Below are 885,206 nucleotides of genomic sequence, written 5' to 3'. Positions count from 1 at the left end.
GATGGCTCAGCAGCTCTTTCTGTCTTATCATCAGATCCTGCAGCTTACACTTCTAATAATTCTTATGAGAGTCCTTCTCTTTCCCTCCTCTCAGCCTTTCCCCTCCTCCCCTCATTCCTCTGAATGATTCATGTTGAAGTTAGAAGGATTAAACAATATGTTATCTCAAATGCTGGTAATAGCTTCAGGTTAAAACCATGCAGTCTGCAAGAGGCACCTTGTTGCTTAAGTTATGCAGAGACCAGAGGCTGCAGAGCAATAGAATTTTTTTGCAGACTTTTATCATGCCCACTCCTATAATGTATTATAAATCATTACCTTCCCACTCAGCATCCTGGAGCCACCAATACTCAACAGCATGCTTTTCTTTTCCTAAAAATAAATTAATATATATTTTAAAAAATAATAAAAAAAATCTGAGTGAATTTACTGCTCAGAGTAGTGATGTCTGAGAAATGGTGCAAATGGATGTTGTGTGGATTCACACAAACACACACACACAGAGCTCTGCAGTCACTTCACAGGCCTGCTGTCTGCTTCAGCCTAAATTCCTTGCTATTTCTTGTTATTGGAGTCTACGTCATCCACCCCAATACTGCTTTATTCTTTATTATTCCGCTCTTTTTCATCCTTTCCCTGCAGCCCTGTCAAAGCATTTGAACTCAAAGCCTAATTTGAAGCCCACTGAAGTTAATAGCAGGTTATCCATTGACTTCAGTGGACTTTTGATGAGGTCTTCAGTGCTGATTCCTGTAACTATTTTGCTGATTCCCCTAACTATTTTGACAGCACCCCCTATAACCTGTTTGCTTATACCTAAAGCTCTTTATCTCCGAGGAGCTACAGCAGATTTTGGAGTGGTAATGAAGTCTCTTTCCCATTGCTGTTTCCAGTTCTCACTTTTTTTAGTTCTTGAGGAAATGCAACTGATGGAATCTGGGCAACATTTATCTATGTTTTTATTATTAGCTTAAATGATTGTGCAAAAAGCAAAACCTCTTCAGATTTCTGTTTATAATCAACTAAAAAAGTTGGGTTTCTTTTGGGTTTGTTTTTTGTTTGGTTTTTTATTCAATCTCATAATAATCTGAAGATTACTGCCTGACATTCCAATATCAATTCCAAATTAGTTTTGAGATTTTTTTAGTGGTTCAAGCATGTTAGGCCAACTTGTCTTCTTCCCCCTGCCCCCTCTTCTATCAGAACTAAACCAATAAATAATGGTAAAGCTGTTCTAGTTTCACCCCAGCTAGTACCATCAGTAGTAAGCATCATGCAGCTGCTTCCTTGCTCCTTAGCCCCCACAGTGGATTTCCCACAACCAAAGTCATTTTTAGAGCTTAAATTCCTAGGTCAATTTTTAAACTCTTGGGAATCTCATGAGCTAATGCTGTAGTTAAACTGTCAAAATTCAGTCCAGGTAAAGACAGTCGAGCAAGTTTGGGTATAGACTGCTTAATAAACCGAACGTGTGAGACATTGTAAGCACACAGAGACACAAAGCCATCTGTATTTTGAAAATCTGTCTAACACTTTGTGGTACAGAGTCTTAGTTCATGACCAGTTTTTCTACCTGCTAAGGTCAGAGATGTAACGCATTAATAATGGACACACTGAAAGTGCTGCACTAAGTATTAATGAAAGAACAAGGAACTGGATGTTTTCTGTCTCAGATTCACTGGTGTGTGGGCTATCACAAAAGTCTGGTTAGAAGAGCCGCTAAGATAGTCCTGTTAATTGAGCATACGAGAATTGTTTAATGAGCCCCGCACAGTGGAAGACACAGCATTCCTTAATCCTTCTCAGCAAACATTGTTCCAAATATCTGAGACAGGTGTCTGTGTAAGGCAAAAACCTAGATCTACCTGAGTTAAAATTGTTCAGGATTCTTATACACAAGATGCCTGTCAAGCTACTTTGGTATATCCCAAGACCCAGTTACATTACTAGGTTTTATTGTTTCTCTGCTGCAACACAGAAGAGAAGAAAGGCCCTTTTAGACTTTAATGTTCTTTAGATGATTAGCTAATCTTTTTCACCCCGTACCTAACAAAGAGGGAGAGAAACATCTGGAATGTGGTCCATATCGGGGCTGGACTCTCAAATACCATCATTATCTCTAAAGCAAACCGAGAACAAGCTCACTCCCACATCCATGGATCTCACCCACTGCATTACAGTTCCTCCATTTCCCATTTGGGAAGGGGACTTGCCAGCTCCTGCTTGCATTGCTGAGTGTGCAGGCACCCTGAGAGCGGTAGAAGGATTTGGTGTTTCTGTAACACCATTTTGTGATCCCCCTGTGGTTCTGCCTTCCCCCAGTGTTTTCTATATTGTTTTCTTTTTTTAAAAGTACCGTTGCATGCAACACTGAGAATGGATTATTCCTTGTTATGAATTTATACAGCGCCCTGAGGGTCCCTTGATTTGTACTGTGGAGCATCTCATGAATAGATCTCAGCTGGGACCAGAGAGCTATGAAGTGAGGCTGAGCAGTTCACTCTCTTCTAGATGAACTGTGAACAGGGGACTCCAGTGATATACAGAGGGAAGGGCTCACTGCTGAGGGGAAGACTTGCAGGAGTCTCTTCTTAAGAGGCCAGCCAAGAAAGTGTTCAAAAAAAATAATGTGCATTTCTAGCCTTTTCCTTAGAGCAAAAAACACCCTCAAAAATACATAATTCTCTGCAAATTAGCCTGTAAAGTTAAAAAAACAGAGAGCCACTGCAGCAAGCTCAAGTGACAGTCAGCCATTCCCATTTCATGCATACATGCTCACCAGCACACAGCCAAAGAATACGGCTGAGTGGGTGCCCTCTGAGGTCAGAGAGAGCCCGTGGCTGGGAAGATGATACAATAGTTGATGTCAGGGACTTGTATCTGCTTCCTCTCTGTGTGGCAACGTAAAAAGGAATAAACTCACTCTGCTGGGCCTCAGTATAACACACACTGCACACTAGCAAGCCCTGAAAAGTAAAGCTTGTCTATTTGGACTCTTTCACATAAAGTTTAAGTTACACAGCTTTTGAATACAAACTAATGGGAAGTTTATTCTCTCAAGACGTGCCCTAAGTGGTATATACAAAAGAAGTGTTGCGCTGGGAGTCAGGCAAGTGAGTTCTTCATCCTTAGTCTGCTCTCTGTGTAACATTATGTCCTTATTTACTCTCTGTCTCTGCTGTCTAACGGGTCTCTAAACTCTTGAGGACATGGGCTGTCTCTGCCTCGTAGCTGAGCTCGGTTGTCTTCTTTGGATATTGATTTTCCTGTAGGCATTCCTTGCTAAGATGTCACAGAGAAATGGAGATGCAAAAGGCCAAAACTGGTACATAATTCCCTGAAAAATTACTGTTCAGTGAGACTAAAGTCCTGCTTTCTTCAGCAGCTGCTAGGTAGCATAGGAAAGGCAGTGGCACCTCTCTGCAAAGTGTACCTAGTTATGGATTTTGTTACTTTTGAAAACCTGGGACTTAGCTTGACATACTGTAATCACCACTCCCGAGTGCAAAAAGCTTTGCTAATAAAATTAAAAAGGAACCCAAGCCCTAAAAAAACAAAGCAGGTTAATCAGGACAGAAAATGAGACAAAGAGTTAGTGCAATTTAGGGTGAGTTTTTTATTATTTGTTTGTTTGTTCATTGACTGTTTACAGAATTTTAAAGCAGAGGTTTCTGCCAGCACTTGGAGGGAGCTCATAAGTCATCATACCAGTAGTCTGCATAGGTGATGTAGATAAAGTTCTCACCTTCTTCAGGAAGGAAGAAATTCATTGAGCAGGTTGGTGAAAGAGCAAGAAACTGAGTTCAAGACTGTTATTTCAGATGCTAACAACCTATGCAAATACCAATACAAGTACACAGAAATGTGAAGACAAAGTCTCTCACATTCTCCCCTCTAAAAGGTGGCAGAAAGGTAACCCAGGTTTTTTGCTTCTGAAAGGCATTTTGTTGAACAATGAGGAGCTTAAAAAGAGAAAAGAAAAAAAAAAGATCTTCTTGGTGGTACATTAGAATGAGAGTGTCAGGCCCATGTGTTCAATATATGCTGGCACAACTATTATCCTCACTAATGATGTTTCCATGAAAACATAAAGATCAAGGAAAGGAAAAGGAATAACAACAACATCTTTCATTGTGTTGCTGTGTGTCTGATAAAGTCATTAGGGAAAACAAGAAAATGGCTTTTTGATGCTGATGCTGCATAAACATGTTTTCTGAAGGAAAATGTTTTCACATTATCCTAAGAGGTGAAAAAGAGGAGAGATTAAACTCCCAGGCCTCCCACACTGAGGTGTGATTTCCTTTAGCTCCATTGACAGAGGGGTGAATGGCTTGTATAAATGATGATAGAGGTACGTAAAGGGGCAAAACAATCCTCTCTGTCTGGAGGATGTACAGAACAGGGAGAGGAATGACTCATGAAGGTCACAGAAAAAGCAAAGTTTGTGAGAAGACCTACAGACAATCTAGACAGCTGAGCATTTCACCTGAAGTGGCCACTTGAACAAGAAAGATTGTCATATCACCATGAGGCTGGTAAATCAGAGAAATTTATTCAGTTCCTGAGACTCACACAAATATAACTACAGTTCTCTGCTGCTTAATGCTGCGTACTAACCCAGACTTTTGGTTTTACATATGCAGGCATGAACTGAGGCCAAGGTCTACAGTTCACAGAAATATTTTGTTCTCTCAAACCAAGCTCTTGGCAGAACAGAAAAGCTGTAGTCAGGACCAAGTGCCCAATAACCCGCCCTTTCCATGCATAACCTGAGTTCAGATCTGTTTAGTGAATTTATATGCTCTGAGCTCAAGCTTTAGACACAAAGTAGTAGTGGGAAGACCAACATTTACAGTAGTCAGTGTACTAAAGGATGCTACTAAGATAGCAGTTCTGTGAGACCAATATTTAAGGTTATGTAGACCCCTTCTAGCTTTCTATGTCTGATCTTTTGTTGCTCTGTGACAGACTCGTATTGTGGCCTCCGGAATAAATCTGGTGAATAGTTACTTTGTGCAGCCTTTCTGAGCAGAGACTATTGCTTGATGCATGTACTACAAAAGGGATAATTTGGCATAGTTCCACACAATGCAGTCATCCCGTTGTTTTGACTCAATAGCTTGCATATTTAACACATTGTAATACTTGAGTCCTACTACAATAAAGCTGTGTCTTTTATAGAGAATCAGACTGGTTTGGAAGGGACATTAAAGATTGTCTAGTTTCCACATCCTCCCATGGGCAGGGACACCCCCCACCAAAGCAGGTTGCCCAAAGCCCCACCCAACCTGGCCTTGAACACTTCCAGGAAGGGGGCTTCCACAGCCTCTCTGCCTGGGCAACCTGTTCCAGTGCCTCACCACCCTCACAAGGAAGAATTTCTTCCTAATATCTGATCTGAATCTACCCTCTTTTATGCACACATAAATGAGATCATACTATATTGTAAAACAGATCTACAACCTCATTCTATGTATAATTTGCTTGGACCTGCTTTGGGGAACCTTTGGCCCTCACTAGGGATGGATGACATGACTTGACACTGAGAAAGCTGATAGATTTAGAAGGTTTGCTATTAATGAAAATTTACTCGCAAACCTTGTTTTGCAATAGTAATTAAAAATTGCACACACGCTCCAAAGCAAAACCAAAAAAAAAATAATGAACTGGACCTTCATGTTTCAACAAGCTGGCCTAATTCTGCTACGCTAAGTAACCCCAAGGGCAAGGAAAAAACCCCAGCTATCAAAGCATTGGTTGGCCAATTAAACTCAACCAGACACTTTTTGTTTGGCTGCAAGAATGAGATGTGGATGGTGTGAGGTTGAAGGAACTCTTTTTAGGGAATCCTAAAAGAGTTGATCTCATTAACTTTTCCATAGGGAACAGAAGTTTTCTGTGTTATGTTATCTGATGCCCACAGTCCATGCCAGAAGTAACCTCTTTGCCACCTGCAGCTCGCAGGCTCTTTAGATCTTTGAAGGCACAAATTAGCTCTGTCACATTATAGGGGGCTCTAGGAACAACTTTTCTTTAAAGGCATTTTACCTTTTCTTTCTTTTTTTCCCCCAAATCAAGCCTTACTTTCCTTTTTTTTCCCCTCTTTTTCTTCATCTTTAACCCCTTTACTTTGCTTCTTTTTTTTTTTTCTTTTTTTTTTTTCTTCAACCTCATTTCGAAGGTCTGGCAGCTCAGATCCGTAATGGGTTTTCCTGCTTGACAGCTTTATAATTGGGACTGCAGAGTTCTGAAAGCATGCCAGATGTGTCGTCATCAAACAGCAAAGCCCTCATTAGAGCTCAAGTTGTAAGTGTATGTGTATGTTTTCAGAGGAACTTTCCCATTAATGGCTAGTAGGTGTCCAGGAGCAAAGATCATTGTCTCTTTTGTTGCTGGCCTTTAAATAAAGGATTCTACCTAGTGAAGCGAAATATTTTCCTTTGTCCCACTGTGTTTTCCATTGTAACAGGGACTTGTGTATGTCGTTTGGCTTCTGAAGTGGTGCTTGATATGACACAGAACCACTCTCCAAATGCTAATTGTCCTTGAATTGCATTATTTATGCAGGGGAAGAAAAAGTGGGATTTTCCACTATTTTTTTTCCTCATATTTCTTTGATCCCTTCAAGATGATAGAGCAACCTCTCCCTTCATACAGTACATGGCTGAGCTGTAACATTTGTCCACACACAAAAGATGAATATTCTTTTATTTTTTTCTTTCTTAAAAAGAGAGGGAGAGGTGCCTAATGGTATCTAATGTGGCAATACCTCAATCTGGATTCTATGTCATAATCTTTACATTTTTGCACATCATTTAAAATCTCTACAGATTAACATGTGAACAGGAAAAATATAAATAATAAATTAAGATACCCTTTTTAGCTATTTTGAGAATAAAAGTTTGTATGTAAGTAAAAGATCCTTGAATGAAATGTATGATTTACATACAGAAAATTAAATCTTTGTGTGGAAAAGCTATAGTAGATAAGTGTCTAGAGGGAACCCAAGTGAACTGATTAGCTATTTTGTGGTCGAGTTGTTATGTTCTTTTAATAGAATACAGAGATATATAAATAAAGCTATCAGGATGTCCTCTTCCAAACTTTTCCCTTCCTTTCTTCCTTCTCTCTCTCTCTATTTCTCTCTCATCTTTTATTTCTGGAAATGATTGTCAAAACTGCACACCAGTGTGAAAATCTATGAACTGTAATTTCATTATGAAGAAATCTGAGAAGATTATTCTGTTGATCTGGTCATGGAACAGAATGTTCAGATGTTTCCATTTAAGTACAACCTTTTTCGTATAATTTTAAAGCTGTCTATAGTATATACAATCTAACATAAACTTCACAATGAAACACTTCACTTTCTTTGAAAAAGCAGGTTTCAAAGAAAAATTATTTTATTTTACTCTTCTTCCCAAATAAATTTCACGTTTGTTCTATTACTATTATCCGTTAAGGAGTGAAAACTATGGAAATAATGCAATTTCTTGTGAAACAGAAAATACATTTCCTTTACTTTTAAAAGTATATTGGTCAAAACATGAGTGGGCAATTTTGTAGCTACATGAAGTGGGGTTCGTGTCATCTGCTGTTAGATATGAATAGTTTTAAGAAAATATATAGACTATCTCTATGATCTAGGGAAGAAAATAGGTGCCACTAGAGGATTCTTCTCATGAGTCTTAAAACAGAATGAAGTTATGTTGGAAGGAAGCTCACCATCCAGCACAGAAATACAAAGAAATAACAAAAATTAGGAAAAAAAAATAATTAACATGTAGGACAAGAAGGGTTTTGTTTATTCTATTTTTGTTTTTTTCTTGTTATAACTCTTTTCAAAATGCAACAAACTTTACATTAATTGCCTTCCTTCCTGTGTGGCCAGTGCTGATGTTCTAGACCAGGCCTCATACTTAATTGGTGCAGTGTAACAGAAATCAGATTGCTGTACCCTGACATTGAAAGGGTACAATGCCAGAAGACAGCTACGTGAATTGCCCAGTAACAGTGACAATTTCAGAAAGCTAAGCTAGATTTAGTTTTACTATTTAGTACATATTAAATATAAATTAGAATATCACTCCTAAACTCAGCCAACAGAGCAGACCAAACAAGAAAAAGTCTCAGTGTATGAAAGGACATGTCATTCACTCTTCCCACATGATCCCGATCTTAACCCATTGTAATAATACAAAACTGTTCTGTAAGGATTTTAGAAGCACATAATAGTAAATGGGACCAGAAATTAGTCTATACTTGTTAATAAAAGCATATGTATGATTCACAACAGTGAAAGACACAGTCCATTGTCTTTTTTGACATTGTCCTTCCTTTTCTTTTTCCTGTCCTTCGTCCTTTCTCTCTCCTCTTTCTCTTCCTCAATTCTGTTGTGATTTACATCATTATAATTACATGTTGTCTCTTAGCTACTAATAATTCAAATAACCTGTCCAGCAATGCAACAACCATTATTAGCTGTAAAATGCTACTTAATACAAGGAGAAACATACTTTATTCTAAATTTGTTTGTTTGGGGTTGTGTTTGAGCTTTTTGCTTGCTTGTTTCCTTCTGTTGTTTTTTTTTTTTTTAAAGATGTTTCTTGAAGGCTTTTTTGGTAATGACACCTGTGCCTCATCCCCTGAATAAGTGAACAAAAAAAAAAAAAAAAAGGAAAAAAAGAAGACAAAAAAAACCCCAAATGCTTACACAAAGGAAGAATCCAAGTACAAAGAGGAAATCCAATACTGTGTATTAGCTCACAAAGAGAAACGGTGAGTAAAGTGCTGGGCTTATCATTGACTGGAATGAAAAAGATTACCAAACAAATCTATCCCTTCTGTTGATGCAGAGCTTTTCGTAGGCTTCCACCAGAAATTAATCTGGACCTACAAAATTACTTCTATGAAAGAACACTAACAGGAAAACCAACAAACCACTTCAAGATGGGATTATTTATTTATTTTATACCTACATAAATGTCAAGATTAATCTTCTTGCATAATATTTACTCTTGGTGTTTGTTGTAAGGAGTATCACTTTTCACCATTCCATTCTGTTGAGAAGTTTAGACTTTAATGATCATAAAGGTGTCCAAAAAGCATCCCATATTTAATTCTTTTTCAAAGAGAAGGTCCTTTTAGCAAATGCAAAGAATTCTGAAAATTTGATCCACAGCACATTAATGGATTGATCTACAGGTCTTTGGTTTGTAAAGTCAAAGCATGAGTGATTTCCTAAAATGAATTGGTGACAGACGAATCCCAACTCTATTGAAAAGAATGACAAATCTCCCAGTCATTTCAGATATTTTGCCCCAAATAGCTTAGAAGCTTGCATCAGGACTCTATGTGACAATATTTTGACATAGTCGAATCTACCAAACTGAGCATACTTTCTCTCACACCAACAACTGGTCAATGCCCAGATAAGGTAAACATTTAATGGCATTTTGTCTCAATACTCTTGCAGTCTCTTATGCTAACTGTGATTTGCAGTGCAGATTGCTAAGTCAAAGGGTAACATTTTTATGCTTTAGACTTGATTTTTTTTTACTTTCATGAAGGGCTTTTTATGATCCTATACAGATATTTAATCTTCCAATGTACCTGAAGAAAGGAGTTCAACAGCACATCAAGCTTTTAGTCGTTACAATCAGAAGAACACCCTTCATTTTTTAGTTTTGCATTTGTTTTTTACTGATTAAATTTGATAATCTCTATCTTTTTGTCTCGAAAAAATTGGTCATCAAAAATAATCTGTAGAGCATAAAGTCTGAGTATCTTCTTATTGACATCCCTGTCCCTTGGATCAGGCTCATCATTGTTTCTAAGACTGACTCTTAGAGAGAGGTAGACACTAAATAAGGAATAGCAAAGCTAAACAAGTGAAGGTTAAAGGCAAATAGACTTTAGTGACTATGAGATGGTGAAGTTCAGGAGCATGAGTGACAGAAACGAAGTAAACAGCAGGATCACAAGCCTGGACATCAGGATGACAGACTATGACCTCTTTGGGGACCTGTTTGGAGATACAACTCTGTTGTATCCTGCTTGGGATACAACACTGAAGAGAAGCTTTGTCCAGGATAGTTGATTAGATTTCAAAGACCACCTACTCCAAGCACTAGAACAGTCCATCACAAATAGCAGGAAACTAAAGCCAGAAGACCTGCATGGATGGACAATAACCTTCTGACAAAAGTCAGATACAAAAAACAAGTGTACAAGTGGCTTGTACAAGGGTCAGGTGAACGAGGAGGTATACAGAGACTTTGTGTAGTGATGGTGTTAGGAAAGCCCACCTGAGGCTGACTCTGGGAAAGCATGTGAAAGGCAAACAGAAGGCCTTTTTTCATCAACAAAAGGAAAACTTCTACCAAACTTTGGTCAGCTTCTGAATGAGGCAGGGTACTTGAAGCATGGTATAGGCTGAGTTACTAAGTGTTTTGTTTGCCTTTTCTTTACTGGTGAGATTTAACATCAGTAATTACGAGGCTCTTGAGGAATTACTAGGAGCTGTCAGATATTCTGGGCAAGGAAGCTTTGCTCTTGGTGAGAACATTTTAATAGACAGGGAACACACAAGAACATGGGACCTGATGGGATGTACCCACAATTTTTGAATTTCCTGGTCAATGTTATTGTGAGATCACTCCCAAATTATTTTTAAAAGGTCATAGAACTAGTGAAGGTATATTCCTCCAGAAGCAAACATCATTCTTGGCTTCAAGGACAGTCAGATGGATCTGGAGAACTGTAGGGTGGTTAATGTTGCATCTATCCTTGGCGAGATTGTGGAGCAAATAGCCATGGAAACTAAACACATAAAGGATAAGAAGATGTTTTGGAGTAGTCTGTGTGGATTTAGAAAGGGGAAATCATGCTTGAGAAATCTGATAGCATTCTGTGATGAAAAGACTATCTTGGTGGACAAGGGAAGAGCTATGAATGTTGTTTCTCTTGACTGTAGCAAGGTTTATGACATTGTCTCCCATTAACAAGCTGATGAAATATGGCCTGATTAAAAAGACAAGACAGTGAGGTGTTCAGAAAACCACTTAACTGCTGTTCTTAAAGAATTTGTGATGAGCAAAGTCCGTGGAGGCCAGTTACTTGTGGTGTACCCAGAGGGTCTATAATGAGGGTAAGTACTTTTTAAAACCTGTATTAATTAGTTGACTAAAAGGACAATGCACCCTACCAGTTTGCACAGGATAGGCAATGAGCACAAATGGAAACACATGAAATTTCATTTAAACATAAAAACCCACAGCACTTTAACTGTGAGGGTAATCAAACACTGAAATAAGTTGTGCAGAGATATTGTGTAGTCTCCATCCATGGACATAGTCAAAATCCCTCTGAACATGGTGCTAAGAAACTGTTACAAGTGACCATTATTTTACTTGGGGTTTGGACTGGGCAATCTCTAGAGATCACTTCCAACCTCAGCTATTTTGTGATTCGGTTAAGTTGCCAAGTGAGTAGGGGCTTGTGCTACCAATTTGTTTTCTACCTATCTCAGACATAGGTTAAGGGGCTGGGCAGGGGATAAACCGACCACATAATATGCTCTGGAGTGTTATTAAACCCCAGTTCATAAATGTTAATGAGTTTCCTGCTCATGGCTAATCCAGACAGAGAAAAGTGGTTTTGAGATTAGAAGATAAATCCTTACCTTCATGGCAAGCCCAAAGGACTCTGAAGCATTTGGGAAAACGGCATGCTAGCATCAACACCAATTCTGCATCAGGATGCACCAGCACAGATTTATGTTCCTCAGAGGCATCCCATTTATCACATGATCCGTGCTGCAAGATCCCATTTTGAATAGGTTTTTCCATAAAAGTTCGAGCCATGTTAAAGATGAGAATGTAAAGAGGAAAAAATATCAAGAGAGACTGTGTGGTAAAATGACAGGTATCTCCTACACCTATTGTGTCACCCTCAATTTCAAATTCTTTAACTTGTAATTTTGACAATGTGGACCATGTTCTCACAGCCCCTCAGGCAGCCTTTGTGGACCAGGACATTTTGGTTTAGGCAAGAGCCTGAGTGACCTAAGAAGCATAACTGATAAAAGTTAATTTAGGAAAACACACGTGTGTCCACTCATATGTGAATATACGTTTAAATAATAATAAAGTTAACTTTAACCAAGAAAAGTCAAAATTTCCCAATATTTAATGCAGAAAACAGGACAGAAGGAAAGATATATGAATACACATCAGTGATGCACATTCAATCAATTTTTATACATAATTATGTTTAAAATATATACAAATACATATAAATGTACACAGGGAAAGAATGTCCCATGCAAACAATTCAAGAAGTTTCAATGCCTATTCAGACTAACATTTATGCAGTTTTGTGCATGTTTGAGCACTGGGGAGAGGATCTTTCAGAACTTTCATATTTTATCTTCTCCTATCTCTGTCAAAAAGGGGAATGTTTTGTTGGGACAAAGAAAGAAGTATAAAAATTACCACAGCAAAACCACCTTAAATTCCTGGGCCCAAGAAATGGTAACATCGGCTTTGGTTTGCTGCATTGCACTTTAAGGGAAAGATAATGCAGTGATAATGATAATGATAATAATAATAATAATAGATAGGGTCAAATTCCTGTTCAAGTGACTGTATCTTCAATACATTTATCACTATAATATTCTTGAAAAGTTCAGTGTTGTTTCTGCTTTTGGGCTGCCAGCTAATGCCAATATTTCCTTTTTTTATTATTTATACATCAGCCTCAAAGGAAGCAGGGATGATGACGAGTCAGGATCTCCTGTGGATGTGGAGATGTTTCCTATTTGACCAAACTGATGGAGCATGTAAGACAGAAGCTGAGGCTAATTTCTGCAAAATGCCGTGACTGGGTGTTGTGGTTTTGTCCCAGCCAAGAGCCAGGCACCACACAGCTGCTAGCTATCTAAGAATCACAGAATCCCAGAATATTAGGGATTGGAAGGGACCTCAAGAGATTGTTGAGTCCAAGGGAGGTGGAGGATTGGGGTGGGGGTAGTGTGGAATTGGGGGATGGGGAAAGGGAGGTAAAAAAAAATGGAAAAAACAAAACCTCTTGGGTTGGAATAAGTATAATTTACAGGGGTAGCAGAGAGATAGATGTAATAATATCACTCAGTAGCAAAATATACAAATCTGGTGCTATGCAATCCAGTTTCTCACCAAACCGCACAACTTGGGCCATACATCTCAGAGCCTTCCCAAAACTGGACCATCCCCAAAAACCACATGTCCTGGAACTGAGTCCTCCGCCACCCACCAGCCCACCTTTATGCTGAGCATGATGTAATTGATATGGAATATCCTCTTTGTCCAGTTTGGGTCACCTGTCCTGGACATGTTTCCTCCCAGCACCCTGTGTACCCCTCCCCACCTCCTTGTTAGCAGGGCAGTATGAACAACTGAAAAGTCCTTGACTGCTTGTCAACGACTAAAGCATTAGTGTGTTATCAGCACTGCTCTCAGCCTAACTCCCAAACACAGCATTGCACTGGATGCTAGAAAGAAATTAACTGTATCCTAGCTGAAACCATGATAGGAGGTTGGTTACAGGTTTACCAATACCCTTAGAAATGGCTGTTTCAAGTTATGTTTATTCCCTAAATCTTTTGTCTTTTTTTTTAGAGTGGGAAAATTTTTCAGATATAAGGTGAAAAGATAGCAAAAACCAGAAATTGAAGAGGATTGCTAACTATAACATATCACTTTTTTTAAAATTTTAGAATACATTTTGCACTATAAAGTACCACAGTAAAAACCCCACTCTTTTGCATGTAATAATATTTATTCAAATTTATCTATTAGCAATTAAAAGTTTTGAAAGCAGCCTATCTGGAATGGCTCAATCCTGGAAACATTTCCAGTGCTTGTAGGAAGCTGAAGTTCATCTGAACCAGACACAGTCAACAATAGCAGTATGTTAACTGAATATCTCAGTTATGAGTATCCCAGTTTCTCTGGAATAGGAGCTAAAATGTAAAGAAAATGCATAAAGACCTAAAGAAAAATATGTTTCTTGCAGGGCTCAGAACAATAAAAAAGAGAATTTTTTAAGTGTAGTAGGGCTAAAAGAGACCATAAGTGTAGAATATTTCCATTACTAAACAGTAATAGACAAAATGATAATAAGGATGCACAAAGAGAGACATATTCTATGAAAAGTTAGCTTTCATATTTGAAAGAGGCAATGTGAAGCACTTGTATCAGATGAGGTCAATGAAGTACTTTTCAGTCCAGTAGTAACTAATAAAGATAGAGAAATATTATTTCTAAGCATAGACATTTACAAATCAGGGGAGATGAAATTCTCATCTCAAGAACCTGAGCACGGGTCTTAAGTGCCTATTTTCCTATTAATGTGAATTTGAAAGGTGGGGGTGGTGGTTGAAAAAAAATAACAAAATAACCAAGCCTGGCATTCTAGAAAGATTATTTTAAAAAGAAATAAAGCAAGATGTCAATTCTGGGTAAAGAATTGAAAATTTTACAAGACACAGCAAATAAAAAATTAAATTGGGAGAATATAATAAAAAACAATTTTATTTATTTATTTGGTTGGTTGTTTGGTTTTAATATTTATGGAAAATAGGTCCCACAAAGAAAACTGGCTTTTATGTTGGGAAGGGTTTACAAGTTGCTTGATTCTACTACCATAGTATATGTTATAATATTTCTTATTTCAACACACCATTTTGACTAAAAGTATATACTTCAGAGCATTAACAGAGCACACATGGCTCTCTCTAGTAACCTGAGAGCTGGTTAACTGACAACTGTGAAAAAAACCAAAAATGTTACCAAGAGAGAATTGCCAGTGAAATCTAGAAGTTTAGAGAAAAGCTTAATGCTCATCAACATTTTAAACAGGGAGCTGGAAAGAAATATAAAATCATTACTGATAAAATTTGCATATGACACAATATTTATTCTTCCATTAGCTGGTAGAGGGATAAATATTAACAGTAACCAAGCATCCATACAAAGGCATCTGGGTTGTTTGGTAAAGCAGTCACTGCCACAAAACTGTATTTGGTTTCTTTAAATGCAATTATATATGTGGGAACAACATATGCACCCCAGACACAGAGTGATGCACAAGATGCTAGAAACAGAACACTTTGAAAAAGAGAAGTGTAATGATGGTTTTAAGAGTGGCACTGATAGAAGAGAAGCTTGTGTGATCCTGGGTTGCATAAATAGGAAAGAAGGGGGAAGGAGTGAAGAAAATATTTTATTTCAGCATTCAGTGTTCATAGGACTGATAGTAGAATATAATTGTGAGCATCTGCATGAATAAAAATAAGGAGTTTATTAAAAAAAATGAGCTGGGTGCAGAAAAGAGCCATGGAAATGATTTCAGGTCCAGAGAAAATGCTTCACAGAGACTTAAAGAGCTCAATCTGTTGAGCCTATTAAAATGAAGACTGAGAGGTGACTGCAGTACAGCATATCAGTACCTTCACAGGGGAAGAACGCTGGGTATTAATGGGCTCTTTAATCTAGCGGGGAAAGGCACATCAAGAACTAATGGCTGGGAGCTGAAGCCAGACAAATTCAAATTAGAAATTAGGCACAACAGAGGAGATGATTAACCAGCGGCACAAACTACTGAGGGAAACTGTTTTCTCCATCACTTGATATCTTCAAAATCAGAAGACTTTTTTTCAGATGTGTTTTGGCTGACATTTTGTCTCTTAAGGAAAAGACATAGCTCAGCACATGTTTATGTGTGGCCAAAGTGGTACAGGTGGGTGGGAGATCTCTCTTGATGTGCAATGAGATGACCAAAAGCTCATACTTAGCACAGTGATGACTCCAAGCTAATGAATCTGGCCCTTTTATTATTGCTATTGTCTCAATAGGCTCGTTTTCATGCATTCCAGTTGGCACAACCAAATGCAGCTTGTCTTTTTTTGTCTGAAGCACCCTGCAGAAATACCCTTTCTTGTAAATGAGGAGATGCTTAGTACCCTTAAAGAGCTACAATAGTAACATAGCTTTGTCCTGGTGCAGCATCAGAAATCTCATTACAGATTTTACAGTTCACAGAAATCACCCTTCTAATTTTAAGAGGAAATATTCTAATTTTATATGTGTGTATATATATACGTAAGTGTCTGTGTTTGTGAAGTTAAGTTATTGAGTTCTAGATTTCTTTCCTGAGGTTTTTGGTTTCCTTGGTTTGCTTTTCTTTTTTTTTTTACTGAAATTCAGAGAAAAGTGGGAACAAAACATGAAGGAACTAGAAAGTCTTACAGGTGACTGTTTCTTAAAATTCATCAAAGACCATAACAGTCAGAGTTTCCCCTTTTAAGAAATCTTAACTAGATGAATAAAATGTTAACTGTATTGTTGAGAGTTTTGTATTTGTGAAATCCAAGATCCTGAATAAAAGGACTATGGCTATTTTCTCAACAAGCTATTCTATAGGAAACCTATATAGTCAAATGTGACATGAGTTTTAATATGCTATTTGACACTGGGTTACATTTCTCTTTACAAGCAGGCACTTCACAGAAGCTAAGACAGGTACTTTGACATACCAACCTGGAAGCTACCAGAAATAATGGCTGCCTACCCACTATGCTAGATGCATGGTTGACCAGGAGTTGAGAAGAACTTTGATTCAAAATAAATTATATAGAGAACTCACAAGCCGCAGCTGTTGACTGTCAATAAATGAACAGCAGCCTCAGCCCCGTCCTTTAAAATGGGTGGTCTCTACAGACATATCATACAGTAGCTGCTGCAGTAATGTCTCTTCCTTGTATTATTTCCAGGTAGTTGTTACGTTGGGGTTTTTTTTTCCCCTCAAAATAATGATGGTGATGCGGGTATTTACAGTATAAAATAAGAACCACAGTCCATGTATATCAAGCACCATATACGTATCATTTCGAAAAAGCCACTTACTCCAGAGATTCTGCAGCTGGTAGTGAAGAACAAAAGATTATTGCAACGAAGAAGTGAAATGCACAGTAGGAACCAATGTGATGGTTTTGATTAATGTGATCAAAATTGGGACAGCATTTTTTTGTCTGTTTCAAGATTTATTTATTTATTTGCTAGTAGTATATACTGCCTTTTTTTTTTTTAGCACAGCCCTCTTCTTAGTACCTAGGATACTTTCAGTTTATTTATATGCTGCATCTTCCAGCAGATGTGATTTTTTTTAAAAGAAGAGAGTAGAAAGAATTAGAAATAAACATGTACTTCAAGTTGGTATGTATTTGTACAAGTTTAAAGAGGAAATGCAATCCTATTCAAAAATTGCCTCAAAATTTGTTCAGGGTATTTGTGATTTAATCTAGCTGTTTAACTTTTGAGAAGAGTTCCCTGCTTGTGGTTACAATTTCAATGAATGGTATTACATTTCAGATTTGTGGATAAGCAAAGTGTAAATGAATCTGATCTTTTTTCTTTCCCCCCCCCCACCCCCCCTCCCCCGCATTAGAAGCTATTCTGTCAGCAGAATGGCCCTTTAAAGATAAATAATTTGTTTTCCCTATTTTTTCCCCAGTGCTCATGGTAAGTCATTTAAAACAATAGAGGTCAAAGTTATAAAGAAATGGTAAACATCATGAGGGGAATATGATTATGTCCAGAGTCCCAAGTTTGGTCTCAGTCTCCTCTGAGCAAACTCAGACCACACGCATAATGCAATGATGACACAAAAGAGTTTACAGCTGAACTAGAATTTACTGTTGTTAGACCTTATCCAAAGGCCAGCAATTTCTACAGGAACAAATCTTTGATATAAAGGGGTTTGGATCAGGGTTTCTATAAGAATTTACAATGACAAGCTTTTCTTTTGTAGAAAAGTCTTCATGCCATGTGGAGACTCAAGAATGTATTTTCAAAGGACTAAAGCTTATACTGAAGAGGTGAAAAGAATATAAAGGGTGGTACGTTATCAACATTTTTTTATTCAGTTTTGCTTAAATGTCAGGATTTTCAGTAGCACCAGAAAACATTCTCCTTGTTTCTAGCCTGTTTCACTTTATAAGCCCTCAGGGGTTAAATCTTTCAAGGACTAAGACACAGTCAATGCACTCATTTAAGTCTGAGAACTTCTGCCTGAGATTACCTTCACTGCTCCAATTTTATGTAAAACCCTTTGAATTGCCCCAAAGAGGAGATGGTGAAACTACATATACTTGAGTAAAAAATGTCTAGAATGCTCAATTCTACATGCTTTTTAATCAAATAGGATGAAGTTTTATAGTATTGTTTTTATTATGTTATTTATTTTATTTTTATTTTAACACGTCATTTACTCTACAGAATTCAAGGGCATCAAAGACTGGTATGTAAAGGGGATTGTGACACTACATCTGTTAACCTTGAATTTTTTTTAATATTATTAAATGCTAACATAATAAATTAAGTATAACTATTTGACAATATTTATTGTATAAAAATGAACTCTTTTTGGCACTAACAGATAGTATAACAATCAGAACAGCTGCAAGGTGCAGCTTGGGCAGTCCAGGCTAGTGAATGGGGAAATTTCTTCTGGAGATTGTGCATCCCTGGACCAAATCACACAGGAAACTGCAGCAGACTCCATCCTTGGATGCTTTCAAGACCAGGTAGGAAAACCTGTTCCTGTTCTGTTACAATACTAGTAACTTTCCTAGTTTGAATAGGCAGCCAGACTACACATCCCAAAAGATATATCTCAACAAATTCTACCGGTAGTTAAATAATTTCAACATATAATGGGTCACTTCTTGTTTCAAACTAAATCTGGTAATCAAGGGCCACTAAGTGATCTGAAATGTTACGTAAGAACAACTTACTTTGTATATTGAAGATGCTAAACCCATTCAATTCAGTGCTTTGTCTGTCTATCATATAGCTTCACAGGAAGAGTAAGGGTTTTTTCTGAACAATTACTAAATATTCTAGATTTACAAGGAACTTCTAAGACCAGAAGTTTTTGTGGGGTTTTTTCTGGGTTTGTTTTTTTGTTTTTTGCATAATCATAAAATTACTCAGATTGGAAAAGTCTTTTAAGATCATGAAGTCCAACCATTAACCTAACATTGCTAAGTCCACCACTAAACCATACCTCTAAACACCAGTTCTACAAATCTTTAAAATGCCTCCAGGAATGGAGACTGAAACATTGAGCAGCCTGTTCCAATGACTGACAACTCTTCTGGTGAAGAAATTTTTCCTAATATCCAATCCCAACCTCCCCTGACACAATTTGAGGCCATTTCCTCTCATCTTATCACTCGGTACTTTTACATGTGTTTGTTTTATTTTATTTTCATTTTACGGGGGAAAAAAAAAAAAAAGGAGTCTGAATAAAAATAAACTTTTAGTGTCAATTTTATTATGATACCATATTTTGACATATTTGAGAATGAAACATTATAGCTTTCCATTTCCAAAATATCATTTTCTGTAATTCCCTCCGAAGATTAATCCTCTCCTTCCTGCTGCGTCTTCAAATGAAAGGAAAAGTTTAACTTTTTTATTTGAATATTTTCTTCAGTCTTCAGTTTGCAGTTCTTTTCATTTTGTGTATGTATATGTGAATGAAAATAAATGAAAATAATGAAAACAGTTTCACACTGATATTTTTTTCTACTTTCCTGCTCTGTAGTTTTCTATTTCAACCTTTGAGTAAAAAACAAATAATAATGGATATTCTTTTTTACCAATCAGTTACTGATTGTATTAATCAAAAAATAATACTTATTGATCTAGATTTCATAATGACTAGTTTTTTTACCAGCCTTACTTGCAATGTTACCTTAAAGCTTCTGTATCCATCTTTAAAAATAAAAAGGTAGTACTTTCCCAACACAATCTTTCAAAATTTATACATATAGAATGCTTAATACTATATGGAGTTATTTCTAATTTACATCAGTAAGGCTTTCCTAAATACAGTGCTTTTACTGTGATTTACACCACTGTCGCTGAGCTCTGAATCACAACCATGTCTATATTTATGGTTTACACAGCCCTGGGGGTGTATGTAATTTTTACAGTTGAATAAAAATAGCAGATCCTACTTAAAGGACCTTATCATCATAGATCCTTAATTACAGCTATGTTAAAGTAACCTCCATGGTGGCCCATGAGCCAAAGTAACAATAAATAAAAGGGACTGTAAAGTGAGTAGCTTCTTCCAAAGGGAAATGTCAACCTGCACATGGAAATGTCACCAGTGCAATAACATTTCCTGCTGCAGCACAGGGCACTGAGCAGGAACCAAGCTGAAAGAAGGGGAGATGCCTCTGTGAAGGGTGTGCATAGTGAGAAGCTGTGAACAGGCAGAGCTGTCTGTCCTCTGGGCAAAGAGGAGAAACTTCCAGGTGGATGATCAGAGCCATCCATGGAGGAAGTGAACTTGCAGAGCAAGTGGAACTTCAGACCCTGAGCCTGACCACTAGAATAAGGCTATTGCACTGTTTTGAACATCGATGCTCCTTATAGGAGGTATTTATTTTAATTTAGACTCTGCACATTCTTCTCTGGAAGCAGGAGAGCTTTTCTTTTCCCAGATGAGTTCCTCCTTCTGCAGCATTTAACCTCAGTGCTGTCAATCAAAAGAGAGTGGACTTAGAAGAACTTCATCTCCCTCTGTCTTCTGGTTTAGGTGGTCTCAGAAGGTTTTTTCTGGTAGGATGAGAGCACAGAAGCCAGGTATCCTGCAGTGGAAGACTTGTTAAAGAACCAAACAACACACAAACAAAAAAAGGAAAGGAAACCTCATTTTCCTGTAGGCTTTGAGTGTGTCTGCAGTATTTTATTTCTTCTTAAAACTCTGGTTACACCTCCTATAAATTCTAAACCATGGTCCTGATTTTTGCTCTGGTCCAGTTTAATTTTGCTCAGCCTCCAGCCACATGTGCTGCACAGAAGACATTTTGGTCCTGGGTTTGCAGCAGCAGAACACCCTGGGCCAGCCAGCTTCCCCCTTTCCCTCTCATGTATCTATCTCTTGTGACTTTAGATGTCTAATCCCTTGTTATTTTCATTGCAGAATGAGGTCATCTGGTTTCATTTGTTGAAGCTGAAAGACCATGCCTAACACAGTGTCTGGCTTTAATGAACTTGGTGATTATCTCTGATCTGAGAGGAGCTGTGAGTGCTCTTGGTGTTGTAATACCAATGTACAGACCACTCTATCCTCAAAGAAAAAAGGAATCTACTGGTACTACGTATTCGTTAAACTTTGTGCCTGTAAAAAGCAGTAACGAGGCAGTTGATATTTAGGGAACCATCTATGACATGCACTGAAACACACTCAGCTGCAACTGTAGGGATTTCTGTTAGTTTAGCTAACACGGGGGAATGGGACTTAGACAGGGATTTCCAGGGTGAAGATATAAGGAAACTATAGTGAAAGTTAAATAGAATTGCATTAGCAGCTGCATGTAAATGACAACACACCCCAACCTCTGCTAAACTGCATAAGGCATATGCACAAGGCATATGATTCCCTCTGCAGATGGCTTTAGTAGCAAGAGTGAAAAAGTTTACCGGGCCTTTCTTTCCTTTCCCTCCACTAGCTGAACTGGCTCAAAAGTGCACTGAGAATCAGACCCTGTGCCTAAGGGGAAATCAAGCCAGAAACAAAGCCAAGAAATTCCTCTGGCCCGACTCCTCCAGTCTGTACCGCATCGTATTTCTGAAAGATCACACATTATATCTGAGACTAATCTTTCAATGTTCCTCACAGATTATATCTGCTACCGATGTCCTTTCCCAATTTTAACTGTCAGGGTCCAAATCCAGAAAAAAAGGGCTTCATTTCCCCAGGAGGCGTGATGTTTTTTTTTTTCTTCTTCTTCCTTCTCCCACCTCCAGCTCCTTTGCATCTTTTCAATTTATGAAATGCTTTGGGACCATTCCGGGAGAAAAGCCCTATGTATAACCACGTTAGCTTGTAAAGCAAACACAGAAAAAAATGTCCTGTTGGTCATAAACAAGCTGTCTGCAAATTTGTCATGTACAATCTATGCGCTGGATCTTATTCAGGACTGCAAGATGTGGTGGTTTGTTTTATACTGATGGGCACTGTTGCCAAGGATTCCATCCCAATATAGATGTTGGTAATATACATCGTGTGTCAATCTCTTCAGTCAGTTGTCAGTAATGGACTTTGAAAGGCATATAGTGACTGTATAAATGCATATGGTATATCTAAGTATTTTGTTAGAAGGCTGATGGGTCCCGGCTGCTTAGATTGCTACGTGGACTCCCATGCAACCTGCATTTTTACTAACTCTGTCTCCCAAACTGTAAACAGAGACTAGCCATTTTGAGCTCTCTATTGTCAGCAATTAATCTGACCTGGTTTTGACCTTTATTTTAGAATGGGTTGATCTTTGTATTTCTCTCCACTATGAAAACAATCCTCAGGTGATTAGCTTAACACTTAGAACTCAATTCAACTGCTTAAACAATTCTATTGCTCGTCTATTCTGGATGACCTCTAGCTTCTGAGTGCAGCACCCCTTTGATTCTCTGTGGAATCTTGCAGCCTTTCATGGCTCTTTCAGATAGTCTAGAACATCTCAAGTGGCACTAGATGCTTGTGCAAGGGCACCTGAAAGTCCAAAGCAAACATCTCCTTAAAGTCCTGTGCATGAAGCCCAGCTCTGTGTGGACGTCTCCAAACTGCAAGGGCACTTCAAGTGTTGTCAGACATCTATTTTCAGGCAACTGACTCAAGCCACTATATGTCTAAATTTAGGTGTTTACATATGAGCTAGCTATCTAAGCTTGGAGAGCTATTGGTTGACCAGATATAGATATTTGCTTCATCTCTTTCTAAACCACTAATTGTATTGACTAGACCTCTACTCTCTATAATGGGAACCCGGGCATTTATCTCACATACAGACATCTAAAATTAGATGTCTTAATCCTTGAGCCAAATCCACCATAACTTTTATTTTCCTAATTAGGATAAATTAATTGAAAACTACGGGACTTTTGTACCATTTTTAAGCCTTCTTATGCTTTTATCTGCCTTACTTGGAAGGGTAGATGACCACAGTGCTTTCTTCAGCACAGAATTTTGATGAATTGTAGGAATCATAAAAAAATCAGGCACTGTTCCTGAGCTTCCATGAAGAACCCAGCAGTTTGATGTACCTGGACATTTGCTTGGATGTTCTGAATGGTCATGAAATGCCAATCAGAACTTCAAAATGTGGATAGGTCTGTATCCTTGTCAACAGACAGTTGACTACATGGTGAAGTAATAGAACTATTAAGAGACAGCTACAGAATAAGTAGCAATGGCAGCTCATTTACTCCGCTTGTCTAAGAGTACTAGCCAGACCTTTGAGCTTTTGAGTAACCTGACTACCAGAGGTTCATGCCAACACTTAAAAATCCTGCTAAGTTTGAGCAATAGCATCTGAATCAGAATTGCTTTGACTGATCTGGCATAGAGGGTGAGCTCTTCACAGTTGCTTATGTGGACTTTTGCTGAAAATGATTGATAATTATTTTGGTTATGTTTGGTTTAGGGTTTTTTGGTGGGATTTTAAAAGATGTATCAAGAGATCATTTGTTTTCTTATTAAATAGAGGAGATACAAAGGACTGATTACCAGCTACAGATAAATCTAGTGAAGTTGAAAGACTGTAAGCACATGAATACTACGAATGTGCAGAAAGCAGAACATGCATGGGACAAGATAGGATGGAAATGGCACAAAGTTTTCAAAAAAAATGCTTGAGAACTGAAAACTCATTATTGCCAAATATGTGGTAAATTTTGTCTGTCCCCCAAAAAATGTCCTATGAAAACTGATGGTGTCAAAACCAAACAGTTCTTTAGTATGTATATTGCTTATGTTCTCAGAAACACGGGATTTGATTTCTTCAAAGTGTCACATGCTTTCCATTTCAAAAGCTGTGGAAGGTAGTGAAAGTACGTCTGTTTCCATTTCACATGAAAGAAACTGAGACAGAGAGGGCCAAACCAAAAAGGTATTTAATCTCTTACTTCCTTTTGAAATAATCATGTAGTAATATCTTTGGAGATGTAGCTATAAAGTTTAAAAGCAAAACTCAGAGTACTCACTTTCACATCATAATGGCCAAAAATCAATTTCATTGATTCTATTGTGGTTGTTGAGCAGGTAGAGCTCCTGATTCTCATGTCAGAGGCTCTGTGGGAACTGATCAAGAGTCACCTACTACCTGTAGACTTTTTGAATTTACGTCTGCATTGCAAAAATAGCTCACCCCTTGCAGTGGGACCTAGCTCCTCATTCATCACACTGAGTATATGATAATTTAGTCTGGAGGGAAATGAAAGGACTCTCACTGAGATATCAAAATGTTATTAAAAGGACAGTCCATTCACGGACCCAGTTCTTAAAGGCAGAATGGTGCTGAATTCTCTAGGTTTTATTCCAGCTGATAGACTTAAATGCTACAGCCAAATGTGGTGGAATGACTCCTATGACTGGAGTTTTGGAATGGAAGGATACAGGCTCTTTCAGAAGCACAGGCAGGAGAGACAAGGAGGTGATGTCACCTCATATATAAATGATCAGAAGGAGTTCATGGACCTCTGCCTGGGAATGAATGATGAACCAATGGAGAGCTCCTGGGTCAAATTTTCTGTGGGGATTTGTGACTCTGTGGGGGACCAGGCTGGAGCAGTCTGGGCCTGAGAGAATGAGAGACATTCTATGATTTATGACTGCACCTCATAGCAGTAACGCATGCCGGGGCAGCTTGTGAAGAGCTGAAGCCCCATGGGAAAGGACTCACGTTGGAAAAGTTTGTGGAGGACTGTCTCCTGTGGGTGGGACCCCATGCTGGAGCAGCAGAAGAGTGTAAGGAATGCCCCCTTCCACTAAGAAGGAAAACAACTCATGAAGAAATGAAAGAAACCATTCCCGTCATGTCATGTCATGTCATGTCATTTCATCTTGTCCTCTGCATGCTACATTGTTGGGGAAGAAGAGAGAGAAATCATTAGTAGAGTTAAATTTGCAAAGAAGGGAGGAGTGGGGGCGTGGTGGTGTTTTAAGATCTGGTTTTATTTGTCATTAACCTACTCTTGTTTTACTCTGTGTGTGTATGCATTTAGAGTAAATTTTTTTCTTTGTTTTAGTCTATGTTGAGTCTGCTTTGCCCATGACTCTAACTGAGTCTCTTCCCGTCCTTATCTTGACTCCAAAGCCTCTCAATATATATATTTTCTCCCCTGTCCAGCTGAAAATGGGAGTGAAAGAGCAATTTTGGTGGGCATCTGGCCTCCAGCCAAGGTCAAACCACTACGGGCCTCTTCAGACTTCTGTTTGGTAGAGTACCATGGAACAAAGCCCTGGAAGCAAGACAGCCTGAGATATCTGGCTAGTATTCAAAGATCACCTGTACCAAGCTCAGGAGCAATGCATTCCATCAAAAAGGGAGTCAGGCAAAAATGCTAGGAGGCCTAAATGGAGTTTGCTTCTGGGCAAACTCAAACACAAAAGGGAAGCCTACACAGACAGGAAGTGTGGACAGATAGCCTGGGAGAAATACAGAGAAATTGTCTGAGCAGACAGGGATCAAGTTAAGAAAGCCTTGGTAGAATTAAATCTGGCCAGGGATATCCAGGGCAGTAAGAAAAGCTTCTATAATTATGTCAGTGATAAAAAGATGACGAATGAAAATGTGGAATCTTATGGGATATCTAGTTGCACGTGATATTGAGAATGCTGAGGTACAGTCAGACAACTTTCTTGCCCCAATCTTCACCGACAAGTGCTCTAGCCATGTCTAAACCACAGAAGACAAAGGCAGGGACTGGGAGAATGAAGTACCCACTATAGTAGATGATCAGGCTCAAGAGCAACTAAGGAACTTGAAGGTACATAAGTTCATGGGACCTCATGAGATGTATCCATGCATCCTGACGCAATTGATGGATGAAGTTGCTAGGCCACTCTCCATCACATTTAAGAAGCCATGGCAGTCCAGTAAAGTTCCACTGACTGGAAAGGGGAAACATAACCCACATTTTTAAAAAAAGGAAAAAGAAAGACCTAGGGAACTACAGTCTCACTTCTGCCTGGAAAGATCATGAAGAATATCCTCCTGGAAACTATGCTAAGACACATGCTTGGTGACAGCCAACGCTGCTTCAATGACAAATATAACCCAACAGATTTTGTGAACTACTCTGACAGGATTACAGTGCTAATGGGTAAGGCAAGAGTGACTGACACCATCTACCCAGATTTCTGCAAAGCATTTGAGACTAAACTGGAGACAAATGGATCTGATGGATGGAACACTCAGTGGATAAGGAATTGGCTGGATGGTTGCACAAAGAATTGCAATCAACAGCTTGATTCAAAATGGAAACCAGTGGCAAGTGGGGTTTCTCAGGATTCAGTATTGGGACTGGCCCTGTTTAACATCTTTCTCAGTGACACGGACAGTGAGATCAAGTGCACCCTAAAGAAGTTTCCCAACACCATCAAGCTGTTTGGCATGGTCAACACAGTGGAGGGAAGGGATGCCATACAGAGAGATCTTGACTTGAAACTTGAGAGGTGGGTCCATGTGGACTGCATGAAGTTCAACAAAGCCATGTGCAAGGTCCTGAACATGGGTCAGTGCAATCCCAAAGACAACTACACACTGGCAGAGAACGTAATGAGTGCAGCCCCAAGGAGGAGGACTTGGGGTTATTGATGGACAAGAAACACGGCATAAGCCAGCAATGTATGCTTGCAGCCCAGAAAGCCACCTATATCCTAGGCTGTATCAAAAATAGTGTGCCCAGCATGTCACAGGAGGTGATTCTCCACATCTACTCTGCTCTGGTGAGACCCTACCTGCAGTACTGTGTTCAACTCAGGGGTCCCCAGTAAAAGAAAAATGGAGCTATTGGAGCAAGTGCAGAGGAGGACCATGATCACTATGAAGACAAGCTGAGAGACTTGTTCAGCCTAGAGAAGACTCCAGAGTGACCTTATTACAACCTTCCAGTACCTGAAAGGGCCTAGAGGAGAGATGGAAAGGGATTGTTTACAAGGGCAGGCAGTGATAGGACAAGGGGCAATGGCCTTAAACTAAAAGAGGTAGATTTAGATTAGATATTAGGAAAAAATTTCTTCACTGTGAGAGTGGTGAGGCTCTGGAAAGGGTTGCCCCCTCCCTGGTAGTGCTCAAGGCCAGGTTGGATGGGGCTTTGGGCTGCCTGGTCTAGTGGAGAGTGCCCCTGCCCATGGCAGGGGGCGTTGGAACTACATGATCTTTAAGGTCCTTTACAAACCAAACCATTCTGTGATCCTATGAAACCACTCCAGAAAATACAGACACAAACCAGTCTGTAACAATTAGCTGAGGGCCAGGTTTTGTTGTTGGTTGGTTGGTTCTGTTTTTTTTCCTTTGAAATGGACAATAGCTACATTTCAACTTTTACCTTGAATAACAGAGTGGTGAGAGACATTTCATGTTTTGAAAGTGTTTGATGAAGTCTCTGCACATGATGGGCCTAACTGCATTCTGACACCTCAGTCCAGGCAACTCATGACTATCTTGTACCTTCTGAATTCAGGCATCATGGAAATTTGTAGTGAGATTTGTATAGCTCTAAGCCTAGACAATCCCTTGAAAACAGCTTCCTGGAATTTAAGGTTTTAAGTTCATTCAAAGCCTCATTTGGACACTGAAATAAACACTCTGGACCACATCTCAAGTGCGTTGCTCAAGGTCATCTGAGAAGAGTTCAGTGGAGCTTGGATATGAGCCCAGATCTCTGCTTAACTCTGGCCATAGACCCATCCATTTTCATTCCATAGCAGCATAATAGGGATTTGGAAAACTATTCGAAAACCTTGAGAATTGAATAGATATCAAAATCCTTCTGTATGTATTTTGAACCATCCCATGGATTTCAGCCGAAAAATACATTCTTTCTTATAACAAACTGAATTGTTAAAAACCTATAGAAATCTCTCATTACTTGTTAAAGTATGTGCAGCTTTCTCATAAATATTGTAGAGATACATGCAGAGGGTTAAAAGCGACAGCTCAGTGGTCTGGAATTAAATCTGTTGCAGGTATATAATTTAGTGTGACATTAATTGACTAGTGGGGAAGCATAAATGAGGAACACAATGTGTATACATTAGAATTTTTTGTCAAAGAAGGAAGACTGTAAATGTTAACCTGAGCAACCCAAAATAAAAGAGGGTGAATAGGGGAAAAAAAACCCAAACACAAAAAAAAGCCCACAACAATGCACAAATCAGAGGACAACCAAACAATTGAGTCTCATTTTTTTCAGAAAGACGTTTGCATTAGTTACCAGGGATTGAGTTTCCAGCTGGACGAGATCAGTTTAGCTTTGAAGTTGTATGTTTACCTGTTTCTAAGTTGCTGCAGATCAGCTCATAACTGCCTAAATTCTCTCCGGATCCAGGGCAAGCAGAAGGCAACTGAACTTTATGTGCGTCAGTTATGGTCTTCTTGCCAGCCAGGGATGACAACTGTGGTAAAACGTGAACATTTCATACTTACATGAGGTGAATGACAGTATCTACAAAACCAGTATTTCAATAGATATTCCAGCCTACCATGAGACTTAAAAGAACAAAGAGTGACACAGCATGTCACAAGTCATCCAATGTGTGATTTCATCATCAGTGTGACTCTTATCAAAAGCCACATGGCATGCTGAAATATAGAAACATTGAATTATTCCAGTTGCAAAAGACTTTTAAGACCGTTAAGTCCAACCTTTAAACTAACATTGCCAAGTCCACCACTAAACCACATCCCTAATCAGCACTTCTGCAGTTCTTTAAAATACATCAGTCTAGGGATGGTGACTCAACCCCTTTCCCTGCCAGCCTGTTCCAACAATTGACAGTTCTGTTGGTGAAGAAATTTTTGTTAATATTGACTCTAAACTTCTGCCTGCTAATATTGACTCTAAACTTCAGCTGGTTGTCTTGTATGTGCCTCATGAAGGCACTCAGAATGATCTACTCCAAAACCTTCCCCACCATCAAGGTCAGACTGACAGGCCTGTAGTTCCCCAGATCCTCCTTCTGGCCCTTCCTGTGGATGGGCATCAAATTTCCTAACCTCCAGTCAGCTGGGACCTTCCTGGTTAATGAGCACTGCTTATAAATGATGGAGAGCAGCTTGGTGAGCACTTCTGCCAGCTCCCTCGGTACCGTGGAATAGATCTCATTTGGTCACTTAAGCTTGTGTCTGTCTAAGTGGGGTGGCAGGTCAATAATTTCCCTTGGATTGTGGGGATTTCATTCTGCTCCTTGACTGTGTTTTAACAGCTCAGGGGGCTGGGTACTTGGAGCATAACTGGTCTGACTATTATGGACTAAGCAGAGAAGGCATTAAGTACCTCAGCCTTTTCCTCATCTGTGCTTTTTAATGCATCGATACCATTGTGTCTTGGCTGCTGCACAGGTCTTCATCTCCTACCTCCACTAAGATGGCAGACTGAAGGACTTCTCCAGAGCACCTTTCCTCAAATATTAGCATACCACGCCCAGACTTATCCCAACAAGCCTGGTTTTATACCTTTACCCCTTCAAACCTAGTTTAGATCTCTTTCAGTGAGCCCTACTGACTCCTGTGCAAAGATATTTTTTCCTCCTTGAGAGAAGTATATGCTGTCTATCGCCAGAAGGCTTGGTATTATGTAGACCAAGACATGATCAAAAAATCCAAAATCATCCCAGTGACACCAGGCTCATGGCCATGTATTGATCTACTGGCTCTTCCTGTTTCTCCACTTGTCATTCACGGCAACTGGAGAGATACAGTAGAACACTGTCCTCCTGATCCTTTAACCAGTTGTCTCAAAGCCCTGAAGTCTTTTGGTTTCCCTCAGACTTCTTATTGCAACTTCATTGCTGCCTACCCAAAAAATCAACAATGGGTAGTAGCCTGAGGGCCATACCTGAGTAGGAATCTTTCTCTTCCCACCTTTAATGGGGGCCCCAGAGAGGCAGCAGATTTCCCTAAGTGTGCTTGGTCTGCATATTGGGCTTTCTGTTCCCTTCAGAAGGGAGTCTCCTATGACAATGACCCATACTGTTGGGGTTCTTTTTGTGGAAGCAGTTTTTAATGCAGACCAGAGACAGACAATCTCAGTCAAAAATGCAAGCTAGATGAGATATCATGCCCGTAAATGTTTGGTTCCTCTTGCAGACCCTCTTACAGAGCTGTGGGGGTAATCACAGAGGAGACTTTGTGACACCAGGCAGGAGCTTGTTGCCATGGACTCCTGTCCCTTAATCACTATGTTCAGTCTGGCAGACAGAAGAAAAGGAATCTGCCATACCATGCATCCTGCTTGCTTGTTGGGTGTGTCCCAGGGAAGGTGGGGTGCAATTTCAGTAGTCTATCTCTCCCTCATACTCCCTGGTACTTCTCCCAGAGCTCTGCTGTTAAGCATCTCTTACAAATAAGCAATGATGCAGATTGTAAACACTTGAAGTTTTCATGTCACCTCCGGGCAGACCAGGCCCTCCCGTCCTTTCCTGATGATATACTGTGTGCTATTCTTTGCAAATGTTAGGTCAGGGCCTTTTATTTTCCCATGCCTCTGCTCCTATCAGGCATCCTTTACAGGCTACAGATGTTAACCTGAGCTTCTTCATTTCACCCAGTCATAGGCTTTATCAGGGTCACCACAGATAGAAAACCTTACTTCATATTTTTTTCCTACTTGTTACAGTCTTCAAGTTTTCTCAATTTTCTTTTCATTACGAATGAATTAGTTAAAATGCAAGTAAACATTTTTTGTTACAAGATCAATTTCTTTTTGTTAGTTCGTTACCCATGAGCTCTCAGTTCTGGCTGTTTTGGGATTTAAAATGCCTCCCGTTGATTATGCAAATGTTGTGCTGTGAAAGACCTTTGGGAAACTTGACCTGCACAGTGGAGCTTAGGTTTCTGTACAGGATCGCATCACTGATTGATACCTGCTTTCATTTACCATTGAGTAAGCTCATGTGGCAACAATTAATTATTGAAGTTCAGTTTTCATGTACCTGGGTGTTAGCATTTTGACCACAAGACTGAATCCACTGGTGATCAACATCAACAGAGCTGTTTGTGCCAATTCACAGTCACTGAGAGTCCAGATACACCTTACACAACTTAATGTGGTGCTACTGGTGCACCAGGAACATCTCTCGTGATATTCAGCAATCAACACTCTTCAATTTTCCTATTTTCCGTTTCACATTCACTGGCTACCTAATATTGACTTGAAGTAAATATGTTAGCAGAGTAGGTGAGATCTTATGGGAATAGTAGTGTCAACAGGAAAATAGTAACTGGGGAATACAGGTCACATAGGGACACATATTTCAGTCCCCTTTTCTCTCTGGAAACCTTGTTCTAGCCACTTACATCACAAGACTTAACAAAACATCTACTTCAAACGGAAAAAAACAACCAAACAAAAATCTTCCTTCCAGTCACTGACTTCCAGGCACTAACTGGATCCCTGAACCACAAGAAACCAAAAGCTACAAACCAAAAGTGGAATTTGCCACTGGAGAAGAGCAGTGCTTCTAGCTTAGTCTAGGTCTTCCTGAGCTGTTTGTGTTTTTCTCTCATTCTCTGATTTTTAAGGTGCTAGAGTTAGAATGCCCTGGCTTGAGTATTCAAATGGGTATTCAACCACTGACCTGGATGATTTTATTATCTTACTTATTTGCCATGCCTCTGGGTTCTTTCTTGACTGTTGTGTTTGGGGTAGGGTCTGACTCATGTATAATAGCTACTGCTCTGGGACATTGGTCTCTGCTAGGGATATTAAATGCTTCTACAATACAGGCATTAAGTGTGCCTGCAGTTAAGCATGGGTAATCTTACACTGAAAAGTAGAGAAAAGAATAAATTCAATGCCCTACTGTATTAATTTGCACAGTCGCAGTTTTGGAGATTAGTCTTAAATTATTTTGAATTGCAAATCCAACTGTTTTTTTATTATGATTATGACCTCTACTTTGTGCCACACAGTTCAATCTATACAACCACATTCTATGGTAAATTACTATAATGGTGCTGTAGATGATGCACCATAACACAGAGCCTTGCCTTAATCTGTAGACAAAGACATGCATGCACATGCACACTTTGACTTGCAACAACCTCCTAATAACACAGATTTATTCTCCTTTGGTTTTGCTTTTTTGGCTTCCTTTCTCTCTCTAGATAGGGTGGCAAGGACTCAGTGACTTGCTGGAAGAAATCTGTAGAGTATGTTAATTTCTGTGGAATTTAGGCGGCCTCATAAGTCTTGGAGATTAATAAGAATCTGGGAAGTATCTATCTTCTGGTGATGCTTTCATTTGCGCAGTAATAAAGCTCGCCTTTCTTGTTTAATAAAAACAATGAGGAAACAAATGGGTGTGCAGGCATTGGAACTTTTGAGGAATTAATTCAAAAGCACGGAGGAAAGTTTTTTATCATGCTGTAAGCACCAGAAAGGTGAAAATTACTCTTCCCTAGAGCTCTTACCCTCTGTGTGCCTTATCTTTAAGTTACACCAAATTTAAGGCAAAACCCTGAGAAGGTGCTAAGTGTCTCTCAGAAAGTGCTGATCATTATCCTGAAAGGTGATGGGCAGGTTTCACTGAGACCATCAGGAGCTTGGGAGAGTTCTGCATGATTCATTTTCTTCCCTTGCCCATTGGAACTATTTCCTGGTTGAACGTTCTTTGCTTTATCCAAACACAAATTCTATGGAAATTTTCAACTTCAGCAACAATTTTGTGGTTTGAGTGTTGGGTTCCCCCCTCATCCTTTTTTTTTTTTTTTTCCCAGTTATTATTATTCTTTTGTTGTTGCTGTTGTTTTGGAGAGATAGCAGTAATTTTCCCTGGCTGTTCCTTTTAGCCTACCCCTCCCTAGAAGGTTCTTGTCAATTTAACTTTCAGTGCACAGACAGGCGATTGACAAAAGCAGGAGCCTTGCAGCAGGCAGGGGGCCAGGGGCTGAGCACCCAGCTCCCTCCAGCTTCCAGCCTCGCTACAGCTCCAGATGCCAGGGAGGCACAAGCCCAAGTTGCTTAGCATCCCCACATCTCCTGCAACTCTGGCTGCCAGAGAGTTGGAGCAGAGTGAGAATGTGTAAAAGCAATTTTCTTACCCCTCAAAAAAAAAAAAAAAACTTTGAAAGTTACAACAGTTTAATTTAATTTAGGCATTTGGATTTAGCAAAAAATGTTTCAATTTTTTTTCCCTAGATATACATTAATGAGTTTATTATACTAAAAATACCTGTGATTGGTCAATCTACAGAGAAGAGGAATGTGACACAGATCTTCATTCAATACTAGATTGTCTTTACATCTAGGCATCCAGAGGTTATGTTCTCCATTTTGTTGTCCTCCAACACATGTTTTCCTATGGCTTGTCATAGGAAGAGTGCACCACTGATGGCTGGGGACATGCACCAACAGACAGTCCTCTGTCTGTGATCAAGAACTGCCCAAGCCACCAAGCTAATTTTCGGGATGAACAGAGCTGCCTGCAGTGGCCGTGCACCGTACCAGCAATGAGGGGATGGTGCAGCCGTTACTTACTGAGGGTCCTGAGCTTCCCTTGCATTGCTGCAATGGCATTCAACGGTCTGAGGAAAGGCTGGGGTTTCTACAGGAGGAATTTCTCTCAGACAAATCTAGTCTGAACCCTACTTCAAGCAGTCCATTCACCACTTACAACCCACATAGATGGGATTGTAATATACATAAAGTTATTGCCTTATTTATGAACAATATTGCTGTCTTTCTGGTTCAAGGATGGACCAGGTCCTTGGATTCTGCATATCTCAGTGTCAGGTCATCTAAGCTCCCCATCTCTGAACTGAAATTTCCCTAAGTAGCAGTAGCAATTCATTTTAACACCTCAACAACACAGGAAATACATTTATTGGGATATTATTCTTTCCCACAGCAGCTTCATCAAGCCTTGCTCTATATACCTGCAAAAGATTATCTGATGGACAGGACTGTCCTTTATATTGCTGTGGTTTGTTCTGTATGCAGCTGGATTCCATACCTCAAACAGCATTTATCCTTCTGTTGTGGCACCTTTAAGGATGCTCCAGCTCAGTCTGTGTGGAGACCATGCAGAAGTCTTTACAATGGTAGGAGCACAGTTACAATCAAGAAGTATTGTCTTTGTTTCTGTTTTGGAGTTGATACTATGGCATAGGTCTGGGTCAGGGTATTATGCTTGTAATCATATTACAGTGGATCTGTTTTGGCCCTGACTTTAACCTTCACTTAATAAAAATGTTTTCTAGCCACAGGCTAGGAGTTCTCATGACTAGTAAAGGTAGGGACCTTTGCAATGCAATAAAAGAGAGAGGAAATATTGTAATAGATGGCACAGCTTCTGCTCTCCCCCCTTTGCATCTTCTTGCACCCTGAAGTGAAATCTTTATTTTAAGGAATAAACACTATGGGACTTAAATCAGTTTTTCTTTAATCAAGGCAACTTTTTAAATATTCTTAAATAAAATACTACTTAAAACGGGCAATTTTACATGAAGTGGGAGAAAGATAGTGCAAGAACCTACAGTATATCAGACTGAATTAGTTTTTCATGCTACGAGATGTAAACAAATCTATTTAATTAGAACACCTTGTTCTTATTGCATCCAGAGTCATTTTTTATAGTGGCAGAGAGGGAAAAAAGAAGTTTTGGCAGCAAATTTCTACAATATTACAAAAAAGATCTAAACTGTGTGTCTCACTCACTGAAGCAGATTTTTTTTCCCCTCATCTTTATTGTTGTTTTAATTAGGATCTGAAAGTCAAGCTCCTCACCATAAGGATGATCCCTGCGCCAGAAACACACATTCCTAGAGATCAGCTTTGATTTGAAACCCTTTCTTTCCACTTCATCAGTGGAGACAACAGGTTCATGGTCATGCAGTCAGATGTTGATCCCTGGGGTAACACACTTAGGTGATGCATACCAAGACCAAAACTCCAACCCTAGGTTCTTCTCTTGCTTATATCAAGGCCATGAGATTCCCATGCTTGTTCACCTTTGGTGCAACCTGTCAAAGTTTCATCATTATCCCACCTGTGTAACCCAGAGACATTAATGAATTTCACCTCTTTGCTGCTACTTTCTCTCCTTTATAAACTAAAATGAAACCTGAAGCAGCAACAGGAGGAAAAAAAAGTGAGACTGTGTGCTCAAGGGCTCTATTCAACCCCATAAACTCTTAGATCACCTTTTTTCTTTCCTCTCTAGTAGCCGTGCAAGGACCTCACTTGGCTATACAGGCTTATTAGTCACAACAGAAAGGCAGCACAAGGTCCCACAGTGACAGCTGCCACCTAAATCTAGGTAATGTGCCGTGCTAAAATGCTGTACACTGACTTGCAGCAAGATCTCAGTTCCTTGCTAAGGTGATGTTTCCATTTCTTTCTGAATTCTAGACCTGGATTTTCCAGCTGTGTTGTCCATCCCTTCCTGGATTTGCATTCTAAAATGTAGTTCACCTGGACACATGCATACAATGTCTCAAATGGGCTGTAGAGCACACAAACAATGTCTGGAAACACTCCATAATTCCAGATGTCTAGATACAGTCATCACATGGAAGGACTCAGGCCAATATTCAGGTAGATTGAGCTATTAAGGAACAATGTGGGTGTCTTTCCTCTCCTCTGTACATAGTAACTAGTTCTGTCTTCCTATACTGACGTTAAAAGCAAGATTCATAGAATCATAGAATCACAGAATATACTGTGTTGGAAGGGACCCAGATTCCTTAACCATGTTGTGATGGAAATGTCTTGTGATGAGATCTGGGCAAACAAAATGGAGAGATTCTCTTCCTGAAGAACAGGAGCTCCAAGACAATGTTCACCTGTGACTATCCCCAAGATTCAGGAATGGCAGCTGTACACATGAATTTAGGCTCTTCCAGAGAAAATTGCATGTTCTCTCTAACAATCCAGCTGCCCAGTAAAGACCTCAGATACTGCAAACTGCAGCTGTGATTGTGGTGGGCAATATTAACATTTTTTAGAAAGGGCAAAGTTCATTTTTAATTCAGACAAGAATTCATGAGGTAAAATCTCAGCAGCATAAAGCACAACCATACCAGATCAGTGAAATAACCATTTTGGCTGGAACTGTCCAGGGCTACAGAAACTGTCTTGTTGTTTTAATTGGATCCCTCAGGGCCTTCTTCTGCCCTGTATTTTCATACAGAGCATGCAATTTTTTCCCCAGTCCTTCCCTCTCACACGAACACCATCCAAACTTACCCACTACCAGAAGAACTTGAAGAAAATAAGTGATCTGACCAAACTTCTATATGTGGATGGGCAATGCAGTCAAGGAAGTCCATCTTCATCCCATAATGCAGTCCCCATTTTTTCCTAGCACTCTAGACAGTCATGCCATAGCCCAATGCCAGAAGTCTGTGGAAGTAGATTAAATAGCAGTTCAGTAATCAGGAGATTTTAATATTGCTCCTATCTGGGCCAGAGACCTGCTATGCCTCCTGGAAAAAATCTCTTCTCTGAATTTTTTTTCTCCTCCCACCTTTCCTTTGCCCTGCCTATTTATATGACCAGCTCTTCAAGGCAGTCTGCTCTGCTCCATACTGATCACCAATGGACCCCGGTCTCATCTGAGCTGTCTAGACACAATCGCTGCTGAAATAATAATAATCACGCTGAAAGCAAAATGCCAATATTTTTGTACCCATACGACTCCTGCTTTGTATTCCTCTGGCTCTGTCCCCGACATCAGCGGTGCTCAGAGGCAAAACAAAAAGCTGATCATCTTACCACCATTAAATGTTATTAACGACTTTTAAACAATTGTCAGTGAACTTAAGTGCTTGTGCAAGTGAGGAATTAATAGCGCCAACCTAACAAATATCTCAGAAATGCTGGCACACCACTTATGGGCAAACTGTCAGTGACGCCTGGCCTCAAAAGTCTCCATCTGGAGAAGCAGCCAAGCAGCACAGAATGACACTCCTGTCTGAGCCATCCTCCCTGCTCCCGCCCAGGACCCACAGCTCACTTTGTCACTCCTCCAGTCAACTCTCTGTAATACAGCCTTCCCTCCTTCCCAATTCCTATCCCAGCAATGTTTTCCTCCTGGTTGCCTCATATGCCTCCCAAAATATGCTGTCCGCATCCTGCCGAACACCTGCTCTTTTTTTCCCTGTCTCCTCCATCATCTCCATTTTCCAGGGAACACAAACACAGCATTGTTCTCATGCATCAAGGACAGAAGAGACATAGAGGATCAGTGTGATATGGTCAAACAACACATTATGCTGAACTCCAGTCCTTGTAGAAATAGAAAACAGCTCAAGCTTATGGTGAAATCTGGGACCTGAACAGAACACACAACACTATTAAAATGACCTAGCATAATAAGACAATTATGTCAATAGAAAAGTGATGCCTTTGTATGGGATTCTATTTCTTTTCCAAACTCTGGAGAGATATATGTGTTGTTGCATCCACTTCACAGGACTCAAACAGTGAAACTTTGGTGTACAGAAGTTGAGTTATTTTGTCCAGATTTATAAAAAAGATGCTTACAGCAGAATAAAGATGTTAATTCAGAGGTTTTTTGCATTTTGATCACCGGTGTTTATTTCCTCTCTCTCTCTGATTGCTAGTCTCTAAATTTTCATTTATTCCCAGGAGCAAAGATTTTTTTGTGATTTTACTGGTTGCATGAGGAACATCATTTAATCAGATGATTCTGAAAACAAATCCCAAGTGTCTTCCAGTGACTTATTACCTTCCCCACAGTCTTACTGTTCTTTTGAGAATTTGCCTCTGAAAACATAGACTTTCTCTTCTCTCAGGTGTCTCCGATCCTTGCCCCATGCTGCCCCTTCTGCTTGGTTTACATCCCTGAAACCTTTTTATTGTCCCTTAACTATCGACCCATTCAAACTGTGAACTCACTTCTGCATTACCCCCAAGGAAGAAAATTTCCTTTCTTATAAACACAGCAAGAAATAAAAACGAAATCTGAACAAAAACAATGGCCCTTTCCTACTGTGATGTGCAAAATACTTTCCTGAGGCTGGTATCAACTCCCTACATTTAAGTGAAGCTCATTTGCAGGCACTTGTCTATTCATAGTAGATGGCCAGTGAACAGAGCCAGGGCTGCTTGTCACCAAGATGAATAGACAGATGGCAGGGACAAAATTGGCCACATTTGGTCCGAGCCAGGGGTGCCATTTTTAAGGTCAGGCCTTCATCTTGTAGTGGCCAGGAGGAGGCCTGTGATGATGATGATGATGATGACAGTGCATTTGGAACGATACTGCTATTTGTTTATCATGGCTTTTGCACAGGAGGTACCAATTTTAGCAAACACAGGAGGAAAGCAATTGAGTTAGCCCTGCAGCAGCATCTGAGGATCTTCTTATCTGCATGGATGACTCTCTTTTTACCCACTGCATATCAGTTTAGATACTGAAACTAAAGCTGTTTTCTTTCCAGGGGAAACAGTACTTCTTAGACATCACTGAATTTCTTTCCATCTCCTGTTGCAAAGAAGTCCCTGTAACACCATCAGGCACTTACCTGCAAGTTTGGTCCATGCATTAATAAGAATGGCTCGATCCTTCCCTGGTGATTATCCCAGTGTAACGAATGTTTCATGGAAGCGGATTTATTTGAAGTTTGGCAAGTATCACTGCCCTCAGATGGCTGGACTTCCCTAGTTAAACCTCACTCGTCATAAACACAGCATCCTCCCTCTTCTTACCCATTTCCAGTCTTGTGCAAAGGGCTGCTAGGCCACTAACACATTCTTCAGGTGGTGAAAGTTGATGCAGGTTCTCAATATACAAACACAATATATCAGTTTACCTTGAATTGAGACTCTGAGTATAAACAAGTTCTAAACATCTCCAGCAAGTGCAAAGACCAAAACTTAATTAGATTTCACTTTATCAACAGCCCTAGAACAGGGCATTGGTGTTAAATGTGTTTTCCTCATTAACTGGAGACTAAAACTTGACTTGAACAAGAAAAAAAATATTTATTTACAAGTTGGAGATATGGTTTAAACAGGAAATTAAAGGCAGATAGCTGTACAATCTTATAAGAATAAATGAGGAGGAAGGCTGATAAAAAAAAAAAAAACAAACCCACAACCAAACAACAAACCAAACAGAAAACATTTTTCTTATAGCTGTTTTTGCATATGACCTCTTCAGGATATGATTAAGAAATAAATATAAAGACACACACCCCCAAAAAAACCCCCACCAAAGCAAAAAACCCCCAACAAAAATAATCCAGCAAAACACAGTCCTTTTGGTATATGTCATGCACTTTTCCTTATAAATAAAGAGTAATTTGGAATAGTGTTATCTTAGCCCATTACAAAATGCAGTTCTGTATGCATGTGTTTGGTTTTGAATATCAGAAGTCAAGTTTTGCTATGTGATGTCAGGAGAAGGATCCCTTTACAGAATGGAAAGTAAAATAAGTTGTGGTTCTGGCATGGCTTTGACTATATGGCAGCACAGATTTTGAGACTGGAAAGAAACAAAAAGGTTGTATGACCTCTCATACTTTATAACACAGGGCAAAGAAGGGAAAATAAAACATACTACTTCTACATGATTGTCTGCATATCCATCTCAATGACTTGTTTGACTGAACAGGAACAGTCAGTCCTTCTGTATGTCATGACCAAAAGAGGGTCCAGGAACACCAGTCTGCCTGAAGGCTACTTGAACTCTTTAGACATTCCTTACTGAGAGGGTGGTCAGGCACCAAACGGGCTCCCAAGGGGAATGGTCACAGCACAGAGCTTGGCTGAGTTCAAGAAGCATCTGGATGGTGCACTCAGTCATGTGCTCTGACTTGGCTGGCCCTGTGTGAAGCCAGGAGTTGGACTTGATGAGTTGGTCCCTTCCAACACAGAATATTCTATGGTTCTATGATTCTTACTATTCCAGTGCTCATTTCTAGAGTTCATGGGAAGTGGAATTGAAGGAAAAACACACTCGCTGTGTTTTACAGATGAACTGGGATTTGTTTATACACTCTTTACAGACACAAAGCATAAACAGGATAGTAGACCGAGTCCATCTCTGTGTCCTCCATGTGGAGTAGTGAAATCCTTTCTTCAGCACAAGTCTATTCCTTTTGGTTGTGAGCTCCTTCTCATGAGAATGCCTGATGCCATACTGTGTTTAGCCCAATGGGCAAATAATGATGGAAACCTAGAATGACAGGGAGCTTTGTTTAACTATTTATTTCCCAAATCATAAGGTGTTGTATTTTCTTCTCTTCATCCTTCCTCTCCAGTGAATGGTTTCTCTTAGTGAAATCCAGTACAGTTCTTCTAATGTTTTTGGGCTGTGTAGGGCATCATGACAGCTTCTACAAGGCAGAATGAGACCTTCTGGCTGTGTGTTGCCATGACAATTGTTGGAACAACTCAACAAGGCCAGTGCCTCAGCTCTGGTTGCTAAGGAAAAGAAGGTGTCACCAGCGAGGTCAGCCTCACCTGATGCCTGGTGGCATCCATCCCCATGTGCATCTTGGCTACCACCTCCTGGTGGGAAAAATGTTTTTATACAGAGCACAAAATGCTTCCTGGGGAGAGCATTATTGTCTCATTGGACAGAGTCCAGTACCGGAGGAGGCTGCAGTTTATCAGCTCTGTCCTCACCACTCCACTCAAAGTGTCTGTGCTGTCAGGGGGATTGATGGAGTTGGGAAAGCCCCCAAAACCATATAACTTGACATTAAAGAGAGGCTGTGAAGCTCTCACAACCAAGAGTACCTTTCAGGGAGACATGCAGAGAAAACTGCTCTGTCTCTTTGGTGGATGACTTTTATCGTGAAGCTGCACAAAGTCATTATTGAAGAAAGGCAGAAATTTGCTGGAGCTTGGACGGGGGAGGAAAGGGGAAAGAACCAACAACAATAAAAATAAAACACACATTGCTCTCTTTTCTCCTCAGAAGCTTTTGGAGAATCTCCTGAGGAATGGAGGCAGCTGCAGAGGAATTGTGAAGAGGGGATAGTGAAGAGGACCCACCTGCAAATTGACCCAGAGTGAGCACTGCAATGGACAGTCTTCCTGGGGGCAGGAGTATGCACATCCCAACTAGATATATCTTCCAAGAGTCTCTGTATTACAAAGCAGTTTATTCTGTGAAGCTTAGGGCAGACAGGAAGGAGTGAGGACAGCTGGATCTCACAGCAGCTCAGCTAGTGATCTGCAGCAGGCGCCTCTGCCCGGCCTCTGAAATGCTAAGCAGAGCAGTAACCACCTCTTGCTGCAGCAATGAGTGGAGTAGCGTGGACAGGACTGTACTGGAAGTCTAGGTTGTTGCTCAATGACCTTGCTACTGTTGTGGCTGGCTTGCTAACTGTGTAAGTGCTTGTAACCTGCCCAGGTGTATCTGCTTGGGACTGCTGCATCCACAGCAGGTTGCTCTTGTGGCTTTGTACAGCGCCCTGCACTGCGGGCAGCTTCGCATGGCAGCAGCGTTGTGGTGCAGTGGTGTAGGTGAGTAAGGGGGGCTGAAGGATTATTTTTTTATTTTTCTTTTGCCCGCTGCATAAATAGAATCAAGGAAAATGTAATGTAATATAAATAAAAACAAATGGCTCAGTCAACTCATCTTTAATGCTTTGCAGCGTGACATCTATTTTGTCTAATGGAATACGACTTTCATACACCAACTGGAAATTTAACCTTGGCCAAAAGTTATGATGTACATTACAATACACTTTTATTATGTTACACTGTATCATTGTTGTTTTTTTAATCTATTGCTAAGCTCCTAACAGTATGTCTGTGTCGATGAAACCCATCTGTCAAAAGCACAGTAGGGACATTATTATGTAAATGTATCTGGGTCTTCCTTTTGTGGAATTGGGGGCGGGAATTTAATATACTGTCCTAATATTCCAGCCAGAGGGAAAAAATGTTTATGAAAAATCCTTTTTTTTTTCTTAAGTGAGAAAAAAAATGTCTGGCTGAATTTGGCTTTAAAAAGTCAGATCTTTTTCCTTGCCCTTCCCAGTAAGATCTTTTAGAGCTAATGATGGCTTTTAAAAAGTCAGATCTTTTTCCTCGCCCTACCCAGTAAGATCTTTCAGAGCTAATGATACAGTTTCTAATAAAAAATAAAATAAAATACATGAGAGACTTTTTAAGTGCACCAGGAGACAGATAGGTCATTAATATCAGCACTGCTATCTTTTCTATATTACCTTCATATTTCAATAACCTACATTTTGGGGTTATACTTTCTTTTAACAGGTGCCATTTTGGATTATTTCTTTATAAGAACTTGTTATAAAATATGCACAAAGGTATGTAGATTTTTGGGGGAGAGGCGTGAGTGAGGAGGAGATTATTTATTACAGTTCTTAAACATCAGCCAAAGTCTATCCATCTAAATTGTCTTGCCTTCTTAGACACATTCTACCATTATTTGTAAAATTAAGACATTTGTCCCTATGCAGGGAAGGGGCTAAAATTGAAATAGTCACTGTGTGAAATGAAGTATCTACATAGCCCTCCCCTGGGCAAGCTCCCAACCTGAGGAACAGACACCAGGAGGTTTGTCCCAATGTGATGCATGAAATGAAGTATGTGTAGCTCTCTAAATCCAGATCACCAGCTGATTTTCTCCCCTAAATTCCAAGGCACCATCTGTTGAAATCACGAAGGCCCTCCACTATCAGGCTTTCTGAGATGGGAAAGTGTTGTCATCTCCATCTCTGCAGATGGGGTGCTGAGGAGCAGAACAGCTGAGGGTGTGTTTACACAAAAAAAAAGTAAGGTATATTCACAGCACAAGGAACGTCATGCACACACACTGGCTACACTTCCTTTGCACAGGTAACAGCAACAGGAAACACCACAGCATAAGGTTTTTCTTGAACAACAAGTATTTATAACCCCCTCAGAGTCCAGAACATCCTTTGGAGACTGAGCTTTTCCTCCTGTTCAGGTGAGGTTTGGTGAAAGCTCCTCCTGTTTGGGATTCCTTTCTAATGTCTTTGCTGGGGAAACCATGCAAAGAGACCTTACAAAAGCACAGAGATATCATTGTGGAACAGCACGTTTCTAAGGAAGTAGCAACCAGCACTAATAATATATCTGGGCAGGTTGCATAGGACATATAAGGAATTTAGGTGTCTGATTCCAAAACTGCATGCAAGAAAGCGTGACTCCACAGCATCTTTCTTGTACAAGCTGTTTTCTTTTGATGAGAAAGATTTTTATGTATGTGAGCAAAACGTTTGTTTGGTGCCCACGTGGACAGCGGGAAACACTGTTTTTTCTTCATTCAGATTGGACTAAAACCCTTAGAGAAAATCACCCCTATCCCCAGGAAAACTCAATGGAGGAATCATCCATCTCTGTTCCCAGATGTGCCCTGCACTAAAAGGAGCATAACAAACACATGTGAAGCTAACACCTATTGCCATTTTTGTGAGGAAGGGAGAACACGTATCTTTGGAAACTCTTCTCTGAGTCCTGGAGATTATGGAAGGATCCAGTTTGCTAATATAAATGGTCACTGGAAGCCTAATATGTGTTCTGAGACTTGTCCCAAAATGTCTAGGTCCTGGGGATGCTAAACAGCTGAGTGTCTGTTTCACATCTAAGTCACGTTCAATAGATATCCTCAAAGCATTTGACAAATTCTCATGCTAGAAAAAGATGTCTTTTATCCAGGAGTTCAGAAAAGAAAGTGTTCACACAGGAATATAGTGACTAACTTTTCAATCCTCAGTCTTTTTGAAGTGATCTGAAGTAATTTCTTTTCCTTCCCCGAAGCCTGCACTAGCACAGGGTAATTAGAGATAGATGGGATGCCTGGTGTCCATGGCAGAAATATTCTGTACCCCAGGGACTGAGAAAATCGATGAGAAAAATGGAAGCCTTACTTTGTAACCCCTGTCCCCAGTTAGTAAGTTATTATGTAAACAGGGATTTTATCTCAGTATCTGCGTATCATGATGCACAAAAATGGAATATTCTGGTTGGTTATGCCCAGGTCTCAGGTCTTCACTGTAAGGTCAGCCTTTCTCTCCGTTAGCATGTGTGACAGTGAAACAGCCTTCAGATGAGTGACAACTTACTTTCTCGTTTTCCCCACGTTGACAGTGCTTCCTAGCCTGACTGTTTCTGATAGTGAACATCAAAGCTCCGGTTTAGACTGATGAGATCACAGAATCATAGAATGGTTTGGTTTGGACAAGAGCTTTAAAGGTCATAGAATCCAGCAAGATACCAGCAAGGTGTTTGCTGCGAAATAGGTTTTCAAAGGATTATCAGCAAGCCTTCTCTGCTAGGTGCTTCTGCAACATGACATAGTCTCTACCAAGAACAGGTGAAGCATAGTGCTGAGTTAGGGTAAACAGAGACTGGGGTTAGCTGGGCAGCCTACTGAGGAGACAAATGTAGTGACTTCTTCATTCATAGCTAAGTCTTGCTGCACTCAGACAGTAACATAGTCAGCTTGGTCTACACAAAATCAGAGCTAATCATCATTAGCTGATTCAGAAGACTTATAGCGTCCTCCAGCTTCTGTTGCTCCCAGCTCCCTGCTGATGGAGTCGCACTGTGTACACATCCCACCTCAGAAGGCTCAGCTCAGAGGGATGTTGCCTCAAGAGAAGGGAAGATAACCAGTGTTGTTCCTTGTGCATGTCTTTCCTGCTTTCCACAGACACTTGCCTCTGCAGTTATTTCTTAATTTAAACTTTAATCAAAATTTCTTTTAACATCTAAGCCCTTATGTGACATTAATATCTCTAAAGACTAGAATCCAGATCTATAGATATCTCCAAGTCTAAAAATACTTATGCGTTGTTAGTTCAAAAAATTAAGTAACTATTAATTCTCCTGCAGTGTTAGGTACTCATTCAGCCAGGCTGTAGAGATGCACCGTGTGAAGGAGGATGTGAAACACTGTCACATGCCACAAATGGGCATGGCACAAGACAGAGAAGATAAAGGATACTATATAGTAGTAGAAGGACTCTGAAGACTGTCTTGTGAAGCTTTAAAACACTCTGCTAATCAGCTGGGACCAATTTGGCACATAAAAGTGAAAGAAATGGCAGAGGTGGCAGAACCCCTTTGATACAACTGAAGCTGGGAAGGAAAATATGCTGAGATTTTTGGTTTTATTTTCATAAGGTGGGGTTTTTTTCCCCTGCAAAAATTTTACAACTTCTTAAAAATAAAGATTTGAAATATTTTGATTTGGAATGTCCCTTTGGTCTTTCATGGGAGTCACAGGTTTCACAGGTTTTATGAGTTGCTGCATGTGTTCGTTTTCCTTCATTGGTTGTATGGTTGAACTAAATTTCCTATTGTACCTTAGAGGTTCCACAGGTTATGAGAGGAGATACTAAGTTAAAACACTCTTTGAACACATCTAACTACAATCTAAGAGAAAGAAAGAGAATTAAGATGTTTGTGTTTGTTGATTTAATAGTTGGGGGAGAGAGGGGAGTCATTCCAGAAAACTATTCTTGGTCAATGAAAAGTCAATATTTTCTTGGAAAGAAGACTGCTTTTATAAAATATTATATTATGCTATTCCATTAATAGGTATTGATTATTGTTGTTGTTGTTATTATTATTATTATTATTTATAAGTAGTAGTATTATTAGTAGTATATTAAGTTTTTAACCACTGTCTTACAGTAACTTTACTGCTATTCCTGCACTTCAGATGGGAAAATATAAATCCTTGCCTATAGAAGCATGGCACCCACACTGAACTTCTCAGTGAGTTGTTTCTCCAGCAAAGTGCCCTTTGCATACCCAGGTAAGTGCTTCCCATCCACAGAACAGAGTGCATGCTGTCCTGTGGTGCCCAGTGATGTTTCCCTGGTGGTGAAGAGCAGGGAGGGATGGCAGAGTGAGTACAACTACAGTGTGTGAAGTTATCTGGGCTTCAAAGAGTGCCTCAAGCACTTTAATGTTTACACGTGGGAGAGAAAGGATCGTGCTGTCTCAGTCTGGGAAGAGGGGACAGCTGCTCTGGGTTGGCAGCCAAGAGGTGGCAGATTGAGAGGCGGGTCTGTCCGTGGGGGAAGGAGTGCCTCTCCAGTGGTCCTGCCTTTCGGGCCTTTGAAGATTTTTCCATACCCAAGTGAGCTGCAGCAGTCAAACGCTGCTGCGTGGCCCAGCAGCCCCCTGTCACAGCAGATCCTGATGACAGCATACGCACATCTTTTTAAGTGCTTCTGAGGCACATAGGCCATAAAGAGGAGGTACAGAGACAGTGCTGGAAGCAGAGATCAGCTTTCATAAGGTCAGCTGTGCTCTGTGATTGGCAGGGCAGCAGTTTCTGATCAATAACTGCAAGGGGTTATTGATTCAGCCACCAATCTGAACTCTTAATTACTGATATTAAATGTCAGAAACTTTCAGAGTTTAAGCCATATAACTGTAATCTCTTATTCCAGAAGCTCTGAGGTGGGAAGCTCTCATCAAACTTCATATGACAAGGGTATCCTTTCAGCCCAGTTGATGTACACCAGGAGTGATGTAACTGGCTTTGGTCTATCTGCTTGGATTTGACCATGAACAGGGAGATTGAGATCTGCCTTGTTGCATCTTTCTTCTGTATGTCGCTCAAAACTACAGTAAAATAGAAAAGTTCCCTTCTCCAATTAACATAAGCTGGATTTCTCTATCCAGTGAAATCCTCACTTTCGGTAACTTAAGGGACTGCTGAAAAAAGGAACTGAATCTTTCCTTGATAGCTCCAGTATAAATACACTCACAAAAACACATCCAGCATGTGTGCATTTCAATATATAGATATTATTCTTGTGTATATATTATGAACACATGTGCAGAAAAGGAAAATAAGTTGCCATCATATTTCATATGGACACATACCCACACTGGAGCAGGCTTCTGACAGGACCTGCAGCACATGAAGAGAGAGGCCCACACTGGAACAGGTTTGCTGGCAGGACTGGTGACCCCATCAGGGTCACACTGAAGCAGTCCAGACCTAGCTGGAACACTTCATGAAGAACCGCCTCCTGTGGGAAGGATTCATGTTGGAGTAGTTGATAGGGAAGGGTGAGGTTGGTGTGACTAGATGACCATTAAAGGTCCTTTCCAACCCAATACATTCCATGATTTTATGACTCTCTCCTATGGGGGAGGACCCCACTCTGGAGAAGGGACAGTGTGTGAGGAGTCTTCCCCTTGAGGAGGAAAGAGTGACAGAGAAAACTTGTGATGAACTGACCATAACCCCCAATTCCCTTCTCCTGTGCTGCTTGGGGGGAAGGAGGGAAAGATTTCTGGAGTAAAGTTGAGCCCAGGAAGAAGGGAAGGGTTGGGGGGGAAGTGTTTTAAAATTGGGGTTTATTACTCATTACCCTCCTCTGATTTTTGTGGTGATAAATTAGATAAATTATTTTTTTAGTCTGTCTTGCCTGTCACAGTAATCGGTGAGTCATCTCTCCCAGTACTTATCTTGACCCATGAGCCTTTGATTATATCTTTTTTCCCCTGTCCAGCTGAGGATGGGAGTGATAGGGTGGGTTTGGTGGGCATCTGGCCTCCATCCAGGGTCAACTCACCTCATGGCATAATAGTGTTTTCTCTTTAATTAACATTTTCCCTCTGTTGTGTTCTGTTGGTACTTTCTTCTGTGCTTTCCAAGTTGCTTTCCTGATGACAGTTTAGCACAGTCCCTGTGTAGTTAGGGTCTTTCTCCCTTTTCGTTGCTTTGCATTTATCAGCATGGGATTTCACCTGCTATTTTGTTGCCCGATAATTCAGCATCAGGAAATCTGTGTTCCCAGTTGTCACTGACTACCTCAACATCATGAACAGATTTTGTCTCCACTGCAACAGAAAGGATCCCTGTAGGATAACCTTGGTCAGCTACCCCAAGTAAGAAAACTGACCATTTATTCCAACTCTTCACATCAGCTTCTTTAAGAAGTTATTAACCCAAGAAACGTGTTTCTTATTTCTCCTATAATACTCTAGTTTCTTCACCAGCCTTTAGTAAGGGACTTTTCAAAAATCCAAGTATGTTTTCATCTACATGCTTGCTGACTCTTTAAAAGCACTCTAATAAATTTTGTAAGGGATAACTACTTCCTATAAAAGTCGTGTTGCCTCTTTCACATTACATTATATCCATCTACTTGTCTGCCAGTCCTGTTCTTGATTACAGTTCCTTCCTGATACTGTGTCACACATGCTGGTTTGCAGTTTCCCCTTTCTCAAACTGTAAAGAAAGCTGTGATGAAAAGAGCTCCTGTTTAGCAAGAATTAATAATCAAATTAAAGATGACCATGAAGTACTCTTGATCACTAATAATACTATGAGTCTAGAAGGAGTTATTTCAAGTTACTAAGTGCTATTTCATTTTGTTTAAAAACTTGCAGGCTATTTACAATCTGAAGAAATTATAACAAGTAGAAGCTAAATCTTAATATCTGGCTCTCTGGATGGTGAATTAGGGTTGATTCCCTTCATTTAGTCCCTTGAACGCGGTTCTTTGTCATATCATAATTAAAGGCAAAAAAGAATAAAGGGATTATTCTTTGTTATGATAATTTTATTGTCAGAAAAAGGAACCTAAATGAAAAACAAAACAGTACACAAACAGCGATTACTTCAGTCTCCTGCATATTTCTTTATAAAGAGTTTTTGAAAGATATTACACCTTGGAGAGTCAGCTGACTCTTGAGGGAACCAAGTACTCTATTACCAAAATTAGTAGCAGACAAGTAATACTGTATCACAGGTAATTAAAATAATTTATAGTTGTGCAAAATTCATTAAAGGCTTTGTGAATCCTATTTGCTATATCATGGGCAACCTATGCAATTTATAAGTTGGCAAATGTGACTAATCTTAAATAAATCCTATGAAACCAAAGAAAGCCTTTAAGTCAGTTAATCAAAAGAAGCCAGTCAAGCAGTTGTCTTGAGACAGGCAAATCAATGAATATCAAGAACCTTAAATCTGTATTAAATCCCATTACTTATCTTTGTTTACCAAATTTTAGCCTCAGTGTCTTCTCCAGGAATATATATTCTAAAGAAGCTGGAGTTCAAGTGTAGAACCCCTCAGCCATTTACATGAGAATATCATTTCAATATGCTGCTAAAATTGTTCAAAGAGAATTTAAATTGAGTTCTGTAGCAAAGCTTACCAGCTGCACATCACCTCTTCTAATGTCATCTCAGTGATGTCATCACATGGTAGGAATAATGCTGAATTACTGAATACTGCTATTTTATGTTGAGTTGTATTGTGTTTTGTTCTCAGTTCTTCTTTTTAGGCCTCTGGTTGCTGCAAACTCCCAGGAGCGAACTGGAAGAGCTGTTGGCCATATTATAAAGCTGAGCAGAAGGGGAGCTGCCTCTTTATTTCAGAGGATTGTATAACCTTCTCTCTAACTTCAGGCAAGGCAAAAAAATGCATCTTTTTCAGGCTTGGCTGGATTCAAAACTAGCTCTTCTCATCCAAATCCTTAACACTTCCATGGCCTTAGAAACATAGCTAAGGACTCCAGTCAATTTAATGTATATGCAGTACACTTCTGACTGGCTTTTGTGTTTATGTGTATCTTGTAAGAATGACCCAGGCTTCTTTTCAAGTCAAGGTTTTACCTTTTTGCATTTACTCGGGCCATTTAGTTTCATAAGGATTAATATGAGGTGAAATTCTGCTTCAGGTAAATCACAGAGAACTTCACTTTGATGAGATAAGAAGGGAACTTCTCAGAAGAGGGGTTTTTTTTAAAAGTTGGTCTTTAAGAGGACTTTCCAAATTTAATGATTAAGTAAAAAGCATTTCTGTTTTCCTTAGTAACCTATATATCCAAACTTAAACTTCTTTTTTTCAATTGGTAAGAAAGCATATATCTATACCTAAATTATAACTTAAGTCTCAAGCAAGAAGGATGGTTTGACTTTTCTGCTAAGATAATCAGAACATGTAAGAATTTGGTTAAAAGCCACTAAACTTAATGAATAAGCATTACCTAGAAGGGTTGTTAAATTTTGTTCAGCAATACAACTTTGCAACACACTTCTGCTATGCCTCAACAACGGGCATAAAAAGCTCTCATCAGCCTGATCTTCAGTGTCAATATGCCTTAATCAGTACATGCAGTGATAAACAACAAATACTATCTTAGTGAAGTCTTCATTTGATAATGTAAACACCATGTATCAATATATGGTCTTATATTTCAGAGATTTCCTGTTAATAACCAGCCAAACTCCACAGTTACAGTGTGTTTTTGTCCATGAGGCCAGACACCATTTCTATAAATTCTGTAAGTGAGGATGATGTAATTAAACTCTATGTGTCCCTAAGTTTGTAGGCATCCTGCGGCAAAATGCTGAAGAAAGTCTCTCATTCCTCTGTATAAAGAGAAAGAAATAAGCCTTTGAAGGCTGTCAAAGACAAATAATGTCTGTGTAAATGTAGGTGTTTACGCAAGCTGGACACAGTCTCCCATTCAGAAAGAATCCTATAAAGATATCAGACTGGATATCAGGCTAGAAAGCTCATTGCACTTCAGCTATGGGAATTTTGGTTCTCATTTGAACCGGTCAGCTAAGAGGTCCCCTTTGTCAGATAGGTAGTTGTATAAGATTGTGCTTTGCTTGGCTTCATTTTATATGCCGCATATCTTAAATAACAAACATCACAAGGGAGGAAAGCATCAGTATTCCTGTACTTGCTACAGGAGGAGCCTATGAGGCTAGTTTAGATTAGACTCCTTTCTGCTAGGTAGTAAAATGTGGTAAAATGAATCACACTTTTATTTTATGACGACTGCCTCAGTTATTGCTACAGGTTAGGCTCATATCCTGTACAAACTAAAATCTAATATTTACAGATAGATATCTCAAAAGAGTTTTACTATTTCATGGTTATCAGGAGATCAAAACAAAAAGCATCTATAAGATTAAGAGAAAACACAAGTAGTACAGAAGTAATCATCTTCTCCTCTAGAGCCTTTTTGAGCCATAAATATATGTTTCTTCAAGTTCAAAAGCTTACAGCACTTTTAGAAGAAAACACGTTCAATAAGAAATCATCAGGAAGTTTTGATTTGATTTCAACAAGAAGTTTTTTAGAGTGTGGAATGAGAGCTGTTTATGATATATTCTGTGAACATACCCCTACATCCCTCTTTGCTCTTTACATTTTTGAAACTCAGGATTCTTTCTAAAGCATATTTTATAAAATCTGTTTTTGTGAGATTATGATAATGTCTATACCAGCTGGATGTCTAGTACAAGAAGTCTTGTTCTTTGAGGAGACATTCATGTTAGTTGCTTGATTCTTGACCAAATGGTTCCTAGCTTTACAACAGCATTGCATTTACAACTTTCCAATTACAGGCTTTTATAAAACACTCTATACAAAGCACAAAATGTAATACTTACATCATTGCTAGTTTAAGCTCTAGTTTAACTATACTAAAAAGATGTTAATGATTTTCTTATTGAAAGTGTTTTCTTCCATAAGTGCTATAAAATATTCAATGTTTATAAATATATCGCCAAGTATAGCTGAAGACAGTGAAAGCTAAAACAAGTTATAATTATAAAAGCTGATTTTTAAGCTTCATATAATACTAGTTGTTCTATAGCCTGTGGTATTATCTCTTTTAACATGTACAGCCGGTTCTTGGATGAAAGAAATAGGACCAGTGTGGACTAATTTTAATTAGCTTGAATATTTGAATAGCCTGAATATTTTAGTAAAATACACACCCGGATACTTTTAAACCTATTTTAAACATAGGAGATTTAAAACAATTACAACGCTATCTTAAAATTTTCCAGCAAACTACTAACCACCCAGAGTAAATTCAGCTAAGAATACATTACAGTGCTATCTATGGGTATTCAAGGATAAGCCATGATTGCACCCCCCTTCTAGCATTCTGCTGTAGGCTTGTATATCTCGATGCTTTTTAGTGCTGGTTTCAAATTCATTAGGCACAGCCAGGAAAACAAAAACACAAGGAAAGAAATTACTTGCCAAATGGAAAACAGAGACAAATCCAGAGACTTTCTTAAGACTATCCCCATGTCTTTATGACAAAGCCTGAACTGTTTACATAGGGTCATGAAAGAAGTCCATAGTGGTTATAGATGTCACACTTGCAGATGTGTACAAACACAGAAGTAGTGGTTCAACAATGCAACTGCTGGTTTCCCTGCTGCTGAGTAAGAAATTGGAAGAGCCCTTTCAGGTGGTGCAGCAGCAATAAAACAAAGTCTCCTATAAGGTTAGATTTAAACTTTTTAATTACTTAAAAAACTATTAAAAAGCAAGACAACGTTGCATTTTATGTTTCCCAATAGTTGAAAATCCTCACACATCCCTCCTTTTGGATGGAATTAAACATATACTGAAAGCAATAGCGTGCCTTGGAGATCTAAAAGTGATGATTTTGCTTCTGGAGAGAAAGAAGGAATCATGGTAGCTAGTGGGGCAGAAGAATACTAAAGTTGTGTTTCTTTGTTTGTTTGCCTAAAAAGATTGTTATTTCAAGAAATCAAATATATTTTTTGATGTTTTTAGTGTCTGCCTCAAAGAAAGAGCCACCAGTACATATGGAAACTTAAACAGATATGCCACCAATAATGATATTCCTAGAAATACCTTTTCGTCTTGTATATATGTACCTGATATTATCTGAAGCATCTGAAAATGTGTTTGTGTACAGCAGCACTATAATAGGATTTTGTGAATTGTTCTTATCTAAGCGTTATATATGCATCCAGAGGGAAAACTTTACTTTAACCAGGTACATTATCAGAAAATAACAATCTGGGGCATAAACATCCCAAGTGTGCACCTTTTTTATGATGTCAAACAGAGCAAACAATACACATATTTTCCCATTACTTTATGTTTGATTTTTTTCATTATTATTATTATGTTAAGCTGCCTGTGTTGGATTTGTAAATGGGCTACGACTGTTACGTTATGGAATCTGCTTATCCAAACAAGTGTCTCCTGATAATGGTGCCCAGCACTGCAGGCCAGGCAGTGGCAACGGGAGATGAAACAAAGGGTATATGTCTGCCAGTGGCCACAGGTTTCACCTCTACAGCACTTACATTATTGCAATAAGTAATTCAGCATAGAAGAGTTTTTAAAAAAATTGTTACCAACAGGAAAGCACAAATACAATCCCCCAAACTGTCCAAAATTTAGATTAGAGAGAATACTGAAGACTCAAAAGGCAATGGTCCCTTCTGTTAAATTTCATAGTCCCATGACAACAAAACACTGAAAAAGAGGAGAAACAGGAATCAGCAATGTGAACAAAGGTAACATTCTTCATGTCCTTGGTATGTTCAGGAAACCTTTTTTTAAATTTATTTTTTCTCTGATTTCAGCACTTCTCCACTGCATTGTTACATGTATGTTCCCCGCTGTAGAAGACAAGCAGTCGGGACCAGCTCTAAAGTTTTTATTGAAAGAAAGTTTGCAGCTGCAGCAGCAAAGGGTAATAAAATGGAACTAATTTCTAAGTGGAGAGACGCATTTTTTTAGAGAATTTATGGATAAGCGATTATCGTTATCCTGCTGACAATGCTTGTTTCCATCTGGTCTTGGATTAGAGGCAGAATGGTCAATAGTTTACCTAAGGAAGCTTTTGAACAGTAATTCCCGTGAGTTTCAGTAACCAGATGCTAGGATCTGCTTGGTTCAGATGGTGACAGAGAAGAGATCTAGAGAGGTGTGGATGGTCAAAACAGGAAAGAAGACCTTCAAGGTAATAACTGTTTCTTTTTTTTGACACTTTTGCTACAAAAATCTTATGCTTGGCTTGAACCACAGCTAGTAGAACTCTGTTGTGTCGTTTATATTCATTACTTGTAGGGGGAAGTTCCCCACTTTTCAAACTGAGAGTAACTTGAAACCTTCCACAATCCCAAGACGTAAATTTGGTATAAAGAAATAAAATAAAGATAAGACTCTCCATGTTTGCAAAAGCATCCTTTTTTCAGCTAGCTGAAGCAAGGAATACAGCAGAGTAAGTGGAGAGTCCATGCAACAGCTTCAAAAAGTACTTATTTCACTGCATGATAAGAGTGTTTATAGTCATTCACTCTTTACACTCATGAAAATTAACAAGTATCACTAGAAAATTCTGCAGTCCAGCCTTTCCTGAATTTGCAGAAAACCACAGAGCATAAAGGTTTGGACTCAGGTTGATATTTTTTTTCTCTGCCAAATACTACTGCCAAATAACTACCACCAGGTTAAGTACACGAGCATTTGCAGTGTAATGTTAACTAGGAAATTACCTAGGCAGCGCCATCAGCTATGACATAATAACTTTATAATTACCTGATGTTCAAAAGTGTTGAGCTACCTTCACTTTCATTGAAGCTGATTTTCATTATGGCAATCAGAATCATTAAAAAATCTGTCTTCAGCTGCAGTAAGAGCAGTGAAGATATAAGCAATAGTGTATTTGCAGGTATTAAGTATTTGTAAAGCCACCGTGATAATTTCAAGTCTGTCTGATGAAGTCACCAATTTTTTTCTCCTTTTAGTTTTTTGGGTGTTTTTTAAATTTTTTTCATGGTATTTCATTGTATCTTTGTATGGTTTTACTTCTGAAATATTGAAGAAATGAAGAACCAATTAATTAAGGTAACTTTTAATTTCTTGTCCAACTCACTGTATAGCTTCAGTTGCAGCTTATGTTCCTTCAGAGTCCACTTAGCACAGCAAGTTCCCGGTAAACTCATCACCTTATCACAGCAGTTCCCATGCTAGGAAGCATCACCTGGGAGAAGATGCTTAATATTCCTCCTCTCCTTTTGCAGTGAAACATTTGGAAAGCACCATGAAGCAGCTGCACATGGACTGTTGAGCAGTAATTTGCCACCTTCGCACAACAACACAGAACACTACGTAAATGCAAGGGTAGTTGGAGCCTGGTTCTTCAAGCTTCCATGAATGTTCAGTCCTGAGGCTGAGGAAAAACATGAAGGTAATTTAATACTTCTCACTGCTTGCTTTTTCCTGAAGAGGAACTTTTGCTCCCACATACTGGCTCTAGAAACCTACCATTTCTGACTGCCCAAAAGAGGAGTTAAAACTTATCATGAGGTGCTATTGAGAAATTAAATTCTTTGCATCTGATGAGATGGACTGCAGTTGAACAACACTGAAAGTGTGATGATAATACTTGGCATGAATCATTAGCTCTGAAGAGTAGAACCACCTTGAGAGCTTCCACTGCATGTTAATAAGCACTTTGGAGTCAGTAAAGTAGTTTGGCTACCACAGGTTTTGATTCCATGACCCACATCCATGGCCCAGTAGCATCAATACCTCTGTCCATTGACTTCAGTAACGCTACTTTCCCAAGTGATTGTTATCCAAGATGGATAAAATCTGCAGAATGCGGTCAGTGGTTTGTGAAGCTACTAAGTGCTTTGCAGTGGAGTTTTAATATAGCTAAGAAAAATGATGTATCAAATATACCTATTTATATTTAAAAGTGATACTGTAAATAGTTAGTATTCCATTCAATGCATTGCAAATTTAGGTAACATGAAAACCAACTAGAACACAGGGAGGCTTTCAAATCCATTAAATGTGTTTGAATATTGCATCCTAAATGTCCATCTCTATTACAGGATTTTATGTGAGACGGCAAATATATAGGACTTTAAAAAAATCGACTTACACTGAATAAAAAGACAGTAATAAAATGGAAGCTTACTGAGTTTCTTCTTTGACTACTCTTTCCTCTTCCTTTTAATCTTTATTTGACACTTTATTAAAAGTCCAGAGTTCAAAATTTCAACCCCTGGTTAATCACCATTTAATCACTTGGCATATGTTAAATACACATCTCTGCTGCATTGGTTTTCCCCCTATAATACTCTTCTGATTAAGCATCAGGCATTACTGTTCATTAACATTGGCTAAATCGGTTCTTTGAGAACTGTCCCAATAAGGCATCTCTCTTGACTTTAACATATTTCAGTTAAGTGAACAATAGTCCATAACAAAAACTGTTTTAAAAAGAAGACATTGTGAACTTGGTTTTGAGTCAGCCATTACTCCAAATTCAGATGTTGAAAAGGACACTTTTATTTCTGTCATGAATGAGGACATTTTTTGTTTCTAAGTTTCTAGATTCTTTGACGTAAATCAGCAACTTTTTTACTTGGCATCTCTTCTGATTCTGTCTTTTCCTAATCATGTCTCTAACTTAGATGTGCCTAAACCACCTTCTAAAATAATGACAAATACAGATGCTAAAAAATGACATGGAAACACAGCCCTCCTTTGAAGCAGAAGTCTCCCTAAATTGTTCTGTGAGGTTCTGTGAGGATCATGGATAACTCAGTGTCTAGTCTGGTCCATAGCAACACTACATGTACAAAAAGCTAAACGTCAAGAAGCTGCTTTGTACCATGATCCAAAGAGAGACAGACTGAAAGAAACTGTGAAGCTGTATGAAAATGCATGGTGTTTCAAATCCACGATCTTTCATCTTGGAGTAGTTGTTCAGAATTATGTATTTGTTCCTGACTGCAATGAATAGACGTACATAAAGAATCGTGTTTTCCCACAGCACTACTGGAAGTAGCGCTGGAACCAGTTTTCCTTACACGTAACTTCCATTGCCTTGTGTACACGGCACTCCTTCTCCTGTGAAATACATAACTAATCACAGCAGCAAAACGCAGGTAGGCACGTACATAGTCTTTGAGCCAAGTAGCATGCTTCACGTAATGAGTGGTACAGTGACACCATGGAACCTGTCAACTGTGATCATTGCCTGGGTGCTGAGAGCAGCCTAAGAGTTTGGGGTATTTTCTGTAAACGCACACATCTTTATTTTTCCGTGTGTTTTGCAAACCCGTATGGCTTTTCACACTTTTAGCCTGCAGACTTATTGAGTGTGGAAGCAGAGTTTATAAATAGGCCTTCTTCTCTTTTTTTTTTCTTTTAATGACATCTAAAACTCGTTGTAGCAGAGTTTATAAACAAACCACATTTGTTCATTTTATTGGCTCAAGAGGACAGCTGTCTATCATGTTCCTGTTTACATGATCTTCTATGGTAAGCCATGCTTAGAGACCTTCTGTGGGTTATCAGTAGCTGTTATATAAATAACAGTGTATTGGATGAAATCTGTGACATTATTTCATGTGCATTTTCTTCCTCTGAACTGAAGTTCTCTTGTAGGCAGTGGTCCAGAACAAGATCCATTCACCTCTAAAATGTCTCCCAAGTCCTCTTTGAATGCCCCGTGTTAAGTCCTGGCAGGTGGTGCCCTGGTTTTGCACAGATCATATCCTGGCGATCTGCAGAGGACTACATTTCAGCCATAATGAATTAAGTGATTTCTTTCTTCAAAAAGCAGGAGACATTTGACAGAAAAGCTAGGAAACACAGTGCCAAAGTGGGAGGTCTATGCTGTCAAGAGGTGTCAAACTGACAGAGCTGGAGACCTAAACCTTCTGTTCTCCAACAGGGAAAAACAGATTTTAAACCACGTCACACACTAGAAGCACTGGCAGTGGAAGCATTCATGTATGTTAGCCATGATATAGAGGCACCAGATGTAGAGATGTGAGGAGATTTTAGCTGCCATCCTAATTCCAGCCTCAACTTTAGAGGTCTGGAAATTATTTCCCCGGAACTTTGTCCAAGATCTCACCATTTATTTTTGTGGCACTCCACAACACTCATTCCAAGTGTACAATTAAAATAAAAGATTTCAGTTCCAAAGCAGTTGAAGATTCACCCTTCTTTTGCCCAAACATTCCCTAGTTACACAAATGAAGGAAAGGTTTCAGCACGTTTGTTACCATCTTTTAGAAGTAACAAATGCTCAAATTCTTATGGGCACAGTCCAAATTAAGCATATGTTTAACCGGTGTCCTGACTCAGTTGTTGCCCTGCGTGTGGGGGCTCTATGAAAATAAAAAAAGAAATCCTGATTGTAATCCTGACTTTGGGCCAGGATTTTATTGCACTATTTATAAATAAAGACGTGATGGCATTCAATTATTTAAGAAACAAACTGGTTGTGGAAATTTCAGAGAGATGTAAGGTCCTTGGCCCACTTTCCTGTGGCTAATATATAGTGCAGAAAAAAAGAAGGGTGAAGGAAAAGCCATTTTCTTTCCTATCAGGAACATGCAATATTAAGGAAACTGAAAACTACATTTCTAAAATTGTTTCCATTTCAGAGTCCTTCTGCCTATGGAGAATCAATATGCCAGAAGAGCATAGCCTTAAACGTTAATATTACAGAATAACGTATGTTTTTGATGGATTGATGGACACATTTTCTTAAGGCCAAGAAATAATGAATACAAACTTTTTTTCTTGATATTCTATCTTTCCCCTTTCCCTGCACAGAGGATATAGAGAATAATAGGATACCACTTGCCTGTATATAGTAACATCCATTATTAGGCACCAAGAGGTTTCACTAGGATGTGTGTCCTCACCCCCACATATCTATTTGTAACAGCAAGGGGAAAACAGGATACAGGAAAAAGCTGTTGTTTGCTCTGCTGCAGACTCACAAGCCCAGTCAATCAAGAAAAGGTTGGCTGATGTGATGTTGGTTAATAATTCCCAAGGATTTTACTCTGCCCTAACTACACAGTCCCTAAGCATGCTGAGCTTAAAAGCAAATCCATGTTCACCCTAATTTCAACATACAGTTTTACATCATGTCACACTTGGTTTTCTTTCTGAATCAGCAATAAGAAGCAAGTGCTTCCCCATTAATTCTGATCTTAGGTATGGACTGAGTTTGAAAAATAGTAATTTAGTTATTGCCCTGACATGCAGATTCTTTGCAGAGAAGCAGCATGGGCCCATTTTTGTAGGGCTTCTCTAAATTTATATGGCTCTAAGAGATGCTTCCAAGATTTCTGAGTAAGAATGTAGGAAAAATTTCAAATTGAGGAGGTATTTCAAACACCACTGTCAGATACCTTTCTATTCCCATACAGAGGGATAATTCTGATTTCACAAATTCCCCTTTTCTTTCCTGGTCTCTTTCACACTTATCAATGATGTATTCACTACCTGGAGTTAAATCCCAGTATCCTTTAGAGGGAGAAAAACCCACTGGGTCCATGTTAAGAATTTGCCCTGAGATTCTCCTCTTCAAAAACATTTGTGAAGAGGGCTTGGTTATGTGGAAAAAAATTACGCTCTAGTTTGGATATATAAAAGGCATGATGTTTACATGCTTGATCATACCTTGTTTTACTGTCATGACACAGTTTATACAGAATTTAGAGCAAAGATTGACCTGAATGAAGAGATGGGAAAAGTATTGCCAGTTCGGTTCAGCAGAAAAATATGAAGGCTCTGTCTCCACTCTTCCAGCATCCTTTGATACAGGAACTTTCATGGAGCCAAGACAAGTGGAAGAAAAAATTAGTATGAAAAATGTTTTCTAAAATCAAAGGTTGAAGTCAGTTGAAGAGTTCAGTTAGAAATCAGAATTGCATGAAGTCCACAGCAACTTTGCCATCCCCTGAGATTCTTGGCAGCTTACCTACCATCTCCCAGGACACATGCTCGCAAGTACAGAGCAGAATAGTGTAATCATTGATTGCATTTTGTTGTTATATTCTGAGTGCTGGCTAAGGGACTGCATTAGTGAGGCAGACAATGAAACCTGACTTATCCAAAACTTATAATTGTCTTGGATGGAGTTAAAGATATCAACACAAAACTGTCAGTGTTATGCTACTGCTGAAAAGCCCAAGGCCTTTGGCAAACTCCAGTGTGCTGGCTTGTGCATACAACAGAGAAGGAACTTACCCCTAAGTCCCAAAGAGCTTACAACCTAAAGCTTCCTTAAGGAGCCTACAAGCTAAAACTTAATGCTACAATATTACATGTTGATTTGCAATAATATCAGTGCTTGCACATTGTATTGTGACTTAGGGATATGTCATTGATTTTCTTTCCTAATCATCCAGTGACCAACGTTGCTACTAAGGCTCCTCCATCTTCCATATGTTCTATGGCAAGTCACTGTACCTCTACAGAACTGTTCCTTTCTTATTTCTTTTTTAGGTTATTGCAGCCCCCAAACTGTGCCAGGTGCTTCCCAAAGAACAAAGCTTAGGAAATAGCTTTGAGATCTACATAAAAGCTCATTATCATTATAAATTTTCATTTTCCTTTTTATTGAACAGTGTCTTTCAACTAGTGTAAATCAGCAGAGTTAGCAACTTACACCAAAGACAGGTTCTTTGTTAAACTTTTTCAAGCTTTCTTTTCTCTCTGTTTTGGGAGAGGGAATAGAGATTCATTGGTTGGTTGGTTAATGTAATTCTCTTCATACTTTTTTCTTTTCATTTTTGGTTTTTTGGGGTTTTTTTTCCTCAAGAAGAAACAGATGTCTTTGTTGCTAAAAATATAGTGTAACACACCTCTGGTCAAAGAAAATATTTGTTCTTATTTATTTTTCTGTACAACCATAAAGATCCCAAATACTTTACAGGAATCATAACTGACTTACACCTGGAAAAAGGGAATAAAATTTAACAGGATGTCTTTGTAGATCTTTCTATTTCTGTCTATTTTAACTTTCAAGTTTGGAAACTCAAAATTAAAATGTCTTTTACTGTCTATGAGCTCCTTCTTTGGGCCTTTTGTTCACAAATCTTTTTGCTAAATGACTATTTCTGTTCATGGAAGAATAATTTTCACTTTCAATCTGTCTTAGACCAAACAGTTTACATATTGTTAGCAATTGATCATTTTTTGAACATTTTCCATCCTGGAAATTGATAATTTTCCTACTTCCCCTCCCCCCACCAAGCATCACAAACTGAAATGCAGATAAACATCAATTTGGATTTTTTTTATGACCCTGAAAATTATTTGAACCGTAATTCAATAATTTTTCTTTCTTAGCCACAGACACATACCTCCAGAGTACATCTAAATCAGAAAGTTTTTTCAAACAAGTACGTTCCCACTGTTAGCCAGTCAGCTTGGATGGAGTTAAAGCAGTAAGTATTCTCTAACTTGAAAACCCCATGATCTCATATATCCATAAGAGCATTTATTTATTTATTTACTTACTTAGTACTATCTTTCTAAGATTCTGCATGCACATAAATATCTTACAATAGGAAACCTTAATCATATGTTTATAAAGGGCTAGAAATATCTTCTTCTAGCGTCTGCAACCAGGATTTATTGTATGACCTTTAATAAATCAGTTTTTGATTGCTCAGTTCCCCCACCTGTGAAATTTTGATTAATAATGACCCCTAATAATACTTGTAGTTCAGAGCAGAGAGGTGAAAGTGAGAGCCCAGTCCCAAATACCTTTACTTCAGTAGGTAGCACTTACTCCTGAGAGTAATTTTATTAACCTCAGTAGAATTATTCAGCTTAGAAGTTTACATGGTAAGAATGACTTGCTTACTGTCTGCAAAACTTTTCAATTCTTGAGATTTAAGAAAGCATTTAAGTGAAAATTGTTTTTTCTTTAGGAAGATCTCATTTTAGCAAGACTGCTTCTTGCCAATCCAAATATCCCACTGTCTACAAGGATCAAAGGGCTGTGGAAGTGTGATGTCATTTGGCTATGGGTTAGGTATTTTTTATCTACAGATGCGTTATTTTTGCCAGTCTTCTGGCAGATATTCAAGTTGACTGATGGCATTCTCAGCTAAGGTGGAGAGCAATAGCGTCTCCAAAGTCTAGCTCCTATGGAGTCAGATACACACAATATGACCCATTCTTTCTTGTAGTGGTGTGCAATAATGTTATAAGGGATACGGCATTGTCCCTAGGGAAGCACTCCAAATTAAATTTTTGGCAACTGCAAAACACCATTATGGGGAAAATTAAGAGGTCTCAGAAACATTCTTAGAATCTTCTGGTTGTTTTCAAGACTTTTCATACCAGCAACCCAAAACTTTTTTCTTTAGCACATGAAAAAGGAAGTCTCAGAAATTGTGACACACATTTCTGTTTTGAAAAATGCGTATTCAACTGCTTTATAAGAGTACATGGCAGAAAAATTTTGATGTAGGTTCCTCCCACAGCTTCAGGTCACCTCCTATGTATGGCTCTATAAGCAATTCAAAGTCTGGACTTACTGGTTGCATAAATCTGCTTTTTTTTCCCATAGAATCATAGAATTGTTAAAGGTGGAAGGGATCTTAAAGATCAGAAAGTTACAACTCCCCCGACATGAGCAGGGACACCTCTCACTAGATCTGGCTGCTCAAGACCCCATCCAAACTCACCTTGAACACTTCCAGGGAGCCGGCATCCACCACCTCTCTGGGCAACCCATTCCAGTGTCTCACCACGCTCCCAGTGAAGAATTTCTTCCTAATATCCAATCAAAATCTACCCCCATCCAATTTAAAAAACATTCTCCCTCATCCTGCCACACTACATCCCCTTCTAAAATGTCCCTCCTGAGCTTCCTTGTAGGCCCCCTCAGGTACTGGAAGGCTGCTATAAGGTCTTCCCTGAGATTTCTCTTCACCAGGCAGAACAGTCCCAAATCTTAGCCTGTCTTCATATGAGAGGAGCTACAGCCCTCCAATCATCTTCATGACCCTTCTCTGGGCCCATTCCAACTGTTCCATGTCCTTTTCATGTTGAGGACTCCAGAACTGGACACAATACTCCAGGTGGGGTCTCACAAGAGCAGAGTAAAGGGGCAGAATCACCTGCCTTGATCTGCTGGCCATGCTCCTTTTGATGCAGCCCAGGATAGGGTTGGTTTCTGGGGTGCAAGCACGCATTTTTGGCTCATGTCGAGCTTCTATAAGCAGCTAGATGTTGCATTCTATAAGCAGCTAGAAGTTGCCTTGAGATCCCAGGTGGTGTCGTTATGGGGGACTTCAATTACCCAGATATTTTCTGGGCAAGCAATACGGCCAGTTGTATGCAGTCCAGAAAATTTCTGTGGTGTGTTGAAGACAATTTCCTGCTACAGGTGGTGCAGGAACCTACAAGGGGAGGGCGGGTGCTGGACCTTGTTTTTACTAAAAAGGATGGGCTTGTTAAGGAAGTGAAGGTCGGGGGCAGCTTAGGACAAAGTGACCATGAAATGGTCGAGTTCAAGATCCTGAGTGGAAGAAGCAAGCCAAAAAGTAAGATAGCTGTCCTGAATTTTGGAAGAGCAAACTTTGATCTCCTCTGCAACTTAATAGGGGCTATCCCGTGGGCTACACTGTTTGAAGGAATGGGAGCTTGTGAGAGCTGGGTAGCATTCAAACAGCGCTTCTTCCAAGCACAGAAACGATGCATCCCTTTGAGTAAGAAATTAGGAAAGAGAGGCAAAAGACCTGCATGGATGAGCAGGGAGTTAATGAGTAAACTCAAAGGGAAGCAGAAGGTCTATGAGCTGAGCAAAAAGGGTCTGAGCACCTGGGAAGAATATAGGAATGTTGTCAGGATCTGTAGGGACGCAACTTGAAAGGCTAAAGCCCACTTGGAAATGAAGCTGGCAAGGGACATAAAGGATAACAAAAAGGGGGTTTTTAGATATGTGAATAGTAAGAGGATGACCTGGGATAATGTAGGTCCCCTGCTGAACGAGGTGGGTGTCCTGTTAATGGGGGATGCTGAGAAGGTGGAGATACTGAATGCCTTCTTCGCTTTGGTCTTCGCTTCAAAGGCCCCCCGGGACCCTCAGATCAAAGTAGGAGTGTTTGTGAAATGAAGAGCTTCTCTCTAGTTGAGGTAGGAGTCATCCAAGAGCGTCTCAAAGGGATTAATGCACACAAATCCATGGGCCCAGATGCATCCTGCATCCACTTGTCCTGAGGGAGCTGGCGGAAGTGATGGCTGAGCCGCTCTCTATCATCTTCGATAGGTCTTGGAGAACAGGAGAAGTTCCTGAGGACTGGAGGATAGCCAATGTCACTCCGGTCCTTAAAAAGGGCAAGAAGGAGGATCCCAGCAACTACAGGCCAATCAGCCTCACCTCTGTCCCTGGAAAGTTGATGGAACAGCTTGTTCTGGATGTCATCTCCAAGCAATTGGAAGAGAAGAAGGTCCTGAGGAGCAATCAGCATGGATTCACCAAGGGGAGATTGTGCTCGACCAATCTCATAGGCTTCTATGATCTCATCACTGGGTGGGTGGATGGAGGGAGAGCAGTGGATGTCATCTACCTTGACTTCAGCAAGGCTTTTGATACTGTCTCCCATGACATCCTGATAACAAAGCTGAGAGAGCACAGGATAGATGAGTGGACAGTGAGGTGGGTTGAGAACTGGCTGTCGGACAGAGCTCAGAGAGTCGTGATCTGTGGAGCAGAATCTGAATGAAGGCCTGTGACTAGCGGTGTTTCCCAGGGCTCAGTGTTAGGTCCAGCCCTGTTTAATATCTTCATTCATGCCCTGGATGAGGGAATAGCATCCACCCTCAGCAAGTACGTGGATGATACAAAGCTGGGAGGAGTGGCTGACACACAGGAACACTGCGCTGCCATCCAGAGTGACCTGGACAGGCTGGAGAGCTGGGCAGGGAGAAACCAGATGAGGTTCAACTAAAGCAAGTGTAGGGGTTTGCACCTGGGAAGGAGTAACTGCTTGTATCAGTACAGGCTGGGGGATGACCTGCTGGAGAGGAGCTCTGTGGAGAAGGACCTGGGGGTCCTGGTTGCTGACAGGTTGGCCATGATCCAGCAGTGTGCCCTGGTGGCTAAGAGAGCCAATGGGATCCTGGGGTGCATCAGGAGGAGTGTGGCCAGCAGGTCAAAGGAGGTGATCCTCCCCCTCTACTCTGCCCTGGTCAGGCCCCACCTGGAACATTGTGTCCAGTTCTGGGCTCCCTGGTATAAAAAAGAAAGGGATCTCCTGGAGAGAGTCCAGAGAAGGGCTAAGATGATTAAGGGCCTGGAGCATCCCCTCTATGAGGAAAGGCTGAGTGAGCTGGGACTCTTCAGTCTTGAGAAGACTAAGGGGGGGAACCTAATTAATGTCTATAGGTATCTTAAGCATGGGATGCAGGGGGAATTAGCCAGCCCCCTTTCAGTGGTCTGTGGAGACAGGACAATGGGCAATGGTTGGAAGTTGGAGCACAGGAAGTTCTGCACCAACATGTGGAAGAATTTGTACACAGTGAGGGTGACAGAGCACTGGAATATGCTGCCCAGGGAGGTGGTGGAGTCTCAATCTCTGGAGATATTCAAGACCTGTCTGGACGTCTATCTGTGCAATATGATCTACTTTGGCAGGGGGGTTAGACCTGATGATCTCTTGAGGTCCCTTCCAAGACCTATGATTCTATGATTCTATGATTCTATGATTCTCATCCAGCAGCACCCCTAAGACCTTTGTCTAGATTCTATAAGCTGCAATAGGTGCAATGCAGTGAGGATCTAAGCTATGCGTTTCTCCACTACTTTCCATTGATAAGCCCACAGTGCTTACTGTGCTCATAAAATTGTCTACAAGTTTCCTAATTATTATTTTCTATTACTTGATCATTATTTCAGTGCAGTTTTCTGCCAGGCCTAGGAAGTGATAACTACCATGATCATCCTTGTGCTTTTTTCCTTTTCAAAAATCAATATTATACTCATTTTCCCCCATTTCTGTTACTTCACCAGATTTTCAATTATTTTTCCAAAGTATTTTTCTTGGAAAAAAAAATTAAACCAATTATGGCTCATTTTGACAAGTAATGACACATGCCCTATGAACTGGTGGTTTCTTTTGTGCTGTGAAAGCAGTCCAACATGAAGCAATTGTGTTTATTTCTTCTTTTGATAATTCTTTCTCCCGGAAATAGTAAACTTAACTGCCATGCTTCACGATATACTAGAAACTGATTCTTCTGCTGAGCTTTCAGTGTGGCTTTCTGTTGGATTATACTACTAGATTTTTTTTTTTAATTCCACAAAATATGTTTTAAAAAAATTCTTTACACAGCAAAGATCTTAAGCACCTCATTAACTTAAATTGTATAAATACTACTACTAGTAATACTATCTCAAACACATTGTATTATACATGTATGTAGATATTTTCTGAAGCTGAACCTGGTATCTTTGCCAAGTTGCAGCCTGTTAACTCAATACATAACATTGTAAAATCACATGGCAGGTTTTTTTTTTATTATTTATTTATTTTTTTTTTCTTTTTTTTTACCATGATCTGTCTGGTCTGTTACAATTGTGTAGGCTGAACTCACAGGGATGGAGGAAGAATCAGTCTCACAGTGAGTAGCAAGTGTTAGACACAGCCCCAGAATGGCAGGGCAGGAACCTAGGACCAGGACAGGATGTCAGCCTGTGGGCTAAGATGCTGTGCTACAAGAACTGTTTGCACACTGAATCATAATGAACAAAAAGAATTTCATGCATCCAGGAAGATCAAAAGTCACATTATTTCCTTCCTGTATTTTCAAATAAAAATGATACTAATTTTTTTTAAAGCTCCTCCAGTAATTTCAGACAAGTTAAGAGATAGGAAAATAAAACAAACTGGTCTTTTGTTTCCCTCAAAGCTTTTAGGGTGTTGTGTTTTGGGGTTTTTTTTCCAGTCAGGAAAAGAAAAATCATTTTGGGTCTACCAGCCAAGTGAAAAATCAATTAGTTACACAGGTCTGTCTATTTGTTAGGATTAGCTGTCAAACAATGCATGCATTTTGGTAGCTATTTTTTCACCATAATAGAACACACCATGGATTACGATACCATTGGATATTTGTTTACACCTCTTCACTAAAGGTAGCATCTTTAGCACAAATATTTAAAGATACAGGAAAAAAATTAAAAAGAGAAGAAAAAAGAGAAGCAAGTTCATCTACATTTAAAGAATATATATATAGCTTTGAAGGGGGAAAAATGTTATTTGAAGATAATCCGACAAAATCTAGGACTCAGTCATCTTTTTACATGAAACCTCAAAGTGAAACTCCATTTGATCCCATCATTTAGTGGTATTCTGTTTGGTCACTATCGAATTCAACTGCTCACATCTCAGTTGGTCTGGATTTTTTTGAGGTTGCTTTTTTTTTTTTCTTTCTGTCAAGAAGCTAATTAGAGGGTAAAGAATAAAATATTGTCTCTAGACAGGGCTTCACTAAGCATTACGTAAGATTTTTCTCTGTCCCTCTTTTTTCTAACAGCTACAAATCCCTTCGCAACCCCCTTTTTTTTTTCTAGGACACTTCTAAGATGCAGCCTATTAAGCCTTTTGGGGTTAATACATTAAAGTAAGCATTAAACAAGTTATTGGTCCTAGTTACATACACGTGTTTGATAGCTGAAGAAGTAATAGTATGTGGCTGAAACATCAGTTGCTATGAGGTAGTCCAGCTCCACTGAATCTAGCCCAAGTTTCTGCTTGTAACAGAGAAGACCTTGATGTAAAATCTCTCTTGGGAGGTATTAAAGAAAAAAGAGAAAAAGAAAAAAAAGAAAAAAGAAAAAAAGAAAAAAAAAAAGAAACCAACACTGGATAAAAAATACATATTCAAGAGTGAATGAATAAATGCAAGATGCTTTGCCTACAGGTCAGTAATCACATTTCAAAATCCCATCATCTCACCACTGGCATGTGAGCTCTTCACTTTGGAAAAATAACAACTGATGCGATTAACAGGACAGTTGACAAAGACAGGGAAGCACAGCCTTTTATAACCACTGCCTTGAACTAGTTAATAATCATCAGCAAAGGTCAAAGGTTTAAATAGAAAACACATTTCAGGAATTTGTGTGGAACACCAAGAATTGTAATGGCCCAGAAATGTTGAATTTGGAATTCAAGGGTCAAGGTTTCTAACACCTTTCATGTGACTGGATATTCAGGTGTTAAGATTATTTTCTAATTGCTCTAAATTTTCCATTTTTTTAATCTGTGCACATAATCCTAAGAAGTTGCTTGTCTGAAAATCATAATTATTAATTACAAGAAAGCCAGTGTATTACTAATTTATTTAATGCTGATGGACTGAATTGTGTGATGGGCAAAGACAGTCAAGTAGCATGGATTGGCAGGAATAAACCAGCTTCACTGACTGGGGACAGGAAAGATTTTACTCAAGAATATGGCAGTGTAACTCATCCTAATAAATAACTGAGCTGAGTTGACTTAAGCACTTATAATGCCAGTGTCTGTGATAAGCAATGGAAACATTAATATAAAATGCTTCACCATAAACGAATTCAGTGGAGTTCAGAATGATCTATTGCAGCACAGCCATCCCTAGCATGGCATGCTTTTAAAGTGATGTTTATAATCATTATTATTTTGGTAACAATAGGGGGAAAATAAAAAAGAACAGAACAGCAAAAATTGTTATCTGCTAAAGAGGAACTGCAATAGCAAAGTTTCCTGATAAGAACCTATGAAAGGATTTAGCCCCAGTGAGAGAACAACTGTGCTCAGATACAAATGCAGTAACTAAGAACGTGGTTGTAGCTTGTTCATTTCTAATTCTAGCTGTATGTTACAGTCAGATGGTGAAAGCAGTCATTTCATGAAATAACTGAAATTTTCAGACATTTTGTGAAATGACCAGCATTATGGCTGTTCTATTACACTCTTTGACTGTTTCACTCCATCATTAAGTTAAATGACTGGTGTTATTGTGTGAGTCACATTGGTGTGATTTTTATCACTTACATTTAGGCATCTGAACTTAGATGTACAGGTCAGTTTAGTCTCACAGTCATTGAAGGAAATGTGTCATGTCCAGGTGGCAACCCATCTAATCTACCTTAGATGCCTGGGTTTGGATGAGATAAACCATCCTTCGGATACACTGGTCTCTCACTAAATTATAAAAGGAGTCTAAGATGATAGGTTCTGATTAAGATTCTTACGCATTGATTAATCCTTGTGACTCCTATTTACTGTTTTTCTTAGCACTATGGCTGTGCACAACTGATGTTATAAGTATTTCTATTAATCTACACTCTTGGAGATAGTCACCTTCTACTCTCTGGGCTCTTTGCCATAGGGCACCTAAATGCATGGGAGTCATTTTCTCCCTCCTTTTTTTCTTACATTTCCCTTTTCCAGTGTGCTATGTGGCCGACAGGGTAGAATTAGTATTATATTCATTTTTTTGTTTTGATCAGAACTAATAACTTGACACATTTTTCTTTACCCAGTCTGGGACATTTATTAAACCTTGCAACAGTCAGGGCTTTCCTAAAATCCCTAGACTTAAAAATTTGCCCCTGTTGTGACAGTCAAATTCTAGTGACAGATGAGCATGTTAAATGCCTTTACTGCCTTGAAGAAATTCTGTCTCATATTCCTAGTAAATGCAGCATTTGTTGGTCCTTCCCCTTCCAGGCCAGAAAAGACTAAGAGCCTGTCTTTATAACTGCCTCCCTGGGAAGTAAAAAGTTCTATCTTCAGACAGCCGTGATAAAGTGGTATCATTCACAGGGAAGACAATATTAGTTGAAGTATGGATGTGGTGAATGTCCATGAAGCTATATGACAGGTTCACTCTTTCCTAACGAGAATCTGAGAGGTGCCAAGGGATTCTGCACATCAGATTAGGAAAGTCCAATACGGTTCTGATAGAACTGAGAGGCTGGAAACTACATCCTGAAACAAGTTCCCTGGCTTTCAGTACATATGATATCAGGGGAGGTGCAGTTGTCATTTTTTCTGGGTTCTAGGAGGAAAGTAAAACAGGTATCTGCAAGACAAAGGAGACCCTCTATCTCCAAGTCACTTACCACATCCCCTGAAACTGTAAAAAAAGCTGCCCCAGTCCCAGGGAAATGCACAATTTAAACAGAATTTTAAATTTGAGTTCTGCATGGGTCAAAGACCACCTGCCAGTCTTAGTCTTTCAGTCTTTCTAGGCTGTGGTATGTGAATAGTGTGAATATTATTTCCTCCTTCACCTACATATAAAACCCAGAACTCACCTGAAGGCACTGATGTCCACATCTGTTCACACAACTAGGAGTTCTGAATTTCTTAGGAACAGGCTTTTCATTATGTGCTCTTTTCTGTTCTTTTGGCTCTGCGATATTACACAGAACAGTTGAGAAGATAAGCAGAACTCAGCTGTTGAGATCTGTTGCCTTTCCTAAGTAAAATCTTGCCACAAAGTCACACTCCAGAGGGTGTTGGGGAAGAACTTTAATGGCATAATGAGAGCCCAGGTGAGACTGTTAGGACATTTCACAACTTCTGAATGGAAACTGTACACTGAGACCTAGGAAATACTGGTCAATGGACAGTGTTTCTCATTCACCTTACTTCACACTGTTTTGTAATCTGCGGGTTTTTATCATGAAGATTTGCAGATATCTCCAAATATTTTAAAACTGCTGGAATAATATCCATGTCAGCAAATGTTTTAGAAGCAGTAGAGTTTATCAACTGAATAGTCTCACGGAACACAGTCACCACTGGAAGGTGCAGGAAACCATCAAAGTCATCTGAGAAGTCACATAATTCTGAGGGAAAACACAACCCTTTTGTGTTCTTTCCTGGTCCTGGTCCCATAAATCCCCAGAGCTTACCTATTTACATAGTCAAAGAACTGTAAAAATAAATTTCCACATATCCATTAGCGTCCAAGACATGGCAGGTACACGTGCCTCATGATACAGTAAATTGAGGATAACAATTTTCTTCACAAGAACAAAAAGCTTTAATATTGAGCTTCACTTACGATATGAGAGAGAGAGATTCAATGACCTGGCATTAAGAGAATGATTTACCTCAAAATAAAATGAAAGTGTGACAAAACAGTTGTATATTTCCAGATGATAATTAAATGGTAATAATATATTTGAACTGAACAGGTACATTTTATAGGAATAGCATTAAAACTGTGAGAATTTTTTCAAGGTAGTAAGAGTACTTTAAGACCTGGCATGCTTTGCCCAGGTACTCAATAGCAACACCATCAAAACCCTTAGTTATATTTGGAAGTCCTCAAGGGGTGAGAAAATAAACCTTCTTTAACAGGTAGTTAAATTATGTTGGACAATAATCTGAAAGCAGTATGTACCTATTATATGAATGTTGCTAACTTTCAAATAACCCAACGTTTCCATAATGGTCACTACAACTCAATTTCTGATCTTCAATACTGATCAAAAGCCAAAATAAATCACAAAAAATCTTTAAAATAGAAGATAAGGATCTCACATTCTTTTTATGAAATATTCTTTTTAATCTGAAATAAGTTTTTAAAATAGAGAACTAGATGGTCTGGGTCCCACCTAAAGTCAAGATAAAAAGTTGTGACCCTCTCCAGAGGGTGATCTAAGTTGTATCACACTAATCACTGAATGATGGTCTCAGTCTGTCCAGTGAGAGAACAAGCATAGATGACAGACCTCTGAGATGTTATTAATACACAGTAATGTCAGGTGATGTAAAATTTTAGCTTCTGTACCTGGTAGAAAATGGACATACTGAGCATGTCTTATAGCTGCATCTAGTCAGAAATATGTTGATAAATTGTATAAAATGATGTACAGGGTTCCATTGAAATGGAAAAGCTTTAGGAAATAAATTATATATTTAAGAAATAAATCTCTAGGTGATCCTGCTTTAGCAGAGGGGTTCAACTATATGATCTCCAGAGGTCGCTTCCAACCCCTACTATTCTGTGATGCTGTAATAAGACTGATTTAATTTACTGCTCAATTGAAAGTAATATGTAAAGGATTTTGATGGCTTTGTAAAGTTTCTTTTCAGTATTTTTGGAACACAGACTTGATATTTGCATTGTAATATGATTTTTAAGTTGATATAACAATTTTTGTCTTTGATTCTAATATATAAGCCAGTTTTTAATGGCTTTAATAAAGAAAAAACTTCATTATTTTGTTAAAGGAAAGGATTTTGAGATTAACATTCTTTTCCTCAATGATATTCAAATTTTTTTCTTATATTTTATCTAGTTCAGAAAGTAGCCAAACATTGTCCTCTCAGAAACTGCTGATGAAATAGAATTTGTTTGGTGTTCTTTGCACTTTTAGGTTAATATTGTCCATTTGTTACACTACTTTTCATTCAGCTTCTGATACTTATTTTCAGATGAAAATTTCATTGTTGTGATAGTTGATTAGTCATATCTACTGTTCTGGTTGTATCCCATTTGAAGAAATATGCACAGTAAACAAATGTATTATTACCTATTACAACATTTATTATTGTTATTTATATGTGTAAGAAATATATGCAAATCATTATTCATATGTGGTTAGATGGTTCTAGAATCTGAAATTTCCTCTCTTTGATATCAGGCTACAGCAGTTTCCCCATTTTTTGTTTTAGAAATGAAAGGAAAATAAAAAATTTAAAAACCCTAAAATCAGGAATGGAAAATTAATTGGAGCAGGGACACAAACTCTTCTGACTCTAAGAGTTTCTAGAACAACATGCTTCATTGGATTAATGGGACTAAACAGAACTAAGAGAAAAATAAGGAAAAAATCCCAATGATAGATATTTGGCTTACTCCTGCAGCCATGCCACAAAATAGATTGTTTTTCAGATCATCAAAATCAGTCCAGGTAATTCTTGTCTGAAATCCAGAGAGCCTAAATACAGCAATAAATACAGAACAAGCCAATTTTTAGGGAAGTCCACAGGAGCTTTCCAGACAATTATTTTGAGTTGGAAGGTAGGTGGTTTTGCTTTCTATTCAATTAAGTTAAAATTGTTGAATCTGAGAGCAATGAAATAGACTTGCCAATACTGAAGATCAGAGGTAAAGACTGTAAACTGTACCAATGGTTTTCAGAAAAACTTCCAGGATTTTCTTGATAGTCCACTATCCATATTACCATAATGGAAGCTCAGAGGATTGATGTCATGCCATTATATGTTAAACATTGCACTGAAGTAAGGAGTATAAACTCTCTCTGCACCTTGTGCCAAAAGAATTTACAACTCTCAGAAAGTAAGAAAGACCGGAGCTGCCAGTATGGTATCCAATCTGTAGCATTTAGGCTACATTTTGGTGCTTTGGAAGTGCTGATTCCTCTCTTGTTCTCTCACTCTCCTCAAAGACTGGGTTTAACTTATAATAGTTTGAGTTAGTAGAAATGGATCCTGCTCTACAGTCTAGTTGTGGACCCCAAGGTTATAAGTAGGTCACCAATGGTGAAAGAAAAGACTTGCAGCTGGGGAAAAATTGGTTTAGGGGTAAAAAAGACAGCAAAGGCCATATATCTAATGCAAGAATGCACTGTGTAAACTGGGATGTAACATGAAACTGCAAACAACGAAGAAAGAGCAAAGTACATAAAGATGTTAGAAAATACAAAAACAGCCCATGCCAACCTCCTTCTTCCACCCCCGCCCCTCCCCCCCCACCCCCCAAAAAAATAAAAGAAAAATAAAGGAGGAAAAAAGAGGAGTTCCCATTAACACAACATTTTTCCCATTGGAGAACTTAGAAAACTGATGACATTGCATGCATTTTCCTTTGCTTGAGGAAGGATGATCCTTTAGGATCCAGAGGGGCAGTAGAGGGGTGGCATAGCTTTCTTAAAAGCATTAGGTACTACTGTGTGTATAACAATTATAGGTAATTAATTATATTCAGAGTTTTTTTTTTTCTTTGTAGTATTCTTTATTTTCTTTTTCTGTAATAAATAAATCTGGACTAATAATATTTGTCTAGTTATGCTGTTATGTTATGTTTCAATTATATTAATAATAAATAATTTACTTCACCTATTTGCTACATTTCCATTCATCCTATAACAAGACTTCAAGCATAATAAAATGCTTAAAATTTTAACAGGAAAAAACATTCTCGTTTGACTAGCATTGACACAACAGCTTCAAGAAGCAGCTAGAACAAGCAGTAATGTTTGTTTTGTTACATTTTTATTTCTTAGTGGAATTTACTGCTAGGTGGCAAGAAGAATTTCTGACAGTCAGTTTCTCTGGAAAAAAATGGTTTATTACTTTAAAAAAAACCCACTTAAATGAAGGGAATTATAAAATCATTTTTACAGTAGTCTTTGGATAATAAATTGTCAAGTCTTAAATATCAGCAGATTCTTTTATCTGAGTTTATCTTGTTGAGATGGATCAGAATGCTGTAATCAATCACTCAGTTTAGCCATAAAATGGCTTCATCATACATGTGTATTCTCTTCAAAATCAAGTTGTAACATTTGCACATAATAACTTATTGGGTTGCAAGGTTAGTCCAAGCCTGTGTTCAATATTATCTGACATTTTATTGGCTACTACACAAACTTTTGCCTAATACAGTCATTTTACTTGGAAAAGTTAATTGAAAGGTTGACTGTAATACATTTTTTTTAATGTAGGTAAAATTACTTGTTACATGGGAGGAAGAGAGGAGACAGCAAAATGTGTGAGAAAATTGAGAAAGAAAAAACGGTCCTTTTAATGGGAAACAGAAGAGGAAGTTTCATCGGGTGTATTAATTTCCTACGTAAACTTAGTCTGCATTTCATGTCTGGATTGAGTACACCTTCCTAGGGAGAAAGTATGTCACTCAGTTATGTGATGGATGATGTTTGTTTAGAATGAGGCTTGTTAAAGAGGTGCATAGTAGGAAATAGGCATCTTCTTTCAGTGAATGTCTTGATGAAAGTATTTAGAAACTATAGAAGGGAAGACAAGAAGTCTTAGGGCTGGTCAGGGAAAACCTCATCAGAGTGAAAAAAGGGCCATCCTCACTTTGTGAGAGTCTGGGCTTTGCCAGAGGGATACAAATGTTACAAAGAGGTTTCACTGAGGGGAAGGAACTAGTTTACATGTGGAACTTATACTGACCTGCTTCATTTCAAAGGAATGAGGCTTTCCAAAAGGTGAAATAAAAATCTTTTTCTGCCTGAAGCTACTTAAAAATCTAATTGATGTCTTACCTGATGGACATGCAAGAGGGAACAATCTAAACAGAAAAATAATTTTTTTAGTTTTTTCCCCATGTCTTAGAGGTCTATCACTTTGTTGAAGAAACCTTTATAAACCCTTATTTTTCAAAAGCTTTTTCTGTCTATTCGCAGTTACCCATCTACCATAGAAGGGAGGCACACTCACTTCCCATTTCTGAAAAAAAAAACCCAACACAAAAATCTTTGCTTGAATCTACCTTGTATTTGACATTGAATGTATATGCTAACAAAATATGGGGGTGGGGAATGTGGAGATGGGAACTAACGAATGAAATAAGCATGAAAAGCATTGTGAGAGCTTGCTTTCTGTACCTTGGATGCCCCCTAAATTTATGTTTAGGCAGCTAATGTAGAATAACAATAAATTTAAAAAAAAAAAACAAAAACAAAAAAAAAAGCAGCCCAATCCCTACAAGTGCTGCATCATCATTATTGCTTATTGGCAACACCATGAGGAATGTTATTCCCTCAGGAAGTGATGATTCATACACATGTAAGTGTTTTATTATAGCTGTTGAATATTGACAGAGTTGTGTTGGAATCTGGGTTCTATTAAAAATTTTGTCTTCTGTTTGGTCAGTGCCTCTTCCCATTTTCTCTATTAGTTGGCTATATGGATTTCTAGGATGCGACTGTTATTCCTTACAGGGGAGGGGGGGATGAAAACTTGAAAGCTGTTGGAGCTTCAGTTCCTAAACACATTGGCCCCTCCTCATCTCGCTACTCACCAAAGTGGCTTCCCATTTTAGTGAGTAGGATAAAAGAAAAAGAAAACTTGTGCAAACTCTGTACAGTGACCCTCCCAAGAGCTTCCAGTATTCATACGTTCAGGATGGCTCTTCTGGTGGGTTTCCTGAGGACCATGACATTTTTTTCTTTTACACAAAGAATTTGAAATGTGAGGTTCTCCTTCAGTTCATAACAAAGTCAGCTATTCTGAAATATCAAAGCCCTTTGTGAATTGGAATGACCTTTCCCTGGTTAGCTTCTGCCCTTTAGCAATGGGTGTTGCTGGTTGCTCGAAATTCACATACATGGCCACTTTTTGCAAAAAAAGGCTATGAGAGGGCAAACTTTCTCCAAAAGGTCTTTAACTTAAAAAAGTCAACCCCAGGCGTGAAAAAAAGAGAACAAGTTCTGCAGGCTATTCACCTCTTGGCCTCTTTACTGAAATTGCCAACAAGAAGAGGAGCTGCAATGAAGACTATTCATTTATCTCTGAAAATAATGTTGAATATCTGTCACTGCTTTGGGAAATGATTGACCTGATAATGATAGGTTTTATATCAGCAGGTCCTCAAGTGCCATTCTCAGAGTCACTATATGGGGTTTGAAAATTGACTTCTTAATGGTGACAATCCTGTGGAACGGAAAGGAATTGCATTGCAGATGAATTTTCTAATGCAAGTGCATTGTCTTTCCTCTACTCGGACTGATGCCCGTGTGCTAACTATGTTGCCAAGAGCAAAACTTAAGGGAATTACAGTGCTACGACATTATATTGAGCCATATGCCTTTCATGTCTTGCAATAATTTACTCTTAAACTTTCTCTTATGATGGTGATCGTGGTTCCCACTGGAAAAAAAAAAAACAAAAAAACAAAAAAACAAAAACAACCCCAACATACTTACAAGAGAGTTACATTTAAACTTACAAGTGTATAGTTCGGCCTTAAGAAAAAAAAAAATCTTAATCTGCCTCTTGTTTTCAGGTTTCATTACAGTCAAAGTTTCCTTCCACAAAGGTCAATATAAATTATTGGAGATTATGGATGGAATTTTCAAAAGTGATTACTGCTGGCCTAAGTCTGATCTCAGTGGCTTCAATGAACTACCATTGACTTTAGTGTGAATAGAGCTAGTCAAATGTCAAGAGCTTTTTGGAAATCCAGTATGAGTGATGTGGTTATTCAGCTGACAGTGAGACAAGAATAGAGTACAGGGCCATCAGAGTGGGTTGTTTCTCTCTCCCATCCTCTCTTTTCTACGAAATGTAGATATTAATTTCTTGGAAACATAAATGCAAACATATCAAACAAATAAGCAAATATAGAAAGAAATAAAAAAACAAACTGAATTAAATTGGATGGCCAGGAAAAAAGGGGTTAACAGAGATAAATATAGATAAAAGTAAACAAATACAAATCCAATGAGATATTGCCTTGGAAAATTGCTACCTAATTTATTTCCTCATTAGCATTTTTGAAACTTAACTAGGCCCAATTTCATAGTAAACAAGAAAAATGAATTGCAGATCCCAACTCTGTTTATGTTCAATTTCTATGCCGTGTTTTGTTCCCCCTGAATTAAAGAAAAAATCTATCTTGTTTGTTCTTGAATTAATATTATAATCAATGCAACTTTCCATGGTGTTTGCAGTTTGTCACTATTATTTATTAGATACAGTGCAACACCACCTAAAGAACAACTAAGAGACGTATTCCATTGTGATAGGCAAGACTGAGACACTACCCATTGCCAGTTTTGCTTATTTAAATAGTTCATTTTTAATGAGCAAAGCAGGCAATAGGTATAGAAGGCAGGGGAGAAGAATATAAATAACACATGTTAAGAAGTCAATTACATTATTTGGAGACTTCAAACTATTATACTTTTGTGCCACTTTGAAGGATAACTGCAATTTTTCAGCAATTTTCTAAGAAAAACTAATACTTATGATCACTAAATATGTGTCAGAATTTCGAACTCTGTTTCAGTAGTTTTTGAATCCACTAGTCAGTTTCAACCAATTTCACCAGACAAATAGAGATTTTTAAAAAAAGGCTACGTTTCTATGCATTTAAAGAAATTGTTGGCCCAAATAAAAGGAGACACCACAAGAGAAAACTTAGTAACACTACCTCTCATTAAACACCAGGGAATCCATGGTGTAGAGCAGCAGCCTTTGTCAGAACTATTCCTCTAAACATCTTTAGTTGACTAAGGTATTTAATAAATGATGATAATATAAATCTCTCAGTCAATGACTTTATCACTTACCATATAGTGCATAGTAATTTTATAGAAATGAAGGTGCAAGTCCCCATGAACAGGTAGATACCTCCATCTCTGTAGGTCATAGGGCCTCACTCCACTGTCAGTACGCATGATGCTTCTAACATCTAAAATATGACAAAGGTGAAAAAAAAAAAGTATTATTTAGTTTTAGCAACCATGTGCAGTTGTCTTTGTACAGTGATCCAGGTAGAGGAATAGCTGCACCTTTATGCAGCAGGAACTCCCTGTAACAGAGAACCAGCTCATCATCCCTAACTGCAGAAGTCATATCCAAAATCTGCTTCACACATATACGTACATATACACATATAATCTGCCATATATACTTTTCATTTAGCTAGTTACTTCATTTGTGAACTACAGGATGCAAATTGAAGTTTCCATAGTACAGGTCATCCTACAGTGGTTGGACTTTATGTTCTAGTTAGGATAGCAAGCAAATATGATTCTGTTCTCACAGAGGTGCTTGAGAGTAATTACACTTACTTGTCATGGCTTTAGGTCACAATCCTGCACAGGTGAGTACACATGTGTACATGTAAATTAGTAAATTACACTATATTGTCCGATAAAATCAGCTGCATCAGCTCCGGATGCACAAATCCAAGCACTTATCTAGTCTTTTCAGTATCAGATTTCTGGGCTAAGAATCACCCCAGCTATGCTGCAAATAGTTCTCAAGAGGTGACTCCTTTTCTCTGATAGCTGTGGATGTTGTCTAGGATAACGGCACTGCTAGCATGGCCTTCGTGCCTAAGGCATGACAGCATGACAGTGTGCTAGAGAGAAGGCTGTGTGTTAAATCAGTATAGACTTCTGTGTATGTTTATTTTTCTTGTTTTAGTCTAACATGTATTCCCCCTCCCCCATAGCTAATCTGTTTCTCCTGTCATGGTATATCTTTTCTCCAATCAAATCCACTAGACCAAATTTAATATAAGCACTGCAAAAATAGGTTTCATTTAAAAAAAAAAAAAGTTCATAATCTTTTTGCTGAACTGTTGTACATTAAATGTAAAGCAATTCATTTCCATAACAATGACTCTTACTAAATATAAATGAAATTCTGTTCCAAAGATTTTGAAGCAAATTGGGGCGGGGAGGGGTGATGGGGGGGGGGGGGGGGAAATAAAACAAGCATTTATTCTCCCAAGCACAGCAAGTCTGCTTACAAGCACTCATCCCCTATATGATTCACTTACACTGGCATTAGCCTGTCTAGAGACTGTCATCCAAACATGTTAAAGCACTGAAAAATATTAGGTAATGACTTATAATTGCTACTGCTGACTGGCTATGGATTTTGTGTAATTATTTTTTTTCTCCTTACCAACCACCTCTCTATTAGAAGACTTTTGTTACATACTTTCAGGCTTCAAATTCTGTAGAATAGATATTGTACCATTTGATTTATTTTTACAGTATCTAACATAATGTGATTCTAAATATGTTTATATAATTATCAGAGTTATATTAGTGTTAATAATAAATAATTGAATCCTGTGAGATTATTATCCGTTACCCAGGTAAAGAAACATTGAAATAAGTAAGCAGGCAACTGCCCTATAATCCTCTACAAATCAAGACCAGAAACAACTTTCCAAGCCAAAGTAGACTGAAATTAATTTTCAAGGCAAGAAGGATGCGTTTCTTTAAAAGCACTTTAAAAAAGGTTGACATCATCCCACATAAGCAGCCAGGGGTGGGCTTCACAGCAGACCACTTCAACTGTCTCAAAAATTAGGCATGTAATCTTCCTTTAAGGCAAAGCATGAGGGATAGCTACCTCCCAAAGACAATTCCTCCCAGCTCTCTCTCCCTGCTGACTGCAGAAGGAACCAAGACAGCTCAGAAAATTCTGGACATTTAGGTGGTTATTATTATTATTATTATTATTATTATTATTATTATTATTATTATTATTGTTATTGTTATTATTATTATTATTATTATTATTATTATTATTATTATTATTATTATTATTATTATTATTATTAAAGTTCTCCTTGAAATAAGCATATCATTTGATCAGAGGAATCCTTCTGTGGAGTTCCACAATGATCACAGCTAGAACTCAGAAAAAAACTGATCTCTTACATAGAGACTCACCCTGCAGATGACTAAAATTAGGTGAAATGAATCCCAAATTCATAATTTGTAAATAGCTATACTTATATTAATTGCAAATGAGCAACTGAGCTAGAATCTACAGTAATCTCTGACCAAAGATTCCAGATTTGTGCTGGAAGGTGGCTGCTAAAGTTCAAGAGCAGGCTATAAGAGGGGATTTGGGACCTCACATGGGATTTAAAATGGTACAGGCACACACTTCCAATAGACGTGCTTCAAATCTGTGTGAAGGAAGGAATAAAAACTTTATGCTAGCACTAGGATTATGCAAAAAGGACTGGTTGATATTTTGCATATTGTCGACTTTTTTGAGAACTGTGTATCAGATTTCAACCCTTGAAAATGCTTTTACTAATTGTAGAAAGGAACTCTTTGTACCTAAAAATCAGATATGTTCCTTGCTCTGAAGAGCATAAGGCAGAGATCTGGATCAAGAAATACTTAAAGAGATTATTTTTAAAGAAGACTGAGAAAGACTGTCAGGCTGACAGGCCCTTGCATGTGTTCCATCCGTATGGAATAAAGTATTGAGCGGAAAAAAAATATAATATGCATACATGAGTAAAAAAACATATACATAATAAAAAGACATAATGAAGAACATTAGAAAGAGCCATGGTGCCACTCAGGACGTTAGTCTTATGCAATCAAATGAAGAGGAGAGGAAAACAGCATTTGGATGTGCCTCAAGGAAGAAAGATTTTGCTTTAAGCCAGTTGCCTGTCAGCATTTTTTTTTCCACTTAAATCTGGATGAAAAATGAGTAAATACTGTTCACAAGCAATTTAAGATGTTGGGACTATTTTTGTTTTCTATTTTTTCCACTTAAGCATAATTAATGTAAAAATTTTGAAAATACATTTGCAGGTAATTGGTTTCAACAAATTGAGAAACAAACACATAAACAAAACCAACAGAAAAACCCTGCATAGACATTTCTGAAAAACATGTGGAGGTCATTTTGACCCCAAAACATTTGTGGCTTTCTGTTTTGCTTTCCAAATAGAACTTGTCTTAAACTGCTAAACACAAGGTTTGGTGACTACCTGTAAAAGACCCAGATTTGTGATTTCAACACAGATAACGAGAACTCCTGACTTCCTCCTGTATCATTAACTCTGACCGTGAATACCTTGAAAAAGAACAATCGCTTTCAAGAAAGCCATAAAAGCTACAAGTACGGTTTTCTTACTTATGTAAATCACTGTGACACTTACTGACTTTAGTGGAATTATGACGATCAACATCAACTGAAAGTTTGGCTAAACTGAATCTTCAGTAATCTGTTTGGTAATCCAAAAATGTGTGTGCCTTTCTGTGCATGTAAAGTTAAATAGCTTTGTGCTAAAAAAAGATTGCTAGAGGGTCTGAAACCTAGTCCAGACCTGGATAACTAAATATTTGCCTAGTCTTCTGGAGATGTCTGCTGTTGCTGTTTGATGGCAGTGATGTAGTTGTCTGTAACCACAAAGCTAGCTAATGTCACTTGTTGGTGTTACAGACTAAACACATACCTATAGGTGAGCTTCTACAGATATTTCCAAGATGCAGATGGTAGGAAACTGCACTACACCAAATAACTACTACATTTGGCCCCATGTACTGCTGTGACTGCTGCTATACATATTAAAAAGGCAAATGAGAAATGAGATGAAGTCATAAGAACAGATGTAGCCAAAAAAAAGAGACATTTCACAAGTCTTAATTACAGTTAAAAATATTTCTATCATCCCCAAGTGAAGAATTTCTGCATCACTAAGATATAATTTTAGTCATCTTATACCTATATTAACAGAACAGCAGTTCCTGACTATCTAAAGGTAGCAGAAGTCATGTTTTCCTAATCCTGGGGTTGTTTTTCCCCCCAACAAATACAGTTGAAATAATAACAAAGCAGCCTCATTCCACCCCTACAACCCAGCAGCAAATATAAATCCATCAGGGTGACAATAGGATTAAGCTGTGGGCACTGTTTGCTTGTTAGTCTTCTCCCTTAAATAACTTCCATGTGAGATGGGAAATTAATGTTGCAATAAGTTGGTTCCTGTTTTGGGCCCAACAATAGAGTTGGCAATCCTCTTACTGTGGAGCATTACTTCTGCCTGTATGTCGGCTGGCTAAACTGTTCAGTCACCTTTTGTCTCCATAGGAGTACAATGTGCTTGTTGATTTGCCAAGTCTCAAATCCTATATTTAATACAATGCATTGATGTCAAGTGAAAAATAAAAAGTATGACTCGCCCTGAATACCATTAAGAAAATTCAAGGGGAGAGGGGAGAAGCAGGGGTAAAAGTGATATAGAAGTTTCCACATCCAAAAATCCAGACAAAGCCCCAAGCTGTGTCTTTAGAAGGAAGGAGGTATGAATAAAGGTAATATATTAATTACACCATCCAAATTATCATAATTCACCTTCTTCCACTGTTTTTTTTGTGCTTTAATGTAAGAAGTTATTTGTTTATTCATGATTCTATGACACTCCAGCTCTGAAGACCACTGGAGAAAGAGGACAGAGCCCAGACTATATATTTTTCTAACTAAACAGATTACTATTTCTAAACCCAGTTGTATTGAGTTTTACTTGTTCCTAGCTATTTCATAGAATCACAGAATGGTTTGGTTAGAACACCAGCTAATTCCAAACCCCTGTTATGGGCACAGACACCCGCCACTACACCAGGGTGTTCAAAGGCCCATCTAACCTGGCCTTGAACACTGCCAGGGAGCATCCACAGCTTCTCTAAGACACTTTGTCACAGTGCTTCATGACCCTCTATTTAATCTAAGCCTGCATACTTGCCACATATTTAAATCCATGACTAAGGACTCTCTGTCCTAAGTCTTTATGAAGCAAAGGTCTGTACTGACAAAGTAGTTTAGAGTCTTCACTGTGACATGTGCATCCATACCTTTGAATTTCTTCACCTGGCTGACCAAATCAGAGTGGAAGTTGTGGAGTTTACATGGGTGCCACATGGCTACCAGATCTGATGGATTCATGGGTGGTAACTGAGGCTTGTACTACTGTAACTTCACTTCTACCAGTGTGACCAGAGAAGACTGAAGAGTCAGATCTGAAGGTCCTCGGCTGCTTTTCAGAACTGTTTCTTTGTCTTCCTCTCTCCACTGACAACAGAACTCCACAATAACTGCACTCCTAGTTTAGATGCCATAAATTGGGCTGAGTGTTTCAGAGCCAGAGTCACTGCCATTTAGAGCTGTTCATAGCGATGCTGTCAGAATGCCTGCCTGTAAATGAAAATTACATCTTTCAAAATGTCCCAAAAATGTATTGTTTTCAAGCAAATTTCATGTGATGAGGAAAACAAATGAAACACAATGATGATGACAAAGTATTCTGCAGCAGTACTTTCCACATGGGATACCTTCAAATTTTGAAATGGCTTAAAAAAGAATTGCTGTTGTGCATTAAAAAAATCATGTATAGTTTTACTCTCAATGAAACCCTCAGAATTTATCACAGCAAAATATTTGGACTGACCTTCACCTCCTTCAATTTTTTTTTCCTCACAGGAATTTCATTTTGCAACAAGAGGTTTATTTGTTTGTTCTCAAGGTTTGTTTGTATTTTACAAATGGAAAAAGAAAAATCTCAGTTTTAGACTTCCCTATCACACAGGAAAATCAGTGTGTCCTCCCCAGGTCTATCACCCTCTCGGTTTTTCTGCAGGAAATTAATCCGTTGCCCTGAGTTTGGCTCCATGGGGAAAAAGTAATGCTCTGAACTGTCCCAGCATGCAAGAAGGAGGAAAGATGACATTTTCAGTTGTATAATTGTGAGGTTTGCTTGTGTTCCAATAAACTCCTTGAAATCCCTGTACCCAGAATGGAGATCCATGACTGTGGAGCTGCTCACACAGCTTACAAAAATTCCCCAGAATTTACAGTCTACATGTCAACAGAGAAAAGGGCAGGTCAGGTGGGCAAGATAGGAGCAAGGGTACAAGAGAAAAAGGTCATGCTTCAGTTGGAAACAGTGAGTTTTTATTGATGATTGCATGACCAGTAGAGTTACAGATACTGTGTCCTCGGCAGAGGCCATCCCTTCAAGTTAGTGCTCATGGGACAGGAGGGAATCTTTGTCTGTCACTGCCCCATGCTAGAGATAAATACATGAGTTCAATTACCAGGGCTGTCAATCACCGGCATCTCATCAACACTAAATTTACTTTAAAGATAGAGAGAAAAAATTGCATGTAATTTATTATACAGAGGGGTTGAAGAAAGCAAGCAGCATGAATCTCAGCCCGAAGTGCAGGAGATAATTTCCAATGTGAATAAACAGAAGGTTTCTGGAGCGGAGGTGCATTCTCAAAGTGACTTTATAAAAGCTTTCTCCTAACTCCAGCCTTCTCCCCCGCTCAGCAGCCTCCTTGAGATCTCATGTATCATTGTTTTGTGCACACCGCTTTCCATGAGATGAGTTTAATAGCATTATAAAAGTCACATTGTGCACAAATTGGGAACTTCAGCGGCTCGGTAACTGCTCTGATGCATACACACTTGCAAAGTTTTCAAAGCAGAAATGTTGAAGGCACTTCAAGGCACAAAAACATCCTTGGGTAAATTACTTCCTATTAGTATGTCACATATATCTTATATATGACTCTGGTTTCATGAAGTGACAGCCGCGCTTGACAATAAAACTTTGCACTCTTTTTTATTTATATTTTTCCTGATTTTTTTTATTTCTTCCAAGTATATAACGTCTGATGCTAAACCACTCATCTTCCTGCTACCAGTGAGACCACTGTTGCCTACTTTGCTTACCAATAAGGTTGAGTATTTCCACCCCACAACTCTGACTGAAATATTAAGCAATTCTGATCACTGCTGGTGCTCTCAAGCAGCAGAAAGAAGCAGGGATAGTTTTAAAAGGTGGGAAGGTTGTAAGTCCTGTGACCCATTTAACATTAAAGGGGAAGAACATGAAAGTAAAGCTGAGTATCTAAAAAAGAGATGTTTCCTTGTCTGGATAAATTTCACCTTAGATCACAGAATCTCACCCCCTTTTCCAATATCATGAAGCTTTATAGCAAGAACGAAAAATACCAAGCCTTCTCTCTCACCTATAAAAAGGAAAAGATAAGCATAGATTCTCCCTATATGAATCCCCCAAGCTGTCTGCAACCTTCCCCATTTCTAGATAGTGACTCCAGGGTGAGTAATTTGGTTCTCAATTTTTTAATGAAGAATCTGATCTCCTTTTTTGTTGTGTTTTATGCTTCTGCATAATGGGACACTGAAATTGGAAAATCAGTTTCAGTTCAGGTTTACAATCTATTTCACTTTCTCATTTCCAATTACAATTTTGGAATATTTTGTTGTTTGCATTTAAGGCATCATATGGAGATATTTAACACTGCAGATCTAGTAGGTTAAATTACACTTTTAATGCACTGTTAGGAAAGTTTAGAAATGCATAAAAACTAAGGGGGGGGGAAATCTGCTTTTTCCAATTTTCTGCCCCACACCCCATTTATACATCACTTTGAAACAGAGAAATCACATCTCCTTAACAAGTTCTGATCATTTTGATAGCCCCTGTTTAATATCCACTAGTTTATTTCTCAAATTTTATGGCTTAGTGAAAGATGGATTAGATGTAGCTAAATTACAGAAAATAGCAAGTGTATCAAACCTCTGTATTAATCCTGAATTAAATTTATAGTGTCTATATAAGTGACCAAAAAACTGTTTATACAGCTATGGGAAAGGTTTTCTGAATGGATCTGTTTCCAGCTAAACATCTCAAAATGGTCATATCTAAGCAGAGAAGATCATGGGAGGGGAAGACCAATACTTAGTAATTGTTTTGAAAACGTAGCTGCAAAGGCTTGTTTTTCAGAACTTCAAAAAAACCTCCTATCCAATTTGAACCTAGAACTAAACTTCACAATTATGTTTCACTTCCAAATGTGAATTTCCATTAAAAAAATTTAACTTGGACCCCACTCAAAAACTTGTATGAATTTACATTAATTCTAAGATGAATATTTCACCACCTTCAATACCATCAGAAATGGTAATTGCAAGTAGACTTATTTTAAGCACACCGTGATCCATGTTTATACTGCCTAAAGAATAAGTAAGGTATATTATTTATATACACCTTATATTTTGAATGGACAGTTTTAATATTTTAAAATACTAACGAAATTAAAGACTGTTAGTACTTGTTCAAATAAAGAGTTCCATTTGGAATAATGAGTTACAATGGTCTGGACTATAAATTTATTTTATTTTTAAAAAAATCTTTTTTTTTAGGAAGTAGACAGCTATTTAATCCCAGATCATGACCTGTTGGATTATATGGCATCATAAATCATATATACAACAAATCTCTGAGGCATATATCTCCTGTTAGACAGTGTATAGACAGTACAATATAACTTTTTTCATCTATGTTTCAAAGATTTAATTGTCACCCTTCTAGAAAAATTTGAAAGAAGGAGAGAAAGAGAAGAAGAAAGAAAGAGAGAGATAAGGGAATGAAGAGAAGAGAAGAGAAGAGAAGAGAAGAGAAGAGAAGAGAAGAGAAGAGAAGAGAAGAGAAGAGAAGAGAAGAGAAGAGAAGAGAAGAGAAGAGAAGAGAAGAGAAGAGAAGAGAAGAGAAGAGAAGAGAAGAGAAGAGAAGAGAAGAGAAGAAGAGAAGAGAAGAGAAGAGAAGAGAAGAGAAGAGAAGAGAAGAGAAGAGAAGAGAAGAGAAGAGAAGAGAAGAGAAGAGAAGAGAAGAGAAGAGAAGAGAAGAGAAGAGAAGAGAGAAGAGAAAAAAGAAAAGAAAAGAAAAGAAAAGAAAAGAAAAGAAAAGAAAAGAAAAGAAAAGAAAAGAAAAGAAAAGAAAAGAAAAGAAAAGAAAAGAAAAGAAAAGAAAAGAAAAGAAAAGAAAAGAAAAGAAAAGAAAAGAAAAGAAAAGAAAAGAAAAGAAAAGAAAAGAAAAGAAAAGAAAAGAAAAGAAAAGAAAAGAAAAGAAAAGAAAAGAAAAGAAAAGAAAAGAAAAGAAAAGAAAAGAAAAGAAAAGAAAAGAAAAGAAAAGAAAAGAAAAGAAAAGAAAAGAAAAGAAAAGAAAAGAAAAGAAAAGAAAAGAAAAGAAAAGAAAAGAAAAGAAAAGAAAAGAAAAGAAAAGAAAAGAAAAGAAAAGAAAAGAAAAGAAAAGAAAAGAAAAGAAAAGAAAAGAAAAGAAAAGAAAAGAAAAGAAAAGAAAAGAAAAGAAAAGAAAAGAAAGAAAAGAAAAAAGAAAAAAGAAAAGAAAGAAAAGAAAAGAAAAAAGAAATCTGGACTGTAAAGCTAAACCTCATCAGAGAAAGCTTTATTCCCAATGGGCCAGGCATTGAAAGGGAATAATTGACTTCAGAATAGAAAGAACCGATTCATATTCTTTGAAGTTAAATCAAATTCCTCATCCTCAAAACTTCCTTTCATAGACTAAGGGCCAAGTTTTTTCTGCATATTACCTCTGTGTGAATGAGAGGAAAACCTGTCTACAGGCATTTGATTCTTAAATCAAGGAAGTGGAATGTCTGTATAAGCATTGATTATTCTGCTCACCATTTCACTGTAGCAAATTTCTGTGTAGCAATTTCTTATTTCTATTTTCCAGCATATTTATACTCTGAACTTGACCTGATGTGTTTAAGAAAGTAAAAAAAAAAAAAAAAAAAAAGGATGGAACAGATTTCCTTCCAGTAGCAAAAGGATAGGTGGTATGGTGGTGGTACTCCTTCTCTATGAGTGCAGGCAGCAACTATCAAAAAGGAGTTTGTTATACATTCTTGAAACAGGGCAGAGTCTTACCCACTTTAACCTGGCACAATTTCTAGCACCAACTTCAAATAGGCATCCTGTGGCATACGACATTGCTCTGTGCAAGCATGTCAAAATCTGGGCCAACACATCACAAGGAAAGAACGGGGAGACAGCTGTCATGAGTAAAGCCAGAACAACATTACCAAGCTCAGGTCTTCGGGAAATTCAGTCCTTTTCCTACTGTTTGTGTGGCCTTTGATGATACAGGTTCACCTTTGCAAAAGACATTTTGAGGCAGACACTTCAGATAGCTGTCCTTTAAATCCAGACATTACAACCAGCTGGAAGTCTGCAGTGACCTCTTCCATGGCAGAGCAGAATAAATCAGTGACAAAGTGCTAGAATCATTGCAAGAACAAAAAAGATCCCTCCCTCCTGGAGCTTGTGAGTATTTTAAACTCTTTAGATGGGATTCTTGTTTCCTTATGTGGTCCTCTAAAAGTTAGACATCTAAGTCTAAGATAGCCATTTAGGATTCCTTCAGAGTCAACAGAAAGAAACACATTCCAACAAAGGGCAGTTCACCTCATCCTGAAACAGCCTTTGGGAATGAGTCAGCAGTACTGCCCTCTGCATTACCCACACATGTCCTTTGACTGTAACATATGGTTAGGGCACCTCATCCCTGTGAATTTTAGATGATGAATTTGTATATGAGGACTACCGCTTTCTTTATGCTATTCCAGGTTTCATTCCTGCAGAATTATGCATCAAAGCAAGGGAACATTGAAGGCCACGTATTCGAGCCTTACCTCTTAAAAGTATTTGGCTAAGTAACAAAATCACAATATGAGTTGAGGACTGATTTGAATGGGAAAAAGACTTATGTTGGTCACCTTAGTTATTATGGAAAAAATGTACCATAAACATAAAGCAATAATATCAATCTCACTTTTATGTTCACACACACACACATACAAAGAAAAGGAAACAAGGTAAATTTGGTCTCAATTTACGTAGATGGATAATAAGACTTTCAATTATTGTTGCATTATTTGTTAGTATGTGGATGAAAGATTAGGTGACAATATGCAAAATATATTTTCTGCATATTATAATATTTAGTAATGTCATTTGATTTTTTATATGTTTCATTAAATTGTTTTGTGGCTTTATTATCTACCCAGATGCACAGCTCAGAAATACAATTATTCAGATTTAGAAGCAATAAAATTTGGCATGCATTTACTTGTATTCAGAATTCCTGCATGTTAAAGAGAAATTACTGCATTCTCCCCACATAGCTCTGTTCCCATGCCTTCACCGAACCATTCATTAGACGGAGCACATTATAGAAAATACACCATTTATGTTAAGGAACCTTCTGATAACAGATGTATTTGTACAAAGAAAATATTTCAATATATCATGGCCTTTTGATCATGACTATAATAGAAGCAAACCTATACACATTTTCTGTAATGCATATCTCTGTTATATGGTTATTGAGAGGGGGGAAAATGAGTACTATAGAATATATGTTGTAAGAAAAGGCACCTGCAGATAGAGGTTGACAATCCTTTGGAAACATTATTGAATACAATACAAATTGTTCCGTTTTAAAATAAATGTTTTGAGGTTGGGTTTAAAGGCATGTCTCCTAGCTGAAGCACAGGGAGTTTTCCTATGGACAAGTTGTTCCAGCTTTGGTTTGCCTTTGCTACGTTTCATAAATCAAGCACTCAAATATACGACACAATGTCCCGAAGTCGTCCCCTGTCCCCTGTAGTTGTGAATGAGTCTGCTGCTGATGGATAGCAGGGCAGAGAGTAAGTCAGCGGTCGTGTCCTAACAGGAAAGGTTGAAATGGTGTCTGCTGTGCTCTGTGAGGCCACCCATGGGAACCTGGGTCCCTGCTAGGACGTCGAGTCCCTGTTAGGACCTCAAACAATGACCCTAGGCAAAAGCACCCCACATTGTGTGGTATAGACCTACTAGATTTTACTGAGCCTTAACTACTTATGAACATGCAAGTACACACACTAGGGAGTAGGTGTTACTGTGCCACGTACAACCCTTTCCTTTCACTTCACCTTCCAGCAAGAACAGCACTCTCACCTTTGGGTAAGCACTTTCCTTCACCCAACATATTGCTCCTTGCAACATCCCCACAGCTTGACAGAAGAGGGTTAATGGTGTTCCATTCGTTGCCCAGGAAACTCAGGATGCATCCCCATTGCCATCAGCTACATACTGGATCAGGTCCCACTGCCCGCTCTCTGCTCAGTCTCGGTGGTCAGCTCTGCTCTGAAGGGAGGAAACAAGATTTTGCATTTTAGGTAGTCCACCAAGGCATTCTCATGGGGTAAACTAAGGAGCCCTAGGACTTTTGTCTTTCTCTTACACAATCAGGACTGTGACATGAGTGATTTTACTGCAGATAGATGCCTTGAAGTTACATCTCTCCCGGACTCCCATCTCCATCTGCTCACTGCATGCACAGGTAAACTGCATCTTGTAAGTGTATATAGGAGTGGAGACAAGGACAACCTGTGTAAGTGTAATTTAGGCTTCAGGTAACCAAGGTACAACATGGTCACTCCCAAAAGACTATTGCTAGTGATAGAAGACATCTAGAGAGCATTACTGCTAAGGATACAGGAAGTGTTCACATTTTCTACTACTTCCTCCTAAAAAAGAGGGTCTCCAAACAAACAAAAGTGGTCTGGATACTTCTACTTTGCAAAAGCTACAGACCTGGTCCTTCCTAATTTTTTTTTTTTTCCCTGATGGAATTAATAAAAGTAGAACAGCAATTTTTTTCTAAACTCATAACTTCTACTTCAAGGTTTCTGATTAGGGCATAAGAACTTTATTACATGAATGAAATCAGGAAAATCATATTACCTTAATTTACTGACATAATACAGATCACTTCCTATTTCTGCAGAGGTATAGAATTTTTATTCCTTTATCCTAATGGATAGAATTTCAGGCAATTATATTATTTATATTTCATAGCCCAAACTCTATTTATTTTTTTATGTTAATTCTGAATAACTCTATTGACTTCAACACAGCTACACTGGATTTACATTACTATAAATGGTAGTACATGTTGGTCTTTAAATGACTATGGGGATTTTGGATTACCCAATGGATTTGGAAAACCACACTCAATAATTCTGCTAAAAATGTCTTTATTCCTGAGGCCATCTAATATTTATGCATTTGTTTCAAGCTTGCTTCTACAGACTACAATGATTTATTATGAACCAGCACTTATACAATAAACTACAATAGAGAAGTGATTTAGGTTTGCTTATGTTCACCACAGAATCAGTTCAAGGCATCTAAGAATCTTCCTTGGTTAAAACCAAGTATGCCCAATACAATGGAGAAATCTGACTTGAAATAACCCACCAGCTTGTCAGACTGACAATAAGATGCCCTGGGATGACAGATGACAGTGAATCTTCTTTGCCCATCTTATTTTCCCTCCTTAGAACTTCCTGTTTATCTTATGAAACTGGGAATAAGTCTTACCAACAGTGAAGAGGAAGCAATCTCTGTCTGTCTTTCTTGGCACACAGCTGAGTTATTTTACTCAAGGCAGAATGTTCTGGGTGTTTCTAAATTGTAAGAGAAACAGATGCCTGTCATTTTCATAAGCTTTTCAGTTTCTACAGTGAAGTCTTTTCATTATTAGTTGAAAAAATATTCTGAATAGCTCTCAACTTCTTCAAGCCATGAATCACCTCTTTCGATGTCTTTGCAGCTTTCCTTGGACAAGTACATTGTCTCAAGGAGAAGAAGCCTTGCTCTTCACACATGCATTGACCCTTCCACTTACGTCATTTAGCATTGTTCTATTTACACTGGATGACTGAGTGAAGGTTGAATGATACCCTTAACACAAGGACCAGAAAGTTTTAGAAAACTTTTTTTCTTTTTTCGTTTTTTTAAATAAGATTCTGAACCTAAATTCTATACATTCAAGAAAATATCATATTGATGCTTGACATTTAAACTGAAGGCACTAAAATACAAGAGCTCCCAGATTCCCAATGTGTTTCCCTACTGATGAATGCTGTCTTTCAGTAACCACAGATGCCTTTGATTTAATTTTTCACTATGTTTTATCCGCCCTATTTTGTTCTCCATCAAGAAAGAAATGTTAGTCATCACTCTATCAACAACAGAAAAAACTGGCTAAAATAAATAGAGGCCTTGATACATATCAGCTGGTGTTATTCTTGTTGCAAGTCTAAAGAATACCATTTCCACAAGTTTGCTCAGACACATAGCATCTCATGCTCAGAGACACAGCTGGGGTTTTCAAAGCCACATCATGGCATAAGCCCTGTCACTGCCATGAGAGGAGGAACATAGCACGAATCATCAACACCTGCATTATATATACTCACTTCCCTCCCTCTGATGATACTAACAAGATCAAAACTGGCTTAGCTTTCAGAAGGAAATGTGTTTCAGCCACAGGTGCTTGAACCAGGTAGAGTGACCACGAGGAGAAATTCTCCAGCTTCAGGCTATGCAATAAGGTCATGTGGCCACAGCTAAGTTTGCAGCATTTTGAACTTCTACACTGCTAAGAGGGAACAATTAGCAGGAGCTTATATATGTGCTTAAACAACAGGATTTGTGATGTTCCTGTTTACTTTCATTGGTACATACCTCTGTAGATTGCAGGTTTTTTGTTTTTCACCATATAAGCATTTAGAACAATCAAGCAGGGAAAATCAAAAACTTTTCTTCAGAGTTTTCTGCTTCTCGTGAAGACAAACAAGAAGATTTCTCATTTAGCAGAAATCCCTGATATATGTCAATTGTCATATCTCCAAGGGGGGGAAAGAAAAAAAGAAAGAAAAGAAAGACCACTGATTACTTGGCTTAAAATTAAAGACTTAAAGTTGTCAAGGAAGTATATGTAGCAGAGAAGTAGTGCACTAAAACAACTTTGAAAATGCAAACAGAGAAGTTCTCAGGTCACAGATGAACTTCATGGCCACTACAGCCCTCAGGAAACAGTTTTTTGTTGAAGAAGAGGAAAAAAAATTCAGAGGCAGTCTTATTGTCATGAGATTGATTGAGGAAGTAAAGGGCCAAATGATGATACAGCAGAGAATGGAATGTCTCCTGTAGGTGTTTCCAAGCTGAGATGCAAATAGAAAATGTCTCCTGCTATCCTTAAATTGAAAAATAACAGCTTGCCTCTGCAAGAAATGACAAACATCTCTGCTCATTCAGGATATATTTTTGGAGGCACCATGGCCACACTGACGTTTAGCTTGGATGCAACACCTGACCCAGCTCTCTACAAACATGCCACACTGTGGACAACACAGAGCTCTGCATAGCTGATAGTGGTTGCTGTGAGATGGTACACTGGAACAGCATTACTTAAGGCTTTGGACAGCCTCAAAAGATTATGAACACAAACCCAAATAGATAATTTGATCCTGCATGACGTCTAAGTCAATCAGATAAATCTTTTCCAGTCATCCTACAAAAGAAAGGGAAAAAGCAGAGGTGACCAGTGTAGAAAAGTAGGCACCATCCTAACTTTCCAAACCAGTGACAGGCAGAGCTGCTCCCTGGATTCAAATGTGATGCAAATTTCAGTAACAAAATGCAGACACAAAGCATTCATTTAAAAGGCCCCAGCCATAAGGTGCTATTATCGTAAGCGTAAAATGCAGTTGCTCTGGGAGGGCACCACTAATGATCTTTTACAGCAGCATGGTGAAAACTAAAGGTGAGCGACACAGGGTTCTTTGCACTGATGCACTTAAATAGAGAATAAGGCTTTAGACTTCACATATAGGTGTAATAAGTAACATGTACTTATTTATAAGAGGCAGTTACTCTCAATCTTGACCATAAACCACATGTGACCACCTCACGGCCTCCTGAAAATACATGTGTTTTTTTTGTTTTCATATGGGTTGCAAGCTGAAACCAAACTTTGTAGACAGCTAACACTTCAGTCCCTCTCTGGAACATCTGCTGGAAGTGCAAAGGAGCACACTGCAGAGGTTTTCTCTGAGCTTATTCTTTGAATTAGCACAAACAAATGCCTGACAAAATTCATACTCTCCTTGCTAAAACAACACAGAGAACCTGTGCACACAGGGAAGAACAACATAACATCCCAGTCCTGAGGAGACACCACAAGGGTGACTAAAGTGGCTGAGCTGGCTAGTGACAAGCATGTAGGATAAGAGAAACCAGCCCAGACCTCTTCTTTCTATTTGCCCCACTTTATGGCTGCACCCAGCCTCTGCAACTAATTGAGAGGATTTACTAGGGTTAGTTAAGAATTTAGAAATCTAAGAAAAATCCTGAAGAGGTATATAAAAAAAACAAAGCTAGACAAATATAAATTGACATTTAAGAAATTTTCAAGGCATGCTATACATGCCAAAAATATAAGCCCAGTCCAAGTCAAAAAGATCCAATGTAAGTGACTCAGGTTAAAAAAAAAAGGAGAAAAAGAGAACAAGACAGAGAAAGAAAATGAAATAGAAGAAGGAAAAAAGAAAAACAATGAAAAAGAAAAAGAAAAATAGGAAAAAGAAAAAGAAAAAGAAAAAGAAAAAGAAAAAGAAAAAGAAAAAGAAAAAGAAAAAGAAAAAGAAAAAGAAAAAGAAAAGAAAAAGAAAAAGAAAAAGAAAAAGAAAAAGAAAAAGAAAAAGAAAAAGAAAAAGAAAAAGAAAAAGAAAATGAAAAAGAAAAAGAAAAAGAAAAAGAAAAAGAAAAAGAAAAAGAAAAGAAAATGAAAATGAAAAAGAAAAAGAAAAAGAAAAAGAAAAAGAAAAAGAAAAAGAAAAAGAAAAAGAAAAAGAAAAAGAAAAGAAAAAGAAAAAGAAAAAGAAAAGAAAAAGAAAAAGAAAAAGAAAAAGGAAAAGAAGAAAAAGCTCTCTGGAGCAAAGCTGACATAGGTCTGATTATCCTGACAGGAAAAAAAAAAGTACTTGTTCTAGAATATTATTCTCACTTCCCTGAGAGCTTACTAGGAGACACTATGGCTAAACAGGTAATCAGGCATGCCAAATCTATTTTTGCTAAATATAGTACTCCTGCCATCATAAAGTCTGACAGTGGGCTACAGTTTAGTAATTTACTGATGGGAATTAGTTGTCTCAAACAGCAAAGATGCCCCAAGCGTCCATCCTATGGTTTAATGAAGCTGCCACCTTGAGAAGACTGAGCAAGAGATATTTGCAGATGAAGGGGACAGGGGCTGGAGGGGAAACAAAAGGGACATTTTGCCAAAGAAGGCACCAAGTAGCAAAGCAAGGTGAACCCAAAAAGGCAGCTAGCTCTTCCAGGGCTGAATTAGGTATCTCACAGCAGCAATAGACATTAAGGAAGTCAGTTGTGAACATGACAGAAGACTGGCAAAAATAGTACTAGTGAACAAACACACTTTCTAACTCCCGGTGAAAGTCCCACTAGCGCTGATATCTCAGGAGAAACTGGTTACTTTAGGTAATTAGAGAGGAATCAATTCATTTTAAACTGTTAATAAACTGAATATGATGGTTCCAGATATTTATGTCTGCATGTCATGTGCATACATTTTATAAAGTTATTCTTATTTTTTGGCTCACTCAGGAAAGCAGAATGACTGTTGGGTACTGTGCCTTTCAGTGACATTCACGGAGATTGATTTATACCACCTTAGTCACTTAAAATTAGGGCCAAACTTTAAGCGAGTCAAACAAGACCCTTTTCTGGTTGGTAGAGAGAAACAGCCACCTACACAGGCTTCATTGTGTCACCTAGGGCCAGGAACCTAAGCCTAGGCAAAGTTTTTGAGGTCTCTATTTCCCCAGGGGCTACGCCGGGAACATAAATGGGCTGTGCAAGGAACATAGGAGGGAAGTCAGGCTTAGGTGCCTAACTGTTTGACATTTAAAATCAGGGGCATTGAATCCTGTCCTCAGCTTCAAGGGTGATGCTCAACTAACAGTATCCATAGTATAGGGCTGTTTTCAGTGACCTTAGGCCAGGCCTTCAGTAAGAAAGCTTTTTATCACTTTACCAAGGACTCCTACATGCTACAGGAGTCTGCTCTATCACCCTTCTGTGACATTGGATCGATTTCCCTGAGAGTCTCTACTACAGTTAGTTTCAAGGTCCCAAGTTAATTTTCTCGCTGCTTTTATTTCCGCACCCCTTAGAATCCTTCTTTGCAGCAAACCAAAACCTAGAGAACAAAACCAGGGACAGGACATCTGCATTTCCCTTGGGTTTCATCTGTTCCCTCATGCATGTGGCTATTGGCTACAACTCTGTGCATATAAGATCAGCTTGCTTTACATAGTGTCTACCTCAGCATTAACACTCCAATCTGCAGCGTTCGTGTCCTCCGAAATGCTGGCATCAGGGCACTTTCGAAAGGCGACTGGGTGGCTGCAGGGACTGGCGATTACGGCCTTGATTTCTGCATCCCAGTTTGAAACTAGTCCATGGTAGATAGCAAACAAGCATTGCTACCATCTGATGGTTGCTTGGGGAAGTGAGTTTAGATGCTGCAAATGTTCATCTCAGAAAAAAAACACCACTCCCGTTGCATCAAGTAGCACTGTGCTGGCAGCATTCTGGCTTGTAACAGAAAAGCTTCACAGACAGGTTTTATTTCTAGCTCCTTTCACATGACTCTAAGGAAAACAGGCAGCATATACGAGTAGAACTGAAAACTGGAGTCTTTTACATAATTGAATACTTGTATGAAGGACAGAGATGTATTTTTAACTTTTTTTTTCCCAGGGATTAAAAAAAAATCCATACTAAAAACGACTGTAATAGCAAAGTTAAAAGGTCATTATTTTCATGAAACATCTTAACTGGAAAAAAAATCAAACAAAACCATGCTTTTCTTTCCTTTGAAAAGTTTGTTGGTTTTGTATTTAATTTTCCTACCTTTTTAGTGAATGGGTACATTAGGATTTACTTTACAACTTCAGTGTTTTGATTGTATGTTCTACGCAGTGAGAAACTGAGGCAGTGAGTTTAAAATTGCAGGTACTGGATGACGATGGTTAAAATTAAAGTTTAAAATTGCAGGTACTATATGACGATGGTTAGTACCTGACCTTTCACTGGGGATCACTTTATACTGCATTTTGTGTGTTCAAAATTAATCTGTCACTGAAAACACAGAACTTTTTTCCATTAAAATATTGCCTTCTTTGCATACATTCTCTGCCAGCAATGCTTTCTGCCCCCAGCGTAACATCCATCCTCAGACCCTTCATCTCACACTCCTTTTATCATTTCTTTAGATTTGTCTTCCTATTTCCTTTAAATATCCAGTCCATCTTTAGTTTCCTCCTTTTCTCTCTCATCAGTACCTAATTGCCACTTATTTTTTTCTTTCCTTCTTCTCCTTTATTAATCTTTCCTTAAATATTCTTCTTGTGAGCTGCTTACACCTTGCTCAAGCCAAATCTTCACTTACCCACATTTGCATCATGTATTTTCCTCATCTTCTCCAGCAAGATGCACCTTAGGAGAGAAGAAAGGAGAAATACCAGGTAAAGCATAGGAGAGACATTCCATTCCACTTAGGTTCTGAAATGGTCAAAACGTTGCAGTTGGAGTTGATACTGAATTTACTACGTAGAAATTTAACGTATCTATAAAACCAGCAAGCATATGAATTTGAGTGGCCTGCACATCAATCAAGCACTGGTCACTGCAAGGGCCACATGTCCAAAATAAAGGCCATTCCCGAAGATCTTGAATTTTTACTGCAGTTTAGTGGAGTTTTAGAACTTAATTGACAAAACACTAACATGAAATTGTAGATAGCTAAGCAATGCATTTTTCTTTAGTCTTACTCTCCAGAAAAGTTAGTGGTCTAAGTTTTATGGAGGTTGTGTCAGTTTGTTGGGGTATTTTCCTACAAAGACAAGCAAGTACCCAAGGTGTCAAAGCTGTAAGAAACTGGATTCAATACCTTACAATGGGAAGGGTTATGAACCTTAGGAAGAAAGACAGCAACCCCAGCTGCTTATCCGGAACGAAATTATCTATTTTTTAGAGGTGACAAGATCCCACAACATTTAATGAATCAGTTATCTGGGACTGTTATCTGCCTTACAAAATACCAAACATTTAACGTCGCAAACTACCATCACTTGCATAGTTTACAAATCACACAGTTTAAAAATTCTACCGATTGAAAGTGCAGAGACTTCATCATTGATCAAAAAGTAGACAAATGTATGAGGAGTTATCAAGAAATGGACATTCAAAGTGGTGTTATAATAAGAACCCAGGGGGGGGTAAAAATTGATTTCTTATCTTGATTTTGATACCTAGATATACTCTTTACAAAATAAGAATTGTGCACAGTATAAATTTATTGTAAAATTAATATGTATGTGAAATCTCCTTTAAGGTATAACGGCATGTACTTTTTATACATATTCTGATTTCTTCCTGGAGCAAATGCATTTGTTTATGAGTTAAACAGTAAAAGTGATAGTGATTGCAATGCATTCCTTTGCTTTTTTTTGTATCTGGATCTTTGCGTATAAGCTGAAAGGTGTCACCGCTTCACAGTTTGTTACAGAGTGGTTGTTCTTACCTTAATGATACTTATGCATCTTATAATTTTTTTAGTACCGTTACGCAGTTTTAAATTTTCTCCTTATGAGCTGAAGAAACCTTTTTCCCCATGTTCCAGAGAGAAGAAATTTAGACAAGAGAAAATGTAATGATTTACCCACAGTCATATAGGTTGCACAAAACAAAATGAACAGTGCTTTCCATGTAATCTGCCAGTGTGGACAATAATTATTCTGTGCCCCGTAAGTCCTGGAGATAAAGCGTTACCCCACTGGCAGGACTCAACACCTACTGGGTGCAGTATCCTGGGGTCTTGAGCAGCATTCCCATTGTGGAAAAGCTACAATCATTGTGCTGAAACCTACAGTTACCACACAGAGACTAAAGCACAGGTCCTAAAGTCTTTTACATCTGCTAGCCTTGGAGTTGGAGAAAGACCCTCCACTGCAGATGTCATAAGCTGTCTTGTCTTCTCTAAACTACAGTTGGAGGCAGAGGGTGTCATACAGAGTAATAGGCAATCAAGGCCAAAGATAAAATCATCCTTATTTACATTGATATATGAAACAGGAGTTAACAAAAATATGATCCTAATGAGAAAAATAACAATGTTGAGTGTAGACCTTGAATGAAAGATCAAAATCAGGGCGATGGGCATAAATACTTTGTTACATGGTTAAGCTATACCTGTCCTGTATGTTTCCAAAAGAAAGATTGAAGGAACTGATGCAGTTTGTCTAGAAAAGAGAAGACTAGTGGGAGGCGAGGTAATGGTTCTTCAATTCAAGAGCTGACAAGAAAAGTGTGATGAATTATTCTTCAGAGTCACCATGGACAGGAAAAAAAGGCATGGGCTTAAATTACAGCAAAGAAGATTTAAATGGGACACCGGGAATATATTCTCCTGATGGAGAATAGCTAAGCAGCTGAGTAAATTGTTTGGAAAGTATGCAACATCTTCATTGCTGGAGGTTCTTTAAAACACAGTGAACAACTATCAGACCTGTACAGGCAGAAAATCTGCCTTAGAAGGACAAAGGAATAGATTATTTCATGATTCCACATTCATCACAGTCTAACTCTGAGTTTGCTCCGATGTGTTACTAACTGAAGTCAACTATTTGATTTTTGATTCTTCATTAACAGAAACTCTCCATAACATACAAAAGCAGGAGAGAAGTGTATTCTGGAAACCAGAAAAGGTGATGGCTCTTTATCAAACAGTAGCTAGTGGCTTGATTGTTCTGGTTCTAAACTATTCTCCAAAGTAAGGACAGAAAAAACCCAATAAAACAGCCAGTTACTAGTAATAAAATGATCTAGTAAACTGAAGACCTAATTTGGAAAATATTCATAAGACTTCAAGGCGAGGATATTTGATGCAAAAATAGAACCATTCTCTTCAATGATGTATAAGATCGCTTTAGAGAGACAGGGTAGAACATACACAGTGATGTAGTGAGTGAAAACGTAAGTAATTGTTGACATGTTGCATTTTAAAGAGTAGCAGTACCATTTGCCCTCCTGAATTTTGTATCAGTACTTTCATGAGCACTTCTGATCAGCACAGATGTGACTTTGGTGGTCATGGGAAAGGCATGACCTCAGTTCTTCCCTTGACCTAGAAATGTCAGGGTTAATCTGATCTTCCACTTAATATCTAGGTTGCCTGCCCTCCTTCCTGGGAGAACAGCTTTGAAGACAAACACTAAGCAACCATGATCTAACCACTAAGCTTTCAATTCAAAACTCTCAGCTGCTGTCTTGCCCTCTATTTGCCAAACTCATGAGTTTTTTATGAATGCAAGTCTTACTTTGATTTTTGCCTACCTCATCAAGCACCTCAAATTAAGGGCCACTATTTCATGAGATTAAAATAGTCCCATACAAAATAGGTCTCCAGTAGCATAGGACAATCAAAATGGCAACCTCCTTCTTCATGCTCAGTAGAAGAAATAGAGTTGCCTGTGTACTTTACTGTAAGATGATAATGAACTTCCAGGCAATAAAATCAGATGATGCCTCAAGCTACCTGAAGTAGTTTAAAAAGTTTTAAGATTTTTATTTTAAACTGTGTTAACTTTCACCTAAGATGCTCCTTTGTTACTTGAACAACAGCTTGGTATTTACCCAAGTGAGAACACAAGCGTTACTGGAAGTCAATAGCGTTGTGTTTCAAAAGGTATTGGAATCATCTGAATATTCGAACAACCAATAATTAAATTTCCTCATTGCAGATGCATACAGGAGACCTCTGGGATTTCTGAAACTCTTTGCTAAAGGGCCTTCATCTTTTTGGAAGAACTTTAGGCCAGCTGTAAGTGTATGGGTACATTTCTTCCATTGCTCCCAGTAACATTAAAAGAAGCAATACAAGCAGTGTATCAAGTTTGGGGTTGAAACAGGTCTTTTGCCAAATGTTGTTTCCACTGGTTTGAAAAGCAAGCCTGGAAGAAAAGAGACTGCAAGGTGTCTGCTGGTTCTGCCCCATGACGTTTTGTATGTTTCTTTTTGAGCCTATTTTCCTTAGAAAAATCTAGGACATTCTAAGACTCAGAACAGCCTTGTTTCTAAATGGATGTTTGCAAGAATTCTTGGTGGTGACTAGAAGGGAGAGGAACACTGGGGCATGTTTGATTACTTTCATATAAAAGTTAAATCTCAATGCCAGCTGGGGCCCTGCTTCACTCAAATGTGTCTTCCCATTTTTCTTCAGTGGTCAATTAGCTGTGTTGTCCTTCTACCCCTCCATATCTTGCCCTGAATTTTCTCACTTGCTCTACATGAGCCTCACTGAGGTATCCAGCACCCCAAATGGGTCAATATCTTTCGAAACCCTGCCTCATGATCCCCCACAGCTCTCAGACATTTTTGTCAGCAGCTCTCCACCATAGATTTCCATCTCTTCTCATCTACAGCTTTGTAATTCAACAAATATTATTTAACTGTTGTGGTAGACTTCAGCCAAGAGAAGAACTTCACTGGGCTGTATGAACAGTGTAGGAGAGTTTCTGTTGCTGAAAAAGTTTACAGTTGACAAGAGACAAATAGTGGGGGAACTCAGTAACTTTGTCATATTTTACTGAGGTTGAGTGGGAACATCAAACTATTGCCTTCTGTTCACACAAGAAATCTTTGATGTATTTAAAATACTCTGAGTCCCTGCCTAGACTCTAAAATCACCTTCCATTTCATCAAGGTTTTGTATTATGCAAATTACATATATTTAGAAGCCACTCATATTTTAGAAGTTCCCTTTCATTCCAAACCTTTAACTTTAAACAGATTTATTTTTTGGGTGTTCTTTTTCCACTTTCCAAAATGATCTGCTTTGATTTCATGTTGTTAAAAAAAAATCCATGATCACCTTCATATAAAAATTGCTATGTACTCTTAAATTGGCTGCATTCTTTGTGCTTTGGCCACTAGAGGGTAGCACAAACAGCCTCCTGGAGAGAAGGTCCAAGTACCCCCAGGAAGCCTGTGGGGGACAGGTAAGGCACAGCAAGGTGGTGAAACAGCAGTGTGGGGCTGTGAACAAAAGACACGAATTCACTCCTTGCCTCTGCTCAGCCCATCAGTGAAACCACCTCTGAACCGACTGGATCTGGTCATGGATGATCATGCCTTTTAATCAAGTCTAAGTGTGGTTTGGGGAGGCTAAAGGTTACATAAACATTCATATTAATGATTCACAGTAGAGTTTAAGTTTGTTTAAATGATCAACTGTATATGTTCAAGTCTTTGAGCAACATACATGGGTACCCATGTGAACGTGCACAGACCACTGATTGTAACATTTATAGGAGTAGTCGCTGGATAAATTCAAAGATGGTGGAATTAATCAGTGATATATTAAAAAAAAGCCCCACCCAAACCATTAAAAGAAGCAGGTGTAACAACAGTGTGCCTCTGTAAAATCACATGTATAATAGCCTGGATCCCCCAAATTGTATAGAAACCTTATTTCCACCGATAACCCCTTGGCTTATAAATCACCTAATTGCCACTTGACCTTGCTGTGAGAAATACATTACATTACGGACCAAGAGTTTCACTGGATGAAAAGTTTACTAGCTTACCTAAACCAGGCCTCCCTGAAGCATAACCCAAGACCAAGAAGAAAGACAGGAGGTAAATGCTCTGTAGATAGAGTAAATTCCATGTGCAGATGCTAAGAATAGGTCATACCTGATATAATAATTCCCTACCTGCTAATGAAAATGAAAGGCAATACACCATAATATACAAGGTAGGATTCTAGCTACACAGGCTGTCCAAAACAGAAAAGAGAGTGGAAAAGCCAAGTCAAAGAGGGGGAAAATGAAGCAGAGCTATTGTGTTCACTTCAGGTAAAATGTAAACCGTAACTGCTGTACGGAAGTACAGAAGGCAGCAGCAAAATAGTTAAGGAGTGATCCAGTACAGAACAGGATGCAACAGCTGAGGAAGGCCTATTATAAAGCAATTTTCTTAAAGTCTCTACAGTAGGCCAAGGAACTGGAAAAAAAAAGATAAGAACGACAGACGGGAAAATTATATAACAGGTTGTAGATCATCAGCAATTTTTTTTTTTTTCTTCTCAGCAGTAATGAATCTGGTAGTAAAATCAGCAGAAAAGCAGTGTACAGGTCCACTGATGGTAGGAATAAAGCAGACCCAGGGGAAAACCTAAATGGACAATAATTGCAGGTTATTATATACTGTGCTACAGTACAGTGGAAAGCTGGTCAGCTATTAGCAAGGTTGGAAGGAATAATCAAGAGGACAGAGAAGAAAGTTTATAATCTTTCAGATACAGCAAGGCAGAAGCAAGGCTCTGGAGCCGGTAGATTGAGAAAAAAGCCAATGATATGGAGATGGAATGACATTATATACCAGAGTTTAATTTCACTGGTGAGTAAGGACTTTGCTGGAGTTTCTAAATATACCTTTTTTTTAGCCACTGTCGTGTGCACAGCTGTAACTGAGCTGTAACCAACCTGTACCTAGGTTGGGTGCAGAGGTGTTTTAAGCTGATGGAGACAGTACCTCAGCAAAGGAATTCAGTCCACCTTAGATCTGGATCACTGACTGGGGCTCTCTGTCATTCTCCACTCACTATTAATGTAAATTTATTAAGATCTTTAACTAATCTGATATGGGGGGATGTTCAGTGACTAAAAAAATGAGGGCCATAGATACACTCACAGGGACAAAAAGATGATCAATGACATGTTCAGGAAACACCAGTAAGGACCATCTCCATGGCATTTCCAGAGACGATCTACACTTTTTTACCAGGTATCTTCGCTAACTCTTAACAGATCTGCAAGATCATCCATACTTTCACCAGCACAGTAAAACATGCTCAGGGAAAAAAACTACGGCTGTATACACACAGAGCAATCACCAGTCTGAGAACAGAGGTTTATAAAAACACTTCCTTCGAGGTTAGTTGTCACTGCTTTCACTCCATTAAAAAATCACATGTAGTGAAACATATTGTTACCCATTTCATCTCTAACCTGTCCTTATTCCTAACTAAACATCAAGCTAACAAACAGTTGAGCTGAAACTGCAAATTGAAAGAAGACAGGAAAACGAACAGGAAAGGTCTCTTCAAGGCTCTACACACTTCCCAAGATAGCCACAGTATTCTCTCAACAGAAGCCTTCAACTGGGTTTCTACATCTAATGGACTTTCCCTTTTTAACTTCCCCTGGTGCTATCCCAGAGGCCAAATTTATTTGACTACTTTGAGCAAAAATCTGTTGTTTCAACATAGACACCCCTTGTCATGGAAAGAGCCGTGGCACTTCCCACCCTGTCCTGTAAGTCCTGTGTCATATCTATCTGCCCCAAGAACATGACTTAGCTCCAGCAGAGCACTTAAAAGCTCACTGGATTTCTGTGTTCAGAAAACTGCATCCCATGACCAGACACATAGTTGTTATGGGTTCAATGGAAAATGATAAACAGTTCCTGAAGGTGAACTTTCACATTTCCAGCAAGCTGAATTACCTTCTGCAGATGTCCATCCTTCTGCATCAACTTTATATATCCTTGAATAACTAAATTTTTTCTTGGTTTTCTCAGACAGGTGTCAGAGTTAAGTAGGATGAGTCTGGACCTGAGTGCCTCTCAGTATGTATTTATCCTACCAACGTTCCTGTGAAGGAAAGAGATGCTATAATTCTTTCCTGACATATGGGCAACAGAAACAGTCACACAGAAAGTTTGTGCTTGAGAAGGAAATTTACTTTCCATCTTATGTCCCTTCTTATGTTGTTAGAATTGGTTGCCTCCACAGTGGTGAAAGGTTTAAAACCAGTATTACTCTCAATTTGATTCTTCTGCATTCATTTATTTTAACATTATAACTTATTTGTAACATTTTTAATGTGTCTTTGTCAAATCCCTTGGTTTTCCTTGGCATATCTTGATTCAGTTATGACATTAGGAGAAAAAAAATAAAAAGAGAGAGAGAGACAGAGCCCAACTTTTCTGCTGATTATTTCAACTCTCACTACACAGCAGATGACTGAGAAATTGTAAAGATGAGTCAGAGGGTGAAATAGGAAGTGTGGAGAAATTGTCTTAAATTAATGGAGACACTGAAAAATACCTGAAAAAAAATACATTCACATTTTTATATAAGCTTTCTTTAAATGTTTTATCAGTAAAAGCATCAGTATACTTCACTGTGGAAAAGAAAAATATGTTTGAAAATTTATTTATATTTGAGCCAAAAATTGGAGAAAGAATTCAATCTCTAAAATGTAATGCAGGATAAATTCAGATTATAAAGTAGCACAATTCAGTTTTAATTATGGCATTACCAGTAATGTAACCTTAGAACAGTGCTTAGTTGAAGACCTGCAAGGGAAACCCAAGTGACTCAGGAAATGGGAATGAGTCAGTAAATGACCCTTTTCCACTTTATGCCAGTTACCAAGCAAGGCTCTGCTGAGGTCATGAAGGATATTCTGATCTTGCAGATGCCTTCCATCAAACAAATACCAAATCCAGCCCTGTGTACTGATCGTTACTGAAGATCCTACAGTCTGTCCTAACAGAAGTCCAAACAGAATAATCACATTGGTACTCCCTGTATTGATGCCGCATTATCAGTGAAGGATAATTTTTTTCATTCATTTTCTGGATCTAAAACCTTGCCTGGTTGCTAGCTGTTGTTAAACAGGCACTGTTCTCAAAAATCTCTGGCCTCGTTGGACTGCAATTTTACATCTCGTCTGAGAAAGGCATGTCTAACATTGTACTGCCATCTAACATGCTGCTGGGCTATTGACTCAACACAGAGAACTGCTAAGGAAATTTTTCAAAGAGGCTGGCATGTGAAAGGGGGTGTTTTGCATAAAAACCTCAAACATTTCAAGATGTTCCTTTTAGATAATCGGAAGCAATGGCTTAATGTAAAAATTTAGTCCAGGCTCAGAGTCACATAACAGTGGATGAGGGTGGTTGAAAAATGTTATATTATTCATGATAAATAGCAGTACTGCATAATTTGCCAAAATGCTCTCTATCAAGGGAGTATTTTTCACCAGTAAGTATCTGGAAGGGTCTGGGAGAGGTAAGGAAGTAGGGAAGTATAAAAACACACTGCTGCCACTTGTGGGAGAAGTGGAGGATTTTGCTGTGTGATGTTACAGAGCAAAGTCTTGGAGATCTTACTCCCAGATGATTGCTTGTTGCATGGCTTGGGTGGAATCACTTAGCCTACCTGGCCTCAGAAGAGAATCACTTTTCTGAGCTATTTTGCATAGAAGTTTTCAAAGTCTTCTTTCAGAACTTCACTGTCACACGATTTCAGTTTTTGAATTATCAGCTCCAAGAGGACCGGAGCACCTTTGCCTGATACTGGATTCAAAGGAGTTTCTCTTGTGTGGGGGCTGGTAAAATAAGCTGATAAAAAGACTAGATAACTAGATTAGGGCAAATAGGATATAGTCGATAATGACAGAGAGTGAGAAGGCTGGCAACTGGGCAGGGATAACAGGATTTATTGTAGAAGTCAAATATGAGTTGAAATTATTTTTGGCTACCAAATGAGCTAAAACAAAACAAGGGACAAGAAACTAGGCCTTCAGACAACCAAACTCCTGGGCCCAAGTTTATAGAATGGAGGAGAAAGAGAATAAGGGATGAGTGTAAACAGACTTAGCAAAAAAGAAAAAAGAAAGAAAAAAATCAAACTAATTACAACCCACTAGCAAGGGAGCAGGAAAATCAGATAAAATTATTAATGCTCAGGAGGAAGGGAAGAAGTGGAGCAAATCCTTTTGCTTGAGTTTGAGGCCTGACTGTGAGAAACAGGTAAACAACATACTGCTTAAACTTGAACTGGCCATGCTTCATTATCTGCATTTTTTCTTGATCACAGTTATGATGAAAGGAAAGGACAGGTATGAGAACACTATTCATGTATTCACTTAATGGGAAACCCAAAGAATAAAATCTAGCTTTCTTCTTTGGCTCTGTATAAGTGATTTGTCCTTGCAGGTTCTGGACCCCTCTGAGCATCTTCATGGCTGTCCTTGGACTTGCTCCAAGAGCTCTATGTCTTTCTTGTATTAGGAACCCCAGAGCTGGACACAGTATTGTAGGTGGGATCTCACAAAAGCAGAGTAGAAAGGGAGAATCACCTCTCTCAACCTGCTGGTCCTGCTGGTTTTGATGCTGCCCAGTATGCAGTTGGCTTTCTGGGCTTCAAGTACACAGCAATGTGTACTTGAAGCTCATATTGAGCTTCTTATGCACTGACACCCAGAAGTCCTTCTCCTCAGGGCTGCTCTCAATCCATTTTCTGCCCAGCCTGTCCATGTGCTTGGGACTGCCCAACCCACATGCAGGTGCACTTGGCACTGTTGAACTTCATGCAGTTCACATGGGCCCACCTCTCAAGGCTCAAGTGGCATTCCTTCCTTCCAGTATGTCAACCACACCATACAGCTTGGCATCACTGGCAAACTTGAGGGTGCACTCAGTCATGCTGTACATGTCCCCAGTAGGTATTAAACAGCACTGGTCACAATACCAACCCCTGATGAAAGCTTCTCATCATTGATGTCCACTTGGACATCGAGCTGTTCACCACAGCTCTTTGAGTGCAACTATCCATCAATCAGGTCCATGTCTCTACAATTTAGAGACAGGGATGTAATTCAGGACAGTGTCAGACGCTTTGTAAAAAATCTAGGGTTGGGTTTTGGTAGTTGATTTGTGGGTTTGTTTTATTTTTTTGTCCCAGCTGCATCTGATGGTCTAATATATCTTCTTCTGGTTCTGATTTTACAGGGAAGACCACAAAACTGGAACCCAAAATGAGACACGGCATTCAGGATTATTTTCATGTTCAGGATGGGGGATAGGGGTGAGGGAGGCATAGGATCTCAGTGTGGAGCTAATCAATGATATTCCATGGGCAAGTATTTAGCCTTGAGAAAGACAAGAGACAATAGTTTTCTATTAAGTTTCCTTGAAAGACTGTGTGTGGAAACGATGTAAGGGAGAAATAATTCTATTCCCGTTTTAGAGCTCATGAAACACAAAGCAAAGTGGCCCACAGCCATGCCAGCAATCAGAACCAAGGAGTCAGCCCAAATCATCAGACTCTAGGTGTGAAACAACAGGCTGCATTGCCTTGTCCTTTTACTGAGACTGTTTCTCTGGCATCTCTCACCAATGCTAAATGTATAAGGAGAAGGATAATAAAGAGCCTAAGTGCAGAAAAATAATGAAGAGTTGTGAGGTTTTGTTCAGTTGTAACAATCTCACATGTTTATTAATAGAAGGTTGCTATGTATAAATATATAATTTTAGCTGGATATGGGCAGCATCTCTTTAATTATCTGAAGAAAGAGGGTACTCATTATGTAGATAGTACAGGAACATCATTCAGCAGAAAAGCAATAGAAAATTTCAAGCAAAGAAAGGCACGAACTGATATTTTTTCCCCCCTGTCTCTTGCTTTTCATTATGAGTCATTTCTACAGAGTCTCTCTGTGTGAGTACGTGTAAGTGTGTATATATTTTTACACATAAAAACATAATATCTGCATGACATATAAAATCATGTGTGTGCTTCCTCAGTAACTCTGAAGGCAAGCAGGAGCTGTAAATTCTGGAGGAAAAAAAAAAAAAAAGAAAAAAAAAAGTGAAATTAATGCAGAGCTGACCCAGCTCAGTGTGCAGTGACTGAGGGTAGAATAGAATTTGGTTTCACAAATTGAACTTCCTTTCATAGCCAATGTGTCCCAAAGTGCTTTACATACAGTACAATGAGAGTGATGCCAGGAGTGGAGGCAAACACAGCAGTCATTGTAGGCACAAAAATAGCTCACATGTAGCCTTCTATATTAGAATCTGTTTCAGGAGGAGAATGCTGGCCTTGGGAACGTTATTAACTCTATATTCATCTGTTTCCTTGTTGCCAAGGGATGCTGAATTTTCCCCCTGGACAGCCTCTGAGAGGATGGTTTCAAGAGCATCACGCCTTCCATCCTCTTTAAAAAACCCCTCTGCTATTACGCCCAAGCCCTCATATTGCACACTACATTTCTGGCTGCATCGGTCTTTTCTTTCTTTTCCTCCATCTTGGACCTTGGCTGATTGATTGTGTACTGGATTCCTGACTGTTCTTCAATCAGAAGAATGGATAAGGGCCAACAACAACATAACCTTCAGCCCTTTGTATTCATCGTATCTACAAGAACTGAGTCCTACTGCAGAAGTATGCTTCATTGTTGCTAAGATTCTGAGGCACCTCAGCACACCATCATGCAAATTATATCCCAGGATATTGTTGTGTCCAGAGAAACTGGACACAAAACACTACAACACACCACAGTGACCTTTTCCCTCTGTGCACTTATGGGACACTTATGAACTTAGGACTGAAGCCTTCCCACATAGTTTTAGGAGACCACTTGAGTTAGTGACTAGCTGTAAGTCCCACCATGTTATGCTCTTTGTTGAACAGACAAAAGCATCTCCATCAGCTAACTTTGACTAGTGAGGAATGAAAATGTGCTGGAGGTTCACCTCCTATTTTCTGGGGTTTGTATGAAATAAAATCTATATTCATCAACAGCAAGAACACAGAATGACTTTACATTGCTGAGTCCACTACTAAGTACAAATGGGAAACTGGAGGTCACCGTAGATGTCCCTACGGAGAGCAACGTCAGACATGGGAATGAAACTCAGTTCTTAATCATTCACACCCATCACTTCCAGCACAAGGCAAGTGGAAAACCTTGGAAAGTCTACTGCCTGCTTTACGATTTTGGATTAGGCCAACATATATAAAGACTGAGTCCAAACTGACCAGAAATACTTTTTTGTTTGTTCATTTGTTTGGTTTGTTAAAACAGCATTGCTCTAATCCCCTGATTGCCCATACCAGAGGGCTCTGAAACAAAGCACACAATAGCTCCCATCCAGGCTGCATGTTTCACTTTTCCTTCCATGGAAACCATGGCACAAGAGCTGTGATATGATACTGAATCTCATCCTGATATGAGCTCAGGGACACAGAAAAACTGTTGGGTATACAAGTCGTTCTGTACTCAGTCAAGTTTGGGAACCAGTATTGTTCAGCCTGGCCCCAACTCACATGTAAATCCATTGATAACACAAGTGTACACAAGAATAAGTACAAGAACAATATGTTCTAACAAGTATTAGAATAGAAATTAAACCCACTGAAAGTTGTCCATGGCAGAAACATCCCAGAACATTAAGGTCCATGATAGGGTGCATGTTGAAATTGTTCAGCTGATGAATTCACAGTGCCCTCCCCAAGCTCACCCGACATTATCGCATGTGGATTTTCAAACTCTCAACACTCTCTGTAGCAAGTATGGCAAAATCAATGAGATATGATAACTGAGGATGATTTGGTATATAATCTGCTGCTTTACAAGTTGAGTGCTTTGAAAGAAGGGAAAGGGGACATGACAGCTGACAGAGTTCTTTAAAAATATATACATGTGTATTTGAAGCATTTATTTGAGAGGTAATGCCAAATAATTCTTTGCAACTTTCAGTGCTTAGAAACATTTGAGATTAATCTTAGTGTTAAAACTGATCTGCATGCTAAGGGGGGGAGGGGGGGGATGGCTTTGTGTCTCATGTTCTTAGGCTGGGGTTTCCATCTCGCACAGTTCTTATTTTAAGAAAAAATAGAATAAAGGGATTGAACAACAGAAAGATTTCTTACTAAATTTTTTGGCATGAAAGAGAAGAACCTTATCCAGTATAGACAAAGATATTTTATACCAATCATTGCAAAAAAAAAAAACCCACATTTGCTTGAAAGTGCTCTTGATTTCAGATTAAAAATAAAGAAATATATTTTCTGGGTTAGGCTGTGAAGCCTGATATAGGTTTTATAAAGACCAGGAGAAGCAAAGAGAGAGGGAACTGATGGCATTTGGATAGCAGCATTTGCTCCCTTAGAAAGCAAATTCCCTGCAGAATAGTCACCAACAACTGTACCTACATCCTCAGTTTAAGCACAAACTCTCATGTATTCTGAATCCCAGACCATTCCTCTTTCTATAAATAAAATTTACAAGCCATCAGCAAGGCTCTTGCCTTAATTTGACCTCATAAGATGACTGTGGAAGACAAGCAAACTTTCAGGTTCTTTCAAATTGCTTGGAACACATGTTAGTAAGGACAACTTCCTGAAGTATAAGGCTCACAGGACATTTGGAGTTACACAAGTTCAACTGATTCAGCTGTGTGGCTGGAAATAAAGATCACCTGGAGGTAAACATGTCTTTGCTAAAAATGTTCCATTTCATAACAAATGAACCCCAAAGTTACCAAATAAGTCAATATGTGCAGGGTGTAATCTCATTGCATAATGGTTTTCAGCCATGTAGAATTTTTAAGATATTTGATTTCCCCATGGCCTGATCCTGCTTCTTCCACAGAGCAGGATTGTCTCTCAAGTGCACTGCTAAGGAAACCCCTTTCCTCAATGATTTCAAAGGCAACAGTAATAACACTCAGGGCTGCCATTTGCTATGCAGTTGTCTCTCCGATGAAAGAATGATGTAGCCTCACCTTCAAGACTCTGTGGGGTCTTGGTTCTGTTCAAGTTGTGTTGCAAGCAAACAGACACCACACACCCCTTTGATTAGTCACTTAGACATTTCCTGCAGTTAAAACCAAGAAGAAAGATAATATTTCCTTTCCTTCACACAGACTGGGAAGAAGCCCAGGTCTTCTCTTTTCAAAATCAATCGCCCCTGGAAAGCAAGGTCTGTTTCTGTCACTCTGAGGCGTAGCCCATCTTTCCTAAGTCTCTTCTTAGTGCCTCTCTGGCTGTGCACCAGCAGAAGCACAGTATGAGCCAACACACTGAAGCAGAACTACAGGACAAGAGCTCTCCCATTTTGACTCTTCTTTTTTGTGTCTTCAACTGATCCTACCTTGGACACTAGTATTTCACTTTACTTCTTCCATGTACTTGGACTGACTTTGATAATACTGATGGGATATCTTCCAGTCAGTACAAGTGGGAGGAAGTTTAAACCCATATTTAAACTTGCCCCATGATTTCACACAAACAAGCTACCTTCCAACTAATGCTGGCATATCCTAAGTTTCAACGTTAAAATATGTATGCAAATGCATGTACAAATGTCTCTGATCATCTCAGATACTTTTATTTTTGGTGTAGATAAATTGACAAAGGTCATGACATGTTTACACTCACTACACTATTTTCCATCAAACCATGACAGCTGGTAGTGATTAAAAGTTTCCATGAGGAGCCACTGTGGATGAAGCTGGATTCCTTGTCAGACTCCTGGATGAATTTGAAGACTGTGCAAGCATAGCAAGATTAAGAGAACTTTTATGCCATTACAGACTCTGGAAAAGACTAGACCTGTTTTGCTGTTTCACCCTACACTTAACCCCACTAAGCTGTGCCTATCCAGAATTTCCCCAGAAAGGCCTACCAGCTCCTGTCTGATAACCTATAGATAACTTACCCAGCTCCTGCCTGATAACTTATAGATTCCTTATCCCAACCCACTTCCTCACCAAGATTCCTTGTTCTTCCAGGAAACTGTAGCTTTTTTGCCTTCTCCTGCCTTCCCTGTAAGTTACAGTTTTCTCTGCATTCCCTCTCAATTTCTTTTCCAGTCTCTCTTTGGACCTTTTCTAAGAATTTAGCCATTCTGCTACCTCCTAGAGATCTGGAACTTCTGCTTTCTGAATTAAAATCTACCATTTCCTCTTTAACTAAAGGTCTGGAGGGACGAACAGCCCTCAATAACACCTATCTTTCAGCATCAACTACAGAGGTAACTGGGGCTCCTAAATTAAATGGATACATGCAGAAATCACAAAGGCTGAAAAATTGTCTGTTCTAATTTCAGGCCCAGCACAACCCACCAGCTGGAAATACAGGAAAAGACCTCTTCACCCCCCTATTGCAGTCAACAGAACAAATGGAGTCTGAATCTTTGTATTACACTGTCACTTGTACTATAACTATTACTTTAAGATCACCGGGAGGTACATGCAATGTGCAATTTTCCTGAGGTGCTGGAAGGGTGTCTGAAACGAAAACAGCTCCCAAGTGGAAATGTCATTTTGAAGTGACCAAGGCCCTACGCTTTCCTAGAACATACACACTTGTGTGCACACACAGCAGTCAGATAATCTCCTGTGTTCTTTCTATAAACTAATGAATGCTGGGTTGGATAAACAGTTAGATAGAACCACCACTAGTCTCTCCCTTTGGTGTTGAAGACCTGGACAGTTGCATATCCTTGCTTATTTCCTATACAGCCTCCATCTGTAAGTCTGTCCTTTAGAAGGAAACTAACAGACCAACAGTACAGGTGATTTACTATCCTGGGGAGAAACAGAAAAATAACATGAAATAGAAGTTTAAAATATATAAACCTGTATCTAAAGTTTATTCATAAACTCTAGGATGGATTTGGAAAATTGACCACTAAGGAAACTGAACATATTTGCAACACCAGTAATAAATAATGCAGGTAGAGATATCATCTATTAGACAGCAAAGAACTGATAGATTTGTAGATATATAGATACACAGAGAGAGAGATAGTGAAATAAGCAGAGACAGACAGATAGAGAGAAGTAATATAAAATAAGAAAAAAAAATTGGGTTAGGATACTATGAAATTCTAACAGAAAGCTGATGAGACTCCTTTTCGCACATTTGACTATAGAGTACCCTCCTCTGTCTAGAGTATTTCCATATATATGTATGTCTGGATGTACATATACACATGTGCACACACATCCCTCCCACACACGCTGTCAACACTTGGTCATCTGCCATGCATCTGCATTAGAATGAGGTATGTGAAATCAGCAGCATTGATGCTGGACCCTGACTAACATTCCCTCCGGCTACTTGGAGAATAAATAGGAGCAAGAATGGGTTTTGTAAAACAAGTATTCATTCATGCAAACAAATCCAATACTGAGACTGTGCCTACAACATATATCGTTCAAAGTGAGACTGGGCATAGCTTCAGAAGTAAGACGTGCCACAGGATATCAAGGTGCTCGGAGTCTGAGCACTGACTCTGTCATTGCTTCCTCTGAGGCTGTAAACCTCCGCTTGAAAAGTGACCGCTGACTTGGGATCCTAACATCACAGGCCTAATCTCCAAGCTTGCTTCTCTCTAAAGTTCAGCAAGCAGCTGGGTGCCCACATATTAATTAGTTGCTTAAAGTCCTTTTCAGAGCTCGGCCTGATTTTCAAGAATTTCAAGCACTGACTGTGACTACAGTTGTGGGAAAGCAAGTCCCAACCCCCCAAAAAAGGCTTAAAATCCATCTTTAACCTAAATTAAGCTAAATTCCCTTAATCCTAAACTGGAGAAATGGAAAAAAAAGAGTATTTTCCCCTATATTTCTTTGCCTCTTGTTCATCATAATAATAAATAAACATAAATGTGAATGCACATATGCAAGTGTGCACACACACACACATACACACAAAAACATGCACACAGGCCCTAATTAAAGTGAAAATTATTCTGGTTGCAAAGACAAGCACTTAAATATTAAGAGCCCCCAGAATTGAGGTTACGTGCACAACCTGGATTTTCCTTTGTTGTACAGATGCATTCTAATTCAGCTTTTAATTACATGATCACTCACAGAGTAGATGGCATGTGCAGTGCCGTTTGCTGACTGCAGAGGACTGGAGTATTCTGCCTCTCATTTCAAACACACAGGAGAAGGGGCTTTGCCTGGCAAATATTGTTACCCAGGCATGACCTCTCGTTCTTTTAACTCATTCCTATCTCAGATACAACATTTGTCGCTCTGTATTCCCCCTCCCAGTTGCAGTTCCATATCCAGTTACACTTCTAGCTCTCTCTCAGTCCGTCTCTTTTTCCCACCTTAGCTTTCCAGTGTCCTGTCCCTGAGTTTGCCAATCCCATGGGCTCTTAGATCCACTACTCTCTCTATGGTTTATTTTCCAATATTTTCTTCCATTCCTTATATTAATCCCTCCCTTTTTCCCTTTATTCTGCCACAAGCAGTTTCTTACTAGATTTATCTGCCCTCCCATTTCTCAGCATTTTCCCAGCTTCTTTCTACTAAAAAGTAGACTGTTGTGTCTCAGCACAACCTCTCCTCCCAAGCTGTCCATGGCTAACCGGGTCAATGCAAGCAAATAACTGCAGAATTTCTTTAATCCAGGGTCCAAACAGCAAGGCACCACATTATCTATATGGCTAAAATCTCTTTTCCCAAAACCCCCCACACTATCCTTGTCTGCAGTGCCTCTTGGAAACACCCTGGTGGCCTATGATGACTCCCAGCTGCACACAGAAGGTGCCTGGGAGGGTGATATGGGCCAAACCCATGCCAAACACTGTGCTAAGATTAAGGCAGTCAAAAACCTTCTTAAACCTATGTTCTGGACCCGTTTCATTTGGTAGTACAGACACTACCTTTAAGTCCGAAGCACAGTATTCTCCCCATTTGTGTCTCTTCTCAACCTATCCCAGCATACTCCAACCTCCTCTGTCTCTCCAGCTCTTCTGAATTCCTCACACCTCCCCCCCACACACCCCCCCCCCCCTCCCCCGCTCTTTGTTAGCTTCTGTCTAGCCTTACTGTTGGACCTCCATGTCAGCGCCCAAAATCTCCAGGAAAACAGACTTCCTGCTTTTGCCACAGGTATCTGGACTCTAGTGTTTCCTGGTCCATCCCAGCACTGCAATGGCAGGAATAACTCCCCTCTCTGCCCGAGCAGGCCTGGTGAGAAACAAGTCACTGGGGAATCCAGTTTTGGAAATCTGCATCTCTAGCGAGTGTGTGAGAACTGCCATTTTCCCAAGGCTTCTAATTGGCCACTTTGGGGCAGATTTTTCCCGAGATAGCAAAAAGACTTGAGAAAGAGCTTCACCTCCTGTCAGCTCTTAGTATCACACTGTAAAGCATGGGGACAGAACAGCTTTACAAAGCATCTCATTTGACTCAGCCCAGTTCTCCTCTGGGTCTTTCTCAGGGACAGACAAATAGCTCAGGCTGAAATTTTCCAGAAATAATTAAAGAATCTGAACTGAATGCAGGCACCAAACTTAGAGAAATTCAGCCAAAATATGCACAGTTTATCAAAGCTGAAGAGGATTTGTAATTGGCGGTGCTACCAGATCCTATTAAATTGAAATCTCCCTTCCTCACAGGGGCGCTGTGAGCATTAATTTGTTAATGATTGCACAATGATTTGATGATGAAAAGGACCATATTAACATGAAGCATTATTGTCCCTACAATGCAAGCTTGCCTGCTTTCATTACTCATTATGTACAGGGACATACATATTATGGAAAAGGGATGGTGAGATAATAAACTTGATATTCTTTTCAAAGGACTAATACAACATGTTTACAGAGTTCACAGCATGGGTAATAGGAATATTCTGGAGAGCTCTGTTTAAATAGCAGAATCCATTGGGTGGAGTGTAATGATGTGTATGTATGTGTCTGCACAAATCCTGTGTCTAAACATACATGCGAACAGACGCACACACTCTCGCCTCTATTTTTTTGTCCTCTATTAACCCCCAGTTTCTATGCTGCCTTCACTTTGCCACCTGAAACTCACCAGCGCTACTTTAATAACAAAAGGCCTCCATAAACAAAGCTCCCTTTTATTACTGTGATACCTTTTGTTGCCTACATTGACTACAATCCAGCACTAAGCTCCTTTGGATGCAAATAGTTTTTCATTTCTCTCCTCAATCAACCTTCTCGATTCTAAATGGGGGGGGGGGGGGGGGGGAAGGAAAAAAAGAAAAAAAAAGAAAGAAAGAAAAAAAACCCACTTCAAAAAAACCCCAAAACAACCCACACTGATTCATGCATTAATTCAGGGACCAATCTTGCAAATGTTCACATGAGTAATCCTTACTCAGATGAATAATCCCTCTGACCACAGCAGACTGATTAACAATAATGCAGATTAAGGTTTTCAGGATCGGGTCCGTCCCCTGATGCCTGGGTTCTCACCCGAAGTTTAGGGGATGATGGTCCGTCTCCTTTTGTTAGATGTATTAGAGGCTCACATGCAGCTCTCAATTATTTTATTTGATTACCTAGCTAATAGGCCCTGATCCTGTCAGCGCTCCTGAGAAAGCCTAACAAGCTGAAGTAAACAATCCCAGCTGAGTTAGAAGATTTGGCCCTTCAGCTGCAGCTGAGAGTGGTATCTTCAAACTGTGATCAGAACATGTCTTTTTGCTATTAAGAGCCTCATGTTTTATTTGGGAAATCTCAATAAAATAAAGTAGCAGAGAATCTGGGAGTTTATGGGCTGATTTAGCTACCTAGGTCTAAAGAAGGATAAATTGCTATTTAAAAACAGAATTCACACATATGGTTTATTTATTGGGAATAAAACTTGCCTGCAATTTATTTTATCTATTTAAAAAGAAAATTCACACATATTGTTTATTTACTTGGAACAAAACTTGCCTGCAATTTGTTTTATATCACTCAGTGAATGATGGCTCTGTGTGCTGTGGGTCCAGGTTTTTGAAGTTCAGCAGAAGAATCTCCCTCCAGCAACCTTTCGGCCTATTCCTGCCTTTCTTCTTTACTTGCTCGTTTCCTGGAGAAAGAAGATACTCAGGACTGCTGCACCGCTACGCACCCCTTCCCTGCACCAAACGGTGTTCATTAAAAACTTGCTGCTAGCAAGGGCCTGATCCAGCCCTCCTGGAAGTCATTGGAAAGCTGTCTATTGACGTCATGGGGACGAGGAGCATACTAATGCATGCAACTACCTTTACTAATGCGGGCAGTCCTGTTAACAACACCGAAGTTGTTCACAGGATTAACAGCAATCAATCAAGGCCTTTGAAAGGCACATTAAAAGCCAAAGCTTGGTGCTGCAAGCCCTTTCTCACATGAGGTCTGTGTATACCTGTGGCTGGTCCCACTGCATCCCTCTGCTCCTGCCCTGGCAGTGCCAGAGCGTTTTTTTTCCAGATATGCTGATTTGAGGTAGATTTTCTTTGGAGGAGGTAAGAATTGCTGGTGATCCACCCCGAAATTAACAGTGTTTGTCATCCCCAGAAAGACACTAACCAGAGTGAGGAGCAAGGAGCAAATGGGGCTGTAAACAGGCTTGGAATGGGGATGTGTGTGTGTGTGTGTGATTTTTTTCCTGCAAGTAGACACACAGAAAAAAAATAAAAAGAAAAAAAAAAAGGTGGAAAAATGTAAAGTGTTTTATTTTGATTCCAAGGAGATAACTATCTGTTACTCTCTGAGAGAAGCTGGAGCCTTTTACAAAAGACCTTATTCTTATAAAATTCCCGTGGTCTCCCCTGATTATGGATTGCCGAACTGGACCCACTGTGATTACACTGGGAACATTTCTCACTTGGGAACTGTTCGGCAAAGGCTGGTTTATAGATAACAATTTCACTCCTCCTTTGCCTGTATCTGTTTAAAATCCAGTACGGCCCCTTGTACATGTGTAAAGGTGCTTGTGGGGTATATAGCTTATTTCCATCCGCAGCAGCAGCTGTGTTCATCTCCGAGCCCTGGTAGCAATATTTGTGTCCGTATTATTTCATCCTGCCACCCCTCACAGCTGTGCCTGTGCACCAGGGGGCTGTACTTGAACAGCGTCCATTTCTAAATGACTATACTTACAGCTCTGTGAAAATGGGGCGTGGACCAGCCCAAAGTTTTTAAAATATATATATATATATAGTTATAAAAGGGACACCCTTGCCAAGCAACAAAACGACTCTTTTCACTGCCCTGTTCTTTTAATTGTCTTTCATTTGGGATAAGCTGTGATCGCAGGCAGAGTGGCCTGCTTGTGGACAAGGTGTTATCAGAGCTGTATCCCTGGGATGGATCAGTGCCGGATGCTGTTTCACTTTTCACTATAGTGGATGTTCCTTCTTCACTTAAAAAAAAAAAAAAAAAAAAGGAAAGAAAGAAAAATAATAAAGAAAGGGTTTAACAACTCATCTTTCAGTGAAGTCTTCCTGGGTGCGGTTTTAAGGTTCAGGAAGAGTGGATCGTAAGGTTTTTAACGTCCTGTTTCAGGGTGTGTGTGTGTGGGGGGGGTGCCAGCAGATTTTGTTTCATGCGGGTTTTGTTGTTGTTGTCATTCTTTTATCACGGTCCGAGGCACAAGGCAGGATTTGAAAGCAGGTGAGTCACGGGGCTGGGAATTTGGAAGAGGGGGCTGTCTGAGGGTTTCACCCTTCCCACAGCTCCTCGGCTGTCACGTCTCTGTGTCTGTAGCCTTTGAACGTTGTAAGTGCGTGCCCGGGAAAGGAAGACAGACAGATTTCCCCCTTAGACCCCAACAAATAGCATGCCTGGTCAGACAGCAGACAATGCGCGGTGCCTGCCACCAGCCCGGCATTAGGCGTCTGACAGCAGCTGCCTCCCCATTAGCGGCGAAAGATATTTTAAAGAGCCGTAAAAGGCAGCGAGGGCTGCCGGGGGCTCTGCTCGGGTGTCGCCCCCGCCCCCCCATCCCCCCCCCCCCAGGTGCGGGTCCCGGGTGGATTCGGCGGCGGGGCGGCTCCGCTGAGCCGGGCCCGTCCCCGCCCCACCGCCCGCTGCTCTCCCCACCGCGGGGACCGTCGGTCGCCCAGGGGAGGGGCGCATCCTGCCGCACTCCCTTCCAGTCCCGGACACCCCCCGCCCCCCCCCCGCTTCCCCCCCCCGGATCGGGCCCCACCGCGCTAGTCTCCTGGCAGGGGCGCTCGCTTGAGGCGCGGGAGGACTCGCAGTCGCAGGAGGAGTTGTAGCAGCGGAGCCACCTGCGCCGGGCTGATGTGTGTTCTCTTATTATTTTTGGTTTTTTAAGGGGCGGGAGAGGGGTGGGGGGAGGGAGAGCAGGACGCTGCCGTGGTGCTCGGTTATTAAAGCGAAGCCCAAATAAAGTGAAAACTGTTACAAAGGTGTTCCGGGTTTGTTCCTTTTTTGTTTGGTTTGGGGTATTTTTGTTGGTTTGTTTTTTTGTTTTTGGGGTTTTTTTTTTAATAACACAGAAATACAAATAAATCCCGGTCAATAAAAACAGGCAAGGGTGGTTGCAAATTTAAATAACCTCCCCTTCTCCACGGCTGCCCCTTCCGTTTACAGTCACACGTGTGACCGGCGCCCTGCCCGGCACTCCCGGGGGCGACCGGCGGCCGGGGGTGTTGGTTGGGGAGGGTGGAGGGGTCCCGCTCCCAGCCCGCCCCCCCGGGGCCACCGCCTCCGCCGCGGGGAGCAGCCGGCGGCGTCGGGAACAATGGCTGGGAGCCCCCGCGGTGCCTGGGGACAGCCCGGACCGGGCGTGGGGGCCAGCGGGAGCGCTGAGAGCACCCCCCGGGTAGGGGAGATAGCCGGGAGCCGTGTGTCTGCAGCCTGGCCGGAGGGTGTGTGGGGGGTTCAGGCCAGGTAACTCGCCGGCTGCTCCGAGCTCGCCCGCTGGTGTTTCGCCGAGCTTCATCCCCGCACAGCTTAGCTTGCACGGGAAGCGGGGGAAAGGAGGCGGCGGGAGGGGGGGGGGGCGGGGAGGGGGGGGGGGGGAGGAAAGAAAAAGAAAAATAGCTCTGAGCACAGGCAGAGCCTTGTTTTGTTACTGTCCGGATTACTGTTTTTATTATTTGGGGGACAAGGGGGAGTTGTGTCCTTAATCCGAGCCTCCCTGCCCTCCCCACCCCCAGATGCTGTGAAAGGAGAGCTGATTTCATTTCCACCATACAGTACACTTTGTCTACAGAGCATTGTTCGGACAAGCAACTCCCGATCCCTGATGACTACAAAATACGATTTATGTTTCCATCAGAGAGAGACAGAATATCCTGATGGGTTGAAAGTCGGGCAAGAAAATCTTATCTAATCAATCCCTTTCCGATACACACACAAACACGCACACACCACACGCAGCTAGTACAGGAGATAACGCCCGCACTGATCGTACGTAAAATAAATATCGGCAGCAGGAAAATTAACAATAGTCATCCCAGTATTTTTTGTCTCCCTCTAAAGAGCTACAATAATACAGTTTGAGCCTTTTCTAGTTTGATGTCATCACCACCAGCATATTTTTTTAAAGAGCTTAAAGAGCATGCATTTTTTTTAGATGCAACAAGAACAGATATAGTAGAGAGCTTGTAACATCACAACCACAACAACAACAGCAAAAGCAACCTCTGAGCCCGAGGATTCGTCCGTATCTGAACTGCTTTTATTATCAATTGCAAAATCGTAATAAGAGTAAATAATAAATAAGAGACATCATAATAGGAAGAAGTCAGAACACCTTGGGTTTGGGTTTTTTTCCCCCTCTCAAATAAAAAGGCAGATTTCCCGATGATCACTGAAATTATAACGACAACGATTGATCGGAGGGCTTGCAAACGAAAAGGAAAAAAAAAATCATCATCATTGGTCCTAAAAACGCAACCGTTCCCCTTTGCTCACTTGGCACAATAGAAATTGACTGTCTCTCAAAGAGCCATGCGCCTAGTGCTATTTATAGCCAGGGGCTGTGTTGGAAGATACCATTAAGCTTCTCCCGGGCAGACAGACGGGGGGGTGGTTGGATGGGAGGAGGGGGTTTAGCCAGAGTAGAGGCAAAAGCAATCCCCCACCCCCAGCCTCCTTTCCCCGCACACACACACATCCACACACTCACACCCCACCCCCTAGTCTGGCTGGGAATTTGAACCGATCCAGCCTGTTTAAACGGAAAGGACACAGATCTTCAATGTAAAAAAAAAATCAGATCAGACCCAGAGAGAGAGAGAGAGACGGAGAGGGAGGAGTGTGTGTGTGTGAGTGTGTGTGTGTGTGTGTGAAAGAGGGAGAGGGAGCGAGAGAGCGAGAGAGAGGGAGAGAGAGAGAGAGAGAGAGAGGGAGAGAGGGAGGGAGAGAGGAAAGAAGAGGGGGAAAAAAAGGAAAGAAGATTTTCTCTATGTATATAAAGATGGCCACGTTAGCAAACGGACAACCAGACAATACCAGCCTGAGTAGCAATCACAGCAACCCCAGCACCAACGGGCATATGAACGGATTAAACCATAGTCCCGGAAACCCATCCAAGGACCACGATGCCATTAAGCTCTTTATTGGGCAGATCCCCCGTAACCTGGACGAGAAAGACCTCAAACCGCTCTTCGAGGAGTTCGGGAAGATCTATGAACTGACGGTGCTGAAGGACAGGTTCACTGGCATGCACAAAGGTGAGTTACCTCCTGAACTTTCCCGGGAGAGATCGGGAGAGGAAGGCAGGCTCCCGCTCCCTCTCTGGGTCTCTCTTTCTCTTTCCTTTCGATTTCATTTCATTTTATTTCATTTTTGGTTGGCCCGGGGGCGGAGGAGGCAGGCTGGGGGGGCAGGGAAAGAAATAATAGACCCTCCTGGAAAGAGAAGAGAGTAGAGGCAGGGAAGAGAGTCAGCTCCTTTTGGTTTATTTATAAGTATTTTTATTTCTTTCCCCGCTTTTTTTTTTTTTGGGGGGGGGTGGGGGGGTGAGGTGCAGCCACTTGGGAAAGCCGGGGTGTGCAGGCGAGCGCCGGAGCGGGCGGCGGGGCTGGCAGGCAGCTGTCCGCACGCTGTGGTGCTGAACAGAGGGAGAGCGGCTCTTTATTTATCTTTGGGAGCCGCACATTTTCCACCCAGGGATGTGTGCCTGTCCGTGTGTCTGTCCGTGTGCTTGCGCGGAGCTGGGAAGCTCCTATTTTACAACTGCTCTGTCTCTGGCAACGGCACCTTTTCTTTCTTTCTTTCTTTCTTTCTTTCTTTCTTTCTTTCTTTCTTTCTTTCTTTCTTTCTTTCTTTCTTTCTTTCTTTCTTTCTTTCTTTCTTTCTTTCTTTCTTTCTTTCTTTCTTTCTTTCTTTCTTTCTTTCTTTCTTTCTTTCTTTCTTTCTTTCTTTCTTTCTTTCTTTCTTTCTTTCTTTCTTTCTTTCTTTCTTTCTTTCTTTCTTTCTTTCTTTCTTTCTTTCTTTCTTTCTTTCTTTCTTTCTCTTTCTTTCTCTCTTTCTCTTTCCTCTCTCTCTTTTTTTTTTTTCCATTTTACTTTTTCTACTGTTACAATTCTTATTTGTAGTCCGTTCATAAGTCAGAGTCTCTCAGGGGGCTTATTTAATTTTGTTTTTATTCAGCACGGGGAGAGGGATATAAAAACAATTTAAAAATCTCAAGCGGGGTGGGTGGGGGTGTACAAAATCATTACATGTGTGTGTGTGTTGGATAGGGTGAGCCAGGAGAGATGGGTTGCAGTTTAGTTCCAGAGGGGAGATGTCTACGAGTGGGTATATTCCAAGTACTACTTTAATGTGCCCAAAGTCCATCCCGGGAACTTTTCAGATTTTCTTTAAAGGCAGTGGAGATGTACTCCCCAAGCGATGCCTCACTCGCTCCATCTCTGCCTGCTCCTTTCCCTCAGCTTAGGCTCTCCGGAGGTGCATTTCAGATTAGATGATGCTACGTTTTGGTAGTGGGGGAGGGTGTGTGTAGAGGGGGAGAGATGCTCGGATCCTCGGGTAGGAAAGTAGGACTCACAGGGAGGAAGTTGAAGGTAATTTACATGGTAGCTCTGCTTAGGAGCAGGAGAGACCCGGGAGCGAAGCAAGCCACTTTATTAACTCAGGTTCGGTATATATATGTGTGTGTGTGTGTGTGTGTGTTTATTTCAGTAGATATGTAGTTATAAAAAAAATCAGAAGTGAGTGGGGTGTGACTCTACATTTAGTGCAGAAGACGAAAGGGTTTTGCAGGGGTTCGCGGGAGGAGTGGAAGTTGCATCTGTTACAGGAGAGGTTCGGTAGCAGTCTCTGCTCCAGCCTGGTGGACTCCTGGCAGGGAGAGTCACCGGTAATGGCATTACTGGCTTCCCAGCTTTCCAGATGCCTTAGCGAGTTGTAAATCTTAAACTTAACAGCATGTTCAGCAGGCATCTCTTCCCCCTTCCCACTCACTCCCCTCCTCTCTTCCACCCTCAGGAAATGCGAATGAAAATATACCCCGACAGTGCAAAGTACCAGTTTTGCATGGGCTAGAGAACATATTCAGGGCTCGGGGACCAGGGACTGAGTTCAAGTTATAGGGTATTTCTTGCTTCCTTTCTTGCCGGTCGCTCTGAACACCCTTCTCATATTTACAGTGAACAGTGTAGCCCTTTTGAACCTTGCTTTCTTTTCAAACTAGCTTCTTAGAAGCTACATAAAGATGTGACGGAGATCATTTAAGTATGACATCCATACTGTAATAATTATTAATAATAACAATAAAAATAATAGTAAGAAGCACAGGGAAAGAAAGGTCCTGGGAGGTTTCGTCTAATAGATGAGGCATAGTGAGAGTAGCCACTGAGCTCGCGTGTGCACGCATGTGTTCGCAAAAATTATCTAAGGTTTCCGTAAAATAAAAAGAACAACAGTAAAAGCTACACTGAAGAGAATCTCTCAACACAGTACAGAGGAAATCTATGAGCTAAGACCTCAATAAATGTCTTTTTGTGGTGGAGGGAGGTTATTTTGATTTGTTGATGAGATCTTTTTCTTTGTTATGTTCTATCTTAAACCTGTTATTAATCAATCTGTATGTTAACTTTAATTTCTGTTTCATAGATGTGAATTATTCCTCTTCCAGTTCAGTTCTGCTTTTACTGTATGCCTGTATTCACAGAGACGAACTCAGGAAGGGGGGGAGGGATGGAGAGAGAGAGGGATCATTTATCTTGCTTGGATGTGTTTAACACATATTCCTGAATTAAGCAAGATACTAACTTCATTTCCCTTCATTTCATTTCTGTCCTAAAGCTGCAACCTAGGAAAAAAGCCAGGTGGGAAATCTTGTCACCTCATCAAACCAAATTGCATGAGTTGATCTTGAAAGAAACAATCATTTTTAAGCTCCTAGAAGTTTTGGACTTTGGAAGGAAAAATGATGATGATGATGATTGTTATTTCACAGGCTAGGGTTTGAGTGAAGCTTCAATAGACACCGAGTTGCCAGCGTTTCAGAGATCGGTTTTATTTAGTACATCCGAGAAGAGTTTGAACTCCTTTCTAGCGATGCCGCTGATTTATTAGCTAATCCTGATAAAAATGTGCCTCTGGCTACCTGGAAAAAAATTACTTTCTTGCCAGTAGTGATTAATTACTATTAAGTCAAAAAGCATGATGGGGCTTTGAAGGATGAGGATTGTGTTTGGCTTGTTATTATGATTTTATTTCATTTTATTTAATTTTTTATCTCTTTTTTTTGCTGTTCTCTTCTCTAAATGCAGTCATGTGAAACATAGTATTCACTCAGATCTCCTCCTGCTTTGCTTTGCAGGCATAGGTGACGAATTGAATAAAGATAGTCCAAGTTGGCTCTCACGGCTAGGATGGCAATATGAAACCCCAAGATGCTTTCCATAAGTGATGCATAATGCTTATACATTAATTGATCCATCACTCTCAGTTGATTTCATTCCTAATCCAGGGGATGAGGCTGTGCCAGTGGTATACCCTGAAGGGTTAATAGTGGGTTGTAGTTTATTTAAGTGTACGGAGAACAAACCTTGGGTGTGGAGGGGGAGAAGATGGGTTTGTGTTGGGAGGAGGAAAGAGAGAGGAATTAACTTAAAGTAAAAATGTAGCAAGCAGAGTAATTTCAGGTGTAAATCCATTTAAATGAGAGCGCAGGTTGTGCATTCTTGAAAATATTGTGGAGAGATCCTATTGTGGTGTTCCTGTATAGCAGGAGGAAATTGACAATTAAGAACCTGAAGATAAAGTATATGGCTATGCCCCCTTCCCAGAAAACTATCACAAAAGGAGAGTGAAGTCCCAGGTTCTCCCACCAGCAGCCCTGGCTGATACCAGGTCAGATACCAGGGAAAAGGCAGGGGACCACGATTCTCTTGCAGACACGCAAAGAGAGAAAAGAGTACGGGGGAAGCAGCATGTGAGGGAAGGTGGGAAAGGCTTGCCAGATCTCCGAAAAGACAAGCTTTTGTGGCACAAAGGTAGCTGCTGCATCTTTCCCCCATCCTTGCTTCTTTCCACACGGGGCAGGAACAGACTCCTGCTGTGGTACTTTGCTCTAGGGTTGGGAAGAGGCTGTGTGCTGAGATCTGCGGGTAGAAATCTACCGGGGCTGAGCTGACCCACCCATGCACTCACACACATACACACACTCACTCACACACGCACACATGCACGCACACAGAGTTAACTAATCACACTTGAACAATTTAGCAAGCCATTCATTCATAACTTCCCCCCTTCTTATCTAGCAGTGGAGTATGCTTAAAGGCTGAGTTACTGGGAGACATAAAGGTTAGTGCTCTCAGGACAGCCATATTATAATGCATTATCTTTGAAGTCATTTAAGGCCAATTTAAGTGGTATTTAGTATAATATTTATGAATTAATGTAATCTAAATATAGGACTGTCCCCATAGGTTTAAACAGCCTTTTCTATCAAAGCTTGCTTGTACCCAAGGCCTGGAATGTGTTTTAATTTAAAACACACAGGTCTCCATAATATTCTATTTAGGAAGTCAGAAGAAATCAGCATTGCACACTTAACTGAGATTTACGGAAACATGCGCGGGTGAGTGCGCTTAAAGAGTGGAGATAGTGTTCAGTGGGAAAGCGAGAGTCTTCCATAGACCTGAGAACTACAACATGCTTTCAATCCTTATTTAGGGGTGAAAAAAAAGCACAAAGCCCCCCAAACATCCTTGAAATTCACTATTGCAGTCCTGTGCTTAGGATAGTGTACCTACCTGACCCGGACCTCACTCGATAAGCATTCAGTGCAGCTAGAAAAATGCAGTATGAAAACCACAGTTCAGTTCTTTTGCTGCTTTATCTTCTCAAAAGTATAAATAATTTTGAAATTTAAGACACCTCAGGGGTAGGTAAGCACAGCTTCCATCCATTGTATTCTGTTCTGTTTGATTACAAAGGTAGATGATGGAAAAATTAAAACCTTGTTAAGTCTAAGCATGTTTATAAAGGTTTTGGATATCTCAGGAATTCAAAGGTGCAATGAAAATGAGCATTCAATTAAGATGATATATTTGTATATATGTATAAATGTATATATTTGTGTGCGTGTATGCATACAGGAAAAAAAGAGATGTATACACATTCATGCATATAGCCTTTGGGAAATGGAAATTTAGTTGAAAAGAAGCACAACGCAATACAGGTGCTGAATAAACTCCTCCATAATTGAAACATAAGGCTTGCCTGGCTGAAAGCAACACATACAGCATTTAGTATGGTAGTAAACCAAACAAGTTTTAGGGAGGTAAATGCACAAATAAACTGGAATAAAACAGAGGAGGCTTTATGCCTTAGGTCTAAAGAACAAGCCCCTAAAACAATCAAAATGCAATTGGATAGCTTGATAGTAGAGAGAGGAAAAATGCAACCTCCTGTACATTATAATCTCCCATACATATGAGCACGCATGTGTATTTGATAATGTCAAACAGATAGCCCAGATTCCTTCATAAATTAGAGGACTATATGTTAACTCTTTTTTTTCAGGGGTCTGGACATGGATTCTGGTTTCTAAAAGCAGCTGCAGCCAGTTATGATGCTGTTGTTACGGTTGTGTCAGCATTTCCAATACAAACTCCAATTTTCTGGGATCTCTCGCTTGGCTGTTAAGTTTTGCACTGAAAGCTGTTCTTCAGCTAGCCCCACTACCATATCAACTAATCATCCTTAGAGGAATGGATTTGTTTTAAAGTTACATAATGTGGAGGAAAGAAAGAAATTAAAGTTCATTTTTCCAGAGCTTTTGTTTTTTCACTTACCTTTCTCCAGTTTAGAAGTATATTTCCTACACATTTATAGATTAGAATTGGGTTTGTCCCTCAATACCTACATATACTGGTGCCTTTGAGTATTTTAGGGAAGGAAAAAAAGGTACTTCTTTTTTTCTTTTAAAAAATATTAAAAAAAACACAACAACAACCAAATTTCATAGTATTTACTTGGCCAAAACAAGGTTTTAATCAAAAGGTGAATCAGGAACTTCACTAATTTCCAAACTGTAAAGGGACAGTTTGGTTTTGTTTTATTCTGTTGTTTTTTCCTGTATTCAGCCAGAAGAGATCGGGAATGTCAGCACTGAACTAGGGGGAAAAATTGAGGATCCTTGTCACCTTGGATGAAAACCGTGTTTCATCTGGTCCTGTATCCTGCCTCGGCCAGTGGCCACGGCCACAGACAGGGCTTTCTTTAGCAGAGGATTCAAATTGCATAGTATAATAAAAGCCAGGCAGCTGATGGAATAGTCTTTTGAAAGAAGTTGTCAGAGAGTATCTGGAAATTTTGCCTGGGTAAAGAGTGAGGGAGATTGCAGAAAGTGTCTTCTGCTCAACCGAAAAGTGGATTGTACCTGTCAAGGAAGGCGGGCAGAGGACTCTCTATGCACGATAGTCAAGAGCAAGGGGCAGAAGGGGCTGGATGACTGAGGAGGGCCTCCCCTAGCCTTAAGAGCTGGAAATACGCAGCCACATTTTTCAGCAAGACGTCAGGGTGTTTTTTATCATGCATACCCTGTGTGCATGCATACCAGCCGCACTGACCCGACAGACCATAACGACACTAAAGGAGCTGTTACCATCCCTCCCGTCAATCAAGTGTGAACTGAGGCGGGTTTATGCGACAGGCAGTAATGGTTCCAAAGGAGAAAAAGTAGGGGAGATGATCTAGGCTGTTGGGCTGGTTACCTGCATTTAAAACAGACAGAAAGAATCAGATGCCCAAAAAACTTGCGTAGGTGTTGGCTATAGCCTTACGATAATATCCCGTAACAGCAGGAGTCTGCACAGCTCAAAATGAACTGTCCGCCAAGCGCTGTCTGGTTTCTGCCCTGTAAGTTAGCACTGAGCAGGCAAGGTGTTGTGTGAGCTAAGTTGAATCCCCGCCTTTAAAAATAAGCTGTGTTTCATTAATCTCAGCACCATCTTTACTTTGGGATGGAAGGCGTGTTGCCTGCTTGCTAGGAAGAAGCCACTAAGATTTTTTCCATCACTTTGGTGGGTTCACGTTAGGAAATCCTGTGGCAGGCTTGCACTTATTTGGTGTTTCAAATTCCCTTTAAAATTCAACACTTAACAGCTAATGCTACTGGCTTCTAGGCTTACTGGCTTGTCCCTTAACTTAGCTTTCCTTCTGTAAGTGAAACTAAAACTAAGAGAAAGCTGACGAAGTAAGAAAAGTCAGACCCCCGCCGCATTTCTCATTCACTTAACTGCTCCACCGATGCCCGTATGACTATTGCCGGGGTTTGTCATGGCGGAGTGACCCTTATGTATTAAAATCTACAGTGGAAAAAGGGGAAAATAATAACCATGGCGAGTTAAAGTTATGGCTTTTTTCCACCGTTGCTCCATTGAGTGAGCTGGTGTATATATTATAGAGGGGCCTCTCTATCTCTCTTTCTCTCTCGCTCCCCCCATAACTCCTCGAGATGCATCATCACATTTTGGGGATAGCAGGATCTATTGTAACACTTTGTGCTGCATTGCTTGGTGTGGGCTGGAGTCAGGTTGTCACCACAGATATTGCATTTGTTTGCTTTTGTCACCATGAGCCACAGCCTGAATGCACACACAGGTGAATGCAGCTTTTAATGTGCATTCATTATATCCAACTGACATCCCCTTGAAGGAAGAGAAGGCTTATTATTGTCGCTCCTTAAAATAAAGATGGATGAGAGCTCTAAACCTCTCAAATAAAGTGCCTGACCATACGTAATAACTAAAAATAAATCATATACGGCCATCTATTTCATGCAAATGAATGGCAAGACATATAGATATAGACATTGTGTTAAGTTTGTCAAGAAGAAGCAGCCAAAAATATTGATCAAGGCAAGGGGGGAAAATTGATAATGAACTGGACTCCAAGAAGACTTTAATTGACAGTGACTTCTGTGAACCAGCTTTGGACAGTATATATAAACTGACCACGATGTAACTTTATTGCAATGCACTCTCCTTTAATTAATTGTCACCTTTGTTAAGACTGGCTACAGATCAAAGGTTTAAAGATACTTAACAGGTTCTTAGTAACAAACCCTTCAGATGCATTAGAAATATCCGACAGCTCAGCCAATGAGGCATGCAGATTTCGATCTACCTCACCCTTATCTGTTTATTTCTCCCTCCTTTGTTGAACATGGACAATCATTGTTTAACATTAACTATTTCATAGATGGCTTTGTTGGCAATGTTCATGCCCCAGGGATATACAGCTGCTGGTGAGAGCGGCTTTCGCTGTTACATCTCTCACAGTATTTTGCCTCCAGAAAGTTGCTTATGGCTTGAGAGACCAGGGTGTGGAGTAGACACAGTTTGTAATGCAGGCTATTCTTTCTCCTCTACATGTCTGAGGTCTGTAATTTCCTTATTTAAATCCGGAAAACAGAAAAAGACATAGTTTGCACCAAAGGTGCAGCCGACAACGAACTTTTATACAGAAGGTGCATGAACAGAGAGATAGACGTGTGCCTGCCATGTTTATATATCACACACATATGCAACCATTTATAATATGTGCATATTAATGAAAACATGCTTTCAGTACAGCCAAGCTGATATAGGTCTCTCAATAATTTCTTTCTAAAAGACAGTACAGAGATCATACTGTGTCATGAAAGTGTCAGGTGACTTAACAGGCTATTCCTGGATTATATGCAGCGTTTAGTAAGATACATAGCTGTTTGTTCATTATACTAATTTAATGATACAGTCACACTTAATTAATCCATCTCTGGTTTATTTGTTCATCATGCCTGAGTCTCCAAAATATTTTAGAGGCGACCCATCTGACTTCCCAGTGTGATGGGGCAGATAACTCTGGACACAAGGCTTCTTCAAACAGAATAAAAATGGGGCTTTGCAGGCAGAGTTGGTCTGATGAAGTCTGACTGCATATTTGGCCTGTTTCTAACTCAAATGCCTGTATATATAACACACAGAGACTATGCATGCACGCATGTATTGAAAGGGCAGACTTGCATTCACACATAGTTCCTCTCCTTTTCAGTCCCCAAGGATAGATTCACATCACATAGTATGCATCACTCACTGCAAACGCACACAAATATCTTTGTCGGACTCGGTAGCTTTTTGCAGGTAGATGTATAAAGCAGCATCAGCCTAATAATATCCCTATAAAACAGTGCTTCCTTCCTGGGATCCAGAGGGATGAAGGTTGTCAGAAGATCAAAAGATATATCACAGTGTGCTTGTAGAAATCCCCTGATTATGTTTCCTCTCTATAATGCTCTAATTCACTATTTGATCAATTGTAAAAGGGCCAATGCTTTAGGAGGGGGAAAAAAAAAGTATTAGGTTACTAGAAGCTTTAGGGTGAGTGAAAATCACACCTAAAATTATCTGTAGCAATACAGTAATGAGCTTATCAATACTTCTTTAAGGAATCTGACAGCCCTATAGGAGAGATTCTGTTGTGTGAGCAAAGGTCACAATATAGATATTGCTTATTAAGACTATCGATAGCCTGGTTGACCAATCTAACCAGAGACTGTATAATGTACCTGCTGTTAACAGGCAGGGAGGAGAACTATGAAGAATTTACAGAATTGCCCACATGTAATATTAATAATATTGATTGCTTCTAATAATATAATAAGGTAAAGATGCACTTCTTTGAAATGGTGCATAGGAGGGTGTGGGGGAGATGGAGCTACCTTTGCGGTGTAGATTGAACTGGCTTGCACCTCTTTCAACGCTAACACAGAGAAACTCCGTTTTCTTGTCTCTTACAGGCAGGGCTTTGTTTCTTGCCCATTATTTCACCTGACCTGGACAGAAATAGGATACTTCTTTCTCTAGCATCGTGTCTTTGCCGGGCAGCGGCAGACAAGCCAGGGTCCTGAGAACCTCAGAGCAGTCATGACCATTTCGGTCAACGAGTTCAGCCCCCGTCAGAACGAGATTAATCCCAGAGAGTTCTTTTTCAACACAGCAATACAATGAAAGTGCTTGATTTGTTTTGTTTTTTCACACCTTTTTCAACATTTAAGAAGTAGGGTGAAAAGACGATGGAACAAACGTATATGCTATGATATGCATATATCATTGACAGGAAAGGACTTTGCAGAGCAGCTGCACACCTGCCCCAGAGCCTGCTGAAGTCGTCAGGAAAACTCTACCTTGCCTGCAGCAGTATTTGGTTTGGGCCCTAAGTTACATATAGGCAGTTCTGCAAGATACCGCTTGTTGAGGCAGGACCGGCCGATAACACGCAGTGTGGCTGCCTTAAGGTTGTTACTCATCTAAATCCAGATACGCAGACCTGTTTGGTTCTGAATTTCCTAACTATTCGCTCTTCAGCAAAAGGTTGCCTTATCTAGGTATGCTAGTTCACTCCTTTTGCTACATTGTGCAGCTTGAAGTGTCTCGTTCCAGTCTCCGTACGGTGGTTTCAGGATGGTTTGAATTTCATTATGCGTGTTTTTTTTTAGTTTACAGGGCAAGTGTTTTTCTTTTGTGAGCATTTAATTGCTTTTAAAAGCGATTTATTTGATCGTATTCCATCTTCAATAATACATGGATGAGGATGCAATTTTTCACCCTCTTTTATAAAGATATATTGTTATTCAGTTATGCTATACTGTGCATTTTGTTCCGTTTTGTGCATTTGGGGAGAGTCTGGTCATTTTTTTTTCTTTGTTTTCCTTTCTTCTATCTTCTTTTTTTTTTTTTGGGGGGGGAGCTTTTTTTTTTTTGGCTTTCTTTTAAGAAAAAGAAATCTCATTGAAGATACTGGCAATAAATGAGAAAAGTAGGAGTGGAAATGAGGAATGGGCAAGACAACCAACAAAAATCCTTTGGCAAAGTCTTTAAAAGCATACCATTGCTGCGTGTTTACTTGCAAGAGTCTGGGTACGGCCAATTTTGATACCAAATGAAAGAGGAGCTTCCAAATTATTTAACTCCAAATTTAGTCACTGACAGAGAAGTAAAAATAATAATAACAATATAAAGCAAGCAAACCCACAGAAACACTGAAATGCACATAAAGATCTTGTAGGTGATAAGGGTGATAAGAGCGCTAATAGGTTTTGCATTCGACTATGGGGTTAGTAAAAGTTAACACCAAATTAAACAAACAAATAAACAAGAAAAACAAGCATTGCCATTCCTTCTGGATTATTTGCCAGCGGCTAACACAGCTCAGAGCTGCCCCCGCTCAATTGCCGTCTGTGCCTGCAGCTTCATTCAAAGGAAGGGCATTATCTGGTGAAGGAGGGCGGGTGGTGCGGACGCCCGGGTTCTAATCACAGCGTGGATAATTACTCACCAACACTCTCTGATGGAGTCACTTAAGCTCGGTGCCTTCGGGCCTGATCTGAAACCTGTTGAATCAATGGGAAGATTCCCATTGGCTCCACTGAGGTATTGATCTTTCATTTTCCCATCTGCAATATTAGGCCGGCAGGACTTTTTTTTTTATTATTATTATTTTTTATTTTTCTTACTTTTTATAGAATTAAGAAGTTAATGGTATAATTTTGACTTTTTTTTTAAACTTTTTGTGTGTGTGTATCGGTGCAGCTTTTGGTGCATCTCTAATGACAATTGTGTTACATCAGAGCCCCTTCCACTGAAGATCAGGGAAAAAAAATGCTTTCAAAAAACACATAGTAGGAAATCAGATTTGCTCATTTCACTTGTAAATACCTATTTGTACCGCTTTGCCAAGAAAGGGTCAACGGCAATTTTGCCAGTTTTCTTTGTGTAAGTAGGATTCAGCTTTTATAATTTCTCCAACTACAGGGGTATCATTCACTGATTCAGGATCTTGATTTTTTCTTTTTTTCCTCCTTTTGGTGAATCACGTATATACTCTTCATTGTTATGGCAACTGAGGGAGCTGCAGAGCTCAAGGATTTGACGGAGGGCTGCATCCCACCTTTCTTCTCTAAGGGCCTGATCCAAACCTATTGTTTGCAATATGATTTGGACCAAACTGAAGGTATCTGCCTTCACCTGGTCAGTAAAAAGAGCAAGTTCCCTCAGGACAAGTGTACTCCTGCCCTCAGTATGGGCAGGTGGAATTGGCAGTCGTCATCCATTTGCTGAGGACTGACCCAACACTCTCTGAAGTCAATAGTTAGACTCTGACCCAGCCTCACAAACAACAGACAGACACCGTGTGAATCCTTAAGCAGCGATGTGAATGTCCCTGACTTTGGTAGAACAAGGTAGTCAAGAAGGGAGTTTTCACAGCTGCTACTCAAGAAGTAGCGTATTGTGGGGAACAAACAATATTCCTATGACCTCAAGTATTCAGTTACAACAAAATTAATCTAGAAACATTTTCACTTAGAAAGAGGTCTTCAGGTGATCTCCTACAGTGAAGATCTGACAAGCAAATGAATGAGGCTCCCTGTTTTATTTATTTCATCATTTCAATTGCAGTTTTAGTTAGTTCATCAATAGCAATGTGTGTGGGGTTTTTTTTTTCCATTTTCCATCCCATCAGTGTTTTATGTCTTTCATAAAATAAATGGAGAAGCTGAGAATGTGCACGCATGTACGTGTATGTGCAGAGTCGATTATCTAACCCCTAGTCAATTTGAAATCATCACAGTACACTCAAGTCAATGATATTCTGTCAAAGGTGGAGAGGAAGCGTGTGTGCAGTGTGAGTGTGCAAACGTGATGCTGTTTGATTGCCTGAAATCCAACTAAGTCTCAGTTTCAAAAGCCCGGGGGCAGCAGGGAAAGTATTTGTTTGTTTAATTATTTATATATTTACTCAGCTTTACTGACAGTGTTTGCAGATGGGGAAAAAAAAAATTGAAGAAGGAATGTTGGGTTCTTGTTTGGAGGGGAACGTGTGTTGTATTAGCCTCAATCTGTTCTCCCACATAATGTCTGCTTTGTGCTGTTAAATGATCATTTGTTACTGACCGGCTCACTAAAAAAAGGCCAGAGAGGTGCTGGTAGAATTAGATTTTACGAGTTTATTCATTAAAGGAGTTGCACAATAGGTGTGTCATTCCTCTGCAGTCTCCTCCGCGCTGATCCGGAGACAGGACTTCTGGCAGCAGTTTCTTAATCCAAAAAGAAATAGCAGACCCACTGGCAAGCCCAGCGACCTTGCTTCATGCTCCCCGACCAAAAGACATCAGTCCGATGGTCAGGCAAGCAGATCACTCCTTGGTTCTCCATCCCTGGCCCGTACGTCTGCTTTCCAAGCGCTGCGCCTAGGTTCTTGCTGGCTGGGCTTGCATCCACGACCAGCTCCTCATCCTCCCTTCCTAAGTGTCCTTCTCTGGTTGCAGGAGTGTGTGAGCGTGTGCGTGAACAACAACCTCAGCCTCGTCCCCAGCGTCAGGTCCCATCCGCAGAAGCCGCTGCAGGCTCACAACCCATTCCCCACAATGTGCTTCTCACCCTACCTGCAATCAAGAGCTGTTTCTTTTCCAGAGCCAACCCCTGATGCTACAGACCTGCTTCCCTGTCTCTCGCCATCGCTGTTCACACTCTTCTTCCCCCGGTTCAGTTCTGCACCGACATTTTGCCCTTGTGCTGTCGCTGGCTGTCACCCCTGTAGAGAGCACTTCACCGGTTCATGTTGCGAGTCGCCAGTCTGATTCTCTCAGACCACGTTAACTATCTCTCCTCTCCTTCCTCATCTTTCTGTGAGCAGGGGTTGGGAGAAAGAAGCTGCACTGACAAAGTACTTTCAAAAAGAAAAAAGCCATGGGTAGCAGCAGGAAGACCCACACCCACAAAGTGTACACACAGCGATACACAAACTTATATATTTCAGTACGTAAACTATTGTGAGAGCAGACAGAAAAAGTGTTCTTGGTTTGTTTTTTGGTGGGTTTGTGAGTTTGTTTTTTTTTTTTTTTTTTGTCTTTTGAGGTTCAAAGCTCGATGTCCTCTTTCAAAAGTTAAAAAAACCTCAACAACATTGCAGTAAGTCTATAATTTTACCCAGGCAATCACACCTTTTTTTAAAAACTTTTCTTGTTTCATTAAATCAGCAGCAGATTTCTCACACCTGAACAAAAATCATGCATACATTTTGCTCTGAATTCTTAAAATCGTGATCTTATTCTTAACTATTCCTGGCAGCCCCTTCTGGGACTGTGGTTCAGCTTCTTGCAAAAATATTTTTCACTGCTGTTTTGGAACATAGCTACCCCTCAACTCCAGGACCCTTCTCTAGAAACTCCAAATTAAAGTGAAAAGGCAAAAATAAGCTTCTGATGTAGTGCTGCATCAGAGTCTTCTTCATTCAGAGGCAGGTAGGAAGGGATTAGGAGCCTATTTCTAGCCCAGCCCTCTTACTAACCTTCTGTGTCCTGACAGATCCCATTCCTAGACCTTGCTCTTCCTCAGTTTGCTATGTGTAAAGAGGAATTTATGATATCCAGCTTTGCGAAGAGCTTCATGTGTATTTAAGGTATAAGTCGTGCTGTAGCTTTAGCGATGATGGTCTAAGGTTATAAATGAGACAACGTTTGTAAGGAGAGGTAATATCTTTTATTAGTCCAACTGATATAGCTGGGAAAAAAAACCCCAACCCGATAGACTTCCTTGTGTGCCTGAAAGCTTGTCTATTTTTTTCCAACTATATCACTTGGTTCTAATAAAAGATATTACCTCTCCCGGCAAGCATTGTCTCATTTGAGGTGGAAAGCATGTAGGCTGATTATTTAGGCTGTTTTTTGTCCATGTTGAGGGACCAGACATTTCCCCACCTAGGCGGGCAAAGGAGAAGCAGCCTGGGTTGGTGTCCCCTTCTCTCACCTTCTGTGATCAGCGGCAGTGGCCATCTCACAGGCATTAAGAGGTGCAGAAAAAACTCTGACAGCCCCTGTTTTCTGATCCTGGAGATGTCCTTTTTTTTTTTTTTTTTTTTTGTTGTTCTGCTCCCGTATGATGTTCTGCTCCCACATGCCCTCTCCTCACCCCTGTGACTGTGATTTATTTATAAAATTGCTGCGTGTCTCTGTGTGTGTGTGCGCGTGTGTGTGGGCAACCACACAAACATCCCCAAGCTGCCGAGCAGGCTGATGAGCATTTTCTAATGTATTTAGCAAGTAATAATGTAAACCACAGGCGAAAAATGCAGTGAGGAGAACAGGTGAAATAAAATCCTTAAGTCAGGGAAGACTTTGTCAGGAAGGGATATTTTCCCTGCAGTCCCCACCATGTCTGTGAGAGGGAGTTTGTTGTTTGGCTTGGGTTTGCTGGGATTTGTTTTTTGTTTTTTTTATTTGGTTTTTGTTTGATTTCATAAAACACATCTGAAAATACTGAACAGCTGAAAAGAAACCAAAAGCAGGTAGCAGGTTTTCAGACATGGCAAAATCCTACTCGTATGCATAAGGCAGCAGTAGTCAGAGGACAGCTATTACTTATGCTTGGCTTTACTACCAGGGAAGGCATCGGATCATCTATTCAGATCAGGATAGTCAGCTATGCCAAAGGTCTAATCAAATATTAAACATGGTCAGTAAACTTAAACCAACGTTGGATGTGCAGGAGTTCTGCTCCTTTTCAAGCAAGTACTCTGAGAGGAGAAAGTTTTCTCCCATCTCTCTCTGATTTTGGCTGGAAGGATCCTTTTTTTTTTCTTTTGCACACAGGTATCTATGCTGGTGTGTGTCTAGGTAAACACATGTGCATGTGGGGGTTTCCGTATCTGTCTCTTACCCTGTCACATAGAGATTGAGTTGTTTTTTTTTCACATCTTTCTTGCTCAGATCGTTTCCTGTACGTTTCTAACCATTCACCCTATCCACTTTTCTGTGTCCATCTGTCCTTCTCCAAATGCAGTGCTTTATCTCTCACACTCCCTCTCATCATCAGTTCAGCACTTGGAAAGGCGCATGCATGTAGATATGTGTGGCTGTGTATTGGCAAACCCATGCGGGTAGGTGCACGTATCTGACTACTTATTGATAAATAATACACGTGCGAAGCCACATCTGCCTCCTACCTGCGTACATTCGGGCTGTATTTGCACCCTCCAGCCCTGATTTATTCTGACTGGGGGCGCTCCGAGGTAGAACATTTTGCAGAGAGTTAGGTTTACGATGTTACCTCTCCCTTCTATTATTCATTCTCTCTGATTTTTATCTAATCTCTCTTTGATTGTCCTGGTGCAGCTTAAGAGACAAAGTGAATTTTTATTACATCATCAATATAATCTCCAGCTAATCAGCATCTGTGTACATTACCATGCCCCCTTTGGCTTTTCATCTGTGTCCATAAATAATAAGAATAATAATCAGGGCCGTTCTTGTGTGCGTGCGTGTGTTTGTGTGTGTGTGTGTTGGTATCAGACGGAGAGTCACAGCTGCACTTTTTCATTTCAGCCAGCTTGTTTTAGCAACATTGGACCCAGTTTTCTGCAGATTGTCTTGACTGTTGCCCATATTAATTTCTTGGAGCCTAACGCTTAAATGATGGAAACAATTAAGGCGGACGAATCCATACACATCTTCTCACAGTGACTGAACTTTGCTGTTAACTTGTACACACATTTCCACAGAGTTACAGGCAACATGCCCAGTGCTAGCAGAGTGTGGAGTAGTCAACGTACACCCATATACAGGTGTTTAAATTTTTGCCTCATACTTGCTACTTTTCCTTGGGTACTAGGATAGTACATCGTATGCCTATGAATGGAAAGAGGAGAGACCAGATTTTTGGCTTTTGATTGCTGATATTTTTCCACAGCTTGCTGTGTAGCACTTAGCCTGCCACTCAGGTCCACAAATTTTGCAGAGTTGAGCTCCTATACATTTTTTTCTCCTCCTTTTCCAGCTCTGGAAGAACAATGACAATAATACCTCCCCATAAAGCAAGACTTGTGCTGTACTTTGAAATTCTCACCCTCTGTACTGATGTCTTGTGCATTTTAAACAGAATCGGTCTGCTTTCTCTTTGAAATACCCTGATTTGGCAAAGCAAGACAGTGGCCGTGCCTCTCCGTTAAGCAGGCAGATTTCGGATTGGCGTCTCGGTGGCTTAGGGTGAGACTCACATCCGATACACACACTACAATGCCCGTGTCCTGTCCAGCAGTGCCAGGACTAGTTCCTTCCAAGTTGCCCAAGACCGATCCCAAACACAGTGCCAGAGTTCAATCAGATGTGACAAAGTCTTAAGGAAAAAAGGCACATATGATCTCGGACAAATTTTAGACCGATGTACTAAACAGCAGCAAAACCCTTGGGGAAAGGCCCGTATCTCTTCCAGATGAAATGTAGTTATGGTATAGAGCCGTCCATCCAGCAAAGTGTGCGCTTAATTCATATTGTGGAAAGCCTCCCAGAAAGCAATAGGTTCTTAAAGTTGAGCAGGTGCTTAAACGCTTTGCTGGATCCGTGGAAATCTGCAGTTCAGATGAAATAATTAAGCGTAGGGGTGTTACAGAAGCCAAGTGAAAAGCATAATTCTGTGACTCAGAAATAACACTCCTTCATAGCTGTGGCAGAACACTGAAATCGTGAAAGAAACACCATGTACCTTGAACACCTTGCAGCGTTGATCAGGCTGAGACCCTTCCTATATTTTGAAATATTTCCTTCTGGATCTTTTTTATGGACAGATTCTGATTAGATTTGGCCTGGGAATGGGATTTGCTCTGAGCAAAGAGAAACACAGAATATTTTCTGTTCTCATCTTCAATTTTCTTTTTTTATACCAAACCCTTTTCCCTGGCCCCTCCAGCTCCACTCCCTGTTTTGACAAACTAGATCATTTATCAGATGGGAAAAGAGGAAGGGGGGAATGAGAATATTTTTGGTTTCTTCTGTTTTGCATGATATAATCCCCCTCTCTGCTTATCACCTCCGTAAATAGGAGCTCCGATCTGAAAATGGTCACAGTTTATCTCACTCAGGACTAGACCAGATTGTGTCCTGAGTCTCTGTCAACCACGTAATAAAGAGACCAGAGTTTTACACTTTACATGGACAAAGTTGACGCTTTCTCTAACATCTCTTGATTTTCCTGGATCCATTATTGTTCAGCAATTTAATTTTTGAGTTTTATTCACATATGTATCGCTAGACCTCTCTATCATTTCACTATTTACTTACGCGCTCTTGCCCATCCTTACACCCCTTCTTGCCTGGCTTGACCAAATCCAGCATCTGAATCCCCCAGGCATGTATGAAACCCACATCATTCCTGTGTAAAAACGTACCTTGAAGGATGAAAAGCATCCCCCGTTTGTAACTGGAAGGCATGAAAAAGAACACATCACTTATCTGAATTTGCTGTTCATCCAAGCACTGTTTATGGAGATTTACAGTACCTTGCCAGTGCAAAGAGCTCTATTGCATGGTGACTGCTGGAGGATTTTAGGTGGCGGTATTAGCTGCGGTATTAAAAATGCATCGGAAGGCACGGGGTGGGAGATTAGTTGGATAGAAAGACCCATGAATGAAGGGTTAATTACATTCAAAGAGGCCATCGTATGGAGCAGAAGAGGCAATAGGTTTCTTTTCTTCAAAATTTACTAAATAGCTGGAAACACGGTTTAATGAATTTTAATGGGATCTTTCTGAATCCTATGCATATTGCATCTGCTGACTGTAGGAAGTCAAAGTATTGTTGAAAGGGAGGGTATTGCCCTACTTTAGGTTTCACAGTTCAGTATTTAAAAAAATATTCTGCAACAAGCGCTTTATTCAATATATATTTTTCTCCTTATTTAATTCCCCCCCCCTTGCAAGCGGAAAAGACTTTCAGGATCTGTGAGCCCTCAATACCATAGATTATTCTACTGTTATATAACACATGCTTTACATTTATTGAGCCATCTTGTGCCGTCAAGATAAAGGAGGCCTTAGTATTTTTCCCTGCTTAGGAGCCATCTATGAAGACACGGTGATGAATTCTGCTCTTAGTTATACCCATGTAAATCTAGAGGAACTGACTCCCCTGAATTTCTTTCAGGATTACCGCAATATAAATGAGACCAGGATTTGGCCCACCCTGGTGGAAGGAAGAAAAGAGAGCAAGGATCGGAGTTCTCTTTTTTCCTTTGCAGTGTGCACGGGCTGGGATGGGATCGTATGCTGCACGACTCATTTCCATGCGGGCTCCAGTGGGGGGAGCAGAAAAGCCAATCCATTTGACTCCACTGCAAAGCAAACAAGGTATTAGCTCTTTAGGGAGAGTGGGTCTTTTTGCAGCATATTTAGCAGATGTATTGATTGTAACACCTTTGTCATGCTGACTTATGCTGAGGCAGCATCATCTTCCGCCTTGCAATCAAAGGGAAACTGAGGCAGGGCATGCAGTAAGCCTGTCTCAGAGTAGCTGTGCCTGGCTTCTGCGAGACTACATCGAGGTTGCCAATTGCCTTGGTAACTTAAATTTTCTCTGTCACTCTTCCTCAAAATGCCAGGCACCCTCTCAGACAGCTGATAGTACAAGGCTGCCCTACTTTTCATAAACCTGGGGCTCCGTTCCCCTTCGGGGCGCAAAGAGAGTTGCTGAGACCTTCTCAAAAGAGGCTTTGAGGTTCCCTCGAAGCCAGCAGGAACTGACAGGGCTTAACACAGCAGGACTGTGTTTAGGTCTGTTGAAAGAGAAAAACAGCACTGGTTTAGCTGCAGTAGCATGATTAGGATGACCAAACTTCTCTATTAGAGGCATTACAATATCTGTATAGAAATGGTTACCCTGACAGATAAATACACATCACACACGCTAATAGCAGAAGGAAAGTAAAAGCATGCTGGCATCAGGCATTTTTACATCAGTACGGCTGCGCCTGCCCTCCACTCTCTACTCAGATGATGTTTTCCATAACAAGGTGGTGGTGTTACACTGGTTCAGGGCTGCAGAGGGTATCCCAGCATCAGAGCCAGAGCTTCCTAAAAGCAGAGGCAACCTCAGATCTGGATCTGGATCAAGACTTTCCAGAAAGAATAGCGGAAGGACTTTGCACCCAGACTTTTGTAAAGAAGAAAGCCAGGTATTCAAACGCACCTCTGCAGGACTCTCCCCGGTATGGAGTTGTTGTTGCTTTTCCCTCTTGTCTCCCCATCCCTCCCTCATGTGTTTCAGATCTTTTTCTCCTTGCAAGCAATGCGATGCCTGCTTGAATGGCACAGATAAGTTAGCCATGCAGCTCGGAGCACCAGCCCTAAACCACCTAGCCTCCCTTTGATCTGAAATCAAAACAAAAAGACGTCGGCATCAAAACGATCCTTTGCCAGGTAACAGTTACTTTGTGCACATTGCCTTAATTCAGCTGCAAGGAGCTCTCATCTCTTTGTATCATGCCCAGATCTGCGCTCGTCTTAATACTTTATCAATGTGCCAGCAGGCTGCTTCTGTCGTGGATACAGCTGTGCAGAAGCTGTTAAACCACACTTCAGGTGACAGCAAATTGTTATTCTCTTACCTCCCCCTCCAATTCTTCCCTCTTCCCCTCCCTCAGCAAGCCCAGACGCTGAAGCCCTTATTTTTATGTCAAATTATACAACTCAAATGCATTTTCCCTTTTTCTTTTTTTCTTTTTTTTCCTTCCTTTCCTGATGGGAGCCGTTTTCTCTCTAAGGGGTGGAGAAAGAGAATCTCAGAAATCCTTCTGAGGAGCTGCAGACCACATGAACCTCATGAGCAAGCAGCCTGTCTTGGTGGCTCGTCCCCTCTCAGTTTCATGTGAGCTGCTGGGACTTGCCCAGAAAAGCCACCCACCTTGCCCAGGTCCTGCTGCAAGGACAGTCTTTGTTTTGCAGCTCTATCTAGACTTGCACCGCACCATTACAGTGTTGTTGAGAGCTGAGAGTTAGGAGAGATGGCTTTTTTTTTTTTTTTTCCTAGCTCAGCTGTTGGTTTACTCTGTAGACGCTGAGCAAGTAATTTCTAGAGAAAAATTAAAACTGGCTGTCACTTTTTTTAGTGCCTACTTGTTTTGTATGCTCGTTGTGTACGTGCTTTGGGAAGGGGGTCCCTACTGTGATAGGCATTTCAAACTGGACTCTGTAAATAGGGATTAATTAAAAAAAACTCCAAGATTTTTAACTCGTTGGCATTATGTTTCTAATCCATGCTTTACAAAACTGGATAAATAAAACTTCCCCATGAAGAACTTTGAGATCTTCCAGAAAGTTAACAAATTGGCATTCACTTGAAGTATCAGGGATCAGACCTTGTTGGACTCGAACATACTGTGATAACAGATACTTCCTAACAGGAGGAGCTTTGCCAGATTCTTGCTCAAGGGAATCCAGCCTGTTTTGGTGAATAATAATCAAGCCACCCAATTTTTTTTCTCCTTGCTTCCTCTTCTCCAGAGAGGTACAGCTACCGAGGCACCGGTGCCTGAGAACAAACTTTTCTTCTCATACTTCTCCTTCAATACTGACCCTCCCTTAATAAATCAGCTCGGGTTTGATACAGGCAGGACCAAGGTCAGCCTAGCTTGACTCTCACTGTCTCCTCAACACACCAGATACAATGCTGCCACGTTGTGGCTCGTTCCTATCTGTTCTCCCACACACAATCGCCCAGCTCTCGGATCTTGCAGGAGAGCATCCCGGCTTTCTCTCCAGGCAGGTCTTGCGGCAGGCTGGCTCACAGGCTGCGCCGCCGGGGATGCCACCCAGCCTCGCTTGCCTCCACAAGAGGAGGACATGGAAAAAGACACACACCCCCCTGCCAGTGGTCATAACTTAACAAGTCCCTTGCGCCCTCCCATAGTTTGTCTCGCGTGGCTGCTGGTGCTTCTTATAGGAGTTGGAAGGGAGGATGTAGGAATATGGAGCTTCATTTCTCTGATACTCACCACCTGCTTTGTGTTTTGCTCCCCTCTCCAGATTCATACAGTGGTGTCTGATCCTTCTTGTACAAGGAATATGAGGGCAGGATCAGGCCACTCTTTTCCTAAACATCCCTTCTCTTTATTGGATGTCAAGTTCTTGATTATCATCTCTTTTTTTTTTTCCCCCTCATTTTCTTTTTTTTTTTCTTTTCTTTATTTCCTTCCATCCTTTGGGGAAAAGAAAAAACACACACACACACATACAAACACAGCGGGGCAGGAAATTAAACCTTTTCACAAAGATGCTTTGGTAAGATGCCGGCTTTTCATTCATTTATTTTGCACTGATTATTTTTTACAGGGGAAAAAGGAAGAAGTGAGAACACAGAATGTGAAAGAGAGGGCATCTGAGTAGAGGAAAGAAAGTCCTTTAATTTATTTGAAGAGCTTTGTCACTGCTTGTTGGTTTTTTTCCCCACACACATGAGAAAACCAGAAGAGCTTTAAACCCATCAGCAACACTCACATGAATTTAACGCCAGGTGGAACTGCTCCCATTTTCCTGGACACGACAAGGATAATGGCTTCCTCCTGGCATGATTCTACCTGTTTTTTTTCCTGGTTAGGCAAGGCTTAGGTCTACTGCAATACCAGGCATTCAAAGGCTCTTTTTAATTCAGCACATTTATTAATTCCTTTATACTGAAAGGTTGTTTCAAAGTAGGACCAAAACATCCCCTCAGAACTCTCTTGCTCTTTTAGGATGATGTGAACCATTACAGTCAGGAAGCACTGGATGTCTCTGGTTCCCTGTTCATCTCCTGTTCTCCCCAAATAGCATGGTTTGCCTTTGTGCAGTGACTCTTCAGAGAGGATCTGGCCCTTGTGGATACTGAAACCCAAGGAGCAGGAGGGCAGTGCCACAAGTTTAGGAACTTATGCTTTAAAACAATGCAGGAATATCAAGGTTAGTCATTACTTCTGGGGAAAATGCACCCCAGACCAGCAAAATTCAGTGCTCATCCATGGAAGAACCTTACTTTTCCTGGAAGCAGGCTTAGATTTTGGGGTTGGCTTTTCATGTTTGAGTGTGACAACATGCAGCTACGTCTAAGCCCTTGAAAACCCCAACTGTCAAATGCAGGCAGGGAGTTTCCCCAGATGTGCAGTGTGGGGTAGCACAAGGGAATAGGAATGGAGAAAACACTGTCATTTCTCCATCTCTCCCTGGTGTCTATTAGCAAAGGACACACCTGCAGTCCTCGTGCTGTGCAAACACTGCCAGACACCTGATGGTGTGCCTGGTACAGGGCTTAAACAGTTTCTTTTTCAGAAAGACTCCACACCCCTGAAAACCTTTTATGTTCCTATTGGCATAAAATCACATGAGGGGACCGTGTGTCACTGAAGGAGAGGGACAATCTTAGAGTGAAGAATGCTGTTAACAGAAGTGCAAACCTAGTGAGGAGCAGGAGGAGGTGGCAGAAAAGAATAGTTTAGTACCCAGAGAAGTGGAAATGGGACGCCTGTCCCCAGAGACGTGGTTAAAGTCTGGGTACTTCTAGCTCTGAATGAAACAAGGGGACTGTGGGTGTTTTCCAGGGTAGCATTTACTGGGATGTTTTGCTGTGTCAAGGTCTAAGTGTTTATCCATATACCTTTTGTTTGGGGGCAAAGTCCTGAGACTCCGTTTCCTGAACTGTAAAGCAAACAGATTAATAACCCCATGTCTGGAGTGGCAGGATGCAAAACCTAATTCACCTTTGTAAAATGCTTGCAATGATTTGAGTAAGGGTTGCTAGAAGGGCTGGTTAATTTAAAAGGACACAGGACATCAATGTGCAGCAAAAGACACAAGGTTTGCTAATAATTTTTAACACACAAGAGAACATTAAAAAAGAGACAGTAATATTAAGGTACTTAGATGATTTTCTGGAAGTTTAGCTTGCAGTACCTTCCTTCCCTCCCCCGCCCTGGTAACTGCGATCACATTGGTATTTTATTTTCCCAGAAACAGCTGAGATCAGGACCCCACTGTTCTAGGTGCTGCATGGGCAGCTACAGACCTACCATATTCCACCTGGATGCAAACCACACACCCAGTAGGAGAAAAGAAGTAGCAGATTGTGATATGATAGGTTTAGTCCCTAACCCTGAGCTGCACTGAGATTAAGACTCACATCTTTAAAGGCACTTAGAGCCCGACTCTCATTGAAATCAATGGGTGTTAGATACCTAAATAGCTTTATGGATCTGAGCATAAGTGACTTATCCAAGGGCAGAGCAGCAATCTACAGTTGGGTTGGGAACTAAACACAGATTATACAAGTCCCAGTCTGATATCTTAATCACAAAATCATCTTTCCCCTCCATATTTTGTGCAATAAATCCCTGGCATTCACATCACAACATGGATACATAATGCCCATCCCATAAAATCACTGGAAGCCTGCAGTGACAAAAATGGTTTTCCTCAAACCAAGTCCAGCTACAGACACACCGGTACACTTTGTCTGCACTTACGGTTGGCTTCTGCTCTCCCTTACACCATGGAAACTGCTGTGGCCTTCAGAGTTCCCTCCCTAGGTTTACACCCAGATGACAGAGAGCAGAATCCAACCCCATCACTACAAGTTCAAACATTTTTCACCTGGCTCTAGGGAGGGGATGGATTAGACAAACTGAACTTTCTGAAAAGATCAATATGGAACATCTCTTTCAATTACTCTCCAAGGTACTAAGCCTGTGAAGTCGGTTATGGTGCATTTATAAATCTTTCCAGGAGGGGCTGTCTGACATCCTCTTCCACCTTTACTCCTTGCAAGCAATCCCTTATTGCCTGGGACAGGCTGGCAGGGCAGAGTTACTTGCAGAGACTGGCAGGGAAGGATCAGGCCTGAGTCTCTCAGCATCAGGACAGATGGGGAGCTTTTTGATCTCCCTTACCCAGACACTAACATTCACATAGTTGGAGACGCAGCTACAGAACAACAGGAGGGGCCGGAGCCAAACCTTGTGAAAGCCACCGCAAAGTCACCAGGGACAGAAGACATTTCAGAAGATGAACATGTTTATCATACACCCCAAACAAACCCACAGCCCTCATGGATTATGATGCAGTTGTATAGGGGAACGTGGTGGGTAAGCCCTTATGCTGATACAGCTTCTTTGATTTGTGTAGCAGACTTAAAGCGTACCCAAAAAAATTATGCCGAAGGTGTTGGTTTAAGTTCAGTCACCTCTTACAAGCCTGCTGGATCCTCTCTGATACTGCAGGGTTGAAGTGAGGATTTGGAGCATGCAGGGAGAGTTTTCTAGAGGAGCATGAGTCACTATACTGTAGCTATGGTTTCCTGAGCATTCACCTGCCAGGACGAAAGGAAACATTGCAGTTAAAAGAGTATTAGGGCCACCTGAATTGTAATCTGTGCCCCTAACTCTTGCCTTCCAAACACCCCTTCTTAAGATAAGGCTGTCTAAAGTTCTATTTTGTTTTCTATCCCAGTGTCTGGTTAGGACCTTCTCTAGAGGCATTAGCTGAAAGGCAGTAACAGGCTCGGGCAGCAAAGGCTGTGGGTGTTAACACATATAAGCTATTCAGATGTTGCTTCAACAAGGCAGCAGGATTAATGCATGTTAATTCCTTTCTTCCAAATCCTCCTGCGGACCAGGTGTAAAGACACCACAGCCGGGGGAACTGGCTCCATTTCTGCAAGGACATTTCTTTCCCATATGGTTCAGTGAGACAGCTTTTGGCGTGCACCCCAGTACCCAGGATGCACCCATAGGTCCTCTTATGGTAAAAGGAGATCCACACGATGGTGTAAGGAAAGTAAATAGAGGCAGGGCAGTTCAGCCTCCTCTCTGCATTAAATACCCTCTCCTGCTTCACGTGGCATGGTCCCATCCTGTAACTGCCTCAGCGTTAGGCTATAGCTGTCCTCCCAGATCACCTTGGATGGGGCTGGGAGCCCCTCTGTGCTAGATGCTGGACAGATGGGGGACAAAAAGACACCTCTTGCCTCAAGGCTCTGGGATGCTGACAAGGGGACGAGAGACAGCAGATGGATACCAGCAGACGGGGGAAGTGTGAGAAGATGCTGAGACATTATTTGGCAAAGTGGCTGGCAGCCATCTCAGTGGCCCAAATGCTTTAGGTGCCCAAGCAAGAGCCAGTGGTGAGGCGGGGCTCCATGACAACCAGAGGATGGCTTTTGGTCTTGGCTAATTAACCCAGTAAAGATAACAGCCACCCGAGGACATCTCCCAGCAGTTCCTTTCTTTCCCTTCCAGCTCTTCTTCACTCAAACCTGAGAAAGGGCAGAAGGGGGGATGCCCTCCAGGGTCAGAGTGGTCCTGGGCACTGTGACAAAAGCACTGGGGAGATACGTGGGCCAGGAGGGTCTGCTTTACTTGCATATCTTCACATGGTAGACACGTCTGTGACCCTTGCTTATAAAGAATCAAGAGTTGCAGATGCTGACCAACAGGATGGGGCTGGGAAGAAGTGGGAGCTGGCAGTGAGAAAGGCTACAAATACAGCTGAAGAAAGCATTTTTGTCCATTTCTTTGTCTTGAGAAGACCAAAACCTCAGCAGGTAGAAAGGTGAAGCTCTCAATTTTTCACCCACTGAGGATTTGGCCCTGTAAGGATAGCTAGAAGGGGCATTTGGGCATGAGTGTGACATCCATTCTCCACCGAGCCTGGAAGCTGTGGCAGCTCAGAAGACCTCCACGCTGCTGCCGGGTGGAAATAATGCTGCAGGGCAGCAGAAGGGAAGGCACTTCAGGAGCGGCTGCTGATTACTGCCCATAACCTGATCCTAACTGCAGAATCAGGCTGCAGTGAGGTTGAAAAGGACCTGGCATCCCTGGTGACAGCATTTGGTATAAGTGCCAGCCTTATTTTAACCCAACTGGTACTGTTAATGAGGGAATGTATAGGCACCGAGGAATATTTGCATGCAGTGACTGTGTAAGGATTGAATCTTTCAGAGTGAAATTCCAAGTGTGAGACAGCCTTGGTATATGTTATGAAGAATTAATATTTATAGACAGTCTTAGCTGGGAATTTTCTATACAGAGGTACATTTGCATTTTTGGAAAAGAACTTTTTAAGAACTTTGGTTTTTGGTTTTTTTTTTCCTTCTTTCTAAGTAGAAATAACTTGTTGATATATAGCATATACTATGAAAGGACGATTGCCATCACATTTACTGATATTTGAGCAAAGTGCACATAATAGATGTATTTTTACATTGCAGTGGTTACATTATCCAGAAAAAACAGACACGTACATGACTACATTAAAGATTTAGGGCTCTATCCTGCACCATTTAAGTCAATGGGAGTTTGTCACTGATTTTAAAGGAAGCCAGATAGGGGCTTATATGCCAATGTAATGCATCTGCTAAGGAATAAATATCGACACAAATGGGTCAATATATTGGTGTCTTTTAAGTGCTAAAACTGTACTTTGTGATACTTACTGCAATTTTTTGCATGTTCATTGCAACTGCAGTGCAGCCATCCTGCTTCTAAAGAACAGGACGTGGAGGGTATCAGTATTCATTGTGTAGTAGTGACACCTTCAGGTCGCTACCAAAACCGGTCCCCTCTGTGCAAGGTGCTGTACATACATGTGTGGGGAAAAAGTCTTTAGAAAGAGATTTGATGACTTGACCAAGGACGCAGTGCACATCAGTGATGGAGATGGCAGTGAAAGACAGAGTCAGCGTCTCCAGGGAGAAATCAGAACTACAAACAGTTAATGAAGGCAGGCTTGGGAGGTTTGGGATAATTTTTACCGGAGGGGGAGTGAAAACAAGAGTTTAAAAAAAAAAAGTTTAGGTTAAGGTAAAAAATGAATTTGTTTCATTTTCTCAGTAAAAGAAATAAATCTCAAGGTATTTTGCTTTTTAGGACTATATGTTGGGCATCTTGCATTTATCCTTTTCTTAAGAAATAATTAACAGAATCAGGTCTTGTCTATTTAAGAAAAGAAATTATTCCCAGATAGAAACTTTTTTTTTAAGATAATCAAAGAAAATGTTTTGACTTTATCCTTTTTATGTCCTGTTCGAAACAACTTGCCACATTTCCTCCAAATCTGCTAACAGCTTTCCTTCCTGCTAAGCTATTTTTCCTCTACAAATATCAGCTGACAAAAAAATTGTGCAAGTCTAGTCATCAAGCTAATGGTCTGCTCTCAGTCTCTCCAAACTAAGAAAAAAAGTAGACAAAATAGAAAAGAAATTAGGAAAGAGCCAAAGAGGCCAGAACAAAAGCAAAAAGGATTTCTTCTTCTCTTAAAGCGGCAGTCTGGAGTATGGGGATATTACTCCAAAATGCACAAGAACCACTAGAAACAGCCACCTCCATATGAACAGAGAGAGTGCTGTACTCTGCCTCCATCTAATACGTGAGATTTATAAGTGCTTCAGCTCCCCAGAGGCACTCAGGCATATTGCTATATATAGGACTGTTCCCAGATTACAGAATGCCTTCCCTTGACTGTAGCGTTATCAGACCACAGGGATTTTTTTCTTCTTCTTCTTCTTTTCTTTTCTTTTTTTTTTTTTTTTTTTTTTTAAGACCAGCTCACTCCAAGCTATTTCCTTTTGTTTGCTCCACCACCAGTGTTAATCATTGCATGGAAATGGGTTCAATGTCCAGTTCAAAAGCAATCCTAGGCAAATATAGATAAATAGCTCCTCCCGGGAAGCGACAATATTTGTGCAACACATAATGCGTACAATAGATTTGTTTTCTGAACGAGTTAGCTGGAGAATCAGTTAGGGCCCTGCCTTGCATTGAGCTGTGTGTCCAGTGGGGCCAGTGCAAGCCAGTAGCAGGGGCTGTGGATGCTGAGCTCGGAGCTGGTGGAGGTACCTGTGGGTGGAGAGCATCACACCTGGCTTGGGGTATGCTGCAGATATGCCATCCACACCAGATCTATGGAGGATGTGAGTCCGTCACATCTCCCAGATCTGGCTCAGGCTGTTTAGCTCAGGAAGTCATTGTTTTAATCTGAAGCATTCACAGGGATGGCAACCATTGCCCTTGCAGGAACCGTGAGTAGGAAAATTTGGCATGGCTTGCTATCACTCCCAATTAGGATGTGATCTTATACCTTTGAGGAAGGCAAGGATGGATCCTGCAAGGGTGCTGAGTCCCCTCTTTGCAGAGCTGGTCTCCCTTTCCCATTGACCTATAGGAAAATTAGGCTCTTTGCCCTCCGGCATCCTTAGACCGGTGAGCGATTTCACATGCCTCTGCTTCTACCATCTCTTACATTTTTTTCGTGCTTTCCTTCCCTGTCATTATTTTTGTCCAACAGCTATTTGTTCAGTAATCTCCCCCAAGAGATTAGCACACTAATAGGCAGTCAACAAAACAAGAAAGAAAGAAAGACACAGTACTTAAAGGATGAATACTTGGGAGAGAGCATCAGTCTTTTGATGTCCTGATTCCAGTCGGGTTTATTTGCTATATATATGTCTATAATAACTATACATCTTCGTACAGCTGTCTTACCGTTCAAACAGAGATTTCCGACTGCTTTGCAAACCTCGTACCTTTCCTTTGCTTTCGGGGAGGAGGAAAGTGGCAGCATTCCTAGTGCCCAAAGGGGTACCCTGGGGCACAGAGCGACCTAGGTATTTTGGGCAGTAGGATGGCTTAGCTGCAGAGTCAGTCCACCCATTACACATGCTTTCCTGCCCTCTACGACAGCCACCACAGCCGTCCTGAAAGCATCTCCACACCTTCCACTTTAACCCCATGGTTGTTCTCGTTTCGAGGCAACAGGAGTCCGTGTCTCCTGATGGTTGGATAAATAACACGGTGCCGAACTGGGGCCCCATCTCCAAACACAGATGCTGTATTTCGCTCAGTCATGGCTGGCTAAAAGAATATCATCCGATCTTTAGTGACCCTACTGCGCTGAGTGGATAACAGCCAGGCATTTAATACACGCGCAGGAAAAAGGCAGGGGCATTCAAGGGGGAAGAGATGGCTGTAACTGCGTCACATTTTGCAGTGTGGTCTGGCAACGGCTGCAACTACGTTTTTCAAAGAAAGTTTGGTTTTGCAGGCATGCTCCTTCCTTGGTGGTTGCTTTTGCTTTGTTTTTCCTCAGACAAATTATTCTTTTAAACTGGCAGTGAAGACTTACTTAGGACTGCATTAGGGGCTCTTGAAAACACACTTTTTTTCTTCCCTGGAAATTGATACCACACACTTGGGCGATTTTATTTTTTTTAACAGATTGGTAGGCATTCTTTTCATTTCCCCCTTGTGATTTTATACAGAACACTTTTTCAGGCAGATCTTTTCGCACCCCTCCAAAGCAGTCAATGAAACCATTCGCGTGCATACAATTAAGCACAAAGGGGGAAAAAAAAAAGAAAAAGCCACAACAGCCTAATAATTTCATCTGAAAAATCCTCCAGATTGTTAATATTCTGAAGTAACAAAACGTTTTGAAAAGAATTTTGAAAAAATCATGCATGCCTCTAACAGTCATTTTAAATACCCACAAATTTGGGAACATACGGAAGCTAATAATTTCGAAGTGATAATAACATCATACATTCTGCCCCCAGTTCAGCCCTGATCCTGCACAGTTGAAGCTGGTAGGAGCTTTATTATTGACTTTGTGGAGCATATGATGAAGTACTTAATGGGCTGCAGCCTCACTCAAGTCAAATGGATTGTATGGGCATACCAGAATTTGCCCCCACATTTCTGACATTCTGTAGCACAAGAAATATTTAGTGGAGTACGATATGCAGAATTCACAGAGGGACAACAGAAGGACCTGTACTTGTGGAGTGAATGCAAGAGGATGGATCAGCAGAAGTACACCTCAAATCTTTACAGTAATATCAGTATCTTAGGTATCCAATATCCTAGGATGCCCCCTAAAAGATGAGGGTAGCATAGTTATACCTGGTGATTCCCAGTGTACACAGAAGAGGGAGTTGCTATTTGAGGCTGAAAGGCCATGAAGTTGATACTTTCGATTTCAAGGTAAACCAGAAAATGGAGTTTAAAGGTTAATAGAGAGCTTTATTCCCAGCTTTGATGCTTTCATAAAGAGGGAAGGGACCCTCCAAATTATAATGTTGGATTATAAGCCTTGAGACAAAATTAATTTGGTCATTTTATCTCAAAACAGTACATTATGAGATTTCAAATTGTTGTCTTGCAATACTTCAATCTTTGAGATCTGTATTTTCTCAGTTAGCACACAGGCTGGAAAGTGTACATAAAAAAAAAAGGAAAGTTGAAATTCTCATACATTCTCACACATTCTGGAGCTGGTTGTGAGGAAGCACAGCAAAGCACACCAGGCTTGTAGAAACTGGAAGAGATAGCAATACCAAAAAAAGAATGGCAAATTGGTTCTTTGATGCACATTGGTTCTTAAATGCACATAGTACATTTAATTATTTTGAGGTTTGGGTCTCAAAATTATTCTTTAAATTTTGCTTTACTTGCTGTTCATTCCCATTCAGCTTCTTGTGGAGTACAGTGAACACAAGTGCTGGCTTTAAAAACAAAGCTTAGATCTTTGAGGGTTGCTTAGAAAAGCTTTTAAACATTAAAGATTGCAAGAGAAGAAAGAAAGAAAAAGGAAAGAAAAATAGTTCTTAAGAATGTAAGTATAGCCATACTGATTCAGAGGCCTAGAGTACTGAAGGCCACTCTGCACCCAGCAGTGGCCATGAGCCACATCTGTCCAGAGAATGGTAAGAAAAGGGCAAATACATACAATATCTCCCTCAACCATTCTTCCAGCACCTCACCATTTTCAGCCCAAGGGATTTCCAAAGCCTAATGTGGTTCATTATATTTTATTACATGAAGAAATGAGCAATTTAATCATTGCAGTGATCTGATCCACAATTCTTGAAAACTCAGCACACTGCATCTTCCTTCTAAGTCCTTATGTCTCGTCAGCAGAGGAGAAAATAATTCAAAGGGCACAATAAAGCCTTGAGCAGAGTCTTTTGAAAGCACCCAAAAGGAAATACCAGTTCCGAGACCTAGCTGGAGCATGCAAGGTTTGAATATGTCTTTTAGGACTGGCTGTAAGGATATATATCCCTAGTATAAGAAAAAGAACTATCGCATAATTCTTTGGAGAAAAGGTACATCTGGAACCAGATCAAATGCCTGCTATAAAAGCTGAATCCATGTAAAATTCACCCCCGTTTAACATTTCACTCTAAGCTTCAGGCTCAGCTAGATTAGATTTAAAGCCCATCCAACCTTTCAGATGAGTCTGGAGTTTGAGAGAAACAGGGAAGACTTTTGCTTTTGCAACATTATCCTATGGAGGAAACACTGGTGAGGCTTTCACTTGGAAACAGCTATCAGTGCTCAAAACAAAACGTGATTGCGACTGGAGAGAAAGGAAAAAGGTTTCTTTTGTTCATACTTTTTATCATGCCTACATAATGCTACAACATTTCCACCTGAAAGGTTGGGGTACTGAAAGTAGCAACCAAATTTACCAGCACTTCTGTAACAAGAACTTTACACCATCCAGCATCCTACAAGGAAAGATTCATTTCTATCATTACATTCCACAAATTGCATGTTTAAAAGTTTAATTCCCACTTTATGCCTGTGAATGATGCAATAATGTCCTCTTGCTATTTGTGTTTTCTGGCCCAGGCCAACATCAAAGGCAGCAGTATGAAATTAAGGAGTGCTTTGGATTTCTATTCAAACCACTCTGTATTCCAAACTCAAGCCCCTGCCTCCCCCCTCGTCCCAGGTAGACATTTGCATCCTTTAAATGATCTTGTTTATTCTATGTGTCGGAATATAGTTATCTGAATATTAATTATGGTTTTAGTGAAGTTCATCGGTTGAGTGCAGGAATTGAGAATTCTTCCTTCAGTCGCAGCCACCTGCTTAGATTTCTGTGTTTATCTGCTTCACTGAGTTTAAATCAGTTTCTGTAAGTGAAAGTCTGTTGCTTTGAGCAGATGTTAATGCTCAGAAATAGTGTACAGTCTGCCATTAGCATATGTAGCATAATGCTAATAAATAGAGGCATGTACCACCCTTGAAGGTGATTCTGATTTAGATGGAAAATCTCCCCCCCCCATCTTGCCAGCCCCTTTCCTTAGGGAAGCCTCTGGCGTATACAGCTGTTATAAGTGAGGGACCTTCCTCCCACCCCCAGCAAGACCTTAGCAAATGGTCCATTCTGTTTATGCTACATTTGGATGATTAATGATATTGTATATTGTAACTAAATTGTACTGCTATTATCATCAGGTCACTGCTGACAACTAGATATATCATCTCTGGGGTTCATATACAGATAACAATTTTAACTATGTGGATAAGCAAAGGCTTGATGGTGTGCTAATGCTAATGTAAATATTACCGCATATTGGAAGTTGGTAATGCACCGTATGCAGGGATTGCATTACACAACAGCAGCCATCGGGCAGCTGAAGCTGATTATTGCAACAGTGGTTTTCTACTTTATTCTCCTTGTTAATTTTTTTCCCTCCCCTAAGGATTTGGAGTAATCCATCTGTAAAACATGACAACCATTTAGGCTCAAAGGGATCCAGCAGCTTTCAAGCAAAACTGTAATCAAACTGATTTGGGATGGCTCGGGTGTTGAGAGAGGGAAATTCAGGTTGCCTCCATGCCCTCCTGGCTCCCTGCTCAATGCACAGCTCTGAGCTCCAGCACTAAAGCAGGGTCACAGGAAGAAAACTTATTGGTAGAGTATGGCCAGATTAGCCAAGAGCAGGAGAGCTGGAAATCTGAGAAAGCCAGGTTCTGAAAGTGTCTTCATGTTTTGTCTAGAGAGCAGATCAATGCTCCTAATCCTGACAGCTGCAGGTAACCATTTGAGAGAGAGATCATACTGAGTCAAGATGAAAAAATCTGAGAAAGGACTTACTGCAGAAATGCAACATTACAGCTCCTGGCTAAAGTTGACAGTATATTGAAAAGGTTTGGAGGAGCAAGAATCCAAATTGAGTGAAGGCTCTGCCCCTTTTTCTATTAATCCATCAAGAACTGGCACATGCCATATTAGGGCTCAGACTAGAAATTAATTATTCTTGCTAATATTGAGGAAACTTATTGCACCAACTCTTATCTTCATAAATCCCGATATATACCAGGAGCAACGAATGCAGAAGTCATTGCAATAATACCAGCAGAAAACTGGAGCATGATAAGAATCAGCTTTACAGACCTTGCATTTCCATGAGTCTAATTCCCATTTCACAGGGAGGAAAACATAGCAATCTGCACTCAAAAAGAGAAGAGAATAGCTGGATCAGAGCCCCCAGCTGATTTATACTCACAATTTCCTTCTGAGATAGCAGTAGAGGATGTCAAAAGCAAAGTCTACCAATAATTCTGTTCTCCTACCAGTGTGCAAAGCAGAAGATTTTCCTAAAACCAAGAAATTATCGAGTCAGATTTCATTGGACAGTGGTTATTTTTAGGTGGTTTGAGCTCCCCAATTCCATTATGTCAGGTGGGTGATGTTTCCTATTTTTCACACAGGAAGGCATTAAAAAAAGGAGAAAGTTTTTGCTCAAAAATAAAGGCACAAACCTGAGTTTGTTCCCAGCTCAATAGTTTTAAGACACCTTGTCTGTCAGTTAAAATTGTATTTTTGAAAAAAAAAAAACAGACAAGAAGCAATTAAAAATGTGAGGTAATGTATGTTCATCTTCTTAGAGAGCCAAGTTCAAGCTGCAGGAGACAATCTCATGGTAGATTTTTTACAGATATCCAGAACCTGAAAAAAAACAAAATCCAACCAAACGAAATAAGCCCTCCAACCCACAACCCAAAGCAGATCCTGAACTACCCAGAACTCTGTTATACGAACAGAGAGGTGGTGGCAAATCCCTTTTGATATTAGCTCCCTCCTAATCATCACAGACCAGTGCATCATTTGACTCAACAGCCTGCATTTCCTGGGCATAGGATCCATCTTTGAGACAACGTTTGGGTGGCTGAACAGAAGCACCCAATATCTGTGGACTTTAGAGAGAAAAAATCCAAAAAGAAAATCACACCTCTGCTGTAAAATCAGCCCATTCAACAATTTAAGAGACATAAAAGAGGGGCTGAGCTGTATCAATTCATTTTTATTCCACTGATGTTCCCTAGTCTCCTGTTTGCAATTATTGATCCACAACTAGGGGAGAAGGCCAGAAACAGGAAAGAATAAAGGTAAGCCCGAAAAGTGCTGCTGTTCTAGAGCAACATAAAACACAACTTGAAGCTGGAGGGCAGAGGAGGGACAAGGAGGCAGAGCAGCAGGAGGAAAGGAGAATGGAGAAAGGAAGAGAGAATTAGAGACAGAGCAAACAAGATTAAGTTTCATCTGACTTATTGGATGTACACTCAGAAAGCAAAAAGCAGGGAGAGGAAGGGCAGAGGGAAAGAACATGAACTGCAGCAAGTTCTGTCCTGAGGCTCCATGCAACGGTTTTGTCAGAGACTCTCTGAGGCTGGTGCCACTTCGTATGATGTGCAGCTTTAATGAAAGAAGGAGGGGGGCAGGAGCAAAAAGAAAAAAGAAAAAGTGGCTGAGACTCTCTGTCTCTTCCTTGGTCTCCGCTTGCAGAGACCTATTGGCCATAACTCTTGCAGGGCAAATAACAAGCGTTCCCCATCCAAATGTAAGCACATTGGCACTTAATCCTATTTTATAAAGGTTATAGTTTTACATAAATCACTCGGTCTAAATGCACTTTAGTCATCCTCCTCGTGTTAAGTTTCCCTTTAAGCCTAACTAGGCAAGGAGGATTTCTCCCACTGGCCCTCTGGACATGACGCCACCAAGATTGAACTATGCTCTCCATCTTTAATATCCCTGGAGGGATTCATCTATAATGATGTCAGGGGCTAAGCATATTCCCTTGCCAGGGTGGGGGAATTAAGTCTGTACTTCCCCTGTCTCACTCAGGTCCAGCAGAGCTAAAAACAAGTTGTTCAGAGAGCAGAGAAAACTGGTGATGCTTCACTTTTGATGCCTCACTTTCCATGCAGATTCCCTAATGTCTACTAAAGGGTGAGCTTAGTAGCCTTTTCTTCAGTGATTTCACTATCAGTCATCCTGTTAATGAAGTTTATAATAGTCTCCGAGACCTCTACTCTCCATCATATTGTGCTGAATTTTTCCAGTGAGTTTCAGGGTTACACAGGAAGGACAGACTGCAAGACAGAGCAACGCCTAGGCAGGCAGACAGTAGAAGTGCTTGAAAAAACCTCACATTTTCTTAAGAAGTCATCTTAAGAGGTACCCATTGGCATAATTGATGCAAGACATCTTTTGCCCATTTACATGCAGATGCATGCCTGATGAAGAAGCTATATTCCAGCTCCTGTACACGTTCTTAATGTGTTCAGCATTTGTTCTCTAGCAGGGTATGCAAAGTGTGGAATTATCAAGCAACCAAGGAACTTAGTGAGATTGGACCAAGTTAGAGGCAATGATTTTAGGAACTTCAGAGCATAGGCACACCGCTCCAGCCATCGTCTTTGTGTTTTTAGAGTCCATCAGGACAAACTGCCCTGCCACAGACTCTTGAGCTTCAAGGAGTCATGTGGAGTCAGAGGAAGAATTTAAAATAATAGCCACAAGTGAAGGAAATAAAAGCAGGGCCTCAGGAGAAGAATGCAGGCCATAGGGTGTTTTTTGGTTTCTGTAAGTGAAAACCACACTGGTCTCTCATACCTCACATACACCCTGATCTGTCTATCTGCCCAGCCATTCCCAGAAATGCCCAAGCTAAGGATGAGACCATGACTCTTCCTGTGCTGGGAGGCACTAGAAATTAAATGATTTGAAGACCAGTTAAAGCACACAGCAGACCATAATTTAGACAATCCCTACCCATGCCTGGTCTGACCTACAAAGCAGATTAAGCAAACCCTTAAGGATGCAGTATGGGAAACCAGAGATCCTGGCAGAAAGCAGTGCTGGCTGCACTGACTTATCACTGGAGTCACCCAAGAGCATCAAACTGGCTCCTTACTTATTCCTCATTGCTCTTGGTATGAAATGCCTCACTGAGAGCATTCCTTCAATAGGTGTCATCTGAGACAGCTAAATGATTTGGGAAACATGGAAAACCTGAAAGATTTTGACCAACAGAACTCGACTTCTTTTAGTTAATATGATTGAGCCATCCCTGTAGTCATTCTCACAGGCATCTGTAGTTGAAATATCTCCTCTACCAAAACATGTTATGCATATTTTTTTCTGGTTTAGTTCACTCAGATTTTTGACCTAGTCACATTATCTGAGGTTGGAAAATAGGTTCAGGAATCATTGGAGTGGAGAAGTGAACAGTCAGAGACATTACTATCACATAGTACTTGTTGTCTGAAAACTAAGGTAAAAATACACTCCCTTTCCAAGGAGGGAAGGTAAGCGAATAACACCAGCTGTCAGGCAGTTTACCCCACTCAAGATGTCTTGATCTGTCCCCATAGAACAGTTTATGGTAGTCCACAAGGATACACAGAACCCTGAATTTCCTGTGAGCAATCCAGAAGTCTTTTAAAGTTTATCCCTAGCCTGTGCTAGTTAATCTAGTCTTTGGGTTTAAGAAATGATTAGTGAGGTCTGGGTCTAAACATGTGCTTAGAGAAGCTGATATGCAAATAAGCAGGTCTTTTGGTCTTTCTGGCCCTACAGCAGGCAGGAAACAGTGTGTGACATTCAGCCAACTAATGCAAAACCAAGAGTCATAACTAAATTCCCAGTGTGATTCAGGACACAACTGATTTCAGTGGAGCATCATCTATTCACAACATTGTTTAACTCTGCATGCCAACTCTGATTCTAGCTCCAAACCCCAGATGATACGAAGAGACTTGCAACATCTCCAACACATATACCATCTTAAAGGAAGGTTAAGAGCAAATAGGAGATGAAAAGCTTGAACCCCTCTGTAAAGAGCAATTGCACACCTATGCAATCCTTAAGCCCTCTACGTCAACTTCAGCTTAAATAACTATATAAGCCTGAACAGAGAGGAATGAATTTCACCCACAAACAAGCATGAAGGAAAATTCTACTTGCCAGTCAGTGACGATTCATGCATTAGCAAATTCACGGGAAGTTCAAAGCTCCCTAGTTCTGTCACCAGCTTTGCACAGCTGGGAGAAACTCCATTTCCTTGCAATAGTAATGACATTCTACTACAAGAGTAAGAATAAATTTGTTTTCTATCAGACAACCAATAGAAATAATTCATAAGTTTGCCTTATGCAATGTGGTTGTGTTTGGAAAGCTCAGCTGAAATCAGTGCCCCACAGTGCAAGGTGCTGTTCATGCTTTAACAAAAATGCAAGCCAAAAGAAACAGAAGAGAGGAAGTCATACACTCAAGGCCATGCAGCAACTCAGCAGCCAAGGGGAAAAAAAAAAAAACTTTAAGTTTTTTGACCACCAGCCCAGTCTTCCTTATGCTGCACCATGCACTAAGCCATCAATGAGGTCAGCAAAAGTTTCATAGACTTAAACACTTTCCATCATTATCATCATGCAAGAGCACCTTACAATCTATATTCTTATCTTGGCCCCTAGAAAGTAAAAAGTGCTTCTGTTCACAATTACATAAGAGGCGTTGAGATAAAGGAAAAAGCTGGACCTACAGCCACAAATATATAAATAAATTTGTCTAGACCATAATTCGTGGTGTTTATGTCCCCAACCTCAAATGCCCTGCTCAGTTTCTACCCAACCCCCAAAGCACCTAGTCCATCAGCATAAATACGCCTTCTCTAACAAATCCATATTTTGGAACTGGGCCCAGATCTGAGGTCTCCTCTGAGTCACATAAATGCCCTTATCAGAGCATCACTCTCTCAGGCCCAGAATTAAGACACAAGAGGCAGCAAAATATCTTTATCCTCTGCTAATGCAGAATCCAAAGCACCATCTTGATTCTTTCTGGTGCACAGTGTTTGCTTTGGGAACAGTAGTAGCTGTCACATCAAATCACTGCCACATACTTGGTGGGTTACTCAGTCACCTGTATCAGTCCAGAGAGCCATCTCTTGGCACCAGCATCCCCCTAGCTATGCTTAGCACAACCAAGTCAGCTGCTTGCTTTCCTCTACGCCTCAGATCCCCAGCTGAAACCACTCTCTCTCCACATACATACACGAGACAAATTTTCACCTGAAACATTTAGGGCATTGAGTTTTCTGAGGATTTTCTGTTAAAATCTCCTTGGCACTAAAACTAGGCTAGGTCACGGAAACACAAAGCTTGTAGTTTCTCTAACAGTTGACAGAAAAAACATTGCTTCTTTGCAAAGAAAAACAGGCTGAGGTCAAGGACAGAGAATCAAGGTGCTGTTTTCTAAAACATTGATTTGAACCTGCCTTACACTTAAAGCAAACAAGAAAGACAATAAATCCTCAGAAGGAATCAGCAAAAAACACACCCATCATCTTAAAACTTACAGAGTTTTACGGTAAATCTAAACTGCTTACATTAAGATCCTCCTGCTGAACCAGCCTAGGAGAATATTTTCCTCAAGGGGATGCCAGATTCACCAAGGTTAGTTTATCCACCTCCTGCAAACATCCCTTGAAAGTATCACAGCTGGAAGACTGACTTAACTTTGGGATAGACATATATGCTGGACTGCTCACACAGGAGACCCCACACACGTACAGTGACATGTCCCACCTGCTCCATCTTTGCACATCCAAGCCCCAGACTGCATCTGAGCCACATGAAGCAGCTTCCATGTTCTTCTAACTTGCTTGGCTGTAGAGCTGCAAGGCAGAGCAGAATACACGCTGCTTGGGAAACAAAGCAACAAAACCACAAGGTCATCAGTGAAAAGCAGGACACTCTTCAACACTACGGAAAGGTGAGTCACAAGAAAGCCTCCTCTCTTCCCTCAGTGCCACAACAGCACAGGTGCTCTCCACCACTACCTCAACATTCCTCATGCCAGGGAATATCAGTTTTATGCAGTCAGAGAATAAACATTAGTTTGGAAGACATTGTCCACATGCTATCAACAGGTGTTTCATGCCATTAACACTGAACACCTGCACAGGCCTCTCCCATCAGATATCTTTGCCAAACCAGGCACAGCCAACATTTAGAGTCAGCTCTTTTTTTTTTTTTTCTTTATTTTTTTCCCCCTTTTTAAAATCTCCTAGTAACTTCATCTTTCTTCTGTGAAGGTGACAGCCAAGCAATCATTGTCTTTATAACCCAAGCACTTCCTATCATTTTCCCTAAAAACCACCACTGAGTTACTTCCTGAAAACTGCTCTTCTCCCAATCATGATTACCTAAAGAAGAGGCAGCAGTACAAAGTTAGGAAAAGGGGGATTCTTGCACATAGTTAGGAGAGGTGATAAACCTGCTTTGCTCAGAAATGAAGGTAGACCTTACCAGGCTTCTTTGCAAAGCACTGATCTTGCCCCTGATGACTCTCCAGATTGAGAGGGTTCCACCTGTGGGCAGAAGCTGTTGCAGAACCAGACCTGGTTCCCGTTCACTGTTTTTGCCATGCATGTTCCCAGCTAGTAAATGTTAGTATAACTTCAACAAAGTCAATAAGGCTACAGATATGCCCAAAGCTGAGAGAGTTGGTATTACCCTCTCTCTCCCCACCTTTTTTTGTGTCTTGGGCTTTTCTACATGAATAGATGATCTATGCACAATAAGAATGATGTAGAGTTGTATCTATAAAGTTATGTAGATAGTAAATGTACTCATGGGGATATATATGTACCTGACTGTAGTTTGAGATTTAGCTCTTAGTTGCTAAGAAGTGTACTTTATATCTCTTTGTCTATGAATGTAAGTTTTTATTCTAAATGCTCTGCCTAGGATGTGGTATTCCAACTTCTTCCTTTCAGGAAGAATAGGTGCTTCCCTTGGAAAATTAGAGCTATTGTAGTAATTCTTCTAACTGCTAAAGAAAGCATATGCTTTGAAACTCTCTTTCAACAGAAACAAACAAGAAAAGTTAGCAAGAAGGAAACATTTGCTATTTTACTGGCAGTAGTGTTTAAAATGATTGGTTCCTAGAGTAGCTCCCACCTGCTTACAGCCCTTTAACTAGTTCTGTGCAAGTTGCTAGCAAGAGTTTTAGAAAATCATCCCAAATAAGCTATTGCAGTAAGCCCTAATTATAAGCTTAACAGTCTTGCTTGTTCTTTGAGTCACACAGAGTCCTTTTTAGTTTTGTCATTACTGAGATATCTATTTGTATTTTATTGAAAAAGGTAAATTTTTTAGCAAAGCCCCATTAGGAGAGGAAAAAACCCCTTCAAACCTCCCCCCCTTCATTTATTAGAAATAATAGCAATCATAGTAACTGCCTACTGAGAACACTTTAAAATCATCTTTTCAATACTTAATAATTGTTTATATTTAATTTCCCCTAAAGACACTTGGAAAAGCAATTTGCTCAAAAAGCAGGAGCGCAGAAGTTCAGGACAACCACAGAAGCATCACATAATAGCATCCAAACAAGCCCCCAGTGTCTTCTTTTTTATCATTTCCTTCCCCCCAAGCTGTATCTTGTTAAAGTTTCCCTTCAATGAGAGCACTTTCTAGTCTGCTTTTTTGGGGGATGACTCTTTAAAATGAGGGGCAGGGACATTACAAAAGCCCTAAAGAGTCCATCTTGCAGTAGGTAGTACACTACTAAATCTCTTTGTTCCAGATGGCAAGTATCCTTAATTCTTGTTTGTGAGCTTTGAGTCAGATTGTGTGTTCTCAAACAAAGCTAGTTATGTCTTTTTCTCCCCTCCCTTCTTTAGAGCTTAGAAGTTCTGCTTTTCTTTCCATACTGATTTTTTTTTCTCTCCTGAAAATTGTTCCAACCCACCTCCCTAACAAATCATCTCTGAGCAGACTTCAAACATGGAGGCTTTTTGTTTTCAGAAAGCTATAGATAGACCTGTTCTTGCACAGTCGTTTGAAAGTAATTCTCATTAATACAATATGTTAAATCCTGATCTTGAGAAGACTTTGATGTATGGGCTTAAGGAGCTCTTCAGGATGGGATCTACCCGTTCAGAAGGGCTTGCTTGGGACAATGAGTTTGTGTATTAGGGCCCAGAGCTGTTAGTTTAAACACAAGTAATAAGATGAGGTTATTCCCGAATGTAAGTCTATTTATAGGACCACATTTCTAGGCTTATGCTTTTACCTATGCAACTGTTTTACTCCTAAATCCCTGTGCCCCATTCCTGCACAGTGCTGGGGCACTGTTTTATCCCTCTAGGATGTTAATAAGCCTCACTGGCAAGGAACAGAGCATTAGTCTTTGATGGGTAGGTAGATTAAATATGCACGCATAATAGTAAATATTTATTTAGGTACCTGAGCTATTCTGATTAATGGCTGCATTTTTCTTTTAAACGATTTGAGTACTTTTTAATGGCAATTAATTAGTATTTATGGCATGATTATTTAATTTATTTCACTCTTCTGCTGCTAGTACTGACAGAGAAGCTGGAAACTCCAGGTTTTTACAGTTTTTTCAGGTTGGTAAATATTAGAGTTTGCTTCTGTCTTCCATGTGCCTGGGGATGCACAAACCAGCATGTCTCTGCTCTATTTCCTGGCACTTATTTACCAGCAGCAGAACTACCATCCAGGGAAATAGGACTCTGATCCTGCAAGCACTTCATGAAGGTTTTTTAACTTTAAGTACACAAATAAACTTGTTGTGGTCAGCAGTGGCATAAGGTTTACATGCATAAGTTTCCAGAATTGGGACCTTCAGGTCTCTCTAGTGACCTGCTTAGCTTGCAGTAATAACAGGGCAGCTCTCGATGGACTATACATAGAGATACCTAATGCTGTAACCTGGCTTTGTAGGCCCTATGTAAATAGTGGCAATACAATTTGGTTTTGACCCCGGTCATTGAAGTGCATGGAAAATACACAGAACTTTCATGAAAAAGCAAACAAAAAAACCCCCCCAATGTGGTAGGTGTGTCCACTGCAGAAATTTGAGCAAAAAGGATATAGCAATATATATGCCCTTTCTTTGGCCTGAAAGTTCATCTGTGATGACTGCAGGCATCCATACTTTGGTCCTGCCAACTTTTTGAAGGGACCTTGTCTTGTCTGTCGTCCTCACAAAAAACCTATGAAGTTCAAAAAACCGTTGCCATTTCTACTGTGGGTGAGGATCTAGAAGTCAGATGGAATTTGCTGTTGGTCACATAAGCAGTCCGAGTTCTCCCTTGGCTTGAGGCATGCTTTGGCAGTTTGCTTTTGAATTTTTTAATTTTTTTTTCCTGATGCTTATGGGTTTAAATGAGATCAATGCAGTAGGAAGATAAAATTTTGGAGAACATAGTCCTATTCCAGATTTGGCTGAGACAGCTTGAGAGATGACTCTTGAGATGATCTGATTACAGATGCCTCTAGAAGCCACAGGAAAACTTTTACTCCCTATAAACAGTAAGGAGGTGCTCAGCACCTTCCCTGGATTAGGCAGAGTTGGAAGCTATCTGTTGGGAATGAGTTGATGGGAGACGTCGTAATGAAGGAGCGGTTGAAACAATTAGTGCCAAGGGATAAATCTTACACATACAGATCTCTTGTTCTCTCCTCCTTTGCACCCCTCCCCCATCGACAGCCCCAAGTCAAAGCAAAGCAAACAGATGGGGAAAAATACGATTAGTTGCAGAGCCACCAGAAATCCAAACAATATTCCATCATGGGTTCTAGGCCAGCACACTAATTTATCAAGTGCGCAGTGCTATTGGAAGTGGCCCGGTGTGCTAACTCGGCAATAGATCATGATAAAAAATGTAAGTGATCCGTTATCGCCAGGTTAATGCGCTTTACTATGCAATTCTGCCAGCTCAACAGAAACATCATTACATAATGATAATGATGCTCCGCAAACAGAAGCTGGAGGAGGGAACAAGACCTCAGGCTCTGGGATATTGCAGAAATTCCTGGGAAAAAAGGGCTGGGTTTTCAATTAATTTAAAAATAAAAATAGGAAACTGAAGTGAGTCAAGTCTCGAAAAGCAAAGATGTTAAGGAATCATTAGTTCAAAGTAATGAATGCTTTTTTTTCCAGTTCATCTGCCTGATTAGGAGTGTTGATAACCATGAAATTCACCAGATACTTGCTATTGTTTCATTTCTCAAGAGCTGACAGGGCTGTTCAGATCTGGATGCACTTTGCTGATAATGTGGATGAATCAAAAAACGTCTTCCTGCCTGGCACAGGAGCTCTTGCAAGCTTGGAAGAGAGGCTGATGTCGGTAGGCAGGAGGAAGGGAGAGGAAGCGCAAATTGCATGCAGCGCCAGGGACATGGATGCAGGGATACACATCAGTGTGTGCAAATGCAAGAGGCAGAGTTCGGCCGGGCACTGGTCACCAAGATGATGACAGAAATGGGGAGAGAGGGAAAAATGGAGTATGGGAGCGTGGTATGGATGCAGCATGTGCAAGCTCAGGGTGAGGGAGTATGCACATGCAGTGAGTGCCCTGGGTGAGATGAAACGCCTCTGAACAGAGTCTTTGTGAGTGAGGAGGAATACATGTGTGATGGGAAGCTAGCACACTGTCTGCTCTGAGGGACTACACAGGCGTGGTGTAGCAAGTGACATGGGTGATGATCACGCGAGAGGTGCCACAGCCATGGAGCCCAGGAAAGGGAGCATGGAAAATTGTTACATGAGCAGAAGCCATGAGCAAAGTTCTCTTGCCTCTGCCTTCTCCTTCACTAGGCCATGGGTGCAGGATGGAGACCCGGGCCTCTTGTAAGTTGCAGTGCTGTACCCCTGTCTTGCTTTGCATCTTCTGGGTGTGACATGTTTGTCTCTGGCACTGTAGAAAGCTCTTGCAGTTGGTATGCTCGCCTGGGTATTTTTAGCAGGTGCTTTGCATTATAAATCCTGCCGGCTTTAACATTGCTGGGTAGACTTGGTATAATTTACCTTTGGTTTAACAAGAAATAGGAGCTGACTCAGGGATTAAGGCGTGTCAAGTCAACACAAATAAAAAATAAAGCAGAGAAGGATTAGTCTGAGATGAATGCAACACAAGAGCTGAGTGTTAATTGTGAGCAGGGTGCAGGGGAAGAGGAAATAAAGCCTCCTTTACTTGCCCCCTCCTTGTCCATAGACACAGTCTGTCTTGGGGTCAGCATTGGCAACATGTCCTGTTGATCCGTGTCTCTGTAATTTGCAGAGATTGCAGCCCTTCCCACACAGCTCCCTTTATTTATAGTACAGGTTTTGGAGTTGCATCTCTTAAGTTAGCTGTTTTGGTTCCTAGGTGGCAGGCAAGGTGGCAGCCCTCAACCACATCTTGTGGTGTGCAGCTGTTGTGTGGTGCAACTGCAAGCAGAGGTTGGCTGCTGACAGGATGAATTGGGAGATGCCTTATTTGACAGATATTTCCTTCTCTGGCGGCAGGATTTCCCTTACAGGCTCCAAAAAACTTAGCCATACTGAGAAGCGGAGTTTCTGAAGGATTAAAATGCTCCATGCAAGCCTGTCATGGGAGGGAGGATGCTTTTTAAAAAGCGGTTTCCTAAAATATAGGTTCCTGCAACTTGGTGGAAGGTAAGTAGTGGTATCTGTAAGTCAACAGCAACATGATGGCAGTGAAAAATCTATGGAAAAAGGGGCTATCTTCTCAGCCAGTAACCACTCCTTTTTGGGGGGGGGAGGGGGGGGGGGAGGGGAAGAGGGAAGAGGGAAAGGGGGGAATAAAATCTTTGTAGGTTTCAAAACCTGAGCAAATTATAAATCTTCTGTCTTCTCTGAGGATGGAAGGAGGGTATTCGCCTCAAACTGCTGGGGTTTGTGCTTTTGCTATACAGTAAAGGCAGAGTCTTTAATCCTTCACTGGGTGTAGGGTAAACTACCTTGCAGTATTATCTCCCATTCAGCACAACCATCCAGATACACATATGGACTCTGTGGCGAAGCCCCCATCACACACTTGAGGCATTCATGTTGCCCTGTTTATAGCCTGCATTTTATGGCCAGTATCGGGCTTTGGCCAGAAGATAACAGAAGTTAAGAAGGCTCAGTGTTTTTCTGATCTTTTTGTTTCTGTTTTACCTGTGCCCTGCCCTTGTCTGGAGTAAACATTTATAACAGACCTTGAAACAATAAATTTCATAGCCTCGAGTTGGTTTCTTATGAATTATTGTCCTCATTGAAAATCTCTTTATATTTCCTTTCAATTCTTTTTCTACTGACAAGAAGATGTGAGGACTAATTTAGAAGGAGATAATGAGAACAGTTGTATGTGCACATGGACATGTAGGCATTCTCTCTCAAGGTAGTGTAAAAATTGTGATTAGTTGTTTAGATTAGTTATGCTTCAAATTCCCAATCAAAATTAGATGTTTGTTGTGCTAGTCACAGCAATTTCACATAACAAAACACTGTTCCTGCCACTGTTGTCTGGCAGCAGCCTCTGATAAGGAGAATGGAGGTAGGAAAAGGCTGAGGGAAGCAAAATGAATTAAAGTCAGTGCAGGACAGTTGGATTTGATCTCTTCACTGCAACTGTTGTGTTACAGCCCAGGAGTGGCATTGCCTCACACTCTATACGCAGCGTCCTAGCAAGCCACAGGGTGGAAATGAAGGAAGATCTTGCTTAAAGACTTCTGAACTTCTGTGGAGTGTGTGATGCTGTGCACCAGGTTACATGATGGAGTGGGTGTCTGTGGAGGCTGTGTGACTATCGGGCAGAAACAGGCAGGGAACTGCTCTGAAATGCCCCTATCAGGGCTGGGCTTGTAACTGTCCTATACTGTGTATGTAGAGTGGGGTGGGACTGCACAGGTCTGAGGTGCCCTCGCAGGGTTAAGGACAGCTGGCATCCTATCCATTAACTCATTTAATTCCTCTCCTGGGCTACATCCAACCCTAATGTGTTGAATGATCTCCTCTGGTAGTGTATGTGAGCCTAAGGGAAAGAGTTGCTAAGATGCCTTCAGAGAGTATGCTTGGTTTAAAATTCATTTACTACAAGAGCAACGAAAGACTGGAAACACTTGATTTTTACAATTTTTTTTTCCACACCATGGTGTCATGAAGAGGAGACAGGAGGGGCAATGCTAGTGCCAATGGAATATGAAGCCCCTATTGTTGTGCTTGAAGACTAAACCAATGAAAATCTCAGTCATACAAAATGCTTTATATCTGATCTTTCACTGTAAATGTCATATAAAGAAAGGATCTCTCTGATATTTCAAGGAGCAGCAAAGTCTATGATGACATGCTGGTATCAAGATTTGCATATTTATTATAGATAAGCTGTCAAAATGTATGTTGTCAATTTCACCTTATACTCGGAATTTAATGATGCACATAAAGGACAGAAAATCTTTAATATTAATATTAATATGATTTTAGATTATAAGACTTCATTGTGGATATCAATCACCTAACCCTTAAGGACATGTCACTCAAGTTGATATAGTTTATAGAAAATTAATGTAATCCATTCTGTATGATCTATTGCAGGATCGGGGGGCTCAGGAGGTGGTACGTGTGGTATGCAGAGGGGTGGCTACTATTAGTTTGTAACACTTTCTTAGGTATGTTAAATTCCTGGAGTAGATTAGCTCTCACTGACCTGGGTCTTGTTTGCTGTCTTTCATGTAAGCATTAAGGCACTGTGCAACCTCTAACCTGAACAAGAGTTATCGGCTATGCTGATGACCCTGTGTTGTGCCAGTGTTTGCATAAGCAGATTGTACTCTATCAACAAGACGTACTCTTGGAGAAATATTTTCTTCCACTTAATAGCCACTTAATTGCTACTTAATAGCTTTAAAGGGGATGGACATTACAGCTTCCAAGGGTCTAAAGGGGAAGAGAATGCAGGAAAGTAGTTTTGAAGTGTAACTCGCTCTTGTGATTGATACGGTTGGAGGTAGGAGTAGGAATGGGAGCTGGAAAACAGGGGCCTGAGGCCATCAAGTTTCATAAACTAGATGTTTACTCTAATATGTAAGAATCACATGGATTTTTTGGAGGAAAGCTTTAAAAAGCAGTTATAGGAGAGATTTTCATATTTTCTTCCTCATGTTCAAAAAGGCTAGTTCATTCAAAGCAATCCCAAATCAAACTTCTTACACCTCTTTTGCATGGGCAGAAGTTGCTAGATAACATTCAGAGAGGATGATTAAGGTTTGGATCTCTTACTAGTGTGGGGGTTATTTGCTACAGTCAGTTACCCACTGCAGTTGACACCAGCAGCTCCAGTGGAGTTCAGTTTCGGGAACTTCAGTTTCAGTTTTAGGAAAAAGAAAAAAAAAATAATTGGACGAGGCTGTGACAACTAAATATATTTTCCTTTCAACTGGGAAAATGCACAAGATCATTGCAAGTTCTCCTTTGCAGCTCTTTCATTACCAGAATAAATTATTTGTGAGCGAACAGATCTAGGACCAGTTTCAAGCTCTGTCACAGATGGGGTAGAAGTTAAATACCCTAACAATGCTGTTCCTCCTTGTGTGCATCTCTGCCATCCTGCCCTTTGTTTGCAAGCCTTATGTTCAAACTGTAACTGTGCCGGGACTCGGCTAGCTTTCATTGCAAGTATACACAACACCTAGGTGTAGCCACTTGATTTTATTTTAACTTGCTGGTGATTGCAAAGCATGTCTGATCATCTCCCTGACCCTCATCTTCCTTGATATCAGTTCAGAGGGAGGAGAAATGCTGACAAAACCATGTCTTCAGCTTGTTTTAGTGGTGCTGGGTCTATAGTTCTATCGGCCAAGAAGCAGCTGTCCAACATTAGAAATGAGGTTTTGCTTGGGTTCCTGCTGTGCATTAAGTAACTGATGCTAACTGTACTTGGGACATTAGGAGGCAAAACACTCACCACCCACATTTTGCATCATCTGGTAAGCTGTGAGTTTTCTGAAGGATGCCTAAATTGGTAGAGGGCATCTGGGCTCAGATACCACAGTGGGATGGGGGAGAGGAACTGGAAACTATCATTCTAATATTCCCACAAATGGAGAAGCATAATGTGAAAGTTCAAGCATGAAATGAAGATGACACAAATATCTTTCCTTTTTTCCTCTTCATAATACCTGCAGCAGACAGGTAGGGGAGCTCTTATATTTAGCACGTGAAAGTACCAGAAACCCCTGGCAATGAGGACTAGATTGATGTAGCTAGTTACTGCTGGAATTTATGCACATACATACTCCTCTTACCTCTGAAGCAGACAGTATGCACAGGCTCAATAAAACAAAAAGGGTAGGTGGGAATGAAGAGGAAGACAAGGATGCCCTGAAAGAACTGGAGTGGCAGTGCTTTAAAAACACCTTTCCTTTCATCTCGGATTTTAAGAGACCTGAGTTTTCATAGGTCTTGTGTTAGCAGCATGGTTTTGTGTCAGATATTGGGGTGGGGATGGAGGGATCGGGTTGCATTTTGTTTGTATAAATTAGTTGATGGATGGACACCCTGAGCATGTTTCCTTCTTTTAAATAGTACCAGAGCTTCACCAGTGCAACTTTCTCTGCATGTTGGAAAAATGCTGAATAGGGAGATCTTTCTCAACATGTTCATGCCTCTAGAGCAACTGTGAAAGCAATAAATTCCAAATTCTGTCCTATTTTGACTGCTGTTTACCTCTTCCCTCCCCCCAGCCCTCACCCCTCCCTGCCTCTTTTCTTCTGCTTGCATATTTAGGACACTTAACTCATATGTGTAACTGTCTCATCTATTTCCTGTAGGCCCCCTGAATAGTAGTATAAGCAATGAAATAACCTAATCAGCCAAACACGTGTGCACTTTCTTGCGTCCTGCATTTTCTCCTGGTTGTATCTGTTTATCTCCTTGTCTCCAATATCTGCTTTTATCTATTAGTATGTCTTCTTTCCCATGTTTTATCCGTTAATACCTCTTGTTCAGCTGAGGATAAACTCAGTAATAATTGCACTATAAAATGAAGAGTACACTACATGTCTCTTATTGCTCAGGGGTCTGTTAATTGGAATTTATAAAGTTCAATAAACAGTAATCCAATAAGACCTAAACTCTTATTCATTTATCTTAGAGGTAATATCCAGGCTGCCAGCAGCAAGCTGGAAGTGGCTGAGCCACAAGCCTCGGTCACACATGCAGAATGGATTTGTCTGTTTACCTCTCGGTAGTAGGTATCTGCAACTGAGAGTCTCTCAGCAACCATGTCACCTTGGTGGAGCCTGTGGTGGGAGATGTTTTTCCCTCTGTTTGGGAAGCTTTGAAGAAACATGGCAATAAGCAATTCATGTGAAGCAGAAGATAATAGTGTTTTCCCTCGTGTCTGGGGCTGGCTAGCAGATCTGTGCAGGGGTAGTCAGTTCTGTGAGTCCAGGCATTTTCCTTTCATTCAGTTGGACACTGCTCAATCAGAGATAATTTAAAACACTCCCCCCCATCCCCTGAATTCCACCATTTAAGTGTTAGCCTAGTGGTATCTGCTCTCTTCCTTCACTCTGCCCTAAAGCACTGTTTATGAATCACACTGGCCATCACTGGCTGATTTTCAACTCAGCCAATGTTTTAGGAGAGGGTGAGGACATCGAGCAGCTCTGTGATATTTTTTCAATACTGCACTGTGAACTCTGCACGTACAAATACTAAGTTTTCTGCAGTCCACTGCAGTTGCAGCCAGTACTGGAGTCCAGAAGACACTGATCATGTACTGGCCCTCAAGCTGACTGGGAAAGCAATGCAGATATAGGGCGAGATAGGGTCATGTTTCAAGACCTCTTGTTGACTAGCAGATTGAATAGCCCTACTTTTTGGTAGCAAACAATTAAGTGTTCTGTAATACTGTCCCCACGGATGTTGTACCAAATATATCTTGGTGATAATGCAACTTAAATAGCAACGTATTGACTGAACAGGCTAAACAGATAACATGATACCTGTTTATTGGATCAGTGTATCAGTTTGGGAACAAAAGGCAGTAGGGCCTGAAAGTGTTCTACACAGGATGCTGGGAATTGTAGGCAGTACACCAGAGCTACCCACCAGACTTACTGAAAGTCTTTTGAAGAGTGGTACAACTGTGTGTTTGCTGCTAGATGAAAGACAGACTAGATAAAACAACTTGTCAAAGAACTTTGCATGAAAGTCTTCTGTATGGGTGGGCTTTTAAACCCAATAATAATTTCAGGCTTTTAAACTGACTTAGATATTATTAAAATATTTAATAGTAAAATTATATTTAGCTAAATATAATGCTGAGAAAAGCCCTTTGAAAATAGCATTTCAATATCTCACAGTGTTTTTCTGGAATCCCCGCAGAAACCTTTCCAGCATGTGGCAGTGTCTTTGCTCCTCAAAAATAGTTGGTATAGATCTGACAGAATATGCCTGCACTGGGGATTGCACAGCTGAGATGAGGATCAGGAGTCTCATTGTTTCCTAACACTTCTGCAACTTAAAGCAAGACACTCACTCAGCCATTTACTAGCAAAACAAGACTAATGCTGATGGTTTGGGTTGGAAGGGACCTTAAAGATCATCTAATTCCATCCCCCCTGCCATAGGCAGGGACACCCTCCACTAGACAAGTTTGCGCAAAGCCCCATCTCACTGCCAGGGAGGGGTCGGACGCAGCTTCTCTGGACAACGTGTGCCTGTTTCTCACCACACTAGTGTCATTAAAAAATTCTTAATAGCTAATCTAAATCTACGCTACTTTAGTGTAAAGCCTTGTCCTATCACTACTCTTCTTCATAAAGAGTCCATCTCCATCTATCTTGTAGGCCCCTTTCAGGTACTATAAGGTCTTCATGAGTGTTCCCTTCTCTAGACTGATCAGGCCCAACTCTTTCATCCTGTCTTCACAGGAGAGATGCTCCAGCTCTGATCATCTTCATAGTCCTTCTCTGGACTCACTCAAACAGCTCCATGTCTTTCTTGTACTTGGGAGCCCAGAGCTGAACACAGTACTCTAGAGAGGTTCTTGTGAGACCAGAGTATAGGGGTCTGGTCCTGCTGGTTTTGGTGCTGTTCAGGATACAATTGTCATTCTGGGCAAGTGAGCACTGCTGGCTCATGTTGAGCTTCTCATCAACCAACACCCCCAAGCCCTGCTAAGGCAGGGCTGCTCACAAACATTCACCACCCAGCCTGTAGTTGTGCTTGGGATTGCCCAACACCATATTCAGGACATAGCACATGGTTCATGTTCATATGGTTCACATGGGCTCAATTCTCAAGCCTCAAGTCAAAGTCCCTCTGGGTGGCATCCCTCCCCTCCAGCATGTCAACCACACTACACAGTTTGGTGTAGTCAACAAACCGGCTGAGGGTGCACTTGATTGCACTGTCCATGATTCTGACAAAGGTGTTAAACAGTTCTGGTCCCAGTTCCGATCCCTGAGGAATGCCATTTGTCACTGGTCTCCATTTGGAAAATGAGCTCTTGTTTTCCCTCCAACAGGTATGAGAGTGATTGAAGTCCCTCGTGAGGACCAGGGTTCTGAATGTGAGGCTGCTCCTCTCTGTCTGTAAAGGACATCATCCACTCAATCTTTCTGATCAGGTGACCTGTAGCAGATCCCCACTATAGTGTCCTTTTCCTGCCCTCCCTTTAATCCCAACACACAAACTCTCCACTGGCCTCTTATCCATCACCAGACAGATGCTCCACGAACTCCTGCTGGCCATTTACATAGAGGGCAACACCCCTTCCTTGTCTCTCCTACCTGTGCTTCCTAAAGAGCCTGTGTCCCTCCTTAAAAATGCCTATAGCTCTTCTGCATTATTGGGTTACTTGGATGCTCAAAAAGTATCACAGTATCATAGAATGTCTAAGATTGGAAGGGACCTTTAGAGGTCATCTAGTCCAACCCCTCTGCAGTAAGCTGCTACCTCCCCACTAGATATGGTAACTCAGAGCCACATCAAACCTGATCTTGAATATCTCCAGGGATGGGGCCTCCACATCATCTCTGGGCAGCCTGTTCCAGTCATCTACCACACTCATATTGAAGAATATTTTTCCTAATATTCAACCTAAATCCCCCCTTTCCTAGTTTAAAACTCTTACCCCTCATCCTATTGCTACATGCCCTCATGAACAGTTCTTCCCCAGCTTTCTTATAGCCACCTTTCAGGTATTGGAAGACCACTATAAGGTCCCCCAGAGCCTTCTCTTCTCCAAGCTGAACAAGGCCAAGTCTCTCAGGCCGTCTTCACAGGAGAGGTGCTCCAGCCCTTTGATCATTTTTGTGGTCCTCCTCTGGAGGTCTTGGTTTCATGGCATATCTGCTTTTGCTTTCAAAGGATGGAGTTTTCCTGGATGTTTTTACTGATTCCTACTTGTATCTTTCAATGGAGTAAGAGCATCTTCCTGCAATGTTGAAGCAGTGATATTGCAGTTTCAGTAACTACATCATTGCCTATGCACCGATGAGCTCTTTACAGCATGATGGGGTAGTCAGAAGTTCCCAAACTCAAAGTGACCAGACAAATGTGTAGATAACTCCACCTAAGTTTGGATTTTTTTAGTCTAAACTTGCTACTTTGGGGTCAGCAGGTCTTTCAGATGGAGACAGCAGAGGTTAAGAGAGTACACTAGGGAGATAGCATACATACTTATCCTGTTCCTCTGTTTCTTCACTTAATAGTCGTTACTGACCACTGCCAAAGACAGGATACGGGGATATATCGACATTGGGCCAGACCCAGCAGGCTGTGGTTATAAACAGCACTCCTGAGACCCCTCTCCATGCATGCATAAATAACTTTGGGCCATCACACTCTTCTGAGAGCTTCAGCCACTCATCTAGAGTGAAGCGTGAGGAATCTCTGTCTCTGGGTCTGTTCTAGTCAAGTGAAAACTACAACCATAATGGCAAATGGCAAATGCTCTCCAAAACCCAGAAATGATGTTGGGTAGAGCAGAATCTTTGGCAGGTCTTTTTTTTTACTCCCCCCCAACCCCTCACCCCGGCAACAAAAAAGCATTTTCAGTATGAAACTGGATTTATATAAAGACTTACTTCATTGTGTGGCAACTGAAGGAATATATTCAATCCTTTCATATTTCAGTGTTGTAACAGCTTAATATTAGGTGTTAGAGCAACATATGTCCCTGATTTAAGAGTATTCACTTTTTTTAGTGTTGTGGAAGAAACTCAAGCTCTGTGTTCAGGAGAGAAAAGGGACCTCAATTTCAACTGCTTTAGTACAGAAATGGACAAAAATCCTACCCTTGATTCAAAGCTTCAAAGGTGTAAAGTGAAGGCTTGTTATGACCTGTTCTGTCAAATGAAGCACGGTAGTTGTTCAGAGGTAATACCCTCATATATTATCATGCTTAAAAACAGGCAATGTCATAAACTTTTAGAAGCACCTAACATACTACAGAAGCTCTGCAGGCTGGTAAAGTCACTAGTTAACATCTCTAAATCATGTAAAGCTGCCAGTGCTATATTCTTTTCTGATGTTTTCAAGGTGACCTGCCATTCTCACCATAAACTATATTTTTAATTTTTTTATTTTATTCTGTTTTTAAAGGGAAATGCATCTGTGCTGGGGTGTTACATAACAGCTTTTTAACTGTGTTGGGGCACTGTTCCTGAGCTAGTAGCTAAGGACATGTGGTCTAACCAGAGGAAAGTACTGAAGAATTTGTTGTTGACCACCATGACAATATTGACATCTCTTTTAGTAATCCAGGCAGGGGTCCTTGTTTCCACATTCTTTCATAACTATGAAGCAAGGGTTCAACCTGAACACAGGTAGGTCCATGGTATCTGCATGCAGAGTTTTTAAAGGCATAGCAACAGGTTGAGCTCTACTCTTGTGGGGAGGGCAGTAGGTTCTGAAATGCCAGGGGCGATACTTGGCCCCTCTTGGGCTTCACTTCTTTACTCAAAGTACTTCCAGGAACAGAGGTTGAGACTTTTTGTAACTTGTTTTTTAAATAGGTGCATAAAGTAAGACTTTTAAGACTATATATAGGCACCTAAGTATGTGGCCCAGCTTTCAGAGATACCAAATACACAGCAGATTGCTCTGAAATCAATGGAGGCATCTCTGTGCTCAGCAGTTCTGAAAAATCATGCCACTGTTTTAGTGGGAGCATTGATTTCTGGTTCCCATAATGTGTCATGGTAAGATATACCTAGGCCAGGGCAGTGTGGGGCTCAGTGTTTTTAACAGGAGATTCTCTCCTTCTTTTACCCTGAGCATGCTCTGCCTCGCACCAATCCATCTCCCACTTCCCCCCACCCTCCCTGAATCGCAGTAACTGCTTCGCTGACCATGTCAAAGGTTCACTTTGTTCCTGTAGAAGTCTTTTACAGGCTGTTTAATGTCACTTAGCGTTTGGCCACAGTGTTTGTTTTGGATCAGATTAATTAGTTTTTCCATGACTGGTGTTTTAAGAGCTTCTTGATACATGTGTTCTGAATATTGTCTCTGGATGTGTTTTGTGGACAGTCTTTAGAAATGTTTGTGCTGTGGTGGTGTTTGTTGCTAATTGCTGTGATTTGTTGAGGCGTAGGACAGCTGACTGATTTCACTGTGAGCTAGGGCAGGAAGGAAAATAGTAAATTTCATTCTGAGGGCAGGGGGGGAAGTAGGATACAAATGCATTGCACATTCTAATGAGTTTTTCTTTGTTAAGTAACAAATAATTATTTTGAAAGGCAACTAAACAAAATGAACTTTTTGAAAACAAAACAAAAATCATGTTGTGTTTTAGGAATTATGACTTACCAGAGAAATATAACAGTTCTGCAGCTACATTAAGGGTGAAGGGTGGCTTTGCAGGGAACTTGCAATGTTTAAATGGGGGTGTCCAATATTTGACAACACTATTATCTTCCAAACCCCTTTAAAAAATAATCTTGCTGACAATTCATTTTTACCAAGTACAACATAATTTTTAAACAACCTAGTGACTCCCAGTGACTTCTAAAACTGTAGATAAACATGTAGATCATGGCAGCACTGTTGCCCTCTACTAAACTTAAATGAATCTGTAAGAAGTTAGGTTCCCTATTCCTTCTCCTACTGAGAATGCCTTAATGCCTTCCCTTAAAGATCCTGCATGTATTTAGTGACTACTTTTCCTTGTACTGATCAGACTGTCAAAACTGTGCCTGAAGCTGAGATTTATCTCAAAAAATGTGTTTATTTCCATCAGTGAGAGGGATCTCATTCTCTGACATGTTTTCTCTCCATGGATCAGTATTCTCCTTAATATCTGAAAGCTGATGGTTTCTGACTGAAGGTTTGGGATATAATCTGGATTACAGTGCAGAGAAATTGGCGGGAAAAGTGCTGTTTATGGAGCTATGAGATAAAGAGTGAGGCTTTCGTCCAAATACCGAGGAAAGCAAACCTTGTATGTTCCAGCTGCTGATAGTCATAGAGATTATGTTCATAATATAACAGATACAGACATGGAGTTGGGTATCCAAAGAGTCCAGAATTTCAATTTGGCAGATTGCTATGTATTAGTAGCTTTATAATTTTGGTCATATTGTTGTCTGCTTGATGTATGTAAATTTGATAGTGTACATCTTTTTTTTTTTCCAGTCTCTGCTAGCTCAGGGCTGCTGCCAGTGTGGTCAGGGTGATATACGGCTGTGGTGTTCTGGGATAGATGCTATTGTGGAGTTGGTGCTTTTTTTAGCCTGTCAGAAATTCTTGGGGTTCCTGGTCTTGGCATCTTGCCTAGGCTCCATCTTTTTGATTGCTGAAATACCTACTTTGTTCAGAGATGTGGTCATACACCAGGCATTGTCTGGAGACTGTTTTATCTGAGTTGTGTTGCATGAGTGCTGCTCCATTTTGAGCAAGCCTGAACTTTTTATGGGTATCTCCTCTTACCCATAGGTGAGGAGACTTCTTTCTTCTCTCTGGTAGCAAGAACAAAGGATGCTTAATGGTTAGGGAATTTCACACCAGCTAATACAATAGAAGGAATGGAAAACAGGAATCCTGTCCTTTTTATGAATAGTTTTTTACCACACTACTCTCCTACATATTTACTGCTTTCAAAAAAAAATGTAACTGCTCTTCCTCCTCCTCCTCCTCCTCCTCTTCTACATGCTCCCTCTAGTGTTATCAGGTACGTATGGCATATACCATCCACTGGTCAGGTAAGGGTGGTTATACTGGAACAAGCATTGAATGTGCTTTATCCGGTTTTGTCTCTGGAAGAAATTCCAATGGTAGGAATTGCAAATGTGCTGGGAATATGGTGCCAGCACCCTTCCCCTTGCCTTTGCTGCACACCTGCAAGAAACTCACCCTACCCATACTCGATAATCTGCAACTCAAATCTCTTTTGTGTATCTGGAACAAATTGTGCTGGCCGTTTGCCATGCAGTGAAATCACACAGTTTTTCATTACACTCTCAGAAGCCTTAATTAGTGAATAAGGCAGCTGTATGCTCTCAAAAATACATCTATCAGTACAAACTGCTGCCTGATGGTCCAAAATAAAACATGCCAAAATTTCTTTCATGCTTTCCATTCTCTTAGAGCTCATGGGCAGGTAATTGGTGGGGTGGGGGAGCACCAAGGATTTTGTTACCTTTGTGATTTATGTGCATTACCAATAAAGAAGAAAAGACAAAATGCATCTTTAAATTGTCTGTCTGATTAGAATGATCTGTCTCTATGAAATTACACTCCTTTCGGTCTCTTCTAGTTATTCACCTGGTACCTTGCAATTCCTGGTTTCAGGGGCACTGCCTGTTTAGAGGAAAAGTTTTCTGATCCTACCTCAGTAGATCCACAGCGCTGTTTTGTCAGCAGCATGCAAAAAGAAAGCTTGTCCCGAGGTACCTCTAAAGAAACTGGGGTTCTAGGGTGGTCCTTAACTGTATTAGGGAATGGACCAGAATGTACTGTTCTAAAAAGGGATTAAAAAAGTGCTGGTATGTGTCTCTTCACATGGCTCTTGGGCTTTTTTTGTTTAATAAATTGGCTTAGGGCAGAAATGGACAATAGAAACAGTTTCTTTGCCTGGAACTTCTGTTGGAATTTTTTTCTTCTCTTTTGCAGCAGCTTTAGAAATGACCACATGGAGATTTTTGTTACTGGAGGGGTCATAGCCCCACTCCCCGAGTTCGAAAGGATTCATAGCAGAAAATTTCCACCAACTTTGAATCTGAGCTGCTGAAGCATCACTAGGGGCTCATCCTTGCAAATTCTCTGTGGGATAATGAAGTGAAATGTTTGTTTTAGAGGCAGAGGGGAAATAAAACTCACCTGTTACCTAGGAAGCTTGTAGTGAAGGTGGGAATTGAACCCACATCTTCCACATCAGCAGGCAGCATGGTGTTGATCTGATACAGTGTTTAACTGGCACAACTTCAAGGAGAAAGTTGGTTTAGGATGGCATCAAGGGGATGTAAATTTACATCAACTCTTTTCATCTCCCTTTGCCAGGAAACTACCAAATGATACAACTCAGAAAAAGTGACAGAAAATTTCCTATCAAGACAGGCTGAAAGAGCTGGTCTTACTCAGGCCGAAGAAGAGAAAGCTCAATGGGAGACCTTACAGCAGCCTTCCAGTGCCTGAAGAGGCTACAGGAAAGCTGGAGATGGACTATGTAGTGATAGGACAAGGAGAAATGATTCTAAACTCTAAGAGGGTAGATTTAGAATAGATATTAGGAAAAAAATCTTCACTGTGAGGGTTGTGAGGCCCTGGCACATGTTGTCCAGAGAAGCTGTGGCCACCCCCTCCTTGGAAGTGCTCAAGGCCAGGTTGGATGGGGCTTAGGGCAACCAGGTCTAGTGGAGGGTGTCCCTGCCCATGTCAGGGGGGTTGGAACTAGGTCTTGTTGTACCTTCCAACCCAAACTGTTTTATGATTCTGTGAAAGCATGAGTGAGATGTCTATTGGTAGATATATTTTATATGAAGAATTGTAAGGGTGGGGAGACATCAGTCATATTATGAACCTGTTGTCTTGTTTGTACTGTTTTGTACAGCAGAGGCTGAATTAACCTGCTGGAGAGGCAGGAGGAGAATGATATTTCTTCAGGAGGCAGGGGGTGAGGTATGGTGGAGTCTGACCTTGCTGCCCACCTGCATCTAACATGTACTTGCTCACTGTCTTTCTTTCTTCCCCCTGCATCCTCAGAAGATCCATGTACTTCTGCTCTCTTGTTTATCCAGATAATTTCTGATCCATCTTTGATAAATTTCTAGTACAATTCTTGACCTCCTCAATATAAAAGGGTGAGGCAGAGATCATCTGGGCATTGTCTGGGTCATCTGCAGAAGACTCAAAGTTCAGCCTATGAGTCGTGCTAGCCTGAGCCTGTGGTATACCTCTTAATTCATCTATGCCTCAGATTTCCTATTCTTTTTGGACACATGTAGTTGGAAAAATGTTCATTGAGAGAGTGTAAATAACAAAAGAAAGTTCAGCTTTCCCTCTTTTCCCTCCCTCCCTCCCTCCCTCCCTCCCTCCCTCCCTCCCTCCCTCCCTCCCTCCCTCCCTCCCTCCCTCCCTCCCTCCCTCTTTCTAGCAATTTATAACTCTCAGTTGCAAATTTTGGGAAATCTAATGTTTTTTTATAGTAATGTGTAGGTAGAAAGGCAGCAAATAACTTCAGGTAGACAAAACATCCCAAACAAGACAAGACCTTGACTTTCCCTACCCCACTTCCACCCCATTTCTCATCTTTCCCCTTTCTGGACAGTACTGTGAGGTTTTAGCTGTGTTTTTATGATAGGAACAAAGAGCTTTGGTAGTCAACAGGGCTGATAAATAGAGGACACTGCTAATTGTAATGTTCTTAACGTTGAATTAAATAGTAAATTAAATTCAGCTCATCTGAATTTCTCAATGTGAAATAAAAGCAGCCTTCTGCTCTTGTTTTCTGTCCCTTGGCAGACCAGTAGCATCTTTCAGGTGTTATGTTCTTGCTCAGGGGTCTTCAGTGGTGCTGGGAGGAGATATGCAAGTAGGATTTTCAGACTTCTATTTTATCTGCAAATTTGATCCTCCTCATGCCTGAAAAAGAGGCATTGTATAAAACCAGGGTTATACATGATGGCAGTAATATTATTGATTGTTGCCTTAATAGCCTACAAGAAATGAGTAGGAGTATGTATCTTACTATTTATGGTGAGCAGAGGGACACCATGAAGACGCTTTTGACAACCCCAGTGGTATCTGTGGTTTTCATTGTACACGGGGTGTTCATCTGACCTCACTTTGGCTGGTGTAAGAACTGAAGGAAATGTGTTGCCTTCTAAAATGGAGACGATGGGTGGATGAGCTGGACAGAAGGCTGACCCTGCAGGAGGTGGATTGCATACAGAGCTTTTTGTCTCTTGGTCGGCTTGGGGCAAGTCACTTAGCATTCCTCAAGGCTTCATCTTCTCTCTAGCAAATGGAGTGAAGATACTGACCTCCTTAGGTGCATTGAGATTTACCCACAAAAAATGCTTTAAGAGCATGGAAGGATGAACGTGGTAGGTAGAGAGCTATGGCTTCCCATACCCCTTTTCTGGGTAAATTCTCTCAGGTTGTCAATCCAATAGCTGTCACTTGTCAGAAGCACTAAATTCAGAGGCAAAATGTGTAATTGTAGAAAAAGTTAAATGTACCAGGGTCAAAAGAAGGGGGTGGTGGGAAAATGCAAGAAGTTGTTTATGTGGAGAGGGAAGGTGTGCATGGGGGGTGGGGGGGGGGGTGTTTGGTGAACTTCATAGACCACTTCTTCCCTGTTTCTGAGGGATGGAATTGCTTTGCGTGAAGATTTAAACTGCTAGCTCCTAGCAAAAAGCATTAGCTGCAGGAGAAGCAAAAACATATATTATGGAGCAGCACTTTCTGCAATTTTTTTGGAGGCACACATTTGTAAACACATCTAAAATTAGAGTTCAGCATCAGAACAATGAGTACTAGCTCTTCATATTCTCTGCTCTCTGAGATTTTGATGTTTTTTCCCTTCTCCAGATCATAATATAAGTCTGTGTGTATATAATTTATTTATATTTTTAAAAGGAACCTTCTATATTTCCATCTGTTCCAATTAAACTGAATGGAACAGCTTTTGTAAGTAAATGGAGGGAGGGGAGGAAGAGAAGTGAGTAAAGAGGAGAAAATGGCTTAAAACACAAACCTTGAATGGAAGAGGAGGAAACTTCTGTTGCTTAGCACCAAGATGAAAAATATTATCTTCTCTGTACTAAAATCAGGAAGCAAAATTCTTGTTCCTCCCCATCTGCCATCCTTTCTCTCTCAAAGCACTTCCAGCCATTAGCAAGGATTTGGGGTTCAGAGATTCAGGTGCTCAGTGTCACACAGGACCTGAACATAACATTGCTTCTGTGGCAGAATGTCTTTGGAGTTAAGAGCAGACCCACATCACCTCTCCGTGTTTTGAGCAATCTGATACAGACCAAAGAGAGGAAGAGAGGTCCTTCCAACTTAAGGTATTTTGTGATTCTGTGGAGATGGTCGTCAGTGTGTACACTTCGGTTTTGAGAGGGTTTAGTTTTGCTTCCTGTCTTGGTGCCTTGCTTAATCCTCTCTGTGGAAATTCCTGGTCAGAAACTGTAATTTTATGGTGAACCATTTAAAAATCAGTTAGGCCACTTGACTTGTTAAGTGATCACGAGAGCAGGCCAACAGTACTCTGAAAGGAAGTCTGTTTTTTCTAGCTTTTTCTTCTGTGGGTTTGGTTTGTTGTTTTATGGTTTGGGTGTTTTTCTCCCTGACTAAATGGAATGCTTTTGAGTAGTTCTGAATAAAAACTTGTGCTTCTCTTTCTTCAGGAATTTGGCGGCTTTGTAGTCAACACTTGCAGGTGACCTGAGGTTTCCAGACCCGGTAGCAGTTCTGCTGCATCTCTGCTTCTTGACCCTTTCTTTGAGGGCCTCAGCTCAGAAAGCTGAGCAATGAGTGGGGGTAGAGGCTGCTCTCATCCTGTTTTTCTCCTAAGGTCCTGCCTTGCAGTGTGGTACTCTGAAGGTGTACCCACACTAGATCCACCATTCAGCCAAGGGAGAAGCCCATCTGGGCTGTCTAAGACCTTGTCACTCCAAGAGAGTGACCCGCGGCCTCTTTAATGGCTGGACTATGTAAGTGGGAACCCCTGTGCTTTTTAGGTCTGTAACCCTCTCCTTCCTTTTCCCCTCCTCTTCCCATGTCAGTGTTTTGTTGCCATGGAGACAGTAATTACTCCAGGAGGTTTCTAGACTCTGCTGAAGCTCCCATCAGTCTCGCCTCCCACCTGGGGAGCTTCTGACATTGAGTTAAAGGTCAAGTCCTCATGTAAATGTTTTCCTTTCTGAAATGAAATATTTTACCTATTTTGGGTGACTGTGGCGGCAGCACAGAAAACAATTTGTCAAATCACTTACAAAGCCAGAGCTGGGACACTTAAATTCTATTCCCTTCAGGTATGTGGGAGTAGGGGTGGAAATGAACAGCCTCGTAAGTCATATTTTAGTCCAAGTTGAACGCTTGCATTCCCCGCACTGAACATTGCACGTGTGCTTTGTCGTTCTCTTCCACCCCCCTCTCCAGCTTTTCTAAGCTTCTTGTTCTCATTAATTTGTTGTTTGTTCTCCTGCCTACATGTAAAAGCTGGGATGAAATAATTTTTATTGACGTTAGTCATAGGCTGACACAGCCCTCGAAAAGACCCCCTGTGTCACTGAGTCTGCCCCCCTGCTATTGCAGGCAACAATGTCATTTAATTCCTTTCATAAACTACCTGTTAAGAGTCAGAAAAATCTCTTTTTAAGTGATTGTGAAGAAGGAGGGGGAGAAAAAAAAATCCCTCTCAACCCCTGATGTTTCTTATACAGAGTGTAAAGACATGGAAATGTGTTGTTAGATCACTTAGAATAAGAAGCTGGAGGATGTGGCTGTCTTGGTTTCCTTTCCTCAATTAAGCCATGCAGTCACCTGCTTGGAGGTGTTATCCATGTGTGTCAGACTAGGCAGGATCAAACAAAGAACATCTGATGCTGAAATATCTGGCTTTCTCAAAAGAAGGCCAGTGCACAGTCTAAAATGGTGAACTGTGATTCATGTGACCAAGTGCTGCTTCTGGCTTTGTCCTTCCTGGACTCTTCCCAAGTAACCCCAGACAAATCATTTTCTTGTCAAGGTCTGTACTGTCAGACCATCCATGCTGCAGATTTACCCGCAGCTTTTCAGGGAGGGAAAGGCAGAAAGAAGTGAGGTTGTGATAACTCCTTCAGAAGGAAAAGCTCTGCTGAACAGTCCTCTATCCAAGCTTCTCTGCTGCCTGCTCTCCGCACCGCTGGCAGGAGTGACACTGAGGTCGACTGTGCTCTCATCAGAGGCAGACTGGAAAGCAGCAAGTGTAATTTATGAAGGCTTGGCATGCAGTTAAGTGTAAAGTGATGGAAAGTGTGGTGGATCACTGCACTGGTGCACTTGACTTGTGCATCAGGCACATATCTATGCAAGTTCACATCCAGTTCAAAGCCAGTCCTGAAAGCATAAAAAATGGCAGCACCCCCGGCTACAGCATTGTCAATGTCAGATGATGCCATGGGGTTTTGCTCCTGATACCTTTCAGAGCTTCTCAGCAAAGCACACAACTGTAATTAGTTGACAAGCTGGCTGTGAGGAGACTCTGGGCTTTTATAATACCCTTGCGTTTCACTGGCACCTTTGATCCTGAAGTGTTTTACAAAACTCTGCACACACACAGAGGAAACCTTTAGCCTTGCCATTGACATTCAGCCACTGCTGGGGTGACGTGCAGTAGGTGGGTAAACAAACAGCATTGCTGCCCAGCAGCGGCGGTGGGTGCTGGAGAAAGAAGCAGCAATGCACTGAAGTGGTAGAGAAGGTTTTGGGTAGGCAGTTCAGGTTGTGTAGTGTGCCTGAGTGAATGCCTCTCCCTCAGAAAAAAAACTAGAAGGGGCTTTAAAAGTATGTTAGTGTGTTGTTTATAAACCAGCGCATTGAACTAGAAGCTTGAGATCAGGAAAGGTAATTCTGGAGGGTCAGGCATACTTGGCTAATTTCATTGAGACAAGTGACTTAGAGAACAGAGTGTTTTTGGGTTTTTTAACATCTAAAGATCAGGGTATGGTATAAACTCAGCCAGTGACGTTGAGCTGCTGGAGAAAACAACAGCCTGAAAGCAGATCTAGGCTGGGCTGTATAGAGAGTCAGCAACTTTAGCTTTGGCTAAGTGTAAAATGCATAGTGTGGGACCCCTGAAAGGACAGCTGTTACATTGGTGAGACTAATGCCCCATTTCCTCTCTAAGCATAAGGCCAAAGCTGTGTTTTGTAGGGTTGTGCGGTTTTGTGTGTTGTGGATTTTTTTAAAAAAATTGTTTGGTTGCAGCTCACCCAACTAAACAGAGCTTCTTCATGTGAGAGTTTTTACCCTGGAAAATAGCAGCTTCCAAAATTATTGTGACCAGTTCAGATCCCTGTCCATGTCTGGAAATCCACAGCTTGCATCTATTTGTTCTGGGCACAAATAGACATGGTACAAAACGGTTTTAAAGAGAGTGAAAATGTCTGTCTTGAAATCAAAATGTGGTCTGATCTACAAATGACCTGCTGTCAGGAAGAGCTTATGTTGCCAGACATCAGGGTTTGCTGTCCCAGTCAAGCAAAGTTCGTGCTCAGTAGTTGTGGACAAACTATCTGACCTCATACTTCTCACTCTTTCCCAGATTTTGAAGATCTTTGAGCTGTCAAGGTAGGCCATGGATGCAGTAGCTATGGATTCAGTTCCCCGCCACATCAGCCTCTTGTGAGAGCTTCAGTGATCCAATTAACACCTAACTTTTGTTTCTCCATTTAGCAAACTAAGGTACCCTCTTGTCTTGCCAGCATACACTGAGGAAAGAAAAGAAGACCGTAGGTATCACAGAATCACTAGGTTGGAAAAGACCTTTGAGATCATCGAGCCCAACCATACCTGTCCTCTACTAAACCCTGTTCCTGAACACCTCATCTACCTGTCTTTTAAATACATCCGGGGTTGGTGACTCAACTGCCTTCCTGGGCAGCCTGTTCTAATGCCCAATAACCCTTTCAGTGAAGACTTTTTTCCTAATGTCTAATCTGAACCTGTATGAAAACATGTTTCCATTGGCTTGTGTTGCTGATGGAGAGCATCCTTTAGCTCAGTTGAGAAGACACGCATTTTGAAGCAGAAAGATGAGTTTAATCCCTGGAAGTTGAGCCACAGCCTTAGTTAAAGGCATGAGCGCTGCTGCTGTGGCGTAATGCCACATGTTGGTTGCGGGATCTAATACTTTGGGGAGGTGGGCACTGAGGTAGATTGGGACTTGCCTGGATCCAGAGGATGTAATCAGCAGCATTGCTGGCTTGGAGATTTTTGGGTTCCCAGAGCTGCACTCTGAAACTTTGGTCTCTCCCCAAACACAGTGTAAAGTCATTGGACTGGACACAATATTAAACTCTCCTGCTTCACAAACCGTGATCTTCTCTGTGGTGTGGAGCCACAATGCACCACAGCAGCAGGCTGCTGTGTAGTAAATTCATTGTGTATTGTGCAAGGGACCATTAGTTAGCTTATTATTAATACATGTGTGGGCTTTAATATACCGGTACTGTATCTGTCAGCATCTCTACCAGGTTTGCTTTTGTCCTTTGTGTTTTCCCCAAACAAGCTTATACAATTAGTTTCTTCTTGTTTCCTAAATTATTTTTGCTGCTCCTAATTATTTCACACTCCATATAAAAGAATTATTGGGGTGGGTAATGGGAGGCAAGGGATCACCTCACCATTGCACTGCAGGCAGTGTGACGTTAAGGCAATTTGGATTTGTTTTTGTACTTGTTTATATTTGGTTGGCTGCTTAAGAAATACAGGGTATTAGGGATCTGATTTTGGAGGTCAGGATGTGGGCTTTTCAACAGAGAACTATAGTTCTGTCAGGTTCCTGTTGGTCTTTATGTTCAAGGAGGACATTTGTTGTAACAGACTTAGTCTAAATCATTGACAATTCATTCAAAGATTAATGTTCTTCCTTGATAATATGGAGTTATTGCTTATTTCCCTAATTTCTATTCCTGTAGACACCATCTTGCTCCCTTGCCATCTTTAGATATGTGTAACTAGCATCTCCAAATTTCCATTGCTATTTTCATCATGGACAGAAGACAGGCTTCTGTTGAAAATTGTCTTCTCAGCCTCAGGCAGATAGTGGAGAATAAATGTGTGAGGAGGGTGTGGGTAGGATGAAGTTTACAGCTGGGCAGTTAAAACACATCTACATTCCTAGTTGCTGAGAAGACAGTCAGCCCTTTGCGTACTGGTTGGCAGATCTTGTACAAGCCAAATATTTCTTATTTCTCAGATGCTGATGCACACATCAGCTCTCCTGGTTAGGACTTGGTGTGCAGACCAGCAATGGTGAGTGTCTGGAGAATTTGTGTACAGAGTGCAACTGCTTAATTTAAGACACTGCCTCTTGTCCATCCCTGCCCCTCACCAAACATACCTGTGCTTGGAAATTTCTATCAGAACTGGCATAGCAGCTGCACTGTCCAAAGCTCTAGGGTAAACAAGGCCTCTAGTATATTCATTGCCAAGTCATGCTTGGATTGTGGTGGTTAAATGCTCAAACACCATCTGCTTATATACTCTTACTGCCTTCCACAGAGCAGCACCCTTGCTAACGTTTGCTATCTGGTAGAGACAAAGCAATGAAGTGCAGCATGTTTGCCTGTTCTTCCCAAGCTGAACTAGATCAAATATGTCCATTTCTTTTCCAATAGTTGTTGGCGTCACAAAGATCCTTGCTTAAAACTTGAGGGGTAGTACTTCTCTCAAAGGACCCTTCCCTTCCAGCGACCACATCCTGTCTTTCTAACTTTTTGGAGTCAAACCTTTGGAAAAATCTAATTACTGGAAGTTGGGTCATGAATTGGTGTTCATAAAGAACTGGGGATGAAACTAAATAGGGTAAAATCTGTGATGAGCTTTATAGAGATGGGGAGAATATACTAATTAAAATATAAATATATTAAAAAATAAAACATGGCAAGATTATTTTGTGGCGGGTGTGGAGGTCTTGAAAGGGGGAAGCAGCAGTTTACCTAACTACTCATACCACAATTGAGAGCTGTGGAGAACAGTTCCCCACCAGCGGGGGGGGGGGGGGGGAGGGGGTGGATTGTGCTGGATGGTATGGCCCTTTCCTCAGCAAATAAACTCTTGCATCCCCAATGTGAATGAGCCCTTGCTATGAGGGAAGGGAATACCATAGGAAAAACAAGGGTATAAGCAGCCAAAATCTCTCTAAATAGAATATTTGTCAGTTTTCCACGAGGCACTGGTGGGTTTTTAAGCTCTTGCAGGGTTTGAACAAATTAAGACTGAGTGTAAGGTGTAGATATATTTATATTAGTTCCATCTCTTTTGGGTAAGTTGAGGGGCTGGAGGAAGACTCATCAATTCAATGCATGTTCCATTAGAAACTTCTTGGGATTAGATCAGGTTAATGAAAGGAATAAATAGGGCGTTGACATGTTGTTTGGTTTAACAGGACTGTATTGTTTTATGATGTTTTATGAGAAGCACTTATACTACTCTTCAGGCGAGAGATTATTGCGTCTTTTATAAAAACTAAAAGAAAAGTCACTTCTCTTTCTTTCTCTTTCTGTTGCTAAGTAGATGCTATGTTTGTTTTCAGTCATCATTTCCCAGTAGAAATGCAATGTTCTGGAGCACTGCCTAGAAAGAAATGGCTTCAGAGCACAGATTTCAGAAACAAAAGTGGTCGTGGGGTGGGAGATACCCAAGTCACGAACATCCAACAAACTCTTGGGGTAAATAAGTGGTCTTGGAGAGCTGATGAATGAGTAGAGTCCCAGAGGAATACACCCAAAAAATCCCCCCCAGGCACCATTCTGATGCATCGCTCTGATAATACTTTCTGCCTTTTTAGAACTCTAGTATTTCAACAAACAATTGAGAACATTATTCTAGCACCAAATCTATGGCCATGAGGAGAACATCTGTAGTGATGTCAGTGTTCAATTTGAATATGGTAAGCTTAAGCACTCAAAGGTTGTAATACCACTGGTCCTTTAGTCCTTCAGTGTCCTGGTTAAAATGGGACAGTCGATCTTTTGATTTGTTTTCAGGGTTTGGAGATCGTCATCCCAAATCAACAGGGAGTACTTGTTAAGCTGCTTTGCCTCTGACATCATACTGTTCTGTGAGGATTTTAATCTTTTCTGTTAGGATTTTAAATGAAAACACAGTAAAAGTGTAAAACTGCATCCTAAGCTCCATCCTCTTTTGCTACTTTACTCTTCAGCTCAGCTGCTACATCCCAGTTTTCATACACAGTGACACCAATATTTTAGATAGTGTCATTTTCACTTGTAATATCCTCTCCCTTCCCCCGTAATGACAATCCCCAAGCATTTGGTTTAACTTGCTAATCCTTCCAGCACTATGGAGATGCACAGGAGTTACTACTCCCTTGCAGATGGGAGGCAGAGCCATAGAAACAAAGCAACGTGCTCAGTGCCACACACAGCTCGGGGGATGCAGAGAATTGAACAGGGTCCTCTCATAACCTCGGCTTTATCTGAAGCTCGAGGTTGTACTTGCAGGCTGTCACTGGGGTTGGTTTTTTTTTCGGTTTTTTTTTTGATCTGGACAAATGTCTGTTAGGCTTGTGTGACCCACTTATGCTTGTAACCTAATGAAGCTTTGAGTACAGACCTTTCCTCAGAGGCAAAAGGCCAATGCACTCGCCCATGAAGTCTCTTCTCATTCTCCCATTCACCTTTAATATTTTGTTGTTAATGGATCATGCTAAAAAGGATTAGCCATTTCAATTTACATTCTGCTGCTTTCTGCATTTAACATTCTCACTGTAAGTGATGAATTATTGACTATTTAAATGTGACTACAAACAGCCTGAAAGAGAAGGTCTGCTTTACCATTTGCAATGCTGAACTCATACAGCACAGGTCAAGGTTTTCCTTTCTCTTTTTAGTTACCCATCGATGGGCTGCCTTCCCAGCTTTCACCTCCTATCCCAGTACTCCAGGCTGGTGTACTGTCTGGTGTTTAACGGCCCAAAAAGAGGCCCCAGGGTTAAATATTGTTAAGCATGTGAAATTTAACCTATATTATTGATATTGGGTTCAGACCAAAGTGTCTGCAAAGTGGCTTAAAAGGAAGAGTTCATTATAGAATAAAGCACTTTGGCAGAAGACCAGATCCACGTGCCCTTACAATTGCTCTTGATTCCCCCTTCATATTTAAATGTACATAATCACAGAAACTGCCACTGTCCAGAAAGTAAGATTTGTCCTTTGAAAAGACATCAGAAGAGATCTAGGTGCAAGACAGGGTGTGATTATTTAGACCTTGACACATTACCTCCTGGTCAGCCATTGCAGTGCAGTGGGGCTCAGAGACAGACGTTTCTCTGGCACTGGAGAAGTCTTGTAGGGACATAGATAGTACCCATCAAAGCAATGGTGAGTGCACCATGGTGCAGGCAATGGTTTCTATAAACTGTAAAGAGTTTGCAGCTTTCCCCTGGAGATATGAAGGAGTCATCCTTACCTTGCTGTCTGAAAATTTCCCATATGAGACAAAGCAAGTAAAGTCTCTGTGGCCACCTCAGAGGTTAGAAGTAAATCATGCAGTTCCAAGGTGGAAACCAAGACACTTCTTTCTTCTTGTGTGTTGGATTTTTTGGGGTGGGGAGGGAATCAGGAGATCTGGATTTGGCTTCCAGGTTGTCATTTCTGGGAAACAGTAAAACTCCATGGTAACTGTCCATTTCTTACCTGTAGATAATAATGTTGGAGGAGCTGGGCAACCTCTTCTTGCTGTGGATACATAGTGTCTCTAACAGGTGATAGTGAGGTCTTATAACTTTGCTATGGGTAACTTCTGTAGCATATTTATTCAGCGGGAGATGGGGACAGATGAGGAACAGTCTTTCAAGCAATCCAAGTAAGAAAGCTCTAAAGCCTCTTCTTTCAAGGCACTGAAATTAAATTTTTGCTTTCTGCAGTTCTGCTGCCATAATTTTCCCGCAGGCTCTGCACTATGGGGGACCACCTATATCTGGAAAACAGCCACCAAGTTGAAGTCCCAACTCAGGCAGGCAAAAAATTTGAAATATATTTATAAAATAAGCTGCAAAAGCCCCAAGATAACAGTAAGAGGCAGGCGTGTGTTGGTGGCGTAGGCAAGCTTTTACCCGCCAGTGTATTCAGCCATTTAAAAATAAAACAACTTTCCCAGAGCAAATCCCCATGTCACATTATAGCATTTGTGCATCTGCTGCTTTTGGAAGATCTGTGTAAGGGGTTGGGGAAGCACTGAGAGAAGGCACACATCAGTATGTCAACTGCACTTCTATTTTCCTGGTCTTGAAAAAGGAGCTGTGCATAAATGCAGGCTTCAGGTTTTAGACTTATTTTAGAAACCCCCTTCTGAGTTAATTGGTCAGGTTTGGGATGTGAGAATAAAGGGAGGAAAGGAAGAAGATATTCATATTGGTCAGAAGAGCATGATGTGGTTAGGTATTGAGTGAACTCTTCAAGCACTCACCCCTGTCTGTTACAATTCTCACACATGTACTTGAGAAACAAAAACTCTAGGTTAGAGAAGAATCTGGCTGATGGACTTGTGTGGACACAGCCATGCCCATCAGCTGGTTGAGGATGACCCAGTAGTTAGCACTGAGTATGAGATGTTTGGCTTCTCTCTCTACCTGTGATATTTATGCTATGATGCTTCCTTTAAGTTTGGAGAGTTTTTGAAGTTTTTTACTAAAAGGCACTACCTAATTGCTAAGCATTAGTTGATTTGCACCATGTTGCCTATCTGTTTCTGCACACATTCATATGCCTGGAATGTCATGCATAAAAATTCACAGGTGTATTAAAAATACACAGTACTGTTAATAATAATAATCATGTGGATTTATGGATTCATACAGGGTCCTTGTCTTAGGACACCAAAACACTTAAAACATTGCTGTCACGCCTGTAGAAACCTGACATAGGAAGTTTGAAAAGTATTGGCAGAATTTGAAATAACTGGATTCCATCTCTGTCATATTTTCTTTTAAATTAGAGAAATAATCCCCAGTGAAACCTAATAATGTTTCTTGAAACCAAATGCAGTCAGGTGTTCTGCATTCAATTAAGTATAGGGAAGAACTTGAGAAAGTGTGTTTTTGTGTTTGGATCTTTAAAATGTTTTTTAGCTTATCACTTGATGGACTAGTTCACCACCTGAAAACAGCAGCCCCATATTACTAGCAACTAAACAAAATCAATTCCAAAATAGCTGTGTAAATGGAAGAGACAAAGAAAGAGTGGTCAGACATCGCTCAAAATATACAGTGATCTGTGAGTATTAAATGTCATAGGACAGTGGCAGAAACTCCTCTTGTTGATGAAAAATTTATATTTAGTCCCAGCTGTTACAAGCAGTAGTTAAAAATGAAGGTGAGAAATATCTACACATATATTCCTCTTTTTTTTTTCCTTCCTTTTTTTTTTTTTCTGGAAGAGGAAGTGGATCTGCTGGAGGAGGAGGGAGATCATTACTTTCAAGAAACATGCTGGCAGAAATGACTCAGTTCTGCATATTTCCCTTTATTGCTTGCTTTTGAAAAATCTAAGTTCTTTTGGTAATAGGGAACTTATTTTAAGAATTTTTACAGTTGTGAGAAAGGAAAAATGACAGACCTTCAAATCGTTTTGGGCCTTTCAGACTATGAAGCGTGATTTTTCAGCATATGGCTACAGGAAGAGGGTCTGGATGTGCTCTGGAAAATAATTTTCCACAAGCGATTGCCAACTCTGCAGAAGGACTTCCTGAACAGAGACTTAAAAGATGCTTCTGATTCTACTCAGTGTGTTCTCTTTAATGGAAATGTCTAACTTGCTGCAGTAAACCTTGAAGTCCCCATGAAAAATTCATGGAGGAGAGAAAGAAAGCCTAAGGACTTGTGTAGTGCTGGAGGAAGAGACTGGCACTGAGGCAAGGTGACATGAGAAGTCCTGCGGTTCTGCCAGGTGGTGCCCTGGAAATAGCGAGGAGTCCAACTCCCGTCATGCTCTTGAGTACTGCTGAGTTGGGAGAGAAGTATTGCAGATGAGCCCAACCAGGCCTTGTCATTTAACTGCTTTCCCTTTCTTTCAGCCTTCCTTTCTGTCCCAAAAAGTCCAACGATGAGTAGAGCTCTGACAGTTGATGTGTATAGTTTCTTCTCCCTTTGGAAGGAAGACATACAAAAAGCAGATTCTAAGCACAGACAATCCCCGTGTCCTGAAAGAAAAGTTTCTTCCCTCTTTTCCAGGCAAAATCTCAGTTCTGGGCAGGCATTTACTCCTGATGGAGCTGAAAGGGAAAGAGACTTTTCTATTGGAGAACAAGACAGGCAGTAGTTGAATTTAACTGTCCTTTTCCTTATGCAGAATGACTATAGCTCACTCTTGTTCTTAGAGATGGAGCCTTGAAAGCAAAGTAATGATGCTGCAAGCCCCACTGCGTAATGGTATGCAAACGGCAATAAGGCAATAAAATTGCTGGAGTAGCAGTTTGAGCAGCATGACCCTTACGTTAAGGAATTTGTCTTTAAAACTTACCCTAAAGAAAATAAATCTAAATGTCAGAGGAGGAGTGCAATGAGATTTGAAAATACTTTTAAAATAAGAAAAGTATTTGCCTTCTGTCTTTATATGTGGGCAGATGTGGATGCTTCCTTAGCAACGCAGTTGGTGTGGACACTGACATCTGGAAACAGAAGGATGCAAGTTTTGTTTGTGGTGTTCTGGCACATGAGAAGTTAAGAATATCCCTGAGGTCCAGTGATTGACATCATCAAATGCACTTGCTGTTCCTCAGCTCTTGTCTGTCTCAGGCCTGTTTGACAGCAGAGCCAAAGGTCAGAGAGAAATTAATCTGCTGTAAATGAAACTAAATGGATTGCAGGGTGCTGTTTGTGACAGGAGTAAGTGGTGGAAGACTTCAGCATGCAAAGGGCTGCAATTTAGACCTTGCCAGTGGACTGGGTCATTCATCTTTCCCATGTAAAATGGGATGAACCTGATCCTTCCAACAAAATAAGAATAACAAGCAACTAGGGTGTTTTTACCAATTTAACCCTGGGGCAGCTACTATCTAAATAACTATTAATTGTGCCTCTCCTGCTCCCTACAAAGAGGAAGAAGAATACTAATGCCCATGAAAAAAAAAAAAAAGTTAATTGTTGTCATTCTAGATATCTCAGTTCTAATGGAACCACTGGTAATCTGTTCTTTGTTCTCCAAAAAGACTAATCCTTGAGTGGCAATAATAGCTGAGTGGTACCCTGTATCACTGCTGGGTGACAGATAATTCAGGTGCTGTTCCCTGATGGGTGTCTTTAGGGGAGGCATCATCTCGCAATATTGCAGGAGATGGTGCAGGGATCCCTCAGCTCTTTGGCCATGGTCTGAGGTCATATGCTTGCTGACTCAATCCCTTTGGAGTTCTGAGTGATTCGTACCCTCTTCAACATTTTATTTCATCCTCTGGATACTGGAAGAAGCTTTGTGTTCAGCCTAACTGAATGCCGTCCCAGGTATCCATACACCTCTGAACATGAAGAAAATACTGATTCTCTTTGGGATTTCTAGGTATTAGAAAGTATAAATAAACTCCTCTTTCAGTGAAGTGAAATAAATGGGTGTACTTGTAGGGGAGCTAGATTTCTATTGAGAAATGTATAATGATACCAGCTTCTGTGGCAGCTGAGCCAAAATGTGTGTATATATAAATGAATGTATATCTCAGTGCTTAGATACTCATGTGATGGATGCTCCAGGAGGAGGTAAACTAGCCAGAAAGGTATGAATAAATGTCTTGCCGGTGCCTATCAATAGGCAGCGACTGCTGCTGACATGCTGTGTCTCAGTGGGCAAACTGTAAGGGCTTTAAGTAAAAACAATTATTGAATGTATGATGTCTAAGTCTATTAGTTGTATACTATTATTGACTGACGTTAGATTAAAAAGCATGTCCTTATTACTCTCTCCTGTCATTAACTTGCCAGGAAAGGTCAGTCAAGAAGTGTATTATTACTAAATTGTAGACTCACACATTTGTAGCTGCAGCAGGAATAAAGCCATGGAGGAGTAGAGCCAAACTTTGGGCAGGCCCAGAGCCTAGTTTTGTTCTCACTCCCTACACTTTGTAACAAGGCCAACTGCTCCCCATCCAGATCTGCTGTCGCTTTGTCTATATTCTGTGCTGGAAGCAAGAGGATTTATCTTACTGTAGCTTTTCCTCAAGTGCCTCAGGGTACCTCTGCACTGGGTAAGGAAGCTGGATCTAAGCCTGCACTTGAGTCCCAACCTGCTGGCCATCAATACAAGGCATATGCAAGCCCATGGTGTGTTTGATCTAAGGGACAGAGAGAAAAGAGAGAGAATAAAGGCTTTGTGCTCGAAGTGCATATTTACCTGTGTCATGGAGGGTACCAGTCTGCTGTGTCTGGCCCATTTCTTTCTGTTATTTAATGCTTCCTACAGCCATGCTGGTTGATCAACACCAAACATTGGAGAAGATGCTGCCAAATCCTTCCTGACAGAGCCTGACATCTGCTGCTGCAAAGCAGATGGGATCTGTAAGCAACCTGTCCTAAAGCAAATCTCTGTCTGTGGACATCAGGAGTCAAAGCCCCAAGCAAGAACATGGAAGGGTAGAGAATGAGCAGAGGGGGAATTGGCCACCAACTCTCTTGCTGAACCAGACATCATAAAGCCAGAACCGTGGTTTTAGAGAGAGGAGATCCTTCACTGGTTTCAGTGAAATGCCTAAACTGAAGTGCATGAACTTCTTTCACAGAAACAGTACTGAACTACATAGAATGCCACTGTGCAGTGACATACGTATTTTGGAAGTCTTTATTTGATGTTTCATGTCATTGGCATAAAATCGTAAGATTGAGGGTGGGTTGGACTCCACTTACTCCTTTGCCAGAGTTTTCTTGGAATGGTCTTTCAGCTGCTCTAAAATTAACATCAATATTTCAGAGATGAAAATGGGAATTATTGTGGATGCAGCAGTAGGTTACTGACACAGAAACTAATAATTCACACTAAAATGCAGGTTTGTTTAAAGTTTTTTGGTCCTTCTGCCTCCTGCCTTGGACAAAAAGGTTTATCAGTCTTTTGATTCAGAACAAAGTTCCAAATAAACTTAAAATTTGTGACTTTTCTTTCAGGAATAATGTCATTGTTTTGACCTTGCACCTTCTTCCCCATCTTTCTCCATTCCCAGATGACCTTCCTTGACCCTTGCATGTCTAAGGGAATTGAGTCACAAATGGCTTGTGTTCACAAAATCAGTGGAATAAAGCCCAAGCTTTAAAGATGCAACTTGGCAGCTTTTAAAAGGGCATAAGTAAAGGAATAAAACATTTGGTGAAGTTTCCAGAGCGATTTGAGAAAGTGATTCCTAAGTGAGTTAGGAGAATTTAAAGAAGATTCTGACATTCATTGTTCATCTCTTAAAGATACAGAATGATGAGCCATTTCACATACATTTAAACATCTTTGTAAGTGTATTTCAGAATATATGTTATTGTGTTCCTGCAAGAATTGTGTGTGTGATTCCAGAACAGGCTCATCTTTGAAGGAAATCTCAGAGGCAATGTATGGCAGAAGTAAGAGGAAAAGACATTGGCATTGTAATGGGAGGGAAGGAAGAATCTGTTTGCCCTTCATGAAGGAGTTTAGATGTTCAAGGTATTTAGGTATTTGGAAGTGTCATTTCTGTTCCACAGGAAAAGAACAGAAAGATTTGGATGATCTGCTGAATGAGGGCTGGGCATGCATCGTGAAAGTGAGCTGGAGGACAGTTTTTACAAAGGAACTCATTACTCTTTCTTAATGTGTAAAACCAAACAGGGGAGACAAAGTGGGAAGGTATTAATGCCAGGCCCTAGATCATTTTAGCTACATTACATCCTTCCTGTGCTTCTCTCCAAGACTTCTGTATTTCTTTGGGTCTCAAGCCTTTGGATAAGTTAAGTTTTTTTAATTACTTTTAAGGATTTTTATCTCTTTTGAATATCCTATCTAGTCTGCTGTGTTTCAGAAGTGTCGCACCAAATCCTGAAGTGAAGAGTGAGAACACCAAGCTCTGCATAATGCAGGTGCCCAGGAGAGCAGTAGGCAGGCTGGTTGCTATAACAGCTTGTAGCTGTAGAACATCTTCCATTCCAGAAAAGATCCCAAATCTCTTTATGGACTAAGTGTAGAGAAGGTAAAATGCACTATGGACAAGTTGGGAAAAGCTGAAAGAGGCAAAATACTGGTTTTAACTTGGTATCTGGGATAAACAGCCCTGACCTACTAAGTACTCTATATGCATAGATGGGAAAGATAGACTGAGGTTTTTCTGGGTTTTTTAAAGTGTTATTTCAACATCTGTGAAATGAGGATGGGAATCTCTCCCTTTTCTGTAGCAGTGCTTCACAATTGGAATGAGGATTGCAAAACACTTGCAACACGGCTAGAAAACCCTGTGGTTTAGGAAGTTTAACACTATGTACTCATCAGCTATAGCGGTTCTGTATGGAGGACTGTAATGTTATGTGAAGGCTGAGGTGAGAACTGACACCCTGCACTACGTCTACACACCCTAGTTTCCTTCTGGTAATGCTAGAAATGGGGAGGCCCATCCCTGTAGCTTTAATAGCCACAATTTCAGTGATCTAATTCAGGAAACATTTAAGTGTGAAGTGGTCTGGCAAAAGCCCCCTGTGAATTGTTTGGTGAATCTAAGACACCCTTAGGATCTCTCAAGAGTCCAGAGGTACTTGCTCTATATTCTTATCAGAAAATAATTTCCCTTGTAGTGCGAGACTGCTTTGCATATCAAGACTGATCTTTCCTGGGAACTTTATCAGTTATCTTAAGGAAAAAAATAATGGCTAGTATCAAGACTGCTGGTGGGGTAATCCTAGGACAGATTTAACTTTGCAGAAAAACAGCGTAAGGTTTTTTTAATTGAAAAAGGAGGAATGGTTATATTCTAAATCTCCTTCACCTGCCACCTTAATGCTCAACAAGATTCAGACTGAGGCAATGCATATTGCATTATGAATCCAAAATACAGATTTATTATTATTATTATTATTTATTTATGAAGGGTTCTAGGAATTGATTGGACAAAAGATGTTAAACTATTTACATATGCCATGTGCTTTGGTAGCTGGTTGGATGAGCTGACCTCCCAAGCTCCATTTCATAGTAAATGGTGTAAATTGACAGTTCTGTTTTTCACCTACTACTGCTATGCAGCCAAGAGTGCTGCTCTCAATTTGTAGAGTTGAACAGAAAATATGTCTTGCATGACTAATATGCTTATCTAGATATGTTGCCTCTTGCAACAAAAATTATAAATATATGGACTGCTTTTTATTAAATATCAAGTTGGTTTTCTGCTTATATGATTATTTTTTTTCAAAATACTGGAGGACTTTGCCCGAATTTCCAATTGAAATACTTTCCTTTCTTCCCCCACCTTAATTTTAATGTCCGATTTCTAAGTTTCTCATTTCATAACTTCTATACAACTTTCAAGGGTCTTTCCCCCTTTCTCTCTTTTTCTTCATGCATTTTCAGCCTGGAGCACAAGACTGGGGAGAAATCGCGCATCATCAGGATCTGCTCCCTACTATTGCCGACAAGCATGTCGCATAATCCCCTTCATAAGTTTATCAAGCCTCATCTTTAAACTAATTAGGTCGTTTGCTCTCACTATCCTTGTTGGAAAGCAGTTCCAGAGCATCACTCCTCTGATGGTTAGAAACCTTTTTCTAATTCCCAAATCAAATTTATTCATGGTCAATTTATACTTATTTGTCCTTGTGCAACATTGTCCTTTATTTTAAATGCTTTTTCTTTTCTCCTTGATACTTACTGTGGGGATGCAGCTTGCAATGTTATCTGTGCTGAGCTTTTTCCCATTTTGCTAGACAGACAGACAAAGCTCTTACAGCCTTTCATAAAACACAAATTTGGCAATATCTGTCTGGACTGAGATTTTGTATTCCACCTCTTGGATCACAGATTTGGAGAATGGTATCCCCTGTTCATGCCAAGGCCTCGCAACAGCCTTGTTAATGGCAGTGGTACTGAGATGAAGCCACTGTCCTTTGTTTTTTTTTGAACTTGAAGGGAGGAGCTTTATAAAATCTTGAATGACTAGTTTGGAATAGCAGCACCCCTGCATGTTCATTTCAATGGCATGTTGTCGTGTAATGCTCACTGAACGACCACTGACTTGCTACTTTTCCAGTCAGTCACTGACCTTGCAAAGACAAGACCTACATGGATCTTGCTTACCAAAACCAGAAGAAAGAATATCTTCAAGTTGCTTTTACTTGCCCTCTCATTCACAAAATAACATATAGTGCAAAACCATGTGTGAGGGAAAAGACATGGCATGTAGTCCTGACTGGTGTGGGATGTCAGCTGCGAGTAAAGCCTTTACAAGAGTTTCATGAGTTCTGTGGGAACTGTAGCCAAAGGGGCAGTGGTATGGCTGCAGGGCATTCGCTCAAGGACTGTGAAAGTCTTAGACATGGTAATATAGTGCAGATGAGAGACTTTGTGGATACCTGGCTGTATTCCATGGAGGACAAAGACAAGAAGTAGAATAACACAGTCATTATCTACAAAGATCAGCCCCCAGTACAGTGCATCAGTGGGTTGTCACTGAAAAATGCTTTTCAGTTGGTTAAACTTGAGCATGGATTGTCAATTGTCATGTTATCACACTGACATGTTAAATCATAATGTATGGATATCAAAGCAGTATCTTGATATTACACGAGGCATGGATGCTAAATTTTGTCCATCTAGCTGTTAAATTTGGAAAGACGCTTAAAACTGAAGCAAGGATCTGCAAAACATGACCTTATCATCTCTGGATATGAAGTTCTTACAGGATGCATCCTTGTTAATGCATCTCTGAAATCTCTTTGAAGAGAGAGGATAGGGAAAAAAAAAAGTACTGTATAAGTAGAGTCTGAGTGGTGTGAGGGAAGCGTTGTGTGTATGTCAGGAGCTGAGGGGGAGAGATGGACCTTTCAGAGATATCCAGTATTGAGTTTTTTTAGTAATAGCTAGAGGAAGAGATTTCTGCTTTTCAGTCCTTTGCCCCTTCCCAATGTAAGGAATCCTGTCTTCTGAGCTATGCTGTAACATTAGTGAGGTGAGAATTGGTCTCTTCTTCCAAGTAACAAGTGATAGGGCAACAGCAAATGACTGCAAGTTGTGCCAGGGGGCATTTAGATTGGATATAAGAAAAAAATATTCTTCACCATAAGGGTTGTCATGCATTGGAACAAAGTGCCCAGGGAAGTGGTTGGGTCACCATCCCTGGAGGTATTTAAAAGACTTGTAGATGTGATGCTTAGGCACATGGTTTAGTGGTGGACTTTGAAGTTCTGGCTTAATGCTTGGACCTGATGATCTTAAAGGTCTTTTCCAGGTAAAATTATTCTATGATTCTACGTATACTGATAAACCTAATTTTATTCAATTAAATCATACAGTAATCATATCACATGTTTAAATTCAGGTGGTGAATTACTTCAGTTATACTGGAGAAAGTGGCTGCGTGCATTAATTTCGATGAGGATGATGATCTGCTAGGATCTGTACAAGTACGGAACAAAGACAGTCCAGTGACAGAAGCTAGAGTATAGAGAGTGGAAAAATAATGTGCAATCGTATCACTGACACCACCTATAAAGTATACATATCATACTGTAGTTTTGCTATAGGGGCAATTTAAATTCTAATGTTTCCTGACTTCAGATTTACATTTAAAAAAAACCAAAACCAACCATCTCAGAATATCTTGCATTTTCATTCTTAAAAAATTCCAATGATCATGCAGAGATTTTATCGCCTTTGATGGGGGAAAAAAAACTATATATATATATATACTGTTTTTTTCCTTGGAGTTGGGGGAATATTATTTAGCATTCCTGTGGGTATTCTCTTATTAACATGCAGAAGGTATCATCATGAGAAATTTGGTTTATCAGCAGAGGTAGACCAAGAGAAGAAATCCTGTGATAAATTAGTTCCATATTGAGCAGTGTTGATTTACTGGAACCAAAATATTTAACAAACACTTCAACTCAAAGTTTCTCCCAGCTGATCTGCTTAGGTCTTGAAAGGTTTCCCAGCTGTCTGTAAATGAGTTGGTAAGATGCTGGGAGCTCTGAGGGTCACACCTCTAAAGCTGTCACCTCTTAATTCATTTTTTGGACTGCTCATGAGATCAGATTATATGTAGTTCCTGAATCAGTCTCTTATGGTGCATGTTTTTAAGACTGCAGCTTGCTAGGCAGGGAGTGGTCTACTATCTTTCCTGAAAAATGCATTCACTGTAACTCATAAAAAACCCCAAACAACTCAAAAAACAAACAAGCCCCCTTAAATCTATTTACAGGAGAAATAACAACTGAAATTAGAGATTCCGTTTCATCAAGTGATTACTGTATACACAGAGATCGCTTTTGGTCCAGAAGTCCCTGAGCCACAAGGCTGGAGACTGAGAAAAATACCCAGAGGAAGCATTATGCACATCCTCTCTTTATACTCTTGTCAGGGCATCTGCTCCTGGCCACTGTTGGAGACAGGATATTGTACGAGATGGACTTTGTCTGACCTGGTACCATCATCCTTATATAATGTTCTTATCCGCTCCTTGTGAAGACAACACTATTTGTTGTTTGGGTTTTTTGAAACTCATTAAACTACACTCTCCTACTTTTCTGACATCAGCAGGGATTCTCTAGTGAGTTTCAGCCTCCCAGAGATGCTCAGCAGCTGGCTCACTATTTTTAGCTTTCCTGGTGGAAAAAATAATAAAGTGAAACCACATCATTAATGTGTGTTTCCAGGCATCCACTAGCCAGTGATTCATAGACTGGTAACAGGAAAAGTTCTGGTAGGCCATGGTATTCAGGAGGAATCCTAGAAAGTTTCTTTCATCCATCTTTTAATGTCTTGGGCAAAATGGCTTCCACTAGTCTGTTTGAGGAGGCTGCTCTGCAGTATGAATACTGTCCCAGTGGGAACTGTTTTCAGGTACTGTGTTGGTACAGACATTGTGTTCATTATCAGTTTAGAGCTTCTCACAACTATATTAAATCAGTGAAGAAATAAATATCAAGCAAGATGTCATATTAAACCTTTAAAAAAGAGCCACTAGTAGAATTATAATTGCTTTTTTGTAATTCACTCTCATTTTTTTCCCTGAAATTGATCTCTGTAAAATAAAATAAAAAAAAATAATACACCGCTCAGAAAGACTTGGTGGGTGGCTGGCTGCTCAGCTCTTTCCAGCCCCTTAAAAACTGTAGGGAATTGCCAGTCTCACCATGGATGGATTGCATTTCAATACAACTTTCCATCCGAATCTGCTGGCATTCTAATTTGTTTTCACCAAGAAAGGTCATTGAAGCTGATTTCTTAGAATAATGGTCTTTCTTTTGGTTTAAACAATGTGTTAAACTGTTGGATAGAATGGTAAAAGTTAGAAATTGGAAGAAGAGGGAAATGGAGTCTCTATGAATGCATTTGCTCTTGGATCAATATCAACTTTTGTTTATTGTTTCAAGTGACCTGAGTAATAAAAGTCCCATGAAGGACTGATTTGTTCTAATGGCTAGGAGAGACAGTTAGCAGTATTTACTTTTACCTTCTGTAGGGTCATAGAGTTCTGTCTTATAACTTGCAATTGTACTAAATCACATAAGAATCTGTGGTCATGATTTTGTTCTAGGGTTGCAAGCATTTATCTCTCCTTATGCCTCACAGTAGACTACAGAGACAAAAAGCTTACAGAGCTGTCATATGGAACAGTGACATGAAAGATGTTGGAAAACTGCTGAGCTAAAAGTTTGCACAGAGGCAGCCCCCATGTTGATTTAATTCTTCTTCCTGTCTTTTCTCTCCCTGCCTTTTCCATACCCCCACCTCCAACACACACACTATATAGACAAACCTCAGACATGTTTAAAGGTTGTTCCATTGTTGTCCCTGAACTTGAAGGCTCTGTAAAACCTTTGTTTATGTGGTCATGCTGTAGGTTCATGTATGTAAATAAAATACAAAATTAAATGCATTCTTATTTAACAGATCCATTAGATGCAAAAGCTACATTGAAGGCTGTACAGCGGTGGGGAAGGGGGTGCGGAGGGGCAAACACTGATATCCCAACCCTTAGGAAGCATTTCTGATGCTCAGCCTAAATGTACTGCTGTTGAATTTTGTGTTGTTATACCTATCTAATATTTTCTAATATCACCCTGAACAACCTTTCTCCATACTTTGTGTTTACACCTTCAAGGCTTGTAGCTGGTTATCATCCATCCCCCTGAGTCATCATTTACCCAAGGTATACATATTTAGTTCTCTTAATCTTCCCTCATAAGCTAGTCCTCCAAACCCATTAAGAATTTATATTACTTATCTCTGAATTCCATCTTTTCTGTCCTTTTCCTCCTGTGTGTTTCTGGACATTTCCAGGTGATCGGCTGACAGGATCATTTTAGGTCTGTTTTTTCTATTGATATAAAAGGGAGTCTTTGATCTGGAAGTGACATATACACTACTGTATGTGATGTCATCCACTACATTTGTGTGTTTTGACACTATTACCTTCCAGCTTCACATGTCCTGTTGACAATTCAGACATTTGCCTCTGGCTATTCTCTACCTGTATTTTAAGAGCTGAATCATGCAAGGTGATGGGCATGGCTAGTTCTTCAGGTGGCTGGGCAGATTATTTAAGGGACTTAGTTCGCCCTACGATCTTTTGTGATTTATTCTCCATTTCTCTTCACATGTGAAAACTTTGTTGCTGTGCTGCTTAAGACCAGATTTCCTTCTTTGCTAGATAGCTCTTCCATCTTGAAGCAACTGACATTTATCATGCACATTCCTTCTGCAACTCCTCAGTGCTTTGGAGGATACACCGTGCATCCATCTACTGTGAATTCAATTGTCAAAGCAAAAATTTCTGCTAGAAACTCTATCAAATGTTTAACTGAAGCAATCTACTATGTACTTATTGTTCACTAATTTTTAAGTTGATCAACAACAACAAAAAAAAAGATGAAAATATCTCTCTGGTAGTGATTACCACACACTTTACCTTGTGTTCTCTATTCATCAGGAAATTGTACTTCCTTCACTTCACACTGACAAGAGCCTTTTTAAACCCAGTGCACTGAAGCTTTGTAAATTACACAGATCTTGTTATAATTAATTTCCAGTTTCTTTTTCACTTCAAAGATTACATCCTTATACCTTTTGTAAAAACTGGAATTTTAGACTTAAATTCATGTGCTATTTATTTTTAACTTCTAACCCAGGAAATCAGTCCCACACTAGTGGATGTGAAAGTTCACCTGGATGCAAGTGACAATAGTTTTTGTGGTTTAGTTGTTTAAGAGAATCTGCTTGGATCATAATGTATTTGTGAGTCTATGCAGGAATTTGTCCATGTTTAAGAAAAGCAGACTGATAGGTGTTTGCAGCCCTGGGTAGAGTCTTGGGAGGTTTGGTTCAAGGCTGACCTTTACTACAAACTATTGTGTGGCTTTAGACAGGCAGTTAAATCTTCTTCCAGCCTTAGCATGGTTTGCCTTGTTCCTAAATAATTTATAGTTAAGCCAGGCTCTTAAAGCAAGCTTGTACAATGCAACAATTGCTCAACTTACAGCTTTTTGCCAGAGAAGCAGTGGAGGCTCTAGTTCTTGGCATCTACCTTTCTGCTTTTGTGCTCTAACAGATAGGACCTTGGAGAAGCCATCTTTCTTCTGCCATATTCCCAGAACACCTCAATTCACCTTGCTTTCTCTTCATTCACAGAGTATATGTCTTGTGGTTCTCAACCCTAAGTAGATAGAGTTCTGTTAATTAAGATGATTACTTCAATTCTCACTGCTTGCAGAAGAACTTGATCCTACTTCATGCTATTCCACTGCCTATAGTTAATGAACAAGTCAAATTGAGAAAGAAGGGTAAGGAGAAAGAAATAGGAGATAAGAGACAATGCTTGTTTGCTCCTAACATCATTTAGAGGATAGAAGAAACTATTCAAAGTCAAAACATATGGAAAACAGCATCTGGTTATGGGAGCCTGGATGTTAATTGTTCTGACAGCTGAAATTTGTCTCCAGAAATCTCATGAAGCCAGCTGGTATTGTAGAGTTTTCTCTGCCTCATATTGTGACTCTTAAAAGTTTCTGGAGACTTCCAGTCTCAGGATGATCATCTTGCAGGAGCAGCTGCTGCTTAAAAATTTTCATTTCTATATCAGCTGGAATCAGGAAATGCATTCTTTGATGATTTGGATTTGATTTGTAATATAAAAGTCCTAAGGTGGCTTCAGATGAACTTAGCTGAATTTAAACTTAACAAAACCCTGTGGAACTTAGCAAAGAATCTAACATCATCTCATTTACAACTCTTGCATGCAAGATGAGTAGAAAAACTTGATAATAAATAATATAAATATATTGACATTGATTTTGAGAGCTGTCTTAAAGGTTTCACTCTGAACTTCTTGAATTGGAAAACTGTGGGCTGATAAACTTGGTAAGGATAATAATTCTAGAGACATAATTACAATAGTCTGCTTCTGAATGGGCTAAAAGTTGTCTAATAATAACTCTTTCCTACAGTTTGAGTGCCTTTTGTTTTCAACCTTGAGCTGGAGAAGTCAGAAGTCTATATTGACACATGTGACCTGTCTCAGAGAAGAAAGAATATGAGGCTGTTTGGAGTGCATACAAGTTTGTATTTGGAACAAGCTAATTGCATGTTCCTGAGACAAAGCATAAATAACTAATCATTTGATGATGCTGTCAACAAGATATTCACTGCATGGCCCTGGATTTTTTAAAGGGTGAAAACATAATTTTTTCTTAGTTTTTAAAGTACAAACACATTTCCTGCACATAGAGTTGATGTTATTTTTCCAGGAAATGTCTGTTTCTCAACCCATTGAAAAATAACAAGCAGTAAAAAAAACCCCAAAAAAACCAACCTTGTGTGGATGCAGAATGGCAAGGTTTGGAAAAAGCTGTATGTGGCAGAGCACTCTAATTTTTTTAGAGATGGTGTTGCTTTAGGTTTATTTTGCTATGATTCAAGGCCTTCAAAGTGAATGTTGTTAAACAGTAGTGCAACCTCTGAAGACTAATGGAGAATTCTTGAAGAAGTCTCCCCAAAAGAATTGGATCCAAAAATCAAAATAAAATGAAAAGAAGAAAAAATTTCTGAAACAGCTAAGTATTTTAGATAGTCCACTGAATTACTCATATGCTGCCAACAACAGAAAGAACTCCAAAGACAGGACCCAGAACAGCAGGTACAGAGTCTAATTAATACACATACTCTAAGGAGGTTTAACCCATAACTGTCTGAATGAAAACAGTAGTTCAACTGCAGGATTGTTTCTAGTTATGTTCCAGACTTTCACCAGTAAATAAGGCAAGAAAACCACTGTAGATATTTCCTGTGGTTATGGTTATCACTACAAGGGAAACAAGAGATCTTGAAGATTATTTTTCCTATTTATTCTTATTCTTATTTTTAAATTATTGTTACTATTTTTGTTATTATTATTTTATTATTATTTTATTCTTCTTCCTCCTCTTCGATATAAAATGGATAACACAGTTATGTTGGACTTTTCTTTAAAGCAATAAATAGGATGAAGTGAGCCAAGCTGAGAGATGATCAGGGTTTTAACTTAAACTTGATGTTTCCTTACCAAGTAGGGGCTGGAACCTGCTTATTCCATCTTCGCTTGAGTGATCCCTAGAGTTTGGCCATAATTTTGTCATCAGTGACTGAGTTCTGTAATACCGGGAATAGAGTTTCATGGTCCAGAAAACCATGTGATCAAGCATATCAGTTTAAAGTCAGCATTTTTATACTTTAAAATCAAAACTGTGCCCTAATTATTTGATGCATAGGGCCTGAGGACATTAATCTCTCCTTACAACATGGAGTCCACAGTTATTAGGCTTTAAATAAGAAGCCAAAATGAGGCTGGTCTATTTAAAAATATGTTTTCTACTGTAATACAAAGCATGAAATATCTGCAGGCTCTATTAGGCACATCAGCAATCTCTGGTAGACAACTACCTTAATCAGTAACCTATGTTCTTATTTCTTTAATGGGGAATCTGTTCATTGATGGTTTGCTGGGTGTATGGAAATTAGACACCTGGTCTGGGAAATAAGGTGTTCTGGATCGACTTGCAGAAACTTGAGCAGTGAATCTTGAATTGACTTGGGCTCAGATGATCAAAAGTATCTCGGAAGTTTCGGGATGAAATTTAAAGCTAAAAATTTGGCAGTTATGGGAAAACAGAACTCTGGTATATGCTATGTCTTATCAATGATTCATTCTAGTCCTTATCTTGAGTGTACCAGTCAGCAAAGGATGGTTCAAAGCAACTTGAAGGAACTTTCAATACCACAGGAGAAACTTTGTGTGAATTGAAGCCAGAAACTGTTCTTGAGGAAAAAAGTTTCAGAGATCAAAAGCTTTCCATTTCTGCAGTGGGATAGAGAAAAGGTAGCTGTGGAGTTACTGAAGAAGTAGAGATGCTTTCTTAGGGGTCTGCTAGTGACAGTACACTCTGCTCTCATGTGTAGAAGCCCTAGGCTTGAACCTCTTCTTGACTCATGCACATTATAGTCTGGACTACTGGCTGTCCTGGAATAAGTTTATCTTGCTGTAGGCTTTGATCAGAAATTGTACCATGGGGCTGAGAACCACTTCTTGGTGAAAGATTTCATTGAACCTTATGATGAGAAATGTGGGCTTTTAAAAAAGGGTATTTTGATTAAAAACTTAGTTGTTGTCACAAATCAAGATGAAACCATTGTCTGTGTTTCCCTGAAATGCTTACATACACTAACAGTTACTCTAGTCTCTCTGCTGTCTGCCTGGACAGTGCTTAATGTAATTAAGCACTATTTAGTATGAGGAAGGACTCTGATTTGGATTGTGCATATCCATGTCTCATTTTGAAATATCATAAGTGCATTTTTTGTGAGGTAATGCTCTGTAAATATGGTTAACTTCTGTTTCCAGATTTAGACTCTTAATCTGTTTTTTAATATTGCTTCATGGGTGTATATGAGTATGCCTTATGCATGCTTTTACATACAGACCCCTATCAAGTTATCTATAGTAGGAAAATGACAGCATTATAATAGTTAATGGAAAATAACATAAGAGGAAAAAGAAAATTAGCATTCCACACAGCAGGGCATTTCGGATGTTAATCTGCCTTGCAATATAATTGACAGGGAAGCTGATATCTGGGAAGATTTTTATTCCTATCTTTTTCTCTAAACAGTTAGTGTTCAGTAGTTGTGCAGCAGGGGAGATGGAGAAAAAGAAAGTTCTAGCCAAGTGAATGTTCTTTACCAGCAAAGATGTTAACTTTTGTCAGAAGGTAGTTAATCACTGAGAGAGAAACAGATGAAGAAATTGGATAAAACATTTCCAGTTCCAAAAGTCTTTATTGATTGTGTCCCCCTCAAGAAAATTCAGCTCAATCTCTGAAACCCTCAAGTGATTAAACCTTGGGCAGTCCACTGTAGACAGAGCAAATGAGAATTGTTTCAAAACCAGACATGTAGAGCTTGGATAGTTAAAGCGAAAAAAAAGGTTTCTTTTTCACTTTGAAATCCTGGCTGGGAGACATAATCTTAGATGTTGATTTTAAGGCAAGAGTTTTCTTAAGTGTTACAATCTTTCTCTGTGTAACAGATCCCTGAATCTTGAAGCAAGGAACTGTTTATTTTCAGAGGAAAAGCTCTCTTGAACACAAACCTAGAGCTTGGAAAATGGGGGACAGATCTCTAGTGGATTGCAGATAACTTGTAGACCTTGGTCTAAATATTTCAAAGGTAATTAGGGCACAGAGACTGAATGACACACACAGACCTGTGACCAGTTAAGAGTTTCTATTTCCTAGAGATGCCTCTTTTTGTTCTCAAAGCAGCTCTTCTACAAGACTGCAGCTGTTCTTAGGTAGCTGTTCTTAATTTGGAGCATGACCACTACTAGCGTGTAGTCTAAGGCATTCAGTATTATGATTCTTCCTCCATTTTCTGTGTACAGCATGAAGGTCTTGGATGGTTCACAGAATCAAAGAATCACAGAGCAGAAGAGGTTGTGAGGGACCTCTGGAGATAATCTGTTCCAGCCCCCCCTGCTAAAGCAGGATCACCTAAAGAAGGTTACATTGGATTGTGTCCAGGAAGGTTTTGAATATCTCCAGAGAAGGAGACTCCAAAACCTCTCTGGGCAGCCTGTCCCAGAGCTCGATCACCCTCAAAGTGAAGAAGTTTTTCCTCATATTGAGACAGAACTGCCTGTGTTTGAGTTTGTGCCCATTGTCCCTTGTTCTCACACTGGGGGCCACTGAATTTCAGTTTGCTTTGTCAAACTCCATTGTGTGCTGATGAAGTGAAGCCCTTGGCTTCTCTGCCTTGGGGTTTTGGGAAGTTAGGTGCATTAAAGGTGGTAAGGGAAAACGTTCTACAGTAGTAGTCACTGTGAATTGATTTCTGCATTCTTTCTTGCATAACTGTTAACCAACGGGTATGTTGTTCAGCAGCTGATGTGCTATACAGGAATCTAACATAAAACAAAAGAGGAAGGCCAATTTATGAAAACTCATAAGTCAAAGCCGGTGAATACTACTGCAACTAAAAGCATGAAGCTAATTGACTGAAAGAAGAAAAACAACACAAATACTGACAGCTTTGTGGTAGTTTTATATTTTCTTGGGTAATGATTCTGATTGTAGTTACACTTACAGGTATTAGAAAGGCTGTAATTTCAAAAGTTATAATCTATCATCTGAAATATTATATGTGATTTGGTGCATACTCTACAATCACAAATGCCTGCAAATCAAAAACTGGCTTAGCCTACTTGAGCCAACCCTCCCAAAATTTAAGGTTATTGTAACTGTTGTGGATTTCCACCAATTTTGTTGAGGTCATTGTCTAAACTAAGGATTCTTCTGAGTGAGGCAATAGATTATGGGTCAAATCATGAAATTAATTTTATGTTGGTGTAATTGCATAGTTCTGCTGAGTTACATGCAAGCTCTTCCCTTGACTGGATTTACATTGCTGAGCTCAGAATATGCTTTAGATCTTGGCTTTCATCCAAGAGTGTTAAAGCACCAAACAAACTTTTTAATTTTCCCTCATAATTCCAAAGAGTAAACATAGACCCAGAAAGATTAGCAACCCCTTCCACAAAGCCTGTTGAAGTGTATAAGGATTTTTTCATTAGATTTAGACTGGAACATTAGGGCCTTGTTTGGAATGACAGCAAATACCTGGAAAAAGATGATGGTTATGTGATACCTCTGGATCTAGATGTATGGAAAAGCTAAAGGCATAGTTTGTGTGAGGTTACGTAGTTCTAACAAAACCGTAAGATGTCATCAAAACACATCACACAAAGAAAAGGTCATGAGTTACGAAGTACTTGTTCTTTGCTCTAAGCAATGCGTAAAGAGAAAAAAACTGCCAGGATATATACCTCTGGCTGTCTGCCAGAATAAAACAAGAAGGGAGAAAACCCTTAATTACAGTTCCTTATAGATCTACAGTATGCATCATCTTAATTTCCCAGCATACAGAACAAGGATTAATTAAAATGCCGATAATGCATATACTTGTGGTAACTGGGAGGTTAGAGGTGGCAGGTGGCGTCTGATGCTGTGAACCTCCCAGCTTGAAGCTAAAAGCTTGCCCCGGATATGTTTGTGCTAGTTCTTACACCTGATGTAAGGTGTAAGGATAGGGCTTTACAGAAGTTGATTTCTCTCCTGTATGCTAGGTTAAACAAATGACTTGTCATTGATCATAGACCCTAAGACAACTAATTTTACATAGCTCTATTTGAGTTAGATGACCAGAGCTTTGAAGCCAGTCAGAACTACTGACCTGGTTAAAAGTGTCTGAGAGTCAACTGGTTCACTTAAGTCAAGATGTCATGTGAAAACACTCTGGTTTTTTTTGTCCCAGGACAAAATGAGTACCGATGGGTTGAAATAATTCTTGTTTTTCAGAATCATGCTGTTGAGCTCAGAATGTGTGCCCTGATTGTTTTGCCTCCCAGGCTTGTGCAAAATATTCAGGAGACTTACTGTGGGGTTGAAGTTTCCATAAGTGCATCATTATCCATCTGCATTCCATGCAATTATTATTTACGTTATTGAATTCCCTGGAGGTAAAATTAAAATAGAGCTTTTATATATTTTTTTTCCATCTCAAGCTCTTGTTTTTGTTTCCCCCTTCTTTTTAACAACCTTGTTTCCCAGGAGACCACTTGATACATCCTCATGTTTCCAAGAGACTGCAGTTCAATAGGTTGAGAGTTAATTGCCAGCTGGGAGTTTCCAGATGTTTATGTACTAGCCCAAAGAGCTGTCCACTGGTAGCAAATGAACAGCTGGAAAGACATAATCCAAACAAAGCATCTTTTAGCTGATTGACACATGTCTGGAAAACTTGGCATGTTTCAGAAAATTGAAATTGAAATTAGGAACAGCTATGAGGAAGTCCTTCATTATCAATAATTAGTCAATTAGATTTTTTTGTTGAAATTCAGATATAATTCTCAAGCACTGTACTCACTCAGTCATTATCAACCATACAAGTAGATGACAGAAATGATGTATAGCCTTCACTCTATCTTTCCTTAAGAAATATGTTCAGAAATACTCATTAAGCTGTAGAACATAGGCTGTTCCAAGGGGCTGGGTGGTACAAATGGTTTTTAATGGAATATGAAGTCAGATTCACATCCAGCTGATGGCAAGTGAGTTGTTCAGTTGAGGTACTTAAAAGTTTACTCTCAAAACAGTGGGTTTTTTTTGATGAAATAACTGGTTCTGTACACAATCAAAAGTTTCAGTGGGGAAAATGGGTTGTTCTGAAATTGTTTTCCATCTAGGAAATCAAAATGACAAAAAAATAAGTAACGTTCTTCACCAATTTAACTTTTTTCTGACTTACTACAACTGATTTATATAACATAATTTCAAGAGTCAATTTTTTTAGGATGCTCTATCCTATATTGTTAACCTGAGTATTCAGTTCTCTGTTTTTTAAGCAGTGTCCTCCAGGAACAAACAATATTTTGGAGGAGTTAAATGGATGCACATTGAAATAGGTAGACTAGCAAAAGCAACACTTGAAAGAGGTGCTACAGTTGTAATTAAATTAAGCATCATAATATAAAGCACAGATCAAGTATTTTGTTATAGTGGTGGTGGAGGAGGGCAACACAACATGAAATCTTGTTGACACTTGTCCTAATGCACAAGGAGCTGAAATATGGAAATTCTTGCAGGATGGAATAATAGATATCTATTATTTTATCACAAGCCTCATGTTAGTGTTTCTGAAAAGTACTATTCTAGCTGATGCTGGGTTCGTGCTTTGCAGGGTGATCTTACGATAAGTAAGAGGAAGACAAATAACCCCATGAACTGGCATTTTCCAGTTTGGGTTCAAGGCCTATTATGAACATTCACCTCTATTCCAGCTGGCCATTGCTGGGATGGAACTTCTTATTGTCTCTAAACAGTCAGGATTCACTTAAAGTAAATAAGATATTCTTTTTCCTAAATAAGTTACAAGAGTAGGATAGAGTGTAATTCATGTGCATGACATTTTTAATGATCAAGGGAAAAATAAATACCTCCACAAAATATTTCTTTTGTCTCTGAAAAACATTTTTTTTTTGTCTGACCATATGAGAAACTATATTTCTTCTTTTTAATTTTGAAGTCTTTCTTGTTTAGGAAATCAGTGATGTTTGGATGCTTTCTACTAAACAGTGTTTCTGGGAGTTTGGTACTTCTACAGCTTTCACAAATATGTTTGCATAAGACTTAGTGGACATTTATTCCTAATGAGAATTTGCCCACACACACACTTTATGTGGATCTTGGAAAGAAACTTTGCTCCTTTGGAGAGCAGTCATCTTCTGTCTACTCAGTCTGAATTATAGTCATGATATGGTAGGAGTTGCAGGACATTGTTACCCTGAACTGTCATCATGGCCATCACAATGAGGAGAAAAATATAGCTATCATTATGGGAGCTTTACACTGCATAGTTTATCTCTATAACAGTGCACTATGATGTGCCTAATTAGACTGTATCAGCTGCTCCACGTCTGCTACTAAAGGGAGACTGTCTTATTGTGTCTAGTCAACAGAGAGCTCTCATCCTGTGATTTAGCACTGAAATTAAATTTAAGCGTAGTTTCCCATTTGATTATCAAGCTATGGGTGACTTTTAAGGATCCTTTTCAATCCATTACTTCTACTAGCTGTAAACTCTCCACCACAGTTTCTCCCTTTTCTCTGGTATATGCAGACTAACTGAAAATGTATCCATATAAAGCTAGAGGGGAAAAAAGTCCAAATAATGCCAATTAGACTATGAAAACTTTTTCTGTTGTTCAGTCTCCTTCCTTGATTGTCAGCTTCTGCTTCTGAGTCTCAGTTATTGAGACATAATAAAAGTGATTGGCATGAATAAACTGAAAGAAACAAGACCTTCAGAAAACGGTATAGGTTAAGAAATAGGGAAAAAAAATAGAGTGTTTTGCAATGCAAAATTGGAACATTCATCCAGCTTGTAGCTTCACTGTGAGAGGAGTAGTATGACCTCCACAAGGCAGTCTTCAAGAAGAAAAAAAAAAAGAAAACAAAAAACCCAAACAACTTTAGAGAAAAAAAAAAAGTCCAAGCCTCTTGTGGATGCTAATGTATTAAAAACTAATATACCAATTTATTGTAAAGAAGAACAAGTGCACATTTCTTCAGTAATATTTTCAAAGGAACCAACTTTAATAAAACCGTGAACATTGTGTGGACGAAAAAACTCATGGTGGCAATCAGAACTGAAAAAAGGGTCATAGTCTACTGCTTACTCACCTGTTGCTCACTGTTTTTATATGCATGGGGAGAAGGTAGGTGTGTCAAGATGAGGTTATGGGACATGTCTGTTTCTTTGTCAGTCTTTCTGTGCTTATGCTGGCCTTGAAAGATGCCCATAGTTTGATGGACATGCTGCCTGAGCCTTGAAATATATGATACCTCCATTTCCAGAAGCTGGTGATGTTGCAGACATTCTGTAGTAACTTCAGAGAAAATGCCCTCTGCATAACAAGCACTTCTTTTGCTGCAGGAACTGGCAGGTTTTCAGTATACTGCAGTAAGAAGGAATAATTTGATCCCATCAGACACACACGCAACTGGTGTAAGACATTGCAACATTAACCAGAAGGCGAACATGGAGGTGGAGAGAGAAGGCAAAGCAGTGTTTTTGCTCTGCCCTATCATGACAGGGATATAGCCTTTGTAGTTGGTAAGACAACTTTTTGGAAGAATCAAAAACATGGGCCATTGGAGCATCTCTGAAGTTCTAATGATCTGTAAAACAACATGGATGTTTTGGATTGATTGTTTGGACTTTGCTGTGATTGCCTTTGTATGCATGGCTGGCAGCCAATGAGGCCTTGCAGCAGCAAGTGCAGGGTGGTGGCGTTCTGGTGTGATGCAAACACGGAGACTACTTGTGGATGCAAGTCAGGCTAAACAATAGGCGTAGTCCTCTGCAGTAGGAAGTCCCGAGTCCTTGTATGCTCTTTACTTGAAGTGCTTGGTACAAAAGAAGGGCATGAGACCTTCAGCATGATATGGCAGGAAGGAGCTTCTCCTCAGTGCTGCTGCTGGAGCGGGGATGGGATCTCATGCCCCACTTTGCCACCATGTGGGTTCTTTGAGATCCCTAATCCCATACAGTCCTCTGTATCTGACACTTAAACATGTATTAGAACAGAAATAAGTGCTCATACCCATGCTGTTGCTTACTTTTCATCAGGGTTTAGAGAAAGTGACAACAGCTTCATTTCTTGACTCTACTACTGATCTACTAAGGAGCGATTTTTGTGATTGATTTACTGGAAATGGGGTGATGATGGGAAAGTGATTTGCTTTGCGTCTCAGTTTTAAACAGTTCCCCTCTGCATCACTGCTCTTACTAAGGTTTTGCGTTTTGTTTACAGGCTGTGCCTTCCTAACATACTGCGAAAGGGAGTCTGCTCTTAAGGCCCAGAGTGCACTGCATGAACAGAAGACACTGCCAGGGGTGAGTCCTTTTCTCTTTTTTTTTCTTTCTTTCTTTTTTTTTTTTTTTTAAATGAAAAATGGATTACATATGGAGCTCCCATCTTGGATTTGGAAGCATAATGTCTCTGTTTGCTTGGATGATTCACTATTTGCATTGTGCTAATAAAACCAAGATACCCCCAACCCACCTGAATGGTTTCCATGCACAAAACGAAAAGGTTTTTGCTCTTATTAGGAGTCAGGAAAACAGTAATTAACTTGTTATGGGCTGGATTGTACCAGCGTTACTGAGGTGAGGAAAGGCTAGGATTCGGACTACTACAATGAAATATTAGAAGTGCTCACAAAGAGCTGCTTCTTACTATTTTTCTTCTGTGGAGCAAGGTGTGGCAGCAAGAAATCAAGAAACCGATCACATTATTGAGTTATCACAGAGTGAAAACATATTCCTGATGACAAAGTGGTTTGACTCAGTTACTTTAGTATTCAAGCAGCTGTAGCAGATTGGAAAGGCGGTGAGACAAGGAGAAAAGAGAGAGAGGAGAGACGAACACAAGATAATGAGGAAAATTATTCACATGAGCAAGATCTAAGGTTCAGACAACACAAGCATTACTAAAAATAGAATCAGCATTATGTGGGGAAGACCTGCCCTGCTGGGATGGGTTTCCAGTTTAGCAGTAACCGGGAGGAAGAGAAGTAGGGGAAGAGAGAGAGATTGAGAGAGTTTAGATTCAGCGTGGGGTACATGGGTAGGAAACTGAGTGCAATACTCCAGTATTGCTAGAATAGGGCTCATTTCATAATGATACAAAAGTCAGTGATCATGCAATTAAAAATAGCATCCTGAGGGGTCCAGGTCACATCTAAATTGAGTGGAAATTCACTCAAAAGTCTTATTAGTAGTTTTTGAATGAGTGAGTCCTGTGTACCCATAACCTACCTTTCCACAAAACCTAAGACACATCCATTGCTCTATGATGCTGCAGAAAGTGTTGATTTTGCTCTGCTTGTTTCCATCATTCTGGGTCTATTTACCTATCCCTATGCTACCTTGCCAGTATGGAGATGCCCACGCACTTGCTCATCTAAGTCTATCTTTGCTTTAAAGGCCATACCTTATATAAATATATACATACTTCATTCCCTAAAAATACATTTCTCTCAGCTGACAACTCCCTCTGACTTTATTTTTTTCTTCTAGAAACCTGTTAGCTACAGATTGAAAGTAGCTTGAGTCTTTTGGGGTTTAGGTTTTTCATTTTTTTCTTTCTTATTTTTAAAATTTTTATTCCCCTAAGAGGTGATGTTTTCTTTTCACTTTTCCCTTCTCTGAACTGCATGCACAAAAAATGAAAATATTTTGAATAGGATTGTTTTGTGTAACATTTCACCTGATTTTTTCTGAAATATGCTTGAAATCAAATATGTAATTATGAAAATGAGAGATATACTTGTGATGAATAGGGTGTTACATATTTAAAAGATACTAACTTGAATTCCAATTGTTTTCACTAAGACTATTTACCCTTCTCATTAGGAGCCAGACCATCCACTTGAATATGGAGCTCACATCTTCTCTATAAAGTGTAATTCTCATACTGAAGTTGTATGATGGGAATACGTTCAAGACAGTGGGTCAGTGAGATTCACAGGTTAGAGTTGAGGAAGGAGTGCAAGTGATGACGTAGGATTTCTGTTTTAAATTACTTCTTTATATGCCCACAGTTCTGAATCTCAGTTTGCCTATTTGAGAATTCAAATGAAAAACACTTGAAGTCAAAACTGTTGCCTTGGACAGTGGCAAAATTCAACCAACTTTTTCATTAGGAGAAAGACTTGCTTCATAGGTTATGCTGACTGATTCTAGGCTGCAGGCAAAACACTTCTTCTTTGGTTTACATCATTTCTGTCACATATATCCCATACTGACCATACTGACTTCAGAAAACTTTTTTGTTTTGTTTTACACTTTGAGGTGACACATCAGGATCTGATTGAATTTGGAATTGTGAATTCTGTCTAAAATTACAAACATTTTTTTGAGAATTCTGAGCACTGCCTTATCCAATCCCTTTCATTTCTAGTTCTGTTTGTCTCAGGATAGAGGTTTACCTTCCACTAGCAAACCCTATGCATACAGCTTTCTGCCAAGTTTCTGAACTCATCTTCTGAATGATGTCACTGTAGTTTATTTAAGGAAACCAGGCTTGTCTCTTGATAAACTATCATGCTTGGATACTGTTTTATGGTTCCTATGTGAGTAGCAGAGAATTATTTATGGCTTACCTGGCTCTTCCTGATAACATGCACCAACAATATCAAGCATATTTCATCACGATAAAAACCAAACCAAACCAAAAAACCTGACACCACCAACAAAAAAAACCACAAAAAAAAGCGCACTTCTAAGGTCAGGGGTCTAAGTCCTTATCCACATGAGTTCACAAATGACACATATATAACACCTTGTCTTGACCCTCTACTGCCTGTGATACTAACAGCACTAGTGAGGAGGTATCAAAAATAATTAACAAGGCAGGTATAGGAAAAAAAAGAAAATAGTACCAAAGTGAGCTGTTGAATCAGGACACTTCTTTCTCATCCCCAGTAAACTGTGTATTTGCCATATTGGTATTTCTGTTCTTCATATTGTGAAAAACAAAATTGAGACACTTTTAATAATATGCACATGAATGCTAATGTATGGAAATGGCAAGGCATGAGGAGTTTGTGTCCAGCTTCAGATGCCTTGCCTCTTAGCTATGTATCACTTTGTTTTTAGTGGAGTGGCTACATGCACATATTTTACAGTAATTACTTTCTGGATGTGCTTTGTAAGATGACAGAAATATGTTTCACATATTTCTATGTTATATGTGGGACATAAAGTCATCTTGTGGTATAATCAAAAGACTTCCAAGCAGGTATGCGTTGATTAATAAAGTCTTTATGGCACTTTGGTTTTGGGCGGGAAGGAATCATGATAGATATTTTGAAGCAACTAGAATGGAATGTAAAACATAAAATTATCAGTTGAATCCTCTTCATCTAAATGAATTAGGCTCTTTTAGACAGTTTGAAATTGTCTTGCCTAAAACAGAAGGTTGACATAGCAGGGTGTGCATGTGTGTGTAAAGAGCACTTTGAGTGTCAGACAATTCAAATTCTAGCATTTACTTGTGATTGTTTATTTTACATATAATAGAGTAGCTGGATGATGAAGTATATTAGTTCTTTAATAATTTATAGAAATGCTTTGATGTTGCAGTAATTACATTAAAGGTCACATATCAAAGGTAATTTGGTTGAGCAGCTGTGATGGTTTCTCAGAAGCAATCAATATTGCTGTCCGTGGTGCTGATTTTACCAAGGGGACTGCCAGATTAAAGGAGGCTTATTACCAGCCAGACAGACACGGGGGAAATCAAGAACAGATTGGAGAGATGCGCTATTCTCTTTCCCCACCTATAATTAACACCGTTCACCATAATCTGTGCTAATCCTTCAGAGTGGGAAACCACTTTTTTTTTTTTTCTCCCCCCTCCAACATTATAAAAAAGCAAATTAGGCAAGACAGCATAATTTCGGGGAGCAAGAGAGAGAGAGAGAGAGAGAACGTAAAAGTTGATTCACCCTTGGGATTTCTGATGCTGATGTATCTCTCAATGATAATGAAATATCAAAAACACATCCCATGGTCTTGGGGAAAGTGATCTAGACAATGACAGTGCAGGGGATGTGAGAATTATCTGCCTGCAGATTTGGTATAATATTATCTATTTGCCCCACAAAGCTCCACAGGAAATGAAATCAGGGAAATATAATTTTGTTTTAAGTGTTGTCATTTTGATTACAAATTATAGTGAAGCCAACTTTTTCTCCCCTTTCTTTTTCCTTTCTGAAGTGAATGGTAGAGGATAATGCTGAGAAATGTAATTACGCTATCAAGATCTACTTTTATTTATAGCACAAATAAACTCAGCTCATGTATGATAAGCACAGCGGCATTTTTTTCCTCTATTTCTTTGTGGCTCTCTCAGGCAATAGTAGTGAATAGTCCATGTATACTTGGTTGGAGGCACTGCCTCTTTGCATAATGTTAAAACCTCCCTGTAAGACTTGCAAAGAATAACTATGAAATTAAGTAGCTAAGAAATTGTTAACCTCAGCAATCTGCAGGGCTTATTCAGGCTGAGAAATAGACTGGGTTTTCTTATTGTATCTATTCCTCTTGAAAGGGAGAGTGGTATTACTGGTATGCTAAACTTCTCAGTCCATAACATAATTAGTTTTCTTCCTAACTGTTCTGATATCCTTTGTCTTTTTCGCCATCTATATAAACCACATCTTGCTTTACTCATCATATGCAAAAATACTCACATTTAACATTAAAACACAGGTGAGCTTCTAAAACTCATATTAAACACAGTTTTTAACAAACAAAACCCAAGAATCTCTAATGAAATTAAATTTGTGCTTGCTTAAGAAAAAAAAAAAAGGTAAAAAATAGAATGTTTTTTTTGGTTTACCCAGCCCAAATTCTGATGTATGTGTTAGGAAAGACACCTAAGTGGGAGGTGGGCAGGGGGAGGAAAGGGAGGGTGTCTTGCAAAATCTAGTTCCTCTTGAATCTTTGTAGAAAGGCTTAAATGAGACATAAGTGTCATGTGGACTTCAGAAGTCCTGCACATATTGCATGGCTTTCACTGTTCGAGCAGATCTCACTGTAATCTTACAGTCTTATGTCCTTTCTTAGTGTTTCAATGCTTTTTCCAAAACTTTATTAGAAAAATATTAAATTGCATATCAACCTGCACGGTGTGTTGTGCCAAAAATGGTATTATATTCCCACACCTTCCCATTTCAAAAGTTTTCTCTACCAATGTAAATTGCAATTTGGTCAGCAGTGGCAGGCTGGATGGGTTCCATTGATTAAAGTAGCCTGCTGAACACACAGCCTGCTCACCATGCCCTTTAGATTTTGAAAGAAAACACATTTAATTGTTCCCTTGGGAGAAACATGTCTGTTTTCTGAAGTTAAAAATGAAGACGAAAAGGAATAAAAACAGATTTGAGGTAACAGACTTGCAAAAAAACAGTCCTGTAGAAATTCTCCAGTGCTTTAAAATATTTGGGTGTCAAAGTCATAGTTAAAAAATTTGGGTTTGTTTTGGGTTTTTTTTTACCTCTTTTTTCCTCCTTCTGACTGACCAGCCAATAAAAAGACTTTTGGATCTTGCTTTGCAGAAAGGAGGCGACAAGAGAGGGAGAGGAAACCATATGCACTTTCCATTTGCTAAAAACCCCTGTAGTTTGACAGTGCTGTTCTGTTCACCAGATGAGATGAAACACCTGGGTCCTATCTGCTTGGTAAACATTAAAGTTCCATTTCACTAGTTAAAGATTGGCTTCTGTATCCCTATACAGCAGCCTCTAGAATACAAAGTAAACTCTCTTTCTGCCACTCAGTCCAAAGAGCTTTGGAGGAAAAGGATGCAGCGCAAACATTCTGACAGAAGCAGTGTGTTGGATTCATGCTGTTATCTTAGCTGAGACTGGGTGTATTCACTACATTTGTGGTGGCTAACCAAGCTTAGCTTGATATGCAAAATGGGAACTAGGCTTCTTAGTTGTGTTTGAGATTTGCTGGCGGTTGAAAATTGCTGCACAAAAAATAAATTATAATGGTGGCGTTGTCTTGTCTTTCTAATTTGACACCTTTGGGCTATCAAAGGACAATTTCCAAGTTACTCAACTAAAGCTTTTGCTGGACCTTCATTTGCTTTATGTGTTATTCAATGACAACTTTCCTCTCTGACGTGTCTGCCATAGGAGGATCAATCTAATTTTATGTACAACTGTAAAGATGAATGATAAGTAGAAAGGATTCAGGCAAGTACAAGCTGAATAAATTATAAAGGGCAAATGATGACAGGACTGGGGGTCCCAAGAGACAGTGATATGATAACAGAAACTAAAGACGAATTTATGATGGATGTAGTTAGCATGTACTGAGGCTGTTAATTCTTCAGGGTAGTTTTACAACTTCTTGTGATTGGAGCAATCAAAGTATTTCATTTTAAAGAGATGCTGTATATTTTCACTTGTCTGTTCTGCATATTTGTATGTATGACCTCATTTATATGCATAGCAGTAAACTCCCATAGGCTAGTCAAGCTTACCTCCCATCAAAGGGCCCCTATTCTCCAAACCATAATGCCACTGTTTATGCATAAATAAATAGATAATGTGCAACGATTTGAGGGCAAACCTGGATCTCAGGAAAAAAAAAAGTTTCCATTTTCATATAACACAGCAATGAAATCTTCTCAGATCCTGCAAGTAGCTCAGTACCTTCAGCTACCTTCAAAGCCAAGCCTAGGGATTGAGTTAGCTCACAGATCCCTGATGAAAAATTATATATAACAAGTTTCAGGTAGGTCAAATTTTGGCTTAAGCTACTTCAAGAGCAGCTGATGCAGCATCATAAAGTTAGAAGCAAATCTGATCTTGGAACAGTTCTTGATTGCATTTCATTCATACTCTTATTTCTATCTCTTGTTCCTTATTATTAAGGTTATTTGCATGAAAATGATCTTTTTTCCTTCCTCTGAAGGGTTGTCTCTTGTCTGTGAGTAATGCTTACTCTGGCCTACATTTGTGAATGCCATGGGTTTGATTCTGACTTCATTTACACAAGTGTAAATCAGCAGTGATCTGATTGAGGTCAAGGGATTTATATGGTGTAGGAAAGAGCAGACTCAGCTATATTTGTCACTGCTGAAATGATGTCATCCTGAACAGTACCATAGCTCTAAATGAGGAAACATATTTCTACCAAGAATCTTTGCATCTGAAATCTGATCTCACAAAATGCTGAGCATCCCTGACACCTGCTGGGTCGTTCAGTAGCTCCCACGGGCTCTTTACTAGAGAGAGGTACCAGCTCCAAGCCATAGGAATTAAACATGATTGGTATCTTTGCGTTTCAACAGTGTTAGCCATTAGACCTAATGAACCCTAAACACTGGGGTTTCCAGTTGTATCACCCTAGTGATTCAAGGAATGATGGTATACGCCCAGAAATAAGTTCCAAGCACAAATCTCCAATTCTTATCCTGTGTTTTCAGCAGTAGAGAGACAGAAGGAAAGAGCAGGCACCCCTTAACAATCAACTCACTTTTTGTTTGTTCTATCACGTGGAAGATATTGTGTGACATTATCTAGTCCAGGAGTCATTGTTCATAGGCCAACCTTTCCACAAACACCCACTGCCTAGATTTGCACTATATAGTAAAGGAGAAGCATAGGCTGATTGTTATCTGTAGCACAAGGCCAATGTAAGCTTTCAATAAAGCACGTAAATGATGATGCCGCATAATTATTGTGATTTGGACTTTCACTTGTGACAATATTCCCACCTATACTACAGGTTTAGCATTAGTAGCTGTGCTACTTACTATGCTATAAGCTATACTACTGTTGGGTGTTGGACTCGTTGATCCCTTGAGATCCCTTCCAACCCCTACAATTCTGTGTTCTGTGTTCAACTACTCATAGCTTACGTTGATGTAAGCACTCTGCCCTAAATTTCTTCCTGCAGCATATGCGTCTTCAGATCCTTCAGGTACTGAGTGAGACAGAAGTAATTGTATTTTTTTTAATTAAAAATGTTGAAGACCATATACAAGAGTCATGTATCAAGAATTTCTTTCTTCCATCAAATTTACTGTAATTGAAACCCATAGAGATGTGTCTGGTCCAATTTAATTTAAATAGCATGTTTAATACAAATGAAAATGAAACCATAGTCTTGAATGCTGTATAGCAACTACAGTGATTGTACAGTAAGGACTTGAATCTTACCTGAAACACTATTTCTTGGTCATTGTAGGTTAGGAGCTTTTATACGTGTTGAAAGCAGACTTTCAGTTGCAGGTAGACAGACTGCAAGACTTACTATGTGAAATCCTGCCATTGGCTTATCTTTTAAAAAGCTGTGTATCCTGTATTAAATAGTCTAAGAGCATGATTCATGCATTAAGTTTAAAACTGTGCTTAAAGTTAAAAACACCTTTTAAAGAACTATCTGGGCTGGAATGCTTTTGAGAGTCGCAAAACCTGTCCCATCTCTCTGCTTATGTATAACTTTTGATAAGACTTGACATGATGTAACCCATTTAGCTTCTGTGCTTCACTTCTGCTGCGCTTTTAGTTTGGCAGGGAGAAAGTGGTGGGGAATGACTGACCATGAGATTGCACTATCAGTTCAGGCAAGTAGATATCTAAAGTGACTTTGCTCTGTTGAGTAGCTGCAGTGAGAGACTTACAGTGGCACTACATGTACGAGTTGCTGCACTTGGCAGGTTCCCAGCAATGTCAAATCTCTCTGATTAGTTTCTGTAAGTACAAGGACAAAAATTAAGCCTAACCTATTTTTCAAAGAAGAAATGTGCATTTGCCATTTTTCTCTTTAATGGGGACTTCTTATATCTTGTTTTCCATACTTTTTTCCCCCTCCCCTTCCCACCATGTCACCCCTTTTAAAAAAATCATCTTTTAAAAATACAATTCCTTTTAAAAAAATGTATCTTCAAATTTCTTTGAGTTCTGTACCATGTTTTGACCTTGATGTGCATACATTTTCAGCATCAAATGAATCCTGTGGTGCTAGAATGAAGTGGTTCTCTTCCTTTCCCCTTAGGTATGGTAAACTACAATCCTCAAAGCCTCTGCTACTTTCTAGTGCATATTTCCTTTGGCATGTTGCAAAAAATGACTGTTTTGATCACTGGCTTTGTTGGCAGAGCAAGTCTTGTCCAGCTATAACTAATCCGTTCCAAACTCAGGTTGCTCCTTCAAACAGATGGAGTGAATTCATTTTTCTCTTCTTCTGTGAATGGCTCAGTCATTTCTACACTACTACAGTGACTTTGCATGGTAAATATGTAACTTATAAGACATGCTGGCATGAGTTTCTGAATTCATTTATAGCTTTTACCAATGGAGTACACTTTGTTTCCAGGGTAGTAAAACTGGAATCAGATTTTGTGAGTCTTTTTATTTATGGCAGACTTACTCTCAGGATCTTCCCCGGTAAATATCTGAGATGTTGCTTCTGTCTTTTGCATTACTTGGCGGTGTCCTTTCTCAATAAAGTCACCCTACTGCTTCATGTCTGGCCAAGTAGCATTTTTTTCCCTTTTGTCTTCCATTCCATCTTGCTCTGCACGTTTGTCCTTGCCACCTCTTATCTCCTTTGTAGATTTGCTGGAAACATTACACTGTGTTCACGTAATGCCTGCCTGGTGAAATGAGTTGAGATTGCAGCTGCTGAGGAGGAACACTGTGCTTCCCAACTACTTCTCCCCGGGAAAGCATGATTTTATTTTGTTTTCCCAGAGAAAGGGAGAGACTTTTGTTGCTGATCCTTTCAAAGTTTTGTGATCCTACACGTATGTAGATAGCAGAGTATATCTGATGTTTCCTGAAATTATGAGGCTTAGTGTTGTGAGCTTTTCAGTGTACATTCATGCTGCCCAGGAGAAACAAGGCAGACAGAGTAGGTTGTTCATCCGGTGTTCTCTTACCTGTTTTTCCTCAGAGCAACTGGGGAGTGACTAGGGATTGATTTTTGCGCCCATGCTTACCTTGTGCAGGGGAAGGGAGGTGGTGTGTGTATGTGAGAGCAAGCCTTGCAGGCTAGCTGTTTTGGTGGAAGCTGCCTGCTGCTACCAGCTTGTTATTTTTTTCTGCCACTGCACCTTCACATTGCTTGGTATTACATATATTTCTACCTGGGAGGGGATAGGCTAAAACACTCCTGGAGAATCTGGGCACAACAGGTTTTTAGCAGCCAACAAGCAGACTGCTGCTGAGGGGACCCTGAGAAAATATGGATATTTGTGGACTCAGTAGGGTTTTGGGAAACTGTGGTACAGACTCTACAAATGTGGATGCATTACGAAGAGTAAGGTACAGATGTGACACCCTTCAAAACATGGCCCAGTGGAGGTCCCAACTTTATCTATATTGCTATGTGTTTCTCTTTTATTTTTATTCTATTAAGTCCTAAACCTTTTCCATCAGCACTCTGAACCCAAGCTGCCATAGCACAGTGGTAATGCCTCTAAAGTGAGCCTGTCCAAACTAATTTCATTGTCCTTGTTGAGTGAAGTGCAACAATTAAGCAGACAGCACAAATGGGTCCAGATAAATTGGGTATTTACAATTATTTCAGTTTGGATAATCTAATGTGATGTTCATTGTGCAGCTAAGAAATATGCTTCCTGGTGAGGGGGAGGTCTCATTCTGTACTCTTCTCTGCTGGATGTAAATTCAGAGTAACTCCATGGGCTCTTGCAGTGTTTAAGCTTCTTTACATCAGTGCAGCTCAAATGAGAATCTTATCCTCTTTCTTTAGATGCCCTGTAAAGCTGCCTCCCTTCAGCTGTGCTTGCACTTTAGAGACACAGCCAGGGGAGCTGGAAGGTCATTTCTTTTTTTTTTTTTTTTTTTTTTTTTTTTTTTTTTTTTTTTTCCTGGGCCAGGGTTGTGTTGTTGAACTCATTCACTTTGGGGAATCCAGCTTTCTTTGAGCGCCTCTTCGCTCTCCAACACTGAAACTCTGACTGACAACTTGAGTTACTCTCCAGATCTGGCATTGCTGCTGACTTTCTGGATAGCATTGCAATCAGATCCCCTCATTACCAATGCCTCTCTTTCTTGGTATTAGCATCTTGGGGCTGTACTCTGGCTTTCCACCAATTCCAGCTAAAAACTCACAGCAATCCCAGTTGAAAGGCAGGGGATTTATACCAGGAGATTGACACTAAAAGCAGATCACTGCTACTTTCTGCTTCATTTCTTTGCAGGATACATTGCTTCTCCTTCCGTCCTCCTGGTCCCCCCCTGCTCAAGCAATACACTGTGTTGCTGGGAAATCTTCACCAACTTAATCACATTTGGGCCCAGTGTTTTTCCTGCAGACCCTGGAGTGTGCAGTGCTTAGGCCTTGGTTATTAGTTTACACAATAAATGAAGCCCATTAGAAGAGGATAATCAGGGCTCGGAGAAGGCCACCTCACTCGTTATCTGAGGAGGTTATGTTAAGCCTCTGTAGTTATTAATCATACTTTCCCATGCAGATAGCTGAAGATTAAGAGTCACATTTATCCTCTTTGCTCCACATTCTTTCGCACTGATGTGCAAATGCTCTTTATAATTGTTGTTATTATGGTTATTCATAGCCCATCCAGTCAGCCAGGACTGCTCCTCAGATGTTGCTTGAAGCCTTGCACCTATCTGTGGTGGCTTGATGATACAGATCAGAGCCACTGGAGGTCTCTCCATTTATATCTTGGAAAACATCCTTGAGAGTCCTAGAAAGTCTCTGCTAGCTGTTATTGAATTCCAGTATCTTGTCCAGAGGCCAAGAGAGTTCTTAACAGACGCCGACTCTATTATAAGAGCCAAGTTTAACAGCAACCCTCTTGATTTCACTTGTTTTGCCTTTTAATACCAGCTCTAACCTTGAAGTTAGACTAAGATGATATGTTACCCTGTGGCTTTTTGTAATCTAGCCTAATGCCCTTTTAATCAAAGTAAATGACCCTTTTCTTCCTTACTTCATTTTTCAAGTGCTTAAATCAACCAGAAAAAAATCAGATCTGTACCAAGCATACTCAACAGTGTTTAAAAAAAAACCCAATAAAACAATAAAATGGAAGCATTTATTTCAGAGAATACTAAAATTTAAAAATATTTACCCTAGAAATATGTCTGTTTTCTCTTTCTGGTAGCATGTGCACACACATACACACACAAAATGACTCCCCAGAAAACTTTCATCAAAACTCAAGTACGTACAGAAGGCAGTTGGAATCTTTTCCTCCCAAAAAGATTTTAGTCATGGAGCATTATTTAATTCAATAAAATTATGGTTAAAGCAGCAGTTAGCAACAAAGTCCATTCATCATGCAGTGACTGCACAACCATCCAGTTGCAGGTCACATCAATGTACAACTACTTTCATCTGCTTGCACACACATTCCTTTTCTTTGTGTCTACTTTCAGCTTTACAGAAACTGCACTCCAATTTTCTTCTTTTTCTGCTCAGAGAAAACTGCTTTCCTGTAAGTGGGTTTAGCTTCTGAAGCAGGTGCCAGGTCAGTGATATACAGAAATCCTAAACCTGTAAGTCCATAGCATCTATCACACGAACTTAAAATTTCCAGTTCTTGCAGTTGCTAAAACCTGGATTCGCTCTTTTCAACCTGGAGTGTGAGTTACCATATATGTCAGTTTGTCCATTCTAAAATTACTTTACAACCCATGAGGAAAGACACATTTCCAGAATTAACAGTTCATGCCATTTCTCCCTGGACTGAGTCAAATAAAACTCCTAACCCTGACTTCTCCTTGAAGTGGATCTCTTTCCCTCACACTTGCAACAATAACACTAATATGCAATGTTTATGTTTCCCAGTGCTGCAGTAATATAGTGGTTCTATACGTCAGGAGGAAATAAGCATTGTTGTCTTGACAGAAGTCTGTTGGTCGGATTTTTTGCTGTTTTTTTTGGTGTGGTTGTTATTGGGTTTGGGGTTTTTTTTGTCCTAGTCTAGACAATGTGCTTGATAATGCATAAGGTTCTTGCTATGGACTTTTGTTTGATTTTTTTTTCTTCTTTTTAATTAAAGTATTTTCACTAGAAAATCTCAATTCAATATCTTTCCATTTGAAGGATCATGGTGGTTTTGGTCATGGTGTTATTTGAGACTGAGATTTTGTATCTGTTAGAAAATTCTTCAAGTGGAAGGGCCAGAAAAGCAGAAATAAACCCAAACGGACAGGCATGATATTTGTTTGACATATGTAGTTTTCCTGATACACATCCTTTGTTACCTAACTCAAAGTAAGCACACAGACACTGGATCTTCTCTGCCCACACCAATTGCTTCACCTGATTCTGGCTGTCTGAAGACTAATTTCACACATGCACTTCTTTCACTTTCTCATCCCCTGTAATTTTTAGAGATTACTAATTAATTTACCTTAAATACCACATATTTTTTGAATGGATAAAGATTTTTGCATGGATCATTGAGGCACAATACCAAACCTGTTTGATTTTAGGAAGGATTTGTAGGGTCTTGACATGCTGTAATACAACAGGTCTAAGCATACAGATTAATCTGAGGTCAGCTCTTTCTTCCATTAGGTGGGAAACTAAGTCTGTGAGAAAGCGTAAAGAAAAAATACCTGTGATAAACTGTTGTCTTGAGGACCAAAACAGAACCAGGATTTAAGAAATCTGGATTCAATACTTACCTGTGTGACAGAAGTCAATGAACCCAATTTTGCCTTGATATTCTACCTGCAAAATGGAGCTAATTAACCTTCCCTTACTGTTACATCTTTGATTTACAAACACTCAGTTTTCTGGAGTAGGATTTTTCCTCTCATATGCAATCTGTGTTTGTGTACAGTGCTTAGCAATGACAGCTCCTGGTTCTGACTACAATGTCCTAGACATTCATGTGATGCTGACAAAGGATGATAACTGTTGGGAGGGAAAAGCTTTCTTCCAATATCAGGTGATGGCTCAGGATGATTCTTGCCTTTCAGAAAAGGGTTGTCTCTTTCCTCTTTCCCATGATTGACCTGAAAGTAAATAAGGGAAGAGTGACATTCTTACTATTGCTTTTATGATTTTTTTTTTTTAAGAAAGAAGAATTTCTCTTAGACTCATACTGTACTTGTCCATACTGTATTTGACATCTGTAATAAAATTTGGGTCAGATATACTTTTCAATAAAAAGAAGCATCCTACAAACAGCCCATGCTTGTATTAGGGTCATGTCAAGCATAATAGAGACTATTGTCACTTCACTGAACCTCTGCATTGTATTAAGTATTCCTCACTTCTCTCTTCTCTGCTTCTTTCCAAGAAGTAATACAAGATGCCTATCATGTTCCACCACATCTCACTGAAGGACACAGAAAGGGAAGCTGGCTAGCAGCGAGCAAGCCTCCTCGAAGTTACTCTAGCACCAATGAACACACAGGGAAACCTGGAGCATTTGCATTGTCTTGTTTGATCATATGCATAATCACTCCCAGTCTGGGTTGCAGGATGGAAGGACGGGTTTTGTGAAAGGGAATTTTGGGGTTTTTTCTTGATATTTCTTGCAGCTTGCATGCTGCATATTTTCTGAATGAGCAGTGTCCTAGGGAGAGGTGAGAGAATGACATATTGGTATATGAAAGAGGTGGTCCTAGATAATTTTCTTTCAATATTATCTGCTCAGGGACTCCCACGCTGCTCACATGTGCACAAACTTTAGGCACCCACTTGTATGCAGAATGGGTGGTCCCATATTTTCTTAGCACTGAGATTCCCTGCCATAGTTGTACATATTCCACTCACCCCAGAAAAGTTCATGTGCTGTGACAGACCTGTACCCACCTCTGACTTGCTCACATCTAGAGATGGCTCTTGGCCTTGACTGTCTCATACATCTTGCCCTACCAGTTCTGGTTCAGTGCCCACAGAAGTGTGGTGGCCCAGGAGTCCTGAACAGCCTACCCTTTTGCATATCACCATCTGTTTCTAGCTGTTAACACTTTCAGCACTGAACCTCAGCCAAGCCTTATTCACTTCTGGTGAGACAACTGGAAACAAGGAAGAGACACCACTGAATTTCATTTCATGCCTCACATGAACTCAGGTCATGTAGGTAAAGGAATTATTTGCTTCAAATTTCATGCCCAGAGCTGTTCTGAGATGCTTTCACTGAATCTTCTCTTTTTCTGAATGATATTTTCTGGGGTAGATGGTGAAAACTCCTTCCCTCCAGACACGTGATACCTATTCTCCTCTGTCTGAAGCCCAGTTTCATTCGAGCAATGCATCCAGAATTCAGTGTCATCTGCTTGGTGCTGCACAGCTGTATTTTCCTTCCTCTTCCTTCTCTCCTCTCCCTTCTTTTTTCCAAAGCCTAGTGACATCCTTTGCTATATTTGAGGTGCTAGTGTAGATCAAAGTCCTCCCAGGATCAAACGATGTGCTGCATGCAATCCTTACGGTTACAAACAAGGTCTTTCACTGACAGAAACACGTTTCTGTGCTGCATTTTCAGCAGCCTATCAGACCTGCTTGATTCAAGGGTAGCTTTTGATTTCACAAGGAAACTTTCTCCTGCCCTTCCCCCTTGATTCTTCAGAAGGAGGGGAAGGAAAAGAAAAGGCTCAATTTGGCTGAGAGAAAAGGGAGAATAGCTTTCTTGAAACTCTGGAGAGAGATTTAATATGCCCATGCTGTATGTTTTGTTTATAATATGAAGTAGAAGACAGACAACTGTAATGGAGAAGAGTTGTATCTGATATAAAAAGCAAGAAAGAGAAGAATGAGAAACTTACCTGAGTGTTTGCTACATCATTCTGATGGCATTTTTTTTAATATCTTGTGGTAGGAATCCTGATGTTCAAATAGCCCATCAATATAACCTTTGTTGTTTGAAACAATAGGTGGGCCCAGAATACGTTTAGAAAGTTGGATATGGGATACTAATTACTGTGGGCAACTATTTCCTATGAGTCTCTTCTTCCTACAGCTTCAAGCAAACCCTCAGAGGAGCTGTATTGAAAATATAAGTATTAATATACAGTTTTCTGACTTGCTTGAATCTTTTGTATTCTATCTCTTGGGGCTTCTGAAAAGCTTTCTGAAAATTTAAGTGACATAGACACTGAAAATTGAATGCAAATAACAATTTTGCAAATCCCATTAGTAAAGGTTCACATTAGTTTGCAGTATTCTAAAAAAAACCTATTTTCTGCACAAGTTAAGGTTTTGTGGTGGTTTATTTTTCAGAACATTTGGTAAAAATCCTTTTGAAATTAATTTCCAAAGGTAAGTCTGCTTGGACCTTGGAATCAAAAAAACTAATGTATTTTTCTTTACCACTTCGTATTCAGTCATGAAAATGCAAAAGTAAGGAGTATAAACAGTAAGCAATAACCTTCTCCACATTAATGCAAGAAAAATCCATATTTTTGCTAGCGAAAATAATTGCTGATTAATTTTTCTGAACAAATAATCCTCATATCCCATCATTTGCAGTCTATTATTAAAATCAATCAATACAAAGCTCTTTTTAATAATTAAGTTCAGGGGTGTTACTAATAGTGTTACTAGGTTTGGTACTGTTCTGGTTCATCCTGATACATAGAGATGGAAAGAAGTACTCACTTATAAGTGGCATACAGATGAAACATATTGCTTTTGAGAAGAAAATTAGAAGTCCTCCCTTGATGCCCACTTTATCAGGGTCTGTTTATTTGCCAGAAGAGTCTTAGTTTCATTCCTAGATGATATTTCTCCTCTAATTTTGAGCATCCACTCTTCTTAGGGTACAAGTAGTTGGCACACAGGTCCTCAAAAGGTAAGGAAAAATGCAGATGATATACTCTGAAAAACTGTTTGCCAGGAGGTAAAAGACACGAACCCATTTCAGTCTGTTATTACTCGTTATGGGATCACACACTTCTCAGCTAGCCTCGATGGCCTCTCTTCTAGAGTGCATGCAGGGTAAATAACTGTTAATTTCCCCACTGCATAAAGAGTATTTTCTATCTTGTCTGAAGTGAGGATGTGCTAGCCCCCCTCTGAAGAGTTGTTTTGTTTATTGGTTTGATTGAGACATTCAGGAGACAAATTTCTCTCATCAGCACATACTCAAAGTGAGAGGGCAGTGTGCCTTTTTCTCCCTCAGTTAATTCCTTCAAATTCTTTTCTCATGTGCCTTGCAAAGTAAACTATGCTAAGGTCTCAGTTTCTTTCACAAGAAAAATCCCACTGGTCATTACAGATGACTGATGTGGTTTACTCAGGTGCACAGCAGCCCAGGATAAAACTTGTTAAAATAATTATGAATTCACAGTCTTAGCTGAAATTCCAAACTTTCACAAGGCATGGAATGGTTACACCAAATATATGGTAGTGTGTACACATGCACTTTAATATAAGGAAGTATGAGTAACACTGGGGAGGCATAGAGGGATTTGATGTCAACTCCAATAAGTTTATCTAAATTTTAACAAACTTTCAAGTCCGTATTATGGATGACTGTCCTTCTCTGGATCATAATCTCACCTCCTTGCCAACACACAAATAAATACATTCAACAGAAAATCTAGGAAAACAGTTTTATGGGAGATCTGAAAGCCGGTCTGGTTAAATGGAATTAATTTAAAAAAAAAAAAAAAAAAAACTTTAATAGTTTTTCAGATTCTCTATGAAAAATGAACATTATAGAAATCTCCTTCAAAAGTACACTGAAGCAATTTCATGTAATGACAACAGCTTCATCTAAATTAAAATACTACTTGTAATTCTGATTAAGATTTAAATTTATGAAAAATAAGTAAAAGAATGTTTTAAAACTGTTTTAAAAGAAAAAGAGGACTGTTGCTAAACTGGAATAAATCAAGCGGTGCTGAGATGTCTTTCAGTGAGGAAGGGGAAGACTCTAACAGGAAGAGATTAGTAAAATCCTGTTCTATTAAGCTCTCTAGATGATGACCTGGACTGTGTGGACCAGATCAGCATAGTCCTCAAAGGGCTGGCACAGGAAGCACTGACAACTTACCACCACGTGCTTATTCATCACCACAGGCAAATATTTCCACTGGTCAGACCTAAAACCGTTCTGCACAAGTGAGGTTGCTGAGGCATCTGTCTCACTAGCTGCCAATTTTTTGCTGAAGCTCAGGATGCTAGGCGGGGTGAACTGTTTCGTAACACTTGGCATTGGTCCCTGGGCATTCGCTGCAGGCTTTGGATGATTCAGGGCTGAGATCAGTCTGCTTGGTCTGGTAGTGAAACCAGCCTTGGGTACAACTGTAGTGATGTGAGGGGCCACTTCTCTCTTGGGTAGGCGGGGAACTCCATTAACATGTTGGAGCCTGTGAGATCTACTACAGAAAGACGATACATCCAGTAGCATATGGCCTGTGTGTACACGTAGTATATCTGCTCACTGCTGACTCACTTATGCCTCCGCAATGAACGTTCACGTGTCTAGGAGAGGTTGCCTCTCCATGTGGTGAAGTCCCACTGGTGTCTGTTTGATGTCATCTAGGGAGTCCACAGGATTAAGCAGTTTTGTAGAAAAACTAGAAGCTTTCGGAAGTTGGAATTAAAGCACAGTTTTACTTTTCCAGAGGGAAGACAATGAGGAGACTCTTCGGGCTTTGTCTGTGGCTGGTTTTGATATCTCTCTATGGATTAGTCAATTACAAATGACTCACTTCTGTGCAAAGAACACTGCTTAGTACTGGGGGAGGGATGAAGTAGATTGGATTTTCTGGCAATAGGTGGGTAGATTTTTCTTAAATTCGTGTTCAGTATCTGTTTTGTTCTGCTCCCATTGGAATAAGTGAAAAAAAAAACTTCACCTGGATTCCCTGGAAGTAGACCTAAGATAAACCCCTTTTTTAATGTGTGAGCTATCTGTAGTGTCCATTCTCAGTACGTGTGGGAGGAAGAAGAACAGGGTTTAGTGGGGTTTTCCAAGTATTGCTAACGATAGACCTCTTTTATTTCCACAGAAGCTGTTTTTCTTATACTGGGAAGCTGGTGGGAGTTTTGCAGTGAGTAGGTGAACACAATTCTCAGAAGCTGGTTTGGTGGTGGCAGACATGCAAGTTAAACTGGAAAATGCAGTCATGTGATTTGACTTTTAGATTAAGCTAAAGTGGATGTGATATTCTTGCACCGCAGTGTTTTTGTGTGAGCACACTGATCCCAGAGTGTTTATCCAGATTTTACCCTCCCCTCTCTCAAAACCTCTCTCCCTGGGATTTAGTCCTTTAACTCTAGACTAACTGGTTTGGCTGTCAAAGGCCAGAGAGAGTGCGAAGTAAATTATAAGCATCCAATGCCATCCTACACTTTCCTGGGTGTATTCAACATCAGCTTTTTCCCATGGTTTGCTGACTTTTTTACAAAGTAGAAAGCCCTGATGCGTGATCCTACAGTCTATGGACAGTTGTCTTCTGTTGGACTTGAGTGGAAAGGGCAAATGAGACTATTGCAGTCTCACCAAACAGGCTTTGTGCAGAATCAGCTGGGGGGCTGCTATATGAATTACTGATATGTACAAATGTGATTAATCTGGGCCTGAATGCAAAAACAGTTCTTCCCTGTACTGTAGAGATGCACAGGTGACTATGGCATTGCTGCCATGAGATGGGTGAGACTTTGTAGTTTAGATGCTCAGCTTTAGTTAGGTTGGCTAGATGCTGCTCACCCCAGGTAACGCAGATGTCTGGGTAGGCTTCTGTTATCCCTTACATCTGCAGACCAGATATTAACACTGTGAACTCCTCACACCTAATTATCCGCTTGACATGACAGTGCTTCTTTTGTCAATGCTTGTCCATATTTCCCAGGTGGTCTTTTGCTGGGAGGGAAAAGCGGGGAGCAATGTGGTTGTAGTATCCATTTTGAGCACCTATACTCAGGCTGCTGTATGCTATCTGGAAATTAAAGATTCAGGACAGACTTTTAGGCAAGCACTGTATGGGAGATGGAAATAAAACACTGGGACTTCAGCTTTTTTCCTTGTGCCTGGAAACTTAAACCTCTGACCTGTTCTGCACCAAATAGAAGCAGTAAACTCATCCACTAATTTGATTCACAGTAATCCTGCGAGGAAATACAACCCCAATCCTGGGATTTGAGGTTTCAAGTTTATTCCTAGGTTAACTATTAGAAATAGGAATAATATCAGGCATATCACTTTGTGCCTATGAGGCTTGAGCTTCCACCTGTCAAAAGAAGACGAAGCTCTTGAACTCCTTTGTAAGGTGGCATAGAAAGACCAAATATTTATTACCAGATCCACTGATTTCACCCTGCACAGGAGAAATCCTGTTTTTTTCTGAAGCGTTTCACTATTATCAAGTGCTGCAAGAATTGCTAAAACACCATTTTCCCACCTCTTGGCTTTTAAAAACTGTAAGTGCTTAAAATAAATTTGAAAAACACCAACCAAGCAAAAACCTGAATTTATCATCACCTGGTAGGTCTGGATAGGGCTATTCATGAGAACAATCCAAAGGCCTTCACCTTGACTTCCCAACATAGTTTGATGTGATTTTAATCTGATTATTAGACTCTCGGTACATCTTGCAAGCTTGTAAAAGATACATTGCTGGCAGAAACATTTTCGTTACTGGGGAAACTTTTTGTTGTTGTTGATGTATGTGTTGCCTGCCATAAATACTCATCTGAGAGGCAAAGGTCATTTGGTAGCTGCTTAGAAGCTTTACTTTCTGAAATGAAACTCGAGTGTGTTGGATATCCAGCAGAAAGCAGGAGGTGTAAAATACACGAGGAAAGATCTGTTCCTTAACATTGCAGCAGCCAGATTATTTTCTGGGTTGCTTTTTTTTTTTTTTTTTTAATCTTGGTGTTATGTTTTGTTGGTTTTTACCTTCTTTGATTTTTGTTTTTTTCTGTTGTTTCCTCCTGCCCGTTAGTGCTCAAGTTCCAATAAGACATGCAGAAGGGATAGCCTTGGTAACTAAGCCCCCTGTGTTTATTTACAGGGCTGCATAGTACAGCCTGTGGCATTAAGGGATGCACTCCCAATGCCATGACCTTCTTTTGTGCCAGCCCAGGGGATTTATCTGCAAAGCGGCAGATGCAAATTTGGGCTTGTGTGCTAGACTAACCAGAACAATTTGGTAACCAAGGGCAGTGGGTAATCAAGCCTTGACTTAGGAATTTTATTATGTGTACAGAAAGGGGCATGAAAATCAAACTGAGATTCCGGCATATGCTTGGTGTGCAACCTAAATGCACCCTAAACTGAAAAGCCAGTTCAACCCCTGTGATCCATTCAAGTTTTAGTCTTATTTCTGTGGATACTACTTATGTAGGTACCAATTTCTGCTAGGATTTGTAACATCTTCACAAACCTCAGTGGCCCATGTGACATGGCAAATTAGATTAGGTGATATAGCAGCAAATACTCAGTCTAAACTTCTTTGTTGGGTTTTGTTGTTCTTGTTGGGGTCTTTTGTAATTATTATTTTATTTGGGACAGCAGTTTATTTATCTGTAGATCTCCTAGCTAGACTCATTATAGGATCATCTTGTTTCCAAAACTTCCACAAATTTTAGGTTCGATATTGGGGAAAAAAAGTTACCACTGTTGTAGCCACCAGATCTGTTTTGTCCTGGGTGCTTAAAGGGCAATTGCTTCAACTGTACTTGGATTCATTCATATATGCATATTTACATACACACCCAAGTAAACAGCAACAAAAAAAAAACCCAAAACAAAACCACAAGAGCCTTAAATAAGTTATTTAGAGCAGCTTTTCACAAAACATTTTTGAGAAGGTAGCAGTTTGGTCATGAAAACAGGTGTCATCATCAGCAGTGACAAAACTGACAAATCCTGGCTGCAGGACCAACTATTGACCACCTTCCAGAAAGTGAGCAGCAAGTAACCTGTGGCTGCAGGAGCTACCTGTGTTCAGGATTGGTAGTGTGGTCCCATTTGCTGCTAAAACTGTCTCTGTTTCTTTTCCTGTTTAAAACATAAGGTGCTGCCAAAACTTACAAGCAGAGATAATGGAAAAGTAAAAAAACCAAAACTTTTTCTTCTCCTTGAAAGCACTGAAACGTTTTCTGAACAATATTGCTTTCAGCATATTTCTTATTGTGATGCTGTCTCAGATCCAGGACAGTATTTTGACCAAGATGTTCTGTTTATCCTGTTTTGATGACATCTGGGATTAAAAACCAATAAGTAAACCTACTCTGAAACTGACAGAAAACTCTCTTCTCTAAAACCACATCTAAGTACTGGATAATATGCAGTGATATTTCTTCTCTTAAAACATTGTTCTCTTCACAGGAGAGAAATACACTTCAAAGCCTTGAAAAGTTTATTAAATGGGGTGATGTTTTCTGGCCAGTCCGTCATCGGTGGTCTCACAGATCTCTCTAGCAGACTGGCACTCATGGGTAATCGGTAGTTGGTGCGGCTTGTATGTTGCACATCTAAGCTGCTGATCACAAGGAAAACTTCTCTGCATGTAAGTGACCTACCATGACCCAAGATGACACACTGGTGCTAATGGACAACTGGTGTCACACAGCTGCTGGAGCAACTCTCAATCAGGACTTTTTTCTCTGTAGCCAGACTAATGAGGTGTGCCTATCTCTTTTGTTGTGTAAGTAAGTTTACTCCAACTGCAGTTAGTACATTTTGAAAAGAAAGGGGATGCCTGAGTCATAAAATGGCATTCTGTGAACTCCGTATGATTCACCCTCCCTAACTTCAGCTTAATGAAGGTTAAATGTTTGACTTTCTTCTATAGCTATTGGAGAGCTGTAGTTAAATGTAGCCAGATATCCCACCTATTCTTTTCATAGAATCATAGAATCACAGAAGCACTTAGGTTGGAAGAGAACTTTAAGATCATTGAGTCCAACCACAGCCTAATGCTGCATAGTCCACCTCTAGACCATGTCCTCAAGCACAATGGAATGTGACCCAAGACCAATGGCTTAGGCTGCCTGAGTGATGTTAGGTGAAACTGTTCTGATAATGTGGCTTGTTAACTAATTATGATCCTCTGGTCCTATGCAAACCAGTAGCCAGTTCTCCAAAATGAAGCTAGTCAGAAAGCGGGTTTTCATCCTATTAGCCTACATGCTTAGAAGATTTAGCATTATGCCGCTTGTATAAGCTCTTCACTGTCTTTATTAAACTATTTATCTGAGGCAACTTCATATTTTCTTTTAGGATAAACTGGAGATAATGCAATGTGCTTGTTTTAATTTGCAAGGTTAACTGATCTAATTATCTGTGTGTGTTTATTTAAATCCTTTTGAGCACTAGGCGATTGCAGGTGGCTGCTTTGTATTCCACCAACAGGAAATCTCTTAAAATGAGATGATATAGCTCAGTGGGTCTTCTTGTATAAAGGATTTTCTAATAATGTATGAATTTATTAAAGACAAAGATAAATAGAGGGTTTATTTACATTAAACAAATTCACAAGGAACTATTTTTTCCTTAAACTGAGAAGGCCAAATGACATCTACTTTTACTATGTTAAAGGATTATCCATATTCTACACAGACACTAAACACCAGCATGTTGGGTCACAGCTTTTGACAGACATTTTCATTCTTGTGTCAGGCAAGCGTTTTAGTGTTTGTGAGTCAATATTTTTGCAAAGCCTATGAATTGTGAAAACTTGGAGGCTTCAGTGGTGCAAGAAGCAGCATCACAGTACTAAACTTCTACTTCCAGTTGAGTGAGTGCAACCTTTGTGCTGCTCTGTTGCTATATGCCTAGCAACTTGAAAAGAAAAATGGCCTCCTACAGATATCTAGGTACTATTTGAACAAAATCAAAAGATGGGTGATATTTTTTCTCCTCTGTTCCTTACTCGCATAGTGATGACAATATCATCTTCTAGCTTTTACCATGGTCTAATGAAACCACAGTCATGCTGGAGAGACTCCTACAACAGTTTACATAGACGTTCTACTTAGAAAAGCTGTTTTACTATCTGGTGTTTACACCGGATGGTTGCAAAATAGTATAGGATACAAAGATGCCGCTCTTCAGCTGTCAGAGTTAAGCTTCATGGGTTACTATCTGTGAGGAAGGAGGACTTGTTAGCTCAGGTGCTGCATGAATTGGGCCAGTCTGCCTCCAGATCAGAGCGGGCTCACATCCATGCCTCTGTCCCAGGATCCCTTGATCTTTCAGCTCTGGGATTAGCCTGAGCAGAGCTAGCTTGTGCCTGTCTGCTTCTGAAATTGTAGAATCACCAGGTGCCCAGATCTTGAAGGGCCAGTAAACTTCTTTTTTTTTGTGCTGCAGAAGGCTTTCTACTAGTAAATGTACACCGACTCTTAATACTCGCCAAATTAATGAATTACCATGTTCCTCCAATCGGCTCACAAAACCACCTTTGCTAAACAGATGGAGACTCATTTGCTCTGTTTCCTGAGTGAGCAGTTAGCTCAGTGGCCCAGCACATCCATCTTATCTTTTCAGAGCTTTTTTCACTTTAGCAGAGCCGATATCTTGCTTCACTTAAGCACCTGCCAGTGATAAACAGAAGAGAGACAGGTGCTAATCTCCCCGGGTCTGCCACTCCCCAGGGAAAGAGCCGATTTGATCATAGATATGAATTGCTGATGGATCACTCTATTGATGCCACATCTCACCATAAAGGGAATTGGCAGAAGCACTTCCCCAGTTTGGGATGTTTTTAAAGCTTGGCTAGGGCACCGCAGACTATGCTGCAGTGAACAGTCATGTTTTGGCTGGTCTGTAAAACAGCACCAGTTTCAGACAGAGTTGTGTATATGGAAGAGCTTACTTTTGCTGATCCTGCTTACGCTCCAGCTGATCTTTTATAGGCTGTCAAAACACAGAGCCAAACTCCGAGGTCTTTCCTTGGATTATATGTGGTCTTTACTTGAGCAGAGCCTGCACTAAGTGAGCAAAATCTAAATAAGGCTGTCAAGGTTTTGACCTAGAGTATTTACTCACACAAGTCCCGGTGAGAATTGCAGACTTAATACTACGTTGCAAATGTAAGCGTTTCAGCGCATTCTCCTGTGCTCTGACAAAGTTAATTGTCTAATCTTGACACCAAGTGCCCTGTACTTTTTTAAGAGGTTTATGCATGAGACTAATTATGTGCTGTTAATTTGGTTGCTAGCAGCTTTCTGCTTTTAACATCCATTGGATTCAGGATGCAGGGTGGCATTTTCATGTAACTAGTGCAAGGGCTGTGAACTGGATGCTAAGAGACAAAGACAGCAAATACCAGTGGAAAACTCTGAAAGATGAGGAAAGTGTTGATTCCGTTAACCTTTGTCCTGGTGACCAGAAATACCAGGATGCATGATCCAGAGGTGCTCTGCATAAGGAAATTTTTCCAGTGTGTAGGTGTTCTCTTCATGTTGATAGGGAACACAAGTGAAGATTACTTTTTCAGGTAACAATGTGCAGGTGAAAGAAGAGAGCATCTGGGTGTGAGGGAGAGCAGGGAGACATAGGCTGGGACAGCCTAGTCCCATCAGCATGCTTGAAATTTCAGCTGTCTCTAATGCATTAGGGACACCTTTAAAATTACTGGCATTGAAGCTTTGAAATGAGGCAGAGTTGCGAGTTATCTAAATTCTCAGGGCCGTACTAGTCTGTCAGAGCTACTTCAAAATCTAAGCAAAGCCCTTGCACAGTTTCTGGAGATGCCCAGCTGCATTCTTCCCCCTCCCACTTTTCATCAGACCTTCCAGTGCAACTGGCAGAGAGAAAAGGGGCTTTGCTCAGACTGTGCTTTTGTTCTCCCTCTCAAAGGTGCTGTGGAAAGCTGATCATCTTTGTACCGAAGGACCTTTATCGCACAGTTTCCCCAAAGTAGCAATTTCTCAATGGTACAATGAAGATGTGACTGGACCCTTAGCTCAATTTCCTATATTAAAAAAGAAAGGGGAGGGGGTTAACTGTAGTCAGAATTGGGCTAATATGACTGCAACTTGTAGATGTTCAGGGATGGGCATTGTTAGACGTCCTACCATGTTCAGACCATGATTAATGTGGCATTCCTATCTTACATGAAGTGTATACCTAAGATTTTAGATGACATGGAACTAATACAGTGCTTTATAAGTAGAGGAGTGTGGCCGTCCAGGTGCTTTTATTTCAAAAACATGTAAGTAGATCAGAGCATCTGTAATTGTTTTTGATTAGTAGCCACACAAATATCCTCCAGGAGAGCCTCTGATTTGTAGAGTGGAAACTGGCAGACTGTGGACTGTCCATCTCATAATACCGACAGGATGTTTAATTCCAGGTTTGGGAATGGCAAACCCTGATCTTGGGTTTCCAGATGAAGTTCCCAAGGACTCAAAGTTCAGCTTCAAAACCAGCATTGATCTCAGCGTGATGTGGTTCTGAGGTAGAGTGTCTTTGTTGTCAACCTGAGACCTTCAAACATCAGGCCAAGACCTTTCTGGAACCCAAAGCAACCAAAAGAAAGCAGACTCCTCTGCAAAGAAAATTGTAAAACAAATTTCTTAGGATCTCCCCTGACACCATGGGCCTGATCATTGAGACGATCTGTGACACTGGAGTTTCTGAAATGACTGCTCTTTATATGGCAGATTCCCAGCTGGCATAGAAATCAGGCTGTCAACAGAGCCGTTTTGATTAGAAAAAGGTTAAGGGAAAAAAAAAAAAAGAGAAATCCAGGTGCCTTTAGTAAGGTATGAGGATCCTAGACTTTTATTAAAATCTAGGGACTGAGAGGTGGTGATTCGTTTTTTTTTCCTCTCTGAGACACTGCTGTGTCTAGCCTGACAAGTTCTCACCCAGCACCTTCAAGCTCTTCAGAGGCTGTAGGTGCAGCTTTACCTGAGCAGGGTGTGGTTGGTGGATGCACAGACAGTGAGTTTTTTAAGAGGACAAATTGCTGCATGAAGTTGGAAAGCAATGAAATGAAGAGACTTGGTTTCTGAAGATAGCTCTGCTGGGCAGGAAAGACGTGTGAGTGTGGGGGCGGCTGGTACCCCATACTGAGAGGAAGAATGGAGAGGAGCTTCCAATGAGGACAGGGGAGTAAGTGAACCTACTTGAGCTGAGCAGGAGACAGCAGGAGGAGGAAAGTTCACTGCCTGCTTAATTGCAGGGGGTGCCACAGTCCCACTGTGTACACAAAACCCTGTCAATAGCACTGAGGCGTCAGCGTGTTAATTAATGATTTACTTACACTGACCCTTGACCCTGAGGCAAATAAAGGGGATTTGTTTTGCTTCTATTAACTCCTCGTCTTGCTGAGCAGAGGCTCTGTAGTCCCCAGCATCATGTGGCCACACAGGAGCTACGTGTGTCCTTTATTGTGAGAGGGTCCAGCTTGTGACAGAGGGGAATTGGAATTGAGGTCCCCCTGCTGACTTCTGCTCTGTCTGCTCGTCCCTTTTCCCATGGATTGGTGGGTCCACATGTTTGGCAGAAATTGTTCCTGGGTTACACCACAAGAAGGGAAGCAGGCTTGTTCTTAAGTTATGAATGCAGGGCAGATGGTTCCCTTGTTCCACATGAAGCACATGTCCCTTCAGTTCATGTGTCTCCCTGCCTGTTTGCTCTGTGTGAGATCAAAATCCAGTTCTTTGTTTCCATGTGCTCCCAGTCGTCTCTCTTCTGCTTACTGAATCCAAACTACTCAGTACTATCCAAAAAAGCAAGCTTGAATCCATGTGTGTGCCTGCTGTCTTGGTCCTTGCCCTGAAATTGTCTCAATGAGTACAAGGACTGGGCTGTGGAGAGTGTGAGGAGGATGGGGACTAGGAGGAAGTCACTGATGACCCTCCCCAGGCACTTTTTGGAGGCAGACACTCTTAGGTCTAAGCCTAAACAGCAGGAGAGTAGAAGAATGACAGGGTAAGGGACTTGGTCACGGGTTCAGCACAAGAACACAGGGCTCCAGGCCTTCTTTTCCCCATGTTTAGCCCAAAAGTGCATGCTGATGTGGCAGCATGGATGGTGGTAAAGGGAGATGTGTGCAACAGTGTCTGCAGAGAACTGGATGTCATTTCCTGCAGTAGAAATGTAGACAGAAGTCCCGAATATCCTCAGGGACACCTGCTGTAATTATCACACTCAGTTTGACCAAATGGCTTCCAGCAGAGCCTGGAGTCTGACCTGAGACTGGTGTCAAAGCCAGCTCTCAACCGCAGCAGTGTCTTCCCTCATGACCACAACCAATCCTCTTAGCCTCAAGCTCACACCAAGATTCAGTTCTCCAACTCCCATGCAATAGAAAATGAAGATCTAAGCAAGCAGTGGGAAAGCAAGAGGAGCAGTGCTGACCTCTCCTTCCCCTGGGTAGTAGTACGATAAATACATTACAGAATGTAAAGAGCTTGATACTATGGAAATGGGAACTCTATAAGTTACTTAGTTCACACACATGCAACTCCCAGAGGGCGTAACTAGGGTTGTTCTGGTTTTTTAGTATTATTGCTTCAGGCATTACACCTGAAAATGCCAGATGTACTTAAATCAAGTGTGATGGTGTCACTGCATAGTAATAGTGTTTTATCAGGGGGATGTACTGGTCTGCTTTCTCTCTCAAGAGCGTTTGGAAGAGTATGATGCAGAGTGGATTGGAAGGCAGATGGGTTCCTCTCTACTGGAGGATTACATTTTTATTAAAGTAGCTGGTTGTTGCTTCAGTGGAGGGCCAGTGGCGGCTGCTGTGATCAATAGAACCGTGCTTCTTATGTAAGATTTACTCTTGCTCGTCCCAGTTTTGCCGAGAATGTTCAGCTGCAATCGATAACGAGCCGTGATGACAAAGTAGCTCGTTTCAATTGAATTTGATATCATTAAAAATGTTAAAAAAACCATTGTCTCTTCTACCTTTTTATAGAGAAAAGCTTTTTGATGAGAAAATTTGGTGCTGCCCTAGCAACCCAGCAGGGTGAAAACAACTGTCTGTCTCGCTCTTGCCAGTGCTGGTCTAGGGTTAGCATGGCTGAATTCAGCATCTCATAGTCCTGTGGTTAGGCTGGACACCAGGCTGAATTGTGGGTGTAATTTCCCAGGGCCTGGTACTTTCCAAGCACTGACCTGAGCAGCAACTTCCCTGTATTGTTCAAATTTCTCCACCCCCGACCCTCCCCCCTCAAAAAAAAAGAAAATAGCATTTTGTTTTCGAAGGAAAAATATTTCTAGAGGAGAGGGAAAAAATACCACCACACAAAATCTCTCCTTGGTTTTTCGATGATATTCCTCTGTCTACACAATTTTTTTATTATTTCCTGTAAGTATTAAAATGTGAAAAAATACTGTATACTTTGAAAGAGGTGTGGGGATTCCTGATGGTGGTCTGGGATGTGGCAACTTCCAAGGTAAGCTTACCTGGTAGATCCTCTCTTACCCCTGGAATCCGGCTTCTTTTGGTCCTTGCTCTTACAAGTCCAATTTGTAATTAGAAGAATGGCATTATGATAACTTCAAACTGTGGAAGGTAACTGCTGCCATGTGTCTCAAATTTTCCATTTTCTGGTGCCTGAAATGTGTGATTATCTTTCATTCTGATTTGAAGGAACCCTGATGCAGGGACTAACTTGTTTCAACTTTTGGAAACTGGCCAGCCCTTCTGATGCTGACTGGAGCACAATTGCGTTTACTGGGCTTGTCTTGTGCATTTCAGCTTTTTTAATTTCATAATAAGTTCCTTTCTTGGGCAAGGGAGAGAAATGACTTCTTGCTATTCCAGGAAGCAGTATCATCCCCAGCCCGCTGTGGTTCAGGTCAGAGTGACACAGCGTGGCAGGATCCCGGCAGTAACTTTCAGCATCAAAATAAATGACTGCAGAATTTAATTTAACTGGGAAGTGTTCCGAGTTGTAGATTTGACTTTTCCTCTACAATCTGCAGAATTGTTTCTGCATTTACAGCACTTGATATGTACTGGGGAGAGCAGTCCTTAGAAATTAACTTCCAACTGTCTCTTTTTTAAAATTTTTTTTCTTTTTTTTCTTTTGTCCCATATACGGTTTTAAAAACATCCTTGCACCCAGAAATGTGTTTCCATCAGCAGAAATGGACATTTTAACATCACAGCCAGGCAGTAAGAGATGCATGTGCTTGCAGGAGTGTCTGATGCCACCTTGTAGGCAAATCCATTAGGTTAAGTATATTCTCAAAGCTGGTGGTCCCTCCTCTGAGAGCTTCCCAATGAGGGGCTGCAAAAGCAGAGTAAGATGAAGCAGGGTGGGATGAACTACCCAAAGGTGCAAACCATAATGCTACCTGCAGCTGTTACGGGAGTGGCGCGTTCATTGGATGGGCTTAGAGGTGTATGGAGCTCCAGTCTAACAAAGGAGCTCAGAGACCCTGCACTGTGTGTGGAGAAGGAGGGAAGGCAGCATGTAGCGACTGTGGGCCAAGCTGGCAGACGGACTTTGCGCCGGTTGCTAGGCAAAGGCAACTTGTGCCTGAGCCAGCAATCCCCAGCCTCTCCCGAGGAGCACGAGGGTTGGAGATGAAGGTTGCTGCTATTCCAGTGTCAAGGAGCGACACTTTCTTTTGTTAAGAGCATGGTCCCGCTTTATTTGTTTCCCCTCCAGCTGCTGTGCATCAGTGGCAAGGTTAACTCCACCATGCGTGGAGAGAATTCCTCACCGTGCCCTGCTTCACATCTTTTGTTTTCTTCAGTTATAATTTCATAACCTCAGCAGCAAACTTCTCCCCCTCCTCCCTCCTTATTCCACATCTCTCCTCCTCCCCTTACTCCAGTGGTTTATGAGTTTTGTGCTCTGTGGCCTATTAAGGTTCAGTTCCCAGCCAGTAAAAATGAGGAATTGGTTCCTGCCACTCCACGCAAGGAGTTTTAATGCACTCAGTCGCCTGGAAGCCTAAACGCAATAGTTTTGTATCGGTGATAGTTGTGTAACATAAAGCCTTAATAAAGGTTTATAAGGGAAGGGATATGAAATGGAGCATACGGAGTTCAGCTCCATGTGCAGCTCTGTAGGGGAGTTAAAGAAGGGAGAATGTGTTTGCAGAGGAGCCTGCAGAGCTGTGATGTGCAGGAACACCCGCTGCTGTGACCCCCATCCCAGCTGTAATGCCTTCTTCTTGTGAGAATAAAGGTCCTCACCCTCCAGATGATGGACAAAGAGAACTGCAAAGCACTGGCCCGAAGAGTGACAGCTGTGTTAGTCAAGTGGGTTTCCAGGGAGGACACCCATGTGTCTCAACTTGAAGCTGGAGAACAGTCCTCTTCTGTTCATGTCTCCCAGGGCAGCACTTCCTTCTGCAGGTTCTTCCCAAACCTGTCTGTGCAGAGAAGGTGCTGATGTGTAGAGTTAGCAGCTAGAGAAGCACCATCTCAAGTACTCCCTTGGGCTGAAAAGTTGGCTTTTGCTTCCATTTCACCATTTGCTTGGTGTTTCGTCTGCAATCCGTGGAAAGCCACTTGCTGTCACCTCCATTCATTGCCTTATCTCTTTGGGTTGTAAGCTCTTAAAGCTGCTGTCTGCCTCTGTGCAGCACCTAGCACAATCTTTCTTCAGTGGTCAGTGAGGCATTTAACATGTGTATTTAATAGTCTTGTGGGACTCCAATAAGAAATACAGAACCAGCCCCATATGTATACCCTGTCCTTTCTCCTGTTTCAGGGATGGTGGCACTTGCAGTGAGTAACTGACCTGCCTCTTATCAGCTGATACTGTGCAACCTTTTTATGAGTTTTTCCATCAAAAATCTTGAGAGTAGGTGCATGGGAATGCATATAATTGGGTTTGAGGCATGACCTTTAGCTTCCTTACGTATGTATACCTAGAGGTATTTTTTGTGATTTTGTTCTTCAGCAAAGTATCAAATCTTTTCCTCCAGGTTTAACTGAAATGCCTCATAAACATGAGCTTTTTAATGGATAGAGATTGCAGGGTTTTGAGGGGTGGTGATGGTGTTTTTTTCCCCTGGATCTTTAAACAAGTGGAAACGAAAACATAAGAATGTGTTTCCTTCTCATTCAGACTTCTGTTCCTAATATTTTAAAGTTTAGATTTCCAGAAGAATTAATGGAGGGGAAAGGAGAGAGGAGGTAGGTACAAAGGCTGTTTCTGCTGTTTCCTGTCTCCTGACCTCTAGAGCCAGTCTCTGTCGCAGCCAACCCCAAATTCAAGTCTTGGTACAGTTTCAGGGTGGGTTTTTTTCTGAAAAGGAAGAGACACAGGTAGCTTACTCCGAAGACAGACAGAAAACTTGATGATTTTGGAGAAAGTTTATTGTCTCATCCTAGGTCTGGTTTCCATTTTTCTCAATATTGTTTTTGCAAACACTTCAAAACTTCAGGAATTTAAATTCAGATCTAATTACAACTGCTTTTATTGTGAATTTTTAATATACATGTTTTCAAGCTTAGACTGCAAAACCAATAACATTTAAATATATGTATGGTTATTTAATTTTTTATTTTTTAACAGGGTGGGTGAAATAAATATCTGAAAACTGTTTGTAAGGAATCTCCACTATCTCCAGCCTAGTTCTTAATATTGCAAGAAAAATGCAGGAAGAGTTTAACCAAGAAAGACAGTGAACTGTCTTAAGTGATTAGAAATGGTGCTTCTGCAAGGTGTGAATTCCCCATAAATGTATTAAAGGATATTAACCATAAAGCCTAAAAATGATGAATGAATATTGCAATGAACTTTTTCATTGCTGATCAGGTTAATAGATGGGGTGAAGAGGAAGGCTAGTATGAGGCCTTCTAAAGGTCCTCAGGAGTTATTGCAGAGGACAAAAAGTAGAGAGATGAAATAGAGAAAATAGATATGGATAATAACTGTGCTTCAGAACAGGTGCAGTTTTCTCGGTGCTACAGAGGTGACAGAGTAATAGCAAGTGATAACTAAATCAGTGTTTCAGTAATTGCAAAGTCTTGGTCCATGTGTTAGCATCCTGCTGCTGTCCTTGGGTTATCTGATAAGAGGACGAAGTAGTCTTAAATGAGTATACTTGTCTAATCATCAGACCCATGAAAAGGACCTGTTTTTTGTGAATGTTGACAGGCTGCCTCGTGTGCTGTCCACCTGCAGCCAGCACAAGACAGTGTTGCCTCATCTAATTTCATCACCAGCACTGTCTTAAAATACACAACATGTCTTACTGTGCTTCTCAGCATTGAGGTCAATATCCAAACAAGTTTCAACTATCCATTGACCAATTTTCTCTGATGAACATGTTTCCTTGGCTTGCCATAAGCAATGCCTCCAGGGACACCATACCATAGGTTGGAATGTATTTTGGTAGGAAGGATGGTGACTTAAATACCGTGCCCAAGTTCACTTCCATTCCTTCAGAAAACTTCCTGTTCGACCTTGAGTAAATCACTTAAGGTTATGTTCAGGAGACTATTTTAGATGCATAGTTCATATTGAAATCAATATGGATCAATTGTAGATATGAGCTCTAGTTCCCTCTGCTTCATTTCCGTGTATGTCAAATGGTGAGAATAGCAACCTCTACATCACAGAGCAGGAGAACAAAATACATTAAATACTGAAAGGAGCTCAGATGCCATGGTGATGGGAAGGCACATAAGTACCAAGTTGCAAATGGTTCAGACACAAATGCCAACAGGAAGAACAACTTCAGCATTGGAAGTAAGTCATCAGGGTATCTGCAAAGGGAAAAAAAAAGAAGTGCTTGAAAGAATCCCCTGAACAAATTAAATCTTGAGGCCTAAAGACAAAGGGAAAGAGAATTAATTTTTCTACAGATATGAAATGTTCTGAATCAGATAAGTCTTGTCATTAGAAAAGGCACTAAGCAGCAAACGTCTGGATAATACCGCCAGCTCCGAGCTTCTCTTGGAACCTCTAAATACATTAAATCCATAAAACTAAATGAAAGCAGCTGCAGTTTTATAGAAATAAAAGGCTCTCATATTAAAAAGCTGAGAGCTTATGAAATGAAAGAAAAAAATAATAATAAAATTAAAGGGGGGGAGGAGGAGGCGAGAGGGGAGTGGAAGTTAGAAGCATAGGTTCCTAGGAATAGACGATGCAAAAAGCTCTTAGTTAATGTGTGAGAAGCTTTCAGAGACAAAATAACATACATTCAGTGCTCAGTAAAAAAGAATAATAACATTTTTTCAATTTTATTTTTGTTTTAAAGAGAGGTTTTAATGTAAAACTGTCATCTTGTAAAAAGACCTTTTAGACCATTGCGCCCTCAGAAATTTTGGGGGAGGCTCAGGGGGATTATCTCATTTCTGCTTCAGTTTTCTGAAATGAAAATTTCAACTTTCCACCTTAAAACACTATTCTTTGCCTTTCTTAAGTTGTGAAAAAATAGATAATTCTTTTTGTCCCCTTTTCACTTAAACACATCAATGCAGAGAAACAGCCAACTATCTTTTGTGAGAAATTTCGCTGTTTCTTCTCTTTGTGGAAAATGGTAACAAGGTTTCTGTCCAGCAGTAATTCCTCGTGTCTTAAGCATCCTTGAGGTTCTGAGAAGAGAATGAAACTGGAGGTGGGGGAATAGTGCATACAAAAATAACTTTCATTTGTATGCAAATTTGCTTTCATTAGGATTTTCAGTTCTTCTTTCTTAGATGTATTACAGTAGTGTTTGGAGGCTTGCTGTACAAACACATGAATTCTGCATTGCTTACATCCTTTTGTGCAAGAGTGAAGTAAGGCTGTTGAGCTGCATCTGCTTGATTTAAACAGAGCTGCCACTGACATGCTCACTTGCTGTATGTTTTTTGGCTTTTGCAGAGCTTTTGGAGGAGATGTATCTTGCCTGATCTCTAATGACTCAAAGTCAACTGCCCATGCCTGAGTGGATTGTCCCGGGCCCATTTTATAACCAGGAAAGGGACAGGCACCTTCAGAGACACATTCCCCTGTGCTTCTTGGTTTGCATTGCATATAGAAGTCTAGATTGACTAGATCAAGCCTGAAGTCACCTTATCTTTAAAAGTTGTATTTCAGATCATTGATTCCCACTTTGTGCTTCCAGAATGTGTTGAAACTACCATTACCAGCTGGGAGCTTACCACTGACGTAGCACACCATGGTGCTGGTTTTTTGCCAGCTATTCAGGAAAATGGGCGTGTGAGCAGGATGAATTAAAGCAGTCTTGATGTTTGGTGCTTTAGATATATATTTGCTACTGTTTGGCTTATTTTTAAAAATTTTTAGGAGACTGGAATGAAGGGAAGGGAGGAACTAGTTGAACATCTGATTCTTTTGCAAAGCATTTGAAGGGAAAACAAAGAATTATTCCACAGAAGGAAAGAGTTTTGCTTTACGACTTCTTTCCCAACTCTCTGTTCCAAAGTTTTTTTATCCTTAGTATGTAGTATTTTCTCAGAAAATTACTCCTGAAATAAACAGTTGAAGTGACTTCTTGGTTTTTTGGGTTTGGGGTTCTTTTGTGCTTTTTTTTTTTTTTTTCCTGAATCAGATCAATTGCTTCTTTTTTTTTTTTAATTTTTTTCCCCTAGTGTGAATGTCTTCTAACACTGTTCCATTGAAAGTCAGAATTTATTCAAAAGTCCCATGAGACATCAATGAACACATATTAAACCAGCTGCCCTTAAGCAGAGAGTATGGACTTGTAGTTACAACAAACCGAAGCTCCTTTCCTGACTGTGTCACTGGTTTGATACAAGACAATGAGTGAAATAGGGAACATCCTTCTCCCATCAGTCTTCTTACTTGAACAACAGCAGAGAAAGCTCATATGTAACCACTAATGACTTCATGTGCCAGTCTTGTGAACATTAATGATGCCTCATATATGTTAAATAATAACAGTAATGATAATGCTTTGAGATCTTAGGCGAGAGGCTGGTTCTCAGCAAAACAAAGTATTTTAAGTGCCAACATCCTTTAAATTCCTGTACCACTTTACTTATGCCTTGTTCTGATGTGTCAAGCCTGTGGAGCAATGCTGTTTCCCAGCCCTTTTGCCTTGGCAGGAAGACACAAAGGCCAGGGAAAGTTGTGTGATTTATTCTAATTTTCCTTAGAACCTCTCTCTTGGTGTGCTGAAACTCCAAGAGGGCAAACGTTCCCATCCAGGAAGGCAAAGCTTGTCAGACGTTACCATGACAACCTGAGTGTAATTAAGGCCCGCTTCAGCTGCTAACAGCTGTGTGCATTTTATCTGTCTTGAAGATTTTATATATACATACATAGATAAATATATATCTATATGCAAGCATACTGTGAGGATATCTGTGTCTATCTAGCCACACATAAACCCACACCTAAATTGCTGCCCTTATATACATCCATATTAATTGAGTTTGATATGGCATTTTGCAAAGCCCTTGCTGTTCTGAAGGATGCTGAAGCACCGGAGCTTCTCTACTGCCTTTCCTTTCACAACCACCCATTCTAATGAAGTGTGGAAAAAAAAATCCATAGTCAGAAAAGGTTTCCAGCATCTTTTCGAGTTACTGTTAGAGACTGTAATTTTCCTTCCTATTAAGGAGGAAATAGGAGCTGTTTCCTAGTGTTAAATGTCTCTTGCAAATGCGTCAAGTTCTGAAATAAGTCACTTAACCTTTAGGTAACTCTTCCTGTCATCCTGCACAAATCCATCCTTGCACACACATTGATCGTGGATTCCGAATAGTAAGTGTGTAGTGTGGTGGGTCTTAACACGGTGCTTCTTGGCATGTCACCTCCTCAGGCTGGATGTTGGCATTCTGCATCTCGGGGTAAAATCACTGTTGTACCCGATAAAGAACCAGGGTCCTTGGTGCATTGGAGAGGAGAGCTATGAATTGCTGCAGATCACTCACTGGAAAGGGAGAGGGAGCTGGATGGCTGGATACTCACACCACTTAAATAGGGACGCCAGCCTGTGTTTGATGTCTGTTGGTAGTCAACAGGGACAGGTCCCTCTCGACAGTTATTCAGAGCACAAACTGTCCACTGCCAGTTTGAAATCACTGTAGAGCTAACTGGTTTTCTTTGCCTGTGCAAGAAGTTGCATCAGGTCTACTTGGGTGGTGTGAAGATCTTTCATTGGGTCCATGTGGTTTACAGAATTATCACTTCATAAATAATGCTTTGGTTTGGTTGGTTGTGCTGAAATGAAATGTTTGCTGCAAGTTTAACTGATAAAGAAAGTGGGTTTTTTTGAGATATGACAAGTGACTTGTCTGAAGCTATGAATATACTAGACTCCCACACAGGTTTAGCTACACATCATTTCTAGCAAAGGAGCCTGTAGTAAGGCGATGAAGCATGGCAAACATCATCGTTAATATGTTTCTTATCTGATATCTGCATAAAGTGCCACAGATGACATTAGTTTTGGAGGGGGAGGAACTGATGCTCAAGGGCTCAAGACTCCAATTCTTGGAAAAAGAAGAAAGTTGAGGAGGAAAAAAAGAACAGCTCTTGGGAAAGATGATTCACAAAGTAAATGCAATGTAATGAAGGTGACAATGTTATTCAAAAGACACTAAACTGTGGACATGCCTTCTAAAAGCTAGACTTTTTTTTTTTTAATGGCCTCTAGGTTTGCACCTGCCATAAACCACACAAATGTGGATGTCCAGAGAGTGTTTGGCTGGCCTTTGGGTTTCTTTATTTGAAATTATAATAACCTGTGCTGGTGAATACAGCTGGGTTCTCCTGCTCTTTCCCTTTGTGTGTGTAAAATTGTAGGTGCCGGGGGACCCTGTGAACTTTCTGTTTTGGGAAGGAATCTCATTGTGATCTGCATTTTTGGGAATGCAAAATTTCCCCTGAGTAAGTGAATGGGGTTATGTCACTGAATGCTTTGTCCTGAGGGACGGGGTAGATGGGGGGATGCAGGCAGAGAAACCAGCAGTATATGATTATTCCTGTAAGGTCCCATGTCTAAGGCCTGATTCTCAGAGGTCAGATAACTCTCTGCAGCCCTGACCGCCTGGCTGCTGAAAGGCATCACTTTGCCTGAAATTCATTGTTTCAGTCCTGAGCTCTCCATTGGTCTCCTTGGCCATAGTGTTCTTATTTCCACTCTAAGCCATCATGTCACACGACCTCATTCTTTCTACAGCAAGGTATTTTGAGGTGATCATAAGACTGCATAGAACAAGTTAGGGACTCTGATTAAAAGACCCTTAATAGTCTACTGAGCACGTGTTTTCATGTGCGTGTATGCATGTGCACACATTGGTACATGTTCAGGATGGTATATGATGCTGTGTGACCTCAGGTGCAGGTATCCTACACCAAGCACTGATAGGACTCTACCTAAAACTACAAGGTAAATTTGGGAAGAGTGTGCCTCAAGTTAGCCTGAATCCAGAGGAACTGAAAAAACCCAAATGCCACGCTGTACCTTTTGTAATAGTCTGAAGCCTTCCTCAGAGAAAAATAGGTTCAGCACTTGGTGGTATTTATGTGAGGGAAGTACTGCTCAAGGAGAAGGAGCCATTTAAGGAGGGAAAAAAAAAAAAAAAAAAGGAGCAGAATGGTGGGAAAATTGGGGTGACCAGGAATAGGAAATATCTGTGGACAGTAGAGCTTGCCCTTAGGGGAATTTATTTGGTTTGTGTTTTAAAGAGCCCCATGAATGATCAAAACATACCTCCTTCCCTCTATAAATAAATAAATAAATAAATAAATATCACAACTGATAATGAAAACTCCATTCAGTTTTGTTGAAGTAATTCCAAACTCAAGATATCAAAGAATAATTTTTAAGACCATCTTTTTCCATGTGAATAGCCTTGATCCCTAATTTCAAATTGGCATATGCTTTATCGGACTGGAAAATACATCTTTGAATGCAAGTGAAAGAAATAATAAACTGGTAATTGGGATGAAATGATACCAAGATTAGCTTTCTATATAGCTGCAATGCCTTGAGTCGTTTACTTGGGACTGATATACCCAGTTATATCTAAGTTTATTTTGTCTTGATATATATATATGATGCACTTAAATCCCTCACTGATGTTTTTATAGCTGGGTAGCCATTTTGTGAACTGTAAAGTGAATACCCTCGGAGGAACACATCAGCACTGCTACTTTTTGTGTGCATTTTTTGGTTTTGTGCTGCCCTTTTCCCACCCTGTGAGAGATGACGCCATCGGGAAGGGATTTCTCTGGCAGTTTGTGAGTTTGTGTGGGGAAATGGAGGAAGATGAGGATAGGATGCGCAAGGGATAGGGAGGTCAAATATTTACAGAACTAGGTCACACTTCCTAAGCTCAACTTCTGGATAGCAATCACAAAGCAAAAAAAAAAAAAAAACAAACCCTCATTCTTTCAGAAACTGGGATGTGCCCTGAATAAGGAGGAGTTCATAAGAAAATGAAAAACATGCTCATCACACAGTCAAAGTATCTACTTGGGACTGGGAGATTCAGCAGCTTAAATGTGCCTTTGGACTGTAAATAGACCCCAAAACCATTCAAACAGACTCCAGTCCCTTTTAACATAAGATTTGCTTTAATTACGAAAACATATTATCATTTATCATGGCGCTTTAATCCCTAACCATACACCTCTTTAGCCTTTCTTACCCTTTAACTTTACTTAGCTTATTATAACTGATATAAATCTACATATGCATCTCAAACATATTCATGACTGTCTGTCAAAAAAAAAAATTAAAAAAGGTAAAAAAAAAAGGAAACAACCCCACCCCCATGAAGCACAGGTTTAAGCTAGTAGCCCTGTGCCTGTTGTTTTTATTCCCAGCCTTATTTCTGCCACTGCAGCTATAGTTCACCAAGGGTGTCTCTGTCCCACAATAGGGGACAGTCTCCCTGCCAGTCTTGCACACGAGCTCATAAATCTCTTCTTCCTGAGTGTAGGTGTTTGGTGTCACGGTGCTTTACGCATCTCCTCAGTTGCTGCTGAAGCTGCCTGAGGTCTGCCGTGATGGATCAGGGTTTTGATGTTGGCTTGCCTGTCTGTACACTTTGCTAATTAGAATAACAAAACTGGTAGCAAATCTTCAGGCATCAGCCATGCATTGCATCAATTAAAAACATCAAAAACAAAGTCTCTCCTGGTTCCTCTCCTTTCCACTTGATCTCTTACTCCATGGGATGGAGTAACTGTTTCCCTAAGTCCTTCTCCTAATTACTGTGTTCCTTCTTTTCTCTGTGAGCTTCCTTGCAGCCCCAATTCTCTCCTGACATTTTATTTGCTTGCCCTTTCCTTCACTGCTAGGGAACACTGCTACTCTAATAGGGGAAAACAAGCATTTGCTGGGCTTACGTACTATGACAGAAATGTAAGCATATGATTTTTAAGTAAATTTATCTTCTTGTTTAATTTTATGCTAGTTTTAAAAATCATTTTCTTCAAAAGTGCCAATTTTTTTTGGTAGCATTTCTTCAAAAAAGATAGATAAGTGTTTTTACCTTGGTTGCATGTGAGGTAATTGAGACACATCAGTTTGAGTTAGATGAGCTCGTGTGTTTTATTGGATAAACCTTAAACCACTGAATAAGTAAGCTTACATCTTAGGTCATTGACAAAACATGGTTGTATGGAATTTGGATAAAACCCCCTGAATTTGAATTTTGTCAGAGCTTGGATTCAGTTCTGAACTGTTTGCATCTAAACTAACTTCTCATGTTTAACTGATGCAGAAATATAAAATACTTGGAGGAAGACAGAGACGCTGCCCTAAATTTCTTCTGAGGCAGTTTAGTATGTGCAAAACAGAAAGCAGAGGGAGACAAGTCATTGTATAGATAATTCTGTGTGCAGAGTCTGAAAAATGAGATCATGATATAAAGAAGCTACTTCCATACTGATGTAATTTCCTTATGCCCTTCTAATACAATTGTTTATTTAGCTTAGATCAATGCAAAAATAAAAAGTCTACTGAATATTTCAGATGATCCATAATACACGTGGGTATTATTGTCCATGATACACATGGGTATTTTGGTCTTGCCACCTCATTCTGTCCAGCTTGAATTATATTGTGACATGCAGTGGAGGAAAAAAACCCATCTCAGTAGGATTCAACACCCAGTGTGCAGGCATGAATATAATTCCACACATGCTCCTGATAGATGATGACCCAAAGTTCAGACCATCAATATTTTGTCTTCTCCGCCCCCACCCCCAAATGCAAACTGGGATTGAAAATCTTACTATAGAGGCGATTTCTCCCCATAGTCATACCCTTTTTGCTGACTTAGGCAGTTCAGAGAAGCATCTCAAACACTGGGATGATGCTGAACCTGAACTCTGAGCCTTTCGTGCCTCCCTTTCTCAGTCTCCTTGCTCCACATCCACAATATTTGTTTTCTTGGCATCACCTTAAAACCTGCCATCAGTGGGATTCCTTTTTAAAGCTCCCTTTCTAATGAAACTGATACACCTATTTTCCTTTCCTTCTTCCTCTCCCTGTCCTTATTTGTGAATACTCAGAGCTGCTGTTGGGGGAGTGACTTGTACCAGGGCAAACTGCATTTAATTCAAGTCACTCCTAACACCTACAGAGCTGCCTTCCTGCTGTTCAGCATATGTTATGCATCCCCTCTCCGTGCCTAGTCCGTCCGCCTTGGCAATTTAATTCAAGTTGCACAGCTTCATGCTTAGAGTCTCCAGTTTAGTCTCAAGTGTCAGCCAAGATGGCTGCTGTCATATTCACTTAAACATCCCATGTAGATGAGCCCTTCCTATGACAGAAGGGATTTGGTGGGTCAAAACCAGCACAGACCAGGAGACGCAGCATTTCCTATTTCTAGCTGAGCTATCCTGACATCTCTGACCGGGCTTCACGTGCTGCAAAGGACTGGCTGCAACATGCGCTTTCGTGATGTGTGTCTCTTCATAATGAAGTATTTCTCTTAAAAAGAAGTTGTAAGGTTTAGAGTTTGCAGTCAGCCCCAAGTAGAGCTCTGGCCTGAAGATTTTTTGGGGAATGTATTAATCGAAATGGCTGGAAGTACAGCAAAATCCCCACAATATTACGGGCGTTATAAGCAACACGCTATGAAGCCGAAAAAGCAAAACTTGAGCACTATTAGTGCATCTGACAGCGTGGGGATGGATGCCTGTTCTTGCACTCCTTTGGTTAGATCAACCCTAACTTACTGTCTAGGAGGAGAAGAAAGGGGAGGGGGATGATGGCGGATGAAGGTGGATGAGGGACGGTGGGAAAGAAAGAAGAAGAAAAATCAATTGAGGCTGAGTGAGATTTTGTTTGCCAAGTTTCCAGCTGCTGTTCAGAGTGAATTTTTATGGCCAAGTTATAAACCTTTAAAAATAGGAGTTTCTAATGGAAATGCTGACAGACCCTTTATATGGTGACATTAACACTGGCCGCTCTGTGATTGTCCTTGCCTGCTTTTATTTATTTATTTTCCTCTCTTTGTCCTTAAGGTCTTATCATACTTACTGTGATCCTTGTGAGGAAGCAAAGGAAGTGAGATCAAAATCCTTTAGAACTAGGAACTCTTTCTAAGCTCTTTTGGAGCAGGTTGGGGAAGGATGGTTTGACTGGAGGGGGGACAGAAATGCTGAAAGGTAACGTGCTCTCCCACCCTCAACCCTGTTGTAATGCAAAACAGGGTTCAAGCTCTCAATATATATTGCTTTGACTTTGGTTGGGTTTTTTTTTAACCCTACACCCAGTAGCTAAATATCTCATGAGTGGTTTTCCTCCTTGCAGCCTATTAACGAGATAATTTTTTAAGCTAATAACAAAAGGTAGCTTGAGAGAAGAAAAAAAGACAAAGTCGATTGTACGTTGAGTTTTCCTTTTTATATTTCATGTGTTTCAAGTATTCAAGTCTCTTTCTCACCTGAAATGAAAGTGGGGAAAACCAATCTTTCCTAGCTGTTTGTTGAGACTTGAATACATTCCTATAGGCTTTGGATTTATTTGGGAATATTTGATTTCCTTGTGCTTCAGTGGCCTTAAAATGAGTCTTGAGATGTATGTTGTGACTGCTGAAGGAGACACCTCTGGGTTGCTAAAATAGTAGTGGTCAGGAATAAGACCTTGTCCGTGTTTGTTGCCGTAAGTCCTACCTTGTCGTATGTGGTTGGGACATGGAGAATCCAGTCACTTGCAGGAAACACAGTGAGCTCTGTGTGGAGCCAGCAAAGGGGTTAATGGCACTGGGGAACTCTGCTAAAGATGTGAAACTCCCCAGCAGGAAAGAGATAAGAGGAAAGAGGAGGGAAAAAAGACAGACAGTCTGGGTTCTTTCATTGTGTCTTTTTGCCCTTTTGACTCTGGACAAAAAAGAAAAGTTTCTATATCACCTGAATGTTGATGGGGTGTTATCATTCTGTGCTGCTTTGGCTGGGATAGAGTTAATTTTCTTCATAGCAGCTGCTACAGTGCTATATTTTGGCTTTGTGCTGAAGGCAGAGCTGATAATACAGGGGTGTTTTTGTTACTGCTGAGCAGGCCTTACACAGAGCCAAGGCCTTTTCTGCTCTTCACCCTGTCCCACCAGCAAGCAGGCTGGGAGAGTTGGGAGGGGACAGAGCTGGGACAGCTGACTCCAACTGACCCAAGGGATATTCCGTACCATATGACGTCATGATCAGCATATAAAACTGGGGGAACAATTAGGAGGAGTGAGACGTTTAAGGTGATGACATTCATCTTCCTAATCATTGTTAGGTGTGATGGAGCCCTGCATTCCTGGAGATGGACGGCCTGCCCATGGGAAGTGGGGAATGAATTCGATGTCTTGCTTTGCTTATGTGTGTGACTGCTGCTTTACCTGTTAAACTGCCTTTCTTTCAGGCCTGGCGTTTTCTCACTTTTACTTTTCTGATTCTCTCCCCAATCATGCCAGAGGGGGTGTGTGGGGGTGTGTGTATGGAGTGTGGAGTGAGGGAGTGGCTGCTCGGGGTTTAGCAGCTAGCTGGGGCAAAACCACAACACATTCTGTGAGAAGTTAAGCACAAAAAAGATTTTTAATTAGAGGGGGAAAAAAGCATCTCCTCACCTTTAAAATCCTGATACTCATTTTTTCTAGGTCTTGCTGATTGCACTTCTCCATCAGCAGGCTGTTGTAGGCACCAGTGCATTAAAGGCCATGAGGAACTGGGATGTCACGTTTGTGAGGAGAGGTTTCTTACAATCTCCAGGTCAGACACCACTTTCCTGCACGCAAAGACAGTTCTCTCCTGTGGTGGATGGGACCTAAGCTGGTCCCATAGTGAGAGAAACAGAAGTACCCAGTTGAAGGATGAGCACATGTAGCTTCTCTTAGCATCCTTGCTGGGAAAAGTTGTGACACTTTCTCCCAAGAGATGACGGATACTTCTGTCTAGAGGGAAGAGAGGCAGCATGTTTGCCTGGTGGGACAACCCTTCAAAATCAGTGTGTGTGAACTTTGGGGTTTGTGCCCCAACTGGAGCAGTATGCACCTGTGGAGCATTCGGCCATCACTGGATTTAATAGATCTCAGTCATGCCTCCCTGCACTCCCCAGAAGGTGGAAATCAAATACATGCAGCATGCTTCAGTGCTTCTCAAACACATGTTTAGCATCTTAACTTTATTTCTTGGTTTCCATTTGGATGGTACACAAAGGGTTTGATGTTTTCATTGTTATACACAGTAGCTTAATTTTTTTTCCTTGTAGCCTCTGGGCTGTTGCACCACTGTTACGAGATCCCTCCTAGGAACAGCAGGGCAGAAATGTTCTTTATTATGTGCTTGAATTTAACTTTTTTTTTTTTCCCTCTCTCTCCACTCCCCCCCCCGAGTTTCTTTTGCCTCTCTGGTTTTAATTAGCCTTGCTTTTCCAATTAGCATCCTGGTCTTCTGCAGAGAGGCCAAAGGAGGGAACCAGAAAGGCATGGTAAGAACCCCCTTTTCTGAGCAAGACTCGTGGCTGAGGCTTGGAGACTGATTTTTCCCAAGGTGGAGCTGCATTGACTGATTCTTAATAAAAGGAGAATTTGGGGCCCAGCGGCACTGTGGGTTTGTAACGGGCATTGTTCCTTGAAAATATTAAGCTTGGTAGGAAGTACGTTCCCCCTTGGCCTCTCCAAGTCTCAGGTAGTGATATGGAAACTATCATCACATTTGGACCCCTCGCAACCTGTCCCTAGGTGGAAATGCTTTATGAATAGCACTGAGCAAGCAAAAAGAAGAAAGGAAAAGGGAAAAAAAAAACCCCACAACCCACAACCAAGAAAATAAAAGATTAAAAGCAAAACCTTTTGGCTTGTCCCCCAGCACAACCATCTCAGCATTTTCAATCAACTAGAAAAAAATAATTTGGGGTGAACAAATTCCTTAATTGGGACTTTAAGATTTTTTCATATGTTTTCTAAAAGCGTCAGGCTGCTGGCTAATGTGTCATCTAAAGTGATACCTTAATTGTCTCTTGTCTGGCATTGGCTTTGAATGAAGGGAGCCTCAATTCACATCCCTGGTGGCCCCTCTCTTTTACATTTCCAGTAGATGTTGCAGCGTGGTCCCCTTGCCCAGCAGGCTTCCCAAAAAACTGGTTCTACTGGTCCCGGACCTTCCACTAACGATTGTCCTATCCTTCCATAATGGGCCGCAGCATGCCACAATCTGGGGAAGAGGCCTGAATCAGGCTTGTTCCCCAAGGTGAACAGTACAGAAAAACAGACTGTTACTTCCAGCAAGTGATCTTCTGCCCAGCTTTCTTTTCCTGCCCAGCCTACGCTACATTACTGCTGTAATGGTGCAGCTTTCTCAGGAAGAAGGAGAGCTGGGGGCAGAAGCACAGCCGCAAAATCTTTGTTCCTTGTGCAAGTTAGCAGGAATCAAAGCTACGGGTGGTTTTCAGAAAAGGATTGTGGGCAGAATTGTATGCAGGAGTTTTGTGTTCAGACTGGGCATTTTTCTGTGAGTGTGCTAATCCTAGATCAAAACCGTCTTGAAAGTGTATCCCTCTGTAGAAAATATTTTTGGTCTGATGCAATGAATATCTATTCATTGGCACAACCGAAGGAGTGAAAAATGGTTTTGATCAGGATAGAAAACTTACCTAAATAAGGACAAATTAACATTGCAGAGGTAATTTTTCCACTGGTGTTCCTGGGCAGTCTCAACTATCAGGGCTTTAATTTTTTCTCTCTGTCCCTCTCCCTGTCTCTGCTCATTTTGCTAGCTGTGATCATGCATCCTTAATTCCATTCAAATTTCTTTCCTCTGAGAAGATGAGACATTAAATAGCTTTTCTGGAAATGGAAAAAAAAAAAAAAAAGAAAAAAGTAGCCAATAGGTATAGTACCTGGAGATTTAAGACTTACTGAAGAAATTAATAATTACAACAATATGAATTCCATTGCTTTGCCCAGCCCACCAAGAAATTAACAAGTCTTTTCCCCTCTAGAGATAAAAATCTTATTTTGATCTTTCAGGAATATACTTTTCTTGCTCTTGGAATATCATTTTCAGTGTGGGGGGAGGGGGGTAAGATTCTACTTAATGTAATGGATTTTGAATATAAATCTTTGATCACATCATTCTCTGCTGGGATTTTTTTTTTCTTTATGTTACTACTAACAGTTTATTTTTCCCTCTTCCCACTAGGATGGCATAGCTCTAGTCACACTTCCAGAGCAGCTCAGTGTTAGACCCTGGATTCAGCCCTGGAAGCATTATTATTAATAGTGAGGTTTCTCAGTAAACTTGCCTCCCAAGGTTGCTCTAGCCAAGATTGTTTAGAAAACTCCACTGGGATACTTGTAAGGGACACCTTGGGTCTAATGTACTAGCGTTTAATGGACAAATCTATTTAGGTCCCTCTGTTAATATAAAACTGTTTTGTTAGTTGTGAAGCAGGCACAAAGCACTACTAATAACAGCTGTGAAACAGAGCTAATTTGGGCATCAGTGGCCACCTGAATACTGGAAATTCAGGGCACTCTTAAAGCTTCTCTGTTCTTGATGAGCAAAACTGAATTGATGTACATTTCATTATTAAAACAGAAATGCCAGCTTCCCAAGAAATTTCTTTTTTACTTCTTTGAAAGCAAAAATTACATTTTGCTTGAAAGAAGAGCACAACTTGACAGCAGGGGAGAAGTATATTCCCTGCGTTTCCATTACTTGTTTGAGAAGGCTGATCGCAGGATGGTCTTGCAATTCAAAAGGATTTGGAGTCTGTGCTAATGTGATAATAGCAATATTGGTGCTATTAATTTTGTGTTTCACTCTGCCTTGTCTTGCCATGCTCTGACTGTACGTTTGTGCAGGGTTGGCTCCTGCTCTGGGAGATGTCAGTGAGATGCTCTTCCCAGCTCATGGTGGTGCTGTTTTTCCCAAGCAAAGTGCTGCAGTGAGCAGAGCTGCAACAGAAGTGGGGAGGTAATGGGGATTTCTGAGTCGAGAGAGGCACTGGGGACATTCAGTGCTGCAGCTCCCAATGTGGGATGAAATCATCTCAGAGTGCAGCCGAGTCCCTGGCTTGCCTTTGTGTGACAGAGAATGGAAGTTACAGAGGGCAGCGAGGAAGATAAGAGACAGAGACCCCAATCCATGGCTCAGCCACTTCTTTCCCATCCCCAGTCTCCTGACTCCTTTTAAAATCACATTTCTCACAAAAGGTCATGAAGGTGATCTTTGCGTCTACATTTTAGTTCCCACTTTGAGTAGTGTAGAAGTTCCAGATTTTCTCCTTGCAAGTCTAAAACCTCCAATGCTGTAGTTGGTTCTGGCTCAGAATCTGACCCAAGAATTGATTTGTGTCCACTATGGAAGAAGTAAAACCCCTGTTTGGAAAGAAAGTGGGGAAAATAAAAGTATATTAGGGACTTTTTCTGAAGTTTCTAAAAGAAAATTTTCAGGAGGGTAGTAAGTTTTACTAGGTTTAATAACTTTCTCTGGAATAACTGTTTGGGGGCATGGTTTTTGGATAACAGGGAACTAGAGACTTATTAAGCTGCTGATGGTGTATAGGTGTTGTATAACAATACAGCAAGAAACAACAAGAGAAGAACAAAGTCAGTTGACCAGTACATCTACTTCTGCACTGCTGTGCTTTTCGATGTTGTATGGCTTTGAGTTTTCTTTCTGGGGTCTGTGGTGGATAATAACTATTGGTTGCATGCTGCCCTGGTAACATGTGTGCACCAGTGTAGCTCGCTTTCATCATGACCCTGTGAATATCACTTTCAGTGGCACAGACCTGTCCTGTTGCTTTTGCCTCTGTAGTGCCATGTAGGCTCTCCTGTAACTGACAGGTGCATTTCTCCAGGGACCTATTTGTCAACCCGGAATTCCCTTTCCTCCACTTTAGCAAAATCTGTCGACGCAATTAGCATGGGGACTGCTGATTCACCAAGTGGGAAACAAGAGGAGATTGTCTATTTGCTAATGTCAGACATCAGTTCAAGGTAATTGCTGACCCCTGGTCAGGTCTCAGGGAATGAAGCTAAGCGATACCTCGGCCAGTTTACTTTGACTGAAGAAGCAAAAAATTATTATAAACTGCACAGGGGTTTTAAAAAAATAATATGGAAAATCCTCCCACCTAGGGACAATTGGTAGCCAGGAATCTCCAGCATATTATCCCTTTGAAAGTATCTTCATCCATGTTTGCTGCTCTTTGCTTAAAACACTAACATAATCCTAACCTAATCCTTTTCAATTTTCAAGGAGAATTCGAAGAGGATATTAAAAAAAACCCCAACCAACAAAAAAACCCACCCCCAAAAAATCCCCAACAAAACACCACTACCAAAACAACAGAAAGCCTTAATGCTAACAGATGGGTAAAAAGTAAATATAAATTATACTGCCAAAAGATCCTACTGATGGCAAGTTGGTATTTCCCTGACAAAATAATATGAAAGGTGTTTCATTTGTGGGAGAAATTAATTGTTGGCAATATGAAAAATCCATACTGTATATAGTATCCACCAACCCTTTCCTCTATTGGATTTCATATCACATATAGATAATGAACAAATGTGTTGTGGGCTTTTAACAGTGGCTAATACTCAGCTTTTACTGAGCTGATTACATTTTTCCTGATGTCTGCTCTTTACATAAACTCGATGAGACTGGATGTATTCTAAAGCCTGAGCCAGAAGATGACTGAAGTATCTCTTTAAAACCCTCTGACTTCTGTGGATGCATTAAATTGTTTCCTAACATAGGGTCTTAATAAGTTGTTGGTGCAAATACCTGGTAAGCAGCTGCCAGCCTGATCCAAACCTTGCTGAGGTTAGCAGGAATCTTTCTATCACCTTCAGTGAGTTAGGATCCAGACCCTGCTTTTTTCATCCTTGAGATGTTTTTGGAAGATCTGAACAGTTCCCTTCATGGTCCAATGACAGTCTCCGAGGGAAAAATCTATTTGGCCCCAATAGATTTTTATTCTTAAAGTTTTTTGATATGTTACTGGTGAGTTGTGTTTTGCCTTCTGCTTCCACTCTTCTTTCCCTGAATACCTGGTACATACAAACAGTTACATAAGAGGCTTCAAACAGCTATGAATGACTCATGAAAGTAAGTAGCCTGGGATTTTATTTCCCAGCCTGAAACCCTCACAAAGAGTTGGAGTTCCTCTTGTAGGGAATGTTACTGCCATCTCATTTTTTATATCTCTGGTAACCCATGTATACTCCCACCTTAATGCCTTCTTATGCTACCTGTGAACAAGCAGGTTCTAATGGAACCTCAGTCATGGCACTCTCCAAGCAGAATCTCCCATTGTGGCAGGTGGAAATAGAAGAGAAATAGAAGAAATACAGTAGCAGAATTTAAGACAAATGATTCTTTTTCTGCTACAGTTCCCTCCTAAACTTCCTGACTAAGCATCCTGGTGAGATGAGTCTCCATTTCTGGTCTGATGATAGAAACAGATGACCTTTTAATAGTTCCAGTGGTGGGGATGCTGTTCCCTTGCCTTCCAATAAGGAGTTTAGAAACCAACAGGCAATTAGCAGGAGCAGCTGTTCATATGAATAGGCCTATGTCCAGGTTTCCCCCCTTCAACTGCTATGCTCATGGAAACAGGGAAAAACAATATATCAGTGCAAGGGCAACTTAATTTCATGTTCTTTTTTCTCTTCCCCATCATTTACAGTAGTCACAGTTCCGATGGCATTTCTGTAGTGGTCCTACCATTTAAAGCCAGAATCTGCAAAAGAATGGGACCTTGGATGTTTCTGTCAATGGACGCAGAATTTGCCCTTTTGCTGTGCTATATAGCACTTAAGTGCTTTTTGATCTATTACTTAAAATCCAGAATTATATATTTTCAGTTTGCAATGGTGTTTTAGTCCAGAAAGTGCAACTGAATAGGTTAAAACAATCTGTTGCATAGACAGCTCCAAAAAGAAGAAGATGAAATCAAATCTTTAAGACTTTTTTTTTTTTCTTTTTCTGAGGGATTTTCTGCTTTGGTGTCTTCTATGTCAGTCTTTTGTGAGGCGGGTGGGAAAGGAAAGGAATACACTAGAGGCTTCAGTGTAAATTAAGACGTGCTTTCCAAATCATTAAGGGGAACTGTTAATATTCACAGACACTTCCAGGGGTCAATTCAGCCTACCTAGGATCTGAATTGCCATCTGGCTATGCCAATCTCTGTTCATTCAATATATAGAGAACTTAGGGACTAGGCTTCTATTACTAAGGTGCTGTTTCCAATTCTACATTAATATTCTACTCAGATGTAGAAGATTGTACTTCCATTAGAATCATCTAATTCAGAGGGTGTTTTTTTTTAACATGTACTGTTGCCTTGTCAAAATAAGTTCTACTTGTGATGAAATAATTCAAACTGTAAAGTTACGCATCAATAATTGCTGCAGACCCCAGTGAAAATCTGGACCCTACAGGGTTCAGTGCCGCACAAACGTGCAGAGGTGTCCTTTACCTTTGGGATCTTTCCAGTCTTGGGAGAGAGCAGGGAGGGATGGCAGAGGAGTGGGGTAAAGGAAGGTTTGTTCACAAGTAGCAAGTACAGCTGTGATTCAGACTTGTGTCTTTGTCTGCTGGTTGCTGATTCACTCCAGCTGAGGTGTCAAGTTAGGAGCTAATCTCCTTCAGTTCACTCTACAGTCAATGAAATCTCTTGAAGCGTTTCTGAAGGACAGGTTACTTAAGAGCCTGGAGTTAATGAGATAAATTGAACAGTTGGTGCCCCTCTAACTTGCTGTCAGTTTTGCCCATTGAAATCTCCAACATGTATTTGATGTGCCTACATGACAAATCCTAAGCAACGGTCACGATGACTTTAGTTTCTCCAATGCCAATTAGCCAGTGTAATATAAATGTGTTAGTAGTATGGGTTGTATTTTGGGTTAGATGTGCTATTTCTCTAGCTGGGTGAAGTGCTCCATGCAGAGCCCCATCAATAGCTCTGGAAACCCTATTCAATGTTGCTAATTGGATCCTCTGTATTTTCTAAATTGAGGGAGAAATGCTGGAGCTGAGGAAGTGGCTGGAGCACCTCTTTTACCTATTCACCCTGCAGCACTTCTGCAGCTGCACACTGTTGTTTTTCCAAGTAATTTCCAGAAACCCAGACAAATGAGATTACGTGAGCACTACAGTGGCCCTCTGAAGAGACAGTGTGATTAAATGTGTTGATTAGAAATTTGCTGCTCACCTCTGATAGCAGTTGCATGGACTAAAAAAAAAAAACCCACAAAAAAAGGCATAGGTGAAAAAATCTAGCTTTTAAGTAGAACTGTAAATTGACAATTTCTGTCAATTGCTTACAAGAATATACCACAGCTAACAAGTAAAGCAACGAGTTAATAAGTTGTCTAGAGAAGTTATTTAACATCTAAGAAACAGCATATGAATTTACATTTTCTGTATCTGTCCTGTGCCTGGCTATTGTGGTAGCTGCTGACTACTGTGCTGCAGGCTACAGATGCTTAGGTACATCAGCCCTCCTAGCCCTGAGCAAATATTTGACCTTCACCTGTTCTGCCCCACCTAGCAATATGGTCATTCTGGGAAAGTGTAAAGTAGCTTAGTTTTCCCTCAAAGAGGAACATCTTTTTTTACACTAAAGTGAATCATTAGGGTTTCATACTGTCTAGTGCAGGAACATATCCTAGGTATGACTGAGAACTGAATGGAAGAACTACAGGCTCCTGCAGCATCTGCAGAACATGAGAATTAGATGCCCAGAAGGGTTACTTTCGTTGCAGCATGTAAGAGGTAGTGGAGCAAGAAGACCAGCCGGTGTGTTTCAAGCTTGTACCTTTCCCCTTATGATGTACAATGCCTTGTATGTTTCCCAGAATTTGCAAAATCTAGAAACAGATATGTATTTACAAAGGTCTCTTGGTAAGAACTGAAACTATTCATATTGCTTAGGTGGTGTGCTTGTGGCTCACTATGTGTTCAGCAAGAGATAATGTCTGCTCTGAAGTCATTTCTTTTGCTTTTATGTATATAAAAATATATATACACACACAGAAAATCTACAGCAGCATGGGAAGGGAAAGTTTTTATACATAATGTGTTCTTCTGGAATTGTCTCATCGTTTTTCCATCCTGTTTTTCCTCTCCTGGTTTTGTGCCTAGGACTCAAATTGTAACCTGTTCAGGGACTGGGAGTGTGTTTGTGTGGTGGGGTTCCAGAATGAGCCAAAGGGCTAGAACAAGTTAACACAGGACGAACAAAAAATTTCCTCACGTTATTTACAGAAAACTTGTGATAGAACCAAGATTTTGAACTCTGTTTTCCTGTGTCCTGGTGATTTAATGACTGTGTTTAACACTTTTGTTAAAGCTTAATCTCAACAAGTGTGTGGCCTTAAAAAATTTGGGTCAAATTTGATAGCGATTTTGGATAATGAAAAGATATGAAATATGATAAAAGGCTTCACTTGAAAGGTGACAGAATTAATTCTTTCTCCCTTTCTATAAGTTACATTTATAATTTTCATTTCAGAAAATATCTCTTTTTTTTTAACAAGTGTTAAAATTGAATGATAACCTGAAAATAACTCAATACTTTAGATTTCTGCCCGAATCAAAATGATTTATTTTGATTCTACAAGTGAATCTAAAATTATCTTTTCATAGTTATTTATTTATTAATTGTCAGCTGTTCTTCCTCCCACAGTACCTGGGAGACGTCAGCCTGGTACTAGGGTGTCCATCCTGCAGAATATCATACTTTTTTGGCACTAGGTGGCCTCTGTCTCAACTGAAACTTTGCTGTTCAACTACCTGTGAATAAAAAGAGTTTTCTCTAGCTCAGCAGCTCAGACCATGAGCTTTTGAACAAGCCCAGAAGATAGATACTTGGTCCCTTACGCCAGTGAATAATTGAGCAAACAAGAGATGCCACAAAAAGTGACAAAACACAACTTTTGAGGCAGCTGTCATTTTTGTTACACTGTGCAGGAAAGCAGTGTTTTACTTGAAGAGTTTTACTTGAAGAGTTTTACTAAGAGAAGACAGGTGTAGAAAATTTATATTTTCCCATGTGCTGTATGAGAAATGGTGGGTTTTGCTTCCAATTTTGTATGAAATACCTATTAGCTCAATCCTTCCCCAGTGTGGCTCCACTAAAACTGGAAATTAAGCTGCCCTCTGCAAGTTAAACCGCGTTTGGCATGGCAGGTCTGTACAGAGCACTTTGAACTCACTGTGTATGGCCAGAGGCTCTTCCGTCTTGAAAGGAGCTGGATTTCCATCTTAGGTACAGAGAGGCTCTTTCATCCTAGGCAGGACTCAGACCTCCTTGCTTTTGTGGTGCTGTGACTTTTCCCACTGCTCTGTGTCTGCACTCCCGATGTTTTTTCCCAGGGTTTCACAATCAAGGGCAGGAATAGCCATGGTTACCTATAGTACTGTAAGTGGTTGCAACCAAGTCTCAAGAGTTCCAAAAGTGTTTAGAAATTCTGCCAGACCTAGAAGATTGGTGTGTACCATAACAAAAGAGGTGGAGAAATACACAAGAGAGAGTAGACAGAAGACTTCAGTGTAAGGATTCAGGAGCTGGCAGTGTGCAGTTGAACCATTCAACCAGTATAACTATTTTTTTTGTTACATTCAACTTTATTTGCCCATTTTTCTCTACTATTTTCTTTTAATCAAGTGAATAAAATGAGACCCAATATTATTAGTAGCTTTTTCACCTACTTGGAAATCAACAGAATTATTTTTCATTCTTTCTCAAGCCTGTATTTCTGAGAACACAACTTCTAAACTTTTGTACTGCAGCTCTAGTTTCCATCCTTTATTCAAACTTTTGAACTGAGTGGCCAAGTTGTGTGCTCTCTTTTTTTCACTCTCTCTTTTTGTGTGTGTGTGTGTGTCTGGAATAAGCCCTCTCAAAGGTATTCAGTTCCTACAAATTTAATGAAAGTAGGACTATGAATAGAAGAAGGAAAGCCTAATTCCCACTGAGTGAATAGCCTTAGTTAAGCTTAAGTACACTATTTTGATAGCAAAAAATCCAAACTGGAAGACTGGGAAAATTAATGTTCATTATTTCCACTATTCATGCACCTACTTGCACAATTCCTAGCTATCCGCTCCTTCAGTGAGGTAATATTATTTTAAAACACCAACAAATTTTAAAAAGTATGCCAAGGAGAGAGATGTGTAAAAGAACTGTATGCTGATTTTAGACAGAATATCATACTTTTCACCTGGATGTCCAGTTTGGCTTAGCAAACATCATTAAGTGGTTTTAAACCACTACTTATGTAAGCGTTTCTACCAGGGCAGATCACTGCACCTTTCCCCAAAACTCTCTGGGGCTCCATGAGATAGAGAACAGGAACAAGCAATTTTACCAATACAGAAAAATACTACCAGAGCTTCATATGAAAAGTTTTCCTGTTTTTAAACAATTGGGACTCTGTTTCTGACTTGAGAGTGGCTGCAAGAGTGTTTCCCACAGGAGCTGCTCTGCAGTGGAGCACGGCAGCTATGAGACAGCACTCAGTAATTCTGCACAGAGGTTTAGGACAGGGTCCCAGGAGACCACCCTGAGCGGTGTGAATGTGGTGGGCTGACCATGGCTGGAGGCCAGATGCCCACCAAAGCTGTTCTATCTCAACCCCCTTCCCAGATGGACAGGGGAGAAAATACAAGAATGAGAGGCTTATGGATCAAGATAAGGGCAGGGAGAGATCATTCAGCAGTTAACATCATGGGCAAAACAGACTCAACACAGAATAAAGTGCATCCAATTTATCACACATTGAAAACAGAGCAGGATAATGAGAAATAAAACCAAATCTTAAAACACCTCTTCCACACCCCTCGTTTCTTCCCAGGCTCAACTTTATTCCTGATTTCTCTGCCCCCGAGCGACACAGGGGAAGATGGGGAGTGGGGGGTTGCAGTCAGTTTATTGTGAGTTATTTCTGCTGCTCCTTCTTTCTCAGGAGGAGGACTCCTCACACCCTTCCCCTGCTCCAGCCTGGGGTCCCACTCATGGCTGACAGTTCTCCACAAACTCCTCCAGTGTCAGTCCTTTCCCACAGGTGCTTCAGCTCTTCATCAGCTGCCCCAGTATGGCTTCCAGGGGTACAGACCTTCAGGAACAGACTGCTCCATCCTGATTCCCTCTGGGGTCACAAGTCCGCTCCAGCAAACCTGCTGGTTCTGCCAGGAGCTTGCTCCAAGGCAAGATTCCCACTGGATCACAGAACCCTTCAGGTGTCTCCACCTGCTCCACCCAGATCTTCTGCAGGGGATGAAAGGGAATCTTTGCTCCAGTGCCTGGAGTGCCTCCTTCCCACTTTCTTCACTGACCTTCGCGTCTACAAAATTTCTTTCGTCTTCTCACTCCTTTCTCTGGGAGCAAAAATCTTCTGCTTGCAGTAATTTTTCCCTTCCTCTTATATGATTCATAGAGGTGCTACCACCATCACTGATTGGCTCGACGTTGGGCAACAGTGGGTCCATCCTTGAGACAGCTGGTATTGGCTCTGTCAGACTTGGGTGAAGCTTCTAGCAGCTTGTTGCAGAAGTTCTGCGGTCTCTCCCCCTCCCCATCCCCCATCCCCCACATTTCCATGGAAACCCAGAACAAGGAGGGAACTCGTGGAGACATGATGCACCTAACCATAAAGGGGACAAACTTGTATATGTAACGTACACAGTGAGGTCCCATGCATCTAGTGTGCACTTCTCCAGCAGTCCCCATCTAAACGAAAAGTTAGCCATTCTGCAGAGGCTGCTTGGCCCTCTTGCATCCCAGACCTTCATATGGAGCATATTTGTTGATCCATCCTGAGTAGAAGATATCCTTTGCTGCTGCTTCAGCAGGCTGCCAGGATATAGCTGCCTTCAACAAAGCCATCTATCCAATCCTTACTGGTAAATTGGAGCATGGAACGCATGTTTTTTCAAGCTAATGATGATATAAGGGAGTACGATCCATGGGTTGCCACTGCAGCAGCTCCAGGCAAGCACAGCCTTGGTTATTCAAACAAGAGGGAGGAGGAAGGCTTCCAAAGCTCATCTAGTCTCCCCATCAGAAGTGATCTGTCTCCTCCAGCAGCTTCATATGTAATATCAGAGCCAGGTACTGCTGACGCTGAGACTTAGGAAACCTGGTGTAGCGTTATTTGTGACTCTTACAGGTGTAGGAATTCGTCTGGATCCCTCTTTGTCCCTCAGATCTCTGTCCAAGCAATGTAGCATCAGCCTGTCTGGACAGGGATTTTGTGACAAGCTGAGGGAGAGGATACACTGGGAATTGGACTCCCTCTTGTGCTTCTGCTGAAGTGGATAGGAGTTTTGCCCTTCATTTCACAGAGAGCAAAATCAGGGCCCTGGCTGATAGAAAATCAAATTTTTAAACAAAAAAGGAGTGAAAAGTGAAGATGGATCAATGTGCTTACAACTTTGAGGAAAAGTATTCCTCTGAATTTTGGAACTCAAAGTCACCTTTTCAAAGAGTTCTACAAATACTTTTGTGTTTTCCTTTCAAAAGATGATTTCTGAAAGTTAAGGAGTCCCCAATAAACATTAAAATTTATTTACTAAGTTATAGGTGTTAATGTGAAGTATAAAATGAATATTTAATGAATAAGAGCCCTTGCTTAATATATATGCAATTGATTATTTTTTTATTATTCTTGTCATACTGATCATTGCTTGTTTCACACTGAAATGTGCTTCTGATTATTGTTCTAAACAGACACTTTTTCTGCGATTAGCATCATTGGACATCTCATTACAGGCAATCAAAGATTTTGATCTTAAATACTTTTTGATAATTAATTTGATGTTTTATTGAGTGTTATTGGCAACGTGATAGATGCAGGAGACAAATTCTGCATTGTATGACACTAGGGAAAACTTGAACTAAATGACATAGTACAAAGAATATTTACCATTCAGAAAAAAACAGCTATCTTTAGAGGAAAAGTCTCTCTAACTAAAGGTTTTTCTGTAATGTGCAATTTAGGATTGACATGCCATCTAATCTATAACAGTGGATTACACCACCTTCCTTACTGCTGCATTCAAATATTGAACCTAGTTTGAAATATTGATTCAGCTGCCTTCAGTCACTAGAAATATGACAGTTTATACCAGCTATCTGGTTAGTAATATCTCCGTAAAGTGATACATTTAAAAATACACACTTAAAAATAGTACTTTAATTTTTGCTCACTGCTTAAAAAGACCATCATAGTTGTCATTAAATGAAAATAAAGTGCTCTGGTTCTGAAGGACAATGTTTATAATTTTTTCCACTGCAGTAGATTGGGTCAGATGTAGAGTATTTGTGCAGCTGATACTCTTGTTACAACAAGCATCATGGACATCATTTCATTTTGATTTTTACAAAAAAATTTTGCTCAAGGAAGGTTTGCATAATTGGACCTTTATCCCATCACTGTGCTAGTTCAAATCTGGGCTCTCACATGCAAGGGACTGATCTGTTTAAAAGCTCCTGTGTGTCAAAGCAGAGGAGAGAAATAGAACCGTTAGGAATTATTCATACAGCAACAATGAGATTTCAAGGCGGAAAAAAAAAATCCTATCTTAATTTTTGCACTGCAAGGTGGAGGCCAAGCTGACCTTCCCACCAACAGACACGCTGCCTGCTTGTGTCTTGTTTCTCGTGTAGTTGTTCTGGCATCATGTCTTGCTTCAAGCTTTGCTCCATCTCACCCCACAGAAGATAACCCAAAGGATATTCCATCACTGGAGTGAAAATCTCCAGGGGGTGACACTATGCTAATACCAAATAAATAACAAAATCAAACCCAAACTTGTTAGCGGGTGGGTCACCTAGCCAACCCTTTTAAGACAACTTCTGGATGCTAGGAGGAAAAGAATATGAATCAACAGGCAGGACAAAGACCTTGCTGCTGCTGAATGACTCATCCTGGGAGTGAATTTTCTTCATTAGCATAGTGTCACCCATTTATTTTCCTCTGTGGAGGGAAAAGGCTCCAGTTTAATCTCTTCTTCACATGACCTTCTTCAAAGTTATTGTAGAAAAGCTTTTGGAGATCCAGCACCAGTTCTGTTGCTTGGCTGCTTTTTTCTCTTTTTTTTTCCTTTTTTTTTTAAGGTGACAATAAATGTTATTTGAAACCAAAAGCCTTGTATGCTGCATGCTCTATTCTACTTAGTTTTCTATATCAGGGCTACATTATGACATTCTAATCAGGTTCCCACATCACACCCATTGCTGCTGAATCCAAGTGATTCTTATTTATTGTTTTTTCCCGTCTCTCTTGTGCCCTCCTTTATAAGGACATAGGGGCTATCTGGGAAATGAAATGACTCACTCAGCGAGAAATCCATTTGTATTGCACAGGAAGGGCAAAACAGTTTTGCTAAGTTCTTTGCAGAACGTGAGGGCAAACCTTCTTGGTGGTTTTCCACTGTCTTCCTCTGTGTTTCTAGCCTGGGAAACAATCTCAGAAATTGCCTTTTCTAACTCTGTTTGGGTGTTTTCTCTAATGTCTGCTTCTAAGAGGTTACTTCCTAGAGAGGGAACAGAGACAAAGGGAGGAAGACAAGGAAGGGGATAACAGGATGGTGGGCAGAAACTGGTGAGGTTATCCAGTCCATCCTTCCTATGCCAAAAAAGGATCAACTGTTAGTTTCTGACTAAAGAATTTGAATAGGAGGGCTTGTTGAATTCTTTGGAGCTGAATTCCTAGCCTGATTATTATCTAATCCCAACACGTGAGATTAAAATTGATAGTTCTAAAGCTGAAAAACATATGTGAGGAATGAAGCTTTTAGCTGTATTGATCAAACTACCAGTTTTATATGAGAATTAGTTGGTATTTAATCTATCTAGAAGCATATATCAAAATTACAACCTAAGGTTTGTAATGCTTACAAAAAATTGGGAGGAGAGGCTTGGGGAGAAATAAATCAATGGGATAAACTGTAATTAGCTTTTTTTTCTGATAGATTACAGTTTCTTCTCCGAATGAGAACTCAGTATAGTCACTATATATATTTAAATTGCATTAACTATCCTAAGAGCTGTAAAATACCTGGAGCATGGGAGATGTCTAATATAATAAAGTAAATAGTAAGTAACAATATATAACTAGAAGCTAGTGTTGAATTTTTATGGGTCAGGTTGTTTATAGGTTTATAACAGTGCCACTTGGTTGGAGCATGCACTAAGGAATACCTAACTAACAATCAAGGAATGTACTCTGTCAGAATATTTGCATGAGTCCTTTTATTTTATAAACTCTAAGTATTAGGAATGTACTTATATGGTAGCCTGCTCATGGAATTTGAGGTAAAATAAAAATAAAATTGTCAAAATATAAATGTATTTTATTTGTGTTTGTTTTAATAGCTTTCATTACCACATTAAAGATTTGATAGAATTGCTTCATTTAAAATAAAAACAATAAATATTGCAGAATTTTTTAATTTTAAATTTTAATTAACGTTCTATGGAACATGCAAGTTCTCACAGCTTAACTTTGTTGTAACAGAATATGTGTTGTACTGGAGACAGTAGTCATAGCTAAAGAGAACACAAACACACAACCGGAGAATCAGGTTTTGAAGAAACTTGAGCATTCGTCAAGGTGATGCCTTTAGGAATTTTTCATACACCTGCTTCCCTTCTAACATTCTCAAGCCTGTGCTGGACACACAGGCTAGTTCAGTAAAACTGGTCAATTGCATGTGCTGCACCATGTATAGTAGTTTTATGGCTGGTGGTAGAGTTACTGGGTCGTCTCTCATCTTCATTGCCTTGTTTATTTGACTTGAGTTCCTGAAATCCTTGTTCCCCAGATCAAAGTGACTGTTGGAGTACTTATATGTGACTTAGTCACACACATGGACCTATGTGAGGTACATTGAGTAAGTCCTCTTAAAATCCTGGTACAGTCATAAAACCTTCTAAGAAGGTTGCAGTTAGCTCATCACCTTCTAATGGATGCCTTATTCTGCCCCTGAAACAAAGTAAGTGCATATACTGTTCTAAAATACACCTTAGCTTTTCTGAGCTTGTAGTCATCAAACATTAACACCAAATGTTTTCAATTAGACTGCTTATTGTAGAAACTCGGGAGCATTTTGAATATAGAGCAGCAAATGGCTCTGAGATGATGGTAGGCATTTTCCTCCATAGGTGAGATCCTATTTTCAGCGACATGCTAACTTAATTCTGTTACAGCTGCTATGTAGAAAGAAATGATGATGGGTTTTAGAGGAACTCTGTGCATTTGGCTTTTATTCTCCTCCCCCATTTTCTGCCTTCTTTTCTTACAATGATGTAGCTAACAGGAGTCTTTAGTTAATTCAGGTATCTGTTTGCTTCCATGTTTGTTATGGCTCTCAATCAAGTTGCTCCATATGTAGAGAAAGCCTAGAACTGTTTAGGATATAATAAGTGGCTTTGTGACCACAAAGGAGGAGGAAAGGGGTGGGTGGCAGACAAGAATAAGCAGAAGGAAGTTTACATCTTTGCACTCACCTTACTGTCCAACGGACAGAACTTTATTCCGCAAAGGTTTGCATCAACTCTCTTGAATTCCCTGGCTACAGTAGACATCCTGTGTGACTTTAGAAGTAACTTAGTGTCTCTATGCCTTGGTTCCCCTTCCTTCTTACTTGCACATTACTGATAGTGAGATACTTACCATTAATGTCATGGTGATGGCAATAGAGAGGGGTTGTGTAGAGGATCTGAGGGTGGTGATTTACCTCAGGGCCATATGCCAAGCCCTGGCCAGGGAAGGAATGCAATCCAACCAATGAAAGTTAGTGTTTTCCTACTGAGATTTTCTGCTTGCAGATTAGCAGGAGAAAGTGGCCATATCAATTAACATGTTTTGGAAACTAATTTCAGGATTGGTTACTTTATACACTCATCCTCACAAACAAATTAATTTAAAATATATCCTGTTATTTTTATCACTTGGGTCATGACCCAGCAGTGGGTGAAGGCATTGATTAAAATATTGGATGAAGAGTGCTTGACCAGAATTTCTGATCTGAAAATTGACCTTCGTCTTGGAGGCCAGTCTTGTTTGGAGCTTGTTTTGCTACCCACCAACTTCACCAGAATATGAGCAAGCCGTGTACCTTGAAGGATCAGTCTCCTTTAGTTTGTATTTTAGCCATTGGCAATGCATTAATTAAATTAGAATAATGCTTACTTTCCCCTGGAGGATATTGCAAAACTTGACGGAGAGAGATATTTTGAGCCCTTCTCATGAAAGATGCTACACAAAGTAAATGACAAGTGTTACACACCTCTTGAGAATCAAAAGGTTCCCTACTGAGGACCAGACTAAATTGTCTTTGATTTTGATGGAAAGAGCCCAGAAAAACAATCCGAAGGGCATGGACTGATCCTTCTGGCCTAGGCAATGTTAGGCTCATCTTAACTTTGATACTTTCTAGAATTAAATACAAATATAAATATAAATAATTTGTTTTTTCATTAACTTCATCATCATTAATTTATCCTGTCTTGAAGAGAAACACTAAGTCCATTGGATAAGCGGGGTGAGGAAGCCACATGGATCAGGCGAGGAGGAATTAATTAGGTATGCTGTTGGCAATATGCTGCTACCCTCTGTGGACACCACAATACTTAGAGCTATGGAACAATCAGGCAATGAAAAATAAAATAAAATAAAAGGTTTTAGATTTACAATTCCCACTCTTATGTGTTCTTACCATTGTTCATATGGATTAGGACTTAAGTTCAAACATTCCCTGTGGAAACTAAGGCTTGCTGACTTAGAAGAAATAGCACTAGAAATAGAGGTTAGGCAAACCCAGAAATACCCAGGTTCAACTTCAGTTTTAGTTGGAGCTAAAGAGCTGAAGAGCTAAGTTTAATTTTTTAACTCGTGCAGCAATATTTGTAGGATAAACAGGAACTGCATTACCTGTATCAGACAGTGTTTTTCAATGCTGTACTGGGTAAGAAATTTAACCTTCAAATATTTCTATGTACCCTCTTCCTTGTCTGTTTCTGTTTCTAGTTTGTTCCAGGATCTCTCCTTTCTACTGTCTCCTCTATCTCAGAGATGTTCGTCATCTCTGGGTTATTTCATGACCACCAGTTGAGAAGTCCAGGTGTACCAGACTGACAAATTCTTTCTTCAACATCCACCTAAACCGGTACCAGCACCAAGACAGTACAGGGAAGTTGAAAGTCAGGTCCTCCCTGTACAAATCAGACTTTGTATAAACACTGAAACTGACAGTAGAAATTGCACAAGCTACCATAATCAGATGAGAGAAAATGGAATCATGGATATAAGGTTAGAGTTGAAAACAGGAAAAAACCCCAAGAACGACAGAGAAATGAACCATGGTCTTCTGTAGTATAGACGTCTGTTAGGCAGAGGACCTTCTAAGGAGTTGGTCAACTTCTGAGTTCGGACAAGTTAAAACTAACACTGGGAATAGTTCCAATACATAGAAAAAGTGCTGCAGAAATCTATCATGATGTGACACTGGGCAGCAAAGTGTATTATTTAGGGTTGTTGTGCTGTTTCAATCCATAGGGGCTGTGAAGCATCTGTAAGCAATGGTTGGATTGTGATCTTTCTTTTTGGATCAGCTAAGCTTTTGGGGTTCCTCTCAGCTCCATTTACTAGCTTTAGGAACAGCAACATTTATTTGAGATCCAAAACTTTGAAGAAAAAAAAAGGGAGGAAGAAATCTCATGTAGCTAGTAACAGCACTATTTTTGGGGGGAGGGGTCTGAGCTCAAACCAAAGTCCAGACTTAAAATCCTGCAACAGCTGAAAATTTACACCTCTCAGCCTAGGTGCAGAGCTCAAATCTGTTTCTTCTGTGAGGCTCAGACCATCACCAGGTCTGATTTTGTTCTGCTTCACCCTGAGCACCTCTTCTATGTTTTCCACAAATCTGGAAGGCCGAAGAAAAGATTGTAATAACAATGAATTCCATGTTACAGAAAGCCAAATGGGTAGAAGGGACCATAAACTGTAAAACCCTTCTCTAGCTGTCCCACTACTTTAGTGGCTGCCCCTTTACCTTTCTCCATGCACCTGTTCCGAGTGTGAGCTCTGAGCCAGCCCCAGACTGGGCTGGTACCAAGCCAGCAGGAGCCAATTTCTTTGTCTCCACATCAGGCAAAACATTCACTGGTGTCATTAAACAGGGAGCCTCTTTCTACAGCTTTGCTTCTCTGGAAAGAGCCTTCCTATTTCTGCTTTGGGGAATGCATTAATGATGCCGATAGGGAACTCACTTGCAGGTTGTTTCTTGCAGCACATCAGGATTTTACTCTATCAAAGGGTTTCTGTCTGTCTCTTAGGGCCCAGGCAGCATTGCTTCTCTAATTCCTGGGCCTGGTTTTCATCTGGTTTATACTACTTCTACCCTGGTGTGGCTCCACTGACCTGCAGAGTCTTTTCTCTGATTCACACTGATGTACCAGATTGTAAGTAAATCAGAGGTCCAGAGTTCACTCTTTCCCATCCTTCCTCTCTTTCAGTCCAGATCCCAACCTTCCTTTCACCAACAGCAGTCTGAAATAACTCTCTTCATGTACACCTGTTGAATATACTTGAGGAGAAGCCAACTTGGAGTCTACCTGTGTGAAGGGTCTGAAATGTGACCAGCAGGTCTGGTTAGAAAGGCTCCTACATTATTTTTGTTGTGTTCTGTTTTCAATTTCACCACCTCAACTTCAAAACCTTTTCTCCAGGGTCCTGGTTTAAAAGCTTCTACTACAAAGAACAGTAAAAGGGTGATTCGTGCATATGTACACCAGATTTTGGGTGCGAATTTTGATAACAGGAGCATCACTTTAAACCAATTCCTCTTTTGTACAAGACTCCTAATCCCTCTCTTACCTGAAACAATACAGCCAAACTTTTCCTTCTAGCACATGCTGTTTGATGTGAGGAACTCCATCCCAAGACTTAGTTGCTCAGATCCTGATTTAGAAGTTGTGACGCCTAGCACCTAATCTCACCTTTGAAGGGCTGTCACCTGAATCAGATTAGTTGAACTCTGTGCCTCAGTTTCCCATGTTATAAAAGGAGAATATTTCTCATTTTCCTATGAAAAAAACCCCATTGAGGATTAGGTAAATTTCATAAAACAAAAAACCTGAAACCCAAATGCTGTTAATAAGAACTTATTCTGTGTATTGCTTCAAACTCTCAGATGCTGAAGTAGTAGATGTATTGTGTGTGTGTGTGTGTGCATTAAGGAAGTAGTAAGGACATTTATAAAGAAGATGAGCAGGCTTAAGGTGACTTTACCTGAAAGGTTGTGGAAAGCATAAGGGGTGGCTTGAATTGAATGACAGAACTGTAAGTATGTTTATTTGTAGAAGTAAATGTAAAACATCTGTTGGACCAGTGTATTTAATCCTCCTGGGAGCGGCTTTGAAGCTATATCCCTCCGTGTCTACATATTTCTTTTTTCCAGGTTGGTGACTAAAGATGAAAAGAAATCAAAATATGCCTAAAACAATTTCACATGCCGATCAGACTGTGGTGTTTCAGGCTTGCACAGATTGTAAGACTTATTTATGGTTTATGTTGTCACCAGTGATCTCCAATAAAAACCCTGGCCTTTTATCGTACGTTTGGTTCTTGTTATATCCTTGGTAATTAGACAGCAGATCCAGGTATCGAACGCACATTCCTTCACTAGCTATCTAAAATTAAAGGTAATCATAAAGACATTACGGAACACATCGAGATTTCCTTTATTACGACATTAATGTGACATTATGCATCGCACCCCATTTGATTAGCATATGGTGCCTCAGAGCAAATCAGTTAACACTGATGCATCTATTAAAGTGTCCAAGCAATATTCTGCATCTCCTAAGTGATGCACGATAAATATTCTGCTGTGCGGCTGCCCTCACCCAACCTCCTTTAGTCTGACACAGCTGTAAATCTCTGGTGATGAGCTGGGTGTGTTGTTGATGCAACGCTGTGATGCCATCTTGCCAGAAAGAGGGGACAGAAACTTGGGGCAGATTTAAAGCCCATGTTACCTAGATAATCTCTACTGGTTTTCAGAGCAAGGGGTCTTTTAAGCTCTGCTGTGGAGTCATGAAAGCTTTAGCCCCCAAAGGCACTGCTGTTAAATTGCCTGAGTCTGCTGTTCCTAGTACCTAGACAAGTGTAGTTCTCTCATGGAGTTTGCTAGGCACCTGGGTGCCTTCCTCTGCTACTGTACAACTGTACCAGTTCCTAACCATTCCTCATATCTTTTGCTAGGGAAAGATGGGATGTAGAAATGCACATTTCATCCTGATCCTTGTTGCAGGCTGTAGAGGTTGGAATACATGTATTCATCTTATGGTTTGATAAACCAGGTTTGTTTTGTTGACTCAGTGGTCAGGTTTCCACCTGAGATTTGGACTCCTGTTTTCTTCTGCTTTCGTAGTAGAATTATTATTTCCTATTTTCATGTTTTTACATTTTTAATTATGCCCTTATTTAGGATTTTTTTCTGTTTTACAATCCCGAACTTCTATTTTTAATTCTGTGCAACACTGGAGACATATGCAGGGGGTACTATATAAAAATCCAATTTTCCCTTTAAAATATACATTATTGCAGTGATAAAAGAAGCAAGAGAAAGCGTGGGGTTTTTTTTATCTTTTTTTTGTTTGTTGGAGTTCAACATACTTAAAGATATTTTAGAATCAGAATAAAGGCTGCTGCTTGGTTGTTTGGGTTTTGGGTTGTTGAGGGGTTTTTTTTTTCAGAAATTTAGCCAGAATTCTCAGAAAATTCTGGTGGATTGTATCCACATAACTTTACTGTGAGATTAAAGGAAAAATAAATATATTTGCCCTTTTTCCAGGATGGGAAAACTGCATCAAAGGATAAGTTACACGACAGTTTTAGCCTGGATATCATACATTGCCTTGTTTACCCTGGATATGATCCTTGTACATCTCATTTTAGGGATTGCCTCTTACAGAGCATCTCCTGTTGTTCACATGGTTCTTCTGCCTTCAAGTGTTCAACATTTTGTCACTTATGTATAGTAAAGTAGGAGCTAAACACTTAAAACTTTTGTTCTTTTGCTGTACAGGTCGGACACCTATGGAACCTAAAGGACCATGTATAATTGTGGCACATCCCATTTCTTTCAAAGAAGAAACAAAAATCTCTTGTGCTCTTGAACTTTTCCTAATCTCTCATGGCACTTTCTCATCTTAATGATTCTTATGCTTTAACAAGTCAGGGGAAGGTTGTCTGAGGTCAACTGAATCAGACAGGAGTAAGCAGAGGCGTTCATTGGGTAGTCTGTGGAAAGAAATCACCCCAGTAAGAGTGTGAGTTGTGTGTGACCACTGGGCTATTCTGTTCTGAGTTGACAACTGCCCATCTTTCTCAAAACCAGCTTTTATAGATGTTTGGGGCGCTTTTTTTAAGCAATCATAATCCTTCCTGCAGTGCTAACATGAGTTTTGTTTTGGTTTTTTTTTAATGAAATCCCGATTGACAAGCAAGATGGATTGTCTGGGAAAAGTCCAGTAAGCTGTGAGTGGTGAAAAAACTCCATACCAATGAGTGTGGAGGCCAGAGCCAGATGGGGAAGGAAGGGGAAGGTGAGAGTGGAGAACGGAAGCAGAAAATGTAGGTACTTCAGTTTGATGAGAAAGATCTCTTGATGTCCCTGCAGTTCTGCCTTCCACTGTTGTCTTTCACCTGTGAGGTTCTGAATTGCATCTTTCACGCACCCCTTGAGTTGCAGGTGTGTACCAAAGTGCTTAGAGCAGCTACAGTCCAGGTACCTGTATTTTTCTTAAATACACTCCAAAATGCACATATTCAGACACACATACAGGCACCACAGTCTCTGGCTTATCGAACTCCTTGTTGTTTTACAACACAAAGCTTGCGTGTAGCTTGAAGAAAGGTGGAGAAAAGAAAATATCTTTTTTATAGAAAGCTGTAAACTGCAAAGTATTTATTCAAGAGACAAGAGCTGTTCCCAAGAGCTATTCTAGTTGCTTTTAGAGCTGTATATTTTTATTTGTGTGGAAACATTTTAATATTTGTCCCCTTCTTTTTACTTTTAAATATAATGTAGGCAGTTTGAACTCTCTTCTTAGATATTCCCTAATTGAAAGTGTTGCGGGAAGATAGGATAAAATTTAGAGACATGGGTCATGGTTTTGATAAACACACTTCAAGAATTGCTGCTACAGGAATGTTACCTGTTAGCTGAGGTTTTCACAGCTAGTAAAATTTCAGCTCAAATATTTTCGCTTGCTTTGCCCAATACAAAATTCAACAAAATGGGGTGACACCATGACTTAAAAAAACCAAGAAAATAAGTTGATTGTCAGAAACTGGTACAAGATGGGGTGAGTTACTTCCTGCCCCACACATTCTCCTGTGATGGCTGAAGCATGAGACCAGACTGGGAAATGTTACCCACCCCTTTCCCTTCCTGATGCTGCTGCCACATCACAGCCCTGGGTAAATCTGTGCACTAATTCATTTGGCCGTTAAAGAATCTTGCTCCTCTGCAGTCTGCAAACCTTCAGGTCTAAAAATGTTTGCAACCTGTTAGCACCCATCAGGCCCACAAAGAGCAGCACACACCCACTGTACTGCACTGGTTTAAACAGCTGGGGTCTCTTCTGATGGGGCTGTTTACGCTTGTGTGTAACTACTCCAGCCAAAGAGGTTTCTCTGCCATCAAGGTTGCAAATGCACGCTAATGGTGGGAAATAATGCTCTAATGGTGGGGAAGAGTAGCCAAGACTTCAGCTGCAAGGTGCTTTATTATACAGGATGCAAGCTTGGACCTCTGATTCTTTACTCTAGCACTGATATCTCTGAAACTATAAGCAATTTGTTTTACCTCTGAATACTCCTTCCTCTGAATCATAGTGCTTACCTGCTTTGAGGTTTAATCAAGGAAGCTGTGTGAGTGCCAGATACTGTATAAAAGCAAGAGGCAATTATTAAAAGTGGGCTTTGACTTTTTAAAGGTAGGATAACAGATGCCAGGTAATAAATCTCATTAATGATGATAGGGAAATTATCTTATTTTTGAACTCTGATTATTCCTCCCCCCCCCAACTTTTGTTACTGTTTAGTAGTTATTCTGGTTTCACTATTTGTTTTCTAAAAGCGCGGGAAACAATTAGATGACACAATGAGCTCTTTTTCCCCCCTAGGGTGTCCCACCACTTTAAGATCTGTGCTTATGTTTAGAAATTATTTGATCATTATGTTTTGATACGGCTTAAGCACAATGCTTGACTTTCAGGTTCTAAACAACACAGAGATTTAAAGTCTGAGAAGTGAGCGAAGTTGTGGGGGTTTTAAGACAACTGTACATTTTGATACACAGGAGATTTCACTGCCCTTACGTTTTTGTTATCATAGGTATGTGCGTGTGTGCATGGCGACTGACACACAAACTATTGACTTAATAGATTATGATTTGTCTCTCTCAATTTGGGATGGGGAAAAAAATGTCTTCCATTTGCTCATGATGGGAAATCTGCCTCTTGTCCACTTATATCAACAGCTCTGAACACAGAGCTGCAAATCCAGCCTGAACTTGATTGCTGTCAGAAGTGTTTCTGCAGTTAAGAAGCTGCAGTGTAGCACTCAGTTCCACATGAGGAGAATCATATGTGCTTTAGGATTTACTTTGCTCTGCTGTTCAATGCACCTCAATTCTGCAGGCTCAAAATGATACGTTCAAAGTTGGCTGCAGCATTTTACCTGCTGTTCTTCTTGGATGAATATTGTCTTGCTACAAGGAAAAGCATGGAAAATAGAGATCTAAGTTTGGGTCATTACATGTCTTGGGATGATAGTTAAAGTATTCACACTGAGGTTTTCATAAAAGCAGAACACAAAACTCATGCTTGAGTAGGATAAACCAGAAGTCTCAGTGATAAATCAAGCCTTTACCTACCTCAGTTTCCCTTTCTTATACAGTTATATGAGTTGCATGCAAAAACCTTCATGGCATGCTTGAAAGAAAGAAGACTGCTCTGTACAAAAGGGAAATGTCCTTACTGAGGTTCATGAGAAATATAAAAGTTCAGTGAAACAGAGGTGTGGGAGCAATTTTTTATTTTATTTTTTTCTCTTCTCCCAGAACTGATGTTGCCATTTCTTGCAGAGGGAAAAGTGTGATAAATATACGTGCAGGTGGTGTACTTGCATAGTCCTAGGCTTGCTGGAGATGCTGACCCACCCAGATGTGGGCACATCTATCTATCAGGCAGCTCCTATCTGAGAAGCGTCCTGTGCTGATTCCCTGACTCATATTGTAAAGAGAGAGAGACCAGCCTCGTGCTTAGGATTTTATGATGGAGCGTAAATCAGGTCTGCCTGTACTTGACCAAGGTTGAAACCCACAGTGCTGCATGGTAATTAGATTTTTAAAAGATTTTTTTTTCCTCTGGTTTATTTATATAGCAGTAATTACCTCCAGCACACAGTCGGAGTGACTGCTTGTCTTTCATGACCATACTTTTACCCTTTCATTTGACTGTCCTGTGCTTCTGTGGCTAATATAGAGCTTCATTCATTATCCCTGAGCCCCTTCCCCTGCCAGCCCTTGCGCAGTGGCACAGCGGGGAGCACAAGGTTATTCTGTGGCAGCTTAAGTGGGAGTGGACGTGAAGAGCTGGGCAGGAGACAAGTCCCTCAGCACTGAGCCAGCAAGATTGCTCCCACACCTTCCTCGGAGTCACGGTGTACATGGTGGGGAGAGGTCTCACCTGGGAACTTTTGAGACTGCATTCATCCTCTTCTTACTGAGGTTTTCATCTTCTGGTGTTATCTCCAGCCCTGACTCTTTCTGGGGTTATGTAGCACATGTGCAGAAATGCTTCTTAATAAACATCTCATTTTCTAGCACTCCTTATCTCTGTCTTTGTTTAATCTCCTTCTCTCTCTTCCTACTTCCCCTTCCCATGCATTTTAACTTGTTGCTAGCTTTGAAAAGAATTTGGCAACCCTTTCACAGTTGGTTTAAAAGATGTTTTGTTCCTATGTGTTTCATCTCAATATGAGAAAAGGGCCATCAGTTAGATTCATACAGAAAACCCAATGTCCAACCTGACCTCATTGTTTCAGACATGTAGGAAAGCAACTGTTAAAACCCTGTCCGTCTCCTGGAGATGGAGTTTTTTCTTTGATAGACATCAATACATTGAGAAATCCAATCCAATGATTAATTTGCTCAGGTACCAGAAATCAGGATTTATTAGTTCAATGCCTATTAACATCTTTCTTTGTACTTTGAGGCCACCATGTAAAGACCAAATCTTTTGGCCGTGCATTTGGTCCCTGGAGAGTCCAAGCTGTGCTTCTTGGTGAGAACTGTGCAAGATGCACTGAGGTGAGCACGGTTAGTGGCCCAGTGGAGACAAGGCCAGGCTTTGGGCCTATGCTTTTGACTATGGATAGTCAGTGACTTTTGTTCAAGTGAGGTTATGACAGCAGTGAAGACAAGTCCAGGATCTTTGCTTCACAGTCCTTCGGCCTCAGGCAGACATTGAAGTGTTGGAAGAGAGAACTGGGTTTGGTGGTCAGAGGCTTTCTATTAAGTCCTCCTTCACATTTGTTCACAGGCAGCTTTACAAGGTGTTTGGGGGTGTTTTCATCTTATTCTTTTCTTCAGCTCTAGCAGTAATTTCTTGTGTCTGCCATAGACACCTACCCACCATTGTTTCTGGCCCTCTAAGGATCGCAGTTTCAGGGTCATATTTTCACTACATTCACTGACTTGCAGCAAGAATGTGGGAATAAGAGCTTTCTGGGCAGAGAAGGGAGGCACAGAGACTGGAGCTGCAGGAGTCACCTCCCTGAGCCCTAACTCCCTAAAGGTTAACTAATCTAAGTTAGTCATCTGGACTGCTCTGTCTTTGGGGAGTGTGGTCCATCTTATCCAGAAGTGGGGCAAAACATCTCTTGAGGTTGCTGTCTGTCTCTATTATCTTCTGAAAGCAGCTAGATCACTGCCTTAGAGCACAGCCTAACTTCTAGCTGGCTGCAGTTAGGGATGGTGATTCCCATGTGAGTCAGTCTGCCTGAGGTCATACAAGGATCTTAAATCCAGAGTCACTCTATTAGTGTACAAGGTAGGAAGAGCTCAGGTGGGTACCTGCTGCAGCTCTCCACAGCCATGATCAGCAGGACAGGCTGAAAAGGGACACTGTCTAGCCTCTGGAGCTCCAGGTGTTGCCAGTTACTGCTGCCCAATATACAACAGCCTGCTCCTGGTCCAGCAGAGGCATGGGCTTACCAGTTTTCTTCTTTATAGGGGATGTCAGAAGGCTTTCAAGTAAAAAAGCTGTGAAAGGGGAACATTTTTGGTAACAGGACAAGGAGAAGGAACATGCTTAGGCACACGAATCAGTGATGGTGACTACATCAGGCCAGTGCAGCCAGCCAAACAAATGCAACTCCCTTTAGAGTGTGAAGAAAAATAGGTTTTAAAAGCATCACCAGCCTCCCCAAAAGCAAACAAAGTTGGTGAGTCAATAAATGATGGAGTTCATAAAGCACCATTTACTTCCCCCTCCGTCTGCAGCAGTAAAATCAGATCAGACTCTCAGTAGATGTCTGGGCTCACAGGGGTCTTGATTTCCTTTTGAAAACTGTGGGTAACAGTCACTTCCCTTCCCCAACTTCTCAAGAAAGAGTTGATAGGACTGTCAGAGGCACAGTGTACCAGATACAAGCAGTGGTTCACTTTGTACCTCACAATTGTAATAGTTGCTAACATTTGAATTCAGCTTATTTCTAATGATTACAGTAACATTGAGCCAGCGTCCTCTTTTTATGGAAAGTGCTGCTGATATTTAATCATTTACAGTTTCCTGTCAGGATCTTGAGCAAACAGAATCTGTCTGTAGATATTGCACGGGTCCTAGCTTCTGCTAGAGAGACTGATGAGAAAGTGGAAAGGTACTGGAGTTTCACATCTAGGTAGGAGGTTAGTTTCTCTAAGTACTGCTTCAGTGTTTCAGTGACTGCATCTAGACCTGTGATCTTCAAAAATACTGACCAGCTGCTGACAAATCTTGGTGTCACTTGTTTGAACCCTGATCTTGACTGCTTCCAAGCCATCACAGTGACCCACCTGGACCTTTCAAGGCTTGTGGGCATTGTGTCTCTGCTGGCTGCGTTACAGGACTGGGAGCTCAGGAGGAAGCATGTCTAGCTCCTTCTCTGTCTTACGCAGACCTCTCTCTTTCACCACCTTGCCATGGGCTTTACCACCACAATGTACAAACTGTCTAAGAGATCTGGGCCTGAGTAGTGACATACAACTTCTAACCATGGTACCGTTATCAGGATATCTGAGGAGCAATGTGTGGCACTCAGCACACTGCAGAACTGTGCCAGTGCTGCCTTCCAGCAGTGATTACAGGCTGTGCAGGGGTTTTAGTTTGGTTTTGTTATGGTTTATTTTGCTTTGTTTTGTTTTCAAGGTACTAAAAGTACATGCAATTTGAGTTCCTGGTGTTTTTTTACCCTCTGTAAGATAGGTCTTCACATTACCATTCATTTGCAAAAAGCCATTTTTAACAACTGCAGGTCAGGAGTCTGTTTTTCCTTCCCAGCTTCAGCCCGCAGGGATTTTCATGATAACATTTTGTTTCAGAGCTGCATGCTCTATGGAGAAATGTGATTCAACAACCGCCCTTCTTGAACTGTGTCCTTAAAGTAGAAGCAAGCCTTCTGTGAGGCCAGGGGTGGAGGGGAATGGATTTGAATGTATATGAATGAATTTATGTGTACGTATGGGTGTCTCACATGCGAACAAAATTTCACTTTATTTCCTCAGTCAGCTTCTGATTTCCAAGTGCAGTACAAATCCTGATGTCCAGTCACTTTTCTGCAGAACTGAGGTGTAAGCAGCAAGGAGAAACAATGACACCTCAGCAGCTGGAAACGTAGAGAGTCAGGGTGTGAGTGGGGTTGGGGAGGGTGAAGAACATCCTATTCTGCATAAGGCTGGAGGTCATTCACATTCCCACAACACAGTGGACTTCTGTCTGCTTCATGCCAGGGTCCATTACTTGGCAGGGCTCTGTAGGTGTGAAGGGTCTGAAGATGGAAAGCAGGTGGTTCCTAGGTACAGTCATGCCTCCTGGGCTGCTGTTCAGCCAGTTTTCTTTGTCTCTTTGCTCTCTCAGTCCAAATGCAGGCTGAACCTCTTCTGTTTGACTTTTGTGGTGGGATTTTTTTTTTCCCTAGCCTCCTCCTTTCCATAGATTTTCCTTGCATGTGTCATTTTTTTTTTTTTTTAAAGCTAATCTGTTTCCTGTGCATCCTCCATCTGCCCCCCTAGGGAGGAGTTGGACCTATTCCCTTTTCACCCACAGCCTCCACTTCCCCTCGTCATTTGGTGTGTGAGTGTGTTTTAGGATTCTTTTTAATTATCATTATCGTCCTGAAATGACCTGCACGCAAAAGCTGCTTTGCATTCCTGAAGGCTGGCGTGCAGTAATGCCTGATTTGCTCCTCTCTGGCTGGGTGGGAGCTCCATGGCTGATCGCAGATCAGCTCCTTGCATCCCCCTCTGCCCTACACCCACACGCCAGCATCCCAGGGAGCCTGCACAGAGCCGCCTTTCCCCTGCTCCCCCCCGGCAGCTGATGGAAAACCTTCCTCCATGGATTAAGGCACAAAGGTTCTAAGTGAATTAAATTGCTTGATCTCAGCTCTTTCCTTCAACAAGAGATTCTGGAGGACAAAAACCTTCATAGTTTTTGGTTTTTTTTTTCTTTTTCCACATGGTTCAGCACAATCAGGGCATCCTGCTCTGAACAAAAGAGATGTGAGGCTGGAGGGAAATTGCTGGGTTGGTTGTTGAACCCTGTCCTCCACCCCCTCCTCTCTGCTCCCCACCAAGTGCAAAAGGATGAGGAGATACTCCAGTAGTAGAAATAGCATGGATCTGTGTGGGAGTCTTTTTTTTTTTCCCTTGCACCTTGGCCTAAATGTACAGAGAGGCCAGAACTTTCCTGCCCCCATGTGTGTATTCCCTGTCCCTACTGTCACTTGCATTAAAGATGGATGATTTTCACATCATTCCTGCCCTGGCAACGTTAATCTGATGTGGCTTTCACAGCTTTAGTTGCAAATCCAATCGCTTGATGGATGGGAATGTTTACCCACCCCAAATTTCAACTTTCCTGCCTTCCCCGCCTCCTAGCTAGTGTCAGCCAAGTCAGCAAGATCTCTGTCTATAAAATATACCAAGCAAGCTGCAACTTTGCAGTCTTACTGAGATTTATGGGCAGGCTTAAATGATAGAGGATTTTTTTTTCCCCATTTTTGTCCTTTTAGGCTTTTATAAACAAATGTTTTCCATGAGTAGCTTTGTTTTCCTGAGGTCCATGTCAAACCAGCTCAGCTGATGCAGAGACCTTGCCTGTCTTTCACAGCCACTTTAATTATAATGAGAATTGTGGAAAGCTGGGAGGTGAATTTAAGTTTCTGAAACATGGAATAAAACTCTTGCAAAAAACTTTTAAGGCTTACATCTCCTTTCCCTCATCAAAATGAGAGAGAACCGGAATATTGGAGAACATTGAGGCAGGTGCAGGGGAAACTAAGTGCGAGACAAAACTTCAACAGAACATTGACAAAATAAGCAGCCAGGTCTTGAACAGTTTTTGCTGGAATAGGACTGTAGAATGTTGAGAGTATTTCATTTACCATTGACTTCCTTGTGTGACTGTAGCAAACGCGCTCTTTCTCTGAGCAAAGCAGGCAGTGCAATGTGTATTTGTGTTTGCATGTGAATGTTAATCTGTGTACCATCTCGTGTGTTTGTGAGATGTGTGGGGCAGAAGTCATTGGTTGTGACTTCGTGAGAAAATTGATGCCACACAAAGTAATTAATCAAGGCCCTTTTTCACCCCTGTTAGACAGAATGGGTCATATTGTCATGACTGGTCCCTTCTGCCAGCAACTGCAACAACTTGGTGTCCTCCTCCCTATGCTACCTAACTGTTAACCATAAACCATTTACTTTTCAATACATTAGTATACTCATTATAATCTCTGTCTGTTCCCCTCTCTGACTTTCCTTGAAAGGACAATGTCAAGATAAAAATCAAATATTTACTCTTGCACGTGTAGACAAATCCTTTCTGCGTTACTTATAATGCTTCAGATTATGAAATCGGACATGATTTCAATCCTTTAATTGACCTGTCATCATTTAGGCTATTTACTTTAGTTCTTTTAGTGCTCCCAGCTTGGGCTGTGAACTTGGGAGGAGGATGGGGTAAGCGAGATTTTGTTGATAAGTTAGATACCTTTAGTCCTTTCATTGCTGTAGAAACCTTTATATTAGGTGATAGCAATGAAAGGAACAACTTGATACCACGAGGTATCAGCTGTGAGTAAGCATGATGTTGAATCACCTCCCTAAAGAATGTTTTCTTGTTTCTCCAGTCTCTGATTAAACAACTACAGAGCATAATTTGGGTATTTTTTGTCATTTAAGTACTATCCTTGCAAACCTGACTGGTAAGGTTTTGTATTGACCCTTATATACACTGTACTGTGAGAGAAATGCTGTTTGATAGTAAGGATGTGAATCATGTGTCCTGAAATTTTCACTGGAGGTAGCAGTACAGTAATCTGGAATATCTCTGTCATTATACTGGTCTATGTTACCAAGTAATTCTGCTAATCCAAAGGATTCCATGATTTACTAATCAGAGACTGAGTCTTTCTATGATAGGTATTGGAAGACCCTCCATTTTCAGTCATCCCTGATGGAGGATGGTCTTATCTTAATGTGCTTCAAAGGTGTGATATTAAAACTACCATTTTTCTACCTTCTGAAACCAAGTTCTAGTAAACATACCCAAGTCCCTATGGGAGATCTTGTCACAGACTCAAGCCTTCTAGGGCATCCAGAAGCAGCACTCTTGGGATGCTGTAACCTTTTCCTTTGCTTAGGGTAGGACTTTGCTGCTTGTTACAACAGACAGGCGGCTACATTTGCATCATGTAAGACAGCCACCACTTTGGTCAACACTAAGGACTGGCTGATTGCCTTCCTGTGCTGACACAGGCTGATCCGGAAGACTAGCAATGCAGCAAGGGGTACACTTCACCTGCATGAGGCAGATGAGCTGCTTACAGCTTGCACCAGTGGACTATAGGAGAAATTCAGATAACAACTAATCCTGGCCTGGAGCTACATAGCTTTCATTCTTCTGTCACCTTACACATGGGGTTTAAGCACAGCTTAGAGCTTAATCACAATATATTTCATTGACAGTAGTTACTGTTAAAATGATTGTTTTTACCTTCTGCCTAATGACCATTGATAGGTAGGCTGTGCTCTGAACACGACAAGGAGTAAGTAATGACTGTCATTTCAATTGCTTGTAATGGATATTGTGAAGATTTTTATTACTTTCCCTTTTCTTGTGGGTTTTTTTTTCAAAGGCAATGGGGTGACAAAATTCAGATGTGACCATCACTGATCATGGCAGCAAATCAGCGATGGAGCCTTGATTACAATCCAGCTCTTCAAATCTGTTGCCTGGTTCTCTAACTAGCTGACAGACAGTGGTGTATTAGCTGCAAGTGTGAGATCGGATGGCGTGGGTATTACTTGCGTCTTTGCTTCTACTTTGGTTGATGACCTTGATTGAGTCCCTGAGCTCATCTGTTCCTGTATCTCACCATTGGAGAATGAAACTTGCCACCCGCATGATTTGTTGCAGGGTGCTTTATATCTTAGTGACCAAACACCTCAAATCATTTAAAAGTCTTGCTTTGCAACTTCAGTGGTGGAAACCAAAGAAGATTTTGAGGAGAGATGTCTCCATTTAATGGATCTTTTAAAGAGGTTTCTTTCACAGACCAAGTCTTGCCCAGCCATTTTCTGACTCTGGCCCATTGGCCATTTGGGCACAAAGTTGGTGTGTCAGAAAAGGAGCTTTGCAGGGTAGAGACTCGCAATTAAAAGGAAAACAAGTGTATTTTTTCCAAAAGGTTTCCTGAAATGGAAATCATAGTTTGTTTCACTATGGGTGTGCAGGGAGGGTAAAGATAAGGAGAGTGATTGAAGGGGAGAGAAAAGAGAGTTAAAAATCGCAATCAGTATATAACGGGCACGGCCAGCTGAAGAGTTAAGTGACAGAGCCTTATTCACTCATATGAATTAATAATTGATTCAGTAACAAATCACTAATGTTGCAGTAGTCATGGTGAATAAGATAATAAATGTGTCCTGTCCAGGGAATGCAATGTTGTTAGAATTCAGCTGAAATTATTCATAAATGTGCTACTTTTCCTCATCTCCAACTACTGCTAGTTTAGCTTTTCTTTTTAATCTTCCTAAGCTGTCACATTAGATGGTGGAGCTAGTCACATTCTATATACAGTGGAATATTAAGGGGAACTGTGGAGACATTATGTCAAATTTCAATAGATAATAGACACAAATTGAGAAACAAAGTACCTCCATCCCTTTTTGCACTCCTCATTTCGTTTAATAAATAAATAAATAAGCTATGAGCCCAAAGGCTATTTAATAGCATTCCCATGTGACCCTTGCATATTTCCTGCCCCCCTCTCTCTCTTCCGGCTTGCACATGAGGCCTCAGAGTTGGGTGGGATAAGGAAGGAGCTCCATGGACTTCTGGAGCCTGTTTGTAAGACATGCAGGCTCCTTTCTGAAGGAGTTCTGAGGTATGTGGTAGAGGATTCTCAGACCCTACAATCCTATCTGAAAGGCCACCTTATATTCTTACATATGTAACCCACACTTCACCAGCACAGCTGGGTGATGGGGAAGAGCAAGCCAGGGCTCGTGGTGCTATCCGGGAACTTCAGGAAGAAGGTGTTAGGGATGGAGGATCACTCCCTGAGAAGGTGAGGAAGATGGAAGGGGCTTGCAGAAGATGGAAAGTGCTTCAGATTGTTGTAACTTAGATGTTGTGAGCAACAAAATTTCTCTAGTTTATCAGGGAAAGTGGCACCAAGAACTAACACCTGTGACAGGAAGACAGACAAAAAATGTTAGGTAAGGTATGCTTTTTTGTTAATCAGTGGGTGTAATTGAACTTTGTCGTAGCTTCAAATAGGTGAATTTTCCATTGCTTGAACTTTTCAAATAAACGTTTGGATGCCTTCCTAGAAAAGATGCTTTAGCCAAGAGCAAGGTGTTCAGTAAGCGAGTGGAAATTGTGGTATACGATGTCAAGATGGTGAGACAGAGAAATCTGGCCTTAAATTCTTTGAACACATCTGGAAAATTACAACAATACAAAACGAAACCCATCAGTGTCAGAATGAGTAATGCTGGGAAAATTATCAACGTAGTGAAAGACTGCAAAGAAGAAAGATAGGAAAGGCAGGGCAGATCTGAGGACAAGCAATAAGCAGTCTAGAAGAAAAGATGGGAGGACAGTTTGCAGGACAACTGAGGGATTGTTAAAATGAGGAAACCTGAGAAATTCAAATGCCTACAATTTTTTGAGCTTAGTTTTAATTGCAGTGGACACCTTTGAACACAGAAGTAGGTCAGGAGGTCTTCCATCCTGTTTTGTTCACGTTCTTGATATACAGACTGAGCCAGACTAGAGACATCACCAAAAGATTGATCAGTACTAGGAATACTATGCTGAGAAACTGAAGGAAGCACAGGAGAAACAACTGGGCTCTTTTGAAAGTGATTTAACTTCTCCCTTGTTAGACAGGCATGCTTTATTCATCTACAGCAATTCCACACAAAGATCTCAAAGCTTGTTGCAAATTTGTCTCTCCCCAAAAATGAGTAGTCTTGACTTTCACCTCTTGCTGAGATGTAGTTTGCCCCAGGAGACTCTTGCTACTGTGCAGCATCACAGCGACCTGTCTCCATCTGGAGACGCAGCAGCCAGCACGGGTTTATCAGCACAGCATGTGATTTTGCACACTGGATGCCAGCCAAGATGACGTTGTCAGATTACTTGCTTTCAGAAAACACTGACACGGGGTCCACAGTGATCACACAGTAAGAGGACCTCCCATCTTCACCTCCCCTTCACTGTCTCCCCGGGTGGTAGCAGAGAACACTGAAGCCCAGCGAGAACGAGCATCACTCCTCCTGTAATCACAGAGGAGAAGACATGCTGTATCTTCTTCCCCCTCAGGTTACCTAACCAGCGTGGTGGAAGGAGTGAGGGAGCTGTATGTACCTCTGACTGGGAATGACGTCAGAGGGAGGCGTAGGGGGCTGAGGTTGGTGACACACGGCAAGTCACATGCAGCATGGCTGTCTTCACGTCCTCCTCCAAAAGGGTCTGTGTTTACTCACACTCTGCAGCACACTACTTCCCTGTACAAGTAAAACACATCTCGCTGGGGTGCCTGGGGACCAGGGATCACACGTGTGCGTGCATGTGCCTGTGGATGGGCATGCACATATTTATACATACAGGCTATGTTAGGCAATGCACTTCTCCCTCCCTTGTTTCAGTATCAGGTTAGAGACATGCTCTGCTGCTGAGGCTGTGAGGTCCTTTTAAGTGAAGCCCAAGCTCTTTTCCATGCAGCAAGAGGGACAAATAAAGTGAAAATGGAGCTGGAGGGAAGCAGAGAGAACCAGAGTCCTTGGCTGGCTATTCACCCTATCCACTCATCCTCCCTCCACTTACACAGTCCCTCTTTCTCCTGCCACCCAGCCCACCCACCCCCCTCCCCTTCCTCCATACACATACACTCCTTTTATTCTCAGTAAGTTATTAAAAATGTAGACATCACTGGCTCCCAGGGTCAATATGTTGTTTTTAAATTTAAACATGAATTTCCATTTCATTGAGCCTTCAGGCCTAATGAGATGTGCTTTGACAGGAGCAGCTAGCTGGAAAAGGCATGATTGAGGGGCGAGCCAATAATATTAACTCACAGCAGAGTGTGCACACATAGCGTTGGAGCCACGAGCCTTGATTCGCTACTATCCGGGGCTCCGGCTACAGCAGGCAAGGTTTTCTGCTGCAGGCCCTGCAGTGAAATGTCAAATGCATTTAACCATCTGTGAGCTCTGCTTGCTCGGGCTGGCCCAAGTTGGACAGCCTGAATGGAGTTTCTTTCAGCTGGGATGACAGACGGGGCCAGGAGGACTCTGGAAGTTGGGCTTGTCAGTTTAGAGGGCATCAGCTAAAACAAAGGGAAGAGCATAAAGCTCTGGAGAAGGCACTGGAATGGGACTTGGATAGCTTTGTTGCCTTCCACTGACTTATTGTGTGACCTGAGCAGATTGTTTCACCTTTCACGTAGGATCAGGAAGGGGTGTTTGAATAGCATGATGTTAGAGATCCCTCATTTCCCTGCATGGTCACTGCAAAGTTCTCCTAAGGGAAAACTTTCAGTGCACAGATCTGGTGATGTTTCCTGTGAAGAACATGATTTGTCCAACCAAGTTTGTATAACACATGCGTGGGAGTATCTGTCTGGATTGCACACTGGGAAGAGGCAATAACCCCAACTGCTTGTCCACAGGGAAGACCTACTCCTTGTCAATTATAAGAAAACCCATCTCACCAGTGCATTCTGAGTGCTGACAAAGGACTGTAGGGTCCTCAGCCTGGCTGTGACACCAGACAATTGTGTCACTGCAAATGACATTTCCCCATATTTCTGAAAGAAGGCTCATTTGAGAACATCAATTACAGGCAGTACCCCTCACCACCCAAAAAATCTGATAGATAAGCTGTGGCAGAACAAGAAGTCCTGCTTGAGATTACAGGAAGTACTCATGCAATTTGAGGTGTCTGATTTTTCCAGTTTCCTATGAGAAAATGTATCAACTGGAAAGATTGAGAATAGGACCTCAAAAAGAAAGCAGAGAATTATTTGTAACTGCATTCAAATAAGATTTAGTAAAAATGTTATGACAACTGTGTTTTGAAGTAACTACGTATTTGAGCTAGCTTGGTTCTTAAGAACATCCTTCTTCCCCCCCCCCAACCCCCTCTGAAAATAGTGACTTAGCATTGATAAATTAAAAGGGGAAAAAGGAGAAAAAGATCAAGTTTGGGGAAAAAAAAAGTATATATTTTCATTGATAAACTATTTTTCCCATAGCCTGAATCAAATTAAGATGCTATTTTTTTCAATCTTTCTTTTTCTTTTATCTAAGTATATAAGAAAATCCATTTCCCAGCCAGACCTAATCCAGACCCCTGGTGACTAAAAATCACTCATAACGTATCTCTCAGGTGTGATTTGTAGGGCTTCCTGGGTTTTGTTGATCCAGAATTAAAATTGAGATGAGTCTTTCTCATGATAGTTTATTGGGTTTGCTCCTGCTGAAATCCACAACAGCAGATGCTGATCTCCGTGTGCGTGTTTATAAAATATGAAGAAGAAATGCAGCATGGTATTAAATGAAAAGTAAATCAGAGGGATAATTAATAATAAAGACTGCTGAATATTCTGAATCTTTGAAAAGGTTTGCTTTCCCCCCTCCCTGGATCCAGTGAGCACTCACTCGTATGAATAACATCACATGCATGAGTAATCTCTTTGAACTCAATGAAACCCAAGTTAAGTATCTGCAGGAGGGCCATGCAGGATTGGGACCAGGAGCTTTAGCACAGAGTTAAAGGGAAGCTGTAGTATTATGTTTGTACTGTTGCTTAATTGTAAAGTAGATGTAAATAGTAAGTCCTCCTAGTTCTAGTCTGTCTGGGTTTGGCTGGAAGAGATACCCTCTTGGTGCCTAAACCCTTCTGGACTCATGCATTACTGGCCTTTAAAGTGTGATATTTAGCTTTCAGAAAGCAAATAACAACCATTGTGCACTTTTTTACACCTTTCTCTGGAGATTCTTCTAAAGCACTTTTGACAACATTAACTGTTGAGACCTGGCAACTCCTCTGTTGAGGACAGGCCTTTGGATTTGCCACTTTTGTCTCTGATTCTGTATATATTTTTCACCTGTGTGATGATATTTGGACCTTTTGTAAAGCTTCACCTGCTAGAAACATGATTATATAAGAAGCTGAGTTTCCATTTCATATCTTTTCTAGAAACAAATTTCTAACTTGTACAGTCTTTAAGGAAAAAATGCAGTTTATAAAAATCTTATGTTTTTGTGGGAAGCAGTTCAGTATGTCTTAATGTTTGGTTTTGAGAGTCCTGGGTGCTCAATTCTCACTTTGTAGACAACTGGGTAGATAAAGGGGAAATCTAATTTAGACCACGTAAATCATCAGTGTTAGAAACAAGAATAAGAAAACAGGAGTATGAAATTCCTTGCTTTATGTCCTGGCTGACACTTGTAGTAGGAGAGACACAAAGCACAACAGCAGAGAGGGTGTGAGGATTTGCTGCCTTAACATATAGAAAGTTTTCCATAAGCTAAGTTACATGAGTCAGCATTTCTGAGGGCAATAACTTATAGTAATAAACAGGGAAAGAACACCACGTTTGTGTGGGTAAATTTGGTTCTAAAGTGAGTGATGTACTTTGTGGTAATCAGGTACAGTTGTGATTTGAGCCCTTTAAAGCCGGTGAAATATGTTCCCTGTTGGATGATTCCAGCTCTCCTCCCACAACCTTTTATTTTCAGTCGTGGATAGGTTGTTTCTTTTTTTTTTTTTCTTTGACCATCCCCTTCCCTCTATCTTTAGCCGCCTTTAAGGACCGGTACCTCAGTGGGGTACTTTGTGTTACCAACACAGAAAAAGAGGATGAGAAGTGCAGCATGGAGACAAAGGATACAAATTTCTCCATTTGCTATTGATTTTTGTGTGTTGCAGAGGGAAGCTGCTGTGGCCTCTCTATTTGGAGGCGGTAGGTGGGGAAGAGGGGGAAAATGATAAAGCAGTTTCAGGAACAGCAGTTCCATGTAAATTTTTTCCCATCTCCGTGTCTTTCTGCTCAGTGGAGTCTTGGAGCGGATTCAGGCATTTCATGTTCACAGAGAATTGGAAGCTTAGATCTCTGACCTTTTTAAAATCCATTTTGAGTCCCATCTTTCAGAGATTTAAACAAAAGATTTTGACCTAAAGGGCCATTGTTTTACACTTTCTGATAGAGGGGATAAGAAAGACTTCGAGGAAGGAGGGAAGAAAGACAGATTATCTGAAATGGGACCTGCTCATTCTCATGATAATTTTGCAAGCAGGAGAGGAAGGCAGAGACCTGTAAGGGATGAAAGATGCTAGTTAAACCTATAGCAGGAGATGAGGCAAGAAGGTTTGGGATACAGACAGAACCACTGTTGGGATAATACTGCATTCCTTACTATGGTCAAGTTCACTATAGAGGAAAAGGATCCTCCTGATTCTTCATTGCCACCATATTCCACTTCTTTTATTTCTGTCATATTTAGACCCTGAACAAATAGTCTCAAATAGCAGAACCTCAGAGAGGTACAAGTCATGTGGTCCTACCATTGGCTATTGTCGGGGCTGAGTCCACTCGATAACTTAGCTTGAAATCTTCATTCCTGACAGCAATTTCTTTTTCTTGAAGTCCTTTCAACTTGAACATTAGTAATAGCTGTAGAACAGATCCTTTCTTCCCCCACCCCACACTCCCCCAAGCCTTCTTTAATTTCCTTCTCTCTCATTTTTTCTTTCAAATATGTCTGTTTCTGTTTGGAGCAGATTTTGTGTTGCTTTTTGGCAAACAGACAGGATTAAATTCTTCACACCCCTTCCTCTCCCTACTGACCCACCCAAATATCGACCCACTCAAAGAATTAAAAATGGAAATACACTGATAGGGAATCCTCCGTAGTTGGGAACGTTGGAAAGGGGATGTGTCCTTTCCCTGCCCACTCTAGACTGACCTTTGTGATAAGGAAATATGCTATCATTGGAGTATCATCTCTTCTCTTCCTCTTCGGTAGGAAACATTGGTGGGTGTAGAGAGAGGAGACATCTGACACACCAGATGCCTAAGGGGGAGGAAGGATTTGTGTGTGAGGGGCTCACCCCAGGCTGCAGAAAAGGCTAGAGTTCTGCTGCCTCTTGCTCTCACCTGCCCAACTGCAGTAGCACACGTGAGTGCATGCAGTAAACACTCAGACTGGCTCCAATCAGGGCGGTCTGGTGGGAAGAACAGAGTGAGGCAAACCATTTTCCTTGAATTTGAGAAATGTTTTTGGTCTTGTTTCCAAAGAAAACACAGCTTATTGAGTCACACAGTCCACCCACGTCTGTTTGTTCACCTGCTTCTGCACTACCCCCTTTTCTATCTATGCTCCCCAATGATATTTTTTAACCTATCAATTGGCTTCAACCACATTTTAAAGCACCCTGAAAGTTTTTTATGATAATTGGAGTTCCACTAGTTGTGCAAAAATTGGCAGAGAAAAGGGATACAAATGCATTTCTCTGCTGAGGAGATGGTGGGCAGAGTTCAGCCAGGGCAGCAGCTGTCCAATCTGCACCCACGTACCAGCCAATGCAACTGGCATGCACAGTACCTTGCGTTAGCTACAGAGCTCACAGTCTTTTGGACATAGTAGAATTTACGGATGAGGCTGGATTACTGAGATAGGAGAGCATGGGAAGCCTAACATACCAATCTATAGCAAGCCAATCTTCATTAGTTTGGCTTCATACTTTGTGAAAGCAATTATTATTTCCAAAGCTATCACAGTATACGGAGGTTGTGCCACTTAGCTTAGAGAAATGCCATGTCCTTGAAAAATACCAGTATCATTGGAAGACCCAGGATATGTACAGTCAGTCCTGAGTGCATTGAGACAAACACAGGAAAAGTTAACTTGGCTCCAGTGAAGCAGCATCTCTGGGATGGTCTGGAGTAGAGGCATAAAGATATAAATGTGAGACAGAAATTTGAAAAGGGGAAATCTTCCCCAAGCAATAGTAAAAATGTGGAATGAGTTGTTGCAGGTCATTGGGAGATTGAAACGTATTCCTGGAGTAGGACGTTTAAGCACATACATACATCTATATATATACATAGAAGTACTAGGAAAATTCATACCAGGCAAATTTCCACTGAAGAAGACTATGGTGACTCTCAGACATGATTACGCACATAACCTATTTCTGAAAAATTTCTCTAATTGCCAATATGCGGAGGAGAAGAGTCTCTGACTAGGAGGGATTGACTTGTGCTCTTTCGTATCCTTCATCCATAAACATCTCCTGATTACTGCCAGAGATAGGTGCTGGGCTTGAGGAATCATTAGCTGGGTCTCACACTGCTGTTTTCATCATTTTGTCCTCATTTGTTGGGTATTCTGAGTGCAAGTTAAGTCAAGGAATGAAGCTTGAACCAGGATTTGTTGGGAAGGAGCCATGGACAGATTGACAAAGCTGCTGTGGGATGAGAAATTGATAATTGTAGCAGATTTATGATGACCTTTATAAATGGGCATTGGAACCTTGAATTTGAGGGAGAAGCCATTAACCCTTTTGCAGAGATTAAAAATAATGTCATCGAGTATTTTGAAGTATGCAAAAATTTTCCTCCTGGTGACATACTTTCCTTTGGGTCTGATCTGAAAAGCTGTGCATTTTCCCACGGGCTAAGCTTCAAATAGTAAAGTATGCAGGGAAAGAAGTTGCTTTCACAACTTCATAAAAGCAGGACAACTTTCCACCAGGGAGCCTGCAAGCAGGGTCCCTGCAGGACCTGCAAAGGTGTGTTTAAAACAAAACCAAACCAAAACAAAACAAGTCAGGTTAAGAGAAAACTGCAGTTATTAGATCCGAGGGGCCAAGTGTTCCCTGTGTATAATAACCTCATTATTGCAACAGTGACATCATCAGAGTCTCACTGATTTATTCTGTGGTCACACCCAGTCTTTTCTTTGTGAAAATTAGGTATTCTCACACCACAAAATATTTCACAACTGCAAACCTTTCTGAAAAATCTCAAAATATTTGGAAAAAATAGGAAGCATTTTGCTTAAGAAAGGCAAAAATCATGAGAACAGTAGCAGATTTCCTTAGTGTTTGATGCCAATTGTAGTTTTTAGTGTACTGATGCTGTTACGATTTTGGTGAGAGAGTGGAATTGGTTACTTCCTTAGTTTGTGAGTGGGGAAACTGAAGCAAGGAAGTTTGGAAAGCTCTCCTGAAAAAAGTCTATGATGAACCTCTGAGCTTATCTTTAAGAAAAAAAAAAGAAAGAAAGAAAAAGGGAAAAAAAAAGCTTTTGCTGTGTTTAGAGTTTTCTCTATCAGCTTTGTGGCTAACTATATTTTTATTTCAAAATTCAAGATGAAATTAATTTGATAAGAATTCAGTGAGAGTGACTTACCATTTGCTGCACAGAGTGATGAGGATGTATCAGGCAAATGATCAGTGGCATGCTGAGAGGCTCTGCTCTTCTCAAAGTTCTGCCTGTGGTGTCACCTTTGTGCAGGACAGTGGTCACAGCTCCCTGTAAGCTTTTAACTGATGCCTCCCTTGAAATCTAGTGGTCCCAGCCCACAGCTTTTCCATGCACCCTTTGGGGTCAGGACAACTTTTGTTCCACAGCACACTTCCACATCCTACCCTACAGATCACAGTGCTGGTGTGAGAAGTGCAGATACTGCCTGGACAAGATAAAGGAAGGATGGCAAACCCTGTACCAGACAGCATGGATTGTATGACATAATATGAACAGGTTTTCCTTCTTTCTAGGATAGGTAGATATACCTTGTATGAGGGGGTTGTTGCCCAGATACCTGATAGGAAGAAGAGAGGCTGACTCACCTCTATTGCTCTTCTGAACAGGAACTTCTGCCTAGATACGGTGGACCGAGTGTTCTCTCTAGGTTTGACATTCAGGGCACAAAAAGTGCACTCTGCCCATGCAGGCAGGAGCAGACGAGTTTATTTTCCCCATTAGGGTTCTGAAGTGTGGGTAACTGCTTTACCCTGGAATAGTATATCAGTCAGTAGGATATCTTGTCTTCCACAGCTGCCCACAGAGGTGGTGGGGGAAGAGGGTGCCTCCAGCTCCCTGTCCTTTCCTTGCTTTCCCCAGACATCACCTGAAGCACCTCAGTGTAGCTGTTGTGACATGTGCAGAGGGACAGTGAGGGGTCCAGAAACAGAGTGGACTGGCCAAAGATCCCCCAGAGCAATGTGAAAGAAGTCACGTCTTTTCTTGTCCCAGTCTTAGATTCAAACAGGGTGAGTGGGAAGTTCCAGTAAGGCCGCAGAGCTGGGCCAGTGGCAATTTGGACAGCAGAATTTTTTCTGGGGTTAAAGAGAAAAGCAAGCTGGTAGTGTGGGGCACTGCAGTTTGAAACAGGAGCTTATCATGAGCACAAAATGAAAGTGGATGACAGTTACTTTTATCTATTTGTCTTCATTTCAGTGGATTCTCCCTTCACAAACTCCCACCCTCCTCCCATCCTTTTCTTTTGGGTGAATAGCACTTTTTGAACAATCTGTTAGTAGTTGCCAGCTCAGCTCCTTTGCTTTTGAGCCATATTTATCACTTGTTTCCTGATTTCTTACAGAAGAGTTCTGCTGCCTTTGAGTTTTATAGAGGGGTCTCTCTTTTCTGCAAGAAAGGGAAGAAGAAACAGAGAGGAAGTTCTTTGCTCAAAACCTGGAAAAGGGAAGAGCTTCCCTGCACCTTCTTGCTCTCACTGACCTTTTATCCCAGCTTTCATTCAAATTAGAATTATTTTTTTTTTCTATCTGTCCATCCCTGCTTGCTCTATATATCACTTTACATCACAGATAATCATTATCGAGAAAATCCTAGTATGGTGCACTACTTGGAAGAGATCTTGAAAGAGTGTCTGTTCAGCTGCAAGGCAGGACCAGACGCATCTAATTGATGGATAATTAGAATCCAGCAGTCTATGAGTGAATCCATCAGAAGATTTGTATTTCCAAAATGCTGCTGCTGCTGAGCTATCCTTAAGAAGGGCTGGCTTCAGCTACCACAGCTGCCACCTCAAGAATGCCTTGCCCAGACCCACAGTCTCTCTGGCTCAGGCTAATAGATGTTAACCCAATTGCTCTGGGTTTTATTTTCAAATCATTCCACGTTTGTTTCTGACAGCTGACCTGCCCCAAGAGGACCAGGCAGTGCCCATTAGTGGAGCAAGCCCTGGGACTCAAGCACAGTGCACAGAGGGTTTCTCCACTGGCTGTGGTGGCATGGGGGCACAAATGCTGGAGCAGCAGTTCCCAAAGGACAGTTTTTGGGACTGCAGCTAAGGAGGGTATCAGTAAAAATGTGTGAGAAATTCTCATCCAAAAGATTAACTCAAGCTGGAGGTTTAAGCCCATGGTGACATCCTGGGAGAGGGCAGAAACATGCAGATCTCAAAAAGTATCTAGCTTTCCCTATAAGGAAATTTAACCTAGCTGCAGAAATAAACCCTCTCCTTGTGTTGCAACATGCATTTCAGAATGCATCCAAACCCCTATAAAACCACTACCCTCCAGGCCAAGAATAAAAAGAGAAAAGCAGGGAAACACAGGTCTTTCATTTTCCTTTTAGCCAACCCTCTCTAATATTTCTAATATCTCTAATTACTTCCCAAAATCTCTATTGAGGGATGATCTGGCTTTTTAGGTGCAGAATATCTGAGTTCCAGAGATTATAAATGGTCTAATACTGAGGCACAGTGACTAAGAGATGAGAAGAACCCAGGTGTCCTGACTTTCACCAACTTTTCATGCTCTTTAACCTGTTCTCCTCATTTCTGAAAAGTGCTTGTGCACTGAAGTGCATGGTAACTGCTACACTTTACACTCACGGAATCCAGTTTTTAAATTCAGGCCTGGCTGGTAGACCTTCCTCCTGAGTCCCTGCAATTTACAGTCCCTCCTCTCCACATTTAATTGTGTTTGTAAATAAACAGTATATCTTTTGGTGGAAAAATAAAAGTGCAAAGGATCTGTTACAGGATAGATCTGTAAACTAAATCTTTCTCCTGAAAAAAAAAGGGGGGGGGGGGATAAAGAGGAGGAGTCCTTTGCTGTTTTATTTCCCACGCAATTAAAAAGCTCTCTTACTGCTGTAAAAAAAACTCAGTAACTGTAGTCAGCTGCCACCATGTAGAATCACTGAGTTTTCAGACTGACCCAAGCCATCCTTTTGCACGCTTCTGCCATTCATTGGCGCTGAGCTGAAACGGACTTTGAGTGTGTGTGGGGGGTGGCAGCTGGCTGCTTGCTCTGCACCTTGCCTCTACAGCTCCCAGCACAGAGATTTTCTGATTAAAATGGAATATTTTGAGGACATTGCAGTGGTAAAAGGATATAATTATGTGTTGGGTGGTAGGTCATTACTGTGCTGACTGCATTTGTTCTTTAAGCAGCCGGAGAGAAGCCAGTATATCCCAATAGCTAAGAAAGGATTTGCATGCCTGGCTGGAGATCTCAGTGTTTTATCTGCTCTAGTGAACCAACCCTCCAACTCCTAAAATGCAGGGAAATGCAGTCACTCAGGACCTTTTCCTTTGTTGCTGAGTCACACAGTCCTGGACCAAAAGGGAAGTCAGGGGAAGAAGAGAGGAACGGATCCTAGGTCCGGTTATTCCCTAAGATAGCATGCTCATTAGCTCCCGGATCTAAGACTACATCATCTTTTTTTTTTTTTTTTTGCTTAATATATTCATATTGATGAAGATACAATGTGGCTAGTTGCATCAGTGTTTTCAGATTTTTAATATAAACAGAAAATACTTTTTTTTACTGCCTCTTTTTGTGACTGAAAACAAAAAAAAAGTAATTTGAGGAGGGGAAAAAAAAATAATCCATGACTGGTATAAGGCTAGGATATCTTTATTTTCACATGAAGTTTCAGAGTGCCATTTCCTGTCAGCTGAATATCATGATGAAGGAACCAGCCTCCAGGATATCTGTCCCATGGGCTATGGAGGGATCCTTGCACAATGTCAGCAGCAAGTTTGCAATACGTATAGCAGAAAGTGGCTCGTCCCATTTTTTGCATTTTGGCATCTTCTCACCAATAAGATGTGGGCAAATTGGAGGTAGTTCAGACAAGAGCCACAAAAATGATGAAGGGCCTGTGTAGAGTTGACTTATGAGGAGAGATTAAAAGAACCAAATATGTGAAGCTTGGCTAAGGGATGACTGAGGGAAGGGGGAGGAAGGGAAGGTGATATTTATCTCCATATATTTGCAAGGATGTAAATTCCAAGGCAGGAGATGAACTGCTTATGATGGTACAAAGGGAGATTTACTAGAAGTTGTAGTAGGAAATTAAGCAAAGGAAATTTTCAGCTGAATGTCAGGAGAATTTTGTTAAGGGTAAGATAACGATGATAAATATTTATATAGCGTTTTAATAGTGAGAAGGGGTAAATGTTATCAAGCTGATGCCCACATCCAGTCCTTTTCTATGCAATAGGGAAGGGTTGCTTTCTACCCTACCTTGTTATTTGAGAAAAGGCTTTATGCAGAGAAATGAAACTTCACACCCCACCCCCCCCAAGGCAGATGAATAGAAATTGCTGTCTAAGAGCAACTGGGTTTGGTACTCTACCAGCAACTCGGCTAGATCTTGACTGTGTTGCATGGTCAAGTGCTGGATAATGAGTGTACCCTCAGTCAAGTTTGCTGACATCAAGTTGTCTGGTACAGTCAACATACTGAAGGGAAGGGATGCCATCCAGGGGTACCTTGACTGGAGGTTTGAAAAATGGGCCTGTGCAAACTGCATGATGTTCAACAAGGCCAAGTACACAGCCCTGCACATCGGTTGGGGTAATCCCAAGCACAACTACAGGTGTGGAAGAGAATGGATTGAGAGCAGCCCTGAGGAGACAGACTTTGGTCTATGGTGCACAAGAAGCTCTACATGGACTGGCAATGCACACTTGCATTCCAGAAAGCAAACTGTATCTTGGGTTGCAGCAGAAGCAGTACAGCCAGCAGGTTGAGAGAAGTTATTTTCCCCCTCTATTCTGCTCTCCTAAGAATCCCCATGGAGTACTGTGTTCAGCTGTGGGGTCGCAAATACAAGAAAGACATGGAGCTGTTAGAGTGAGTTTAAAGAAGGGCCACAAATATGATCAGAGGGATGGAGTACCTTTGCTATGACGACAGACTGAGAGAGATGGGCTTGTTCAGCCTGGAGAGGAGAAGGCTCCACAGAAACCTTATTGCAGCTTTCCAGTACCTAAAAGGAGCCCATAGGAAAGATGAAGAGGGACTGTTTACAAGGGCATGGAGTGAGAAGACAAGGGATCATGGGTTTAAACTGAAGGAAAATGGATTTACATTACATATTGGGAAGAAATTCTTTACTATGAGAGTGGTGAAGCCCTGGCACAGGTTTCTCAAAGGAACTATGGCTGCCCCATCCCCAGCAGTGTTCAAGGACAGGTTGGATGGGGCTTTGGGCAACCTGGTCTGGTGGAGGATGTCTCTCACCATAGCAGGGGTTGGAACTAGGTGATCTTACAGGTCCCTTCCCAACCAAACCATTCTGTGATTCTATAATTCTGTGCTTGTTGGACATATCTTGCTGAAATTTCTAAAGAGAAACAGAGTGGTAGTACTTTTCTTAGGCCGTCCAAGGACACAATGCAGCTGTCTTACCATTTATGGGTTTATATTCAGAATAGCATTGGAAAACTTGCCATTTAATTGGTAAATAAACTGAAGCCAGCATCTCTGCTTTCTGTCTTGGAATCAAATCACTACATAGCTTTGTATTAACATTTATGCAGTTTTTCCAACAGCAGCCCAAGGAAAACACCTTATTCATAGGGTGGTGTAAAGCCAGTAGTTGAGGACCTGTGCAACTAGGTGAGAATGCCTCTACTTTGATGAGAATACCTGAAGTGTTTTGCAAGGGACAATCCTATAAAAGTCTGTAGAAGTGAGTAGGATAGGAAGCACTGGGGTCTTCTGTCTCTCATATCAACTACATATACCCTCATGTGATGTCCACCAAAGCCACATCGGAGTCTTTCACTTGACTTTGTCAAGTAATAGGTAATCCCAAAGGTCTTGCACTCTTTACTCACTCTGCCAGAGAAATATGTCACACAACTCAAGAGGAAAGCAGGGTGGGTTTCTCTGTATCTTTTTTTTTTTTTTTTTAATGCAGTGTTCAGTGTCGGGGACAAAAAAAAAAAGTATTGTCAGATGTGTAAATGCAAATTTAATGAGCGCTTAAAAAAACCCCTTCAAATCAATGCAAAAATATTCCACTGTGGAGTCATTTTGATTAAAAAAAAAAAAAAAAGAAGGGGGGGAGGACGTTGCCTGAAATAAGCAAAATTTCAAGCTAATGGGAATCTCATTCATTATTTAATCCACTCCTTATCTGAAATGTACAAAAAATGGAATCTAATATGGCGTATGTATGTTGTTGTCTTAGCGAAAAGACAGGGGCAAAGGCCTGCAATTTCACTTAATATATTAAATCCTACTGCAGGCTTTGAGCCAGATTAATAACTCTAGCGAGCTAGAAAATCCCAATATATATTTTTTCTAGCTCCATGCATGATGCGGCTTGATTCATAAGCAGCTCTACCGCTGGGCTTTATTAAATACAAATAAAATATCTCTTCTATTGCAAAAGCCCACAAGGTGACAGAAAGAGGAGAAGCGACTGTCCTTGCTAGTTAAAATGTATTTTCTTTGGCTTCCTCCTCCTCACCTCAGCCCCTAGGTCCCAGGTCCCTAGAATATTTATACAGACATAACCCTGTGCATAGAAACCAGGGGGATAGGCTGAAAGGAAGGAATTTGTTACTGATCACTGGGGCATGCTTGTGAAAAAGACCCTGCAGTCCTCCTACCCTCAAGTGGACACGACTCAATTTTATGCCGGCTCAGGAGAAGAGTTTCAGCAGCTCGGCATGCTCCCTTACAGCCTGGGACAGCTGGTTTGTGGCTGATTTAACTGTGCTACCAAACAACTTACTGGCAGCTCCTCCACAAAACCTGGGCGGGCGCTTCCTTTGCCAGGCAGCGTGTTTGGAACCCCGGGCTTGGAAAGCAAGGATAGCGTCAGGGAGCTCAGAATCACCAGGCTGGTTTAAAAATGATGAGATTGAAACTGGGGAGTACAGGAGGGAAATTCTATATATTTTTAAGGTTCCTTTGCAAGCCTTTCCTTGTACCCACAATGACTGTAAACCAAAGGATTTCAGAGGAAGAAGAAAATGAGAATTAATAGGTTCTGCCTAAAAATTGCATCGCTAGTTTGAGAAATCAGCCCTGTTTTGGACAACATCAGGCACATGCTGTACATCTAGCTAAGGGTATGCTTAAATGCTGTCCTGAAGAGGGATTTCCTCATGCACTTGCCACATTTCCCTGAGCCTGGGTCTCTGCACACAAAATATTCAAGGCCAGATTCTTGGAATCCATAAAGCAATAAGAGGACAGGGCTTCCCAGAGAGTCAAATCCTCTTGCAACTCACTGCTTCAGTATCTTCCAACCCCATAAAAAAAATCCACGTATATGCCTTAACAGTGTAAAAACTTGCATGGGACACCAGCAAAAACCTGGGAAGACTAAACCTTTTCATAGAGGTAGATCTGCTGACACAAATGCACTACAAATATGAAGGAGAGGGAGACTGCTCTGGAGACATGAGGATAAATGTAGGCAAGTGAAGTAGCGGAGAAAGGTATTATCTGTTCTGCATTGGGCAAACAGAGCTGACCTGATGCAGAGCAGGGGAGGGGATACGAGTTAAAGCACTTTGGGGGAAGATGGTGTCCTCTTAAGGTCTAATTCAATCCATCACTTGATCTTTCTAAAGCAAACAGAAGAATTATATCTTATTTAATTTATTTCTCTGGAGAAAATGGAGCTTTAAGTGTACTGGAACAGGATAAAATAACCTCCGCAATGCAATTTCCCAACTTTTTTTTTCTTTTTTTAAATCATGAATGACCAAAGACAGTTGTTTTGTTTTGTTTTAATTAAAGGGAGAAGAAAAATGGGGACTTAAGCTAGTGCTGCAGGTTATCAGATATTTGGCAGTGAAATACGAAGGTAGTGGGTTTTGTTGCTGCTGCTATTTTTTTGGGGGGTGGGAGGTGCAGGGGGTGGAATACGTGCAGTTATTTTTAAATAGACATTAGTAACGTGATGGATTTTTCCACTCGCTCCTGGCACAGACCCAAGAATTCCAGTCCTGACTGCATTGAGGGGATGGAAGCATCATCCAGAGGGACCAAGGATGAGGGCGTGGCGCAGAAGGAGGGGTGATTTTCTGTCAGTGTCTGCAAGGCGAATGTCACGCTTCTGCTTGGGGGCTGTCTGTGAAACTACCCTGGTGTCACTGCAACATCTCTGCTCTGCTGCGAGCAACAGGAGTGGGGAGGAGAACCTGAAGGGGTTTAAGGCTGACATGAGATACTCCCATCCTACTCCATAGTCGGGCCAGTCCTCAGGAATGTTGTTGATTTGTTACAGTGGGCACTGCCACGAGAAGGGGAGGTCCTATTTGAAGATAAAAGATCTGGAGTACTTAGCGCTTACCACATGCAAAATGAAAAGTTGGTCCTTGACCCAACCTGCTCAGAGATGTAAACGCCTGAGAGAGGATGCAGCAAACAGATGGAGGGAGAGCGAGGTAATATAGAGCGGATTATGATTTGGTTGGGAAGTTGCAGTGATAGCACACCAGCTGCCTCGTGGGTGTTGAGTGGTTTGAAAGTGTCACTGTAAAGGTGAGTTTCAAGGAGGGATGGCGAGGTGGACTCTGTACTAGACGCCTCTGATGTTGGCAGGACTTTCACATCCCTGGTACACAAAGGTCTCTGGACGGTAGAAACAGCTGACATAGCTTTGGGGTTAAGCCAACACTATCATGCTGTTAGGATGTTTATCTGAACCAACCATCGCAAAAGGCTCTCCCATGCCTGCCTCAATATTAAGGACTCAGAGGCTTTTGAGGACAGAAGGCATCATTCCTCTTGACCTTCTGGATATAATAGAGGCCATGGGATTACAGTGATTCCTGCACCAGACCCCCATCACTAGGCTGAATCACACATGGCAGCGCTCTCGGAGAGGCATGTGAGCCTAATAAAGAGCCTTCAAGGGAACTGGCATCTCACTTTTATATAGCCTGTGTATGTGTTTGCACAGCATGTGAAATACAGCAAGTGTATATTCTTGTATTGCTTTTTGATTGTTAAATAGGTATAAGAGCCTTTCTGAAAAGCTCAGGGTTTTTGAGTACAGTTCTGTACTGCAGAGGCAGCAACTGAAGGCTAATTTGAAAAATTCACGCTGGACATTGGGCTGAGATGTGCCCTTTAAATGATGGTCAGTGACCCAGGAAGAATTTCCTGAGTGCAGGAGGACCTCAGCGGAATTGTTTCATGTCTGCAAGTGTGTGGCTAAGCAGTTTAAATGGAAATAGGCTTTCCTTTGGCTTGCATTTAAAGTGCTTATCCTGTGCTTCCAACGTCCATGATTTTACACAAACTTAACTTCAGCAGAAGCATTTCCAAACTTTAAAAATAAGAAGTCAGTAAAATTCTAATTCCTTAATGTGTGTTTTTGCCCTCTTTGTGCCCTAAATGCCATGTTACCTCTTTCCCTTACATCTTCCACTGCATTCAAAGGGTCCATAGCAGTTAAAGTGGACTGGGAACATAAGCAACAAGATTTTACCTAAAGTATTAAGATCCAGAAGCTGGGTTTTGTCTGTGCCATAGAGTTGCTTTAGGAGCATAGAGTGGGACATGAGAACTTTGTGCAAAGGAGGACTTAAGAGAGAAGGGTGGTATTTGGTTTCACAAATTTATTAGCTTTTTTTTCTCTAGCTATATGCTACACCCTAAATGGCACTAGAAATTAAAAACTAACTATAAATTAAACGAAACTTGAAATCTTCCCCAGAAATTACGGAATCAAGTGAGCCTGCCTGATGTTTTTGTCAAAATTCTTCTAAACTTACCCCACCCATGATAACCCCTTCTCTCTGTTGAGATGTGTCTGTCTAGCTTGTAAGCTCTGAGCATTCAGTCCAAACCCACACTGTTTCTGGCACTGCTAAGAAATTGTGCTAGGACTAGGACAGAAAATTGATTAGTCCGTTTTCTGTGTTCCAACTTAAGAGAGAAGCAGTAAATAGTGTTAATGCTGAAAAGAGAATTAGATTTCTAACACTGTTTCTGCTTTAATAGTTTTTACCATTTGCTAATAGCCCAGATAATAGCAGCTGCCCTTCAATAACATGTGTTGTTTTGTTTGTATCTTTCTTCTGACAGCATCTTTTTAAAACAACATGTTACAGCTCATTCATGAAGTAGTTATCAATTCTGTGCTTGTTTGTTTCTTCAGGCAAGCTAAGTATGTCCTTGTTAACACTGGCTGTCAGGCATTATGTACCTGCAGGCTGTGCTTAGCTCCCTCCTTTTAAGGGTGTCTCAGTCAATTAAAACTGCAGATACAAATTTCAGGTGCTTTGGAACAGGGCTTTGCAATCCAAATGCCGATTTACACTGGATTGGGAAGCAGGACTGCGCCGACTGGCAGTGGTGGCTGCTCTCCCCATGTGCTGCCTGAGCTGTAGACAGGACCAAGAATGTCCCCTAAACGCAGTGGATGCTCGACCAGATCCAAGTACGAGGTCTACAAGCAGGATTATTTCGGTATCACTTTTCCAAAGCTGTTATCTTATTCATCTCACAGATTCCTCCTTAAGTATACTTTTACCCTCCACACTGTTATTGTCAATTCTGGTTTTCTTATCTCCTCATTGTTGTATCTGAACATTTTCCAATAGTGTCCTAACCAGCTCAGCTATTATGTCACCTGTAGATAGTTTCCTTCATCATCATCTCCACAGCAGAGTGGGTGGGGTAGAGTTTTGACAGGACTTGTTTCTGCCTTTGCAATCCATGCTCCGTGTGAGCGTTGGAAACAGAAGCTTGAATCGCCAACAAGAAATTTCTGTGTCCAGAATGCTCTTTTGTTCCCATGTTTGTTCCAAAATACTATGTTTGTCTTCAAAATTATGGCTCCCAGTTAACTTACCCATATGGAGAAAAAGTCTGTTGGATTTTCAGAGCTTGTCAAATAAAGTCCATAAGGTACACCACTAGATCTCCTCCTCATGCATAGTCCGTGCCTTTGAGGTGTTCCCCATGTCTCCTAAGATGATTAAAATCTGTGGTTTGGGATTGCCTAGCAACTTCTTTTCTTTCATTGTACCAGTCTTCCCAGACAACCCCCATCAGTCTGTTTTAGCCAAACATTCAGTGCCTACATTATTGGCAAACTAGGGCAGAGATCATTTACTTTGGGGTGTCTATCCAGTACTTTTCCGAAGTATTTAATCTCAGATTGGTGACTGTAAAGCTACAGTAATTTGTAATTGCAATTACTGAGCGGTGACAGTTAAATGGTATGTAATAAGAGCCTTTTAGCTACATACTGAGTTTTATCCTAGTTTATTACTGACATTTCATTCAAAAAATAATTCTCATAAAGTTTTCGTTTTGTAGATGTACTCAGCTAGACCAGAAATGTTCGCACAGGAGGGCTACTTAGTTGGTTTAGACATGTTGTCCTTGACAAAATACATGTTCTAATGCGTTCTTTTAATGTATTTGGGTAGTTCAAAAACATATGAACTTTTTTTTAACTTCTCTAATTCATTGAAGATGTGGAGTTGTTACTTATTTGGATCTCTGAAGAACCATCTACCTTTCCTGTTAAATGAAATATTCAGGTTTGAATTCGTATCTTTAAAAAAGAAGCTGATTAAAATGACTCAGAATAATTATTTGCTAAGTGTGTCCTCAAATACATTCAAATAGCCAAATTCCTTGTTCTGCAGCAGTGTGCAAGGCCCGTATCTAATCCCTGGGTGACAGAACTCACAATTGTCTAGGTGGAAAAGATCCCTTGCCACACATCCCTGGGAAGCACTCCTCTCCACTTCACTGTAAGGACAGTTGTGATTGTTCAGCATTTTGTAAGACTGGCTTACACTCCCAGTGCACATGATTCTCATTTAACAGATGCTTTGACTTGGTGATACTTTTACCCTTTTCAGGTCTGTATCTCTGCCTTTGATTGAAACATTTCTGAGTGGGGAAGCAAAGACTGCTGCTGCAGGGATGCCTGCTTACCTCGTCCCCAAGCAAGCCATCCCTTCTGCATCCTGCAGGGAAGTGAATAGAGCTTGGCAAGGAGATAGTATGGGAAAATCTTGCTGGCGTGCGGGTGGGATGTTTGATAAATTACTGACGAGAGTATTATTTGTTGTATTGTGATTGTGATTAGTCCAGACATCACCCTGTTGTTTTTTGGATTTTTTTTCTCCTGAGGTTATTTCCTTGAGATTAAGCAAAGCATAATAGTGTGATGGAGTTGAAGTTTATAGGGAAAGAGGTTAGAACATTCATTAAACTTTTCTGTATTTATCTCACTCTTCTTGCAAGACAATTTCTTTTAAAGCCAAAGCCAGATACTTGAATGAAAAATGACCCCTCTCCTTAGCTCTCCTATCCACCACATCTCACGAAAATTGACCTCTCCATTAGATCAACAGATCAGTGGAGCATAACCCAGGTTTAATGGCCGTCAAAGAGAAAACCAATTTAGTTTCAGCTGCTTTGACAGGAGTGCATCTGCAGGACTTTGAACAAACCGATCAGATGGGGTTTTTTTCTGGTTGTTGTGCCAAGTCTTTTCTAAACTTCAAGTAATGATCTTTCACAACTGTCCCTTTACTACTGGTTCTTTGTGCTAAAAAAAAATACTCTGTGTTTCACAGGAGGTGCTGTCAGAGCCTGGACTTATGTGTATGCATGAGTAGTATCATACCATTTTGTGGTACAGATAAGGGATCTATCCTTTCTTCAACCTGCTGAAAGTCTTGCATTTCTTTTCAAGTGTCAAAGAAGCATCACTGAGCTGAAATACCACAATTTTCTCAAACTGTGGTCTTATGGATATTCATTTCCATCACAGAGTGAGTTCTAGAGTTAAAAAAGATTTTTCACATGCAGTCATTTTAAATTTTTTTCAACCAGATCCATGTGTTCCTCCTTCTTTCTGAAACCGTTGTTTGCTAATGGGATCCAGACCTGACTACTGCAGGAGCTGCAATAATGTGTAGGGAAGTTGGTTGGTTGGTTTCTTTTTCGGTAGAGCAGAGTTAAATCCATGGATCCACAAAGAAGATTCGGGAGATTCCAGACTAGTATAATATGGATAGGTCAAGCTCATAAGGATTGCATTTCCCTGTGGGGTTTTGATCAGCATTCCTCATGAGTAATCTGAATATATTGTAACCTAGATTGTCATGCCACTGTAAGGTTTCCGTGCAAAGTACTGGTTAATTCACAATGGTTTCAATTCATAAGAGCTTCAGGTTGGTTGGTTGTTTATTCCCTTTTGTTCTTTCTACTGTTGCACCTCTTTCAAATGTACAAGCATGGTCCATAATTTCTGTGGCTTTAGACAAGGCATAGGTTAAAAAGAAAAAAAAATAATTGTGTAATTTATCTGGGACCTGGCATAAATGTTCTCCATTCCTGTTGCAGGTATTTGTGCCTCTCCAGACTCTGATCCAGTGGAACTCATTGCCATATGAGTACAGTTGATGATAATAATTTGTATATACTTTAAACACAGAAAAGAAGAGAAAAATGCATAGAGAAACCAGTAAATAAAAGAAGGAAACATTTTAAGACAGAGTAATGCAAAGCTTTCAAACGCATGACTTAAACCAACCTTTTAATGATTAGGCGTTAGGAGGAGAGTTTCCATGGGAACATATTATCTCATCAGTCTCTACTTCAGTGTTCCTTGTGTACTCAATTGAAACAGCTGGAACTAGCTAAATTATGCTATTTCATTTGTTTTTCATTGTATAAAACTTTTTTTCTGTGTATGTTTCAATGGCAACACCAAAAAGTCTGTCTCTCTTTCTCTCCTCCTCCTTCTTTCTTGGCCCAATGAATGTTTAATTATTTATACAAATGGAATATATCCAAGAGAGGAGAGGGAGAGAAAGAACGAGAGAGTAAAATGGAGAGAAATTGTTTTAGCTTTGCTGGTGTGGACTTGATCCCAGTCTTGAAATAAATATCAGCCTTTTTGCACTTGATTATTTACCAGTTAGGGAAAAAAGAAAAAAAAAAAAAAAGAAAAAGAAAAATCACGAACCTCTGATAAATAATTCAGGCTCCTCCATCTGTGAAAATGTTGGATTTGGCCTAATTTTCCTTATAAACAAAGACCATCATCTGCTCCAGAAAATAAAATCCGCAGAATTTAGGTTCTGAAGGGGCATTTTTTCCCTGCCAAGATCTGATATATTTTTCCCCACACGCATGCAATTAAAAAGCCAAACCAGGAAATTACAACAGAAAATCAGACAAGCTACCTTTCATCCCTGTTTCTGGTAAAATGTCAGCCACCTAGGGCTATGTTGTTGAAACACAGGTTGACAAGAAAGGAGTTGTTGAGCTTTGCCAGGTTCTGATATTCAGTGCCTAAATCCATTTGGCAGCAAATCTTAGATACCTGATACAGACCCAGGAAGGAGACTCCATTATCAAGGGTTGTGATGGAGCTTAAAGAAGGACAAGAAGTAACTCCTCTTCAGTCTTTATCGTGTGTTACACAGAATGGGCATCCTTTAAAACTCTGGCAATTCCAACCCTCACTCGGGATTTTGTCTTCAGAACTGTAGAGAGATGCCTGGGTCCAGGTATATGTTGTTATTTGCAGGTCATCTGAAATGAATGAATTCATAGAGACTGTCTGCAGCCCTGGGTAGTATCTGGAAGAGAGGTTTCAGATGGTAAAGGGATGGGGATTACGACAACCTGAGGTTCAGGTGAAATGAGACCTCACCATGGGTCAGTTTATGATCATGAAATGTCTGAAGTCTCATTTTATGTCTTCTAAGTCTGAAGTAGATGTGGGAGAGCAATGGTATGCAGTGGTCTTACCAAGATTTTAAGAGATTTGTATCAGAGAATCACAGAATGGTTTGGTTTGGAAGGGACCATAGAGATCATCTAGCCCCAACCCCCTGCCATGGGCAGGGACACCCTCCACTAGACCAGGTTGTCCAAAGCCCCATCCAACCTGGCCTTGAACCCTGCCAGGGAGGGGGCAGCCACAGCTTCTCTGGGCAACCTGTGCCAGTGCCTCACTACTGTCATACTCAAAAACTTCTTCCTAAGATCTAATCTACTTCTACATTCCTTCAGCCTAATGCCCTTGTCCTATCACTCCATGCCTTCATAAACAGTCCCTTTCCACATTTCCTGTAGGACCCCTTTAAGTACTGGTAGGCTGTAATTAGATGTCCCCGGAGGCTTGTCTTCTGTAGGCTGGACAAGCACAGCTCCCTCAGCCTGCCTTCATAGAAGAGGTGCTCCAGACCTCTGATCATCTTCATGGCCCTCCTCTGGAGTTGTTCCAACAGCTCCATGTCTTTCTTCCACTTGGGACCTCAGAGGCTCATCTTCAGTTTCTGAACCACCAACAGCCCCAAGTCCATCTCCTCACCTCAGGGCTTCTCACAATCCATTCTCCACCCAGTCTGTAGTTATGTTTGGGAGTGCCCTGACCCATGTGCAGGACCTTGCACTTGGCTTTGGTGAGCTTCATATAGTTTATATGAGCCTGCCTTTCAAACGTCAAGTTAAGGTACCCCTGGACAGCATTCCTTCCCTCCATGTGCTGACTGTACCATACAGTTTGGTATTGTTGGCAAACATGCACTCAATCCCACCCTCCATGTCCCAAACAAAGATATTAAACAGCACCAGTCCCAGTACTGACCTCTGTAGAACATCACATGTCACCAGTCCCTACTTGGACATTGAGCCGTTGACCACAACTCTTTGACTGTATGACCGTCAACCCAATTCATTATCCACTGAGTTGGTTCATCCATAAGATCCATGTGCTCCAATTTAGAGACCAGGATGTTGGGCAGTACAGTGTCAAACACTTTGAACAAGACGAAGTACATGACTTCAGATCTTCCCTTATCCACCAGCGCTGTAACCTCATTATAGAAAGCCACCATATTCGTCAGGCACAGTTTCCCTTTGTAAAGCTATGTTGGCAAACACCAATCATGTCCTTATCTGCCATGTGTCAAAATTGATCCAAAATTTAGAAAAATACAGCAAGAAAAATGTTTGATGGAACTCTGAGAAACATGTAGAAAATGTAGTGTAAAGTTGGTAAGAACATCAGATACATAGGAGATGCTTTCTTGTGTTTGACTTGTTTATTTGATTTCACAGAGTTTCAGGGTGAAAAAAAAAATTAAAAAAAAAAACAAACCCAAACCACAAAAACAAAAACCAAGCCAAATTTGATCATATTTTGTTTGGCAATTATTGTATTCATGTATGCGTGAAATTTCTGATGGGAAATTCTCAGGGAGTGTTTGTGACTAAATTATCATAATTTCTCTCCTAAAACTCTAAAAATATTAATGAGGATTGGTGCAAAAAACTTGTTTTCATGTAACTCTAAAATTAGATTAGTCCAGCAGAAAATTTTTGAAAGCAAGGTCCTTCCCAAAAACAAACCAAAAATCTCATGAGAGCAGAATGGCAGATTTTTTTCAGTAGCTACAGTGGTGAAGTTAGCTTTGCAGCATCAGAATTGAATCCAGCTCTCTAGGTCTGTCAGACAGGTGGGGTGTCTGTCTGACTGTCACACAGACATTTCTACTCAGTAGTAAACACAAAAGATGCAGAGGCAGAATTCATCATATAGGGTTTAGGGAAGAAATAAACACGGAGGCAACAGGACCTAATGTTTCTCTTCTGGATTCAAACCAAAGAAATAGCCACATTATGAAATCAAATAGATGTGGACTCTTGGAGCATATCCAGCTTTCTGGACACTCCTCACATGACCGTGCTGGGCTGTGACATTACTCTGGAGCAAAAAAATGGTTCTGGTGCCTTTTTGAGGCAGCCTTTCCAATACAGAGTGGACACATGCTATGTTGACCAAAGACCAGCAAGTGTTTTCGAGGCTGCTGTGTTAGATGGAGTAAAGCATTTGTAACTGCATACTGGGGTGCTGGAGGGCATGCAGGTGCCATGAAGCATTTCCGGAGCAGCAACGTGAGGGCTGAAGTGGATATAGTGCAATCAAGAAGTGGAGACAGGGAAGGATAAGCACAATTTTTTGGTAGAGTTCAGGCAGGCCTGCAGTTTTAACAGCTCTCCCTAGCTGGCAGGTTAGCCTCCACACTCCCCTCCTGCTCCACGGAGGTACCATGAGCACACTATGGAGCTGTTGCACCTAGAGAGGAAAGTGTTTATATCACGTGGGTTAGAGCAACAAGCCTGACTGAATTCCCCAAAGGGAACTGTGCTTTTGGAGGCTCTCAACAAGCTGCTTGGAATATTTTTTTTATATTTTTCTTCTCCCTTCTTTTCTTCCGATGTTCCTCACAGTCTGAACAGCATTTTAAAGAGCACTACACAGGGTGAGGAGAAAAAGGAAAAGACTTTCCTCGGGGTGCCCCTTCCACCAGAGCAGAGCAGCAGCTGCACTGGTTTCTTCTGTGGGGCAAGAGGAGTGGATGGAGACCTGCCTTTCCCCTTGCCTCGCCCAGCCAGACCTGGTCTTGCAGGGAAGAAAGAAAGAAAATGAAAGTTGCTTTTCGGATCAGGGGAGCGAGATGGGAATAACTCCTCTTTGCAGTTATTTCCAGCCCGAGATTAGCTAATTTATGAGCGATGACGCTCTGTTAGGCATTGGGGAATCAGGCTGTCCAGCCTTGCACTGCCAGAAAATCAGCCCTTTCATGAGGATCAACCTATTTTTATTTCATCAGCAGCCAAATCCTGGGGAACAGCTCTGCGTGTGCATATATATGTGTGCGCAAGATAGTTAGGAAAGCCCTGTCTTTGACCTCCCCACTTTCAGCAGAAGGTTGTTGTCTTAAATAGCACATGCAGCTCACAATTCCCTTTGATCCTCTGAAACTTCAGCTCAGCCACCTGATATAATTTTCATCCCCCCCTCTCCAACTCCTTGATAGCCCTCCTCCCCATCCACCTCTCCCTACCCCCACTCCCCCCCAGCATTCGAAGACATTATAGCAGGAACTAATTTTGTCTGGACTATTATTAGATCATGAGATCAGGGCAACATAGAGGTCGTAAAATGTTTCATTCTCTCTGAATGGCCATCGTGCCCCTATCAGGTACCATAACGTTAGGTTTGCTTATTGTGCAGATTGCTTGAGTTGCAAATTGCACATTATCCAGCTTAAACACCTGGCATTTACATTCATTATAACCCTGACACCCCCCCTTTATGGCCTCCCGCGAGGGCCTTCCAATTGGTCAGAAGCGCAAATGAATGTTTTATGATTATGATGAATAATGTGAGGGGCTGTGGAGGGGAAGAAAAAGAGAGAGAGAAAGAAAAAAACAAGAAGGAGATGGAGGCAGAGGGAGGACTTTATAGAGTGCTTCGACGTTGCAGAGCTTTTTGCTGGGATCTCTGTGGCCCAGCATAGCGGAATAGAGCTAAACTGGAAAAAAATAGCTTTCGGGAAGGGATAAAGATGTGTTGCAGTTGAAGAAAGGGAGGATGTTGGACTCTAGGTGTTGAACAAAGATTTGGAGAGAGGGACTTGGTTTCGGGTGATGCTTCTTATTTCTTGGTGATTTCAGGACAATAGTTGTGCGTATTTACATGCCTCGGTTTCCCCATGAGAATACATCAGGAGTGGATTCAGCACCTTCTTTCCCCCAGAGCTCTAGGTCTTTGCACTGAAACAATTTCCTCCCTCAGCCTTTGCAGACCTCATGCTTTCAGTGAGATAAGGGACTCCGAGACTTGCTGGCAACTTGAGGCAGAGCTTGATGCAGTTTTGGGGTAGGTGTCTGTAACATCCAAATCAAGACCTATTCTTTCAGCATTTTCCTGCCTTGTTTGCTGGCATGGAGTAGGGTCATAGCTTTGAATTAGGAAGCTGCAAACTAAATGTATGAAGCCATTTACTGCACTACTTCTTGGGTCTTTGGCTTTTTATTGGCTCCTTCGTTTCTGCTGTCAGTAGCTGCTAGGCCAACTCTATCTCAAGAAGTCACGCTGTATTTTGAACCTGAGTGTTATATTTTCTATTTTATTTCTCAGCCAAGACCTAGTTCCACTACCCTAATGCTGTTATGCTTCAAGATTGTTTTTTCAAGGGGCAACAGAAGGTGGACAGAGTTTATCTCTTGCCTCTGAGGCCATCTTCAAAGCTGAGGATCCCTGACTATAATTTTGTTTTCAGGAAAGCTATAGTTATTTCACCATTGACTTCAGCAGAGCCAGAACTTCAGGGCTTATTTCTCAGGCTGTGGTCAGAGAGAAGTTGAATAGAACAGGCTCTCTCTTGTGGATCTTTCGTGCCCTAACAAGAGCCTGAAAATTGCCTCTGGCTTTGCTAGTGCCATGTCTACCCTCAGGAGGCATGCAGAGATCATTCCAGGATGCTCCAAGCAGTCAGGGAGAGGGAGTGTGTGTGGGGGGGGAAGTCTAAATGAGACTCCACATCTCCAGAGATTGTTTCCGTGGCTTAAATTATTTTAATTAATAAATAAATAAATGGGATTGAAAGTTGCCTGGGAGAGAGGCTGAGGTTCTGAGATATTTTTAACCCCACACTCCTCCCTCCCCTGATTTTGTTTTGCTTTATCTCTGAGTGGTATCTGCTGGTTGCTGGGTGCTGTTGTGTGCCTCTTGGTCCGGACTAATGAGACTTTACTGCAGTGGAAAGCGCATGGTGAGGGCAGAGATGGATAGGGCCATTGTGTTCAGGACTTGTGTGCCTTGTAGGGTACCATCTGAGCAAGAGAAGCTGGTATTAAAGGCCAGCTTTGTTACACCCTCACAATTTAGAAATAATCAAGTAGCATGCTGATAACAAGAGCTTTTAAACGATCTTGGGGACTGTGCAAAACTGAGTTGGTCAAATGTTGATTTCTCTCACTTAGTTACAGTTCACTTATTTATGGCGCACACTGACCGCCGGGATGCCACGTACCCGCGATGCAAATCCGTGAAGGAAATAAAAGGCAGTATTAGAAGACCCAAGCAGAAAAGACAGGATTGTATGCCAAAGACTAACATGGCATTCAGTATAGATAGAAAAAGATGTTGATGGTGAGTCTTCTGCCTAAGCTTTTTAAAGCCAGGTAGCAGAGAGCAACACTTAGGAGGACAATGGGATAGATATGGTCTGTTGTCCCACACAAAGGACGTGTATTTTTCATTAGCCTTGCAATCTACAGTGTGTAACCTAGGATCAAACTGTCTAAAAGCATAAAACTTACTTGATTGCAGCAGAGGGTTTATCTCATTAACAGAACCAGAAGTGGATTTTTCTAGGATCATATTCAGTTCAGTCCTATATCCTGTTTACATTCAGGTTCCCTCTCATGTAGCTCTAGACACTATGGATATCTGTTGCACACAAAATAGCTATGTAAGTGAAAAAGATTAATCCAAGTGAGGGGAGGACTTGAAACGTATATTTGAACCTTGCTAGAACTGCTTGACTGGGCCAGTGGTCTGTTTCTGTCTCCACATAGTGCTCAACTTTGGGTGTTAGAGAACCAATTCTAAAATCCACATGAGGGATAAGTACAGAGCAAACTGAGTTCCTTCTCAATTTCGTTCCTGTGCTGTTGACTTATGCCTAGAAGCATGAGGGTTATTTCCCCAGCATTTCTTATCCGAGACAGTGCAACTGTGGATGTTCTCATTATGCATATAAATGTCTAATCCTATTTGGAATTACGGTAAGGTCTTGGCTTTTGTAGAACCTTGTGGCAATTTGTTGCACAGGGTAATTATGCAGTGTAGCTAAAAAATAAATAAAAATATTTTGTCTGTTTCAAATGCATTTTCCCTTTCAGTTTACTGAGACTCTTCCTCAAACTGTTAATATATGCATATATATTTTATGCAGGAATTTCACAGAAAGCTTGCTGATCGGGATAATGGTTTCTTGGAACAACAAGAGCTGTTTTTTCTGATCTCAGGACTTTATTTCTGGGCACCTGTTTGTACAAATTTTGAGCATATGTGTGGGCCTGACTATTGCTACCACATGAAAAAAATAGATTTAGGTACACATTCAGTTTATGTAATGTGATGATGGAGTTGCATGTTGTGATTAGACCCTAAAAAGGATTGAAAAGAGTATGCAAAGAAGGGTGCTGCTGGGCAGCGTGTCTGGCAACACAGTGGATCTTCCATCAGTAGGGATCTTCACATGAAGACTAGATTGGTTTTTTAAGATGTGCTGTATCCTAGACAAAAAGGAAGAACCCAATGCAGAAACTGCAGTGTGAGATTCCGTGAGAATGTTTGGTATAAGGTCAAACAAAAAAAAACCCAAAAAACCCCACAGTGTCTCCTTGCGTTCCTAGAGTCATTAAATCTAGAAGAAATGCTGAAATATTTCTTTTTGTTTCTGTTGTTAATTAATTTTGTTAGACCATTTTTATGTTTATCTCTTGTTCCAAGTTGCTCAGTTGGTTTTGTCCCAATTGCTATTGGCTTAGAAATTTATTGGTGGATTGGCTTGGGTTGTATAAGGGTATTTTAAATAAAAGTGTTGCAGAAGATGTTTTTCAGAATAAATTCCCTTTGAATGAGCAGGTTGTTATCAGATTTTAAGTGTTCTGTAGAAATGAGTTAATAAACCTGATGCCATAAAATAGAAAGTAAGATCTTTTCAGGGGGAGTTTTCACTGTTCTTGTAAGACGTGAGAAACTGGGTGTGAATCTCTTTTTGAATTTTACTACGTGTTTCAAAATATTTAGAGATGGCTGATAGTTTCCTGTTAAATTCTAACAGGCTGAGAAATGAGACAAGATGGGGCCAGTGGAAGGAAGTGGAGGTCTATTGCCCTTAGTGATTTATGCTAGCTGATGTTTTGGCCTAGAGTCTTTAGCTATAATTCAAATTTTCAATTTCCTCTTAATTGTTTTATAGAATCATTAACTTCAGAGTATCTCTTGCATGGCTATGTATGGGGCAGTCCTCTGACTCAAATTGTTGTGGTTTTTTTTAAAGTTTATTTTTCCTTCGCTATATTTTCCCCTTAGATTATCTGATTTCCCCTTAGTATCTGCAAGGGGCTAAGACTGTGCGAATCTACAGGAACAGCACAAAATTGCCACTCATAAAATGATTTTCAAACATGAGAAACAGAGCGTTCAATTTCCCTGTCCAGAGATGCATCCTTAAGTTGGCATTGATAAATCTGCTCTTTATTTGGTGTCACAAAATTCAAGTCCAGAAAGATGTCCCAGTGCTGCTGGATCTTTCCCTTTCCCTCTGTATGGTGATCAGATCCCTTTCCTCTGTGACTCACAAAAGGGCTGTAACGCAGATGCTGGGGTCTTGTGCACAGCTGGTGATGTAAAGCAGCTCAGGTTGGTGGACCTGTGCCACTTTATGATAGCTGAGGGTCACAGAGTCCCAGAATCCAGGAATCCTGGAAGCTGGAAGGGACCTCTGGAGATCATGTAGTCCAAATGCTTGCTAAGGCAGGATCACCTAAAGCAGATTGCACAGGATTGTGTCCGGGTGGGTTTTGAATATATTTAGAGATGCAGACTCCACTACATCTCTGGGCAGCCTGTCCCAGCGCTCTGTCACCCTCACAGTAAAGAAGTTTTTTTCTCATGTTTAGCTGGAATTCCCTGTGTTCCAGTTTGTGCCCTTGGCCTCATGTCCTGTCACTGGACACCATTGAGAAGAGTCTGGCTCCATTCTCTTGACACTCACCCTTTAGATATTTATAAGCATTAGTCAGGTTCCCTGAGAGTCTTCAGACTAAACAGCCCCAGCTCTCAGCCTTTCCTCATAAGAGAGATGCTCCTGTCCCCACATCATTTCTGTAACCCTTCACTGGACTCTCTCCAGTAGTTCACTGTCTGTCTTGAACTGGGGAGCCCAGAACTGGATGCAGAATTTCAGCTGTGGCCTCACCAGAGCAGAGCAGAAGGGGAGGAGGACCTCCCTCAACCTGTTGGCCAAGCTCTTCTTAACACACCCCAGAATACCACTGGTCGCCTTGGCCATGAGGACACACTACTGACTCATGGCTGACTTTTTGTCCACCAGGACCCACAGGTCTACAGAGCTGCTTCCCAGCAGGCCAGCCCCTAAGCTGTGGTAAGTCAGCAGGGAATGCTGGGACATTTTAGACTGGCTCTTTTCTCCCAGATTTTCTTGGCATCCCCTTATTTCCTTCTGCCTTCCAAAAAAAAAAAAAAAAAAAAAAGAAAAAAATTAGAAAAAAAATTCCAAACTACCAGAGCGATGGTCCGTCTCACCCTGTCCTCCTCCTCCTTTCCCAACTAGATCACGCTGTGAGTCTGCAAAAGTTTAGCAATAATTAGTGCTGACCTCTAGCTGCTCACTGCTTGCTAGGAATCCGGGTTGTCAGCTCCACCTGTCAGAGGGCTGCGAGGAAATGAAGCATTCGGAGGCACAGAGACGTGGGAAGGAGGAGGAGAGATGTCCCCGCGCTACAAAGCACATTGCTATTAAAGTGTCAGTTTTTTGGTTTACTGTTGCAGTTTGTGTGAAGAGTTTATGGATCAGCAGATAACAGTAATTATCACAGAGACTTTTCTGCTAAAGTCTAATCTAACCTTTTATAGTTTTGTACCACAGGTCTTCCTTCTCCTCATCCCCCCCCTTATTTTTTAAGAGCTTATTGGGTGATTATTTTATTTTTATTTTTTATGGCCACTAAATCATCAAAGTTGACATCAGACACCTTCACACAAAAAAAAAGGATGCATAGATTAATTGAATGAGGGGGTGGATGGTAGGGTTTTATTAATAATACTAATCTAGAGAGTTTATTGTAGCAAAACCCAGGAACAGATTAACTGTATTAAAGGGAAGGGGTGGGGGAAGAGGGAAAAGTGAAAAAACCTCAGAAATGTTAACCAAGGTGAGATGTTGTTGTTGAATTTATTGATTGAGGCCTCTCAAATACTGGTCCCAATCCAGAGTCATTCTGTCAAAGGCAATGCTTTTACTCTCTGTTGGGGAACAGAATGGGAGGCTTACCCAGAAAGTGGCAGAGTGAAGAAAAAAAAAAATTAAAAAAAAATCATCATCTCTGCTAGAAGGGATTGGTGTGCCACAAGACAACTTTTTAACAGTTTTGTTAGGGTTTTTTTAAGCAGGAAGGTGTTTGGGATGGAAATGTTGTGAACCTTGTTGAGGTGTCTTTTGCTTTTCTTTTTGTCGAAATACAATTTTTCAATGAAAATGTCTGAAATGCTTATAAAACATGGTGTGTCATTTCAACAGAGAGACAAAGCCTTTCATTATTTTTATTGCTGCTGCCACAGAGTTTGCTGTGCAAGCATTATACAGAAGTCCTTATGGGGTTAAACTCTCACTTTAAAATACTTTTTTTCCCTCTCTCTCACTCTCTCCTCACTCCACCACCCCCCACCAGCAGAAAGAAAAAAAAAAAAAAAAGAAAGGAGAAGTAGCTCTAGAAACTAATAACACAAGAGAGCTTGGGTGCATTTTGGTTCCCCTATCCATTGGGTTTTCATTCCAAACGGTTCAGAACCACCAGCATGAGATTTTATGTTCTTTGTTTACAATTTCATATTAAGGTAAAAATCAGCTCAACAAGGAGTAGTTATTTTTCTTTATTTTAGATACATGTATATGTTTTTGAGGATTTCTTGATTGTAACATGGTGGTCTGCAGAGAATGCACCAATAATCAGAGCCCCAGTACAGTAAGTACTATTCAGACATCTAGGTTTAGCTGGGAACTGCTCTTAAGAGCTTCAAATTCGATGGAGAAGGCTGGAAAAGCTGTTGTTTCCAGGTGGAAAGTTGAGGCAAGATGTCTGATCAGGTATCCATGCTGCGTGCTGACCATCCCCAAGATGGTCAATGTACAGCATGGCTGTAACTATCTGAATCCTTGTACATCTCAGTGAAAAGTGAAGCCCAGCTTCTTTGGGACCATGGAGTCCCTGGACTTTTGGAAATCCATCTGATCACATTTCTGAACAGTCAGTCGATGATCCTAAGGGCAAATGGGGTAGGACTCTGAGAAGTACCTTTTGCATGTGGGATTTTAAGCACTTCTTGTCAAATGCAAGTTTTCTGGCTGTAATGCTTCCAACATAGACTACTTGGAACTGGGGACAATTGTTTATATTCCAGTGGAGAAGAGACAACATAACATGGCCCACACAGTTACCGTCTCCCAGTAAGAAGAAGCTGTAGTTAATGAATTATACAGAGGGAACTAAGAGCACAAAGGAGCTTGGTGTGGCAGTAAAGAAGTCTTTGTTAGCTAATGCTTTCCACATGCAAGAGAAAGAAATAAATCTCTTAGCCATCCCCACCCACCAGCACAAATACTAGGAGTGAGGTTGGTTAGAAGAGAAACTAAAGGCCAAACCAAAGTGTTATTAAGATATCTGAGTGTCTAATGAAAAGTTACTAGGCAAAAGAGAGGCACAAATCATTATAAATCAATTTAACCTCAGCCAAAAATATGCAGTATAATTCATACCAGAGTTTGAGTTAAACATAGGCATTTTAAACATAGTGGAGTGCCAGGGCTGTCTCCCCACCTGGCTAGCCTTTAAAGAGTTACAGCATTTCATCTGCCAGCCTGAGAAGCATTCATAGCAGAGGATCCATGCAGTCTCTAGCTCTGTATCTTCACATTTACCATGGACGACTTAGGCAGTGGTGAGATAAATGGTTTTTTTGTTTTTTGGGGGGTTTGGGGCTTTTTTTCTTCTCCTGAATCTGTATTTCTGCTAGTGATGGAAGATGTGCTTGGGTGAGCTCCTGTCTCTGTTGTTCCACATTCCTGAATTACAGCTCACTTAATTTAGATTAGAGTTCTACTGTTCTAAATCAAGTTCCAAGACCTTTCCCCTATATATTGTTACATATTGCATATTACATATTATATATTTTATATATTATAATTTATAGACATGCCAAAACTCCCATGAGAATTAGATTGTTTTGTGTTTAAGGCACCAACCTGAGATGTGGGAGATCTGGTCTCACTTCACCTTTGTGATTGGTTCTTATTTATGTAATGAGGGGTTGTTTTACCACAGACATATTTTGATGTTAATACCCTAAAAAACATTATTTTATTGGACATAGACTGTTTCCCTATTTTGTGTTTTTTGTTGTCTCCATGTTGGGCAGGTAGGATGTCAGGTCTCCGTGGCTGTAGAGGAGCAAAGTAGCAACCAAAGTGTAAATGCCTGGAGGGACATCAAGGAACAGTCATGAAAGTAAAAACGTGGTTAAGCAATACTAAGACAAACCGTAGCCTCCGGAAAACCACATGGGGGAAGTAATTTCTTTATTTTTGAAGGAATACAATGTTATTGGAAAGCAGTCACCTTTCAGGGTGTAAAACATGTCAGGGGGATGTGGTGGGTGTTACTGTTCTTCCCTGAGCAGCAGTGTGAGTAAGCACAGTCTTCACGTGAAAACCCATTGCTCATGCAATCCATATGCCATGCCCTGCTCACCACCTAACTGATGGGAAAAATCCTCAATGTACAGGTCTGCTACTAGTGCCCCACACAGGGATGAGCTCACCTTGGAAGAATAATAGATGCCTAAGTGATCCATCTTCCTGAATGTCAGGCATATCGCTTCTTTACTTGTTTTTACCCTATCATACACAAAGTTATGGTTCAGCAGAAGTGAAGGGGAAAATAAAAAAAAAGGAAAAACCACCAAAAACCAGACACAGCAAAAAAAAAAATAACCCCAAAATTTAACTTTCACGTTAAAGCATATGAGTCCCACCTTCTTCAGCTTAAAATGACAGAGGAATGACATGAACAGCGAACACGAGATGTAACCATTCACTTAGCAGGAGAGCAGACTCCTGGTGTCTGAGGCCTCTGAATGGCAGACATGGCACTGGTGATCAGGCTTCGTTCTGCCTGGATTTAGCTCAGAGGATTTGGACTGTTGTAGTCAACTGTGAAAACAAAGTGGGTTTTGGGTTGGTTTGGTTCTGAATCTGAAAGAGAAGAAAACTGAGTGTCTGTCTTCTATGTACACTGAAGGACAGTTTTATTTGCATCATAATAGGACATAGTTTTCATCAAGCAGAAAAAATTTTTTAAAAGTTCCTTCCTTTTCACCAGACACTTAAAACTGCTTTTATCTTCTCTTCAAGTGCCTTGAATTTGACATTGTTTTTAAACTCTCTGGCTGCTTTCTTTGGCCTTTGGTGATATTCACTATTGTTTATCTGAGGTCTTCCTCACTCACCTGAATATGTATTTTCAAGATTGAATGTATTCCCCAGAAGTAGCCCTAGGCTATTTTTTCTCTAAAACCGGCAAGAAATTGTTTCCAAGAGGGTGGTTTGGATTGCAAAGGCTACCAGCATCTTCTTTCTTAAGCTCAACACCACGTAGCCGGCAACGCTGGTTTTGCTATTGGTCTTTTCATTTCTGAAATTAACCACGTAACCAAAGGCAGCATCTCATTTCATGGCTTTGCTGGAAAGCAAAAGAGCCAGAACACATATCCAGGACTTTTTTACTTTGGCTGTAAATTGATTTCAGCTCTTGCTGTGAAGTTTGTACCTGGCCTTTGGCATCCGGAATAGCATTTGCTGAGGAGTAGGCAGCACAAATTAAGGCCTGTAGAACCTTTGCTTTGGACACTTTCTTGGTAGGAGTGAATTTTACTCCTGGAGAATGCAAAGGAAAGGGTGAAGGTTGACTTCTCAGACCTCTTGGCACTTCCTCCAAAGGCCCTTGCAAGCACCTCAGCTCCATGCAGTAGCCTTTTGGCGGTATGTACTTTTAGCCTCTTTTTAGAACTGGGAAAGACAGAGCTTCCTAGAGGTGATACTAGAGACAGGGCATAAATGCCTTTATTCATGGTTTGACACTCACAGTGCATGTAAAGGTCTTACGTCTGATGATTTCAGACCTCAGAAGACCTACAGACGTGTCTTAGTTTAAGCTCTCAGTTTCAATTTACAAAGTTTCATCCTGAGAGATTTGACAAAAGTGGTGTTGCCACGTTGGTTGTGGAAGCAGACATGAAACCTAGAGCCTGCTTCTCCATATGCCTCCTTAAATATCAGTTATGTCCTTATAGTACAGCAGAGTATGAGTATGGCAGCCTTCAGGGCTATGGAAAAGTGCAGGGATTTCTGCCGAATTTGACTAAGAGGAATTATATCTTGAGAAAGATGATTAAGGGGATGTTTTTCTTTTTTCCTCTTTTAAAGATTATGATATCTGCCAACATCAAAGAAATAAAAAAAACCCACTATTTTTTCCAAGGAAACTGATTTCTTTGAATGTTTAGATGGGACAGTGGAAAATGAATGGGAAAAAAAATTTGGAAAAAACATGAAAGTCTGAAAACTTTGCCCCAGGTATTTCTTGCTGTCAATGTTATTTACTGTTGAAGTCAATAGGCTGGTTAATTAGCTTCTGGCTGCAGGTCCTCATTTCAGTTTAAAAACCACTGGAAAATACCATAGAATCTGGGAAAGTCCTATGAAGAGAAACAATGTTCCAGTTCGATTAGGTAAACCAAGATCTTTGAATTCTTTTCTGTCAACACTAAAATCTTCTGGAGACAGATTTTATTCAACAAAATAAAAAAACATTTAAAAAAAAAATCCTCTTTGATTCCTTCAAAAGTGTCTTCTGTAACAATAGCACTCACCGAGTAAAAAGGCTTTTCCATCTCTCCACGCTTCTTGATTAGTTTGGATTATCAATACATCCTTATTATCTACATGGAATTGCTTCAAGAATTATCAGAGGTGACATTAAATTGATTAATCTAGTAAAGCTTTTCTTACAATTAGATTCATCTCTTTTCCAATTACCTGAACACTTGTCCACTCTTTTCTGTGGTGGAAGAGGAATCACTGAGACATTCTCATGTGCTGGGGGAACTTCTCCGCTCCCCACCCCCATTTGCAGAACAGTTTATTTCAGGAATAGAAAATCACAGTTCAGTACTCTGTCTCCAACAGTCAGAGGTCACTGCTTTCAGACCCTTCAATTAGAAAGTGAGAGAGTTGAAAAGCATACCAGCTTCTAGTCAAAGTTGTAGAACAAAGTAAAAAAAAATTATCTTTCAACAAACGGGATTAAGTTGCCTTTGTACAGTTGGTCCTTTTGTATATTGGGTGGGTTAGTTACTGGTAGCATGTAGTTTGAAAACAATTTTTGCAGGGAAATTTCGCTGTGATCTTTTTGATAATTTCCTCTTGGAAGATGAACAAGGCTCTGGCCTTTCCAGAGTACTGATTCTAAGGTGGTCACTGCTGCTTCATATGAGAGGGGTTCTGTGTTTGAATTGCTGTTGTATGAAGCCAGAGATTTGTGCCTGCTCCTGGGACAGGACAGGGATTCCATGTCAATCACCCTTTTTTGATTCTGCTGTGCCATCCATAAAATACAGATAACAACTTTTCCAGTGTTTGCATGCTTTAATCTGGTCCCTCTTGACAGTAAGTTCTTTGACTTTAGAGGAGCTGTACTAATTTACACCAACAGAAGGTCTGTCTTGGAAATGTTATTGACTTAGCATGTTCTTCAACTCTGTGGGTGAAGAACATGCTAAGTTTCCCTGAAATTAGAGATGAGGGTGACTAGTTGGCTAGGTGAGAATGGACTTCTTGTAAGATGCCCACCTCTAAGGGAGGAGAGCAAGCTGTTTTGCCACAACCCCAGGCTTCTTGTGGTGTGTATAAAACAGGACCCGACAGAGTGAGATGCTTATCAGCTGCAGTGAAAGAAGAGGAAGAGCAGTGGAAGCAGTAGGAGGGAGTCTTCACAACAGCTTTAAAAGAAACATGTTTGAAATATAATGAAAGGTCTCATTGGGCTGTAAAAAAAAAAAAGAAAAAAAAGAGAGAGAGAGAGAAAACAGCAACCAACCCTGGCTGTTGTATTGTCTTGTTAACAGTGTGTCACTGAATTTAGCAGAAGGAAGCTTCTCCCACACATCTCCCCTCACACAAATGCAACTGTCACAACCTCCTGAGCTCTGAAGCACGGCTTTGATCCTGTGCAGCTCTGCCCCAGTTCTGCAAGGCACATGAAGGAGAGGAAAGGGGAATTACCTAGCAGATTTTCTGGGGGAACGAAGGACACTGTTGCCAAGGCAGGGTTAATTGCCATGACAGCACTTCCCCAGCATCGTTCCTTTCTCTCTTAGAAGGCCCCCTCCTCCTCCTGTCCTCCTCCCCTCACTGCATGTGTTGTGTTAATCTAATTTGTTCAGCTCAGTGGCTAAACAAATAACTGCAAACCCGGTGCTTATTCAGATGCATGGCAAAAGGGGGCAGCTCTCCGAAATGATATTTACTTGGTTATCTGATGATACGCAAGTTGTGTAAGAAAGGACAAGGCCTGGGAAGGAAGCAGACGGAGAGCAAGGTGAGATAAAAGAGAAGTGACTCCCTGAGTGCTGACTGATTTTTGACTGCATCCTGCTGCAGTTGGGCAGATTGGACTGAGCGAAGTCGGTCACTAGAGCGTGATGTGGAAAGGCTGTAGAGGAAATCTTCTTCCAAGGATTTCCACCAAAGTTCCAGCAGCGACTGGCAAAATTGCGGTGGAAACAGAAAGTTTTCCTGGGACCATTGGGTCCCAGAACAAAAGCTTAAAATATGCTCCAGGCAAGACCTGGGCTTCAGAGCCACTTTGTGAGATGTCTGACCCAATGAGGTGTTTAGCCTTTTCAGTTTATTTTCCTCTTTTCATGTGATTTTTGAATCCTCAGAAATCCTCAGGCTTTCTCAGTCTTTCACAGCTAGGCCACTTGTTTGGCCTAAAATTTCAGAGTTGTCAATGAAAGGAAGAAAGGAATTTCTTCCAATAAAGTGTTATTTACAGTGATTTCCGGAGAGCATACTCTTTTAGATTTGTCTCAGAAAAGCAGAAGTAAGCTGCTGGAGCCCAGCTGAGACACAGTCCAACCATTTGTGGCCACAAACTTTCACCTGAAGTCTTGATGTTGTCTCCTGGACAGAGCAGATTCCTCCTAGGGTGTGAGACAGAGAGACCGTGTGGGTGGAGCACTGAGCATGGAATAGGACACCAGCATGCAAAGGTCACCTCGTAAGTTGCTGAGCTCTTTGAGTATCTGTTGGCAGCGTGGAGACTGCAGGTATCTCCTCATTTACCACAGTCACTTCCTTGTATTTATTTGATACAAGGATTTTCCCAATAAGAGTGAGTTTCCTCAAAGATTCAGTAGTACCAGTTCTATTTCCAACTGGAGCGACCAACCATAATTGTAACCAAGCAAGTCTCTCAGCACGCAGGATAATCTGAGGCACAGGGCACAAAACCCTTAGTGTGATCAACTCTAGAACCTCAGCCTTCCCTACCTGCATCTTCTGAGCTTCTGCTTCTACTTCTCGCAGTGCCTGGCTGTTGTGCTGAAGGATTTGCATACACTGGGGGATGTCCCAACAAGTCTTACAGCACAATGTTCCTGTATTGCTATCAATAAGGAGCAGATCAATGCTGCAAAATGCTAAACAGGCTTAATTTCCCTTGGCTTCACTAAGTGCAAGGAACACCTCTCAGCTCAGGACTGTTCAGATCTGTAAGCAAGTACTTTCTTAATTTTATGTTAATATGACATCTCCAGTTAAAAGTGCTGGTCTGTTAGAAGCTCTGCACATGCAAGTAAGATTCAGTGCCTCTCTGAGGACTAAAATGTCTGCACGGTTACACCAGTCGTCTTACATTTTAACAAGAAGATGATCCACTCTGTGTCTTTTTTGAAGGAAATTAACAAGCTGAAAATCTTTAGCCTTGGATAGGTTGGTTTGGGATTTTTTTGTTGACTTTTTATTTTTAGCATTTGTGGGCTTTTTTTTTCCCTGCTAGAATTGCATCTGTGAGCTCTGAGTCCTTACTCTTTCAGGAGCTAGGTCTCCGTACTGAGGGAAGAACCCAGATGATACTTCAGCAGTCCTTCTTTCTTCCTTTCAGCTGTTTCATGTTGTGTTTTCATTCTCTCCTCTTCCAGTGTTTCTCCAATGATGACAGATTTGGGGAAGATAGAAAAACTTCCTCTGCAAACCCCCTGCTCCCCTTCCTCCTTTGCAACATGGGATTCTGCCATCTCCATCTTCATACAGAGAGTGATGACCAAAACATAAACATGCTAATCTCAGAGCCCCAGGCCATTTTTCTTACTGTCGCTAAAGAACACAGCCCCACTGGCTGTGCCCTGAAGCTCTTATAGTGAGGAACTGAATTCTGATGCTCTCTTTCACTCTCTTGCCCTTTTTTTCCCTGCCTTATTTTATAATTATATTTATTTGAAATTGAATTTTAAAGGTTCAGTCCCTAAAGGCAGCGAGATGTAATTTCTGGTGGATATTAAAACTGTATAAAACTGCTCATATATCCCCCCATGAAGAACAGCTGGTACTCAGAGAGGAGGAGAGACTGACTGCAACCTTCTTGCCGACTATGCAAAAAACCAATAATAGTAAATAAAAAGTTATTCTTTTCCCTTGAAAAAAAAATAAAGCTGGAGTTACATGAAGCACAAATGTTTGCTGTGTAGATTATATTCAGGTATTTGACCATATAATTTAAAGTGGTACCATTGACTTCGGTCCTATGACCCTGCCTTGTGCTGGTAAAAGGTCTTGCATGTATCAACTCAAGCTGCTGTTGTTGGAGTGTACAGGCTAAAGGACAGCTACAAAAGTTGAGGTCTCACTGTATTTTGTACATACCTGTAGTCAAAAAACACATTTCTGTCCAAGGTCCAGATTCTGATGCCTGTATTTTTAGTTCATCTTCTTTCTCAAAGAACTACCAAAACAAAAGGATGCAGATAAATCTGTATTGTGTTATCCCCCATGGAAGTTGCAGTAAGGATCTACATAGAGCCACCCATACACAGTACACAAAACCATGAAAGGCTGCATACCAAATGCAGCTGGAGAACTGGGGCACAGATTGATCAGTGGTGGTATTAATTTAATCTACCTTTAAGTCCATACAGGGTATGACAGAGCTTCCACTTCTGAGCTCCTTTAATAGTTAATGGAGAGGTAGGAAAGACAGATGGTGAGTTTTAGGTCATGACTCACATTGGCCTTGAGCAGATGCCTATGTTTAGTTGGATGAATTGCACTCTAAACTGGTGGGGCTCTTGGTCCTATCCCCAATGGCTGTGAAGAGAGCCATGGATGAGACCTGCACAGACTGTACACTCTCATTGCTGACAGTTAATTACATTGGCTAATACAGTCAGTGACCTGTTCAGTGTTTTGGTGGCAGAGACAAGAAAGGAGATGAGATCTCCTGAATTTGAGCCTCGTGTTTATCCTTCACCCACTTCAACAATGGTGACTGTTATTTTCTGGTTTGGAGCGGTGGTTATAGCTTTTATCCTCTACAGAAACATAGCTGTTCTGGTTTAACCCCTGACAGCAGCCAAAGCCCTGGCAGCCACTCACACAATCCACCCCCTCACCCTCTCCCTTCCCCGCCATATCAGAATGGGGGAGAATCAGAACAGTAAAAATGAGAACATTCATGGGTTGACACAAATCCAGTTTAACAGGTAAAGCAAAAGCCATGCGCGCAAGCAGAGCAAGACAAGGAATTCATTCACCACTCCCCATGGGCAGACAAGTGTGTTCGGCCACCTCCAGGAAAGCAGGGCTCCATCATATGTAACGGTGACTTGGGAAGAAAAATACCATCACTCCAAATGTCACCCTCTTTCTTCTTTCTAGGCTTTATATGCATCTTATAGTATGGAACATCCCTTTGGTCAGTTGGAGTCATCCATCCCAACTGTGTCCCCCCCACAACTCTTTGTGCACTCCCAGCCTACTCGCTGGTGGGGTGGGGTGAGGAGTGGAAAAGGTCTTGGCTCTAAGCGCTGCTCAGCAATAATAAAAACATCCTTGTGTTACCAACACTCTTTTCATCACAAATCCAAAACACAGCACTGTACTAGCTACTGTGAAAAAAATTAACTCTATCCTAGACAAAACCAGTTCAATAACTTTGGCTTTTTTCCCCAATTCTGTTTCTTTCCACCTAAATTAATGAGGTTTAATTTTTATGCAGGCACTGAGAAAGTAACAGAAAAACAACAGTGGCCTGAGCAGCCAGGTAACCCATTAGTGTAAGGGCTGCAACATCTCCACTGGTCCAATGGACCAGGGGGCCGTGAACGTGACTTGGAAAGGAAAGATTCCTAGAGGGCTCTGCAGAGGGTTACTCGACTGATCAATAATTCATTAGGTACAATTTGTAAATAACTGAGTGGAAAATATCCATTCTTTTCTTGTAATCATTTCAACTAATCTGCTGATCCAGAGAACAGTCAGCTTGCCAGGGAATGTTATCTCACACTCCTCATGTGTAGGAGGAAGAGGTCAGGCTTCTTTTTCAAGTGTCACCTCGAAGACTTCGGATGGATTTTGGTCCAGGAGGTGTTGCCTGAGCCGTTCATTTATCTCCAACCACAAATTTGATCCCTTTGGCAAGCTGCTCCCAAATCACTGTCCTGAGCATCATGCATCTTTTATGCATACCTCAGCTCTTAAGTCTTGTACAGAGCCCTGTAGATGGATGATATTCAACCCAATTCAGCGATGAATTTAAATATGAATTTTATATTATATAAACAAATTATATAAGGAAGAGTCTTCTTGACATAACAGATAAGGGTGTACTCTCCCACCAATACACTCTTTGGCCATGGTCACATCTCTTAGCTCTGTTCTTTTGCCTTTCCTGTGTGTCATCTATTTCAGGTCTATGTTCTTGCACAGCACAACTCAGCTACAACTGCTGGCATGATACGGAAAACACGATCTACCCCATACTAATGTAGTGTGAGTCCCTTCCTCCTCATACATCCTTATGTATGTATTTCCTTCTTAAAATGTCAATATTATGCAGAAATCTATCTGTTTTCAGAACAATCTTGTAGGATGTCATTAGTGTAGGGCAAAAGAGGGAGAGGAAAAAGGAACTTTTTGACTACTCAGCCGATAAGCTTTTCAATAGCAAGGATTTTGTAGGTCAGTGATGAAGATAACTGCTGAGCTTAGGTCAGGAAGGTCTCACGATAGACCACAGGAGAGGAGAAGGATCTTCTGGGGAGGATGTCTTTCCTGAAGTTTATGTGTTTATTTTTTCCCCCAACATAGCACAACCCATTTTTTTTGGCATGTCAGTGCTTGTGGTCAATCAGCGTTACTTCTTGCCTTCCCTTCTAAGGAGGGAGATAACTTATATTTCTGTGTGTGGTTCCTCTCTAACCTGATATGGCCATAAAGAGCAGTCTGTGACATCTTTCAGCCCTTCCAAGTCTCCTGGGAGAACTGGTTTCCTCCATCATTGAGGTCAAGACCGGGAGATGCAAGGCAGTGTGAAATCTCATCTCTCATCCTCTGCTACCAAACAGCAAGGCTGAACAGAATATAACACACTTGTGTTTATATATCTGTTTATTTCCATACACATGAGCAAGTGTATAGTGATACAGATGAGGCACGTTTTGCCCTTTGGATTCTGCCCTCCTGACCCTTTTTTCCATTTCATTGACCTATAAACACATAATATTATTTAATTAGAAACACAGAGGAACAAGACCTTTTTCAACATCAACAAGAATACTAACAATATCAACTTGCTTCTTTATTCCCTTTGTTTTCTGGGAAAAGTTAAACTGTAAATTAAGTCTGATTTAGCTTTTTCTATGAAATCTTGCAGCGATGCAGATCTCGCACTGACCTAAAGCAGCTCACATTGGTTTGAACTCTGCATCCCTCAGTAGAAAATGTTTAATTACCTTTATTTTGCCAAAAAGACGATCTGTTTATCCTGCAGTTCTTGGGGGTCTCTTGGACTCCCTCTTGTGGCAAATCTACCACAATGTGGAGGGAAGGGAAAAAATAGAAGTTTACTCAGTGCATTACATCCGTGTGCTGTTTGTGCTACCTCTGTGGTTTGCATTAATCTCTCCTACTATTTCCTAGGGTTGTGTCATCCTCTCTCTGCCTAGTGTTCTTCAGTTGAAACTCAATAAGGGCATGATCGTCTCAAGGTATTTTAATGCCTGGTTAGTGGAAATAACAAACCTAATCCTCAATTCCCCACGGCATTAAAAAATAAAGAAATAAATGTCAACATGCACACAAACACCCAGATGTTTGCATCAGTGCTTGGGGAAATGAGCTGCGTAGCAAAGCTGTAAGGTGGGACTCCAGCTTCGTCCTGCACTACACAATCTCTCACTGTCACTGTGCACAGCAAGATACTCCCGTGGCTCTAAGGTTTAAACCCCAAATGGAGAGTGATATCCAGGTACTCAGAAAATCTGGTAATTCACCTTGAATAAGGATACAGACAATATTTTTTCTTGTTTTCTTGGGTTTATTTTATTTTGCTGAACGAAACTTTCTGCATGATAATGAAAAACACTATGGGTTATTTGCAGCACAGCTGTTTTAGTTTGTTTGATATTTTTCCTTCCTAGTTTTTAAGTCAGCTTTTTTTTTCCCCCATTAGTTTGCTAGGTTTGTTGTTTTTGCAGTTTGTTTTTTGTTGGCTTTTTTTTTTCCCTCTTCTGACTGGTTTCACATGAAATTGGATATGGTTTTCTGTCAAACTCATCCTGTGTTGTATGTCTGAGCTCAGAAGATGATGGAGAACCTGGCTTGAACCTGGATTCCAAGCCAGTGTATTCAGAGAGAGATTAAAATATTCTGGTGATAACTTCTTTTCTTCAGATCTATGAATGCCAGTTCAGTTTCATCCGTGATAGGAGCCTTTACACATCTCAGAAACTAGTATAAGTTTTCCTGGCACAGACACAGATGCAACAGTAAATCTGTTCGCAGTACAGGGACAGCCAAAGACTCCCTGCCTGAGCACAGCGAGCTCTCAAGCTGGCTGGAGTAGCTTCATCTGCATCACGGTGAGGATCATGGATCTTCCACTGGTAGCTTCATCCACAGAAGTCTGCAGCAGAAGTCAAGACTTTTCCACTTACAGTATACAGGTTGCCCTACTCTAGCCAAGTTTCAGGGATTGGATTTATTTAAATGTCTAAAAGATAGATGTTGAAATCTGAGATGACTATCTCCAGCACTTCGGTGGTCAGTGTGGGGTGTGAATGGCCTGTCTGTCCTTAAAATAATCGTCTCAAATGCTTGGGTCCAACTACAATTCATTCAAGATCAATTACCTGTAATGGAATGACTATCTCAAAGTAGGATGGTCTACAGTAGAGTATCTCAGAGGGGTCCATTGCTCATATTTAGAAAGAAAGTGACTTTTGCTTTTTGGCTCAGTTTGAAGTGGAAAGTGTAAAATTAATTTCTCACTAAATCTGATATATATTGCCAGAATTTGGCATTATGTGATCCATACTTGCTTTACAGTACGAGAGGGTAATAGAATGTGTGTTCCTGCATGACAATGTGGAGGAAGGGACCTGCTGGCAATGCAGCTTCCCAATGGTCCTTTTAGCAAGCCTATGACAACACCTGAAGTGCTGAGGTGTTGAATACAGCCTGATGTAATGGACTGTGATATCCCACAGGGAACTCTACAGGGGACTTGGTTCTAGGCCCCAGAGTAGCTCACCTCATAACTGACACTTGCAGCGCCTTGAAGCAATGCTATAAAAGAAATCACACTAAGCAGTTAATTATATATATTTCCTTAAAAGAACCATTTAGAGGTGCAGCTTATTATGTCTATATGCAAGTCCATCCGATGTCAGCAGTCCATAACGCATGTTGGTGCGTTAGTGCAAAAATTTCTGTCTTTTCTTGCCTCTTTATTTTTCCTTTTCGAAAAGCTCTAAGCTTTTCCATAAACACTCTGCAAGTGAAGTTCACATCTATTTTAAATGATCTCTTTTGAGATCTAAACCGCACAAAGAACTTCCTGGAAGCTATTGGGAGATATGACAGTGGCTCAACAGAACTTGCAGTCTGGGCACTGCAGCTTTGTTGTGTTGTTACAGGAAACGCTGTTTTCCTCCATTAGCTGAGCTCCTGAAGCGGGTCCCCAGGCTGAAATTCATGTATTTCGGCCTCACTTTGTGGAAGTCAGTGCTGTTGCATTGATTCACACCATCTAATGATCTGGTCTGCTGGCTGCGACGAAGATGACTCCTTACGGACTTGATCCAAAGTTCCTGAAGACAGAGACAGTCTCTCCATTGGCTTCAGTGGGCTTTGAGTCAAGCGCTCATTAAGGTGCAGCTCATGGTAAGAAAAGCTGGAAATACCCAGCCAGGATCAGCTCTCATTTAATGTGAGCAAGAGCATGTGCAAGCTGGGAAGTTGAGATGAGGGTTGAGGTTCATGCCCTCGATTACTATCACTGATGATCAGGTGTTCCTTTCTGCTATCACAGCAAAGTCTACAACAGGGTGTCTCCTCTCGAAGGGAATAACCTCCCCCAGGTCAAGGAAAGAATGCTGGAGGGAGGGTGGAGAGGCTAGTCTTGCGTTCATAATCTCTGGACAGAGAAATGCATTCCTGTTTAACACAGAGTGAACAATTAAAGCGTTGGAGTCAGCTGGAAATGCTGCTTGCAGCGGTTCCTGGTCGCTGGCCAGTCGGTGGATTACTAATAGCCGTGCTGTTTACCACGCACAAAGCTCCCTCCCTCTGCGAGGGAGGGCTGAGGAGGGCCAGGGAACAGACCCAGCTCCCCGTACCAAAGATCTGCATAACAATCATCCAGATATATGGAAATGCCAAAATTGCACATGCAGATGCAATCCCTCGGAGCAGGTCTGGGGAGCAGAGGAAGCCATCCAGAGCAGCCACCCTCTCCGCCCCACTGTCTGTTACACGGCAGACCTTGCCTGGTGAATTTTTAAGCATCTGTTGCCTTCGGAGAGGGAGACGTGAGGGGATTATTTTTCCCCTTTTTCATTTGCTTTTTGGTTTCTCTTGAAGGCACTGAAAAAGGTTTGCCTTGATACTCCCTGTCAAGGCGTTCCCAGTGGATTTCCCCTGTGGCACATGCCAGCATGTGAGGTGACTTTACACACCTCCCTATTAGCACAATGCAGGGCATCTCTTTGGTGGCTGCGCTATATCAAGAATAAGGAGCCCAGTCTTCTCCTGTACAGGTATCAGAAAAAAGGTAGGGGGGCAAAATACTGCTATTTGCAGAAGCACTGGGTGATGCTTGGCCTGTTCTGCTAAGTGAGGGATATGGAGCACACTTACTCAGTCTGGGAACTGTTGAAAAATTCTGATATCAGGAAGTGAAAATAATAACCAGAGCGGTCCATTCTGGCTTGAAACTCAACATCCAGGACCCATATCTTGTAGATGTAAGAGCACAATGTCTGTGCAAGGCTCTTAAGATGATTCTTTCTGGGATTTTCTTTGTGTGTTTTTGCTGAGGTTGGTTGAAATGCCTTCCATCTCTTCTCTTTTCAGTCACCAAAAGGTTTACATCTTCCCCAGTCTGGTCAGATCTCACTATAAATACTTGTCAATCTTTTAACAGATCTGACTTAATTACAAATCTTTAAGAAATCCCCCAAAAGTGAGATGTCCTGAAGCTACCTTGCACACATCTCATTATGCCTCCTATTATGGAGAGAATTGTCTTTAGACACCTTTAGGATGAGCACCAGAACTGATTCAGTCATGCAATTAATATGGGATATTTAGATTGCATATTTGGAGAACTGTTTACATGTATCCCATATAATCCCAGCCAAAGCAGGATTCACCAGCTCCAGCCAGCCTTCTTGTCGCCTCTGAGTCATATTCATGTGCCAAAGAGCGGCAAGCCATCCAGCATCTCATACAGTTCAGGTGTATGGAAACTATGGGTGTGATTCAGACCTTGGAGATTAAAAAGTCAGGACCTTCCCCAGGATCCAGTAAACTGGTGAATTATGGGCATGGGTTTGAGCCCAAGTAAGGTCTGTCCCTACTATTTTGTTGTTAGCACACTGCCTGCAATGTTGCGGGCCCATGTAAATTAGCACTCTGCCACAGTCCCCAGGTACAGTGTAGGGGATAGCACAGACTGCTTCAGGCAAGTGGGACTCAGCCCACCTAGATTTGGGGAGAAAGTAGAGAGTTAAACTACACATCTGCAAGGCTTTCGTGCCTACACAGTCGAAGTTTAGGTCATTACTATAGATATATATGAGCCCAGAAAGGTAGGTTTGAATTACTTCTTCCGGCTCATATCTTCCTAAAGCACAGAATTCACATTGCAGAGTGGTACAGGTGGGGACACAGCCTCATGGTCAGGGCGTGAAGTGACAGCATGAGGCCATTGACTTGCACATGGGCTGTGTCAACGCAAGGGGTGCAGTGAAAGTATAGCTCAGGACAGACGGCTTTTTACCCCCGTTAGAGCCCATTTTAGGGGGTCTGGGGAAGAAAAGAAATTGTCCTGTAACATACCTTGCAAAGGCAGTGGGAAGCTGGTGACCTCTCAAGTCTCTCTGCACAGAGGAGATCAATGGATGAGCTTATCAGGTGCTTGGATTTCTGTTCCTGATAGGTCTCTCTCCCCTGTGCAACTCTGCCCTTCGACGCATGGAAATGGAAGCCTGTTTATCCACCGAGTGCCCTTCTCTCCCTTTCTGGGGCAAACATATGTGCATTTACATGCTCTGCTTTCCTACATCCTCCACACAGCCCCTGCCCTCTCTCACACCCACACACTATAAAAATCTGCCTTGGATCCAGTTAGTAAAAGGTGACTTTTTCCTGCCATCTGGGTGTTTCGTGGCACAGATTCTCTTGGCCTGCCTACACACACTCGCGGGTGTATTACACCCTCCTCTTTCCCCTTCCTCCTTCTCTCCCCCTCCCACGAGCTGGCAGCAAAAACAAAAGGGAAATCTTCAAAACCACAATGTCAGCTGCCTGTGTCAGTGTGGGTTGAGAGGACGGATCACAGCGCACACATCTCCCAGTAGGCAAAGGGGACTGCATTTCAATAAATTTACATACTACAGAAGACTGTGTAAGAGATTGCTTTGGGGAGCTCTCTGCCAAGTTGCTTTGCGGACGCCGAGCCCTTGACTTGCTCAGGAAGGGTTTGATGCCACCTGCTCTAAAACTCTTATGTTCTCCATATCCTTTTCATTTCAGTGCCGATGTCCATTGTTTGCTTCACAGCACGGTTTTGTTTTCTCCCAGTTTGAATGAAAGGCTGTTGATTGATAGATCCGGGAAGGTTGTCTGTGGGCTTACTCTCAGGGAAGAGCAACGCTAGCTTTCCTCTGTGTAGTTCCTGTATGCACCTTGCTCCTGACCTGCTTTGGTCTCACTTACAAATCATGACCTGTCTTGAGTGGATCACTGAACCTCTCTGCCTTTCTTTAATCTTTTGCTTCTCTCCTGAATAAATCCAGAAATATACTTAGGAAGAAATCTATGAAAAATACAGGGCTTCTCTGAAAACAACATTGATGTGCTCATTTCACTTTTCTTGAACATTGTGTATAATTTTTTCATGTGAAAAGATAATATTGAAACACTTTTTGCAACTGGCTGTTCAGTACAGATTGCATCTTTTTGTTCAGAAGAGAAGTAGAAATTTTCATTAGGCGTTTCTACATTTAAACATTTCTGAATTGTTATTTCCACAAGACTTGAGTTATTGTGCTTTGGTTTTGGGGGTTTTTTGGCTTCAAGAGAAAGGGCAGCTATAGAAATAGCTGAAGTCACTGTGGTTTTTGAGTCTTCATACACCTTTTGAAAGGTTGCTTCCACTAGCAACATAGCTGAGCCTATATCCCAGCCCAGAGCAGTTCAAAACAGGGACTGTCTTCCAGATGGCTGCTGCTATGGTTTATTGGAGAGGGTAGGTGCAATTCCCAGAGCCATTGTATTTTACACCTCCAGGTAGCTCAGGAAAGACCATGGCTACTCCATCTGCTGAACTGTAAGCCATCTCTAGGTATAAAATACTCCTTCTCAGGGCTACTGTGATCTCAGACTGATGTCATAGAAAAGCCATCCTGCCTTTCAAGCAGAGGAAGAGATCTTTTTCACCTAGTGACTCTCTGGGAACTTAGGGCTGGGAGGAGGTTGGTTTGAGGAACATCAGGAGAGATGAGCTAGTCAATACTTCTACTCTTGCTGTTGACATGAAAGAAGTGGCTTCAAATTGCCTTTTATTCATGAGATTTCTGTGTGACATGTCAATTAGACTCCCCATGGTTCCATTCCCAGTCCATATGATGAGGATATAGCACACACATCAGAGTGGTGAAGCAAAAGCCCACAACCGGTAGTGAGAAGTGCCATGGGAAAGGGGATGGATGTGTTGCTATATGAACAGGTAAAACAGGGGTGTGTGGCAAAGAACCATGTGAAATCCACCTCTAAACAGAAGTAGCAACCTGCTGCTTCAGCATCTACATGTCTCTGGAAGTGCACCAAATCCATGGGAGGGCAAGGCCTGGAGCAGGAGGCTCTGAACCAGGTCATTTTAACACTTCCTGACTGAGGAACATTCATTTAATGCGGAGAGGGAACAGCTGAGCAGCTGCGTTCAGAGAGAAACACCGTAATCTATTACGGGGCTTGGGCCACCATTGATCAATATGGCAAAGTCAATAATAGCTTTTGATTCCAGCATATTAGGCTGACTGTCAGATTCATGTTTATTGGAAGTTTTTACAAATAAGTCACGCATATGACTTGAAGGAAAGAGAATATGAGTCAAAACTCCAGGTGGAGGTCTGTTCTTTTTTTTTTTTTTCTTAGGGTTGTGTTTAAACAACTGCACAGCTTTTTATGGAGTGGAAAAAAAAGCACTCCACCTTTCCACATACAAATAAAATGTATTACATTTCTTTTTTTTTTTTTCAGTTAAGGAGAATGAGGATTATCTGAGGGTCAAACTTGTAATGACCAAAGCCTCATAATATGTTGTTTTTTCCCCTGAAACTTCTACATCTGTAAATCAGTTGATTCCATCAGTATCTTGAACTCTGCTTGAAAAGAAAGAGATGCAAAACTAAAATACTGTAGGCATTCCACATAACATCAAAGAAATCTGATAACATTGACATTAATTCATTTTAAATTTCCAGAAAACATGAGGTCTGTTATATAAATAACAATCCAACTAAACCACTAAAATATGTTTTAAAAGAAGAAATTTAGAATCCTTTTTGGATCCATCATATGAGTTCTTATCTCTTAGTTTTAAAACAGTGAAGTTAGAATATTTGGACTGAAAAGAAATATTGTTAAAATACTATATATATAAATACCTCAGTTATTACAGATATTATACTGTCAGGCAAAGTGGAAGTACCAGGATAAAAATACAGAACTACTTGAATTTAATCTCCTCTATCTTTTTTAATCAAGCACGTCCCAAAATACTTCCTGAGAGTTAAGCGACACCGGTACAGAGCCAGTGAATTAAAGAGAAAAGGGAATTAAAAGGTATAAGGTAAGAGAAGAAAAAAAAAAAGCTATAATAGAAACTTACTGGAGTAGACAAGAAAAAAGGGAGGTTTTTCCTGATGTCAGGAAATATAGAATAGAGAAACAAGGTCTGAACATAGCAATGGCAAAATTGTTTTGGAAATACACAAAATGTTAGTCCTAGGTGAAGCTGGAGTGATAAGATCGACAGAGGCAAGTGAGATTTGTGTGATTGGTGGAGAAATGTGCAGAGCAGCATTTGGATTTTCAGTTCTTATTTTTTTAATAATCAGTGGAGCTCAGCAAAATGAAATCTCTCCGTTAGAAGAGAAAGGCTCTTGAACGAACAAAGAGGTGAGCGGACCTGTTCGAGGATGGGTGAGGCTGTGCATCAAAGTTCAGCCTCAAAGGAATATGTAAGAAGAGTTACTTGTGTCCTTATCTGAGTCTCCTCTGAGATGTTAGCGCATCCAATGCATTTTAAAATTTGATGGATTTCTGTGGGCCTTATCTTCTTTGTTCTGCTGGCGCTTTGCCCTTCTGCTTTCCTTTGATCACTGCTTAGGATCAGTTTTGTGTAACACTACTAGGGCAGAGTGCATTGGCCGCCTTGCTAGTCGATGACCCAGCTAGAGCGGTACAAGGACAATTACATGGACAAGAGTTTTTCAAAAGAAGCTGTATGAACAGGTTCATCATAATTTATGAACTTTCAGAGAGCCTTGAAATCTTCCTGCTCCAGTACTGTATCCAGCTTTTCAGCAGGTAATCCATTAGGTTCGTGCATTTTGGTATGAACTGATGTATGTGGAGCTTGAATATAGAGAGAACAATGACATGCTCTGTATATGCCAAAGCTGGTTTTAGTCAAGGACTTAAACCTGTTTGAAGTAATACTACCAAGTTGTCCACTCTTCACTCATTCTTACAACAGAGAACAGTTTTCACTACTACACATCAGCAATGCCTGACTTTACTGATGAATTTTATAACTTTTTACATGCAAACCTTCTGAAAGCTTCAGAAACAAAAATCTGGGAAGTTTCTAAACTGCTGATTGCAGACACAAGAGTATAGCTAGGGGAAAGATCACTCTGTAATTGCCATGGAATTTATACACTTTCCCCAAACATCTGCTACAGGTCATTGTCAGAAACAGGTTATTTTGTAACAGACCAAACATGGGTCTGACCCAAGTTAACAGTTTTTTACATTCTGATTAATGGCATTAATCAAACATCACCCACATAACTACTATAAATCCTTTCACCTTTTCTTCATCTCTTACCTTCCAGAACCCCAAGAGTGGGGACACTGCAAAGAACATTCTTCTTTCATTTGCAGTGGGTATGTTCAGATCCAACCCAGTCTACTGGGTTTGTCATTCATTCTCCTTTAAGCCTAATCCTATTTTTTGTTATTCCCCCTCTCTGATCCAGAGGCTTTTGCTGAAAGGATAGCTGGTTAAAACCTAGAGTGAGGACCAAGATGGCTGTCATTCCATCAACAGAGGAGTAGGGAGATGTTTGTGTACCATCACAGCACAAACATAACACGGTTCAGCAGAGGATAATTTCTTTTGGTTTTCTTGGGTTTTTTTAAAGAAAACAGAGAAACATACTATCTTTCAGCAGATGAAACATATCTAACGGAGACAAGAAAGAGAACATATTCATAACCTTCCAATACATAGAAGGGAACAACATGTATTTCCGTACTAGAAGAAAAGTTAAGTTTGCATCCAAGGCTTAATGCTGAATCTCTGTCAGGATGTTTCGAAGCACGTGTCTTGTGGGCATAAAGCTGTGTTCTGTAAAATTGGTGAGGCAAAGTGGTTTAGCGCATTTTTGTCTCTTGTGACTCAAAAAAAAATTGTTCTCTGCATTTGATGTATATGTATGAACTTGAAGCCAAATCATTCCTGTGTTAGTCTTTCAAAATGACTAACAGGAATAGCCTAGGTGCTGCATTGTGCTGCACAAACTAAGATCTGGGCTTCTTTTGTTTGATTTACTTGCAACGCTGTTCTATCTAATATTTTAGTAGAAAGAAGGAATGTGAAGCTTTTGATGGTTTTCTTCATTATGTTGGTAAGTTTGATTGGTATATGTTCATAGGCCCTTTCTTTTTGTCTCCAAATGTTGGAACATCTACATGCAGAATGGCATTTTCAGGGCATTTTTTGTGTGTTTAGCATGATCAAGTCTCTGCTTAAGGTCCCCAACTACTAGCCTTCAGGCAAGAATGAAAGAGAGAGAGTCCTTCTTTGTGGTAAGTAACTCTCTACATAATGAGCCCCTTGCAAATTCTCCTTGCATACTTACAGACACCCCCGCAGTTACTTAAATGGGCATTATTGGTCACTGGGTCCCAAGGTCATCCAACAGAATGGGGCTGTTAAAAATAGGAATGAGGGTTCAAGGCATGGGGTCAAGAGAGATTAATTGAAAAATCTTCCACAGGCCTGACATCATCTGTGGAATGGCAGTGCCCAGACACCTCCAGCTGCTGTTGGGTTCCTCACGAATGTAAATGAATGGCTTCCTTTGTGGCAGTGGGGTGTTTTCCAGGCTGGGTTGTTGATTTTCTTTATGCTCTGTTCCTTTTATTATTTTTTTTCTTCTCTAGTTCATCTTCTAAAGAAATCTTTCTCTCAGTGTCTGTTAGTCTTCCTTTCTGCCGTGTCCCCAGCTATAACCTTTGAACTTGTTGGACAGTTTCAATTAAATTTGAAGTTCTGACCAGCTTTGTGAAGCCAGGCTCCTGAGGAAATAGTGTTCCTTTTACTACCCCACTATGTGAAAGAGATGCTTTAGTAGACAATGGGGAATGCCCACCATTGCTGACACTTGAGGCAAGGTTTCACAAGGATTCGAAGTGCAATCCTTCACTTGCAGACAAAATTACTCACATTTTCAGGTGGGTGGGTGTTGCTTTTCTTTTTCCTGTGGAAGAAATTAAAAGTTTTTGCCTAAAAGGGTCTGTAAATATAATCCTTATTTCATCAGTGCTCATATTATTCCCATTCTAACCCTCTGAATGCTAGCAGATTGGGGAGTCCTTATAGGTCTGCAAAGATCCCACAGTTAAGAACTGACCACAAGCCCAGTCATGGAAAGTCTAGACACTTTGAGGAGGGTGTCTTCTGCAAGGTGTCACAACTTGGGATTCATTGATAAATGTGTATAATGAATACACATCTGACCTAATTGCCTAGAGTCTATACGCAGTCAGTGGAGAAAAATAGGCAATTCCAGAGAGTGATTCTCCTGACGTCCACATTTGAATTAAATGGATTGTGTTCTAGAATTGACTATTTCTCGCGAGTTGTGAAGGTGACCTAGATTACTATCTCAGATGTAAATGCCAATACTGTAGATGACTAAATACATACTCCCTGTGTTTTGATGAAGTTGTGCCAGTACCGAATTGCTTCTGGCTATTTATGCTTTAGAAGACCCTGACATCATGGATTCACATGTCAGGAGAACGCCCCTTCCCAAAGTTCTTTTTGTCTGAAGAAACAAGATAAGCAAAAGAACATGCCCAATCAACAAATGTGGCTTAAGTTTTGCACCTTGCCCAGTGTGTCTTTGACATTTTGGTGCAGCACTGACATAAGACCTAAGAATTCTGAATCTTATTCCAGTACTTTACCCTTAAAATTAGCTGTTTTCTATAGTTCAGAACATGCTATTTTAGGAGTTTGAAGTCAGGATCATTTGAATTTGAGGTTGCTCAGAGAGCTGGACAGATTTTAGACTATGATGGCTTTAAGAGGTGCTGAATTTATTCCCTCTACTAGTCAGAGGAGAGCTTTACCAGGGCAGAAGTCATACAGCAAATGCCAAGCTCCCATCTAATTAGGCTATGGTGCTGAATCTGCCAGTCACAACTTTTATCAGTCACCTCCTCCTGCTCCGATCTGCTGTGGAGGATCACTCTCTTTCTCTTTCTTCTTTAAAGGAAAAATATTATTAGGCTTTGAGGGGCTAAAACTGTTGCTGCCTGCACATCGCTAAAAATAATATAAATCAGTGCCAAGGGACCACTTGTATTTTGGCTGCATGAGGGAGTTTAACAGCAAAAGAAAAAGGGGAAAACTCATCAGTGCATAGATCTCAAAAACTAGGATGCTGTGTCTGCAGCCTCTCAGAAAGTTCAGAAACCCATTAAAAACTTTATTTTTTATTTTCTTTCCTTTGGCTTTTTCCTCTGGTAAATTATTCTGCCTTAACACAGTTCTCATTCACACTTTTCACCAGGCTTGTAATAAAGCAATAAGGACCATCTCTTTCTGACTGCTCCTCCAGAAATAGGTATGAGGCAATAGAGTGAACAGACATTCAGGGTTTTAATTCTTCTTTCAACTCTGATTTCACACTCATAGCTTGCAATCTTAGGTATAGACAGTGGTATACCAGGCAGCAATAGGTAGGGGAGGGATTGGTTGTGGTTGTCAGCACATATAGACAAACACCAGAGAGGCATTTTGAGGGGTGGTGGAGAGGCAGAAGGAAGTCAGCCAGCATCACTAGGACGTGAAGAGTTAAACTGAGGTCCATTCATTTCAGACTTGACCTCTTCAACCTTCTGCATTTTATCCATAACTTATATGGCCATTGAAATTCACCTGGAAGAGCTGAAAGGCTCTTCCAGGCACCTTCTTTATAGAATCATTTGCAAACACACATTTAAAAATTTCATGCTGATAATGACTCCTTTGATGAGCTGCTTGCTAAGGCAGCAGAGGATATTTAATGCATTAGAAATATCCTTCTATCCAACTTCATCCTCATCCTCAGATGAAATTACTGGCTTTCAGGATCAAATCTGACCCATGATTGGGGTCTATTAGAGCCAACTGTTGAGCCAAAGTCTCCACTGCTGCCATACCAACTGAACCAAAGGAATGAATATGTTTAGCATGTGCATATCCATCTAGCCATGAAAGCACAAAAGAGACTTTCACAGGCAAGCTGGAGATACAGAAACAGTGATACTGAAAAACTAAACAACCTTTGAAGGTCAGACAGCCAAAAAATGTAAGAAACAAGGACAATAATCAGGTTGTCACAACTCCTTCCCTGTGTCTCACATACAAGACAGACTTACTGACTTGATTTAGAGAGCAAAGCCACTCTCAGAGCTTCATAGGATTGTCTTAACTGCACCTTGAATATCTTTTCTCATGGCTCCTTGAATATCCCCCCTTCGTCCTTTTTTTATTCAAACACATAGACCGTAAATCTGTTTAAGTAACATGATAATGACCAACGGAATGGTTATGATGTCACTAAAATGAGCTATATATAACCAACCTAGTGTATTAGTGGGAGCAGACAAGACAAGGAGATGAGAGAAAAAAGAGGGAAAAGAAGTGCTTGGAGTTAAATACAGATGTTTATTAGCTACCAGCTCAGAGGCACTACTTGAAGGATAGCTGATCTGATCCCTTGCAATTCTGCTGCCCCTTCACCTTCTGCTGCTGATTTATTAGAAGTTTAATTTTGATAGCAGAAGTATTCCCCACCCCCACACTGCCCCCCCCACCCCAGCTTTTTGGTTTACACTAGAGACCTACACTGTCTGATCTGTTTCACTGACATAACACAATGGAGATGCTGCTAAGAGATATTAAAGTCAGGTATTATCAGCTCAGTAGCGTAATATTATTTCCATCTCATCCTCAATAGATTGTCCGTGTAGTGACATACTGCCAAAGTGAAATGAATAAATGAACCTGGAGAGATTCATTGCACACTGAGCACAGGAAATGAAATAAATAAAAGGGGGAGAGATCCAATTTCAAGCAGGAACATGGACATGGGATTTGGAAAGGTTGCCTTCCCTCTTCTCCTGTAGATTGACCTAACGAAAGCATGTGGTTGGGTTTGTGTCTGAAGAGCACAGGGCAAGAGTTAAATTTTTTTCCATATGGTGAAAGTGGTTCTGTTATGTGGGTGAATTAATTAGAGAAATGTAATAGTTCTGCTCCTGATGCAAGCCATCATGTGAACAACACTAATTTGGTTAAAGGGAAACAAAACCATAACAAGCCCGAGACTCAACCCTCCAAGTACTCCAGGATTGTACCAAATACCAAATCACCAAAGTTTAAAAGATGATGTATCAGCTGGGAGATAAAGGTAGTTTTTCTTCATTCCCTGAAAAACTCAGATAACCCATTTTTCCCTTTTCCTTCATTTTACCATCTGCCAATTTGGGTTAAAACCCATTTCCTTCCCTGTTGAGACTGTGAAATTTCTTAATATTTGCCAGACAGTTCCCGGCATGATAGGGCACTACTTTCTTACACACATGGTCAGGGTCTGACTGCATGGTGGTATCTGATCTTCAGAGAGGGACAGTTTTTGCTAAGGCACAGGCTAATCAACTCAGGTCAGGTTGCAACGGTTTTGGTATCACAATTTGCTCGCTGGACAAATGGTGTTGTGCTGCCATGGAGATCCCTAAGCAGCTCTAACTTAATCTAAAATTATAAACCTGGCTTCAAGGGGAAACCATACGATCAGTCTGTGTCTGTCCAACTTTCAATCTATGAGCAGATTTCAGATAAATTACAGTGTGGGTAAAAAGGCTCAAACATATTCAGTTCTAAAATGAATTTTGGAAACAAGTAGAATGATGGGGGAAAGGTGCTAGTAGTTCTTTCATTGATGGAACAGCTAATTGATCTTGTCCTTTATTAGACATCAGAGAATCTAGTCATGAGCCAACCATTGGCAAATAGGCTTCATTAACTTCACAAAGTCTGAAATTACTTGTCTCTGTTCAGGTACTAGGTTAAAATATTGAGGAAGGAGCTTCCAGCTCTGTCTGTCATATCAGTAAACTGAAGCACATTACAAAAATTAACAGTATTAACAGTCAATCTTTTGCTAATGACCAGCACTGTAGACAACTGATTTTATGGGCCCCTAGGCAGCACCACAAGACCAGTTTTGCATACGTACTTGATTATTCATCGTGATGGTTTTAGGCTGAATACTTTCACTTCAAAGCATTTCCCACCTTTCCTCTGCTTGCCCACCTCTTCGTCACTCTCAGTACAACTCCCACGGCCCATTAGAAAGAGTTGTCCCTGGTTCAGATTGTTGTGCTCAGACAGGATTGACACAAAACAGTCCCATTTCCTTCTTGTTTCCTCAGTCCAATCTATGCACCTGCTGTCAATTGGAAAAACTCATCTGTCTGTAGACCCTAGACTTTCTGCTTCAAGTGAAGCCTGGCAGGAGTAACCCATTAAAGATGCATCTAGTGGAACTTGCAACCAGAGAAGTGCCAACTGGTGCTTCATCCATTGCCTACAGGTCTTGCATACCATTATCCAGGCAGGGAAACAAGCAGAGAAAGGACTTACTCATTAGATTCAGTCTTCATGAGATGCTCTACAACTTCAGACAAGGAAGCCTTGCTCTTCTAACCCATCCAAAACAAAGAAAATAGCAAAATGTTCAACTTCAAAAACACACATTTGTGCATGGAGATGAGTCAGATTCATATTATTTTGTCACTAATCTGGAACCAGTTAATATCTCAAACTGTTTCCCAGATCCCATGAGAAACTGGTCTCTAATTTTCTTTTGATTGGTAGAGGTGAAGCAGAGACAGAACCAAAGCTGGCTGTGCTCAATAGCATGAGCAAGATCATGGAATCATAGAATCGTAGGGGTTGGAAGGGACCTCGAGAGATCATCGGGTCCAACCCCCCCTGCCAAAGCAGCTCCCTAGGACATATCACTCTGATAGGCGTCCAGGCGGGTCTTGAATATCTCCAGTGAAGGAGACTCCACCACCCCCCTGGGCAGCCTGTCCCAGGGCTCTGTCACCCTCACTGTGAAGAAGTTCTTCCGCATGTTGGTGCAGAACTTCCTATGTTCCATCTTGCAGCCATTGCCCCTTGTCCTATCCCCACAGATCCCTGAAAAGGGGCTGAATGATTCCCCCTGCATCCCCTGCTTGAGATAATTATAGACTTTAATTAGGTCCCCCCTTAGTCTTCTCTTCTCAAGGCTAACAGTCCCAACTTGCTCAGCCTTTCCTCACAGGGGAGGTGCTCCAGGCCCTTAATCATCTTCGTAGCTCTTCTTTGGACTCTCTCCAGGAGATCCCTGTCCTTTTTATACCAAGGAGCCCAGAACTGGACACAATACTCCAGGCGGGGCCTGACCAGGGCAGAGTAGAGGGGGAGGATGGTCCTGGGTTGCAAACATCTGAGCTTCCTGCAGAAACAGTTACACGTACAATTTTATTTTGTCTTACAGTGAGGACCTACAGCAGCTTTCAAGTGAAGTGTGTTTAGAAAGTAAAATAAGACTTCTTTTAACCAGGAGTCTGCAGATAGCTAGAAGATCCATCATCAGTCCTATCTATGTGGTTATTCATTTCCAATTCAGTGTATGCCAAGAGTTGTTTCTTAAAGCCTAATTTTTATAGCAGACAAAGAGTTCTACCCAATGAAAAATTTTTGAGGATTCAGAATGTTTTGACTATCATTTAGAATAAAGCTAAGACCTCTCGTATTTAGTGGCCACAAGCTGTGGGCAAGGGGTGGTGGTGAAGTAATCTACCCATCAAGAGAGACTGAATGTAGCCCCATGGTTTGCTGCATTTTTCCAGGTGATAGGAACACCTTTTACCTTCTCTTTTCATTGTTCAGTGAAGAAGGATTTGAATTTGTGCCTTCAGTCTTCCTAAATGAGTCCCTCAATGACAGAGTTTTCATGCCTGTATCTCCTTTTCCAACAAATGTTTCATTATTTATACAAGATGAAACTCTTCCAACTGTAAGGACTGACAGGTTAAGGTATTTAGGATGTTAAAGCCTCAGGCAAAAGTTCCTATTTTGTCTGCTATTGAGGCTTGAACCCATGGATCTCATGTAAGTACCTTAACAGTCTGTCTATTCAAGGTCTCTCTGACTGCCATCCATTTATTCTGGAATGAATAAAAGCAAACTAGACATCAGACAACAAATACAAAAATCCCAGGGGATTTAAAAACAAAACAATACCTGACTGATTTTAGACATTTGTGTTTTTCTTCTCTATGTTATTGAGGGGGGTTGAAGGAGGAACTGTTTGCTTTTTAATCAGCCCTATTGACCATGACAGAAAATTAAAACTGCTGCTGAATTCTGTAACAAAGACTTTAAAATACATGCACACATCCTGCCTTACTGACTTTAATAATTTATATCTCTAAATTGTTTTTTATTTGTGTTAAACTTTTCAAACTCTGAAAGGACTTTTTCTTATGTTGGATGTTTGAAACTCTGTTAAATTTTATAGATATTTTCCATAAGGTTAAAGGACAGATTTCAGGGGGTTAAACCTTTCAAATCTATGGAGATTTGCCAATGGGAGCTAATTTTGTGCTACTAGAGCTTGTCCTAGACTAAGAAGGACTAGTATAAGACTATGTGACTTCCTTCATTTTTGTTGTGTGCTGCATTGTTGATGAAGGAATGGGAAATAGTAAGAAAGAAGTGGGGAGTTAAATAGGGATGTATCAATTGGTCCTCATCTCTTAGAGCTTGTTGTTCTGTCTAGGACTTTCAGCATCAGTCACATTCTTTCAAAGGGTTTCAGAGCTCTTTTCAAGGACACCCTACCACTGGATAATTAAAAAAAAATACTACCACTATTCAGCACTTTTAGTAGACATCTGGAGTCACAGTACTTCTAGGAAGTCATTGGATAAATTGAATTATGTTTCATCTTGCAGACGAAGCAAATACATATTTTCGTGCTGACAAAACCAGTTACAATTGGTGATATGCTGGTGCCCAAAAAAAGTACCTCTTTCTCCAGAACAAGAACTTTTCTAGGGCTTGGGAACCTCAGAGGAAGTACTGACTCCAAATGCCTTGCCCTTTATCCCAGTAAGGTGAGATGTTCAGATAAATGGCTTGGGAAAATTGTGGGTCATTACTTAAGACCATGCTGTACAATAGAGATTCCCGCATTTCACAGGGCCTGAAGAATTCAAATTTAGTGCAACTCCAAAAGAAACTACCAGCAGAAAAACAAATAAAAATTTTAAACAAAACTAAAAAATCAACCCCAGAACCCTCCCAAAAATCTCTTTCCCAAAAAGACCGCTTGACAAGATGAGTTGGATGTTGGTAGGCTGGATGAGGGTGGTTTGAAGAAGAGTTGTTGCTGCCAGTTGTTGATCGTCTGATGGAGATGAGGGGAACATTGGCTGAGCCTCTGCCCTCATCGTGTTCATTAGCATTCACACCATTCACTGGCCACCCCCTTGCACCAAAGACATTTTCTGAGCTTGCTAATTTTCATGAAAGCAAGTGGGGTCACTTTCCACCTTTTTTCCTCATCTCGACAAGGCTTGTCCCCTAGAGAGCTGAGAAGAAAGGCGCTTTCTTGTTGTCATCTGTGCAATTATCAGCTTTGAACACGATGGCAATTTGTTGTTGTTGTTGATTTCCTTTGTTATGCAAATGTACCAGCTCATTCTCTGAGTGCTTTTTTCCCACACACAGCATAAAAAGGAATATTACACATTTAATTTCATGTTATCATTTGTTTCCCTCTGAGATTTCCTCCAGCCATTTTTTGGTCTTCTTCAGGCTAGTGGGAGCTAAGCAATGGCATTTTGAATTCTGACTTTGTCACTTCTATTTACTTTTTATCATAAAGGGGTATTGTCAATAGGTCTTATGTGGCTCCTATAAAACCCATTTAGGAATTTAAATCTCCACTAAAACACAGAATTTATGCTTGCTTTTATGATTTATGAGTCCAGAAGCCTAAATTCTGCTTTTAATAGTCTACCCATTTATATTCAAAGCAATCAGCTTACAGGCTGCATGAGCCTTAAAGTTGTTAGTGCACAACTAAAGAGAATAAACCAGGAAGATGTAGACAGAGGCCTAAGCCAGGAAGTTCAGAATAGAATTCAAATGAGGACTTCTCCAGGGCTTTATGATACCGTATCTCTCTGGCTGTTGTTATGGTCCACCTCCTGTATTCTTCCCACATTTCATCTTTTGGGAAGAAAAGCAATATTTGAAATCAAGAAGAAGGAATTTCTTTCTTTTTTTTTTGATCACATAACCAAACCTCAGCTGGTTCACTCACAAGTCTAAATCACTCAGGAAGTCAAATGCTTCTCTGACTGAATTACTCAAAAATACCAATCTGTGCAGCTGAGTTGGAAACTGGTCAAAACCAAATTTTTTATCATTTCTGTTATTGTCCTTATAAATTTCAGCCAAATTTAATGGTTGGAAGTCCTAATCTATTTATTTTTTTTTAATGAAAGTGAACAATAACACTAGTAAGACTTGTCTGTAATGATGTTTCTTGATTCATTCCATTTCTTTCCTCTGATTTTTAAGGAAAAGTGGAGCAGGAAAAAAGCTCTTACCTTGTCTGGCCAATTACTGGTAATTTGTACCTATCAATAACTGCAGATTCATATCTCTTGATTTACATATTTGGAAGGCTATTTGTTGGATGTCAGTTTAATTTGTCTTTTGATCTCACTGGAATACATCTAAAAATCTTCAGATAAATGAATGACTCTGGAGTCACACTACCCTAACAAAAAATAGAATGTGAATAAGCCATGCATAAAATAGCCCATACTCTTAAAGGGTTAAAGTATTAACCCATTTTTTTCCCACAACCTGACATCTTTTGCTCTCCTATTGTCATCATTGCATGCAGAGACAATCTCACAGATTGTACATCAAAAACAGGATCCAGAAGTTATCTATTTATTACAGAATACTTTTTGCAGATGAACTCTATTGCAAATGATTTTATGCCTGGTGGGTTTTAAAGGAGTTCTCACAGATCATTATTGAGGTTCTGAGGAATGAATATGAGAGAGGATGCATCAGAACGTGGCCAGTTTAAAAATATATTCTACTATAAGTATTAGTACTGCCTATTGATGAGCATTGTAGTGTGTACAGCTAGCTTTGTCCTCACTTTAGATTTAGCAACATGCTATGACACAGTTGAAAGAGGGGTTTTTGGTGCAACTATGATGTGTTCATCTGTCACACATAATAGTCTGGTCTGTCTCCTAATCTTAAATATGCAGAGTAGAAGCATGTAGCAACCTAGGTCCCCAAGTTCCCTTTAAACTTTCTTCATTTCAGGCCCTTCTGAGAAACTATTCAAAAAGTGCACATGGAACTATCATGTAGGCAGTCAGGTATCCTTGTGCCATTTACTGCTAATTGCATGATCCAATTTGCATTATATTCTTAGGACTTAGCAGCAAAGCCTATGGGGGAACAAACCTATTATTTCATCACGGCCTTTAATGCTTTCGTTTAAAGTCAGGGCCTTTTTGGCTGTTTACTTTGGAAGTGAAGATAGAACTCAGAGGTATACCCGCATCTTTCCATACAGAACTACCAGTGCTTGTCGAGCACAAGGGATTTTGAGGTATTCTCACTCCTTAGGAGTAGTAATGGTGCACAAACCAGGTGAAGAGTTTGTACTTCTGGAGAGACAAATGCAAGGCACGTGGGAGCACAGCATAGTTGAAACACTTGAGAGGAGCTCACAATTGTCTCATAAAAAGGAGGTAACGAGGAGCCCAACTATAGTTTGGCTAATGCAAACTCAGAGAAGTTTTTGTTTTAAGGGCTGTCTATGTGGACAGGCTTCCACCTGAGGGATAAGTGTCTTGGGCCACTCAACTTTTCATTAGCGGTAACAGATGGCAGTCTGTCCCCTTTCTGGTTTTAAAAAGGAAGCAGAGCTACTGCATACAGCCAAGTGGACTGAATGTGTAATTCTGTTGTCTGCTGAATGCGTTTCACTGGGATCATGCCAAAGATGGCTTTCACCTGAGCGCAAAGCTTGAAGAGATCCTAACTTACTGTGGCCATTGCTCTGCAGACCTGTCATGTCCTTCCCCACACCTGCAGTGGAACAAAGATGAGTCTCACTGTATCCAGACTTGGGAATGAGTAGATGAGGTCAGGATTTTACCCATTCCACAGTCCTAGTCATGAGCTGGTTATCAAAAATAGGTCATAGCTGCTACCCTATTTCTAGAAAGAAGATTTTCCTAACACCATAACGAGGACTTCCCTGGTGAATCCCTCTTTGGATCTATAGTCACTCTTCCAATTACGAGTGCTATGATAAAATGTCTTCACAAAGGACAAGCTATTTCCATAGCATCAGTCAGTATCATTTAGACTCCAGTGCCCTTGCTGACTAGGTTTATAAAAATGACAGCTACAGGTCATCCCAAACTCTTGGATCAGAAGAAGCAGCTGCCTCTGAGAAGAGCCATTTTTTTCTTATATTATGTTCAGAGTGATAAACAAAATCTCCTTTGAAATATTCATGCCACTGGCCCACCTGGGGTATAAAAGAACCAGAAGATAAATAATGAGCTAGTGTTTCACTAAATATATCCTCAGTCAGAAGCCAGTATGGATCATACTGATTTCTTTCAAAGTTCAAGAAAAATAACTCGCTTAAAATTCCTCCTGCCATAAATGACAAGGTGTTTGCAGGAGCAGGGGATTTGACTCAGTGTCCCAGAAGATAGCCAGTAGACTGTTGACCCTGGAGATACCAGATCATAATGAAATACACTCATGAAATATTTTCCAAATATACCCAGGTTAGTTCTCACACAGCTTTGAGCTGGCCAAATGAAGTAATCTGTGGACTGGGTCATGCAGTTTCATTAGCATGGTACTGAGCTTGGCCTTGTTTTCCCTAATTTTCAGTATAGATATCTAGCTTGAAGAAAACCAATCAACAACTGCTACTTGGGTTTTGATTCAGAACTGGCATGTAGGGCCTGAGAATATGTGTGTAGAAATCATGTCTACCATCAAAGTAGCACATAGATACATCAAAATAAGAAATTCCCATTGAATCAGACCAATTGTTCATCTATCCCAATGTTTAGTCTGAAGCAGAAGCAGTAAGAGATGATATTTAGGGAAAGCATGCAAAATCAGCCACTTTCTGCAGACTATTCCTTTGTGCTCCCATTCCTCATCCTACTGGTCTTAATTTTACAGACATACTGTCTATGAATGCCTAGTCCCTTTACAATAAACCAGCTGATATTGTCCTTCCACACAATCTCCTGTGGTAGCAGGTTCCAGAGGTTCACCACATACTATATAAAGAAGGTTTTTCATTTGTCTTTTGAAATCAACCTACTACTACATTTATTACACAATGTGTTGAACATTTCCCCATTCAGCTCATCCCGTACTTTCACCTGTTGTGTATCTCAGTGATATCTTGCTTTGGATTCCTGAATTGTCCCAATCTTCTTCCCTAAATTCAGTATGTGGCACACAGGTGGCACCACACCTTTTAGAGAGAGGCAAAATTGTGTATCCTGTCTCATTATCAACACCTTCATGAAGGCCCCCAGTATCTCACTGGCTTTGTCAGCTGCCACAGCACATTGAGCAAAGATTTCAGACACTTATCAATATGAAGATGAAGGTTCTTACCTGAACCATAACTGTCAGTTTTGTATTCAGCATTGTGAACTATCAGTGATGATTTAGGATTGTTCGGATTTTTTTCTTAGTTGCAATAACTTAGGTTTATCCACCTCAGAGTTCATCAACCATTTGTGTAGTTTTATGACATCTGTCTGCAATTTCTTAATAACAGAAAAGCATTTTGACTTTCTGGAAGTTATTATCATATCTACAAAGTCAGCTACTCCTCTGCTTATTTCTTCTCCAGTTCGTGGACAAAGATGTTGAATAAAATTGCTTCCAGGACCAATCCCTATTGATTTTCTCTTGAAAAATCTCTTCTCTTGAATCTTGTTTGCTTTTTACCTATGTGTTTACTGTCACTCTGCTAGAACTCCAGCAGACTACTGAGGTAGGACTTCCACAGGAGCCATGCTGACTATTTCCCAACAGAAAGTATAATTCATGTACTGTATGATTTTATTGTTTATTATAGACTCTGTCATCTTACCAAGGATGGAAGTCAGACTCACCGGTATGTAGTTCCTAAGAGTCTCCCTAGAGTCCTATACAAACTGAATGAGGTCAATCTTGGATTACAAGTTATAGCCTGTCAGTATTGGTTTTGATGGCTGGGTTAGGAATCTCCTCCCATGGACTTTCTTGCACAGTTAGCAGCAGAAGTAGAGAGAAATATGCTTACTTTTAGAGAAAAATGACATTTCACTTTTTGTGATTTTTTTTTTTTAATGACTGAAATGATACACTGGCACTGATTTTATCACTAAAAGAGAGTGAAACAAATGTCACTTTCTGACATGTAAAAGGCGGGGCAGGAGAAAACACAGAAAATTTGCAAAATGTCCCCTCACTCGCTACAGCAGGAATTTACTCCTGAGGCTTTTTTAGCTTTGTAGCATAAGGGTGTCATTCCTTATTCTGTTTCTGCTTTAGAAATAGCATATCTAGGACTTTCAGATTCTTAACACAAAAACCATCTCTGTAATAAGCAGACGTGAAATATGAATGAGTCTTTTCAATTGATTTCTACTACAGGGATGAAGAGCTAGGACAGTCCAGCAAGACTGAGATGTACCAGTCCCTTGCTAAGTATCTCATTTTGCTAATTCAAATGTCTCTGTAGTCAGGGTTGTTTGAACAGAATCAAATTTACTTGTAATGAGCCATATAGTGATTCTCTTGTCTTTTTTTTTTTCCTTTCTTTTCCTCTTGTCTTCACATTAATTTCCGCAAAAAAGCACATCTGATTTTGTAATGAGCTAAGCAACTGTTTCTCAATTACACCAAATTTTACTGCTCCAACTGAAGTTTAAAGGCATGGCAACTTCAATATTATCAAAGATTTTCCTCACAATAACATCTTCAGTAATTCTTCACTAGTTTCATAAAACTTTCAGTACCAAATTATTCAAGGAATACTAGATTAAGGAATTCTTTCTACCAAATGAAATGAAATCCAATGGTAAGCTGCTGATTGCTGCACATGTGTTAAGTTCCATTTTATATGTTTGATTTCTGGTGCACCTTTTTAACGTATGCCTTAGGAACAGTGCTACAACTACCAAGAGGTGGATATATCTTTGGGCTTAACTATGTCAATAGTAGGGTACAGGAGGTTCAAGGAGAGGAAGACTGAAATAGAATTACTTCATTTGCAAATGTTAAAGAAAAGAAATGGTAAGAAGTGTGATATTTGTTCTTTATTTTGTTTTTTCTATAGCCTGTGTCCTTTCTAAAGCGGCTGTTTTGGGTCTTTCCTATTCCTTAGCCCCTTTCTGTCTGTCCATCACTCAGTATGTGTCTTTTCCAGCCAGCTCATTCCAGTTTCTAAATCTCTCTCTGTCCTGCCCTCAACCCCCTGCTGTGATATTTCCATATGTATGAAGAACACAACTTTATTCCTATGGTTTCTCTCTTTCTTGTGCTTTTTGAGAATCTGGACTGGGAACTTTTTTCCTTGCTGAGGGACAAAGAAGCCTTTAAAGCACCGTGATATGTTTATATATGAGCCAACACTTTTGTGCTCAAATACTTAAGAAATGTGTATGTGAGGGAAGATGGGTGGAAATCCCACATGGTCATAGACCAGAACGAAAATGTCATCATATGTGGAAAGATCTCAACATGTCCTTGACTTGTGTCAAGGTAAGCAGAGACAATTGGTAATAGCTAGCTAGATTTCAGTGCAAGAGAAGCTACAGAGATCCAGCAGTAATCCATATGGAGCAGTCTGTGCATTTAGGAACTGTTTCATCACTGTAATGATGACCACCAACGGTAACAGTCACAGATGATTTTCTCCACTGCTTTCCAGAAGGTATCTCTGTTCTGAGTAAAATGAGTTTTCTTCTTGAAGTCAAAGTGGGAGATGTGTTACTTATAGACAGGGTTGTCTTGCACCTTTGAATTTCCTGTTTAAGCTAGAAGAAAACATTGCCAGCAACCCTGGCACCTTATGCTTTTAATTTTTCATATCCACCCACCTTCACACCTCACACTTCCCTTCTGCTTTTCCTAATATTAAACCTATCTTCACTATGATAAGGAGAAGAGGTATAAGAACCAGGAATTCCCATTATTGCTAGCAGTATGTGGACCTGTTCTCTGTCATTGAAGATCAAGATGGTATGTTCTGGCCTGCAGCATCTTTCCAGACACCACCAGCAATTCATCATCAGTCTTGTGGTAGAAGCACTGGCATGAATCTCCACAGCTGGCTGAATGTGGTGTCATATTCAGTTACGGTGGGTCTTGAACTGTTTTTCAATACATCTCTGTGAACCCTGGGTAGACGGACAATCAAAAGTTTTTGTTGGAAACATCAAGGCAAAGAAAGACGATTTTCACATCAGCTTTGGGTTTTTATTGGAGGACAAAATTCAGCAGAGATTTGAGTTCTCTAACTTACAGCCTGTGAAATGTTTGGAAATAGTTTACACCATGTCCCTCATGGCCTTTCCCCTTTCACAGACTAGAAGGAATGTGGTGGGCAACACCAGAACCTATTTTGCTCTAAGCAGAAATTAAAAGCCTCTGAAGCTTACAAAGTGGGATGCATTTATCAGTGGAAATTCAGTATAAGAATAGAGCATTTTGCTGTCCCTGGACACATAGCCCCTTTGAGCTGTCACAGGAGTAACCAGTGCAACGAGGTAAAATTCATATCTCTCAGCATAAGATGAATAATGAGAGAGCAGATTCTTGTGGATTCTTTACATTAAGAGTTAGGAATGACCCATCAGAGCTCAGATGGTTCTTCTAATGCATCTGAGTTCACCTGGCTTTCCAGTGCTGAGACACTTTCTAGAGTATGACAGGAACCTTCACCATCACAGCCTGGCTTCAGACCTTCCCTGTGGTTGTCTGTCAACTCCCTCTATGGCCATGCAGGCTCTGTTTAAAACCTTTGCACTCATGACAGTGTTGATGACCATTTTGACCTTTCTCAAGTTATTCATTCTTCCTTACAGAGTTCCTTTTTTTTCTAGTTTTTCTTTTGGTTTAATTATACTCATGTTGTGCAGTGCATCAATTGCCTAGAGATGGGTCCTTTTGAGAACACTGCAAGAAGGATAGTTTGCAGCAAAACCTTAATTGTAGAAATAGATACAAAATTCCAAACTTTGCCCAGAGGAACTGTCAATGCGACAATTTTCACTTCCCCTGCAACTCATGAAGAAGGTGTCTTCCTGATGCTGTTGATGGCTAGAGGAGCTGTGATCTTTGTGTGCACTTAGTCTACCAAATACATGGAGAGGGACAGTCCTTACTAGAAAAGACAGTGTGGTTTATAAGCAATGCCACAAGGGAGGTAATTGGGAAGTGACAAGAGTGTGGACCTTTCTTAAGTTCCTGTCTAACTTGTCAAAATATGAGAGAAGAAATGAAGTGCAATTGTGACTGAGCCTTGACTAACCCAGGAGGAGATGGTAGCACCTCCAAGCATTTTAATTGTTTGGATTTTTCCAGCTGTGATGGAGATCAAATTAGGACAAAGTTTCTGAGATTCACAGCATTTTAAACTCCTTGCCAACATCAAAGCAAAGTGAAAACAGTGAATTTCCTTGGTGGTGTGGTGCTTGGATGCAAAAAATAGTCAGGAGAGGCAAAGTTGATTGAAAAAAATACATATAATTTAAGGCAAGAGGAAAGGTTACAAAGTCAGCATTACTGAAGGGGCCTCAGAGCTGAGCACAAAATTGCTTGTTGTGAGTTTGAAGTGAAGGTCTTTGCTGATGTTCTTTAGCCTTAGACTTTTTCTTCTTTGTTTAATCAGCTCTAGGTCTTCCTACACTGCTCCCCTATTAACAGTTAGAAATTTCTTGTGGGAAACAACTTTCTTGGTTGCGACAATGCTATAGCAGCATAGCTGGGTGAAAAAGGATGGGAAGGCAAGAATGCTGAAGGCAGTCATTTCTGTCTCTTTTCTGTCCTCACCTCAATAATCCTCTAAGAATTTGCTATGTTAGGGCTTATATAGGACAGCCTCTTAAAAGTCAAAAGTATGTTGCCCATTTACAGCAGTGCAAACACTATGAATGTCTACTCCCATGCACACAGTTTTTCTAGGAGTTCAGGTTTTCCCTTAAGCTATTAACTTTTCAAGGGAAATGCAGAACTATACAAAAAGGGATATTCGAGGGGGATTTGTCACAGAAAATACTGGGTCTCAGACTTCTCTGCCTCATATCCTGTTCCTGTGCAAAACAGAGTGTAAATGATAAAAGGCAACGATGATCAACTTGGATTGGCATATATGGGATGGGGAGTGGAACAAAACCTTCTGTTAATCTGATAATAAACTGCAAAGCCTCACCTAGAAAAGTTCCCATTTGCTTCACTGACTGTAGCAGGTACCTCCCTGTGTTTGAATGTTAGATATTCTGAGCAGACCAGACACCTTTCAAGCCTTAAAGCAATCTTCTTCATGTAGCAAAAAATGTATAGCAACTTAAAGCATTCGCATGCACCCTGAGAGTGCCCCAATGTTTTCTGACAGCTGACAAACTAAAAAGGACGAGGCTGTCAAATGCAAAGAATGGGTCCACTCCTTTTGGCCGCTGTCCCTCTGGTCTATTCAATTAGGATTGATCAAGCTGTGTCAAAGGTCCCTCCTCTGTTTCAGTGGTCACCGAGAGCTTTCATGATGACTAATGATAGGCTATCCTTAAAAAGAAAGGGGGAAGAAATAGAAAGGATAATACAAGGGTTTCTTTTTTCCTTTCTTTCTTCTATCCTTATGTTCCAATTAGGCACATTAACTTTATGACCTACTAAATGAAATTCATTTAATTGTCATTGTTCAATGATACATCAGCCCCCTCTGCCTTCCAACATCTGCCCCTCCAACAAAAAACACCACTTACTCAAGCAAAAAAGATTTAATCGTGTTTTGGTGAAAGACTTGATGGAGAACAAGTGGGTTTTCTTCCTCTGGAAGAATATCTAAACTATTTTAAATCCAGTATGGATAGTAAAGGAAAACTGCTTAGCAATGCTCATAACAAGCTTAAAGGTTTCTCTCTTATTGTGCATAAATCTAAAAACTGCTGGACTGCTGCATCTCTAGTGCTAGAACTGAGCTAGTAGTAGAAGATGCCCAAATCATCCTACAGCAGTTCCCAGACCTGTTCAGATGTCTCCTAAAGAAAATGTTTCTGACTTGTTTTGATTTTTAATACTATCATTCAGGTATCATTTACACCTGAAGGTATATACCATCATTTTCTTTGGGAGTATATGTCAAGCTTCTTTAAACATTGCAGCCAATTCCAGATTTTTGTCATCTGTCAATCCTAAAATTGGGTGTGAGTTGTAACAGATATTTCCCAGATGTTAAATTAGACCAGCACCAGAAAGACAGAATGATCCATGCCAAGCAGTTTAGATGAAGGTGATAGGATGACACCACAAGTTGAATATAAATTTACAAAGATAATTATTATTATTGCAATAGCAATATAAAAATTGTATCTATCTCATTATCCTAGAAACTAGACAAGGACTGCCAAAGGCTTCAAGCAAACATCAGTTACATACCGAATTTAGGCCTCTCCCTAGTTATAAATCCTGTATTTATTTTTAAGGGTTAATTTTCTCCTAAGGCCAAAATATATGAAAGAAAGGAATGGAGAGATCTTGAGAGATTTGAAAACAAATAAAGGCTGTGAGCCAGAATTTGTTAAAGTAACACAGGTTCAGGGATTTTCCTTTAAAGATCACACAAAACTTCCTCGTTTTCCCAACCCCACCTCCTACGTAGAATAGATTATGGGCAATTTCTTCTTGGTTTTAAGAAAGATCTATTAGCCTGGGCATCTGGGTGAGTTTCAGCCACAACATCCCTGAAGTTAATTAGGATTGAGTGTTACTGCTCTAAAGATTCCTGAGCTAGTGTTTGCATCCTGACAGATCATTCCTTAGGATGGATAAAACATTGCATTGCTTAGTATAGTCTTGTTTAAATGGTAGTGACAGAAATTTTGTGAAATTCAGCTGTTTCGTTTCGCAGGGGTTTATGACACTTGGCGTTATAACATTCTCTGGCCTGAAAGAAGAATCATTCACTTATTCCCAGAACGTGGTATCTGATTTAGCAGTCCTTCTGTGATGACTAATAGTTTTCCAAAAGGTGATTGACTTCCTATCTTCCAATGAAACTCAGTGGTAACCTCTCTCTGCTTTTCCTTGGAGACATTGGAAATGTGATCCTAGGTGCAAAAAAAATCCAATAAAGTTGGAAGCATAACTGAAATGAAAATAATGAGGTGATGCTGTATTCTGATTCTGTAACAACTCAACACTGAATTTAACCGGAGGCTTTTTACTGAGGGATGCTAAAGCACAATGCAAATACTACATTTTTAGTCTTTATAGCCTTGAAGCATGAGCTATCATAATTGTTCAGCCCATGAGAAACTGAGGCAGACTCAGACCAAGTCAGTTCAGACCAAGTCAGTTCAGTCGGGAACGGTCCTGATGATTTTGATATTCAAAAACTACAGCGATAATGTGCAGAGGTCTTAGGAAGGTGGGGGTGGAGAGATAGCTACCTAATTACTTACACAGAGCATCACTTAAATCACTTATTATAGTTGTTACTAGGCCCCCAGAAGTCATAAGAACCGTCATCAGTGAGAAGATGTTATTACTGTGCATAACCACAGTAAGAACCCTGTTTCACAGACCTTGCAGTCTAAATCACTGGCTCCTGATGTTGAAATGTAGCTCACTGGCATTAAAATGAAGTTACAGAATCCGAGCTAATGAGATTTTTCTGCCATTATTAACACTGACTCCTCGAGGAAACAGAACTGCCAGTCCCACCAGCAGGAGCTGAGGAGGTGGTGTTGCAAGGCAAGCAGGTTTTGGGAGCAGCAAGAAGTCAGAGAGTAAAGGAAAGGAGGAGGAGGAGAAGACAGTGGCAGGGAGGTCCAACTTAGAAAGGAAAAAGTGGGAAACAACATGTCCAAACGCACAAACAGATGAGGAGTGGGAGGGGAAGCAGAGACAGAGGGGAAGGAGTTGAGCACAATTATATGATCACAAACAATATTTTTGCCACTAAAGTAGTCACCACCACCCTGGTGAGACACAGCAGCCAGCCAGCCATGCTATTATTGCACAGCAGTCACCAAGTAAAAGGTCTGAGCTGCAGGCACGTGCACAACCCAGTGATGTCTCAGTACATAACGCACTGACCTGTTAGCTCATGACCATGTGGCCAGCACTCAGAAGGAAAGAAAATACCAGGTAATAAAAGGTTCTTAAATCTAAGGGAGCAAACACTGCCAGAAACAAAGATGAGAAGTTAAATATAGACAAACTGACATATATTTTTAAGCAATGAGTAAACGGCTATTGAAAAACTAATAGTGTATTTTCTCTTCACTTCTTCAGAAAGACTAGACGGCTCTTTTGAAAGTTAAATTTCAACTTAAAAACTCATTGTGCTTAATGTAGATCTAATAGGAAAATTCAGTGCCCTGTTCTTTGCAGAGGGTCAGACAAAAACAATGATGGAGAACTGTTGGCATTGGCGCTGTGTCTGGCACTGATAGAGGTCTGGGCTGATACCAACTGGTCTACACTGCCATGTTTTAAGTAAAATTGGCAAGACGCAGCCGAAAGATTTGTAGTTGAAGGATTCAGAGGTGTTCAGAATTTCTGAATGAATGTACTTACTTTCTGGAAACCTAACTATCATGCTTTTTGTCAGGGTTCTTTTTTAGGGATGTGGGAAGAGCAGCAGGCTTTAGCATCTTATAGGCCAGAAACCAAAACTGAGTTCATTTGCCATTACAGCAGAGACTTCCCATCTGACGGTTTTAGTTATATTTATGTGTGTGTTGCATATATATCTAGAAAGATTAATTACTAGCTACAGCCAGTATTGTGGGGTAACACTAGGGTTCAACTTTCCTAAGTAAATAAATAAATAAAGAGCACTTATCAGCTTTTGTGGCAGCTAACACTTCTTGGCTAGGCTTAGCTTTCCCTTTCTGTGTATCTTGGATCTGCACTCTGAATAATGTCAAATGCCTCTAAAATATACATCAGAAACCAGCAGAACTGTTAAGATTTCTAATCTTTACTGGTGAGAATCAACTTTTCATCACACACAGAGAAACCAAGTCCCATCCTCTCTCCCTCCAGAAATTAGACTGTACAGTGGAAAGGCTCCAAGTCTCTGCTGTTTAATGGTAAATTGGCTTGGGGCACCGGCAGTACTAGTTCTAAAATCATTAAGTGAGCTGCCACCGATACATCTTTCACAGTCAAGCTGTAGATAAATGGATGGTGAGACTGCCAGAGATGGGATTCAAAGTTACCAATGAGTTCTACCCTCACCTTATATTTTTGGAAAATAATACTATATCCTTCAAGTATCATGTATGCTTTCCAGGTGGAGAACAAAGGGCTGTGATGAGAGAAAGTAGGGAGTTTTGAGTTTTCCTCTCTAAAATGATCAACTTCACTCCCTGCTATCCCTTCTCCAAGACCAAACTCCACTAGGAGTTTGCGTTGATGGGGAGGGGTAAGATTTGAAAAATCTGGGATAAACAGGAAGGAGACATGAGAGGAAGAAAAATGATGTGTATTTTTGTTGAAGGGAGGGCAGGATGGCAGAGACATTTCTGGCACCAGCAATATTGATCCCAAGGCAAAGGTACCCCTCAGAATTCCCAGGTTACAAATGAACATGTCTTTCCCCATGCTCATACTCCATTAATCGAAATAAGCTCTCTCCTTGAATCACAAGCTTGCTTCTGCTGCAGGTCAGCAAAAAACATTGACAGAGGGTTTGAATAAAACCCTTCCAAGGGAGGTGTCGCATGCCTTCACCTTTTTGCAGCTGCTGTGAGTCACAGTTTAAGCGAGAAAGATGAGCAGGTTTTGCGAATAGTGCTACATGAACTGATGAATCTCCATGTCTGTGATGGCATGGTTTGATGCCAATGGCTCTTAAGAAGGTTTACATGCAAATTGTGAGCTTGACCTTGTGCAAATCTCATGAAAAAGTATCTCCTTCCCTGAAAAGGGTTTTTTTATGAGGCATATAGTGGAACCAAAGAGATTCAGGGAAAGGATTGCTGTAGGTGCCTTTCTGTTTTCCTTTGGGAACTAAGCTAGCTTTTCTCCTTAACAGAGGCCAAGATGATCTTTTTTCCAGTTACTTGCTCTAGTCGCCTAACATGAACACCATGGCTTTTGCAACATCTCACTTCAAAAAGCATTGAAAAAGTTGAATCTTTGAACACTGGTCTGCCAGATTCATGCTGCCTCTGTACTTGACGTAAGACAGTAGATTCCTCCTAACCATCTGAAAGTTATATACCTAAGATTACCTATAATTCTTGGATACCGTCAATTTTGGGATAGAATGAGTGTCCATGGAGGTAAAATCTCTCCATATTGATTACACTGGTGGTTTAAATGAGTGTCATAGATGCTAAGCTTGAAATTGGGATAGCTTAGATGAGACACTCTTTCCTGTCTTCTCTGAATCTCGTATGAGGAAAAAACAACCTCCTCAGCTTGTTTCCCCCAGTGGGGTTCATAGTAAGAGACTCATTGGTGATTTTATGAAAAAAAATAACTGTATCTATGGCATTTTGTTACTAATGAGGGAATTTCATAGCCAAACATATGGGTGAAATTGCCACTATGCATGAGTCACATGCATAGAAGATAAATATCTGAGACTGTCAACAGAGTGGCCATTTGATGTCCTTACAGCTATTAACTCCCACCATAGTTAAAGTCATTGCCTGTATCTAAATACTGTTTATTGGCAGGAAACGTGTGGAAACCTGAGTCATTTCACAGACACTTGACATGTGTAAGGTCCATGAGGGATGGCAGAGTTACAGAAGACATGGCATCTCCAGCAAAAGACCTTTTTTTATTTTTTAACCATTCATTGCATATCACAGGCTCTTAGAACCATCCAGAAATCTTTGATGGTGATTTGTGACTCGATTGAAAGAGTTTCTTATTTACTGCAGCAAAAGGCTTTTCTCTCTTCACTAAATTCCCATAGATATCTGATCTAATATGTTCCAAAGATGTATCCAGCTATTCAGGAATATGACCTGAAACTGTTTGGTGGCTTTTTGCATTATCTTTTTTTAGAAGTCTTTGAGATATTTAGTATTTACTCCATGTGGTTTTGTTCTTTTTTATTTTATTGTTAACCATTGGACTCAATGTTCTTAAGTGTCTTTTCCAACCTAAATGATTCTATGATTCTATGATTTTACTTTAATACTGCCCTTATTTTTAATTGCTAAAGGATGTTGTTAAAATACAGATTCACCCCTTCTTTCATCAAATCTACCTATGTCACAGAAACAAGTGACTTCTCTTTTACAAGAAGATAAAATTATGATGGATTAAATATAAGGAATAATTGAATTAGTATCATAACAGCCACGTAAATTTCAATTAGAAAAAATATTTCCATTGTAATGAAGTTCAGGCCATAAATTTCAGAAATCATACATTTTTGTAGCCTTATATTTCTTCGCTTGTGGAATGTCTGTCACTGAGAACCTGAACATAACTGTAGAAATGAATGGTATCTGTTCATAGAAGAGCAAAGGGAGAGAAAAAACCCTGTCCTATAAATGGGATACCATTTTTAGCAATTGAGTTAAAAGGTAAATGATAGCTTGCTTCTCAAGCACCCGACTGTAAATCAAGATGGTTAGTTTGGAATGACAAAGAACAAAGCATGATTCCATGGGTCTGTACTACCTGCAGCGTATCTATGCCATCCTAACTAGATTAAAGTATTTTCTGCCATAATCCATAAAGGAGGAAGCGGCTAGAGATTAGCAAATTTTGAAAGGGCCAGCTAATGTAAGATCTGCACTTATTTAGATCATTGCTTAAAATGTAACATAGAAGTGGGTATGGGTTTGTGCTGAAGGTTATCAGTTTCACGCAGGACACTTTCAGCAAGGTCCCCATTATTACGTGTTTTTCTCTGTGTGAGAAATAAAAGGGGGAATGGGCTTTTCATGGTGTTCAACACAAGCTGAAGTCTAAGGGAGATTGGTGTATGAGTGGGCTAAGATGCAGTTAACCACAGATAGGTTCAAAGTTTTGCGAGTGTGGATCTGCACATAGAGGTACATTTTGGGACCAGATAGTCCCAGTGGTTAATTACAGTGTCAGCTCTTCGTGGAATATTAATTGTTAGGCAAAGATGGCTGACCTGAGTGACAAGGGAAAAAAAAAAACCCTCAAACTTTCACCTTGTTAGTGCTTCTCTTTCACCTGCTTACTAAAGTGCATTTACAAACAGGAGAACAGCTTAAATTTCTTCAGGCAGCAGCCAACTCCATAGCTGTTGGAATGGGACAGTGTATTTCACAGAATTACTCAACAACATTATTCCCATTGTCTTTTATGTTCCTTTCTCACATTCTTTCACTGTAAAGAAACAAACGAACAACAAACCCCCCCCCAAAACCCCCAAATTAAAACAAACAAAATAACCCTCCAAACCATGCACAATCTCATCTGTGATGATTCAGTCCAGTTTCGTGATCTGCAATGATTTATAGAGTGTTGTCACTTTCAGCTGGCAAACATGGAACTGATACTCTGCGTAGCTACTGAGAGAGGACCTGGAAGAACTGTACCCCCTTTTTCTCACACGGTTGCCACTGTACAAACACACCGTACGGCCCTGGCATTGCTAGGAATAAGTGTCACTAGTACCTCTTATTAGTGTTTATTATCATAACTGCTCATTGTATTGCCCATTATGTTAATGAATTAGAACAACAGACCTAAATGTTTGTTGTTGTATAAAGCTCATTAGTCTCTGAGAGGAACTCAATGCAACATGAAGGTTGAGAAGCTGGGTTGCAGGAATATTACCAATTAAGTCCTATATGAACATGCAATTAGGTAGGATGACATGCTTGATTTACGTTGCTTTATGGCTAAGCTGGATAAACAGCGTATCGCTGAAGACTAGCAACCTGCTCCCCCTTTGCTCATCCCCACCCTGCTGGAACCTATTGTAACGTTCCCAGTGGGAGCGCAGCACACGAGAATGGCTGGGCAAGGTTATTGGTGCCATCCTGAAGCACATTTAACTCTCTGCTGAGGATAAAAGGATGGGGGCAGCCTATGTTCATGTTCCAGCACTTGTTAGTTTAGTTTGTTCACCCCTTGCTCACTGATTTTTAGACTTCATGGGAGGTCTTTCTTCTGTACTCCATGCAAGTCTACCTGATGGTCAGTTTACAAAAGGCTTTACATTGTATCATGCTTTTAAAAATAGAGAATTTGACTTAATTTAGATTTATCCAGTGGTACTTTCTTTTTTTCTCTGAGAACATATGCAATTATTTCACTCTATTATGCAGCAGATAATACAGCATACACCATTGTGCATCAGCATGCACAAGTAGTTGTGACTGTTGTATAACACCACACTTTCTTAACATTTTTTTTTCCCTAAATACACATTTACATCATTACATACATTTATCACAACTGAAGAGAGATGCAATTGAAAGGCACTTTCAGAAGTTGTCACCTGCAGCTTCTCAGCCATAAATTGCTACCTCCCAACTGAGACTTGGTAACTGATCATATGAGCACTCCTAATTGTTTCAGCGCAAGGTGAAACTTCAATAATGAATTAAAATATGGAATCAGCAACCATTAAATAGCGACATGTTGACTTTTTTCTTTTTCTTTTTTTTTTTTTTTCAGTGTAAGGCATTTTATTTCCAAAATTAGAGGTTACATGTGCAGGGAGAAACCCAATGGGAGTCAGGAAGCTGCCACTGAAAGACACACACAGCCTACCAGCAGTATGTTGCTTCTGTGTGAGGCACCTGTGCCTCACAAACCTGTGCCTCACAAATGTGTCTTTTAAAAAGACATCTCCCCACTCTTTTGGCTTACTCCATGCCATCTTTGGCACCTGCACAATCAGCTGTTGACCTCTGTTTTCAATGATTCTGGCTCGGCACTGAAAAAAAGCAGGAGAGACACTGAGGTACAACTGAGAGACAGTTTAAGATGTTTTATCTTACTGCCTGAAATCTTGCATATGTAAAGCCTAAATAGTACAGCTATACAGAGGACTTGAGTTTGCAGCACTTACTTCTGGCTGATCTAAGCAAATAAGGTCTTCCTCCATACTGGGATTGTTGTTGTGGACGTTCACTGCCTCATAAATCAGGCTTGCTCTTGGTGGTGTACTGACCAAAGCAACACAAACATGGCATAAGGCTGATTTGGGTATAAGAATAGATTACTGCACACTTTCTGCCTTTAACTGTTCCTCTGTACACAGTAGTAATGCACCATTTACTCTTTCAGCCATGTGGCAGCCTTTTCTATGCATTTGGTTAAAATTGGGAAGGAGGAGTATAAGTACTGTCCTGTTCTAAACTGTTGATGAATATTACGGTTCTCCCAGTTTTTTCCCCTATTCAGCACAAAGAAGTGTGCAGCTTCCCCCACCCATTGTTTTATTTTAAAGTGTAAAGTTTTGACATTTCTGCTGAAAAAAAAAATACTTGAAATAGCAACACAAACTTAGATTCATAAATGGAGAAAAGAGTCTTCTTTAGAAACAAAGGTAGCAACCAGCTTGAAAGTGGAGTGAACACTTAAAAAGAAAACCGAGAGGCACAATATGTCAGTTTTGAATGGAAAGGAGAAGTGAGTGTCAAGGGGAACTCAGAAGTATGTTTCATTTTGGGGGGAAAAAAAAATCCAACTTAAACAGACACACACACAAAAAAACACCCCTCAAAAAACAAACCCAACACCCTGAAGGTAGAAAGGGGGAGGTACAGGCCTGCAGTTGCAATAAAGTGGAATGAGATGAAAAGGAAAGAGTGACAGGTAGCCCCGATGTAATGGTGTGTTCATAGAATCCCTTCCAACATCTTTTGTGGTGCCAGCCTGGAGGCAGGGAAGGAGGGCCTGACAGGAGGCAGCTGCATTTGACACCAGTAGTATTGCTATGGCAATCTTTAAAGATTTGTTTACTTTCCCACATTTTGCTTTCACAAGTATCCTACCTGTGCATATTCTTGTATTTGAATGGCTTGGGATCATCAGTTCTGGAGACTGGTGTTCTCACCAGGATGGATTTCTCCAGCCAGCCTCATCCAGGACATCTCAGCCTCTCCCTGAAGAACACATCTTTAACATTATGATTATCTAGTTACCTTCTCTCCCGTGGTCCCCATGAAGCTTTTACAAGACTGCAATGAGAATTGTTAGGGGTAGAGTACTCCAGGTAGGTCACCTCAACATTCCTCTTTCTCTTGGTCACTTTAAGTTGAATTCAGACAAATAATGTATGAATGTGTTTCCTAAAAAGTATGAAATATTCCAGCATCCCCTGTACTTTCCTTCATTTTACGATGTTTCTTAATGCAAGACAGAAATAAGAGACAGTGTTCTCTGATACTTCATGCAAAGGGTGTGATGAAAGGTGAGAGGATTAGTGAGGAGGAAGAAAGACTCTTTATTTATTTTATTTTCCATCTCCACTGAGGACCTGCTGGAAGGATTGTTCCAATCTGCTTCTCTAGATGCTAGATCAACTGTCCTATTCCATCTGCCTTCCCTGTTTTTCCTTGATTGAATGGACTGAGGGTGAGAAACCTGTAATGTGGGCTGATGAAAGTGGAGCTGGCATTCCACAGCAATGGGATAAAGCTTGCAGGCCTGCTTTTTTCAAACTTGTCTTGAGATCATCATTCCCCTTTGTCTCATTTTTAACTATCAGTTTCAAAGATGGGAAAAAGGCAAAATGGAAGGGGTAAAATGCTTAAGGGCTAATTCAGCAACAGTGATCTTCACAAGCATTCACAAGCTTCTGATCTTCATAAGTGGGTCATTTGCTATTAGCTACATTTGAAAAACCAATTTTTTTCTTCTACACTGTTGCATGCAGGTAAATAAAGAGGGAATCAATGTCCCCCACATGTAGTGTTTCTTAAAGCTACCATACCATAGCTCTCTAAAAGGAGGATCATTTACCTGCTCCAGCTCATCTGGGTTTGGGAACGCCATACCCATCGTACATCTTTGATTTGAGACTTCATTCATGGGAGCTTGCTATGAAACATTTTGAACCTGGATTTTGTCAGCTGTAAAATTTGTCGTCTCTTCTTTGAGATTGTCTGTTGCTTACTGCTTTTGCAGAGTTTAGGTCTTACTTTTTCTGTCATGCTAAAGATCCTAAATCAATGGTTTATCCACAAGAACATCCTTGTTGAGGTAGCTGTCCCCAGTTTTCTAGCACCAGGGCTCTATGGAAGGTGTGAAGAAAACTAATTCGGAATGGAGTCAAGCTACTTGCAAAGTCTAGTTAATTGTCATGGGGAGGAGGAACAAGGTAATCACTGCCATGTGCTTCCTAGCAAATTGTTTGTGAAAGAGGAGTGAATGAACAGGAGCGTCAAGAGAGCCCTGCATATTAATACTGATGTTGCAGTCTTTGACCTCTAGGAGTTCCTATTTCACAGAATCACAGAATCATAGGGGTTGGAAGGGACCTCAAGAGATCATCGGGTCCAACCCCCCTGCCAAAGCAGCTCCCTAGATCATATTGCACAGATAGGCGTCCAGACGGGTCTTATTTACTGGAGATCAGGGTCATTTGAGCTGAAGGTGGATCCCAGATGGACCTGTGTCTTAGATTCAACCCACCTAGCTTTAGACAATTACCTGAGAAACTTATACTGGTTGCCTAATAACCATAGTCTGCTAAAGATGGGAGAGGGTAATTTCCAGAGGGAATACAACCACTTAATATTTGAATTGCTTATTTTTTTCTCCACTGACTACACTGAGAGCTTAGGATGGCTGAACTCCAAGCTTTAGTATCTTAGTTAAGTACCTGAAGTTACATAGAAGGATCTGAGCCACTGTGTCCAATTAAATCACTCTTGAACCTAGATGGATTTTACCCTGATTGTAATTCAGAACCAAGTCCATTTCCAAATCACAAATCTGCACAAACTGCATGGCAAAGCACAAGGTGTTATTTGTGAACTGAGCTCCACAGCAGGATCTTCTGTGATATCTACCAGTGAGGTGAGAATACCTTTTAGTCACGGGACAAATACACTGGTGGTGAAGGAGAACAGCTTTAGGAAGGAAAGGTCGGCTTCTTCAAAACCAAACTAACAGTGAACAAACTCACTGCCTTAATGCATACCGATTAAAAGGAAATCAGGATGGGTAATTAACTTCTCTCTCAAGTGTTTGTACAATTCACTTTCCCTCTGCTACATTTCCTGAGCACTCCTGGTGCTAAACTCTGAAGATGTTGAATAATGACTTAGACCACTGAGTTAAAAGTTTATTTTCTTAAAAGATCTATTCTCCCATTCAATCCATTTCACACACTGCCCTGCACCAAGCAGTACAATAAAATGAACTATAACCATAAATCCACGGGTGTTTTGAGGTACCCCATTCATAGTTTCTCAGACTAACGATATGAGTCAGCCTGCAGCACCAGGGGAGATGTTAAATTTATGTTGTTAAATTTTCAGTCTTACCTCTATGGCTTCTCTGAATCCTCTATTCTCTATATAATACAGCCTGCTAATCTGTTTTCTGTTTATTTTTCAAACACGGGCCTTCTGCCTCCTACACCACTCAGCATACCGCCCACCTCCCCTCCCCCTCTGACTTTCCCAAAGCAAACAACGCGTTCAGATCGAACCAGATTGACAGGTGTGTGACAGATGGATGGACAGAAAACTGGATTGGTCCAAACTCCTTGGCACTTGAAAAATTGACAACACAACCAAAGCAGCGTAACGGGGAGAGATAGATTGGCAAATGGAATAAATGGTCCCCAGAAAGTTTGCGATTAATCTTTGCCCTGTCAAGTAATGGCCTGATAATGCAGGAATTTAATGGGAACGACTTCTGCTAGTTCAGAGGCATCCATTAGTGTGGAGTAAAGCAGGAGACAGTAATAGGCATTGTTCCTTTTCTTAGCCTTGCAAATGAGAGGAGGCTATTACAGTTGTGCCATCTGCACCCCAGCTCCATCCTCCCAAATGACAGGTTCACACCTTCTTACTACTTCTGTTCAGAGAGGGTAACACTCATGAGTTTGCAGCTCCCCTCCTAGAAGCATGCAGTTTTGTTTGATCTGTTACACAGTTCCCCCGGACGTGAACTCTGAGCTACCTAATGAAGTTGGCACTGGGAGAGAGATTGTGTTAACTAGAAGGTATACACTTTTCAGAAAGGGATGTGCTCTCACACCTGCCTTGAAAAAAATAGGTTTTCCTATCTTTACACATCATGTAGCTCTGTCTCAGTGTCCCCATGCACAGCAGGACTGTTCCTCAGCGATAGGGTACAATGGAGGAATCTCCTGGCAATCCCTGTTAGGGCAGAACAAATGCTGGTCTTGTCTCAGGTCTAAATTGTGCTCTTTTGTAGAGTGCTAGCTTAACAGTAGGTCTGATTTGGATGAGTTCACCAGTCCATTTATCCTAGTATTCCACCTTTAAAACAATTAGTTATAGGACATAACCTAAGACTAGGGAATTATTTTTCCTCAGAAATTAACATTGTAAGGACTTCCTGCTCTGAAGTCATTGTGCTCTGTGGATGCCAATAGACATGTGAATTTGTGTAGTCTGTCTTTCTGAAGTCTGTTTCTGTTGCTGGTTGCATCAGCATCTCCTGCAACAAGTGATTTAATTCTGTACCACTTGAGGAAAAAAAAACCCAACCAAAAAAACACCTTACTTTCAACATGCTTGTCTGCTCACTTCATTAGTTTCAAGTGTTCAGAGCAGGTGGTGGCACTTTTGTCTTCATCTCTCCAATACCAGACAGGGCTTCATTGCACAAGATGTCAAGAGGGGAGAAAAAAAAGCTGTTGGGCAAAGCAGCCCAAGGGAAGAGCAGGCAGATGTGTTACATCAGTGGGGTGGTGTTTACTCTCCACCTACCCTGGTAGAGACTGATCTACCCCGGGCCTAACTGACATGAATAACTGAGTCACCTTCAGGTTGGCAAGAAGGGGACTGGCTGGGGAGTGGAGAGGGGAGCCCAAGTGCTCAGTCACATCAGTGCAGCTGCAGCACTGGGGGAGGGAGGATGCAGGGGGGCGGAAGAAGCTCATTATGACTGATAAATAGAGGGCTCCTTTTGTCAGCAATGTCATTGTATTCACCTTTTTTTTTACAGTCCCCTCTTTCCAGCTGTGTAATTAATTAATGGATTGGAAGTGCTTAGTTTCCAGTGATCTACAGGTTGACCTTGCACCTTCCCCTGCCTGTCTGGGATTGCTATCAGTGTGTCCAGCTTTCACCAAAGGCAGCATTTCCTTGTTTAGCCATCTCTGCATCAACCCACATGACAGCAAATGTGGATCCCATACTTTTCTCCACATGCTTGTTTTAATGTTAAGTTCAAGTAAGCACCATCCTTCTTTTTTCCTAGCATCCTTACACTGACTTTGGACTTGGATAAAGTTGGCACAACATGCAGGTCCCCATAAATGTAAGCCAAGTATGGACCAAAGGCTAAAATAAGACCATAGACATTTTATCTCCCAGGAGGAAGGATGATTGTATCATCAGATTTCAGACTGCTTAAAATTGCATATGTAGCCCAAACTAGCTTTTCTGGTTCTTTAGACAATGATAGAAAAGTGCATCCACTCTCACACCCTCTGCAGGTAACAGTGTCAGAATGGGACAAATCTCTGGGAGAGAGGTCTCTTATTTGTGGTAGAGGGAGTGTGAAAAAACCCCAACAAGTCAAAGTAGATATTTCCTGTTCAAGGTAACTAAAAATGTAAGATGTGTTTCATCCCGATTAACTCTACTTTCCACTTAGAATTCAGATGAGTAGATCCATTTTTCTACCTCTCATTTATATCTTTACTCATATGTGTAGAAAAAAGTTATATAATTTTGCACCAGTTTACCAGAAAATTAGAATTGTTTATGGAGAATGAAGGACTTTATGGCTTGAGCCCATAACAGGACCTTTTCTTTTTGCAGCATGTAAGTAAAACAATCAACATCATGAGTGAAAGTCTGGGTAAGGACACTTGGTGACCTGGCTGATAAATCTGCCTGAAAATTTTGCAGAACAGACTTAGGCTATTGATCAAGTTGGCTGGAAATGATCCTTTCACCTCAGGGTCGCTGGACTCCATTTGACTTAGGGCAGTCAGGAGCAAAAGTGGCTGCTATCAAATGATAAGAGCAAGTTGAAGGTCTCAACCTAGTCTCGAGAGAAAGAAGTCCAGGGTATGGAGATCTCAATCAATTTAAGTTGTACTAGGATAGCTAACCAGGTTCACATCACAAAACCACTCTTCTCTTGGTTTTATGGACGAATATCTACGAGTACCACTATTAGTGTCTCCCAGTCTGACATAGGGAAAAATCTGAAAGACTGAGAATCTCCCAGTCTCTTGCTTCAGTGTTTCACATTCCCTCTAAGAAGTTTTACCTAAACATTCCCTAACCCTGCCAGTCTAAAGCATTTTGCTGCCTTAATAAAGTATAGAACCTAATTCAAGATTCTATTCCCCAGCCTCACCTTCCCCAAGAGAAAATACACCATATATAGGAGCAGAATTTATCAAAGTTGCAGGAATGTGACCATAATTACAGGGTCAGCCAGTTTACTGCTCTAGTGTGCAGCTCTCATGATTACACACAGGTTTTGTTTCTTATTTAAGTTACCTAAGCAAAAGTTCAAATTTTTTTTTGTAAGAAGAGCTTTGCTGGCTTGGAGCAAAAATCTACCTCATGCAGCAGTCTCTTCCCCAAAAGTGGCTGTAAGTGGATGCTCACATAAAGGTGTAAGACAAAGGCAAAAACATTCTTTCTAGGTCCTGACAGCGCTCTTTCAGCAAATTCAAGCTTAGACACTTCCTGAGGTCAGCACTTTGCAGTTAGGGGCCTTGAATGCACCTCTCCTCTCTTTTTTCCTTAAACTGATGGCTTTTACTCCCTTCCCTTCCCTTCCCTTCCCTTCCCTTCCCTTCCCTTCCCTTCCCTTCCCTTCCCTTCCCTTCCCTTCCCTTCCCTTCCCTTCCCTTCCCTTCCCTTCCCTTCCCTTCCCTTCCCTTCCCTTCCCTTCCCTTCCCTTCCCTTCCCTTCCCTTCCCTTCCCTTCCCTTCCCTTCCCTTCCCTTCCCTTCCCTTCCCTTCCCTTCCCTTCCCTTCCCTTCCCTTCCCTTCCCTTCCCTTCCCTTCCCTTCCCTTCCCTTCCCTTCCCTTCCCTTCCCTTCCCTTCCCTTCCCTTCCCTTCCCTTCCCTTCCCTTCCCTTCCCTTCCCTTCCCTTCCCTTCCCTTCCCTTCCCTTCCCTTCCCTTCCCTTCCCTTCCCTTCCCTTCCCTTCCCTTCCCTTCCCTTCCCTTCCCTTCCCTTCCCTTCCCTTCCCTTCCCTTCCCTTCCCTTCCCTTCCCTTCCCTTCCCTTCCCTTCCCTTCCCTTCCCTTCCCTTCCCTTCCCTTCCCTTCCCTTCCCTTCCTTCTTGTCTCTCCTTCTGTCTCTCCTCCTCTCTTCTTTTCTTTCTTCCCTGTACCCTCCTACCCACATCTGTGAGCTACAGTCTATAGGGAAATTCAGCCCATGAGGCAACCAGGCCAGAGAAAACATAAATCAGTCCACAAGAGAAAACAATCTGAACTCCAAAGCCAGTTTCTGAGACCAATTTCATTATGGTGCTACCACCTTTGCATCCTGCAATTACAGTGCAATTATGGGATTTGGGGGGAAAGCATCTGGCAGTGGTTTCTCTCATACCCGCTCCATTCTCTCCCTCTGCCCTGTCCTCTGTATCTGAGTTAGATGCTGTTTGTATTTCTCCACTTCAAATGTGCATCAGCATTTCAAATGAAACTTTGGACCACCGCCATGGCAGCCTTTTAAAAGGATATAGCATGAGATTCCTCTGTCTCCTCTCCTCCGTTGGAGAGCAAAGGCAAACCAGAAGAGGGATATTAATGTGCAAATTAGCGCAACCTGACTGGCTCCAGATTGCTACTTAGAATTTGCATATTAATAAATGTTTTTGTGACAGCATTTAGCAGATCAAGAAGGGCAGAGATTAAAAAAAGTCAACAAGATTTTTAAGCTTTTCCCTTATATTTCCTTTTCCTCACACTCCCAGCCTCCCATACATATCTAGATTGCCTTATACCATATCCATATGTGCTTAGATTGCATATCTATAGGTCAATGTACGTAAATCTGCCCAGCTCTTGACAGATGTGAGATTTGCAGAACTGCCCTGCGTGAAGATAGACAAACAGTTCTGTGCTAGTAGGAGTGCGGACAGCTTTGCTTGTGTGTGTATTTGAATGACTGTGTTTTATACACACACACACACATGCACACACACACACAAACACAGAGTTAGAAAGATAGATGCAGGAACTGGACAGTCTCCCTCCCCCATCACCCCCTTTCAAATCTTTTTCCAACAGGCGCTTTTATCCCATTCAGCTGAATAAATTGGGACTCTTGAAACTGTGATCTTGACAGATGTGAGCTTTTTTTCCGAGCTGCATTGGAAAAAGATAGATAGTGAAAACCTCCAGGGCATTTGGGCTTAGTGGAGCCAGTGAAAAGGGTTATTTCCAAGAGTGCTGAATAATGCATCCTTCTGAATTCCTTAGTTCTCTCTTTCTGTCCTCCTTTCTGTCTTTCTCTCTCTCTTCCTTTAAATGCTTTGAGGATGAAATGCTGAATGCCCTCCCAGAGTTCTTCCACCACCGCAGGAAAGTTGCGATCAAAATCTTCCCAAGAAATGGGCTTTCAAAGGGTCTCACGCAAGTAGTCTGGTGGTCAGAAAAAGAAGGGGGAGAAAGGTACTGATACATAAACAGAGCAACTTAGACATAACTGGTATATTAAAGATATATTCCCCATCGCAGTTAATTACTTGTCACATCAGTCTTAAGCAGAGAAACTGGCTGATAGCCAGGCTATTTTATTTCAGAAATCCCTGTGTCAAGAACGTATGTTCAAAGAAACTCTCACCCCTATTAGATTTGTCTTCCCAGCTTAGTTTTGTTTATCTGTGATTGAAAAAACAAGTGCAAAACAAGAAGCAACTTGAAATTATTTCATTGTCAACTCCTTCCTTTGTTCTCCTCAATTTCCTTTATACATTCCCAGTGAGAGCTTGAATTTCATGTTGGATGGTCAAAGCAGAATTATAGTTTGCAGTGGGGAGAAACCACTTTCAGTATAAGTTGAATCAAAATGTACAATTTTTATATGAAACCAAGGGAAAAAAAGGTAATCTCTTTCAGGAAAAGCCTGAAATCCTTTGTTCTTGCCTTGTTTCATATGGAGCAGAAGAGTTTAAGTTACGTAATCACTGGGGTTTCTTTTCTAAACCTCTCCATTTTTGCCTCCCATTTAAAAGGTTCTTCTTTTTAACAAAGGCATTTTGAAAAGAAAAGCCTGATTTCCAGACAAAAAGGTTTTGTTTTGGTTTTGTTTTTCATTTGGTATTTCCACCATGAAACACTTCATCTCCAAATGCGTTGAAATGCAGTGTTTTGACATTTTCTTATGTGGATGTCGGGGTAAGTGTCTTGCCTGAAAGCACAGAGGGAATTAAAACCACATCTCTTGAGTCTTTGGTTAGCTCTTAACCACTGGACCACCTTTCCTCCAAGTAACCTTTAGGAGTTTTTGAACAAAAATGAACAACAGCATGGAGAGGGACATGTTGTTTCATCAGGCTCCCATGAGAAGAGAAGACCCCAAGTGGGTTGCAGACAGGAAGGCAACTACCCCCTGTGCTGGAATTGGCATTGTCTGTCTTTTCACTATGCCTCCACTGAAAAAACAAAGATTTAAGAGAAGAAAAACAGTGGCATACACACCCTTGGGCCACACATCAGTGAGTTTGCTGGCGAGAGCAAAGCCGCCGTGTCTACGCAATGTTTGTGTCAGGATTATCTGACTCCCAGTCAAGGCGCAAACAAACCTGAGGTCTTCTGTCAATAGCAGAGAGTGAGCTGAGAATCTCAATGTCTTTTGAAAGAAAGTTTGGGAGCTCTTTGAGAAAAAAAAACAGAAAGGCAGGGGGTGGGGGAAGAAAACTTGGTTTCTACACCCACAGATACAGAAGTGAGAACAATGCAAGAGTATATCCTGATGTATAGTTTGTAATGTTTTATTTGGCTTGGGTTTTAGCATGTCAAGTAAAGTAGCCTTCACCACTTCCCTCTGGAACCTACTGCATCATCTCATTGCCATGAGTCTTCCCCAGATATTCAGCATATATTTTTCCCTTTCTTAATGTTACCCCATCGTTTCTTGCTATAATACATTATTAGTGTAAATTACTTCAGAACATATTGGTTCTATATCTGTTTCTGAGTGACATTTGTTTTGCCTGGACTTCACTATCCCAGTGTTACTCTCCTCCAGTCCAAACAGCCTCTTCACCTGAGAGATAGTTATAAGCCAGACTCCTGAGATATGAAGAAACTGGACACCACACATCCATACTAAGCCTGTGACAGAACTGCAGATTCAGATGTCCTAATGTCGGCCCTTATTTCACTCATCCTGAACTCCATTTATCTGACCCCCAAAGAATTTTCTTAGCAACCTTGCCACCTCATCCCTTCCTTATTACCTGTCTTTGTGCAGCAGAAGTGACCAGTGTTACTAGTGTTGGAGCTCAGTTACCGATGTTATCCAGTCTCCCTCCTTTCTCTCACATCTTTTTGTGGATTCTCCAGTGTTTAGTATAAAGAGGTGAACATACGTTAGCTCTCTCTCAGAAAAGGTTTACAAAGTTTTTCCTCACTCAGCTGTCTAGTCTCATAAGTGTCTATGGAAACTAATGTCTTTTTTTGTCTTGAAGAATTTTATTTCTTTCACTCTGTCACATTTGGTTAAAATTTCCCAGTTGCTGTAAGAAACATTGATAGAGCAAGAGTAGGACAAGGAGATAGGTAATAAACACAGCATGGCTCTGTGAGCTCCATTTCCTTAGGAAATCTAGGTTGAACAGGATGTTCATGATTCGACCTGGTCTTGCTGTAAGCTTCTTCACTGTCTCTACTTATTCCCTGTGTAGAGAGCAGGTGGCAGGGGTTACCCTTGGAAGCAGTTCTGGTAGTTATGTATCCTAGATAAGTTTGTTCTGTCTGGATGTGTTGAGGGCAACAGCAAAAAGCATTGTAGCTTTGGTCTTCAGGACCAGTTTTAAACTCACAGTATTCCATTGTCTTGTCTAGAGCAAGGACTTGCTGAGGAACAGCACTGCACTCATTTTATTCCTTTGCTATCATATAGTGCATTAATATAGCAGGAGGGAGAACAGTCAGGGCCATCTATAAAAGGAACAGTTGTATAATCTTTCCATTCCCACTTTTTCAAACACACTTTCACCTCTTTTTGTCTCCTTCCATCCCCACTCTGTCAGCCTCTTTTTCTCGCCTCTTTCTGGTGTTCGTCAATAAATATTCAATTAATGTTTTCCTATGATAAAGATCTATGGGTGTCAGATAAGAACATCTTCACAGGATGAATGGTGCTGCTAAGTCTTGCGGCTAATTCTATGCAGACACAGAAAGTCTGCTTGAAGTGACTTTACAAAATGGAGTGCTCAAGCATCCCTGTTTTATTTTTTAATGCAGATGAGAATTTAAAAGCCTGTGTTTTCTACAATTAATTTTATGTACTATTCTTTTCAATTATTTATGTTCCCTGAATGACAAATGGGCGTGTGGAGAGGAAAAGGAGACTGAAGGTACAGGGAATCTGAAGAAAGAATCCTTTTTCCTCATAAGTTATTTATTTATTTTAGACTGGAATATAAGCTGAGCTGATAATTAAGAGAATGCGGGCTCTAGATCAACTGGTGGTAGGAGATCGGTTTATCACCTAGCAAGGCTCAAAGGAAGAAGACAATAACAGAGGATGGAGGTTGAGTCCTAATTTTGCCATGGATTTATTTAATGTACTTTAGAAAAATCTCCTAACTTCCCTACTTGCAAATAGGATCATGTAGCTGCTTTTTGCAAAATAGTGATGCAAGTAAGCACAAATTCTGTAGCTGATGTAAACGGAAAACTTTCTTGGATTCAGCGAAACTTTTCTCACATGTATCAATGTTGATTCAGGCCCAAAAAATTAATTCATTAGAGTCATGTTCATCCAAAGCCAGAAAAGTAACCCTTTTTTTAGGGTTAGAGGTAGAAGTGTTATATTTTCTGCCTTTGTGCAACTTCTTGGGGGAGCAATTAAGCAGAAATATGAATGTGCTGAGGAGAACAGCCTTCCTCAATAAAGCAATGCCTGTTTGAATCAGTGGGCATTTGAAACCTCTGGAGAGAGAGCCTGACCCTCTCTGGTTTCCAGTCCATTTCCGAGGGTTTTGGAGAAGCAACAGGATGGCATTTGGGGCCTTTGAGAAATTGATTCTAAAGATGTAAGGGGATTATTTTAGAGCAAAAGGGAGGAGACCCCATTAAAATAGCACTGAAATGGAAAGGAAGCTGAACAAATGGAGATGTGTTAGGCTGAGCGTTGTTTGAAGTGAAACATTTTCCTTGAGATATTGATTGGTTTTTATACCGTACTTAACCTAAATCAGATCCTTAAAAACAAACAAAATAAACCCCTCAAATAATAAAAAATAAATAAAGGTTTATTTTTGGACTGAGAATAACAGCCAGGATTTTCCTTCCACACATTCTGCTTCCCCAAAATAGTAGTGCTTGCTTGTAGGAGAGACATCTTGGCAGTAATGGATATTATTTTCTCTCAAGTTCATTTATAAGGTTAAAATCAGAAGGTTTGTGAATTTGTGATTTTTTTTTCTACTTTCTAAATTTGTTTTAGCACAGAAGAGATGTGTTGGAAAGAAAACAATGGAGGTAAAAATTACGTGTTGGAAAAGTTTAGGGATGAAGCTACTTGAAAAATTGCCAACTTTCAGAGATAAATTTGTACCCATTTTAGAAATTTCAAACACTTGAATAAAGATATTTTTAAACACAGTCAGCCCACTGTGCTTTCATGGTCCTCCAAGGAAGCAGGGCAGGATGATAGGAGGGTGGTGGATCAGACATCTTCTCCCATTTTGAGAAAAATAAGGTAATCAGTTCGATCATGTTTACAGAGGTTAGAGTTTATGCAACTCACAATTAGAAGTATCAGCTATCCCTTGAGAACCATAATGTAAATATCAACTGGCTAGACCTTTCCAGGGTGTAGCCACAAGAGCTATTTGAATAGGGGCATCTGGAGTAATCCCTTCCACTTCCCCAGAGTTGTAAGGCCTCAACCATGACCTTCAGAGCTGACTGAAATTATGGCCTTTGATATATCACAACAGCTCCTTCAGGAAAAGACAGGAATGTGTGTGTGTGGGGGAAGTAATCCATCAGAATTAGAAAATAAATGTCTGTGTCACAAAGTTTAGATTAGTTCAGGTTCCATAATCTATTTAATTATTGTCTTTAATGGGACAGCCATTAAGCCCACTAGTTACTTTCTGTAAACATGATGAAAAGGATCTGCGTTTTTGCACTGGCAATGCCACCTTCTGAATCAAAATCACATAGTCATCTCACTGATGTTCATCTCTTTGCAGAAGAGATGCTGCTATGAGGTGGAGGATGTGAATGATTCCACCACTACTACTATTGCTGTACTCCATTACAAGTGGGAGACAACAGCTGGAAAGAAATCAATGTCATTGCCCCATTTTCCTGTCTTTTCGAACCTTCTAGCACCATTGTCACAATCTGTGAATTTTGTGTTGAGGAACACTCAGCAGGTTGAGATCAAGCTGAAACTGTAGGTTCATTTTTATAATAGCAAACTAGATGTGTTAACAAAGTGCTATTTCCCTGCTTGTCTCTGTGTCTGAAGAGGGGCTTATTCCACCCAACCACCCAAATTGCTCATGCTGTTTGGAGGTCCTGTCACTTTCCAGTGAAATAATAATTTAGCAGAGTAAAATATTACCAAAAAGGGTCTGGGAAATGTAACCAACTTTGAATCAAGGGCCAAATCCATAAAGCTCCTTTGAAACACTTTTTGCTCAGAATTGCCCTTTCAACAAATATTTTAAACTTTAAGGAAAGGGAGATTTTAGAACTCAACAGAACCTGAACATGACCTAAATCCCAGAACACCACTCAAATGACTTAAACTTTTGGCACTTGTTTTTTTCCCTCTCCAAATGTTCTTTCTTCTTGTTTGCTTTTTTCTCTCTTTTCTTTTCTTTTCTTTTCTTTTCTTTTCTTTTCTTTTCTTTTCTTTTCTTTTCTTTTCTTTTCTTTTCTTTTCTTTTCTTTTCTTTTCTTTTCTTTTCTTTTCTTTTCTTTTCTTTTCTTTTCTTTTCTTTTCTTTTCTTTTCTTTTCTTTTCTTTTCTTTTTTTTCTTTTTTTTCTTTTTTTCTTTTCTTTTTGCTTTTCTTCTCTTCTCTTCTCTTCTCTTCTCTTCTCTTCTCTTCTCTTCTCTTCTCTTCTCTTCTCTTCTCTTCTCTTCTCTTCTCTTCTCTTCTCTTCTCTTCTCTTCTCTTCTCTTCTCTTCTCTTCTCTTCTCTTCTCTTCTCTTTCTCTTTTTTCTTTTCTTTTCCTTTCTTTTCCTTTCTTTTCTTTTCTTTTCCTTATCCCTTCCTTTCCCCTTCCCTTCCCTTCCCCTTCCTTTTCCCTTCCCCTTCCCCTTCCCCTTCCCCTTCCCCTTCCCTTTCCCCTTCTCCTTCCCCTTCCTCTTCCCCTTCCTTTTCTCCTACCCCTTCCTTTCACCTTCCCTTCCATGCCCTGCCCTGCCCTGTCCTCCCCTCCCCTTGAAGGGATGAGGAAACCTTCAACTCTGAAAAAGAGTTTTGATCCAGAGGTTGCAAGATGATTAGAAGGTTGATGGGAAGTCATATAAACCAATAGTGAAAGCAATATCCAAAATACAGCACAAGCAGGTGTGAAAACGTGTGGGTGATAAGCCTCTAATTTTATTCTCTTCATCTTTCCATATGATACTGTGAGTTTACAGCTTGCATGGATACTATCTAGATGCCTGTTGTATGAGGATGAGAGGTGCTGGAAAAACATAAGACTATCTTTACAAAATAATTCCTGAAATTCCCCTTAGCTACTGGTTACAGCAAGAAGCCAGCCATTAGAGCTCCTAGTGAGGGTGGCAAAAATTGGATAAAACGCACTTCCTGAAATGATGCCCCATGGCCCAAAATGGTTTCAAACACTCTGGAAGAAAACAACTTCCCAGAAATCTCTCTCTTGTGTTTTTTTTTTTCCATGCATGATTTGTTCATTCTTAATTCACCATTTAGGAAGCAGGAAGCCATGAGGCAGAAGGAATACTACAATGCAAGTCTGCTATTTCCTGCTGAGTAGCAACAGGCTGCAGAGTGGACATACAGCTTTTTCTGGATGTGGCAAAAGGTTTCTTTCAGCCCCTAATTTGCAGTGTCAGAGTAACCCATTATCAAGACGATTAAATTTAAAGAGACTGCAGTAAATGCTAGCATACAGAAGACATCAAGCATCATTAAAATGTAATTGGAAGCAAAGCTTAATGAGGTAAAAGGAAAAAAAATACCCAGAATCCTTATGGGCTTTCTGCCTCCCCCCCACCCCCGCCCTTACTTGCTTTGCCTGAGCCAGCAACTACTGTATTGAAAATTATAATTTGCAAGCTGCATTATTATTTGGTGTTCCTTGCAGTAGCTAAAAAGGCATGATGCTGTGGTGTAGCCTTGCAATGACTGCGTAAATATGCATTCACTGTAATTTTAGACTAAGGGCAGGAATGTTTTTGCTTTGGCAAGGTACAAAGTTTCTGGTAGGAGTACAGCTAAAGTGGGTTTGCTCATCCAGCACAGACAAAAGAGGGCCTAATGGAGACCTGTGTCTACAGCTTTGCACCAACCAGTAGGCAGCAGTGGGCTCTGAAGAAGCAATGTCCTGGATTCACTCTTTCCTGAGGGCAGCAAGGACAATGGAGCAGGGAATAACAAAAAAGGAACAGGGCTGAGAAGATAGCGGCAGCCATTGTGCCTAGCAAGCCAGGATGAAACCACAACGTCTCTGGTAGGGATGTGGATAGTAAATGTAATGTTTGTATAGGAGGTAATAGCTCAATAAGGCAGTGGGCTGGCTTCCCAGTTCCTTAAAGGCTACCTGCTACAAAGCATCTGCAGTTCAGCTGGTACCATTGTGATACAGGCTGGTAGGGCTCTCTGGAGAGGAACCTGCTCTGTCTCATGGTTGAGGTTGAGGCCAAGCTTGGAGTTTACAAAGGCTGAGCTGGTGTGCATCCAGCTTCCTTTTAGTTTTTTTCTTTTTCCTTTCTTCTTTCTTTTTCTTTTTTTTTTTTTAATTTTATTTTCTCCCTGAGTCATCAGGTCAACACATTTTTTCTGGAGGAGAAAATGGACCAGTTCAGTTCATTACATATCATCAGACCACACCAAGCCATCCTGGGCTTGAGTTACTGATTCCTCCCCTTACACACAGCTGCAGCTTTTCTGGAAGCATTGTCATTCCAACTCAAGTCCCACATGGAAGTAGGCAAGCAGCACAAATACTTTTCCTAAGCCATATGATACAGCTAAGGTGCCAGGACCTGACCCTTAAACGAACCAAATACATTCGTCTCAGTCAGATACATGGTGGATTTTTGTTTTGTTGCTTTCCTATAAAATCAAACATCTTTAGTGTCCAGTGGTGACTCTAGATGTGTGTTCTGTACCTTTGCTGGAGAACAGAAAAACTGAGCCCCTGGAGAAGGCAAATCTGAGCTACAAATACTCCTCCAAACCTATGATGCAGGTTGCAGTTCAGACCTACTTACCACCATTCACCATCCATAGTTTTAGTGACAAAAAAATCACAATTTTAGAAAGCATTACCATGTTGGAAACCTCCATTCTAATCCCATTTTTAGTGGGATTTTGATAGCAAATCTTGTGCATCAGTTTTGAATAAAGCTTTCAAAAGCAATAAAGTGACTTCAGAGTTTCAGAGTTTCCAAGCGATGTCTGCACCGGAGGGGAGCTCTGAGATACAAATGCCTGAGCTCATTTGGAGCCAGGAGATATGTCCACGCAGCAGCAAACACAGCTGTCTTATCCCATCATCCAGAACTGGTGTTTGCACCAGACTCCTCTGCACTCTGCCCAGTAATCAGAAGAACTGGGCTTTGAAAGCTCCTAATATCTGAGCCTCCTCTGAAAATAACACCCTTCTACTTCAGTCTTTGCTTCTATTACTGTTCCTATTCTCCGTCATATCTGTTTTAATTTAAATCCTCAAGGGGGTAGGCACTGTTCCTTATTAGGAGATCGTACAATGTATAAAACAGCAGGGCTCTAATCCTGTGCACTCTAGGATCAAGCAAACAACCTGAAGAAAGGTATTTTGTCAAAACACGTCAACAGAAGCTTGACTGAGTAGCATAACACTGCTCACTATAAAGGCGGTGTGCCTGATATATGACATTACAAATGAATCTTTGGTTGTTCCTGTCAAATAGGTACCATTTGCTTCCCCAGTCTCTCCCATTTATTTTTAATTGCAGATACTGTGTCAATTTAACTCAATATTGGGAAGGATTAGTAGAGTGTAACCTGTAACAACTGGACAGGCACAGAGCTCTTAAGGATCTTTAGCTGGGCTGCTGTTAAATGAAGGCCAAGAATTTGAATAAGCTTCAGATTTAATTTTCCTTTACTCTTATATTTGTTCTCATTGGCAAACTATTCCACACTGTCTAAAAATGTAAATCTTCAGGTCTTCAGCTGCTCAAACAAGACCTTTCACTGACACAGCATTGACTTTAGATTGAGAAAAACACAAAGTTGTAGACTGATGGCCATTGAATTTTTCATTTTCCTGGGTTTACCAGATTTGCCTTAAAATATAGAACTACAGGAAAAAAGTAAAAATCCAGACGACTAGTTGTGTTGTAACAGTGAATGTAACTTTTCTTGTATCCCAAAAGCCTTTGAGTTAGACCTCCAAGCTTTTCTTCAGGGAACATAAGTGAAGTGCCATTGCCCTTTTGAGATCCAACATACCTCTGAGAGACTGAGTCAAGTTTTCTGTTTGTCACCCTTCCCTGACAATATCATCTAAATAATGATGGGTGGAGGGAAGGCAAAGCAATCTGTTCTGTAACATGGTGGAGAACAAAAGGAAACAGGTTGATTTTGCACTGTGTTTTGGCCACACTTTAGCCAAGGTTGAGATTGTGATGCCAACACTTACTATTTGGTTTTGGATGATAAAGAGAAAAAATTTAGTTCTTTATTCATTGTCATCACAGGTCTCTCGAGCTTTAACAGAGTTCTAAGAAAAAAACTGTGTGTTACTGTCTTCAAATTGAAGGTGGTTTTGATACATATAACTGAAGGAAGTCTCTCTTTTCTTGTACAAATAAAACCCAAAGTACTCCTACAGATAATACGGCAAAGCTCTGTGTCTTGATGTGCTGGTTATTTTTACATGCTGTGCTTAGCTTTGTAGGGCAATCCTTACTCTACTACACTTGTTACCAAAACAGGAATATTGTGCACTAGAAAATTGTAACTAGTGTATTTATTCTAATTCAAATGTATTTGGCCTTTTGAAGGGGGAAATTGAGGAATTGAGCTGGGGGCTTCCTGTCTTTTGAGGGGCATTTGAGACATCTTGGAAGACTTCAGATTATTTTTTCATGTTTATTTTAAAAACTTTAATCAGAAATAGAGATGGAGGGAAAAAGGGAAAACAGTGTTTGACCAACTTGTGTGGCAGGGAAATGAGCACTCAAATTAACTATTCAGGCATCGATCGTAACAGGCTTCCATGTGGTACCACAACATATAGGTGCCTCAAACACTGTTACTGGCAGTTTTCAGTGGAGTCTGCAAAATTATTTGGTTTCATGTTGTAGCATTTTACAGTTTTATAGGGTGAAACTCCAGATTTCAATTTCAATCACTGTGTATCTATGGGAACTCTTGAAGGGTGAAATCATTTTACTCCTGGAATTCAGAACCAGAGGTTTTTCTGCAGTTTGAAAGCACTTTGGGATAGCTTGGGATTTTCGTTTTACCAGCCTAGTTTTTTATAGAGATTAACTATTGTACACTCACGATTTTGCAGTGGCAACACTGAGCCTTACACAACTCAGATATAGATAAAGTCTCAGCCCCTAACAGTGGCCTATCAAAATTGAAGTTGTACGGTAACACCTGGGGCTCTGGGTAGACCCTCTGGAAATATTTAGGAGAAAGATCAGAGGTGAAGGAGAGGAAAGGGAATAACAGTTAAGCATCACTCTTCTCTTCCTGACTCTCTCCCCACCTCTCCGTTCCCCTGCCCCCCACACCCTCACACCCCCCCCCACTCCCCCCCCCCCACCCCGAAAAAAAAGATAAAAGCTCTGTATACACATTATCATAGAAATAGGTTGCCCTGCAGCTGCTCCACTCCAGATATATTAACAGCTCTGGGATTCAAGAAACCATTGGACAAGCATAAGCTTAAAGCCAGCAGAATGACCGCAATGGACTTTTTCATTAACAACAGGATCACAGAGGAAGGATTTACTCAGGCGGAACAATTAAAAAGCATGGGGCTGCAATAAAAGAGAATGAGACTTCAACTCTGTCTCTGTCTTTAGAAGGACTCTTTCTCCCTTTCTGTCTCTCTCTTTTTTCCTCCTTCTCTCTTTTGTGTTGTTGTGCTAATCCAGGGCTCCCAACGGACTAGCATTACATCTTCTCTTGAATTAGCATTCCCATTCCCCAGAGAGGGCTGCTGTGGTGATGACTAAGGGAAGGGGTGATAAATGTTAACAGAAACACTTTTGCAGAGTGCTGATTTTTCTGTTTGTAAAGCATGCACCTGCACAAAAGATGCCGAGTGAGAGAAAATAGCTCCATCTCAATGGGAGACAAGCGCACCCGGAGACACACACTTACTTAACATACATTACAGGGATGCCCTGTAGTAGTATCACACTGGGAGTTGTATGAGCAGGAAGAGGGAGAGGGGTGGAGCCGTGCAGGGCAGATAGGATGTTTGATTTGGGGTTAAGGCCATAGATCATGTTTTGGAGCATTGGTACACAGCTCCACTACCACCCTTTTTTTTTTTTTTTTTCCCTTGACCTTGTGCATCTTTGGCTTCCTTGCTTTGTGCCTCAGTTTGCCAGCATCAGTGTGATTTGTCAACTAGGGTTAGGCAGCTAAGGCAAAAGGGAGTTTGAGTCCCTGAGTAGCACTTACACTCCAATGGTATTCTGTTTATAGAGAAGTTCATCTCATTTCTGAATCCCCAGATTGTTACACATGGAATTTAAGGAGATGTAGGGTGCCCATAGGTGATAAATTAGGAACTGGAGTGGTGCCAGTGCAGTGGGTTCTATATATGGAGATTAATACAAGCAAACTAGAGTCATCCAAAACTCTACAGGACGTTCCTGCCCCATGTCGCGAACTCTAACACAGAAATATATCATGACATCACACAACTTGAGTAAGGAAGTCAAGGAGAGTGGGATCTTGGCCTCACACTGAGGTGTGCTCATATTCAGGGAACTACTTTGCTGCAGGGACTGTTACTTTTTTTTAATAAATACAGTAGATTCTGCTTTGGTATTGGAATAAAAATGATAAATATGAGCAATGCGTCCACATTTGATGAATTGCAGGGCTAAATGTTCTCATGCATATGTCTGAACCACTTCCTGAGTCACCCATTCTTGGCAACATCAACTTTTAGGCTCTCTATTATTCATGGCCATCCTGTATTTGCAGCATTTTTAGCTGAATGAACAAAGTAAAGCCATGGACATTTTCTGGGAAAAAGGTCAGTGCACTCCCCATATTGTAAATTCAGAAGAGAGTAACAAATATTTTCATGTCAATGATGGATGTGCAGAAACTTAGGAGAAGTCTAGTTTGCTTATGGTTATAATTTTGCTAAGGGTTTGATCAACAGATACTGCATTACAAGAGCGTACAAGGATGCCACAAACTTTGGATAAGTTTTGGTCTTTCCCTGGAATTACTATTGTAAACCAAAATATTATGTAATGGGGAAAATACTGATTTTTTTTCAGTGTATGAGTCACTCAAAGAACAAACCATGGTGGAAAACATTGGATTTAGAGATTAAAATATTGCAAAAGTAGAAAAAGAGGAAAAGGTTAGCTCTTCCTTTCTTTAGTAGGATGTCCTCTGGGTCTACATCTTCACTGCACTTAGGCAGGGTTGGACAGGGTGGGTATGACCTGGTTCTGACCTCCTTTCACAAGGCCAGAGACTCAACTCTTCAACATCATTGAATGTGCCTGGAGAAGTAAGGAAAATATTTTTAAATCTGTTCCCATCTCCTCAGGCAGTCAGACAGGCTGGTCCTTTGACAGTGCTGGACATGGAGTAACAAGGAGAGGATAGGACAACAAAAACCCAATCTCCTGCTCCCTAACAAGGCACGCTCATCACTCAGTTTGTGTTGTACAGTCCAGTTACGGCTGGTGTTCTGACTCTTCTTTAAGTGAAAAGTTGGGACGATAGAATGTATTCACTGAAATGTGCCCACCATCCAATTTGCTTTATGACCCTTAAAACCTATAAACAGCATGCTTCTTCAGAGATTCCTGGAGAACTTTGCAAAGGCAGATACTTGAAAGGATGTGGATATGTCTGAGAATCAGAGTCCTTTGGCTTTCAAGGTGTCCTGAAAAAGGAAGATGGGGTGCCAGTGTCTGGGATTCAAACTGTAGATCATGCTGTTGTGAGATGCTGGAAAAGACATCTAACCAACCTGCTCAGAAGGAGTTCAGCCCTTGACAAATAGCAAGCACACTGAGCCAGAAAAGCCACTGACTTCATCCAGAGAGGGGAGGGGAAGAGAGGCAAAGGCAATGTTTAATTAGGAAGCTAATTTCATGACATCATGCCTCCTGGCCTTTATTCCATTAATGAAGCTGAAAGTAGGCCACAAACTACAGGGATTTATTCTTCCCTGTTGGGACCATGTTATATCTGTCTGTCTGCTTGCATGGAAAATGCAACATCATTCCCAGTTGTTAACTTATTCCATAAACATTCACCATCCACTCTGCTCTTCCTGTAGCCTCATTTATACTGCATGCCTAATGCCCTGTATAAATTGGTTTTCTCTGCATACTAATGTGGTCATCCTTTTTTTTTTCTTTTTTTTTTTTCAAGTAATGGGCATAGAAAGAGTAGGTACAGCCACCTCTTGAGGATTTACCTGGGGGCTAAACTCAGAGTATAAGGGCTGCATCCCAAGGTACCAAGAGCTCCTGAAATAGAAATGGTGAGCTGGGAGAGCTAAGAATTAATGTTGGTTTTACCTGTACTGTGGGATGAATACTGAGGTCCTTTTAACTTAGTCCTTTATGTGGAGGGGGAGGAGGGAGGAGAGGACCCTGAAAACTAGCTGGACCTGTGCTCAGAAGAGTGCAGATGGAAACGCCTTGAGACCTGGCCCTTGATCTGTCTCAGGGCTCTCAGTGTTTTACGATAAGGAATCTGTATCAGTGCCTGTCTCCCCCTCTCCCCAGCGTCTGCTGCTCCCCACAGACAAGGCGGCAGAGCAGAAGGCATGTCTGCTCCATGCTGCTACAGCTCACAGCCCCAGGTCCTAACGCAACACGCAACAGATGCCAGCTCTGGTTCCTGACAGAGCCATCCTCTGCCGAAACACTGGGAAAAGAGGCGGCTTCAGTTCTCCTGCCATCACCATTGAGGCACTTAGCTGAGTTAGAGGGGAATGATGTCTGAAGTCAGCCCTGCATAAATCACCAGAGCTCCTAAGTCAGGACAGCAAAGGACGTGTTTTGATGGTGTAAGTAAATAGCTCCAATGGCAAGCTGCCACAAAACAGGGTAGCATTGTCTCCTGCCCTTAGCTGTCTGTTCCTTCTCCCCCAGCTACACCAGCGTGGCACTCATCATGCTTGAGGTGAAACAGCTCATGCCACTGGTCTGACCAAGCTTGTGTTAGTCAGACAAGCACCAGTGCCATCCTGAGAAAAGCGATTTCAACTCCTGCTGCCAGCAGAAACTGGTCATGGATGTGCAGTAAGACCCATATCCCTTTCCCAGACTGACGCAAATCAAAGTGAAGGCTGGGAAAGTGAGCAAATTGGGATGTGAATCTGGCATCTCAGAACGGAAAGTCATGAGTTATAACATAAAAAACACAGTCCTCTTAGCTCAGGCATGCGCCCATTCTCTGTGCCTGAATGGTATCAGCACATATTACATCGAGCCACTCCAAAGGCCTGCTCAGCAATCAGCTGTGTATATTCATAGATGTTAAAGCCCTGAGGACTACTGCGATAATCTGCTCTGACCTACATAACATGGGCTGGAGAAATTCGCCCAGTAATTCCTAGAGTGAAAGGAATTGTTCTTCCCAGAGTAATTCCATTCAAAGTAGGACTGAGTTGATTGTGCCTGTGTGTTTGTGTATGCTTGTGTTTAGCTATGCATTATGTTGTGGCTCCTTTTAATTCTTTCTCCATCTCGCATTAGTGGCCTTTTCCCTTCTCCTGAATGCTTAAGCCCTTGAGGATTTAACAGTATTCAGAGAATGCAAAATTCAAATCTCTGAGCATGACAACTTGAAATATCACCACAAAAATGTATTTTGCTCACCCTGGAAGACAGAACCGTAATGGTATGTCATACTCTGACCAACCACAGTGAAAAGCTGTGGTTCAAATTTCAGACCTGCACCTTCAAAACTGCTTGAATAAACATCACTGTTGTTTGGCGCTTGCCTGCTTAAAAACACTAGCTAATGCTGGCAACGTCAGCGCGGGGGCTCACTGGCATGGGTTGCCTTTATGCAGCGAAAAGGTACAGTCCCAGCTCATTTTTGAACACAGTCAGTGCAATCATTTCTTGTCATGAGGTTCCTTTATGGTTGGCTTCCACATACGCAAAGCAAGGCACTCTTCTCCATCTGTCCTGCTCTGGCTGTGGGATCAGCTGTCCCACATATTCACACAGTGGCCCCAGTTTTAGGAAACCTCTGTGTCTTCAGAGCTGGAAGGCGCCAAGGGGATGTATTTAGGCTGTAATGAAAAATGCATTAGTTTGTTCAGGCTCTGACCACAGAGACTGTGTGAGAGATGTTTGCAGACTGCACTTGGTATTCATGTGGAGAAGGCTTCCTCCTTTGCAGGGATATATCTTGTCTTGCGAGAAGATGACCTGTGTGGGGCTATCACTTGCTGCAGGCCACAGATAAAATACCAGTGGGATGGAAACCTCTAGGTAGAAGAATTAGCTCCTTGGTGCCAAGGCATCTTCTCACATTGTCTATTCTGGGGGAAAGTTCCTTCCCTCTTCAATCTGTAGCACAGTGACACAGACTGTGAAAAAGAACAGGGTTCTCTCACAATGTCCAAGCTACGTTTTTGCTTACGCTTACAAACAGTCCTTCAGGTAAACACTGCCCTGCCACTTGCTGGACTCTGTGTGTTCACAGGACAGTGCTGTTGCTCTCCCTTACTCCTTGACTTTCTCTGCCAAATGGAGGTGTCTGATGAACATGTGGCCTACTGAGGCAGCAACTAAAGTCCCAGATCAGGAAAGATGGTGCTGTGTAAGGTTTCTAGTGAGGGCTTATGAGCTGAAGGATCTTTTTTACCTGGTCTCTACTTCACACCAGCCCTGAGTAGGAGGCCCTTCCCTTTGTGTGACCCCTGGGATGCTCTCTGCCCATGACCAGGTGCAAAATTCAAAAGGTAACTCGCATCTCTATCCACTCTCCTTATAGAACTTCATTCCACAGCACATGCCCAACACTGAGTGTTTGCTCCTTTCCCATCCATGGCTGACTCAAAGGTCTGCAGTAGCCTTCCACAGTGTTTCAGTGAGAGCAGTGAGAACCAGAAGTCCAGCATGGGTCCTTCTGCTCAGCAATGCTGAGTGTTACAATGGGGTCAACCAGCCTGGGCCTTATGTGTTGTTTTATAAATACATCCTCCAGTCACCAGGTCAGCCACATAAAGACTTCTTTCTGAAATATGGGAGCCTGACAAGTGCTTAGCAGACGGCCCGACATCCTGAATCCGGTCTCTGTGAGATTCTCCTCTCAGCAGTGCCAGCACACGCTGTTCTGATGGTGCAGTGCCAAGTGACTTCTGGGTCAGTGCTGATCTTTGGAAATAAGTCTCAGTGGGGGATTGATGACAGAGTTCTTCTGACCTGAGGGAAATCGGTGGGAGGAAGGCACCAGACGTGGATTTGGTCTGCGGGTGAGGGGGGGGGATGGGGGCAGGGTGGAGAGGGGAAGGGGAAGTGGGGGAAGATAGAAGACAAGCGACTTGAATATTAAATCCTCTTGAGCCAGGGAGCACGGTGAGGCAGACGAGCCTTTAGCTCTCTTCCTCACAGGCTGTTTTCCAGGGAAGGAAAACAGCTTTAATCTGCTAGAAGAATCCCAATTTGTGTTTGAAAGCATATGTTTGTACTGGGAATCCAGCAAACGGCACTGCAGTGCTTAACTAGTAGGTCAATGCTGTGGACTGGGAATTCAGCTCTGCCTTCAGTGTGGAGAGTTTATCTACACAGATTTATGCTGTCGTGGTGGTAACGAGGAGCAGCATTTGCACAGGCAAGGCCTGGAGGACACTGGCTCTCCATAAGGCTTACCTAGACCTGCACCTCGTTCCAGAAGCTGATGGGGTTTGCAGCAATCACACTGCCACTTCCTGCTTTTACTGAGGATCTTCTCTTGCCCAAAACAAGAGATTTTCCTGGCCAGAGGACACTGGCTGGATTCGGTTGTAACATTGAAGAGCTGTTTGTTGGACAGGTAAAAGGGAAGTAGCCCCATGGCAGTATTAACAGCTCAGGCAGGACACTATATTCCCTCTTCCCAAAGATAGTGAGGGTACACAGATTAAAGTTTATGGGATCTTTTTCTTTTAATGAAATATCTAGGTCTTGCATAGTTTGCTGCTGAAGATCCATGTTGTCCTCAGGAGGGAATAGTACTTGATGGCTTCTGGAATGGGACCCTGTGTGCATATGTTATATGTGAACAAATTGTGTAATGGTGGTATGTATATCCATCCTTCATCCCACTGCTGCTGTCCTGCCCATGATGTGGTCTTTGAACAAGTGGCCTCTTTCTTGCAACGGAAAACAATTCTTTACTCCATTTTCTCATTTGAATCAGAATAGGTCTAAAAATGGTTTCTTCAAATGAAGAAGCAAGAAATGGAAGGGTTTAATCTAAGGTGTGAGTGTTGTTAGGCCAGGCAACAACATAGCCTCCATGTTAACCTTAGTGTTTATTTTCAACTATGCTTATTTTGGTTTAGTCATTTAGGGATAGCACCATTTGTGCCGATAAAGAGATGTTTACATAGGGTATTTTTAACAAGCAGGAAAACCATAGTCTGTTTGTTTTTTTAAAAAATGAAGAATATGAATTATATCATTGTATCTTTACTCTTGAAAGAAAAAGCTGAAGTTATGCTTCCCCCACATACTATGTGAGAACATAGTAAAGCACCATATGCAGAAGCACTGTAAAGCAGTAACACTTTATTACTCTTCTACTCTCCAAATTATCCCTGACTTTGTCCCATAATGCCCTCCTTTATATTTAAAAGTGTGGGTATGGGAACAGATTCTCTGCATTTCCATAAAAATTGTATAGACAGGTACAATCTGCTTCAGGCAAGACAAGGAAGAGGTTGTTCTCTCATTCTTTATCTGATTTGCCCAGCCATTTCTCTGCATAAGTCAAGACAAGGCAGCATTTTACTTCACCTCTCCTAGCACAGAGCAAGCATACCTCACCTAAAGAAGAGTTTGTGGTCATCTACAGCTTTTCCTTTCTTGAGCACCCCCCTGACTATGTGTTGGGGAAGACCTCTGGAGTAAACCACATCCTCTGTCAGCAGAGAGATCTGCACTATTGCTTGGTTGCTCCAGCAGAAGCAGAATGCAGAACATCAGAAAAGGAGTGAGGCATTATACCTGAAATATGAAGTCATATTGTGGCATCTCTCTTGGCAAGACCTCTGTACAGAGGTCAAGGCAGTTGTGTTACTTTGAGATATTTGGAAACCAAAATTGTAGCTTAGGCTTCAAGTAACTGATGAGTTCACATCTAGCATACTAAATCTCCTTAACTGCATGGTGGGTTTTAAAGAGTCCAGGCCAAGTTATGTGATGTCATGGGAATTCATTGGTTGAGAGTTAGGGAGAGAAAATTAATCCCAAGACTTGAAGGCCTGGTAGTGTCTACTCCCAAACTTATTAGTCAGACTTCAAGTTACTTGTGTTTGCCATTAGGAAAGGTGCACAGACACCTAATAGGCTTCTTCTCTCTCTATCCTATAATGGGAGAACAAGGAGTGATTTGGTGAAATTAATGGCTGGTAAATTTAGAATAAACAAAAAGAACCACTATGCCATGTGCCAGTCCCCTGTGGGATTTACAGCCACGGGAGGTCATCGAGACAAACACTGTGGCTGTATTATTAAAACAGGCTAGATAATTTTATTACCATTAATAACGTTTACAGTTATGTAAGCTGAGATAATGAGGCTAATCAAATCTCATGCTTCAGGGCATAAACTGATTGCCTGCAGGGGTCAGGAAGAAGTTTCTTTTTCCCCACACACAGTACTGCACAATTGGCTAAGTGCCGTGCATGGGGGGTTGCCTTTGTTGGGACACTGGTGCATTGGCTACCACTGGAGTGGGTGACTAAGCCCAGTATCATGGCTGTCTCCCAATCCATGCCTTGCTGCCATGTTCTCTTCCTCAATGTGTTCTTGCTGCCTTGGCTGCAAACCCCATGCCTCTCCCTCCTTCCACGAGCATCCCTCTGTGTCTTCAACCTGCACCCCAATCCCTGCCAGTACCTGGACCTCTCTCTTTTCATACTATCTATATATTCCCACCTCCTGTGTCACCCACACCTTGCACCCAAGCCACTCTTCTGAGCCCTGCAAGCTGCAACACTCTGGCTGGGAGCCCAGGCTAATAAGCCTGGCTGAATTCACTTGAGTCTGTCCAAAGCTGACCCTTCGTATAGCAAGAAAATGTGTTTATATGGGGTCTGGGGTTCATGGCACTGGCTGTGAACCTGTGTTAGTTCCTGCAGTTTCTTTGCAGCTTTGTCTTAATGACTTAGTGCATTCCCTGGTAACATTCAGTATCCTCTGCTGAAAAGTTTTTCGTAAGCGACTTCACAGAATTGAGGGCATAATTGCTGAATGTCCAGCAAACAGTGTTTCTTCCTTGGTGTATAGAGAGACTCTGAGGAGAGAGGTGGTAAGTAGCCAGGGAAGTGCTTTTGGATGTCTCTTCTGGGGAACAGGTGAAAATAGCGGTCATGTCATTGTTATTTTGGACGAGGTGGGGAAAGGAGAAGCGAGGGAGAAGGTGGAGTCTAAGTCACATGCAGTGTTTTGGATCTGCAGTGATTACTCATGCAGGTATCTGGACTGGTGTCTGAGGCAGATCAGCCAGCTTTGGGCTTGCAGAGCTGTGAGTAGATAAGATCAAACTCCAGGTGAAAAGGTTTGAGTTCTTTGCAGTGCTGCTAGCAATTTTGCCAAAGGAACTTGGTGCATAATAGCTCCAGGGGCAGCTCTTCCTTCCCTGTTGCAGGCAGAGAGTGGTGTGATGGACTCCAGAGCTAGCTTTTGCAGCACAACAGTCCAAAGTCTTCAGTTTCACAACACTACGAGTAGTTCGGACCCACCCTCTCACAAATTCAGTGACAGTCCCTTGATCCTCTGATTTCCACTTTAAATTTATAAACAGGACAGATGAGAGTTTGAAAGACTGCTTTATAAAGTAAACTTGCTCCTGTTGCCTGAGTTGAGATAACTACAGGGCCTACACAGAGCTCTGAGCAGAGCAGGTGCGTACTTGTTGTCCTCAGCTGTAACACAGATGGTACATATCCTTCCTTAAACATCCTTCCCAATCAACTCAGTTCAGTGGGGAAGACACCCCATGCTAAATGTCCCACTCAGATTTTGCCCCTGAATGCACATGAGAGAAAAAGTTAACAGCCTATTTTCCTCCTAAGCCATGGGCACACCCCCCCTCACCTCCAGGATTCGTATTCACCTCAAACAAGTTGGGAAGCTGCCAGCCTTCGTCGAACCCTGTCCTTGACGTAGCAGAACAACCTGTCGTGTGCACTTTGAAAGGGTCTCTAATATAGGCACAACATGGGGGTGACCTCGTCACTGAGAAAGTCTCTTACTGAACCGCTATTTATTAATGTAGACAGATGCAGAATGCACCTTCCAATACCCCTTTCTAGCTGAATGCACTGAAAATTACTAGTGCTTTATGTAACTCCATTGGGGGCCACAGAGATTTCAGTTTTGCAATTAGCTGCTATAATATATACGAATAAAAATATTATGGAGATAGATTTTATTTTCCCTCCTCCTCCTCTTTAACTAACCCTTTCTCCCTTAGATTTCTTTTGCTCATCTGCTTCCACCACTTCCATAAAACATTGTCCTTGTGTCTGGCATCCCTTGAGTTGTGCAGCTCCCTGGAGTGGTATTACCAGTTCCCAAAAGTGAGAACTCCCAGAACCATTTGCTAGATCTGGAAATGCAAGATGCCTTCTTCTGAAAGGGAGTGATGGTCCCAGGCATTATTATCACTTGCCTGATAGCGCGTTTTTCTTCCTCCTGTCGACAAGCATCCTTGGGATAGAGGTTGTTCTGACAGCTGATGTAACTTGGAGGATTTTTTAGAAGATCACCCTGTGAGAAACAATTATTTCATCTTGTATCTAAAGTTTCACAATTAACAGAGATAGGAGGTTCAATCTTGATGCAGTGGGGTTTGTTCTTAAATATTTTAAAACCAAGTTTGTTTAGAAGAGGGCTTCATTTTAAATTTATGGTCCCCTTTCATGCATAAAATGGTGGATACAGAACTTTGTACAATAAAAATTGGGATGAAGAGCAGCAGGACTTGCTTTAGAATTAGGAATTTAGAGCGAGCTGAAGGAGAAGGTTATCCTCTCTTAATAAAAAAAGAAAAAAAGTTGTGTCCTGGAGCCAGGATAGCCTAGACACAATAAGCAGCAGTAGGTTGTATTTGCCCCACTGCAGCTTTAAGTAGGCAGGCAAACCTGCTTGTCACACAAGGGTGTTTAGCCCAATTTTAAGCTCTGCTGGTGCAAATACAACAGAGGTTGCGCTGTTACAGCTAACTTGGTGACTGCTGAATGGGTAAGCTTCCTCCCCGCATCCTCTCCAGGACAGAAAATGCTCTTCACATCCAACCATAGTGAAGGCCTTTTTTTCTCACTTCTTTTGAGAACTTCACTGGAAGATTAAGTACCTCCTTCTGCTCCTGCCCTCCCCTCTTTATATTTTAATCACTCTGGATGGCCCAACCTTTCCCTCTTAAAGCTGTGCTCGATGGTAATATAAAACCCAGACGAAAGCACAGAAGCACCGAAGACAGCAGCCAAGTTAGAATTTAGGTTGCGTCCTCTGAGCTCTTTCTCGGAATACTGCAGGCTTAATTTGTTGTTTGAGCATCTCCCATATTTATAATAATACCCTCTATTAAACAACATGCCGTTAGCCATAATTTCCTGTGTGATTTACATATTTTTTATTTTTATTTTTATATATACAGAGGGTGATTTTGTCTCTCACAATCTACTGCTCTCAGACGGCTATGCTTGTTACATTATTATTTTTTTCCATTCTTTACTAAGTGATTAGAGACAGATCGTGATTTTTTGTTGGTTTTGGGGGTGGGGTTTTTTTTGGTTGTTGTTGCTACTTTTTTAATAGGGTGGCCTGGCTAAAGATGGGTAGAGTGAAAATGGGTGCAATGCAGTAAACCTGGAATCGACACAAGGAACCCAGAAGGTCTGCTAGGTTCTTGCCTCATTAAGAACTCCATATCTGCTCACTGACTAACCTTGCAAATGAGTTCACGCTCAGTAAAGGAAATTGATTACTTTCCATTGCAATTAACATCTGGTCCTGGGTCAGATCATTAGGATAATTTGTTATAGAAAAAAACAAAGAAGCTAGCTACAGGGTAATAAAGTTTCTTCTGGACCCAATTAAAGATGCATTCTCTGGTTATTTTGCAGGACATCAGCCATCTCTTGGGGGTATTACCAGGGAGAAGGAAGCATACGGAGTGGACAATAGGTGGTGGAATGCCATATATGAGAAAGAGATATCAGGGGAATCATTTACTCCTGCCTCTATGAAATGCACGTTCTCAGCTCCCATTTGCAGTCCGAGTTTCAGAAATGATGTATGACATCTATTTGGTAAGGGATGCAGGGCTGAAGGGTTAGCAGGGACTGTGAATCTCCAGGGATTCTGGTCAGAGAAGGCTAAGTTCCAGTTTTGGACAGGTCTGTAGATTTAAAAAAAAAAAATTAAATCTCTCTTAGAATTTCCCATTCCTGTTTACTCTGAGACTTAAAAAGACACTGGGTTTCAATGGCAGAACTTTCCCAATTTGAAATGAAATTCTGAATCTTGACCAAGAACTAATAAATGGTTTGCTTGTATCTGAGACCAAGCTTTGTTTATCAAACTCAGAATGCTGTAACCATAAAGGAGCAAAATTTCAGCCCCATGTTTTGATCTGGGGAAAAAAAACCACAAAACCAAAACCAAACACCTAAGGAACCTAGTTTCCATTCATTTTCTTGCATGGCTCTAGGAGAAAAATTTTATGAATGCTGTTCATATTCCTAGTCGCAAATACTTTTGTAAGAGACCCACTGGTGTCTATGACATTGTGGTATTTCTTATTCTTCTTTCTGTGGCCACTGAGAATTTCATGGTGACAGGGAGGCTCAAAAAATAGGTCTTTCTGCAGCGCAAATGCTACCCCCTACTACTGAGTTCAAGGAGAATTTTCATTAGCAGAGGAATGACTAAATAATGTTATTCTAATTATACATCCAAAACTAGGCAGTGGTACATCACAGCTGGACAGGAATTGTTTCTCCCCTTTAAAGACTTTTTGAGATTGTTTTTATTTAATATTTTCTGTTCCAGTAGTGATGGAAAGTAAAATTGGGGAAAATGTGGAAAATAAATATTTTAGACAGTAGATCAGGTGAATCTACTTTAAGATCATGTTTTTAAACCTTTTAATTTCCTTTTTGGCTTAGTATGTTTATTAGCCCTTTAGATACTGCAATTTCAAAGAGAAAAGTAATTTTCTGGTGGCATTTACCCAATTCTTCCAGTCTTGAAATTATTGAATCATGGTTATTTTGAAATTACAGAAGTGTGTGGGGGGGTATTCTTTTGGGGTTGGGTTTTTTTTTCATTCTTTTCCAATTTTATCTGCAGAGATCGGGAGGTTTTCTTTTTAGCAGAATTTTCTTGCAAGTATTTTCAGTTCTTTCAGACCAACAAAACCCCAAAAAGTGCACCTGAAGAAAAATCAGATCAACAGTCTAATAATTACTCAATGAGAGAATATAGTGTTGAAGCATAAGACTGTTAAATGCCACTCTTTTTATTTACTTACTTAGTATAAGAGCTAAGCAGACTCTCAACCATAAAATAAGAACCAATCTTCAATTTCTTCATGAAAACTTGAGCCAGATATTGCTGATGGTTGCAGTAGTTTGGGTTGATCTCAGTGTAGTACAGGATATGAAAGGGCAGAGCCCAGCTGAGTGCTTAGGTAGGACTCAAGTGATGCATAGACTTCATGATGGCTGTATGCAGGAGATGTAAACATCGGACTCCAGTAGCTTTGAAGCATCTTGCTGATAATTCATATGGCTACAGATCTACAAACCTGCTGGTTCTCATGCACCTTTGCCACAGCTATCCATGTTAATGGGAATGGGAAATGAAGCATATATTTTTCTAGTAATGGATAAACATCAGGAGGTCCAGGGAGTTTGAATTCTTATTAGAGAAGACTACTCTACTTGTGAAAAGCCCTTCCAACTCTGGAGGAGTTTAGATCTAGATTCACTGAACTCTTTCCAGCTGGTACCTATTTTTCTGATGGGTTGGATCTCATATACTGTCATGTTTACCTTACATTTCATATATTGATTTAAGATCAGCCTAAGCCTGTGGTCATTCATGATGAAAGCTTAGTCTCATCAAGATGAAATAGTCTAATAGAAGTTGTTTTCAAGCACATCAGAAATTCAATCTATCCCTTTAAGGAAAGCATGGCATTGGTCTAGATTGTAGCCAGACTATATAGATATGAACAAGCATAAATATCACACAGTATAACCAGCTGTATCTCTTAGCATCCTCTGTCATCCATGGAGAAGAGTTAGCCCTTGCAAGATGGTTCTCATATTAAACCAGACATCTGAAAGGTGGCACCTTTCACTATCCTGGAAGATGCCTCTTTTCCTCTGTTGTCTCTGAAGGAAGTCTAAGGCCAACAGAACAGCAGAGGAAGTTTAGATATGGTAAAAGGGTTAAGTTGAATGCTATCCAAAGAAGTGACCTGCCTAGAATATGCGTGTCTTCATCTGAACAAGCAACCTGAGGTTGCTTTCAGAACAATGGTTTGATAGACAGTACAGTTACTGAAGTTTAGGCCACAGCTTGTCTCACCCCAAAGTGGACACTCACATTTCATTGTCTGAATAGACTGAAGAAATTTCTGCTGATTGCAGGGGGCAGCAGGACATCTAACTTCCAGATACCTAAACTCAAGTGACAGGAATCCTACTTAAGATAATTAAAAAGCTTGGCTAGCTTCAGTGGAAAGTGAGCTAAATCCCTCACTAGAAGGCGGGGTGTGTGAAGTTTCTGTTTCAGAGGAATTTGAGCATGGGTGGGCTAGGGATGACTTGTAAATGATCTTAGAACATTTTTATCATTATCTTGGTAATTCCTCAATAAATAAAATTAATGAGTTCCACATCCCCACTGAACAGGATTCAAACAATTCTCCTATCTCTAGAACCACTCTAGGAGTCTTGCTCCTCATCTGCTTTCTGATGATATTTTCTTTTAAAGAAAGGTCCATTTAATATGTTCCTCCCAAAAAAAGTATTTGCAATTAATTCTTATCAAGGGCAACAGCTGATTTGTAAGATTACTTCTAAATTGGTAATTAATTAACCTATTACCAAAGGAGGGAGGGGTGCCCTGATTGTCAAGAGGTTAGAGCTGATAAGTGATGAATGGTTGGGTTATATCAGGACCTTGGCTCCCCTCTCTGATCAGTTTGGATGTTACCTAACCATGCATTATATTTGAACATGAATCACAGCTCCTCACTCTTTATATTTCCTAAGCCAAAGCCTGACACACAGAACTATGGGTAGATCTCATTTATTATTGCTTAATTAAAGGCTCAATGCACAAAGAGACGCCTCTCACTTCACTTTAGCTAGCCAGCAAGATTGTAATTGTACTGATGTCGAGGCCAGCTTTCTAAGTAGTTATTGGAAATCGCAGTGAGGAAGATCTGAGCTATTCTGTAGGGAATTCTACACAACAAAAGTTACATTCATAATTTTTAATTAAGAAATTTCTCTCTTTCTCTCTCTTTTTTTTTTTTTTCTTTTTCCTATTGGGCTGCACCTTTGATTCCTTTTCATTTCTCATGTTTCCAAACTGGAGCAGTATAAGTAGAAAGCAACAGTAAATACAAAAATGTATTTAAAAGCATTTGGATTTAGCCAAATGATCTCTTAACCCTGCTACCACTGCAACTATATGTTTCTTCAGAAAAATAAAATAAATATTTCAGTTTACCTGTGTCATATCCTTACAGTTTTCAGATCTAAATATTTAGATACTGTGTTAGACAGCTCTTCATAATTAAAAAAAATCAAAATAGCAGGTTTATGTAACACAACCAAACATATCTGAAAAAAAATTCCATTTGTTCTGTTTCATTATCTACCTTTATAGTTAAAATAATTTTCCCCAGGTGAAGCAGGTTCAGAGGAGTATTGCTGTATTTAAGTATTCCATTTCTCTCTGAAAGAAATTCCACAGGTTTGCAAGGTGACAGACAAGGTGTAAGGATGAAAATGATCAAACTGCATTTTTCTGGCAGAATCTTTCTCTGTAAGATGATGTAAGAGCTAGGTAATCCATGACCCATCCTTAGGGGAGTGCGCCAGAGCTGAGAGTTGGAAGCGAAAAAAATTGTTTTTGACTTAACAAAACAAACCTGGAAACATTATGGGAGAGAGAGAGAGAGTGAGAGAGGAAATAAAATATGGAAACCCCAGATGGCATTTTACACAGAGTCACTTTCCTGACTGTGAGTGTGTTTTAAGGAATTGTCCTGCACTCTGGGATGTCGTAAATCCAGCTTGATATAGTGCCGCGCGGCTCAGTTGCTGTCTGAAAACTTGCATCCTCCGCTTCTGTTTGTTTGAGGCTTGGGCTTCGGTTTTGTTTTTCCACCATAAAGAAATAGGAACGTCTTGTATGTGAAATAGGAAGAGTGCAGGCAAAAAGCATCCTCTCCTTGCTTCCCTGACTCTGCTACGGTCTCCAATAAGTAAGATATCTCTGTAATGTGCTAATAATGAGAGGCCAATTATGCCCGAGGAAGGAGGGCAAGGGATAGGGGTCTGATGAATAGTAAGCAAGTCTGACTTACATGGAAATCAAGCTGAAAGCTGCCTTCAGCTTTACGAATCATTCACTAGCACTGCCAAGTGTGGCCATCCGTCCCCGTGCGAGGCATTGCACAGCCGTGCTGTGGGAGGCAGGCTCTGTGCAGCCAGTCAAACCAGGCAGGGAAGGTGCTTGTTCCCTACGAGTGCAAGTGGAGAGCAGCATCACCACCCCAGAAGCTTCTGGCATTCCTCTGCTCTCTGTCCCTGATGGCTGTGTTTCTGTTTAGAAGACACCGCAGGCAAGCTTATTTTAGCCTGGGGTGTGAACCCATCCATGCCTCAGGAAGCTGCTGGGAGAGAAAGGTGGACATTTCCCACATCTTTGAGCTCATCAGGTTTTTTTTATCCTGCTCTGTAACACAGGAAGGGCTCTTACTAGTTGCAAACAATCCTCCAGGCCACCAAACCCTTTCCTCAGATTTAAAATTGTAGAAATGTGCTTCTTTCTGTGTGGGGGTGTGAACATATATGAGCGGATGAATATGGATATATAGTTACAGCTCCATAAATTTGTACATACAAATATGTATAAATATATTACGAGATAACATGCGTTAGTTTGATGATTTCTCTTTTACTACCCAAGGACAAGAAGAATATGTACTTAAAAATAGGTAAATTAATATAGTGCTTGAAAGAAAAGGTAGAAACTCTGTGAGACACTGCAGTGCTTCGTCATAAGCTGAGACATGAAACAGGAGTCCTAGTGAATGCCTAATAAAAGTAATAATAACAATAGAAAGGAAATTAATTAACTGCATGGAAATGAAGGGTTGCCTGTTATATTTAAATGTTATGACAGCTATATCCGCAGCTTTGCAGAGGTCTCTCTGCTAGAACCCAGAAGTGTCTCTGGGGAGTTGAGTCTCTGCACGTTCTCTCAGGGTACAAATGGTCCTACCCTTGCACATCCCTGTGCTAATTTGCAAATACTAGAGTATATGCTTCAAATTTTTACAACCTCCTCTCCTACACAAACGGGGCCTGTGGCTCTGTGTGCTTGCTGTTAAACCAAGTCCTGTAAACCAACCCAACACTGGCTGTGTTGGCAGATTTTAAAGGCAAGCTTCTTGGCATGGTTCACTGGAAGTGTGAGCACATCTTTAATATTTTATTTTTTTTTTTAGTTTTATATTTTAAACATTCACCCATCTTATTTTCTTCCACAGCATGCACAAGGATTTTTATTATTATTATTTATCAAATCAGCAATCAGAGGAAGACTAAGCCTTATGAGCATTCCCACCTTTAAGAAACTACTGTGTATTCTCAAAGTAATCAACCACATACCTTGTACCTCTGTGCTTTTAAAGTACTACCAGAAATAACCTGTGTAATTTAGAGGTGGCAGCAGCTGGTGGTACCAAACCAGAGCTTAGATCTCTGCATCTTTCATTAAATCCAGTGCCAAATAGCTATGCCAAACTGGTAACATGAGCTCGGTCTACAATATCAAACTACCTTGTGCACGGATGTGGCAGGAGGGTTTCTCTGCCCTGGGAAGGCAGGGGAAGCTGGACTGGGAATTGGAGGGAAGGCTGGTGTATTCAAAAACTTACAGTCATTTTCTGAACTGCTGTGTGAGTCAGCAGAGGCCAGTGGGCCACAGGTGAAAAAATACCACCTAGCTTACTCTGGAAATACTTCCCTGTGTAGACAAGCCCTAAGGAAAAGGCGTTTTCAGTTTATGATAACATCTCTACAATGTCAAACCACTGCTCTTCTTTTGACCAAAACTTAGCAAGCTAACTGCATATAAATAACTGCACAATGACAGAAGATTACTTGCCTGTGTAGAAGTAAAGTTTCAATTACAAAAGCATTTCTGTTAGATGGATTAATTGTTTTTTTGTAAATTGCCACATGCTCAAACGCCACCTGGAAATCCAGTTGGCTCTTCCAAAAGCAATCCAAGTGTCATGCAGGAGGACAGCAGCCTTTGGTTTCCAAGTGTGACTGCCTAGGGTTTCCCCGCAGCATACAACACACTGACCTAGTACCCTGATTTAGTTTTAGTCAAAACGTTAAGCTTTTAGTAAATGTGGTGTACTTAAATTGTGCCTGTGGTCACCAACATGCTGTCTGTTTCATTTTCTGAAACATGGGATAACTAACTTTATGATAGTGATGTTGAGTAGCCATTAATTCTCATTTCTTTCAGCTATTCCTCAACTCCAGCTTATGAGTTCTTCAATAAAAATCTCCCAAAGTTACCTTGGCGACTCATACGTTTGCCAAGCTGACAGATTTATGACAGTTACATATATAAATATTTATATGCTGCGGCAATGCAATTTTTAAAGGCAGATATACACACTCTCACAGAGACTTTCAAACAAGGCAAAATGGGCTCACACAATGTGACATAACAATATACAAGTCAGTGTGTATCAATACGTGCCTGAATACACAGATAGGCACGCTAATGATCATACAGACTTTCTGACAAGCATGTAGGCTTCATACTTACAGGCAACACTTAAAGACTTTTCAGCAAGTTGGAACATGCTAACATATGTGTGGATGTAGTACACATCCACGGGTTCAGACTGCAGAATAAAACCTGCTATCCCCTGCACATTGGCGGACAAAGGAGCATGGGAACACACACACACACCTATGCAGAGGAACTGCATGGCACTTTACAGGTGCAGTTTATATACTTAAATCAGACCTTGACAGGCAGACACAGTCATTATTTTACAAGTTGGATATAGGACATCAAAGAATCTCCTACTCAACAAACCCGAATTCAGTATGTACATGACCATAGGCATACACAGCTATATATCTTGTAATGGTTGTAGAAGAATTATCATTGGAAATAATTATCTTTATTTTTTTTCCTGTCACACACTCAGGTACACATGCTTCTTCCATAATTATCTTTATTTTTTTCCCTGTCACACACTCAGGTACACATGCTTCTTCATTCTCTTTAGACCTGACCAAACCTCTTTGTGTTGCGTTGCCCTGGGCTGGTGACCACAGCAAATTCTTAGCCTATAAATTCTGGTGATGAGTTCAGCTGGTTTATTGTCTGGCAGAATAGATGGAGATGATACAAAGTCCAAAGGAAAAAAAAAAAAAAGAGGAGGGGGCTCAATACAGGGGAGTCATTTATATGTAAACGATACAGCAATTTATAGGAGAAGCCAGGGATCTTTTATTTTTGTAAAGCTGAGAGCTTGTGTAATCAGCATCCCATTAACCCAAAACATACTCTGAAGGTACCATTTTACTAGCTCCATCTTTCCTTTCTTTGTCTGAAAGTCTAAATATAAAATCACTTCCCCCCACTCCCCCTTTGCTTTAAAAATAGAACTGAGATGAAGTCTTCCTCCTCCCCTGCTTTTGATGGGGAAATCTCGGTGGCTGTTTAGGTTTTGCTTATACATTAATAAAACATTACAGGGAAGTAGTAGGAGAGAGACCAAAAATCTTTCCTATGACAACAAAATGCCTTTCTGTTCTTCTGCTTCCACTTCAATTCGCTGCTGCTTCTTCTAATACCCAGAACTTTGGCTTAGTACAACAAAGTGCAGGAGGGTTGGACTAGATGACCTTTAAAGGTCCCTTCCAACCTAACACACTCTATGATTCTATGAAAATGAAAGGTTAGGTATGTGTGTAGATAGATAGACAGATAGACACAACAGATATGATATGTGTGTGTGTATATATATACTGGCAGACACAACAGAGATGATATGTGTGTGTATATTACATACACACATATCTGTGTATATTATATACACATATATCATATCTGTTGTGTCTGCCAGTCCCTTCCATGCACTGCGGGTGAAGTGATGTGACGAAGAATTCTGGAGAGCCTGTCCCCGTATCAGATCTCATCTTACCACATCTGTCACACCTGAGTAACTGTGGACAATACAGCAACAAAAGTTGGCAGGTATCTAATTCATATCCCAGCCCTGGAGATTTTTGCCTGTGTTACAGCAGGCTCAAAACTTTGAGTGGTATCTATCTCTCAGGGTGGGCTCTGATTTTGTATGCTTCCAAGTGGGATGTTTGAGTTGAAAGGAACAGAACATAAGCCACTGCAAAGTAAAGACAAGGTGAGATTCTCAGAAGCAACAGGAATCTGAGGTCAGAGTGAAGTCAGGACAACCTGTGGCTTTACTCTGGAAGACTCAATTTGGACACCCAGAACTTCAATCTCTTTGCAGGAACAAAATCTGCAAAACTCTCTTGACCTCGTCTTTCTATCTGCAGTCTCAAAAGCAGACTTCTGAAATTAATTTATTTACTGTGCCTTTTATTCAGCATGAGCAATGCTGGTAAAATGTGCTACTCACTATTGTGACTACTAACAACAGACAAAGAACCATGGCAGTCTGACTGCAAGTTTGTCTATCTGGCTAATCCTCACCTAAGCCAAATCACATGAGTTTGGAGTGCTGACATTAAATATTAGTGGCATTTCATTCTCACCTGTATGTAATTTTCCAGATATTGCAGCAGTTCCAAATGTCATGGGCAAAAGTATTGTCACCAGATAGTAAAAACTTCTGTGATATTTTTAGCTTGCTTTTTTCTTTTTAGCATCCAGGCCTTCATGTATGCAAAGTCAACTCCTCGTTCTTTCGTTTAAAGGTCTGAGGTTCATTCATCAGTCTTCCAACTAGTTTCCCAGCTCTGCAGCCACAGCTTTCCTTAGGATTTGGTCCAAAACCCTTTAGTCCTTCAAGAGAAGGCTTGTACAGTCTGTCCAGACATCTAAGTAAGCTCTCCAGTTTTACTTCCTTATCTGTGTAACATCAGGAAGTATAATGCTGTATCTATTCTTTCATTTTCCCCTTCTCTCTTTTATTTAAGGGATACCATATTTATCACTTGTCTTTTCCATTACTGCAACATTATACAACTTGTGTACATATATATGGTCACAGATTTAAAGTTCAGCTCTAACTTTTCCTGACTTCATGGCAAAGAAGAGTTTTAAAAGTTTAATTCTACTTGATATTAAATATGAAGCATCAATAAGGCTACAAGCCTTACCAGAGTGTTCCAATCTAGGAACAGGGCCATGTTTGAATGTTTTGTTGGAAGTCATCTTTAGGAATGTTCCCATCTTAAATCACTTTCTAGGAATTAAAAATGATCATGTACTGCAAGTGCCCATTGTGCTTTTGAGGTTTGGAAATTAAGGAAGTACAATAAATTTGCTGAATGGGGTCTACTGTTTCTTGTCTTATTTTCTTCAGGGTAGTGAATCTTAAAATATACTGCCATGTTTGCTGAATCTGTTTGTGTGTGTGTGCGTGTATAGCCATTTTGAAGTAGGAACAGAAGTACAGAGAATCCTTTAGGAATTTACTGTAAGTCAGTAATGGATTTTGCTTGTTTTCAGGCCTGGTTTTAAAACGTCTTGTAAAAAAATAATATCCCCAATGCATATTGCACAGGAATTAATGTGGAACTGGAGCAAAATTACTCTGCCTCTTATGCATTAAAAAATCCCAGTGACACTAGGTTCAAAACATTGCAAAAATGTGTTTCTCCCTCCTTCGCTCGCTCTCTAATATTTTAGCAACTCAGTATAATTCTTCGTTATTGTGTAGTTTGATATATAGGAAAGGGGACCTTGAACATAGAGTAAGTGCTTCTAGTATAGCTGTAAGATATGTGATCTGCAAAGCATAGTATTACGTAAGTCTGATAGAGCAGAATGTTTTTAAGCCATTAGCCAAAGCAGGTTTTGTAACGATGGGGATTTAACTCAGTACCACGAGTTATTATACTGGTTTAGCACCGTCACCCATGTATGGAAAACCCATAGGTAAATCTCATCTTTGTAGCCTGACAAGATTTTTACCTTTAAAGGCTTTAATTTTTTCCCCTTTTGTCATGGCACAGATGTAGTAAGAAGATAAGCATTACCTACTTACAGAAAACACATTTAACAAAGGATTGAAACTATGCAAAAATCATCTTTACATTTTATAAATATGTATGTGTTAAGGAAGGAGCCCTGACCTAACCTGGCACTGCTTCCATTGGAGCTGGAACCAGACGAACCTCTTCCAAACTAAATGCCTCTGCAATTTTGCCACTGTTGATGGTTGAATTGTATTATTTTAAGGACTCCTGTGCTGAATTCAGAGATCAGCCCACTGTTTCTGAACACAGCCTAAGCTTGCAGTGACCTCCTAGGGCAGGTTTAGTTGAAGAACTAGGGTTTCAAATATATATTTTTTTTGAAAATCCTTCCACTCACTGGATTTTATTGCTGGATTTGATCTCAGGAGATCTAGACTTCATCCTTGCTGGTTAATTGATTTACAGTGAGACCCCCATGGAAGATGCATGACTTTGAGATGAACTGAGGAAAAAAATAGGCCCTACAAGCTCTAGTATGTACCACCTGAGGTTTACTTTTACAAGAACAGGTCACTATCAAGACTTGCCAAAATAAGGTTCTTGTCACCAGAAAGACCCATAGAAGATAATCTCCCTTCTATATTTGTCGATGTCCTGTTGTGTTTGTACAGACATAATTCATTTCCTAGAAATGTTGTAATTGAGTTAAGCAAACGCAACAGCCACTTTATGATTCTGTGGGAGATAGTGTTTAGAGTGGGAGGATGACTAGAGGAAATAAGATTAAGTTAAGTGAGGAAAAATTTAGACTGAACATCAGGAGAAATGCTTATCCCATGTTAATGTTTGATAGGCTGTGATTGCAATTTCATAATCCAAGGGAAGTAGTGCGGGGTTCATGGTGTCTTTGAATGACATACACACAAAAAATATGTTTTTGTTTCTATTTACTGGGCTTCCAAGTACATTGTGATCTGGTCTGGCTTGAATTACACAGTCTAATTAAAACAGAGCCTGATTTAATGGGCTAGATACACAGAACATTTAGGTACACAAATGCTGGTGTAAGCTTTGCATGCAGTTGCATTAATTTGCATGCCCAGTTACAAGAGTTCTGCGTAGAAATTGGTTAATTGCACCAATTGAATCGCTGATTGGGCATAATACCCTGCACAATAGCCTGATTTGCATACACATTGATGCAGGCTTGCATGTATAGTTATGTGTGCAACGGTGCTCATATTTTGTATATATAAGAGTGCATGTAAATTGCTTCAAAATCTGTCCCAATAGATCTCTTCCATCTCTACTTTAGATCATTCTGTTTGTTAAGTAATAGATCATCCCACTCTGATACTAAAATGCATCAGCCTGGAGAGTGAATATCAATTAAATGAGTAAATAAAATGCTGCCAAAGGTGTATTTTTGTCTTTTACCCAAAAAACTCCTTTTTTGTAGCTATTATAACTAAAATTCCAGATTGTTTTAAGGGCCTTTTCTTGCTGTGAAAGGCAGCTTGTTCTTTCGATAATTTTTTTATTTATTATCCCCTTTTCACCCAGATTTGTTTATGAAACTATAAGCCTGATTGAATTCCATATAAGGCACACCCATTCTATCCCCACTAAATTCCATAGGATATGGGTTTAATTGAGGTCAAGACCTCATAGTATTGGGAGCTATCGAACTGATGATATACACCTCAAGACTAGGATCTGGTTTGAGGCAGTTATATTGTCCAGTAAGCAAGTTCCAAACTGCAGGCTCCAAAGGAAGTCAATATTATTTTTCTTGAAGCAGCAAAAAAAAAAAAAAAAATCAGTTTATCTTTGCTTTGATTTCTTTTAGCTAGGGCAACTGAGTCACAAAATACAAAGGTCACCTAGAATACTACTAACTAAACCTGATCCTCTTGGTGAGCTACATCTTGGTTCACTGGTGAGTCTCAGCCCTCTCATGTCTCCAGACAACAGAGAACTGGCCTGCTCAATCTCTTCTAGAAGTTCAGTTAATTTCTGGCAGTAGAAAGCAATGAGCCCTCCTGTGGCTTTCTGTTGTTGTGTCTCATTCTTTGGCAAAGTAAAACATGCCATTTAATAAAAAAGGGTGTGAAGAGTTATCCAAAACTTTTAACTTAAAATGGCAGATGTACGGATGATCTAACAGAGTATATTGGAGCATTCACCCATTCATTCTCCTTTTTGATTATGAGTGCAGGGATTTGGAAGAATCCCGAAGAAACAGAGTTCAAGTTTTGAGCCAAGTGATTCTAAAAGGTTTGGTATTATGCACGGGCTTTAGTCTCAGCACACAAACTGAAGGCCCATGAACTGAAGTGTGCACACAAACTGAAGACCTGTGCACAAGAACTGAAGGTTCTTGTTTTTTCCCTATTCCCATTTTAAGAAGAGAAACAATTGAGAAGGAAGGAGAACCGTAGGATAAAATCTATCTACCTTTGTGTGTCTAGCTGCTTGAGACTAGGTTGGAACATGCCTGGACAAGTCAAGAGAAACCTTCCACTGCTTTTGTAACTTGGCTTCTATTTCCAATACCTCTATCAAGAGCTGCATGAAGAGCTGCATGGCCACACTACATTCCTCCTCCTATCAGAGGGCTGAGGGGTTTCTTCATCAGGGATTTCCACCCATTGTAAAGCTATTTCAGGCTGCTAGAGTGGATCGATAGGATCGGCAGGAGTTGGGCCCGATGGACTTACTGCAGTAAAACAAGACTGCAGTACTTACAAATAGAATGATCTCATTTAAGGGGCCTGATGCTTTTACTAGGGAAACATTAATCTGCACTTTGAAATACAAAATGCTTTGCAGAAAAGCTTCCAAGCAATAAGTGTCCCAGAATAGCTAAAAATTGTCACAGTTCAAGTGAATGAAATATCAGCTCCCTCAAGACGGGGGCAGTGAGAAAGTGGAGCACCATAGAATCATAGAATCTTCTGAGCTGGAAGGGACCCATAAGGATCATCAATTCCAACTCCTGGCTCCACACAGGACCAGTCAGGTCAGAGCATGGGGCTGAGTACATCATCCAGATTCCTCTTGAACTCAATGAAGCTTGATGCTGTGACCACTTCCCTAGGGAGCCTGCTCCAGTGCCTGACCCCCGTCTCAGTAAAGAACCTCTTCCTAATATCCAACCTAAAACTCCCCTCTTGCAGCTTCATACCATTCCCTCTGTTGCTATCATTAACAGATTATACAGAAATTGAGTCTCAGGACCTCCAGGTGTAGTCCTGTTATTGTGGGGAAAAAAATGAAATTCAAGTACAATTTGAAAGGAATCCATGAGGCAGAAAGTAAGAGAAACCTTGCTGTTAAGAGAACAAGAGACAAAGTGAGAAAAGCTCCTTCAACAGTAGAAAGAAGCAGTTAATATTTGGTAGATAGACAAAGATAAAATAGAGGGAGTAAACTGGGACCCAGATCTTGGTATATACTTAAAGAAAGCAAAGCTCTTTATATGGAAAGCTGAAATCCAGAGATGGTGGTGGAAAAGCACCTGAGTATGCACTGGTATCACTAAAAGAGGAAAAGAGATGCCCACATTTTCTTTTCATTGGAGTTGATGTGTCTAAGGCAGGAAACACCATTTCCCACTAGAGTTTGTCATGCTCCCTGTCATGAAAAACAAATCCACTTCAGCACTGGCCCTCTGTCCTATAAAAAGTCAATTCCTGCCACCCAAGCACATGTCTTTGAATAATGAATCCTGAGAGCAACTGAGAAAGAAATCATAGCAAAGCCTACCTAGCTTTCCCCAATGTCTGTCTGCCACGTTCAGATTTAGTCAAGAGTTTTTAGAAGCTCAGGTAAAGAAATAAGAAGTGGAAAGCTTCATTATTATTGCTTATTGTGGCTGGAGGTACAGGGAACCACTCAGCTAGCAGCAGAAAATTGACAGCTTTTCAAATCCCCTCTAAAAAATTGAAGGTGCTTCGCAGGGTTTTTTTTTTGTTCATTTCAGTGTTGTCTTCTCTGTTCCTCTGTGTGTTTTGCTATTTCCACTCTGGCTGGTGCTGTAGTAAGAGGAATTATTATTCTTGAAGGCCAAACCTTCAAATAATGGCAAAGTAGTAGAAAGAGTATTTCTATCAAGAAAACAGGGAAAAAGGAAATATCTTCATCTCTGAAGACAATGAAATACATGATAAATGCATCTCTTTATCACATTAAAGTGTTTAATCCATGTAAAATTAGAAAGACATGAAAATGAGCAGGATTCCTTTTTGAAGTGAACACAACTGACATCATCTTGGTCATTTCTCAGGGAGGTAACTCTGGGCTTATTAATCATGAAACTGAGAACTGGGAGGGAGAGGGCTTCTGTGTTTTTTTGTTTATTTTTTACTTCTTACAAGGAGCAATCTAAGTCACTTGGATGATGGAGTACTCTGGCATCTAGAAAAACTGGCACCCTTTAAAAATAGCCCTAGAATTCCTTTCTTGTCAAAGAAGTTTTCAGTCATGTGCTGTAATCACCAGGATAATTTGCTTTCAGCCTATTAGACTCTTGTCTTTCAGGTGAGCAGACCGGAGGTTATAATGCCATCCCTGCTATGACCCAGGAATTTCGACGTAACTTTTACTCCCTGACAGCTAAAAGTTTGGGTGCCCCTGTTGTAGACCATTCTGTGCTTTTGGGTCCTTCCTGAGACAGTATTGTGGCAATAGTAGGATCTGAGCATCTGAGACACCAGATGCTTTCTGAGATCTTGGTCTGTTCTCTGCATGACAGCAGAAGTAAGGTTTGAGTTCAGTGTAGGACAGCTCAGCTTGGCACAAGTAGTGTCAAGGTGAGATTTACATTAAGAGAGATGACAGTGTATAGTATGAAGGATGACAGTATATAGTATGCTATTAAAAGACATGAAAAGTAAATGGGAAGATGTATTCATTCACTGAAAAGAGGACTCAAACACAGAGTTTGCTTGGAATGTGGACATCTGTTCTCACCTTCTTTGCTTAAGGAATGTATGTCAGATCAACTGTAGTTCAACAAACATAAAATAGTATCCAGTATACGGTTTAAAGGATCTTCTTGCATAGGACCAAATACCTTAGACTAAATTCCTCTATTAAGAGTATAGTGACCTGAGCAACAGTGGTCCAGTGGTTAAATTTACATAGCTTTCTGAAAGTCTTCAGTAGTGCTCAGCAGATCCTCATTGGTAGAGTAGGAACTTCATAGATGTATTTAGAAATAACTCAATTATTTCAATGTCTTGAGTTGAGCAAATGAGATTTCTCACCATTGTGACAGACTTACAGAAGAGCATTAGGAGCTTCATTAGAGAACTGGGAAAAAATTGCTGGAGTCCTTGCTACCATACTCTCCTTTCCCCCCCTGTATTAAACATCTATAATCTTTCCCTACTAAAGAAAAAATATAACCTGGGCTGAGATCCATCTGTCCTAACCTTGAAGGCCAAAAGACAGACATCTATGTCTCAACTAGTCATGCTAGAGTCCCTTTATGGTCAGTGGAGAGAAATAGTCCTCTCCAGAGAATGATTCATCACATCCTGAGATCCACATCTCAGATAATTCAACTGTGTTTCCAGGGCTTACTTGTTTCTTTCTAGTGACTGCAAATAAAAAGTCCTGACTGTCCAACCTCAGATGTGATATTGTCATTTTCTTGTTCCTGCCTGAGAACTCTCAAAACTCTCAGATACTATATTTCTATAGGCATCTTAGACTTCTCTACCAACCACCCATCCCAGATTTATGCTTGGGAAAAGCATTTGAGTGACTTAACCTATATATAAGCTGAATCTTATTTTAAAGGTGTCTCACCCACCAACACAGCTCTTATAAGGAGTCTGAGCAGCAGATGTCCTTAGATGGAAGTTCACACTGGACGTCTAGGTTAAGACAATTTGAATTTTTCTCTGTGTGTGTGTGTATGTGTGTCTGTGTGAGCACATGTGACAGCACATATGACACTGTAGTGTGTATGGGAAGAATAGGTGAACTTTACCATTTCATCCAAGCATTGTATGCTACAGTAAATATCAGAGATAATGATATTGACTTTAAGGTATTGCAGCTTCAAATGTCAGTTCTATTCTATCTAACACTCCGTTGGATTTGATTTACATCTCTTCCTCCCACTTCAAACGCTGCAAAAGGAGGATGTTGGCAAGAGGGACTTGACACAGACACACTTTGTCTCTGTTTTGCTCCTGTTTTGATATTTTTTGTCTAGTAGAATTTTGGCCAGGACTGTTCAGCCCCTGTCCCGTGCTTTAATTCTGATTGTAAATAAGTGTGCTCCATACTCAGAGGTAGATCAAGTGGATGAAATATCAGAAGCCTCGACAGGGAGTTCTGTTGCCAAAGGTGCTGCAGCTGAATCAAAAGGTCAAGGAAGTATTAGTGTCAGTTTCAACAGAAATGAAACCAGCTCCAAAAACCGAGGAGCTCGTAAGCATAACATTTAAACAGCATTTTCTAGCCCTTTACAGACATTAGCTAAGTAATCTTCATCATACCCTGGTGATATAAGAAGTATGATAGTGGTATTGATACTGAGGTCTAGCACTAACATGCACTTTGCAACCAAATATGCTGTAATTCAGTTGAAATCCTGTATTTCAGAGTCATAGGAATTGCAAAATATAGACTTAAAACATGAAGTATGCTGGAAACATATTTTTCATCCAGCAAGAATTTTGCTTCTTTCTGTGTGTATATAAAAGATGTTTGTGAACTGCTAATTTGCAGGAGGGGCAAAGGGAGGCAGGCAGCGCAGAAAAACCCAGACTACTTGATTCAGTCCAGGTATTTTGCTTTGAGAGTCTTAAAATGCTGCATTTTCTTTTCAGGTCTTTGGTTTCTTTTTATCTTTTAGAGGAGTGTTATGGTATATCGTTCATCATGCACGATAAAGTAAAGGTTACTAAGGAGGCCAATTCAATATGGGCCACTTTTCCTAAGATGCCACAAAGAAACAGTACCAGAGATCTCCCTCAGTTATGGTTTTAAGATTGCTAGATGGATTTGGTCACTTTAATGTAAATCATTTTCTTTTGGATTGTTCTTCAAATACACTTGCCCTTCCACCACATGGTAAAGCTTATCCATTATGTCTTAGCTATTCTTCGTGTTTACAGACAGAGGAAACTAACTAGATTATCTCTGTGATTTTCAGAACAGGAAGAATGACCTTACTGGTAGAGGTAGAGATGCCTCCTCTATATCTCAAGAATGAAGGTGCTGAAAAATGGTGGCTTTCTTAAAAGATGATTAACAGGGCAAGAAATAAATACACTCTTGAAGAGGAAAGATGTCAATGATGGAAAGAATTATTTAAGACAATCCATAGGGATATAACTAAGAGTACTGGGATATAATTAAGCAAAGAAAAACACACTATAAATACCACAAATAAAACCCTAACTGGTGGTGAAGTATATCAAACCATGGTCTCCCAAAGCAAAGGGTGGAAAATCCATTGCTGGGGAGACTCACAGGCATATAGGGCAAAACAGAGGAACATATGCAGGAAAGAATATTCAGACACTGGCAAGGGAAATGGCTGGATGACCTACAAAAAACAGGTCTTTTTCTGTTTCTTGCTTCTGGTCCTGGCAATTACCATCCTATAAATCTAACTTCTCTCCCCATTAAAATAATGGAATGTAAAGACAGAGAAAATATCATGAAACTTCTAGAGGACAATGGGATCGTGAGCCGCGAGCAAGATGGGGTTGAGAATTATTAACATCAGCATGTAAAGGGAAAGCAGAGGGAAGGTTGTGTGATAAGATTTTAATAATAAGTTTGATACGGTGCATCTGAAAATCTTGAACCCAAAAGGTCATTTAGATGCCTAAGATACTGCCCCTTCCTTGTTAGAAATGTCTGTGAAGGAAGATGATGAAAAATAGCAGGGTTTCTAAGGATGAAGACTGGTCTGAAGGTATTTTACAGTGCCTTTCCCCTTGTGGTGTCTTCATTCCTGATGCAGAAAAGATCCAGCTTGATAATGATGTTTCCGACTAACAGGAAGTTAATCTTAGTCCTAAACACCTGTCATGGCAGAGAAATGCTTCCAAGGAATGTACCCAGATTTGCAGTACCACTTGCTTGAAGGAATGTTATTTCAAAATTTCAGGCTTCTCACACTTTCAATTATTCTAGACCGTGCTCATCATAGATGGTGGTAATACACTATTGTAATTTAGAGGGACATAGTTTTCCATATTCTTGTTACATTGTCTTATTTCTTTTTCTTAGAAAAAAATGAATCAGAAAAAGGTCATTTCACTTGAATGTACTGAGGTCGATAAGGCTGGGAACAGACAGTCTAACTTTCAGGGGCCTAAAGGACCTTCAAGATCGCCCTAAATCACTGCAATGGTGCTCACTGGTCAGTGTGTAAATGAAGAAGTTGGGATGGGATTTCTCTAACGAATCGTTAAAAAGCAAAATGGTTGAATCCTCTACCCAGGGTGGTCAGATATGTGGAACTAGCAGTTTCTATCCTTTGACTATAAAGTAAACCTTGAAGACTAGTTCAAATGTAGATATAAATGAATGAAGATAGGTGAGTTAACTTTCAATCTTGCAACCAAGTCTTGTAGTCCTTCTGGAATAGTATCTGCAACCTCCAAATAATGTCTTTAGATTTCCAGTATTGCCATATAGTCTTTTCTTTTCAAAGCATCTGTGTTTCCAACCATATCCCTTATGTCACCATATCATTATATTTTCCCACAGCTTCCTACAAGAAGAAGTCTGTCTTTTTAGGTGGAGTTTTGTGGATTACGGGAGGTTTCTGCAGTTAAATCTTAGACTCTTAATCTGGTCACTCCCTATCTCCTCCCACCTTTGTGACATCCTATCTCCTCCCACCTTTGTGGGACTCCCTTACTCCTCCCACCTTTATGCTGATAGATGACTTTCACAGCCCAGGTCAGCAACAACATATTAACCTTGTGAGGGCCCTATTGTGAAGATCCTTCATCCTTCCAAAATGATTGCTCAGTTCAGGAGCTTTTTACAGAAAGACATGGTCTTCCTACATAGTGTTTTGCCCATTGGATTCTCATATTGGCTTGAACCTGGAGGCATCTTGTGCCCAAGGAGTAGCTGAAGCATCACTGAGGAGTAAAGCTGCCTTCCTACTCTTCTGCCATGACTCGTGCTCCTGATTCAATGCAGATCATGCAGTGCAATGCAAGTTCTGCTGGCCCAAGTGGAGGGGGAAGCTGGGAGTGTGTTTTAATCTGAGCAGATATGCCTTGCCTTATCGTGCCGCACTCCGATACTAGCCATTTCCCGGCCTTGGTGGTCTGTGCTGGATTCAATCTGAAAGGTCAGCTGGAGAGGGGAGGCCAGGCGGCCGCAGAGACCTGGCGTGTCGGAACACTATGTTTAATTACATACAAATTTACTGCAGCATGTCAGGAGGGAGGCAGGGAGCTTGTCCCATGGAAAGGTCAGGCATTGTGTGGTGGCTTTACCTAAATTACACTAGGAGGAATGGAAGTGAGACCCTGACCTTGTATAATGAATATACAGCCAGACCCCAGCGGGCACAGTGCATTCATGTGTTTGGTTCATCTTAACTTTAACTCCTTCTCTTGCTTCTCTAGACAAAGCAAAAGTAATTTATTTTTTTTCCCCCACTCTTACTGTAATGCTCTAGGTTTTAGTTATGTGGGTGGGTTTTTTCCCTGTTATGACAAGAAGTAATAATATTTGACACTACAAGACACTACATAGATTAGGATACTTAAAAAATAATCATCTGGAAAGTAAGGAAACTAAGTTCAGAGAAGAACATAAACAGTCAGGATGCAGAATTTCTTCTTCTAGGGTAATTTGATGGGTTTTGTCTCTCTCTGTATTCTATATTCTACAACCTGATTAAATGAAGAGGTCCCATAACTAATTTTCTTGACACTTTTCTTGCTATAATAGTCTGAATAAGGAATTAATTTTCTTCTTTCCCCTCCCCCCCTTTCTTTAATTTATGCATTTATTTAGCCTGTTTTGGTTTAGGGTGGGGTTTGTTTGTTTGTTTGCTACCTATGAAAGGGAAAGTAGAAGGAGGATAGTTGCTTTAACTGTTGCGATCAATCAGTAGCAACCAGTAGTCACCACCAAGATCATGATCCCACTGTGCCAAGAGCTGTCCATGCACTCATTCACATACAGTCCCCAATGTAAAGCCTGTCCAATTGCAAATAAAGCTAAACAGGAGTATGACAAATAATAACAGGAGAAGGTGGGATAATTATTTTTTTTCCCCAAGATTACAACTGATTACTGATGGAATGGAAACTTAGTTCTCCTCATTTCCAGCCTAGTTCTGAGTCCACTTTTAGCCTTGACAAAGACTTGTTCAAAGACATGATAAAGATGTGAACACTTCTCTGGGGAAGGTGTGATTGGAAATTCTTGTAGGTAACTCACAGTGGTTAGGATGCAGATTACATTAATAGGTTGACATGACTTAACTGCTACTGTAACTAACGAAATCTGATGGAGCCTATAGATTTCCTTTTCCTTGCAATGGAAAATTACAGACTGATCTCATTTTATTCAAAGCAGTTGTTCTACTACTGCCTTAAACAATGAGTTTCATTTTATTATTTGGCAATTTGTGCTCCTGGGATATTATTTTTTTTCTTAAATGAGTAACAAAACAACAAACAAACAAAAAAAGCACTGGTGACACTTACTAGTGTCATATTTCTGTATCCTACCATCATACTGGTATTTACTTTGCAGAAAAATTAAGTGTCCTGTCATTTATAAATGAAAGTATTCAGGACCAGTAAGGGATTTTTTTCTGTGTTTGAACTTATTTATCCCATGAAAAAATGCAAAGATAACTCATTTCATCAGACTTTTTTACCTGATTAAATATAAGAATTTAGGTAACTCCATAAAGACAAGTGATGGCATAAGTAGGAAAAATTGCACAAGGAGTTCAAAATGATTTACACAGTAAGGAAAAATTTAAAAATGGTAATGAGTAGATAGATAGATAGATAGATAGATAGATAGATAGATAAATTCCAATAATTGGGGCATATATACCCATAGAAACCACCATCACATAGGCCAGAAACCATCAAAGCTGAGACTCAAAGCTTTATGATTGCTTTGCAATAATACCAAATTAAGCAGTATATTTTTGGGGAACAGTACTCCATTAGGTGAAGTTTGGACTATGTGACTGCAAAAGGTGCATCTGTTTCTTCTCCTTGAGATTACTTCTGACTCAATTTTGTTTAGTGTTATGGAGTTTTAACATTCCACTGCCCTGCAGATTTTAAGAGGCCTGGGAGATTGTCAGCAACTCAGTTCAATGCAATTGCACGCCAATTCAGTAGGAGAAAGTACATTTTCCAATGTAATCACAAAAGGGCATGTGCCTATGGTGATGGCATATGAATGAGCCACCATGTGTGTTACAGGGCTGTGAAATGGACACTACTGTTATCAAAACATGCAGAGGTCAAGATGACAATTCAGAGGCCTCTTTGTTGAGGACTATAGATGTATATAATGGACAAATAATTCCAGTGCTATAACATTTTTTAATGTCCAGATTCATTGCACCTAACTGAGGAGTTTTGACACTCTTGAAGGCTGATTCAGATTCTGGACTGAATAGCTCCTTGAAGAGTCCTAACACTCACCCTTTTCTCTCCATTTTCTGTGAAGTGCAATGGTGGAGACTTGTCCTTTTTAATTAGGTGAAGCAAAACTAGTCAAAACCCTTCACTCTTCAAATACTATCTAAAACAATTGTGTTGTCAATTAATCTGAGGATCTCAACGTCACTAAAATGTTCTGGTGAGTCATGTAAATGCTATTAATCCATTTTATAAATGTGTGTGGTACAAATGTAATAGAGACTGAGCGAAAAAGGCTCAGACAGTGCTAGGTGTCCAGATCCATGAGGTATGTACATACACCTCCATACACCAGCAGCATATGTTCCAGCAGAGCAGATGTGATCTTCATGGGAAATGGTAGAAGTTAGCTTCATTGATCCAAGAAGAGATCAAAGTAAACTCCTTCCTGCTGTTCCTATAAATAGGCAGTCTGTAGTTCACTTTCAGCTGATTTACCAATCCATGTGTCTGACTTAGTTATATAGAAGACCCTGTCAACAGAGTGAAATAAGTAATTTTGACTGCCATTCATAGGGACTCTTTAATTTATGAGATCCATGTGTCCTTCTTCATCTACCACTGCAGGCACTGTACCACAGAAACATTTCTTCTCTCCTGAATAGAGTTTAACTTCACCCAACTTTTACAGGGCATCCACAAAACTTTTGGTATCTCAGTGATTGCCCTGGTCATTGACAGCCCTTCTCAATCTCTTCCAATTTCACTTCTCTCAGCAAGAAAATCAGGAGAAGTAATCCTTGTATCTAGCTCAGGTCACAAGTTTGAGTTAGTGGCAATTTGAATCCATCGTCTCCTGCGAGGCTGCCTGGGAAATAGGACGGTCTGTCATGTGCCTGTGCATTGTTGGTGAGAACTTCTTGAAAGGGATGTGAGCCCTAGCTGCAGCTTGCTAGAACCAGGGGTGAAAATGGCAAAGCCCTCTGGCTTTTTCTGGAGGCTGATACATTTAGAAAGAAAAGACAGGAAGAGATCATAGGTTCCTTATACAATTTAGAAGTTATACTCCATAGATTAAAACAAACAAATAAAAAAAACCAACCAAACAAGGAAAACAAAACACCTAAACCTATCAAAGAATGTACAGCACAGAAACAACAAAACCAACCTTGTGCACAGACATGCACACAAAACGTTCCTCCAGCACAGCCAAAGCTGAATTTAATATTGAGAACTTTTTTTTATTTCCTTTTAAACTGAAACCTCCAATAATTGCCTAGTGTTCGTAGGAATGTAAATTACTCTTTTTGGTCTCTATGTGGGGAGCAAAGAGATGAATGGGAGTCTAAATTGGTTTTGCTTCCTGTTCCCTGTAGTGGATGCAGGATTAGTCCACTGTGCCTCTTTGCCCTTCCATTTCCTTGAAGACATGCGGAAACCTTCATTTTGCCAGGAGTTACTTACTCATTAAAATGAATCAAACAAGCCAGATTGTAGCAGGCATTTGAAAACCTGCTATCTGTCAAGAATTTTAAATTTAAAATTAACATTGAGTCCTCCTTTAAGACAAAAACCTTGACCTTAAGTTGCGTAGTGATTGGCAAGCACTCCCCATCCCCTGACTCGATTAACATTTAAATGCCATTTTGTGTGAATATGAGTGGCGCCTTTGGAACAAACAAATTACTAATGTCTTCCTGCAGGAATGGAGCATCAGAAGTGCCTTATTAATTTGATGTCTAATTGAAAATCCCTTCCTTATTCCGGAGAGGTCTACGGGGCCTAGGGAAAGTAGCCAAGAGTATCTCTTGGCCACTACAGGTGAAGACCTGTTAGCCTACCCTTCCTTTGTTCATGTTCCTGGGCATAGCATACTGTGGAAGAAAGAGGAACACAGGGGAGAAGTTGGTTTAGATGAGGAAACATACATGGTTTATATTTGATTCCTCTGGCAATGGGTAACAAAGAACAACCTATGACCATTAAGTTGCAAGTTACCCATGAGCTAGCAGTGTGCCAGGCAGCTAGGCACCCTATCCTTTGGTGCCCCAAGCATGTCATGGCCAGATGGGCCAGGGAGGGGATTGTCCTGCTCTACACTGAGCTGGTGCAGCCTCACCTCGAGTACTGGGTGCAGTTTTGGGTTCCACAGTACATGACAGACACAAAACTATTGGAAAGTGTCCAGAGGAGGTCAACGAGGATGGTGAAGGGTCTGGAGGGGAAGTCTGGAGAAGAGGAGGCTGAGGGGAGACCTCATTGTGGTTGATGGCTTCCTGATGAGGGGAAGGGGCAGGTGTCGATCTTCTCTCTTTTGTGATCAGTGATAGAACCCGAGGGAACCACATGAAGCTGCGACAGGGGAGTTTTATGTTGGATATTAGGAGGAAGTTCTCTACTGAGTGGGGGGTCAGGCACTGGAACAGGCTTCCCAGGAAAGTGTTTATAGCACTAAGCCTGGCTGAGTTCAAGAGGAATCTGGACGATGCGCTCAGCCCCATGCTCTGACCTGACTGGTCCTGTGTGGAGCCAGGAGTTGGAATTGATGATCCTTATGGGTCCCTTCCAACTCAGAACATTCTGTGCTTATTTGATCCCATGATTAAGTTTTACAGCTTGTACTATAGTACATGACTACTGTACCAATGAATAAAAAGTTACTGAGAAATTCAGATCTTTCATGCAAATTAACAGGACAGGTCAAAGCTGGAAGCAGACTCAGAAGTTCTGATTGAGCAGTTGGAGTATTGATGTTTTAGGAAATAAACACTTCACAGCCTCAACCACTATCCATATGACATGTTCAGCTCATCTTAAATAGTATTTTCTGGACTTCACACAACCCTTTGTTACTCATGCAGGTTATAACCTATATGTCCACCCTACTGATGAGCACACATTAGAGGTCCTCCCCACTCATAACCCACAGAGAATAGTTTCTCACTGGATTACGATCCAAAGCTTGCAGGTTAGCCTATGAGTGCTTTGCGTTTCAACAAGATATCTGAGGGCCTGTGCACTTGGCAGGGGAGAGGATAGAAGGGGATGCTTCATCAGCCAGCACATTTATCTGCCAGCACTAATTGTGCAAATGGGGAGAAATTTGTAAGATGCAAAGGTGCCGCTCAGAGAACAGCAGAATTTGCTGCTATATCGAATAAATAAATATGCATATGCAAATTACAAATGGGCTGCTTTTTCTTTTTTTTTTTTTTTTTGCTAGGATAATGCCCGCCATCTCCTTCAAATTATGTCAATTTGACATTGTAAATTTGCAAGGTACACACAGGAATCCTGATACACCAAACCTGGCGCTCATTCTGTTTGGAGTGTTTTTCCCCCTATCTCATTAACTCTGTCAGTTAATTGTTGTTCAGCCACTTTACCATATTCTATATTTAAATTTTCAATAAGAAAAGATGAGATTTTATTTAATTGCTCCCTTGTCCTACCTCTTCTTGCTAGAATTCCCATTACAGTCTGTCTATACAGACATGTTACGCATTGTCTATAGCTGCAGAGATTTTTAGATATATACATTGGAGCTCATCAGCATGGGCTTCTGTTACGGTCAGTAGAGAGAATTGTGCTTTTTTTGTGATGTGATTCCTCTCATCCTAATGTTGAAACCTAAAATCAGTCAAATGAGTTGTGTCCCAAAAGCACCCATTTCTCTTTGTTGATTATAGAGAAAATCAAAAGTGACGAGCTTAGATGGAGTCATCCATGTTCAGTGACCACAGCTGGATGGATAAACATAAACTCACCATAGTGAAGGAGAAATGTCCTAGAGGCACAAAATCCAAACTATTATCTGTGAATCTTCAGCAGGACTCTTTAGTTCATTGCAGCACCATGATGTATTGGAGGTTCCTATGTGCTCAGAGATTAGTGAGGGTGCGCTTGCATCTGCACATGAAAAATCAAGTAATGTTGTCCTAAGTACTTCTCTGGCTTCACATTTACCAAAAGGGGTTGGAGATGTTTTGTTCAACTTGGAAAGATAGAAATCAGACCAGATGTTGACAGTGTGATCTTCATTTTAATATTCAAGCCCCCCTTCTCATTGCCATATCAAGAATGCTTGCTCCAACGAATATTTAATTTCCAACTTCTTCATACCTTTAAGAAGCAATGTGATGAAAATCTCTTCCTGACCAGAGGGTTATGCAAAAGACTTAGGGGAAATATGTTTACAATATTTGTAGTTTGGTCAGACCAAAACATATATTTCTGTAAAAAGTAAGTCGCAACTTTACAGGTGTTCAGTGTTTCAAGCTCTCTCAGATTTCTACACACGTTAAGAAAAATAAATAAAAATGCAGGAACTGTACCTGTGGGTGCATCTGTGTCCAACCTGTCCAAGTGCAATAAGAGGTCATCTGCCTGACTTCAGTGTATGACTTATTTGCAAGTGCTGAAGAAAATACTAGTATCTGAGCACTTTGGGGGCTGACCTGTCAGCAGTTCTACTATTTTCTTGAAATCCTGGGTTTGGTTTTCTCACACAGAGGTGATAAATCAATGTACAGAGTGCAGATGACCTGGTCAAAGGTGTGTTGTTAATATAGTTAATCACCTGTTCTGCTCTTCATCATGTGGTTGTGTAATTTATAAGATCACTGCTGTAAATCTATTGATAAACATGCATGTCATTGGTGCTAAAGACCCACTAAGTGCGAATAACAGAAACTTTAAAAGGGTGTTCCTATAAAAGCTTCATATAAGATGGAAATACATTATATAGTTTATCATGCTAAGAAATGTTAACTTCACCTTTTAAGTAAAACAGAAACATAAAGGGATTCCTTAGTCTCTGAGCAAGATAATCGAGAACGAAGGGGCAGTTGTGTAGAGAGGCTCACCAAGATTAAATGTCCAATAACATGGCTGTGGACAGCCACATTCCAGAGATATCAGCAATCTCAACATTCCTGAAAAAAAGAACTAGGAGGACAGATTAGATGATGTAGGATGAGACTTTGCCAATTGTTTTCTCATATGTATTTCCTCTTGATCTGTCTGATTGAGTATTCAAGATTCCAAATAAAAGGGCTTTCTTTATTTCCCACATTGGTTACAGCCTAATATACTTTTCATTTGAGAAAATTCTCCTTAGTATTCATCTGTGCCTTTCATTTTTCTTTCTATGTTTGTGTGTAACTCTATCAACAGATGTTCTGTTCAAAAGTGATGGCATTTTGGAACCTGGGGCGGCATTTTCCTGCTGCAGTGCTGTCAGCCAGTAGTAAAAAGCTCTTGAACAGATCACTGGCTTCCTTTAAGATTTTATCTTTCATCAGTTTCCAAAGGAAAGTGAGAGTGGGCCAGAAGTCTGAATGGGAAGCATCTTTATGGACTTGGATGCTGTGACTTCATCTGTCTGTAGAATAGCCCATTTTGAAGGATTGCCAGTATATGGGGAACAGCACAGGAAAATACAAAGTAAATCATAAAACAGCACATACTGTTCTATCATTCTCTTTTCAAGAAAAATATATTTTTCCTATACAAAAAAGTCAGTAATGATACTAAGGATTCCTCTTTACAAAAGAAGGGAGAAAGAATGATCTAATATTATCTTATTAAAATTGAAAAGTTTTTTTAAAAATTAATGTATAAATAATTTTATTTTTTACAAAACTTCTTGGATAAAGAGAAAAAAATTCTACACTTTTAAAAAAATAAGGAAGCTACACTGTTCCTGCAGGTTTACTTCAAAATAAACTTATTGCAGTTTCTATTACACCTATTAGCATTCTTGTGTTCGTTGTTCTTAGCAACAGTGCAAATTGTTAAGGATTTCATTGAAGATGAGAATAAAGGAAAGTAGTGGTGTGCGCTGTGAAATAGGGGGCTGAAGTCTGGGTGTGCGTGAATCTGCAGTGGGAAAAGGCAGAAAGATGAGGGAGGGGTTTTGAAATGAGTTTGCTTTTATTCAATCACTTGCCCAGCATCTTTCTTAGTGCTTCAGAAAGCTTTCAATAAAAAACAAATAAAATGCATAATAAAATATGGACTCACAACAAAAATTCAAATGACCATCCCAGTACAAGCCCATAAATAAAAGATTCAGATAGTGAGACACCCACAAAATACATTTTCAAAAGGCTTTTAAACTGATTAAGGAAGTTGACTTCATGTATATTGATAGTGGAGAGTACATTTTCCTACAAAGAGCAGGCAGGCAAGAAACGGTATACTAAGGGTAACCCAGACTGCAGTTTTGTGAGGCTATAAAACCAGCCCTCCTAACAGGTTGTTCTTAGAAGTAGACTGTCATTAAATCTTAAAGAAAGATTTAGGTATGTGTTCTTTTTCTTCCTTCCTCCTCTATCTATTTTAATTCCAAAAAGTTTTACAATCCTCAATGTAATAGCTCATCTATCTGCAAAATAGAATAGAATTTATTTTGTAAGCCATGCACGTGTGAACCTGGAATTCCTCTGACTTTGTGTCTGATGATTAGATTTTCAGATGTCTAAAAAGGTGCATGCAGTGGCTGAATCTGCTTGTGGCTAAGATGTTCACGATAGACTCTCGCTATTGTGAATTCTCTCATGTCTAATAAGAGTGACCCACTAACATCACCCTTACCCTTGTGTTTTGTTGTTTGAGGGTTTTATTTTTTCCTATCCTGATGTATGTACAGCTGAACCATGCAATCATGTAATCAGGAAAGATCATAGACTAACACAAACACAACTTGATCACATCAGCTTCATTTCTTCAGAAAACCAAACTCTACTTACTGAAAAAGGACAACTCTAATAGTCATTTCAAACTACAGCTTTTTCCAAGAACCAAAGATTTTATTCTTTCTTGGCTTTAAATCTGTCTCATGTTTAGGGAAGATTGATTAGACATTTTAAAAACCTTTAAAATGAAAATGTTGCATTTTTAATGAAGAGTAAGAATAGCATTAGAGCATTTCTTGATACTCGAGAAGTGTCACAATACCACCAAACATAATATATTCATACCACCAATATAAAAGTATTGCTTGTATACAGAGATGGGGAGGGATTGGGTAAATTGCTCGTCTCTGACTTTATCCCCCTTGATAATGTCTTGCTCCAATCCTGCTGTGTTAACAAATGTAGGTTCCATACTTCTAAAAACTGGATTTTAGGCAAACTCATGGCTATAGCATGAGGTGGGGTTGGCTCTCTTTCCTTGTTTTTCATGAGTCCAGCATGAAGAATGGCTATAGGAAGGCAGTGAAGGTTGCTGACTGCAGACACTACATCTCAGGAGTCTCCTGAACTGAAAATTACTGGAGTTAGGGAGAATACTCAGAGTGAATATAATCTTTGTTACCTGCATTTGCCTTAAGCATCAACTGTTTTGGAGGTAGCCAATGAGAGGAACTTCAGCTGCATGGAACTATTCACTGATCTAGTTCAGCTGCTCTGATCTTGTTCAGCTGTTCTTATGTCTTAAAAATACGTACTAACATTTAGTATCATGAGTCTCCTGTGATAGGAGAGTGGCATCCATCACCACAGGAAATAAGCTGAAAGGATATGTCAGGATGCTTCATGCCAAACACATACATGCCATAGATTTTCTTGCAGGATTGTTGAATGACCAAAATAAATGGCCCATATCTTCTAATCCAATGTGTCTACAATAATGTGGTTGAAACAGACGTATGCTGGAGATGTGATAGCCCCTGAAAAACCCTTATCTACATCCTCATTTGCTTACTGGCTTTTGCTTATGCAATGGAAGAGCATTTTTGTTTTGTGATATAGCAAAGTCCAGCTCTTATCCAATTGTACTACAGCACACAACAGTTGCACCCCAAAGTACTCAGAATATGAAATTACACAGGCACAGAGTGGAGAATTTAAGCACAGGAAGATAAAGTGAGTTGCCCACGAGTATCCCAGAAGTCTGTAGCAGAGCCCAACTTTCTAGCCCTACATCTTGCTTCAGTCCATCACTTACTTTGTTTTCATGTTTTTATCTGGCCCTTCTTTCCCTGAGGGCAGAGAAATTTCCCAAGTCACTGGATCGTTTTGTCAAGGGAGATAGATAACTTTCCAGTTCCTCCTTCTCCCCACCCTCTTCCCCCCATTAGCCAATCCAATTATAGAAAATCAAATATCTTGCTAGAGCCAGCCAAATTCAATTACACAGGTACTTCTGGGTAAATTTTGGCAGTGAATAGTTTGTTGGCTTTACCCAGACTTTTCTCTTTAATAAAATGCTCCCAGTTAGTCAATACATCTTGTTATAAAATATAACAAAAATCCCACATATACATGCAAGCATAGATAAGCAGAGACATACTCTTCAGACACTTTCTGGGTATAGATTTTTGAGCTGTCTCCTAGGACCTCTATATTACTTTGGATTTGGACTGTTAAGTTTTGTCCACCTCCTGATGACTGGATGACGTGATGGGATATGCTGCCTTTCAAAGTTGGGACTCAGTGAGAAAATAATAAAAGTGCATCTGCTCAAAACATGTTCCCCTTTCACCAGGAAAAATATAGCATTTCATGTGAAAGTACATTTTTAAAATAAGATATTTCATCTGAAATTTGCATTTTTATTAAAGAATGTTGAAGGAACACCTGGTGGGAGTTGGAATGACTCATACTCTCAGTTACCTCTGTAGGCTCAAGTCTGTCTTCAGGTTGGCTCTCTTGTCTCCTCTGCTTTAAAAGGCATTCAGCATCAGACGTGAAGTGTGTCTCAAGAGTACTACCCTCAGAGAAGAACGGAGACCTCTGACAATTGCCCATTAACTCTTGGGGTCACATGGGAACAGATATTTTTTCACAATATTTGGGCTGTTCCTTAAAACTCTGAGATGCAAAACCAAAATAATATTTTCTTTAAGAGGTGAATTGTTTTTTATAAAGTTTTATAAATGGCCATATTAATGGCTGGACAAATCAAAGGACATACTACAGTAACAGAGTGAATCAACCAAAAATGTAGTAGCTCATATGATTGCTTCAGAGATCCCTGCAACAGTAATCAAAACTCCATAAACATTTCACAGATTTTGGGAAATGGAAACAGTCAACATTGGCCAAACTATCAAAGCCTCTGCTATCTGGCAATTATAAGATATTGCCAAAAAGATGTTTTGTAATGCCTCTAAACCTTTTTGAAGCTTCATGCAGAAAAATACTACCAGTATGCTCTCTCCCTGAGCCCTGTGGTTGTATTCTTGACCTTACACAACTCATTCAGTAAAATGAGACACTAGGCTGGCATTTGAAATGAGGCAGATTTGATATCTTTCCCTATTCTCTTGGACAATACTTCTTCCTCTCCGTCTCAGTAAAATCTTGTATTATTCAAATAGGGTGTAAAGGCAGTGGCCCAGCCAAGAAACATGCATTTAAGATGTCTAAAATACAGGATGCTAACCATGTCCCCTGGATCCTTTCCAAGCTGGTTTAGTTCCTAGACTTGTTTCATAAAGGAAATAGGTGCTAAATGTGAAAAGTGAAAATACATGGAAGGACATTTTTCAAGCTGCTTTAACGATTACAGCCAGATAACACAAAATCAGTCATCTCTGATTTCAGTGACTGAAGTCATTCTTCTCCCTTGTTTCTTCGAGGCTGGGCAGAGCTGCTGTGAGCTGTTACATAGGTTTCTCAGTCCTGCCCAAGCAAAAGCCACAATTCAGTTTTGGTTTTTTTGTTTGGTTTTTTTTTTTTTAAAGTGTTGCTCCTAGTCTGTGTAACCAAAATTTTGACAGTTTAGAGGAGGTAGGGAAAGGGTGAGAATGGGATTAGACTTCTATTAAGTGTCAAGAATATCCAGATTTACAACTGTGAGGATTAAAAAAAATATATATCCCAGAGCTTCAGAGTGGATAAAAGCTTTCTTGCTTCAGTGCCTAAACCAACTTCTAATTAATGGGGTTTAGGAAGACATTGTCCTTATGAGTATGTTATCCCCACAGCTGCCCACTGAAGGGTGCCCTGCCTGTTGCAGAGGAGCAGATGGTATTGACTACTGTCTGAGACAGGCTATTGAACTAAGACTGACTGTTGATCTGGTCCACTATGTCTGTGCTTCATTAATCTAATCTCATCTCATCTAATCCTAATGCATTTTCTTGTGTGTCTCAAAAACTCCCAGGTATATACATTTATTTATTTTTTTTAAATAAAATCCTCAATCATGTTTGAAAGTGGCCTTCTCATTTGAGACTATCTCCCACCTTATCAACCCAGTTATGAAATCTTCACCCCAGTGGCGATGTCATCCATTATAGGCATCACATTCCCTTTGAGAAACATTGACCGTCCAGTATAGGGATCAATTAAAACCATTTCAATTTAGGAGGAAACCCTTTGATGGGGTGAGTGCTAAAAGGTGGTGGTTTGCCCAGGAAAGGTGCAGCGTGACACACAAGCATGTTTAAACATTATAGAGCCAAGATGAGCCATCTGTGACGAGCTGTTTGAGGACACTGCAGACTGAAGATAAGCGATCATTCCTTGGACACAAGATATAGAGGAGAGTCTGTGACTCGTACAGCCGGGTATAAATCATGCCATGTTTTTTTTTTTCTTTTCCACCAGTCAAACAGTCAGTGTTTTAAAGAAGACTTTGTCATATTTAATAGTGCTGTCAACCTTGCAGTTTTGCTGGCCTGTTAATAAGAAATTCCAAAATGACACTATTAACCACTCTTCTCCCAGAGCTGAGCAAAGCCAGGCAGTACAGAGCCTTTCCTGAGCTGGGAAAAAAAAAAACCATCCTGGTGCAAAAGTGATGAGATGAAGTCACCCCCCAGGGTAACTGCAAGAGAATTGGGATGCCACTCTACCACCTATCTTGACAGCAGTACTTACAGGGGAGTGAATTTTAACCCTTGTGTGCTGATACGGATGTTGAGGCAAACACAGGTTGAAGTCCTTCTCAAAGTAAATAATTTATATTCTATATATTGCTGTATTGCTGCTTTTTTTTTTTTTTTTTCCTCTGGGTGCCATCACTGAGTGAAGAAACACAAAGCTGGCAGGAAATATCCTCTCAAAACAGAGCAAGAAAAGCCTTGAGGAACCTGATAGATAAAACTGTACATATTTTTCCCCACTCTGTTGAGAGGTTTACTCTGCAATAAAAGGCATGGCAGGAGCTCAGACAGACACGTCCAAACTAACGCCACACTTCTGCCAGAACAACTAAGAGATCTACATAGTCAGAATCTACTTTCCATTTTGTGAGAAAGCACGGCCCTAATAGATAACTTAGCTTTAATATTTGCTTTTGAGAAGCTATAGAAATGAAATGGTGGGTGTTTGTCCTGTGCATGCAGCTTCTACTGTGTTTGCATCTGCACTTTCACCCTGTTCACTGCACCACCTTGCGATAGAGAAATAAGGAAAAATAAAAAATACCTCTCTGTCCAGATGGTCGAAAAAGCACCTCACATCTGACTGGAGTCAAATGGGATCGGGGCTGCTTTTTGTGTTAAGACATTCACTCTCAAACATAGAGTCCTATTCTGCAAACTCTTCTTGACACACATGATTTGATATGACATGGGGGAAAAATAGTGTCTGTGAAGAGATAAGGATGTTTTGGGAGTCACAAGCACCTAAACAACTGGTTTCAACTTCGATGGGGTCCTCCCAAATATCAGCTTTATTTCTTATTCATCACGGTGTTGACCTGGTTAATTGTGCATTGAAAACAGCACCGTTTGCACCATTAACATTGGGCTCATCTGTTCTATCAACAGAGGAACATAGCTCAAATGGATGTAAAACGCCTTTCAGCTGAAACTTGCCATGTGAGAACTGGTTCCAAAATAGATTGTCCTTCCCGTAGTTTGAAGAATAAAGGGGTGAAAAAGATAAGAATGGTTTCCCCTTTGCGAAAACAGAGTGACTCACAATATCAATAATAGGTACATGAAAGGGAAAGAGTGAAATTTTGCTACTGTTCAGATAATTCAACAAATGTTTGATCCAGCATTCACTGAAGTCAGCAGGATTCTTTCCATTCCCTCCCTTGTCCAATTGCAGCACCATTAGCCACATTACTTCTAACTGTTGGGCATCTACATCTAGTATTGCCCTCTCAATTGCAGCAAATAAAAATAGAAAATTAGAGAACTGAGCTTTCCACATCAGCACCTGAGGAAGGGGACTGAGTGAAATTTCCACCTCACTTACCCAATTACCTTCATGCCCAGATGCACAAGGTTTTGAGCACCTTTCCTTCAGTTTGGGAACTATTATTTGCTGCACAGCATTTGCCAGGTGATGTTGTGAATGGTAGTCCTTCGTAGGCAAGATGCACGGCGTGTTGCTCCTGAAGCTTTAACCTTTGCATTTTCTGTCTTTTTGCTGCTTCGCATTTGCAACATTAACATTGCATTAACATAGGGACGGGGTGTTTAATATGGGTATGCAGTCGTTTGCAAATCAGTTTGCAAAGCACTTTGGGATCCTTCTGGATGAAAGGTACTATATAAATGTCAGTCATTATTACTATCATTATTATCATTATTATCATTATAAGTTCACAAGGAGACAAACAGCTGCATTAGAATAACACTGGGGGTAGATTTTTTTTTTTTCCAAAGCCACAATGGAGATCTGAGCTGTGTATGAGTGCCATGAACACAGAGTTAGTGATAGTCCTAATGGATTACTCAGCATGGAGAGCTTCGGCCTGGTGCAATGGGAGGGTAATTTCAGAACTAGAACTTCAGCCCCTAAACCAGTGGTTTTAGGTACTGACAGATAATTTCAGCATCTTCCTTTTCTACTGTGAAGGATGTTGCATATCAAGATGGGGATTGCTGGGGGAAGCTATGGGATGAAGATTTGTAGAAGCCCTGGAAGGCTGCAGCTACATTAGGATTTGCAGCAGGTTCTGACTCTGTTGCATGGCATGCATATGCCAGGATAGTATTGGAGATGCTCACCGTCCCCATAATTCTGTGCAAATTCATAGCGGGGCAAAACCTTTCCTCTGGTTAGGTGAGAAAAGGACATCAAGAAGGACTGTCTCTGGCATTTTGAGAGATGGGGTGTGTGTCAGAATAGACAATCATTTGCTGGCCTCTCAGAAAAAGGTTATATACATTACCATTATACATTACCAACCTTCTGTGTTAGAGCCTCCTGCCCTCACCATTGTTGTACAAGAGGTTACTGCCTTTCTCATCTGTACCAACAAAATTGCTTGTTTGGATAAACTTTAAATCAAATCAATTGCTGCTGACATTCTTATTTAGGAATGGGGGCTTTGGAGGTGTGAGGGTTTTTTGTCTTGTTTTAATTATTTAATATTTTTTAATACTTACTGTTTTGCTGATGGATCATTTCACAAACAGTTAAGCAAAAGGTCTTTATGAGGGCTCTGTGACAGAGTATCTGCTGTGGATCCATGCCCCAACTTATGCATAGAAATATATCCCTGAATCATGAGTACCTCTATAAATGGCACGGGTTTTGCTTTTAATATTGCAATTTCATGCCACAGTCTTTCTTTCTCTTGGCAAGGCTAAAAGCCAAGTGTTTGGCCCAAATGAGACATGGCATTTTAAAACATAATTGTAAAGTAATTGACTGAAACCAGAAGTTACTGTTAGCAGGATGTATGGCTGAAGTGGACAGGACCATGAAACTTACCTACGTACCTGCATATACATGGGTCTGGGGCTCATTTTGTGACATAACAGCCTGTAATGATATACCAGAACTGAATTTGATATATCAGAACCTGTTTTTGACAACAGTAACAGCAACAGCTACTGTCCTAGCCATATGTGTTATCACTCAGGCACCTACTTCCAAGCAAAATTAACCCTCGGTCTGGATTTTAAAACACCTAATTTTAGCCTACTTTCTTAAGAAACAGGATTTATGCAATCAACCTCTTTGTGTTCCTGTCCATCTGTTCCTCCTCCTCAGGAACTGTGGAACCACTGAAATTTGACTGATCTGTGACATATTTGGGGTCTGTGTTTAGGATTTTGAAGTCAGTGGAGCTAAAACAGTGTGAAATTTGGCCCCTCTAAGTGACTTGGCTTACTGCTTAGTTTAAAGGAGAGACTGATCATATTATATTCTTTATGTTCATAAAAAGGCAAATGCTACCAAGATTCTGTCACTTTGCTGGGCAGGAGCTTCCTGGATTACATTCCCCATAGCCTACTCTAAAGAAAGACTATTTGGGATAAGTGGTGCCGGTGGCATTAGCCCCACTGAAGTAAATCGAGGATAAGCCGAGGGCATACACCCATTTCCTCAGTTTACCAGGAAATTCCTTCCCTTTTAACTAACTCAGAAATACCACACGGTTGAAAGAAAGGGAAAGAACAAAATAACTTTTACCTTTCCTATTTTCTGTGACAATCCACATGTCCATACTTTCTGGTCTTATAATCAGGGTGAAAGCCACTTGAGACAGGAATTCTCTTTTCTTTGTTTTCTTTACAGTGCTGATTATAAAAGGGGTTTTGTTCATGTCTAGAGCTCTCTGTGTTCTTTTGATAGAAATAATACAGGTTTTGGTTTTTTTTTTTCTTTTAAACTGGCTCAATTAACCCTCTCTCCCTTAGTTTTCCAATCTGTAGAACAGAACTAATAAATATCTCCCACTTTTAGAACTGCTATTGCAAATTAACATATGTACCAATACTTTGCAAAGAGAAAAGCTCTTTGCCAAGTGCAAAGCAATTATTGAAGATGCACTTACAGATGTATGATAATATACAACTGTACATGAAAATCCAGCTGCAAATCCTAAATGCAACCATGTAGCAATAGCATACTTCTTTAGTAAGCTTTATGGATTAAAGGACCAAAAGGGATTTGGATTTGGAATGGATCAAGCCCCTCCAAAGTTCCTATTGGCCATGTATTTCCAATATAATCCCACTATCATTACTGCATTTTCATGTTCAGCTTGAAAAACAACATTTGTTTTCCCATCTCTTCAAAGATTCCTGGACTGCAAAGTCGCTGATTATAATTCAGATGTTAATTGAGGAAATGGAGGATGGGAGAGGGGAGGTGTGGAGGGGTGGTTTTGCAGTGGAATTTTTTACTGGGGAGAGGAGGTGGCAAAGGATGTTTTTGACAAATAGATGCCAATTTAATGCTGCTATGTACACTATTCCTACTCTCCCCTGCAGGGGCTTCCTTTTACAGTCCCACAATGTGTTAGTTTCCAGAGGCTATGCCTCTGATTATCTGAAAGTTGACAGCATTTCAAACAGTCAGCAACCCTGTTTTAAACTAAGCTGTGCTGATTGGTTGAAAAAAGACAGCCTGAAGGCCTCCTGATCCAGGAAGTCACTTACACGTATGACATCTTCCCCATACCCTGACTTCTTCAGATCCACTCAATACCAGTTTCTACCATGATAGTGCCCTCGGGAAATCAAACAATTAATAATGGGTAAGAAAAATGTGAAGTTAATTGATGCTTGTTTTATTATTCAATGAAAACTCTGTTTGCCGATGATAGATATGTAATGGCATTTCTCTTCCTTTGGCTTCCGTTTCGACACTGCAAAATCTTTGGGTCAGAGAAAGTGATTGTCCTATGTATTTGGTACATCCCTGGCCTAAATTTACACTGCCATTTCTCCCTAATGCATAATTCTTTTTTTTTTCTTCATATATTAAACATGTGTTGTAGAAAACAAAGTTGATCTGAAGAACTTAAGACTCAGAAAGTTGACTCACAGTTAAAATAAATGGTACTGTAATTTTAGACTTAGATTGTCTAGTGTAGTATTTTGTGGTGTCTCTACATCCACAGCTAAAATTCATTCTGCCATCAGGATATTTTTTCCTCTATTAAGTAATAATAAAAGGCAACAGATTTTTTCCTGACCTCCCTTTGTAAATGTGATGTACATAGAATCCTAAAATCCATTCTTTAAATAAGGGTTTCAAGTCCCAAACTCATTTTTAACTCTTCTAGATCCATCACATTATATTATATTCAGTTTGGAAACTGGGCAGTAGGAAGAAGTTCTGTTTTGAAGTGACACCCTCAGTAAAGCCATATAGATAAGACCCATTTGTGGCTTTTTCTTCATTAAACCTTCACTCCTGCAACTCACAACCCTGTTGGTACAGGGAATCACAGAGGGAATTTGCCATGCTGGAATCATGACTTGAATACTTTGGGTGTGCTGCTGTTGTTGTATTCTGGATATATAGTCTTGCTTGCTTTCTGTAATAGTCGTGAGATGGCACTTGGGGAAGGGAGGGAAGGTGAATGCAGGTCCTTCAGGATGAAAGGAGCGTTTGAAGGAGAAGAACGTGGAGACAGGATGTTCCGAGCATAACAGGGACATAAAAAGGAATGAAACATCATTTTGGACAAGCAGAAAGGGGAGAGAAGACAAAAAATGTTGAGATGTTGGCAAGCACTAAATCAAGGAGGGGGGCCTTGAAGTCAAGGGCAATGCCTTCCATTATATCAATACAATTAATGGCATCCTTATGTTCAGTTATTTGCATTAACAGCAAAGTTAATGCCGGCAGAGATCAATGCTGAGATTAGTGATGTCCAAATCAACATGCTTTTAAGCAAATTATTTCCACTGTCTGGGTCCCTCCCCTAGTTAGTAGCATGAATCTTTGGTGGTGTCTGCAGCTCCATCAGCAGATGCCTCTTAAGGGCTGCTGTCTCTTAAATATAGTCATCCTAACATTAGTAACACTTGCACAGTAAGCAGGAATATCAGGTCAATAGATCCACTTGCTGTGAGCATCTTGTACATTGGCAATGATGGCCAGATGCAAAATCTTTCTTAAGCACCAGTCATTAATATTACTATTATTACTGAGAATATTTTCATTACCTTTTATCTTCTTTCTTCTATTATGCAATTTGATCTTACTTCTACCAAAATGACACTGCTGTCTCAGACCATCAAACCTAAACAAATAAATCACACAAAATCCCCTGAGTCATCTCTATCATGTTGCAAAGGCAAAGTAATCAGGCAGTTGTGGTCAGTAGTAGCTCACTAATATGATGACAACGCACTTCCTGACAACAGGAGGCCTGAGAGATTAAAGCGTTTGGGAGCAACTTTGAAAAGATGTTTTTGGCGGGAAGCTGGTGAGAATAAAGCTAAATCTGTCGGTCTCAAACTTCTTAAGGAAAATATCCTTGGCAGCAGGGACCCAAAGTGTTCTGCATCCAGCCCACAGTGAAAATTATTACTTAGTCCTGCGTACGTGGCTGGGTATTGATCTGCTCTCAGCTATTCCTAGATATTCTTCTCTGACTTTGGGCCCTCTTACAGAATTTAGAAATTCTTCAGATTTGCTTCTGCCCCTACAAACATTTGGACTTGACAGACATCAAGTGCCTTTTGGCATTTGTAACATGTGCAGCCACCAGTGATGGTGGTTTCTACTGCTCCACAGAGACCACACCCAGATTCCTCGATGTAGCCACTGGCAACTTTGGGCTGGGAAAATGTTGGCAAGGGCTGGTCAAAGTAATTTCAACAGCGTTTTTCTACTGAAAAATCATGTTTGCAAAAAAAAAATGCATCGTTTTTCAGAAAGAAATCATCAGGGAAGTCTGTTAGATTCAGGATTGAATTTCTCTTGAAAATTAGTGACAGGGAAAGAGAGAACCCTGAAATATCAGGCTTTCAGGAGGGTATCCAAACAATCCCCTTTTTGCTGATTGGTCAGCTATTCTCTATCATTTCCTTCTACCTTTCTTTTTTAATCATTACAGTAAATCTGTACACTTTGTGAACCAATTTTTCAGTTTATTATAAACTCAGAAGTTTGAAAAATTGAGATGATTCTTTCTCAATACCATCCTATTGGAAGACATGAAAAGAAATTAATGTGAAATGCAAATAATTGGTAAGATAGTTTAGCTGGATATAATAGAATAAAGTTGTGGTGATATAGCAAAGATACCAAGCAGATGTCCAGAGCCCTGGGTTTGCATATGAATGCAGCAGCAGTGATATCAGTACTCTTTTTGATGGCTGGATAGGCAGGTAGATCATGACATGTAATATTCTTGGGCATCAGGTAGCATTTGTTAAGTATTTCACAAATAAATTTCTACATTTAATTAACTATAGCTTTGGCATCTTGAAGAACTGTATAACTATAACCTACCTGGATTCCAGTTCCTCTAATTTCTAGACAGCCCATCACCTCCCTCAAAACACAGCAACCTTTTCCCCCTTCTACATGGTATTTCATTATGAGATAAGCAGAGTGCTTTCTTGCAACCCTTTTCTTTCCTAATAGCCCCCCAATCCTTGCCAGACTATTAAGGAAAGCCAGAGGAAGGTGAAGAGAAAGTCTTTGGGTTCTGGTTTAATTCAGAGCACCTGCTGTCTTCCTGGGTGCCAGAATTGTATAGCCTAGTTGGGAGCCAGGATGTAATAGCCTTGTGTCTGATAAATAGCAGCACTAAACGTGCTACAGCAAAGGTTTTCTGTGCTATAATAATTGTAGGTGCTGACTTGGTGCAATATATCTTTGCCAGCATGTACTGATAGAATAAATAGCTGTTTTTAACTATAGGATCAGGACAAGCTAATGCAGTGATTGAGGGAAAGTATCCAGCTAAATGTAGTCTGTCTTTGATGTGCCGTCCTTCCAGCCCAGTTCTACCTGTGTTGGGGGGGATGAGTGATGGAGTCCGGACATCTTAGCATCCAATGCTCCTCCTGCACCCTGATGGGGCAGGTTTTTCACAGGGGTGCTTTATCAGGGCTGTATGATGGCTTCTAGGCAAAGAGGAGGAGGCTCTGAAACCAAACGTTCCAGGGAGCTGTTGGAGGGGAAACAAATCAAGGTCGTGAGTTCACAGTCTTTGCAATCTGGTCAGTCTTTGTTGGCCAGGAGAAAATTAATGTGAGTCCAGACCAGCTCTTGGCAGGATTTCCCTCCCACAGAAGAGTGCCAGAATGGTTGGTCACCATGTTGACAGTCCTGCAGGGGATAGGATTGAAAGGGTCTTGTAGCTAAGCTAATGTCAACCATTTCTTTTTCCTGCCCACACCTTGAATATTTTATCTTGTTCAAGTGGCTGCAGGATGTTTCACAGTCACTTTCTTCCCTACTGCATTTTTTTTTCTGGAAATAAAATAAGTACAACTCCAGAAAAGAACTCACTTTGATACTATGGTTCAAGGGACAGTCATCAGGAAAAAAAAAAACCACAACAGGCATTGCAAAGCAGCATCAGGGAAGAGAAGCATCTTCTTGGGATGTAAGAGATAAAGCTTTTTCTTCTTGCGCCCTGGAGTTTTACATAACTGAGCTCCTTACAAAAGCCTTAGGTACATTATAAGTAACTCTAGCAAGAAACCTTTGGAGCATGGGGAAGCAGAAAGGAGGAGAGTCATTTCTTCAGCTGGAGTGTTGCTGCAGCTAGGTAGAGTGAAATGGGGCACAAGAAAGGTAAAGTTTTTTGCTCCTATCCATGTTGCCGACCAGGTGCTGACCCAGGATGAGGGTTCCCTCCCACCACTCCCAAACACCGTATTGCATTTGCTTTGCCCTGCTTTGCAGAGTATTATTTCTTCCATCTCCCTCTTTCCTATAGCTTTGTCGGCTCTTGCTGCTTGTACTGAGAGTACACTTTGCATAATTTATCTCTTTCCTAATGAGGAGATAAAGGCCTGACTGCAGCTAATGGCACTGAATTAGCTCACCTGCAGTCTAAGCGCTGGCTCTCATTTACCAAATCTGCTCTGAGTGCGTGGGAGCTCCTGCCAGCCTTTGAGGTACATACATTGGAGATGTGGCTGGGTTGTCAGGAGAGTATTCAGATGTGAGCACAGGGAGGGAAGAGTCTTCACTTGGTTAATAGTGAATGATTCCTCTACCACAATGAATGCTCTATTCTTCTGATTCTGCCTCAGGTGGAGTTGAAAACAAACTACTCTCATCCAGGACTAGTAGTCCTAGAATGACAGGGTCTTCTTGAACATCAGAGCTGGTAATCAGTGTGCACGTGTCCTTTTCGTGCATGTAAGCAATGTGTTTCAGGCAGGCCAAGGAAACGAGTTATTAGAGTTTTAGTTGATTTTAGGGACTTGTAAAGTGTTTCTCATGTGGCTAGGAAAAAGAAGTAACAAAGAAAATCTCTACTGGAGAGAGGTAAGATTGTGGAACTTTCTTTGAAATAAAACCCAAAGAAACCAAACCAAACCAGACCAAAAACCTAAAATATAACTAAACCCTTCCAAGAGAGCTCCCTCTGTAAGGTGTCAAAGCCTATGGATGATCCTAGCAATATTTTAAAAGGCAGGAAATTATTCTGTGTCAGACTTTGGCGCTGCTGCTCTAGCCAAGATGTCAAACTATTAATGAGTTTGATGAACAGAATTGTGGGAGTTGCAGGAATTTGCAATTGCAGGTATTTAAAATGTGACTGTTGATTCTTGGATGTGAATTCCATTCTTACATACTGTCTGTGGGGCGAGGGATCTCAAATGAGATACACTTTCATGTTCATGCTGTGCACATCAGTCCAAAGTAAATTCTGGTAGGTCTCTTTATCTAAGAACATATGTACTATCCTGTGGAGTCAGATTAAAGATTCACAGACTAGGATCCTATCTAACTCTAGTAAGTGGCACATACTCAGGTAAAAGGTATCAAAAGGAAAGTGTGACCTGCTAGTGATGGTCCTGATTCATGAAACATCTTTATTTCAGACAGTGATGTCACACCTGGAAAGGGCTCTCATCATACTCAGAATTTAGGCATGATAGCTAGGCTTGCTACATAGGCAGTGTAGAGAAAATGACATCTCAAAAAGATAAGAATTATCTTACCCTAAGATGTGTAACTATTCCAGGCAAAAAGCATCTTGTGCTTTAATTCAAACCTCTTCATAACTGTTTTCTGAGCTAAGTGCTTTACATTTTCAAAGGTTATATTCATATCCTTACTCATTCTTTTCTTCTGCACTCTTAGCAGGCACAATTCTTTTGACTGTTTCTCATCCTGGTGTTTTCTCAGCCACCGTCCTCTGAATTTATCAATCAATCCACATATTTCATCAGGTACAGTGCCCAAACCTCAGTTCAGCTGAAGCAAAATCTGTTGTCTACTTTTTGTCTCATGTTTTAGCCATGTGAGTTAAGAGACAAAGGGAACAGTGTCAATGCACTGCCCTGTGCTAAAAAAATGTGTCAGTGCCACTAGAAGTTATTAAATATTTCACTGTTTGTTATTGTGGGGTTTTTTTTGCTCACCATACTGTATGATTTCAGCATGTTCTGTAGCTACCAGAGCTTGCTTTAGGTAATAAAGACTGGCCAATGCGAGGCAGAAAACTTCTTGGATTGTTTCAGTGGTCTTTTCTGGCCTTAGATTTTTTAATCTTTTAATGTGTTTGCTTGCCTTTCTAATCCATAAACATGTGTCCTTGTATAGGATGCATGCTATTGTACACGCCTACCTGTATATTTATGGCTATAGCAATCATTTCAGATGTTTATGTGGTTGCATGTACACATAAATCCATGTGTGTCTGGGTATATGGAAACATCTGTAGAGACAACACTTGGAAGTATCCAGTTGTTTTCCACTCCTAGGATGAGGGGCTGGATTTGACCAAGCTGCTTCTGTCACAGGAGCTAGGCACAGACAGAGCCCTCAAAAGTCTCATCTTTCTCTTTACTTTGCAATCAGCAGATAGAGATTGGTTGCTGCAGGATAAGTGTAACATCTCCCCAGCATAGCAAACACTCCCTAGATGTGAGCAGGCAAGCTGAGGGGCAAAGCCATTTTGCTACCCCCTAGCAATGTGCTGGTCTGGGCAAGTAACCAGGCGTATGGGTAGAGCCATCCCAACGTATGCCTGCGAGAGTTTAGACATGAATTTCATCAGATTCTATCAGTGAGAACAAACCTCCAGGACAAACATGTCCAAGAGAGCTGCGGTCCCAAAAGGAGCCTAAATAGTAGGAAAGTGGCCAGAGCCTACTGCATACCAGCCATACGCTGAAAGCATCTCTAGCACATGATGAGATCCATGAATCCCTGGGCTTCATTTACTTCCATGCCCTCTGTTCATATTCATGAGTTCAGTGGCTTTCAGCATAGGTCTGGTTCTCCCTCTTCTGTTCTCCTTTCCAAGGCTATCTCACCGCAGGTGTTCTGAATTCACAGATATCTGTTTATTCATGAGCTTGAAAGAAAATGTTGGAAAACAAAAGCTGTTTCTGGCTCGGTATGGTCTCTTTGGTTCCATAGGGTTTTTTTGATTCCCTATCACCACCTCCACCCTGCTTCTCCCCTCTTCCTCCCCCTCATTGGGTGTAAAATCTCTAAACTTGGAGGCAAAAAATATACTGGAAATCAGAAACTGGGCACTTTCTCTCTGAATTTTACATGCTGATGCAGTTCTGTGTTAGCCAAAAATAGCAACAAAAACAACAACAACAAAAAGAAAAAAAAATTAATGCAAATCACTTGCCACTGATTCTTTTCCAAAGCAGTAGCATTTACTCTATAGTGTAGTGCAGCTGTCTGCTGGTCCCCTGTGGAGATCTCTGACTAAGGTACCATTTAGAAACAATTTGGCTGATCCATCATATATATTTTTGGCAGATCTTTTCCCTCATTTCTTCTTTACTAAGAAATTATGACAGATGAGCCTCAGATAGAGAGATCTGCTGCTAGTAATCATCTCCTAGAGGATTATTGGAAACCTAGACCACCTGTAGATGTCCTATTCATCCTTTGGATGTCCCAGTCTTAGACAGCCTGTGGCAGTCCTATTTGTAAATTGACCCTCCTCTGGGTCTCTGCACTATGAGAAAAACACAGGCTCTGTTGAAATCAGTGGCAAAGCTCTGGCCACACTCTATGCCCAATGTTAAACCTTGCACATCCACAGGTCAACTCTCAAATTATCCACATCCACATAACAGGATTTGTTCATCCATTCATCTGAACTTTGTGGGTACCTTCTTCCTATCAAACTTGAGACACTATTTCTAAGCAGGGTCAATATTAGGTTTCCTTACAGCCAATATATGGAAAGGGCACTCCAGGTTGCACTTCAGTCCCTCAACAATTTGTCTCATTCTCAAGAGGTGCCACTATGGGTTTTTTCAGATGACTGCAGAGAGAACCTGACAACTAACCTAGATGCCTTGTATAATGGAAACAATTCCAGTCCTTAGGGAAACACAAGGCTGTGGCCAAGATTCCATTTCCTCTCCAGCTACCCATTGCTATACGGTCTCTAGCTATACTGTCGTAGTACTAAGATGGAGAAACTGTTTATCTGAAGGAACACGTGTTACTGAGTGAAAGCTGATGGCCTCCTCATTTGAGGAGCTTTTCTTGTCCCAGTTTCACTTTCAAGCATGTGGGTTCACTGTGGGTCTCAGTCACAATCTGATTTATTTTTTTAGGCCTTTGATCACGCTTGCGAGTGTTTCATTCCACTCTAGTTCATATGTGAGAAGTGTCATTCTAACTAAAGTAGTTTGGCATGGTTTTAAGAACGAAGAAGAGTTTTACAGTTAGGTCCCTGAGCTGACTTTAAAGAAATTCAGTTCCAATTCCTATCTTTCCTTTAGAAAAGATAGCTGTTATGACCTTCAGCAAGTCACTTAATTTTGGCTAGAGTTCTTATAACTTTTCATCCTTTCCTATCCATCATCTCTGCTTACACTATGAAGTCTTTAGGCAGCTTAAGCTTCCTGGTAGCATTAAAATACAAATTCTAATCAGGTCATCTATGTTTTCCAATACTTGATTTGAACAAAAAACATCTACATTTTTTTCTGATGCTTTTCAACCACTATTATCTTAGCTACTTCAGGCTGAAATGAGAAATCTCACACACATATCTTGTAGATGTTTCAGGTGTTGAGGCTAATCTGGTCATTTAGAACCTTTCTAAAGTTTGTCTTCCATTTGCTCAAGCTATGCCTAAGAACAAAAGAAATCTCTTTTTGCAGGTATGTGCTTCTCTTTACTTAATTGTGGTAGGAGCTGGAATGATTAGGTGAAGCTAAATGCAATACTGTTAAAGATAGGATTGAATGAGGTTGAATGAATCATATGATAAATACATGTACTTTTTCTTGTCTATACTATGTATACATTTACTTTATAATCCAATGTCCTGGATAAGCATGACATTGCTGCTTTTTTTCTAGTTCAGTGGGATGCATTTCTTATTGATCAACTTCTCTTTCCCATACACACACGGGGCATCGCTGTTGCAAGTATAATTTTTTAAATGAAACTCTCTAAACAGGTGTTGTCATAACAGACCCTAAGATACAAAATGTAGCAGTAAAGATGACGTGTAAGGGTGGAAGTACCTGCGATTGTGCATTCACGAAACATTTCTTCTCATCCTTGAGCCTACCATATATTTCAGACATGGTGATAGCCCCAAATGTCTTTGTGCTAACTTTCCTATTAAATGAAAACAGCCCACGTGTACATCTCTGTTTCACCCTCGGAGATATTTCTGTGATGTGTTTGAAACTTTAAGATAACATTGATCTTTCTGAAGGTTGAGAAATTAGCACTGCTGTACCAAAGTCAATCTAAGGATATCTGCTATTTTTGTTCCATTTCACACATTATGTGGTGATTCTTGAAGGTGTAGTCTATAAAATATACTGATATGATTATGAAAAGATTGCAGAATATGTTTTAGACAACGATTCTTTATGAAAAAACTTGAATAGCCTTCCATGATAGACAGTGAGATCAATTATTTTTAAGACTTTGATTTAAAATATTATATTTTAAAGGTCACTGCACATATATATATATGTACATACAAACACATAGCACTTTTATATACAGTTCTTTCAATGAACTTAGAAACTACAAGAAATGTATTGTCCAAACCCCACTGATATTAAAGAGAAGTCATCTTACTAGAAACCTATCATCTGCCTCAATGAGAATGAATTAAAACTTGCCAATTTGAGATTTTGCTATTCTGTTTTCCTTCTTTTCTTCTCACATGTGCTCTTTCTCCCTCATATTCTAGTTAAAAACAGTACAATCTTGCAAGATTTACAATGATGGGGGTTTTTTTCTTCTTCTGTTAACTTATTGGCTGGCTATAAACTTGTGATAAATTTGAGACATAAAATGTGCCAAAGTCTACAAACCAGTGGATCACCACATGGGACAAATAAAAAGCAGAGCTGCTATTTATCTGTCCTTGGAAATAATTAGTAACTGCAGCACATGGCTCACTTGTACTCTAGATACTCAGGCACGATCAGAAGCCCGTTTACATTTCAAGGTGTCTACTTATGTCTCACTTATTACTCATTTCCTCCGAAAAAGTTTCACTTTGCTCCAAACTGTAGATCAAAGTGATTCAGATGTTACTTGGATCGTCCCAAGTAGTTGCAGGTAGCTAACATGGGAAGAGTTTACTGCATACATACACAACATACAGGCTAATCTTCTGCCCACAGAGAAATGTGCACCTTTACCAGCTTAGTTTGAATTGTTCCTACCTTGCAGTGGGGGAAACTGACCTTTGGAGTTCCCTTCCAGACCTGTTCTCTTTTATTTCCTTCAGGGAAAACAAAGCTATCCAAAGCAATTTAGGGTGGGGCCTCCAGAGAATGTGGTATACTTTCTGCAAAGGGCAAAGCAAAGAAGAGCTAATTCTGCTGAAGTTATTCAATGCTATCCCCTGCCAACATTTACTTAATTATCTTTCTGTTCTATAATGGCAATTGAGTTATGGCTTTTTCCTGGAACTTCTATATCCCTCCCTAGTGAACGTGTTTGTGTGTGTGTGTGTTTTAAAGAAGAATAAATTGAGTCCAATCAGTTCTGCTTTGCTCAAGGCAGAATTTATGATGGCCTTGTTGGAAAAGAAGCCATGAGGCAGGACAGGACAGTACTGCTGCTATATTTCAGCTGTTAAATATGCGTCATAAACTGAAGACTCCTCTCTGTACTTTTCAAAAATCTGTCTCAAGAATACTGTTGCCACTTGTCAGCATCATGTGCTGCCTAAGTGTTTTGCTCCTCCAGACTTGTTCAGCTTTTCAGATTACCTCAGTGGTTGTGGATTGCATTCAGCTGGACCTTGGGTGCACAGACCTGATACTCCAACCCCATCCCCTCACTGCAGTGATGGTTTGATGGCTATCTCAAAAGAACAGGAGATCCCCTGCACAGCACCTATGTCTGCTGGACTGAAGACATAATTTACTCTGCTATCCACTTTCTCTTGTGTTACTTTGGAGGAGATGGGAATCTTCTCAGCTAATTTTAGCTCCGTAAAAAGGAAGGTATTCAGTCTAAGCTTCTATTCTTAGCTCTCTCCACAGTCAATAGGGAGAGACAGGCACCTTTGTAAGGCAATGGATGCCACATCTTGCAGCACAGGATGATTCACTGCATGGGGCACCTGACTCCCTGTTGATGACACAGCAAGTGGTGATGCCTGGAATGAACCTGATGTTCAATTTTAGATGGTTAAGTTTAAGTGAGATGGATTTATCTCTTGGCTTCAGTTATGTACCTAGTAAATGAGAATAAGCTGACATCTTCAGAGGTGTTTCAAGGATAGGTACACTCAAAGTTGTTGCTCAGTTGGTATTTCAGGAAAGCCTTAGTAGATCCTGAGGAATCATGCCTTTTTTTCCTCCAAAAGCTTTTCCCAGGGCCTCCTAGTTAGCGGTACAAATTGCCATCAAAGTCAGTTTACACCTTGTTTTCATAGTCTACACTTACATAATTACAGAAGCAATGTTCTTGCATCAACCCTGGGAAGGCCATCAGCCATCAGCTGAATGTATGAGTAACAGCATAGAGGAACAAAAATGATAGGCTTTTTCCTTGCAAGAGATTTCTGACACATCGTGTGATCAGAAATGAAACTACCGTTTAAAGAAACACTTGACAACTTTCCCTCCAACTCCCTAGTAGTGAATAGTTCCTCGCTTCCAAACAAGACAGGATAGAGTGTGACTGAGTGAAGGCCCAAGGTGCCTTTGCACTTAATCCTCATGTCCTAGGGTTATTTGACTTTAGTTTTATTTAGCGTCAAGTTTTACTTCTATAAGGAGAAAAAAGAAAAGAAAAAAAAAAAGGAGCTGATGAATTTTGCTCTTCCTATGGAATGAAATGCCAGCACTTGTTGAGTTGCATCTTCATCGCTGCCTTGGGGGTATTTGATTTCATGAATCTGATTAAATTATTCTGCTCTCAGTATTTCTTTAATATTGCTTTATAAAATATACTTCTAGTGGCTTCTGTAGTGAAAGAACTTCCTGTACTTTCTTTAAAGCTTGCACGGTCCCTCCTGGGGCTGGGGGAAAGAGCCCTTATTAAAGAGTTCAGTGATAAAAGCTTCTTCCTCTAGGAGAATTACTTTGAAACAACTGAAACCCACACACACTTTTCAATAATGATTACAGAGGCACCCATACTAATGCTTTTCAGTGAAAGATATGGTCGTCTCTGATTTCATTGGCAGAAAACCTCTACCTGCAGAAATTCCAGAACTTTGTCATCTGATCAGAGATGCTATCTGAAGGGAGCTTATAACAAGCCCATTTTCCCCCACTGTGATGAATATATGGAATTTACTCTGTGGTAATACGTTGTATTTTTATATAACGGGGGTTTCTGAGGTCCTAACCTTGGGTTAGGGTAAAGCACTGCATAAACATTCAGGGTGGGACTGTCCTTGTGGCAAGGACTGGATAGATCTCATGAGCAGCGGGGGTAAAATCAAAATGGACAGAAAGAAAGTAGAGATAAGGTTAAGTAAGGCCACACCAAAGGTGAATGGCAGAGCTGAAGGGAAAAAACCCTCATCCCCCCCTCCTTGCCCAATAATGTCGCACTGCTACTTGTCAAGGGTCTTGTGTTAATAGGAAATTAGCTGCCCTGCTGCTGTACTGTGCCCCTTGATCTGCTATCAGCTCTGGCCACGGGGGCTTAGGACATTGGGTTTTCAAAATCACATAAGAGTTTTAGGAGCGTAAATCCCAAGACAAGTCTTTGAAGCTGAAACTGAAGGACCCAGCCATTTTTTTTTCTGTGCATTACCCACAGAGCACACAAAGCGTGAGCAAAGGTAGCATATACCAGGTCATTGTACCAAAAGGCGCATGCATACAGCAGGCAAAAGTCAAAAAGACAGACATAAGGCTGCTGTTCAGGCTCTTTCCTCCTCAGTCTCATCACACGTCCTTAGAAATTTCTGTCCATTATATCCCTTGGATCTGTACAGCATGATGTGCAAGGAAATCTGACCTCATCCACTACCTGGTTCCTAATAGGGAAATTGTCTATCTTGTTGCAGCTGATGAAAGCTCTTTATTGTTATTAAATGTCTGCAAATAACTCTTAAGTTGCATTGCTTCTCTGAGAGTGACACACAATGTATACAAACGTATATAATTGTTAGGAGCAACTCAGCCTTCTACTGCTGGTTTGCAAGATAAATGACATTAATCAACAGGATGCCTACAGAACTTTTGGTGAGTCATTTGTTATGCTAATTGAGCCACTTAAAGTAAACTGTCAATGAATAGAGATTTTTGACAGCTGAGATGAGACGTGGGGCTAATTAGTCAGCTGCCATAAAAACCCCTGCCCGATTTTAATAATGTAATATTTAAGAGAGAAGATAATGTTAATCATCTGACCAGACCTTTCTCCCAGAGGATATAGTAGCAAAAGGCATAGACCATCATGAAAATCGAGTTTCTCTAGGAAGAAAGCAAAACAAATGGCTGGCTGCACAGAGATGACAACCTTTGCAAGAGAGTTGATGTGTCCCATAGGTTACAGCGAACTTTTTAATTAATACACAAAAGCCCAACTTTTGCTCTAAATTACCTGTGTCCTTTTAGATCAATCCCCTTGTTTTCACTCAAAGTATTTTGCATTCATGCTAGCAGCAATGAGATCATTGGGTCTGACTGTAAGACTTAGTCCTAACCTACAAATCAAACGGATTGATCGGATACACACGCTGAGTGTCTAGAAGGCATGAGCAGCATTTTGGCAAGCCCTTCGGAGTTAGGTTGATGAAGATGTAATGGTACAAAGTTATGACTGAGATCACAGAAGAAACTTCAGGATGTTACACCTCTCTCTTCAGAATAAAGAGCTTGTAATTAATTCCATGGTTAGGTGGTGCTGCAACTTTCAGTCTTGAAATTGTGCTGCTTAGGGAGAGTGATATTGGTCTTGGGACTATCCAACACAGCAGCCAGATACTTCTGGAGTGGAAGCCTTTTGATCTTAGAGTATACCAGGAATTTTCTAAGTCTAAGAGACATAGAAATACTTTAGAAGAAATTACTGTTCCTCTTGTACTTAGCTGCTGTATAATATATGTAACTAATCTTGATTCCACTAAGGACATGTTGAAACTGTTGTCTTAAAAGACAGGACTGGGACGTACAACTGTATTCCACCCAAGGTGGTTGTAGTTCTGTGGCAGGTGAACAATGACTCGAGTACTATTGCAGTGTTGGCAGTAACCACCAGTTACCAACTTCTGTCTGAAATGGTCACTTGGTGAAAACATTTCTCTTTTATTGCAAATTTCCCTACTTAATGTTGGACAGAAAGATTGTGTGAAATCAGGCCTGCCTTGTTTGCTCAGAACAAGCTTTGGAAGGAAAATAAATTGAACAAACTAGCCACGCTTCTTAAATATTGCCATCTAAATTTTGCAGAAAACAATATGATGAAATAAGATCAGATTCTTTAATATGATGACAAAAAACATTTCTATTGCTATTGGTGCTAATTTCTTTCAAAAGCAAATGTGATCCAGAAGCTTTAACCTTCATCTCTTTCTGTTTTAGTGTGGTTTTTTTTTTTTCCTTTATTTGGAACTTACTAAGCTTCAGAAAGCACATTTGGAAGCAAATTGATTTTTTGTAATTTTAAATTTTCAAGCTTTTAAAGGTAGCAGCATGGTACAGAAAACTGAAGTTAATACTTATCGATAACGTAGGGAAAATTGTTCAAAGCAAGCTTTCAAAGTGGTAAGAAAACAAGAGAGATGTCCGTTAGTGTATCCACTTAAAAATGTCAGCTAGCTACTGGTCTATGTCCATGTCTTTTTACTTGTCTTTCTCTTCGTCTATACGTGTACCTACACTTACATCTCTACCATGGTAACACCTCCATTTTCATGTGCCATAACAATATCAAAGACTTGAAACATTTATTTATATGGGTGATTTTTACCTTTCTTTTTTCTGTCACTCTGATTTTCCCTTTTGACACATTCACACACACAGTCATGTACTTGCATGCTACTCAGTAGACTTTGAATAAAATCTATACAATGAACATCATTTCCAGGAGCACTTGAAAAGCCACCACCCATTTTTAGCATCTATGCAGGTTAACCTGAAATTCTGTTACAGGGATGTCATCAATGTCATGAATGTCACAAATGTCACAAATTAGGAACTGGTGTGGTCACAAGCCCAAAGTGCTGAGACATTTTTTTGCTGCTGCTTATCAGAGGAGTTAGGGTAACTCAGATTTCACTGTGAGGGAAAGGCAAGCATGGCAAGGACAGAAATAGAGATAGGCTTCCCCATCAGTAAAAGAGACTGTCTCACTGAGCTTGTTGCACACCAGGTAGCAAAGGGAAATCTCCATCTGCAAGCTAGCTCAAGGCAGACCAGTCTTCTTCCTGGGGCTGGGCTGGAAAACGCTGTTGTATGACTTCCAAACATTACTGATAATTGGGGTAGGGGGAAGGATTCAGAAAGGATGGCCCAAGTTGGTCCCAGCAAATTCCATCAACCATAGAGAAAGCTCAGCTTTCTCCAATGCAAGTCAGTTTAAACAAGCATGAAGCAAAAGGGCCACCACCCAGAACTCCAGGCTTAATCTAGAGGGTGTGAAACAGATCAAACTGCTCCCAGATTTTTCCTTTCTTTCTGCTTTTTATTACCACTTAATTTCTTGCCCTGTCTACAGCAGCATTTGAGTTGGAGTGGGTGCTGTCCTGTAAATTGAAGGGTTAGTGAGGGCTGGGAAAGGTGAAGTGGACATGGCAAGTCTTTAGGTTGAGTTAACAAACTGAATCATCTGTAAGGCAAGGAAAACCAAAAAAAGGAAAAAAAAGTTTCAGAAGCCCTGAAGCCTCTTCTTCAAGTTGTGAGAAGCTAGCAAGTCTATTTCCCCTCTGTGTCCAAGCTAAAGAGATGAGAAATGGGGCTCAGACCAACACTGAGACACAGGCTCGAAATTTGCCCTGGGTCCAGCCAATTTGCCAAGTGTATCCTGGTGCTCGCTCAGAGCTCAGACACAGGCTTTGATTGCTTAGGACAGGTTTCTTGCCCAGAACCCAGCTGATTTCTCAAGGACCTTTCAAATCCAATTTTACATGATTCTGTGCAGAAGATTTATCTCAGTCAGTGGTCAGTGATTCTCGTACGTTCCCCTTTTAATCAACAGGAGATACAAATCTCTCAAGGCCTCCTCTGGCCATTTGTCTCTGGTTTTAGGAACATATATTTTCAGCTTTTGACATCTGCATTGTACTTTTCCAAATGATATCTATTGGAAGAACAAAACCAAAATATGTCTGATTTAAGCTCTCCTTAAAGACATGCTTCATTTATGCGACAGCAACTTCACACAATATTGGCTCTTGAACAATTTGTTGTTTTAAAGACAGACAAAATTTCACACTTTTTCTTTTCCATCTAAAGAAAAAAAACCCAAAAGCCAGAATTAACAAACAAACACACTTTTGATGCAGAATTTTGATTCAGAAGTCCATTAATTTCTGTTTAAAAAGACTGAGTTGCCTGACCCCTGTTCAGAACTGCAAACCTTAACTCTCGTTTACAGTTTCATTTTTCTTGCTTTTCCACTAACGCTGAGCAACTTTGAAAGAGATTCCTAAATAGAGAGTGCTGGGAGATAGGAAACCCAGGGCAGAAGGCAGGAGTGTTCATGTGTGGAGTAGGAAATGAGATTACCTTCACCTTTACCATGTAAAAGGATTTTAAATCCAGACGTTGGCATCTGTGTGTGTTAGGAGGATCCTGCCTAAGAATATTAAATCATAGAATCACAGAATATTCTGAGTTAGAAAGGACCCATAAGGATCATCAAGACTGGAATCCAGACTGATAATGCATGCATTATAAATGAGCCTATGCCTTGAAATCTGGGTGGGGTTGAAGCCTAAACTCACGTTTTGCCCCTATCCTTAATCTCCATAATGACCTAAACCCTCCCAAATTTTGCTGAGAAAAAAAGGGGTGTGAAGAAAAGATCCAACTTTACAGCTTTGACCTATTTCTAATCCTGTTCTGATTGCTAGTTACTGGGCTCCCTTCCAAACATACTGTTTACTTTAGGGCTGATTTTTCTCCATCCAGATTAAAATTCCAGTGAGTTCCTTTCATTCCTTTAGACTGTAACCCCAAATGGGCCATGGTATTTTATTCAGAATATAGTAGCTGGATAATGATGCTCTCAGCAACCTGCAGAACCCAGGCAGTTTGTATATGAGGAGCTCGTATGCACACAGAAACACACAACACACAGGAGCTCATGTGTACTAGCCTGCGTGATGCCTCATAAACATCCATCCAGGTAAACACGCTCCACAAACATGTTCATGTCCCCTTCTATGCTATGCACATATGGGCTAAACAATTACACTCACCTATGAGCCTGTCATAAGGCAACAGAAATGCCAGCTGCCTTTGAAGTTTCCCGAAGAGCAGGAAAACGAGTCAACAGTGCTGGCCAACATCACATCATTAATCATCTATTAGCCGAGGTTGTGTGCTCCTGTCACCTGTCACTTTGTAACGCATGCAAATCACTCCAAGAGTAACATTTTCAGCCTGACATTTCCAGGGCCAGAGCTGGGATCAACCTGCTCTTTGTATTCAGGATGAAAAGGAAGTAAAGAAACAAGTGGGGAGATTGTTGGAAGGAGACAGGGAAAACTAAAGAAATAAGAAAAGTCATGAAAAATCGTCCAGGAGAGTTGAATTAAAAGACTGAATTTAAGATTGTGAGGTTTTTTGCTACTACCAGGAAATCTCCCATTCAAAGTCATATCTCTGCTCTATAGTTCCTAAAGAGAGGGAACCACAGGGATGATGCTGTCTTTCTGCTAAACTCTGTAGAAAGGGAGAATGCTGTCTATTGTTTTTGTTGGGGTTTTTTAATTATTATTCTTAGGAATTTACAAATTAGAAATCTCATTTATCTTTAAAAATTAGCATCTGAATTGGTCACTATAAGTTCCCATTACGGTCAATGGATGGAAATAAGATTGTTTTGTATACAATCCTCTGATCTCTGGTTTCGTTATGTAGCTTAGAAGGAAATTAATTGCTGAAGAACATGGAAGCGTCTGATTCTCTCTTTTGATTAACAAGGGAGTCGAGGGTGAGTAGCTCAGATGTACACAGCTACTGTAAGCATCTACGTTTGGTGAGTCGAATCTCACCCCTATTAATTTTTAACTCAGATTGCATTCTGATGATTCAGAAGAGATGTGAAGTGTGATACCAAACTAATTTCCTCTATTATTGTTGTCATGACTATTGAAAGGCTAGGCTAATATAAAGTCCTTGTAGTCTAGATCTGGCCAGCCTAAAAATGCAAGATTAAGTCTTTAATATCTTTATTATGCATTGTGTTCATTAACCAGGCACCTTTCAGTAAATTAGTGTTGCTTGACCAGCTTCTACAGGAAGACCAACTCTTCTACTTACAAGCCTTCCCTGACACAGTGACAGCTCAGCTTAAATGCTATTTGGGCTGGTTGTATCTGACCACATGTCAGTACCAGAGCACTCTCCATTTAGGCTGATCCACATTAGATTGTGAAGAGAAAAAGATGACTTTATGGTTAAACATATCTCACTTTAATAAATCAGGTGGAGATGATCACATTTGTATCTCTTCAGATAGGTAAGGGGCTCCCATCCCTCACATCTGCTTTGTGTAAGATACTCATGTTAGATTTCTGTCCAGTCATCTCCTTCATTTTCATCTTTGCTTTTCACTGTTTTCACTTCTCCTCCTTTTGTCCCACTTTGGCAAAATATATCTGCCCTTTTCCAAGTTAATCCTTACATGGAGAGACATTGCTTCAGTGTCAGCAGAGGACACCCTCTGACTGAAAAGAGGAGGGGTCATGGGCTTCTCTCCTGTGGCTCCTCACTGGCATGATGGTAGTGCATGGTGCTACACCACTTCTCTTTACCCTGGGAAGTCAGCCACAAATTAATCTTGCTTATACTGGAGGGGTGGCGGTACTGGGAAACCAGAATGTGCCATCAGCAGCCCTCACCAAGATTCAGTTCCCTGTCTCTGTCTTCAGGGGTAGCTCAGTATAGAAATTTTCCTTCTCATTTGGAGGCTGAATTTCCTATCTTTTCTCTACTAAGATAAATCAGCTTTGTTCTTTAATTCCTTTGCTATTAGAGGATGTGAAAAGGACTATATTTCTGCAGGGATCAGCAGGCAGACATCCCCTCTGTGGAGCCTAAATTAGGGTGCAGGACTCCAGTGACAGAGGGCAATATCCTCAGGCTGGCCACAGGATATGTATTTGCAGGAGATTTTGAGGTTTATTTATTTGGATAGATAAACTGCAGATCATGAAGGCAATTAATCACGGACTCATGGATGAGTACATCTGGAAGGAACCTCAAGAGGTCATCTTGTCCATCCCCCAACATGAAGGCAGGATAAATGTACACAGACCATCCCTGACAGATGTGTGTCTGCTTCTCTCTGCTTCCACTCTGGATGCTCTCACACCATTATCCATCTAGTGAAGAAGCTGAGTTGAGGTTATGAGGAAAAGCAGAAAAATATCACTTTTTAAGCCTGCAGATTTCCTCCTTACTGCGTCTTGGGGCCTGCATCCAGTTTTTGGCAAGTGAAAGATCAGATCCTCACTGTAAAATCTTATGAAGGGAAGGCGGTGTGAGCAATTTGTTCATTTTGTAGCCCAAGTTCTGTTCCGAGATGTAAGACCTTTTTTATTGCTTGTTCAGTAGTAAAGCTCAAAATTAAATCTTATCTGGATGTGTGCATGTGTAAAAAATGAGAGCAAAAGAGAGGGAGGAAAAATTAAGTAAAAGAAGAGTGAAGAGAAAAAAAAATGGCACAGAGAGGAAGGTAAAATATGTGAGATGATGGGGAAAAGGCAGAGAGGGGCAGGGACTGCCTTGAAAGGAGGAATGGAAAAACAGGAGGAACAGAAGGAAGACAACAGGCTGAAGTGAGAATGAAAAGAGCTGTTGTTTAAGCCGGCCATTTGTAACAAAGAGATCAGAAAGTCTTTTTGTTGTTGTTGTCCTTAAGTGACTTCTCCCACTGGCTAACATCTCATTTTATGGCAGGTAAATAAGCCTGTCTAATTGGTCCCTTGTTCAAGAATGGGAATATCGAGCTGAGGCTGCTCCTTCTAAAGTGGGATCTTGTCCAATTTATGGTCTTAGCAGATGTGATCTCTTCAGGGTTCCACTGTAATGATAAATTGAAACATTTGAATGCTGCGTTCCCAGGTCTGGGCATCCAGCTTTGTGAGTGGGGAGAGAGGATCTGATCAAGTTTCCTTCTGAAATGACAAATTGTGATTTCCGGAAACTTGACTTAGTCCCACTTGCACGCCTAACATTGTGGAGGCCTAGAGTGGGTCAGGCGAAGAAGGATGTACCAAGGTCACTTGAGTCTGAAGGACTCAGGTCTGGGAGGCAGGATCTCCTTCAAGAACGAATGTCTGGAAGTGCACCTTGAGTCAGAAGCACTTTAAATTAAGGTGACACTTACAAACACTTTATTAATAATTAATAAGTGATTAATGAAAATTACTTTTTAGCTGATAAGTTGCTCGAAGACACATTAGAGCATGTTTCACGAAAGACGTGGATAAATATTTTTATGCATTCCCGTTTATAAATGCTTAGTAATGGGCTCTCAACTTTCAGGTGCCTCGGCATCATTTATTCCCATCATCCTGGTGGCATGCTATAGAGACATCTTATAATCATTTATTTTCAGAATTTGTTCCTATTAATCATGTATTAATTATTATTAAGAAAACATTTGTGCACACTCCTCTTAATCTGAATTCTTGCCTGACTGGTTTTCCTAGGAGTGCGGAGGAGCACCCAGCTTACACAGCTCATCATGTTACTCTAGAGCATTGCAGGTGGCTGGCTGCCTCTTCACTAGACGACCTCACTTTACTCTAGTTAAGGACTGAGCCTGCTCTGTCCTTGCTGAATTTCATCCTGTGGAGCAAAGGGAGGATCTACAAGGATGCGCCGTGCATTATCACCAGTACTAAGTAGCACTGCCATTTCTGTCCTGTCCAGGCACTACAGAATGGTGTTTTATTGCAGTAACCTGTCGTGTGAAACAGACCAGTGAGGTTTTTTCTCTGATCTGGTAGGTGGCAAAGCAAAGCAGAGATGTACAGAAGTCCTGATCTATGAAATTTTTTTGGCACCTTTGGAAATTAATGATCTTGCAGCTGAAAACGCCTAATGACTTGCTCACAGTTCAGTCCCGTGATGGTTCTTTACCCACTGGCTCTTTCTGCTGCAAGGTCAGGCTTCATCTGTCAGTGAAGAGTACACAGAGACAGGGAGAAGATGGGCTGTGTAGATTCTTTACACTGGGCTTTGGCTGAATCTGTTCCTCCATAAAAGTCAGAACAGCATGAAGGCTACTGTTATTTGTATTAGCCGTAAGGATTGACAGGACAGGGAAGCCTAAGGAAGTTATGAAGATGACTTCAAAACTGGCCCTAAATCATAGAAAAATTTCTGGAGCCAGACTGATTTTTATTTTTTTTGACTGATTGGCAGTAGATCATTAGACATGACTGCTGACTGGTGATTTTCAGATACCTTAAGGCCTGCGGTTGCTAATCCTCAGTTGAGAGTGTGTTGTCACTAAGATCCCTTAACATCAATCTGAGCAATGGGAGATCAAAGGAGTAACCTGTTCAGACCAAATACTGGTGATAGCACTTGTTCACTGCTTTGGTCTTTTGGTCAGCAAAGGCCTCGATGATCTTTGATATGTGCTATATAAGCAGGGTAAATCATGGATAACAGCTGTCTCAGCCTAAAAATTACTTCAAATAAGGATCTCAATTTATTCACTACATATTTAATGGTGATAGAGGACAATATTCCAAAGCATGTGCGCTTCCCCAGGAAAGTTTTTCAAAAACATGCATTCCTTGGAGAGTGAAAAAAGTAACAAAGCCTATTTCCCAATAGCGTTTCAACTTGTGATTCCTTTCTCTCATATCTCAAGCTGCAAATGAAACTTCCTGTGCCAATTGGTTCAAAGTTATTGAGGGGAGAGGAAAAGAAAAAGAGATATGTAAAAAGACATTAAGATGCGGGATAATCACAAAATCCCTCATTTCTTTAGGAAACCAAACTAAAAATAATTTGAAAATTGAGTCAAAGTTTCCTATGTCTGTCCCTGGATCCCATACAGAGCTCTGTGACAACAGACCATTGTGCAGGACACAATAGCCCTGTGACTCCCGAATTGAATTTGTTCTGCCTGTTCATGGCCAGTTTGCACTCAATTTTTATGCCTGTTGCAGCACACACATTAACCAGAAGCATTTCTCACAGACAATGATTTCTCCATGAGCAGCTGTGGAATATGCACAGTGCAGTGACTTGCTGAATTCGTAATTATGAGTGCTCCTACTGGAAACACACAACTGCAAAAGTTATGCTCTTCCAGGCAGAGAACAGAAACAATTTATCTGCCTGCCTAGGTGCTTGTACTGCCTGTGTCAGGCTGTGGAGTGCCTCTCGATCATTACTTGACTTACTGCTTCAAAAACTTTGGAAAAGCAGGGAAATGCTAACTCAGTGGCCTCACCGTGGGGAATTAGAGACAGGACAAGCAAGCTGGCCGAGTTGGGAACTGAACTGAACTAAAATCTAGTAGCCATCCTTCCAGATAAACTCCTTGTCTGACCAGAAACAGCCACTGCAATTGGGTGTTGAGTGGCACTGTTGATGGACGGCTAAACTCCAGCTGTAATACAAGAAATGCATCACACATGCACCTTTGTGATCAATTCATAAAAAATTAGAGTCAGTGGCTACTTTAAAATAATTTGGCAAGAGCACAGGTATAAGACCAAGGAAAAAAGAAATCACAAAAAGCCTATTCTTCCTTTTCTCAACCCCATATTTGTGACTGCTTTTTAAAGTGATACCAGCATTATAGGACACATCATTGCCTTGAAAGTGGAGGAAAAACATCTAAGCAAAAAGGAATCTGGATTCTGTTCCCATCTTTTCTTTCATTGAGCACGCTGCATCCTTGGGTTATTCGTTCTCCCTCTGCCTACCTGTAAAATTAAGGCAATTTGGGGAAATTTTCTGAAAGCTACTTTCCACAGAAGGTGCACAGGGCCTGCGTGTTGCTAATCATACCCATCTGGAGCTGTTGCGAAAGGATAAGAAAAGGGTGGGCACTACAAAATAAAGAAGTGCACTTGGGGCATGCCTGTGGAGAGCTTGGAAGGCACCTGAGGCTGGGGTTTGTCTCAGTGCAGGAGCTGCAAAGAGGAAGCACAGATCAAGAAACAAGAGCTGGATTTAGAGGTGTCTCACTGTCACACAGTTCAGTCAGACCAGGGCTGCTGACACTGTGATCCCCCCTGCAGAACAGCCATCACATGTTCTCTCCAGGCAAACACTGCAAGCTCCTGGTCTGAACTGATCTCTTCCCTCCCACCTTATCAGGGCTGACACGTGCTCAGGTCCAGCACCACCTGAATACCAGACACTGGCAAACCCTCGCATTCTTTATAAGATGCTCCAGGGGTAGCTAGCAGTATGTCATGTCTGTGCAGGTATTATAAGAAAAGAACCAGAGACACAGGTGATTACAAATAGATTCAGAGATATAACTTTCCATCCATTTCCATCAGCCCCGTCCCTCTTTAATATTTAGCTATTTCTCAATAAACTAAAATGACAGCAGAGTCTCTCCTGCTGAGTGTCTAAAATATATGTGTATACATTATACACATATCGCTCCTTATTTCTTTCCCTCCTTATATCATTAAACTGGTGTTGTGTCTACTGCTCTGTAAATGTGTAAATGGCAGTTTCTCTTACCAATAGTGGAAAAGTTTGAATAGTGTGGTTTTGCTCTAGATGAAGGAAGGAAGGGGGAAGAGGAGGACTGTCTGCATGTCTACTGGGTGATGAATGCGTGGTTGTGGGTGTTAAAGCAAAAAACTATTTCCTTAGTCTTGGAGGTATGTTCCTTGACAGACTCCTACACCCATGAAAATGCTTATGTGCTTAAATTCTTCTTTAGGACCTTAATCTTCTTTCCTTATATTGGGCATAAAACATCTAAATAGGAGTTAGGTACCTTGATGTCTTTGCAGATCTCTCAAGTTTCTCCTTCCCTGGTGTGTTAATTTTTATACTCTGGAGTCTTACCGTGGGTGAGGGGTACAAAACTGACTAATGAGCACACAGATGTACAAAGGGGTGTGTGACTGTTCTGTTCTGCTAAGGCACATCACAAGGGCAATAGCCTGTGCGCAGCATTGTAACTGGGCAACAGGCCTATCACAGGAGCTCCTTCAAGCAAGGTGGCAGGCTGGGAGACACAGCACCTTCTAATGGTTCTGTGGCATATCACACAGACACAGACACATGCACCAGGGTCCACAGTAGGCCAGATTACCACAGAGCACATGGGCACAGGGAGCAGAAAAGGGTTTGTGACATTTCAGTATAGAGGCGTAATGTTGCATGCAACAGGAGGGGACCCACTGCAAGTGATACGGACGAGTTACTTGAATAGTGATTGAGAATAGATTTGTCTACCCGTTGGGAGTCTGGGCATGGCTCTACTTCATAAAGACTGCAGGACCCTCCTAAATCAAGGGGATATTGCCTATACATCGGGGATGCTGTAATTCCACATGTGTAGATATATATCTCTAATAAAGAGAAATCAGCATACAGATAAAAGCATCCCAAATAATTAAGTGCACAATGAGCTATCAGTCACTACAGAAAACTGTACCTGTTCAGACTCCTTGGGAGAGACATACCCAAGATCCATCTGTTCAATGATCTAAAAGGGAATGCTTAGAAGAAGCATTTAAGAAACAAATGTAGCATGGAGTCACGCTTGCCTGCATTAATCCACTCCAAGGTTCTGGCAATCACTAAACCAAAGGGCTTCCAAAACCCTTCCTGTTGAAGGTGTCCCAGAATGTAGTACACGTCTTGCAAGATCAAGAAATACTGCTTGCAAATTTTAAGCTTCGTATCACTTATTTTTTAACCTCTGGCCATGAACTAAAGGTTGTATTTAAAATTGGATCTGGAGTAGCCTTGATTTATCCATGCAAGTATATACTCGGGGTCACGACAGAGCTTCTCAACTTCTACTAAAGGCCTGCGGTGACCAAAGAAACTGAAGTGTGTTTGGGTGGTAGAAAGAGGTTTGGCAGAAGGAGGTGCTTTAAAGAGGAAGTGGAAGAAGTCTCCTTGTCCTGGGGCCAAATTCTGAGGCCAGGAGGACTCTTGCTCCGCTTGTGCTCCAGTGGTGCATTTCTGCTTTCAGGAGACTTTCCTGATATTCCACCTTCACTTGTTCATTTTGAAAGCTATGGCTATAATTAAACTCTTCCTTTAATGAGATACCAAATCCAGTCTGCAAGAAGTGTTCATCAAGGATTTCCATCTGTGTCAGGGGATATTTCCACTTGCTTTGACTCCTGCTTCATCCCATCCCCTTTGGACAAGAGCCGTCTTTCAGTAGCCTTCATTGTATTCACAAGGACACTTAATCTTTCTCTGGCTAGATGTACTTTTAGCCTCATGAAGACTGAAGGGATTGGGGTGGTTTCTGGGACTCTTATTGAAGCAGGAGCTTGAAGTTGGGCAGAAAAGAGCTGTGCGCAAGGTGTTTTCAAGGTTTAACTGTTTGACATGCTCAGTTATGAAGTGCTTGAAAGCCTTCCAGAACAAGCAGTGTCTTGAACTGCTCTTCCAAAGTCAGTTTTGTTTTGGTTTTTTTCCTGCTACCAGTAAAGCTGGGGGAGAGCCTTACTGACAGTGGTTTTCTAGGCATGGACTGTCTGGACACAGCTGGGAAGGTATCCATGGATGCTGAGGGAGTGCAAATAAGACAACTGTTAGTCCTTCTCTCTGGAAGCCAAATGTGCTCATCCTTATGTTAGCCTTGTCCATCACGTATTTGGCAGGAATGATCCCAAAGGCTTGCATTCAAAACACCCATTCCTCAGCTGGGGACAAAAAACAAACAGAAAAACTCCACTGACTTCAACAAAGCTGTGCCATTTTACGCCAAATAAGCATCTACATCAAGGTATCTTGGGGCAGCTTGAGAGGCTGGAAATCACAAACTATAATTATGTCTGAGTAGTTCACTGACCTAAAGAGAGAGGCTGAATGTCATTGTCTTCATAGCCAGGACATTTGCCCATTTCCAAGGTTAAGCTGCACTGTTTGTATCAGGACAAATGCAGTAGACTGTGGCATTGCCATCCGTTGTAAGAGACATGGGTCTCGCTGCTGTGACCAGGGTGTGTGGGACAGTAGGCTATGTATCAGTATAGCAGGCTCTGTGATGGGATGCCCACATGGCCTATATGTTCCTTTGTGTGCAGAGTGAGTGCTGCTTAACCCCAGAAGAGAGGAGCAGTAATAGGGAGAAAGAAAGGTCCATGTAAGTGAATTGTGCTTCTAACTCCACTGCCAAATGGCTGTAGGACAGGTGTAATCTGCCTCTCTTCTAGCAATCTGTGATTCCTTGCTACTGCATCATTGCCTTTAAAAGCACTTTCTACACTGTTTTCATAAATTTCTTAAGGACTTCTTGGATCTATTTATACTTTACACCCCATAAGGTTCTATGCCAAAGAGTTCCTCCGGTAAAATATATGTCACATAGATAAACAAATAAAAATCCTTATTTTGATTTCAAATTTGTTCCTAGACAGTTTTTCTTTTGTCTTTTTTTTTTTTTAAATATGGCAAGTGACTGCTAACTATCAGTTTAAAAATCCCTTTGACATTTCATTCATGCTTTTATACACATCAATTTGATTTCCACTCTATTGTCTCATTTCAGCTGGTGTATCTAGTCCATTTCATCTTACCAATCCTATGGAAACTGTTCTTTCCCTCTGATATTTACAGTCATCCTTTTCTCTGCCCTTTCTAGTTCTACTTTATTCTTTTTTTGGGGAGGGTTTCTAGTGAATTCCATGCACCATCATAGGAGACAGAGCCAAACTCATTCAAGGATAGGAACTTTGGAATACAATTTTGTTGCCTTTTTAATTCTATTAAAGGACTCTGTGCTCATACTTCACCTTCCAGAGGGAGAAAAAAAATAACAGAAAGATTTGGGTTTTGTTTTTTATTTGAATTAATTACTTAAAAGAGGGGGCGAAAAATCCAACACCCAAAAAAACTAACCCCAACTTCTGCCTTGGATGGATGGGTGTTTTTGCTGTCAAGCTAAAGCTGAATGCACAGCTCCAGGGCATCGCTCCAATATTTCAGTTCTTCAGCTAGGTGATACTTCTCAAGTGTTTGCACAAGAGATGCATCACAGAGTGGGGAAAGGAGGGGTGGAGAGGGAAGAGTCTGTCAGCAAGAGGCCCCATGCTAATCTTCTCCTTCAAGACGGGGCCCTTTTGGAAACCTGTTTTAATATTCATGGTCTTTAGGTAAATAGTCTCTGAGTCAGGCTGTCAGTTTCTGCAAATGTGGCTGTCTTGCTGAAGCTACTGCACATTTATCAGTGAGTAAACAGTGACAGGAGTAGGGGGATTAGAGAATTAAATTAGTGTGTAACCACTCTCCTTCTCAAGTTTTTGGCATTGCCTTGTGTGTGTTTTGTTCCAAGAAGTTTTTTGTGGGTTTTTTTTTTTTCTAAATCTCTCTCTCTTCCTCTTTCTTGCTCTCACACACACCCATGTCACATACTTACTTTAAATCTCTCAGGTTTTCCTAATTTTCTTTTTTTTTTTAATTGTGAGGATTTAAAATTCAATTTCATATCAAAAAGAGATCTTTACAATTGCAACAAAGCAGACTGTAGGAGAGGATCAGGAGATGCTTGCAGACACTGACCAGCTCTGCTCTTTCCTTCCCAGTCCTTTGAAGTTTCTCTGGCTGGGGTTCCCAATCGAACAGCTCTGTTCCAGTGAAAAGAGCTGGCACTTCCCATCTGTACCAGTCTTTATTTTTTCCTCCTTTCTTTCCCTTCCCTCCCCACTCCCCACAGGGCATGACATAGACTCTGCCACCTGCCTTGCACTCATCAGGTTATAAGCCAAATATGCAAGTGCCTTGGCAGCCCCATGTTCTTGACGTCCTTTGTTGCCATCCCTTGACACCGACACACAGACACGCGGTGGTCACCCCTTCCCCCATCCCATCTGTGAAAGGAGGAGACGATTTACTCTCTTCTGGCAGCCAAAGCCAGACCGATTGCAGAGGATGCCAATTAGGCCTTGGAGACACTAAGCAGGTCATGTCCAGTGAATTTCCCACCAACCGTTGCAGGGGTGTTGGTCCTGATGTGGGTGCTGGGAACTCCTGGACACTCCTGCTGCTTAAACAGCAGGAGCCTGACCAATCAGTGTTTTAAGGCATGGTGAACAAGTTGGGGGGTCAGCATCTCAGGCAGTGCTTAGATCAGTCCTGTAACGTGTGCCCTGGTTTCACAGCACAAACAGAGCACATGTTGAGCATCCTTTTCTGTTACTGTATCCGCGCCAGTCTGTTGGGAGCACCACGAACATGGCACCGACTTCCAGGCTCCCTTCCCAGCTCAGAGTAGAAAAACAGTGGGAAGGAAGGAGAAAAGCAACCACTTCCCTGTGCGTCTCCTCGCCTTGTGTTAGGCTGATATCCACTGGCATGTATACTGCTACAGATGGGACAACACTATCTTGTTGTGTATCCAACCTACAGAGTTTGACTTGTATTTGCGTCTGCTAGGTTCTGCCGGGTCCACTGAGGTGGGTGGCAGGGAGTCAGTGCTGCAGCTCTTCGGATTTATTATCAACACCCAGCTCAAATCTATGCAGGCTTCTCTTACAAACCTCATAGTACGCTTTCTCAGGCAGTTTCTTTACAAAGCAGAAACTCTTCCCTATTCTTTGGCAGCTTTTTTTTTTTTTTTTTGGGGGGGTGGGTACTGTACTGACCATGCTGGGACTGTTCTTGCATGCTAGTCATTTGGACTAAACCCTGTAAAAGCCACAGCATATGGTAGTTTGTGTCTGATCTGTCCTTTAGCTGTAAGGGCTGGCCTGGTTTATGTTCTGTTGGAGGGCTGGGGTGGCAGATGGGGCAGTTAATTTTGTTGCTGATGGGCAAAGGAGAGAGACTGCTGCAGGTTTCCATGGGACCCTTGAAGTCCTTTACAAGGGCTAGGATGGGATGAACTTCTCCATCTGCCCCCACTTACCCTATAAACATGAGCCTTTAAAAAGTTGCTGGTGGATGTTTCTGCAGGGAAAGGGTGTAGGTGGAATAAGGAGATCACGGCAAATAGAGGGTCACTTTGGCACTTCCATCTTTGTGAACACCTACCAAAGTGTTGAGCTGTATAACAATCTTCTGAACTAGACAGAAATCACATTTTGGCAAATTTGCTATTGACCATGTGGACATCCCTGTAACATTTCTTACACCCCCTCTCCATCACCATCAATCTCCTGCAGGAGGAAAAGATGGTCCCACAAATGGCCTGAGTTCAGACAGTCTGTAAGAGTGTGACAATTCTAATTTCAAGATGTCAGTGGAAGAAATAAAAATAAAACAAAATAAAATAAAATAAAATAAAATAAAATAAAATAAAATAAAATATAAATAAAATTGGAAGTCACCAATAGAGCCATCTCCCTCCACATCCTTGCCTGCACACACACTACCCAGATAATGACAGCCACCCTTGGGAGCTACACCATTTGGAAACCCCACAGTAGATGGAGAATGCAGCTGCTGCCCCCAAGTGAGGGCCCAGGCCAGACAAATGGACCTGCTGCTATGGTGTAAAGGACTCTAAACCGCGTGTGTTCCCTGCCCAGGATACACTTCTCCTCGTGACACATGGCACATCTCGCTAACAGCAAACACACGTAGATGCCATCCAGCTGGGATGGGAACAAGAGCAGATGCTCCTATTAAAAAGGCCGTAAGACTTAGTGCCCCTGTGTCCCGTTCAAAGGGAAAGTCCAAAGTGGCTTGTACAAACAGAGGCTCTTTTCCTTCTGTGACCTCCTTCTCCCTGGGTATGAGTGTAATGATCAGCCATCCCCCAAGACATTTCTGCTTAGTTTAGTGCTTTGTGGGATGTCGTTTACTGTCATGGGTCTTGTCTATGTGTTTGCAATGGTTGAAGCTGCTGCCAGGACTTCCCATGGTGATTTTTATTTTAAAATTTGGTTGCTGGATTTCTGAATGTGTTCTAGCAGCGGACAGGTAGGATTTTTCAAGTGTGGGAGTTCTCCTGGTTATACAGATCAGTCCTGGGTGCAAATCTGAACCTCAGCTTCAGGATAAAATACAGAACAAGAATTTCCCATTGGTACCAAAAGGAAATCCTTTATTTCTTGGCATCTGAAACTTTCTCTCCAGAGGTATTGTGGGACAGGGAACCCAGATCAGGTACATGGTGTGTCATACCAGAAGATGTCTGCATTTCTCATGTGCTCCCATGGGCTTCTTAGAGACGGACTGTGTCAAGAAGAAAGTAAGGGTGTGGGGTTTTTCCCTATCCATTCTCATAATGGCCTTAGGAAGGAATTATAGACTCCCAAGCCTCTTGAAGTCCCAAGTGATCACAGTCACACCTGAGAGTCTATTTTCCTCTCATTATTGACCAGCCTTGCTACAACTGGGAAGGGATGAGGTTGAGATGCCCTGTCACCTAGCACAAAGCTAGTCAGGACAGTGCTGTGCCCTCACAAAAGGCTGAAGGTCCAGCCAGCAGACCTCCCTGTGAAATTCTTGTCTTTCTTCAGGTCAGTGTGGAAAAGGAGGGTGGAAGCGGGACATGCTGCCTATGCCATCAGCTCTCACAACCCACTGCTTTTGGAGCAAGCAGCAAAGGGAAATTAAGTGCAAGGTTCTTCTTTGCAAATCTGTGTTTCTCTCGGACATGGGAGGTGACAAAATCCTATCTTCCTCTGCTCTCAAAAACTTCCTCAGTGCTCGTGGTTATCTGGAGGTTAACCGCAACCCAAGCCCAAAGAGCCATTAAAACAAAACCAGAACAAAAAACCTTGTGTGTATTGCTGCAACCTGAAAAATAGCCTGGGACCATGCTGTAGCCCAGGGATGGCTCTTAATGTGATGCACTTGAGAGAAAACAGACCTCTGGCATAACCAGCAATATGATTAAGGGGTTTCTTTGTTTCCAGTAATGCAATATTCCAGCCTAACACATGCAGGATTAATCAGCCTCTTCCTGTGGACTGGGAGTGGGACATGTGTGAGAAGTTACAGCCCTCGTTTAAAGCAAACTGCAGAGGATTTTGTGGGGGTTTCGCTCGTTCTTCTCATCTGCAAAATGCCACTTTCATGGTTTATATCAGTCGTAACAGCACCACATAATGTTTTCTGAGCCCAACTGACCCTTATTTAGAGATCAGGAGGTAATGAAGGCGCAGTGAAACGATATCGATGCCACTGCTGAAAAATTTCAGTGCTGGATTGCAATTTGCTGGAGCAGGGGCCCCTGGGGGGGGGGGGGGGGGATGATGGTGGGTTAACCCTTTCCTTCTGCACCTCATCCTCCTCACCCCAGCCAGCTTCTGGTTCATGGCTCTCAGAGCAAGCTGCTAAAAGAAGCTTGTTTGTGATATTGCAAAAAGATTGTAAGGGGTGCCTTGACTTTCAGCTAGAGCTGTTGTGTCACATGGATCCAAGGCCAGACTGCAGGCGATGAATGCCCCTGGGCTGAACCTGCTGGGTGCACTGGGCAAACTCAGTTTCCCTTTAGGCCTGGTCAAACTTCCTGGGATGCTTGAGAGAGCAAAATGACCACCCTTACAAAGCAGGGACTCCAGCTACTCAGGCTGATTGGATTAGCAGGAGCGATTGGATTAGCTGCTAATGAGTAGTTGTCACTTGAGCTGTTGCATACCTCACTGCATTACTAAACCCACAACGTCAACCACCCTCGCCACACCTCCCCCCCCCCCCACCCCACACACCCCGCCTTCCCCCTTACATCCTTAAAGCAGTTTAGCCAAAGCTAGTGAGATTTTTGGAAAGCAAGTGGGATGAATGGGGGTGCAAAACTCGGTGCAGTTTCAAGGGGGGTGCAGAAAACTGGACACAAATGCAGGCTGAAGGAAAGGCTGGGTAGGACAGGGCGAAGCAGAGGATGCCATTGTGTATTGCCGTGTGTTGGACATTAATATGTTAGGAAGGAAACAATGTAATACCCAGGAACCAGTGCATTTCCTGGAGCTCTGGGATTTGGGGAATCCTTTGGATTTTTTTTATTTTTTTATTGGATTTCTCAAAAGCTACACGAGCTGCCTAACCTCATCTTTCCTGTAATTCAGCTCATTCTGACGGTGATTCAATTGGGGTGGGGAGAAAAAAAAAATCAAAAACAACTCAAAAAGCACCATAACAAAACAAAGCCAAAAAAAAGAAAAATAATCTCACCACACTTTTCCTCCAGCTAAAGGGGGAAATCAGCAGGTTGTGTGTGTGTGAGCTCTCAGGAACCTCGCACATGTGCTCACACACACCCTCGTCTTTGCGTAAGGTACAAACACCGAAATCTGATAATTAGTATGACAGATAAGATTAGGGGGAACTGTTAGGTAGATACAGTAGATAGGGTGGATTTTGTTCTTGTATAACATTTTTACATTTTTTTCTCTTTCTTCATTTCTAAAGGTTTTGGTTTTTTTTCATGGTTTCAATATATTTTTCCCTCTGCCTCATTTTCTCACAGTGCCGTTTTTTACTTTTACCTCCTTCCCCCACACACACTCTCTGCTCTTTTGTTCACTACTTCTCTTAATCGGAAAATTAACTCAAGTAGCTTTAGAGATTGAACTGAAATGTTCAAACTCGTGATGTTTTAGTGACTTTGAAATCAAGCACACACACAAGAAAATTTAAAAAATAATAAATTCTTCTACCTCCCCAGCTCATGAGCAGGTCTGGTAGATCTTGTAGCACAGGGAGCCAAAGAACTCTTTTCCCAGTATGGTTTTGAGTGAATATTGTTTTAGGAAAAAGGTTGTTTTTCTTTTATTATTTCTGTGCTTTCTCCACCCATTCAACTGAAATTCCACCTTCACTCTCCTTTTCCTCATGGCTAAAGTTGTACATAGAAAACTCTTGGATTTGTAGGTGTCCACATGCCAAGTGATCAGGAGAAACACTAAGATAGGCAAATGGAAAGAGATTCCATCATCTTCCATAAAAAAAATCCCGCCCTCTCATCTCCTTTCTGAAATGAAGGACTACAGCTATACCGATGCATCTCCCAAGACAAACAGGTGGCCAATGTGTTGGCTGGACCGAAAAAGAATGTAGGAGGTGTTGCAAGCCTGGTTATATTTATTTCCTTCCTCTTCCCTGCTTACTCTGTTTCACTTACATATGGTCTAGTTTTCCGGTCCTCCCTCTACCTGCTCAACCTTGCATATTTATTTGGAGCTACGATATGGAGCATGATAACGCGATCCTACTCACAAGTGGGAGGCCCCTAGAAAGTGCGGGAACTGCTCAGTAGGAACCAGGGTGCTCGGTTGCTTTGTCATCTTGTGCCACTAATCTCTACCCCTACTTGCTGAACTGAAGGAACAAAGTCACATTTCAGTCATCTCTTTTCCTTATCGGATTCATGCACGAATTCCAGGTTTGCATGATTGCAGTGTTGAGGAAGAGACCTTTGGTGCAAACTGATAACGGTTTGGCCCATATTGAGGGGAGCAAGGGAAGCGAGATAAGGTCAGGAGGGGGAACTGAGCATAAACACCATGGTTACTGTTTCTGAAGCACTATTTGCCCAGATTAATACAATTTGTGAAATGACAATCCCTGCGGTGGTTTTGTCCCTGCAAACGTTTGCTTTTCGGATTAAGCCTAATTTGATTTTATTTTCTATTTCCTTCCCTGAGAGCCCTGTGCCCGTCTACGAGACCTGCTGACGGACACGGGGACTCTTTGTGCCGCTTCTTCCTCACTGAGGTGGAACAGGGAGAATTGCATTTCTTTTCTTTTCCTCCTGCTGTCCTGGAAGAGAAGAGCTGACGGGGGGGGAGGAGGGCAGAAGAGGGGGGAATTGTGCTGGGGACAGGTCTTTTCTCACACAGATATCAGCAGCCTTTACTGTCCTTTCTAGGTTATGGGAGTTTGAAGAAAAGACCCTTATACCTATTGATACTCGTTCTCCTGTATACATATACACAACATGTATGTATTTAAATGAAGCACCTCCATCGAAGATAACTATATAAATTTATTTTCATCTCAGTCTGATAAAGTGAAATGTGGGAATCTGTTCTTTCAAAGCAGCAGCCAGAGTGAGTTCTTTGAATCTGTAAAAATGTTCCAGTGCTTATTACAATCCTTGTAAGATCCCTCTTCCCTTCTCCCTTCCGTATACAAATTTCCAGCCTGGACATACACAATCTTCTGAAATGAATCCATGCCTCCAGCTGTATGCCTCCCACCCATCCCAATCCATTTTCTTCTGCTTCATCTTTTGGCTGTCCCAAGTCTGACACACCGTTCAAGACCAGTCCTTATTTCATTATTCCTATTTTATTCCCCTGGCAAACTAGATTCACCCCAGCTCAGGTGACCCATTGTCACCCTGAAAGCCCAACTGTAGTAGATAGGCAGAGAATCACAGAGGATGGTGGGGAAAGAACAAGGGGGGGTTACAGCCCTGCTTGGTACAATTTAGGGGGAAGGACATACATAATAATACTTCTGACCCTTCCAAACAGATCTTTTCCCTCTCACAAGAACCTGAGGGACACTCATTCCTCTTGCCTGGGCTTTACATGTGCCTGGAGGTTGACACTGCTTCCCAGCAGCCAGCACTGTTTCTCAGAGCTGTCTCAGGGAGGGCATCATGCTGCTGTGCCTGTGGGGCCGCATCCCCTAAACCTCTACCCCGGGTGGCTGGGCACAGGGCTCAGAGCCAGGGAGGAGAGAGCCAGGCAGGGATTTCTGCCCCATTAACTCCCCTCTCCCTGTAATGAGGATTGGCTTACGTAAGAGGGGATGGCATGTGCCTGTTCAAGGCTCAGGATGGGGAGGACATCTGGATAGCTCTGCCTCTCCAGCGGTATTGTTTTGAACAATGTAACCAGGTAAATGCCTTGATAGACTAGACCACATCGCCAAGATAGCATTACTAATTTGATTATGTCGCTGTGACATTATTAACCCACTCAACCATCCTTTGGATGCTTCGCTGCATCCTGAACTTGCGCTACTTTTCCTTCCCAATGACAGGCTAAGGGTTCTTTCTCCCTAATCTATTGTTCTACATGACTACTGCTTTACACAATAATTTCTCATAACACTCAGCTTTCCTAACAGCTAGCTAGCTCTCTTCTTTTTTCTTTTATATTTCTGCCCGTCTGCCTCATTCTATCTTTCTCTACCTGTCTAATCATACTGTCTTCTATAATAATTGCATAAAATATTTCTTTGTTATTATTGTAACCATATACATAGTGTATGTTCTTGAAGAATAGTTCAGCCTCTCACTCATTTAAAAAAAAATAAATCTCTGAATGTATTTTACATGAAATCAGCATTGGATAAAAGGCCTTTCCCACTCTAAGGTTTGCTCTCTAATCTCTAAGCTGTGGAGATATACCCTCATTGCTCCCCTTTCTTCTGCTCCATATATTCTTTACATCGTTTCTCGCCAATTTCACAGTGTTAGGGAGCAGAGGGTGCAACTCTCTCCCCTCTCTCATAGTGTAGATTATAGCCTGGTGGAAAGGAACTTTTCCCAAGAGTAGAGTGTGTGTCCCTTTGAGCCAAGACAGGGACACAGAAGAAAATCTCCCATCCAAGGGTGATCATCTCGTCCTTATAATGGCTAAACTGTTTCGGCCTGAAGCAGCCTGAAACTGATGATACCCTACCAGAAAGGTCTCCCCATGTCTCATGTAGCAAAGGGATAGCCACTATAGAGAAATCTCTCAGGCAGCCTGAATCTGCAGCCTCAGTAATTGTGTTGTGCCTGTGTCTGCTTTCTCTTTGGGTATAAGCTGTTATGTGCCCTGGTGTAGTTTTTGAGAGCCATGGTGTACACACAGAAGCAAGCCTCGCTTGAGATAGTGAGACTCAAATGCATTTTTAAGTCTGTGCTAAATCAGGACCTCGGAGTGTTCCTGGGAGGGGATTTCTTCTCTAAGGCATTGTGCAGAGCTGTCTCTTCGTATCACATGAATAACCGTGATATTGGGCTCTTAGTGTTAGAGATGGCTTCCTCTTTTAGTTATGCTGAGGAATCACTTTACTGGGATCTCAGCTTTTGCTCTGTTTCTCTACTTCACATCTATGTTTTGCAGCGGCAACAGCAATACTGTACCAATAGCAGTAGTAGCACAGAAGTCTGGGATTCCACACAGAGACATGGATCCCCTTGCATTTGCGGGGGGGAGGGCAGTGTGTGTCACAGGCTAAATTAATCACTCCATCTGCAGTAGTTCCCTATAGCTTTTTGCATCGCAGCTTGGTCTTCTTGCGTCCTGGTGTGTTTATCCCATGTTTGAGTATTTGTCTTCTGTTGCCCATCCTGTGCTGACTCTCCAGTGCCCCAGTGCCCTTATGCCTATGGCAAGGGATCTCGGTGCCTTTCCGCTAACAGCGGCAGGGACACGGCTTCTCTGTTCAACCTCAGCCACCTAATTCTCACCATCCATGTCCGAGACCGATCTCAGGGAAGCTGGTGTTGCTTTGCCCCATCTGGTTGGAATTGATCAGGGCGTTGAAGGCAGGTGGAGCAGGAGAGGGGAGAGCAAGGCACACTTGTGCACACAGCACATGGTCTGCACTCCTACTGAAAAGGGCAACATCACCCAAAAGTGTCTGCAGTTTTCCCGTAAGGGCAAAGCTCAGTGTTACTGCTTGAATGCAACAGCTTAGTGCCACTGAAAGGTGGCAGAGGCTGGGTCGTCTATGGAGATACGTGCTGTGTCCTCTCCATGGCATTATCTCTGTGGCTCATCTGTGCAAAATCAGCTCACTGAATTGATAGAAATTATCAGGACTACTAAAATAAAAAAAAAAAAAAAGAAAAAAAAAAGAAAAAAGAAACAGGTAGAATGGCTTTTTATGGGGCTAGCAAACTGAACCATCTCTGTGTCTTACAAGCATCAGATCTAGTGTCCCAGGAGGGTGGCAGGACCACACAGCCATGGCGAGTTTGGCGGGGGACAGGGACCATACTTGCCCAGCAGTGGCAGGATGCTCTTAGGCAGGCTGAGCCCTCCAATACAGAGAGGCTCAGTTATGAGAAGAAAAGAAAAAGAAGACCACTGTGGTGCAGCATGCCATGAAAAATAGCACCTCGGTACACAGACAGCCTCACCCTTGCACTCTTCTTTGCCTGTAAGCTTTTGGGAGCTTTGTATTTAAGGAAACGCAGCATTGACATGATCCCTGACTAAAGCACAATGCAAATATGAAACAATGATGACTAATATTAAAATTAAGCTGGACAAAGCATGAGAAAGTAATCCAAGAGGGAATAATCTCTCATCAATTCCTTGGAGCCTCAATGCGGCAACTTATTAGCTCTTTTTCAGCTGGGGAAAAAAAAAAAAGACAAGAAAAGAAAAAAAAATTGAGGCTTTCATAGCAAATTTGACTAAAAAATAATTTAGTAACAGTAACAATTATAAACATAGTGTTAGAAGTAAGAAAAAACCCAATACTTATAATATACTGGGAAGTAGTTTATTCTCACACTCCTTCAAACAGCAGCACATGCAAACGGGCAACATTTGTACTTTTGCATGCTCACCAGCAGTCACCAAGAAAAGCACCTGCTCTCACTGACCATAAGAAAAGAAAAAAGATGCTGGAGAGGTGTGGTGGTCCCAGCTTTTATTTCAAATCACTAGGTTTTGAAGCATGTTCAGCCTGAGCTGTCCCATTTGCAGGGTACTCTGCATCAGCCCAGATGCGTCCAAATTCCTTGGCCTGGCTGGTAACAGCACATGAGGTAATGTGAAACAAAGGGGGCTTTTTATTGCTTACAGAAATTAACTAGCCTGTGTCAGGTATTGGTGAGCAGTTTCTGCGAGTGCTGTATGCACTGCCAAGCTGCAGAGAAAGTCAGCAACCAGGCTGGATCTTTTTTCACCCTTGTTTATCCCCCTCAGTGCTGACAAGTGCCACAGACAGGGTCAGGCTGAACATTACCAGTTCCCCCTCCCCACTGCAGGGGGCTGTGGCTGTCCAGCACCAGCTGTACGTGCCCCTCACGACATTCAGGCGTGTGTAAATCACATGCCCCATGGACACATGAAACACGGGAGTGCTGATGTGGACATACAGCAGATCCAAGCCAACGGGGCTGTGACCAGCATGGCCCGGATGGCACCATTTTCCAGAATCATTCACCCCCCACCACAACGCACGCGCCCACTTTGTGCCTCGGAGCCCGTGAACACAGATGAGACCCCCGGGCTCTTGCAGTGTGTTTGGATAGCTCTGTAGCTTGCCAAAGGCACAACAAAAATGATGCGCTCCACACTTGTGACTGTTTCCCAAGTCAACTTCACAACGTCTGCTATTTCAGACAGACAACCACCGTACAGTCATACCACCATGTACCATGCGCTCATGCCCTTCACCCCGTAACCTCGAGATGCTGGTGTAACACGTGCATGTGCACACTGCTTACACAGGACACACACACACGCGCATACCCTGCGTGCCCCTTCGTTTACCCTCAGGACGTTCGGGCCCCATGCTTATCCTCAGTGTGCCCTCACACACACCTGCAGCATGTGCCGTGGTCAAAACAGTCGCTTTATATCCTCTCTGCACCCTCGGGGGACAGCAGGCTGATGTGCCACCCCAAACCAACCCAAGTACAAACTCATACGGCTATGAATAAGGGGAAAACAAGAAAGCAGGGAAAAAAAATAGCAGTGAACTAAGAGGAAAATCACACTAACAAAGGCTAGATGAAGAGGCATGTTGTCTCCTCTGCTTCCTGAAGGGTTTTTTCATCTGAAATCTTGGAAATGTTAATAAGAGTTAACCAGGTGAGACCGTCAACAGAAGGGACAGTGGCTGTGTTGGAAGCTGCTCTGAAACACCTGTCCCCTCTTGCAGCGAGTGCTGTTCGCCCGCTCGCAATTCCTCCTCCACCGGAGAGGGGAAAAAAGGATTCCAGCAGAGATTTTCCGTTTAATTGCTCTATAATGCCATCTTGTGGCTTTCCGATTTAGGAAGCCGATTGTTACACTAGTCTCCAAATGAGGCGATTACCCTGCAAAGACAGAGACGAGAGGGTGCGAGGGAAAGGGAACAGGATGAGGGGCGAGTTGTGAGCATCTGCCCCCGTGTCAGGGGCAAAGATGGCTGGGGGGGGAGGGGGGTAGGGCGGTTTTCAGTTAAATTGTGAAGGGGCCCAGAAACCATACGCACCAAGCTAACCTCAGCAGACTTCTCCAAAAACAGTTTTCAGATCACTTGGAGTACCAGGTTATATGTTAAAAAAATGTCATCGTCATCACCATCATCGTTACTGGGGCTGTTCAGCCTTGAGACAAGAAGACTGAGAGGGGATCTGATCAATGTTTATAAATACCTGAAGTGTGGGACACAGGGGGAAATGGGCAGCCTTTTTTCAGTAGTCTGTGGGGACAGAACAAGGGGCGATGGCCTCAAGTTTGAGCACAGGAAGTTCCACACCAATACGTAGAAGAACTTCTTCACAGTGAGGGTGACAGAGCCCTGGGACAGGCTGCCCAGGGTGGTGTGGAGTCTCCTTCTTTGGAGACATTCAAGACCCGTCTGGATGCCAACCTGTGTGACCTGTCCTGGGGAACCTGCTTTGGCAGGGTTGTTGGACTTGATGGTCTCTGGAGGTCCCTTCCAGCCCCTACAGTTCTGTGACTCAGAGATCATCATCATTATTATTATTATATTGTTATTATTTTTTAGCACAAGATCAAGCTCAGATAGTTCAGCTCCTTAGTGAAATAGGATTATAAAGAGTTCCTGCCTCTGAATAAGAAATGGAAGCAGTGGCATTTGATTCTGCCTCATACATGTCAGGACTGGTGCTATCATGGGGGTTTCCAAAGAGACAGCAAGTCAGGAGCAGCCATGCTCAGAGCATGCTGGTTACCATTGCAGGATGAAGGAGTTAAGGCAGAGATAAGAAACTCTGGACAAACCAGACAGAGCACTCAGATTTCTTTGTCAATGATAGATATGCAGAGAAGTACGGAAAAAAAAACATGAGTGAGGAACGAACATGGCAAGAAATCACATTAGTCCAGTCACTGGTTCCAGGATCTGCTCAGGAGCCAAACTCTGAAGAAAAGCACTCAGCTGTAGGTGTCCTGGGCAGGTTTGTGTCACAGGTCTGCTACGTGTGATTGTGCTGTGTTTTGCAAATCAAGGTACCAGAGTCCATTTTAGTCAGATTCAACACAAAGACACCAAGAGGAGAATACACTTGCCAGATCTGAGATGCTTCCTTACCCTAAAAAAACAAATCTCAGTTGTGTGAGAAGTGTTTTAATCCTGCTAACTCCTAGCAAAGGCAGGAAGGCAGGACTTCATGCTGAGTCAGAGAAAGTACCAATACCTTCAGGACAATGTGTGCTGGCTCCCTTCTGTGGCTCAGTTAACTTGTGCATGTGCTGGGATCCACCACTGTCTTGACTGCTGATTCAACCTGTGTCTAAGGCATACAGGTGTTTGGGGTTGTTTTTTTTTTTTATTTATTAAAACTGGCACTTTGTTGGTACCAGACACAGAATCTTCTCCACCTTTCCTCTTCAATGCCTACCACTATTTCCCATTAGTTTTGGCAGGTGAAACTTCACATAAGCAATGTTTTTTTATGAGATGTGAGACAGTAATGGCAGCAGAAATAACCATGTGGAAAGTTGGCTTTATTCAAGGGGAAAGGAGTCTTGAAAGTTGCATTTGAGACAAATCTGAGGAAACGAGTATTAAGAGAAACCTCACTGCTGTGTAAGTCTCCACTTCTTCCTTATTTAAATCAACACCTTGATTCATCTTTGTTAATTACAGGAATATTGGATGAAAATAGATTGATTAATTAAACAAAGAGGAGAAACCCTTTAGACCTTAAATTCAAATTAACAGGGAAGACACAGTTCTTCACTATCCCAACATAAACCAATAAGTGCTGCATTAGTTTCAAAGGAAAGTATCTGGATTTTTGTAGCAGTGGTTGTGACCAGTTTCCATGAATACAGTTTTTATTAACTGTTTGTTGCAAGATGTGTCCCATTTGACCTGCAGTGGACTCCTTGCATCATGTCATTCAGTCATATCTGTATGTGACAGGTAACTTTCATACCAAGTATACTGTTGTATCTAAAAACAGTTAAGGTTTTGTTATTGATTGTTGGTTTATTCATACATATTTTTGATTCATCTCACCTAACTTTAATCATCCACAGTGTAAATGTCTCTGTCTCAGATAGTTACCTTGGGCTTTTACAGTGAGGAGAGAAAAATAGGTGTTTCTGGATTGTGATTCATCTGGTCTATTTTGGATGCCTTGTTAGAGTGAGATGATTCATAAGTGATGCTTAATTGTCTCCATTGAGTAGAAGGGGCCTGGCTCAGACATAGGCATCTGGTTTGTTCAGATCACTCCCATTCTTTGTTCTGTTTTGGAAGACTTTTCCACATCTCCATCTCCTCTTTGTTCCGAGCCTAAATTTAATCATGGCCAGTCCGTACCCATTAGTTTAAACTAAGATACTTGCTCATTTGGGGCATTTAGGGAGATCCATCCAGGCTGCTGTCAGCCTTTGTCATCTTCAGGGCAGGTCAAGAGAGAAAGCAACTGCTTGGGAGAGGCAGTGGCAAAGAATAGGAATGGCTGCCTGTATGATACATGTCAGTATGACGTGATGCAATGCTTCTTTGCCCAGGTTAGGTTCTTTGCTGTAAAAAAGACCATGAGGTGGAGGATGTCATCCACTGTGTCTAAATAGGAAAAAAAATAATGTAATGAGCCTCGTATGAAGTGTCAACCTTGGGACAGGTTTTTTGGGGTGTTCTTTTGAAACAGTTCTGATTTCTTATTGGGTGCAAACCTGTGCAAACTACCTGTAAATTATCTATGAACCAGTCTATTTGCCACCTGTACCTAAACATGTGGCATGGAGTTTGGCACCTCTCCAGTGAGAACAAACATCAAGGACAAAATCATTTATAGGGTGGCTCTAGTCAGAGCTGTCTTGCTCTCTTGTTTGCAGCTGAGAGATTATACGGTGTTGAAACCAAACACAGGCTGGGAAGTAATAGGCCTTGTTATCAGCAGCAGCAGCAAAAGAAAGGGTTTTGTTGTTGTTGTTGTTGTTGGGTTGGGTTTTTTTAAAGTGTGTTTCTCATGTAGATCTTACTACGGGATTTATTGGGAAACTGCTCAATCCTTCAAATTAAACGCAAGATAAACCAAAACACTGTTCAAATGCAATAAAATAAAACACCATCCATGAAATAGTCCAAATCTAGTTTAGTATTCCTTTTCATTCAAAACCAGGCCTAGCATCACAGCCCAGCAGACTGAAGCTGTCTGGTACAGCTACAGAAACTATAAATGCTCCATTGCACTGGGTTATAAATGCTCCTTTACAAGGTGGAAGATGGGGTTGTTCTCCATGCTTTATCTAATCCTTCTCCCTGTGGTGTGCCTGCCAGCAGCAATACGGGTTGTTAGTAAATGTGAGAGTGACTTTGTCCTCTTAGGCACCTTGTCTGTGAGGTCTTAGGAATGACGATCAAACTCCTGCCTTTGCTATTGCAGACTTACGAGGTGGTGCAAAAATGGTGCCTTCATTTTTGGTCAATCTGTGGAGGCAAAGGAGGGAGAACGGTGCAAAAGCCCTTCTTGGGGTATGAAGCTTCTGAGCACTTGGCTTCAGGGTCTTGTTGAAAGCCTGAGTGTGGTCATTCCTGTTATCTGCAGGTGCAGAGCTTTATGCCACGAAGCCTAAGTGCTGCTTCCCTTTACAGCTGCTTCAGTTTGCACAGCTACAGCATCAGCTGTCATGCAGTTCCTCAGCTGCATTGTCCACCTTGTTGATCTCCTGCATGGTCAATCCATTCACTGAAAGGACTCCTGCATTGTAAATTGTGCATTACTGCACTTAAATTTCACATTTGAGCTGTGGTTCCTCCTTTCTTACAGTGAGCGTGGAGAAAAGGAGACACTCCACAGGTGAAAGGACACACGTAAAGCCTTTGCTGATTTTTCGAACTGTGGGATAGGAAAGAGTAGAGGAAAACATATCATTTAACCCTGCCCTATATGTTGGTGTCCTGATGCATTCTCAGAGAGCTTTTGGACTCAGTACTAGGAATATAGATTTAAAGTGGATGTCTAATTTAGTTAGTCAGTGCTACCAGGAAGCAGCTAGCCTTGAAGAGTGAAGGAGGACAGCGCAGAGTTCTGATGGGTCTGGCTACAGCAGCAAGGTATCATATGGGGTTTTATTATAGGGTGCTGGTTGGATTGCCAGGTGGTCTGAGTTGGTCTGATCCCGGGTTGATTCATCCAGGTCAGCAAGTAAAATAGTTAAGCCAGTTTTAAGAACACATCATCTGGCCTGCTTAGCCCAGGACATGCTGTCTGTGCCAACCAAGACAGGGATATGGTGGGGCTGCTGGCTTTCCCAGATGACTTATGTCCTAAGAGAGAGCACCTCTTCAGGGGCTGATATGAACAATAAAGATATGGACCCTGCAAAAACAGCATCCTGAAGATGTTTGTCGTTTTTGAGACTGCTCTGAAAGTGCAGGATGTTCCCTTCATACCCTGAAGAGCACTGACTGCTTCACCCCCTCCTTCTTCCCTCTTAAATTTGTTCTCCTCCCCACTTACTGCATTTAGCATCCCGTGAAGTAGGCACTCCAGTCCTGCCAAAGAAATAAACTGCCTGCCACCTGCCTACCTATCTGCAGGTCCATTTTTTCTTCCCTTCTCACTGCACTGCTGTAAATATGTTGGCCAGAATCAGAGCTGGCCCTTACCATCTGCATGAGGTTGTATTTCAGCGTTGCCCAGGCTTGTTGCAGTGAGGGCTTCTGGCTTAGGGCTGAGAAGAGCAATAACTCTGAGCTCCAGAGGAAGAAATGTGAATCAGGATTTCAGATCTAATATCTAAGCTCTTCTGGAACCTGGGTATTAGAAAAGAAAAAAGAGTTTACAGGAGGTAGCTGGCCACGCTGGGCAGGATTAGTAAAGGAACATCTAAACAGCTAAATCAAACAGACCAGGACCTGTTCTCTGGACCCAAGGGGAAGCAGCACAGAACAAAGCTCATCCATGTGGCTGACCCTCTGTCTCCTGAAACAGACTCATCCAGACTTCACCTGGATCCGTTCCCAGTCTGAGCTATGTGGCCCTGCCCCTATCCCGTCAAAGCATTGTGTGGGAGATAACTAGTTGGCACCAACTAAAATCATACCAAGGATCCTACTAACAACAAAACTGGTTGGGTGCTCTCAGTGCAGTGCCTAAAACCAGGTCCAGATGTATTTAGTCTCCTGCTGGAGCTGTGGCATCAGATACCAGATATCTGGGGAGAAGCTTTGTCTTAGAGCTAACATCACCAGCTATACTTCTGAGAGTAAAGTTCAAGACTACTCAGATGTCTGTGCAGATCCAGAATGTACCAGCAGAAATTTTGTGAGTCTAACATTTCCCCTTACCATGTTAGATTGCTTTGATATGCTTTTGGGGGTTCAGAGCAAAGAGCTATTGGGTAAAGTTTGAAGACCCATCAACTTTTCCAGGACTGAGAGGCAGAGTCTATAGGGAGCTGTGTCTCCAGACTTATCTGGAGCTTAAAACCATGGGGTCTACTCTGTCTTTTTCAGGAGAATTTAGTCCAGAGGCATGACATGCTAAGTCAGCTTTTGTCTGTGAGATCATGCTTCCTATTAAAGCACAGAAAGAAATACCTCTGGCAAACCATGTTGGATTCACATTTTCTCCACCTTCATTTCATATTCCAGCACTGTGATTAAATTAATTTTCCCATAATAGACACCTCTTTGCTTCTTCTGTGCCGTATACCTATTTCATTGTGTATTATTTGCCAGCTTGAATCACACTGGGGATGCTTATGTAAGCCGCACAGATACAGCACGAATCAGTTACATCTTTGCAAGCAGCTGGACTAGTAAAAAGTAAGGTACAGCTGAGTGGAACTCACTGATCTCATATGTAGGCTGATATATCTAAGCAGGTCACCCAGCCTCCCTTTAGAGTTAGTGGAGAATTCATCTGACTTACTTAGATGTCCACTATAAGATGAGACAAATCACAGGCTAGGACTGCATGTTTGCCTTCATGGACTCTAAAGGGGATGTGGGTGGCTCTCTCTGATGGAGTTGTCTGTGTCACAGATACCTGATTTTATTCAGATGAATCCCACTGTTATGGTGTAAGATAATGAGATGCAATTTTAGAGCTGAAGATGAACCAAAGATCTGGAACTGTTCTTCCTCTGCATGCAGAAATGGTGGCAGATTCTAAGTAGCTTCCTCAGAAAAGTTTCACCTGGCAGGACAAACCATCAGAAAAGTAGGGTAGGTGGGCTTTTTTCTACACAAGTCTCTATGTGTGTAGGTGATTCCCCAGCCAGAGCTCCCCAGAAGTCCTGTGTTGCTCTGAGCCAGCCTGATTTCCAAGGGCTGCCTGCTGTTGAAGACATCTTTGCCTATGCCCCTCCACGGGGGAATTCACTCATGCAGTAGAGTAACAAGAAATAAAACACTCAAGCAGGTATGGTCCAGTGAATGCAAGGAGCAGAGCAGAGAGGTGCTTAGGTGGTTGGAAGCCACACAGGGAGCACAGGGTCTTTGAGATGTGCTCTGACTCAGACATGGAGCATGAGTGAGGGATACAGGATTCTACCAGGTTACCTCTGTAAGGTGCCACAGTGGGGAACAGCCTCCCTTTACAGCCAATGAAGAACAAGCAGTAGATTTGGCCTCCCTCAGCTGCTGTTCTGGAGGTTACCATGCCCAGAGTCTGTATGCTGCTGAGCATGGGACACTGTCCTTCAGGCCTGATTACACAGACTGAATTCCCCTCAGATGAAAGCTAGAAGATGGCCAGTTTTGCAGTAGCTTCAGCAAAACAAGAATAACCTTAGACCAGTAAGACAGCTCCTGAGACTGAGGCCATGATACAGATACTAATATTGGGTCGGGCTTAGCTCAGTTTAATCCCACTCCATCATGGATACATCTGAGATTTTGCAGGAATAGAATGTTAGTCTGTCTGAGACATCTCATCTTTCTGAGATGCCAAGGAGGGGTCTTTTAAGAATGCAGGGGTGCAATCCAAAAAACATAGTTGTGGATCCACATGCTTGTGTGGCACTTGTGCCTGTCTGTAAGGCCAGTTTTGCTCCTTTCCAGAGACCCACACACAGCTAACAGTGGATTGCTAGTACTTTGCTGTGTACATTGTCTCATTTTTCTCCTTATTTGCTTCCCCCCCAATTGTTTTATTTCTTCTTTCCCCTTTTTTTTTTAAAATCTTCTTCCTTTCTTTTCTGCCCGAACCCTCCCCCCTCCCCCATTTCCTTCTCTTCTTTTTCTTCTCTTTCTGGTTGATTCTCCCTCTCCATTCCTTCATTCATTCTTTCCTCTCTTCTCTCATTTATTTGTTTAGAGCAAATGTTCAAATCTATAAACCCATTACAGCAAAGAGACTGTGTTGAGGCAGCCTCTGAGCCTGCAGATGTGGTGGGTCCTGGATTCCAATAACAGAACTTATTTGGAAAAAAACATTATCTGTAATGTGGAAATGGTTTGGCTTGAGGGTAAAATTTATCATCATTACCCTAATATCATCTCAAGCCTCAGCTCTGGCAGCAGCTAAAGAAAACACCAAGGCTTAATTCAGTCAGTGCAAGGAAAGAGAGACAGAGGATGGAAAATATGATTTATGATGGAAATCAATGCAATCATAATACTTTATGCTTGTAAAATTGGGCTGTTCCAACAGTGCTCACGGATTGCATAGGCAGCTTTCCACCAAAAAATTCATGGCAAGATAGAATGAAGTAGTATGATGGTGCAGCTGGCACAAAGGGACCGTATTCATGGCTTGGGGTGTGAATAGGAACAAGTTTTGTTTTGCTGGGGTTTTGTTTTCCTTCCTTCTCCAGGGATCAGGCAGCATCCCTTACCCAACATCTATCTCCTTAGGACAATAGAAAGATGCTGTTGTGTAGCTCCCAGAGGGTGGAGAAAGGGGGAAAGGGAAGGATGACAATCTGGAATACGAAAGGAGAGCTGACTAGTTCTCCAAGTAAATGGCAAGATCCTGGCAGGAGCAGTATCCCCAGTGTAAAAGTGAAAGCAACAACGTGACTCATTCCTCTGCAGTGCGGAGTACCTCTCAGAGACCAACTGAAGTATATTTACAAAAATTTGAATCAGGCTGTTCACCTCAGCTAAAGACAGGCAAAACTGATACAGCCTGGGAGGTTTGTTTCTAATGCAGAAAACTAAAAGGCACCTGAACTTTCAAATCTGATGAAACCATAGCTCTTTTCATCCCATAAATAAAATTTTAAAAAATTGCAGAGATCATGAGCAAACTGCTGATGTAAAGTTGAGTTAGCTCATCTGTAGTGTAAAGAACATGCCTCATCAAAATGCTACATGCAATTTTCTTGAACAATGCTGGAAGGGTGTTTTGCACTTTGGTTGTATGGGTGGGAATAAACCCCTTCAGCATCGCCTGTCTCTGGAGAAGCAGGACAGTTCTGCATCCCCAGCAGCCAGGATGAGGAAATACAGTTATTTTTAGGGAATAAAAAGGAAAATGCTTATTTATTCATATCATTCCGTCAATGGAGAAGTACTTGATATCCAGGATTTGCAATTCAATGTAAGCTATGTCCAAAAGATGGTCAGAAGTGAGCGATTGCAATATTTTTTTTAATGGAAAATATCTTTCCAAACAAACCTATCTTTAAAAAGATGCTTTTGAAATTTTTTTGTTATTTCTTGATTTCTGGAGAAAGCTGTGCGTCTAAATGTTGCAAAAAATACTTTTTTGTGGATTCCTCCTTAAAAATAATAAACATTCCCAGATATCAATTTATGATCCCTCCCCTTCTCCTTCTCCTCATGAAGAGGGAGGCATACAGTGATTTAGATCTGTAGCTCATGCAGATTATGGACGTGCAATATGACAGATTTTGACCCTGGTGATTGTAGTCTGGAGAATCATATCTCACAATATCCCTCAAGAAATGAGCAGACACATAAAGTGAGCTCTATCTTTGTCTCAGCCCAGCTACCTTGTTTCAAAGAAGATGCTGTTGAGGTCTGGCACAGAGGAATGTGCTGTAATGTGTAGTTCTGAGCACCACGCTTATACAGAAAGAGGGGGCATGCTGCAGCACACCCCTCATTAGACATCAGAAAATCCAGATGGGCTCGGGGGCCATGGTACAAGCTCTTAGGAAGCCAGCCTTCTTTGTCTTCCCTGCTCACAGAAAGTATTTTCAGTAAATGCCGTGTCTGTCCAGACAAGGCAGAGTCTCCCTGTCCCTTTCCAGCTCTGAGAAACTCCATAAGGATTTCACAGTGCCTACCAATATTTGCTACCTAGAACCACCTGAGAGGAAATGTTGCTTAGGATGACTCTGTTCCTGAACTTTCCTCAGGCAAGCTGAAGTGTAGCTCTTGTCAGAGAAATACTCAGCTGCAGGCAAGTTTCGTTCTCAGGACCATCACAACGAAAGGTGAGCAGCGCACAGAAGTAATGCAGGTCATCTTCTACTCCCAGCGACAGCGTGAGGCTTACCAAGGACTTTGTCTTGTGCTGACAGGGACATCCCTACCCATAACTTACTGCTAATGCTTCCAAGCACTGCACTCTTTGCAGGAATGGATAAAGAATTAAAAGGACAAGGGAGACTTTATTCTTCTCCGCCTCATCCCACTGGTACCTACAAGGATGTTGACAGCTGAGGCTCTGGTGCCAGCGGTCTTGCGTCCCTCTCTGAGATCAAGTTTTCAAATAAAACCAATAGAAGGGTGGTTTATGGCAGACAATGTGTCTTACTCTTTTGGACACTCTGTTATACATTGTCAGAATCTGGCTGTCATTTTCCTCACCTTCCAGCCTAAAGTTCACTGCCTAAAGTTCTCTTCTGTGTCGCCTCCCCTGAATCCACAGATTCCCACCACTATATCACACGTACACACCCCCCCAGTACACACACCTGTTTCCCTGAGACATGGCTCGTGAAGCAGGATGTTGCCTGATAGACTAATTTCCCCGATGGATTAACAAATGGCTCCACCACCTCCAGTAATTCTATCACATTGTCCCCTCACTCTTTTGTGCTTCTGGAAAAGTTTGACAGTAGTAGCAAGGGACTGAGGAGTAAAAGGTCCACTGAATGAAACCGAATTAAAAGCCTTGGACACCCGTGGTGTCAGCGTTGGACAGCCATCTGTCCCTCATTTGAAAGTGCTGTTACTGTCTGCCATACCTAATGCTGCTTGTCCCCGACAAATTTGAGGATGCTGCATGGACTGCGTTGACATGCAGGGCCTTGCTTTGCAAACCTGGCCTTTGAACTAAAGACAGAGTGAAAGGTACTCAGTGGGTTTGTCTTCCAGTGCACTACAGAGACCAGAGGAGTTACATTTCATATAAACTCCTTTCACTGTCTAAGAGTGTTACCATAATAAACCTTCCTCTTTAAATCATGCCATTCTCTGTCTGCACACTGCCTAAGGTACACAAACACCCAGACCAGATATGACAGTATTCCCTCTTCACACATACATGTCCTCTCCACGAAAATGTATATATATGTATATATATATGCATAAGTGTATAAAATTACTTAAAATATGCTAGACTGATACATATGCATACCCTCACACATGCACACACATCTTTCACATGCATAAGTGATGAAGTTTTTTATGAGACCAATGTGCTGGGAAGAAAAAAGAACAAGGAAAAACTTGTTTGATGCTAAATTCTTAAGCATACTATCCATCCAAGAGTAGAAGAAATAGGTCTTTTAGGACTTGGTAGTTCTGAAAATTTCCCCCACTAATGATGAAATATCAGCTCTACAAGACAAAATTTTCAAGGGATAGTAAAGGAAGCACAAAGGGATTTCATTTAGGTTCTCTAAAAACTTCCTTGTTCAAAAAAAGTAAAATCTGATTATCCATCTCTGCACAGACTTATTTTTCTGTATGATAGTTTTGAGTAGAATTGGCAGAACCACCACAGTTCTTGTGTAGGAGACACAGAAACACAGATTCTCTTTGCTGGTGTGCTTGAGAACTGTCTTCTGCTACTCAAAATGAAAAAGTTTCTTGGTCTATGATGATATTGAAAAAAGCTAGGAGAAACGGTTGTAATCAACCCAGCTGGAAGTACTGTGGGGCCCTAACCGGAAATTGGAAAGTTCACTGAGTTAAACCACATTCTCTCTCGGTAAATAGATGTCCACATCATATAACCATCACCATATTTGTCCTTCAGCAGTGGGTCTTGATTGCTTCTAAGCACAATGGTTAAGATTGAATGTACAGGGAAACTGTTTTATGTTTACGTCCTTGGAGGTTAACATTCAGTTATGCCAGAAAGGGGAGAGACACGATTGTTTCATTGGTCAATAGAAGACCATAGATGATGTCAGTCTAACACTTTTCTCTACTAAAGCAGAGGCTGATTGGAGTAGTTAGTATTTCATTTTATATCACCATATGGCTTTAAACTTCAGTTTGTAAAATGATTTGCGGCAGCTCAGGAATACCTATTGGTAAAACCAGACGTAAGTTGCCTCTTGCTACCACCACTGGTCTCTCTGGGACCTCTTGGGGAGGAAGCAGTAGTGGCGACATGGCTGAGCAAAGTGGGGAGTGACAATGTTTGGAGGAGATTTTCTCAGGAGGGGGTGTTTGTTTTTTTGTTGGTATAGACAGGAAGCTTAAGATGTTATCCGCAGGCTACATTGTGTGCCATTTTAAACACAGTGCTCTTAATAAATACCGACAGCAAATCAGGACAAGAACAGACGCAAGTTGTTTCAGGCGACTTCTGTCAAGTGAACAGTAATGCGCCAGGATTAGTGGCAATCCTCTCCATATTGCAGAGAGCAAGTTGCCTGCAGATGAAGTGCTCCAGGCATTGCAGTGGGTTTATCAAGGGGTCCTTGATATTCTGGAGCAGATGTGCAAGCTGCAACATTATCAGTAGCTTTTCAATTCAGCCATCTCCTGCTGAAAATTGGGTGGCAGTAGTGGTGGGAGTGGGAGGCAGTTGATTTTAATTCCAGAAGCATCTTAAGGAACCCACAGCCTAGAGCTTCTCAGTCTGCTTTCTTCACCCTTGTGATGTTGCTAATGCAACTGGACTTGCTCTTAATAACCAAAATGTTAATAGCACGGTATCGGCAGGGCAACAGTTTGAGCCAGTGAACCATTAACTTCCATTCCATCGGGTGTAATCAAAGTCAAAGTTCAGTGGGACTCAAGAAGTCAATGGTAACTATCTGTGGTGTCATCATCCTCCCTTATGCAGGGTGTTCCTTGTAAATGCCAGCTCAGAGGAGAACCCTTTCCAGCATCATTTTGTTAAATGAGTGCTACCAACTTAAGGTGCACTATTTTTCTCTCCATCCTGAGAAAGGGAATAGGTGTGTCACTGGGTGTGGGTTAGCTCTGTATACATAAACAAGACACCTCTTACATATTCACAAATAAGCAAGTCTTTGTACTGGCAGCACGGATGTGCTACCAGACCCATTGTTCCTTTTCAGCAGCTCCATGCCACCCCAGTAGCTTAAGACTCCCTAAAAGCTAGAATTAACAAACATTATTGAGTTACCAAGTTCAGGGAACCCTTATAACAGAGCCAGATGTGGTTTTTTTCCTGATAGCACCATCACGGCTGGTTGCCAGAAGAACCTATCTGGTCATTGGCATATGGTTTGAATTACTTTGCACATTAGCACTGAGAGCTGACTCAGTCTCTGGGCACCTCAAAGATTTCTTTCAGGCAGATTGGATTGCTTGCTAGATCCTTGTCCATAGTTGAGCATCTCAATTTGTATTTTCAATTAAATTTAAAGAAAACATCCTGAACAAAGTCTGTCCCTGTAAGACACGTAGACTGAGAAATACTGAAAAGCCAGGAAATTAAGTTAAAAGCAGCATCTCATCTTCCATGGAAGACATTTCCAGAAGCCTGCTACCACTTCTTCTGGGGTTTAGCTGTGCAGCACTTCTTGTTAAGACTTTCAAAAGAGGTAATTAACAAAATACATATTATGGTCTCTTTGAAGCTGTGCAGTGGGGTCTTGCTCTGATAACTTTCACTGTGGAGCTCCTGCCTTGCCCTACCTCCAGCTTGAGCTCAGGAAACTCAAGTAAAGGGAAGTCAGTTTGGAAGTCCTCTTCAAGTAAACTTGTAGCATGGAAAGACTGATACAGACTTGTAAGTTTTCCCCCTGCTCATTCTGCATGTTTACCATACAGGAACTTTTCTTTCTTTGTTTACCCTGATTTTGGCCTTGTCAGCCTTGCAGCCAAAATGCTGCATTACACATGTTTCTGAAACAGTCTGTATTGTCCTTGCAGTTTTCATGCAGTATATAAAATAGCCTAATCAGACACATACCGAAAGAGGCATGCACACACGGAGTGAGAGACAGCAGGCACACCCCAGACTGAAGTGCATCCTGTTCATAAAGGGAGATATAGTGCTGATGGCATTTCACACTGAGGTATCCAGGGACCATCACATGGCTTGATGAGACCAAGGAAGCTCAATAGACTTTCCAAACCTAATTAGTACTTAATGATCTGGAGAGACACGGATGTCCATCACCTCTGCTTCAGCCCCTCTGTTCTTCCTCAAATTCTTAATTAACCTTTAAGGAGATGATGTGCTGATGAGTTTCCTAGGATATTGCATTGATTTTTCACACACACACACACACACACACACACACACACACACACACACACACACACACACTCGTGTAAATGCTCACCCTCACCACACACTCCAGCACATATATTAAAGAAACTCTGGTACAAATTCTCAGCTCCAGTGCACTCCACACAAGGGCTCTGCTGATCAATGTTTATTAATGAAGCGCTGCCTCGAAAATTGTTAATTGATGGCAATGTACAGAACGTTGTCTGGAATTTAACCTTATTCATCATTTAAGTATGTTGGAAACTAGAACGTGGTGTTAATTAATAGCATAAGAACAAAGTTGGATCGTTCTGCTGTGAATTTGAAAAACAAAATCATATGCGCAAAGAGAGGGAGAAAAAAGCTGTGATTAAATATAAAACCAGAGTAAAAAAGTGAGATAAAATGGAGCCAAAGCCAGTGTCATATTCAAGATGACTCACTTTGTGCTGATAATGAAATAAAAATTTTCTCGTGCGCTTATATAATATTTTACTGTTGTGTCATATTTAATCAACTCTGAGTTTTAACAAGCTAAGTAGAAGGTGGGGGGAAGCTGCTACCAATGGAGTGAAAACAGATTAATAAATTTTGAAAAGTTAATAGCCAAGTTTTCAGATTAAAAAAAAAAAAAAGAAATCAATGTTGGTAGCTGAATTCACCAGGGGAAAATGACAAATGGAGAATGCCTTACTTAAAGTTCACTTAATAACAATCTAAATATGTGGTGATAATGTAGTATGCAATGCTAACAGCTGCACTCTTCCAGGCTTGTCTAGATGTTTTCAATGGCTGTTTGTTCTCCAAGCTATATGCTTGATTAACGGAAACCTATCTACCCAGATATTCATTTGGCTGACTTATTACCATGGGGTCAACACGCTGTGTTTTGAGTGCATGCAGCCCCGTAGTGACATTGACTGCTACATTGACTGCTACAGTGACATTGACTGTTGCCCTTGCTGAGCAGGGGTACTCAAACCACTTGAGTATGGGCTCAAAATTTCAGTGTACAGGCTTCAACCTGTTGACTCCAGGTAAGCAGACCGTTGCTTTGGACCAGTCTTCTGCTCCGTGCAGGAGTTCCTCTGCCTGGCAACACATTTGGTTCCCCCCAGATCATATACCACATACAGGATAACAGGCAGGTAGTGTGGACATCCCTGGCTGTGCTTGAAGAGCCATGGTCCTGTGCCCTTATAGACTAAAGCCCAATGTCTGCCCATGATCGTGCAAAAAGTCTGTGCAAATTAGGGGCTGAAACCATGAATCTCACTGGACCTGCAATCTTGTGCAATTTCTGCATTTACACCAATGTGGGATCTTATCCCTAAACAGATATTTCAGGGACTTCTAGGTTTGAAAATACTGAGGATGGTATGAACATGTGGTGTGCTCCCTGCTTCAGAATTCCTGTCATCTGAAGAAAGAAGATGGTGTGGGGAAACAGAATTTTTCTTTTCCTTCCTTCCTTCCTTCCTTCCTTCCTTCCTTCCTTCCTTCCTTCCTTCCTTCCTTCCTTCCTTCCTTCCTTCCTTCCTTCCTTCCTTCCTTCCTTCCTTCCTTCCTTCCTTCCTTCCTTCCTTCCTTCCTTCCTTCCTTCCTTCCTTCCTTCCTTCCTTCCTTCCTGCCTTCCTGCCTTCCTGCCTTCCTGCCTTCCTTCCTTCCTGCCTCCCTTCCTCCCTTCCTCCCTTCCTCCCTTCCTCCCTTCCTCCCTTCCTCCCTTCCTTCCTTCCTTCCCTCCCTTCCCTCCCTTCCTTCCTTCCTTCCCTCCCTTCCCTCCCTTCCTCCCTTATTCTTTCCTTCTTTCCTTCTTTTCCTTTATGGAAAAAAATAATCAAGTGAGAAGCAGAGGCAGAAATACTGCCAGGTTTTCCTGAATTTCAGTGAAATGCTCTTCAGGGGTTAGTGCAGTCCTCTCTTTTCAGTGTAAAGGGAAAAACATGCTGTTTTGAAACAAGAAAAAAATTCAATCTACTTTCTGCATTTCAAAAGCCCTTTTCTCCCCTAGTTCCACAGAAAGTATTCTGGATGTTGACCAAATTTTTCACCTATTCAGATCCCCTTAAAACTTAATTTTCAATTGGCTTTTCTGTTTATTTTGAACACAACCCTTAATTTCTGTTTGGGAGGACAAGGCATGGAAGGATAAAACGTGGAGACACACGGAGGTTTTCTAACCTACCTTCAGGCTCTGAGGCAGGGTTAGTTCTGCCTGTGTCATTCCTTGAGCCTGTAACCCTTGAGTCACTCAGTCATTGCTGTGATGGGGCCTGATAAACACATTAAGCCCAGAGGAGAGGAGAGGGGGAAGTGGAAGATACAGTTAGAGAGAGGATAATTCAGAGGATAGCATCACAGGGTGGCCACCTAGATCACCAAAGGCAACCCAAAGCTGGCAGCTTAGTGACTGTGTTCTTAACAATGCTTACACCCAGCCCTGAACATTAGAATCTGTTTAACTGAGCAAAATAAACATGTTAATCATGATCCTAGGGATTAGCTTGTAGTCTGCTTGAAAATCACTGCAGCGTTTTTGGCCACCAGAGTTACTCTTTATCGGAGCTGGTTTCACACAGAGATTAGGCATCGGCAGGGCTCTCCAAAGTGTACCCAGCATACTCCCAAGGGCTTTTGGGGTCATTGGTGAAGTACCTTGCAAACAAGCTCCTGGCATGGGTCTCCCTGATGAGTGATACAATTGTGAAGAGGTCTGTCGTATTCCACATGCTTCTTCTCCTTCTTCCACCTACTGCCTGCAAAGGCTACAGACTCCTTGCACTGATGTTTGTCTCTCATAGTTGACCCATAGGCCTTAGCATGGAGAAGGCTCTCTCTGGGTGGGAGTTTGTTTTTGAGCTCAAGCATAACTCAGAGGCAGTCCACTGTCCAGTATAGGTGAGCCCCACCAGAAAGGGCCTGCAAAAGACAGTGCTCAGCATGTCCAAGCAGCCAGAGGTCTACAGGCTAGCACAGTGCGATATTCTTGCCTTCTTAGTCTTGAGACAGAAGTCTTCCATATCTGTCCTAGTTAATGTCTGCACTACTAATCCTTGCCTCCCATGGGGGAGAGCGAGAAGTGCCTTTTGAATGTGGAATCAGGTGAATTAGCAATTATGATATTAAATGTTCAGCCTGCACTGGCTTTACTTGGGACCATGCCTTTACCTGTCACAAGGTCAGCATTTGTCCCCAAGTGATGAAGTAAACAGCTACTCTTGGAAAGACAGGACACCAAAGGGTTTTATTGTCTCCTAGACCTAGGAAAGCTGTGCACAAGGAGAAATCAGTGAAATTGTGAAGTAGACAATTGCAGCTCCTGTTTTGTTTTGCCAACAAATACACTTTAATCAGGTAGCACCAGCAGTGGTGAGTGTGGCACTAGCTGTTCCATATACAGTAGGATGCACTCCGCCATCTGGGAGACATTCACATACTTGCTTGTGTAGCTTACTTGTTGTTAGCAGACACTTGTAGGGAAATGGGGTTTATTCCACTCATTTTAGTTAGGTTTGACAGAATACTGTCATGCACATATGACATTCATTCCATCCTTCCTGTTCTTTAGGGTCTTCCTACAGTGGCTAAACTTCTGCGTGCCTATTAGCAAACAGCCTGAGCATCCCATTGTCCTACTTGAATGACACTCCTGTAAAAAAAAGCCAACCCCATCCGCTCCCCCCCCCCCCCCTCAAAAAAAAAAAACCAACCAAAAAAATCCATCAAACCACACAGGGGAATCTGTTTCTTTATGAAACTTTTCTCGGCCCTTCTGCCTTGATATGTAATCTGTTGATTTCATTCCTTTCCTCCTGCCGTTTCCATGCCTGCTTCCCTCTTTCTCTCTCCTCCCCCGCCCCCCCATCCCTACAGGTATAAATAACGAAAAAAACATGTAGCTAACCATGCTGTGTCAGTCCCTGCTGTGCCAATTTCCCATCTGCTGCCTCCTTGCCCCATGCTGCAGGTTGAACACACACTCCTGTCACGCTGAGTTGAATAGGTTGTATGCTTGTGTTTGAAATTAAGCACGTGTTGAAGCCCTCTGCCGAATCTGGGGCTTAGGTTGTGACGCTGATGGTGTACAGGCAATTGCCCCTTCACAAGTGGGGACCAGAATCCATTTCATAGAGTAAGTGCTGAGTATTAATGAGACTAATAGACACAAGTGTGAAAGTCGATGAAATAGCGATGTCAAGAGCTGGCTGGTGACAATATGGAAAGAGGCCTCTGCTTGATCTTCCTGTGACCAAGCTAAAGGCTGCTGGCTTGTATGAGCCCGAAATGCATGTTGATTCAATTCCTCATCCTTATCCTTAGGCTCCTTTGGAAATGGAGTATTTGCTGAAATGAAATAAAGCAGTCATTACAAATGCTAGTCATTAACGGTGTGAACCTTCATATTCACCGATGCCAAGGCATCGGTAGCAACTCAGCAATGTCATTCTCTGAGCACTGACTGTTGGGTTTTAATGACATTGTTCTATTAGAGCTGTTGAAATCAACCATTTGAGAGCCGTCTGGCTGCTGTAGTCAAAATAATAATAATTTGACCTTGACATCCTCTTCCATTTCTTTGTCCTAGTCCTCTTTGGAGGCAATTATTCATTTCATATATATCTTGTATATAGTCTGCTGGCCTTCTTCCTACAGTTCTTGTGGGATCAACGTAACTTTCCTAGGTGTACAAACTCCTTTATACTGACTAGTAACTTTACTCAGCACTTTAAATACTGGTATTGTTTTGGATGCATTGTAAATGCACGATGTCATGGCACTACACCTGTGAGCGTTGGCCCATCTTATGTGTTACCTCCTTCATGCTTTATTACCTTGACTATGTATGTCTTTGGTAGCGTTTGACTAAAAACAATCTAAAACTCTCTGCTCAGCCATCTATATGCTTGTAATCCAATCTTCTCATTGCCAAAGTTAAGGACCTTCAGAAATGTTGGGAATAGTCCAACAGGACTGTATAGCTCCCCTGTTACCAGAATAGGTCTGCTTTTCCTGTTTCCATCCCAAATTCATGGCTAGTGAGTGGCAAATGGACAGCTTTTCAGACACTGAAAGACAAGTTCATGCTACTCTGATGTGGCCGACGCCCCTAAACGTTACCATTTTCTTTTTGGTTGACCATCACCTTGACAGTTAATAATAGTGTCGAAGTTTTGATAGTAAAGTGAAGACTTAAGTGGACTGATCCCAAGGTCCAAAAAAATGGGGGCCAGTTCTGTCATCAATTTTCCTGTCTAACACAACTGAAAGTAAAGAACCAGCTCATCTTTTAACAAGAGTTTAAATACCCCATCGGAAGCAACACAGTTAGCGAGAAATTATACTTGTAGTAAAAATATAAACAATGCTTCTTAAGAAATGCTTGAAAATGCTGTCTTTCATTGTAAGAAAAAGTAGAAAAAAACCCAATTGTATGAGGTCCTTAAAATTGTCCATGGAATCAAAATATTCCATGGACAAATAATAAGTGAATGCATAAAAAAATATTTATCTTTTAAAAGGACACCATGCTGTGAATACCAGTTTTGGTAAATCATGCTGGCATCTTCTTCCATAAACTGTAATCTTAAATTAGACTACATGGGCATGGTATGTATAGCAGTCTCTAGTCTGAGAGGAAAAAGAGTTCATCATGGGAACTTTTGTCTACAAGGTATCCTGAGAGGTTTGATACATCTGAGGAAGCCATTTTAGAGCTGAGAGTGATGTCAGCATAGGAAATTAAAACACACGTCCTCTGGCAGCATCTGCAGACTGAAATCCTTGGGGTGTTTAGGATTTGAAGGGAAAAAAAAAATGGTTCTCCACAGACACCACATTTGTTTCATGAAAAAAACATAGAGCTCAAACCCTAAATTTCTCTGAAAACACTGACTGATTTCACACTAAATTGTGATTAAGACCCAAGAGTACAGGCTTTCTCCAGAGTGCAGCCACCCATCCCTCCCCCACATTTCTTTAGCCAAAAAAGTGCTGTGAGTAATAAACTTGTCCCCACTTTGTATAAGAGTCTTGGTGAGATCCTCAGGATCGTTCTGTTTGTCTCTAAGTCATATCCAGGAGCAGTATCATCCAGTTCCTTCCCCAGCCATACTGCTGATGACTGTCAGGGACACCACAGGGAAAATGAGCATTTTGTACAACTTCTGGCAATGTCCAACGTTCACATGTGGCATCCTCCTGTGAGCAGAAGGGTAATGTATTTTTTCAACCATTACCAACTTGAATTTAATTCTGGGCAGTGCCCCTGAGGCGGGGGGTGGGGGGCAGAGATGGGGGGAACACAACCCAACAGAAAACTCCTATGCCCCTCCCATCACTGTCCCTCTAGTTATCCTGTCCCCTACTGCAGCAAGAAACGTGCCACTAGCAAATTCCTGAACCACTCATTTATTTCCAGGACTGTGCTGTGAAGCCTCATTGTTCAAACATAACAAATCCAGCAACTTCATGAGTTGAACTATTGTGGATTTTTCCCTGTGACTGCAAATGGGAATGGTCTGTACAAATGAAAGGCCAGGTCCCTGGTATCGCAAGTAAAAGAGTCTGGGTGAAATATCTACTGAGGAATATATTTTATGTGTTTTCTTTAACTGTCCATCCAAAAAGTGCTGAGTGATAGTCGGGTGCTGTTAGGAGGCACTGATAACGGCCTCACGTTTATAAAGTACCATCCGTCCAGATGGACCCCCAAAGTACTTTATAAACTTTACTAACTGGTTGCTCTAGCTCCACACATCACCTTATATCTATCCATCTGTTTACAGCTATAGCCATATAGAGTGCATTTCTCTCACCATTAAAGGGTGGCTATTTTAGATTTGGGATGTAACAGATGTTTAAGAGCTCACATCAATGTGGAGTAACAACTTCATGGCATAGCCATGCTTTCCTTCTGTAGCTCTGTTGACTTCGGCATGAATTTAAACTAGGGAGAATTGAACTAAGCTGCTAAGGAACTTATTCAGAAGAAGATGAGGAGCAGATTTTCATGTAGCATAGCAGTTAGGCATCTCAATGCCACCAGATGCTGTAGATGTTAGGAGTTTACATAGATGTGTATGGAAGTTCACAAGTTTCATGGAAAGTCTTGCTTCCACACCCAACTCTGCCATGAAGATTTTCAGTCTCTGGGGAGATTACTTTCAGCAGAACTAGTCCCTCTTATGTTACAGATAGATTTTGGGTTTCCATGAAAGCTTTCTTACAATAACCTCTATACAGAGGAGCCATAGGAAGGGTGTCCTGATTGGGCACTGGCACACAGGGGACGTTAGCTCAATGATCTCTCACTGGTTTATTGCAAGGCTGATTTACCCAGTTTTTCATCCCCCTTTAACTCTACCAACATAACTTCCTCAGTTGACATTTCCATTGCAATGGCACAGAACCAGGAGATGGTATTTGGGTCAACCAGTTTGCAGTTAAAATACCTAACCAGGGACTAGTGAAGATAAAGTCATGCCAAATGGAAAAGGAGATGGTGAGGGGTGTGCTGTGAGCATGAGGGGACAGTTCGTCTCCTCAGGTTAAGTCAAAAACATAAACAAAGCAGTGCTTCCTCATCCTAGAAGATTTTTAAACAAGAAGTACAGATGTGATTTTAAACAGTCATTTGACAATTTGGTTCACATTTGGTTTGGGTTTAGATTAAAATTAGATTCTGTTAAGTTCCAGTTTGTGTTTCACTGTAGGAGGCGTTTAGATTAGACAGTCCCTGGTTTCCCAAAATGTGCCCAAAGATCTGACAGGGTTATGCACAGGCAGACTATGGGGGTTTGGGGTTGGTTTGGGGGTTTTATTTTTGTCCAGAAGATGTGTCCAGACAGCGATCTATATTTGTGTGAAATTACGATCCATTCAGCACCCTGTAAAAAATCTAAACTAAAAGATTAATTGTTAGCCATGATTACCATATTATTTATTATTATTGTGTGATGTTGAGACTATGTTTGGAACAGATGGGAATCCAATTAGCTTAGTTCTGCCTTTGTCCGTTGGATGAGACATTAATTTCAGGGCCACTCTCCACCTTGTCTGAATAGCTATGAGAAAAGAAATATGCTCATAGAACTTCATGTTTTTGAGATGGTTTGTCACATATATTTTGTTTTCTCGTGAAAGGACACTACTGGCTGCTAAGCAACAGAGTAGCTCTGTTTACGTGTACATTTATCTATATATATGCACATATACATACATACGCAGGCACACAGAGTATTTATTCAAGGACAAGAGTCCTCATCAGACTGGCTTTCAACTGAGAGTAATTCTATTAATTAGGGCTGCAGTTACCGTCCCCCTTCAGCTTCCCCCACCTTACCCCTCCTCTTCTTTCTTCTGTTGCAGCTATTACTATTTTTAATTAACGTGCCAAAATGTTCACTCCTAACTATAACAAGAAAAGAGAAAGACAAAAGGGCAGAAGCGAGGAGAGGAGCTCTGGCAAGAAAGACAATTTGTTTGGCTAACCCTTTTAGATAGAGGCAGGCTTGTCAATGATTTCTCTTCAGGATGGTGTCCCATAACCAGGGGAGGGAGCAGAAGTGCTTTTTAATGGGGCTTTTCTCCCAGCCAGGAATAATCATGCCTACAGAGAAGTCTTAGAGCAGCCTTCTGCTTGGAGGCAGTTCTGTTGCACATCTCAGTGGTGTTTCTTTTTTTCCTTTTTAATGTTTCCTTTTTTTTCTTTGCTTTTCTTCTTTATTTTTTTAAGGTGTTATGAGTCCTTAGACTAGGAATTATCTCTCAATCTATCTTTTTTGTACTATATTGATCATTAGGTTATTTCTCCACCACAAATCTCTATCCCTGTATTTTGAATGTTGCTTACAACAATTGATGTAATCCTCACACTTCAAAACTGAGATCCAGACCCAAAGTTAATAGATGTAAATACACGGTATTCAAGATTGCCTCTCTGTTCTTCATCTTTAAAGCAGTTCAAAATGATTAATTGAATACCTGTGAAGAGGGAAGGTGATTAAGATCTTCATTCTAGGGAAACTGAGGTATAAAATACAATGCTGGGGCTGAGATATAAACACAGGAGCAGCACCGGCAAAAGCATTGATTGAAATTGTGCGTGTGTGGCTATGAAAACTGGTTTTTCAGCCAAAGTAAACACAGTGAAATGCACGCCTTTGTTGCTGTTTTATTTAAGTTGAAGTTGTCTGGGTGTTGATGAAATACCAGGGGAGGGGAGCTCAGGAAAGAAAATCAGCTTTTGACTAAAAGAATAATGGCTTTGCATTTTCAAAGATTTTATTCTTTATAGATAATAATAATCTAAACGTTTGCCAGAAACTGGGGGAAAAAAATAAATATTTTTTTCTTGAATCCTTCTCCTCCTCAGCCTCCTCCCTGGCCCTTCCCAAAATGTGTGAGAGAAATTAAAAGCACCAGAAACTCGTGTGTTATGAGCCTCGTCCTTTCTGGCTCTGGGAAGATATGAGTTTCTAAAGCCTCCAGCTGGCATCTGCCAGCTTTTCAAGACAAGCTGTGGAGCTCAAGCCCACCGCTCCAGAGGTCCCCGATTCAAACCAAGTGGCTTTGTCAAGAGGGTGGTGACTACTTTTGCACACACACAAATTGGCAGTTTTCTGAACGACTCTGCACAGAAATCCTTGACTCCCATTCACATGCGTCAGGCAGTGTCTCTCATTTCAAATGACATTGGCTTATTTGACTTTCAAATGAGAAAACTAAGTATCGTGAACAGATGAAGAGATAATCAAAACATCTTTGTCCAGGTTTTTGGAAACTGTTTTTGAAAACTAAAACTCCTGAGCTGTTCTGCCTGTTCTCACAATATTTTTATCATTAAAAAAAAACCAACAACAACAACATTTGCTAATCCATTTCCTAAAATTCTTGCATTTGGAGGCATGTGAATGTGTCTGATTCGCCTTGATAATAACTAAATATAAGTTCATTTTCTATCTACCAGTGTTTGTAGAAAAGCTTGAACAATGTACACTTTCAAATGAAGAAAAATTCAAAGTCTGAGCATTTTCTAAGCCAAGCTTTAGAGCTGATAAAAGTATTGCAGGAGGCACCCTTGTTTTGATAGCATTGGCATAAAATCAAAAAATAAAATAAAAAAGGGGATAACACATGAAAGACATTCCTGGAACAGCATCCTCGATCCCTTGCCACTGCATGAACTTGATAAGGTCCAGTTTTAACTAGTTCTTGTACCTTGCTCCCCACTTTTCCTACTGGTACAGGAATCCACGCTGTTGAGAGATAATCCTTTTCCTAATTTCTAGGCTAAATATATTCATAGCTGGTCGCTGTAGTTCTCATCCCGAAGAGCTTATATTAACGACTGTCTAATTGTTAATTCACCCTTTGTAATTATTCTTAACTATAAGTTGTATTTTTCTCTCCCTTTTTGCATATTTGGATTGTTATCTATGCATATTCACTTTCCGGCTCTGCTGGTGAGTTGTGATTGATCAGCAAAATCACACGGTGTTGTTTCACTTTCCTGATTGAATAAGCAGGCACATATCTGTGTGAAAATGGAGCACTCGGCTTCATTTGAGATTTGTATATACGGCTTGGAAATCTGGGGGTGGGGTTGCATATTCATTGCTATACAACACAAGTGCCTGAATGTTCATGGAAAGTGCACAAAATAGGTAAAGGAAAAATTATAAGCAATTTGCTCCTGTCCCTTGGAGAGGGAATTTACCTTCTATCATCTCTTTTACTGTCTTGCACAGTTGAGTGGTACATGATTAAATAACACATGTGCTACATCCTAGGAAAAGCTACATTTCACCAATGTCAAGTAGAAATTTCTGTATGAACACAGTGTACTGTAGAGTACCACAGGACGTGGCTGTGGGTGTAGTTTGGTTGTGTCTGGACTGGTATTTTTAAACAGACACTAGGGAAGAGAATATCCCCAAGATAATGGCATTTCATAAGGATGGATGGATGCCATAGAGATGAGAAGGTCTTGCAGCATTTCTTAAGGGATTTCAGGGACTTTGCCAGGCAATTCCAGAACTTCAGGGCTTGTTTGCTTATGTTTTTGGTTTAATTATCTGAAGTGAAAGGACATCTTTACTTTATATTTGAACAGCGACTCATCACCTACCCTCTCTCACCTCAGCTAACAGCATTATCTCCTCAGGTCAAGTGAGAAAGGTCAGTTCTCTCATTGCTGTAGGTGACAGGTTCAAACCCTTATAATCATCCATGACAGCACTTGTTATACTTTTTTTTCATGAGACTTTTTCAATGTCTCACTTTTAGCTTCTTTATAGTGCAGGTTTTCGGTTTTTGCTCTTCATCACTTCCAGATACCACATCGCTTCCCTCTTCTTCCATCAGCATCATTGCATGTCAATTTGTTAGTCTTCCCTGAACAGTTTTCCCTCAGTATGTAATTCACATAGTCATGGTCAATCTCTCAACTCCATGGTGTAAATCTGGATTTTGAGGCAAGGCTGGAAGCATGTTACAGTCAAATGCGAGCACATGGGGATTTCTCTGGCTTGGCCTCTTTTCCTTCAGTGTGGGAACTGAAGAAACACACAAACACAGATACACCTCTCCTCCCCTGCCCAGGGCACAGCCATATCCTGTTCCTTCAGTTCAATATGTATCTCCAACGCTATCAAAATTAACAAGAAGCCACCTTAATCCTCTCCCTCATCACAAAGCCCTCTTCTTTCCTGTGGATCGGCAGTTACTGTCCTCTTATCTTAGAGGGGAAGTAAATAAAAGACAGCCAAAGGAAAAAGAGACACCCTCTTGCATAAGCTGTACACCAACCTTCTTGTTACTGATATGTGGCTTAAAGTGCTCTCTGGCAATGAAAAAGTCAGTGATAGTAAGATAACCTCTGGCTTTGGCAATTCTGGGCAAATTGTTGTACACCTCTGGCTGGACACAGCTTCTCTCACTTTCTGCTTAGACTGGGGCATGCTGACATCCTGGATCACAGGGTCAGGTACCCCGGGGTAATCCCTTGCCCTCACTAGTACTGCTTTACAAACTAATACCAGGCCTTCTGTCCCAGATTCTCTCTGCATTGACTGGGGTTTGCTCTGTAAGGAGCAGGGGGAGGCATAAGGAGAGGTAGTCATAAACTGTGAGATTTCCCATTTTCTGGTCAGGAAAGAAAGGAAAACATCAGGTGCTGCGCTGGCTGGCAGAGAGCTCCACTTGCTGGTGCCTGATCCAAGCTGTGGGATAAGGAGGCACATCAGGGAGCATGGCAAAGTGGTGACACTGGAGGGGAGGAGAACAGTGGAGAAATCGTGTGCTTTGGTGGAGGCAGGCTTTCCTTTGTCTGCACATACTCATTACTGTTCAGACCCTACAGCACATCAGTAGTGTGCTTGCCAGTGTACGTTCAGCTGTGGTTGGTCTCTTTGAACAAGCCCAAACCCTGCTTCCAGTGGGGTGGATTGGAAAGAGGTAGAGACCACTGAGCAGCAGCCCAGAGCATGAGAAGATAGTGGATCACAACACTCAGCAGGCATCAACCTATACTGGAGCCTTGCTTTTGTTACACAGAAGTGCAGACACAACTTCTGTGTTCTGTCCCAAGCCATCTGAATCATGTGGAAAAACTCTGATGTCATTTGTTAAAGTAATACATATTAGCTCTTCCCAGATTGGGGTGACAGGGCTGGTCCTCTTGAGGATGAACGTGATCCAACCTTCCTGTAGAATAAGCAGTGTGGCCATGTGAATTAAGCAGTGGGTGATGAGATTTTCTTGCCTGTGCCACCACTTCATTGTTTTTCTCAGGAGGTAGTTTGTTGTATTATTGTTGTTGCTGCTGCTGTTGTTTTAATCTTTCACGGGAGATTATATAAAACAGCCTCTCCATGAACCAGAACACATCTCTGGGGATTATGATGACAGCATCCATATCTTAAAAAGCCATAAAGTAAAGATGCACTGTAGAAAGTAGTTGTTCCCAGTAATAAGTGCTCTATGACATCCAGAAAAGATACCCTATTGTGACAAGCTTGCACACTAGTGCAAATTTGAAGAAAAAGTACATTTAAAACCACAGATTTTGCCATGCTTCTCATTTTAAAGAATTTTCCTTCCCTAAATTACTTCTGCAGTGAGAACAAAGCCCCTTAACCCTTGGCAGACTCTAGCCGGTTCCTGATGCTCCCCAGCTGTGAATCTTAAAGCGATTTCTCTTGAAGTCTCCATCACAGAGAAGCTCCCCTAAAAGAGCAGCTCCCCTGCATTTTGCAGGATTCGTACCTTGGTGTACTCCAGCCCGTGTGGACCCTGACCTTGATGGGTGAACAAGCTGTTAAGGGGTTTCTTCATCCCTGATCTCATGCAGAGATGACTTTCTGGTCTATATATAGAAGATGGGAGGCCTGATAACAGGCTTTTTTCAGGTCTGGCAGGAGCTGAGGCAGGAAGGGAGGCTAACCAGAGCTCCGTGACTGCTCAGTCACACAGGGACAGAAACAATCTCCTACTGTATGTTTGCAAAGCGTGCTGCACCATGGAGCAGGGCATTCAGCAGAAATAGCTGTATTTGTACCTTGAGCAAAGAGCACTGAGGACCATCTTGCTGCATCATCCATACCACAACCCAGGAAATGGAGCAGGAAAGAGTTTCCTTCCTCTTCTCTCTTAATCTGCCAGGAGAGAAGAATTCAGGCCACTGAGCTGCAACTACCTTGGGCCATACTGAGAGAACTGAAATGTCACCTACATCCCTGCAGCTAGTTAGTGAAAGAACAAGAGACTCCCAAGTGTGACTGAGAGTGCCTGAGCAAGGTGAAGTTCAGGGTCCTGTTTAGAGCCAGTGAACAGAAATCCCTGGGCATAGTACAGGTCAGCCTTTCCAAATAAAGCCCTGCATGCCTCAGTTTTCCCAGTTTGATCAGGGGGCAAATGCCAGCAGCCACTGCCCTCAGTTAGGTTTTATTAATGAACTCCAGGACCATTAAGTCAATAGATCCTGGAGAAGTGTCACTATTACAACCATCCATGGCAAGGGAAAGCACATTCCCAAGCAGGGAGAGCGTGGAAGGCCTAATGAACATTGAGCAGAGCACTTGCTCCGCACTCGCTTTGTCACTGCTGGGCAGCCTTGCCCTGACAGAGCTCCTGTCCAACCAGGGACGTACATCCATTCATCATTAGTCCTAATGCAAGCTTGGGAGTTTTAAAGCCAGGGCTAAATCAGACCATCTTAATTTGCAGGCTTAATGCATTGCATATTATCCATATCCTTCCTATGGGATTTATCTTGATTAAGTGCTAATTTGTAACTGGTGGTATACCCAGTGAAGTGACTGATGAGAAGGGTGCCTGGGCAGAGAGTCTGTGTTTTGGCAGCGGTGCAGACTGGGAATGGGAAAGTACTGTTCCCACTGCAGACATGCAGGCAGGCAGCACATTTTATGCACATCCCCATCAGCCTAATAGGCGAACTGTCCAGAAAGGTTTAGCTTGGGTTATTCTTCAGCTGCGACAGGAGTCATAGGTCTGCTGTGCGAGAAAGGACCAGACTTATAAGGGCTTTTTGGCCATACGTAAATGTCTGCCCCTGGGCTGTTGTAAAGCCCTGTGTGTGCAGAACAGCACAGGTCAGAAAAGGTGTAGTTGCCTCAGACAACCATGTGCAGGCAGCCGTTTACACTTCCTGGCTTGCACATCTTTCGTTGCATAATGAATCCCTCCTGCACTGTCCCTGTTCGTCCCATCCCTCCAGTGACACCAGCCCATGCTCAGAATCTCCCTTTGTCTCACTTGTTCCACTGTGTGACTACCAAGTAAATGTAGGTAAATGTGGAACGGATGAGACTATTTGAGACATGAGCTGTAAGAGCCTATCAGCAATACCAAAAAGCCTTTCTGAGAGGGGCAAGGCTTTTTCAAGGAGCTAGGAAGCTGTATTTCAGGACACTTCCACTCTGCTGACCTTCACTTTGGAATAAGAAACAAAACTTCCACTTCGACCAGGCACACCGAATCTCAGATCAATCTACATCGGCATGTAGATTTTACAGGGTTTGAGGAGAAGCGACCTTTAAGCAGAAATGGGTTCTCAACTTTTGCTATCACAGTGCTGGCATTTCACTAAAATAAAAGCTTTTATGCGAACTGCTGCTTTGGTGCCTACATCCATGACACAAGTCTTACAGAAACACACACACATACATGCAGGAGACAGGTCGAGCCATTTCACAGTCCTATTTTATGGAAGGGTGAAATAAAACTTCACTCAACTTTCTCTGGCATGGTAATAGTAAACCCAAGGAAGGCATCCAAAAGTCTGAATTTCTGTTTTATACCGAACAGAGGTGTTCTGCATTGGCAGCGTTTCTCCTTTTGGCTGTTTTTCCCAACAGTGAAAATAGTGGACAGTTTCTCAGCTGATGGGTACTGCTTCCTTTTTCTTGGGTAACTAATGACAGCAGTTGAGGAGGAAGGGGGGTGTTGGGTAGAAGGAAGTTAATTAATTTCAGGGGTTTTAATCTCTTCTTTTGTACCAAACCATAAAACAAAAATTCTTCGGGAGCCAGAACATGTACCTCCAGTAATCGAAAGAGAGGCAAGGATCTGACTAATAGATATTACGTTCCATTATATGGTCTTGAAGTCAATAAACATTAGGTTACCTTCATGCAGTGAAAAAAGACCAGATTTATTAAAAAATCTTATCTGGAGGGTTTGCATTTCAATAGGATGTGAATTTGCATATTTTAACAATAACCTCCCATCATTCTGTCTGATCTGTGCTCAGTTGGCCATACAGATCACTTTATCTTGAATAGATTATCACCGGTTTAATAAACCCTTCATAATATGCAGGTATAACAATGGTACTTCATTGGATAAAGGAGGTATTAAAGTTCTTTTTCTGGAAATAGGGGTGGCCCAGCTAGTGATTAACTTTATACCTCTGTACATCCCTGTGCTGAATACACGATTGAAGGAGAGTATTCCCATTATTCACATTCAAAAACGGACCAACACTTCAGAGCTCCTGTTAACTCCTCACTGCCCACGGCATCTGTGCAGATGTGTGAGTCAACAAAGCCAAGGGTGCCAGGGATGTTGTCTCCAGCAGTGGCCACTACCTGAAACATCAGGAAAAGACGACACTTTTCCTCCAAGCTGAGTCCCTCTCCACATATGGAGTGTGAACAGTGCTCAGCTGTTGCACAGGGGAGGCACCTTCGTGGTGCTGGTTGGAAGTAGGGTCAATGCACTGCCCAGTAAAGAGCCAAAAAGCCTTTTCTAGGCAGAGAGCTTAGATACTCTATTTTCAATGAAAAAAAAAAAGCAGAATTATCCTTCCTTGTCTCTTTCCCAGGCTTGGACTTACCCTCTGCTTTCACTTTCCACACAGGAGCTCATTTTCCACTGGCTGCCCTTTACAAGAGCTGAGCCCATCCCACAATTCTTGCATCCTATCTTGCCCTCTCAAAGTGCTTCGTCGGGAGCAGCACGCTCAGACCCTCTGCGGGAACAGAACGAGTCACTGCCAAATCACAGTGCTGGCTTTTGCCTCCTGCAGCCTCCACAGGGACAGACTATTATTTACACATGCCTGCTGTTTGAGACTCCTGACCACTTTTCTCATGAGACACAGGGCAGAGCATTAGTGCCACTGCACTAGTGACAGGGCAAATGTAATTTTCATGTTGTCCTGCATTTTCTGATTTCTTCATTTTTGTTTCTTTATTGATATTTGCACCCTGACTTGAAAAAAAAAAAAAAAACAACCCACCACAAAAAAAAACCCAATAACAGGGAAAAAAGCCTCACAAAAATCCCCCACCATGTTTTTCCTCTCTTGGGTACCTAGTACAGAGCAGGCAGCTGTGAACATTAACTGTCCACACACTAAGCTTAGTCAACCCGCAGGCTACTGTGGCATTAAGCTCAAGCTTGTAGACCTTAATGAGAGATAATGTTTGCTCAGGACCAGCTCTGTGGTCACGCAGCCCTGGGATCTGGACTGCCTCACATCTGACCAGCTGGGAGCACAGGAATAATGAATCTTGGGGCTGACTGTGCATGCATGTGTGAGAAAGAGAGAGTATGTCACACACAAGTTCCCCAAGATACTCCTGAGAGCAACTAGAACTTTTCACGCTCTCTCCCTCCTCTGTTTTCTTTTTCTCTGCTCAAGCTGTGTTCGTGCTTGCTTTTCCAAAGCTCCCATCATGAGCTTTTTGCTTCTCGAGAGCCGACATGCCGGTGTGCTGCCTGACAGTGGGAGCACAGCAAGGCTAGTGAATAATTGAAAGTTATTGACCTATAATAACCTGGCATTATTGACCATAAATGATTTAGTTAAAGCACACACACACATGCACACACCATCTCACGTGAAGGAGCTGAATTTTTAATTCCCTTTGTCCAGCAGTGGCTCAGTGGAACTTGTCACAGGGGAGAGAGGGGCATTTTGGCCCAGCATGAAATTAATGTTAATGGAAACAACATTTCTGATGATGCTCTAATAAGATTCTTGTGGGGAATTGAGCACACTACCTGGAGCCACAAGCAAATTGTCCTGAGTCTTTACACAAAGCTCCGTGAGGACATAAACCTTTCCTGAACTCCAGCAAAGTTCACAGATTTTAAGGCTGAGGAGGACAATTTTCATCAGGCAGCCATAAGGTAGTCTAGAGACTAATGAATACCAGGACCAATAACCTGTCAGCAAGTTGGAGCACAACATTTAGGGAGAGGGAGAAACATCCAGAGTTTTTATGTCAGACTTCCCACTCCTATTATTTTTCTTTTCTGCTGAGCCAGCTCTTCCCCTTCGAAGTGGAAGCACTGACGTCAGCTCCTTTGGAGCCACAAAATGCTGTCCGCCCTGACAGAGAGCCTGCTCCAGTCTCATACCTGGCCTCAGTTCCCCATCATCTGGTTGGACCTGCAAGGTCAGGCATCCCTGTCTCTGATGAAACCCCAACAGTTTCCCCTGTCTGAATGGAGCCCTGTAGAAGCGCAGATGCCTGTGCTGGTGAGCTTGGCTGGGTTGGAGAAAGATGCGAGCGAGTAGCTGTTTAACTGAGCCAGATCTCTGGATGAGGTGTTGTCCCAGCCACAAGCACAGCAGCCATGTGCCCTCCTGAACTGGCTTCATTTGTGTCAGGATCTGAATTTTGTGGCTGGCCCCTATTACGGGAAATTTCTGCCCAGCTTTTGACAGATAAAACTTTGAAGCTTGGACTTGCTGCTAATTGTCTATCAGTGCTCAACAAACAGGTGTAAAAGCTTCAAATTAGCTTTGTGGGTGCTGTTCTTTATGCCTGTAACAGCCAAGCTAGCTGTGCCTGCTTTACGTTGTTTTTTGGGGTCAGATGGACGAAGGAAAGCATAGCTTTGGTGTCAGATATGCTTGACTTGGAGCTCTTGAGAAATGATGCAAGAACAAAACTTTTAACTCTCAGTGGTGCAGACCCAACAAACAGAAGCAGCTATGACTTGGCATTTACAGCACAGAAAAGCATAACAATGAAGTGATTCATTTCCTTTGCTTGTCTAAGCTCAGGGAAGATTTTTCTACTGACTAGCAGTTGCTGGAAGCACCTGGAGCTGGTCCCACAGTCCAAAATCACTGCAGACAGCCAGTCACTGAAGTTAAAGGTGTGATCCAGTCTGTGTGCTGCAGTCACTAACTTTTGGGTACTTTTTAAAGCACCTAATGAAGAGGGTTTCCTGTAGTAAATCCTTAATTTCTCCATCTAGAGAATTGGGTCTGCATAATTTAATTGTCTAAATTTAGGCAGCCAAGAGCTCCCTCTGGAGGTCTCCAAGCAGCCTGTTTTCTGCTTGGACCAGGCCAGGCACTGGCTTCGCCACAGAGACAATAACTTAAGTACAAAGTCTTTTCACTGAGCAAATAAGGACCATTCCCAAAATTTTCCAATATTCCTCCCAGTGTTAGAGCTAAACTAGGGAGCAAATCCAGCTGGAAAGACACAATTGAATTTCTATCTAAAGTCAGGTAAGGAGCCTGATAATGCAGGATATAGTCTCCTTGTCTCTAAAAAAATCACAGGGAGCAGTGGGAGAAGCACAGTGTCTCATCTGTATGGGAACACCATTGCTTACTTCAGCATACTCCCGAGACCAGCCCAAAATACCTGACAACAGCGGTACATGACAACGATGTCCAAGATGGCTTCCAGCTCTGTCCTTCCTTCCTCTCTGTATAATTGACTATTATACCGGCATTATCTGTGCCTTGATACCTTGGATTTATGGAGCTTCCAACAAATATAAATTCCCCTTTGTACACACCCCATTTAATCAAAACCTTGCTGGTTTAAGCAGTCTGGTTTATTAAATTACCAATCTATGAAGCCATTAACTCAATTAGAAGCAGCAGTTCTGTAGTCTTGAACAACCAAGGGGTAATATTGCAACGGTATAGGTTATGCAGAGTATGGCACGTTATAATAACACTGAGAGCTTATATAGCATTTTAGAACCTTACAATTTGGTAGGAATAATATCTAATTAATCCTCACAATGGGCCCTGAAGGTAAAGATTACTGTCTAACCCCTTTTTCCGTGGAGGAAACTAAGTGCAGAAGAAGATGATAGGTAACAGACTCCGAAAATGTGTTCAAGGCTGTATCTTTACACAGTCCTCATTCACAGTAAGTAGACTTCAGACTTCCAAATTGCTCCTTTTCTTCTGAGAAAATCAACATCAAGTGACCTTTATCTGCCTTTCTTATCTCCATGTGTAATGGGTTGAATTTATTTTAAAACATCTGTTCCTTTCAGGGTGTGTGAGGGAGACCAGAAAGGGACATAGAAAACTCACAGGAGTAGGTTACACCCATTACACATAATCTACCTTCGGTAGCTGCTGTAGTAGCTGTGGCTGTCTTGTGCTTCTGGGTGTTTTCAGGAGCCAAACGGGCATGGTTTCAAACATCAGTGCCAATTCATGACCATCATTTTCCACAACTGTGTTAACCCAAGAAATTTTACCTTTCACTGTCAGGGTAGAAACACCCACAAGTTCACCCGTGCCACCTCAGTTATGTGATCTGACAGCAAATCATAAGGATGGTCACAGGAGCTCCTCTAAGTCGACCTGGGTGCCTGTGATCTTTCATGCCGTTGACTGGAAAGATAAAAAGGTTCAGATGGGAAAAGTCATTGCATGCAGGACACAAGAATTACGGTTAGAAGTATTTTGGTTACCAAGTAAATGGCAAAGACCTTCCTGAAGAGTAATATCCAACACTAAATACAGACCTGTTGATCTCAAATAATTGTTACTATAAGGTATTATGTTTTCTTCCTAAGTAAACTAAACTAAGTGCTAGGTCCATCACACAAAACCTACAATGAGTTGCTGACAATACAAGCAGATCCTGAATGTCAGGATTTAGTCTAAGGATTTACGTATGTACATTTTTATTCCATAAAATTTAGTAAAAGGATTTTTGTTTTCTTTAGTTTTCAGCAGAAAAAGTTTTTTAGAACAGCCTTATATATTTTTACTAGGTTTTGAAAAGTAAATAATGCAGAAGTAGAGTCTATGAATAGGAACAGGAACTGGACTTGATTTGAATCTGAAAAAGAAAGTGACAGATTTAGGATCAGAATCTGCTTTAGGCAAAGTACAGAGAGAAAAGAAACAGCTTAAAACAGTGAAAAGTAAATAATGCTTCTAATAATTAACATTGCCCATTGTAAAGATGCATCAATCATAAATTATCTCCAGTAATCACGTATAATATGATATTATATATAGAAGAGATTTTATTTTCACCTATTCATTTTCTTTGAGCTGTATTTTGAGCATTCAGAATTTTCTTTTATTCTGGAATTAAAATTCTTGTTAAAGCATCACTTGGGACCAGAAGCTGAGGATTTAAGGAAAGCACCCTGTGTCAGGAGATGGGTGGTAAAGCCCCAAAAAATAGAAGCACTGTCAGTGCTTGTAAGCAGGGCCAGATCAGGGTTACCTTTAGGTAGAGAAAGGTTGGCATTATACCCTAATTCAAAGAATTAATGAGTAGTTTATTTCAAGTTGATGATGTAAGAGAGAAGCCCGGTGATTGTTCTGAGAGGTCATGGCTCTAATTTATCTCGTTTCGTATTTACACCATGTAGCACCCAATTCACACTGCAAAGAGAGAAAGTACAATCCAGCCCAAATTTTCAAATACACTCGCCACCCAGCAGACCAAAAAAATTAATTATCTATCTGTGTATTTAAGGACATCCTGCATTTGGAAAAAAAGGCTCCTTAGGTAGTGTGATTTCTTGCTGAGTTTCCCTCCCTCTATCTTGTGGTTTTGGGGGTTTTTTACTCTCAATGCCACATCTTGAGAGTATTTCTCTGATGTGATTTTAGGAAGCCTTGTTCTCCTCTACACTGGTTCAAACATGTCAATGCTGCTTAGGCTTACTACCGATCCACATAGAAGAATCAGACCCTGGGAGTTCAGACACATACTGTAAAAAGGTTAATGGCTAATACCACCAGAAAGTTTATAGCTGAACTTCTAGTGTCTCTGATCAACGCTCTGTCTTTAATCTAATGCCACAGCACAAGAAGGGGAAGGAGGGGGGAAAATGCAGTTGTATGAGTTGCCTCTTCTCAATGAGGCACCTCCAGTTTGCCTTCTCCAAGTCTATCCAGGCTGAACATACTATGCAGGCAAGCAGAGGGGATGGGGAGGTGGGGGTGAGGTATGGGGGGAAGCTCACAAGCAAGTGAAAAGCAAACGGGGTTGAGGAGGAAGGGAGTAAATAACTTGGAGCTATTGGCTGTGATGCCAGAGGTGGCATGCTGCTTCCGGCCACTAACAGATGTGGACAGGTGAACCTTTACACCAAATCAATCATCATATTTATTCTAATTGTATCGTAATAGTCCCCCAGGAGCTCAGTTCAAATGAGCTTGACATTATTAAAATTTTAATGCCCAGTTTTCATAGCTGAATGAATATTTAAAGGGTATGTCCCAGGCTTAAGTTATGATGATGAAGAAATTAATGGAATGTCTTGTTTAATGCTTTGGTACATGTTGATGCAAAAAAAAAAAAAAAGAAAAAAGAAAAAAAAGAAAATAAAAAAGTGGTTGTTCAGGGCGGAAAAGAAAGGAAGGCAATGTTTAGACATAATTAGAAGAGGAAAGCATCAGCGCTGCATTAGTATCAGACATCATTCTTGTTGGATAGCTCTCAGTGGAGAGGAAATATTTATCATTCAGGAGGGGGTAAACCAGGGTGCGGTCAGGGTCCAGAAGAGATGCAGTTCCACATGAATGACGGATCAGAAACAAATCCCTGGGTGTTTCCAACCACATCCCTACATGGTGGAATGAGATTGCTAGCCTTTGCTGGCTGGAGCAGACACAGAAAATCACCTTTGTTACCCAACCAGGATGTTTGTTTATTATAAGTACCCAGATCAACTTTGAAGGATGGCATAATTAATCAGCGATACTCATCAGTCTGGTAATTATGTTATAGATAATTGTCAAAACATAGGACCAGATGATACCAGTTATACATAGATGGGGGGTGAGGGGTAGCTCCTTTTGCACTGCAGAGACTTATTCTGTATGGGCTGAAACTAGCACAGGGAATTGTATTGTCTCTGAGGATCTGAAATCTGGAAAGATTATGGAGTTTTATTGTAGTTTTTTAATCCTTCCATGCTTTATGCAATCCAGGAAATGTTTGGGAAGCTAAGGATTTGTGTTTTCTCTTCTTTTTGAAGGCAATACTAATATTTGCAAGGTTCCTGCTTGTGCTTATTCATTTGCTGTTAGGAATAAAGGGCTAACTTGGGCAGCTGGATGGTCTTAAAACCCACTTCAATATGCATTCCCTAGCATTGAAAGAAGACTGAAGAAAAAGTTAATGCTTTAAGTCCTTTCACAGAAGATTTTCTTTAAAGGGGCACTGTCAAGATTAAGATAATCTTATTCTTTCTCTTTCCTTGTTTGTTGGTTGGTTTTGGAGGGGTTTTTTAAACTATTTTTTTATTATTTTCCTTTTGGCAGCTTCCTCAGGAACTGCAGCCTTGATACAGAGCACAGCTAAGGGGTTTATCTTTAGGCAAGGTTTTCACACATCTAATTTGAGGTGTGATTTCAAATCAGTTTAGACAAAACAGTGGAGAAGGTGGCATGACTGCTGGGTTTTTTTCTGCCCAAAAAGGTTATCTTAAAATAATTAGACTATATTTGTTCATTAATAAAACTGTAAGGAAAGCACAATGATGCGACCTGTATAATGATAGTGATATGCCTTGAGAAGGAAGTTCCCATGCTTCAGAAACACCACAGCATCCTGCTTGGAATAGGTTTAGGTCTGGTCATCCTGAGGTGCAGGACTGGGGTAATGGACTGTTTCAGTGCGGCAAGCTTCCCTCATGTATGACCTTAGCCCTTGGAAAAAGGGAAATTAGGGTGTGAGGGAGAGTGAACACGTCACCCTTGAAAGCAGGACCAGTGTTGGAGGAAAATTACTTTCTGGCTCAGAGTGGGTCTAGTACAGTACCAAAGAAAGCCCTGCTTGCAACCTTAACCCTGTGATAGCTTCTTCCAGTTCCTGGGGAAGCAATGCTTCAATTCAGACCCTGAGGGTACCTGCACATTTATATAAGTGAGAGAGCCTCTATTTCATGATTCTGGCAGTGGGTGAAAGCAGCTAGTTAATTTACACTGCTTACTCAGTTGTTTGTTAAATGGCAGTGCAGTGGAAAGCATTTCTCCATGGGCAAAAGGGCTGGCTGTGGTTCTTATCTTTGTGGCCAGGCATACAAAGCCACAAGCACAGAAGGTCTAATCTTCTTGGATGGATGGTGGCCAAGCTCCTTTTGCACTCAAAGCACTGAAGTCAATGGGAGCTTGGCCTTGCCTAAAGTCTGCAGAGTCAAGCCAAGCAGCCATTAGTGGCAAAGGCAGCATTTGGGTCTTGCTTCAGCAGACGAGATAAAGCCTAGAGAATGAAGAGCACAGCAGGCAAGTGCCAACAGCCAGAGGTCATGGGCTCAGGATAAGGAAAAGACGAGAACAGATGTTCATTTCTAAGTGAGGGGACAGGGGTTATGTCTATAATGCCTTGAGTAATGCATCTGTCTCTCTTGCCTGTTTGCCTGCCCCACTCACGTCCATGCTGCAGAGACCTCTGGCCTCTGCACAGTATGCCCAACACGCACAAAACCATGACGTGCCCCATATGCAGAGAACACCCTACCTTTCCAGTTGTCTGCACTTGATCACCACAGCAGCTCCCGAGCATACTCCAAACTGTACCTCTGCCTGGGTAAGCACCAGCTGCAAGCAGGACTGGGCAACCTCAGAGCAGACCAACACAGCGAGCATCTGTGAGACAACTCAGACACACAATCTGGGAGCAAGCTTTCAACTAAGCAGTGAGAGCACAGATAAACCTACAATGGCAAACATTGCAAAACTGATCTAGGAGCCTTGGCACATATTCTCATCCCTTATTTAACTTCTCTGTTGCCACCTAGATACAGTTATTCATTAGCCATGCTGGGTAGTTTAAGGCTCTCTTGGTTGTATCTATACGGACTGCCTTCAGATGTGTGCATTATGCCATTGCGGTGCCCTGAAAGAGTTTGGGATCACAATTTCTGGGTTAAAAGAGGATGTGGTTGTTTTTGACGAAACACATGCAGAGCTGGCTAGTAGAAAATGCCAGGGATAGAGAAGAATTATTTTAGGTAAAAGGCAGTTTGGGCACATTTTAAAATTGGATGTAAATTATCTTGAAATAACCTCAAGTGGGAAATTAGAAGAGAGGAGAGATTGTGTAAAACCTTATCCCTACTGATATTAGGGAAGAAGGGAGGAAAGGACAGCAAAAGACTTACTTAGTTTTATCTAAGTTTATATAAGTGTTTTTATGAACAGAATTTCATATTGTGATTGCTCATAATAGCAGCAGGAAACTAGATTTAATGAGCAGGGTGTCCCTTACAAATTTATACCTCCACTACCGGGATACACAGACAAATAGACTCTTTTACATAGCTCAGCATTGCCAGTGAGCCAATCCTGTGACCCTTCACGTGCTTGAGTATATTACTTAAACGGCCAGGGACTCCTCAGATATGCAGAGGACCTGGGACCACAGACACATTTCCCAAGCTGAAGACAGCATCCACCAGGCCTCCTTCTTTCCCAGGAAAGAAAAATGCACAAGCCAAGCAAGGTCCATGAGTGCAAATAAATACCCATCCGGATGACCAGGGTTCCAGGACCTTAGGACACTGTGTGTGTGTGTGGGTGGTGCCACAGTCTAATAGGTCAAAGTAGACATATTGAACTTGTTTTCTACTGTGAGACTGTCCAAAGCTTGAAGTGGATCTCCTGCTGTCCCTTTCACATGCAGATTTGCATATGAAAGAGTATTTATAAATACTAAAAACCCCAACACAAACCAAAACCAAACAAAAAAAAAACAACCAACCAAAAAAAGCAAACCAACAAAAATTTACCCAAGCCAATGCTATCTCTCTTGTTTTGGAAAATCAGGCTTTGTTGTTCCAAGCATCCTGTGTTTTCTTCTTCTTACTGTCTTCAAACCTGCCAAACACTGAGTTCCCCATTTACCCCTCCCTATTTCTTTCAAAACCAAGAGTTGAGCACTACATGCTCAGCTTCCCCAAGTAAAAACCAAAGGATTTGTAGTATTGCAAAGGTTTTATTTTGCTATTAAGAAGATAAGCAGTTTTTTCAAACTCAAGCCCAAGCTGTTCTGTGGGGAGAAAGTTTTGTATTTGAAGGCTTCTGCACGTGAGCCTGAACTGAAGCCCCCCTCCAGGTTCATCTATATACACAAGACAAGTGGAAAGATGAATCGATAGTTAGACAGATGGATTATAATGTGTTTTATATGATATATAGAAAATACTCTCAGAGTGCAGGGATGGCCGGTAGCAATCATTCTCAGGGGTAGGCACCGGAGCATTGACTGATTTGTAAAGGTCAGACCCTTCAAGATTTTTTTTTTTTCATATTTCATACATTCCCATTTCAGGTCTTCTCATCTATTTGTGTACATGTCTATGACACACATCTTGTCAGGCAGGGAAAAGGGTGGTAAGGAGGAATTTAAAGTCCACTACCCAGATAAGGTTTGGGACACTGTCATTTCAGATGCAAAGTTTTGCTAGTGTGTACTTCCCACAAGGTAAGCCAATGTAATTTTTTATTTTTCCACCAAACTTTCAAAAACATTTCCTCTCCCTATTCTTTCATTAATCCAACACTGTACCAAGTTGCACTGCCCACACAAAAATATGCTTAATGTACAATCACATGGCAATTCATGCAACCACAGCACTTGCCTCTGTTCCCATGGGGGCAGTGGTTTCTTCCATGCCTTACAGCTGTAATGTGCAAACACAGAAGGCTTGTTGTATAGATAACCTATGTTGAAGCAGATTTCCTGATTCTGTAACATTCACAGAAATTTTTTTCTGAGCTGAGGACCTGGGACCTGACTTTGGGGTTTCTTTTCTTCAGAGAGAAGAGATTGCTTTGGATTCACTTGCATGGCTATCTAGTTTAGATGGCTGTAATTCAATTATGTCACTCAGAATCAGGTACAGAGTGATTTACTTGAACTTTGCAATTACACACACAATTCAATTGTAGGTGATTTTTTTTTTGGCCTTTCCAACTTTGACACTAATATACTTTGCATTTCCTTAGGGCCTTCAATCACAGTGGATTTTGCTCAATGCTTTAAAAGTTATGACCCTCTCTTCCAAACACATTCCTGCCAGTACCTTTAATCACATAAATAGCTGTGTTGACTTCAGAGGAATTACTATTATGTACATGGCAGACCCCAAAAAATGTTGGCAGAAGTGGTAAAATGAAATTTCTTGTACTGTTTAGACCAGAAAAACTTTTTCCACAGAAGAAATGAGGAGTAACAATATTTTTAGAAAACTTCAATATTAAATTATTCATGTCTCCAATTAACATCTGAGATATGCCATGATACTACATGCACACTTAGGAAGCAAGTTGCTCTGGGATAGGATTGTTTTCCATAATGCTAGCCACCATCTACTGATATGCTGTAGTGTCCAATAAACATCTGTGAAGACCTGCTAGCTCACATGAGCATCATGTGATTAGGTCACAGCAGTGTTTCATCATTGATTTAGAGGGCTGATGCCAGAACAATACCAAACATAAAAGAACATCACTGACCAAGGAGAGTTTGCCAATTGCCATTATATCCGTACACATAATTCAGGCATAGAAATGACTCGATGTTTGTTTTGTTTGAGGTTTTTTTGTTTCTTTGTTGAACACCAGCATTTAGATATACATTTTTTATATCGGACTTTACATTAGGGTATCTTTATCTTCATTATACTGAAGAGAAAGATGAGAAAGAGGCAGATGTCATGATATGTCTAAATTCATCCAGAAGACCAGTGTAGAGCTACAAAACAGGCCTTGTTGGAGGTAAACACCTCTTCTTTCTATATTGTCCTCACTGGGAACTTCAGGAAACATTGACAATAGGACACCTTTCCTCACAGTTTTTGATACAAAGCTTTAGCAACAGCCTCCCATCCACCTTCCCACCCTCCCCCACCCCACCCCACCCCCTCATCTGTTCTCAGGGAATACTCAAATATATTAAGTGTTCTACAGAGAGGTGGAAAGAACACTATTAGATAGGTTATCACTGTGGTAGTCTTCCATGGTCTTAAAGATCGTACAAGCTCTAGAATCACTTTTTATCTCCTGAAGTGACTTAAGTACAACCAGCCTATTACCACTGTCACAGCTCTTTTCTGCCTAGACATGATCTTCCTAACCTTTACTGGGGACTCAGACACCTTCAGTAGTTTCCTCCTCTTCTCACTTTTCCTTCCTGTCTTAGAACACATTTGAAGCTATTCAGGGTGTCTCCATTATTATTTTTTTTCCTCCTTTCTTCTTCTTTTTATCATTGAATTTGCCAATTCTCCAGCCTGGTAGAGCCTTAGTCCTGGCTAGAAACACTAGGTATATTAATGACTAATGAAAAAATAAGTGACTCAAGAAAGGAAAGTGTAGTGGAACAGTGAGAGGAAGAAAGATGGAGACAGTGAGAAATCAGCTGTCTTTGCTTCCTACTCTTCTTTCCTAGGTGATCCTTCTACCTGCTCTAAATTAATATCAAAGCCAGAGGGAGCAGAAAAAGGTTGGTGGGGGAGACAACGACAACCTTAGGAAAAAAAAATCATGATGCAGAAAAGCGTCTGTCCCCTGTCTAATTCCTGCAGTGGCCTGTAGCTGATGGTGCTGAGAAAAATACAACAGCAAGCTCTGACATTTCATTTCTGTGGAGAATTGAAAAAGGGCTTGCTGTAATTCATCGCTTCTTGTAACTCAAACCCTTTTTGACAGGAGTACCTGCGCTGTCTTTTAACAGTGGCACCACGGTGGCTGTAATTGGACATGAAAAATGATGTCGTGTTTCTACTTGCAGGGAGGATTGGGGTGGGGGTAGGTGGGGCAAGTGGCAAGTTGGTGTGAGAGGATGACATATGGCATTATTTGAATGGGTTGGGTTTAGGCAAAAGGAAGGAAAAGCCAAAATGATGGTTATGAAGTGTAACAAGTATGAGCATCTTGTCCAAGGTGTCCAAAGATGATAGTAAAGGTGGTTTTCAGCAGAGAGGAATGTGGAAAGGATTAAAAGGAAAATGAGAAGTGTGACACACTTGAAGTTCTAACTCCTCAATAAACTCAAGTGCTTATGGCATTTGTAGAAAAAGGATGTGGAGCCAATTCACAGCTGTGGTGGTGCCCAGTGCTCAGAGTTCCCCACACAGGCTGGGAATCCTAGACACACTCTTTGCCTGACAGCACACTGGGAACACAGTTGTGAATAAGACTCTGGTTCGCCATCCACCAGCCACCCCTTTGAAAATTGGGTATGTCATATATTACCAGAAACACAAATATTTTGGCTCTTCCCTAAATCCCATTGTGTCTCAGTGATCATCAGCACACCTCTGTTACATCATTCCTGTTGAGTGAGACACTTAAAGAAAATTTTTGGCCAAATTGGACTCTGAATCATGAATGAGGATAAACTTATTGCCCTTATTTACAATTGTTTTTAATGACTATTAGGCATTCTGCTACCAAAATGTCAGGAATCTTCACAGTTTATATAGAAAATAAAAATTTTTAGTCAGGTCCTAAAGGATAGGAGGGAGGCTAAAGAGGAGATAAATTCTTTCTGGGTTAAGTAATGGTAAAAAATGTACTTCTTTCATTGTGGCAGTCCAACAGGAACAATATAGAACAAAAAAAAGTGAACATATTTCAAAGGAGAACACAAAGAACAGCCATGGGGAGAGGGAGGAAGGACTTTTGCAATGGACAGAAGTGTAGCACATTCTAGAGAAGAGCCTGACAGAGTTCATGCAGTTCATCAGTCAGTTCAAATATTGGATCAGCCTACCTAGGTCTTTTCCTATGTTGCCAAACCTCTTTCGAAGACTTCTAGTTACAGCAATCGATAGAACCTCACAGCCACACCTGTAGCTCCTATGTGTATATCCATGGTATTAATCAGAATTGCTGACTAGAAAAATTTCTTTCCCCTATCACACTCTCAGTGTCCACCAAGACAGGACAGATACTGAAGGTATCTGTATAAATATTTCCCCAATATTGCTATTCAGAAGATTGCAGTTCAGAGTATAAACTTTAGTTTCTTTACATTAAACCCATGACGATTCCCAGCCAAAGAATAAGCAGAGAGCTTGAACCCCTGAATTCCCCTCTCCCCAAGAGGTATTTCCCCTGACTAGGGAAGGTACTTCTTTCTGCCATCTTATTTCGCCACTTAGGCCTTTTCTGCTCCCCATGCCAACCCCTTGCTCCTAGAATGTCTGTGTAAAAAAAAGAGTTCCATAGATGGAGAGAGGAAACTTAATTATTTTCCTCTCAGTGTTTCTCCCTATAATTGGTGTCTTTCATGTCAAGATGATCTCAATTTGTATTATGGGCTCCGTGCAGGCAGCACTTTCTCTTTGGTCTATAAAGAAATTGTCAAGTGTATAAATCATAGTGTACATTAAATTACACTAGCCTTTTACTTATTAATTTCTCCCGTTTTTTCATCCTCTGTTAGACGATCTTTCCCTCCCACTTTTTTTTCCCTTCCTTGGGGATTGTCTTCTTTTTCTCAAGCTCCAATCTCAAAAAAAAAAAAAATCCCCAAGATCAAACAAATAATTAAAAAAAAAACCAAACAAAAAACCCAGAACAACCCCCACGAAATATTAATCTCTAATTTTGATAAAAGATCTAATGATCTCTGCCTTTTGCAAAGGGACAACATCCAAGTCAACAACAAGGAAGAACTGTCTATTTTGTCTAAAGGCTGGATCCAAAGCATGAGGTCAGTGGGGATTTTCATGTCCTTTAGCAGGCATCTGATCAGACCTATGTTGATAGATTCATGGAGTGTTATGCATTGCAAGGCTGTGTCCATTTTGGACTCCAAGCATTGCCTCTCATGACTGTATGCAGCACACCTCCTGTAAATTCCTGGCTACCGGGACTTTTTTCATACTGGCTGCTTGAGATGCAGGTTCTGGCTGTCTTGGAGTGAGCACCAGGGACCTCTAACCACCCTCTTCTGACCGTTGGAGTTAGATGAGCCATTGTGTCCCCACTGAGAACCCAGTGAATAGTGAATGCAGCTATCAAAAGTTAACCGCTCTCAGGTCAGTTATTGGTACACAGATGGTGTCAATACCAATGTGCTGTAAAGGCAAACCAATCACAGTGGCTGAGTTAAACACAGTAACTGTGTAGTTTGGCTTCATTATCACCTGTGTGAGAGCCATGATGGGGTTCATCTCACCTAACTCTAACTGCATAGGCCACCTTTATGATCAGTAGAGAGGAACAGGCACTGCAGAAGACCATTTATCCTTTTCATCCCAGACACCAGCCTTAAGAGTGGCTTAAAATTACACTTTTTAGACTTCTGGAGTTACATGACAGAAATTACCCTCCTCACTTGTGTGATGTCAGATCTTAAGTACGTGTAACAGTTAGCTGCTCACATGTGGTTACAGGAGCCCTGTGGCAGACCGTCCATCCTGCTGCTGCTAAATATATCATCACTAGCCCTGCTAACATCTTGTGATACGTATGTGAGTGACAGGTCTTTACAGTTGCAGAAGCAGGGGCTGATACAAGGTTTATCCAGTACCAGATTCTTTGTTGGCTTTAGCACTTCAGCTGTCCAGAGTTTGTTGGATGATACAGGCATAGAGGAGAGCAGAAATTGTTCAGTAGCTTTTGGAGCCATTGATCCTTCTCTTCCTGAGCATGAGTCTAACTGTAGTCAGTTTATGGCTAAGTACATTTTCCTCTTGAGACAACAATGCAGCAGGTTCTGCTAGGCTCTCCATCATCTTAACCTACTTGTCAGCCAGCTTGATAACTTTTTATTACTAAATATGTGTGCAGAGCAATTAGAATAAATCTAAATGATTATGAACTACTTTCAGGGAAGCAAAAAAAAAAAAAAAGGAAATTAGGAAAAAAAGAGAACTAACAGCCTTGCTGCCCAGCTGTGATTAGCCAGAAATAAGGAAGGGATAGTCTGACCTGAAGGCACCCTGTGACACTCCTCGGCTGATTTGTTGTGTGACTTTAAGGGGAAGCAGTATGTTGGGAGATTTCCATTGCCTTCTGACTTTCCTGCTCCCTGTGAACCCTGTTTGAACCTGTGCTTTCTTTGGTTGCCAAATCTAAAGGACAGTTTCATTCCACTCAGGGATGGTCACACACAGAAAGATGTTTTGAGTAGTCTGTCTGCATAGTGTATGAGTTGTGCTAAGTGACATGGAGGAAGAGGCAGGGAAGGGCTTTCCAGTGAAAATCTCAGCTGGTTCTGATCCAATCGTGTTAATCCAGAGGGGTATATCCTCATCACTGTTCATCAGGCACCCACATCATGTTAGGCACTACTAGGGAAGACGATTGTGGACATCTGTTGCCCTCTCTCCTGGGAGTGAGCAGCTCCAGGGATAATGATGGTCCCAAATGCTTTTGTTGAGAGAAGGATTAAGTTGGAGAACAGAATAGAAATCCTATTCACAGCACGTTGGCAAGGGTTTTATACTTGCTTATGTTCTGATGTGAGAAAGAAAAAAGATGTTTGAAAAAGAAAGAGGGAGATCTTTGAACACATATCCTACTTTCTTCCACCAAAACAAAACCTCAGTAGCTACCAGACATGCAGGATATTGGCAAACCAGGTCCAAATCCCATTCACAAGTATGAAGTGGAGTCCACTATGTTACAGGTGACTGTTGTACCGAGCTAACAGTGAAGGTGGAATTCACTTTTCCATTTTCTTTTTATCGTGCCAATCTCAAGAAATCTTTGCAATTAAAGTTTCACTGATACCAATATTCTGACAAAGCATTTCTGCTCTGACACAGTAGCATTTCCAGAGGAAACTATTAGAAATTTTAAAAGTTACGATTAAAATTTCATGACCTGTATGAAATGAGTCAGATCCCTCTCCTGGTGTGATTCAACAGAGGCCCTGTAAAATAAATGGGGTGACACTGATTTACCTTGGACCAAGAAACAGCTTGTACTCCGTGGTTACTTGTTTACCTATTAATTGTTTTTTTGCCTCCTCATGGAGTAAATTCTGGTGCTAGCTATGATGCATAGTAAAAAAACCCAAACAAACAAACAAAGCAATCCTCTGTGTATGAGTGTTTGATTCCACCATTAATTACGTGTCTCTCTTTGCTCTTTTTTACAGATGAACAGACCAATCCAGGTGAAACCAGCGGACAGCGAAAGCCGAGGAGGTAGTTGACTGCATTGCTTTCAGCCACAGTGCTAAGTATAATTGTTGTCTCTGGCTTCTCTCAGGCAATGTGCTGATCAATTAGTAACGTAATCACTGCCAAAGAAATTCCCTCTGCAGCAAAGATTCTCTTTATTAAATCTCCTTTACTTCGTCTCGCTTTCCTCATATTCAATTATTATTTGATTTTAAAAGGCAGGCAGGTGCCAGAGATTGCCTGGGAAACAAATAACTGCCTCGTTAAGAAGTGAAGCATCAGGCGCTGACTTAACAAAGTTTAACAGTGGTGACGGCAATGTAGGTTTTTCAGACCGATGTTGGGCTGAGCTGCAGAGGTGTTTAATTTGGTTAGGATAAAGCAGATATTTTTATGTTTTCTCTGGCCATGTTGTTTCTGCTTGGAAAAAGCAAATCCTGAGGTGGCAGAGTTTTCTGCACCTGTATCAGCTTATCTGGATAAACCTGTTGTGGAAACTGAAGACTTCTCTCAGTCCCAGGGAGTTATTCAGGATTTGCACAGGTGTACCTGAAATCAGGAGCTGGTCTTTTGCTTTTCCATCCTGCAGAGTGGATTTGGAAGACTTTGCTAAGTGACTGTTCAATAGATTACCAGTGATAAGGTGTTTCCTGTAAAAGGTTTTCTACCAGAACTGATGTGGTGATATCCCTCCGTACTCTTCTAATAGAGGCCCGTTTGTCAGATCAAACACTGAACACTCTCCAAAAGTGTGAGATGGACCGTTATGCTGGCTAAGTTACCATTCAGCTTTTTTTCTTTTTTTCAATCTGTACATTTATATATATATATACATGCATATACATATAATGACCCAGTGCTTCCTTCCTCTCTATCCCCTTCTCGTCGGGAAAAAATAGAGAGGCTTTTGCCCATATCTGCACTAAAAGCACTGGTGCTTATGTATCATATAAATGTGGGAGTAGGTTTTGTCATTTAGTAATGATGTGGCTCTTAGATGTGTGAAAACTCTTTAATTTCCCCCAATAGACGTAAACTCTTCCTCATTTATGGGATGACTATCTTTGTGCCGGCATTACTGGAAATCTCCAGTAACAGCTACTTAAAAGGAGCAAAATGCCTTGCAGACAAAAGGCACTGAAATTGTGCTTTTTTTTCAGTTGAAAGCTTTGGATTCCAGAGGCTTTGACTGTGTCAGTGTGAGGCTGAAACTCTCCAGTGACTCAAGTCATTGGAAGACTTTGTACGTAGTTGTAGTTAAAGGGCTGGTGTGGTGAAACCGACAGGTCGACAGAAGCTCTGTAAGGAAGGGCTATGGTGCCATGTAATTGCAGAGCAGAAGAGCGGAGTGCTGGAAAAATGCCAGAAAGCTCAGGGATAAATATTGCACTTTTAGAGTCCCTGTAAAGTAAATTCAAGGGAATTTGGCCAACACTGGGTGGAAAGTATTTGATGGGCTCTGCAATGGCAAGTTCTGCTATCAAGGGCCGTGGCACATTTCTAACCTGCAACAAAGGCATGTCACATCATATGGCACTGTCCGTTTTTTTAACAGAACCAGGTCAATTTACCCCTTTTCCTTTCCTGCCTGACGATCTGGCTCTGTATTTGAATAGGAGTAGGTAAGCCATGGGCAGTTGTCAACGCCAGTCTCCTAAGGGAAAAGGAAAAGGCTCAGCTGCCTGGGCAAATGAGGGGGACATTATGCACATTCCAGTGGAGCTCGTGCTGACAGCAAGAGTGAAGGGAGGGCCTTTTGTCTATTTAATTAGACATACCAAAAAATAATAATTAGGCTGGCCAATTTGCTTAGTGCGCCTACAGGGTATGTAGCTCCCAATCACTCTTTTTTCCTTTTTTTTTTTTTTTTTTTTAAATGCAAATCACTAATAGAGAACACATGCCTGGCTTCCTGGGAAGGGTTTTCAAACTCTTTTGCTAAGAGCAGCTGCTTTCAGGAGGGGTGGTTTGAACTGCAAAGGGCTCCGGTGGCAGTTTGATTCCACATTATCCGTCACACCAGTGGTTCCCTCCCTATTGTATTTTAGTTAATTATCTCCCCAACACACACAAACCTCATGTTTTCTCACCCATTCCACTCCCATATTGCTCCTATCAGCAGCGATCATAATGTAGGGGCCAAGCGGGTGCACTCATCATTGGTGTGAAAGACACGTTGTCCTAATTCCCCACTGACAAGCTGCTTCTGGGCTGATGATGTTTCAGGACAGCATGACTCAAGGGCAACTATGGGAGAAAAGAACAATTGGCACCCAAGGGAGGCATTGTATGAAAACTTACGTTCTTCACGAGCCCACTGGTTAAAGCAGGCACAGCAAACAGAATGCTAAAAAGGAGGCAGTGTATCTTAGGAGCACATCAAAAGACTTCATTAGGGCTGCAAGATAAAGGTCAACTTCAACAACAAAGAAACTTAAGTTGTAGCTTATTATACCCTGTCCATGTATAGGGATGGGACGTGAGAGAAGAAGGGGGCTTGGAAAGGGAAGCAGCTCTTCTGCACAGCGCAAGTCTTCGGTCTAGCCAAAGTCCACTCCCTGTCCACACCTCTGTCTTCTGTCTTCTGGGGAAGTTTGGTGTGAGGCCAAGGTATTAAAGAGAGAATGTAATGCTTTTTGAAACTTTCCAAGGAGGCCTTTACTCAGTGTTGTGAGCAGTGTTCTTGAAAACTAAGGCATGAATCCTTAACTTTTCCAGTGAGTTCTCTCACAACCCAAAGACAATGGGAGTGCAAAATCTATCTCCCCCAACCAGATTCTACTCAGCATTTTTTTCTGTTCTGGAGTCTGGATTTTGTTGGGTTTTAATGCTTCCCGTGACTTGATTCTCACTTGAACCAAAAGTGTGTGTGTGTATTAGAATTTACTGTGTGTGAGTAAGAATCTAGACTATGAGACCATCTAGGTTTGGGGAAGAATTCAAAATGTTGCTTGGCACAAATTACACTCAACCCAACAAAATGGAAATGTTGAGCGCCCCTTATTAGTTTTGCTGTTTTTATTATTTTGTTTGTTAATCCCCATATTGGACTAGGAGCAAGACAAAGAGTGCAATCCTTTTCAATAAAAACTGGCATTATTTACATTTGCCTAATCTCACAGGAACTAGAAATGAATGTATTCTCAGCACATTTCTCTTGGGAAACGGTCTAAATTAATGGGAAAATTTTGCATCTTGCTCTCCTGCCTGTTTGTGCGTGCATGTATAGTCAAGCTGCAAAATGTTACATGGGGGTATTCCTTCTACAAAAGGCTTCATGATGCTTCAAATACCTGATCAGAAGATCTGAGTCCTTTGACATTTTATAGAGGCTTTAGCAGTGATGGAATTGATAGAATGTGTTAAGAGGTAACAGTCCTGTATTTCGTCATGAAAAATCAGAGTGTAATTCCATCTCTGTTAAAGCTTTCTTCAGAACTTTCATTGGTCTTTGTGCTGTCCAAATTTTAGCTTGACTATGCAGAAGCTCCATTATCATAGGCTAGGTGGTCCAGTATATTTTTAGGGATGTAGACTTTAACTCCATCTTCAATTCTGAATGTGACAAATCTCAGTTAAAGACTTTTGTATTATTTTTATATTGTTCCTGGTGATTTTTTGTGGTTCCTTGTCTCATATTCAGCTCTAAAAATAGTCTGTAAATATCAGTGACAAAGTTTTGCAAACTTAGGGAAAGATTTCAAGTCTGTTTTGTGGTTTGGGGCAAAAGTTTGGAGTCATTCCTTATTTTATCCACAATATCTCTAGCTCTCACTAGACAACTCTTGCTGCAGCTGGCAGGGTTAACCTATGACAAATGCAGCCCCAAGGTCCCACTAGGTTGTACAGGGAGTTACATTTGTTAAAAAGGAAAGGACTCTCCTGCTACTCTAGTTGCACTCCGTTAGTGATGCTTAGATGCGCCATTGCTCCCACATTTGTCTCAAAGGACAGAGGAAGGTCCATAAAGGAAGACATGCAAAGATGCACACAGAGTGCTACCCAGGCCTGGTGTTAATATCTCTACTGAGAAACACTTCACAGTGGTTTCTGTGTCCTCTTGTATTTTAAGGAAGAGATACAGAAGGTTTCTGGAATAAAGAAAATAAACAGGCACAGTCCAAAATGGTTTAGAGTTGAAAAGCTGCAATGTCCTGCAGAGATGGTGTCGAGAGATTTACAGGAGAGTCTGCAATTCATCACATTGCAGAGTTTTCTTCATGCAAGACTTCACAAATATACTAAAGCTTCTGTCTGTGTTTGTGCTTTCAAGCAAATTTGTTTGTGTATGTTTTGGGGGAGGAATGTGCAATGTGTCTTTTTTTGTTTGCCGTTTGGTGGATGTGATAGTAGCAGCTGGAAGGTTTGGACTTCATATTTCAACTGACTTGCATCATTTCTCTACCCGTTACTCAATGTGCAGGCTCTGAAATTATCAGCTTGGTTATGGCTTATTCCAGCTTCAGAGCAAAACGTCCAAGCACTCATTCAGAGTAAACAGCAAAAACAGTGGTGCCTTGCTCATGCTCTATGATCTGTTTCTTTTTATTCCTGTCTGTCAGCTCAGCAATGATGATGGGGCCAGACTGGTGTCTCCACGGTTTCTGAGCCCTATTTTCCTTTGGGACAAAAGTCTGGATCTGTTTCTTGTTTCATCCAGGCCATTTCTAACTCTCACCAGCTCTCTGCCGCAGCTGGCAGTATGCATCTGTGGCAGAGACAGCCCAGGATCCCAGTAACTATTTGGCATTTAGCTCTTTTTCCATTTAACAGATCAGAATTCTGTGGCTTGTGCTGATGAGCAAAACCTCTCAGGAAGCTTCTCAGCCAGGTGCTATCTAGATCCAGGCCCATTTAGGTGCCAAAATCAAGCAAGACTGGTTGCCTTCAGTTTGATTTGGCTTCACACTGGTATAACAATGTCACATGGATCTCTTTCTTTCTCTGAAGCACTTTGCAAAGAGTACGTTTGGTTGTTCAGACCTTCAAACTGGAAATATTTGAAGAGAAAAGTTAAGGATCAGTAAGGAGGTGGAAATCTTAACAGACCTCAACATCTCTTCTTCTGCACTGCTGGAGGTTAGGCTGTGTGCAAGAAATCTTGAAGTCTGAGACTATGCATGCATCAGCATTGTACCTTTGTAATTCTCATCTCTTCCTTATCTCTGAGCCATATGTTGTTGTTTGGCTCATCAAGCTCCACAGAAGCCACTTTACCAGCAATTCCCTATCTTGTAATTTGTGGGCTTCTTTAGAAGACTTCCCTCTGCTGAAGCTAGAGAGTGGGCTGAGGAGATGTTCTGTTTCCAGGTCCTGGTCCATACAACCTACCTTTATGTGGCCTGACACAGCTTTTCTTCCACTGCTCATCTCTACTTCTTTGATGATACAGACACACATTCAGCCAGAGCTGGCAGATGGCAATGGCAAACACCCCAGGGAGGGAGATAATGTTCTCCCTTCCAAGCTTCTTTCTCTATGACCACATCCCCATTAACTCTTTCAACATTGTCATGAGCTCATAATGACTCACCTTAATCTTTTATAACTCAGGTAAAGAGTTCAAACAGGGACTTGCAAAGGTCACGCATCACACGTGTTCCCACCTTTGCAGTGATCATTTCGCTTACAAGGCTGAGACTACTAGTTGTACAGTAATTTCTCCTGCCTTCACTTTTTGTGAGGTTTGGAATCAAGAGTTCTGGAGAAATCATTTACCATAACCAGGGCCTCCTATTCCCCTTTCTGTCCCTCAGTGCCCACAACAGTTTAAACATATCTCTCTTTCTCCCTCTTTCTTTTCCTTTGCAATTTGAAAGATTTCCAACTACTTGCCAAATCCTCCTCCTAAGTCTCATACATCTTTCCCTCCTGATATTTGCCCCAATCATGATTAATCAGCTGATTTTGACTCTTCTTACAGGAGGAAATAGAAAAAAAGAAAACCCCACATCCAAATCTTTTCTCTATTAATTACATATCCAATATTAAACAGCACACTGTAGCTGAGTCGCAGTATCTCTGCATGAAGGGTAAAGAGAAGGAATGACTGTTTAAAAATAATCTGATGTTCTGTTAGAAAATCCACTGGGAGAGGAGATGAGCTCATGAGTCAAAGGAGAAAAAAAAAGAGGGGAGATAAAAAAAACCCTAACCAAAATATCTTGATATTAAACTGGGAGGCAGGTTTCTTGCCTCAGAGGATGAGGAAGTGTCAGGACCAACAGAAAACCTTGGTGCCATTGACAGGTTGGGGTCCTAAGGAATGACTGTTGGAGATGCTCTAGTATTCTGAGAGAGAGTTGACAGTGCATTCACAGAATCACAGAATCACAGAATCACAAGGTTGGAAAAGACCTTTGAAGATCATCAAGTCCAACCATTCCCATCCTAAGCTAAACCATATCTCCAAGTACCTCATCTACCCTTTTTTTGAACACATCCAGGGAAGGTGACTCAACCCCTTCCCTGGGCAGCCTGTTCCAGGCCCCAACAGCTCTTTCAGTAATTTTTTTTTTTTCCAATGTCCAATCTAAATCTGCCCTGGCACAGCTTCGTGCCATTTCCCCTTGTTCTATCTCCTGTCACCTGGCTGAAGAGACCATCACCCACCTCTCCACAACCTCCCTTTAGGTAGTTGTAGATGGTGATAAGGTCTCCCCTGAGCCTCCTCTTCTCCAGGCTAAACATCCCCAGATCCCTCAGCCTCTCCTTATAGGATTTGCCCTCCAGCCCTTTCACCAGCCTGGTTGCCCTTCTCTGGACTCGCTTCAGGACCTCAATGTCCTTCTTATGGTGAGGAGCCCAGAACTGGACACAGTACTCAAGGTGTGGCCTCACCAATGCTGAGTACAGGGGCACAATCACCTCCCTAGATCTACTGGCCACACTATTTTTGATACAAGCCAAGATGCCATTGGCCTTCTTGGCCACCTGGGCACACTGCTGGGTCATATTCAGTTGGCAGTCAACCAACACCCCCAGGTATTTCTCTGCCTGACAGCTCTCCAGCCAGTCTCCCCCAAGCCTGTACTGTTGCAGGGGGTTGTTATGTCCCATGTGCAGCACTCTGCACTTGGCCTTGTTAAACTTCATCCCGTTGGTCTCAGCCCATCGGTCCAGTCTGTTCAGATCCCTCTGAAGAGCCTCCCTACCCTCAGGCAGATCAACACTTCCTCACAGTTTAGTATCATCTGCAAACTTACTGAGGAAGCATTCAATCCCTTCGTTGAGGTCATTGATAAAGATGTTGAACAAGACTGGATCCAGGACTGAGCCCTGGGGGACACCACTCTCTATTTGTCTCTCTATCCAGCCAAAGGCTGGCGAAGGACCTGGGCATAGGACCACAAAGACCCCTTAGATAATCCACAGTCTTGAGCATTGCTCTGGTCCCTTCTGGTTCATATGTCCCGGTTGTCTCCCCATATGAACATGGATGTATCAAGTCCAGGGCAGAATCAAGAAACTCATCCGGATTTGGACATGCTTCCTTTCTCTCCATCCAGGTGAATCCATAACCTTTGAAAAGTAGAATCAAGGTTTAGGCCCCACTGTCTGTGATGTAGCGTTCCACAGCAATGCTGAAGGCCACTGGTTTAAAAGGGAACCTGTCCATTGAATTTTATTCCAGGTGTGAATATCTGTTAAAATCTATAGGGGTTTTCCTTTAGCTCGAAGATGAACTTGATTTAGAAAGAAAAATTTAATACTCATGGGCATCTCTTTGTAGCTGTGTCCTTTTGTAGGACTGATTTCAGCCAATGAGAAATGAAAATTTCCTGGTTTGTTGTGGAAATTCAGGATTGCACGGCCGTACTCATAGCTAACACCCTGTTGTTCTCCCAGGGCTGTATATTCAAGCAAACAGAATGTATCAGCATGCAAACAAATTAGTTAATCCAAAGTGGTCCTGGATGACCCCATTCATGCTCTCCGCTGACTGCTAAAACTTAATTTTGGGGGAGAAAAAAAGACTCCAGTGGATACTCATGTGTAGTATTTTATATTCAATGACACTGCTGAAGGCTGATGCATTCCATTTTGCTCTCACCTGCTGAAAGAATATAAGGGACATCAAAGTTTTGTTCATGTCTGCCCTTTCCACAGTGATTGAAATCGATGGAAGAGTGCCCATCAATAGGAACTGGAAAAGATCCACAGGACATTGTGTTCTAGCACATGTCCTAAGGACAACCTTTTAAAATCAAGTATTAAGGGAATAAAAGGAAAAAAAAAACCCAACAAAACCATATTGCACATTTTTCATAAAGCATCTGTAACCTAATAGTTTACTGACAAGAAAGAGGAGAGTCTAGAGCAGAGCTTGGGGAGAGGCTGGGGAGCTCATCGCCTTGAGGTTTTGATAGCGGTTCTTTTCTCTGCTACCGCACAACTTTTGATCAATTATGTAACTGTGATTCCTTGCTCCTTCTCACCGTTCCTGCATTACCTGCTTAGGTTGTGATACACTTTTATTTCTCATTTCTTGTAGTTGGTGCCTTTGGCATTAATGCATGTCAGGCTGTCAGTGTCATAGGGTTAAGACACCAGTAAAAACCTGTGGCTGTGCCCAAAAGTGTGTGTACAGGACCAGAATTCAAGTATGGTGGATGATCAAGGGCCCTCACACTGCGGTAAAATATTTGGAGGTTTTTTGAAGACAGGGCAAAAACGAAGGAAGTGGTGGGAGGGGGAGAGTGGAGGAAATAAAAAAATGTAATCTTATAAAAAATCCCCCCTTTTTAAATAAAGCTCAACCTCCTAGGTGAACTCAGGGACACATTACAATCCTAGTATCTTTCTTTAATGTAAAGGTTGCTTGTCAATGGGTTTTTATACAGCATTAATAATACATTTATAGATATGCTCCACAATTAATTGCAAAGCATTTATGGCACTGAACAGTTAGAATGCATTATGATAATCACTCCTCGTGCATTGACTTTATTGTAAAGGTTTTGCTGATCATTATAATTGGCTTGTTATTACACAGGGATATAATAACACCTCTCTGTATAGTAGTTTATAGCACATCAATAGCAAATGCATTCCCTTTATTGGAAGCAATGCGCATTTTATTAGAATATAGCTGAATAAGTGCAATCCATGTAGACAAATGAAGTTTCTAATGAACTGTCTCACAAAAGAGTCGAAATAACAAGCCATTTATTATGTATTTTCCTATTGACGAACTTGTAGTTATGGTTACATGGGCATTTCTTTAAAAAATGGATGACATGTTTTGCTGTTCTTTTGGAGAAGCATTTGGGGGAAAGGGAACATACAGGCCATTTTTCTGCCTGATGCTGAATGAACTAAGGGTGACTGATGCTGACACCTTACAGATTTCATTTGCCCGTTGAGATTTTTCTAAGTTTCTTCCTTGTGTGTTTGGTCTGACTTTCACAAAGGATAAAAACAGTCTTATACAGGGTCTAAGCTCAGCTCCCTGCACGGTGATGCACCAACATCCCAGACATAGTCAGCAACAAGTTAGGTATGATGTGTTGTCCTCACTCCTGTTGTGTGGGTTCTTTTTCTGCATTTTACCAAGTGATGCTTTAATGAAAATGCACTACCAATCTCTGGGCAAGGGCTACAATATATGACATCCAGTCCCCCTGCCCGTGTTACAATGCTGTTGCTGCTGGTTGCTGTATCAGCAGGGCAGAGGTCTTAGAAGAGGTTTGGCACATCGTGTGGTGTAAAGAGGAATGACAAAGAATTAGTGCAAAGGAAACTGAGCCATGTGGCCAAAAGCTGGTTGCAGGTTCCCTAGACTAAAAAGAGGGCTGGTTTATAGTTAACAACAAAAAATGCTAGAAGGTATCCAAAGTTATTCCCCTGCCTGACATTGTTGTCACTGTAGGTCTGAATTTCAGTTCTTTCTGGCAACTTGCAGTTGTGTGCATCTGACATACACAAGCAATTAAGGTGTATTTGTTTATCCATCTAACCCCAACTATAATCAATGTCAATCAAGTAACTAAACACTTTTAAAACCCTGGATCTAGACAAGTAATTTTGTCATTTCCGGATCTGGTACAGTTCATGCAGTTACTCTGCAGCTTCTAGTATTTCCAGGGTATAAACAGTCCAGCGATCAGCATATACTGTTTTGTGCCTGTTTTTTTCATGACCACCACTTGTTTGTTGCATGCTTGCAAAGACCTTTGACTCTAGAGTAATCCAGGGACTTTCTGGAAAGTGAGTTTTAGTTTGATCCAGGACCTAGGAAACATCTGGACCTTAGTCAGTACCCTCATCTGTTTGCATGCAGAGGTTACAGTTGAGCAATTTTAAATAAGACTGGCTCAACCTTGCAGGCTTGATGCAGGGAAGAAAAGAAGTTTCTCTTCTCTGAGTGGGAACTTCAGTGAGAAACATTTGCCCCCTGCCTGCTGAGATACCAGATGATGGTATCACAGATTTCAAGAAGTTTTGAGTCTCGGGAAATACTGGAGGTCAAGAAACATTTTCTTCATGGCATACACAGCAGTCTCCAATTGCTATATATAGTTTGCAGTATGTATGTGAAACCAGTTTGGGAGGTAGAAATTCCCTATGTAAATAATTTAGCTCCCAGAATAAACTCTATCTAGTGCTTTTACAATGAAACTGTACCTCTCAGGAGCGTTGAACTTAGGGACAGAAGAACTTTCAAACAGGACTTCTGTGCTACTGTCCTTAAAATGTTATTTTAGACAGAATTCACTTTGCCCAGCTTTAGCGCCTAAATATTGGGCATATAGTCTCAGTCACCTAAGCTCTTCCTATGGATGGTGGAGTGAAAGAGGCGCTTCCAAACTGTGTTTCACCCCATCCTAAGACAGGTGGGATAAATGGTGCTGAGAAGTGTCATTCTCTATACTGAATCTGGCATGAACCTTTGGCAATTATCTCAGATTTAGATATCTCACTTTTAGACACCTGAGGAGAGGTAAGATGAATCACAACTTTCACCTTTGCATGCCACAGTTTTCTATCTGTGTCATATGAATGATGATATTTTACTTTTCTCAAACCTTAGTTAAGATCTATGAATAAAAATGACTATAAAAAACCCTATAGATTGTAGGAGATGCTGGGGCTTTGTCCTAAAAGGTTAAAGCATCTTTTTCCATTAATGTGTTTGCTCCATAATATCAGGGGAAGAATAGGAGGGGCTACATCCCAATCAGCCTGAACAATAGAAATAATCTGATCAATTTCAATTTCTCCTTAAAGTCAATTTCCATTTTTGTATTTGGGTTTGCCACCATTCCCAATCTCATGGTAGAAAGTGAACTCAAAAAAAAAAAAAAAAAGATTAAAAAAAGGGAAAAAAAGCTTCAAATTAAAAGCAGTGCATAACATCAGTGTCTTTAAAATGTGTTTTCATAATTAAGAAAAATATTTTTATCTTTGAAACCAGCTTGTTTTGGAATCTGTGATGGAAAATGAATATGGCCCCTTGTAATATCATTTGTAGAGAGGTAATTTTCAAGGCAGCTCTGCACTGAAACATTTTCCCCCAGGGAGGATAAACAGTTGGCTTCAATTAGTGAGGGACTGTTTCCTTTCTTTTCAATTTTAAGGGCAGTCTTGCAGCCTGATCCTACACAGAGGAAGAGAAAGCAGTACACAGGACTGCAGCTTGGAAAACTGAGGCTTAACTTGCCTTGCCACAGATTTTCTCCTTGACCTTGATGAGGTTACTTAGGGTCAGGCTATTATTCTTATTCCATTTCTATCTGGTGACTAATATCATCTTTGACTGTCTGAATATATACATTAAATTAGCCAAACATCTTATTGTGATTCCAGTTTCTTCCTATAAAATCACATTGGTGCTAGAAGGATACGCAGAATCATAGAATTGTTTGGGTTGCAAAAGGCCTGTAAGACCATGAAGTCCAATCATTAACCCAGCACTTCCAAGTCCACCACTAAACCGTGTCCTTGAGCACAACATTTACAGGTCTTTCAAATACCTTCGGGCATGGCAACTCAACCACTTCCCTGGGCAGCTTGTTCCAGTGCTTGACAACCCTTTCGGTGAAGAAAGGTTTCCCCATGTCCAATCTAAATCTCTCCTGCCACAACTAGAAGCCATTTCCTCTTGTGCTATCACCTCTTACTTGGAAGAAGAGACCGACACCCACCTTTCTACAACCTCCTTTCAGGTGGCTGTACATGCATTAAAGATTATTAGGTTCTCTAATAATTAGTTCCACAGAAGTAACTTGGTTAGATAAATAGAGATGTTCAAAAGTGTCAAATGTGTTTCAGTGATCAAATTTCACATAAAGTCAATGGGCCTTGGGCATCAAAGTATTCCCTTTGAAAATCTTCCCAGATGATAATGTTCTTCCAAATAGCTGAAGCCAACGTTGTGGGGCTGATGGCTTCCTCCCACTCTTCAGGTGGAGTCAAGTCAGACTTGTTCTTGTAGGAGATGCTGCCTTCTCATGCTTGTTGAAACCACAGCTGCTCATAGAATCAGCAAATAATATGGGTTGGAAGGGACCTCAAAGACCATCCCATTCCAACCTCTCTGCCATGGGACACTCTCCACCATACCATGCTGGCCACAGCCTGGCCTTAACACAGACAGGAAGGGGGAATCCACAGCTTCTCTGGACAACCTGTGCCACTGTCACACCAGCCTTACAATATGTTCCATGCCAGGGTAACTTTGTTTTATAACATGGACTGTGATTGCCCAATGAACAGGACGAGAAGCATTAACAATTTTGGCAGAGATGTTGGACTCGATGATCTCTGGAGGTCCCTCCCAACCCCTACAATTCTGTGAAAATAAGGAATAAGGAACTCAAATGTATTAGGATTGGCCTTAGTAGAGAGATACTTTCCTGTAGTAACAAACCTAGTATGCAGAAATTCATAGCTAGTAAAATACTTCCTGCCCATGAACTGCCATGTGAATGGTAATTAATTCCCCCAAATCTTTATTTTATCCATCTCTTGAGTAACTGATGAATGGCCAGATGCATTGATTATAAACCGCAAAATAATGACACTTCCAAGCAGCGATCCAATTAACATGAAATTATGTTGCCACAATGAAAGGTACATTGCATGAGTTGCTTTCTTGGATTTTTTTTTTTCCAAAATGACTATGACTATTATTACTCTGAATAGTTAATGAAGAAGTGATGTGGGAGAATGGGCCAGAACCTCAGGCAAGGGGGAATGAAGATAGCATGAGTTTAATGACTTTAGAGATTGGACTGAACTAAAGCAGTGTCTCCACTCCCTAGATCAGAAATCTAATTATTTACTATCTATCTTGCGGCGGTGCCTGGGAGACCAGTTATGAACCATGACACCAGGTTCATTGTACAACACTGAGCAGACAGAGGCCTTCTTTTCCTTAAGAGCTTACTCTCTAAAGATAAGACCAGATACAGTGTCTGGATGCAGACTGTTATGTTGCGTCTTCCCAGATGTGAGAAAAAAGCATTGTCCTGGGTTGCACTGCTGGGATTGAAATGAAACCAGGGGCAGGGGCTGTGGAGTTAGGGTCTACCTGGGGAAAGAAAGCACTAAGCACAGCTTTCAAGCAGAGCTCCTTTCGGGGACACATCCTCTGAGACAAAGCAAGTGATATCCTGAATAACATATGCGAGAACTTAAGCTAATAGCATGGCCTCCCTCTTGACAAGTACCATCCTCCTGTATGCTCACACCAAATGGCCCTGGTTAGCATGTTTGGTTAGAAAAGAAACTGAGGTTTAGCAGGTGGCTGAGGGATACATTTTGCTGACAGAGGCCTGTTAGGCCAATGTGCCCTCTTGCTACTGGTCTGTGGGTACTGTGGGAGAAACAAGGGTGCAGGAGGAAACTGGGATATAGAGGTCCCTGAATGCCAGCTACCTCTTTGGAGGAAATGCTTCAAAGGCACCAGAGCCACCTAGAACAAAACAGGGGTCAAACATCATATCTTGCAACAGAAATTCAAATCCTGATGCAAGTATATTCTCCAGTGTTTGCAATGAGCTGAATTTATCCCTGTGTCTCCTTGATCTCAGTGTGTGATTCAGCACACTTCCCTGGCATTACAGGCAATGTGGTTTTTATTAGAGCCTGTAATGTTCCCTTATTGAAGTTTGGACTTTGAGAGGAAAGGCCAAAACTCTGGAGCACTAGCCATTCTTCTGGTGTTTCTGGCTAGATTAAAAGGAAATGAATAGGGTTTAGATCTAGAAGGAATCGTTAGATCTCATTTAACCTCTTGCATAAACTGACTGTAAAATTTCACCCAGACATTCTGTGCTGAGACTTCTGACTTGCATTTGACTGAAGAATAAAGAAATTTAGCCAGAGAATGACTCTTTTGAGGCTTCAGCTCAACTTTGATATCAAACAGGTTGGAATTGAGGAGATGAACTTTCAGAAAAGCTTTTAATCATTTTGAAAATCAGTTCAATTAGTAAGGATACCCTTTCGTGGTCAATTATGTGTAACAACTAGAGACAGTAGAATATATTTTCCAGTAAAAATAATTCGGATGGCATCTTCCTTTTTGACCTAAATACATGTCTATCCCCCGTTCCCCGCCTCCCACGCAGAACAGAGGGACAATGTTTTCCTGTGGCAAAATTTTCCAGGTTTTTGTAAAGAGACCCTAGAGAAGGCACAGTAGGGTGATAACCCTGAAGCTGAACAGGTGGAAATCTTTGTTCTGTCTATGAACACAATGGTGTTCAGTCAGAGCACTGAGACAGAAGCTTCCTGTAAAGTGGATATTCACATGCAAAGGAAGCAATTTTTTGTGACTCCTTCTGCATGGTCCCAGATCTGCAATGCTGTGATTTCCCCCATAACACATTTCCATACCAACATAAATGTTTCTTCTCCTTGAATTTCTAGCTTTCCAGTCTCACCTTGTGCCAAACAGATGAGATATTTCCAGTCCTTTTCAGAAAGTTGTGCTGTCCCCATCTCAATAGGAATACCTCACCTGCCTTAGCCAGTGCCTGCAAAAATGAGTCCTACTGCATGTCGAAAGACACTGTAGAGCTACAGAATTTCTATGGGCAAATAATCAGGGGAAAAAACCCTCCATTTTGCAGACATTAGTAACATGCTGACCTTTAACAACATCGCAAGCCTTCACTCTCTCTTTAAAGTATTATATCCGTCCTTAGGGGAAAAAACATGTAGGTAAGGATTGAAATCAGCAGTGGATCATAATGCTAGCTGTGCTATTCAATTGCCCTTCTGTATTTAGGATCCATTTATTTCTAGCTATTTTTTTTCTGTCTTGAATCTAAAAAAAGAAGTGACCAGGCTGGCAGTGACATGTGATTAATAGATTGCACCTTTAGAAAAGAGTTAGCAGAAGGAGATTAGCATTGCAGCCTATTATTTATTAATTAAATGCAGACACCCTATTTATACCAATGCTGATGACATTAGTTCATGTCCATGCTTTGGGACTGCATTATCCATCCGATCTCCTAGCATAATAATGATTGTTATTAAGCCAGTGGATGTTGCTGGGCTCCTTCTGTCACTTGCTTCTGTTATAAGCAGGGAGGGACAGCCCAGAAGTTAAAGGGCCAAACTGAACTCCTTTGTTCAAGCTCCTGCTCTGTCACTGACAGCCTGGGTTGCCTCAGCTGGACCTCTTCAGTTCTTTGGGACGTCAGTGCTTGCTTGGGAGCAATGGAGTGCTGTACCTCCCTATAGCTCAGGGTGCAGGGAAGATTATGTTTGCAAGGCAGTATGCTGTGAGACCTTTTCTGTTGCTTACAGGTGAAAGGATTACATTTGTGAGCACATATGTACCTGCTGCTGCTATCTCAATTAACAGAATGGGATAGAGCTATCACAAGTGTTGTCATTTAGCAGTGCCAGGGTAGAATATTATACTTCACACAACTCTTGCACTGATAAACTGGTTTTCCTGTCTGCAAAGTGTTCAAAGGAAAGTCCTGAAGCCAGTCAGACCTGGAGCTTTCCATTATTACTAGTAGTTGTTTTCAAGATCCTGCCATTTCATGCAGGGTAACCAGCAAATAAATTGCAGGGCTCTGATCCCACCTCATAGTGGCTCAGGGAAAAAACATTGGCTGATCCACCAGATATGAAGTTTGGGATAAACTTGGGACTGTCCCCTCCTTTACCCTTGAATAAAAGAAAGACATGTTGGTCCAAGACACAAGTCTGCTGGTTGTATATCAAGGAGTAGCTCTTTATGAGCTCCAGGCAGATCAGAAACAAATACATGACCCTTTATTGAGCTCACTGTCATCACATGAGCCAGCAGATCTCATAGACCACATACACTTTGCCTCCAAAGATGGAAACATGGGGAAATCCTCACATTCATCAGCTCATACCCTTGAAAAATTGTGGTTTGGGTACCCACAATCCAAATGCAGAAGCTTGTCATTCTTGACAAGGTGTAATGTGCACCCATTTCTGTGATGGTGTCTGGCTTTCCATCCATTAAAGGATGCACAAAATTCATCAACTAGTCTTTTAGGAATATCTCCTCCATGTAAACAACTGCTTTCACTGTAAAGTAGGACTTTCCGTAGCCAGGGAAGCAGTCTGGTCTCGTATGTGGGTAAGGTTTTCCTTCTACTCTGTGAAAATTTTTACATGTCCAGGGGTGGAGAGATGAGGTCTGCAAGCAGTGTGCACTCATAAAACTTTGTAGAATTTGGTCCAAAGCCTATGCATACTCCAAGGCCTCCATGGAAGGCTTCCCTGAGAACAGTCCAAGTACCTGAGCCTCAAACATCTTCTTACCATAAATTTGGTGTTTGGTCATTTGGATTTTCTTCAGCAATCACATTCCTTCTCTGAACACTGAACATTGTAACAGCCAACAATTAAAGACAAATATTGAAGAATCTTTCAGCATTATCTACACCATTATACAATCTAAACACATGCCAGAGATGTTCAGAAGATGAATGAAGAGGATGAATGGGCTGATTTATCCTGGACTGTTTCTCATGGTGTGAAGCCTGCCTTTCACAGCCAGATGAAGTGCAGACACAGTTAGTGGAGTTGCTACCAAGAAGGGCACACATTTTTTTCCCCTCCTGAAAATGTATTTAGTACTGAGATGTGAGCATTGATAAAATTACACCCAAAAGGATCCACCAAAAATGCAAACTATAGTTTATTTTGGCAAGTAGGTGTTAAAAGGAACAGGTTGAGGTTTACAGAAACTGGCATCAAAATTTTGCAGAAGGATTTGTCCCTGTGTAGGTATGCTTCTGACTGTTGGGGTTTTTTTTGATTCTTTTCATTTTTCTTTATCCGTCCTTCAGTTCCTGTAGCTTTCCACAGTTAAGACACTTCTTCCCACAGCCATACCTGAAATACTAAGCCAGTTGTGGACACATCTGTTCCTGACTGTAGAAAAGAACAGAGTGAGGTGCAAAGTGAAACTGCAGCTTCTTCCTGTCCCCATTGCTGTACCAGCAATCTAAAGCTCCTCACCTTTACCCACAAAGTGAGAAAGGGCAGAAAGATGGCTTTAAAATGGATGCTGCTTTGGTGGGTGATGTAGCCCTTCTGCAGCTGTGCCAGTGGCTCTCAAAGCCTCTTTTAGACAAAAATCGGCCTCTTTGCCTTGGTCGGTATATATACAAGAAAACTGAGTAACCATGAGTCTTTGTGGTTTGGGAATAGCACTTCACCGCACAGCTTGGAGCAGAAGTCAGGTCTTCTAAATCCTATTCAATGCCCTACTTAAATTTTGCCTTCTCTATTACCTTTGTCTTCTTTTTCCCACCTCAGCTTTGAATGATTCTTCTGCAGGAATTGTCCTAGAATGTGAATCAGAGGGCACAGGGGTGCATCTGAGGGGAGTTTGGAGGGGAGTTCCCTCTGGGCCCAGCCTGTCTGGACATTAGCACATACCCATGTACTTCTTCCCTGTGGATGGGGACTATCTCACTCCTGGCATTGCAGAAATAAAAGAAAATATGGTGCTGGCACATGGGAAAGGATGTAGCACAACTTCTGACCTCCCTGCATCCTCCGTGCTGTAGAAATCCATCATCACTAGCCTGTCAGTTATATTATCTCCTGCGTGCAGCCGTGCAAACATGCAGTAAAACACATAAAAATGTCTGGTCACAAAAGGCTCAAAAACAGCTCTGTCCAAATAAAATCCCCCAAACAGACAGTGGGTTGGGATATTGTCCTTTTAAAGCTGCTTTGAAGGTTTGATTTTCCTCCTTTTTATATAAATCAGTTCTACCTACACCACCCAAATGCCAGGCATTCTTAGAACAGTAAATACCCCTGCAGCACAAACAAAATCATGCTTCAGAGAAATTGCTCGGCTTCTCAAAGCCACAGCTTTGCCCTTTAAAATGAAGGGCATGCTTCTGAAATGCTCTCCTTCTCTTCCAGACCTTTGCTTTCAGCACACTTACAGTTGTACCATCTTTACCAATGATGGTATCATAACTTCTCAAGCTCAGCAAGGACTCTTGGCCCATGGAGACATTAAAGTGGCATCTTCGAAATCCAGAAGGTGCTTTGCCATTGAATTGTCATTAAAAAAATATCTCAAGAAGGCAACAGGAGGCAATTTGCTCTAAGTTATCCCATCTATTGACTTGGGCCAATAAAACCCCTGCTCCTTCTTTCCAAAGGAAATCAAACTTGTACAATCAAGCTGTTTGTAAGTGTGTGCCTGGGCCCATCTATCAGTCAATCTGTCAAAGGCTCCTCCTTTGAGCTTTGAACCCACTGAGTAATTTAACCTATCGTTGATGGGGTGGAAGAGGTCCCAAAGCTATTGTGTTCCTATAAATTTCATGAAAATAGGCAGCCAGGCAGAGCAGAGAGTTCTCATTAGTGCTCATAAGCCCATCTTATTAGACATGAATGAACTCATGGGGGTAGGGACATTGGAAGAAGGTTTACACATTCGGCTGCCCATGAAGCAACTTGTTTCAGTGTATGCACTCTGATACCCTGTCAAGAGGCCTCCTGTAGTAACAGCTTCTTGGTTTTAACAGGATGTCAGACAGATTTCTTAGCTCCTTTCTGCTGATTTCAACAGTGCTTCACACAGCAGAAAAGTCAGCCTGCTTGTTGCATTTCCCTTCACTCCCCAGCCAAAGCCACCTGGGAGAGTTCCTGTGCATTGTTTAACAACTAACACAACATCAGAGGTGGCTGCATTTCAGAGGGGAGTACCTGAAGGTAACAGGGAAAACAGCACAGGCTTATGGAATGGTTCTGCTATACCAGCATAAAAAGCACTACGCAAACATAAGATGGTGTCTTTTATTCAGTCACATCTTCAGGTTGCCTAGATGGACTTCAGGTTTAAGAAAGGTGTGTGAACAAAACTTATTTTCCTTCCAGCCTGTGTCAGTTCTTCCACACCCTTTTGCATCAGTAGTGTTGAATTTTGTCTGTTTGTTGTATATGGAATAGACATATCTGAGCTGTTACTGAAAGCAACTCTGTTCATCACGAAATGCTGGAAATCAGAATCACACTATGAAGCAGACCTCCAAAGCCCCAGATGTGTGGTGGTATACCCAGCTGCAGGAGAGACAGTGCTTCAGCTTTAGCTCTGAAATCCCTCAGCTTTCTGTATAGAAGTAAAATCCCTGGGCATTACCCAAGCATATTTCTGGACATAGTTATGCGGGTGGAAGTGTTCACAGTATACAGTATAAAGTACTTCAGGCAACCTATAGATGAAGCTCTCTAGCATAGATTTTTGATGTAGAGTTGATATACCTTGTCTACAAGGTGCTAGGAATCAGTGGAATTAAAACTTTTTTTTAATTTTTATAAGTTTCATTGCAAGGACAGCATTGAATGACAACTGGAATATATCCCCGGCTGGTAACAGTCACATGGCAAACTCTATTTCAGAGAAAGGCTACTGGAAATCAGCATAATGTCAGAGTTACTGCTTTTCACGAGCATCAGAAAATGCTCCCTCCCCTTATTTCTTTAGATCAAGATTTTTTTGTTTGTTCTCATTGTAGCATTCTGGGTAAAAGAAAAGTCACTTTAATCCCTCTTTTCAAAGAAAATCACACTAATTTAAATATGTGGATTTCACATAACGAGGTACTATGTGGGCTGTCTATGCACATGCATTGTTCAGGTACTATGAGTTTTTAGAGGTTTTAAGTCAGTGGCAATTTTGCAGAAAAATTATTGGGTTTATTTTCAATTTTTCAAATTGTTACTTAATTTTTTTAGAACCTATTCCTATATTCTTTTTACTGAAAGTAGGAATAACTTATTTTCTTTCTTACCTACTTTCTTTTTTTCTTTTTTTTCTCTGTTCCTTTCTTACTTGTGCCTGGCTGACTCTCTCTTAGGTAATATCACCATAATTTCTAGAAGCTATAACAAGCAGGTGAAAGAATAGGACCAGGTTTTCTTCTTTTTAAATGGCAGTGACTAAGCAGTAACTCCACAAAAGTTCTTAAAAGTCAGTTTGATTTACTGTGGGGTACATTAGAGCAGGCTTTGGTATACATTATCCTGCCAGAGAAGTTGTTTATATGTATGGAAGACCAACAGGATAAAACTGCAAAAACAGCTGGTTTCTGTCCCTTCTCAATGAATGGAAAAAAGACAACAGGAGAAGAGAGGAGACAGGGCGAAGGAGGGGGAGGCAATTCCAACAGGTGTCAAGAAGGGCTTTTCTGGTGGCAAGGATTCTGCAGAGTGCTCGTGCACACTATGGAGCACCCTTTTATATCTGGGTGTGTACAGAGAGACGAACCAGGCAAGAGCAGGCAGCTTGACAGCAGGAGGTGTTTCCAACGTGGCTGTTAGAACAAGCTGAGGTTCATTTGCTGGAGATAGGCCACTTTCTGTGACCATCAGTCCCCACCAAACCTCAGAATTAGATTATTTGGTCAACATAATCTCATTTTCTTCACTTGAAACATCAAGCTAGGAATTAGGTGAAGAATGTCTGTCTATAGTGCTTCCTGACTACGGGAAGAAACAAGTCAGGGGGAAGACAGAGGTTTGCAGAGTTATTTCTACTTACCTAAACCTCATGATTATCCCTTTTAGCTTAGCCCTACCAGTGGGAGAATGCCCTCAGAGCAATATCCCAGCCAAGCAGTATTGGATTATAGCCTTTGCCATCTAGTAGCACAGCCAACACAAGCGAAAACCACCTTTGCACTCAGCTGATGTTAAAACAGTAATACAGCTTGTCTTGTTCTTGGGCACCCTGCAAGGATAATGTCCACCAACCCCAGTGAGATGTTCTGTGGTAAAGGGACAGATCTGTAAAGGCACCTGAGTTCACATAACAGATAAAATCTCTATGCCATCCAGTAATTGGCAGAGCTCTCTGAAACAACAGAGGGGGGAAATTGCTGGGGGCTTGGGAGGGTTTTGTAGAGCCTCTTTACACATTTCACACAGGTCTGTCTTCCCACTTCCCATTCTTAGAGTGAACCTTTGAACACACTCCTGAGCTGGAAAACCAGGGGCAGTACTCCAGTGACAGGGTTCCCTCAGGCCATGCTTATCCGTACCTGTTCTGATGATGGATCAACCACATCATTTTTTTTTGTGGGAATATGTATTTCCCAAGACTAATTGACCCTTACAGTAATTGAGACTAGATTTTCACAGGTCAGATTTTAGCTCAAACTGTGCATGGTCTCAGTCTCCAAGAAAAATGATTGAGATTGCATGAACAGCTCCCCGTAGTTATTATTTTTCTCTCCTGGCAGTAAACCTGCAGAAATAGCTTGTTTTTTAACTTGAGTGGTAGAGGTCCTGGCCTGTAGTCCCAGAGCCTCCATACTCCTGCATGCTCACCTGTACCAAGCATCTTTTCACTTGAAGGTTAAGACCATCTCCATGCCTCTTGCTTCATTAAGAATGAAATTCAGCAGAGATGTGAAAGCAATTCTTCCTCTCACTCAGCTTTTGTTTGGTTTGCTCAGATTTGCTAGTAAAGTCTGGAACCAGCAAGCACTTTGAGTCTGGGGTGTGCAACATTTCTTGATTTGGATGGCTCACTTGCTTTTTATCTTCTGGAAATGTGAGTCATGAGTTAGAAAGACTCAGAAGTTTCTAGAGTGATCTATACTAGTGACAATCTTTATTTCCTTATTTGTGAATGTGAAAAGCATAGTTATCTCCCCCAAATTGTTCAGTTTCTATAACTCCCTACAAAAAGCTTCCATCCATGGGATGAGGATTTTTCCCACTTGCCAGAATCAGGCTTTAGCATTTAATATTCTTCTTTTTCATGAACGAGAATGGAAAACACACCTGAAAATTCCATCCAATGCCCAGTATAGTTCATGTTAACACCACTGTGGATATCAATGAGCTCTGTATAGAGCCTGGAAAGTTTTACAATATGTCTGGGTGCACACATGCCTGTTGGAGTTGAAGGGATACTCCTGGGTAATTTTGATCTTGTTATTGATAAAATGCAATAAATTTTTATTACTGAAGTGGAACCCTCTCAACTGTCAGAGAAGTTGTTAGTAAAGAGGTTGCTAAGGATTAATGTCTATGTGTGTGTGTGAGTGGGTATCAAGGTGAATAATAATAACCACTTTAGTCAGCTGCTCTTTTCAGTTCTTTCCTTTATGTCAGCTGTTCTGTAGGTTTTAATATTTTTTTCCCTTCAGGGGATATTTAAGTATGAGGCACTGTTAGCTAAAAAGAAGGAAAACAAATGCAGAAACAAATATAACTTGAAAATGGCATTCATTCCCAATGGGTTGTGGTGCCTGGAATTTACCTAGCTTTTCTGTGTGTCTTCAATTATTATTATTTTGTAGAATTTAAACAGGGACATTTGCTCCAAGAAAAAATAACAACAAAGATGATCCTCTGACTCAGCTGTTCATGGGAAATATCTTAATCCTTGTTTCCTACAAGTAGGAAATAGGGATCTGAGAGCCACTGAGTTTGGATGATCTGGATCAACATACTGAGTTCTTTCTCCTTCCACTCACATCTTCTCCTTTTTCTTTTTCCCTTCCCACACACTCAAGTGCTGCAATACATAAACCAAAAAAAACCCCACATTGGAAGTGTGACTCTTGTCTGGGTTTTAAGTCACAGTCAGTTCTGAATCCATCTTAATCTTGCTGAGGGAACCTCATCAGGACTGTGCAGTTCCAATCCCCAAGATCAGTATCTTTTTGTTTTAAACTAAACAGCTACAATTGAACCATTTTCCAACAATGCAAATTCCAGTTTCTGTGTTGGCTGGTCACAATACATACTCCATGGGCAAAATTGAGATGTCTGGTCAATATATGATTGCAGGCCAGATGCCTAACCTGTGCCCAAGGGAACAGTCCGGTGAATGCTGTACAAAGGGAACATTTCAGTTTCACCTCTTCCCCAAATAAATTTTATTCTTTCATGTATGGCAGTTAATCAGTCCAAGAGAGAGACATTAGTCAATGAAACAGCTTTCTGAAGGAATGTTCATTGTAAGAGGTGTATTAAAATTGGCTGGACAATGAACTGTGAATACAGGGATTCGTTTCACTCTGTCCAAGGAGAAGAACGAGTGTGTGGGATAGATGAACTAATATGTCTTTTCTGTTGCTAATTGCTGTAATTCTGAGAAAGAAAATGGAATGAGACCACTTCAGCAGGAGAGCCAGGAGACCCCCCAGACCGGAGGGGTTAACACTTGTCATTCTTAATCATACAGTTAGGGTCTTGTGACAAGAGGACTGAGCAGGGTATGAACACAGACAGCTCACGCAGCTCCATTTTCCCCACTGGCACCATCTCTTTATGACTTATTGTGTTAATTAGCTCGCCTGCTCCATTCTGTAGCAGAGTTAAATGCACAATGATTGTCACTGGAGGAAGAGAGAGGGGACTTTTTGCCCAGCTCCAGCGACTCTGCTGTTCTGCAGGAGAGTGGCTTTCAGGGAGGCAGTTTGCTGCTTGTCCCCAAGGGACCAGAGTCTTCATGACTGGCAAACAGGAGGGTTCCCCTCTTCCATCTGGCTTTCCGGGACTATCCCTGGGGCTTGCTGGGCTGCAGACCAGTCTGGGAGCTTGTCCCTGCAACCACCTGGGCTCTGGTTCCCCAGAGATACTGTCATCAGCTTCAAACTGATGTGCTACAGGCCTGGAGGGTACAGACTGTTTTAAAGTAAAGCTAGTTTCATGAAAATCAGTGTTTCCTTATTAATATTCCCCCCTCCCCTGCTTCCTCCCTCCACCCAAAAAAAAAAGAGCATCTCAGATTCAACAAAATGGAGTCACATCCAAAGAAGAGAGGTTGTGTCAGTCTAGTATAGGCGTAAGCATGGCTCAGGGGAAGGAGTGTCCCAGCCAGAGGATTGAAGGTTGTTATACAAATTAATGTGGTAATTACAGTATGATCTGGAGAAAGCAACTGTGACTGTGTCCCTGTTCCACTAAGTACTGTACTCACTGTAATAAAACAGAAGTCAGGCCATGGTTATAATCTCAGCAGACAATTCAGGGAAAAGGGTCCGTTATTACTGTGTCACAAATGACGAGCCAAGACTCAGAGACATTTTAAAGGTACAATAGTCACCATCACCCCTGTTACTGTTTGGTCATATTACATGGGCAAGAGTTTATTGAAATGCTTGATGGGATAGAGATTTCTACAAATGCTATCAATCGAAGCTAGAGAGTTTTTTATCAATGCAATTATTTTTCAAAATGCCTTTTAAAAAATAAAACCATTTCTAATAATCAATGAAAAGTAGAAGGTAAAAGAAAAGCTCTATCTTCTTCATTTATCCTTTGTTTCAAAGAGGAAGGATCCTATCTTGACTCTCAGGAGAGAGTGAGAGTGGATAGAAAGGATTATTTCTAAAGACAAACAGAAATCACAGTGGAGAAATAATCAGGGTTAAGAAAAGACAAAAAAAATTTCATATTTTTTAGTTAATGAGCTATATATGTTAGTCAGATCCAAACATGCCCCTCTGAAACACATCCTTAAAAGTAATTGGCAGAAGGTCACAGAAAGAGGCTTTCACAGAGTAGTCTTTTTTAAGTCCTGCTTTAATAAAGGAAGTCATGTTAATAAGATATCAAGTGAGTAGACATTAAAAAGCATAAGCAGGGAGGCAAAAAGTGGAAGTACATGAGGAAGGGGAGGATCAAAACTTCCGCCCATTCCAAAACAACCCTATTACAGGCAAAACCGATGTTAGGCAGAGATTATTAAAAAATAATCCATTGTTCAGTAATGGCAAACATTTCACACCTCACATGGCAGAAGCAATAAATCCCATTGATTCCTCCAAGGCAATTTACAATTAAACACTGATTTGCAAATAAATAAATAAATAAAGGCAGCATTCATTGTGGCACCTTACGCCGCCAAATCAAAGCAATTGGAGTGGAATTGAGAATAATTACCAGATGTGTTGCTTTGTGCTCAAAACGGCATCCGTTATTTACAACTACCAATGATGTTCCTTATTTATTCCTCCTGCTGGTCTAATGACTATTGCCATTCAGCATTCTTTTATTTAATCATCAACATCCAAAAAAAGAAATATCTTTTTTCTCCTTTTTTCCTCTTTTTTTTTTTTCCTTTTGGCAGCAGCAGGGAGAGAGAAGTTTCCTAAGCCCCAACAATAGCAAATTGCTCCGGAGGAATGCATCATTTTTTTCAGCCTGGCCTGCAATGTAATTATGAGCATTGCCTTCAATTTATTGGCCTTTTACAGATGTGCAATCCAAATGGATGCTACTTTAACTCCTGGAGTAATGAATATTTGTTTTCTCCTTGCCTATTTCACTTCTTTTCTATGGAGGATATTTCTGGATGGTAATTGACTGGTGGTCATAAGCATTAAGAGAGTTTGAAGGTCCCCTGGGGAACCTAGCTCAGTCATAAAGTTGCAGTACATGTAGCCATACACACAGAGAAAGAATAGTGTTTGTAGGTGAAGATACTCCAGGGAAAAAGATTTTTTTTTGTTCTTTATTCTTGTGTTTGCATCAATCCCATCTGCAGGCAGGGTGCTCTCCAGGCTGATTCTAATTAAGGACAAAGGGAAAAAAAAATTGTGAGAAATAAAGAAATGAGAAGGTAGATATTAATATATGATTATATTATCTGTCCCTCATATACTATGTCCCAAATTGGCCATTTCCTGGGTGTTGCCATACCTTTTCTAGGATGGATATTATATAGACGTCTCTATTGATGTAGAGAAGGAATTCTGAAGGAGTAGGTAAAGCTCTGATAAATTGTCCCAGTTGCAGGCTGTCCTGTAAAATGTCCCTTTTCTGCTTTCATCCCCGCATTTCTAGAAGTAAAACTATGGGGACACCCCCTTTCCGCCCCACAGTTTACTAATGGAACATTTTCTTCATGTACACATTTTCCTCTCTTTGTGACTATTCAGAGTGGGTCCTAGTTATTATATAGGGGTTGGTGTATTTACTGGCCCTTATACACATATAGATCAAATCACATTTGAAATGGAAGTGCAGAGCAGAGACAGTGAGGGAGCTTTTATCATTGCTGGTCGTCTCCAGGGTGCTCAACAGGAGAAGCAAGTCCAGGCAGGTCGGACTCAACAAGGAGAGTGAATGGATACATGACAAAAAGCGAAACAAGGAAAACCTTTTGTCCTTTGTTTCAGGTGGGATCTGTTAGTTTCTCCCCACTCCATCCACCTCTGGGATCAGACACTACACTTCCACTGTAAGGAGTGTGTTAGCACAATACACCTGCAAAGGCTTTCACCCAGTACTGCAGTAAAAGTGTTACCCTATTATAAGGTAAACTGGAAGCCAGATAATACTGGGGAAAGAAACCAAAAGCAGATATTAATAGAAATTAATGGTACATCTGCCGCTTCCAGTTTTCTGCCTGAAACACTGAAACTGGAAAGGGCATGAAATGCATTTTGTGGGTACAAGGAATGACAAGGCATCACAGCAAGGACGCAGAGAGGCACACACCTGAGCAGCACTGCTATATCCCCGTGACTGTTCAAATTCTGCGCTGTAGGTTCTCTGAAGAGCTAAGGGTGCAGACCATAGGATCAGTGCCCTTTCCTGGACTGCTATAAATACAAAAGGTGATGGAAGCAGGTCAGTTGCTGTCTAAGAAATGTACAGCAAGTTTCAGCATACACACATGCACACACACACACATTCCTCAATGGCTCAAAATTTCCTGTCAGTTGGGTAGTCTCGGTGAAGACAGACATCAGTGCTCCTTGCTCTATGCCTTTAATCTTCCGTTTTGCTCATTCTGCTCTTTAATCATTAGACGACTCATGACAGTAATTGTGGATGTCCCTGGATAGCTCAGTAATAAATGTATCCTGAACAAACATGCCTGTCAGACTCTATTTAGCCTAAAGCATCAAGTTTATGACCTCATGAAAGAGAATCTTTCTTAAGTTCTCTAAACAACTCTCAAAGTTAATCTCTACTCATTATAAACATTAACTGGTTTTTGCTATTTTCCTTATGAATTCGGGTAGGACCATGAAAATTACATGCCAAACTCTCTAGGTTTATGTAGGACTTCAGACCCTAGACAACACCTCTGGTTCCAGGTTGAAATATCTGGACCATTGCATTCTGCCTCTTCAAATCCACTTTCCATGCAGGGCAATAGCAGCAGAAAAATATTGCACGATATTGTTAATAAAAGTATACTTCTTTCCCAAAGATTGCTGTGGTAGCATGGAGGATGAGTAATATTTCTGTATTGAGCTTTGAGCATAGTACATTTGCTATGAATGTTTGCTGGAGTAAAGAAGTGGAGTGGGAGAAGGGTTTCTTTCATTGTTAATTATTTGTGCTTCTGGTCTAGTGACCCAAACTATATTTAGTTCCCCATCAAAACCAAAACCTAAAAATTAAATGGACTGGAATGGAAGGTGGTCTCTGTGTCACTCTCTGGATTCTGTTTCACAAGATGCAATCTTCCTCGATTTCCAAAACCAATTTTCTCCCATCATCTTATGAAAGTAGAGGTCATCCTGTGAAATGTGATATCTCACCATTTTTTATAAAGGAATGTGCCCTTCCCCATGAAAGGAGGGTTCATTAAATCATGCAGCTGATCAGATTGCTGGAGCCTTGATTGGCCGGCAGCCAGAGCAAAGAAATCCATGGGGAAGAGGCACATGGCACCATCCAAATAGGCTGGACCTGAACTGGGTATTTTAATCACACTGTTATAGGGAGGAAAGGGTAATCTCAAAGAAGGGCAGTATGGGAGCTTTATTGACTTTTAAGGTCAACAGAAGATGGGAAATAAACAGCCAGACACATCTGAATTCCACAGTTTAGCGTTTATTCCCAGGCACCACTTTACTGCTAATCAGAGTTCGAAAATAATTCATGACCCACCTCTGCCCTTGTTGCATGCCTTCTCTCCACAGTGTCCTTACAGAAGTTGGCAGACTGCTGTGTGTAGCCAATACCAAAAGGCAGCTACTTCTGGAGTAGGTCACAGCAACAATGCAAAACATCAGCTGCAGGACAGAAAAAACAGTCAATTCTGAGAGCGGGTCCAGGGTCTGAAACAAGCTTCAGGAAAAATGACACCTTGGGCCAACAAGATGAGACAACAAAACGTGTATACTAGGTAGAAGATGAAAAATTATATAGGAACAAGTGAAGTGAGGAAGGTGTAGCTTGTGTTCAAGATGGACATTAGGTATTTTTAAAGACTTAAAGTGTTGTCCTGAGTTACGGGGTTCGTTTGACCCTCAAACTCCTTGCGGATTGAAAACAGGCTGGGTTTAGGCAGTAAGATATTTTTCTTTGAGAGGGGAGCAAACTTTTCTGACAGTTTTGCTTTAAGGGATCACAGTGCTCCAGGTTCTGCAAATGTAGATAGCACTTTATGAACTCTGCACTGGGGACAGGCAAGCCAAGTTGGTGCAGCACCAGCATAGGCTATTTCAAATGCAGCAGACCGACTGGAAAGGCTATAACCTTGCTTACCTCACTGGGACTTTCTGATGAATCTTGCACTGCAGATCTTACAAGAAATGGGTGGATTAGTTTGTAACTCCCTTAACATATGTGTCCACCCCAGGCCTTACAGGAAGAATGTGGTTACAGAATTGACAGTAACATATTCCCAGTAGCTAAGATTTCCACCACAAGGTGACAAAAGCTCATTTTTGTATTTTTTCTGAAAGTTGGTGAGAGGGATCTGAAAGACCAGGTACCACACCTGGTAAAGCTTTGCAGGCAGAGCCCTTGGTTTTGTGTATTTAGGGAAGTCAGTACTCATGCCTCTCTGACATTTAGTTAGGTTGACGTACACTTGGATGACGGTTCTTCCATACAAAGTGGCAACAAAATGCAGAACCGTAGCTGGTGACTCAAAGACTAGTCAGATTTGAATCAAAAGCAAAGAGCCTGCCTCATTTTGATTTGCAAGGCATAGATAACCTGTGTCTAGGAAAGGATAAAGAGAGCATAAGAAAGTGTCCCGATATTCATCACAGCTGCCTGGGGCTTCAAGACAAAATATGCTGGGGACCTTATATCAGCCAAGAAGGGGGGAGTTGACAGGGCATCCTTGGTTCAGACACCAGTTCCTCAGGCTTCAGGGTTTTGAATAGTTCAGATGAGAAATTTCACTTCTGGCTTTTGATCTGAGTCAAACCTTTTGATCTGAATGAATTCCCCTCTGGCCAGGCTGGCCTGCCCAACTTTTCCTTCCCAGAGTGTTGTTAGAAATAGCCCAGGGCTGTTGTTAGAAACAGCCTCAGGCTGAATGGGCTTGCAGATCCCTTCCAGTTTCCACTGCCCAATGTGGAAAAGGGGAATGCCCCCTTGACTTAACCCATCTAGGGGGCATGCCTTACTGGTGTTTGGAGACGGGTGCTCTGTACCTCACCACATTAAACCTCTCAGAAGAAAAGATATCTTTCCTGGGATATTGCATCTCTCCTCAGTGATTCCAATGTGCTCAGTGAGCACCTTAAACCAACCCCAAAAGAGAACAGCAAGAGCCTCCACTGGTGGTGGTTCCACATTGGAGAAACATCTACTGCTGTGATGCAGTGGTATGTCCCTCAGCTGAAGGGGTGCTCTGGTCCTGAGGGCTCCAACGTCAACAATAAGTTTTATAGGGAACCTATTGCACACACTATTAATGCTTTGGTGTTTTACTGTTGCTAGAAGACAACAAATCCCTTTGTATTCTTGGGAAAAGTGGATGCGCAGATCCTCTGAAAATCAAACCTTTCATTCACAGACTTAACATTTAAAATATATATGGCTTTATCAACTGTTTTGCAAGTGGGAAACTGAGGCACGGGAGGACATAAGACTTGGCCTAAGATGTCCAACTGTAGTGACACTGAAAAATAATACTATCAGAATTGACAAAGGTTTTCTTCTCATGGTGCTGCAAGGCACCAAGCTCTACCATGGAGGAATGTATGATTTACATTTTCCCAAAGGGACCACTGAGAAGTACTGCCAGCTCCCTCGTGCTTTCTCAGCTGCTCCCAGGAACAGAGTTGTCAGTCAACAGCAACAGGGGGGCCAGGAAGTTGTGGCAGGAGACAAAAAGTGTCTAAATTTGTAGAGGAAAGGGCACACCAGGGCTCCTTCACAGGAGTATTTTATGATTAGTTGGTAAAAGCTATCTCTGCCAAATGGTCCATTCAAATAAGCAAGCTGAGAACTGTAAATTCAGTGCATGAGTAGCTGACTATTGTGTGGGAATCAGCACACCTCTACACTAGAGTGAGGCATTCAAAGGCCACATGCCTTGCTCACCAGCTGTTGTTTGAGCCATTTTTCAACCCTTTGGAGAATACTGATATTGATTCTGGAAAACAAGAGTTAATCTGGAGAGACAGACAAACACACACAAATAAAGTGCATTTGAGTTTAAAGAAAAAAGTTAGCGTCATGCCATTGAACTATTGACAAGGCTGTCACAAATATCATCTTGTCTCTGTGTAAATAAACAAGCTTAGTGCTGTTATTTTAGAATAAAAGGCCGGAATAGGTTTTGTATTGACTTTCTAATACCCACTCAAGAGTTGGAAGAAGAAAATTAAAGATAATAAAGTAAAAGTGCAAACCATAAAAGTGGAGACAGACGGTGCATAGTAAACTGTGAATCTGAGTTCTCTTCAGTGCAGGAAACCAATTGTGTAACTCAGTAAAGGTCAGCAGCAAAGATAAGAAGTTGAGGTTGTTAGTGAATCCCCTTCTATATTTGGAAGGATGACGGCTGCAGTATGATACGATCTTGGTCTGCAGTGATTCAAAGGCTGGTGCTCATGTCCTATCTGTTCTGCATGCACTTGAGAGCTGGATGGTGTTTCTTGGCCCTGTCACATTCATTTGAAGTTGACCTGCTCCTGGGTAGCTTATCCAACCCACTAGGCAACAATGGTAATGTAAACTGGTAATCCCATCTTAACTCTGTTCAGTGACAGGAACATTTATAACTCCTTACAATCGATTCAGGTGTGATTCCAAGCTGTCTGCATTTGCTTTTCTTAAAAACAAACAAACAAACAAACAAACATACACTGGTGCTACAGAAGCTGCTTGCTATCTTTTCTGGGGCTCATTTCTCCGTGTCTTGGACAAATTCAACCCTTTGGCTATTTTCCTAGACTAACCTCATCATCCTTATTCAGGTTCTTCTCCAACCTCATTTCCCTGGGATCTTTCCATGCTTCAATGGTATTTTTGTGGGCTTTCTCACTGCCTTTCCTCATCTTAAGTGGAAGAGGATAAAATGATTAAAAAAGATGGGAAATGCCTGGAAAAGGAAACCTGTTCCCCTTGGACCAGCAGCCATCTCAGCAAGGACAACGAGTTTATCCTTTGTCCCTTCTCAGCACTCTGCACAAACTGTGAATGAGGTGTTAGACCTGCAAGCCCAAGATGCTTCCCTTAAGGACAGCAAATTATGTGTGGGAGTCCACACATCCCATTTGGCAAGTAATGTGCTGCTAAATGAGCTGAAGTGCTTATAGAGTGGGTGCTATCAAATGCATGTGCTGGTTCAGAACCTCTTGTAAAAAAAAATAACGACATGTATGTGCTCTGGAGTAAACCTTGAACAGCTGCAGGTAAGAGAAAAAATGTGCCTCGTGAAAAGAATAAAGGAGCTTTTGAGGTCTGTGGAAAAACATGGACAGAGATGAGCTGCAGGAAAGTTTCAACCTGAGAGGGCAGGCTGATAGTGAAGTTGACGAGAGGAAGGGGATGATAGCTGGAGGGGAAAAGAGGCTGCAGGAAGGGTTGATGAGATGATGAGGATTTGGGGCATAGAGTCCAAATATGGGATGGGGAGAGAGTCAGTGGAGAGATTTGTTCTGATCCCTTACAAGGAGCAGGTGTGGAAGATGCTAACTGGAATCAAACAGCACTGATGACTATAGAATACTTCTCCAATGGCATAAAAGTCATCTCTGCCTGAGTATCCCCTCATCCACATGACTAAGGGATGAATAAACTTTCCCTGTGCATGACTGGTGTGCATGATTTTGATTCAAATCAAAGCCTCCTCTAGATCTGAAGTATTTCAGACCTCAGGTTCTGCCTTGTTCAGCTCCATGAGTTTTCAATGATGTTGCCTCATAATATTCACCATGCCAAACTCATACAATTAGAGGGTGTAATGGCCCATGAGTTGTTGGATACATGCAAAGTGTTCATGCAATCATTTAATTTTAATCAGATTGGTTACCGTGTCCAAATAATGTCATATGTTTGCTGGCCATTCCTTTGTGAATTCCCTTGAGACAGTCAAATGTGAGGTAAGCAGGGAGGAGTTGCTTGGTTTGTTTTCCATTTTAAGGGAGACATTTTCAGTGGAAAACTCAGAAATTCTAGATCTATGTAGAAGAAGCAACTTCTTATTTAGAGATGGAGCTGCAATTGTATGATAAGCTCTGGAGTTTCATATTTGGGATATAAAGCGAAGGGCTGGTACAAACAAATGACAGCATTTCCAACTTATACATTTTTCAGTGGGGATTTGAAGGCCAGGAGTAGCCTTTGACACTTCTGCCTGACCTCACACACAGTGCAGAATTCCAGTTCGTGACTCTTGTATCTCTCCCACAGCCTCTGGCTCAGCCAGAGATATCCAATTGCTTTGATAAGTCTCAAAGAAATTGAAAGGTTGCCACATTCTTAGTCTCAATAGTTAATTAACCTCACTGGTTAATTATGCTCACTAATTCCCTTCAGTTACAACAAGATGGCTAGGGGTTTTTACTCCACTGAATTTAGTTTCCCTGAGCCCCAGTTTTACCTTTGTTACAATGAAAGTAATAAACAACGAGCCAGATCATCTTCTGATGTAATTTAACACTACCAGCACAAAAACTCCTTTCTTACCTGCTTCCAAACAGCCTTTGCACAGTGGATTTAATTGCCTTCCTGGGCTTCCCTACTCCAACATAAATCTATTTGATTTGGGGTTAGACTCCTTTGAAAGCCCTGCCTATGCCCCTCCATACTTGTGGTGGACAGGATACAGATGTCCTGAATTTGACATTGCCTGTGAAATGATGCAAGCCCACCACATCTCTGCAGCATTGTTCTTACAAGTGTGTATCATATCAATAAAAGATTATCCAAGTGCAGGAATGGAAAAATAAAAATGAAGGAGAAAAGGACTGGGAATCATTCACAGCAGGTTGTTTTGGCTGGGCTGCAATCAACATGCCAGGCTTGGTAAGACAGGTATTTGAGAGAGTATTGATCTCAGATCTTTTTTCTTTTTAATTTCATTTTTGTATTTGTTTATACTTAACGCTTAATAAGATCGTCACATTATGCTTGCTGGTTACATGCAGCCTCTGGCCGATGTATTTGTTGCTCCTTGAAAGCTGTGTAAAATTTCTGCAGCTGCTGGGTCAACCATGGTATTCATATAGTAGGTAAGGGCTCAGTTCTTCTAAGGTCCTCATCCTTCTTGTCTCCAGTTTGATTTTGCTTGATTAAGTAAATCCTGGTGTTAGTAAATAAGTCTGGTGTAATTAATTCTCTCTCTGTATTGCCATTCTGAAATATTTTTGCAATAGGAAGCATGCCCTTGGTACTGCTGTTCCTCTGCCAATATGTGGATGTGTGGGTTCAGCATCACCATTTGCCTTCTGGTAGCAGCTCCAAGTACCTCTCTGAGTGGCTTGAGAGTCTCAAGTGACATATTTACCCCTAGTAGGTAGTTATCGATCTGCAGGTTTTGCCAGGCCACACAGAAATGATGCAAGGGGAAACAAAGGCACAGAGGTGAAAACAGCTTTTCCTGTTGCTGACTGTGTCAGAGCCTACCTAGACCCCAGCTCTCACCATCTGTCTAGTGAATTATCCCCTGCACCAGAAAACCTCTCCAGGGAGATTTAGAAGGGTGTGATTTTAACCAAACTCAAGGCCTAGTGGTCCAATGAATCTTCTCCCAATGACTGGCATGCACATAATTCATCTCATTCTTAAGGCTTTTGTGACTAATACAAGAGTTGCTCACCCTAACCTGCCTGTATGATTCATCTGTGTTTTGTACAACCTCTGTTACTCAAACTGTAGCTCTCTAGTAATAAAAGAAAAATTAGAGTGATATTTGACAGCAGATAGAGATTTAATAATATGAAGAGCAAAGACTGTACCAGGTTCTTGTTCCAAGTTGTGCCACTGCTTAGGGTGGTTAGACTTGGACCAGAAAATAACAAAAGGTTAAGGTGATAACTCAGACCTGAACTTCTTTGCTGGGTTTGTACTGAGGGCCAGTCTCTGTTGGGATGATCCCATGCTAGGATAGGAGGCAGGTGGTTTATTAACATTGTGAGTTAAACTTCCTTTCATCTGCAACTTTGGTATCTATTCACAATAAAGAGTTACAGGTGAGCTGGGAACCAGGTAGTCCAAAAGAAAGTCTATCTTAGAGCTGTACCTCCTTCTCTAACTGACTTCTGGTTTGGCACCACATCCAGTCCTCGAATGCCTTCAAAGTTTCCCTGTTACCTTATTCCCTCAGTCAAATAAATCTCCACTTTCTTTGTTTATTTAATCAGCTTGATACAATGATTAAAAGTTAAAATATATAACAAGTCTGTTCTCTTTAATGTTTTGTGGGTTTTTTTTTCATTTATAGCCTGCTTCAGAAGGTATTGGCTTAGAGGCATGTAATAGCTCCTGCATGAAATTGAGTGCTTCCTTTTGTTAAGGAGATGCCCATGAATGCTATTTCTTTCTTTCATTGTTATTACTATTAACCAAAGCAGGTCAGCTTGGTTTTGAATAAGCTGCTTCACTCTAGAAGAGTCAAACTCTGATCAGGCTGCATGCTAAGAGATGTAGGAAAACAGTTTAAACACTCAGTGACTTTTTTTTACTATTAAGTACAAAGCTGTCCATTCCAAATAGCGGCACTGCTCTCAGATTTGCTATCCTCCAACAGCTGCCCTTTCCAGTAATGACTCCGTGGCCGGTAGTTAGCAGGAGGAATTTTATTTAGAACTCATGTTTTGATAAGATTTAAGACTACTAAAAAAAAAAAAAAAACCCAAACCAAAACCATAAAAAACCAAATTCCCAGATGACAAGCACTGCTAAGTAGGTGGTTAACCGATTACAAAGCACAGATCTAAAGCAATACACATTTTCAGAGAAAAGGAAAAACGTAAGCCCTTGGGGGACAGGCTCGAATAAAAGGAAATGGGGTTTGCAAATTCATTGAAATTAGGTGAAGCATTCGAGAGTCATCACCATTTAAAGAAATTGATGAGCCCCTGTCTGTATGTGCAAGGCCGGAGCATTAATCATTCACACAGACAGGAATGGACTATAGTTTTCAAACAGGATTTGCTGCGGGGTGGTGAGTGGTTTGGAAGATCTGTTGTTACAGCTGGTGTTGCATGTAGTTAGGTGGAGGTACATGCATACAGCTCGGCCTTCACCCAGTTACTACAATGCATCTGTCTCATCCCACGAGCAGTCCTGTTTTCAGAGGACACTAACCAACTCTTCAGACTTCTGTCACTTCATCTGGTATCTTCCTGAGCCAAGGCTGAGGTTAAGATGCTGGTCCAAATCCAAGCTACCCAGAGCAAACCATGTCCCACTCCTTCCTACCCTTGCCTTGGTTTCCTGATCTATGCAAAGTACAAGAGATGTGTATAGCTCTGTCTTGTAGAGCTGTCAGGAGAGAGAGGAAATAATGAAAATTCCCATTGGATTTCATTTACTATTGGGTCTGGGGGAAGACCAGACTAGTTATATTTTTGTAGCTCTCAACTCCGACACACATTTCTTGGCTTCTTCATCCTGGACCATTATGGGGTGATCCTGCCGCCTTTTACCAGCAAGAGTAAAAGCTGCCATTGGAAACCATGTCATTGATTGCCATGTAAGAAACTTACATTACAAGGCATATTATTGGGAGTGAATAAAGATTTCAGGCTTGGATTTACAAAGGCTGTGCTTGACATGGCTCAGTGAGAGATCTCTGTTCCCATTCCTCAACCCTGTGCTGCCCCGGAGTGCAGATCTGCATGCTCAGGACTGGTGTCCTTCAGATAAGCTGATCAACGGAGCTCCCTTGTCCTGTCCATCTCTAGTGGCTGTTGTCCAAAAAGAGCTTAAAAAGATCCCAGTGTAACTTTCCCAGAAGAGATGTTACCTCAATGTCTTTGCCAACGTTTCCCTCTCCCTGTAATACAAAGCCTGTGTGTGTGTGCGCTGAGTGCATGATGACTTCCAGGGTTTAACTATGCAAGGCCAGATTATGTCCTTGGTTTATGGGCTCTGCAGAGATAACCCTCCTCACTGCCACCACTCCCATCAAACAGCACTCCATGAGTGCCTGGGTGGTGATCCATGGGATGAAGCCCACTCTCAAAGCCTGGCTTCTTTTCCACTTGTTTGTGGATCCTCTGCATTGAGACTACATTGTGTGATCCCCAAGTCCAGACTTCTTCCTGCCCATCAAAAAAACAAACCCCACCAAAAAAAACCAAAGCATGATGGGATATGTATCCAGTAACTGAGCATTAGCATAAATCCTCACATCTCTGGCTGCTGCTGTTCTGCACGTGTTTCAGCACATACTTCTCAGTCATCCAGCACTTCTTCAGCATGGGCGAGCTACACAGCAGAAATCGAAGGTATGGGAGTTCCCTCTCCTTCACTATGCAATCCTGGTGTGGCTTGTCATTACTGGAGGTCAGGTATTATATCTGCAGCCCTATAGGTCTGCTTTGTTGTAGCAACTCTTCAGTACTGGTGAAATGCAGGAGGGTATCTCAGAGACAGTCATCAATTCCCCCTATTCGTCCCCAAAATATACAATCTGCTTCCTCCTCCTCTTCCCTCAGTCAAGCAGGACATTGTCTGTCTCCGCACCCTCAGGAGCCAACTGTTCATTCACAGCCTAACTAGTCTTCTCTCTGCCTTATTGCTATTCAGGTTCTTTTCCCCATCCTATCAGGCACTAATCCAGCAAAAGATGTCGTCTGGTTAGCAGAATCATCTGGGAAAAGTTGGGAGACCCTTAACAGACTTCCCATTCCCATTGCCAGCCTCCTGCTACTAATTCAGACTGTCCCCAAAGCACTGGGGGTTTATTTTAGCTTTCTCTCTCTTTGTCTGTTTCCTTGGTTTTTTGTTTTGTTTTCCCTTTTTTTTTTTTCTTTCTTTTTTTTTTTTTTCCTGGACCCAGCTGCATCTCTGCAAATTCGATCTCCAAAATGGAAGCTTGGCTGAGCTGGAAGCTGTCAGCACCAATGCTTAGTAGTTGGCTGCAGCCACTTGCCAGGGAAGGGGGAAGATGAGTCCCTAGACATTGAGGCAGCATGAAAAGTGACTACATCTAAATACTTCAGCACATGATTTCTTTCCCATTACTTTGATTCAAATCTCCCTTAATCCTCAGCTGCGTTAATGCAGTTAGTAGGCTATGAGTGCCGCATGTGGATGCCACTGGATTTGATTCCTTCACACAATTGGTTGGTAAATAATTTAGTACCAGATTTGCCTGGAACAGGACCTGAAAATAGCCAGACTGCTTATAGCTCCTGCTTTCTCTCTTCCCGCGTTTTTTCCCCCTCATAAGCATCAATGGGTTATTTGTGCAAGCACAGCCTGGCAGAGACTCCCATTTTATATGTCACAGCTTCCTCCTGTCCCTGCTTGTCAGAATCTCTCTTAATTTACTTTCTAGAAGAGAGGGGAGGGAAGTAGTGGGGTCAGGCCAGAGATCTGAAGCTACAGACAAGAAAGCACCTCAACTCCTGACTCAGAAGCTACGAACACTAAGAATGTGCCCCACATTCTCCCACCAAGCCCAGTGTTTCCTTTACATCCAGTGCTTTTGAAATAGCGGTATATATGTATATATATATATATTTCAGATTCCTGCACATCTTAAACATAGGAAAGGCAAACAGAAAATGGTTACAACAAGGAAGGAATTTCCAAGTTCGGGGTAAAGTCCTGGATGAGTAAAGAAGCAAGTATTCCACTTGAATGACCAGGGCTATCTGGGGTGGACCAAATTCCAAGTGTGATTTCTCTTTGAGCACAACTGTAATATTATCCCTAATCTTACCACAAAGCTTTCGCTTCTTAATTGTCATTGACCATGGTGGAACACCCTGTCTGCTGTTTCCCACCCAGTCACTTCATACCAGACACCACCATTTTCACTCACACAGGACTCAGTTTCAGCCACCAATGATGTTCTGTGGAGCAGGCTCCTGGTTCTGCTAGGGTTCCACTTGATCTGAACATTTTCCCTCTCCTGTCCCTTTGAAATGTTCGTAAAGACAGGAGATGACCTCACAGGTGTTTCTGTGTGAATCACTTGACTAACATCTACAAAAGCAGTGTGGGGGACCAAAGAAACCATGTAGAGAATTTGCTGTCGAATGTTCTTCTAAAGAGAAGTTCCTGTTCAAACAAGTTGCACAGAGAAGCTGATGGGTACGATAGCTTGGAATAATCAGGAGATTACGCTAGATAAAAGATGTTTAGATTCTTGATTTTCCCGTGACTGTGAAAGTAAATATTGGTGGGACCGTTCTCTATCACTAACCAACATGGAGCACCTTGTGTTATCAAAGTCTCTTAGCTTCCAAAACAGGGTGTTCCTATCCATACTGGACACTGAGGATGGTATTTAGCCTGTCTTAATTCCCTAACCCATCTGGGGAGGGGTTTAGGTGTATAGTAGGTAGTACAGACAAAAATACACCCCGTGGACCATTGTAACAGTACAAGATTATCAGTTACCAAGATTCAGTGGCAGGGACAATTTTTGATCGCTATTTAATACACTGCAGTAGAGCAGGACCACTCTTACCCAGAGCCAGGCATTCAGAGTGCCAGACCAATGCACTCATGTTTGCACAGCCCTCGACTTGACCCAGTGCACTGCACAGGAGCAGGCACAGGGCCACACTCCCCCCTCTCAGACACAACCTGTTCTGGTACATCCATCTGGGTTGGTCTGCCAGCCAGTCTGCCTGCCCAGCTGCAAATAAACTTGACTGTTAGCCAGACCCCAGGACCAGGCTTCCCATCCAGATGAATTTTTTTTGTGTCTCTTTGAACTTCATAACTGCTTGCAAGCCCCCATCTCCTCACCCCAGCCCCCATGCATGGCTTTCCAAATGCCTATTATAGGGCTCTGCATGGGCATATGAAGTTAGAAGGGCTTTGTCTGAGAGGTGTCATTTATTAATATGAGGATTTAATTATACAGCACAGCTGCAGAAAAATGAAAGCTGCTTATGCCATGCACCACCCCAATGCTTTTCACTTGCTTTTATCTGCTTTGCTCCCCTGCTTTGCCCCTTTCCTGCTGTCAATTTCTTTCACCCAGGCAGTCTGAGGTGTTTCGCGGGCACACTGCAGGAGATGTCCCCACGCTCAGTGAGATATGACAACCATTTCATAGAAGGGAACACTGAGGCACAAAGAAACTGATAGGCTGAACATCTATCCTCAAGTGCTTAAACAAAGCAACCTTCTTCAGCATTTAGGGACCAGAGGAGTGACCTGCTTGTTGGAGATGGTACCACTGCGTGTTTTCAGATCCCGTTGGCTCATGCACGAGCAATGGTTGCTTAGCAACTTTGAGATGAAGGCCAACTATTTTGATGTCTGAATAAGGATTCAGGCATTTTATTTCAGGGACCAACATTTGAAAACACTAATCTAGGAGAGTAGATGAAGGTCATATGCAGAGATGGTGACTGAGAGGCAGAGGCAGAAGCAAGTTTACCCCTCAACATCCATACAAACCAGTAGCATGCACTCAGCCCCTCTCTAGAGGTGTTCTGGACTTCTCTTGTTAGCAGTCACCCCTTCTGTCCTGGCATGGCTAAAGCTGGTTCCTAGTAACAGTGTTTGTAGAAGTGGGCTTTCAAAAGTGGGTGGTTGAAAAGGCTGTTCACCCAAAGTGCTTGCAGTCAAAACTGATTTCCCCACTGATGCCTTTGGTGACATGGGCAGCAGAGGAGCTCATGTGCTGGTGGTGAGGCACTGAGCTGCTTGTTAGACTTCTCCAGCTTGACTCCCAGACCCTTCTTGAGGATCCTGCTTTTGCCAAGTCTGCAAAACGGGGATAGTGATGCTTTAACTGCCTTTGCCAAGAGCTTTGAAAGGCTTGTTTCACTCCTACAAATGCTACACAAGATCTAAATAGCAGTGTTATTTCTAGTGTGTTATCCTGATAGCGTGAGAGGCATAAACAAGATCCGCATTTGCTGATGGTGACTCACTGTGAGCCTTTGAGGGCTCTGTGGAAGGGCTTGCTCTGATGTTTTTGCTACTCTGAGATAGATTATTGATTCTCTTTATCTGGTGTTCGTCTTACAAACCCAAGGTGATGAGCATCCTGTTGGTTTCAAGAGCGCTGGTGCTATTTTTCTACTGCTTCAAGGGACACAGAATATGATCCAAGTACCCTCAAATGAGCAAAAAAAACCCAGTCCACCTGGTTCATATCAATTAAACTGCCAACTCCAGGCCAAGGCTAAAAAGTAAGATTGGATAACAAAAGCAGACCTTGTCCAGTGAGGGAGTCGGAAATTTTCCACTAAACTGTATTTTGCTAGGCTTACATGGCTTCTTTTGTATATTAGGAAATGCCAGATCATTGGAAACAACGTCTTTCAACTGGAAAAAAAAAGCCAGGAAGAAATTTCAGAAAATAGTCAAAATGTTGTGTTTTGACATTGCTGACAAGAAAAATAAAGTCTGATCTTTCCAGTTATAAAATAATTTGTTATTTTAGAAATGTAAGCTTATTCCCAGGTAGCTAATGTAATAAAATATTTGGAATCTATCAGATCTATATATGCAACTATCAAGACACAAAAATAAAGGTCTGGCTTTGACACAACAGGGATTTCACTATTCTTCTCAATCCATAGCAGAAAAAGGTCTCTCCAGCAGCAGCTGCAAACATCGACATTCCTTTCTTCGCAGCAAACCTTTCAGCCAAAAAACGCTAGATGCAAAATTTGCCACACCTCTTTAGAATAAAAAAGTCTGTCTTGGCTCTCCCCTTCACACCACCTTCTGCCTATCTTGAAAGCCATAAATATGAAGAGGCCAGATGAAGTTAACTGCAAAATATCCACTTGCAAACAGGTGTAACAAAAGAGAGAGAGGCTGAAATGAGCGCTCTGCAGAAAGGAGGGGGGGGACGGTATAGGGAAGGGTAGGAAGATGCGAAAGGGAAAAAAAAAGAACCCACATGATTGAAGGCCTTATAAATGTAAATGGTTTGGCAGAAAGGGTTTAGCAGCCCTGGGTAGAAGATTGCACTTGGTGTTCCAAGGCTCTTATTTTCAAAATCGCAGCACTGGAGCCCTTTCGAAACCGGTCCCTGTGTTTGCTTTTCAATCAGTGAATATCAGGTTGTCTCTTTTTTTTTTTTTTTTTTTTTTCTTTTAGCTCTGCACTTGGATGTGCCAGGCTTAAATAAAACCTCAGAGAGGGAGAATGTGAGCTGTGCTCCGGACCTTTGAAAGAACTCATCCCTGTTGCCTTTATCACTACTTATTTATGAATATCCCCCTCCCAACCCCCCTTTCCTCACCAAGCTCTGTCTCTTGTTTTCCCGCAGAAAATCCCACCTTCCCTTTTGGATTTTTTTTTTCTCTACATTTATCTATATATTTTACACCCAGTAAGTCAATCAGTTTCAAATTATTGGTCCCTGAGACAGATGTTTGGTGAGTCATTTAGCTGCGCGAAGTTCTTCAGACAGTTTGCTCTTCCACCTCCTGTTCATTTAAAGCATCTTTTGAGGCTGATTTTTCCTTTTCAAAATGTCTTTAACTGCCGAACGTTTGCTCCCACCGGGCAGTCTAATGATGTTGGACACAATATGTGTGAACATCTCTTTAGAGGCCATCTCCCCTAGGCTACATTCTTGCCTATAAAATCATTGTTTATTTAGTCCTTAGGCCTAGGAACCATCTGCAGTCCCCATGGCTCCTGTTGTTTTTAAAGTCCTATTAAGTTTCTGCACTTCTCCTCAGAGCATTATTTTATTTCTAAACAACCACAGACAACTTCCTGTCAACGCAGCTTCTGCCAGGCAAATTAGAGATGACAGTTTCATTCTTCTGACTATGGCAAGCTCTCATCTGATGTTATTTAATGTGAAAAACAACTGTTATATAGAGAGTGATTTAAAAACAATGAGGAGAAAAATAATAATAATAATAATAATAATATAAAAAGAGAAGATGGGAGAGGGTGGCTCAGAGACTCTGGGTTATGGTGCTCAGACAGCGTTTGCCAGTCAAGAAATCATAAGGGATTGGAAGGCTCTATATAATGGTCATAACAAAAGAGAATCAATGAGTGTTGACTTGATGTCATTTCCAATCTTCCTTTTCCTGGCAGGAACTGAAAACATTTTTGTTTGGTGTGGTAGGGTTTATTTTTGCTTTCATTCCTCCCTTTCTCCTCCTCCCATTCCCGCTCCCTCCCTTTGCTGAATAAGCACTAGGAGACAGGGAGAGTGGCTGAGTCCTGTCCTCCAAGGGAGAGCCCCTCCTGCTCACCTGCTCTTGGCCAGTGTACCTAGGAGCTATGAGCTGACATAAAAGACACCATAATCAGCTTCTGGTTGACCAGAATCTCAGGAATAGGATGTTCTCGGTATCAAGAGGCACCTCCGTCTCACAAAGCACTCTGTCTAGGACTTTGTCCCTGTGTCTTAGTCATGGTGCTTCACTTAAACAGCATTGAATAGGAAAAGGTGAAGTTGCTGATCTAATGTTAGTGCCAGGAGAGGGATATCTGAGCAGCTTCTTATGTCTGCTCGAGCCCCAGACTTCCTGTTGCTCTGCAGGCAAGCGAACTAGTGTAATCCATGCTCACACAACTAGAAATCTCAAAAAACAGATGACATCATCCTTTCTTCCTACTGGGAAAGTTAACTGGCTTGTGGTATCTCCCAAACCATGCCCAGGTACCTCCTGTGGGAACACTTGTTGTCCAGGGCTAGCACCGTACCACTCTGTATGACAGTAGCATAACAGTTGGGATGACCAGAGAGTACCACCTGAGCCCAAGCTCCCTTCTTGGACAATGAGACAAATACGGTGTTTTGTCCTTCCCTGGTTTCTAGTACTACCCCTTGGAACAATAAGCTGCTGGCTATGGCTTCATGCTGACTGCCACTGATAAAAGTGTAATCAGGAAGAAAGTGAAAAATCAGTACGAAAAAGAGGCAACCTGTGTGACCTCTGTGAACCAGCCAACATCTCACTGCATCAGTTTTGCCACCTGCAGATCAGCTGTGATAGTCAGTTAGGGAGTCAGTGTTCGGTTGCACTCATAAGACATGCAGGGAAAGGACTGTAAATAGGACTGTAAATGGAAGTGGTTAGAAAGGGCTGATGTGTTTTAGGAGGAAACCACACTACAGTAATGCTGTGGCTCTGCAGTCGAGCACTCAGATGTCAGGAAAGGAGGTTAATGTTGCTTCTGTAATCTTAACTCTGCCGCCTTCTGAATGTGCATCATAATAAGGTTGTCAACTAAACCCTCACTTGGTGGAAGTCTGTGTAACTCCATTGAAGTTTAAAAAAGTGTGAAATTATATTGCATTATATTAGCAAAGAAACAGCACATTACACTACCAAGAAAAGAGGCTGACATCAATGGAGCTATGCTGATTGACACCAGATGAATAGCTGCCTTTTACAGCAATCACAGGTTGTTTTTTCAGATAGTACGATATCACTTCAGGTGAATGTTTCTGCAACCTTAGCTGTAACATTGCCATATTTCCACAACCTGTTTGTCTCCTTGAATGCTCACACTGTTTTTGCTCTGTCAGAGCAGTCCACACTATCCTTATCGACTTAGATGGTTTATCTTCTCCCTATGGCTTGTATTCTAATCATCTGGGCTCCCACCATCTAGTCTGAATTTGCTTTTGAAACAGCAGGGTAGTCTTACTGGTACAATTCAGGGGGATATGGCAATTCCATTACTATGAAGCTCATTTAGCTGCACACTTGGGTGGTCTATATACTCCAGTAAATTTTCACGGTTTATGCTGTGGCTGTGAATAATCTCTTGAGTGCTGTTCTTTTCCAGATAGGTTTTCATCCCGTCCTCAGCACCAGCATAGTAGAGCGCCTTCCAGTCATGCATTAAGCAATATGACCAGTTTCACTCCAGTGCAGATTCTTCTGTCATTTTCTTCTCAGGGGGTGGAAATATAGGTACATGGTCCCTTTGGGTTTGTTGGTTTTTGAAGTCTGTTTCAATGTCCACACTTGAGGTGTGCAGTAAAGAAGGCAAGCTGAAGAAACATCACTAGTTCTACAATTGAAAGATGGCTGCAGTCTGTGACAGCCATAGTTTTTGTGGGAGCTGCTTCTACAGAGACTCTGAGAAACTTTTGACTCTGCTGCAAGCCTTTGGTTTTTCAGAGCTGACACTGTCACTCAGAACCTCTTACACCAGCGGGAAGCTGTTGTTCTTATGGCTCCAGATCAATATGCAGGTTATTTAGAGAGGCGAAATGCATGTAGGCTCTTCTCCAGTACTCCTCCAGTACTCCTCAGATGTGTTGGGGACTTCTGGCCAAAGGGGACAAGCTCAGAAAAAGTTAGTCATTACACAGGAAGAAATAGGGGAGAGGAGGGGATTTGCAGAACTGACCCTGTCTCCATTCGTTGTCCTCCATACCAAAGGTGCAGCAGAGAAACAGATAGAGCAGGCACAGTAACACAGGTTTCATTCCCTGAGGTGTACTCACATTCATCCCTTTTCTCTGCAACAGACCGCTGAAATGACCCTGGCACCCTTAGGGTAGGGTTCATCTAGTTTAATTTAGATAGCATGAAAGTTTATTTGTGACTGAGCTAGTCACCTGTGGCTCCCTTTAGAGCCAGTAAGGAGGAAAAGGGAATTCTAGATGGCAACTTGTCCCCTCCTAAAAAACAAGACAGCACAATTGACTTCTGGAGGAGCCTATTTCACTCCGCAGAGCCATGGGACACCAGCTCTCAGTTGGTGATGAAGGGCTAAATCCCAGCCATGGGCCTTCATGTGAGACCTACAGCATGGTGAGCTGATCAGAGTTTTACCTCACACAGGATTAAGGACAACAAATCCCTTAGAGAGAGAAGGGATGCATTCCCATCCTAGGAAGGAGTTGTGGAGGGGATTAATTAGTAAATAAGTATTCAAAAGAAATGGGATGTCTTGTGAGGACTGCTGTACCCTCAAGCTTCTTCAGATATTGGTGATGTCTTCTCCACGCATGACATCCAGTTGTTGCCTTTATATAGGGGGAGAAGAGATGGGGAAAGAAGGAGATAAATGAGAAGGTAAAGAAATTAGTTTGAGCCATTACAATTGAACCCAGACAGTATTTGGATGTGACTGCAATTAAAATGGAAGGTCTTTCAGATGGAGGAAAGAAATCCTGGCTCATAGAGTCCATGGAGAATGCAGTATTCAGTAACCACCGAGGCAGGCATACATTATAAATACATCTGTAACTACTGGGATAGGTGTGAAAATGTAATTAACTGGAAACCTACTGAGTTTAAATGGACTTTTAGTTGTTTCAGGTTTTTTTTCTTCTTCTTTAGCCCTCCCCCTCCCATTCTTAAGTTAAGTTTAGACTTGTGGGTCCTCTAACTCCCACTGGCACAGTGTAATTTAGCAAAGGTTGTTCCAGCCGAATTTGAAATTAATAATTTCAAATAGGCAAATCAATGATATTTAAAAGCTCCCTCCTGTGTGTTTGTACAATCTGCACAGGTATAAAAGCTAATCACATCTTGCTGAGGAAGAACATTTGTTATCGGTTTTAAGTAGAGCTTGGCAGTTTGGGGGGATCAAACACCATGTTTCTTTCCAAGGTGTGCATGTGCCTCTGTAATTTAATATTTCTCATTAACTTAGTGGTGGGGAAAGGTGTCAGTGCCAACAGGGAGGAGCCAGCCAGCCCCCTGAGCAACCATCCATTTTTTATCACCATGAGATTTACAAACAGAAGGAAGGGAACCTAGAAGAGATCCTGTAGGATCAGAAACAGACTGTTGAAAACAAGTTTTCTGAAGGTATTTCTTGGTTGGGTGGTGAAGGGCAAGGCTTAGTTTGCTCAGTGCCATCCAGGAGGATGCCAAAACATAGACTTTCTTCAAATATCCCTGCAAATGCCATGTTAAGTTAGCTCCAATAGTCCTTGCCGTCCTTTGTTGTGATCATAGCACTTTTAAATATCACATATCTCACAAAAAAGCATCAGAAAAATTGTGGATCCTACATTTTTCATAAGTTCTTTTCTTTCAAGCATCATTCATTTATTTTTAGCATCCACATGGAACTAAGATTTTATAAAACCACTACCCACATTTGTTCTGTTTAACGTAATTTTGAATGGTATTACTATCTGCAAATACTAGCCCCTTTCTAAGTCCTTGAAGACCTTCAGCTGCAATAATGTCTTGCAGCAAGGAGTTCCATAGGTCAACAGTGCAGGAGGCAAAATATATTCTATTTCTATGCCAACTCCAATGTATAATTTATTTTCTGGATTAGTATTTTGCCTGTGCTTCTACATGAAAAGATCCCATTCAGCCCAGTGCTGTCTCATATGGAGTAGAAAAGCCAGCTGGCTGTGCTGAAATACTCTTTCAAAAAGTTCCAAGAAGGAGGAAGACTCTCACATTTGTATTCTCCTTGCAACATCTCTTAATAATTTAATTCCCATTAGAAGTGCCTGTGTTGTAGGGGGGGAAAGATTTATAGAGAGATTTCACTCCAGGTTGGGTTTTTGTCTTTCTGTGTTTTCTTGGCATTTATCATGCATGTTTTAATTTGGATCTGAGTCTTGCTACCATCTGGTCATTATTGCAAAGAAATATTCATTTTCTCTGAGTGACATGGGCTTCATTCATCATGGAACTAGCTGATTGCCCCTCACTTTTTTTTCCCATTACTTGGAATGAAGTCTGAAGATACTTAGCACCAGACATAGCAGCAGTCAATAAAGTTTGCAAAGTTAGTGGCAGCTGGTAACTGGGAACAGGAAAAATTAATAGACAATTTTTAGGCCCTGATCCTTCCACTCTTTCCCACATCATGGATGGGAAGTGCAACATTGCAAAGGATGGGAAGTGAGCTCACGACTCCATTCCCCTTCTAATATCCAACTGTCAAGTGCTGTCACCTTCAGAGTGAAACTTGGAGTTTTTTGCACTCACCTAATCATGGGGAAGACAAAAGGGAGACAATTTACCCCAGAGGAAATTTCCAACAGCTATTGTCTGTTTCTCCCACAAAGGGAACAGACCTCCAAGCAAGACAGCCTCAGAAGCAGTGGGAATTCTTCATGAAGGGGTCTGAAAAGCCATACTTCAGGTTTTGGAGGGAAATTAGACACAATCACTTTTAGCATCCTACCACACAAGAGCCTTCACTGGATGCCTGTCATTATGGACAATGGGCACAGGGCAGTGAGGAGCAAACAGAGGCACTCTTTAACTAGTCTTAGGATTATTCACCATGTGCAATGACCCATAACTACATTTGCACACCCTTTACAAATAAATTGCTTGTGACTATTCTTTCCCTTCCCTGGTACTTCCCATATCCTGCCGTGTAGTCCTCTGGTCTAATCCATCTTTGGTTCCCTTTGTTTGCAAACAATCCTTTGTAGCACTTGCTGCAGAGGGGGAGACTGTGTGTGTAAGTGGGGAGGGGTGAGGGTCAAGAGGCTATCCCTCAGACTCTGCATACTGTGAAAGCTGGGTGTCAGTCAGAGGCTTGGACACAACAGTCTGAAGGACTGATACCCCTGAGCACCATCTTTTATGTACCTCTCTAAATGGGGTATAGCTAAAATAAGCTGGCCAGGGGCAGATGGCAACTTGGGATCAGTCAGGAACAGAGACAGATGGCAATGTGCGACTGGTTGGAAGACAAGTTATTGCATGAGATTAGCCTGAAATGGATGGGAATTGTAAAATGGGACTAGTTGGGAATGTAAGTCTGTACAACCATTTGTAAAGTGGTGAAAATTAGACTACTGTCCCAGCTCCCTTGTCAGTCTTGGATCTACCTACCTTTCCAAGTACTGCAGAGGTACACAGATCCATAGAAAGCAAAGTGTCCTCCCAGGAATAAGAGCTGGTCAACATGATCTCACTCTGACCCCTGGATTTGGTCCTAGAGGACAGCTTCTTTTTTGGAGATAACAGGACTACTGGTAGCAAGCATTGCAGTTTGGTATTCATCAACAGTTGTCACCGTGCCCAAGGAAATATGTTTAACAGTTTTTGGACACACAGCACATTCTGTTGCACCATGTCTAGGATGGTTTCAAATGGAGCAGCCAACAACTGGAGAAGATGATAGAACAGCTTGCTTCAATTTGGAGCATCTGTGCCAGTGAGATTTTGGGGTTATGAATACCCAGTCTTTCTCCAGCCTAGCAAGGCAGAGAAATAGAGAGAAAGAGAGAGAAAGAGAGAACATCTGTGAATTTGCTGGAGGGTAAAACTAAGCCCCATATTGGGTAGAGCAGCCTCAAAACATTGAAATGACTACAGGAATTTGTTCTGGATCAAAATTAATTTCTACTCTTTGTAATAGATGGCCTGTTTGGAGGCTTTGGTCCTGTTCAACGTGAGTTAAGTTGCTCAAGTCCCACTACTCCTGGTAAAACCAGTCATGATACATTCTAACACGAGCAGGAGAGTGAACAGAGTATTTATCTATTTCTTTTATTTATTTGCTTATTTATTTATTTGACATCAAAGAAGAAAAGCAACATAATCATCCTGTGGTAAGGGCGCATGAGTAGGAGAGAATCAGGGGTGAATGAGAGGCAATAAAAATAGAAGGCAGTCCAGATGTTGACTGCAAACTAAAATACTGCCTTTCCTCTCTACTGATAGCACTGAATGTTATTTTGTTTCTTTGGAATTCATTTTCTGAAAGTGTCTGCATGAGGAACATCTGCTCCCTCAAATCCAGAGCTACAATTTGAATAAATTATCAATATCTGGCAGCAGCCCATTATTAATGGCTGGAGTTTTATAAGATTCTCCACTATTATAATAGCGGAGCTAGCGGCTGGCGTTCATCCCAGAGAGACTTGTATTTGTCCCATTTTATTCTGTTCTGTTTTCTTTTCTTTTCCGTTTTTCCCTCTGAATCTGAGAGTCATCAGCTGATTTTTACCATGGCTCTTGGCTCAAAAAAAAAAAAAAAAAAGAAGAGAGAAAGGCCATTACTATCCTATAAATCAAAAAGAAAAATGACATCCTCAAACATAAAAGACTCCCCTGAGTGTTTTGCTATTATTACCTGTACAAGGTTGCACATGTGGCATCAGAAACATCTTCTTCCATCAGAAATCATCAGGTAGTAAGATTTCTCACTTCTGTGCAAGAGACAAGTTTTATTAACTTCCTTTTCAGCATATACCCTGGTAATTAATGATGCAGTGCACCTTTGAGGTGTCCTAATGTAGGCCGTTTATCAAAAACTGCAACTGCGTAGAAAGAGGACTATGTTCTTTCAATATGATAAATCCAAGCGCGCGCTGGGATGTTCTACATCTCTCTTTTAAGTACAGCCTCTCCCTCTAATTGCAGGGTTTGACTTTCATTGCAAGTTCTGACAAATCACCTTCTGGCAGAGAGCCCCTCCCATGCATGTGCGAATGGCCACGCACCAAGAAAAAAAGCTAATTGCTTCCTACATTCAGCAGATCACATGCCTAAACCCGCGGGAAGAACACGCAGCCTAATTTTTGGTGCCACACTAGGGAGCCTGTGATAAAAATCATTCCTCTCTGAGCTTTCTACATCAGCGGGGAAGAAGGAGAAAGCAGCAGGGTGCCTGCATAGGCTTTCTGCCCTGCCTTGTCCCATCAAACTAGCTTCTACTCTTTATTCACCAGAGCTTGGCACTGGCAGATGCCTGTTACGATCTCTAGTGAAGGGTCAGGACCCGTGCCACTAAATTCATCATTGCATGTCTGGGCTTTTGGCAGAATTAAAACAGTTCTCCCGAGTTGCTTGCAGAGAGGGTGGAGGTATCTGCCTTTCACCAAAAGATATGACCAGGCCATTGAAAAAAGGACAGATGGAAAAGCAGACTTCAAGGTGCCTTGAACTGGGTCCTGATGCAGAAATTCCATCATACCATAGGGAAAAAAGTATATAAGAAAACAGTATAATCATGTCAGCAAATACAGTTGCTGACCAAGGAGTCTCCAGCCAAATCCTCAGGAAGCCCTTTGTCTCTGCCATGGTTCACTTTGAAATTCCAGTGCCAATCAAAACATGAGGAAAGGCAGATTTCACAGATTTTTTAATTTTCGTTTGGGGAAACGCATGACAACATTGTCAGTGTAAATACTATAGCACACAATGTCCTAAGGTAGCCCTATACTTAGGAAAATTCAGCTGTTTTTCACCCAAAAGTGGTCCCACCTAAGTAGCCTGATTGCCCTGTGAACCATGCCTGCCCTGAATGTTTGAGCTCCCATTCTGCCTCAGTGAAAAGCTCCACCTCATGCAGCGATGGTGACGATGAGTTAGTTAATTATGTAAAGAGCTTTGGAGATGAAAAGTGACATCTGAGTGCCAAGTATTAATAACAAAACATATACCACCTACCATGTATTGTTCCTTCTTTTTTTCCCCTAAAATAGTTCTGAAGTTCAGATAACACCAGAACAAATCAGTAGGAAGGCATGAGGCTTCCAGCAAAGATGATGTGTTTAGATCTAAGCAATTCAAAATTTCAGACGAGCCCATTTTCTCCACGTCTGCCTGTATTTTACCACCTCTATACCACGGTGTCCCTATACCAATAACAAATCCAAACAGGTTGTAAGTCTCGCATAGAAAACTGACCTTCCTTATTCTGGTCTTTTGACACCTGAAATATCTCTGCTCAAAGTCAAAGAAGACAACTCTTTGAGGTTAATACTATGCTTGATTCCCCTTCAGCAAATCTCTCACACACATACTAAAATCAAAGCTTTAGGACTAAGAAAGTTGGGTGCCAATTTCTCAATGGAGTCATCATTTTACTGACAGCCAATGGGGATGGGAAGGTGATGGAGGGGAGAGAGTTTCTCCAAAAATCCAACCTCACATGAAATGCGGGATTGTAGCATATGAAATGAGCGGAAAAGACTGCAAAATAGAAGTTTCTGTAGTGTATCAAGCAAGATATAAACTAGATTTGGACCTGTGTTGATATTTAAACCCACTTGATATGTTTTTGCTGGGTCACTTGAAAGCTGGACCTCAGTGGCAAAAGCAGCTGGCCCTTATTGATTTCAGGCCGTTGCAGTATTTTGGTAGAAAGACACCAAAAGTGTTCTGTGAGATGACAAATATGTTCCAAACTCTGCTCTAGCAGTGCATCTGATTTCAAAAAAAAAACAACAGTGCAGATAATCCAGTCATTTATGACAGTCAAGGTCAATATTAATTAAACAGCTCCAAACAATATAGTATATTTCTGGAAGCAGGGAAGGCGTTTACTCTACATGCACCATACAGTAAGCTAAATGTAACATGGTTTGAGAATGAAGCAATTTGTTGAATACACATCTTTGTCCTCTTCCCTGCCCCCCTCCCCTTCCTCTCTCTCCTTGCACAAAATTTGAAGGCATTCATGTAAAATGGCTCTTAGAAATATCACACACAGTTTTATTTATGGTAAATTTATTATAATAAGGATGTTCTCTGTCATTGTCTGAGAGATTTATTTATTGTATCACACTTTTGAAACTGCTGATATTGATTGTTTCAAGAGGTTGCCTTAAAGGAAAAGGGGGAGAAAAACAACAACAAAAAAAGCCTTGCAAATGAAAAGAATTGGCCATGTTGCTATCAATTATTTCATAATGAGATATGAGAGGAGAATTTTAAACATTATCTCTAGCATTACAGTTGAACAAACAATATATTTACTGGAAATTATACTGCGATGATGAATGGCTTGTTTTAAAATAGAGGCTTCTCTAATGGGGGCCTTTCTGAGCAGCAGTGACACACAGTCCAACTTACAATTATTATTGCATTTTAATCGAAACTGAATTCCTTATTTCTGCCAGAGAGTGAGAAGAGTGAATCCCATTTGCAGATATCTCTATCTTGATGATCCCCAAACAATAACAAATTCCGAGCTGTCCAGAAATACTCTAGCGATAATGCCGTTTGCTAGTAATTCATCCTTTTCCTCCTGCTAAAACCCCTCCTTCGCTTTCTTTTCTCAGTGTCCAGGTACATTTTCAATTGCAAGGATTCAATAAAAAGGAATGTAACGCTAGCTTTTCCCACCACCACCAAATGAGTGCACCTTCCCCCCCCACCACACCTCATCTTATGTAGAATAGGGAATTGGATATTAGTCACTGCAGTTTCTAGCTATGACAGACAGTAATTTACCATTTTATTGTGATTCAGTGCCTTGGACAGAGGCACACATTGCCTGTCATGCTGTGTTCATCACCGACTGTAGAGACAAGCATTGCTTGTCAAATAGTAGAGCCCTTATAATGAGGACACCTAGGTGTAACATAAAAGATTCACAGGCAAAAGGACTTCTTGTGGAGGGCTCAAAACCTCTAAAGCAGTGTGAGCTAGTTAGATAATACACAAACTTTAGAAGTGATACAGACAGATACTTCCCCTTTACATCTATTAGGCACCAAAAGCGTTATCAACAGAACAATATGTAAACCTTTGTGCAAAGTAAGCAGAACAATTTATTTGTATTCTCTCACTACCCCGTAGAAAGGACGAGGGAGAAGAGGGTGGGAATAGTGCATGGCACACGCAACAAAACCCCACCACCTCAAACAGGTGTGTGCAAGGGAAAGCAAAAAAAAAAAAAAAAAAGCCTTCTACCTTTCAGCAAAGCTGTTGGATGGTCACTAATGAGATTTCCGATGATTTTCATTTGTCTTCATTTCTGGCGAGCTTGACTCTGCATGGCATTTTTTCATAAAGGGAAAGGTAAGGTGGGCCAGCAGGTTACAGTACACGCGTCATGCCATAAGCAGCTGTCAGGGGGCAGAAAACTGACACTTGAGATTGGATTAATCCTCCATCAAACCTAATTGGAAATAATGGACTAGATCCTCAGCTGACGTAAGTGGACACAAACCCAGTGTTTTCAGTGAGGCGGTGCCATTTTCCCTCCATCAGGGAGCTGCCCAACCCGTGCTTTGGTGATGTTGTGGTCTGCCTGTCATTGCTAACATGTCTCCCAGGGTGGAGCTGGCCCTTGGAAGTGGCACCCCTTTTGGGGTGTCAGCATCCTCTTGGTCAGTTAGGAAAGGGTCTGGACAAAACATGAGGGAAGGTTTACAGAGCATGCTGGTAATGCCTTGGCTCATCTGCCACGTGCTGCTCAGGCCCAGTAGCCTTGCTCGAGGATGAAAGCAGCTCTGCCAATAGGAAGAAGCTGATACTCGACAAGGGCCATGAGAAGCTGAGATTAAAGCCAGAGCTACACTTGCTTTCAGACACTCAGTGCCGGCGGGTACTCAGAGTAACCTGAAGTGCAACATGAACTTCACAGGCTGGGGCTCTGTAGGTGCAGTTCCCTCTCTCCCACCCCAGTCTAAGTGGGCTTTGTTAGTGTGAGACTGCAGTGTGTCCTTTGAGTGTATACTTCCACAGGGCAGCAAAGCCAGATGTCCCTAAGTTGTCTCCACGTGCAGACCGTACACTCACCTGTGTGGGAGAAGACAGAGTGAGAGGTCCGTAAACCATTTTTCCAGATGGGATTTCCCTAGGGTAGCCCACAGCTGGAAACTATGTGAATAAACCCATGCCAGCTTTTCACCAGCCAAAGGGACAGCACCATTTCTCAGCAGTCCTGCCCCTGGGTGCCCCAAACCTGGTCAGGGACACACTGTCCTCTGCCCTTCCTTTCCTGGGGGTAAGGAGATGGCAGCAAGGAAGCTGGATGCAAAGGCTGGGAGATGGAAGTTATACTGTGTGCTTTCATACTTCGTTATTTGCACAGCAATGCGAGCAAATGCACATTCATCTGTGCATTGTACTATGTACTTTTGTGCTCTTAGGCACTGTATTACAGAAATCTGCCTCCACACACAGTTCAGCATCTCATTTGCAGGCAAGGTTATGTTTTCCTTTAAGGATAGTTAGAAACACAACCAATTTTAGGTACTAATACAAATTTAGGGAAGTGCATGTTCTAATAGAGGTAGTTTAAATGTATTTAGAGGCTGTGGAGTACTTGAACTTTTATATTGCTGGTATCAGATATACATTTGAATATTAGTGAAGCTAAACTGATTGAATTACTTTAGGGAAGGGTGAGACACAAATGCAACATTTTAGTTAGTTTTATTACATTTTCATTTACCTTAAGGGAAATCGTAACTGCTTGAAGACTGGATATTAAAAATGCCCAGGTAAATTTTTGCAAGATTTTGTTTTATCACTCCATGCATATGTTACATGCTGGCATTCATTTGCTAATGCTTTTCCCCATCTCTTGTCCCGCCTCCCCTAAAAAAGAAAACAATATGTGAAATTGAAAAATGGTGCTCACTGAGGGGTTTAAAGACATTTGAAATTTGGAATATATTTTAAAGGTCAATTTCAGCAGTAATTATGTTATAATGGTGAAGCTTTTAGAGTACGCGAAACACAAGATTAATATGTTGCCAGACAGAAAGTGGCAGAAGAGTCTATCTTGTGTGTGTGTGTGTGTGTGTTTCTGCTGGTGAGTACATGCATGTGTGCGCATGTTGCACGTGTTGAAGCTTACAGGCTCCAGCAATACATCAGAACACCTTTCACAAGGAACATTCATACTCTTTCTACATGTGTAACGCTTTCAGTGATCAAGGACATTTGCTCGGAGCACAGGTTCATATTTTAAAGTCCTGGAATGGCATTCCTTATTAGAAATCTGTTGTTCCAGTCCTTGGCAACACCACTAGCATTGGTTGAATCTTACTGGAAATAAACTTCCACAAGGCAGGGTGGTGTATGGTCAGAGAATAAAACCCGTAGAGCTATTCATGCATGATTACTTAGAAAAGACAAAATGAGCCTTTTCATGGTTTTTGAGGGGAACTAAAGGTGTGATTAGAGCAAATGAAATACTCTCTTTCATAGTGTCTGTGTAAAAAACAGATGCGTTTCATTCTTTTTTTAATTCTTAGATGGGTGCTTTAACCACAGCATCATCAATGTTATTGTCTGTTTGTGCACTCCTTGTTGCCTGATTATCTATTTTTTATTACTTAAAAATAAGTTTACCCAATTTAAAGAAGAAAACCCTAAATCATTACAATGTCAAAAGTGGAAATATGAATTTTGAGCTCTTCCAGAGTGAATTTTGTAAGATGTTTCAGATCCCCCGATGGAAGTCGCTGCATAAAGCATGTTGAGAACTTATTCAAAGTAGCCAACAAACTTTTTTCTTACAAAAAAACCTTCACTGCTGGAGGTAATCCTACCACTTCGTGAATGGCATTATTCTGAAACTCAGTCTAGGCTTTTCTTGGCGCCCTGGTACAGATGGGCACTTTCATCCCATCAAAGTTTTTCAGTCCTCTGGGTTCTTTTTGGAAATCCAAGCCTGACAGCACATTTCTAAGATGGAAGCAGCCACAGGGATGGATCAGAGGCTGAGCACAGAGGGGAGTGTTGATACTGTCTAGCTCTAGCTATCTGAAACAAATCCTGAGAAATCTGGAGGCCCCTGTGTGTTTCTATTCATTATATAGGGGTGGGGTTTGTCTCCTTTATTTTTAGCATTTAGAAGTCAGGGGAAGAAGTCTGAGCTGGTTTTCTTTCAGGGCCAGTAGAGAAAAAATGGCCAAGCACAGAAAGTGGATTGACCAGACGCTCCCAGGCAGATATCTAGATTGTTGTTGCTCTCCTCTGACTACACAGGGAGGCTGACAAGCTCATCTGACTCTTAGCCAATCCTTAGATGAACCTCATCTGTATGCTACTCATTCCAAATGCGTAAAGTTAGATACCTACAGACTCCAGGAAGATGGTAAGTTTCCATCTCCCCAGCAAAGGAGTGAATATGAAGGCAGACTCCCCCCATAGTGCAGGCTGTGATTGCTCAGGAACCTGCAAGGCTCCTGGCTATTGCAGCAAGGCAAAGTAAAACAATAAACTGAAACATGATGTACACCGAGAGAACTAGTCATTTCCCAAAGCACACCATAAATAGTATATTTATAACATTAATTAAATGTCTGCAACTAAAATTATTTATAATGGAGATGTGAGAACTCAGTAGACTACTAGTGAAGTCAGCTTGTTTCATTCCAGGACTAGACAAAGACTTATCACACTGTATATGGAGGTCTTAAAGAGTTGCTGGCTTAGAAAAGCTTCTTTCCAAAATGTCTACATAACACTAATGAATTTAATATTGAATGTAGTTTATGACAGAAAACCTAGTTTGGCTTGGCTCCTCTTTTACGTATTTCCCATACAAACAAGAAGAAAAGCATTTATTTGTATCCTAATGAAATAATAACATACACTGTTGAAGAGAGATCCAGAAAACCTGCATCTTTGTATCTGCTGGGGCTGGGCTTCTCAGCAGAGTGTGAAACAAAGAGTAGATGCAGGACTGAAGGCCTACAGGCTGCTCTCTCTGTGGTTAACAATGCCTATATCTCTACCTGTAAATAAACCAGTCCAGAGTGTGGCATAAACCAAGCCCTGCATTTGCCCACACTACTGAACTGTTAGCACACTCCTTGGCACTTTAGGCCTGTGTCCAAACTGTTCACCAGCCCCTGCATGAGAGCATCAGCCATGCCACAGACCATTCCCAAAAGTAGTGTGAATGAATTTTGATCAGGATTGTCTCTTTCCACCTTACTGTGTCCTCCACTGCATTTCTAGCAGGCTTTTCATGCTTACAGATGCAGATACATCCTTCTGACATATCTCACAGCTTTAGTACATCCCATCATTATCAGGCTTTGAAACCCCTGGTCTGTTGTATGGGGTTTCAGAAGAAAAGTTCAGAAGAAAAACAACAGGCCTATTTATTGTGAGGGTGCCCAGACTATGCCAGTTGGCCTTGGTGCTAGAGGACGGTCCCCAACTCTGTTTGGGTTTTTTTTACCCATGCAGAGTTGCCCAGTGCCTTTACTGCCCTTATGAGGGACAGGCTGGTTTCCAGCAGCTGGAAATTGTTATCTTTGAGCATGGGGAAGCTTTTTATTCCTCCTCAAACTGTGATCAAGAGAAGGCTCAAGATTTAGTTACGCAGAGCGGGTTGGATCATTCTTTTTTCAAACAGCAACCGTTTACCCCCAGGCCTCTCAGCTGGACCAACCAACAAATGACCAGGGAAAGAAAGAGGAAATGGTAAGAGGTGTTACTATTTCCTGTTGGTCTGTGACTTGGATCCCATTTTATGAACATCCACCAGCCACCCAAAGTTAATAACATAGCAGGTCACTGACAAACTCCATTCTTGTTATGTGTAGTTTTTGGTTTTCTTTCCTTCTTATTTTACCCTCCCTTTTGATGTTTTCTTTGAGATGACTGTGCCCACTTGGCTTCTTTGTCCTCAAGGTCACACCTCATGAAGACTTCTTTTCACCCAATATACTGAAGGGTAAATAAATCAGGAGAAATCAAGTTCCTGCTTTGCCCATGAGTAAGGAATCTACCCCCTGCAACTTCTCCTGGTCTTCTTAGTAGCTGTTGTCCTTTTAATAAACATCGTAGCAAGGCAACATCTCTTTATCATCTCCCTTCAGATTCTAAGACTCTGTGTTGTGCATTAAAGGTTTGGAGCCACAGGGTGTGCCAAAAGCTGGGTCATATGTTTTGCTATGATGTTCCTACTATTTCAGCTTTGTCTGTAAAGGGCAAATGGTAAATCATCTTCCTGAGAGTTAATGGAGCATTTCTGCAATGAGAGGAATAAGTGAAAAAGTTTCAAAAGGGTGGCTTCTCATCTCAGTCAGCCAAAATTCGCCTTTCCCGTCTAGGAGTCTTACCTGCCTAGGAGTCTTCATTTTCCTTTCATTATTATTCAGGTTAGTTTTTTCCATGATTTTCCTTCACATTATAAGCTTTCCTGTAATTCTGTTGCTTAATTTTCAGTTCCACACCCCTTTTCAGCTCTCCAATTATATTATTTTGAACTTTAATGTTAAAATCAGGGTACCTGTCTAGCATTTTTCCTGTGTAGGTTTCTAAGCATTTTGCAGACAGTAATTAACTGAACCTGACAACAATCCTGGAAGTTTAGGTTAGTGGAGGCACAGAGTGCCTGAACGGTCACATACTTAATTAGTGGCAGAGCTAGAAAGAGAGCCCAGGAGTCCTGACTACTCGTTCCTTGATTTGACCATCTGATGTGGTCTCACACAAAGCTCAGGAAAATATGTATCAGGCTATCTATCTCCCCATCCTTTCTCATTGTAATTATCCATCCATACTTAAGCTGCTTGATTAATGCCAGATACTCCACCAACCTTTCCTGGTGAAGACTCCATGATACTCAGATTACTCTGCACCACTGTCTTCTGGCCCTACGCTTTCCCTTGAGATATATCTCCCCCTGCCCTGTGTACCAGTGGAAAATGGAAGTGGGTTATTAATGATTATTAAAGGATCTCCTTCAGCTACCCCAATGAGTGGTCCAGCCAAGTAGCTCAATACTGTTCCTTTCCCTGATTTGAAGTTATTCATCAGCGGGGACGTCTTTGGCTGGGAGGTGGCTTGTTGAAACTTACTTGTTATGAGGTTTAGAAGCACATCAGAGCTGATTTTCTCTTCAACATGCGCCCAAAGTTTAGAACGTTCCTAAATCACCGCTAAGCACGCTTCTTTCTCAGACATTCCAGCAAGCTTTTATTCATCTCTGACTTCAGATAGGGACAATACCTTACGACAGAGAACATGGTAATCCCTTCCCCATCTGTCCCACATATTTGCATGTCTGCCCATGTGCTGGTTTCTACATTAAGCATTTACGTTCCCTTTTGTGTGCTTGGGATGAACTGGGAGCCAGATGGAGGGATGAAGAGATGATGCTGCAGTGGTGGGAAGAGAATAGGTGAGTGGGTTCAGAACCCTTGCAGATATTCTTCACATCTTCATAAAGACACGCTGCAGATTACTTTGTCCCCAGTTGCAGAGGAAGCTGTGGCAGACCATGTGACTGTTTCCCTGCCATTGCTTCATGAGGTGCCTCCTTTCCCAGTGGGGCCAGTCTTCTCGAGCCCCATGCAGGTTTCTTGGCACAGCTGGGGGCAACCAACCCTCGCACGTACTGGATACGCTTGTCTCAGTTTCTGCACCGTTTCTGGTGTTCATCATCCTTCCCCATGCTGCCATGTCCCTGACTAATTAATAAGTGAGTCATCTTCTCCTGTGGCCTTGAAATGCATTCAAACTGTCAGTGGGGCATTTATTTATTTATTTTGTTGTGGTTAAAGGCCTACTCTCCTAAACAATGAAAGGATAAATAAAATCAACTCAGACAAGGTTATTTCACATTCCTAATTTCCAACACCTTTTTTTTTTGCTAGAGCCCCATGATGCTTGTTCATGTTCTCCCCCCCTCCCTCTCCCACCCGCTAACAAAAAACAAAATACATTTTCGAATCAAGATAAAGCCATCAAAGAACTAACTAAACATGATTAGAAAGGACCTCTCCTTAATGGGAAAAAAATCATGATTTAGACCTGGCTGCTTTCCAAATATCCCTGTGCAATCAACCAAAGAAACACATTTTAGAAAACAGAATTGTAAAAGTAACTTTGAAGAATCGGTTGCCATGGAAACAGATCTGTAAATACTTAACTGCAAACATTAAGTGACACAGTGATATTCCAGAGCCCAGGATGCCTTAAAAGGATGGCAAATTTCACCCAGCTCTTTAAATAATCAACTCGGCTGTGCTTTGATTTTTCTTCTTTTTTTCCCCTCTTTCCTTTCTTTTTTTCACACTATTCAGTGCAATCGCATCCCTGTTCTCAGGCATGTGTGATAATAGAAATGCCAGAACTATTTTATAAAAGAGAATCCTGATCTTTTATAACATGGAGGCAGAGAGGGAGGAGGGGGCACCAAATACAGAGTCAGGGCAACCTGTGGAGTCTGAAAATATAGCCCAGAGTCATTCTGTTTCCCTGTAACTGCAGGGTCAGAAGAAAGCGTGATTGATTGTGGCTTTTCACTGCAAGAAAAAACTGCAAACGACCAGCAATTTCTTGTCATCTGCCAGGGAAGAATCAGATGCAAGGAAATAAAAGGGTTATGGGTAATTTTAATTTAAACAAGTGGGTGCATTTATGTTGTGCCCTACCTAGTCTTAAATCTTTGCTCAGAGTTAACTGACTTCCAGGTTCCCCAACACGTTTCAGGTTCCAACTCTTGTAACATTTGGTGGAGTAAGATCACCTTTCTCCCGTGGGCAGTCAGGGCCCCTTTCCTTCCTTGTTGGGGAGAGTCCATGCCCCACAGGTTTACCTGGTTCAGTCAGGAGGGTGACTTCATCTGAAAGCCTCAGGTGTTTGAGGGGCAAAACCTCTCCCCTCATGCTAATATCAGAGAAGTTAACAGCACCGGCCTTTTCCCCTGAGAGAACAGCGAGGGGTGGCTGCTGGCTGCAGGCACTGATTATGGCAGTGCTTTTGCAAGCCTGCTTTTTTCAAGATTGTGAATGTGTTGAATTTTCAGACGTACTTCAAAAGGTCTACAACTTCTTCCCAGCTTAAAAGGAGTCAAGATGCATCACCACTAACAGAGTGCTAAGGGTAACTTAAGGGATAGCCACAACCCTGTGCATGAGAACACAGCAGACTGTGGTTAAATATCTACTCCTGTCAGATGCCTCTTAATAGCCTTGCTCATCTGTTTGAAGTTTTGGCAACACAGGTTTTGCTGCAGTTTTAAACGTAACACAGGTAGAAGTTGACTGCAGGTTAATTTAACTTGTAGAAGTCTTTTGGGCAAGGTGATTCCTCTTTGGTTTCTGACAGATTATGCTCAGAGCCTATGAGCATCCCTACACTGCTAAAATAGCATATGGCTTTTCCAGAGTATGGGGCTAGGAGGGAGGAGAGGATTTTTTTCCCACTACAACTCTGCTGTTGGCAAGCACTTGGATTTGAACCAGAGATCCTCACTGCTGAGCAACAGCCTGTGAGTATCTGCAAACACGAGTTTAGCTGTCGCTTTAGGAGGACCTTTAATAACCCGCTTGTTTTCATCGTTCTGGTTGGGTTTGAGGTTTTCTCTTCCCTGTGGGCTGGCTATGTTATCCTACTGAAAGCTGAGCAGTATTATCCTTTAAGCTGATTTTTCTGCCCAGCTTAGGAAAAGAAGGGATGGGGAGAGGAAGGAAAAAACCGTAGAGGCCAAGGATGCAAGAAAAAAACAGGAGGGGACAGAGAAATGCAGTTTGAAAGGAGCCCTGATCTCTAGAGTGATCACCTTTTACTTACACATTTTATTTGCTGGAAGTCTGTACATCTGTAAGAGATTCATCTCTCCTCTGTCTAGTCTTGGGGGTTAGTGAAATGAACAGCAAAACAGATAGAGGGATAAACCTAGATATAGATAAGTTACCAATTGATTTATATATATAGATTTATTTTTTTTTGAGAGGTGTCTTTATCTCTGATAGCTGAAAAGTTCCCACCTGGATCTCTCCTCTGCCCAGCCTGCCTATCGCTGTCTCTTTCATACATGCCATCTGTCTGGGAACCTCTGAGAGAAACCTGTGTGATCTTTGTGGAAGGAAAGTGAGGAAAAGCACATTTTTGTTTGCCTTCATTCCCTCCTGCCCCCTCCTCTGGGTACATGCTTCAAGGAGATGTGTGTGTGGCAGGAAGAGCCCAGCACAGGGCAGGGAGAGGAAAGGTGGCTCTCATTTGCAAAATCCACGGTGTTTTCATCCTTGGCATGGTGGTGATGAGGTGGGGAAGAGAAAGGGGGTATGGCATGTCACTTCACTTTATCACTGCCTGGGCTCTCGCCTTGTCATTCGGCACTTGCCATGAATCTAAAGAGAGTTTGGCCTTAATAACTTCACACAAGTACTGCATTGCCAGTGACTTTAGAGACGGGTGACAGCAAGCAAGGAATTATAATGAATTGCTGCAAATGCCTTCTTCACACAAATTACAGTTATTTTCCTCTGAGCCTGCATGCCTTACAACATCAGGATTTTTGTTCAGAAGATAGGGTTTGGTGTTTATGTGTCTAGGGAGAGAGACACACATTTTACCATTACACTTGGACCCCTTAGCCCTTTTCTTTCCCCACTGTCTCCCTGGAGTGGGTTTGTTTGTTTGTTTGTTTGTTACAGTTTTGTGGGTTCTTTGCTTAGATGCAGTCAGAAAAGTGATTTTCCTACTGAAAGTAGTACACTGCTCACAAGCCACCCTGCTCTTTGATAGGGAGTGGAAGGAAGTTTGGCCCTCATTCTAGTTGCAGCAACTGAATTTGGGATTAACATCTTCTTCTGTCAGCATAGTTATCCAGACTGTGTTGTGAAGGTCCCCTTCTCCACTGTGGACCATGCCACGTGGCTGTTTGGCCACCCTGATAGGTGTGTCTTAATGAAGGCGCTCTGGAACTTCATCACTGCATTCATCAGGGCAGCTATTTTAGTCTCAGTAGTGAGCAACTGTTTCTTCAAGCATGGCTTCGCTGCTCAGTGAAGTTGCCCTGGGAAAGCAGGTTCAGGTCAATTCTCACCATTGCTCACAGATAGAATTAGCTTATTCAGCCCATGATGCATCTGGGGTCTGGTTTTTTGCAGGAAAGAGGGTAAAGGTCTCCCAAATACAGCATGACTTCCTTTAGACTGGTGTTCATGGCCAACACATGGCCAGTATATGGCCATTTCTCACTTCACCATTATAGTCTCATCATTTTCGTAAACAGATAGTTTGAAAGGTAGCACAGCTAAGCAGTTCTGAGCATTTCAAAGAAGGAATTTGGCAAAGTCTCCACAGATAGGTAAAAATCTGCTAAGATTTCCTTGATGCTAACACATAGAAAATCCTCTCCATCTTAATGTTCATCCTGGATCAGAAAAGATCTCTTTACTAGGTTCAGTGAATAGCTATCCTTGGGATGAGGGCAGGAAAATGCATTGCTTTGTCAGTCCTCATGCTGAACAGAAGACTGGAGGTGTCACTGTGTAGGTGTCTTCTCTGTGCATGGGTTCAGGTGATTTCAGTGGTGGATACATGCCACACAAAATCGAGAATTACCATAAGTTAAGGTGCGAAAGGAGAACTGCTCTGCAGTCACATTGTGTGGTTCTGTAAAGGTCGCTTCTGTTCTTGCTGAGCATCTTCCAAAAGCACTGGAGTAAATGACATTTATTTTGACTGCCCTGGTTTTTGTTGCAGCTTGGGAACATGACTTAGTTTCTCTGCATAAGTCAGAGGTAAGAGTACTGTAGCCTCATCAACTTTAGGTATTTAAAAGAATCGCTGACAAGTTTTGATTGAGATCACAGGTCAGCTGAGCTTTCGGACAGCTCAGGCCGCTCCTACCTGATTCACTCTGCCTCAGTGTAATCACCCATTCAACGATGCCTTGCTTCAACCGTTCAGTTCTTAGATTGGTTTTAAAAGACATTATTTGTGTTATTGCCTGTGTTACTTGTTTCGTTAGCAGCTGTCATATGTCAGGATCAACTAAGCAATGATAACGCATGGCAGAATTATTTAAATTATACATGGGGTTATTCTTAAGCAGCTAAAAAGAAAATAATAAATATGTGTCTGTCATTCAAGCCCATGCTATCCCAGAGGTGTACACCTGCTGCTGCATCTCAGGTGCATTCAGGACAGGTATTTACTCTCCTCCTGCTTTCATTCGTCCTCATGGAAGTGGGTTAGTCCTTGGGAGGGCTGTTGTGACACCAGGCAAAGTCCATTTACAAAGTGCCCTGAGAAACGGGGGGGACTGAAAATAAGTATTATTATCTGAGTAAAGGCGCTGAGAGTGGCATTCTTGAAGCTGCTGTAGTTCAGTGTGTCTTTGAGTTGCCACCGACATGGTTACTGGCAGGGAGAATCTGTTGCTGCTGCCGGCTCTGCAGTGTCAATGCAGTTAAAGGGACACTGCCAACATGCGCTACCTCCTCGGGAACAAAATGTGAATTACAAGTAGTTTCAGGTGCAATGTTTGCCCTTGAGTATCCCTTGCTGATTTCTGTTTTCTTGCAAACATGTTTTGAAATGTCTTTTCTTCCCTTGCTGCAATGTGAAGGCAGCAAGGGAACACGACTGGCTGTCAGTCGCCAAATGAGTGGTGCAAAGTCCACCACTGGTAGAAGGGTGATAGTCTCACTTCGGCAGTCTCCCTGTATGAAAATGCAGGACGATGGTATTTGGTGTTATGCACCTTGTCAACAAATTTATCAATTAAGTTTTGAGGCAAGGAAGTCATCCTCAGGCAATACCAGGACCTGCTCTTACAGAGCTTTCCCATGCTCCCACTGCTGGCCTTTGTCAGAGATGGGATGTACTGCCATGCATCCGTGGTCTGTCCCTGTGCAGCTATTCACAGGTTGTGAAGTATGGCATCCTTATTTCTTTACAGCTATGTCAAAAGCTGAGCTGGGTACTTCAGTGTTCTGATCACAATTGGATTGGGCAGTGCTAGCAGTTAAGAAGGTTGATATTTAACTTCGAAGTGACCAAACATTACTGGTACTGTCTCACAGGTATATGATATTGTAGTTACTTTTGTCTATGGTTCTAAAATAAGGAATTAACCCCAATTTTCATCTGCCATAGCCTTATACTAGTGTAATCACACTGGACTGAAGTGTGGCCACATGCTCTAAGGTTATGGAGATACCAATGCTCACAAATAACTATTTACATTTTGTACTTCTCAGGGTACAGGGGAGGGGCAGTGTTGGATGCAGGGGTGGCAGAGCTGTATCAGGTCAGCAGATAGAGGGTAAGTGATCCTGTGTGGCACCAAAATCTCTAATGCAGGAGTTAAGATTCACAGTGTTAATATTGTCCATATCAGGTGTGAGCACACAACCGTATTTACATCATCAAGCTATCTAGCATTGCCATAAACTTCAAGCTTTAACACTGGTTTTATGTAGAAGAATAGAAAATAGATTTTCTACAACTGGGCATCAATCCTATATTCTATCTGAACCTTAGGTTCAACCTGAAAATTTTTGAAACACAGTTAAAGCATTCCAAACATCAAAGACATTTGAAACAGCAGTATATAAGATCAGCACTTTGTTTCATGTGCCCAGTGCTTTTGCAGTCCTTTATCTCACACCATATACCTTATTTCCTGCATGTACCATTTAACCAGGGCCTCACTTAAACACCTTAAACCAAGTGCTGTTATTCCTTTAAGAGGGCAACTGATTCCACCTTATTTTAAAACTTCCTAAATGAACTAAGCAGAAGTAGAAATGTCCTCACAGCCTTCTGCCTTGCTCTAGCAAAACGAACCTAAATAGGAAAGCTGACTTAAGCAATTACAGTTTTGTCAACATTTGGGTTCGTCCTGAATTGGAATGAAAATGAGGAATATAAAAACCCATCTTGGTACAAGGAGTTTCAGAAACGGTGAAACTTTTTAGTCTGACATCTTTGATTGAAGAAGAACATTTAGACTTTTCTCAAATTGAAATTCAATTTCCAGGCGGCCAGACCTGAGCTGTCGCAGTGCCTCAGGCAAATGCTGTGGATGGGGGGCACCATGGGATTTGTAGCCTGGCAGGGGAGCCCAGCCCTGTGAAGGATGGGGACGTGAGACAGCTAAACTATTGCTCTAACAAGAAATGGCTCTCAGCACTGTTATTTGAATTGTGGGAAGATTCCACCTTCATCAGAAGTCCTTCAATTACCTTTCTTCAAACAATAGAAAATTATCCCCATTTAAAGGAGAAAATGATCTGTAGGTTTAACAGAGAAAAGGAGACATTTGACCTAAAATACATCCTTGAAAGGTAGAATTAAGTGTTTTTTGCATAAATTTGAAGAAGAAAAGGGGAAAGAAAAAAAGAGAGAGACAGAAAGAAAAACCCCAAGCCCCATTTGCTGTATTTGATATAGTGTTTGTTTTCAGTTGGTTTGGCCATCACCCTTCTATAAAGCATTTTGTCTACTAGATTTTAAGATATTAGTGGCAAGGAACACAACTTATTTTCTGTTGCATAATTTATGGTGATGTGTTATTACTAATTAAATGCAATAATAATAATGAATGCAGTCGTCAGGCTTGAGCAAAATTCAGTGACTTGAGCAGTTCAGGTTCCTTCATTTAGACTCCCCTTGTAAATCTTTCCCTTCAATAGAAAAAAAAAAAATACCCTGATGTCTCACAGTTTATTTTTTTCCAAAGTGTTTTTGTTCCAAAGAGTTACATCTCACCAGAACAGTGGGCAGGCTTAGTCTGGGACGGTAAAATGATGTGTATTCTTTACAGAGTGAGGAGGTTTGCAGTTGTAGATGTACATTGTACATAAACACTGGTCCTGAATGCATTAGTTCAGGAGAGGGGAAGGAGCTGTATTTCCTGTATGTGAGGTTCTTGAATCTAGCGAAAGAGCAGTAATTGGAAGTGGATTACAACACCTGCCTAGCTAAAAGCCTGTTTTCTTTATAGGGGACCCTTTTTTTTATTTCTCCTTTTAATTCCCTCCCTATTTCTTTTTCATTTTGCTATTCCCAAGATTAGGCAGAAGTTGTAAAAAAAAAAAAGGTAGGTGCACACCTGCTGCCATGGTGACACTGAGAAGTGCATTGTTCTCTTCTACCTTCTCCATGCTGGCTTAGCTAAGATTTTGACACCAAGCAGCCAGATTGGTAGTGGTACTGGTGGCGGTAAATACGGTAAGAAGGAAGAAAAAAGAGCTAACATGTAACATAATGAACTCAATGTTATTCCTCTAGTCCCTCAGAGCAAGTGAGAGGAAAATAAAAAGGACTTTGTGAAGGGATTTTAAGGAAATGGGAAAGGCTTGAAGGGAAAGGCCTGGGTGGGTTGGAACACATTTTCAGGATGTGTGGAAACACAGATTTGCAAAGGAGAGATGTATTGCTGCGTGTTGCCATGTGGATTTTCAAGAGAGAGACAGATGCATATGAGCAGCTTCCCTTCTATCTTCTCTTCCCACTGTTTTGCTGAAGTCCCATCTTCCAGGAGGAACTGTACAAGATGGGCCTGGTGCTGGGATGGTAGAGCAGGGAACACGCTCAGTCCTAGATGGAAATCAGGAGGAGGGAATGTTTGGTCAGCCTTGCTTTGAATGAAAAAGAAGGAAGCAAAGAGGAAGAGAGAGAACCTCGTGTGCTTTGTTAATTTAAATTAACACAGCAGACCCTGTACTTGATGTCACCAATATAAATTTCAGGCCTTTCCTTCTCAGAGAGCAACAGGGAAAGAAACAAGAAAGGCAGAGGTGACATTTAACCTTTTTCTCCCTAAAGAGCAGAGGGAAAGGGCTGTCAGATGCCAGGAGGTCAAAGGAGCTCTGACCATTACCACCCACCAATGGGAGGAAGGCTCATCCCCGCTTGTGTTTTGAACAAGACAAAGTGATCTTGATGGAAAGAAAACCCATTACATATCTTAATGTAATGGATTTTAAACGCCTTTATTTATCAGCAGTGGCAATAACTTCCTGTTGGTATCAAGAAATCACCAGCTAAAGGTAAAGAATTCTTTCAGCTGACAGTTTATGGGGTCAGGAAATAATTCTCCTGCTCTCTCTGTCTAGCTTTGCATAATTGACCCAGTGAATTATGGGGGTGAAATGGGGAGATCACCTTCTTCCAAGTCTGCAAGCTCCATCTGGGCAGAAGACAAAGACCAACACTGTACAGTTCAGTACAGCAAATTCTGTTGTCTCTTTTAATACTCATGCTATTTCAGCTGCAGAGACATCAACCAAACCCCAGAAAACACTAACGCAGATAAGTCTACTGCTCTTTGCCAGTCTTTATCTCATCCTTGGCTAAGATAAATTCTGATCAGTAGTGTAAAACCAGACTCTGTCTTCAAAATGCTTGCTGACAAACTGAAGAAATTAACTCAGCTGAGTCTGTTCTAACCACCTTTACACACCAAAATGCTATGAAACATACCTAACGTGGCCAGTCCCTGACTGTCCCCACTCTTCCTTCTTAGTTTCTAAAGACGGTTCAGCTAGATTCAGTTTATCACTGAATAGTTGCAGTTGGAAGTGATTGCTGAATATCATCTGGTTCTGTACCAGGGGGGCTTGGAGCGCTTGTTAAGGTTTGAGGTGAACTACTAGAACTATGGAGGTGGGACCCAGCTACACTTTTGCTGCTTTTGCTGGTGGTTAGTAAAGAGTAGGATTCCTTGTCACATATCTCACACTTTGTTCAGAAACTAAAAATGCTGGCTGCACTGAAACGAAATTTCTGCCTTCCTATTCCTGTAAAGTGTGGGATCCCAGAACTCGGTGGCAGACTGCAGCAGGATGATTGCCTTGGATACTGAAGTACATGTTTTTCAAGCAGAGGGTAGGAGGTCAGTGATAAAGGATAGGTGTGGATAGGATAGGATAGGATAGGATAGGATAGGATAGGATAGGATAGGATAGGATAGGATAGGATAGGATAGGATAGGATAGGATAGGATAGGATAGGATAGGATAGGATAGGATAGGATAGGATAGGAGTTCATTGCTTTGCTTAAGCCATGTGTTGACTGACATATGAGAAGATGCACATCTGGGCAGTTCGCAAAACCCAGCCCCAAAATGAGGAGCCGACTTCCCAAAATCTTTCCTACTTCTAGAAATGCAATTACATCCTTCACCTGAGGTAACTATTCTCACAACCATGTCTTCTGTACTTGTATGACCTTTCCCAAGTGCACAAGTGGGGAACAAAGACAGCCTGGGCTCCCTTTGTCTTCCTTGGCAGGCTAGGGAGGAGGGTAACCTCTGGGCTTCTTCACAATAAGCTTTTGTCTTTGACTCCCTGGGGATCTTGGAAAGCCCTGAAACAAGTTCTGTGCTCCACCATCAGTATTTTTTTCCACTGGGCATATGAACAACTGACAAGGGGAAATGACACAAATCTTGGCATTTTACAAGAAAAAGCTCCGAAGCCTTTCAGAGTTTCACAACTATGCCAACTTGCAGATGTTCAAAAGTGATGAATAAGACCCCCCTGAAAATCATAACACACGTGAGTTTAAAATTCATTACTTTTGGGGGTTAATTTTTTTTTTGTTAAATTTGTGGCTTCTTTTCACTTCTTTTGTGGTTTTCAAGTCTTCAAGGCTTGGGAACTGGTTCACTTTTTCATTTTTTTTTTTTTGTTCATGGCAGTTCATGTCTGGAAAGGTGTTTTTAACTGAAAGCTGTGATTTGCACACATAGCAGCAGAACTCTAGAAGGAGTCATGGATCAACACAAGATACTCTGACACTCAAAGCAATTGCTGGAGTTGGTAATATGGATTCATTATTGCTGTTTTAGTGGCTTCTTAAACACTAGTAAGTATGGTTTTAAGGATGTTAGAAATTCAAAGAGTGGGGGTAAAAATCTTGATAAAAGAAGCCAGTAGCAAATAACTGGTCCACTATGGCAAAGATGTTTCTTAAACTGCTTAAGGATTTGTGGGAAATTATATTCAATGAGGTATGTTCTAGTCATCTCTTTGGTGCCTGCATCCCTGAGGAGGATATGCACATCCTCTGAAGCGTTCCTAGAGATATTTGCTGTGAATTGAAGCCAGAATTCACAGAGTTTAGCATCAATTTTCTTTAGCTCTAAGCAACCTCTCAGATGTATTTCACTTGCATTGTAAGTGCACAAGGCAGTGGCCACTCAATGAACCTGGTGGGGGGGCTATTGGAGATATTTTTTTCCCATTTTTTTTCACTGCTAAAGAGAAGGGCTCCCTCATGCAAAATGGTCAAAAATCAGCTGAAGAAGAAAAGACAAAGCCTATGGGACATACTGCAAAGAGATTTCTGAGAGGACCCAGTGGCTTAAGAAATACCCTTTGAATGATCAATTCCCTTATGTTGTTCATTGATTTTCTCCTGGTTTTCCCTTATCTTTCCTTTCCTGTTGATATCTCTTTAATTGATTCCTGATTACAGATTACACCAGTTACAAACAGTTATTTGTCAAACAATGGAGCCAGGCTTCTCTCAGATGCTTGGGGAAACGCATGCATCTCTTGATAATTTCAGGAGGTTCAAACTGAACAAGCTGTAGAGAACGTAAGATGATCTGGTGGTAATTGGTAAAGAAGGAGTCTGTACAGGCTCTTCTTCAAGCAACTACCTTGTTTACACTCCCTGGCCTTTATACTGCTAGGAAATCCTGTATCCTGCAAGAATTACAATGCAGTAGAATCTGCAACTGAGTTCAAAATGTGCTTCTCGGACTCATTATCAACTCCAGCTCTGTTTGCAATGCTTAGCATATAAATTATTTAAATTAAACTAACTACATAAATTATTCAAGTTTCCCCCCCCCCCCCCTTATCTTTAATAGACACTGCGGAAAGTTCTGTGCTAGTGGTGTTACACTTCACTGCCAATCAGATAGGAGTCCTAAAGGTATCTCACAACATTGACAGTGTCCAAATGACCATGAGACTCTTAGGAGGCAGCTACCAAAAGCTGAATGATACTGACAGTGGAACAGTTTATCACCAGTGATGGGCTGCATTCTGCTCACCAGGGAAATAAACAGGGAGTTACAAAGGGAATTACAGGAGGGATGCTTGTTCTGGAATTGGTAGAAGGTAATCCTGTTAAATACCTCCTGTCCTGGCTTTGAATGCACCCACACCTTGTTGTTCCTGCTATGGGGAACCTGAGGTGGTCAACAGCCACACTGTGAGCAGCACTAAGGGACTATCCCATTATAAGGCATCATCCTGACCTGGGTGCTTATGCCCTATCAAAGTTTTTACCAGAGTGAACAGGAATGTGGTCTTGATCTATACTGTCTTCCCCTTTCCTGTCATCTGCTGTATCAGCTTCACAGCTGAAGTCCACAGTGGCTAGAATGAAGCTCTGACTTGAAGGCATGTGCAGGCAGACTCTTTCTTTGGGGCTTCAGCCAGGCATCTGGTTTAGGTGCCTAGAGTGGGCAGGTATAGGTCCCAACTCCAAGAGGACAATAAATACGAGAGCCTGCTTTAGAGAGAGGGCTGTAAAAGGCTTATTCCTAGGCAGCCATCAGAGAGAGGCAGCAATGAAGTTTGATTACAGTAGGAAACCTGAACAGAGCCCTTAGTTTCAGTGGAACCTGACTGAATTATTTTTTAAGCACGTATCTTTTCTTTCCTCTTTTATTCTTGCTATTCTCTTAATTTCACATCTCAAATAAAAATTAAGGAAGCAGCCTCTACCAGGTCTCCTGATTTTGCCCTGATTGATTTGTAAATCTGTGAGGACAAGGTTGAGTTAGATTTCTGATTATGCCCAGACATTGTGATACATCACAGCTGTGGGGTTTGTGGGGGCCATATTTTAGCTGTAGGGAAACAAATAAATTCTTCTGTTCATCACAGTCCCCATGGACCCTCCATGTGATGGTTCAATACCAGTCTAAACAATACAAGTCAAAATCCAAGATATTGATGGCTACCTGCTTAGTCCTGAGTTAGTGTAGCTATCAAGGGCTGATATCAGTCTGGGGTGCAAGGGAGTAGACAGAGAAATATATTATGAAGATATTAACTTCTTTGAAGAATGTACGGATGGACATAGCATGATCCCCATTGAAATGAGAGTACAGATCATATAGCAGGAAGATGTGATGTTAAGAGAGACTTGCTGAGACACATTGTGAAGTGTCAGAGAAGAACCCCCTTCATTGCATGGCTCAATTCATCCTACAAGCCAGGCGGCAGTACCACAGGGGAAGGTATATGGCCTGTTTTGCCACTTCAGTGAATTTGAACCTGCTAGAAAGGCAGGCCCGGGGCTCAAATGACCTGAGTGTGATGGAGGAAGCCCTTGTGATTTCACAGTAAGTCTCATGATACTTGGTGTTTTCTAATTACCCACAAACTTTACAAGCATTTGTGCATATTAACAGCCTGATTTTATTTCATTTTGAAAGGATAAAAGTTTACACCTTGATCACAGAGTTGTGGAGAATGACTGGCAAACCTGAACCTGCAAAGCAAGGAAGAGCAGAAAGAAAACAAATATTCCAAAGTAATCCTTAAAAACCAAAGCAGAATGAGAATCATTTTAATCCATTCTCATGATTCAGAGCAAACAGAGAGAACAGAGCCTCCTATCTCATTTTTCAGCAGTTTGGGGTTGCTGAAATACAAGCGGGTGAGAGATATGTCATATTCATTAAAGATGGATGTGGCATGCTTCTTTCTTTTTAGGCCACCCAGAGATGACATTCTGTGTGTGGTGATAACTAAGAGGATAAGACGGAGTTTCTATTGGTTTCATGCTTGCCTGTATTGGACTAGATAGACGTAATCACCCTGGAGATACTGTATTTACTTCTCCTTCCTTATTTACTTTGTTTCTTTTATTTCACTTTAGGGGACTAGGCTGGAATTGACATTTCTTTCTCTTCAGCAGCCGCCTCCTCTCTCAATGCCGGGTCTCTGGGCACTGAGTTAAGCCAGACAGTGGAATGGACCTGCTGTAAATAGTGTTGATAAATTGGGTAGATAACAGAGTGTGGCCTGGTTTACCCCAGTGCACAGAGTAATAAAAAGGAGCTTCTGCCTCCGAAAGGTCATCGTATCGACAAGGGGAACGATTGTGGGAATGGCAGTAGCGAGACTCTCGTCACTAAAGCCACTTTTGCACAGGAGAAGCTGAAGGGATTAGGCCTTTTCCTCTCTACCCCCACCCCTGAGGTCGTCTGATTTAATGGTGCTGAGCATGACCAAAGAGCTGAGGATCCCTGGTGCGAAACCAGTCTGAGCAGCAAGGGCACCACAATCTCTCCTGAAGGAGCTATGCCCAAAATGGTCAACTACCTGGGAGATTGTGCAACTTGGCCAAATGGGGTAGACCCCCCCCCAGGACTACCCCTGTGGTCCTCAAGTGCTTTGTTACCTCATCCTGTATAACCAGGAGGCCCTAGTGAGAGGGATGGGATGAGGCTACCATAAACCGTAATTCTCCCTGACATTTCAGTGGTTTCATGAGCTAATTCAAAATTGGTCCCTTTTATGGTTTCCATATCTCAGTTCATGCAAGGGAGAGAAGTGTGACAATCCACTCAATGAATATCACTGAAACAACATTGTGGAAGTGCCAGATCACTTGTGGGTCACAAATGTTGCAAAGAACTTGTCACGTGCATTAATCACATTACAGGCACAATGGAGATCAACCAAAACAATAGTTCTAATGGACAATTAAGAGTCTGAGACCACTTTGAGGAAACCTACGTTCAAAAAGCTGGTCCTGAAAAAACATGCTTTCCCCTTTGAGCAGTCAGAGCACATGTTGCATATTCAAAAGCACTAAATCCAAGATCATAGAACAGAAGGCACAGTGAGGTTGTCATATGATCATAAATGAGGCTCTGACTCAACTTGCAGACCTGTTCATGACACAACACTTTTAAGCAGCTTTTCAATTAATACACTCAATATGAAGACTGGAAATTCCAGTCTAATAATGTCTCATTGAAAAGCAAGGCATCCAGCTTACCAACTGAACATAATGGGCAATGCCAACTGGCATCAGGATGTGATATGATTATATAATAACTGCCATTCTTAGTCATATCAAAGGTTCGTGTAGACCAATAGCGTTCCCTGGCATTGTCAAGTAGAGCATACTTAGGAAAAAATATCAGAATAAAGTGCCTGTATGGTTATTTTTGCCCTAGTTACTCTTCCAGCCTCCAGCACTTCAGAAGTTATGGGATTCCTAAACCGAACTTGTACATAAAGCACTTTGTGCATCAATGGCAAAGTATCTCTAAAGTGAAGACTTTGCTACTTAGTGGGGAATAATGTTTGCTCTCCCCAAAAAGCTGAATGAGGTGGCGAGGTATTGATTCTGTCATTTTATTTCAGGAGTGATGCTGGTGGCCTATTAGGAAAGGGGGTATTTCTCAGTAGAATTTCTTAGACCTACAATGTGTTGTAGTGGCCTGATGTTATTACACCAGAGATACTTTTCTGAATGGGGTAGCAGTGGATTTTACCACTTTATCTGTCTTTTGACAGTTTACTTGGCTATAGTACTGGCTTAATAGTAGATTCCAGCAGCACTCGTGGCCTGCCCCCAGTTACATGCTGAACTCTGTTGATTTTTTTATAAATGAGAATGAGGTTTTGGGGGCATTCCTATTTTGCATTGACAATTGGTCCACACAGAAGACTGGAGTTTGATGGATAATCAATTTATGTAATTTACTACCATTCCAAATGCAAAGTGGTGTGGATTTGGAAACCTCAACTAGATGGTGAACTGTGGGGAAAGGGTCAGGTTTGGCTGGAGTGGGGAATTGTAATGCCTTGGGAAGATGACAGCAAACTGGCTCAGGGGATGGCTAAATAAGACCCAAATGTTGCCCTTTGAAAAGGCAATCTACTGATTTAATACCCATGTTCCTGGATAGTGGTGTAATGAAGCCCAGAATGGCAATCCTTGATTTGGCCACAAAGCAAAGTCTTCCAGGGAGCCAAGACCAGGTCATCAGATGGCAAGAGTTGCACTCCTTGCAAGAAGCTGGTCCCCATCCAGTTCTGACAGACTCAGCCAGCCTGTGCCATCTGGCTGGGATAGCTCCCCAAACACACAGGAGAGCCTTTCTCAGAGCCCCAGCCACATGGAGGGCATATTTCAGAGGGCTGGAAACAGTGGTGACTATAAAGTGCAGTAGCTTTTTGGCTCCAGTGACCACTTTGTCACAGATGTTGCTGTAGTTAGTTGTGATTTCCAAGCACTTCTGGAAAGCAAAAAATGTTTTAGTAATCACAAAAATAATAGCAGAAGCAGAAAAATAGAATTGGTAACCGCCCTCCTAGTGATTAATGTTCTCCCCCTCCCTTCCCCCTGAATGCAAAACACTCCTCTGTATCATCAAGATGACCTGGACCTGATTTCCTCTGAAGTGAAGTTAGTTCGGTTCAGTCTTGCAGGAGGGCCTGGGCTCTGACTGACGATGGGAAGTGAGATAATAGGGCCCTCAGCAACTCACCCTCACCTTAGCCTCATCCACTGGGCAGGTATGGGCTAATGCATTCGGCTCCTATTGCTAAGCAAGTCGGGGTTATAAACATGATTTTCATAATTAGGTTTTAACATACGTAGAAACCACCCAGCAGCAATAATAGCTTTGCACCAGAAGAGCCTTAAGACAGAGGAGAACAGCTTCTCTGAAGTGTTAAGAATCCCAGCACATTTATCTTAATAAGTTTTATTACAGCCTGCCAGTTTAAACCTAATGACTAATTTATCGTATAAAATACCAGCAATATATTTTTTGATTTTGCTAATTAATTATCTCAAACAAAGGTGATATTTATAAAACTGTCCAGAAATGGTATGTGCATTAAAATTGCCTTGCAGCAGGAGATGAAATTATTACTAATATGGGATCAAATTATTACTGTATTGACTTAGTTACTTTATTACCTCATAATGGATTTCTTCATTATTTTCCCCGGGATTGTAGCATTCATGATTGCATTAAAGTCTGTTAATCTATGCAAATATCATTAGGAGCTACTAATAACCACAGCAACTTTCTTCAATTTCAAGGAATGTGGTAAGTACTCTCAACACATTGTTACATTCTGTTAGTGTGATGGGATTAACTCAGCCCCTGAGTCCTTGGGACAGTGGGTGGGCAGCAGATCCCTTTGAGCCTTTTCTTTCATGAGGATAGATAAGGTGGAAGGTGGGATGAGGGGCACCATTCCCTGGTCCACCTCTCTAGCCCTGCCTGATCTCAACTGAGCCACCCGTTAGTCTGCAGAAGGTCCACGTCATACACCTTCCCCCTTTTTTTCCAGCTCCACTTATTCTCAAAACCAATAGCCCACATGTGGGCACCTGTGTTTTCAAACTGCAGTGGGAACCAGTTGTTTTCTAAAGGTCAGGGGACAGGGTGGTGACTTTTCTGTGCACACGACAAGGCAGAAGCAAATGAGGTAGGTCAATTTTCAGCAGTGGGCACAGCTTTTTAGTATCCTGTGTGTGATCTAATGCTTTCACACTGATGTTTCAGAGGCGCTCAATGAACCATTTTCAAGAGGGATGAGTTTGCTGCAGAGCTGTGAGTGTGTGTGTGTGTCTGTGTCTGCGTCTGTATCGACCACTTAAAAAAAAAATGCAGGCAAATATTAAGCCTTGAATGTTTCCCTTTCCAGCAGCACTAAAATCTGAAAGATGCATGCATAAGTAGAATAGGTAAGGGGAGTTAGGTGTGCAGTAATAAGTACACATCTGTTGAATGGTATAACTATTTATCTCTATCACCGATTAGTCCCGTTGCACACTTCCCATGCTTGGATAATGAGGTTATAGACACTTTTGTAGTAAGGCACACAAAATTAAATAGAAGAAAATCAGGTTAAATTGGATCGCTGAATGACAAGGACAGAGTTTCACCTCCTTACCCATATCTGACTATCTGTCTGTCTAAATGATCTAGATCCACAGCTTATGTGCAAGCAAGACAATCCCGACAGCAACTTTCTGGCAATGATTTCTAACTGATCAGTGCTATATTATTCCTGCAATATTAGGGCTTACTCTGCGCACTCCTGTCATTTCTGAATGGCACCTGAAGCCTTCTCTTCAAATTGACCTTAGACTGAAATCAGTTTAGGTCCAATTATAAGAGCTACTGAACTCTGGGTGCCCTTGTTTTGCTCCATCAGCATGTGCACCACAGCTGAGAGGAAGACAGGCTTTGAAAATGTTAAATGCTTCAGTTTTTGACACAAAAGGTGCATTCTGAACTACAAACAACCAAAACAGGCTTGAGACAGTGTTGAACAATCCTAGAGCCCCAGGGGTTCCTAGCAACCTTCTCTTCTCCCTTTAAACAGTAACAAGGGTCTCCTTCCCAAAATCTGGGTTTTTTATTAAAAAAAAAAAAACAAGAGAAAACTCCACCACACTGCACTGCCGTGGTGTTGGAGCAAACCGGTGTTGGGCCAGTCATTTGCACCTCTGTAAATGGATTAACAAAATGTGATTGTTTGGCTGTCAATCTGCATTTGGCTCAGAGGGGATAATTTTAACTCAGAACGTGTTAAAAAGTAATTCCGTAGATGGAAGCAGTCCTGGACCCTGTGAAACTTTCCACTTCTGTGCTGATGAGCTGACCTTGTTTTTGTTAAATAAAAAAGTCCCCAAACAGTGTTCAGGAAGAGAAAAAACAGGGCGAATCCAAAAAAAAAAAAAAAAACTACCACCAAAAAACCCTGACATTAATTCTTGTGCATTCTTCCCTCTTTTTTTTTAAAGATGAGTGGTTATCCTTCATGGAGAGAGGAAAAATAAAGGGGGAAGCAAGCCCATGAGAAAAGCAGGCAGTAAATTAGATGGATTGGTTGAAGCTGTTCGGCATTAATTGCATTTCAGGATCACCTGGGCCCCCTCTCCAGCAGGCAGCACAGCCCCTGTCTGCTGGGCACTATACAAACGATGAACAAAGGACGGCAACGAAGCAGCATTAAGGGTTGTATCAAGGGTTTCTCCAGCTAGTTTCCTTTCCCAGCCCATTGCAGGATACAAGCTCATTAATTCTCTGAGTTTAGACTGGTTCTGTCAGTCAAGACTCTTCACAAAACCATTGAGCGAACCTCCCAGCTCGAACTGGTTGGGAGTTTTGAGACTAGAAACAAAGGGGATTTGTTTGCCTATTATTTTCACTGGACAAGGGTCTTAATTTGGGAAAAAAAAGCTTAGGTCAGCCCTGCCAAGGGGTCACAGTAAATTCAGATGTGAGGAGCCAGACATGGTAGGGGGGTAAATATCTACCAATTGCTACCTGAAGCATTCATTTGGAAGGGCTTGGGTCACACCAAAGGGTATTTTGGCTTTCCTGTGCTCTACATCCCTTATATGCTGGGCGCAGAGTGTACTGGCTTAATGCAAAATGAGATATAAAATAATCTGCCTTGGATGGATGGGAAAGTTGGAAGCAAGGCTTTCTTCTTGTTACTTAAAGCTGGCTTACTTGGAGTGGCTGACATTGGTTTTGAATAATTTGATACCAGCTAAGAAAAGGCTTGCTTGGGTTTCCAGCTCTCCATCTAACTGGGTGGCTTTAATGTAATTCAGAACTTAGAAAAAGTCTGTATTCTAGTGGTGATCCCAATGTTGTCATCTTGAGCCCTTCTCAAACAGCAGTGGGGGGACGTAATTATCCGGTGTAAATCAGAGGAGTTCCGTTGACAGTACTGATTTACATCATCTGAGGACCTGGCTTAGCTGTGTTATGGCAGTGATCTGCACTGTCTAACCTCCCTGAATCCCTTGCATGGATTGTACACATCAGTTAACTTCAGGCAAGACTTTCTCACAGTGTGTGAATGCTAATTGCACTTCCATGCTGCAGCTTATATTAAAATTAATATATAATTCCAAAAAAATAAAGATAATTGAACTGACCCAAAATATAACCCCCTTCCTTATTTCTTAAGCACTTGAGTTTTAGCACAAATCTCTTTTACTGCAGGGGCTTATGTTGTGCCATCAGCAAATGCAAAGAGCAATTAAACATTTAACATGATCACAAGGAGAAGAGAAAAGCTGCTGTTTAAATGCATCAAGGAAAAAAAAGCAAGAAAAAAAAGCACCCAGGAAAACAGCCCATTGGCTCTAATGTAAGACTAAGAAAAATTTGCACTACAGTCAGTTCAATTCAACAGCTTGCTTTATTGGGAATCTAGTATATTACTCTTAAAAGGAAAATACCTACTTTGCTGAGCTCCTTAGAAGGAATTTCAAAGAATTCTGATGCCACAGAGATGCCAGGTAAATGCAAATGCTTTCTGAAGAGTGAGCATTATGATTGTCACCTTCCCTTTGTTGTCCTTAGTTGGGAGGGTTACCTGGAGCTTGGAGAATATCTGCTTCTGGAAAGGACTGCATTGCTTTTCCTCAAAAGGCAAGAAGAAACAACAAACTTCAAAACTCAGCATCCCTACTGACATCCTTCATTTTTCTGTTTTACACATTTTCTTATTCTGCCAAAAGCACGTAATCCAACCTATGAGTCATCTTGGTTAGCGTTGCTGCCTATACTCAAAGTATTAATAAGAGGAATTAGTCCTGTTTGTCAGTCTGTCTGTGAATGAGAGATGTGGGATTAAGTCGCTAGATGATATTTGTTTTCCGTAGCTTATAGAGAATGTTTATTCAGTTGCCATAAGGACATCAGGGTCACACAGCTCAATATACGGCTTCAACAGAAAAACTGTACTACACGGCCCCATTCATGGGGGGTGTTGAGTCCCTGTCACATCCTGTTTTGACATTATGGTTGTCCTAGGAGCCTGCATTAAAAATGTCCTCAGCGTCAGTTTTGCCTGCACAAAGGTGTCATGGATAGCAATACAAGCTTAAAGAGTCTTCACTCCCTGAGAAGGGATGGATAGGGACAACAGCATTGACTCTGTCCTCTAGGACTAGTGTCAAACTGTCAGCCTTAACAAAGATAGAGAGGAATTTGGGCGGGACTAATTTAACAGAATTTTTCAGATGTCTTTCATGGGACCCTACCATTCCCAATTTAAGCTTTTATCAAGACAGTCTTTTCAACTCTGGTAGGAGATACAGGAAGCAGACAATAGCCAGAAATTCAGATAAACAAGTAGTCAGGTTGTTCACACATATTGTGGGGTATGGGGGTACAAGCTGTAGTGTCAGACACAGGTCAGCTCTGCAGGGGGGAGCTGATCACCAGGGAGGCTGCCAGATCTCCAGAGGATGCACTCCCCAGCATGGGAAATGGTGGGAGAGCAAGGATACAAACTCCATTCTATTTCCAGAGACCATCTGAGTGCTGGAAAAAGGACTCAGTTTCCTCCTGCTCTGAGGTTCTTGAAGGTTTAAGACTCAGAGCACTTCACATTTTAATGGAAAACTAATGGTATTCAAGGTTTTTAGGCAGAATTCAGAGAAATTAGGAAAACTGCTCAAATATCAACCACTTTCTGCCTGTGAAAACATTTTCTCCCCAGCTCTTGTAGTTACACCTAGACTCAGGCACACCTGTGACACAGAGAGGATCTCTATTTGCCATCTCAATTTTTTCTTGGATTGCAATATCAGACACAAAGCAACATTTTCTCTAGTAGATTGTGCCACTAATACAATAAGGGTCTAATATATTAATGAATAAGGATCTGTAATATGCTAATATTTCCACATCACATTAATATTCTATTAGACTAATGCATTATTATGCTAATAAGTCTATTAAAAATGCAAAATATAATTATACGTTCTGTATGGCTCCACTGTTGAAATCTGATTCCTGCCCTAGACACACTTGTGTGTGTGTTTCTAGAAATTGTATTGCCTGCTGTGAAAAGTTAACTTGATCTCTACACCTGATGTATTTCATCACGCACACCAAGCAGCCCAGCCAGGATTTCCATACCTCCACTACCATTACCACGTGAAGCTTTAGCAGGTCTGCATTTAAGGAGGAATGTAGAGGCAGGCTTACATCTAAGCTTTATGCAAACTTCCCTCTCTTGCTTTACAGGCTTCACATTTTCTTTCCTAGAACAGCTGGTTGAGAGGGGGCACTCCTTGGGGTGGACACATTGAGCAAGAGAGGTCTCATGCACTTAAATCCCAGGAAGTCGATCCCCTAATGAAAGGTGGTGCCTGAGACCTGTTGAGGATTGCGTTTTAAGAGATCCCTTTCTCTGTAGTGCTTCATTTTGGCAAGTTTAGGCAGCTTGCTATTCAATGTGGTGTTTGCACAGTTCGTTCCAAAACGCCTAATTTCCCCTGACACCACCAAGGGAGCCAAAACCACAGGAGTAGCTGGTGGTGACTTTCCCCAGAGAGGTACTCGCTGATACTGGGGCACTGTGATGCCTACATTCTGCTGTGGTCTCAGCCCTGGATATCCTGCTCCTCTGTCAGTGTTGAAAGAGAATTTGCAGAGTGCCTCCCACTCTCCATAATGTATCCACAGTCCTGTGCACTCCTGAATAATGGCATTTGGAGGAGAGGTCTCCTGCAGTTCTTTCTACCACAGCTAAATGTTCACTTGATTGCTTTTAGATGGGCCAATTAAGAATGAAAAGAGAAAGTGAGCAGCATGGTTTAGAGTGGTTTTGTTTTGTTTTAAAAATGTCACGTTCACCAAGTTTATTAACAGGAGCTCAGAATGAATATTGAATCTTCAAAGATTCCCTTTGACAAAATTTAGGAAAAGAAAGTGGAAGGACATGTCCTTCCCCTTGTCCCCATCAGGATAATTCACTGCCTTGTGTCAATGTCCTCATCCCATGGCACCAGTCATTTAACAGATGTTTCAAGGGGCATCTTTAGTGAGAGAGAAGAGGTTTTGTTGCTTATCTGAAGCTCTGTTCACTTCCTTATTGCCACTGGAAAGAGGCAGGAAATTGAATGGAGAAAGATTCTGACTAAAATATATCATTTCTAATGGTGACACAAGATTTAGAAATGCATGCCTAGGAAGGGTGAGGCTCTCCATCTCTAGTGGTATATTAAAAATGAGAGGAACACAACTGTCACTAACATAACAGTCAAAGCTGGTCCTGCATTGTGCTGGAAGAAGTAGACAGTTTCTACAGGCTCCTTCTAACCTTTTGCTATGGTTCTGGCCCTTCTTTCAAAGGCGATAGACCCAAGGCTTTGAGAAGAGTTTCTTAACCTTATAGACCTTGGGGTTTGCTTGGTATCTGCACAGCAAAGAGGTCAGGATGGCACGAAATTTCCCTTAAAGGAAGTTAATAAGAGGAGGAACAGTTTACAAATGCATTTTTAGATTGGGAGGTGTGCTCATTTTCACAGGATTTAAGGCTACCGTAATCATCTACATGCTTCATGCAACTGCCTTGTATTGCATGACCTTCTTCTGTGGTGGATGCTCTTCCTTTGCAAGAAAAATCTTGCTATGAATATCAGTGAAGGCATTTCCCTGTTAGGACAAGGGAAAGAAATCCACATCTGGAGAAGTTAAAATCCCTCTATTCAAACATTGTTTTTTACGTGTATTCAGTATGATATATATGCATGAGTGGTATTTTACATATGTTACTCTCCAACCTGAATTTGTCATAGCAGAGTACACAATGAACAAGTTTGGGACACAGTTACATAAGATTTGAAATAATTTTATTTTTACTGTATCATCTAACTCAATTCTAAATTTCACTGTTTTCAAAACAGCAGTGGAATGATTATTTACTCAGTAAAGATACACAAAGCATTGAATTTCCAAGTTTGGTCTAGAGAACAGGAAGCTCATATTCAAACTTTTTAACTGTCCATATTTTCAACTTGCTGTCAGTGTTCCAGCAGCCCCATAGCAAATTCCATTTATGTCATTGTCATTATTACCATTATTATTTTAATGCATAGCCTGTGCACCAACATCTCCTGTGGATTCTCCAAGATGAACATCGGGTGGTTTCAAGCTGCTTCATCAACTTGAGGTTCAGTGGAGCTACACTGATTTACATCAGCTGAGAATTTAGCCCAAAGTCCCTATTGAAAGTGACAGAAAGCTTTTTGCTGGGCTGTTTCTCCCTTGGAAAGATAACGCTTTTCACAGCAAAGCTGTTATTTGGAATGTTCCCTTATGTAACAGCACTGTTAGCAAAGTAGAGAGACCGGAAAAGATGAGGATGCTAATACGCATGGAAAGGTTCAGGGTGCTGAAGTGAGCAACCTCTTCCCAGCATGATGTTGTTCTGTTATTGAACAAGTCCACACAAATAATGGGTTTTTAGGGAAATCTGTTCTCCGGTTTCTGCTGGTATATTCAATATCAATTTGTGTGGAATGCAGGTTTAAATGTAAATTACCGCTCCTTTTGATAGCCTTTTGACTATGCCTGTGTTAATCTGCCCAGCAAAAATCTCCCTGTCCTGACCCTGACCCATATTTCTATTTCAATACATATATGCAGTATTCCTTTTTATTCTCTAATCACAATCAGGCTAGGAGTTAGTCAAGTTGATTCTCTTCCTGTTAAAGTGCCATGCTGTAAATTTTGTGCTATTCCTTGAGCTCTAGCTGTTCCATCCACAAACTGGCATTTGGATTTTCCCCTTTTTTCAGAAAAATGCATGACTGGAAACCCAGAGCTCAGCTCACTCTTAGAGATTAAAACACATGAAATCTGAACTGTAATCATGCTTCACATCCTAAGAAATACTAGGAACTCCTGTCTAGACTGTTCAATGAAAACAGTGGCTCCCTTTTTTCTACCCACTAATTTGCAATGATGTGCCACCACTGCTCTGCCACTACTCTGTGAAACATCCTGACTCTCCTACTACCTTAGGATCTCTCATGACAGTCTGGGTATCTTCTCATGCTCTCTTGTCACAGGACAAAATACCTCTGTGTGCTTCCCATATAGCCATAGTTCTGTTGGATTTGTTCATAGCTGTTTCAGTGGTGGTATTGTTGAACCATCACCATCATCAAGAAGAGTGTATGGGCTAAAGAGCAAGAAAAGCACCAAGGAAGGTTCAGGTTAGAAATTAAGAGAAGTTTCTTTCCAGAAAGAGTGGTTGGGCATTGAAACTGGTTGTCCAGGGAGGTGGTGGAGTCACTGTCCCTCAAGGTGTTCAAGGGAAGATTGGTTGAGATACTTAGGTACATAGTTTAGTAGGTAATATAGGTGTTAGGGGGATGCTTGGAGGTCTTTTCCAACCTTAATGATTCTGTGAAAAGCCTTTGCAGAGAGTGTATGGTGTGTGCGTGTGTGTGTGTGTGTGTGTGTGAGTGTGTGTTTGGGGGGCAGGTGTTCCGCATCTCTTTCTTAAAGCCCAGCTCAGATATTTCCGTGCCGAGCCCCTGAAGTGAGAGTTTGCTGCAGGAATCGAGAGCTGCAGAAGCCTGGTAGCTCACTATCAATCTGTGAGTGGTTTTGTCCTCTTGGGCTTGCTTCACACCAGGATTAATAAGCAAAGATTGGCCTGTAAAGCTTACACAGATTGCAATTCCCTCTTCTTATAAAGCTCTTCCTTTTGACAGAGAAGCATTTTTTTCCCCTCCAACTTTCTCAGCTTTTCTCTCTCTAGGTCTAACTTTTCTGCAGTCTGAATGCAGGCATGTGTAAAAAATCAGGGTGAGAGGATTTGCTCTCTAGGCAAAGAAAACACCGGAGGTTAATTAAAAACAAAAGGAGGCATAACAAACAACCCCCACTCTCTCATCCTCTCTACCCACATGGACCCTTCAAACCCAGGGGTTCAGGCAGGAGTGGAGTTAGCCAGGACCAGGATGGAGGCAAGAGCCCTGGAGGAGAAAAAGGGTTTGTAATCTTTGAACGAAAGAAGGGGTGGGGGGGAGACCATCCCATCAGTGTAATCCCAGTGGCAATTTCATCTAGGCCTGTTGTTTCTTAATGAGTTTTTATCCATCTTTAATTTGACGGGTCTTCTTTCCCAAATGAGGGCTAAAATGGCAAGGGGGAGGGGAAACAGAATAGTAGGGCAAAAAGCCAGCCCTCTGGCAATATTTCTTTCTTTCTTTCTTTCTTTCTTTCTTTCTTTCTTTCTTTCTTTCTTTCTTTCTTTCTTTCTTTCTTTCTTTCTTTCTTTCTTTCTTTCTTTCTTTCTTTCTTTCTTTCTTTCTTTCTTTCTTTCTTTCTTTCTTTCTTTCTTTCTTTCTTTCTTTCTTTCTTTCTTTCTTTCTTTCTTTCTTTCTTTCTTTCTTTCTTTCTTTCTTTCTTTCTTTCTTCTCTCTTAACTGATTGCTAAAAATCTCTTTCTTGTACTTATCTCTGTCCTTTTACTATTAGGCTTTTGTTTAAAAATACGTGTTCTACATGAACACAGGGAAATAAGAACAGCTGCATCAAGCCAGACTATCTATCCCAGTACCATGTACCCACAGAAGCCAACAGCAGTTAGAAGTATAGGAATAAGAATGAGATACAGCTTACTTTTCCAGTTATGTAGGTTCTCAGTTTCTGTACTGTTAGTTTCCAAGGGTCAATTTTTCACCTAGGAATTTCTCTAGTTATATATGAGCACCCATGTAAATTTTTAGCATTTGCAATTCCCTACAGCAAGGAGTTCCAGGGATCAATTACACTTTGGGTGAACAGTGTTTTCCAGGTGTTCATTAGTATGCCCACATGCTGTCAGCTGTTTAATTAATTTAGAAGTCACTATAGTTAGTCATCAATAAGCAATCATAGATACGTTTTGAGCATGGACAAATGAATTAATAACTATGTATGTCACCCTGTCATTTTATTTCTTTCACCTTTTTAGAGTTGTTTTGGGGTGGGGATTTTTACTCTTCCCCTTCCTGCCTCCCCTTGCCCCTATTTGTGTTTGACTTCTCCCATTTCCCGTGTGTGTTGCTCAGACAGGGAAGAAGCAGACGAGAGTCTTGAATCAGAAGAGACCATTTAGCAGAAGTCTTCCAAATACCAGATGACATTAAGAAAGCAGGTTACTAACATTTGATATAGTGCCCAAAATCATGTTCTTTGTGTGAGCAAGGCAGGAAGCCCAGTGCTGGCTACTCCAAGACAGAGAGCAAGCAACTTCAAACCACTTCTCTCACTGAAAAAGTTAAATGATTAGAAGAGAAAGAGAGAGTGAGAGCATGAGAGAGAAAGAGAGACAAAGAGAGAGAGTGAGAAACAGAGAAGGAGAGAGAGAGAGAGAGAGGAAGGAATGGAGGAAGGGAGGGAGAAAGGGAGGGAGGAAAGAAGAAAGGGGGAAGGAAGGGAGAAGGAGAGAGAGAGAGAGAGAAAGGGAGAGAAAGAGAGAGAAAGAGAGAGAAAGAGAGAGAAAGAGAGAGGAAGAGAGAGAGGAAGAGAGGAAGAGAGGAAGAGAGGAAGAGAGGAAGAGAGGAAAAGAGGAAGGAGGGAATCCTTATTTATTGTACTTCAGGGAGCTAGGAAGATCAGCCAGAACAGAAAGCTAACTTCCTGTTCTGGCTTATATCTCTTGGACCACTTCTAACTAGTTACCTAAAGACTGAGTACTATTCAAAGAGAAAAGTCAGAGAGTTGTGAAGTTGAGGAATATATGTGCCAGGGGCAGGATGAGCTTGGGTTCATCACAGACAGAAGTCCAGGCCAAGTTGAAGAGCATGGAAGTCCATTAGGTTGCTGGGGCTTCACACTTCTCCTCTGTTCCCTCTTTTAACCATACACATGCCTCCCATTAGAGAAGCCAACTTCGAATGAAATATTTTGCACATCTCTACCACTGCATTACATCCCCCCGGCCATGTCTTGACAGGCTGCATCAGTCAATAACAATGCAATATTAAAGGGTAATGACACAGCCATGCAGAGTAATGAGAGAAAGCAATTTCTCTCACTATTTAGCCATTTACCAATCGATTGAATTCAAAACCATCAAGTCAAAAACACAGGGAGTGGGCTAAGTCCAAGAGGGGCCCATATGCGTCCCTGTAGTGTAGTGGTTCTGCTCAGCTGGGTAACAAAAAAAAAAAGTCTAAGCAAACACACAGAGTTAAATTCTGCTCAGAGTGTGAAGACAGAACAGAGCAAATGATGGACTTATACAGTGAAAATGTTATAAGTAGTGAGATGGAAGAAGGTAAGAAAGAATTATTTGGGTCCAAGCAGGGAGCATCAGTTGAGGCATATGTGTTGTTTCAGCAGAGTAATTAATACAGGTGTATCTATTTCTACAGACTCTGTCTCAAGAGTGCAACTCTACTTTGCAGTGCTTCCTCTGAGAATCTCTACAGGCTCAGAGAACATCTGTGCTTCTCATGAGCTGCCCCCAGAGAAGATTAGGATGGACAAACTTCACTTACAATCAGGCAGAAAGTGAAACCCAGATAAATCCTTAGATTAAGCAGCAGAATGAGAACAGAAGCCTACCTGTATTCCTTCCTTGTGAAAGAGAAGAAGGGCTTGGATGTGCTGCAAGCAAAGACTGAAGACCAGATGTGGTCAGGGAAATGACATTTAGAAAAAGTGGGAGACAGATTTTATCCATTCATTTTTAAATTGGAAATTCTGGTGAAATCACCAAATTACTGCTCAAAAAGCAGAAGGACAAAGTCAGTGAGGACTTCTCAGCTGAGAAGTGAGGTGACTATTTTGGTTTCTGCTACTAAGCAGCTACAGGCTGAGAATGATTCTTCTGCACCATCATCACTTCTCATTTGCAATGGAGGTACTGATATTCCCTTCTCTAAAAAGCAGTGATGATGACCCCTCCTAAAACAGCTCCTAGGATCTCGCAGTGGTTCAAAGATATTTACAAAATGGACCCTGCAGAAGTTATGTAGGCCTTGGAGCAGCCCACCATAAAGGTGGAAAGTTCCATATATGGCTGGTGGTGAAGTTCAGCTCTTCACCACAGGCATGCTGTGGAACCCACATCCATTTATTTTTTTTCTTAGAGCTGTTTATAGGTGTAATCCTACAACTACAAAGTGTAAATCCTGCACAAACCATGGCAATTATTGCAGCTGGAGGGCTCTGGGTGGTTTTGTAACCTCTCCGCTCTGCTTCAGTTGCTGCAAAGCTGGAGGAGAAGGAAGAGAGGGAAGGTAGGGAAAGGGGTGGAAGCTGGCCTCTAGCGAAAATCTTGATTGAAAAGGCAAAAGACTTTCACAGCATTTGGTGCCTCTTGAAGGGGAGGGAGGCACTGGCTTCCTCCAAAGCCACTTCCCCCTCATGACGTCCCCATATGCTGGGTGTCTGCAGGGAAAAGAGGTGTGGTGAGATCCAGCTGAGATCTTGGTGTGGCAGCCCAGGTCGCAGTTCAAAGCTGACTACAGCTGTCCTAGATCACAAGCAGGTCCATGTGGCACACAGTGACATACTTTCCTGGGGTCCAGCAGCCACTGGGCAAAGGGGACCAGCTTGTGCCTTCCCATGCATCCTGAATAGCTGGGTAAACTGAGACCTCACAAGGAGACTGACCAAGCTGTCAGATACGGGGAGCTGCATTCCAGGGTCAAATGGTCCTTTCTGGTCTCATAGTTCAAACCTCAGCAAAACCCCAAACTATCACACACACGTTTAAAAATATTTTATTTCCATTTTCTTTTTTTTTTTCTCTTTCCCCCTTCTTTTCTTTTTTTCCACTGAGATCAATTAGTGATGGAAGAGGGTGGCAATCTGTCCCTTCATTTTGGAGTTTGGGACTTGGCTCATCGAGTTTCTCCAAATGCTTGACTGCACCAGCGCACCTCTGCTGCTCTCTCTGGCTTCTTTGGTGGAGCTTCCAAAAGGAGACAGGATATGTGAGTAGAGGGAGGGCATTTTTTAGCCAGTGGAGTGTGATGATTTCTTCAAGTGATGCAAGGGAAGAGCTCAGAAGCGGTCTTCTGCCAGCATTGCTGCGTGCAGGGCATGGTTTTGCCCAGGGAGTGATGCCAGCTCAGAGCAGAGGGGACATGAGTGCATCCCTGCAGTCTCCTTAGCTAAACGGGCTGCTCACGCCTTGGGATGCATCTGTGCAGCACCTAACCCAATGGGGCTTCTAACTGCGACCGTAATAGAAATAACATATAGTAATAAAGTAAATAGACAGTAAAACTGTCTTCTGTAATGTTATTCTCTAGGCTAAATGAGATGCCAAAAATGAACAAACAGCCTCCAAGTGATATTAAAATGTCTTTCACTTTAAATAATTTAAGGGACATACTACTGAGAAAGATAAGGAAACTTTAAAATATATTATTTTTCAGCCTGATGGCCGCTTCCCCAGACTGATCCACTGAGGACTCATTGATATATCCTAGGCTGAAGCAGAGCATTTTAATAAGTTATTGGGATAAAAAGTTGTCTTCTTTTTTTTTTTTTTTTTTTTTTTGGAAGTTTGGCTTTAGAAAAACTGGTTTGGTTTGAGGGGTTTTGCATCTGTAAATGAATTTGCCCAGGGAATTTCTCCCTTCCTCCTTCCTTCCTCTCTTCATCCCTCCCTCTCATCATCTCTGCCCTCAACCTCTTCCCTCTATTTCCTCCCTTCATCCTTCCATCTCTCTCTCTCTCTCTTTCTCCCCCCACCCTCCCACCCCCCTTTCTTTTTTCCTCTCATTCTTTTTCCTGGTTCAAAAAGCCCTAGACTGTCTCCTTGAGTGTTAAGGACAAACTGGCAATAATTTATGTTATAGCGTGATATGAAAAAAATTACATTACACTATAAATTATAATATGAAGGGTGAAATGCCAGGAAGGATGCCAAATGCCGGTAGAAGTCCCATTAGACAACAGAGTTCTATTGCCTACCGCTCCCCACAGAAATCTTAGAAGGTTTGTATGAAACTGTTTGCTGTGAAGGGGGAGATGCTGGAGGGGAGGGGGGGGGGGGAAGAAGAAATATAATATAACAGATAAAATGTATAATCAGTCAGCTGGAGATAGGAAATGTTTACTAATGCCTAAAAAGAAAGGTGACTTCTGTATAGAGCAACAGCAATTTCAAATTTGGCCACCTGGGACATTGTAATGCTGCCTCAAGCTGAAACAGGGGCTGTGGGGAGGAGGATGAGGAGATGTGTGTGTTTTGTGCTATTATTTGAGGGGCTTTTGTATTTTATCCTCTCAGAGAAGTCCCTTTAAGAGTCACAGAGCTCCCTCGGACTTTCAGGTAGCCCTTCTCATGGAGGTAGAGCCAGGGGTTTGTTTGAAGCTATGACAGAGACTGTCTGAAGCCATGTCTTGCTTTGACGGTTCTTCTCTGGGAACAGGACTAATTAGAGTTGGAAATTAGGAAGGGCTCTGAGAGGAAAATGACACCTAAGAACAGATGGGAATCTGGATCCCACCTCTGACCTTATGTTGTGGAATGTTGTTCATGAAGTCAGATGGCTGGACAAGCACAGAGGAAGGGTGGTTTCATACTTCTTGCCCTACACTTCTCTAAACACTCACCACTAGCCAGTATCTGAGAATGTCTTGGGGGCTCATGGTCCATGCAGCAGACCTGTTCCTCATCTAGGAGTGCAGAGTATCATACACCTGTGCAGTCCATCCCCTGTTAGTCAACTCAGGCTGTGTAAAACTCTCCACGTGCTGTCCTTTCCACCTGCTCTCAGCCTATGAATCTGCCTCTTCCTCAAATGCTATGACACCAAAAATATAAGTTGGGACAAATGAACTGTTTTGTGCAGTAGGCTATAGACTGTCAAGGCAGAGAGGGTCAGGTTACTCTGGGCTGGAACAGCTGGTGAAGGTACTGCTTCAATTCTGTCTTTTATCTGGTGGAAAAACTGTTTGGATCCAGAACTATGAGCCAAATTGTATAACATTGCAATGTAGGTGGAGAAGCTAGAGTCCTTCCTGGGCATCAAGAAATAAAATGCAATGAGTTCATTATAAGAAAGATAACACTTTGTGATGGACTGAGAATATGTTTATTTTCCTTTAAAGATAAAAGAAACAAAAGACAGAGAACAAAATTATTATTTTACTTTCAAAAAAAGCAGAAAACCCAAAACCATACCCAACATCCCAATCAATGGAAAGAAAAGCAGCTTTGAGTGCCTTATTGAACTGACCTACAGAAAAAGCTTCAGAGCTTCAAGCCCAAACAAGTCCCTGATAAGATGTGAAATGCAATGGAAAAATCATTTAGAGAGAACAACAGAGAAGCTGATTTTGCTCTAGTTTTACAGGTTGGTTCAATAAAGGTTCCTGAACTCTCTTTTCTGTGTAATTCTAAAGAAGGGTCATTTAATTAATATATTTATCTGGAGGTAGAAAAAAAGAAGAGCAAGGGGAGAGGAAAACAAACTTAAAACAAAGATTGTATTTCACATTGAGTGTTGCAGGTCTTCATCGAGTCTGTCTAGCACATCAGCCCTCTGGGTACCCACAACCCTTCCTTCTGCACAGTTGCTCTCTTAGCTTCTTCCTTTAATTTGGTGTATAAATTCTCAGAAAAATGATGGAATCCAGAGAGGAAAAACACTTCCAAGCACATTTCTTACTCATGTTTTCCTTCTTTAGCTCTTTGTGATTCATACACTGCATTTTCAACCAGCCCTCCTGGTTTTATGAGAAGTTGAAAGACTGCACAAACATTTTATTATCTTGCTGCCAGCCTCCAGAAGAGTATCTGGCAGTGTTCAGGGTACCCCCCGCTGTGGACTTGCGGATGTGAAGCTGTGGAGCTCAGTCCTCAGCACTGCGACATCACTCATCCCCAATCCCTGTTCCTGTCTTTGCTGTGCAGCCCATCACCCCCCAACTCCCCGGGCACAACACAGCTGTGCAAACCTCAGCAGGTTGCTGAGTAGGGCCACAGCCTCCAGGGACCTCAGGCCAAAGCTGTCTCTTCATCTCTTCACATCTCTCTCTCATGCAGGCAGGACTGCTAGGGGGACATGCAAAAACCAGTTCGTCTCCCTTCGCGTTTTGGGCAGGGGAGACTGTGCCCATCTCTCAGCACCCATCCTGGGACACTGAATGGGTGAGTTTGGTAAGAAAGACCTGGTGTCTCTGTAAGACTCTGCTCTGCACCAATGTCTGTCGACATTACAGCAGATCTAGTCCTGCCTTGAAGAGACAAAAGCCTTCTGCAGCCCCAAGTGGCCTGTGCAGTACCCCATGCAGTACCCCATGCAGTACACTACACTTGATCATAGCCAAGAAGCTATCCAGACCGCTGTTCAGGAACTACAGTGATAACCATAATCATATGGGTTTGCATGCAAGAGTAGGGTGAAACGCTGGTTTTATAGTGTGAGGGCCCTCTGGTGTCAGTTGCCATTCGAAAGCCATGCTGGCAAAGGCAGCAGCGCGTCTGGAGCTGGGCCTGGCATGTTTGTGCACGTGTTATAAATGGAGTTATTGGTGCCATCTGTGTTCCCGTAGCTTTCCCATGTTATTTTTGTATCACTGAAGACCGTTTTCCCCCACTTTCTAACAACACATTTATAAAAAGGTTGTTCTGGATAGAGGGAGGAGAAGGGTTAACAGAAAAACTTTTCGAAGTGAGAGGGAGAGGGGAACCTTCATGCTCTTAGGGAAATCAAACTGTGGAGAAATGGGGAAAAAAAGGCTTTCTTCCCCTGCCCCAACACAATGCGCTCTGTCTCAAAAAAAAAAAAAAAGAAAAAAAAAGGAAAGATTTTTTTTTTCATGTTCTTCCAAATATCACTTCTGCTTGTCACAATATTTATAAAAACCCTCCTGCTATCTCAAGCTGCACAGCCTTTGGCTCAGGTTCCTGCTTATGCAAAACAGGGTCATAAACATGTCACTGTGTATTTGATAAATCCATCTTCCTCTTGTCATTGTCACCAAGAAGCTGAGATGACGGGAGATTACTCCGTCAAATCGCCGTGGAAACGCCTGCAGAGTTTATGAATTTTCATAGGTTGTAAGTCCTCTTTAATAGGAAGTGGGGCCCAGCAAAAGCATACTATTTTTAAGAAAAACCACATGCATCTGTGTGTCTGCATCTGTGGGGGGGGGGAATACACCATATGACCAAACTTTTACCTAACACACGATAGGAGTTACGCCAATGCATCCCATTTGAGAGCATAGCTGTGAGTTTGTCCCCTTTTCCCTGTAACTCTGTGACCTCAATTCACATTTATATTACAGCTCCCTTAAGCCATAGTGAATGTGTAAAGGGGATGTTAAATAAGTGCAAATGCCATTAGAGTGTATTTACTGATCTAACACATTTCCTGTGAGCATTTTCATTACCATGTTTTGAAATGCTTGTCTCTGCCCACCCCAACCCCACCCCCACCTCCTTTTTCTGTAATTTAGTGAAGATACCAACCCATCTTCAGTGAGAATTGCCTCTATGTCAGGGTTCAAAGGCCATCTGGCTTTCTCTTTCTGTAGCAAAGCATAAAAGCAAGCAAGTTTCACAGTTTTCCAAATAGGAAAAGTGTCCTTTTCTCACTCCTCACTGGAGTAAAAATTGGCTGAAGGGATTATGCTCAAACTTCAGCTAAGTAGGAGAAAATAGATAAATATGGATGTTGACCTTCAGATATGAAACTCAGTTGTGCAAGGCACTGAACAGGCTGGGAAACTGAGCATGTGGCTCAGCATGTGGCTCAGCATGACGTTCAGCGCAGGACCGAGCTCCTCATGGGAGGATGTCAATGCATTATGGTGGGGTGGCCAGCTCATGGAGACAAACCAGAACAGATCTGGCCTCTGCTTTGCAGAACAAGGATATATCAGGTAAAGTACTGTCAGGAAATCACGGGGGTGGTTGGGAGAAGGGACTTCCAAAGATCTCAGGCCCAGCTGCTCTTTCAAAGCAGGGCTGTCACCCACATATGTTCAGATTAGCCAATGCCTTGGTCAAACCATGTCTCAAGAGCACATACACAGAGCTCTCACAGAAATAGAGCAAGATCAGGGACCTCAGTCCTCTTCCTCCTGCCTCCCTTGGCAAGCTGGAGATCAGGAGAACACCTGTTCCTGTGGTCCCAGGACAGAAGGGATCTCAAGCTGTAGAGCCATGCAGAGAAGCTGTGCTGAAAGCACCACGCTGGGCCTGCATGAGCAAAGGTGTTGGCTGCAATGCAGGGGTGCAGCCTGTGTGGTCACACCTGAGATATCCCTCCACCACTCACACAGGTACTGCTGTCAGCTGATCACTGCACCAACACTGAGCTCAGGACAGACTGACGGCTGTTTGGAGGGGTGTTTGTACAACTTCCCACAGCCATCCTCCCTGCTGCAATTGTACGGCTCTTGCCTAACCGGGGGAGCTTAGAGCCAGCTCTAGTATCTAGACTCATCTTTTGGAATTTAACTTTTATTTATGATGTCTGGCAATGTGTCCTATGACCCCAGAGCCTTCTCTTCCCATTTAAGTTGTTTTGCCTTCACTTTCCAGCATGTTCAAGTAGTTCAACCTCCTGCTGGGGCAACAGTATGAAAGGCTTTTAAGCCAGTATACCCCTGTGTTACACTGCTGTTATTGCAGTGCTAAGAAAATCAGACCCTCCCCAAATAGTCAAGTGCAAAACTGCAAAAAGGGGAGAACAGAGCTGTTTCTTAGCATCCCGGGGTGTAAAGGGAGCTAACCATATATGTTCGACCCTCATTGCAGCAGTTACTGCAGTATGTATGTTACGTACCTCGCTGCAGACACTGCAGCATCCCTTCCCTGGTATTTTAAGATAGTGCCATGCATTTCAGCAGTCCTCAAAGTGTTTTAGAGATTGTGCACACTGAACTGCATTAACAAGCCATTAGGAAGTGGAGCAAGACTAAGAGGAAAAAGAGAACTCTGGCAAACCATTACCTAATATCACAATTCCATATATTTCCTAGAAGCTGCTGACAGCCCTTTATTTTTCATTTGGGGTGAGGGCATACAGCAAAAGAAAGTCAAATAAAAGCAAGACTGTAGTCTTGATTTGGTGCTTAAAAAAACCTGTTTTATAGTGAAGGCTAGGATCCCATCTCTTTGTTTTGCAAGCAAACAGTAGCTTATCCTTCTCAAACCGAGTGTTCTTATTTTTGGAGGGTGGAAGTAATTTCCAGAGTTTACAAGAGAAACCTATTCACTAGCTTATAAGTAAAAATTAATTAAAAATTTAATTCTTTAAGAAATGTAACATCTGTGCTCACATTCTCTTCATCCAAATGATGTGAGTAAGAGAATAGCTCAGATTTCAAACTTTCTGTATGGTTGCAGTTAATTGAATTCTTATGCTTGGGGTATTCTTGAAGAAATTAGGAAGTAATTAGGTTATGCTATTAACAATTGTATTTAATTGATCTGATGATATAGCCAACAAACAGGCCGAGGTCAACAGCTTATTCAGGTCTCAAGCTTTATGTGATCTCAGAGATGATGCAATGAATCAGGTCCCTTCCTCTGTCATGAATTTGCTTGCTGGGGTTCTGCTGGCTATAGGAGTTATGTCACTTGCTTTGGGCCAAGTCTACCTTCTACCATACAGAGTCTGCCACTGCATGCCACACTGGGCATCTCTGCTTGGGAGATTTTGTATGGCCTTGCACCTTTGCACCACAGCGGCTTCTCAACTCTGCCCACAGCAGCATATCCCACAGCTCCTTTGGATGGCTCTGAACCCAGTCTAAACCAAGTGGGTAACTCTCAATGCACAAAACAACTCTGTGAGTGGAAACAGCTGTCCCAGACCTTTGCCCACCACTAACCCACATTACCCAGTGACGAAAAAGGCAGTCAAAAACTAAAGGCTGAATTCGGCGGTAAGGTTTAGCTGCTCGCATGGCTGTTGCTCTGAGCAGCAGTTACAAATCCAGTTTAACAGGCCAGCGCTCTGACTCTTTGCATTGATCCAGCTCACCAGTGGATTTGTTCTTAAAGAATGAAGTCAAAACTCCCTTTGGCTTTGCCAGGGTCTGGCTTTCACCCTGCAGAGCTACAAATCAATAGAAGCACTGGAAGCCAGAACTCACTGTAAATGCCTCTGAAGGGGGAGGTATGGAAAATGCAATTACCCACAGAAGGAAATAACAAGGCAAGCTTGCTTTTCTTTTTTTTCTTTTTTTTCCCCTTCCCTCTCTTGCTGGAGAGTAGTATCCCAGGCATAGACAAGAAAAAAGTATTTGGAGAAATTTATAATTCTTCCAAACTGAAGTACTAAGAATGCAGAAGTTTTCTTAGAGACAGAATTACAGCGATGCAGATGTGTGACACCTTAGTATTTTTCAGTCTGTTCAACAATGTCACCATTATGACAAAAAAACATATCACTAAAAGCAGTGATAATGTGGGATTAGAAGAACATGACTCAGTTACTTTATGGTGTCACCGATCATCAGCATTAGCAGTGTGTATGGCACAACAGTTCTCTTCAGGTGCCTTAAAATTTAATTGCTGTTCAGATTATAGTGGAACCCCTTTAAGAATATGAAGTCTCAGGCATATAGTCTTTAATTTAACATAGTTTTATTAGGGAGCATGGTTTCTTCAATGCTTTTCTGGTTTGCATTTGTACTGCACATTGCAGGGAGCTGCCTTGGTGGTGGTGTTCTTCATCCAGAGGTAACCCCACTTTGGTCTGTCTGGAAAAGGAAAGAGCATGGGACAGGGTTTTCCGTACATACATAGCTCAGTTCTTGTGTTTAAGTGCAGCTACCTCTGGGGTTAAACATGACAGCTTTTTAACAACTTTCAGTAGTGAAGGATAGCTCCTGCAAGTCAAACTGATTGAGGGCTATCTGACAAGGGGAAGGGGGAAGCAAACACCATGAATTATAGATGACAATCTGTCTATTTTACCATTACGTAGCCACAGTTGGAGCAGGTTCATTCCTCTTGCACCTCCCATTGTGCAGTTGTGACCATTGTACATTCATTTCCATTGTTTCTCCTTCCACGTACTGTACAGTCAGACCCTGCCTCAACTGTAAATTCATGTTCTGTTTGCAGGAGATCCATCCATGGGCTCAGCTGTTTCACAAACAGATCTAATAGCTGTAGTGTGCTCAGATGAGCATGATGGGTAATAGCAGAGCAGATTGAACTATATTGTCCCAGGAGTTCATATATTTTTATACACTCGTAGGGTACACATCATCTTGCTATGACAATGAGGCTAAGTCAAGCATCTCGGGAATGCAATAAAGCAGATTACAATACCGTTCTTTCACTCATTTTCAGTACACTTCCCCTCCCACTTTCTTTTAACAACGTTGATCAATGCCAGGCTACTTTACACCCAATTCCCAAATGGTGGCTTGCTCTATGCTCTCCCACCACCGCCCCCTCCACACAGACATTTAGCTCTTATCCCTCCTGAAACAGGCTTCCATGGAGATAAAACCAGGAATTTGTTAAATATCAAAGAAAGTTAAGGACATGAATTTCAGCAGAAGAACTCCCAGCAAGTCAGGCTTAAAAGTGGCAAGGTTAATAATTTTTTCCCTCCCCAAGCCATGTCACGTTATTAAATGAAATAAAGCTGACGAAGGATGTCATATTCAAATAGCCAACTTTTTAATTTACTGCATTATTACCGCACACCTTTTTCATGCTGCCATGCAATGCAATTAAGAGCTGGATTCTCCCCTCAGACACAGGTGAGGGACTCCCCAGCACCTCAGTATGATCTCCGGATGTTCCTTCAGAGAGTGAAGACGTGACGCCATCTGGGTGAATCAGAGGCTTAGCCAGAAGTTAGAGGAGAGCACTTGTGTCCTCTCCCCAGTCTGTGCCCACAGCAGCATTCATTTCTTGTCATCTGATGCTTTGCGCAGCTTGTTCACTTCCAGTTTGGGCAGAGTACTACTCAGTTCTCATGGGCATCAAGCAGGTAAATTGGCCCATGATTTTCTTTGCTGGTTTTCACTGTAGTGTTTCCAATCCCAAACACATAAAAGCAGGAGCCGAGCTTTGCAGAAGCACAAAAGCTGCTTAAAATCTTGAGGTGTGTTTTGACAGACATGTATGGCATTCTTGGACTTTGCATCATGTCTTCCCTTATCTGTTATTTTTTTTCATTCCTCCAAGAGCTGAGGAAAAGGGGTAGAGGGAGGTCGAGTGATTATGGTGCTTTGAAACTTAGTGTAAGAATAAGCATATAATGCTCCCTTCATTACAGGATTGCAGGTGCTAGTTTTAAGAAAATTCACCAAAAGCGATAAAATTTATGACAAGGTAAAATTTACCGCTGCAAACGACACTCCATACAATGGCAAAGTCAATGGAAAGCTGAAATCCTTTGTTCACACAGGGCACAGCCTCTCTAGACTACAGACCTGCAAAAGCTGGATAGACAAACTTTTGTCCAGAACAACACAGATATAGCTGATCCTGTCTTCTCACAAGAAAAATGAGCTCTTTCTAGGTGCCTTCTAGCCCAACAGTTGTGACAGTCTGTGCACTCAATTCCACTTTGCATTCAGATAGTCTTTCCTACCTTGAAAGATCCCACTGAGTGCAGCAAACCATATATAAGGAAACACATCTTCCCAACACTGACATCCGCCCGTCCCGAGGTAGCCACAAGCATCTATCTTAATGACCCGCAACACCACCAGACAACAAATATCAGAGAAAGTCTGAGATGATGGGCTGGTGTAAAATGAGCTGGAGCAGGCTCTGTATAGATTTACACCAGTGGAAAGTCGGGACCGGGGACAGAAAATCGTTACTGTGTGCGATGGAAAGTAAATGTGTACCTTGGAAGGCCAAATACTGGATTGGAATTGGAGATTAATTGTAACATAGATGGAGCTTTAGAAAATGTATCGTAACGTACAATCATCTTTAATGATATTGACTCCTCTCACAAGGGTGCTGTGAAGCTTCGTGAGGGTGTAGCAGTCAGACATTCAGAGATGCTCTGCAAGCAGGGGCCATAGGAGTGCAACTCAGAAAGGACACCGTCTTCATCTTAATGTCCCTCGTAATAAAGGAAAAGAGAGAAAAAGATAAATCTGGGAGTGATGGGGAAATAGGCTAGTAATTTCCTCAGGTTTTTTTTCTACCCTTTCTCTAACCCACCACTCATCGTTTCTCTTCTGGACCCAAGAGGGCAAACACAGAAGTATCAATTCCCCTGTCTTTTCCTCCCTTTATTAAAAAGAAGTTATTGTGTTTGGGGTAAAACTTATGTAAAATACACTTCAGCTAGGACTTAACCCATATCCAGACACAGGAGGACTAGGGGTCAAAGCTGAGCCTGAACTTAGCAAATATAGGACATCACATTGCCAAAATCTTATAAATTGGGCTCCAAAGTAACAGAAATTCCACAGTATCATGACGGCAATCAGATGAGTTTAACATTTTTCATGAGATTCTCAACTGACACGGGGCACATGGGCACAAACCTAAAGACAATGGCTCCTTTGGCCTTCTCTGATTCAGGCCACACATTTTTAATACTGACAATGGACTTGGAATTCTTCTTCATCCCAACCACCCAGTGAGTCACTTTGAGACATATAAATGCAAACACTTTTCAGTCTCCTTCCCCTCCTTTTAGCAAACCGTCCCCACATGTGGGAGGCAATAAGAGAGACATTGGATCAGCAGTGAGAGATCAGCAATAACAGATACATTGGAGTTCTGGAAAAAAGGTCTCGATTAATTTAGTGGTAAATTCAGTGCATGTTTGAGACAATCTACATTTTCTAATCCCTTTTGCTTCACTCAGCTAAACCAGTCCTGAACCCCAGCTCCTGACCAGAGCTGCCTTCATCACACTCTACACACCAGGTTTATGACCCCAATTGTGTACCTCACCAGCTTCCCTGTAATCGAGCTGTCTTACCAACATGGAGGTATTCAGACTTCCAGTATCTATTGGCCATTTCTATGTGCTCTGATGTGCCTAAGATGGATGTGCTAGCTGCTCTGCTTCACTACTGTCCTCTGTTAGTGTTTCAGTTCTAACATAGAAGCAATGGTTATGTTTATTTTTCTTTTCTCTTCCTCTTTTTTTTTTTTCAGGACCATCTGATTTTGTTTGCTAAATCAAATGTGACAGGCAGGGATTGCATCATGGTTTTACAACCGCTCATTTACTCACTCACTGTGCTGCTGAACATTTAGTTAGGCTGGAGCAGAGGCAGCACTGAATATATCTAAGTTCCACAGTTCATCTAAGCAAAGAACCTGGCTCTTTTCAAATCCATTTCGAGGCATCCAGTAAGAAATTACATAGTGCATGTTGACTGGGTTTTGGGAAGGGTGGGAGATAGGGGAAAGAAATAAGAAAATGAACTGTAAGATACAGAAGAGTCACGGTGAGCTGTTAGCAGGACTGAGGAAGATACTGTTATCTTTAAACTTTCATGTCTCGCTGTCCTGTTATCATTACCACACGATGCAATCTTAAAACATATATCTACAGTAGTAAATTAAACCAGCCAAGGCCCATTTTCTGGCCCAAGGAACAAGTAACACAGTACAGCTTTTATCCACCTACCTAAAATCTCTTCTGCCCAGAACAGGATGAGTGAATCTAAATTTCTTCTGGGAAAGGATGCTTGGCCCATAACAATCTGTATGACCATAGCACAGTACCTGGGTCCATGTCTTGACTTGGTTTGCCTGGATAGATGTATACAAAGCCACAATGTTAAGCCTTTGTCCCCATTTTACTGCGTTCAGCTCTAGGGTCCCCCAACATAAGGACACGGGGTTGTTGGAGCAAGTCCAGAGCAGGGCCATGAAGATGGCAAAAAGGCTGGAGCACCTCTCCTATGAAGACAGAGTTCAACCTGAGGAAGAGAAGGCTCTGAGTAGACATTCCAGTGCCTGAAGGGCCTTACAAGAAAGCTGGAGAGGGACTGTTTACAAGAGCATGGAGTGATACAACAAGGGCTAATTGGTTTAAACTAAAAGAGGGAAGATTTAGTTTAGATATTAGGAAGAAATTCTTCACTATGAGGGTGGCAAGGCACTGGCACAGGTTGCCCAGAGATGTTGTGGATGCTCCCTCCCTGGAACTATTCAAAGCCAGCTTGGATGGAGCGTTGGGCAACCTGGTCTCGTAGAGGGTGTCCCTGCCCATGGCAAGGTGTTGGGACTAGATGGTCTTTGAGGTCCCTTCCAATACGTTCTGTGATTCTATGGTTTCAAAATTTGGGGAAGGAGGAAAAGCCCATCTAACCATCTTTCATATCTAAGTACTCCCCTCCTGTACCTGGGTATAAATTCAAGAAAAAACCCAAACTTCATAATAAGACATTTCCAAGAGGATGAGATCATCATGGAAGGAAAGGATTCATTCTGTGTTTGAATCCTGATTGTTAAAAGCAGAGCAGAGCCTAAGTCATATCCAGATAGAGATCTGAAGTCCCTACATATGGATATCCTGGGTGCTATGTTTTTTCTCCTGTTATAAAGAACTGAGAGCAGAATGGGACTGAAGCCCAGAAATATGCATATCCAGTTAAGATCAGAGATGTATGAACCCGAAAAACAGCTCCAGATGAATCTTTTATTGACATCACCCGGCACTAAAAAAACAGTGTACATGAATATCAGGCTATGCCTCGCTCCTGGGCAGAAGAGTGTTAGAAAAAGGGCAGATACCCGCAAATCTGTCAATGGGCAGAAGATAATGGATGGTAGTGAGGGGCTGAGGTAACTGTAAATTCAGAAAAAGGAAAAACATGATTATGTTAAAAACAATTCAGGCAATGGAGTGAAGTGCATGGGAATGGAGGAATTTCTTGGCAGCAGCGCTGCTCAAGGCTGGACAAGACACTACTTTGTCAGCAGGGGCTGGTGATGTCGATGTAAATCCTGCCACTGCAGAGAGGTGAGGTGGTCTGCTGCTGCCTAACCCTGCAAGCCCCGAACTTTGCCTAAGCCCCTCCTGGGTACCTGATCTTTGCATCTTTGTGAAGCTGTCCATTTCCAAAAAAGTGCAGAATTTACTACAGGGAGGGAAAAATGGAGCCCGAGTGCCATTAATAGGATCTATGGCGGCATTCTGTAATACATCAGTCCTACTTATAACATAATAGCCATATAACTCATACAAGGCTCTGGCTCATGTGAGGCATGGAGGTCTACATTACACTGGGGAGGAATAAGCAACATAGTCACATATCCTGTAGCTGGGTAAGATTGCAACACAAGCAGTGAGCTTTTCAGGCCCTAAATGCTGGAGGAAAGGACAAGGCGTAGGAACAGCTCAATCTCTAATTTTTATGAAAGCTAGAGCATTTTCTTTTCAGGAGTACTGCAGCGATTCTCTCCAAAGCTTTGTGTGTATGTGTGTGTGATCAGCAATAATTGTTAGTTGCCTTAGCAGTGAAAGCAAGGAACGAATCGGTCATGGGAATTAAATTTGCCTTTTTTCTTCTCTCAAGAGGTGATGCCATCAGTGAATTGAGAGGTGAAATGAGATGTATTCTCAGATGTGGTAAATTGCTACAGTTTGGCTGAAGTTAAGGGAGCTCTGTTCCTTTATGTCAGCTGAGGATATATTAAAGGATAAAAATATGAGGAAAACTTTATTGTTACAGACCAGCTTTCTTTAAGGAAGTAGAGAGCTCCGAACTTGCTATATGACAGCTTTCTTTCAGCCCTCAGTTCACGTGGTTAGGCATAGCGGGGTGACCAACTTCAGATCAGCCACAAAACACGTACAGTCTGAATCCAGTCCTTGATTTTTTTTTTCTTTAAGACCTGAATTCAAAGCTTTGGGCTTCCACTACAGCAGGTGATGAACATTACAAGTAGCTACAAGTGAACCTTTAAAGGCTTGAGCCTTTCAGAGAAAGCAACCTTTGCCGTGGAGACTCAGTATCAGACCTCAATAATTCATGCATTTTAAGCCCAGAAGAGACTGGTGTGACAATCTAAGCTAGCCTGCTATATAAAACAGGTCTTCAGACTTCTCTGAATTATTTCCCATTTCAAGCGCAAAAGCTATTGTCAAAGTAAAATATATATTTTAGAAAAAAAAATCTGATCCCATTTAAGGGAGCCAGTGACAGATTATCTTCTGTAGTCCTTGGTAAAGACTTCTAATAGTTAATTACTCCTTAAAAGGGGCACCTTATTTCCTTTTCGCATGTTAGTCTTCAGTTTCTAGGATTTGGTTCCTTGTACATCCCCATCTGCTAAAATAGAGAGCCCTGTATTCTCACATTCATTCCACAGAAAGTGACAAAATTAACTCTTAATTTTCTCTTATAGGAGGTAACTGGTGCCTTTAGTCTCTCATGATAAAACTGGCATATGACGGATATGTGTAAGACTGAAAGTCTCAAGGAAAATGAGCAGAGAATAGTTGTTCACTGCTTCTCCTGGTGTAACAACTGGGGGCCATCAAACACAATTGTCAGGCAGCACACTTAAAATTGATCCAAGGAACTTCATTTTTAGTGGAACCCAGTCAAGTGGTGAAAGTCCTTTATGCAGGATATATAAATTGGTCCAAAAAGTCATTAAATGTAGTCTTCTGGTCTTGCTTTCTTTCCTTTACTCATGTATCTGTTCCTGCCAGTCCCATGGCAGTGTTGCATGTCCCTCCATTTATCTGTAGGTTTAGATATTTTGTGGATCAGATCCAAGCTTCAAATTGGGAATTCAATAACTGATAATGAAGAAAAGAGGATGTGTCTTTAACAGGATTAGGTCTAGTGTTTGCCAAACATTTAAAGGTGCACAATTAGCGATGAGGAGGCTTCTTTCCATGTCCAGAATTTCATGGCTTGGGACAAGCTTCCAAGATCTGAGTAGAGGCTACAGTTTTGGTGGGAAGTTTGAAGTCCTGAGTAGGAGGTCAGAATTATGCGCTTTCATGGACATGAAAGCAGAGCCTATTCAAACAGATACTGCTCATGGATTGTCTTCTGCAGCATGGGGCTTCCCCTGAGTATCACCACTGCCAGCCTGGATCTGTGCACATGAAAGCGGGTGTGAACACACCAGTGTTGCAGTTGGCCAGTGTGAACATGCACAAAACTAGAAGAATTAGTCTTATAGTTCTCCATCCCCAGCCTGTATCATGGGAATGATGATTTAGAGCAACAGAGGTTAAAAACTAGAAAACCTACCCTGGAATTAAGCCATTATGTCTGGCTGGACACAGAGAGGAAGGAGGGGGGGTATGGATAATTGCACCCATAGGGCAATTAGAGTTACAAGGAGCAGTGGAGCTCCTCTTCAGTCCCAAGAGTGTGATTAATTGGCAATAACAACCCCCCTGGAGTTGTCTTATTGCTATTATGAAGCCAAGTCTTTATTTTTTATTTTATTATTTTTTATTTATGAATGAAATATTTAAGTGCATTACTTTGATCGCCAGGATCTGCTAGTTAGTGCCGGCTTCAGCCACAAGGTGCCAAGATTAAAGATTCATCAAAGGCAAGGGATTAACCCACCCTGCTGGAATGCCAAGTAGCTGGTCGGGGAAGGGATGCTGCACTAAAGGTTTGAGCAAGTCCCTCTTTGCTTAGCGTGTTCTCTAGGTCCATAGATTTGGTATCTCCCCCTTCATTCCACCATTGCTTAGCTCATTTACCCTTCTGTACCTGTAACTTGCCTAGGAGGAAGAGGCTGACACCAACATTAAAAAGTGCAAGTACTCTGCAAGCGTGAAGTGTTCTTCTCTTAGAGATGGTTGCAAAGACAATGAATCCAATGTCTAGGTTTGGGGACTCAATCTCCTCTGCCTCATTGGGCCTTATGGAGAGTGGGCTCAGATGCCACTTCATGCACAGACCACAAAGGTCCAGGGTTCCAAAGGGACTGAGGCTACTAATGTGGAGCATACATGTCTGGTGGTCTTTTCAAATCAGCCACAAAGGAAAAAGCAGATTGTTGGGCTCCCCATCATCCTTCTTTAGGCAGCATCACCATGCATCCACATTTTCCATTAGATATTTCCTTTGTTTCTGTGTGGAAATAGAACCTGAGCCTTATGGACATCTGCTGACATTCCTGGGTGCTTGGTAGTACGGACATGTTCAATGATACAGTCACACCGATTGTACCTGTATGAATCAATGCTGAGGTTAATGCTCAAGTTCCATGGCTGTCAAGCAATCCATGACAAGGGAATGGTAATCTCTTCAGCAATCTAAATTTCTTTGAAATTTCTCTTCCTAACTTAAGACTGATGGTTTACAGAACACACATTTGTATGTCAAGATTTACAAAAGTGGTCAGCAGCTTTTTAGTCCTTTTTATTTCCAGGCATATTAAAGAAGCATCACTGTTAAGGGAGTATGTTTTGTGGCTTTTGGAAGTCCGAAAGCATTGCCAAAGTCTTAAGCTGCAAATCTGAAATTGTTCTCCCACCCTTAAATCTCCACCTGCTAAGTCCCTGCAAACACTGAATTATTTCAACAACTTCCCCTGCCCCAGAAGGGACAAGAGGAAAGCATAGCTGTGTAAGCATCCACTCCCTTGCAACAGCCCACAGGGCTCTGCAAACCAGTTAGCTCACTGTTCGGCTTAATGGGATCTGTCAAGAGATGGAACAAATGGGGCAGGAGAGGAGCTACCTTGGACATACACAAGTTCATTCCAACAAGCTCTTTTGTCTGACTACTGCCTGCATGTAATCCTTTCCTTTTCCTTTCCTTTCCTTTCCTTTCCTTTCCTTTCCTTTCCTTTCCTTTCCTTTCCTTTCCTTTCCTTTCCTTTCCTTTCCTTTCCTTTCCTTTCCTTTCCTTTCCTTTCCTTTCCTTTCCTTTCCTTTCCTTTCCTTTCCTTTCCTTTCCTTTCCTTTCCTTTCCTTTCCTTTCCTTTCCTTTCCTTTCCTTTCCTTTCCTTTCCTTTCCTTTCCTTTCCTTTCCTTTCCTTTCCTTTCCTTTCCTTTCCTTTCCTTTCCTTTCCTTTCCTTCCTTCTTCCTTCTCCTTCTCCTCTCCTCTCCTCTCCTCTCCTCTCCTCTCCTCTCCTCTCCTTTTCTTATTGCTGCCAAAATACAATCACAGGCAGGGGTTTGGGAGGACTTCAAATTTTGCTGGCATCTGGTTAGATAAGTTTTTCTTCCCCTCTCTCTTCTATGATGTAGCTAAGGAGCCCAACAATCTGCCTTCCCTGCCAGATACCATCATGCAATTGGAAATACTATTGTTTTCTTTAGGCAGATGGTGATTCTCATCCTTTGATCCTTTCACTAAACTCATTAGAAAACCTGGCCTCAGATCAAACCTTAAAAAGAAGAAAAAATCAGAGAGAAATAAATGCCACAGTGATGAAGGTAGTATATAAGATTCTGGGTAGAACAGAGTAGAAGCACCTTTTTTTCTCTGCTTTGTAGCTGGGATTTTTACTCTCTGAGGTCTGCAACTTTTTCTAATACTAATCAGACCACACTGGTCTTTGCAAACACATGTACGCAGGCATGTATATGTGTGTGTGTGTGTTTGTGTGTTTAAAAGTAATCAAAGGCATCTCCACTGGCTTCACCCCACGCATGGAATATAACAGCCTGGTATGGGACTCACTACAGTGTACCTCTGGTACAGTTTGCTGTATGTTGATAAGGGCTCTGCTGTATTTCTCATTTTGAAAATAAAGGGTATTTTCAGTGGTTTGGACCATAAGAAGTAGGATGAATCGCAGCAAAGTGACGGCTGACATGGCCTCTGTGCTTATCAACCTGAGTCCAACCCCTCTATGCTTGGCAATGCAAAGTGAGCACAAAGAGTGTGTTATCAGCACAGCTCAATGCCCCTCCCTTGTATAGAGGCAGATTTATCGTGTTGTGCAGTGAAAAGGTCCCAGGTGTGTGTTTGAGAGAGGAGGATCGAGACAGGAGGAAGTCGAGCGGCACACTCCTGCTCTCCATTTTGTCTCCTGGAACAAACCCAAGGATCCACCTACAAAATAGGACCACCATGGGATGACAGCAATGCACAACAGTTTTCCTTTAGTGACCAAAATAAGGTGGTGTAAAGGGCCACAGATATGTCCAAGCAGGAGGTGTTGGAACGCAGCCTACTTTCATCAGAGCCCATTGGCACAAAGCTGAAGTGGATTTGTATGACTCAAAATATTTGAGATATGTGAGAGTGGTGGTTTCCACACCTCCTCTTTTCTGCTAGGCTAGAGGGAGGAATGTGAAGGAATATCCTCAGATCCCTTAAGAGCAAACAAAACCATCCCTCCAGAGGCAATGACCTACCTGTACTCCATCTCCTAGAAGAATTAGGAGGTGCTGGACACCCCCAGATTCTGTCAACGGGGGCACAGGTGTGTCATTCATCCCAAAGACCAGCCTAGCGAGGTTTTCTCTATAGCACAGGGCTGGAGTCAAATACTGTGACTGGACTTTTTTTTAATGGATTGTATAATTTTATGACTGTCAAGATGAACAAATAATTTGCAATGAATAATTTATCCAACAGATTTTGATTCTTTTGCAGCTTACTGAATATCCATGAGCAGACCTCGATTTCAGCTGGCTTATTTATTGTTTGAATTTATTTGACGTGTTCCCCCCTTCTTTTTTTTTTTTTTTTTTTTGCCAAACACTATCAACAGATCAGAGACAGCTCCTGAGAAAGTTTGATAGTCTGCAGATGAAATTAGTTGTAGCAGCCATGAATCAGGGGTTGGACAGTCCAATGCGTAGAAATTTCACTTGTGCTATTGGGAATTAATTCTCAGACCTTTTACAGACTTCCAATGACCTTGGTCAAGGAAGTTTGGAACAATGTCACCACTAGAAAGCTGTCCCTAGTGACTAATTCAAGGTCTGAGGTAGGGACGAACACAAGAATGGTGAGGCTGGGGCAGCCCAAACATCTTCTTTGCCTGGTAACCTGTCTTTCATTATGGCCAAGAGCATATGCCTGAGGAAAAATATAATATCAGGGCAAGCAGGCAGTAATTCTTCCCTAAAATATTCATCCCGTCTGCCATGATTTGTAGTTCAAAAGTTCCCTGAGCCAAAGGTGGTGTCTTTCTATTTGGTAGCCCTTGATGTATTTTTATTTCACATTAGGGGCATGAACCTAAGGCTGCGGAGGACACTGGCCTCTGGTGTAAATTCCGTGTTTTATTCTATCACATCCTACCTGGGTTACCTTGATCTAGTCAATTAGGATGAAATTTATTTACCTGACCTAACATTAGCAATTTAATAGACACTGCTCAGTGTGAGCTAGCTGGCTGGCTGAAGATGGAGAGGTGCTCAAATGCTGTGGTTAGAGGACCTCCATGAACCCATTAGCCAGATGAGACTGATGACTACCTAGGAGCATCAGTGTGCAGAGGACCAGTCGCTACAGCAGAGAGAGTGCTCCTCTCCTCCAGAGATTTTGATTATCCTCATGTCAGGGGTACACAAGTAAGTGAAACAAACAAACAAGGTGAGATAACAAACTGAACAGCGCTGAGAGGGAACACTGAATCCAGGATTACGCCTGGCTTTGCCCATGAGAGGCAGCAGTGTTTTGAAGGCACCGAAGCAAAAGGTGGATTTTAATTCAGGTTATTTCCATACGCAGGCTCTCTGCCGAGATGAAGGAGGCATTTTAATCCCCTGAGAGCAGAGCTATCAAATTGGCTGGATGGCTCTCTCTGTCACAAACAGCATATTTTATGCAATGCACCCACAATCTGATCTGTTATGGTAAATCAGCTCTTCCTTCTCTGATGTTGTGTGCAGCTTTGCATAGTTGGGTGGAGGGAAAGAGGGAGAAATGACCCAGGTGGACACTGATGTAAAATGCATTCTTGTCCAAAAGAGGGGAAGAACTGCTTGTGAACAGGTGGAATTGAATAACACTTGATGTTAGATGTCTACGCTGGCTGTTAAGGTTAGCCCTGAGAGCTCAAGACCAGGAAATCACCCTCTGTGCAGATAATGAGCCTGCAAGAATGGCCTAAGGTGTGTCAAGTATAGTCAGCTTGCACTGCACAAGACCTCGCATGCCCAGGGATACCTGGAGGGTTAGTGTGCTACCAGGCAGGCCCAGACAAACTCTCCACAGGCAGGCAGTCCGCGGGAGGTGTAGTATGCCATGTTTCCTGCTGCTCCAGATGGTGCCCTTTCAGAGTAATGTAGATGTAGCCACTGAGGTCCTGCCGAGAGACAGCCCTCTCCTGCTGGGCAGCTGTACACAAGATCGGCGGTGCTTTCCAAAGAGCTTGTGTGCTGGCCAGTCTGTCCTCACTCCAGTCAGGAGGGATTGTTATCAGCCCTCACCCTGGGAGCAGGATCAGGTCAGCATGGGGTGCTTTGGGAAACGAAAATGGCCTTACAGATCTCAAAGCACAAGATCATGTCCTTCAGAGGTCTGTTTTCACAAGGTCACTCCTCCCTTTCTGCAGAAGGAGGAGGGAAATAGCGGATTTTATTGTTGTCTTGGGCAGAAGGGTGGGGAACAGGGGGAGACAGAGTAAACGCAGGGGTGGAAATACCAGCCATTGCTCTTTCTGTCCTTTGACAGCAAGGGGAACCATCTGCACCAGAGTCACAGCTAGAGATCTCCAGCCTGAGGTCATTTTCAGACTCACTGCAGGCTGAGCTGAGATCAGAGATGCTAAACTTACTGCGTTTTCGGCTTTCTTCCCTCATCTTTCCGGACTTCCATTCAGTTTTCATTTAAGATCTCAACAGGCTAGAATAAACCCAAGTGTCCTCAGCACCCTTCCTCTCCCTAAACCACATCAGATCTCCCTTGTTAGCCTTCCTCTTATGTTTTTCTATACATAATGAGTACTGCTAAGCTCGGTGACCCATCATCCCTCCAGTACAAGAAGACTCTTTTCTTCCAGGCTGGTGTATTTGTTTTGGAGGTTGTCTTGATTCAGGTGAAAGTGTTTCTGGCCCAAATCTATCAGCTACTCAGTTTTGCTCAAATTACTTTCAAAAAGTAATTTGTTGCTGATTCCCACATCCAAAAACTTATTGTCAATCTCGTGTTCTTGGTGACCGTCTCAGTAAAAGATAGTCACGTATCCAAAATTAGAACCCGGCTGTTGCAAACTCTGGGGAAATAAACCTGAGGTGTAAATGAAAAAGAGGGTTTTAGAGACAAATATAGTCTGTTTCCAGTGCTCTCTTTGATGACTTGGTGGCAAGCAGTCTCCAAACTTTCTGGCCCTTCAGCAGCACTTCTAAGCAAGTTATGCAACTGCAGGTGACATCTTACAGTTTCGTACCCACTGCTCTCAGATACAAAGACATGGTCACCTCTCATTCCTGAAGCAATGTCTAGGAGTCAGCAGATACCAGGGGATCTGACATAAGCTGATCACAGGTTGCTTGGGGGCATTTTCTGGCAATCCATCTAGGGCAAAGTTCATAGTCCCTGATTTAGGAGGCCTCAAAGCCAGAGGTCTAATCCAGGTTAGCCATGCCAGGCTTTCCCTACAATAAATACAGAAGAAAGGACACCTCCAGAGGTCATTTGGTTGTAGCCAAAGGTAAGTGTGTAAGAAAAGGAAGATTAACTGCCCTCAGGAGTTGTTTATGTATCTAAAATACAGGAATCCCGAGATGAACAGCTTAGAAATCTAACTTTTAGACATCCCCAGCTGGGAAAGATGGATCCCACACTTTATTGGAAAAGCTAATTGTCAAAAATCAAAACATTTTGAGGCAAAATGTTGCTTTCAACACATCTCTCAATGTAAGAGATACTAGGTGGAAATGATGCAAATTTCTTCTTTCAGTATTAAAAAATATATATATTTATGTTTGAAATGGCTTTAGTCATTGAAGAAAGCATAGGCTGTTGCCCTAGAAATGCACTAGAATGTGTGAAATGCAGACAAAGCTGCAGGGAAGAAAGGGTTACTATAAAAATGGTAAAATATGTAAAGGTTAAAATCATGGCACAGCATTCTAGGATTCACATAATTGCAGAGATGGAAAGTCTCAGTGAGCCTGAGCTGAGAAAGACTACTTTCTTCTTCCTCAGTTTTGTTCTTGGAGGAGCAGTTTAGCAAAAATTATTACACCTTTGACCCCAATTCAGAGAAGGGAATTTTTTTTTTTTTTTAAATTTCTGGAATTTACCTCTAATTTTCCTGGTTTTCTTTAAAAGTTACCTATTTTCTCACAGGGTAGATGACTCATTGTCTTACAGAACTTTTCTGTATAGATAGCTTAGGTGGGCATTACAGCTAGGTGATGAGTATAAGTCTCTCCTTTCATGATACAGGGTTTTAATCAAGGACTTTTTGACAGCACGAGATTAAGGAGTTTTTTTCCTGAAACTCACACTTAGATTCTGCAGAAAGAAATGTCTCTTCAACAACATTCAGGCACTTTGGTGGAAAAAGTTTCCCATTAAAAGGCTGGGCTTCGATTGGAAGAACATGAGTGAAAATGGCAAAAACATGTACATGGAGTCTGAGATGAGGGAATTGTGAACTGTAGAGCTGGAGCAAAGTTGACCCAAGGTCCATATCTTACGCTTAGATTGTGATGCATGGCATGCTGTAGGTGTTTATATATATCACAGGAACCTATATGGAGGATGGGGAGGGTAATGCCTCCCTTCTTTCATCTTAAAACCCAACAGGTTTTTATTTCTCCTGCTGACATCAGTAATGGGAGAGAGCAGAACGAAAACCCCACTCAAGGGCACTGCTTAGTTCCCTCTGCCACAACCAGAGCCTGTCTCTGTCTGTCATCCCAGCAAGCATCCTCCTTGTCATTTAAAACTCACCAGTATTAAAACACACCCATGGCATTTACACTGCTGAATCCATCCATTGCTGCGAGTTGGGGGCTATTGATACTATTGATTGGTTTGATCTCTCTTATGATGCAGACCAGAGCTGTGAGATGGTACCAAAACTTAAGATGGCTCTCGTGTGCAGAAAAGCAGTAAAACTTGCAGGATGAAAAGTACATGGGGTGAAAAGCAGAGCAGACTTCTCCATTAAGGAATTGTCCAGTTCATCATCAGCTACATCTGCTCTTTTGCAGGTGAAGGAGGTGCTGAGATTGATGGAGGTCCCTGTTAGCAGCTGCACACCCGCAGCTCCTCTAAATGTCAGTGCACCCTGCAGAAAACAACCACAGAATTAGGCCCTCCAGGAGAGATATCAACAGACATCCTTGCCCCAGATTTTAACATGCTGAATATAGGCAGAATATGCAATGGTTTTCAGCCTGAGTCAATATACTGACCCAAGCTTAGTGCTGCTATTTCCATTTACCAGAGGCTTCTTGCCCCACAAGCAGCCCCACTCCCTGCAGCCCTAGCTCTGTGGTTGCACATTTCTGCTGCCAGGTTATGTTCAACAGTCAACCAAGGAGGTGTAACATTTGGGAGGGAACCAAAGTAGCTTTGAGGCTAAATAGTATTTATGTGAGCCAAATTAAAGAGTATCAGGAAACTGTGCCAACTCCTGACCCCTTACAAACAATTCTATAGCAAAAACTGTCCTTGTTTTCTCTTCTTACTGATCAGAAAAGGTGGTCCCTTTCTCAGACAGGGCAATTTTGTCAGCCTCACAAAAAAAACCCCTCCCTTCCTCTTAATTGTTCTTTACTCAAACACTTACATGCTATTTATGCTTCAAAAAATCTGGAAGTATGTACATATATGTACCTTGCGCAGTGTTTTCTCCCCTGTATAGGAAGGAGCATAAGATTGGACTTGTTCCAAATCATGTTGAACACGCCACCTGGAAGGAACAGAGACATCTGGAAAATCATTCCACAATCTCTGAGGAAATTACAGGAGAAATACCGGATGATTGGAAGAACAGCCCTTTGTGGGATTCTTACTTTATCAGCCAATTTCACTTAGATTTTTTTTCCTAAGTAGCATATGTTCAGAACTTTAATAAGAAATCTTTGAGTTCTGGGGGTTTATTTATTTGTTTATTTAATTTTTCTTGTAAATGAAAAAAGTTTTAGAAATTTCACAGGTGGCAGGGCAGGGGGTTGGGAAAAGAACTGGAAAAAAATATCCTGTAGTTCACATTTTACAGTGCAGTAGTCAGAAGGATTGCTCCCTCACCTGGTGCCTGGAGAAGGCTCAGTGAGCCCACAGCAAGTCTAGGCATGCCTGGACTGCAGCAGATACGGCTGCAGAAGAAGACTCCTCGGTCCGTGCTTCCCAAATTCCTCCTGCAGACAAGCAGAGTTGTTTTAAGAACCAAGCAGAGAGACCCCTGGTAGGAACAAAGGTGTAGGTAAATCTGAGTCCTCGTGTGCCTACACAATGCATTGTCTGCAGTGTCCTCTGGATATGAAGGAATGAGGGCCAAGGAGCATCACTACATAAGCTGTGCTTCTAGTTTCTGTGCAAAGCCCCTGATGCAGAGCTGCTATATCCTATTCTGCTGCATTACAGTTCTTGTATTTTGCATTCTAACCCCAACATTGGAGTTATATACTCCCATCGGATCGATTTCCCTTTGAAATCACCTTCTAAAACTTAAAAAGTGCCTTGAAGTACACATGGATGGCACAGGAGGAAAGCCCGGACTATGTCAGCCCAAACTTTTCTCCCATTTCATTAGATTTGATAGCGTAGCAGGAAGCAAGAAGGGTCAAATCCAGACCCACCAACTTCATCTGAACGCACTTGCTATGCAGTGTTTCATTTTTTGTAATTAGAGGAGGTGTGCAGGAGTGTGGAGGATGACAAGACGTAGATCCCAGTTCATAAACATCTTGAGCATTTGGAAGCTTTTAAGCAGCTGCTATGCTGGCAAAGTATTTCTGAACCAGCCACCTGCATATGTTTTCTGTTTTTATTAAACTAAGCTCCAAAGATGAGAAGATACAGGTGGAAGCTTTGAGCTCCATCTTTTTCCCCACCTCCCCTTGTGTGTTTTAATCCTAATCTGTATCAACAAAGATGAGTCGCTTCTTTAACACATGCAGAAATTACATTGAGGCCCATTGAGGACAGACAACGAGCTTTGATTCCATAATCAATCGCTAAGAAATTCATTAGTGCCAGTACAGATCTTTCATGCGGGAGGAGCTCTCCCAATGGACCTGCCTGCATCAGAAGAGCTTGTGAGCAGCCGTTCTCTTCCGTGACGCTGGGCTCATTCCTGTGCCAGGGAATAGCCCCTTCACCGCCTTCATCTCAAGGAAGAAAATCTTGGGAGCTTGAAGACTGAAAACTTGTCTTCACTACTGACTGCCCTTCACAGCCCCTCTCTCTCGCTGTCTTTCAGCTTGAACATGAACAGACATCCCGACTGCTCTGGGGTCATTAGAGACTTGTAAAACAAGTGTAAGGATGATGCTCGGGAATAAGTGCCCTTACAGACAAAGTATTCAAAAAGAAGTACCTACTTTTCTTTGTTTACATTTAGGGCCAATATAAATTACCAAATTTTTGGAGTGTGGTAAGCACCCATGTGTTTCCAAAGATTCCTTTGAAAATAAGTGGGGATGCAGCACCATTAAAAATCAGGGAAAAGCCTTTCAGGAATGCTTCTGATTTAAATATAAGCACCCTAGTTTCATTTGTAAGATTTATGTTATTTGTTTAGTTTGCAATCCCCCTTTGGTTATGTGGATTTTATACTAAAGGGAAACCAAACAAACCAGAAACCAGAGAGTGAGCACACATCCCACCAAAACTCACCCAACACTTATCTACTGAAATCACTTAATCACTTCCTCCTAAATATTTCTAATGGAATTAGGTAACTTCTCTATTAAAAATATTGCTAAAGATAGATGTGATATCCCTCCTCAGATACCTAGTTAAATATGGGGAACTGCACAGTATTTACCTTAAGTGCCCCCTAACAACAACATGTTGCCCCCTCTTCCCATTGCTGTTGTGTGGTAAATAACACTGGAAATATTAGCTGGGCTCATGGAGACATCTGAGGAAGCCAAGTCATATAAAAATGTGAGGAACAACATTTTGATTTTTCACCAGGAAATGTTGTGAGGTTTTTTTTATTTTCACCAGGGAGTATAGTGACAGGAGAAGGCACAATGGCTTTAAGCTGAAAGAGGGTAGGTTTAGGTTTTTAGTTTTTTAGGGCTTTGATTTTAGAATTCATTCTGCACTTAATAGTAATACTTAGAATTTAGCAGCCTTTCTGCATTGTGTCTATTCAGCTCATCTCAATGTTTACCTGAATATTAGGTATCTGCTCGTGCTGTTTCTCATAAACTCATGCTCATGTTCTGGTTTGTGCATTTTTCCTCCAGTAACCTGAATAAATTTGCGGCATGGAGTTCATGTTATACCTCCAGATCTGGGGCAGTTGTCATCTTCCAGAGGGAAGAGTCTAGATCATTTTGTTGGTAATAGAGAGAGCTTGCATGGTTCAATTTGCCTTTATTCCAAAATGCACCAGGTAAAATGAGTCGCAGGGACTGTCACCTAGAGGGTTTGGAGATTTCTTTAAAGCCCGATGAGAATGAAGGAAAGACACTATTAACTACATCAGACTTTGATCTAAGCCCTCAGCAAATTCAAACTTCGCTTTCATTCTCCCAGTTGTCCATCACTCTCACAAACACCTTCTCAAACCTGAACCATGTTCATTGCACAGCAAAGCAACCAGGTGCCATACCCATCATCAGTGTTTTCAGGATGCAAGCAGAGACATCTACTGCAAGAGAAGACATAATCCCTTGGTCTGCAACTCTGCTCACTGGTGTGCCCAGGCTCTGAAACCTAGAAGAGCAGTGTCTAGATCAGGACAACATCCAATCTCTATGTGCCATATAGCTGCCCACACACATCCTTGGAGAGGGGAATATGCTGTGTGGAGCTAGGGAAAGATGGCATAATTATAGGATCAAGTCATTTGAACAAGGGAAGCGATCTGGTATCCTTTTTCCTCCATGAGGAAAGCCAAGAGAAGCAAGAGAGAGGATGCTAGCTGAAGTACTCATCCACAGGACAGGCTTCCTCAGTGCACAGGGACACCCCCAGTGACATAGGAGTAAAACTGTTTAAGATAATCCCAACCACTGAGGTACATACTCCTTTTGACAAAGCTCTTTTCTTCCCTTTCTCTTCCTTGACCTTGTCATTCAGTTCCTTGTGAAGTAATGTGAAAGCATCTGTTGTCTCTTTCGTTTAATTTGTAAATATGCTCCCGAAGGGCTGGCAGAGTACATGCAAGCCTGAGAGGCTACCCCGGTGTCAGTCATCACTACCAGAGGCAGGAATACAGACTTCTGTCCCCTGGAAGACACCCTCCATGCCCACAGGAGCCTGCTCTCTGCATATCAGCTGGAAATACATTTAAAAAGGGGCCTGGGAGATTTCTCCACCTACCTGGTGTTTGGAGGTGGCCAAGGGACAGCGGGGAGCTGTACGCATACCTCAGATACCCTTTGCATGGCTTGGCCATGGCAATTAAAAGGGATTTCTGGTGTGCCAACATGCATTATGTCAGAGATGTATTTGGCCAAACAAGCTTTTGTGTTTTCTATAAAGCACAGTCATGTCTGTGTTTTCATCAGTAAGCAAAAAAAATCCACCCATTGATGCTTATTAGACTGCATGCTAAAGATTTCTACATGTGGAAGGAGGGGAGAAGGCAAAATTAGAGTTTACAGAAGCCCTCCCTTAGGTGTGTTAGCTAAAGCAAGGAGGGTCTTTGCATTCCCTTTGCCGTATTATTACTGAGATAGGCCTTGGACCGCAGCTCAGTCATTTACTCAGTCCTTGAGACAGCAAACTTGTCACCAGCTTATGTGGTCGTTCTGCCCCACAAAAGACTGTTAAAGGCCTCAAGGTTTCACCCGTGATTGTTATGATTACTATAAATTATCTTTTTATTGCACAGTGAAATCCTCAGACACCGAGCACCTACAAAATCATGTTTCTTTCAGCAGCAGGTGCAGGCTTTCAGTTCCTGAACTGTCTCTTACGGCTGTGGAGACAGCTGAGACAGCCATCCGGAGACGCGGGAAGGAGCGTACCTGATTCCTCAGCTCCTCCGCTCTCTCACTGTCTTCACGCCTGACAGAAACAAGTCTTTCCTCTGCCTGGCAGCACACAGACTTCGTGGGTGACATGGCTTGTTCTGCTGGGCACATCCCCCCCACCTGAAATCCAGAGGTAGCATCTTTCCCACAAGCACTGAAGTGACCCAAAATGGGTCCAGAACTCTGGTTTCACAGTCTTAGCTGACAGGTGGGCAACAGTAATTAGTAAATGCTTGGAAAATGTGCCTCTTTCTTTGGAAGTAGGGGAAATATCAAATCAGTATAGACTCTGACAGTTCTTAATCATTTTTCTTGGCTATAATTACATTAAATTGAGAGTATGTAGTGCAGTGGGGCATTTTAAAAAGAACCGTGTTCATCCCCTATGTGACAATGTTGTAATATGTTTCATGTCATCTTAATGTGTCTGGTCAGCTCCGGGATTAGTCTTCATTCTGCAATCCTAGACCACCTTCTCCTCCCAGTCTTATAAAGGGGCAACTGAGGTGCAGAATCACGGGGCAGCTTGCCCAAGCTGAAGTGACAAAGTTGGTTGTAAATGTCAGGATTTCAAATCCCTCAATGCTGTCAAGAACTTTAGCCCCTGCCCCAGCTCTCACTTGGTGGTTTTATTTTAGTCTCTCTCCATGCATAACCTGCTGCCAGTCCCACCAAAGGCAGAAGCCCATTGAGGCAGTAGGAAACTCTCACAGGCAGCTTCATGTTTGCTGCCCTCTCCATCCTTGCACCCACTGAGCATGTCGTAGTAAATACATAGGGACAAATAGCACCTTTATACACAGGTCTCCATACCAAGAGGGATTTCATCCTTGCCTGCTGCTCTAGATTGTGTTGATTGGCAAAGGCAGATAAATCCGCATCCTTTGTTTAACAAGATGGGAGAATGATGTGGAAAGCAAGAAACGCCCACAGCCCTCCCAGGTACGACGTTCAGGCTGATTTGAGCCCTTTCAAGTGGTTTCATCTCCCGCGATTTGCACTTTCCTGCCTCCCAGCCCTTCCCCACATTCCCGTTCCTGCCCCCAACTCCATCTTGCCAAGTCCTTCCACCGCTGTTATTATTTGTGAAGCGTGAGGAGAGTTGTGACAAGGGAGGGATGTCATTAAACCACGCCGGGAGGAGATGTCAGCCGCCATGCAAACATCTTCCTGACACTCCACTTTCAAACGATTTCAGAAACTGCACTCAGATGATTTCAGGTTGGGTAGGCCTGTCAACTCGGATGGACGCCACGCGTTGCTTTGGTGCCGGAGACAGCTCCGGAATGTCTCAGCCGGCTGTTGCGCACACACATACGCATCCCCGTCCCCACACACACAACTGCACATCATTATTTTTATGCCACTCCAAGACAGATATCCTTGAATGCTGTTGGAAGCGTCAAACTTTCACTGCAAGTGAAAGCTTTAACATTTAGAGGGTTCTTGTGTAATGCAAATGAACCGGAAAGGTAGGAAGGCATCCCAAATGCCACTCAATGCATTTATAAAAAGATAAGGTGACTGTGTCCTACCCTACCATATCACTTCATTACCGAGTGTCAGCGGAGAGCCTGGCAGCTTGATTGGTTGATGAAATCACATGACCTAAGTGTTATCTTGCAAAAACACATGAAATTACTAAGCTTGAACAGCAAAGAAGTATAAATATCCCCACAGTTTATTCTCATCAGCCAATCAAAGGCTATGTATCTCTTTATTTCCTTTTATTTTTTCCTCCCAGTTGGGGGGGGGGAAAGAATTTCCCCATCCAATTTATAATTCAAGATATTTTGCTATCTAATGTATTTATATTATTTTCTTCAATATCTAATTGAAGCGCTTTGTTTATGCATTATTCATTTGATCTTTGTTTTCCATCTTCATTGTTAGCTTCCAATGCAATTTTAATAGGCTCATGGTCAGAGATCAGGGTGGCAGAGACTTTGATGCTGTGTTAATTCACTGACGAAAGGGCAGGAAGAAAGTGTGAGTAAGGGACTCTTTAAAGCCAATTTCTGATCCAGACACAAGCTGTCCCATGTTGGGATGTGCCTGCTTTTCACAGGGGCAGATTTCCTGACTTTGCTGTGGTAGTCAGTTAGGTGTTTGGGTGTCATGCTAACAGCAAGCAGGAAGAAAAATGTAATTGCCTGAGCTTCTGCAGATGTGGGACATTAGCCAGTGCCTGCTGAGGTCTGTGGAAATAATGCAATCTGCTGCTCTTCATCCTTTCAACATCTCTGCTGAACTGCTCGCACAAGTAAACAGAGGTGAAGGTGATGGATGGGGCATGTTAGACAGGAAAGCGGGTTGGTTTTCAAAGTTTTCTGGTATGTGGAGCAGTACTGTGCAACCAGGAGTGTATACTAGGCTTGAGTAACACATCACTCTGCAGGCTGTGACGCAGACACTAGACAACACAGTCTGCCATGTGCCTAACCAGTTTTTTAACTCAAGGCAATGGGGTCTCAATTGAGTCTCCACCTCTTGCATGTCTCATAGGCATGAATTTTGTTATGCTGTCACTCACTGACTCACTGCTAAGCAAAAATCCAGAACTTCTCTTTTAGATGAAATACCGCAGCCAAGCCCAGTTGAGATGTGTAAGATGTGGGGTCAGTGCTCACTCCAGCCAAAAGCTTACTTTCAGTTTTATTATTTTCTTCCCAGCTGATCTCAACAAAGGCATTTTGCAGTAGCCAAAGAGTTAATAACAGTGTAGGAGCTATAATTCAGCCTATGAAAATAATTTATGGATATTCTTGGCATTTCTGGATATCAGCACAGCTGTAGCTCTGTCTTACCAATGAACAAATATTCTTGGCCAAGACACCAGCTCACACAGCCCATTAAAGGCAGCTTCTGTAGGAAGGAGCGCACGCAGCAAGCAATACTAACTTGAGTTTACAACTGCTGCCCACTGAAAGTTGGCATGGACAGGTAGTGGAAGTATTAAGTGATAAAAGGCATGGAGCATTGAAAGTGACAGGCAGCAGATGTAAATAGAGGTAATTTTGTGCAATAACCCACCAAATTCCATTTTAATGAACTTAGCTCTCCAGCATCCATGAGACAAGACATTGCTAGACAAGAGAGAGTGAGAGGGAGGTCCACAAACAGTGTCATGAAGACAGAGGCTGCTAAGAAGTTGCAGCAGCAATCCCGCAGAGTGCAAACTCATATAAGTAAACCCACCAGCCAGCTTCAGTTTGCACCAGTGACAGGAACGGCAGTAACACCAAGGATGCCTATGGAAGAATCTGTACTCACAGGATGATGAAAGGAAAGACATGAGGAGTAAATTATGCATTGCACATTCTAACAAGAAACCTGGCAGCGGATGGTGGAAATAAGGGAGATTTGTGGGAGCGGTGTTTGTCTGGTACCAGTGTGGCTTTGCCTTCCTTCTTTCCTTTGTTTTGCACATTTATTCCCCTTGAATTAATTCATGGAGGAGAAACAGATGCCGTCAGGATTTAAAACAACATTTTCAGTAGCTTGAAACTAGTGCTTGAATGGAGGATGTCAGCATTTCCTCTGAATTGTACAAATCAGTGGCATTGTAACAGGGCTATTGTTTATAGATGGTGGGTTTTTATTAGATTCTTCAGGTCAGTTGCTTAAAAAACATTTTTCAGAAAAATCTGGAACTTAGAAATTCTCTCTAATTGTACATCATTTTCAAAGTTTGGAATTAAGGTATTCCAAGTGTTTTGGAGTTTCTCACTGAAATAAAACGGTATTTTCTGGAGCAGAAGTTCCTGACTTTAGTTACCTTTTCCTCATGTTTGACTGACCCCATTGGTACTCGAATGTGTTGTGAATGAAGTTTCACTGTCTATCTGAACTCAATGGCCTCAAATTTTCCCCTAATCGAATATTCAAATGATCAGAAATCTCTGAAACTCAGAATGGAAAAGTGACAAAGTGATGTCTTCATTATTCTTTTCTCTTCAAGGATGTGTCAGATTTTCCCATGTAATAGCTGTTTCAGACTCAGCATTCTCATTCTCAGTGTTTGAAATTATGTCGCTTTAGTTTTTGCACATGATTAGAAGAGATGACCATGAAATCTCTTTTAGAAATTATTTTTGTACAAAATGCATCAAATGCACATAAAATAGCCTCATACAAGCTATTGCTAGATACTTCAAAACCTTGTTGGCAAGTCTGGTTCTGAACACACTAAGGAAGTATAGTATAGCTGATGGGCTTACCATGGGGAAAAAAGGAAAGAAAATGAAAACATCAATGAAAATATTACTGTTCTCTGTGAAAAATTTAATTTTTACTCAACTCCCCTCATCTTCTATCTGTTATAAAAACAAGTGCTTTAATAAAGGCACGTCCTTACAAAACCTAGATACCAGTGAAAATTTAATTTTCTATGTCAAAAAAGTTTTGAGGGGAAATTTTCAACCTACCCTGAAAAAGAAAGTGTGGTACAAGAGTACCCTTAGTCAAGCCCTTGTTGTGCTTGGCTGTTCTTAAATGCTGTTTGTGGGAATCCAAATCAGTCATATCCTTGACATGTAAAAAGAATCAGAGACTTCACATGTGAACAGAAAAGGGACTGTCTCCCTTTCCTCGTGGACCTGGCCCCTTCTCAGGGTTCAAAAGAATTTACTGCATAGTGGGGAGCTATCTTTCTAGCATGAGAGGAGGAGTAAAATGGGGAACAAAAAGAGAAAGAAAAAGAAGAGAAAATTCCACTTGATTAGCTTCTTAGCATCAGTTGGATGTGACAACTCTTTGAATATGGATGAAGTCTACAAGAGGGATCATCTGCCAGCAGTAGTTGTTACCAAGGAAGTAAGTGATGCTGGAGGTCGGAGGCCACCTGTCTCGCCAGCTAATGAAAGAATTGTGGGAGACAGAGCTTTTCTATCTGATTAATATAAGGGCTGTAATTCCTGCCCTTCCCATCCCCACACCTTCTCTGCTCTCTCTTTTAAAATGACACCAAGGCTATTGTTATTGTAAGTGGGATGTGAAAGAGACCGTCCTAGGAAGAGCTTTGCCACTCATAAGTGATATTTTGGCCAATAACTTGTGCCAATCTCATCCTCCCACACAGATTCTGGAAGGGAAAAGCAACTCTTTGCTTTATGCTCTGCCAGATTTTTTTTCCAGTCATGCTGGGAGCTGAAAGTCACCCTTGATATTCAAGGGGGAGAAATGCAGTGGTTGGAATGGGCTGATTAAGTGGGAACATATATAGGGGTGAGAGAGTTAGAAGTAAGTCAGGAATGCCTTAAAGGTAGCAAAGACATTTTAGGATATAAATGTTGTTATAGGGTTACAGTAATCCAACACCCTTTCTCGAGCAATGGCCATCAGGATATTTAGCAAAACCATATAAAATCAGGGAAAATACAGAGTTCCAAGGTACATCTCTATGAAGTCATTAATATGGATAGTGCATCCATGCAACAGGGAAAGTTTGAGTCCCCAGCTAAAATATATGTCCCAGCTAATATATACATCCATATCACTGTAGGCCCATTCCCTATACGTAAGGACAAATGGTTGCACGCTTACACATACTGTACTAAGCTCTCCTTCACCATGCAAAAGGTTGCCCATTAGGAACAGCTTCTGGTCTGTGCTGTCTCCTAAACTACACCTAGATGAGGTTCAAAAGAGTAATGGCCAACACTGTGCTAACAACAGCAGATTTCTGACACCCATAAGACATTGCCCTAGGCCACTTTCTGGCCCAATTTACAGCAGAGGTAACATAAATAATCATTTAGGTAGACCTCCTACTTGGTCCAAGGCCTCCATACTCATCCCTGTGAAATGCATATGGGCAGAAGCAGACCTTCAGGTAGCACCATGGACACAGGCCAAGAACAGGCAATTTGAGGGTCTCTGAAAGTCTGACCCAAAAGTAGATCTTGGCATGTAAAATTTTACACTACACAGTGCAAGGTAAACACTGCCACAGAAAGGCAGAATGCAAACGGACCTAGGATTCACAGGGATCAGTCCAACTTTTACAAAGTAAAGCATAGACCTGAGCCTTATGGTCCCCAGGCAGAAGGCCCCTCTGTTGCCTCAACAGTAGTCACTTTCTGCCTCAGACTTTCTCAGCTGCAAATCTTTTACAGGCCCCCGTCTTTTCATGGTGCAAATCAGTCACCTTCAGTACAGCTCTGGTGGTTTTCGAGAGCAGATGACTTGGCCCATGTGTTTCACAGATAGACCAAAGACTTTCCTTGACCTCTCTATAGTAGTGCCGGGTTGATCGTCTTATTTATTTACCTGGTAAATGCCAGTCAGTGAATTTAAGATGTTGTCAGAGAGCCTGAATCTACACAGGTCTTCCATAGCAGGATCAGGTTTCACAGAGTTTAATTAATGCTGAGGATAAGACATTTTCCCCTCCACTGACAGAGGAAGAGAGAGAGGGAGCCTGGAACTTCTCCATTGTTGAGCTATCACTCAAAAACTTTGCTACACCATCAATCGATAACTGTGCAATCAAGAAAAGATGCATATAGCAAGGCAGCTACTCCCATGATAACACCCAAACATGGGCAGTTATAAGGGGCTGTAGTGAAAGATATGTCTGTCCCAAGGTGCTGTGAAATGTCCTTCTTCAGCTCCCTCTGGAAGGTACAGAGAGATGTTTAAAAACCCCTTAGCCCAGCCCAGGTCCACCAAAAAAATGTCACTGCTGTTCTAGTGAGGCTGGGTATGATTTAATCACCAAGTGTAGCATTTTATTGGCTCATACTTTCTAAGGTATTGTAGCAAAATTTATTAACAGAATTTATACTCCACTGGTGTGAAAGTCTTTACTTACCTCCTGATAAAGGCAAAAGCTGGGACAGGGTTACAGATTGCATTCTTAAGTGGCTTTTATCTTTTGCAGATATATATGTATATATAGTTTACCTCTTTTGAATCTGTGTGCTTATGTAAGTGTGGGTGGTGGGGGAAGGAGAGCTGTTTATATCTTACTTCTAATTTTTCTGTGCATTTTAAGGTCTTGATAATATTAAGAAAAGAAAAAAGAAGGGTTCAGTAGAGAATTGATACAGATAATATAGTGTTTCCTCTGCAGAGCGAATATTTGCACTTGCAGATGACAAGTTGTGCACTGTTGTGCACCTTTGGCATCTCAGCCCATAGGCGTCCAATCTGAAATTAGAAGCATTTCTTTCCATGTGCTGTTGCACAGCCAGCTTTAGGGAAACCATAGCCCTGTTAGGTTCCATGTAATCCTGTTAGTGTTCTGAACAGCTTTAAAGGAGGAACTCACTTTTAAACTAGTTGGGCAGGTTTAATATTCCCTAAATTTACTCACATCTAAGGCATCTAATTGAAATGTAGATCCTTCCATCTGAGCAAGTCAGTCGAGACTTGCTATATAGAATGCAGGGAGAAAAGTGCCTTTTCAGAGGAAGTGTGATTTGGCTGACAGTGGTAGCCTGTTTTAGGACGAGAGTTGGGCCCTCGATTTTGCAGACCAGATCCCTGTTGACAACAGAAGAAAGCTGAAGTTGTTTATCTGAGATGGAGGCAAGTCTTCTTGTAAACATGTAGGTTTGGATCCCACCCTTTCAAAAGCCAGTCTCTAAATCTGCAGATTCTTCAAGTCAATATTAATTTTCTTTGTAGACATAACAGAAGATGATATTCTGGATTACAAGCAAAGAAGGATTTTGGTTAAATATTTTATTCATTGGAAAAGAAAAAAAAAAGAAGCTAAGCATTGAATGAAAATATATTCATGCTCATATCAAATAATAAGATGCAATGATCAATTCACTTGAGTGAAAATGTGAAAATTCTATTTTGCTGATGAAGCATATTTAGACAAAGCCTTTTCTTTTCCTTTTTTTTTTCTAATTTTCATTTATTAATCTGCTGCTTTTAATGAAAAGGGAACAAAACATAACAAAATGAAAAGGAAATAAAAGTTCCATTTTTGACTGAGGAGAGTCACTCTTACAAACTGAAAAATAGCTTTTTAAAAATGTTTTGTTGGTGTGCATTTTGGCCAAAGAAGTAAAAAGTTAAATAGGTATTCAGCTACATCTCTCAACCCACGTGCACAGCTGCCAGCACCTACCCACAGTCCAGGGGAAGAGCTGCATCCCCAGATCAGCCTCTAAGATCAGTGAAGGTCACAGGTGTGTAGAGCCTGGGAAGTCAGGCTCAAACAGATGTATGGAAGCTACATGGATATCTATAAGATGAGAAGAAAAAGCACTCCCTGGGCAGGCTTAGCTATCAGTTTTTCTCCCACATGCACATGTATACTGTGCTACAGCAGATGGGACCAGTGATCCATCCGGCCAGGTACCGTGCCTCCAGCAGTGGTCTGTGCTTGGTGTGCAGAGGTGTGTGAAGCCTTCCCTCTCGGCAGCACCTGGCCAACTGTGTGATGAGGGACAGAAAGGACAATTTTTTCCTGAGACCCTGGGGCACTGACCTTATGTCCTATTGACACACATAAAAATAAACACTGTGGCCAAATTTTTGGTTGATGCAGGTCACCTTTGCGCCTGGAAAGTCAAGAGAGCCCCTTAGGTTGTGTCTAAGCATAATCCATGAATTCAGGCAGGGAGTCTTGTAGACAAAAGGCATCTGTGGAGATTGAAATATGGCCTTCATGAAGGGCCTGCAGCAGTGGACAGCCCATGCCCAGGACACCTCCTTCCACCATGGACTGATCATAGCTCATAGCAAGAGCCCTCGAAATGGTGGATGAACCTGTCCTTGATTTAGATTTTTTGAGAATTCTTCTCCCTCCTTCAGATTTCATGATGATTAAAACCTCTGGGTACTGCCAGTCATTTTCAGTGAATGAAGCCCTACATCTATGCACCTGTCTGAATCTGAAGAGCAGAAGACTAGACACCCCTGTAGACATCCCACAAAGTCCAGTGCTAGGGAGTACAACTGTGGCACGCTTGGAGCAAACATGTTTCTCTTGGATATTTGTTACGACAGCCTCACTGGAAATCCTTCAGTTTTGCATGTAATGGGAGCCATTGAGGGAGGGTTTGAAGGAGAGAGAAAGGAAACTGGAGATTCAAATCTGCCAGGCAACTGCTTTAGAGTTGGCTTTCTTGGTCATTTTATCAGAGTCTTAAATTGGTGTTTTCTTAATGGGGTAACAAGAGAAAAGAAAAAGAGGCATTTAAGGAAAAGGAGAGCCAGCAGTTCAGCTCCAGATCTCCATAACACTTTCAAATGAAGGCGTTTCCACAGAACACATTTTATTCCTGAAGACATTCTTCAGCTTGAGCAGAGGGGATTTGCATCTGTAAAAAGGACGGAGGGAAGGAGACAGCAAGGCTTAGCCTTTGAATCCATCGCCAGAGCTGGAGGAGGGGAAAGCCGGAGGAAGGGGGTGTTTGACCCTCACCTGAGTAGCAGAGAGACTGGAGACAAAGCAAAAGCATTTTCCTCCAACAGTCCCACCTCCCTCCCGTTCCTCAAGTCTAGCAGGGAAATCTGAGCTACAATCTCCTATTGTCAGGGGGTAATAAATAAATAAATAAAGGCCCAGATTAGATAACAACAGCCACAACAACAGCAAAACATGTAGCAGCATCAGGAGCAGGAAGGATCAGCGTTTGCTTTAATTAAAAAATCTGCCTCCATTGATTTTTTTTAAAAGGAACACATTTGTAGGGAGATGAAGAAAATGTTTCCCACCGCCCCCCCCCCACCACACACACCCACACCCCCCCATCTTAGTTCAGTGAATGGTGTATGTCCGCTGTTAGCTACCAAAATGCCTTTGATCATTTTATTGCTGTCTGTAAAACTAAAATAATTTTGCTATGGCTTTTGGTTTGTTGTGGGGTTTTTTTTCCCCATCAAATTGGGAGTGTTAGGAGGGGAGTGGCAATAGACAGATCTACTTAGGAAACATCGGAATGAGGTTGGGGGAGAGACAAGGGAGAGGGGAAATGAGAATAAACACGCAGTGCTGCAGCTGGGGAGGTGGGATCAGACTGCCAGCACCCTGCGCCTGAAACCACCAAGTGTAAAAGACCCAGCTAAGAAAACCCAAAATACCTGTACCTACTGCTCCCAACTGCTTACACTCCTCTCCAAACATTTAAAACGATTAGAAGCATGTTGGTTTATTAAAATTACAGGGAAGCATGTGTTTGAGTTCAAATTAAGCTGGGGTGCTTCATCCTCACATAAGGACCACGTGTGCAAATCGCTGGTCCCTGAGTAGGGGGGGCAGGGAGGACAGCATTTCCATTGCATGAGCTGGCACCTGGCAGTGCAAAGCCAAGCATGGAGAGATGGAGGTGGCTGGCAGACAGTGGCCCTCCTGCCCAGAGCAAGAGCCTAGGTAGATGGCAGTGGGTCCCACCTCTGCTGCCAACTTGCTCTGCATTTGTATGGAAATCGCTTGCATTTCCCGCTGTAAAATGAGCTTAACACCACTTTGCCTGCTTCCCAGGGCCTCCTGAGGGTAAGGAGATTAAAGATTTGGAAGCATGTGGGCAGCACCGCAGTGGGGACCAGAGGCCGGCGCAGCGCAGCCTGGACTCGGAGGGATGCGGAGCTTATTGTGGCCACGCAGGGTTGGGTCCTGCTGCCTCCAAAGTGGCCACCTCTCACAGCAGCATGAGAAGCGCTTTGCAGGTGATGGCACTGAGGCAAAATAGGCTTGTTGTCTAGCCAAGAAGGGGATTTTAATGCAGCCTCCATCCACCTCCCTGATCCCGCCCCAGCAACAGCAGCTGGGTCAGCTTGCTGGGGCTGTCTCTGCTTCTTTGTGCAAAATCCTCTCCCTTCCTCCTGTTTGCATCAGTGACCAGTCCTAGGGCCAGGACCGCTCCCTTACCTTAAGGGGAGGGCAGAAGAAAATAGGTTTGTCATGCAGTGCTGTGGAGTCTGGAGCTGGCCTGGGAAGACACCAGTAGCAGTAGGGAGGTGGGAGAGGCCCAAGAGGGACAGACATCTCTGCTGGGGACTGAGGGGTGGCACAAGCTGCTCAAGGATGCCCAGGAGTAGATGTCTCATGCCCCTTTTGGCTGTGGGTGTTTTGTGAACTGCCTCTGAAAGATATCACTGTTTTCCACGGGCATGCATCATTGTGACTGTCAGTCCACAACTTCTCAAGGGCTTGGGAGGTGCACAGAGTAAGGCTTGGCGTCCCGACAAACAATAGCAGCTTTCCTAGCTCAAGATGTTGATCATCACCACTCTTAATCTGTGCATCTCATACCACAGGTTTTTCTGGTGATTCCTGCCCAGGAAAAGAGCAGGGACGTTTTTCTTTCCCTGAGGACACCATAGCATGGGCTACACAACACAGGGCCAGAGCACTGGAGCTTGCTCCTAAGTGGCCTCCTCTCCATTGGCTCGGCATTTCCCATTCATAGACAGCAAGGACAGCCTGAGAGGGTATGTGTGTGTGCATGTGTACCCACTATATTAATACATATGTATGTGTATTTTTACATATCAGTTCTATAGGGCTCAGCAACATCAAAAGGAACCTGGATAATCAGAGCAGAAGATATAAAAGATCAAACAGAATATCTTTTAAACAGATCTGAGAAGCTTAATTTTCATCCAATGTTACTGCAGGAGCTTTTCCTTCTTTTTTTTTTTTTCCCTCTCTCTGTTTTTTTTTCCCACTTCCATGAGTTTCTTTGATCTGTTTTGATGTCTTTTTCAGCTCCTCTTTCAAAAAAATTCTTTCAAAACCTCTTTTTTTTTTTCCTTTTCCTTTCCCCCAAAGTCATGAAGGCTTCTAAGAGTGAGAAACTAGCTACATGCAGCATCTCCCCACACACTTTCCTCCCCACAATGCACATGTACTACACAGTCCCTGCTCTGCTCAGAAACCTCTGACTCCAGGGCAGAGGGATGAAATTAAAACTGCACTGAGTGAAATGTTATTTCCTTCATGTCAAGGGTTTTCAACTCGGTCACTTTTGAGTCCTGTTCGGGGTTTGAATTGGACTACATTTGTGGCGAAAGCTGTTCCCTCAGTTGTATGTCTAGCAAAAGGCCAACTTCACAGAGAAACCCGGCAGGCTTCATTTCAGACCTGTGCTATCAGTTCTCATTGACAAGGATGTGAGCGTAGGGTCAGGTCACCTGGGTTTTTCCTTTGATTTCCATAAGGCCTGGACAAAGTTACTTAACTTCCCAGCCTAACTGCTGAAGAAGTTACTAACTTCTGCAAATCTGCTATGCCTATAGGCAACAAGGAAAAATTAAATTTCATCCATGGATGAAAGTCACTGGAGAGGAAATGCTCTTTCTTCACAGCTCTGTGGCACATTTTCTGCTCTGGTTAGGGGCTCCCCAGAACTCTGCCCCAGTGCTCACAGGTGGTTTGCGGTCCCTTTTAGCTCACATCCCCCCCAAACCCTGCAGTACCGAGCTCTGACACATGCCATCGTCCCATGCTACGCTCAGGTGTACTTTGACCTTGACGCCCTGGCATTGGCACCTCCTAGCATTTCTCTCCCAGCCACAAACAGCCTCCTCTCTCCTGGATGCATTTCCCATTCCTGATTTTGCTCCCCCCAGCTGTAGCAGGCATGCTGCTAAATAAAACCCTTCTCCAGTGCAGGGAGTGCTCACCGGCACTTCAGAGCAGGCTCTCTGCAGCAAGTACCAAGCACAAGGCAAGGGCTGAAGAATATCATCTGAGTGAAGCCAAGTAGAGTTTGTATGGCAGGGCACTGTAGGGGATGGCCGTCTGCTGGGGACAGGGCAGTTAAAGCCAAACCCCTTTTGCACTGGCCCTGAGCAGGCTGCAAACAAAGTCTCCTAGACACTAAGGCTCGTGCTTCCTGCCTTAAGGCTCTACCTCCAACAACAGATAGCAACAGAGCAGTAGGAGTGCTGGTCCTGTGCTTCTAATTAATATGATTTCAGTCTCCCAGAGTGTCCTCGAAGCCCAAATGTGGAAAGTGTAAATACTGTACACAGACACACAGACTCACCAGACTGCCTCGTCTTTCAAGCCGAGTTAGTCTTTCTTGCAGCAAGCAGATGAGCTCAGAGGAACTGGGAAAAAAAGACTGAGCTATTACAGCACAAGTTTTGTGTGAAACCAAAACTGCCCTGCAGATTGGAAATCTATTTTCAGTCATTCCAGTTCCTTCCAAAATACTAATAATAATAATTGAAATTCTGAGGCTTTTCAAGTAATTTTTATCCACCAGCCTCCTCTGAAGTACAAAGCCAGCTCATGCCTGTCAAGCCAGCTGGGCTGAGCTCAATCCGAGACACAGGGTGCCAGAAATTTAATCCTGAATTTCCCAAATCTAATCGAAACGGCACAAGCCGTGATTAATAATTCACTACTTTATTACTGATACGATGCCTCGGACTATCACAGCATCTGAATAATTGATTTGCCAAGAGGGGCGACATGTCCTTTCCTAAAGCAGAGAAAGTTTGACCGAAGAGTTGCTGTGTAAAGCTGCCTAAATGCTTTTAAATAGTTTGAGTCTAGATCTCTGACATTCGCTTGGTATCTAAGGACAAGCTGAGAAGAGGCAGCCAGGGAAGTTTTATACCATCCTCTACGGTACAGGTCATATGTCTAGAAACATGGTCAAAGAGATAGCGTATAAAGCACTGCTTTGTACATGGGGAAAAAAAGATGAGAAAAGACTAGAAGAGAAAGAAGTGAAGTTACCAGAAGGGAAAAAAGCTTACCTTTAAACCTATGCATAGTGCAAATATTAACTGCCTTTAGGATTGATTCATTAGATCTGTGTCCCTTTCCTTCCAACCTGATCCCTGCTTTAACTCACACTAGTTCAGATCTGCTGAATCTAATGGGTGGTAAAGGCCACTAGAAGAGCTGAGCAAAACTTGGTGTAACACAACCAGACTTTGTATTTTGTTAGCCTGGAAAGTTGACAAAAATCTGGGGGCAGACCTACCATACCTTAGGATTAGAGGCAAGTTTGGGTTAGAAATGGTGTTTCAAAGCTCTCCAGAACTGACACCCCCAGATCTGAGTGTTGAGAAACCCTAGAGAGAAGCAGTCAGTATTTCAGCTTGAACAGTGAACAAATTTTCCATCTCCCATCAAAACTGGACCTTAGTTTGACAGATTCTCCCATTTATAAAATAGAGATATCGAGAGCTGGTGCACTCATGTTCCACCCCTTCCTCTGGATGGAGAAGACCTCAGAGTACTTTAAAACACTGCTATCATATTGATTGATGGGGGACAACGACAAAGCCACGGAGGTAGATTTCTGCAGTATCAGAGGGACCTTGGTGAGGGCCTCATCAAGGCGTACCACGGCCCTCTGTTTAGAAAAGTATGATTTTAACTGTTTATCTCCTGCCAAATATGTAATGTGATAGCTCTACTGGGAACTTGTACCACATCCATGCAGTTTTCCTGAAATTTTCAGAGCAAAATGGCAGTCTCTGGCACTTTCAGGTGGCAAAACATCAGAAACCAAAGCATCTTAGCTGCTTGCTGAAAAAGCACTCCTCTGTCTTTCTTCTCAGTTTATTTTAACATGGAAGCTTGCACCTACAAAGCGAGTCACCTACTGAGCTAGTAGTGAAGGGGTTAACCTAATTGGGGTTGTTTTCTCCCCCTCTCCATTTTGCTTTTGGTAGTTAAATCAAAAGCAAGTGGTACTGCCTTATTACTATCATTGTGCTGAGATATTGCATTAAAGGAGTTTAGGGTTTCAAATTGAATGTCAAATATAATATCACAGTGGAAACTTGAAGTGTGCAGCTGAGCTGCTCAGCTCCAGAGGGTTAATGCTGCCAGCCTATCTGCCCAATAGCACTCCGAGCAAGTCATCTCCATTTCAGCCCACTGAGCTCTCTTCAGATGCTCACCAGGACTTGCAGGCAGGAGAAGGGGGCCCTGATGGATGTCAAGCAGCTGCAGATGGAAGTAAAGAGAGTTTGGTGTAACGAATTGATTGCTGAGGAATTGATTGGAGTTCTGTATCGCCTCAGCTGTAGCAGGCGATCATAACTAATCAACCCTTTGTCACTTCAAACTGGAGCAGTCTCATGCGTGGACCAGGGACAGAGAGAATGGCTTTCATTTTCCTTGGTAAAAAAGTTCCTTGTTGGAAAAGAACCGTGGCCGTTGCCATATGACTTTTCTACCCCAGTGTTCAGAAGATGAATTATTTAAGTTTGGAGACTTTGGGGGGGGGAGGGGGAGCACAGGCATAAGATTTTCAATGCCTACCCCCATTTCTACTCTTTTTTTCCTTTCTAGGTCTGATTTATCCTTTTCTTCAGGGAACATTAATGACAATAGATGCAGAAAGTGCATAGTACTGCCTAGAGGCTTAATACAGCATGCATGTTTGTATCCTTCTGTAAAAGTGAACAAAAGTGTGCAAAAGCAAATCACTGGGAAATGCAGGTTAGGCCTATTCATCTATTCATGGTTTGAAGGAATCTATATGTAGCTTAGAGAACAAATTCCCATCAAAACTAATTTCTGTTCAGTCTAACAAGTGTTCACAGTGAAGAGTTCCTGGGGTAAATCCTTTATGGTGGTACCTTTTCCTCAGTGGTTGGAGTATTACTGTTGTCGGTCATCATCCCCAGCCTCACTAACATCAGTGCAGTTGTCTCCTCCTTATACCAAAGCTAGAGTTTCTTAGAAAACTCAACTGACAGCAAAACTGTCCTTCAAGTGATGGTGATATCCAATGCTTAGCCTATGCTTTTAGTCCACTGAAATAATTTCAAAGTGCCTTAGAAATGTTTATAGTCTCTGGGTATGATCAATTTCAGCATCAAGAAAACTTTCTCAGCTCCTTCTCTCCCTTCTTTCCTCATAAATCCTCCCTGAATATAGCCCATGTAGGATTAAAAGTTGCATTTCCTTCTCCATTCCCTAAAGGATTGTGTCCTGGGCTGTCAGGGTCAGCCACAAACTGCCATCTCACACTGACCAGAGGGACTAGACCACCATTTAGTGTATCAAGGAGCTTGTCCTAGCTGAGACAATTACGACATACCACACAAAGCACATCCATCCACTATATAATTCTGGTGCACAAAAAACTGCCTGTCTGCCATGCCCAGCCACTAATTTACAGAGAAGATAGGGGAGACTTCATCTCTCCAAATTCTCTGTTCAGCAGAGAAGTCGCATGTGTCCCTAGAACCATCTCTGCTCAACAAAGGACTTTGACATATGCCAGGCATAAAGCATATGCAACTTCACACTCAACTTTCAGATACGCTTCAATTCACCCATGTGTTTCAGTGCTTTGCTGAAGAGGAATGGACCAAGTCAGGCCTCCCTTGGGAAGAAACACTGTTAGCTGCTAAAGAGTACTTCTGTACTTGGCACCATCATTTGATTATAAAAAGATCTGTAACAAGCAATAATGAAGTCTACTCATCACATGAATTGTGGCATACACACTGTTAACCAATTGCAAATTAAAAGAAAATGCTATTAATGCAAACTTCTGAAAGAGATGTACCATACCCAGCACAGTTGAGAGTATAGATACAGCTACAGTACAAGTCTGGTGAAAGTGAGAGGCACTGGTGTAGGAAAGTCTTGGATCAATTCTGCAAGTGTGATACTTTTTTCCCTCTTACTACTCCACGTCCTTGGAGTACAATGAAGAAAGATGGTAACTTTAGTTGATGCTGTGCCTTTGTGTTTGTTTACTGTGTTGCACATTATATTGTAAAAGATTAAAAACAAAAGAAACCTAAAAACCTGCGGGGTTAAGTTAGAATTTTATAGCCCTGTTGGGAAATAGCATAGCAGGAGCAGCAGGCTCATCCTACAGATGCATTATATTTTGTGACAAACTCTGGTGCGTGCAGAACATCCATCAATCATCGAGATAATTTTCCATCTCATCAATTATGCAAATTAAACCACAAAAACTATGTTCAAATAACGCTAAGGGCCTGACATAAACCCAGGAAAGCGAGGCAACTTGGAGCGAAGGTTGAAATCCTACCCTCCCTTCGTCCTGCCATGCGCTGGCTTTTAGGAGACACGCTGCGCACGACTGCCGTGGCGAAGCAGTCTTGCTGTTCCTGCCAGCAGCTCAAGTATCAGCAAGACATGGTATGACTGCTAGCAGGAGCTTGAGGGACAGAGTTTGGGTTGTTGACTGATACTTAATGTCCACTCTTTCCAGCCTGATTGAGACCAGGATCTACCTTATGTGCTTGTGAGGGTGTACCATGGCCTCTAGCACCATGACACTAAATACTCTGATGCAAATTGATAACTGATCCACTTGTTGGGTGTGTGAGGTCAGAGTGTGGGGGGAGAAGCCTCAGCTCTCAGTGACTCAGTTTATCACCCAGATAAGCCCCACTAGAATAAAACTCTTCTTAGTACAGTGGTCCCGCATCTCTCATATGACTTAGTCCATCTTTTCTTCTTTTCTTCTGCCATGACATGACTTCATATATGAAGTCTTATCTGTGGAGAGGAAATTAATCCGGTTTGAAACAGTGGTGCAGGTCTCACAGGTGGCAGCCGTTGCCCATGTGAAGTTACTGTCATCCTTCCAGAAAATCTTCCGCTAAGGTGGAACAGTACAGTGGGAGTTAAATACCTCGGAGCTCAAAGTGACACGAATGACAGTGGATAAGACATTTGTCAGCTTTTCAAGGCTTTGGAGCAATCTAGCAATCAAAGCTGATGTCTTCTTACCGATGCTGTGTTGTCACCATGAGGCCTAGAGGAACTACAAACACCAGTGTGGAGAGTGTAAAGAAACTGCTTAGTCACAGAATAAGGAAGAGTCCACAGTATGCTGGACATATAATAGTTGAATAATAACAGTGAACAATAGTTCACTATTGTTATAGTTGAACAATGATAGTGAGAACAACAGCAATAATAACTGCATAGCAAGGCTGCATCCTCCACAATGTGTTTACTGCAAGGTCAGGGCAGTAGTTCATTTGACCAAATACATGTGTCTACAGCATCTGCATCTGTATGCAAGCAAATCTCTCTTACCTGCCTGTATAGTCAACAGTGAGTTAGGCAACATGGTTAGTGGAATTTTATCAATATTCATTTCATCCCAAAGTACATTCCACCAGAATTATATTCTGAATCATATTGACTGCATTGGTGAGGTCTCAGTTTCCTATCTGGACATCTGGCAGAAAGTTTGACAGTTACGTTGTAAAATCTACAGCTAGGTGGGATCCGTTTCATGGCTGTCCCACATCTGAAGCATCTCATTTTAAGCACTCTCAGAGTTATTTCAATCTACAGAGAGAGCAAGTCAGTGATTATAGGATTCATCTGGTTGTGCAGCAATCTGCTCTTGGAAATTCGAAATTTCTTCAGTTTTCAGGAAAGTTACCAGTTTTCATCAATAGCTAAATGATACCATCTCAGACAGTATATAGAACAGTTTCACTGCAAGAACAATCCAAAGAAAATGTGAAGAGAATGGAATGTTACCAAGTCAAAAAGAAAAGATTTGCAGACAGAAGAAAAAAAGCAGTGTATCTTTCTTGCCAAAGGACAGGCTGGTTTTTAATTCCAAATACAAGCATCATAAGACAAAACCTATTTAAAAAATCCCTTGCAATTTTTCCTTTCCTTTCCTTCCTTCCTTCCTTCCTTCCTTCCTTCCTTCCTTCCTTCCTTCCTTCCTTCCTTCCTTCCTTCCTTCCTTCCTTCCTTCCTTCCTTCCTTCCTTCCTTCCTTCCTTCCTTCCTTCCTTCCTTCCTTCCTTCCTTCCTTCCTTCCTTCCTTCCTTCCTTCCTTCCTTCCTTTCCTTTCCTTTCCTTTCCTTTCCTTTCCTTTCCTTTCCTTTCCTTTCCTTTCCTTTCCTTTCCTTTCCTTTCCTTTCCTTTCCTTTCCTTTCCTTTCCTTTCCTTTCCTTTCCTTTCCTTTCCTTTCCTTTCCTTTCCTTTCCTTTCCTTTCCTTTCCTTTCCTTTCCTTTCCTTTCCTTTCCTTTCCTTTCCTTTCCTTTCCTTTCCTTTCCTTTCCTTTCCTTTCCTTTCCTTTCCTTTCCTTTCCTTTCCTTTCCTTTCCTTTCCTTTCCTTTCCTTTCCTTTCCTTTCCACCAGAAAATCTGGAAAAAATAGAGACATTCAGAAAGATTGCTTAAATCAGTACACACACAACACAAAACTGATTTTCCCCTCCAAATTATTTCTAGTGAAGCTGCTTTGTTGGTTTTTACCTTCTGACCCTCTAGTTCTGATCACAAATGCATTACTTGTACTCCCTGTTGGTCAAACTCCACATTTGGTATGCGACCACCAGCTCTTAAATGTAAGTGAAGAACTATACTCCACTGATTTGTGTCAGTGAATCTGTATTTGGGAGATAATTGTTCACTGGGTTTATTTATTACAGTCACTCTCACAGGATCTGCATCACAGTATGGTCACAGCATGTCTCTGGAAATAAAGCAAAATGAATTGTATAAATAAATCGGGTACATTAACTCAACATGAGCTTTGCAAGCAGCAATATAGTCAATAGAACATACTAGTGAAAGTGACAGGACATTATATATTCAATGACACATGCTAACGAAGGTAACAAGAAGCATTTATTCCATAAAGCATACAAATATCATGTAGAGACAGAGGAAGTTTGAGTCACATCCAACTAAAATGGCTTGTTTCTGGCTGGTGAACTGCACTTGACAGATGTCCTCATATACAGCAGCACCTTGCAATGATCTTTGTACACAGCCCAACTCATCTCTCATTAGCAAGACATTTTATTACCAGTCTGTGGGACCATCCTCTCAGCATTGCTGATTTCTGTCTGCCCAGCAGAAATACTGTCCTAGCCAAGAGCTTCCTGTAGGTGACTGTCTAGCCAGAGAGGGAACTTGGCACTTAGTAAAACCCACCAACTCAGGAGGCACCTGAGGCACTTCCAGTTGTGTTTCCTGAATATTAGTCACTGCTTTGTTTTCTGAGAAGGTAACTCTGTACCTTGTAAGAGAATAATTTTTCTTCTCTATTTTCTAACTTTTTGTTCCTCCTCCTAATCTTTCCCACAGGGAAACATCCTAGTGACACAGATGTCTCTTTCTCCTTGTGGAGAATATCCACTGGCAGTGAGGTCTTCTAGGCTGACTAGAAAGCATGGGAATAGGGAGAGGACATACTCAATTCCTTCTCCTCTCTGTGGGAAACAATCTCTCTCATATCTGTCCAGTTATATAAGAAGTTACCACAGGAACCAGGGGAACTTCTCAAATGTTTGTCTGCTCAGGAGAAGTGAACACTACCTCTGCAACGATTTAGGACTGTGCTCAAAAAATGCAGGTAGTTCCATACTGAAGCTTATCCTTAATCAGGGTATTTTGACCTTCAGACCATTGCTGGTCCATCGCAGTGTCATATTTCACGCTGTGTTTGCATCTGGATAATCAGTCATGCTGCTTGACTTGGGTTTTTAGCTCTCTTCTTTGGGACAACCACTTTCAAAAGAACTTGCCAGAGTATCTCTTGCATTGGATAAATATCTTCTGTTTTTCTTCTCTAGCTCCACAGTGTATGATGCAAAGTCCATCAAAATTGATCAGCATCATCCCACAGACCCAAGCATAGGTTAAGCCCCATTTGCATAAAAAAAATTTCTTCACTTACATCCCCCCACTCTAACATTAGCACAAGTTGGCTGGAGCTGTCCTTCTTGGAACACTGCAGCATGCAGAACAGATACACTTGTGAAATGAGTTTGATGAGGTTCAGGCTTGTTCCTGTCTCAGGAAAAACATCTAAATGGGCATGGAGAAAGATGACATCTCTTCACATTTATTTTCTTTTTCATCACTGTATTCACAATTCTCTGCCTTCTGTCCTTGTTCCCTGCCTATAGTTCATGTTCATGTACTAAGCCTAACCCTGTGGCAAACTGAGGTGGTTCTCTGCCTCTACAAGACTTATTCAATGAGCTTGGTCCTAGCAGAGCTGCCAGTGACCATAGTAGCAGCCCCACATGCACCAGTAAGTTAAATAAAAAAAGTGATGGCTTGTGCATTGATTTTGCCAGAATGCTGGAGGGACAGTATAGTTTAGCTAGTAGACCATAAAAGGCACTTTACAATTTTTTCATTCTCTTTCTTCATATTCAGCTTGATTCTCTCAGTCACAGGTTTTAATTAGACAAGAAAACTTAGTTTTGGCTGTTTTCAGGTCATGGAAATCCTGTAGAACAGAAGTTATTATGGACTTAGCAAATGAATGGTTGGTTTTACAGAAAAGGGAGTGTGTTTATGTGTGCACACGTGTACTAATGTAGTGGACATAACTCAGATGGAAATAAAAGCATCAGAAACATCCTGCTGCAGCTCCAACTGATCAGGAAAAAGCGTAATTTTATGTCACTGAGGAAACACACAAATTACATACAGCGTGGTTTAGTAACACTAATCCCCCTTCCCTTTCCTCGTATCTATTATTCCTTTTAAGAAATGGTTTACCTTTGAACCTGTTTCTCTTCAGGATCCACAGAGTGATGAACAAAGACGTGAGTTCAATGATTACATTTCCATTGTTACTTAATGTAAAACATGGAATTAAGCCCAAGGAAATCTTTATCCCATCAATTACCGAATGGCTCAGGCACTTTTTAGATAGATGACCATGACTCTGCTAGAGGCAGTTCAGTTCATTCTGATCAAAACAGTTTGAAATCTAGGCATTCAAAGCTCCTAAAATCAAAAGCAGTTCCTAACTCTCTTATTACAACTTGCCTTCATCCTATTTTGTCCCATGTCCCTGCTACCCTTGCTCCTCAGCTCAGCACACTCCCCATTCAGCATCACTGTCATCTCCATCCCTCTTCGCTCTCTCACTCAGTCCAGCTAGGAAGAGAGGCACACCATGAAGAGAGAAGGTTGATTCCTGTTTCTATGTCCTCTGAACTAAATGATACCAAAAGCACAACACATCCCTTCAGCTAATGAAAACCTTCCCAGAGCCACTACAGTTGACCAAATGGCCCTGTGATTTATGTTCATTAACATCATGAACATTACAGAGAAATTTTTCATGCTGCCACTGTCTTCTTCAAGCAATAAAAAGTGAATGACTTCCACCAAAAACTCTTTTGTCACAGCAACAGGAAAGCCATTTTCTGAAAATGTGGCTACTCTGCCTCATCTTGGAGCAGAAGTCAATGGGTGCAGCTCTCTAGATTTATAAACATTTCTTAGAATTAATTTATCTGTGAAGTCTAACATCTTCCATGTAGTTGTACCTGTCAGATACAAATGATTCAGCTATGCAAGATGAAATCCCAATATGTCGATATGATCTACTGTAGAAAAAGGTTATTTTTCTTTCCCCTTTTTCCAATATTAGATAACTAAGTCTCCATCCAGAAACAAAGAAACAAAGGAAACCACACAATATACCTAATAGCATTTAAATGCAATGTTTAATAGTAGTCTAACCAGTGAGATGAGAAATTCTTGATGAAAACAGTGCTGGTTTACAGCATCTCAGCATGTTTTTGCAGGCACACATACTTTTCTTTGTTTCTGCCGTGTTGTTTTTTTGTTGGGTTTTTTTGGTTGTGTTTGTTTTTCTCTCCAGAGATTATTGTCTTGTCAATGGTTGTATGTCTGTGGTCCAAACTGAGATAAGTTCATCCTGGGGTTCTGTTCCTTCATCATGCTTTTCACTTGTGTTTGTTTTATTTTGTTTTGTTTTGTGGTTTTGTGTTTGTTTTTGCAGTACAGCAGTGGTTACTGGAGGATTATAGCAGACATGCCTTGATCTTACAGGGCTTTTTTATCAATTTACAGCAGCAAAGTTAAGATCTCATATTCCGATTTGTGGGAGGTAATCTTCAGAAATGAAATTTGTTGAACGTTCATTTTGTATCGCTCTTATGTCAGATGCAAGAAGGAGATGAAGCACCTTGTTTCCATGTCTGTAAGAGTCTAAGATTAGAGGGAAAAGATACTGCTCATATTTCATTTTCATGTGGTCCAGCCTTTGAGGTCAGTTTGTCTCCTGTCATTCCAGAAACACATCAGCTGTGAACCATGCAGCAATGAAATGGTTTTGAAAATGCTGCCTCCAGATTTTAACATCTCCATAGCAAATACGTAGCACAAGCAGCATAAAGGTCCAGCTATATGTAGCTGTGATATTACTCGGTATGTAGAAGATTGTCCTCTTCTGGGGCCCAAAAGAGAGGAGCGCAGCTGAACAGACAAGTCACAGAAAGGCATAGCAAAACTGTTGAAGGAGAGGTACTTAGCACTTCAAGACATGGTAACTCTGTATTAATGCAAGGGGGCAAACTAAAGCTGTGGTGTTCTTGTGAGGTCCAAACTAATTGCAATTAGGAGAAGGTTGAAAATGAAGAAAACCTCAGAGACAGTTGAGAATTATGGTGTTTTTTTGATGGTGGAAGTATGGTTCTTCCAGTGAAGTGGCAGAGGCTCTTCTGATTATGTTGTCTAATTTGAAATTGGATTGGGCAAAGTAGCTAATTTCCAATAACAACAAGCTGTGCTGAAACTTGAGGTGAGTTAAATTATTCTAATGGGCTTTGGGAACAGAAAGAGGGAAGAGTCTGTGGTGATGATCAAAGAGTTTTAGTTTGGGCATCACTGTGCAACAAATTGTTCATTAAAACAGTAATAACTTCTGTCTAAAGATTATACTTAAACATTTCTGAGCACCAACAAGTAAAGTCCTGTTAGCAGCATTAGCCTACCTCCATCCTTTGCATTTTACACCCTGAATATCTGCCACAAAGACTGAACTCTGATCTCAACAGCTACATTATCCATCTTAAAATTAGGTCTTACTGCCGGCTCTCAGTATTTGCACAGACTCTGAGGAAAACCTGGTGCCATCACTAGCCCATCACTTACTGTGTAAATAATTAGGAAAATGAGGGAAAAACACACAGTTAGTGGAGTTGAAGCTATGATAATAATAAGTGAATTCCCCTGCATACTTTTTATAAGATCAAAAAGTACTATACAAACATTCAACTACTAAAGTCTGCACAGGCTTTGATAACATGTGTTCCCAGGATTTGCATTCTGTACTGCTTATTATTAACAATATTAATAATACTGTTTTGCATTAGAGCAGCAAATAGAGATCTTAATCAGGGCCTGGAGGCCTCTTTCACTAGATCCCACAAACACATATAATTAAAACAATTACTAGTTTCAGACCTTCAGTCTTTACAGTGTTTGGGTGGGATTTATCTCACCCAACTTTCACGATCAGAAAGCAAGGATCACAAGGTTGTAAAATGAGCATGACTGTCATAGTCAGCAGCAGCAAAGCTGTGCTTCAGTCAGCCAAAATTTAGTGGGGTTCTGCAAGGACATGTACATACAATTTGGGATATCCAAGTGGGATTATATGCTCTTACATGTCTACAGATTTTAAATGTTGCAAATCCTTGAGCACAGAGGTCTGGTTTGTGTGTGTGTGTGTATGTGTGTGTGTACTTGAAATGGTTTGTGTGTCTGTCTGCACAGAGAGAGAAATACATACACAGATAGATGGATATTTTTATATGACTCATCCTATATTGCCATTCCTTAATGGATGCTATTTGCTTCTTTTGAAACCATCCCTGACTACTGTATCAATCCATATTATGTAGACATCATTGAGAGAGGCATAACAAGAAGCAATGGCTTGAATCCTAAAAAGAAAACATTTAGCTTAGACATTAGTTAAAAAAATCTTAATGATAAGGCCAATTAGGCACCAGAATGAGGCACTAGAGGTGTTTTCAGAGGAGGTTAAAAAAAGGACTTACATCAGGATTAAGGAAGAAAATTATGCTTGTAACATAAATGTGTCACGGAGATAGATAGACAGACCAATGAGTGTATTAGCATGCATATATATATATGCTAACACATATATGCAACCTGCATAAACATGATTCTGTACTTGGCATATATGTTTAAATACAGAGCACATATGTGATACGCTCTGTGCGTGCATTAACAAGGAAAAAATCAATCAACAAACATCACAGACATTAATTGGCCCACTAAATAATTATAAAATGCAACCTACAAAATCAAGTAGATTTTATTTGTCTCCCAACTGACTGTTTCAGAAATTTTTTTATACTCAGTGAAAAACAAAGTGCGTGGAGTTCGAATGACTCCCTCAGTGGTTAATGATACCTGTAATGCCACTCATAGTCCACATCTATCTACCAAGCAACTGTGTTAGAAACACCTCAGCTTGACCTTCATCAGTTGTCCACAACGATGCTGTAAGTCTTTCTTGGTTGCCATCTCTGAGAGAACACTCTGTTACTTCACATCCTCATCCATACCCTCTCTGTGTTTGTCCTCTTCAGGAACTGGGCAATCTTCTAGAACTGAGTTCTCTCTCTTCCCTCTTTCCTTTATCTGGGATAGAGACAAGTACAGACAGAAACATTTTATCTGCAATTCAGAAGCACTTATTGGATGTGCTCAGGAAGTGTGATGAAAGACACCACACTGCTTGACTTGACAGTAGAATAATTTTCATATAGATTTTGTATATCTGTGAAGACCCCTTGGGTCCAAGTTTCATTGTGTTCTTTAGGAAACAATTTTGCTAATCTTGGTATGTTCAGTGATACAAAGATAGGGAAGAAAGGTGCTGCAAGGTGTAAAGGAAATGCTTTTGTGCACCTGCTTTAGCACAACTTTCATCTGTTACACCCCAATGGGACCTACTCCAAAATCATGTCTTTCTAGCTTAGTTTCAAGGCTACAGGATGCCGAACAATCTGACCTAGCTAAGCATGTATGTGCATGCTTCACTTCAGGGCTGGAATAAATCCTGCTGATTTCCAATGAAAAGCGGGCAAAGCTGGTCACACATATTTTAATGGGGAAGAAAAAAATGGCACTCTCCATGCCACAGAAACTTATGGCAGAGCCAGAGACTAATTCCAGACCTCTCAGATCCCAAAATGTTGTGGTCACTGATGGAAAGAACAAATTATGCAACAGGACAGGGCCATGCTAGTTGGCTGTGACTAACTCTGACCATGTCCAGAAGGTCCCAGTCTGCAATAGCAGAGGGGAAAGGTGGAGGAAGATAGTTATGTTCTGCTCACTCTAAATCAACCCCTTTCCCTGGATACAAGATGAGCTATGTAGATTCTCATGGCATTCCTAGACATCTTTCCCAAGCAGCCAACCCTTCAGTGCCAGGGGGAATCAGACGCCCAGCACTGGCACACTGTTTCACTCTGGTTTTCTTGGAAAGGGAGAGCCAGAAGAAATCTCTGGATGGCAGCCTCTGGCACTCAGCTTTTCATATTTCCCTCACTTGCTCTTCCCATCTCTCTTTTTTATTTCTTTTGGACTGTAAGTTTCATTCCAGCTGGAAAGGACCAAAATATAACTGTTGGATATGTGCAGAAAAAGCCACCATTGTGGAGGAAAAAGCCCATACAGATATACACACCTTTGGTGTCTGCCAAACTCAACACTGTGGGTGTTTCTGCATGCATTTGCATACAAAATGTGCATACACATGTGTATGTGTGCATGGATGGCATTTAATTTTCCAAAGCAGAAACAAGCAGGCTTCAAATGGCCCTTCCCTGTGTGGGGAATAGCCAGGTTTGAACACCTAGCTCAAGTGCACTGGTGTCCTCCAGAAGAGTGTCCTCCAGGAGGGTGGCTTCTTTGCACTGTTTTCCACTGATTTACCTGATCTTCTTGGTGGTGTGGAAGAGACAAGTTAAAAATACCCCGAATCTTAGCTCTTGGCCTCTTTCCTGGGACTGACAGAAAGGATGTTAATATGGTGGGAATGTTTTGGGACTACTATTCCTGTGAAAGTCAAATACTAGCAGTTATAGGTACGCAAGCCTAGTGCCGTCTTTGGCTTAACACAAGATCTCCATCAGGCCAGTATTTTGTGCCATCTGGTCAAAGAACTGGGTGCTCTGCTGAGAATTGTGCAGTCCTTCAGCTTCCCCACATCAAGGTAGCCCAAAAACCTGGCAGATCCCTCTACCCAGAAGAGTTATCACTCTCATCTCATTGACTAGGCAACATAATGGAAAATATGCTTATAGGTAGCGTAAAAGTTCCTCTGATAGTTACATTCTTCCTTGAACACTGTTTAGGCTGGTATAGATCCAGCTGGGCTATCCTGAAATCATCAGTGTTGTTTCAGATTTACACCAGCATAACTCCCAGCAGCAACTAATTACAACACACTGCCCAGCACTGTAGCCCTCCTGGTGCAGGTCTATTTTCAATAAGTGGAGATTAATAGGCAAACCCAGTCTCAGTTGGGCTCTTTGCTTTGGCTTCCTTTCCTTCTCTCTTTAATGTTATTTTCTGTAATAGATGTTTTAAATGATTTGGGGACTTGGTAAATTAGCTTCATTTCTAGTGCCATTTAAAATAACTAAATAAATGTGCTTAAGAATCCTTAAGAAAGAGCTAGACCGTGTCTTCCCAAACTCTGTGAAATTCAGATGAACTCATGTTTTAGCTAATGGCAGAGCTGGGGTTTCTAGACACATATTTTTTCATATAATAGTTATGATACCTTACATTTGCCTAGTCCTTTTGACGCCACCATTCCCCACAGCACATCCCAAATGCGTTGCAAACCTCCAAAGTACAGATTCTTTATCCCTATCTAGCTAAATATTTCTTCCCCACCATGGGCTTTTGCTTGTGTTTGGGCTTCAAACCATGCTTCTGTGTACATTCTGGTTTTGCCTTGTAAGTTACTCAAAGGCAGTTTCCTCTGGGATGAAATACATCAGCTGTTTCAGCAAGGGAAAGCCACATATCTGCCCAGGGGTCTCCAGCTCTCCAGCTGCTATAAGTCAATGGAGATGCTCCACTGAGCAGAGTAAGAATCTCTCAAACACGACACGAAGAACCAAGCAGGGAAACCTTTGCAGCCTGCATAGTGAGGGCTTTTTCAGGTTTCTTTTTTTATTTTTTTTTTTTTCCTGGCCAACAAGCCACCTGTCTGGCAGACCAGCCAAAAGGCCTGAGGGGATTTATGTGATTCAATTTGGACAGTATCTTCCACCTTGGATAGGTCTGGCAGGAAAACTTTCACAATTTTGATTAATTTTTCCCCTCTCAAAAGCTCGTCTTCCAATTAGAAATAGTAGAAACTCTTACAGAAGTTCTCACAAGCATAAACTTGGCTCCATTTTTTGACCTCCCTTCTCACAGCCCAAGAAAAAACATCAGTCTTTCCCTCTCCCCGGCTAGCTTAAGACCCATTATTTAAAGGCAAGTGTCCTCCAAGGAGAGAGTGCAAAACCCAAGACAACTGACAAGCAGTATTTGGCTGTCTGCAGAGCAGCATCAGGCATCAATAAGATCTGCAAGGGGGAACAGGGCAGAGAAGTGCTGAAAGAAGCCTGCTCTTTCTCTCTCTCCAGTGGCTCGCTCCTCTCCCTCCAGCTTTCACCCACCTCTCAGTAAGACCTCTTTTTTAACTCATACTAATTGCTACTGTAGAAAGAATGGGTTGAGACAGTTGATCCCAGAGTGCAAACAAGGCTCACTGGTGTGGAAAGCGAATTTAAAAAAAAAAAAAAAAGAAAGAAAATCCTCTGCAAGGTGATCTTACATGTTGTCTCCATCAAGTCCTTGGGACAGCAGCTGTTTGGTGTATCCCTGTTGTATTACGCAAAGGTCTCCCCTAATTTGGAAAGGAGGGAAGGCTGTGCTATATCCACATCTGCACAGTGACACTGTGGGTGGAAGAACAAAATAAAATTCTGTTTCTTGCCTTCCTCTCATTATCCTCACTCTCATAGACAAGGAAGCCTTGTGATAGGTCCAATAGAAAAGCTCTCCTGCATCTTTTTTCAGGCATTAGGATGGGCATCCTCTTCTGGAAATATCCCCCCAGTGGTTCTGTCCACCCGCCCAATAAGAGATGTCACATTGCCTGTCCTGTCCCTAGTTTCTTGAGGGCCAATACGGCTACAAATATTTCCTGCTGTCATGTCACCTCAAATTGTCACCCTGCTCAGCTCAGAAATGCAAATCACTGCAAACCCAAGTGCTGACCTGTCATTCCCCTGATATACTGGGGAGCAAATGACACAGACATCTGCATTCTTGTCTGCTGCCGCCTCTGCCACAGTTTGCTGCAGAGGGAAAAAAAAATAGACATATATCTTGTTTATAGCCCTCCTTCTAACCCTCCTTTCATCTTGCAGCTTGGGTGAATCTGGAGCCTCTCAGAAGCTCTCTGGTTACTAACTGAACTGAGCAAACTTCAGAGGGAATAAAAAGGGGTCACGCAGAATTTCAAGAGTTTCTCCACACTTTCACTGAACCAAAAGTTCACCCCTCCTGCTATACCTTGGATCCTGGGTTTTGATGAAGCTTTGCGCAGACAGCCAAGCAATTTACTCTCAGATTCAAAGTTTAGGGAATTTCTGAGGGTATAAGAAACCAGTAGAGGAACTTAAATACACAGACAGATAGACCCTTGTGCAAATAAAACTAGCTTACCGCCAGTGAAATAATACCTCTGACTGCCTGTGCTTCCCTTAGGTTTCTTTTGTGCTGCTGGGAATATATAACATATTAGTTATGTTCTCATTAGTGTAGCTCGGAGATGTGTTTGTGTTCTCCATTTAGCTCAGTCCTTTTTATCTGCTCCTCTGTAGCTCCACACTCACGCTGAGCAGGCTCAAACCCTTCATTGTTGGGCAGGAATGGGGGAGAGGAATTACAACTGCCTTTTGTAGGAGCTCAGCTGTCCTTATCAGGAATCCCCATGCTGTGGAAGCAAATGAAAGGACTGGGCATATGCTCCACTTGAATATGTCTTTGCCCTCATTTGCCCTTTCCCATGTGCTGATGTGGTACTACCTCAACGGACTTTGTAAACAGGAGTCAAGAGACAAATGATGCAAGCAGATGTCCACTACACTGAAATCTAAGGAATGCATTTGTTCCATTATTATTTTCATTTTTTTGAAATGAAAGTTGGGTTGAGAGTCCAACAATACTTGTTTGTAACTCAGCACCCAACAGAAGCACCTGAATCTATTTTCTCCCAGGTATTGCTTGACACTATTGGTATGCTCACAAATCAACAAAGCAGTGTAAAATCTGACCATGGAGGGACTAGGAGGTCTCCAGAGGGAGAATCAGTGTTGGTAAATGAGTGTACACAACTTTCCTGGCACACTTCTCCAGTGAATCAGTGGGAACATCACTGGGGTGTAAAACAGAGGTCCTGGGCAGTTCTTTAAAGGCTTCTCTTTTCATGTGTAAAGGCTATTCTATCATAAGGTCTGTGTTATATTTCAGCTTGGGCTACCATGTTTTGCCAGTCATAGATGTGTGCAGCAGGAGATGGCAAATAGCTTCTCTGAGTGAGAAAGGAAGGAAAGAAAAAATCTGGGGACTGCTTTGACCCGTTTAATACATTAATGCAGCCACAAGGAAATCCTGCACCTCAGAAACCCTGCAAGCCATGCCAGAACTGCTTGTGTCTGTCTCCATTAACAAACATCTTGAGGGTTAGGAGTATATTTCTGCTCCAAAGATGATGTTTGCTCACAGCTCCATTCAGGTAACCTACATACCACCTTGGTCATAACACCATGCTACAAACACATGGAAAGAGAGAAGCTGACAGTGAAGGCCAGTAGGACAAAGTGAGTGGCCCCTTTCCTTCCCTTCTCTTAGCACCTGGCAGCCTCGTATGTTTTTCCCAACTTTGAGCAAAGTTTGCCCATTGTTTTCCTGAGATCAGCCTCGCTGGGTGCTCCAGTTTTTTTCCCCATGTAGTAAAGAAAACAGTGGGATATGATGTCCAAGAGTAGGTCCCTCTTCTTACTGCAGCTGTGGCAGAACGACTGTCCCAGCCTTGCTCCTTCTGACCACTGTGCAAAAGAGCCCACACTTTGAAGTGTAAACGTCTTTCTCTCCAACATCAAGGTGGCAACTGCAAGGTCTAAGCCTTTATTTATCAAAATCACTGTAGATATTTTCTTCACTGGGAGGCTTAGTACTTTAGGCTGAAATCATCCATCACAACTGGGGAAAAAGAAAAAAAAAGGCTCTTCACCTTCATGGATTTCCCCCCTCCCTTCATGTCACCTTATTCATGTTTAAATGGGTAGAAATTCATCTTTTTCTCCAAAGATCCAGCTGGCTGCAGCACGGACAGTGCTTAAACAAGCCGCCTGCATGGGAAGCATTTTTCAGGCTCTCTGTCTCTCCCTCCCCATCCCTGTGGCCCCGATTGACATCTCATCTCATTTTTATGTTTGACACCTCAAAAAAACAGCTTAAATGAATAGTGCCTATTTGTAAAAGAAAAGCAACTTTTCTCAAAGACAAAACGGGCTTCTCACTAGGAGGTATGCAAACTGCTGGGAAAATGGTCTTTGCTACCAGCTCTAGTGGGGGGCACTGTGCGTGTGCATGTGTGTGCGTGTAGCTGTTTCTACACGCACTGTGTGTATGTTTGAGCATGCCTCCGTGTTTGCAGCTTGCGTAATGTTTAGCTTTGTTTTTTCTTCAAGACAACACAGAGAAGCAAACGTGTGGCAAAGTCACACAACAGGCTGTACCGTGGCTCAGACGGTGGGGTGTCTGTTTCATGGTAGAAGCTTCAATACAAGCTGCCAGCAGCCTCTCCGGTAGTCGCCACTAGTGAACCTGTGTGCTTAGAGCTGGATGCTTTTGTTTTAGGACAAGTCATACCCAATATGCTCAGGTTGTCTGGCAAAACCACTCTGAACTGGGGAATATGTTTTTTTTCTCAGCTCACTTCAGTTACAGAGTGAGCAGAAACCACTGAGGGATGTGGTTTTATGCTGACAAGTGATGGAACCGCTTTAGCTGCCTCAGTGGGACAGTGGGCAGAGCAATGCAGTGAAATAAAGCCTGTAGACTTAGTTATGAAAGGTGACTGCATCCGCATTTGGGGAATTTATCACTTGGCAAGGGACAAGAAGGAGAAGGGAAAGGGGAAGAAGGGGGGGGAGGAAGGATAAAGGAGAAGGAGGATAAAGGAAAAGGAAAAGGAGAAAAAAGGAGAAGGAGAAGGAGAAGGAGAAGGAGAAGGAGAAGGAGAAGGAGAAGGAGAAGGAGAAGGAGGAGAAAGAAAGAAAGAAAGGAAAGAAGGAGAAGGAAGAAAAGGGTGGACTACCTTCTCTCAGGGAATGTAGGATTATGCATTCAGAAATGAGGCCATTGCAAAGCATCTCTGTTTCCACCTTTCCCCATTCCTGCTTCTGTTTTGAAGGGTCAGTCAGTTTGGGTTGAGATTGTCTTGTCTTCATCATGTTTCTGTAGGTCCTGGGGAAAGGAGCACTGGGAGGCTCACAGCTTCTCCCAACAGGTTCTTCCTATTTCCTTGTCGTGCTACCTGTGAGAGAAATGCTGGCCTGGAACAGTAATATTCAGACACACTGGGCTTTCTCATCCTGGCAGGAGTTCCCCATATCATTCCTTCATTCATTTACACAGTGTAGTACTGGTTCTGATGAGCTGCTTACACATCACCAGAGACACGCAAACCATCCTAGCTGAATGAAATACCAGGATTCCTCAAGACACTGAGAAACAACAAGACCACCTTTCCTGTCTTTGATCTCAGGTGATTACAGGCAGTGAAGCTTCCAACTTTGTAGGAAGCAGTTCTCATAGCTCCAGTGAAACAGCTCAGTGCCTAATTCCTTGGCGCAGCCTACAGCCTATAAATATAAGTATGTGGCCGTTACAGATAACATGGCACTTTGGGGAAGGCTGCAACAGTTAACACCTTTTCCAGAGCCAAATTCCAATCTGAAGGGTCGGTCATTCCAATCTAACATACCCATTCAGCACCACACAGCAACTGGCTACAAAGTCATGCTTTCCTTCCCCAAACGCTTGGTTATGTTGGTGAGAAACGTCGCCACAATTCCCCCAGAAGGAACCGCGTTTTTAGGCAAAAGCAATTAATCCTGAAAGAAGAATAGGCCATCAGCTGGATAGACAGCTAAGTGACCTACAGCTTTCTGGGGTATAGACATCTCCTCTGCTTTCCTCCAGCGCAGTTCTGCACGAATTTATCTGATCCCAGCAGTCCACATGGGGAACATGACGTTAGATGGAGCTAATAACGAGGAGAAGAGGTGGAACCTCAGACATCCATGTACTAATCGTTATAAAATGTACAGTCTTTAATGGGGCATTTCAGGGGATTTTACACTTTTCTTTGAGGCATTGATCTCTGCTGGATACATAATAATGCTAGATCAGAAGGCCCGAAGTCTTTGTGGTTTACATCTCTCTGCTTATTTCTGCTAAAATGATATGAATCCCCTGAACATTAGAGAGTGCTCTCTAGAGTGATAGTCTTTTTTTTTTTTTTTTTTAAATTTTGGGTCAACCCAAAATGTACTTTTTTTACATGAAATGTACATTTGTGCTTAATGCGGGGGTTATTTAACTAATTTATGCCCTTTTAGAAATTGGGTCAAGTTTTAGATAAAAATTTAAATAACACTTTGAAGCAAGAATTCACAAACTATTGTGGTTTTGACCCAGAATCAAATATTTTCTCTAAGACGGGCAATATTGTTCTAAAATCACGCGTAACCTAGATTTTCACACAAAGTTTTCCTCTCATATTTGAGTGTTCTGGTAAACCGTGTACCACGAGGTGTGCTGGCTATTTTGCACGAAGATCTGAGGATATATCCAGCTATCACAGAGAACGCCTCACAGCGACTCAGTTTAATAACCTAATACTAGGGCGCAATTTTCTGTTAGCATAATTCTTCGTGCAAGATTTCCAGCCATTCAAATCAGCTGAGGACCTTGAGTATGGAACCAGTTTAAATGCTTGGTCATTAAATTAGGAGTTTTCCAACCTGGATGAAATTTGCATATGCAGTACTAATCCCAAGTCATTTGTATAGGCCACCCGAGCCCTCTGACTTCAAAAGGATGCTCATGCAAACAGCACTGTGAAATGCCCAAATTGCACTATGTAAATTCTGTAAACTGAGAGCAAATGTCTTTGTTAAATCCATGAGGAAGTGCAAGAAAATCCTATTTGCTGACGTGCAAAGGCTTTGTAAAGCAGAGCCCCCAGCCTGAAATCGCTTGATTTGTGGATCCTTGCGATTAAGTTGAACTGAATGACATGCAAAGCTGGCAATTGAGATAAAGAATCACTCCAGGCCAGGGAATGGAGGCAGCTAAAATCTGAAAACAAAGGCTGTTAATCTCACGCTCATCATCTTTAAACAGCACACGTTAAAAGTGCAGGTAAAACTCAGCTGATGCCTTCAGATTACTGGACGGGATGTTGTCTTTTGTCTTCGCAAAACTCATTTTGATTCAGAAGCTGACAACTCCCCTCCACCACCACCCCCCTCCTCCCCTCCTTCCCTCCCCCACTTCCATCCCCTCAGGCGGAACATCTCATCCCAGCGGAGCCTCTGCCTCAGCCCTGCTCTCCGGCTCACAGGCAGGAGAGAAATCCTCTCCACATCACAGAAAGTTTCCTCGCAGTTCCCAGCCTCTCCCAGGAGTGCTGCTTCTTTGTCTTCCTGCCCCTTCCCTTTGCCACCGCCTCGCCTGCCTGGGCTCAGGGGGTCCTGGCCAGACAGTAGTTTACAGACAAACATGACACCTTGCTGTAGGACATGTGGCTAATCTGTCTGTCAAAACCTGGAGACAGCCACATAAAACCGAAGACATTTGTCCAAAGTAGATGTGTGCAGGCTGGAGCTGAATCCCTTTCCCGGCGTTGGGCCGAGACGAGCCATATTTCTGAGGGCAGAAGACTTGGATTTGTGTCTGCAGGCTTGTGCTTCAGCATTCTGGTCAAATACTGGGGACCTCGGGGTCCAGTGCTTCAACAGAGGCTGGCACAGGTGGTCCCCACGGCCTGTGGAAACAAGTATTGTCCTTGCACAAATTAACGCCATAGTAGGCCTTGGCAGCATCCAGCCACAGCAGGGTAATCAGCAAAGGGAGATGCATTTAAGCAGTATTGGAAAATTAGAAACATTCCACTGCTGCAGGTTAAAAACTGCTCCAGGATTGCAAGTTCGGCATTTTAGGGATCAGTGGGAGATTTCTCTGGAGATTAAGAGCAATTGAAAAGATCGACTTCCTCTCTATAGAGAAGTTTTAATAAGGCTGAAAATAAAATGCTGTCTTCCCCAGCCTTCCTGGCAGAGGAGATCCAAAGCGCCCCCCTGTTGTTTCAATAATTCAAACTTCAGCTTTAGCCAGCCAAATAGGCCTGAAATTCACCTGCGAAAGTTCACGGGGCTAAATGGGATTCAGAACAAACTCCTCTTGTTTCCAAACTCATGTATAATGCAGTGAGGAACTTTGCTCAAAAGCAGCTCCAGCTTGCTGTTATATTTACGATGCTCCGAAAGAAAGAACAGGAGGCAAACTGATAAGACCACATCACAGGCAGCAGAGTGGGAAGGGAAGGGAAGGAAAGAGCACAGCCACCAACTTAGTATAAATTGACATTCCTCTGTAGCTGGGCACATTAAATCTGCCTCTTCTCCCTCCACAAATTGAGATCACAGCTTTGCCCAAATATGGAGAAGATGTCCATGTCCTCCAGGAAAGAACAAAATAAATAGATTCGGCAAGCAAGAAGGGAAGAAGCAACACAGTAAGAAGGGTTTGGGGTTTTTTTCATTCGCCAGTTGGAAGGGAAAACTGAAGCTGAGCATTACAAGCCTATCGTTTTTGTTTGAAATATTTTTGTTTACACAGATGTAGACTCAAAGGTGTGTGGAAGTCAAGCTCTCCATCTGTCAGTGCTGTCGGTCTACTGGAGAGTCCTGGGGCTGGCTGTGGGGTGACCCAGTTACCCCTGGCAGAAGGCGACTGCTGAATGTGCCTGTAGAGCACCACTGGCAGATGGTACTGGGCTGGCAATGTTACTGGACGCCCAGACAAGGTAGAAATTTCAGCTTCAGCAAGATCCGTTCGTTTATTTCACAAAGAGCTATTCAGATAGTCCAACATGTACCTCACTGCTTTTTTTTTTTCTCCTACAAACCTCATGCAGTGGACCAGGAGCAGGAGTTCTGCCAACTCTCTCTGTAGCTCAAGACCAACCAGTTGGCCACCGTGGTCTAGGGATCACCCAAGTTCACTGGAGACTTTGAAAGCTTTTCTGTTGACATCAGCAGCCATGCATTCAGGGCTGTCACATTTTAAAATGTTCACAGCAGGTTGCCACAGCTACCTACCTTAGAAAAGCAGCTTTCTTACAACATTAGCTATGCTTTGCATCTTTGCACAAAAAGGTCACATCTAAATTCACTTGGCTAGCGTGGGTGGCTCACCCTGTTTGTTTTAAAACCCTGTCCTCAGATTGTAAATAGATTTCTGGAAACCTCAGCTATTGCCTATAAAGAGAATAGGCATTTAAGTCTTAGGTAGCTTGTTTTAAGTAAGCTAAATCTATGACAGGGTGTTAGGAATCTAGTACTTACATCTATTTGGGTTATTGTTTCACTGAGGAAACACATACAATAGTTATATCTAATCATGAATTCGAGTGCTGATTTGAGATCTTTCTCCTTTTCTTCCTTCCCTTCTCTCTTTAATTACCTCACTAAGATGCTAAGATGTTTGTTGTTGTTTTCTTTCAAGTATATGATTTTTGCAGTTTTCTGGGACTGGTGTAACTGAAGTGCAGTGAGTGATTCGTTTGAAATGGTAAATATTTAACATCTAAATGGCACCCATTTTTACCAGATCCCTATGTTCTTTATAGCTCTGTTTGTGCTATATATACTACCGTACTCTCTCTATGCATATACTATACCTTATATACGCTGGACGATGTATTTATTTATATTTTTCTGAGAAGTATGAAGAGACATTAGAAGAAAGTAAATATTACAAAATTGTCTCTGAAGACATTTGACAATGACAATATTATGCTGACTGAGGCAAATTTAATTCTGCTCAATTGTATTTCTGTTTCATGATTTCGTGACTCATTGTTTAATTGCATAATCACACGGAGGTTTTTGTGAGGGCTACTAAACTTGAAAGTACAAAAGGCAATGCTGGAGTGAATCAACTCAGTGTGCTCATTCTGAATCGCACAGGCATCTCAGGTTGTGCTGGACATCCTCTCCAAAATAAAAACAGCAATCAGTTTTCTAAATTATGCTCTTATTGGTGGCTTGTAGGCTGCAGTGCTTCAGCATAACAACCTCTGCAGGTCTAAGGACCATGATCAGCTGAATGGGCTCTGGGATATGTTTGCCGCCTTTGCACCAGGCTGTTTGCTGCTACTGAAGGATTTGGCTGGGTGTTTTGAATGCTGATCGATCATGTTCGGAGGTTTGTTAAGTGTATCAAAGAAAGAGAGTGCAAAACTATGCTTCATAATATGTAGTAGCTAAAAGCTGAGGACATTCTGCAGAATTAGTTTTGGTGTAAACTGGTGAGAAGTAGGAATGTTGCATTTATGTTTCTTGATGAAACTCTGTTTCCTGCAACATTTGCTGCATTACAGTTAATGGAATTTATGAGAATGGCTTGTAATTCTCCAAAACTGCCTGGTGCGGTCATTTCAGCCAGCGCAATGTGAATTATGCAATAAGCCATCGCCTTAATTAAAACAAATTGCGTTTACTGTATCAGTCCGTACTATAAATCACTCCCTAGGGCCCCTCTTCAAGGTTCGTGCTTGGCCTGTTCTTGAGAAATGTTGACAGCAGCCTCCATTACAAAAAACATTTTTGAGCATTTTCTTCTAATATCCTTCCTTCTCCAGAATCCAACCTTTGAGCTCACTGCCCTGATACGCAAAACAAATCTTACCCGAAAGCAAGACAAAATCACGTGAAAGAGACAGAATACCTCATTTCCCTTTTCTTTCCTGGTTTTGCAGCATGCAATTCAGGAGGCTGTGGCAGTGGAAGATGAAGTTTATTAATTGCAATAATGATCATAATAAAATCCAAAAAAGGAAACCTGCAGACTAATTGTTTTCATCCAAAGTTAGGAGGCACATGGGATTCCTCACACTCCCTACTATAATTAGACTGAACAACAAGACAACCAGATTATTAGTCCTTTGTGTAGCTCCAGTTTAATAAAGAGAATGACCATTGGGTATTTATATTCATTTGAGCTCAAAGCAGCTTAAAATGAAGCGTTAAATACAGCATATCATACTGCAGGATGAAGTAACTCACCTTTTAAAGAGAAAACATCACCTTATTCGTGACCTTTGATGTGGGGGAAAGGATTTTCACTTCATTCAGTTTGGATCAGGCTGCTGAGACCATACAGCTCTATCTAATACTCAAGTGACTGTGTTTCGCTCAGTTTCCTTGCATTGAAAATTAAAATAAGGTAGTTCAGTACTTTGCTCAAAAAGGGTATTAAAAGTACCCTGAATTAGAATATTAGGCACTTAATGGCGATTTCTGGATTTGGTTGTATTCGAGAGATACGACTGCAAGTCTGGAGGACACACTGTTTAAAACAATCCTTCATGGGTTAAAATGCACAGGGGAATGGTAACAGGACAGCACAAATAGCAAAAGCTGAAGCAAGCCTTCGTAGCCCCTGTTATAGGAGCTGCCTAACTCCCGCTAATTTTGGGGATCCTGTAGGTGGAGCTGCTTTTATAAAATTTATGAGGGAAGCGAACCATTTATATCTAAAACTGTTTGGCCACTCCACTTACTTTGAAATTGCTGAAACCTCATCATGAACAACTGGGTCATTGAACATAAAATCAGGCCCTAGAGCCTGATTGGAAAGTCATTAAAGCCAATGAAAAGGGATCCACTGGCTGGAGCCAACACTGGAGCAGATCTGCAGAGGATAATCTAAACTGAATCTGTCTCCATATTTATTTTCCTCTTGATATATATACCTAAAAGAAGCCCACGTGGATTTGTAGCGGCCATAACGTTATCATGGTTTGCATGACTTGTTTGTTTCAAAGATTTTTTCAATTTAGATCATATTAGGTGTCCCTCTCAACCAGCAGCTTTACTCTGGTAATGTTTAGGTCTTCAGACGAAAGCCTCTGTCACAAAAGCAAGTAAACATATCCAAAGAACAGGTTTAAGCACTGAGAAGGAAATGAGACAATATCTGTTTTCTTCAGAGAAAAGGAAAGTAGACACAATTGGAAATGGCATATGCCCAGGCTGTGACTACTATTCTTCAGCCAAAATAAAGTCTGGAAATTACTGGCATCAACAAGTATTATCAAGGACCAGCTGAAACATGTATTGAAAAGCGAGAGAAAACCTTGAGAGCAGTGGATAAAGACCTCAGTTGCATTTCCCTATATATTAGTTGAGTGGCTATGACTGTTTGGCTTACAAATTCAAAAGACATTTATTGATGCTGTAGTATGGACCCACTGCATGAAGCTCAGGAAACTCAAAATGCTGAAGCCAGCAAAATAAGTCCTTCAACCTCCAATAGCCATAAGTACATTTTCCGTCTCTTACTATTAGATTCTCGTTGTGTTTAATTCTTTTCTTTGTCCAGATTTAATCACAATGAACATGTGTCTCATGAGGTCTGCATTAATGTAGATTTTTTTGTGTTACAGGACACCAAAAGTACATGCCTACTTTTTCATTTTAATGATCAAAAATAGGATTTTTTTCCTTTGTTTTTCATTTCCCTAAATTTTGGTAACTCCAAAATACCTACAGAGACTATCTTCCAACTTTCCAAATAACTCACTACTGGCCTGTGAATAAGAAAGCGTGAGAAAATTTCAACCCCCAAAGGTAATTTTTGGGGAAAGTTATAAACCACTGAAAACAGCAGCTTATAATGAAAGTGTCATCTCAACCATAAAAGGTACCTCAATGCACTGAACAGGCACCGTAAAACATGATTGAAAGGGAGTTTAGAGATATTGCTAATGGCTCCGACATAAGGAGTGTAGCTATAAAAGATGAAAAGATGCATGGCTAAAACTGCCCACTGCAAATCTTTGAAGAGCGCCTAACTACCCAGGCGTGCCAGAGATGCGCGATTGCTAACAGAACTGGTCATGCAAATCTGCTCAGACAGAGAGACCTTCAAACACTTCATGCTTCTACTTCCCCTGGAAGTAATGCAATTGTTCAGCAGAGAGACAGCTCGTGTCCCCAGGCTCGTGTTGGGGGCACTGTCTGGAATTTGAACGATGGGAATGGTGGACAGTGAGCCAGGGCTGTGGCGCTCAGCCTTTGCCGCTGGAGAAATAACATGTCCTGTGGATAGAAACTTCCAACTTCTCTTTCTGTTGCTGCCACCAACTTTCCAGGTTACAATATTTTTGTGCCATTTTCATGAAATTGTGTAATTTTGGTTGGAATGGACGTCTGGAGGACATGCAGTCCAGCCTTCTGCTCACAGCAGGCAAACTTCAAAGTAAGTTTTGAAGTAGTTCTGCTATTCTGATTTAAACCAGGTGATCTAAAGTTTAATTAATATGTGCACAATACTTAAGCTGAAAGTCATCTCATGGGCTTTCAGAGTTTGCATTTGGTCATGATTACTTTACAACGTGGTCCTTATGAAACCTGTAGTGAAACGGGTGTTTTTCTGTGTTGAGATTTGGTCAGGGGGGCTGCTTGGTTGAATGTATTCTACTCTTTAGGGAGAAATTTCTGGCTAGGAGCTGTATTTTGAGTATCTGTAGGTCAAGGTCATATATGATTATGGCTATGCAGGTACTCCCCAAGCCATTCTATCATTCCCCCTCCTCAGCTGGACAAGGGGAAAGAAAAGGTAGGATGTAGGGCTCATGGGTTGAGGTAAGAACAGGAGTGATCATTCACCAGCTACTGTTATGGGTAAAAGAGACTCAACTCAGGGAAATTTATCTATTTATTACCACTCAAATCAGAGTAGGGCAATAAGAAATAAAACTAAATCTTGAAACACCTTCTGCCCACCCCTTTCTTCTTGCCAGGCTTAACTTCACTCTGCATTTCTGCACCTCCATCCCCCCAGCAGCACAGAGGAATGGGGAGTGGGGGTTGTGATCAGTTCATCACAAGTTGTCTCTGTTGCTCCCTCCTCCTCAAGGTCTCCTCACAGTCTGCCCCTGCTCCAGCGTGGGGTTCCTCCCACAGGAGACAGTCCCCCATTAACTTTTTCAACATGACTCCTTCCCACAGGCTGCAGTTCTTCACGAAATTCTCCAGCGTGGGCCCCTTCCACAAGGAGCAGACCTTCAAGAACAGACTGCTCCAGTACAGTCCCCCACTGGGTTACAGGTCCTGCCAGCAAACCTGCTCTAGTGTGGGCTTTTCTGTCTATGGACATGGCTGCCAGGTTCTGCCAGGACCCTGCTCCAGTGCTGGCTTCCCATGGAGTCACAGCCTCCTGTGGGTGCCTCCACCTGCTCCGATGTGGGGTCCTCCATGGGCTTCAGGTAGGGTATCTACTCCCCACCATCTTCCATGGTCTGCAGAGGGACAGCCTGCTTCACCATGGCCTTGTCCAAGGGTTGCAGGGGAACCTCTCCTCCAGCACCTGGAACACCTCCTCCCCCTCCTTCTTCACTGGCCTTGATGCCTGCAGAGTTGTTCTTCTCACATATTGTCATTCCTCTCCTCCAGTTGCTGTGGCACAGCAGTATTTTCCCCATTCTTAACTCTGTTATTCCAGATGTGCTACTACCATCACTGATGGGCTCAGCCTTGGCCAGCAGTGGGTCCACCTTGGAGCCGGCTGGCATTGGCCTTACCAGACATGGGGGAAGTTTTTGGCAGCTTCTCACAGAAGCCACTCCTGTAGCCTGCCCTCCTCCCCCAAAAACCTTGCCACATAAACAAAATACAGTTGGACTTTGCAAAACCCATCCTGTACACAAACTTGCCCAAACTTTAAAAATGTAGAGAAATTTCCAAAATCTCCAAATGTGCATGAGTATATCTCTGAATATTTTCTCAAGTATTATCAGAGCTGAGGATCAAAGCTCCCACCATTTTCTTGGTGTTTATTAGCAACTTCAAGGACTCAGAAAATGTAAGTCATGCGTAAAGATGTCGTGAGGTTTTTTTACTTATTTAATAATAGATTTGAGGTTCCTTTATTTGTCTCCTGCTGAGCCTTTAGCTTGAACTTGGGTCACTTTCAAACCTTGGTACACTCCTAAGGTCTAGAAAACCAGGGATTTATTGAACAAGAAAGAAGAAATATCTCAAGTGTGCACATGACAGCAGAGGGCAAGGCCTCAAACAGCTTGAGATTGCTGTGAAAATCCTGATTGGTTTCTAAGCCCTATCATTGCCACAACCCTCTAGCAGGCACTGGCCCTCATAGCCAGTTACGTTCCTCATGGGAGGCTGCAGAGCACACAGCCTTTCCCCAGGGCCAAGTGGTGAGTGTCTCAGGAAGATATTAGCTTGACTGTTTAAAAATCGATTTCACATAAATTCTTAAAAGACTGACTAGACACAAAACTAATTTCTCTCTCTACTTTTCAAACAATTTCTGAGTGTACCCTAGCTCTCCATCTTGGTAGTTAGCATCTTTTCCTCTCTCCCCTGGATGAGGCTGGTTCTCATCATGGCAAGTGATCTACACCATCTTCTCTCAGCCTAGGGAAAGAGGGAGATGGAGAAGGGCCAGGAGAAGATTCTTGCTGCAATAGCAAGAGCACCTATGAAAAACTGTGGCAGTGGTTTATGTTTTGGTGACAGTGTGCTTCTCATGTTGCTCTGGCTGCTTCTGAGAGACCTTGCAAGACAGAAGGGTATCCTAAGGCTGAACATACCATGGCAAAAGCATGCTCATCAAGAGGTGATTGCTGTTAGGCATCACCTTCTTCCCTCTCAGCTACTTCCCATCTCTTCTGCAGCAGCAGGAGGTGACAGGGGGCTAAATTATCTTCTGCCCAGCTCCACATCAAAAGCATGATGAACTTGGGGTGGGCCAGTGTTGCCTAGGGTATCGAGCAGGATAACTGGGAGATGCTGCTTTCCTGAAGACCTTAGGAGAGTGTTCTTCACTACCATAGGATCACCTCCTTCCCAGCCCCAGGTCTGAGCTATTCTCAGAGGTGACCTTGTCATTGTTCCAGCCTGCACTGGAACACAAGTTACAAGAGTGAGGTGACATGGAGTGAGAAACACTTTGCCTTTCCAACTTCACTTCCTTTCAGCAGTGCCCTTCACCCCTTGGTGCTGTCCCCAAGCCCTTCTGCTGGGAGAACTTACTGCAAAGGTGTAGGGATGGGTTTTGTGAGCATGCAACCATTTTGTGTCAATATGACCAGTGCAATGTGGTAATGATGCACTTTGAGTGCAGTCTGTGCTCCCCCATCAGACAAGGGAGAGCAGCACAGCCACTGACTCCTTGCCAAGTGCTTGGAGGTGCTCAGGAGAAACAGGCAGCTCAGTGCAACTCTTTTTTCTATGTGTTAAGACTCAAAAGGAAACCCACGCATCCTCCTTGAAAGCCTCCTCTGCAAACCCATGTGTCTCTCTAATTGAAACAGGGCAGGGTCTGGAACCATAGGAGTCCACAGCTGCTATTTCTATTGTGCATGTCTGAGTCAAGGTGAAGAGAAAAGTCAGCAAAGTATCCCACAGGGTGAATCCTCCATGTGCCAAGAAAGCTGACTCCACATTAAAGGTGAGAGCCAGAGCTTGCAAAGCAGTGATGGCCTGGGAAGACAGAGGCCTTGATTCCCTCCAGCAGCCTCCAAGTGTAATTCCCATTAACATTGGCACTAGCCATCACCCTGAATACCCCGTGCACCAAAGGACGAGTGAGAAAGAGCAGGAGGGAGGTGATAAAGTTGTCAGGCTGCAGGCAAGGCTATGGCCACTGAGGACTGGCAGGGACCGTGTCGTTTACATCCTGGGATGTATTTTAAGGGCAGATCTGAGACACTCTGGATAGGGCGAGTTTGCTGATTTTGCAGAGACTTCACCTTGGGTCAGTCTTCAGTTTACAGTGACAGGTAACCAGGGCTCTGCATTTCTCTTCTCCTTCGTTTGCATTACTAGAGGAAGAAAAGCTATATGTGGCAGGAAAACTTTGAGAAGGCAGGGCCACTTACATTAACTTCCATAAAAGACAAATTTTGTCACTCAGTGATTGATGCTAATCCTGCAGCTGATGTCTGGTTCACAAGACATCTGCCCTGAATGTCACCATGGGTCAAAAACATTTTCAGGGCCCTTCCAGCAAACAAAATCTGTTCTTAAAGAGCACAGCTTCCAGTTAGACCATGGCCTGGGGAGACAGAGGGGAGTATCGCTTTTGCACTGGACCTCTGCTTTGGCATTGAAGGAGCATCTCTTAAACCCCAAAGCAGCAGACAAGATACGTGTTTCTCCCACAAACAAGTTGCAAGCCACACAGAAATCAAAGGATCCTTGTTACCAAAGACAAGATCCAACCTCCTTTAAGAGCAGTGCGGCCTTTCTGTGATACATTTAGCAACTGATGCAGAATTGACAAGTGAGTCGTTCCTCCTTTCCTCCTTTCTCTTCTCCTCCTTCTGCCTTGGCACCGAAGTGCATTAAGAAAGCGAGATGTCTGGAAGACATCTCCTGGATCACTGCTGCTCCTGCAGCACCTTGTCTGCCTTCAGGCTCCGGCGTCAAGTAGTGATCAGCCTCCTTCCTCCAGCCCCCTGCACTGGAGTAGCAGCTTTCAGACGTGACCTTCCACCTCTTCACGGCTCCCTGTGTCTCTGAAATGTCCAGAGGTCAGCCCCTTGCTGCCTCCACAAGGAGACCTGTTATGGAGATTCCTGCCTCGCATCAGCCCCGTCTCATGTCCCTGTCATCTCCCATCATGTTACCAAACTGAAGGGGATACCAGGAGTTTAGATGGTGTCCTCCACCGTGACATGGACTCATCATTTCACTATTAGTTGGGGAATGGCAGCTGTGTGCTGCTTGTGGAAAGGTAGCCTTGACTGACTAGCTAAAAATCGGAGGTGACCTATCTGTACAACTTACTGCTCGGGAACAATGTGACAAACTTCATCTTTCTTCACTGCCAGCCTCTAAGGTTAGAGAGGGCCATTACCTGTCATGGTGGGGACAAGAGAGACAGGTCTATGGATATGTCTGTGCGTGTGGAGGGAGGGAGATGAGTGGTATGCTCTTATTCTTTCTTTCCTACTTCGTTATATTGATTTTCAGTGGCTTGCACGTTCGGAATGCAGTAAGGGAGCAATTCCCTTCTATGCTGGCTAGTAAACATCGCCTGTAACTTTATTCTGGGTCAGGAAAGTCAGCACTTAAAATTAAAAGTGGTTTCAGAGCAGGAAAGACATATTTTAGGAAATTCCAGCTGGGGGTTCCTTGCTACTGTACTTAATTTTAGAATCCAGTGTGTCGTGTCATGTCATATATGCCTTTAAAAAAGCATTTAACTGATATATATTCTCATCTGCTCTTTACTTGCAATATTTCAAGCAGAAAGTATTTTTTTAAAATCAGTTCCCCGGCTCTCTGAATTTACAGCAGAGGCCACAGACTATAAAGTGGAAGGAGTTGAAATTAAGCCCAGGGGAGAGAGAAGTGCACTAGAGAGAAAGACTTGTATGCCAGGTGCTTAAGCACATGCATAGTTTAAATCCTGTGCCGTCTCCCCAAAGCCAATGGAGCTGCCCCCGTATTTAGAACTAGCACACCCGGCTTAAGTGCTGGGACTTTAATCCCTAAAAGAAGGTGTATAATGCTGGGGTACAGGCTGCCATGTCCGTAAACCGCTCCAGGTCCAAGGTACAATCTGCTACAGTTCCTTTCCTCTGTGCAGGGATTCCTTGCTCAAGTCTGGGGAAGCGAGCAGGAATCCCCGAGGCAGGAAAACATCTGTCCCAGGCAGGTAACATGGGGAGAGAGTGCCCTTGCTAACATGTGGTTTCCAGATGTGGATCCAAGCTGGGATGCAGGTGCTTGGGGTGAGCATTTTGCTGATGAAGTTTCACTCAGCAAAGGCTCATTTCTTGGGTGCTGGGGATTTTGCCTTGGAAGTTTCCTTCTTGTGGAAGCAGACACTCGCATGTAGTTGGACATCAGCACTAAAAACACGCTGTGCTACAATTTAGGTGGGTAGAGAGGTATTTTACAGAGCTCTGCTCCTGGCACTGTAAAAGCAAAGTGTTGTTGGAAAACACAGCGTAGGAAGCGGGACCAGTGGCATGGGGGGGCTAGTGTATGGTGTGCCACCTGCTTTGCCTGTGACAGCACCCCCGGTCTCCTATTTCCATCCTGTCCCTGCACATCCCCTCTCCGCTCTGCCGTGCATCCACCTGCCCTGCAGCAGGGCTGTCACCACTTTGTCAGGTCTCGGGGATGTCTGCGGCTGGAAACCCCGCTGGGGAGATGAAGGAAGCCTGGACAGTTTACGAGATGGCAGGAGGCAAAGCACATCTACCTGGCCCTGAACTCTGACGCGTGGCCTCCCTGCTCCCCGCTTGACACTTACAAACAGTGACAAGCCCTGTCACCCGCCACCTGATGCGACCATCCTGAAATCTGGGAAAGCTGGATGTGCTATTAGCAACTCCAGCTTCCCAAAAGAAAGCCCCAGAGACTTACGACAAGGAACTGCCGTAACTCAGGCCAAATGCTTTCATGTTAGGAAACCCACGCAGCTGGCCCCCTGGGTGAAACAGCATGACAAAAGGAAAGCCAAAAGGCACACAGACAGACAAACAAGAAGGCAGACGGTGCTGGTGTCTCACCCCAGCTCCCCTCTTGCTTCCTCCTCTTCCTATGAGAGGACAACTCTATGGCTGAGGGACCCTTAACTTTGGGAACAGCACCAGCCACTGCAATTCCGTGTGCCATCCCTGGCCATGGCTCCCCATGTGCTGCTCTTCCCACGTCCCCCTGGCCTTCCTCCTCTACCCAGAGGGAGGACCCAGGGAAGCACAGGTGTCACCGCATGCAGATGGCGGAGCACCTCCCTGGGGTCCTGCCTAATGGGTCTTCATTGCCCTCCATACCCAATTTGCTACTTCCTGCTAAAAAATCATCTGTATACTTGCAAATCCTTTCCATCAGCAAAAGACCTCCCAAATCTCCTAGATTTCATGATTTCTAAACAATTCCCAGAGAGTAGCCACTTTTAGGACACATTTTTCAGGCTGCTGCTGTTACTCAAGTCTCTATCTAAGCAGTCATGCAACAAGCAATGCTTTCCAACAATGGTCTATTGATTACTTGCTTCGTTAACAATGATGCAATTCCCTGGAGAGGTTTATTACTCTTGTTTTTTATTATTTTGTGCCCTATGATTTGGTCATTAATGGGTACGCTTGCATTTCATTTCGCCATGACTGACTTTCCTGGGAGGAATTCTCGATGCAGTCACAAAACGTTCATGAAAAAATGTTTACTGGCAGGAGGCATGAGCGTGTTTGCAGGGCTGTATGGATGTTTTCATCCTGATGCTTCAGCAGTAAATCAATTAAAAACATGATTGATTGTAAAATTGGGGCAAATTTCCTTTTGTCTCTGGTTTTCGCATTACCTAAGTTAGGCTGTATAAATCTAATGATACATTACTCATGCAGTGATTGTCTAAGGCAAGAGCAAGGGCTGAACCAGGCCCAGCATATCCTGCAGCGCGGCTCCCATGCAGAGCACAGAGCCCTTGTCCCACTGGTGATTTAACTCCTTTTGGCAACATTTGACTAAAATTCCCTTTACCAGAGGATAAAATAAATCGAAAGGTCTCTCTACACAGATACGCTCGTTCAGATTAAGGTATAGTGTACATTTAACATGGAATAGCTTTTCTTAATTAATTCCCTGTCCGGGTGCTTTTTTTTTTTTCTTTTTTTTTTTCCAGTCAGACTGCTGTAGCCCAAATTAGATTAATCGACTTTGGATATTCTTGCAAGCTATTACATTCTCTTATTATTAAGCATTATTAACATTAGTTATTGAAAATTAATGATTCCAGAATAACTCCACACATTTAGTTATATCCCGAAGTCTCCAGCTGCACAGGATGGCCAGCGTGCTCTGCCTTCAGTGAAAGCTTCTGTGCCCCCAGTTTAAAGAGGCTGCCAACAGCACTGGGTTGTGTCTGCTGAGCAGAGGTAATAATTTAAGTCTTAAAATCAGTTAAAAAAAAATCCTGCCTTAATCTTCTATCAGTTTAAAAATCTTCTGTAGTTAAACTAAACCTCTTTTAACAAGACTGTCCCCAGAAGCCACTGCTTAGCATACAGCGGTGCAGGGAAAATGCAATTCAAAGCATTAGAGAGCCTGAAAAAACAAGCTAAGGGGGGAAGATCACATCCCCACCTCCCACATACCCATCCAGAGCTTGATCCAACACCCAGAAATGTTGATGCACGTCCTTCTGTGGTCTCTGAGTGCAGACCAGGAGAACGGCACCGTGCCATCTCAAGGGTGATGCCACATCTCCGTGCGTGTGAGTCTGCAGATACAGGCAGGAAAACAAATGTACATGACTGTGCGCTTGAATATAGATTTACAGAGACAGTATGCATAAATCTAGATAATTTATACAGTGCCACAAATACAAACAACAACTGCCACCCCTCTCCCTTCACAAACTCATACACACAAATGCACCTCAAGTATGAATAATGCAATGACAAAGTGAACTGCATTTGTATGGACATCATTGGTATCAGCAGTTAGGAATAATAGTTGTCTAATTGTAGTCTTTCATTGTATGCTATGTCAAAGCATGGGTGAGTAATTGCAATCATCAAAACCCTTTCAGAGTGTGTGCAAAGCCCCGACCCCCATCACCTGCCGTCAAGCCTATCTGATCCACCACACACATGCACTTACTGGGCAGATGAATTAGCTAGATGGGCTGTTCTCTTTTTTTTTACTATTATTATTATTATTTTCTCTTTTGTTTTATGTTTTCCTTCCCTCAAGGTTGTGTCTGGGTTGTGAGGGGTGGTTAGACATTTTTTTTTTTATTGTTGTTGTTATTTTTCGACGTGTGTGATCGCTTTTTGGGGGAGATAATTTAGATGACAGACATCAACAATTATACAAAATAATATGGTAACCAGCAACTGAAAAAAAAATAATAATTGATTCTCATGGGCTGCTGAGTGTTACAATTTGAATGTCTTTCTATTAAAATCCTTGTAATAGACACAGGGAGAAGGCAGGGAGGAGGGGAGAGAGAAAGAGGGAAAGGGAAATCGGTTCTTTTTCAAATATTACTCATAAGATGGAAGAGAAGATATTTTCAGAATGCAAGTGGGACTGATTTCCATTAACATAATCCCATTTCTAGTATTATTTTATTAATATAAACATCTTGGCTCTGGGAATGCCTCCTGGATCATATACTCCTACTGTATTTTGCATTGGGTTTAGGGGAAAATCAAGGAGAGCGCTTAAAAAAAAAAATTGAACCTATTTGTTATATTCATTCTGAGTTGCCAGCTGTACAGAACCTGAATGGAGCAGCAGATTTGATTATCAAATACAATTAAGGCCTGTTTTTGTCGATGTGGAGTACTATGTAAGTGCATATTGTAAATATCCATCTAGAAGACAGCAGCAGCACAATCAAGTGGGCTACGTACTCTGTCTTGCTGCCGGGGAGAACTTGCAATGATTTTCTCTGGCTCAGCCTCCCACAGTAAGGCAACCATCCCAGTGCTCTAACAACAACTAGTACAGAGACAACACCTTGTTCAAGGTGCACATGGGTTCACGGGTAGAACCCTGCTTTAGAGTGTCTCAGCTCTGAGCTTTCTTGTGCCTGCCTTTGTGTGATCGATCGTATCTATTTATTAGTGTTACACCGTACCTTCAGAGACTCAGCAAGGTGCATCCTTTTCACTGCAAGCATCTTCTGTCTGCCAAACATGAGATTGGATGGGATGTGTCTGTGTGCTCAAACTTCAGCAATAGGACAATTTAGAGATTGGTAATTAAACTCTCCCAGGAAGTAGTAGAAGCCCTATTTTGTGTGCAAAATTCAAGTAAAGGTGATTTTTGTAGCAAAATGTAGGTTGGAAAAGACCTTTAAGATCATTGAGTCCAAACAGCACACAGTTTACACAAGGTTCAAGAAAGAAAGTCCTCTCTGTGAATTTTCTTAGACTGCAGATGAGGGCCCCAAAGGGAGGAGATGTAACTTGCTATTTGGAGCACTTAATATGAGGATAGGCAAAATGGTTTTGAATGTTCCATGGTGAGATGTCCCATGTTGTCAGAGGGACACATTTCTGATTACTGTAAGCTATCGTCATTATAGTGTCTGACACTACTATCATTACCCTGCTCACTTCAAACTTACCTCTGTCTCTGGACCAAACAAATTCAGATGTACCAAAATACACATATTTTGCAAGATCTCAAAGCAATCATAAATGGTGATGGTACTGAAGAGAAGATCCTGCAAAATATGTGATTGAAAATGTTAAAGACTATGGGGTTTCTCTCAGGGAAAAGTTATTTGCAGAGGAAGTGTGTTCATCTCAGAGAACTTCTGTTTTATGAAGATTAGATGTTTTTTCTTAGCTGTTTTTCTGAGATGCTCCAGCCATCACTAGAGAAGAAAAGAGGTACTCCCACCCACAGGGTCATTCATTCCCTCCTAAGATGGATGAGGATGGATCACTTTATGGAAGTTCATCTGTATCTCTCGCCATTTCCTGTAGTCTGGCCTGCCAGTTTTAAGTAAATTCCTAGATGACAAAATTTAGAGAAGAATACTTCTCTTAATATCTATTTCTACTCCACGTTGAAGAAATGGAGAAATTCCTTTTAACAGAAATCTTGGATTTGAAGACCTATAATGAGCATTTTCTCATCTGTAAATGTTTAGAATTACACTTCCTCCCAGAAGAACTGGGTTCATCTCTTCTGATGGAATTTCATAATGACCTTAGAGTATGGGTTTGCTTCCATATTATAGTCCTTCCTAAGAGCCAACTGGACTATAGCTACATCTTATCAGCAGAAATGCTTTCTTTTCTTAATCAGGAAGAAATCCAGTTTCATTAGTAAAATTTGGTCTAGCTGTATTGAAACATCCTACTTGAAAGCTGCTTTCTTAAACACTTAGTATCCACATGATAGTTAGTCCTGAGGGAGATAATTTTTCATGATTCAGACTTCAGAGGCAATGATAGTGGGTTTGATTAAGTTTGTATTGGGCAGGTTACTGAGGTCCAGGATGGGCTTTTTGCAGTAGCAAGTGCTCCAAAAGTGTAAGCCATGCTCTGGTGGCATGGGAGACAACTGTGCTGCTGAGTTATCCTAATGTCGGTTCTTAAGGATGTTCGGAGAGGGAACAATGATGATGTCAGCCCAAGCATTTTTTAAAGGTCATGGTCCAGGACAAAAATTATGTATGAAAACTTGACATTTTCTGCTAAATGGAATTCTTGTTTTCCACCTCACCCTAATTAAGGTAGTGCTGAGAAATGCTTGTCGTGGGGAAGGACTGTACCTTCCAAGTGCCTTTACAGATGCCAGTAAAATACACACCCACCTCCAACTTTCTATGATGCAAGGCTAGTAAAAGAGAAGATAGAGACAAAACCAGAAAACAGTAAAGAAAACAATGAGACAAGTTTCATAGCAAGATGAGGTATCAAAACACTCATGGTTTCAGTGTTGTCAAAGTCATACATGAACATCATAGCAAGGGGGACAGGTTTTGGAGAAATTTCAGAGAACAACCTGAGATGGGATTGCAGCTCTCTTTAAGGAGCTCCTACCATGCATGAAGGAGCAGCATGGGAGAAAACAACGAGATAGTTGTCTGAAAAATTCAATTACTGAGTGATAGAGGATGTTATCACAGGGTAACCAAAGATGGGAGCTGGCATTTCAATAGCAAATGAGAGATGTTAGGTAGGGGGAAGATAGGCTGTGAAGAGGCTTTCAGAGGTCCCTGTATGGACATTGAACCATAATAGCCACTCATCAGTGTTATAAAACTACCAGGAGCACTATCCCGAGGCTGGGAAAGACTCTTCTTGGCAAGCTGGTGTACCACACCGTGCCGTCAGATAGAGCCTGTCCTATTGAAAACTTAATCCCTTTGAGTTCCCTGGAACAGCAGCAGCTGGAGGGGAAATAACAGTAAAATTCTATGGCCATAATAAAACGCATTAGCCATCTGAACACTCATTTCAATCAAATAATGCAGCCTATTCATATTTAAACAGGAAATATTGTTTAATGTTTATGGTAATGATCAAATCAAATTTTAAAAATTAAACATGAAATTAAACATTAAAGTGAGGTTCCAACATTTGGCACTTGGGACAGTGTTTCCAACCCACAGCTGATGGCTGCAATCAGCAGGGTCTACCCTCTTACCTTTGCTTAGTACAACTTCTTGAGGAGGATGCTAGAAGGCTTTGGTGTCACAGGGATGACCACAGCTGCTGTAGGGTAGCTGACGTGGAGTTGATTGTTCCAGCATCCCCTTCCATCCCTTTGACAATGGGAGGTAATTGCTGTTGAGGGGGAAGTGGGAACCCAAAAGAAAAGTACTTTCATCTGGAAGAAATTAAATGGGACTTTTCATCCAAGTAGAAGGCAGTCATGTGTTTCTATTAAAATATTTTGGAGTCTAACTTTTTCCTCGTAAGAACAGGGAGAAGGAAAGTTACAGAGGTTTTTCCAAAGCATCATTGAAGCAGAAGTAGCAAATACCACTGTCAAATAGCAAATCCTCAGACGTATGTAATGGTCGTAGGATATAAAAATGCAAAATAACACCTAGTTGCTCTTTAAACACTGTTCCTTTGGGGTAGAGCACAACTACTATTACACACCAGTAACATGCAGCCATTTCTGTACTGGTAGTAACTGGTGTAAAGATCCTGATTTTTTTTTTTTTTTTGTAAATAAGAGGAGGAAAAATAAAAATAAAATTTAAAAAAGACTACTTCATGAGCTCAGCTGATTAATTTAAGGTTTTGACAGAGCTGGTGAAGTTTGTATTTAATGAGGACCTTAGAGTGTTGGCTAGCAGTTAGGGTATTGCTGTTAGACCATATCTTGTGTTACAATAAACTCAGAGCCGGGAAACGACTTTCTCCAGCACCAAATCTGGAGTGATTTTATTGACATTAAGCCAAGCAGCTCTCTCCCAATTGTATCCACTCAAAGTCAGCAGAAAATCAAAGTTTGAAACAGGAAAGGTTTGTAACAAAACCATTGTCTCTAATAACTTTATGCATTTTAGCCATGGATCTTACCGGTGCTATGAGCTGATGCTTCGGTTTCCTGAGCTGTGCAGCAAGGTTAACCTTTTGCTCTAACAGTTGCATCTTTCAAGGGAGTATATCCTCAGTCTAAATTAATATCAAATTAGTATAAATTAATACCAAATTAGCAGTGCTTTGGACTACCAGCAAATTGCATGTTGTTCCTTAGAGTAAAAAAGACTCATCACAAAAGGCAGAATCAATCTGTCAATCCCCATTCTTATGTCGACTGCTTACTCAAATTTATTATTGAAGAGCAAGAACAGGAATTTCCATAGTACGAAAAAATAAATAAAACACTGAATAAATTATCTGGGAAAGTACAGCAAAATGGGAAGATTTATCTTAACCTGTGTCTACTGCTCTCATCCCTGTACCATGCACTTTAAATTGGATTGGTATCCTATAAGAGACTGTCAAGGATTTCATTTGTTCTGCTTGACATACAGATGTACAATTGGTAAAACTGCATCTTATCTTAGTAATTGTCTACAGTGCTAAGTCTGTACCTAGTTATTGACTTCAAAAGTCAGGTTTCATCTATGCAGTTCCCTGATCCAACATCAGTCCAACTACCTCTCCAGCTTTATCTATTCACCTTTCAACTCACCTTCCTGCATTAAACCACCTTCCTCTTGCAAAAACTGGGTTTCGTCTTTTGGTAATCAATCAAGACCAGGGTTTGGGGGTAGAGGGGTGAAGAGGCCAGTTACTTGTTTCCAGTAGCACCTTTGTATCCAATGTGTCTAAAAAAATTCATTGTGAGATGGTGCTCACGAACTTGGTGAATATTTTGAGAGCTTTTTACACAAGAAGGTTTGTAGGGTGGGGTTTTTTTTTAGGGTTTGGAGGGCGTTAGCTAGCTCTAATAACATTTCTATTTACTAACAGAACTGTGGAGGTTAGTGATCACATAGAGAAATTTCAGTCTCTGATGATCTTTGAGTACATCCTGGTACAAATCCAGATTAGCATGCTGACATTCTAATGATTCAGTGAAATGCTTTCCCAAACTTGCAGCAACCCTTCCTGTTCACAGACACATGCTGCAAATAGACCTACTTGTAAAATGGGATATTTTTTCCTGTGCACCCAAAGAATTCCTATAAAATCAGTTATTAATTTTTCCACTTCCAGCTGAGGCTTTTGAGTTTTCATTTTTTAAAGCTGAATAAACCTCCAGACTTTTTTTTAGGGAAGCAGATATTTCTATGACATATCGGGTGGTGCTTTCTCTACAAATATTCTTCACGGAAACTTTCTGAGCAACCATTAGGAGAAGGTCAGAAAGAAAATCTTGGTTTTTTCCGCTTCTTCCCCCACCTCTTCTCCCAACGCATACTAGGGCCATCCTGGGGACCAGCCTTGTCTTGCACCTGACTTGCCTAAAAATTGGATGGCTTGTTCTGACTCCCCATTTCTGGCAATGCGAGATATAATAGTCATAGGAGGTGGCTACAAACTTGCCACGGTGAAGCATTTTGCTGGGGACTTCCCTGTGGGGTGCTGTAGTGCATCCCACAGTGCACCCCAGCAGTGCAGAATCGCTCTTCCCAGGGAACACAGGAATATAAAATCATAAGAACAATTATAGCCGGTCAGGCCAACAGTCATTCTCACATATATTGCGTCTCCTAAAGTAGTCAATCATAAAGCTGAGGGAAAATTACAAGAGCAATAGTTTCCTAGGTTCCTACAATTGGCAGCTCAGGGATTTCCTGGGCCAGAGGTACTTTCTTTGTATCAGTAGTTTTCAATGATTTTTCTGCCATGAGTCGTCCTGTTATTTTTGAGTACAGGGGGATGTTTTAGATGCTGGTTTTGCATCAGTGGCATTTCTCATTGTTTAAGCAGGACCACTTGTCCCTGGAGAAGGCAGAAGTTAGTCAAAGAACCTCGAGACTGGCAACTTGCACAATCCTAAAATAACGCATTGAAGTCTCTTTTCACTTTCCCAAATGCTGCCAGCTGAAGGGCAGAGGTAGAGTGTGACAGTTTCAGAGAGAGAAACAATGGGTCCTGGCTGCATGGGGCCATGGTGCTTACCAGATATCATTACCCCAAGTCAGTGGTGGTTTAAATTTTTTTAGAGAGCTTCTAACTGCAGGAGTTCAGCAGCTATTGTATCAGCAATCATAATGGCCCCAAAGTGGGGCAAACCTCCAAGGCAAGGTTGGGCAGATGTATGGGTGAAATGTTTTCATCCTCCAGAGTTAAAGCCACCTCCATTCACAAGGTGGCTTTGTCACAAGACAAAGAGCACAAGGTTTTCAGAAGGTCCTGTGGCACCTCTGCCATGTGTGAGCCATCAAAAAGCAGTGTGTTCCAACAGCTGGCCAGCAAAGCTGGTTATACAGGAGCATGGCTGTGCCCATGCCTCCTGAACAGTGTGTCAGCTCACAGAGAGGAACTGCTCTTATCTTAAGAACAGGTGGATAGTTATCATCTTTTGTGGGGAGAAGAGGGTTTGGTTTTTTTCCTTATTTCTGTTCCCTTGTTCAGTTTGGAAGCTGCAGTTTGTGTTAAAATGAACCAAGGTAGTCAGAAGGATACATACAAGCAGGTACACTTGTAAACAAATATGGTAATTAGAATAGGATGCAGGTCTGGGGTTGTCTGTTACGTCAAGACCTATGTTTGTGTGTCAGCTTTACTCCTGTGCCTCCTCTCTGAGGCATCCTTTATTTCAGGGCTTCTTGGGAAATGCAACATGGCTTTTGTTGTTTGCATTTTTTTTCCTTTTTTTTTATTATTATTCTTTGTTTCTTTATGGACTCCCCAGGTGCCCATAACAATGTGGCAATCAGCAGGGATATATGCAGTAGCAGAATTTTCCCTTTACAAGTGAATCTATGCAAATATGGCAACCTACCTCAGGGCATCTTTCAAACCTGAGGAAGAAATGGCAGGGAAAGCATCACATGATGCTTCAGACAAAGCTCGCAGACATCTCTCACATGACTTTGGAGGCTTCTCTCACTTTTTCTCTCTCTATTGTCTCTTACTCTCTCCCCTAAATATACTTCCAGAAAGGTAAGTGATTAAAAACGGCATGAGCTGTCTTCAGGGAGACTGTGTGATGCCTCACAATCGAGGTCCATCCTCAGAGAGATGGTCTATAGGAGGGAGATCATGGACAATGTCCTTCTTTCAGATGTGCCAAGACATCTGCTACTGGCCTCAGTTGGGAACTCACTGGAGGCACAGTTGAGAAGTGGACTTGAAACTAAGTCTATATTAAAATAAAAAGGGAAGGTGGCATCTTTGGAAGAACAAAAAGCCCAGAACTGCACGTGTTCAAGAGAACAGCACGATACAGAGCCCAAGGCAGGATGTGGCTTTGGATGACTCTCATAACCCTCTGAGCTCAGAGCTTACTACCCGCATGCAATTTCCTCAGCCAAAAATTTGCAAGGAAGGAGGACATATCCTAACCTTCACAAGAAAACTGGGGTCTCCTCAGTTAGACTTAGGTACCCAGGAAGAAACACAGGCAGATTATGCCCAACTGACTACTTCCAGAATAAAGTCCAAGTGTCTGCATGGAGGCTAGGGGGTCATCACTGACTCCTGCCAAAGTGGCCTTGGAGAACACCAGCCATCCAGCTGTCTCTGAGTTTCAGGGGCAATTCCTTCCTGAAGTGAGGTAGGAACTAGCTGTGGCCTTTGGTGTCAGGCCAAAATGTCCCCATGTGATTACTCAATTACCTTCTCAGTGGCTCAGGAGATGCTTTTTTTTCTCTTGTTCTCCATCACATCAGAAAAGACAATATTAAAACATTCTTATGGAGATTAGGTTATCACATCCTGAGGGAAACAGGCAAAGTCCAGTACCATTACACATGAATATACTGGGAATAGTCTGAAAAAATACGAATGGTCAGGATTCCCAGACAGATACCCAGATCCAGTACAGCTCTGCAGGGACACATCTGGGATCTTACGGGGTAGAAACACCTTTCTAAATCGCAGGACAGTACATCACAATATTATAATATGTAAGTACAGATAATTTTCACCAAAACTAAAATTCAAGTCACACTGTTGGAGCACAGATTGCCATTAAAAAATTAGACCATGGAGATAGGCACCATGTAATGAACACAGCAAAACAGAACAGAAATAAATGGAGTAATCTGAATTTACTTTAGATGAAAGCAGCAAAGCAGTTCCTCTTTAAACATTTTTCAAATCATCACCCACCCTATGATGTATCTTTACTAGTTTAGGGAGAAAGGAGACCACCGGGTACCCCTGCAGATGCCCCTCCAGTCTGACAGCCCAAGTGCTTCCACCACACACAAGCATTACCACTGACTACTGCCTGTGTTTCCCATATGTCATCCATTTTTGTTCACTGCCATTTACATGCTAGCAGGTTGATTTTATATTAAGGTAAGAGTAGGTTGAAGATTTCAGATGTGGGTGCTTGAGAGACCCTCCCCTCCATGGCAAGTTCAGCTTGCTCAGTTTCAGCTCAGGCTGACATTATATCAAACTGTTTCTTCCCAGTGGGGACAACCACAGATTATTTACAAGATACAACAAGAATGTCACACAAAATGAAGACGAAAGATGTGCAAGAAGCGTGATTGCTGTCTGAGCCTTCTTAAAAACTGCTTATTAAGGAAATTGTCCTTTTAAGCAGCAAACAGCCAACAGAATTGGCCATTTTTGATGCTGAGGAAAGGATCTGACCTGCTAACCAACACTGTCTATTGATAACGTTCCTCCAGTGGTAATGATGCAGATGCTAATGAGCATATTAATAATAAATAACACTGTGTGCATTTATCATGTCCCCTATTCAAAGGGTGGAAAATGCTTTACCAACAAGAAAGTGTGAAGTCCCTGAGCAGCTCTTTTCTCCATGTGCAGTCTATTGTTACGGTAAGCAAAGGGACTTTTGTCATCTGGGTTAGCAAAGAGAAGTGGCAGTGGAACCGCTGGATTCCAGTCACTACGGTGCTGCTGATTCATGGTGTGAACTTGGGGGAGTTATTTCAGTGCTCTGAGTCTCAAGTTCACCATCTGTAAAATCAAGATAATTATATTTACAGTGCTTACCTCATAGAGCTGCTGTGAAGATTAATTAACGCATATATATTTACAAAGTGCTTTGAGATCTTCAGGTGAAACCTGCTGCATATGTGCAAAATAATATTTCTCTAAAATATCTTGAAGCCTCAGGAGCTGCAGAGTCTTGCCAGCTATCGCCACATTTTTTAATGCTTTTCTTCTTTGTCTAAGGAAGTTGTTTTGCAGGTAGCAGTTATATATTGTGTTAGTGGTAGAATACTTTGCAAATAATAGTTTTCACAATTCCTTTTGATGTGTTTTCCTCCTTATGCACTATGTGGAAGCAGATTATGGGTTCATCAAATAGTAATTTTAAGACATTATTAAGTCACATATTTTAAGCATTTCTTTTACCTCTGTAGATTTTATCACAAAGAAAATCCCTGTGTTTATTTGGTATTGGCTATTCCAGCTGTGTTGGTTGTTTGCAGTCACTCAGATCGGAACTACCTCCAGCAAGAACATACCTGGAGGTACACATAAGAACGGAAGATTATGTGTATTTCATTTATGTGCTATGGGCAGGGTTGATCTTGCCTAAATTTATCCATCTGAATATTAACCATTAAGTCCAAATGAGTTCTTTGAACTTACTGCATACTTAGTTGAAAGAGATGAGCACTTGCCCAGAGCAGTTTCCCCAACCTCTCTAAGGCAAGTGTTGTTAGGATGAATCAGCCTTTGGAGACACAAATACCTCTGTTGACTGTGAAGGGATGTGGGAGTGATTTACTCAGATTTAGATGTCTGATGTGATATTAAAAATCTGAATCTTGTTCTATGATTCTGTTCTGCAGACCCTAGCAACACTCTTTGCCCTGTCAGGAGAGCAGAGTTACAGTGACAATGAGAATGGCTTGTTTGCACAGTAAAAAAGATATAGACTGAGAGGCCTAACCTGTCAGTTTGCAAATCATAGAATCATTTAGGTTGGAAAAGACCTCTAAGATCATTAAGTCCAACCATGAAATACAACACTACCATGCCCACTAAACCGTGTCCCAGAGTGCCACAATGTTGTGGTTTAGGCGAAACCAGGACACACATCTAAATGTGTTTTAAATATCTTCAGGCATCATGACTACCACTTCCCTGGGCAGCCTGTTCCAATGCTTGACCACTCTTTCAACAAAGAATTTTTTCCTAATGTCCAATTGAAACCTCCCCTGGTGCAACTTGAGGCCATTCCCCCTTGTCCTATCACTTGTTACTTGTGAGAAGAGACCAACACCCATCTGGCTACACCCTCATTTTAGGCAGTTGTAGTAAGTTCTGCCCTCAACCTCCTCTTCTCCAGGCTAAACAGCCCCAGGTTCCGCAGCTTCTCCTCATAACACTTTTCCAGATCTGCTACCATCTCCAGATGTGGGTATCTGGTGAGGAGCCAAACTTCCCGTTGCAGTCAATGGAAATGTCAACATTGAGGCATGGATCCTAGAGATCTATGCACCTGACCAAATGTAGGTGTCTTCCACAGGGGCAGTGGAGTAGCATACCAAACTACGCTAACTGTACAACTGTGTCTCCACTGGGTATAGCAATGTAAATGGCCAGACAATCTGTAGATAGAAAACGTGGGTGTTTTAACCTGCAAATTTAGCTCTTACACCAGAAGTATGTCTTCATTAAGAGGATGAAGTATGAGTTATTTGATGCAAGCAGATATGCTGAGGGTGCCACACTTCTAACAGATGAACAATGATGGCCTCTGCAATACTGAGTAGTTTGTAAGCATCTTGGTGTCTGTAAATCAAGTTCAACAGCAGGATTATATAATATGAAGCCCATATACATTTACCAGTTCTTATCTCTACTTCAGCTGTTCCACAATTGTCCATGTTAAGTTGCATTGTACCTAAAGTCCTCAGACTGTGGTACTTCCATCTCTTTTCCTTTAAGACAGATACTCAGTTTTAGGAGGTCAATGCCCAGAAGCAATTGAGTGGAAGTTTTCTTCCTGAATTTCTCTCTCTTGCATGCAAAGTCCTACTAATTGCATCAAGCATCTCTTGATGCTTATAGATATGTCGCCAGACAGCTGCCATATCCATACACACAAGCTTTCTTCCTAATCCTTGGCCACTGTAGTCAACTTGGAAAAAAATTCCATATCCAAGATCTATGAGAGAGTGCAGAATATTTACACATGCATGCACCTATATGCACAAATGGCTTGTAGTCAATGCATTCAACTCATACAGGCAGGAAGCGAACACATAATGAATGTTGAGGCATCTTCATATAACTTCCCTACTTCAGTGGACCTTTGTCAACAAGTACCAGCTGACAATCTGTCTTTATATGTACATGCACACAGAGACATATGTATGTATGTGTGCATGTGCATATATATATATATATATATATATATATATAAATTTACATTGGAGTCTTGGGAGAGGAAATCTTTTGATTTTTCTCTGGACATCCTGATGTTCCTTAAGGCAGTTGTCATCCTACATTAATTTGTCTTGTTCTGCCTCAGCTCATTCTTTTTTGTCTTAAATGGCGTATTAGAAAATGTTACAAGCCCCCCGTCCCCACAATGCACCTGGGCACGTAGGGAAGCATGCCATGATCCTTCCTGACACATGTCAGCAAACATCTCATCAGGGGCTCAGCTGTGTCACCCCCAATGATACTGCGTGGCAAGATCAGTCCTTGGCTACATTACACCCTATCCTGCCCTCAAGGGAGGTAGGAAGGACTATGCTAATTGGTTCTGACCCTCCAAGATCGAGCAGGGAAATAGTCTTCATCCAGTACAACGTGCCAGATCTGTTCAATAGAAACCAGGGTGCTGCAACATGCATAAACCCTTCCAATGCCTTTACAAGATGGTAGAGCCCATGTCTGCATGCGCGCAGCATGATACAGTACAAGAGTTACATGAGCAACTCACCTGAATTTATTCCCAGTAAATACAAGAGCATTTCTCCACTCACAGCACCTGAGCGCTTCTCAGCCTACCTGTGGGGTTATAAAAACATGTGCTTGGGCCCTGCTGTGTAGCTATTGCCTCTGTACTCCTCAATGCCACCCTCCAAAGGTCTGCCTTCTCTGCAGATTCCTAGTCTCTAGGGATCCCAGGGGTCAGTGGGTCTGAGTGTGAAATTGAGGAAAAACACAGAAAATCGGTATGCTTCAAAATGCCCTGCCTGTTCTTTACCTTTTTTCAAGGAAGGAAGGTTTTCTAGTTTGCTAGAAGATATCACCTATTCCGCACAGCCAACAGAATACTAAATGTGCAGAGCCCCAGGAGCTCCTGCCCTTGCCCTCAGCCTCCACAGGGCCTGACCCTGAATCAGTGGACCAGCAGACCAGCAAGGCGATCAAAGAACCAGTTGTTCCCTGACCTGGCTCTGTGTGTCCACTTTATCAGACACAGACATCTTCACGCTGCTTGTCACTGTGCTAAAACAGAAATGCAGGACTGAGCACTGCAAGCTTCCCCCCATCACATTCAGTCCTTTCCTCCCCCCCCCCTTCCTTTCTCCTGCTTTCTTTCCACTACTCTTCTTCCCGCTTTAGTCACACTTCACTAAGCTCGGTGGTTTTCTGTATCTGATGCCAGGCGACGTGCACAGGTTTATGGTTTTACCTTTCCTTAACATGGAAATACCACTGCCTTGTCCTTCCCTGGGCCAGAACCCCAGTCATCGTCTCCCACAGAGCCAGGCCCCTCTTCAGATCATATGTGCTAAGTTAGATTGCAGAAGCATCTTGGAGGAGAAATGAAGGCAGGCACGTTATGGGAAATAGTTAAAGCAATACTGGATAAAGAAGATAGAAACTGAATCTCGTAGCCTGTTTTCGATCAAGCTTTCAGAAGCACCAGGTGCTCTAGAAGAAGCAGAAGGCAGTTTTAAGATAGCCTTACACCAAACCAGTTCCTTGCCAGTTTTCCCGAATTAGATGTTGGCTTTCATCCTGTGTGATAGATATTTTGTCTCTTCCTAAGTCTCAGAAACATCTAGTCCTTGTGGAACAAAATCTAGCAGAGAAAACTCCTTTGTACTGCATGCCAAGGCAAATAACTTGTTCTGCAATGCAGGGAGGGGAATTAGGGGGTTGGTAGGACCTTAATACAAGTTTAGAGGGGGTGTTGTGGTTTGGGTTTTTTTTAATTTGGTTATCAAAGGGGTGCTGAGTAGGTGGTGCCAGATTTTTCTTGAACTGCTTGGGTTTAAACACGCACACACATGCACATACACAAACACATGCAATTGGGTGCTTCAGTGCTGGGGGAGTGTGGAGCTGTCAGGAGTATGTCATGGCGAAGGCATCCCATCAGCTAGAGGGGGAGATTTTCTGGGCTTTGGTTTGAGAAGCAGACACATGACTGACAGGGGTTAAAAGCTTCCTGCTTTCTTTTCCACATTGCCTTCTTGATGGTAAAGTGTTCCCTGTCCCTCACACAGAAGGTGTTCCATGATTTCAAAACATTTTGCTGGAAATACTGTACAGACTATAATAAGCTATTGTAGCCCTTGGCAGAGATGCCCAGCTGAGCCTAATTCCCCATATCCTTAACTCATCAGCCTCTGATCATAATGCAGGTTCAGTGTCCTACAGGACCATTAAATAAAAAAATACACACACAAAAACCCAATTAGTACATTTCATGATGGTGAGAGATGTCAGACTGAGCGCCCTGGGCATAGCAGTCCTCTGCCCAGGCACAAGACAGGCAGTGCAATCTAGCCCCAGTCTCACATGGGCCTGACTCAGAGGACCTGGAACCAAAGGGTAAAAAGAAGCTCAGGCTCCCTGACCATTTTGCTTTCCAACTGCTTGGCTGAGGCTGTCACAGGCAAACATTGTCCATTGTGACACTCCAGGTATCATCTTGCACTCTCGTATGCAAAGAACCGAGAACAGCCATCATGACCTCAAATGTTGGAAACAAGAGGGGAAAAGATGCTAATGGTGCAGGTTACCACGGGAAATTAGGAGAAGGATATCTGAACAAAAAGAGAGAGATGATCTTCTCCTGAAGATCATCATTGGAGCCAATGGAAAACATGGTGGCACTTGGCTCTGGCGCTGTGACCAATATTAGACAAGAACAATAATAAAAAGCACCTGAGATTTCCCCCAGAGCCCAAGAGAGTTTGTTACTCAACCATTCCTGAAATAGCCCACGTTCCCTGCAGGCTGCTTTGCAAATCCCCTATGCAGAAATTATTTGCCTCTCATTTAACCAGTTCTCCCTCCAGAAGAGGTCTGTCTTGCTCTATCTGTGCCTCTTTTTATCAGGGGCCTGTAACATCTAATTACCAGATGATGGGACTTGTGGTCCGGTTGTCCAGCACCACTAAGAAGAGACTGCAAGAAACTTTCTAGAAAAAGATGCGTGAAACCTCACAGATTTCACAGATATGGGAGAATGTGACCTCTTAAAGGTCTCATTGGTTCATTGAGCCTGAAGCTGAGACATCATCATGACACATGTGCTGTAAACACCTAAATAGATGAGATCTCAGCTCAAAAATCACGCCTTCTGAGCTTCATTATTTAAATGTTTCTATGCCTGAAGATAATTATGCCAGACCACTGTCATGAAAACAACTTCTCCTTGGCTGGGAGGCAGTCTAATGGGCAGCAGTAAATTAGTGGCTGTGACTTCTTCTCTCCCAAGTCTAGTTGTGAGGTTTCTGCCTCACTGTTGCTTTAACTGTTGCCATTTCCAAGTGAGAGTGGGGTGGTTCATATGTGCCACTCGGTCTTCAGTAACATTAGGATGAGCTTTGCCAGCTAATGATGCCTTTGCCAGGGGAATACAGGTGCAGTTCAACAGTGCACAGTTTTAATGTAGACTCTGACCCATTGAGTGTGATTAAATAGGTCTCGCTTGGCTACAGCATAATATTAGACCCATTTTTTTGCACTTTGCAAAGCAAAACATTCAATTAAGAAAACAGAAACAGGAAATGAATAAACATTATATTTCTGTGGGGGTTTTTTCTATCAGTTCTTTCAATTGGCTCTTCCTAATAAACAAGATCCAACCAGGATCAACAGGTCTCTGGACTGATTTTCTCTTATTAACATCAAGGGGAGTCGGCTTTGTTGTTAACCTTTCCATTTACTTAAAATGCCCTGGATTTCATATTCAATTTTTATGCTCCCTGTTTCTGATTGTTTCCTTGAAATGGGAACTTCAAGGACTTTGATAAATGGATTGAAAGGTTGCCTTATTTCTCTGTCACTTCTGCCTTTGCGTCCTCTGCAAAATGCTGTTTTGCAAATCATAAAGCTGGGGATTGCAGTAAGTATTCATCACAGTGAGGCGCAGAGGGCTGTAGGGGCATAATAGATCAGATAGTCCCAGTGAGGGGCCAGGAGCAAGAGCTGATGGGATATAGTTGTGAGCTGAAATTAAGACAAAAGGACATAGGCTAGGTATCAGTGCAGTCTTTTTGTCAGTGGTATCTCTTAGCTGAAAGCAGTTTTTCACTGCTGTGGTCTGTGGTGGTCTGGAAGCCATGGAAAAGGGCATTCAGTGTGTTTGTGAAACTCTGCTGAGGAATTAATTTACCTATTCAGAACCTATTTGCACTTTTTCCTAGCAATTCCAACTGAAATAATGCTATGTGGGCACCTGTGAGGCTGTGAGAAGGGCTGCACAAATTGCCACCTAAATTCAAACGACACTTGTCACCCACACCTAAGACAGGGTATCCAGCCCTCCTTTGAATGGTGCATGGCAAATTAGTGTCTTTCTCAGAACATGTTTTCATGAAATGAGTCACAGTCCCTGCACCTCATCCTGATACTTTCCCCTTTCAAGCCACCAGCATACCCAAACAGCACCTCCTTCTATATGGTCAAACTCAGGTCTTGGGCAGTTGCAGAATGAAAAGACTTAAACACTAAATGGGTTATTTCCCTCCTGCATGAGCTGAAATTGTCCTTCCATCCTTCCTGCATCGTTGCGGTCATTACACTGCAGCCAACACTGGGAGCACCTGGCAATCTTGTCAAACGTCACAGTGTCTGGCTATTTTGTAGTGGAACGAGTCAAGAAGAAACATCTTTGTGTCATGACCACGCAGGAGGCCTCTGTGCAGGGCAAAACCTGGAACTGCTGGCTCTCCTGCTGTTCCCATGCTCAACTTGAGCAAGACCCAAAGACTCCCCCCTCTCCCCTTTCCAGCTTCTGAGCTCGGCCAGCCCCGTGACAAAGGGCATCTCACAGGGACCGCTGAGCTGAGAGGTGACTAAATCCAGAGCGCATGGCATTTCACAGAGAGCTGCTTTCTCCAAGGGACGTGATTGCCCTTCAGCCCCGGCACTAACGCAGCCGGTGGGGAGAGCGCAAAAATCTTTCAGATGCTCCAAATGTGTGATTATCACACCCGTCCCTTCACACACCTCTGTAAAAGCAGCCAGGACCCGTGTTCCTTCTGGCTCTGCACTTTTTGCTCCCTTTCACTGTGTTACTATGGCACATGGGGGACATGTTCAGCTCCCAGCTCTGAGTCATTGCCAACGTCGCAAAAACAAATGTGTCCTGGGCTGCTCTTTGCCAGGAGCTGCCGAGCATGCAGCCCAGGATTCATCTTAGCTTCTTAGGCAGCTACAGCCCACAACCTGTAGCAGAACTATTAACACTATTAATACCCTCGCTTTACATGAGACCTTTTCAAACTGCAGGACCCACAACCCCTTGGCACATTTTGCTACCTACATGTTGCAAATCCACATTGTCCTGGGAATTTTGCAGCCATCACCAGTGCAGGCTGAGCTCCTCCTAACTGCAGAGCAACTGCACAGATCTCATGTTGTCCTGCCCCACACTCATAAATGCATCACCATACAAAGGAAGGATGGGTCTTCTCCAGCACCCCAGCTACCTACCTTGCTTTGAAGCACCACCAGCTATCTCCAGACCTGTGCAGTCAGGACAGTTCTGAGCATTCCAGGTCACCAGAGCATTGCAATTTGTGTGCACACTTCAATTTTCCAGGTTTATTTCTCCTAGCAGCAAACTGCTGATACCTGTTCAGCTGAAACTGCCAGGCTAACATTGCATCCAAATGGAAGTATTTGCAAGACATTTCAGTCAGGTGGAGTGTAATGCCTTTAAGAACGTGGGTACATCAGTACCTTCTGGAGCTATGATCTTCTGCCTAGTCAGTTTGCAACTGTCTGTCCATCCATCCATCGATTCATCCATCCATCCATCCATCCATCCACCCACATAGTTACCTTTATTCTCACTATTGGTGAGCACCTACAGTTTCATAGAAAGAGAAATGCACATTTCTCCATCAATGGCCATATCATCTCATTTTAATTTATTTAGGAGGCATATCTATTTCTTTTTTTTATTTTTTGCTTGCTTTGACTTCAGATGCTGCAGCCATCACTGACTTACCCGAGTATCTCTGACCTTTTCTGCTTATGGCCATTTTCTGCCAAATACCTCCTCTGAAAAGTGGTAATTGATTTTATAAAGACATCGTTTGCTATAGGGAACAGTGAATTTCTTTGCCTTTCCTTTCCCCACTTGTGTGCTGGGGAGAGGTGGTGTCGGGAGGTTTTCTCTGCCACACATGGGGTTTGAGACCAAGTTGAGCTGATCCCAGGGTAAGACTGCTTGTAAGGGAGGGAGGCAAAGGAGGGGAGACAGAGATGCAAGAAACTGCGTCACTTCCACAACTGCTACTGCTCAGGAGAAAGGAGCAAAAGAAATATATATCTGCCTGCCTATTAATTTAAATCTAGACCCAGGAAGAAGTCAACGAACTGTAATTTATGAGCTGTCAAAGCCTGAAAAATTCCTTTTGACACTGTATTTTCAGTTATTACATGCTTTCCTGCAAGACGACAGCGTAATTCTGTAGGGAGCCTTCTAGTGAACAGCACAATGGCAGAGGGCAGTGGGGGCTTTCTTATTATCTTTTCTTCCCCTTTTCTTCTTCTCTCCCCACTCCTTTCAATCATCCCCCCTTTCCTACCTTTCTACTCACCCAAACAGTAGCGAGGAAGTAAATCAGCAGCAGTCCCTATCCTGCCAGCCCTTCAGTACCTCCAAAGCAGTGCTCAGTGCTGGGTTGGATCTGGCACCATGCAGAGATTTCTGAGGACTCACTGGATGATGGGAATAGGGATGAGACAGTGACCTCAACTCCACCAAAACCAAGGCAAAAATACTCTCTCACACTCTCTCAGGCATTTTAAATACTTCATTTGGTTTCCCTCTGCCCCTGTTAGGCACCAACCCTTTCTGCTGGTGCACCTTTTTGGCTGGGTCTCTCTCACTGGTATTAGCATTCACCAACAATGTCCGGCTACCTCAGATGCCCAGAAGTTGGCAGCACTGTCTACCTGGCCCCCTGCTACTCATCTAGTGAACTGGAACAGTGAAGAGTCCTGGCAGGGTCCTGGTTCACAGGTGATCTCTTGGAGGGGATGAGTTTCTCCTCTTTCTCAAACACTCGTGCAGGTTTTCTCCATGGAAAGCAGTGCCAGGCTCTCCATATGGACATGCCATCACACACCTGGACCTCACGTAAAGCAGAGGGTAGGATGACATTTTAATGTTGATGTTTGCTGGAGATGCACAAAAGGGCTGCCTGCCCATGGGCACCTGTCCACATCTGCACCAAGCTGTGTGGACCTGTGAGGCTGGAGAGTGATGGCAGCAGCACCATTGCCCAGCACCAGCTAATGGGGGAACTCAAGCTAACATCAAATGAAGCTTGACCTGAAAATGTTTCTGTTGCCTGAATCCAACCTGAAGTTCCCCTGGCATCCAGCTCAATCCCTTATCACTTGGGGACAGGAGTGGGGGAGGCATTTCACAACAAATGTCATTTATCCTTGTATTTCCAAAGCCTTCTTTTTGTTACACACACAATTGCGTTTTAATTTGAGTTGCTGGTGGTGGTGGGAAGTTTGCCTTTTTGCTTTATTTTTTCTTCCCAGCTTTGGTTTCTCACTTACAGCTCAGAAACCCCTTTTAATGTCTATTCTCTGTGATAGGCACTTCGCCTCGTATTTAGGGAATCACACCCACACGCTGCACGCATCCATATGCAAACACGCAGACATACACACACATTTTCTGAGTGAACTGAACTCAGAATCCTGTGCTTTAATATAATTTAAGCAGCCTGTGCAGAGCTCTCTGGAGTCAGGATTATGGATTAGTGTTCTGACAGCACCATAGAAAAGTCCCCACCCAGACAAAAGGACCATCCTTGCTGCTGGGTTCTACTGCAAGGCAAGCAGTCACAAGTCCCACCCTGTTCCAGGATATGTTACTCTTTAATGGCACCGTGCCTCAATTTCCCCAAACCTGAATTTGGGCCAGAACCACTACCTACTCTTACTTGGGTAATATTTTAATGAATATGTTAGAGAAACATTATGGCTCTACTGTCATTACTGTGATAGCAATATCAAAACAACCAAGACCAACATACCCCTGGACTGCAGATGGAGAGATGAAAAAAAACAAAACAAAGACATTTTCCTGGAACTACTGTCACACTTAAGAGCAGAAAAAGAGAGATAAAGTCCTTGTCTTGAATGAAAGACCACTACCTAGGAAGCTGTGGACAAACTGTTGCATCTTACTTACGAGTGGGTTGTTGATGGGCAAACTTTTGGTGTTTTTGTTAAAATTCAGGGAAGTCTGCACCAAAGCATTCAGGACTCTGTTCTGTGGGTCCTAGCTTCCACTCAGAGAATGTGCATGGTTCGACCTGAAAGAAAGATGAGGCCAGCAGCTACCTGTAAGACCAAGGACCACTATATCACCCAGGGCTAGACCTTCCTCAGTCTTGGACAATGTGACTGGAACAGGACAAAAATGAATCAGGGCAAGCCAGTAGTTAAACAGTGAAAGAGTCAAGGCAGGGTTCAGTGCATGTTCCCTGACTTTCTTTTGGTTAACATTACATATGCTAAATAAATGTCATCCCAGCTGGGACCTGGGCTTTGTTTCTAGCTCTGAGAAATGTTCAGGGAAGCTGAATGATAAGAATCCTATTGCCTTAGATTGCTTCACTGTGCAGGGAATTCTCCCAGTGCATTCAATACAATTACTTCTGCTCCCAGGAAAGAGATGTTGAGGTGAGGAAAGGAAAAAAATCTGCCCTGCATTTCTCCTTGCATGAAACACTCTTTAGAATTGTGACTTTGTTTTCCTTTAGCTGCTGATCCCTACAGCTCTATGTGGGACTAGCTTGTATAGGCTATTTCATCCCCGGGCCCTGCAGACATAATGATAAAGAAGAACAGGGTCCTTCTTATGGTAGTTGAGTCACTTTGGTTTTGCAAAGATAAAGTCTACACCTGTATAGAAAACACTTCCTGTGAGTGATCCAGCCATTAGCAGTAAGTTCTAACAACTGAGAGTGAAAGACAGAAATAACTATGGCCTATGACCAACTTTTGTGGCAATACCTGGAGAACATGGCCTATACTTAGGAAAATACAATATTCCTTAAGTGTTAGTGTTTGGGAACTGTGCTGCAACAGAGGTGAAGGCCTGCTGTTCAAGCTGGTGAGAAGGAACAATGCCAGAGGCAAGGGAACAGGAGAGGGGCTGTGTGTCTTTGAGATCGTATCTTCCCCTTGGCAAAACTGACTGATTGAGTTTTCCTTATCAGTAGAAGCTATCGTGAGCTGCAAAGGTTGAATCTCTAGAATTGGAAGTTCCTTGTGGTTCCTGCTGAGTACAGCGTTCAAGAGGGCAGACATTAAATGGATTAAGAAGTGGGTAATGGCCAAATCTCAAAATGCGGTTGTCAAAGAGAAGGCATGATAGAGTGAGGGTATTTGTAGCCGGGTTCTGCACAGATCAGTACCAGCTCTGATGCTAGTCAGCATTGTCATGAATGATGTGGAATTAAATATCCCAGCTGATAAAATCTGTGGATAACACAAAATGGAAAATTGTAAGGACAGGGCTCCGATATAGAGTCATCTGAGTCACTTAGGTCACTCTGAGTGAGCTTTGGCTGGCTGAGGCATTATGTGTGTGTTTCTGCAGAACCAAATCTAAGCTGACTCACGGAGGAATAAGGCTAAAAACCAAGCCTAAAGAGTGAGGGGTTATATTTCATAAGACGGCAACCTAGAAAAGTACCTGGGCAATGACCTAGAAAAGTGGTTAGCACAGCTGGGGAAGTCATCATTAGGTCCCAGCATGGTGGTGGGCAAAACCATCTAATGGGACCTCTTGCCATATAAACAAGGAAACTGGAGGACAAATATTATTTTTTAGTAAGTAATACTGTGGGGGAAAGGGAGGGAGAGCACCCTGGCAAACTGATCCCAGCCTGGCATTCACATTTTAAAATCTGTAGAAGCTTTTAAAAAGACCTGTGTACATGAAACAGATGCCTCCAAGTGTCAAGCTTGAAGAGTTGTGCTCATCCTTGCCTGAGAGAGCTCCAAGAGACTCGGGTCTTTATGGAAATATCTTTTCTGGGAATAAAGCCTATATACTAAAGAGCACTTTAATCAGCTGGAGAGAAGCTGAACTTTTTACTGAAACTTTTCTAATTTGAATGCGATGCCAAACACATTAAAGTGAGAAGTCAGAGGCAGGCTCTGGACGCAAAAGAATGTGCACCAAAGCAAACTATGAGGCTGATTGTTGTTCTGCCTGTTTTCCTCATAGTAAGATTTGAGCCCTGTCCAGGACTCATGGTTTAGCCAAACGCTGACCTATTGGGAAAGCTGCAGGGCAGCAGCAGGCTGTCTGAGGCATGGCAGCTCAGCCATGGGATGGGAGGATCCCGGGGGCATCTCTGTGGGCATCTCTGGTACAGAGAGGGAGAGACCAGACCGCTGAAAATCCCTTTTTGCATATAAGTCGTGTGAGCCTCTGACTAATGAGTGGTTAAGGGGGTTTTGGGAGAAAGAAGGGGTCATCGCTACTGTATTTTGTCCCTGCACGATGCCCATCTTTGCTTCCTGACTGATGCAGCAGATCACTGGAGAGGGTCTTTAGCACAGGGAGCATGCCGAGACCACGCGCTGGCTCTCTGTGTCAATGTTATCGCTCGCTGTCACATTTCGAAAGAGGAAGCGAGTCTGTGCCACGCACGCAGAGAACAAAGCCCTCGCCGAGCCGAGTGAGAGTTACAACTTGTCAGCACGTCTCTCAGCCTGCCGAAGGCCAAACATGAAACACAAAAAAGGCCTGGAATAAGGGAAAAAGAGGGAAATAATAGCACAGTGAGCTCTCAAGCTCAGAGAAGGCTTGCTATAAAACAGCACCTTCACTCTCTGTCTCTCTCTGTGTCTCTGAGTCCTGGCTACTGATGAAGGGAAGAGATGACTCCCCTTAGCACAGTTACAGTACTGTTGCAGTAATAGGGACCAGAGCCAGGTTCAGATCTGGCTTGCACAGCCCTGCTTTCTCCACACACCCCAAAACGCATTGTTAGCCAAAAAGCGTTATTAGTGGTGATGAAATCTGAGGTGGAAAAGAGCCTACTGAGGGTTATGTTTTCCCACATGGACAGTGAAGCTCTAGTAGCTGGAAATTAGCCTTTCTGAGACTCGGATTTTACCCTGATTCAGGGAGTGAATTTCTCCAGGTACTAACTTCGTGTAGGAATTGGATAATTACATTTGGTGATCTGGCCATAGCTGTGGTGGTGGGAGAAATAATTCTATCATTGCATGGTGTGTGTCTGTATTGTTGATTTACACCTACTAAAGACCTTGTTTCAGTATGCTCTGTAGATTTACGCTTACTGTTCATTTCATCCAGGTGTATAATTTTCTGTTTCAAGTACTTTGGGCAAGGATAAAATACCATGGTGAGTGAAAGACAATAGTATGATGAGGACTCTTCAGGAGTAAGACAAAGGACCAACTTCAGTCCACTTTCTGTAAAAACAGATGCATCTATAAAATGCAAGCGGAGCAGATTGGCTGAAAACAGTAGACCAGCACCCCCACTTCATATGGACTCAGTCCGACACTGCCAGTTGTTGTTAACACAGTTGGTAGTATATGCACCCTTCAGGCTCTCCGGTCTAATTAAAATTAGATGAAGCAGAATGCTGACAAGAGAAAAGTACTCAACAAATATTTGTCTTGTTCCCATCGTGGCATTGTGCTACATCTCCTGGTACCCGAACTGGTAAGGTATTGAGTTCCATCCTGTAAGACTCACCCGCTGTTAACCTTCTTTCTAAACTAAGACCTCTTGTCCTGTTGCAGTTTTTTTATGGAAGTGCTGGTCCCCAGCTCTTTCTGTTCACTCTCCTTCATGAGATGCATAGCACAGGGTCTCAGGTACGATCTTGGGAATGGCACTCATAGGACAGGGTTGTGGTTTAAAGCCAAGATGAGAAAGGGGACAAGATCATTAAGCCTGAATGAAAACAAAAGGACAAGAAAGGTTCTTCAAAGAGTGCAGAACCACCCAGCAGTACCCCTTGCACAGAAGAAGAGCCCTAAGTCAGTCAGTAAGAGTTAATAGGAAGTGTTAGGCTGAGCTCTGAAGGATTTAAAAAGAACAGTGGAAAGAAGGAACTCAGAAAGGTGGCAGGCAAGGCAAGATTAAGCCCTGAGCACTCCCATATCCTTGCATGCTAGGGAGGAAAATGGTGGAGAAAAGTTCTGCTGGTGCAAGCCACCTATGTGCCACACACATCCACTACAGACAGCACACCTTTGCTGTGAAGCCAGACAGCATCAGCCAAGATCAGAGCCATGGGACTGTCCACACAGGTCTGTCAGGCAAGGGACGACTAAACCATGTCAGCAGAGAGGTCCCATGCCTTCTCCTGGCCAAGCTTATCCCTGACACCCACCGTCAAGTGAAGCTACTACCATCAATGCCAACACCCAGCGTAAACTGCCTGTGCAGCAGGAGGCTGTTTATGAACTATTCTTTACTGCTGGCATAGCACCCTGCTCGTTTTCACCTTTCTTAAAGGTTAACCTCATTTCCCTCTATTAGTTGGTTTTAGCGAATGCCATTCGGCGCGGCAGTTAAAGAGCTCTGTCAGCAGATGGAAATGACAGTGGCATTTAAAGCCAGTCGGAGTTGAGAGTCGGAGGGGTGGGGGGGTGAGTGGAAGAAATAATCTTCAATAAAACATTTGCAAGGGTATGCTAAGTGACATCAAAGGAGTCTCACTTTCCCCAGCGAGAGATCTTCAGCTCAGTGTGCTGAGTGGGACGGGTCTCCCCTGGGTTTGAAACCAGCCCAGATCCACAGAGACAAAGTGCCTGGGGGGTTCCAGACCAGGAAACAGGATATCCCACATCTGTTGATAACTTCTTGCTAGTCAAGCAGGCCTTTCTTGCAACTAAGTGCATGCTGGACATCGCTTTCACTAGTGGAAGGCTCCACTGTGAGTGTTTTATTGCAATCCCTACATCATGCACCCATTGCTGCCTGGTATTTCAGGCCACACTGTCTGGTCATAGTTTTTCCTATTGCTCTGCATATCTGCTTTAAAACCTTGCAGGAAGGTCTTCCACTCAGAGGAAGGATGAGTTTAGCCTGTGCTCAGGATTTCTCAGGGTTTCGGTTTTCTTTTCCTTATTGCCGCAGCGTGGTGAAAGGAGACTAAGAAAAGAGTTTGAATAAAGGAAATACATGCAGAGCCCCAAACTCGAGCACACAAAAGGTGTGATCGGCATCATTCAGACTCTGCTGTCCTTCTCCGTCCTCACCAGACCTCCCCTGGCACGGGTGTAATATGTCGTTCTGCATCAGGAAGAATCTGCAATACCCAGCAGCAGTAGGGACATACTGAGCAGCAGTTCAGCAAATCGAGGGTCTGATCCAAAGCCTGCAAGGCTCCGTGTCACTCTTTTTCATTAACTTCAATAAGCTTCAGCTCTAACCCTGAATCCCCGATGTTTATTTCGAGCACTGGTGCAGCATCACTGGAATATAATGTTCCTTCGCATACGCACCTTAGGGTAACATTCTAAATGAGTACGTGGATAAGTCAAGCCAGACCCTGCCAGGCGGCATCCTGAAGCAGACCCATTCATTTCCTGGGTCATTTGTTGAGCTGGCCAAAGCATTTCAAAGGAACGGTTATCTAGCCAAACGTGTAGTTTTGTAAAAGGCAAAGCGTTCCCCTGGAACAGGCCCATTTCAATGAGATTTTTGCCAGGGGACATTTTTTTTTTAAATTAATGCCTCGAGTTCTCATTTCAGGGGGTACAAACCTGTCATTTAGTGGGATCTTTTTGATTAATTTTGTTTCAAGTCTGTATTGTATTAAGCCACTAAGAACATAAGAGCTTCCGTTTTGGGTAAGACCAAAGGTTTTAGTCCGGCATCCTCTGCTCCAGCAGTGCCCATTAGAAAGAGTAAGAACAGGGCTTTTATAAAGACTGACCCTTCCCTTCATATCCTCTGGCTTCCAGCAGACAGAGGTTTAGAGACAGAGATAGATTTTGCATCTGGATCTTCATGTTTAATAGCAGTGAGTGGACATAACCACCACTAATGTGTCTCGTTCTCCTTGGAGCTAATTTATGACTTTTGTGTTCAGCAACATCCCATGGCAGAAACGCCTTTCATTTATTCATATAGAGTGTGAAAATGTACTCTTTTGTCTAGCTGAAAACCACAGCCATTCTGCTTTATATATTTTATGTTTTGAGGTTATTAAGACAAAGTCTTTTTATTCCTCTGAGACAATACTCTGTAACATTTCACAACCAAAGAATTTCCATTTCACAAGAACTTTGGCCTCTCCAATTCAAAGTGGAAGAGTATTTTTTTAAGACATCAGTATTTTCCACAGAAAGAAAATCCTGTTTTTCATCCAGTTTCAATCATTTCATTATATCAGCATAATTGAGGGTGACAACATCAAAAATAATAATTAAAAAAAACACACAACCCCTCCTCCCCCCTACTTAGGCACCCTGGGAAGAACTGGAGACAATGACTGAAAGTTTCACAACAGCATCTTCTTTCTCACAGCTGGGCTAGGAGAGCCACAGGGGCATCAGCCACCTCAACCTGATCCCACTTTCACTATGTCATGCCCCCACTCTACAGTTTAAACACCTGTAAGGCAGATGGAATTCCACATAGGAATTTTCATCTATAAAATCCCCCACACTGGGACTTCTATCTAGATAAATTGGGACTGGTTTAAACAAAGATACACCTTCTTTTTAGGTGATTTGCCTTGTGGGGAAAAAAGGTCATTTTTAAAGACTCCTTGCAGTCAGTAGGATGTCTGAAGGACTAAATGGGTGGGTCCCAGTTAAGTTCAGATCTTTAATTAATTACCTGCAACTGGTCATATGCACAGTATGCCTGGCTCCACCGCTCACATCTGTAGGCAAACCCTTACAGAACTTCAGCCCTTGGTCCATAAAGCAGGGTGCAATTACATTTCTATTTCCAGCCTCCTTATTTTTCTGCCTGTAGTTACAGGCAGGACTGCCTCTTTCTACACGTACATACACAGCCTGGCAAGGTCCACTTCTGATTTTAGCTGCAGATTCCAGGTACAAGCGTCAAACAAATAATACACAAAACTTCTGTGTGAAATACGGCTTCATAACTGAAGTAAGCATTAGGCCTGGAGCTGTATGATGTAGGAAAGGTATTATTGAGACCTATGAGACACGCTGCTTGGATTCCTTTATTATTATTGTATTCTTTTGCCTCTCCTTCATTTTCTTTGTTTGTAGACGAGGGGATGGAGAGGAAGAAAGCCAGCAAGTTTATAAAAGCAAGAGAGAAAGGAGTTGAGGCATTTTGTGGAGATCTTTAATGACATTCTGTATAATTTGAAAGTGGGGAGGGAAAGGGGGAGAGAAAAAGGGAATTAGCAAAAAAACTGGCAAAAGAAAAGTGGAATGTGGAGAGAAGCGTGTGGATGAATTTTAATGCAATCAGAAAGCTGTAATAATGGTAATAAAGGAATATATTCAGACGTCAAGAGAGGGAGAAGGGAACAGGACCCGCGACGCCAGAATTTAAATTAGACATAGGCGTATAATTCTCTTTTCTCCCCCCCCACCCCCCCTTTCTTCAAATGAAGGAAATGGAATTTTTAAGCACAGTGAAAGAGGGATTAACAATTGGCAGGTTTTCAGCCCTTTGTCTTTTGGCGAATCCCATTTAATCACCGTCTTTAATATTAAGGAGGCTGTGGCCGTGCAGGGCTGTCTCAGGCTTGGGGGAAAAGGGATGATATACAGAGGAAAAGAGAGATAACACTTAGGTTCAGGCAATTGTGAGGAAGTGTTTCAATTACCTCCACTGAAGTCTTTAAAAACTGAAGTTTAATTTGATCTGAAATGTCGTCACAGCTCCTGCAAGAGAAAATATGTCCTTCCCACCCCCATTCCTGCCCATGTCTTTGCTTTTCTCAGTGCTCAAGGCCGGAGTGCTACCATGGATTAATGTCCTGGCCTCCTAGGTTTCTAGAAAGGGTTCCAAAGCCCCAACGGGTCACCAGTGTGATGAGTTTAGGAACTGAAACTTATTTTCCTGACATACCAGCCTTGACACCACCGACCCTGCAGAATTTGTCAAGAAGCTTCCAATCTTTGCTCTGAATAAGTGTGAAAACCAAGTGGCCCTTCAGGCTCAGCCTTGTGTGGCCACAGAGTGAAAAGAGGATGTTACACATAGGAATTAAGATGTGTTAAAGTCCCCAGAACCAGAGGCTGTAGGAGTTATATTCAAATCCGAGCTGTTTCTGAAATGTAATTGTAAAAACTTGATTCAGGGTTCATTTGAGGTGTCATTTGATAGTACAAGACAGTCTTCTTCTTCACCTCCATCTTCTTTGGGAAATCCATCAAGCTGGGCCAGGGAGGCATCCATAGATCTGCAGGAGGAAGGAGACCAAACAGTCATGGAAAATTCTGCAAAGTTTAGTTACAGCACAGCTGCATGCCTCCACACTTCAGTGTTCAGTCTCCTTGGGTGCTTTTCTCCTATGAACATTTCCAAGGGTGTTCCTGGGAAGTGGGAGCTGAAAGCACAGGCTACTAATATCTGGGGAAAGTGACATGATTTTTTTTTCCTGATTGGAAGGCTGATTTTAATTCAGAAAATCTTCCTATTGTGTAGTGATGGAGAAGAGAAAGTGGGTGTTCGGGCTATACATTGAATTTAGAAATAATGGATTTTGACTCCTGAGTCTTTCATAAAAGCCATCACCTCATGAATCGTTCTTCAAAATACTCCAGCTGGATGTTTCACGTAATGAATAAACTTGGAAGAATTATGATCTGCCACGTACGAATCATGCAGAGTCTTTGTGCTTTGCATGACACCAGGTTTTAGACTGCTCTCACCACCAGCTTTCCTGAGCAAGGGTTACTAATAAAGTGGGTTGTTGCGAGTTGTTTTCCCAGCTCAATATCAAACACCATAAAACCTGTCATTTAAGATCTGCACAGGGAATAGCATCTCTTGGCAATGGACAGTTGTGACGGCGCTGTTCAGCAAGTCAGAACTACTGATATTTGTCTTGGGGTTATAATATTCTCAGCTGTACAAGAAGAGTCTGCTGTTAAAAGAATCGTTTAGGCTATGTCTTCATGGCCAGGCTTGCTTGGCCTGTTGCCCAAGTTTTGTCCATAATGTATCTGCACAGTGGAAGCCTGAGTGTGCTTTCATCTGTAGTGTCCAGGTGAGGCTATAGGTTTAAGGTTGGATTTCACTTCAGTGCAGTTCTTGCAACAGGAGCACAGGCCAGCCAAGCCCAAACAGCATTCATCTTCCTGATCTGAACCATCTTCTCCATCTCCATCCATTTTTTTGTCCTGCAATTTATCCACAATACTCTTGCATTCCTAAATGATTTCTGGACATGGTTTAACAGCTGGTGCATATCAAGGACCTCTTCCAGTTCCCTGTCAAGTAGGTCTCTCTGCTCAGGAGGATAAGACCATAGTATAGATGAGGACCCCAAAAATAGAAAATAGGCCCTGACACATTGAATTTAAAAACCATCATCTTACACTTTGGGTTCACCAGTTGCAACATGGTGAATTTCCTTCCAGTTCCCCATAGGGCCAGCTGCAGCCAGCAGCTGTGTTCTCTTGGACACATGCACTGAGATCACTGTGGCACTGTCTATAGGGATCACATCACTGCAGGGCATGAAAATATCTCTCTGGAAATGACTTCAAGATCCACAGTTGTTGTCAAGGTTTTCCATTCAAAACTAAACTCTGGCTTGGCTTACCCCTACCATGGACTTCTTTTGCATGAAAAAAGACTTGGGGAAGCTCCAGTGCCACTTGAGTCTGATAGAAACCATCAGAGGTGAGCTGACCACTTGCCTGCTAGGTGCCTTTCATCGTTGCTGCCAGAGCTCATGTATTCTGGCTTGTGGCAAACACTGAAGAACTGCAGCAAAGCCCAATTTCACCCGGTGCAAGCACTAATTATTCTTTCTGCAGATGGGGAAACTGAGGCTGCCTTTTGCATTGGGTAATTTATGTAGCCTGTATTACCACCAAGTCCACTGTCCTTGGCAGAAATTTAAGTATTTAGTAACAGTATCTAGACGGTCGTCCATCTTTCTGGTACCAGGAGTAACTAATTAGTCTAAAGGAACAGTGATTTTGCCTTCTACAATATCCAGAGCAGAGCTTGAGATGGGACCCATGAGTCCCAAATACAAGTCTGAAATGTACAGACAGAAACTTTGGCAAAGCACTTGCATATCCTCATGGGTCCACTCTTCCATAACTGAATCAGGAGTGATTTCCACTCTTTTCCAAAAGAAGACTTAGGGCCATGTCTATTGAAAATAGCTTGTGGCATGCTCAAAATAATCAAAAGGAAGAAGTTCCTCACACAATGTATGAATAAGTTGCAGAATATCTTGCTGCAGGATGTGGTGGATGCCCACAGTTCACATGGGTTCAAAAGCCCAGTGAACAATTACATCGAAGACACTTCAAAAACTATTGCATATGAAAAAAAGCACTGCAGACTCCCAAAGTCCCTAAACTGCAGAGCACAGGAGTCTAGGAGAATATTTGGGGGGATTAACAAAATTGCTTCCCCTGTTCTTATAGTCTTTCCTAGATACTCACAACCGGCCGTTGCCAGGGGCAGCACACTGAGTCAGGCGGACCCACTGCTGTCTCCCATACAGCTGTTCTTTCAGTCTGTATACAGGATCCCTGTCCAAGTCAAGGCTTAGAGTGCAGCCAAGCATTAAATAAGAGAAATCCTTCAAACTAAGTTTTTCGGATGCAACAGTGGATAGTAACGCACCTGTGGGATGAAGCTTCCTTCTTTGTGCAGGAGAATTATGCTCCCACACCTGGGCTTATATTCATTTGCGCTTGTCCCCATCACACAGCTGTTCAGATTAGCTGTTATTCTCTCTAGCCCGGGTGTCTCAAAGCCTCTGTCTCCAGCAGTCGGAGACCGGCAGCTGTGCAATCATATCTGCTAACGTATGGGATATAAAGAATCTGTTAAGTAAAACCAAACTAAGGAGGGAGGAGGGGAAGAGATCAGCACAAAGAAATCGCTCCTGCTAAGATGTGATTAGGGATGCCCCACAACACCCAGCTGCAAGGAACAGGTGAACTCAGCAAACATTTTAAAGCCTGCAGCAGAATTAGCCCCTTGTGGGTGTTGTTTGATATGGGGAGGGGGAGTGAAAGAGCAGGGAAACAGGAGCCTGTGTGGGTGGAAGGAGGATTCAGTTACTATTGTTTGGAGTTAGGCAGTGGTAGGCTTCTGTTGTTTGCAGAATAGGTTGTGATTTTGGTTGTTGTTGTGGGGATTTTTTTCTCCCGTCCTAATTTTTGAAACACCTCCATTTTACAAGGTTCATGTATTTTCCAGCAAGGTACCATGGAGAAGATAATTAGCTAATTTACAATTAGCTACAACAGAATTCGTAATCGCTTCCCCTGTGGAAAGGGCTGTAATCATCATCACGGAGCTGTAGGACTGCTGTGAAAATGGCAATAGGAGTGTGCAGCCCAGGCCCCAGGAAATGCCCTGCTTTTAGCCTATTGATCCACCTGATTAGCATGGGTTGAGGGGAGCGGCGGGCACTCCAGCTCGAGAGGGGAGCCAGTTTGAGCTTGCAGATTGAAGTTCAGAGCTCAGCCCAAACTTTCATAATGTTCAGAGCAGCTGCTTTATAGCTCCTCTTTTCTTCTTTGGCCTGAGGAGGATTCCTTGTCCATAATTGTCAAAAAAAAATCAGGTTTATAGCTTTTGTTCAGCACTGTGACTTTGGATCAGATCCCTGATCCTATTGCATGGACATGAGGCTACTGGTGGATGAAAAGCTGGATGTGTGTCAGCAATATACAGTCACAGCCCAGAAAGTCCACTGTATCCTTGGTTGCATAAAAAAAAAAGAATGGCCATCGGGTCATGGAAAGTGATGAGTGGTGTTGCTCAGGGGTTGGTACTAGGACCAGTGCTGCTTAACATCTCTGTTGAGAACATGGACAGTGAGATCAAGTGCACATTCAGCAAGTTTGCCAACAACACCAAGCTGTGTGGTGCAGTTGACACTCTGAAGGGAAGGAATGGCATCCAAAGGGACCTTGACTTGAGGCTTGAGAGGTGGGCCTGTGCAAACTGCATGAAGTTCAACAAGGCCAAGTGCAAGGTCCTGCACATGGGTCAGGGCAATGGCAGGCTGAGCAGAGAATGGATTGAGAGCAGCCCTGAGGAGAAGGACTTTGGGGTGTTGGTGGACAAGAAGCTCAACATGAGCCAACAATGCATGCTTGCAGCCCAGAAAGTCAACCATATCATGGACTACATCAAAAGAAGTGTGACCAGCTGGTCAAGGGAGGTGCTTTTCCTCCTCTACTTTGCTCTCATGGGCCTCCACCCGCTGAGGACCCATCAGGAGAGTGGACAAGTACGGGCTGCTCTGCCTCTTGCATTCTCTCTGGTAGACATGCCACTTGGTCCTATGCATCAGCATTTTCTTCTTACCCACACCTGCAGCAGAAAACTTCTCTGGGCTGCTCATTTGTTCTGTCATAATGCCAAGGAGATAAGCTTAAAGGCCTTCCTGGTGCCTGGACCGAGGCTCTGCAGCTGGTCCCTCACTGTGTGTGCAAGCAATGTTTGGGGAGGAGGGGAATAGCAGCAGGGACAAATAATTATTAGCTATATAAATAATGGAATTAATTAGCATCTGGTTTCTGAAATGAAGCCATACAGCAACCTGGCCCTGATGCTTAGAAAGCCAAAGGCATTGAGTAACATCAGAGAGCTGCTCTGATGAATAGCACGCACATATAGAAGATGCTTGTTCCCATACAGAAATACACAAACACCAGTTTTGTTCTTGCACAAAGCACATACTCTATCTGTTTGTGATGCCCTGGCAATGAACTCAGGATGAAATAGGGAGGCTCATAGGTTTTTTGAATAAGGGGGTTTGTGGCGAGAAGGGACCGTAGTGATCTTCTGGTTCACCCTCCTGATTAGCCTGGGCCACAAAGGTGGTAGATCTGTCCCTCTTTATTTTCAAGACCTTGGATGCAATGTTCTAGATGGTAAAGCTGGTGTACGTTTTCCTGATACAGGATTCAACCTCTTTGTTTTGCATGAAGAATATGAGAACACAAGTGTATTTATATACTCTTATCTAAATGTACCCCCACGCACACACATACATTAGTGAGAGCTATCTGGATAAACACAAACCTGTGTCATGTCTCTCTGTGAGTGACCCTAATTTTCCCCCAGTCCCTCCACAATTGCTGTGATTCTTGTTCTTGTCCTCTTGCTCTGCAAAGGGTCAAACATCCTGCATCTCATTGTCCCTTCTGTCTCTTTAATTAGTGCCCGTCCTCCCCCTTCTCCCCCCTCGCTCCCGTGTCCCCCCTTCCCATCTCCTCTCTGCACTTGGCTTGCAACGCTCTATTATTTCACCTTTCACGCGAGCCGTCTCCTTCGCCCAGGCCCGTCTGACACCTCTGCCTTACGCTTATCATAGAAACATAACATTTAAATACAAATAGAACAGGGAATAATTTAACCCCTATTTGCACCAGGGAAGGTGCCGAGGCTCTGTATAAACACAGTCAGGAGATTTATAGATGCTGTATATGTATCTGACAAGTTACATTTCTTTACCACTGTGACTTGCAGTCAGCTTTTCTTGATGGGCGCAAGCCTCCAATCACTGGCAGAGGGGTCATGGAGAGGGAAGCCTGGTTTCATGAGGACATTGGAAATGTCACCAAGGGGACATCTCTGGGAACTCTGGTTTGCTGTTGCTGGGGCTTTCTTTCTCTACCTGTCCTCCTGCGAGGAGTGCAGAGTGCTGCTTCCTGTTGTCGTGGTTTGTTTATGGAAAAATGGAGTAGATTTGGGATGGACTTAATTTTTCAATATTATGGGAGTGCCTTAGGTTGCTTATGGTGAGGGCATTGTGATGCACCAGAAAAAAAACCTCCTTGGCTCCTTCACATGCCACAGCACAGAGAAATAACCATCCCTGGTTACTTCCAAGAGTTGAGCAAGATTGATGGGCACAGGTTTTTGTGAAAGACTGTTAATGGGGTGAACACTAATGATAGAAAACTAAAAAAAATGTAGGAAGAGTCTTACATGGACACCACACTGTCCTGGTTCTGGCTAGGCCAGAGTTAACCTCTAGTGGTAGCCACCATAGGTGAGCTGAGTTAGCCCAGGTGAGCTGAGTTAGCCTAGACTGTTTCCATACCACCTGACATCACTTCCCCATAAAAGGGGCTGGTTGGGGAGGGGTATGCTTGGGTGCCTCCAGAGAGGTCTGGGTGCAGCCATGGTGTTGGGTTGGTCACTGTGTTCTGCAGCACTCTGTAATGGTTGGGTTGGTAAGGTACACTGTATTATCACTGGGTGTGAGTGTAATTGGCTGTTATTGTTCTACTTTTGTGGTGATTTTGTCAGTAAACAGTCCTTATCCCACCCCAAGGAGGCTCCGTCTGTTTCTCCTCTGGAAGTGAGAAAACAGCTGCTCATTGCAGCTTAGGCTGGAATGGATGGTTATATCCACAGCTCACAGTGGGGGCATCCCAGACCATGGGCTCATGCCCAACTTCTTTTTGTTCTTCTTTTCTGCCCCTGTACAGTCGCATTTGTGTTCCTTTTGACAGTGTGTTTGCTTTGCCCTGGGGTTCAGGCCTTAGAGGCCCTAGCCTGTTTTTTAAACTATCTGAAATTGAGATGACATCTGGTGGGCCTGGCCACAGAGGCAGAACATGGGGCTTGAGATGCATAGGTTTGGGATGAACCCTTACTGAAAGAGGGGAAAGCATGGCATTCAGAAGAATGTGTGGGTGGACTGTAGGAGGTAGATAGAGGTAGGTCACGGACAGCACAACCTGAGCAAAGATACAGCAAGGTACTGCCCTCCATCCTCATTTGAGGACAGCTGAAAAATCTGATGGGGAGAACTTGCTGTGGGGACACATGCTCAGATACATCCCCCTGATAATAGCACATCCTCTCTTCATTTAATTCTGGTGGTCTCATGGACATGTTCAGGCATACTTACAAAGGAGTCGCCCCAGTGTATGACATATTGGCTTTTTGCTTGGAACCTGAGAGAACAGCATATGGGGGCACTCAGGGGGTGAGAGACGCATACAAACCCATTCTAGGATAAACTCATTAACTAAGACTCAGAATGTTTTGAATAGTTGTAGCTGCTGGACCTCTCCCTCTGTCTTCCCACCAGACATGTGTGAAGGGCATTGTTAAAACGCGCTGCTGAGCTCCCTGACAGGGCTGGGATGTGAAAGGTGAATGCAGCACTTTGTTAGAAGAACCTCTCAGAGAAAAAAGCTTGTTAAACTGACTCATTTTTTATCAGTGGAGTATGTGACTTGTGCAGATTTCTGAGATGGCAGATGTGACAAATGATTCCCCTGACAACCCAAGGCACAGTTTTTCAGGAGGGAGAGGGGATGCTGACATGGAGATAGGGCTGGAGGTGATATCCAGGAAGTGCTGGACCCTGGCTGCCTATGGGGTGTCCCTTCATACCTCCTCCCCTGGAGTGGCTGGACCAGCAGACCGTGGGGAAGGTGGTTCTCACCCTTAGCAAAGCCTGTTCCTTGTGGTCTGATGGTCACCTTGGGGACAGCTCACAAAAGCACACCTCCTGACAGCCAGCCCTTGGCACCCCCACTCCTAGTGTCCTGCAAAGTTGGAAAAAGGGCTAAAACAAAAATAAAATAAAATACCAAATTAAGTGGTTTCTAAAACACCTGGTTTAAGCTTTGAATAATCTAAACCAGACAAGGCACTTTCAGGCCAGTTCCACACTAGAGAGTTTTGCTGACAGAGGAGGGATGTGATTTTTTTTTAATGATACATTTATATTAGCAAAACGCCTGGTGAAAATACAGTTACACAGCTATAGGAGTGCTTCTGCTGATGCAGCTTATTTGAAACAGGGGAAACTGTATAAAGTACAATATAACAGACACTTCCTCTGTGCTGGAAGTATTTACAAGACACAAAGTTTATAGGCAAAGCCTTTTGCCCCTGGTGTTCCCAGTTTGTTCCCACTGCTCTTCCCACTTCCTAAAATATCTTCCATCTTCCAGAGCAGCTGGTCACATTCACTGGGTGACTTTTCCTTCAATATCTGCACAACTGTTGGAATTTGGACTGGACTCTTTGCCCAAGGCTTTGTCTAACCCTAGACTGGAAGACAGAGCATGCACACCACTTCAGTAGCTGCCTCTCTAAGGCTTATACCTCACCTCAGAGGGTCTCTTTTTTTCACATCAGTTTAGTCATTAAGAAAACAAACCTTTCAGTTGTACAAAGCAACTTTTCTTGAGGTGAGGACAGCCCACCCAGCCTTATTTAGGGCTATGTGCATCATTAAAGACTGAACTTCATGTTGCCAGCAAAGACCCTGAGAAGTCCCTTTCCTATATAAAGAAGGCATATTTTTTGATTTAAATTTGTCTACCAGAAGGCTATCCCAGTTTTGTCTCCCTTATCAGAAAAACACATGTGCCCTCCTCAACCTAATTTTCCTGCCATTTCATCCGCCTAACTGAAGGTAACATCACTCCTCGTTTTCTGTACACTCTGGGTTCACATGGATAAATCCACTGCAGGATTGAAAGCTCCTAATATCCTCACTCAATATCCACTGCATGAAAAATTATCCTCATCCAAGGCTATAAAGTAATTTGCCAATTTGCAGGTGCATCTTTGTCATGGTTTAACCCCACCCGGCATCTGAGCAGCACACAGCCTCTTGCTCAACCCCACTCCCCAGGGGGATGGGAAGGTGAATCAAAAACAAACCAACCCTAAAACTCATGGGTTGAGATAAAGGCAGTTTAATAGGACAGCAAAGGAAGAAATAATAAGAATAACACACAAAATGAGTGATGTACAGCGCAATTGCTCAACACCCCCTGACTAGCCCATCCCCAAGCATTGATCCCACCCAAAGCCAACTGCCCCAGTTTATATCCTGAGCATAACTTCACATGGTGTGTAATACCCATTTGGCCAGTTTGGGTCAGCTGTCCTAACTGTATTCCCTCCCAGCTTCAGTCGGTAGAGCATGGGAATCTGAAAAGTCCTTGATTTATGATAAGCATTACTTAGCAACAACTGAAAACATCAGTGTATTATCAACATTATTCTCAGTCTAAGTCCAAACCACAGCACTGTGCCAGCTACTAGGAAGAAAATTAACTTTATCCCAGCCAAACCCAGGACAATCTTGGAGAAGGCAATTTTGATCAAACACTGATTGAAGCAGAACAGATTGCCTACACCAATGATTTCCTGGTGAACAGAAGTGACATAAACTGCCCAGTTAGTCAGCCAGAAAAGGGTTGTTGCAAACCAATGTTTGTTCAGCTTTAGGTTAATATGTGCATTAAGAATAAATATTTTTTTTAAATCAAACTATGTATTTATTTATTTACATATATTTATTCAAATTGGTTACATCTGCTCTGTAAAACACTCTGAAAAAACCTCTAGGTTCACACATTTACATAGTGTTTAATGAATGATAAATAAGACATTTATGAATCATGTGCAAATGGCCTGTTTACATACACGATGATGTAAACTATGTAAATTTTTTTTCCCTCTTGGTGTAACGGTACTAGTCTCTGTACTTGTAACTGATTTAGAGGCATTGCTTTGTGCTCCCTGAGATCTTTCTACTAACTCACCACGCATTACTTTGGTCTGTTTTCACCAACATCTTCTGAAGGTGTTTCATTCTGGACTGATCTCCATGCTTGGTGTAAGTCCAAGTATAAATATCTTCCTCATGCAAATTACAACTATCTACTAACAAAGCATGTCCTACTTTGACATGAAATACCAGCTGCTTGATCTCCCTCAGATATTAGCCAACATAGAAGTTAACTGTATGCTTCAAAACCAATGTATGTTTCAAAACCTTTGAGTTTATTTAACATGAACTTTAAAAATATACTAAAAACTCATCCAAACTTGTAGGTATGTGTCTGTGAGTGGATATGAATGGTAAATCTCCTTTTACAAGCTGTGGCTTCCATTATATCCTGATTTAAAACAGCTTATGTTAATTTTTCCCCTTGCAGTTATTTAGTATTGTGAGGGTTACTAATTTTTGCTTGGACTTTGTTTATTTTGAACATTAGGAAAAAAAATCTTCCACAAGAGGTTTGTTGGGCATCGGAACAGGCTGCCCAGGGAGGTGGTTGAGTCACTGACCCTAGATGTATTTAAAAGATAGGTGGATGTGGGATATGGTTTAGAAAAGGACAGGTACAGTTGGGCTCGATGATCTCAAAGGTCTTTTCCAACCTAGTGATTCTGTGATTTCTTTATGTTATCTTTATCCACATTCCTCTTGGATCACAGTCTGAGCAATGTTGTCATTTCAGTTACTGCAAGCTGGCTGCAAAAATTGATCAGAAAGAGCTGATTTGGAAGACTTCACTGCCTGGATTTTGAGAAACAGTATAAAGATTTTGTATATTTCTGGGGTTTGGACCCTTTTCTGGGTTGTTTTATTTTTTAAATTGCCAAGTGATTTTCAAGTACTCCTTGAAAGTCAGGTGCTATTAAATTTTTTCAAGCCAGCCACCTGAAATGACTAGCAGCTTCTGAAATATGTCACTTCAATTAAATCACTGTTTGTTTTGCATGTGATACTGAGCCATCTTGGCTTTCAGATCCCTCATGAAATATGGTAAGCATCTCTTTATTTTGTTCCAGAAGACAGAAAACTCTTTGTGGGCATGCTCAATAAGCAGCAGTCAGAAGATGATGTGCGCAGGCTATTCGAGGCATTTGGCAACATCGAGGAGTGTACAATCCTTCGGGGACCCGATGGCAACAGCAAAGGTAAGGTGATGGGTTGTGTCAAGCTATACCTGGTCTCAGTGTATATATCAAAGTGTCACCACTATGACAGCAACAGTTTTCCCAGGGCTCTGGCTGCCCCCTCCCTGGCCAGGTTGGATGAGACTTTGGGCAACCTGGACAGGGTTTGGGACTAGATGACTTTTAAGATCCCTTCCAACCCAAACCAGTCTGTGATTCTATGATCTCTTACATGAGGAGGATTCACATTTCCCATGGGAGTCCATTACTTTGCTGGTTTTGCCCTCAATGAGCTATGTCTCGTCACATGCAAACTGACAGCTATTATTGTTTCATCACAGGGCAGAGCATCCCTTCGTAACACAGGGCCTTTATATTCACTCAAGATGTGCTCTCCCCACCCTGTTGAACAAGTCAATTCTTTCTTTAAACAGAGGCGAGGTTATCACTTTACATCTTGACTCACCAGCTCCCCCATCATCTCTACTTATTTCTCCACCACTAACCGCAGGTCTTCCCCTTTTTCACTTGGTCTTGACATAGACACACCAGCCAGAGATCAATTGCAAGGGTGCTGATTTAAATATTACACTCAGAACTTACCTGTTTGAAACATGCGAATGGCTCATTGCAGCACCAGTTACCTTACCTCCTTCTGCCACGTTTTGGTATCACTTGTTATCTGAATAGGACAGGGGATCCTTTCCTATAGACCAGGTGTAAGAATGCAGCTTCTCTCTTAAATACGAGGGTCATTTTTTCCCCCCGTCAGTCTCTAGACAAAGTAACTTCAATTTGATTAGGAAGGCCTCTTCTCTTGACAGTATAATGTGTCCATTAAATATTGATCTGCGTATAATATATCATAAACTGTGCTGGAATGTGCAGTACCAGGGAAGAGACCAGTCCTGCTGACACAGTTCATATCTCACTGGAAATTTTGACATGTGACAACATCAACCAGAACATTTTTACAAAAGGGAGGCAAAAAATCCAAATTGCAGTGATACACTGGAGAGAGATACTGCTGTTTTATAAAAAAATCACTGGCAGCTAAAAAAGACTTCACACCAGTGTTATAGGGCAGCTGTTTGTCAAGAAAGCTCATCTTTCCTCATAAAAATGTCTGAACATAAACTGTGGGTACCTTCCTTCAATTTAATGGCTAGCTTAGGTTCATGACACCCAAAGACAGGGGCTACCCCAGTGGAAAGTGGTAGGCTAGGCTGGCCTAAAAGAGCTCCAGTCATAACAGTAGGCAGTTAAGCATTCAATTCACTGAACAAATCAGTAAATTGGGGAAAAGAAAAGAAAGAAAAAAGAAAAAAAAAAGAAGAAAAAAAAAGAAGAAAGAAAAAAGAAGAAAGGAAAGAGAGAAAAAAAGAAAGAAAAAAGGATGGAATTGTATGAAACAAAATTTAATGACAAAGGAGTTAAACAGAGTAATAATAAAGGCAATAATGTCTGAGATCTGTAAGAAACAGGTTCCAAAGGAGATCCAACCCACAGACTTGTATTCATACTTGCTCTATTTTTTTTTCTCCTTAAACAATTTCATTATAAGCCTGGATCTGAGTGGCAGCTCCATATTGCTAACCAGTTTAATTATTAGTGCTAGCGGGCTGCAGTCTCAGGCTTGCATTTCACTGAGCTGTTCAGGATCAATACTGAGCCTTGACAGAGTTAGTATTACCAGCTTCCATTTGCTGGTGCTATTTACTGAGAATGTGAAGCTCCTAATTTACACACACAGAGTTACACACACGCACACACGTTCACAGAGCAGTCAATCCAACAGAAAACTTAAGGCTAGTGCCCTTATCTTAGGAGACAGTCAGGCAAGCCACAACTCCCACAAAGTTATTCCCAGTCTGTAATGTTTTCCATCTGCTAGAAACCGATATGTGACACACATTGCTTGTGAGCTACTTATTTTGGGTAAAACCCATAAGGCTTAAATCCCACCTAAATTGAGATATAAGCAGATCATCTAAGTGCCAGATAGCAATCAGATCTCATAGACTTCAGTCCTATTCAACCCACTACGTGAAGCCGCACCAGGCATCCCTATAGTGAGCTTCTAAGTCCTCTGGGTACCTCGATGCAAGCAATGCCCTCAGAAGGCAGGTCTCAGCTTCTCACTTTAATGTCACCACCATCCAGTCACATCCAGAAGGGTGCCTGAACCTTTCCTGAAGCCACAGGTGGTGTCTGAAGCCAAGGTGCCTGCCATTCATAGGGCTGCAGAAACACCCCCGGCACGAAGGGGTAGTCATGGTGGCTTGATCATGCAACCAGGTAGCAGAAGAGCTGAGATTGAGGCATTTTGTCTGCCTGAAGGGAAATGCAGAGCGTGTCTCTCCTGGGAGAGGTGGGAGAGTAAGGAGTCTCCCTGTACCTGTCCAGGTAAAGTTCACCAGTGTGCAGCCAGGAGTCCTCAGGTGAGGAAGGTAAAGTGAATCTCATCAGCAGGTCATCAGGACCCACAGAGTCTGCACTGCTGATCTCTGGACAGCCTCTCCCCTCTCGTCACACCCTTTTTTTTTTCTCCCTCTGTTCAGCAGTTGTCTACTTCAGTAACTGAGAAAGTAAAGATTTCCCACAGCACCAGAGGTTCCACAAGAGGAATCTTAACACCCTCTGCAATTATAACCTTAGGCCCTGACTCTGCAGTCTCCTCTAAGCTGACAAGACAGTCTGAGCAGCCCTTTTAGCTCTATAGTCTGGAAATAAGGAAAGAAAAAAACATTTCAGCACATGTATCTCATTGTTCAGCACAGGTTATATATCTCCCTGTTTGTCAAAATCCCTTCCAACTCCAGATCTGCTCCTGTCAGAGGGACACCACTGCTCTGAGGATGTGAGCCGTGCCTCACATCCACAGCTTGTGAAGTCCTAGAGTCAGTTCTACTGAAAATGTGAGGGAGGATCACGTGTACATTGATATTGTGACAGAAGCCATCCCACCAACCACACAAACCAAAGGGCCAAAACATTGGGATCTCTGCAATTGCCTTACCACCATGTACCAGTGAAAGCTGAGTTTTCACTTGCCAGATCACCTCAAAACCTACTGGAAGCAGTAGAAGGGATCCCATTAACATCTTAGGCATCACACAATATATATGCCTGCTTCTTCCTTCATTCCCACCTTTATCCAGCTCCACTGATCTGTCAGGTTCCTCATCACAGGGGTGAATTTCACCTGAAGAGAGTGAAGCCTTCAACATGACAGGCACACCACAGCCAAAAATCCCGCTCTAAATGCGATGGGTGACTGGAGCTGGAAAGCTTTTGTGTATTTGCTAATCAGCATCCTCTTTTTAGAGGCAGAAAGTACAAAAGAATCTCTGCAAATAATTAAACGCCCTAATTCTGGATTATCTCTGATTAATGAAGAGGAAGGCACAGTATCTCAGGAGCCTGGGAATGCTGGGCTGCGATTATGTCATAATTGATCCCTATTGTTTCCAGCTGAAGTATATCTATCTCATTTTCTCATGATTGTCTCCTCTCAGCTCCTTATAAATTAGATCCAACTATTAGCCACAATCTTTGTGCTTTTCCTGAAATACAATCTGAGCATGGCGCTGAGGCGGTAATGGTGAAGGGCTCCTAATACTAGGCTAATTTAATCTGTGTGTATTATTTTTAGAAGGGGGTATCACTGCTTTCTTAATCTCACTTCCATCAGTCTGCAGTGATGAGTTTGGGGACCTTTGGGGTGCATTCTTCTAGCTTGCAAGTGAGTTATCCGGTGCTGCATTTTTCAGCATGCACTATATGGATTCATAAGAGTGTGTGGACCTTCTAAAGGTTCTGTGAATGGAAGAAAGCTGTCCCATTGTCAGGACCAGCACCCCCTGCGCAGTGACCCGCACCATTTCAGGGAAGCAGCTAGGTCTTTGCAAATTGATTAAAAGCTCAAAAGTCTTTGGTAGTAATAGAAGGAGATGGAAGCCAGAACTTCTCAGATCTCTCCCAATCTGTTCCAAAAACTGCCTTAGCATATGGAAATTACTCTTCCCCTCTCTGAGTCAGTTTGCTTGTAGCTAAGAGTTTTAGCAATACTCTCCCCCACTCTAGTGGTACATGTGACCCTTTGAAGTGTTGATCATTTCTGCACTCTTGCATATATACATAAGTGCACCTTTCTACCCTAAAACCTTATGTAAGAGTTCAGTGTAAGATTTCTCACATGGCAACTCAGGATGGAGAAACACTGCCTACGTAACACTAATGTCCAGAGGAGATCACCTATACAAGCTCTGAATCTTCAGCTGTGAATGATCAAGATTCAAATTTTGGTGGTGACAGGATGGCAGTCATCATGTATGTGTGTGTCTTGACCCAGCTTCTTCATCAGAAGCTATTTTGTGTCTTCTCAAACCAAGGCTACTTGGAGCCAAGACAAACTCTGAATAGTCTGTCATGGAGCTCTAAGGTACCCAGCAGTTTTGGAGTAACCTGAATGCTTTCTGAGCTGTTGCCATGGTTGCTTATAACAAGTATGAACAGGCTTCTCATAACTTTTTCAGACTTCCTTACTGTTTGTTGCATTACCAAAGGGAGGAGCTTTCTGCAACAAGTTTAGTACTAAAGGAAATTATTTTTCACCCAATAAACTGCAAAAATTGTGCAACCTTCTGCCACAGGAAGCTGTGGAGGTCAAAACGTAAGAGGACTCAAAATGTGTTTGCTAAGTTTGGGTCCATCAGTGCCCGTTACAAACAATGTGGGAATTCTGCATGCAGCCTTCCCTTAAGCATCCTCAGGCTGCTGATGATTGGACTTTGGGAAGGAATAACCTGGAGCATGTTTGCTTGTTCTGCTTCCTCCACATGTGTCTTTAGGGGTCAGTTCTAAGGTCACGATACTCAGCTAGATGGATTTTCATGGTACCTGTGCAACATTCCTCATGTTCTCCTTTTTCCTCTTCCAGGCTGTGCATTTGTGAAATACTCTTCACATGCGGAGGCCCAAGCAGCCATCAATGCCTTGCATGGCAGCCAGACAATGCCGGTGAGTAGTTCTGTAACACAAGCAAGTCAGTATCAGTCCAGGCTTTGCTGCTCTGTGGTCTGATTGAGGAGGAGGGATGCTTTATCTGTGCTCTGCAACTCATCCTCTAGGAAGGATGGATAACAGCTCAATGCAGGACCTTGGGTGTGCTTAACTAATCAGTGGAACAGCCAGGTTGACAATGGCATTCCACACAGGTAGAGAACTGCAAGGGGTGCTGTGTTCTGTCACCAGCAGTTTTGATGACCCAAAAAAAAAGTCATATGGTTCACAGATGCCAAAAACATTGGGTCTAACTCACCATGAGTGTAATCGTTTAAGTTTCAGGGGGATGAATGAAGCAAAACCTTGTGTCTGAGGGCTTGTTTTCCCTTCCCAAATAGTCCCTGCCTCTAGGTGAAGGATAAGGAACTTTTTGACCTCATTCAGCAGCATGTTCACACAATAGCACTAAAAGCTAGAAACAAATCACACAGTGATGGGCACCTCCCTCCTACTACAGAAGTGCCTACTTGGGCATAAATGTCGTCACCTACACAGAACTTTTGAGACAGTCAGACCAACTACCGAATCTTCCAGGAAACGTCTGAGGGATTATTCTGTTTGGAAAAATATCTAGTAATAATGGGGGTTTGAGCCTGATAGTTCAGGAAAGTAGAAATAAAATGTATTAACTATGCAAAATTAAATTTGTGCACCAGCACACAGACCCAGAGAAATGTAAGGAAAAGGCAGTGTCAGCAAGTGAAGGAACTGTATGGTCCAATATGTTTTGGTTTGGTATAATAGTATATTATAGTCATTACTAATTATTCACAGTGTGAATCATGAAGGGCTAAGAAACATACAGGGTTAGACCTGATGATCTCTCGAGGTCCCTTCCAACCCCTGTGATTCTATGATTCTATGCCCGCAACTTGGAAAAGATAAGGGAGAACTCAATAAAAAATATTTAAAAGTGTAAAATCTCCTTTAAGTAAGAAACTCTAATGTAAATTCATGAATTTATCCATATAACTGTAAAGTGGGCCAGCAGATTGTCTCTAGGTCTTTGCAGAGACGAAAATGGAAAATTCTTTACAGGGGAAAAGGTTTCTAAAAGTAGCAAATCATCAAGATCTCATTTTTTGGAACCCCATCTTAGACAAATCAGATTTAAAATAGTACATGTTTAGCAGTGACGCTATTGAAAAAAAATCTTCTTACAGATAGGGGTCTCAATTTTTTTAAAGTATTACAATACTTTTAAGAGTTTCTTCTTGAAAGATTCCTTCTAACAAAACCAGATACTGGGCTTGATGCTGACATCTCATAGTGAAATATTGTGAGCATCTTTCTGAGACAGGCCAAAGAGGCACTTTGAATGACTTTCTTTCAAACTGATGATGTGCATAAAGTGACATCAGGAATTCCAGTTCCACATGGTGTGGTACCACAAAAAGCTAGTTTCTGTCCCAAAAATCTTGCAAACTCAGGTGACAGAGGTGAGAGAAAGATGAGAGAAAACAGACAAAAGCCAAGCAGAGATGAAGATTTTATCTAGATCTACTATATCCAAAATATCCTTATCCTTCCCCAGCCCTTATCCTTCCTATTTTCAGCACACTTTAGATATGAAAAAAAAATTAATCTCTTGACCACTTGGGAGCAAATTTCTGTTCCAGCTTGCTGATGTCAACTGAACTTTGGATATGCAAAGCAATGAATAATTTGCCCATTTAAACAGTTGAGTTTATTTTATGGGGACCATTTTCCTGTTGACAACTTAGACTCAAATACCTGTTCTAGAAATGTTCTTGAATAACCAGTTCTGGGTATCTGAAAAAGCATCAGACTTTAACCTTTGTGAGATACAGATTCATAATCGAGTTTCCATGCCTTGACAAGTTTCCATGAATTGGCTGAACCTCAGCAGCGTTCCATGTATCTACCTACTCTTAGTTCACAGGAAAAGCCAATAGAGAATTCAGAATTTCATCCTCTTCATGACAAGGTAAGTTATGTGACATTGCCACGTTGTCTCCCATGAGCTACAAGCAGGTACATGGGCAGCAACCACAGCTCGGCAGACTAGTGAGGACCTCTTGAGCAAGTTCCTCTTGATCAAGACATGAAGCACACACTGTTTCCCCCTAGAGCCTCAAAACACTTAAGGCGCTTTGAATGAGATGGGCCAAATCCTGCGAGCGCTCTCTGTTCCCACTCTCATTTTCATGGTGCTTTAGGACGTGCAGCTTCTCTCGTGGCTTGGATGTTCACAGAGAAATGCAGCCACCTCGTGGTGAGATGTCGATGTAGCCCTCGTCCTTGGAAAGGATGAGTGCATCGCTGCCATCTTCCTTCAGTCCCCCCTCCCGTTTCTCTCACCATTAGGACTGGCCTCATTTGTCCGGCTGCATTGCCAACTCAAAGTTGTTCCTGTGGTTCAGCCAATTTAAACGTCTCTTGCCTTGTCCTCGTGTACTACCAACGGGGCATCCATCATCATTCTTGTCAGGTCTCGAGCCGTTCGTTCCTGCAGCAGGCTCCTGTTTCTCCACAGCTGTCAGGATTATTGCTCTACTGTGACTTCCTGTTCACACAACATATGTTGCCTAATAGTTTCAAAAGGCAACTTTCTTTTATGAAAGTTTTTTCCTTTATTTAAAAAAAAATAAATTTATTAACCTGTCCTTGGACAGGTGCTTGACCATCATTTGTCACAAGCCCATTTCTCTATGCAAGGCACTTGTTGCTCCTAAGGGCCCACCAAACAAGTCTACAACTTTCAGATTTTCACAGAGTCAATCACTTAGAGAAATAAATTTCCCAAAATCCCTTACTTTTGAGCAGGCCAGAAGTTCCTTGTGTATCTACCTGCCAAGAGTAGAATTCACATTTCCTATCAAATTATCAGTTTTAGGATAAAGTCTTACTTGACCTCAGTGTCCTTTAAGAGAGATCATCATTTTCATGTAATTTTACCTGTATTTATAATGTTTTTATAACAAGGACATGTCCTGCACCTTCAGCTTTGATTGCCCTATTCTCTCCTTCCTCTCTACCCTATGCGTTAGGGGACATAAACAGGTCTCTCCCCCTGGGTTCTTTTGCCTTCTTCATCCAAGCCTAGTCCCTAGCAGCCTTATCCACCAACACAAATTCAGCTACTATTTTTATAGTGACAGCTTGCAGATCTAACTTTTCTACTGCAGGACTGACTCCTGTCCAAACTAAAATCTTGGCCTGTCTTTCCAGCATCTTCTAGTGGATGTCTAGCTGTCAGATCAAGCTCATTATGTATAGAACACAGCTTTTGAATTTTTCCTCCCAAACCGTCTCCTCTCTCCTCCGCCTCCATCCTCAATCACTGTGGACAACATTATCATCCTACCTGTCAGTCATGCTCCTACCTAGGCATCATCTTCAGCTTGGTTTTCCCCTTCTCCCAATGTCTTCATATCCAGGCGACAACCAAATGTTGAAGAGTCATTCTGCACAACACGTCTAAGATACGGTCTTGTCCATCCACCCACACAGAATAAACTCTCCTCCACACTTCATCACGCAGACCTAAATCGTAGCAGTCTTTATTCTACCCAGAAAGTACACAGGGTTAAAAACTGTATTGCTCTTGCACCCTCTTCACTGCCTTTCCCACTGTAGAATCTCACAATTTCTTTTTTTATAAATTAATTCCTGGAAGGGGTAAAACAGTACTGTTATCTACATTTTCTGCATAGAGGTGAGAAGTGAAAAGTGTGATTAATTTCATTCACTTTAACAGTCTGAAAGTTTGTAATCTATCCTGAACATTTTATAGGATTCCTGTAGAAAGGAGAGAAAGAGACATTTCTAAAGATTCGTGCATTCTTCCTTTTACCTATCTGTACTAGGATGGGCCAAATCACCTTCTGGGTATGCACGTCCCTTTCATTAATTAGAATGGAGATTTTCATAGTGGCATTAGAGTGAATGCCTGAGATGGGACTCGTACCACCTAATTTAAGACATCCAGAAGTTAAGGAACTATGTCTCAGGTTGACATCTAAGTGTTTGTCACCTAAGTTTCTATTATAATCAATAGAGAGAAGTAGATACCTCTGGATACAGAAATAGATTTTGAAACCTGTCAAACCAAAACCCAAATAGAAGTGTGCTTTTTAGCTAATTTTAGGTGTTGGATTCCTCTGGTCTGGCAGATTAAAATAGTGGTTCATCACCTGAAGTGCAACTTACAGTGAAAAAGGACCCATACTGCTTAAAAACAAAAGCTAAAAACACTTGCTTCCTGCAGATGTCTCAGCGTCTACAATTACCTTTCTCACCAGTGATACACCCTTGCCACTCTGAGATTCTTTTGCTGCACTTGTCACTGCCACAGTAATCATGCTGAAGCTAAAGATCTAGGTTGACTCTATCCCAGCTGACATTAGCCACCTACCAATCAGATCTTAAAACTGTTCACTTGCCCTCTTGTCTGATGGTAATTCCTCCCACATAGCTCAGATGTGTACTTTAAGACTGCCTGAGTGAACCATGGAGACATCACCTTCCCCACTGCGTGCAGCTTAGAGTGGACACTTAAGTCCATGTCCTGTGCAAGGGGAGCTGAATCATCTGAGTGCTTGCTGCACAGCTAAAGCAATTTGGGATTCAGAAACCAGGGGTCCCACATCCTTGTTCTCTGACTCCTGATCCATTAGCTGCATGTGAACTTGCGTAACACTAATTGGCAGCATTACATTCATTCGGTATCTTTCTGTAAGTAATGTCATTTAAGGCCATTAAGACCGCCAGAGCTCTCTCAGGTGGCTTCTTCCCCCACCACACAGGTCAAGTTCCCTTTTGTTTTGCTGTAGAAGTCTGCATCATCTTGGTGAAACCACAGCATTTCTTCTGCATCCAGGCAGTAGAATTCCAAGTCCATCTATGCCTGGCTGAACATCTTCTGTGAAAGTTATTTCTCGGATGGAATCCTTGGTTTTGTGAAAAGAAAGGAAAATGTGAGACTTGGATACGACCACTGAACAGATGTCTGCCTTTCAGAGAAAGATTCAACTTAGTTAACTTAAAAAACCCAAAACTTTGTTAACTTGGGGACAACAGAAGACAAAAAAAAAACCCTTAAAATATGTCCTCTGCAACCACCTATGGCAAATTATTACTCAGTGTTGTTAGGCCACAGACTAAATAGATTTCTAATTGTTGTATTAAAAATTTTTCTTATTAATTAGGAAAATATGAATGGCATAACACCTTGAACAAGGTTGACTTCCAGCCTCTGCCCACCATGCTCTTTGGATGTCTTCCCAAAGCACTGAAATTCCCAGCCAAACACAATTAATAATCAAAGGGATTCTCTTCTTGCCTTATACAATGTACTATCTGCCCTCTCACTGTGTAAGAGCCTTTTGCCATTAATTAAGCTGGAGGAATTTTTCACCTGTTTAGTTTATCAAGTGAGAGTGACTTAAATATAAGACTATCAAAAATTGTCCCAAGAGACAAGTGCCAGTGTCAGGACAACATGCACAATTGCCCTCTTTAAACCTCATGGCAAACAGGGCACCAGTTCCCATCTCCCTGGCTTTGGAAGCTCAGGCACCCCATCACAGAAACCAAGCTTGGCTCGTGTTTATGACTGCTATTATTATTGCTGTGCATTCCTATGGTGCTGTTACGACTTCGCAAAGCACTGTGAAGTTGCCTTCAGACACAGTCCCATTACGGAAACTGGCCAAGCAGCTGTTCTCACCCCCTGTCAACACAGCGGAGGAATATTTAGGTGAATTAGGGATGGAAGGGAGAGCAGTAAGAGTCTGCAGAAGGAGCTCTGAGCAGGTGGAGGAAAGAAGGAAAATAGGCCTTTGTGGGCATGATGAAGTTGTAGCCCGGGCACCTCGTTTGCAGAGCAGCAGGGAAGCGGCTGTTATTATGCGTGCATGCTGGCACCAAAGTGCTGAGTCGGCAGAAACTCCCTGGGAGGAGCAGCGTGGCGGCTCCGGTGAGTGGGGGGCCACAATGCCGTAGATCAGCTGAGGTATTTTTAACAATTATTTTGATATAAACAGCTCTGAACTTGAGGAGCTCCATGTAAATGGGAAGCAGTGGGGCTTGTAATTAGATTTGTGTACACTTTCATAAATTGCTGGGAAACATCAAAGCCGTGATAGAAGGCTGTGGTGCACTTTATTTCCTTCTTCTGTTCTTCTGTTAATTGAATGGTTGATGTGTGGATAGGAAGTGTTGGCTTCGCAGAGTACTATTTACAGACCCGCTGACAGCTGCACTGTGAAAATTAACAGGAACAGAGCAGCCTCTGTCACAGCTCTTCCCATGAGGGACATGCTTCAAATTGGATCATTTCTTTCATAGAAGAAACTTTCCTCGTCTCTCCTCCCTTCTTTGCAAATGCGCACACATCCAGCTGCACACTCCCTTCCTCCCTTCAGGCTCATGGCAGCCTGTACTGCTCAGAAGGAGGGTTTGTCATTTCCACAAAGTTGGGTGAGTTTGATTGCAGTTCCAAACCTGTAGCGTATTCCACTTCCAGTGAGACGCATCTTCAGGAAGTCGACCAAATCTGTAAAGCTGGGTGTGTGAAGCCACAGCTTCATGTTTGCAGGTGTCACTGCAACAGGAATATGCTCTTCACCCTCTTAGAAACTCTAGCAGATTTCCTCTCAGACTGCTACTGCCACAAGTATGGTTATTGTTGATGGAATTGCTGTACACTAAGCACCACAAAAAATCTCTTACAGAAAAGACCCTGCCCACAGGAGCTTACCAACTAAAGGCCAGGGCTGACCCAGCTGAATTACATCAAAGTGTTTGTCAAAGTATAAAACTTTGGGGTCATCTGTAACAGTATCATGTACACTTTCTCTTACATCTAGACCTTCAGAGAGACACCTGTCAGTCTTAAGTAATTGATGGCTTAGAATAGATACCCAAAATGGCTGCAATTACATCATCCAAATATCTCTTGAATGGACAAAACACAAGAGATAAGCAAGAGAAACAATATACTATTTGGGAATTACACACCATTAATCAGTGTATTTAGCCAGTTCATAGCCAAAGTCATATCAATTCTTGTTCCTTCTCCCAGTAGAGAAGTAATAACCAGTGAATACTGGAGCATCTGAATCTTAATATTTAATTAAATGTGGAAAACATAGAATTAAGAAGGTCAAACCTGAAGCCATCAGTCCACCACCTCACTTCCCAAGGGTGTCTTCAAAATACCAGGTAACATCAACAGAACCTTAGACAACCCCATAATACAGATAGATAACAATTAAACAGATAATGATTCTCATCTAGATTCCAGCATGGGCTCCAGTCATCAGTTAATAAAAGCCATCTTGTGACATTCAGTAGAGAGCTAGAGAGTTGCTGACCGCCTCAGGCTGTCAGGCTAAATGGGAAATGGGAAAGTCATCAAACTTTAGTTTTACATGAGCACAGAAACATAAGCGGGGGGGGGTTAGTCAAAGGTACTTCAGGTGAGTGTTGATGAGAGAACAGCATCTAGGTGCCCTTCGTGCCTTACAGCTGAATTTGCCCTGAAGTTACTTGCTCAAAGTCACAAAGTCTAGGGCAGGGTGGGTTATCATCAGAACAAGTCCATCTGTTCAAATTGATGCAGAAAGCTCCAACATTACTCTGTTGATGTTGGAGAATCTGATAGAAGACAATGGAGATGCCAACTCAGATCCTTTCTTTTCTCTTCACTGCTGATCTTCTGCTCTCTAAAGAACATGCACTCCATGCAATGTCTTTGTGTAACACATAGACTAGCTTGCTTAACTTAGGGCAAGAGACAGCACACCCATTCCTTCTATTAAAAAATAATAATACATTAGGAACCCATCCATAACTCATCAGCAGCAAGATGGGCCCTCCTTTCAGTAATGAATGATTTTTCTGATTATGCTACCTAAACGCCATTTATAAAGTGATGTGTTGTCCTTTGGGATGAAAGAAGCAATGGATGTGTAATACCTAGGTATTAATTTCCAGTCATTTCTTACATCAAAATATTTGCTTTCTTTTGGGAAATTTGTTCTGGACACGGGGGGACTAAGGCTCATAGACCATCCCACCCCACTCCTGCTACCAAGACAGCTGATTCTACAACCTTTGGGCCAGCAGTTTCCCAGTGTTAACATAATTTCCCTTAATTCTTTCTATAAAAAAATAAAACCATAAGACCATGTTGCCTGCCTCCCCTCCCCGTTTCATAAATGAACTAATAAATCACATGTTCCTGGGTCCCAGAATAGAAATCCAGGCAGCCCGGCTGCCTGACAGGGGATATGAATCATACTGGTGCCAAAGACAGCCTTTACTTCCCTAGTCACATCTCCATAGCCATGCAGGCATCTGGCAGGTCAGCAAAGAGACCCGTGGGACGTGACAGGCTTCACTTGCCGTCTTCCCCATGCTTCTTTGCTCCCCCCCCCAAACCATCATTCACTGCCTCCAAAAAGGATAAGAAGGATAACTTTTTCATGAACCACATGGCCTCCTTTTGGACAAAAGGATTTAGCTGGCACCATAACATCGCTTTATGGGTCCAAGGGGAGCTGGGAACCAAATCAGCAGTCATGGAGGAAACAACCTGGGGAAAGTGGGAGCCTGACTATGCCACCACCAAATGTTGCCCAAATCTTGGTGCTGGCAGCAGCCCCTACAAGGATTGCTGCACTCAACACTTCTCTCATCTGCATAAGATTAGGACCTGGGTGATCAGACACATTGATAAAGCTCCAACTGGGGAGGCATAAAACACTCCTTGCTCAGCAAGGGTGTTCCCAGCCTGCTGGAGGGAGCTCCGCCAGGCATTGACACCTCCCTCTAAGGATGTGCTCTTCCTACCTCATTGAGGAATGAAGGTGTCAGCAGTAGGCCTTTACCTCTTGGCTTGCTTTGGTCATGTTTTTTTCTTACCCTCTCTTCCCTTCCTTTTTCTTTTGCTCCAAATCTCATTTACATTAATGGGGCCTTCCCTCTGATTTAAGTGGGCTCTGGATCAACATTAAATCACTCTGGATGCTTCTGCTTGTTTCCCCTTGTACCACTCCTTCCCAGCCCTACTCTGGTGTGTGGTCTGGATTGATAACACACATTCTTGTAAGGAAAAGAGACCTTAGTAATTGGTTGATTGCTATCGCTATCCAAAACATAGCTGGCATTAAGTGATTCAGTAGCTATTGCCCAAATGAGTTTTGCAAAGAACAAAATTAATTTTAAAAGGGCAAAGATGTATTTAGATCAAAACAATAACTTTCAGATAAGACCCTCAGTTGAAGTGTGCACAAATTCACTGATGTGAAGTACCCTATGAGACACCAATGACTTTGCCTTAGACATCCCCTTGGCAAGTGAAATCAGGTACGGGTGTATGCTTGAGTTCCCATCCCAAAGATCTGTGTGGTGCTCATAGGAATAGTGGTTGCCAAGTCTCACCCAGCAGCAAGGAGAGATACTTCAGTCTTGGTGAAGTGGAATGTAGTAAGGGCAGATCCTTAAGTATAGATCAACATCTTGTTCAACCAAAGCCAGCAGAGCTTTGCTGAGTTTACACCATCTCATAGCTTCAGCTGACTACCTGTTTCACCATGCTAAAGCATGGGTGACATGTCTCCTGAAAGCAGAATTATTTATCAATTAATGACCCTGCCCTTGTACAGTGCTTGGAGATCTTCAGTTTAAATACGCTGCAAAAATACGAATACCTCTTACTATCCCAGTCAGCAACATGCTTTACACCGTGATAGCCTAGAGTCATACAGCATGACAGCGATCTTAGATGCCCAGCCATGTGCAGCATGCTTGAAACTCAGTGCCATGGAAATGTTCTTTTATGTCACATGCACAATTAAAATGTATCTGCCCTGCTTGCCAGCCCTTCCTCAGCATCTGTTTCTTTCCAAGTCATCTTAGACTGTTCATGTCATCATCCTGAACTGCCAAGGAACAGAGTTGAGAAGCGTCAGGGGCTCCATATCTAGTTCTGATGTTATCTTGCCATGATAATAGACAATTCACTTTATGGCTCTGGAATTATTTAACTTCTCTTATTTTCATCTTTGCCTACTTAGATTAAAGGAGAGGGCATTCAGACACTAGCTTTCATGGGGCTCTAGGCTGCAGCTACCAAACATTTTCTTAATAATAGTAATTCATTTAAAAATACTATGGCAAGTTAGCATATTTTGCTGTAAGGATATTTTCAGGGATAATAAATACAGAAAACTAAACATACCTTGTCTTCCAAACCATGTTACTCTTATTGGGAAACTAAAACATATAACATTTTCTTTTGATTTCTGTACTTTAGGGTTTTTCTTCAAATAGACAAAAAAAGAATTATTTATCAGTTTCATATTTGTAAATAGCAAGTAGGAATTTCTAGTCTACCAATATAATAACACTTCATAATGCATTAAGGAAAGCCAATGATTCTGTGAGGACTTTTATCATCCACAGACTGAGCTGAAAAACGTAGAGCTTGAGGAACTCCACTTTGAAGTTTAGGTTGTTTGGATATCTGGCTTTGATTTGAGGGGCATACTAATACCCAGGTTATATATTGAGTTTTTCTAATTAGAATTGGGTACAGTGCCACCAGGACTCAATGATTCTGTTGCCCTGCAGAGAGTAGTAACTTCAGCTCTGAGAGACACCTGCTAAGTAGTATATGGGCAAGTAAAACCTAAATCAAGCTTCCACTCCAAATAAATTACAGCTCCGGAGACCTGTGAAGGAAAGTACCTGCAGCAACTCTCTCTGCTTGGACATTGCATGAAGAATCCCCTCTACCGAGGGAGCAGCATTATCAAAGGGTCTGTCACTCCAGCCCTGGATGAATGCCTCCTTTCCCCACTCTATCTCTGTCACTCTTGTCTCAAGTGTGTTTAAACTAGCTCTCAGGACTGTACAGTGGAAATCGCTCCTAGTCACTGCCGTTCTACTCATCTTTCAGATGAGACATGAAATTGAAGCCCTGAGTACAGAAAAACATAGCATATTTCACAAGAGGGGAGGGATGTTACTCCTGGTCTACTGGCTATCTTCCAGCATGGGTAATTACATTTCAACCTAGCTAAAATTCCCTCTGCTCTACAGTTTTAATTGGACAATAGCTTCTTGCTTGCTTGTCTAAAATCCTAGGTTTTGTTCAAGCCCCGACTGGCCAATACAGCAGCCCTATTTCAGGTGAGCTGCACAGGCCTTTACAAAAAGTAATCTTGTTTCATTTTTCAAACCAAATATGGCCTGTTCTGAGAGATCCCTAAGCAAAGAGATCCTCCTTTGGCTTTCAAACCCTGATGTCAAGGATCCTTGAAATTCTACCCTGAATTATAGAATCATTTTGGTTGGAAAAGACCGTTAAGATCATTGAGGCCCACTGCTAAACGTGGAACTTCCAAATCACCACTAAACCTTGTCCCTAGGGAGCATAACTACACTCCCACCCAACCTGATGTTATTGCAGACTTACTGAGGGTGCACTTGACCCCTTTGTCCCAATTATCTGTAAAGATATGAAAAAGAACTGTCCCCGGTGCTGAGCCCTGGGGAACACCACTTGCGACAGGCCACCAGCCAGGTGTAATTCCATTAATCACAACTCTGGGCCCAGCCACCCCGCCAGTTTGGTTTTTTTTTTACCCAATGGCTTGCAGAAGCTCAGCAACCTCCAAATTCTGCTTTGCAGCCACAAAATTTCCAACAGAAGCAACCCCACTCACATGGTGACACTTAATGAAGGTAGCCTGATTGCCCAAATGAGAAGTATCCAGCAGCACCTGTTCATTTAAGCATTTTGGCTGGTGTGCATGGCTGACATTTTGGAAGGCAGTTAATATGATCTGCACATTCAGATCTCATATGCTCAAGAGCTTTAGTCACTGGAGTTTTAATGTAACAAGCCTTTGTTGGCCCAGAACTTTAACTTGCTCCAATTGAACTAACCAAGATGTAAAAGCCTACCTGTATGAGACACCCTTGCAGTAAAGTACTTAAGCGTATGCTTACCTCTGTTAAGCCTGAAGTGAAATACAATTTAATGGCTTTAGCGAGTTAGGCCCAAATTCATCAGTTTTGCAAGAAAAAGTGGTCTAACTATCTGTAGAGAACAGTTACCTACTGCATCAGAGAAGACTTATAGGGCTGACAGGAATAGAAAATTCAGGCATATATTCTGCAGGAAAACATCTTCACAGAATTCCTGTGAATATTGTTCTAGGGGAAGCAGCTTTCCCTGATGCCTTGCAGTATTATTTGGTCTCCTGAAAAGCTTTTGCTTAATCTGTGTATACACTCCATTTGGAAGGCCATAACTAATGGGAAACAGTCCCAGCAATCAGACAAAAGATTTGTTTTCCTTTACCTTTAAATGAAATATCAATGGATGTATATTTTATTTTTAGTTGAATATGAAATTTCACAAGCAAACTGTCAAGCTCCCATTTTCAAGAATGATTTTATTTCACACGTCAAGACAGGCTGGGAAATTAGTTTTTCCCACAGAGGACTCTGATTAGGGATTACAAAGTGAGTGTGGGACAGGGTGATTTTTCCTCCATCTTTTCGCTCGCCCCGCCAGCCTAGAGAACATCTGACTCTGCTGACTAAGGGGAGCAATTCATTACTGTGCACAGGAGGGGGACAGGAGGCAAGATAGTCATATTAAGTAGACTTGCTGGCCCAAGAGAGAATAGGGAAAGCATAATAATACTTAGCCCGTATATTATTCTTTTCATCCAAAGATATCAAAGCACTTGAAAAAGGAGGTTGATATGATGGGAAAAGAGATAAATGCCAATTCCAAGTAGCCTATTGCAGAGGTGCCAGTAGGAATGCTCGCTTTCATGACAGTCTCTTTTGACTGTGGATCTGCAAGGTAGAGAAATAAACAGGTTCTTCCCCTAGTAAAATGCAGAATTAACACAGAGACCTCAAAGTCACTATTGACTTACCCACAGTAACTCTCTTGAGGGTTGGGGAAATAAAAGGTCCAGTCCAACAGCCAGAGACAGCAAGAGGGAGATTATGTATTACTAATAAATGACCGAGCAGACAGGACCTATTGCCTTTGTCAGCAGACAACGGCTGATTTACACCATGGTTTAACTGCTCGCGGAAGCAATAAATAGTCCAGATGAAGGGCTCTGCAGTTTTTACCCCATGGAAATTCTGGCCCATTCTGGGTCATTTCTAATGTTATCCAGTGGATTAGTAGTAGTCACTGGAGTAGAAAGTAGTCTTGTTCTGCTGTGGATGAACAGCACTGTTTGGCTTCTCTCCTAAAAATCCTGGACTGGGTGATCTGAAAGAGCTTACTGACTGACTTCCTTTTGGCCTCGTGAAAGGGCTGCACATGAATAACCAACTTACAGAAAGCATCAATCCCAAGGTCAGTCTTCATATTCAAGAGCAATGCAGCGTCTCTACTAGCTACACATCTTTAACTGCTTATATGTGCATCTCATTGCAGAGCACTCTTACAAAAAAGCCCCTCCCTTTTCTCCTTTCTTTGTAGTGTCTGCTCTAACTTGCTTCTATTTGTCAATGGCCTTTCTGCCCCATGTATATGATAGTGATGTTCAAAGAGGCCTGAAGTCCTGCTGCGACAGGCAACCCAGAAAAACATCTCATAAGAGGCAGTCTTAGATCCCATTGGGTCAAACGGTTGTTGTGCAGTCACTATGACTCACATCAGGAGGGAAGAACACTCCAGGGGCAAGAACTTCATGTGGAGGTTACCCACGTTTGCATGATGCCATCTACAATAATAGCTCAGTTTTCAACAGCATGAGGCATCAGCAGTTTCCTGAGGCAGTTCTCTGGACCTAAGACTGCAAGGGAAAACAGAGAAAGAAAAGGGGAAGGAAGAAGACACCAATTCGTTTACACTTATCTGTTCTGCTAACTAGAGTGGGTCATATCTTCAACACTCATTTGCAGAGAGGAATGCTCATTCGCTTTATGCAGTTTCCAAAACCCTCCATGCTGCAGCCTCTGCTCCGCAGATCACGACAGCAGCTTTGAACAGCCCAGTCTGCTGTGGACCACTGCCTCCCTCCAATACAGCTGCAAATAGGTTTAAATCATTAGATTCAGGTTACCAAACAGTCTCTTGGATCAGGGTTAATTAAATGAGTGTTGAAATCTAATTAAGGACTGGTCCAGGTGATAATTAGCAGGAAATGTATGCATTAAAATATTCATTTGTCGATGAGCTGCAATTAAGAGTGTGATTTGGGGAAGGATCAATAACTACATCATGTGATTTAAAAAAATTAAAAGTCACCCAGCCTTGAGCAGAAATGCAGGGGAATTTTGACTAGATTTCCCTCTCCCTACCCGCTGCCTCCCCCTCCCCCATTACCCCCCCCCTTTCTGTTCTTATAATAACTTCTGAAGACTGCTCTCCACCCTTGAATAGAGCATTCATTTCTCCATCCTTTTGTTTTTCTGGAGCACTTCTTGCAACCCCTTGCTCTTCACCACATTGTCTGAGCGGGTTATAGATTTATTAGAGAGAGACTAACAGGTCAAAAAGAAAGATTCTTTGCCAATGAAAATCACTTCCTCCCAGAACAGGCTGCTAATCCAGGGGAACATCGCTCATTGTGTGGCCTTAGATTGTTGTTGGGTTGGGTTTTTTTTAGCAAGTTAATTCCTCAAGCCTTTATTCGTAACTGAGGATCTGGAGAGGCTATTGAATATGCATAGCCTGGATTTATATATATGTACATCTGTAGCTGTGGTATACTACAGTATTCCCAATTTCTAGCAGAGAAACTCTGCTTTCCCTGAGACTATTTTTTTCTGCTTATAGGTGCATAGGGGTGTGTGTGATCCAGTTAATAACACTCCCACTGTGCAGTCCCAGGCAATCCCACCTCTGTTAGAAAAACGAAGGCCCCACAGCATCCCAGCTCCTCTGACATGGAGCTGGTCTTCCCTCACTGCCAGAGCCAGAGCCAGAGCCTGAGCTGGCAATTTCCCCACTGACTCTATTTCCATCAGTGAATACCATTGTGTCAAAAGGGATGCGTACCATGGGAGTGTGATGATTTTAGCTGCTCTTTGTCAGTCTCCTGACAGCTCACCTGCCCATCTCCCCAGACTCAGTGGCAGCCCAGCTCCCCAGGCAACTGTCTGCCTGCTGTCGGGGCTGCTGCTGGATCCCCCCCTCCTCTGCACCCCTCTTCCCCCAGGGAATCTGCACGGTGGGGAATCAACCCATGAAGTTAGGATGTCCTTGGAGGCAGCCAAAAAAAAATCAGTGCCTTCCTTCTTAAGCAGATCTATTTCTTCCCATCTTTGCCTCCTATCAGAATTGTAAGAATCACAGTTACTGACCTTTCATCTCATTTTGGGAAGGAGAGGGATTTCTTCCATTCCCAAAAGCTCTACATTTTTCACAGACTTCTGCAGCCAGCACTGATGATCACCTGTAGTTCTGCACCAGTGTTGACTGCAGACATAACCCAAACACCGTAAAACTTGCCCAGAAAAGTGTAATATTAAATGTTCATGGAAAGGAAACTCAAGTTCATCAGGTACTATTTTTTCCCACCAATTTAACAGTGCTCAAGAGATGCTGCCTGGTGATGAGACATACATACACACACACAAAGAGCATAGAGCATCCTGTCTCCAAGGCTGAGCACAGATTTCTCAGTGGACATGGGGGTTATAAGACATGACAGTGTGAAAGGGTGATCCAGTTCAGGGGGTCTGGCATGCATACAGCTAACACATTCCATCAAAATAAATCACTTCACAAATACCATCACATTCATCCTACTAAAGCTCCTACATTTTGCTGCACTGAGTCCAAATCTTTGTCCTCTGATGTGAACAACCTTCTGGGTCGGAAGGTTTTCTATATGTTGAAGGAATAAGTAAACAAATTCTGCAAAGGGAACATTAATGACAACCTGGAAGTTTGAGTTTTGGGGGAAAGGAAGAACTGGGCTACCAGTCTCTGTTAGTCACCCTCCAGGGTCCTTTCCTTCCTTCCTAATACTCTCAAGTATCTGGCAAAGATCCAATTCAAAAGCCCTGAGAGGCTGTGTTGGAAAAATCTGCTTCAGGTGGATCCTACACCTCCATATCTGTGTTAGTTGTATGGGTTCCATGAGCCAGTGTGTACCTGACTAATCAACATGTCTTCTGTGTCTTCTGTTGTCTCCTGTCCTGCAGGGAGCCTCTTCAAGCCTGGTGGTGAAGTTTGCAGATACAGACAAGGAACGTACCATGAGACGCATGCAGCAAATGGCAGGACAAATGGGCATGTTCAACCCCATGGCCATCCAGTTTGGAGCGTATGGCGCCTATGCACAGGCAGTAAGTATAGACACTGGTTCTATGCATGCTCAGGGGAATAAGGGTAGCACCTGAAATGGCACAAAGCACATGTGAGCAGAACAACTGAGCAGAGGAACTACTGATTTCTTCTTTAAACCAACTAAACAGACAGATCTGACCACGGGAGGTGGTGCTCTGCTCTGTTTGGTCAGGCCCCTGCTGCCCCATGCATCCTTGTGGGTGTCTTTGGGGTGGTCACTTGGTAAAATGGCAACTGTTGACAGAAATGCTTTTAGGTTCATGAAAGCATGCTGGGTGACACAAAAATGGACAAGTAAACATATGCAGATAAAGAAACCTGTATGATTTAAGCACTCTGGGAAAACACATCATCTATTTGAAGTAGCATTGCACTGTCTACCTTCAGGAATCCAACTTGTACACCTAACTTGGACCCTGGGCTCCTGAGCAAATCCAGCTGGGCTCCTGATGAAGCCCTGAACTGGAGGCCTCTGCACAACTACATTAGGCTGCTATAAACAAAGATGTGCAAGACAAGATCAAGTTCAGGAACATTTGCAGGCAGTAGCAGTGCACCATTCGGTGTTGAAATGTGGCCCTCTTGTACACTGTGTACCTGGATTTGTGTGGAGGGAAGTACCATTAATCCCATCTTCCAGATCAACATTTTCTGAATGAGAGGGACCAAATTACTCGCCTTAGGTAATACTGGGACAACCCAGGAATCATATTCCAGTGTACCTGTACTCATTCCAGCACACTGACCACAAGCTCTACTTTCTTCCCTGCCTGTTTCCTTCTCATACATTGACACCAGGCTTTCCATCACATCCACACGATCTTTTTGTAACTTGAGAGGATAGAAACTTCTGTCCTCCACTAAGTGTCAAGTGACTCACCGGACAGATGGTACAACCCAGCCTGCCTTTTACATGTAGAGTCAAGATGTACCTCCTGGTGCTGCTCTGAACCTTTTTTATTCCCTCCCTACCAGATAAATTCCATTTTTCTTTCCATTTTTGCTTACTCATTTTCATTCCCAGTCAAAGAGAATCTTTGCCCCTTCCTTTTTTCCCCTGCTTTCCTCATCACACAATAGAAGAGCTGTCCCTTCCCCAGCCTGACTGCGTTTAACTCTCCTCCTGGCTGGGGAAAACTGCAGGAAGGGGAAAAGAGACAGTAAATCACAGCTGAGCCCAGGCTAGTGGCCAGCAGCCTGGCAGGGGGGTGCAGCATCTGTGCGCCCGTGTACCAGTGGAATTGACGGGAAGCAACCCATGGGCAGCTGGGGACAAACATCTGCAGAGGCTGTCAGGCAAGAGATGTGGTTCCAGAGTTATTCTATAGGCATTGATCAGGCAGCTGGAGAGGTGGCACTGTCCTGATTCTCTGGACCAAAACCTCTTGCATCATTTTTAGAGTAATTCTTTTAATTGTCGTGATAGTAGAGGTTATACTGCCAGATTTATACTGATACAAAAGAGGGTGAGGTCTGAGCCTTTACACCACAAAAGTTCTCTCCGTTTATTTCTCACCAGATAATACAGGACATTGTGAGGGCAGGGACTTGAGTGAGGATTTATCTGTGGAGAGAGAGAAAACTACTTCTGGTTCCACTCCTGCTCCACGTTAAACCTATGAATATTTTTTCTATTGATTTCTGCTGAAGCAGAATTGGACCCATCCTCTTTTTTTTCTTCTTCTTCTCCTTTTTTTTTTTTTTTTCCTTTTTCTGGTAAATACGCTAATAAGGGGGAAAATAATAAGTTTTAGATTTTGACCCATTGGATATGACAAGCCGGTGACACCAATTACCCTGGGGACTTCAGAGCTGTCTAAACGATGGGATCACATTTCCGTGTGGCGCCTGTACACCCAGAGCGTGCTCAGATGCTGTCTCTCAATCAGCCTCCCTATCTCTGTCTCTCCCTATCTGCTTCATCTCACCGTCTTGCACAAAAGGGAAGGAAGGGAGCGCTGAGGCTCTGTGATGTTCCCTCAGTCCCGATTAATCCACCTTGGACTGCTGGTTCTTAGATATCAGGGTGATTGGCACCTCGCAAATGCCAGCGGGAGATGGAGGGATCGATAGGGGGAGAGGGAAAGGCGGGGGGGCAGTTTTATTCAGCCCGAACTGAAGTTGAAGTGCTAGGGCAAGTCAAGAGGAGGGAAGGTGAAACACTGAAAATGCAAGAGCAGGACAGCAGTGACAGCTGATGCCACTGCCACCAGCAACTCATGTGACCTTGGGTGAATCGTTTGACCCCCTGATCTTATGTCCCCATGTATAAAGAAAGCTGATGATCAGACTTATTTATTTTCCCTTCTCTCTCAGGGACACAGCTCTCTCTTGTGCTGTCACTCCACGGGTTTTCACACAGGGTTATGATGGTAACACAAGTTTAGTAACTGCCTTGGTGCTTAGTACTAAGGCAAGGACTGGCATGAGACACTAAGGTCCCTGATTTGTACACATAACCTGTCCTCCCAGCTATCCTGCTGCAGTCCAGGCTTAACTGATGTCCCATATAAGAGTTCCCAAGCAATCCCATGAGAGCTGGTTAATCAATAGTTTATAACAGTACATCCCCATGGAGGAGGTTGCCAAGTCCCCTAGGTAGCAGTTTCCTGCTGAATCTTCCCCTGAGAGGCATCACACACACCACTGGGACTGGATTAGCTTCTGCAAAAAGGTCTCCATGCATCAAGGTAGCCAGTGTAGCAGAAACCCACTCAGTGCAGCTGTTTGAGAGGTTAGTGGGCAGTCGCAGATTTGCAAACCCATCAGCACCACTGAGGAGAGGCAGCAAGGGTCTCAGTCCATCAGTACTTGACTGATAAGTCATTCATGGTGTCACCAGGACTGCTTTGGAACCCAGCTCCTCTTTGAGTTACCATTTTGCAGCTCAGCAAACGTCTGTGTCACAGTTCACTCCCTGCCACTGCTTGCAGCCAAGCCGCTCAACACAGCTTAAGCAACTTTAACCTTGATAGCTCAGCAGACCAACAGTTTGGCAGCCATATGACCTCAGACCCAGAGGTAAAAAGTCAAGAACCAATGGGATTCTCCTCTGAGTGTGGTCTTTCCCTCCCCAGCCCATGTGTCACCCGCAAGCAGACCAAAGTTTGGCACTAACACTGTGTGCTGACACAGAATGTCACATCAGACTCACCTCACTCACCTCTTTGGCATGCAGCTCAAGGCAAGTCAGGTTTCATGGATCCCTAAAGCTCCCAGAACCTCTGTGCTAATTTGTTTCAGGGCATTTTTAAAAATATTTTGCATTTTTCTTCTTTTCAGCAATATCTTCCTATGTTTAATTTCCCCTTTTATGGGGTAATTGTTTATTTTAGTTCACATATGTTTACTGCAGTAGATCTTCTTGTCAGACTAATCAGCTGGGTTTTCATAGCTGTTTCTTCAGTCCCAGTTAAAGTGTAGATCTGTACTCAGGCAAGAGAGGAGGAGACTGAGGGTTGGTGGCACCACCATTCACTTGTTGCCAGTGGAGAATGAACCTGCAGGCACACGTTCCAGCACACCTTCTTAGTTTCTGATAAGCAATGTGGTGGCCAAGTCCAAAATCACAAGCAGTAAAAATCAAGCCAGAGTATCAACAGTGGTAGTATAGCCCTGATTCAAACAAAAAACAGGAGCAAAAGCTTCTGCAGGTCTTCTTTCTATGAAGAAAGCTGCAAGTAGTGGCTATCTCATGTCACTGCTGCCCCACCATGCAGAAAAGGAAACGTGCACAGACCAAAAAGGGTTTGGAAGTTGGGAAAATGCAGAAGAGCAAAGCAAGAACAAAGGAAGGCTCCTTGGAAAGTGACAGATACTGTATAAATTATTTAATTTTTAAATTATTTAAAATAAGATCAAAGTCATAAATCAAGTTTGCATAAAAAATGGGGTAGGAGTGTTAGCCACGGTCTCCTGGCCAAATTCCAGCCATGGGACTGATTGCATCCTGCTGCAGGAGACAGGCGTAGAGTTAGTGAGTAAAAACAGACTGATGGGGACAGGGGCATCATAGGCAACGGTAGAACTTGCTCTCCAGACTGAAGTCCTTTCCAGTCAGCAAATCCCAGCTCCCTTCACTCTGAGAAAGTACAAGTGGCTGCAGCTCCTGAGCTGCAAGCAGAAACTGCAACAGATATGGGAACATCCATCACTGCATAGCGCTCAGTCATCATCATGAGTGGTTGGTCACCTTAGGAAGTTAGGGCAGCAGCAACTACCACACTGACCATAAAAGCATAGGTTCCCTGCCCTGCCTCCCTGCCCCAGCTCCATAGAGATGAAAGGATATTTCTGCTAAGTGGTCTGAGGTAGTGCAGAAGGGAAGAATCATTTCTTCCAATATTTATTCAATTCGCACTGTGAAATTATTTTGAGAATATACTTTAAAAAAAAGTCAGCTAGCCCTATGAAATCAGGGAAAAATTACTGAACATAGACTGTCTTCTGCATATAATAGTTATTATATTTAAATGACCAAAATGGGACAGTATATTTGGTAAATACTACCTGTTATGCAAATTACTTGTTCTGATCTATTCCAGAAGAGAACCCTATTTTGAAGCCTTATTACTTTGTAGCAGGGCTAATATCATATTTCTGATCATCATCTCCCTGGTAATTCAGAAATAATGAACACTCAGATTTGGGTGCTATATACATATTTAGTTTTTTAGGTTTTGGGTTTTCTCCACAGTTCTCAGGAAGTCAGAAATCCAAACTATTGTGTATCAGGCATTGGAAAGACATTAGGCACATGAATCCAGGTGCTGCACAATTGTTTAGGGTTTTTTTTTTAGAATATTAATTAAGTTAAAATTTTATTTTCAAAGCGGAATTTTCTGTTTCCAAGAACACATTGCAAATGTCTCAAATCCCATTCTAATTTTTTTATAGAATAGCTTCTGTTTGCTTGAAGGCTTAGGGGATAATTTTATTTCCCAATGGCCAGTTCAGTAAAGCAGACGTGAATTTGTCAATTCTGTGATTTTACCAAATATGAGTCCTCTTACTGCTTGATTGATCACTTTACTTACCTCTTTCTATCTCAGGGATACCATGAGGATTAATTAGCTAAGTGTCTATATAGATCATTAGAGGTGGGAAGCGTGGGATGCTGTTATTACTTTTATTATTATTACTGAGAGAAGAATATGAAAAGTCAAGCAAAACATCATGTCATTCAGAGAAGAGGATAGAAAATAACACTGAAAAAATGAGAAGGTCATTGGATCGTTCAGAGTAAGCCTTCTCCAAGGGCAATGATCATGCAGTTTCAAAGAGAGCTCATCAGAAATAACCCTTCTCTCTCCTCTTCCCCTTCTTCGGTTTCACGCGTATTTCTTTGGGGGGCTGGGGAAGGCACGCTGTACCATCCATGACCTATTTCTACCAGAAGGTTTTGGCCTTGAGTAAGTCACTTCATCTCTTTGTGAAGATGTTTCTCTCTAAGAAGGAACATTCTGCTGAGTGCAGCTGCATGACCTTGCTAACAGTCACTTGATGCCAGGGGCAGCCATCCCATTCCCAACCACATCTCTGGCCACTGTCCTCGTCCCATGCCACTAGACTGATGATGTCCACACAGGGAACCCCTACTGGGAGGATAAATGGGAGTAAGTTTTGTGCTGTGTGGTTAATGCTCTGCTGATGTTTCTCCTGAGCTGGTACTCAGCAGCACCAGGCGTGCTTCTGTCCTGGTGCAAAGGGAGCAGTAAGATGCAGAGAGGGAGCTGTGCATCAACAAGCTCTCGCTTTAGTGCAGCTGTGTTTCAGAACTGCATCCTTTGCTAGTTTTTATCTTAATCTCCCATGCTAAGACAGGATGGATAAGCTTGTAGGGGTGCCTGTCTATCCACTGGTGGCAGAACTGGCTGAAGATTAGCCCCTTCAACTTGAGGTAGCAAAAAGATGTGTGAAAGAAATCCCTCTCTGTTGACCAGCCATCACTACCACCCATTCCCATGCTTTGGGTGGCCTTACCAGTGCCTCTCCAGTTGCCCCATCAGTTCTCAAACTTTTGGGTGGGGACTGCAGGCTCTTAGCTCTTGATTGTCCATTGCTATGAAACAGTTTGGTAGCATCTCCTGATCTCCTCAAGTGATAAATGTTCAGTAATGGTAAAGACTATGTTGGAGGAAAGAGGGAACAAATATTTAAAATTGAATGGGAAAAAGCTCTAAATGCTGAGGCAAAGATCACGCCAAGGAAGCAAGAGAAATATGTCCTTTCAGCTGAGGAAGGGAAAAACTCCTCTCCATCCCCTCGGATCAGTCTGAGATAATAAGGCTGCTGCCTTTCTGATTAGTACTCTGTGGCCCCATCCCAGGCAGGGAAAATCTGCATTTCAAATGGCATATTTTAAAGTACACAATACCCAGGGGCCCTGCTGCTATTGATTTGCCTCTGGTGGGGTCACTGCCTCACTTTCTACAGCTTTATTAACTGGGACCATACACTAGGCCTCTTTCAAAGTGAAAGGAGAGTGGATGGGACATTTGTCTTCAGGGGGAGCTGCGGAAAGAGTGGGGTGACTTTTCTTGGGAATGTCCTGGAGGTTTTATGAGGGAGACAGGACATGCCCTCCTTTTGCGTATTTCCCTGAAGCCACACTGGGGGGAAGGAGGTAGGTCTATGCTGTCAGCTTCTTTCAAGGTGACCGAGCTCCTGTTCTCCAACCCTCACCATGCTGCTACACTCAGCCAGGCTGTGATCACCAGCTGCTGGGCAAAGAAGGACCTCCTTCCCCCTTAACCTTTTTCCCAGAGCAACTCCCACCAGAGGGAGAAGGACATGAATAGGAAACATGACCACAGGAGTGTTGGCAAGAGTAGAGCTGTCTGGACGTGGGTGGGACATGGTTGGGCTCCCTTCTCTAGCCAAGGAAGCCAAGCCATATAATTGGGTTACATGGCTGTGTTCACATATGGGATGCTATACTTCTTCCATCTCTGGAGGAGACCTGTTTTACCCCATGGGCTGGTTCTGATGGCTGCAGTAGATGTTTGTTCTCTGGGTCATGAGGTGCAAGGACCTGGCTTGTTTAACAATGACAGTGGGTGTCCAGGTCTGTAGGGCACCCTGGTCCCCCCATGGCAGAAATGGGGTGGCCGCTCTGTGCAGAGTGTCTGTTGTAGCAGAAGCAATTGAACCTAGTTTCCAAAGTCAAAGGTTAGGGCCTTAAGTACTACCTTATTCTTACAGCAGTAGCTTTTTAACCCTGTGCTAAATGTAACCCCCTTGCTCCTCAAGTTCTTAATTCAATCTCTGTGGGTGTATGGCCAGTTTTAAGTGAACATTTCATTGAAACCCACCAGGCTTTAGTCTGCAGACCTTGCACCTTCAGCATTAATCAGAAGATTAAGCTCATCTTGTTCTTCTCAAAAGGAAACAGAAAATACCTTCTCCTTTCTGGAGATATGTGACAGAAAGGCATGAATGACGTTGCACTGCAAAAGGACCATGCATGTAGCCAAGATGTATTCTACAAACATGCATTTTCCAGTGCAAATTTATAAGCCCTCTGAATACACAAGAAATTACACACTCAGGCCACTCAGTGTGCAAACCAGGAGGAGCACCTGCCATTGTGGAGTTAACTCTGAATGGCTTAGAGAGGTCCATAAGCTGGAAAGGAAGTTGTATAAGCCATAGTGATTGTTTAACTCTGCTGGCTGCAAAACAGAGATTGTCTTTGGAGCAGCACAATCACTGGTAATACCATTGGCAATCATGTCAGCCATAATAGGTGCCCAGCTCAGTAGAAACCCCATCTGTATTCAGTGTACTGAATCTGACAATAAGAAATGCCAAAAACATAGTGTCGTCCATGTGTCCCCCCACTCCCCTCCCCCATAGCTTGCCCTAGGAGGTCTCTGGTAGGAATAGTAGGCTGTGACTTGCCAGCCAGCCTGACCACACACACATGACAAGGCTCTGTGCTTTGAGGTGGGTTTGTTTGTGCAGGTCTGGTCAGCTTTGGAGAAACACAGAGAAAAGTCAGCAAAGGCCAGACTGGGACTGTCCTCATCCCTTGCAACTGTGTCCATCTCAGAGAGATTCTGATTTTACCAGCAGCGCTAAACAGATCCTATAGGCACAGATCTTGGCCATTACCTCTGCAACTGGCCAGTTATACCTCAGCTGTCTCCACATTAAAATACCCAGCACAGAAAATGAGATGTGGGTCAGCATACCCAGCACTGGAGTAGATCCAGTGTCAAAGATGGATGGATTCCCCCATCCTCATTCACTTCACTGTCATGCTTACTAAAATCACCTGCTCGGTGCCTCCTCTGGAGAATAAACTCAAAGGATGCCTAGAAACAAATGTACTCCTTAAAGGGGAATCAGAGTTGTACTATAATAGAAAAGAATGTCTAATCACTCCATCAGTAATTACAAAGAACAGGATATCACTAATTAAAATGTGAAAGTGTCTTATTCAGGGTATAATAAAAAAGGGTAATTAACAATCAAAGGGAAAACCACCACCTTGCCACCAATCTGCATTAGGCTACAAAAAATTATTAGTACTCAGCTCTACTACAGCACTTTTCATCTGTAGATCTGAAGGCACTCCTGCATGGGGAGGCAGGTATCCTATCCCCCATTTTATCACTGGAGAAACCAAGGCAAGTTTACACAACTTGTTCACGCTTATACTGCAGGTCAGTGGCAGAGCATCCTCTGCTTTGGTCTCTTCACAGATGGTGATGAGGAAAGTTTCAGCATTTGAATGAGCACAGTGATTTCAAGGATTTGTTTTAGTGTGTATGTGTATGAATGGCTAATTTAGCAGATATTTCAATATTAAGCCAAACAGTGGGGAACAGTCTGTTCCCTGCCATGACTTTTGAGGTCTGTTTAATGCTGAGAAGCGTGTCCCGTGTGCTTAAACAACATCATCAGAGGGTGATTTCCTCATGGGAGAGGGAGTGAGATCACAGAGAGCAGCAAAACAGAGGTACTCCAGTTCTGGAGACAGCAAAGACATGAGTCACTTCTAAAATCACTACAGAAAAACAGTTTCCTTCTCCACTTTTATCATCAAGTCACACATTACCAGAGGCTGGGGAATGAACAGAGTGAGGTTTCCCCCACACTTTCTCTAAGCATCCACCACCAGTAGTGGGTACAGCTCCAGGGAGGGGGACAAGAGGCAGCTTCATCCAGGGTTCCATCACCTTCATACCATGAACGTTTTACAAGCCCACTGCAGCAGTACAGTACACATGAACTATGATGACTGTGTGCGAGGTTCAGAGTGTAAAATAATCATAGCAAAGTCTGAAGACTGCAAAGTCTGGTTTTAATGTAAAAAGCATTCCCAGCAGGCATAACCATTCACCACTCTTTGGTTGAAATTTGTACCCCCAAATGCCTAGAAATGTAGCCTGGTTCCTCGTTTCTGCCTCTTGCAGGTCTCATAAAAGAAGCATCATTTTGATCACTTTCTGGGAAAAAAAATTAAAATGAAGTGAGTCATCCCAGATCAAAACCACAGGGAAGGTTTTTCTCCCACTGCACAGTATTAATCTTTCTTAAGAGGGGGATCTCCCTTCACTTGCATAGCTCTTCTGGGAGTTTCTGCTTGGTTGTGTTGGAAATAGGTGCTGTAATCTGTTTAGGCTTGGACATGGTTATGCTCAGTGCCCACCACTGCAGCAGAAGAAAAACAGATTTTCATCACTGATGGATTAAAACAAATCAGATATTGCCTGATAATTAGCTAAGCTTACTGCTCTGGAGGGGATGACTGCTCCCCACCATTCCATGTACACTGGTGTCCCATCAGCAGCCACCAGTGCTTTCCCAGAGCTTAGCTATAAGCAATGCAAGCCACGAAACCTCTCTGCTCAGGAGTGTATAAAGTCTTTTCTCTGCCTTTCCAGTCAGGAAAGACCCAGGGAGTCAGAGGTCTGAGTCCAGCTCATGGGATACATCCCCATTAGGGAACACATCACAGGGGTGGGGACCATAAAGAGCCCAAGACTGAAAGATGCACTTTGACTCCAGCCCCTTCAGAGAGAAGGGAGACCAAGGCTGGGGTTACCACTGGCATGGTGAGCTGACATCGCAAAGCAGAGGGATGCTTCACCCTCTCACTGTGTCGCCATCCAGTGCCAGTGCCACGGGCTGCCCTGCCAGTGACTGCGTGATATTTTTTCCCTGCTCTTTGTTCCAGCTGATGCAGCAGCAAGCCGCGATCATGGCGTCAGTGGCACAGGGCGGCTACCTGAACCCTATGGCGGCCTTCGCCGCGGCCCAGATGCAGCAGATGGCGGCTCTGAACATGAACGGCTTGGCTGCCGCCCCCATGACACCAACCTCAGGTAAGGAGCCAGGTGGGGTGGAGAGGGTGAAAAGCAGGCAAATCTGGCCATGTCCCAGAGGAGACCTGGCAGGATGTGTTAGCCATCAGGTTCAATACTAGTTGGTGTTTACTAAAGTGTTGGTCTTGATGGTGAAGGTCACCAGAAGTGAGGAGTGGAGTCAACCAGATCTTTTTCTGGTCTCAGACAGGGGAAAAGGGGTAGAGAAAAGGGGCTGTTACCACCTCTGCCAGGGTGAGGTCCCCCTGGGAGTCAGTTTCTGTATGGTGAAATAGTTGTAAGTCAAAGGGCTTGTCAGCAGTGGGAAGCTGGGCAAGCTGTGTGCTACGTTGAGGGGCACTCACTGGTGGATGAGGAGATCAAAAGGGTTGAGAACCACCAGAGCCAGGGTGCACTTGGCTTCTTGGGGAGAAGGAAGGATGCTGGCAAGGAAAGCACTGGAAAGGGCTCTCAACCATAACCCTTCCCCATCATCTGCACTCAACTTTCCTTCAGCTCTGAGAGCCCTCCAAATAGAACAAAACACCACCACCCCCCCCACCCCAGGAACCTACACTAGTTTATTGGTGGTGCATAGAGATGCTTAAGGGGTCAGTGCTGATACTGTCACAGCCAGGTCGGTCCAAAGACAAACAAAATAAGGTTTATGATGAGATGCAATATTATTAACAAGATGAGCTATGTCTTTGGGACACATAAGCCTTTCCCTTACTGTGAAACAGGACAGGAGGTGCCACCTCTGCTGCTACCTGGAGGGCAAATGTTTGATGAGAGGGCTTCTGGCTGCTGGGTCAGAGACAGGAGGTCAGTGAAGGTCTGCAAGGATCTGGCTATGCTGTGAGGTGTCACGAGAAGAACATACTAGGAGCTGCAGTATATGAATGTGTGGGCAGAGAACTAAGTTGCAGTAAAAAAACCCACTGGCTATCCTGGGGCTTCAAGGACAAGGAAAACATTTGGACTGGAGCAGGTCAAGGAATCGGCAGGGCTGGTAGTCATTGAGTAGCATGTAGCCTACAGTGGGGAAGCAGGGCAGCAGGGAAAGTGGGGCTAAACCATGAGGAAAGAAGTGAGAATTTGGAGAGAGCGTTGCAATATAACGCAGAGCTTGATAGAAGAGCAGAGGACTCAAAGGTACATCTTCAGAGGACCATTTCTAAAGGACAGCTTGGCATGAGAGGGTTCCTGGTGGGATGCACATTGTTCCTATGACAGGCATTGGAGATGAGGCTGTGTTCAGAAAGGTATGGCATCCCAATGCCATGTGTGAACCTTGCAGCATCAAGCTGGCCTGGAGAAAACCAGCTTGACCAAGGTTTGGGGCGAAATGTGGGCAGAGTGAGCCAGATGAGGTGCAAGCAAGCACCAGGCAGAGCAGAATCTGGGACTCCAGAGCAGAGTAGTGAGAGAGGAAAGGGGTAGCTTCATTGCCAAACATGAGGATGTTTGCACCAGCCTTGGAGCAGAGAAGGGCTGGCTATCAAAGCAGCCAGGAAATGCCTCACGGCTGAGTGATGCTGGATGGCAGGGAGATAAGGCACCATGGCAGCAGTGTGGGCTCAGGGCTGTTCTAATGAACTGAGTTCTGCTAACCTGTCTGCCAAAGAAAGCCTCCCGTTCACACACAGCTTAGCATCTCTCTGCAATCTGTAGCTGGGAACAATGTCAGCAGCTACTGGATCAGATACATATCTTTTCCTTTGCTTGTATTAGAATATGAGGGAGGGGAAAAAAAGGGGAGAGAGAGAAATAAAGACAGATCTCATTCCATGTGAACTTATGGAGAGCCAAGGAAAAGTGCTTGACTCAAAAATCTTATACCACACATCTCAGAATATATGTGTACACAACGATAAATGTATAAACAAGAAGTCGATGGAGCTACTGCAAATCCAAATAGAAAAGTGGCTTAATTATATGTGCACCCTTTAAACCCACTGCTGGAAAGATTATCATATTTGCATTAGCCAGATTTGTTTTGTGTTGGTGGGAGCAGAGAGAGTCAAACAAAGACTGCCTGGAATTCAAATGCTCTCAGGGCCTGGAAAGCTAAATCTAGGCAGTAGTTTGTGATGGTCACACCACAAATGAGCCCAAGCTTTTTTGCATATAAATAAATCTTGAGAATGAGTGAGTTCTGTGACATAGGTGTGTAAATATCAGTACAGCAGCCAAATTCTGTACCATGGTATCCAGCACATGAAAACTATCTCTGGGCTTCTTCAGTGTAAGCTCTGCTCCTCTTCTGATGTGCCTGGTGCCTTTTGGGGACTGTTAAACTCTTATTATCAGAATATAGGAGAGGAGAGCTCATGTTTTTTACATGCTTTACACAGTACCCATCACTGGTCATTATTGAAAATAAGGTGCTGGTTTAGATGATCCCTTGATCTCCTTCATGGTGGTGGAATTTGTACTCTCCTTATGACATATTTTCAATCACAGACCCTATGTACTTTGGCATTACTGCAGATTTACCTTGAATGGGTAGCTTCCTTCGTGAAAAACCTCTGTAATGGGTTGTTGAAATGTCCATTGACAATTATTCCTTGGGTGAAATGTTTAGACTTTGAAATGACTCCTCGTATTACTACCGTGCTTACAAATCTTGTGATAAGATGCATAGAAAATGTTTCACACAATGTCTGAGTAAGCAAGCCTACAACATTAGCAGCGATTTCTGAGTAGCCAGGATGTATCTGAAGCCTCACATGAATTATCCTGCTGGCTTTTGTTAGCATTCAGAAAGCCAAATGGAAAATGTTCATTCTGCTTCATAGCAGGATTTCCAGTCATTGAAGTATATCTTTGTTCTGACTTGGAATGAAAATGAAACATTTCAAAGTTCTCTGAAAAACAGGCATTAGAAAAAGTGTTTGGAACACTGGGAAAAAAGAAAAAAAAAAAAAAGAAAAAAAAAGTGTTTTAATCTTTCCTAAGCAAAAGAAAATTTGTGCTAGAAAATGGCACTGGTAACCCAGAAGTCCTGGAGTCTTTGGAGGTATTGGCTGAGCATGGTGCCCCCGTAGTAGTATCCTCAGGCCCCTTAATCCATCTGGTTTTCTGTGCGTCCCACCTCTAGGGAGTGAGTTCCCAGGGACGTGAGCATTCAGGCCCTGTGGGACCTGGGAGTTTTGGATACAGGCAAATCTAACAAGCTTGAGACAGAATCTGTCTCACCCAGCTTTAACAATACAAAAATTATACAAATATTTTAAACTAGTCACCGGGATTGCCTGCAGTCAATGGACAGCAGTAGGCAGTCCCAGGGGGTAATTCAGACCCTAAAAACTCTGCTGTCTGCTGGCATTTTGATGGTTCCCCATCAAGAGTCAGGTTTATCTCACACGACAGTCCGTAACTGCAAGGCAATTAAATTGACATCTCCGAAAGCTTGGTTCAAATTTTGCATTTCTTCCATCATTGGTATAATCGGGGTGAAAAGTGGGTCTGCAGTGGGTCTGCCACTCTGTTAACTGCACAGGAGGGCTAGAAATGAAATGTCAGTTAGGATTCCTTCCTTCTCTTCTCCCTCCCTCCATGCTGTAAATCTGCAACTGGTGTAGCTGCAGTGAGAGAGCTCAAACCAGGGATGAAATCCACAACTGGCATGCATCACCACCATTTGTTCTCTGTGGTGGCATTATGCCAGTTTTACTCCAACTGCAGATCTGACCTCTCCAGGGGGGGTTCTTTACAAGAAGAAAATTAAAGAATTGCAATGAATATGCCTAAACTCCTTAGACATGCACAAAATAGGAACCAGAAATCCCTTGCTGCAATTTTAGAAAAAATTAACTTACATTGTCTATGCAAATAAAGGAGACATCCAGAAAAGCAACTGAAATTTTAAGTAGCCTTTGTGATTTGCAAGCTGACGGCATATGCTAAGAGCATTGCCTTTGCACTTCAGTTGCCACCACTGGCTCCCTGTACCTCCACAGAGGACATTTTTAAAGGCCAACACCATTTAAATAAGCAAAGGGGAAGCATCAGCTTCTCTGCTCAGGGTATAAGAAAAGAGTAGAAATATTGCCTGCTTTTGGTACTACTCAAATCAGAACATATTAAAACTTCTAATGCATTTGTATTGGCTTTCTTAAAGTACCAACACAGATTTAAGCACAGATTAAAGTGTGTTATTGGACTAACCCATCATGGAATGCTACTATGGTGAAGAAAATTTCTGCAATTGGTTTAAGAAACCGTTTACTGTGAAAAATCATGCTTCCAGTCAGTAGTATACATTGACACAGAAAGAACCACAGCTGGCAAGAGAAAAATACAATTTCATACTTTTTGAAAATTCATTTTTTGGCACCCCAAAACATCCTGAATAAGTTGCAGGGAGCACAGACTGCCCAGGCATTTTAAAACATACATAGGAGATGACAATGAGGTGTCAGAGGAATGCATCTGGGAAGAACGGGAGAAATATGATTCCATGAAAGAAATAAATCTAGCCCAAATTTGGCCCCTGTTGAGTGGAAGATCTCTGCTAAAACACTACAAAGTCAAGTTTGGGCCAAACAGTGATGACGACACAAAAAATTATCACTGTCTGCCTTTAGGCTACAAATCAGCTTGCCAAACCTTTTAGCCTCTCTGGTGCACAGAAAGTTCACAATGAGTTGTACATGAAATGTGTATTCATGAGACAGTACAGTCAGAGCAGTCCGGGAAATTGGTGTGCCCACAAAGCTGACAACTCCAAAGAGAAATTGAGAGGAACTGCTGTAGAAAGATGGGTCTGAGAATTTGCTTCTGGTTCTGAATGGCATCTAGGAAATAAATATCTGCTTATTAAGCAATTTAAACAGGGAGAAAGTTGAGGAGGAAGGGTGATACTTCTATAGTCTTCTGTTGCTTTATGTTAGCCATACATTCTAGTCTAGAAACAACGCTCACCAAGCAAAAGCTTCATTCTGTTAAAGAAAGTTTTGAAAGTCTTCCTTAAGTGCTTTCCAAATAGAGGAGCAGTGGCAGGCAGTCCCTTTCATTTTACAGCAGCTTGAATGACTTCACTTCTTGGTTCATCAGAAGACTTCTGTGTAGTGGTCACAGCTGTTGTGTCAGTAGTTTGCTCTGCATAATTATTGCTTCTAGTACTCACCAGCTCTGATTTTGTGTCCTCCCCACTTGCAGGTGGAAGCACGCCTCCTGGCATAACTGCACCAGCTGTGCCTAGCATCCCATCTCCAATTGGGGTGAATGGTTTCACTGGCCTCCCGCCACAGGCTAATGGGCAACCCGCTGCAGAAGCCGTGTTTGCTAATGGCATCCACCCTTACCCAGGTAAGCCAGACAAATGCCATGTCCACAGCCTGCTCAAGTTTTAGGGAGGTTATCCACATCCACAGGCTTTCTCTAGCATGCACCACCTCAGAAGGATCGTACATCACACCATCAAGGCTCATTCTCACACTTAGGTCCTATCCGGCTGCAGTTGCTATACACTTAAATCTGGATGATGCACATTAAGGACATGTTGGAGGTAGAAAATTTTTATGCTGAAGAGCTAAGTGCTCATCTGCTGGATGACTTGTACAGTGAAGGCAATCAGGACACGTGGCATATTTTGCCTTAGCTAAAATTTGATCTAAAGCCTGACCAGATCATTCTGGCATATTTCCCTCCACGGTCAGCCTTGAAGGAGCTAGGCTAAGCCTGTTTGCATCTCCTAGCACCCACTGCTGGTATTTCTGACTGGGATTCCCTTGCAGCCAATGGCACTGGGAAGACTATTCTAGACAGTCCACATGGTTGCTGACCTAAACTGAAACACTCCTTGGACCATGTGCACAAGCAGTGGGTATTGGTCTCCAAAAAACTCACTGCACCCAAATCCTGTTGCCTTGCAAGGCCTGGAGCCTGAAGCTCCTTTAATATAACTACAGAACAGGCTTCATTCCATTCTTCTGTGGCACACCACCAGAAAACTGCTGCTGGGATTCATAGACTGACTAGCTTAACAGGTGCCAGAAACAAAGGGGTGATTTTGTGAGACCAGGCAGTCAGGAATGAATAAGGGAAGTTAAAGGATACACACCTACCTTTATACCTTTACTCACAAACCTATAGACACTCTGAAGCTGTATTCACCAAGAACTCAGGAGTTTACAAATCCTTAATTTACACCTATGTTTTTGATGCATCCTCAGTGTCTGAGAGAGCCCTATTCTCCAAGCTGCACTTCTGCTAAGAAGACATTCCTTACCATTGCTGTACACACACTAATAATAACAATCATAGCAATAAAAATTTAAGTAAATGTTACTAATTGATCCAAGCCACCAGCTGGCAAAGGAATATTTTACCCTGGGGCATTCATAGATTGATCTAGTCTGTTAGAAAATCAAATACTGAATCAGGTGCTCCAGCTAAGAAACCTACAGGATCCCTAAGAAAAGAATTCTTTCAGTCTCAGCCAGTCCTGAGAACTCAGAAGATTCAACATCACAGGGCACTTGATGAGCTACAAAAAAATTACAAATTAATGTAGAAATACAAGCCTTACCTGAGTTACTGCTTAGACAATATCACTGGAAAAAAACCTGCAAATGTTGCAAAGGAAGGACCAGAAATGTCAAGAGTATTAAAAAAATAATCCTTTCCCACTTCCTCACCTTGTAAACATTTAGCCGTGAGTTCAACTTTGACCAGAATTGAAACCAATTGAAACCAAGCTGAAAGTTAGATATAAATATGCATATACATGTTTGTGGCAGCTATGAGGATTGGGGAGCTCTTGGAAGCTTACAAAGACATCAGAAGATTGAAGGGAATCCTTAGTAAACTCCGTCACAGCGGCAAGAAAGCATACTGTCTTTGAGGTTATATAAATATAGCCATATGTTGAGCTATCCTTCTATCTAAGTATCTACTTGTTTGCCAGTCTATCAACCCTCTGTTTATTCATCCATTTCTATGCCTATCTTTTTTCTAGTTTATCTAACTCCTTTTAGCTAATCTTCAATGTCTATTACTACAGATATCAGAGAAAAGATGATCTTTCTAGATGAATCTTAACAACTTGAGCTTTGGTTACCATTTCCAAATATCCCCATAATTAAAGAAAGCTTTCAGACAGGTATTTTATCTGTGATTATATAAAAGTCAATGGCCTTAATCTGATTCTCCTGGAGTTTTGGAGACACCTGCTCAGCCAGCAATTCACTGTAAGTCCCTGCACAAACATGAGCAGCCTAACAGACAAAGGTGACAGTCATCCTTGCTCCTTTTCACTGCAGGCAGAGAAGCAGCTTTCTGCAGGTAAAGCTGACATCCAAACAGTCTGCTTCGTGTAGAGTCTGCATTTGTCTCTGTGCATCTTCAGAAACACATTGGTCTTTCTCAGTGCTCAGCTTCCTCATAACTTAGTAACATCTTAAGTTATAGCAGACATGTAAAGGGAATAGTGCCAGGCCAAACCCTCATTCTACTTCTACCTATTCCCTCCAGCAAGGAAGCCCTGAAAGCAAGTTCCTTTGTAGCAGTTTGGGAGTAGGACACATCATGTGTTTGCTCCATCTTCCTTCTCATGAGCATTTTTGCATTCGAAAAAAAAAAACTTTACTCCTTGCCACAGGCTTTATTGGGGCCTGGAGCTGAGCAGCATTAAAAAAAAAAGGATTAGACATTTATATGGGTAATGAGAACATCCACAGTCACATTAGAAGGGATAAAAATGTAGAAAGGACACAAACCTTCATGCTTTACGATATAAGCTAGCCACTAATTGCTTGGGGTTAGAAAGAAATTTTCATCACTGGGCAGCTTATTCCACCATTGTTCATTATGGGATTTTTCACACTTTCCTCTGTAGCATCTGTTACTGGCACTGCCCTGTGGTTCTGCATGTCTGTGTTTCTAAATGCAAGGTTAGAAAGAAAACATTAAAGCTGAGCATGCAATTGCACTAGCATTATGGAGAAGAAAAGAACATGCCAGTCCCCATGCAAATTCAGCGTCTTCCAAACAACTTTCTTTTATGGTATATGTCTCATTCTGAAAGTGGCCAAGACCGCTGCAGTATTATGTGCATAACCATAGTCTTGCTATGATTATGACTTGCTGTATATTGCTTAAAGCCTGAATTTTGCTCTCAGATACTCTTTCATACTCCACAAAAAAAAAATGAAATGTGGGTTCACACCATTACATCCTGTAGCAGAATGTTCTTTGTTGCCTGAAAATAGAGAAACAGAACAATCAAAATCTGTAGAGGTATGACATCCACATGACTCGGATCCAAATAAATCCCATTAATTGTGCGGTTTGTCTACACATCCACCTTTGTGTCTAGCTATAATATTTTTCATGCTGCATCTAAAATTCTCCAGAAGTCCAAAGTCTTTGCACTGTAAAAACAGCTCCATATAATGTAATTGTATTTACTCTGTAGGTCACTCTTCTTTTCCCCCCTGCCTTCCCCTCTGCTTTTATTTTTTTAAGATTTCCTTTGTCCAGAGCAGGGATACACACAGTTATTATTTGAGTCAGACTACTGAACCATCCATGGCTTTGGGGCAAAGGCCAGAGTAGGTCGAATGTCCCCACTCACCAGGTCTCCGATCATAGCCCCAGTGCCTGCAGGAATTCACTTTTCCTGTGGCTCTGGCCAGGCTATGGATCCCTGCAGTAGCACTAGAAAACCATTCCTTGCAGGCAGACTCTTTTTGCAAGCCTTTATTTTACTTTCTCCAAGCTGAGCCAGTACATAATGCCTCACAGTGCACTTGTTGGCAGGGACAGAATCACAAGGGAGTAAATATTTCCCCTTCCACTAGTCTGAGCCCCTTTGTAGATCTGGCCTTTTTGTGCATTAATGCCTGCCCTTTAGTCTTCCAGCTTGCAGAGCTATTGAACATGGCAATGTGTCATAACATATAGTGGGGACAAAGAGCATAATCTGCCATGCCATGATCTTGTGAGTCACTTTGCAGCAGTGCAAGAGCATTTGCCATTTCCACATTAGCCATAGTAACAGGGACTGTGCTCTTCTGCCAAAGTTTCTTAGGCACCCAGAGCCCAGTGCCCCTCTTATTAACAGAGTGTGATGTACAGTAACAGTGGAGACCATCTGCACTGTTTTCTGCTGTGTCTCACACCATCAGCACTCTGCTTTTCAGTAACAGGTCTTTGCATTTTGAGGGACCAGATAAAATGTTCACCCCAAAAATAAAGCCTCCTTGGGAAGAGAAGGGGAGGGATGGATGAGAAAGTGGAGAGAGTGAAGGATACCAAGCAAGAGAGAGAATAGATTGACTGTCAAAGTATCAGTGAAATGAGGAAACCGGAAGGAGGTACAGAATCACAGAATCACAGAATCACAAGGTTGGAAAGGACCTTTGAAGATCATCAAGTCCAACCAATCCCATCCTAAGCTAAACCATATCCCTAAGTACCTCATCTACCCTTTTTTTAAACACATCCAAGGAAGGTGACTCAAGCCCCCCCCAGGCAGCCTGTTCCAGGCCCTGACAACTCTTTCAGTAAAAATTTTTTTTCTAATACCTAATCTAAACCTGCCCTGGTTCAGCTTCTTGCCATTTCCCCTTGTCCTATCTCCTGTCACCTGGCTGAAGAGACCATCACCCACAACCTCCCTTCAGGTAGTTGTAGGTGGTGATAAGGTCTCCCCTCAGTCTCTTCTCCAGGCTAAACATCCCCAGCTCCCTCAGCAGCTCCTCATAGGATTTGCCCTCCAGACCCTTCCCCAGCCTGGTTGCCCTTCTCTGGACTTGCTCAAGGACCTCAATGTCCTTCTTATGGTGGGGAGCCCAGAACTGGACACAGTACTCGAGGTGCAGCCTCACCAATGCCGAGTACAGGGGCACAATCACTTCCCTAGACCTACTGGCCATGCTGTTTGTGATACAAGCCAGGATGCCATTGGCCTTCCTGGCCACCAGGGCACACTGCTGGCTCACATTCAGCCTGCAGTCAACTAACACCCCCAGGTCCTTCTCTGCCTGACAGCTCTCCAGCCAATCTCCCCCAAGCCTGTAGTGCTGCAGGGGGTTGTTCTGTCCCATGTGCAGCACTCTACACTTGGCCTTGTTAAACTTCATCCCGTTGGTCTCAGCCTATCGGTCCAGTCTGTTCAGATCCCTCTGAAGAGCCTCCCTACCCTCAGGCAGATCAACACTTCCTCCCAGTTTAGTGTCACCTGCAAACTTACTGAGGGAGCATTCAATCCCTTCATTGAAGTCATAGGTAAAGATATTGAACAAAACTGGACCCAAGACTGAGCCCTGGGGGATGCCAGTCGTGACCAGCCTCCTCATACAGTTATGAGACCCCAGAAAAGAGTGAGCTTTGCAGAGCCACAGGCAGGGAATGCTTTCCAGAATGTTGAGCTCTTCAGTGCATTTGGTTTGGGCTTAGGTTGCTGAGGAAAACAAAAGCAAAGTTCCCTCAATTGCTTGTGGTACATTATAAACATGTTGCCTCATTTGCTGTTTCCAGGCATGCAGTGGTTCTGACTCTGCACCATTGCCAGGTCCAGCCTCTCTGCAGACACAGCAGAGGTCCCACACTCTATTTTGGTTATGCTCTGGGTACATCTGTGCTACCAAGGCAGAAAGCTCCACTTCACACCCTGTTTGGGGTCCAGCCCTCCCCAGTGAGGACTAGCTGTCAGTACTAATGGGCAGCCAAGCCTTTATGCCCACATGTTTCCAAGCCACCACTGAGATTGGCAGTAAAGGTGTCCCCCACGGGTGAATTCGTGTGCTGCAGAATCTCATGTCTTAGGAACTGAACCGAGACCATCAATTCATTTTCCTTGGCTCAACAAAGAGCTATCAGGCAGTAACCAATTTCACCCATTGCCAGCAGAGACAGGATTCAAACTCCATCTGTAATTATTATCATTATCCAAGCTAATTTTGTAGGGGAGGAGTTGCCGGCATGCTAATATGACAGCCTTATCTATTAGCCTGTCAATTAGCTAGTAGCAGTGCTGAGGGGCAGGCTGCTGCTCTGGGCCAGTCAGTCCCAGGATCAGTCCCAATCACAACAGGCACCATCCAGTGGCACTGGGCAACGTCAGGGCTTCACAGTAGGCTGTGAAAGGGACTGACTTCCCCCACCCCAGCACACGACCTGAAAGATATCAGACAAGAAGAGGAGGTGAATCAGCAGAACAGCAAAAGGGTGACCCACCTGCACCTGTAGAAGGCCCAGCATGAAAACTCCGACCCACAGCATTCAGTCCGGTCATACACTATGCCCACAAAGTATACTCAGCAGCCCCAAGACTAGGTTACTTACTGTGGGAAATCTTTGTCTCTGTTGTTGTTTGTCCACCCTAAATCTCTGGGTGAGAGTTATCCTGTTCATATTTTAAATCAGCAGTTCCAAAACTGCAGCAGTGAGCACCTGAAACATCATTATGACTAGGAAGCATTTATTTGACCCATTTGTAACAATCTGCCACATGCCATAAACCAAGCTTTACGGGTAAAATAAATAAGTGAAGGAATGCACTCATTAAAAATATAATAACAAGTTGCCATCTTCAATTGTAGTCTAAGCTACTTTAATGATACCATGTACTTCCAACGATCAGGCTGCAGCCATAATGAATGAGGTTGTTTAAGGCCGTTGTAGGAACCTTTCTAGAGCCAAAGTATTTTCTCCTCTGATCTGTAAGAGGGTGTAAATAAAAATCAGGCTCTGTGCTGGTGTTTTCAGAGGCACCTCCATGAGTTAAGACCTTGAGCTTTATTTTTAAAAGTGACTTAGACTAAGCTCCCCCAAAATATGGAATTAAGTGCCATAATAACTTCTAAAATCTGGCCCTGACTTATGTGTTTATGGCCTTAGGCAAACGGGGGGGAAGTCCAGTCCTGACTCTGCAGTTGAATTAGTCTGTCACCTTGTCAGCCACTTCCACCTCTCTGCATTCAGTGTCGTCCATGTCTGTCTTGTTTTGTCCACTGAAGCTCTTCAGAGCCAAACATGTCTCCTATTGTGTGTTTGCACAGCACCCATCTCAACAGGGCCCCAGTTAGGGATGGGGCTTGGAGGTGGGACTAGAAGAAAAAAAGAAAGATAATCTTGATTTCCAGGTAAAAGCCACACGAATTTCATAGAAGGTCCATTTGTTGTCCCAAACAAGCACCTAAAATACCTGGGGGTGTTGTCGGGAGGGCTTTTCCCACTAACAGGATGGAACAGAGGGCACAAGCACCTTGGATTTTGTGGCTCCTTTGACATGTAAGGGAAGAGACAGTGGGACAAAGTGTCTTTGACTGAGTGGTGTCCAGCCCCTAAATGGTGAAACGAGATTATAAAACACAGGATCAGTCTCTGTTTTCTGCCGGATCAGCACATTCTTTCTGTTATTGCAGTTATTGTTGTGTCTGAATACCTAATTAATTACAACAGTAAACGCTGGCTTCTTTAATCACAGCATCAGCTGTCCTAATCAATCTTAATAATATGGAATCTGTACTATGGCACCCATGAATTTTAATCTACATAAATTTCTTAAGACCTCTCGCAAGCTTGTTGTACGAAATGATATAATTATGGATATAGATTAGGGCTGTAGAGAGTGATTTAAATTGGATTTAAGGAGAAGGTGAATAGAGCCCTCCCACTCAGTTATTTATTTATTTATTTTAATCCTGCTTTCACATAGATTTTTTTTTCTGCTATCATTATTTTATTTCCTTCCCACCAACTGGAGAGTGCTGCCTCCCTTTTACTGCCCTCCTCCCCCATCCTCCCTCCCAGAGGTGATAGTGGCCAAGCTGCAGCTCCTGGGAGGGGTGTAAAACACCTCCAGGACTAGAAGCTTGCTCCTACCCTGACCTGGGACACGGACAATATAGAGAGTCTCAATCCACACCCCACCAAGGGTAATGTGTTTTGATCCCTTTTGATATCTCAGGCAGTAACCATCATCCTTTTTCCTCACCACCTCCACTGTCTTCAGTGTAGTTTCTCCTGATTTACACCCTGACCCCCACATCAGACTCTATCTCTCTCTCCCCTATAACTATTTTCACCTTAGGCATCCACATAACAGCTCACCCTGGTCAGATATCATAGTCTGATATCATAGATATCATAGTACTGGCATCTCAGAAGGAATTCTTTATAGAACATCACTTAAACAAATTTTATTTAAGAATATGCTTAATTCTGCTTCCTCCATCCTTTCTTTCTCTGAAAAAAAAGCTAAATGTCAGGCCTAACACTAGCTGAGTGCCCCTTTTAAAAGCTGAATTTCAATCTAGAGATATATCAGTAGTAAGAAAGCTTCCTGGTGTTAATTTTAAAGCACTGGTATTTCGTGCTGACTTGGGAGATCATCCCTGGGTTTTGGCATCAGGCAGAGGATTTGGAAAGTGACATTAACAGATCTACTTTCTTTGAAGGACTTGGGAGTCATTTCTTGACTTCTGCCTAATGAATAAGTGCTGCCTTCGTTAAATTTATATTTATGGCCATATAGTAGGTCATTGGCTTGTTTTATGTCCCCAGGTTTATGGAAGGTTATCTGCCATGGTCACCTTGTGGCATCTTGGCCAGGATTGTCTTGCAAAGAGACAATTGTATCTGAGCAGGCCTTTTCCCGTGGAGATATGGAAATGATCAAATTAATATAGATACAATGTCCAGGGAAAAGGCTCTTGCCCTGAGCTGCCAGATGAAGTTACTATTAGCATCTGTTTTCACAGTACACCTTTAGTTTGCCCTGGCAAGGCCAGATCCTTAGCTTCTGTAAAGCAGCAAGGCTACATGGACTTCAGCAGGTCTGACATGATTGATAGTTGTCCTCTGGGCCTCTCAGCTTCTTTCACTTCACCAGCTGATCCTCAGTATGCACATTATATCACATTTAGTCTATTAAATATCTGTACGTTGCAAATAAGATCTTCATGAGTCTGACCGCAAAGAAAGCTATTTCCAATGTTATCTATGAGCCCATTTGCACACAAAGCCACCAGCACATCCAAGGTCTTTTGGTGATCTTATAACTTAGAAAAGCGCTAGTTCTGGTCCAAAGGCCCCTTTAAGGTGCTTTATGATATGCATGTCCCTTGTCTAGTGTTCCCTGTATCCTATAGCTCTTACCAGCTATTTAACTCCTGAGCCACAGAGGGCTTACACCCTAGCAAAGACAGTGTACAGAGGAGCGGAGATCCACTTCCAGACCTACATGCCTGTATTCAACTAATATTTGCAGTAATAGAGAAAACTGGCCTGCTGGATGGAGAGAAAGGGTGACTGAGGTGGGGTAACTCTCCTGCATTAGCAGGGCATGATCTATGTGGAGGCTGCAGAGGTGCACATCCTATTAAGATACGCATATCTTATTGAGGAATAAAACAACATTTCCTCACATTCTCCTTGTGCCGAGATACAGAAATGATTCATATTTCCCCAATACTTTGAATTTTAGCATGTGGTGTGCTCCAGCCCACAGTCACGTGTAACCCCTGGGGCAGGCTGGCGTTGGATTGTGAGCTCCTTGTACATCTGTGCCCTTGCTGAACTTCTCATGGGTCATTAGTATGTAGGAGGGCTGTCACTTTGCTGAACACAGAATAGCCACAATTTCCTCAAGTGTCTAATCTGTGTCTTGAGATTTCTGGATCGATACCAGCCGTTGGCTTCATCCACACTACAGCTGGAAGCACAGGCAGTTATGCCCTTCACTAGGTTTAATTCATCTGACAGAGTAAGCAGCAGCATGAAGATATCCTCACGGCTGCTCAAGCTACCTTGGCTTCGTGCCGCGGTACCCAGCCGGCCCTGTAGTCTGTGTCCCTGCATTTTCATAGGCCGTGTTGGCCAGCATGGACACATGCACTGTACTGGAGTCACATCTTCATTTGCTGAGTAAACACAGTCTTTGAACTAAGGAAGATGAGTTCTTCGGTGAACTAAAGTCATCACTTTTGTTTTTAGGACCTGCCAAGTTGAATTCCTGCAGGTGGTGACTTACCACCACTGCTGTTCGCAAACATGACACTACAAATCAAACACCAAGCCCCAAGCCAGGGCTTGCTGCCTCCCCATGCTGTCTGTTCCAACAGCCTGGGGATGCTTTCAACTCACTCCATTTCAAGAGCATGCAGGGATGGTTGAGTCAATATTACGGTGTTGTGTTAGACCAGCCACCTTGCATCTCTTTACCTATGAGCAAGTGATTCCCAGCTTGGAGAAAAGCTGACTGAAACCAGTGGAGGGTCTTACCACTGTCTTGCATGTGCTGTGAGCCAGGAGGCAAATGTCTGCGTGATCTGGGCATCCTCCTGAGAAAGAAACACCCAGTTAGATACTGCCCTTGCTGACAAGTGGTAGAGACTCAGAAAATAATGAAGTCTAAAAGCTTTGTGTGGGAGAGAAAAAGGTTGCTTTGAAAGGTCTGTTGTCCCAAACTCTTTAAATAAAGCATTTACCTAGTTTTAATATTTAATCTTAAAGGTGAACCGTGATTTTCAGTGTGTATTTCCTAAGCAGAATGGCTTAGTTACGATGGGCAGAGTATGACTCCAGAGGCAGGAGAGAGATTCACAGATGGGGTAAGGAGAGCAGCTCAGCAGTTAGCCAGGTAGTCCTGATCATAACTGGGAGAGTTGACAGTGCCACATGTGCCCAGCTAAGGCAAGGAATAAAGGAAAGGACCACTGCTCAATGACTTCTACCCTATCAACAAAGAGGCAGTCATTGCTAATTGTCAGCATGTCAGAGAGAGAGCGAGCACGTCAGAGTACAGCCTCAGCTGGAGAGGAAATAAATGATGTGAGTATAACTCCCAAGCAGTGGAAACAATTTCTTCTAGCTCTATAAACAGATGAGGGCAAACAAGGAAGGGCAGTTGCCTTTGGGGCAGACACAGTAGATCATCTCTTTTACTGCAGACTGCAAAACTGTGGTTGTTTTATTAAGACTTGCTCCTTTTATCACATGTCCCCTCACCTGCCTTGGGAGGTATCTTCTACCTGTCAGACTTGGTCATTTGGGTGGGACCAAGTTAGTATGATCCATTCTCCCAAAAGGAAGCAGGAGCTAGTGTATCACTCAACCTTTCATATCCATCCACTTTTCTTCTGGACCAGTATTCTGGTTTTAGAGGAAGACAGTTTTGAGTATTAAGGTTAAAAAGAATAGACTTAAATTACTTCTTTCTTGAAGAAGGCAGGAATAAGTAGAAAAATGTTTTAAATTTTCCAAGCACTTCCTCCAGTTTCCTGGAACATCTACTCTTTAAAAATATAGCTTTGCATCTCTACCACTGATCTCCCACAAGTTTTAATGTATGCTCCTCAAACTCCTCTTCAGGGGGGTGAAAATCCTTATGGTAGGGCAATGCTTTCCCATTTTCTGTACACAGATATTTAGGGACCTGGCAATAGTCTGCTAGGGAATCAACCAAACAAATTCCAGCCTAAGACTACAATCCCACTTCTTCCCATTACTACCGCACCCTCAAAGTCCTTGTGATCCAGTAATGCCCAAAATGATAAGGAGCTCCAGAGCTTAGCCAACTATTTGGGTTTTTCCCCTCAAGATTTGGTCTTCTCACCATTCCTCTTTGTCTTTTGGGAGAAAAGTGCCAGACCTTGCAAGCTTCTGTCATGAGCAACAGTGGTATTTGAGGTTAAGGTTCAAGTTGGTATTTGTATCTGTAAGAAAACACTTTGCTGGTGTTCATTGAGTCTGTAACACTCATATTTTCCAACCTCCCCAATGCTTTGGAATACAGTGTCTCTTCTTGAGTAGGTCAATGGCACTAGATTTCCTTCTGGGAGGCCCACACCTCCAAGTCCTTGCCTCCAGCCACACCTCTGTGCTTCTAAGAAGGAAGAAGGTGGGATGGAGGCGAAAAAGTGGCAGGTCCCTAAGGGATCATCCTACACGTATAAAGCCAGAGGGACTGCGTAAATGTAGAACTGTGCAGCACCAATAAATACAAATTAAACTCATAACAAGAAGTGAAATATTAGGGTCAAGGTGACATTTGGACTGGAGGTTCAGCCAAGCTTTGCTTTAAATATTTTATTGCTGCAGATAAAGAAAGAGCTTATCCAACACGTTTCTCTCTCTCTCTCTCTTTTTTTTTCCTCTCACTATCAACCAAAGGGGAAAAGGAAAAAAAAATATCTTAACTAGCGTTGGTTGTATTTGAGCTAGACTTCAAAGTTTCACAAAAATAAACAGTTTTATGGGGGAGGAATGCACACTTGTAAAGAGAGAAAATGCACTTTGAAGCCAGCAAGGGACTGCATGCCTTATGCAGAGATTCACAGCATCCTCCCTGGAGCAGACAAATGGTGTCCCACTCCCCTCCAAGCAGCATCTCTTCTCTCACAGGAGGCTGCCTGGCAGCAATGCGGTCCTTCGATGGGATGTGGGGATAGCAGGAGCCACTGCTTTGTTCTCTTCTCCTTCCTCCCGCTATGCCCCTGTTGTTTTCTGCTCTGATTGAAAGTTTCATGCAACTGTAGCTGTCATTGAGATCTGAGTTTGCACAGCACCTAGAACAGTGTCAGTCCTGGCTTAAGATGAGGGCTCTCTGGGGTTGATTACTGCAGTGCCAAAAATCCTCATGTTCACATGTGGGCTTCATAATTTAAGCTAGGGAAAGACTGTTCCAGAGTCTCACAGTGTGACAGGTGGGGGGACAGAGCCCTTCTGGCCATCATGAGGGGCTCTGTACATTCCTGTCCATAGGGTGAGCAAGCTGCTCCTCTTCTGGGACCTTGAGCCCCTGAGTGTGTCTGTCTCACATCACATATTGATGAGGGAAGAGAAAAGGAGAGTGCCTGTCATGTTTTAACCCTTTAATTCCTTCTCTCTCTTGTGTCTCCACAGCACAGAGCCCCACTGCAGCAGATCCCTTGCAGCAAGCCTACGCTGGAGTGCAGCAGTACGCAGGTCGTTAGTATTAACACTTTCTCCCAATAAACCTTTCTCTTCTCTAAAGCCTTTAATCTTTGAACACACCTGTGGGGGCTGGAGGGAGGGGAGGCGTTTGCTGTTACAGGGGCAAACTGAGGGCCACAGACCCTGGCATTAAATTGACACTTCTTGTGAAAACACACATAAAGCCCAGGGTCTGCTCTCCCTAAGGAGGTAACCTCCTCCCTTCCCCCAGGGAAAGGCTTCCACTGACCTTTCCTATGGTGCAGCTTCTATGGCAGAAACAAGTCCAATCAGCTTAGCGCAGTGCACAAGTGCACAACCAGGCCACCGATTTGGTGGCCACTTTATGTAACAGGTCTCCTGAATAACGCCACAAGGAGAGGAGGCAACCAGACCCTGTAGAGCCTGTCAGAGTATGTATGGTATGTCTGTACATATCTCTATTTTGGGGTATCTCTGCATTGGCCGTATCCCAGACAGTTAGTCTGAGCTCGCTTAGGAGCTACACAGACACACTCCTGGCTTCCCAGCAGCTTTCTCCATGGATTCCAACGGGTCAGCCTCCACTCACATCGCTCTGTACACTGAGCAGCTCCTTTTCAGTTGATGGACTGACACCAGTCAAAGTGACCTGGTGCAGACCATGACCCTGCCATGTTCAGCCTCCCCTTGCGAGGTGTCTATGGCCAACATTGCAAGGAAGCTGCCACCCCAAAGTCATTATTTCCTGTGGTAACTGCAGCAATCATGGGGTCCCGCTGAGGAATGGCTATTATCTCATGTCAGCCCTGTATCTAGGAACTTAATTTAATTCTCCATGTAGAGCTTCATTTGCCGGTGTTTTAGTTATTGTCATTTATTGCTTGTGAGGTTTGATAGATGGGAAGCAGCTCAACCCTTTGAGCTGTTAATTAACCCCTCTGCACACACATGGCCCCTATCCCACTCTCTCTGGGCTCGCAGGCGACCCATACTCTGTATTTTTAGCATCAAGGCACATCATCTACCATCTGTGGTACTGAATGGCTCCCCTTGTCTGCTTGGTGGGGGAGCTGAGGTGGGGAAAATTGTTTAATTGCTGCACAGTTTCCACTGCATTTGCGTGTGAGCGAGGAACTCTCTACAGACATGAAAGAAAATGTATATCCAATAGTGCGTGTGCAACTGTGTCTATACAGTGTGTGATCACAGGAAGGTTAGAGTAAGGGATGAAACACATGTGTGAAAGAGGATGCAAATTAATCATGGTGCAAGAGATATTATGTAAGAAAATGTGTGCATGCGCCCTTTGCATGGCTGTCAGCATGGGCATCAACGTGCTGAGCTCATGAATTAATGTGTTTGCAGTGCCATCTGGGATGGTTACGCTTCTCTGCTGGGAGAGATCTCAGCAGAGACCCCCATTTACACAGCATGGCTGTCCCTGGTGTTACTGCTGATGAAGCTGTAGGGAGGGTGGGTGCCCAGGGCCATGTGGCACTGCCTGGAGCACAACTGTGGTGCTTCTGCCACATCTTCAGCTGCATAAAATGGTCCTTCACAGACCCAAAATGCAGGGGGAAAGCTCACTTCCAGCTTGATAATGATAGTTTGGAGTGAAAGCTCCTTGGTTCCTATCACTGAAATCTATCCCTCTTTCTTCTCTCCCTTTCTCTCCCCTATAGCTGCTTATCCTGCTGCTTATGGCCAGATTAGCCAAGCGTTCCCACAGCCACCTCCCATGATACCACAGCAACAGAGAGAAGGTGAGTGAATGTGCTGTCCCCAGCACACCACCCCCACTGCATTGATTCCCCTGATGCCATCCCAATCACTTTCCACCCCCATCCCACCTCTCATACACCTAGAGAGGGTCCACTGAATGCCCCATTGCTTTGAATTCCTGGTCCACTGAGTCTTTTCTCAATTTCCATATGTGGCACTGCATCATTGGCACTAACAGTAATATGTGGGAACATCCTCATGGGGAGTTGCTGCTGAGATCTCCTCAATCCACAAGGAAGGAAGCACACAGATGTGCATGGACCATGGGAAGATCTGCTATCAATATAGGCAATAATGTCCAAGACAAGCAAACAGAATGCAGATAAAATGCAATTGGATTGGAATAAAGGCTTTACAGGATGCATATCACTGGTGGCCCTTCATTAGAAGCCAGTAACATGGCTTTACACACTTGCTATTTAGAGATAAGAACATGGTATGTAAAAGAGCTTCTCTGGTCCTTTCATAGTTCACTGATAATCTGGAGACAGGAATCAACCTCTTTAGGGCACAGGTCTCTATGTCAGGTTGATATTAATCAGATAGTGAAAGTATCTTTTCAGTTACACTGACTATGAGAGGAACCTGGGCTGCCTAGTCTGCAGGGCAGGATGGCTGCACTGGAGACATGAAAAGTAAGGAGAGGTGAATCTCTCAATTTTGCATGCAGATGTTTTGGGACACAACCATTCCATGTGATGTTCCCTTTACAGTCAGTGGGGAGCAGGGGGATCCTCACAGGTCACCCACTCAGGTAGTCCCAAGCATGGTCCAGGGAATCCATTGCTTGCAATGGAGGAAACTGCTCACCTAAGTGAGGCGTTTAAGTCAGATTACTGTAGATACCCTCTTTAAATAATTACATTTCAACTTTTATCCTCTATTAGATCACTAATTCAGATATATTCTATGTTATACATGTTATTATATATATATAATGACATTTAATATTTTAATATAGTGTAACAGTCAGAATGAAACAAATCAAGATTACACTATCAAACTAAAACATTCTGATGGCCTAGAACTACTTTGGGGAAGAAATCTCATTTTGCAGGAAAATTAGAAATGTTGGCATTTCGATTTAATTTGGAATTAATTTTTTTCCGATGTCAGAATTTCCTAGGGAACACAACTTCCAGCTCCTGATTAGCTCTAGTACACGTCCCTGCTGTGAGAACAGATGCACAGACCTAACGTATCATTACAGAGATGTTTCCCCCATGCTGAAGGACTTTGCTTTTTATTACTTACTGGGGCTAGATTAAGCACAGGACAAAATGGCGAGCAGATCACTGCTTAGCATAGCATTGTGCCAGGAACCATCAGAAGGGAGGGATAGCTGTCGTACACATTTTGGGGACCCACTGCCCAGAGACCCCCGTTTTCTCAAGGTACTAGTGCATGCCTATGGATTGAGGGTGAGTGTCACCCAGTGGACAAGTTATCTCATAACTTCTTGTTGCTTCCAAGCAGCTGGTATGGAGGATGCTTGTAAGCAGCTGGTATGGAGGATGGCTGGTGTTCTGATATATGTAATGAGCCACCAGTCTGATGTAGGTTGCTGTGCCCAGCATCCTCCATCTTCCTGCAGTGTTTAGATGCTGTGGCTTTCTCTGCCGCTTGCTAGAGAGAGAAGCTCTAAGACACAGCACTCCCTTCTAGCAGAGGGTCAAGACCTTAAAGCATCTCTAACCTTTAACAGAAAAACGCAGCAAGAGGGAACTCTAATAATAATAACGCTCAGTGCTGAGAGGAGCGCTTTATGTTTGCAAGGATGTGCACAAACATTGATTCGTTAATGAACCAGCCCTACCACAACAATAACATCAATGATCACATTGTTAATAACAATGCTAACTCTCTGCTCCTGGATCCCGGTTGGATAACAAGCCCAGAGCAGCTTGGCTGCTGCAGCGTTCCTGTAGAGATTAGTCATTACTTCCATGTGAGCTGCCGGCAGCTGACGAGGTGCATAGGGTGGAACAGATCCAAAAGCTAGAGAGAAGTCTTCATTCAGGCCATGTCAGCCAGGCGAAACTTGGGGGTGATTTTAAATTTGTATGGTATTACTCTACTTGACATAGATTCTGAAACTCAGAAGTACAATTAAGTATGAAAATAAACTGGTGCAGGTTTGTGATTCTTATATGCCCTGTGCTCAGGTGTGCTGGGGACTGAATAGCAAGCAGGGGCAGAAGAGGCAATGAAATTCCAGCCTCTGAGTATCTGCTGTAGAGGTGAGGTGTGCAGCTGACCAAAGGCTGTAGGCTGACTTCACACAGCTTTATGGGACAGCCCATTTTTCATTACAGTTGGAAGAGCAGTCTGGCCACAGCCTTTTTTATGACGCTGACTCACAGTGTTGGGGATGCAATGATAGATAGCTGATGTCAGCTCAGGTGTGTGGACTTTACTCATGTTCTTGGTGGACACTCAAGGACAGGGTTGGGTCTGCTGCTGTCCCCATACTAAATAACTAACAATGAGCTAGAGGGTGAGAGCCTTGGCTTAGCAGGTCAGGTCCAACCAAACAAAATCAATATGGACTCAACACAGAGTTCTTTAGGATGTACTCCTGTGCCATCAACCACAGTCTTCCATTGGCCAACATGGTTTGCCTGTAATTTACAAACCATTCGTAAAATGTGAGTTCCTTAAAACTTTTCTTTCCATTTTGTTCAAATCAAGGCTGTGTTTCTTGTGTATTAACAAACAAATATCTATAACTTAAAGCCCTAAAACCAAGAGCCATGGTAGCTGTCAGGGTAGAAAAGAACCTTGATTTTCTTATAATGTGTTGTGAGGGTCAGTTATATTTTGGGCTGACTCACAGCCCATTCAAAAACTAAAGTAAAGTGTGTGGTACATAATTTTAGTAGTTAAGTATACTGGTCTCCAATTATCTATTAACTCAGTCCAAAATAAGACCTTTCTCTCTAACAAGATAGTTGGAGTCTTCACTAGGGTTTTGCCATATCAGCTGTGACCTTCCTCTTGCTCCAGTCCTTTAAAACTCACTGTACATGTGCACTGGGATCTGGCTTTCCCCTTCCTAGCATTATGAGCTGAACAACTCATGCCTTTGGTTTCTTAAAAATGCAGACATATATACAAAGAAGTGGCCATGCACATAAACAGGTGTGCCTGGATTAATTTGACTCAGGCAGAAACCACCACAACAAGGTAGAAGGGCTGAGAGAGAGATCTCATTTATGACTTCTTTACTAAGGAGTCTAACTGTGATAGGTAGCTTACGGATGGATGGATTTAACAAGAAATTGCTTGTTAAATTCTAATGGCAGAATTTTCATATGAGAGGATGGTAAAACAAATCGAACTACTCCAGGTTGTTTCTCAGTAGCAGGTGGAGTTTTCAGCATTGGAAATTAGCAAAAACCCTCAGTAGTTGGGAACAGAGTTTGGCCTTGAATGTCTAAGTTGGTATGGAAAGCCACAGCATGGGTTTCCCAGCCACATTTCAGAGCCAAACTGGGCTTTGAGGATGGTCTCTGATTTTTCACATCCTCCCTGGTCTCTTCCTCTTGGTCTCCCAGCAGTGTGAAGCAGAGCTGATTTCAAGGTGAACTAAGGGTTGTTCTCTCCTTGAGCCCAACCTCTAAGCCCGGTGTAGATGAAGTTGCATGCCTCCTGATCCACCTTAGGCCTTAGTAGGTGTTTCTCAGCACATGCAGGCAGAATCCTTACTCGTGCACAGCACATCCAAGACCCCAGGAAATGCAGCTGGCATTTTTGAAAGAATTTGCCAGTTTTACAGAGCTAACTGCTGGCTCTGGTGATGTCAGTGGGAATTTTGCCACTAATTGCAGCAAAGCCAAGATTTTACCCATTCTACTATAATGTGGATCTCAAATCCCACAGCAGAACTGCTCTGGGGCATGTTCAGATGAAGGAATGAATTTTTTTCCCTGCTATTCTGGACCGTGGTCTTCTCCTGGGCAGAATTTTCTCAATTCTAACAGACACCTAAGGGGGTCGGTGTTTGTTTAACACTTTCAGACTGTTTCAAATCTAGTTTACCATGCCAATAACTCCACATTGTGTGAGTTACTGGAATGAACTGCAGCAAGGAATGGAGAAGGGATGGTTGCTCACTGAGGAGACTAAGGAAGAGGCAGACGGAAGGTGGGGGGAAGATGGAAAAGCTTGGCATGAAATAGGGGAGCCTGATTGTGGGCCACTGAGGTTCAAAAGTAATTTAGCTAAGCAGATGACCGGGTGCCTAATTAGTTAATTATCCCACTGTACCACTATCTCCCCCATTTGGAAGAAACCCTGTTACCATCCTTATGACCTCTAGGAAATGCACAAGATGCAAAGGATCAGCTGTTCCTTCGTGACAGTCCTTTTAGCAAATTAGTGGGGAAAATTGTGCTTAGCAAATATTCATTAGGGCTTCATTTTCCATTAATCCAAAAGGAAATGTGGAGAGCCTGTGACTTCAATCACGCTGAGGCCCAGGAATTTTAATGAGCTTTAAATGGGCATCTGTCAGAATCCTGACTTCGCTGTACTTCTCCTGCCAGCCGGGGGGGATGAGTAATGGCTAATAAAAGGTGGGAGCATCTAGGCGAACTCCTCTCCCTAACAGGAAAGGCAAAGTTGTAATTTGCTGTGTTATGACACCGTAATTATGCCCTGATGAAGAAATCGAGAGTATTAAAAAGCCCTTTCCTTCCCCACACCGTGCCCTGGACATAAACAGGGGAAAGTTGGCTGAGACACGTCACAGGTTTGTAGGCACATGGGCCAGGGGGAAGGAGGAAACCCTCCTTTTCTCCTGTTTCACTGATGGCAAGGTGCACACACTGTACCCTTTTTGTCCTGACTCCAGAGAGCTGGAGTTACCTGCTGAGGTCAGTGCAGAGCTGGGCAGCAGCTGCAAGTACCTTCGGAAATAAAACCAAAATAAAACCAATCCCTGCCTCTTCAAACTATACAGTTTTCTGCTGGTGAACAGTACAAGAGTTTTAAATATTTATACTGTTCAACAAAATCACTTGGACACACCTGTTCCCTTTTGACTTTTGCTCAAGTACAGCATGCTTAAAACCAAAAATCCCATTGAAAAGTTTCATTCTAGGCTGTTTGAACTGAGGCAGAATGTCCTTCTTCTGCCCCAAAACACAATTTCAACAGAACATTTTCTGAGGGTCTCTACTTCAAGAAAACCCCTGCATATTCCAACAAAAGACTCCTCTATGGATATCTTTCCAAGCACCCTCTGAAGTCTGTAAGAGTATATGTTGTAGCACCAAAGCAAAAAATTCAATTCCTTTTGTCTAGTAATTTGGATTTAAATCCATCTGTAATCTCTCTTGAAGAACTCTCCAGACTGGGGGTCACAACCAAACTGTCCAAATCTGGAAGAGGCTTCATGCTAAATCAGGCTAGGAGTTTGAATGTGAAATTCTCCAAAACATAATAAACCTGTGGGTTTTTAGGTATCTTTCTACTTGTTATTACAATCACTACACAGACATGAGAAGGGTAACGAAATTTTCACACAGACACTGAGAAGAGGCATAGAGTATTGTGAGTGACCCAAAACTCTACAGATTAAAAAAGACTATGAGGAACACACATTCTCTCATTCCTTTTGTTTTTATTTTTCCATTCTGTTTTTCCATGGCCACATGTGCTGCTGCATTCTTCTCCCTCTAGATTTTTATCCTGGGAAGGTTAATAAAGTTAGCATAGCCTCTAAGTGGATTTCTGAGTTCCTGGCTTTCTGCTTTGTCTGGGAGTCTACAGACAGCTTTCTAGAGTTGACCTCCTCACCAGTCAGAGAGCGGGGATACCAAAGCAAATTTCCACCATGTGCTTTCTCATATTCTATTTCTCTCCATTCATGGGTTTTCTTTTTCTCTTGATAGGACCAGAGGGCTGTAACCTGTTTATCTACCATCTGCCCCAGGAGTTTGGGGATGCTGAGCTGATGCAGATGTTCCTGCCTTTCGGTAATGTCATCTCCTCGAAAGTGTTTGTGGATCGGGCGACAAACCAAAGTAAATGCTTTGGTGGGTAAAGATAACAAAACAATTAGATTCATCCAGGAAAGGGCTTTCTCTGAATACTTTACCTTTCAAACTGCTTTCTTTCTGCTTAAGCTTTATGATTTCTTTCAATTTACTCCTGTCAATACTTTCCCCCTTCCCTCTTTCTCTCCTAATTGTCTCATGCTCAGAGTTGTGTGCACTGCTTAGGGGGGAAAGTCTGGCATCTCACCAGCACCAGGGTGCTGCGGCTGCTGGTCATGGGGTGGAAAATATCCCCCCCTTGGAAGGGGAGGTGGGAAGGGCACAGAAAAAACTAAAGCACCTGGCGCAACATGGAGGGGGATGGTGGGGTAGGTGAAATGCTGACAGGATCAGCAACGGGAGCATGCAGCAGAAGGGGCATTTATGTACCTAAGGGTAAGGATAAACAGGTTATGGGGTTGAAAGGAAGACAGAGATGTGGGGCAGCTTTCCAGCAGCTATGATGCATTTGACTGCAGTGGGACTGGGGCTGAACATCAGTTGAAAGCCTGGTCTTCTGGGGGGATGGCTGCTTGGTGGGCTGCAGGCAGCCATGCTCTGAGCCCGCTGCACCTGAGCCAGCACCACAGTAGGTACAGATAGACCAAACTAACCCTGTGCCTCAGCTGACAGGCCATGCTAAGAATCTGTTTTGGAAGCTGCACCGTGCTTACACAGCTCTGGCCTCACTGCTGGCTCAACCCCACCAGCTGGAGCATGGAAACCGCACAGCCTCAGCTGCCTGTGAGCCACCAGCTAGGGACACCCTGAGATGCACCCAGAAATGGAGGACTCGGCCAGCCAACAGCCATGTGGTGATGTGTGCATGGTGTCCAAGTGCGATTCTGCAAAGGTGTTGCTGTGGATGGTCCCTTCTGGAGTGGGGACCCTGCCACATTGTATCCCATCCCACCTGGTGGATGGGGGATGTCCCCATCCATATGCCTACCACTGAGATGTGCAATTTCTGGTTCTTCACCTTCCTGCGCTCTTTGCAGACCTTCTCTGAGAAGTGCAATGGGACAAACTATTGCTTTTCTTTTCCTGTTACTTGCAGCTGATGTGGACTCTGTCTCTCAGGCAAACTTCCAGAGTTAAGACTTATTGGAGTTTCCTTTGATTCTAAAGCCACTCTCAGTCTCCACACTATGCTTCCCTTCCATTCTGCCTTCCTCTTTCCCTTCTTGTACAGCCCACCTCCCAAAAATCTTACCTCATCCTTTGCTAGCTATCGTGCATGTCAAACAGTACTTCCAAGAGTTTCATGCCCCTTTTCCATGCACAGCTCCTCCTGCTCATTCACATAGGGTCTGAACAAGTGATTTACCCCTTTGATTGAATGAGCCCTGCCCCCTGATGTGACAGGACACAACATTCCCCTTCACCAATAGTTACTGGGTTTCTGTACTCTCAAACTCTAGAGGAATTAAGTGCAAAGAATTGGGTGTGAAGAGGCAGTTGGGAAATTCAAATGAGAAACTGTGAATAAGTCCCATTCTCTACGGAGCTCACCTGCTATTTAGAGCTTTAACTATAGAAAAGCTCCCAACAAGATGAGCAGACCAATGCAGCTCTAGTTGACACTGAAAACTAGTACTCCAAGGATACCCACATGTTAGAAATGTACCCCTGTCAATGAAATTGCCATTTCTATTGTAAATATTTAGGGGACTATGGTTCCTGGTTCTCCATGTATCAGCAAGTGGGAAGAATAAAAGGTAAATAGGGAAATTAAAGGAGAGCCAAGCACAGCAAGGAAGAGTATCTTCTGGGCAGGTATTCACATTATCTCCTCTTAGCTCAAAGGCTCTCTGTCCACAATAATTCAGGAGGATGGCAACACACACCTACCTTGTGGGGCAGGGTTGTAAGGCTGGCTTTATTGCTGCTTCCTAGGTACTTTGAAAACATAGCCGAGCAGAAATTGAGGGATCTTAGAAGAAATTTTCCTTTGTCACTGAGTCTTCCTGGGAAAACCTGAACATCAGCTTGTTTGATAAGTAACCTCCAAAACTAATACTGGGTTATTCCAGTCAGAAAATAAGATGGAGTCCTATGAATGCATAGACTCAAGTGCACAGGCAAGCGAAAGTAGGAATTAAAGATTGCTAGCTGATCTTAGCCACCTTATGTTAGCTTCTAAGACATGAATATCCAAGTCCTGTCAATTTTGGGTTCCAGGTGTCAAGCCCCAGTTTTCTCTGGCTTTAACTTACTTTCCCCATAGAGCTGAGTGCCTGCTGTGACTGTTGGTCTTGGACAAACATGTTGATTGTGTTGTCATGTCCACCACCTCCAGAAGGACAGAAATAGCAGAAGTAAAGGTAGCTAATTATCACAATTATGTCATACTGCTCTTCAAAACCTCCCACCCTGCTGACCTTCAACTTTAGAGCAGTGTAAAAATGTGGAGGGTATTACAGAAAAATCAGGCTTTTCATTTGTTTTGCTAAATCCACTGAAGCTGGCACTAATTATCTTTTTTTTTGTTCAGAAAGTCAATTTAAAAATAAAATAAATTACTTTTACCTAAAGGAAGAAAAGGATTTTGTTAACTTTGAAAGTCGGAAAAATCTTTCCTTTTCTGCCTAAACATTTCCCAAATCTCAACATGTAAAAACATAGCATTTGCATTCTGTTTCACTTTATTTTTTTTTTAACCCAGCTAGAGCTCTCCAACTGGTAGCCTGGGGGGACAATTCTGTCTGGCCCCAGAAAGATATTCCACCATTATATGACCTTTTAAAATGTATCTGCTATGCAGATCCCAAGTAAATTGCTGTAACAGAGTCTAGCCTCAGGTTGTCGAGAAATTGTCAAGAAGTCCTGCTTTAGATGAACTTAAAAAAATTCTATGGAGAAAAATGTCACCACGTTTTTTTGCATGGGAACAAAAAATACTTCATTTGCTGCTCTTGTCTCACTGTTGAACTACCTGTAAGCAGCTACCCTGAAGTGACAGTCAGTAGAGCAGCCTCTCAGAATAGGACTTCTACTCCTCTCTGGTTTGCTCTAAATCTCCCCCTGCATTTCCACCAGAATGTTATTTCCTTTGACCACTGCTTCCAGGATGGTGTAGGGGCAGTCATGGGAGTGTTAGGAAGAAAGTGACATCAGCCACAAGCCTTTCTCCTGGTTTCTAAAGTCCATGACCTGCAGAGAACTTCTAGCACCTGCACATGATGAAGAAACTATGCTGTGCCTTTGACTTTCCTAATTCAGGGGCTGCTGCCTCCTGGCAGACAAAGAGCAGCAGGAATGAAAGCTACAGTAAACACCAATCTCCATGAAATGTGAAAGTGCTCAAAATATGTCAATTGTTTTCCATAGCAGGCCTGCGTGTTGTAGTGTGTAAGACTCCCTGAGAAACAACCATGACTTCTTCTTACTGAAAAAAGTCACTTAAATTGGGGGTCTTCTTTGTCTTCGACTTTTCTTCTACTGCACACATCCAGGCTAGACCTAAATCCTTCATTTGCTCTTACAGTTTTTCAAACTTCTGGCTTTTATTTTCCCCCCATAACATGACCAAAAGCAGATGACACTTCTCCTTCCCACTCACCAATACCCTGTCTCTCCCCATGGCCTGAGCCTGCATCACACCAACCATATCAGCATCATCCTGGGCTTCTCCTCAGGCCCTGTCTTGTCCACCTTCTCATATTCAGACTTACTGATTTCACCTTCACAGCCCTTCACCATTCTTCCCTCCTCTCTCCACTCTCACTAGTCCTTCACTCAATGTCCAGTTGATACCCGCAGCCTCTTCCCATGCACTTCTTTTGGATCCAGCATGTTTCTCCCACTCGGCCATGCTGCCCATTCCCAGTGAAATGGCAGGGCCACAGCAGAAATCCTTGTCTCACTCACGGATAATTACGTACACTTAGTTGGACACTCCTTGAAGACAGTGACTCCCATTCTTACAGCAGGCTGATCTAGGAAGTCTTGCACAGATGCACAGTGTACTGCAGGATGAACACCAACTTCTGCAGGACCCTGGAGCTTGTCTCTGCAAGGCAGAGACTGTACTGGGTCTCTCACCTTCCCACTATATGTGTCTAAGTTCTTCTGTGTGTAGGTATGCTAAATGTCAGAGGACATGAAATACATCTATGTGCTGGTCTCAGTAGTTCTGGTGATAATTTCTCTCTCAGTTATGCAGACAATTTAAATATGACCAGTTTGTGTACAAGGCAAAAATAAAACTCCACCAAAATGACACTATTAAGGCTGCTAAGGCAAGTAGTCAGTGTGAGAAGATTTGTTCTTCACGCTGCCCACACTCAGCTACTCTATCTCTGTCATAGGGTGATGCTATAATACAGTCCCAGTTTCAGGAGTACTCACTGTCATTGCATAAAACAGGTTTTAAGAAGGCATTTCAAAATGTTAGAATAGTGAAACACTGAGACAGATATGTTCTAGGAAAATGTTTCAACAGAGAAGAGAAAGAAAAGGCTAGGTTTGGGCAATATTAATTAGGAAGACATGACAGAAATTAGAAAAATGAGGATGTGGATCGAGCAGCAGAGGCCAAATGATTACCCCAAGGTGTCAAAATAGACGTAGATAAATTAAAGCTGGAGGAATTGTTTTATTGGTGCACATGGAAATTCATTCTTCTAGTCACCTCTTTATGAGAGCAGCAAGCATAATCTGCCAGCTCTTTGCAGACCGTCAAGCAGTGGACACTGTCAAGCAAGTTCTGCTTCATGGCCCTCCCTTGTCTGCTACACGTGTCTCCTTAGCATATCCCCATACCTCAAACCCACTGGTTGAGCAGCATCAGTTTCTCCCTGTGGGACAATGACTCCAGGCTGCTGTGAAGAGCCTCTTCTATGCCCACACAGACACTGCAGTTTCCTTCCACTCAGCTCGACATGGTCTGAGACCCCAGGTGTGACCAACTACAACTGCTGTGTGTTTTTCTCCTTGTCTGTGCATTCGAGATGGACTTTCAAACTGGCAGTAGGGATGTCCCACCACTTTTTGAAACATCATACATAAATGCACTTAGGAGCATTCTAGCTTTGACTACAACCCGAGAGGGCTTCTTAGGGCCATAGGTTTATATAGCCTAAAGGAAACATCTTACTTGATTCTTGATACAATATGGACATCAAATTTTATTCCAGATTCCTGCAGGGAGTCCACTCAAAAGTTGCTATGGGCAACCTCATTTGGAAAAACATCCTGTCTTCTCTGAAGAGAGAAGATAACACAATTCGATGAGGGTCATAGTAGTTATACCTTCATTTTTAAATATATCTATTCACTACTAAACTTCTTCTGGCTTATAACATGTGAAAAGAAACAGGGGAGGCAAAGAAGAGAGATTAAAAGTGAGAAAAGCAGTGTGGAGTGATGACTGGTCACAGGAGAGATTGAAGCTCAGGAGAAGCGCTGAGGGCTGGGTAGAGTTGGTGTCATGTTATTAAAAACACAATGTGGTGGCAGAAAGGTGGGCTGGAAGCTGCAAAGCACCTGGCAGGTTGTGGCAGTCTACACAGTTTCAGTCTGAAAGCTGAAAAAGAAAGAAGCATCGAGAGACTAGGACATAAGCAAAACCAGGCAGGGCCCTGGGACCAGGTGTATTGCAGCTCAGGTCTAAAGTGCATTGGCAGCACTCCATAAGACATAGGAGTGGGAACAGAGGACCCTGAGGTACATCAGAAAAATATTGTTCAGCACCTGCTTGCAATGTGCCTCCAACACACTCTGCCAAATCTGGCAGTTTCTCATTTAAAAACAAAGAAAGAAACAAACAGCAACACGCCCCACCCCCCCAGCCCCCACTCCCCACCCCCCACAAAAACCCAAAACTCAACCCCTCTTTAAATTCACCCAGTGAAATGAGCAGGTCCAGGACTAACTTGGTATAAGGGTAAGAAATTCCAGCCACATGTCCCTTCCCCATATGGGCAATCCATGGGTCAACCTAGCTGTATGCCTTGGGTTCCCTTTCTTGTAGCAGGACACTGAATCCTTTGAAAAGAGCTTTAGGATCCATGGATGGAGAAAGTTATTTATCAGGTGAAAGGTTTTTGAGCTTTCTTTTATGATTCTTTTGGTAAATAGAAAAAGTCTCACCAATTATTAGAAAGCACTTGGGAGAAAGGTCCAGCTCTGCTTGCTGTTGTTACCAGTATTATAACTACATTTGATTTTTTGAAAATAATTTTTATTTTTAACCTGCTTTCAAATTCCCTAAGGAAAGTCTCTACTCTAGCCTTTCTCCCCAGAGGCCATGGAATTAGACCACGTCCTCTACTTTGTGTGATCTAGTGACAATATCTTTTGTTTCAGGTCCCTGGGCAGTATCAGATTGCCATTCCCGTGTAGCTACAGGCTACAGACCAAAACTCAGAGTGTAATGGAGGAAGCCACTAATTTGAGTGCCTGAATTGAGACAATATGGGAACAATTTTCCAGGCCTGTTAAGCATACCTGACTCCTGGGAGAGATCAGCACTATTTTTTTTTTTTGTGGTCCTCTCCACTCTGAAGGACCTGGCAGAGAGACAGGCAAGATTTGTGAGGCATCCAGCTTAGTTGGAAAGTATGCCAAGGGGAAGAGGACACCATTATAAGGGTGCTTAGGGGTTCTGGAGGAAAGGGGAACAAGGCACAAAAGTTTATTTGCTACCTACTCTCTGTTACACTCCAAAACCACCAGGCTCTGACACTTCAGGTCCACAGGCTAAGGATGGGACCCTTCTCTTGCTGATAAGGAAAGAGTTGTGTGAGTAACAGAGAGAAGGAGCTGTTCATCAAACTCCTGCACAGCACCTCTAGCCATTGCAGTTTGATGGGGGAGGCTTTAGGGGGAGGAGGAGGAGCGGGAGAAGTATTAGGGCTGTGAGCCACTATTCATTTACAAACTATAATTAATTTGATGTTTAGATTAATTTCTGATGCACTCTCAAAGGTGCACTGAAAGCATTTTTCCTTTATTATAATGTTGATTGCTTATTGGGGAGATAAATCTAACTGTCAGTTAATGCACTGACTTACCAAAACTTTCAGACCAAGCAAGCATGTATGCACAAGGAACAGCTGTTTGCAGCTCTCCAGTTAAAGGGACAGCTCTTTCTTTTCCCAATAACTCACATTAAAGAAAATCTATACATTGTACACAGGGACTTCTGCTTTCTTTTGTAGCTTAACAATTTATTAGACAAGAATATGTAAGCAGAATCTATCTTCTATTTATCTGTCTGTCCATGTGTCTGTCAGTGTTGTATCCATCTCTCCATGTGATAAAGTCCATATAGAATAATTCTAAGTTATGGATATGCTTTCACATAGCTACTCACATGCACACTCACACAATCATTTAAAATGTTTTTACTCATGGGGTAATTAAATAGAGGAAGTCATTATTGCAGGGTCTTTGTGGCTACTCATTTAGTGGCCTTCAAAGGGGGAATGGCTGTTTATGTGACTAATAGAAATGACCAATGTTAAGAGTTAATGTCAGAAGAATGAAAAAAAATCCCAAAATTTTTAAAAGAAATAAAAAATTTAATGCTCTGGGCTTTGACTCAATCCATCAGCACTGGGACCTAGGCAGAAACCTGAACAAGTTCTTGTGTCCCTGCACAATGCCACCTCCTCTAGAAAACCTTTGACATTAGATAAGAGTAGATGAACCTGAACCGCATGCAGCTGGTCCCACATGAGCTCCAGGGATATTATAGTTTCAAATACAAGCACCCCCATCTGCAGAAATGCCAGAGAAGGATCTCTACTGCTACTTTTATTGCAGCCAGAAGTTTCAGTTCAGAAGTCAGAAATAATGATGACTCCAACGGGCATGCCCATTTCTAAACTCAAGGTGACTGATCTGCAGAGCACAGACTTACCACATCCTGCTCTTGTGAGACTGCAGAACCACCACAGCATTTTGGCTACCGATTACACCTGGTTTTCTTTTTGTTTTCCCAAGATCTCTCTGATGCAAGGCAAATTCAAGCTGTAGAATGGATGAATCTGTATCAGTCCACTCAACCATCCATCCGTCCCCCTATATATCTATCTTTAACTTCTTTATATCCATCTATTCTGTCTCATTCGCTGCACAGGATTGCTCTTCAGCATTTTGAAGTCTGTCAGCCAGCTAGTGACTGCGCAGCTGTTCAATAGATCCTCAAAGCACTGTGCTTGGCCTCAGGCCTTCCTTCCCGCACAATATTCAAACCCTGCTATGAATATGAATTTATTATTATTTCCTCATCTGTTTTCCTAAGGCCCTTCCCAGCAGAGCATTTGAGAGGTTCACAGAGCTAAGTAACAGCATTTTCACAGTGCTCACGGTGCCCGTGTTTCACCAAGGGGATGATGAAGCATGGAAAGATGTTCAAAACTATTTATTAATCTTGGATACCTCATCTGAGATGCCATGAGCCTGATCAGGCTGTTTGGCTATTTTCACGAAGTACTTAGCGCAGTGCAGGCCATGCCATGTTTGTGTTCACTTCACATGCAGGAGCAGGCGGCAGCATTTCTGACAGTGAAATTTCAGGTCACATGCCGAGCACCAAGATAAGAGGAACACACAGTAAAGCTTCATATTCACTTGCAAATTAAAGAGGCATCACATAGCTGCTCAAGCCCCATGCTGCTACTGTCCATATCTTTTTAACATTCATGTGCCATTGGCTCTATATGGGCCATGACAACTCATGACTGGGTGTTGCTTGGGCATGGGTCAGCAGTGAGAAGGCCAGGGACTGTCCCTAGACAGCAGTATAGACAAGACCACCCTCTTTTGAGGGACAGGGGAGTTTAGTTATGTAGATACAAGCCATGGACTACCATTTGCACTCAGAGCCTGCCCTATTTTATTCACTAGTGAAAAAAGTATCCTAGATCTTATTAAAGGAATTATGCGATATATGATGTACCCAGCATAACTGGGATGCCACAGCAGAAATAGGGATCAATTCCAGTCCTCCAAGGCAGCATTTGATTGTACAACTACAAAATCATGCTTTGCCTGCCTTATTTACTGTCTACATTCCAATACTTGCAATAATAAGTCTGATACATTGCCATTTTGCTCACCCTGTTATGTTATTCATTCTCTACAGTAATTAAAACAAGGCTGCCATGAAAAAGAAAAATACAGAAATGTGTGGTTAGAAGTAATGCCTTAATGCATATACAAAACAATACAGAATTAAAATTTTATAGGTAACATCATTTCTTGCGCTTCCAACTCGAGTGCTTCATTTTGCAACCTTATCATTGTTTTAATGTATTGGTGCATGTGGTATCTTCCCTTTTCAAGTAAGCAAACCAAAATTTTAAAAAATCCCCAGATGAGATCAACACCTGCAAATCATATATATCAACATCTTCAAAGGTTGTCATCATCAGTGCAACAACTTGCAGATCCCCATCCCTTTCTTAGCTATTTTTGGTTTCATCTAGCTCAAATCTCCAATCAAATTCAACATTATCTACACTCTCCCCAGTACTGATCTGCAATATATCACATATGTATGGGTATGTACATTATGTATGTACTATATATATTTTGCAATGGCAAATATATTTGCAAGTTATTAAAAACAATGAAGACCACTGAATAAGTGGTTTAAATTTGGACAATCTGGTCTAATGATTGGTAGCATTTAGGGTGAAAAATATATATATTCTTTATATCCATCCCAGACCTCTTGTTTCAACTTACATCCCTTTTCTCTCATTCTCCCACTGTGCACCACTGTGAATCAGAATCGTAGCACAAGTTAGAAGGGACCCGTAAGGGTCAGGGCATCCAGTACCCTGCTCCTTGCAGGACTACCTAAACCTAATCCATATGACTAAGAGAATTGTCCACATGATCCCTGAATTATGAACATTTTGTTGCCATGACTGATTTCCCTGAGCAGTTTGTTCCACAAATTGACTTCCAGTGAAGACTCTTCCTAGCGTGTAATCTGAACTTCCCCTGATGCAATGAGACTCTTTCTTCTTGCTCTCATGGGTCAAGAGCTCCAGCCTTTGGCCATCCTGATGGTCCTATGATGAACTCATTACACTTTGTTGCTGACCTTCCCATGTTGTGGAAAGGGGTGCCCAAAACTAGATGTTGAAGTGTGATCTGATGACTTCTAAGCAGAGAATCATAGAATCGTAGAATTGTAGGGGTTGGAAGGGACCTTGAGAGATCATCGGGTCCAACCCACCTGCCAAAGCAGCTCCCTAGGACATATCACTCAGATAGGCGTCCAGACGGGTCTTGAATATCTCCAGTGAAGGAGACTCCAGAGAAGGGTAATCACTTACATAATTGGCTAGCTGTGCTCTTCTTAATAGAGGTCAGGATACTGTTTGTTGTTCTTGTAGGCCAAGGTACATCTCTAATAGATCCTCAGTGATGTAACCCATAGAACATCTAGAGACAGTGCTACTCTGGCCCTTTCACCAGCTGAGCTTCAGTCTCTTTGATATTTACCTAGGCATGTATAGACTTATAAAAGGGAGAGCATCTGCTGGTTTTGGCTACTTCACAGGCAATGCTTCCTTTCTGTCAATATGACCTACAATTTTGATTGTGTTCTGACCATTTAAAGGTGACATTATATGATTGTTCTAAAGGTAGGCCTCTAATGACCCTTTAAAATGTTTCTCTAGAAGGGTTTCCAGAAATTCTAAAGTATTTACCCTAGTCATTGTGCATCTCCTGACATGACTGAACAGGCTCTGGAAGGTTTATTTTGTTATTTGACTTTAAAAAATGAGAGAAGTACATTTTCCACATGATTTTAGGAGTCAATGCAAAAGCTACATTTTTTAGCGGATGTTCACAACCTCCTGGTCTAGGTCTTAAGAGATTTCCCATTTTCTTTTTCTTTCCCAGCTCTCACTGTGCATGGGAGTTTTTTTCCCTGTCAATCTCACTTTCAGTTTTGTTAGCTGGTTTTCACACAGTGGCCTCCATAGAAAGTAAAGTATTGGTTTGAAAAGCGTGGCCAAAGGCTATTCATTGCTATTTCTGGCTTCTGAACAGAAACTTCCAGACTGTCTCACAAGCTTCAAGTCTTTCTATATATATTGGATTGCCCCAACCTACCCATAATGAGGTATCAGGTGTGCAATGACATAAAGGGGAGAGATGAGGTGGTTAGTTGTCCATCTAAGTAATGATCAGCAGGAGAAAAGTGAGGAGAATCTGTACATTGATGCTCCAAGAATGGATCTATTTCAGAGACTCCCTAGGACATGAGAGAACTGATAAAAATTAGTCACTAGTCACTAGTATAAATCACAGTGTACCTTTCTGATCAATTTTCCTGGCATTTTTTGGTTTTCTTTTTGTTTGGTTGGTTGTTTTTTTTTTTTTCTTGATTAGGCTAGGAAGGTATTTACTTTCCCACTGTGAAATATAATCAAAAAGGAGGTCATCTTTTATGATGCTTGTCTTTTATAGAGCAAGAAGGATGACTGGTGATTTCAGCAGCTGCAGTGTTCATACACAGCTTCTTTATCAAGAACCCACAAATTGAGTGGGACCCAAGAGGGAACCTGGAATCAAAGAAATTAAGATTAAGATAAGAAATGTGTTGTGACATGGCTGATGGGATCTTCATTAGTTATTTTTCATCTTGTTTATATTGTAGAACTACAATAGAACAAATGTAAAAATAGCCTTCATCTTGATTCAGCAACACTCTCATTGCATCCTTAAACTGAGTACCTCATAACTTGTGCAAAAACTACACTGAGCTCATTCTTTGTTTCTGGTTTACACTGTCAGAACAGTTTGTCTCCAACAGTTCACCTGCTCGCTTCAGCCATGTACTTTCCCCATAAACATTATATTGACACATCATGACATCAAAGACTTTCAAGGAAGGCTCAGAAAGCACTGAAGAGTCCCTTCCATTTCTGAGAGCAGTTAGGAGATTGCTCCGGTTCTATTCATCATTCAAAAAAAACCCAACTCCAAATAACATCCACTTAACTATGGATGATTCCTTTCTGGCTATTTTTTTCCTTGTGAGGAAGAACATCATCATCTGGCTTGGAACATTATGTTTCTTTTCAAAGAGCTTAATCACAGCCGCCATGTATGTGTACTGGCTCAATATTTGATTTATGGGATCTCCCAAGAACAGCTACATCTAGTCAGTGGATGACTTCAACTTTGACCTAGCAGAATGGGTAGAACCACAGTCCACAGCATCAGATAAATAGTTGCTCATCCTTCAGACAAGCTCTGTTTACATGAAAAAGAGAAGGTTTTAGTGTAAGCTTCATTCATAGGTTGAGAAATCTGTTTTGGTTTTCTATATCAGGTTTTTGCTTCTTTTTTTTTCTTTTTTGGAAAACCTTGGTCCTGATAGGGTGCCCTGGTTCCAGGTGTATGTATCAAGACACTGGATCTGATTGTGCAGGAATTAAAACTGCCCAAATTCTAGAATTTTAGTCTAATTTTGAATCTTAACATTATGCTTTCATGTGAGCTGTGGCAGAGATTTCTTGGGGTGGGGGGAAGCAAAAGCCCAAACAGACTGTAAAAAGGAAGACTCACAGGAAGAAAAGTCCTTCTTAGTTTGAACCACCATATTCAGGTTTAGGAACTACACCCCTCAACCTTCTTTAGAGAAGACGCTGCTTCTTTGAGGCACTATCTGGAGAGCATCCAATTGGAAAGGTACAATAACAGAGACAACTTTGCATGTTCCAGCTCACATTGCCTCAATGCATAGAAGTAGTTTCATGCACAAGAAGACAGGAAGGTGACATAAGGAAGATGTTTGTGTATTTCAAGGTACCTTCTGCACTGGATGTTCTGACCTTTAGAGAAAGTTAATCATGCCATCTACTTTCACTCTTCATTTAATCTCCCCTTTCCATCTGTTCAGTTTCTCTCAGCTGGAAGCAAGATGAAGAACGAGTACCAGTCAGTTGTCTCAGTGGTCCATAGCCCACACTTTGGGGCAATTTATTATAATGTATTAACATCAATTGTCACTTCTATCATGACTATTACTACAGTTCATGCCAGATTACTAGGCAAGAAATTATTTTCTAAATATCTGAAATGTGAAATAAACTATAGACAGACAGATATGCAGTATGAGAAGAGACTATTCTTTGGACTGAATTGCAAAATAACAGATGCCAGATACCTCAGCCCATGTGACAGGTTCAAACCTTCTGCTTGAGTCATAGGATCTCTTTCAGAAAATCTCTTAATCAAGATTTCATGTGATAGGTGCTCCATCCCTATTGCTAACCAAGATGTTCCAAAATGGTTAATTACCTTCACTATTTAAAAAAAAAGCAGAGTCAATGTCTTATTTCGATTTTAAATCTGTCAAATGTCTGCTTCCATCCACAAGAAATCATCTAGTTCTTTTTACTTATCTATCTATCTTAGAAAAAACCCAAGTTCTATTAAAAGCTATGGTTAGAGGGCTATTCAAATGTCTCTTCAATAAACTGTGGTAACTCTCATTATATTTTCAGACTTGGAATTATTTCTGTAATTCTGAATAATTCTTAAACATTATTTTTTTGGTAGATGAATTACCAGAACTACATGCAGAATTCCAGTAAGGGTCTTTCCTGACCCATATTCAGGTATACCATCATGTTGCTACTTCTAGAGGATATTTCCTAGAGACAGGCTTCAGTTCTAGACTGTACTGAATCTCGGGACTTTAGGTATTTCAACATAATCTTGAGAGATTATGTATTTCATTGTTATCACAACACACATATTCTTCTCAGAAGCACTGTTTCCCCTTTTTAATGAGTGGACCACTTTATTTTTCCTCTGGACACTTGATTTTGTATTTGGTGGGATTAAAATGGAGACTCTTTAACTGCATCCAGCCTACACAGTGACCCAGGTCAATATGACTTACTTCTGTTATGATTTCCCACTTCACCATTTTTATAGGAATGGCAGATTTTTCCAGTAATTACTTAAGATGTCTTCCAGGTAATGTTAGAGCAACTGAACAGCCCAGAGCTTTCAGCATGCTCCTGGAGGAGCCTACTAGAAACAACTCAATATTGTAAGTCACAATTTACATTTTTTTGGTGGTCTATCCATTACCCAGTTTTAAAGGAGTTTGATATGGTCTGCTTTCATACCCTGTAAAGACAGGCTCTCTCAAATACTCCAGAAAAGTTTAAGTATACTCTATAAAAGCCTACTTTATTAACCAATCTTGCAATTTCATGCAATCAGGTCCATGTGATAGATGCTATTTTCCATGAAAACATGGTGATTGGTACTAATCTTATACTTTTTAACTCATTGCTATATTATCTCATATAAAAAAACCCCCATAATTTAACTTAGGCTTATAAAAGAATAAGTTTACCAGGTCATCTAGTTTACACCCTTAATTAATTTTTTTCTCTGGAACACTTTGAGGGTTTTCTAATATTCCATAAATTTCTAAAGTTACCATTACTGGTTCAGCAAATTTCTGAGCCAATTCTTCGAATATTCTGAGGTTCCAATTATCTCATCCCACAGATGTGAAATATTTAATAGTCGTTGTTTAGCATAGTCGTCAGCTACTGACTGTTCATACATTACAAAATGGGTGGAAGGATGAATGGATGGATGGATGGATGGGATGGATAACTGGATAGACAAATCTCACTTGAACATGATTAAACATCAGTGGAAGGTTAAATATTCCAAAAAGTCATCCAACCCTATTAGACACCAGAAAACAGCTGAAGTGCTATGCCCTTGATCTGCAGACATACTCTTTTATTGAGTATTCCAGTACCCATAAATCACCTTACAATACAATGCCTTCCGATGCACACATACATTATAGAGCTACTTACATACAGATTGTATCCTGGAATTCTTTACAGCACTAAAAAATTGCAAGACAGCAGCTAGCATATCGTGCAAAGAGCACAGCAAGGTAAAGACCTTGCAAGGCAATTAAAGGAAAACCTCAATTCTCTGATAAGCCTAATAAACATGGACAAAGAGAAACGGAGCTATCTTAGAAATGAAATGGACTGAAGTAGTAGCGGGGAATTGCTGAGGTGTAGGCAGTCAGGTCCCGATGTGGAAAGAAGGGCAGAAGCTCCTTCCATGCTCCCCTCCTGAAGACTCCTGTGATTTGAACAACTTTTTTGTTGTTGAAAATGCCTCCCCGATAGTCCTAGTTCTCACTGTTCACTTGGTTTGCAACAAAAGAAAGGAAGCCATGTGCTAGGCAGACATTGGTTACATTAATAACCAATTATATTAAGTAATTCCTTAATACTAATTCGAGTGCTTGGGGGAAGGTAAGGAGCAGGGCTTTGGTCTAACCAATTGACAGGGCTTTCTGCAGCTACCTCCATCTGCATTGTCCAGCCGAGGCCCCCTCTTCTGTCCTGGGTAGTAGCACTTTGGACATAAGAGAAGCAAGGGACATGGGCTTCTCCTGTGCACATCCCATGTGCACATTTGTTCTCTTCCACTGCATGGGAATTTACCTGCAGGCAGAGAGGCAGATCCTTGCTCATCTGTTAGTCTCATTTCCCTCTAGTGAGATGAAGAGGGATTCAACACCAAGAAAGTTCAGAAGAAGGAGATCCTCTCCTTAGCTAGTGACTTTCATAACTAGAGGAACAAGAAGTCCCAGGAAAGATCCCTCACAGCAGTCAGATAAATACACTGACATTCAGAATCAGAAAAACGAATCTCTGCACTAAAAGAAGCTAATAAGCACTGATGTAATTTTTTCCTGTTGCAATCTCTTGGAAAGTGCTTCTCTGAGATGGAGTTTTGTGCAGCAAGCACCTCAAACATAGATCTAATAGCTCTTCTTAGTTTTAAGTTAGATATTTGTTTCTTTGAGGTTCCTCTTTTCCTTTCCATTGTCACAGACTAGCCTAGTTGCATGAGTGGATGTGCTGTAGAACCATCTGCATCCAATTTTGATCCAGACACAATTTGGGTGTCTGGATCAAAAGCTTGCATCTGGACCTATCATGCACTGTGGTCTTGACTTCTGATTTAGGGGATGATCAGTGTAGCTACCAAGCACTGGGCTCTATCCAGAGGAAAGCTTCTGCTGAAGAGAAGCAACATGTTATTCCAACCTGGTAGCAGATCATTAAAAGGCTGTTTTGCACATTAACCGCTAATTCTCCTTGCAGCATGCAAACAGCAACAGAAACTCAGAAAGACCAATTAGGGATCCATGGGAACCTAACGATGTGCTCATTCAGGATTGCACTTAGTGCACAAACTAATTCATGGCAATGCAGAGACACTACTCACTGTGAATGAAAAGTTTACCGTTGCAAAACAGTCTTCAAATGCGCTCTGAGATAGATTGCTAATTCCCTTCTTTATCGTCTCAGCTGATTAAAACAGTAAAACAGCCCTTGAGTAATACCAGTTACATAAAGTCATTGGTGATCATGCTGTCATCATGAGAAAAAGGGCGTGAAGCTCCCTCAGCATGCCCCACTACCGAGATTTCCTGTAGAAGAAATGGGAAGAAAGCAAGGCATGCTCCAAGATGCTACCCCAGTTTCTGTCTGCTAATAATTTACGCAGTCATGCAGGCAAAGAGCAAGTCAGAAGTCATGGAGTCCGACACCAATACCTTCCTGGAAGATACTGTGCAGAATCAGGAAGATTAGATGCCATGAGCTGCAGTTCTCTTCATTCTTTGCTGCTTTGATAAATCATTTATTACAGCAGCCTTTTTACATAACCCCTGGCGGGGACGGAGGGGGACGGACGAAGAGAGAGAGAGAGAGAAAAAACCAACATCTCCCCCATAAAATAGATTTATCACAAAATCCTGTCCTCCTACCAACCATCTTCAGACCAGAACATATATTTCTCTGATTATTAATTAACTGATGCACAGAAACAGCTTCAAGCTTTTTAACCTCTCCTGTTCTCTTTTGTCCTTCAAGAGTGACAATGCAGGGATGGTGTTCAAAACACAGATACCTTCTTGAGCAACCACAGTACTATCATCATGCTTTGAGCCCTACAGTCATGAGCTCAAACATTAAAGCCATTCAGAAAGCAAGTATTTAAGCTATTTTCCCAGTACATACGTTCTGCTCCTAGTCATACGTGTTTAAATCTGGCATAGCATCATTAATGTTGCTGGCATTGACACAGAGAAACAAAGCAGGTTAACTCTCAATAGTGCATGAAACAACAATAAAGGCATATAATCTACCAGTAAGTATTTGAACTGAAAAGAGAAAGGAATTGACATTGTTAACACAGCTCGTCTGTCTATCTGTCTATCCCTTACTACTGTGACACCTCAACTCTCAGGAAAATGCACAGATTTTTTTTTTTTGCTTTTTTTTTCCCCAGTCCATCCCAATACCCTCCAAAATAGGAAATACGAAACATGAAATATCAGGAAGGGGGAGAGCCAAATGCACCAACTTCTGAGCATAGCAAGCCCCCTGAAACTAAAACACTCAAACCTAGAGGAATTACATGCTCTGTCCATAGAATGTGCTCATATGGAAAATACACAATTACTGACATTTGCCCACTGCCTTCTCTCTCCCCTTGCCTCTCACCCACCTGCTCCACCCTCAGCAGCCAGAGAGCGGAAGTTTTTATATTACAGCAGAGGCTATCAGGACAACTGAGGAGAAAAAAAGAAACAACCCAAATCTGGTTCAAATCTGTAGGCAACTAATACCAATAACAACAGAGTGCAACTCCCAGCTTCATTATCTGGTCTAAATGAAATATAGCAAGCAAATGCACTTCTGATCTCTCTTATTAGTCCCATTTGTTAAAATGCTGTATTATTTACAACTTTGCACAGAATGAGGAAATGGCCTAAGAATTCCATCTCAGGTCCAAAGTGATGATAAAAACTAGGGCAGCTTCGTAAGCTTATCGAAAAAGCAAGGTTCTGGCAGAGGTATAACTGTGTCAGCATCCCAGCACCAGGGTTTATCACCCAAATAAAGGTAGACAAAAGTAGACAGAGAGTAGACTTGGTAGCATGTCTGGTGAGATTTGCATGCATGAGGAGTTTGATTCAGCAACTAACAGCACTGCAGAATCAGGTAAATCCCCCAATATTGGTAAGGCAATTGAAGCTAGACACCTGCCTCCACTGCAGTCAGCACTGGTCCCTGCAGCACAGCCAGTGGGACTTCATTCACTCGAGCACAGTTAGGAGTGTCTTCAAAAAGGGGAGTAATCCCATCCTACACTCCACTGACTATAGATCTGAAGGTGATTTACTCACAAATGGATGCATGTATAGACACAGTGTAGGATGTGTAAGCGTGGTTAATAGGAACTACATTGCAAACACGTCCAGAAACAAGAGTAGAAAATCAAAGTTCACAGGCCAGCTAGCTTCTCTAAAGACATGATATAAGCAATTATCCAGCTGCAGCCAACTCAACCTTGATATTTGGTAGCTGTGTATATATTAGTAAAGTAAACATACCTGGCACTTTCCCCTAGCTCTGAGGCCAGCTGGCACAGAATGACCCACACCCAAACTATTAAATTCTCTTACTTTCCAGAATATCATGGCCATATCCAAGCTAACAACTGAAAACAGCATCTATTCTGTACTAATACTCAGACTTTGTCCAGGAATTGTTTGAAGTTAGGCACAAGCCAAATCTATGTCAAGGACCTTTCTAAAAATTAGTGCTACGGGGGATTTGGTTCCAGATTTTCTGAACTTGCCTGGCACAGTTTTGTTTTACTTTAGCTGATGGGTCTTGGACAGGACTAGTAGCAGTCCAGAGGTGATTTTTAAAAGCGCTGTTTTTCACAACTGCCTATATTTGAGGTAGCTGGACAGCAATTTTCAAGTTGAAGCTCTAAACATTTCCAAGACATCTTCCAGCAGTATTTAAAGACTGAATCAGCTCAGGTGATACCAGGAAGGTTTTAGCTTATTTCTTTACTGAGATCATATCTTAGGACTTTGTTAGACAATAGATTATTCAACTAGTCAAATATAAACCGGGAAAATTACCAGGTCCACACTGGCTAATAAGGGATTGAAAAAGCACATTCATTGCCATTGGATAATACTCCAGCTTATTACTCATCATAACTCTCCAGTTTTCTGTCTAGAGATTGGTGACTGCTGTGAGGCTTGAGCAACACTTTTGCTAACATCTTCAGTGCTGGTGCCTCTTCATCCAGGAGGTTAGCAGGAAAACTGTGTGGACAGCCAACTAGTTGGAGCCATGGCTTCAAGAGGAGAGGACAAAGGGGGATGCCTGTTTATTCCATGAACCTCCCCTTCTTAAAACCACACCTGCCATACTCAGTAAACCTGTTGCCTCACTTTGAGGCTAAGACCATAGTTTTTATGACCTCTCACAAACTTATGCTATTAGCTAAAGTCAGGGAGTGCAGCTTCAGCGTAGGAGTGAGAATGTGTGCTTGCATATGTGTTTGAATGTGTGTGTGTTTCTTCTTCACCCTGCCACCTTGTGTCATCTGTGAGACTTGTTTTTGAGGAGGAACTAGACCAAGGAGACGGTGCTGCTGAATGCATTCCCAGTACAGCCCAAGGCTGTAAGCCATGCCTGGTGCTGTTTTCAGGAGCAGGTGTATACTTGGCAGCGAATGCTCAGCATTAGTTTTTTGAGGGGCTCTCAAACTCTCTTCATTTCAGCCTGTCTATTGAGAGACACTGGTTTCCTAGGCTTGATTTGTGCTGCCAGAGCTTTGCAGGGGTAGGAAAACAGATGGCTTTGTCTGGAGTGCAGGCTCATCCAGACTAGTCTTACCCAGGGTTTGTGCTCAGAAATGTTGCTGGCATACAAGGACATTTTTGGCAAAGGCATCAGAGGTAATTCTTATATACTGTGATGGTCCCCTCACCAATATCTGATCACTACAGCTAAAGGCATACACAGTCTGGGCAAATGAAGCTTTTTCCTTGAGCTAATACAAAAAGAACAAAAGATGAAGAAAAAAGAATAAACCCGTATGTGGAAAAACTTCCCCAAAGCTGAATGAGTTAGATGCATTGCATCCTGCATGGTCCTGACCTATCTTGGCTCTTCAGATCCCCAGATCAAGTCTTCCTTTCAGACAAAGATTGTAATTTTAGGTGTCCTGTAAATATGATATTCAGTCACTGTAGGTGTTTCTGCTGCTGGATGCGTCTCATGGATGATTGGATGATTTTCTGGCAAGGTATGAAACTTCTTCTGGAAACCATGTTAAGGAAAGCACCAGTGTTCATCTTTCTCAACCTCAGAGTCAACAGAAAGTCTGCAGTAATTACCAGTTAATAAAACTATTCATGTCCATGAATACTATAATGGCAAACTTATTAAATTCACATTTTATTTGTATTGCCATAAGGAAGTAGCAGTAGGTATATCAGATTCCCATCATAATGAATATTGGAAGGCAAAGGGAAGGTCATGTTCATGGGTGAAGGAAGGTCTAGAGGTTTACCCCAGTCATGGCAGAGGGAAAAAGAGCAAGACAGAGTGCCTTGAGACCATGCATCACATCCACTGACACCCAACTCAAAGGTGACCCAAATCTTGTGTGTGCTGGTACTGTGGCACCAGCATTTGGATCCCTGTGCTTCACACAGTATTGTGTCCAAACTGGCACTCAGACCAGGACACTAATCTATAACAACCCCTCCTACCCTTCGTCCCCATTCGCAACCATCCTCTCCTCACCCACCTGCCCACCCACCCAGCCTCATACCTGCTTGCTCCCTCCCACCACGCTCACACCCTTCCCCATGTTCATTCTCAGTGGTCGTTGCATGTACGTTTCTTGGCTCCCTTCAACTCATTAAACTTCCTGCCTTACCTCATGTTTTGACAGGTTTTGTGAGTTTTGACAATCCTGCCAGTGCCCAAGCCGCTATCCAGGCTATGAATGGCTTCCAGATTGGCATGAAGAGGCTGAAGGTGCAGCTGAAGAGGCCAAAGGATGCTAATCGTCCCTACTGAAGAGTTGTGGGAACCACTGGATACAAAGCACTAGCACAGGTAACTGCATGGGGAAGAGGGATGTCAGCTGTGGTTGTAGCCTCTCTTTGTGTTGCAGACCCTCAAAAAGATTCAGCTCTGAGACTCTCTACTCTCTAGCTTCTGCCTCTTTCACTTAGGCCTCTGGCTAGAGCCACACTGCACTGATACGCACCCACACATAAACCAGGAACTGTTTGTGTGTGCGTCTCTTTAGAAAAAGAGGTGGAAGGATGCTTAACGAGGGACAAGCCAAGTTCCCCACCCCAGGGGCATCCTGCATGTCTAGAAAGTCTTCCTGGTCACTAGAGGAGAGCCAGCAGCTGTCCTGATTCCCCTTGCTCAGCCAAAGAGAGCATTTCTGGTGGCTGAAGAAAACCTGCAATTAAGAGATGGGACTGGGCTGCAGCTTAATCCCAGGTGACTGGACTGGGACAGTGTCTGTCTCAATAGCTCTGTGTTGCAAACGTTTCAAAGCATTCTTCATTCTTCATGCGGTATAGTCTGTATCCAATTTCATCCCAGCATAATAACTTTATGTAAATGTGTCTCCCTGACAACTAAATAACCCCTAATTTCTTTCTTTCAAAGCCCAAGAAATTAATAGAAGGATCCATGCTCACTTCTTGCTCAGTCACTGTTAACTTCTGTGTGTAGATAAACCCCAACCAAAGCCAAGGAAGCTTTGCTTGAGTGAGGATTTAGACAAATTTGAACAAGGGTTTCACTGTCAGGCTCATGTACCTTGTGTTGTTGGAAAGGAGCAGATTGGTGCTCCAAGAGAACTTCTAATACATGTAATGGTTTCAAAAATATCAGAAGCAGCACCTTGTTTCATTTGGAACAGCCTATCACCAATAACAAAATTCTATATATTTCCAAGTATGGAAATATTTTCCACTGCTGTCTGGCTTTTCTATTAGATAATCTTGTAGAAACAGAAATATAAAACTGTATGGTTTTGTTACTGAGATAGCAACTCTTCCTGCTGTTAAACTTGTTCCATACCTTTTTTTCCAATAAACCCAGTACTCAAGGTGGCCCTAAACTACAACAAGAAGTTTGAATTTCTGAATTAGTGAGGGAGAGATGGGTTAGGTCACCTTTCTAGGTCGTTATATTTGTGATACATAAGATTCAGTGATTTTGATTCAGGTCTTTTTTGATGCATCTACAGTACAAGCGGGAAATCCTATCTTCAACCTTTCCAAAGAACTGTTCCAATTTTTCATTGATATCTCTAATATCTTTGAAAAATATATTGTTCCAGTCTTCAGAGCAGTATCCTTTCCACTGAGAATTAAGGAATGGGATCAAAATGCCTTTGAAAGAGGTGCTGCACTGAAGACAAGATAAAGCAGATCAAGAAACCTTTCAATAAACACATTAGGTGCATGTGCAAGATACAGACTCCATAGTTTAGATTCTCCTTTACATGTGACTAGATGAAGATAGCTGTCACTGCATTTTCCCTCTTCAAATACCTCTTTTCTTTTCCTTGCTTATGACAAGGCCTCTTGGAAGCTTGAAACCAAAATGTGTTTCCATATCCAAATGCTTTTTGCTTCATCACACTGGCTTTTTACTGCAGGTTTTGCTGTGGGAGAGTGGGAGATGCATGCATGCAATTTTTTTAAAGCAGGGACTGTCTTTGTTGGAGAGATTTTCAATGACACCTGCAAAGGGATTGAGGAACACAAGCATCTCCTAAGTTTGGCACAAAGCAATAATGTTATAGCATAGCTGTGAACACTGAAGAGATGCTTGTTTCTTATGACTGTGTAAGAAAGTGCAAGGCTGTAGACACCCGTGTTATTAAAGATTCACTGGCATGACTCTATGGTAATTTCAATAGCATGGATCATTGTAACATGTTCTTCCTCTACCTTTTCATGATCAGACTGACGTTGAGGTCTCAGTGTGTTTTCTATGGAAAGATTACTCAGCAGTATTAGATAGGTTGTTTGGGTTTTATTTTTTCCCCCAATAAATTGCATAAAAAGAAATCAGCTGGTAAAATAGCAATAAAATTCCCTATCTCTTTCTTAAAGCATTTTTTCTCTTTCATTTGATTCTGTAAAGCAGGAGAACAGTCTTGAGTTCTCTAAACCTCTAAATAGGAAGTCTTTTAGCCTTCCTGGCTTTTACTTTCATTTCAATTCTCAGCTGTCCAGCAAAATCAGTTCAGTTGTTGCCACCAGATCACTTCCATTCTCTGATTATCTGAGCCTTAATAAAGGTATAGACAGTCCCTATCATAATGGAGTAAATGCAGCTCCAAGGTCCTTATTGTCTTGTAGACTCCCACCTTGGTGAGCCCAATGATGGAGCTAAATACGTACCTGTCTTTTAGTTGGAGAGAGTTCTCTAGGAAAAGTAGTAGTCCCTGTGCTAAATCCCTACTATACCAGGTTAGATTAGAGAGGACACCTGCTGACAGCAAAAATACCCAGAAGGGCTTAAATCCATCTCTTCTTCAGTTCATCTCCTTTTCAGTGCTTGGAAGCATCCATACCAACACCCTAGAAGCAGAGAGAGGATTTTTAGCCATGATGGCCACAATTCAGCACAGGGATGAGCCCTCAGTAATAAGCCTTACTTAGAGACAGGTCAGTTGTTCTCAGCTCAGCACAGTGTTGTACCCTCAGCAGGTTTTATGTGCAACTTCCAGCCAGCCTCTGAAATACCACTGGAATTCTGACTTGCCCACTCAGTGTCACTGCTGCAACAAGAAGTCTCCTAAAAGCAGGAGGACAGAAGCCAGCTAGGCCCATGGGTACAGCATGGACCGCTATTACAAAGCTTGAGAGCAGGCAGCTCCCTTAACTGGCAGAAACACAGTAACTCCTGTAAGGTTTTTATCTAGTTTTACTTTGGTCGCAGCTCTTCATGGTCCTTAATTCCAATCTGAAGCATGTGCATAACCATATTGACATCAGGGCAATTACTCATGTGCTTCAAGAGGATGCTCAAGAAACTTTTTAATTAGGATTTTTCTAAAGAAGAGCTTTGTTTTATTGAACTCCTTTCCAAAAATAAGAGGCTGCCAACAAAAAACACAAGCAGCACCCAGCTTGATGTAATCCACCAGAGTGCTTTTTTCCAAACCAAGAAAGAAAGATCTTCACTCAATTTTAATTCTGGATGCACTTTTTTTTTTATTTTTTTTTTTTTATTTTACATATATCTCTTTTGGGACAAAGGCAGTCTAGGCCACAGTGATTTGAAGTTCTTTGTTTTCCTTGCAAGTGTTCTAAAGTTGCTGTCAAACACTGAAAGGGTCTCTGTGATGTGGCAGATAAGCCCACAATCTGTGGCAACCAAACCCCTGAAGAATTCTGGTGGCAAAATGTTTCCAAAACAGCCTCTTTTTTCTTTATAATTAAAAGAGTGGTTGTAGAAAAAAAAAAGAAAAAAAAAAAAAAAAGGTGGGGTCGGTGGGGAGAGGACAGGGAGAAAGTAACAGTAGGTGAATAGGATAGTTTGAGACAACTCTGCCAAAATCAATATATTCTATTACTAATCCCCCCTCAGGACTAAGAAGCCAGGATTCAGAGGCATTTCATGTGTCTTTCAGATAGCAAATGCACAACATAATGAAGACAAAACCACCCCAAAAGGCACAGTTCCCTTGTGTGGCCCTTCCTAGGAGGCCTTCAGTACCCTGTGGTATGGCAAAGTTGCAGGTACAGCCTGCAGCACTGGAAGGTGGGTGTGAGCCCTCCACATGGCCAACACCATGGAGGACTGCTAGGATGGGCAGGAAAATGGACTCCTCTGACCCTCTCCCCACGGCAACAGAAGTGATCAGCGTGATTCCAGCCCCCTGCACCAGGCCTCAAAGATAGTTCCTCAGTGCCCTATCCATGCTAAGTCAGTAGTTGCCATGACAGGACAATATTGCCTAGAAACCCCATGATTCACAGCTCTTCCACTATTAAGGACCTTAGAGAGCAGCACAGAAGCATCCAGCTGATAGATCAATAAAAGACATTGCACAGAAGAGCAGTGAAAATCCTGTCCATTCCCCTTCTGTGGCTTCATTGCGGTCACTGATCATTAGCAAAGTGCTATTTACCACCTCAGATAGATACTCTGCTGTCCAAGTTTTTTTTTAAAGCTGATGATGGAGAGATGTTTAGGTGGGACTAACCTGGAGCACTGGCATAAGACTGAGTGAGACAAAGTGAGTGTGAGTGAAACAACCTGAGCAAGGCAACTAGCTTCTCCAAAGCACCAGAAGAAATAACATAAGCTAAAGCAAAAGTGTTCAGGTCCACCTTCACAGCTTCTTTAACATGTGCTGATGTGTGGTTTATTGCAGAAGGTGTGAGATAGTTGTTTTTGCAGCTAGCTGGAACAGGAGATATTTCTTCCTCAGAGAAAATGTCTTTTTGTTTCGTTTTCCATTGGAATGTATAGGATACCAAAAAGGAAAGCTTTGTGTTTTCCTTTTCTGTGCTCTGATGACATAAAAAGTCAAAACAAACAAAATAATTAGCAGACTTTATTGTCCACATTTTTTTTAAAAAAAACCTGAAACAGTAAAAAAAACCCCGAGAAAATTCAAAACCAAAAAGATAACCAAAACCCATCCAAAAAAAAATCAACCAAAACACCCAAACCAAGGAAAATTTCAAATGCTCATAGATAAAAAGATGTGGATGGAAAATTTCTGGCTGTCTCTTGTCATTTCAGATCACTTCAATGCAAAGTCTAATGGAAGTGTTTTTTCTACTGCATTTTGGGCTGCTTATCCCTCTCAAATAGGTTTGTGTTACCTCCAGTGAGAGGTTATTCTGCAGTTGCATTGATCTCACTGTTGACTATTAAGCTGTTCATCTTGAGACAAATACTAAATATCCTTTATCAGAATCTAATCCCATTTCTTGTAGTTATGCCTCCTAGAATCATCCTAACCAATTCTTCTCCCCCTTCCACAGATTATTGTCATTTCCCTTCACTTAGACCATTTAGGGCTTGCTTACATTATGGAAATTCGCACTAGCATAATTACATCAAAACAGTACTCCAACACAAGCTTTAATATGAGTGAATAAAGTAAGAACAAAATCAGCACAGCTTCATTTGGGAAAGTCTGTTTAGGTACTAGAAAAACATCAGCTCGGCCAATTTATTTTTTTTTCCTTTGGATTACTTTTGCTTTTAATTTCCACTGACAAATTTGATTAAATTAAATGTCCCTCACTGTGTTTGTAACCCAAACTTAGAGCTGTTGTCCTCGTACATGAGAGAAGGGAAGTGAATGTTGCTGGGGGAGGTTGAAATAGAACTACTGAAGGTGTATACAAAACTGACAAGGAAACCCTTCTCCTTTCTGGCTGATCATTTTTAACCTGTTCGCCCATTTAAATTACTAATAACTTTATTATGGTAAAAATCTCATGTCTGTTCTATAAACCACAGTTTCGATACCAGAGCATGCAAAATCCCATTTGCTAATTATTGTAGTTATTCTAAGATTGGCACACAATATAATGCACTGATGGAAAACGACAATAATTAATTACTGCATTTACTCCAAAATTACAATCAGTAATTACTGCTCTGAGACTGAATTCCATTCAGCAATATTTGGAACTTGTTCTTCCTCAAAGCAGGGCAGCTTTTCAGGAGTATTGCTGTGTTTGCATCTAAATGAGTCCATATAGGTCACTAACGGATCTGCACTATATGTCATGGGAGTGATAGAGCAGCACAATGCAATACCATAACACTTTCCTTTGGTTCAGAGCATGAATTCTTCATTAAAGCCCATGTCCCCATTTTTTTAAATGTTAGATAATGCAATTATTTCAGAATTAAATAATAGATACAAAAGCAGCCTCCCATTTCTCATCCCACTGTGATGCAGTAGATACTGATGCCCTGAAGTAAACTTTGGGAGGCTTGTTAGAACTTTTCCCAATGAGTCAGCCAGCAAAGAGGTTGCTGAGTTGTTCCTGCTGTGAAAGACCAGCAGCTCGGTATAGCTGTGCCATCTTTGAAGGCTTTCAACAACTAAACCCCCCAAAGGCCCAGGATTGATTGGAGGGTGGTAGAGTTATATTCAGCCACTTGACCAGCTATGGGATTTCATATGGATGATGTAATGCAAATTATCTGAGTAGGTCATATTTAGAGCATTTCTGAGCTAAATGGTGTGAGCTTTGATTGCATCAGTTAATGGGCATCTGCAGTAACCTGAAGGCAGTAGCCTTTGAAGGAAGTTTTTATTACATTTATCCAGCACAGAGATTTTCTGGGCCTGTGCATGAGGAACTGCAACTTGAAGAAAAACTGGAAATTACAGGCAAAGGGAAGGGTACATGTTTTGAACAGCAGTGATTTGAAACAAGAGCCAAAGAGATGGAAAAACACAGGAGACACCCATAGCCAAAATACTTGTTCCAGCAGCAGCAGCCAACACTGACAGGATGCAATCCTCTGCTAAATAAAAGAGGTATGAAGAGAAAGATAGAGAGGAAGGACATGCAGTGAGAAAGGTTTGTGGAAATCCAGGATGAGGCTTAAAAACAAGTGTGGTAATTTTCCTACAGGACCCTCAAATAAGTGACAAGTCAGCAAAACATTTTTTATACTGGTGCGCTGGGGAGAGCACTACTCCGTAACGAGTGGACAGGAAAGAAGCATGTTGTCAACTGACACATGCCCCAACTTGGGGAGGGAGCAAAGGGGAAGTAATTTGCAATTCAGAGTATGAGATCACAAAGATCTTCAGACATGATATGGCCTCTTTAGATGGCCCTATGCATCATATACTTGAAGACTCCTAGACCTGTCTCTGGTGTGTTTAGTCAAATCATCGGCATCACAAACATGCTTTTTTGTCCAGATAGAACAATATCAACAGTATAGACCAAAGGCAGGGAAGAGAGTTCTCTGGCCCTAATGAGTTGTGAATTAGCAGAGAAGTTTAACGTGGGAAACTCCCAATAAAGTCAAAGTTACGAGTCAGCTCCAACACATGCTTCACAGGATTCAGGTCACTTGTGTAGCATTGATCAGTAAGCTGAAAATGGTCCAGTCTTTTTGCCACTGACCTTTGAAAGCTACTGCAGAACCATGAATTGAAACTGTATGGGGCACTGTTTGGCACTTACACTGTAGGTATAAAGAAAAGGGAGGCTAAAAAACTCCATGAAATTTACTCTGCAGGGGAAAAACTGCTACAGGAGTTGGCAAGAATCTTAATAAGGGGTTGCAGAGTGCTCCATCAACATGAGCACCTTAAATTGATGTCCTTATGGTTTGGAAGGCATATACAATCAGCTGCACTAGAACACTGTTTCTCATTCCCACAGTTATACCCAGTGATATATCAAATGCAATAATTGCATATTTGAATAATTCATGGGTACGGTAACTTTGGCCGGATACAAATGAATATCAAAACTCTGGTCTCTGAAGTGTTTGATTCAGCTGTAGCACAGAATTGAAGGTTTACAGTGCAAACCCTGTTTCTCAGGTGTCTTTCCTTCTGCCCTGTGACTGCAGTTAGAGAAAAGACAGCTTTTATTTCAAATGGGTCATTTTTCCACTTAGTTGAGCTTCATCCAACCTTTTTGAAATATTGGGTAGAAGGCTGAGCTGGAGGGGAAGGGAGAACAGCAGTCAAGCCATTTCCCAACCATGAAGCATAGTGAATGAGAACTCAGTGCTCTGCCTGGGAAGGTACTAACTACAGCCATGATCAGGCAAAGTTCTCAGGCCGCATCAATCACCAACTCCTCCAAAGTCAGTGAAGTGACACTGGTTTATGGCAGCAAAGGATTCAGGACCACTATTACTTATTTAACTCTAATCATTCTCCTAGCAGAGGTGTTTCCATTATTTGCAGTTCTAGAGGGAGACACAATGTCACCATTCTGCCCCCTTTGGTCTTTTTAGAGCAGAGACACGAGGGAGCAAATGGACCTTTCCGCAATATCCATGTGACTTATTTCAAAAATCCCTTTATACAACAATTATTTACAAACAGAAGAAATTCTCTTACATCCCTGGAAAGCTGCAGTTGCACACTTGACTGATCCTTTTAAAAAAATGATTTCTCCAATTATTGAGAGAGATATTCTCTCTCATGGCCTTTTCTGATGTCCCCTTTTGCCCATAGAGGACAGATGCAGCAACTGGTCTGTTGAAGCACCCATACTCTGCAAAGCAGGATAACTTTAAAATCCTCACAGTAACAAGGTATCTACCTTTCTGGCTATAAGAGGTCCAGTGCTTGAAGCCAACAGACATCTTTTGGTTGATTTGGGTGTACTCTAGACCAGGGCTCCAGTTGTCATAATAGAGTACAGTAGTATAATGTCTTAACAAGCAAGTTGTTCCAAAATAGGTTGTCATTACTTGGATTTCTAAGGATTTGGAATGAATAGGCCATGAAACGCATAGCATGTGCAGCCAGATACAAATTTGTCTTTGCTGGATAAGATTCTTTTGTTCTCCCCTCTTAAAGTATCTCCACTCATCAGCAGAGGTTGCATCCCATCTCCTGTGACATATAACAAGTGAATGCTTTCCATGCTCTGTATTTTCCCCTGTGCATTCTCCTCTCATGGCATTGCTCCACCATGGTAGACTGAGTGTTGGGAAAGGGAATCAGGCAGGGAACCTAGAGCCCAAAAACTGTTCTAGGAAACTGGGCTCTTATGTGAAAATTCTTAAAATGTTTGGTGCACTCAGAAGGGGGTCATGCGTATTTTGAAGGTGTTCTGTCTTCTGCTCTTAGCTTACAAGGGCATTATTTGGTATGGACCATGCAGACCTTATTAGATAAATCCCACGAGGAATTCATATAGGTCTTTTTCCTGTTCCTTGTAAAGACCAGTATAATACAACTTAGAGAAAGGTGCACAGATCCTGGTCTGGAGTAAAGAAATACCCTGCTTACAAAACCTGTTCCTAAACTTAAACCTGAAGGTAGGAATTAACTCACAGCAGATGGCTTTGTTGAGGAACACGCTCGAGGACTGTTAGTAAAGGCAAGTTGACTGGCACCATGGCTGGCTTTGGGGTCTTTTCTCTTTCAGTACAGTCCTACTTCCTGACAGTCTGGCTTCTGGTAGAGCATACTTCTCAGGATTAAAACGAAAATAATGTATTCCCTCAGAAAAGATCTCGAACAAGTCATCCTGATGATCACAGGTAGCTGGAGAAGTGCTGGCCCTGCCCTTCACCTGGGAAAAAAACAGGCTTTAACAGAGCGATGATGATTTCTGCCAACTAAAGGCCTGTTGTGGGATTTGGCCACTTACGCTCAGGGACCAGAAATCTTCTGCTTTTTCTCTTCTGATCTTTCAAATTGCCTCTGTAATTTTTCCCCAAGTTATGTGTGCTCAGTGTGTTCTGTCGATGTGAGAAGTGGTAATGTCACTCTGCTAGGAGTTTTATGGTTCACAGAAGGTAGGATTTGTATTGAGATAGACAGATAGATGGATGTCTGGTGCCTGAACACAACGCATTACAGAGATTGACCCAAAATTTTCAACACTAAAATCCCAAATGATAGACTGAGGGGATCTCTGTCTGGGAGATTTCAGATGGATTTTATCTCTTTTCTCTGATTAATACAAGCCTTTAAAAGCATATCATCCCTGTCCCTTTGCCCAAATAATTGGAGAAGATCAGAGTAAAGAAGGATCAATAGCAAATAAGTACTCTACATTTTCTAGGGTGTCAATGTAAAGGAGGTCAGACATGGCACACTGGGAAGGAAAGAATAAACAGGGTGGGGGGGAGAGAGAAGATTGGGTTTGCATTCAGATAAGGAGTATTCGTGGTGACAGAGAAGGTGAATCCTGTTGCCCATGTAGCTGGTAAAGACAGGAAAGGTAGCAGCGATGTTCATGTTCCAACAACAAGCCAGGCTCAGGGCCACACTGAGATGTGGGCTTTCTCTGTACGTGAGGGGAGAAAGGAAAGGAGCAGAAGCACCGGCTGATGGGAGCGGTAGGGACACCACCCTGCCAAGCTGCCTGCAGAGCCCGGAGCTGCCTCCTAATGAACACGAGCGGCTGGTCACAACTGGAGGCGAGCTGTTTCTCCATTTGTTTGTGCTCCTTGGAGTGGCAGGGATCCGCTCTCCATCAGAATAATCCAATTGAACAAAATGATTCATATTAGCAGGCACATCTGTCTGAGGCCAGAGCAGAACCCTGGTGTTAGTTTAATAAATGGCGTTCATTAAACTCAGCTGAAAATATAATCTGGAGAGACTGATGGGGTGAACAGAGCAAAGAATAAGCAAAAGGAGTTAGCAATTATCAGATGTCATTTGTTCTACTGGTACCACGGAATTGGGGCTTGTTTGCTGAAATCTTAATTTCATTTTGCTGAGGCAGAATCCATCAGAGAAGCTTATGCTGCAGCTATGATTCCTGTTTGTCAGACCTTGCTGGGAAGAGGGCATTTTTCTTTTCCCTTTTTCTACCAAAAAGAGCAATCCTATGTACCAAAGGAGCACAGAGCCCAACAGAGAGCCCAAGGACAGGAAAGATGGAGGGAGTAGCTTTGCCTTTGCTATGAAAAGACTGCTGTGTAAAGTTCCCTGAGTCGCAGCACAGAAAGCGTGGGCAGCGCCTTAGGACAGGGACCCTCAACATTTCAAATGCCATACCAGCTGTAGCTGTTCCCAGGTCCTATGCAATTTTCCCTCCATACCAAGGAGGTTTACAAGCCTCACCTGGCTTTAGGAATGTCGTAGTTTTGTGTGGCTGGGTTCTGGGGAATGGGGGTGGGAAGGCTGCATGGGTGGCAGAAAAAAACCACAAGAAGCAGCTTTCTGCCCCCAGAGAAGGGAGTGAGAAGCTGTAAGGAGTTGTGCAGGCACCAAGGCCAGGGAAGGGGGGGAGGAAGTGCCCCAGGTGCCAGAGAGAGAGGTTTCCCTGCATTCTGCACCCTGTAGATGCCAGTGTGAAGGACTCTACAAAGTCTGGGGTCTTCTTGGTGGCCAGGTCAGGGAAATTCATAGCAGCAGTGTGCTGAGCTATGTGTATGAGCTTGTCAGCATTTTGTGGAGCACAGGGGAGGAGGCACAGGCACTGATTTGCCCCAGGCAGCCCACACGTTCGTACCTCAAGTCTGCCTATCCTGGGCTCCTTCCTTCAGGCACAGGTCACCAGCTCCTGCTGCCAGTTCTGCGAGTTGCTTGAAATTAACATTTCCAGCCATAAGTCTTCACATGAAACATTGAATCCAGAGGGCCTGCTCTTAGAAGGAAAAGCTGGCTTCCCCTTTTCACAAAGAGCAGTGAACTTCTTGTGCCTGACTTACAGCAATTTATGGTGAGCACTTGAGCGTTGACTGGACAAGTTGGTGTTTTTGCAAGTTGCTTTGATTGGGTTTTGTTTTAACTTCTCCCCACAGATATTCAAATGGTCTTTGGTGTGCTCCAGAGGAAGGCAAGAAAGGCTTTTGTATTTATAGACTTGCTAGGGCAGTGCTCGAGTCCCAGCCAGTCAGAAAAAATCAAAAGAATAATGGAGGAGAAGGGAAACCTTGACCTCATAAGCTTTCAGCGTTGATTAGTTTGTTGGTGTCAGGAACCTTTTCTGGTTCAGGGCAGACTAGCTGTGAAATGATTTTTTTCCCCCCTTCTCTTTAATTTCTCTCCTGTACTCCCATGGGGAAGGAGGAGCCAGTACCTGCCTTCCTGGAGTTATGCTTCAGAGGAAGCAACCGAATGGACTTGCACACCACCAGTGAGATGCTGGGTTGTTTTTTTTTACAGGGTCTCATCTTCTCAATATGCCCTTTGGCAAGAGGCTGAGCACCTTCAATTTCCCTCAAAATTCTTTAAGAATCAGTTGCAGACATAAACTTCTCCGGAAATAGTCAAAGGTTGTTCTTGCCCTGGAGTGTACAGGAGAGAGAGAGTGCAGAGATGGGCAACATCTTTCTGACATTTGCCATTAACTCCACCATCACTAACAGGCTCCGTTCACATCCATGGAAGTGGGTGAGACATGCACTCAATCCCACCTCTACCCCACCATCATTCCTCACTCAGGTAAATCCCTACCCCTTAGGCATAGGAAGGAGCATAAAGGCATAGGCATACATGAGCCTGTCAGTAGTATGAAACTGGTGAGAGACTTGCTGCACAGAAAGCCTCATCTGACAACTCACTGATTGTCTGTTTGAAACAAGCTCTTGTGGTACTGAAAATGTAAAACCAAATAGACCAACTTAAATATAGATATATAGAGAGAGTCCTAGAAATAATGAGTATAGGTATTAATCCTTCCTGCAGGTCCTCTGAGGTCCTTTGACAAAATTTCAGAACCTCAGATGACTGAAGTAACTTTCTAAATCTCTAACCAGTAAGACCATTAATATTAGCATTTGGGAATGAAATTACAGGGCTAGGATATGAGGCTGGAATATCAGACACCCCTCTACAGCTTATGGTCACAGCCACACTTCAACCTGTGTCTGCAGCAAGATCAACTTGTGGGGTTTCCATTTCCAGATGCTCAGTGTGTCCATCACCTCACTTCTGACAGCTGAATGGCTCATGTGATAGCTTCCTGACACATCTAAAGTCACCTAGACTAGCAGTGACCTGCCATCTCAGTCATTTAAGATGCACAGGTTGATTTAGAATAAAACGAGTTACAAAGCAAAGCTCAGCAGCAGCAGACCTAAACAGGTCCAACCTTGGGGTTCAGGTCTGTGGAATCAGGGGATGACAGCACTCCCAGGCAGCACAGCTGCAGGCACAAGAGGACAGGTTTCATAAGCACAGGCTGTCTGAGGTAACAATGAACCAGAAACCCAAAGGACTGAGACTGATAGACTCTTCACAGGATGCAAATAGCATTTGGGGTTTATTTTTGATAGTTTTTTTGAAGTAGGTTGAAGTAATCTTATGAACCAGCCATCATGGGAACGATGAAATCAGCACATTGGTTTTCAGTGCTTTCAAAAAAAAAGTAAAATTTGTTTTGGATTTCTTTTTAAATTCTCAAAAAAGTTTTGATTATTTTTCAGGCAATCATAATGTTTGACTGATCACCTGCATTTTCTACCAAGAAAGGCTGTGAACAAAAATGTGATCCAGCTCTAAATTAGAACCATATAAATACCTCAGCTATAGCAGTGAAATGAGTCACAAACATAAGTCACATACATGAGTGTTTTCAGAATCAAATTCTGAGATACTAAAATCTGCCAAGAGCTGTGAGTTCTTCAGATGCAAACCACTCCAACTATATGGAGGAATTCTTGTCTTATCTTTGTCAAACACAGAAAGAGTTATCATCTCCTTAGTGAAAGCATCTTGTTTCAGAAACGTCATACAGAATGTAGCTCCAGGAAGGGTTGGTTTTTTTTTTTTTAAACAAAAAATTAATAACATTTAATAATTAATAGAACTATGTAAGCTTATTGAGTCATCCTGGGCTTTAATCAATTTGAAATATTTGGCGCACCAATTTCCACCTTACTGCTCCTCGCTGGAGGTACATTAGAGTTTTAGTGCAATTAAAACGAAGCAGGAAATATTTTTAGCTAATTGCACTGTGCACCTTGAAGGTAATTTGAAGCTGCAGGCAAAAAAAATAAAATATCAGAAGGAGTAATTGAGTGTTGCAAGCTGGGAGTAAGTGTTCCTGGCTGCATTTTGATTTAGAGGGGTACAGAGAGTAAGCAAGGTGCTGAACAGGCAGGGCAGAAGAAGGGTGAAGTCTCACCCCTGGGGAATGGTGCCACTCTGTATCACAGGGGAGACCCACAAGTGTGAGGCTTCATGTGGGAGATGCTGTGAGGTGCAAGTCCTGCCTTGCAAGGCAGGAATGGGCTTGCTTGAGTAATTGCTGCACTTGGGAAGTCTTGCATGATTGTGAGGAGCAGGGTGCACCGACCACCTCAACTATGAGCAGGACAGATGGCTGCTGAGTCCAGCCCTGTCTCCTGCCCCGGGCAGAGAATCAGGCTTGGGAGAGTCACTGCAGATCTCTGACAGAATTTCATCTGGGAGGAGAGCTGGGGGTCTCCTTCTTTCCTGGATGCAGCCTCACACAAGCACAACCCCAACAACTGCTCCCAGTGAGAAATTACAGACCAAATTCCTCCATCCCCAACCTGCCTGTGCACCATGGGCTATCATGTCTCATGGCAGGTGCTAGAGCCCCACATAGGATGCATCAGGCAACCTACTTGGAAGTCACAGGCAGTATAACCCTACCTGCTGACATTTGTGAGCTGGGCCCAATTAGGGGTCTTGAGATTAACCCAGGAGGCACCATTGTCTGTTAGGGAAAAGGAAGAGGGGAGTGGGCATAGTGTCTCTACCTCACCCTCAGTAACAAGAATAGAGGAGTGAAGCACTGGGTTCGTCAGCTTTTCCATAAGCTCTATTCAATCTACAGAGGGGAAAAAGAACCAGTGGAGTCTGGGCACAGAGGCTCACTCACAGCTTCCCAATTAGGCTTGGTTCTCAACTATGTACATTTTTTTAATTAAACTGTTGATACAATGCTCAGGAGATAGCAAACTCCTTGAGGCCCCCTTGTAATAAAGAACCTTTCATTATGTGCAGAAAGGTAGCTACCACACAGCTTAATTTCCTCTCCAACTTAATGTTCACCAGCAGCAAACCAGGAGTGAGCACACTGTATGAAGCAGGATAAATGCTCCTCACTGACCTTTGCTTGTAAAGCTCTTGGTTGGTAAAAAACAGCTGAGAGAGGAGTAGGGAGACATGGCCATGTTTGCATAGGCAAATTCTGGTTGCTGCCAAGGAGGGTGACCAGGGCTGTGACTGCTTAGCCCTTAACCATTGCTTCCTACTGTAACCTCAGTGATGGGCAGACTGGAGCTCCCTCCTGCACCAGCCCACCCAGCATCCTGACTCTGTCCCACCCCAGCCTCACTCATCCTCCCACCACACACCTCCACAGCTCCTTCAAGGTGTCTCCACCACCCTGTGATTCCTCTCACACTGTGCCCATCGAGATGTCTGTGACCTGGGACAGGAGATGTCACCACCTGGGGACAGGGTTAGAAAAGGCAACACCACACCAGGAAACAGTGACATTTTGTGACAATCCAGGCTGGCTTCTCCAGAAGCAGCCACTCCATTGTGGTGCTTTTTCATCCTCTGCTTGAGACTAATGGCTCTAGAAAAATAGATAAATCAGAGGTGACACAACTATTGCTGCTTGACATTTTTTCATCAAAATGGCTGGGGGAGGAGGGGGTGACCAAAAAGTGACATTTTGACCAAACTAGATGTTACCGCAGCAAATTTTCATCCTAGTAGATTAAAAAGGAAATGCCAACAGCACAAAAAACAAAACTGTCTTGATTAAAAATGTTGGCCTTCAAAACACTAAATTCCTGTTAAAAATGGACTGTTTTTCAGATTGATTAAAAAAAGACAAAAATTAATCTAGTCCTCTGTCCAACTCCCCCACCCCAGATTTGTTTTGTTTTTTAACTAAAATATTCACAGGAAAGAAAGCCAAAATAATGACAATTTGCCCCTGGAAAATAATCGTCATTTTTCAACCAGCTCCTAATGTAACATAGTTAAATGAGAACAATCCTAGTAACAACACTGCACAGCAAGTAAGTCATATGATTGTGTGAAAGAAGGGCATTACAATTTAAGAGCTAATTTTTATCGTCACCTTTAATTTATAAATGGGAAAAATAAGGCAGGTCCATCAAACATCTTAGAAAAAAAACCCACAGAAAACATTGGTGTTCAAAATGCTGGACTCCCATCTCCCTGTTAGATCACATTAGCTTCTCTGTCTGTATCTGTGTAATTGTCTCTGTTGATATGTATGTATATATAGTACCTCTGTATGTATACATATGTATGATCTGTACATGTGCATATTCATGTATATAAAGATTCATATATACTATCTGTCTCCTTTTTAACCTTTGGGTGTTAGAGCTGAAGCATCTGACAAAAACAATCCTTCTTTTTTGTCTTTTCTTTCTTTTTTCTTTTTCTTTTTTTTTTTTTAATTTTTGTCTTCCTAAAAATAGCACCCCAAGAGTCCAGGTAAATGCATTGATTTCTAGTGTAAATGATCAGGCTTCATTTAATCCCAGCATGGATGCAAAGTCCCCTTCACCTCACTGCCCTTCCTGCTCTAAGATATTTGGATTCCTAATCTTAGAGTCTCCACGACAGCAGCAGTTATTGCAGGGATGGAGCCTGTTTTGGAGAGCTCTGTCTCCTTCCTCCACCTCTGTCAGGTAATCCAGGCAGGAGCTAGGAAGGTCTGTACAGGTTGCTATCATGGCATGGTGAAGAGCAGGGCTGAGGAAGAGGGAAAACAGAGCTACCCAGCATTGGAAGAAAGTTGGTGCAGAGGCATAAAACAGAGAGAGAAATTGCTATAGAAACAAGAAGAAAGGCAAGGGAGAAAAACACAGGTTGGAATTTTAATAATATTGATCAGCCTCAGAGGCAATAACTGTAAAGATCTGTCACCCGTAGGAAAAATATCTCCAGTGCCTTGCTGTAGGTGTGCTTCAGCCACAGGCTTCAGGGGATGGAAGGACGTGATCCTGACTACAGTTTTGGGTGGGACTGCAAACACACAGATATGTGTGCATAAGCAAACACGAGTGTGTATTGCATAAAGGTAAAGAAGTCTATGTATGTGGTGGCCGTATGACCAAAGTTCAGCCACGATCAGAGGCTTAGGTGGGAGCACGGTAGATTGTCATTTTGGTGTTAAAAGAAATTATTACCTTTGGCGTTCTTCAGGGAGAGGTTCCTTGTCTCCAAGGCAGTACAGAAAAAGGTATAGAGATCATAGAATTATAGAATATCCTGAGTTAGAAGGGACCCATAAGGATCATCAAGTCCAACTCCTGGCTTCACACTGGACCAGCCAAGTCAGTGTGTGGGACTGAGCGTCCAGACGTTTCTTGAACTCAGCCAAGCTGGGTGCTGTGACCCCTTCCCTGGGGAGCCTGTTCCAGTGCCCGAGCACCCTCTCAGTAAAGAACCTCTTCCTAATATCTAACCTAAACCTCCTCTATCACAGCTTCATGCCATTCCCCCAGACTCTATCCCTGGTCACCAAAGAGAAGAGACGCATCTGCCCCTTCGCTCCCCCTCATCAGGAAGCCACAGACCATGATGAGGTCTCCCCTCAGCCTCCCCTCCTCCAGGCTGAACAAACCAAGGGACTTCAGCCTCTCCTCGTAAGACTTCCCCTCCAGACCCTTCCCCATCCTCCTTGCCCTCCTCTGGACACTCCCCAGCAGTTCCATGTCCCTCTTGTACCGTGGCGCCCAGAACTGCACACACAGCACTCGAGGTGAGGCCGCCCCAGCACAGTGCAGAGCAGGACAGGCCCCTGCCTGGCCCAGCTGGCCTTGCCGTGCTTGATGCACCCCAGGATAGAGCTGTCCCTCCTGGTTGCCTGGGCACACTGCTGGCTCACGGTTAACCTGCTGCCAAACAAGATCCCCAAATCCCATTCCACATGGCTGATGATTCACGGATTTGGTTAGGAAGGCCTTGGGGGAGAACACAGTAGGAATAATGAGGACTAAGAGGCAGTCAGTTTATGCAGCAGCAGCAAATCTTCAACCTTGTAACCCACCACAATGAAGACAGAATTGGGTGAATTCTATGGTCCTGAGAAGACAGAGAGCAATCTTGTCCCTGTAGCTTGTTGCTTTTGCAAACTTAACAGATACATTCATACAGTGACAGCAGGTAGATGACCTGAGAGGTGTGTGCAAGATGTTGCACAAGCCTAGAAGTCCTTAGACTATATGGTGAATGTGACAGAGTACAGGAACTGGAAAGAAGATCACCTGCATTTTCTTAGTTCATAAAGTCTTTGGGAAAGGTCTGTACTACTTTGTTTCTGAAAGTTTGTTGTGCAGTTGCACACAAATTTTGCTCCACTTAGCAGTTTGACTCTGTCACACTAGCATGTGTAGTGATCCTTCTCCCACTGAAGATGGGGTAGCTTGCCATTAGCATCAGCAAGAGACAGGGCAGAATCGTTCCTGTTGTGCACAGACCAGGATTCAGGCCATAACTATCCACCAGTCTGGTGATGTAAATGGGACCAAAGCCACCTCGGCATTCTTCTCTTGGTCCTCCAGTAACTCCATCCTTGGAAAATGATCCAGCAGTCCTGGCAATACAGCCTAGCCTGTCTCCAGAGTGCCCCACGGTTACAGCTGTCAGGTCACAGCAATCACTCAGCCCTGTGTGGAACAAAAGAAATACAGATGAAGAGCTGAAATAATAGAATCAGTTGCAAGGGTCATCATTGCTCTTCAGAAGGACTATGTGCACAGAAAGTGGGGATGGAAGGTATGAGCAGATGAGCATCAAATGTCTCTTCTGGTGTAACCATGCATATAGTTACTTACATAGGAACAGCGAAAGAAAGCAGCCCCAGAGAAGCTTTCCATGTGTTGCTCACTTGGCCTAAATGACTTACCAAGTGGCCTCAGAATTCTTTTCTGGTCATTGGAGAGTAAGGGAGACACCTTAAAGTCCTATTCATCTTAGCTAAGCAGGATCATTGTTCCTCTTCACCTCTGTGGACTTTAGAGAATTTAGAGTAAGTAGACTTTTAAGTTGAGTGCTTGTATCTGGATGGGATGAGTCCCATTACTCCCATTATTACTTCTGGGGGAAGTAAATCCTGCTCCAGCCTAAACATGAGCATCTCCCACAATGCAGAGCTGATCCTTTCAGTCTGGTCAGAAGCTGCTGTTTAAAGCTGTCCTGTGACAGCAGTCTTTGTAGTATTAGGGCTTCTGTGCTGACAGCACAGATGGCAGTGACATTCCTACAGCTACATTTGCTGTAACCAAGCCTTTGCAATTTGTTTCCTCTGATGTTACAGACCTACACTGTAACTATCTCATTCACTGTTAGTCATTCAAGGTCCTCATTGTAGATAGATATTATCTCCTTTTGGCCAGGGTTCACAGTCTCATCTGGAATGGTCCCCTGGCACAAGTGAATTGGGACCTACAAGCCCTGTCTGTCTCCACTAAAACCAGCCTAAAGGGATTTCCTCAGATGGAGATGTCTGCATCCTGAATCCCTGTAGCAAAGATAATCTGTCCTTGTGCACAGCGGCTAACTGCTCAGAAAGCACACTCCTTCCTTATTTACACAGCACAGGAAAGTTTGTCTTCCCAAGTTTAAGACCTAAAAAAGGGATTGTGCACTTGAAAGTCTGTTTCATCTAACTCAATCAACCTATATATATATATTACTGTTTATTACAAACCTTGCCTAAACTCAGGTACAGCAGATACATGGGCATAGGTAGGTGCTGTAGACCCCTGCTTTAGAAGGACAGTTCATTCGGTGCTTGAAATACAGATCCATGTTAGACAGACAGGGTGACCACGTGTAACTTCTATGTGAAAGTACATTTTCTGGGCTGTGGGGTGGTTTTTTGTTGTTCTTTTAGCCTCAGCAATTCTAATCCTTCACCTGTACATACATATATGTTTGTGTGTGTGTATGTATGTGTGTGTGTTGTATCCACAGTGTCTGAGGATGTGTGTGGAGGACTGGCAGAGGGATGGTAGTACCTTCTCCAAAGCCAGTAGTCACTGGCAGACCAGCCTGGTCTTTCCTGCTCCACCTATAAGGGAAAATGTTTTCCCCACTCAAGGTTATGTCAAATAACCGCTCCTCAGGTTGAGAGCTGCCTGGGGCTAGCATCTACGTGTACACACGTTGTCCACAGTGCTGCAACCCCTAATGCTGCAGCTGGTGCCATCCCATAATCCAACCCCAAGGAGATGTGTGCTGCTGTCACTTTCCAGAGATTAAAAAAGGATATTATTTGTTTCACCTGGACACTCACATCCCTGATACCTCCTTGCTTCATTCAGGGAAGAAAAGCCTATAAGCCCTTTTCCTTGTAAAGTCTAACCCCTGCTGCTGGCATGAGATGAGGAAAGAGTCAAGTCTTGCCTATGATGGTGCTGCCAGCTGTCCTTCCTCCCCCATCTACTCCTTTTCTTGTGGTATGACCTAGTCAGAAAGCTCTGAGGGGTAAGAAGGTTACTTGATAGGCTCCTTTTCCTCTTCCTCATGCACAGCGTGGACATGCACAGCATGGACCTGCACAGCTGATGCTACTTACTCAGGGACACAGGTGACAACAGCTTTGCCCTAGGCCATCTTTAAAAAGACAGTTTTGCCCCTTTGGGCTTGTGAAATAAGTGTAGACTCAGATCTTGCATCTTCCTTGGGGGTATCAGTCTATTGCCTTCACTCAAACTCTAGGAAGCTCAGGTTGGCACTTCCAGCTCATCAAAGGGCAGGGCACTGGGGCCAAGCCATCACAGAGGAGTTGGTCCCAACCAAGACAGCAGCCAACTGTGGGTAAAATGCACCTGAAGCCAGTGCTCAGACCAGGGGTCTCAGTTCATCACCATCTCTTGTCAGCTGAGAGTAACTGCTGTAGCCAGAAAGCATGTTTCAGCTCAGAAAAAATACAGAAACAGTAAAAAAAGAAGAAAAAGCCAGTGATTTTTTTTTTCTCTAACCAGCATGCATGACTTCAGGATGAGAACTGCCAGTAACGTTCGTGTGGCACCCAAAGCAAGGTGAAATTTCAGTTGTGTGCAGTGACTTTTCAGAACTAGGCTGGGAGGAGAGATATGAGCCCTGCCGAGGGGATAGAAAGGCAATACCTGAAGAACAGGGTGCAGAGCTGCTGACTGAGACAAGTGTATCGTTGTGTGCAGTGATTTTTGGTGTTTATTGAGGCAAAACTCCCTGGGCCAATAAAGGGACATTTTCCTTTGCCGGAAAGGAACAGGGTGTTTCTGGAGATTGTAGCAACCAGCTCCTGTCAGTTTCTCTTTTCCTTCTTCTTTTTCTTTTTTTCATTTCTTTTTCTTTGCCTTTTCCTTTTTCTTTTTTCTTTTTCTTTTTCCTTTCTCTTTTTTCTTTTTAATTTTTCTTTTTCCTTTTCTTTATATTTTATTTTCTTTTCTCTTTTCATTTTCTTTTATCTTCCCTTTTCATTTTCTTTTTTTACCTTCTCCTTCCTCTTCTTATTTTTTTCCATTGTTTTTTGAATTCAGGCCAGAGCCAAGTGCCAAAGGAGTAAATGTCCTTCTTTTAACAATGCTGATTTAGGGACCATCGTATCATCTGAGTCCTACAAGTCTGCTTCCCACACCATACCAGCATTGCTGTGTTTCAGCTAAATGGACATGCAGCAACAAGAATAGTTGCTCTTCTTTCTCTTTTTTTCTTCCTATTTTCCTCTCTCCTTTTTTCTTTCCCTTCCTCCTTTCCTTTCCTTTCCTTTCCTTTCCTTTCCTTTCCTTTCCTTTCCTTTCCTTTCCTTTCCTTTCCTTTCCTTTCCTTTCCTTTCCTTTCCTTTCCTTTCCTTTCCTTTCCTTTCCTTTCCTTTCCTTTCCTTTCCTTTCCTTTCCTTTCCTTTCCTTTCCTTTCCTTTCCTTTCCTTTCCTTTCCTTTCCTTTCCTTTCCTTTCCTTTCCTTTCCTTTCCTTTCCTTTCCTTTCCTTTCCTTTCCTTTCCTTTCCTTTCCTTTCCTTTCCTTTCCTTTCCTTTCCTTTCCTTTCCTTTCCTTTCCTTCCCTTTCTTCCCTTCCCTTCCCTTCCCTTCCCTTCCCTTCCCTTCCCTTCCCTTCCCTTCCCTTCCCTTCCCTTCCCTTCCCTTCCCTTCCCTTCCCTTCCCTTCCCTTCCCTTCCCTTCCCTTCCCTTCCCTTCCCTTCCCTTCCCTTCCCTCTCCTCCCCAATCCTCTCTTCCTTCCTTCCTTCCTTCCTTCCTTCCTTCCTTCCTTCCTTCCTTCCTTCCTTCCTTCCTTCCTTCCTTCCTTCCTTCCTTCCTTCCTTCCTTCCTTCCTTCCTTCCTTCCTTCCTTCCTTCCTTCCTTCCTTCCTTCCTTCCTTCCTTCCTTCCTTCCTTCCTTCCTTCCTTCCTTCCTTCCTTCCTTCCTTCCTTCCCTCCTTCCTTCCCTCCCTCCCTCCTTCCTTCCCTCCCTCCCTCCTTCCTCCTCTCCTCTCCTCTCCTCTCCTCTCCTCTCCTCTCCTCTCCTCTCCTCTCCTCTCCTCTCCTCTCCTCTCCTCTCCTCTCCTCTCCTCTCCTCTCCTCTCCTCTCCTCTCCTCTCCTCTCCTCTCCTCTCCTCTCCTCTCCTCTCCTCTCCTCTCCTCTCCTCTCCTCTCCTCTCCTCTCCTCTCCTCTCCTCTCCTCTCCTCTCCTCTCCTCTCCTCTCCTCTCCTCTCCTCTCCTCTCCTCTCCTCTCCTCTCCCTCTTTTTCTCTTTTTCTCTTTTTTCTCAGTAGCCAAAGCAGCTCTTGGTCTATTACTACCCCATGACTGGGGGTGGGGGGGATACTTGGGATGTATTTAAATTAGAGCAGTACCTGCTCTGGAATCCATCCAATGAGATGGAAAGGCTCCCAGAGGACTTTGGCTAGCTGTCCATTGAAGCCCAGGATGCTGGGGGTGGTGCGGGAAAAGCCAGTGCTAATGAAAGCATTCTGGTTGGCAGCAAATGTATTTATTTTCCAGACTTTGCAAACCGATCTGTGTCTGCGCTCATTCATTCAGTGCATGCTCTCCTCAACAGCCGCTGCATAACGTTCTGTTACTGTTTGCTGTTGACCGTGTGTCTACATTTAAGTGTGTGTTTTATGTGTGTGTCTCTGGCTAGGCCTCCTCCATCCTTTTTTTTTTTAAATTCCTTTCTTTCTTTTCTTCTTCCTTTCTTTCTTTTCTTTCCGTTCAGTTGGTTTGTTTTGCTCTCCTTGTTTCATTTTCTATAGTTTAATGGCAAGTATTTTCATTAGACCTTTTTGACTGATGCTGTGTTTGTAATTTTTTTTTTAAATTATTATTTTTATATATATCTTCTTTCCCCACCTTTCCCTTTTTCCACACTATATATAAATATATATATATAAAAAAAATCTTTTCTTCTTTTGTCATTCAATCAAATTCCAACAAAACCAACCAAGAGCCAGTCAAATCCACCACAGTCTCGCGCTGAGCTAGGAAAAAAGTTCACGTAATGACATGAAAGTGGAGAATACAGTCCCCCAGGCCGTAAGTTCAAATCAACTCGAAGTTGAAAGTGTGACATGATGGCGTCATGTAACAAGCTAAGAATTGGTTGCATGACATGCCGTCAAGTTTCGTGCAGGTGCCGTGATTGAAGCATTTTTCTTGGATGTTGTATCAGTTGATGATTGGCCAGTCATGATCACATGTGCCTTTTTTGACTTTGTGCTGCCACAATTTTTTGCTGTGCTCATTTTCGTTTCGTTTTTGGTGCTTGCAGTGGTTTCTTTATTTGTCGTTTGATTTCTCGTCAGCGTTTTATGCTTCTTTAGATGTCACATAGAAGGAAAAAAAAAAGATGGATTCCTAATTCTTTAGAAAAAAAATGGGATTGTTATAACTACTGATAATTTGGAAAGAAAAAAAAAAAAAGAGAGAGAAAAAAAATGCGTGGTTAATTTTTTTGCACTGAAAATCTTGTGGTTTTATTTTTTTTCCGGAGAATTGGGGCCTTTTTCAATTGACACCTTCTTTTTTCCCCTTAGGATATTTCAAATCACTCTCTAAAAATTAAAGAAAAATAAACAAACAAACAAACAAAAAAACCAAAACCACAAAAAAACCAAACAAAAAGAGCAATGATAGTAACAGTAGTTTGAAAACTATAGCAATCCAAAAAAAAAAAAAAAAAAGCAACCCCAAGAAAATCCTCTTTGTATGTCTTTTCAAGAATTCCTAATTCTAAGGTTTTCTATTACAGCAACTCCAGCCAAAATTAATTGCTCAGGGGGAGGGAGGGATTGTTTTGAGTGGGAAAAGCCCCATCAAGATCAAAAAGCAAAAATGCATCTTTTTGTTTACAACTGAAAAAGGGTCCTTGACGAGTGTTTTTTATTTTTTTATTCTATTATTATTTTTGGTGTTGTAATTGTTTAGACTGCTGTGTACGGTTTGCTGTTTGTTGAACCAACAGTGTGAAAACCTGCCAGCATGGATTGATATTCCGCATGACACTTTTCCACCAGAGTGGACCTTTTGCAGTTTCTAAGTTTCTTGATGTAATAAATCACCGAGTGTATAAGAAGAACCTGCTTGCTAGAAAGAGATAAGAGCTAATCCTTAATGATTAAGCATCCTACTTAAATGTCAAGCCTAGTCGGATCATGATTACATTTTTTTTAAAATAACTTTTTATTTAAGAAATGTTAGCTTTACATTTTTTTTTTTTTTGCAAAAAAAGTTTATTCCAACAGTCTTCTTTTTCATTTAACCTCCTATAAATTGCCTGTTCAAAGACCTACTTTCTGACATTCATAAAGGAGTAGATGTTATTGGCAGCTATGTCTCCACAGAAAGCTCATACATTGTCATAGATGGCACCCCATTAATATGTAGAACAATTCTTTCTTGATGCCTTTCACACTATAAATGCCCACCAAGCAAGACTGTGATCTGGCATTGTAAGGTGGCACTGTAAAGTAATTAAAATGCAGCTATCTGCACATATATAGTGACACAGATTTACCTAGACATGCCCTACTATATTATTATTATTACTATTATTATTATTGTTATTCCTACTACCACTACCACTACTACTGCTACTGCTACTAATACTACTACTACTATTACTACTATTAGGAACAATTGTATTTTTCTCTATCATGATCGTGACTACCTTGCTCACTTTGGGTTTGATCCAGTTCTCACTGAAGTCAAGGGGAATCTTTCTGTTGACGTTGAGTGGGAGCAGAATCAGAACCAATGCCTCCAAAAGCAAAACACCAAACCAGAAGCCCCATCCTGTCCCAATTGAAGGGAGAAGAAAACACCCATTACTTTCAACAGGAGCAGGATTGGGCCCAAAATAACAGGCTTGTTTTTAATTTCATTTTCATTTTTAGGTCTTTTTCCCCCCTGTCCCAAATACCCGCCCCCAACCTTCCCTACTTCCCCCTCCCCTTTTTGATTTAATTTCCAATGATCTTCTTCATTTTTTAGGGCAGCAGCTGAATGGGCCACATTTAGAAAAAAAAAAAAGTATATATATTAAAAAAAAAAAAGGGAACTGTTGGATTACACCTTTGACATATCAGCAAATATCAATCAAGCTGAAGACTTCAGACTTATTCTCTCTTTGATTGTTTAGACTGTAACATTTCTCCAAGAAAAGTATCACACCTGCTGACTTCGAAGGACATGCGCTTGAAAACAAACAAACAAATAAACACATAAGTAAAATCAGAACAGGAACAAGATCAACCAGGATTTCTGAAGAGACACTGATATCACCACAGCGGCTTTTCTTCAAACAGGAGATGCAAACCTGGATACTGACAAAGGAGTGCCTGTTTGTCACCAAGGATGCGGTTACCATGTGTGATGCATGGTAACAGTCACTGAGCATCTTTATCTGTCATTCCTTAGCTATATAGGGACCAAAGGACAAAACTTTTTACCGCAGACTTGTAGCTGTATGTAAAATATGGAAGTTCTTTCCTTTTCTCTGAGCTGTTCCTAAAACAGTTTTTGAGAGCGATTATATGAAATATGTAAAATTAAAAAAAAAAATAATGCTTAAATGCTTTTAAAACGGCAAGATAATAGTTCTTTGATACTTCGGGAGGTTCTTTGGTTATACATTAATTAGAGTCTATGAAGCTTTCATATGGTTTTCTGTATAATACGTAAGGATTGCGCCGTTAAAGGCAGGTAAGATGGATATCTATGAAAAGCAAAAAATTAAATAAATAAATACATAAATAAATACATTAAAAAGCATAGAGAAGAGACGAGAAAAGAAGAGAAGAGAAAGGAAAGATGGTTGATATTAAATGGAAAACAAAAAAAGGTTTGTAAATGCTTCTAACTCTCCCCATTTAAAATCCTAATAGTTGTACAGAATTTAAAAAAGAAAGTTTAAAATACCTATATAATAGAAAAAAAAAATTAGACAACATAAAACACAAAAAAAATACAAAAAATACAAAAAAGCAAAAAAAAAAACTACATAGAAGTTAGCGTTAATGCTAAAAACAAAGATGTTGTAGAACTGTAATTTTTGTAGAGTTTAGATTGAGCATAAATTCCTACTCTCTGCGAATTGCTGTTGGATGCTGTTATTTATTTAAGGAGTAAAGGAGATAAATGGCTACTTTGGCAGCTTTTTTAACTGCAAGCATTCCATCTATTACAAAAATAAACAAAACAAAACTCGATTCTGTAGACAATGCAAATGGGAAACAAAACAGCTGTCTTTTTATCAGATGTTAGTTCTAACTTGAACAACAAAACACAGCTAAACGCTTCATGTCTTCATGATCTGCTGTCCGCAAAATTCCCATCATTCTCTGCTTCAGTAGCTTCCATATTTGCTCTAGAAACTTTCAGGGCAAGGGGTTAGCCTAGAACCTTAACCTTAAAAAAGAAAAAAAAAAAAAAAAAACCAAAAAATAAAAAAACCAAAAAAATACAAAAATTAAAAAATAAAAATAAAAAAAAAAACCAAGCAAACAAAACAAAGAAGAAACAAAGAAGAAACAAAGAAACAATCTCTTTGAAGAATTTCTGAAACTGTTTACAAGGAATTTTGAAAAACAGGGGGATGTTTAAAAAAAAAAAATAAATGATGCTGGCTCCGTTTTCTGTAAATAAATTTGCATATTTTGTAGGACTTTTAATTGTAATGATAGAGAAAAAACAAGGAAAACTATTTAATGAAAGCACGATATTTATCTTTGGTAAATGACTTTAGAGCAGTTAAAAATAAGACATTGCTTTAAAAAATCTGTCTCAGAAAAAACAATGAATTATTTAAGAACACATATATTTTAAAGTATATCATATTTATTATAATTTATTTTCACAGTCTTAAAGCCTGATTTACATCATTCACACTTGTTTGTACCGACTGAGCAGTGTGATAATTGTTTCTAGTTCTTTATTTGGTTTTACTCTGTTTTAATGTTCTTGTTTGTTTTTCTTAGTGGGTTTTTTTTTTTATCTTGATCTCAAACTTTCTTCCTTTCTCTTTTTTTTTTTTTTTTTGTTTTTTTAAAATTATTTTAATTTTAATTCCCTATTGGGCCTGATCTTACAGTCCTTACTCTGCCAAAACTCCCACTGGGATGTAGCGGGTATTTTGCCCAAGTAAGGACAGACAGACTGAGCCCACAGCTAGGAAGTACAGATGTGTAACGCAGCTGCAGTTCCATACAACTGCTCTTTCACTCTCAATTCCCTAAAACTCCTTGTAATCTTCTGTAATTATTGAATGACGCTTTCCAGCTTAGCCCTAAATAAAGCACAGTTTAAAAAAAAAAAAAAAAAGCTGTGTTCTTTACTTCTTGATGGCTTTCCTTAATGTGTTTGCTTTGAGAACAAAATGAATCTATTTCGACTCTTTCATTAATATACATTGTTTGAGTATCAGAACAAATCCCTTTGTTATATAAAACATATCTCATTGGATTGAATTAATGACACTGTTTCATTTAATGTCTGCTTGATATTCCACTGTGGTTTACCTTAAACCTAGTAGGTTAGAAGATCAAATAATGGTACATACAAATTAGAGTCATTGTAGCTCCCATTTGAAGCCTGTTGTTTGATTTCACACTCATGGTTTTTTCATGCTGATAAGTGTAGAGGCCAAAGCTCGGGAACTTGCTCCTTCTGCTGCTTTGGGAAAAAATTTTGAAAATCAGCAGCCTCCAGAGACGAGGTTCAATTTCTTCCCCAGCATCCCTCACATCTTCTTTTGAATGATTATATTCCACCCTCCACTCCCCTCCCCCCCCCCCCCCCCCCCGCCCCAAAATGGCTGTACCAGATTAGCTGAGCTGGGGCTGAAATCAGAAGCCTGTGCATTTTCCTCTTATTCCTGCAGCCGCGTCTGCATTTGGACAAGTTGTAACAGCTAAATCCATCTCTAAATGGGACTAATGGTGCTTGTCCATAATTTGAACTCCACAGATGGAAGGAGTTCTATTAGTAGAAACTCCTATTATTACTATTATGAGTTACTAATGTCTGTTCAGGGCTATAGAAATAAATGAAATGTAAATCAGGTGATAAATACAGGGAGGGAGAATGGTCAGTATTTGTTTTTCATCTGGAGGTAAAGGCAAATTCAGAAGTTTACATACACCAACCCCACCTCTGCCTTCCAGCAGAGAAGATGCTCTGTAGGGGGCTGAGTAAGCTAAAGATGTGTGAACCGGCCTCAAATGTCACTGAGAAGGGACGAGTAGGTCTCCAGTAAGAAGAGGTTACTGCTCCGAAGACCATTCAGTGTCTTGCCCTGAGCTCCAGGGATGAAGAGAACTGAGACATCCTCTGACCTGGGCCAGTCTGAGAAATAAGGTGGGGGGAGCGGCAGGGGGAGGTAGGGGGAGGGGTGGCTGGTGAAGATCACCCTTTGAAGACACAAAACCCCACAACAAATTGGGAAGGTTCAATTTTCCACAGTGGCACCGCATACATAGCACTAAAGGGTGTTGCTCTCCCTCCCAATTTCTCAGGCTGCCTTCCCCACTCTCCCTTGTGACCCTCAAGATGCCCAGAGCCCATCCTTAACCCCCTTGAGGTAGACGCTATGTCTCTGTAGTGATTTTTGGGACTGAGAGGTACATCCTGAGGGACACAGCCGTATGATGCGAGTAGAGTGGGCTGCACCCCTGAGGCATCCAGCTGGGGACACCTCTGGATACTGAGGCACAGCTGGGGCCTGGTGGCTGATGGTTACAAGACAGTATCTCAAAGTCTTGTTTCAGGTATCCTGCAATACACAGAAGGTAAAATATCTAGTGCTGGGCAGCAACCAGCTCCCAAGGGGAGGCCAATAAAACACTGTTAAAGCTGCCTCCATGGCCCAGATCAGTACCCCTAAAAATATTTGACTTTGCAGAGACACCACTGGGGTTTCTGAACTGGGTGATCTGGATTTGAGGGCCAGCAGGGACAACCAGTGAAAGAGGAGGGACCATGCATGGTCCTCACCTTTCTCCCAGCAGTTCCCCATGCATTATACAACCAGTTCACAGACTGCACAGATCTCCAGGTCCAGCCCCCATAAAGGAAGGAAGCACTACAACACCGTCAGCCCACTGGAGGTTCACTTACACTGCTGTGCTGGGGAGCAAAGCACTGCTGTGACCACACTGCTGCCCGAACAAAGTGATGTTTACCTGCCACAATGAACCAAGTGATGTTTAGCTGCCACAGTCTGGTCTGGTTAAGACACAGCCTAAAATAGGATGGGCTGAAGTGCATATATAGAGATGGCCTCATGGTTGATTTAAACACCCTTCTCTGGGCTGTACAAACACACCAGCCCTCTTTTAAAGCTTTAACTACGTGACATAGGGAGACTCCATTCCTCTTTACACAGGAAGCTCACCCTTTTACATTTTAGGTCCTATAAAGGCAAAAAATATTTTTGCATGCAACTGTATTTTTGGGGCTGGAAAATATCCCAGAATGAAGCAAGGAAAATGAAGAGAGAGGCCAAGGCAACCTAAAAGGCTGTAGCTGCCTGCCCACTTGCACCAAGATGCAGCAGACTGTGAACACTCTAAGAGAAGTTCAAAAGCCACTGGCTGTTTGATGCTGAATCCTCTCTTTTATTTGTAGTTGCTAAATCACATTACAAGAAACTAAGGTTTATTAAAGGTCAAACATCCATCCTTCTCCAAGGTGCTCCGTGGCACCCGTGTGATTACAGCGAACTGCAATACTATCCCCATGAATAGCTGTGGGGCAACCTTTGGTACAAGGCATGGTTTGCAGTCATTCTTTCTGGAGTCCCATGGAGACAACTCAACCACTAATCACATTTCTGTGTCTCTAAGAAAGCAGTAAATCCTGTCCTGGAGTCACTTTCCCATATCAGCAGTTCCTGACAGCCACAGACAAGAGTCTTCCTCTGCACACACAAGAGAAAACAATTCCTCTCCCCACTCCCACCCCATCCCCACTCCAATTGTCCATTAGGCAGCTTCATTTTATTAAGAGATGATCTGGGCTTTGAGTGAGGCTATAGAGCTCTGCCTGTTCTCTCCTTGTGAAACTAGCATCATGATACCATTTGGAAATACCCTTACAAAGCAAGATGAGGGCATATCCCACCTTGAATATTCCAGTTTTCAACAGCACATTTCTCCCAGCCCTAAACACACCATAGCAGCAAACACCCATGGGTCTAGAAGCACGTGAGGTGCTCACATTTGTGGCCCTAAGAATAACCCACACAGGAGTTTGGCAAATGGGACAACACATATCACTGGATGCTTCAGTGCTTGTGCAAATGCTGCCCAAGCAGCTTGTGCAAGCCTGTGCACAGCATCACTTGGAGAAGAAAGATGCTGCTGCTGTCGCCTAAGAATGTCCATTAGCAACCTACTTTTGAAACTACCTGTTTTTTCCTACCACTCCAGCGTCAGCAAGAATAAGCCAGAGACTCAAGTTAGCCAACTGTAGAGTCTGAAAGTGCCTTTTGGAATGGCACTGCTGTCCTACTCATAAAGAAAATCAGCCCTTAAAACAGGTTTCAATCCCACAGCTTCCCTCTCACTACAGCAAGCACACACGATAGATGAAACACATTCCCCCAAAAATTTGGAAGGTATTAAATCAAAGCCCTTGGGCTTCATTTGTTAAGGGAATTAGCCCACTCTGGTGTCACATAGAATCATAAAATACAATTGGGTTGGGAGGGACCTTTAGAGGTCATCTATTCCACCACCACCCTCCTCACAGTAAGCAGGGACATCTTCAACTTTCTCCTCACAGTAAGCAGGGACATCTTCAACTTTATCAGGTAGCTCAGAGCCCAATCTCTTTTCACACTCCACTCAGCAATGGTATTGTTACTGCCCACCCAGCCTGAAACATTCACACACTGCTGCTGAGGACCCTATGTAGCACTGTTACTGGAAAACACATAGGGGGTTCTGGTGGCAAGAAACACCTTGGTAACAAACATCCTCCCACCATGGTATTCAAAAACCATGCTGAATTCTGCGTCTCTGTGCTGGGTTGACCCTGGCTGAAGGCCAGATGCCCACCAAAGCCATTCACTCCACTCCTCATGTGGACAGGGAAGAGAAGATAATTAAAGGTTTGTGGCTCAAGATGAGGACAGGGGGAGATCATTCAGCGGTTCCTGTCACAGGCAAAACAGACCCAACTAGGGAAAAAAATAAATCTAATTTATTACCCAATCAAACCAGAGCAGGGCAATGAGAAATAAAACCAAATTTTAAAACATGTCCCCCCACCTCTCTCCTTTTCTGAAACTCAACTTCACTCTGGATTTCTGCACCTCCTCCCTGCATCAGCACAGGGGAACAGAGAGTGGGAGTTGTGGTCAGGTCATCACATGTTGTCTCTGCCGCTCCCTCCTCCTCAGGGGGCGGACACATCACACTCTGTCCCTGCTCCAGCATGGGGTCCCTCCCACAGCCATCAGTCCTCCACCAACTGCACCCACTGACTGCAGCTCATCAAAAACTGCTCCAGTATGGATCTCTCCCAGGGGGTAACCTTCAGCCACAGAGCGCTCCAATACAGCCCCCCCAAAGGGTCACAAGTGCCCCCAGCAAACATACTCCAGCATGAGCTCCTCTGTTCATGCAGCCACAGGTCCTACCAGGACCCTACTCCAGTGTGGTAATCCCATGGGTGCCTCCACCTGCCCTGGCATGGGGTTCTCTATGGGTTGCTGGTGGAATCTCTACTCCCTGTGATCCTCCATGGGCTACAGGGGGACAGCCAGTTCACCATGGTCTTCTCCATGGGCTGCAGCAGAATCTCTGCTCTGGCACCTCGTCCTCCTCTGGAGCACCTCCTCCCCTCCTTCACAGAACCTTGGCCAGAGGCAGGTCCACCTTAGAGAAAGACATGGCTCTGTCAGACATGGGAGAAGCTTCTGGCATCTTCTCACAGAAGCCGCACCTATAGCACCCCCCCCCCCCCCCCGCTACCAAAACCTTACCACACAAACCCAAAACAGTCTTGATCTGGTAAGTCCTAAGCTTGGCATGGAGTCCAACAAGCAAGCACAGACTGGGGAAGGCAGTTCTGTGCACACATGCAGGTAAGCACGCCCTTCTGCTGTAAGCAGCAGCCTCACGGTGTGTGGTGCGTTCACATGAGAAATGACAAGCACAGGTTCAGCCTGTGTCTCCCCTGAGACTCCCATGACACAGGACATGGCCTCAACAATGGTAGAGCAGTCCAGGCGGGTATTTACTACTCCTCTCATTGATCTGCCTCATTTTGTTTAAAAGCTGGAAATAGAAATGGAAACGGCTCTATAACCTCTCCTGGTGGACCCAGGTTCTTAATGCTGCTCCCATGAATGTGATACACAATGTACAGCACATAGGATACCTCACTGAGAGAAAGGGACATAGGCTCACCCCTTGGTGCACCTTGGTCTGCTGCTCAGGGCACTCTCCTGGGGCATACACACTGCTGGATTACAGCTACTGCTTTCAGTTTTAGAAAGAAGAGATAACAACATGTGAGTTTGCAGGCAGCTGTTGAGTGGGTGGGTTAACTCTCCCCAGTGGGGAGCCACAGCGTGACATCCCAAAAACGGGCACTTCTCCTCCTCAAGAGAGACAGGAGCCCTAAACTTCTCCTCACCCCCCAATGCAGATCAGATCACATTTTACTTTTCCCATACACAGTGCAGAGAACGTAATCGCACAGCTCAGTGTTATGAGTCCTACCAGACTGCTAGGCACTCACAAATTAGGCATCAAGACTGTGATGCCTCCTCTGTGAGCCCCTCCTATGAAGGGTAAGGGAGATGATTCCACTTCAGTGATCTACAGAACAGACTCCAAAACTGGAACAGTTGTTCAGAAGGCACATTCTACACAGATACTCCTACCAACTCCTACAAGAAACAATTACCTTCTTTCAGCTAGAACAAAGAGCTATTAAGCAAGACAATGGGCCTAGCAGTATTGGTGAAACATCTGTCATCAAGTGTGAGACATTAACAATATCCTTTTTAAGCCAAGCCAACAGAAGTCCCCAGCCACTGTTACAATGGCATATAAGCACAGATGAAAAGTGTTGCCCCAATTTTTCCTCATTTTAACTCCTTCTGCTAGGTCTGTGCTGTCGTCGTTGCTATCTGGAGCAGCCCAGAGAATACCACAGCATGTGAATCTCACACAACAATCATAAAAATAACACTTTGCAGCACATTTCACACAAGTCCACAAGAATAAGCTCTGGGGAGGAGCTAGGTTTGATTTGAGGACAAGCAACTGGGAGACTGATGATGGAGAGATACTTGTGCCTCTAGACCCAAGCCCAAGAGACAGCTATACAGAACATCTGCATTAGCATTCCACAGCCCAAGTGCCAAAGAGGGTCTGACTCCCTGTGCATACCTCTGCTAGCTGATGAGCAGCAAACAGCCAGGCTTAGAATACGAGAAGAAATGTGAGATCAGACTGGGACACAGCAACCCAAGAAGAGCAGGCTGGCCCTATGTGTGGCACCCGTTATTAGCCTCCTCTGCTCAGTCTGAGCACCCCACTCAGGAGATGGTTTGGTGGGTGAATGTTAAAACTCCTGTTTTGAAGATTGGATTGCATAGAAAAGTCCAAGCCAAAACAGGATAAAGAACTAGAGAGCTAGCTGGCTCTGCAGATTAAGCTCTGCAGTTCAAGCAGGAGATGTCCTATATCTGGCTTATTTATATCTTTCAGTTTCCAGCCCAAAAGCTTGATCTTAAAGCTTTACTAAGTAAATATTTTCTCTCCTTGACTACCAAGCTTTTACAGTTCTGGGAGAGAGCTAAGTTTGGGTGAAATACTGGACTTTTAAGGTGTTTTATTTTCTTGAGGTAGGGAATCCATGTAAAGCAACACGCTTGTCTGAAAGAGTTACTGCCAGATCCAGTTTAATTGGAGACTGGGGAATTTTCCCTTCTGTGAAGGGGCTAATACCACCAAATGCCGAATTTTAGGAAGGGTTTTCATCCATTGGATTTAAAGGAGCACTCCCTCCCCACTAGCTGCAATTGGTGAAGAAAAAGTGGGTAGAGGTCTGTGCAGCTGGGGACAGCTGGTGTGAGAGGACAGACTTGGTCTGACTGGCCCTTACTTTACGTCTATACCAGATCATTGGAAGTCTTCCAATGATCCCAGATCAGAAGGGTCTATACCACTGATGATTAGTCCAGTTGGTGCTTTTGTTGCATTTTTAGCAGAGAAGCCAAAAAAAAGAGGGAAATCTCACTTCTCAAGTACTAGTCCTCCAGAGCTTGTGCACACAGATTCACCCTGCCTGTCCTGTGGGTGATAGACATGACCAAGCATTAGACCTGGCTGAATTAGGAAACACTTGGGTGAAGATGGAAACCACTAAATCTCAACTGGGAGGTAGTAACTGAGAGAAGCCAAGTGCAGTGGGAAGTAAAACAGATTAGCTGTGGTTTGTACTTGCCATTTGAAATAGCCTCAGAGAGTGTACACGTGTACCAGAGAGAAGGGCTGGAGTTTCTTCACACTGCATTCCTGACCTGAGCAGTAGCAACTTCCAGCCAAGAGCCTTAAGGTTCTTTAAGACTAAGAGACCATATGTTCACCTAAAACAGGCTTCAGGGATGTCAGTCTGTCTTCTCTCCATCTAGAAAAGTTATTTCAAAGACAAAGACAAATATAGAGCAGTTCAGTAAAACAGAATTGAAATACAAGCCAGAGAGGCAGTTATTGCTCATTCTCACCTGGCAGAAACAGAAATTACATGGAACAGGGACTTTGAGGACTTCAGCCATTTAATTGCATGACTAAACTGTACAAAGAGGCTATTGTAGAGACTGAGTAGGGGTGTGAGAGTGACTTAGATAATTGTATGTGCAAAATAGATAATGAAGCTCTTATATAACCTGTCCTGGTCACTGTGAAGTTGCACAATTTTCATGGTAACTAGAAATGCTAATGAAGAAGGCAGTCTGCTCCTCAGTTTTTTCCCAGTGGCTGGCCCTTTGTGAAGATCCTCCTGGACTTTTGCAAGTGTTACTGTAAAAATAACATTCAGCAATGGCCTCTTTCTGCAGAAAAGAAAAGTTAACAGGAACATTTACAACTGCTTTCAGTGAACACCTTACAAAAGTCAGTGAGAAACTGCAATTTCTTTCCAACATAAAGGTCATTTAGCATTGGATACAGCCATTTTAGCGTGTCAAAGATGCCAGACTATCCTGTCCCAACATGCCCATCTTTTACCCAAGAAAAACCACGATTGGTGTGACAAGTTGTAATAGACAAACAGCTATGTTCTGCCATTCTTCTATGTGAAAAAAACCCTTTAGCCCCTTACTTTATCAGGCCTAAAGTCATTCCTTTGGCAATAAGATCAACATTTTTCTGCATTTTTCTTCCAACAGTTAAATTATTTATGAGTTTTAAAATAATCTCACTTTGTCTTCTAACCCTAGTTTTCCATATATACATGTCTTTTTCCGTGTCGACCCCTGTGAATTCTTCAGCTAAAATATGCATTCATTAGAAAAACATTTCAGGGTATTTTTTTCTCTCCTTTTTATCTACTTGTTTGAATATGTTGTAAACTTGATTAATGTTGCCTTCTAATCTCTTTTTTTCTAGAGAGAACACCTGGAGCTCTTTTAACCTGCCTCAAATACAAAATAAAACTCAAAAGCCAAACAACCCAAGTTGCAGTATTACACCTTCACAACCCTTTCCTTTCCCTGGCCATCCATTGCTCCTTTTGTAAGACAGTGGACACATGGGCAAAACTTGTGTCAATGAACCAACAGGAGTCGTGGGTTTCTTCTAAAGCCCCCTTTCCTTATGGTTCCAGTTACCAGCTTAGTTTTTAGCCTCTCTCTGACTAGAATAGTTTGGGGAGATTTATGACAGCAATTCTTCTGATTCTTTTCACAATGTGTTTTCCACTATTCTCATCTATCGCTCTGCCAACATGCATCATTTATTTAATACCAGTCAGTAGCCACATTAAACCTTTTTTTTTTCTTTTTTTTCTTTCTGAGGACATTTCCTTATGTACCTGGGGAAATTGTGCAGGTAAATAAAGTCTGAGCCAACATTCTTGGACCTGCCTTTTCTGCCTCCATCCAAAGCTTTCCATGGGCATCAATCATCCTTGAACTAGGATTCTTCTCATTTTAATTATGCTAATATCACCATAATTTCTTTCTCGTTAACGGCAATTGAGTTTCAGTCTCTGCAGATGGTGGAGCTGGACAGTTACCAAGCCACATGCCATCTTGAGGGAAGGATATGGACCAGTGATTAGCCTATGGTAGTATTACTTGTCACAGTTTCTGGGTTGCGTCACTTCACTTTACCCATTTGTGAAATGACATGTATCTTTGCCTCATATGTGTTTTGAGGTTTACAAAGGACATTTTTAAAAACACAAAAGATAGTCCATTGTCCAACTTGATCATTCTTGTTAAAATACAACCTTACCTTCTTTGATAGCATCAGGTAAAGTCTATATAGGAAATACATTATTGATTTAAAGTGTAGCTACAAAGCAGATAGGGGCTTTCTCTTCACAAGGAGACACATGAAGAAGACAAGGGACAACAGCTACAAGTTGCACCAGGAGAGGTTTCGTTTTGATCTAGAAAGAATGTAGAATGCAGAAAGATGCAATTGGACAGAAGGCTATATAATGTCATCTAGAATCATAGAATCATAGAATCATAGAATGTGTAAGGTTGGAAAGGACCTCCAGAGGTCATCGAGTCCAACGTCCCTGCAGTAAGCAGGGGCATATTCACTAGATCAGGTCACTCAGAGCCCCATCAAGCCTGACCTTGAATATCTCCAGGGATGGGGCCTCCACTACCTCTCTGGGCAACCCGTTCCAGTGATCTACCACCCTTATATTGAAGATTTTTTCCTAATATCCAACCTACATCTCCCCTCTTCTAGTTTAAAATCATTACCCCTTCTCCTACTGCTACATGCCCTCATGAACAGTTCTTCTCCAGCTTTCTTATAGGCATCTTTCAGGTATTGGAAGGCTGCTATAAGGTCCCCCTGGAGCCTTCTCTTCTCCAAACTGAACAGGCCCAACACACTCAGCCTATATATACAGACTGGGAGAAGAGCTCCTTGATAGTAGCCCTGCTGAGAAGGACCTGGGTGTCATGGTAGACACTTAACATGAGCCAGAAGTGTGCTTTTGCAGCTTGGAAGGCCAATGGTATCCTGGGCTCCATTAGAAGAGGGGTGGCCAGCAGGGACAGGGAGGGGATTGTCCCTCTGTGCTCTGCCCTTGAGAGGCCCCAGCTAGAGTCCTGTGTCCAGAGCTGGGGCTCCCAGTGCAAGAAAGATGTGGAACTGTTGGAGATGGGTCAGAGGAGGGCCACAAGGATGATTAGAGGGCTGGAGCACCTCCCCTACAAAGAGAGGCTGAGGGTGCTGGGCTTGTTCATCCTGGAGAAGAGAAGGCTGCAGGAGGACCTCATTGCAGCCTTCCAATACCTGAAAGATGCCTATAAGAAAGCTGGAGAAGAACTCCTGAAGGGAGCAGAGAAACAGGAGGGGAATCAGCTTTTTAAAAGGGCAGACAATAGCAAGACAAGGGGGATGTATAGAAGCTAAAGGAGGGAAGGTTTTGATTGGATATTAGGGGGAAGTTCTTTACACAGACGGTGGTGAGGTGCTGGAAGGGGTTGCTCAGAGAGTTGGTGGATGTCTCATCCCTGGAGGAGTTCAAGGCCAGGTTGGATGGGGCCCTGGGCAACCTTGTGTAAATTCAGACCTGGAGGTTGGTGGCCCTGTCTGTGGCAGGGGGGTGGAACTCTGTGATCCTTGAGGTCCCTTCCAACCCAGACCATTCTACGATTCTATGATTCTGTCTTCATAGGAGAGGTGCTCCAACCCTTCGATCATTTTTGTGGCCCTATCTAGGTTCCCTTTTCTACGTAGGACCAAGTGATGTTTCAGGGTCCCTTCCATCCTGGGACATTCCATGAATCTATGGTAGCTATAGAAATGCATATGTTTCTACTATAGACATCACCCCTCTGAACATCCCAACAGAGCAGGTATAGAACCCAAATCACAGCAATGATGATGGGAAGGGCCCTCTTTGGTTTTTTTTTACCAATCTCCTACTCAAGCCAGGTATGTCGTACAGCCATGGTCCTTGTTATTCTCATAAAATAAAACTATCAAAGATTGTATACATCTATTATACATCATGGGATGGGCACCCAAGGCAACCTTCTCGCCACCATTGTTCAACCTGGTAGAACAAGGCCAAGTGTGAGGTCCTGCATGTGAGTCAGGGCAATCCCAAACACAACTACAGGCTGGGCAGAGAAATGATTGAGAGCAGCCTTGAGGAGAAAGACTTGATGGCCTTGTTTAATTAAAAGCTCAACATAACACAGCAATGTGCCTTGCAGCCCAGAAAGCCAACCATATCCTGAGCTATATCAAAAGCACAGCCAGCAAGCCAAGGGAGCTGATCCTCACCCTCAACTCTGTCCAGCTCTAGGACCCCGAACATAAGAAGGACATGGAGCTGTTAGAGCAAGGAGAGAGAAGGCCATGAAGGTAATCAGAGGGCTAGAACACCTCTTCTTTGAAGTCAGGCTGAGAGAGTTGGGCTTGTTTATCCTGGAGAAGAGAAGGCTCCAGGGAGACCTTATTGCAGCCTTCCAGTACCTGAAGGGACCTACCGGAAACTTGGAGAGGGACTGGTTACAAGAGCAGGGAGTGCCAGGACAAGGGGTAATGTTTTAAACTAAAATAAAGTACATTTAAATTAGACATTAGGAAGAAATTATTTACTGTGAGAGTGATGAGACATCTGGCACAGGTTACCCAGAGAAGTTGTGGCTGCTCCCTCCCTGATGGTGCTCAAGGACAGGTTGGATGGGGCTTTGGGCAACCTGGTCTAGTGGAGGGTGTCCCTGCCCATGTCAGGGTGTTGGAACAAGATAATCTTTAAGGTCTCTTCCAATTCAAACCACACCATGGTTCTGTGATTCTATGATCTACCAGAGTTTAGTGCATCTCCTTTCTGGACTGGGTTTCTTTCAGTAGAACAACGATTGTAGGGAGGGTGATGAGACCAACAGTGTTTACCCAAAGTAGTGTTAAGGTGTACAGAGAGGCACCAATTTCAGTGCACATTACAGTGAACTACTCTGCCCATATAGCAGTTCCAGTTCCACCCCACGGAGAAGAGATGGTTTCGCAGATTCATAGTGGATAGCTTGTCACTGGCTGCCCTCATCAGGCCAACTTCAGCCATACTACCCTTGAATCAACGGCAGAATATGACGCGTGCACAGCCCCGGCACTAGAACTCATCTCTAAGCTGATAGAAAGACTGAATTGAGGAACAGTTGCTACCTCTTGGCAGAAGAGGAAGCTTCAAGTTAGACCTGGATACAGATCAAAAATCAGTTCAGTATAGACCAAACCACACCAGTCCTGCTGGAAGGGCTCAACATTGTGACTGAAGGCGTGAAAAATGACATTACATGGATTCAGTGGTTTTTTTATGTAGAGTACAAAGTCAGGTACAGCTGATAGAAATTATGATGGACTATTGCGACTTTCGAGGCTGGGGGACACATTAAAATCTTCAGAAGATGAAATCTGACCAGCTTCTGATGCAGCTGTTGCCTCTTCCTAAACCATTTGACAGCTGACCTCCCTGATACTCTGGTAAGATGCAGATAGTAGCTGCACACCCAAGGTAAACATGAAATGGTCTCTGACAGCTGAGAAAAGTCACTGTTTTCCCATCCCTCTATGCTTTGAACACCCTAAATCAGATGGCAGTTTAGGATCCCAGACAGACCCATCTTCCCCAGGCATTCAGAGCATGTAAGGATCAAAGACACACTGTAGTTGGAAGGCTGGGAAACTTTCACTTGTATCTTGTGTTGGGGCAGGTCTTCCGCAGACAACTTCGGGATGTATCTTTTAATCCATGTCAAGGGCTTTGATTTTCTTTAACAATTTCATGTATTTTGCAAAAGGTAATAAGTAATTTCGGTACTACCATGCAAAATAATAGCAAATAAAAGCCTACTAATGCTCAAAAGCTGGGAAAGGAGTGACATGAAACGCAGCAGAAAACCAACCGTCTTCATCTCAGGGAAAAAACAGTGGAATGTGTGTCTGCACTTTGTTGGGAAATTAACTAAAACACAAGAAAGAGTAACCTTTTGAGGGCAAAAGGTCTTGAATTCTGCCTGCTGATCAGGATGACATCAGTATTTATGCTGATGGCCAATAAAGGCTTTTCTGACTCCAATTTCATTTCCAGAAAACATTAACGTTACCTCACAGTGCGTTATTTGAATCAGCGCACGTCGCCAGAGGTTGAATAAGATGGTTTCTCCACACTCCGCGACAGAGTACCGACACTTACTAAATTATGCTGTTAAATACTGTAGTATGGCTATAAAATACAATGAAGGCCCGTGGAAAGATGCCAGCCCTTTTCTGAGAAAGAGAGAGCACTTTTTGGAACCCTGCCTGTGGCCCGTAATTTTCACTTCCTCCCACTACAGTGTGAAGTGACATGAAAGGACTTGTAAAGTCAAGTCCGGGAGACTGGTGGGGATTTCAAGGAGTAAAACTAAAGTTAGATCATTGGCAGTAGCATTTGACCTACTTGAACTTTGTGGGGAAAGAAGGATGGAGCCAAATCTCCCACACGTCTCCCTACCAGACCTCACTAGAATAAAATTGAATCCCAGCCTGCAAAACACACATTTTTCAACCCCGATGGGGCCAAAATATTCAAAATATAGAAACTTTTTAATGCTGAAAACTGTTGATTCACAAGCAGTAAAACTTTCCAGAAATGTTGCCAACTAGCAAGATATTTCAGTGTTTCATGTGGAATAATGTTTAGATGGAGAAGGATCAGTGGCAGAGGATGGAAGTATGGCTTGTACAAGCTGTTAGGTACTGCAGCAATTTACATGGACCATGACACATGCAACCAACAAAGTTCTTTAAGTCCAGCAGGCTCCAAAGTAATTTTCTCTATTTTTTTTCCTAATAGCAATTACCAAGGAGGTAATGGAGGAGGAGTCAACATTGACTTTAATTTGTGGAAAATAGTTCAGCAGGAAAGATGTGTCCTTCTCCTGTGTCCATAATGTGGCTTGTCACGCTGTAAGGATACTTAAAACCCTTCACTGCAGGAACACAAACCAGATAATGGTGCCTGACCCACAACGATTTAAATCTGAGAGACAAAAAATGACAACAAAAACAATAGGTGCCAACTGCTCAGGTCAACAGAGAAACAGCAATTACAATACGCTGCCCACCTGTTTGCTACCACGTTTCTGTAGAGGAAGGTTAGTTTATTAGAGGAGGGATGAATCACAGATACAGAATCTGAGGTGGAGATGGGTGAGAAAAATTCCACATCACTTGACTTCATCAGTCCATACACTGACTTCATGTGTTTCTTATATACCTGCCCTGCCATGGTTTGGCCCCAGACAGTAGTTGACCATCATGTGTCGGCTTGCTTACCTCTCCCCACAGTGGGATGGGAAGGAAGAGGGGAAGACAAAGGCAAAATTCATGGGTTGAGATAGGCACAGTTTACTGGGACAGCAAAGGGAGAGGGAAAGAACAACAACAGGACTTAGGATCTGCACAACAAGTGATAGCACCGGGAAATTTACCAACCCAATGGCCAGTCAGACACTCAGCCTGCACTCAGGCCTTCCTGGTGCCTCACCAAGCTGCCCCTTCCCAACTAGGTTGCTTTTATGGTGAGTATGACATCACATGATATGAAAGACACCTTTGGCCAGCTCAACTCACCTGTTCTGGCTCCTTGTGGCCATTATCACTATCCTAGCTGAATCCAGGCCATTCCTATATATTTATATACAAATCCAGCATCCAGTCAGTCTCTGGAATTAGAACAACCACCCAGTTTAAAATCCGTGTCCTTAGTTGACTTGAGTGTAGCCTTCTTGCAGATGGCCAAAACTGGAGAGCAGCAGAATTTTCTTGGTGACAATGTTTAAAAAGAGATCTTGGACTTACTCAAAATGACCTAAATTCATTTTCTGGGCCTGGTGTTAGCTGGAGTTGACTCTTCATTAAACACTGTCTCTAGAGCAGACTGAGCTATAGGCATGATTTTCAAATTCATTAGAAATTTAGAAAAGCTCTGGTGGCTGCAGAAATTCTTCACAGGGTTCCTAGGGATAACTGTCAGTAAGGCTCAGAGCTACCTTATTGCAGCCAACCTACTTCTTAAAACTCTGACCAGTTCAGGCACATGGTGGACAGTGATTGCCAGAAGTGCTTCTTAGGAAAAGGATTTGAAAGGAGTTATTAAGGTTACTGATACAGGACAGCATGAGCACTCATGCCCAGCCCCTCCTGCCATTACAATCGAAGAAAATAGCCCCCTAAAATGCTTTGCCTTAGTGCCAGGATGCCTGACACATTCACAAAAACACGCACGTACCGTGCAGTGAAACACCACCATCTTCCAGAGGCAGGTTCTGATGGGTAGACCTGAAATTCAGCAAATGGCATTAAGGAAGACGTTAAGCCTTGTCACCCAAAATAAAGGTTAAACCAAACAAAATCCCCCATGCTAGCTGTGTGTGAGTCACTTTTTTTCCCTCTCTTTCGCTCTTTCCTCATCTCTGCTGCACTGGCAGAGCAAAATTCTCAGTGCAGTTGGTCACAGCAGTTCAGCTGGGAACAGAGACAAGCATCAGGAAAGGAAAGAGGTATGCAGGAGGGTCTCTCGTCTCTCTCACGTTTTCAGAGACACAGATTTTCCCCTTTTCTTCAGGCTCCATCACTTCACTTTTGACTCCTACAAGTACCACTTGGAGAGCAAAGAAAGCGGGGGAGAGGTGTGAGAAAGCAGAGGAGGGGAACGACCATTTGGGGCACTGGCAGGCAAACTCTGCAAACACTGTGATGGTGTCCTCAGGTCCACGTGCTCCTGCATCCTCAGCCCCTGCCACAGGCTCCCCCCAACATCAAGGGTGGTAGAGGAGGGACTGGGGGTGCTGACCAAGGCGAATCAATAAGATGCCAGACTGCCAGAAACAGGCAGAGGTTTCCCTCTCTGCAGCAGGAATGAAGGGTTGGTAATAAAATGCTGGGGATAAATGGCAGCACCTTCCATCACAACTGCTGTCTACTCCATGAGCAGCTGTTGGAGCGTGACAGTGAGGGCAGAGAGAGGGATTTAGTGAACAGCTATGACCTCCCTGACAGTATGCATCAAAAACACTCCCCTACACCAGCCGTCTGCAGACAGAACTGGTCTTGGTCCATGGTTTGTCTGGCTGTAGGTTGTCATTTATTTCTCTGCTTCATACTTCCCAACTTGACAATTTCCTTTTAACATGAATCTCTCTCCTCTCCCTCCTTCTTCCCATTATAAATATATGAGCATGTGTGTTTCTTACTTTTTATGTCATCTCTCATAACCGCCAAAAAAATATAGATCTCTTGACATAAATCCTTTTGACTCAGGTTTCTTGGCAAATATGTGCTAGGTTTTCTTTATCCACAAACTCTCAGCCAGAGTTTCTGCAGATTCTCAGCTCTCAATTCCTCTTCACAAAGCACCTCAGAAGAAGTCACTGTGCTGGAGCTAAAGCAGACAACACGTCCCCTGCCTGCAGAGAGTGCACAGGACAGGGAGTGGGCATCCGCAGCATACTCTGTAGGTGTTTTGGTTTCCTCCATAGCATGCATTACTCCGAGCACACAGCTATGGTGAAAATGAACCCATCTAACTTCCAGCACCTACACCCACAATTAGGTCAGCAGATCTCTAGTCAACAGACCTAGCTGCCTCATCTGACAGCTCAAATGAAACCAATTGCAAAGAGCAGAACCAAGCCCCAAAGCCCAAACATTCACATGCTTCTTGAGTGCTGCAGCCATGAGGCTGCTCACTTCTGCTTCTCATGTCTGCAGCATTGAACTGTCCATCTGAAATGAGACTTGTGCTGGGGATTTGGCACCAACTTGGTCCATACAGGGGAAGTCTGCATCCAAGCACTTCCCTCTACATGTTGGCAGTAAAGCAGAAGGGAGGCAGTACAAGTACACCGTACAGAGAGAGAGAAGGAGGTCCTCACCCCTTGACATTGAGGGCTTAATGAAACTGCTCTGGGTTCAAGCAGATCTAGTGAACAGTTTCAAATCCCCTACAGAAAATCAGACTCAACTTATGGACCTCACTGGTGCAGAGGAAGGGTTTTTCTGGGACTTGCCTGTATACAAATGTGGGCTGGTGAATTAAGGAAATGCCTACATTTCCCATCTAAGTCACTGTGGAGGGACAGGTGTTTTCCATGGCTTCAGAGGGATTTCTGTTCCTCAAGCTGGTAGTCAGGATCTTGAAAAAACACCTTATCAGATGGCTGGCTAGTGCATGTCAATGCCTCTGCAAGTGCAATGGCTTCACTAGCTACCTAAAATAGAGATGCACGCCTGATGCCTAGGCTAGGCAGACCTGCTAATACTCAGCTTTTGTATTTTAACCTCACCAGAAGCTCCAGTTACAGTGAAATATATGGGGCAGCAGAGCACAGCAGCAGAGCTAAAGCCCATAGATCATGGAGTTAAATATCCTACTGTGGGCTAAAAGTGAGTGCACACAGTTTCAGCCCACGTGTTGGTTGAAGTTATGAGCACGCGAGAAACGGGGATTTATAATGAGAATGGCAATTCAACCTCAATTATAGTGTGCGACTTTCTGCACACTATAAACTGGAGGTTTAATAATGAGGCAAGTAGGCTGAAGGAGAGAATTTCATTGTGTCTGTTTCACAGCCTGGAATGCTTACTAAATTCATCAGATCACTTGAGTTCTCCTGACAACTGTAGCAGTATAACTAATTTTAAAGGGGTTTATTGTACATTAAGACTGCAACAAAAGATACAGGCAGAGAAAAGCTCATAGCAAAAGAGAACTCCAGATTGAGGACTATAATGTATATGAGATTTGAAAGAAGTAAGTGCTAAAAGATGTAGACAGCAGTTTTTCAGGGTCCTTAACCTTGATGAATAAATGAATAAAATCCTTTAAAAAATTGCAGTGTTTCTTTCAAGTGATTTCCAGCATGTTAATGATCAAGAGAAGCTGAGAAAATTGCTGGGAAAGGAGATGACTTTCCTCAATATGCTCTTACCACAGAGACTATGAGACAGACCTGAATTGTAAGCAAATAATATGCATTGCAAAATATGACAGAGGAAGCGAAGAACAGGGGCTCTTTAGCTGTCCATAATGCATTTGCATACAGGTGTCTTAACTGCAGAACTTTGTGATGTTGCCAAACCAAAGCTTTAATGGAGACTTGGAGCCTTCCAGTTCTTCCATATCCAAGTACTTAAACAGTGCCCTCCTCTACCACGTTTGCTTACCTTACTAACCCAAAAGAAAGAGAATAGGACTCAAACTGATAAAGGGCACAGAGGATGCACAGAATCCTTTATCTCTCACCATAAGCATCCCATCCAGTGTGTGCAACCCCCACATCAGTGAATATTGAATGCCAAAGGGGCCAGATTTGCCCACACCCCTCATTTCTGTCAGCAGAGTTTCCTAGGTAAGCTGGAAAAGTTGGATGTACCAATAGAAACCACAGCATCTCACCCCTCAGTGAGGTCCAAAAAGGAGGCATCTCACCTCATTTTATGCATATATATAAAGCACCTATCACTGTATTGATAAGCATTCTTTGGGACCACTCTGATGGCAGAGCTAAGGACAGGAGTCACCACCTTCTGCACAGAGAGGAACGTCTTGTTGGTGTCCTGGCATGGCCTTGCCTCAGGAGGCGCTGGGGACTGGAGAAAGGCAGAGCTGAGACAGGGAGCATCAGGCACCCATGGGCAACCTGGCCACTGAAAATGTGGGTGCTCCAGATTAAACATGCTGCCAAAGGAAATGTCAAACGAGAAAGGGGCGCTGAAGGCTGGAATTTTGAAGGCATCACCTCCAGCAGTATTTTCAATCCTCAGCTTTACTGGCTGACAGCGCTTGCGGACAATGCTCTTGCCTCTCCCTGCCTTTGAACACTCCCCAGCACCCACATCACCCACACACCCCTTTTCTCTCCTGGCCCCACCAACCTCTAGCTAATAATGTAGCTGATTAGATCTTCCATCATTTTTATTGTTATCCACCCGCAGATTAATAAAACGGCTCTCCGGCTGTTTCTGGCTGACCACATTCCCTAATTTATCATAAAGGCTGTGCCTGAAATGCTTCCGTGTGACACGTGGGGAGAGCTGCCGTCCCCTCCCAGCACGGCAGAGCTACGCGAGAGCGCAGCGCCATGGTCCTCGGTGACACAGCCCGCGCTCGCCGCACGGAGCAGAAGTTAACGCTCCGCAACCGAGCCGCTAAAGCAAAATTACCAGAGATTGGTACCAGGGGCACGGAGGTGGAAAAATGGAGAGTTAACTCCAGCTCACTGGAGCACACTGCTTCATACCTGTACTGTCTCTTAATACAAGGGAATCTGCTTTTAAAGCGCTCCAAATTTTCTTTTTAAAGACAGTAATTACAAGGGTGACTTAACATGGCTTCAGGGACTATCCTGCAAGAATTGGAAGACTTGATCCCTTAAAAGTCAAAAAGCTGGAGGAATCATGAGACTGGCATTGGATTTTTCACCTAACTTTCTTCTTCTCTCCTGCTTTCCTCTCTCCTTCCCCTTCCTCTTCCCTTTTCCCTCATTCTTCCCCTTTCCTTCCCCCTTTTCAGGGTACTGATTAAAAGAAATGCAAAGCTTGCAGTCCAAAGGAGGATTTCAGCCCACAGCTTCAAAATCAACGTCCTCAAAATCACACAAGGGTTTATTCAACCTATGGTGTCATCAACTTACTTTAGGCACATGCCATTCATTAAATGAAGCTGAGTTCTATGCATGGCCAATGTTACACAGGTGGTGACTGAAGCCTATTCACTCTTTTCCAGTCCAAAGGAAGAAAAAGGTTAAAATTTTCTGTCAGGTAGATTTTTTTTGTAGGATTTTTCCTGTTTTAAACTGAACGACATAAACAAGCTTGAAAATACCAACAAAGAAAAGAAAACAAAAAAGGTAAATATCTTTTTATTAAATAAGAAATGGAAAATTCCCTTGGCTGACTCAGTGCAGGTAATCTCAAAGATATCTGGCACAGTCTTCAGTGGGATCTCAAGGAAAGATCGAACTGAGAAAATGTCTGTGACCTTTCAAGGTAGTGCAGTGGCAGCGACGTACAGAAGGATGTGTATGAGGATGGAGCAGGAACTGAAAGACCTTGGAGCTGTGGCATCAGTGACTGGATTTGCAGAGTGGGCAGACAGGGGAGATGTGAGCTGCCTCCTTCTCCCAGGTACACATCCAGTTGACTTGCATTGCTCCTTGGTAAAGCCAAGTACCCTTATCCCCTACGACACAATGCCATGGAGAACTGCCATGATTACTGATGTTATTAGGAGAAGGTGGATATATCTGTGTGAGCTGAGAACAAGCAGAAAAAGCTCAGTGCTTTTCCAAGGAAAGTATTTTTCCCAGTCCTCTGATATCTAAAATATTGACCTCACTTGGATCAACTTCAGGTGCAATTATACATTCCTCCCTCCTTTGTTTCATTTTCCCCAGTTCTGTGTCTCCATCTCATTTTCACCTGAACTATCCAAAATAAGATTGTGTGTACATGTGTGTGTGTGTGTGTGCACATGTGTACTATCCATGAACAGGAGATACTTGTGAACACCCTTCTCGCAGATGCCTACCTTCACAAAACATGCATGAGCTTAGTAACCTCCTTGAGCTATAACCTCTTCAAGGGGGTTAAACATTAGAATGAGAGAGGCACCAAGCATCAGACTGTCACATGCAGTACGGTTGCATTAACCCTTACATCTTTAAGAAGTCAGACCTCGTCTACCTGACAATCAGTTCATGCATCCTGCCTGGCTGCTTCCAGACCTAGGTTGTCTTACATCCTCCATCAGCCTCACCTCTTCCTCCCTTACCCTCTACCCTTCCACAAGTCACCTGAGACAGAAAACAGAAGTGAAAGAGATTCTTCTGGAACAAAGACCTAAGCAAGAAATCCTTCATGAACAAGTGATACTCTGCCCAACCAAGACCAAAGGACACCCTGAGAAAGTCAGCCTGAAATGAACAAAAGGCAGCTTCGCTTAGCTTCCCCAGGCCAGGCAGAACACACGACTAATTTGCAGCTCACAGCCCAGCTCTGCAGTGACAGACACTGCCTGGAACTGAAGGAGAAATGATGATGCCGGGCTGTTTCCGTCGAGACGCCGTTCTGTCGCCATGGAGGCAGCCACTGTGCTCTCAACAAGTTTATCTGCAAAGTAACATGAAAATTCCTCACAGCAGGGGAGATTTGACTGGACATGCCTAGCACAGCTTTAGAAAAAAGGTTTCTTCAAATGCTTCCAAATCCCATGCATCTTTTTCTTGCTTTATCATCCTTTTCAACATCCTTCTTTTTCTTCCTTTTTCTTTTTTTCTAACGCCTCCACAAGGCACGTTTATAACATCAAAGCACATTCTCATACAGCTCTGTTCTTTTTCTTCTGAACCCACTCTTGCAAAGTCCAAACCTACTAGTATTCTCCACACCCAGTGACTTCATCAGGAGGAAAACTTATCTCTGCGCATGAAATCTCCTTCAAAATCTGGGCAGTATCGACATCCTAATGTAGGGATGAAGATCCTTTACACATAGGTGAACTCCTCTGAGGCAGAGCATTTGGTTTTGATACTTCTGCAGACTCTGTTGTGATGACTGTCCCCTCCATGCAGTTTTCTTTCCTTCCCAGTCAAACCAGAGCTGCATACCAGATTTTATTTGAAGGCTGCAGTCAGGGTGCTCAGCCCAGACAAACAAGTGCTTGAGCTTCATGCTGTTCATGGAATCACAGAATCACAGACAGGTTTGGGTTGGAAGGGACCTCAAAGAACATCTAGTCCCACGCCCCTGCCATGGGCAGGGACACCCTCCACTAGCCCAGGTTGCCCAAAGCCCCATCTAACCCAGCCTTGAACCCTGACAGGGAGGGGGCAGCCACAGCTTCTCTGGGTAGCCTGTGCCAGGGCCTCATCCCCCTCAGAGTGAAGAATTTCTTCCTAATGTCTAATTTAAATCTCTCCTCTTTTAGTTTAAACCCATTACCCTTTGTCCTACCACTCCATGCACTTGTTAAAAGCCTGTTATCAGCAGAGGGATGCCTAAGCCTGGTCCTGTGGCCACCACAGTGCCCTACAGATGGCCTGAGCTCAGGTAACTGGCAGGTCCCCTCTGCCATAATGGGAAGCAATGGTCAAGACCTTCCCAGCCTGTTTCATGACCAAGCACAGCACACCCAGGCCACCCACACCCCAGGGCATGGCTGAGGGCATGCTAAAGGTGTTGCAACTGTATGTTCCCTTCCCATGTGGTCCTCAGGTTCCTTGGGTGACAGTGACTCTCGGACTATGTGTCCACACAGCTGATGTGAAAGCAAATTTGGACCCAAGGACAGGTCTAAGCCTCTAGCCCTGTGCCTTTAAAATTGAGTATCTGCTAAAACTGCTCTTCCTCTCCCAGATTTCTTCCATTTTAAGGAATAGCTCATCCATGATCCATCAAGGTCTAGAAGCATGAGTGTGTTTGGATGACATAGGTAGGAAGACATTTGAAGCCCAGTGCTGATCTGGAACTGTGTTCCAGACAAAACTTCTTCATACAGGTCTTCTTTCTTAGTGTGTTGCTATCATTAAAAACACCCAAGTGAGACCTACAGGATCTTGCCACTGTCTTTAAAATCCAATTCTGGATCCCAACTAGATGCAAGAGAGCCTTGAACTGTGAGTGATTCATCCCCAAACCATTCTCCTCTGCTCTGCTTACAGCACACGATTTGGCTTTGTCACTGTAGTGTCTTCACCCTGGAAAATAGGTTTCTCTTCTCACCATTCTCACCTAGCAGAATCTCCCCTTGGCACTGGCACTGCTGTGGGGACAGGCTGGGCACAGGAGCAACCCTACTACAGCTCTCTCCACCTTTCAGCAAATTCCAACCAGTAATTGGCCATGGGAAATGTGGAAAATGAGCTGAAGGACATATATTCAGTTTCCTCAGTGTGCAAAGCGCTGTGTGTGTTGGGGTGGCGATGGGAGGAGAGAAGGTGAAAGGGGAGTTGGAACTGTGAAGTTTGAAGGTGAAAAAAGTCTTTATATCTGGATTAGTGGAGTCCTGGGGCCTTCAAAAATAGTTAAAATTCCCTTTTTTGAGTAATGGAGAAGTAGTTTGCATTGATCTTAAGAATTTGCTTATAGTTTTCCCTGGAGTTCAATGTACTGGGGAGTGCAAAACTGACACAGCTCAAAAGTTTTATGAACCTCAGGTAACAGCGTGAAAGGAAATTTTAATAAATATTACATTTATTTAAATTTAATTTTTTTTCCTTGTTAATAATAAAAGCCAACCTTGGTCTTCTGGGCTTTTCTCATATGCCTGCTTAATACAGCAGCCGAATCGTGGAATTATTTATATTTTAACTTCGTTTTCAGTAAATCGTCAATCATTCACCTTTCAAAAGCATTAAATTCAGAGACGAACAGCAGGGGAGAGGGAGCCTGAAAAATAAATATTGACTTTCAGGGGTTTGTTTTGTGGGTTGTTTTTTTTTTTTAAACACAGGGTTAGAAATAGAAGCTGTTGTGGGTGATGAGTAAAGGCACAGAAAAAGGAAAAGACATTTGTGCCTATAGATTTCTTCCCATCATAGACCTGCAGCTCTATTTCTGCTTCATTTGCAGGAAGCCACAGCAGCACCGACAGGTAGCAGCCCTTGCTGGCTTAAAGAGGCCCTTGGTTGAAAATCTGGGGGTCTCATCATCATTGTGTGAATGATCCTCCTTGCAGAGGACACCTGCTACTAGCTGTGGATATTGGTATTGTGAGCAATAACTGAGATCCCAATGCAAAAAACAAGTAAGGAAGCATGATAAAGTTGAGAAATTCATCAGGGTGACCTTTATACCGTGTGATGACTCCAAAGATTCTTCCTTTTAAGTTCAGCAGCACAATCAATGCCTAAAGATAATGACAGATTCCTGCAACTTGTCTCTCCTTTCCCTGCGACATGACTAGAGCCAGCCAGCTGCCTCCTGGTGCTCTAGGAGACTTCTGTAGAGTTCTTGCTTTCCTGTGAGTGAAAGCACCTCTTCAATTCCCAAGCAACACCTGCAACATCCACCCTCTTCACCAATCCCTGACACCCCACCCCTCTGACCTACCCAAAATCCTACCCTATGCAGGCTAAAACGCAGCAAGAGAAGCTACCTGCAGCCTATTAGCTGTGTGGAGAGCAGGGAAATGCTGTACATCATGTGTTGTGCTCACAACCACTTCAGGCACCCGCTCTTCTCAGCACCAAAGATGACAGCAAGAAGAGCCCAGCCTGCAATCTTGGACATCGCAGGGCACACCACCACGGCGAGTCACCTGACACGTTGGGTTCAACAACAGTTGCAGTCTTGGTTCAAAGGCATCAGGAGATTAAATCTCTACCAAGATCTTTGTCAGTTTGTTCCCAGAGATAATTACCAACAAAACAGGCGCCTGGATTCCTGCTCACGCCTATCTGTGTTCAGCTTGCAGGCACTGGTCTGTCTTGTGCCTTTCTTTCTCCTTTAGATTAAAGAGTCCTTTTATAGCAGGTGCATACAGGCAGCAAGCTGCCACTTGAACTTGTTGATGAGCTGAACAAATTGCTCTCTTGGAAGCATTTTCTTCAGCCCAGATTTGTGTGGGCTTCTGCATCCTCTCCGATTTCTCATTGTCCCGGACAAAGCACATGTCCCTGAACTAGAGATGGGTTTTTGTTATCTGTTCCTTTGTGATTTACAGCGAGCTAAAATTAGTCCTGTCCTTTCACCGGTCTCCTTCAAGGTATCATTAGTTGGTCCCACCACCATCCTGAGGATACAGGCCCAGATGAAGGACCTTCCTTTAGAACATCTCAGTCTTCTTCGGAGTTACTGCCTTCCAGAAGGACAGCCATGCACCACAGCACACTGGGAGCTGTCCAGAAGGTAAGTAGTTCTGAAGAGAAGGACCCAAGGGTGCTGGTGGACACCAAGTTTACCATGAGCCAGCAAGGTGCACCTGTCAGGAATGAGGCCATCAGCCTCCTGGGCTGCATTAGGCTGATCATTGCCAGAAGGTGGAGGGAGGTGGTGAGCACTGGTGAGACACTTTTGGACTGCTACGTCCAGCTCTGCGCTCCCCAGTACCAGACAGAACAAGACATACTGGAGCAAGTCCAGGAAAGGATCACAAAGACAGTGAATGAACTGGAACATCTGACTTGTGAGGAAAGACTGAGAGCTGCAACTGGCCAGTGAGTTGAAGGGAAGGGTCAAGTAAATCTTACTGATGGTGAGGAGAGTAAAGAAGACAGATCCAGGATCTTCTCAGTGGTGTCAGTGAAAGGAGAAGAGGCACAAATTGAAATACAAGAAATAGCATTTAAATGTAAGAAAAAGCTTTTCTTCTGTGAGGGTGATAAAAGGCTGCAACTAGTAGCCCAGAGAGGTCATGGAGTCTCCACCATTGGAAACAGCCATAATGCAAGTGGGCATGGTGCTAAGCAACCAGCTCTGGTTGTTGTTATTCTGAGCAGGAAGGTTGGAGTAGATGGACTTCAGTGATGCCTTCCAACATCAGCCGTTCTGATTCTGCTCTTCATCACTTCATAGCTTCAACCTATCTTTCTGGTTCCTATTCTGCCTCCCAGTTTGATGCTGTGAAAATGTATGCTCCTATCTGCCTCAGCTACTGATGGACCCAGAGCCCTTTCCACACACTTCAGGTTATCTGTACATTCTAGCCAACAGGACTGTTTTTATTTATTTCCAGACCATTGATGGAAACATTAAACTGTATCTAAGCTACGACTGCCTTCTCAGGAATGCCATAGAAAAGTGCTCATTAAACAGATTTCCTGCCCATATTTTCTGGCCAAGATCTGTCAACTACCCATTGCTTAATCTATTGAATATTAGCACATGAAACCCTCATAAATTTCCAGTCCATATAGTCTCTATGTCCTTTTTCTATCCAATAATAACAGAGACCCTAGGAAATGACTGCAAGAACTGCGACACATACACCCACCCCCCACATACCTCTCCCAGCTTCTGATAGCTGGAGGCTTCAGACTTCTCATAGCAGTGGTATCACCCAAACCACTGTGTCCTGTGGCCAGCAGTGGACCCAAATTAGTCTACTTGTTTTTAACTTGTTTGCACTTTAATTGTTCACTGTCACAATGAATTCTCTAACAGGACTGTGTGCCCTGAGGCATCTTTTATTTTAGACTTGTGTGATATTTTTTGCTGGATGTCCTCTCCTGTCTGCAGTATGGGAAGCAGTGAGTCATCTTGTCGTCTTCATGTAATTTCTAGCACTCAAGATTTCCCAGCCTTCCACTCAGGCCACCTTTCTGAGACTTGTCAATCACCTTGTGATAGATTTGTTCCCAGGTAAGGTGGCCTGCCTTTCCCATTGCTTCTTCAGAGCTGGCGTTAGGCAAGCCAGGCTTTGTCCTTTGCAGCCAGGACTACCACTCCACTGCCTTTCCAGCTCCAGCTGGCCTGAAAACACCCCTCTCTGGGTTGCACCTGGTTGGGAGAACACATTTTCTTTGGAAGCAGGACAAGGAACATCTGTAGCTCCCAAGGAAAACAGGGAATGGAGCCCTTACAGACTTCTGCCCTTTACAGAAAAGCATCCTCATTCCCTACTGCCTTCCCAAGGCAGGCAGGCAGGAAGACAGCAGCTCACCATGTGAGCAAGCAGGCGAGAGGGGAAACAAAAGTTAAGCAGAGGTTAAAGGAATAGGAGAAGAAAAACAGATGAAACCCCCCCACCAGAATCTGGGGCCGAGTGGCAAGAACAGTAGGAGCCCCTGGAAGCAAGCTCATCCATGCGCACTGCCTTTGCTGCCTTCCAGTTCCCAGGAGGGGGCCTAATAAATTTTACAAAAGAGCAAACAGCTGAAAAATGCTCGTATTTAAAAATATATTGAGAGAATTTGCATGTTGTTCCCTTTTGTGTGGGGATGGCATTTATACACCCGGCATTTCAGCAGCACCGCATCTCGGAGCACTTTACATAGCAATTAATTACACACTGGTAGTGGAGTGACTGTCTACAGGCAACCTCATCAGCCATTATCCACTCAGCAACATCCAGCATACAGCTGTGAACATTTGCATTAGCAGAAAGTCGTCTCGGCTGCCATTAGCAGGGTGCGGGAATGTCAGGGAGGATGCTAGGGGTCGTCTCACCCCGGCTCCTTCCCGAAAAGGCTTTAGCAGCTACCGTCACAGCTTTCACAGTCAAGCTTGTGACCCTCTCCTCGTTTCACCCCAGCTTTGGAGAAGGGAGATGTCATCAGCTCACAGCACACTGCAGTCCAGATCCTGCACCATAATGCCATCTTTTCCCCGTAGCACAGGAAACATTATTGGATAGGAGACTTCTGAGACAGCACATAAAATGGCAAACATCGAATCAGAACAGGGGATGGTGTAACGACATGAAGTTTGTCCATAGCCTCTGCAAGTCTCTGTTTCATATCCTTGCTGTACCTAGTCGTAGCGCAGCCCCCGTGCCCCAGGATTACCTTCAGCACTCCTCAGGTCTCTCCATAAAATATCCTGGAAAGACATTGAATGCCTGAATGACAAAATTCTGACAATTTCCAAGGCCTTTGTGCTGTTGTGAAGTACTCCGTGGAGTCACCGAATCACAGGCTGGTTTGGGCTGGAAGAGACCTCAAAGCCCACCTAGTCCCACCCCCAGCCATGGACAGGGACACTCTCCAATAGCCCAGATTGCCCAAAGCCCCATCCAACACAGCCAGGGAGGGGGCAGCCATAGCCTCTCTGGGCAGCCTCACACCCCTCACAGTGAAGAATTTCTTCCTAATGTCTAATCTAAATCTCTCCTCTTTTAGTTTAAAACATCATCCTATCGCTCCATGCCCTTGTAACCAGACCCTCTCCAGATTTTCTGTAGCCCCTTTAAGTACTCAAAGGTTGCTGTAAGGTCTCCCCAGAGCCTTCTCTTCCCCAGGCTGAACAAGCCCAACTCTCTCAGCCTAACTTCAAAGCAGAGCTGCTCCAGCCCTCTGATTACCTTCGTGGCCTCCTCTGGCCTTGCCCCAACAGCGCCACGTCCTTCTTACACTGGGGGCCCCAGAGCTGGATGCAGAATTCCAGATACTTTGCAATGCTGGATTCTCTCCCAGGGTCCTCTTTGCCTCTGCTTCACTAACACCACAGCAAAACCATACGTCATGGCCATCAGGTGATTAGAGGCAGCCTGTTGGTGATGGGCAATGGGAAGCATCCCAGCAGTGCACTGACCTTCAGAGGGGACCTGAGGACAAGAGGCTGATCAGCAATACTCTCAAAGGACCCAGAGATGTTCTTGCTAGAGCTATAACGTGAACCCCCAGCCTACAGCTTTAGCACCAGAATGAGCAGTTGCAAAAATGTCCCTGGACATTAGAACTCGATCTTCAGTACTGCAAGTTGTTAAAACACTACCTGGCATGTTTTTGGCACAGTCTAACTAGCATTTTCCCAAATGATGCCTAGACACAGCCTGGGAATTAGCACAGACTAGTGCCCATTCTCACTAGGTAATTTGGATACAACCCCCCTTTATTGGAGGGTGAGAGAATTTAATAGTACAGATGCAGGATATCCTGTGCCAGCTGGCCTCTGTGCAAGAGAGCAGACCCAGCTACAGTTAATTTACAGGTATAGATGCAGCCTCAGAGTCCTGGACAACATCCAGCCGATGATTGCATCCTCCTCCTTTCAATTCCACCAACCTGAAATGCAAAACAAAGCCACAGTGTTTCTAATCTTTAATTGCTGCTGTGTACCATTGAAATGTTTCTGCCTTTTGATCCTGGATCAGGTGATCTTTGAATTTCTGCAAGTGAAGGAGTGTATGAAATCCTTGGGGTTCCTTTGAAGGGCCTCAGGAGATATGATTGCAGCACAAACCATTTGGGTCTCTTTTCTTTCTATCTTGTTTTTGTTTCATGTGTGCTAAAATATTCAAAACAATACTTCATTTTTGCAAGACTGGTTTCCCTTTCTTGCTGAGCCCACCAAGCCAGCTCTAGTCACCAGAAGACCACGGAGAACCAGCAATTAGAATCATGATTGTCACTGGTCAGATAAGAAATCTTACCCAAGCTCAAGATACAAGAAAAACCCACAGACCTGTGTCATGGTAGCAAAGATCTCTTCCCAGTTTATGATCGATAAGAACAGAAGGATAGGGAAAAAAAAAAAAACAACTAATGGACCTGTGAGAATAAATACAGTTTTCTTACCATATTTCTTACTGCTACATTCAGTGTGCAAACTCAGCTCTCCAGCGTTGGGCTTCATCTCACTGAAAGACCAACAAACCAGGGTTGCTGGCAGCATGGAACCACTCTGAGTGCAGCACCAGCCTCCCAGCTCAACCCTCCTGCCTACCCACTCCACAGCCTGCACTTGCTCTCCAGCCCTTAAGAACCCGTGGTGCTAAAGGTGATCAGGCACAAACTCCTCCCAGACCCTTCTGCAAAGAGAAGGGAATCAATGTTGCAGTGACTGGAGAGGGGAGAAATTCTTCCAGGTAGCTGATTTACAGCAAAAGCACAGTTTTTGGAAACGGAATGAGATAATCTCTCTGGGGTTTCCTTTATCTTTTCTTTGCTGCCAGAGGTAATTTCCTGATTTATAACCCCTCCTTGAGATATGCACAGACATTTTAATGAGCTTTTAGAAGATCACATGCTTCTCCCACTCTTTTGGGCAAGCTAGATCCCATTCTGTACTTACCCACTATGAAGCTTGTCCGGCTTTTAATTACTCACTGGTTCTGTGTGCAGCTTCCTAACACCCCAAACCCTGAACTCCTTCAAAACCCTGGTAACCCACAGAAATTGCTATCTGACATTGAGGCTTCAACTACTGTGCCACTGCTCAGGAGCTTCAATGCAGGCAGTGAAACAAGTCAGGAGAGTAAGAAGGATATTCCCGAAGAAACAGAAGAAAATGGAACAGTAAACCCACAGCTCTCTGTCCTCAAATGAGATGTCCATGCAGACTTCCCCTGAGCAACTGGCCTTTAAAGCCTGGCTTGGCAAGACTCACCTTGGCTTGGGGACTTTGTTCCCCTTGGGCTCCAAAACCAGTTTGACTCACCTTGGCTTGGGGACTTTGTTCCCCTTGGGCTCCAAAAACAGTTTCCACAGCCAAAGCAGTTTTTCCTGTTAGCATTATGGAGGCTTATATTAGACTTGTTCGTTTTCCTGCCCAAGTGTTTATATGAGAATAAGTCTGCATCCCACAGCTGCAGGGAAGGGTGGCTGATGCCCTGTCCCTTACCTGCTGGGGGAGGTCTTCTCCAGTTGTCCTGTGGACAGTAGAGGAGGCCACACGCTGAGAAGCAGGGCTGCAAACCACAGGGCAGTTTCACAGATCCCCCTCAAGACCGTTTCAGACAAGCCACTGGGCTTGATATTGCTGATTTACATAGCAGCAAAGCTTCCCCACACCACAGGAACTGCTGGGTGCTGTTCTCTGGCCTGCACGATGCCGGAGGTCAGGCTGCTGATCAGAACGGTTCCATCTGGCCTGAAAAATCTATAAATTCAGATCTGGATGAAATTGGGCAATTTTGGATTTGGATAAGCATTCATGAATTTAAATGAATAAATAATAATATAATAATAAATCATTCATCTCCCTGTCTAGCATGCGAGTCCCCTCGAAGACCTGCAGTTCAGAGGCAGCCAAAGTTTGACTACCTCTGCAATTAGAGCCAATGAATTTCAGATGAGGGGGAGGGAGGGAGAGAGAGAAAAAAAAAAAAAAAAAAGAAAGAAAAAAAAAGACCCAAGAGAAATGAAATGTTTTGGGGGGGGGGGGGAGAACATCTATTCAAAGTGACTCCCCCCTCTACCTGCAGACCATGCAAGCACTGGATGCTAACTTCTCCCACTGCTGGCTCCCAGCAGTGGCACTAGTGAAAGCTTCCATCTCCCACTACGTACATTCGAGGCAAGCAGGACCCATAAATCCAGCTAGTCCTAGATCTGCCATGCTGGCAGAAAGCTTTCTTCCCAGCTAGCTTCTCTAGGCTGGACTCGAGAGTCCCTGATTCAATCCCAGGCTACAATACTAGGAAAGTATATTTGCTTTTGGTTAGTTATTTTCGAAAAGAGCTTTGGGAAGTGATTTATGCTGCTGCAGAAGCTGTAACAAAAGGCTCTCCTCACCAGGCCAGAGCAATGCAATGTACTGCTCAGGTTGAGGCTCTTTCCCATGGGCCAGAGATAAATTTACAGGCAGCCACTGTAATGGAGAGGCAAGGAGAGAGCAGGCTGGGCTACACGTACCTCAAGCCACCTCCACACCTAATCTTTCTCCACCAAGAGCTGTCTCTTCTTTCCTACTGATGGGCCTTTACCAGCCACTTGCTTTAAGTCCAGGTGCCTTGCACTCTTCACCACCCTGACTGTTATTTCTCCTCAAACCACTCTCAAAACAATTACATCCTGACTCTCCCCAGTGTTCTTCTGCCCTCCCAAAACCTTTGAATTTCCTTTTCTCTCTAAACCAGCTCTTGCAGCTTTCCCCAGTTTAGCCTCCTCCACTCATTTCATTAACATGCTGTTTACTTCTGCTTGTAGATCATTAGCAACAATATTAAACAATTGGCAATTTGCCCAGGAGGCTGCTGTCTCTGGGCTTGATGACTTGTTTTATTTTCCCTTCCTAAGAGAGCAGCAAAAGCAGCAGAGATGGGTGGACACAGAAAGGCCTGAGCCACCAGCAGAGATGGGAGAGGCAGCCTGCTTGCCTTTACTAGCAAACCTCCTCCTCTGTAAACTCCTCACTTGTGTCCTACTCTCGTGGGCACATTTCTGATGTTCCCACCTTTATATGGACCCTTTGCTTGAAATTAGCCTCTGCCATCAAGTTCCTTAAAGCCCCTTTGTCTGGAGTCAGTAAGTCCTTATCTAAGACCAGATTTTAGGGCAATCTCTTTCCAGGCTGCTTGTCTTACCAATGCCTTCAGCTTTCCTGCGGAACGGTGAACCAAGAAACACTAATTTCAGCTCATCATCTAACCCGCTCTGGCTCACGGATTTAACTCCTTGCAGGATACCTCACCTCCATGACTCAGATTCTTGGGTTTTTCATACCCTTCCCTGGGAAAATTCCTCCAAGAAACTTTGGAGAGATGCAGAAAAAGTTTAGGTTCGACTCAGGGACTCAGAAAATCTTTTTAGCAACCCAGATTGAGTATGAAATGAGCCCAAGGCAATCTGTGGAGCGAGGATGAAGCTTAGACAGGGGCAAGGGGGCTTGGTGCCCTGCAACAGCTCTTCTGTTGTGAACAGAGTAGAGAACTGGCTGCAGATCTTCATTAAATATTCATCCCTTTTCTTTCTAATATGATTTTTTTTTTCCAGGAAAAGCTGGAGGGAAGGAGGGGTGAAGGTAAATTGACACATTCAAAATCTTCCAATATCTAGCAAAAATCTCAACAGAAAAGACATTGAAAAATTCTTATTCAGGTGATTTTGACCATCTCTGACCATGATTTGGGCTGCTGGCCATCTTCTCTTTTCACGCCTAGACTAAAAGTAATATGGCCATAGGTCTTGCAGGGACCTGCCTTTGAAACCATTTAACCCCTGTCATCTTTGTAATAATTTCCAGTGCTAATTTTGAGCCACTTTCATAATACAGTCCTTCTTTGTTCCTTTTTTCAAGCAGAGGCTGTTGCCAGCCATTACTGAAAAAGGTTAGAAAACCACATGTAGGTTCATCACTCAACTCAAAACCAGTTTACACCAGTTTGTTTCTGCTCTAGCAGTCCCATGACTCTCCTTATAGCCCATAGTTGCCCATCAGATCCTGCAATAGGAAGCAACGTGGTGCATTCTAGTCAAACGACTCCTTTCCCAATTCAGTGCAGCTGCCTTGTTAAAGTCCCTGTTCTGTTCAAGTAACTGTCTCCCCAGTGCACTACAATTGAGGACTTTTTCAGTCGAAGGCTCTCCATCACAAGCCCCTCATGCAGGGCACAAGCCTCTTTTGCAGTGTTTTTGGAATTACTTATGATTTTTCTTCTCTACCTTGCTGCCATCTCTCCCAACACCTTCTGGGTCCCAGGCATTTCACAGTCATCCAGCTGTGTGCTCCTGTGTCCATGTGGTTGGCTGGATGCCAGATGCCCACCAAGCTGCTCTATCACTTCTCCCTTCAGCGGGACAGGGAAGGGAGAAAAATAAGATGGAAAAACCTCAAACCAAACTCGACTGGGTCCAGATAAAGGCAGTTTAATGAAGCAAGAGGCCACACGGAGGCAAAGGTTAAAAAAAGCAAAAGATTTATTCTCTACTTCCCATCAGCAGGTGATGTCCAGCCACTTCCCAGGAAGCAGGGCAATGTACATGTAGCATGTGCTCCAGAAGGCAAATACCATAAATAATGAATGCCCCCCTCTTCCTCCTGCTTCATCTCAGCGTGTTTTTTTTGCTGAGCAGACGTCATATGGTACAGAATATCCCTTGGTCAGTTTGGGTCAGATGTCCTGGCTGTGTCCCCTCACAAGATCTTGCCCACCCCCAGCCTACTGATGAAGGAGGGGAAATGTTGGAGAGACAGCCCTGGTGCAGTGTGAGTACAGCTCAGCAGCAGCCAAAACGCTGGTATGTTATCACCACCTTGCAGGCTACCAATACACAGCACAGCACTGTGAGGGCTGCTGTGGGGAAAATTAACTCCGTGTCAGCCAAACCAAATACAGGCCATCAGCCCATGGACATTGGCTTCTGCATCCCAACATTCAGCAGTCTGTATGAGCTGTATGAGAGAAGATGAATTCGCTCTTCACATTCACCTCCAGGCACCTCCTGTCCTAATGTGGCTTTTTACCCCTGCTCCCCTGCCTGCTTGTATTTCTAAGCCAAGCAGCAAGCTGTAATTCCCTGGTTGCATTTCCAACCTCCCCAAACCCTTTTTGTTTTATTTTCTCTATCCAAACCATCCCCTCTAGCTCCTCCCACTTTCACTTCACCCACACATTTCATTAACATGCTGTTTACTTCCACTTCTAGATGATTAGCAAAGATATTAAATGACTGGCAACCTGCCCAGAGAGGCCATTACCTTTGGGGTTGATGACTTGTTTTATGCTTCTTCTGTCAGAGTGGTGAGAGCAGCAAAGATCAGCAGCGGGCCTGGAAGCTCCTGAGTCAGATCCACATGGCTACATGTTCACATTTTCAGTACACTGATGCTGTCACCCCACCACGCACAGCCCTTGTGAGCCTGGGGAAAGCCCCAAGAGATGGCCTCTTAACAGGGTGCAAGCAGACATGAAAGTGATGAGAGATAGTGCTACCGTTTCTCAGGGATCTCTCTGCGCCCCAAAATAGGGAGGAAAAGGGATGAGAGCTAAACAAAATCAAACAGGACATCCTCTGGTGCTGGCACACAGTGCCCTTAGCACCTGTAATGGGTGAGGAATGATGACACTTGCAAACCAAATGAAACTAGATTTCCTCCTGGCCCCACATGAGGCTGGCAGGTTCCTGCAGGCTGTGAGCAAAGCGGGATGGCAGGTGTTCAGCCATCTCCAGGAAAGCAGGGCTCCATCACACCTGGCCTGGCTGTGTCCCCTCCCAATGACTTGTGCACCCCCAGCTACTCACTGCTGGGGTGGGGTGAGGAGCAGAAAAGGCCTTGGCTCTGTGTAAGCCCTTCTCAGCAGTAACAAAAACACCTCGGTGTTACCAGCTCTGTTTTCAGCACAAATCCAAGGCATAGCACCATAGTAGCTGCTATGAAGAAAATAACTCTATCACAGCAAAAACACCCCACACTCTGACTGAGGTGAAGTTGGTTCTTTCAAGAAAAAGCCAACTAGGCACCAATGCTTACCCAAGAACTGGTGAGAACTCCCTTCTTAGAGCCTCTCAGCCTTCATGAGTCCAGATTTCAGCAGAACCAAGAGCTGTCACTTGTGTATTGTGGAGAGGATGGTTTTAGCAAGCACACCGATGATTCCTAAGGCAGACATGGGAGCTGGCACCTTGGTCCCTCCAAGCTGCAAGTGGGGATCTTTGCTTCCAAGCCACTCATCCAGAGGGAAAGACACTTCCTTCTGCAAGAGCGCATCTTCTGAAAGCATTGCCTAGGACAGAAAACTCTCCAGAAGGCAACTTACAGCTGGAAAACCAGCTTTCTAATGGTCACCTCACTCTATTCAGTGGTCTTTGGAAACTCTCAGCCAGCTACATCAGTCTGGATTGTCACCGGAGTGTCTCAGAGCAATGATTTTGACTAGCAGCTCTCGAGTACAGCAGTACTTCCAAACCAGGGTGGTTCCCTGCTATACATAAGAAGCCACATTTCCACTGGCCAGGCTGCTTCACTGCAAGGAAGATGCTGACCATCCTTCCAGAAAAGCAATCTCTTTGGGGGCTTTTAGAAATAGAGATCTTACCTGCCTTTTACACTCCTTTAAAGAACGAGATGCAAAGCGATCTCTTCCCCGATGAATAAAATCACTGAATTGAGGAAGGAAATGTACCAGGTGGCTCCCACTCTTTCCCACCTTTAAAAAGAGAAGGGGAAAAAAAAAAAAGAAAAAAAAAGAAAGAAAGAAAGAAAGAAAAAGGCTTTGAGCAGTTCTTCAAAGGCTGTCTGATTTGCTTTGAATAATATAAAATTATGATGGAGGGAAAAAAGAGAATATTAAACTCGAGGCTGTAAAAGCTCTGTGCTCAGCCTCAGCCACCGAAAAAGATCCACGTACGCTTTTCATAAAATAAACACAATGATTCCTTCTCTTCTCAGTAACAGCTGGGGGATCAGCGGCAAAGCAGAGCTGGGTCCAAACAAGGCATGAATAACAAAAGCCAGGGTGCTTCCTCCCAGGAGATGTTTCCTCTCCCTGTTCCATCCAAGCACCCCACACACCTCGCTGTGGGTTTCTCCACCAGCATCCCCAGCGTGGACCCTGCCTGTGGCAGAGCTCACAGAGATGGTGTTGGGGTGGGGTGGGGTGAGGGCAGACATGCAGAAGAGGGAAAGGAGAGGCACACAGAAAGAGGCAAAAAAAAGGCACGGAAAAGTATTTTCTTCTGAGCTCCCCTGAGAAAATTAGCACAAAGCAGGAAGGAGCTGATCGCTGTCAAGGCCTGCCAGAGCCCAGATAGCCAGCTGCAGTCCCCAGGCACAAATGTGATAATAGCCAACAAGCTAAAATCATTAACAGTAACGATTGCTTCTGAAAAGACCCCAACACCTAGGAGGAAATGCCAGTGACAAGAGGGGAGGAAAAAAAAGATAAATAAAAAGGGAAGGGAACAATTATAATTTCCTCTTAGTGCTCCCACGCTGCTTTCCATACTTCCCAGTAAATACAGACTCGCCCAGTTGTGGCTTAGTTCACCTTTCCCCAGCTGGACTCCTATGAGCATTTCTTCTCCCTTTATTTGCTGGTGGGACAGCAGAAGGAATGAAGGTGGGAGGGAGGAGAAGGAAATAGTTGTTGAGAATCGCCATCACCTTGACCTGGCTCTTAGGGATGCTAACTGATTGAAAACCAGTTCTTGTCTGGATAAGCCCAACCCGCATGATAAGCATCTGGGTTGTGTGTCCCTTCCTCCAGCCCACGGCATGTAACACAGAGGCAGAGGAAAAATTAAGTTTCTCCAGCAGATCTCAAAGACTGCTTTGGAGGCTGCGTTGGTGGTCCAGCACAAGCCCAAATCTGCCTGTCTGGAGAGCAGGTGTGCTCAAAACTCAGCAAGGTCTCCCTTTATCAGCACTGAGCCAGGGAGCAGTAGCTGTCATCTACATCAATATTCTCGGATTCGAGCTGTGACATACAGTTTGGATGGATGCAACACCAGACAGGTAAAAAGATGGCTGGATGCCTGGGGTTAGAGTGTCACAGTGAAAGGGTCGTGTCCTGCATGGAAGGCAGTGGTAGAGTACTGCAGTGGTCTATTCTGGGACCTGGTCCTGTTTCAGTTCTTCAGGAACGTCTTGGAGGATGCAGCAGGCTTTGTAGATGATGTCAGACTCACATTCTGAGCTAAGCTGAGACAAGAGAGGTTCAGGCTAGATATGAGGAAAAATTTCTTCCCCATGAGAAGAGTAATGCATTGGAGAAGGCTGCCCAGACAGCCTGTCCATCCCAGAGCATAGGTCATCTCCATCCCTGGAGGTTTAAAGACCCAACTGGATAAAGCCCTGAGCAACCTGGTATATTCTTACAGCAAATCCTACTTGTAGCAGGGGGTTGGACCAGATACCTGCAGGGGTTCCTCCCACCCTGAATTAACTTGTGATCCAGATCAGATGCTGATGCCTTTCCTCTTGGGTTGCCCCCTGGATCACACAAACAGCTCCACCACCCTTGCTCAGCCAGGGCATTTCTGTCCACTTCAACATCCTAGTACTCCTGGGAATGGCACTTTCCTACCAAGGAATTCCTCTGTGACAACCCAAATTGTGAAGGAGGCTATACTTGGTTTGAATTAGTTTGTGGTGAGTTAAGAACTGGCTGAAAGGGAGAGCTCAGAAGGCTGTGATAAGCAGTGCAGAGCCTGGTTGGAGGCCTGTAGCCAGTGGTGTGCCTCAAGGGCCAGTATTGTTCAACATATTAGTCAATGACCTGGATGAGGGGACAGAGTGTGCTGATGATACCAGGCTGGGAGGAGCGGCCGACACACCAGAAGGCTGAGCTGCCCTTCAGTGAGATCTGGACAGGTGACAGAACTGGGTGAAGAGGAACCAAATGGGATTCAATAACGACACATGTGGGGTCCTGTGCCTTGGGAGCAATAACCCCAGGCACCAGTACAGGACAGGGGCTGACCTGCTGGGAAGCAGCTCTGTGGAGAAGGACATGAGAGTCCTGGTGGACAAGTCAACCATGAGCCAGCAGCATGTCCTCATGGCCAAGGCCAACAGTGTTCTGGGGTGTGTTAAGAAGAGCATACCCAGCAGGTCAAGGAAAGTTCTTCTCTACTCTGCTCTGGTGAGACCACACCTATAGTTCTGTGTCCAGTTCTGGGCTCCCTGGCTCAAGACAGACAGGGAACTACTAGAGAGAGTCCAGGGGAGGGCTACAGAGATGACTCGGGGACTGGGGCATCTCTCTCATGCAGAAAGGCTGAAGGAGCTGGGGCTGTTTAGTCTGAAGAAAAGACCCAAGAGAGGAGCTCATCAATATTTAGAAATACCTAAAGGGTGCATATCAAGAGGATGGAGCCAGACTCTTTTCAGTGGTGCCCAGTGACAGGACAAGGGACAACAAGCACAAACTGGAACACAGGGAGTTCCAGCTGAATATAAAGAAAAACTTCTTCCCTGTGAGGGTGACAGAGCCCTGGGACAGGCTGTGGAGTCTTCTTCTTTGGAGAGATTCTAGACTTGCCTGGATATGATTCTGTGCAACCTGCTCTAGGTGATCCTGCTTTAACAGGGGGTTGGACCTGATGATCTCCAGAGGTCCCTTCCAACCCCCACAATTCTGGGACTCAGATTCTGTGAATGCTCCTCCTGCTCTATGTCAAAAATCTGTGCTCAGGTTAGCCCCCCCATTTGCAAAGCCCACTTAAATCTTTATCAATTAATTGGTACCACTTTATGAAAGGTCAGAGAATTTCCTCTTGCTCCTCAGCTCCTTACACTGTCCAGGTCTTCTCGTTTTCCCCTGTGTCTCCAAGCAAACTCCACGTGAGCAGCCTTTGGTCAATCAGCTGCTTCCTCAAAGAAATGAAAATAACATTAGCTTTTCAAAGCAAAAGCAACAGACCTCAGCTCCAGTTTAACTTGTGAGAACATTTGTCTGGCACTGAGATACCGATTTTCATGCTTTATCTTGGTACAGACCCACGTACCAAGCAGCTACATACCATGCAGGGGTAGGTGTGCCTGGGATGGAAGAACACAATGAGGCTGCTCCTAAAGCACATGTCCCAGAGCACACCACACACAAGGCTGTGCTAGTTCTGGGGAGGTGGGGGGACGTACACTCACCCTAAAAGCCCCCAGTATGATGCACAGTTACATTTACCATGTGCTCTTTGGACTCATTTGCCTCTCTGCAAACAACAGTTCTCTGCAAAGCCGTGACTGATGCTCAGGAAAGAGCAATGAAGTGGAGCACCAGGAGCTTTTGGCATCAGCCAGTGAGCCCACTGCTAAGCTGCTTTGTGCAGAAGTTGTGGAAATCACATCCCACGCTGACACTCACCTTCTAGGGGAGCTGGCAGGGAGGACTGGGTTCCCTTCCAAAGATTCACGAGGCTCAGAAAAGGATTTAGCAAAGCCACACTGAACCTGCTTGGATGCAGTTGGATTTTGCAAAATGGGGAACCCTTCTTCCAAAATTAATTCCCATCTTTGGATTCGCCTGATGTGAAGGGTTTAATTTTCAGGCTCAGAACACTTTGTGCAGTTCCTCTAGCAAAGGGATGGGAGAGATCCCCAGTCTCCCACAGCCCAAGACCAGCAAAGCCACCAATTCCCAGGCTGTTCCTGGGAGGTTTCCTGCTGCAGTTGGTCTGTAGCTATAATCATCATCTCCAGGTATCCCTCAATACAAAGTCCCAAGCTCAGTCTTGTGCTAGGAGAACTTTTCTGCGAAGGTGACAGGGAAATATAGCAGGAAACACTTTACCAGCAGCCACAGGAACAACCAAGGCCACATTATGAGAGGCCTTGATCCCTGAGAGGTCATAATGAGAGGCCACATTATCTGGTGACAGGGAAAAAAGGCAATGACCCATTTTGGACAACTTGGTCTAGGGAAGGATGTCCCAGCTCATGGCAAGAGGATTGGATATGGATGATCTTTAAGGTCTCTTCTAAACCAAACCCTTCTCTGATTCGGTGACCAGTGGATGACCTCTGGCCTTTGAAGACCCAGCTCCTCACAGGGCTTGTCAGTGCAGCACACCCCACTCAGGCCTTTCAGAGACCCTGCCAGACCACACATGGCTCCCTGCTCACCTTGGTGGAGCCCATCTCAGGTGCCCTAGCTCCCCAAAGGACCATAAAGTTTGGCTCAGACCTGCTCTTGTCATTTCCCAGGGGCTCTACGAGGGACTTGGGCACCTCTGTCACAAGGCATTCTGTCTGGTGCCTTTGCACTGCCTTATTGACCATCTCTCAGGAGACATGCAGGTGGATTTTGGGGTGGAATCTGTCCTTGCCCAGCTGGGCATTACAATGAGGCCCTGAAGGCCTGTTTTCAGGTTCATGACATAGGTGGAGCTTGAGTTCAAAGCCATGGGATGTTCCTCAGACCCTACACATGCATTCAAACTCATGAACTTAATAGCTTTGCTTGGAAATTATGAAAATCCTTAAGGCAAAAAATTGCCACATCATTAACTCCATTCAGAAATTGTGGCAAAGGCTGAGACAACACAGCCAGCTAACCAATGGCAGGGATAAGAGTAAGAAGCCATCAGAAGTGTAGATAGTGCACACATCACCTCAGTACCTAATCAGCTCATAATTTCACAGAATCAGCCTTCACTCAAAACTAAACTTTTCAAAAAGCTGATAGAACTCAAACACCACCCCCCTCCCAAAACAAAGAAAGAAGAGACCCCATTCAAGGTAAATTGGGACAAAACTTGATCACAACTGCAAACATTTTGGGGTTGTTATCTCCAGTTCACCACCTCTGCTGAGATTTCCCATCACAGATAAATTTTGATTTTTTTTAAGAGTACGTCTGGGCATTTGCTCAGCCAGGGAAAGTTCCATGGCATCTCTGTGGCTCTGCAAGATTGACTGTCTCATTTTATAGTGCATTGTGCTTCTTCCCACCTTCTATCCCCTCACAAAACAGCTGGGAAGGCAGATATTCCCAGTACAATCACACCCAGTCTCATCATCTCAGGGCTTGTCCACATTAGGCCATTCAGCCTGAGTTAAATAAGGTATAATGTAAAACAGATTAGTCAAACCACCCCAGCAGCTCTTTGGATACCCTTGTTTGATGTCAAAGAGGTCTCTCATCTCTTTCAGTCCATTCCCTAAAATGTAAATTAAAGAGGGTCTTACTTCAACTTATCTTAATTCAGAGTTCAGAAACAGGGTCCTGATGCAGTTTAATTAATCCCCTTTAAAAGTGAATTTGAGTTAATTCCCCCATGGGTCTCAAAGTAGACAAGTGCCCAGACATCACCGCATGGCTTAATGTTTAGCATGAGATTAACTCCTTTCAAGGTGAGCCACTAAACCCTACCTGAAGATTTCATTTTCCTTATTGCTGGATGTCGGAGGGAACGCTTTAATTCGGAGAGCAATTACAGGCAGTAGTCACGCTCGTGGTTTGATCATCAGCTTGACGATGAAGTCACAGATCTTGGAGTCAAGTGGTAGGATGATATTGCCACCCGCCCCAGAAGTTTAAAGCGCTAACAAACATTGAAAAAAAAAAGCCTCGAAGTGTGATCATAAAAGCAAAAACAAGACCTCAAATGTATTAGTATTTTTTTTCTAAATCACACATTTTTTCATACTTGTGGTTGGCAACATAACATACAATAGCATCTGCAAAGCACTAAGTACTAGTTGAATAGACCAAATGCTTAGGAAGGGAGCCAGAAAAATGTTCATAGCAAAATTTACCAGCCCTTAAATTTAATTACAGATCCAGAACTAAAACTGTGTTCAATGGAAATTTCGCTGCGATGGGTGAAGTAGAGATGGGCCAGAGCCAAAAGGTAGCAAAGCAGCAAACGCAGACCTCAGGCAGGTGTCTGGGGCTGGGAGCTCAGAGGTCACCCTGAACTTCACAGTTGTGCAGCAGGACTGAAAAGCTCAGACCTGAGTACCTCTTACTTCGGAGAGCTCAAGATCTGTGTCTGACCTGAAGCTTCTCAGCTGAGTAAACCTAACCTGCTCCTGCACGGGCTGGGGACAGACTCTGAGAAAAGTCAGGTGAGACCCATCAGCTCTGGCTGTGCCTCACACCATCGCTCTGCTTTCTGGAAGAATCAGTTAAACAGCAGAAAACCATTCTCTCAGCCAGACTCACGATATACCACACCCATGAGTCATGTTGGCTGCTAAGCTGTGACATCTGCTAAGAAGGGAGGGGTGGGGGTAGAGGTGTTTTAAGATCTGGAAAAGGAAAACATCTCCGGAGGAACTGACCAAACCCCCATTTCCCCAGTCCCTGCCCCTCCCTGTGCCACAGTGGGGGGAAGAATGGAGCTAAATCATGACTAAAGCGCAGTCTGCTAAGAAGGGAGGGGTGGGGGGAGGTGCTTTAAAGTCTGGTCCCACTTCTCATCACCTGACTCTGGTGTCACTGACTCTGGTGTCATAAATTAGAGTTTTCTCTCCTTTATTCTCTGCTGAGTCTGTTCTGCCCGTGACACTGATTGTGGAATGATCTCTCCCTGTCCTTATCTCCACTCCTGAGCCTCTCCATAGATATTTTCTCCCCATCCAACTGAAAAATGACTGACTTTGGTGGATGTCTGGCCTCCAGCCAGGCTTAAACCACCACAGTCCTTTTTGTGGTGGGTCTGTACTGCAACACACCGACTCATCTCTGCTGTCGATGGGAAAAGTCTTGTTTTTCTTCATAGGCCTGTTGGAAGCCAAGAAGCATTACAGGTTTGCCTGCCTATGGTCACCAAGGGTGGCCACAGACCATCTTCAGAGCTGAGGGACCCACTTCAAGCCCCTCCCCTCCTATCAGTGCCACCATCCACCAGCTCAGATGGCAATTGCCAAACTGAAAATTTAGCAGCACCACAGGTGAAGAGAAAGCAGATCAGTGAGACCCAGCACACACCAACAAACACACACCAACAGGCGTCATTGAATCAATCCCTGACAACAAAAATCTGACTTTCCCCATCTCTTTCTCCCACTCCCCAAATCCTGCCCACCTCCCACCCAGCAGCCAGATTCAGAATGCCTTCAGTGACTTCACCAAGAATCACAGAATCACAGAACTGTAGGGGCTGGAAGGGACCTCCAGAGATCATCGGGTCCAACCCCCCTGCCAAAGCGGGTTCCCCAGGACAGGTCGCACAGGGAGGCGACCAGATGGGTCTTGAATCTCTCCAGAGATGGAGACTCCACACTCCCCTGGGCAGCCTGTCCCAGGGCTCTGTCACCCTCACTGTGAAGAAGTTCTTCTTCATATTGGTGCAGAACTTCCTGTGCTCCAACTTGGAGCCATTGCCCCTTGTCAGAGAAGAGGCAAGAAGAGAATACTCTTTTTCTTTTTTTCTTCCTCTTTTTTTTTATATTTCTCCCTCTACCAGACCTCGTGGGAGTTCCGCTGCCCAGTGTCTCTGCTGAGGGAAATTGTGACAAGAAAATGAAAGTGCAGAGGCAGGCCCCTCTGCCCAGGGCAGCCTGCGAGCATCACCTGTAGATAAGACCAGGCACCGCGTCACGTGCCGTCCTGTTGTGCAGAAATTGTCTAGCAGGATAGATGGTCCTGTAGCTCTGCAAGACTGTCTACATTTATTAAGTGAAATCACTGCCCGTTTTCTGCAGCATTAAAAGTGAGCTGGAGCACAATATATTTATTGATCAGCACTAAACAGACCCTGGACCTTTCTCCAGCTTCCCCCCACTCCTGTTTATTCAAACAGAGCCTGGAGTGCACAGAGACACACGCATCCCCTGGATGGGCAGGGCATCCACTGTAACTGGCAAGGATGATACTGTGGGTGTTAGACCCCTAGGAATGAAAGGGAAAGTACAAGGGAGGAGAAACTACCGGAGAGGCTGAGGGACATATCTCCACAGCTTTACCTGGGCTGAAGCAAGAGCAGGGCCAGACTCAGCCCGCAGCAGAAATGGATGTCAGAAAGGACACCCAGCATTGTATAGGGCAGAGGGGACAGAGCAGAGAAGCCCAGGCACAGCCCATACACTTTGGTTAGCCCAGCAGTGACTTCTGCTTTGTTACTGCTCCCTGACACTCTGGGGACCCATGGCAGAGAAACAAGCCCCTGGATTTATCCCCCTTTTCCAATTAGCCTCGTTCCCCCTCCTCCTCTCCCTCCGCCCTGCTGGAATCAATCCTCATCCTGGCATTTTAAAGGGCAATGTGCACATTTTATGGCCATCCCCTATAAAACCATTCTACATGATAACACATCCAGCCCTTTATTAGGAACGTTTGGCAAGTTTATTGGTCAGACATTTTTCTGCGCTGACAGATGAGGTCCTGCCATCACTTCTGTGAGCACGCGGGGCCCTGTCCCCCCGCCTCCCCAAGCTGTCCAGCCTCGCAGCACAGGCAGCCCACAGCCATGCTCCATGTCCCCCCATGGATAGCTAAAGTCCTCGGGTGTCCTAGCTCCCACCTGCAGCCAGGCAAAGGGCAGCAGCAGGGTCAACCCCTCTCAGGAGAACCAGCAGCACTTAATTACCCCCTGCCAAAGCCACATCCACCAAAGACCTGCTAACACGTTAGAGCCAGGGAAAAGCTCTTGTGTCCACACACGGGCATTCTCGGGGCAGATTTCACCTCTATCCCCATCACTACAGGATCGTCTTGCACAGCTCCTGTTTTCCCTACAGCAAGGCTGAGCACTGGGGAGCTGGAAGGCTTTTAGGCATTTCTGGGGGAGTTGTCCTCATTAGATACTAGGCCTTTGCTGTTTTGGACACTGTGATGCTTTGCCCCACTGAACCCTGACCTCAAGATCACCACAAACGTGAGACTCCTATCCTGCAGCACTCTGTGAAGACAAGCAGCGGGCTGGGACACAAGTGCTCAGCAGATGTTTGCATGGTGCAGAGGGGCTCTGCTTCCCAAGAAAGCCTCTAACCACACTGCCAAAGAGGAATTGTCTCAGACCTCAGATGCTGGCATCACCAAGGTTGTCTCTGTGCCTAGCTCCTCCTCCGCCTGTACACAAGGTCTTCTGTGAAGCCAGGAGGACACGATGTAAAGCCAGATACAGGGTTTATCATTTTGCATTCTTTGCGGCCATCCGGATGTGTAACAGCGAGCAGCAGGGCCAGCAGAGGCTTAATAAGTGTCAAGGATTAACCACAGCAACTGAGATTTATCTAAGTGCTTACCTGACACCTCCTCGCCGCACGTCAAGGGCACTGGCAGCCACTGAGGGATCTACCCCCACCCCCCCTTACCACATAGGAGGATGGACAAGGTCCCTGGGAAAAAGCTGCAGCAGGTGCCCAGGATCAGGATGGGGAGGGTGACTCTGAGCTGAGGAGCTACTCAGGTCCTGCTCCCGCACATCAGTGGTCCTCCCAGGTCACAGCAGATGGCCCACGTCACCTGTGGGCTGCTTGGATGGTGCGCTGCACAGTAAAGGGAGGTGAGTATGAGGCCACACTGCGATTCCCACCCCGCGGGGAGCTTCCCGCCCAGCTACCAGCTTCGCTCCCTGATCTTGACCTGTTGCCGCTCGTTGAACTCAGCCGTGGCACTGGGGGCGGCGGTGGGCTCCCCGCGCTTGCCAGACCCCTGCCTGGCGCAGGCTGACACGTCGCATTCCCAGGCTGTGTTATTCTTAAGTACTGTAAATCTCTCACTATTATTCTCCCGCTTGATATAGTGAGCTGTGTCATTTTGAAAGGAAATACATAACAGTATATTAAAGAAATCATGGATCTCCTCATTCATGTTTAAAACAAATTTATTACAATGTAAGAAACCCTGAATAGCATGAATTTATTATAATGATTTAAGGCTCCTGGCACTTGAGTTAAAAATGTCTCTCAATAAATAACTTTCCCTTGAAAACACAGCAAATTAATACAGTTTACCATTTCCAAAGTTATATAAATCCAAGAGGCTTAAATCAACAGTATGCTGGATAAGATTACTGTTTCTCAGGCAGAGCCTGGTATCACAGCTCAGAAGGATGGAAAAAGTAGTAAAAAATGGATGGGTTTTCTTTTTTTTTTTTTTTCTGGTCACCTTTCCCTCCCTTCCAGCACCCTGGGCAATGTCTGTTCAGTGGAAGTCAGACTAACGTGAAGCTGATGGAAGCAGCCGTGCCCTTTGTGCACAGGTATCATTAAAACCGAGCGGCTACTGCGCCATCAGACTCAACAAACGCCCCTCTGGTATCTCCCCAAAGTGCCTCTGAGACACACGGCCCCGCTGCCTTCGCTTGTGGTGTTTTAATTTGACTGCAAAGCCAGGAACTGAGAGGTCTCCAGCTTGGCTGCCTCAAACTCTGCTGTGGTCTCTCTAAGTCCGGAGCAGACCCAGGCACTCTCCTCCACAGCACTGGGGAGCACATCCAATCTCGGTCAAGTTTGTGAATGACCCTCGCTGTAAGGTTCCTGCATAATTAATCAGATGGGCCATCAGCATGGCATCTTCCCTCTTCTCAGGGGTCTCCAGCTTGGGAAAAACAGAGCACGGTGGTGGCTCATGTTTAGTAGGATGTGTGTAAAAAATATTTGGTGTGTATGTGGTGGGTCTGTGCAAAAATACAGGGGAACTAAATGCACAAACACCCACCCACCCCAGGTGCTGGGAGCCCAGAGGTGAGGTAGCAGGTTGGCCATGTGCAGGGGAGAGCTCACCCTGGGCTAGATCCCATGGTGCGTGGGCAGTGGGATGGGAAGTGTAACCCCACGTGTAGCCATAGCCATTGGTGGGGCTGGCAGGATTTTGGTTGGCACAGAGCTTGCCCAAGAGGTGTCCACGGAGCTCAGAAGCTCTAGGGGACAACAGCCTGTGCACATCTGTGTGTATGAGGAAGGTTCTGCCCAGCTGTGTTCCACCAGCACCATCCTCGCACAGAAATCGGCTCACACATGCTGGCTCTGCATGGACCTCCCTGCTCTGCAGGTCACTGCACAGGGCTCAGCATCACCAGCTGGACAACCTGGGAGCCCTTCCCACTCAGCCCTGCTCTCAGCAAGGCCTTCAAATGGCTTTTTATTTTATGAATGTCTAATTTTTTCCCCCTTTACTGTCAGGGTGTCAATTTTTCTCTCCACAACATGGCTAATGACTATTTTTTTTAAACAAAGTACAGCACCAGTGACATCCTGACAGCGCCGATACAGCCAGAGTACACCCACCTGAGCTTTTCAACATGGGAAGCGAGGGCCGTTAAGAGTCAGACTGACAGCCTTGGTAAATTCAAGTCCTCTGTACAGCAGACGACAAGAAGTTATTAGATACAGACAAGGCTTTCAGGTCACCTAGTCCATCTCCCACCCCACCTTTTAATTGTCTCTCTCACCCAAGCTATAAATATCTGACTCTTCTCATCTTGTTTCCTCATTATGTCAATTCTAGCAGTCCCTGATCATTTTTATTACTCCTCACTGAAATCCCTCCAATCTGCCAGTAAACTCTCTGGTAATGAGATCCCTGTGCTGAAGGCACTAGTGCAAATAGAGGGGCACCAGGCCCACTGACGAGCAGCCATTTCCTCTGCAATTTGGAGATGTCATCGCCTCCTCCCCTGCAGCTCCAAAGTCTTCTCGTCTGTTTTTGTTGCTATCAGGCATTACCGCCTCGTGCTTTGTTCACTCTTCCCTTTCTGAGGGTTTCTGCTGTCTGGGCCTCCCCCACCCCATCAAATGTGTCTTTCAGATTGTTTTCAAGGT

General features: G+C 41.9%; 1 protein-coding gene across 14 annotated transcripts; it reads left to right on the top strand.

The window, feature by feature from the left end:
• Positions 1-121,940: 121,940 nt before the first annotated feature.
• On the top strand, positions 121,941-810,405 carry CELF4 (CUGBP Elav-like family member 4; the record flags this gene model as incomplete). Of its 14 annotated transcripts, none has more annotated exons than XM_084278576.1 (12): positions 121,941-122,208; positions 215,988-216,070; positions 527,606-527,654; positions 731,940-732,065; positions 736,987-737,066; positions 753,279-753,422; positions 763,613-763,757; positions 768,903-769,052; positions 781,599-781,664; positions 783,314-783,394; positions 789,311-789,394; positions 810,278-810,405. In XM_084278576.1, the coding sequence occupies 12 exons, from the start codon at positions 121,941-121,943 to the stop codon at positions 810,403-810,405; spliced, it is 1,404 nt and encodes a 467-aa protein (XP_084134702.1). The 14 variants fall into 14 exon arrangements, with proteins under 14 accessions (XP_084134702.1, XP_084134697.1, XP_084134703.1 ...); XM_084278571.1 differs by having other exon boundaries at positions 789,311-789,454; XM_084278577.1 differs by having other exon boundaries at positions 763,610-763,757; positions 781,599-781,661.
• Between the last annotated feature and the right edge of the window lie 74,801 nt (positions 810,406-885,206).

Source organism: Gallinula chloropus (genome assembly GCF_964237585.1).
Source record: "Gallinula chloropus genome assembly, chromosome: Z".
NCBI lineage: Eukaryota > Metazoa > Chordata > Aves > Gruiformes > Rallidae > Gallinula > Gallinula chloropus.
This window is presented reverse-complemented; position numbering and strand designations above follow the sequence as displayed.